This window comes from Stenella coeruleoalba, assembly GCF_951394435.1.
Source record: "Stenella coeruleoalba genome assembly, chromosome: 18".
Lineage (NCBI taxonomy): Eukaryota > Metazoa > Chordata > Mammalia > Artiodactyla > Delphinidae > Stenella > Stenella coeruleoalba.
In genome coordinates this window covers 5,980,623-6,951,830 of record NC_137164.1, presented here as the reverse complement: position 1 = coordinate 6,951,830, position 971,208 = coordinate 5,980,623, and the positions used below count along the sequence as shown (strand labels likewise).

General features: G+C 45.3%; 3 protein-coding genes, 2 long non-coding RNA genes and 2 pseudogenes across 15 annotated transcripts in view; 4 read left to right on the top strand and 3 right to left on the bottom strand.

Annotated features, from left to right (window-relative positions):
* Window positions 1-21,359: 21,359 nt before the first annotated feature.
* Window positions 21,360-108,227, top strand: LOC307176787. Of its 3 annotated transcripts, none has more exons than XR_013824892.1 (6): window positions 21,360-21,505; window positions 89,600-89,668; window positions 92,278-92,518; window positions 93,030-93,230; window positions 95,922-96,120; window positions 107,875-108,227. It is a non-coding gene; the product is annotated as an uncharacterized lncRNA (long non-coding RNA). The 3 variants fall into 3 exon arrangements; XR_013824893.1 differs by having other exon boundaries at window positions 93,030-93,360; XR_013824891.1 differs by lacking the exon at window positions 89,600-89,668 and having other exon boundaries at window positions 93,030-93,360.
* Window positions 108,228-254,176: 145,949 nt separating this feature from the next.
* UBL3 (ubiquitin like 3) lies at window positions 254,177-324,787 on the top strand. 2 transcript variants are annotated; one of them, XM_079902521.1, is made up of 5 exons: window positions 254,177-255,372; window positions 311,570-311,678; window positions 316,729-316,815; window positions 320,878-320,955; window positions 321,872-324,787. In XM_079902521.1, exons 1-5 carry the CDS (start codon window positions 255,346-255,348, stop codon window positions 321,922-321,924), a joined length of 354 nt encoding a protein of 117 aa, XP_079758647.1. In that variant the 5' UTR covers window positions 254,177-255,345; the 3' UTR covers window positions 321,925-324,787. The 2 variants fall into 2 exon arrangements, with proteins under 2 accessions (XP_079758647.1, XP_079758648.1); XM_079902522.1 differs by lacking the exon at window positions 254,177-255,372 and adding an exon at window positions 256,685-257,640.
* On the bottom strand, window positions 295,541-394,468 carry LOC307176435. 2 transcript variants are annotated; one of them, XR_013824758.1, is made up of 4 exons: window positions 394,331-394,468; window positions 394,008-394,221; window positions 347,893-347,972; window positions 295,541-299,839 (listed from the first exon to the last, which is right to left on the bottom strand). It is a non-coding gene; the product is annotated as an uncharacterized lncRNA (long non-coding RNA). The 2 variants fall into 2 exon arrangements; XR_013824759.1 differs by lacking the exon at window positions 295,541-299,839 and having other exon boundaries at window positions 343,625-347,972.
* A 385-nt stretch (window positions 394,469-394,853) lies between these two features.
* SLC7A1 (solute carrier family 7 member 1) lies at window positions 394,854-461,730 on the top strand. The gene is made up of 13 exons (XM_079902520.1): window positions 394,854-394,992; window positions 429,424-429,520; window positions 442,694-443,077; window positions 446,133-446,291; window positions 447,953-448,127; window positions 449,702-449,823; window positions 450,330-450,552; window positions 451,268-451,407; window positions 454,122-454,224; window positions 455,947-456,164; window positions 456,385-456,551; window positions 457,234-457,342; window positions 458,604-461,730. Exons 3-13 carry the CDS (start codon window positions 442,708-442,710, stop codon window positions 458,705-458,707), a joined length of 1,890 nt encoding a protein of 629 aa, XP_079758646.1. The 5' UTR covers window positions 394,854-394,992; window positions 429,424-429,520; window positions 442,694-442,707; the 3' UTR covers window positions 458,708-461,730.
* Window positions 461,731-467,986: 6,256 nt separating this feature from the next.
* On the bottom strand, window positions 467,987-959,788 carry MTUS2 (microtubule associated scaffold protein 2). 5 transcript variants are annotated; one of them, XM_079902571.1, is made up of 18 exons: window positions 959,690-959,788; window positions 959,121-959,357; window positions 943,486-943,573; window positions 942,569-942,641; window positions 790,657-793,110; window positions 785,600-785,840; window positions 759,324-759,521; window positions 626,476-626,637; window positions 600,820-600,918; window positions 580,171-580,382; window positions 517,755-517,821; window positions 490,587-490,801; window positions 482,854-482,959; window positions 479,592-479,665; window positions 474,891-474,989; window positions 473,688-473,807; window positions 471,223-471,320; window positions 467,987-470,119 (listed from the first exon to the last, which is right to left on the bottom strand). In XM_079902571.1, the coding sequence occupies exons 5-18, from the start codon at window positions 792,865-792,867 to the stop codon at window positions 469,906-469,908; spliced, it is 4,116 nt and encodes a 1,371-aa protein (XP_079758697.1). In that variant the 5' UTR covers window positions 792,868-793,110; window positions 942,569-942,641; window positions 943,486-943,573; window positions 959,121-959,357; window positions 959,690-959,788; the 3' UTR covers window positions 467,987-469,905. The 5 variants fall into 5 exon arrangements, 4 of the variants coding, with proteins under 4 accessions (XP_079758697.1, XP_079758696.1, XP_079758698.1 ...); XM_079902570.1 differs by having other exon boundaries at window positions 959,121-959,381; window positions 959,690-959,754; XM_079902572.1 differs by lacking the exon at window positions 959,690-959,788 and having other exon boundaries at window positions 759,324-759,518; window positions 959,121-959,474.
* On the bottom strand, window positions 561,179-568,289 carry LOC307176830 (2-iminobutanoate/2-iminopropanoate deaminase-like; annotated as a pseudogene). Its single transcript has 4 exons — window positions 568,280-568,289; window positions 567,926-568,057; window positions 564,631-564,733; window positions 561,179-561,738 (listed from the first exon to the last, which is right to left on the bottom strand). The product of its transcript is annotated as a 2-iminobutanoate/2-iminopropanoate deaminase-like (transcript).
* Window positions 959,789-969,803: 10,015 nt separating the features above from the next.
* LOC307176840 (bolA-like protein 2) overlaps window positions 969,804-971,208 on the top strand; it is a 3,792-nt pseudogene continuing 2,387 nt past the window's right edge. Inside the window, exon 1 of the transcript in view lies at window positions 969,804-969,927. The product of the transcript in view is annotated as a bolA-like protein 2 (transcript). The remainder of the gene's footprint in view (window positions 969,928-971,208) is intronic.

Here is a 971,208-nt window from a genome sequence, read left to right as displayed (position 1 = left end):
CTCTTGAGGGCTCTAGCCATCTAAAGCTAGCAAGAAGAACCTTGGAAGCCCCCATGCCCACCCAGTAGCCACCATTCCCAGAACTTCATACCCCTCTGGAGCCTAGCACTTATCTCAGTGCGTTACAGTTAGGTTATCTGTGTGTCTGTCTTGGCTTCTTAATCATAAACTCCAGGGTAAGGACCATGTTTTACCACTTCTGAGTTCCCATGGCCAAGTGTCTGACACAGACACAAACTGGAGAGTCTGAGAAGTCCCCACAGGCAGGGATTTTTGTCTGATTCGTTAGTTTTGTTCACCATTGCATCCACGGGACTTAGAACAATGCTTGGCATAAAGTAGGTCTCAATATGTATTCGCTGAAAGAATGAGTGACACGTACAGATGCTCGGTAAATCTTAGCCATTTGTTCTCAATGTGGTTGTGGCTTGTGCCGTTAATAGGTCATTACTTGGCCATTCTAAAGCTTTCAGGAACTTCACATCCTTTTTCTTTTACTTCTCAGTTCTTAGTTCATAGGACTAAAAAGCTTGAGATCCTTTGAAAAGACATACTCCAGATGTGATGAATTCAACGCCCTTTGGCAGGGAGTTAAGCGCACAGGCTGAAGTCAGATGGATCTGGGTTCAAGTTCCAACTTGGACAGCTGTGTAGGAGATTTATGACTTGGGAAAATATCCTATTTTCTTGAAGCCTTGGTTTTCTCCTCTGTAAAAATGTAGATAAAACACTCACTCCAGAGGGTAGATAGAGTATGTGTACCACAGAGCACCATCTTAATAAATGCCGCTATGATTATTGCTAGCAAAGCCTTTGCTCAAATAAGCCATGAGTAGAGAGGGAGAAAACTCTTTAGAAAGAATCAAGGAAAAACAAATTAGAAATTGCTAACGGCTTGCCTTCAAGGTTTACTTCTTTTGTATGTCAGAGCCCCTGTTTCTGTTAGACAAGGAAGCGCCTCCGATGGGGGAAGTAGAGGCCCTGCATAGCCCAGGGAGCTCTGGTCTCCATGGTAACAGCACATTAGATTCCGATGCAGGCACACCTGGTATTCTCAGGTTGTTCCACCATATGGCATCTCATATATTTCACCGAGAAAAAAAAAACCCACCTTGACCTCCCCCTACTGTGCAGGCACACACACGCACACACACACACACACCCCCTCTCTGTGTAATCCACGGCCACTGAAGCCATATAAGCTTCTGTCATAGAGATTGGAAACACAGTTCTGAAAGCCGTTCAGTCAAACAAAGGGCCAGAACAGTTACTCTTGCTTCAAAGAGGTGCCCAGAAGCGAGGTACCTGACAAGCACACTTGCAACTTGCCTTCCTTTGCTGTGGGACTGACTCAGAATATCAGGTGACACCCCCTCGCCCCCAGCTGGCTAATAAACCAGCCCCATTCATAAACCCTCCAAAAGCAGAATCGCATCCTTTACCATGACTCATCTCATAACACCATTTGTAACAGTGGCCTCTCAAACTCTCCCTACGTAGAAATGCCCGTTAAATGCTCTGCTTTGAACTAGTTTAAAAGGAAGAAGAAAGATTTCCTGGTTGGATTAAAAAAAAATACAGCCTGTAGTTGCTGTGTGACACAAGCAAAGAGTTACGGCTGCCTAGAGATTTCCTGCTCTGCTTCAGAAACAGATGTTTAAAAACGTCATGTTAAAAGAGATGTCCGAAATTGAGGACAAAAGTCACTATTTCTTGCAGCATATCAAAGTCCTCCTTTTCCGTGGGCATCTTACTGACTCAGTTTCTTGACACCAAGTTCCCAGTAAAGCCCGTTATCAGTTAACCGCACGTGCTGCTCCGTCGTGCTTGGTTGTAACCATGGTGCCTTGTGTATGTTATGCTTCATCAAATACCTTTGAAGATCAAGGCTGAAAAAGCCACAGTTCAGAAATGTTAGAATTTAGGTTCTAGAAACGTTGACTCACTTATGGTGTCCGTGGTGGTGTTTTAAGTGCCTTGGGTCGCCTACTGAGTAATTAATAACAACCAAATGTATCCGACCAACATGGGCAAGTGAGCTGTGCTCTATAAAGTTTGTAGTTTATGTTTTGAAACTGGCTCAGTGTGCAGGGTTCCTGGATCATGACTTAGTGTTAATTTGTGGGAAAGGCATTATGTTCAAAGCAATGAAAACTTCCTATCGTGTCATGGTAACCTTTTGGCAAGCTCACTGGCTCTTTCTCTCAGCTACTTCTCACCCCACTTGGTCAGGAGGGAACTCTGAGATTGCCTGTAACCCCGAGGGGAACTATAGGTCTCTCAGAATATATCTGATCTCTCCTAAATATGCCAGATATGGTCAGACTTCGGTTCCAGCCAAGATGAAGCAGCTGCATTCCTCCCAGCATCTCCCTCTCACAACTAAAAGACTGTGGACATAACAGAAAAGCATAAGAAGGCTTTGAAAGGCAGGAAGAAGAAAGCAGACTTCCCAGGGTCCTCAGGACTTGAGGACCATCACAGTGGTGGGTCCCCGGGGCTTCTTTATTGCCTCCAGTATATTCCAGACAGGGTTCTGCATAAACGTCCAACCTGGAATTGCCCACAGGCCCACCCAGACCGAAAATATCTTCAAGAAAAGCCCGTTCCCCATAGCCCAAAGACTGAGAAAGGGGTTACCTAACAACAGAAACCCTTTTTGGCAATACTCGCCTTGCTCTAGCCAAACACCAGTGGAAAAACTACACCTCCACCCCCGAGTTTCAGCAGGGCCAAGCAGGGAGCTGGTCTTCTGCCACGACCCTGCTGCCCTGTGGAAGCAGGCGGCAGCACTCTGATTACCCTGCTCAGTACAGCTAAGCAGAGGGCTGATCTTCCATCTCTGACTTGGTAGAAGCAGTGATGCTCTAATCCTCTGGCTGGGTGATGTCTAGGGACCAAGTGGGTACTTGATCTCCTGTGCCCTGCTCAGTGGAAGTAGGCAGAGCTCCAGTTTCCCCGCCAGTAGTGGCGGTGGAGTCCAGTAGCTAGTTGAACCTCACACTCCTGTCTCTGGTATCGGAGACAGAATGAGGTGGGAAGCAGAATGGGGCTAGACGGCAGGCTGATTCACCTCTTCCACTTCCCTGTGTCAGCAGGGCCCAACAAGGAGCTGAGCTTCTGCCCCACCCCTGCAGGAGCAAAACAGCATGAGTCAGCCCTTCACCTCCCCACTGCCAGGTGTCGGTGGGACCCTGGAGGGAAGCTGAGCCCACATTGATCCTGGGAGACGAGGGGCAGTGGGAGTAGGTGCCCTACTTTTGCGGGGAGGGTTACCAGTGGGGTTGAGCCAAGAATCTATTGATTCAAGATGCTGAGTGAAATCCAAGTGGGATGAACCCAAATGGTGTGAAACCCATGGCAAGACGTGTAATAAACTTTTAAAAGCTAAAGACCAAAAAAAGAAAATTCGTGACAGCAGCCAGAGAGAAACAAGGCTTTACTTATATGGAGACAATAATCAAATGACAGCAGATTTCTCATCTGAAGACATGGTGGCCAGAAGGAAGTGGCACAACATCTTTCAAGTATTGAAAGCAAAGAACTGTCAACCACAAATTCTGTATCTATTGAAAATATCTTTCAGGAATGAAGGGGAAATAAAGACGTTCTCAGACAAAGAAAAACGAGGCGATTTTGTTTCTAGTAAACCTATCCTTTTAGAAAGTTCTGTAGACATAAAGGACATAACAGAAGAAGCCTCGAAGCTTTAACAAGAACCTCAGAATGGGTAAGAATAGGGGTAAGTAGACTATCCTACTTCTCATGAGTTTCTTAAAACATATTTGATGGTTGAAGCAATTATAACATCATTTGACTAGTATTCAATATATGTGGAGGAGGAAATACTTAAGAAAACGCACTTTTAAAAATGGGGAAGGTAAGAGGACTAATAAGGTTTCTATACTTCACTCAGAGTGACACCAGTACCACTAATACCAGTAGACTGTGATAAATTATATATGTATATTGTAATGTCTACAGCAACTGCTGAGAAAACTATGCCAAACAAAATACTCAAAGACGTTATAAATATATCAAGACGGAACCCTAAAAAATGCTCAAGTAACCAGAGGAAGGTAAGAAAGGAGAAATGGTGGAATTAGAAGAAACAAACAGAAAACAAATAATAAAGCGGCAGATTTAAGCCCTGAAACGTCAACAATTACCTTAAATGTGAATGGTCTAAGTACACCAATTAAAAGACAGACATTGAATGGATAAAAAAATCCAACATAGGTTGTTTACAAGAAACTCCAAATACAACAACTTGGGTAGGTTGAAAGTAAAAGAATAGAAAAAGATATACCATGCAGATAATAATAAAAATAAAAAGCAGGAGGGGCTTCCCTGGTGGCGCAGTGGTTGAGAGTCCACCTGCTGATGCAGGGGACACGAGTTCGTGCCCTGGTCCGGGAAGATCCCACATGCCGCGGAGCGGCTGGGCCCGTGAGCCATGGCTGCTGAGCCTGCGCATCCTGAGCCTGTGCTCCGCAACGGGAGAGGCCACAACAGTGAGAGGCCCGCGTACCACAAAAAAATATAAATAAATAAATAAAAATAAAAAGCAGGAGTGGCTATATTGACATTTGGTAAAGTAGACTTCACAGCCAAGAAAATTACTGGAGACAAAGAGGGGCATTACATATGACAGAAGGCTCAGGCCACCAGGAAGACATAAAGCAATAAGAGAATCCACTGCTCTGGCTTCCATGGCACAAGTCTCTCTTCCTCACAGGACCGTTAGGAGACTTCAAGGGCAGGAATCACACCTACTGGTCTTGCTCTGTCGCCCCACCTGCCCCAGGAGGTGCTTAAGAAACGGTTTTCATAAAATTTAGTGAAAGTCCATTGCAGTGCAGTGTGGCTCATAAGGACACCCCCTTTTCCAGGAAGGGCCTGGAAGGAACTGGGGAGACTGCAGCCGCTCGTGATGCCATGATGCACGACCCCCACTGAGATGCCCTCTGTAGCAGAGCACGCGTTCACTGGCTCACTTTAGACCTGAGGTGGGGTGGGGACCCCGCTTTCCCAAAGTGCTCCCCTCTGGGGCTTGACTAGAGTCTTCCCTTGGGTAGCTGGTCTCTAAACGCACAGAATCTGCCCTCAGCAGCGCCGCGGTCCTCTTTGTGGGCCTCCCAAGAGATCTAGGGCTTCTTATGCAAATAGTGCCCCAGCTCTCCTGACAGACATATGCAGATCAGGCCTCACAGTGACCTCACAGGCGAAACGATATCCATAAATAACCGCAACCTTAAGACACACCGGGGTCAACCAGCATACCATTCGATTAAGTAATGCGCCGAAATGCAGCGAGAGGTCCCATCTCAGGACTGGAACATAAATCTGAGAGAGGCTGGCCAGGAATGAATAGAAACCCGTCTTGGTTGTATCGTTACGGTACTTGGTGTTTGGAAAAGAGATTATTTCCTTGGGAAACCTCCACAGTGCCGTTATGAGATCACTGGTACATTGCTAATGATTTCCACACTCCTGTTTTATAGCTTAACATTTGCTTAGTGCCCAAAATTTATAGGACGTGACATGGTGGCAGGTTTGCCCTGTCATCAGCACCCTCAGTGAGTGAGGCCACGGCAGGTGAGTCGGTGGCCGCAGAAGGGAGATTCTCCCCGGGGCCTTTTAGGGAGAAGCCCGAAATCGTGGCCTCCCCGCCCAGTGGGATTCAGAGACCAGTCCAAGTGTTCCCTGACCACCTGCTCTCAAGGAGTCCACCCTGGCTCATCTCTCTAGGGTGCAGTTTTCAGCACTGGTGGTCAGACTTCAAACACCTGTGGTCATCTTACCATATGACACCCGTGACCCAGACCTCCTCCTTGTGCCCAGCCCGACCCTGTGGCCTCCAGGCGGCTGACCCTTGGACACACCAGGAGGCTCCAGCTGGGCCGTCACTGCCTCTGCATGTGCGTTCCCACCTCCTGGTTCCTTGTCCGTGTTGGTTTCGGCCCTCGGTGGCTCCCGCTCTTATCCTCCACTTTAGGGTGCATCTTGGCTTTCACTTGTCTTCTGGGTCTCTCTAGTTCTGACCCTTGACAGTCCCGCCGACGCGTCCACACTGGCCCCCTGGCTGCCCTTAGTCATCCCACGCGATCGCATCTTTGACCAGAGCCCCACGGGCGCCCCAGCGTCTCATTCCTTTCCCTCGTCCATCCTCGCCCTGGAAGAGTCTCCCCCAAATCCAATTTAGCCTTTCCGTCACCCCACCGTGATGGGGCGACCATCCTCTGTGTCCTGCACACCTCACCCTGGCTTTCATGCTGCAGGTGGGACGGTGTGGTGGTTAAAAGTGGGCACTCTGGAGGCCGGCCGCTGCCTGGCTCTTCACCCCAGCTGTCTCTCCCTCGAGCTGGGAGACCTGGGGCAAGTCGCTGGCACTTTTCAGCCCCAGGTTCCTTATCTGTTAAACGGAGATCATAATGGTAGCTGCTCGAGAAGGTTGTTGGGAAGATTAAATAAATAATTCACATGAAGACTTTAGAACAGGACCCAGCTCATATTAAGTGCTATGCATGTAGTATTTTTCTAAGTTAATCTTTAAAAGCTAAGCCGGCTATAAAACACTGTTTCTGTAACTCTAGGAGCCCTGCTCTTGCTTCGTGCCTAGGGTGCCTGGCCGCCCAGCCTGGATGGGCAGGCTAAAATCAAAACCAGGTGTAGGGGAGGGGGAGGGAATTCCAGATGCTCTTCTGTCTGTAATTTTCAGAAAGAGTTCTCTCCCCTAAAAAAGTTGAGCTTAGTATTAACTCCTGAAGCAGATAGTTCTTGAAAAACAACCATGGAAGAAATGCCTACAAAAAGTTGGTACCATTTTCTCTAATTCTTATCCTCCTGTGATCATCAGGATCTTAGCTCCGAAGCTCTCCTGATCGGGGGTGGGGGGCGTGTTCTCTACTGCCTCTGGCTGTTGTCACCCGGCGGGGCTCCCATCCCTCAGTGAGGCAGGTTGAGCGTCAACCCCAGGTGGCCTCTACAGCCCGACAAGGAGGTTTGCATTCCTTGCAATGAAGGAATGCAATATATCTGGCATTCCTAATTGATTTGGCAATATATATTTTTTAATTTGGCCACGCCACACAGCTTGCGGGATCTTAGTTCCCCATTGAACCCACGCCCTCAGCAGTGAAAGCAGTGCAGAGGCCTAATCACTGGACGGCCAGGGAATCCCTACTTGGCAATATATTCTTGTGCTCCAAGTTAGTTTCCTTTCTCTAGCAGAGGCAGGAAGGAAGAAGGGCTTCAAAGATGCATGTCGACATTGAGGGCAAACAAATTCCCAGGGGAGGCCTGAAGCCACAGTGGTCCCAGCTCTCTCTGTTTGCACCAAAGCCCAGCCCTGCCCGCCTTTGATGGTCTACGCCCAGCAGGACCACACAGCCCGCCATGGCTGTGGCAGCTGCTCCCGCCTGCCTGCCCTGCTGCCGGGGTAGCTGTCTCAGGCTTTGGCCTGGGACTGTTTCCTGCGATGGTGGGAGAACCTGTTCCTTTGTCCCTAACTGCCCTGGCCTCCCAGCAGGGATCTCTGCAGACTCAGTCACACAGATAACACTATCGAGTGGGAGGGGCTTGGCTAGAAGGGCCTGAAAGAAGGAGGGTCCCTGCTTCCTGGGGCCTGGGCCTGGGGGCTGGGGGATCAGAGAGGCTTTCTCAGCAAGGTGATGCCTGACCTGAGTTTTATTTTTTTTAAGTTATTTTTAAAAATTAACTTTTATTGGAGTATAGTTGATTTACGATGTTGTATTAGTTTCTGCTGTACAGCAAAACGAATCAGTTATACATATACATGTACCCACTCTTTTTTAGATTCTTTTCCCATATAGGTCATTACAGAGTATGGAGTAGAGTTCCCTGTGCTCTACAGTAGGTCCTTATCTATCTATCTATCTATCTTATCTATCTACTTTATACATACTAGTGTATATATGTCAATCCCAACCTCCCAATTTATCCCTCCCTCCGTTCCCTCCCTGGTACCCATAAGTTTGTCTTTTACATCTGTGAGTCTATTTCTGCTTTGTAAGTAAGTTCATTTGACCTCCTGCTTGAAGTAAGTGAGACAGAGAAAGACAGATATCATATGACATCGCTTATATATGGAATCTAAAAAAAATGGTACAAATGAACCTACTGACCTGAGTTTTAAAAGACCAGTGAGTAGGTGTTTACCAGTAGACGGTGGGCTGGGCGGGAGTGGGGTGAGAATTCCAGGTTGAGGAAACACCTCCCCCAGAGACGAAGCAGCCCAGGGAATGTGCATGGGGGAGGGTGCAGTGAGAGACAAGACAGTAAAGGGTGCCCAGGACCCCTGTGCTCACTCTGGATGGAGCCCTGACCCTCAGGAAGTTCAGCTTGATACCGAAAATCATTCATTCTGGCTGGTCAGACAGCCCCGGGTCTTTTGCCTGTTACAGAACGTGAAGTCTCCCTCCACAGAACAGGGTCATCTTTGGGGGTCTAGGAGATTTGAAAACCAAACCTTTAATCTCGGACACATTCCCGGCTTGACACTGGCTGGCACTGCTAGGCCGGCAGCCTCTGCGGTGGAAACCAGGGGACCCTTCAGGGGGGAGCCTCAGTCTAGAGGACAGGCAGGTGCTCAGAGGAGGCCTAATAAGACCTGTAATTAAATGATGCTGAGCTGCCTCTAGGATCAGCCAGACTAGACTAATTTTACTTTCCCTCAAGGCAGGAATTCCAAGGAATCATCCTGGACAGATCCTCTAGTAACGTATAATTATCCATTATGATTAATTAGCTAGCTAGACATTCATATTTAATTAATAAGTCAAGCATTTATTAAATGGTCTCTATGTGACAGGCACCGCACATCCCACGGGGGATGAAGAGGAGAGTGAAACCTGGTCCCTGCCCTCCAGGCGTTCACAGCTGGAGAGATGAATCCACAGACAACCCCCCAGCGCTGTGTGACGTGTGCCTGGAATCATAGCTGCGGCCTCGTGGAAAGGAAGGTGCTAAGGCTCCTGGGGAGGGCCTGGGGCCTAGAAGGATGCGTAGGAGTTTCATTGGTGGATAGTGTGGGAAAGAACCTTCTAGGCGAGTGCAACAGCGTTTTCTAAGGCATGAAGCTATGAAAAACCATGGTATGTGTGAGGACTTCTGGCAGCGGCTCATTAATTCACAGCATGGCAAGCTTTCCCCACCTCGTGAGCCCCTGGCAGACACGCCGATGGACCACGGCCGTCTGTCCCACACTCCTCCTCCCCAGAGGTTCCAGGCAGCGATCGCAGATCTGCAGAATCAGTGCCTGGAAGGAAGCTCTTTGCTTTGCCATCTGGGATGCAGACTTCCATGTTGTTAGATCGTAAGGTGCTTAGAGGAGAATGGCAGGAGGTAGTTTGGGGCCAGGATGTAAAGAGCTTCACGTGTCATTCTGAGTTCCTTCTGCTGATGACAGAAAGCCACTAAACGTGGTTCAGCTGGAGAATAACCCAGTCAGACCCGTGGTTTAGAAATAAACTCTCTACGCAGTGCAGTGCACTGTTCTCCACGTCTGCGCTGTAACTCACCGGTGTGTGGTGAGGGACTGATTAAGGTCTGCAGAGCACACCCTTAACATCTGAGGAAGGCTGCGGCTAATGGTATCCCCGTAACCTCTCTCACTCTCACTGGGCGGGGCGGGGTAGACAAGGGAGCTGGCGTTCCATCTGCTGTGCTGAGAATTCCACTGGGTCTCAGAATGACCTCCTGCCCCACTTTGAGTATATCAGGCACGTGCTTCCTATTCGGTAACTTCTTTTCCTGGTTCACATTACTTTTATGCTCCCTTACCTCTTTGAGCTTATTTATTGTGTTAACTTACCCCTTGGTCCATTTATCCCAACAGTTCTGCTTCAGGGATGCATGCTGTTGGCTTGATGTCTTTCTTCTAGTGGTTGTTCTCCGCAGAGGTGTGGTTTGGCGTAGGAGCTCTGTTGCCCTGACCGTGTCCGCTTCCCTCTCTGCTAACGTGTGTTACCAAGAAGCCACGATGGAGGCCCTCGTGTGTCTCCCGCGGTGAGTTTAAGGGGAGCGGAGGGAAGCTCCCAAGTAAGGCCCCGGGAACCACAGAAACACTGCAGCCACCCCTCACCGATGGCACTGCCCAGAGCTGTACCTGTAAACCCTCAGGGCCCCCAGGTTGCCAGGCTCCAGTCCTCGGGTCATCAGCACCTCAGCTCAGCTGGGTTGGGGGGAGCTGATACTACCAAGAACTGGGCTGTTGCTGCCTATTTCTGTGGGAACAGGTGGGCTTCAATAATCCCAAGACAGTGTGGTGGGGAATGGTGAGAGCTGGGCTTAAACTCTTCCAGAACATTCTCGTGCTCCTTTTTCAGTCTGTTGATGTGATGGGTTATATTAATTGATTTTTGAATGTCGAACCAGCTTTGCATACTTGGAATAAATCCCACTAGGTCATGGTGTATAATTCTTTTTACACTTTTTTGGATTCAATTTGCTAATATTTTGTTGAGGATTTTTGCTTCTATATTCATGAAAGATACTGATCTTTAATTTTTTTCTTTGTAGTGTCTTTGTATGATTTTGGTATCAAGATAATAGTGGCCTCATAGAATGAGCTAGAGGTATTCCCTTTGTTTCTATCCTTTGAAATAGATCGTAGGAAATTGGTATAATTTCTTTCTTAAATGTTTGGTTGAATTCACCAGTGAACCCATCTGGGCATGGTGATTTCTGTGTTGGAAAGTTTTTTTGTTTGTTTGTTTTGTTTTTTTAATTAATTAAGTTATTTATTTTTGGCTGTGTTTGGTCTTCGTTTCTGTGCGAGGGCTTTCTCTAGTTGTGGCAAGTGGGAGCCACTCTTCATCGCGGTGCGCGGGCCTCTCACTGTCGCGGCCTCTCTTGTTGCGGAGCACAAGCTCCAGACGTGCAGGCTCAGCAGTCGTAGCTCACGGGTCTAGTTGCTCCGCGGCATGTGGGATCTTCCCAGACCAGGACTCGAAGCCGTGTCCCCTGCATTGGCAGGCAGATTCTCAACCACTGCGCCACCAGGGAAGCCCTGTTGGAAGGTTTTAATTCTTGATTCAATTTCTTTAATAGATACAGGCCTATTCATATCTTTCTTTTTTTTTTGACAGATTGTGTCTTTGAAGGTATTGGTCTATTTCACCTAGGTTACCAAATACATAAGTATACATAATCAATATGTTTTTGCTAATATTATTGAGAATAAGAAAAATAAAAGTTTTTGGTTTTTTACCTTCACTTATTCTTTTATTTATTTATTTACTTTTGGCTGCGTTGGGTCTTCGTTGCTGCGTGTGGGTTTTGTCTGGTTGCGACAAGCGGGGGCTACTCTTTGTTGCGGTGCACAGGCTCCAGGTGTGCAGGCTTCAGTAGTTGTGGCACACGGGCTTCAGTAGTTGTGGCTTGCAGGCTCTAGAGCACAGGCTCAGCAGTTGTGCTGCACGGGCTTAGTTGCTCCGTGGCATGTGGGATCTTCTCGGACCACGGCTCAAACTCGTGTCGCCTGCATTGGCAGGCGGATTCTTAACCACTGTGCCACCAGGGAAGTCCCCACTTATTCTTTCTTTGATATTCTTTCTTTCTTTACATAGATCTGAGTTTCTGACCTATATTTTTTCATTCTCTTGAAAGAACTTCTTTTGACATATATTGCAGGTCTACTGGCAACAAATTTCCCGAATGTTTGTCTGAAAAAGTCTTTATTTCTCCTTCACTTTTGAAGGATAATTTTGCAGGGTACAGAATTCCAGGTGGGTGGGTTTTTTTCTCAACAGTCACCAGTGAGCAGTAATATTTTGAAAGGAATCTTTTTTTTCTTCTTCTGTGCAGTAGGTCTCAACTGTGGGTTTAAAATGTTCAGTAAATCATGTTGTAAACAGATGTGCTGTCATCCAGGTTTTCAACGTGGACTGAACAACCTTCTAGGACTTTCATAGCTGGAGAGGAAAAGTCAATGCCTGGCTTCAAAGCTTCAAAGGACAGTCTGACACTCTGGTTAAGGACTAATGTAGATGGTGACTTCAAATTGAAGCCAATGCTCATTTTCCTTTAAGAACTTTTCCTTTTTATTCACAACTTGGCTAACTGGCTCAAGAAGCCTAGCTTTCAGCCTATCTAGTCTTTCAATATGCCTTCCTCACTAAGCTTAGTAACTTTTAGCTTTTGATTTCAAGTGAGAGATGTTCAATGCTTTCTTTCACTTGAACACTTAAAGGCCATTGTAGGGTTATTAATTGGCCTAATTTCAATATTGTTGTGTCTCAAGGAATAGGGAGGGAGAGAGACAGGGTAATGGCCCTGTTGAGCAGTCAGAACACACATTTATTGGGAATTCCCTGGCGGTCCAGTGGTTAGGACTCCGTGATTTCACTGCCAAGGGTGCGGGTTCAATCCCTGGTTGGGGAACTAAGATCCCACAAGCCATGTGGCGCAGCCAGAAAAAGGGGGGGGGGGAAACACATATTTATTAAGTTCTTCATCTTCCGTGGGTGTGGTATGAGGCATCCCAAAACAATTACAATAGGAACATCAAAGATCACTGATCACATAGCACTCTAACCAATATAATAATAATGAAAAAGTTTGAAATATTGTGAGAATTACCAAAACGTGACACAGACACATAAAAGTGAGCAAATGCTGTTGGGAAAATAGTGCAGATAGACTTGTTCTATGCAGAGTTGCTTCGACTGGTAAAAAAATGCAGTATCTGTGACTCAAAATAAAGCAAAGTGCAATAAAACAAGGTCTGCCTGTAAGCCCATCAAAGGCATTCTTCATTTCTGTTACAGCGCTTTTGATCTCTAGCCTTTCTTTCTGGTTCCTTCTTAGGATTTCAGTCTCGCTGCTTTCATTGCCCATCTGTCCTTGTGTGCTGTCTTCTTTCTCCATTACAGTCCTTAGCATATTAATCAGAGTTGTTTTAAATTCCTGGTCTGATAATTCCAACGTGCTTTCCATGTCTGGTTCTGATGCTTGCTCTGTCTCTGTGATTTTTGCCTTTTGGTAGACCTTGTAATTTTTCTTAATAGCTAGACATGGTGTGCTGGAGAAAAGGAACTGCTGGAAATAGGCCTTCGGTGATGTGGCGGTGAGGTGTGAAGGGCGGGGAAGTGTTCTAATTCTATGATTAGGTGACAGTGCTTTCGTGAGTCTGTGCCTCTGGCCTGTGAGCTTCACAAGTGTTTCTCAGGGTTTTTTTCTCCTCTTTTAGGTGGGACAGGATGGCTAGGGTGGGCTGGAGGTGACTATGTCCCTTCCCCAGTCAGTCTGGCTCTGAGCACACCCCAGCAGGTCTTGTTACCTAGTTTCCCCTGATGGCAGGCCTTGTTAAGAAGAATAGAGGGCTCCGGTGTATTTCTTTTTATTCTATTTTATTTTTACTGGAGTAGAGTTAACTTATAATGTTGTGTTAGTTTCAGGCGTACAGCCCAGTGAATCAGTTATATATATATATATATATATTCATTCTTTCTTAGATTCTTTTCCCATATAGGCCATTACAGAATATTGAGTAGATTTCCCTGCACTATACAGTAGGTCTTTATTAGTTATCTATTTTATGTATAGCAGTGTGTATGTGTCAGTCCCAAGAGAAATAGTCTGGTGTATTTCAGCACAGTTCCTTTTCCCCTCTGGCTGCTGGGAGCAGGGGGGGCCTTTTCTCTGATATTTACTGTGGGAACCTGGCCGAGCTCCTGGAGGTAAATCTCATAGGATTGTGGGCCCCCTATGACTGGGTCCCCCTGGAGTTTTTAGCTCTCAGACTTGTCTGCTCAGAGCCTCTAGGGGTTTGTCCGTCACAGCCGAGGTTTTCCTCCCGGCACTGGTTCCTGGCACTGGTTCCCACTGAGTCTGCTCTGGGCAGCTGCCCCTCCCTGTACTTGCCTGGATGTTTCTCCAAATCTTGGGGGCCAAGGTTTGTCCTGTGTCCCCTCCCTCTCTTATTAGATCCTAGGGTTGGATTTCAGTCTGTTCAACTTTTACTTGTTAGGACAGAGGGGCAACTTGCAAGCTTCTTACCTGCAGAACCAGAAACAGAAGTCCCATCCTTTCCTGTAAACATGTAATTTCAACACATTTTAAAAGATTTAAAAATAGCTGTTGGACTTCCCTGGAGGTGCAGTGGTTAAGAATCGCCTGCTCATTCAGGGGACACAGGTTCGATCCCTGGTCCGGGAAGATCCCACATGCTGCGGAGCAACTAAGCCCGTGCACCACAACTACTGAGCCTGTACTCAAGAGCCTGTGAGCCACAAGTACTGAGCCCACGCGCCTAGAGCCCGTGCTCCGCAACAAGAGAAGCCACCGCAATGAGAAGCCCGCGCACCGCAACGAAGAGTAGTCCCCGCTCACCGCAACTAGAGAAAGCCTGCGTGCAGCAACGAAGACCCAATGCAGCCAAAAATAAATTAATTAAATAATTTTAAAAATGGCTGTTAAAGCAGTTTTTATCTCTCTCTCTCTCACACACACACAAGGTCACAACCTTAAAGATCTGGTAAGGACACTGTGGGCAACATTTTAAAGAAAAACTACTTTAGCCCTGCAACATTTCTTTTAAAAAGACAATTGACATTCATTTTCCTCAAATCCCTGATCTTCATCCCCTGATTAAAAATAAGAATAAAAGTCATAGCAATTAGTACTGTGTATTGGGCACTGGCTGTGTTCCACTTACTGTGCTGGATGTTTCAGCTGTTACGGCTAATCCTCACCAACAACCCTGCCTAAAAGGAATTATTTAATCAATTTCATAGATTAAGAAACTGAGGCTCAGAAAGGTTGGGTACTTTCTCTAATCACACAGTGAGTAATTTAATAACCCGGTAATAATAAGGTTTTAAATCACTATGGTCGAACCTAATCTGTCAGAGTCCTCCCAGACCACGTGGTTAGTGAGAGTCCTGTTGGCTTTGCGGGCAAGTGACTTTTGCAAACACCCACAGGCTTGTAGGCTGTGTGCATGTGGAGGGGAGGGGGCGTCTGTTCACGTGCACACGTGTGTCTGTGCATAACTTTGGACCACGTGGTTGTTGTCTCATGGCTCACAGTCCTGTTCCAAAATATGCCCTCCTAACCTGTCTCATCAGAACCTCTAAGTCAGCTTCCTCTCCCCTCACCCAGTAAGCCCCTCAGTACTGCACATCTCCAATGGCAGGATGCCTGGTTCTAGGTGGCATTAACGAGGTACCAGCAGAACCACCCGAATCTCTTATTAGGCTAAACGTTGTTTGGGTTTAGTGTTTCAGTAACCCTGTGTTTAACCATCCTAAAATCAAATTGTCTTTTTTCAACCCAAATAAGCTATTTCCTTCTTAGATCCAAGAGCTTTCAAGCTTTGAAGGTAAAAGGACAGGCTGTTTTGCAGCTCGAAACTTTCCATGACAAGTTGATGAGACAGGAAGTGAATCTGCAATCCTTCACGTGTTGGATTGAGCTCATGCTAGAGAGAAGTGTGCGATTCAAAAGCAGTACCCCTTACTCCCCCGAATTGTGAGGGACACCCCACTGCTCTGTAGTTCTCAGAGTTAGAAGTGAGCACGCGATGGAACTGCTCTGGACACCAGCTCTACCTCCTGGGAAAGCCAGATGGAGAAGGCTGTGAAGAAGCCAGACAGCACCCGGCACCTTGAAGGGAAAGGGCAGCATCAGTTGGAAACTGGGCAACTCAACTCATATGTGTCAACGACAAGGCTAAACAATTAAAGGCCTCATGTAGAAGAACTTGCTTAAAATACAAATTTAATATATTAATGTTTTATCTTCTCAATGAAAACGAAAAGTAATCATTCACACATTTGTCATGCTCAACAGAGCCTTACGAGAGGTTAACACGGAACATTAAGCATCATCTATGAAAGAATTCCATTTCACAATAGTGAGTAAAAGGAAAAAACATTAGCCAACAAAGGAAGCTATTCTTCCTGCAAGATGATTTCCATGCTCCATCTACATTAATAGTTACAAGAGGAGAAAACAGGCAAAGTTAAAAACTCTTAAAATGTAGGAGATAACAGAATTGTTTCTTCTTGTGAAATACTGTTTTAAGTCTGTTTATTCCAAAGTCGGGTCAGAATGTCACCTTAAGGTTATGACACGCAGTGGATTCTAATTCTACGCTCCTTCTTAGTTGTGAGGCAGGGATATTGAGAAAGTCTTTTAACCCTGAGCATATTCTAGTTTTTAAAAGTTATTGAACACGAGCAAAAGTTAACCAGTTCAGAGCTGAGCCGTTTAAAAAAAATGGCCACTCGGACCCCACCTACCGGTTTGGTGTTAAACATGTCCAGTAAAAACCGCCTGTAGCCTGTGGATGACAGAACTGAGGGTGACGCCAACGTCATGCTGCCTCCAGATGGAAACCTATTGAAATGATGCTTGAAAACACGTGGACTCTGATAACTTCGCTCCAGTGACTTTCCAAGTGGCCCCAGGACTTTCAGTCAATAAGTACTTACGAATATCCAGTGAGGCTCGAGGACGGTGTCAAACTACCTGGTGCGTGTGAGAAGGATAGAGACCAATTCTGCTCTGGTAGTGCTTATAAGTGTAGCACCCAATACGTGATGAACCTGATTATTGATAAAATTATTATCCCTTGCTGAAAAAGCATTTATTCAGCTAATGGCTACTTCAAACAGTTCGCAGGTGTTTTAAAGGCACATCAGATTCTCAGGGGCCACGCCCCGCCTCCCCTGCCACTTCCTGGCTGTATGACCACAGCAAGTTACCTAACTGCACTGGGACTGGTTTTGAACCATCTGTAAGCTAAGAACAATGCCTTCGCAGGTGGGTGTGAAGGTCACCTGAGCTGGCACATGCAGAGCATTTGCACGGTGCTCAGCAACTTCCCCTCCCACCTGTGTCTCATTATCTCCTCCTTTCTTTTTAAAAAAAATATTTATTTATTTATTTTGGCTGCGCCAGGTCTTAGTGGCGGCATGCGGACTTCTTAGCTGCGGCATGTGGACTTCTTAGTTGCGGCATGCATGCGGGATCGAGTTCCCTGACCAGGGATTGAACCCAGGCCCCCTGCACTGGGAGCACGGAGTCTTACCCACTGGACCACCAGGGAAGTCCCTCTCCTCCTTTCTTGATAGGGCCACCCTGCTTGGTGACCGGACTGCTGGGCTTCCTTCCTCAACCTCTCTAACCGTCCTACAAACCCCTGCCCGGTTAATCTTCAAAAACACCATTCGGCATGACATCACTTTCTCCTTGGCTCAAAAGTGTTCAGTGACTCCCTATTGTCGACAGGAAAAAACACTGAACTCACTGACATGATATGTAAAACCCTCCCAAGTGGACCTTATGTGCCTCATTTTTCTCCAAGACACTGTATTTGTTCTCACTTCCAAGCCTTTCACAGTTTCTCCTACAGGGGGCAGTTCTCACCCCCTTTTCATGATCTCCTTCAGCACTTCCTCTGTTACCTTGAGCACAACCCTGCACCCCAAAGCTGTGACTGCTGGTCTCACTTCCCTGACTATATTTGTAGTAGCATAAATGACAAAGGAATTTAAATGATACGCTAGAAAATACCTTTTTGATGGACTGACCCTTTTATCATTAAAAAATGGCCTCCTTTATATCTAGCAACAAATTTTGTTTTAAGGTCTCTTCTGTCTGATATTAATATAGCTACTCCTGCTTTCCTTTGGTTACTGTTTTTGTGTGGTATATCTTTTTTCTATCCTTTTACTTTCAAGCTATTCATGTCTTTGAATCTAAAGTGAACCTCTTATAGACAGCATATAGTTGGATCATTTTTTTAATCTACCAATCTCTTTCTTTTAATGGGAGTGATTAATCCATTTACACTTAACATAATTACTGATAAGGTAGCATTTATGTCTGTCATCTTGCTGTTTGTTTTCTTTATATATCTCATGGTTTTTTCATTCCTCTATTCCTCCATTACTGTCTCCTTTTATGTTAGATATTTTCTAGTGTATTATTTTAATTCCTTTGCCATTTATTTTACTATGTATATTTAAATTAATTTCTTAGTGGTTGCTCTGGGGGTTACAATTAACTCTTGACTAACAACAATCTAGTTTGGATTAATACCAATTAACTTAAATAGTAAACAAAAACTTTGCTTCTAAATAGTTTCATTCACTTCCCCCTTCTCTGTGTTGTTATTGACATACAAATGATACCTTTATACAACTGTGTGCTCAGCAACATGGATTTCAACTATCGTTGTAGGGGGATGGTGGCCTCGTAGAATGAGTTTGGGAGTGTTCCTCCCTCTGCTATATTTTGGAAGAGTTTGAGAAGGATAGGTGTCAGCTCTTCTCTAAATGTCTGATAGAATTCGCCTGGGAAGCCATCTGGTCCTGGGCTTTTGCTTGTTGAAAGATTTTTAATCACAGTCTCAATTTCAGTGCTTGTGATTGGTCTGTTCATACTTTCTATTTCTTCCTGATTCAGTTTTGGCAGGTTGTAGATTTCTGAGAATTTGTCCATTTCTTCCAGGTTGTCCATTTTATTGGCATAGAGTTGCTTGTAGTAATCTCTCATGATCCTTTGTGTTTCTACAGTGTCAGTTGTTAGTTCTCCTTTTTCATTTCTAATTCTATTGATTTGAGTCTTCTCCCTTTTTTTCTTGATGAGTCTGGCTAATGGTTTATCAATTTGGTTTATCTTCTCAAAGAACCAGCTTTTAGTGTTATTGATCTTTGCTACTGTTTCCTTCATTTCTTTTTCATTTATTTCTGATCTGATCTTTATGATTTCTTTCCTTCTGCTAACTTTGGGTTTTTTTTTGTTGTTGTCCTTCATTCTCTAATTGCTTTAGGTGTAAGGTTAGGTTGTTTATTTGAGATTTTCTTGTTTCTTAAGGTAGGATTGTATTGCTCTAAACTTCTCTCTTAGAACTGCTTTTGCTGCATCCCATAGGTTGTGGGTCATCGTGTTTTCACTGTCATTTGTTTCTAGGTATTTTTAAATTTCCTCTTCAGTGATCTCTTGGTTATTTAGTAGTGTATTGTTTAGCCTCCATGTGTTTGTACTTTTTACAGATTTATTTCCTGTAATTGATATCTAGTCTCATAGCATTGTGGTCGGAAAAGATACTTGATACAATTTCAGTTTTCTTAAATTTGCCAAGGCTTGATTTGTAACCCAAGATATGATCTATCCTGGAGAATGTTCCATGAGCACTTAAGAAGAAAGTGTATTCTGTTGCTTTTGGATGGAATGTGCTGTAAATATCAATTAAGTCCATCTTGTTTAATGTATCATTTAAAGCTTGTGTTTCCTTATTTATTTTCATTTTGGATGATCTGTCCATTGGTGAAAGTGGGGTGTTAAAGTCCCCTCCTATGATTGTGTTACTGTCGATTTCCCCTTTTATGGCTGTTAGCATTTGCCTTATGTATTGAGGTGCTCCTATGTTGGGTGCATAAATATTTACAATTGTTATATCTTCTTCTTGGATTGATCCCTGATTATTATGTAGTGTCCTTCTTTGTCTCTTGTAATAGTCTTTATTTTAAAGTCTATTTTGTCTGATATGAGAATTGCTACTCCTGCTTTCTTTTGATTTCCATGTGCATGGAATATCTTTTTCCATACCTTCACTTTCAGTCTGTATGTGTCCCTAGGTCTGAAGTGGGTGTCTTGTAGACAGCACATGTACAGGTCTTGTTTTTGTATCCATTCAGCCAGTCTATGTCTTTTGGTTGGAGCATTTAATCCATTTATATTCAAGGTAATTATCGATATGTATGTTCCTATTGCCATTTTCTTAATTGTTTTGAGTTTGTTTTTGAAGGTCTTTTCCTACTCTTGTGTTTCCTGCCTAGAGAATCCTTTAGAATTTATTGTAAAGCTGGTTTGGTGGTGCTGAATTCTCTTAACTTTTGCTTATCTGTAAAGGTTTTAATTTCTCAATCAAATCTGAATGAGATCCTTGATGGGTAGAGTAATCTTGGTTGTAGGCTTTTCCCTTTCATCACTTTAAATATGTCCTGCCACTCCCTTCTGGCTTACACAGTTTCTACTGAAAGATCAGCTGTTCACCTTATGGGGATTCCCTTGTGTGTTATTTGTTGCTTTTCCCTTGCTGCTTTCAGTATTTTTTCTTTGTATTTAATTTTTGATAGTTTGATTAATATGTTTCTCTGCATGTTTCTTTTTGGTTTTATCCTGAATGGTATTCTCTGTGCTTCCTAGACTTGATTGACTATTTCCTTTCGCACCTTAGGGAAGTTTTCGACTATAATCTCTTGAAATATTTTCTCAGACCTTTCTTTTTCTCTTCTTCTTCTGGGACCCCTGTAATTCGAATGCTGGTGTGTTTAATGTTGTCCTAGAGTCTCTGAGTCTGTCCTCAGTTCTTCTCATTCTTTTTTCTTTATTCTGCACCCTGGCACTTATTTCCGCCATTTTATCTTCCAGCTCACTTATCCGTTCTTCTGCCTCCGTTATTCTATTGATTCCCTCTAGAGTATTTTTAATTTCAGTATTTGTGTTGTTCATCACTGTTTGTTTGCTCTTTAGTTCTTCTAGTTCCTTGTTAAATGTTTCTTGCATTTTCTCCATTTTGTTTCCGAGATTTGGGGTTATCTTTACTATCACTGCTCTGAATTCTTTTTCAGGTAGGTTGCCTATTTTGTCTTCATTTATTTGGTCTTGTAGGTTTTTACCTTGCTCCTTCATCTTTAACATATTTTTTTGTTGTTTCTTTTTTTTGGTGGGTGGTGCTATATTCCTGTCTTACTGGTTGTTTGGCCTGAGACGTCCAGCACTGGGGTTTGTAGGCAGCTGGATAGAGCTGGGTCTTGGTGCTGAGATGAGGACTTTCGGGAGGCCTCACTCCAATTGATATTCCCTGGGGTCTGAGGTTCTCTGTTAGTCCAGTGATTTGGACTCGGAGCTCCCACACCTCCAGACTGAGAACCAAGATCCCGCAAACTTCGTGGCACCGTAAAAAAAAAAAAAAGAAGAAGAAGAAAAGCAGTACAATATCAAAGAATAAAAAACAAAATAAAATTAGATAAAAATTATATTAGGAAAAATAAAACTGTAATTGAAACAACTGCAACAAGGTAAAATAAAACTGCAAAAGAAGAAAGCGGGGGGGAACAAGCCAAAAGGAGAGAACAATAACAAAGTATAAAGATTAAAATAAAATTAGAAAAATAAAAATATAAAAGAATCAACAACAATTAATCAGCAAGGTAAAACAGAACTCCAATCTAAAAGAGGAAAAAAGAAATAAAAAGGGCTTGGCTATGGGGCCGGAGTTTAGGCGGGGGTGGGGGGTTGGGGTGTGTGTGCGTGGAACTTAGGCAGGGGCGGGGTTTAGGGTGGGGCGGGACCTAGGCGGGTGAGGGGGGTGTGGGGGTGGGGGTGGTGACGTTTGAGCATGGGGCGGGTCCTAGATGGGCGACGTTCAAGCGTGGGGCGGAGCCTCTGCTTAGGACTTGCTCAGAAGGGGAGAGGCAGCACGTGGAAGGAGGGCCTGTGGAGTGTGGAGTTCCGGAGTTTGGAGGTAGGGCCCTCAGTGGGGATGTGTGGGTGGGGTTTAGGCCCAGCGCGTTGGAGGGGGTCTCAGAGGGGGTCTCCGAGTGTAGAGATGGGGCCCTGGCTGGGGGTGCAGGGGCGGGACTTGGGCTCTGCGCGGCAGGAGGGAGGCTCCACGGGATTAGGCCCAGGAGCCCAGCTGGCTCCCCAGTGCCTGAGTGGACAGGGAAAGCACTGTTCCCGTTCCCTTATGTTCTTTCGTGCCACCCCTCCCCGCCCCCCCCACTGTGTACCCCAGGGTCTCCCCCGTCGCCCCTGGACCCCTAACCGTGGGTGGGTCCCGCTGGGTGTAGGAACTCCTCCCCTCCCCCAGCCGCCCCCAGTGGTGCCGGTCCCGGAGGTCCGCCTTTACTTTGCTCTCCCTTCCCTCCCTCCCACTCCCTCAGGACCCGCGGCTGGAGGGGGCCTCGGTGGGCAGAGGATCAGGCCCGGGATCTCAGCAGGCTCCTGGGGGCCCATGTGGGCAGGGGAAACCTGGCCACGCTCCCTTTTGATCCTCTGCCCTCTCGATGGTCCCCCAATTTCCCCCTTCGGGCGTGGGATCCCTTCCCCTCCCCCAGCCGCCCCTCAGGGGCGCCAGCCCCGTCCCGCCTCCACTTCTCCTCCCCCCTCACTCCCCCCACGCCCCACGTCCTACCCGGTAGCTGGGGGTTCCTCCCGTCCCCTTAGGTGTCCGTGGTCCCCCACCGGCGCCTGGTAGGTGCCCTCGTTGTGAGGAGACGCGAATTCCGCGTCCTCCTAGTCCGCCATCTTGACTCCGTCCTGAAAAGTAGAAATTTTAAATAACGTATTGGGTTGGCTAAAAAGTTCGTTCGGGTTTTTCATAAGATCTTATGGAAAAACCCGAGTGAACTTTTTGGGCAAACCGGTAATAGGGTAACTCTGGAAATCAGATTCTGCCCTGTCTCCAGTGTTTGTTGTTTGGGTTTTTTTAATAGCTTTTCTGAACTAATTCTGTAGAGTCTGTAATCTTTTTCATGTTTAGTCATTATACGCTGTGCTCAGTTAGCTCAGTGGTCAGTTAATGAGCGGGCAGATATTTCCTTAAATTTCTATAACCAGTAGATCTCGCAGCCTTTGCCAAGGGCTCTGTGTGCTTGGCGGGGCTCCTCTTCAGCACTGAGCCAGGCCGTCGACAACCATTCCTCAGCGTTCACTCCGTGGTGTGCAGACCGTCAAGGTCAGCTAGAGGTGAGAACGTAGGGCCTTCTGAGGTCTTTTGTGAGCATACGCACAGCCCTAGGCACGCTCATAGCCCTGCACACGCACATGGCCTTCGAGATTCCCATGAATGTGTGGAAGCTTTTCAAAGCCCCTTTGGAGATTCATTCCTCAGCTTTTCCTCTGAAGCTTTTTGGCTAATTGTTTGTCCCAACTGTTGTTCACTGCCTCAGGCAGCCACAAAGCTCCCCGCCGCAAGTTGCCTTTAATGTTTTTTTTTTTTGACAGTCACCCCCGGGGGAAAAAGGCATTTTGATGGAGTGAACGCCAAGTCAGGTGAAACAAGGCTGACTTTGCAAGTGGAGTCTTCCAGGGAGCTACCAGAGAGGTCAAGTACTGACAGTTCCCCAGGAATGTAGCTTTAGAGGAGCTCCGACTGCATTTCCACCTGTCTGATGGCTCTCGGGCTACTGGTTTTACTAGGCCTGGTTTTCAGGGCAACCATGGAGCTGGAGGTGGGTAGATTGGAACAGGGCAAGTTAAAACACCATAAGCCTCACTGTTCTTACCAAGATTTAGCCATTTGGGTTGGATAAAGCTTCCCAGATTACTGCAGGCCTTCGGGTAACTTCGGGACTTCTGCCCAGGGTGGTTTTGACAATTTATTGTCAGCTTTTTTGGAAGAGAGATTTTTTTTTTTTTAACATCTTTATTAGGGTATAATTGCTTTACAATGGTGTGTTAGTTTCTGCTGTATAACAAAGTGAATCAGCTATATGTATACATCTATACCCATATCCCTTCCCTCTTGCGTCTCCCTCCCACCCTCCCTATCCCACCCCTCTAGGTGGTCACAAAGCACCGAGCCGATCTCCCTGTGCTATGCGGCTGCTTCCCACTAGCTATCTACCTTACGTTTGGTAGTGTTTATATGTCCATGCCACTCTCTCGCTTTGTCACAGCTCACCCTTGGAAGAGAGATTCTTTGGATCTCTGTATTACCAATTAGATTTGTGTTCTGGAAGATCACTCTGGTCCTAGTGTGTAGAAGATGCTGGGGTGTGGGGAAACGCTGGAGTCAAGGAGATGAGCTGGGGGTTTTGTGGTCAACAGGGGACACATGACAGCCACCTGCACTGAGGGGTGGCCATGGGAATAATACTCATAACAAGGCATATGTAGTGCATGATGAGTTTGCTAGGTTCTGTGCTCAGTGCTTTACATGCTTTTTTGTACACCACCATGCCTATTTTAAAGAGGATAAAACTACATTTAGAGAAGTTCAACTCCTTGCCTAAGGTCACGCAGCTAAAATGGGGTTAGAGCAGGTTTTTGAATCTTCATTAGTCTGACTTTAAAATCCTTGCTCCTAATCACTACCCTATATGTCTAGGAGCAGGCTCAATGACTACAGTAAAAAAATCTTCACTCAGCAGATATTTATTGATGACCAGCTGTGTGCCAGGTACTGTTTTAGGAGTTAGGGATATAGTAGTGAACAAGATATGAAAAAAAAAAAATCCCTGTTCTCGTGGAGCTCACATTCTAGTTGGTGGAAGCAATAAGCAAGATATACAAGCAAACTCTATGTTGGGAAGTGATGAGGGTTAAAGCAGAATAGGGAGAGGAAGAGGGAGGGCCGTGCTAGAGAGTGACGTTTGAGCAGGGGTCTGAAGCTGGGAGAAGAATCACGTCCACATCTAGGTGAGTAGCGTCGTAGACAGAAGGAAGGGCCAGTGCAGAGGCCCCGAGGCGGGAAGCTGTCTGGCTTATGCGAAGCACAGCAAGGGGGCCAGGGCGCTGGGTGCAGCTGAGTCAGCCAGGAGGAGGAGGATACGGAGACAAGGGCAGCGCGGTCACGAGGATCCAGGTGAGTGGGCCTCGCAGGCCACTAGAAGGAGTGACGTGATTAAAAGGATGGCCTCTGCTCATGAGCTGAGAATAGGAAGGCAAGGCCAGGAATCTGGGGGAGAGGAGGCGGTGCCTCGGGCCAAGGTGGTAGCAGAGGATGAGGTGAGGCGTGATCCGCTTCCGTCCCTGTTCTGAAAGGAGAGGTTACAGGATCTGCTGATTGCCTGGGGGTGGGGAGCGAGGAAGGAGGCTTGTCAAGAATGACTCCACAGATTGCAGCAACAAGACGCTACAGAGGAAGGAGTGCTTGGGTTGAGCCAACCGTATGTGGCAACCAAATGAAAAGATGGTTCCCGAATGGAGGCGCAGCAGCTGGAAGGGTGGAGTTTCCCTTGCTGAGAGGGGCAAGAGTGGGAGACAGAGGCTGGGGAACCAGAACAGCTGCCGTGTCAGGGCGTGTCTGGTTGCGTTACCTAGTCAGTGCCCTCGTGGAGTTTGCACGTAGAGAGTTTTATGAACACATCTGTTGTTCAGGGAAGGTACTGAGCCTGCGTAAGCGAAACAGTGTAGAGAAGGGGACCAAGAAATGACCATGAATAGCCTAATGGTGAAAGGGGGGAGGGGAGAGAAACCACAGAACAAATACTCAAAAAGCGTAGTCCTCTGTATCTCTCCAACTTCTTCTTGCACCTTGTCCACCTCTGCAGAGGCACCCCTCCATCAGCAGTAGTCACACTGATGACCTTGAATTATAAAAAGGAATAAACAGAGCAACAGGCATAGGGCACCGCCTAGTGCGTGTTCTGTGCCACGCTCTCTGTACTTACTCACGTGCCATCTCACTAATGTTCAGTGTATGCTGAGCGATCGGGGGTCTGACATTCATTTTGAAAAGATTTCTGCAAAAATATGTTAAACTTGACATAAACAAACCTTTGCAATTTAAATGGGAAAGGCTCTGTTTTTGGTAAAATGGTGGACAGGCTCTCGCCCAGGGATGATGGGGCAAGTGAGACTTCTCTGCGAAAGTCCAGTTGGGCAGAGTTGGGAAGCAGGGGCAGTACTTGGGGCAGAACTCATTCACATCCTCCTAATCCAGGGTCAGGGCCATCCATTTCTTAGAGGTCTCCCCAGGCAGAAAATGGACATGGTTTGCTAGAGAGAGTTCACGTTCTCTGCTTGCATTAATCTTCCTTTTCCAGGGAGCTTGCCTGTCTGCGGAGGAAAACACGCGGTACGTCAGCATCTCCGCTGTAAATGAGAACTCTCTGTTCATGCTCTTCCCGGGGACTGGCCCGCTGCGCCTCCATACGGGAACCATCTTTTCATTTGGTTGCCACATACGGTTGGCTCAACCCAAGCACTCTTTTCCCTGTAGCGTCTTGTTGCTGCAATCTGTGGTTATAGCTTTTAAAGACTTAATAAACGGATGTGTTTTCTATCCCCGAGGAATGAAATGAAGCTTGTCACTTGGCGTTGTTCTCCGCCATCATGTTTTTGTTGCCATTTGTAGAAATGGGACAGAAAATGACTGCAGCTCCTTTGTTGCCCAACTGCCTATGCCACTTCCAGTCCTTGGGAAGGAAATCAATTGTTTTTGCAAATTTTCTTCCGACATTTGGTTATTTTCTGTTGAAATTGTCCCCATTCTTTCCTCTGACCAGCCCTTGGCTCTGGGATGGAGAAAGAAACCACTTTTCCCCTCTCAATGAAAAATCAGCTACTATTGTATCCTTTCATTAGATTTCTGCATCTCACTTTGTCACAGGATATTAATGAAATAGAAATGTGTATGCCTGTATGTCATGCAACTTTACTTTTTTTTTTTTTCCCAGAAGTTATTTCTTGACTATTCCTGAGCTTAACTAGGTACCAAACACAATGCTTATAGCACCCAGGCGAAGAAACTATTTTAATCCCACTTTATTGATGGGACAATTGAGGCCAAAGAACGTAAATACCTTGCTTAAAGCCAGTGAGTTTTCTTCACGACAGTGTCTACTGCCCCTCGTGAGATCAATATCACCTCCCAGGAAGAATTTCTTTTTACGTTTGTGCATTTTTGCATAGGAATCACAATCTGAATAAAAATATCTCATGCTTCTTTTTTGCCAAATATTCTAACACATTGTGTGTCAGCTACTAGAAAAATACTGCACAGGGTTTCCCTGGTGGCGCAGTGGTTAAGAATCCGCCTGCCAATGCAGGGGACACGGGTTCAAGCCCTGGTCCGGGAAGATCCCACATGCCGCCAAGCAACTAAGCCCATGCGCCACAACTACTGAGCCTGCACGCCACAACTCCTGAAGCCCGTGCACCTAGAGCCTGTGCTCTGCAACAAGAGAAGCCACCGCAATGAGAAGCCCGCACACCACAGCGAAGAGTAGCCCCCGCTCACTGCAACTAGAGAAAGCCCACGCACAGCAACAAAGACCTAACGCAGCCAAAAATAAATTAAAAAACAAAAAACCCCCAAAACTGCACAGATGCACGTGACCAGTTACGCTAAGAATAACAGGTTTAAGTAGGATGGCTAGACTTAGAACTTCTTTTAAATGGTTTATTTTCCAAACCTGTAACCCTGCTTTAGAACAGACATTTTATACCACTTGAAAATTTTTGACTGTGCCACAACCAGTAATTATAAAATTTGGGTTACAGTATCATGACAAATTAACTCCAGCCAAGAGGGCTTAGGTGAAAGAAAGACATTCACACTGGCAACTAATAATTTTAATTAAATCTTAGGGGTTTTTTTTCAGGCTATTAGTGGATACTTATTCTAGGAGAGGGGAAGCTGGTCAAAAATGTTTTGAAGTCACTTGGCACACATTGGGAACACGTTTGCCAAGGTTATCAACTGAATAATTAGGGATGGATTTTGACACCATTCTTAGCCAACAACTTATTTAGTGAAATTGGGCAAGTCACTGACCCAGCAGTGGCCTCAGTCCTGGTGGGGCTGGAATAAGGGTCTCCACGGCCAGGTGTATAAGAGGGGGTGGGCAAGCGGAAGGCTGGGCTGGCGGTAATGTGGGACCAGGCAGGAGAGGTATTTCCTGATATGTCTTTGCTGCTTACAAAGGACTCCACCATGAGGTACACTTAGAATAGTGAGGCCAGGAGATGGAGAACCCACAGGACTCTACACGAAGCGGGAAAGATTCGACTCAGATGGGAGAGATTTCCAGTCTCCTGCCAGCAGGGGTCAGAATGAGGGCCGTTGTCTTAGTCTGCTAGAGCTACCTTCACAAAGTGCCACAGACGGGGGGGCTTAAACAACAGAAGTGCATTTTCTCACAGTGCTGGAGGCTGGAAGTCCAAGACGAAGACGTCAGGAGGGTTGGTTTCCTCTGAGGCCTCTCTCCTTGGCTTGCAGATGGCCGTCCTCTCCCTCAGGTGGTCTGCCCTCTGCCTGTTTGTGTCTAAATTTCCTTTTCTTATAAGGACACTGGTCATATTGGGTTAGGACCCCCCCCCCCCCAGTGACCTCATTTTAACTTAATTACCACTTTAAAGACCCCCTCTCTAAATACAGTCACATTCTGAGGTAGTGAGGGTTAGGATTTCATATGAATATGGGGAGGTGGGGGACAGAATCCAGCCCCAATGATTTTACAGTGGTCACCAGATTACTTTTTTTTGTGTGTGTGTGGTATGCGGGCCTCTCACTGTTGTGGCCTCTCCCATTGCGGAGCACAGGCTCCGGACACGCAGGCTCAGCGACCATGGCTCATGGGCCCAACCGCTCTGCGGCATGTGGGATCTTCCCGGACTGGGGCACGAACCCGTGTCCCCTGCATTGGCAGGTGGACTCTCAACCACTGCGCCACCTGGGAAGCCTGAGAAAGACTCTTAAACAGAACTCACTCCCTCTCCATTCTGATTAAGGAACAGAGTCTGTCCTTATGTGCATTGGTGGTCTTTACATCATAGCCCAAGGTAAGGGCTGCTGAGAATCTAACATCCCATAATTAGTCCCCCACTGTCATCGGGACTAAAACCAGACAAAACCCAACATGCCTCGATAGGACCCACAAGAGACGACTGCTTGCGTGACATGATCTGGGAAAGTCCCACAGGCTGGCCCACTCTCAAATATCTCTTCCAGTCTGTGTCAGGCGCAGTCCCCATGAGACCCATGTCAGAATGGACACAGGTCGCCAGAGAGGGAAGTTGGCCCATGATCAGTAATCACCACCTTCGTACTGCCAGCCCACCTTAATGAGAAGAGAGCTCTACGGGGGAATAGGACACAGACACTCTGATAGAAGTAGGAGAGTCAGGGAAAGATGCTAGTAACAGGGTATCACCTGGGATCATCACCTGGGATCACCAGGTCTCAATGAGATGCTAGGTGAAGCCGCAGTGTCCCCCGAGTGAGACAGCCCTGGGTTCCAATCCAGCGCCTCCACTCACCTACTAGCTCTGTGATATTGAGAAGATTACGTAACTTCTCTAAGTAACAGCATCTAGAAAATGCAGATATTTTCTACTCCGTGGTGTTGGAGGCCTAAAGGAGCTCCCGTGGGGAAGACTAAACAGTGCCTGGCTCACTAACTATGGCTTCCTCTCCTCTGTGGGCAGGACTGTGGCAGCTTCCTCTTCCTCGTGGTCCTTTGGCCTCTTCCTCAGGGTACCCTCTCCCAAATCTCCCCCATCTTGCCTTTGCTTTTCCTCTAGTGACAGTTCAGGCAACACTAAGGGTCAATTCACCTGCAGCAGCTCTGGGCTGAAGTTGCAAGTGGATGCCCCCTTACCTGCAGCCCTGAGCCGCGCACACTGGAAACACTAACAAAGGCCAAATATAATGACTTTTATGTCTTTTTCACTCCCCAAGGACTATCTACAAGGGCAACTCAGACGGCTATTAATTTTTTTATTGTGTTACAATCAGATCTACCTTTAGGCTTAATTGCAAGACTTGCATTTTTCACCTCTGAATCAATAGTGAGTTGTTAATTTTCTATTTCACCACGTGATGCTGTGCACAGTTATAATGTCAACAGTCTAGGAAGCCCGTGCTGTTCCCCAGCAGCATGCCGGGCACTAGGAAAACAGATTTGAGACTAATCCGTACCCTCTTGGCATTCACAGCCTAGGTGAGGAAATGGAAATTATGTATAAGAAGAATGAAAAGTGTATCAAAGAGAAAATGGTTAGGTAGTAAATGGGAAAGGCAGGTGGTGAGCCTGATAGGAGACTGACGTGCCCTTGGGACTTAGAACTGGAGGAAATCCGATTGCTGAGGCAACTATAAATCTACACAGGACAGGAGGTAGGGAAAGTGTCTTTAAAGAGAGGGTGGAAGGGAGCCTTGGCTGTAATCTTATAGAAGGTATTCAAAGCTGAGGAATAAATGTGTCAATCTGGAGAGACAGACATGGTAACCACAAAGGCAATGGTCCCCCCAAAGCAGGGGGCCTCCATCCCAGGGGGTACCAAAATGATCCACTGGGTAATGGGACAAAAACTAGAACTTCTCTGTACATCTTGTTTATCCTTTAAAATCTCTATATGTGGGTATGCTTTTTTTTTTAAAACATCTTTATTGGAGTATAATTGCTTTACATTGTTGTGTTAGTTTCTGCTGTATAACGAAGTGAATCAGCTATACATATACATATATCCCCATATCTCCTCCCTCTTGCGTCTCCCTCCCACCCTCCCTATCCCACCCCTCCAGGTGGTCACAAAGCACCGAGCTGATCTCCCTATGCTATGCGGCTGCTTCCCACTAGCTATCTGTTTTACATTTGGTAGTGTATATATGTCCATGCCACTCTCTCACTTCGTCCCAGCTTACCGTTCCCCCTCCCCGTGTCCTCAAGTCCATTCCCTACATCTGTGTCTTTATTCCTGTTCTGCTCCTAGGTTCATCAGAACCATTTTTTTAGGTTCCATATATATGTGTTAGCATACGGTATTTGTTTTTCTCTTTCTGACTTACCTCACTCTGTATGACAGACTCTAGATCCATCCACCTCACTACAAATAACTCAATTTCATTTCTTTTTATGGCTGAGTAATATTCCATTGTATATTTGTGTCACATCTTTATCCATGCATCTGTTGATGGACACTTAGGTTGCTCTCATGACGTGGCTATTGTAAATAGTGCTGCAATGAACATTGGGGTGCATGTGTCTCTTTTAATTATGGTTTTCTCAGGGTATATGCCTAGTAGTGGGATTGCTGGGTCATATGGTATTTCTATTTTTAGTTTTTTAAGGAACCTTCATACTGTTCTCCATAGTGGCTGTGTCAATTTACATTCCCACCAACCGTGCAAGAGTGTTCCCTTTCCTCCACACCCTCTCCAGCATGTATTGTTTGTAGATTTTTTTTTTTTTTTTGCTTTCCTATATCCTTTATTTATTTATTTTTAACATCTTTATTGGAGTATTAATTTTGATGATGGCCATTCTGACTGGTGTGAGGTGATACCTCACTGTAGTTTTGATTTGTATTTCTCTAATGATTAATGATGTTGAGTATTCTTTCATGTGTTTGTTGGCAGTCTGTATATCTTCTTTGGAGAAATGTCTATTTAGGTCTTCTGCCCATTTTTGGATTGGGTTGTTTGTTTTTTTGATATTGAGCTGCATGAGCTGCTTGTATATTTTGGAGATTAATCCTTTGTCAGCTGCTTCATTTGAAAATATTTTCTCCCATTCTGAGGGTTGTCTTTTTGCCACACCACGTGGCTTGCGAGATCTTAGCTCCCCCAACCAGGGATTGAACCTGGGCCCACGGCAGTGAAAGTGCCAAGTCCTAACCACTGAACCGCCAGAGAATTCCCCGGATATGGTTTTTTTTTTTATATTTATTTATTTATTTGGCTGCACTGGGTGTTAGTTGTGGCGTGTGGGATATTTTTACTTGTGGCATGCGGGATCTTTAGTTGTGGCATGCAGACTCTTAGTTGTGGCATGCATGTGGGATCTTAATTCCCTGACCAGGGATCGAACCCAGGCCCCCTGCATTGGGAGTGTGGAGTCTTAGCCACTGGATCACCAGGGAAGTCCCTTCCTGGGTATGCTTTCTAATGTGCAAAATATACTAGTCCAGAAGAATATGATTTGTAAATAATTAAATAGGTTCTTTGTGATTTCACACTCAAAATGTGTCATTGCTGTGGAGCAGAAAAGTAATGATCAAAGTAATTTGGTGAGGGCTTCCCTGGTGGCTCAGTGGTTGAGGGTCTGCCTGCCGATGCAGGGGACGCGGGTTCGTGCCCCGGTCCGGGAGGATCCCACATGCCGCGGAGCGGCTGGGCCCGTGAGCCATGGCTGCTGAGCCTGTGCGTCCGGAGCCTGTGCTCTGCAACGGGAGAGGCCACAACAGTGAGAGGCCCGCGTACTGCAAAAAAAAAAAAAAAAAAAAGAGTCTTTCTCCTTGTGCTGGTCCTCCCTTCTTGGTTAATTAGAGAGTTAATTATTGGGGTTGGTTGTGCTCTTGAGTACGTTCTTGGTGAACTCTGCTCACTGACCAGACCAAAGACTTCCTTTAGGTTTATTTGCCAACAGACTCAGCTTCTAGGGCCAAGCGACTGATGGGGCTCAATATACCTCATCAAAACTGCACACCTCGTCACAGGAGGGGGCCTTGGGCATTTGGACATCCTGTCTGAAAGCTGCCCTCGGGTCTTTCTAAGTCAAAGGAAAAATAGTCTCTCCACTCTTTCGAGCCCCATTCAGTCTTAACAAACCTGGTCAAATTTTCAAGTTGTTGATCATGCCGGGCGTGCCTTTGTGTGTGCCGGTCCCGCCGTGGGCTCAGTGATGGACAGTGGGAGATGCGACGTCAACACTGAAAAATAGCAGGGCCCTAGGCTCCGAGCACTTGGACCTTAACACCGTTATTTCATGTGCTCTTCACAGCCACGAGAAAGGCCTTGTTATCCCTGTTTCACAGATCGGGAAGCCGAGGATCAGAGACCAAGTTATACCGTTGTTGGCAGAAAAGCCAGGGTCTGAACTCAGGCCTGACTCCAAAGCTCGTGCTCTTTCCTCAGCCTTTGAACTCAAGAGAATGTATGACCTTTGTGTGGTGACGGGGCACAGAGGCCAGCCACGCTGTTGCTTATTAATCCTGGATTGACAGGCCATTTCTTGGCTAAGCAGAGGACTTTATTTTAGCTTTTTATACATATCTCTGTATTGGGAGCCATTGTTTTGTTCTTTCCTCAATGGATGAAGCTTCCATCCACCTGGCCCCAAGTCAGTAAACCCCATCAGGTGTGTTTTAGGGTCTGACAGACACGGACTTCACCTTCCTGTACCAGATGGTACTTGGGTTCATTTTACTCCAATGAGATGGGAATTGCAGGATGCCAAAAGGCAGAGACAAGCTATGGGCTTCATGTTCCATTTTTTCCTGCTAAATGCAATGCCAAGTACCACCCAGGTCATACGTGCCCGGCTCCAGCCCTCTGCCAAGTGTGGGATTCTTCAGTGATCCCAGCAGTCCAGGACCTTAGAGCTGGCACTGATCCTGTAGTGATGAGGGCAAACAGAGGATTTGCTGGCCCATCTCAGCCCAGCCCTTGCAAGGACAGCCAGTGCCTCTTCCAGCAAAAGGCTGTGTGCGAGTTGCTGTGACTTCTCCCCCAGGGCCGAAATCGTAGGTCCGTTGGAACATCTCATCATAACTTTATTTATCTTACTCATTCTAAGGGATGCATTTCTCTCCAATTTATTGACAGAGAGATTGTTAAAAGAGCAAACAGGGATGATTCCCAAAGGGGGGGGGTCGGTCATTGAGCAGGGAATTTGCCGATTGTTTTAGATTGCTAGGGCTGCCGTACAAGCTACCACGGACTGGGGGGCTTGAACAACAGGAATTTATTTGCTCACAGTTCTGGAGGCTGGAAGTCCAAGATCAAGGTGTCGGCAGATTTGGGTTTTCCTGAGGCCTCTCTCCTTGGCTTCTTATAAGGGCACCAGTCATATTGGATTGGGACCCAAACTAGTGATCTTATTACCTTAATTAACCCCTTTAAAGGCCCTTCCTCCAAATACAGTCACTTTCTGAGGTACTAGGGGTTAGGGCTTCAATATAGGAATTTGCGGGGGGACACAGGTTAGCCCAGAACTCTGAGGTTATATATCCTCCTCCCTTGAGGCAGAGGTGTAGCTCCTCTCTTGGAACGGACCAGTCATCTGGGTTTGTTGACATCTTTGGCTTCCCAAGAGGAGGAGGAATCACATGCCCATGTCGGGGTGCATCAGGCCTTCTTGGGGGATTCTCTGAAGGACCCCCCACAACAAAGTGCAAAGATCTTCAGCTTCCTGGTTTTCTAATTTTATGGAGGAGAAAACTGGGACCAGCGAGGCGGCCTGACTTGTCAAGGTCACATGGTGAGTCACGAGAGCTAGGATGGCGCGGTCTCCCGGGGCATCTGCTGCAAAGCACTACTGTGCTTCCCGGGAGCTTTGCTGCCTCTGGTCCCATCAGTGGAAAGACAGCACCCTTGTTCACTCCATGTCCTCCAGGGGGAGCTCGTGAGAGGAGCCCACAAAGCTCTACAAAAAGCAAGGAAGAGTGCTCTTTAAGAGAAACATTTTTCTAAAGCAAAGAACCTTTGGGAAACTGAATCTCCAAGTGACAGAGTGTGGGGTGGTGGAAAGTGCTTGAACTGGGGTCAGAGCAGCTGGGTTTTGTCCTGGCGTTACCAGGAATCGTTTGTACGGCCCTAGGAAAGTCACTTATGTCCGGAGAACTCAGATTATTGATAAGATGAAACTGTTTCAGACTTGTTTGATGGAACAATTTCTCAGATTCCACATGGTGGAAACCTGGATCAGAAATCCCATGCATAAAATGGAGAAAGTGGGAGCTGCCCTGGTTGAAGGTGATGTGAAGACAGAGGCAGGAATGCACTCACTCTGAACACCTTCCCAAACCCCGTCTTCCCAGGACCCTCAGGGTCCCACACAGTTTGAGAATCTCTGTAAGTCTCAACATCACCATATTTCTTACCAGGAGATGGCTCTCTTACCTTGTTTCTAAGCTGTATTATTTGGAGGAAAAGTTAGCATTAATCAAACTAGTGTGTGGACTTGCTGAGGAAAAATGCCTCCAGAATTCAGCTGCTGAGGAAACCTGCAGTCAACATGCCTTCTTTGACTTTGGGTTACGACCAGGTGCCATCTGGGTCCATGACCAGACACCCTCCTCATATCCTACCTTTCTGCCACCTGAGGAATTTGATCCTAGACTGGAATGAAAGAGATGGATTCTCACTTCCCCCAACCATCCTGGTGAGACCTTTAAATTAACAAAGCACGGGAAAACAGAACAATTAAAAAAAAAACAAAAAACCTAAATGAGCATTAACTCAAATAGAGACTTTCACTTCCAATATGGTGGACTACCTAATAACCATATCAACTCCCACCTTGAGAACAACTAGAAAAACCAGATGAACTATTTTTACAAACTCTGTTGAAGCTGTCAGAGAGCTCCCAAGGCAGCCAGGACTTGAGGGGCCAAAATCAGGGAGAAGAGGGAGTTACAGAGAGGGGAGCCTTCCGTTCCCCTACCCCATGAGGCATTTGCTAATTCCTAAGTGCCAGCTGAGGGGCTGAGAAACTGAGTAGAACTTTCAGTCCCATGAGGCTAGAGGAACAAACATTTGAGCTTGGGTCCTGCCAAGGATGAGGGGGCTTAGTAAACACTCCAGGCTTTTGAGTGGAGCAACAGAGGGGTCACCCCCAAGCATAAGGGTGAATCACGAATGGACCAGCCTTCACAGACTGAAACCAGCTTTGAATCAGCTCATGTAGGATGGGTTAAGATAATCTGCCCAAGTGCCTACTCAAAATAAAAGTAAATCTTCTCTGGAGGCAGGCAGATAACATCATTTAAAACCTCAGATTAGGACTTCCCTGGTGGCGCAGTGGTTGAGAATCCGCCTGCCAATGCAGGGGACACGGGTTTGAACCCTGGTCCCGGAAGATCCCACATGCCGCGGAGCAACTAAGCCTGTGCGCCACAACTACTGAGTCTATGCTCTAGAGCCTGCGAGCCACAACTACTGAGCCCATATGCCACAACTACTGAAACCTGTGCGCCTAGAGCCCATGCTCCGCAACAAGAGAAGCCACCGCAATGAGAAGCCCATGCACCGCAACGAAGAGTAGCCCCCGCTCCCTGCAACTAGAGAAAGCCCGCGCGCAGCAACGAAGACCCAACGCAGCCAAAAATAAGTGAATTAATTAGTTTTAAAAAACCCCTCAGATTATCTCTATAATTTTATATGCAGCATATCTAGCATTCAAAACAGGCAGACAGATAACTCTAAGATCCAGGTTAAGTGATGGCTGGGGTGCTGTCTAGGGTTTTCTGAAGTTTTGTGTTCACTTTGTGTGTGATGACTCCTGCCAGCTATTTGGAAACAGGCCCCCATGACGTTAATAATAATGGTATCTGAGCATGCTGTGAGCTGTACACACGCTTTCTCGTTTACTCCAAGCAACAACCCTAGGATGTTGATACTATTTTTCCCATTTTACAGATGAGAAAACGAGCTGGGGGATTTGACCTAAATCTAGCTGCCTGCACAGCCTGGACTGTGAACCCCAAAGTGGTACCGTTCCCTTGAGGTGTTCTTTTTTTTTTTGACATTTAATATTTAATTGTTCTTGATCAGCATTGATTGGTCGCAGCCCTGAGGCGTTCTCATTCGCGGATGTGGATGTTTGTGGGGTGATGGGCTCAGTGGATGTTGTCTGTGATTTAGCATCAGTGCCTGGGTTAGGACTTGCCAAAGCCGACATTCGTCAGGCCCCGTGTATGGGCTGACAGCACCTTTATTGCAGCAGCACAAGCACATGTACCTGCCGAGGCAACGCATCACACCTCTGGTTGGGACTCCCCAGCGTTCGCTCTTAGAAAACCCAACCGTTAATGCCTGGTGACAGCTGCCCCAGCGTGGAAGGAGTTCCGTGGCCTCCCAGCTGCATGGAAAATGACGGTGCTGCCACCACGCCCTTAGGGCCCACGGACATCTCCTGGCAGCTCTGGGGTCCAGCCCTATCTCAGGCCTCTTGCCTCCAGGGAGCGCGGGGGACACTGCAGGGACGTTCCTGGTGAGCACCTGCATCAGGAGGTTTCAAACTGTGCTCCTCGGGGCCCTGGCAGTTCTTCGGAGCCAAGGGGCAAGGGAGTCGGGGGGACAGTGAATAGGTGGGCCTGCCCATCCCTATGACAGCAGCGGTGTTTTACCATTATCCGCTCTTGATATTGAAGTTCCGTAAAGATTTCAGTTTTTAAAATATTTGTTCAATTTTTTTAATTTAAAAAAGTATCCAACTGTTTAAAAAAATGTTGAAAGACCGCCTTTCTAATCTAAGCCTCTTACTTGAAAGATGAAAATTTTCTTGCCCAGAGAGGGTAACTGACGTGTCCAAGATCAGGGAGGTAACGGCAGACCACAAACCTGGTTTCCCGACGGCCCGGCTGGTGTGTCGCCCCTGTACTGTGCCGGGTCCCGTAAAGGTGGGATTATGAACTGGACAGTGTGGTGACATTGAGCCCAGAGGACAGAATGGAGGGTCCTCCCCAGCAGACAGGAGTGGGTGACAATGAGGCCCCTTGGTGGATAAGGGCCATCTAGTTACACGTCCATTTTAACAGGGGGCCCGGATGGAAGTCTAGGCGGTTCCCTTCCTCTGCACGGGTTGGCCCCATGGCACACCGCCTACGAGCTCTGACCCGGAACGTCCCCGGACCTTTGTGGGGAGAAGGTGGTGGGTTCGAGGCAAGGTGCCACCGCTGCAGGCAGGGTGGGCCGCGTTCCTTTCAGCCTCGCCTTTGCCGTGCCCACACCCGAGGCCCTCGCCGGCTGGACAGCTAGCCCTCCAGCACGACCTCTTCTAGGTCTCACTTCAGCCTTGAAGTCCCCTCCCAGACACCTCTGACAGGTACCCCACCCTGAGTAGAGATGGACATCGAGCTCTCTGTGCCAGCGTGGACCACGGTGAAGGGAGTGGAGCCGGGCGCGTCCTCACGGGTCTCACAGACCGTGGGAAATGAACAAACCCCCTCCTTCCAGGACAGTTGTGCTGTCCCTGGACTAGGTGGTCAGGGTGTCCCTTTGAGGAGGGGATGTGTAGGCGGGGAGGCAAAGGGGGAGGATGCAGCCAGGTAGCGAGTGGGATGAAGACACGGGCAGAGGGTCAGCATGCACAAAGGCCCTGAGGTCAGCATGGGCTCAGCCCACGAAGGCCTGGGTGCGTGGAATGTAGGGACGGTGGAGTGTGGTGAAAACTGAGACTGGTGAGGGTCTTGCAGGAGGTGGTGTAGGGTCTGGAACAATCCGGCGTGGGGCTAAGTGTATGGATCTGGGGGCAGACCGCCTGGGTCTAATTCTGGGCTCTGCCTCTCACTAGTCTGTGATTTGGGGCAAGAACCCTAACCTCTCTGGACCTCAGCTTCCTCATCTATAAGATGGAAGTGTATGGTAATAGATGTTGCACGTTGTAGGGCTGCTCTGAGTTGACGTGTGTACAACGTTTAGAGCGGTGTCTGCGGAGAGGTTAGCGTAGCTCCCCTTGGGCTTGAGAACCCGGAGTGTCAGGAGACTGCATTTTGGAGAAGTTTCTGTAACTTCCAAGGTCACACATGGGGGGTGGCAGAGCTAGGATTCCATCCAGGTCGTCCTGACAACCGAAGCCTGTTCTTTCCACGGCACAAGCCAGTTTTCTAGGATCTCAGATCTTCTGGTGAGAGGGACCAGGGAAAGCACCCGGGGAGCCGTCTGCTTTCGGGCAGGAGAAGCTCCATCTTAGGGACACGCCAGGGACCCAGAGGCTAAGGTTTGCCTGCGCAGCCAGAGAGAGGAGACTCGGGCCTTGCTCTCTGTTCCAGGCTGCGGAGAACTCACTGCCCCCAATAGCCCACCAGGCTTTGTACAGAGCTCTTACAGCTCTGCTGTGATAAACAACCTGCTTTCCCCAACGGCTCTGGGTCAGAGGAATCAAAGGGGTGCCACTCCGCTCTTTGCACAAAGGTTACCCAGGCTGAAGGCACGATGAGACCCTGATCCCCAGGGCGGGGCGGGCGGGCGCCGGCGGGCAGGACCAGCCCCGTGCAGGCTCCGGGCATCCTCCAGACCATGTTGGGGGCCTGGGGCCTCTGCGTGGAGAAGCCCCTAACCTAGCTTTCCATTCATGAAACCGAGCGTGACCTTCAACACTCGCTTTGATTTTGCACTGCCAAGCTTCCTGCGGCCGGGCTGCCACCGTCATCAGGCTCTTTCATCCCTACGCCCAGACCCTCTGGCCCTGCTCCACCCGCTGAAGTGCCCGCGCTCAGGTTGTCATGACAATTTTCACTGAGGAGCTGTTTCTGGAAAGGGAGCGGAAAAGAAACAGGGAAAAAAGACTTATTAACGTCAGGCCTGGTGGATCTCAGGATGTCAGTGCTGTTAATACATGTCACGCAGATCTCTCATGAGACCCCGGAATGTCTGTCTTCTCCCAGCGCCAAACTGGGAACTCAGCTGTTATGTTGTAGCAAAGCAGGAAGTCCAGAATCCACCAGACATTGTTAATTACCATTATAATGGTGATAATGATTGAATGTGAGTCTCAAAGTCAGGTTTCTTCTGGCATGATCCCTTGGAGAGACGGTGTAACTGTTCAGGCCATATAGGCCACAGCTCACTTGTAGGGGGTGGTCAGAGTTATCCTGACAACGAGCCCATCACCTGACCCTCTGTCACTGGCCATCTGGCCTCCATCAACCATGTGTCCAGGGTGACCCACTAATCCTTGCAAACAATCTGCAAAATGAAAAGTAAAACTCAACAGCCCATTTCACAGATCACTCACTGAGTCCTCCAGCAAACAGTGGGGACTCAGGGGAAGTGACCCTCAGGCAGACCTCAGCGTGTCCTGCAGAGGAACCACATCCCAGGCCCTACTGGGACCAGGCAGACCTCAGCGTGTCCTGCAGAGGAACCACATCCCAGGCCCTACTGGGACCAGTCGTGGTGAAAATCACAAGCCGAGTAAGGTTTATATTTTTCCCTGGTTTTTTTTTCTCATCATTAAACAAATGCAATTTCATTGTGGTAAATCTGAAAAACTACAGAAAAGGCGAGATCGTCCACAATCCTAATGCCTGGATTGAATCCCAAAACTGAGGAAGGAAGGATCTGATTTATAATTGCTTCATCCTTGCCCACCCAGGCTTGGCAATGGATGTGATCAGGGAGGAGGCGTCCAGAGGTGGCTTGAGGGCCGGCCTGGGCACAGGTGTGTCTTAGTGGCCCTTGCTGGGTGCTGGCAGATCCCTGCAGGGTCACATCCACGCCCGCTCAGCTCCACACCTCTGCCCTGTGTTGAGCCGTGTTGGACCTTTGAGGCTCTGAATGTTCCTGGGCTTTCACTGGTTAGAACTCGGGGACAAAGTGGAAACTGTACGAAAGTGAGATGTGAGGTGACGTTCATTTCTTCCGGCATTTACTGAGGCACTGTGAGCACAGGGATGCAAAGACGCTGCAGGCCCCTTTCTTAAAAAGCTCACAGACTCGCCTGGAAACAGATGCTTAAACCAACCAGGCAGACGGTGCTCAGCAATGTATGTCATTTTGCAGATGAGCAGACGAAGGTGGAAAGGCAATGCAGTCGCCAGGGGCTGGATGGAGCCGCTCCCAGTTTCGAGATTGACTGTCAGGTGTATCTGTGGGAGCCAGCCTCCAAGGTGGCCCCAGTGGCCTCACCACCTGGTCCTCACACCTGCGTAGTCTCTTCCCACACGGGGCCAGGGCTCGTCTGGGAGCCCTCAGCAGACAGAGCACGACAGCGCTGATGATATGCATCTTCCAAGGCTAGACCGAAGGGGCGCTGAACTTCACCTTGTTCTCCTGGACCACTCACTCTGGTGAAAGCCACCAGCATGTCTTGTGGACACTCAGGTAGCCTGGTGGAGAGGCCCACGTGAAGAAGAACTGAAGCCTCTTGCCAGCAAGCCATCACGTGAGGGAGCTGCCTGGGAGCAGGGCCTGTAGTCCCGGTGGAGCCTTCAGATGAGACCACAGCCCTGACTGACATCTGACCGCAGGCTCACGGCATAGCCTGAGCCAGAACCTACAGCCAAGCTGCTCCTGAACGCCTAAAACACAGAAACTGTGAGAGATGTCAAGAAAGGCTCATTGCTGGTCTTAAGCCACAAAGTTTAGGACGATCTGCTCTGTAGAATTAGATAATAAGTACAGTACCTCCTGCTGTTCTCTTCGGAAGGAATCCTGTACTAGCTCCCACTTATACAGAGTGATGCTCGTGAGATGAGTATTGTTTTTATTTCCATCTAACAGATGAAGGCGTGAGGGCCCAGGCAGGGGAAGGGATTTGCCCAAGGTCAGACAGACATGAGGTGGCAATGCCAGGGTTGGAACTCAAAGCCCCCAGCCCCAAAGCCCAAACTCTTACTTACAACGCTACATTATATTTCCTTGTAAATGCTCAATCCGGAAAACATTTATTGAGATCCTGCTTTGTGCCCAGCACACTGCCAGGCCTTAGAGGACAGATCCTGCCCCAGGACGCTGGGAGGTGGGCCCTGGCAGCATCGGTGTAGCACTGGCCTCCCCAGTGCTGGCTTCAGGCCCGCGCGCCCGCCATCCTCATAGCAGGCCGGGGAACTCACCTGTGGCCTCCCCCGGACCCTGGGCTGCCCACGCCTTGGGACTCTCTCTGCTCACCCCTGACCCCACCAGCTGAAGAAAGACAGAGTCTCAGCCGTCCCAAAGATGCACCCCAGGCCCTGCTCCTGGGAAGGGTTTCCTGCTAAGCACTGCCAAGCAACATGCTGGGAAAGTGAAAGCAACTAACAGCGGAGTGATGACAAAGGTCACAGATGCTCATAATGTTTGTAGAGTCCTGATCCTTCACGAAACAATGTTTGTTCAGCATCTCCCATGGGCCTAACGCTGTCCTGGGCACTTGGGACACATCTGTGGAATAAGCAAAGATCCCAGCCCTGAAGTAGCTTTTATGGGGGCGGTGGAGGGAGGGCAGGAGGAGGGACAGACAGTAAACGAGACACTAAATGAAATAGTATGTTAGAAGGTGGTAAGTGCTATGGAGTAAAGAGAGTGGAGAGCAGAATAAGAGAGCCAGAGAACGCAGGGGAGGTTGGTGCGGCGTTGCAGCGAGCCCGGATTTGGGCATGGTGAGGCTGGGGCTCCGCGCACGAAGGGGAGGGGCCTGGAGATGGGCACCCGCCCCAGTCCGCCTGCGCCGGAGAGGATGCGGGAGTTTCAGTACCGAAGTCCTGGCACCGTGGGAAGAGGAGGCGGAGCCTAAGAGCTGGCTGGGCTGACGTGGGGGGAAGCTTGGTCCAGGTAGACGGCTAGACCAGCGGCTCTCAGCCGGGAGTGATTTTGTCCCCAGGGGACACCTGGCAGTATCTGGAGACATTTGTGGTCGCCAAAGCTGGGGGTAGGGGATGCCACTGCATCTAGCGGGCAGAGGCCAAGGACACTGCTAGACATTCCACCGTGCACAGGACACCCCCACACACGACAGAGAATTAAGTTCCTGGCCCCAAATGTCCATCACGGCTGAGATACCCTGGGCTAGGTTCTTGGTCCTGAATCCCTTCTGAAATTTCACTTGCCTTCGGCTTCCATGTCAATTCCTGGGGGAGGAATATCCCTCTAATAGTCTCTAAAGATAAAGGCCTTGTCCTCTCTTCCTTCAGAATGTGCCCCCGCTGTCCCTGCCTCCGCACAAGGATGGGACGTGCCAACCCAGACAGGCCAGCACAGCCTCCTTGCTGGGCCCCTCTCCCTGTGCCTCTGCCTGACCACCGCCAGACCCTCTTCCTGCCTCCCAGGAGGACTGTGTAGGTCACCTCCATGTCAGTCTTCCCGGGAGCCGGTGGCTTTGCTGCGGCCTCAGGCAGGAGCTGGACCCCCCTTTGCGAGAGGCCTGCCTTGTCCAGCGGGAAGTGCTGAGATGGCCCGTGGGCTCTGGCTTCGGCGTCCAGCTCTCTGAGAGAGAGTGTTTTGTGTTTACCCTTTCGCTACGCTGGGAGCTTGAGAAGTCAGGATATCTTCCTAGTTCTCTAGGAAATGCTTGGGGCAAGTCTTCCTGGCATCAGGCCTTAGAAAACAGCCCCCGCCCCTCGCTCTTCCCTGCCACCAGCGTCGTTCCACTACAGCGCTGCCGGCAGAGTAGGGAAGGAGAGGCTTCCGCGTCCTAAGGGGGGCGCAGACCAAGCGCTCTGCCTCATGGCTGATGTGGGTGGGGCAGAGACTGGGTCTCCCAGGAGCCCAGTTTCACTGGAATGTTCTCAGATCAAGAAGGATTAGAAAATATTCAGGTTGCAGATTTCACATTCCCGGGGCCTTAATGTAAAACTCTGAGGGCTGAGACCTTTGTAAAATTCATCAGTGAAACTCAGGCTCCCAGGCCCGCGCCCAGCCCATCACAGAGGCAAAAATGAGGAAATGAGTGTCATTACCAGGCTTAGTGACTGGGCCGACTCCCTCCAGCCTGCCGAGGGCGCTCTAGCCAAGGCTCCTCCTGGAACGCACGGAGGCCACACCCAGGTCCTGCCCTTTCCCCACTGAGCTTCGGGAAGCCCCCTTTCTACATCATTTCTGTGTCACCAGGCCTGAGCACAGCCCTGACACATAGTAGATGCTCGGTAAATATTGGTTGATTGATTGAAGGAATGAATGAATGAGTGATGTAGGTTCCGGACAAGCTCTCCTCTGCTCTGTGCCCATAGCCAAGGGCCACCCAAGATGGGCAGGGACATAGCTCTTCACTCGGGCCGGCGGGGAGGGGCTTTTGGGTTCTACGTGTCCTGTGTGAGTCCTGCGCATACATGAAACATCAGACCGACTGCCCGACTCCCCTCCCCTCGCCTCTTTCCACTGCCAGGCTGGAAACTGCCACTGGTGACAAATGCTGGATGGCACGGCTGAAAGACTGGTCCTGGGTGAGCATGGCACTGGTGCCTCGCTTCCTGTGCATTTGGGGCCGAGCGTTTGGAGAGGATCCACCACTTAGCAGAGCAGAGCTGCAGGCGAGACAGGCACTTCCCTGTGCCAGGAGAGCCTTCCTGCCCAAAACGCATGGTGCGCGTCCACGGGCTCTCAAGGCCCCCAAAGCCGTGCCAATTTGCAATAATTAAGCAGTAAGACCCAAGTGAATGGGTTTGCTGTTGCTGCGTGACAGCCAGATGCCTGGGGTGTGAACCAAGGCCCGACACACAGCTCTCTGCGTTGCACTGAAAACCGTCTTGCTGAAAGTCTGAAACAGTCAGTGATGAATATTTGGAAAAATAATGATGGTGATATGACGCTAAGGCCGCAGCTCACTCCAAGGGCTCCCGCATGTCCCCTCCCTCAGCCTGACAGCATCCCGGGAGGTCAGGCACTGGGCCTGGCCCTCTGCCCTCCATTATCCAGACAGACAGCCTGGCTCCCTGCTCAAGGCCCTGTCCATCTCTTGCCTCTGTGCTTTGGGAGGGCCTCTCTGAGTGCTGGGCCTGGGTACTTCTTAGACATCATCTGTTTCAAGTTTCCTAAACAGCTCTATGCATTAGGGTGTTGGTGTCCTCATTTGCCAGCTGAGAAAAGTCACACAGGTAGTCCTAGGAGGGAGCAGAACCCAGGTCTGCTTGACACAAAAGCCCGTGCTCTCAACCATCACAATCTACCGCCTCTTTTAAACAAACAACAGTGGGCATTATAACTTGTTTTTTTTTAATTATCTGTTTATTTATTTTTGGTTGCTTTGAGTTGCGTTAAGCAGGGGCTCCTCTTCATTGCAGTGTACCATCTTCTCATTGCAGTGGCTTCTCTTGTTGTGGAGCACAGGCTGTAGGCACGTGGGCTTCAATAGCTGTGGCATGTGGGCTCAGTAGTTGTGGCTCGTGGGCTCTAGAGCGCAGGCTCAGTAGTGGTGGCGCACGGGCTTAGTTGCTCTGCGGCATGTGGGATCTTCCCAGACCAGGGCTCGAACCCGTGTCCCCTGCGTCGGCAGGTGGATTCTTTACCACTGCGCTACCAGGGAGCCCCTATAACTTGGTTTGTATTCGTTTCCGGCAGCTGCTGCAACAAAGTACCAAGAGGCAGGTAGCTTAAAACGACAGAAGTTTTTTCTCTCATGGTTCTGGAGACCAGAAGTCCAAGATCGAGGTGTCGGCAGGGCAGTGCTTGCTCAAGGGCTCTAGGGGAAAATCTGTTCTGTGCCTTTTTCTTAGCTTCTGGGGTTGCCAGCAATCCTGGGTGTCCCTTGGCTTGAGGCCACATCACTCCAACCCGCCATCTCCACGTGACGTTTTTCATGTGCGTGTCTGTCTTCACAAGGCTGTCTTCTTATAAGGACACAAGTCATATCAGATTACTCCTGTGACCGTATTGTAACTTAACAAATTACTTTTCTAACGATCCTATTTCCAAATAAGGTCGCATTCAGAAGCACTGGGGATTAGGACTAGAGCATATCTATTTTGGGGGGACATAATTCCCTCCATAACAGGTGCTGTAATTATTTTTAATTGACATTGAACATAAAACAAGGGGGAAGTGACTTTGATTTATAGGTGGGTGGGCGCACATGACTCTAAAGGAAAGACATATAAGCTGCCCACTCATGAGTGGCAACTTGTTGAAAGAGCTGAGGCAGCCCCTTCCCAGAATTTACCCACTCCAGTGCCAGCCCTCCGCCTGGGACCGGGAACCTCTAGAGCTGTCTCAAAGCTCCCAGTTCTGCAAAATCTCCTTGGGTTAAATTTGTTGTATTGGCTATTAGCTCTCCCCGTAACAGCATCCTCTCTCCTCCCCTGCAAAAAAGCCCTTTGGTGACCAGGATGCCTTTCAAAATATAGGGACTTATCAGAATATCAGTTTGAAGAGAAGAAAGGGCTGGCACACAGACTTGTCAGGAGTGGAATCAGGGCAGAGACAGGATGACATATCGTGGGTGACACAAATTCATCTTATTAAGGAGTAATGAACAGTTTTGCTTTGCAGTTAATCACCAAAGCCTTCTCCCTGGAGCTAGAAGAAATGGGAAATGCCAAAATAAAGGCATGTTGGAGAGAGCTGTTGAGGGCAGCTATAGTGCAGGTTCCTGATGGTACAGGTTTCAAATCACCGAGGGCAGGGGTGGGTTGAGAAATACCAGTGCCCAGGGTGCACCCCAGACCAATGAAAGGTGAACCTTTTGGGGTGGGACCCAGGTGTCCGTACTTGTCTAAAGCAATCTAGCTGATTCCAACAGGTTGAGAAACCCAGGGCTATAGACTCCCATCCAGGGCCCCTCGGCTGTCACCCCTGTCCAAAGGCAGGGAAGAGGCAGAGGCAGGTGGGGTAGGAAGAGCCCATCGTGTCACCTCTGCTGAGCTTTCTGGGTGCTTTCTCCTCATCTGGGGTCAGCCAAGATGGTCCTTATTGGTGTGCCCCATTTCTTAACCCTATTTTCTCTGGTGTTGGGGAGAAGCAGGGAATTTTGAGAAAGTCCTTTTGATGAGGCCATTTTGGGTGGCTGTTCTATACCAGAAAGACCCATGGCAAAATGTATAAAGCAGACTCTTATTACCAAGAAGTTGGTGCAGCAGACCTTCCTGACCTTCAGCCCATCTCTGAGCCGTAAGCACCCCATTTCCCAGGAGGTGGGGGGCTTGGCATGGCGGGAGGCATAGGTGAGGCCGAGGCGTGGAGGCAGAATGTCTGTTTCATTTGTTACTTGGTAATAAAAATAGCTGAAAGCTTGATTTCTGTCCATATCGAAATGTTCTTGGGTCAAAGCAAGAGTAAAGCAAGTATGTTGGAATGTCCCTGGTCACAAAATGACTGTGTTGAATTGTCACAAACCCTCCTGGAGGAGTCTGTGCCAGCAACACGGGAAACCACGTGGTCTGTACTGAAGGGGGAGGGTTTGGAGAGCTGGGTCTTTGCCGCAGACCCACAGTCAACTGAGAGCAGCCAGCTGGTTGGCAGGAGCCTTTGTAAATGAGAAGAGGTGGAGATGCTCAGGAAGCACACAGAGGTCATGGTCAGCCTTCATTTGCTCTGAGGCTACGCCCAGGCCAGCATCCGGCAGAGTCTCCCCATCATGCCCAGCAGCCCCTTTGATGACAAATGTTGTGTAACTTTCCTTTATCCTCCTGAAATTATATCCATAGAATTAAGGGAAAAATCCATATATTACTCTAAAGAAAAACTAGAGGGAAAATAACTTATAACAAAATAGTACACTTAAAAACTTGTAAGTGCTCGGTCATGTCTCTTCTACAAGACCTAAGAAGGGACTCACAAGTTTGCACATATATGTAAATCCCTCTGAATTTGACACCAGAAGTAGGCTGAATTGTTCCAATGGCAAGTCAGTTACTATGAATGGAGCTGTGGCAGTTGACATATATTTCTGAAACTGGGAACAGCTCTTCATAGAGTTCTGAAAAAAACCTTGACAGTTGCATGCTTGAAGATTTCAATATATATTTAAGTACAGAAAATATCACATGTAGTTTTTTGTAAATTATGTCAAATGGAGTTCATTTCTAAGCTTAGATAATTATTATAGAAACCTTAATATCCCATGGGACTTGAGAAAACTCTTCACGGTGTGGGAATGTCCTTCACATTTCAGAATGTCTAGCATCACTGGTCTCTAAATGCCAGTAACATCCCCCTCCCCCATCACTGTGACCATAAAAATGCCCACCCACTCCCTGCAAATGATAGCTCTGTCCCCATCGGGGACTAGCTCACCCAGATGTCAAGTCTTTGCTTCCTAAACCTCAACCCTGTGACAGCCCTGGTGTTTAAACTTTCCATTTCTCAGAGGCTCCCAGCAGCTCTGCGCTCCCGTGGGGCTGGCTTGTGCTTACCTGATGTCGGACCCCTCGCCTCTCTCCCATGGCCTCACCATTGAGGCTACCCCCCTGCCTCCACTGCACGGGAGAAGGCTCTTTTACCTCCAATGATTACTGATTTTTATTTGGTGATCAGAAGATAGCAAGCCTGCCCTTGAACATCCGGGACCAAGTCCTCGAGGCAGGGTCAGATGATTTTCCAGTGGCATCACCAGACGTCACAACTTGTAATCTCCTAAACGCCTTCTCCCCCAACTCACTAAGTATTATTGTTAGTTCTGGTATTCTTATGTTTAGCAGTCTCAGACATTTCCTGATTTCTCCAAGATGGACTAAATTGTGGACGTGGAATTTTAGTGTGTGTAAGAATGACCTAAAAAGTGTCTATAAATTGCAGGTTTGTAGGGCTTACCCCAAGATTCAAATCCAATGAGCCTGGAGGACTCAGGAATCTGCAATTTCAACAAGCAGCTCAGGGGTTCTGAGGCAGGTGGATTGCAGACTGCACTTGGAGAAGCTGCCTGGTGTGTGTGTGTGGCGGGTGTGGAAGTGGCAAGGGTCTTCATCAACAAAGGAAGGTGAGGGGCCCAGCGTGATAGTTAAGGATTCCCAAAATGGGTGTCCATTTAGGGTCTGACACTTTCTCTGGGGCATTAATACTCACATGAACAAGGAGTGGCGTCTGTGGCAGAGACTTCTAAATTTTAAAAAATTAATTAAAAAAATAATAATTAATTAATTAATTTTGGCTGTGCTCAATCTTCGTTTCGGCTCACGGGCTTCTCTAGTTGCAGCGCGTGGGCTTAGTTGCAGTATGTGGGATCATAGTTCCCCCAACCAGGGGTTGAACCTAGGCCTCCTGCATTGGGAGCGTGGAGTCTTAACCACTGGACCACCAGGAAAGTCCCCTGTGGCAGAGACTTCTATCCATTGTCCCCTCCTTTTAGAACTTACTCCAAGTTTTTGCTGAGCACAGTCTACTGGGAATAAAGACTACATTTCCCAGCCTTCCTTGCAGGTCAGTATGGCTAAGTGACCACATTCTGGCCAGTGGAATGTCAGCAGAAGTGGTGGCTACAGCTTCCAGGAAGCGCCCTTAAAAAGAGGGGCTGTACCCTTTCTGGCTTTTCTCTTCCCTGTTTGCTGGGACAGGGATGCCGACACCCAAGGAGCCCTTGGGAACTGAAGCACATATAGCAGAGCTGCCAGATGGAAGCAGCCTAGGCCCTCAGGGTCCCTATAACTGCCTGGGACTAACCAACTCCAGGCTTTGTGGGGATGAAAGAGAGACACAAACATCTGTCTTGTTTAAGCTACTATTGTTTGGGTTTTTTCCGTTATTCATGGTGGAGGCTAATGTTTACTAATACGGGGTTTCAGTTTAAGATGAAGCAGCATTCAGCCTGGGATCTAGCCCTGTCAGGAGAATGGCCCTGCCAGGAGGGGCTGAGTTTCCTTCTAGGCAATGAGCTCTTTTAAAGGAAGAAAGAACTGGAGTCCTCACCAACATCTTAGTGGGGAAGAGCATCTGCTCCACAGGGTCCCTTGGCCACACCTCTACTCTCCCCCACCCTTACACACCTTAGGGCTGAGTCAGAGCTCTGGGGGGGCAGGGTGGCTGGGGGGTGGGGGGTGGGGGGGAGGTGGATGCCCAGATAAGAAAACAAGCCAGAAGGAAGGGGTTGGGGGAGAGCTCTTCCAGCCTTGGCTCAGGAAGTGGCGAAGCTTTGACGCGTTAGCAGGGTGCGAGCTTCCTGTGCTAGTGGGGGTCAGTGCCCTTCGAAGATCCAGCGGGGGCCTGTGCCCTTGACGATCGGTGGTAGCCTCAGGACCACAGCCCCTGCGTAACCAGGGCATCAGAAACCATGGGAGCAGAGCGGGGTGGAGAAGGGGCAGGGTGGGCTCCAGGCCGCCCGCAGGCTCATGGTGAGCGTGTCACATGGCCTTGGAGACCCCAGAAGTAACAGAGTGAAGAGGAGCCAGGTTCTGCAAAATATCGGGCGAGACAAACACCCGCACCCCTCGCGGACGGCCTGGGGAGGGCGGGCTACGGTGCACCGCGCCAGGCTCTGTTACCCTCAGCGCGCTGCGCAGCGTGGACACCCCGCGCCTCCCTGCCGACCATACAGTTAAAGCACAGCAAAGAGTTCCCAGGCCTCCCTCCGGCCCGAAGAACATGTGTGTTTATCAAAGGCTCTCCTTGCCCTGGAGGCTCAGAGCAAACATCCTTTTGCTTTCCCCACTGCGAGTGTACAGACCTCGGGGCAGCAGAGGCCCGCGGTCCTCCAGCGGGAGGGTTTAACGACTCATGGAGACGGAGGCCGCAGCGTTTTATGAATGGAGGCCCTGTAGACTCATCACACCTGATGTTCTCTATCTGGGGACTCACAGGAATCCTGAAGCTGAGTTCAAGGGCAAGGTTTCAAAGGAAGCCGCGCAAGAGGTTGTTACGTGGAGCAGGGGGCAGGCGCGGCGAGCTTCGCGAGCAGGCTGGCTTGGTAGCACTTTTGTGGCTGTGTGAGGGGCAGCGCGCTGGATGAAGCCCTCTGGAAGGGGGTTGGGGGTTCTCTGGACGTTCCAGGAAACCACTAGCTACACCTCGTGACTCGGGCTGAGCGATTTCAAGAGGAACCTGCATTTGGGCTGATGGAGAAACTTGTGGATTCCCCTGCAGAAACACTCAGCTGGGGTTTCACACCCCAGAAATCTATTTTCATGGCTAGAAACAAAAGATCTGTTCCTACATAACTGGTCTTCTTCTCTCAGTCCTTCCCTTCCACCCCCCAAAGCCCAAGACCTTCCAGTCCCCAGAGAGGAGTCCCTTGAAAGGTTATACAGTAGCTTTTCCAAGCGTGTGACGGTAACACCTGGTGAGGGTTCCTCTTTCTTCCCTTGGAACTGTCTTTTTTGGGGGTTAAAACGTCCAGGAGCTGTTTTCAGGTTGCCTGGGATACCAAATGGCTTAACAACCCTGATGAGTATAAAATGATAACAAAAGGAACAAGGGCCCTGGAGATGCCCTCTGAGCCAGGCAGAAGATTCATCCCTCACATGAGGCAGCCTCGCGCTGGGAGGGAGGGTGTGACAGAAATCAGGCCAGGCCAGGAGTCAGAGTCCTGAATGCAGTCAGGACGCTAGTGAGGATACGCGGTGTACCTGCATATCTTTTGTAATTCCAAGGATCTCCCAAACTGGGAGATGTTCCCGGGTATGGCATGCGGGCGCCTGGAGTCCCCTCACACCCACACGCACGTTCTCTTATTCATCTACACACCTGATTTCACACGGACTAAAGGGAAACACAAATCTCAGCTCTAGCAACAATAAGCCAGCCACCTACCTGTAATCCTCAACTTCTTCAGGTGAAAATGAGGGTGTTTGACTAGGTGTTCTGTGGCTTCCCTTCCAGTTCTAAATGTTGCATGACTCCAGGATTTTCTCAGATTGATTTCTTGGAACAGTCAGATATTGACAAGGTCAAGCGCAATGATGGGCATTGGGGAGATACGGGGAGTAAGATGTTGTCCCTGCCTCTCGCGAGCCCGGCGGGTCACACATGTAGAAGTGAATTCTTAGAACACAGTGCACAACCGGAGGTGCTGGACCCACATCCGAGTTGCTGCGGGAGCCCTGAAAGGGATCCTGCCGTCAGTGCTGAGTCTGGCAGGATGTCAGGCGTCCTTGAGGTGGTGAGCACTGTAGACGGAGGGAAACCGGGGTAGAGCCTAGAGGTGGCAACCAGCAAGGGGCGTCTGGGTGAAATCCCGACACCAGGTCCAGCGTAGAGGGTTTCCCTGAACCAGACAGTTCTCTGACACCAGCTGGGTATCCCACAATTCAACCCGATTCTGAAACTCTCTACCCAGGGGGAGCATCAGATGCCACGAGTCAAGGGCTCAGCCCTACAAGACCCTCCACTTCAGACGCCACTCACTAGCCCTGTGCTTCTGACCGCCTGACTGTAAACCAGAGATTCTCCCGACCCCCATCTGCGGTTCGGTTAATTTTCTAGAGGGGCTCGCAGAGGTCAGGAAACCAGCTTACTCACTAGACTGCTGGTTTATTACAAAGGATAAGAGTCAACAGCCACATGAAGAGATACATAGGTGAGGTTTCCCTCAGAGGAGCTGTGGTCCCCGTGGAGTCTGGGGCCTAGCACGGCAGCTCGTGGATACGCCCCCCAACTTGGAAGCTCTGCAAACAAACGCCTTCCTTTTGGGTTTTTATGGAGGCTTCATTACGTGGACAGGATTGCCGACGTCACTGGCTGTGGGTGATGGATTCCACCTCCAGCCCCTCTCTCCTCCAGGGAGGTTTGGGGGTGGGCCTGAAATTTCCAACCGTCTAATCCTGTGGTTGGTTCTTCTGCTGAGGAGCCCCCACCCCTCGGTGACTTAGGGGCTTTCCAAAGCTCACCTCATTACCATAACAAAAACCACCTTTATCTCTCTCAACACTTAGGAAATTCCCAGCGTTTAAGAACTCTGCCAGGAAAGTGGGGACAAGGTAACTTGACAGACTGAGACCAAATATATATTTCTTATTATAAATCACAGCATCACGTTGGGGTTCTGAGAATAGTCCACTAAGACCAGAATGAGGGAAATACCAGAACCCGAGGCTAATTATAGTAGGGCTTCATGCTCCACAGCAAAGTGACAGGGTCAGGTTTGTATCTCAGATTGCTGTGTGGGCAGCGTGGGAGCTGTTCTGAGGGAAGCAAGGCTGAAAACCTGGCGACCGATCGAACGTTCTTTCAGTTAATCAATAGGGAAACTGGTGAGATCCGCGCAAAGGCAGTGAGCGTGGAAGGAAGGGGTAGATGCGAGATGTACTCAGAAGGTCGAATCTGCAGGATCTGGGTGGCTGATGGGATTCAGGGGATGGGCGAGGTGAAGTCAGGAGGTTGCCTAGATTTCAGAAGAATGGAGAGAGAGTCACCGTTAACCTGGAAAAGATACAGAGGAGAAGAGTGGGTTTGGGGTATGGGCAACACGCCTCATTGATTTGGGGTCTGTCGGGTTTAAGGTGACTGGAGGCTGTGCACATGGAGGTGTCCAGCAGAGAGTGGAGAGCTCGTGCCTGGATACTGGGCCACCGACTGGGGAGAAAGACACAGATTTAGGGGCAGACAGAACACACAGGGCGGAGTGTGCAGAGTGAGACTAAGACACCCCAGGTCTGATCCTTGGAAAATGTCCGGATTGGAGGAGCAGTTTGAAGAGCAGTGAGCAAAGGAGACCGAGAAGGTGAAGCCTAGAGGAAGAAGGGAAAAGCAGAGACGTACAACGGAAGATCCTGGTTCAGGAGAGAGAGGGTCCAGCAGTGGTAGCTGAGTTGAGTGATGGGCAGAGTGAGAAAGAGAAGAGGAAAGAGAAGGGGAGGGTGTTGACTTCCGCTGGGATGATGTGAATGTCTCCAGCCCCAGTGCCGTCACATCAGAAGGCTGAACGAATGCCAGGTCTTCTGTACCAGCTCCTACACATCTGCCAGGCCTCATCTTTCATCTTCCCCTGGTCCTTTAGCCCAGAGAGCTCTCGTTCTGCTCCCATCTCCCTATGGACAGCTAGGAAAGATTCCCTCCTACTACTACGATGCCTGCCGTGCTTGAGCTCTCCTGTGTTAAAATTCTTGCCTCTCTTAGAGCATCAAGCTTCAAGCAGCCGGAGCTGAGCCTTGTGCTTGGGACAAAGTTGAGGAAGACTCAGGCCAACACAGCCCCAAATCTCACCCCATCCCAATGCTCCCCCCCGCCCCCCCATTTCCATCACATACTCACACACACATTTTATTTTGAAAGATGTTAAAGCTACAGAAAATTTGAAAGACTAGTACAACGAATATATCCTTCACCTTGATTCACCAACTGACATTCTACCACATTTGCCATCTCTCTGTCTCTTCCCAGAGAAGCACCCTGGGAGGCTGTTTCAACGAGCCTAACCCCATTACTGGTAATGCTAACTTTAATAACAAGTAACGACAGCCAGATCGTTCCACAGGAAAGGCACCTTTTACATTCTGTAGTTAATGAGAAGCTTCGGGGTGTTACTGTAAGATCATGGGAATATCCTGTTCCCCAGCAAACTTCATTGATGGTCTTAGCATCCTTGGATCCATTGATGATCCTTGCCTGAGTCACTTCCTACATCGGTGGGTTGCAAAGTTCAATCCCTTCGATTTGTTCTTGGTATCACTATGGATTATAAGTTACTAATTCAGTGTGTTGTAATCAGGTGCCATCATTATTGATTTCGATGACCTCATTGTCCCAAATTTGGTCAGTGGCGGCTCCTCCAGGTTGGCTCCTGTTGTACTTCTTTTTCCTTTGCGGTACGCGGGCCTCTCACTGCTGTGGCCTCTCCCGTTGCGGAGCACAGGCTCCGGACGCGCAGGCTCAGCGGCTGTAGCTCACGGGCCCAGCCGCTCCGCGGCATGTGGGATCTTCCCGGACTGGGCCACGAACCCGCGTCCGCTGCGTCGGCAGGCGGACTCTCAACCACTGCGCCACCAGGGAAGCCCTGTGGTCATTACTTTAAAATATCCTCACTGGTTGAGCTTTGTCCCAGCCCTCTCCGCTGATGCTGAGCACGCTGAGGTCCCCAGAGAAGCCCAGGACGCTGCTGCAGGCGCCCTGCTCTGACCCCCTGCTGCCGGCAGGCGCCCTGCCCTTCAGGAGGCTGTGATCCTGGTTACCTTGCCGCCGGTGGCCGGTGGCTAGTTACCGCCTAGATGAAGCAGGCCTGTGTTGGTCATTAGCTGCGGCTTCTTCAAGGTAAAGAGAAACCACAGTTGAGTCTGCTGCTCTTTACAGAAGCTAGTTTTAGATTTCTGGCTTCCTAATAACCTTGGTACTACTTCCTGTTTTCTCCCACTTTCCCTTTATTTGTTTATGTAAAAGAGGACAAGTCAACCTAAAACATTGAATAAATAACCCACCAGAGATGGAATCGTGTGATGAGGTGGGCCCAGGATCTGAGGCCAAAAAAGTCTGGGTATAATCACATCACTTACAGCCTGGTGATCTGAGGAGTTAGTGGACCTCCTAGGTTACAATAGTCCCCGTTGTCCAGGGATATTTTTTGGACTCAGATGCCCTACTCTGCAAGTGGGAGAGCTCCCCTCGTGGCTAGGCTGTGGCCTGGACTGGTGACAGCCATGCACGAGGTGCCGACGTGTGCCAGGAGTGGATGGCCAAACACCTCCGGGTGGGAAGGAAGCTACAGGACAGGAGGGCAGAGGAGGGAAAGGTACCCAAGAAACCCCACCCACTGCTCTACTAAAAAGGTTCTATTAAAGGTTCTGATGGCAGCGAGGACATGGGGTGAGGGTTGGTCAGGGAGAAGCAGAAATCTAGGGGAAGGGATGGGAGGGGAGGCTTCTCTGGGGACCTGGGAGGAGAGACCACGGGGGTCTTGCCCCCGCACGGCTCACCCAAGGAGGGGTGGGTACGCGTGCCCCCGCCTCCCCAGGGCTGTCTGGCCGGCCTCTGGGCTCCCCTTGCTCGTCCATGGACCTCGGACCCCTTCCCGAAGACTGAACTCCTTCCAAGCAGTGTGGGTCTCGTCCCGCTTCGCTGTCCTCACACCCAGCCCCACCTCCAAACCCTTATTCAGCCAGAGCTGGACGATGAATGAACACGTGTGCGTGTGGGCTGACGACCTTGCCAACAGGTTTGTTTCTTCGCCAGCCCTTTCTTGCCCTTTCAACAGAGGCAAAGGCTGAGAGGAGATGTATTTTCAAGTCGTGGTTGGGAAGATCTCTGCTTATGCAAGCTCCTTTAAACCTGCATCCTTCGGGGAGAATAGCATCTCCAGGTGCCCAGCTTTCTGCCTTAAACAGGGAGAAGCCGCCCTCTGCTGGTCACACTTGGTAATACCACACACGGGCTGAGAGAACTAGGACCGCCCCCTCCCTGCTCCCCCCGCCCCCAACTCCTCCCACCAAAGGGAGAGGCCGACCTGGCAGATTGCAGGCAATTGTTAAAAGTTTTAAAAGCTGCGGTTTTCCGTCACCCTTTTCCTCTTTTACTCATTTTCTTTCCTAGTGCCGTTCCTCCTGCCAGTTCCAGCTGTTGACACTGAATGCCCGTTGAAAGTCGACAATGTGTGTTGGATATAATTTCATCTCAAAAGACAAGAAAAAGGTTAATAGTTATAGGAAAGGAAATAGAAGGTAATCATTAAACTCTCAAAACTCAAACTCAGCACCAGGATTGTGGATTTTTAGAACTGAACATTTATTTCAGTGTAACAGGGAAATAATTATCCCCTGGGAGGCATGGGCATATTGCTTCTTTAACACACAAGTGAAAGTGCTTATTAATCACTGGTATTTGACAGGAAGGCGTGGGCGTCCCTATTTGTGGGTACGTTTGGTTAAAGTTTAGTCTTCTGGTAAGAGTCTGCTCGTGGTTTGGGCCCACTCGGCATAGCCCTTGGCATGGCCTGAGGGCGTCCTTGAGTTATTTTATTCCTCGTGCGCAGTTCCGAGCTCCGATCAAGGTTTCTAATGTCTGGCTTTTATCCTGATTATATTAAGTAACTTACACCACAGAGGGCGCCCAGACATATGCCCAGCTGAGGTGAGGGACTGCAAAGTCGCTTCTGCGAACAGAGCAACCTAAGCCCGGAGGGGGTCCCGGCAATCCTGGGAGAGGATGCCTTCCACGCGGCCAGCGCAGGCGTCATCCGAGCCTTAGCGGGGAAAGAGCGTGGGGATCAGAGCTGGACAGGCCTCGGTGGGGATCTCGGCTTTGCCACTCACTAGCTGGAACTATCTCGAGGTGGTGAGAATCCGGTGTAGCTTTTGAAAAGGCAAGGGTCACCTCGGTAAGTGGTGCGCGATCTTCGAAACGCTGACCGCGATCCGCTCTGTGTGTCAGAGATGGCAGCGCACAGGAGGAGTAGGCTATTGTGGGCCGAAGAATCTAGAATAGTTTCCTAATGGCTATAGGCGGTTGGGCTCCTCAGAGAGACACTTCCACCCTTCTGGAAAGAAACTTGTATCTCCTCTGCTTCAAGGCGGTCTGTGGCCCTTTTAGGGGGATGGGAGCCTTCCTCCAGGCCTTCCAAGCTCCCGTAGGTAAATCAAATCGGACTGGCTGCTCCCTCCCTAAATAAGTGGTCTGCAAGCTCTCTGACTCTGCTCCCCATCATTAAAAACTTCTGAGCATATATCCCCCAGTATACATATGTTTATTTTAAATTATATATACGTGCACACTTAAATATTGTTGCTGTCAGTCTACATATCAAATATTTATATTATCAACTAAGAACTCAAATTCTTATTTTTAAACAAAATGATTATATATAGAACTTTTAGTTTCCTCTTCCCACATCTGAGTAGATTTGCTTCGTCACCTGCTTAAGAGACCACATCTCTTGGAAGGGTGAAATAACCCAGACTCTTAGGCACCATTACTCCTATCATCCTACCATCAACACCGTCACCAGCGTCTTATATCCCAGTGGACGCGATGTTTCCATTAGTTCCTGAGGTGGCCATGTCTTGATGACATGTATGAGGCTGCCATCCGTTCATTTACTCTTACCTGATCATTAATCCTCCTAACATGTATAGGGATGATCTATTGAAGAAACACCATGTTGGGCTCTAGGGTAAAGGGAGGGGAAAGAGTGTGCAGACAGCCCCTCTGACTTTCTTGTCCTGACAGCTTCCTCAGAAGTTATTACAAGGCTCAGCAGCTCTTGAGCATATAAGCTCTTAGGTGGAGCTGGCGGCACGCGGCGAGGGCCCCGTAAGTGTCATCACCACCTCTGCATGCCATGTCTTCATCTCTCTACGGAACTGGATACCAATTTCAATACCTGCCTGCACCAGTGGCTCCAGGGCGTGTCTCCAAGGACCACTGGGTGTGAGGTGCTATGACCACACTAGCCAGTAACATTCAAGCAGCGGTGACCGCATTGGTGCTGATGGAACTTTTGATATCACTATATAGTAACTATTAGCGATTCTTCGGAAGAATTGTATGCATTTCTAGATTTTACTTAATCCAAGGTTTAAAAGTTTTAGGCAATTAAAAATGGCTGACTTGTGTATAACAAGTCTAAGAGATGCAGAAATGGTAATCAAACACTGGAAGAGAGATAAAACAGGACACGAGAGCCGAATGACAACTTCATGAATATGGACCCACAGCCTGGAGGAAAAGGGGAATGGTTAGAAAGGAGAAAAGTGAAAACTGCAGGGCTGATCAAATTGCAGGACCAGGTGGGGAGTCACCAACAAGCCATATGGACTTAAGATTCCAAGACAGGAAATAAGGACCATTCGTATAAGCAAAGTGCGGCGTTGGGGAGAACCTGACACCTATTGAATAGATATGGTGATTCTTTACTGATCATCACGGCAGTGTCCTACCAGATGACATGCCATACCAGGTAGAGCTAGTGCTGTTGTTACTATGACAACGGCTATGAGCAGTTTGGGGTCTGATAGAGAAGACATACACAAATGCGTAATAAGAGTCCAGGACATTCGTTAGCATAACAGATGTTCAAATAATTGACCACGTGATACATAAGAGGAAATATCGCTTGGGGATCAGGGAAGGGTCTGGAGAAGATGGGACCTTTGAGCTGTGTCTTGAAGAATAAGCAGGAGTTCATTCCAGGGAGAGGGAGCGGCGTGCGCTCAGGATCAGATCGAGGAAGACCTTGGCAGTCACGGAGTGTGAGAGTGCGGAAGGGGGAGTGTGTGTCAGATAGCACGTGGCACTAGTAAAGGAGCTTGTAAAGGCCGTGCGTGCTGTGCGTGCTGTGCGACAGCCTTCAGACCCCGGCTGCCCCTGCTGGCAAGGCGGAGCGATGCTGGCGATCCTTAGCAGGGTGAGAACAGGCTCGCCCTGAGCGTCGGCCAGCTTCGGAATGCAGAGTCTTGCCCCCCAGGCAGGTGGGGCCGCCGCAGCTTCCCTGGTTGGACTGGCGTCGCTTTGGGCTCCAGTCTCTGGTTATCCGTGTTCAGGAAGTTTGGTTGGATTTCAGCTGGGGGCAGCCCCACCATAATTGCTAGCGCTTCAGGGGTTTGCTTGGAGGAGGCCTCCAGACGCTTTCGTACTGGAAGCCCTTGAAGTACCTAGAGTCTCCGGATGCGACTGGAGCCTTCCATCAGATCTCTCGTTCCACTGAAGAGAATGGCCTTTCTGACCGCTGAGCGGCCACTTGGTTTCTGGGGAGGGTAAAGCGTTGAGAGAGGAAGTGAGTTAGGTCTGCCATGTGACTTGGCGTTTCGCTCAAAAAACTGAATCCTGCAGCAACATCTGACACTCAGGCTGGGGGTGGGAGACAGCCAGACACTGAAGATCTGGGCGCTTCCAGGCCAAGGTGTCTGGGGGGTGGGGACACCTTCCCTTGGCTTCAGGGAGGGTCTGCACAGGAAGGAGGCAAATAAGGTAGGGGTTCAGAGTCTCAATTTGGAGAATCTAGGTTTGAATCCTCTCTCTGCTGTTTATTAAAGAAGGACCTTTACTAATGATCCCACCTCCCCCGTGCCTCCCTTTAGTCTCTGCAGAATAGAATGACAATCACTTACTTCCTTACTATGTGTAGTGAAGTTAATTGCAATTTAATGAGATAACATACATAGATGTTTAGCATAGAGGCTGACCTCCAGTAATTAACAAATGGTACCTCTTACTGACTTCTCTAAGATGCGGTGTACTTGATGATTTTCCTTCTCCTCATTAATCTGTGCCCCTCCACCTGGCTTTGCTTCTCCACCACCTGACGGCTGGCCAGGACCCCTGTGTAAACTCTGGCTCCTCCACTTTCTGCCCAGAAAAGGCCAGCTAGCCTTCAGCACCTGGTAGGTTCTGATTCAAGACCTTGACAAGGTGTTCTTGACTTGAATGCAGCACAGAAGCCCTGGGCAGGTTTTGTAGCACTTTGCTGGCTGTGATTTATGGGCTGGGTGGATTCTTAGCTGGTGGCCGCACAGGAAGAGACCCCCCAGGGAGCTCTCTTACGGGAGCACCGTCAGTGCCGCAAGCCTGACCATGACACCCGTGAAAGCGGCATTGATGCCCAGGGCAGAGGGGTCTCCTCCAGGGCTGAACCCTCTGCCCAGGTTTAGAAAAATTTCATCCAGAGCAGAAACTAGGGATAAGCTCAAGCCGTGATATTATTTTCGGTGGTCATTATCCACGGGGAAATGTACAGGCATCCGGCAATGTACAGGCAAACTGCATGTGTAGTTTGCGTGTAGTCCAGAGCCAGGAGTGGACTCAGAAACTCTAGATTCTGAATTCTCGAGTTCCAGCAGCAGGTCAGTACAGGTGGGAGTCACGTGAGATCACACCCTGATCAATAACAAGCGTTTTTAACACTCAGAACTCCTTAAAGATGGACAGGCCCCCTTGAGGGCTGCCAGACGAGACAGACTCAAGCACAGAGGATGGTCAGGTTGTAAAAGAGACACACATTTTCTGGCTGGGGAGTTGGACTCATTTGGTCCTTAAAGTCCTAACCTGAGAGGCTCTGATTAAGGACACCTAGAAACTGGGTTCCTTTTAACTCGCCAAGTGCCTTTAACCACGTCGTAACGTCTCCAGGTCCCAGTTCGCTCACTACAACAGGAAAGGATTGAAGTGAATGATTTCTACAGTTCCTCACAGCTCACAAGTCTCATGATTGTGTGTAAGAGCCTAGGGGAAAAAAAAAAAGAATCGCAGAAGAATCCAGTATTTCTCCCTGAGCTTTTTAATTGAAAAAAAAGAAAAACTTCAGGTAATTAATTTTTAGAATAATCAATAAAACATTTCAGCAAAGTTGTTTACATTCCTAGCCTTGATGCTACCAAAATTATTTTTTTTAATGAAAGATTAGAATTTTTACATATGTATCAGGTCCTGGGAACTCCCTGGTGGTCCAGCGGTTAGGACTACACGATTCCGCTGCTGAGTGCTCGGGTTCAATCCCTGGTCGGGGAACTAAGATCCCACAAGCCATGTGCAGCCAAAAAAAAATAATAAATAAATAAATAAATAAATATATATATATATATATATATATATAAAATCAGATTCTTACAGTTCTTGAGCTCTGGGAGCACTGTTCATCACAGCCCACAGGCTCAAGGGCAAGATGCATTTCTGCGTGCTTTCAGAAGTTGTTCTGAGTGTTCTGTCTGTAGCCTCACTTGGCTCCGACTTAATCCTTGCCGCACCTATGACAGTGACTCACGTCCAGCCAACACCCTGCATGTATTCCACAGAGCCTTTCCAAGCTGTGTGTGTACAGGGCGTGCTACAGCCCGATGCTGGAACCCGAGGTGGTAGAGGCCGCTGACCACAGAGCACTGTTAGAAATTCAACACACACCCAATCCAGAGCTTGGAGCAAAACAACCCTCCAAGGCTGTTGGCTACTGGCATTAATTTACAGAAGGCAGAAAAGCGTTTCTTTGCAGGACCAAGTTAATGCACTGCTGAAAAGTGCACGAGAAGTAAGGAATGAATATTTATGGAGGGTGTGTTGCCCACTGCCTAGCATGGCTGGTACCATCACATCGGCGAATGGAGAAGCAGGCGAGTTTCCTGCTCAGGAAGATGAGTGACAGGAGTCCTGCGATTACAGCTGCCCAGCGGCGGGGCCCGGGACAGGTCACTGTAACCACGTGGTGGGGAAGGAGGCCCAGAGCTCAGGGCCTTTGCAGAGCAGCCTCAGGGGCTGGGCGTTTCCCCTGCAGGACTCGGGGTGCCACTGGACAGTGCAGGGACTGGGTGAGGTCACTGGGAGTGATTCTTTTGTGTTTCGCCCCACCGCGCGGCATGCGGAACTTCCCTGCCCAGGGATCGAACCCGCGCCCCTTGCAGTGGAAACGCGGAGTCTTAACCACTGGACCGCCAGGGAAGTCCCATTTATTTTTTTTGAAGGATGACTTATGGCTGCTCACAGAATAGACTGCCCAGGACTTATTAGTAAGCTTTCCCGCGGTAAGATACGACCCCGCCAAATTGCCTACGCTTCCGATGGCAACATTTAGTTGCGGCTCACGTTTCCGGAGGCCGCTGCCCTGCCCCCGCACCTTCTCACCAGGACCAGGCGGTGCGGGCACACAGGGACCGTCGCCTGCAGCCGACACTAGCAGGCAGAGGTGGAGCCCAGCCCTGCTCACATCCCATCACGCGGACAGGCGCACCGGCCGAAGCTGATGGGGCAGGAGGGGTGGCGATGGCGCCACCCACCAGGGAGGACGTGGCGCCAGGAGACCAGTGAGGAGTCGCTGGGATAGTTCAAGGGCTGGTGGAGGCGACAGGTCAGGGTGATGGGTGTGGAGTGGACGGAAAGGGACGGATTTGGGCTACGTTTGGGAGGAAGGGTCTCCGTGTTAGGTGTGGAGGTGGGTATTGGGGAAAGAGGAGAATCAAGAGTAACTTACGGGTTTGCAGAGTAACTGAGTGGAGGGAGTTCCAGTCCCGAGCCGAGGAGGTCGTGGAAGGACAGGTCGGGCACTGAAGGTCTGCTTGGCCGTGTTCTGTCCGGGTGCTGATGAAGCTTCCGTGCGGGGACGTCCAGGAGGCAGCAGGACATGAGCTGGGGCTCCGAGGCCGTCGGCGTTGGCGATGCAGGGTTACCTGCCCTGGGCTTACCTGCTGTGTGTAGGTTCTGTGCCGATCTGTAGGCGTGCGAGCAGAGGTGGTGGATTTCTCATCATCTTATGCACAGAGGTGGGAGGAACTGTGGTTTTAAAATAGGAGGTAAAGTAAAAATACGTTGAACGTTTTTCCAGCTATTTATAGTTTTAAGGTCTCTTAGCTTAGGAGCAGACAACTCAATTAGGGAAATCCTCGAGGGGGAGGGGCAGCGTGCTGGCAAAGTTGGGGGGTCAGAGCCCTAGCGGGGGGAGAAGGGGGTGATGGTGGAGGCAGGAGATGGGCCACTCACAGGGGGATTGGCCAAATAAGTGAATATATTAAGGGCGATGAGGAGGAAGTTTGTCACTGTCACTGAGGGAGAAAAGGAGAATCCCTAGTTAGACTGCAATTAGAGGTATTTGTCTGGACCCATTTTTCAATAGATAGATATAGAGATAAATATAGCTGTGTATGTATGCATCTACATCTGTGTCTATATCTGTAGCTATACCTACCTTCCCCAGCTCTGTCTGCTGGGAGAGTCTGGGAGCAGTTCCTCCTTGGTGCCAAGGCTCTGTAACAAACATTTGGTGTGCTGAATTCTCCCCTCTGAGTTACTTTGCTTTTCTCTCAGATTTACTACTAACAACGTCCAAGCAGAGAAGTTAAGTAGGGCTGCCCAAGATCACAGAGCTAGTAAGTGAAGGATACATGCGCCCCCAGGAGTTCCCAGCAAAGGCAAGTCTCTGAGGTTGATTATAGATTGCGTCTCCCACACTGCTTATAATTAGAAACATCCCAAGGAAGGGCTGTGATTGGCCCAGCTTAGGTCCTACCCTTGTATCAACTTGGGGAAAAGGAGAAACACACAGACTCCTAGGCCCTAATATAGAAGAACCCTCTGGTGATGAGGCCTGAAAATCTCTTTACGAAAGGTCCTGGGGTGAGTCTGTTGGTCGGCAGGTTTGAGCTACCACTTTAGCTATGGATACATATCAAGACAACCTGGGGACATTTTTAACACAAATGTCACCCTTAGAGATTCCTATTCAAGTCTCAATGGTGAATGTCACTGGTTACAAACTTGGTCCTTGAACTTGGTTCTTAGCCTGAGACCCATGGCTCAAGGGCTCACACTGACCCCACTCCCAATTTGAACACATACTTTTGTAAATGCCTGTGTGTATTTTTCTGGGAAGAGGGGCCAACACTTTGATAAGAGTCTCGAAAACTACAAACCTGAAAACTCTTAAGAATCACAGCTCTAGGCAGAATTAAATTATTAACCAAGCGTTATTGGAATTAGGTGCTTAACTGCAAACAACATACCCGTTACTTCTTTTCCTGGCCACCTTTCTTTGCTCCTTTGACAGAGACCATGCCAACGTTTTGCGGAAAAATGCAATGTCACGTCTAAACGACATTCCTTGATCTACTAGTTTGGTCGCTCTCTACATTAAAAAATATTTTGTGTGTGCCATGACTTCAACTTTATAGCCCATCTCAGAAGTCATCTGTTCACTATTCAGGTCTAGAATTGTACTAGTAATTGATATGATGCCTAAGAGTTCTCATTTCGCTCTCAGCAGCGGAGGGTTGGGGTAATGACGGTCCTCAGGTCATACTGCACTTCATCCCTGGTTCCCGCACAGCCCCATCTCACTCCTTCATGCATCCAGGCATGCACGCATGCGTTTATTTTTTCGGTTTTCATTTCCCACTTCCTTTCCCGTTCCCCTCCAGGCATCCACCCTAATGTGATTGTCAAACCTGTGCTGTTTCATATGCACGCGCTATGAAATGCACGCAAATATCTGGCCGCTCTCCTTGTTTCTCACTTCCCGACACACACTGTTTTCAAAGTTCTATTCATTTCCTCCGTTCCTTCCGACCCCGGCAGAGTATTTCAGAGAGCGTCTTCTCCACTTGTTCCCATCCCCCACCCATAGATGGACGCCCCCCTCAGCCACAAACAACTGCAGTAAGCATCTTCGTGCTTGGCCCTTAGGACATAGAGGAGAATGTCCCTAGGGTACACGTGTGGGGTGGTGGTGTTGGGTTACAGATGCGTATATTGACTTTGACTTAAATGCTGCTCTCGGGAATGGCTGCATTGTTCTACAAGCCTCCCGCAGAGCCCGGGAATTTCAGTGTTCCCCCATCCTGGCCACCACCTGGCAATATCCAGCTTCCCAATTTTGGCCAATCAAATGGGTTTAAGTGGTACCCCACTGTAATTTGTATTTTTCTAACTACTAATAAGTTTGAGCATCTCTTCACATGCCGGTTATTCGGAATGGTTTCCTGTTCTGTGACTTGCCTCTTCTGATCCTTTGTTCATTGAGGAGAGGGGACTTCCACACCTTTTGTGGATACACAGGGTTCTTTCATATTCTAGATACTGGTCCCTAGTCGGTTTTGACATTGCAGGTATCTTCTCCCAATCTGTCATCTGTCTGATGACCTTGTCCTTCCTCTGATTAAAATCCTTTAATTTTGATGTATTCAAATCCATTAAGCGCTTGCTGTAGGCTTTGCACTTTGGAGGTTTTGTTTAAGAAGTGCTTTCCCTCTTCGGGGCCACCAAGATCCTCTCTGGAGGCACTGCAACCACATTCAAATTGAACATGACAACAACTGAACGACGGTGTTTTGCATCTTCACAACCTTTGTCACTGTTGGCACTGCAGCTCCAAGCCCAGCCCCACTCCCCTCCTCCCCTTTTCAACGCCCACTTCCTCAAAAACCAAACCCCAAACTCGGATGGCTCTAGCCTTCTCTGATTCGTTCCATTCTACACCACGCACAGCACAGCAACTTCCTTACTGAATCCGATTCCCTAATTATTTCCCCTCGTCTCTCTCTCTCCCGGGGATAAGCGTCCATCCTATATTTATTTTGCCCACAGCTCCCGGGTCAGTGCTCTTAGTAGACACCTAATAAATACTCTTCTCTCTCCAAATTCAAGCTGCTGCCAAAGACTGATTACTTAAGCCTCCAAAACCTTTTAAAAAATGCATTCCTTCCTTTCCACTCCAAAGCCACATCCGTGCCTGGGTTTAATCATTGCATGTTCAGACTTTTACAACCGTTTGTGTCTTCTTCCTGTCTGTCTCCACTCCAGTGAGAGCAGAGCAGGGCTGTAAAATCACTCCTCCACCCCCACCCCCACCCCACACCCCGGGTTCGAGGGGACCTTATCTAGCCTCCAATCCACCTTGCCTCTGGAGCTGGAGCTCCCTTTATGATATTCACCTTCCTAACAAATGCTGCTCTGTCCCTGCTTGAATGCCTTCAGTCATGGGGGAGTCACTACCTTTTGAGGCTGTTGATTCCCTCTTTGCCCAGAGGGCGCCTCCTTATGTTAAGCTGAACTTTGTCACCTTGTAGTTTACAACTGTTGGTCTTAACTTTCCCTCTTGGGACCGTTCAGAACAACTCTTAATGCCACTTTTGGTAGATACGTCTCCCAAGTGCGGTGCTCAGAACCCAACAGTGCTGCCGAGGGAAAGATGGAACGGAACTCTCTTCTCTGTCCCTGCGGCTCCTGTAACAAACTACCACAAACGTGGTGGCTTGAAACTACAGAAATTTATTCTCTCACAGTTCTGGGAGCCAGAATTCCAAAATCAGTGTCCCTGGGCCAAAATCAAGATGTCGGCAGGATGGTGCCCCGTCCAGAGACTCTAAGGGAGACTCTTTTGCCTCTTCTAGCTGCTGGTGGCTGCTGGCGGTCCTTGGTTTGTGGCTGCATTGCTTCAGTCTTCAAGGCCAGCACTTTCACATCCCTCTGTCTGTCTTCACATCACTGTCCCTTTTGTGTTTAGTCAACTCTCCCTTTGCCTCCCTCTTAGAAGAATGTATCTGATTGCATTTAGGGCCCACCTGGAGAATTTGGGCTCATCTCCGCATCTCAAGACCCATAACTCCCTCACACCTGCAAAGCCCCTTCTCCCCGTATAAGGTGGCATTCACAGGTTCCATAGATAAGGATGTGGATATCTTCGGAGGGAATTTTTCCAGTCTACCACACTCCTCTTAAAAGACGAGACTTTCTTGGGAATTCCCTGGTGGTCTAGCAGTTGGGACTCTGCGCACTCACTGCCAGGGCCCGGGTTCAATCCCCGGTTGGGGAACTAAGATCCCACAAGCCGTGTGGTGCAGCCGAAAAAACCCACAAACTTCCTCTGGTGGTCACCTCACACCATTGACTTTACACTGAGTATATCGTCTCTACAGACCGTAATTAATTTGCATCGGTGCTGTTGGTTGCTTGATCCTGACTACACAGTACATTATCCCAGATAAATGACATGCTATTAGCTTTAAGCCATCGTCCCAATTTTGTTGCTGTCTTCTCAGACCTATCAATGAAACACTTGGGATTTCTACGGACTTAATTAAATCTGTAAATTTTAAAGTTGGTAAGCAGCTTTATCAGTCAGTGATCAAGATGTTCGTGGGCCTGGTGGAAGCAGAGCCCTGTGGCACATCACTAGAAACCTCCCTCCAGGTTCCATGAAGCCTGTTCCCCTGCCCTCTCATCTCATCTGTCTCTTCTCATAGGCTCTCTGCCGATATATGTAGTGTCTTGCGCTGAGTAGGAGCTGGGAGTGATGATTTCGTATTTATCAAGCTTCATTTCCCATATTCCAAACCCTATTTTAAACCCATCACTCGTGGATTTACTCTGACTTTTAAATCAAAGTTAAATATTTGATACCACAAGGAAGATACAACGCAAAGCAGAGGTTCTCGAACTTTAGGGTGCCTCAGAATTGCCTGGAAGGCTTGTTAAAATACAGATTGCTGGGGCCACCTTCAGAGTTTCTGATTCAGTAGGTCTAGGGAGAGACCTGAGAATCTGCATTTCTCATATGTTCCAAGGTGATGCTTTTTGGGAATCACAGACGTGAAGTATGCAGAGTTCCATTCCATCTGCAGATAAACAGAGATGTCAGGACTTTCCTCACCAGCATGTTTGGCCACGACAGGTGTCACATATTTGCTACACAGTAATGGAGTGATGCTGGCTCTCTTTGGTGTTAAGTAGTCTCGATTAGACAGGAAAAGTTATTCTTTCACCAGTACACGGACATCAAGTTACCTTCATTCCTTACTTCTTTGTTTTCCAATTATTCCTGTCGTCTCCAATTAAAAAGCATTTGTAAACACATGATGACTTGAGTTGAAGGCTTAAAGCAGAACGTGTACCATTTTTATCCAAATTATGTAAATTTAAGACCACTCCTGTCCCCCACTTCTGAAAGTCTCCTCTCCCTAGATCCATTTCAACCTCCAGTGCCCTGGGCTCTTCTGTTTCTCCGAAACAGTAATGGCAGGCCTCCTCCAGACAGGAAGTACAGTCCTGTCTTGGTCAGGCCGAGTGATGGGTACAAAGGCTAGACCATCACGTTGGCTTTTCTCAGTGGCCGAAGATGGTCTCCATGTGGCCAAGTGCCGGCCAAGAGACGTCTGCGAAGTCAGGCTGGGCCTTGGGCCGCCCAGGAGAACCTTCATCCCTCTCAGCTTCTCTGCCTCTCTGGTTTCCCTAGGGTTGAGGATGCCAGGCCCAGAGGGACACATCCCCACCTTGTCAGTTTGGTCCCAAAGGCATATGGCTGCTAGTGTAGTTTGCAGAGTAAACAAGAATCTCTCTCTCTCCCCTTTCACTCCCCTTCCTCCTTTTTTTTTCTCTTTCCATCGCCAGCAGCTTCGTTCAGAAGTGTCAGCGTGTCACGGCTGCTGGGCCTTATGTGAGGTCCCACTGCATGACTGACCACACAGCTGTCCACGCACAGAACAAATGACAGAAGAGGGTCTACGTCACGGGGGCTGACTGCCCAACTTAGATGGCCGAAACTCCTAGACATTTCCCACATTCATATGTTTTATTAAGGGAATAAAACACAAGGCTGGATTCGGGTTGCCGCAGAGAGTTACAAGCTTGTTCAGATGCTCATGGAAACACATTTATCATTTTTGTTTCCATCAAACCAACAAATGGAACCCCTAAAGTTTATGGTGCTTTAACTCTCTTCTTCATTGGGCCTGCAGGATGCATTCCCCTTTCTGACAGAAGCCTTCCCACTCAGTGTTATACATTCAATATATATATTTTAAAAATGTTGCCTTTGTAAGGAATTCATTCCTTGCCAAGTATACAGTGGTTCCAGGAGAGAAATCCAACACGCCTCTATTTCCCGGGGCAGATAAATGCAGACGGAACACTGAGTGTTCTGCGGCTGTTTGGCACATAGCGTTCAGTTACAGAGCGTTCTCAGCACTCTTCTGGCCTAACCCACTTTTCAATTTTATTGCATTTCTGTGCTTTGACTCCTTAACCTGTGTGAATCTTGACACCGAGATCGCTGATGCACCCAACTTTAGTTGTGTGTGTGTGTGTGTGTGTGTGTGTGTTAGCTGGAAAACCACCCCCCAGATGGCTGAAATTGAACCTCTAAAACGGCTAGAGGGAGCTGGAGTCCGCCAGGGGGAGCCGGGGGTCCCGTCGGGAGGACCCCAGGGCATCCACACCTGCAGGGCGCGGCCGCGCGGGGACGCACGGTGTGCACCGCCCGTTGCGCGGGGACTCGGGCTGCGGGAATAAGGGGGGCTGTCCCTGCCCGGCCCTGCGGCGTGCGCCGCGGACCGGGCGGCGGGGCGGGTGGCGCTTGGGCCAGGTGGCGAGGGCGCGGCGCCGGGCAGTGCGCTGCGCGATCGGGTCCCAGAGTCACTAATGGGCCGCGCGGCCGCAGGCCCGGAGCCGCCGGCGGAGGAAATGGCCCTGCCGGACGGAGATTGATCTCGCTTGGAAACGGCTGAGTCGGCGCTGCGGTTCCCGGAGTCCGCTCCTCGCTCCGGATGCCCTTGCCTCGTGCACCCGCTGCAGCCATCATGCTTCTGTGCCTTAAAAAATCGTGTCTCTAAATTTCTGGCCAAAGGCCCCTATCCTTATAGGAGATCACTTGAAATCAGAGGTCACTGGAAGCAATTTTCTGAAATTGGCTTTTACCCGGGAGTCCACTGGGCACTGCAGTGTGTGTGTGTGTCGGGGGAGGACACGGGTGTTTAATGTCTACACCTGCGCAAACAGCTCATCTCCCCGCTCGGGCGGGGTTCTGCGCCCCTTCACCTTGGGAAGTCTGGGGATTCTGATTTTCACGTCCTGGCTTAGGTGTGGCTGGCGGAAGTGTCCCGAGCAGGCACAGGCCAGATGCCCTGCTAAGCCGCAAACTAAATGGGCACCTTTACTTTTCCTAGCGACCTGATCACCCTCATTTTACAGAGGACGGGGTTGGGAGGGGTGCAGGAACTCCCGAAGCTTACACACCTAGTCGTGGTCAAAGGCAGATCTGTCACCCAGCTGCCGCCCCCCACCCCCAGGGAGGATCCTGATTCCTTTAAACCTCCATCCAGGAACCTAGTTCCGGAATAGGTTTAACCCTTATTAGTTCCCCTGTACATAGAAGGGAGGAGTGGGCAAAGGGGGACTCCCAGAGCTACTGCCCAATATTGCAAGGTTCAGGACTCACTGGGTATGAAATGCAGGGACACAGACTTGCATTGGTCACTCATAACTCAGTGTGACCAATGTTTCCTCTGGTATCCCAACATTTGCCCAGCTTGCGGGGGGAAAAAACGTTTAGGGGCTGTATTCGTTTGCTCGGTCCACCGTAACAAAACAGCACAGACTTGGGGCCTTAAACAAGAGAAATTTATTGTCTTACAGCTCTGGAGGCTAGAGGTCCAAGATCAAGGTGCCGGCGGGGTTGGTTTCTCCTGAGGCCTCTCCCCCTGGCTGGTGGGTGGCTACCTTCTCACTCTGTCCTCACCTGGCTTTCCACCTGTGCCTGCAGGTCTGTGCGTAAATTTCCTCTTCTTATAGGGAAGGACACCGGTCACGTCACCTTAAAGACCTCCTTTTAACTGCCTCATCTCCAGTGTGGTTCCATTCTGAGGTACTGGCGGTAGGACTTATTTGAATTTGGGTGTTGGGACACAATTCAGCCCAAAAGAGGGGCTCAGATAAGTCTTAGCTATATGAGGCCTGACCCTAAAACTGTGCATGTTCCATGTGCAAATCAGTCAGCTTTTTATGTGTCCACACAGACATTGTTCCTAAAAACAAGACAGTCATGAGAAAATTGCCCAAACTCTGTACTCTGCCTATTCATTGTTTTTTAAGAGTCATGAGTCTTTGGTTTGGCTCAAGCAAAATCATGTGTGAAATCCAATAAATGGGAAGTCTTTATTGCTCAACCACTTTTGAAAAATGTCTGTCATAGAGGCCAATTTTTTTTCCCCCTCTCAAGTCTCATGATTTTCTACGAAGCCAGCTCATTAGGAGAAAAGGCATCTTTAAGAAGCGGGATGGAGAGTGTAGTACCTTCCAGAGGACACTAGATGGAGCCCCGGGCAGAGGCAAGGAGGAGACAAAATGACTGCAGCCCCAGCCCAGGCTCTGGATTGGGTTTGAATGAAGAATGCGTTCAGTCATTCTTGAAGGAGGCTTTCTTCAATCAAAAAGAAACCGACGGCTCTGACTCTAATGGAATAAAGTCAGTTGTTTGCTTGTTTGTCTGGGGGCGGTAACAAGACGCCTGTAATCTAGGGATCATAACTGAGCAAAGCGGAAATGGTTATTATTTTCAGGAGCTGTTGCTTCTCTGTCAGAAATGTGAGGCATCTTCAGTGGCTGTTCTAATTGGGATTGTACAGAATCTTCCAGATCTCGTTCCCATGCGGCTCCCCACCCCCCCGGGCACCCTGTCTCGTCCCCCAGCGTAGCTGAGCACAGACTCCTGGTTCTGCTGAAGATCCTGGCTCACCTGAACACAGAGGACTGAATCCACTGGGTTTTACAGCATAATGTCAGAAAAAGAGAGGGCATCCTTACAGAAGGAGATGAGAAGGTGTTTGTGAAACAGGAAGCTTACTTTGTCCCACTCTCCCTCCAGGCCCTGTGCTGCGGAGCTGTAAATGCTGTGCAGCTGCAGAAGTGACTCCCGAGATGCTCACATAGCACCCTCCTCAGCTCTTGTGGGAGGATAGGCGGGGGACTCAACATTGCAGCCCTGTCTCCTCGGGTCCTGGTGGGCAATGGCAAGGGCAGGAAAATAGGTGGCTTATCTGCTGAAAATGCTCTCCTGGACTGCCCGGAGGCTGCTGGTTCTGAAGTCCTGCTGGAGCTGACTTTTCCACATCAAATGCTCTGCGTTCATTCTCCTCTTCACTGGGAAAAGCTGGATGCTGCAGTCATTCTCAGTCCTGGCTGCATGTTTTAGCGTCTGTGCTGGCCGGTCCCCAATTGTCCCCCAAATCCCCATTCGTTCTCCGACCTTCTCCACCCTGCTCAGCGCCCGAGGCGCTGTGTCCCCCCAGCTCTCCTGCCCTCTCTCTTCCAGCTGGGCTTGGCCGTCGGCTGGAGGAGAGAAGAGTCAGGGTGTTTATTCCTCTGCTCCTTCCCTGCTGGCAGTGGGGGACCCCAGCTCTTGTTAGGGGCTAGACTAGACCCAAACTGTCCACCTCATCAGAAAGCAGCCTGGGAGGTTCTGGACCCCAAGCTCAGAGTCAGCACACAAGCCAGACGGAACAGACAGATGATACGACTAGACGGTCGTCACTCCTACTTGCTGCCTGGAAACACCATTCAGCCTGGGAAGAGGAGAGGCAGTTCCCTGAGCAGAGAGGGCTTCTGAGCAACCTCAGCCTCCTGCACTGGCTGCTTGGTGGAGATGGAAGGGTCCTCGGGTCAGAATTTTTTTTTTTTTTTTTGCCACACCGTGTGGCATGTGGGATCTTAGTTCCCCGACCAGGGGTCGAACCCTCGCCCCTTGTATTGGAAGTGCAGAGTTTTAACCACTGGACCACCAGGGAAGTCCCTTAGTCAGATTTTGTCCCCCTGCCAAAATGTAAAGTTGTCCTCTCCATTCTTTAGGCCCCTAAAATTGATTGGAATTTACCGTGGATTTTATCACTACACTCCTGGGAAGCGCTTCCTTCACTGTGACTCCCTTTGCCAGTGAAGATGGAGCCTGACGTGTTGCTGAGCAAGGATGCCCAGGCTTCCCAGCATGCCTGGTGTCAAGTGGGTGCCCCATATATTCTGTAAGTGTCGCCATTGCAGAGAAAGAAGACTTGGTTCCTGGTTTTCCAGCCACCAGCCTGTCTCCGGGTTTCTGGTAGGAAGAGCGGGACCGCTTTGCAGATGAAACTCATCTTATTATTATCGCAGTGCATTATAAACTCACTCTCCTGGGACATGGTCCAAAAAGACCCGTGTTAGATGGAATTCAGCACCACTGTGCCTAGAATTTCTGAGACCACCTAGTGCCGTGAGGGTATAACCCCCCTCACCTGCTTCTGTGTGGAGTGAATACCGTTGAATTCTTTACTCTTTCTTCATTGGTCCAGTTTTCCATCCCTTTAGTTATTTATTTCCTCTTCACCGACCCTCTCTAATTTTCCCATGCCTTTCCAAAACTTCCGTTTTTAGCACTAGAAACATCATTTCTTTCAAATTCTTAAATTCTTTTACTCTTAAATTCTTTTGAGGTAAATACCCATTGATTATCTTGGGACTTTTCTTTGTTTTATTTATTTATTTTTTATTGAAGTAGAGTTGATTTACAATGTTGTGTTAGTTTCTGGTGTACAACAAAGGGATTCAGTTATATAGATATATATATATTCTTTTCCATTGTGGTTTATTATAAGATATTGAATATAGTTCCCTGTGCGATACAGAAGGACCTTGCTGTTTATCTATTTTATATATAGGAGTTTGTATCTGCTAATCCCAAACCCCTAATTTATCCCTCCTCCACCCCCTTTCCCCTTTGGTAACCATGTTTATTTTCTGTGTCTGTGAGTCTGTTTCTTTTGTTTTGTTTTAAACTAGCATTTCATTACAAAAGCATGTTGGACCTGAGAGCTGATCAGACCCTGCAGGTTGTATTGTGTTTAACCCCTTATTCATATTTTGGGTCTCTGGCTCGTTCCAGATTCCCAAATGAGGCCTTGGCTTCATCCTTGTCCCTATGGGATGTCATCTTCTGTTTGACAAGTCATTTCCCTGATCTCAGAAAGGCTTTCTGACATCTCAGCCACTGTGCAGAGAGGTTGATGGCCTGTGGTTCCCTGCAACTTTGACAGGACAGTCCCCAGTTCCATGACCTGCCCAGAATGAGCCCTGTGACCTTGACCTTTCCATTGGACCCCTGAGTCTCCCGCTGGGCCCGTTTTCCTTCCAGGCTGGGAGCCAGTGGTTCGGCAGAGCTCCATCTCCTGTCCCGTGCCAAGGGGAGTCTGCTTCTGCCCGGGGTTCATTACCTGATGACACCTGAGAGAGGAAGGCCAGGTATTTCCCTATGTCACGGGGCCCGGGCCCAGGTGACTTGGGCGCTCAGAGTCTGCAGCAGCCGTGGTGGCAGGTGGAGCTGGCCCCTCCCAGCCAGCCTCATCGCTATGCACCGCCACGCCTGTGATTTCATCACGTGCACCTTTGTAAACAATCCATTTAGCAGCCAAATTACACACCGGGTAATTATAGCTCCCAGCCCAAGTCAGGAGATCCCAGCGCAACCACCTGCTGGCGGCGATGGCGGGGCCTGGAGCAGGCGTCTGGATGAGACACGGAGGAGAGCCGGGAGGAGGAGGGTGGGTGGCCTTGACTTCTGTTAATTGTCTGTGTCAGGTCTTCGGGACTTGTTTTGACAGTCCCGAAATTGTGTTTGGACTTTTGATTAGATCAATGTGGGAAGCCGGGCTACAGCAGTTTGTCTTTGAGGGAAGAACAAGGTGGGGAAGATCAGATCCCTGGTATGAAGGAGGAAGCCTCTTTTTATAGCCCCCTTTACCTTACTATCTCCTTGAAGCTTTCCTCTGGGCACCCAGCTCTTAAAATGGGCCCAGGAAACACTGGCAGAGGGTAAGAACTATTCAGCTTGGGGGAGTAATAGTAAGAGACAAGGCCTGGGTTTAAGACCAGCCCATGCATTTAAAAGGTGGATTCAAGGGTTTCTTCTGAGCCCTCCCTTGGTGGCTCAGTAGACAATGGTTTTCCCAGGGCATGATGGGGAGGGAGGTGGGCACCAGGTAGGAGATGGCAGCAGGGGGCGTGGCTGGTGAAAGGAGCCGTCAGCGGCTGAAGGAAGCTCGGTTAAGACCCCGAGCTAGGGAAGGAGGGGTGTATTCTCCAGATCTATTAAAATGGTATCTGCTGGTGATGCTTGTGTTTCCAACCTTGTTGTTCACTTGATCTGATGATTCTTTACGCCTCTGGTAACAGAAAGATTTCATCACCGGAGCTGCGCCCGGGGAGCCCCCACCAGCATCCTGCTTGTTGCATCTAAGGCAACACAGGTCTCACCAAGCCGTTCATCTGTGGCTGGATTTCCCTCTGCAGGTGATGGTCCCCCTGCTGCAGAGGCTCATGGTCTAACGTATTCAAGAGTAGACAGTGACGATGGGCTGAAATGAGTGAGGCATGAGTACTCCAGGCTTCCCTTCCTGCCCATCAGGAGGACTTTGCACCTGGGGAGGCTCTCCTTCCCCACCCTGTCCACCGGGAAGGGTCTGCCATTGTCAGAGGGCGGCTTTGCCTGCTCAGCCAGTGGCCAGGGAGAGATTTTTCAGGTAGACCTGAGGAAAGAGATGCGAGGGAACTGGATGGAAATGGGAAAGAGATTTAAAGAAGTATTGCCGTGGCCCGAGTGTCTGTTACTCTGTTTAGGAAATGCATAGAAACAATGTCGATTATTTTGAGTTGCTCTGGGGTTGATGCATGGTGTTTCTTGACTCTAATGCTGGTCTGAGACTGACCACGTGGATCATGGCTTCAGTGGGATTATGGAAGTAACTGTGTAAGGAGGCACGTCATAATTCCACACCCTTGGAAGCTTTAGCACGCAAGCCCCTCTTGGATCCTGGGCAGATCCAGGCTCTGAATTCAGAAGTCTCAGAAGGAACTGAGGGCGGGGGACATTCGTTTCTCTCTGAACCTCTCCATACATGTTCACGAAAGCTCTCCCAAGAGCTGTCTCTAGGGCCAAGTTCACCGTGCATTTTGTCCACTGTTCCTAAATCTGTTTCTGGATCTCTTTGTCAGAAAGATGATCCCATTTTATAATTCGCTGGAGTGCTTCCTCAAATGCAATGGATAATTTGCTGAGCTATACTATTAGCATAAATCTGCATATTTGTTTCAAAATTAAAATATGAGTAAGAAGAAAAGGCTAATTACACCAAAAGTGCATGAGTTGCCATGATTGAAACAGTGTACAACAATTCTCCTTACTGGTTTCAAGTACTGCACACTCATTCTCATGCTTTTATTACGTCCTTAGTGCTGTGAAGTCGGAATTTAAAGGCATTTCCCAACCTCTGGAACACTAGAATCTTCCTGGATGGTGGGTTTTATTAATAGGCTTCATCATCATATAATATTATTGGATTTATAATTGTGTAAATATATTGATTCTTTGGGATGTACGGAATATTACTCCATTTTTTATTCAAGAAGGAAATAGGCTTGAGCAACTCTGATGCAGATGGGCGTGACCCAAAGTCAGGAGCAGAGACCCTGGCACAGGCTGGTGCTGTGAGATCAACCTTTCTTCTCCGTGCACTTAAACTTGGGAGAGCTGTTGACCTTTCTTCGTCATGAGGAGCCCCATTTTCCTGAGAATACGGAATTCTAAAGAGTTACCTTTCGGGAATTCCCTGGCGGTGCAGTCGGCGCTTTCACTTCCAGGGCCCAGGTTCAGTCCCTGCTCGGGGGAGGAAGATCCCATGAGCCGCGCGGCACAGCCAATTAATTACTAATCAATTAAAAGGTACCTTTCAGGTGTGTGGAAAGCTGAACGTCAGAATTTGGACGTATTTTTTACGAGGCTTCTGGAAGAACCATCAGTTCAGGTGACTCTGTATACGTAATGAAGCCCGGGTAGCATCCTCCTTCGGGGACCACCTGCCCCTGCAGCGACGCCAACCTTGCGAGAGCTGAGGTTCTCCCCTTGGCAACAGGCTCTGGGATTTAAGCCATCGGTAGTGTCAGCCCAGCAAGCTGTGCTGGGACGCAGGATGGAGAGGGACCAGCCGGCAGCCTTTACCCTCCTCCCTCCAGTGCCTGACCGGCAGGGCCCCTGCACCTCAGGGGTTGCCATGCCAAAGGCTTGAAGGTGACAGAAGAGAGGAGAAGGGGGCCCTGGGCCAGCTCCAGGTCTCCTTCCGCTTCCTCCTCGTTGCCTGGCCGCGGTCCCATCCCTCCTTCCCTCACTGTGCCCCCTCCTTCCTGCTGCCACTGCCCTAGTGTCACTTCTTGTCAGTTCCTGCCCTGGTTAGTGCAACAGCTCCTCTGTCTCTGCATCAGTCTGTGATGCCCAGAGCTGGCAGCCAATTTCGTCCCCGGCCTGGAACACTCCAGGGTCTCCCCTGTTCCCTGCAGGAAAGAGTCCCAAGGCAGCCTGGTATTCGAGAACTTTCCTGATGGGGCTCCACCCTCCCTGGGCGCCGTTATGGAGCTAGAGCCCCCTAGTATGGGCCCTCCTGCCCAGCGGGTCCCGTCCCCTCCCTGATCCCAAGCACAGGCCCGGGCCCAGAGCGTAGCTTCCGCCTGGCAATTGTCTCTGTCTTTGTCTTCCTGACGCTTTTCCCTTTGACATTCTAGATGTTCTAAGAAGACAAAGTGTGAGGCTAGAGTGGGGTTAAGAAGAATCTAGTGATAGATTCCAGGGACTGGAAAATGCAGGGAGGCCCAGCTGTCGCGGGGAGAGCGGGTGAGCTGTGTTCTCCGGCCTGTCCATGCCCCCTCCCCCTGCTTCCCCCCATCCAGGACAGATCAGTCACTGGGTTCCCTCAGTTCTCCCTTGGTGAAGTTTCTCGAATCCGTCCCTACTTTTCCGTTTTCACTGTCCCAACCGTAGCCCAGATACTAAGCCCCTCTTATCTGAATGTTTTCCAATTTCTTCCTGACTTGGAATCCGTCCCACTTACGTCATCAGGCAAGTCTTCCTGAAACGCTGATTTGAGCCATGTCTGCGCCTGAACTGAATGATCAGTGACTCTATTCTGTGGACAGACTTAGACCCACAGCCTGGCATTCCAGACGCTCAACTTGCTCTTCCATTTGCACATCCTCATAGAATCCTTGGTCGTCAAATAGGCTACGCCCCCTGCCCTGTGAATGTTATCCTCGTGTTCTCACCTCTGAGCTCTCACCTCCACCTCCCCGCGGTTCAGACCAGCGCCGCCGAGCAGGTGCTACGGCTCAGGTGTTCTTTTCCCCGGGAAGAGAAAGAAGCGGTGCTCACCCTTGGCCTTTGCAGGCCCAACTCAAATCGTTTCATGTTGATTGATCAACTGACTCATTCATTAATTGACTCAACCATTCATAATATATCTAAACTAGGACCCTGTTCTAGAAGCTATGAGGGCTGTAGAGTTGAGTGAAAACTAGTTCTTTCCCTCCAGAGACCGCCCCCCCGCCCCTGGCTAGAAATCTCTGTTTTTTTCCCACAAAACTTTATATTCTTCACCCTGCCCGTGGAGATCTAGCTTTTTCCCAAATTCCTACAGCCCCACTTGAGTCAGGATCTTTGGGTGGCGAGAAACAGAACCTGACTCAAGTGCTGACTTGTTTACTTGATTGTTGAAGGTTAGATAAGACAAAGGAGGAAAGAAGTCTGCTCCCCGCTGCCCATCCAGAGGAAGGCAGGGCCAGCCCCCCACCAGGCGCTCTGAGACCCTGCTGTGTTGAGTCGGCCCCCAGGCCTTGCGCTGTCACCCCATCACCTCCCCCTTCACTCTGTGTGGCTGGCTCTTCTGTGCCTTCGGCTACCTCACAGGGTCTCCCATTCTCCACAGCGGGGTCTGCGGGTGGGAGCCCCCAGGAAGAGGACCGAGACCAAGCAGGTCTTTGGAGGCAGGTCAGATATGGCTCATTTGAAAGTTCTCAGATCTCGCTTTTTTCACTCGTGCTCTTTTCTGTGTCGACTTCTCTCTCCCAAGCGGTTGTAAACTCCCTAAGGGCAGGGGCTGTATTCTGTTCCTTATTTATGTCCTGTAAGGCAGTAACTCACAAACTTGGCAAATCACCTGGGGGGGGGGGAGGCGTTTAAAAAATAAATTCCTCCAGAAACCATAAAGGCAAAAGATTTTAAATTTTGACCACATTAGAACAGAACAAAACGAAATCTTTATAGCTAAAAAACCAAGCAAACAGACCCATGAATCAGTCAGAAGAAATCATAAACAAGGGAGAAACTATTTGGAACACAGATGAACAAGCATTACTATCGTTAATTTGCAATGGGCTCCTGTACCTAATACAAACTCCCTACTAACTGCTGGGCAGAAGATCCAAACTGGCAAAGCAAGAAGAAACATCAAAGACCAATGAACATAGGAAGAATCAATCATTCGGAAGTAAGGAGATGCAAATCAGAGCGGTGCATGACCATCCTTCATGAATCTGATTGATAAAAATCATAAAATGTCATAATGCCCAGGCTGGTGAGAATACGGGGGAAGGACCAGCTTTTAACAGCTCAGAGGGAGTGACAACGAATGCAACTTCGGTGGCACCTGGGAAGCCTGGCGGGGCAGTGGTCCTCACAGCCGGATGAGCTCCAGAATCACATAATGGGCTTTGAACAGCACAGATTCCCAGAACCCTCCGCTCCAGTATCATCATATTCACCCACGTGTAGTTAAGGGCAACAATTGTGAAGTTCAAATGGTAATAGAGACTTCATTAGTGAACCTCAACGTACATCAACATTTTTTAAAAAATTTATTTCACTGAAGTATGGTTGATTTACAATGTTGTGTTAATTTTTTTTTTTTCTGGCCGTGCTGCGCGGCATGTGGCATCTTAGTTCCCCGACCAGGGAGGGAACCCGTGCCCCCGCATTAGGAGCATGGAGTTTTAACCACTGGATGGCCAGGGAAGTCCCAATATTGTGTCAATTTCTATTGTAAAGCAAATTGATTCAGCTATATACAGTAAGTCCCCTACATACGAACGAGTTCCGTTCCGAGAGTGCATTCGTAAGTCCAATTTGTTCGTAAGTCCAGCAAAGTTAGCCTAGGTACCCACCCAACACAATCGGCTATATAGTACTGTACTGTAATAGTTTTATAATACTTTTCACACAAATAATAAATAAAAATAAAGAAAACATTTTTAATCTTATAGTCCAGTACCTTGAAATGTACAGTAGTCCAGTACAACAGCTGGCATCCAGGGACTGGCATTGCCCAAACAGGCAAGAAGAGTTACTGACTGAAGGGGAGAGAGGAGGTGGGAGATGGTAGAACTGAAGGATCGTCAGCAATAGGGGACGGAGGGCAAGCTGCAATTTCACTCACGCCTTACGTGATTGGACATGCGAACAAGCATTCTGATCTTTGAAAGTTCACAACATGAAGGTTCGTGTGTAGGGGACTCAATATGTATATTAAGAATATATTATATATATTCTTTTCCATTATGGTTTATCATAGAATATTGAATATAGTTTCCTGTGCTATACAGTAGGATCTTGTTAACATTTTTAAAATGTGGATAACTTTTGACCCAGTGATCCCACCGCTAGGAGCTGGCTCTGTGCCATCACCCACAGAGAAGGTCAAGACAGATAAGGAAGGAAGTCTACCGCGGCATTGTTCATGTAATAAACAACCTAAATGTCCATCAATAGAGAACCAGTTAACTAAACTAGGGTTACATTCTTACATCTTTTTAAAAGGTTGAAGAGGAACTCCATTTGCTGAGATAGCACGGACTCTGAGTTACATTGTGTAGTGAAAAAAGTAAGAAGCAGGAGGGTACAAATAGTGGGATCTGTTTTCCATAAAATTTAAAAAATGATACACTATGTATTTTGGTAAATGCACACATTCTTTTTTTTTAATGGAAAATATACAAGAAAGTGATAACGGCAACACCTTTGAGGGAAGGGATGGGAAGAGAAGGTTTAACACTCCATTCTGTACTGTTTGATTTTCTTACTTTGTGCATTGGTTACTTTTACTGGAAAACTTCGTGTCTTCTGGATGGTGGAATGATGGAGCAATTTTGGTTTCTCCTTTATGGTTTTCTGTAAAAAAAAAATTCAAAAATTATAGATTCTCAGGCTGTCCACCAGCTATACTACGTTTGTGCGGGGAGGTGCTGGGGGGTGGTGTCAGGAATCAGCTTGTCATGTGATTCTGCTGATCTGTCAGGTTCTGTAGAAGCTTCTAGAAGAAAGGCGCTCTCTTCTGTAGCTCAGGGGGTGTGAGGACGTGAAGTCTGGACAGCTGCAACCCCTTTGCTTTTATGAAATGAGAACATAGGTGACTTTGTGCAGCCTCAGGACAAAGCCTTGGGTGGAGAGCAGGGCAGAGGCAGAGAGAAACGGTTCTGGTGACATCATTAGGCCCCGGCGTCAAGCGTCTCCCTAAGAAAGACAGACTTGTCTCTAGACTTTTCCATTATGAAGCCAATAAATCCTCTCTGTTGTTCAAGGCGGTTTGAGATGGGTCCTCTGTCACATACAATATTGAGTCTAACTGATAGACTTCCATTTACTGAGACAAACTGAGTATGTCTTTATCCCTCACAGCCTGAAATTGCCTAATTTATAAAGTATTTAATGATGTTTCCAAGACAATTCTTTATCTGGCACCCTGGGCCAAATCTCATTGCCTGCTGCACTTCTATCTCTAGCAATAAACTGTCAGACCAAGAAGTATGTCCTTGGAATACATCCTCCATGTTAGCAAAAGAATTATTATGTGTTTCTGTTACTCTTCATTGTGTAACTGTTGAATAAATTTGCATTCAACAGATGAAGGACACAGCCAGGAAATATTTCTTGTGATTGAACTGATGTCTGGGTTGGTTCATTGAATCATTCATTCGGTAAATCCTATGTTGAGGGCTCACCATGAACCTTGCTAGGCACTGGGTGGGTATACAATGAGAAGCAAAACAGACATGGTCTTTGCCCTCGTAGAAGTTATAAGCTAATGGGAGAGACAGACATTAAACCAATAATCGCACAGATAAACAAGAAATTTATGTATTTAGATAATTGTATGAAAGTTAAGTACTGAGCAGTAGCAGGGGTTTCTAATCCATATGAAGAGGTGAGAAAAGATCCTTTGAAGGAGATGACTTTAAGCTGAGAGCTGAAAAATGAATATCTGTTCGTTAGGCAGAGAGTGGAGAGGACATTCCAGGCGGGAAGAACAGCACGTGCAAAGGTCCTGAGGCATGAAAGAGCTTGACTCATTTGGGAGCTTGAAAGAGGGCAATGTGGTCAGTGAAATGAGTGAGTGTCCAGCAAGAAGAAGGGCTGGAGAGGCGGACAGAAACTGCACGTGGGGAGCCTTGCAGTCCGTGTTAAGGATTCTATATCATAGCCTAAGTGAAATGGGAGCTACTGAAGGTCACTTGAAGCAGGAGTGACATACTCTGAGTTGTGTTTTTAAAAAGATCTCTTTGTGGAGCTTCCCTGGTGGTGCCGTGGTTGAGAGTCCGCCTGTCGACGCAGGGGACGCGGGTTCGTGCCCTGGTCCGGGAGGATCCCACATGCCGCAGAGCGGCTGGGCCCGTGAGCCATGGCCACTGAGCCTGCGCGTCCGGAGCCTGTGCTCCGCAATGGGAGAGGCCACAACAGTGAGAGGCCTGCGTACCGCAAAAAAAAAAAAAAAAAAGATCTCTTTGGCTCCTGTGCATAGAATGGACCAGGGAGGCCAAGGGTAGAAGCCGTGAGACCAGTAGGGGGTGTTGCAGGAATCCAGGCGAGAGTTTCTGGGGCCTTGGACTCGGGGGCTGTGGGGTGGAGAGAGTGGAAGGACTTGAGATGTGGTTTTAGGTAGACTCTATCGGGTTTGGGGGTGGATCGCTTGTGTGTATGTTGGGGGCAGTGAGAGAGAGGGAGCTGTTAAGTCACATCCGTCAAGGGACTTGCAAGGCCCACTGGATGTTAAGAGTTCATTCTGCATTTTATTTGCATGTACGTATTTTGTCAAAACAGGCAGAAATTTTGTCTTCCTGTCTCAACTGGCTGACCATACCAGAACGTTGTCCAAATAAGCTTTTCTAAACGTATCTAGAAGTCATCCAAATGCGGGATAACAAGTCTCACTCCTTCTAGAAAAGCACAGCGAGGAAGGGGAACAGAGCCGTGCAGCGTTCGGGAAGTTGGAGTGGAGAGTCTCGCACAGAAGACGAGCAATCCTCTCCTGTTGGATCCCCCTCGCCACCCCTGTCACTTTCTTACTTCAGACCCTCAGCACATCTCCCTCAGACCTTCGCAACAGCCCCGTACTTGTCTGCCCTGGGGAGGATTGAAGAATGACCAAGGTCCAGGTTCACAGCCTCTCAGCCCTGGGGACATCCCAGACTCAAAGTTCTTTTATTTTTAATTTCTTTAAGATTTCCATTCCCTTGACATATGAGTTCTAGAGGCAGCTAGGACTCTCTTTTTTAATTTATTAACTTACTTTTCAACAAACTATTGTAGCAACTGTATCAAGGAAATTTTTGGAAAACATATTCATGATTCTATTGCCCAAAAATGATTTTTTGATTTTGCATATAACCTGACAGTCTTCAGTTCAGCAAGTTCTTATGGAGCCTACAGAAGTGAACCAAATAGACCAAAGTCAGCAAGCATGCATATTTCAAATAGTTCTAGTATAGCGTAGATGCCATTCTAAGTTAATCTTTGTGAATTTCAAATGGTATTTGCATCTTTCTTAATTACCATTAAATGCCTGCATGTTATGCCAACATGTTAAGAATAAAATTCATGAAAACATTCACCAGTTGGGACCGTAGGCTCTTTGCAAATAGGGACTAGAATGATTCTTTACCACTGCATCCCCAGCCCCTAGCAGAAAGCCCTGCAGATAGAAGGTGCTCAGTAAGTGTTAGCTGAATAAATAATGTCTCTCTGCTTCCAGTTTGGGAACAGCAATTATGCCCAACAGTCATCTTTGTATCTAGCAGCTTCAGCTTCAGTTGGATTATTTCCTGAAGACAGATATTTTCAGACTTTCCCATCAAAGTTCTAGCAGCAGTAGCAAATGAACCTTCGTGACTATAATATATAAGTATATTTAAGTATAATTACAGTGACTTGGGTCTAGGATAATTTTTGTAAGCTATTGCTTTGACTCTTTCTGTTCATCTCTGTATGGCCCTGGAAAAGCTAACACCCAGATTTGACCCGCACAGCAGGTATAAGATACATTCCTGAGCGTGAGATCTGTGGGCCAAAGGGTATTCATCTTGATAGTTACTGATGCACGTTACTTCCCTAACATTTTTTAACAATAATATCAAATGTTTATTAAGCACTTGTTTGCATATCTCTCTGCTAAGCATTTGACAGATACGACCTCATTAGCTCTTTACATTAGCCCTACAAAGCAGCAAGCATGACCATCCCAAGTTCATAGTTGAAAGCTACGGCCCAGAGAGGGGAAGCCACTTGCCTGAGGTCACACAGCGAGAAAAGGGCGAAACTGGCAATCTTATCTACATGGCATGTGGTCCCCAGATCCATCGTTTATATATTTAACATATATCTTGAGGGCCTTCTGTGTTCCAGGCACTGGTTTAATTTAGAGGTTCCTAACATTTTATAGCTACTGTTATTGCTAGAAACATCACAGTATAAGCAGACCAGTTTACCCCAACCTTGCCAGTGCTGGGTATTGTTATGGGTTGAATACAAATAAAATAAAATAAAATAAAATAAAATAAAATAATGCTGAAGTCCTAACTCCCCAGGACCTGTGAATGTGACCTTATTTGGAAATAGGGTTGTTGTAGATGATCAACTTAAGGTGAGGTCATATTGGAGAAGGTGGCCCCTAATCCAATATGACTGGTGTCCTTATAAAAAGGAGAAATTTGGACACAGAGATAGGTACACACACAGGGAGAACGTCATGTGAAGATGCAGGCAGATATCAAAGTAGCACATCCAAGGAGCAGCAAGGGCTTCAGCCAGTCTCCAGAAGCTGGGACAGTGGGCTGGACAGATTCTCCCTCACACTCTGTAGAAGGATCCAACCCTGCTGACACCTCGACCTTGGCCTTCTGGCCTCCAGAGTGTGGAATAATCAGTTTCTATTGTTTAAGCCGTCCAGTTTGTGGTACTTTGTTACAGCAGCTTGAGCAAACTAATATAGACGTTTCATATAAAAACTTTATTTTTTTACAACCTAGTGGGTACAAACTGAGCCCTCAGGCATGCTTTAAATTTTTATAATTTGAGAGAAGGAACACTTTGCCATGAGTTTGTTTGATTGTCATATTTTTACCTGTTTCCTGGGGGGCAGTATCTTTCTCACACACGAGATGGGTCTGGGTCATTATGTACTTAATAGATGAGGAATTAAAGAATCAATAGCCTAACTGAATATCGTTCAGTGGAACATCTGTCCAATTAAGTCTGATCAAAGAAAGTATACGCTTTGATTCCTGTATCTCCTGTCAGCACCTATGACAGCTTTGAGACCATTCCCTGAAGATAATTATTTTGCTCACACCATCTAGACAGATGTGTTCAGGACTGCTCGTTGGCCGTGTCTGTCTTGCCTCAATAGACTGTACAATCCTTTAGGGAAGATGTGGGGAAGGATTTACTCAGCTCCCCAGCCCCAGGCCCACAAGTGCCTGGCCCATGGTAGGACTCCATAAAAGCTCAAGAAATGAGCGTGGGGTAATGAATTACACCAATGACCTACTTCTGAGAACAGGAAGTGGACTGAAAGGGAACGATCTACTCTGAATGAAGGTGAAGTCAGTCGGAAAACTAATCCTACATTAGTCCAAGTTACTGATGCTGACACAGTAGCCACGTCCCTCAGTGTCAGGCTTGAATCTCACTTACAGGGTGTGTCAGGCAGCCCTTCTCCTTCTTGTAGCTACACTATCTGCAGAAGATGAGGGAGATGGAGGCCACTGGGGCTGGAAAAGAGGAACTGGAGGGTCATACCAGTTCTTAACTACCTCAGCCTGGAATGGAAGGAGTGACTTCTGCTCACATTTCATTGGCTAGCACTGGTCACATGACACCAACCTGGATGGGGGGCGGCACTACAAGAGACAGAGGAATGCAAATGAGCATCGTCTCTGCCACAGTTCTGCTGAAAAGCAACCGGCCAGAGGAGCGTATGTGCGCGCGCAAGGCTGCTCCTAATGAAAATCTGTTTAAAAGTAGCCTTGCAGAGTTTCCATAGCTTGGATTCGAAAGCTCCCTTTGAAACAACTCTCTTGTTCCTTTTTTGGAGCACAGATACGGAGATAAGTGAACTGAAACCATTGGCCAACTAAAAACCAGAATTGAACCAGAATGCAAAAAACAAACAAAAATATTCACGCATATGTGGAGGTGCTTGGATAGTACATAGGCCACGTTGAGAGGGCACATGCCCAAATGTGGCTGGGTTGGCGTGTCCATGAGTTTAGTATCAGGAGCTCCTAAGGCTCTGATTTTGGGGCTTCTGACAACTTTTTTTTAATCCCACAGGGGCTTCATTTAGGGTCTGAGGATAGTATGTGAACATTTGTTTGGTTGCAAAGTAGGAGGAAGGAGTGAGAAGATAAAAAAGTTCTATGTCATGTCAGAGGGGCTTGGTTTCCAGAACAGAAAAGCAGAAGGATGGTTTACTGTTGAGACGTTGGAAATCTTCAGAAAGCTGGTCCCAGGGTGGCCGGCTGACCAGAGCCCGGGTGTTCCCAATTCAGCGAGTCAGTGGGCATAGAGGGACTTTACTGGTGGGGACTGCTCCTCAGTGGGGCTGGTTGGTGGGGAGGGAAGAAGGAGCCTTCCCGTTCTGAGGCCGGGCTGCCATTCAGCGCCCACTCAGCCCTCAGGCTGAGGACTCCAGACACATTTCCAATCCCAGACTCCTTTTGGAATTCTCCCTTCCTCTCTGAAATAAGTGGTAGCTATCGATCAGCGAAAGCCTGCTGTCTTCATGGAAGACCCTCGGCCACTTCTAATTATGGCTCTGACCTAGACGTCTTTTTTAAATTCCCGTACTCGGGAGGCAGTTGGTCTGGGCAACACTGCAGGGGCCGGGGCGTGCTGCCCTGGCTCTGTGCCGGCTTCATCCCTGATTTGCTCACCAGCCCCACGGGGCAAGGTCTCCTGTGATCCTTGAGTCTCAAAAGTGACGGTGTTGGCCTGGCTCACAATTCTGTCACGAGGTTAAGACTCCTAAAGCCAGAAGTGACGATGATGAGAATATCTATGTGCCTATCGTGTGTCTCACCGTGTGTTGGGGACTTTACACGTCTTATTTGTAAAGCTTACAAAATCGGGATATCACGCCCTACTGTGTTACAGGGAAGGAAAATTGGAACTTTGGGAGGTCAAACATAGAACTAGCCCAAAGTTATACAATTAGCAAGCGGTGCAGTCAGTTTTCAAGTTCACAGGCTACCAGTGGCTAGCTAGCTCAGGCTCCTATTGTACAGGTAAGGGAGGGGCTTCAGTGATGTTGTGGGAACCTTCCGAAGTGCCCCAGTTTGCAAGTGACAAAATCAGAACCAAAACCTGGGGCTCGTGATTCTGAGACCAGTTCTGTCCTCTGCCCTGTTGCCTAACGCGCATTTGTCCACGATCCCCTTACCTTTCCAAGGTTAGCTCTATGTCCACCACGCAAGGTCAGGTGCTCTGGGGAACAAGTGGACGTTCGTCCAGGAGCCTGTGGAACGCCAGGCCCCCTAGGCCGGGAGGCAGAGTCTCCCCCTGGAAAGTGCCTCAGGGGCTGGAGCCTCGGGGCTTTTGGCTATGCTGTGGGGGCCACGCGGCCCTGGGCTCTGATGGCAACTGTTTTAAGGTGAGTTGGGTTTAAAAACAAGAGCACGAGAGCAGAAGAGTGATCATGTGAGAAGGGACAAACGTTTGTGAGACTGCCTTCTACTCAAGTCAGTAACCTTTGACCCAGGCCAAACGTGGTGACCCTCACCCACCGGGTGCTTGACGCACCTGCACGTGGGTTTTGCCAGTGATGAGACGTTAGGCTGCTCGGTCCCAGGCGCGTGCCGGGAAGCGGCCCCAAGCTCGGTGCTTCCTCCCGGCCGTCGGCAATAAGAGCCCGTGTGCTCTTTCCTCAGATGGACGTGGAGGGTCCGTGGGCAGCCGCAGCGCGCGGCATGGGGACACATGGTGGGAGGTCAAGGCTGACTGGACTGCTTTAGGCGCCAAGTGGTCGGCATGAATTAATCCACTTAATCACCGGACCAACCCAGTGAGGTGCGCACTGTGTTTAACAATTCCTGACTTAGAGTCAGACAATACAGATATTTATTACCCAGCTTCGGAAGAAGCTTGGAAGTACTTGGTTCCAGAGTTGTGTCAGGGGCTCCACAATGTGTTGGTATCTCTGAGATTCTTCTGGTCCCCCCTGGTGACATTGTGACTGCTGCAGGACCAAGCATCCCATCTTCACAGGACAGCATCCTTCTCTCCCCGGGCGGTGGGGAGGGGTGCGTGGGCGGGGAGGGGAAGCTCACCGCCCCTTACAGCTCATTGGGCAGGTTGGGTCACGTGACACCCTGGACCAACAACTGGCACAGGGAAGGGAATTTCCACGAGGGGCTCAGACCAGGTGAGATTCACATACAACCGGGGCTCTGTGAGGGAGGGACGGGCACGGGTGCCCACAGTCAACCCGCAGGGCCTGCCGTGCAGTCATGCTCTGGAAATGGGCACAGTTCAGTGGAGCAACAAGGGGAGAAAGTGTGAGAGGAGGGTCGTGAAAAATTACAGAGCAGCAGGGCAGCCCTGCATGGGGACATGTGGGGTGACTACCTCTGCCCAGCCAGTTGGGGTGGTCTTGAAAGATGAACAGAGGTTTGTCAGGTGGGCCTGGAGGGCGTGTGTGTGTGTGTGTGTGTGTGTGTGTGTGTGTGTGTGTGTGTGTGAAGGGAAAGTAAGGGGAGAAGCAGGCTACGCTGAAGGACCTGCCTGTGCGAAGGCACGGCTGTGAGTTTATCAGGAGTGTGCGTGGAGTGGGGCAGCTCAGAATGAAGCTGCAGGTCGAGGCCCAGGTAGGACAGGGGAGGGCCAGGAACAGCGGAGTGAGAAAAGAGAGACAGGAAGTCATGTTATGTCTGTTGTGGGCTGCTGCAGGCACCTATGTTTGTCACTTAACCCCCCAAATATCAGAGGAAGTAGGAATGAGGAATCCCCATTTTACAGATGAGGAGACTGAGGCTCAGAGAAGCAACTACTTGTCTGAGGCCACCTGGTGGCCATTGGTGGAGCTGGCATTGAGGCCCCAGTGTCTGATTCCAGGGTGGACGCAGATTCCCCAGCACCTGTGGCTTCGGGCTGTGTTCTGGAATTCCCAGGACCTTGGAGGTGCTTCGGGGCTGGAGTGGCTATCTGGAGGCGACTGTGGGGAGGGAGAGGCTGGCGGCGGGTGGGATGGGGCTTGAGGCCTCTCACCGGGTCTGCCAGGACAGCCCTGCCGTCGTGCTCCAGGCAGATGGCTGCACTTCGTAGGTTAAGGTTTGGCATACGATTCCCTTTGATACCTGAAGGGTTCCACTGCTTAGAAAAGTTTGAACACCACTTTAGTTTGCTCTGCTGGCTCGTTAAATTGGTAAGCCATCATATATCTGAGAACTGGAAGGAACCCCAAAGACCATCAAATTCATCTTCCAGACTGCCATCAAAATGTCACTGAGAAAAAAACAAAACAAAATGTCATTGAGAACAGCTGGAGGCCGGCCCAGAGCTGCTAGTCGTCTGTGGGGGCTGGGATAAGGGCCTGCTCTCTGCACCCCCATCGGGGCTTCCCCAAGGCAGACCCTGAGCTCCAGGAGAGGTGGTGGCTTAGTTTCCCAGGGCTGCCTTAAAAAACGAACACAAAACAACAGAAATTAATTTTCTTACGGCTGTGGAGGCCACAAGTCCAAAATCAAAGTGTCGGCAGGGCCATTCCTTCTGGAGGCTCTGAGGGAATCTGCTCTTCACCTCTCTCCTAATTTCCGGAGGCTCCCTTCATTCCTTGGCTTGTGGACGCTTCCCTCCAGGCTCTGCCTCTATCTTCTCATGGCCTCCGGGCCTTCTCCCCTGTGCCTCTGAGTCTCAAATCCCCCTCCCCTTCCTCTTATAAGGCCACCAGATGATCTCATCTCGAGAGCCTTAGCTTCCTGACATTGGCAAAGACACTGTTTCCAAATACAGGCACACTCACAGGTAGTGGGGATTATAGGACCTGGACGTATCTTTGGGGGACATAACCAAGCCCTGCAGTCGGTCACCCAGTTTACAGAATCCGCAGCCAGCAGGGGATGGAGCCCATCAGAAGGGAGCCATTTCTCCCCACCAGGTCTCTGCCTTTAACAGTGATTTGTCTTTGTGACTGAGGAACTCACTTTCGTGAGCCAGGTTCCTTCTGACCTCTGGTCGGACGGGGACCCCTAAGGGGCCGCAGAGGAGAGGAGCGTTCGTAAGCAGTGAGCCGGGCCTGGGGGCTGGGACCTCGAGGGAGGTGCTGGGCTGCAGGGGGCCCAACCCAGCGCAGACCCTTTAACTGCACGTTGGTGCTCTGCTTCCCACACCCACAGACGCCTCCGGATAGGTATCGCACTGGAGCACGTTACCCAGGACAAGGGCCGGAGCTGAGAGAACAGCAGGCATGTAGAGCGAAGAGAAATGAAATGTTCACTTGAGCCTGCATTGCTTTTCCAGACTCACCAGCAGCAGAGTGTGGAATGGGAAGGGCGGTGTTTTAGGCAGCCTGCCCAAGGTGCCCTCAGGTACAAGCAGTGGGCCACTGGGCTGAGCACAGAGTACGGCCCCCGAGGAGACCCAACGGCTTCCCACAGGGAGACCCCGACAGCCTGCACCTCACCGGTGGGGCGGGGTTGGGGGAGGCAGCAAGGCCGCAGCAGAGCCAGGGCCGGGCAGGCCCTGCGACGTCCCATTACCTGTCCTCACCCATCTCCCCAGCCCCACCTCGCCAGTGGCTCTGCCACTTCTTGGGAATCCCTGTTGTTTTCTCTCTCAATTTGGGAAACTATGGGTGTGGGAAGTCCCTCCAGTCCCCGGGAAATGGGGGGAGGAAGCCCACAATTTTGAGGTAACAGTTTCTTCTATCAGCTTATTGAAGTGTAATTTACATAAAATAAAAATCCATTTTAAGCGTACATATGGTGTGTTTCGACGGGTGTAGACAGTTGTACCCAATCACCATATGGAACCCCCAAAGGCTCCCCCAGGGCCCTCTGCAATGAGCAGCCTTCCTGTAACCCTGGCTCCTGCAAATGACTGATTGGATTTTTTCCCCTGTAGTTTTGACATTTCCAGAACTTCTTATCTATGGAACCATCCAGCGTTTAGCCCTGTGTGTTTGGCTTTTTTCTTTCGGCATAATGCCCTTTGAGGGTCATCCAGGCTGTTGTTTTTTATCAATAGCTCTTTCCGTTAAAAAAAAATGTGGTAAAATACACAATTTTACCATTTTAACCATTTTCAAGGGCACAGTTCCGTGGCATTAAGCACATTCACACTGCTGTGCCACCCTCCCCACCATCCATCTCCAGAGCTTTCTTATCTTCCCCAAGTGGAACTCTGTCCCCATGAAACGCTCACCCACTATCCCCGCGGCCCTGCCCCCAGCCCTCTTATCAACAACTTTTGAGCAGGCCGTGACAAGGTGCTTGGTAGGCTTGAGAAGAAAGGTCTTCGAGGCAGCACTGCGACAGCATGATAGGCAGGTAGGGAAGCGGGTACGTTGCTTCCCTACCGCTGCCCCCCAGCTCCTGCCACTGTTAGAACCCGGCTGTGCGTCTGCCCTTTGGGCCGGATTGTAAAACGAAAGGAAGAGCTATGTGACTTGTGTAGCAAATGGGACTTGCCCTTGCCTAAGAGAAGAAAGGTGTTTTAATGAGTGAAGTAACAGGGCAATTTATCATGGTCTCCTGTCACAGGGGGGTCTCAGTGTCTGGAGCAGCCTATGTAGTGGGAGCTTGGAGGAGGGGCCGGTAACTGAAAGGACCACATGCTTGCTTTCTGTTGCAGAGACTGCTAGCTAGTCACTAAACCTGTTTCCTTTTCTCTCCGAGGCACGTGGCCAGAAGATATTCCCAGCCTCCTTTGTGGTTAGACCATGTGGCTGAATTCTAGCCAATGGCTTGGAGCTACTTCCAGGCCTGGCCAATGAGACGTCCCCTGCATGACCCCCACATTTCTTCCACTTTCTCTTCCCACTTTCTGGATATTGATGCCCAGGGCAGCCTTAGAAGACTGATGCTGAAGATGACAGAATCTTTTTCAGGCCAGGTTCCCGTAAGAGGGCGCCACTAAAGGAGCACCTAACCAGCTCTCACCACCTGCTGGTCATTCTGCGACGTTCTCAGCCAGGATCAATTTCTGTTGCTTGTCACTAAGAATCCAGACATATACAATGTCAGTAAAAATTATCTGCCTATAAGGAATTTACTTTATGGGTAAATTGCATCGTTAGGCCAGAGTATGGCGATCACTGTAGCTGGTCATAATTCACACGGCCCTGTGGGAACTGTTACCACAGCATCATGGGCTGTTAGCTGTGACTTGTGGCCTGGAATTAACTCTGACTTTGAAAAGCCTGTCCACAAGGAAAGCAGGTCACATGTCAAACACTTTAGACTGGTTTCCTGGAGAGCAGAAGGTAAGCAGGGACCAGGGAAGAAGGAGGAAATTTAGATAAACAATAATAATAACAATATTAGAAACACATACATAGCACCTACTAGGCACAGCCTCAGCTCTCAGTGTTTTACGAGCAATTACTCATTTTATCCTCACGACGGGCTCTGGTGACAGGTCTCGTTTTGATCCATAGTTAACAGAAAGATTGAGCACACGGCCCAGGCCACGTGGTCACCAAGTGGTGGCGCCAGGATTGGAACCTGCCAGCTCTTCACCGTGGCCGCTGGTGACAGTTAAGAACAGAGGAATCTGACTAACTCAGAATTCCCTGGCGACTTCCCTGGTGGTCCAGCGGTTAAGACTCCACGCCTCCGCTGCAGGGAGTGCGGGTTCGCTCTCTGGTCGGGGAGCTAACCTCCCACGTGCCACACGGTACAGCTCAAAAGTAAAAAAACAAAACAAAACAAAACTCTATTCTTAAAGTATAATCAGGACAACTAAAAACAACTAAGAGAATACAATAAAAGCCAGTAATGCTTGGCAGGGCACTTGAAATAATTTGCCCAAGACACCCAATTTTTCCCTCCGATATCAAGACACTTTTTTTTAGGGCGTTTAAAGAGAAGAACGTGATGATGGGAGATTCCTTGAAATGGCCTGAGGCTCTCCCCGATGCCCCTCCAGGCTGGCTGCACCCAGGTCTTCAGAGCGAGGGTCTCCACAGATCGCCTGCTGACAAGGTTGAGTTAACCGAATATGTGGATGGGAAGCCCGCCCAAAGAGCCTTTGCATGGCCCATCACCTCCCAGTGAAGAAGCTTCAGGGCTGAGACGGAGTTCTGGAGGCCTCAGGTGGGTCGTCGGAAGAACCGAGTTGTTGCTAAGTTGTATTAGACCCTGAAGAGCCCATTCCTGCCGGGGCTGAAAGAGGGGCTGTGACAGAGGGGGCAGAGGGAGAGCGTGCAGGAGTGGGGTCTCTGGGACTCGTTCTGTGAGCACCCACGGATGTTTCCCTGGACCCAGGCCCTGGCGCTGGTCTGTTCCACCACCTCGAATCGGCCACTCCAGGGCCATCTGTCGTGGGCTTGTCAGCCACAGAGCCTAGGGAGTCCCCGCTCCTCCCCTGTGGCCGAGGCACCTGCTGTGCTACACGGGGGCGGCCTCACGAAGGGCAGTGTCCTCCCAGGTTCAAAGGTTTGAGAGCCAATGTGTGGGCTGTGGTCTCTGCTGGGGGCCCAGGAGCCACGCACCAACTGCAGCGGGGAGCGGCAAACTCGGGGACACCCTCGCCCTGTCCCTGGAAGGCCTGCTTGTCCTGCCCCTACCCCCCACCTGTCCCCACCTACTCCTTCTCCTCTTACAGCTTCCACACTCGGCACATGGAGGCTGGACCCTATTCACCTTCTTCAAGACACAGAGCTCTCGATTGGAAGATCCTAGAACCCTTTAGCCAGTACCACGCTGCTACTCACTCCACCTCGCCTTGTCTGCCGTGATACCTGGTACCCAGAACTCGGAGCCAGGGCTCTGGGAGTCAGACTCTGAGGAAGGGCAACACTTCCAGGTGTGTCATCCCTGCTTTCAGCTCCCTGTGCCTCAGTTTCCTTCCAGTACAATGATGGCCGCTGCTTCAGAAGGTGGTTGTGAGCATTACAGAAGTCAGGAGATGGAGCACCCCTGGCGCACAGCATGTGGTAAGTGCTGGGTTTAGTGTTAGGTGTTATTATGATCACAGCAGCCTTTGTGTGTAGCATGAGTGCAACAGTAAGTTGATAATAATAATAACAACAACAACAGTAACGTACGTACTAATAGGTGACACCTACCTAGTGCTCTCCAGGCATCCCGCTTCTCTCTGTGCCTATTAACTCCCCATTCTTCAAGCCCCTGCTCTTGCCTCCCAGGCTGGACGCGGGCTCCTCCTGTGTCCCCATGATGCCCCTTACTTAATGTTAGTGTGACACCTGCCACTCTGCATGATTACTCCTTCCTCCTCATTCTAAGGAAGCTCCCGCGGGGTGGGCACTGGGCCTTTTCTTGTCATGTCCCCGGGTGCTCAGGGTGGCTGAAGGAATACGGGTTCCCCTAGCCCCAGCTGCAGTGAGCACCTCTGTCATTACTTCTGGTTCCCAGAAGGAAACGTGTGAGCATCAGTTCACAACGGCCAGGGGCTGAGGGGCCTCTGAATCCACAGGCTTCCTGCTCAAGGTCACGGCCCTCTGAGCAGGAGAAGGCCTTGAGGACCAGCTCCTAAACCACGCCCATCACTGGATCTGGTCATTTAGAGCACGAAAGACGAGCCGGTCCTCCGCGGAGACGTCATGAGATAAGTGTATTTCAGATGTAACTGTGGTTGGCGTGTGGGCAGCTGGGCCTGATACATAAAAGTACTCATTCAGCATCTTTCAGCTCTCACTGTGAGCCCCACGAACAGAAGACACTCTCCAGCTTGGCACCGAGCGGCTCCTATTTTAAAAATTCATTTAATGCAAACGGTTACTTAATGCAAAAGGCAAGCCATTGACACTATAAATAACTGAAGCTGAGTCCTGCTGAGAGTGGGAAGTCTGACACTGAACTCCTGCACTGTTCCCAGCTCTGAATGAGGCAGTGACGCATCCATTACCATCACCAATTCCAAGACAGGGCCCACTGGAGCCTAGCAGAGCCCCTGGCAAGGTGGCATCCTTCACCCTAGACCCTTCAGAGGAACTTTAAAAAGGAGCTGGGGTGGGCAGAATAATGTTCCCCAAAGATGTTCATTTCCTAATCCCTGGCACCTGCGAATATATCACCTTACATGGCAAAAGGGACTTTGCAGATGTGATCAGGTTAAAGACCTTGGGGTGGAGGTGATCCTGAATTATCTGGGTCGGCCCGAGTCATCACAGGGCCCTTGCAAGGGAAAGAGGGAGACAGCAGAGTCGGAATCAGAGAAGCAGATGTGGTGACAGAAGCAGAAGTTGGAGAGAGGAGAAAGATTTAAACCTGCTCTGGGTCTGGCTTCGAAGATGGAGGAGCGACCACAGGTCAAGGAATGCTGGTGGCCTCTAGACACTGGAAAAGGCAAGGGAATATATTTTCTCCTGGAGCTTGCAGAAGGCATGCGAGCCTTCCTACCCCTTGACTCGGTCCAGTGAAACTAGTTCCTGACTTCTGACCTCCAGAACTGTACGTTAGTAAATCTGTGTTTCAAGCCACTAAGCGTGCGGTCATTTGTTACAGCAGCAACAGGAAGCTAATACTGTAGACAATTGCTCTAAAATGCTTCTAAATGGAACCCCTTCTTCATCGTGCGTTTCTTTCTCGCTTCCTTTGTTTCTGGAAGGGTCAGGAGCAGGGTCGGGTGGGAGGGAAGGTTCAGAGGGGGTAAAGGTAACCCCGGTGGTTACCCACCCCCCTGGGATGGAGTTGTACTGCTTGGGAAAAACTATCAAGATCAATTTTTTTTTTTTGGTGGGGACATTTCTCAAAGCTTTCACATTTAAAAATAGTTCTGCATGACGCCTGTTCCCCATTCTTTCACCCCCGCATCCCCACTTTGGCTCTTGTGTCTGGTGAAACCCTAGGTTTTCACCTCTTACACCTGAGCCCCCAGCCTTTTCCGAAAGTGGAAGATGCTAACGTTTGTAAGTCACGTTGGGGTAGCGTCTGAGTCTGCCTGGGCTGGAGGAGGCTGGCTCAGCAGCTTAGGCATCCAGCAGCTTCCAGAAGCACTTCTCAAACATGCATATTACAAACACATCTGAGGATCTTATTTAAATGCAGATTTATTGAGTGGGTCTGGGGAGGTGCTGAGATTCTTCCTTTCCAACAAGCTTCAGTGGATGCCCGAGCTGCTAGCCCTGCACCACGCTGAGTCTCGAGGACACGGAGGGCGGACGTTCAGTATCTGAGCAGCTGGAACCCATTCACAGCTTTTGCCTGTGGGCGTGCAGCTGTAGTGGAATCTTGTTCCTCAGACTGTGGTCCCCAAAGAAGCAGCACTGACATATCCTGAGCCTGTTAGAAAGGCTTTTTCTCTGAACCCATTCCCCCAGGCCTACAGAATCAGAACCTGCATTTTAACTGGACCCTCAGGGGATTCTGATGCCCATGGCGTTTGGAGAAGCACTGTCTTTGAGCTTGGTTCTCAGCCTTTCGCATGCATCGGAAGCTCCTGGAGAGCTCAAGGAAAGACGGATTGCTGGGTTCCCCTCTGAGTTCATGATTCCCTACATTGTGGACAGGTCCTGAGCGTGTGCATCTCTAACAGGTCCCCAGATGATGTGATGCAGCTGGTCCGGGGACCCCACAGTGAGAACACTGCCCTAGAGCGATCCCAGACCTCAAGACCGGTGGCCAACATACCCAGCCACAAGTTCTAGAATGAACCCTAGGATCATGCTCACTCCAGTGTTTGGATTCTGAGGTCTTACCCATTTTCTTCAGTGAGGAATTTTTGGTGTGATACGGTAAGAAAAAAAAAATATATATATATATATAGATATAGATATAGATGTTTGGTTTTGTATGAGTGTCTTTTGCATGAGATAACAAGGGGCTCCTTCATAGCCTCAGGTCGGGGACTGGTGGCCAGAAAGAGCGAGGCAGGATTAGAGAACTGAGAGCTTCAGACCCACCCCCAGCCTCCAGGGGGTGAAGAGAGCCTGGAAGGTGAGTTCAGTCACCAGTGGTCAATTATTTCCTTCACGAAATCTGCACAAACCTCCCGAAATGATGGGATTCTGAGAGCTTCCAGGTTGGCGAATGCATCCGTGTGTTGGGAGGGTGCACACCCCAAACTCCATGGGAACAGAAGCTCCACGCTCGGCGGGACCTCATCCTATGTACCTCTTCACCTGGCAGTTCATTTTTATCCTTTATAAGCTCCTTTACCATATACCAGTGATAATCAAGAAGTCATTTCCCTGAGTTCTGTGGGCTGTTCTAACACATTATCGAAGCCGAGGGGGCACTCCAGATTTATGGCCAGTGGGTCAGAAGTACAGATGACAAGCTGGGGCTTGTGACTGGGTGCCTGAAGTGGGGACAGTCTTGTGGGACTGAGCCCTTAACCAGTGGGGTCTATACCAACTCCATGGAGCTAGCGTCGGAATCGGATCGCTGGACACCCAGCTGGCGTCAGAGAATTGGAGAATTTGCTGGTGCTGGGCAAAGCGCCACACGTGAGGTGTCAGAAATGCTGGTCGTAAAACACCTCAAGGTGCTTTCTTATAAATAATATACGCATTTTCGTCTTATAGGATTTTTATAAAATGAAACAACAGGCGCTAGCCTCAGCTTTACAGGCAACTACATGACCCTGACCAGGGAATCCAAGTCTCTGGGCCTCCATTTCCTCATCAAGAAAATGAAGGGGTTGAATAATGATCATAAAATTTGCCACTTTAAGGTACACTTTCAATAATTCAGGTGAAGGCAGAAGTTCAGAATGACTGAATCTTGGCTTTTCCGTCATTTATGGGTGATATCCCTGATTTATTTAAGTCAGGAAGGCAACCCTCGGCCGTAAAATGGTGCAATGGGAAGATAAAATCTCTTTCCTTCCCAGTTTTATTTCTTGTAAAAACAATATTAGAAAATAGTAGAGACAATTTAAGAGATTAAAATTTTCATTCCCTCTAACACAACAGCTGTTTTCATTTTGCCAGGTCCCCGTCATGCACGTGGATCCCCTTAGAGAGAGCACCCATGCCCTTGTAATCTGCTTCTTCATTTAGTGCTTCGTCATAAAAGCACCACCAGCAATATACACATGTTAGCTTCACTATGACGTCACTGCCATTGGCGTTTAACTTTGGCTAACGTGATAGGCATCCTTGATACCTCGCTGATGTTTAAAGTTGTAATTTTGAACCACCAGAGATGTTGATCATTTCCCCCATGTTTGTGTATTGTCTGTATTTTCTGCCTTTCCTTATGTGTTTAATTGGGAAAACTGCTGGAAGGTGCCTAGGATAAGGCCCCGCAGGCAAGAGCAAGCTCAGCAAATAGGAGTTTGCGCCCCTTCTGAGCCTCGTTTCCTTCTCTGGGAATTGTGGGGGGCGGGAGCTGGAAGGAAATGCTTTGTGACAAGGGTCTCGCACAGTGGCTGGCGTACAGAAAGGGTGGCTCTTCCTGTGCTCCTAGCCCATCTGCCAGGGCTTGGTGATGTTCTAAATGCAACCGATATCCACTTCAGCAGTGACGTTTCCATGCATACGTTTGGGGAAAAGTGGAGTCTTTCCTGGTTGGCAAAATGGGGGATAAAAACACACCTCCTCACTGAGTTGTGAGGATTAAATGAGACCATCCTCACCAAACACTTAGCCTTGTGCCTGGCGCGTAGGAAACAGTCGACGGATGTTAGCGTCACGACATGCTCTGTCATATTCATAGCCAAAGAGATTATTATTTTTAATTTTAACAGTCTTTGCCAGATTGCTTTCCAAAATTTTACAGTAGATATCGTTTAAATTTAGAAGAATATTCTGAACTTTGAATTGAAAGACTTATTTGCATTTTAAAAGTCTCAAGCAACACATTGTACTAAGCCTGTTCCCAAAGCTCCCGTCTCAGCAACAAGGAGAAAACATTGTTGAAATAAAGGCATTTGTATAGTGCCAAGCAGAAATCAACACAGCCAAGAAAAAAGCATCTTTTAAAAATTCCTATTTGTTGATGGCAAACATTGCTTTTTTTTGTTCTTGCACTGACATCAACAGAATCTCTTAAGGGAATTTCATTCAACATTACAGAATGATTTCCCACGGAACTTGGATTAACCATGAGTGATTTCAAATTGAAGATGGATGGATGATGGATAGATAGATGGAGATCTGTATAGATATATAGATACACATTTTAAAAATATGTACCTGAGAATAGGGGCCCTGTGGAGGAGCTCTCTCATTTCTTATGACATGGCAAAGCAATGAAGTGCTTTTTGATCTGCAAAGCATCTTCTTATACATTTCCTAGTTCGATTTTCACAATGGGCCACAAGACAGGATTGTAAGGATTTCACAGCCCTTATATTAGAGATGAAGACATTGACCCAGGAAGAGGTTCTGACTTGCTTGAAATCCCACAGCTGGTAGCAGAGCTGAACCTGTCTGTAGGTCCTCAACGCGTTGCAACCAGATCCACCAAAACTCACTGGTCTTGGTCAAACACACCCTGAGCGATGGAGACGTGGAACCAGCATATCTGAACCTCTGAGGATAATTCCCATTCCATTTTCAAAAGACCAGCATTGCCCGTAGAGACAAGAATGTGCTCACTGCCACTGAGGAAGATAAGACGGGTGTGGCAGTGCCAGCCGGCCTGGTGCCGCCCAGGGCTCCCACTGTGATTCATTTGGCCACGTCACGGTGCGCACGCATCAATTTTCAGGGACTCGGAGATCTCTTAAACAAGCACAGGTGTGTTTTTAAAGACGCTGATACGGCAAAGGAACAGTACACAGATCCGTGCCCCGAGGAGGCTTCTAGCAGGTTAAGAACTGGCCAGGTTTCCAACTTGGTCCCCTTGTTGTGGAGCCAGCAGCCAGGGCCTCGGACAGCAGCTCCCTGATCCCCCAGTAGGTGATGTTTCTGAATATCCTTTGGGCCACGTGACCTCACGCAACCCTGTGAAACGAGCACGGAAGGTTCCAGATGATGCAATCAGATTGCTAGCAAACGCCGACTGCTTCCAGAAAGGTTAGACAGACTTCTTAGTCATACATGGTAAATGTTGATAATTACGTATTCAGGGGTGTTTTATTTCATAGCAGACTTCATTCTTGCCTGCATAATTGTCCTGACCTGGAAAGACACCACTGATTCCTTTCTGGTGTTGCTACTGCTTTTCTCCCCCTGTATCCATGGGGGTATCTGCTCAGACCGCTGTACTGTGGATCAGAGGCCTGGGTGGGAGACGGGTTCCACCATGAACAGTAGTGTGGTCTTGGGCAAGGCAGTTTGCATCTCTGAGCTCTGTTTCCTTAACAGTAAAATGGCGATAACAGTGTTTGTTCTTTTCACACAGTTAGGAGGTGCAAAGGTGATACAGTGGGTGAAAGAGCACTGACAATTACAAAGGATGATTTTTTTTTCTGGAACTTTTTTGGATTTGATTTTTTTCAACCAAATACCTGTTGGTTGTAACATGTGAAACAGTTTAAAGATAGATGAAGAGGGCTTCCCTGGTGGCGCAGTGGTTGAGAGTCCGCCTGCCGATGCAGGGCACGTGGGTTCGTGCCCCGGTCCGGGAAGATCCCACATGCCGCGGAGCGGCTGGGCCCGTGAGCCATGGCCGCTGAGCCTGCGCGTCCGGAGCCTGTGCTCCACGACGGGAGAGGCCACAACAGTGACAGGCCCGCGTACCGCAAAAAAAAAAAAAAAAAAAAGTTAGATGAAGAAAAGCCCCCCGTTACTAATTCCAATCCTACTCTCCCGGGCTATCCAGAGTCTATGCACTTACAAGCTTTTATGCTGTTCATACAGGCAACTACATACCTATATTGGGGTTTGGGTTTATTTCTTTTTACTGAAGTAGAATCTCACCAAGTGGATGGCTCTGCAACTTGCTTTCTCATTTGATGGTATATCGTAGACACCCCTACCGCTCTGTGGATATGAACTTACTTGGTATTTGTTCCTTAACTTCTTTATGAACACACACCTACAAACATATGTGTGTGTGAGTTGTGTATGGAATCATTTAAAAAAAAATCTTCCCCTCCGCCACTGCCCCTAAAGATATTGCCTCTTCCCTACATATCTTTCATACTTTCCTCCAAGTTGATATCATCACGTAAACTGTTAACACACACATATTTCCGTGAGGTTTTTTTCATTATTTGTATCAAAACTGGATTGTATGCGTACTTCTCCTCTTCCACCCAGTTAAAACCTCATGAAAATACCTACAATGGAACAGTTTTTGTGCCCGATTTTTAACGGCTATATATCACCTTATGCAGTGGAAGCAGTTTTTTGTGCTGGTAAATGTTTAACAACAGCTGTCTCAGGGAAAACCCTGATGGGCAGTGTTTGCTGAAATCGTGCCCTAAATATCCCACCCTGGTTCATTTCCAACCTGAGTGACATGCTGGTGGGCTATAGTGACTCTGGGAAGAGGTGTGTGCATTGTGTGGGGAGCTGATTCCAGCAAAGTACTGGGAGAAGGTTCTACAATGAGTCCAGCCCCTCTCCACTGATGAGCCTTCGGTTGTTTCCAAGTTTCCCTCCCTGGTACGAACAGTGACGCATTAAATAACCTTATAACTACATTCTTCAAGTTGGTTCTTTTATGGGCTTCTATGGGCTAGATTCCCAGCGAGTGAGACTGTTGGCTCAAAAATGAATGTGGATTTTCAAAAATTGTAATAAATGTTGCCAGATTGTTTTTCAAACAGCTTCCTTGAAAGGCAGCTACAATTCACATTTCTACCAGTAATGTAAGAGAGTACTCTTTCTCCCAGCATCTCTGAGACCCATGGGTATTAATGTTTTTTATACTTTTTTTTTCCAGTTTGGTAGATTTCAAGGGGTAACTCATTGTTTACTGTAACTTTAATTTGGACTTCCCTGACGTCAATCAGATTTGAACATTATTTCATGTTTTGGGTCATCTGAATTGGCAATTTAACAGGTATTCTAGATCCAAGACGCTTGGGTTAAAATCATAGCTCTGCCACTCACTAGCTGTGTGACCTCAAGCAAGTTACTTAAACTCTCTGTGCCTCAGTTTTCCCATATATAAAATATAGAAACAAGACCTATCTCACAGGACTGTTATAAAAATTAAATGAATTAATGCATGCAAAGCTTGCAGAGCAGTGCCTAGCCTGCAGAAATGCTAGAAGGAAGTTAGCTGTTGTATTCTATCAACTGCAGTGATACATCCTCTGCCCGCTTTTACATCAGCTTGTTTGCTTTGTCCATTTGTAAATGTCTTTTATATGTTATAGATACTGGTCCTTTGTTACTTGCATTGAAAATGTTTTTACAAATCAATTGTTCCTCTACTGACCTCCTTTATAATTTTTCTTTTTTTTTTTTGTCATTTAAGAAAATTTCTTTTTTTGTATGGAGTCAAATATGTCTATCTTTTTTTTTTTTCTGTCTTTTTTTCTGGGTTTTATGACATGGCTGAGAGGGGCTTCTCTCCTGGATTTTACTAAGTCTCCTAGATTTCCTTTAAAACCATTTTGCTTTCGTTTTCACATTTAAGCCATCGATTCAAGTGGGGTTTATTTTTGGTCTGCAATTGGAGTCCCACTTTTCTTTTGGATGACTAATCAGTTGTGATAGCATCATTTATCAAAATTTCCTGTTGGATTAAATATCACCTTTGCTTATATTAAATTCCTTATCTTTTAGGATCTATTTCTATAGATCCTAAAATCTATATATAAAATCTATATAGATTATAAAATCTATAATTTCAGGAGTATTTCATCTGTTCTACTAAACTCTCATTTTTCTATATGCTGTTACAATATTAATTTGACTACCCTGATCTTCTAGTATGTTCTAATATCTGGTTAAAAACAAAAACCTTCCTTACCATGTTTAAGTACATTTCTGGGCTATTCTCAGGCATTTATTCTTCTGAATAAAGTCAAGATTACTTACTTCAAATAAAACACTAACACAGTTGTTATTCCAAATTTGAGTTTCATTAAATATATGTGATAATTTTTTGGAGACTTTTTGTTTTTGTTGTTTAGCCTTTCTATGTGAATACATAGTACATCTTTTCCTTTATTCAGATCTTGTTTTAAGGCTCTTCAATAAGACATGATACAGATTTTGTTATTATTATGAATGGAGCCCCATATTTCTGTTTTATGTGCTTATTACTGTAAAGAGAAAAGCTATTACATAGATAACTCCCTTACTAATACCAAAACTCTCTTACTAATATTAGTGGCTTGGGGGCCTTCCTTCTACTTTCTTTTTGTGTCTGGCCGCGTTACCAAACTCTCCGACTGATTCAAGTAGTTTTTAAGAATTTGCCTCTTGGGTTTCTCAGCAGTGACCTTGCTCCACTAGCCTCGCTCAGGAAGTAGATGGTGGAAAGAAGTAAGGAGGTGATGTTAGTTGATAGTTAATATGATGGGGGTGTCTGTGACTGAGAGCTGGGACCCGGTGTCCGAAGGCGGGAGGGGCCTGGTATGTCTCCAGCCTTCTTCCGGCTGGCAGCCTCCCAGCTTGATTCACGGCTTCACAGCCCGTGCGAGAATCTCTGAGCTTCCCCATGTCACTCAGTTCATTTAAAAATGTCCAACCCATCATGGACTGGTACTTTCAGAAAATATAATAAACGTGAATTACTGGAAAGATCAATATAAAAATGAAACAGCAAATCCCTCCAAACGTGCAAAATGTAAGTACCAGTTTTTACTGTTAATTCGACAACATAAAAATATTCTGTCAGATGGCTAGAAAAGTTTCTACTGATTGCTCTCAGTCTCTTGTCATGGGGTGGTAACAGCTTGCAGACAGCTACAGACCCGCAGACCACACTTTGCGCAGCGCTGCCTTAATCAGTTCCTTTGGTGCAACCAGTTTCAGGGTGAACAAGTGGTGAACACTCGATACTGATGCTGTAAGTCAAGGGCGGGGTGTTAACAGGAGCTTGTTCAAGGGTACTTCTATTTTTAACAGTAGACGAGTGGGCATGAAGGATAGAAAAATGAGGATGTTGGGACCTAATAGTAAGATTGCAAGATCATAGTCAAGGGGAGCTGCTGTCAGCCGGGGTTTACAGAAGACACCGGCAGCCTGCATCTCTCAGCTCCGCCCCCCAGCACATCAGCAGCTGAGTGCAGGGCAGCTGGTGAGATCCCACTCAGGTCAGGTGGGATCCCATGCTAGGCCAGGTGCTTGAAGACATCAGTGAGCAACCAGACCCCTGCCCTCCACGTGCTTACGTTTTGAGGGGAAGGTCACAGTAAACAATAAGCACAATAAAAAGGCAACCTGATCAGCACGGGAATTTGGACCTGATCCGTGTCCGACCTGAGCCGGTTCAACCCTCCTTAGGCAACCTGGTGGTCCCGTCACGTGTGAACGTACTGAACACTGCTGAATCTCACCCTTACACCTGGTTAAGATGGCAAGTTTCATATTCTACCATCCACCCCCAAAACCTCCAAATAAATAACTTTTTAAAAGTAAATTGTAAAGTATGTTTGAAGGTGATTAGTGCTATGGAAAAGAACGGGCACAGCAGGGTAAGGGGGTAGGACAGCGTCTGTGCAGGTGGGCCCCCTGTGATGCTCTGTACAGGCGCTAGGGAAAGCCATCCTGGTGGAAACCCAGCCACCAGCAAGGTTGTCACAGGGGAATTTGAGAAGCTTCTCTGCTAGTTAGGCCTCAAAGATGTCATGGAGAATTTCTTAGATCCTTGAAAGCAACTCTGAGAAACGGAAAAAAAAAGGTTTATGGTTATTTTGTTACTTCATCTAATATTTAAGTTACAAATTTAAAAAAAAACTCTTTCCTTGGGCTTTGAAAGTATAACTCTTATAATTCTGTTTTAAAAATTAGTAAAATTTAACAATTACTTTCCAAAGCTGTTTACAATTTAGTTAATTAAATTTCCTTAAACATGTATAAATACTTTGGTTTGTTTCCTTAGTACTTCAAGTAGAATAACAGAACCTTCCCTAAAATTCGGTGATTTTTATAAATATAAGTTAAACTTATAAGTATGGTGACTCAAATTCTCTTAGGCATTTCAACCTTGTTTACTAGCTTTATTCTCTTATACTTTTCAGCTTAAAATCTTAAATTTAAATCAATCACTCCATTACCTATCAAGTTGGAATCACAAGGCTAACCTGTTAGTTGCTCTTATATACCAACGTCTCATAAATGTGACTAGCATTATAAATACCAAGTATACATACCGTAGAGGAGGAAAATTTTTTCCTCTGTCCTTCTTGGTTCTTTGTCTGGCTTAATAATCAAATTAACATCAGACGGATTAGCAAGAGAAAAATTTAATTACGTACATACACGAGCCCAGTAAGGATATGAGACCCCAGGGCAAGTCATGAAGCTTGGACTTATATGCCATCCTGACCTAAGGGGTGGGATGGTCCATCATATCTGCTCTGGGCCACCAACCTCCGGACTTCTCCTTATCTGGGAAAAGAAACTTCTTAATTGTTAAATCCAGAGTTGTCCAATTTCTGTTACGTGCAGTAGAATCCAATCCTAAATGATGTGATACTAGTTCATTGTCTGGATAGATCATTATTTATTTAACTAGTCTTCTCTAGATGAAAAATACTGTGATTTAAAAAAGAAAAATTTGTGGTTTTCCATGCATGAGAGTATATCCACAGAGTAAATTCCTAGAACTAGAAACACTGGGTCAAAGGGTACATACATTTTTACCTTTGATAGATATTGCTGATATGTCTCCACGAAGTGGTACCAACTCCTGGAGAATTCTTAATGTGCTGGCGAAAAGTCGTCCATATTAAGCCTTCAGTATATACATGATCAAAAGCTCAGCTCCATTTTAGAATATTTCTTGGTGAAGTAATTGGTTTTTCTCCTTTGGAAGGAAAAAGCCTTCAGTAGATCCTATAACTGGATACAAGGTACTGTAAGATTCATTTATTAATTGAGAGGGGTTCAGCAAAGAAATGCTGACGTTCGTGAGCTGAAAATCCTTTCCCAGAATTGACCGTAGAACTGCATATCAGATACAAATTGCCAACCATTTCAGCAAAGGCACTCATCTCTTCTCTTCTGACGTGATAGGGCCACAGATGCAGTTAAACAAACATAGTCTGAGCATCTGCTGGGTATCAGGCACCAAGCTGGGCGCTAGAAAGAGAAGAATACTATTAGTAGGTTGACTTGTGTCCCCCAAGAGATATGTTCAAATCCTGTACATACAACATATGTACAATTCCTCTGTACAGTACCCGGTGCCTGTGAACGGGACCGGATTTGGAAACAGAGTCTTTGCAGATGTAATCAAGTTCAGAAGTGGTCATACTGGATGAGGCTTAGCCTAAGCCCAATGACTGGCATCTTTATAGGAGAACGAAGATTTGAACACAGAGACACAGGGAAGAAGGACACGTGGAGACAGAGGCCAAGAAGCTGCCACAAACCAGGGAAAACCAAAGATTGCCAGGAGCCACCAGGGTCTAGAAAGAAGCAAGGGAGGGTTCCTCCTTAGAGACTTCAGAGAGACCATGGTGCTGCCCACACCTTGATTTCAGACTTCTAGCTTCCAGAACCGCGAGAGAATAAATGTCTGTTGCTTATAGAACAAATTCTGTTGCTTATGAACAGATTTCTTATTGCCACCAAGTTAGTGGTATTTTGTGATGGCAGCCCTAGGAAACCAATACAGATCCTGGGTTGAACCCCTTCTGGGAACTGGAAGGGCCACTCCTTCCTTCGCACCTTTAGTGAAGTTCCTGGCACATAATTGACCAAGTCACAATGTGGATCATTATCTGTTTTCATGTCTATCTCCTCCTCGAGATGGGATTTCTCTAGTGGGTTAGTGTCTTTATTTAGTGTCTCCAGAGCAAGAGAAAGTGGCTAACACACTTAGGGCAGGTGTTCCCTAAATATGGACAGACTCTATCTATCGAATGATCAGTCAATCATCTGTCTATTCATTACTGCTCTGTCTTCACAGGGAGAGGAGCTTGGTAAATCCTCCAGGTTGAAATTCTCCTCGTCACCCAGGATGCACTGGTCATCTTTACCTCCTTCCTCTCTCTGTCCTTTGCAGCTAGCTGGACATCAGTTTCTGCCCAGTCTTCTCTGACTTGTCTCTATAACTCTTTCTTGCTCCAAACATCCTCCCCTGTCACTCCCCTGCCAACCGCCATGACTCCATTCTCCTCAGTGACTACAATTTCCATTTCTATGCTGATGACTTCCAGATCCTTATCATGGGCTCGGATGACCTGAGTTCCAGACTCAGCTCTTCAACCCCCTACTTAAATCTCTACTCGTTTATCTTGGAAGTGCTGGGCAAACCCTGTCCACACTGATCTTTTTTTTTTTTTTTTTGCAGTGCGCAGGCCTCCCACTATTGCGGCCCCTCCCGTTGCGGAGCACAGGCTCCAGATGCGCAGGCCCAGCAGTTGTGGCTCACGGGCCCAGTCGCTCCGCGGCATGTGGGATCCTCCCAGACCGGGGCTCGAGCCCGTATCCCCTGCATCGGCAGGCAGACTCTCAACCACTGCGCCACCAGGAAAGCCCTGATCTTGTCATTTTCTCTGACAACCTGCTCTCCCCCGAATAATTCCTACTTCAGTGACTACCCGCTTGCACCTCCTATCTGCTTTTCTTGCCTCCCATCTTGCCCCTCTGCCATCCCTTCCCTAGGTTATACCAAGAGTGATTTAGGGGAAAAAAATCAGCCCACCTCAACCTGATCACATAACTACCCTGTTTAAAACTACAGTGACCCTAAGCATCGAGGCGGAGCGCCTTTCTGCGGTTTACAAAGCCACCGGCAACCTGGCACCTGCTTCCAGCTTCTCCCGTGTACTCTGTTCCCACCACATTAAAACTTCCTTTCGTGGGGCTTCCCTGGCGGCGCAGTGGTTGAGAGTCCACCTGCCGACGCAGGGGACACGTGATCGTGCCCCGGTCCGGGAAGATCCCACACGCCGCGGAGCGGTTGGGCCCGTGAGCCATGGCCGTTGAGCCTGCGCGTCCGGAGCCTGTGCTCCGCAACGGGAGAGGCCGCAGCAGTAAAAACAACTTCCTTTCGTTCTTTAAACGTGCTTTACTCTCTCTTCCCTCCTGAGTTTTGTACACACTGTTCCTTCTGCCTGGAATAGTCCTCTCTCGTGTCTTGATCTGACTGACCCCAGCTCGATCTTCCAGTCTCAGTTTGTAAGTCCCACTTCCTTGGCCAGGCTTTTCCTACTCACCCTCACCACTTACTCTTCTCCTGGGGTGCAGCTCCATCACACCTCTCCCCACTCTTCCTCTCGGGCATCACGCCGGTAACTATTACTTTTCACATATATATTCCTTTCTAGACTTCAGACTTTCATAAAGTCCACACAGTCCTCCACACATAAAAGATGCTCAATAATACTTTTGTCTAATAATTGAAGAATGAATGAACGAATCGCCGGGGTACATAGGAGATGCCCGATAAGAACTGGTTGAATGAATGACTATAAATAAATTTCTGTCTGTTTCAACTGCAATCGCCTTACTTCAATTCAGGCCTCCAGCGACTCACAACTGGAATTTTGCCACGCCCTCCTTACTGGTCTCTGCCTCGGCGGACACTGCGTAACTCATCCAGATTCACTGTCTCGAAGCTTCACGTTCATCAGGTAACTCCCAGGAAGAAAATTCATTCACAGCTCCCCAAGAGATTCAGAGCAGAGCCCAAACTCCATGGCTACGCCAAGCCCTACAGAGTGTTTACCATGGGTTCTTCGGATGTTTGTGTGCTAGGGTTAAGTTGTGGGCTAATTGTGCGCTAGCAGGTGTCTAACAGCGCTGTGTGTTTGCAGAAATGCTGCCCTCATCTCAGGCGCTCTATTTACACATGGGAAGCACAGCCTCTTGTTAGGTTGAGGATGCCTTACTTTGAACTACATCGGTTGTTCTTAAAGTGACTAGTGCGATGTTCCCATGCAGTCAGCAAAGATGGGCAGTTGGGCTTCCAATAATCCTTAATTAGAGGTAGTGCTTGCGGGGGCTTACAAGAGTAAGATGCTATGTTTGGCCTATATGTGGAGGACTAAATCTGATGAGGCTGTCAAACCCTAAGTGAGATGATTACTTGTTTGTCTGATACTTTTTTAAAAATTAGAAAGCCCATCATCCCTGGGCACGGGAATACCTCCTGATATGCAAGATGCTATCTCTGCAGCCCTTGTGGTACCAACTTGCTGACTCAGTTTATCTAGGTGGGAGGAGGCCTGGCTAGGGATATTTTGTTGGCCCTGGGTGTAATTGTTGGCCTCGGTGTGGACCCTGGCCTGGCGTACAAGTGTCTGGCTGCCCCCAGCACAAACCATGTCTGGGTACTTTCTCTGCCAGGACGCACCCCGCTGGAAGCACTCAGGAGGTCTGAGCAGTGGGTAAAGCTGGAGACTTTATCCTGGGCATTCGAGCCTTCCTTCTCTGTTCCCTCTCCCTTTAGGCACTCACCATCCAGGCCACCTCCAGCCCTCTCCCTGTCTGACGCAGTCCCACGCATCTGGGAGGCAGGGAGGTGCTGGGTACCAGACGAGAGCTCTGGAGTCGAATCTGGATTGATCTTCATCTCAGCTCTCCCACTTCATCCACTGTGAGCTTTGGGCAATTTATTTAACCTCTTCAGCCTCGGTTTCCTCCTCTATACAGTGCAGAGAATATTCCTTTTCATAGCTATTTTGAGGTTCTGGAAGCTTCACCTCAGAGCAGGAGCTGGAGATTCGGAGTCTGAAACTGCAGGCATCATAACCAGGGTGAGGGCTGTTGGACACATGGCCGGATGAATTACTTAATTCCGCCTTGTGGGAAGTCTCAGGGTTGCTTGTAAAAGATTCCCGCCTACAGCATCTTAAAGGCATCGCCTGGCACCTGGCAAGAGATGTCTGACTGGGCTTCCTCTCATCCCTTAAGGTGGACCAGCGTTGGAAGTCACACTCAAGTTTATTGTTAACAGTAACAGTAGACATTGTTTCCATTTATTGAGCACCAGCTACCCTGGAAGCTGTGATAAGCACATTCATTCGTGTATTATATTCTTTGATCCTCACAACAAACCAGTAAGTTAGCTACTGTTATTATCTTCCTTTTACAGCCGAGGAAATGGAGGGCAAGGGAGCCGACTAGTTTAAGGTTAATTAAGGTCACTGAGCTAATTAGTTAACTAATGTTTGGCTCATGGCGAGCCCAAGCTTGAGATCACTGCACATACTACTTCCTGATAATTCCACTGCCTGCTGGTTGCTGGGATTTTTTTTGTAGTGGAACCTATATTTCTGGACCTGAGATGCCTCTCTAAGATACTCAGTCCCGCTGTTTCTTCAGGCTCCACCCCCTGCGTGACTTGCTTGGGGACAGTCTCTGCTCTGGCCTCTGCCGATCACCCGGGTCAGGTCCTGACTTGCCCTCGTCCCGGTGTTTGTTCTTCCAGCTGGACCTTTCTTCGCTGCCCGAGTCACGCCTCCAAGACTTTTGCACCTGTGCTCCTCTGCTCAACATTTTTCTATTTGCACTCATCCTGGCCTCCTTCTCCACGCTCCCGGTCAGCCCAAACTCCCCTCTTCCCTCTCCATCATCCCCAAGTTCCCTGATCATGACCTCACCACGTCCCACTAGAGCAGTATCTCTTTCCCAGTGCAAAACCTGAAGATGTGCTCTTTTGATGAAATAAGGTCTCTGCGCCCAGCAGACAGGACCATGGAGAGAGAGTGGGGACATGGCACCCAGGTCCAGAGTGTTCATCTCTACCTTTGTCTTTTGTTTAATTATGAGAGGGTATATTACAGTAGAGAATGGGGACCACCATTTTTCATTACAAATTCATAAGAACACTCGAAGCAGGTGGATCCCATATTTGTTAGTACACCCATCACTTTTATAAATTGAATTTCTGCCTAATTACCATGTGCAATAACATATTGCAATAAAAATAGTGAACAAAAAATGTGTCCCTGAGTAAAACAGCACATTAGTCTTGTTAGACTAATTTTCATTTTTATTTATGTACAGCCCTAATCTCTACCGTATATAACCTCCTGCTTCCTGGTTAGATATTGATTAACCATATTTATTCATCCAGAGCCAAACCCAGCCAGGTAATGTTGTTCTGAACCAACCAATCGGTGTTTTGCTGGGGAACTTTCCAGAGAGAGTTCATGACCCCAAGAGTGAGTCAGAGGGAGGAAGATTTCTCCTTCTCTACAACCAGAAGGAATGTGCAGAAGTGAAAGTAGAACAGGAAAGGCAGCCCCCAGACAGAACGCAGAGCGGACGTGTTCTCTGGGTGATTCTGGTCCACGCTTCGACTGTTATGGGAAGAAACCTTTTTGAGTCTATACTGTGACTGATATTGGTCAGGTTTGCATTAGTTCATTTCACTTGTTAGTGTAGATTCTCCCTGAAGAAACAATAAAAGCCACGCAGCTCAGCATTTTATTCTAGGATGAGGAACCAGCCTGCGGACGCAGCCTCTGATTAGCACAGATGGAAGCCTCTTCATCACCAGTCATCCCTGAAGAGCTCTGCAAAAGGCTGGCCGGCCTTGCCCTCTGCTTAGGGGATGCTGAATGGGGTACCATCCCTGGAAGGGGAGCTCTGTAGCCATGTCGTGGGGAATAGGCACCCTGAAAAGTGTGGGGGGTGGGGGAGGCAGAGCGCCCAGGGAGGCCGGGGAGGGTCTCTTCTACTTCATTCGGTCTAATCAGGCCCCCTGCATGTTTTCTGAGGGGTGTGTAGCCCAGATTAACATCTGGTTCACTTAGCCCACACTTCAGGTATTGATAATAAGTAATACACCAATCCTTCAATCCTCCTTTGTCCTTGGTACCGGCCCTTTGACAAACTAAGAGATTACAGAGGGGTGTGAGAGAAATTAGCCCAACTGCGCACTGACCTCAAATATCTCGTTATTATTTTCCAGCTCTGGTCAAATTTCTAAACTGGAAGGGAGGCAGATGGCTTCCTGAAAGTAAAAATAGATTTTATCCCCTGAAGTTTTGCAGCCTGTTTGAGGGGAAGTAGCTGGATCCAGTGTTTGAAGGATCCTCTCTGAAGATGTCCGTGTGGTTTTTTGGTTTTTTTGCCGTACGCAGGCCTCTCACCGTTGTGGCCTCCCGTTGCGGAGCACAGGCTCCGGACGCGCAGGCTCAGCGGCCATGGCTCACGGGCCCAGCCGCTCCGTGGCACGTGGGATCCTCCCGGACCGGGTCACGAACCCGCGTCCCCTGCATCGGCAGGTGGACTCTCAACCACTGCGCCACCAGGGAAGCCCCGTCCATGTGGTTTTATGTTGCATATTGCAGTGAGACAGACAATCAGAAATCTGTGAAAGTGAGTGTTGGGAAAGCACAGATGTTCCAGAGAGCAGACTCCTGGTAGGTCTGTGGTGGACCTCCAGAGGAAGAACCAGACTGTGGGAAAGTACAAGACGGTTGGACCCAAGACAATCTGTGGTTTGATTTCTGGTCTGGCAATAGTAGTGACCTTTGGCGATTTGCCTTATTTCTCTGAGCCTCTGTGTCCAGACCTGTAAAATGAGCTGTAGTGAAGAGTAAATGAAATAATGTGTATTAGTGACCGATTGCTGCTGTGTAACAAATTACCCCAAAACTTACTAACTTAAAGCAACAACGTGTGTTATGTCACAGTTTCTGTGGATCTGCTCAGCTGGGTCCTCTAACTCAGGGTCTCATAAGAGGACAATCCAGGCTGTCAGCCAGGCTGAGGTCATCTGAAGGCTCAGTGGACGGCGTCACCTGCGGGCTCACTCACGGGGCTGTTGGCAGGCTGTGGTTTCTTGTGGGCTGTCAGACTGAGGCCCCAGGTCCTCATGCCCTGCTGGCTGGGGGCCTCTCTCAGTTCTTTGCCGTGTGGGTCTGTCCATAGGGCAGCTCACAACTCAGAAGCTTGCTTCACCAGAGCAAGTCAGGGAGCAGAGTCAGAGGGAGAAAGAAGGAAGTCACGGTTTCTCATAGCCTCATCTTGGAAAGGACATCCCATCACTTCCGCTGTATTCTATTTGTTAAAAGTGAGACACTAGATCTGCATACCCCCCAAAGGGAGAGGTTATGCGGGGTGTGGATACCAGAAGGCGGGATCACTGGGAGACACTTCAGAAGCAGTCTACCCCGTGGCACGTACACAAAGTGCCTATCATTGCTTCCCTCCTTGGTGCTCAGCGAATGCAGCAGCTGATACTGACCAGGGCCCTGAGGGGCTCCTGGGCACAAAGCCTTTCTGTGTCCCCCATTCCTTTGATTACAGGACATAGCCTGCATTCAGCATCCATGACCTTCCCCGAGTTCCAAAGGGCAGATTCAAGCAGTTGCTGATTAGGGAAGGGAGGAGATGCGAGACCAGGGAGACACAGTCAAGAGAAACCATAGAGGAGCCTTGGGGCAAGGTCTTGGTTCCCCGTCGACGGATATACACAGCAATATCTTTGAGCTGTTTTGCAGATCCTGAAACCCCCTCCAGGTGGGGGAAGTTATGATTATCAATGGTGTGCTGCCCACAAGTATGTAGACCCCAGACCGGTTGGAACCTGAAGGTTGACGATGCTGACTCCTACTTACCTCACCACCAACCTATCAGAAGAATGTCCATAAGCCAATCACACCCTCTTTGCTCCATCACTATAAAACTTCTCACTATCCTCTCCAAAGGGGGACACATCGTTTTCCGAGGCAGGAGCCCACTGTGTCCCCCTTTGCCTGGCAAAGTAATAAAGCTCTCCTTTTCTACTCTACCCAAAACTCTGACTCCGAGACTCGAATCAGCACCAGTGCACAGAGAAGCCGAGCTTTCGGCATCACAGCCTTCTCCCTCTAGTTGTCAGGCATCTAGAGCATTTTCAATCTTCCCTGAGGTGGAACCCCCTCCCCACGCGGCAGCCTTCTGTTGGGGGAGAGGAGTGAGCCTAGAACAGGGTGCAGGGCTGCACTGAGGCGAGCAGGTCCTTATGAGGTAACTCCTGCTGCAGCCCAAGGAGACCAGAAACAGATTTCCTCCAAGTACTTACTGGCTCACACGGAGCTCACGCTTTAGTGAGGACAAATAGAAAATAAAAAAAGATAAATAATATAATTCGATGCTTATATTAAATGGGAAAATCACGATGTTACACATCTATCAAAACCTCCAGTCAGTTTCCTAATGCGTAACCCAACTCAGCTAACACCCATAGAGTACATAATTATGAATGCTTACATCATCACTTCTTGGTCCCTAACCAATTAATAAGGTTGCTGACAGTCACCTGTGTGCAGTGACACATGGTTTGCATGCCATGTCACAAGCATTACCTTTAAGGTGAGTCATGGCAAATAAATAAGGCAAATGTCAGTCATGAACCATTTGTAGACAAAAACAGATAATATTTACAGTAAATTTTTATTTTTCCCGTAAAAAGCACAAAGCAATTTCCTAAAATGAACTGTTACTCCCCAAGTGAAGAATTTTGAAGCTGGAGGGATGGAGAAACGTCTAGATGCACAGCCCTTTGCTGTCACCCAGAAAGTCTTTCAAAACACCTACACACGCCTCCAACATTCTACCAACCGTATCTGGACTCTAATTCAAGATTCTACTGTGCATCGTTTTATTAAAGACGTCACGCTGAGCCAGTGGGATGGAAGTAGACATTTTTCTTATATAAGCATCAGCTGAAGAAAATGTTGCTTTGAGATGTGTATATTCTTTGAAGTTAGGGAATTAAAAACCAGAGGGATCCTACCGTTAGAATATGAATTTAGAGGGATGTCCTGAGCAGCAGATGGGGAGATATTCGATGGAGAAAAATAAAGCGAAGGCGGGGTAGTCAACTGCCATTTGAAATAGTGGGTCAGCAAAGAGGAGGGGTATTTGCAAAGCCCTGAGGCGGAGGGTATCGGTGGCAATCAAGGTGCAGAGTCTTCAGTTCCCCAAAGACAGCCCACTGGCGACCTCCCGTGGAACTGCAACCATCACCTCTCACCCTTTTGAGTCATAGCATTGCCCGTGGCGTCCACATGCAAACTTGTACCATGGAACCCCAAGTACCCTGTTCAGTGCTTTGTCCACAGGGTTCATCCTGTCAGCTCAGCAATCCCATGTGGGATTGACCTCCCATGAGGTCTTTATTATTATTATTTTAATTCTTTTGAGATCCATGTTGCATATATCAACAGCGCATTCCTTTTTTTTTCTTTTCTTTCTTTCTTTCTTTGGGCCATGCGGCGCGGCAGGCACAACCTTAGTGCCTCAAATGGGGATCAAACCTGTGCCCCGTGCAGTGGAAGCCCTGAGTCTTAACCACTGCACCACCAGGGAAGTCCCGAGGTCATTATTTTTATCCCCATTTTACAGATGAGAAAATGGAGGCTCAGTGGGTAAGCAGTTTACCCAGGGTCACAAGGCTAATCAGTTTACTGAGAGGGATTCAAACCCTGGACTTTCTGATACCGGAGCCGACATTCTTCACACCCTTCTCTCTAGACTACGTCACCAGCATCCACCATGAATATCATGACCGTTTCATGGGGTTAGACAAGGTCAGCGCTAGGGCTAGGGTTAGTGGTCAGGTGTTTTCTACCTGACAGGCCCATTTGGAATCCCCCAGGGGCAGAGAATGAGCTTGTTTGGCAGGAAGGGTCTTGGGGGTTCAGGGAAAGGGGGTGAGTAGTCGGGGGGGGTGCTGGAGATGGGGGTGGGAATATTTCCTGCCTGTTGGGAGCCCAGGGCCAGACCACCCTCTGACTTCCCCACTGGGTGGTCCACACCCCCTGCGTCAAGTACGCATTGGATTTAGCTTGGCAATGATTTCAATTAATAGTGTAAAGATTCACTAAATGAATCCAGCCACCAGCACTCAGACGTCTCAGTAAAGCTCCATCGCTTGGGAGTTAGCGCTGAAAAAAAGCCATTTTACAAGAAATGGCTCCGCTAATGATGTAAAAGAAAATGGGGCCGTACAGCCTCCCTTCCCCGCCCCACTTTCGCAATGACAGGGTGATTCCAAACCAACGTGGAAGATAAAATCACAGCTAGTTTTTTTTCAAATGCTGAAATACGGGGAAATCTTTAACTTTTACCAGTCCTGGGGGCTGGAGGTATGAAAGTTTGCTGAAGAGGATGTCCCCACCAAGCACATTTTATAAGCTCTACTCACTGACGGTGCTTTCAATTTTTAAAGCAGTTACTTTAAAGAGCCTCTGGGGGGATGCACAGCAAACTCAGTTAATCCCATAATAATAACAACCAGCAGCTAAAATGCTGTTGTAACAATAATGACCAACTTACAGGCTTGAGGATGGATCGTGGGGAGGATTTCCTGACAAGGAATATTAAGGATTCACCTCAGGCTCTCTCCCCTTCCTTCGCAAGCAGAACGAGGCTCATCTTTCTCGGCGGGCTTTGCTGAGCTTGCCTAAAGGCAGAGATAGATGAGGTAACCTCTCAGCATCCTTCCCCATCATGTGAGTCTGGAAACATCCCTGGCGACCTATCCCAGTGGGCGCTGCCTCTTCCATTCTGGACTGAGTGTGTGAAAATTCAACAAAGTTCATTCAACAGACATGCGCTGGGCAGCCGCCATTTGCAAAGCCCGGGGAAGTTTTGGAGCAAGAAAGAGTGAAAACGGGGTATTGACTCTAACCTTAAAGAACTGACCTCTAATTTGAGACAGCGCTATTCATGGGAACCTAAGGCCAAACGAAATAGGTAATAAGTCAGAGGTTGCAGCAAAGGGTGGAGGGGGTTTGGAAGCAGAAATAATTTATGATGGGTCAGCAATGGATAAATGCTCCCAGAAGAGGTGGCAACTGGGATCACTTTTTAAAGATGAATGGGGGATTTGGGTAACTGGAAAAGAGGAAAGAGACCCAAGGCTGAGGAAACAGCATGAGCAGAGACACAGCCATGTGGCCATGTGGGTTTGTTTGGGCTCTTTTTGGAAGCAAAGTAGACCGAGGGTAGATGTGGCAGGGAGATGGCACTGGGAGAGTAAAGAGCTGGAACAGACAGACTTGAAGGCCACACCCAAGAGTTTGGTCTTTATCCCATGGACAGTGGTGAGGTTTTGAAAGGAGGGAATGAGCTAAATTTTAGGAAATAACTCTGATGATGGTGTGAAATTCAAAAGAAAAATTAAAAAGAAAAAACCTTTTAGGTGCATATTACCTTTTGTCCACAAGGTTAAAGGGATCTTGCCTTGTCACCCAGTTCAGGAAGAGGGTTCCAACATGGGAAACTTCTCACCTAGATCCCAAATGCTATATTGTCATTTTGGTCCTTTGATAGTGTGGAAGCAAGGCATTCCCTGGCATTCTCCAAGGAGGTTCCATTCATAAGCGGTCACGTGACCGTACTGAAAACAGAGGTCTGGCTTTCAGACCTATCGCTTGTGAAAGGCTTCTGCGTGATTGGGCTTGGCCTCTGGTTTCCAGCTTATATCTGTTGACTTCACCAAGGTTGCAGGTATCCTGAGAAAGCCAGGGTCCGCTGAAGCTGCCTGCAGCTGGGCAGAAAGAAGACTACATTTCTGGGGCCACGTGGGGAGGGTGGTCTGTGCCGTCCTGGCCAGGAGACAATCGTCCTCCATCATTTCCACGAGCAATGGTTTTTTGTGTCATTGGTTTTTAAATACGGACTGAGTCCTGTTTGCAAGGCCTTTGGAGCCCATTTCATTTCTTTTGATTTCTTTTTTTTTTGTTTTTTTAACCTACCTTGTACTCCACTTCCTCGATCAGTCTGCACAGACAGCATCCTGCGTCGTTATTGAATACATGGCGCCTGCACTCATTCTGGGCAATAGCCTAGGGGTGGTTGGCATTGAAGAGAGGAAATCCCTTCTCCCGTCTCGGGCAGCTGTCTCTTCCCTTCAATGGACGTGGAAACAAAGTAAAAATCATCCTCTCAGCCCACCTCCCACCAATCCACTGCTTCATAGATTTTTTCAACAGATACTTACCAAGCAGCTATTGTGCCAGGTGCAGCATCAGAGACTCCGTGGACTTTGCTGTTGATGTTAGGACTTGCACGACGACTCGGGGCAAGTGCCTTGACCTCTCCAGCTTCCGTTTCCTTTCCATATAATAAGATTAGGGCAATAGACCTGGAAAGACAGATGTGATGGGACAATGACATATATGTAGACTGCTTTGTAAACAATAAATTATTAATAATAACAATCAATAAATTTAGTAACATATTGGAGTTTAGTAACTCCTAGTTCTATAAGACACATCTCTCACTATATACCACCAAAAACATCCCCAAACCCACCAAGCATACAGCCTGACACTCCATAAAGGCTGGTTCAACTGAATTGAAAGAACTGTCGATGTATGTCATTTGCCACAGACTGCAGGGGACAGTGGGGGTGGGGTGTAGGGGAGACAGCCCCTACTGAGCCCCGAGCCATGGCGTTGAGCTTATGAGGGACCACAGGAGGGTGTGGTCTTAGAAGCCATAATAGATCAAGCCAGCAATGTTCTGACTTCATAGTGAATCTGAATTCAAATGAAATAAAGTTTCTAAATAGATTCATTCTAATCCAATTGATTTCACATTGGTACATTTCAAACTCAATTTGTTATATACAACTCACTCCATGGCAAGGAAATTCTTTATAACTCTTATTGCCCATATAGGATTTCTATCTCTGTAGATAATACAAGAGGAAAACCCCAAAGATTGAGCATCAGATTTTCATAAATATTGGAGACAGTTCATCATTAAACTGACCAAAAGAGAACCCTTGTGAGCAATATATAAATAAATCATTAACAATTTGTTTCTGTTTCTCTTCATTTGTTTAAACTGTATGGAAATTATATATACTCAAAAGAAAAGTATTGGAAACTGGTTGAAAGCTTTTTTATTTTTTTTGTGGTACACGGGCCTCTCACTGTTGTGGCCTCTCCCGTTGCGGAGCACAGGCTCCGGACGCGCAGGCTCAGCGGCCATGGCTCACGGGCCCAGCCGCTCCGCGGCATGTGGGATCTTCCCGGACCGGGGCACGAACCCATGTCCCCTGCATCGGCAGGCGGACTCTCAACCACTGCACCACCAGGGAAGCCCTGGTTGAAAGCTTTTACAAAATATTTAGAACAAATTGTAATTTAAAATGCACAGGAGGTATTCAGTGACGGGAATCCAAGGCAAAGACCCTATAAAGTCTAGTCAAAGGTATCCTTCACATTCTTCAGGGGGGATTACTGGGAGAATTGAGCACCCTTCCCGTTGATAGGAATGGATTCCCTGCTGGAATGGACTGCTGCATCTTTTAACCCCATACTTGATCACTTTTTCTAAAGATATTATACTAAACCAAAGTAGTGTAGAAAGACATTGTTTAGGGACAGTGCCCAGGTAGTCTCTATTCCCAGTTAAACCATATTATATAAAAGATGTTTTCAAAAACTCAGGGGAATGTAGTGGATGAGTATTTATTGGCTGTGAAATTAGAATGCCTGAGTATGAAAACCATCACTGACACTTCCTAGCTGTGTGACCTGGGGCAAGTGGCTTAACTTCTCTGAGCCTCAGAGAGTCTCAGTCTAAAAATGTAGGTGATCATAATACCCAAACCATGGTTGTAGAGGATTAAATGAGTTAAACCACACAGAACATTTAGAATAGTGCCTGGCAAATTGATCAATTGATTAATAAGTAGGTTAAGAATGAGATAGATGCTGTAACAAAGAGCTTTCATATGATGTGTGCTATTCAGAGAGATAAGGAAATCATCTTCCTTAAATATACCTATAATAGAATTGGTTCCCATCGTAGATGTCCAGCTCAATAGAGATGAGATTCTTCTAGAGGAGAAAATATCATGACTCACAGAGGCCACAAAAGGGTTCCCTAAAGGGTAAGTGAATGGGTAATAAATACGGCCACGCGCACCACTATCATGAGTCCAAGTTCCCCTGAGACTTTGGTGGAGCTGAGGATGCCCTCTGACCAGGAAAGAGCTTTAAATCATCCAGACAAAACAGATCCTTGCCAGAGCCTAGTCCATTGTGATCAACATTCATTGCCTTTGCTGTTCGTGGGGCTGTCTTAACACGTACCGCACCTCCCCCCAGTGATGGGAACACTGTCTGGTTGGAGCGGAGGGAGGGCGTGGCTTTACGGGCACCTGGAGGGACACTGTGGGGATCCGACCCGATTTATCCCGTGAGTGAGTTCACTTCCTGTAGTAGAGAGTAAGAGCCTGGAACCTCCTTCCGGGATGACTGTCGGATAGAGTCCCTTCCACCACCTGCCCTGAAACCCTCCAATGACAGGACGTGTTTATTCATTACCTCTACGTGTGCAATTCTTTCCTAGGCAGTAATGCAAAAGGAGTTACCCAAAGGGAGCCTTGCTTGAAAAGCATTTCTGCTCTTCCACAGGGAATGTGCAGCATGCTTAGGAAAAGTTTCCCGTCGTGAACGTGGTCCGTTCCTTCTCCAAATCCGCCCTCTCTCCGATGGGCTACGCTCAGCAGCTCTCGTGGAGGCCAGAGAAATGTCCGCGGTCCGTTCCACTTGGACAGCCTCCTCCCCTCCTCCGCCCTCGTGGCTCTGCGGCTGCTGTCCCTCTTCCTCTTTCTAGCCTGCTCTGGCTTCCGAAGGGAAGCGATCCCCTCTCCAGGTGCATTTGAAGGCCACGTCAGCATTCCAGAGAAACATCGTGTGGCCTCTACCTGCCAGGAAGCCCGAGGACGTTTCCAACAATTGCGCAGCCATTCCTGAGGCTGGAACGGGGAGCTCCAGCTACAAACTGCGTTACACCGTCCATGGTTTGGCCGAGAGACATGCCGCGGCCATCACAGTCAAGAATTCCACCGCCCTTCCTGCTGAAGGCCCTTCTCGTCCCCTCTGCATTCTGTTCTTTTGCTTTAAGACACCACTGACTCCCCTGTGGTTACCAGACATTCATACGTGCGATTCATCCGCGCATCACCCATTCCGTGTTCATTTAACAAACATCCATCGGTGACCTACCTGCTAAGCTTGGGGAGCAACAAGGCAGCAGGCAGAGCCCCGCCCCCGGGGTGCTCGCAGTTTGTGGCTTTATTGTTAAGTTGGAGGGTGGGTGAGGACAAAAGAGGGCACATTAAAAGGATTCGTCGGAGGGGAGTTTAAGGAGGAGACTCTTCACTGAGGGTGGGCGGGCTTAAGGGGACCATTGCGGGGGCTCAGGCTCCTAGGGCAGTAGGAGGAGGAGCCGCTACTGCCCCAGCCCGAAGGGGCGAGAGAGGAAGTAGTAGAGCCCACAAGAGAATTCTGCTGACAGGGTCACCCTATAGGAGCTGGACCCGGAGGAGGAGGAATCTCATCTGGCGGGACAGGACGGCAGGGGGAGGGGGAGGGCAAGGGAGTGCGTTTGACAAACGCCTTGACCTCTTCTCCCCTCTCACCTTTGGTCTCCCAGGGCTGAACCCACTTGGTAGCCAGAGGGCCAGAGCACCTATAGGCTGCAGACCTCAGGGATCGCATCCAGGCACGGAGCAGCAGGGAAAGGGGGAGAATGGAGCTGGGGGCAATGAGAGGGGGCAGCACAGTGCCCTCGTGTGTCCCCTGGGGGGTGGGACGGGGTGAAAGGATCGAACATGCTCACACTGAAGTCCCAGCCCCTGTGCCCAGAGCACAGAGTGGGGGGCTTGGTGTGTCCCGCCCGCCGGGCATCGCTGCCAGAGACTGCCCTCCTACTGAGGGCGGGCTGCTGGGGTCTGGACCCTCCGTGACGGTCTGCAGACAGGCCCGTTTATTACTCCAGGAGCCAAAAGGCAGGCAGCCGTGGTGCATCACCTGGCGGTCGGGAGAGTCTGAGCAAAGGTCCAGAGGAGCTGTCTTGCAATCACACACAGAATATGACATGGCCTTTGTTCTCGAGCAATTTATAAACTCACTTGGGAGAGCAAACCTAGACAGAAAAATATGAAACAATGACAACAAAGACAGTGCAAATAGAAAGGAGTCAAGGCAGAGGCCCAGAAGCAAGCAGGTTACCAGCAGCGGACGCAGCTTGTTCTCTGCCTCGTGGGCAGGTGAGGCGGACACCAGTGCACAGCTGCTCAGCCTTCCACGCTGCCCTTGGTGCCTGCCGCCCTTGGTACAGGCATGTGTGCACACACGCGCACACAAGTGCACACACGCACACTCTAGAGGCACATGCGCGTGCACAGGCATGCATGCAGACACACAAGCACACACCCACGTACACACATGCACAACACAAACTCTGTTTCCACTGCTACACGGTCACTCCTGGCAGTTTTCTTGATCAGCTTTGCTGAAATGCACCCATGGAAACAGGAGGAAGAGATGCAGAAGTGATGGGAGAGTGATAGATTGGCATTGTCGCTGGTGGCGGGGCTCCTTTTTCAGCAGCCATGTCCCTTTTGGGTTCTGGGTAATCTTAGAAGAAAACAAAGGTCTGTCTGCCTTGCTGGATTCATGATCATTTTATTGGTATTATGATACCCAACTGAACGCTATAGCAATCAGGGAACTAGAGCATAGATGGTTCCAGCCTAACTCCAAAATGGGCATCCTGAAGGAGGCTTATACACCTCCGTCTAGTGATTTCCTCCCAGTTTCTGCCACCCCAGCACCCTACGGACCACCTTCCCATGACGGGGGGTGCAGAGTCCCATCGACAGTGGAGGGAGCCATTGGTTTGCCACCACTCTCCTTCCTCTGGGAGGCGCTTGCCTCTGGCAATCCCTTCCCATCTCCTCCTGACACTCGGTTCAGCACCTTGGCACCTGGGCTTCTCCCTGACTCTAGTATTCCCGCCATGAGGCAGGTGTTAAAATGACACAGATACTGCATGTCAGGAGTGATGGTTAAATATTCTAAGACAAGGAGATTGCAGGCGTCATTCTGTGGGTCTTTCTGGCTGTTAAGGAAATGCGGGAGCCTTGGAGAATGACGGGGAAGAAACAGTCACTGGAGAAGCTTCAATACCAAGCCCAGAACAAAAGATAGCTGGAGGGTTCTACCTTTGGCAGGGGTGTCACGGGTGGAATGGCTGCCCTGCAGCGGTCAAACTAGGGGAACGATCCTGGTATTTTGAAAAATGGTTTTATTTGTGAAGATGCCTGAGGCTCCGCCACATTTCCCCAAACAGCACCTTTCGTTGGGCCCGTGTAAAACCCAGAAGAGAGGGACTCAGAAGTGCAGCCGAGTTCACAAAACATGGGTTAAACCGCTAGCTCTCTGCCGTGTGATTTCTTGCGTGCATTTGTTTTCCAGCTGCAAAAACGGATCCTCGGCCCCTGGTCTATGAAATATGTGCACAGGCCCCTTATTGGCCGAGACCTCACTTGGAGACTGGAGTGGTTAGCTCCACGCGAGACCCCGTCCCATCCTCTGGCATGTCTCTGCTTTCCATCATCCTGCCCGCCTTGCTTTCTTCCTCATCTTCTTTACACGCATGCCTTTCTCCTAACTTCCTCTGAGCCTCACAAAGTGTGTAACTTTTCAACAACACCTGGGGAGGCCCATCATATGCGCTTGAGAAGGAAGAAGGGCCTGGACACGTGGCAAAGGGATCCAGTGTTAGCGGTCACCGCCGGCCTGGCCGATCCTGTTTTGTCCTCTATTCCAGGGCTTCCTCCAGAATTCCAGGTGGTCGGCACCTACTGCTGAACATTGAGAACCTTCCAGGGATCTGCCTTCTCCCCATCAGTGCCACCTTAGGTCCCTAGGCCCCTTGACTCAGCGCTTTAGCATCTAAACTGGCACAAGGCGTAACCAGAGGCTCCCAGAGGAAGGCCTCTGGGAAGGCCACCCCCCTCTAGTTCACCCACCTTAGCTACTATGTTAATAAAAATGATTCATGTTCCAAAGCCCTTAGGAATTACCTGGGTCACACCTGGCTGTGCTGTCACCAAACCCCGCAGTGCCTTACAGGTCACAGTGAGGAAAATCACTGCCACTGGCCAGCCCCCAAGATCTCACTCGCACACCAAAAAGACGGCAGGCTGGACCGTTTGTTCGTCCTCTCAGCCTGACACTGCGTGGGAGACGACAGCCACCTCTCCTTCTGCAAGACCCAGTTTTCCAAAACTCCACCCACTTGCCCAAGAAAGCAGGAGAGATTCAGGAGGCAGGGGGATGTGATGCCAGCATATCAAATGACAAGAATTGTAAGCACACATTCATGTCAAGAAAGCCTTCTTCCGTTATGGAAATTCCTTTAAAATAAACAAAAACCAGCGGGTCGCGGTCTTTTGTAAGTTCTTGCTGTTCTCTTTTCTCCTTTTCATTTTCACCATAAGAACCCATAACCAGACTAAAGAACAAGTCTTCCTACCTAATATAAAAGCAGTAGAACCACTGGTGATATTAATAATACTTTACATGTATAGAGCATTTTTCACCGTTAAAGCCCTTTATAGACATTAACTAATTAATCCCCTTAGCAACAAAGTACTTACTTTGTTGGCTTCTAGGCATATAATTCAGTAGTGGCCTGAATTATACATCTCTCTGTCGAGTGATTTGCCATCTTTTTCAAATACACAACATTGGTTGAGATGCTTTTTCTGGCCAATTCTGAAGTCAAATTTTAAAAATCACTATAAAAGAAAGGAGGGGAAAAAAGAATTCTAGCTACAGCCAATGTATCCCTTCAGCCTGCCTGTGCTAAAGGCAGAAAAATGTTTTCAGGACTGACTCTCATCTAAGGCTTGCTGGGTATCAACCATGCCCTAGATGCTATCATCTCTGACGGCTCACCTAGAAAATTCCAGAAGCAAGCATCCTCGATTCTATTTATGCGTATTTAAAAATAAAACTGACATCAATACTGATACTGCTCTGGGCTATTATGGCCTCAGGTGTTTTTCCTCTTTCCTTTTTGAGGTTTGAATCAATAGAGCAGCAAAGACAATGGGTAAAACTCTCCCTCCCTTCTCTTCTCCACCCTTCCTCTGCACCTTCCTCTCCCACTCCTGCACCTGCGGGTTCGTTCGTTCTGTGGCAGCCTCACTATTGAGCATGTTTTCTGGCACATAGCAGATGCTCAATAAATGCTGACAAATGAGCCTTGGAGAACGCGACGAGCTCGGTGTTGAACAAAGCACAGATACGCCAGCCCAAGCCACTCCTTCGCAAGGAATCCCCAGTGGCCGCTACAACTGGAGATGTGATAAACCAGGCTTCACGGGGTCTAGGGGCCTGTCCTATTTTAACCCAGAAGCTGGGATTGGCAGCCTGTGAGCAGAAGCTGATTCCATCAGATGCTGCAAGGGAAAAAAAAAAAAAAAAAAGGCCATAACAGTCCTTACCCAAAACAAGGCACAAGGCAATCAATGGGTCCAGCCTTGCGCACTTCCGGAGATGCCCCTAGGCTGTGTGTTGCTCTCCTCTGAGGCCCTCTCCCTGTTTTTCTCGCTCCAAGGCTCTCTTTGATTTTTATCTTAAGCAGACTTTGTTTTAGCGCAGTTGGCTGGGCAGTGACTTACCCTGCGTGTTTTGTCGGGCCCCAAACTCCCCTGAGAAGTCCCTGATTTTAGAACAGACCCAGGAAATTGCCAGGGACTCCAGCCATTCCAGGCTCTGGAGCTGCACAGACTGACCTGAAGCCACCTGGAACTTCTTCCAGCTGCCCACCAGGAACAACTCCAAGATGAACCGACCCCTGGGACTTCTCCCACTGCGATCGTTCTGGGGGGATCCTAAGACATCTGAGAGTTTCAAAGATTCTGTGGAATTCAGGTCTGTCTCAGAACCGACCTAGCTGCCGACTGCCAGGGCCAGGGGGATATAATTCACGTCCCCCTCAGGGCCAAGTCCTCCAGCATGTCAGACGCTGCTCTAGGGAGGTTTCGTTGGTACACGCCAGCAGAACAGAAGCCACGGGGTCCAACTGTTTCAGACACCTCCACTGACATCCTCCAACAGACGTTTCTTACTGGAGCTTTTCACAGACAGGGTACGAGCTGCTAACACTCACTGAGCACCTCATACCAGACTCTGCGCAGTGCCCTCCAAGACCCTCCATCATTCAGGTACCCTGGCTGCTCTGCAATGCTATGCAGCAAAGCCAGCTCCAGCCCAGCACGTCCAGAACAGAACTCGTTCCCCAAAGTCCGCTTCTCCATCGCAGTCCCTTAGGTCGGGAATGGCCCAACTGTTCTCCCAGGGGTGTAAGTCGGAAACCCGGGTGTTCCTCCACACTTCCCATTCCCTGACCCAGTACCTGAGATCCACTGGCTGCAACCCCTACGTATGTCCTGATTCCATCTTCTCGTTGTTCCCAGCCGTTGTCACATCTTTCCCCACTCGAATCTAAGCTTCCTGAGGACGGAAGCCTCATCGTCTTGTTCGTTGCTCCATCCACAGGCCTTGACAGTGCCCGAAGCACAGACGGTCCTAACTGGATGGACGGCGGGACGAAGGCGCGATCGCCACGGCTTCAAGCCAAGCTGCTGTCACCCTTGCTTGGGTCCCTGCCGCAGCCTCCTGACTGGTCCCCCTACATCCACTCTGGACCTTCCAATTAGTTCTGTAGCCTGCGTACAGCCTTCTGTAGTTCTGTAGTTCTCTGTAGCCAGCTTGATTCTTTGCAAACGTGCACGACTCGCTCTCCCACCCAGCGGCCTCCCAGGGCTCATGTTATCGACCATATTCCTCACCGGCCGCAAAGTCAGGTATGCACAGCCCCACCCCCGTCTCAGAGCCTGTGCTCGGGACGTTCTCCTCCCCAACTCACCCTCCGTCCCTTCTCCTGAAATGACCTCCCCGTCTCCTTCCAACCTCGTCCTGAGAGTGGCGTCTGGACGCATCTTTTCCTGATTCCCTCCGTCTGGGGCTACTATGGGACTCTCTTTATTGCTTAGACTTTTTCTTCACATGACCTCTTATCGTTTGCAATTATGTGATGATTTCCACTTTTTTGAACAACTAACTGGCTCCCCAACCAGGCCACGACCACGGTGCCTGTGAGTCCTCACGTCTGCACCTTCAGGCGTGGCACAGAGTGTGGGACACTCCGTGAGTTACAGTTCAAAGTCCTGCTTCGTCTGCGCTGGACCCGAGGCTCCGTCCTCCCCCCTTCCCTCCCCCCTCCCCCATGTCCTGGGGGCTGCTCCCAACGGGCTGCCCCACTCAGGCCCCTCGTGCTCTGGCTCTGACCGGGTTTGGGCCCTGGGAGGTACAGATAGGAGCTGGCAGGGCAGGAAGAGGGACCAGGGCGTCTGCTCCCCTCCCCGCAGGCTGGGGGGGTGGGGGGGTGTCCTCTCCCACCTCTGTCTCTCACCGAGTTCCAACACAGCTGACCTTGGCCTCCCTCGCTTGCCAGGCCCAGAGCTGGGTGCTCCAGCACCCTCCCCCATCCCACTCGCGGAGGGCCATCTGGTTCCCGCCAAGACCCTGATGAAAACGTCCAATGCCCCCTCCCCCCGCCATTGCACTCGAGGAGCCGAGGCTCAGATCTCACTGGTGGTCGTGAGTGAGCTCAGCTCAAGCCATGGCTGTGACTGTCAAAGCCCGCGTGCTCTTCGCTGCCGCACAAGCCCCCTTCCCGTGACCCTCAGCGTGGAAGGCACTGGGAGACGGTTCCAAACATGCGGTGAAGCCCATCGTGGGTCCCACACCTCTCAGGCTCCTGTGAGCTCGCACTGGGCTCCCGGTGCTGAGAAACCCCCGCGGGAGCTCGGCCGCTGACTCTGGCGCTCTGTCCGCCCCCCGGCCCCTTCCCATCCCCCCTGGTGTAAAATCTGTGCGCAGTCACTCCGCCTGAAAACAGGCAAAGCTGAGTCCTGCGGGTAGGATGAAACCATCGCGTTTCTCCTGCTCTGGGTCCTGCCATCTCCGACCTGATTGCTTTGGTCCTGAACCGAAGTGGCCAGGCCCTATGGGGACGTTCTCCCATGTGACCCTGGGGCTGTCCCCAGCAGCCTGTCATGTTCTCCCAGGTTCACAGGGTCTACGGCCGTGTCCACTTTCCCATCTTTAAACCTCCTCTTGGCCACACCTGGGGTTAGAAGTCTCTGTTTATGATCAAAGTCTATTTTTACCAAACGCTTGTCCGTAGGTACTCCCCACTCCACGTCCTGCTATAAGTTACAGTGTCAGCAAGCAACACGCTGAACCCAAGTATCTTCTCACCCCTGAGACTCGCTGGGCTTGAAGCCAGGTGCCTTCGGAAAACCCTGGGCTGTTTAGAGCATTGGCGCCTGCAGGAGAGGGAAGGACAGAAGATGCCGGGTCCTGAAAGCATATTGGCTCAGGACGCAGTGGGATGTCACAGCCATTGGAGTCAGATGGGCCTGGTTCTAATCCCCACTGGGATTAGCAGCTGAAGCTGCTGTCCCACCCACGGGGCTGTCCCGGGCCACAGAGCTGTGAAGTGCACAGCCGGTGCTCAAGCCCTTGGGCCCGTGGCTGGATTCTCCCTAAGCCTTGGGTTCCTCATCTGTGAGATGCGCTAAACTTATCCACCATGCAGGGCTGTTAGGAGGACGAAATGATGACACGGAGGACGCACATAAGGCCTGAACTTGGCCCTTAGCCGGTTCCCTTCCTTCCTTCATCATGACAAATGCTCTCCGGGCATCTATTCCGGGTTCTTTCTCTATAATGTAGGTCAAGATCTCACGTAGAGGTTCAGGTCCACTGGCAGAAGAGATCTAGCAGAGATTCCACGAGAGGCCGTACCACCCCCCGCCCCAGCCCGGCCACCCCTGCCCCAGGTGCGATAAGCCCACATCCACAGGATTCAGACTCACTCTGTTTACCACACAGCGCGTTCTAATGCAGCTGTGTTGCCATGGACAACGGTGACTGTCCCACTATTATTCAGAACACTGCTACAGTCTCTCTCTCCCAAAAGAAAGAACATCTTCGAGTGAGGAGAGGGTACGAAAAGGTTCAACGGTATCAGGACACCCCAAAGACCAAATCTGAATGCTGACGCTGCAAGAGGAAGCACATTTGGAGAAGCTTGGCCAGCGGTCCGCGCTGACCTGGCGCCCACGTCTGCAGCCCCTTGTCAGCGGATCTGGGAACATCCCGGTGCAACACTACTGCAGAAACCGGTGGGGGTGGGGGGAAGGGCTCATCTCCAGGAGATGAGGCAGGAGCCCAATCTCCCAAATGGTCAGATGGCTGGGCCGTTACTGCCCAGTCCCAGGCTGCACGGATGTGTCCTCATGTGTGATGTTCTCCCTGAAGGCCGGGGGTGGCCATGGGTCCAGCCCTGTGACTTCTCACACCACTGGGCAGGCAGGGAGCAAGGAGGCAGCCCACCTGTCGGGCTGAGTCAGGGGAACCCATCCAGCTTCAGAGAAACAGCTGGTACCAGAGACAGAGCTGGCAGGAGACATCACATCCTCTGGGTAGTTCTGACAAATATTTAACCTTGGGAATTCCGGAATGAAGGAGAAGAGTCCCCTCAAAGGGAAGAGCCCAGGGCCAAGGACCCCAAGCCTAATTCAAGACCTGGATGGCAGGCAGGGGCATCCTGGGACAATTTGCAAGGGCGCCCACAGGGAGGCAGTGCTGTGCTCTCAGGAAGGGGATTAGGTTAGCAACAAGGCCGGAGGGCGGAGGGCACGGGCTCGGGGTGGCAGTCAGGCAGAGAGTGTAGCTGCCGGGATCGAGGATCGCGGTGACGATAGGGACAGCCATCCAAACCCCAAAGGCAGGGCTTCCCTGGTGGCGCAGTGGTTGAGAGTCCGCCTGCCGATGCAGGGGACGCGGGTTCGTGCCCTGGTCTGGGAAGATCCCACATGCCGCGGAGCGGCTGGGCCCGTGAGCCATGGCCGCTGAGCCTGCGCGTCCGGAGCCTGTGCTCCGCAACGGGAGAGGCTACAACAGTGAGAGGCCCGCCTACCGCAAACAAACAAACAAACAAAAAAACACCCAAAGGCAGAGCAAAGGCCTAAAGAGGGAGTGGCAACAGAACACGGCTTGTCTGTAACACCACAGGAAACCGCGCCTTGGCTCTACTGGGTGCAGAAGTGGAAGAAACAGGGAACCCCTTCCGGGTCCCGGACTCAGGCGTGCACGGTGTGTGTACAGGTCCTGGAGAAAGCAAAGGACGCAGGGACTTGGGAAGAGACTGAAGCTGCGAAGGGGAGAGGCTCCCTTCCCTGACTCACTCCTGCTGTCTAATCCTGCAGGAAAGAAAGATGCTCGCGGGGCAGAGGAGAGCAGCTATCACTTGACTGCTGGGGAAGAGGGATGCAGAAGGCCCAGGCGGCTAAAGATGCGGCCCACCAGCCTTCCGCTGCGTCCTCGAGGCCCTCCCAGGGGTCCGCGGGGCCCCGAGTTGGCGTGGAGACCGTTTTAGCTGCGCTGCGGTGACGAGGAGTAATTTCATGTCAGGAGCATTCCTAGTAAGATGTGACAAAGCGAGAGAGAGGCATGGCCATATATACACTACCAAACGTAAAACAGATAGCTAGTGGGAAGCAGCCGCATAGCACGGGGAGATCAGCTCGGTGCTTTGTGACCACCTGGAGGGGTGGGAGGGAGGGTGAGAGGGAGACGCAAGAGGGAGGAGATATGGGAACATATGTATATGTATAGCTGATTCACTTTGTTATAAAGCAGAAACTAACGCACCATTGTAAAGCAATTATACTCCACTAAAGATGTTAAAAAAAAAAAAAAAGAGCACTCCTAGGAAAGGAACGGGAGGCCGTGCTGTGGCGACAAGGAAGTTCGGCCGGTGGAGAGATGGGGCGATCGCCCTGCCGCGCCAGGATGCACTCCACCTGCCCGGTCCCCGCTCGCCAGCAAACTGGAAAAAGAGACACTTGTAGAAATCAGAACATGGCTGTGAAACAGTAATTCCCGATCAGAAATCATCACGAAGAAGCTCCCACTTAAAGAGTTAACATCTGGAATAGATTTACAACCGGCAGCCACAGTTAATGAATGTGCTAATGAACCTGAGTTTGACCTCAGGTTGACCTTCTGTCTTCGGCTGTGAACAAATAACAATAAACAAGTCTTCAGATGTACGGGCTCGGGTGTGTTCCTAGGAGACTGCTTTAAATCATGTTATTTTATAGTAATATACCATCTTTCCAGGTGTCTATTATGTGTTTTGGAAAGTTATCTCAACTTAAAAAAAAAAGACCTTATTGCATTTAAAAGAAAAACACTGAAGAGTGGCTTAACCTTTTAAAAAGCAGACCTTTGGGCTTCCCTGGTGGCGCAGTGGGTGAGAGTCCGCCTGCCGATGCAGGGGACACGGGTTCGTGCCCCGGTCCGGGAAGATCCCACATGCCGCGGAGCGGTTGGGCCCGTGAGCCATGGCCGCTGAGCCTGCGCGTCTGGAGCCTGTGCTCCACAATGGGGGAGGCCACAACAGTGAGAGGCCCGCGTACAGCAAAAAAAAAAAAAAAAAAAAAATCAGACCTTTAAAGAGAGGTGATTTTTCTGGTAAAGCGATTCACAAGGTAAGATTTCAGCTCTAAGAGGCAGAGCATCAGTTCAGAACCAGACACTTGGGGCTGGGGCCTGGAAGGAGCGTTTTCTATCTGGTACTTAATCTTTTAACTTCATTTTCTCTTTCCTAAAGTAAACACCCCCCTTTAAAATACCGGCCTTTTAGCGACTCTTCCCTGAACGGTGTTTATCTTCCGGGCTATCTATTAATTGTCAGTTTATTTAGCAATAGCTTTGCCTGGGGTTGACGGATCTGTTTAATATCCTTCTTTAAGACAGACTGGCTTATCTTTACAAAAAATGTTATCAGGTGCCTGCTCTAAGGATCATTACTTTGATTTATTGTTTCCTCTGCAGCAAATATCCAATAATGGGTGTTCCTTAAGTCATATCTGTACTTTTTTTGGTCATGAATTTTCAGTGCCTCTCTTGTTTCTCTGTGCCTTAAGTGCTGTGTGGATTGGGGGCCCAGGAAGTCTCAGGAGCTAAGCCAGGCCCTGTCCACCTGGCCCCTCGGCCTCTGATGGGCGAGACCGTTTCCAGAGCATCAGGGATGATGCCAGGAGGAAAGTGGTAATGAAGAGCATTACCTTCAGCAGGGGAAGACCCCGGGTTCCTGTGACCTTTGGGAGGAACTCCCAGCGTGCCAGGAAGCAGGTACCCAAGGAACACCCACCCCACACAGAGCCAAGATGCCCCATTGGTCGTGTGCAAGGTCCCAGGCAGATACCATCCAAGATCTCCCAGATGAATACGGGCTCCGGGTGGGAGGGCAGCGAGGCTGAGTGGCTCTGGGGGGTGCCCCGTGCAGCTCCCACATGCAGACACCACCAAGTCTTTCACCCGAAGTTCAGAGGCCTGAGAAAAGTCACTCTAGCCTTTGTTTGTTCTTTGTCTCTGGTGTTGGAATGAATCATCTGCTTTCCCTTTGTCTTCCACTTCTAAAACGAGTGTATGAGTAATATTCTTCATATTTTCCACTTTAAGAGAAAGTCAGAAGCTAAGATAGACCGGGGGCTCTTGTGTGGCTTTCACGAGATTTTTTTCTTTAAAAACAATCCTCATATATATATGTAAACATGGCTCTCCCACACACACACATCAGAGGTGAGTCCTTCACTATCAAACGCTGAGCTAGTCGCACGGGAGAACAAGGAGGAGAACCCCGTGTGGAAGTTTCTGAACAAGATCCCTAAGTGCTAGTGATTTTGAAGTAAAGAAAGACAAGAAAAACAGGGAGTGGAAGTGTCAGCCTTTCCTAAACTAGCAAATGACCCACTAATACTTAATTAGCTGAAATTTTAAGGGACGTTGGAAATCTGAAATACGAAAGAGCAGAACATAACTCCTTTGTGGTGGAAAAACCCAGGCTACCAGGCTGTGTGTGTGTGTGTGTGTGTGTGTGTGTGTGTGTGTGAGAGAGAGAGAGAGAGAGAGAGAGAGAGAGACCCCCTTCCATTCTTAGAACCATCATACTATTAATGACCAAAACTACTACAGATGATCACATTAGCTGTGAAGCCCCATCATTCACCTTTTCATACTATTTTTGCTCGTGTATCTCAGGATGGATGACAGTAGCAAGCCCATGGCGTTCCTTTTGGTTTCATTTCTGTGGGAATGAGGAGGGGGTGGGAAGGCGGGGGTACAATCTCCCTCCATATGCAAATCCCAGCCCTGCCTTTTCTCAGGGCTGCCAGTTTGAGGAGCATGTGGGCTGTGATCCTTTTGTTCCTTTGGAAGAAAATAAGTGCTCTGGGTAAAAATAGTATTTTAAAATCTTTTAAAAAATACTGATACACATCAGAGCTGATGACAAGGGAGCTGTTTCCCCTGGGTGGTACCCGGAGAGTGAGTGATGTGGGAAAGGCTGACACTCCCTCTGAAGACCCTGTTCTAGGCATCTCCCCCTGCCCTGGATTCCCTCCGCAGCGGTGCCTGGGGAGTGAGCACAAGATTCCCACCTCCTTCTCCTGTCACCTGCTTTTCCGATTTCAAGACAGTCCGCTGGCTCAGGGCCTTTCCCTGGAGGCAGGCGGAGGATGCTGGGCTGACTGTTCGAGGCTCAGCCTGCCTCCAGCTGCTTCCGATTCTCAGAAGCTCCCTCCCCGCCGCCTCCTGTCGCTTTCTGGATTCTCTGCTCCCTTGCTTCTTCCCTCTTTCTGGTCCTGTTTATCCTCCTCTACATTTTACTTAAGAATTCCAAAACTTTTCGTTCAATTCCCTTCTTGCTAGTTTGCACACTTCTGTATGTTTTATGCTCAGTGGCACCATCTTCCTCATTGGAGTAGGGCATTTTATAAAGAATTTCAGCTCCATCCAAGAAAGCAGACTCTCTGGGGCTTGTCCTGGGAACAACCTCCATGACACTGGGCAGGAGGCACTGGGAGCCCCAAGGGATGCTGGGCTTCTCCCGTCTTTCACCCCATCTAGCACTGTTTTCTTTTTTGTGTCTTGACTCTGAGGCAGGAATTGGCTCTTACATGAGCTAAATAAAATACAATTAATAAAATCAAAAGAAATGCTCCTAGAGGTGGGTAGGGACCTCCAGTTCTGCACCACCCTTAGGTCCTGGTTCGTCCCCTCCTGCAGCCCTTGGCACCTGCATGGCTCAGGTGCTCAACCGGTGGGTCACCCCTCACTCATCTTGGAGAAAGGGCTACGGAGAAGGTTGTAGCAGATCCTACGTGTGGATAAAACCACTAGTGACTAAAAAAAAAAAAACAAAAAAAAAACCACTAGTGACTAACCTCAGAGCTCTCGTAATCCAGCTTTTAAAAATTTTGGAGATGAGGAATATGAGACTCAGCGATGTTAGGTCACATGTCCGATCACTCAGAACTGCTTGGTCTAAGAGATAGTGCTCGAATCCAGCTCTCTGGGTTCTTACTTACAGCTCTTTCCACCAGGCCACAGGGCCTCCCCACAATATGCTAACACAAAAGCCCTTTGGTCACTTAAAACATTTTTTTTTGTACTTTCTCTAAGAGTTTGAAAAGTACTAATTAGCCTACTTTACGAAGAAAAAAAATATGTACGTACTTAGGTACATAGGTGTGCACGTGTTTCCTAAACGACTTTAGAATCAGTGTCACAGCGCGGCAGGGCTGGGTTCGCTTAGGGACTGCGGGCTCCAGTTCCTCTGAGTTACAAAGGAGACGAGTGACTGGTCGGACCCAGAGTGAAGCCACGGCTGCACACCCCTGAAGTTCTCCACTTTGCTGGCTCCTGAAAATAGCCCTTAAAAGTCAAAATAGGTCCCCTTTTCTGTTGTATGAGCAGGACATCTTAGATGAGGTAGATTTGCTTCGACAATAGCCCGCTTTTCATGCATCTGGAGCCTTCAAGTCCACAGCTGCTCACCACGCGCCCACGGTGTGCGGGGCCCGGCCGCTGCTGGAAGTTCACGGCTCAGAGGCTGGTCGGCGGCTTTGTCCGCTCGCGGCCGGGTGCAGGGCCCCCTCTCAAACTGTGGGCGATGCTCAGGCCCGCCCTCAGCCCTGCCCCTTGCTCTGCTCTACGCTTCCGAGCCATGGTCAGCCGGATTCTGTCGACCAGAACCAGGGGAGGGACAATCATTTTAGTTTCTAGGCTTAGATGTCATATCTCTGGCATTCAGGAGTGGGGCTTGGGGGAACTCGCCTTGGGCTAGTACAGAAAACAGGTAAAGCCGCGCCCGGCCTTCAATCCGGGCAGCTGACGCATACTGGGGGGAGGGGCTTTGGCAGCCGCCTGCATGACGGTGGCAGCCCCAGGAATCGTAACTTGGAGGGCGTAGGGCAGCAAAGCGCCTACAGAGGCAGCAAGGAAGGGGTTCTGGGTGTGCACAGCAAGCGCCTGGTTTCTGCTCAGATCTTATATTTCTGGGGCTAGTTCTGGGGCGCACCGGATGGAACTTTCTAGGGGAGGGAGGCCTTACACCATCTAAACCCCCTTTGGGCCGCCCAGTGCAGCCGCGTGGTGGAAGCTGGCATCTTCCTCCACGCTGTCTCTGAGTCACTTGGGGGTAACGTAAGTGAATATTGCTTACATTCTTGAACTCCTCGCACATAAAAGAAATGCCAAAGGCCCGTGGAGCTTCTGAGCTTCATCTGAAAGGCCAGAATCATATAGGGGACAGGCTGGGGGGCCCCTGTGGCAGACAGAGCACCTCCGTGGTAGGAGCGCTAGGGGGTGGGCGGCCAGGACAGAGGAGCGAGAACAAGAGCAGCCACGGAGGAGAGGCCACGAAGGACAGGCCACGAGGAACAGGCCACGAAGCACAGGCCACGAGGAAGAGGCCACGAGGAACTGGGCAAGCAAAACTGAGCATGGGGCTGGGCGCTGAAAGCCAACGTAACTTTCACCTAAGCCCTTTGTTGTCCGCAAAGAGGGGAGCGTGTGCACGAGAGGTGCCTGTGCACACGATGGTGGGAGATACGGTACCCGCACCCACTGTGAGCCATGGCCATTACTGCTCTCTCCCGTCAGCATCGTCTGATTCAGATGCGGCTCCAGTCTCTGGGCGCTCCTGTCCCGGTAGAATGTGGGATGCTCTTCAAAGGCCACATAGCACGATGGCTTGTCCCCCGCCAGGAAAAGCCCAGCGGTAACATGAACCGTCCTGCTCAAAGGCGAATCTGAACAGTGATTCCTTGTGTTTTATGGTGCTCTGGGGGGCACGCCCCTTTTTAACACTCACCGTCTCATTCCTGCCCTACCACCCCTACGAGAGGCAGTGCTGGTGTAGCAGAAACAGCACAGTGCTTTGGAGTCAGACACTCTGGCTTTAAATCCCAGCTCCGTCAGTTACTGTATATATCTCTTTTTTTGTATATATCTTTTTAAAATATTTATTTATTTATTTTTGGCTGCATCGGGTCTTAGTTGCAGCACGTGGGATCTTTCGTTGGGGCGGATGGGCTTCTCTCTAGTTGTGGCACGAGGGCTCCAGAGCGTGCGGGCTCTGTAGTTGCAGCATGCGGGCTCTCTAGTTGTGGTGCAGGGACTTAGTTGCCCCACAGTATGTAGGATCTTAGTTCCCTGACCAGGGATCAAACCTGCGTCCCCTGCATTGGAAGGCGGATTCTTAACCACTGGACCACCAGGGAAGTCCCTGTCAGCTACTGTATTTTACTTTGGGTAAAAACTGAGCCAAAGCTTCTTCCTCTGGAAGACGGGGATTATAACAGGACGAGGAAGGCTTTGGGGGCACATGTGAAACTTTTGGGCAAATTAGAACAAGAAGCCTTTTCCTCAAGACATTTTATTTCCATTTGTCAGAAAATTATTAGAAACTGTGATAACTGTGGTATGTAAACTGTCCCTGAGATGGGCCCCCCCCCTTGCTCCAGGGAGGGACTCTGCAAAGCATCTGGTACATGAAAGCTCTCAGTGGTCACCAGGCAGAGCAGCCTTTGTCCCCAGTCTGTCTCAGGAGGGGACCTGGGCTGATTGGTAGGGCCAGGACTGAACCCCAGGTCTGCCGACTTCTCCAGCTCCCCTTGCTTCACGTTCTAAACCCACCTGTGAAAGAACACCCACTATGCATTTTGCCAGAAACAAACTTGTAGAGACACTTGAACTTTCCACAGGAATTGGCCTGCTTTCTCCAAGCTGAAATGCTACAGTATGGAGAGAAAATATTATGGTTCCGAAAACACAGTTCTCAGGAAGATGGAGAAACAGCCCAAAATGGGGATGCCAAACTCTGTCAGATTCTATCCACCCTATCTGTGGTCTTGATGGAACGACCCAGCCTCTGGTGATTCAGCTCCCTTATATGGAAAATGGAAAAATACTCATCTATCTTGCAGAGATACTATCACATGAAATTTATGAGCTTTTCAGAGAACATCGAGAGAGAGCCAGAGGTATACGGTCCCATGGAAGGACAGCATGTTAGCATTGCTATTGTTATCAAAGCATCCGTCCTTGCTCGCGTGAAAACATTTTGAAGGTCTCTTTTGAAGAACTGCATCTAGTGTGAATAATTAAATTTGCCTAAGGAAGTATAAAGGACTTGTAATGCTTCATTCATCTGGCATTCAATAACCTTTAATTGAGAGTCTACTATGTGCCTAGCAACAGGACTGCAGTGATGCACAACAAACGCACAGGCCTTTTCTCTAGGAGCTTACAGACTAGTGGGCATGAGTCATGGGACCCAGAAAAACCAGGTGGTGAAGTCCCAGCATTACTGTGGGGTAACAGAGAAGCAAGACTCTTTTGCTTGAGTCCCATTTGCCCTTTTATCTTGCTCTTGTTACTGTCCATGGAGTTGAGTACAGTGAGCATCTGCTGTTTTGTCTGCCCCACAAGCAGGGCCTCTGTGGGAAAGCATCTGATTGCTGACCACTCCCCACTCCCGGTCCATGGAGCGAGGATGGGGTTCATCTCCGATGGCCTCGGCCTACAGCGGCTTGAAGCAGGATTTCGGTTCCCGGCCAGAAACTGAGGTCGCGCAGCGGCAGTGAGAGTGCTGAAACCTGGCCACTAGACCACCAGGGACCAGCGGCCAGTGACAAGGCCCTGGCCCATCAGCTGCGTAGAAATGAGTTTCCACGTAGAGGTGGAAAGTAGTGAAACAAAGTGTTTATTAGGAGGAAAAAGAGTATGTGTGGATAGACATACGGGTGGACTCAGAGAGTTGCACCCTCGTGGTAGTTTGAATAACTTTTATGGGGCATTTCTTCTGGGTTTCCTTTGGCCAATCATCTTGCTTTGCCTGGTTCTGAGCCTGTATTTGGTATATCGCAGGGTCCTCCCATGTGCACGTCCCATGTCAGGGTCCTCCCATGTCTCTTATCCAAGATGGATTCTAGCGAAGAGGCCTATCGATAGCTGACATCACTTACTATGGGGTGGCGCCCCCTCCCTTTTTGACCTCCAAGGACCCTTTCTGTGCGTGTGCAGTCAGGGAGGTCTCCTTGATTTCGAGAATGAGGAATTTGTCGTCTTTTATCTCTTATCTGGGCAGGGCCCAGCCTCCTCTCTCGATTGTCCTACTATTGATATGTTGGAGTTTCTGTCCACAGGGAATGAACTAAGCTGCTTACCCTGGGGCCCATCTGTCTCCTGCCCCAGGGTGACCTCACTCCTGCGATCCCTGGTACAGGCACACGACCCAGGGTGGACCAGCTAAGCTCCTCACCTGCCTGGCCATGTGGATTGGTGCCAGATAAAATAGAGGCTGTTATTAAATTTGATTCAAATTTAAATTTGGGTATTTGGAAAATAAATAATTTCTTGTATGTATCCCAAATATTACATGGAATATACTTACACTAAGAAGTTATTCATTATTTACCTGAAATTCAAAGGTAATGGGGCATCTGTAGTTTTACTGGCTAAATCTGGCAACCCTGTTCAGGGGAGCCAATGAGAGCCCTCCCTGGGACATTTCTGGGATTCTTGGCAAAAGGACGCCCTTTCCCCACTAGGATTGTGATAGCCGCTGTCACCAGCCGCTGGGGCAGCCTCCCTGAGAAAGGAGCTAGCGCACGAAGCAGAGCTGAGAGATGGAAAGAAACACCCACATCATGTCTTTAGAGCCCGTGGATCTGGCGGTCCTGGTGGACCCCTGTCCTCTCCAGTTAGGTGAGCTGATACCATCCCTTTGTTTCTTGTAATTGTCCGGAACGTGCATTCCAGCTGCTGTGGCTCCAGTTTCCCCAATGTTAAGGCACTTTGTTTCTATCAAAATCTTTCCTATTCTTCAAAGTCCACTCAATTCCAATCCTCTCCAGAAACTGTTCTCAGACTTTCCCAAACACTGCCTGCCACGTTTTCAGGATCACATAGGTTGTTTTTGTATTCTGGAATGCAACATGTCTGATCCAGAGACTTAGTTTATTAAAGCCCTGGATGTTCCCTTGGCTTCAATTCTCTTGGTGTCACACAAAGCCTCCTAACATAATGGAGGAGTTTTATTTCACAGATTGTGAGCAAGAGCAAGGGGCAGTCACTAGGAGTCTGCATGGTCTCTCCTGAAGTGGCAGGACATTTTGTAAAGTCACTTGTATGTGGGGTCAGGAGCCCAGACTTCAAGTCAAGACATTGTCACTGAGCACTTCCCTGACCTGAATGAAGGAGTACTCATGTGAGTACTGAGTACTCATTATGAGTACTAGTGCAGGTACTTGTGTGAGTGGTCAGCGTGAGTACTTATGCAGGTACTCTCGCCTTCTGTTTCCCCATCAGTGAAGTACTGAGTTGTACGACCTCTAACATATGTTTCCAACCCCATGGTTCAATGATCAAAAATCATTTTGATAGATCCAGGGATTGGCATAGAGAAAGGATAGCTGGATTTCAGGGGGTATTTTGCAAAGTTCTCATGATATCTTTTAGGAGGGACGTGACAAATGGAGAAAGAGAAATTCCATGTAAGTGACAGAAGATTAGTGCAACATGTCTGTAAGAATTCGGAGGCCGGAAATCCTAAAGGTGAGATGTGGCTGGTCATAAGGCTTTACCAACAACTCAGAGTAAGTGAAGACGTTCTTACCAACTTTCAGATGACACAGAACTAGGAGGAATGGCCAACACATTGGAAGACCCAAACTAGATTCAAACCAACTTAATATTCTGAATTGACAGTTTATCACTAAATCTATCTATCTATCATCTATCTATCATCTATCTATCTTTCTATCTATCTATCTATCTATTTTCTATCTAAAAGAATAATATTCAGCAGGTTAAGAAAAAAGTTGACCGCACAAATGCAAGGCAGAGATGTGGTTCATATGAAAAAGCCACGGGAGGTTTGGTTTACGGCAGGCCGTGGGTCATCAGTAGAGGTCCAAAGAGCCACTGCAGTGCTGGTTCGTATTATAAGCTGGGGAATGCCTCGTTCTGGGGACAGAAGAGCTCCCTGTGCTCTGCACTGGCCACCCCCTTTTGTAATACTGGAGTTTATCCTGAGGAGGAGTTCAGAGTGTGATGGAAATGTCCAGGAATCACCCATTCATTTGTTCTTTCCGATGTACCTGCATTTATTCATTTAGCACACACCTTCAGCAGTAGCTGACAGTGCCTTGAATCCTTTTTGAAATGAGGTAGCGGAATAAATGAATGAATGAACGCAACTAAATAAAATATGCCAGACACGTTGCTAGGAGCCTAGTATCCAGAAAGGAAAGACAGACTTCCTTCCCTCAGGGGTCCCTCCTGGAGAAGTGAGAGTCCAACAACGCGGGGAGGGTTGTAGGTCAAAAAGCCTCTCCGCTGAGTCCATGCCCAAGTACGGAGATGGTCCTGCGCAGTGGGGCGGGACTGTTTCTCTGAGCCAGGTGAGCACGGGCTGGCTGGAGCCAGGAATGCTCTAGGGAACTGTGGCCTTGACCGGGGGACTCTAGTCAATGAGCCTGAACTTGCCGTCAGCTGAGTCTGTGAATGGGGCGGAATGGAGAGGGAGGGACTTAACGTGGAGGCTGTTCTCTCCCTTAAACTAGCACATCATCATTCCTGCGCTAATGCCCACCAGCGAAGCCAGTCTTCCCAGCAGCTGTCAACAAATGCTAACGTTTTCTTGCTGCCCCTACCCCTACCCCTTACTGACAAGCACAGCTCATTACCCTTCCGGACGTGGCAGTAGACAAGCCCTTTCTGTGACTTCTTTTTCTTTTGTTTTCAACTCACAGTTTAATTTCGACTTCCAAATGGCTCCCCTAAGTATAGGTCTGAGCCTGGAGAGAGGTGAAGGATGGAATGAAGGTAAGAGGTTGAATATACCCCAGTGCAGTCATAAGATGGGCAAAAGGGGCAGTTTTTGTATTTTATTCACCCTTTCATTCATTCATTCATTCATTCATCCTTTTTGTTGTACACTGGCGAGTGACTTCTCAGTGTCAAGCCCAGCTCAGCATTGGAAATACAAGTGGGAAACAAAGCGCCGTCATCCTGCCCTCATGGCGGTAGAGTCTGGAGGGGCAAACATCTGGTTAATATCAAATCTACAAACACACTCACACTTTTACCTGCCCTTTTCCTCTTGTCTCCCTTTAAAACTAGTAAAATGGGCTTCCCTGGTGGCGCAGTGGGTGAGAGTCCGCCTGCCGATGCAGGGAACACGGGTTCGTGCCCCAGTCCGGGAAGATCCCACATGCCGCGGAGCGGCTGGGCCCGTGACCCATGGCCGCTGAGCCTGCGCGTCCGGAGCCTGTGCTCCGCAACGGGAGAGGCCACAACAGTGAGAGGCCCGCGTACCGCAAAAAAAAAAAAAAAAAAAAAAGCATATCAACGGAATTCAGCGTGTGCGCCTTGTTTGGTTTTGATTTGAACAAGTCATGTGTAAAAAATAAAAAACATATAACAGACAGTCAGGGAAGTTTGAACCCTGGGTACTTGGTGACATTAAGAAATCACTATTTTTTAAGTGTGATAATAGTTTTGTTGTAATTTTTTTAAGTCCTTATTTTTAGGGATACTACTAAGGTCTCTGAAGATGAAAAGTTAAAGTGTCTTGGATTTGTTTCAAAATAACCTGGGAAAGGGGTGATAAATTGAGTGGGATACAGATGACATGTGATTGGCTATGTGTCGAAGCTGGGGTGATGGGTATATGGGGTTTCATGATACTGTTCTCTCTACTTTTATATGTTTGAAATTTTCCATAATAAAGTGTTAAAAATTGATGAGGTGACTCTCCTCCTATAAACGCCCTATCTATTTATCTCTGCTCTGGGTTCCATCCCATCTTATCTCCTCAAGGACTTAGCTCTCCATTTATTGCCTCTCTGAGCACCATCTCTCTCCCTCTCTCCCCCTGAGTCATCCCACAGCTTATCAACACCTTCTACTACCTCCCATTTGAAAAAAGAAAGAAAGAAACTCTGGAAAACCCACTTCAATTCCTCCCTTGGCCCTTCTTATCTCTCTCCATCCACCTGATTTTTCTATCCCCCTGTACAGCCCACACTGCTCTTCCTATGCACATACTTCCTAATTCCTCACCATCCATTCACTTCTCAACAAACTGCACTCTGGGAAACACTGTCAGGGCCACCACCATCCTACATGTCACCAGCTCCCGGGCACACTTTGCTGCTTCCCTCCTTCCTCCTGACTCTTCCCACTCCTGGTTCCTCCTATCCTTCCGTCTTCCATCTGGGCTTCAGGATGACACCATTGATGGGGTCCGTCCACCAGTCTTTGTCGCTGCACCAACTTCATTCCCTTTATAGCCCTTATTGAAAACTGCACTCAGATTTTTACTTGTGTATTTCCCACTGGACTGTAAGCTCCCCAAGAAAAGGAACCAAATCTATTTTGCTCAGCTCTGTAATCCCAGCAAATAGTACAGTTCCTGGCGCACAGAGGCACTTAAAAAATATTTGTTGAATGAAGACATTAAATGATACATCAACCTAATGATTACCCAAATCAGGATAATTACAAATTGTGAAAAGCTCTATGAAAAAAGTGCGTTAGGGTGTTGATCTAGTTTAAAAGGGTCACAGAAGCTTCTACGTGAAAATCGCATTTGAGCTGAGCTCTGAAGAATGGAAGGGAATTACAGAGAAGTCGGGAAACGGTGAGAAAAGAGTCAGCAGACCCTGATGAAAAGATGCAAGGAGGACTTTTGAAACCAAAAATCGCCTGGGGATCAGAGATTTGCTGTTTCCCCTTCTAGGGTGGGTCTGTGTGCGTCCCTTGGGAGTAAGTGACAGAATGCAGGGAAGCCCAGAGGTCGATGTGGTCCAGGCTACCTTTAACCCCTTGTGGACCAGCAGCCAAGGAGCTCCAGCAAGTTTTCACTTTCCTTCTCCTTCAGAGCAGGAAGTGCACCGAATACGTTAGTGAGCAGCCAGGACAGAGCTGGGGCAGCTGAGCTTTGCCCTAATCTCACACCTTCCTGTGAGAAACGAGCCATGTTTGCACAAACAAAACCTCAGACCCCGTCTCTTTCAGTTTTTGCCCAACAGGACTCCTTTGCTCAGATCTGTAGGTTTGGTTTAAAGTCTGATCAGAATTCAAACACATCTTCCCTAAAGGCGGTTTTCAGGGATCAGGAATGTGAGGACCACTCAACCAGCATCATCTAAAAGAGGATGAGATTCCAAGGGCTTCAAACAGTCCCCAGACAAACAAAGGGCAGGGAAAGGGCTTCTGAAACTAGTTCACACACACGCACACACACACACACACACAGAAATAGTGAAACAAATTTTTCAAATATATAACCTGTCCTTTGACCCAGTAACTCTATTTCTAGGAACGTGTCCTAAGGAAATGATCAGAGGCAGGCAAAGATGGGTGTCCTGGGACGATTGCTTTAATGCTATTTACAAAGTAAGAAATCAACAAAACCTAAAAGTCCAAAAACAGAGGGAGAGCTACATAAATTACAGCATGCCTGAACTAGGATGCAGCCATTATAAAGTCATGTTCACAAATAAACGTTAATTGTTTAGAAAATGCTCAGAATGTAATGTTAAGTGAAAAGGAATGAACAAATAATGTTTATACAGTATGAACTCAAATATTTGAGTTTCTGTATATATATTAGATAGCTGCAAAGGGAAAAGACTGGATAGAAGTCATAATTATCGTTAAATCTAGTTGGTGAAAATTGTGTAATTTTAATCTGATTTTTATACTTCTCTGCATTTAATTTTCAACAAATGCCTATTATACAGTCATAAACAAACAATAAGACACTTTTTGATATAGTCATTTATTTTCTTTTGATTGTGGGAAAATAGACACAGCATAAAATGTACCATTTTACCGTTTTTGAGCAGAGAGTTCAGTGGTATTAAGCACATGCACAAGCGTCACCACTCTTCATCTCCAGAGCATTTTCATCTTCTCAAACCGAAACTCTGCATCCGTTAAACGCTAACCACCACCCCCGTCCCCCTCCCCCAGCCCCTGGTAACCGCCATTCTGCGCTCTGTCTCTGTGAATTCAGCTTCTCTAGGTACCTCCTATGAGTGGAATCGTCCAGCATTTGCCTTTTTGCGTCTGGTTTATTTCCCTTATCGTCATGTCTTCAAGGTTCATCCATGGTTGCTTTATTCTCCAGGCACCTTGGTGTCGTTCCTACACTCCGTTAAGCGGCAGCGCTCATCTGCAGGGATCTTCAGCAAGGTCTTCTGCTTGGGACCTGCTGAACACGAATATTTTGCTTGAAATGTGAAGGCTCCTCTCAAAGGGCCCAGGAAGCGGTGTGACGAGGCAACACTGGGTGTGAAACGCTCACTTCCCCCTTTGCCTCCAATGGCTTCAAGTAGCCAAGGGTGCCACATTCTTGTATCAAGTCTTGAGACGATGGCTAGTGGAAGAAGGTAGCACTGGCATTGATTGAAGGAAGGCCTGGAAGGAGCTTTAAAGCATCTGTTAAGACCGTCTCGTTGTGCAGAGACTGAGGGGATGGACATTAATTGCCCCCGTGCCCCAGGGAGGCGACGCAGTATTGTGATCACAAATTCCAGCTCGGCCTCTGAGGTCTGCGTGACCATAGGCGGCCACTTAGAGATCTAGAACTGTCTGCTCGTCTGCAACGTGGGCACCAGGAGTGCGCCCACTTCACTCATTCAATTGGCAGGTTAAATTCAAAGTCCAGATAATGCCTGGTGGTAGCAAGTGCTTGGTATGCAGTAAGCGCTATTATTATTTTAAATTGCTGTTGTTGTTGTTGTTCTTGTTTGGTGTCAGACCTCAGACTCAAGTTCAGCTTTCTTAACTCCTGGGCCAAAGCTGTTCTTACTCTCTTTTCCCTTCTGTGTCCTTCCTTTGAAACGTAACCCTTGACCATTCCCTCCTTTCTCACCCTTCTCTTCAGGGCTCTGGACCTTTCAGAGAAAGGGCAAAAGGAGAGAAAATGCAAAATAAAAGAGGAAGGAAAGAAAATAATGAAGACAGGAGATCCCATCTGCAAAAGTTTGCATCTGCCCGGAAGGAATGGAGACGCAGGCAGCAAAATCACTGTTTTGCAACTTACAGGTAAAACTCCAAGCCCTTCCCCACATACCGATGATTCTGTGTGCCAAGAAACATCTATATTTTCTGTATCTCACTTTGGAGTGTAGGTCAACCCTGATTTCAACAGGTAGCAGATAGAAACACCTTGGTCACGATAAACAATGACTTCTTTCAAGCGATGTCCAATGCAGGGAAAAAAAAAAAAGAAGACCTAGATTTCTAGAACCTTCTATATGTGATCATTTTCAAGATAGCCATAATTCCCTTCAGAATCCTGGTGTGTAACCTCTGGCTCCCTGATGGCTTCCGAAGCTGGCTGTGTGTGATCCCTTCCGCATCCGACTTGAGCAGCAGCTGTCAGTGGGAGCTTGACAGTTCTCTGTCTTGTTTCTCCCGCTTCAGAAAGATCCCTCTCCTGCTTCTCCTGGCCGTCTGCTCTGCCTGGCTGAGGAGCAGACAGCCCAGACTCCCTCCACCCGCATGGTCCTCCTGCTCAAAACGCAGGGAGTGGGATCTCCTTACACGCTCAGTTAAAAAACTGGGCATGCAAGGAGAGACGCACATCAAAGGACAACCCTGTTCGCTAAAAAAAAAAAAAAACAGAGAGAGAGAAAAGAAAAAAATAACACATGTACATTTTTAAAATTTCACATTCTCTTGTGCTAATTAAGGAATATGGACAGTTGTTTTCAATAGGCTTTAGCAACTACTCATGTTGAGTGGAATCTTCTTAATGGAATGGGATGAACAAGAAAGAACGCCTTAAAGAGAAGGCTCCTTATACACGCACAGCCCCAAGCGGGTTCCCTCCGGGCATCTGCTGGCTTCCAAGACGTCGTGGGCGAGGTAAGATGTGCACAGAGGAGGCTCCTTGTTCAGACAGCAGACGCAGGCAGCCTCCGTCAGCAAGTATGCACGTGAAGACTGTCACTTTCATTCTGAAGCCTTCAAGCACCCCATTCATTTCTGGAAACGTGTGCCAGCTTGGCATCCAGCTCAGGGGACACAAAATAAATCAGGAAGGGGAGGAAAATGTCTAGAGCCCACATTCTCTAATTATGTCTGTTTCCTCCCCTTCTCTCCCCCGCAAGGCCAACCCCTCTCTGTCCCCACCTTCCTCTGGCCGCCAGTAACATGACCGATGCGGAAATGTTTTCCACTCTGTACCTCCTTGGTAATCTCTACAGTGTCCGTGTTCTTCCACCACTGCTTGAGAATCCAACAGGCATGAGCTGTGCATCAGGGCTGCTCGTCAGCCTGGCTGGGACCACCTGGCCCGGCCAGCGGCTCTGAAATATGCAATTCCAGAAGAGGAAGCAATCTCTCTGTTGAGGATAACTGCCCTTGGCCTGAATTTGTCAAACAGGATTTATGGCGAAAGGACGAGGGACAGAAGCAGGGAGGAGACGAATATTCAGAGTATATTAAGTAAACACAAGTTAGGCTATGGCTCAGCGGTGCTGGGGAATGACACGGTCAAAACAGGGAACCACACAGCCTGATGGAAACCGCTGCTTCAAGGCACAGTACAAGGCTCATATTCAACAAGTGTGCCAGGCACCATGCTGGGGACTTTCACCGTTATGGCCTCATTTAATCCTCCCAAGGAACCCCTGCAAAGCCATCCGATTATTCACCCCTCCCCACCCCGCCCTGAGACTTCAGACCCGGGGGATCAAGGTCACTGAGGTCATGACTCCCAAGACTCCTCGTGGCTGCGTGACCAGCAGTTGTTTATCCATACTGCACAGGGAGACAGAACATAATCACTTTAAAAATCACCGGACATTATAATTTGCCATGGTAATGCAGATGCTAACATGAGGGGAAACAGAGTGAGAACTCCGTACTCTCTTTGCAGCTTCTCCGGAAATCTACAACGCTTGCCAAATACGAAGCTTATTTTCAAGAAATAGGCCACAGCCTGGAAGTATAAACCCTTCCAAAAGGGATGCAATGCAGATCACTCTCGTCATTCTGCTCTTCCGTCCTTCCCAAAATTGGTGCTGAGCCGCGCAGTCTGTGCAGAACGAGCCCTTGTCACAGCACAAGGGAGGCAGGTATGCAGAAGAGGAGAAATTCGGGGTCTATGAAGTGTTCGACCTCGCGCCCTCATTAGACTGGTGAGTCACAGGAAGCGTCTCAGAGAAATTCAGATGTATACATTTTAGCTTACCCACTTATGGGTCTGCTAGCCAGTTATGCATAGTAAGTTGTTATGTGATGAAACCACTTTCTGTTGGCGTAGGTCTTTCGGCTTTCTCCTGTCTTTGCCGTAAAAAATCGTTCATTAAAAAAAGTAATGAATTGGGAGATTGGGATTGACATATATATATTAATATGTATAAAATAGATAATTAATAAGAACCTGCTGTATAAAAATAAAGTAAAATAAAATTCAAAACAAAATTACAATTAGCAGCCTTCCTCTGTCTCTGAAAGGAGAGGGACTGTCATTTCAGAGGCGAATTTGGGGGAAGGAGAAGGTGTTTTGAAGCCAGAGAGGTCTGGGCTCAAACCTCAGTTAAATGGCTTTCGAGGTGTGCGATCTTGAATGAATAGCTCATAATCTCTGAACTTCAGATTCTTTCTGCGTAAAACGCAGCCATCCTACCTATCCAACAGGACTGCGGCGTTAAGATACACCAATATGGTGTTTACTGATGCATGTGTTCAAGAAATAAACATATGGATGAATGATTAAATATGGGTTAAGACTTCAAATTGAATATTTATGCCTAACTTAACAAAACAATCAAACATTCAAAGAGGGAAGAGTCTAGTGGTTTTACAAAATCACACGAATAATTATGGCCATATCTCTAAGGGCTACTCAGGTGGTGTTTTCAGTGGATCTTGGGCAGGGTTGGGGACACGCAGGCCCCAGGTCTGGGTGTAGAGCGTCAGACAGATCTGGAAGTAGCCCGTGTCCCTCGTACGTTCATTGTGAGCAGGGTTGGATGGACACAGGCAGGTAGAATGGGAGCATCCTGACAAGACGGGGGCTGGTGGGGCTGCCGCAAGTCCCAGGGGAGCAGGCAGAAGTATTTCTACTCATAGGTGGGATTGTGGCTGGGACTTGTCGTGAAGCTTTAAAAACCTTCACCCTCTGTCTTTGAAAGGACACAGGAGAATCATAGGAGGAGGGAAAGCCATGACCAGGGCCCACGCCCAGCTCCACCGGAGGGGTGGGCAGCCCAGGGGGGCCATTGCCGCCCTCTCCTGCGTGTGGGCGTGCGTTCTGGGCAAACACAAAATCTTCCCTTCCAGCTGGGCTGAGCCTCCTTATTTAGCAGCTCACCGTGTACCTGGCCGTTGTCTTTACTGTCTCATAAAATTAGCCTGTCAGCCCGAGAAAGCCAAGGCAGACACACCGCCTGAATTTATTAGCCAGAATCCAGCTCCCCAAACGCTGGGACCCGGAAGGAGGTCTCCCTGTTGCTCGCTCAGGCTTCTTTTTTCCTTCAGGCTCGGTCAGTTCTCATAGCAGAAAAATGCCAATTTGTCAGAGAGAATCCCATGCCCGGGGTTCCTCTTCCATAAAATAGGTACGTGTGAGGGGCAGGAGGTGAGGCTGGGGGTGGACCAGACCAGTGGTTCCCAAATCTGTCTGAACTCAAATCGGCTATTTTTAAAGAAGCTGAATGAGGGACTTCCCTGGTGGTCCAGTGGGTAAGACTCTGCACACCCAATGCAGGCGGCCGGGGTTCGATCCCTGGTTGGGGAACTAGATCCCACACGCCGCAACTAAGACGCGATGCAGCCAAAATAAATAAAACAAATAATAAATAAATATTAAAAGATAAAATAAAATAAAATATGCTGAATGAGTAGCTACTCGGGTGGAGCCCAGGACTATATAAATTTTTAGAAAGTTCCCGGATGATTCTGAAAATCAGCCAGGATTGGGGATCACTGGACCCCATGACCTACCAGGTCCTTTCGGTCTGGAACATTCTAGGTTATGGAAGTCCAGGTTCTCCCCTAAACTGGAGCTGTCAACCCCATCTATGTAGGAAGTCTAGAAGTCATTTCTTAACAACCTGGGGGATATTCTACAATCAAAGGAGCTTTCTTGCTTCCCCATGTCCATTTTGCCTAAGCTGCCTTCAACATTTTCTATTTCTCCACAAGTCACTTGGCATCAGGGAGCAAGAAATACACCTTGGCCACATCTGTTCAAGGTGTGGTCTGTGGACCAGCAGCGCTGGCGTCTCCTGGGAGCTCGTTAGAACCACGAACTTGAGCCGTATTGGTTCAGATCACTGGTCCTCAACTCAGTGGCATTTTGGGATCATCTGAAGAGTTAAAAAAAAAAACAATTCTGATGTTTGAGTCCAGTGCCCAGGGTGCAGAGATTATTTTAAATTCCCCAGATGATTCTAATTCGCAGTAAAGCAACCACTGGATAAATGGTTTAAAATAAAAATCCCAATAAATTTTTTTTTCCAGGGGGCACTGTTGTAGTGAGGGGTTCTGTGTATCATTACTGGTTTGTTTTTTTTCTGTTCGTTAAACTGATGGAATCATCTGGGGGCACGGGTGAGACAGAGAAAGAACTAAAAAAATTCTTCCACAAACAGGGATGGGTCTGAAACCGTCTGATCAAAACAGGAAGAAAGAGGGTCAGAGGACGTTGGGATATTAACTATATTTCAATGTAATTCGAATTTCTTAGGAGCTGGCACAATGGCCCGGCATTTTCTGGGACAGTGCAGGTCTCTCCCCGCCTTGGAGAAGAGCTCACCGAATCACCAAGTGCACACGAGAACCCATCCCCACGACGCAGGGGCCTCTCTCTCCCTCTGACAGAACATCGTTTCTTACGCTTTTATGTTCTAGTTTAAGCAATTCTTTTCCTGTTGAAGCCAAGCATGTATCGTGTGTCTGTTGAGACATAGCCACTGTTCATTTTAGAGAAATAAGAAAAGGCCCTATGGAGGACGTCAATCCTGTGAATTTCAACTAAACTTGGTTCCCGATGGATCAAAACTTTCCCAGAGCCTTTGCTGGGCCCATAGTCAGCGCTGATCACATCCAGGGGGGCGACAGGACGGTGCCAGGTCTGTCCACGTGGGACCATACTGAGCCCTGTTGGGGGGTCGGAAGGCTCGGATTTGACTTTGGTTTGGACATATCCCCTCTGATCCCTCATTTTCTCACCTGCGTTCTATCTGACCTCGCTCTTCTGAACCCACAGAGCCATGGCTTTGGGAGGGGAGAAGGTGAACTAAAGTGTAGGAGACAACACTTCACACACGCTGAGGAGGCTTCTCTCTGAGCCCACAGGATCATGAGGCCTCGGGTCACAGCTGTCCCCGGGTCCCGGACCCACCCCAGCTCCCCTGGCTTTGCCCCCGAGCGCTGAGGCAGCACGGGGCGCACAGCTGCGTTCTCGGGGCTCTGACTAACCCTGAGTAAGATGTCAGGCTCGGAAAAGCTCCAAAACTAAAAATAGCTGCAGGAGGTGGCGGCTTGATTCCTGGCTTTGGGGTGGGTGAGAGCCTCTCTCCACACCACTCACTGTGGGCTCGTAGAAAAGATGTTGGAAGCCCCAGATCAAGGCCCTGATGTGAGGTTCACCCTCCCCGAGCATCTTAATTGAAAACCGATTTCATTCACCTCCTTCCTTTTCCCTGACCACCTCTGCAGCGGAGGAGCCATGCTTTTCTCTGAGGCCGGGAAAGTGTCCACAGAGGACTTGAGTACCTCAGATGGGATGGGAGGTGAGCACGTCGAGGAGAAGGACCCCACAGCTGTGAGGACGGGACTTCCCTTGGGCTGAGCCTGTCCCCTGACCTGAGCTTGGCTTTGATCCTGCGTCACCTCTGTGTGAACTGAGACTGGTTCTCTGCCTCTGGCTCCAGGGGCCTGGCCTCCACGAGATCTAAGAACACCCTCACTCTCATGATGCTGTGGTTTTTGGGGAATTTACAGCCCAGGGGGATAAAAACACCGGTGAGTCTGTTAAGATGCTATTTCAGGACAAGAAATAGTATTTTGGGTGAATCGAAGGGAGTAATTTTGTGAAGTTTCAGACAGAAGCAACAAAGAAATGACTGTATCCAAAGGCAGCGCCCAGAAATGGTTGGCGTGGCCGAAGGGAGAGGAACTTCGCCCTGGAGCACAGGCTGTGGTCATCAGAGCGTCCCCGGGCCCCTGACGCTGCCTCTCCAGGCCATAAGCACAAAGGAAACATCTTTGGCTCTAAACACTAAGGACGGCAGAGGAGAGAAAGAGACAGAGAGAGATGGAAAGAGTCGGAGGCAGAGGGAAAGAGGGATTCTGAAAAGAACTCTACATTGTACTCATTTTTACTGAGTGCCCAGCAGGTCCTAGACACTCTGCTAGATCCCGGGACAGTAGACATGCTCATTGTGACAGCTAAGGATCAACTTTTGACTTTACTAATAATAACCCCTATAACGGACATGTACTAGGGGCCTCACCCATGCTTTACCAGGCAGTCGTCATGCCATTTCATCCCCACAACAAGGCCTTGAACTAAGCTGCACGGGGCAGTGGATCCGTGGACCTGGGAGCGTGGACATTGAAGCCAGGTCCCCAGGGTTCAAATCCTGCCTTGGCCACTCATCTGCAGGGTACCCACATACCCTGCTGGATACATTTGATAACTCACATTGACAGTGAAGAATATGGCTACAGATATTTATAAACATTAAACAAAAAAGATTCTGAAAACAGCAAAGCTCTGGAAAGTACCAGAGATGCTTCACAGTGGAGAATCTTCATCACCGTCTGTGCCACGCCTGGGCACTGTCTCTGCTGCTCCATCCCTTTTATGAAGGTTGAGGTTTGCAGGAGTCTTGGGAGTTCTCAGCACTGTGCTTATAATTTGGATTTGAACACCAGGTGGGCTCTGACACCTGCTTATGGGGAGTACTGTAAGTAGCCGCTGATGGAACAATGGCGTTTCTCTTTTATAGCACGCCCAAACCAGATAATAATGGTTTTTCTGTGAAAAGAACTGCTTTCGATAAATGTATTATTAAACTAAAAAAAAACCATGTAACCTGTCCATGGCTCAGTTTCTTCGTCTATACAATAGGAATGATGATAGTGTCTGTCTTATAAGATTGCGGAGAAGATTAAATTCACTAATATATATTAAGCATCCAGAAAGTGGTCGGCATACAGTAAGTGCCGCATAAATGTTGCCTTAGTATTATCATCATCTACATTTTGTTGTTGAGGAAATAGGCCCAGGGAGGTAAAGCCCGTGGTGGGAGCTGGGCTGTGGGTCAGGGCTCCCTTGCACATCACACTTCGATAGCTCTAGGCAGGTTTATCCCAAAGAATGTGTTGTCCATGGGGTTACCATCAGTATGACCTCTTCTATGATGTGTGCAGAATTTGCTGGTCACCTTAGACCACCAGCAGGTGACTCGTCTGAATGAGGTTCCCCGTTGTGGGCTGTGGACTCATCGCCACTCACGGAGAGTGAGAGGTATGGCCGGAGGTGGAGCTGTGTCCCGGCCCGACTGAGCAGTGCAGAGCCTAACGTTCCTGTGTCTGCAGACCACTCAGGACAGCTACGCCCTCCAGAACCCAATGGTCTGTGCAGCTCTCCAGACAATTCCTTATGCTCTCCTAGGAATGATGTTTCTCTGTCGGCTCCAGGTCTCAAAAATGTTATTTGTGGAAATGATTTTACAAGTACTGACACCTGGGTCCAACCCCCAGCGATTGTGATGTAGCTGGCCTGGGGTGTGGCCTGGGCGTCAACATTTGTCAAAGTTCTCCACATGGTTCGAATATGCAGCAAAGTCTGAGCCATCCTCTAACAGCACGTGGAGGTGTGTCCCTGTGTCCATTCTCCCCTTGCTAACCTCTGGCAGGGCTGGCTCATGGACCCCAGCCAAAGACTGCGTGTCCTCACCTCGCTTGCCGGAAGGGCGGGATTTGTTTCTGTGTGCGCTGACCTGTCACTCTTTCAGGTCCCAGCCACCTCTCTTCCCTTCCCCGCCCCAAAGGCTGGAGAGCGGGCACGTAAGAGGGGCTCCAGCTTCAGCCACGCGGGCAAGAGCCTCTCTCTAGGTGTTGGAGCAGCAACGAAGACAAGCCTGCATCGCAGGGTCGCCTGAGGAGTAACGATGCCCCTGCCCTGGGCTGCCTGCCTGCCTGCCTTTGGACTGTTAAATGAGAGAAAGATGAAATTCCATCTCTTTGAGCCTCTGTGACTTTAGGTCTTCGTTGGAGGGGCTGAGCCTGTCTTCTAGGAAACACCTAGTTGATGGTTTCGCGTAGGGGTGAATGTCACAGTCACCGCAAGAACTTTTAAACATACCTCGGGTCTAGGAAGCCCTGGGAATAGGACAAGGGCAGCTGCAGTTTTTGTTTTGTGTGTGTGTGTGTTTGCTTGCTTTTAAGTTCTTTATTCATTGTTAATGACAGAGTGAAGTTAAGTGACTTTGACCAAATCGATTAGAGACTCAAAGAATCGGTTGGCCATAGCATCGGAAATTAAATACCAACAGGTTCATCACTGAGAGAGATCAAGAGGAAATGCCTGTTTTGTCTCTCACTGCATCCTTCTGTCCTTCCTTTATTTATTTATTGAGCATATACTATGTGGTCCTTTATTTTGTTTCAGACTATTTTTTAGGGTAGTTTTAGGTTCACAGCAAAATTGAGAGGAGAGTACAGAGATGTCCCATATATCCTCTGTCCCCACACGTGCACAGCCTCCCGGACTGTGAGCATCCGCCACCAGAGGGGCACATCTGTTACAACTGATGAACCTGCACTGATACATCATCACCAGTCATAGTTCACAGTTTACACTTGGGTTCCCTCTTGGTGTTATATACTCTGTGGATTTGGAGAAATGTATAATAATGACACGTATCTACCATTACGGTATCGTACAAAGTATTGTCACTGCCCTAAAAACCGTCTGTGCCCCGCCTAGTCATCCCTTTCCACCTCCATCCCCAGCCCCCCAAAAGGCCTGGCAACCACTGATCTTTTTATTGTCTCTCTCGTTTTGCGTCTTCCCGAATATCATACAGTTGGAAGCATACAGTATGTAGCCTTCTCAGACTGGCTTCTTTCACTTAACAACATGCATTTAAGTTTCTTCCATGTCTTTCTATGGTTTGCTCCTCATTTCTTTTTAGTACTGAATAATATCCCATTGTCCGAACGTACCACAGTTCGTTTATCCGTTCCCCTACTGAAGGACGTCTGGGTTGCGTCCAAGTTCTGACAATGATTAATAAAGCGGCTGCAAACGTACATGTGCAGGTATTTGTGTGGACATAAGTTTTTCACTCCTTTGGGTAAATACCAAAGGACTAGCGTGCCGGATCAGCCCGCTGTACGTTTTAAAGCTCCACAGGTGAGCCTCATACACACCCTGGTGAATCTCCAAGGCTCAGACACGCGGAGCTCAGGTCCCCTGAGGGTCTGTGACCAGGTGGTGGGGATGCAATGTGCCAGGGGACCCTGGGCACGGTGTGTCCTCCCTCCTTCTGTGTCCCCAGCTCCTCGCAGGGCACTGGGCCCAGAAAGGAAGCACAGTGTGCATTTGCCACTTGATTTCAGTGAGCCCAGAAGGAAAGGACCTTGAGGAAACAGAGGGGCAGGTGAGAAGGCCCCATGCCCCCACTCTTCTCACAGCGGGACACAGCTGGCAAAGCAAATTGTTCTCAAAAGGCTGATATTTCGAATCAAAAAAGAAGGCTTGCAAAATGCATATTTACAAATGTCCTTCTTTTAGTGTGAAAGGTTGCCATGGAGACCTGTGCCTGGGTACGAATTTACGGCTTAAGAGCACATCTGCCTCCTTGAATTCAGCCAGGTAGACGGCTGGTCCTGCGCCGCCGCAGCTGTGGGCTCTGGGCAGTGCCTGTGCACGCCTGGGGGCGGCTTGGAGAGTTCCCTCATCCTGGAAACTCTTCCAGAACCGAAGATGCTAGATTCTCTTCCAAAATGGCTAATTAGGCAAGGGAAGCAGCATCTGTCTCCCTAAGGTCACATCCTCTCCATTTCAAAGTTTTCACATATGTGAGCCAGTCCAACCCCCATCTGGCTCTGGTGGGCAGGCCTTGGCCTTCAGAGGGCTCCTCCAACTCTGTCCACACTGCAAATTCCAGACCAGCGGGAGGGGCTCCCAGGCCTTCGTCCAGCACCTGTGTCTGCTCGTAACAAAGGCCCAAATAACAAGACCACTGGCGTTGCTGCTCCTCCACAGGGGGCATCACGGTGCTAGTAATTGCCCGTCTAGTTGAGTGAATCTTTTCTAAACCATGAGGACCTACCCCGAGCTCTGCCTGAACTGCGTCTTCTGAAACTCGGGTGCCAAAGACAGAAACAATAGTGAAAACAGTGCAGGATGGTATCGAGGAAGAAAACACGGCCTTGCGATTCATGAGAACGTTTCCTGAACTCTGAAGCCGGAGCATCTGCTCTCAGGGTGGAGGGCGGGGTCCTTGACAAATCCTGAGTGGTGATATGGAAGCGAACCTTATCTAAAGGTGTCATTTCACCAGCTGCAATACAGGTTTCTGGAGGATAAGGAATGGGTCCTTTATTTCGCTCATAAGTACTATTTCATATTGGAAACAGATTGGTCCATACACTCGGTGGCATGTGGGTCAGACTCAGGGTCATGTTCTTCCCTTCCGAGACTGTGATCCTGATGTCCCGGTGTCTCTGAGGACTCGGTGTCTCTGTCCACAGAGCCTCCTTTGCTCTCAGAGAGTGTGGACCGCTTTCAGGACACAGCGTGAAAGTGCTAGGCGGCCACCGCAGGGACTGTGCCCTCAGGGTCTATTAATGCCTACTTTTTGAAGCATTGTACAAAAATTCCTCCTGCCCTCCTTCCAAAACAGAAATTAAAGTAGATTAAGAGGTGTTTGGGTTGAGAACCATTGTGAACACTGAACTTATTCAAGGAGAATTGATGGAAGACAAGTGCCTGGAAAGACTACTTAACTCAAGCCAGCTCCCCGCTACCCTTCCCTAAAAGACGTCCTAATCTGGTCTGAGTGCTTTCTCGGACAAAGCCCCAAACTGTGGTTCAGGAGGGCTCAAAAGCTCCCCGAAGCTCCTTCAGAGATGCCTCCCCCTTGTGGGTGAGAAATGCAGACTGTCTGGGCCATGAAGACCAGCGAGGAGAGGATGTCCTGGGCAGGCAGAGACCACTGGCATTGCTGCTGCTTCACAGGGGACGTCACTACTCACTAGTTTCTCCAATCCCTCTATAGTCCCTGGCAACCATTAACCTACTTTCTGTCTCTATAGATTGGCCTGTTCTGAACATTTCACGTACATGGAGTCATATAATTTGCGACTGGCTTCGTTCATTTGGCAAAATCTTTTCAAGGTTCATCCACATTTGTAGCACGTATCGGGGGCTTCACTTTATTGCCAAAAAATATTCCATAGTTTATTTATCTATTCACTAGTTTATGGGCCTTTGGGTTCTTTGTTCATAGTTTTTTGATCCTACTAACAGTGTTATGAACACTATACCACAGTATTTCCTGGGCACATGTGCAAGAGTTTCTCGGGGGTATATTCTTGGGGTGGATGGCTTGAAATATAGGGAAGGCAAATGTTCAACACTACAAGAGAAGGCCAAATTGCTTCCCAAATGCTATGATCACGTACCAGCAAAATAAAAGATCCTACTGACCAACATCCTTGCTACTATTTGCCGTGGGCAGAATTTCTGGATTTTGAAAAGGTTGTCATTGATCATTTATCTTATTTTATTTTACTTTTAATTTATTTTATTTTATTCTTTTTTAGCAGTCAAACCACAGCTCTGCATTTGACTCATTGCCTGATAATAAGATTCTAATGGAGATTCAGACAGAAATAGCCACCTGCCGATGTCTCTTTCCATAAGTGTCCGTTCTCCTCTGTAGTAGTTCTAGCCTTTGCTTTGCTGACCCAGAAGGATGTTACTGTTGTTACCACTGTTCTTCCTTCCCTTATGGGCTCTATGCTCTGTCTACTGGCTGGCCCCAGATGGAGAGCAGAGAGAGGTTGTCCTGTGTCCTCGTCCTGGTAAAAAACACGCCCCCCACCACACACACACACATACACACAGACACGTTCATCCCCTGGCCCTCTGGCTGCATCCACACGGAGGATGACAGCGCAGGAAGCCCCTTCGTTGACTTCCAACCCAGAGAGGAAAACCCTGCTCTTGGTTTGCAGAGGCTCATCCTGTGGACGCTGGGAGAGGAGGGAACTCTTCCCGCTCTTCTGCCCAGCCCATCAAATTAAGCAACAATGAATGTACTCATCATTCCCGGGCACTGAATTCTCTCCAGAATCTCATTTTATTTACTTACTGTCTCTCCCATTAATTAAATTTCGATAGCATTTCTTTCCTCCGGAGAGTTCTGCAAATAACTGTACAGTAAACATTTCATAAAGAAACTGACTCTGAAAGTCAGTGGAGACAATAGAAGTAGAACAGCAAGCACAAGGGATGAGAGGGGCCGGGGAGCGGAGGCTTTGAGGATGGTGGTGGACAAGGAAGGACACGCCGTCCAGATGCTCCTGGAAGAAGGACGTGCTGTCCAGCTGAGTGCGGTCAGCACACCCCGTCCCGTTCCCAGCTCCTGCGGGGTGGCCTCGGCTGCCGAGGACCACCCAGCCTGCCGTCTTACTTGCACCCAGTGACTGAGTACGTGGTGGTTCTGAGAGCCTGGCCATTTCAGCCTGAGCCCCCTTGGGTCGGCCCAGCCTTCGCCTGGCTGTTTTCTTGACCAATCCTGCTTCCTCCCGTCCTGTCTCACAGACAGTGACCCAAGTCAACATCTTGCACCCCCAACTGTTTCTATGTCTGTTTCTGGAGCACCTTTTTTTTCAATTTTATTTTTTTTATACAGCAGGTTCTTATTAGTTATCTATTTTATACACATGAGTGTATATATGTCAATCCCAATCTCCCAGTTCATCCCCCCTGCACCACCCCTGCACCCCCCTTGGTGTTCATTCGTTTGTTCGCTACATCTGTGTCTCTATTTCCGTCTTGCAATCTGTACCATGTTTCTGGATTCCACATATATGTGTTAATATACAATATTTGTTTTTCTCTTTCTGACTTACTTCACTCTGTGTGACAGTCTCTAGGTCCATCCACGTTTCTACAAATGACCCAGTTTTGTTCCTTTTTATGGCTGAGTAATATTCCACTGTATATATGTACCACATCTTCTTTATCCATTCGTCTGTCTATGGGTATTTAGGTTGCTTCCATGACCTGGCTATTGTAAATAGTGGAGCACCTATTTTTGTGTGACTATATTATTACTTAGTCAATCTCAAATTGTTTGGTATATAGATTATTTGCAAATATTTTGCAAATATAAACAGGACTGTAATTTATATCCTTGAAACTATGTCTTTCTCACATCCTAAGACAAGAGGTAACCTCGGAGCTAATCCCTAAAATTGGCTGGCACATTTTAAAATGTTAGGCACAGTTTACGGCTTTTAATATATGTTGGTAAATTGCCCTCAGCAGTGTTGAGCCTACCACCACTCCCACCAAAAATGCATGAGGCTGTGATATTGTGACATAATAAGACATGCATATTCTGCCGGCAATAACACCTAAAACCCTTGTCATTTCCTATCAAAGAGCTATAGGGGCATCTTTCGTATAATATTTAATTTTGCTTCCAGTTCCTGAAATAGCTCCAGAGGAATAAAGGTGAAGTGGGTCCCTTTTGTTATTCATAAGAAATTGCAAGCACACCTGAGTTTATGTTAAAGAGGCGGCTATTGGAAAGGCCAGAGAATGGGCCGGTTGCCAGCAGAGCCAACCTTGGGACTTCATGAAATATTCATCCTCACCCCTCAACACTGGGAGACAGGAGAGGGGCTGGAGGTTCAACTGGCCAGTGGCCAATGATTTAATCAATCTTGCCTGAGTCATGGAGCCTCCTTAATAATCCTTGAACCGGAGCTTCCCTGGTGGCGCAGTGGTTGACAGTCCGCCTGCTGATGCAGGGGACACGGGTTCGTGCCCCGGCCCGGGAAGATCCCACATGCCGCAGGGGCGGCTGGGCCTGTGAGCCATGGCCGCTGAGCCTGCGCGTCCGGAGCCTGTGCTCCACAACGGGAGAGGCCACAGCAGTGAGAGGCCCGCGTACCACACACACACAAAAAAATACTTGAACCGGACTGTAGGGTTTGGAGAACTTCCAGGGTGCTGAATGCATAGAGGTGCTGGGAGGTTGGTCCATCCGGACAGGGTGTGGAAGCTCCATGCCTCTTCCCGCATACCTTGCCCTGTGCATCTCTTCCATCTGACTGTTCCTGTGATATATCCTTTTATAATAAACCAGAAATCTAGTAAGTAAACTGTTTCATGAGATCTGTGAGCCGTTCTAACAAATGAATCAACCTGAGGATGGGGTCATGAGAATGTCTGATTTATAGCCAATTGGTCAGAATCCCAGGGGACAACCTGGATTTGCGATTGATGTTTGAATTGGGGAAGGGAAGCCAGTCTTGTGGGACCGAGCCCTTCATCTGTGGCATCTACAGGTAGATAGCACCAGAACTGGGTTAAACTGCAGGACACTCAGCTGATGTCACAGGATTGCTTGGCATGGGAAAACTGCCGCATTATGTGACCAGAAGTGACGTATTCAGTAAGCAGTGAATAAATGAAGTCGTTTTCCTTTACAAGGGCATAGGAGAGAGTCTATTTCTCTGAGTCCATGTTTTATGTTTATAAAGTTTTTCCATACACTGGAGATGGTTATGTTAGCTTTAATTTTCATTTCTTTGATTATTTAGCAAATTGAACATTTTTTTAAAGAGGGAAAACAGCAAAAGATAATGTTGGAACAAGAAAAGATTTTTTTAACAGCTCTGTTGACCTTAATAAACTGCACAAATTTAAAGTGTGCAATGGGGTAAGTTTATATATAGGATATACCTATGAGACCACCACCATAAACAAGATGATAAACATACTCATGACCCCCTAAAGTTTCCCCCCGACCCTCTTGTAATCCCACCTTCTCATTCCCCACTCCCATCTTGCCCACGACTCCCCAGGCAACCACTGATCTGCTTCCTGTCACTATTGATTAGTTTCGATTTTCAAGTATTTTATATAAAAGAAATAATTCAGTATGAACTCTACTTTTGTCTAGTTTCTTTCACTCCACATAAATATGTTAAAATTCATCCATGTTGCTGCATGGGTCAATAGTTCATTCCTTTTTATTGCTGAGTAGTATTCCACTGTATGGAAGCACCATCATTTGTTTTTCCGTTCATCTCTTGATGGACATTTGGGTGGCTTCCATCCTTTGGCTTTTGCTAATAAAGCTAATATAAGTATCCATGCTCCAGAATGTGTGTGGACATATGATTTCATTTCTCTTGGGTAAACAGAGTGACATGCCTGTGTCGTATGGTTTTCATTATTTCAGGTCGTAAAATAAATCTGGTCTCCATTATTCCATCTTGGCCAGAAGCCTATTTGAGTGTTTTTCAGAGTGCCTGGTTTTTTTTTTTTGTTTTTTTGTGTTTTGCAGTTAAGCAGGCCTCTCACTGTTGCGGCCTCTCCCGTTGCAGAGCACAGGCTCCGGACGCGCAGGCTCAGCGGCCATGGCTCACGGGCCCAGCCGCTCCGCGGCATGTGGGATCTACCCGGACCAGGGCACGAACCCGCGTCCCCTGCATCGTCAGGCGGACTCTCAACCACTGCGCCACCAGGGAAGCCCCAGAGTGCATGTTTTGAAGTCAGGTAAATCAAAGGTAGGTTACCTTGGCTCTTATGCTGAACATTTAAAAACCCTTTACATTTGTATTTCATCTTTTTCTTTGCCTCCATTTGAATTGAATCCCTCTTCTTCCCACGCAAGAATATTCAGTTATTGTCCTTGCAGAGGAAGGCTTGCAAGGACCCTTGGAGTAGCAGCCTTCAGCCTCAGGGATTTTACCGTCTAGGGCTGGGAGTTGAGGTATGCCAGGCTGGAAGCTCCAGGCAGGGTCCCCCAGGACCTCCAGGCTGGACCTCACTAGACCATTGCTGGATGCAGAGCTATAGTCTTCATGAAGCCAGCTCTGAGCCTGGGCTGGGGTAGCCTCACTTCTGCCCTCATAAAACTTTTATTTTGTGAGACTGCTCTGGACACCCAAGCCCATAATTACAGCTAGCGAAAATATCAATATCTGGGGTTTACTAGTGGGCCTGGCAACTGACTGGGGCGATTCCAAGATGCCTAGATTCCAGGAAGTTCTGTCAATTCTGGGGCTCACTCTGGGCCCCCCACCTCCCCTTCAGTGAATTCCTAATCAGTCTAAGAAGCATATGAGTGGCTTCAGTACCAACCAGGGACTTTGTCTGGTGGGCCTGATGTTCAAGGTCCGTCACCCTGCCCGCTCAGCGACAGTTCCCTTTATTGCATGGCACTCACTAACCACCAGCTCCCCCTCCACTCTGTGCCAGACACCGTGCGAAGCCGGACCTCATTTCCGCCCCACCGTATCCTGTAACACATAGCTGTTACTCCCGTTACAGAGTTAAGGAAACTAGGGCTCAGAAAGGTTAAATAGCTCACTTAGGATCACTTCTCTAGTAATGGCAGAGGCAGGATTTAAAACCCAGTCTGAAATAATAATGGCTGAGAATTTTCCAAAGTGAAGATAGGCACCGAACCAAAGATTCAGGAATCTCAGAGTGCACCAGGCAGGGTAAATACCTAAAAACCACACCTAGGTATATCATAGTCAAACCACAGAAAATCAAAGTCAGAAAGAACTTCTTGAAAAAAGCCAGAGGGAGAAAAAAATCTTACCTACACTAGTTCTCCCTTATCTGGGGTTTCACTTTCCACGGTTTCAGTTACCCAGGGCCAACTGCAGTCCAAAAATATTAAATGGAAAATTCCAGAAATAAACAATTCACATGTTTTAAATTGCATGCCTTTCTGAGTAGTGTGATGAAATCTCAAACTGTCCTGCGCCATCCCACCCAGGAGTCCTTTTGTCCAGCACATCTGGTCCAGCATTTAGCAGCCATGGTGGTTATCAGATCAACTGCCACAATGTCACAGTACTTGTGTTCAGGTAACACTTATTTTGCTTAATGGCCCCAAAGCTCAAGAGGAGGGATGCTGGCAATTCGGATACGCCAAAGAGAAGCGCGAAGTGAAAAGGGGAAGTTCTGGACTTAATAAAGAAAGAAAAAAATCATACGCTGAGTTTGCCAAACTCTATGGTAAGAAGGAGTCTAAACATAGACCTTGTAACTTTCATGAAGTTTAACTCAAAATGGATCATAGATATGAATTTAAAATGCAAAACTATGAAACTTCTAGAAGACCTAGGAGGAAATCTAGATAACCTTAGGTTTGGTGATGAATTAAAAGCACAGTGAGTTTTAGTTTTTAGCAATATGAAAAGCACAATACATGAAAGAAAAAATTGGTAAGTTGGACTTTATTAAAATTTCAAACTTCTGCTCTACAAAAGACGCAGCTCAGAGAATGAAAAGACAAGTCACAGTCTGGGAGAAAACATTTGCAAATCACATATCTGATAAAGGACTTTTATCTAAAATATACAATGAACTCTTAAAACAAATGAAAAATGGACACCTCACCAAAGAAGATATACAGATGACAAATAAGCCTATGCAAGATGCTCAACATCACATGTCATTAGGGAATCGCACATTAAATAATGAGCTACCGCCACACACGTTAAAATGGCTAAAATCTAAAAACATGACAATACCAAGTGCTGATGAGGGTGTGGAGCAACAGGAACTCTCATACTTTGCTGGTGGGAATACAAAATGGTCCAGCCACTTTCTTACAAAGTGAAACAGTCTTAGCACACAATCCAGCAATCACTCTCCTTGGTATTTACCCACTATAGTTGAAAGCGTGTCCATACAAAAATTTGCACAAGAATGTTTATAGCGGCTTTATTCATAATTACCCAAAACTGGAAACAACCAAGATGTCCTCAAATAAGTGAATGGATAATCAACTGCTACATACATACAATGGGATGTTATTCAGCAATAAAAAGGAAAGGGCTATCAACACAACAAGACAAGGAGGAAACTTACATGCACACTGCTCACTGAAAGAAGCCAATGTGAAAGGCTGTATGCTGTAGGATTCCAACTACATGGCATTCTGGAAAAGGCAAACTGTAGAGACAGTAAAAAGATCAGTGGTTGCCAGAGGCTTTGGGGGAGGGAATGGGAGCAAACAGGTGGAGCACAGGGCATTTTTAGGGCAGTGAAACAATTCCGTAGGATACTATAATTGCGAACACCTGATATGCATTTGTCAAAACCTACAGAATGTACAACACCAAGAGTGAACCTTAACATAAACTATAGAGTTTAGTTAATAATAATGTATTAATATTGGTTCATTAATTGTAACTATTAGTTATAATTAGCATACCACACTAATGCAAGATGTTAAAAAAATAAGGGGAAACCGAGTATGGAGAAGGAGAGTATTTGGGAACTCTATACTATTTGCTCCATTGTTCTGTAAATCTAATACTGCTCTAAAAAATTAAGTCTATTAATTTTTAAAGTAAAAAAGGATCAAGGAGAAAATTAATAAAAGCATTCAATAAAATCAACTACAGATACAACTAAACAAAACAAAACAAAAACAAAAACAAAAAAACGGTCTGCCTGCTTCCAAAATTTTAACCATGCTTTCTACAAACAACCTCAAATCCCACTTAGCTTGGCTGGGGTCTGGCTTTCCAACTTTGCTCATGCCAGAATGCTGGAGAAGGTGGGGTCCTGCTTCCACTCTACAGCTCTGAGCTTTTCCAAGTGCAATCTTCATAAAGCTTGTTTAAAAGCACAGCCTTGGGGCTTCCCTGGTGGCTCAGTGGTTGAGAGTCCACCTGCCGATGCAGGGGACACGGGTTCGTGCCCCGGTCTGGGAGGATCCCACATGCCGCAGAGCAGCTGGGCCCGTGAGTCATGGCCGCTGAGCCTGCGCGTCCGGAGCCTGTGCTCTGCAACGGGAGAGGCCACAGCCTTGGACCACGGGCCCAAACACTGATTCAAGGGGTCTTGGGCAGGACTCTAAAATCTGCATTTCAATGAAGATCCCTGAGGCCCCCTTTGAGGATCCTACAGCTGTCTGTGGTGGGACACTCCTTCACTGCAGTGATGTTGCTCTTCTTGATTTCAAGAAGAGAGCTTTTTGAAAGCCCCCTGCAGTGCTCCTGCCAAAAGACTGGCCCACCATGCCTGCCTGAGAAATCAGCATGCTCCTGGCCTTTTTGGGAACAGAACGCTGGGCTCCCCAGCTGCTGACCTTGCTGTGGTCCCAGCATGCTTTGTGTCCAGGCCCGTGCAAGTGATGCTATTTACTTGGTGATGGGATCCATCTTGCTAAGGACAGCCAGGCAGGACCTGGATACTGGACATTCATTCATTCATTCCACAAATACGTCCCAGGTACCAGTTATGGACTTGGGACTAGGTGCTAATAGGTACTGGGCATATAGCAATGAACAGGACACGGCTCTTACCCTCATGGAATTTAATCTAGCGCATAGAGCAGACAACGAAACGCTAACATGTGAGGCACGTTCTGGCGATGAAAGTGCAGAGTGCTGTGGGAGCAGATGTTCTGGAGGGGGCCTCGGTGGCAGGCGGCAGGCAGAGAGCATGTCCAGGGAAGCTGCGACAGGTGGTGTGGGGAGTTCCAGAGAGGAAGGTGGCACACAGAGAGCCTGCAGGGGAGAGAACCAGGAAATGAGGCTGAGGGAACCAAGGTAAAGCTCTGGTCACCAGGCGACATGGCAGGAGGACATGGTAAGGCCAAGCCAGAGCCCCACGTCAAAGGACAAGGGCAGAGCAAAGACCAGAAGTAAGAGCCTTGTGCAGACTATTCTACTTGGAGCTACAGGACTTGCGGAACGGGAGGGCTTCCAAGAATACTGAAAGAAGGACTTCCCTGGCGGTCCAGTGGTTAAGACTCTGCGCTCCCACTGCAGGGGGCATCGGTTCGATCCCTGGTCGGGAAACTAAGATCCCATAGACCGCGCCGTGTGGCCAAAAAATGAAATAAATAAAAATAATGAATGCATGAATGAGTGACCAATTCAGGGAAGATGGACCAGAAAGAAGGCAATTTGCCCTAAAGGACCTTTTCACTCTGCTACAGTGGTGTGTGGTTTTATTTCAGGTCCAACCTCTTCTGAGGATCTGATCAGGTGTACGGGTTCCCTCCCCAGAAAAATGCACATTTTCGAATACAATCAACTGCAGAGGATTCAGAGCCTCCCTCCCCCCTCCTCCAGGGAACAGTCTATGAAACCCTCCTGATGACGTCCTGATATCTAAAGGAATGTTATGAGGAAGAGAGAATTTTCTACATGGGAAATATGTGTCCTAGGCAAATACTGGGAAACGGAGATGGAGTTTGGCTTTATATGCATGTTCCAGGTGTCAAGTGCCTTGTGACACTTACGGAAAGCAGGGTATCCTCCGACTAACATGGCTGGAAGCTCAGTATCAGTCTTCTCTGGCCTCCTTCCCTTCCCAAGGCCATATAAGATTCCTGGGGTTTTAAGGGTGTTTCGTTCTGCCACGTCTCTTGGAGGGCACCTAGGCTGCCCGTGGAGCTGGTCCTGCATTGCCGGCCTGGCACAGTAGCTGCAGTTGCTGGCCCCCAGCCGGGTCAGAGTGGTCCTTCAAGGGCTGGCGGTCTGCTGGCAGCTCCACCCACCCTGGACCAGGCTCAGCCCTAGGGGAGCCTCACCTGGACCTTTTACAACCCACCCACCTAAGGACGTGCCACCGTAGAGGGGACACCTTGAGGGGTCAGGTCCCTGGAGAACCTGCAGCCCACCATCCTTTTTCCCCGTCTCTGAGTACCCAACTACCTCCTTCCAGTTTGGAAATTAACTCTTCAACTTTCTCTGTCCCATTCCTTTCCCTTCTGGAAAAATCCAGCTCACTCTTTGTATTAGTCTGGGTTTTCCAGAGAAACAGATGTATCTGATTTATTATAAGGAATTGGCTCATGTGGTGGCAGAGGCTGAGTCCCAAGGTCTGCAGTCTGCAAGCTGGAGGCCCAGGAGAGCCCATGTGTAGCTCCAGTCCAAGTTGAAGTCTGAAGGCAGGAGGAGACGGGTGTCCCAGCTGGAGGACGGTCAGGCAGAGAGACTGAGTCTCCGGTTCTACTCAGGCCAGAAATGGGTGGATGACCCTGCTTTACTCAGCCTGCCGATTCAAATGTTAACCTCATCCAGAAACTCCCTCAAGAACACACCCTGAATAATGTTTAACCAAGTATCTGGGCACTCCAGGGCCCAGTCAAGTTGACACAGAAAATCAGGCACCACACTCGCCTTCAAAGGCTGTGAGCCTGAATTACCAGAAAGGACAGAGATCATCTTAGTTTTAAAAGTCCCGAAGCAGTCTGAACAAAGCCCAGGGTAATTCCTTGAGAGGCCATCGTGCCATATTAGATTGTTAGTAAATCACCAGCTGGTTATGAAACAAGCCGGGTCACAAGAGAAGTCCCTCAGGGGGAAATGGAGCAAGGGGGGAGATGGAAGAAAAAAGGGGAGGCGGGGGGCTTCCCTGGTGGTGCAGTGGTTGAGAGTCTGCCTGCCGATGCAGGGGACGCGGGTTCGTGACCCGGTCCGGGAGGATCCCACGTGCCGCGGAGCGGCTGGGCCCATGAGCCATGGCCGCTGAGCCTGCACGTCTGGAGCCTGTGCTCCGCAATGGGAGAGGCCACAACAGTGAGAGGCCCGCGTACCGCAAAAAAAAAAACAAACAAAAAGGGGGAGTCGGAGCTTTCCAGAGCAACCCCCAGACCCAGGTGTCCACTGGGTCCCAATAGTGCAGTGGCCAGTTTGCTCTGTTAATAAATCTGAGTGAAAAAATAAGGGCATGAGAATAGAAAAAGAAAAAGAAAAAGATTATTTAACCAGTTAACTAATGAGGAACATTTACTTTGTAGTCTTCCACTGTTAATTAAATAAATAACCTTCAAAGAATAAATAAATCCGGGTGACTGGGAGATCTGGACCATCAACCTCTTCTCTGCTTCCTTTACGAGGAACCAAGATCCTGGGGTGAGTGGTAGTGGCCCCAGGGGTTCTCACCTGGCTACACACGGAACTCACCTGACAGTAAAACACAGACTGATTCCAAAAGTATTGTGTCAATGTTCTATTTATTGCTGTTGAACCTGTACTGTGGTTGTGTGGAAGAATGGCCCTAGTTGTAGGAAGGATGCGCTGAGGTGTTTAGGGACAAAGGGACGTGATGTAGCTCACTTTCAAATGGTTCAGGAAAATTTTTTTTAACAGTGTGTGTGTGTGTGTAAAGAGAGACAGGGAAATGACAGAGCAAAAAGGCTAAAATGTTCACAAGCATAAAGGACATGCGGGTATTCTTTGTAGTATGTCTTAGTCTTGCAACTTTTCAGTGTTTGCAATTATTTCCAAGTAAAAGTTTTAAAAATGTTTTTAATCCTAATTCCCCAGTTCCACCCCCCAGAGGTTCTGGTTTAACTGGTCTGGGGTTTTCAAAGGCCCCGGGTGACTCCGCAGGACCCCAGGCTCTGGCCCTTGCTCTCCAGGCTCCTGGGCTCAGTGCTGCTTTGAACTTGTCTTTCGTGGAGCCGATCAGCATCTTAGCTCAAGGCAGCTGGGTGCCGAGTGGGAGAAGGACCCGTTTATATACGAGCAAGCATCCACTATTAGAGATCGGGGCTGCATTGAGAGTGTGCAGTGTGGCTGCCGAGTATTTATCGACCTGCCGTTTCCTACAGGGCCCACACATTGTTGGTGACTGCTGTCACTTCTAACTGCTCAGCTGTTTGGGCTGCTTTCATCCGAAGTGGCCTGTTTGCTAGAAAGCCCTACCAGAGGTCCCTGGGCAGGGCCTCAGTGATTGCTTACCACTCGCGATGGCTGCTGGGTGGGGCCTGCAGACTGGGGGAGGGGAAGGGGGCGGGCATCGAAGGGAGGAGCTTTTATCCTCCCGGACCGCAGTTAGGGCAAGAGCTGGGGGCAGAGCTCAGGGGGCGACTTGAGAAGAAGCCCCAGGGGAACCCGTGATCCAACTGAGTGCTTTAGCTGAGAGCCGTCGGGTCCCTCTTGCCACTTTCAATTATCAGAGATGCTGCCTCGTCCAGTCTGTCCATCACTTCCCATCACCCGTCCCTTGCCACCAGGGACATGCATTTGTGAGGTGAGAAGGGCAGAGTCTGGGGATGCATAACAGAATCTTCCTCCGGGCCACAGCAGCCCTTAGAGGCAGCTCACCTGGAGCTCATTAACTCCTCTTAAAATCGTGGTGCAGGCTGAGCTGACTCCCCTGCTGCGTGTGGTCCACTAAGAGCTGCCAGATCTTTGTCGGCACTGTGTCCTTCTCACCTTCTCAGTGCCGTGTTTTCGTGACTCGATTTTTGTGCCTATGTGGGCTTGGAGGCCTTGTTTTTATAGGACTGAATGGCCCTGCTCTGTAACCTGGAGCAGGTTCCAGGACCTGGCAGGTGGCGGGTCAGGTTCCTAGAGGTCGGGGAGTACTCAGCAGAGCACCAATAAAAGGGTCTGAGTAGTGAGCGGGAGGCAGGGTATTGCATCCCTTCCTGACTAACTGCCCGGTGGTTCTTGGCGCTTGTTTTACCCAGTCTGTGTGAGTGTTTGATGGTCAGTTCGTCTCAGTCTTCCTCACAGGCCCCCATCGTGCAGCCTTGCTGGAGGTGGGTGCTGAGTGCTATTGCAGTTCCTTGACAGGTGAGGACCTGGACAGCTGGTAGAACAGGCACGAAGATGTAAGGGCTTTTGCCTCTTTAGGTAAAAATGACTTTTTTTTTACGTAAAATAAATGGTAGCGTTTTAACCGATTTGGGGCTTTCGCTGCTACCAAGTGAGTTTCTTTGACTCTCCTTCGGGCTCCACTGAAATGCAGGCTGTATACACACTCCCTACCTCAAGTCCAGGTGTTAAGAGCAGAGGTGAGACCATCCCTTCGACTGGGTGGGCACTGGGCCCAGTGGGATTCATGGGACTGTGATAAGGGTTGGGGGAGGGCACCAAGGGAGGCCTGTCAGTCTCAGGGCCATCTTTCAAGATTGGAGAAACAGTGCATGCCTTTCAGCACTGGGTTACTATTACTTTGTGATATAGTGTCTAATACCTTCATGCGTGTCGGCGAGTCTGTAAGTTCCAGTACAGTACGGGGGCAGAGTATTTTTCTTTTCTAACCCCACAGTGCTCAGGAAAGCATTGGGCTTATAACAGCCACTCATTTTATTTTATTTTTATTTTTTTTTATTTTTATTTTTATTTTTTTTTGCGGCACGCGGGCCTCTCACTGTCGTGGCCTCTCCCATTGCAGAGCACAGGCTCCGGACTCGCAGGCTCAGCGGCCATGGCTCACAGGCCCAGCCGCTCCGCGGCATGTGGGATCCTCCCGGACCGGGGCACGAACCCGCGTCCCCTGCATCGGCAGGCGGACTCTCAACCACTGCGCCACCAGGGAAGCCCGCCACTCATTTTAAATAAGTAAAAATAAGGACTTGCTGAATTGCGTCGCCTTGAATACGGTGCATCTCTGTTCCCATTTAGAGCTTTGCAGTGAAGTGTTAGAGCACAAGGGAGGGGCTCACAGCTGTCCGAGGCGTATTAAGAGTGAGACAGAGGAGAAAGACCAGAAAACCTTTTTTTTTCCTTGCATAGCACCGAGTAGTTGCAGTCATTGGTTTGTGGTTGATTTAAGTACAATACATAGAAAACAATGCCCATCTTGCATCATGTCTCCAAGTCACTTGTGACTGCTCTTCCTTTCTTCTGGTGGGTCCCTGTTCCACTGTGGATAATAGTCTAGTTTCTTCTCAATCTCGGAAGCAGCCCAGTCAGTCTTGGACCTGTCTGGAGGGTGTGAGTTGGAGGGGTTACCCTTTGACGCACTTCGCCAAGAAATTCCGTCTCTTGTTACACATCTAATATGTAACTAAATGGCTATTCAGTGCAGGATCAATCTGCCCTACAATGTCCTCCACTCCCCAGAATGGACTGGAATGTTTAAAGCAGAGATGCCTCAAAGGAACGGGTAGGGTTGGAGGAGCAGTCTTAATAAAGTTTCCTTCTCCCAGTTATTTCCCCATGGTGTTGAAACCCGAGCATGGTTTGATCTCGTTTTTCCTGCTATTGATTTTTTTGCTCAGTGGTGTCTTGCTTAGAGAGAATCCCGACTCAGTGGAGACCAGGTCCGTTGTCGGTCTGATTTCCCGCTCAACGGGCTGAACCGTCCCATTTGGGCAAATCTCACTGGGGCAACAGAACCGCTGTTATCGAACTTTCTCTCCTCCATCATTCTCCTCTGATGTATTAGAGTTGTTGGTGATGAAGAAACTGATTTTTCCAATATAGGAACCTAAGCTGCTGGTCCCTAACACAGAAGGAGCGGGAAGGAGCAGAGTGAAATTACAACCCACAGGCAGTTTGCATCTGAGCTCACCAGCAGTAAGCACATGCCGTGTTATGCATAATAAAATCACAGCCTCGTAACTCTCTCGCTCTCAGGAGCGCAGAACCGTTTGCCAACATGATCATATCAGTCTTTTCAATATTTATGTAAGGCAGGCGGGAGGCTCTGATGCCTCTCCTCTCTGTGGACTCCTCCAGCCCCTATATAGAGGGAGGGGGTATGGGTTTCTGAAGAGCCCTCCTGCCTCAGCAGCACTTGGGCTAAACCTTGCCCAGTTCATTCTTCATGCTGCCTTTATATAAAAATACACTGTGTGTGTGTGTGGGGGGGGAATAATTAGGTCACATTATAATGCCTTGCTTTACCCATCCAGAAAGAGGAAACAAAATGTTTCCCAGGGATGCATCTCAGAGGGACTGAATACGTTAAAGACACTGAGTGCATCTCGGCCATCTGCTTCTGTATTTAGGTCTCCTTTGCACTCAGGCTACCCCAGCGTCGATGCCTGCTGTGTGCTGGGCAGCATCCTACTGGTGACATTCAATCCATCACTGGCCTCCAAAATCAGGGGCCACCGCAGCCCGACAGCAGGGACCCCCGCAGATCAACAGCAAAGAAATGCCTGTTTTCCATCAAGTTCGAGCCAGAGTCTAGTGATTCTGAAAAATTTTAACTCCTCTTTTTCTTTATTTCTCACTTCCTCCGCTCCTTTCTTATCCAAGGTGCCCTTTCTTCCAGGCTTTTCTTATTTTAATTGACCTTCAAGTTCTGCTGGATTTTCTCTTCTTCATGCTTTCTCTTCTCAACTCTTCCTTTTCTGTTCCTCTAATCATCTTTTTGCCATTCTTGTCCGAGGATATGAGCAAAGAATCGAACCCTTTAAGAAGACGACCCAGGACTTCCCTGGTGGCGCAGTGGTTAAGAATCCGCCTGCCAATGCAGGGGACACGGGTTCGAGCCCTGGTCCGGGAAGATTCCACATGCCGCGGAGCAACTAAGCCCGTGCGCCACAACTACTGAGCCCTTGTGCCACAACTACTGAAGCTCGCGTGCCTAGAGCCTGTGTTCTGCAACAAAGAAAAGGCACCACAATGAGAAGCCCATGCAGTGCAACAAAGAGTAGCCCCCGCTCGCCGCAACTAGAGAAAGCCACCACGCAGCAACGAAAACCCAACACAGCCAAAAATAAATAAATAAATAAATTTATTTTTTTTAAAAAAAAAGATGACCCAATTTACATTCAGATTTGTGACAGTGTGGCTGCAGTGATCCTTTCAAATCTCTCCTTATTTGCTGATCTGTTTGAAACCACTGATGAGCCTCCAGGTGGCAGGTCCAGAGAGAATGCTTCTGCTTCTGAATGTCTGAGAGTTCGAACAATTTCTCTTCATAGCAGTGTATTTGGTCAAGTCCATCGTGAATCATATTTGATTGTAATCATTTTTACTTTTTGACATAAAACATGGTTAAAGCTTGGATTGAATCCTGTCAGGATTACTCAGCCTTCCTGGGCAGGGTGTTTTTTATGTTTATACAGCTGACCCTTGAACAACACAGTTTGCACTGCAAGGATCCACTTATATGTGGGTTGTTTTCAATAGTAAATACTACAGCATTACATGGTCCATGGTTGGTTGAATCTTCGGATGCAGGAGGAGCTGTGGATACGGAGGGCCAACCGTAAATTATACATGGGTTACCACCCCCCAACATTGTTCAAGGGTCAGCTGTACTTGTTAACATATTTTTGGATCAAAGGGAAAACAAATCACAGAGATTCTTGGACAAAGTTCTTTTAAAAGTTGTTTCCCAGTCAGAAAGGGCATCATCAAAATATCTACAAACAATAAATGCTGGAGAGGGTGTGGAGAAAAGGGTACCCTCTTGCACTGTTGGTGGGAATGTAAATTGATACAGCCACTATGGAGAACAGTATGGAGGTTCCTCAAAAAACTAAAACTAGAACTACCATACGACCCAGCAATCCCACTACTGGGCATATACCCTGAGAAAACCATAATTCAAAAAGAGCCGTGTACCACAATGTTCATTGCAGCTCTATTTACAGTAGCTAGGATGTGGAAGCAACCTAAGTGTCCATCGACAGATGAATGGATAAAGAAGATGTGGTACATATATACAATGGAATATTACTCAGCCATAAAAAAAAGAACAAAATAATGCCATCTGCAGCAACATGGATGGACCTAGAGATTGTCAGACTGAGTGATGTAAGTCAGACAGAGAAAGACAAATATCATATGGTATCGCTTATATGTGGAATCTAAAAAAAGGGTAAAAATGAACTTATTTACAAAACAGAAGTAGAGTCATGGATGTAGAAAACAAACTTATGGTTACCCGGGGGGTAAGCAGGGGGAAGGATAAATTGGGAGACTGGGATTGACATATACACACTACTATATATAAAATAGATAACTAATAAGGACCTACTGTATAGCACAGGGAACTCTATTCAATACTCTGTAATGGCCTACATGGGAAAAGAGTCTAAAAAAAAGAGTGGATATATGTATATGTATAACCGATTCACTTTGCCCTACACCTGAAACTAACATTGTAAATCAACTCTTCTCCAATAAAATTTTTTTTTAAATGTTGTTTCCATTTACTACATCGATGTATCTCAACTGGTCATTTGAAAAAGAAACTTTTCTTCTGTTGAACTGACACTAGGAACTCACTCCCAGTGCCATGACTCTCCCAGCCGCAGACACGGGAGGGGAGTTTCTGGAAGCAGGGGTCTTCGTGGGCTTGTTTATCTGTACCTCAGCCCCAGCACGGTGCCTCACACAAAGTAGGGGTTCAATAAACATTTGATGAGTGCATTAGTGAACAAGTAAACTGAGGTTGCCATGGAAGGTGCTGGAACCAAGTGCTTCGGAGCCTAATTTTCCACCGAGAGCAGAGGAAGGTTTTGCTAGAGCAACAGAAGACCAGGGAAAGCAGAAATCATTGTGGTCTTGTTCAGATACTTCAACCTATCGACCACCCAAAAAACACATTTCTGTATCGTACACTAAACATTTATAGCAACTTTTACTCTGTGCCACACACAGTGCTAAACTCCAGGGGTACCAAGATACATAGACGATTGTCCCAATCCTCAAAGAGCTCTTGGTATAGCAAGCAAATGAATCATTTTGTTGAAAATGTTAAATTTTGTACTGAAATGAATCGTTTTATTATTAAAAAATCTGATAAACCAGTTTGAATTACCATTCTGTGTGTGTCTCTGTTTCCTAAATCTTTGCTCTGGACTAGCACAAGAACGACAGCCTGTTCTCATAGACGGCACCTGGAGGAAACACTCTATTTGGATGGAGTCCATATTTCCTTTTTCTCTTTGATTGTTCGCTCTTTGTCTTTTGCATATCTCGGCATCATTTCTCCCCAACTGCACCTAGAATCGTAGATGGGAGCTGTCACCGGTAACCTAGCAACACTTCTCATTCATATTTGTCTCAGAAGGAGCAGGCATCTTGTGAAGACCTTGCCAGTCTTACTCGTGACCTCGTTGTTACTTTAGGGAAAGGTCGCTGCTCTAGAACTAGCCCTGAGAAAAAGGCTGGGGCTTTCACTAAAGAGTCCAGAGTAGTCCGTCTGCTTAAAAGTACTTTGATCGATATACGTATGGACTTGGGCTCCACGTGGTTAGGCTTCCGGTGGCTCTTAGCAGGACCACTTCAGGTCTGGCCCATCATGGAAACCTGGCATCTTGGAGATGAATAAGACCTTAGACAGCAAACATCTTGCCAGACCCTGGAACTCTCTCCTCAAAGTACTGACAAATGTCCATTTGCTTATGCTCTCGTGGGCAGCAAAGAGCTCTCTATCTCTGGAGAGTGTCATTTCCCACACCCAGCACTTTAGTTTGGGAGAAAGCTTTTTATAGAAAGTTGATTTCCTATACTGAGTTAAAGTCTCCTCCAGGCCACTTCCTTCCTTATTTACTTCCTCAGCCCTTCCCTTGACACTTATTCACTCTTTGCTCTAATTCTGTCTTTCACGAAAATAAAACCCATCCATTCCTTCTCCCTTACCACAACTCCTCCAATATTTGGAGACAGTTATTATTTCTTGGTTTTCTCCCTTCCAAGCTAAACACTCAGAGCCTCCCCCCCAAGTTTATGCCTGGCATTTCCAGAGCCCAGCATCTATACCTTTCTTCTCTAGTTACATTATTGCACCTTATGATTCATCTTAAATTGCAGCACCTTGAATGGAACGTGCTTTTCAATTGTTATCTGACCAACATACATTGTTGCTATTACTTATGATCTGGACACTGTATTTCTATTGAATAGAGCCTACAATTATATTAGCTTTTCAAAGGTACCACATCACTCTACTGTATCCCATTAAGCTCTTGGCCAAAGGAAGACTCGAGGTATTTTTTTTAAAGGAACTGCAGGTAAACCAGGTCTCCCCTGTTATGCTAATGTGCCTCTATTTCTGGACCTAAATGTGTGGTCACAATACCAGCTATATCGACATAAGGGAACTGTTTTCTTCAAATGCATCCCAAGCTCGTTTCTGGCCTCTTCCTCTAACCCCAGCCCCTCTCCTCTCCCCCTACCTGCCACCTGGAATGTGAGGTCTCCAGCCTCAGTGGTCGCACCTGGGCTGAGACATCTCTACTTTTTAATTCTACCAAGTACCAAGCACAGACTGTGGGAGAAGTCAACTCCCAGTTCATGTCTGTTGGACGGCAGAACGAATGCGTTATATGAGTTTCTTCCCAGGACAAGTCAAGGTTGTCGCTTGATACATAAACCCTTCACACGTCTTGTGTCCTGTTTCTTTAGATGACCATGAATTCATTCCAATCATGGAAAACCCCTGCATTTCCCAGAGGACTTTGAGGAATTTTCCCTCTAAAGAAAGGGATTGGGTGACCATGCTTGTTATTGTAATCTAGCTGGTAGAACTACTCTCCAAGCACAAGAGTGGGAATATTATCATTCCAATATGTTGGCACAAAAGAACAGATGTAGAGAGAAGCCCATTGAACTTAACGGTAACCTGGGGCACCAGCAATGGGAACGGGTTATGGGGAGAGCCATTTCCAGGGGTGTTTCTGTCCTGTTTATCACAAACCAGGCCTTGGGAAAATGCTTGCAATTATCTAAACTAGCAAATATTTGCTCCAAAAGAGAAGAGGGAGGCAGATTTTATTGTCCACCCTGTATCCATGATTGTCAAAGCACTTCTTTTTCGAAGGTCATGTGACTTCTAACAGCCCTCCGCCCCTCTCCCCAGGCCCACACCATGGAGGGAGCTGGAATTACTGATATTTAGGGAGTCCTGGAGTCTGCTCCAGCCGTTAGTGACTCTGAACCCAAAAAGTATTCAAGGAAAGGTTGGTAATTACCGGGTGGAGTAACGGTTGTGCTAATTTGGTCCCTCAGCCAGGTTCGTACTGGGCTGCCCAAGTCATTTCCCTTAGATGCCTACAGCTAGCACAGTGGTCTGCACACTGAGACCGCTTGTCTGTAGAAATCTGCAAGGGCTGTGCCTCACCTCGTACTGAAAAGGCAACAGGGTAGTCCCTTAAATAAACAGAGGAGAGGAAACCTTCAGAAAGCAAGAAAATGGATATGTTTAGGTCTCAGAAGAAATCAAAAAGGAAATGAGTTTTCATTTTACTTTAGCTGTCCAGGCGATTCCAAATCCTGGAATGGGGATTCTTGACATCTTGTGCGTTTGGGATGGACAAACCTTTTCCCCTTTGGTAAACAAAAGTTTGTTTTCTATGTCTGTGAGTCAGTTTCTGTTTTGTAGATAAGTTCATTTGTGTCATATTTTAGATTCCACGTATAAGTGATGAGATAAAATATACTTTTGATGAGAAGCTATTCCCAAAAGAGCGGAATGTATTTAGTGAGCTACTGCTATGTCCTCGACCCTGCACCGAGCATCAGTGCAAGACATAAAGGGAAGAAGCGTTTTTTTATCAACAGATTTCCTCTGGACTTTCTTTATTCACGACACTCCATTCATTAGGAAATTGAAGATATGAACAGATGCTCTTTTTCTGGACTACCGTGAAACACTCTTACACAAGTTAATGAAATCTAGAAAGGAGCCCACAATATCATATTTCTGTTATGACTTTCAAAATCCTCCAGCACTGAGGCATTTTTGTAAGAGCTGGGGCAGGAAGGCCTTGGCTTTACACGCTCCCTTTCTCCTTGATCTTGTCCACTTTCTGGAGAGATACTAAGCCCAAGGAGATGACACACTGCGGGGCGGCACTGAGTAAAAAGGAAAGGAAAGACCTAAATATTCCACACGTCGCCGACTGTTCACCTCTGCAGGGGGGTGGGGGGTGGATGGAGAATGTGAGGCTCTAAGGACAAGCAGGGCAGCCGCAGGCAGATTCCTGAAGGCTCTCGTGTCTGCTTGGGAGCTAAAGAAGTCTGAAAACTTGCAGCAAATTGTAGGAGTTTATTTTCAGTAGCTGAGTACATTTTTAAGAGCAACTGAAAAAAATATTATGCATGAGACTGGATTGTGTGGGGAGAGGAGTGGAGGGGTGTAAGAGAGAGAGAAAGAGAGAAACAGAGACAGAGACAGGCAGAGAGAGAGAGAGAGACCCCTCCCAGGAACCCACATCTGGTCCCTTTAGGACATCAGGCCAAAGTGGTTAAAGGAAAGGGGGAAAGAGCCACGGTGTGGGTGGGGGGAACCCAGCATCTCCCTTTCTTTAATAGTTAAAGCCTTTTTCTCTAGACCTAGGGTCCACTGAAATAGGTTCATCTTGCCAAATACCCCTGTTTCCTGTGGTCATAAACCACCCATCGTGAGGCTTGCAGAGCCAGGTGGGATGGACACACGCCACTGGCCAGTCCCGGGTACGTCAGCACGTGGAGAAATCCACAGGAATACTTGGGGTGTCCCAAGTCAAGGGCCCTCAGAGAGCACCAGACCCCCTTGCCTGCACCTGTTCAGTCGGGCAGAGACAGATCATCGAGAGACCAAGGCTATAACTTCAGAGCTCAAGGTAACGACCAACCAGAGAACATTAACCATTTAACCCAGAGGCTGAAAATAACACCCATCATTTACTCCCAGCTTCCAGACTGCCCTTAGCTCTCAAACAGTCCCTCGAGCCTTTCGGAATTTCGGTACACCACCGTCTCGGTGTTTCCGCTTCCTGCCTGTGCATCGCCCCTCTGAGCTCCCCTCCTGACAGGGAAAGGACTGGTAAGAACGAGGAAAGTCGCTTTCCCTCAACAGCTGCCTGGGACTGACTAGGCCTTGAAGCAAGAGTAGGGTTTTACCAGTCAGAAAAGAGAGGAGATAGAAACATCAAATTCTGAAGCCAAGAGCGCCCAGCAGGGTCGTCAGGCGGGAAAGGGGAGGCCTTTCTCTTACTTCTCAGTAGTCCTGCTGGTACATGTCTTCAACCTGGGAGCTTAGACCAGAGGGGACCTGGGAACACACTTAGCTCAGCCATCCTTTTACAGACAGGCAAGCTGGGGCCGGGGAAGGGCAATGGATTTCCTGAGGACGGCTGACTGGCTGCTGATGGAGAGAAGCATGGAGTCATGCAGAGCCCTGGTATGAACAGGAAGAACACGCACTAACACGAGCCTTGATTAACGCCTGCAGCGTTTTGCCCACGTATAGCACCTCACTGGGTATTGTGTTTGTCTGAAACTAAGAGAACCTGTCAGGGTGAAATGATTTAAGGAGAACTTTCAGGGCTTTGGAGGTGGTCTTTTTCAGGGTAATTCACATTGAACCAACAATATAGAAAGTAGGAAGAAAACGCTCCTGGGTAAGGAAATCTGTCTCCTGAATTTATATGTTGAGCACTTTTGTTTAGAGGAGTAATTTTTTTTTTTTTTGTGGTACGCGGGCCTCTCACCGCTGTGGCCTCTCCCGTTGCGGAGCACAGGCTCCGGACGTGCAGGCCGAGCGGCCATGGCTCACGGGCCCAGCTGCTCCGCGGCTTGTGGGATCTTCCCGGACCGGGGCACGAACCCGTGTCCCCTGCATCGGCAGGCGGACTCCCAACCACTGCGCCACCAGGGAAGCCCTAGAGGAGTAATTTTATGTCAGAAAAAAATTGGGGAAGCATCTGTGTCTATAACTGATTAAAAAGATGTGTGATCAACAAACGCCCTCTTTTCCTACAACCAGGGAACAGCCCATTCCCTTAGTTGAAAGGCGTCTGGAAACCTTGCCCCTGGGAAGGAAACTGAGCATTGATCATTGACACCCACAGTAACCACACGGCACATTATCTACATTTTGGGGTGATTTTACTTTACTGGCTTTAGATCCAGCTTCCAGAGTAGAAAGCAGGGTTCTAGTCTCAATCCAGTTAACGGGACTTCAGAGGTTTTCCAACATTTCTGCCACCTTTTCATTACATTAGTGCAACTAAACAGCACCAGCCTTAACGTACTTTGCCTCAGAACAAATGAGACCAGGGACTCGGGAACCGGAAGCCGGGGCATCGGCAGAGCATGCCTTGAAGATGGCTTCCTTTGGTCCAGGTTGACATTATTTCCTAATGGGCGGCGGTGTTTGTTGATGGCGTTTGAAACTCACTGGCTGGAGCCTTTGACCTCTGTGGTGTATGTGGGGTCCATCCACTGACAGTAATGACGTATGACTTCCGGGTGGAGGGAGGGCGAGAAAAGGAGCTAAAGCAGCCCTTCACGTCTCTGAGCAGACATGAAAGGGCTTCAGAGGTGTCTGAGAAAAAGACATGGGTGATCAGGAAAGAACAATGTGTAGCTTTTAACAGAAGTTCAGAGCTTCCCGCTGGCGGAATCACGTGTTGGAAGGATTGCACGAGGGTGGATGGAACAGGACCCGAGGCGGCTCCCAAACAGAGGGTCACAGTTCCAGGCACTTTGCATGGTCACTCCCTTATTTCTTTCTTAAGTTTTGCAAAGCGAGGTCCCAGCCCTGCTCTGGCCCCTCTCCAAAGCACCTAATCATTCAGCATAGATATATGTATGTATAACTGAATCACGTTGCTGTACGCTTGAAACTAACATCACATTGGAAATTAACGATACTTCAATTAAAAAATTAAAAAAATGTTTAAAAGAAGCAAATAAACAAAAACCCTCACACAGTTTCCCTGGCCCATTGGGCTCCCCTCCCTCCTCCTGCCCCCAGCTCACAATCCTCTTTCCTGGAAAGGATCTCACATTAGCATTTTGGGGTCTCTTTACCTTCTGGGAGAGATATTAGCATACAGATTAGCATATTACAATCCAATTACTTCTTAATCCCAGGCAACCCCAGCCAGATTGGGGTTATTCTTAATTTGCATAATTTTGGCAAATGGGTAAGAGACACCATGGGAAACCACGGCGTTCTAATGTATCTTTAAGTAAACACAGCGAAGCCTGGCTTTAGAGAGGAATGTGGTTTGGAAACAAATAAAAAGGTAAGATGTAAAAGGAGCACGTGGGGATTTTATAGAGAGAGAACAGCCCAGCTCTTTACCAAGGCTGAGCTCCGTTCTTCCCAGACAAAGAAGCATGAACTAGGTAAAATTACCTGTGATCCCTTCCAGCCTCACAGAATGCAGTGTGGTTTCAGGAAAATAGAGTTTACTGAAAGAGTTCGATGGTGTCAGAGGGGCTACCTTAGCACTGTCTACTCTGTAGGTCTTTGTGAATGAAGTCCAAGTGGAGATGCTGAATAGCTGTTGGAGACTCTCCATCCTCACCCTCCCAGGAAGCTATGTGGCTCCCAGGACACTATGTTCTAAATAAAAAGTCCAGACAGGTGTGTAGGCCAACACATGGATGGTCAGTGTAACAGAATACAGTTATCCCTTGGTATCCTCAGGAGATTGGTTCCAGGACCCTGGGGATACCAAAGTCCACAGATGCTCAAGACCCTTATATAAAAAGGTGTAGGGCTTCCCTGGTGGCGCAGTGGTTGAGAGTCTGCCTGCCGATGCAGGGGACGCGGGTTCGAGCCCCGGTCCGGGGGAATCCCACATGCCGCGGAGCGGCTGGGCCCGTGAGCCATGGCCGCTGAGCCTGCGCGTCCGGAGCCTGTGCTCCGCAACGGGAGAGGCCACAGCAGTGAGAGGCCCATGTACCACAAAACAACAACAACAAAAAAGTTGTAGTATTAGCATCCTCCCTATGCGCTTCCTCCCACAGACTTTAAATCGTCCCTGGATTACTTACAATACCTAATGCAATGTAAATGCTTTGTAAGTAGGGGCCAGTGCACAGCAAATTCAAGTTTTGCTTTTTGGAACTTTCTGGAATTAAAAAAAATATATTTTCCATCTGCAGTTGGTTGAATCTATGGATGTGGAACCCGAAGATACAGAGGGGCCCCCTGTAATTGAGTTGCTACTACCCCAGAATAGGCACGTTGTTTAATTACCATAAGATCTCAAGAATTTATTGTAAACCTACTACAGGAAAAGAGCTATACTAAGTAGAACCTAATTTTCTGCTGAATCCTTTTTTGGATCAGCGAGAACAGGAGATCAAGAAAGTTCCTGTGGAGGGATTAGAATCTACATACAAACAGCAGGATTTTCTCAGAGAAGGCATGATGGGTTTTCCAGTGTTACCCGGATGCTGAATATCTACGCGTTTTCACTCCCTATCAACCTTGAAGCAGGACTGAAATACGTCCCCAAAGAGAAACATCCACTTCACAAGGTATTAGTGAGCACTGTAGATTTTACTGAAGACTCTGTTCAGGAGATGAAGAGGAATTTCTGGAACACAACAGCCAGCCTTTCACTTTAAAATTCCTTATTAGACATCTCTCTCCTTGTCTTTGTTCGTGGCCTTAAGGATTACTTCCTTAAATTCTTCACTGATTTAACAACACTTTGTGGGATTCGAACTCTGATCCAGCGCTGTGCTGAGAGCTCCCGGTATTGTGGCGGAGCCAGATACAGGAGTGGGTACCCCCCAGAGGAGATTCACGGTTGCTGGCTACTAGTGAAAACGCATGGAAGACATGCGAAGCAGGGGCGGAGGCTGTGCTCGGCGTGGGTTTGCAGTGAGGGGCAGCAGTGACACGAGATGGGACCCTAGGTGCACTGAGATCCCGGAGCTTTGCCTTGGTCTGCGGAAAACAGAAAGCCATCAGAGGATCTATTTACTCTTCTGATTTTCATCTGCATTTTTTTTGTCCTGGCCTCCACACACTCAGGAAACATATGATCAGCCTCCTCCTGCCAAAAAACTGTCCTATGTTTGAAAACAATGGTATTTCACCACTGCCTCTTTCCTCTTTAGGTTAAATAGTCCTGATTCTTTAACCTTCGCTTCTGGGACCTCTTTTCCATCACACATTCTGTGTTTTCCCTTGTGTCACTCTTTCCAGATCGTGTCAAGTTTTTCTGTATCTTTTGAAAAGTACAGTAATCAAGATGGCATGTGGTTGCCTGAGGTCTAGCGGGGAAGCATAACAAGATGACTGTTTCTCCTTCCCTCGAATACAATTTTCTTTTTACTGAATTCTAGAATCACGGTGGGGTATTTCCCCCACAGTAACACAATGCAGTTGGCCTATTTCCCAGCTTGGGGTCAGGGATGAGTTCTAGGCCTCTTTCCCCCAGATTTTTACCTGCTAGCCTCCAGCCAGCCTGCACATGAATCGGCACATTTCGGTCCAAGTGTACCCCTCAGCGTTACGAGACAGGATCCATTTTGTTTTAATCACCTTAGTTTATATTTTACATTAAATCTCTTGTAAGTCCTGGATCCCTTCCCTTCTGTCCCCGAAAAATCTGGTTTTAAAAATAGAAAAAATAGAAAATACCGGGTATCTTCTTTTGATCCTGATTTGCACAACACATTAACTAAAAGTCTGAAGCAGCTGAGAGACAAGCTCTGGGGATGCCTTATTAACATGTGAATCACCAGCGCCAAACTTAATCATTTCTGATAATGATGTAATTCCCTCTTTTCACGCTCCCATCCTTTTCCCTTCCTTAAGGAATATCTTGCCCGTTGGGTCTTTTCTGAACTGTTGCTGTTGGGATTTCTGCAGTTATTTTGAAGCCCACCCAGGATACGTGACCTCCCGACCTCTGGTTTCAGGATCTTCCGTGATCTCCACTAAGACAACTGTTAATTTGCCGGGTTTGCAAGGTCTTCTCTTTTTTTTCATTTGGGTGAAATTAATTTCCTTCCTTCCTGGTGTAAATGTGGTTGATCTCATTTATCCTTGTTGGGAAACTGTAATGGTGTTAATTAAATTAAGGGTTTCACACTGATTTGGAGGAGCTCCTTGTGGGGAGGAGTTGCCCAGAGATTTGCTCAGAGACTGATGAGCAAGTACAGAGGACGTGGAGAGTGAACAGTGACATGAAGACAGAAAAACGAAGCCTTTTTGAATGTGTGAACAGCCATTAGGTTCAGAAAATCGGTTTGCATGTGAATTTTAACTGTGAATTGAGAATCACCTACTGTGTAAAGTTCAGTTGCTGAGAAATTCAGAGAACAATGCTGCTTTTTTTTTTTTTTTTTGCAGTACACGGGCCTCTCACTGTTGTGGCTTCTCCCATTGCGGAGCACAGGCTCCGGACGCGCAGGCTCAGCGGCCATGGCTCACGGGCCCAGCCGCTCCGCGGCATGTGGGATCCTCCCGGACCGGGGCACGAACCCGCGTCCCCTGCATCGGCAGGTGGACTCTCAACCACTGCGCCACCAGAGAAGCCCCCAATGCTGCTTTTTAAAAAAAAAAATCATAACTAGAAAAATGTGGAAGGGGAGATAGTACACAGTTGTTTTTTTTGTTTCCCCTCCCATTAAAAAAAAAAAAAGCCTTAAAAAGAAGGGAGTTATAAGAAAAGCTAAAAGAATTATCCCTAGGAAATTTTCATTTGCTAGAGAGCATTTCTAAAGAGAACGTTCAAGTTTTCAAAGAGCTTCTCCATCTGTCTGGCTCATGGGAACCCTGGCAGGTGGCCAGGTGCAGCCACCCCTGTTCTGTGGTTGAGGGGACTGGGGCAGAGAGGGCTGAGGGAGCTTGTCCCAGAGCCCAGAGGGAAGTAGTAGGAGAACCAGAAATGTGCCCATCTTCTTGCCAGTACCGCCATGGCTCAGCGCCATGATCCAACCCATCCCACTTCCCCCACCCCTACCAAAGGTTTTCTTAGACGGAACCAAGATGGAGACCAGAAGCCCCATGGGAGGCAGCTGAGACATTGTGTAATGCTTATGAGTAAGGGTTACCACTCTTTTGAAGCTATTTCTCCCCTAGAGCTGAGGCAGCTGGTGACACCGTGCAGGAAGTCCGCGCTGAGAGATCCGAGCAACGCAATGAAGGAAGATGGAGACGTTGGCAAGACAATTGGGGGAATTCGATGGGAGAGGAATAAGCGGCTCGTCAAGCTTCATACGCCTGAGTGACTTAGCCGGAGAACTCAGTGGCCACCTTCATTCATTTATTCATTGATTTTTCCCAACAAATGTATAGTGAGCACCAGCTATGCGCCAGGTACTGTACCTAGAGGGTAGGGTACCAAGGGGCATGGACACAGTCCCTGCCCTCAGTTTATGCCCAGAACATCTTGGAAGGACAGCGGAGGCAGTGACCACGTGGGTTTGGGCGAGGTCTCGCCGGTGACATCCTAGTTCTACCATCCTGAGTCCTCCCTCAAAGCCCCACCTTCATCCGTGTGTTCATCCCTCACTGATTTAACTGATGCTCCCTGAAAACTCCCAAAGCACAACGCCCGGTGCCAGATACTCCTTGGCAGTTCCGTCTTTAATGAATTTCTCCTGCTTAGGACATCCTCTGAGCTATTGTAAAGGCAGGAAGGATGCCCTTTTCCACTCGCAATGCCTCATCCATTGTGGGGAGTTTGCAGATATTTTCATTTTTTTGGTTCCCGGCCAACTCATAGTCACAGATCTTTCTCCCTCTTAATTACCTTCTCTTACGATTTTAGTTGATCCTCAGATCCCTAAAGATGGATCCTCTCTTTTTGGAGATTTTGCACATCGTATTTCCATAACAGTTACACAGTGGGTGATTCCAGGAGTTCTGGTCTTCCTTTACAGGACTTAAGCAAGATCTTCAACCAGACCTAAGGGTGCCTGCCTACCTGAGGTTAGTAGGTCACAGCAAAGCAACCTAACCAAAACTGTCACCTCCATTTCCACGTTATCTACAGATCCACCATCATATTTACTCTCGACATGGTCACTGCGTGAACAAGCCTATAATAAAAAAAATAGAAACAGAAAAAGAAAAAGGGGAAAGGAGAACCTCAGAATGCCACCACCTGAGCCAGAACCTTATTCAATTATTTCCATGTCATATGTAATTCTACACAGTTTCAGGTTTACTTTGAAAGAACTTTGGGTTGTTGAGTCAGACTTGAATCTCAGATTTGAATCTCCACCCTGATAACTATTAGCTGTGTGACTTTGGGCAAATGACTGAACTGCTCTGTGCCTCAGTTTCCTCATCTGTAAAATGGGGACAACAGTAGTCCTACCTCTTAGGGTTATTGTGAGTTAATACAGATAAAGTACCTGACAGGTAGTGAGCACTCAAAAAAATGTCGGCTGTTATGACGAGGAAAGACAGGGTACCTGGGCAGGGTTGACAAATGAACGTAGGTTTGTGTCGTTGTAGTGACTGCTGTGTCCGAGCAGCCCTGTGACTGAACGTTGCCCTGAGGATCTGGGGCACTAAACACGCAGTGCAAGTGAGGAAGCCCAGGGGAGGGAAAGGCGTGGGAAGGGGCTGAGGTCTGGGCCCGGCTGAGGTATCTCCCCAAGCCTCCAAGCAGCAGGAAGGAGGGGAAACTAAAGGAGGTGGAGCCATTAAAGAGAGGACCTAGGGGAGGGCAGGGCCAGCTCCGCCCCCTTGGTACCCTTGTGTCCGCTGGCCCTGACAACTGGCTCCCATTCCTGGAATTATTCACATTTAGGGGGATTGGGGAGGGTGGGGAAGGTCTGGGCACAGACAGGATGAGACTGGAGAACATTCCCTAGCTGAGCTGGGCTGGGTTATTAAAGGGAAAACGGACGCTGGACCCCAACTGGCTCATGTGCTTTTTGTGCTGATCGAAATTCACGGAACACCAGCCACCATCTGGGTTGAGAGGTGATGGTTTGGATGATTCGGTTCTGACTTAAGAAAGCGAAGAACCCAACTCCCTGGGCCCCACCTGTCTGCCCCTGGCTCTGGTTAGCTATAGGGAAGGGCACACGTGGAACCCCCAAATAATGCCACACACACACCTGCTGGGCACTGGCAAGGAGGGGATCAATCTTCTTCTCTGACTAAGAAAAAAAGGTCAACAAAAGCATCTCAGGACTGAGCTTGTACACAGTGTGAGAAATAAGAAAGATATATAATATATATATAGTATGTATATATGTTTATACTGTATGCATGTATATATGTGTATATATATATATGTAACAAGTTTTACATTTCTGACCCAAGGAGTAATTGTCCATTCCGTGTGTAGGCAGACCTTCCAGATGCTGCCAGGGAGTTCTTTATCCCCATCTGTCCGTCCATCTGCCTCTGTCCCTCCAGCCATGAAGGAGACAGAGAACGTTCCTGACAGAACCTAGTAGGTCTGTCTTAGTACATGAGCATCTCACAGAGAAGAGCCAGTCTGGACCTGGGCTATTTCATTATTGCTGTCAATATTCAGAATGTCTCCTGGGCTGGCGACATGTGGTTAGATAATAAAGCGTGCTGGTGAAATGCTTCAGGATATGATTAGAGAAAAAGAAAGGAAGAAAAGGCAACGTGCTATGGGATGGGGGTGGGAATTGGGCAACTCTAATATTCCGCTTAAGAAGGAAAATGGGAAAGGAGAAAAAATATAGACCCTATAGCTCATCTAAAGTGAGCCAAACTGGATTCTAAACCACAGCACTTCCTGCAGTAAACACGGTGTAATTCAAACAGCTCTCAACACAGAAGTAGGACTGAGTGACATGGGATGCAGACATAACGGAGCAAGTATGGGCCCCGTCCTGATGGGGCTGAAACGTTAATAGTGGCATGAAGGTAAGGGAGGCTCTCTAATTGCACTCAGAAAGTTAGAGGATTAAATATTCCCCCAAACGGAAAAGGGCAGAGGGGAGGTGAAACGAGGTTGGCAAAATGTTGATGAATGTTGAGTATATGATGGAGGGTGGGGTCACTGCCCTAGTCTTTCTAGTTTCTTGTATGTTTGGAAATTTCCCTGATAAGAGTTTTTAAGTGGTAGGGAAGGCAGAGGAAAGAGAAGAAAAGCTACACTTCCATATTTTATTGGAGCAAAGTTTGATCTTGTTAGTGGGTTTGCATTGAGCATGATAGGGAAGGGCTAACTGTAGTGGCTGGAGACCAGTAGTTAATTAGAAGTGGAACAGAAGGGTAGCAAAAACGCTAAGAAGAGGAGAGAATCTCAGTGAGCAGGAGAGATTCTGGAGTAGACACCTGGGGGGCCCTGAGGGCCCGTGAGAGTGAAAGAAACTACGAGAAGAATACCAGACTCATTCATTCTTTCACTTCTGTGCTTCAGTTTCATTCCAGGCCCTGAATCCAGCATCTTTGCCCTCACGGCACTGACATTCCAGGGAGGGGGCAGGTGAGGAGAGAGGGGCAGGACTTCAGGGATGTTCCGCGGAGTCTCTCGGCTGGGTTTGGGGGATCCCACCTCCTCCATTCAGCCCCTGATACAGCTTCTGGTCACTCCTTGATCCTTTTACCCAGGATGCCAGACCAGGCAGTTAGGGGTGAGGAGTTGGGTACCAGCCACCAATGTCATCTTATTCCACTGAGAAACTGAGCTGTTCCCCTCCCTTCCTTTTTAGAGGTTCACGAAAGCCAGACCACTCAACCCGGCTGAAAAAGAACTGGCCAAACCCCGAAGAGTTCGCTTCATGGCCCAGAACCACCTCTGATGTCACCGGGACAGTGCTGGAGAAAGCCACGCCGGCACGCGAGGCACCTTGAGCTTAGCACCCATCAGAGCTTCCCCCTTTCCAGTGGGAACATTTCACAGGGGTCAGAAGCTGCTGAAGGAAGGTCCCAATCCTCCCTCCACACCTGGACCTTAACTCAGCTTGCGCTCTCCCCTGGCACCTGCCAGCCTCTCTCCACGCCCGCCGCCCACCCCAAAGCACAGCTCTCGGCCGGGAGGTCCTCCCCGCTCTGCTGTGCGTCGGTCACCCCCCGCTGGGGCTTCCCTAGGTAGGGAGGCTGGAAAGGTTTCCAGAGTGGAAACGTGATCAGCTCCCCAAACAGGCGGTCCCAGGAGGCATCTGCTCCACCCCACCCAGGTCCAGCCGAAACGCTCAAATGAGAGCTCCTTAGCCGGATAGGTGGAAAACTGCTGCGGGGCTCGTTTGTCAGCACAATAATGAGAAGCCCCAGTGTGCAAAGCCCGGTTTTATTTTTAACACTTCAGAGCCGACACCTCCAAACACCTATACAGTCAGCTGCGGGGTTGAGGGGGGGGATGAGGGAGGGGCCGGAGCAGCGGGGTGGGGCTACACCAGTCCCCACTCAGTACAAGTGGTTTGGGGACCACAGGGTCTGGGATGGGGATGCTCTGCTCTCACTGCTCTGTCTCCTACACGGTGAAGAACAGCCAGGGCACGGTGGGCATGGCAGAGTACCACGACCTGCCCTGGGGCTTTGTGAAAAAAACCCGAAGGAGACTCCGGCCCTCTGGTCTTGAGTGACACCTCCTAACTGGGACGCCCTCAGTGCCCTGCTCTGCCACCCTGCGCTTTGCTGCTGAGCTCCTCGGGTGCCCTGTAATCTGCAGTATTTGATCCCTGCCCCATCCCTGGCCAGGCTGGTGGCAATTGTGCGCACGTGTCCTTCATGGCAAGACTCCCTGGTTGGCTCAAGGCTCGCATGTCACCCTGTCACCCGGGGGTGCCCCACCAGGAGCCCCAGCTGAGGGCCCCCCGCTCCCTCTGTCTCCTCACCTATTCTCAGGCCGCTCAGCTGCACACCAGCTCCTGGCTGCTGAGTCCACTGGGCCACTTGTTTGTCCCAGGCAAACGCTGAAGAGACATCCTGCCCTCCTGCCGATCGGCACATCCTATTTTTAGCCGCATTGTGTAATACGTGACAATAATACTTTGTACTCAGGGTACTCCTTTTATCAGAGGAACCCCGTGCATTCTGAAAACACACCCTAGCACAGCTCCCTGGGGGTGGAAGAAACAGGCCAAGTATTACTAGTGAGTCAGGAGGCCGAAAAGGACCAGGGCTGCTCCCCTGAGGTTCTCATCAGATGCACCCCTTCCTGAGCTGTCAGAGCCTGCAGCTCCCAGAGCTGTCCTCTCTCCCCACTACAGGAACAGTCCTCTGCTCACACACACGTCCCCGTGTCCGGAAACATTGGAAACTTGGCTTTAAAACTCACACATCCAGGGACTTCCCTGGTGGCACAGTGGTTAAGAATCCGCCTGCCAATGCAGGGGACATAGGTTCGATCTCTGGTCTGGGAAGATCCCACATCCCACGGAGCAGCTAAGCCTCTGCGCCACAACTACTGAGCCCGCGAGCCACAGCTACTGAAGCCCACGCGCCTAGAGCCCGTGCTCCGCAACAAGAGAAGCCACCGCATTGAGAAGCCCACGCACCGCAACAAAGAGCAGCCAACCCCCGCTTGCCGCAGCTAGAGAAAGCCCGTGCGCAGCAACGAGACCCAATGCAGCCAAAAATAAACAGATAAATCGATAAAAAATAAATAAATAAATAAAGCAAATCACTTCATAAGCAAAACCTTAAATATGTAGGCAAATGTAGCCATCAGAAAACCAAAAAAGTTATTTAAAAAAAAACTCACACATCCAGACTTTCCTGGAGGCCCACTGGTTAAGACTCCAAGCTTCCAATACATGGGGTGCGGGTTCAATCCCTGGTCCGGGAACTAAGATCCCACATGCCACACAGTGCAGCTAAAAAATAAAAATAAATAAACGAATAAATAAATAAATAAAATTTAAAAACTCACACATCCAGCTCAAAAGAAACCCAGACATTCAATCTGCACTGTGGCCACCTTTGTGTCACCATGGTCCCTCACAGTCGGAAGAGATGTTTCCACCCAAACCCACGCCTTGGCTGACTCGGGGGGCAGGGTGGGATCCCAGAGGAAGTGGGGCAGAACTCTGCATAAAGCGGTGAGTCCAGATTCCGCCTATTTTATATCACGGAGTAGCCAATCAGATGCTCCAATTCAGGGAAGTGGCTGGCGCCGCAGTCCTGAAGTAAGAGAGACAAGGCTTTGGGGTGAGGGGGATTCTTGAGCGCAAGCAGGATCTATCTTCTCAGGAAGAACAAACCACATCATACATTAGAAGCTCAAAATCAATGGCTTTCTTTGCATTCTATTATCACTGATAATTGATGCTCCTTTGCAAAAGATGCCGAGGATGTGGTAAGAGTTCTTGCAGCTTAGGGACAGCAGAAACGGCCGAAAGCAACACCAACCAGAATAGGTTTTGGGTACGGAGTGTCCCACGTGGGCGTAGGATGGTTCCATGGCTAAAGACGCAAGCTCTGTTTTTCCCGAAGATGGCCGCACCAGGATACACCCTCCTCCACAACTGATAATTGACCCTTGACACTTCTCTCCTCGGGATGACACTTCCCTGTGGAGTGGAAGCACACATGCTTTTGCATCAGGCTCTGCTTTCTAGGGAAATCAGGCTAAGACAAAGCTAGTGTGCCGACGGAGAGCTCCCTTGCATCTGGGCTTTGCCCTCCTCTTCCCCACTTCCTCTCGGCCAGCTGGACTGAGTGCATCTGTCTTAGGAATGTGAACACTATTATTAGAGAACAAAAATCAGTCTTCTGGCGGGTGCAAAGTGGTGCTTTATCTAACGTTTCCCAATCTTGTCATCCCAGGCAAACTCAGCATCCCCAGTTTAACAAGCTTTCTGGTTATATCAGGTTAAAAAAAATAGCTTCGAAAATTTAAAAAATGGTTATCTCTAATCAGCTTCTTTATGAAAAAAATTCATTTGCAGAACTCCTTTTTAATAGACTGAATTGAATACATGAAGAAATATAGGGAGAAAATCTAGACAGTTTTCCCAAACACCTCATTCCCATTTCCCTGCCCTGCCCTGCCCCATGCATTCAGGGTCCACCCTTTGCTGGGCTCCTTATTTGGGTTCTCCTGGTCAGGTCTGGGCTTCCGCACCTGTGACCCAGGGCTTATGGGAATATTCACCATTTTTCACTATGAGCTAATTCTCAACACAACTCCAATTCAACTCCAATATTCTTAATTCTTGAAGGAGAAAAATCCATAAAAATTTAGAAATATTAGGCACTGATTCCTTCCCCATATTCTCCTGCATCAACCTACTTGTGATTTGAAAGCATTTGGGGGGCATCTGGCCAAAAGAAAATGAGTTTAATAATGAAATGGTGGTTATTTTACAGGGATTACGCTAGATTCGACCTTTTCTAAAGAGTAGCCCAATTCAAAGGGACTTGAGGGAACAAATATCTCTAATCTCTGTGACCACCCTCCTCCCCCATGGAGGAGGCCCCACTGTTTGGAGCCAGCGGAAGTGATAAAGCAAATCCAGACCTGTTCTGAGTTGGAAGTTCACAAATCCAATTCAACAACGATGATTGGGCCTGATGTTGTAATCACCCCTTCTCTCTTTTCTACAAAGGCGCCATGGCATCTTACCAAAAAAAAAACAAACAAACAAAAAAAAAACTTAAAAGATCTAATGTTCTTTCAAGAATTTAAAAAATAAGTTCTTTAAACCCACTGACAAAATTGAAACAACGCTGGTATTTGTAAAATATGGACTGGGGATCCTAGGACTCTGTTTCTAAAAAGTATCATCTTTCCCTAAATCTTTCAATACCTATCTGATTCATACAACTCTAATTTCACAATAAACCCATATTATTTTTCTCTCCAAATGTGTTTTCTTAAGTCAGAATAATCAAATCTAATTCCATCTGTGGTTCTGCAGCTTGTGAATTCATTCTGTTTAAATTGGCCAATATCGAATTAATTTATTTCCTATGGCAATGTCCTTGGTTACACTTTGGGAATTTAAGCTGCATTAAAATCTAAGGAAATTGTGAAACCTTTGAAGAAAACCTTGACTTTGCTTCTTCCTTCTTCCAGATCTAAGGATCCCTGGTTACCCCTGAATTATTCCCGCATCCGTAGCTGCCGTCTGCTGATTACATATCATCTGAAGCAAGCACACTTATTCCAAGAAGTTATGAACCAGCCCTGAGTTATGGCTTTTCTAAACGTTCCTGATATCACAGTGACTGTCAGGTTGGAGATTTTTGCTCTCAACCCAGTCCTGCTTGGTCAGTCCTGGGGTATTCAGAACATGTGTTGAAAACAAAGAGTTACGTCACAGCTGCCAGCTGAGGGTGTGCCTCCAGGGCTGGAGTTGGGTTCACCTCGGTCATTGGGCGTTGAGAGCCAGCAGGGTAAGTCAACATCACCAAGGTTAACAGGTGAACTTGAGCTCTGACTTTAAATGTTATTACTAGAAAAAAAAAAATCTGTTCTCCTCTCCTCCCTTGGCTCTCCCTGGCTGGTGTTTTCCTGAACCTGAAAAATGTATTTGCTCTTTCCAGCGCCCACCTTCAAAACATGGTCTTGCAACTCAGCCGAATTTTCTGCTGAGCCAGCCAGTGGGAACAAACACCAGGCCCATGGCAACCGCAGGCGTGCGTGCATGCATGTATGTGTGCGTGTATGCGTGCGTGTCTGTGTATGCGTGTCTGTGTGTGTGCATATGTACACTTTTCCTCTAGTCTCCTCCTCCAGCCCATCCGCCAATGCCACGCACACTTTCTAAAACAGAACCCACATCCCGTCTCCCCACCCCACCCTGTACAGGGAACTAGAGCGTAAATAAACCCTTGTGCCAAGGTCCCTCTCCACAGTCAGACCCAAGGACAGGAGTTAGTTCTAGATTTCAGCCTGCCCTTCCGGGTTCTTTAATTCTCTGACAGTGAGAGAATTTCACCTTTACCGAATATCAACGTGTGACTCATCTATAAGGCTCAGTTCTCCTACTTTATGGAAGGAAAATGCTCTCTATGTTTAATTAATGTCAGAGACTCAGGAATCCCAGAGAGGTGGATCGTAATTCGTCAAGCAGGGTTTCCATTACACAGAACGCTGGAAAGGAAACCTTTTGGCTATTCCTGAGTCAGAACCCAGAAGCCTGAGACAGAGCAGAATATGGACGTGCAGTTTTGTTGGTGGCCCCTGAGAGAACCAGAGAAGGAGTTGTGAAACCTGGACTAAATCCCCGAGCAAAACCGACTGTGGTCTCAGCCCTGCCAACCTCTCACTTACAGGAGCAGCCCTAACTTCCTTGTCTGTAAAAGCAGGGCGTTGGACTTGACCGCTAGATCTCCACTGGCTCACAGATTAGGGGACGCCTTAAAGTTCATCACTATTTGGTCAGTACTAAGGAGTGCCCATTGGAAAGCTGGGCTCACAGACAACTTGGCGGTGGGATTGAGAAAGCCGCATGGCATAGCTAAGGAAGACAACAGACAATCCAGAGAGGAGAGGGGAAAATCTACCCCTGTCAGTGTGGTGAATAGATTTTTTTAATGCAAGAAGGCTAAGCCCTGGGCAAAATTATGAAAGAGCCAGAGTTTATGTCCAGCTCTTACATAATCCTTTTTTCTTATCAATCTGAGTAAAGGATTTAAAATCAGCAACTTCCAATTTAGATGGGTTTGAGTGTCTTTTTTTTTTTTTTTTTTTTTTGCGGTATGCGGGCCTCTGACTGCTGTGGCCTCTCCCGTTGTGGAGCACAGGCTCCGTTCGCACAGGCTCAGCGGCCGTGGCTCACGGGCCGAGCCGCTCCGCGGCATGTGGGATCTTCCCGGACCGGGGCACGAACCCGAGTGCCCTGCGTCGGCAGGCGGACTCTCAACCGCTGCGCCACCAGGGAAGCCCAGTGTCACTGTTTTTTCATCAAAGGAGTATGGGAATTGAAGTCTTATTTTCAGTTGTGAAGTGAAAGGCTTTTTCCCTCTCCTGTAGCAGGAATTGCAGGCATGGAGGAGTGGCCTGGGGAAGTAAAGCAGCTTCAAGCCTCTTCCTCCCTGAGAGAGGCATCAGGGAGCCCTGCTGGGTGGAGGGCAGCCTCCACCTCACCACCCCCGCCCAACCCCCCACTGGAATAGCCAAGAGCCTCAGGAGCAGGCCAGGCTCTCTCCACTCTGTTTGTTTGCATTCCATCTGAGGAGACAGCTGGCAAACCTGTCCAAGTCTCAGCTGCATGGTGAGCACACTGACTAAAGGCTCTAATGTGCTCAGAGGCGACGGCATGGACATGGAGCTCACGGCAGCATCGCCAGCCGCCAGCCACGAATTCATGCATCCCCATGGCACCCGGGATGTGAGGGAAGGATTTCATAATCCACGCCCCAACGACTCCCAAATGAAATTCTTTTTCCCTTTGAGAGGAAGGCAGAGGGAAGCAGAAAAGACATGGCATCCCCAGGCACTGGGCATTTAAGCAGAGAGAGGTGGCTTGTAAAATGGGGAACAGAAAGTCTTTGACTCACTGCGGGGTAAGGCAGCCCAGGCTCCTAAACCCAGCAGAAGAGGAACAAGACAGGTCACCAGCAGGGGGCGCTGGACCACTCTTGGCTCCAGGGGCAAAGGGAGTTAAGTAAACGGGAGGGTTGGGCTCAGAGCCCGTGAAGGGCTTTAGACTGGTTCTGACTCAGGTGCTGTTGTTGTTGAACGGTGTTGATTAGAGGCGTGCCTAAGACCGGGGACACCCTGAATCACGCTGGGGCGCTTAGCTGGTGCCAGGATCACGTACTTAGCGGGTTTGTGCCTGTGCTCTGAGCCACTTCCCGATAGAACACAAATATTTGAGTTTGAAGAGCTGAGCAGAGCTGCAGAATGTTTTGTAGATTCTACACGTCTTCTCTGCTGCCACTCGAAGCCTCGGAGAGCCTTGTTGGCTGCCGCCAACACAAGAACCTTGTTTCCATAGGTGGTTTGCACTTGGAGCCGGTGACCTCATGCATTAACAATGTCCTCCCTGGCTGGTATCCTCTGTCTCTATTTGCTCTTCTGTTTTGTTTGTGCAGTTAGTGCCCAGACAGAATTTCCAAAAGTGTCCCCCCAAAATGGAAGGGCCGGGGGGTTATAGCCCAGGAAGAGTCTTCATCTCCAGCACCTTGTGCCATTCTGCTGCTAAGCCAGTGTTCTCCAGCTCAGAGCTAGAGCGGGCAGACACAGAGCTGTTGGAAGATTCAGGGGCTGGTTGCGTCTCTACCACAAGCACGACATGTGATCTGGGTGACTTGCTTCCCCCCCTGCAGGCATGAGTTTCCTGACCAGTAAAACTTACGTCCAAGGTCCCATCCAACTGCACCTTTAAGCTTGAACACATCTGGACTGAGGCCCAGGGCATTTCGGGGTTGTGGCATCGGCTCCAAGTCTGATCTGGGGTGTGGGTCCTGTTGGGAGTGGGTGTGCTGTGTCCTCTATGTCAGCTGGAACTCAGGCTCTGGGGCGAATGGGGCCTGTCCTCAGAATCACCTGAACAATTTCATGGGCCTTTCATGTAGGTTTTAAGTCACATTCTGGGTCTATTGGAAAAACAACAGCGATCACTAGGCCATCCAGGACCAGGGGTCAGGGAAACAGTATAAATTCCTCAGAGCGATTGCTTCACAGAAGTCATCTGACCCTCAGAATTCATTTTCCCAATATCCGTATCTCCTGTCTCCAACATACACACATTTCTCTTTCTCTCTCCTCAGAGATCACATTTCCTCTGCCTTTTGGCATTATCCTCCACGTCTCGAATTTAATCAGCCTTTTTTTTTTTTTCTTTTTCTCCATCTTGGCAATAGAACCACGGGGCTGGACTCTTATACTAAAGTTACATAAGTCCTGCAGTTCAGAGAGAGAATTGAGTCAGCAGGACGGGACTGACGGAGCATTCCCAGGTTGGCCACAGTGGGGACACTTCTCCAGTCCTGATTTTGGCCTAATTCCCGTTGAAATTCAATGCCCAGTAAGAACGACAAGGTTTATACATATAATTATGCACAAAGGCTTTTAAAAGGCTGGAGAGCAAGAAACAGAAGTTTGCATCTCTCTATCGGCAGTTGCCCTCTCCTTATTGCTATAATGGCCCAATTGTCCGTGTAGCCTCTACACACTGGCACAGGCTGGCAGACCGTGGCCTCCCGTGCCCTCTCCGAGGCCCTGCCCACTCGTGGCTGCTGGGACGGAGCCCATCTCTCATAACAAGCCAGAGAGGAAAAATGAGAGCTGGAGGGTTGGAAGGATTTTGTGTATCCCTCCTCCTCTCCTATGTGTCACTCCCCTGTGTTTTTATCACCTAGCACTTTATGCACTAAGTTATCTTGAACCAGCACTTGACTGTTTGGGGATTGGAGAGGGACACCAAAGAAATATTAAAACGCTGAGTCATCACGGGATCTTAGAGAGAATGAACAGTGGAAGATTTCTAGAACAAGGAGAAATGTATGTCTCTGGGTGTTAATAGTGGCGTAGTCAGGAGATTGGCTCCCTTAAGATTCCAGCTCTTTGCTCTAGAAATAGGACTGAAGGGATCTGTTACAGAAGTGGTAAACTCTCTAATGATTTTTCAGGGTTTCTCGATCCCGGCCCTATGTGAGAAACACTCAGGGAATAAAAATCACTGGTGGCTGGGCTCCACCCACTGAAGCAGAATTTCTGGAAGGTAGAATCCAGGCTTCGGTATTTTTTAAAGGCTCCCCAGATGGTGTTGGTACATAGGCAGGGCTGAGAACACCGAAATCTCGTAGGCACTATTTTCTTCATGAAATGAGGAAGTTGGGAGAGACCCCAAGCACTGAAAAGAGATCATTTCAGTATGAAATGAATAAGGTACAACTGATATACTATTGATAGTAGTAGCAAGGAGCACGTGCTATGTGCCAATGAGCTCACTTCATTCTGACACTCATCCCTGTGAAGGACACATTGTTATTAGCCCCATTTCACAGATAAGGGCACCAAGGCTCAGGGAGATGCAGCCACTTGTCCAAGGCCAACACACTGAGCTCTAATATGTGGAAGCCACGGGTACCTAAGTAGCATGGAAAATGCAAAGATGGGTAAGACATAGTCAATGACCCTCCAGTTGCTACCTTCCAGTAGAGGAGCAAAGACATACACAAATGATGACAGCTGTCTCAGAGCTGCAAAGCATGATGGAACGATGGGAAAGAGAGGACTCGTAAAGGCTTCATAGAGGAGATAAACTGAGCTTTGAAGAATGAGCCCTGGATGCCGAGGGCCAGTGATGCCTGGGGTTTGTAGCAGCAAGAGGAGAACTCAGGGAGAAAGCACAGAGCCCAGAAATCTGAGAAAGCAGCTGAGAGCTGGTACAGAGCCCAGTCTGATTAAGGTTAAAAAAGAAGAAGCAGTAGAAGGCTAAGAAGATAAGTTGCCCTAAACTGTGGTATCTTAAGTAAGATCTAGGAGGAAACAGGGCACCTCCACAGGTATCCGCAGAGGGTATGTGGTGGCGCAGTGTCATGGGAGCCTTGGACATGTCATCTACAGGGAAAGAAACAGATCTAAGACACTGGGCAATCCGTGGATCCAAGAAGAAGGAAAAATGCCTAAGACACCTGGGAAGATATTTAGCAAACAGCCCTAATGTTTTATCTCACCAGCACTGAGCTACTCTGTTCTCTTCCACAAAACCTACCTTACTGTCAGGAGCTGCACCCCTAGCTGGGTGGGACCACACCAGTGTCCCAATGTGTCAATTATTCTGTGTGAGCTGTGATTGTTGTTATAGGTGTTTCATGTGAAAGAGAGTCTGGTATATTTCCTGCATATTTGGGCTTGTTGCTCATGTATTTATTTAAATATTGTATGTTTTCTCAATGGCTATGACGACATAGGGTATCAAACTTTCCCACCAAGGCAGGACTGAAGAGAATGAGGACACAGGAAGCTGGGCTAGGTGTGACTTCCTTATGTTTCCAGAGGACAGAACTTTCCAGACTTTCTAAAGGAGAACCTCTACTGGGACTCAGGATTCTGGGGTGTGGCCCACGTGGCCAATGAAATGCCTGCAGTTCTTTGCAGTTTTGTGTTTTATCTTAAAATTTCATGTACCTTCTGCATTCCCATAATCTATCCACCCCTTCCTGTTACGATGTCCCAGGTTTATCCTGTGACTTTGCGGACCTCTGGCTCACCGTCATGTACCCCCTTTAACAAGATGCCATCGTGATTTCTCTGTCTAGGACTGGATTATTGATCTGGACCTGGGTCACTTGAAAGACACCTTTAAGCTCTCTATTTCACTATGCTCAAAGAAAACAGCTTGTACATCTTGTTTTTTCCTGTGTTTTTGAACTGCATAGGTTAGAGTTGGCAGGTTTTAACATATGACCCATGGGAAAATGCTCTTCAGATAAAGATCCTTCTGTTGACAACAAGGTCCATAGAGATAGATGGATATTAAAGTCTAATTGCCTTAAAAAAAAAAAAGTCTAATTGCCAACTTCTCCATAGTGTGAAACCTACACGGGGGCAAACTGAGGAGGGAAGAGGAGTTTTGGAGAGAAGAGGGGGTCTTGGTCACGTGGCTGATCCAGGTCGACAGCAGGAAGCTATCCTTGACTCGTGAAAAACCTCACACACGATAACACTCTCGCTTCACGGGACATCCCACATACACTCCAAGCTGCTTCTCTGCTTCCCAAACTCCTGGCTTCCTCTCCAATCTTTGACTTCTGATCTCTAACATGCTCTTTTTGGGTGAGCATTTCTATTATTTTCCTCCTCTTGGGGGTTCTACCGCTCATTCACCTTTACCCCATCTTGATGGAGTTAAGAGATTCCGTCTTCCCATCTTCTCCCATCTATCACTTCCTGGTTTTCTCCCGAGATGTTGCCTCTTTAGTGGAATATTCATGTCAGGTTTCCCCCTAAGTCCTGACCCTTTTGTACACCTGGACTGAATGAGGGCTTTGGTCCTCGCCAGTCCTCGGCACCTGGCTCGCCTCTCCGTGGCAAGGTTGTGCTTGCGGGGCTCACCTTACCTGGGGGATCCTAAGACTCCTCACCTGCAGGCTCTTCCTGCCTCACAACCTGCTCTAGAGCACCTGCTCTGATCCCCATACAGCTCTCCAGTGACCCAATAGCGTGGGACCACCGTGGTTGGGAATAGTTTAGGATTTGGAATGATTTAGGTGATGGTTCCTTCTAAATACCCTTGTTCCAAATGTCAGCCCATCCACTTTCTTTCCTGGCCAACCTATGTTCCAGCAGATAAAATGCATTAATCACTCATTAAATATGGCTTGATTCTGATAGGCTCCTATCAGAGAACCGTAGTCATAGACACATGCAAACACGAGCCAAGGAAAATAAATCGCGTGGCAAGTGCCCAGCGCTAATATCCTACCGTCCACTTCCTGTTTACTGCTGATGACCTGAACCCCGGGCACATGGGAGTCACCAAAACCCCTGCTGGATGACTGCAGTGATGTGGCCAGGAAAGAATTTGTGCTCTCAGAACCTGAGGACAAATTTAGGACCCTCACCTGCCAGAGTCACCGCCTGCACCGAGCAGTTGAGAAGCGGCTGGAAGGAAAGCCAGGAGAAGGCACACCCGGGCCGCAAACATGAGCACGAGCAGTCTCTCAACCCTGAAGCTGACAGCCAAGGAAGTATTGCTCAAGGGAGTTGTCATCGGCTGGAAGACAAGGTCCTCAAAGGGACACTTTCAGAGGGCCACTTTGGGGACAGCTGAAGCCATAGTTGGACCTATTACCTGACATCAGGGCTGGGTATAGAATGGTTCAGAAGAGGGGCTGGAAGCAGGAGGGAAAACTCTGATCTCCAGTGAGTTTGGGGAGAAGAAGAGGAGAAATAAAATCTCCAGGTCAACTCAAAGTTCCCAGTCTTGGGTGGGTCGAGGTCTGACGCTGTACCCTCACCATGCCCTTCAGCTTCCTGCAGCAGGGGCAGAAGCCACCCTAGCAGGAGCGTCTCAGCGCCGGCCCAGGCTGTGAGCTTCAAGGACAGCAGGGAGTGTGCAGAGCGCAGCAGGGAAGGCGGGTGGCCTCACTGTGGACAGAGCAGTAGCAGACCAGGTCCTGGCCAGCAGGGCTTTCTCTGGACCCCCTTCCCCACTGATTCCCAGTTTCTGCTAATGACAGTTGAGAATAATTACCGACGATATGGGGAGGAGGCTGCGTTCTTTATACTGTAACTGGCCACCATCAGCTTTTCTAGAAAGCAACTACAGAGCTTTCTACCCAACAGTGAAAAATTGTGAATGGTCATTTCTTTCCAAAAATAAACATAATTTCATGAGGCATGTATCCAAACTGACAAAAGCTTTGTTTCTGAGTTCCATGCCTTTGCTGGATGGACCAGTGAAATGAGTCACATAGGCAGAGCCATTTAGAACAGGCCCTGTTGATAAACGCTCTTCATGAAAAGGGGCCTGGAGTGACATTGTACAAAGATTGTCTTGGGAAGCCAGGCCTTCACTGACGCTTGTCTGAATGACTCACCAGTGTCTCCACGTGAATGGGATTTCTTGTTGTCTTGGTTACAGCTCACAGGAATTCATTTCACCATAATGACATACATATACATCAATGGAGACATCAGATCTGACCCCTTTATGTCTGAAAAGAAGCACTGATGCCTCACTTTGGAGGTCCCATTAGGGCATTAGGAAGCCCTAGGCTGCTTTGGGCTTTCAGACAATCACTTAATTCATAGTTATTGAAATCTACTATGTGACATCTACTGTCCTGGCACTAGAGATGCTAGGACGAATAACTCAGGCCCTGTCCTTAGGGAGTTTAGAATCTGATGGGAAAAATGAAACCAACTAGGTAAGGGCATCCATGAATTGGAAGACACTAAAAGGTCAACCCCGAAAAGATACACTGTTTAAATAAGCAGGTCGAGTCCCAGCAAACAGAATGCATTCCTTTCCTATTGCTGTTATAACACATCACCACAACGATCAGTGGCTTAAAACAAAACGAAGTTACACCTGCCGCTCTGTAGGCTAGAATTCCAACGTGAGTCTCAACGGGCAAAAAAATCAGGCTGTTGGCCCTGCCATGTTCCTGTTTTGGAGAGTCTAGGAAACACTCCGTTTCCTTGCCCTTTTCAGTTTCCAGAGGCTGCCCACATTCCATGGCTCGGGGCCTCACTCCTCCATCTTCAAGGCAAGCAACACTGCATCTCTCTGACTATTCCTCCATGGTCGTTCTCCCTCTGGCCATAGCTGGGAAAGGGTCTCTCTTTTTAAAACCCCATGTGATTAGATTAAGCCCACCTGAGCAATGCAGGCTACGCTCACCATCTCAAGGCTGTAAACTTGATCCCATCTGCAATACGAAGTTATAGAGTCACAGGTTCTAGGGGTTAGGACACGGGCATCCTTGGGGACGCCATCCTTTTGCCTACCACACTGAGGAAAGACTTGTCACTGTAGACACGCCGCAGATGTATTTTGTTTGGGATTGCTTCTGTATTTCTGTTTTTCCAATCACCATCCCTTGGAGATGCTGTTTGACATCAAAAGACCATTTTCTGTGGTGGTGGATGCAGCGATACACTGAGTGGAGCTAAGGGGAGGGTTGTTTCAGAATCTCCTGGCGGAACGTGGAGTTTGGAAAAGATAACAATTTTATGTTTATATTTGAAAGAAATTGTAAAAAGTCATGTTCCCATAATGCAGACGGTAGAGTTTAACCACATTTTCTTGGCCGGTGGAGCTATGCAGACGTGCTGACACTGCTACTTATGACTGGGAACAGGCCAGGGGTGGGAGGAGTGGACACCTCCCGGGGAGGGTGCGGGGAGGGTGTCAGTTGGACTCTTTCAAAAGAAGATTGAAAGGCACTGAGTCAGGCCAGGATAAAAGACTTCTAACTAGTCTCCCTCCACCACACGCTCCCCAATTTAACCCATTTTCCAGTTGTCTCCACCCAGCCGTGCAGCCTATGAAGAGCCAGGTGCCAAGGCATCTTCTCACAGCTGCAGCCTTCAGGTTGCTATTGGCGACGCCTGGCATGGGGCAGGGCCTCAGTCAGTGTTTGTTGAATGGAGCGAAGGACTGCGGGTCATGTCGTGTCTGCACAGAAACCTGCCTAGGGTCCCCATTAACCACTGAATAAAGTCCAGTTGTCCCCCCACATGTCCCCCCCATTCCTTTCCATCCGTTCCATGTCCAAATCCTCTTTTTCCAGTTTATATTCATCTGCTCCAGCTGCCATAATAAAGTACCAGAGAATGAGTGTCTTTAACAGCAGAAATGTATTTTCTCACGGTTCTAGAGCCTGGAAGTCAAATGTCAGGGTGTCAGCCGGGCTGGTTTCTGCTGAGGCCCCTCCTTGGCTTGTAGACGGCTGTCTTCTCTCTGTGTCTGTCTGTGTCCAGATTTGCTCATCTTATAAGGTCACCAGTCATTTTAAGTTAGGACACACACACACACCCCGCAGCCTCACTTTAACTTAATTCCCCCTTTAAAGACCCCTTCTCCAAATACAGCCTGATCCTAAGGCACTGCAGATTAGGACTTGAACATGTGAATTTGGGGAACACAATTCAGCCTATATCAAAGGCTTGTCTCATTACTTTCTTCCTAAAATCTTGTCTGATTTCCCTCCTTTCCTCCCCCCACCTTCTCTCCACCAACTTCTCCCCACCTTGAACAACACACACACACACACACACATACACACACACACACACATCCAAGAGGTTATTTCTCTCCTCCAAACAGCCATAGCAATGCTACAGGTTTTTCCTTGTGGAATCGAGCACTTTTTACCTTGCACCATATTACCCTGTGCTATATTTTATCTTGTAGTATACTACCTTTTATTATAAGTATTATATGTGTGTTATTTCCTCATAGTAAGGCCCTCCCGGGCAGACCCTATTTCTAACAAGTCTCTCTCACATGACTTGATACAGTGCCTTGAACATAAAGGCAAAATCATAGTGGATGAGTGAATGAAAGTGGTGGGAGATAACGATGAGGCGGTCACTTGAGTACGAGACGAGTTAGATTATCGATGAATTGTGTCTTGCTTGAAAAACAGTGCTTAGTGGGCAAGGAACCAGAATCACATGTCAGTTTGTGATTAATAAATACTTTCTGACAAGGCTAATTATGCATGCCAGCAAGGCTGGTGGGTCCCCTGACAGCGTAACTCAGGATGGCTTGGAGACAGGAGATGTGAGTCCCATTGTTGAGAACGCCAGCCCTGGAGCTAGACTGCCTGGGTTAGATCTTGACCCTGTGACCCTGAAAAACTTGTGTAACCTCTCTGGGCCTCAGCTTCCTCACCTATGAATTGAGGATAATATATCTGTCTCTACCTCCGAGGCTCCTGTGGTACCTGGAAGAGTGTACTTGGTAAGTGGTAGCTGTTATTATCACCAGTGATTTCAGACATTTTTAAAGTGCTGCCCCTTCTGCCACTCATATCTAGCCCTTAAATGGTGATCATTAAATTTCGGGGCCAAAAATATGAAAAGTTCTTCAAAAACATGACACTCTGCCCAAAGATCTGCAATGTGCACTGCATCTAATTCTCCTCTGTGTGTCTCCGGACATCGGACATCGTGCGGGGACAGCAGGTGGAACTTGCCTGCGTCGTGATTGGGCCTTTGTGAAATGTGACAGCCAAGCCCTTAATTATTCTTAGAAATGTCAGAACTCACTGGAAGCAATTGGGTTTGACAGTTCAAGGGCTAATTAACTCCAAACCCTTCTCCTTGGGTTGCCTCATTTGCAATTCTTGGTCACTTATTTTCTTAAGCCTTTAAAAAAAATTCCTTTTGCGGTTTGGTAGAGGGTGAGAAGGCTGAGTGCCACAGATCAGTGCGGAGGGGGCCCTCGACAGACACCAGGGCCCCATGGAGGTGCAGGGGAGCTGTAGGTGTGCAGGGGTGTCACTGACCGCGTCTGACCTTGAACTGACAAGCGGAGCTAAAGTATGTGCAGGACCGCACAGAGAGGAATGCCAGCCCTGTCCTGAGTCCCTCCTTTTCAGAGGTGGTGGAGACTTCCACCACCTGAGTGTCTTCCAAAGACTTCATGAACAACAAAACAAAAATATGCTAAGTGAAATAAGCCAGACACAAAAGGACAAATGTTATATGATTCCACTCATGTTAAGTATCTAGAGTAGGCAAATTCCTAGAGACAGAAAGTAGATTAGAGGTTCCCAGGGCCTGGGGGCAGGAAGGAGTGTGGAATTACTGTTTAATGGGAACAGGGAGTCTGCTTGGGATAATGTGATGAAAGGGTTTTGAAAATAGATGGTGGTGATAGCGGCGCACCATTGTGAAGGTAATTAGTGTCAGTGAACTGCACACTTAATGATGATGAAAATGGCAAATTCCATGTTAGATATGTTTTAGCACAATTTTTTAAATGTTGAAAGGCGAAAGTCCTCGTCCCGTATCCTCAGCATCACATTTAGAATGGCGTACTTGGACTCCCGCCCATGCGTCGGGGGCACCAAAGGACCAGCGGCTCACAGGACACAGGGGGCTTGCTGTCCAGCCTCTGTACCTTCACATATGCTGTTCCCCTACCTGGAATGCCCTCTTCCTCCCATCTCTCTGGAAACTCATGTCATCTTCAGAAACCGCAAGTCAATTGCCCCCTTTCTCTGTCCAGGCTTCTCTGACCACCTCCCCTACCTCCCAGGAAGAGCTGCTGTCTTCTTCCTTTGCACCTTTCACACATAGCCCTATTTATCGCAGCACTTACCGTGTTCTACTGTGATTTCTTTTATTTTTAAAAATATTGTTACAGTACATGCAGAAAGATTCACGCTTTTTAGTGTACATTTCTGCAAGTTTTAACAAGTACAGTTAGTATTTAACTGTAACCAACACCAACGTAGTCACATGATACTCCCAACCCCCCAACTCCTACCCCTCCGCCAGCCCCTGACAATCACTATTCTGTTTCTGGTCTCTCTAGTTTGACCTTTTCCAGAATGTCATATAAATGAAATCAACAAGCATGTAACAGTCTACTGTGATTTTTAAAAATTTGTATGTCTGTCCCTTCTTGTAAATTTGAGCCCTTAATATCGGGGACCTGTCTTAGCCATCTTTCCCAGAGCTAAGCATGGTGTGTGGTCCACAGTGGTGCCCTGTGCCTGTTGGTGGAATGATCAAATGAAGGCATGACGTCATACCCTGTTTCTATTAGAAACAATGCCAGTGTGGTGTTCTTGGCTTGGGAATACATGGGTGGTTCCAGGTGGGAGCAGCTGGTAGCAAGACAGTCGTGACCAGAAACCTCGGGAGGTAAAGTTCGCCCAGCCGTTCCTTCCAGACGACGGACGGGGCAGAATGGGGTGAGGCTCGGTCAGCACTTGTCACCCCTGAGCCAGCCTGGGGGGGCCACGCCCGTCCACAGAGCCTCCAGACTGGGCGGTCTGGTCCCTCCCTGGGACACTTCCCGGTGCAGGCACCTCCGGGACTCCAGGTCGGCCAGCCTAGGAGCAGCCCAGAGGGTTCCAAACCGCACTCATCCAGGAAGTAGTGAGTGGGGACCAGGATGTTGGGAGGGAACAAAAGCCAGCTGACGTTGCCCACTCCTACGTGTTCCCCGCTTCCGATTCGTCCCCTCCCCCTCAGCTACACACGGTCAGCATATCCTATGCTTGCTCCGACACCAGGCAAGGGCCATCACAAGTAGCCATTTGAGTTACTCTTTTTCACTATGGTTTTCTGTTTACCTTTCCTAGAAGAGCCTGGAGACGTCCTCATCCCACATCCCAAGCTCGTAGCTGTGGCCTCAGAAGGAGCAGAAGGCCCACATTCTTACTACCTCTCCTTCCTTCCATGCTTTATTCCTTCTTTCATGAGCCCCTCCCTGGGAGCTCCTCGAGGGCCAAGTGCATCACCAGGTCCTCGGGTCATTTTGCAGCACAGCCGTGATGAAAGAGAAATCGTAACAGAGCAAGGGCCACGTGGTAGACGCCAAATAAATATCTGTTCAATACATGGGTTCCATAATTCATGATCAACAGTCTAGATTATCGAAGCTAGCCACCTCCTTCTCAGCCCTCAGGTTAGAATGGTCACTGCCTCTAGATCATATTCTTGGGCAGAGACAGAAAGAAATAATCCACTGCTTATGCTACTAGCAACTCTGGTTAAATTATTAATGGGCAAGAAGGTCGAAACTTTCGGTGGAAGTGACGTTTGGAGAACGTGGCATGGATGCTAAATCTATTTCTTGCTCTTGCAGCAACTGAGCATTCGTTTTAAAACTAACTTTGCTAATTAGTTTTTCGGTGAAAGTAAAAAAAAAAAAAAAAGTGTTTTAAAATCCCTATCATGGATCAGAAGAGTAAGAATAATTTTCAGGCTTTTCACATTTGAAGTGACATTTCTTTAAAAACTTGGATCTCTTGCATCATCAACCAGACAGATGTGTTTTCACTTTCCCTTTTAACTCTCAGTGTTGATTAGTCCACAGAAATAAGGAAGAACATTGCCCCCCAAAGTCGCGCAGGTGCTCTGGCCCCGGCTGTGCAGGTCAGAGGCCCCGTGCGCCGAGGTGACAGGATGGAACCCAGCCTTCTTCCGGTGATGAGGCCACGGACACAGTCTTCCCAGAACCACGCTGTTTGGTAGGTGCGTTTCACGGCAGTGCATTAAAACCCATTAGACTGAATTTATTGATCCCAGAAACACGTGCCAGCCTCACAAATCCCGCAACTGTGATATCTGAAGGCTCCCTGGGTGGAGAGAAGGCGGCTACCAGCAATAAATGGAGCCGAAGGAAACAGGGGAAGGCGCAGGGCTGGGGACTTTGCTACCTCTGCAGAGGCCCGGAACCATTGCACCATATCAGCAGACCCCCCCCCCCCCCCACCGAGGTGTGACACGGGGGACTGTCAGCCATGACCCCACCAGCGCCAGTGGGGAAAGAACACAGGCTTCTTCTGAGCCAGCTGAGCTGGAATCCTGGTTCCCCTCCGGACTGGCTGGGAGATTTTCAGCAAATTTCTTGATCTCTCTGAGCTTTTTCCGGAATATGGGGCTAACATCCCCTGCCTTCCAGGATGGTCAAAAGTACTCAGTGAGATATTATATATAAAGATTTCACAAAGCATATAGAAGGCATAGTTTTTGGTCGCCCTGCCCACCTCCAGAGAATGAAGAGGCCTGAAGAAGCACACCCATGTTATAGGGCGGTGGCGATGAGGAACAGCACCGTCACATGGTAGAGGCAGCGCGTTTTAATAGGGACAGGAAATCAGGGGAAGTCCGGAATGTGGAACACGGCAGGGGTTTATGCTGCTGTTTGGAGAGAACCAGGGGGTAGCCCAAGGGTGATAGTTGTACTCACCGGGGCTCACGAAGACAGGGGAGGAGAGCCAAAGAGAAACAAGGGCATTAGGCATAAACGTGCTCTCACACCTTGGCCTACGGCGAGCCCCACATCTACCATCGGCTCCTGAAGCTGGAACGATGTGATGGCCCCGTTGATAAGAGAGCTCAGGTCTCCCTGGTCAGTCCTGCACTGGCCTGACACAGAGCTTGACTTCTCCCCTGATTCCTCGTGAGGCTGTTAACCCTGAAATGCCCCTGGCCAGGGTGTTCCAAGGGTTCACCGAGAGCAGATGTGTGAAACGCAGAAAGAAGCAGCTATGAGAACAGGTGAATGGAAATGTATGGCAGTGACCATGCAAAAGCCGTCTGCCTCTGCCTTCCAACAGGATGCCAGGCTGGAGCCGAGAATCACCCGCCCGGGCGCCTCTCCTCCACACTGGATGCAAGAAGCCAGCCATAAGGTGACAGGTGGCAGGTGGCCTGGGTGGAGGTGGGGGACCCGCTCCCCTGAGTGACACCGTGGGGAGGCGCAGGGCTTCCTGTCCAAAATCTCTGCATCTCTCCCCATCGGGATGCATTTCTCAACGGCCGGCCAAGCGAACACTTTCACTCAGCTTCCTGCTGGTAAGTCTTCGCTTTGTGCTTTCAGCCGCTTAACTTTTGAACACCAGGCCAACCGTTTAAATGTCTGTATGTTCCCAGCATGGCTCTGTGGGAGCATTTGTGACTCTGAATGTAAAACGGGAGACTCCGTCTCACACTGGGACTCAGAAAACCCCCAACGACTGGGTCACTCAATCACCTCCATCACGAAACCCTGGGGGTCATGATGTCACTTTGATTTACCCCAAACTCAGACTTGATCATGAAAGGCCGAATAAATACATGATTGATAGTCTCTCTGCATAATTCAATTGCACGCATCCTGGTAGCAGGAAAGCATTTGGACAAGGTGGCAGGTTTTTTCACATTTAACGATTCTGACTTGTTCAGAGGTAGTACCAATAAGATATTATTTCCCTAGGGAAATTTCCTCCTGATGGTGTGTACTGAGCTCGCAGCTTTTAGACATATGCAGATTTTGAGAATTTATCTTTCTCACCTGAAGCTATTTTTGTTTGGTTTGGTTTGGCTAACTCTGACAGTTCAGAGTGTTTATTACATTAGCTCAAGGAAATTTCGCCCCGCTTTCTTTTTTTTTTTTTGCGGTACGCGGGCCTCTCACTGCAGTGGCCTCTCCCGTTGCGGAGCACAGGCTCCGGACGCGCAGGCTCAGCGGCCATGGCTCACGGGCCCAGCCGCTCCGCGGCACGTGGGATCTTCCCGGACCGGGGCACGAACCCGTGTCCCCTGCATCGGCAGGCAGACTCCCAACCACTGCGCCACCAGGGAAGCCCGCCCCACTTTTTACACATATGTCCTTACTCATTTTGTTATAATAGTGGATGTGATCTTCCCATGGCCTCTGACCACAACTCTGGGAACAAGAGAGGGAAGTTTCTAGGGCTGCCCTTGCCCACAGTCAGATGCGAGGGTGTAAGAAGCTACCTTCGAGGATTAGTTAGCAATGCAGGTGATTCAGTCTCAGCCTACAGAAAGCCTTCTTTTCTCAGAGGGTCATTTTGAAAGGATAACGACTTCTATTCTCCAAATAAATCTCAGAAGCTAGTAACGAAGCATCCACCATCACCTCCAAGGCACACTCACGTCAGACAGATAACATGTATCTCGTTAGAGAGATGAGTCGGACAGAGATATACTCTTCATTCTACATACCAAGAATACATCGGGGAAGTATCACAAAATATTCAAAAAATTAAGAAATCAGAGATAAAGTAGATTCAGTGAATACGAGCCTCTCAAGTCCTTCGGTCTAAAGCAAAGTCAAACTGTAGGATGAATGCAAATCCGTCCCCCTTGGACCGCTGTAGGAATTGCCCCTCATATTCAACACAGGATTTGATGTGGGTGGTACCACTGCCAAGGGAAGTTGGAATGGGAGTGAAATGTGTTTGGAAATAGAAACCAGACGGTCAGACTTCCGGCCTCCAAGACTGGGAGAGAATAGATTTCTGTTATTTAAGCTGCCCCGTCTGTGGTACCGTGTTATGGAGCCCTAGCAAACTACCACAGTGGTCAGCTCACGCTAGGCCAGCATAACTGGAACAAACTTTATTAGACCCTTTACGTGCCAAAGGAATCTTTTTTTGGTCTCAGTGATGGCAACTTTATTTTGATAGGACTATTATCTTCATAATTGTCTTGGGGATGCATGTTCTTTCCATGTTCTGAAAAGATTAAGCATACATGTTATGTGTATGTGTATATTCATCCAGTAAGTTGTCTTTCATTTTTAAAAATCTTTGGGTTTGTTTTTTTTTAATTTTCGGAAGTGAGTTAAATAATTCATATTTTTCCACAAAAAGGGGACCCTTGTTTACATTTTTATCATCATATTTAACAGCTCTGGTGCAGTGTTACTGTCTCCTTTAAGAGCGCCAGCCAACCCCTAGCTGGTACCCTGTGCTATCAGAAATGTCTGCTTACCAGCCCTTGATGGGAAACGAAATTGCCCTCTAGCAGTGCCATGCTACCTGAAGGCAATCTGAGGAAGAGGAATCATCCCCTGCATGTGAAAATTAAGACTTGAACTCAGATCTACTGGAAATCACACGTCTCCACCTGAACGAGAGAACACATCCTGCCATCTTGGTTTCTGCTACCCAAAAGGAAGTAGGCATCTAGGCATCTGCATAAATGAAGACTCACTAAACTTGATAACTTGAGCCTCAAAGTTGATTTTATTTTAGACTTAATGATCAGGCTTCGGGATTCATTTTTAACCAATTAGTCTGTTTTTCACAGTCATGGTGCCGTTTTTCCTTGGCTCATTGGAACAGCCTTGGTGGTGTACACTGAATAGAATTTAGTGCTGCCTTTCACACTTCCTGTCCTACCATTGTCTTGGTTTTGGGTTTTAGTTTAGTTTTGTTTTCTGGCTACAACTGATCTAAGTAAGGAGGGTCAAAAGGAGACTTTTAAAGTAATTCTATAGGAGTTTATATTATCACTGGGAAATATATATCACATTCCCTTTAAACGGAAAAAGAATACAAAATCAGCTTAAGATTCTAAGTAATCACGTTTTCAAAATCAGCTTTTTAAAGTGGGAAAATTGCAAATCTACTTTATAAAATCATTTTTTAAGCTAGAAAGAGAGAACTTCTGGCACCTTTACGGTTGAGAACTTTATGTGCCCCGAATTAACAAGAGAGACTAAACTACCCACTGCAGGTCAGTTGGTGAGGCAGAATAAAAAGGAAAGTCTTTAAAGACAAAAAGGCTTCCTTTTCTGCAGAAAGTGTGTTTGGCAGAAGATACAGATACAGACTCATCACATATGTATTAAAAACAAATAATCCTGAGCATAGAAACTGAACTGAAAAGAAATACACAAAATGTCAATGTCAACAGGATTATTTTTACAGTGGTAGGAAGTGATTTATCCCTTTTTTCTACTCTTCTCTAGAAATATGTCAGTCGATTACAATGGCAAAATGTAATATAATTAATTGTTAAAATGATCAAAGAGCAAATCTGGTACCATGGAACATGTCTACAGACAGCTGGGAAACAACCACGGTTGACGGAACCTGCTCTTACCCTGTTACCAAGGATGAGGAGTGGCCCAATTTGGGTGAAAAATGCTCACACCAAGGCCAAAAGTCAGGCCAGCAGCAGCAGGCTCTCCAGGTGAAGCCCCAGCTGGTTAATGGCCCAGGACCAGCCCTCGCCGTGCTCACGTGTCATGGCGCCCAAGCGGGCACCATTTTTGTAGTGTCAAGCTCATTTTGTCTTTCATCCCAGCTCGCTCTGATGTGTTCAAATGAAACGCTGAGAATTTTTAGAGCAGAGAAAGCAATGAAGAGTCTGGCTCCCCAATCTGTCCATCTGTACAGACACACTTTGAATCCAGAGAACTTTTGGCACCTTCACAGTTGAGAACTCCGTGTGCCCTGGAATTAGCAAGAGAGACTAAACTACTTATCACGGGATATTTGGCCTGGTAGGATGAAAAAGACAGTCTTCAAATAGAAAAAAAAAAATAGCCTTCCTTTACTGTAGGAAGTACACTTTGCAGAGGAGATCCCTATAGGACAAAAATATGAATCCTGAGGACATTAAAGAGGTAGCTAAGGAGGACTTTCATCCATCCATCCATTCATTCATTCATTCATCACTCACTCACTCATTCATTCACACAACCAACCATTAACCCCAGCTCTGTGCACGAGCCCTTAAAGCAGTGGTTCTTAGAATGTGGGCCAGGAACCAGAAAATCAGCATCCCCTGAGCACTTGTTAGAAATGCAAATTCTCAGATCAACCCCAAAAGTACTGAATTACAGTCTCCAGAGGCGGGGCCCAGCAATTTGTGTTTGAACAAGCCCTCTGCGCGGCTCCCGGGGCTGTTGTAGTTTGAGAACCACTGAGCTCGTGTATGCGTGTGTTACAGGAGAGTGGGGAGGATTACTGACAAGCGTTTCAAGTAAAAGAGGTAAGAACAGTGTGTGGAAGGAGCTCATCGTTCTAGGGAAGCACAGAGTGTGAGGCAGCCCCTTACCATGTGGACAGGGCTTTCCAGAAGCTATTTCCTTGCACCAAACACTTGATTCTGTGGTAGCTGCAGTGTTTACCTCCGTGAGATTCAGTCATATTACTCTCTTAGGATGTCAGACAATATGTGTTCTCAGTCCAATATGGTGGTGATTTGAAGAATTGTTTCCCTTGGCTTCTAGGATGAACTCAACTGAAAGGACCCAAGTAAAAATCTCTCTCCTCTTTCTTGCTGATGTTCTCTGATCAGAATGGCTTGTGCTCTCGTGACATGGCTATACTCCGGTCCTCATGGCCCAGCGTAAGCTTGCCAACAGGTATTCTGGATGGCTGTGGGAGATGCCATCCGACAGGTAGCTAGAGCCACACGGCTCACTTAGAACCAACACTTCCTACTTAACAAGGACATCAACTCGTTTCTTTTATTGAGTTCCCTTCTCTTTTCCTCACAGCATTATACTTAGCGGAGAAAATAGTAATTCTATGAGCCAGCCCTCCTATCAAATTTAACAGGCCTGGGCACAGCTGTGTGGGAAGAGGTCTGCCCGTGATATGAGCCACCTCCAGGATTTCCCAGGTCATATTCTTGTTCTGCTGCAGAATCTGCGGCGTCTCACATGTTTTCTGCTTCTCTGGAGAGGCTGATCCAAGGGGCGTGGCTGAGAGGTTAATGCAGCTCTGCAGCAACAGCTGTCTGCTTACTTTACTGTCTCCTAAGGGTTTAATTTTGGATCCCATCCGAATGCCATGTTTTGGAGAGAAAGTGCAAAAACAATCCAGTTGAGGTTGCTTTCGTTGCCTTTACTGTGGCACCCTCCTTGTAGGTCCCAACTGGAGGACTGAGGTTATGTTTCCTATGACTAACGCATGTCTTTATTTAAATTCCAACACAGGAGAACCTAAGACCTACAACTAGTCACAGCAGTCGAAAATAATATAATTATTACCATGTATTGAGCGCTTGCAATATGCTAAGCTTTATACTAATACTTCCTGATAGAACCTCGCAACAACTCTCTGTGGTAGGTTTTATCATCCCATTTTGCAGCTGTGGAAACTGAAGCTCAGAGAGGTTAAGTCATTTGTTCAGGGTGATGCAGCAAGTGAGCTGCAGGACCGGGATTTGAATTCAGGTCCCTCTGACTCTCTCGTGCTCTGGTGCCTCTCTGATCCACCAACAGCGAAGGGATAAAACTGTGACAATCCATTCGACTAAAGAACACATGATTCTATCTTCTATAAATGTGCTCTGGCCAGGGCTCAGACAAAGCAGTCTAAACCAATGAGATTTCTTTTCGGCCTAAGATTCATTGAAGGAGAATTCACCCGTAAATGATAGATTCCAGAGCAGGCAAGCAGGTTTCATCTCATGAATTCTGAATGTTGATTAGTGGAGGCCTGAACTGCTGTGTTGAGAACGATTCTGAAGCCACGTGGGAGCCCAGGAGCGAGGAGGGCTGTGACGCGTGGGGGATATCTGGGCTGGCCTCGAGAGAGAGGCAGCAAAGGATCTGCTGCAACATACTCCCTACCGCTGATGTATCCTGGATGCCAGGAGTCTTAAGCTGTAGGCTCAGGCCTTGAATTTAGATCATATGCTGAGTCAACAGTTGCCATAGAAAATTAAGTATTCGGATGATGGGCTCAATAAAATGCAGTGGGATCCACCAGTTCTATGTGATGTGGGGACAATGGGACACGTGATTGATCAGATTGGAATTAATGATACAGGCGTGCCTCATTTTAAGGAAACGACTTTGAAAACCCAAACTCATAAAATAATTAATGATAAGATGTTTTTAAATGTGGCATCTCACCAGCAGCCCATACACACCCAGTACTTGCAAGGGGTTGTTTACCATCCCCTGTGTGGCAGAAGGCGCAGGCAGGCTGAGAAGCATACCTGCTGGAGTCGCTCTTCACTGAAGAGCAGTCAGGTGTGAGCATTTATAAAACTGATGCTGGAGTAGAAGACCAGGGGAACTAGGATTCAGTGTATCCAAATTTAACGTACATGACTTTTCAAGAACACGTCTATCAAAATAAGGCTTAGTGGGCTTCCCTGGTGGCACAGTGGTTGAGAGTTCGCCTGCCGATGCAGGGGACGCGGGTTCGTGCCCCGGTCCGGGAAGATCCCACATGCCGCAGAGCGGCTGGGCCCGTGAGCCATGGCCACTGAGCCTGCGCGTCCGGAGCCTGTGCTCCGCAACGGGAGAGGCCACAACAGTGAGAGGCCCGTGTACCGCAAAAAAAAAAAAAAAAAAAAAAAAAAGGCTTAGCTATTGATATCCTTGAAGAGAAGGAAGATGCCAGTGGACGCGGAAAGATCTTTATACCCAATTTTCACAGTCCATTCAGTGAGGCTGATTTCGCAACATATGCTCAGATGGCGTGATGCTGTGTTCTCAGTGTAACCTGGCATCTCCAGGCAGCTTTGACACACGTGGAGCAACCTGCCTCTGGAATCAAATCATCACTCCAGGGACATTAGGACCAAGGGTGACCCAGGGTCGAAGGCTTTCTGAAGACCACGGGTACCTCCTAGACCCACGTGGGGTCATCGCCTGAGATGGGCTCTTGGGGACCAGACTAGAATTTGATGCTACCTATACAAGGGTACTGGAACTGACAAGAGTTTTCTGTGACTTTGCTCAGAAGTCTGAAATAATTGCTTGATTTTCTGTTTCTGGTGATTGAACACTTTCCACTGTTAAAACTATGCAGGAGTCACTGTTCCCTGATTAAAGAAATAATGTCATATTGAGAACATCTTGTACAATCACCATAATTTGGGGCACTGCTTCTATTTAATGAGCTTTCAAAGGACATCTGCAATGTACTTTACCACCAGAAGACGAGGTGACCAAATGGCACACATCAGAGTTTGAAGGCCTGCAAAGCTAATCTGACATTTCATTCTCATTGGCATTGACTTGACAGAAGCAGCTCTCTTCTGGGCAGCAGCGGTGGTTCATAACATCCTGCATGTACCCAGTGGGTCACTGAAGTAACCCTGTGAGCCAGCGCCACGCAGGGCCAGTCAAGTCTCATGGAGCGAGTAGATGCCTCAGGCTGGGAAGTATGGAAAGCTGAGACCATCCATCGCTAAACAACGCCTGTCTCTCCTAGTCATTCGGAAGAATAAACTTACAGGAAGTACATATACTTCCAGAAATTAATCCGTACCCTACGCAGTCTTGTACGACATAACCAAGAAGCATGAGGCTGACAAAAATCCCACCTGGTCCACAAAAGTCCTTATGTATCCCCCTCCCTCACAACCTCTCCTTTCCTCTTCATCTTCCCTCCACGTTTCTAGCCAAAGGTCACAAAAACCTGCCTCTCGACAGAGCCTTTACTATGACCCATGGTGAGAAATACACTTCACACCACAACCGAGTACACACATCCACAAAAATATTGCTGAAACAAAAGACTCATGAAACAATAGTAACCCTTACTTGATAGAATGCACTCTCATGTGTTCTACCTGACTTCGTGTTTTGAGAAATGCTGGAAGTCAGTTTGGAACATCAGAGAAAGTTCTCTGAGCGTGGAAATGGGCTCTGTCTACACTGTCCAAACAGTGACCACGAGCCACCAGGGGCTATTGAGCACTTGAACTGTGCTGGTGTAACTGTAGGACTCAACTTAAAGTTTTGTTTGAAGTTAAATTTAAATAGCCATAAGGAGAGCTTACATCCAACGGCTATCACACTGGATAGTTCAGCTTTAGAAAACTGTTGGGTAGTATTTTCTAAAAATAAACATGCCTCAACCCTCAGACCCAGCGATTCCAGTCCTAGGAATCTACCCACGGAAAAATGAGTGAACATGTCCACCAAAGGACTTGTAAAGTCACAGCACAGAACTGGAAATAAACCAAATGTGCAACTGTAGAATTAATTCCTTAAAGTGCAGCGTATTCATACAATAAACTACCACACGGCTATAAAAAATGAACCACTGCCATAAGAGCATAACATTCGGGTGAGAGAAGACAGATAAAAGAGTATAATTGTATGATTCTACTTATATGAGGACTAAGAATAGCCAAGACTAAGCTGTGGTCATGGAAGTCAAAACAGTGGTTGTCTCTAGGGAAGTGGGTGAGTATTTACTTGGATAAATACTCCAAGTAAATACACAGGAGGGAACCTCCCGGGTTGCAGGAGATGTTCTATATCTTGATTTGGGTATTGGTTTTATGCATATATACATATATTTTTAAATTTCTGAGCTATACATTTAAGATTTATGTATGTGGTTGTATACATTAGACTTCAACCAAAAAGTTTTAAAGAATGCTGGTTCTCAGCCTAAGTTGATCTCTTGATCCTCTGTTGGGTCAGGACCTACAGTTTGAAGAACAGTGCTGACACAGATGTACCTGGCAGCCCTCTCTAGCACAGGATCCCCCCACGGAAAGGAAGGGCAGGAGTATTAAAGGATGTTTTCTTATTCCAGCCTGGATTTCTTTCAGTTTTCTCCCAGGCTCTGGTTGTTCCCACATTTTGACATCTTTCTGGGTTTGGGTAGAAGAGCTGATATAAATGTATATGAAATCATATCAATTCACCCATTACCCACACGCCTTTCCCTCTTTATTGTATCTGGTCCCTCTGTTCTGCTTCCCCCCGCCTTTATCTGTTTGCATGGTCCCTGGATGCCATGGTGAGAATCAAGGAGGTAAATGCAGCAATAAGAAAGGTGTTCTGTAGTCATGAGCCAGCCTTTTATTTCCCCTTCTCCTCTCCCTGTTGCCAGGAGAAGGCCACTCACGTGCAGACAGTGAGTGCCCTCACCCACACACCCGCAGACACACCCGGCTAGTGGCAGGAAACGCTGTCCTCTCCACCGAGCCAGAGGGGCAGGGGTTCTGCACCACCCTGGCCTAATAGCTGGTGTTCTGCCTGGCACCGCCCACTTGCTTACTGAGGACCAAGGAGACTGGATACCCCAGTGCTACGAGAGGCACACGGCCACCTGGAGAAGCCAGAGCAGAAATGCCACAAAGGGGTTGCCCGAGAAGACATGGGGATGGGATGTGCCAGAGAGGACATAGCAACCAGCAGGGGAGCATCTCAAGGACCAAAGGGAAAAGAAGCTGGGATGTGGAAACTAGGTGGGATATGGGAGACTTGTAGGAATGGAGCCCCAGGAAAACGGGACTGAGCCGTGAATGGGAGAGGGGTTCGGGCACATGCACACGGTCTGAGACCACATGAAAAAATGAGGGAGATAGTTGGGGGTCAGTGAGGAGAACTGAGATTTATTGAAGGCCTACTGTGTGTGGATTCTTTAACACTTGTGATCTCATTTAATCCTCACAGCCACCCTGTGGGTAGGTGGCATTCTACCCCCTATACAGATGAGGAAGTTGAGGCTTATTTATGCTGGAGAACTTGGCCAAGTTGCACAGCTAAGACAACTGATGCTGTGCAGTTGCGAAGTCCATGCTCCTTCCACTCTATTAAGTGAGCCACCCTCCGGCCAAAGCAGTGACCGTCTCCTCCCCGGACCCTCTCCTTCCAGCCCTGCCTCCTCAGGTCACAAGGAAGCCTTTGCACTAGGGAAGTGGCGATTCTTTAAAGAGTAAGACAAGCTCCATTATGTTTGGGTGACAAGACATGATCTTGTGTTGCTCAGGGTGATCAAAAGATTGTTACTCCAGCAACTTCAGACCAAAGACGATTTCTCGGTCCCCGGAAGCTCATTCTAGCCCCCAAACATCCCAAAGGATTCTAGAGCACTACAAATAGGCCTGAGAGTCCTGTTCGATGTGGAAGGGTCTCTGGGAGAGTGGTCTGAGAAGTTCCCCGTCCATCCTGAAGGGTACCCAGGAAGGCGGAGCAAGTTCTTCTTCCAAGGTTTCCCGGAGACTTCCAAACCGAATCGTGTCTCCTTAAACCTTGATGCCTCGAACCTCCCATCGTTCACTGGAATTTCCAAGGTAAACGAGGAACCAAGAGAGTCCCTACTTCTTCCAGGGTGGAGGCGCACTAATTTGGTCCAGTGCTGGCAACACTGACATTGTCCAGTGTTTGGTGATTTTTGAGTCCAGATTCGGGTTCAACTAAGGCTTATTAAGACCCCCCAGGTGCCAGATGTACTCACATGTATTATCTCGTTTCATTCGTCCAAGAGCCTGGAAAGGACATGTGATTATCCTCCTTTTGCAGATGATAAAGAGGAGAGACTGAGAGACCTGTCCAACGTCAAACCACTCATAAGTGGCAGGATTGGCATTCAAGTCCAGGATCTCCAGCCGTAAGTTCCCAGCCCATTCCACCATGTTGCTCAGCTTCACGTGGGGTGTCCATTTGAGGGGCCTCCACTATGTCATCATGGTCCTTAATTACCAGACACTACAAAGCTCATGACAGCCTCATAAAGGAAGGAGAAAATGCATTCACCTCACTAAGAGTTCAAGTGTGAAGACAGCTTACAATTACTCCCAGAGTGTAATCAGTGTGGGCCCGTCCTGAGCATGGCTCTCAGCCCAAACAGTAAAGCTCTGATGTATTTCATCTTCTTGATAAGGATACAAATGGTTAGATACATAAAGTTCACCCCAGGTTATTCCTCAGTCTTTTGAGATCAACCCCACAGAATCTGTAATATTAAAGGGTTATGTTTAGGATCGCTTCACTCCTGCTGAGTGTCTTGGGCTTCCAAGAGATGGCAACTTGAGTAGTATTCTAGTCCCTTAAATTGAAAGACAGTGGATTGTAATAAACTTTTGAAAAGGGAGTCAGAATATAGATAGATAGATAGATAGATATCAAGCATATATATAGGCTTGATCCCTATCTGAAAAGCTTTGTAAAATAATAAAACTGAAATTATTAAAGTACTGACGGAACTTCAGTGTTTTCATCTCAATTTTCTCTAAAGCATCTGGCAACCAGATGACAAGATTTTCCAGTTTTGTTCAACGTATGGGGTAGATAATTTACCAGGAGACAAATTAAATCTGCCCCAGCAACACGGTTGTCCAGGTTGTATGGTCAAGCCTGACCTTCCTGAAATGTGTTGAAAGGCGGTGAACACGTCTTTTGTAAAATCTCACAGACTCCAACAGGCCCTAAATCATCACATCCAGCAAACTGGCGATCATGAGACAGATGATTAACAAAGCTGGGAGTGAATGCAAACATTACTCCCTCTTAGCCAATAAGTAACTGTTCCACAATAATTGGCGTTAAATATTTCATTCACCACACTAGAGGGGAAGCTTTAAATATATATCTTTAAATATTTATATATTTAAATATATTTAATTCTTAATTAACATCTTAATTCAGTATAATTTAATTTATATTTTTATAAATATTTAAATATATAAACGCTCTTACATATATACTATATTATTATTATATAATGATATAAAATGTCAGCACAGGGATTTATCATGGGAATTTCCAATAGTTTCATGAAGTCAAAACCAATGACCTATTTATGGTAACGGCAGTTAAACTATGCAGAACAAAGAAAACTTGAATTCATTTAGGTAAAACAAACCCCCTCAATGCTTTTCATTCCCTCTTTAAAATTCAATCAGTAAAGACTTATCATGCAAAATGTTGACAGTAGAATTTCGTGGTGTTTGCCATTCTTAAAACTAGGCTGATATCGTTAAAATCTTTTAAGAATGTAATCCAAAAGGCTGTCATCTGATCGTGTAAATGTTCTGGGTTCTCATCATTCTTACCTTGCAACACTTTGGTTTTCAGTGGCGTGGTTGACACTGCCAGTTCACAGTGACGTTTGTAGCATGCATGGGGAGTGAGAATGGGAGAAGAAGAAGGACAATGAGTCTAAATGAACTTGGCTTCAATGATAACTGTAGATCTTAGAAAAATGTTTTCTTTGCCAAGGAAAGGGAAGCTATTAAACTGTGACTAGATCCCATATAGAGCGTCGACCATCAACACTGAAGCAGGGCAGTGCAGCTCCAATCAGTTGGGAAACCAAGGTGGTCACTACTAATGAGAACAATACAGCTCAGAGTCAATGTCAGCAACATGGCATCAGATCCAAGGCCACAGTCACAGGCAGCATTAGGCCCTACCAGCAGTCAGTGAACAATGATGTCTATGGAGGCTTCACGTGAACCATGTCCAGCAGAGGGTCCAGGACTGATTTTGACAATTACTTCCATATTCATAGGGCTTAATAAAGTCAGGACCTTCCTGTTCTGATCCAAATATCCTTTTCTTCAATTCATCATCTCCAACATTATCAAAGCAAGACTGGGAAGAGGCAGGTTAGCAATGAATATTGCATCCCTTTCTATGGGCATCCTCAAAGGTCTGGTGAAGCCTTTGTCTTTCTAAAGTGGAAAAGAGCTTCTCAAAAATTAAAGATTTTAAAAAATTCATGTGAAGGTGAAGGATGGACTGAGATGAGGAAGTAGCTGTCTTGGTAAATGACACAGACTAAATCTCTACAAGACCATCCACAGGATGGAAAAGAAGAAATTAAATCTTCCAGATGTTTTATCTGCGTAACATGAAAAACTTCTTTGATTGAATTTTTCACTTTCATTTGATGTTGTATAGACCAAGTCAAAGATAGGAAAATATGAGAAAAAAATGAAAGGTGTGTAGAAAGACATCGTCAAAAATGCTTTCTTGATGCTAATAAAGTTCTCCTTTAATGTTGTAGAGTTTTCTCCCAAGCAAGACTTGATGGGTTTTATATTTATACAGGACATATATTAGCATAATTTGGGGTCTTTGGGAGCTGTTGATCTCAGTGTCTAAAAATCAAAGAGGAGACAGCCACACACTAAATTTTGGAATGTCCTCACCATAAAAAGCTTGTTGCTGGTGGTTATTTTATTTCGGTTGTTAAACCAAAGTAGAAGCTAATGCAGGGAAACTATGATTACAGGGGGAAAATCATAAAATCTGAGGAAATGCACTTAACAAAGGCAGCACAAGTAGGAAAATAGAAACACAAGTCTGATGGCCTTGAAAGTCCTGTTGCTCTGAGACATTGCAGAGAAATGTGGATGCCAGGCTGGGGAGCAGCTATTTATTTGATTAGGCACTGAGGAGCCATCAATATTTATTTTTAATTTTTTGCTTATTAGTTGCCAACAACAGAATCCACTCTGCCTAGTCCGAGCTGAAAGAGAATTTCCACACAAGATTAGGTAGCTTATAGAAACTTCAGGTGAGCTAAACATTTTGGCTCTGAAGCCAGGAAACAGGAGGTACTGTCATGAAAACACATCCCACCTTCACTCCTGAAGATCCAACCCCCCACATGCATTTACAGGACAATGGATTCCTGAAATCATAAACCTGAGCCTTAGTTGCAAGGGAGTCTGGGATGTGCGGTTTCTATGTTAGGAAGACGTTAGCCCAAAATATGGGAGGATGTTCAGTGACATTGGGCAGCTTCTACTGACAAATGTCCACTACAGCAAGGAGATAACTATAGCTGTGCTTTAGGAAAATTAATTCTGCATGATTTGTGGACAAGGATTGGCATGGGAACAGGCTGGACAAGGGAGAAGCCTGTTGCAATTGTCAAAGGAAGCAGTGATAAGGTCTTTCACTATCATGTTTGTTAGTGGTGGGAACCGGGGGGTGGGGGTGGGGGTTCTGAATCACTAAAGAGAGAGAATTGACAACATTCACAACGATAATGTTACTGAACCAAACTTGGGTCCTCTTGACATTACACAGTAAAGCCCATCTACTGACACCCGGTGTGGTAAAGGAAAGTGAAGCGTTTATCGCAGGTGCCAAGCAAGGAGTCCAGGCAGGACTTAAAAGACCTGAACTCCCTGAAGGCTTTCAGGGAAAGGTTTTTAAAGACAGGGTGAGGGAGGAGGGTTGTGGGGTGTGTGATCAGCTCGTGGACATTCTTCTGGTTGGTTGGTGGGGAGGTAATCGGGAGTCAACGTCATCAACCTTCTGGTTCCAACCAGTCTGGGGTCTACATGCTTGTGGGCAGCACACAGTTAACTTCTTCCACATGGTGGAGATTCTAGTATCTGCAAAAGAGCTCAAAGGACATGGCTCAGAATATTATCTACAGTCCTTGAGGTGGAACTAAAGGTCTTTGACTTTGTTTAATGGCTAATGTATTATTATTTTGTCTTGTTTGACTGTTTTCCTTTCTTTTTGCACTTTCTCACTTCTCTGATTAAATTTACTCTTTGGAATTTGGGAAAAGCCTGGGAGGCTAGAGTTTTCCTACAAACAAGAGGCAGGCAGAGGACCTGAGGGGCTCTCTTTCCCATAGGGTCCTGCTTGGTTACAAGAGTTGATGCCATCAGCAGAAACAAGGGAATCAAGAGGAGGTGGTATTCCAAAGGGGAGGGTGGAGTCCAGAGTGGGACACATTCAAGTTGGGGGACAGTAAGATACCCACTGGTGGACAAATCCAGCAGGCATTGGAAAGGTAGATCTGGAGTCCAGAGAGAAGCATCCAGACACAGGTGTTAGAGTCACCCACAGACAGATGAGAGTTGAAAAAATAGGACTGGGAGGGTGTAGTTCAATCTTAAGTGTTTTCATTCCTTTTGAAAATTGGTTTCTTTTTTGTGCCATTGTAACTGGTTTTCTGCCGAAGTGATTTAAGGAGACCTTAAACCAGAGACTCTTTTTCCTCCAAAAAAAAAGGACGAGTTGAAGTTTTGCTCGTACCCAAAGAACACATTCCTTTCTGTTTCGAGGAACTTATCGCCTGTCCTCAAATGATTCCCCTATTCTTTAGAGAACCATGTCTAGGGGGTTTGAAGACTTAATTGCATGTGTCCAAGTGACGGGATGTATCATAAACCAGGAAAACCCAGACTTGTTTTTATTACAGTCATTTTTTCACCTGGTTTGAGAAGAAACTAATGCCACGGTTGATGGATCAAAAGAGTCTACCTCACAAAAGAGAAAGTTTCCGAATCTCCAACCTGAATAAGCCTCTCTCTGAAAGGGGAGGGAGGGGCTGGTTTCCAAGTATTTAAGCGCCCTGAGAGCTCACAGCACGGCCCTCACTGGCCCACATTTCCATCCTCCAGTCTCCTAACAATGCGCCTTCTCTGAGGCCCCAGAGAAAGAGACCCTCTGGAAAGTGAATGGGAGGCTTGTTACCCACCAAGAGTAAACGAAGAAGTTAGGACCAGCGTTTTCTTTTACATCAAGGGACCCTTTTGTTTTGAAGGACAAAACTGTCTCAGAGCAGCCTGATGCTCCCCGGGGAAGGGGCCTCACCACCTGCTCCATTCCGAGCAGGACCGCAGGACCTCCCCTCCACACTGGCCAGGGTCAGGGACCCCAACACCCCGGAAGGACCCAGAAGCTGCACCGCCCTAGGAAGTGGGGTCCAGTCAGCCGCTCTGGACCAGTGAATGGGCATGATGTCCCAGGTGCCCTCCTTCCTTCTGAGAACTCACCTCCTGACATGGGACCCTCTCAGAGGGTAATGGGGAGACAACCTTCACACACACACACACACACACACACACACACACACACACGCGCGCGCACGTGCGTGCGCGGATGCCCTGCTACACAACCAACCCTCACACCGGGCCATCTGTCTTCTGTCAAGTAAGAGGGTCTGCAGTTGCCCTGTGCTGAGACCAGCAGGTGCCTGCTTCCCTCTGGCAAACCATCCAGTCCTTTCCACGTTAAGTCGTAAATAGTTGAGTCAGTCTTCAGAACTCTGTCTTCCCAGAGAGCCTTGGGAGAATCAGGCCTTTCTTATTTAATATCTTGGACCATCACAATTGTGCTTTCTTCTGAACAGTGACTAACATTGTTCCTGAGACAGAAAGAGTCCTTTCCCCAACTAGAAAGACACAATAGGATAGCTCAGGCCGGGCAGGGCCGGGCTGGGGGTTTCCTTCAGGAGATCGGATGACTGAGAGGGTCAGAACCAGCATTTCTGCTCTGGTTAAACTCAAGTTTTATGCTGTCTCTGTGAGGGGGGGCATTCTGCTGTCAAAGCCTTGACAGATGGTTCTAGATGGGGCAACGGATGATGAAAGGGAAAAGCAAAGACTTGCTCGGCACAGCTTACATTCCTCAGGTGTTCACTTGGGCTTTAGATTTTGCAACTGTAATTGTAGAGGCTGTCTTGGAGGACAAGGAGGACACAGAAAGAGGTGTTGTGGATGCGGTCCTCCAAGCAGAAGGCAAGTGCTGAGGCGGGGGATCGCACGAGGAAGAAGCAGTCAGCAGCCGATGACTCGCCGTGCATTCTGCTCCTTCCCAACTGGTACATATTCTCACACAGACCTTTTTGGAGGCCTCTAGGGGCCCCTGTAGTGGCTGCATTAACTCTTGGCCCTGACAGTGTCCCGAGGCACTTGGGACAGAGCCTCACTCACAGTGCTTCCATCCAGCTGAGCCATGATGGAAAAAAAATGTGATGTTGCTGCCGAAACCTCCCAAGTCTCCCAGCAGCAGCAATAAATCCAGGGTCAGCTTTTCTGCCCCTTAGGCCCTAAGCCAGCTACAGGAAGTGAGCGTAAAAGATTTTATGTCTCTCGGTTCTGCAAATAATGGAATGTATCCCAGATCTGCTGGGCTGCACCCTCAGAAGAAAGTCAAGATTAAAAAGAGGACCCAGGGCTTCCCTGGTGGCGCAGTGGTTAAGAATCCGCCCGCCAATGCAGGAGACACGGGTTTGAGCCCCGGTCCGGGACGATCCCGCATGCCGTGGAGCAATGAAGCCCGTGTGTCACAACTACTGAGCCTGTGCTCTAGAGCCCGCGAGCCACAACTACTGAGCCCATGTGTGACAACTACTGAAGCCCGTGCGCCTAGAGCCCATGCTCTGCAAGAAGAGAAGCCACCGCAATGAGAAGCCCGCCCACCGCAATGAAGAGTAGCCCCCGCTCGCCGCAACTAGAGAAAGCCCGTGCGCCACAACGAAGACCCAACACAGCCATAAATAAATAAATAATAAATGTATATAAAAAAAAAAGAAAATAAAAATAAATAATAAGAAATAAAAAAATAAAAATAATAAATGTATAAAAAAAATAAAAAGTGTCAAAGTCTGAGTTGTCAGCTTGCCCAAGGATTGTCTAGACAAGGATTGTCTAGGACAAGAAAGAAAGAGGGAAGTCCGGAGGACTCTAGGACAGAACTGGGGGTGGTCACCCCCGCTGTTCCTTGCCACACTCCAGCCAGGGTTGCACAAAGATGTCATTTACCCTCCAGCCACTGCACAAACATCTCTTCATGGGTGGTCCGATCCGGTCCATGGGTGGAGGGGGAGAGAATAAGACAGAGGACAGGATGACTTGAGCCCAATGACCTTTTACCTTATCACATATTTGAGGGTGGTCTGGTTCTCAATGGGCTTCAGAAAAACCTCGGTGGTCCCCTTCCCCTCGGGAGGTCTTGCCTTCTTGCTGGGATGGGCTGAAAGCTTCGCCTTCGTACCTGCCCTTCTCCCTCTGACAGGCGGTCGACGACAGCATCCTCACATCTGGAGATGTGTTTACAGACCACAGAACACGTATGTCTCTGATAGCCCTCACTGCAGCCCAGTGACTACTTATTATTGCCCTCATGTTCTCAACGTGGAAACTGAGGTCCAGAGAGGTGAAGAGACTGGTCCAACATCATTCCGTCTAAGGAAAGATGACTAGGATCTAGCATTTACTGAGCACCTACTACCTTCTAGATAAGTGCTTTACTTGGATTTATGATTTCTTCCTTGTAACAGCCCAGAGTTGCGGGGATATTACTGCACCCAGTTTACAGATGGGGAAGCTGAGGCACACAGAGTCCTCGTGCACCTTGCCCATGGGCTCAGCCTACATGGGATGTCAGGATCATGTGAATTAGGCAGTCTGGCTCCCAAGCCTTGCCTCTTCATCCCAGGGTATTTTGCTGCTCCCAACACCAGAATCCTAGACCACCTTTCCCACGACACCGGGGACCTCGTTGAAATGCAGATTCTGATCCCACAGGTCTAGGATATGGTCCAAGGTTCTGCATTTTTTAACAAGTTCTCAGATGACATTGATGCTGCTGACCCGCAGACCCCGCCGTGAGTAATGACGCTCTGCACTACAGCCACCGCTTATTATCCACCTGCCAAAATCCATTTATTTATCTCTGATACCATAATCCATGACCTCCTCCCATGTACACTACTGCCATGCCTACTCCTAAATGTACCTTTTTCTTCAGATCTGACCTATTCTATGGGTGCATCGATTAGAACAATGGTCCTTTATCAAGCATGAAGAAAACAATCATTTGGGAATCTCTTTCAACACAATGCTCTCACCTCAGTTGCAGACCTTCTAATTCAGTGTGTCAGGAGTGGGGCAAGGGTTAGCACGGAGTTGTTCTCTGCCCCTTCCTGTATAAATCAGTCCATCCTTTCTTTTACCAACACCGAAGGAATCTACATAACGAGACCCAGGAAAATGGGCTAGCAAAGTCAGAGTTCTCCTGGATGGTGAATACTTACCCTGAAAATTTGTTCTTCCCCAACACACCTGGATAGGTTGACTTCTCTGCCAATCACACAGTGTCCATGCACGGGATTGGCTCTCCTGCCTCCACCCCAACCCCAGTGACGCAACTTCCTGACCACAGCATTCATTCTCCTGCTACTTGTCTGCTTGGCTAGCAAGCAGGAATCTGAGCCTGATCACTTCTGTTCTCACAAGTATAAGACTGAAGGAGCGTCGATGTTTTTCTCTCTCCCCAAACGTCCTGAGCCCAGTAGTCTAACCCTTCTGAGCCTTGGTTGAGAAAGAAGAACTCTTTAAGAAGAGTCCTTTCGCTTTAAGGATTTTCAAAGACCAGTTCCCTGTGGGGTTACGTTTCCTCCTGACTTTTTTCTACAATTCCAAAGAAAGCCTCACATTGAGAAAAACTAGAAAGGCATGATTCAGTGTTGTCAATGCTCTCAGGATCCCTCCTTCCAAAGTCTTTGTTAATTGTACCCAGTATCTATAGTGATAAATTTAAAGACACACGAAACAGCGGATCTGAAAGACACTGGACTATTGTATTGTCCCATTAAGTTGAAACAATGCAACAGAGTCTTGAGCCTGTTTCCAGAGCAACTGAAAATGCCAGTCACAGTCAGGTGGGCTTTCTGATGAATTTTTCAAAGAGAGTTTCACATACTTTCTTAATTAAAGATGGGAAAGTTAACTTATAAGTATTTAGATAAAATTACAAACACCTTGAACAGAAAAATATCGATATACCTTTGCTTTCATCCCAAATTTTCTTTTTTGGTATTTGGTTGATTTGCGACAAAAGAAGGTTTCTCATATCAGGAGAAAAAAAAAAACCCATGGAGAACCCCAAAGCAACATATTAGCAAAAGAAAATGTTTTACCTAAAAAAAATCTAGCTTAGTATTTAAACATGGCAACACAGTATAATCTGCGGGCTTCTGACATGTGATCTTCAAATTTCTCTCTATGGCCAAACTTTGCTTGGACGTCAGGCCTGAACCTTCTAAGAAGGCTGAGGCAATCAAATGCAAGTTAAGTGTTCTTAGGTGGAACCTAAAGAAAAAAGGGTTCAAATGAACTTATTTACAAAACAGAAGTAGAGTCAGGGATGTAGAAAACAAACTTATGGTTACCAGGGGATGGGGCGGAGGGATAAATTGGGAGATTAGGATTGACATATACACGCTACTATATATAAAAGAGACAACTAATAAGAGCCTGCTGTAGAGCACAGGGAACTCTACTCAATACTCTGTAATGGCCTATATGGGAAAAGAATCTAAACAAAAAAGAGTGGAGGGCTTCCCTGGTGGCGCAGTGGTTGGGAGTCCGCCTGCCGATGCAGGGGACACGGGTTCGTGCCCCGGTCCGGGAAGATCCCACATGCCGCGGAGCGGCTGGGCCCGTGAGCCATGGCCGCTGAGCCTGCGCGTCCGGAGCCTGTGCTCCGCAATGGGAGAGGCCACAACAGGGAGAGGCCCGCGTACCGCAAAAAAAAAAAAAAAAAGAGTGGATACATGTATATGTATAACTGATTCACTTTTCTGTACACCTGAAACTAACACAACATCGTAAATCAACTCCAATGAAAATTTTAAAAGTAAATAAATGAAGAAAAACTACAGCTGTAGGCAAAGCGTCCCAAGCTGTGGGCTGAGGGGGAGCTGCCTGTGTGTCCCACACCCTCATTGTCTCCGCCTGGCCTTGTCCGTCTCTGGCCCCAGTTGGTCTCCTGCACTCAGATCTGATGCCTTGCAATCGCCTCTCGAGCCTGACCACCCGTCCTGGCAGCATTTTTCTTGGCCGACCTTAGCATTCTCCTTTGGATAAGATTTTAAATCCTTGCTCTCTAGACACATTTATAACAACTAGGAATACAAGATTCTAGAACTATGCACTCCAATGTGGTAGCCACTAGCCACATGTGGCTATTTAAATCATTTAAAACTAAATAAAATATAAACACCCAATTCCTCAGTCACAATAGCCACATTCCTTTTACTGCATAAAATTCTCCCGAACAGGGTTGATTTAGAGACATTCCTACTCATATCCCAACCCTAAGGGGTGACCAACCTGACTTTGGCATCTTCCCCAAATTCCCCCAATCCAAGTAATGTGAAACTGAAATCACTGAATCTGGAATGATCCTGTTAGTATTCTCTGGAGATAATTCCAGGATTGGTTCACAGTTCTTTCAGATGACTCCAGAGTACCTATAGTGCAACTTTGACTATCTGGATCTCCAAAAAGTCACAAACACTGGGAACTGGGTCATCAGCGAAGATTTAGGTTGAGGAACTCAGAGCAGCATGGAAAAGAGGAGTCTAGAAACAGTAGAATTCCACCTTCATTACAACACATTTGGACAGAGCGAGACTATATTAGTTTCTTTATTTGGCAAGATGCCTGACATTCCACCATTAGAGCTTCATTCCTTTGGCCTTTACAGGTATCTTCTTTAGTCTCCATACTGGGACAAGGTGCATGGGCTACACCGGTGGGCAGGAGAGAAAAAGACAGATCTGTAGGGTAATTAGAGTATTTGTTGATGCTCTCCCTTGACTTACCACTGCCTCGAAATAACCCTATAGGTGAGAGAGAGCAAGGATGAGGCTCCGGAGTATGCGGCGAGCCGTTTCCGACCAGCAGAATAACGAGCCGCCACACGCAAGATTCTTCTCGTATCACACTTTATTGGAGCACAGCTTGGTTGAAGAAAGATGGAAGGAAGACCCCGCAATCCTATAGCAGTCTGCTTATATAGGGATTAAGAACATGTGTCGCTCTGTGATTGGCTTTCGCCGATGGTGCGATTTGTGAGCCAGCATCGGATAGGTCGCTACTTTAAAACCTCATTAGTATACTTAGCGCAAGCGCAGTGGCCACAGGAAGGATGACTCAGCTTATTTCAGCTTCCTGCCGCGTAGCAGTTAGCTGACCGCGCCCTACATCTCCCCCTTTTTTATTTATTAGAACACCAAGCAGAATGTAGCCCGTACAAGTGTTCACCTCATGATGTGCTCACTGTTCGAGGGCAGTTTTCTGTTGGCATGTCTGAGACACCTTCCTGCGTGCAATGCCAACAAGGGCTGCAGGGTGCAAAGGCTGACTCAGAATAATGGCTGATTCCCTATAGAGGTGCAATGGCAACAAGGCCTCTCTGTGCAAGGGCAATCAGGACAATGAATGACTCCCTATAGAGGTGCAATGGCAACAAGGCCTCTCTGTGCAAGGGCAATCAGGACAATGGATGACTCCCTATAGAGGTGCAATGGCAACAAGGCCTCTCTGTGCAAGGGCAATCATTTCGAATTATTCAGGGCGGAGAGCCAGGCTGCGGGAGAATCTCCTTCCTTAATAGCCAGAAGTGCCTGAGTGAGCAGGACCCTATCTCGATGTGCCCTGATGCGCACACGACAGACCAACCAGAGACACAGCATAATCCCAAATACACAGCAGACTCCAAAGATTCCTACCCCCACCCACTCCCCAAAGGAGGAAAAGGCAGAAGAGAGCCAAGAGGCAAAATCTCCAAAGGCAACGGGCTCCAGCCCGGCAGCACTCAGTTGCACAATTTGAATAATCCTTTGTGGAATTCCAACTAATACAAAGACTTCGATTAAGAATCATCAGGAACATCCAACTCAGCATCTTCTCCGAAGTTTTCTTCAACAATTCTCGTCAGTCTTGATGGCACCCAGATCGGATCTTGATCCTGTGGGGAGACACAAAGAGATCCCCTGGATCGAGTAATAACACGATCCGGGCCCTTCCATTGATTGGACAACACATCTTTCCACATCACTTTGCCATAATTTTTATGGTTTGTTGCCACATGGCGTTCAGCAGAGGCTGCCTCATTGACAAACCCTGTCTTAAACTGCACCACAGAACCATCCTGCCCCGCCACCTTCAAATTAATATGATCGTTGTTCTCAGTCTTGACTCCTTCCTTGGGCTTTTCGTCGGCCATGGCCTTGTGGATTATAGGGCAAGCCTGTAATATGAATAAACTCTTGAGCCTGTGTCGTAGAGTCTAGTGCTGTTAGAGCGCGTGTGGATCCAAACAGGTTGAGAATCATCACAGCGTTCTAATTGCGCATTTGTAATAGCTTGTTCTACCTTTTGAAGTGCCTGATGGGCTTCTGGGGTCAATTGGCGTGGGGAATTAAGATCAGGAGTTCCCTCTAATACACTAAACAAAGGTTTTAGATCCAAGCGGGTTAAACTTAAATATGGCCGAATCCAATTCACATCTCCAAGCAACCTCCAAAAATCATTCAATGCTTCTAAGCAATTAGTCCCAATCTCAATTTCTTGAGGTACTATCTTATTCCCATGTACAGTAGCTCCTAAAAAATTTACAACATCTCCCTTCTGTATTCCCTCGGGAGCAAGAAACAATCCCCCATTCCCTAAATATTTAATCAAAACGCCTAAGGCCTGTTCAAGCAACTCCATACAAGGGGCTCGACTATTCAACGGAATAGAAAAGAAACAATCTTTACACCATTTCCCTAATTTTTTCTTAATTATTCCAGGGTGACTGGGAGGGTTCTAAATGCCCTAATTGTAACTGCTCATCCACTAGTTTGGATGCCGCCTCCAGCTTTTCCTTTGACAAAGGCCACTGAGGTACCCACACAGGTGTTGTGGTCCTCCATGTAATCATAAACTCAGTGACCCTTGAGAAAAACCCAAGCCTCAGCGGTTTAAATTTCCGCGGGCTTCTATAGGGGCGGTCATGCCTTATAACTTACGTCCTATCCCTCTATTAGATATCAGGTTGAAACAAATATAATCCCTTAAACTCATCTAGGATTGGATATAATCCTGGCACCGTTTCTTGCTTTTCCTTTTGTTTTCTTTTTTCTCTTTTCATAATTTCAGGCCTATCTACCGTAGTCCCCGTTTGTTCATTTTCTGATGCGCTATCTTGAAAACATACCTGACTGGACTACTCACCGACGGTTCACTCCGTGTGTCGAGTTCTGAATCGGTCCTCCATGCAGGGCGCGAAGTTCCCGGGTTTCGGCACCAAATGCGGCGAGCCGTTTCCGACCAGCAGAATAACGAGCCGCCACACGCAAGATTCTTCTCGTATCACACTTTATTGGAGCACAGCTTGGTTGAAGAAAGATGGAAGGAAGACCCCGCAATCCTATAGCAGTCTGCTTATATAGGGATTAAGAACATGTGTCGCTCTGTGATTGGCTTTCGCCGATGGTGCGATTTGTGAGCCAGCATCGGATAGGTCGCTACTTTAAAACCTCATTAGTATACTTAGCGCAAGCGCAGTGGCCACAGGAAGGATGACTCAGCTTATTTCAGCTTCCTGCCGCGTAGCAGTTAGCTGACCGCGCCCTACAGGAGTACCTCCTCATATATCATATATCACAAATGAGAAATCATTTTAAAATACAAACTACAGTATTATATACCCAGCACAGTGCTGGACCCATAGATATTCAACACATACCTGATGGGCTAATTATAGATAATCAATTTTAAGAATAGTTTTAAGACTACCTTAGCATTTGAATCACTCTGAAGCACATTCATCCATCATGAATTTAAAATTAATTTTTTAAGTGCACAAAGCAAGTTTTCTCATGTATTTTTGGCCTAATGAGCAAAAACCGTCCCTTCCACGTTCCCCACCCCCAACAAGACTTCCTTTTCTTCACTCATTGGGTTATTGATTTATTATTCAACAGCTATTTCGTGTACCTGCTCAAGCATTGTCCGGTCGCTGCAAAGGATAGAAAAGTTGACGAATCTTCCTTGGTCTAGAAGCTTGACAGGTGACTGTGAGTCCCAACTAGGACCTACAACTTGTAGAATACAAGATTCTTGCCTTTGCTATCTCTCATCTGTATCCTCCATCCCATGTTTCAGAATCCCAGTCCATCCACTAGAATTCATCTTAGGTGCCTAATTGAGGAAATCCTAAATAGTAGTGTTTACACCAGATTGAACTTTCTCTTTTAGGTAAAAAACCAGAATTTGCCTCCAGGATTAATATGAGGGCTCTTCTGGAATCCAGGCTCCTTCTGTCCTCTTGTTTCATCAACCTTACTCCATCATTTCATGATCTAAAAATCTACATTCCAAGTGACAGAAAGAAGGGAAATCAAAGGAGAGCATCCTTCATCCTTTTAGGAGGTTCCCTCTTAACCTCATTGGGCAGAATTTAGTCCCATGGCTGCACCTCCATACAAAAGAGGATGAGAAATTTCATCTTCCCATCAGGTTTCTATCCAAAAAAGCAAGTCTAGAAGGAATGGTACGGTAGACATCTAGCAATGTCCGTCACCTGCCACGCTCTGTGCCCAAGCAGTGAGCTATTCTAAGTACACAACCTTCAGATGCAAATATAATGATCCATGCCCTCTGGTAAGGGAAGGAAAGGCCATTAAGCTTGAATGTTGTTATTCACATCACCAGTGTTCTTTCAATTGTGTATATTGCAAGGTTCTAATCTCATCTTTTGCATGCTTACTTGTTTCTGTAAGATAGGAGTAAAATAGATGTCAGCGGATGCAGCTATTAAAAACTTTCATATATATTAAGACAGAACCTTTGCAGAGGCAATAAAAAAGCCATAAAACACTGAAAACTACAAAATTAGAACATCTAAGTTCTTATAAAAAAACAAAACAAAACATTAAACCGGTCCTATTGACCGTGGTATTTTAAACTTCCAATTATCCTGATCATTGCAAAATCTTAGAACAGGACATGGAAAATGGGGAAATAAATTAATATTACCATGAAAACCCTAATTTTTAGACCATAACTTTGAAATAACTGTCTTTAGTTTTTAATGCATAAGAGGAAGAAACAGAGCAGAATGTAATAGTCACAATCACAAAGCCCATGGAGGCTTTGATGTTAGTATCTGACAGAGTTAATAAAAGGACCAGATCAGACCTTACCTGATGCTGATATTCAGTTGGGGTTAATTAAACCACCATCAGGTTTCCCAAGCAGGAAAAGAGACATGTGAAGAAACAAGTTTCTCGAAGTTCTGCCCAAATCATAACCTAAACTCACAGAAAGAACTTTGCTTTCAGTTGTGAGTTATCGAAGGTTTTAACTGTAGCCGGTGCTTCACTTCCTTTTGCGCTGATAGTTAATGTCGGATCCTGGTCCAAAGCAAGGTCCGCCTCCCTGTCTCCCAGTGTTTCTGAGAGTTCCTGATGTGCTCCATGTGCTTGTGAAAAAGCCGAGCTGAATTTCACAGGGGCAGCTGTGGCGTTGTTTCTTTTTTCTGTTTTTTCCTCAGGCTCCCTCTTGCTGGTGACCCGGCTCTTTCCTCCCCGACAGAGTGCCACATCCACAGGCCCAGTGACTGGTGGCCATGTCCCTGAGTGATGGCTCCCTCAGCACCCTGCCATCTCTGCTGCTCACTGACAGCCTCTCCAGTCTCCTACTTCACTGACACACAGCAGACTTCTAGCCAGCACTGCCTACAAAATTGGTAGAAATGCTGAGGTGTGACTGAAACCCAGCAGTGGAACCAGCATAGATGGGAGCTGTAAACCTGTGGCAGGGACTCAGGATTCTCTCCTCTTTCCCCACAGTAATAGAATACATCGCTCACGATACAAAATAGAGACCACATATGTCTAAGTTCCGGCCCAAGAGGTATAAGTGAAAATGGAAGAGAGGGGTCATACCCCTCTTTTCTCCTTCGATCTTTCTGTTGATGAGAATGTAGAGGCAATGGCTGGAGCTCTAGCAGCAATCTTGAGCCATGAGGTGACGGACGTGGAAAATGGAAACTATACATGCAAAAACAAGCAAGCAACCAACCAAACAAAGAGTTTGGGTTCTCCTGAAACTATGAAGTACAATCTAGCTCGGAAATAATGGTCTCTGGACTTACAGAACATAAGAGAAAAACAATCTTTCTTGCTTAAGTCACTGTAACATATTACTTACAACCAAATTTAATCCTAACTATATGCCACAAATACAGAACTAGCCATAGTTAAAATAGTGACTAGGTGAATTGATTTTTCATCTTCTGGGCCCTCTTTTATGAATCTTCTTCCAGAACCCACTGTCCTCTGATGCCCTCTGTCTGCCTCTGCACTGATGTCCTCCAATGAAGCACCCATGCTTTGCAATTTTTCTAGTCACTCTTCATTTATCCAGATTTACCAATCCTACATCCCATTCCCTTGGGATCAGGCAGGTGACCGACTAGGTAATGCAATAATTAAATTTATACTAAATTATTCATGGGACGTAATGAGTGTTTTTATTCTACTATAACATTCTAGTAAGGTCTTGGGTGACTAGACTCAAGGAATGACTAACAGGCGTACCCTAGCAGGTAATTATGGTAGGTATTTTCAGGCAGGCAGGCTTCTTGACATCTGGTACAAGAAATATAGTTCTGCAAACTGTCAGGCGGCTCCAAGTTTACACGCAGAGCACATCAGATTCAATTAGGATTCCCAGATACTTATCTCAACTTTCCCCTCCTATTGATCACTTGTGTAAAACTATGCCAGTGGTGTTCAAAATAAGATACATGGAGCCTGGGTGAGAGGGAATGTGGAAGTTTGCAGTTTGAAAACTTTTAAAATTTCAGACATGGTATTCTTTTGATTTTCCTACCACGGACATTGGAAACAATGTTTGAAAAAGACCCCCGCGTCCAACATAACAATATGTGTTGGAAAGTCTTAGACTCTCCCTAAAATCTCCATCAGCTATTCCTCTGCTACCCCAAATAAGTAGACAATCTAAGTAAAAACAGTGCGTGCCACATGGAAACACTGCTTCTAGATAAGTCCCTTAGCTCTGGTCCTTCCAACAAAACTGTGACCCCTCAACATCCTTCCATTTGGAAATTATGGGGCTACCACGGATTGACACAACGTTATGTTTTTTACTTCTTGAAACCATCCAAGCCAACTTTAATAATTATTTGTGAAACGGTAATAAGTTGTTGTTATTTCGGTGGCTTATATATAGGTTCTCTCTACCTTCTTATAACTCAGAGCTGGCTAACAGCCAGGGAAATAGGCAGTGAGGAAGTACAGGAGCCCACCTGGGTCCCCGAATACCGCCTGAATAAACATCACTTTTCTGAGCCTCCGTTGGCATCGCTTCCAGAACAAATACAGTAATCTGAGCCTGTGTCCTGGACCCCGAAGCAACAGCTATGACAGACGTGTAATTGAAAACCAATTTCCTTGAAGACAGCAGTGCCTTGAAATGCAAGGCGGGCCTTGGAAAGCAGGGAGCAAGTAACCTCACGGTGACCTTTTATCTTTCCTTTCAGCGCCCTTATCTTGCCATCCTCTTCCTTCTCCCTCTCTCTTTCATCCCACTGCTGCAACAATGGACCCCCGGCAGGAAACGAGTTAAAAAAAAAAATACTACCAAAAAACCCCACAACTATCAAAACACCTTCTTTTCACGTGAAGAAATGTCCCCCACCCAGCAAAACTATCAATTCCAACTCAAGTGTAAAATAAAGCCATTACTTCATACAAGCAATGTGCCCAGATTTTGGAGGATGGACTCAGGCAAAACTAGGGACTAAAATTAGAAGGGATTTGGGAGAAGCGGATCCAGTGTCGATGGGGTGGAAGGGAAGCCTGACTAATAACTATAAAGCAGGTTGACGAGGCTGGAAATCAGGTTGGAGCAGGGCAGAGAGTTCTGAGAGGGAGGCAACCAGGAAAAAGCAGAAATTCAAAAATGTGAACGACCAGATGCAGCATTGGGGATTATAACCAGGGAAGAGATGAGGCTGTTTGAAACTTCAACAGTATAACGCTGTGCTCTAAAGAAACTGCAGTTATGGTGTATAAGTCTTGGCTCTGCAGTATATGATATTCGTAGAATTATGACATATTGGTAGAATTATGACCTTTCAAGTATATTGAGAAGATGAAAGGGGAGAAAGAAATGTAATTTTTGCCTATCAAGGAAGAAACCATCAGGAAAGGTCTAATACTGAATAAGTAAATATGTGAGTATTAAAAAATAGTCCCTTACTATACAATTGTTATTGTTTCAGGCCCTTACCACCTAAGCTCACCAAGTCAGAGATCCAAGCCCCTGACACAGAGCCGAGAGCCGGAGCACATGTGCTGCACTCGTGATTTCCTGGGCGCCGTAGGGGAGTGTGAGTCACCTGGTGACATGACTGTCTTGTCGGGGGAGACAAGACTGAATGAGCGCAACAATTAGAGAACAACATCAACTGAAGGTAACTAACAATGATGTCATGCTATAAATCAGTCCTTGAAATAACAACGTAGATGCCTAAAAATAGAGCCGAGGTGAGTAAGGAACTAGGTGGGTAGAGAGGTATGAGGACCGGAAAGGTCCAGTGAGGGCAGTGTGAGCCATGCCAACTTCAGAGAGAGTTTTCAGAACTACCAAAGGCAATTGTTTGGCCAGAACTTACTCCCGTTAACGTCTTTTGTGAAATTTCAGTTTTGAGGCATTCGGCACTGGTTAGGAGGAAAAGGACTCGAATGGGTGCCCTTTCTTCTCTACAGTGGGAAAGCCAGTCCCATCACTGGGCAGGAATGACCCGTAGCTCTCTTCTGTTGCTGCCTACCAGAGAGCCTGGGGTTTCCTTCTTCAGCAAAATCTTTTGGGATGCAAGGAGACGAAGGAAAGAGAAACCCTTCCACTAAAAAGCTATTTGAGGAAATAAATGAAAAAGAAACTAGGTTTTAATCTTACTTCTAAGCCATATCACGCATATATAATGCCTAATTCTAATCTTTTTGTAAAATGAGCAATAATTTAGATGCACTAAAGTCAATATTTAATTACCCATGAGTTCAACATAATTTGGCCCTCTGCAAATGTAAAATTCTTGCCATTAGGAGGAAAAGCCCAGTCTAAAGTGAGTAAGATTTTGCTTCTAATTCCAGATTTAAAGAAACGTTGCCTTTAAACATGGTTTAAATTGCTGGGTTCATCAATTTATGACTTTGTGTTCAATGAAATAGAAAATGCCCAGCACACTGGCTGGCCATGGTGTGTGGTGCTCGGTAACTGTTAATCTATTATTTTGAACAAAGCTGTACAATTAAGCTATGATCCCAGCATTCCACATTTTTCATTAACTCACCTCGTGGTTTTCCATTTAGATGAGTTTAAGATGCACAATGGGAACTCTTTGAAAATATTCACAGTTTTTAAATTATTCTGGACCCTCCCTTAAACTCTTGTCTCAAGTTTCTGTATTAGAGCTAATTCTCCTTTGTGTACTTTAGTAACCTGATTATCTCAGCCAAGATCTAAGGTCAGCAACTTACAATTACCTCACCAAGTCAAACAGGTCTCCATTGACAGACAAGACCATTCTGCTTCTCCAGAGTGGGGACTTCTCCAAAGTTCAGTGCAATGTATGGATGTCTGCCTGTCATTCATTCTTAAAAAGCTCCCACCAACCCAGTCAGCAGTTTTAACAGGTAATACCTGTCAGACTTTCTCTAGTAAGTGGTTGGCATCCTTGGCCATTTGCAGGATATCGCTGCCTTTACCCAAGAGAAGAGCCCTTGGTGTAAATTAAAGGTAAGTAAACCAAATGATTTTCAGCGCAACAGAGCTTTCAAGCAAATCCTCTAGTGGCTCCTTTGCAAAGTCAAAAATTCTTTTACAAAGCAAATAATCACTCCCAAATGCATGGGGTTTGCAGATCTGGAATGTAATCCTTCAGACTCTCTTAAAACAGGTAGACCTTGCTTTATTTGCTACTCTGAGCATTGGTCTTTTGGCTTAATTTTAATTTAAAGAATAAAAGAGTCAATTGCTCCAATCACGCTCTGGTTTTGGCAGTGTTGATGATTAGTGTGTAAAGGGTAATCTGCTGTAAATGGAAGGGAACGCAAGGTACCGATGTGGCCTGGGAGCCACTGTGCCACAGAAAGGGGTGGTCGAGATCCTTGCCTGGCTGAAGTTTGAATATCTTTGATTTTCTTTTAAAATTTACCAGGCTATTTGGGAGATTACATCCTACAAAAACACACAAGCAAACAAAGAAACCCCTGATATTCCACAGAGTTGAAAAAGTAGGAATAAATTTACAACTGATTCTGTTCACAGAGTGGCAGTCACAAGAGTGGGAGAATCCAGCACAAAGAGATGAGGGCAGAGCAAGGAAATCTGTAAATTGATGTAAAACAAAACCACGGAGATGGAAAAGGACACACTTAGTTGGCGAAGCATGTTTTTCTAACCAGGAGAATAGGAAGCTAGCCCTATCAAGAAGGGCCGGACTGTGTCCTTTATATTTCTCCTTGGCGCCCCTCACTCACATTCTTGTCTTTTATTGTGCCATCCAATCCTCCAGGGAGAAAAAGAATCTTGCTTTGTCCCCACCGGACCTTCAAAGCAAACGTAGCCCTTTATTTCAGAGCTCTTTCACCTTCACAAAATGCTGATACAGTTTCTACAAATCGGAGGAAATCTGATGGTGGAAGTGGGAGTAGGTTTTGCAGAGAAAGAATTTTCCTTCCTGCCACCAAGACAGAAGAAATTTAAAGTCATGTTCCCTGCCATAAAGACGGCTGGGCTGGTGGCCTAGACCCTTCATGCCTTTAAGGGTTCCTTTCTGGAACTTTATCCCAAGCAACATGGGAATTAGGGGGAAAAAAGAAATCTATCCCACCTAAAGGCTCTGCCTCTCCATCTACCTAATTTTTTCTCAAGATTTTTAATTGAATGTTGTTCAAGGTAATGCATTTTAAAAAGAAAACCTCTAATTCTGACTGTTCAGCTCAGTCAACCTCTATGAACTTCCCTTTTGGGTTCTCCAAATCCTCAATGTGTGTTTTACTACTTGAAACTGAACGAGAGGACATTTCAGGGGATCAATCAAAGATAATAGGTGGGTTCTGAGCTTTTATAGTTTAAAAGAATGCTGTCTTCAGAAATGGTGAACAAGAGCACTGTTATGAACATTTAATTATTTCTATGAATACATTACAAACTCCTCCATCACTAGAATGTAATAACTAAAAACTGCTTTATAATGACTTTTAAATGAATTTCATTCCATGAAAATGAGACTTTAAAATCAGCCAGGCAAACAATGGCATTTTTTTTTTCCTTTTCTTCTTCTTCTTTTTTTTTTTTTTCTCGGTCCTTTGGTGTGCGGACACTCTGCCTCCTGCGCCCACGATGCTTTAGTTCGCTCCTCGCTTGCCCCGGACTCCCCCCACCCTTCAGAACCCCGCCACACCCCCCAGATGCTCTGTGGGCACCAGAGATAATCGTGTTTTTCCTTTTCGTTCCTCAAAACTATTGCTTCATCAAAACACCAGAAGAATGTTGTTCCTGTCACGTAAGATGTGATATTAACATAACTTTCATCCTGACTCCAAGACCCTAGTTACGTAATATTCCAGGGCAACTCAAGGATATTGTGAAATCTCTTTAAAAAAAAGAAAAACTAAATAAAGTTTAATACAGTTCAACTGAAAAAAGATATAGCTGGCATTAAAGCCTTTTGGAGGTGGAAACATCGATCACCAATTATATGACTATATTTATTCTACTGTGTACATAGTCGAAATATAAATCTCTACCAATCGCCAAGAGCCCAAAGACCTGGGTCTAAAGGATGCTAGATGGAGCTATAAATATCAAAAAGAAAGAAAATCAATGCACATTTGAAATACATTCAACTTTGACTAAGAGTTAATGATACAATTTAAGGACTTTTAATTTTTGTTCTTAATTATAACTGGACCTTGGACAATTGTTCCTTAGGATCTTCCCAAGATGCTGGGTTTAGCAAGAGAGAGGATATAACAGTCATATTCAAGGACCTGTTCCAGCTCAGGTAAAAATAATAAATGTAAATATATATATATATAAATATATATATATATGTGGTTACATGACCTTATGATGGAATGATATGTAGTCACTCACTATGATATTTACAAAGAGTTGTGACGCTTGCAAAGTGTTTATGGTAGTAAAAAAAGAAGAGCAAGATTCGAAATTTTTATATATAGGTTGAGTCCAAATATTTACAAGAAATGTAGAAAACAAGACAAATGGTGTGGGGTAGGAGAAGATTTAGGGTTAGGATTGTGGATGGAGTTTATTTTTCCGTCTTTATGTCCTTTCACATTTTTCTAATGAAGATGTATTCCATTTGTATTTGTGATTTTTGACAAGTTTTAAAAGACAAATTCATTTATATGCCTTTTCTGAACTCAGTCATTCTTAATTAATCCTTTTGTTATTTTTGCAAAGATTAGAGTAAAAGAAGCCTTTTAAGTATTGATGCTGATTAGGCATTGATTTTATGTATTGATACAAATGGATATTCCAAAGTACCGTTGTAGTGATGATCTAGTTTCATGTGAGAATGGGTCAGAAAGCTAATTCAGGCAGGGTTCATCTTGAACAGTACATGGTACAGTGTATGTATCTGTTGAATGCCTCTCATGATTATTAAGTGTTATCTTTTTTTTTTTTTTTTTTTTTTTGGCGGTACGCGGGCCTCTCACGGTTGCGGCCTCTCCCGTTGCGGAGCACAGGCTCCGGACGCGCAGGCTCAGCGGCCACAGCTCACGGGCCCAGCCGCTCCGCGGCATGTGGGATCCTCCCGGACCGGGGCACGAACCCGTGTCCCCTGCATCGGCAGGCGGACTCTCAACCACTGCGCCACCAGGGAAGCCCCAGTCAGTGGTTTTGCATAATTCTGTTACCTTTCCCCGATGCACCCCATTTTTCTGAAAGATTTTCATCTCCTAAACTGCATTTATTAAGTTTTTATTAATAGATTTTTCCATGGGATGATCAATGCCATCGTGTTCCAGCCAAAAGTCCAAGAAATGTGACATTTGAGTCTCCTGAGCAGCCTTGTCAGTTACAAATATACAACTTCTCTTAACCTTTTTAAAGAGTTGAAATTATTTCAAGGATTCTTCCCTCCTCTCTCCCCCATCACCATCTTTTCAGATTCCCTGATATGAAGGAACTCAAGCTGGAGACCTAGTGGATTAACCCTTCCAGGATGTGCCTAAGTTTTCCTCTGATTCTAGAATCAGACTAGAATACACGGGCTGATCAAAACCTAGAAATGTCAACCCTCCACCCAGGACCATGTATTCATGTACTCGTCGGTGCGGATAAAGTGAATTCCAGACCCACAGCCAGTTAGGTTAGTTGTGCTGAAAACAAAGGCTGAAAAAGACCATCCACTTTAGCTAAAGAATCCATAATGAATCATCCCATAAAACATGATCGGTTCCAAAAATGGTAGGTCCCTGTCCTTGATCTGAAAGCTTTGTGTATCTTGCCATCAGCAGAAAGTTTTTACAAGAATGGAAATAAACACACCCATAGTGCTATAAATAAAGGGTGAATAAGGTTGCCGGCTCGAAGGCATCCCAACCTAGTAAAGCGCGGGGAGCACCAGGCAGCTGTTCTGAGAACCACAGTGCCCCCCCCGACAATGGAGGTACTGATGGTTTTTAATCAAGACTTTTAATTTTATACTTAGCCTCATAAGAATTATTGTTAATATGATTTATTCATAAACTTGAGACTTCGCACATTTGATTTACCACAGAAACTAGAACAAAACAGCACATGCCCATGAAAAGAATGCACGTATGCTGAAATATAATTGGAGTTTAACTTTTGGGGGAAAAAAAAGCAGCCTCCAATGCCAACAAAACCCTCCCCAAAATATTTTTATAACTGTTATTTAGCATATTCCAAAGGAATAGCCTTATTCACAGGAAACTGGTTTTTTAATTTAACGACCGTACACGATAAGCCCCAAAGAACCACTAGGTGTAGGGGAAGCACTCTCAAGTTTCAAGAGAACCATCTTTCATTTGTTCCATGTGCAGCCTGCAAGGAAATCTGAATTTGAAATTTGACAAGTGCTTCTTAAAACACTTTAAAAAATGAGCTTTGGGCCACTTGCTCATGTCCTAAAGGGATGGAGCCTGCAAGAAAAAGAATAGCAAAAAGGCACAAGATCTGTTCAGGCCTCCAAGCATGTTATAGTGTCAGGAGATGCATTTAAGCTTGCCACCGTTTTATACTAATAAATGTGAGTCGTGTGATTTGATTTTAAATAAATGGCAAAGTTTTATTTGATTTCTTTGACTATGTCATGATGCACAGCTACCTGGAATCGTATTTGTACAGAAAGTAGGAACACCCTTCCAGGAATAAGAGAACCCCAGGAGTGGATTTAATGGATAAATTATATCCATAGAAGAAACTAAACTCAAAAGCCAGCATTTTATGACTCCAATAACTTATTTCTGGGTCCCTAAAGCTATTTATCTGTTTTTGTTCTTTATGGAAGAAAAGTGTATATGCATGAGCTAAAGAGAGTGAATGTCCTTCTAAGGTTTTTTTTTGTGTGTGTGTGGTACGCGGGCCTCTCGCTGTTTTGGCCTCTCTGGTTGCGGAGCACAGGCTCCGGACGCGCACACTCAGCGACCATGGCTCACGGGCCCAGCCACTCCGCGGCACGCGGGATCCTCCCGGACCGGGGCACGAACCCGTGTCCCCTGCACTGGCAGGCGGACTCTCAACCACTGCGCCACCAGGGAAGCCCCCTTCTAAGGTTTTAACTCAACTCTGCCACATGGTACTTTTTCTAATTGTTCTCTGCCCTTCTCCTTAATCCTTCTCGGAATTAAACAGATCTGAGTCTGAATCCCAGGGACCTTGAGAAAGTTATCTATCTCCTGAGTCTCTTCTCCATCTGTAAAATTGGGCAAAACGATGTGACCTCACGGGGTTGTTATAAAGCTTACATGAAATAAAGGATGTAAAGTCCCAAATGGTGCCTGACACGTGGAGGTTGCCTAGGAGAGCTGGTACCATTCAGTTCGCCTTCTGCTGCCCCCTCCTTTTCTTTATATTCTTCTCTTGTCTTTTCCTTCTCTCTCTCTCTTTTAAACTATTTTTTAAATTGAAGTGTAGTTAATTTACAATGTTGTGTTAGCTTCAGGTATACAGCGAAGTGATTCAGTTATACAAACATATACAGATTCTTTTTCAGATTCTTTTTCATTATAGCTTATTACAAGACATTGAATATAGTTCCCTGTGCTATACAGTATGTCCTTGTTGTTTATCTGTTTTATACATAACAGTGTGTATACGTTAATCCCAAACCCCTAATTTATCTACCCACCCCACTATCCCCTCTGGTAACCATAAGTTTGTTTTCTATATCTGTTACTCTATTCTGTTTTGTAAATAAGTTCATTTATATCATTTTTTTTAGATTCCACATATAAGTGATATCATATGATATTTGTCTTTCTCTGTCTGACCTACTTCACTTAGTATGATAATCTCTGGGTCCATCCATGTTGCTGCAAATGGCATTATTTCATTCTTTTTTATGGCTGAGTAATATTCCATTGTATATATGTACCACTTCTTCTTTCTCCATTCATCTGTCGATGGACATTTAGGTTGCTTCATGTCTTGGCTATTGTGAATAGTGCTGCTTTGAACATAGGGGTGCATGTATCTTTTTGAATTAGAGTTTTCTCCAGATATATGCCCAGGAGTGGGATTGCAGGATCATATGGTAGCTCTATTTTTTGTTTTTTAAGGAACCTCCCTACTGTTCTCCATAGTAGCTGTATCAATTCACATTCCCACCAACAGTGTAGGAGGGTTCCCTTTTCTCCACATCCTCTCCAGCGTTTGTTACTTGTAGACTTTTTAATGATGCCATTCTGATTGGTGTGAGGTCTCTTGTCCTCACTTTCTGTATCCTGAAAACAAGCAGACACAGGATAGAGTCTGGAAGGTTTGTGGAGGAACATTCCATGTTCTTTGCCCATTCTGTTACCTGGTTAAAACCCCGTGCAGTATGAAAAATTGCAAGGGAAAATCATTCCCATCCATGACTTTGTAATTGGTGTAATTCCCCTTGGGCAAGTTAACTAAACAGCCTAGGCATAATCCACAAATGCAAGTGTTGAAAGCTAGGAGGAGACGGAGGGGGTCAAGGACCTTGCCCTGGGCCCCTCAGGGAAGAAGCAGAGCTGGCAAAGGGAGTAGTTACTCTCCTCCGCCTCTTGCCTGGGGGCACGCGTGGCATCTGTGCTTGTTGCCTAGTTTTCTGCTAACTCTTTTGCAAATGTTATGCCTGGGTGTACTGCTTCTGTCTCTTCCCCTTCTCTTCTGTTTATGTTCTCCATGTATCCTCTGTAGCACATAGAAATATTTGGGGGTGACGTGTGTTTGGAGCTTCTAGGATTTAGGGAAAAGATGACTTTGCTAAAATGTAATGAAATATGGAGATTTTTCAGTGATAATGGAAATGGCTGGGCTTCACCTCTCAAAGCCTCAGGCTACCATCGTGTGCATCGTAAGCATCACCAAGCACACTTTTGTGCAAATTGCTGCAGGGTTTTGAACAACTTACAAAATAACGTGTTTTAGGGATATCTCTCATGTTAGATTTTCTATAAGTAGGAAATAACCTTTTTTTTTTCCTCAGTTTTGAAGCTGGTTTAGAACTCACGTGTGTTTTCATTTTCAAGCTAAATCCAAATGCTTGTGATTTCAGTGCTGCTTAAAGATGGCAAGACACAAATTCACTAAGTAGAACTGGGAAATGTGCTTCCGGGGCTTTAACAAAATTACCATGTTACTCTCTCTTCCTGGGATCCTGATCTCACCGAAGACTTATGTTCCTACTTCAATGTCACGTGGGTATAAGATCAGGGATGGAAAAGTGATGAAGGTGAAAATAATTGTAGGAAACATACAGAGGAATATTTCATGAAAAAGCTAACCACGAGGTCAAACCAGAAAATGCCTCTCTAAATCCCCATAGAACGTTGAAACTTTCAGCACTGGCCATACCCAGGAGCCAGTGGCAGCTTTGTTAACAAATCAGAAACACAGTCATTCCCTGCTGACTCTGTTTTCCTTGCTTCCCCATGACAATCTGACCAATCTTGTAAAGCAATGTCTTCTTAACAGGGGGATAGTAGGAGAGTCCTAAGAGATGCAGAGCCCGGCCGCTGAACTTTCCTAGTATCTGCAGCTTAACTATCCAACTCACAGCATTTACTGAGCAACTACCATGTGCTCTGATGGACAGGGAAGGTTAGGATTTTAGACGTGTATGCATGATACGTCCCTTAAGTGAGAAATATCTAGAACCATCTGCCCCGTAGCCCTTCACTTGATTGGCTTTCCTGGCAGCAGCCCTGAGTGAGGGTTAAATGGAGTGTATGGGGGCTTCCCTGGTGGCGCAGTGGTTGAGAGTCCGCCTGCCGATGCAGGGGATATGGGTTCGTGCCCCGGTCCGGGAAGATCCCACATGCCGCGGAGCGGCTAGGCCCGTGAGCCATGGCCGCTGAGCCTGTGCGTCCGGAGCCTGTGCTCCACAACAGGAGAGGCCACAACAGTGAGGGGCCCACGTACCGCAAAAAAGAAAAAAAAAAAGGAGTGTATGGGACATGCTCAATACTTTAAAGAAGTTGATATTAAAGGAGGAACAAGATATAGGAGGAATTAGAAAGAATTCTGAGAAATGGGAGAGCCTGGTTTTTTTCTTTTTAAAGATAAGAGAGATTTGAGCATATTTCCATGGTAAGGAGAATTTTGCCTGGGGTAGTCCCAGCTTCCCTGTGCAAGTATCAACAATGCCCCCTTTTCTTTAACTTTTCCGATTTGGGACAACATGTTATATGGTCACCCTGGGCAGAAGAACCTTGGGAGAGGGAGAGACGGAAGATGGAAGACAAGAGAAGGGTTGTTTGTTGGAACAGTGTTCTGGGGACAGAAGGAGTGGCTCCTGGGTGGGTAGAGGGCTGATTCTTAGAAGGAGAGGCTTAGGGCTTCCCCCAAAGCTGATGAGGGAAGAGTATGGATACTACAGGTTAAGGGCTGGATACAAATTTGTGAAATTTCTTACTTGACTCCTTTTGTCTGTGAAGGAAGAGGCCATGAGGTCACAGTTTAGGGTTCAAATTCCAGGTTCAACTTGCTTTATTCTGCTAGTCATGAGGCCGACCTTTTCATAAATGTGGTTCCATTGGTCTCTATAACAAGAGGCCGACAGTGTTGCTGGATCCGAGCTGAGCATGAACAAATAGCTGAGAACACTCGCCCTAAGAGAAGTTGGTTTAGTCGAGTTACTATCACATGTGAAAACCCTAGCATAGCAGAAAAAGTAGACTGAGACCAACCTGTAGCACTAACACTTGAAGCCTCTATCACTGTATCCCATTTCATTATGATAATTATAATCGTAGATTAGTACTGAGAGCTTATTATGTGCTAGAAAGAGTTCTCTTTTAAATTTATATATGTGTATGCACTTTTTTACTTTCATAATTTTTTTTAGATGAGAAAATCAAGGAACTCACCCACGTTTACACATCTGGTAAAAGGCAGAGCCAGGATTTAAACCCAGGGCCCACACTCACAACCAATATGTTATTTTCCCCTGTCTCTTTCACGATAATCTGTTGATTTAAGTTCATTTTAGGTTTTCTCTTTTATCTGTGGTATTAAGTCAAGGGTTGTGTGATAAATTAGTGACATATGAATCACCCCCAAAGGTGAGATGATGATGTGGCATGAAGGTTCCCGGCCTGCTGGATGAGATGTGCAGTTAAACGTGGCGGTTCTTTCTCCGCTGCTGCCCCTTGTGAGACGGTTAGGTCCCGGCCCCTCTGTGAAGTCCCCGATCGGCATGGAGGATGAGACTGATGGTTATTCAGTGTAGGAAACACGGTCGTGAAATTCAACCACAAGGGCAGTTGTCCAACAAGGCCTGACTCAAGGACTGGATCAGTCATGACAGAGGCCATTCTTTGGCCCAGCCATTCCGACTGGCAACCTCCCTGTCAGTGTGATACACTGGAAGCCTTCAAGGGCCTACACAAGGCTTTGGAGAAATCTTTCTTTGATTCTTCATTCTGCTCTCTTAGATAGTAAGATAATGTGCAATGCATTAATGATGGACAGGGTCACTATCTGCCTTGGTGAAAAGAGAAAAACACAATTTGAACAGCGTGGAATAATTATGGATCAATCAATCAAAAAACTCGTGTCAAAAACAATGACTATCTGAAACTAATACAGCACTGTAAAGCAACTTCCATAAAAAAATAAAAATGAACAAACAAAAGCCCAGTGACTAGGGTGGAGGTTACTGGGGTACAAAAGCAACAGAATTTCCAGTTCATGCCACATGCCACAAGATTAGTGTTAAGGACAGTTGTTTTGCCTACACTGATGGGAGTGTAATGCTAATGCAGGATTTAAAATTTTTTTTTAATTGAATAGAGTTTTATTACTTTTGGCGTTAAAAATTTTTTTTTCTTCATTGAATAATCCTGTGATGGTGGGCTGATTTCTGTGACAGTGGAAACCAAGAATAATGATTGTATTTTAGGATACCAATTTGATGATACATTTTATATTCATTTGGTATATTTGTCATGACTTAACACAGAGTTATATAATAATTCAACAATTACATAATGCCACTAGGAACTATTCTGCCTTTTTGTTTCTTGGAACATCTTAGAGGAAACTCATTCTCATGTACATTTGAAAAGTACAGAGAAAATGTGTGTGCTTCTCAAAAAGTTTCTATTTCCTCACTTGTTAAAAGAGTTGAAGATGATGCCATCACTAAGGTTCCTTCCAACTTTAGCTTTAGATATTCAATAGTGTGGGCAAACATGGGGTCAGGTCAGGAAGAAAGGCATTGTGGGACATCAGCGAGAGGTCAAACACGGGTATTACTTTTCTAGTGGCCTATGAACTCAGACTGCCCAACTCCCGTGGCTGTAATGTTTGCAAAAGCTTGCTAGAACTATGTGACCATTAAAAAACATAACTCTCGTTTTTTCAAAAGCGAATTCCAGCCTTCACACAAAAATTGTCTTTCTGTTGGCATATTCTCTTAGTCGTGGGAAAGCAATTGAGCTGAGCCTGAATATCATTTCTGCGTTAATGAGGCATACTTCTAGGTCTGAATAGAACATCAAAAGGTAATCCCCGACTTTACAAAATCATGGAACTGGGAAGAGAACATAAAGGTTCATCTCTTCCGTGCACTTACTGGCAAGGGTGTTGGGTGTTATTCATTCACTATGTTAAGCGTTGAGGCTACAAAGATGAATAAAACCCAGTTCAGGCCCTTAAGGAGGCTACAGATAGTTGAAGACCCACGATCCAAACAGGTAGAAAGGCGGCTGCAGCCCAAGGGAGAAATAAAGCTGCCAACCTGTAGCAAAACTGGGTGTTACCTCCTTCACTCATGATGTGGTGGCCCAGGAGCTGTCTTATGTCGATAAATTATTTGTAAATAAGAAACTAATTTCTTTATGTTATCTGATTGATATCTATACTAAAATGACCCTTAAAACTCCACGGTCATGTCACCCATGCCCAGCTGGAGGGAAGATGCATCCTCCCCACGTGAGGGATCGCCCCAGCTATGCACCAGGTAAGCCTCCTGGGCTTTATCCACACTGGCCCCAGACTGTACTGTGCTTGCTGTCCTGTTTCTGCTTGCTCTCTGTGTGTAAGAAATGAACGTTCAAAAATGTTTATTTCTTACACACAGAAAAAGGCTCAACCAGATAGAAATCATCTCAATGCAAAATGAAAAGCCACAAAGAACAGGATTTGTTTTTTTAACCTAATAAATAGCATATACAGTCAGGGACATATCCAAAATTTCTAAATATGAGGGGTCTCCTATCTGGTTGGGGTTGTGTGTGTGTGTGTGTGTGTGTGTGTGTGTGTGTATGTGTGTGTATGGATATGGGTGTGGGTGTGTTGTTGAAGCTGTGCTTACATAGAAAATACCTGTTTTTCCTTGGATTGTGTCTTTAATTGGAGGAGAGGAGGGCTGATGGGGTAGCGGGATGGAGCTCTGACTGCCCAGTCACCACTTTGCACTGCTGTTGTGCGCAAGGTATACGTGCGTATTATAAACAGGTAGTACAGCTATAGATACACATAAGGGCTGGGGTGGTGATGATGGTAAAGTTGGTATTCATATTCACAGACAGCATTCTAAGCAGGCAAACCCTTTGGAGAATAACTTGAAGGCACAGTTCAAGAGCCATGGGGAGGCTTATAGACTTGACTCCATGATAACAGTTTCTGGACTCTCCCCTAGACAAGTAATTCAAAATGCAGAAAGACTTATTTGCACAAAGAGCATACAATTGCAAGCAACCTTTATGTCCCCCAAACAGAAAATGATTGTATAAATTATAGTACATGGACACAGTGGAATAGTATGCAACCGTTACAAATGAGTAGGAAGATTAGGTAGCCATTTGTAGCATTAAAACATTTTAATGTTTAAAAAATGAATTTTCAGGGCTTCCCTGGTGGCGCAGTGGTTGAGAGTCCACCTGCCGATGCAGGGGACACGGGTTCGTGCCCCGGTCCGGGAGGATCCCACATGCCGCGGAGCGGCTGGGCCCGTGAGCCATGGCCGCTGAGCCTGTGCGTCCGGAGCCTGTGCTCTGCAGTGGGAGAGGCCACAACAGAGAGAGGCCCATGTACCGCCAAAAAAAAAAATGAATTTTCATTTAATATTGAAAAGAAAATGTTATGCATACCACAAATATGTGAAATTATGTACATAAAACAACCTGGAAGGAAATATACAAAAAACAAAAATAGTTTTTCTAATTTCCAAAGTTTCTATAATATTGGCATTGCTCTTTATTTTAAAAATAAAAGAGAAAAGTACATACTGGGTTGACTATGTATTATGTAGTAGAATGACTCCTTGTTTTTGTGGAACTTTGTTAGCAGAAGAGAGAGCAACAAGCACTGTATTAGGAGTCAGTCCTGGTCTCCTATAAAACTGGTCTTTCTGATCTGAAAAAAAAAAAGAAAAAAAGAGTTGGGCTTTGATCATCTTCAGGACCGCCTAAGAGTTTTTAGATTACGTGGGTCCATGACAACTAACCCAAAACATACAGATAAAAGGTACTGTTGGAGTTCAGAGGCCCTTTTCCATCCTCCTATAAAAACAAATCTCATCATGGCATTCCCCCATCTACAACCTTTCAATGGCTTCCATTTGCTATCAGAGTAAATCCAAACTGCTTAGCCTCAGTGGCAAAGTGCTTGGTGACTGGCTTCCACTTTCTCTCTCCTGCCCTTTTCTTGCCTCACCCCTCCCCCATTCCCAAGCAGCAATCTGGGCTTCAGCCACCTCCCCTCCTTGACTCCTTGACTTCCAGTCTGCGTCTCAACCCGTGTGTGTGTGTGTGTGTGTGTGTGTGTGTGTGTGTGTGTGTGTATGCTCTTCCTGAACAGCCCGGCTGTTCACCTGGCCTTCACCTGGTTCAACTCCAGATACCTCCAGGCTGAATTTGCCTCATTTCGTCTGTGCTTTCAAACTGCCCAGTGCTGGTTCCCATGGACTCTAAGCAGAGGGAAATGTCTTGAGATAAAGAGACTTGGGCTGTGTCAGAGGAGAGGTCAAGGTCTGGGTGAGTAAATGAACGCAGTGGGGCGGGGGAGGGGAGAGCAGTGGGCTTATGATTATTCCTTACATCTCTGTGACCGTGGCCACCTTTACCAATCACAGTACCTACAGGTTATCACTCTTATTACTAAGACAAGACTGAGGCAAAGGAAGGAAGCTGAACTTGAAGGAATTTGACATACACAGTGTTTCTCAGTTGTGGCTGGACAATCAAAACACTTAGGGGAGGTTTGAAAAATACCGGTGTCAGGTCCGGTCCAGGAGAGTGTGATTTAGTTGTTCTGGGGAAGGGCTGGGGCATCTGTCTCTTTAAGTGGTTCCTAGTGATTTTTATGGGAACTGGGTTGAGAATGTCTGGTTAGGGGAGTGTAGGGTTAAAAGGCTGGACATATTTGCAACGTGTGTAGGGGTGCTCCTCAGGAGTGAAAATAGGTCAGCCAACGTGTCCGGCCTGTTCCCTTGCCTTACACAATATAATTCTTTTCTTCATATCCCAAACGCCTTCAGAGCACGATTCTCAAATCTACAAACACACATAGTCCGTTTTTTCTGCTGCAGCAAGAGTAAAGACTGAAGGGGGAAAGTCCATTACTAAACCAGTAACTAGCAAATTACATCTAGTTCCAGAGAAAAGACCTCGACCTCTTTTGTGGTAGGAAATGAACATTTCTTGAGAACCCTTCTATGATGGGAGTCTTCACATTGGTTTTAGGGGGCTTCATATAGATTTTCTCATGAGAAAGAAATGTAGTATAATTTTACAAAGCAAAACCTTGATGTGTCTCTTACACTGGGACCAAAGGGGACCAGGCCAGTCTTGGGTAAAACCGGACACAGAGGGCAAAGGAGGTTCTCAAAGTTCTTATTTCCACTTTGCCCACAGAGTAGGGTATATCCACAACCCTTGTCTCCACCCCCCAGGCATTGTTGCAAACATTTCTCTGCCCCTTGTGGCATTTCCCTACCCCCAGATCTTTAATAAATGACAATGGATGGCATAATGAGATAATCAAGCAAAGTAATACCTGATTAAAGGTTACTGGTCTTACAGAAAATAATGCTTCTCTCTAGTTTAAATTCCAGAGTTTTTTGTGAAGACCCTTAAGGAATGATCCTAAGATGGAAATCATTTCAGACCCCTTACATGGCAGATAGGGGAGATTATATTTTTAACAGCTTCACTGACATACAATTTACATATCATAAAAATCATCCACCTCAAAATAACCAAAATGTAGAAGCAATCCCAGTGTCCATCGATGGATGAATGGATAGGCAAAATGTACTATGTACATACATACAGTGGAGTATTTATTTCCTCTTAAAGAGGGAGGAAATTCTGGCACATGCTACAACATGGATGAGCCTTGAAGACATTAAGTGAAATAAACCAATTACGAAAGGACAAGTACTGTATGATTCTAATTATATTAGTTACCTAGAGTTGTCAAATTAATAGAGACAGAAAGTATTCTGGTGGTTGCCGGGGGCTGGGGGGAGGGGGAGGGGGAATGGGAAGTTGTGTATTGGGTTTGGAGTTTCAGTTTCACAAGATGAAAGATTTCTGCAGATGGATGGTGGTGACGGTAGTACAATGGAGTAAATGTACTTAATGCCACTGAATTGTGCACCCCAAAAAGTAAAGATGGTAAATTTTAAATTATGTGTATTTATAATTTAAAAAAATATAAATTCTCCCATTTCACATGTACAATTCAATAGTTTTTAGTATATTTACAGAGTTATGCTGCCATCACCGTAATCTAATTTTAGAACATTTCCATCACACTCTGCCCTCCACCCCCCAAAAACCCCTCATACCCATGAGCAGTCACTTGGGGGAGATATTTTTAACAGGTCATGGGTGTCATGTGTTATTCTTCCAGGACTTGACTTCACAGACTCTTAGAAGGGGCCTTAGAGATTTTAGTCCCACCTCCTCAGATGAACAAATTGAGACTCAGAGAAGCAAAGTGTCTTGTCAAAGGTCACACAGCAAATTCATCCCCAAAGCCAGGTCTTTTGATTTCCCATAGAGTTACTTTTTGTAATACAAAAATGCCGTGTCACTTGCTTCCTTCAAATTGATGCTGAGAGTAGATTGAAGGTATTAAGAAGATGTTATCCTTTCCTGCCGGGAACAGATGGGCTCTTTTTCCAGTCTCTCTTCTCACCCACCTGAGTCGGGAAGTACAGAGGAAAGAGAGGAGAGTGGAAAAGTCTGCAACTGTGTCCAGTCATGCTCCCTTGTGCCTTAACTCTATTAGGCAAGAGCTATAATGAGTCTTATGGAGAATAATGTCGCAGCCTCTCTTAGAAGAGAGACTGGAAATACAGCCAGGTGCAGGGACTTTACTTTTGAAAGATGCTGCCTTTTGTGGAGGTGGCTGGGGTAACCAGTGTCAAACAGCAACACCATGTATCAGAGATGCCAAGGTCTTGGGCTGGCAGTGGTGGTCATTATGTCTCCTGTCGTCGCACGATTGCTGGGAAACAGCAGAGGAAGTGAGTTGAGGCTTCTATACATCCTGCCACCTTCTGCTTCTTGCAGAGCCTTGGCCAGGGCAGTAGTTGGATGAAAGTTGGGGTTTGGAGTAGGGTGGAGGACTAACTTTGTGAGCAACAGCCTTCAATATTCCTTCTGAACTCACTGAAACATCTTCAGCTGCCCTTATTTCCTGGAGGGCTGCTAGAGAGGCCTCTGTGGTTGCTAAACATGGAGAATGAGGCCAAGGAAAATCGTGTAGCTATGGACTCAGAAATATCTATACCAAGTCCTGAAGCCTAATCAGGGCAAGATTCAGGCCTCTTTTTTCTTCTGTCCTTTGGTCTCTCTGGGAATTCAATCTACCCTCCTCCTCCCTGGTTACTACGCTAACTCACCCCAGGATGATATAGGCCTCCAGGAGGGCTTGGAATTTCTCCAGCAGGGCTAATCAAGAGGCAGGTACTCTAAACGTCCTGTGAGTTTCCATCATGATGAGACACACCTGACTGGAGAGATTGCTGTGGGGAATGACACAGGCTCCTAGACAATGGGGGACACTGCCTGGATTATTCATTTTTGAACTCCTGGTGCCTAGCAGAGTGCCTGGTGTGTTTGTTTGCTGAATGAATAAGTAGTAACGTTTCACATCAAATGATGCATTGTTATTCACAAAGTGATTTATTTTCCCTGCATGAATTTATCCTCACAAGTGCCCCTACTTTACCCCTGGAAGGAAGACAAGACTGTTTCACAGATGCGGTCACATAACTGTAGGTTGGAGAGGTGGCTGTCAGACTCTTACCTTGTTGGCATTTTTATACAGGTGTCTCATTGAGACGACCCTTCCTAAAATACCCTAAGAGAGGTATGTATAGGGAGTCAGATAGACATTTGTGGTCTCTGCATTTTGTTCCTAAATCTGGGCTAGATGTATTCTTCATCTAAGTCTCTCATTAATGGTATTATTTTCTGCTGTTTGCTAATCACTGCAGGTGTATAAATTTTCAATTACATCTTGAGTTAAATAGAATTTCAGGGCTAGCCTGGTAAACTGGCGAATCCTCATGTAGTTTGTAGTAGCTATTTCCTGATAGAGATTTAGCCTCATACACTATCGTATCTAATACACTTTTTGGTTCATACACTATTGCATCTAATGCAGTTTTTGGTAATTTCAATTAACTAGATTGTAGCTTTATGGGCCTGGGTCTTCAAGAAACATATGTTCCAACATTCTCCCTGCTTAACTATATCCTTACTCTTGTTGAACTTCTATGACCTTATTGGAAATCAATGCTTCTGATCTTCCAAATGTATTGTTGAGGAGAGAACTAGACGAAATCACTATACAAAATGCTTTGAGATTGCAGGATGTGGAGAGCGTGCTATCCTTAAAAATGAATGGTTCTGCTTGGAGGTAAACCATGTTTTAACTCTGCGTGTATATTGTGCACGAGGGAATTTCCCTGTGCAGAATAATTTTCGCCCAATAATTCGCACGATCACAGCACTTCTGGTAGCAGGTATCTCCTAACTTCCCTGCAGCAGCTTGGCTAAAGCGAGCTTTCCTCTCCTAGCAACTGTTGCTAGGAGGGGCGTGGCTTCGGAGTCGGGCGAGGACGCGTTAGGCGGCCCGCTCCCTCCGCACCGCCCCCCCCGGCGTAGACTACACTTCCCGTGATGCTCGAGGGTGGTCTCCGTAGTGACGCCTTTGGTGTTCGCGGAGGGGGAGGGGGAGAAGGAAGGCGGGGGTGGCGGCTGCGAGTGGGGGGCCGTGCTCTTCCCATGTCCCCGACTCGCGCTCCGGCAGCTGCCGCCGCCGCCGCCGCCGCCATGTTGGCTTGAGGGGCGATGACAGGAGGCGGCTGCGGCGTCGGGTACTGAAAAGTGGAGGAGGAGGAGGAGGAGGAGGAGGAGAGACAGAGCTCTGAGAGGAAGCGGTTCCCGGGCTGAGGAGAGGAAGGACCCGGGCTCTTCCGGGGCCCAGCCGAAGTCGGCGTCGCGGGGAGCTCGCGAGGCCGGGGAGGGGAGGGGAAGGCGGAGCCGGGGGAGGCGGAGGCGAGAGAGGAGCGCCGGGAAGCCGGAGACTATGTGTCCTGAGCCCCGCGGCTGCCCGGAGGCGCCCGCGGCCTGAGCCCCGACGGGCCGTGGGGTCTCCTGCCGGGCCGAGCGCCCCGCTTTCCCCGCTCGCCGCCCCGGCTCTCCGGCCCGGGCTTGCGCTTCGGCTGCCAACGAGTTAAATGCCCTTGAGCGCGGGTTTCCGCGGCCCGGCTGGCAACGCCGGCCGCGCGAGTTGAGCCGTTTCCCCGCGCCGTCCGCCGGGGGACGCGTCCATGTGTAGCCACATAGTTATCTGTGTACCGCGGCGCCGGGGCATTCTCCTCCTGCTTAATGAAGACTCGACTTGGGAGCAAGTGTGAATCACTGCCGGGCTGGGAAAGGAGGAAGACGATTTAACCTCCTCCCACCCCGCTCCATGTCCGTGTGTCACTCGGCTCGGTCCACCTGGCGCGGCCGGTCCTGGGGCTGCTGCTGCTGACGACGACGACGGGGCTGCTACCCCAGGAGTTCCCTCCTGGTCTGGCCACACCGCTCCCGGCGATTGTTCCTCTTCGCTCGGAACCTCGGCCCGGCCGGCACTTTGGCTCCGAAAGAACTTATTTTAGGGGGAAGCACATCTCGAACCAGTCAAGATCGTGAAGGTTGATTTCTGTAGCTCGAAGATTTCTCTTTTTTGTTTGTTGTTGTCTCTTTTTGATTTTTTTTTTCGGCGTAAACATCTGGGTATATATATCAAACGGCAAGATGTCCAGTAATGTCCCGGCGGATATGGTAAGTGAAGGATAAGAGTTACGACACCCTTTGATTTAATTGTGGTTTCCAGTCTTATTAAATCAGGATACAGGCGTGGGGTGAAGGTTTGCGGGGGACTCTTGAAAAGCCACGGTGCTGGGGGATCTGGAGAAGTTGGAGGGTCTGGTGTCCCTCTTGAGAAAGTACTGCTTTTAATGCAGATTTTTCTCATTTGTGTTTTCTAAATGATTAAAGACAATGGAGAAGTTGGGAACATGTAGCAAGGTAGCCTGAAGTGGAGAAAATCTCTTCTTCTTTGCTAGAAGCCTCTGAACACTTGTGTCTTTAAAGCTTCTGAAAACGTCAGTGGCAGTGGGCAGAGCGTCCCTGCTAGATACAGAGGTGGACAGGAAAACGGGGATCGTGCTCGGTGGCACTGATCATTAACGCAGTAGGTACAAGCTTGATATTTCCAAAAACAGGGACGTGTTATCTCTTGGAGAGAAACTTGACCAGAATTTGCTGTGAGCTTTTTGAAACGTATGGGTGAGCAAGTATGGCAACAGAAATATTAAGACGTTTTGGAATTTTGACAAATCTAGGCTGGCTGTATTTTGGTACTTTGAATGAATATTCCAGGACTTTTAGTACCAAATATTTAGTAGTATTACATCACTGGACTTTTAAAAGCTCATAAAACATATTATTGATTGAGCCTTCATACTGGAATGTTAAGAACCTGAAACAAAAAGTACTCTGCATAAAGGTTAAGGATATGAGACTGTTGACTAACAGGAACTGTGTAGGTTTACAGTGCTGGGAGGTGGGTTTGTATGAGTGTGAAATTACACTTTGCTGTCCTAGGGACAAACGTAATGCAATTAACAGGAAGGTGAATAATCTTGTTTGTGAAAGAATTGAAGTTAACATAGTTATGCTCACTTACATGAAGTTAATTAACATTTGAGTGTTTGTATATTTCAGCGAAAAAACAAAATTGAACTTTCCTGGTGATTAAATTTTAAAATGACAGATGTTTCAATAAGAGTGAACCTCATTTACAGGCTGTAAAATAAAAATTAAATGGCTCTAACTGGCATAATTTGACCTTGGTTTAAAGACTTTTTGCTAGCGTTTGATTTCCCTTTTAGTGCACTATTTAAATGCAAAGGAACCACAGTGTTCTGTCTCTAGGGTGGCCGCATAGCAACCTTACACTCTCCTTCCTGATTCTTAAAACTCGAGCATTGTCCTTTTAGTTTTCCCTTCCCTCCTGGTGTGCACACCGGAGAATAGTCTCCGGCCTGCTTAAGGATAGCTGGACTTGATTTCCTCCACCCTACTCGCGAAGTTGCCTGGAGAGGTCTCTGGACGGGGCTGGAGAATGCTCTTTCCTCTGTTGGATAATTGCTCTGTGGGCTCATCACCTCCAGCAAAGATTGGCTCTCTCTCTAAAGCCTCCATCTTATATCATCATGTGCACTGTGAGATGTGATCACCCTTCGTACTATTTATCTGTCACAGAAGTTGTCGTGAAATAGATTTGTGTCATTAAAACAATGCCACAACTTTATTTAGGCCCAGTGATGAAGAAAAGCTGGAATGCGGGTAGCATCAGTCACAAATTGAGATGATTTGGGGAATACTGTTTCCAAGTCAGAGAGAAGGTTTGGAAGCTAGTGTTCGTATCAGGGGACCGGGAAGTAGTGCAAGGTTTTATTAATAGCTGCAGTTATAAAATACAACTATTTCTGTTTCAGACTGTATTTTAAGGCCTTGATGATTCTTTGGTGCTTTGAGATCCCGTGATTAAAGGTGATATGCAAGGGCAAAGCAGTATTATGTAATAAACATATAATGCCCTGGTGATGCTATTTCAGAGTGTATCTAAGGTACAGCTCAGATTAGATGGTTCTGAATATTTTTTATGTGTCATTTTCTAGCTGTCCAACTTGTTGGAGGTCTTGAGGGCTTTTTCCAGCGTTAAAACCTTTTAAACCTTCATTTGCTAGTACTTACATTGCATTTTTGCTTAAGAAGTGCCTTTATTTGATATGTACCTAGAATCCTCAACTTCTTGAAATATGACATGATAAATACTGGTTGAAAGTTGTCGATTAAATGCTTCATATTTGTTCAACTTTTTATTATCAGTAATTGACAATCTGCATTTACATCTGTGACTTAAAGTGAGAAGACTTTTACCACTCTTGGAGAGCGTCAGCCGGTCCACTCCCACCTCTTTCCACACTCTGACATTTCCCTTGAAGTACAACTCTAAAGTGATCAGGATACACACTCTTGCAAGTACGAATACATACATTTTTGCTAGATGCAGTAAAAATGTCAAGTTTCTCAGTGGCGACAGTTCGTATGTGCTATTTAGAAACAAATGTTACGCTGTTTCACGTGTTAACGGTGCCTGTCAGTTGTATAGGAAAATCCTGTTTAGGAGACGAGGTGGGGCAGTGAAGTTATAACCCCTGTCATGTTTTCATTGGAGATAGTTCATAAATGAGCTATAATAATTGCTAAATCATTTGATGTTTTTGGTAAAGTCTTCTTACGGCAATTATTTTGACTCTAAAATCGATTTTTTAGCGTCACTTTTTTATTTTGTAAATATAACTAACATTTAAAATTTATTTTTAAACATTCAGTAAATTTTTTTGTTGACCATAAGTAGTCTCTTTTTCTTACAATCCAAATTTAGCAAGTCAGTCTTTTGAGGATGGGTGGGAGTGGTATCCCCCGTGAATGGATTTGCTAGATTCTTTACAAAATTAATTTGCAGTTGATACTTTTCCAATGAACATTCTGTAAAGATGGCCTATAAATTATATAAATGTGTTTACTTAAAATGTTGGCTTTTCCTTTGCTAAGAGTGATTGAGTTTGAACTAGGAGATTTACTAACATTCCAGTGTAATAACTTATTTGTGAGAAAAATATGAAAATATCTGAACAGAATATCATTATAATACATTGTGTTTAAATGAGTCATTTTTTTCGCCTCAGCGCAAATCATAGTTTATGATGGGCAATATTCACTGCTTATAATTGTAGCATGAATTATGTTAATGACTTAGGTTTTTCTGAAAGAAAATGTTTACTCTTTCTGTTAGTAATAAAGCCTAAGGCTGGGTGGATAAGCTGGTAATTTTCTGGATTTGGAAAGTTATCAAGAAATAAATTATTGTATTTATAAAACTATTATATAAGACATTTGAACTACAATTTAGAGCTTTGGACTGAAAGTATACTTTATGATATCTGTAAAATTGAAAACCCTACCTAAGAGAGACATTGACAATTAGTGTGAGAATAATGGCAAAGCAATTTTGGTTATTCAAAATGTTTTAGATGATAAAATACAGGAAAACCGTGTATCTTTTAAAACTATTAATGTAAAATTGTAGCAGATGTAACCATTTATAGTCTGGGGTTAAGTGAGCTAATGATAATTTGAGTTTTTTCAGTGCTTAATGAATATTTTTATTGTAATGTCATATCTGTAACATTTGTGGAAGAAATGTTGGAGCCCTCTAGTGGACAGGAAATTATTAAAATGAATTTCTTTTCAAACAAGTTTTATCACTTTTCCAAGTTAAAATGACAGATATAGATTATGCCAGGGGAAAATGTCATGCTCGTTAAAGGTCTAGAGAATAGAAAAATTTTAACTTTGAAGAAAGGGTGTATTAAGATCTAATGCCCAAGCAAGGCAAAAACAACAAATAACATACAAGGGACTCCCCATAAGGTTAACAGCTGATCTTTCAGCAGAAACTGTGCAAGCCAGAAGGGAGTGGCAGGACCTATTTAAAGTGATGAAAGGGAAAAACCTACAACCAAGATTACCCAGCAAGGATCTCATTCAGATTCGATGGAGAAATTAAAACCTTTACAGACTAGCAAAAGCTAGGAGAATTCAATACCACCAAACCAGCTTTACAACAAATGCTAAAGGAACTTCTCTAGGCAGGAAACACAAGAGAAGGGAAAGACCTACAATAACGAACCCAAAACAGTTAAGAAAATGGTAATAGGAACATACATATTGATAACTGCCTTAAATTTAAATGGATTAAATGCTCCAACCAAAAGACATAGACTGGCCGAATGGATACAGAAGCAAGACCCGTATATATGCTGTCCATAAGAGACCCACTTCAGACCTAGGGACACCTACAGACTGAAAATGAGGGGATGGAAAAAGATACTCCATGCAAATGGAAATCAAAAGAAAGCTGGAGTAGCAATTCTCATATCAGACAAAATAGACTTCAGAATAAAACCTATTACAAGAGACAAAGAAGGACACTACATAATGATGAAGGGATCAATCCAAGAAGAAGATATGACAATTCTAAATATGCACCCAACATAGGAGCACCTCAATACATAAGGCAAATGCTAACAGCCATAAAAGGGGAAATCGACAGTAACACAGTCATAGTAGGGGACTTTAACACCCCACTTTCACCAATGGACAGATCATCCAAGATGAAAATAAATAAGGAAACACAAGCTTTAAGTGATACATTAAACAAGATGGACTTAATTGATATTTATAGGACATTCCATCCAAAAACAACAGGATACACTTTCTTCTCAAGTGCTCATGGAACATTCTCCAGGATCATATCTTGGGCCACAAATCAAGCCTTGGTAAATTTAAGAAAATAGAAATCGTATCAAGTATCTTTTCCGACCACAATGCTATGAGACTAGATATCAATTACAGGAAAACATCTGTAAAAAATACAAACACATGGAGGCTAAACAATACACTACTAAATAATCAAGAGATCACTGAAGAACTCAAAGAGGAAATCAAAAAATACCTAGAAACAAATGATAATGAAAACGTGATGACCCAAAAACCTATAGGATGCAGCAAAAGCAGTTCTAAGAGGGAAGTTTATGGCAATACAGTCCTACCTCAAGAAACAAGAAACATCTCAAATAAACAACCTAACCTTACACCTAAAGCAATTCGAGAAAGAAGAACAAAAAACCCCCAAAGTTAGCAGAAGGAAAGAAATTATAAAGATCAGATCAGCAATAAATGAAAAAGAAATGAAGGAAACGATAGCAAAGATCAATAAAACTAAAAGCTGGTTCTTTGAGAAGATAAACAAAATTGATAAACCATTAGCCAGACTCATCAAGAAGAAAAGGGAGAAGACTCAACAGAATTAGAAATGAAAAAGGAGAAGTAACAGCTGACATTGCAAAATACAAAGGATCATGGGCGATTACTACAAGCAACTATATGCTAATAGAATAGACAACCTGGAAGAAATGGACAAATTCTTAGAAAAGTACAACCTTCTGAGACTGAACCAGGAAGAAATAGAAAATATAAACAGACCAATCACCAGCACTGAAATTGAGACTGTGATTAAAAATCTTCCAGCAAACAAAAGCCCAGGACCAGATGACTTCACAGGCGAATTCTATCAAACATTTAGAGAAGAGCTAACACCTATCCTTCTCAAACTCTTCCAAACTATAGCAGAGGGAGGAACACTCCCAAACTCATTCTACGAGGCCACCATCAGCGATACCAAAACCAGACAAAGATGTCACAAAGAAAGAAAACTACAGGCCAATATCCCTAATGAACATAGATGCAGAAAATCCTCAACAAAATACTAGCAAACAGAATCCAACAGCACATTAAAAGGATCATACACCATGATCAAGTGGGGTTTATCCCTGGAATGCAAGAATTCTTCAGTATATGCAAATCAATCAATGTGATAAACCATATTAACAAGTTGAAGGAGAAAAACCATATGATCATCTCAATAGATGCAGAAAAAGCTCATGACAAAATTCAACACCCATGTATGATAAAAACCCTCCAGAAAGTAGGCGTAGAGGGAACTTACCTCAACAGAATAAAGGCCATATATGACAAACCCACAGCCAACATCATTCTCAGTGGTGAAAAGCTGAAACCATTTCCTATAAGATCGGGAATAAGACAAGGTTGTCCACTCTCACCACTGTTATTCAACACAGTTTTGGAAGTTTTAGCCACAGCAGTCAGAGAAGAAAAAGAAATAAAAGGAATACAAATCGGAAAAGAAGAAGTAAAGCTGTCACTGTTTGCAGATGACATGATACTATACATAGAGAATCCTAAAGATGCTACCAGAAAACTCCTAGAGCTAATCAATGAATTTGGTAAAGTAGCAGGATACAAAATTAATGCACAGAAATCTCTTGCATTCCTATACACTAATGATGAAAAATCTGAAAGAGAAATTAAGGAAACACTCCCATTTACCATTGCAACAAAAAGAATAAAATACCTAGGAATAAACCTACCTAAGGAGACAAAAGACCTGTATGCAGAAAACTGTAAGACACTGATGAAAGAAATTAAAGATGATACAAATAGATGGAGAGATATACCATGTTCTTGGATTGGAAGAATGAACACTGTGGAAATGACTATACTACCCAAAGCAATCTACAGATTCAATGCAATCCCTATCAAACTACCAATGGCATTTTTCAGAGAACTAGAAGAAAAATTGCACAATTTGTATGGAAACACAAAAGACTCCGAATAGTCAAAGCAATCTTGAGAACGGAGCTGGAGGAATCAGGCTCCCAGACTTCAGACTATACTACAAAGCTACAGTAATCAAGACACTTTGGTACTGGCACAAAAACAGAAATCTAGATCAATGGAACAGGATAGAAAGCCCAGAGATAAACCCACGCACATATGGCCACCTTATTTTTGATAAAGGAGGCAAGAATATACAATGGAGAAAAGACAGCCTCTTTGATAAGTGGTGCTGGGAAAACTGCACAGCTACATTTAAAAGAATGAAATTAGAACACTCCCTAACACCATACACAAAAATAAACTCCAGATGGATTAAGGACCTAAATGTAAGGCCAGACACTATAAAACTCTTAGAGGAAAACATAGGCTGAACACTCTATGACATAAATCACAGCAAGATCCTTTTTGACCCACCCCCTAGATAAATGGAAATAAAAACAAAAATAAACAAATGGGACCTAATGAAACTTCAAAGCTTTTGCACAGCAAAGGAAACCATAGACAAGACGAAAATACAACCCTCAGAATGGGAGAAAATATTTGCAAATGAAGCAGCTGACAAAGGATTAATCTCCAAAATTTACACGTAGCTCATGCAGCTCAATATCAAAAAACCAAAAAAACCCAATCCTAAAATGGGCAGAAGACCTAAATAGACATTTCTCCAAAGAAGATATACAGACTGCCAACAAACACATGAAAGGATGCTCAACATCACTAATCACTGAGAAATGCAAATCAAAACTACAATGGGGTATCACCTCATACCAGTCAGAATGGGCATCATCAAAAAATCTATGAAGAATAAATGCTGGAGAGGGTGTGGAGAAAAGGGAACCCTCTTTCACTGTTGGTGGGAATGTAAATTGATACAGCCACTATGGAGAACAGTGTGGAGGTTCCTTAAAAAGCTAAAAATAGAACTACCATATGACCCAGCCATCCCACTACTGGGCATATACCCTGAGAAAACCATAATTCAAAAAGAGTCATGTACCACAATGTTCATTGCAGCTCTATTTACAATAGCCAGGACGAAAACCATAATTCAAAAAGAGTCATGTACCACAATGTTCATTGCAGCTCTATTTACAATATCCATTCATCTACGTGTCCATCGACAGATGAATGGATAAAGAAGATGTGGCACATATACACAATGGAATATTACTCAGCCATAAAAAGAAACGAAATTGAGTTATTTGTAGTCAGGTGGATGGACCTAGAAACTCATACAGAGTGAAGTAAGTCAGAAAGAGAAAAACAAATACCGTATACTAACACATATATATGGAATCTTAAAAATAATAATAAAAAAAGCTTCTGAAGAACCTAGGAGCAGGACAGGAATAAAGGCGCAGATGTAAAGAATGGACTTGAGGACACAGGGAGGGGGAAGGGTAAGCTGGGATGAACTGAGAAAATGGCATGGACATATATACGCTACCAAATGTAAAATAGATAGCTAGTGGGAAGCAGCCACATAGCACAGGGAGATCAGCTCGGTGCTTTGTGACCACCTAGAGGGGTGGGATAGGGAAGGTGGGAGGGAGACACAAGAGGGAGGAGATACGGGGTTGTGTGTATGTGTATAGCTGATTCACTTTGTTGTAAAGCAGAAACTGACACACCATTGTGAAGCAATTATACTCCAATAAAGATGTTAAAAAAAAAAATCCCCCCCCAAAAGATGTAATGCACAGATTTTCTCTTTACTTACAGCTCTTCTTAATTTTTCATTCTCTTGGTGGAACTTCTTATTCCCAGTATAAGTTGGGGGGTTCTATGAAGCTAAAGGGTAGATAGTACCATTTATGTATATATACTTATACACACACACACACACACACACACGTAGGTGACTTGATGAACGGCTTATTAATTAACATATCTCTTATGGAGTGTTTCTCTAAATTGTTTTACTTGAATGTGTCTTAAATTCGGTGTTCTGAATTAGGCATTTTTATTGAGAAAACAAATGACACATTATTTCCCTCTGCTTTGAATGCCTTTTCCTTTCTAGCTCTGAATCCTACTCCAGCTCATGTCCCTCTCCTGTGAAAACGGTTTTTAGTTCATTCTACTCCACAGTGATCTTTCCTTCCTGTGAACCATTTTCTGTCAGTGTATTTCAGATTCTTACGTGATGTCAAATTTACATGAATATGTGTCTTACCTTTATTAGATCTCCTGTAATTTCTGAAACAGAATAGACATTTAAAAACTGTTGAGGGGCTTCCCTGGTGGCGCAGTGGATGGGAGTGCGCCTGCCGATGCGGGGGATAACTACGGGTTCGTGCCTCGGTCCGGGAAGATCCCACGTGCCGGGGAGCTGCTGGGCCCGTGAGCCATGGCTGCTGGGCCTGCATGTCAGGAGCCTGTGCTCCACAGCGAGAGGGGCCGCGGCAGTGGGAGGCCTGCGTACTGCAAAAAAAACAAACAACAAAAAAAAAAACTGTTGAGAGTTTTCTTGACTCCTAAAGCATTACTCTCTCTGTTACTTATGGGAAAGGTAAATATTGTCCCATACTACTACTATTTCTAATAATGGTGTTAAATATGAAGTCTGTGATGTCTGCTTCTATTACTATTTGGAATATGAAAAATATATTTTTAGTGTAAGGCTTGAAGTTATTTTAAATGATCGATAAAGTACTGATGGCTCTACTGGTTTTCATAACATGGAACAGTAAATATGATTTAGGAGACTGAAGTATATACTCCTTAAATATGCTCTAAGAATTCCTCTCATTCTGAGGGGGGAAAAACTGAAAGTGACTAGAATTCATGGTAACTAAAAACCGTGGGTAATAAATTTTTTTGAATCAGTAAATTTTTTGAATACCTAAAGGTTGTTCTGGGGAATATCCCAATTTATTTTGGATTACTGTCCTATTTGCTTACGTGTAATATGCTACGCATAATTTACTTTCCGTGACTTAGAGCCATCATTTGAATAATATTGATTCACTTCAGTGAAGTTCATTGACTCCTTCACTGTGTAATCATTATTCTATAAACTGTAGCGGTCATACCCTCAGCATCTAATATAGATTGTGAAGCCTTATGCCCCTTCACTACTAGTAATTTACAAAGTGAGATGAGGCAAGTCAGTTGCGATGTGAGAATAAAAATATTAGAACTTCTAGTTGTTATTTTGTGCTCCAAAAAGAGGGAAGAATTGAGGTTTTGAATTAAAATATGGATTGGATCTGAAAAAGCCTCGAGGCTTTTCTAGGTCCACGTTCTCATGAGCATGGTTTGCTGGGGGAAGGTGTGGGAATTTTGTAATGTGGAGAACAAAAGCAGCACCATGAGTTTCTCAATGTTTCTACAGCTTTTCTGTCATAGTGTATTATATAGTTACTTTTAAAAATAGGGGAGCAGAGGTTCACTGTCAAAGTACTTAAAGAATTGTAGAACTCAAAGCTGAATTACACATTTTTATTTTACGAAAGATGAACATTTTAGATACTGATCTTTTCCATGATGGCAAGAAGGTATCAATAGTATGCTACCTGGCAGATAATTTTTTTTTTTTTTTGCGGTACGCGGGCCTGTCACTGTTGTGGACTCTCAGGTTGCGTAGCACAGGCTCCGGACGCGCAGGCTCCGGACGCGCAGGCTCAGCGGCCACGGCTCACGGGCCCAGCCGCTCTGCGGCATGTGGGATCTTCCCGGACTGGGGCACGAACCTGTGTCCCTTGCATTGGCAGGCGGACTCTCAACCTCTGCGCCACCAGGGAAGCCCAGCAAATAATTTTTAGAAAACAATTAGTTGTCTCTTTAAGGCAAAATTGACATTTTTAACCAGTAAGTGAAAAAAATACCTGCTTTTCAGAAGTGTTGTGGAGAGAACATTTGAAAACATGTTTAGATTTTTCCAGTCTGTTGAAAAATCTTCCTCATAGAGAATTTCAGTGGGCTTTAGACCCGTTTATTAGAAACGTAAAAAGCAACACATTTTCCTTAGTTTGCAAAAATATCTGACTGACATCAGGTAAAATAAAATTGTGATAACATTGACATCAAGAAACTGACTTTTAACAAAGACTTGTGCATATTTAGTGATACAATAGAAAAGTGATATGATTTTGTGAACCAGTAAGTGACATAGCGTTCTGTATGGATCTATGCATTTGTGAGCTAGGTTTTTCAGTTACGACTTGACTTCTCTTAAAACCAAGTTTCAGAGTACATTGAACTTTACAAAAGGGGAAAGCAAGATTTTAAAAAATAGGCGTATTCAGTAACAGTGCTCTTACTTAGTATGTTAACAGTAATAGTATTTTTAGTGATTGCAGTATTAAAACAGATAATGTTTAAAATAGTTAATAATTAAAACAATATTTTAATATTTTAATTCTGTTTTAGTATATGTTTTATAATAGACATAAAATATATGGTTTATAAATGAATATATATATTGGGAGTATATGCTGAAGTATTTTATAGTTGGGATGTTCAGTCAAAAAATTTTAGAAGTTGTGTGTAAGATGACTTAAGATTTCTAAGTATTTTAAGTTCTGTTTGATATTTATAGTTTTCCCATCTCCTGCCTTAAGCAATTACATTTTTCTGTGGTAAGTACCTATTCCTCTCTAACTTTTTACACTTGCTGATTCTAATTTGCTGTGGGTGTGGAAACCAGATTTTCAAAGTTTATTAGAATAAAGTGTGTTAAAAATGAGCAAATGGTGTCCAAGTGAGATTTTTAGGAGTTCTTACGGTAAAGTGCATACTCTTTATTTCATGGACTCGATTATGTCTGTTTTGGTTGCTTAGAGTTCTGTTTACTTCAGGGCTTATCTTTTTTGGTTGTTAGCTGTGTTTTGCAGAGATGTAGATTCTTGCAGGGATGAACTAGGTAGATGATTAAAAAAATAAAATTACATGCGTAGCTTTATTTTGAGCTCATAGGGGAGAGATGCTAACATTTGTTGTGTACTAGCAGTTTCCCAGGCAGATGCTTGGCATTTTACAGGATAACATTTAGTTTAATCCTCTCAGTGACCCTGGATAAATAGGTTGGTATATAGAAAAAGAAGCAGCTATTACCCACCAGGAGAAGACCACCAGGAATACATCTGTAGTGGAACGAGTCAGGTTTATTGACTTGCTGCGGCGAGGAGGAGCCTGTGCCTGAGCGGCCACGCAATCTCCTGAAAGGGTATCCGGAGAGGTTCTTGCTGGAGTTTGCACTGTGCCCAATGATTCTGATGAGAGAGCAGGGAAGTGGAGACTAGCTCTGGACTGAATGCTGCGTGCACAAAGTGGAAGTGGGTTGGTAATCAGATCTTTCAGCTGTCTTTGTTTAGGAGTCAGGAGAAAGGAAGGGGGCTGGGGGAGAGTGTTGGTCATTTTGGAGCTGTAGAGTGGCCCTGGGAGAGTTTATTACCTGGTGGTCTTCTGTTGGCTTTGTCTGTCTCTGTCTTTTAGAGGCATCACAGTGTGATTGTCAGCAGAGCTGTTTTTACTTTCTCACAGCCTAGGTTCAGAGAGGGTAAGGAACTTCTTTGGAATCGGGAGTAGCTAGGAAAATGCAGAGCTAGGGTAGGAATTTGGGTCTCATGGCAACAGTGATAAACACACTAAGCCCTTTCCCCCTACCATACCTGAGCAGACAGTGCTAAATCCCTTAGGCACTCCTTCCTAAGCAAAATACCTCAGGTTCCCTCCCCAAACCTTGTTCCAGGTATACTTGCAAAATACTATGTAACCTCTGGGTTGGAATGATTTTAATGCAGGTGGATTTTCTTATTAGTTGCTAAAATTAAAGGGAGTTTTCTTTAAACTTGTTGGAACTTTGAGTCCTCTTATATTTATATTATACAATAGAACTTTTTCCTATAAACTTACCACTTTGAATGCAGACTATTATTGTTTTATATATATATATACATACATATATACACACACACACACACACACACACATATATATATATACACACACACACACAACACATAGATTGGTTTAGTGCTTTTAGGGTATTTTGTTTTTGTCTTCATACTAGTATAACTGCTTATGTATGATGCAGATCTCTGTTGATAGATTCAAATCTAGTAGCATTTTTTTATGGTCTAAATAAAATATATACTTGGGCAATTTTCTTTGACTAGATTTTGAGAAGAAAGTGTTCTTTCTGCTGAAGAAAATTGTCTTAAGTTACGCATTATATCTTTTGTTAATGAACATAAATTAAGATGGCAACTCATTATGCCTAGACAAAATGTTCTCTCATGATATGTTTAACTTTCTTCACTTTCATATAAAATTAGTCTTTTTGCCTTAGAAATACTCGTGCTTTTGTATCCTGCTTTTTTCATTTAGTCATATATCATTAACAGTTACCCATACAAACAAGTTATAGAACCATATTATATTATAATTTTGAACTGATTCTGATAAGTGTACATAAATTGTTTAGCTATTCCATATTCATATAGCATTTAAAAGCTATTATAAACAGTGTCATAATACATATCTTAGAGTATATCTCTGTGCCTTGTCTGATTATTGTCTTAGGATAAAATGCTTGAATGTAGTTGCTGTGTGTTTAGATATGTGTTTAAAATTGGGGGGATGGGGGAGGGATACACATTTACTAATTTTAAAGCATCCTTGAATTTCTGGATAAACCTAACTTTTTCACTATACATTATCTTCTTAATATGCTAGAATATATTTCGTTTACATTGCATTTTTGTTCATGAAAAGGATTGACGAGTAATTTTTAATTTCTTGTAAAGTCTTTGACACTTTTAGGTATCAAGGTTATGCTGACTTCATAAAGTGACCTGGGAAATGTTTTCTGTTCTCTGAGTTTGTGAAAATTGATTTTATTGCATCCATAAATGTTTGGAAGAATTCACTGGTGAAGCCATTTGGAGTTTTCTTGTGGGAATTATTGATTCTGTTTCTTTAGTTCATGTAGGACTATTCACGTTTTCTATTACTTCTTTGTCAATTTTGACAAGATTTGCTTTTAAGGCATTTGTCTGTTTTATCTAAATTTTCCAATGTGGCTTACATTTTTTTACAGTATCCTTTCATTATCTTTTTAATGTTTGTAGTATCTGTAATGATATGTGCTTTTAAAATCTGATTGTTGGTAATTTGTGCTGCTTCTTGATCACCATTGATTTTCAAAGAGCCAATTTTCAGATTTAAAAAGTTCTTTATTTTCTATTAGGTTCTGCTTTTACTTTTATTTCTTTCCTTCTGTTTCTTAAAAAAATTAATTTGCTGTTCTTTTTAAAGTTTGTTGAGATGGATACTCAAATCAGTAGTGATCAGTCTTCTCTTTTTAATGTATGCATTTAAGTCTATGAAATTTCCCTATAAGTGCAACTTTAGCTGGATCTCACGAGTCTGATATATCATATTTTTATTACTCAATTAGAATTGTTTTAAATTTTCCATTGTGGTTTCTTTGATGCATTGGTTATTTAGAAGTATATTGCATAATGTCTAAGCATTTGGGGATTTTCTAGCTATATTCTTATTGTTGATATCTAGTTTAATACTACTGTGGTCTAGGATCATTCTTTCTCTGATTTCAGTTGTTGGTAATTTGTTGACACTTGCTTTCTGGTCAGTGTTAGAAAATTAAGTGTGGTGTGATTAATATCATGTAAGTCAAGTTTATTAATCATGTTCAAATCGACTGTATCACTACCAACTTCTTTGTCTTTTTTATCACTTCATTGAGAGAAATGTGTTAAAATCTCCAACTGTGTGAGGATTCATCTATATGTCTTTTTAGTTCTCTCAAATTTTTGCCTTATATATTTTGAGGCCAAGTTCTTGGTTGCAAATAAATTTACAAATAAATTTGTTGTATCTTCCTGTTGGATTGATCCTTTTATCATTATCTCTGGTAATAATTTTTGCCTTAAAGTCTGGTTTTTTTGGATATTATATAGTACCTTTTTTTTTTAACTTCTCTTTCCAGCTATTTCTTTAAAACCTTTCTTTGTCCTTATAGCTTAAGATGAATCTCTTTATGCATCATAGTTTTTTTTTTTTATTGGAGTATAAATGCTTTGCAATGTTGTATTAGTTTATGCTGTGCAATGAAGTGAATCAGCTACATGTATACCTATAATCCCCTCCCTCTTGGACGTCCCTCCCACCCCCCACCCATCCCATCCATCTAGGTCATCACAGAGCACTGAGCTGAGTTTCCTGTGCTTTATAGTGTGTTCCCACTAGCTACTTATTTTACGCATGGTAGTGTATATATGTCACTCCTAACCTCCCAATTCGTCCCACCTTCCCCTTTCCCCACTGTGTCCACATGTCCGTTCTCTACGTCTTTTTGTCTGTTCCTACCCTGCAAATAGGTTCATATGTACCATTTTTCTAGATTCCACATATACGATATTTGTTTTTCTCTTTCTGTCTCACTTCACTCTGTATGACAGACTCTAGGTCCATTCACATCTCTACAGATGACCCAGTTTCGTTCCTTTTTATGGCTGAGTAATATTCCATTGTAAATACGTACCACATCTTCTTTATCCATTCGTCTGTCATTGGACATTTAGGTTGTTCCATATCCTGGCTATTGTAAATAGTGCAGCAATGAACAGTACATGTGTGTCCTTTTGAATTACAGTACATGTGTGTCCTTTTGAATTACAGTTTTCTCAGGGTATATGCCCAGTAGTGGGATTGCTGGGTCATATGGTAGTTCTATTTTTAGTTTTTTGAGGAACCTCCATACTGTTTTCCACAGTTGCTGCATCAGCTTCCATTCCCACCAACAATGTAGGAGGGTTCCCTTTTCTACACACCCTCTTCATAAGCTGGGATTCTTTTTTTTTTTTTTAAATAAGTTTATTTATTTATTTTTGGCTGCTTTGGGTCTTTGTTGCTATGCATGGGCTTTCTCTAGTTGCGGCGAGTGGGGGCTACTCTTCGTTGCGGTATGCGGGCTTCTCATTGCGGTAGCTTCTCTTGTTGCGGAGCACGGGCTCTAGGCACATGGGCTTCAGTAGTTGTGACACATGGGCTCAGTAGTTGCGGTGCATAGGCTCTAGAGTGCAGGCTCAGTAGTTGTGGCACACGGGCTTAGTTGCTCTGAGCCATGTGGGATCTTCCCGGAGCAGGGATCGAACCCGTGTCCCCTGCATTGGCAGGTGGATTCCCAACCACTGTGCCACCAGGGAAGCCCTAATCTTTCCTTTCTTTCTTGGACTATGAATTCACGTATGTTAGGTCATTTCACAGTTTTCATACTATTTTTACCCCCTCTGTGTACCTGGATATTTTTGCTGAACTATCTTCAAGTTTACCTATCATATCTCCTCTGTCCAACATCCAGTTATACCCAATTATTGAGTTCTTAATTTCAGTTTTTGTATTTTCAGTCCAAAACCTTATACAGATTCAAGTTCTCACAGTGTTTTACCTATTTTCTTGAGCATATAAACATTGTTGTAATGTTTCTGTCTGATAACTCTAATACCTGCATCACCCATGAGCTTATTTCTGTTGTCTGCCTTTTGATCATTTGATCCTTTTTTCCAGTATGCCTGGTAATGTTTTATTAACGTTGTGATGAAAAATTATGAGGATCAGAATGATGTTATCTTTCTTCAGATAGAAAAATATTATTTCTTAAAAAATTTTTAAATTTATTTTTTTGGCTGCACCGTGTGGCATGCAGGATCTTAGTTCCCCTTCCAGGGATCGAACTTGTGCCCGCTGCAGTGGAAGTGTGGAGTCTTAACCACTGGACCGCCAGGGAAGTCCCAGAAAAATGTTATTAATATTCTCTGGCAGGCAGTTAGGACAACATTGATCACTTTGATTCATCAGTGATTGATAAGACATAAGCCTGAATTCCGGGTAATCAGGAAATTCAAACAGCCTCTTAGCACGTAGCTCTTTTGAGGTCTCATTTAAAAGTCTGAAGTATTTACCAAGATGCCTCTTCCTTGGCAAGCCCTGAATTTTAAGTATTGTGAGGCTGATGAAAGTTCTGCTCAGCTTTTAGCCTCTTTGCAACATCTTTTTGAGGAGTTTTCCTGCACTTCATTCCATGTTCAGCACATTCCTGGAGGGCAAAAATTGAGCAGAATGATGGGCTCATGCTTTGTGGTTCCTTTTTATCTGGGATCCTCAATTCCTAGCTGCCTTGGTGTGGTACAGAATTCCGATTCTTGTCTTCCCAGCCCCGTGGGACTGACGCAAGCTCCGAGATGCTGCTTTCTGCTTGGCCTGTATACCCCGTAGTGGTAATCGGCAAATACCTCAAGGGGGAAGTGGGGACCTTCTATGTGTCTCCCTCCTCAAGGCTCCTGACGTCCTGGCTCTCTCGGTTGTTCTCTCTGTTCCTTTAGATAGCTCAGTTTGTTTGGTATTTTATGTCACTTTTATAGTTGTTTTCAGTGGGAAGTTTGGTCTAATATTGCTCTTCCCTCACAGCTTGACCTAATTGTCCTTTCTGTCTGTGCTTTAGTGTCCCCTCCCTCCCTCCCTCTATTTTGGCTGTAGGATCACCAGGTTTTTTTCCTCTCGCTTCTATCCTAATAGTAGCTATGAATAGCTAAAATTAATTAAATTCTTAACTGTGTTACTTACCATGGCACCATCAGCCAAACATTTGCTTAAGTCAGACATCTAGGAGTCACCTTTGATTTCTTCCGTTCCCTCATCCCCCAAATTCAATCCATTTCAAACTGTATCTGGAATCCATCAAGTCCTCTTCATCTCCTTGCTACCACCATATTGCAAGTACCATCGCTGTCTCCTGGACTATGGCATTAGTCTTGGAACTAATTATTCTACCTCTTTTCACATTCCCCTGTATTACACTTTCCAAAAATAGCTCTAGTGATTTTTATGAGGTGTAAATTGGATCATCTGTCCCTCTGAAGAAAACCAGAGAACTTCAGCAGCTTTCCACTGAAGAATAAAGTCCCATAGAATCAAGTCACAGATCCTTACAGTGGCCCTTCAGAGTCCTGCATCATCTGGCTTTTGCCTGTCTCTATGATCTTACCTCCTTTGGCTTCCTGTGCTTCAGTTACACTGCGTCCTCTCAGCTCCTCAGAGGCCACAAGCTCTTCCCACACTTGGGCTGAGTCTTTGTACGTATCAGTCCCTTTGCCGGGAATCCTTATCCGTGTACTTTTGTGCCCTACATGTATGGGTAATGACTTCTTAGCTTGCCTGTCCTCAGAGATACTTTTTCTGCCCACATCTAAGGTTGAATTCTCTCACTCCCTTGGTTTCTGACTCAGGACCCCATAGGCTTCCTCTGTGACACTTGTCACACTTGGTAATTCGTTTGTTTGTCTTTAGATTTATTTTAGTTGTCCTAGATTCTACGAGGATAGGTATATCTCTTTCACTGGCCACTGTAGCCAGTAAGTATGATGCCTTCTGTATTCTTCATAAATATTTGTGGGTTAAAGGAGTAAATTACATTTACTCTGTGTAAATTACATTTACACTGTGCCAAGTTAATTACTTGAAACAGATTTAATCCAACAAAAACTCTCAGAACAAGCTTATCAGGTAGGTAGGTGCTAGTATTAGCTGCATTTTATTGATGAGGAAAGTGAGACTTAATGATATTTGGTCTTTTTCCTGAAGCCAGCCAGCTAGGTGGGCCTTTTTGTATTCTTGGATATTTTTGCATTTCTAACTTTTGACCATTCTTTACCTTTTTAATGTCATATCCTTTTCATTATATCTTAAAGCTAATGACTGTGCTTATACTGACATTCTGGTATTTCAACTTCAGCTTCTTGCATTTGCTTAATGTTTTAAAATAGCCAAAATTTCAGAAAGGAAATTAGAAATTTGTAATGGAAGTTGAAAAGGTATTAATAGGATTTAAATACTTGAACTGGTGGATTTGCAGTGTGGCTGTCGAGTATTGTGAGTGATTTTTCAAGCTATAAAGTCTCTCTCATTACTTTGTGAGTAAACAGAAAGCCTATGTTAAAATTAATTACATATATTTGAATATAGTATATATGAAACACATATTTGAAGAAAATATGTTTGAGCCTTTTGTACTTAAAGGACTGTTATATAGATTTTTACTTTTAGCACTCAATATAATCAATATAATTTCCAAGTTAGATATCAGTTTACTTCCATACTTATCAGTATATGCGTAGTAATCCTGCTATTTTTATTTCTTCGCATCATTCAGTCAATCAGCAAGTGTTTGTTGAGCAGGTGCTATATGCCAGGCACTGTTTTAGGCTCTGGTGTACAGTGGTGAATGAAGCAGACAAATTTCCTCCCCTAATGGAGCTTACATTTAAGTAGTAGGGAGACAGACATTAAACACAATAAATAAGTAAAATATATAGTATAATAGATGTTGGTATTTTTCTCCAGAGAAAAATAAAGCAGGAGAGGGGGTTGGAGAGCGCTGAGAGAGAACTCCTGTGCAGTTCAGTTTTAAATCATGCCATCAGGGGAGAACTCACTAAGATGTCGACATCTGCACAAGGGTCTGAAGGAGCTACAGCCATCCAGGTATCTTGGGGAATCACATTCCAGGCAGAAGGATTATGGCCTCGTTTGATTTCTTTGTTCCTTTTCAGTTTCTCTCACTGCCAGTCCTTCCCTTAAATTTTTGTGTTTCTCATGGTTTTCGTTTTCTGTCCTTCTCTGTCATCTAAGAGATCAGTATCTTTCTCACTAACTTGTGCAACAAACATCGGATGCCAGTGTACCAGATCCATCCTGTCAGTAGTCAGAGCTAACCAGTTTTCTCTAATGTCTCTCGGATGAATTTCCTGTTCTTTATCTCCACTACCTTCAGCCAGGTCTTCATCCAGGTATCGTTCCTCTTTATCTACTGCTATTTATCTGCCTTTCACCCTTTTCCCAGGTTTGTCTTTTGAAAACACAGATCTCATCATGTAACTGTTCTACTTAATAACGCTTGGTTATCACTCACAGGCCAGGCTCCTTGGGTGGTGGCATTAAGGCTCTTAGCAGTTGGGTTTCAATCCAGCCTCATCTCCTGCTGTTGCCTGCTGTGTGTGCCCTGTGTTTGGGTTGTAATGAATCAGTCCTCTGCTTGCCCACAGATCTTTCAGTTAACATTTATGCTTCTCTCTTTCATCCTTGCTTAGCCTGCCCTTTCTGCTTAGGAGCACCTCTCCCCTCCCTTCTTGCTTCATTTCCACTGAATACTTGTTCTCGACTGCAGTGTTAATTCCTTGGCAATGCCTTAATTACTTGGTCAAGGACTTCATCATTATAAGTATAGCACGTGCTAGGAGCTCCAAACCAAAGGGACAGTTGAGGCAAAGCTGTTTCCTGGGAGGGACCAAGGGAAAAAAGCAGAGTAGCAGGACGGTTTTCTCCTTCAAGCGTTGCCAGCAGTGTGAAGCACCAAGTCCAGGGGGACAAAGCTAACGCAAATCCTGGTTAGGTTTCAGCATCTTGGTTCCGATGAGCCTAGGATTGCTAGGTAGTGATGAGTCTCAGCATTATTTGCTGTACCCTCATAACACCAGGTGAGTAAGGCCCGGTCCACAGAGAACCTAGATAAAAGGATTGGAATTCCAGCTAATTGGTCTGGAGTTCAGAGCTGAGCCTCTTAATCAATTACTCTCTCATAAATGTTATTACCTCTATTCTAGCACTTGTAAATATTTTTTGTTTCATCCACTAGACAGACTGTGTGCTCCTTGAGGGCAGAGAGAGGCCTTATCTTACTCATCTTTCTATACTTCTGTCCCTAGCATGTGCCTGTTGTATAGGGAATACTCAGTGAATGTTGAATGAGCACTGCAGCTTTGTCCAATAGAACTTTCTGCAGTGATCGAAGTATTCTTCATCTGTGCTGTCCAGTAAGGTAGCCATTAGCTACATGTGGCGATTGAGCACTTGCGAAGTGGTGTGTGACTGAGGAATGGAATTTTAAATTTTATTTAATTAATTTAAATGTAGTTACATGTGGCTAATGGTTACTGTATTGGACAGTGCAGTTATATAGGTTACATAATTATTTCTCTCACTGGACTAAAGACATCTCTGACAGTTTTTTCTTTGGCTTGTATTTCAAATGGTCCCAAATTGCTAAGCTTTTGCTTTTACTTTTTGTGATTTTTGTTCTCTCAGTGTCAGCATTCATTTTTTCCTACTGTCATTGTGTATACTGTCATCAGCCTTTCTTTTAACTTTCTGGGTTTTAGTCTACATGACATAGAAAGACATACAATCAAGCTAATGGAATTCTTTTAGAAAGAGCAAATAGTATAGGTACCTGGGAGTCATCTTTGACCTCTCCTTAAGTAAGAGGAATAGCCCTCTTACTTAAGAATGTGAGCCTTCTTTCGTGAGGGCTGTTCCACATTCTTACTGGAATAGCCCTCACGAAAGAAGAGAGGGCTAAAAATAGAAATTAGTGTGCATTAAATTGAAGAAAAATACCGATATGAGGTTACGTGAATTCATTGAGATGGGGAACAACCCAAACGTACAATGCCTCTATTTAGAGATAGGAGAGTTTTTAAAATGGGAAAAGGAACAGAGTTATTGGAAAAATAAACTTTTTAAAAAGTTTGACGCTCATGAAAGCCATGCAAGGAGAAAACCCAAGGAGGAGTAGGGGTGGACAACAGCAGAGGTTGCAGGAGGATTGGATGAGGACCAACTAAAGTCCATTTTGTGTAATTTGGTGAAGGTTGTGTGGATCTTACTTCATTGTCAAATATTTTAATGTGGACAAAACAGTGCTTTTGTTATAATTCACAGAGTTTTCTTCCATATTGAAGTGCTAGACATAGAAGAATTCAACATGTCCACTTTTTTTTGAAGTCATTACTATTTTTCAGTTTTGTGTCCATATCTACCTTTTCTCAAACCTTTCTGTTTTTCACAGTATTTTGCTTTGCTATTATATATAATCTGGACAAACATTAATAATACTTGCTTTTTGCTCTGAAATTGATCCTTTTTAATCCTGCACAGGGATATTCTTTATTACCTAGTAGTAGGGTTGTTGGTTCAATAGCAGCCATTCAGCTCATGCTTTGATGTTTCTTGTTTAATTCTTCACACCCAGAGAAAGACAGGTTTACCAAAAAATTGAGACATCTCGCCTCGCAGAGGTGCTGTCAGACTCCTAGCTGGCATAGGAAGCAAGCAAACAGCTCTTTCATTTCCCAGAGTGCTGTCTGCCTTACTCCTTTGGGACTTAGGACAGGCAGCCAAGAAAAATAAGAAACTGGGAAAACTTTTTCCATAAATATCATTATTCTGAAGTAGAGATGGGTTCACTCTTAGGTTGTTTATAGTGCAGAGTGCAGATGTAAGCTTATTATTGTATTTTTATTTTCAAATTTTGCCAACACACGAGTCATATCTGAAATCTCCTTTCTCAAGTAGAACCACTAGCTATATAGCTGAAGTCTTCCCGGACTAGTTCAAGTGGCCATCTCAGTTGGACAAAAGGGAGGGCAGTCTACCCTGAAACTGTAAAACCCTTTCCTGTTTCCCAGATGACTTGAATAACTTAGTAAGTTATAGTTACCTGAGACATAACACCAAAGATAATTAAAAGTACAGAAGGGAGATGTTCCAGAATAGGTACATCAGGTAGTACAAAGGCAGGAACAGTAGTACCCACTTCTACTCTTATCTGTTTGAAAACATAGTCGTTACCTATGTGGTCCTATAGTATTAATTTTAGCTAAGGCGTAACTTTTTTTTAAGTTAAACTACTTAGAAAGGTAATCATAATTGTGCATTATCAAGTAGGTTAGTGTGATTGCCACTTAGCAATCAATGAAATATAACTTATCTTCCACAGTAAGATGAATGACATTTATCCTTTCTGTGATGTCTCCATGTACTTGACCAGTGTTTTCTAAAAGCAGGTGTTTATCTAGCTTGTCTTATTTGCCCTTTCTTGGCCGTAGTCTATTTATTTTATGTATTTAGTTTTAAAAATGTAAACTTCATTGTTTTGTTTGTTATTGTTTTATTCTAATTCCGTAACTGATTAGAAAGCAATAGGATTATTGAAAAACTTGTAAAACATTTTAAAGAAAACAATATCGTTTATAAAATTCTTTTACTTAGTATAAATACTGTTAATGTTTTTGCTCTCTACCCTCTAGACTTTTTCTCTGTGTGGCATATGTAAGTGTGTGTATGTATACAGCTGATGATTCACTTTGAAATGTTCTGATTTGGGGAGGTCTTAAAGATCAAATTTAGCTATGTGTAGTCTTACACATTCACTCATAAGGTTATGTTTACTCTTAAGAAACCTTTAAGTCTTCGGTTTTTCCAAAGAATAAAATAGCTTTATATTTTAATGGGTACCACTTTTGCTTTATATTTATATTTTAAAAAATTATTTTATTTAAGTATAGTTGATTTACAATGCTGTGTTGGTTTCTGGTGTACAGCACAGTGATTCAGTTGTACAAATATATGTATTCTTTTTCATATTCTTTTCCATGACAGTTTATCACAGGGTATTGAATATAGTTCCCTGTGCTATACAGCAGGACCTTGTTGTTTATCCATTCTCTATGTAATAGTTTGCATCTGCTGATCCCAACCTCCCACTCCATCCCTCCCCCAACCCCCTCCTCACCCACCACCGGCAACCACAGGTCTGTTCTCTATGTCTGTGAGTCTGTTTCTGTTTCATAGATAAGTTCATTTGCGTCATATTTTAGATTCCACATATTAAGTGATACCATATGGTATTTGTCTTTCTCTTTCTGGCCTACTTCACGTAGTATGATAATCCGTAGGTTCATCCATGTTGCTGCAGATGGTATCATTTCATTCTTTTCTATGGCTGTGTTGTGTGTGTGTGTGTGTGTGTGTACACATACATACACACATACATTACACCACATCTTTATCCATTCATCTGTCGATGGACATTTAGGTAGTTTCCATGTCTTGGCTATTGTAAATAGTGCTGCTATGAACTTAGGGGTGTATATCTATGCTTTTTATTTTTTTATAAATTTATTTATTTTTGGCTGCGTTGGGTCTTCGTTGCTGCACACTGGGCTTTCTCTAGTTGCAGCGAGCGGGGTCTACTCTTTGTTGCGGTGTGTGGGCTTCTCACTGCGGTGGCCTCTCGTTGTGGAGCATGGGCTCTAGGTACGCAGGCTTCAGTAGTTGTGCCGCGGGGGCTCTAGAGCGCAGGCTCAGTAGTTGTGGCGCATGGGCTTAGTTGCTCCGCGGCATGTGGGATCTTCCCCGACCAGGGCTCTAACCCGTGTCCCCTGCATTGGCAGGTGGATTCTTAACCACTGTGCCACCAGGGAAGTCCCCATTTTTGCTTTTTAAAATGCAGTCGTCTTTCTGGGGATTCTGTGGAGTCTAATATGGAGTGCCAGTGACTAGAAATATTTTGCTGATTTTATTTGGTAGCTCCCCTAAAGTCAAAGCAAAACAAAAACTCACCTAAATCAGAGCACTTTATCTCAGTAGAATCAAAGAAGGAGGAGTTTGAGTTTATTTATATTTGAGTTTTGCAAGAATGCTTAAAGGCTTTCTGATCTTACAAAAGGGCTCAACCTTTTTTTTTTTTTTAAGTTTTTCCCTTCTCCAATTAGTACTTTGCTTTATCCTGTTCTAGGTTTGGAAGTACATATATGATATAAAGATAAAGATAACGTCTATATACATGTTTATGGTATGCAAGATTTTTTAAAAGAATAGTATACTTTAAATTCTATTTATAGTTTACTCTCCAGTCTACCTGTCAAAAGTAAATAAAATAAAAACAAGTCTTTGAGTGTATGATTTACAAAATTTATACGTTCTGTTTACTCTTTAGAAATCACATTTGTGTAAAGGTCATTGACTTATTGAGTTCCGTCTCTGCCAGTTCATAAGCTACTTTGTCTGCCAGATATATTCAACCAACACAGCATATTACAGTGATGTTATTGTTAATTATATCACAATTAAGAACATCAACACTATTTCTCAACAGTCCTGAATGAGATTAGATTTCTAGATCTTCTAATTTAAGTAATTTAACAAAGGACTTTAGAAGACCAGTTGCAATCACCTGGCAACTATTTATAAAACACTCTTAATTTCATCTGAATTCCTTGAGAGCCACTGTTGATGATTCTATTTTGGGGATTTTTATGTGCAATCAGAAAATTCAGAATATGTATTTCTTTACAAAGTCAGTACACAATACTATAAACTGAAAGTAGGTTTAAAGAAAGTCAAAGTTTATATTATGGCCTTGTATTAGAGAAATATTAATTTTTCTGAAAGATTTTTATTGGAATACTAAACTTTGCTATCTGTGGAATACATATTCAATGAATAAAGGATATACAATAGAAAATGGTAGAGAATTCAACCAAAGAAATTAGCGTGTTCTTTTGGAAAGGACTGAGTCTTCAAGCCGCAGGTGAAATTTAATATCTGCAAAGCAATAGTAGCACCATCTCTTACTTCATTTTAAAGGTTTTAAAGTTGGACCTACCAAGAAACTGTCAGAATAGCTTCCTGAGCAATTTGATTAGTTACCAAGAACCATGACTACTATGAGATGACTTTGGACAGTTATAAATAATAAACACAGTTTCAGTCCTGATATGTGTTACAGCTTTGTTATGTCACAAGGGAGGCATTTCACTTTTCTCTGATGAATTTAGTGTAATAAATCAGGTACTACAAACAATAGGTTTAAAAAAAAAACCCACAAGTAGTATCAGATATACTGAAACATTGCTCAGATTTCAGTCTTTTATAACAAGGTCCTTTTGGAGCCTAAGTCAATAAGCCTTCTTGTCTAGGTTCTGTTGTTTTCAATATGTAAATACAGTTTAGCTTAGTTAGTATTGAGTGCCCAGGTGGGCAGTATTCCAAGTGTTTCGTACACATTAATTCAATAAAACTTCCCCACAATGCTATGAGCTAGGAATTATTATTATCCCCATTTTAAAAATATGGAAACTGAAACATGGAGAAATTAAGCAATTTGTTGGTGACTGATGGAACCAGGATTCAAATCCAGGTATTCTGTCTCCAGAGCCTGTTATGTGAGTATAACATCTCTGGAATTCTGGGAAGGTGTACTGTATTATTCAGTACTACTATGTACATTAGAAATGAGCCAGTTTCTTTTACGTATACATGTAGTAAGATTGCAGAGCAAAAAGGGAGCATTTATTTAACAAATAATAGCAAATCAGGTAAAGGGTCTCCTTTAATATCTTTATTATGCAGTTGAGTTTATTGTTTATATCATGGTTGTAGCCTAGCATGTTGATTTGAACAGTGTCCATATCTGATTCTTTAGATTGAAAGAACAAAGGAGTGGAAGATAACTCAAGGGAAAAAAAAACAACCTTGAATTTAATATTTTTAAATGTCTAATACTATTTCAAATATAGGAACCATGAATGTAAAATAAACTCTAAGACTGCAAGGAATCTGGGAGTAGTCTAAATCCAGAATTCATTCTATGTTACTATAAAAAGTCTAAGGACCTCTCAGTGAGATCCTGCTTATCTCTGGTACATCTTTTTTGCAGGGTCACTAACATACCGCTATCTTCATTAGAGAAGCTTCTTTCCAGAAAACAAAGAAAATACCATGTAAGGGGAATACTGTAAGTTTAGGAGACGTTGTTAGGCTTATCCAAATACTGTAAATCATTCTATTAAGCTTATTTGTAGAATCTTTCACATTTCTGAAGTGGTTGACATTTTATCCTTGCAGTTGTCTATAGAAAAACTTGGGGGGTAGGGAGTGGGGAAAAGGGATTATTACCCTTGAGTTATTCCTTGTGATGGAGGTCTCTGGCCTTTTAATCAGCCTTTAACATTAATGAATGTTGCTCATTAATTCTTTGGTGGGGGTGGGGGGGTTCTTGAATTCTTTCTAAATTGTTTCTCTCTAAATTACTTAATATAATTCTCTTCTAACTTTCCTTTTTTTTAAATGATGTTCTTTCTGGTTGAAAGAAGAGTACATTTTATTTTATTTTGGAAAACTGCTCATAAAAAATAAATCTGTATAATTTGCAGTGCCCTAGTAGTTTAATTCATTATTGTAAATAAACAGTAATTATCCAGGATGGATTACAGAAAATATATAACTGTTTTATTATATTAAGTCTTCTAATTCTGTGGATAGGTAGGTTAATTTCTTCCGGATTTGTAAAAGTACCATTATAACACCCACCTTAGTTCATGGACTTGGTGGAATCTTTTATTCACTGGTGGCTGTATTTCTTTTAAACTCTATAATCACGTTTCTTTATTCCCGGACTTCTGGGATGGATGCATACTGCAACAAAACACCTTACTTGGCCTTTCTCTTCTGTATTACACTATGAATATTTCTCATTTTCTGTCCCAAAGCTAAATGACCAGCTTTACAGTTTGACTCAACTCCTTTAGATGACAACATTAAGAGTCCCTTAGGTGGGATTTTGTAAACACTTATTTTAAGTTTTATGAAAAATTTCAGATATTTACAGAAATGGAGAGAGGAGTACAATGAAACCCCCACGTATCCATATTCCAGCTTCAACAATTATCAGCTCATAGTCAGTCATGTTTACTTGCTTTTCTTGAAAGGTTTTGAAACAAATCCCAATTATCATGTTACATGTGATATTTGGTATATATGAAATATATGATAATGACTTTTAAAACAACCACAGTAATCATCACAGCTTCACAATTAGCAATAATTACCTAATATTATCAATCATACAGATATAAAAGCATATAAAGACAAGTTTTTATGCTATCTTTTAGTAATTTTGAACTGAAGGCACTGAAAAATTTAACATTTCAAAATCTGTTTAGCATTAAAGTGATTTTTGTCTTACGAACATTGAGAAATGTTGAAGGCATAGTATAGCAAAGTTCTTTTCTAATCCTACTTTAGGCAATATTCTTAGAGTTCTCAGTTTTTCTCTCTTACCTCTAAAAGAAGTAAAATGTATTCTGACTTTGCTGTCAGCATATAAAAACTTAAACATTGGCCACTAACGTTGAGCACAAGCGCACTTGTGACATACATATTATGTGAAGTAAGAATTTTTTCAGTAAGTAAGAAACTATTTTTGAAAGCTAAAAAAATTGCCTAAAGATTTAAAAATAGTTCCTGGACAGAGCAATAGCTTTCAGGTGATTGATTGGCTTTAATCTGGGAAATCATTAGGTTGCTATCTTCCTTTTTTATTGGAAGGAAAAGGAAGAAAATAGTGTTTATATGTCTGGTCAGTGACCTAAACAGTTTGTTCTCTTTTTCCTTTGCTCTGCAATAGGTTAGTAGTCATTTAAATAATTGATGTTAAGTGTCTCTGAATTCCTGTGGTTTGAAGGCTTTGCAGATACTATTAACTTTCTCTTCCTGACTGAAGAGGATGTGTGTGATAGTATCTTTTTTCCTTAGTCCAAATTTAGACTTCTTGATCATGAATTAGAAAGCTTGTGAGTATATCTGAACTAGAGGTAAAGTATGGCTATTTTCTTATTTTTTAGCTTTATTTTGCTTCTTTTCTTCACTCCTTTATGCAGTTAAGGGTGAATGGAGAGCTAAAAATAAACATTTGCAAACAGTTCAAGCTAGAGGTTATTTTTCTATAAGCCTTGAACTGAATAAAAGCAAAAGTTTAAAAAAATTCTCTGAATCAAGTTTCATTTGGAATCCTTGGCTTACAGAGAAGGCATTTCTTTATGTCTGGTTGCCACTCACCCAGCTCTCTGCTCTCCCATCTCTCAAAACCCTGACCCAGTTCTGGATCCGAGTAGGGATTGGCCACATGTGCAAGTGTATCCGTACATGTACATGTGTACCTGTGAATTTGCACTTGAATATCCCTTTTAACAACCTTGATGACCTTCCGTTGGCTGGCAATTTTTTTTTCTCCTGTGATTACTTTCTGCTTTTAGAGTTGGATTACATACAGGTTGACATTCAAAACATCACAAGCCTCTAGAAACCCTGTTTTTTTCTAATACATTTAAGCTCTTTTGTTTATGGCCCTTTCCTTGTGCCTCCCCTGACCCATTCTGCCATTACAATTACTGCAACTATCCTCCTCATCGCACATCCCCAACCCCCAAGAGTGGGGAGGGGACTGTGGCAGTGATTAAATCACAAGAGCAAGCCCAGACAACTGAAATCATATTTTTAAAAATTCAAGGTTTCTGCTGCTTCTGCAGATCTGTCAAACAGGAGGCAAAGTAAACAGAGGAACTGAAATTTATTTATTGAGATTTTTATTTTAAACATTATAGCATACTGAGCTATGTAGTAGTAGCCTTTCCCCGTGTTGACATCCAAAGTCTAAACTAGAAAATGCTTCCGTTCCTTTATTCCAGAACGAATGAAATAAAGCAGACAAGAAATTAAATTCATGTATTCACCTTCTCCGTATGATTTTAAAAGTCGAAGTGGTTTAGCATGTAGCACTGTAGCTTGGAATTGAACAGTCCTCAGCACGAAATGTCCAGGGATAAAGAGGACACAGCATAGCGGCATTGCCACAGGTTTGTCTTGCTCTTGAGGATCGTTACATGCAGCCAAGGTAATTCATGTTCCATGTCTTGAATCAAGATACAATACAACATAGGATAGATAACCCCTAATTTACGTAGTGGCTATATAGCAATCTCTGCTGTGCAGAGTTTAGCCAAGACCAAGAAAATAACAATGAAGGCCTCTAAACAGCAATTTTTATAATCAATTCTTATACCCAAATTGATTTTGATTACAAGATTTCCAGAGGTCAACATTGATGGCATAGTTGCTCTTATTTTAGACACAGTTTAAAGCTGATTATCTTAGCCCAGAGCAAGAGAGAAGCTCTCTGGGTAGCCACAACAGGCAGCTTCTATTATAAAAAACTCTTTACTATTAGTTGGTTCTAAAAGTAAATTCCCTAAATTCTGTGATTATATTTCATAATCTAGTAAGTTCAATACCTTCAGTGCTTTAACTGAGGAGAAGAAGGGGCTCTATGCAAAGTAACATAATAGGATCCCGCATGCCGCAGAGCGGCTGGACCCGTGGGCCATGGCCGCTGGGCCTGCGCGTCCGGAGCCTGTGCTCCCCAGCGGGAGGGGCCACAGCGGTGAGAGGCCCGCGTACCACACACAAAAAAGAAAAAAAGTAACATAATAATAGTAACATTAACATAATTAAATAATACTGAAAAGAGAATTCCTAGCAAGCATTCTGAAAGTTTAGGGGAAAATATCCCTGAGCACCTACCTAATAGGTCCTAAAGGCTAGGTGTGTGATAAATGAAATTTATAATGGCTCCATGCAGGGACTGGTTATTTGATAAATATTGAAAGCTTATCTCCATTAGAAATGTATAGGTTAGTTGGCCCCAGAAGATAAAGTTAAGAAAGGACTGTATGGGTTTTCCTTTATTGCATTAAGAGAGTTTTCCAGACATCTTCCGCTGCGTGCTTTTCTGTTTGGACTGGAATCCATGTAACCAACCTGTGAATGATAAAGCCAATTGTTTGCCCAGGTGTGGAACTCATCTAGTAACTTAGAGTTAGATCTCTATGCAGTACAGGAAGCACAGCTTCCTGTAAATTTCCACAAAATGCCAGTAATGTTGCCTTAATTTTTGTTTTGTGGTTCTGAATTGAGAAGAGAGTACGTATTTGGGGATTAAATAGTATTCAGAAGACTGAGAATAAAACAAGGATGTTTTTAGCTTTGCAGTGGGTTAAATATATGCCTTGACTTCTGGCCCTCCCAAATTTATTCAGCAAACTTCTAACTTGGTAAAGTAATTTTAATCTCTTTGATTCCTTTTTCCGTGGCAGATTGGTAATTCATGGTAACTTCTCAAAGTATGTGTATTTACAATTCTATAGCCTCCAGACTAGAGGATCTCAGAGGTTTTAAGCCGATGTATTTTAAGATGTATTTCCCCCATCTACTTTCCACTTGACTAACTCCTATTTGAGATCTCGGTGTAGGAGCCCCTTTTCTCTGGGATGCTGTTCTAGGCCTTTTAAGTCTGTGTTGGTGCTTGTTGGCTCTGTGCCTGTGAGTGACACAGGATTTCTTTTGTAGTGCTGAGTTACACTGGATTGACATTTCACTTGCTACTTTGTTTTGCCTGGGGTTGGGTCAGTTCATGTGGGTTAGGAACTAATAATAATATTTTTTAAATGTTTGCTCAACATGTATTTAATGGAATAAGGATAAACTAATTTTATTTTCATAACATTTCCACATAGAAACAAATACCTTACGGCTTCATTTCTGCTTGCTAAAGCAAGGTCAATTTTCTAAAAAAGAAATAGACAAAACATTTCCCAAGTTTTGGTAGTTTTAATTCATGAATTTTCTAAAGCAGAGAGCTTCTTAAAGGGCATTTAAAATTTAGATGATAACATTTATTATTCCTGATAAAAATCTCTATACTGTTCAGTTTTAGAGCTTGAGCTGACTTTAGCCATACATGGACAGTATAGTCCTGCGGTGCTTTAGTGTCCCTTATAGACCTGAATTCCTAGACAGCAGCCCCCCTCGGCCCTGCTTAATCACACTCTGGTTTCCCCACTGAGAGCATGAGACTTGTGCATCTTATTCAGCCTTGTATCTTGGGCCTGTATGGTGCTTGAAAAAGAGTAGGTGTTCAGTGACTCTTTGATGGATTGTTGGAAAAGTATTAGTTTTTCTCCCCTGTAAACCATGTGGAAAATTTGGCTTGGAAAGTCAGAATTAAAATCTTTATTATTGTTTCTTATTACATAGTTGGTGTATACCTATATGAAATGACCTATTCATGTGAAGAATAGAAGCTTTTAGCAGGCTTTCAGATTGTTACCATGAGTTTCATTTCTAGATTAAGTTTTCTGTTTGGTAGAATATAAATTTGTTCTTCTTGATAACATCTATAAGCCAGTTGGTATGCTCAGTTTAGTTAAGGACTTAGTAAAATAGGTAATCTGCCGAAAGATATTGTTGCGCTTATGATATTTGAGGTAATTAAACAATCTATACTTATCATACTGGCTGTAAATGAATGAGAGAATTTCACAAAATCTTTAGTCAAATAACACATAATTTTTTTTTTAAAACCTTCTAAGTTAGACCTGAAACTGCTGTTTCCTCTTTGGTTAGGCTTAATAGGAGTGAATTCCCATGAGTGAATTCAAGGAGCCTGATTTGGGTTCCTTCTTTTGTGACTCTGAACATTATTTCATTAGATAAAGCAGAACGGTGTCACTAATATTCACTAATGACACCTTTGTCCTCTAACGATTTTCATCTTATTTCACAAGTGACTCTGTTTCTCCTTCTCCAAAGTATATGAGAGTGCCTTGAACAACATGGGTTTGGACTGCACGGGTCCACTTGCACATGGATTTTTAAAAAATAGTAAAAACCACAGTACTACACGATCTGCAGTTGGTTGAATCTATGGGTACAGAACCATGGATACGGAGGTACTGTATCTATGGAGGGCTGACTGTAAGTTACACTCGGATTTTCAACTGCTCAGAGGGTCCAGGCCCCTATCCCCCCATGTTGTTCTAGGATCAGCTGTATTTTGGTGTGTTGTTTAAAGGTTGCTTTATTTTCATTGAAAAGAATGAATTATGCAGAGTAAATTAGAAAATGAGAAATAACAGTTTAAGGAATTGAATACAATTTTCTGTATTTAATTTAACTAAGTTTTGTTTTTAGTGTTTATCTAAGTTTTGATGCTTATTGAAGGTTATTTCCTACCTCACTGCCAAAAAAAAAAAAAATTTGTGACTTTCAAAAAGAAAAATAAAATCTGGGCACTAGGTAGAGAAGTGTTTCTGAAGAGTCTATACAATTAATAAAGTTTGCCTCTTATTTGGCTCTGAGCTTCCTGTGGGCAGAGCAAGAAGAGGTGCCTCAGTTGTAATAAGATTAGCATTGTTCCTAAAATAAAACTATACCAGTTGCTTAGGAAAAGGAATTTTCTTTCTGACACTGAAGTCTGAGAGAAATTTCAGACTTACACATGCCTTTCTAAAGGAGACATTGGGTAGCACAGTGAGTAGCTCTCTCCAAGTAAATGTAATAGAGAGTTTTAAATAGCATAACTCTTAGTCACAATTGGGTAAAACTGATTCTTTAAAGAACAGTACTGTCCAACAGAAATAGAATGCAGCAATACAGATAGTTTAAAATTTTCTAGTGGTCATATTAAAAAAGTAAAAGAAATGGGGGAAATCAATTATTTAAATATATTTTCACTTAGTATATCCAAAATATTATCATCTTAACATGTAACTAGTATAAAATTATTAATAGTATTTTACATTTTTTCGTACCAAGTCTTTGTAATCTACTTATAAAACATTTCAATTCAGATGTTAAATTTTCATTGGAAATACCGTGTGTATTTAGATTTCATAAAATCTACATTTCAAAAGTAAATTCACACACCCACATTCCAGACATAAAGTTTTCCTATAACTGAATCTCACATCAGATTTTAAATTTAAATTAATTTCAAGTCTTCAATAGCCACATATGGCCAGCAGCTACCTTACTGAACAGTGCAGCTGTAGAATACCTACAGCAGAAAAATCTTCCCCAGGGGTACACGTCAGCGTCACCCGGGACCTTCAACATGTGCCCTCGGAAATGAGTCAGTAGGTTTGGGGTGGTTCTTGGTGTATGTATTTTGGAAAAGTTTCCCAGATACATTCAGATTTATACTTAAGAATTACTGACCCAGAAGAGAAAATAAGTTGCATGTACTTAAAGTAATGTAACCATGAGTTTACAACTAGGCTTTCAGTTAAGAGTAGCAAAAGGGCCACAGTGAAGGTATTCTGCATTCCCAGCCTGAAAATTCTGAGATTGAATTTTGAATTGGCTAATTGCTGCGCTGATTTGAACGGGAGGGTTTATGTGGGGAATAAAGTAAAGGGGGTGGAGAATGGTGAGTGACTGTCAGTAAATGACTGGAGAGAATTGTGGGCATCAGGACATGGTCCCTGTGGCTCCTTTGGAACAGTTCTTGAGGAACACAGGAATTCAGTTAGGCCCTTTAAGAATTGATAAGATTTAGAAGGGAGAGCATTCCAAGGACAGGCACTTTAGTACAATTTCAACCTATACTGGAGAAGAAACTTGGAAAGGAGATGCAAAGCCAGAGTAAAGGAGGAAATGCTACACTTGGCTATTTGAAAGGAGGTAGGAATGCTTTTTGCTGGGGGGAAAAAAGAAAAAAAACTTAAAAAAATAGTAAATAATAAATGACTTTATCAATGAAGACGCTTAACTATCTTAAATCTGGAGAAGGGCAGTCTGGTTTAGCAGTTGGTGGTACCATCGAGCAGCCAGGGTTTCCCATTATTGGAGATGGGCTTTTCATCCTGTGCTTGTTGTCCTGTGGCTTCAGGATCGCATGTGGCTCCAGATATCACAAGCAGTTCAAAAGGCAGGAAGGGCAGAGGGCAAGCGGCAGTGTGGAGGGCATGGCAGGGACAGCCCAGCTACCATTTTCCTTCAGCACTTTCTTCTTATCAGCAAAGGGTTTCATTTCCTAGGAGCCCCCATCAGTCTTCCTTGTACCTCATTGTTCACAACTAGATCACATGCCACTCCTAGTTGCAGTGGAATTTGCTATAGTTCTGATGTCTTCTTGTATTAAACATTGCTTCTTTTAAAAATACTCTTACTGAGGAAGGAATGAAATGAACATATCATGTACCTGCTAGCATCGTGTTTAGCTATTATGGCTTAAAACAAGTGAGGGGTTTACATGCCTCCTCCAGCAAGAAATCTGGAAGGTGGCTTTTTAGGGCTAATACAGTGGCCTGAGACTGCCCTCAAGGAACCAGGCTCCTCCTGTCACTCCACTCTACTCTCCTTAGCCTGTGGATTTCCTTCCCGTGGTCTAAAGATTACTGTAATTCCGAACATCACATTATGTTCCAGGTGGTGAAAAGGTGGAAGGACAAAAGGCTTTTCCTGAGCAGCACTTTATTTGAGAAAGAGCCCTTCCTCCCCAGGTACTTTAACCTGTACCCCATTAACCTGAAGTTGTCAAGGGCCCATGCGTACATGGGTGCTGGAAATTTGAGTATCTCTTTCAGGCCTTTATTGTAGAGGCTGGAAATTCATAACTGTTAACGGTGAGCAAAAACACACACCACCAGCATAGTAGCCAGCCTTTCAAACAGAGTAGCTTTGCGTCCCCGTGTGTCCTGTGTGCAGCTGGTTTTTCCTACAGAGTGCTAGTTCTTCATCATAGTTTGTATTATAAACAATATTGGTTCAAATAAGGTAAATCATGTTCTTTAATTGAATTTAAAATATCTAATTCCTATGGAGAAAACTCACTTTTGTAGGAAAAATGGCTGTGTTTTCACTCAGTGGGATATAAGAAGTCATTAAATATTTACAAAGGTTGTGCACAGAATAGACTGCACGCCACTGAAACTGTTCTAGGTCATTAGTGATCTCTAGGTTACAAATCCAGAAGACGCTTCTCTGTCTTCATCTTACTCGACCTCTCAGCAGAACTTAAAGTAGTATAGCATCTGGTCTTCCTTTAAACACTTTCTTTTGGTTCCCATGACCCCACACAGAGCTGTCTTGCTCTCTCATCAGCCCCTCCCTCTCAGTTTCCTTTGCCAGCTCTGATCTGCCTTCTGAATGTTAGCCTTCTTCAGGGCTCGGGCTGGGCTCTCTTCTTATCTTATTAGCTACTTTATCCTACAACAGCCAAGGTGATCTGCAGTGGAATTTGGATCATGTGCCTCCCTGTTTAAAACTTTTAAATGGTTTCACAGTACATTCTGAGCACTACTCAGACTCCTCCCGGCCTGTGTGGGATCTGGCCCGTGTGCCCTTCAGCCTCATCTGTACCAGCCTTCCTCGGCTGCTAGGCTGCCCTTAGCGTTCGTGTTCTCTTTCCTGAAATGCACAGGTTTTTCCTTTTCTTCCTTGAAGTCTTCATAAACGCTGTTCCCACTGCCTGGAGTGTCCTACTGCCTATTCTTTGTGTTTCTGGCTGCTAGTTTAGGTCTCAGTGTAAGTATCATCTCCTCAGAGAGCCCTTCAATGAAACCTTCCTAAAGCTCCCTGTTCTAGAGCCTTGTTTCCTTTATAGCACTTTCTTACAGGTTATCTTTTGTTTGTTTGCTTGTTTACATACCCAGTGTGTCCACAGTAGGTGCTATTTTTTTTTTTTTTGGCTGAATGCATGATTAATACCATGGAGAGATTCTTAACATTATCTTGAGGAAAAGAAAAAATTTATATTCATACTGTGTAAAAAAAATGTTAATAGTCTTTAGATGGTGGGAATCTGTTTTTTTTTAATAGCAAAAGAAAAAAACTCTTCTAACTTGCAGTTTTACATCTAGATATAACTTTCGAGATCATTGAATACAATCAGTACCTCCCTAATCAGAGAACATGGACAATAATATGCTAGTTTACATTTTTACAAACAGATGTAGAGTTTACAAAATACATTCACATACTGTCTCATTTGAGCTTCAGAATAGGTTGTGAGTAGTTAGGGTATTCTCTGTATGTAAGCCCTGATCTAGCCACCAGGCATGTGACCTTGGGTAAGTCATCTGCAGAACGAGAAAATGAGGGTGGTGTGAATATCCAGTAACTTAATATATATCAAAACATTTTTCAGACTCTGCAGTATGAAACAGTTGTTGATAGTAGTGATGTTACAACTAAGAAACTTAGCTCCCAGAACAGTCAAGTAATATGTCTGGGATGTCACAGCTATTAAGTGCTAGGTCTGATAACCAAACCCAGGCTGTACAGTGAACTGGAAAAACCTTCCACTTAACTTTGGCAAGATATTTAACCTCAGTTAAGCCTCAGTCTGCTCATCTGGAAAATAAAGATAATATCTGCTTTATATAATTATAGTTAGCACACTTTCTGACACATGGTAAGTAGTAAATCCTATTGTTATCACCACCAACAATAATATCAAGCATGTCAAAAATTACTAGAATGGTAGTTTGATAAGTCTTACAGGTTTTCTAATTCTTTGCTGAATTCCCTCATTTGAGAAGCAATTCACATATATGTTGTATAATAGCTGTGCTGCAGCATAGTAAGACCACTTAGAAGTGGTTTGTTTTCCACGTTATTTTCTAATTGTACATGCTTCAGGCTACCTTATTCAGATTTAAATTATGAAAATAATAATGGTTTAAAGACTGAAACATTTGTAGAGTGATTGCAGACATTCAGAGGACCTTGAGTCTTTGGAATAAGGATTGTTAGCAAGCATGTGGAATGCAGCTGCTGCTTTTTAGGGTTACCTCTTCAGTGGTTGCTATGGCTTGTTAGAGACAGCATCGTGATCCTGGTAATCATGGTATTTTCCTCTTCCTCTCTAATGGCCCCCTACTGATTTTATTGACGCACTTTAGGGAGAATGATTAGCTGGTTCCGTACTTGTACCATGCCTTCATTAAGGATATTTAATAATGCTGCCACAAATACCCACTCTGTAAAAAACTGGCCAATGGTGAGAGGAAGTAGAAGGAAGTACAGACACAGAAGGAATTGAAGTTCTTGTGTTTCCTGTCCTTAAGGAGTTTATAGTCTAAATAGGAGTTACATGTTTAATTGATGCTCAAAGGATTAATAGGCCTAAATGTATGGCAAACCTCATATACAAGGCAGGAAATAATTGAGCAAGGTTAGGAAAAGGACAAATTAAGGATAGTCATTTTATTCGATTGAAGCGAATTATTCCTTATATATAAATATGAGACTAACAGCACTTTAAGGTCTTAGAATTTAGAGTAAATGTTCATACTTATTTTATCTGATCTTTGCAGTAGCCATTACAGGTAAAGTAACAGTCATTAAAGTGCCTCCCAGATGCATGTAGGTAATGTATGTAATGTGAATTAAATAACAGATTTGAAAACATATTGGGGAATGTCAGGAGGGAATTAGGAGAGTAGTAGTCTCCAGCACTATCCTGGCCTAACGTAAATGTGTTAGGAGACCTTAAAGAAGATGAGGGGTATTCACCAGAGAACCATATGTTGATGAAAACATCCTGTGGAGACATTACCCTCCTTTAATTCTAAGATTCTGTCTGTACTCCTCAAACATATTTTACTCACCAACTAAGCTTGTGTTGACTGTATTACATCTCATTCACAAAATAACAAAGCATCTAGCATATACTTTTCCTCTTTCCTTTCCTTTTTTGTGACCTGAAGAAATGTACAGTTTTGTTGGGGAGACAAAAACAAAGACAAACCAACAGAACACGGGTGCACAGAACACACAGGTGCACAGAACACAGAATATGGGGAATAAGAAAAATACATTAAGATTTTTTTTTTCTTTAGAGCCTATTTGATTAGGTGGTGTTTTCGTAAGGTATTTCTACTAATAAATATGTAAATGATTAATGTGTAAGTACATGAACTGCTTTTTCCATGGCACTGTAATTGAAATGTCAGTTGTTAAAGAAAAGAGACACTTACATGTTCTCTTTACGTGGCAGGGACTTCCTGCCCTCAAGTTTTTTCCTAAAATTTTCCTGTCATTTCCTTAAATCTAGAATAGGAAACCCTTGGGGAACAGCAGCTGAATTTAGAACAGTACCTAATTAAAAAGCTGAAGGAATCTGCAAATAATACCTTTTAGTAGAATGGCCTTACCAGTTGTGATCAGAATTCAGACCAAGTCATGAAAAAGAGCCAAGATTATATCCTTGTTAGTTTATCACCTAAAAGAACTGTGGCTCCAAAAGGTAGAAAATATATGGAATACATACAAACCAAGTTCAGGGTTCTTATATATTTACATGGGAAGACATTCACATATCTTAAAATTCAGATAAATGCCACATCTAATCAGTATTGTAGCCACCCGAGTAGAGTTATAGATTTCTTAGAGTAAACAGAAAAATTAAGCATATATACATTAATAGTAAACCTGAATCTAAGGGTCAGAGTCGTCCCACCCAAGGTAGCGGCACCATTCATATTGAACGGATCGTTGATTATTTTGAGTTTTTTTCATTTTTTATTATAATTGTTGACTGCAGAGGCAGATGATTTGTATGTATATGTTTGACAACTTTCTGGCAGGTAACGGTCAGTGTCTCGTTTGGAGGTCAGGAAGACATCCTTTAGGTTGGAGGCAGGCTGCTGAGGGACCTGTCTCCTTCTCTAAGTTCTGGCGTCACTGATGCAGCAGCTATCCTGCAGGTTCAGCGGGCAGTTGTGGTTGCAGGCAAGGGTCTGTCCCTGGGCCTCTCTGATCTTGAAGAAATCTTAACAGCTGAGATGGTAGCCCTAAAAGTTTCATGGGAAAGTTATCCCAAAATTGTTTGTGACGGTATAATTTTTTTATTAGACAAATGTCTTTTACTTTCTGGAAGATTTTGAATTAAGTTTAAAAAGAATACACAAATAAGCAATCTCTCCATATTTGGCAGTTTGTGTAGTTTTCATAGTTAAGAGAATTAGACGTCTTTGAATAATAAGACTGCCTTATAATTATAATTTTAAAACCTTTTCATCATAGAAAGTTTCAAACATTCATAGAAGTGGAAAATATAGTCTAAAGGACTCCTATGTACCTATTACCATGCTTCAACAATTAAAAACATGTATACCATTCTTATTATACCTATTCACCACCATCCTCCCCCAACAAGTTGTTTTTAATAGAGTATTTTAAAACAAATCCCAGGTTTTTGGTCATTTTTCCTTAAATTCTTAAGTATGAATCTCTAACAGATAAGAATCTATATAATCATGACTTCATTAGCACAGTAATTCCTTAATAACATTTACTCTGCAGTCCATATTGAGATCTCCCTTATTTTACTTAAGAGTTGGTTTGTTCAAATTAAGATCTAAAAGGGTTTGCACGTTGCATATGATTATGTCATTTGAGTATCTTTTATTCTCTTAGTTCCCTCCCTCTTTAACACCCTTTCTCTCTCTCTTCCTATGCCATTGACTTGTTGGAAGAGCTGGACATATGTCTTGTACAATGTACTGCATTTTGGGTTTGGTTTAAGTTTTGCTTTTTCATAGTGTTATTTTATTTCTTCCTCTATTCCTCAGTTTTCCTGTAAACTGGTATTGAAGTCTAGAGACTCAATTAGATTCAGGTTCAATGTAATTCCAATTCTTAAAAATTGAGAAATAATTCACATACCATAATATTCACCCTTTTAAAAAGTGTACAGTTCAGTGGATTTTTTGGAATGTTCACAGAGTTGTGTAAACATCTTTTTAAGGTATCTTTAAACAGAAACACATATAAAATCAGGTTATGTATTCATTGGTTGATGAAATTGTTACCAGAGGCTCACAACCTAACCCTAATAGTAGTGGCTCAGTATCCTCTTCCTCAGTGTTCATGAAACTGTGTAGAACAGAACTACTACGTATAATGAGAATCAACTATACCTAGGACTGGAATTGCTGGATCATAGGACAGCTCTGTGTTTAACGTTTTGAGGACCTGCCAAACTGTTTTCCAGAGCGGCTGTACCATTTTACATTCCCCTCAGCAATATTTGAGGATTCCAGTTTCACCACACCTTTGCTAACACTCATTGTCTATTGCTTTGGTTATAACCATCCTAGTGGGTTTGAAATGATATCTTATTGTGGTTTTGATTTTGATTTCTCTGATGGCTGACTAAATGATGCTGAAGTCAATGTACTTACAATGTAAAAGATGTAATTGATATGATGTTTTTTTGCTTGTGATTTCTAAGATAAACACTTATAAGTATTTACATTACTGTGACATTGACAGGAATTTAAGGTTCATGTTTTTATAAGTTTAGTTTATTAGTTTTATAGAAATTATTAAGTAATTGGGAAGATTTGCTATCAGGTAGTTGAAATATGTAAAAAGGAAAAAAATCTATTGAATTTATAATTGCAGTTTAAAATTTAAGAAGTTAATCAAAAGTCAAGTGATACATTTTGACAGATTTGTAAATTGAATAAAAATTAAAGGTAATTTTAGAAGCTAGAACTTGGAGACCCTGTCTCTTCATTTCTTTCTCTCTAGTTTGAGTCATCGCTGAGCTCTCTCTTCATCCTCCAGCCCTTCGCCCCTGCCCCTGCCTTCTTGTCTTCACAGAACAGCTAGTCCAGAACTAGTCCTGTATGCGCACCAGTGAATCTTTTGGATTTGAACCTCTGTTAGTAGTTCCTTTGAATCTTTGTTTCCTGGGGTGAGGAGATGGTGCTCCAAGATTGGTGTTGCCAAGAGCAGTGGAGGGGGAAATTGACAGAAAATGAACAGATGATGCTATCAAGCCCCCAGTAAATACAACATAGAAGACAACATTAAGAACAGGAATCAAAGTTATTCAATTTAGGGTATTTCTGGAGTGGTTAGTAGAAGTCATCGTAATTGTTCCTCCGTTTAACTTCCTGATAGAGATTATTTATTGATTTGTTTTTACTTTTATTTTTAAAAAGCAGGACAACTCAGATTTGTTTATTTAGGAAGCATACATTTTGGAGACAAATGGAGTAGTCCAGGGGCTTCAGCCAGGGACCAGGGGCTCTGACCACGAACACTTATCCTGAAGTAAATTCTACGTGCACATATGTGAATAATTCATTAAATAATAGTGACTGAGTGAAGTAATGAAACCAGCCTCAGAAGAATCTTTTACAGTGTCAGATGAGTCATTTGAAGTAAAAAACCATGATGTACTTTTAAAACTTTGGATGCTCTGCAGGCTGAACTAACTAAAACTTGTCAATAATTATAGGAAATTTAGCCTAGTGGCTGAAAGTGCAGGCCCTGGAACCAGGGTTGGATTGAAACCCAGCTCTGGTACTTCTTAACCAGGTTTGGGTAGGTTATTTAGTCTCTGCTTAGTTTCCTCCTCTGTAGACACGGGCGTAGTAATAGTAACTTTCCCATAGGGTTGGTGTGAGGATCAAATGAGTCAACATAGGAAAAACACCTAAAAGATGACCTGGCACACAGTAAGAGTTATGGGTGTTTGCGATTACTAATAATGTTACTGCTTTTCACTGCATATTAGGTGTATTTTAGTCATATTATTACAATAGATTAAATAGACTTAGGAATTCGCTGGGAAACTAACTGCCGTAAATAGCCTTTTTTCTATAGAAATGTAATCCAGATTTCAAACAGTGGATTTACACGTGAAGCCTTGGGACATCAAAGCTTATAAATGAGAGGTGGTTAGGATCCAGATGACCTAGTATTTGCTAGATTAAAGTCACTACCAGGAGAGTTGTTCCTCGAAGGCATGAGGTCCTATGCACATAAAAATTTATGTATATGTGATCAAAACCACTAATTCCATTCATGAGTGAGTAGCCTGAATACTTGAATGTGAAATGAGTGTTTGCAGTCTTATCATTTAGGAGTGCCAAGAAAGACTGTTTGGGCTCCAGGAGGTAATAATCATAACACTACCTTTGGGTAGAATTCTGCCTTTGTTAGTTGTAGTCCTGATGCATTTAGTTCTTCCCCACAACTGCTGCAAGAAAGCATAATCAAATGCATAGCATTGTGGAATTACTTTTGAAGAAAATGGAAAAAATAATTTTTTTATATTCCCTAAGAAAGCAATTTTTATGCCCTATTAGTACTTTCTAAAACGGAAGATAGAGTAAGGACAGTATGTTAGGGATTGGTAATTGTTCAAACATTAACGTCATGAATCTTCTGAAAATAAGCTCTAATATAAGAAATCAAAGTGATAGGAACACTGTTATTAAGTTCTTACAATGAGAGATCGAGAGACTCATTAAATATCTTTCCCAGACTTTTGTATCTATTTTATGGTGTTCGTTACTCTGAGCTATTGTTGATATATGTTAGAAACTTCTGAAATTCCTCACTTATTCTTGTGGATTTTGTTTAATAGACATGAGCGTAGGCTATTTTATTGATTTAAAAAATAGAGCATTGCTCAGCGTATAGCATATAGTCCAAGTCAGAAGATAGTCATACTTAACTGACCTGCGCCAATTTATTTGGATTTCTAACTATCTTCTGTTTTTTTATACCTTAGACAATTTTTCTTTAACTCTGAACCTAAGTTTCTAAATTTGCAGAAAGCATAAGTGATATTTTCTAGCTCAGTGCCAGGAGTTCTTTAGTTCTTGAATTGTTTCTCTGGCAAAGATGCATTCTACTCTTTTCATGTCCATGTTTCTAGACAATTGTCTAATCTGCTCATAACAGTCTTTCCTCTTTATAAATATTCCTTCTTTTGCTCTCTGTTAGTCATTTACTTTTTCCCAGGAGTTCATCTGCCCTTTTCCTTAACTATTTCTTTGTAAAATTTTTCCTTTAGTTTTAATTTGTACTTTACTACTGTGTAGTTTTCTTCTTTATTTCCCCTCTTTGAAACCATCTGCTGCCACTGCATTTGCTCTCTGTATTGTAATGCTAAATGTTTTGATGCTGCTGGATTTATATTTATATTCAGTAACAACTTTTATGAACATACAGTTCTTGTGTTTTTTTAAATGACTAGCACGATGCCTTCACCCCCAATGATGAACACTTAGTGATTGCGTTAATTAATAACGTTCTTAGCGTAGATGGTACACCCTGCATAGATGCAGAATTTTGTGCTATATTTTCCTCATAATTGTACTTAATATTATATGCTGATGTTGATGCATTTACATGTCTGCCTTTTTCATTTCCTGCTTGTTTTGTAGAGTTCTGCTGCTAAATAATTTTGTCACACTAAACCTACGTAAAATCATTTATTATGGTTTTAAAATTTAATAAATAATAATGAATAAAACAGTTATATTCAAGGAAGAATTCATGAGTATTCCAGAGACATTAATTTATAAATGAGAACCTCAATGTTAAGAGCACATGAGGTTGTGGCTATCTGGGGCACCACTGAGTGACAGTATCACTAGGCACAGGTTGATGCAAATTGTCTGTGTGAGCTGAATAGGCCTGTGAAGCACAGGCAGCCTGGAACAATCGTCGTCTTCATAGCCAGACAGAATGTATTCTTCTTAAACAGGAGAGTTTGCTATCACTTTTGAATAATGAGTTGACTACAAACATACTGTAAAGAATAGGATGATTTTTTAAAATGTCTTTTTCTTTTTTCCCTCTTCAGGGTAACTGTTTTTTATTATCACTACGGGCTGTTTCAGGGCACGTAGTCCATGATAGTTGTGTGTGGAAAACAGTGAGTCTATCATCACCTAACTGTGTATAATAGTAAAAACATTAGAATACATATTTTTCTTGGTAGTTGTTGGTAGATCCACTTCCTGGTTATACTTGAAGTATCCTGTTACATTACATTATTGAAATATTTTAGGAATGTTGGCTGTAGTCTGGCATATTCTGGTACATTATTCATTCATCTTCCAGTATATTAAATACGTAGTATTTTTCAGGCACGGTGACTGAGGTTAACTATATGAATTAATTTAAAATGCAATTTTCGTCTTTAGAGCTAAAAGTAGGATTTAATTGGGAAACAAAACCCAGCCAAAGGCTCATCTCCAAAATTGTTTTGTCGCACACACATAAGCAACTGTGCTTGTGTATGTTAAGTTAGCAACTTATGAAAGAAGAGAACTATGAAGTTTTAAGATTGATTTTGCCACCCTCAAGGACCATGATTTAATTGGAGAGTTAAGACACATGACATAAACTGTATCTTCCTACAATAAATGATATGATATATGTAGGATGACCTTATTATTTATTGTCTAGATTGAGATATTTCTGCGAGTAAAAGGGGGCACTGTGCATCATAATAGCGAGACAACAATTATACAACAATGATCACAATTCTTCCAGGCAAATGTGGACACATAGGGCCACCCCAGTACACACCCATGATTGGGTAGAAACTCTGAGGTAGGAATGAGCAGTGTAGGCTGAAGTTGTCACATAGGCTTCAAAGGAGACGTTAGAACTGAAAGAGAGGAATCAGGAAGTCATTCTTGTGATTCTCGCCAGGATAGGATTCATAATGAATATATCAATTTGGCTGGAGTAGAAATTTGCCGAGGGAAATAGTATTACAGTCAGCCCTCCATATCTGTGGGTTCCGCATCCGTGGGTACAGAGACCCTAAGCCTACTTACTGTACTATGCCATTTTGTGTAAGGGATATGGGTATCCGCCACGGCCCTGGAACCCCAATCCGGTGGATACCGAGGGACAGCTGTGGTTGGATTGGACTGAGAAGTTTCGACCGTGACTATGTGATCTTGAGAAGTTACTTCACCTCCGTGTCCCCATTTACCATCTATAAGATGGAGACAGTAGTACCTGTCTCACAGGGTTGTACGTCCACGAGCTGCATACTTTCATGCAAAGTACTGTGTAGCACGTTCCAGTGATAAGTAAATGTTAGCTACCTGTAGCACACTGACAATTTTAATTGTCAAAAATGTTTGGGAATGTGCAGGGTGGATTGGGGGTGAGAGAGGCAGCAGAGAGAACCTGAAAGGATTTAGTAACAGAGAGGGGAGAGGAGAAAACAGGGCAGAGTAAATGATGACTCTGAGCTTTCAAGCCTGAGTGACTGGGAGACCGGGAGAGCTGAGCAGAAATAAATAAGTTGGGAGGGAAACCTGTTGTTTAGGAAGGGATAAGTTCAAATTTAAACATATGATTTTGAGGGGACAGCAGGCTCTCTAATTAGAAATGGTGGCCGACAGTTGGAGAAGTGAAAGTGGTCCTCCATGGAGAATGGGGATGTCCCAAGCAGGGGCAGCTGAGGCCTTGGGTGTGGATGAGGATGTCTCCTGGATAGGGTGTTGGAAAGAAAAGATTGATGAGGGAACATTGGAAAGCCCGTATTTGGAGTAAGTGCACGAGGAAAGAGAACAACTAAAAAGAGGTTCAAAGGAACAGGAAAAGTATTCTCCAAAGTATGTTTTACTGAACACTAGATCTGTGGGATGGTAACAGGTAATATGGGAAAGAAAATCGGTTCTGTGGTTAAAAACTACAACTGTGTGAAAGTTAAATGAATTTGTTCATTGCACGAATTCTCTGGGTTTTTAATATGTTAGCATACCTGGCAAATCTCCAAGAGGGGAATATATGAAGTAATGTTTTACAGATTTATCCGATCACTTGAACCCTTTTCTCCCCCAGAATACTTAATGGATGCTAGTGTTCCAGAAAACACATTCCGGGAATTATAGAAGCCTAACAAGGAAAGATTTTCAAGAAGGAAGGAGTTAAACTGTGCCAAATGTTGCAGAAAGACTAAGGAACATGAGAAATGAGAGGAAGCTATCTATACTTGATGTTTTTTATTAGATGGCCCTCGGTGACCTTCACGAGTACAGTTCACTAGTGTGACTTCAATAGGCACTGGTTTATAGGGAATTAAAGATAAGAGTTAGTGATGTGACGAAATCAAGGCAGTGGGTTTACATCATTACATCTCTGTTAATTCAAATATGAAGTGTGACGGATAGGAATAACTTGGTCATTAGTGAATGTTTATATATCCTATGCATTTTTATTATGCATAATAAAATGGTTATATTTCTAAATAACATGCCCTTTTTGTTTAATGTTAATCATATATTAGAGCTGGAAGGGACTTTAACAGTCATCTGGGACAATCCCTCAGAGAACTATTAAGTTTTTCTTTCTTAGGGCAAAGGCACCCATTAAAATTATTTTCTTTTCTAGCCACAGCCAGACCATCAAGTCTAAACCATTTTCCTCATGTTTTTTAAAAAGTGGGAGGGACTTCCCTCGTGGCACAGTGGTTAAGAATCTGCCTGCCGATGCAGGGGACACGGGTTCGAGCCCTGGTCCGGGAAGATCCCACATACCATGGAGCAACTAAGCCTGTGCGCCACAACTGCTGAGCCTGCGCTCTAGAGCCCGCGAGCCACAACTGTTGAGCCCACGAGCCACAATTACTGAACCCCGTGCACCTAGAGCCCATGCTCTGCGACAAGAGAAGCCACCGCAGTGAGAAGCCCACGCACCACAACGAAGAGTAGCCCCTGCTCGCTGCAACTAGAGAAAGTCCACATGCAGCAACGAAGACCCAATACAGCCAAAAATTAATTAATTAATTATTTTAAAAAGTATATGGGAAAGATAAGACTTATCAATTGTGTGTTTTTAATGGGTCCATCTTATGTGAATTTTACTCTAATATTAAAGACCATTTTGGATATGTACTGTCCTTTCATTTGACAGTGATGAAAATATTTAATTCACAGTTACGCTGTAAAGAGGAAAGTCATTTTGACATCCTCTAACAGCAGGTGTAGATAATTTTAATTAAAACTGTTTCAGCATTTTTTTGTGATAAAATATGCCATAGAACTGATGTCTGATTTTCTGTTCCATGCAAATCAGGCTCTGCATCAACACAGCGCGCCCGACAAATTTGAAAATCCGTACTGAGCGAGGTAGGCTGGAGTGGTCACACAAACTACTCCTGTGTGCCATTCAAGGAAACAAACTTGAATTTCAGTGACCTTCCTGCCTTAGCCTCACTGTCTGTGGAGGTGGGTGAATGCTTGAGAGCAAACTCAAGAGTACTGGAGAGCTACTGGTCATCTTTGTATCTTCTACAGCATCTAGCCTAGTTGCTTGTTTAACAGACATTTGTGTGTTCAGTCTCTGGGAATATCAGCTGAAAGTAGAAGTCTTGAATACTCTGATATAGACCCCTGTTGCCCTTGGAAATTCACAAATTCATTTTGGCACATGAAAGATTCTGAGAAGTTTTGCAGTGAGGAAACTTTGAATTTTGTTTTATAAATTTTGTGTGTGTGTTTAGATTGTAGTAAAATACATATAATATTTACCATCTTAACCATTTTTAAATGTGCAGTTCAGTGGTATTAAAGGCATTCATAGTGTTCTGCAACCATCACCACCATCCACCTCCAGAACTCTTTTCGTCTTGAAAAACTGAAACTCTTTACTCATTAAACAGTAACTCCACATTCCTCCTTCCCCAAGCTCCTGGCAGATACCTTGTTTGAATTTTTTAACCTGGCACTTCCAGACTTATTTTACGGTAAATGAAAACTCTTTTCCTCTTGACATTTACTTATATTCTCTAGAAGTTCCATCATTCAGAGAAATGCAGGATTAGTTTTCAGCTAGTATGTAGCAGATAAGGAGTATTTTTGCCTCAAAAGTTGCCTGACTCCGAAGAGAAAAGCAAGCCCTTCTGGAGTGCCTATCTGAGTAAGACATAAGTCCAATATTTTGAAAGCTCTAGAGGAGACTGGGAGGGTGGTTTAGGGAGGCATTGAAGTTATGCTGGAGCAAACCCTGACCTAGGGGAGAGGCTTGTGTTCCTGTTCTGCTTTGCCACTAACTAGCTAGTCTTCCAGGGCCTTTTGCCTTGTCTGTTTCCTGTCTAAGAGCTGGATGAATCCTGAGACTCCCTGCAATCTTAAAAGTTGAATGATTGAGGAATACTGTAAAAGGCATGGGATTTATAGTACCGAGGATTTGATAATAGCTTAGAAGAAGTAGGAGGAAGAGCATCTGGGAATTGACACCCACAGGAACCTCAAATGTAACCTGGCACACACCTCAAATAATGGCAAAGCCAAGACAAGTGTAAGAAGTATAGAGGTCTGAAAGATTCATGCTGTGTCATACCTGGATTTATCGGAGTAGCTAGGTGATTAGAGAGAAGAGACAGTGCTATATAGTAGGTGCCAAAATACAATGTATGTAAGGAAAAGTTCTAGTACTTAGTTGGTATTCAATAAATATGAGTTTCTTCTCTCATGATTTTAGGCTGTTAGCCAAAAAACTTAACACCATTGTATTTCCACTAAGGAGCGATGGGCAGAGAAAAAAACTGTCACCTTCCTGAAATACATGAAAATATATATTATGAATATAGAAAAAGTTCTCTCCCTTCCCCAGTGTCCTTTATTGCTTTGCTTTTGCCATTTCCCTTTCTCCTGTCTGTAATTTAATATATTAAGTGCTTGGTTGACAGAAACAATTGTACTGAACTGTTGTTCTTATTAAAGTGAGTTATAAGACCTAAAAATCCTCAAAACAAGGGTTTCCCTGTATACAAACCCAGTGTCCCAAAGAGAGTGCTTTACTTTCATTCAGAGTTGCTGTTTAGTTGATAGTATGTATAGGAAATCAGACTGCTACTATTTCATATTGAAATCTTGTTAAAGCAGCTAGTTTGTATCCTATTTAGGGGCAAGTTTTAAAGGGATATCCTATAGTCAGGTTTTAAAGTGATGCAAAATCATAATTTAATTCCATTACTAACATGTTTTCTAAGTTTATAGGATTTAGAACTTGAAGGAAAAATTATTAAGAATAATTTTCAAGGATTCTCAAGAAAATATGTTATCCAGTTTTCTCATGGAATTTTAATTTTATCCAAAATAAAATAAGTTTTATCCAAACTTTATTTTATCCAAACTTTATTTTATCCAAACTTTATTTTATCCAAAATAAAATAAGTTTATCCAAACTTATTTTAAAGTAAATGTACATTATAAAGTATCTAAAGAAAGAGCGCTATGTGGTTAGTGTTACATGACTTACTAAACTGATGATGGTTGTGATGACGATGGTAATAGGTGACTTGTGATAAGATGTGCCAGGCACTAAATGCTGCACAAATTTTAAGCTACATTGTTTGATTTTAAATTGTACTTATAAGGACTCAACATTTTCTTTGTTTCTTCACTGATGAAAAAAAAAGTCAATCTATATAGAAAGCAAGTAGGCTAATTCACTATTATTATCAATTCATTTTTATTGTCCAGCAGCTTCTTATTCATGTTCAGTGGTCAAAAAATAATGAATATAAACAGTTGATGGGTTCATGTAATTCAAAAAGCGTTAAGTGTTGCTTTGGGATGTAGTTCTCCTACGTTTTTAAATGAGTCAAATGTTCTGGAAATTAACATTCCATGTAACATGAGATGTTGTAAAAGTTTTACTTGGGACTTAAGCTAGAGAACTCTCTGACCTCCCCTTTACCTATTTTTCAGGGTAGGTAAGTGTTTCTACAATTAAAAATAAGGAATCCCACTGAGTTTTTACCTCTAAAGATTTCATATTTCATGTATATTAGACTCTACATCATTTTAAGTGTTAAAAGGAAGACAGAAACAGATCCCATAGTTTTAATCCATTTAGCAAGTCTCAGTGTACCTGAGTTTATGACTACATAATACAAGTAAATTCCGAGACAAGAATTCAGGTGTATTTTCTTAGAAGTTAAAATCTGTTTTCATGAATGCCTTATATTAACTTCTTCACAAACAGGACTGCTCCTTCATTCCAGTAGAAAGTAGGAATGCTGTCTTGGCTTCTTCAGTTCTATTTTGAAATTCTTCTCCTGTTCTTCTTTCAAAAATTTAGTTTTATCGTTTCATCCAGGATGGTTAGGCTCGGGAGAATTTTTTATGCCATCCCCTCTCAAACATATAAGCCCAGAGTGTGTGTGGACTGGGGTAGGGAGCATGGGGCACCGAGCGCTCTGACCAGAAGGAACAACCCGGGTAAAGGCCTTGAGGCAGGGGAGAACTTGGTGATTTTGAGGAACTGAAAGAAGGTACCTGTCATTGGGGCATAGTGGGGGCAAGTGTGATCTAGATGACAGAGAATAATCATGGAGACCATGGTGAGGAATTCGCCAGGACCACCTGGTTTGCTTGAGCAGAATGGCAGACAGCAGGTTCTGGGTTGTTAGTGCACTGGGTTCAGCTCTCAGCTTCCCACTTACTAAGGTCTCTACACTGCTTCCCACAGCTCTGAAATGTGGGTAGGAACACCTGCATCAGAGCCTGGCTAGACTAGTGCTAACTAGGTGCCTGTGTAGTAAGCCACACAAAAGATGGCAAGCTGGTAGCATTTTTACTTCTTTACCCTACCCTGGAATCTCCAGCTCACAGGTTCTCCTTTCTGTTCTCTTTTATGTTCATTCAGCAAATATTTGTTGAGCATTTTGTAGCCACGCCTGTCCTCCATAATTATGTTTGTATGTCTCATAGCTTCAAGGGTATGAAATCCTCCAGGGATTTCATATTAAATGTTTTGTAATCCAGGCACCAAACATAGTGTCTGTTTCAGAAAACGTTTGAATAAAACAACTAAAAGAAAGTTTGTGAAATATATAATTATCATATTTAAGCACTGCAGTTACTTGAATAATTTGTTTTAAATCAGTCCTGTGTAGAAACATGAACACATTCCTCCTTCATTCCATTTTTCTTTAACATACAGTTAACAAAAATTCAAAATATGCCATTTATAAAAATCCGTAACTCTAGAAAAGAAATGCTTATCTGTTTTCAACTTCATACCTTGTCTTAAGTCAATGGTCGGTTTATATTTTTTCCTCTAGATCAAGTAGCTATTTTAATACAAGATTATGTTTTAAAAAGCGCTTTTCATCTTCAAATGAAAATAAGAAAAATAAGTAGAGACAAACATAATACCATATCAGTTTTTAGCAAGGTGAGCGCTTGTTTTTACATCTTTTTATTTCAAGGTAATTATGGATTCACATGCAACTGTAAGAAATAGTACAGAAAAATCCCATACACCCTTCACCTACTTTTCCCTAATGGTAGTATCTTATAACTAGTACAGTAGCTCAACAGGAAATTGACGCTAATAAAATCCACAGACTTTACTGGGATTTCTCCAGTTTTGCATGCACTCATTCATGTCTGTGTCTTAGTTCTGTGCAGTTGTATCACACGTGCAGATTCATGTGCCACTTACACAGCAGCACACATTGCAGTTCCACGCCCGGGATCCCTGTGCTTCCTTTACAAACGCAGCCACTGCCTTCCCTTCTTCCTAAAACCTGGCCACCACTCGTCTCTTCTCCATCTCTACCGTAGTCATTTCAAGAACATTGTATCAGTGGAATCATACGGTATGTAGCCTTTTGGATTGACTTTTTTTTTTTTTTTTAACTGGGTATAATCCCCTTGAGATAAATTGAGAACTTTTAAAAAGTGATTTTCAAAGAAAGTCTAACATCTTTCCCACTGGCCACTTATTCATCCTTTAGCAAAAAAGGCAGGAATGAGCACTGCAGAGGCAAAGGTGCTTCCCTAGGAAGTGGAGTAGCGTGCCCCAGGACTCGGTTTACTCCTCAGAGACTCTCAGGGAAGTCAGGAGTTCCTTTTTTGATCAACATGTTGATCTTTTTGTAGAAAACAGTCATATTTTCATATTTCTTTTACAGGGCATGGTCCATCTCCTATTGCCCGTTTATATTCCAGTTAGTCCCATCTTCCATGCCCCCTCTTTCCTTCCTCTAAATTTTTCCATCCTGACCAGTTGAAAACAAATTGTTGAGTGAATTAAGCTCTAGATGAGACTTCTCCAAATTGATATAATGTAACAAATAGGAATGGCAATCAATTTGACCGAAAACTTTTTTTTTAACTTGAAATTACATGCATGGAAGAGCTTCTGTTGTTTCCATTGGCCTTACGGGAAATTATCATGGTAGTTCTGCCACACTAATAGTCTTGTTTTGATTTGTTTTGCCTCAAAAGTAATTATAAAATATATAATTCATTTGGATGACCTAGTTGCCATCCCTTGGGGATTTCATTACATAATAGGAGCTCCGTCTCATACCAAGTCATTGAGTCCTAATTAAGTTTTGTTTTTAGATAAGTATGTATATCAGTATATCACATTTTACGCTGTAAATAAGAGTGTTGTAATCCGTCGATGTGTTGAGAATCCCACTACCTCATGAGCAGAGGTTCTTTTAAGGTATTTTATAGATTGATTTGGCTTCAAAGAAGTAAAAAGGTCTTTCATTAATGAGTATTTAAATAATTAATACATAATCTTCTAAAAGAAAATTCCTACAAAGAAATTTGTAGGAATTGCTATACATTTACTGAGGGGAGCTATAATTGACATCACTTATCTGAATAAGCCTGAGAGATTCTAACTATAATATAAGAACAATTAACTGCTGACCAGCCTGTGTAGCTAGATGTTTGTCTGGGTGATTGCTTTCAGGATTTCTTCTAAAGGAAATGATGGGAATTCAGTGTTTTCCTCCCTTGGTGTTACAGTCCTAAGATACACTTGACTGCATACTGAGGCAGATGGATTCATGCTTCTAGTCTAGGGACAAGGCTGTCATATAGATGTAAGCATAGGAACAAGTCCAGACTCATCTGTTAATCTAACGTATCAATAAACCCAGTCTTTATCTTCATTTGAAAACTAGGCACAATATACATGTTAATATGGTAGCTCAAGATTAACTTCACTTTTCAGAGTGCCTTACTAAATAATAGCATTTATATAAATTGTGGCATATTGCTGACACTAAGATCCAGACCCTGACAAATTAAACACTGAGGGCTCTACACAGTGAAATACCCACATGTCTGTGTCACTACCACAAAATTACTATCCATTCTCATTCTACTTACTACACTTGTCATTTAATAAAATGCCCAGAATGTGGAAGCCTGGATTTTGATCTTGGTGCTGACCTATCTAGTCTACATCTCTACTTGAGTCTTCAAACTGAAGAAACTGAAACACTAGTGAGTCAACAAATACTGGTTGAACACCTACTATGTGCCAGGCACTGTTCCAGGCAGCGGAAGTGTTTCAGGCAATGTGTTAACTTTACTCAGCCACTTAATTTTGTGGGTTTATTGCTGTTAGTTTTAATTTTGGACTTAAGCTTCTTTCCAAATGCAGTCTTTAACTGCTACTGTCAGTTATAGATAGTTTAACGGTAAGATTTGATAAATTCTTAGGTTGATGTACTTTTAGACTTATTCTTGCAGTTGTCATGTTCTCCCCTTTCCCCACCCAAAGGGGTGATTAGTTTCCCTCTAAGTAGGTTTTAAAGTCTTACTCTGCTTTCTGTTCTCATTTTGTAGCCCAAAGCCACTTTCAAACTTTACCACGAATTATAAACTTAAATGTTTTCTGGGGCCAGCCAGGTATAAGTGTATGAAGCAGACCAGTGTGCGTATATTGAGATTAGTAGGGTATGTGTCAAACTGAAAAGTTCATGCCCACCTGTAAACATTTTAAAAAATATTTTTTAACCTGTGTCAAACACATCTACAGGCCAAAAGTTTTCAACATTCTGAACATCTAGATAAACATAAATTTGTTAGACCGTTGACTTTTAAATATGAAAGTGAAATATCAGTTTATTAGTGACAGTGATTATATCAGTTTTAAAATAGGAAATGCCAAGAACTTTGCAGCATGAATGCACTTAGTGTTATGTATTTATGGGGTGGAGGTATGTGGATTATTTTGTTTTTAATATATTGTGGATGTCTTGCCATGTCAAATCATACAGATCTATCTCTTATGTCGTTTAATGACTGTGGGAAATTTCCATAGGAAGGATGTGCTATCATTTACTTTTCCATTTCCATATTGATGGATATTAGGGAAAATCTAAAGTATGCATTCGTGTAACCTTTACAGAAGATAAGGATTAGGTCCTCCTTCCCTCTTTTCTTTGCTATTTTTAAATATAATTTGAAGAAAAGCTCAATAGAAATGAACGTTAAACTTAAAAGCTGATTCCAGGAAATAGTAGGTTCATATCACTTACATAACTCTTAGGAAGCCTGAATTTAATTATATTTCTTTCTGGTTAAGCAGACACATGTGGCTGAACCATTATGAAGGGCATAATTTCTTGGGCATTAATAACTGAAGGGATGTTACATAGTAGTTTGAAGCTATTAAAAGATTCCATATAAGTTCAGAGCAAATATATATTTACCAATATTCACACGTAAAGAGACAGCCTTGAATAGTGATATATGTGTGAGAACTAAAATTCACATTGTATTGTGTAGATGTTAGGTTTCTTGCTTTGGGAATCACTCATTACTTGTTATAGGAGATGAATAAGGTGGTGCTTTCTTACAATAAAATCATGTTTGCAAACTATTACTTGAATTTTTTTCTAATGGAACTTAGAGTTTCTGAATCAAATTACTTCTTTATAGCAGTGTGATTTCATCAGATCTCTTCCTGTATTAAGTTCTTTGGTCTAAGTTCATTTTAATTAGAAAAGGCAGCAAAAATTCATATTGGACATATCGAAAGGGCTTTTCACCTGAAATGTAGATTTCTTTTTATCTTTTAAAATACTTTAAAAATTGAGATATAGTGTACATACAGTTAGAATACAGTTTCTAATATAGAACCCAGTTCTATTTCATCTACTATGGAATCCAGTTGCATTCCATTGAATGCAGAATTGTTTGTGTATAGCATTTTTTTTTTTTTTTTTTTGCGGTACGCGGGCCTCTCACCGTTGTGGCCTCTCCCGTTGCGGAGCACAGGATCCGGATGCGCAGGCTCAGCGGCCATGGCTCATGGGCCCAGCCGCTCTGCGGCATGTGGGATCTTCCCAGACTGGGGCACGAACCCGTGTCCTCTGCATCAGCAGGCGGACTCTCAACCACCGCGCCACCAGGGAAGCCCATGTATAGCATTTTTCTAGAGGAGATATTTTATAACTTTCAGTACATTTTCAAAGTGGTGAGGCACTGGGAGTGGCAATGGCCACTGTTGTGGCAGATAGTAAATCAGTGACCTGGTATCCTGGTGTTGCTGCAGTAGGCACCAGTGTTTTCACTGTAGGCTTTGTCATCTTAAAGATTTTCTGGGTTTTTTTTTTCTAAGAAAAAAAAATGTTAGTAACTGAGGAGGAGAGCTTGGGTAACCTAGGACCTGGCGCAATTCAAACTGGTACAATGACATTCTCTGTTCTCTCTATATAAAGAAGCTAGGCTAGTCCCAGCACTGAGCTCAGGACTGGAAGTTTTAGGAAGGTGTTATTTGGTCTCTTAACAGACGCCTGGAGGTATAGAAAACCGCACTTGTATTCCTGGAACTTATAGGGGAAATTAATGAATATCGTGGTTTTAAATAATATCATTAATTATGGATAAAGACAAAAGTGAAAAAGTGAACTTTTTGCAAAATACATTGACTTGGAATTGTAAGTCCAGTGGATCTCAAAATTTGTAGCTCTCTCGTCCAGATTAGGTTTTCCGGTGAGGGTGAATCTGTGTTCTTTGTCACACATGGCGCCTCCTCCCCTTCCCACAGAAATGAGCGATCATGTAATTGGGATTAAAGTAATTACAATTATTGACTCCTCTATTAACTCTAATAAAGTTCTTTAAAATTATAGTTGCTGGTTCATTTGTTTAGGTTTGAAAATTTTTTATAGGATAAACAGTTGTATATAATTCTTGTCTCTTTCTTTTTCCTAAGAAGCAGATTAGCAAGTAACTATTTTTCCTGTTTAGTGATGTGATCTGCAGGGTAACCACTTCTATTAGCTTTTCAATGGAAAATGTGTATTTTATAGTTATAGTGATAACCTGTAAAAGTCCAATTCTGAGCATTGCTGGAGTAGTTAAGAATAATGAATTTTGGTTTTCCTTTGTTCGTTTATTATGGTAAATTACCCCCCCCACATATATATATTAAATAATGGAAATAAAATCATGTCTCAAATTCCCATTCTTTAAAAAGAATCTTTTTATAATTTAATAAAAACCAGAAAATGGCATTAGTAATAACTGAGAATGTTATTGAAATGAAAAGATTATTTTATTTTAAAAATTGCAAGATTTATATTAAAAGAATCATTGTCTTCTTTCAGATAAACTTGCGCCTCATCTTGGTAAGCGGGAAAACAAAAGAGTTCCTGTTTTCTCCTAATGATTCTGCTTCTGACATTGCAAAGCATGTGTATGACAATTGGCCAATGGGTGAGTGGTATTTTTCTCTTGGGAATGAATAATGTTAATTCTTCATGCCCTACCTTGTTTCACAAACATTTTGAAAAAGTTGTAAGTAAATAAAAGAGAACAAACAAATGATTGAGGGTAAGGCTTAAAGTTAAGGGGGTTGCTGCATCCTTCCTGGGTTTTGCTTTTCAGCTCCCTCACTGCAGAATGATAACGGAGCCAGTGCATCAAGTCCCTGGTTGGCTTTAGAGCTGTTTTAATGTATTGATAAAAGAAAATTATTTTTTTTAAAGAATACAGAAGGTAGCTAACACACACACACACACACACACACACACACACATACACACTTTCATATCAGTAACCCTATTAATAACAAAACACATAAAAGGAAAGAAAAACTGTCTTTAACAAATTATAATACCTTCTCTTTGGTCTATTCTATACATAGCCTATTTAAAATTGAGCTTGACACAAAGTTAATTTCTAATTCATGTCACTTCCTGTGTTCTCTGAACTACTACAAGGTCAAGGAGGTATAAAATCCATTTACACGTTGCATTTTCAAGCCAGTATCCATGACAAACAGAATTTGGGCGCGGGGGTGGGGTGTGTGTATGTCTTATTCCTTCCTCTGGTTCTTTTCTATGTAATAAGACTGGCTTGCCATCCTCAAGTGAGTCTTTAGCTTATGTTCTTCCTTTAAACTTAACCCAAGTCATCTTGACCCTTTTAATGGCATGTACCATAGTGATATGACTGTTTCAGCTGATTTCACTTAATTTTACTACCAAAGCAGCTTGGACTTTTAAATCACAAGACTTGTTTTAACAAAGAACACAGTGTATACAAAATGAATCAATTAGGTCAGTGTTTCTCAACCTAAAAAATATATATGGAACTCCTTACAGGAAGAAAATTCTTGTAGATTGCCTAGTGCTGACTTATTTTTGTTATAATGTTTATTTTTAAGGATAGAGACATATAACTCAATTAACTCTTTATCCTTATTAACTTGTATACAACCATAAAACTAAAACTGATCTACAAAGAAAATGCAAATATAACTCTAAAACCGGTAATGTTCAAATTAACAACTTCAGTGTGCCACATGATATATTTTGCTAAAACTAACTCACTGCTTGCACCATGAATATGGTACTGTTGAGTGTGGCATGCCTCTGCTACTACTTGCTGTATGAGAACCCAGTTATCTGCAGATTCACCACAAAACCTTCATTCACACAGTGTACCAAATTGTCATTCAGCCTTCACTTAACAAGAATGCATCGTTTATGTATTAAGTCAACCTCTGTTCTTTTCTTGTTAACCTCTTGACAAAGAAGTACTGCTTGGCACCAGTACAATCATAAACTTAAATGCATACATGGGCACTAAAATCCCAAGGCTGTACTTGGTTGTAAGGTAATTATTTGAATTATCTAGATAATCTCTTGCAGATTATCATTAAAATGAAAACAGAATCTAGAACTTATTGAAGAGGACTTTGAGACCCTAAGAACCTGTCTTTGTGGATTCATAGACCTGAGTTTAAGAAATACTCTGCTTTAGACAAACACTTTCAAATGACTGGATCTTTCTTCTCACTGATAACCAAGGAACACGTCAACACTAGCTCCTAAATCAGGAAGAGACTGAAGCTAGAGGTCATAGATAAGAAGGAATTTCAGAAGAGCTGAAGTAAACTAAACTTTCGTTCTTAGAATACTGGATTTTCTTCATAGCCGGACAGGGTAGATAAGTAAGAGTATGGAAAGCGTTTTTAAATACCTGTGTGGTGGTGATGTTGTACTAAGTGTAAAGATGCCTTTTGTGACTTTTGTGGGGTGGAGGGTGAAGACAGGCTTTTGACATCTGTGGGCGTGTTGCAGAAAAGGGCACTACAACCCTGGCTGCGAGGGTTACGCCGTAACTTGAGGTAAAGGAAATAGTTTCACCTTCGTGATTGTTTGACTTAGACATTAAAAGTAGTTTCAATTCCTTAAAGTATCCTGATTAATGGTAAACAAAGGTGAGACTCACGTGCAGGTCTGTAACATAGTTTCCCAAACCATCTACCAGTGTTGGAAATTGTATCAATTCTACGTTACTTATTTTCATAGAAAAGGTTTTTGAACCCAATCTTTTCCTCAGTTTGCCAGTTCTACTCAGCAGTTTTAGACACTGCAGGGAATAAAAATAAATAATTTTTATTTTATATAAAACATTAAAAAATCTAGGTCTGCTTTGTATCACATAATGCACTAAAGGTCAGCAGATGTAAATATTTATTGGTGCTAATAATAAAAGTGTAGTGAATATTAAATCAGTAGGAGGAAATACTTTGTGCAATATATTTTTGGAAGGAGTTGGTTTCCTTTGGTATATTCTTGTGCAGCTTAGTGGAATATTGTTAATAGATGGAATAGTCAGGCACATAGTGTTATTGGGTCAGAGTTCCAAAAAATAACCCACTGATATATGTTGCTAGTAGCTGAAATTCCTCCTGTAAGCATTATTCTTCTACAGGTCTTTTTAAATTTCAGATCCTCTGAGAAGGAAAGGAAGATAGCATATTAAACCACAGAAGCACATGAGAATCATGACACTCTGTGTAGGACAAAGAAATATGTGGCGTCAAGTTTCTGCATCTCAAAAAAATAAACACTTTTAGAATTTTTTTTCCGTGTAAATTAGACAACTACTGTCATTTGTCTTTATATCTTGACCAGAAATATTCATATATCTGATAAGGGTCTAATATCTAAAATATACAAGGAACTCATACAACTCAACAGCAAAAAAACAAACAATCCAGTTTTAAAATGGGTAGGAGAGCTGAACAGACATTTTTCCAAAGAAGACACACAGATGGGCAACAGGCACAAGAAGAGATGCTCAACATCATTAATCATCCGGGAAATGCAAATCTAAACCATAACAACATGTTACCTCACGCCTGTTACAATGACTGTTATCAAAAAGACAAGGAATAACAAGTGTTGGTGACAATGTGGAGAAAAGGAGGCCAATTTACATTCCCAGCCACAGTGGTGGGAATGTAAATTGGTGCGGCCACTTTGGAAAACAGTATGGCGATTCCTCAAAAAATGAAAAATAGAACTACTATATGGTCTAGCAATTCTGCGTCTGGGTATTTATCTGAAGAAAACGAAAACACTTAATTCGAAATGATATATGCATCCTTATGCCCACTGCAGCTTTATTTACAATAGCCAAGATATGGAAACAACCTGAGTTTCCATCAGTGGATGAATGCATAGTGAGATTGTGAGAGACACACACATACACAATGGAATATTACTCAGCCATTAGAAAAAGAGTGAAATCTTGCCATTTGCAACAACATGGATGGACCTGGAGGGCAATTATGCAAAGTGAGATAAGTCAGAGAGAGAAAGATGAATACCGGATGATATCTCTTATATGTAGAATCTTAAAAAAAAACAAACAAAAAAAGCCAAGCTCATAGATAACAGAGAGCAGATTGGTGGTTGCACAAGGTGTGGGGAGGGGAGAGATGGGTAAACGTTTTTTTTTAGTTTGAATAAACTGAATGAAAATTATTTTAAAAAGAAAAATTATAGGAGAATATTTTAACCCTGGCATTTTGACATTGAGGACATTTAACACAAAATACAATTTGACACGTGTAAAATTAGATTAGGTAGAAATTATCGTGACAGAATAAAATGAACAATGCTAAAGGAAAGGAAAAAGAAATATTCTATTAAACAATAATTTTGGGTGTGATGAATTCAAAGTAATCCACACGAAAGTGTTAACAACTGACAACTTATTCTTTCTTCCGGAGAAGAGGGACCTGGGAGCCCTGGAGTCAGAAGGCAATAGAGACACTCCAGGGGGAGGGACGAGACGGGGGCCTGGGGGAGAATGAATGAGTTTCACTTCTCCTTACCCATTCCTGTTGTGCTGAGTCACTGACAGGCACTGGTTTTATCAAATTCATATTCATCATTTTGAACACTCAAAAAAAGGCAAGAAGAAAAGTGCTCTACTACCTCCTTTCTCTTCTGTCCCTTGCTCTTCAGGCTACTTTAAACTAGTTTGTGTGTTGACAGTTATCATCTCCTGAAAACAGGAGCTTCTATAGGAAACAAACACATGATACTAGAATTCTTGAGGAAGATGATGATGAAATTCTCAAACCTTTCAAAATCAGAGCTCCAAATTCTGTATCTACAAGCTAGTGAAAATTACTAACCCCATACCTTGTCATGATACTACTGTTCTCAAACCATTATTTTAACAGAATCATATTCCATATTTTACTATAATGTAAGTTATACACTAAAATGAAATATTCTGTTATTCATTCTACCTACCAGTTTCTCTTTTGATTTTCTTTGTACATTATCCTAGCTTTCATACTTATATAGCACCTTCTAATATGTTATTTTTCAAGTTTATACTGAGAATTTTAGGTAAAGTCAACTAAAGTTTTGTCTTCTGTAATGTTTATCAATTGGCTTCAAAAAAACGATAAAGTTATCAACATTACCCAAAAGTAAACACCTAATTTTTTTGTTGTTCTGGTTTTTTAAATGTTTGTTTTCCAGTTATTGAGGTATAATTTTTTGTTATGCTCTATATCAATATATTAATTCTTTTAAAAATCTTTGTTAAACCTATTGTTTCCAGCCTCAAATGTATATTTTAAAAGGTACAAATATTGGTAATATTATAATATTTTCTGTTAATTACTGGTTATTAACATTTTCAGCTGACATTTTTTAAACTAGGATTAGATTTTCCCCAACTCATTTGTTTTCATTTTTAAACTTCAGGACCATATTTTGGCACAGTTTAGTGTTCTTTAGGAAGCAAAAACTAGCCTTAAGCAGCTCTTGCTATTTAACGAGAACAGCAAGAACAGTGATTAAGTGGGTCGTGACTGTTCCAATTATAAGGAAGCGCCAAGCGTCTTCTCTGATGTATTCTATCTGATTTGGAGCCGAATTTTAGAACAATGCACTAATACCTTAATTTTATGTTGAAATGCACCTAACAATTCCCTGGTTCTTTTCAGACTGGGAAGAAGAGCAGGTCAGCAGTCCAAACATTCTACGCCTTATTTATCAAGGACGATTTCTACATGGAAATGTCACATTAGGAGGTAATAGTTACCTTTGTAATGGGATTTAATGCCTGTCTCATGGCAGCATTATTCATTTGTTTGTTTAAATGCTAATGTCTTATCTTACTAAAAATATATAATTTCAAACTGTGAATTTTGCCTAATTTTTGATATGTCTACTTCTTTACATTTTTCATTCCGTTTAATTTTAGCACTATGATTAAGTGTTTACTGCCTTGTAGAATAAACTCTAAGCCATTACAGATGGGAGTCCATACCTATATTTTATAAATGTAATTTAAGTGTACTTCTGGATAATATAATTTAGATGTAATATTTTTAAGTTAAAGCGAGACACACAAACTAGGAAAAGTTTATGGTAATGGATTTTCAGATAGAATACTGAAGGTATGTTTTCAGTTTGACTCTAACTGATGTAATTGCTAATCATGCAGGAATAAAGGTAAGTGAGTAACATTAGAGAAACTGTAGTGTAGTGACTGAAAGAGCAGATTTTAGAGCAAGATTGTCTACATTGTATCTTAGCTCCACTACTTACTGGCTCTGTAACCTTGAACAAGTTACTTCACTGCTTTCTGTCTTAGTTTCCTCATCAGTAAATTAGGATAACCATAGTGCCTACCTCATAGGTTGGGACGGTTGAATTAGTTTATAAATTCAGAGCACATAGAACAGTGCTTGGCACATAGTAAACACTTTAATTGTTCGCTATTACTGCTCTTTATATGTGAATGGGGAAATGTAGCTCAATAGTGCCCCCTTCTGGGTGGAACACTGTCTACCATCAGCAGGATTTGTTTTTATTTAAGTACAAGTATTTCAAATATATTATGAGAATTAGAAATATGTAGGCAAAGGAAGTGATCTACTGTAATATATCTTTGTTTACATATAGTCATGACTTTTTCCCTCTAAACCTAATAATCGAAATGTTTAATCTGTTCTTCCTTAAAGTTAGAATATTTTCGTTCATTCATTCATTTATTCAGCATGTATTTATTTCTTATGTGCCAACACTGCTAAACAATTAAAGATACAGGGTTGAAAAAGAATCTCTTCCTTCAAGGTGCTCTGGTATTACATAGTAGAAACACATACAATTCACTGTTAAAATACTATGTGACTTGGAGTAGATGAATACAAATGATTATTATGACAATATCAAGTCGATGGAGTGTTTCAGTATGTAATTTTACACACAGCCAAGTTTTGGAGGCATTGATAACACTGGTCTAAAAAGTGCTGCTATCTACTGAGAGGTATCTGCCGTTTAAAATATAGCTTGTTTTGGTTTGTAGTTGTTGTTATTATTACTTCTCTAGAGCTCTTTGTGTAGTTACATGGACCAGTTCTTAACGTGTTGCCTATGGCTATATTTTACATTCATTAAGGATGGGACCATATTTTAGTCTTTTTTTGATTGTCTGTGCCTCACATAAGCTCTTGTAGTGTTGATGGGTCAATGTTGATTGAATTAATCTATTGACTCCACGAATGACTCTTGAGACTCCATTTCCCTTTGAGTATTGATCTACATGAGCAATTTCTTATCAACTTAATTCTTAACTACCTCTCTGTTGTGGCCCCAAAGTTCCAACTTCATATTAAAGATAATAGAATTTGTGTTAAAATCAAACTATTGACTTTTTTTTGGAATTTGTTTTTGACCGATTAACAGATTGACTTACGTTATTACTCTCATTCTATGTTGCTGTCAGTCTTTTCAAGAACAAACCGTCTCTGGTCTTAGTGATTTAGACAAAGAGCATAGGAATATAACCTAGACCTTTTAAGTTGATCAGTAAATCTGGGTAATAACACTGAACTATTTGTGGCTTTTTGGTCGCTGTTTTTCTTTGTCTCCCTGTTTTTTGTTTTTGTTTTTTTTTTTGAGGTACGCAGGCCTCTCACTGCTGTGGCCTCTCTCGTTGCGGAGCACAGGCTCCGGACGCGCAGGCTCAGCGGCCATGGCTCACGGGCCCAGCCGCTCCGCGGCATGTGGGATCTGGGCCGGGGCACGAACCCGTGTCCCCTGCATCGGCAGGCAGACTCTCAACCATTGCGCCACCAGGGAAGGCTCTGTCTCCCTGTATTGTTGAATGTGGATAAGGAGGAGACGGCACACAGGGTCATACAGTTGAATGGCTAGTGTGGAGAAGGCCTAGGCTTGCTTTGCACGGCTTGAGACTTGCTCTGTGGGCATCGGATACTTATTTTTAAATGCAGATTTCTGCATGCCCACTCTCCCCCGCCCTGTCTCCCAATCTACTACCGATTTGCCGTCCCTGGTCATTTTTCTGTGAAGGGTGAGAACCTCTCTTCTGGGTACTGTGCAGTGTCCCAGTAGAAAGCAGAAGCAGCACAGTGAAGGAGAGAAAGCATCTTGGATCTGGTATCCCTCTTCCTTTACCGTCTCTTAGTATCAATGTCTACAATTTCTAGTTAAAATTCAGATGGAGAAGAAAACTAAGTCCCCGTCAATCGAATTTGTGGCTTCAAACAGGAAGCCCCTCAGCAGCTTTCTAGGCCTGTCCCACATTTCTCCACATTTACATCTCAGTTCACTTACCTGTTCTCTGAGGTCTGTTTTCCTGGCTGCTCAAAAAGATGATGATCATGGTAATATTTATGGAATGCTTTTTTGTGCCAAGCCCCGAGGTAAGCACTTTCCTTGGATTGTTTCTTTTAATCAATACAGTGGTAGGGGGCAGGTGATAGAATTACTATCTCCAATTTAGGTGGAGGAAGCTGAGGCGTAGGGAGGGGTCAACAGAACTCTCAGAACTCATCTTACAGTCAGTAAGTAGCAGGGTGCAATTGTAACCCAGGTCTGGCTTACTGGAGTCAAGAAGGCGGTGTGAGAGTGGAACACAGCTTGGTATGTGGACATTTTAAATTCAGTCAGGCTCTCCCAATACATTTAGTGAAATGTTTCATCATATAAAGTCCTGTTTGCATTTCAGTGTTAAGTCAGGCCCAGGAGATTATCCAATAAAGGCCCTCCTTTGTCTTCAGCCTAGTGTGTATTTTGGGGCCACGATGCTTCATTTTAACTTCAGAAATTAAGAGAACAGACCAAGTAGTGGCTGGCTAGCTTTAAGTAAGATGGAAACTCACCTTGATTACATGAAATATTAGGAATATTGAAGATAATTAGGGCTCTTTTTAACCATCATCCTATAGAGCAGGTTTCAAGAGCAAGTGGTAGGAGGGTAGTGCTTGCTACGTAATGATCTAAGCCTGCCTTAAGCTTGTAGTGAAGAGACTAGCTTGAAACGTCAGAACTAAAACATCACGGCTATGGAAACAACTCCAGATGTTAGAGCTACCGGCTGCTTCTAATTTTATACACAGAATGACAAAGGGATTTGCCATGAAACTTTTGCGTCAGTGGTTCATGGGTGCGTTATATTGGTCTGTGTCTGAAATATTTCATAATAAAAATTATTACTTATAAATGAGAAAAACCTTTTAAAGACTTGATTAGAAAACAGTGATTACTAATAATGCCAAGACAGTGATTCTTTTAAAGTAACCTTTTTAAGAAAATTATTTTCTAATTGAAGCATATAAGGTTAAAAATAATAAAATTATTATATTATTATTATGTTTAAAATTATGTTTGTCATTTCTTCTGTTTCTACATTATAGTGGCCTGTCTGGTGCAGGAATTTTATTATGTGACTAAACATAATTAGGTTTAGAAACAAATGTCTCTTAATCTAAACTTCCCCCTAATTTAGAAAAAGTATTCTTTAAAACCTTTTTGAAATTCCTTCTCTCCTTTAAAGATTATCCAATATTAACCAGTTATGCATTTTCTCTTGTCCCCTTCCTTAAACAATGTGTATATATGTGTCAAGCTGATAGCCATAGCTAAATAATTTCTGAATTATAAAAATTGTTTCTGATAATATGAGCCTAATTTCATTTTGTAAGAGATGCTCTCTCTGGTAAGAAATGCCATCTGTTGAGGAAGTCATACAAAAAGCAATCAATTTTTAAAATGGTTTCAATTTTGGTTAGTGATTTCAACAGGTTGGTGTATATGTAACAAGTTGTCTTCTGCTTTTCACATAGCATTAAAACTTCCTTTTGGCAAAACAACAGTGATGCACTTGGTGGCCAGAGAGACACTGCCAGAGCCCAACTCTCAAGGTGAGCCATGCGCTCGAGAAGTTTCTCACTCGAGCCACAGCCATTCAGAAGTGGCTCCGCGTTTCTCGGAAATTCTGAGGGGAAGAAGTTCTCATAGTTTATGGTGACTGGTCCTTAGCAGTCAAACCAAATCAGCGTGTCCCTTGATTCTCCTCTGTGTTTATGTGTGTATCTTGGTTTGGGGGAGAGGAGAGGGAGGGGCAGGACTGTGGAATCTCTAGGGTGTCTGGGTAGGTAAGTGGGCCCTTATGTTAAAAACCTCTGCGGGCCTCTTTTGGGGGTGAAGACAGGTATCAGCGCCCTGCCCGCCGCCCAGCCGTCTGCTTGCCTTGTGGAAGCCTTCTGCTTCCGGGAAGGCTTGTGGAGGATAGTGCAGCATGAGGTGCTACCATCCATCCTGGAGCTGGGTCTCAGTGGAGAGGGAAGGTGACTTTGTGGACGATTGCTAAGACCTAACGAGTCACCAGAAACTATTCAGTTTATGGATGGAACTTGTTAGTAAGCAAATAACCAGACATTTTGGAAACAGGCTAAAATTAAAAGGGTATTTACTATAGCTTTTTAATTTAAAATAATGCAAACATTAAACAGAAAAATCCTGTTTCTTACTATGCTTGCTGTTTCTTATTATGCCCCTTTCCCCATGCTTTTTTTTTTTTTTTGCGGTATGCAGGCCTCTCACTGCTGCGGCCTCTCCCGTTATGTGGAGCACAGGCTCCGGGACGCGCAGGCTCAGCGGCCATGGCTCACGGGCCCAGCCGCTCCGCGGCATGTGGGATCTTCCCAGACCGGGGCACGAACCCGTGTCCCCTGCATCGGCAGGCGGACTCTCAACCACTGCACCACCAGGGAAGCCCCCCCCCGGGGAGTCCCCCCATGCATTTTTATAAACAAGGCTTCTCTTCATCTTCCCTAGGTCAGAGGAATCGCGAAAAGACTGGAGAGAGTAATTGCTGTGTGATCCTGTAAACAGTGTCTGCCAGGTGTGGTGTGATGTAGTCTTTGTCTTTCATGCTGCTGGGCCAGAGGAGACCCAACGTCGCTTCAGAACCTTTAGGAAGAGTCTGCCTATAAATACGTGGACCTGAACTATCACATGAACACTGTCATCTTTTCTCATGAAAGTAAAAAGAACCAAGAACATTTTTCACTATGATTTTTTATTTCCAGTATTTTTGTTTATGTTGAGCAGTTTTAAAATGTATTGATTTTTGAATGCAAGTCAATCTCCAGGGGAAAAGTTAACAAGTTATCTTTCATAGCAGAAACGATTTTGCTGCCACAAAAATTTTCATTACCAGAACTAACAAAATCAAGTGTTCCAAATACAGTGTGCACTAAAAAAGATTGACGGTTATTTTCTTCATCAGCAGAATTTATAACATGGTTTATGGTACCTAGAAATATACTCATATATACAATCCACACTGGAAGACACAGCAGTTAATGAAGTTAATTACTGGGCTAACATGAGAGTAAAAAATGGAAAAGAAACTGAAATGTTGGGTGAATGCTACCAAAGTCAGCCGTGGCGGCTGCGCGGGCACAGAATCCTACACTGAGTGCGACTGTTCTCACTGCAGCAAGTGAAGAAACAAAACGTGCCTCTTGTTGAAATTACTCAGCAGAGGGCTGATGAGACTAGTTGTTTTTCCTTTAACATGTGCACTCTAGTCAGACAGTGACGGAGGGCTGGTTCACATAGCACAAGATGGGTGAGAGCTCGCGTCCTAGCCTTAACGCAGGGGTAAATTCCAGTCACTCGTAGACCTCCGTGATTGCACAGAAATATTAGAAAACCTCATTTATTCATCACTTTTGTGTATTTGAATATCAGCAAATTGAATTTTTCCATAATTATTGCTCATCTCTGTGTCCAGTGTCACAGTTACTCATTAGAGACCTCAGATGAATTCTTAAAATTAAAAAATTCTCCATAGGACTAATTTTGTTTCTTTATGTAGTTTGCATTGGGTATTAGTGCTTGCAATTGTATTAAAGTCAACAGCTGATTTTCAAGGCACACTTGATTAGGGATGCCATTGTTTTGTTTTGTACCAATAATTTAAAAATTGATATGCTAGAAACAATTTGCACAGCACTAAAGCATGAGCTAGTTTCATCTAAACCTGTAAAAAATAGAAAAGATTTTATATTTTTTCACTGGGAAGAAATTCTTCCTGGATGAAATTACAAATACGTGTAGAATATATTTAATAAAAAACTTATAAAATACCTAACTATAGAACTTAAATATAGATTGGCGTGTAGTATATAGAACAATGTTCCATATAAATAACTTTAGCCTTTATAAAAATGAACTTGCAGGCTGACGTTATGTTCTGTACTGAAATGAGTGTCCACGGCCCTTACAAATAGTAAGTGTAAATCGTTTCAAACGGTCAGCTTTGTTTAAAGGTAATCAGGTTATTTTATTCATTGTTAATGCTTTGACGAAAAGGCTTTATATGCAGTAGATCTACGAAAATATTGTTCATACTGATCAGAATTAAATTTGTATAGAGCAGAGTTTTAAAATGAATGTAAATAGCACTGAACATTTTCCTCCTGCAACCTGGACTTATAGATCCTTTCTGTAAACTAAATAAAAAAAATATTGTAGTGCATTTTGGTGGTAATTTTAAAGGTCTTGATTAGGTTGATAATTGTTTAAGCACTGTCTCCTCCATGTTAAAATTGTTCAGTTTTTATTTCCGAATCTTTAAAAAATTTGTTTAATATTCTACTGTTAGGTTTGGGACGAATCCCAATGTATCTCTGGTATTTAACCTGGTTAATCTGTGCACAGTCACGACAATGGGTAGAATTATGTAGTCCGTGTTATCACTAAGATGTTCTATTCCAGAGATGTCGAGCATTTATATGCTTTGCTGACTAACTCACATGTGAATTGTTAGCGTGGACTAAAGAAGACTCTGGTAGTTACTTAATTGGGCAATTAAGCCATTTATGGCTGTATTCTTTCCTAATACAAACTACTGGTAATTATTTTTAATACCTATTTTAATTCTAATTATTCTTCTGTTTCTCCATAGTTAAAGACTACATTTAATTGTGATTGAAATTTTATGGTTAACCATATTCTCTATTGGTTTTCAATATATCTTTCTGTGTGTTCCCACATTATAAATTTCCCTTCACAAGACCTCAATCTGGAGTTTGCAAAATGGATGGACTGGTTCATCAGTAGAGAATTATGTCTCTCAATACCTGATATCATTGTTGTGCAAAATGCAAAGAAGAATTTGAAAACTGCAGTAAAATTACATACAGGAAACACCAAAAATGTAGATGCCTTAATAGTGTATACATGAAGATACTCAACCATCCCTTTGAAAATAGTTCCTTGGACTGCCTGCCGGTTAAAACGGATCGATCATATCCCATTGACGGTCCCTCTGCCACAAACAGCTTGCTTGCTGAAAGGCGAGAGCCGCAGAGGTCCAGTCCTGTAAATAAAACCTGAGCTACGGGCCTGTGACCCTGCCCAGCACTTGGTATTTAACTCATGTCTTTCACCTAAATTGTCCTAGACTTGAAGTATTCTGGAAAAGGCAAAGCTTTCCTTCTTTATTAAAACCTCAGCATGTCTCCTTGATCTGACTTATTTGGTTCCTCTTCAAGATAAGTTGTATCTTGTCATGAAAAATGTAGTATTTAACATCATCACGCACATTACATGAGGTTTTCTCATGACAAACATCTATCCTTTGTTTTATGTCATCTTGACCAATGTTACAATAATTTCTGTTAGCTGACTGTGGTGAACAATGTTTAATGTGAAAAGAAATTAAAACTTTCTTCATCTGTTGTAGAATATTTCCCTTCTTTTAAATGACTTCATAATTTTGGTGTAGAAATATTCTTTGTCTCTACTATTTTTCTCTTTTTTCCTTCCATTTATTTTGTTACATTCCTCAGTAAAATCAGCATTATGTCAGCCTTTTTTTCTTCTCTGTTACCGAAACCAAAGAGAAGTGATCAACCAAAATTCTGTGTACCTTCACACCATCCTTACTGGTAACTGCTGCAGGCATCTCTTTAATTTTTTTCCCATTATTATTTTGCAATATAGCCACTGGTTAGCCAAACAGAGTGACTAGGGGTGGGAGGAGGGCTTGAAGAAGGACGTGTAACCTATACTTGTGGTTGAAACAAAACTGCAGGCTGCTGGCTGTGTCCTAGGCACGGTTTCCCTGACCTAGCAGAGTGGGCTTCTTGGACGTGGGCAGCGGGTGGTTGGCTGCGGCTCCTCTCTGCGGCTCCGAGCGCTTGGTGCGCTTTCTTCGGAAGAATACAGCGTGTGTGAAGCCCTTTCACAGACCGGGGGATGGGGTGGGGACTGGCTTCCGAAAGAGTTCGTGGACAAAAGTAAATAAACGTCCAAGTCTCGGTGAAGTTTAAGCCAGTACTACAATATGAAAACATACTTCATTTATTATTTTGTGGCCCTTGACAATGACATCAAATGTCCTTCAATTTTTTTTATTCTGCCTCTTTTTCAAAATGCCAACTTTCAAGAAGTATACAGTAGGCATGGTAAATCAATACTTGGGGAAAGGGGATGTCAATCTCTCCTTTGATTCAACCAATAAAAAAAGGAACTGGGGGACTTCCCTGGTGATCGATCCAGTGGTTAAGACTGCACTTCCACTGCATGCCGCGTGGCACGGTGGGGGGGGGGGGAGAAAAGGAATTGGGTAAACAAACATATATTTCTTAACGTGGCTCTGGAAGTGATTTGTTTTAAAACCAAAAGAGTCTGAGGCAGAGACTCAACTGATTCTAGAGTGTAGTTATTACACATTCAGACATTGTTCAGTATCTGATTTTTATTTTCTACAGACATTTCTCAAGCCTTATTTTGGTGTAAGGGGAGTCTACGTTGTAGTAGAAGACACTTTGCTCCTTTTAAATAACAAGGAGGGAACAGGATCTAGAGGGGAATAGTGCCTGACCACACACGGAACTGGAACCTCAAGGTTTTAATCGGTGCTGCTTTTTAGACTGTCCACATGTTCCATGTGATAATAAAAGAGGGGGATTTATTCCGTTCTCAATTGTCTGCTGGATAAGATGGCTTTTCCGGCGTTCTGGAGCCTGGCCCTTCTCATGGTCCCCTTCTGCATCACGAGGTTTTCTCTCTGGGGCTTTGCTTAACTGAGTTCCACTAATTAGCGTGCGACCTTCCACCAGTGTTTCTCAAGCGTTTTTAAAAATTTGATGAACACATCTCCATTTTGACTGATAACTGCCATTCAGCCCTCAGACTGCGGGATGCCATGCCCGAGACCAGCAGGGCTTTGGAATCAGGCCTGGCTTCGAGGTCCAGTTACTTAATCTTTGGGCTTCCGTTTTTTCATATATAGAGTAAGGATAATACCTATTTTGTAGGGTTGTAGGGATTATTTTAAAATAAACATTTTTAGCACTGACTGGCCCAAGAACTCATCTGACCGCCCATCAGAGCTGTCAGAGGGCCTTATGTCGGAAATGGAGGGCCCAGCACGCATGTGTGTTCTAGACATCATGAAGAAGTAGCTTACGAAAAGGAGAAAAAATAGGAAGATTCTGCGTGCAGATCTCTCACAAGTAAATCACTATGTAGTCACAAATTATCCCGATGAGGAAGGAAAAAAGACACTGAAGAGATCACTGTGGCCACAAGTCAGCTCTCCCATTGTAATTTAAACAGCATGAGCAGAACCGGGTGTTTGGCTATGTAAATCAAGGAGAAATCTAGTAAGTGTCAGACACCTCTGAGAATGGTGTTAGAAAGGTCTGGAATGAACGGGGGTTGAACGGAAATAGAAAGTACACGATTGCTGTGCTCAAAACAAAAAGAACATGGCAGGGATACACTGCTGGGTGCCGACCCTGGCTGCATGCCGGAACCACCGGGGGAGTTTTCATTATTTTAATTTTTTACTTTTTCCTATTGACGCCTGGGTTGCTCACATCAGCTGAACTAAATCAGAACACTCGTGGCTCGGAATGGTCTCCTTAATTCTTGCCAATGACCAAAACCAGAACCACTTAAATACCGAGAACACAATACGGTGGAAAGACTGCAGTAAGTGGAGTTAAAGTAGAAATGGAAACCGGGCGAGAGGATGGAGACGGGGAATAAGGGTCCCAGCCGCTTTGGATTCTAGGAGACCTTGCGCACGCCGAGTAGTACTGCTCCTGCGCCCCTCCTGCCGCATCGCCCTAGACCCCCTCCTCCCTGCGTGCCTTTGCGCATGCTCACCACCACCACCCGCTCCCAGACCACGAGGCCAGACCCCCAGCATCCCGGCCGCGATACCCACGGGGAGAAATAATGTCGAAGTGGAATCCATAAAAATGAGAAGGATTTGTACATCAGTGTTCACAGCAACATTATTCACAGTACCCAAAAGGTGGCAACTACCCAAACAGATGAATAGAAAAGCAAAATGTGGTATCGTCAGACAATGGACTATTATTCAACTTTAAAAAGGATGGAAATTCTGACACATGCTACAACACGGATGAGCCTTGAAGACACTATTCTAAGTGAAATAAGAGCCCACAAGAGGACAAATAGTGTATGATTCCACTTATACGAAGTACCTTGAATAGGCATCATAGCGATGGAAAGTAGAACAGAAGTGACCAGAGGCTGGGGGAAGGCAAGGATGGGGACGCGGAGACACAGTTTCAGTCTGGGAAGATGAAAAGAGCTCTGGAGGTGGACAGTGGGGATGGCCGCACATCGTGAATGCACTTAGCGCCCCGGCTTGTACGCTTAAGAATGCTTAAAATGGTAAATTCTATGCTATATATATTTTACCACAGTAAAAGAAAAATAAAACTTTTTTTCAAACACGTGAGTAGGCCTTACCCAGGAAAAGGAGCCCGGCAGAGCTTCAGAGAAAATGGGCAGAGGGCGATGCAAGCAGAGCAAACAGAAATGCAAAGGCCCAGAAATGAAAGCGGGCACGCTGGCGAGGCAATTGTGAGTAGCTCGGTGTGGCTGGAGCACGGAGGACTTGACTTTGACAGGGAGGCAATGAGAAAGTGGAGGCTTGCAAAGCGAGCCGGGGCCACGACGCGAGGAAGCTCAGAAACCCCACCCGTAACTCCGAAATCTGGACGTTTCCTGCAGGTGGGGCTGCACCACTGACAGTCACGCACATTCACACACCCCCAGAAGGGACTTGGCGATTTCCCTCCAGCCTTTCTACGGTAATAAATTATATAATAAAATAAAATACACTGTTTCTGTATTTTTAAAAATGCTTATTATAAAGAATTCAGAGTCTTAAACATGAAGAGGTGAAAAGTGTTTTCACTTTAGTTTCACCCCAAGCCCATCACGCACAAATAAGAACATGATCTGAGTATTCTCTGTTTATGTTGACAGCAGAGACGGTTCGTAAGCAAAACTGCTTTATAAACTTGGGGTCATACAACAGAAGCTGTTTTGAATTTTAGTTGCATTCAACAAAAGACATGGAAATGAAACTCAAAGAATCACTGTCACATAAAAGTTTCTTCACCACCAGAGGGTTGTTTCCTAAATATCCCTCTAGGATTAAAGAAAGAGTGATTTTGAAGAAAAAGAAGGGGTGACTATTTATCTTTAGTACTTTATGTTTCAGTTTCAGACAATACTAATTGATTCCTTTCTCTGAAAGATGAAAGAGGTATTACTTCTTCCGTCTGACCCCCTCTGAATTTTGTTAAGTTATACGATTATTTTAATACTTCCCATATTTCTAACACATACACTGCTCTCTAATTACGTGGTATCATAATTATTCAGTTTTAACTCTACATTTAAATGGATTCCATATTCACTTACCAATCTTTCATCAAAGCTTCCCGAGTCCTGATGGTTTTAAATCATGAGTCATCTATCAGTGGGTTAAGTTGTTATTGTAAAATATCTTTTAAAGAAGGTTCACAGCACTGCCTAAAGATGTCTGTCTGTTACCTTTACGTTTGAATGACACCTTGATGGGGTGGAATGATCTCAGGCTGCACGTTCTTTCAGAACTTGGTAGACATTGCTCCAATGTTCTCAGGCTCTGACTGTTGTGAACAATTCTGAGGCCAGTCTACTTTGTCTCTCTTGTAGTTGATTTGTGTTTTTCTAGATGCCTGGAGATTCCTTTGTTTAAGCCTCAAGTTCAACAGCTTCTCCAGGCTATGCCTTGGCAAAGAGCTTTCGGTGTCAAAATCTCCGAGAATGTGGAGTGTGCTTTTAACCTGCAGATTCAGTTCTGCCTGGGAAATTTTTCATACGTATCTCTCAGGACATCTTCTGGTCCTCTTGTCAATCCTCTGCTTCAGGGACACCAACTGTGCGTCTATTGGATTCTCACCATTCACGGGCCGGATGTGTTATCTTCTCTGCTTTAACATTGGTGTCTTTTCCGTGTGCAGTCACTGAGATGACCTCCGTCTTTCTTCTGATGTCAGCACTTTGATTCTCAGCTGGGTCCAGTCCTTTGCTTTTTAAGAAATGTATACTTTAGTTCTCTAAGTATGATGTTGTGGAGTTTGTGGAAATGGGTGGGGGGGAGGGGGATGGAAGGAAAAGAAAGAAAACTCAGCTGCGGGGTGTGCAGGCTCTGTTGGAGAAGCTTCCCCTGCTCTCTCTGCTGACGTGTCACTGAGGGTCTGGAGCTGGTGTCCCCCCGCCCGGCTGAGGGTGTTGTTCATTCCCACCTGGGGTGACCCTCAGGGTCGGATTATTCTCCCAACTCAGGCACCGTCTTAGTCCCTCACTTCTGCCGGAGAATCAGCTCTATTTTTCACTTTCTCCCATATTCCTACCCCCCTCCGTCTCTCCCCCCACACACTCTGTGTGAAGTGCTTTTCTAGTTGCCGGTCACAGAGGGAAAAATAGGTGCTTCCCTGGTGGCGCAGTGGTTGGGAGTCCGCCTGCCGATACAGGGGACACGGGTTCGTGCCCCGGTCCGGGAAGATCCCACATGCCGCGGAGCGGCTGGGCCCGTGAGCCATGGCCGCTGAACCTGCGCGTCCGGAGCCTGTGCTCCGCAACGGGAGAGGCCACAGCAGTGAGAGGCCCGTGTACCGCAAAAAAAAAAAAAAAAAAAAAAAAAAGAGGGAGAAATAGCAAAATCTGTTGTCTCACTGTTTTAAAGTTATTTAATCACCTGCCTTTTGATGATCATTTACCATCTTGACTTGTCTTTCTCGCTCACCTGAGGTCCATTCATTGGGCATCTACTGTAAGCCATGCACTGGGGGAGGCACTAAGAGTTCAAGGACAAGTGAGACAGTCTCTGCTCACAGAGTTTGTGGTTCATTTTGTTACCTGTCTCATCAGTCACTGAATAGTCTCAATTTACTGTTAGTTACTATTTTCTTCCTCTCTGCTCCTGCTGTCCCTGCTCCAGGCCTTCTTTATCTCTGAGATTATTAGCAGATCACAGCAACCGTCTCCTATATCTTCTTTTTTACCTAAGACTTCCTGGTGACAAATCTGGTTGGAATAATGTTTTTAGATAAATCTTTTCAAAATCACTTTTTTCATGACGCTTCTGGGGCCCAGAACTTCTCAGTGACTCCTCACTTCTGACCACAAAAATCCCAGCTCCCTGGCACAGGTCTCCTTCCTGCGGCTCTGGGCTCTCCACCTGCAGCGAATCCCGGGGACTGGCTTGTTCAACACTCATTCCAAACCCTTTTGCATTAGCTGCACAAGTGAAAGCTAAGATCCATTCTCCTGACTCTCTTGCAGCTAGAGGTCCAGTTTTAAGTTCCTCCTCTCGGAGGCATCCCGGGGAGATTGATTCACAGCTGGGGTGTGTCGGAAGAGGAGCCGGGCACAGAGCATCCGCTTTGCTGGTACAAATGGCACAGGCCGTGTGCTCTGGCTTGGAGGCAGTGACTTCTAGTTTGCAGGCAGCGTCTTAGTGTGGCAGCTTTCTGATCATGACGGAGGCCTCAGCCCTCCCGGCAGCCCAGTTCTTCCGCGTGGGGAAGGGACTCACTCTTGGAGGCTCAGCTTAGAGCCTCTTTGTCTATCTGTTCCATTCTCTAGGTGATATATATACCATTAAGTCCTTTCTGCTTTAACTAGCTGGGAGGGACCCTGGTTTCTGCAATCCTTCGCTCTGACCAGTACACTACCCAGCTTTACTTCTCACTTTCCCCCCAAACCTATCAGCCTGGTGCCCTCACTGGCCCCGGGAAGATACCCTTCATGTCTGTCCTTCATGCACTTACCCCTTCACCCGCCCTCTCGCTTTCCCCTGCGATGTAACTGTCTCCCTGGGTCCTCTAGTTCCAGATCCAGAGCACATCTGTCTCCCCTGGGGCTTCTCTGACCCCGTGTCCCCACTGGTCCTCTTCACGGGACAGAGAAGCCCAGCCCCGAGGGTCAGGGTAGGCTTAGGGCCTCAGCTCTCCCATCCAATGGCGATCCCGGATGGACTTGTCCTCAGTCTCCTTTGCCATAAAATGCGGAGGTTGGACCACGTGAGCACCACCTTGACCTCCAATTCAAAAGTTAAGACTCTAAAACTCAAAGAAAAGCTACTTCCCAAGCCAAGAGAGCCGAGCTGCTCTCAAAACATTTGACTTCAAATCCTGTGGCTTCTTTGCTTCCTGACACCTTTCCTCCAAGGTTGGCCACGCACGTGTGGACTGTTTATTTTAACCGCTGGAGAGAAATCCCTGCAGCTGGTGCCGACAGGCAACGTTCACCCGCTGCACGGGAGCCATGCCCCTGGCTGTGGCTGACCTCTCCACGGCGGGCTCGCAGCTCCTGTCAAATCTGGACGAAGATTACCACAGAGGAGGGTCTACCTGGCTGAAGCCGTGCCGTGGGAAGAGAGCAGCTGTGTGGCAGGTGTTTTTGCTCAGTGCGAGTGTCAGCAGTTTCCTGGTAGCCTGTGTAATATTGGTGGTGATTCTCCTGACTCTGGAACTTCTAATAGATATAAAGCTCCAAAAAAAAAAAAGAAGAAGAAGAAGAAGAAGAAATCCCTGCAGCTGGCAAGGCCAGGCCCCGAGGGATGGGGAGAAGAATTCTTTTCCAAGAAGGCGAGTCCCCCTTAGAGTGTGGGCCCTGTTTCATGGACAAAGTACACAGCTTGCCTATATTCCGTTATCCAACCTGTCTGCCGACGCCTCAGGCTGCAGCGCAGGCCTGATGGGTGAGGCTCCATGACAGGGTCTCAGTACACATTCCCACGGAGGCTGACGACCAGGCCTCGAGAACAGAGCAGTCCCCATGCTGGGTCACATCGCAGGCTCTGGAGTCAGCGCCAGGGAGCGTCTGCTCATTGAGCCTGGGGAGACGGACCAGACAGAACCCTTAGGGCAGGGTGACATCATCTGTGTGACGTCACACATGGCCCTTCTTCAGACTAACAGGCCGCTCTGGCTCCCAGGTCCTGTCCCAGGCAGGTCTGCAGCCATCCCAGGGCATGGGAAGGCTGGAGACCCTCAGCTGCTTCACGCCCATTTGTCCAAGCTGTTCTCAGCGTCCCCTGCGTCCAGGGGCTACATGCCATTACTTGAACCACCCGCAGGGAGCCTTCCTGGAGCTCAACTGTGCTCTCACTTCTAATCAAGGGTGGATGTCAAAAACGGCCAGTTGGAAACGACTTCTGCCTGTTCTCTGTACGTGCCTTACATGTGCGCCCCAGAGGCCATAGGTGCTACTTTAAAAAAGAAACAAAGCACAGAAGCAGATTGCCTTTGGGTCGGGAATGACCCGGACGTACTCTATTTCCACCTTCTTGACCTGTTCAAGCACTGGTTCCATCTTTCATACACACACACACCCCCTTGGGCCCAGCCTCACGGGGCTTGGAGACCCAGCACTGACCTGTTCCTTCTGACTCTGGCCTGGCATCTCCTTGGTGTCCAGGCCCTGCTTCTAGTAAATGCCACTCACCTCCCAACATTGCCCACACCCCTAGACACATCCCCAGCTGAACCCACACCAGCGTGGCCCCGCTTCCCAAGGGGGCGATTAGACAGTTCCTGAATGGTGGAAGGCCTTATACATCATTACATTGACCGCATAATGAAAAAAGATCTTTTTGTTTTTTTAACATCTTTCTTGGAGTAGAATTGCTTTACAATGGTGTGTCAGTTTCTGCTGTATAACAAAGTGAATCAGCTATACATATACATATATCCCCATGTCCCCTCCCTCTTGCGTCTCCCTCCCACCCTCCCTCTCCCACCCCTCTAGGTGGTCACAAAGCACCGAGCTGATCTCCCTGTGCTATGCGGCTGCTTCCCACTAGCTATCTTTTTACATTTGGTAGTGTATATATGTCCATGCCACTCTCTCACTTCGTCCCAGCTTACCCTTCCCACTCCCTGTGTCCTCAAGTCCATTCTCTACGTCTGCGTCTTTATTCCTGTCCTGCCCCTAGGTTCTTCATGACCTTTTTTTTTTTTTTGACAAAAGATCTTTGTAGCAAATTTCTCAAAACGTTTTTCGTCTTGATGAATTGCTTTGACCTATTTATAGGACGAGAGCTCAGCAACCTGTTCCTTGGTTGTCCTAAAACTCTTAGCTCTGTTTTACACCTACTCACAGCCGTTAATAACCCTTAGCCTCCTTTTCTGTTTACTGTCTACCCAGCTACCCAGCCTTGACATAACCTCTGGCGGTAATGTGGAAAAACACAAGCCCAAGAGTCAGACAGATGTGCTTTTAATCCCAGCGCCCCCATAAACCAGTCTAATGGGTGTGGGGACATCGTTCAACTCCTCTAACATCCATCGCTCCATGTGAAATAGAGGTACCATCCCCAGTGCCCCAGTGGTTCGATCAGTGTTGAGATTTAATGAGCTAATATCTGCCCAGAACTCACACACGTAAGGGCTCAAAAGATGTGACCCTCCTTTCCTCTTTCCTTTTCCTTTTTTTTTTTCACGGACCCATCCCAGCTGCTTTCTTCCTTCTGGATGCATCGGGAGGCAAGGCATCCCTACTGAACAAAGAAATAAACGTGAAGGTGGCAGCTTTGTGGATCCTGGCCCCTAGCTGCTTGGACACCTGAATTTTAAGCAACAGGACACTCAGAACCTAGCACTTGACAGGAGGGGGTATGTGCATGAGTGCAAATGCAAATTGGTTCTCTGTCTCAGTTCCCCAAAACTGCTGTGGGGATCCCCACAACGGGCTCCCAAGTAAGAAATGTAGCTGTAGCTGTAAACAGTGGAGAATGGTCTCCAAGATCGTACACAAATGTGAAAGCCAGAAACACAGCATCACTGTACAGCTTGTGCCCGGCCCAGGGACAGCTGCTGGGCTGGTTAAAAATATGTGTCTGCAAATAAGTTTGTGCTGGTGAGCTTGGGTCATAAAGCTCTTCTCATCTGAGCCTTTATTTTGGGTGTGCATTACTCTAGGCAAATGTGCCTCAGCGGCGCTCAAAGAATATTTGATTCGTCGGAGAGAGATTGAGGCACCCTGTGCAGTGCAAGAAACAGGCTTCCTGCCTGTCACTTAAGAGCCCATGCATATATGTCCATGCCTCTAGATAGCTAGTGGGAAGCAGCCGCATAGCACAGGGAGATCAGCTCTTGTGACCGCCTGCAGGGGTGGGATAGGGAGGGTGGGAGGGAGGGAGACGCAAGAGGGAAGAGATATGGGAACATATGTATATGTATAACTGATTCACTTTGTTATAAAGCAGAAACTAACACACCATTGTAAAGCAATTATACCCCAATAAAGATGTTAAAAAAAAAAAAAAAAAGAGCCCATGCAGCCCTGTCAGGAGGAGAGAGAGCACAAAAGGGACAAAGAAACCAAAGAGAATCAAGTCAACAAGTATTTCTAGGAAGGGGACTCACATGGCCCAGTGATGCCTATTGTCTGGGTACACTTTTTTTCTTTTCTTCTTTTTAAAAAAATTTTATTGAAGTATAGTTGATTTACAATGCTGTGTTAATTTATGCTGTACTGGGTACACTTTTTTTTTTTTTTTTTTGGCGTGGCACGCAGGATCCTAGTTCCCGGACCGGGGATTGAACCCATGCCCTAGGCAGTGAAAGCTCTGAGTCCTAACCACTGGACTGCCAGGGAATTCCCCCAGTACACTTTTAATAAGGCTCCTTTTCACTGTGTTTATTGATACTCACTTTTTCAACTTTCTAGAGCTGCCATAACATAGTACCACAAACTGGGTGCCTTAAACACAGAGATTACCTCACGGTTCTGGAGGCTAGAAGTCCAAGTTCAAGCATTCAGCGGGGTTGGCTGCAGGGAGAATCTGTTCCATGCCTCCGGCCCAGATGTCCCGTGGCTTGTAACAGAGTCCCAATGTCTGTCCTTATCTTCGCAAGGTGTATGTCCGTGTCTAAACTTCTCTTTTTATAAGGGCACCAGTCATATTGTGTCAGGGACCCACCCAACCTACTCCAGTAGGACCTCATCTGAACCAGTTACATCTGTAATGACCCTGTTCCCAAAAAAGGTCACATTTTGAGGGACCAGCAGTTAGGGCTTCAACACACAAATCTGTGGGGGACACAATTCAAACCATAACACCTGCTAGGGGGCACCTTCGCTAGATGCCGAGGGATGGAAAGACGTGTGGATACACAGTCTTTGTTTGATTAACCCACAATCCAGACTGGAACACATACAGTATTCTGCAAGCTGGGCACAGCTGAGGAGGGCGGTGGAAACACGAGACAAGCTCCATGGGAGCAGGAAGGAAGGAGCCTCAGAGGAAACCTTCGAGTACTGGGTACAACCTTTAAACTGCGTCCTAGTGAAGATGCAGGCGATATTACCAGATTGTCAAAGCCATCTTCAGTGTGTCTGTAGCCTTTCTATAGTGTAAAACCAGGTAGTTGTTAAAACTAACACACTGTGGTACGCAAGCCGTCCGCTCTAGAATTTAAAATGAAAACACTGAAGGTTTCGAACGGTCAGTCATGGTAAGACTATACTTTTAGTTTAAATTGTTTAGAAAATGTATCCAATTAAGTCTGTAATCGGTGTTCAAATGGTCATGAAAAATTATTGTCCAAGTGGGGTTCATTAAAATTGTGTTGTGCTTAAGGCAGGCAGCATCAATTCCCATAAAATAAAATAAGATCATAAAAATACCGTGTTTTGGCTGAATTGTGTCCATCCCCAAATTCCTATGTTGAAGTCCTAACCCCCAGGACCACAGCGCGACTGTACACACAGAGGGTCTTCAAAGAGGTGATTAAAGCTAAGCTGAAGTCTCTAGGCTGGGGCCCTAATCCAAGATGACTGCTGTCCTTATACGAAGAGGGATTAGGACACACAGGGAGAGATGTCTGCGATTCGCGCGTGCACACAGAGAAGAGGCCACATGAAGACAAAGGGAGAAGGTCTGCAAACGGGGCGGGGGGGGGGCAGGAAACCAGCCCTACGGACACCTTGACCTTGCACTTCCTGCCTCCAGAACTGTGGGAAAATAAATGTTTTGTATGTTAAGACTGAGGTGCCCGGGGCACCCCTAAGCGGGAATGTTACTGATGGACCTGCTTAACGGGAGAACACAGAGACTAGAAGAGGGCCCAGGGCCAAGCCTTGAGCAACTCCCACAACTAGGGGGCCAGAGGAGGAGGAGAAGCTGGCAGAAGAGCACGAAGGAGAGGCCAGCGCAGGACGGGGCAAGGACAGGGCAAGGACGGGGCGTATCAGAGATGCCCAGGGAATAGTGTCCGGCAGAGCAACAGGAGGACCAGAAAGTCCACTGGAGTTGGCAGTATGGAGGCTGTGGGGAATCTAGCCATGCACAGTTCCAGGGCAGAGACGGGTGGCTGGAAGCTCCATTGGGGAGGAAGTGGATACAGCTCTTGTAGACAGCTCTGCTGAAAGCTTTCCCTTTTTGCCACGCAGGGGAGTCCAGAACGGGGCCCCGCACCGTGGGGCAAGAAAACGAGCATTCTGCCCATTAAGCACACTCAAGCCTTCAGCCCAGGCACCTTCTCCGAACAGGAGAACCTCTTCTTGCAGCTGCGTCCCCACCATCCTCATGATTGTCCAGCTGCGTGTGGGATGGGAAGGGACCGCTCGCTTTGGGCCTCTACGGGGGACATCTGCTCCTTTTGTTGCCTAGGCGCCCTCCCGTCCCTCTGCTAACAAGCCCCACACCCTCCGTCCATGCCTTTTCCACTTGGGCTCACTCACGGAAAGTTTCTATCCCTTACAACCAAGCCACCCTGACTGATACACCCCTTCTTCTGAAATGGTTCAAGGCCAGCTTTTTTTGACCTTCTCCCTTAGCCAACAATGAGGTAAGACGTGAAACAGTCTAAGAAACACTGGAGGGTAGGAAATTAAGGAGAATTTGAAGAATGCAATTGTTCTCACAACAGTTTGGCTTTTTCAAATTTTGTTAAACTAACCACATTATGGGAAATTGCCAATGGAGGAATACTGACTTTTCCAAAGCAGAGTGGTGCTTTAGGAAGAGATTACATGGCTTTTTATTGAAATCGCAGAATCGCTGTATTTTGTACGTGCCCTCTGTAATGGCCTGGGGGGAAGAATGTGTAAGAAAAGTAAGAAAAGGAATAGAAGGAATTTCATTAAGGGCAGGATGCTGGAACACGAAGAGTCCAGCTCTTACGTAACTGCAGAAGGGTAGAAATTGAATACCGGGAACAAAAGGAAATAAGTAAAGTGAAATAAGATGCCGCAGAGCTGATTCTCGCATCACCAGCCAGTTAAACTCTCCTTTGCAGATCAGACATCTTTTCTCTATTTGCAGCAAAGCTTCAAAGCTACAGGCTGGCATCAGGCCATTAGCGTAATTCAAACCACACTGGTGACACTTCCTGGAGTCCAGCTTCTAACCACATCCCTCTCTCCCCTCATCTGCCCAGGTCCTGGCATCAAAGATTTAAAAAGATGGGAAAAGAAAATATTCTTTCCTTTCCCTTTCGATGCTCTCGTGCCTCTCAACAATGTCATCCAGTTCCCAACTTTCCCCAGATCCCCCCTTTCCCACGGCTCCCAGGCAGTTACAAGCCCAGGGTAGTCTGGGTGGACCCAGAAGAACGCATGTCTTTTTCTCTAAAAGCCCTGTGGGAAGTTCCCTCTATCCTATGGGGGTAGAAACGCAGTCTGTTTGGTTCTTTCTCTATTTCCAGTTTCCCCGGGGCCAGGCACGTGATCGACAATAGTATTTCTTTAATGAGTAAACGGATGAATGAGTGAGTTTTCCAAGAGGATATATTCAAATGCTAAACATCTCATACCCATGTGCTTCCAATTACCTCTAAAGAAGTTTCCCTGGTTTGTTTTTGTATCCTTGTGCCTTGGGGGAAAAACTCAAAACAGCGAAATGACTTTTTGCTGGATGGTGAAGCATAAAAGGGTGGGATCTTGGCAAATGTGTGAAGCTGATGACGCCTTCCCGGGCTTGACTCCGTCTCAGGGCCTCACTCACGGTGTGTCTCCCTCCCCACCTCCCCATGTCTCTTCTTTCCCCATCCTCTTTCTCCCTGATCTCCAGGGCTCAGCCGTGAATTCTGCTGCCTAAAATACAGCTCGTGAGGACTGAACTCTCCTAGAATTATTGGAATTTTAGTACAAGTTTCTTGAGGACCAGCACAAAGGGATAACCCTGACTGGTAAAATTTCCAGGAGGTGGGACCAGGTGATTTGGGAGGACTTAATTTTTCTAGTTCAAATAGGCAGCTATATATACTCCGACCATTCATCAGGCTGTGTCTGCTCCTTGATACTCTGACAGACCAATCTGATTAGGACCCAGAGTTGCACGATTGTCTTTAACCAGTAACTACCATCCCTGCATCCATCCATTTATCCATCTATCCCATTCACTCATTCACTGAAGAATGAAAATAATGAATTCCCCGGCGGTCCAGTGCTAAGGACTCCGAGCTTCCATTGCAGGGGGGGCCCGGTTCAATCTCTGGTCGGGGAACTAAGACCCCACAAGCCGTATGGCGCAGCCAGAAAAGAATGAAAATAGTGACGAAAAAGACAACTACGTGCCAGTTCTCTCACAGCTCAGAGAATCAGGGAGAGAGAGAGGGCAACCAAATAATCCAGCAAACGAAAGAAGTTCCTGAAATTAAAGGAGTGAGGCTACGGGAGTTTGTCACAGGGACTGCGGGCGTCTAGAGGGGCTTCCCAGAGGAAGGAGGCCTCAACGGGGGAGGGAACGTGGCTCTCCCAAGGTACAGACAGCAGGCTGGATGGGCTGGAGTGGACGGTTAGCTGGAGAGGAAGGCCAAAGCCAGACCACTTAGGCTCTTTGGGCCATGTTTAAGATTTTATTCTTTGTGTTAAGATCAGCAGGAAGCTATTGAGTAGTTTTAAGTGGAGACAGACAGTGACGTTATCATGCATTGAAATATGTTTCAAATAGGTTCATGTCTTCCTGTGCTTTTCTTTTCTGCACTCCTAAATCAGCACGGCTCTTCCTGGGGAGGAGTAAAACTGTGCTTTCCTGGATGGCAAAGCCAAACACGGGGTCAAGGTTTGGCCACTGGCTTCCAGTCCAGAGATAATAGCTGCGAGAGCCAGAGCTCTGATTTGTAAGAGCAGAGCGTCCAGTGAACCAAAAGGCAAAGTCCCGAAGAGATCGGGGGATGAAGTTCATCCAAAGTGAGTAGATCATAACCTGGACGGTATGGGGGCGGGGGTGGGTGGGGACCGTGCGCACGAGGCCAGAAGGACTGGCCAGCCTGTAGGAACCACGCAGAGAGAAGGGCATGGATGGACAGCCCAACCTCTGCCCCAGAAGCGCCAGAGGGCCGGGTGGGACTCTAGCCCACGTGGCAGCCTGTCTACACCCGGGAAAGCACGCTGCCAGGAGGCGGCCTGGGCTGAGGGGTCATCTTCCTCACAGCCCGCTCTCCCCTCATCATGAGCCCAGCAAGGGTGACATCATCCTTTGTTCAGCCCACTCAGACTGTCGCCCTCGGTTCAAAGGCTCGTGACACATGTAAGTTCTCCCCGCCAAGAGAATGTAAATTGGTGCAGCCACTATGGAAAACAGTATGGAGGTTCCTCAAAAAACTAAAAATAGAGTTGCCAGATGAGCCTGCAATCCCACTCCTGGGCATACATCTGGAGAAAACTCTAATTCAAAAAGATACATGCACCCCAATGTTCATAGCAGCACCATTTACAATAGCCAGGACATGGAAGCAACCTAAATGTCCACTGACAGATGAATGGCCAAAGAAGACGTGGTACATACATACCATGGAATATCACTCAGCCATAACGCAGAACGAAATCATGCCATCTGTAGCAACATGGATGGACCTAGAGATTATCATGCGAAGTGAAGTCAGTCAGACATATACCATATGGTATCACTTATATGTGGAATCTAAAATATGACACAAATGAACCTACCTATGAATCAGAAACAGGCTCACAGACGTAGAGAACAGACCTGTGGTTGCCATGGGGGAGGGGGGTGGGGGAGGGAAGGATTGGGAGTTTGGGATTAGCAGATGCAAACTATTATATAGAGAATGGAAACACAACGAGGTCCTACTGCGGAGCACCAGGAACTATATTCAACACCCTGTTATAAACCATAATAGAAAAGAATGTGAAAAAGAATATATACACACACACACACACATATATGTATAACTGAGTCACCCTGCTGTATAGAAGAAATTAACACAACATTGTAAATCAACTATACTTCAATAAAATAAACTTTAAAAAAGTTCTTCCCCCAAGAGATAATGGTGAAATAGTAACCTGGGTATGGGGAACAGTGGCCCCGTGGATAGGGAAACCCCCTGTTATCTGTAAATGAATGAGAATAAAAGAATCGCCTGGGACAAGAAAGCGGAGAGCCCCATCCCTCTGTAAAATGAGACTGGCGGGAATTCCCTGCCGGTGCAGCGGTTACGACAAGGCGCTTTCACTGCCGTGGGCCCAGGTTTGATCCCTGGTCAGGGAGTTAAGGTCCTGCAAGCCGCAAGGCGTGACCTAAACCAAGCAAACAAGCAAATAAAGAAATAACTAAGATTGACCTTTTCCAAAGGGTGTCTGGCTGTAGGGTGGAGAGCTGTACGCCAAGGGGCCAGAGCAGAGGTGTGGGACCAGGCGGGAGGCTTTGCAGTGGCCCAGGCAAAGTGGCCATAGCTTGGGCTAAGGTAATGGTGGTCCTGGAGCTGGAGAGATGTGATGAGATTCTAGAGATATTACCGAGATAAACTGACAGGACTAAATGGAGGAGCAGATATGGAAGTACAAGGTAACTCTACTAATTAGGTTTCCACTGCAGTAGAATAACACGCAGTTACAGTGGTTTTCCACTGTAATGTTGGATAACGAGCAACCCCAAATTCTCAGTGGTTACAATACTCATTTTTCTTGTTATAGGTCTGCAGGCTGGTTGGGGGCATTTCTGCTTCGGGTTGCAGGCAATCCATGTATTTCTCATTCTAGAATCTGCAGTTACCTGGGGCCAAGCTCTTCCACGGTGGATGTCAGAAGGGCAAGAGGCCAGGCCAAAACACAGAAGCACATTTCAAGCCTCTGGCTGGACAAGGCCTAGTAAGTGTCTGCTCATATACCCCCAGCCCCAGGATGCCGAACGGCAAAGCCCAAAGGCAGTGGGCCAGCGGATCGGACTCTGCCCAGGGAAGCCACGGCAAGGATGAACCGTGAACGATTAACGCTACCCATCCTAGGAGCCAGCGACGGCGCCTAGGTGTCTGGCTTGCACGGCTGGAGAGACTGGGGTGCCCTTCACCGAGAAAGGAAATACCAGAAGTGGAACACATTTGAGAGAGATCATGAGTTCAGTCTGGGATATTTGGTCCTGAGATTTGAGTACCAAAGTGGCAGGGGCTATAGAAAAGTCTGGCTTGGAGGTATGTATCTGGGAGATGTAGCAAAGACTAGCTGGAACCTGCTGTCCATCCACTTACTCCTTCTTCTTTAGTTTTAGAACATCTAATTTTTAGCTGGCCATACATTTCCAAACCTCCCTTGAGCCAGGGTGGTCACCTGACTGAACTTTAACCAATGAAGTATAAGCAGTGCCAGGTATGACTTCTGTCAAGTATCCTTAAAGGAAAGGGTGTGTCCTTCCTCCTGACTTATTCCTGCCTGCTGACAGAAATGTGGTTGTGATGGCTGGAACCCAAGAAGTCATCTTGGACCATGAGGTAAAAGTCCTAGGTTGAGGATGGCAGAGCGACAAGAAGACTAGATCCCTGAAAAGAAATACTTTTATAGCATTTAGGCTACTGATACTTGGAGTTTTCTCTCATCTACAGTCAAACCCAATCCTAACTGTTACAAGAGTCATGAGAGCAAAGAAGTACTGGAAGTCGTTTGAGTTCAGAGTCAAGTTTCCAAGACAAGGGTAAGGAGAGCCCAGGGCTGAGCTTGAGGGGCTCTGACATGGAATAGCCAAGTAGAGGATGCCACATCCGCAGAGAGACAGAGAAGAAGCAGGCAGGGGGCAGAAGAAGAAGGAGAATGGGGTGTCTTGGACACGGCATGCAAGGAAGAGAGTATCTCGGGGAGGAAAGAGTCATCAAAAGTTGGAATCAAGCTGACAGGTGAGATGACAGCAGAGGGCGTGAGTTAAGTTCAGCCCGTGACAAGGACACGGGGGTAGCGTGGTCTTTGAGCCCCACGAAGTGCCCTCTGGAAGCACTCTCCACCCTGAGCACGCTCCTAGAGGCTTGAAGAGGAGAACTTGGGTGCAGCCCCCAGCAGAAGCTGCCAGGACTGATGGAGAGAAGCAGACGAGCCTGGACATCACTTTTACCCTTAAACTTCATCTCTCCCTCCACCCCACCGCCTCTGCCCACCCCCAGGCCTTCTAACAACCTGCGCCTCTCCGGCCTCTCCCTCCCTCCACTCCCACTCGGCTTCTCATTATTTTCTTAGGAAAGGGCTAATAACCTCACTTCCTTGCTCAGAATTCTTCCAGGAATCCCTACTGACTATGTTTTAAAGTTAAAATTCCTTAACCAGGCACACTGATCTTTCACGGTCTAACCCTGACCTTCTTCTCTGGTCTCACATCCTCGACGTTAGCCCCCAGCAACATCTGCCTGTGATCACAGGAAAGACCCCCATGAGCACCGCTCACCTGGGACCAGTCAACCCACAGCACCGTGAGAGATAAGAAAATATTGCTGTTTTACGGCACCAGGTTTTCGGGCAGTGTGCTACACAGCGACAGATAACCAGAATGGAAATTGGTACCAGGAACGGCGTGTTGACATTTAAAAACGTAAACCGTACGGCACTGGCTTAAAAGAGTTTTAGGAAGATCGTTGTCGGGCCTGTAAAGGCAGAGAGGAAATTGTTATCGGAAGCTGGAGGAAAAAAAATCCGTGTGATGTAGTGGTGGAAAGTTTAGCAAAGCTGTCACCTGCTCAACTGTGACAAGTGTGGAAATGTGGAAAATAAAACCAGCCATAGCTAATGGATAGCGATTTGGCCAAGAAAGTTTTGGGCAGAAGGTTGAAAGTGTCAACTGATTTCTTTCAGCAGATAAGGGACAGATAAAGAGAAATGAACTAGAAGAAGAATTTTTCAGTTTTCAAATATAATTTAGAGAATATATAAAGAAGCCAGGATTTTCTGGGTTCAAAATTAAACTGCTTCACACTCCCAGCCTTTCCAGAAGGCAAGTTGTTCTCAAAGTAAGACGGCCTTAGGGTAAAAGTTCCTCTCGGGCTTCCCTGGTGGCCCAGTGGTTAGGAATCCACCTGCCAATGCAGGGGACACGGGTTCGAGCCCTGGTCTGGGAAGATCCCACATGCCGCGGAGCAACTAAGCCCGTGCGCCACAACTAGTGAGCCTGCGCTCTAGAACCCGTGAGCCACGACTACTGAGCCCGTGAGCCACAACTACTGAAGCCCACGTGCCTAGAGCCCACGCTCTGCAACAAAAGCCACCACAATGAGAAGCCCGCGCACCGCAACGACGAGTAGCCCCCGCTCGCTGCAACTAGAGAAAGGCTGCACGCAGCAACGAAGACCCAACGCAGCCATAAATAAATAAATTTAAAAAAAAAAGGGTCCTCTCAAGGATGTGGTTCTCTTTTACGATTTCAGGAATATTTAATGGCATGTCTCCGAGACCTCTCAGCTGGTCAAAGAACTTCTAAGGCTCTTAAGGGTGTTACCCTACAGCATCCTAAATCTAATCCCAAGCCAGACAGGGACCCATCTCAAAATGTTTGTGAGTGTGACTTTTATAAACTCCTCCTGATTCCGGGGAAACCCATACCATGTTTATAAGGTTTGAATTGATGGCGGCGTCATCAGTTTGAACTTAAAGGGGCGGAGGTGGTTCAAAAACGAAAAGAAGCCTCTGGGCTTCCAAGCTGATGTGGGCAGGAAGCAGGCTGACGAAGCCATTCAGCAGCGAACAAGAGCCCTTTCTTGCAGCAGAGGAAGGATGCTTCGGAGGCCGGCCAATAACTGTGGAGAATAAGCCCCCGAGGGCAGGGCTGTGACCTGAAGTAGCTGGGTCCTGCCCAGCTGAGAAATCCAGGGCTCTTGCTTTCTCTTTAGTGTTGCCCGGATAGGAACGGGGTGGGAGGCCGTGGGCAACAAACTTGATGAGGGGTGCTATGCCTTAGCTCTTAACTCTTCCCACATCCCTTCAAATGTCCCGCCTGCCCTGCAGCACCGTTCTGCTGGGCTGTCCCATGTCCTCAGCGCTCACCCTGTGGGCCCTGGAATGGCACCCGTCACACTGGGTACGCCGCGTGTGTCTGTTGGTCTGTCTCCCCAACACGATGACTAGCTTTGTGAAGACAGGCTTGCTCGCAGCGTCATTTCTGCAACTGGTGGTGGGAATTCCACTGCTGTGTGCTGTCCTGGAGATGCGGTGTGGGTCTGAGAAGCCCTGGGGCTCGTTTCCTGTGTGGACCCAGTGCTTTTCTCAGGGTCCCTTTTTCTCCAGGGTCTGAGGTCCGGGTCTCTTGACAAATGCGAATGTCTCTCCTCCTCTTGCGGAAGCCACCCGAGGAAAGTTGTATTTCTCTGGGTCTCTGCGTACAAGGCTCTGCTTCTTCTGGGGACTCGAACAGTCACAGAAATTAGAATATCTGGTCCCAGCCTGCATCTGTCCGCAGCCAATGACCTTCAGGGAACTGTCACACTCCATGGGAAATTTCAGTAGAACCTTCTATACAGCAGCACACACATACCACTGCCTTCAACTGCATGATACTGTCACCAGTTCCCATGCCCACAACGTGCAGGGACCTGGTGAGGCTGCCCCCAAACACATATTCAAACACATCTTCTCTTTTCCCACCTTGAGCATCACAGTCATTACCTTTCTGGGTTGTTATTTTGTTTTCTGAATTTCTGACTGCCCTCTAACATACGCTCTGGAAGGACAGTGTCCTGTCATTTTTGTGTTCCTGGAGCTCAGGCACTCTGGAAACGTTTGTTGAATGAATGAGTTTATAAAGGAAGCAGAGTGATATGGTGAAAAGAAAAAAGCACAGGGTATTTATTCGGGTGATCTGAGGGACAGCTCTGTCATGCACAACCTATGTGACACTGGGCAAATCCGTTTTCTCACTATAAAGTGAGGCTAACATGGCCTGGTCTGTCTCCCAGGGCTATTGTATTGGACAGGTGAGATCTACGAAAGAGTTCTTTCTCAGCAGTGAAGTCTGAATAAATACGCATTATTGTCATGGTGAAAATCTGGAAACCTTCTGTGGGCAGATGGTCAAACAACGTGTGGTCCATCCACAGCGAAGGGCACTACTCGGCAAGGAAAGTGAACCCAGTGTCTACAAACGGCAACTTGGATGGAACTCAAGGGAATTGTGCTGAGTGAAGAAAGTCAATCCCAACCACCCTATGGTCGCATTGACTTAACATGATTGAAATGATAAAACAGAGAGCAGATTCAGAATTTCCAGGGGCTAAGGAGTGAGTGGGGGGCTAGGAAAGGGCAACGTGAAGGATCCTTGTCATGGCAGAAATGCTCTGTATCTTGTGCGCATCAATGCCAATTTTCTGGTGGTGATTTGGACAATCGTTTTTCAAGATGGTATCACTGGGGAAAACTGAGTAATCTCTCTGTATGATTTCCTGCAATGGCATGTGAATTTACAGTCATCTCAAAATTAAAATTCTAAGAAGATGCATTAAAGTTATATGGTTGGATGAGAAGTTTATAAAATAACAACTTATGTCCATTGATTGCTCACGTCATGCCAGTTTATCTTATTCTCATACTGTACCATTGTTGTCCTATTTTACAGATGATAAAACTGGGCACAGGAAATATTAAGGCCACAAAAACAGTATGTCGTATTGCTGGGGTTCAGAGCCCAGAGCCACGACACCACAGTCACCTCAGCTAAGGACAACATGGTGCTCTCAGCATTTGAACCGAACACGGCTTAATCCTCAAACCACCTCTAGGTATATTTAATTGAGTGCAAAGACCAGCAGCAATACGGCTCATTCAAAAGTCATTGTTCAGGATTTCCCTGGGGGATGATGAACGTGTTCTGGGGGTGGGTGGTGGTTATATTTGTACATACCTGAGGATATAGTAAAAACCACACACAGAACTGTATACTTTAAGCAAGTGAATTTCAATGGGATGTGAATTATATATCAATCCAAAAAAATCCCCCTCCCTCCAAAAAAAAGTTCTTGTGGTCTGGAAGTAAGGACTTGGCCTCTAACGGTAATGGCGGTGGTAAGGAAATTCTAAGAACGAATGATCTTATTAAATAAAAGTGGTCCACGGCAAAGACATTAAAGATGCCTGAGGTTCTGAGCCGGGTGACATGAAAAAGGAGGCACAGGAGATCACAGAGATGCGTTGAATTCGAGATGACAGCATCCCATCTTAGGGACAGCTAGTATCTGAGTCAGGGGACCGGTGTTTGGAAGAGAAGTCATAGAGCTTTCGGATCCAGAAGTAGATGAGATATCTCAGGGAGACAGAATCAAGATGGAAGATCATTTATTAGGAGGAGATAGGGAGGAAGGAATTACTTTCTAGCAGAAAAATAGAGCTCAGCGTGTGAAATCGTCCGTCTCTGACAACACACTGAATTCACATTTTTCTTCTCTCCCTCAAAGGGCAAAACCAGATCCAGTGGGAAAAGAATAAGACTCAGAACAGGTAAGAAAAATCATGTTTCCCTGGGGAAACACATCACCCGGTTTCTCCTATGCACCTTTGCCGTTGCATGTTTTTTGTGGTCCTGAAAGGAGACTGAGTACCAGAACAGGCGACTTTGGTGTTAAAAATGAATACAGTGTTCAATTTTTTTTTAAAGTAACGCATTGTAAAACCCAGGTTTTCTCAAGCTTTTCAGTCGAACTTAACAAATCTTATGATTTCACTTAGAAATCTATTCAAATTCAAGTAATTGTTTACAAAAGGACTTTAGAACTTTTGGCTAATTAAATTCCCTTGGACATTTCATAGTGCTTTTATAATGAAAATATGTTTAATTTTCTTTTTAAGTACTTTGGTTGTCTAATGAACAAAACGCTCCCAAATACTTAAACAATGCTTGCAAAATTACTGCGTCGGCCCTTACACATACGGTGAGAATTAAATTCTCTTGAGCGGGGCCGCTGGTTGCCTCTGACCACCACACAGAACCTAGCGGCCCAGAAGTGGCCTGTGATGACACACTGTTGGGAGAGGCTGGGCGCAAGAAGGCAGCTGTTTCCCTGTAAAAAGCAGAACAGGCCTGGCTGACAGGATGTGGTACCAACCTGCCCGCGGGAAAATCCCAAGTTGTCCACACAGCTGGCCCTGCCTTAGGTAACACCTCCCGTGGGGAAGGTTGCCCTCTACTGGCTTATGTGAGCCCACAGGTGGGAAGGTAGACAGATCAAGGGGGTTCGGTGTTCCAGAAAAGCCTGGCAGATTGCACATATGAGCGGTATTTTACGGCATTTGTTTTTCTCTTTCTGACTTACCTCACTCTGCATGACAGTCTCTAGGTCCAGCCACGTCTCTGCAAATGGCCCAACTTCGTTCCTTTTTATGGCTGAGTAGTCTAGAAGAATGATACAGATGAACTTATTTGCAAAGCAGAAACAGAGACACAGATGTAGAGAACAAATGTATAGATACCAAGGGGGGATGAGGGAATGAGATGAATTGGGAGATCGGGACTGACATATATACACAACTATGTATACAATAGATAACTAATGAGAACCTACGTATAGCACAGGGAACTCCCCCTCCCCTCAATGCTCTGTGTGGTGACCTAAATGGGAAGGAAATCCAGAAAAGAGGGGATATATGTATACGTATAGCTGATTCACTTTGCTGTACAACAGAAACTAACACAACATTGTAAAGTAAAAAAAAAAAAAAAAAAAAAAAACCCTGGCAGGAAAGAATCCATAGTGTTTGAGTTTCCACTGTCTCCTGATGAGGCTGTGACGGAGCTGAGCCTCTGCCTTGCATCAGGGCCCCCTGTAAACACAGCACAGCTCCGCCATGAACACTAACACCTTTGGGTCAAATCGCCTTCACGTGATACCCACGTCGTGTGCCGGAAACCGAGCCTTGGGGATTGACTCCAAAATGGATTTTCCCTATTCCATGTTCTACTCAGTGGTAAAGAGGAAGGGTCCAGATCCTACAGGCATTTACCACATGCCTAACACGCACGAGGCAACTGCCTTGATGTCTCCTCCTCTGTTCCTCTGAAAAGCCTTGCGAGAGAGTTAACACTGTCACCACTTTGAGGCTGAGGACTCAGCAAAGAAGTTTCCTTCGCAGCAGTTTCTGCATCTGACGCTGACGGGCTCGTTGACGAGCTTCCTGCCTCGCCGCCACTTCTCAGCAACGACTTCTAACCTTGATTCTAATACTGATTATAGCAACCGCAGGAGACCCATACCAAGCAAGTCTGTATCAGGACTAGATGACATCCTTAGAACTTACGGACGTGGCCCGGGCCACAGGGAAGTGTTTGAAATCCGGTCCCTAGGGTCCTTGACTCTTTGGTAGAACAGGTGGGAGGTGAGGACGATGCCACCGCTGTAGACTGATGGTTAAGGCACAGTAGCTCCAGCCCTGAGGCCGGCACGGAAGCCTTCTCCCCGCCAGCCTGAGACGAGCACTCCGTCCAACGGGTCACACTTAATCTGTCACTCAAGGGAGCTGGTAAAGCTCGAGCCTGCTTTATTCTGGATGGAGCGTCAGACCAGCGGAGGCCTGTCACAGCCCGGCCGATGGCCCCATCCTAGGCACACCCCCATCGGCCTCCAACATGCCTGTGTTCAGAGCAGGGCACAGAGCCGGGTCCCTGCAGGTTCCCGTTGCCACTGGCTTCCCCGCCGCAGAGGAGGCCCCGTCCAAGTCCACAGCGTCAGGAAACGCAGGCCTTGTGGTTCTATGGCTGGGGGCTCGGGGGCGGCTGTTTAATAAGGGGATAGACTTGGCCGTTTATAAAACACCCTGGGCGGTGCTGGGGACGGTGCCGTTTGCTGCAGTCGTCATCCGTTCCCCCTGGAGCTCAGCCATGCCGTGTCCCCTCTGGCTTTGGAAATCACTCACTGGGAATTCATTTATTAATAGGAATCTGGGCTTGTGCCTTTAAAAAAAAAAAAAAGTATGGGCTGAGGCACGTTTATTTGCAGACAGAAACAAGAAAAAGCATCACTGATGGGGAGATGGGAGCCTCCACGGGTCCTCGGAGGAGCGGAACGGTGCGTCTCTATTGATAACTTGCTTTCAAATCACCTGCGGGTCTGGTTAGAAGGCAGACTCTGACTCAGAGGGGCTGGGGGCCTGAGAGCCTGCATTTTGAACACGCTCCCCCAGGTGATGCTGACGCTGCCAGCCTTGGACCATACTTCGAGGAGAGAGCGATGGTGGGGTTGGCGGGGGGAGCACCGTCCTCTTCAGGGTCTTCACACGCCATCGCCTCCCACAGGAAGGACCCCCCACCTTGTGGCCCAGAGTAAATGCTCAGTAAATGACACCACGCGGCTCATACATACAGTATAGAACGCAGTTAGAGGCAATCTATAAATGAGAGCTGGTTTTGTTTGAGAAGCCTTGACCTTCGGGGTTAACCTATGGTGCTGGGACAATCGTGGGTGACATTTGATCCCTCTCTTTTCCTCCGACGCTTGGACCCATGGCTCCTGTGGGGTGACTTGGGACAGCGTTTCTCTGCCTGTACGTTTGATGAGGGGCCCTTCACGGTGCCCATGGGCTGCACGCAGGGTGCTCCACCTGGCCCCCAGGTATGATGTGTCCCCCCTCTGCTCTAACCCTTGAGGCTCCCAACTGGACCTCCGGGCAGCATGACAGCACCTGTGTTTGGAGCTCAGCATCCTGGGGGATCCAGGGAGGCCGTGGTACAGCGTGGCCAGATTCTGCAGCTGGCAACTCCTGCATCCAGTTCACCTGCAGATTCCGGGGCCTCACCTACGACACCTAACTGAGGTTCCTGGGAGTAGGCTGGAGTCTTTCGCACACTGGATTCTGACACTGGCTTTTCTCCCCGGGAAGCCGAGGGAGGCCTCTGTGTGAGTATGAATGGCCAGGAGGTATCTGCCTGTGGGCAGCTCTCCCGTCAGCAAGGAAACCCGCAGCATCGTATGATTTTTTTCCCAGAGGCACAAACACCTGCTCTGCAAGCTCTCCGCTGGGCTCCAGCTAAGGAATTGTTTTCCTCCCCTGGGCATGATGACGTGAGCTTTTTCTCCTTGGAACACCCTACCCATTTCATCAGCAAACCCTTTCCTAAAGCTTTAAGATAAGGTGAGAAATGATGGTCCTAGCTTAAACACGCGACACACATAGAGAATATGACGTATCTGTATAAACGGCACCCGAATAAGCAACAAAGTGGAGAGCATAGTGCTGACAAGAAAACCCCAGCTTCCCCGGCTGGAGGGGATGGATACACAAATGCTGGGAGAAGCGGCTTGCCCTGCCCAGGAGCGGTGCGTGACCTCACTGGAGAGGAACATCGCATCGGGAAAGAAAGGTACCAGGTGGTCCAGGCCAGATCTTCTGACTGTGAGAGACTGGGTGCTCTGACCAACACTTAAATGCTTTCCATGCTCCCATGAAATCAATGCCTTTTTTTCCCCCTGCTGAATGAATGTGGGGATGGCACCGGAATCAGAAAGATTTCTGCGGATTTCTCCTAGAATTTCCAGGGTCTGTAAATCCTGTGGCTGGCTGGGAGCCTACTTCGATTATTTTTAATGCAGAAAAGGATGTATTTGAGCATCTGGCCTAGAAATGGACTAAATCTGTCCACAGCCTAATTGGTTTGGAAAGAGCTGGAAGACAAATTGAGATTGTGGGTGTAAACAGAAGAAAAGGTGGCAGAAGGGGAGCCAGATGGATGAGCTCAGACACAAAACACACACAAACAAAAGCTGCTTGGGACACCAGAGGAGCACGTGGGCATCTGGGGCCCAGAACCGGACTGGTATGAGGGTCCTCCTTGGCTTGGAAGCGTCTAGACGCAACGTCTGGCTCCAAGGACGTTCCCTGCATCTGAAGAGCAGGAATCAAAACCAGCTTCCACAGGGGGTGATCCCTGGCCACACTGTGACAGGTGGCCCTCAATCGACCTGGGTAGTGAATTCAGAACACAAATCACAGAACCATCACTCGGTTCCTTAGAGAATTCAGGCTCGAGGCTGAGGCAGGGGCATGATGGGAGCCAGAGATTTGGAGAAGATGGCTTCTTGGTTACTATATATAATTGTGTGTGTGTGTGTAGTGTTCCAGGGCAGCCCAAGTATATTGTTTGCAGCCCCGTCAGCATGGTGCAGAGCATCCTGCTTGTGGGGGGACCATCAATGCTCGTTTGATGACAGTGATGCAGGTGTCTGGTGGTAGAGATCTCCTTATTTCATAACGCCTTACTGCAGCAAGGCGGGGTGAGGGGCAGGCATCGATAGTTAAACACATCTACTTCTGAACCGTACCGCGTGCTCATGAGTCAGCAGCGACCGTGAGAAGCTGTTGTCCTAAAGGCATCACTTCTATCTCCACCCAGCAGATACTTATAATGTAAAAATAATAAATTTTTCATTGGTTTACGAACACTGAAAACATCTTCTGAGAGTACATAAAAGAACCTGGGAGGGACAGGCGCGGCGAGAGACGACACCAAGCCAGGTGCCTCTAACAGCCCAACAGTGAATAGTTATGCTGCCCTTTTCAGAGCTGCCGATTAGGCCTCCGAGAGGCTCACTCTGAAGGCCCACAGTCCGTGTCATCCCTTTCATGTTTGTCATGACAAAGCTGTGTTTTCTGTGCCCGCTTTCCTTTGCAGTTTGCACCCTGTGCAGTCAAATTCCATGCTTCCAAAATGAAAAATACAACTGCCAGTTTTCATCTCTGGGGGAAATGAGTCTTATTTCTCCCATAAATCACGAGCACGCTTCAGCTGTGAACAGAGCATTAGCAACTCTACAAGTAAATTAACTTCAGTTCCCGGTGAGACCCGAGGTTGCTGAGGGTGATTGGGGAATTTTGATTTAGGGAAGGGGAGGCAGGTGGCTTCACAGTGGTTGTGAGGTGCAACCATTTCCAGTTGAAGGCAGGACGTTCACGCCTCTGCCGCTTTGACTAGGGGTGGCCCATGTGCGTGCCTGATGTCACAGGGTAATTATCAAGGGCACCGCTCTCACTCTACAAGTGTCCCGTTTAGGTTGATGGACTATATCATCAGTCTAATTAAACTGCAGATGAAATAAGGAGAAAAAGCTTGTTTTGTGATAGAAGCCAGGCAGACACAAAAGGCCACGTATTATGTGATTCCAATCACACGAGTTATCCCTAACAGGCAAATCACAGAGAGAGAAAGGAGGTGTGCGGTTGCCAGGGGCTCGGCATGCTGGGGGGAAGTGGGGGGTGACAGCTAATGGGGGCGACAGGCTTCTTTTTGGGGGGAGGAAAAGGTTCTAAAGTTGATTGTGGTGATGGTTACAAGACTCTGAATATACTAAAACCACTGAATCATACACTTTAAATGGGTGAATTATATCACATATGAATTCATATATTAGATATTGTATAATGTATGAATGTATGAATTGTATGATGTATGTATAATTCATATATCATACAATTCATGTAATATATAAACATATGAATTGTATATATTCATACACAGGAATATATTGCATAATGTATGTATAATTATATGTATAATATATTGTATAATATATGGATTCAAGCTGCTATATTGAAACAAAAGCTTAAAAAGAGTTAAACCGGGGTGGAGGGAGGAATAAATTAGGAGATTGGGGTGAACACATACACACTACTATATATAAAATAGATAACATATACACACTACTATATATAAAATAGATAATCAACAAGGACCTACTGTATAGCACGGGGAACTCTACTCAGTATTCTGTAATAACCTACATGGGAAAAGAATCTAAAAAAGAGTGGATATGTGTATATGTATAACTGATCCACTTTGCTGTACGCCTGAAACTAACACAACATTGTAAATCAGCCATAATAAAATATTTTTTAAAAAGAGTTAAACCGCAGAAATACCGGAAGAGAAAGACAGAAAAAATCTTGGGCCCTGTGTTTCTGCCGGCGAGAAACACTCTGTACTTGAAAGGCTGGTCCCTCTGAGGAGAGGCTGTCTTCGCTTTGAGGGCATGTGGTAACCCCTGCTGGCCTCTAGGGGGCCCCACGCCACAACGCCTGCGTTTTTCTGAGACTTGCTGGTGCAAGAACGGGAGTGTGAGCGTCCCCACGGCCACCGCGGAGAGTCGAGGTGTGTGCATTTGCCTTTTGAAGATGGAGGGGTTGGTGGCGGACCAGCATCCTGAAGGTGGGGACGGCAGGTGCACAGAGCCCAGCGGCAGCGGGTGGCTGCAGGGAAGGTGGCAGGAGATCCTGATCGGGACCTGCCCGGCTTTGCTCACGCCCATGGCCAGTGGGCTCCCATTAGGGAGGGGAAGGGAGGAGTTCCAGGGCGGCGGGGGTGGGGGAGGTAGTTTTGGGGGATAGGAGTTTGTCCCCCCGGGGGAATTAAGCCCATTATTCTACATGTAGCACAGAGTCAGAGTGGGGACAGATCTGCCCAGTTAGGTTGGGAAACTGTAGGACGCACAGGACAACCACGAAGGGTCCACTTGACGAGAGGACCCTCAGGCCACATCCTCTGAAAGAGATAATGGGACCTGGAATGCACCCCAGGCCCCATCCAGCCACCAGCACTGGGATCCTCATTCAGGGGAACGGAGCTGAACTTGAAACTTGGGAGAAGACTGAAAATTTACCTTGTGATGAAGACAGAAAATTTATCTTTACATTTTTATATCCTCACCCCCTCGGACAGGGTCTGGCACTCAGCAGTGGCTGTTTGGACGGATGGATAGATGGCTGGATGGGTGAACAGCACACACCGGGCTCAGATGAGCAGAAAAGGCTACCAGGGCTGCACGGTGCCCCAGCTGAAGGCCAGGGTATTACATGTGGGTCACCAACAGAGGGTGCTGTACGCCTGAAAGAGCAAGGCCAGGCCCGGGGCCAGAAGCCTGCTGGGCGCAGGGGCGGTGGAGCTCTGGCTCCCTGCAGACCAAAGGTGGAGATGGGGCGCTCAAACGTGGGAGCTGGGGCAGGCACTGAACCCCAGTATCCACACACTTGGGGTGGGGAGGAGACAGACGCGTTCTCCTGCCTGGGCACTTCCTCAGCATTAGGAAAGGAAGCCAACCGCCTGGGCCCAGAGCAGGATCCACGGCGAGTCTGTTCACCTGTGCGCCCCCCAGCATCCTGAACGAGGGCCGGCACACGGAAGGCACACAGTCACTGTTTCTCAAGTGGAATGAATTAATGAAGGCGCCTAGGAGGACGAGATCGCAGCTGGACCGTACTGTTCTTAGACTGTATCTAAGTGTAGTGGGCTGGCCAAAAAGTTCCTTCGGGTGTTTCCGTAAAACCTTGTGTGCCTTGTGTACCAGAGTTACACATCAACCCCCATAAACCACTGGGTGGGGTCTGTACCTGGGCTGGTCTTTCCACTGGATGGAGCTTGACAAGACCAAGGGGGGCCCAGCGTCATAAGAAGGACCGTTTCTGGGCGATCAATCCCTACTCACCCGCCCTCCCTGCTCCCCGAACCACATCCACAGACACAGGGCAGACAAAGCAGAGGAGGAACGGCAGGGAAAGTAGCGCAAAGCCCTCCCGTGAGGGCTGGCACGTGAGGCCACAACATCTTCACGTGAGCGATCCCAATTCCTCCGACATCCTGAGAGTCTGGGATGGTGGGACCACTGGGGATCCAGGAGTGAATGAAACGGAGCTGCGCAGATGTGCTGCGGAGCCCTCATCACTGCGTTCCCTGTTCTTGCACGCCCCTGGGTCTATTTCTTTCTGCAACGCAAGTCCTTGGCTTTACTGTCCTTCTTTACCGTGGTCAAGGAAAGGGGGCACTGAGCCGCGAGGGGGCCGCCTGGGAACTCGCCTCCCGGGCCGAGGGCGAAGCTCGCACCGGCCTCAGGCCCGCGCTGCAGGCGGCAGCCTCACCCGCTGGAGGGCGGCTCAAGGACAGATGTGAAACCAAACCACAAGAGTGGTGCCTCCCAGGGAGCAGGAGATTGTGCCGAAGGCGCTGGCTGCTGCAGACGCCAGTGGAAGAGGAAGAGGACCTGAAAGCGTTCTTTTTTCTCTTGTGGGTTTGGAGCGCTCTGTAAGCTGGAGCTGCTGAAAGCGCTCGCGGGCTCGCTGTTTCTGGTTTTAAATTCTCCTGGGACGAGCTCCACAGAATCTCAGGGCTTTAGCACCGACAGGAAAAAGAGTAAGAACTTCAAAGTCTCCCTTCATTTAGTGAGAAGAAACTGTGGTGGCGAGTGACTGGCTCCTACCTCCACACACACACACACACACACAGTCCCTCACACACACACGTTCAGTCTCACACACGTGTACACACGCGCACATTCAGTCTCACACACATGCACTTTGTCTCACACACACACGTTCAGTCTCACACACATGCACACACACATGCACACACATTCAGTCTCACACACACACGCACGTTCAGTCTCACACACACGCACACACACGCACTTGCAGTCTCACATACACATGCACACACATGCACACACACATTCAGTCTCACACACACGCACGCACACAGACACAGGAGAAAGAGAGCAGTAAGGATGACCCTGCCCATCCCTCTGGCATCTCGCTGTGGCTACTCAGCTCAGAGGACCAGCTTGTCCCCTGGCGGGTGTCCCCACGGAGCCCCAACCATGCGGTGCCTTCCACCCCTCGAGAACCTGGAAACGGTGCTTCGAGCGAAACTAGAAAAACCCACATGGAAAAGATGGGATTAGCCCTCTGTGGGACTTGCTGGTAAACATGTGACCAAAGAAACTGGAATCACTCGACACTCAAGGTGGGTCGACGAGGAAAACGGGCCTGTGCGACGTGGACGCAGCGGCTCCATCAGGGCCCGTTCGGAGAAGGGCCGGGAGAACCCCCAGGTGACTCCGGAGCCTAGAGCTCCAGAAGAGAGGGAAGAAGAGGAGAGAGGGAATCAGCGAAGACACACCGACCTGCGCCCCACCTCTCTGCACCCCCCAGCAGGGTCGAGGGGCCTGGCCGGACCCCCAGAAGCTGCCCAGAGTGCGGCGGGGAGGAGGGGTCCACCCCAGTGCCGAGCGGGGGCCTTTCTGAAGCTGGACCACGGCCAGCGTCCGTCTCCTGCCCAGGGCTCTGCTACAAGGGACAGCACACTGGACAGAGGGGGCCTCCCCTTCTCGGTTGCATTTCTCCCTGGAAATAGGGAAGCCCTTGCCCTGGCGATGGAGCGGGTGCAGTGTAGCCAGTGAGTCAGGCCTCATGATGAGGGGCAGTAGAACCTTCTGTCAGTTTCTAGGGATGCTTTACTAATGACCACAAACTGGCAGCTTAGAACGACACAGATTCCCCTGTCTCCACCATGATTCTGGAGGCCGAAAGTCCAAACTCAAGGTGTTGGCCAGACCCTGCAGCCGCTGGAGGCCCCAGAGGAGGACCCCTGCCTTCCTCTCCCAGCTGCCTGGGCTTGGGCTGACCACTCCAGCCTCTGCTTCATCTTCTCGCGCCTTTTCTCCCCCGTGTGTCCGTGTCCCAGACCTCCCTCTGCTCTTATAAGGACACCTGTCATGGGACTTCGGACCCACTCTAAATCCAAAGTGATTTCATCGCTAGATCTTAAGCTTAAATACATCTGCAAAGGCATTTTTCCCAGGTTAAGTCTACAGTCACAGGTTCTGGGAGTTGGGACTTGGGCGTACGTTTTGGGGGCCTCAGTTCCACCCACCACACAGAGGCACATCAGGGTCCCGGGCCTGCCATGGGATGCCAGCATCTGGAGGGGGCACACCTGGAGGAGCGCCAACCCATGGGACTGCCTGGGGGCAAACTGCCTTCGCCAAGGGTGCCCCTCCCTGTCACATCTGGCTCTTATTTTAAACCGATTTTGCTGGCCAGTTCAGTTCCACCTTTGGATCTAGAAAAGCACGTGTCTAGGGCCTCTGCTCGGACTACACGCTCAGCCTTGAGGGTCACACCACCTAAGAGATGGAACCTACTTTAACAAACAGTGTGAGGAATTTCTCCTCCACGGCTCACATCTCAGCCACCCCCTAGGAAGGAGCTCCTGGAGAGGGCTGGGTGCGCTCAGATGTGCAGTCAACGAGAGGCCAGGGTGAACGCTTTCATAAAAACCACAATTTCCTCACCTTTTCCCCTAAGGGGAGCATAAATAGGGATCGTCCTGACTCTGCCAATCCTGGGTCTCCCTTCTGCTTCGGCCTTCAGCCCTGACGGTGGCGGCCAGCTCCCCAAGGGGTGGCGGCTTCTGCCTGAACACGACCGGCCTCGGGGCAGCTGCCGGGCCCAGGGAGCAGCTCTGCCAGCGCCCAGCAGGCCAGAAGCAGATGCTGAAAGTCCACAGCCACCCAGAGGCAGGGGTTAAGACCCCAGAGTCGAGAATCAGGGGTTGGGTCCTAGCTGTTCTGCTGCCCAGGTACACGATCATGGGCACATTCCTCAACCTCCCGACCTTCACCTGAAAAATGAAGATTGTAAATCTTCCAGGTGAGCTACTTAACGTTATGTGTGCCTGGCTCCCAGGGTGTGTTCAAAACATGCTTGTTGTTCTGGTTACGATTATAAAGAGAGAGGAAATTCACCGATCACACCCCTTTATCTGGCCTCTCAAAGCTCAGTGCTAATGGACTGGAAACTGAATTGTGAACCACTCACTTCCAACCCAGGAATTCTTCCACTTTCTCACCTATTTGCCATTAGAGATTTTTTTCTTTCTTTTCAATCACCCAGAGACACTGAGAGTTTCTCCTGACGGTCTGATTTAGGTAAAATGCAAGGTTGGTTTTCTAGTTCTAAGAAGCCAAGAGGAAGGAAGCTATTAGAAAATCCTCTGCCTTGTCTCCTAACCGCCGTCCTGGCTATCGGGAAGGATTTCTGTCTACCGCCTTCTCAATCCGCAGCTCCCTCTCTGCGTCCTCTGAATGGGAACTAATTTCTTTCCAACAGGGTGGCCTGTGGAACTTCCGGCAGAAGGCCTGGCAGATAAAGCTCCACTCCTGAGGCCGTGGAAGAAAAGACCAAATGCCTCTCACAAGTAGGGTCCCGGCGACCTCAAGAGACGGCCCAGCACACCACCTTCACTCCTGTCCTTGTTCCACAGTTAGGTTGCAACCTGCCTCTCCTCACCTTCCCCAGCCCCGCCTGAACGGACCTGGTCCACCTACCCGCAACTGACCCCCACTCACCCTCCCCCCACCCCGGTCACGCTGCTTTTCTTTCTTTCCCTCAAATGCCCCAAGGATGCCCCAGGGCCTTTGAACTTGCTGTGCCTGCCGGCAGATGCATTCTCCCCGGGATCTGTGCAAGGCTGGCTCCCTTTCATCCCTCAGGTCTGTCCTCAGAAGTCACCTCCTCAGAGGTTATGCCACCACGCTTCATTTGCAAGTCAAGCAGCCTGTTTTATTGTCTTCACAACGCCTCTCTGTACTTTGAATTGTCTTATTTATGTGTTTACAAGTTTCTTGTCTGTCTTCTCCGAGGAGGACAAAGCTGTTGAGTGGTACACACTGTAAAGTTCCCGAGCGCAGAGGATGACGCGCTGGGAGGAGAGAGGATGCGGGGGGGGACCTCATGGACATGGTGGCTACCAACGGCGCTGCTGTTTGGGTCGCTGAAGGATGGGAACGGCATTGCGGGTGAGGCACCAGCACACGCGACGGCTCCGGGGGCGGCACGAAGGTGAAGCTTTGGGGCCCGGAAGTCCACACCGGGGTTTCGCAGAGAGACGTTACTACTGTTACTCTATAGCAACGTCAAGGGCAGCCGTGGGCAAGGTGGAGGGGAGCGCAGGAGACGGCAGGCGTGGAGACCCTGGGCTCCCAGCCTGTGCTGGAGCAGGAAATGAGTCACCAGAGGCTCCTCGAAGGAGAGCCCACAGTCAAGCTACAAGCCCTGACTTCCACATAGAGGGGGGCATGATTAAGTGCTGAGGGGGCGGGCGGGTGAGTCAATCAGAAAGGGTGGGAAAGGCGAGCTCTGGCAGAGCTGGTCCCGCCTTGGCGACAGCGCGCATCTGTGTGTCTGCCTGGAGTCAAGGTTGCTGCCGCTCAGGAGCAGATCTTCCGCAGTTTCCTCTCTTTATGGGATTAAGCTGAACTGTTCACTCCCTCACCTGTGCTTTAAGGAAACCGCGAGGGTTATCCGGCTAATCTTTCCAAAGGTCTGTGTAGACCCTCTGTACAGAATGCACCAAAGGTGACTGGAATTGTGATACTGTATCTTGAATTTATGTGGTTATTTTGAAAGCTGGAGAGCCTTATTGATGAGGGAGTGGATTTTCTCATAGTATAATTCAACTTTCATTTCTTTGCCTCCAGAGACTATATATAAAGTGAACTCTGAACTCAATATCTTAATCGGGATCATTTATTCAATTACTGGGTTGTAAATCTTTTTATTATTCAGTTGCACAAGTTCTTGATATGTTCTAAATACAAATCCTTTGTCAGGTATCTACCTGTGTATCTACCTACAGATGTCTCTATCTATCATCTATCTATCTACCTATCTATTATCTATCTATCTACCTACCTATCTATTACCTATCTATCATATCTATGATCTATTTGTAGATATCCCTATCTACCTATCTATCACAATTTTTTCCCCAATCTATGGCCTACCTATTAATTTTCTCACAGTGGCTTTTGATGGGCAGGACATTTGAATTTTATGAAGTCAATGCTTCATAAAAGAAAACATTGGTTAGTGTTCTCTGTGTCTCATCTGAGTAAATTTTGCCTATCCTAAGCTTGCAAAGATACTCTCCTATGCATACTTCTGAAACCTTTATAGTTTTGGCTCTTACATTCAGGTTTCATAATTAGTTTGGGGTATGGTGTGAAGTAAGGTCAAGATTTATTTTTTTCTATATGGACATCCAGCTGTTCTAGCACCATGTACGGAAGAGACTTTACCCCATGGAATTGCTTTGGCAGCTATACTGAATACAAGCTAACCATGTACCATTGAGGGTCTATTAATCCCACTGATGTCTAGGTATATCCTTACGCCAACACCATACTTTCTTGATGAATGCACCTTTATAGTAACACTTGACATTTTGTTCAGAATTGTTACTACTTGACGGTTTATAGTTAATTTATAGTAACTTTTGAATCTCATTCAAAATTGTTCGGCTATTCTAAGTTCCCTGTTCTCTATAAATTTTATTTTTTTTAAGTTTTTTGTTTTGATGTGGACCATTTTAAAGTCTTTATAGAATTTGTTACAGTATTGTCTCTGTTCTATGCCTCGGTTTTTTGGCCATGAAGCATGTGGGATCTTAGCTCCCGGACCAGGGATCAAACCCACACCCCCTGCACTGGAAGGCAAAGTCCCAACCAATGGACCTCCCCAGGGATGTCCCCTTTATTTATAAATTTTAGAATCAGCTTGTAAATTTCTACAATAAAAGCCTTCTTGGATTTGAATGGGATTTTGCATTGAATCTATAGAACAATATGGGGAGAAATGACATCATAACAATATCGCCTTCCAACCTGTGGACAACCTACTTATTTGGATCTTCTTTAATTTCTCTCAGAAGAGAGGTTGGAAGGTGGTCGGAGGCTGGAAGAAGGGGCATCCCTGGGTCTGTTCCGTCCAAATACCCCTGAAGCAAGAGCAGATCTGTGGGTCCGCCGGGTGCACTGCCTGTCGTTAACTAGTTTTGGTATCAGTGTCTATCATTCAAGGTTGAATCAGAGAAACAGAATTAGGAGGAAATACATTAAGAGATTTATTGCAAGGAATATGTGATTGTGGGAGCGGGTGAGGCAAGTCTGAAAGCCAGATATTAATATAGACACTCAAGCTTTCTTATGATTGGTGTATATATGTTATATATTTTCCCATAATTTTAACCTATTTATACCTTTATATTTAAAATACGTCTCTTATAAATAGAATAAAATTTGATCTTGCTTTCTTTATCCAGCCTGACAGTCCCCTTCAATTGAAGTATTTAGTCCACTTAAACTTAGTGTAACTTTTGAGATCTTTGTGTTTAAGTCTAATACCTTCCTATTTTTTTCTGTTGGTCCCATCTGATACCTCTCTCTCTCTTTGTTGCCCTTCCTGATTTCTTTTGATTACCTGAGTATTTCTTAGCATTCAGTTTTTCTTTTTTTAATTGGCTTTTTAACTGAAACTATTTATTTATTTATTTATTTATTTATAATGTATTAATTAAATACCCGATGTCTTCATTGGAAATAAGTTCCTCAAATCTCACATCGGCCATGAGATTCTCTGAGAAGGTGGCATGAGCTAAACACTGAGTACAGGAAGAGTCAGGGACCTCTAGGGGACTAACTGTAAGACGCTCTGCCACAATGCGTGAGAAGAAAGGAGGACTGATCAGAGGGCTGGAGGGAGAACCGGAGGAAAGCAGGGTGTTGGAAGTACAGGCAGACAAGAGTCTCAAGACAGAGGTGGTTGGTGGTCAAGAGGTGACTTGAATAGACATCCCTCCAAGGACATACAAATGGCCCATATGCACATGAAAAGAGGCTCAACACCACTAATGATTAGACACATGCAAATCAAAATCACAATGAAGATACCACTTCACAGAAATTACAATGGCTATTATCCACCCCATGTCCCCCTCCAAAAAAACCCAGAGAATAAATATTGGCAAGGATGTGGAGAAATTCGAACTCTCACACGTTGCTGGTGGAAATGTAAAATGGTCCAACCACTGTGGAAGACTGTAGAGCAGTTTCCCCCCAAATTAAACACGAAATTGTGACATGATCCAACAACTCCACTTCTAGTTATAAACCCCAAAGAACTGAAAGCAGGGACTGGAACAGATATTTGTACACCAATGTTTACAGCAACATTATCCACAACAGCCAAAAGGTGGAAACAAGTCAAAAGGGCACTGTCGGATGACTGAACAAACAAAATGTGGTACACATACAAAGTAATGTTATTTAGCCTTAAAAAGGAATTCGATTCTGATACATGCTACAACATAGATGAACTCTGAAGACACTATGCTAAGTGAAATAAACCAGACACAAAAGGACAAGTATTATACCTAGAATACGCGAATCCATAGAGACAAAATGTAGAATAGTGGTTACCACAGCCTGGATGGAAGGCAGAATGGGGAACTGTTTAATGGATACAGAATTTCCGTTGGGGATGATGAAAAAGTTCTGGAGATGGATGGTAATGAGAATTACTCAAAAGTGTTAATGTACTTAATGCCACTGAACTATACGCTTTAAAATGGTTAAAATGGTAACTTTTATGTTACGTATATTTTACTACAATAATAAATAATAAGCACCGCATTCCTTCTTTTATAGAAAGAAACAGCACAGATACCAAGGAACTTGCTCAAAGTTGTACTCGGTGGGGGGGGGGGGCAGAGCCAGAATTTGCACACAGAGCGAGTTCAAAGTCTACTGTCTGTTGACCTGAAACAAAAAGACTGCCAGATATATTTCTCCAGCAAAGGTGGGTTTATTTGAGATCAGCAGAGGATGGCAATTTGGGGTCTGCAACCATGGTGAGCTACGGGGGCAAGTCCCTGCACAGCAAGGGAATGAAAATGCTTTTATAAAGAGGAAGAGGGAGCTGGGAGGGCTGAAGTAAACAGAGTCCATGGCTTTTCATTGGCTGAGCCCTGGCCTGGGAAGAAGCGGAGTCTTCCTTCTTCCTATTGGGTTCTGCTGTTCTCACAGGATGTGAGAGTGCCCCCTCTGGGCTCCTGACTCTTTTTCATTGAGGTTTCTGTTTATTAATTTTTGACAAGTCTTAATTATTCACTACATTGTCTCGTTCCAAGATATTTACTGTGGTAATGTTTATAACAGCAGAAAGGTACCTTTTGATATCTTTTCCTTGAAACTTTTTCTGTAAGAAATAGCTTGCCCTCTTGAGAATTCATCACACACATCACCCCGTTAGCATTAAAGGCATTGAGGAATCTAAAAAAATCCCTCTCAGGCACTTTGCCAGTCGGTATTCTTCCTCAAAACCCAGATCCTTAGTCTAATCATGAGGAAACATCAGACAAACCCAAATTAAGGAACATTCTACAAAATATCTGGACAGCACTCTTCAGAACTGTCAAGGTCGTGATAAACAAGGAGAGACTGAGAAACTGTCAAAGACTGGAGAGACTATGGGGACGTGAAGACTAAGTGCCAGGTGGGATCCTGGGCTGGATCCTGGAACTGAAGAAGGACATTAATGGACAAACTGATGAAACCCAAATATGGCTGGAGTCTAATCGGCGGTACTGACCAATGTTAATTCCTTAGCTTTGACAAAGCTACCACGATCATGAAAGATGCTAATATTAGTGGAAACCACATGGAGGAAATATAGGAATTCTGTATTGCAACTTGTCTTTAAAACTAGAATTATTACAAAATATAAAAGTTTATTTAAAAAGGAAATGTGTTTTTAAAATAAAGATAAATATTTGACTGACTGGATTTCTTTTAGAAATACAGGGGAATCATTTTCTTGATAATAATAAAATTAAAAGTGAAAAAGTGAGGCTTTTGGAAAAGTGGAATAACTTCTTCAGGTTTGAGGCTACAAAGCTAAAGCCACAGAGAATCACAAACATCACAGAGTCAGAACTGGTCCTTCTAATAAAGATTAAAATAAACATCAAGGGCTTCCCTGGCGGCGCAGTGGTTGAAAGTCCGCCTGCCGATGCAGGGGACGCGGGTTCGTGTCCCGGTCCGGGAAGATCCCACATGCCGCGGAGCGGCTGGGCCCGTGAGCCATGGCCGCTGAGCCTGTGCGTCCGGAGCCTGTGCTCCGTAACGGGAGGGGCCATAACAGTGAGAGGCCCGCGTACCGCAAAAAAAAAAAAAAAAAAAAAAGGTACCTTTCTTGTGTATTCTTTGTTTTCCTATATGTTTTCGTCCCAATCCTATTTGCTGACTGGATGTCTGAGTCTGTCCTCAACGTTTTGAAGCTGGCTCAGCAATGAAGGGTCTTGGCCTTTTCCTGCTCCTTCGGTACAAGCACCCCCTGTGGTGCTAGCTGCAGGGGGAGGGGCCGGAGTCTCCAAGGAGATGAATATAGGCCCCTGCTCTCGAGCTCACCTTTAGTTGGAGAGACAAGGTACTGCAGACTGAACCAACTTGGTTTCATGTTGGTCGGGTCCTTTCTGGTGGATGACGGTGGCTTCAGTGACCCAGGATGCATGGAAGGACGCAGGTGCCTCCTGCCAACCCCCGCCCCACCCCCACCAGGTGGTGGGCTGCAGTAAGAGCCATATTCCCAAACGTGAGGCAACTTCTGTCCGCAAGCAGGTAGAACCCCAACCAGTCTCTCCAGCGTCATTTTGGTGAAGTCCCTGCACTCTGTTCTTTCAGGCTCTCTAACAGACACCTGGCATGAAAGCTTCACTAGAGGCAAATGCAACTGTATCCCGGCAATAAATCAGCTCCATCAAATCAGATGGCAGAAGCCTCCAGCCAAGTGGGATTGAGACCTCAGCTCCCTCTCTTCTGCCCATGACAGGACAGCAGTGCCTGTACACGTCTTTGGATACTGACCATTCTAGAAGTGAAAAATTGCTTCCACATCCCTTAGCCAAAGAGCAAGGCCTCTGGCGTAGACGGCAATAAGGATGTTGGAAGTTGCTGCAGCCCCTCTGGGTGGTGAACTTTTCATGTTTGATCACCACCCTAGATGAGTGAGTTCCTGACCAAGATACTTCAGATACTAACTAAAAGCTCTAGGCTGTGGATTAAAATTTATTTACACACAGATGTTATCCTGTTAGAGAAAATATAACATGGAAAAGGAAATAACCATAATATAGTATGGCAGGAGAACCCAAATACGTAGGTGGATGACGACTGGGGGAGGCTCACGATGGGGGCTTAGAGAAGTTTCCAGAGAAGGCACTCTTCAGCAGAGCTCCAGAGGATAAGAGGCCACTGATCAGGGGCCGAGGGGAGACAGGGATTCCAGGTCGAGGGGGCAGCCGTGGAAGGACACAGAGGGAGGAACGGGGTCAGGGAGAGGCCGGGCATCAGGGAGCACAGAGGGCAGGGCTGGTGGAAACAGGGACCGGAAAGGCGAGGGAGTGCAAGTCTTGAAGGCGTTGGACACTAACCAATCTCAAGGCCTTGAACAACAAAGAGCTTTATTTGGGGGTCTTAAGAATTGCAATTCGGGAGACACAGATTCGGGTAAACCGAAGAGTCAGGGGCTTATAAAGGCAAAAGCCACGAGGCTGTTCTCCGACACAAGAAATGAATATTTGTCATAAGGGACCGGGTAGGGGCCTGATAAGCAGATAGGCTATCATGAGCAGGGTAAGGGTCTGATACGTATCTTGAGTTTCTGGCGGATGTTCTGGATGTCTTCGTTAGGACAAGCGGTCAAAAGTTCAGATTCCACCCCGGCTGAGACGCGCGTAAGCCTCACTGCCTCAGCGGCCGCACTGTAGAGAGCTCTCTTAGCAACACCAACTCCATTCCGATTTTCGTTTCACAAAGGTCACCCCAGAGAGACGAACGTGGATTTGGAAGCCATGAGATGTGCAGTAGAATTTAAAATGCATGCTCAGAGTTCTAGAAGATGTTATGGATAAACCCGAACGAACATTTTGGCCATCCCAATATTGTAGAGTGATATCTCCGGCCGTCACATGGAAGGAAGGTGGGAAAAGGAACCGGAGTCAGGGTTAGACCAGTTAGAACTTGCGGCAATGGTTCAGGTAAGTAATGCTGCCAACAGTGACGCGAAAGAGTCACGATAAAGTCGCCGCAGTGAGCACGTACGCTGAGCCAGGCTCCGTTCTGAGCACTTTCTGTATATTAAATCATTTCATCTTCACCATCTTATAAGGATCATAAGGTTACCATCCGCATGTTAGAAATGAAGAAAGCGAGGCCCAGAGGAGGTTGCCAGATGAAATACGGATGCCCCATTACATGTGAATTTCAGATAAACAAGGAATGCTTTTTTAGTCTACGTACCTCCCATGCAATATTTTATTTGTTAAATCTGGCACCCCTGGGCCCTGAAAGGTGAAGGAAGTTGCTCAAGGTGGCATGGCCACCAAGTGGCACCGCCAGCCCTGGAATCGGGTGGGCAGGTGCCAGCTGGCTAGGCTCCACCCGCCTCCGCTCAGCGGCCTGCTTCTGCCGCGCGGGCGCACCCAGGCGGGCTCCCTGCCCACGGACAGGATGGGCAGCGCAGAGGGCGAGCCGTGGTCAGGCCGTTAATCAGCGGGCAGCCCTTGGTTTGCCCCTCCACTCATCCTGTTCTCAGAGAGCCTGTTTTCTTAGGACAGGTCTGCAAAGCTCCCCTAAGCCATCTAAATGATTAGAGCAAAATCCATGCCCTGTGACCAAGTAACTAAATCCCCCGCATCTCCAAAGCTTTCTCTGCCCTAAGGGATCTGAACATCTTTAAGGGTTTCCAGCTCCCAGCTCCCCTCTCCGACGAGCACTGTCATCAGGAACTTCTCCAGACCTGATCTGCACACAGTATGCATTTACTGCCCTACATACCTGTTGCTACTGGCCTGAGACATAAGACACAACTTAAACAGATACGCTTGAAAAGATTTAATAAGGCTTCACCTGAGGTGCAAAAGACAATTATACTTTCAACATGGGAATGCTTCAAATATTCAGCCAATGAATGCTAGGTGCTGGCAGTACAGTGAAGTCCAGGGCAGGATAAATACTCTTAGGAGATTACTACCCTTAAGGGTTTCACGAAAAAGATGGATATCTATTTTTAAAAAAGAAAGCAGACGCAGAACAATGCAAGGAATACTGTCAGAAGGGAATGTAGGGGAAGCTATGGGAATCTAGAGTGGGGAGCTCCTAATGTTGCTGGAAGAGGATGGGGTCATGAGGGCCCGGTACTCAGTGCGATCCTCGTGGACCAGAAGAATCAGACCCTGCACTCTAACAAGATCTAAGGATGACTCCTCTGCACATCAGGGTTTGAGACGCATACCTTGGAGAACACCAGAGACGAAACATGAAATGAATCTGGAAGGATGAATGGCCTTCCAGGTGGGGTCCAGAGGGAGGGGACAGCATAAGTGAAGGCACGGAGCTGTGAAAAGAAATACGCTCGGGAAACAACACAAACTTTGGTCTACCGAGAGCTCAGTAGGACAATACATGGGAGTGATGGATGGGGAGATTGAAAAGGTTGGCAAAGACAGCCACAGAGGGGGCAGTATTGTAGGTGGCTTTTTTGCCATGGTGAAGGGTTTGATTTTTTAAATAAAACTTTTCAAGCACACAAAAAGTATAAAGTATAAAATAATGAGTGTAAAGTATGAATCAGACATTACAGCTACAGCCTCCTGTGTGTTCCCACCCTCCCTGACTCCGTTCTCCTCCCTCCTTCCTGGACCTACTATTCTAAGTTCGGTGCTTACCATTCTCGTGTCTGTTTCTGTGATTTTTACACTGATGTTTCTGTGCATAAACGATACTTACTGTGTGTATTTTACTACAACCTGATCTTCTGGCTCAGTGTTATGTGTTTTGAGATTTCTCTATGGTAACACAACAAGGCTCTAGTTAATTCATTTTCAGCTATGATATATTACTTCTTTGGGGCAATATATCACTATTTATCTGTCTAGTCTTGTAACGATGGGTATTTCGTTTCCAGGTTAAACAATGCTTAAATGAGAGGAGTTTGTGGGTCTCCTTGTGCACATGCTTGGGTTTCTCAAGGGAACATCTCTAGGAATCTTCATCTTCACCAGACACCATCAGATTGTTCTCTGAAATGCTTGGACCCATTTACACTCCTCCCAGGAAAGTATGAAAGTTCCTGTTTCTCCACATCCTCTCCAACACTTGACATTGTCACATTTAAAAATTTTGGCTAATTTGATGACAGTGGGAAGGCCTCTCATTTTCGTTTTCATTTCTTCAACGGCCAGTGAAGTAGGACGTGTCATTGTATATTTATGGGCTACTCAGGTTTCCTCCTCTGCCTGCTTACCTACTGGGTTGGCTGACTCTCATTGATGTGTAGAGTTATTAAGATATTCTAGGCTCTGCTGCTTTATTAGATATCTGTATTTACAAGTCCCCTCCAGCTCTGGTTGGCTTTATCACGTTGTTACGGAGACTTCTGTTGTATTCAAGTTTTTAAATTTTAATATAATCGAATGAATCTGTTTCCCCTTTTGTTTTGGGTGTATAGCTTGGACTTTATGCTGTTCCTTGATGTTATAAAGCTATCCTACTATACTTCTAAAAGTTTTACCGTCTTGCTTTCCACATTTGAGTCCAACTTTGTTTTCTCATGTTGACAGCTGTCCATGACCATTTATTGACTAGTCCATCCTCTCCCTCTGAGGTGTAGAGCCACTTGGTCACAGGTTAACCTCCTAGGGCAGCCGGGACTAAATGAAGAAACCATCTGGGTGGCCCCATCCGTCTTCTTCCAGATCCGCTCACAGGTTTACGGCACACTATTTATCTGCCCTGAATTCATATGGTCATGTCGCTAAAACAAAGAGTTTTAAACCAGACTTCTATCCTCCTCTAAGTCTTTGATATTCATTTTAACTTTCCCAGGATTATAACACATGAGACGAAGGAAAACTGTGATTCGTCTCAGGGCAGTGGCCCTCCACCCTGAGAGAGAAGCTGGATGCCACATCGCTCATCCCTCCCCACACCCACACTGCCTTCACTCCGACCCCCTTCACCTCCCTCCTCGTACTAGTTTCTTGCCGTTGCTGTCAGGAATCACCACAAACCTGACAGCTTAAAGCAACACACATTCATCACCTCACAGCTCCGGAGGTCAGAAGTGCGGTGGGTCTCACTGGCTAAAATCAAGGTGTTAACAGGACAGCGTTCCTCATGGAGCCTCCAGGGGAGAGTGTGTTTCCTCACCTTTTCCACATTCTGGCGGCAGGCATTCCTTGGCTCGTGGCCCCCTTCTTCCGTCCTCCAAGCCAGCGACGGCCAGCTTCCCCACTAGGACACTGTCTCCTTCCTCACATCTCTTTTTGCTCCCTTTTCCCGTTATAAACACCCCTGTGATAACGCGGGGCCCCCATCCCCGGGGCGTGCAGGATAACCTCCCATCTCAGGGTCCTCAATCAAAATCAAAGGACGTGGGCATCTTTGGGGGCATTATTCTGCCTACTGCACTCTGAGACTAATGTTGTTGAAACTGAAAGTTGTGACTCATTAGTGACTCATAAAATCAACAAAATGGTTCGGAATGAGCATTCCCCCCCAGTTGTTTTGTTTTTGTTTTTTTTTTTGCGGTACGCGGGCCTCTCACTGCTGTGGCCTCTCCCGTTGTGGAGCACAAGCTCCGGACACGCAGGCTCAGCGGCCATGGCTCACGGGCCCAGCCGCTCCGTGGCATGTGGGATCCCCCCGGACCGGGGCACGAACCCGTGTCCCCTGCATCGGCAGGCGGACTCTCAACCACTGCGCCACCAGGGAAGCCCTCCTCCCCAGTTTTATTCAAGAATAACTGACACACATCACTGTATAAGTTTAAGGTGTGCATCGTGAGGGTTTGATGCACACGTATTGTGAAATGATTACAATATGGAACCAGTATTTCTAAGTGAAAGCAGAGTGCTTTGCTTCTAGTAAGGTTAAGTATTGTTTCATGGGCTTCAGATTTTGTGTGTGTGTGTGTGTGTGTGTGTGTGTGTTACCTGATGAACAATATAAAAATAACAATATAAATATATACTTCTTACTGTGAGTTTTGATTTTTTTAAAAAAGGAAAGCAACTACAGAACTATCATAATAGCCTCCTAATTGATCTTTCTAACCCTTTTGACAGTCCTTCATTAAACTCACTTCACCCCTTTGAGGAGTGCCTGCTTCCTCTCCGGACCCTCACTGATAAACAGACTACAGGATAATATACGAAGTCTTGGCATTACTTCACAGGTTAGCCCTCCTGGTCTCTGTAGCTGGCCCACCACGCTACCTTGCTCATACTACGACCCGCTCGCTCCACCAGTCCCCTTGTTTCCACAAATACGCTATGCCTTTTCAGGTCGTTAGCGTTCTGCAATTGCTAAAGGTTCCGTAGCGTGTTTTCCTCTTCTTCCACAGTGGTAGAATTTTTCAGCTGGGCACCAAGTTATCCACATTATGACAACACACCCCAGCTTCCTCTGTAGGCAGCGTGGCCCTGACACTAACTTCTGACTAACGCTACATAAGAAGTGCTTGCCTGCTTGGCAATTCCAGAAACCTTCTCTCAGAGACCCTGCCGGCTCTTCTTTGTCCCTTCTCCCATCCTGTGGCCCGAGACGTGGGCCGTCTGGCACTATGAGGACAAGGAGCGTGCCCTGGACGTGCAGCATGACGATGTGGGAGGAACCTGTGTCCCTGAGACTGTACGGATGCAAAGGCTCACCAGCTCTGGCCTGAATGCCTAAAGGCCTAAGGACTTTTAAATAAGGGAGAGAGAAACTCCTTTTAGGCCACTGGTATTTGGGTTTTCTATTCCTTACGGATGAACCTAACTGATCCTACACCTATCATCAGTCACTAAAAAAATACTTCTTGAGAACTCCCGTGTGCCGGCATGTGAGAGGCTCTGGGGATGCAGTTTGGAATGAGCAGGTAGTGACGGCGCCACGTACGGGTGGAGGTGACGCAATCTGAAGTGGTCATGGCTGGAGGGAGTGCACTTGGGGGACAGGTGAGGGGGCCTGGCGAGAGCACAGACAAGACCTCAAGGCAGAGCTTGACGACGACACAGGAGCCAAAGTCCCAGGAACACAAGAGGTTACAAGCGGCAAACAATAAAAGCCAACCAGATACTGACCGAAAGGCCCGTTACCAGACCTACCGACTGGGAAATGTGACAGAAATGAACAAAATATGTTTTGCAAATACAAGCAAAAACAGACCAGAAGCTGAATTATTAATACCGAATGAAGACTTCTAAGAGGAATTCTTTTTTTTTTTTTAAATACATTTATTTATTTATGGCTGCATTGGGTCTTCGTTGCTGCGCACGGGCTTTCTCTAGTTGCGGCGAGCGGGGGCTACTCTTCATGGCGGTGCACGGGCTTCTCACTGCGGTGGCTTCTCTTGTTGCAGAGCACAGGCTCTAGAGCCCGCGAGGCACGACTACTGAAGCCCACGCCCCTAGAGCCTGTGTTCCGCAACGAGAGCCCACGCATAGCAACAAAGACCCAACGCAGCCAAAAATAAAATAAATTTATATTAAAAAAAAGACATCAGGTAGTCCAAGAACGTTCCCCTTTGCTCACCATTCATCTCACTGAGTAATAAGCAGCATTCACGTACCCCTAAGGGGGGGGGAGCGACGGGGGAGAGGTTTCCATGGTCCAGGGGTGCAGAACAGACGCGGCAGCCCAGTCCCACACTAAGTACAGGTGGCTTCACCTGCTTACTTTGAAGGATGTAAAGCACTAGAGGCAACTACAGTAACAGCAAAGCAACACTTTTAAAGTCCTGAATGAACTGTCCGCCCAGAGCAGCTGGGAGCGCCGCTCTAGGCTTTGCAGAGGAAAAGCTTAGCTGAGACTAAGCTGGTCACACGTGCCGTGTCTTCCCTCCTCCTGGACCCGCAGCTACCAGACACGTTCCTCTCCCAGCAACAGCAGAAGCGCCAGAGAGCTGGCCCCGTCGCACGAGCACTTTCTACGGTTCTCCTTGCATCGACTCTGTCAACATCCAGTTGGCCAACGTAAGTCACATGGCTGAGCCCAGGCCCAGGAAAGCCCACCTTGCCTCAGGGTGGAGGACACTGGAAAACTATGTAGTTTGACTTTGGTTAATCAGACGTTGAGGAAGAGAGAGGGGACTGAATTCAGAGATGCCAGGATCTCCTTGGGCTCGGACATTTTAGAACTGAACCATACAGTGCCTTTCCCAAGCGTGGGACAAACAAGAAGTGAGAAGGGTAGAAAGTGAGGATCTCTGGGCTGCCTCAGCCCACTGCGGAGGTCAGGACGGTCCTGTCAATATCGCATCAGAAGTGCCCCTCAATGGAGGCCTTAATCTCCGCCCGAGGTAGCAAAGGAAAAATTCATTATGAATACATACCTATTCCCAGGCTTCTCCATTCAATCACAGTTCAGAGTAATCAGAGTGGCGCATTTTAAATCAGGCAGAGGAACATACATGATAAATGCACACATTTTTAGAAGGCTGCTTCAGTTTCACGGAAGAAAAACCAACATAGAGCCAAGGAACTTAATTGGGAAAGAGCTAAAATTCATAGTCCAGGTCAGAAGACTTAATTCACTGGAGTATGAATAAGAGAACAATGCAGTCGCTGAAGGTTTCTTGAGTGACTCACAGACTGACTCATTTCAGTGTGTTGCCAGTTACATCAGGGAGGATCTGAGGCGGCCAGGTGCTGCCTTGTAACATCAGCATGAATGCAATTCACATCACAGATTCTATTAGGAGGCTGCCAGCCTCTGTGGAGCCTTGTGTGCAACCATGAAGGAGACATTTGAGCAGCAGGGAAGGGCGAGGCAGCTTGCTTGGAACGAGGCCTCACACATCTGAAACTGAATATTATGGACTCTAAACATAGGCGCTAAATAACCACTCTGTCAGAAAATGATATATCACAAAGTTAAGCTTTCGCTTATGAAATCTGAAAAGACTTTTCTTCTTCTCTGCTGTGATCTATCTTAAGAGGAAGAAGAAGAAAAAAAAAGCCCTTCAGAATTTGGAAATGTGAGGACTGAGAATTTAGACGTGGGGGATTCTGCGCCTTCTCCATCTAGGTCACTTTAAAAAAAAAAAATGAAACCGAACTAGTGAGAGTAACCAGACCCTTTAGCTAAGAGTAGAGTCTCTGTTATATTCTTGGACCAGGGTTCTGGGGACTGGATTCCCATGAAGCCAATGCCTTCGGCAGAATACCTGCACCCCGTCCTCACCTCATCTTCAACCAGTGCTTTCATCAGATAAGTATTGTAAAATGATTCTTTTGAGTTACAGATGATTCAAACATAAACTACTGCTGACGGTGATGGGAAAGGAAAAAGGCAAGAGCACAGGTAAAAAGATAGGGTGAAGGGAAGTGTTCGGGACTGAATTGTGTCTCCCCCAAAACGCGCGTGTTGAAGCTCTAACCCCCAGTGTGGCTGTATTTGGAGATAAGGGCTTTACAGAGCTGATTAAGGTTAAATGATGGCCTAAGGGTGGGGCCCTAATCCAAGAGGACTACAGGACTGATGACCTTATAAGAAGAGGAAGAGATGCGGGCACCCTCACATAGAGAAGAGGCCACGAGAGGTCACGGCGAGAAGATGGCTGTCCGCAAGCCAAGGAGAGAGGCCTCAGGAGAACCAACCCTGCTGATACCTTGACCTTGGACTTCCAGCCTCCAGAACTGTAAGAAAATAAATGACGGTTGTTTAGGTCACCCGGTCTGTGGTATTTTGCTATGGCAGTCCTAGTAAACTCATGCAGGAAGAAACATTTATTAATCATCCACTAGGTGGCAAACATGGAGATAAACAGGCCGTTAACTTAATCCTCACAAAAGCCCAGGAAGTTCGTAATAGTTGAGAGAACTAAGGTTCAGAGAGAGCGGCAGCTTGCTCAAGGTCACGGAATGGTGGCCTCTGAGTCTCAACTGTCTACTTGATTTCAAACTCCAACTGTTTCCACTATGTTAGGCTTCTCAGAGCTGGTGTGCTTCCAAACGCTCGAGGGCGCCAGATCTACCGACCGAGCTGCGGCCTGGGACCTGGGCCTCTGTATTTTGGTTTTTGTTATTGTTTTTGCTGTTGTTGTTTTTGTTTTTTGGGCCTCTGTATTTTTAACAAGTTCCCAGGGGATGTGGGTTCACACTAATGCCCTGGTTCACGAGGCTGGTGGTTTTTCACCGTTCCATGGTAGACAAGCAGTGTCTTAAGACTAGGAAAGCTAATTTAGGATCTTTCTTAACCTCTCAACTTTATTAGAACTCCAGGAGCTATCATTTTCATTAGCTTTTATGGGGGAAATTTCCAACAACATCAATTTAAGATACATTTTGGCACATGATCCTGGGTAATCGTATAACCCTGGGTAATCGTATAACCCTGATTGAGAGCCTTTAGTTTCTGAGGGTCTGTCTTGCTCTACATTCTGAGGTATTGACATGTGAATCTCAGAATTTTTAGCACAGAAAGCTCTGTAGCCTCTGACCCATTTATTGTTAGCTTCATCCCTTACAACAGAATTTCAGCAGGATAAAAACGCCAATTGGTTTTGGAAGGCTAATGACTACTCTTTACTTCTTAATGTTTTGTAAACTTAGAGTTCTGTTTATTGTATTCTCAGAAAATATGTACACCCATAGTTATTCCTGACCATTGGATTACCATTTTGTGCAGAGAACCAGGCAAATACCAGATATTCCTTCCTTGACTAGGTTTCCTGAACTTTCTAATTAGTCTCAAGGAGGAAGATACGCGCGCATGCCAGCCTATTATTTTCCTAACATCAGGGAACACCCTTCCCAGTGTATGTCCTATCCCCAAAGGCATGGACTGCCGGGCTGCTTCACCATCAAACGGGAACATCACTTGCTTCTGCGTGATCCTTCTGAGGCCCGATGCTTGATTTCTTTTCCACTGTTTTCGGAATGCAATAAATTCTGAAACTCAGTTTGCCTGCAAGGGTTGTTGGCTATTTCCTAACTGTTCCCCTAGGGAAAAAGAGGAAGTCAAAGGAACCGAGACAATGGGAAAAATCGATAGAGCGTGCGTGGGTTAGCTCTCTCCCTGCCTCAGACGTCGCGAGCCTGTGCTCTCAGCACATGGGGAGCCGGTGGGCAGAGCCCCAGCCAACGCGGGACCACAGGCCGCAGGCAGCCACGGTGAAAGGCAGGCCTGCCTCCCTCTCTGCCAGGGGAAACGCACAGGAAGAAGCCGCTCCCCCAAACAGGCTCGACAGAGACTAGCCCGCAGAGGAAGAACTGAAGGAGCCAGTCTACCCCAGGGCCACCAGACCGTCCACTTGAAAAGGGTGAGTTTTTCGGTGTGCGGATTACTACACCCAGTTTAAAGAAGTTGTGCGAGAAGAAAATCCCCACGGAGGGATTCTGGTTTAGATACATTAAGAAGGAAGAGAAAGCAAACGCACTCCCAAAGAGGGCCCTGGAAGCACCCAGAGATAGCAGGCCGCCACGGTCTGAGGACAGGGCACCTGGCTCTGATATCCCTGTTTGCGTGGAGTCTCAGTTCACAGATCTGCTGTCCCAGGTCATGGGTCTCGCTTTAAGAGATTCCCCTTTCCGAGGGGTCCGAGGAGGAAGAGGTTTTGTCCCCAAAGCAGCCACAGAAAGGCAGGCTCCCCAAGATTTGACACTTACACCTCCCACTACTGCCCCTGGGGTAAAGGGGGACCTGTCTCTAGGCTGTGCCTAGGACCACAGCCTTGCCTTGTCCTTCCTGTGTCATCCATGCTGACCCTTAGCAGTGAGTCACCCAACCCACGGCCCGGGCAGAAACTACTTCATCTCAGGTGTGACCTATCTGTACATGCAGCCTCTTGGGAGTCAGCGCTGGTTCTAAAACCAGCTTCTTTGCTGGGCTTTGTCCTTTTCATGCCCGGGTCATTCAGGTCCACCTCTCAGCCACCAGCCCTTATAGCAAGGGACATGCTGGTGTTCCAGGTCCGCAGCTGGGGACTGTTGCCCCTCAGCTCCCTCGCTCTGAAGATCTTGGACAAGTCTCTGGGCACACAGTCTAGGGCAAGATTAACAAGCCATGGTTCCCTTCTCTAAGATCACAGCTGTCCCCCTAATCAATTCAAGTTTTCTTCTCCGACATTCCTATCCCTAATTGTATAAAATAATTCTCAGTGGAGCCAAAAAGGTACACAGACCTAAGTAACTTAAGATGACTGAATTAGTTCCCAAAGCCCTCAGAATTGGGTCTTCTTTTCTTAAAAATAATATACTATCGCGATATTTAAGATATGCCAAGAAAAGGAATAAAGAATAATTAAGATGCCCATGTCCTCATCCCCTAGCTTAAGGCATCAAACACTGTCAGTAGAGCAAAAGTGCCCCCCATGCCCCTCCCTCCTCACTTCTACTCTGTATTTCCACCAGGAGGCGGCCCTGTGACCCTGCAGCTGAATGACACCGTTGCTCCCTAAAAGTTGTAAATCAAAAGGAAGAGAGATTGCTAGTGAATGACATCTTCTGTGTTCTTTTTTATCAGCACGTGAAATTGGGCTTCCTCTAATACATTTTTGTGCTCTGCAAACACAAACGTGATGCGTATATCTTGGAAATTAATGACGTAATTTAAGAACCTGTCCTCTCCAGAGTGCTTGCTGGTGGTTACAGGTAGATGTCATCTTTTTTTTCTCAGCAGAGTTGATGAAGCCCAAGTTGATTTTATGTAAATAAACGAAAGGATGCTCACAAAGGTTGGATATAAATAAGAATCACAAGTTGAACTTTTTCCCAATGGTGACGATTCCATTTCCGATCATTCCAACCCCTCCCCCTTTTTTAATCAATTATTGTTTCGAGTTTTTGCTGTTGCTGTTTGTTTGCCTGAAAGAAATGTAATTTAAATAATGCTCAGTATGTCCACTTACCTGTATGTTAGTACCAGGTGATAAGGTTTGCAGTTCCCCTCAATTTAAAAATTGTACCGAGAATATGACACGTACAGTATCTAAAAAATACCCAGTGCCCTGCCAATCGGCAGCATCAGCTCCACACGTCAACGTGAAAAGGGTTAGGTGTGAAGGGATGGCATCCTCAGGCCACAATAGTCCCTCTATGGCTCCACGATTAAAGAGAGGTGCTCACTGGGTCCACCCCATCCATCCACCATAGAGCAGGATAAAGACCAGAAATGGTTCACTGCTCCAAATATCAGAATTAGCCCCATCTGGTTCATATCTCTCTCTTTAACACCATCCAGAGAGTTCCTCTAACTCAGAAAATTTAAAAAGACCAAAAAATCCATTAAGAACTAAAACGTTATCTATCTATCCATCCAAAATCGTAATATATGATATATAATTACATAGATCATAATATGTTACGTAATTTACTAAAAGTTAAATTTAACCAAATGTACCGTGAATTTCAAATAAAAGCTATGTTTTCAAAATGCCTTGGCTGCCAGCCTCTCTCCCTGACCTCCCCAGCAAACCCGGCACACGGGGAAGCCCTTGGCTGGGGTGGGAATGGGTTTTCTGTCCTGGTTCCAGCCTCCTCTTTCACCATCTTGATTAAGTGTGTCTAATCCATTTCAGTATCAACCTCATGCAGATTTCATGCCGATGTGGTCATGAAATTTGTCCTAACAGATCAGATAATACAGATGAGCCAGAATTATTTTATAAACAGAAAAAAATGAGGTCAGAGAAGCTAGGACTTGCCTAGATCCTGTTAGTCACTGGTGGAGTCAGACCTAGAATCCCACATTCTTAGCCGGCGGTGTACCATGCTTTATCCACAATGCTTTCTGGCTCATAAAGAAGATTGAAAGATGCTAATTAAGAAAATGCTGATTAACCAGCGCACTCCGGGGGAACTCTCAACATTACACGTAGCAAGTTCAAGAGAAAATGTGCACTTCACAGGCCTCATCTTGACATTGTGTGTCTTCTTAGAGACAGTGAAACCATACTCTTAGGTCCTTTTTACTCAGAGTTGAGGATTGATGCTTACTTGAAACAACTGTTCCAAAGAATCCCAGAAACCCTGGAGTTCTGTGGATCTCAGCCCCTGCCCTGAAATGTGACATGCACGGATGGCGCTGGCCTTCTCCCTGGCTTTGCAGCGGTGCATACATGTCTTCAGAAGAGGCCTTGATTTACAGATTCCTGTTCCCACTAGGAGTCCACAGTCCTCGTGCAGACAAGGAGTGTTAAATAAACGTCTTGCATGAGGCAGACAGACCATGTTGTCCTGTGATATCAAAAATAAATCCAGTCGATGGAAAACAGTGTTGGAGGTTTCTCAAAAAAACTAAAAACAGAGTTGCCATATGAGCCAGGAATCCCACCCTTGGGCATTATTGGGGGAAAACTCTAATTCAGAAAGATATATGCACCCCAATGTTCATAGCAACACTATTCACAATAGCCAAGATATGGAAGCAACCTAATGTCCTTTGACAGATAAATGGAAAAAGAACATGTGATATATATAGATATATATTATATATATCTACACACACACAAATATGTATATATATATACGCACAAATATGTATATTATATATATATACACATATATACACGATGGAGTACTACTCAGCCATAAAAAATGAAATAATGCCATTTGCAGCAACATGGATAAACCCAGAGGTTACCATAGTAAGTGAAGTAAGCCAGACAAATATCATATGATATCACTTACATGCGGAATGTAAAATATGACACAAATGAACATATCTACAAAACAGAAACGGACTCACAGACATAGAGAATAGACTTGTGGTTGCCAAGGGGGAGGAGGTTGGGGGAGGGATGTACTGGGAGTTTGGGATCAGCAGATGCAAACTATTATATATAGGATGGATAAACAACAAGGTCTTACTGTATAGCACAGGGAACTATATTCAATATCCTGTGATAAACCATAATAGAAAAGAAAATAAAAAAGAAGATATATATATATTCAGTTATATATATATACACATAACTGAATCACGTTGCTGTACACCAGAAACTAACACAACACTGTAAATTAACTATACGTCAATAATAAATAAATAAATAAATCCAGTCATTTTCAACCCCCAAGATGTACTTCTCACTCGTGCTTGACTTGCATCCAAGTGTGGCTGAAGCTCTGCTGCACACGACCTCCCGTTGGGACCCCGACTGCTTTTACAACCTGGGCTGGGATGGTGATGGTGGTCACAGCAGGAAGAGGACACAGAAAGCCTCGCTTTGGCTCTCCGCGCTTCTGCTCACGTTTCATTGGCCAACGCAAGTCAGATGGCCGCAGGGTTATCTGTAGGGTGGGGAGGCATAAGCCTCCCCAGGCGAGGCTAGCAGATACTTGAGAACAATGAAACTATCAGGCATGCTAAGTCAACGCTAGACCCATAGTTTTCAACACTCCCAGCTCACAGGCGTTTTGCTAAGACAGAGACCACCACATTTGCCCGTTCTTACTTTCACCAAAACCACCATTTACTTACGCACGGTGTCCTTTGAACCACACTTATCTAGACTAATTTTTTCCTTTACCCTTAATTACATGAAGAACACATAAGTATATTCTTGTTGTGAAATACTTAATAAAAACAAGAACAGTATGACAGTTGCTCAAAAAGTTAAAAACAGAACTACCATTGTGATTCAGCAATCCCACTTCTGGGTATATACCCACAAGAAAGGAAAGCAGGGTCTTGAAGAGATATTTGTACACCCATGTTCACAGCAGCACTATTTACAATAGCCAAATGGTGGAAGCAAGCCAAGTGTCCATCTACAGATGAATGAATAAATAAAATGTGGTCTATACAGAGAATGGAATATTATTCAGCCTTAAAGAGGAAAGAAAATCTGACACTTGCTACAATATAAATGAACGCTGAAGACATGCTAAGTGAAATAAGGCAGTCGCAAAAAGACAAATACTGTATGACTCCTCATATATGAAGTACGCAAAGTACTCACATTCATAGAGATAGAAGGCAGAATGGTGGGTACCAGGACGCAGTGCAGAGGGAAATGGGCAATTGTTTAATGGGTACAGAGTTTCAGTTTTGCAAGATAAAAAATTTCTGGTGATCTGTTACCCAACAATGTGGATATACTTAACACTAATGAACTGTATACTTGAAAATGATTAAGATGCTGAACTTTATGTTATGTGGGTTTTTTTTTTTTACCACAAACGAAATTTTTAAAAATTAAAAAACAAAGCAAGATTCTCTTTGATGACCACTTTTGATCCCATTCACCTCTTTAGAGGTAGCATCTGCTTATTAATCTGGCATGTGTGCTTACAGACATTTTTCCATGTGTTTACATGCATACCTATGTAGATAAAGATAGAAATGAACAGTTTGTGCATATTTTTAATTTAACATATATTACATAGCACTGCATGTATTTTCGGCAACATGCTTTTTTCACTTGACGATATATGTCTGAGATATTTTAATGCTGGTATATATTGATATGTTTCCTTAAAAATTGCTACAATTATCCACAGCATCAAAGTACGATAGATTATTTAACCATTCTGCTTCTAACAAACACTTAAGTTGGTTTCCAATTTTTCACTGTTACCATCAATATCTCTTTGAGCATATGTGAGAGTACGTCTCTATATCAGATACCTAGGAAGGCATTTTTGGCTCACCAAGTATCTATATTGAACATTTTAATTCACGCTGCCATGTTGCTCTCCAAAAGAGCTGAACCACCTTTAATGCAGGAAAATACCATTTCTCCACTTCTTCATCAACACTTGCTATTATCAGTCTCTTCAATTTTGCCAAACTACGGCTGGAGACGATGTCTCAATCCTGTTTAATTTGCATTTCTCTGATTGCTATTGAAATTGAGGATCTCTTCATTTAGTTGCTGGTCATTGGCATGATTTCCTCTGAAATGTCTTTTCACGTCCTTTGCCCACTTTTCTTTTGCACTTTGCGTTACTGCTTTGTAAGAATTACTTGTATATTCTGTCTATTCATCCCTTGTCTTTTATTGTATGTTGCAAAGACCTTTTTGCATCATTTATTTTCCAACATCATTTAGTAAATTTTTTACTGACTGGTCCAAAGTATAACTTTTGTTATTTACTAAATTCCTATATATACATAGGTCTGTTTGTGGACTCTATATATTATGTTCTATTGATCTGTTTATTCATTCCCTTTAAGTTACGTTTTGAAATCACTATAACTTATAACGTACTTTGATACCCTCATTGGCCTCCTATTTCAAAGTAGGCTTTGCTGGCCTGGTGCATACTCTCAAAAATTTCAGAAGAAGTTTTGAAAACATTTGACATGGGCTGTAAGATTTGGGTTGGGGAAAGGAGTTTTGACTGGCATTGCAACAAATTTACAGTTTAATTTGGGAACAAGAGACATTGAAAAAATGTTGACTTATCTGAACTAGGAATATGGTTAATTCTCCATTTTTTCAGGTTCTTTTTTGTCCTTTAATAAGTCTTATTTTTTTTGTCCTCATAAGTGTTACATTTCTCTTGTTGGGTTTGCTCCTAGGAGATTTTGTTGGTGTTATGAATGGAATTCGTTTTTTCAATTATATTTCCTAATTGCTTTTGGTTGGCATATAGGGAAGCTATTACTTTTCATATGTGATTTTATACCTGTCCCCCCTGAGGCACTCTTATTGGTTAACTAGGTCTTAATTTATTCTCTTGGATTTTATGGACGGATAATCGCATCATCCTAAATCAAAGACATTTTTGTCTTTCCTTCCCAGCATTCGTATCTTTTTTCTTTTTCTTATCACTCTGACTAAAGATCTCCAGCACAATGAATGGGACGGGAGCATTTTCTTGCTCCTTTAATAATAATGCTTCTAATTTTTCATCATTCAGTATGATATTTGCAGTAGATTTCTGGCATATGCTCCTATAAAATCAGATTCCCAGTAAGAAACTGATGACATTTTGGAAGAGCATGATCTGAGAAGCATTTGTTTACAATGGAACTAGAATCACTGTTCATGATTCCGTACTTGCAAATTTGCTTACTTGCTAACATTTACTTGTAACCCTAAAATCAGTGCTTGTGGGGCTTCTGCAGTTACAGTCACGAGCAGAGTGGCAAAATATTTGTCACTGACATGCACCTTCACAGCTGAGGATGGCCGAGGTGACACTCGATGGAGCACCAGCTCTCATATCGTAAACACTGTCCTCTTACTGTCTACTCAGTGACACAGTTCTCATATTTTTGTGATTTTGTTGATGATTTTGCTGTTTAAAATCGCCCCCAAGCACAGCATGAAGTGCTGTCTAGTATCCTAAGCACAGGATGACTGCGTGTGCCCTACACTGAAAACATATGTATCAGAGAAGCTCTGTTCAGGCATGAGTTACAGTGCTGTTGGCCGTGAGCTCCATGTTGACGAATCCTACCCCTTTCCTGTCCTTCCCGGCCTCCAAGCCTGGCGGGGTCAGAAACCTGGGCCAGGTTGCAGGCGTGGAGCCACGTAGGGAAGCAGCTGAGAAGCCGCCACCAGGCCAGGCCCAGGGAAAAGATTGACGTAAAATCCACAGTTCTGACTTTCACACGGGGCTGGACACTTTCAATGTTGTGAACAGAAGTGACCAGAGGCTTTTTTTTTAAAATCTAAAAGCAACAGAAAAGGTTATGTAAGCTGCTGGAGACTTTAGCTGGGAACAAGGAGGAAACCATAAAGGAGGGGAGAGAAAATTGCTTTCTGCCTCTGCCCCCGTTGGAGCCTTGCTTCTTCACTGCTGGGGAGAGATGAGCTAATCGAGGCATGAGCATTGCCAGACTGCTTGCCAAAACGAGCCGTAGCAACTCACACACCTACCAGCGAACACAGGAACGCTTCTTCACCTGAATCTTTGCCAGTTCTGCTTGTTTTAACTCCCGCAACTCTGCTGAATAAAATTATGTTGTGTTAATTTGCCACCCTCGGTTCACGAACAAGATCAAGTTCGTCCCGGAAGTTCAGTGTTTGGAAGCTGGACTGGACGTCAGCAATTCCCGCAGCCTCGAGAGACAGAGGACGTGTCAAAACCCCAGAGTGAACTGTGATGACCCTTCGGTAGGACAGTTCTCAGCTCCATGCCATCCGTTAGAGGCAAAATTCTTCACGAAAGTTCACCTTTTAAGAGGCAAGATGATCTGCTATGACGCTGAAATTTCCGGCAATACGATCTCATTCTTATCCAGACCATTATACTGGGTGGTTATGGGCCTGCCTCTCAGAGGCTTGGCGCTTGGTGGCCACTAGCATCCAGCTCTATTTAATGGCATCTCACAGACTTCTCCTCATGGGTTTTATTTTTTAGCTTTCCCTATTTGAAAACCTCAAATCGTCCACTTGTCTTTGAGAATCAAGTTAGCCCTGTTTGCGGTTGGACACGTGACACGCTTTGAGAACAGAATGACCCCCCGAGGTGCATGGCTTTGGAAAAAAGCCAGCTACCTGAGAAGCTACCATCACACACACACTTTCCAGAAACTGTTGATATATGTAGCTTGGTGAGGTTTACAGCCTCGCGTTGCACGCTTTCAATAGCCCTTCCCCTGTGCAGTGGGAGGGGAAGGGGTGGCCCCACTGCCTTCCTCTTTCCGTGGATCAGAATATGCTGGCCAATCGCACCAGAGAAACAGCAAGCAGAGAAGATTTTTTCTTTTTTCTTTTTTTTTTTGCGGTACGCGGGCCTCTCACCATTGTGGCCTCTCCCATTGCAGAGCACAGGCTCCGGACGCGCAGGCTCAGCGGCCATGGCTCACGGGCCTAGCCGCTCCGCGGCATGTGGGATCTTCCCGGACCAGGGCATGAACCCGCGTCCCCTGCTTCGGCAGGCAGACTCTCAACCACTGTGCCACCAGGGAAGCCCAGAGAAGATTTTTGAAGAGCAAAAAATACAGTAATTTTATTCTTGCTCAAAGGGAATAAGCAGCAGAACACAACAAGAGATACCATAGGTGTCTCCTTCAGCAAGAGCTTCGGTGGTTCTTAAGTCCCTTGTATATTATGTTTCTCTCCCGCAACACAAATTCATCCCAGTTTAGCTGGTTTTAACTCAGCCTGTACCCTGAAGATTTCTTTATGCATCACAGCCACAAAGACTAGAGATTTGGCCCGGGTTTTAGGGACACTTTACACAAACAGCACGCTTCCTGTGCATTTTCTCAGGCCAGTCTTCCTTCACTTAAAATCGTATTCTTATCACACGTGCATTTGTCACATATACATTGTTCTCTTCTCTAATACTATTCGCTCCCTTCTATGGTGAAAGCTAATTCCCAAGTCCTGCTGCAGAAATACAAGATGATAGAGATAAGACAGCCAATTGCTTTGAAGCGTCCTTCATTATGAATCACCTTAGCTAAGGCACAGGCGGCCTATGGCCATGGTTTAAAGGACATGTTTCTAACTGAAGAAAACGGTTTTGGTTTTCACAGAAATACAATTGCTGGTAAAGCTGAGGAGCACACGTCTAAAAATGAGAACACGGCCGTTCCCGCTGGTATTTATTCAGGATGCGCTCTGGTCCCTGCTCTTCTGGCTGGACCCCTCCTTTTGTCTCCCTTCACACAGACGGCCAAGCTCAAAATCTCTGTTTCTTCTCCCTCCCGGTCCCCTGCGTCTCTCCCCCACTGCAGGGAGGTGTACACCATGCATGTGGCGCATCCCCTCCCCGCACCCCCCGGGACGTCACAGCATGGCTGACCCACGTCCTCTCTCGTCTCTGAGTCACTCCTGTCTCCTTGCGCTTCCCCAGTCTTGAAAACACCACCTCTTCCTTCCTTCCTTCTTTCCTTCTGCTGGAAAGCAACTGGCTTTCTTTCCCCTTCCCTTTATTGACATGTTTTATTTATTTGTTCATTTTTTAAAAATTTCAAGAGCTGAAAACAAACTTGTAAAAACATCAAACAGAACGGAAGCGTATTGAACGTGAAAGCCCCCCATCCGCCCTCTCCCTGCCTCCCCTTCACTCAGCTGTTAACAGTTGGGTGTGCACCTGTATCAGACGTCTATGACATATAAACAAACACACAGCTATTTCTATGCAGTTCCTCAACCCTAACTGGAGCATAGTACACAGCTCTGTAGTTTGCTTTTTTCTTTTTCTTTTCTGTTATTTTAAAAAATCACTTGAAAAATGTAAACAATACAGAAGCATATGTTATGGAACATTAAAGTCCCTCTTGTGGTATATTTACCCACAAAGCCAAGCTGTCCTGTCACCACTCTGGGTCACCAAAAACAGTTAAAGAAAGAAGTTCCCCATCCAAAATAATTGTGAAGTAATCTGAATCTTTACTGTAGACTTTTTCTCTCTGTAACCCCCTTCCCTCTTTTGACACACACACACACACACCGCCGACACACACATACACACACACCCCCACACACATACACACACCCCCACACACACATACACACACCCCACACACATATACACATACCCACACCCATACACTCACACCCCACACACATATACACACACACCCACCCCCACACACACACAGAGGAGTGAAGGGCATTCAGGTTCCTGGTCCTGCCACAAACAGTAGGGCAGTGAACAGCCTCACGCAAACACCCCTTTGGGAGCGTGTGAATATTCTGCAGTACGGATTCCTAGAGGTGAGAATATTGTATTTGAGTGACGCACATTTAAAATTTTGTTAGAACCTGTCAAATTGCCTCTCTCAAAACAGCTCTACCACTTTGTACTCTTACTAACAGTGAGGGTGAGTATGACTGTATCTTCACCTCCACATTAACATGGTATACGATCAACCTCCTAAAAGCTTCTTCTCTTTGGCCAATTTAATTCGTTAAAAACAGGATCCCATTATTTAGTTTTTTCTTTTTCTGTTACATATTTGATAAGAACTGTCAATCAGCCTGTTGTTTGCCTTTACTTTTATTTGTGGGGACTTGCACTATGAGGACGTATTTAACTCGTCGATAGTCAAATTTGTCAAGATTTGCCTTTGTTTTCTCGTTTTCCTTTGTCCTAAAAAAAATCCTTCCTCACATTAAGATTATTATCACATTTATCTATCTGTCTATCTATATCTTTAAACCATTTGGAATTTATTGTAAGGAATGACATAAAGATCTATTATTCTCCTAAATGAACTGCCAATCATTCCAACCTATTTATGGAATAATTCATCCTTTCCCTACTAATGTAAAGTGCAGCCTATGTCATACGCAAAGTGTATGCGTGTGTGTTGTGTCTATTTATGGACTTCTTTTCCCATCATGCTATATATTTCTGAATAATGCCACCCTATTATCATTACTGTCATTTTGATGACATAGAAGATTCCACTTTATTGTTCTTCTTGGCCGATTTTAGGAAACAATCTGTCAAAGTCCACTTTTAAATTCCCAGAAATTTTTAGCGAATTCTCTCTGAGTAAATAGATTATTTGGAAAAAAGTTCACAAGGGACATTTGAAATCTCCTGTACGTTCCTGGGAATGTAAAAGGCCACATGCATGTGCAGGGCTGTGTTCATGCTAAGGGTTGTGCACATGCCCAGGAAAACCTGAGAAGGCTGTAAGTTTTCCCCTCTGGCTGACCTTCAGGCTATGTACAAATAAGAAGTGAGAGCTAAGGCAGAGTTGTCAACTTCTCACGGGAGCTTTGAAGGCAGGAGGGGCACACACAGAGTGAAAGGACAGAAACATATTGGTTCAAGGCACATTAGCTTTAAAGGCATAAAGCATGACATGCCTTTCCAGAAATCCAACCCAATGACTTTCACTTAAATCTCAACGATCTGAACTAGGGGCTACGGCCATATAATTGTAAAGACATCTGGGAGAGTCAGTGTCTTAGCTGGACACATTCACACTCTACAGGAAACCAGTGTTCTGTGTGTAAGAAAGGCAGGCTGAACATCACGAAGGCCGCTAGCAGTGTCTGCCACAACCTGTCAGGTTTTTACTTCTTGGAATTATCGTGTAGCTCAATAAGTAGATTTTTGAAAAGTCTATGTAGTTTAAGTTAGTGTGGTACAAAGTTTATGAGTCAATGAAAACGAACTTGCTAATAGTATTTTTATTTTCTCAATCACTGCTGTCAAAAGAAGTTTGATAAAGTCTCTCACCATGATTCTGTATTTCACCTGGCAACACAAGGACCTGAGAATGCTTTATTGATAATCATAGCTCACATTTATGAAGCACTTGCCATGTATCAAGCACTGTTCTAAGTGGTTCACATATATTAACTAATTTAAGCATCCCAGTAACCCTATGAGTGATACTATTACTATCCTCATATTAAGAGAAGTAAATAGACGTACAGAGGTGTTAATTAACTTGCCTAAAGCAAGGTAATAGGTACCACCAGATAATTAGTACCAAAGTCAGAATTCAAACCAAAGAAATCTGGATTTAGCATCTCTTAATCACGAAGCACCATTCAAATCTGACCACACATCCAGTTGTTCACTATTTTAGTTCTACTCTATTATCCCTACCCCTAAGTTAGACGCTACTTTATTTACTTTATACCATCTGTATCTATATTTAGCAATATCTTTGCTCACCATTTCTTCTTGTCCCTCAGACATTCCACCTGAGGTATTTTTTCCACATATTTTTAGTATTTCCTTTAATGAGTGTCTTTTAGAGAAAAACATTCTTAGTTATTAAGTCAGAAAATGTTTTTATTTAACCTTTGTTCTTAAAGATGGTGTCAGCGGGTAGAGAACTGTGGGTAACTCTTCAGTGTCTCTGAGCACAGTGAAAATAATTCACTGGCTCTGATATCATGGTCACTGAAAAATAAAATTTTACTCTCATTGCCATTTCTTCATAGGTAATCTGGTTTTTCTTGGATGCTCTTAAGGTCTTTTGTCTTTCATGTCCTATAGTTTCTCTATGTTGTTTCTAGTTGTGGACTTTCTCCCCTACTTGAAGTTCATTTGGATTCTGATATTTTAGAATTTAAATCTTAGCAATATTTCTGAAAATATCCTAGTTACATGTCTTTGAAAATTGTCTCTTTGTATATGTTAGGACTTATTACTCTTACTTCCTTATTTTCGGTAGAGTTTTATATTTTGCATCTCTGTCTTTTTAGATGGTGTTCCAAATAATTCCTTCTGTTCACAATTTTTAAAAAAAATTCAGCTGTGTCTAACCTGCTCTTACAGATTTGTGACAATTCTTTGTCAGTCATATGTATTACAAATACCATCTTCCACTCTTTGGCTTCCATTTTCACTTTCCTAGTGGTGTCTTTGATAGACAGAAGTCCTAATTTTAGTCTAGTAACATTCATCAATCAAGAGACACTGCCAAGCTTTGCAGAGATGATGCTTTCCCTCTCAGTAACCTTGAAGATCAAAGAGAATATGCCTGAGAGCTAGCAGCCTAGCAGCCGCTAGAGGGGGCAGAATGAGTGCAGAGCTCCCAAAAGGGCCATTCCCAAAGAACTGTCAATATTTGACCTGTCTGACAGCCTGCTGAAAAGTTCCATTTTCAGGGCATCTCTTTCTTTGATGTAACTTAGAACTCCCTCTGTGACAACAGCCCTACTGACAGGGTATTTGTCAAAACAATCAGCATTAATTGTTTAACACTGCAGTTGCTTAAGGAAGCGTTACAAGTTGAGGCTAACAAAAGGCTATGAAAAAAAAACTTAAAAGGAAACACCGGAAACGTGATATCCATAGGGTGCTTTCAAAAGTTTCTATATATTCCTGGGAATCTAGAAGACCACAAGCACACACACAGGGCTGTGTGCATACCTTGAGCTGTGTCTATGCCTAAGAAACAACTGAGAAGACCCTAAGCTCTCAATTCCGGCTGACCCTGAGGATCTGCACAAGCAAGAAGTGTAGGCTAACGCAGAGCTGTAAGCTACCTGTGGGAACTTAGCAAGCATGCCCCAACACACACACAGAAGCCCCAGAGAAAGGACGAGAGACTTATTGGTTCAAGACATATAAGGAAATCTTAGTGCAATCATTCGCTGAACACTAAGCTAAGTAGCAGAGACTTCAGTGGCTATATATGACAAAGAATACAGACTTTATAAAATTTGTCTAGGAAAGTCACTGAACAAATAAACAAAAAACAGCAAGAACAACAGCAAAAAACCTTGGGAAGGAGAGAATCTTATTTCTAGGGTGGGCACATTATTTATCTAGAATGTACAGCTTTCAGCAAAAAATCACAAGACATGAAAAAAAAAAACCCAGGAAGAATATCTTTTCACAAGAGAAAAAGCACACAAAAGAAACTGTGCACGAGAAAGGGCACATGTTAGATTTACTAGACGAAGACTTAAAGTCATCAATTATGTAGGAAACCATGTTGAAAGAACTAAAGTATGAGAATGACATCTCACAAAATAGAATATGTCAATAAAGAGATATAAATTATTTTTAAATGAAAATTCTGGAGTCGAAAAGTATAAAAACTGTAATGAAAACTTCACTAGAGGGGCTCAACAGAAGATTTGAACAGGCAGACAAAACAACCAATAGACTAATTGAGATTATCCAGTCTGAAGAACAAAAACAAAAAAGAATAAAGAAGAATAAACAGAGCCTCAGAAACCTGTGGGACACCATCCAGCCTACACATAAGGGGAGTCCAAGAAAGAAAGAAAAGAAAGGAGAAAAAAGAATATTTGAAGAAACAATGGCCAAAAACTTCCTAAGTGATGAAAAACGATCTGCTCACCAAGGAAGCTCAATGAACTCCAAGTAGATCATTTTAAAGAGATCTATACCAAATACATCATAATCAAATTGCTAAAAAGCCAAAGAAAAGGAGAGACTGATGAGAGCAGCAAGAGGAAAGCAAACCCGTCCTGCACGAGGGATCTCAATGAGGTTAACAACTAACTTCTCATTCAAAACCATGGTTGCCAGCAGGCAGTGGGATGACATAGTCAAAGTACTAAAAGAAAAACACTGTCAACTAACATCCTACATCTAGGAAATCTAGTCCTTCAAAAATGAAGGAGACGAAACAATGAGAGGCTTTGTCACTATCAGACCTGACCTACAAGAAATACTAAACAGAGTCCTCCAGGCTGAAATGATGGGACAGTAACTAAAATCCAAATGAACAATGAAGAACACCAGAGAAGGTCAATACATGGGTTTTACAAAGATAGTACAAATGTGTCTTCATTTGTAGTTTTTTTCTTCTTTTGGATTTAAGGACAACTGTACAAAGCAACAATTATAAAACTATCTTGTTGGGCTTACGGTGTGTAAAGATGTAATTTGTATGACAATAAAAGCATAAAGAAAAGGGAGGGAATGGAATATAAAGAAGCAAAAGTTTAGCAGACTATTTAAATTGCTATTAATCCAAACTAGATTGTTCTAAGTTACAATTTCATTTTAATTGCCAGGGCACCCAATAAAAAAATCTCAAAAATATATAGTAAAGAAACAATAGATAATTTAAATGGTATGCTAGGAAATTTTATCTAACACAAAAGAAGGCAGTAATGAAGAAATAAAGGGAAAAAGACATGACATAAAGAAAATTTTAAATGACATACAAAAGCCCTAACCTACTAGTAATTATGTTAAATGTAAATGGATTAAACATTCCAATTAAGAAGTAGAAATTGGGAGAATGAATTTTAAAAAGTCCAATTATATGCTGTCTACAAGAGAAGAGCAAGCAATGACACAGAATGGCTATTATCAAAGAAAAGAAACTTGTGCACTGTTGGTGGGAATGTAAATTGGTATAGCCACTAAGGAAAACGGTATGGAGATTCATCAAGAAATCAAAAATAGAGCTACCATAGGATCCAGTAAGTTCACTTCTGGGTATTTATCCAAAGGAAACGAAATCACTGTTTCAAGGGCATATGTGCCTCAGAGACAGGGCAGATGTGCCTGGAGTGGTCGCTGGAGCTGGATGGTGGTAACACACGAAAAACACGTGGTCCAGATGCCTCTAGGATGGGCTGGGGGACATCTGAACGAGCAGGGGAGTGGAAATAGAGTGGACACCAGTTTCTTTCTTGTCTCCTCACATTCCTTCCTGTGGGGACTACCTCTTCCTCTATTTCTGTGATACTAGTGGAACTGCCAATCAACCATTTTAGGGAAATGGTTAATAAGAACACAAAGATTTATCTTTGGGAGTATTCAATAAGGTGATGGTTTGATGAGATGATGATAATTAACTAAAATGATGTGCCCAAGAGTACTTCCTTGGAAGTATTCATATCTCTCCTCTCCTGAATAGAGCCCTATATTATGGGATTGGGGACCTGGATCTCCAAAAGACTGCAATGATCTCATAGCATCTGTCTCTGAGAAATGAGGAGGATAGGAGACAATGAAACGGGGAGCTGTCTTTGAGGGTAATAAGATTTCCAATCTGTAGCCAGTTGGGGAGGAGCTGAGAAAAGATAGTGGGGCTTTATCCTTCCCATCACTGCTTCATGTAGAATCTCTGCTTCTCATCTGGAATCCCCTCTGGTTATTCATCATTTAACTAATGTGTCAATGCCTCTTCTGTGCAGGCACTCTGCTTAGCACACAGCAGTGCACAGGTAGAAAAGGGCTTTGCCTTTATGGAGTTTCAGCCTAGCTGGGGGAAGACAGACAATTAAACAATTAATTAGGGCTTCCCTGGTGGCGCAGTGGTTGGGAGTCCGCCTGCCGATGCAGGGCACGCAGGTTCGTGCCACGGTCCGGGAAGATCCCACATGCCGCGGAGCGGCTGGGCCCGTGAGCCATGGCCGCTGAGCCTGCGCATCCGGAGCCTGTGCTCTGCAACCGGAGAGGCCACAACAGCGAGAGGACCGCGTACCGCAAAAAAAAAAAAGAAAAGAAAAGAAATACACCACTTCTGATGATGTATCCTTAGGCTCTGGACTGATGCACGCATACCATGTTTCTCTAGAGGATGGTTTCGGACCTGGGGTCCCAGAGTGCTTGCAGTGGGGATGGCCACCTGTTATTAAAATGAAAGCCATCCAGAAGTGTTGCCACTGGCATCTGATCTGTGTCCAGAGGAGTCCTCCAGTACGGGATGAGGGGGAGGGAAACAAACATGTGGGATCTTCCCGGACCGGGGCACGAACCCGCATCCCCTGCATCGGCAGGCAGACTCTCAACCACTGCGCCATCAGGGAAGCCCTCCCCTATTATTAACATCTTGAATTGTTGTGGTGCATTTGCTATGACTGATGAGCCAATGTGGACACATTATTATTAGCTAAATTCTGTAGTTAATATAAAGGTTTACTGTCTGTGTTGGACATTCTGTGGTTTTTGACAACCGTATAATGACGTGTAGCCCCCTTACAGTATCGTTAAGAGTAGTTTCATTGCCCTAAACATCCCCGTGCGCTACTTATTCATCTCTCCCACTTCTTCCCCCGACAAGCCTCTGGCAACCACTGATCTTTTTAATGTCTTCATAATTTAGCTTTTTCCAGAAGTTGGCATCATAAAGTATGTTGTTAAAAGAGGACAAACACAATTCCCCTAGGCCAGCAGCTAGCAGGAGGTAAGAGTTTAGTCCAAAACCACATCTGTCTGACTGATTCTCTACGTTTTCTGGACCCCATCCTGCCTAACGGTGCTGGCCCGGGACTTGGTCTGTCCACCTTCACCCTGGATGGTGCTCCTAGGGCTTAAATTCTAGCATTTCCTTTCCTTAACAGTCTTTGGAATCTTGGATCCGCTGTTCTTTGAGTATGATCAGGGTGGCCTGTCACTCATGATCCCTCTGGACCTGCGTGTGATCCTAACCTGCCTGATTTCGCTTTATTTATAAATTCAGCCAGTTTTTCCGACATTTTCCCCTAACTTTTTGCTGAGGCTTTGAGCATCATTATTCTTCCCCTGGTTCGCACTGAATCTTTTCTGCCAGCAACTTGCTTGCTTACGGGCCTTGTCATGGAGGGTCTCCTACAGTTTTACTGAAGACGAAGTCTGCTGGGCGAGGCTGCTAAACGGGGCACAGTGCTGACAACTGTCTTGGTTGAGTTCCACCCATACACCCATCAGGGCCTGGAACACTTGCTCTCAGAATTTACAGATACTATCTCTATGATCCGTCTGCTTGTTGCCCGAGCAGAGCATCTCTACAATCTATTAAATTCTATTTTCCTGCCAAGAGTAAAAAAAAAAAACAAAATCCCACAATCATATTTCAAGTACTAAGGGATATTCTGCTAAGAATAAAAGGTTTATAAGCTCCAAACAGAAGTGAAATAGCTTGTGGAAAACCATAAAGGAATGAAAGAGTAGAATTCAGATTCAAATCCAGATCGAGTGCAAAGGCAAAGCGGGTGGTCCTTGAATCACACCAGGCTTCCCTCTGTGGAATCCTATGATGGCAGCGTCAGCGGGTTAAGGAGGCTGTGTGGGATTCAGGAAGAGCCCCAGCACAGGAGACCTCCTTAACGCAACTTGAGAGCATCCTTTCACCAATGAACAGTTGAAACTGAAATTTTCTGTTTTAAAACAACGTGTATGTAGTCACTGATTATGATACCAAACACTCCAAAGTGCCTTGCAAATACTAGCCCATTGCTACGTGTTCACGAAAACGCTTCTGAAGCTAATAGCACCCTGCAGTTATATGCTTTATAAATTGCTAGTGTAATTCCAAGAGTATCGCACCCTGTGGCTGATAATGAGGCCCCATCACTGACCAAGGACATTGCGGGGGGAGGGGGGTTGGGTAGGAAGCGGGGAAAGGACTCAAAGGCCGTGGACACCGTGCTATCGTTTTTCCTGTTTTCCTGCAAAGTTAGAGAGGAGGCTGGCGGGGTTAATCTATGACCTACTTACCTCTCTCGTGTCACAGGTTACTGGATCTCTATAGACTGTGGCTTCTGCTTGGTTTTGGGCGCCAAGAGGGAGCCTGTGAGGTGAGCGCGGTGGGACCCGGGTCTAGTTTCTGCCATCTCGGGGAGAGTAGCTCCGGAAGTAGCCGCGGAGACAGGCCCGCCGGCCAGGTGCTCGTCCTACCGCCAGGGGCACAGGCAGATTCAGGCTTCCGGCCCTTCCGGACAAGGGGCGAGGATACATTATTTGTTGAAAGTAAGGGAACAGCAATACAATATTCCAATGACAAAGAAATGAAGATTTATCATAATTTAAAAAAAACCAACCTTGAAGTGCCTCCCCAATCTTCTCATTTTGGGGGAGGCAAACTGGCCGCGAGCGCGGGGTCCGCTCGCCGGGGCCCGCGGTCGGGTGGACGGTCTGGCGGCCGCGCCAGTCGGGCCCGCGCGGGGGGCTGCGGGGACCCGAAGACGCAGGCGGGCTCCCACTGCCCGAGGGATGGCCGCACGCAGGCGGGGCGACCACCAGCGCGTCCGCAGGCGCCGCCCACCCGCGGGGGAATCCCAGGTTAGGGCGCGGGGCGCGCGAAGACGCCGCGCCCCGCCCCGCCCCCCGCCCCGCCCCCGCCGCCGCCCGCTCCCGGAGCCGCCGCCGCGCCGCGCTGCCATTGGTGCCAGGCGGTGACGCTAGCGAGCGGGCCGGACGGCGGGGCGCTGGGGGCGGGCGCAGGGAGCGGGGCGCGGCTGATGAAACCGGCTCCCGATCCCTCCCGCCCTCAACGCTCCATTCACTCAGCGCCGGCAGGTGTGAGCGGCAGGTCAGCTGCCGGCGGGGCGCGCGGCCACCCGACGTCCGTTACCCGAGTCTCCCCCTCCGGCTCCCCGCGCGCCGCGCCTCCGCCCGAGCGTCCGTCAGTCCCGCCGAGCCTTGGTCGATCGTCCGTCAGTCCAGCCGCGGTCTTGCCTGCATCCCGCCACCCGCCGGCCCGGTGAGTCCCCGTCCTCCGCCGGCGCTGGGGCAGCTGCCCGGGTCCGGGTCACCTTGGGGGGCTGACCCCGGCGGCGCGGGGAGGGGCGCGGAGCCCGCGCGGGGAGCCCTGGCATCCTCCGGGTGGGCGCGGGCAGGGCGGACGGGGGTGTACGCGGCCGGTGCCCATGAGGCTGTCTCCGCCACGGAGTCCATTTTGGTTCGCTGAAGGCGCGGCGTGGTGCATGATGCAACACCCCGTGAGGAAGCGTGGGCGACCTGGCGCCTCCGGGGTGCTGGCCCAGCGCTCCCTGCGGGGCACCGGGCGCCGGGACGCGCGGGTGGTCGCGGGGGCGTGGGGACGGGGAGCGGGCACTGGGCCCGGCAGGCGTCCCGAGACCTTCCCTTACATGGCGCGGAGCGGAGCACGCCGCCCCGCCGCGAGGTCCACGACGTGTTATCGGCCGCGGGTGGGGAGCCCGCCGGGCGGCGGAGGGTGGTCCCGCGGCAGGTGGCCGGCCGAGGACGGCGTCGCGCACCCGCAAGCTGGCCGCGGCGCCCACGTCTCTTCCTCTCTGGAACCCTGCACACTCCCTGGCCCGCCTCCACCTCTCTTCCGGGTCCCCGGAGTTGTTTCGGGGAAGTCCCCCCCGCCGGGGGCTTCCTTGTGACCCAATCTGGCCCGTAGAGGCCGGTGCTCAACGCTTCCAGATGGTTTCGAGCAGGAGGCAGTTCTTCCGCCTTCACCGAGACAACCTATTCTCAGTGTGTTCCTTTCTACGTAGTAGGAAACTTCCCGGGCCAGGCGGGTCCCGCAGTCATTCTAAGACCAGTGTGTACACGGCAGCAGGGCGCTGTAGTACTACTACCTTCCCCTTTTCAGTGGCTGTGAGAACCCGAGACGAGCGGTGCTTGACTTGTATGATTAGGACAGCCAGACAAGTGCCTTCCGGAAGAAACGGAACACTGCCCAGTACCCGCCCTCAGGCTCTCACGTGTAGAAGTAACCTGGAGTAGGTTTTACTCCAGATTTGTAAACGGAGGAGGGGGTGAGGGTTTCAATCCCAGGTGTATTTCCCTAAATGAGCTCTTAAAACTGTGACCAGGACTGTGTTTTGGCCTCTGGCTGAATTTCCTAATTGTGTTTCATTTGAATTATAATTTACTCGGGATTCATCTTAACGTTTTTTGCCACTTAGGTTTGGTTCCGATAATAGGAAACCGTGATACCTACAAAAATATCCCCTGATATTTTTAGTTGATCTCAGTGGAAATTATTATTTTTATATGCACACACCCTTCTGTGATTAAAACAAAAAAGTCTTGTTTAAGTCACAGTCAGAATAGAAACTTAGGGGACAAAATCAACAATGGATTAAAATAGTTTTTAAAGGTTTAGCATATTAAGATCATGTTTAATTATTACAGGTAAAATTTAAAGAGTGCCAAAGGGGTTTTGACTAAAGAAACAGGACGAGAATTAATAGAGATCAGAAATGTACTCAGTTGTTTAAATCTGGATTGAACCACATGGGTGCTCTTATGCATATAATTATTTGCTTTAAAGGAAGAAAGGCTTGAAAGACGAGATTGCTGACCTCGAGGAGCTTGCATTTTAGGACACACGTTAATTGTATTGGGTTGGGGCTTCCATTCTTTGATGGGCTTAAACACATGTTTACTGAGTGTTCTAGTCTGTCGTTTCTTGTCTACTCAGGCCAGTAAAAATATGCAATTACGTTGGAGGGCCCAGCATTATGTCTTATTAAATTAATCCCTTACATTATTAATTATGTATTTGAAGGTATTGGTTTATTAATCCCAGAGAGGAATTTGAAACAGGAATGGGTGTGTCCTTGTTATGGGGAGAAACATTTTCCTCTGACCCTGGAGGTGTCTGGGCCACAGGCATCTTCTGAGATGGCCATCCTTCCACCTGGGGCCGGGTCCTCACTCCAGGTGGGACCTGCGGATGGGCGGGCCCTGGTGCTCTTCTCCAGCCTGGGGCCCTCACCCCTGTCTGCTCCTGTTGCTGGCAGGCTGTTTCTCTCAGAGAAGCGGGGAGTGCTGGGTGGCTGTCAGGGAGTGGAAGGGCCACTTCAACTCCTGGGTGGAGAAGAGATGGGGGACGGGCAGGCGCAGAAGGGGGGAGGCCAGAGCAAGACTGGTAACTTAGGTCTGGAAAAAAACCCAAGCCCAGCTTATTTCTGCACGAGAGAGTGTGTCCATATGTCGTTTCTGTGAGAGAGAGAGATGGTGGCAGCTTGGACACGGTAGGAATGTGAGCTGGTTGACTTCTGCTCAGTCTGCAGGCTGGTGTCCTTGCTCTGTCTGTGGATTTTAAAGGAAGATTCCATGTGAGGTGTGAAAGGCCGGATGAGGTTCCACGTAGAGCGGAGCCACTGTGCTAGTGAGGTGGGGAAGGCTGAGGAGAGCGTGTCGGGAAGGACTCGGTAAAAGTCACAACCAGCTTTTTCCAGACGCTTCCATCCTCACGGGCCGGGGCTGAGCCGGAGCTGCCTTGTTGCGCCCACGTCCCGCCGCAGCGTGGGTCCTCCTTCCCCTCCGCCCGGCAAGCCTGCGGCCTCCCTGATCTCCCCTGCGCCCTCCAGTGGGCATCTTGGCCGTGGGTTTGTCCCGTGGCCCGCTTGGGGTCTGCAGCCCTGGGGCGCGCCTACTTTTTCATTCCTGGCCTTCAGGAGGCCTGCCTGCCGGGGGTTTCTTGGGCCGGAGGCCCCTGGCATTGGACCCCAGGCCAAGGTTGTATCTGCCCAAGGTTTTACGTCTGTTCCAGTCAAGAGAAGAGTAGCAGCTTTGGTGGCAGGTTGTGGGCCCTGTGGTAACTTCAGTGGCTTCTCTTTCTCTGTAATCATGTCCCCACCCCCAACTGCAAAGCCGCTTTGACAGCAGCTACCCTTGCACTTGTTCAGAGCAAGCCCCAGTTTATCATGGGAGGGGTTAGTGCATTTGCCACCTATGAATCTGCCAGAAGGACGGGCAGCACGTTGGTAAGAGGATTTGGTCCGCTGTCTTCATTGGGCTCCGAAGACGTTCCTTCAGACCTTTGTCCTCGGCAGAGCAGCGGCTGAAGCTGTTTGCTTCACCCATCGGTCAGGATTCGCTCACCCGGGGACACAGGCTGCAGGAGAGACATCTCTGCACGTCGGGATAGAGTCTGGCATGGGGCTCCCTCGTCATGCCGCACCCGAGTCTTCCATTTGGCTTTTCCTCTGGTTGTTGTCATTAGCACTGGGGACCGCCAGGTGGTGGATTTGGTGGACAGTCCACGTCAGCTGAGGGTAGAGCTGTGTAGAGTTAGAGACCAGCTTCAGTGCAGCCTGAGGTCATCGCCCTGAAACGCAGACGCTGCTTCTAGGAGCCGGGGCGGGTGGTCCAGTGCCGGGAAGGGCGCCATCCGAGGCGTCTCCGGTGCAGGTTTGCGGCCGTCTCTGTGCAGCCTCCAGTATGTCCTTTGGGCTGTGGGAACCCTGCAGACGTGTTCTTGCCCTGCCTGTAGTTTGGGGAAGCCCGCCCTCGCAGCCTCATAATGATGAAGCCAGTAAACATGCAGTGCAGAATATTCTTTGAAAGAATAAAGGTCAGTCCATTTAGATCCTTTCAGAAAATAGGTTCTTTCCATTGCCAGCCTTCTCTTCTGATAAAGGCAACCAGAAATCAAGCTCCGTTCAGCCTTCAGGGGCTACCAAGAGGCGGATTTATGCTGAGGAGGGAGAAAGAATGTCCTTCGTCCGGTAGGACAGCGTGTGTTTCCACACCGTCTCCCTTCTTCCTGAGTCACCTTTCCCCTCTGGAGGCAGTTGTTTCTGAAACATTCTGTCTTCCTGCCGTAGTGCTTTCTTCAGAAGACCCATGCAGGTAAGGTTCTTGCCTGTGAGAACAGCCAAGTACTTCGCCACGTGCGTAGGAGTGGGTCCTGATTCTCCGCACGTGCTGGGCGCACAGGGAGCCCCGCATCGCGGAGACCCGCTCGCCGTGCCGACTCTGGGCGGGCCCCTGCTCTCCCTGACGGGCCACGCACTGCGGGGATGAAGGAGGTGCCGTGGGCCTCCCCCCGCCCTGGAGTGGGCTCCGCTTACAGGATCAGTGCCTTTTCTAAGATATTTCTCGGAGCCACGTTTGAATCCTTCTCCATATTGCCTGCATAATAATTGGCTTCTAGTGCCTACCTTACAGGATTGAGAGGATTTAAATGAGGCAATTATCCAGGTTCCGCACTTAACACAGCTTCTGGCGCATACCAGGTGCTTCGTATAAACGTTAGCTGTTTTACTGGAGACAAAGCACAGTTCTTTGATTTTGGCGTGGAGGAGAAGAAAATCTGTAACAACTTTATTTGCCCTCCCATTTTGCCAAGGTGTCAAAAGGTCGTCCCTTCTTGGAGTTGTGTCTGCCTTGCAGTGGGTGGCGTGGCACCAGGGTGTTGGGGAGGCCAGTCCCCGCAGGTCTCAGATCCACAGCCTTGGGTTTGTCCCCTCCTCACGCCTCTGGGAAGCAGAGCTCACGGTCTCATCCTCAGGGGTGGCCTGCCTGTGTCTGTGTGCACGTGTGTGTGAGTGTGTGCGTCTGTGTGTTTTGGGGGTGTCTGCCCTCGTCCATCCTGACCCCAGACATTTGGTCCAAATTACCCTGAGCGCTTTGGGTTTAAAAACTGGGGCCAAGTCTGTTTCCCACCTTTTTTCATCCCTTCCTTTGAGGGCTGAGGTAGATGCCCCAGTGCATTGGCGTGGGATGGGGGCCCCATCACGGGGCAGCGGCGAGGGGAAGGGAGCAAACGTCTTACCGGCGTCTCATCACACTGTTGTCACCGTCGTCTTCCTGCCGATGAAGATGCTGGGGGTGACCTTTTAAGGTCGGCTTGGAAATGCTCTCTTCCTCTGTATCTTCTTATCTACCTACCAAGTACCATTAACCAAAGTCTCTTACACCAAATAGGAAGGAAGGGAGAGGCCCTGGGGCTGAGTAAGATCCAGACTCCAAGCCCTTGTTAGTGCTCACTGTGGGGCTCGCTCCGCACTTTCTTTGTTGTCATTTAATCCTCACAGCCGCCCCCTGAGGTTGGTCCTGCTGTTTGGCTGATGGGGCGATGGAGGCCCTGAGAAGTGACACAAGTTGCCGATGGGCACAGGGGTGGGTCTTAAGTGGCAGAGCTAGGATTTGCACCTGGGGCCTGGCTCCAGGGCCCTAACACCGAGCGTGCTTTGGGCTGTGGGCATCAGCCTGTGCCTGGGGCTCCGGCCGCTCGCTCTGGCAACCGTGGTCTGGCACGCGTGTGCGCGGGGCCACGCCGGGCCCTGAGGTTAGCACACGGACCTGGAGATGCCGGGCTGCCCTGCGCCTCTTGGTTCCAAGTAAGTCCTGGAGGTGCGGGAGCCGGCTGTGCACCACTGGGCGGCAGCCTGCTGTTTCTCTCTAGCTGCCCCGGTTCCTCTGAGCGCAGATCTTTCCTCTCTGAGCCCTGGGGTCCTTGACACAGCTGTGCCGAGGTGTGACAGAGGCTGGGCTGCGTTCCTCCTGGGTCAGTAGTCTGACATTGGCATCGCTGGAGCTGGCTGGACGAGGGGCTTCCTGCCCGGGCCATGGGAGCCCAGCCTCACTGATCTCCATCGGTCGTCTCTGCTCCCCCTCCTCCGCCGCTGGGGGGAGGGCCCTTTGCAGGGGGTCGCCCGGTTTGTAGGGCTAAGTGGCTCCCTTCTCGGTTCTCCCTCCTTCTCAAGGCCAGTGGCGGTAGCCGTTCTCCCAGGATCTTCACTTTGCTGACTTCTGTAGTGTCGGGAGGTGGGAAGGGGTCTTCTTTCTTGGAAGGTGCTTCCCTGACGCCCTCAGGAAGCCGGGGCTGGGGGCTGTCCGAGCCAGGGTAGCAGCAGGCACTGTCTACGCTGGAGAGACTGTGTGCTGGCAGGGCCCCCGTGGCCGTGGCCCCATGGGGAGGCCGTGGGTGCTGGCAGGTGGAGTGGGGAAACTCGTGCCCGTCCCTTCCTGCCTCTCTCCTTTCTTCCTTTGCTCTTTCAACTTTTTGTGGATAGCATTTCAAACTTAAAGAGGAGTTGCAGGGGTTACAAGGAGCGCCTCAATTTTCTCAGATTCACTGGTTGTTTACATTTCATTCCTTCTTTCTGTTTATCTGTCAATCAGTTAATCTGTCTACACACACGGATGCATTTTTTCCTGAACCATCTGAGAGTAAGTGGAAGACATCATGTCCTTTTATTTACCCCGGCATGCTTCAGTGTGTTTCCTAAGAATAAGGACATTCATTCTCTTACGTGACCACCGTAGGACATCAAAATCAGGAAATGGAACATTTGTGACATCATCAAGTCCACAGTCCATATTCAACTTCCAGTTGTCCAAATAGTGTCCTTTACATATGCATGTAGGTAGTTGGTTTTTTGTTTTTCGTTTTCTTGGGTTTTTTTTGTTTGTTTTCAGGAGAGGCTCTTTCAATGGAACTGTGGTCTAATTTTCTACCTTATAAGCCTCTTTAAGAAAAAAAAAAGTCCCTAAAAGTTAGAATGTGTATTGTGAAGAATTTGGAAACTACAGAAAAGTAAAATAAAGGAAAATAAACAGCACCCATAGTTCGGCAGAGCGGCTGAGCGCCCGGCCAGGGTAGAGGGCTCGCAGGAAGGCGCTTGGTCGGAAGACTTCAGCTCAGGGTGACGTGGTCGCGCAGACCCGCAGCCTGAACACACAGGGCGGGGGCCGGAGCAAGGCCTCGGGCTGCCGGAGCGGCAGGCGCCCTGTCTGGAGCGGATGCCTTTCAAGCCCCTGCCCACCACCTGGCCGTCGGCCCACCTGAGCAGGCAAACATAACCCCCTCGGGGTGGGGAAGGGTGGAGATGATTATTAAATCCCCAGAACTTGTTCAAGCCTTGAAAAGAAACGTGCAGGCCCTCGCTTGTCCGCTGTGTAGCCCTGGCTGCCCAGACGAAGCAGAGGGTAGGGATGGGCAGGGGCCCTGATGGAGAGGAATGCTCCTGGCCTCCTGGCCTGTAGCTTGCGGTTATTTCATAGGGTTGTTGAGCCTCCCGGCCGCCGCGAGCGGGCCAGGGGAGCGATAAGAGGAGAGATTCTAAATGGTGAGTTGTGTTCTGTGCTAGCCCAGAAGTTCCTGGGGGAAGGTTCCAGACTGTTGGGGGAGGTGTGGCTCTTGCTTCTTTCTGTGTTTCGTTTATCAAAGCCGTGCCCTTTGTCATCACCAGCAGTACCCCCGAGACTCCGCTCTTTCCCCGGCTCTGGAAGGGGCCCTCGCTGGGTGGGGCTGGTTTCTGGAAGGGTTTCATTCTTAGAACCCGGCTCCCCATGGTTCGTACCTCAGTTTCCCTGAGCTGTGAAACCTACGCTGTGTGTGAACAGGGCCTCTGAAAGCCATGATCAAAAGCCCCAAGTATTTTTCCATGTTTGTTTTCTCTTCTCCCGCACTAGACCCTCTCCTTGAAGGAGGTGGCCTGGAGAGGGACTGCGGTGGGCAGCCGCCCAGACTCTGCACACCCCGCTGGGGCCACGGAACTCCTAACCTGGACGGGCCAGCACCGGAGGCTGCTCTTCAAAGAAGCCCTTTGAAGTGCAAACATTTCCTTTCCTGAGAAGAAGGGAAATTGAAATGAAAACGTATTGTTCTGTGCAGACAATGTTCTCTTGGATCAAAGAGGGAGTGGGGCTTATAAAAAAGGGAGATTCACAAGTTAGGCCTTAACGTGGCACACGGGGAAGCCGTGACCGTGTACATGTCCACTGCCCGGGGTCCGTGATCGGTAAGGTTGTATCTTCCCTCTTTTACCCCCTTAAGGTCCTAAATCTGGATCTAACATGCTGTGTTTGACTGTGTCTCTCTCTCTCATTTGTGTTTTTATCCTGTGGTCAGCATTTAGAAATGTCCTTTGGTAAATTATGACACCATCCACGGTGGAATACCACGTAGCCAATAAAAGTGATGTTTTCAAGGAACATTTGATCTTAAGGGAAAAACTTTACTATTAAAAGTGAAAAAAATCTGGACACAATTTTCCATAATCAGTGTTCTCTTAATGAGATACATGTATTCGTACAGAAAGAAAACACTGAAAATCAGGCTCTGTTTTGTTCACTGCTAGGTGTGTAGCACCTGAATTAGTGCTCAGCAAATATTCGTTGTATGGATTATTTTTATAATTAGTGAAACAGCAGGATAGTTTAAAGGCGGGGTGTCTTTGAGCTAAGTAGTAACATTTTGGCAAGTGGAAAGAACAATAAATTATTTTGATTTTCTATTGTAATTCTGTCCTGGCATCTCGATTTGGGGTTTATTTTGGAGGGTTTTGGCTACAAACATGTACCACATTTTGTACTTTGATACACATCACCCTATGAATGAGTGACTGTGATGTTTCTGCTTTTGGAGTAATCGGGTCTTGTTGAAATTAGGGTATTGGGATAAGTTTCTCCTGGGTTGGCTGCTAGGCTCCTTCACAGGTGGGGTAAGGAGACAACTTCTCAGGTGCTGGTGGCTGGTGTACCATTCCACCGCCTTGACCTGTCCTGTTGTTGAGAATTTTGCCTGATTTGCCCGGGGAGAGTTTCTCATTTTCTAGTGTCAGTACCACCAAGATATCCTAGTAGACCGTACATCGCCCTGTTTCTGATTCAGAAGGTTCTTTAGTAACACAGCATCTCAGGTTGGCTTTGAGGATGGCCCTGGTCTCAGCGATTGCGTGTCACAGCCGCCCGTGCTTCCCCCTGGCGAGATCGTTTCGTTCCTCCTTCAGAAGGACACAGGCACTTAGGTTTCAGAGCCCGATCTGCACAGGGTTCTGGAAGCCCCTTGGGGAGGCTTCCTTCGGCCTGGGGTAGGGCTGCTGGGGCCCGCACCCGGTTCCCCCGAGGGTGGCGGCTGTCAGCTTCTCTGGCTGCGGTCTACAAGAGGAAATAAACTGAAACGCTGCTCAGGTGCACACACAGGGAAGTACGTATTTACATGCAGATTAAAATGAAACCTCCCACCAAACAGTACTCATTCTCGTACTTGCGCTGCACTCTGATGATTTTTACTCTTTTCTATCGCATCGCAAAAAATCCTGGTGGCGACTTGCAGTTTGCAGACACTGCTGGGCGTGGGCGTGCTGGCCTCCATGCCCACCCTCCCCTCCTCTGTGGTGTCCTGAGTTTTACACTCACTGGACTAGGGCCTGGGAGGAATTCTCTGTCCACACCGATTTAGACAAAGACAGTCAGAGGGTAGAGGTTTTTTCTTTTTGCGGTGATTTAAGGGCTTCTGACCGAAGTGGACATTATTATCTATGATGATTCCCTAGAAGGCAAATAGGGACACAAGGCAAGACCTGTGTGAATTCCCAGTGTGGTTTGCTGCTGATGCAAACCCGGGTAGCTCTGTCCTAAGCTGACCTCACACTCTGGTGTTTTGAAGGTGGCCTGGTCAGGCTGTGTGTTTTTTTTCAGGGATGGCCCAAACATTTGTTAATTTCAGCACTTTGACCTTTTTTTTTGTGTGTTTACTTTTTTCAGTGTGATTTGAGGAAGAGTCCACCTGAAAGGTGAGCCTTCTCTTTCAGAGTTGAGGATTTGTAGGAAGAAGAGGGAGAAAAGTCACTCTTACAGAAATATTAATTTTTAGACTCTGAGGTCTGATGGATTAAAAATGAACAGGGCATTGAGATTATAATATTAGCAATAGCAATTGTACCATTAAATAGTTCTTCTGGAAAAGGTTGAATGCATTTTGTTCTCTTTTTTGAGAAGCGTTTGAATTTTTTTTTTTTGCTTAGAAAATTAATATTCTTTAATAAGTCTTTGTATATAATTCCTAGAACAATTGTAAATCAAGGGAATTGATTCTGTGGAACAAAAGCACAGTGACAACAGAACTAGAACAAGATAAATCACCTAGTTTATTGAAACTGTACAAATATCTGGCCTTGTTTCTTGTAACTTCTTTTATTTGCTGTGCTTCTCAGTAAGTTTATTGTAAGAGTTCAGAGTGCTTAACTTGTAGTCTTTTAAAAATTCATTTATAAATTACAAATATTACCACTGTTGTTAGTATTTGAGAAGAATCCTCATGAACTTGATTTTATGCTGTTATATATGTTAATATTATGTGAAATAGGGGATTATCTGCAATTGTAATGGTATAACATGTCCCCCAGAAGTCTATAACCTCAAATTTTTAGCAGCAAGTTTGGTTTTAAAAGGAAATCTTTTGTTGGAAGACCTTTCTTTCTCCCTAGAGGGCAACCTTGGGAGACATTAGGCAACAATATTCACTAATTCTTTGAGTAATGCACATTGAACTGGGAAGAATGTCTTGCTAGCCTCAGAATTGGATGCAGTCAGAATTTGGAGAATACCAGCTGTAACTTGTGCTAGGACTCAGGCCTAGTTACTGAAAGGCTCTCAGGTCTGTGGTCTGATGAGTCACGGCAAGGGCTCTGCCACCTTGAATTCCTCAGGCTTCCCTGCAGCTCCTGGCTGCCTGTGAACTGTCCTGCCTTGAGCATCCGCAAGGCAGCTCTTGCTGAGTCGCCCTGGAGAGCCCCCCGGTTACTGGGAGATTCGCAGCCTCTTCGGGGGCTGCTGGCTCTGACCCGAGCCCTCACAGGGTGTCTCTTTCCAGCAAGGTGTGTGGCCCTGGCAGCAGGGATAGAGGCAGAAGAGCCCTCCCTCCAGTCTGACGCTGCGTGGGAGCGAGCAGCGCTGTCCCCAGCTCACGAGGGCCGGCTCAGTTCTCCCAGCCCCTCCCCCCGCGCTACACTACCCCCAGCCAGCAGGACTTCCGTGCCGACTTTACCGTGTGTGTGGCCTGAGGGCCACAGCCCTGCTCGTCTAGACCTCGCCTTAGTACCTGGACCTACAGATGCAAAGTGTGCGCTAATAAATATAAAACTGTAAACCGAGGGGCAAGACTAACCATGGCTGGGGAGGTAGCGCACAAAACAGGAGGCGCTTCCATGGCACCGTGCAGACTGCCTCTTCGTTACGACAGCTACCCCTCCGTCCACATCTAAAACGCGCATAGGTAGGATTGGACAGATGTGGCAGCAGGCGCAGGATGGAGAAGAGGAATACATTTTGCATAAGTATGTAAGTTCAATTTGCATGATGTCCTAGTGCCTTTCACATCCTAAAGTCAGACCTCAGGTGTCTAACCCATCTCACAGGCTGACAGGTGCCTGCGCACAGATCCCCTCTGGGCATTTCGCCGACCTGCAGATCTGTTTCCGAAGGTCTGGGGCAGAGTTTCTAACCAGCTCCTGCGTTCTCTGGGAGTAGCTGGCACCTGTCAAACTACTGGCAACTGGACCTCGTCAAGGAGACCTCAGCTGCTGTCGGACCGCAAGCCCCTTGAGGCCAGGCTCCTGGACCCACCAGTGCCTGCTGTTGAGTAGATGCTCAAAAGATGTCTCTTCAGGAACCCAAGCGCTTGCTTTCCCCGGGCCCTCGGGGTGGGAGGGGCGTGGGGCGCATTCATCTCTGACCAGCCGGGTTTTCTGTTTGCCACCAACTGCAGATAGGGAGTGGAAACTCAGGCTGCAGGGGCAGAGCTCCCGGCAGGGGCAGAGGCGATAGGAATCGCGTACGTAGAAGGAGGCACCAGAACTTGGCAGCTCCCGTCTTAGGAGTCCGTGTGTGGGAACACCTGCAGCTCCCAGTTTCCCCATTTAGAAAATGGGGAGAGCTGCAGTCCCTACGCTGTAGGCTGTGCTGATGACTAGATATGTAAAATGAGTTTAGAACGTTGCCTGGTGTTCAGAAACCATGAGCTCTAGTTAGGGTTGGTGTGGAAAGGGTTAAGCTTCAGCCTCTGGAGGTTTCTGCCCAGTGAAGAGCCCACCTGAGGTGGTGACTGCTGTAATGCAGGAGGCTTCAGAGACTGCGGGGTGGTGGAAGGGGCTAAGGAGAGGTTGCTACTTGTTCTCTCTTGGTCAGGAAGCTCTTAATGGAAGAGGGGGTGTCAGGACCTTTAATTAAAGGGGAGCCGTGTGGAGGGATGGGGCCTGGGGGTGCCGGGGTTCCCTGCTTCCAAGACCCTAGACCAGGATGCTGCTTGGCGAGGGAGGGTGTGGGTTTGGGCGGACTTGCAGGTGTTAAGCCCCTTGCAGTTTCCTTCCGTTTGCCTCTGAGGAAGTTTCGGGAACGGTCGGGTGCTCAGGTGTGGGTCCATCCTCCTCCCACAGCCCAGAGGCCCCAGAGGTGTGGCCTCGGCCCCTGACCTTTGAATTGATCTAAATGTTCCTTGTCACAGGGGAAATAATGAGGGAAGAAGTGATGGGAGCGGAGTATTACTACACTCAGTCGTACTTGATTTTTCTTTTTGCCGTGTTATCTGGCTCGTTCATTCATATGCTCACGGGAAGGCTCTCTGTTAAGTAGTATATGGAAACATCATTTACGTTTTTCTTTAAAATCTGGGATTTGTGATCACTTCTGTAAAAACCGTGAGCCAAGACCGCTCGTACTTGGAGGGCTGTGCACGGCGGTGGTGATGGTGGGGTCTGAGGGGTCGGGGTGGGGCTGACCCTGTCCTTGACTCTGTGGCCTTTGGTGGTGTCTGCATTTTGCCTCCTGCATGTATTGCTTTATGAAATCCCACCACGGCATTTTCTTGGGGATAATCAGATTTAATTCATGGCGTCTCGTGCAGAGTGTCTTATAATCACCTTTCGTACACTTTTCAGTCCCTAGAGACTTGCCCGTTATCTGTCTCACCGGGTGGCAGGATGAGCGGTGTGTTACATGGGTGAGACCTTGTGGTCGGGCCGTGAGGAATCCCTCAGCTTTTCCGCGCTCGTCCCCTTGGCAGAGGGGAAGGCCGTCAGCCGAAGGGCATTAGTCTTGATAGCTCAGCAAAGCAGCCAGTGGGGAAGTTGAGACGTGTGTGTGTGTGTGAAGGTGTGGGGAATGTCTGTAAAGGGGAAGGTAGTGCCGTCCAGCCCAGGAGACGTGCTCCCCGCCTGCTTGTGGGTCGTCTCGAGGTGACAAGGGGTGACTTTCGGAAGAGGGATGCGGTCCCTCCCAGCTCTTGAATGAGCCGGGAGTCAGGCATGGTGGCGTCAGGGGAGCCGGGATGGATGGACGGGGGCTAGAGCTGGAGTCCTTCATCCCCTGCTGCCCAGCCCTGATGTCCCCCCGTGGATTCACCACCCCCTCCCCAGCAAGTGCCCCAGGCAGGCCTCTCCGCTCCCCCCCCCCACCGGTTAGACTGGCCTGGAAGTCCAGAGACCTCCTTGCTGCCAGCCCAGCCTCGGACCGAGTGACCCTGGGCGGGGCCGAGCCCTCAGGGCCACGCTTTCTGCTTCTGGAGTCCGAAGAGGTGGCACTAGGATACTCGCTTTGGGGTTTCCAGCCCTAAGCGGGAAGTGGTGACATTCTGTGACTATGGAGCCTCTGAAGAGCTCCGTGCAGCAGTTTGGTGTCCAGACTGTAAGAATTGTTGTTGAGTAGGAACAGTAGAGATCCAAGGTAGTAGAAACCAGAAGCTCCGGTGTTAGGACGCTGACAGAGATTTTGACTGAGAAGTGTCACTTGGCCTGTATGAGCCCAGAAATGTCGAGTGGCGTGACCTGTTGCAACCAGAAGGAGAAGAGTGGCTGTTATAAAAAAAAAAAGCACCTGGTCGCGGGCCTCCCCGTGGTGCATCAGATTCGCACCCCCTCCTAGGAGCCCCCCAGAAGAGCCCAGGCTGGTCAGAGCAGTGTGTTTCCTCAGCGCATCTCTGGCAAGAGCGAGCAGCAGCCTTGGACCAAGGATTTCACGGTCTGATGCAACACTGCCGGCCGCTTACCCGTAGTCCTGGGCAAGGACTTCCTAGCAGGGGCAGCCGGGTGCTGATGTGTGTGGGGGCGTCTCCTGCGGGTTTTGGAATGTCGGGATAGGCCATGAGAAGTTTCATTTCCAAGCTATCTCACCAGAGAGGAAGCTTGAGAGAGGTTATCTTTCAAAAGGATTAGGCGGCCACACACACCAAAATATACACAGGCGCCGTCAAAGGAGAAAGAAAGCGAGCTTTGCCCTTGTTAACCCGCCCAGCTCGAGTACGGATGGAGCCACGTCAGCCGCAGAGCCCAGCTGAAGCTCTGGGCCTGTGATTCTGGAAAGAGCTGTCTTTCACTGGAAACACTTCTTTTGGAAAATCCTTCTCAGGGTCCTTGTTTCTGCTTCTTCCCCGCCTCCTCCAAGAGACATACTTCTTGGCAGTGGAATAAAGACGAAGGTGGTCTCGAAGATGTGAGAGAGAACAGAGGCTCCCTGCCTGCCACCAGGCCCCGCAGGCAGAGAAAAGGGCAAACGTGGCTCTTTAAGGTTCGCTGCTTTCGACAGGCTGAGACGGGGAGCCGATGCGGGCGATACTGAAGGGTCACTGCTTTTCTAGCATTGGTGGGTCCTCATGGTGCCCTGTCTTCCAGGAAGAAATAGCAGACCAGAGCGGATGTCCCAGACTTGGGTTTGTCTCTGCATCCAGGCATCCTTCGCTGCACCTGGGGTGGACCAGCCTGGAGACAGACCCTGAGACACCAGGTGCCTTTCCTGGGCCTCTATTTCAAGGAGCCCCTTAAGGAAGGGCGTTCTGCCCAAGGTCCTTTGGGTTTGCCTTAGTGGACAGGATCGGAGATGACGGAGCTTTCCTATTTAGATATGCAGATGTGTGTATATAAAAATAACCTGCCCTTGTATTGGGCAGTGCACACTCAGCTGTGCCACCGAGTTCATGTAAGGGTCAGCGACAGACAAAGGATGGCAAACGGTCAGATCTGCAAAAAAGACTTCGACTGTACAGCCACGATTCAGATGTCTTAAATATCTGCTCTCTGGACAGAAATCCGATAAGGGTTGTATTACAGGAGAGGGGAAGTTTCTAGTCTGCAAATCCCAGCGAAGCCTTGGCTTTTGTTTGGGGATGGAGGAGAGCTCAGCTCGTACAAGGGCCACGTGGAAGGTTTGGGACCCCCCCGCCCCCAGTCTGGCAGCACCGGCAGAAAGAGATGCGACCCGAGTTTGAAACTCCCGTAGACCATGGCGTGGCGAGCCGCGTATTTCCCCACCAGCCCTGGCGGTCAGCTCGGCCCTGGTCAGGACTTTCAACTCCCTCAGCATAAAGAAAAACCACATAGTGCTTTCCGCAGCTGCTCAATGACAGAACCAGAGGAGCAGAGGCGGAAAAGGGAAGTGGATGCAAGAAGGATGGCATTATCCCCGGCTGGCTGGCACGTGGAGCTGGGGTTTATCACGAATCTTTGGAGATGCTATCGTGGGATATGCCTACGTACAAAGTTTGCTTTGTGAGCTTCTCCACAGACAGGACTCTCGGCCAGAGTAGACCAGGTTTGACCGAGATATAATTTCTTCTGTTCTTGGCTCTCTGAGTCTGGCCTGCGTGGCCTTTCAGAGGAGCAGGGCGAGCTTGGTGCCTAAGACGCCGTCTGCATTGTCTTGTTTACGCTCTGTGGTCCTTGTGAAGTGAGACACAGCCCAGGATGGGCACAGCCTTCGCGTCTGAATTAGGAGCCCCCTCTTGGAACCGAATTCTGCAGTATTGCTCTGCCCTCTGCAGGGCGCTCTCCCTCCCGTCCACTCCCCTCCAGCCAGTGCCCCGTCCTCACTTCCCTGGCCATCCCGTGTCCCCCTCAGCCTCTCCCAGCCGGTGGGGCGCATTTGGCTCGCGGGGGCCGGTTGAGCGTGGTGCCCTGCTTCTGCAGACCCTGACCCACTTGGGTGGGAGCACGGTGTCAGGGCCAACAGGACGCCGCCAGGAGCAAAGTCAGCCACAGAGAAGGTGGCACGGAGGAGAGGCGCCCGGCGAGGGCGCCTTCAGCCCCATCTGACTGTCAAGGTCACCGTACCTTAGCCACATCAGACCCCAGTGACGGCAGACCACATTATGTAGGGAATTGTAGTTGAATTCTATAATTGGCCTTGTGTTTCTCTGTTGAGAGTTTGTAAAGTTTCATATTGGCATTTAAATGTAGGTAATCGATAATGAAAATCAGCAGTGGAGACGACCAGCCACGGCGAGGGCTCCTCTCACCTGGGCCGCCGGAATGGGAAGTGGGAGCACCAGGTGCCAGACAGACCTGGGTTCCAGCCCAGGGCCTGCGTCCTTCGGATGGGCGCTGCCCACTGGGCCGTCTGGGAACCGAGGGGGCGTGGCCGACCGGGGCCCTCAGCCCGGGGCTGCGCTCAGTGCTTGGCCAGTGGGTGTTCCTTCCCCTTGTCTGTACTTTTCGTTCTTCTGTTGACTTTTAACGTTGGTAGACACGGCACATTTGTCATCTGGAAAGACCACAGTGCCCTCATCTGACAGGGGTCCTCAGCGGATGGCCTCAGGTAAGGCCATCGGCACAGGAGGGCAGGTGACCCGGAACACCTTCCTTCCAAGTCTGACATTCCCCAGGCCCACGAAGTACTGTAGGTCTCATTTGAGATTGGTATTGTTGGTGTCAGCCTTTAGGGCGAATTGGGGTCCCAAGAAACCAAAGATATGGTGCAGTGACCAACCCCCAGTGTTAGGACTGTGTCAGTGGAGTAACCGTCTCCCTGCTGTTAGAACATTGGTGGGTCTCAGCTGAGACAGTCGTGTGGTTCCTTCCACCTGCAGAAGGCATGGTCTTCCTTGACTCTGCCGGTCCTGTGAGTGTTTGCTCTTGTTCACAGGAGCGCTAGGCAACCCTGAGCATTAATGACGTTTGCTGAAAATTAATAATAAAACGTGTATCTCCAGCACTGAACGGTGAGCTGTGGGTGGATAGGTCCTTCCTTAGAAGTTGCAAGGCAGCGGCAGATAACCGGAGCTGGCACCAGCGCCCCCCCGCATGAGGACAGAGATACATTCCCTTGGGCCAGGTTTGAAAAAAACAAGTACTAAGAACACAGACTCCATTTGAATTTAAACGTTTCAGGCATTGGTATGAAAAGCCTTTGGTTTAATTTGAGCATTAAACCCGCTCTTAGCTTAGGTTTTTTACTCCATCGTAAAATACCTAAACGTTTAGCAGCAGAGCCGTGGAGCACGTTTGCTCGATGCCAGGGGATACTGTGTCCCAAAGCTCAGCACAGTTCACTTTGTCCAGGCTCGATCTGTTTGTAAATTCTAAATTAGGGGCTTTTAGCAGAATGGAAACTTCATAGTAGCAAAGCAAATAAAAGTTCCTTTATAAAAACTCAAAGTATGCTGGGGATTTATCCTAAGTTAGAAGCAATATGCAGTACTCTCTTTTTAAAAATATATGTCGTCCTCTTTTTTTTTGAAGTTTTTTGCTGTGATAAGGCGTCCTTGGGATTTCTTCCAGCACAGAGCAAGGGAAATTGGCGTGGGGTTGAATAATACTTTTATGTATAAATAAGAAAATTGCGGTGTTCTTGGATGTTTGTTTGATTAAGCGCTCCCGTAACTAAATACCGGCCACGGCAGTTACACAAAGGGGCGTAGAAAGTAACGGGTTCGGAACTAGATTGACTTTTGTTTGGGAAGTGGTGGCCTTGCTTCTCGGCTTTGTGCCTGTGAATCTTAACGTGTGCGTCATCACGTGGAATGGCAGGTGTTTTTGGTTCATTTGTTTGGTTCGGGCCCAGCACAGATGCTCGTGACCCGCCCTACAAATAATCCTCAGCATGACTAGTGGAAGAGCAGAGAACGTCAGCTCCCGCGGTGCGTGCCAGGGAATGGAAGATTGGCCCTGGACTTATATTATATTTCAATAATTATGTACGATTTCAAATTTCAGAACAAGTTCTTCGAGAAAGTGTGGATTCATTCATTCACGCAGCAGCATCGATTGGCTGCCCACAGGCACTTGCCTGAGTTACCCAAGTGCTGGCTGGTCCTTCCAGGGCACATTCTGTGGCATTCTCTGCGGGCACCGTGAAGATGCAAGCCGTTGGTGAGAAGCCGTGTCTTTATGCTTCAGCTGACTGGAAGCTAAGCTGCTACTGGAACTGCTCGCTTTTAGACAGCCTTTTCTCATTAGACCCTCTAGTGGTCTGTCATCAGCCCGCACCCCCGTTGTCTCTGAAATGTTTCACACGCCTGGCCATTCCCTTCTTCCCGCAGACTCTCTCCTTTTCTGCGTCTGTGGTGGCAGCTTCCTCCATGCACAGTATGGGTGTGTGGGGGGAGGCTCGGTAGATACGGATGCTGGGGGGGGGGGTCTTTACTTGCTGCTTGGTCTGCGGAAAGGCCTTTGCAGAGAGGCCGTCGGAACTCAGGGCTGGTGATCAGGGGCACGGAGGGTGTGGGTGGAGGTGAGGTGCTCAGGCCTGGGCCGTGGACACCAGGCGAGGGTTCCCAGGTTGAGCAACTAAAAATGCTGGACGGATGACTAGTTAAATTTGGACATGCAGTTAAATTTGAATTGTAGGTAAGCAATGGATACTTTTTTAGTACAACTTTTTTTATACTGAAAAGATATCTATTGGCAATATTTGGGACGTAATTATGATACACTAAGCCGTTATTCGTTGTTCATGTGAAATTCTGATTCAGGTGGGCGTCCTGTATTTCATCTGGCCTTGTTTTGGCTCCTGGCTCACGTTGAGAGGTGAGGGTGTGGGCCTCAGGGAGAAACATGGAGTCACGCCCCTTTCTCCACTTCAGGAAAGTCCAGCTGCTTTGGACTTTTTGGTTGCACACACGGCTTGTGGGATCTTAGTTCCCTGACCAGGGATCGAGCCCGTGCCTCCTGCATTGGAAGCGCGGAGTCTCAACTGCTGGACCACCAGGCAGGTCCTGCTTTGGACTCTTTCTAAGGTTGCTCTTGCCCCTTCCCTTGAGCGATGCTTCCTCCTTGGGCTCAAAGCGTGGGCCTGCTCCCCACAGGGCTCTTAGCAGCCAGCTCCCCCCCGAGCCCCCTGTCAGCACTGGCCCCTGCACAAGCCCCGCCTGGAGCCTTTGCTTCGGCGGCCCGCGTGCCCCGCTGTGTGCCGGGTGTCTGTGCTGCTGAGCACAGGGCATTTTGACACACGGTTCTGTTCTGAGGATGTTTTGACTCTGCTTGTGAATATAAATACTTTGTCAGAAATATCATCACAGATGAATTTTGGATGAAAACGTTTCCCTGAGTGAACTTCAGTTTAAGTCATTAAGTTTTTAGAGCACAGACAAACCATTCAAATTTTGCTTTTTTCTGAAATTATTCTCGTCAGGGTAAATTACATCGCATTTAAATTGCCAGCATTTGTCAGCCGTGTGTCCACAGCAGATTCTGGTGAATTTAGCTTCAGCCACTGTTTCTTTTGTGCCGTTTGTTCCTTCCGAGTGCAGTTTTTCTAGATCAGGTTTTGCAGATTTGAATTGTTAACATACTCAGTTGGCCTTTGCCAGTTGTGCGTATGTGTTGCTTGTCTCTAGTTGGTATGTTGGTTAGTTGAGTTCTCTAGCGTGAGCCGGCGCTGGTCTTCCGTGCTGCTGACGCGCTGCTTTTGTGAGCCTGGGATCACTTGTATTTTGTAAACCAGAGCTGAGAGAGTGAGTGGTGGAGTCAGAATGGCAGGTCACAGCATCTCCCTTGGTCTCACCCTCACCCCGAACTCAGTGCTTCCAAACCTGGACTTGGATTTTGCTCCGGAACGTGTGTTCTTGACGTTGCCTCTTTACGAGTCCTCAGTCTTCCAGTCTCCCAGGCTTGAGAGCTTAGAGTTACCTTTGACTCGTTCCCTTCTCTTGCCTCTACTGTTGTCACTTATTGCATCCTGTCGGTCCTTCCTTCCCCATCTGTCACAGCCATCTTTTGTCCTGTGCAGTAACCTTAGAGGTTTCTTTCAGCTTCCCAACCCTCCCCCTTTTGGGAACCCTCTTACATATTCACTCTGTGTTTTTTTTAATGTCCTTTCTCCTGTTACATGACCAGCCTCCAGGGCAGGGAGCGCGGAGCTTTCTCTGTCACCTACAGTTCCAACAGAGCGTGTGCGTGCAGTGGACGCACCGTAAGCAGCTCTTGGATGGGGGGTCCTGGGGGTCCGGGCTGGTGAACTGGGCTTCTCCGCTGTGGGCGTGGCCCGCAGTAGGTCAGGGGGTCCAGCCGCGGGCTGTCCCTCCTGCCTTTGGTCCCCGGGTCACACACCCCACAGGTAAGCTCAGCTCTGGGAGCGGGTGCCCCTGGCTGCTGGCCATCTGGCATCGTTCCCGGTGACATTTCACTCTGACCTTTCCTTTGAAGAAGGGTTTTGAAGCAACATTGTACACGTAAAGGTCAACAAAGAAGAGTGGATGATAGGCCGACAGAAACGTAAGTTAAAAGGCAGGAAGTGGGGCTCTTAATATAAGCAGGTTGGAGGCGATGAGCGGAAAAAAGATGCCCTTGAATTTCTTCTTTAATCATTTGTCTCTTGAGACGTAGAGTGGGACACAGAAAACAAACATTTCCATTCAGTGTATATACAGTTTGGCAAAACAAATAACTGGGCTTTGTGCGCGTCCAGACCTCCTGGCGGGAGGAAGGTGGCCTCTCGACTGGGCATCGCTTTCCGCCAGGGGGTTCGCAGTGGAAGCAGCCGTCCCCGCGGCAGGGCAGGTGAAACAGAGCATTTCATTTCCTAACGTGGCCGGATTTGGCCCGAGAGCCAAACAGGTGAAGAGGCCCCTGGGTGGAGTGGCGGCAGCCCGCAGCCCGCACCATCTGAGCTGCTCGCCTGCGAAGGAGGCTCCCAGAGCAGCCCCCCGACCCCGGCTCCTAAATGACAGCGGACACCAGGACGGCCACGGTCACCGCCAGCCCCCGACCCACGCACCGCGGACGACGGCGGCCGTCAGCGCTACAGAAACCGGGATGTTTACAGATTCAGAAATAAAAATCAGTGGTCAAAAACTCAATATTAGTTGTAATGTGTATGTCTGTTTCTTTGTACATTCATATACTTAATATTTTTAACAGTTTTAAGTCAATTTAAGTATTTTGAGGCAGTAGCCCTCAAACCTTCAACCATCTGAACTGGTACGGATGGAAATAAGTCAAACAGTAAGCTTATTTTTATTGGTTTGGCCAAAAAGTTCGTCCGGGTTTTCGCATAAGATGACAGACTTTTTGGCCAACCCAGTACTTTTTAAACTGTATGCTTGCGTAGTGCACGGTCAATTACAGGATACCTTCATATAATTAAAAACAGTTGTCATTTAAAGTACCTGCTTAATCTTCAAATCACCTTACATGCTGGTTCTTAGTAAGATCTCTTACAGATTAAGAAACTAGTACTAATCAGTGCTTCCTGTGTGCCAGCTGCTCCTCGGGGCCCTGCACGTGTTAATCGCTTGGCCCTGCCCCAGACCGGGAGGTAACTATGCGGAGGGAGAGGGAGCCCGGGGAAGGTAAGTCACTTGCCCGCCATATTCTGAATCCGGTTGTGTCTGAGACGTTGACCTCGCTCTTCCCTCTCTGCTCTTTGACCTCCACAGCCGGGAGCAGGCAGGGGTCGGGTGGGGAGGCGTAGGGGAGGCAAGACTCACTACCCGGTTTTCAGGTGGTGAGGCCGAAACGGAGCAGTCTTTCCATCAGAAAACCGGGTAGTGACGCGTGCCCGAGCGCACCCAGCTCGGGGGCACTGGGACTTCTGATAAAATGGGATGTAGGAAACGTGTGTCCATCTCGCATGTGCTTGGTTCAACAGATAGTAACTTGAGCCGAGCTTCCAGCCCCCCCCACCCCCGGGTGCCCGGATCCCTGTGGTCTCTTCATGCTGAGGTCAGGGCAGAGGACCTTCAGAAGAGGCACCGCCGGGCACGGTGGCCACTTCATTCTGTGCCATAAGGACATTGTGACCACACCTGCCCAGGGGTTCACGCGCAGGCAGGAGCTACCAGGTGTTTTCACTCCGTGGGCCAGGCCAGGCAGGGCGAGAATGAGGCTGTGAGAGAGCTTCCGCGTTATGTCAGGAAACCTGCCCCCCGGCCTGACCTCTTCTTTCTATTAACCTACTTTGCGTAATGTGACTGGGACATGTCTGTGACATACCAGCTGCTCAGATTTCATTAAATTGAAGATTTTTAAAAAAATGCCTTCTTATAATGCAGTGTGTTGTTATAACGAATCACTAGACTCTGGGCAGTTTTGAGAGTGGGGGGGGGTCTAGGCTGGCCCCGGAGCTGCGCCCTTTAGGGGGAGGAGGGGCCACCAGAGGCTTCAAGGCCCGTCCAGCTGTGCGGCTCTATACTAGAGGCCTTGTCGGTGGGGTGGCCTGGCTGCCCGCGTTCTTGACGGGACATCAGCAGCTGCAGACATCCAGAGCTCACTGCCTGCAAGGCCGCAGCCGTCAGGGCCCCTGCGGGCAGCAGGGCGCTCTCAGACCGGGTCGTGTGAAGTGAGTTTGGTACCTGCTTACAGAGGCGGGGACAGGGCAGGGGTGGTCCGGCGTGTTAGCGCCCTGTCTCGGGTAACCAGGGGGCTGCAGCTGGCGGTGCGGAGGGGTCTTCCATCCCGGGGGGTCTCCTCCCTCACCTGCTGGTGCCGGAGTGATCAGGATGCACACAGGTGAGCCTCAGTGCCTGGTGGAAGGGGTGGAGTGGTGGGGGCTGAGGAGGCGGGCGGGAACAGGTGGAGGAATTGTGTCCTGGCCCTGCTCCCGCCCCCATCTGGTTTGCTGTAGACGAGACTCACTCCTTATAATGACGCTGAAGTGGTTGGACGGAGGCCCATCTTGAAAGCGTTTAACTGATGGCCTCTTGGGTGGAATTCCTTTATCAAAAGCCTGAAGACCTGTGTGCGGTGGATCTGAGTCATTCAGTGGAATTGGTCTTGGGTCGCCTCATTGGCAAAGTAGAGGTGTAATGAGAACGAGCTGAAGAGGGCTGCGTAGCAAATATTTTTGGCTTTTTGGGCTGCACGTGGTCTCTGTCGAATGATCTTCGTCTTCCTCTTCCTCTTTTTTATTTTTTTGTTTTCAACCAACTTAACAGAAACCACTCGAACTCAGGGTCAACACAAAAATGGGCCCAAGTGCCACAGTTCGCCAGCTCGTAGGCCAGAGCGTGCTGGGTGTGCTCTGCGTGCGAGATGATTTCAGGGAGAACGCGAACATTTTTATCGTAATAGCGTGTTAAATTCTAACATCTGTTAGATGCTGACACGCCCGGCGCTCACTACCTGTCAGGCCCTACCCTTCGGGGTCCCCGCAGGAAGCAGACGGCGCTCCCGTGGGATGACGGAGCTGAGTTTCGTATCTGATTTCAGATCTTTTGGTGGTGCTCCATTTATGAGAAGAATACAGGTTTTCTGAAAACATTTTAATTATGAAAAGGTGGATTCCTTTAAGGAACAGTATGACAACAGTATGAGGCACGCACATCCAGCAGAGATGCTTGAGGGTGGTGTGCTGGGAACCTGGTTTGGAATGTTGTAGATCATCTCGTAATTCCTTCCCAGCGCCGGCCTTCCTGTTTCCTACTTCATGTGCAGCGCGTTGGGACCACTTCACACAGATGAAAATGTTCTCAAGAAGCTCCTCGAGAAGAAATTTTGTGTAAGTTTGGTGGAGAAAGCGAGAACAGAGCCATTTTTGACTTCAGTCCCGGCTGATCAATGGCAGGTGTGCGGTGCCCCTCCCGGGGAGCAGGGCCCCCTGAGCGGGAGCCTCTGGGAGGCACCATCCACTCTTTGTCGTTAACGTTTCTCTGCCTGCCTTCGTGTGTAGAATTGCAGCGACACAGCCAGTGGTTAGCCCCAGGAGGACAAACTGAGTCTATCGGAGTACAGAAATTCAGAGGCCCAGGCCTGCAAGTGCTTGCCTGATCCCCTTTGGTAATGGCAGGGCTGCACAGGCAGGCTTCTCGTTCCCGGACCCGGGCTGCTCTCCTGGCCACAGCCAAGGCTCATTTGTCTTCTCAGGCTTCTCCAGAGCCACGGCGCTGTCAACGGCCACATCGTGGGAGGAGAGGGGCAGGCAGACACCTGCCCGCAGGGAGATGTACCCGGGGCCTGTGAACGCCCAGGAGGGTGGCGTGAACTCACCTGCCAGGTGTGCCTTGGCAGACAGAGGTCTGCGGCTGAGCCTTGGGAGCGTTCTGAACGTTCGGGACGGGAAGCGCCCCCCAGAAATCGCCTCCTGTGCACTTTTCCTTGCAGCTTCCCCAGCTGGGCCTGTCTTTCCCTGCCTCACCGGTGATTTATTCGCCCTGTTAGTGCGCCGTGACGGTCTTAGAAAATACTGTGCTGGTGCTAAGAGACTTTGTTAATTTTGTTAATTTTTTCGCTGCCTGATGATCTTTTCTTCTGATTCCCTTTCCTCTGAGGTCCTGGACCGTAGGCACACACAGAGCAAGAGGGATACGCCTCCCCCGGGCCCTGTGTGAGCTGGAAGCTTAAACTAAGTATCATTTAAGCCAACACCTGCTGCAGCCTTCCTCAGTTTTACTATTCTGTGCCCTGTCACCGTGGAAATTTAAGCTGTGTATTGAAACTGGAGCCTGCGTTCAGTGTAACGGGACAAAAGCGGAGGCAGTGCGTGTAGTTAGGGCTTATTAAACAGGAGCTGATTTCACGTTCGTGAAACTCTCAAAGCAGAAAGACTGTTACGCATATTAAATGGCTTGTGCAGATAGAGTGGAGATCGTCTTATCAGCTGCAGCCAGAGCTATAATTATTGATTGGGTGGGGTGGGGAATGGCAGAGTTTTGACTTGAAGCAGAATTAAAATATGGGGGACAAAGTGCTGCTTTCGCAGCTGAACTTGGATAGAAGTTGTAGAGTCTGCCTGGGCACCTTTAACAGAAAAGCCGTTACTGGGCAGTTCCTTGTGGGTTGGGTGCCTCTCGGCTTTTTTTTTTTTTTTTAAAAAAACAGCTTTACTGAATATAATTTAATACCATAAAGTTCATCCATTTGAAGTATAAATTCAGTGGTTTTTATTAGATCCACAGTTAGGCAACCCATTCCCACAATTTTGGAACATTTTCATCACCCACCCACCCGCCCAGGCAACCACTCATCTACTTTCTGTCTCTATTCTGGACATTTCATATACCTGAACTAACACAGTACATGGCCTTTCGTGACATTAGCGTAATGATTTCAAGGTTCAACCACGCTGTAGCATGAATGAGTACTTCATTCCTTTTTATGGCGGAATAATATTCCCTTGTATGGGTAGACTGCATTTTGTTGATGGGCATTTGGGTTGTTTAACCACTTTGGGGCTATTATGAATAATGCTGCAGTGAACATCTGTATGCAAGTGTTTGTATACAAGTTTTTTTACATCTACCTTGGTTATATATCTAGGAGTGGTTGGGTCCTATAGCAGTAACTTCAGATTTTTGAGGAATCCTTTTAGTTTTTTTTTTTTTTTTTTGCAGTACGCGGGCCTCTCACTGTTGTGGCCTCTCCCGTTGCGGAGCACAGGCTCCGGACGCGCAGGCTCAGCGACCATGGCTCACGGGCCCAGCCGCTCCGCGGCATGTGGGATCTTCCCGGACCGGGGCACGAACTTGTGTCCCCTGCATCGACAGGCGGACTCTCAACCACTGCGCCACCGGGGAAGCCCTCTTTTTAGTTTTTGAATGTTACTTTTTTATATATATACACAAATTTATTTTATCTATTTATTTTGGCTGCTTTTGTTCTTTGTTGTGGTGCACGGGCTTCTCACTGCGGTGGCTTCTCTTGTTACAGAGCACGGGCTGTAGGCGCGTGGGCTTCAGTAGTTGTGGCTCGCGGGGTTGGTTGCCCGCGGCATGTGGGATCTTCCCGGACCAGGGCTCGAACCCGTATCCCCTGCATTGGCAGGCATATTCTTAACTACTGCGCCACCAGGGAAGCCCTGTTACTTATTTTTTATTGTACATTTTGAAGTATACACTTCGGTGACATTAAGTCCATTCACCTTGTTGTGTAATCATCACGTTCCTCCTCATAGACTTTGATGACACAATAGACACCATCGCTTGGGCCCCAGGAAGGGAAAGTGGCTTAGACTTGGACTTGGCAAAGTGGTGGGTTAGTAATGAGCCCACTCACTGCCCTCTGAGAGTGAGAACGGGTGAGGGGTCCTTGGCCCCAGACCATAGGGTCTGTCTCTGCATTGATGCTATGGCTTTAAAAATAGAAAGTGTTGGTTAAGAGGGGCAGGAGGGGGTAACTTGATGAGACTGCCCAAGTCTCATCTTAGAGCGGGGCTGCTGTCTGCCTCCTGGGGGGCGCCCACTGGGCGTGGCAGAGGGACATCATCCTCTCCCGGCACACAGGCTTACTTGCCTGGTGATCGACAGATCTGCCTGGGCCCTGGCAGGTGGCTTGAGGGGATCCTGAGCACAACGGGCCGTGGATTATATTTTCTGAGTCTCAGGAGAATGCATCGGTGTGAGGCCAGAATGTGTGTTTCCAGGGAAACCATCGTGGAGCCAGAAGAGATCTTGCAGAAGCTCAGCCTGGACCGTGGGCAGCAGCACCCTGACCTCGGCTCCCTCTGCCGGCCTCCTGGCAGGCTGGGCCCCGCTCTCCTGGGACCGCTGTGCTCCTCCCTGCCCCCCCCGCCCCGTCCTGTCCGATGGGCGCCCGCCTTCCTGCCTTAGCCCGGCCACGCCTCCACCTTGACCACTGCCCCCCTGATGACTCCATCCTGAAATTCCCCTCGGCTTCCTCTCTCTGCTGCTGTTTTGGAGAAAACCCTGCAGTTTTTGTGTTGTATTCATATATTTCCTGAGTAGCTCTTTCACCTTCCCAGCAATAGTAACGTCACTTCCTCACTGGCAAAGACTCTCCTTTATTAAACTCTTTGGGTTAAGTCACTGGCAGACAGAAGCCTCAGATGTCCACATCCAGGGCAGGCGGCATCGTGGACCCCAACCGCTGGTTCGTGAGACAGTTCTTTTAAAATATTGACGCACCACGTAATTAAGGGCTGACAGTCACGGGTCAAACAATTCTTCGCTTAAGTGGGAGGATTTCTTCACATAGCAGCTCCCCTTGGCTGCATGTTATGTTGGTGTCGCCCATTAGCTCTTTGGCAGAGAGATTGCAAAATGCCAGCCAGGGGACTTCCTGGCGGTCCAGTGGTTAAGACTCCATGCTCCCAACGCAGGGGGCGCCGGTTCAATCCCTGGTCGGGGAGCTAAGATTCCGCATGTCACACGGTGAGGCCAAAAAAAAACCCCAAACAAACAAAATGCCAGTCAGGTGCCAGTGCAGTTGGGAAACAGTATGAAATGAAGAGAAAGTATTTCTGAAGTTACGTCACTTACTCACAGAAAGCCTTCAACAATGAATTGATTTTAAGAAGTGCTTGACGTATTTATAGGCATAATCTCAATTTCCAATGATTTTTAAGCAGTTCTGTGAGTTTGACAGTCGTTTCCTCATTGCAGAAGTGGGGAAATTGGGGTTCAGAGTAATCTGCAGAAGCTCATTCAGGTAGTCAGGGGTTGAAAACCAGCTCGTCTTCGGAAAACGATTTCTCCTCATTCCACTGCCTCTGACTGTGCTTGCGAAGTGGGAGGGTCATCTTTGTGTCTAACTAAAGTTTTACTGTAATCACGTGGCCCGTTGTCCTCGGGGACCTACTAGAAGCCTCATGCAGAGTTTCAGTAGCGTGAAAGGTAATTCAGGAGCCTCAGAGTGGTTTTAGGCGCGCTGAGGTTTGAGCCGGGGCTCTGCTTTCGGAAGCTGCTTTTCCGGAAGAGCAGTGGGTTGTGCTCGCTGTGTAAACGTCAGAGCTCGGTCTGGGCGGGACCGAGTAGGCGCCTAGAGCAAACGCCAGCCGCTGCGATCGCTGCTGCCGTCCTTGCGGAGACACCTGACGGCAGATGCCTGCCGGGCCCTCCGTGGCTCCCCCTCCTCTCTCTCCCCATCGCTTTCCTGCCCTGCTCAGTTTTCCCTTTTACAGTCTGCGGCGATCTCTGAGTTAGGTGGCCAGGTGGTCCTGCCCAACTCTTAGAAGGTAAGATTTCGCCTCTCAAATGGTCAGGTGTTAAAAATAGAGGTTGGCTGCTCACTGGCAGGCGGAGCGTTTCTGGGACGGACCGCGCCCCCTCTTTGTGCTCCTCCAGAACCGCAGAGCCTGGGCGTCCTCCCCACTCAGACACTGACACGGTGGAGCCTGACAGCCGCTCGAGGTACTTAACCTGTTGTGAGCCCCGCACCGCACCTGTGAAGCGTTGACGGGACCGCGTGGCGGGTGCCCGGTTCCTTTCTCTCTTGGGGGGCCCCCGCCAGCGGTCCCGTCCCCACGGACTTTTGAGCATGTCCACGTGACGCAGGGTGAACGAGCTCGCGCAGAACTTCAGGGTCCGGTTCACTCTAAAAACCTGGATTAAGAAGCGCAGCTCGTCTTAGTCCTCGGCACGTTTTTTTCATCTTGTACTTTTTCCTTTGTCTGCTTGCCTCTTAGTAATTCTCAGCCCTGGTTTGGGGACATCGAGGGTTTTCCAGCGACGTGGTGACAACGTTTTGCTTTCTTGTGAATACATGTTTAATCGCAGGCATTATTTGTAGGTTTTTTAAGAGTAAAACATTACTTTAAAATATTTCAAAAACCACTTCGCTTATTAAAAACTGCATCTGTGGAGCACTTCACTCACAGCCCTACACAGCGCGGCAGGTTCCCCCCACCTCGGCGCTCTGCACCCTTCTGTTGGTGGGGACTGTGCTGGCGCTGGAGGATGTCCAGCAGCGTCCCTCGCCTCTGCCTGCTACATGCCAGCACCACCCTCCGTCAGCTGCGACGACAAAGCTGTCTTCAGACATGGCCAAGTGGTCCTTGGGGGGCAAAATCACCCCCAGTTGAGAACCGCTGCCCTACAGCCCCCGACTCGGTGCCCCCAGCCCCCTAGGCTCTCTGGATGCCCCCTCCCTCCTTGAGCCTCCCCGGGAGATTTACGCCCGTGGGCAGCATGGCCTCGCCTGGCCTGCTGCAGCACACAGCCGAGGAGGATTCAGTGTCCTTGTCGTGGAGTATCTTGCGTCTCAAAGGAAGGATGATCTATCAAATTGTGGTCTTTTCCTTGGTGCAGAACTGGCGGGAGTAATGTTAATTATTGAAGGGTTGGGAGTGGGATTAATATCTTGCTGTTACTTCTTTGACCACATTTCCTTTACAGTTTGTAACATTTTCCCCCCTAATAAGCATTGTGGAACCACAGGTGGCTATATATATTGTGAGGTCTTTCAAACAGCTTTTATGTTTAAATGTTATTGCTGCCTTAGCGGGTGGACAGAAACTGGTGTTGGTCCCCAGTAAAGGTGGAAACAGGGTGGACAATGGAAATTGCGGGAAGAGGTGATATAGTCACATTCTCAGTGGACGCTGGAATCCATTCTGGGGAACGGATTTAGTAATAGCTGTAAGACCCCCCGTCATCACGAGCCCCCTGTCCTCAGGTGGAAGCCAGCCCTTTCTCACTGACCACCTGTGAACAAGAGCATGGCCTGCCGTCATAGAGCCCTGGGCGGCAGGAGGTGTGGGTCACGGGGAAGGCTGGGGACACAATGTGTAAAAGTACTGTGGTTTCTGGTACCGGCCAGGTCGGCCCCTCGTGAGTGTATTATTTCAGTCTACGACAGTCGGCTCCTTTCTGGATAAATGCCAAATGCAGAGCTTCAGGACTGGAAGGCTCAGGACAGAGGGGATCGCTCCCAGGTTCTGGTGGTCTGGAAGGCCATGTCGGAGTCACCAGCTCTCGGCGCATGGCAGGAGCAGCTGCGTGATGTCAGTTCTTGAAGCAGCCCCGTGGCGCCCGTCCTGCAGGGTCATAACGGAAAGGCGAACAAAGTGTGAGCGTCTCTGAGGACAGTTTTGGATCCTTGGGTGATGCCTGGAGGCCTCTCTCCCCCACTCAGGTTTTGAGTCCATCAGCCCTCTCTTTCCTTGAACAGGAAGGATATTAACTTCTTCGTGGTACTCGTCAGCCTCTGAGTCCATGCTCCCTTTTAACAAACAAAAATCTCGTGCTGAAATTTCAAAACTATTCATACCAAAGAAAAAATTTAATTAAAATATTTGTTTTTTCAAACTACAGATGCCCTCCTTCCAGGCTTCCGACCCCCCATGCATCCCCTTGGGAGGTCCTTGTCTGTTCCAGGGGCTCGAGGCCAGCCAGGGAGCTCTGTTCTTGCCACAGTGCTTGGTTGCAGTCCGAAGACTTAACAGAATTCCCCTAACTGCGTTGAACTCTTCTTGTAGCTTCATTCCTTACAATGACCTTCATATCTGACCTTCTCATGGGCTGGAGCACTCGCTCGTATAATGGGGGGGCTCATCTTATTTCTAATAATTTCATGGAATTGCTTTAGGAGCTCAGAAGCGTGCTACCTCCTGTTGATAGTTCATGCATCCTTATTTTTCGAAGACGTGTTCCTAGTCGCAGAATGTAAATTCTGCCGAGGCAGGATTTTGGTCTAGTTAGTTCACCGCTGCATCTCTGGTTTCTAGAAGTGTATCTGGCACTCAGAGACATTTGTGGCATGAAGAACAATATACAAACTCATTCAAAGGGAAAGCAGCTATTTAAGCCGCCCCAAAGTTGGGCACTGTGTTTAATAAAGCCAAAAACCTGTTTAGTAGTTGCTATCAATGTACTTGATGGGAAGCCCTGATTCCTTTGGGTTTATAAATTATTCAGTGGAAGTACATTGGCTGATGTTTTCGGATTATTTTATGTATGTATTTCCCATCAGTGTGTGGGTGTCGCCTGTTACACAGAGCCACGGGGTGTCATGGTCACACCTGTGCAGTGTCTGTGCCCTTGGAAGCCCGGCAAGGGTGGTGTTGGAATGCTGCTTGCTGTACTTAGGAAAGGAGGGAAATCACATTCTTTAGGTATGAGGTGGTTGTAGCATTCTCACTACCCTGTTTTTAACAAGTGAAATTTCAAATCCAAAGTAGAACAAATCGGTTGAAACATTCTTGGATTAAAGAAAGGCAGTGCTAATGAGTTTTATGACTATGCATTCCAATCCCATTAATCCTGGTGGGGTCAGCCTGGTGTAATGTACGGCAGGCCTTTCTTTAGCACTGAAGTTTGGCATTAACTGCTTTGATACCATGACAGGGAAATGAGCAGAGTGAGGCCCCCTCTCAGGCTGCCTCGTCCTGCCTGAGGAAGCAGGAGGGCAGCTCTGCTGACGGGGCCTGTGTCAGCTTGGCTGGGTCCACGCCGTACAGCATCCCTAAAGCAGTGGTCCTCAAGCTGTTTGATCTCAGGACCCTTTTCACTCTCAAAGATTATTGAGGGGCTTCCCTGGTGGCGCAGTGGTTGAGAGTCCGCCTGCCAGTGCAGGGGACGAGGGTTCGAGCCCTGGTCCGGCAAGATCCCACATGCCGCGGGACAACGAAGCCTGCGCTCTAGAGCCCGCGAGCCACAACTGCTGAGCCCACGTGCGACAAGTACTGAAGCCCGGGCACCTAGAGCCCCTGCTCCGCAGCAAGAGAAGCCACCGCAATGAGAAGCCTGCGCACCACAGCGAAGAGTAGCCCCCGCTCGCCGCAGCTAGAGAAAGCCCGCGCGCAGCAACGGAGACCCAACGCAGCCAAAAATAAAATAAATAAATAAGTGTAAATAAGTAAGTAAATAAATAAATAAATAAAATTTTTAAAAACATCGTTGAGAACTTTCGCTTATGTGGGTTGTAGGTATCATGTTACAAATTAAAATTCAGAACAACTTAAAATATTTATGTATTAGTCCTGCAAAAAGTAACAATAACAATAAACGATTTTACATTAACAAGTAACATTTGTTATGGAAAACATTTTTATGGAAAACTAGTTTCCAAAACAAAAAAAGTTTAATAAGAGTGGTGTTGTTTTCCATGTTTACAAATCTCTTTAATGTTCGGCTTGACAGAAGGCCACTTGGTTCTTACGTCTGATTATACCTCATTCAGTTTTGATGTGTTGTTTTAGTTGAAATACAGAAAGAAAATGTGGCCGCAGATCTGTACTTGGAAGCGGAAGCGGACTTTAGTAGCCTTTTCAGGTGATTGTGGAGAGTTTTTGGTACCGCACAGAAGCTCGACAGGTGGTAGCTGGTACCCCGTGGAGTCTGAAACCATGTCCGTGAGCTTTTTGTACTCTGAAATGGGTCTGTTTTGTACTTGATCAATCTTTTACCCATCTGTGATTCTGTTTCGGTGGATGTGCCTGTTTCACTGAATGATCCAGATGTAAGCGTTGACAGACTTCATCGTATATGTTTACTAGAAACACATCTGTTAACATCACCACCGAAGTCTTCAGAAAACTCTAAGTTTGGGGAAGCTGTCGACTGAGATCTTGGTGACAGGTACCGGTTTTCCACAGTTCTAGGATTCTTGCTTGAAAGCTCAAATTCTCTCCTTGGCAACAAGCATCGCCAGTTGTTTTCCTTCCGGATTCTGTTCCGTTCATTCCGGGGCTTTCTTCCTAAAATACAGATCCTATCATGGTTCTCGGCAGCTGGACTCGATGACTTGGCCCCAGCCCCTGGCACTTTGACAGTTTCCAGCCTTGTTTCAAGCCTCTATGTTAAAAAAAAAAAAGGCTTTAAAACAACGCACATTTACTGGGTTGGTCAAAAAGTTCGTTCGGGATGTTCCGTAACACCTTACTTTTTGGCCAACCTAATATTAGTCTTCAGTTCTGCAGGTCAGAAGTCCAGAATAGGTCTCACTGGGCTCACGTCCAGGTGTTGGGAGGGTGTGTTCCTTTCTTAGGGCTCTCGAGAGAATCCAGTTCCTTGCCTTTGTGGGCTTCTGGAGGCTGCCCGCCCCCTCCCCGATCCTTCAGGGACCCTGGGGATTACATATCAGACCCACCCCGGGAACGTCTCGTCCAAGGTCAGCTGATGAGCACCTTCGTTCCTTCTGCAACCTCCCTGTCACGTAACCTGACGTAGTCACAAGTTCCCAGAGGTAGGATTTGGACATTTTGGGGTTGGGCGGCATTGTTCTGGCTGTCATATTCTAGCCTCTCCGTTTTTGTGTTCCGTTCCCACTCTCTGCGTGTAGGTTGGGTAACCTCGTCCTCTGCAAAGCCCCAGATTGCAGAGACCTGTCCTGAGGTCTTCAGGTGGAGCGACCACTTTCTCTTCTGCCAAGACAGAGACTCGCGTGTGAGACAGCTCCCCCTTTGTGCCCAGCTCCCAGGAAGGATCTGTGTGTCCGTCTCCCCCTGGGCTGTGAACCTGGGCCTTAACTCATCTTCGTTTCTCTCACTGCCCTTGTGGTACTTGGCCCATGACAAACAAATGCCAGTATGTTGTTGGTTTTGGACGTTTGATCGTGGGCTGTGTTTTAGAGGCTACTGAATATTCGGTTTCTAACAAGTGACGTTACAGTTATGTGGGTGAGTTTCATCCTTGGGAGTTACCAAAGTACTTAGAGGTCAAGTGTCATGTTAGCTATTACAGCTCAGTATCAAATGGTTCGTGAGAAAAGTGTATATTTACATAACGATAGAGCAGATGTGGCAAAATGTTAAATATTGGCAAATGTAGATGAAAAGTGTGTAAATATGTGCGTTAACTTTCATGTAGGTTTGGACATTATCAAAGTGGGAAGTGGCAAAGACTGAAACATTAGCACAGAATGAATATACAGAAGGTGTTGGTGGGGTGGAACGGTTGGCTGCAGCCGCTGGAAACCTGCTTTGCTGCGTTGAAGTGATGCAGCTTGAGCTGTTGATGAGCATCTTCACGTGAGCTTTCGGCTCAGCAATAATCCGCACCTGGGTTCACATCGGTGCAGAGTCATATGCAGGAAGCTTGGCTAAAGCACGCCAGCTCCTGGGTGGGTGAGCGCGTGAGCCTGTGTAGAGTAGGAACCCCGCAGTTGGGAAAACAGAGGACTTTATATGCCACTCGTCCAGGAGGTTCTTCCTGGATGCCCCTGTAAGGAGTGACCGTCACCGCATTCATTCCTTCTGGGACTGCAGGCCGCTCCCCCGGCACGTGGTGACAGAGCACGCCCTGCGTCAGAGCAGCGTGTGGCCCACCTGAAGTCACGGGCAGGTGGCTGCCCAGGGCCCGCGAGGGTGGTGCACTAGTGCCGTGTGCTCTGCGCTGGTGCCCTGACACTGCAAGCGCCGGCAAGGACAGGAGAGCGGCCGGTCACACCGACTGCGTTCCCTGGAGGACGCAGCTGAGGCTTTCTGCCCCTGCTGACCTCAGTTCTCAGTGCCAGCGTCAGGAGAGCGCTCGCTCCCCGGGCTGGCCCCTCGCAGGGCCGCAGAGCGCGCACAGCTCCACCTCTGTGTCCTGGGTGTGTGGGCGTAGCCTGTCTGGAAGATGCTTTGCTGTCGTCCTTACTTAGATATGACCCCACGTTTGTAGCGGTGGCGGGGTAGAACCTCTGGTTTGGAGGCCGTCTGGTCTGGTTTCCCATCTTCTCCCCAGCGGTGCTCCCCGCGTGCTGCTCTGTCCACGTGGTGGGACCTCGTCTGCCTTCCGGATGCTGAGCTAAACAGAATCTTTCCTCCCTGCGATGGCCGCAGGCTTGGAGGTTCTGGGGTCAAAACAGATGGAGTCTAACGTCTCTTCCTTGCCTCCCAGGAGCCTGCAGCCCCGTCGCGTCGCTCCTGAGACGTCTTCGCTCCAGGACCCAGGGATCCTCGGGTGACAAGGTGACAGTCCTCACGCCATAGTCCAGGTACGGTCTGCCTGTCAGCACCCCGGCAGGGGAGTCTGCTCTTTTTTGCTGGACTGTTACTCATTTAGGGCTTTCGCTGGCCGCTGGCTTTTTAAGTTAACTGATAACTAAGCCCTAAGTTGTCTTTTTTTTTTTTAAATTAATTTATTTATTCATTTTTGACTGTGTTGGGTCTTCGTTTCTGTGCGAGGGCTTTCTCTAGTTGTGGCAAGCGGGGGCCACTCTTCATTGCGGTGCGCGGGCCTCTCACTATCTCGGCCTCTCTTGTTGTGGAGCACAGGCTCCAGACGCGCAGGCTCAGTAGTTGCGGCTCACGGGCCCAGTTGCTCCGCGGCATGTGGGATCTTCCCGGACCAGGGCTCGAACCCGTGTCCCCTGCATTGGCAGGCAGACTCTCAACCACTGCGCCACCAGGGAAGCCCCCCTAAGTTGTCTTTTTAATGTCTCACTGCCGCGCCCATCCAGCTCTTCCGTCCCATTGACTCACCAGGAAAGGTTTGTCTTTTCACTCTAATGGGTTCTTGAATTCTTACCTGCACTTCTGCTTCGTACAGACCTCTTAACATCCTGCGACAGCAAGGCGTTCGGTGCAGGGCTCCGTGGGGAGAGGGTGTCCCCTCACTCCGGGCACCGCCTGGTCTGCAGCCCTTGGAGGGACTGTGCCCCGTGGGCGGCCACAGAGCCTCGGCCGTGATGCATCTGCTCTGTGTCTGCCTTTGACTCTGGGAGACTTTGTGGTTTCTCAAGGTCAAGGGCCAGCTCCACTTTCCATTCTGCTCCCAAGCTTCTTGTCTTGCTCCTGTGCCTCTCACTCCTCTGCTTGTCACTCTTGTCCTTAAGAATTCTCCCGTAGCTCATTCTTGGGTTTAGGGGCTATAACGACCCGCTGTAGGTCGGTGTATTTCGGGCTGGTCCTTGCAGCCCTGGAGTCCTGGGCAGGGGCGGGGCACAGGAGCAGGCATGGAGGGCGGGGAAGGTCAAGGCCAGCAGGGGGGCTGCTCACCCCTTGTCCCTTTACATAAGAGCGGGTCCCCCTTCCCCTGATGCTTGTATTTGGGTTTAGCGTAGGGTGTAGTTTGGGGAAAGGATTCTACTAGAAAATGCTGGAAAGCTGTTGCTCTGCTTAGGTTTTGGTTAAGAAAACAGGTTCGCTGAGTGTGGAGACGGTCATTTTCGTCACTGTTTCATTTATCACAAGGGGTTTTCAGCTCTGCACCTGACTCCCCCGCCGCCCTGCGATCTTCCAGTCGTTTGGGGCCGTTCATGTTGTTCCTTCCGAGTGTGGAGCCGTGCTAAGAGCGCACACGCGATCAGGATCTGCAGCCCTCTGAGTCCTTCATCAGGCGGCTTGGCGGACGTGTTGCCGGGACCTTTGCCTCACGGAGGCGCCTCGCAGGGACGGGCGGGGCTCCCCAGCTCCTCCTTCCCGAGAGGTCCACGCTCTGAGTGAGCACCTTGTTTACGAGGCTGTTGCAGCTTGTAAATGTCAGAAGCAAAGGTTCCCGGGCGCGCTTCCCCGAAGAGTCAGGTTAGATCCGTGCAGCAGGGAAGGGGGAGCGCGGCCCATCGTGAGCCTTGAGTAGCCTGGTCTCCTCCTCCTTTTCAGCACCTGTTTAGTAGAAGTGCTTAAGTGAGAGTTGTTGACGCTGCATCTCCTCCTCTCTGCTGCTCAGCCTCTCCTAGAGCCCCTTCCTCTGTTACCTGGTACCCAGGCTGCGGGGAGTGTTCACGTTTGAGTGAAGAGCCTCAGGTTGCTGGCTTCTCGGGTCGGCAGGGCCGTGATGAGGTGTCTGGGGAAGCCCTGGATGGTTCCTAGTGCTTGGGCAGATCCTGAACCGTGTCTAAATCAGGGGACTTCACAGCCCACCGGCCACACCGTGACGGCGCCCTTCCTGAGTGAAGAGGCCAGGTGCCAGCTGGTGGCGGAGGTGACGTGTCTCCGGAGGGCTCGGGTCTCTGCCGCCTGTTTGTGCTCTTTGGTTTGTTGTATTGTCTTCTCCTGCCGGGAGAGCAGGGAACTTTGTTCTTTCCCTATAGCACAGGGAAGGGAGAGGCATATAGTAGGTGTCCGTCAGATAAATACTTGTTGGATGGATGGATGGCTAATTTGGCCTTTTTTCCAGGCTGCAAGCACCCTGAGAGCAGGGACAGCATAGTGCTTATCTTTGTAGCTCCTGCAAGTCCTAAAAGAGGGGCACAGGGTAGAAACACCATTTTTTAAAAGTGAAAATAATAGCTATTTAATGTACACCATTCTTGCAGAAAGAGGAAATTCCTTTCAAATCATTCCGCCTTAACCAAGAAACAATAGTTTCAGGTGAATTAAAGGTTAACTCCATCACTGAAGCAGAGAAAGTTAAAGAAACGTTGGGCTCTGGTCTTTGGGTCCTTGAAGGTTTAAAGAGAAAGTGAATGCAGACTCACGTGTTACCTCATGGCCATCTGGACCATGGATTAGTCAGCTGTCACCGCACACACCGCAGACTTAGGGGCCTAAGACATCTGTCTTCTCGTGGTTCATCTGGTCGGGAGTCAGAGCGTGGCTTAGCTAGCGAGGTGCCTGGAGCACCGCGAAGCTGCAGTCGGGCTGTGGACCAGGACCTGGTTCTCAGCTGAAGGCTCAGCTGGGGATGGGATCTGTGTCCGGGCTTCCTTGGGTTGTTGGCCAAATCCACGTCCTCGTGGTTTTGGGACTTAGGGCCCCAGTCTCTCGCTGGCTGACTTGGAGGCCTCATTGACTGCCGCTTGGGTTTTCCCAATGTGGCCACTCACTTCCTCAAGCTGGTAAGACAGAGCCTTAAATAGTGTCACATAATTGGGGGGTGACATCCCTCCCCTTTGCCAGGTTCTGCTGGGAGAGGCAAGCCCCAGCTCCCACCCCACTCCCACTCCCACCAGGGGGAGCGGGTCACGGGCCACCTTAGACACCGTCCACCGCAGATCACCTTTCCTTGCCCCGAGAGGAGGGAGTAAATGTGCTCCCACCCGATATTCATTTTGGTGAAAAATTGTTTTGCTCCTTTCTTTTTTCCACAATGACCCATGACTTTACATCTATTAAAGGATCACAACTTCTGCAGGATCCATTTATCCTCCCAACCCACGTCGGTGTCCTCGTGCCCTCACTGGCCCCGCTGGGCAGTGGGCAGCTCCAGAGAGCTCGGATGCACTTCAGGAACGTTTCGGGTTAAGCTGCCTTTTGTGAGCTGCTTTGAGCCCAGTGGTGGCTTTGTCCCATTTTTGTGTAGGAAAATGTGACCCTGAGTCTCAGGTGACTGATGCGGCTGTGAACTTCTAGGAAGAAGGCAGGCGCCCTCTTCGTGGGGCTTTCTGTGCAGTGGGGCATGTAGAGAGCACTACTTGGGGCATAAGTTGCAACTTCTATTTTCAGCCTTTAAGACTTCCTTAAAGACGATAGGAGAAGTCTGTGCTGTGTTTCCTCGTTCTCTGATGATGTGGGTTCTAAGTGTCACTAAGTGGGACCAGAGAAGGGAGAATTTCAGGTCACTGCAGTCCGGATATTGAACATTGGCTTATGGCGAGGCCCTGGGGTCACATTCGGGTGACATTCTGGGGGGACAGCCTGTCCTTAAGGTTATTGCACTGGAGCGTCCATTACAGCAGAGCTGGGGGCTCTGCCTGTGACGTATGGTGTACACACGGTCCATCCGACGTGCAGGAAAACAGCCGCTTCACACTCAGCACCACCGGCCAGCTCTGGTCTCGTGTCCAGCGCTCTGGGCTGCTCTCTCCGTCTCGGGCTCAGCCTTATCCTCTGGTCCACTCTCTCCTGGCCCTTGATAACTCGGTCCTGCATTCCCGTATTCACAGGCCCTCGTGCAACTGGCCCTTTGCTTCCGATGCCTCACAGTGACTTGGGCTAAACGGCATCACGTTCTCTGTAACGGAGGCGTTCTGTTACCACCCACTGGACGTGTCCTCTAGGTGTGTGACGTGAGAGAAAACCTTGTGGCAGGAAAACAGGTGAGGTGGCGAGCCACGAGGGAGGCCGTGGTGTTTCTTTCAAATCGTAAATGCTTTTCTCTTGGGGGTGAGTGTCTGAAGTTTTGGCCACCAGTGAAAGTAGGTTGCCAGTACGCCAGCAAGACCCATCATAAAACATGCATTTCCTACTAGGGTTATTCCTGCAGGGCGCACCCCACCCCGCTCAGATAATCCCCATGGTAACCAGGGCGTGGGTGCTGGGAATAGTTCAGGGCTCTTCGGGGAGAAAGCAGGGACGGGGAACAAATGCTGGTACATATGAGAGAATATAGCGTTTGCTTGCGCAAGGGGCTTCGTTAGTTGGATTAAAATACCTGCTCAAAGGTAACATATCGATTTGCTACCCAGGTACAGAAGGCCGCTACCCTCTAGTCTGTCCTGCACAAGACCGGATTAATCCTCCCGGTGTATGTTGTTGATGCCCTTCCTCTGCATCTCGAGTGTGAATCCCTCAGCTGCCCACCCATGACTTTCCTAGGTGCACGGCCCTGGCCGGTCCAGCTCCCCACACCCTGGCCCAGCCTCACCTGTGCAGTCTGGCCAGGGTCACCTGCGGCGCAGTGGGCCTGAGCTTCGTCTCCCAGGCAGGTCAGGGTGTGACCTGCTGAAAGGTGGGAGGTGAACCTTAAAATTCACGTATGTCCCGCACAGTGCACAGCACAGAAACACGGATCTACAAGTTTCTCTCTCCCAGCTTTGGAATAACCTATGAACCACTTCGTTTTTCCTAAACCTGTGCTGGTTTCTGGTGAGGACGAAATGACCTCGTGTGTGTCTGGCGAAGAGCTGGTGTGTGTAGAGCAGTGCTGGTTTCCAGTGGACCCCAGCTCCCCAAGAGTCTCTTCTCCAGCTCAGTTTTGGGAAACTGTCCCTGATTTTTCACACCTTCTTTACTTTTGAACCAGTGCATTTTCTGGAAATGCCGAGTTTTTTCAGAGTTGCTTGTGACGGTGGGAAGACTGGGGGAAGGGAGGACATTACAGGCATTTGGGGATTAAGGTAGGCGCAGGCTTACGGGTAAATCGGTGCACTGCCTGGGTGTGTTAGGGTTTGTTGAGTGAGTAACTGAGTACATGGAAGAATAACGGTCTGACTGTGCAGCGGAATTAGATCAGCCTGGCAGGAACCCCCTGCCTGCTCTGGTTCCAGATGCCACGTGTCCTGGGGCATTTTGAAAGAGGACGTTTCTAGAAGGAGCCACTGAAAACTAATTGACCTTTCAGGATGCCTCAGAGGCCTAGAGAATTGAAGAGGCAATGTTCTGAGAGTTAGTCTGAGTCCTGTCTTAGGGGAAATGTATTTCAGACATTTCTTTTCCATTTGAGATTGGAGAGCCAGTTCGGTAACGGTCGTCAAGGCCCAGGTGAAGTGCTCACAGTTCACAGGCGCACGACCTGATGAAGCTCAGGGCCGGGCCCCTGTGGACCCTGCGCTGGAGGGCCGAGGCGCCGAGTCTCCCCCTGGACCCTCCCCCCAGAGTTTGTACGTCGCTCGGTTTCACGTCGCTGTGAACCAGTGAGAGAACTTTGTTTTCTTTACATCCTGGAGAATAAGTCTGGCTAAGGCATGTGTCAGAGGAGCTCGGAGCTCCTGACGGAACACGCATTTCTGTTGTAACGTGTTTCTGCACACAACACCGGGCATGTGTCCTGATAAAGCGTGGCCTCCCTAGTGATGGAAATGCCGTCCAGAGACATAAAGACTCTCTAATCACACACATCCTGCTGGCTTGAGGAGGAAACGTTTCCAGATTGTGTCTGGTTTTCATGAAGAAGGACTTGCTGGATCTTCCGCCGGCGGCTCGGCTCTTGTCATTCTTGGATTCGGGTAAACAGTGTTGGAAAGGTTGTGTGGTTAGGTAGGCAGCGTTCACAGCGTCTGGCGAGGTGTCAGTTCATGACTGCCTTGTGGCGGGAACGCAGAGCTGCCGGGGAGTGTGTGCCCCCTGCTTCTGTGAGGCAGAGGCGACGGGCAGGTGCTGAGACTGAAAAGGGAAGGAGCAGTGCTGGCTCGGCACTGGAGGGATTTTCCTCTCAGCATGCTTATCGTTACCTCATTTAGTCCTCGTGAGCTCCTGCACGGGCAGGGCCGCAGGGCCACCCCATCTTTCAGATGTGGAAACTGAGGCCCCAGCCACGCGGACTAGTTTAACACAAGGAACCTGAGCCTCACGAAAGCCCTGGGCAGAGGGGACAGAGACTCCAGCTGTCCCCCCAGTGGAGCGGGGTGGGCTGGGGGTGGGACACCCCCCATGATGGGAGGGGCCGTCCGGAACTATTTCAAGGCTTCATAGACCAGACTACGTCGCTTGGGTTAGATTTTAACCCAGCTAGCATCTTCTTGCCTGTGTGTTCATTTAGAGAAACAGAACCGAGCTCCTTGGTGAATCACACCCTTAAATATCCAGCTAATAAGATCTCCTTCGATGGACAGACCCTCGTTAGTCGTTGATGGTCACGCCGAGTGTATGACCTAAGATGAAGGACGGAAAGACAGCCCGTGTCCTGTTAGTTTCCTGAATTTAAGTCAGCGATAGGACTGCGTGTGTGCTGTGGGCACTCGACGTGTTAACGGTCCCGTAAGCACTGCTGAGGGGGATGGAGGGTGACTAGATGGGGCCCTGCAGTGCGACGTGTGGATGCCCAGCCCCACGATGGGGGACCGCTCCCCCTGGCCATTAGCTGTGCCATCTGTCCCCCCTTCTTTCTTTCTTTCTTTTTTTTTTTTTTCGGTACGCGGGCCCCTCACTGTTGTGGCCTCTCCCGTTGCGGAGCACAGGCTCCGGACGCGCAGGCTCAGCGGCCACGGCTCACGGGCCCAGCCGCTCCGTGGCATGTGGGATCTTCCCGGACCGGGGCACGAACCCGTATCCCCTGCATCGGCAGACGGCCTCTCAACCACTGCGCCACCAGGGAAGCCCCCCCCCTTCTTTCTTACACAGCCTCTCTCCCCCCAAGCACACCCCCAGGACCCAGGAGATCGTAATTCAGAGGACAGCTCAAAGCTCTGGAGGCAGTAAGATGTGGGTCTGAGCCCCGACTCCATCTTTGATTGGCTTGCTTGCCCTCCACCAGGTGACCTGGGAGAACTTCACAGAAGTCACTTGATCTGTGCTGGGCCGGCATCGTTAGTTTAAAAACTGTCCCCACGGGACTCTGATGGGCGGCCAGGGTTGGGAATGACTGAGTTCTAGTCTGCCTGGGTCCCCCTATTTCCAGAATGCAAAGTATTGCCTGCTGGATATGGTGATGTGAGAATTAAATAAGGTCATTTATGTAAAGGAGCTTCCCTTTGGCTGGTGCCCCCACGTGTTAGCTGTTGCTGTTGTTTTTCGCTTTAGGAAGTAACGCATCTCACTGCCATAGATGACATGGCAAGTATAGAAAAGATCCGGAAGGTAGTCTCAGTTAATATCTTGGTATTTACACCCCACCTCCACTTATCCTCATCGGGATCATACCATGTAGTTTTTAATTTGACGTTTTCCCACGGTACGAGAACTACTGAAGACACTCACTGTCTGCACCCCGTCTGGTAGCGGATTCGCACCTGGACGATCTCGCTCTAGGCCCCGAGCTGGTGCCGCATCCTTGCTCCCAGCCTGGGATTGTCTGCTTGGGCCTCTGCAAGGCGTGATCGCGGGAGATGGGACTGCTTCGGCCCCCGGGCCACACGGGGTTCCCTGCCCCTCAGTGGCTTGGTGCCTGGCCCACAGGGGGCGCTGTGCCCATGGTCAGCGGTTCCAGTTCCCTGTGGCATCCCTGCATTGGAATCTGCCCCTGGAAGCTGCTCTGCGGGGTGGGTGCGTGCCTGAGCTGGACCCCAGGGCCGCCCTCCTGGGCCTGGTGGCTGGGAGTTAGGACTGAGGTGCAGAACATACCTGCCGTAGTTTACGGGACCCCAGAGGCCTCTGGCGCGTCCTGCAGTTCGTTCTGTTGAATCGGTAGGAAGGGTCAGCCCGGGGACAGGGGTCCTGGGGGTTGGCTTTCTGAAGGCCGAGGATGGCGGGCCTTGTGCTCCCCATGCCGGTGGAGACCATATTACCTATTGGTTGTGGATTTCAGCCAAGCACAAAGTGTCTTCACTGGAAGCAGAGACAGGCCCAGGCGCCTTGCGGGCTTTAGGCCTCCGTCCTCGCTGGGTGGAGTGGACCTGTTCTTCCCCGTGGAGGTGGTGGTCTTTGAGACGGACCGTTAAGCCTGGTCCCACACCCCTCTTCAGGAGCCCCATCACCGCTCGGCCCGGCCCTGACGCTCTGCTTCCTGGGCTGGGACCGGGTTTGTGCTTGTCCCTAAACCTGGCCGTGTCAGCACAGGGCATCTTAACAGCTGTGAGATCTGCGAATTTTGGAGGAATTCAGTTTTATCCTCAGCATGGCCGTGCTGCCTGGGGTCAGACAAGTGTAGATCTTGAGGGACTTTAAGAGAGACTCCGGGTCCTGGAGGCAGACAGGCTCCTGCTGCCCATTGAGGACGTGGGGTGTGAGCCGGCCGGCCCCTGTCACCCACCGCAGCAGACCTTCCCCGCTGTGTTGTCCCCTCCCCCCATCCCCCCTGTGCTTTTCGTTCCCTTCTGTTGTTTCCTTCCCTCCTTCCACGTGCCCACACGTTGGGTCTCCATCAGCATTGGCTGGTCCCCTCCACGCCACAGGTTTTTTTTTAACTTTAAGCTCTTGCACCTGGTCCTCCTGACATCTGGGGGCTGTGAATCTGGCTTGGAGAAGAACTTCCTTCAACTCAGATTTTGTTCCTTGCTGTGAGTCTCCGTCCCCACGATGGCCCACGTCCCGAAACGCTCTTTTTTTGGACCCCCGGACCACATCTGGTTGAGAGGGCCCTGTCGTGGGCCCTCTGCTCCTTTCCTTGTGAAACCTGCATGCGCTCTAGAGCCTTGGGGGCTCCTGGGGGGAGTCCCCCACGTGGCCGTAGGAGCGCTGAAGTGAGTTTGCTGACTCGTCGGCCCCCCGGTCTGTGTGTCCCACAGGTGAGCGCCCTAGCGAGGACCTACTTTCTCTAGCCCGGGACACGTGTGGACCACGGGGCATCATTCTCCCACGGGAAGGGCAGATGTCACTCTATGTGGCTCCCATGTCTGGGACCGTTGTAAAGATCGCTTAAAGGAAAAGCACAAGTATGGGCAATAAAATTTCAATATTAAGACTTTCCCCAAAGGATTTATGAACTTAAGTGTCTACCGCAGCCTACGTCTGACCTCTTCCCCTCCCTCCCACGAGCCGTTAAGCGGACTTTTTCAGTGATGGGACTGTCATGACGTTTGAGAGTAAAAAAAAAAAAAAAATCATCCAGTTCCCACTTGCCCACCTTTGTCAGACGCCTTGAAAACAGCATCTTTATCTCTGCAGTCGGGACCATTGGTCACTTTGCTCCTATTGTTATATAGTGATCACCAGAATAAAACTTGAGGTTAGAAATTCTGTGGGAAAGGGGCAGATTTTCTTTGCTTTTCTGAGAGGCTAACACATAAGGCAAGTGCTCTTTACTAATAAATGAATCGGGAGTAAGACAGAGCTGAGGCTCTTGCTGTTACAGGATTTCTGTCAAAAACTGAAAGTGTAGGTGTCGACTGTGGCACAAATTCCTCCCCACGTGAGAGGGTAACGTAATTTCCAGATAATCCTTTCCAAGTATTTGGTGACTGTCGGCGTAAATCCCAGCAGCAGGAAGTCCGCATGACCCTGACGTTGCCGGTGTTGACGTGGTTAGATGGGTTTTACACGGAGAGGTTTCATTTGGTCTCACTGCTGGCTGGGTGCCCACCTTAGGAGTCCAGGCGTGAATGAGTCGCGCCGTAATGTGTACAAAATGCCGCCAGGCGATGCCACCCGGAGAACAGCTTTGCACGACTCCCAAGGAGACAGAAAGGACGTTTCTTTAAAATAAACCTGAACAAGGTTAGCGAGCATCTCATTTTCTCCCACCCTGGAAAGTAGAAGCAGACAGCGCACTTGCATTTTCCTCGTTCTCAGCGCAGGGCCTCAGCAGCTGCGTTTCTGTCCCAGTGGCTTCCAAAGAAGTTGGGTTTGCCCTTTCCCCAGACAGCAGGGAGCACCGAGGAAGTAACCAAGGTGAAACTAACGGGCCCTCCTGTGCTCCCGTCCACTGGCACCCGGAGCACTTCCCTCCGGCTCCTGTGAGGGAGGAACAGCCCAGGACCCTTCGTGAGGAACGGGGGCGCTGTGTCCCTGCTTAGAAGTCCACTGCCTCCCTGGAGTCTCGGTTTGTGGGCTCCACCAAGAAGTCCCGTTCACATACGGTTGAAAACCTGCGTCTAAAATCGGTATCTAAATTGACAGAATTTGATGCCCCGCCCCCTTTATTTTGAAGATGGTGCGGGGGCCCCCCAGGGTTAGTGAGTGGGTTCTGTGCCGGTGATACCACCCAGGGGCATGGGGCACACGCACTGCAGCTGCGCGTCCAGGGGGGTCATTCCGGCCTAAAGTGAGGTCACCGGGCTCTCGGTAAAGTATCCCCAGGCTCCAGTGTGCCCCTCGCCAGGCGTCCCCGTCGGGTCACTCCGGCAGCTCTTGCTTCTGCTCCAGACGGCAGCACATCTGGAAAGGCGTGTGCACTGTGGACGCAGCCGTTGCAAAGAGCCCAGGGCACAGCGTGTCTGGTCGTTCAGAGGGAGGCAGGTGCCTCCTGGGCCCTGGGGTTACTTTCCTCTGTGAAGCTGAGGAAAGAAAACGCTATTTAACTGCACTGTCTTTGCTCTGCACTTGGTTTAGGGGAGAGAATCCGTTTGTTATGAACCAACGACTACATCTAGGAGAGGACGCGAGCAGGGCAGCGCTCTCTCTAAACGTCAGTCCCATTTACCAGCCAAGTTGGAAACAATGCCAGTAATGGGGAGCGTTCACACTCCGCTCCCCTTGAAGGTTCCTGGCTTCTTAAATACTCCCCTCCCCCCCAAGATGATGCTGAGCGGTTGTGTGCCGCATCTTCACGCATCCCTCTCCTGCTGAGGGTTGTGTTGAAATGGTGCGTCTGCCCTTCTGACTCGTCATCCAAGCAGTGGTTTAGTAAAGGCTTTGCTGTTGTTCACAGCCTGACCTGAATGAATCCAGGTAAATCCTGGGAGGAAGAAAGGGAAAGGCAGGCCCGGGAGGACTCGCGCCCTGGGCTCCCCGGACAGCACCGGAGCCCCGGCAGGTCCTCACTGCCCGACCGAGCATCGGCAGCTGGCCCGTGAGTGGCCGGAAACCCCCCGGGCGCCGTTGCTCCTTTGCGTGTCTCCTGGTCTGTCCCTGCCCTCTCAGCTCTTATCAGCCCCTGTGTCTGTGATTTTCCTGCTCCACTGCTGTTCCACTAACAAGGTCTTCTTCCCTCATTTCCTCCCACTTCCTCCCCACCTCACTGACGGTGATATCATTTCCCGCCCCCCACCCCCGCCAACGCCAGACCCAGATGTGGAGCCACCCCCGCACCTTCCGAGCTCGTGACCCTGTCTGACACTGGGTGTCTGAGTTGTTTTCCCTCGTCTTTACGAGAAGGAGGTCGGATCGGATGAGTTTATTGCCCACTCTGGCTAAAAACTGAGTCTTGAGAAACTCTCTCTCCTCTTGGCCTGGCAGGGAGGACCATCCACTGGTCCCTCTGTGACCGGGAGCTGGCCAGTGACATGACCCACGGGGGCCTGGCCTGAGGCTGGGAGGGGGCGGGGCCACAAGGGTGTGGGCGGGCGGTCCAGGGCGCCAGGTGGTTGGGTGTGGACTTGGCTGGACCTGCCGTCTCCATTTAGACCGTTTTGCTTTCCAGTGACTTGCTTACAGCAAAGGTAGGTCAGTAAATACCAATGGATCATAAAGATGAATTTTTAGGAGCTAAAAGTCATGGTGATAGCTTATCTCTGCAGATGCTGTTGTCTGAAAACTATCTTAGCTCACGTTTACAGATCTATAGGAAAGCCATGAAGCTGGTACAGAGAGGGTCCACGCGCCCCGCACCCACTTTTCTCTCTGGTTAACATCTTACACTAGTGTGGTATTTTAGTTACGATTAACGAGCCGATATTGATACAGCGGAAGTCCACACTTTATTCAGACCGCCTTCGTTTTCCCTGCCATCCTCCTCCTGTTCCGGGATCCCATCCCCTCCCACGTGACGTGTGGCGTCCTGTCTCCTTGGGCTCCCCCTGCTCGAGACGGTTCTCCGACCTTCCTTGTTTTCGATGACGCCTGACGATTGGTCAGGTGTTTCGAAGCGAGTTCGTCTCGCCTGTGATTTGTCTGATCTTTTTCTCAGGATTAGCCTGGGCTTATGGGTTTGGGGAGGAGGCTGTCAGAGGTAAAGGCCCTTCTTATCACATCATATGGTCAACTATAACTTGTCACTGTTGATGTCGACCTTGGCCACCTGGCCGGGGCCGTGTCTGTCCGCGTTTAAATCACTGTCCTGGGATGCTGTTCACGGTGTGGGTGGCATCCTGGGACCCCCACTGGGTGTGTCCCGTGTGAGAGTCGGAGGCCGGGAGCCGTGTGTGCACGGGGGCCCCCTCTTGGCGTGTGATCAGGAGTGCATCACACAGCACTTGGGGCCAACATTTTGGTCCAGGGAAGTGCTTCCCCGGGTAGTGACGGTTACAAGGAGCCCTGACTTGTTAGCAATTCAACGCTTTTCTGCTCTGGACCTAACTCTGTGTTACAGTGGAGACGGCTTGACCCCTGCCGTCTCAGAGGATCCCAGGAAGGTCTCTAAACGGCATTGTCATTGCTATTCAGGGCCTCTGGGTCCTAATAATTAAATTAAAATGTGGTTTGGTTTTCTTTCCCCAGCAGCCCACTTGGAATGGCGTCTTGCTTTTCCTGGCAAATTGCACGATTATTGAGGGCAGGGACGACGTCCTCAATGTGTGCCTCTCGTGCTCTTTGTGCCCGTAGGAGGCTCTTGGTTAAGAACTGAAATCAGTGCGGAGGCTCAGCGACCAGAGTCCAGTCGGCCGGCGCGTGGGCCTCCGGGCGTTTCTCCCGCTGGTTAAGCCTGAGACCGGGAAGCCGTGGGTGGGTGTTGTGACCGCGGGCCGTGGAATCGTGACGTGCGAGGCCTTAGCTGTGGATGACGACGCGGGCGCACCTCGCCGTCCGGCTGCGATGAAGGGTTGGTGGTGAGGGCGGGGCGACGCTGACACACACCTTGTTCTTTCTCTCGGCAGGTCTGAGCCGCAGGATGGGGTGCAAGGCGCTGGCGGGCGTCGGGCAGCAGATGCTGCGGCGGAAGGTGGTGGACGGCAGCCGGGAGGAGAGCCGGCTGGCCCGCTGCCTCAACACGTTCGACCTGGTGGCGCTGGGGGTGGGCAGCACGCTGGGGGCCGGCGTCTACGTGCTGGCCGGGGCCGTGGCCCGGGAGAACGCGGGGCCCGCCATCGTCATCTCCTTCCTGGTGGCCGCGCTGGCCTCCGTGCTGGCCGGCCTCTGCTACGGCGAGTTTGGCGCTCGGGTCCCCAAGACAGGCTCGGCCTACCTCTACAGCTACGTCACCGTGGGTGAGCTCTGGGCTTTCATCACCGGCTGGAACCTCATCCTCTCCTACATCATCGGTAGGTCCGGGAGGCCCGGAGCCTGCCCCCTGCCGCCTCGGCTGTTCCCACCCCAGCCGTGGGCCGCGCCCCGCTCGGCTCCCTAGACACACAGTCTGGCGCCTCCCCGGCACCTGCGCCTCGCTGAACTGCTGCACACTTTCCCTTTTCCTCTAACGCAAGGCGGAGGCCACCCTCGGGCATCACTGCCCTTGCTTTTTAATGATCAAGTACATGGGATGACCTTAGTGGGGACAAGCCAGGCCAGCAAGGAGGCCAGTCCTGTTAGCACGACAGACACAGAATCAGTAGGGTGTTTGTATCTAGTTAAAAAGGACGTAGTCTCTTTCAGTATTTTTTTTCTGATTACTTGAGTAAATACATCACTGATACAGAAAAATTTAGGAAATGTAGAAGAGCGCAAAGAAGAAAGTGGAAATGACCCACTCTGACAGCCTGGAGAAATTAATTCTCTTATTCATTCATCCTTTCAGCGAACGTTTATCAGGTACCTCCTCTGTGCCTGGCATCCCGCTCAATGTTAGACCCTGTGGAGGAGCAGGGTGACCTCCGTTCACAGAGTTTAGGGATGTAACACGGTTAATATTTTTGTGAACCTGAATGTATATTTTTCTGTCTAGCGTGTCTCTGTACTTGTAAAACAATATATAGTGTACATTTTTCATAGCGTTAGTTATTTTTCCATAGTAATATTCTTTTTTTTCTTTCTGTACGTTTATTTATTTTATTTTTGGCTGCGTTGGGTCTTCATTGCTGTGCGCAGGCTTCAGTAGTTGTGTCACACGGGCTCAGTAGCTGTGGCTCGCGGGCTCTAGAGCACAGGCTCGGTAGTTGTGGCGCACAGGCTTAGTTGCTCCGCGGCATGTGGGATCGTCCCGGACCAGGGCTCGAACCCGTGTCCCCTGCCTTGACAGGTGGATTCTTAACCACTGTGCCACCAGGGAAGCCCCACAGTAATATTCTTGATGATGTACCATTATATAGATTTATATACAGATAATTGATTGGGTGCCTTTGTGGGGTATTTAGATTGTTTCCAGCTGTGTTGTTGTTATAAATAGTAACTTAATGACTTTGGCATAAAAAAGAAAAAGCTGTGCTTTTTCCTTTAAAATGGTCTAAGAAGCAGAATGTCTGGGTCAGCGGGCCTGCGTATCTTCAAGGCCTGTGTTGCCTGCGATCCTCCTGATGGCCAAGGGCCCCTTTTCCTCACGTCCTTGCTGACTCTGGACTTGGCGTCAGCGTTAGAAACAACCAACCAACAAACGAAAACACCAAAAACATAGTCTTTTCTGTTCGATAGGTTTCAGTGTTATTCTCTTTATGTTATTTGTATTTTGATTACAGCCGAAGCTGAATACATCCACTTAAAAGAAACAAACGGCTGAATGTCAGAATAACTGAAGGATACGAGTGGCCGGTTCGCAAACAGAAATAATACAAATGGCCACTAACTGTTCCAGTTCTGCTTTAGCTCTTTGAAGTAATATCAGAAAACCGGGGCGTGGGATGCGTTGAACCCCGTGGGCCCCGCTGGCTCCCATGCCTGCCCTCTGGGAAGCCGTGTGTGGTGCTGGGCCTCCGCCTGGGCTCCGCCAGGCTCCCTGGGCGACACCCTCCCTTTCTTTCCAGCACCTGCCGAGAGCTTACTCTTCTGGGTTGGAAAATAAAATTCCTAATCACGTTTTTCTCAGTGCAGCACCAAAACTTGCAACCATACACGTCCTTACAAGCTGCAGCCTCTCGGTGGGAACGCAGCTATTTTAAAGGGGCCGTTATGTTTCCAGAGGATTTACCTGCGAATAAAACAGAATGGTGAACGTGAAGCACCTGCAGCTTCTGGACCAGCAGGTGGCGACGGGGTCTTGGCCAGAGTGGTGGTGTCGTGTGAGATGCACCCCCGTGCTACTGCAGGCAGCTCTCGGCCTCACCTCCTGAGCAAGGGCAGCTTTTCTATCAAATGTGTTTCTTTTAAAAGCCACGATTCAAGGGTGGGGAGGGGGTAGGCTGGCAGGAAAAGCTGGGCAGCCCTGTTGGCGGCGAGCTGGCCTCTGGGGCAGGAGAGATAGTGACCTGTTGCTTCACTGGGTTGTGGCCTCGAAGGACAGAACTCGTCATAGGCTGGCTACTCGGGATGAAGAAATGTGGTTTCCTTTTTGAGTTGTTGGAAGAACACTTAGCGTGAGACCAGACGGTGAAATGGAGTCCTGCAGGTCACTCTGGCCAAGTTCTGTGGAAGATCCAGACCACGGTCACCAGCAGGGCCCCCTTTGAAGATAAAGAAACTTTTTGTGGATATTGGAACTTTAGCGACATTTCCCGGGAAGCATTGCTGGAAGAGCAGTGCCGTTATTCAGATTAAGAGACAGAGACAGAGAGCAGTCAGCTGCTCTTGGCCTTTGGGGTGCTGGACGCCGCACCCAGCACGTCGGGCAGACCCTCGGGGCCACGGCCCGCGTCAGTGGTGCCCGCCCGGGCCCGGAGCAGCAGAGGCAGGGGTGAGCGGGGACTTCGCTGCTGGCGTGGAGCCAGCCCCGAGCCGCCGCCCTTAGTCCCCCGCAGCGGGAGGCAGGCCTGTCGGCTCTGCTGCTGGGGTCTTAGGGGAGGCGCTTCCTGAGGAGCGTGGCCCCTGCTCACTGCAGCCCAGGAGTGGGTCGTGAAGTCACCTGAACGGTTCGCCCTCAGGAGTTCTTGTCGGATGAGATCAAATAAGTAGAAGTCAGTACTGTCAGAGTGCCTCTCTGTGCTCAGGGTAACATTAGTTGGTTAGACTTTTATTGTAATTGAGTTACATGTACGTCCGAAACGCATGCTATACACGTCGTATTGATTGTGATGGAAAACGGGTTTCTTGCCAGGCTCCACTTCTCACGTCTCTGCAAACACTAACTGACCCTCACTTTCGAGTCAGCACATCCCGGGGTCCGGCGGCTGCCGCTGGACCCCCGTGCGCCGGCTGCGATCCCTACGTGAGTGCCGCCGGTGCCGAGCTTGGTGACAGGTGCTCCGTTAACTGTTTCCCTTCAGTTTCGTCTGACGGTGTGTTTCGTGGCAGGTACTTCGAGCGTAGCCAGAGCCTGGAGCGCAACGTTTGACGAGCTGATTGGCAATCCCATCGGGGAGTTCTCGCGGACGCACATGGCCCTGAACGCGCCCGGGGTGCTGGCCGAAAACCCGGACATATTTGCCGTGATCATAATTCTCATCTTAACAGGTAAAGCCACACACCGGAAGGCACTGGGTTGGAGCGAGGGGTCCAAGGTGGAGGACAGGCTCCCATTAAGTTGCTTTCTTCCTTTTCTCTTTCTCCCATCCCCCCATTTTCTTCTCCTTTTTGTAATTGCTACAGACATCTTTTTTGTCAAAATGGCTTCTTAGAGATTCATGTAGGATAGACCTCTTGAATCGGTCGAGTTACGTGTCATTTAATTAAAAGAGAATTTCAGGTGTTTGCGTAACTGTGGAATAAGATTTTGTTAATGCTGCAGGCTTTTTGATACAGAAATACAAATTCTTTGCAGTCAGCGGATGACGACTTGGAAAAGGAAAGTTGGCGTTGGTCAGCCAGGGCGATGTGGAGGAATGAGGGCCTCAGTGTTGGCGAAGGCTCGGGTGGTTTACACCCAATGGCCGGCAAAACACCCTTTAAATAAATAAGCTTCACCACGAAGTTGCCGGTACGGAATTTTAAAATCGCAGACATGGCTTGAACACAGCTGACGGCAGCTTCTTAGTGACACTTATCCGAGTGTCAGCCACTAGGATGGGAGTTTTGTTTACATAAACATTAAGCTGAAATGCAGATAAATTCTCCTTTGAGGTTAGAAAATCTTGGATGGGTTTTAAAAACAACGTGCCGTATTTCACACACCACATAATTGAAATCATTCCGCACAGGCCAGTCTCAGCAGTATTTCTGGTCCAGCTGGCAGGAACATGTATCAGAAATTAAGTCTGCACGAGTGAGATTCTCATAAACACGAGAGGGAGGGACGCTGAAGAACAAACACGGCGGAGACGTGTTCCCTGTGACGAATTGCTCAATTCTGTCCTAATGCCTGTTTTTCAGAATTCAGTCTATTACGTAGAGCGTCTTTTGTTTTAAAACGTATGAGAGACCTACACGGCAGGGCAGTAGTTTCCAATCAGGTCAGTGGTCACGTGTCACCAGGCACCTTCCCTGCCTCTCTTCTTGCCTAGCCGAGAGTTCACTACAGAAGCGTGCCCTGCGGCAGTGGTGTCATGTGGCTCCCGTGGGCTTTCATCATTCGGTGTCTTCTTTATCCGGAGTTTACAAGCTGGCACTAGTCTAGCTTATACGTTGTTCTCCTTGCACTGAGTCCCAGGAGGACCCGTACGCGGCAGGGGTCCCACAACCCAGGTGGCTGTCACTGCTAGCGCCCCCTAGCAGTGAGCGCACGACTCCTCTTCTGGGAAACTCTCACCCTCCCGAGAATGCAAGCAAAGTGTCTCTTGGAGGAAATGAAATCCTGCCCCGGAGGGTGGCTCTGGGGGATGGAGGTTCAGGAAGAGGGAGGGCTCTCTTCCTCCTCGGGGAGGGAGGGCCTTGCTCTCGGGGGCCGTTGGCTGACACGTCGCGGCCTCTGCTGGTGCCCCTGGCCCGGCGTCTCGAGTCCAGAGGGGATCTGGAAGGCCAGCCTTGATGGCCTTGTTCAGCACCCCCGCAGACCTTGGTTATTTTGATCCCTGCCTCTAGAATGAGAATGAATTCAGCCCCATTTCCTCCTCGGAGGTCTGACGCTGCTTGGATTCTTCCTAAGTCACCCTCTCGTCCCCGTCCCCGTCCCCATCCCAGAAGGACGTGCCTGGTGCGAGGTTCACACTGAGAGAGTTTCTGTTGACGCGCTTTTGCAGGACTGCTGACCCTGGGCGTGAAGGAGTCGGCCATGGTCAACAAGGTCTTCACGTGTGTCAACGTTCTGGTGCTGGGCTTCATCATGGTGTCGGGATTCGTGAAAGGATCCATTAAAAACTGGCAGCTCACGGAGGAGGATTTCCAGAACACATCTGGCCACCTCTGCCTGAACAAGTGAGTGTTGCTCTGTGTCTGGGTGCGTGACAGTCACGAGGTTGGTGATGCCGTCGGCTGTGACAATACGAGTCTTTTTTTATTTTTAGTGTAATTTGAACTAGAACGTTTTGTTATTATTTAATTGTTTTTTTGGCAGTCAGTTAGCTGAGGGTGTTTGATTTGTTTGAAGTTTGGGTTAAGTTTTCTTTCCTTGTGCGTGACTAAGGAAGGTGTCGGGGAAACAGCATCCTCGTTCTAATTCCAGGACTGTGCGTGGTTGGGGCCCATGGTCAGACTCACTCAGGAATCCCTTTCCCCTCATATTTCCCTCATGATCAAGCTCTGAATTTTGCTTTCAGAAAAGATTTTCTCTGCAGCACCGTGGCGGGAGCCACTTTATCTGGAAATGCCTTCCTATTTGACGCCCCAGAACAAAGAAGTAATATGTGGAACTTTCCTCACAGGCTTTTTTCAGAGGTTTTCAGAACTACTGAAGTATCAGAATGTGATTATGATAATCTCTTTCACTCTCACTCAGCTTGTGTTGCGTCAGCCCTGAGAGACCGTGGCCCCATCTCCCTTTCGTATCTGGGGCTCAGGACACCCAGGGCTGGAGGCAGGTGCCTGGCCAGCTCCCCAGGCCTCTGGGTGCACCCTTACCGACAGGCTCATCTTATCCAGGAAACAAAAGCCAGACGTGGAAACGGGCCTTTCTGATCTTTTGTCAGATTTTTGGGTAAATTTTAGGGTCCTAGGATGGAGAGTGGGGAGTTTTCATTTTGTTTTAATTGTGGCTGAAGGTTAAACGGCTCTGATGAAGAGACCTTCCTAACAGTGCAGTGGCTTTAAAATGATGTGTCAGGTCCTGGAATGAACAGTCGGGGGGCGGGGCTGGCCAGCGAGACCACACGCTGGCTTTCAGGGACCACCAGATCATCCGCCCGGCTGTCCCGTCAGCCTTGAGGACGCCGTCTTCGTGCGCCTGGTTGCATCTGGGCTGTGGGCACAGGCATGGCCCAGCTCTCCCACGAGGGGACAGAGCGTGAGGACAGTGCGCTCAGATCCGGAAAACCCACCCCACCCGCACAGGCACCCGCGCCCTTCACCTGGTGCACGGGAGGCAGGGGCGGTTTTTCTCCACTGAGACAGTTCACCCTTTCTAACCGCGGCATCTCTGGAAATGCTTGTTTTCAGACATGAGCTGCTGGTAAACGTGCAGGACTTTGCATTTTGGTCCTGGGCGGGCGGGGACCGCCGCGCCTGGCGGGCAGCTGAGCCATGCTCTGGGGGTCCCGGGGGAGAGGCTGCGGTCGCCGGTTCCTCCCCTTCCTGACGGGCACCCTGCCTTGCGGTCCCTGCCCCACACAAATCAGTGTTTAGCCGGGGCGTCTGGAAAGGGCTTGGTGGCCCCTTGCAGCCCTGGCTGTGAAAAGCAGGGAGGCCCGTCGCCCAGGAGTGTGGCGGCTGTGACCGCTGTCCCAGGACCGTTCACCGTGGGGGGGGGGGCCCGGCCGCAGGGGGGCAGCTGGGATGGTTCCTGTTGGGGACCACGGAGCGGGTGCTGGCCTCTTGACCGTGGCTCTCTCTTCCAGTGACACGGAGGAGGGGAAACCTGGCGTCGGGGGGTTCATGCCCTTCGGGTTCTCCGGTGTCCTGTCGGGGGCAGCCACCTGCTTCTACGCGTTCGTGGGCTTCGACTGCATCGCCACCACAGGTACGCCCGCCCCCCTCGGCCCACCCGGGCCCACCTGGCCAGGTCGCTGCTTCCCTTCCCGGGCGCGCGTGTGTGCCCGTTGCCGCTCTCTCCCTCCTGGGTACCGTGTGCGTGCGCACCTTCCTGCTAATCTTCCGCTTCATCACTCCCCGAGTGGCAGGCCTGACGGGAAGCGGCACCCTGAACGAGACCACCAGTCCCCTGCGGGCCGGGAGGATGGCATTAGCTGCGGCTGATTGCAGACCTGTGCACCCTCCGGGAGACATAGGGCTGCTAAAAACACCGTCGTCCTGGTGACTGAACAGGCCGGGCTCCCGGGCCTCCCGCGTGTTCTCTGCTAAAGGCGGCGAGTCTTCCTTGCCGACCATCAGTGTGAAGGCCGAGAACACTGTCCCTGGGCTTGTGGGTGTCGTGGTCTGTGGTGCCGGGGGAAGGCCCTGGTCCCCACAGGGCCGCGTGCCATGGGGTGGTCCCGAGCCCCCCAGCTGACCCCTTGCTCCTTGCAGGGGAGGAGGTCAAGAACCCCCAGAAGGCCATCCCCGTGGGCATCGTCGCGTCCCTTCTCATCTGCTTCGTCGCCTACTTCGGGGTGTCGGCCGCCCTCACGCTCATGATGCCCTACTTCTGCCTGGACAAGGACAGCCCCCTGCCAGACGCCTTCAAGCACGTGGGCTGGGAGGGCGCCAAGTACGCAGTGGCCATCGGCTCCCTCTGTGCCCTTTCCACCAGGTGAGGAAGCGGAAACTCCCGGGAAGGCGGGTCTGCTGTGAATATTCCTCTTGTCCCTTGAAATAGAGCCAAACCCCAGCCCTGATCGTGTGGCTTCTCCCCTCGTGCTGCTGTCGGTCACCCCAAGGGCTGTTTGTGTTACTGACATTTCATCTCGAAGAACCTGAAGCCCACACTTTAGCACTGTCTACTCAGCAAGGTCCTGGTTCTCTGTCCCCATCTGTGGCCACTGGACCGGGCCGCCTCTGTGAACGCTGTCTTTTGGCCCTTAGTTTGGCCATAAAGCAGAGGCTACCTTGAAAAGGGGAGCACGTGCCTTTTAATGAGAAACACTTTGATGTTTCCTGCTGGCCTGGACACACAGGAAGTATTTGCTAACAACGGACTGACCACAGAGAAATCCTCATGGACGCAGCGATGCTTTTATTTTCTGCTTGATTCAGCTAGAAATAATCACGGGAATAAATACAAAATTTCTCTTCCATAAAACTGTGTCTAGCTGCCACGCTAGTTTACGTCACACATCTCCCGTTCCTGTTAGCCTTTGCGGTGAGTGCTTTTCCGGGGGTTGGTGTGTTGAGTCCGTCTTTTAGGTGCGGGCTTCACAGGTTGGAGACAGCTGCCTCTCCTCGGTGGTAAACACGCATGGCGCGTTACGGTGCCTTTATTCCCATGAGATATCTTACGGATGCATTTTGCTTTTCTTCCCATCTAGCCTTTTAGGGTCCATGTTTCCCATGCCTCGAGTCATCTATGCCATGGCTGAAGATGGGCTGCTGTTTAAATTTTTGGCCCAGATCAACGATAGGACCAAAACACCAATAATCGCCACGTTAACCTCAGGTGCCATTGCCGGTAAGAACTGGAATTTCACGTGCCGGTGTTTTAACAGTGGAGTCATTATTCCCTAGGGAAATACCTTGACTTGTGCTGGTCCGAGAGACGCTGTAACTGGTCTTTTTTAACTTTGGGTTTTTACTCTTGTACCTGGTTTATTTCAAGGTAACTAAGTGCCTTTTTGACAAAAGGCAGAAGCCAGTTTTACAGAGCATGTGATGGAATTCTCAAACAATTTGAATTTTTAAATTGTTATCGTTTCATTGGACAGAGCTTAGAATACACGCTGTCCCTTCAAAGCCCGGCGTCTTTCCCCTTTTCTGAATGTCCCCGAGCAGACCTTGGTGGGATGACATTTTACACGGTACAAACCGGGTGACTTTTTGTTGGTACTGGAAATTCACCATCCGTGCGTCTTAGCTTGTGAATTCTCTGGGAAGTGAGAATCCCTTATGATCGATGCTTTCTAAAGCGTGTCACCTATTCCCCAGGGGACATTGAGGGTGTGGCTGGTGAAGCCATTCGCCCTGAGTTTGTAAACAATGGCAGGTCCAGAGGAGGCTGATCTGACTGCATATCGGGTCCCTCGCCAAGAGGACAGTTCCGAGAGGGGAGAGCCGGGGGCTAGAGAGCCCTTGGGGCTCTGCGTGCCATGAGAGCCATGGCAGCCCCGCGAGGAGACTGTGCTTTTGTTTATGTTTCCTCATCGAATTGCGTTTCACAGCCCAGGAGGCAGGTGCACACAGATGAGAAGCGGAGGCTCAGAGAGGTAAAGTGAGGATGCTCTTGCCCGCTGAGTGCAGAGCTTGCCTCTTGGTTCCTGGTTTGTTTTGGGGCCAAAATGGCTGGTTCCTTCCAGCCCATGAGTAGAGCAGTGGGTCTTCTTGGTAAATGATGACACAGGATACCAGTGACAGTTGCATCACAGGAACTTGTCAAATAGCCTTGAGTGAGGCGCATGACCATCTTACAGAGTGAATTGTTGTCAGTAGCGTTTACGCCCTTAGCAACGTGTGCGTATAGTTTTTTGGATTAACATTACATAATGAAGGAAAGCCAGTTTTTCTTATTTTACACGTTCGTTATGTGAGTCTGCATTCTTGAGGGTGATTGCCGTGGGCATTTTAAGGGGCACCATGTGTCAAAATGTGACCAGTATGTTTAAGGGATTAAGGAATTGGAAATAGTGTTTTTTCAGTATTTACTTGTAATTTGATTGTATTGAAGACTGGCCTTAATTTCCTTCCTGTGCTGATTAAGGGACATCAAACTATAATGTTTAAAGTGACTCACATCGCCAAACCAAGGGTTTGCTTTTTCTTTTCGTTTGGCGGGGGTGGTAAGTAAGTATTTAGTTTTCTAAAATCACCTCACATGGAAAAAGTTTGGCTTGAGTTCCTCTGAGTGGGAGCGTAGGCATTTGTAGCTCACACAGGGGGCTCCTCTTCTAATTATCCAGAGGGGCCTCACTGCTCTTTAATTCTGTTTTTTAGCCTCAATTTGAATTTGTTTTACTTGCAGTGGTCTGTGTGGGCTTGAGAAATATTTGTGGAAAAGTTACGGCTTAGTGTTTATGTTTCAACTTGTGTTGATTGCATGTGATTTGAAAATATCCCAAAGTAGATCCAGCCAAGTTATTTTTTAAATGGGAAACTCGACACATATACCCACATAAATAGACATGCATATTCTCCTAAAGATCTACAGAAGATTTTCAAAGAAGCATGCATGTTTTGTTTTGCTGGAAGTGGGGTCATGGTGAAGGGACTGTATTGTCTGGGAATAACACTGCTTTCCACACCCATCTTCTGGGTTAGAATCCTCTGTTGAGGGCAGTGGACTTGCCCCCAGCCGCCTCCTCACCACTGTTGCCTGCTGATGCGAGTCTCCGGTGAATGCTTGGGGAGGCCAGCGGCTGTCTGGTCTGCCTTGTTCAGTGGCACATACCTAGCACCCAGGGACTGGCATGCTCACGAGTGCCATTGGATGAGGGATGAGGGATGGATGGGTGGATGACGGATGGAAGGATGGGTGGATGACGGATGGATGGGTGGTGGATGGGTGGTGGATGGGTGGGTGGATGGTGGATGGGTGGGTGGATGGAGGATGCGTGGATGGATGGGTGGGTGGATGATGGGTGGATGGGTGGATGGATCATGGGTGGATGGTGTATGGCTGGATGATGGGTGGGTAGTTGATGGATGGATGATGGGTGGGTAGATGATGGGTAGGTGATGGATGGATGGATGGTGGATGGGTGGTGGATGGGGTGATGGATAGATATACATGTCTGTCTATACGTCTGCATGGTGTAGGGGAAGACACATTGGACTCAGAGCCATAAGAAGCTAGCTTAGAGCCTGACTCTTCCACTTAATAGCTGTGTGACCTTAGGTAAGTCTGCTAACATGTCTGAACTTCACTGTCTCCATTTTTAGTGTAGGGATGGCTGGCAAAATTGCCATGAGGGTCAGAAAGGATCATGTTGATAAAAGTACTCTCCACATAAATGTTAATTACTATTACTGTCTGTTGAGAGCTGCGTATATGGTTAATCCTGAGCTTTTCTCCCCTTTAAGCAAAGTCACAGTGTTTTTCCATGGAAAGGGCCGGGGAGAGCAAGGGGGAAAGTAGAAGCGGCACGCCTCACACAGCCTGGGTCGCAGGTGGGGTTGTGGTTCTGGCCGGCTGTGGAGGGTCGTGCTCGGTCCTGACGTTCGTCTCCTCCCCAGGGGTGATGGCCTTCCTCTTCGACCTGAAGGACCTGGTGGACCTCATGTCCATTGGCACCCTCCTGGCCTACTCTCTGGTGGCTGCCTGTGTGTTGGTCTTACGGTAGGTACGGCTTTCTGGGTTCCAGGACAGGCACACTGCCAGCCTTCTTTTTAGTAGTTTGTGTCAGTGGTTTATACAGTGTAAACTTTAGGCTGCGGACAGCTCCTTTGGGACCCGCCTGGGAGAGGGTGGCATCTGGTGGTTGAAAGCCTGGTTATCCCTGAATAACCCTGAAGAGAATATCCCTGAAGAGTCCGGGGTGGCCCCACCTGTCTCTCTCATGGGCCCTGATTTTCCTGGCTAGATGTTGGGAGGGTAGAGACAGGTTATCAACCCGACTGTTGGGCCTGGATTCTTGGATCAGAGTTTTTGAAGGCTTAGGGTGACGATTTCAATTTGGTCCAGGTTCTGGGACAGAGAGGACTGGGGTCAGGCCCTGGTGGGAATTGGGAGAATCCAAGACCTGTGAAACGTGGGTCAGTGTGGTGCTCCCGTGGCAGCAGTGCACCGGCCCCAGAGGAGTGAGTGCCGTTACAGGTCCCGGAGTAGCTGACAGTGTTCAGGAAGACTCTCCCGGTTCTGGCTTGGAGTCCTGTCTGGACCGGGCCAGCCCCGTGGAGGGCCCTAATAAAGCAGTTCTGGGCCGAGGCTTGGTGTCCTGGGGTCCTCTGCTGCCTCGGTGCCCCTCCTTTCAAGCACACCCCTGCTCCAGTTTCCCTTTGCTCTGGGAGACAGGGCTCTGCTTTCTCACTCCCAGGAACGACCCCAGGTAAGGGTACATGATGGGAACAGATACCTGTGCAGGTGCTCAGTGTGGTCACCTGGGGAGAGCCCCCCACTTTCTCGGCTTTACACTTGCCAGGACACTGATTCCATCCCTAACGTGCTCTACAGCTAATTACCTGGCTCTGGAGAGTCAGCTAGAGCTAGTTTGCTAGTTTCCCACCCCTTCTTCCTTCCCAAGAGCTCAGCGCTAAAATCTCTCTGAGGTCCACCCCACTGTCTTAACAGACCGAATGGTATTGTATGAGTGAGTCAGTGAAAAAAGCTGTTAAGTATCTTTATATTCGCTCTTAGATTATATGCAGAATAATTCGTAAAGCGCTCCGTTTTGCAAAGCGGGTGGGAAGGATCCGACCTTTGGTCATCTTGGCTGGGAAGATACGGAGCCTCATTTAAAATGAGTGTCTCACTTGCAGGTGGCTCGTGTCTTGAAAGTCATGGTCCTTCACCCAGCTCTAGAGAGTTATTTATTCCAAGGCACTGGGAGTTTTAAAATAAAGTGATCCAGTTAAGTCTTGCAAACAGAGTTTCTCGAATTCATCAGGCTGTAGATATAGTTCTCTGGCTCTCTGCACCAGACAGGGTCCTAACGTAATTGCTTTCTATTTCTGTCTGTGCTGTTAGCCCCCTTACAGCCATAGTTTGGTTGGAAGTGGCCTAATATCTTAAGCGTCCAAGGGCCAGTGCTACTTCTCAGAGCAAGAGACACTCTTGGGACCTTCCTCTGGGCTGGGTCATGGTGGAGGTCAAGTTGCCTCATAACAGAGACACCAAGGAGGGTGTTGCCCAGAGAGGTAGGAGCAGAAGGTGAGGCCTGGGTCTCCTCCTCTCTTTCTGTTTGCGGGAAAATGTACCATTCTGATCACCCTCTTCCCGTTTTATGCCCTGTGTCCTGGGCAGCTTACCTCTGAAGGCTTACTAAGAGCTTGAGTTAGTGTGTGTCCTTTCGCTTGTTAATTAAAGCACATTACGACGGTCAAGCAAACTGCTGCTTCACAGGTACCAGCCGGAGCAGCCTAACATGGTATACCAGATGGCCAGGACTAGTGACGAGCTCGACCCAGTCTACCAGAACGAGTTGGTGAGCACCAGCGATTCCCAGATGGGCTTTTTACCAGAAGCAGAAAAATTTTCTCTGAAAACCGTACTCTCACCGCAAAATACAGAGCCTTCCAAATTCTCTGGGCTAATTGTGAACATCTCAACCAGCCTCATAGGTAAGAGCCTACCCTTCCCTGTGCGGTGTTTGGGGTCTTGCTTATCCTCGCGGGTGGGGAAGAGCCGCACTTGCCCTGGACCGTGACGTCATTCTGTCCTAACTGGGGTGGGTGCCTGCAGAAGTGGAGCCTCGCTCTCCACGGGTTCTGGGGAGAGCTGAGGATGTCTGTGTGTGGGAACTTGGGAAATGACTGAAGTGCGTCTCTCTCTCCCTCTTAGCCTTGCTGGTCATCACCTTCTGCATGGTGGCTGTGCTTGGCAACGGGGCCCTGGCAAATGGGGAGCTGTGGGCAGTCTTCGTGCTCGTGGGCTCCGCCTTCCTCTGCTGCGTGGTCACAGCCATCATCTGGCGGCAGCCCGAGAGCAAGACCAAGCTGTCGTTCAAGGTGAGCAGCTCGGCCTGACCGGGCTGGAGGGAACCCCCCCGGGAAGCTGTGAGCCTGGCGCTCCTGCCGGGAGGCCGCCCTGCCTGCCTGGGCTCTGCGAGGCCTGGGTGGGCGGAGGGAGGTGCTCGCTGGCCGGCCTCGAGGGATGTGAGCCTGGGGCTCCCGGGCACAGACGGCGCCTGCTGAGAGAGGCTGGGCCCTGGCTCTCAGGTGGGGTAGCGCCCTGCGTTCTCTGGGCTTCTCATAAATAAACGTTGGCCCTGGTGGATCGCATGTCATCACCAAGCCTTGGGGATGACCAGGGCTTCTGCATTTTTAGATTCTACGCATAATAAGGTAGTTCAGCCTTAGAAATAAAGCAGAAGCCCCTCTTCCGGCCCCTTCAGGGGAGGAGTAAGCGGGGAAGTTAGACGACAGCTCACTTTGGCGATTAGTAGCGTAGGACAAACTCCCATCTACTAGGATTTGCCTGCGGGGGTGTACTTGGGGGGTGCTGGGGGTACGGGGTGTGGGTACGGGACTGGGGACTGGCACTCAGCCCCTCGCCACGTAGACCTGGCCGTCCGTATCAGCCTCGGGTGCGCTCCTTTCTTGGGTAGTTTCGCTAAATGAGTGGAGCAGAGCCGTCTGTCCCGCCGTCTCCATCGCGTCACACCTGACGCCCCGCCTCCTGTCTCCGCAGGTGCCCTTCTTGCCGGTGCTGCCGGTCCTGAGCATCTTCGTGAACGTCTATCTCATGATGCAGCTGGACCGAGGCACGTGGGTCCGGTTTGCAGTGTGGATGCTGATAGGTACGTGACTTGTGGGTTTCGAGGTGACCAGCACGTGATGTCCCAGCGACTCTTGGAGGCCCCCAGCCCCGCCAGCCTATGCTGAGCTGCTCATTTGTCCTCCCTGCTACTGGCTGGATGGCTTGTGCCCTCCAGCCGCCCCCGTTTCAGATTTCAAAACACAGCGAAAACACGCGTAGTCAGCGGTTTCCTCTCTGACAGTGAGGAGCTCCTGGTAGGCTGTGGGTCCTCCCTTCCCTTTTAGATAACTTTAAAGCCTTTGTCTGAACTAGTTATCTCGGGCCAGAGCTTAACATTCTCAGAACGAGCCCGTGAGTCTGCTGTCCATCCCAAACACTGGGCCGTGGGGACTGGCTGGGCCTGTGGGAAGCAGGGGGGGTCACCCTTTGGGTGCTGGCCCCATTTAGCACCAACCGTGGCCCCTCTCTGGGCCTCTGACAGCAGGCGCTGCAGAGATGGACCCGGGTTCCTTGTGTAGTGTCGGAGGCCGGGGGCCGAGGCCCGGGAGACTGGCCTTGACCGGTCGGGGCCACTGACGAGAGCAGTGACCTCCAGGCCGTGTTGCGGCCAAACCTCCCAGCCCCAGTGACTGCGGGAGTGGAGGCGGCAGAGGCGGAGGACGCCCGCTTCCAAGCATCCCCGACACGCTCCTGGGTCCCAGGGCTTTTGTGGCTGGGTCCTTCCTTCAAGGCCTGCTCTCCTGTGTCACTGGCACAAAGGTGGCCCCGGGGTGGGGGGACAGTTAGGAGCACGGACCTCTGTGGCCCCTGACACTCACTGGAATGACTAAATTCACGGGTTGCACGCAGTCCCAGGCTACCTGAATGTCTAAGTCACTCAGGTAGGGAGAACGAGAGCTGTACAGACGGCGCGAAGAGCCTGGGGAGCCCTAGTGCCCTGGGAAGTCCGCCGTGGCGGGGACAGCGTGACTCCTGCAGGGTCTGTCCTGGCCCCCCACCAGCGGCCGCGGGGTACCCCGCCAGGTGGGCAGCAGATGAGGCTGTGGAACCAGCGCCCACCCCGCCCCCGGGGCCCCGAGCCCAGCCGCTCCCCCGACCTGAGGCTGCCCAGAAGGATGCGCCTTTGCTGAGCGTAGAGGCGACCCTGCATGATGAGTCGCGCCCTCCTCCACGGGGGCCCTGCCTGGGGCCGCCACCTGCCGAGGCCTCCCGGCGGGGCCGCCTGCAGAGGCTGCTGCGGGGACTGCTTCCCGGGACCCGACGGTGCCCACTCACACCCGGTCTCTGCCCTCGGCCCGCAGGCTTCTTCATCTACTTTGGCTATGGTCTCTGGCACAGCGAGGAGGCGTCCCTGGCCGCCGACCCAGCAAGGACTCCTGACGGTCACTTGGACCATTGCAAGTGACGCACAGCCCTGCCCCCAAGGCCCCGGCAGCACCTCGCTCCCCCTGCGCGTGCACGGGACCCGCCCGCACCCAGAGAGCACAGTGCCGCGATGGGGCGGCCCGCGGCCTGCGTGTCCTGCTCAGGCCGGCTCGCTGGGCCCATCACCTGGCAGCTCCCAGCTGGGGCCACGGGGCCGAGGCTGCCCACCTGCCTCTGAGCCTCTCTCTGAGCAAGACAGCAGCCCTTCTCCTCGCCGGCCGGGCGCCCCTGCTGCTGCGGCCTTGGGCAGAATGGAGGTCACCTCCTCTCATCACCTGAGCGGTCCGGCCTCCCTTCCAGGGACTGTGCTGGACACTCCAGTCCCCGCCTCCCCGCCCAGCCCCGAACAGCCGCCCCAGATGCCAGCTGAGCACCGCGACACGGTCTGTGCCCAGCTGTGCCGCCCCCAGCCTGAGGACAGCGTGTACTTAGGAAGGAAAACTAGACGGTCTCCTTCTCCTGCTTCTGCTGAGCTGTCTCCGGAGGGCCCGTGAGGACTGTGACCACCCCCCCTCCTTCCAGGCGGGGCTCCGGCCCCCCTCGCACACTGCACACTCGGGCCACGGGACCGGGCTCTGCGCGGGGCCAGGGCGGTGGCCACTCCACCTGGACCTCCTGCGGCCACCAGCCCAGGCCCCGGGCCGGTTCCTGCTGCTCTGGCGCCTCTCAGCGCCGGCCGAGTCCTGAGTAACTGGAATGTGACACTATTTCTGTAGGACCTGCCTCGAGTGAGCCAAGCGGAGAACAGCGCTTTCTGTGGTCCTGGCTCCGCCCTGAGTCCTCCTCTGCCGCTCGGAGGTCGGTTTCTTGGGTCTCAAGGTCTCCGAGGCCAGCGTCCGCTCATCCTGAGTGACGGCGTGGCCCTGCAGCTGCTTCTGGCCCCTCTCGTGTCTTATCCTCACGTGGAGTCCTCCTGTCTGCCGCTGTGAATCGGTCACTCCACTGAACTCAGCAGGCGCTTAACAGTGGCGCGGCACACGGCCGAGCGATCACCCCGAACTGTCCAGGGTGCGGGGTCTGCACGTGACACGGTTTGGGGTCACGTTACTGTGCCTCTCGTGTGGGTGTGTGTCGTCCAGACGCTGCGGGTTTGTGTGCGGGTCGGTGACCCTGCCCCGCACCCCTGCCTCGGTGTCCGTGTGTCCCTGTGCACACGGCGCTCCCTCCCGAGGCCCTGGGGACTCCTCTGGTAGCCGGGCCAAGTCTGCCTTCCCGAGAGAGTGTAGTTCAGTAGACGGAAGGGCCCGTGTTGGCAGGTGAGGGGCAGGCGTGTTGGACTCCACGGGAAGCGTAAACGCTGCTTTGGAAGCTTCGCTCCCCATATCCTCTCCCTCTGGCCTTTGTCACAAACCTGGTAGAAAGAAGCCTGATGAACTGATGGCACTCGGCTTTTCTCCCTCTGCGCCAAAAAGTTCTTGGAGGAAAATGCAAGAATGAGTGAAGCAGCCAGTTGGCAGGGTCGGCCTTCGTTCTAGGCTCTGGTGGCCGCTCTGGTCGCTCATGGAAGCTTTATTCTCAGTGTCACTTGTGAATCTTCCAGCGGGAGGACTGTAAGAGCCCAAAGCTTGGATTTCCAAAGAAAGGTATTTAATTTATGTAGCTTGGTGCTTTGCTTGGTACAACATTGTGATAAATAGTAACGTATTTTGTGGGGTTTGGTGTCTGCCGTCCTCTGGGGCCTCTTGGCCGTTGGTTTGCGTGATGTGTCTGCTGTTTTTCCACACAGGCAGAGAGCGCGAGGGAGAGAGGGTGTCCCAGAAGGGTGGCAGGTTGAGGTGTTCTTTCCCTTTTTCGTTCTGGCTGTTTCCCCGTGTGACGCCCCCCAGCAGACTGCACGACTGATGTTTCCGCCAGCAGCGCTCGTGGCTCTCCAGCCAAGAAGGTGTGTCTCAGCATCTCACGGGGCGAGCGCGTCCTGACACGTGGTCCCCTTCCTCACCCAGAGCCGCGAGGCGCCGCGCAGAAGGGCAGTGGCTGCCTTGAGAAGGCCCCCGCGCTCCCCCCCGGAAAGAGCACCTGGGGTCCCGGGACGGGGCCTGTTGAGAGCGGGTCTTCATGCCGTTGCCGAGGGTTTTCTCTTCTGTGCGTGGGGCGGCGCCTCCGAAGTCAGTGGGCCTTCTGATCACACCCCTCCTTCCTGGCCCTGAGCTGGACACGCGCACAAACACGTACACACAGAGACCTGCCGCCTGCCAGACAGACACACGGACACAGACACACGGCCAAAAGTAACTGCCGGAAGTTCCCGGCGGTTTCACATCCCAGCCCCTCCCGCACTCGGTTCCACGGCTTGGCTACGTTTTCCTGCAGAGTCAGAAGTTCCACATTTCCAGTGACGCGCCCTTCGGGGATACCGCGTCTCCTTTTATCTGTGCACCAGCCCCAAACGGTCACATTGGAAAGACCCGCTTGTGATGGGGAAGCGCCCCTTCCTGCCGCCCGCGGCCCCCTCCCTGCGTGTCCACGGCCTTGTGAAAACCCACGCGGGGTCCCCGGGACCTGTGCCAAAGAGTGAGGGGTGCGGGGTCTCCGGAGAGGCAGTGGGCCCCGAGCCACCCCCCGCCCCGGGGTGGGGGATGGGGGCCTCGGGCAGGAGCTCGAGCCTCCGCACGGCCCCCGGCTCACCTGCTCGCATCTCCTCTGCCCGACTTTGCTTTTACAAACCCAGAGGGCCGCGGGACGGAGCACCTTTCCAGGCCGACTTGCAGAAGCTGCAGAGTTTACACTGTCGTCAGGGTCACTTGTGTCTCCCCCACGCTAGGTTTTGTTCCGTTGAGTCCGTGTCCATCAGGTGGTCGGCTTCCTGGTTCTGTGTAGTTTGGACACCACGGGCCTTGCCCTGCCGTGTCCACTGGCGACTGCAGCAGCACTGCGGAGGCTTCTGTGCCCACCCAGAGCCCCTGGGCCCGCGGCACTCCCTTCTCCACCTCTGACACATCTGTTCACACCTGAGAGGGGCGCGGGCCCAGCAGGAGCCTCACGACGTGTTTGCTGTGCTTTGTGCATGGCGTCAGGGGGGCGGACAGCGGGAGGCGGGGGGCGGGGGCGGGGAACGGGGCTGTACCTGGCCTCCTCTCCTCCATCTCGTCCTCCTCTCCTCCACCTCGTCCTCCAGGCAGGCAGGGTGAGTTGACAGGTCTTGCCGTCCCGCCTAGGATGGCGTCTAGCCTGACGTTGTAGGCAGAGCTGTCAGCATCGGGTGTGTGGACACGTCTCCTAGCGGCCCCACCCAGACTGTCGGCGAGCCCACGGGCGTTTGACGGGGCCTCGCTGCTGGAGGAAAGCTGCCTGGCTTCATGCTGGGACCTGTCTCTCCTGACCTGGACGCCCCGCCTTGACACATTCAGAGCCGCTTGTTCTGTTGGCACCCGAGAACCAGCCCCCTGGAGACAGGCGGGAGGGGACTTGGTGCCGGGCCCGGTGGCCCGAGTGTTGTAGGATGGATGGAGAGGCATGGCCGGCATGGCCGCACTCTGGGCGCAGGTGTGTGACGCTTGTGAGAGTTAACTTCAGACGGAACTGAATATATGTTGTGCATAATTGTTAGGTGTAATTTAAAATGCATGTTTGCCTTGGTAATGAGAGAATTGTATGTGAGGCTCCTTAGGGAGAGCAAGATGTACATTTTATCAGACTCTTGTGGACTTTTTTGGGTAATGAAATGCTTTATTGGTCCAGTGGTGCAAGAAGCTACATGCATTCTGTATCTCGTCATCGTAGTTACAATACCTAATGGGAGGTTGTCAGGAAAAAAAAGGCAACTGACCTTCCCGTTCATCACTATGGCCCAGTCTTTCTGTGCCCGCTGCTTCGCTGGGTGGCAGTGCTCTTCCAAGAGGGGCGTGGACTGGCCAAGGGTCTGGGGGCGCAGTTCTCCGGAGCCCCCCGGCCAACCTTGTAAATGTGTTGAACTGCTGAAAACCCCCGTGAGATGGAAGACCTTGGCTTGAAGTCCAAATGGGATTTCTCCGGAGTCGCGGAGGAGGGCTGGGGAGATGCATTCAGGCTTTGTTAAATTATTAACAAGGTGTATGATTTTGTGTTTCTTGATGACAAACTTTTTAAGTTTGGGACTTATTTTCCCATTGGAGAAGTTATATATTTAAGATAAGTTTCCTGCTTACGTTGTGCCTTTCAGCATTGATGGGTCTAAGGAGCACAAAGGGTGATGGTCTTCTTGAGGGTTGGTTTATAATCAAACCTGAAGAGCTGTGGTTTCTTCAGTACTCTTTCTTCTACTGAACGTGGAGCCATTATTAAGAGAATTGTGTGTTTTTTATTATGTAAATTGTATAATATTTTTGCTTGTTTGATGTTCTATTTTTCTAATAGTTTTCTTATAGTTTCTTATAATTGTGATACTAGATTTAGATTCTGACGCTAACTGCAAATCAGATTGGCCTCTGCTGGTTCCCCCCCCCCCCCCGTTTTTATTTTAAGGACAAGAGTAGATGTTGTCCATCGCCTTTAAAAAATGTGAACCTCTGCTCTGTATCCCAGTTTTGCTGACAACACTGTGCATTGATGCCGTACTTCATGTTGTAAAGTCAGGCTATTTTGTGGTACATCCTCTCATGCTTCCGCAAATCCTAATAAATTCCGTCTATGGCCTGGGCGTGCTCAGTGTGAGCTCAGGAATTCCGGCAGCTCTGGGGGGCGGAGGGGGTGGGTGCCCCGGGGTGGGTGCCCCGCAGGGAGTTCAGATCCTGCTCTTTGCTTCTTGAGAATCTGCCTGCTTCCCCACAACCGGAAGGATGTCGCGTTGCCTCGTTCTCCTTCAGCCGTTTGGTGGAAATCCTCATTCCGGCTTTAGCGCCTCGGCCAGGGAACCCCTCGACCCTCATTTAGGATCCTCTGATGCTGTCTCCCCACCTTGCACTCTTTTCCGGACTTGGCTTGGGTTTGGGCCCAGAGGTCTTCCTGCCAGTGGGTCTGCGGGGCATGACGCTGCTCGTTTGCAGGACTTGGGTGTCAGTGCAGCAAACCCCTCTGCCTTGGGCACTGGCCTTGTGTTGCCCGCCACACGCCCGCCACCCATCTGGAGGGTGGGGTGCGCGCAGGAGCGGGAGGGTATGGGGAGGGCTGTAGCTGTAGCTCTTCTCATAATCCTTGATCTCTCACCACCCCCCGCCCCGCTTGAGAAAGAAAGCGCTTGCTTACACAGGAGGCACACGCAGTCAAGGGGGCCTGAATTCCCAGGCCCTGAGGCTTGGCGTGATCACGCTGGGAGGTCTGCTGCCGGCCCCGCACGCTCAGCATCAGGGACGTGGGGGGCATCTGTCGGCCGCGCGGTGAACCACCCACCAGGCCTGGACCGCGTGGACGCTTTCCCTCCTTTTCCCCAGGGCTCTGCGGGGACGAACGCAGGCAGGGTGCCCCTTCCTGCCCTCAGCCGCCCCGCCCTCCCCCGCCCCCAAGGCGATCTGTGACAACTGGCAGGCGCCCGTGAGCCCAGACCCCGACTTGTAGACGGGCCGGCTTCCCCGGGCGCCCCCGAGCAAGTCTTCCCGGGAGCCCGCCTCGGCGCGGTGCGGCCAGTCCCGTGGCGCCACACTGCCGCCTAGCGGCCGGTGCGGGCGGGCGCCTGAAGCGCCCCCGCCAGGCTTCCGGGCAGTTTCCTAGGAAACCCTGATGGGGCGGGGGGGGGGGGGGGGGGGGGGGGTCGGAGGCCTGGGGGTGGGGAGTTACCTGGAGCACAAGTTGGTGATGAAACACGTCTGGTGAGTCAGACGGACAGCCCAGCCTTCGCAAAGGGGAGGTATCTCACGGACTCCTCGGGGTGGGGGGGTGGGGGTGCTGTTCAGCCACCAGACGGCCGGGAGGGCGGGGACACCTCCCCGGGGTAGCCCTGTCCGCCCCTCTTCCAAGGGGCATCGTTTCGCTTTACTGTATAAGCCTGTCCACCAAGCCATAAATACGGCCAGAAAAAATGCGATGTGAGAGAGGCTTCGGGAATAAAGCAGGTGGTACGTCCGCTGATGACGTGAGCTCTGGCCTCCTCATCATCGATCCGCGGGCACTCAGGACTGAGGTGCGGAGCCGGGAGAAGCTGCGCGGTCGGACTTTCCCACGGACGCTTTACATCTTTACTGCTTGAAGCCGTGCGGTTACTTGTTGAGCGTCTCCTAACGCAGCCCCTGCTACGTGGATTTGGGTGCAGGTGAAAGACAGCAGCAGCTGAGCCTGTCCGGGTTGTCTGTGGGGAGGGACCCGGGCATCCCGCAGGGACGGGAGGGCCCAGCTTAGGCTGCACCGCACTTTATCCCGCGTGGTGCTGTCTCTGGAAAACTCGCCCAGACTTGGTGAGGGAGGCAAGTTCGCCTGCATGTCCCCCATGCTGAGGGGGAAGGAACAGAGCTGGGCGTTCAAGAAACCTGAGGTGTCCTGCTTTTGTTTTTAAAGAAGTTTGAGAAAAGAAGACAGGTTCAAAAAAAAAAAAAAAATTTAGCAAACTTAAGCGAATGAGCTCTAGCCTGTGATGGTGGTGGTGACTGTTTAGAGCATTTGACCCAAACTCCCCAGCGGGCAGGACCCTGCCTCTTGCCTACAAGGGATGCAGGGACGCGATGCGAGGGTGCCCGTTCGAGGATGCAGCCACGGAGTGAGAACAGCCTCCAGCAGCGGGTGGGACGCCCTGCCCCCCGGTTTCTACCTGAGCTTCGCTCTCCTCAACTCCTTCCAGCCTCACAGGCAGGGAGAGCCGGCCGTGGCCTCCCTTGGCACAGCGGGGACCGAGCGCTGACTTCAAAGGGCTCTCTGCCACGGCAAGACAGCTGTGCGGGACACAGCTCTCCACGGATGCGAGGCCCCTCCACCCTGGTTTCCTCCGTGGGCCGGGCGCCAGCGCCCCTCTGTTAAGCGGCTGTGCTGACGGGGAGGACAACGCAGGGTGGGTATGATAAAGGTGGTGGCACAAGACCCCAGAAAAAACGAACAGGTGGGGACGGGTCGACAAGCAGATCATGAATAGCAGCCGTCGCCGATAACCTGGACACGTGGGTGACCCAGGGGGTCCGGCAGTGGTGCTGGCGGGTCCGGAGTAACTCAAGGGGCTCTATCACCTGCCAAGGGGCTCCTGTCCGGCAGTGGTTCGGGAGGGCAGAGTGGCTGGAGTCTCCGGAGGTCCCTGCAAACCCCACAGGGAACCAGCCTGCGACCCCAGGCAGGGCAGGCCCCGAGGCTGAAGGCCCTGGTGGGGGAAGTGAGCGTGTTTAGGTTCAGGGAGTGGCCTGGCCCCCGAGAACCCCGAGGGCATGAGAAAGCGCATGACAACGCAGTGCTGTGCCCACGGGGCCCCCAAGCCGGGTGGGCCTTTTCCCAGTGCTCTGAGAGGAGAGCTCTGTGACCAGCCGGGTGCAAAGGGACGGGCTTGAGGACAGACCGAGCTCACTCTGGGGTAGAAGCAATAGGTCCACGTCTGAATTCGACGTTGATGGTGAGGGGACTGGCCTCAATCTCGTGTCCTTTTTCCAACCTCCTCCAACCCACCCGGGCCTCCCCAGGACGGGGGAGACGGAGCAGAGCCGCTGAGCCCCCAAAGCCTGGGCAAGGCTGCTGAAGGATCCGGGCTGGAAGATGGGTGCAGGGATCCTGAGTCCGCCGAGTCGGGGGAGACTCAGTGACGGCAGCCGGCGCACACACAACGCGGGGGAGACTCAGTGACGGCCAGTCGGCGCACACACAACGCGGGGGGAGACTCAGTGACGGCCAGCCGGCGCACACACAAGGGTTGGGGGGGGGGAGACTCAGTGATGGCAGCCGGCGCACACACAACGCGGGGGGAGACTCAGTGACGGCCAGCCGGCGCACACACAAGGGTTGGGGGGGGAGACTCAGTGACGGCAGCCGGCGCACACACAAGGCGGGGGGAGACTCAGTGATGGCCAGTCGGCGCACACACAACGCGGGGGGAGACTCAGTGACGGCAGCCGGCGCACACACAAGGCGGGGGGAGACTCAGTGACGGCCAGCCGGCGCACACACAAGGGTTGGGGGGGGGAGACTCAGTGACGGCCAGCCGGCGCACACACAAAGGCGGGGGGAGACTCAGTGATGGCCAGTCGGCGCACACACAACGCGGGGGGAGACGCAGTGATGACCAGCCGGCGCACACACAAGGGTTGGTGGGGGGAGACTCAGTGACGGCAGCCGGCGCACACACAAAGGCGGGGGGAGACTCAGTGATGGCAGCCGGCGCACACACAAGGCGGGGGGGGGGGGGAGACAGTGACGGCAGCCGGCGCACACACAAGGCGGGGGGAGACTCAGTGATGACAGCCGGCGCACACACAAGGGGGGGGGAGACTCAGTGACGGCCAGCCGGCGCACACACAAGGGTGGTGGGGGGAGACTCAGTGACGGCCAGCCGGCGCACACACAAGGCGGGGGGATACTCAGTGATGGCCAGTCGGCGCACACACAAGGTGGGGGGAGACTCAGTGACGGCCAGCCGGCGCACCCACAAGGGGAGCCCGGCCTTCTGACCTCCCTGCCTGACCCCACCGGACCTCCTGCAGCCTGGGAGGGCCAGGCCAACGGTCACATCAAGTGCATGTCACAGAGGTCCCTCAGGTTCATTTTAATATGCTTCAAACACAAATCGGCAACACAGAACCCGCAGGGGCCGTAAGAGGAACGAGCGACCCCATTCAGAGGGCCACCAGGTGTCCCACCCCGCCAGAACCTTGCCGGGTGTGTGCTGGGCGGCGGGAGGGCAGGGCGCCGACGGGGTCCCACGCGCCAGGAAGAGGTTGGTGCGGTTTCGCGGGTCTGTGAGTGGCAGGCGGGGAGACTGCGGCATCTCCGCGTGGCAGCAGCTCTGGCCTGGGAGGTGGACGCCAGGGAGACAGAGGTCCAAGTCCTAACAGTGTGGGGGCTGGAGAGGCACAGAAGGGGCCCGGTGGCCGCCACCCCTCGTGTTCTGGGATAGGAGCCGTATACAATGGGCGTCCATGACAGGGAAATGAAGCCAGGGCAAGGGGGGAATTAGCTCAAGCACCCAAGGTCAGGGCTGGTTAGAGCCACGCTCTAGTCGCCTGGTGAGGGACTGCTTCGTTCTAACACCACTACAACTTTGACTGCAACAGGCTAACACACTGGACCCCATTCTAACGTAACACTGGTGTCTGTATTGCTGCGTAACTGCATTTAGCAAGTGCCGTTAGGGAAGCAGCTCCTAGTTCAGAGGGCTGAGCGATCGTGTCTGCAGGTGTGCCTGCTAGAAGAATAAACACGTGTGTGTCTCGTCAACGTGGCATGATCTACTCTAATGGGAGGCCCAACTCAACATCACAGCATCATGCAGAGCCACTAAAGGAAAAAAATGTTTCTTCAGTGGATACTCCTGCGTATGTCCCCAGGATGGGCAAACACCTGGAGGTTTGCTAGAAATGAGATGTACACGAGGCCGGGAAGCCCAACCTTGACTCACGCAAGGAACACAGACCAGGTCTGTCTTTACGCCGGCCCCGTATTCACAGAGCAGGCAGGGCTCTGGGCCAGCCAAGCCCTTGCGTGGGCCGTTTCTTCCCTGCTCTGTGGCTCTGGCCCACGAAGCAACCCTACATGAGGCCGCCCGCCTCGGGTAAGCTCAGAGCCAGTCCTGTGCTCAGGACCATTTTGAGGGGCCTTAGGGAGAAAAGCGCAGGGTCTTCGTCACAAACAGTGAACAAAGGCATCATTGTCATCACCATATCAACTGTTGAAACCGCTTCTTTCTTTTGTGCGTCTTGCTTCTAATCGTCCACAGCACTACAGGAATACCTCTCAGGTTCTAATTCTACCGTTTCAGAGCCAAACGCCAGTCCAGAAGCCAGCCACCGCTGGCTGGCTGTTTCCCGGGCTCCTTCCTCTGTGTGGAAGAACCTCCTGGGCCAGGGATGGGACCTCTGTCAGCTGTGGCACTGCTCGATCACCCGGCAGAAAATGCACCTGGGTTTCTGGGAGGCCATGGGATGGTCTAGCACAGCTTGGAACTGATCCCCCAGGATTTCTGGAAGCCCCTGCTGGAACCCCTGAGCTTCTCAAGGTACAGGAATGAGGTTGGGTTACGGAACCAGACCGAAGGGGGCGCCAGTGAAGTGGGGCTGAGGGTCATACTTTGGTGGGTTGACCATTTTCAGCATCACATCAGAGTAAAGCAACTAGGATGGCAGAGTACGCTTTCCTACCCTACGCCTAGTCAGAACACAGACCCTATCAGCGGTCTTCCTTCTTGAGGACGGAGCGTGAACGGTCTTGGCCAACTCCAAGGTCACTCTCACCCTCAACCTATAAGGTCATGTGCTTCCATATTTTCCCAAAGATGAAAGAGCTTAATGATGGATTCCAAGATGCCATTTAGGGAAAAAAAGCAGAACTTGTGTTTACAAGACTATAGATGATCCACTGTCATGAGTGACACCTGCCAAACTCCTCACCCCCTCCGGGTTTCCCACTGCTGCCCCTTATCCGCTCATGACAGAAGTATTAATGACTGAAACTCGCGGATGGAGTAATGGTGACCTCACATCATGTGGACTAAGAAGCTGATTGTTCCGAAGGCAGGTACCGTTCGTGAACGGCCGGTGCTGGTGTTGAACAGAGTACCACGTGGTGGTAGGTCGGAAGGCGCTGCTTCTCTGTATCTTTTTTTTTTTTTCCTTTTTCTATTTTGGGTAGAAATATTCCTGGGAAGGTAGATAGAAATGCATTTTCATTTCCCAATAATTCTTAGGCACGAGTTAGAAAACTGCTGACCGTCACCAAAATATGTCAGCACTTCATGTTATAAAAAATGCAATTCAGAACCGCTGCATGTGTATACACGTGTATCTAAATATACACACATATCGGTGCAGTACACAATGATTACTCAATGGATATTCAAAACTGAGCTATTTGTAACTAGCCTGATATTCTGCAGTGAAAGTTCATTGCTCAAGAACAGTTGGCGTTTCTTTCTTTTGGCTCTAACTACGGTCAAACGTTTGCACATCAGATGCTACCATTTACACTTTCCGAAGTGCCAGTACCAGGACAGTCTTACACGAGGATCAGAAAAGGACTCTGCCTAGGATGCAGCTATACAGCTACTGGGCATGCGCACAGGGTCAGTCGGGCCGGTCCACGGTCACCACTCCCTCGAGGCGGAAACCCTCGTGGACCAGGCGCCGCAGCTCGACCCGCAGCGTGGTGGCGTCATCTGGGCGTCATGCTGACTCTGGCGGGAGAGGAGGGCCCGGAGGAGGAGCCTCGGTAAACGGGGGACGTGGGGGACAGTTTAATCGGGCTGGTTGGGTCCCCCGTTTGCAGCTTCCAAAGCAGCTCTTCGTTGGTTCGGCTCAACCTTTTCTTCTCCTGTGTTTCTTTCTCCACGTATTCCTGGAGGTTAGCATTCTCCTCTGACAGCTGTCTGCACGGGGAGAACAAGCAACTGTCGAGCAGCAGTCACGCCGGGAGGCACTTAACCTGAGGTCTGCAAGGCCGAGGGTTGCAGGGAAAGGGGGTAGGTGGTGGGTGCCCGCGGGGAGAACAGGGTCCTGCCAGACCCCAGGGACCAAGAAGCGGGGTTGCAACGCGATTGCTGCTCATCCCAGCCACACATCCGTTCCCAGAGACCCTCCGCCAACAGCCGACCTGCCCACAGCCCCTCTGCCCGGGTCAGGGGAGGCGCTGGGGGCCAGGGGAGAGAGCAGAAGCCGCCGGGAGAGAGAGCGGGAAGTGCCGCTTGGTGTGGGACGCCCTGCCCCTGGCTCAGGCCTCCCTGGCAGCCATCACCTCTGGTCTGTGCATCTGGCCGCCTGCTGGACCGGGAGCCCCGGAGAACAGGCCCCAGAGCGGTCCTCCTCGAGTGCCCAGCACCCAGTCTGAGGCCTGGTGTGTAACGGACGCTTAGTTGATGTTTGCAGCTAATGGATGCTAAATGAAAAAGGAACCGAGGCGTTCTGTGCCTCTGTCGTGACAGCAGTGGGTCTGCCCCCCCATCTCCCTTCCTGGGGCCCTCCGAGCAAGGAAGGCAGCACCAAGATGGAAGCAGTGTCCCTGGGGAGCAGCTGCATTGGTGCATCCCCTCCCTGCTGCCCTTTGGCCAGGCCAGCTCTCCTCTGCCATGACCGCCTGGCCCAGCGCTGGCGCAGCAGCCGCAGGCCCCAGCGATGGAGCTCGGCGTTGGCTCACAAGGTGGTTCTCTTTAGCCTAGGAACCCCCAGCTGGCAGCCTCTCCAAAACCTCCTCCAGAAACATCCCCGTCACCTCCCAGCTGTGCCCCAGGCTTTGGCCGGTGTCACTCATTTCCACCAAGGTGGGACCCACCGCTCTGCGGAGCCCGGGCATCGGCTGGGTGCTCAGAGCGGTGTGTTCTATGCTGCCCGTGGCGCAGGGAGTGCCAAGAGCCTGTGTGGGGAAGCCTCAGGGCTCGGAGGAGTGAGGATAAAAGCAGAGCGCTCCAAGGTCAAGAGCAAAGCCATCCTGTCGGCGACACATGCTTTGGAAGCTCCGACGCCCAGGCCCACCTACCTCGTGACGACGGTGTTCTGGTCGATCCTGGCTTTGAGGTCTTCATTCTGCTGTTGGAGAACTTGGATCTTTTCCTCCAGGATAATGTTCTTCTCTGCCTATAAAAGATGCAGTGTCAAGAGCTGCTCAGCAAGGCCCTGCGGACAGATGGCAGACCAATGCCCTCGGCTTCTGGGCTTTGGAACTTTATCAAGAACAGTGTTTTCCAAACCGCGGTTTGCAATGCATCAGTCGGTTGTAAAATCAGGTTAGAGGGACGTGACCAGCATTTCTTTTTTAAACAAAACAGAATAGAAAATACCAGAGTGCACCGTGTGTAGTAGAAGTATTGTTGTATGTATTTTAGATACAGTATATATTTCCCTCTTAGGTGTATTATGTGTGTATATATTACTGTATATAGTGGATCGTATGTACTGTATATCTACAACTTACGTGTGTGCCTGTACTGGATTCCTATGTAGAATATATCTCTCACAGTGAGTGTCCCCAGACCCCTGCCATTGTCGGAAAGGAGCCGCGAGCACCACCTGGACCCCGTTTGGCTGATGGGTCCCCCGGTTCTTCCCATCAGGCCGTCTGCCCTGCACTGGCATCTCTGGCCAGGCCTGTGTGCATTCTACGACATTCTGAATTAATGGAGGGCTGGAAATGCAAACAGCGTGGACACGCTCTTTTCCTTCTGAGGCTCTGGGCAGCCGGGAACGTGCAGCTCGAGCCCAGCGTGGCACACGATCAGAAGAGAACATCCTCTGTGGTTGCCACTCCTCTGCAACTCACGCCCCGCTCTCTCCGTCGGTGTGTCCCCAGGGCCTGAGACCTAGCCGAAGCAGAGCTCCATTCTAAGATGCACTGAGAAATAAATGCTAGAGGAATCTTTAAAGGAAACCGCCGCTTCTCCATGACTCAGGCTTAGGCACCAGGGCTCTGGGCTCTGCCCCTGCCCTTCAGCAAGGCCCTCCCAGGAAATGGGAAGTGATTAAATCAGTTCTTCCCCCCACCCCTACCCACCCCTCTGCCTGGAAAGATTTCTGGAATGAGAACTCTTGCGTACCTGCAGAAGGCCTGGAGCATGGCTAAATACAGCCAAAGAAGCCCGGAGGCTTGTGGCTGACCAGATAACGATGCAGGTGGCCCTGCCTGGAGGAGGAGGGCTGCAGGGTTGAGACGGGAGGACTGTTCGCGAGCCCCCCGCTGGCCTTAGCTCTGGCCTTGCTGGGAAGCTCTGGGCTGCTGGAGGGCGCCAGGACGCCAGCATTGCCTCTGATGCTGGCAATAGGCACTCACACCCCCGTCTGCCCTTATCCTGACTGACAGGCATCCGTGCAGCGAGAGATGTCCCCAGAGAGGGACGGTGCTAGATCAGGAGGGGGACGTGCCGACTGAACGCGACAGGTGGTCTGGGACCGGCTCCTGGTTTGGATATAGCGGCTTCAAGGACATTTCCGAGACATACGGAGAACTTGAAAAGTTAGAGGAGGTGATCAGTTACTGAGATGGTAAGCTGAGGGTTTGCTAACTGAAAGAAAGCAGGATACAAAACACTCGTATGTATGTGTGGGTCGTATATTAGGGTGTGTACACTTGTACAGAAGAAAGGCTCTGGAAATATTAACAGAGTAGAAATATGTCATTTAAATTTTCTTATCTATATCTTATAATTTCCTTTTAGAGGAAATTATATTTCCTTTTAGAGTATCAAAAATTTATTTTAAATATAACAATAAAAAGGAAAAAATTAATCTACCTGCGACCCTTGGGCCAACCTTCCCCTCAGAATGGCATCTCCCTGGAGGCAGGCTTCTCTGCTGCTGACTCCGGATGACTGTCTCGGCTTCAGCCCTCGCACCCACAGGGGCGGGGAGTGAGCTCTGGCTGCTCTACTCCCCCAAAGGGGTGCCCTTTGCTAGTTCTGCGGGAGCCAGGCTGAAAGGCGAGGCGGAGCGTGTGCTGAAAGCCGGGGCCTGGAGCTCTGGCCCAGGGCTCACGCCTGGGCTGGACCACTGTTTGGCCCTGGGTGAGACAGGACCTCGTCCTAAGCCTCCGTCTCTGCATCTGTGAAAGGAGGCTCCTGACAGCACCTACTCAGTGGATTGCTGTCAGAGCTAAAGAACACACGCGCACAGCGTGTCTGCGCCGTGCCTGGTGCACAAAAGCGACGCTCCACAGATGCAGGCTCACCGCACACCTTCCCCGGCGGGGGGAGGAACTGGCACGTCACAGAGGTGGCTGCGGAGCCAGGCGGGGCATCAGACGGCCTCCGGGTTTCTACAAATGAGGCCACCTCTGAGACTTCTGAACTCCTGGCTTCCTAAGAAAGGCGTTTTCTGCTCACTTGTGAGCACCGGACAGGTAAGGGCCCCCACCTGGATGGGGCCGTGGGTGCTGTTAATATTGACATCTACCGTGGCAGCAGGGATATCATGCAGGTTACGGGGGCCTCCCAAGGTAAGAGGCCGACTCACCAGCTTTTCCAGCTCAATGATCTTCTTTTCCTGCTGGTGTATTTGCTGATTCTTCATCTCTAATACCTGCTTCAGACTCTTCATGTCTTCTTCCAGGTGCTGATAAGGAGCCAATGCGATCTACAGGGGCGGAGAGCAAGGAGCTATTTACCAGGCAGCCCGGCGAAGCCCAGTGTCCACCAGCACCATGAATTCAGCGCAATCTAGTCGTCCTAACAGGCACTGGAGAGTGAGCGCGAGAGGGCGAGAGGGAGACAGTGCTCACAGCCTTCCTGGTAACGATGCCCGCGAGTTTCCACTGGGGGAGCTACTGAAAATCCAGCTCCTTGGGGAGCAGGAGAGATGAAGCCGTCATTCCCTGAAACGTCGGATCCTGGGGTGGCCGGATACCACCAGCCTACCGCCCCAGGGGAATTTAGCGGGCAAAAACAGTACATTCAACATGGGCTTTTAACATTCACGCAGACTACTTGATTCAACAGACAGGTGGGGATTGAAAGGTCCCAACTGTGCCCATGGAGGGCCCCGCCCCCTGCCATGCATAGGAAATGAGCAAAGTGGTTTAAGAAGCAGAAAAGGCTGTTGTAGAAAAGTAAATGTGAGAATAAGGTTGCCAGATGTGACAAATTAAAAGACAGGACGTTCAATTATGTTGGAATTTCACCTAAGTATTGCATGAGACATACTTGTTACTAAGAAACTCACTGATCTGTAATTCACATGTAACTGGCTGTTGTGTATTTTGCCTCGTGTGTTTTATCCGGCACCTTACATCAGAGGGAAGGAATTGTGCCAGCCTGAGGAAAAACCCCTCACCCTACCAACTGGGGCTTCAGGGATGCCTCCCTTGCAGGCGGCACTGGGAGGGAACGGGACGTGGGGCTGGAATGGGGCCTGGCCAGGGTGGGGTGTTTCCAGGCCCAGCTCGTCACAGCAGCCCAGGGACAGGGGCTGGGGAGCCGTGTACAATGAGGCAAGAATAACACTTAGATGGAGAACCCAGGGCCATCCCGACTCAGCACAGGTGCTGACAGGCACATGCTTAAAATCCCGGGAGGCCCTGACCGCTGTCGCTCTGGCGTCAGATCAGCACAGGGGCCCTGCCTTCGGGTGACTGCTGGGGGAGCCCCGGGTTTCCTGGAGTCCAACAGAACTGCCTTGCAAGGGCCCTGCGGGTGCTGGGAGACCGGAAGCGCATGATACCTCCAGCTGCTCCTCAGTGTTTTTCCTCAAAGCTTCCTCGAAGCGTCTGGCTCGGTCCCGCAGAGACTGGCTCTGGAAGGTCAGCGTGTCCACCTGGTCCTGCAGGTAACACACGAAACGTCCAGCCCGGTCCCCTGCAGACGTGGCACCTGGGAGGCGGTGATGACGGCCACCACCCTGTCCTGGGGGCTCTTCCCAGGGCGTCCAGATCAGAGGTCCTCCCCACCGGGCTCCACCAAAAGGCCTTCGCATGCAGCAGGGAGAGGCCCCAGTCTCCCTGCCTCCGTGCCTTGCCCAGAATGGACCACAGAACACTGACAGATGCATGTTTCTGTTGCACGGAAAGTGCACGCACGCTGGCGGGGCACTCGAAGCAGGTGGCCCGACTCAGCGTCTCCTGAGATCAGAGAGCTGCCCTCGCCCCCCACCCCCAGGAAAGCAAGAAGCTTGCGGAGCGGAGGCGTTTAATAATTTATCATCTGACTTCACAAAAGCAGCCCATCAGCAGAGAGGCATCTTAGTCTGGGGGGGGCTCTAGCCCCCCGCTTCAGGAAGGACGGTTAATCCACCTCAGAGAAGAACTGTGCTCATCTGTTAGGTTCAAGCCAGAAGCTGTCGAACCAACCTTGACTTCTGGCTCTGCCCGAGCCCCTCCCCCCACACTAAACACAATGGCAGGGCCCGGAGGATGCGGCCTCCTGCGTCACGTCCCCGGATCCACAAACACTCCTGATCCTACTCCCTCCACCGGGTGGAGCCACTCGCTGACTTTGTCCCGGACCCGGCAACTCGTTTGCCCTCAAGGGGGGAGTCAGGGTCGGGGCGCGGGGGAGCTTTCTAAAGCGCAAGCCTGAGCCCCCCCCCCACGTAAAACCCCGCGCCCTCGGGACCAAGTGCCGCTGACGCAGCGTCTGCAGCCTCCGCATCCGCCTTTCTCGTCTCGCTGCCCCCAACCCACCTTACATCCACTCTTCCCCCACAGCCAGCTCCCGCTCACCCCCGGCCCTCTTCTGGCCTCCGCTCGGCGCCCCTGGGTGGCAGGCCCCTGGCCTGAGCTGCCACGTGAGTGAAATCTGTCCCGTTCAGACGCTCCCCCCCGACCCGGAGGGCCCTCCTGACCCCCATCCCAGCACGTGCCCGCCACGGGGCTGCTCTGTGTGTGAAGGTGGAGAGAATGGAGGCGTGTGTGGGGAGGCCCGGGGCCCCAGCCCTGCTGCCAGCGCAGGTGCCACCACGCTGAGCCCTCTCCCCGCAGCCCCGGCCCTGACCGATGGCGGCGGGCAGCAGAGGGAGCCGGGCAGAGCCTTGACGCCCAAGCAGAGGGAAGAGACGGTGCCTTGCTGGTGCCACGTGTTCCAAAATTCTCCACCCCCATCACCACTTCTGTAACATTAAAACCCAGGAACTGAGGTCTTCCCGTGAACACTTCTGGCAAGAGAGATGGCCCCGCTCACCACATGTGAGCAGCTGGATGCGGTCAACGATAGAACTGCACACGAGAGCACTGCCACATAGCACGTGCTGGCTCGACCGCTTTCTTGTCATCACAGAGAACCCAGCCTTGGCGGGTTCCTTTTCCTTCTCTCCTTTTTTGTTTCCAGTTACTTCCATTTCATTTTTAAGAAATAAAAGCCCACCACAGTGCCATTAAGTGCACTTGCTGCTGCATGAGGGCAAGACAGTGTCAGTGGAGCTGGAAGGCACATGAGCCAGCAAGTGTAAATCAGGGCTCAGGACAGCCGGCTGGGCCGCAGCACGCATGCGTAGAACGTGACTATAAAATGACTGGAGCGCTCCGTAGTTTAACCACTGTGTCCAGGTTTCCCCATCTGTAAAATGGGTACGGTAATAATAATACCTAACCCAGAGGATGGTGGTGAGTTAATACTTAGAACAGTACCTGGCATACAGTAAGTGCTCTATAAATATTAGCTATTATTTTATTGCAAAAATTAAAATGACTGGAGTGCTACCCACCTCCTATACAAGCCTCGTCAGAGCAAGCATTCCTCTCGAGCCTCTTGTCCTCCATTAAAATGTGAAACAGTGCAACACTCAGGCAAGTACCATCTAGGCGGCATCTAAACTATCACACTGTGTTTTTTCTGCTTTCTTCGCCATTATTCAAAACAGATCCTCAGGCACACAATGGTGCCCCAGCAATCAGACAGGACGTGCTGTTCTTCAACTTGGATTGGCTACTTTATGCCAAGGTAAGAGCACCAAGACCCAGCTGGTGACCTGGCCCGGCAGGGACCACTTGGAGTTAACCAACGGCCCCATAATAATGATGATGATGGCAAATGTAACAACGCCTGAAACTATTATAATAGCACTAGCTGCTGCCTAGTGCTCTATGCCCTTTACACACGATGAAATCAATTTATTTTTAAGGCAGGATCAGAAAATTTTTAAACAGAAAATTCTCTCTCTGCCGATCTGGGCCACTACCCCTCTTTAGTGTGCACGGTGCATCTGCATTATACATTAACTAGATCCCCTTAGAAGACACAGGAATGCCTGCTCACCGGAAAAAAAAAAAAGCAATTTTCTCCTGAAGCCAGCAAGGTAACTCCTTAGGAGATAACATTCCTTTCTCAATCCTGTAAGGGGTCACGATGACCCACTACTTGCCCTGTTGGACTACGTACACTGTCAATATGTTACTTTGATGTAAGACCCTTTGCCTCAAAAATTTATATAACTGTGCATTGACCTCTAAGGAACAGTCCTTAGCGCTTTGTCTTTTAATCTTTAAAAAAAAGTTAATACAATTTTTAAAGGTTACTATTTACAGTTATTACAAAATATTGCAATTACGAAATATTCCCCGTGTTGTACAACACATCCTCGAGCCTATTTACACCCAGCAATTTGCACCTCCCCTCCCCCATCCCTACGTGCCCTCCCCCCACTGGTAACCACTAGTTTGTTCTCTGTATCTGTGAGTCTGCTTCTTTTATGTTACATTCACTAGTTTGTTGTGTTTTTTATATTCCACATATAAGTGGCATCATACAGTGTTTGTCTTTCTCTGACGTATTTCACTTAGCAGCATGCCCTCCAAGTCTATCCATGTTGCTTCAAATGGCAAAATTTCGTTCTTTTCTATGGCTGAGTAGTATTCCATTGTATACCACATAAAGACTGTCTCCTGGGTTCTAATCCTCAGGTTGGCTCAAATAAAATTCTCCATTTCTTTCTTGGATTGACTATTGATTAATGTTTTCATTGACACACATATTATTTCCCTTAAGCTGCTCACACTTTGAGGAAGGAATTGGCATTATCCCCATTTTACAGATGGGTAAACTAAGGTTTACAGCTTATGTAGCTGTCCAAGATTTCAAAGCTATTAAGAGAAGGTACAGTGGGGATTTAAACCTCAAACTCAAATCTTTTACCCCAAACCTGTTTCTCTAGCTGCCAGCAGCCCAAGGAGACTGGCCTAAGCAACTGTACCCACCTCACACCAGAAAATCTGCAGCTCAAATGCATCTGCCCATGAGTTACCACTAAATGTGCACAGTTCATGACTGTGTGATGTGAGTGGCAAAGTGAAGACTCATGGATGGAGCAGAACTCTCCCTTCTTTTGGTTTTGGACCGTTTGGGGTTTTCTGATACATCACAGTATGGCTGTTACCTTCCTGGGTTGTGTTCCTTAAGGGTAATGTATCTGGGTGGTGTGGGATGTGGGGTACACAAAGAAGTTTGGGGTTAATTTGCCAAGGACAAGCCACACAGGGAGCACGTGGGCATGTGAGGCCCCCCGATGGGTCCATGGATCGACGGACCGGGGGTGGGTTTGCAGCAGGTGGTTTCCCATTTAAAAACTTTTGAATAGTACACTCAATAGTGTGACACTCCATGATCCTAGATTCTTTTCTCGGCAGGGCAGGCTCTGTGCGAGAAACACTGCCTGGGGAAAGTGAGCCATTGAAGAAACAAAACTCCTGCCTTTGTATTAGAATTATGGTAATCACCTCCCAAATTTCCAGATGTGAATGTTCCTAATATTTAAAAGGTAATCTTTCTATGACTGGGACGTCCACAGCTGGCAATGGAAGCAGGGCTACCAGCCTCCCCTTGGCTTCCCAGGCAGCCCCTCTCTAGGGCTGGGGGCAGTCAACATCTTTTCACAGAAGCAGCTGATTGGGGTCTCTGGAAGGCAGAGACCTCCATTCTCCCCTCCGAGATCAGAAGGAAGCCAGGCAGCGCCCCTGGCATCTGAGACCCACACTCTGTGTAGGTTTCAAGCAGGACGCCAAGAAGCTTTGTTACATCTCCAGGGGGTTGAAGTTGCTTTTACAATTCCCAGAACATGTCCTGCGATTTATGCCCTACATGAGTCTCCTTATCCCGTTACCCCCGCCTAGAATGCTCTGCTCCCTAATCCTCCCCTTTCCCCAAACATGACTCTGACCGCAAGCACATGGGCCGTCTCTCGGAACCCCTGTGGCGCTAACGGTATTATTCATTCTGTGCAAGTATGCGTTACCTTCCATGCTGGTCTGTCACTATTTGTATCACAGCTCTGAGTAGACAGTCAACTCCTTAAGGGCAGGGAGTAAGTCTTATTTACCCCCATATTCCAATGCTTAGTACAGGATCCAGTACACGGTAGGTGCTGGATAAATGTCTGCGGACAGGAATAACAATGCTGCCATTATCATGATGTTGGAGTTAAGGAAACACTAACCTGTAATGACAGCCGCAGCTTTTCAAAATTTTCTTCCAATTCTTTCTTTTCAAGCTCGTGGGTAGATATCAGTTCTGGAGAGAAGACATCAAATTGTTAGGCTGATCTTTCTTTTGAAAAGGGATCAAACAAGATTCTTTTGCCAGGCTAAGACTAGTGACGTAGGTGAGTAAGGGACACCAGTATATAGTGGACTTAAGCCTAAAGAGACCTCTCCATTAGTCTGAAATTGTATGCAATGTTATTTAGGAGAGAGGGAGAAAGGATGAGGAAGGAAATAGGAGAAAGGGCGAGGGTTAAGAGGAAAGAAAGGAGGGAGGGAAGCAAACAGAGTACACGCACACGCACGCACGCACGCACACACACACACACTCACTTTTATACCCAGCTCTACCAACACCCTGGCCAAGTCAGATTCTCCATTCACAGCACTCACTGAATTCTCCAACTATTCCTAATGGTAAATCCACTAGGTAATTAATGTTAAATCTCCCTTTTCTTCCCTCCCAGGATCACTCTTCTTTTCTACCACGAAGCCGCAGTCTCAGGCTGAAGCAGGGACCTTTCCAAGGAGAGCGGGGCATGGACTGGAGAATGGACAGGTGAACGGGACCAGTGCTGTGCCTGCAGAGTCACCTTGGTGGCCTCTGGGCCACACTCTGGAAACCACAGATGCTAGGATTCGCTTAAGCAAAGAGTTGATGTTAAGCCACTCAGACAGAAGGAAGGACTCATTGGACTGGTTCCTCTTGGGGAGTCTGGAGCAATTCTATTCCGTGAAAAGTGTCATTCCAGTGATAATTTGCAAGATAGGCAGCAAGAGATGTCATGTAAGAGTTATTAAGCAAATGGATTCTATTTTCCTCCAGATGGGAATAGTCTTATTAGCTGGGTGAAGCCCGTCTCATTCTAGCTACACAAGCAATTTGTTTTCATGTTATAACTGGAGAGAGGAAAGGTCTCATTAATCAACCTGGATCATATGCTTAGCACAGGAGAGTATTGGAGACCAATAATTATCATTCCGGCTGGCATAAGCTGCAATTAAGAAAAACTTTGTGGTTTCCATTGACCCAAATCTTTTAACTAGTGATGGTTAAAGGTCTCTTAGAAATCCAGTTGTTATAGCTGAAATTTACATTTGGGAAAAAAGAAAAAAGTTTGTGCTTATTTTATTGACATAAAACCATGTGGGTTTCTGGTCTACCTGCCTTTGTCTAAATGATTACTTTTAATAGGCATTGAGAGCACCATCCATAATAATGAAGTTTTTAGCTACCATTACACACGCCCACATTGTCTTCACATTATATGTAATTCAAAGGCCCTGGACGTGGCGTCTAAGCGAGACTTCATTAGTCAGAAAAATCTACCAAGTCTATTTATACGAAAATCCGGAAACAAAAGTCAACACTCATTGTAACATTTCCGTTCCTGTTCCCTTTCCTGAGACCATTTTCCTACAGTGTAGTGATGGGCTTTAGGGCATTTTCAGATACCCTATACCTCACAAGCAAAGAAAAGTCCGTATCTATTAGGTGGCATAAACCATGGCGACTATCTATGTACTCATAATGTAGTTCATTATTTTAAGGTCCTGACACTCTGTCCCATGCTTAAGACTGTGCTCTAAGAGAGTGCTTCTCCAATTCTGCTACATATTAGAATCACCTGGGGAGCTTTAAAAAATCCCGATGCCTGGGCTGCACCCCAGGGCAATTAGATCGGAACCTCTGTAAGGGGAGCTACACATCAGTATTTTTTAAAAAACTCTCCAGGTGGTTCCAATGTGCATCCAGGGGTGGGAGCTGGTCCTCTAAGCATGAGACGCGCTCTCAGGAACAGGTAACGCATTTAACTAGTTCTCAGGAAATTCCTCTCCCTTGCGTCCAGCTTGGACTTTTCCACGTATGGGTAGTTCCCAGAGGCGGGGGGTTGGTGCTCGAGGGGGCAATCACATGAGCATTGATTACTGCACAGTGGGCCTTGCTGTTTACAAAGAACATTTTAAAATAATTTTAAAACCCTGATATTAATTCTCAAATTTTTGGAATTTATTAATCTATTGTTAAATTAATTGTTTTTCATATACTTTAACAATCAGCTGACTGGGGAGGAAGAAATGAGGAAAGGGGAAATTGAAAAACAAATTCTCTATATGACGTAAATGCACGTTAACGTGTAAAAAGCTTCTTTCACAGTCAAAATCTTAGTAGTACTTAGTTAAACGCTGTTGCTATTGTTACAACCCACATAAAATCCTACATATCCAAAGACAAGTCAAAGTTATAAAAAATGTAAAAAGAAAGATCCTGAGAGTCCACTTACATCCATGGTGAATGTGGTCTGAGTGCAAGGTGTGGAGAGCCAGGCCCAATCAGATGCTGGCGTGGCCGTGACAACACCACACCTGTGGGATGGTTATAAGGCCACAACACAAGACAAAGCCCAGGATTTCTACACTTACTGTAGAACAGTGGGTCTCAAGCTTGGCTACCTGTTACATTCACCTATGAGCTTTAACAAGCCCAGGCTGTAACCCAGACCAGCTACCAAACCCTGCTCTGGGACCAAGGCTCCAGTATTCAGGCAGGGTTGAGAGGATCGGCTTCAGAGGAAAGTACAGTAAGTCCCCTACAAAAGAACCTTCAAGCTGCGAACTTTCAAAGATGCGAATGTGCATTCCATCAACGTCAGGCGTGAGTGACATTGCAGCTGGCCCTCCGTCCCCTATTGCTGACGATCCTTCAGCTCTACCATCTCCCACCTCCTCTCTCCCCTCCAGTCAGTAACTCTTCTTGCCTGTTCGGGCAATGCGAGCCCCTGGATGCCAGCTGTTGTACTGGACTACTGTACTTTTCAAGGTACTGGACTGTAAGATTAAACATGTTTTCTTTACTTTTGTGTTGTTTGTTTTTTATGTATTATTTGTGTGAAAAGTATTATGAACCTATTACAGGACAGTACTATATAGCTGATTGTGTTAGTTGGGTACCTACGCTAACTTTGTTGGACTTACGAACGCGCTCTCGGAACGGAACTCATTCATATGTAGGGGACTTACTGTAGTTACCCGGGTCCTGGATTTCTGTCTTTTCTGAACCCAAGAAGCAACACAAAGGACACACCAGGAAGGAAAGGAAGGAAGAAGGGAAAGGGAAGCAAGAGGGAAAGGGAGGGCTCCCCATGTCTGCAGCCGGAGAGGGTCAGTGCGCACAGCCCACCCTGCCCGCCCACCGCGCGCACCAAGCCTCGTAGCTACCTTGCACCTTGTGGTCGTGGTCATCCTGCAGGAGCGAGATGGCGACCGTGTGGCTGTTTTCCATCTCTAGGAGAGCCGCCTCATGGCTGGCGGTGATGTCTTCCACCTGCAGGAGATCACAGCTCTGGTTACACAGAGAGCCGGGGACCGGGGGCTCCAATGGCCTCGCTGCTTGGAGGACTGAGGTGGACTGCAACGAGGGGAAATGTCAGTGGCCCAAACGTCAAGGGCAGGACACTCTACTGTGATGGCGGCTACCTCCAGCCTTGTGCCGAGGCAGCAGAGCCAGGATTTGTTGGTGACGCGGGAGTCCCGGAGTCAGGGGCGGCGGGGCAGGGGATGTCACAGGGAAGTCACTGCCACAGCCCTGCCGCTCATGCAACGGGAAGCAGCTCCCGGGGTGGGGTGGGTAGCTGCCGAAGCCACCTCTTTACTGCCCTGCGCCCCCTCTGGACCATTTCCTTCCACCCCATTCCTTCCCCTTCCACCAAGCATTCCGTGAGGTAATAAGGGACAGAAGACGGTCCTCCCCTACCAGAAGGTCCGTTCTGCTTCCTGGCAGCAGGTGGGAGCTACCGCACGCGAGGCATCTGGAGGGAGCTAACATTTATTAAGCTACACTCTCGGCTTCTCCACTCAAGCCTCACAGCAATATGATAAAGTAAATGTTTTCATGTTCATTTCCCAGACGAGGAAACTGAGGCTCAGAGAGGCTTGAAGTGTTTTGCCCAAAGGCTAGTGAATGGCAGAGCCAGCAGTCAGCACAGGGCTGTCTGACATCCATGGTGAAGCTCTGAAACGCACTGCCCTTGCCTCCCCCCGCAAGACCAGCAACCAGAGCCCAGGGACCCTCTCACCAGCCCCAAGGCAAGTGGGCAGGTGTGTGTGTGTGTGCTCGCCACCCCTGTTCCAGCCGTGAACCTGCCCCCCGGATCACGGTGCAGACCTCCCCCTGCCCAGGCTGTGGGACCTGCTCCCAAGAAGCTGCTGTTTCTCTGGCTGATGGTACATTTCCAGGAGTTTAATCACAGGTAGTGCAGCCAGCCCAGGATTTTTTTTTTGTTTTTGACTGTTTTTCATTATATATATATTTTTTTAACATCTTTATTGGAGTATAATTGCTTTACAGTGGCGTGTTAGTTTCTGCTTTATAACAAAGTGAATCAGTTATACATATACATATATCCCCATATCTCTTCCCTCTTGCATCTCCCTCCCTCCCACCCTCCCTATCCACCGCCTCCCCCAGGTGGTCACAAAGTACCGAGCTGATCTCCCTGTGCTACGCCAGCCCAGGATTTTTTATTTTCCCCCTTCCTGATCTCTGGCCCCACCACACACCTTCCATCTTTACTGCTTTTGTTACTTTTGTTGTTGCAGCTGTTATTTTAACTTCAAATGTATGACTTACAGGACTCATTGCATAAGACGACCTCTCCCTGTGATAGCAAACCAGAACAATGTTTTTCCAAATTCTCTGTCGGTGACCCACTGTAAAAACACCATTGTACATTGTTACACACACACACACACACACACACACACACACGCATACACGGGGCGTGTGTGTGAAACCAAAGTTTCACAAAATGACACTTTCCCCTCTTACCTGCAGTAATCTCGTTTTTAAATTTTTATTCTATGTTCCTTTGTTGTTTTTCAAAATGCAGTTACAAACCACTAAATTCATTTCACAACGTACTAAGGTGTCAAAACCTAGCATTTGAACAACACTGAACCAGTGCACCTGCCCATGCCCTGAAGCTCTGTGGCAGACCGGCTCAGAACACTGTCCAGCCACCTCTCAGAGGGTCTCATTTCTCTGGGGATAATTCACAGGCTGATCTTTGATCTGTAAAAGGAGGAAGAACTCTTCACAAGAAAGGAAGCCCGCTTGTGAAGGGGATGCATGGGAGTGTTTGTATTTTAAAATGGGATAGATTCCCATTCTGGATACCATCATTGCTTGGGAAAGTTGGCCCGACTTCTGTCTCCTATGGTAAAAGGAAGTGTCATCCACTAAAACAGAAATATCACTGCCAAGACCAACAACGAACTTGACAGCGTTCGGAAAGCTGCATTACGCCATGAAAATGGACATGGTATGCGATGGTTCACTTTTACCTACTGGCCATTCTTGATTAAACAATACTTCACTCGAGGCTCAGAGCTATGAATCCACTCAGCAGAAAGGCCGATTACTGCAGTTTTTAATTGCCCAAATCCTGTTTATATGAAGGTTTTTTATGGAATCTTTGTCCAAAGACTTTCAGTCTCTTGGAAAAACAAATCATCGGTTAAAAAAAATGGAACTGGTTTTCCTTATGCTCCGCTGGTGACTTCCATTAGAAACAAGTACCCACACATTGTTTGGAGGTATGTTAGTTCAGTAGAAAGAAGAATCTTTCATCCGTCCTTAGTATGATTCTAATTTATTGGGTTCTTACCCAAATTGCCACGGGTGGTTTCAGAAAAGAGAGATGGATGCCGGGAGTACGTTCCAGAAGAGTCCCTTTCGTCCTGGCGGTGGGTCTGCTCTGCTCAGCAAGGGTGGTGCTTCATCGCATGCCCCCCTGCCTTGGTGGAGTCAGGTCTTTGATTTAGTGGTGATGGAATACCACACCCAATATACCAAGGATGATGTAAGGGTGTGATCTGTCTGTTACAGCCTCTCAGAGGGGCTTCTGGGGATGAAATACTGATCCCCGAATTCCTCCACATGCAATGAGAGGAAAGCCCAGGATGTTCTGAAGGAAACCAGTGAGAGTCAGTGAGCCAAAATCTGGGCATCATGGTCCTTACTCTCGAGTGATTGAGGTTTCCAGACATGCGTATGGTTTTTAAAGACTGTTCCCTCTACAAGGAAGGGGCCGTGCACTGTTGGCCGTCCCCTTTCTTATCCCAGTTTCAATCCCCATGGCTTCTCCTCTATGGCTCTAGGCTTCTTTCCAGAGCACGGGGCAGCAGCCCGTCCGAGCTCTCAGCCTGAGAAGACCTCCAGGTCGGCAGGCATTTGAGGGGATTCAGACAAGTTGACCCAAGGGACACACAAGATATGTTTTGCGTTGTAGATCACCGAAAACGAGACGGAGGCGCTAAGCCATTATCCGGCCACAGCAAACTTATGCTGGGTGAAGTTTCATTTTCTTCCTTTTAGAACCCTGGGTGCCCCCGTCCCCCCAAAATCTCTGCTGGGCCAGCCTCCTCCCTCTTCCAGGAGGACAAAGTTCTGAGCTGGCTGCGGAGGTCTGTCCATGTGCCCATCAAGTAGTCCCAGGGGTACAGAGCAGCAGCTGGTCCCTGCACCAGGCTCTGTTCCTGCAGCTGTTTGCTGTTTAGCTGAGTTCCAGCAAAGCAAAGGGCTGGGAAGCCGCCCTCTCCGATGGGTAAGAATAGAGCTGTGGGCTTACTTCATTCAGCCATTTGCAAAATGCAATTATGGGAGCCTTCGGCAATTCACTGAGAGAAGACTTCCATTTACAACGAAGACGCATGGGCTTTACATTGTCTCGGCTTTCCTCATTAAAGAAAACCAGATTAAACTCCCATTTGCCCCCATCTGCGACGTGTCTTCCTATCTGATGAGACAGAGGGAGCTGCCCCTGTCTTTTCTCTCCAGGGCTCTCTGAACGACTCTCCTTCCGGATAACGAGACGACCCACCATCCCTTCTGTCCCTGCATCCCTGCTACATCATCCTGGGTACCGACTCCGAGCAGGCAGCCAGCCCCGCCAGAGCTCCTGGGCTGACCTCATGCCCCTCCGGGCTGTGCCTTTGCCCCTTTGCCGCCCACCACGTGGGCAGGTGTTCACAGAGGCTTCTATCTCCCGGCTCTGCCTCTTTCCAGTGTCCGGAGGCTCTGGGCTGTGATGGGCGGGGCTCTGGCGCTGGAAAACAGAGGGGCCCTCGGGACCTCATTCTATTTGATCAGAGAGTGTGGTTTCGCTGATGGCAGCTGTGCACCTGCCGTGTGGGACGGATATGGGACAGAATGCGAGATGATCGCCGAAGTGGCCTCTGCACGGTCTGATTAAGTGTGGGCACGCTGGGCCTCCCAGTTAAGTCTAAAAGGATGATTTCTTTAGGAAAGGTTACAAAGTGTGTCCCGGATATGAGACAAAGCCAACGTAAATGCCAAAGGCTGAACACTACTGCTCCTCTGGAAAGGAGTCTCTGCTCAAAATGCAGAATCCAGAATGCCTTTAGGAACCAGGGGGCCCTGCACGAGGGGCTTCTGGGCCGGGTCAGGGAGAGAGACAAACTGCCACAGGGTCTTGGAGGGAGAAGGTCAAAGGTCACAAGTCTGATCACTGAACACCAGGCTCCGTGGGCGAGTACATTTGGAGCAGAAAAGGAAAAGCATTTGTGTTTACGTTGAAAAATCTGTTTCGTGTGCCCTGAGATAGGGAAGCTTGGGAAACCTGGCTTCTGTTAATGTACGGCCAGCTCTAGAATGAGCACTGATCTGATGAAACACCTTTATAATCCGACTTTTAAGATAAGAGTCCTAGCATATCTTTAAAGGCACGGAAGAAAGCCAGGAGGCCAGGCCACGCCCCTGCTCATACCCCTGCAGGGCTAAAGAAGGAGGCCCTGCACATCCCCCGACACCAGACAGCTGCAGCTCTGGGCCCTGGGAAGCCCCAGTCCGAGACTCTGATTCCATCAGCGCGCGGTGCAGACAGGAGGAGTGCTTTGCCAGAAGCTCCCCAGTGACTCCCATATGGAGACAGAGAGACGGTCTTTGCCGCTCGAGGCAAGTGGACGGCTGGATCTTCCTAGGGGCATCCTGCGGTAAGGTCAGAGGTCAGCCGGCCTTCTTGAGGGAGTTCCTGATCAGAGAAAAGCCTCAGAACTTCCTGCGTCAGAATGGAAGCAGCCTCTGCGCTGCCGGCCGGGGCACCGGGGCGCCAGGAGAGGCCCCATTGGTGAACTTGAGTTTTAAGGCTCGAGATGGCAGGATCTATGGGTCAGCCTTGCCGAACGTGACTGTCCCCCCCAGAGAGGCCCTGAGCATGGAGGGTCGGCACAGATCGCTGGAACCACGGACGTTCCAGACCCCACTGCGGCCAGGCACCGAGCCCCTCCTGGACCGAATACACGAGCATTTACTCTGCCTGGAAATTAGAATACGGCTTGACGCGCATTTCACCTTCTTCCTGGTTGCCTGCGCGCTCCCTGCTGGAGAAGCTGAAGGTCAAGACAACAGCCAACATCCAGCAGCAGGAGCAGAATCAGGGGCCTGAGTAATACGTAGATTTCAACCATCCATCCCTCCCCCTGCCCCCAAACCAGTGGGTTTCTATAGGAATGACTTACTCGAATGTAAAGCGTGCAGATGCTCTTTCCACCATAAAGCTTTCCCTCATCCTCCCATCTGGAAGGAAACTCTCAGTTCCTAAACACAGAATCTGTATTTCCCACCCAGTATTACAGTTTCTGGAGAAAGTGCCTCAGAACTTCCCTGGATCTATAACCTGAGGCTATGGAACAAGCAAGTCCACGTTTTATAAATGTTGGCATCCCTTGCAGTGTGACGTCATGAGGCCGCGCGTGCGGCGGACCTTCACTGACTGTTGTTTGCTTAGATGGATGAATAAGCAAATGAATCACTTCAGCTGTAAAGGATCAGGGAGAACAGGATCAGAGCTCTCAGGAGACAGAGCACTTTTAAAATATACATAAGTAGCTCATGTAACTCACTCTCAAGTGGGAAAGTCAGGGCCTCCAATCTCTCCCGGTATGAAATCTTTAAAAGGCCGCTGTCCCAGCTCAAAGGCAGATGAGGCCACACCCCCCAGCACAGGCTCCTGCACCGACAAAACTTAGCGAGGTTCTGCCCCGGCTCCCTCCACTGGCGGACGGGCTCCCTCCACTGGCGGACGGGCTCCGCTCGGCAGTGGCCCTGGCTTCCCGGTTTCCCACACACGACACCCCAGCATGAGCGTTTGTTCAGAGGCTCATCCTTCTGCCAGGGGACCACCTCCTGCCCTTCCTTCCATCTCTTGGCATCTTCTCAACCAACCCAGAACTTTGGACCAAAAGTCAGTGAATATGGGTATAAATACATTCTTTGTGTAAAATTGGGAATGAACAGCCCCAGGATACAGGGCACAGACAAGCCAGTATCTGTACCAGGTCTGAGCTGTATCAAGGGACCACGAAGCAGGTAAGACTAAAGACGGCAGCCGTGCAAATGTCCACTTAAAGCCAGCTGAGAAGCCAAGATGCTGAATCTAATCTTCTAATCTTAGCCCAGCAGGTAACCTTAGCTGAAACCTATCTGTCTCCCAGCCTCTAAGTCTGTACCACCTCAAGCAGGCAGATGCATCTGGTTTCCACAGGCCTCTAGAAAAAGGAGGACGACTAACCCAAGATGCTGAATAGAAGAAAGTGTTGTCAAACAGGAGACCGTTTATCCCAACAATAGCACCTATTATTACTCTGAGATTTCTCCCATGCCCGCCATGATTCGCAAGCCTCTGGGGACCTGCGCCATCCAGATTACCTACCGGGGAGGCAGCCCAAACGTTCATGATAGTGAAGGGCCACTCGGCACCAGCCTGAGATGTAAAGTGAGCTCTTCACAAATGCCAGTTTACCTTAGGGATACCATGAGCAGACCAGGGGTAACAGTACACAATTAGAAGGTGGGCATTAAGGCGTCAGAGCCTTGGGGACTTAGGAGGAAGAGAAGAGGGAGGGGCAAACGAGCTCTCTCGGAAGCAGAGGGGTCTCGTCTTAACCTGCCTGTCACACCGGCGCCAACACGGTAACGGACACGGCAGCTGGCCATGGGGATGGGCACGCCAGGCTCCTACCTGCTTTCAGGCTGACAGGCTCCCTGGGAATTCTTCCCCAGCTATGCCAGGATGAATGACCCTCTCTAGGAAGACTGCTGGGCTAAGGTTAATGAGCGGAATCCTTCTTTCATTCAGCAAATACACACTGAAGGCTCGCTCTGTGCAGGCAGGCAGTCCTGTGCCAGAGATTTAGCAGTAAACCCGGCAGAAAACTCTAGTTCAGTGCTCGAGAGCGCGGACCCTGGGATCAGACTGGGTCCAACCCTGGCTCTTTCATAAGCGTGAATGCTGGCAAGTTATTTAACCTCTGGGTCTCAGTTTTCTCACCTGTAAAATGGGGACAATAATGGTACTCCCTCTAAGAGTTATCGTGGGGGTTAAATGAGTTAGTACATGTAAAGAGGGAAGAGCAGGGCCTGGCACACAGCACGTGCTAGATACACATATGTCTGTCATCATCACTGTCCTTATGGAATACGCAGAAGATCAATAGGGTACAAAGTAGAAGTTCTCATACATTAGGTAGTAGTAAGTGCCGAGGAAAAACTAAACAGGAAGAGTGTGCACGACGTGGGGAAGGAGCTGTGATTTTGGATCAGGAAAGGCCTCACTGAGAAAAGTCTGCAAGGGAGGGAGAGAGGGAGAGAGGGAGCCATGGGGTTTCTAGAGGGAGAGGATTCCAGGCAGAGGGCACAGCGAGCAAAATCTCGGAGGTGGGAGTGTGCCTGGGAGCACAAGGCGGGGAGACAAGAGTGGCTGCGGGGGACGACGGGAGGGGACAGAGGAGAGAAACGAGGTGGGGAGAGCGGGCTTGACCGGAAGCTCACCTGCTTGCTGCACGGACTCCTGGCCAAAGCGGCTCCCCTCCACCTCCCACCCACGTCTCCCGACGACGGCAAGGACAACGCCCGGGCCGGGGCGCAGACTGACCTGCCGTTGGTGCTGACACCCGATCCGCAGCAGCTGTGCGCGGTGCTCCTCCTGGAGCTGGGCCACCTCGGTCTCGAACTGCAGCTGCAGCCGCCGCTCCAGGTCGCGCAGCTCGGCCTGCTGCCGCCAGCCCAGCCTGCGCACCTCATCCTCACAGCGCCGCTCCAGCTCCGCCTTCTCTCTCTGCAGCTTCTCGCACTTCGCCGCATGGAAGGCTGGGGACAGGGAGAGCGACACTTAAAAAATTGGCCAGGACGCACCGAAAGCGCTGCAGCCCCCACGAGTACCACGTCAAGGTGGACGTAAGGACCAAGGCCAGGTCCCCATCCTTCTGCAGAGCTTCACCGTTTGTCAAGTGCTTTCCTCCCTACCACATTTGATCCCCAACACAGACCCTGGATGCTGGGGTGAACCTGGGCCCTGGGGAGCTCCGGCAACCGGCCCAAGGTCCCACTCAGCGTGTGAAGCATGAGCTGCGAAGGCAAATCTGGGTTTTCTGACCACAAGCCGCATGTTTCTGCCGCTAGATCAGGGCTCGCTGAGGGTCCACAGACCATGGGCATCACAGATACTGGGTGCTTGTTACAAATGCACGCTCCTAGGCACACCCTGGTGGATCAGAAACCCCAGACAGGAGCCCAGCACGTCAACTCTTCACAAGGGCCACGGTGACTCTTACACCCATCAAGGCGTGAGACCCGGGCACGCCTGGAGGCTGGAGACAAGACGGGATGCACGGGATTCTCTGCAGGCTGACATGCCGCATGGGACAATCGCAGAGGAAGTGTGCGTGCGGGTCCTTTCAGTGACCGAGACCTCACCAGCAGCATCCTTCCCCACTGGAGGAAGGACGGGTAACCACTCAACGCCCCTTTGCACGGGTGGGTCGCCCTGCCGCAGTTCTGGTTTGCTTCGCGGGGAGGGGCTGCGACAGCACTTAGAGCTCGTGCCTCCCCTGGGCCAGAGCGGACTGCTCTCATTTCAAAGTCTCTTCCTCAACTGCAAACTGCTTCCAAGAAGGAGAAAGCCTTCCCTGACAAGCTAGTCTGTTTAGGTCCCGTGGAGGTGACGATGCCGACGCACGCAGACGTCAAAGTGGACGGACACCTCACTCGCTCCACAAAGACGGGGGCCTCTACGCTCCCTGCTCTGTGCTGCAGTCTGGGGAGGCTTGTCGCTTACTGAAGTTGAGTGAGCAGCATCGGTACTGGTTCAGGATAATCTGCACACTAGGGGTGGCTGTTATGATCAGGACCATTCATCCAAGGTAGTTACATGGCGTTTGAAACACCCTAATCAGCAGTCCCGCCCTAAAGGCGCAGCTAATTCAACGGTTTCTTTGCCACACTCGGCTCTCAAAGGCTTTGTTAATTAGCACAGGGGATGTTTAAAGACATTTGTTCCCTGGCGAAATGAGCTGTGGACGGGCTGGATCTTGCCCTGTGCGCACAGCGTGTAAGAGTCTGGCCAGCCCAGCAGCCTAACGCTGTCCCCAAAGGCCTTCTTGGTCCAGGGCTTCACCTGGCCCTGTGTCCTGCGTCCCATCATTGTTTGGAGGATTCTGACACACAACCGTGAAGAGTTGTGAGGATGTGCCAGTGTAATCAGGGTGTACTGAGGGTGGGTGGGGGGCACCCCCATAGAGGACGCACCGTCTGCAGGGAATTTTAAAGCAATAACCACACTGACTTGAAAAGCCCTCTGCTTTTTGCTGTCACCTGTGCCAGCAACTCTAAAGCACGTTGGTGAAAAAATACTCCTCCGAAGTTTTTGGTTGGTCTACATTCTAAGCAATTGCTACAATTACCGTCGAGGTTTTTCAAAGCAATTTTTGTATTTAAAAAAAAATCACAAACAGAGAAAAGTCGGAAGTACGGTACAAGGACATTATTGTCCAAATGACGTTTTCCCCCTGAACCATTTGAGAATCAGAGGCTGACTGCTGTCTCATCAACCCCGAATTCCTTAGCATATATTCCCTACAAACAAGGACATTCTCCTACGTAACCACAATGCAGTCATCAAAGTCAGGAATCAACACTGATCCAACAGTGCCCTCCAATGCTCAGACCCATTAAAATTTCACCAGTTGTCCTAATAATGTCCTTTCTAGAAAAAGGATCTCGTTCTGAATCACGAGCTGCATTTAACTATCCCCAGTCTCCTTTTGTCTGGGATACTTCCTCAGTCTTCCCTGGATTTTCAGGACCTGGACACTTTTGAAGATGACAGGCCAGTCTTTCCATTTGGCCTCTCTGAGCTTTCCTCATTGTTACATTCAGGTCAGGTAGGCCTGGCAGGAATATCACAGACTTGGCACTATGTGCTTCTCATTTGAATATCAATCGAATCATCTTTAAATTGAAATTTCTTTTTTCTAATTGTTTATAGAGTGAGTCAGGAAAGTTAGGCTTCTGACTGATTATCACAGCGTTATCCTGAAAATGATTTTGTGGTATAGAGGAGGGAGTGTTACAAATGCTGGGTGTCAAATATGCTAGGGATTCCCTTGAACATATATCTTATTGTCACACCTGCTGTGAGTACGTCTTTCCGGTCAGGTATAGGTACCTCAGGACGAATGGCTGGGCGTGCACCGGGCTTCCCACCACAAGTAGTGAAAGGGCGTTTTGCTCGATCGCTAACAAATACAGCAGGAACAGCAGACTCGGGCTGAGGCTTTCTGGTCCCTGGTAGTGAGGTCACGGGAGGCTACAGTCCCCACAGAAAGAAGCTACCAGGAGCTAAAGGTCACAGTGGCTCAGGCCTGGAGGTGGTGGTGAGGAATCACCTGTTCCCAGGAGTCTGAGCCCCGGCTGAAACAGAGCTCCAGCTTTCCCCAAAGACCCTCCAACTTGGGGAAGTTATTAGAATTTCACCAGGGACCCTAGCTAGTGAAAAAGCTATCAGGATCCACAGACTAGGGAAGAGGTGTATATATAAAGACAGGTTTATCCTAGGGTGACTGGGTTTTAACAGAACAAAGACCATGGAACGTCCATTAAAAAACAGTGTTTCATGGATTGAGACAAAGCCAGATTGAGGCCAACGGAGAAGCACTTAGTTACACACACACTCTTTTTCCTATTCGTTTCCATCATGGTTTATCACAGGAGACTGGATATAGTTCCCTGTGCTCTGCTCATCCTATATGTAATGGTTCACATCTACTAACCCCAAACTCCCAGTCCACCCCTCCCCCACCCCGCCAAGGAGCAATTATTTTACCTACATTGGGGGAGGGTGGAGTGTCATCCAAAACACAAGAATGGCGGGGGGCGGGCACAGGGTAATGACGGGTAAGTCCCGGGCAGCGAGCCCCGGGGCGGGTTTCTGGGTGCATGGGGGGCCTCTTTGGAGGGTGCTCTTGTTTCCGTAGAACTAACTTCCTAGCCGTCTTTGCCCCATGCATCCTGCCCCGGTGGATGGGATCAAAATGAAGCAGTGACAACAACATGTTTGTTTGTATTTAAAATACGTCCACAAAGCGGTGCAGAGATGAAGCATAAACAGCCCAGAAACATGAGAACAGATGGTCGGCACCATCCATGATTCAATACGTGCAGATCGAAGCAGGAGATGTTGTCCACCTATGAGGCTGATCAAATGAAATATTCTGATAATACAGGGAGGGTATGAGGAAACCGGCCTTCGAGGGACCGATGGGGGGGTATAACTGAGAGCTGCTTCGGGGGGCACAAGTATCTTTCAAAATTTAAAAGCTAGGGATGGGAGCTTGAGAAGGGTGACAGTGAAAGGATTTCTTTTTGGGGTGATGAAAATGTTCTAAAACAGATTATAGTTACAGCTGCATAACTGTGACTATACTAAAAACCACTGAATTGTTTTCAATTCACATTTTAAATGAGTGAATTTTATGGTACGTGAATTATATCTCAATAAAGTTCTTACCAAATATGGAAAGAAAATCTGCAAAATAACATGACAGGAAAAATATCTCAGGGGATAAATTTAGATGTTTTTGTAGAGGAAAAGTTCACGTTTGAATTTTGAGATTCTGTGTAACAATGATGACGATGTTTGTTGACAAAATAAAAATTCCACCACGACACTGTTTTATACGCGCGCACACACGCACACACGGATATCTGTGGAGCCTAAGGGAACCTGAGAACCACTCTTACTGTTTCTTAACTAGAAATAGCACATAAGACTCAAATGAAGATCATAAAAAATGCTCATCATGTATTTTTCTTTAACAAGTACTATTTTGTATGGGAAAAATGTATTTGTCATATACTAATATCAGTATCTTTAGGAAATCAGAACAGTAAGTTGACTATATAGATCGCATAGATGGAATAAAACAAAAAGGTAAAGAAACGAATAATAACAAATCAGTTACATTGGAGGAAAAATTAAATGACACCTATCTTTTAACCTAACAATTTCCCAAGGGCACAAAAAATTTGGTCAAGGATGACTACTACAGCACGATTTGCGTTCAGGAAATAGTGGGGGGGCTAGTTAAATAAATGATGATAAATCCACTATTCACACAGGACAAATCCTACGTGCCATGGGATACGGGTAACCAGTAAAAAAAAATAAGGTGAATCTTTTCATGTTATCGTGGAATGATCTGTAATACACCGTTAAACAAAAAAGGCCAGATGCAGAAAGAGTATGACCGTGTACTTCTACTTGGAATGGAAATGCATCTGTATTTCTGACCCTCCCTTAGAGGCTGTGCGTTTCAGTTACAGGGATCACTGCCCAACAAAACACCTGCAACAGTATGTATTTGAGAAAATCCTATTATGTGTTTTCATATCTTATGAGTTAAAACATTTTAAAAAATTACTACCATGACTAAGGAGAAGACTAGGTTTTAAAAGGTTATGTAGCCTGTGGTCAGAAAGGACAGGACTTTTCCATCTAACGTGCGATTTTATTTGTGTTCGTGGCAGGATGATTCATGGGCCTGGCACTCTTTGGAGGGGTCAGAAATGACTGATTTTCATCCGACAGCTGTCCCTGAACTGTACTGTTGCCTTCAATAAATCATGAGCATGGCAGGCCTCAGTTTTGCTGTCTATGAAGTGGCAACGTAATCACTTTCCCACATACAGCACCAACCCCCAAATTCCCAATCGCTATTATATATGAGAGGTGACACTTCTATTCTTGAAATGACCCCATGTCATAAGCCCCAGGCCTGCAGAAGATATTGGATAAGAAGCGCAGCTGAGGCACCAGGGAAAGAGCTCCAGTAACAGAGTCCCTAAAGAAATAAACATCCTCTTGCCTCTGGTAAATCTTGAAAAATGTATCTATTGGGGCAGATAGGGATTAACGCAGGCTAATTTAACGGGTAACATCTGGAGTCTTGCTTTCATTATTTCTATTCATGAGAAAACATTTGGTACTTTATAGTGTGAGAGGCAAACACCACAGTAATAAATCCCTAGAAACTAAGAAGCTGAGAAAATAGTTTCTAAAAGAACAGGATTATGACAGGCCAGGAGTGTTATGACATTTCTAATTCTTAAGCATGAGTTTGAAAAGCAAAAACAAGATTATCAGAGTCTGTTGTACAGTTTTAAATCATGGAACATATAGATGTATGTGTGCATGAATATATAGTGTGTGTACCCAGTACATACATATATACCACAGTTCATACATCAAATGAGAGAGAAAAAAACCCAGTAAGATCATTTTTCTTTAAACAATTGCCCCAAATGTCCCTTGAATAATTACAACTTGTTATTGGTTTACCAAAGAGGCAGCAAACATTAGTAATTACAGCACTAGACTTAAACTGGAGAAAATTATCTGGCTCTAACTCACGATAAAGCATCAGGGATGATACTATACTGCCTTTTCTGTCACAGGAAGTGCTTTAGATATAACGATCATAAAATAAGCCATCTAAATATGAAGAAATGATACTGTATATAAATACGTGGTACTATTGTAACAGTCACTGTTATGGGCTCAACTGTGTGCCCCCAGAATTTATATGTTGAAGTCCTAACCGCCAGTACCTCGGAATGTGACCATGTTTGGAGACAGGATTTTTACAGAGGTCATTAAGTTAAAATGAGGTCACTAGGGTCAGCCCTAATCCAATATGACTGGAGTCTACAGGACAAAGACACCTGTAGAGGGAAGGCAAGGTAGCCATCTATAAGCCAAGAGGAGAAGCCTCAGAAGAAACTAACCCTGCTGGCATCTTGATCTCAATTTCCAGCCTCCAGAACTATGAGAAAATTAATTTCTGTTGTTTAAGTCCCCCAGCCTGCGGTACTTTGTACGGTAGCCCTAGTAAAATAATAGTATCGTTACATAGTGACAGGACATCTCACAGTAGATAAAAGATTAAGTTGTTTCTTTGAGAGATGGGGAGTAACTGAAAAGACAAAATAACTTTCAAGGAAAAAATGTAATTTAAAAATTACCCGCAACTCACTACACAAAGAAAATGAAATTTTCCCTTTGTGTTGTCCCTTCATAGCTGTTGCAGTGGTATGACTTCTGAATATTCTGTTAGGAAGTTTCCATGTCTTCCTAGTTAATATTTTTCGGCTACCTTGTACTTTCATGTGGACGCACCGTAATTTACACGTCCTTATTGTCGGACATTTGTCTTGTGTCACTCATACACTGTTCTGCTTTGTTCATCAGGGCACATTTCTAGGAGTAGAGTTACGTGGGGTTAAAGACTGTGAGCGTCTTTGTGAAGCTTTTTTGGGGTTTTTTTTTTTTTTTTTTTTGATGGCAGTGATCCTGTAACAAATCAGTGCCCACCAGGGGGAGCTATAATGCCTGGGAAAGCCCTCTGGTGGCGAAGGTCTCTGGCCACACTTGTCAAATCACAATGACCCACAGGAGGCCGCAGGCTCAGTCCATGAAACGCGCTGCCTGAGATCCTGGCCACACTGCCCTCTACTGCCCCGCTCTCTCTTTCTCTTTCTTTAGGACCTTCTTTTTGATGAAAATGTCAACAAGAGAGAAAAGGAGGGGCTGAGATGGAGGAAAGGTTCAGAGACTAGGGGTAGAAATGGGAGTGAAAGAGCCAGGCGGAGAGTCCTGGGTCTCCTGGCATCTTTGCAGGTCCGTGCGGTATCCCCAGGGCCCGGTCAGAGAGGCAGGTGGAACATCAGTAGACAGTAATTGAATTTACTGAGCACCTGCTACGGGCCACGCCCAGTTCCATGGTGAATCAGACACGCTGTCAGGTGGGCAAAGACAGACGCGGGCAAAAATTTTAAACGGCAAAAAGTTAGATCGTGAAAACCTGAGACAACTGTAGTGAAGGACGTTAAATGAGAGCAACGCTAGGGAAGGGCTAGGGCCGGGGTCATATTCCGGCGGCCGGCGGATGAAGGAGGTGCCGTAGAAAACACCACCCAGGTGGATGTGAACGACGGGGAAGGGGCGGCGTCCAGAGAGCTAGAGGTAGGGGTTTCGAGGCGCAGGAACCGCCACAGCAAAGGTCCGGAGGTGGGAACACTCGGCTCACTTAAGGAACAGGAAGACAACACGGGGCTCGAGGACCCGTGATGGAGCCAGTGGGGGGAGGTGAAGATGGAGAGAGGCGGGATCAGATCACGCGGGGGCCCGTGGTCCCCGGAGAGGAGTGGGGATTGTAGTCCTCTAACTGGAAGACCGCCCTCCCCCGCCCCCGCCAGTCTTAAACTGGGGAAAACAAGAGCTCATGAAGCTTTTACAAGAGCCCCCTGGTGGTTGCATGGAGAATTGCCCGACAGAGGCAAGGAAAGCCGCGCGGAGGACATATCTGGGGTCCAGGCGGATATAACGGTGCCCGGGACTGGGGATGCAGACTGGTGAGGGCTGGATGGGTGTGCGAGGCATTTGGGAGGCAAAGCCACCTTCATCTGCTCCTGGATTGGACGAGGGAGGTGAGGGAAAGCCAGGAATCGGCATCGAGGATGACTCAGGCTATTGGTCTGAGCGACTGGGGACGGTGGTGCCGTTTAAGGAGAGGCAAACATCAGAGGAGGAGTCGAACCGGGGAGAAAGGCACACATTAGGCACCAAATAAATCTCTACTGAACTAATAGCCGGATTCATGTACATATAAGGGCCCATGGTTCACAAACGTTATGGTGGAATTCACCTCTGGTTCGCGGTACTCAAGAAGGGCCCTTCTGGATGCTGTCAATTAGTATGAAAAATGTGAAATTCAGGACTGCTGAATTTTGACAAGCCTTGCGACACTTCAATCATTAACGATAATATTTCATTTCGCGTGGGCATATGCTGTGGCCTATTTTATGTGTTGAAGTCTTAAAAGCATGAGACCTCAGGATAAACTCTCATTATTAAATCTCCCCCAGTGAGGCGGGCACAGGTTGACAGATGTGCTTCCCTACCTGAGGGTGTGTAAATGGTTCGGGGGAGAACACGAGAGGCATGGGATGCAGTAAGATGAAGGGCACTTTCTAGCTGCTAGGCGTTTCCAATGCTATGGAACAAATACGGAAAGGTTTCTCATCAAGGTGGCTTTTTAGAGTGCATTAACATTTACCTGGGGGTCAAATTTTGGGAACACGGCCTCCAAACTGGATGACTATATATATATAGGAGCCTCAAGATCCCCAAATATGTGTCCTGAAGTGCCCACTTACACCCCACCCCTTTACAACTTAAACTTCCACACAGTAAGAAACCCTTCCTGCACACTGAATCCGGACTGTCAGAGTTTCCAACAGATTTAGAAGGGGTGGGGAGGGGTTGGGGAGTGAGAGCCCAGGACAGAAGTGGTCAGATGACACCCGGAAGGGACAGGAGACAAAGGCAAGACTCAGTAAGGCCGGGGAGGCAGAAGGAGCCCTGGTCTCCAGGCCAGCCTCTGTCCCAGGCTCTGCGGACACGAGCTGTGGGAATTTTGGCAACTCACTCAACCTCTCTGGGTCTCCACATCCTTATCCGTAAAATGAGGAGGTCAGGCACTGTTACAGGCTGAAGTGTATTCGCCTTAAAGTCACATGTTGAAGCCCCCATCCCCAGGACCTCAGAGTACAACCCTATTTGGAGATGGGGTCTTTGAAGGGGTGATTAAGTTAGAATGAGGCCATTACAGTGGGGCCCTAGTCCAACATGACTGGTGTCCGTACAAGAAGAAAAGCCACCAGGGATGTCTCAGAGGCCAGGTGAGGACACAGGCAGAAGAGGTCCTCCCAAAGGCCAAGGACAGAGGCCGCAGCAGAAACCAGCCAGCCCCTGATCTGGACTTCAGCCTCCAGAACTGTGGGAAAACAAATGTCTGCTGTTTAAGCCACCCAACGTATGGTATTTTGTTATAGCAGCCCGAGCGGATGAAGATAGGCACCTTTAGTGTTAAGCCCCCTTCTGCCCTGGCATGCTAGAATTCTATGGATATTGGAATGGTGACCAAGGGTCATCAAGAAGAGTTTATATTTGCCCACTGTCCTCTCTTGAAGAAGACAGGGAAGGGTATACCATTTTCATGATGATCTCCCTCCAAAATGGAGCCCTAAAGAGAGAAGCTTCATCTGCAGAGAAAATGTGCTTTGCAGAATGACTCAGTGCCCAGCGACAGGAGACATTAGTAGCAATATCGACGACTGACGTTTCTGTGTCTTCATTTATGAAGCTCTTTAACACACAATATTAACTTGTTTAAATCTTTGCAACACATTTCAAAGCTGGAGGAAGCCAGCATTTTTGCTCTGATTTTATAGAAGAGAAAATGGAGGCTCAGAGGGGTTAAATCACTTGTCCAAGCTGACACAGCGAGAACTCGGGAGGTGGAAGTCCCTCCAGGTGCTCTGAATCTCAGCAGTGCTCTTTCGAATAGTAATAGTAATACTGCTCTTATGTTTTGGGAGAATGGAAACAAAGAAATATAAGGAAATCCCAATTAGTTTAAGGTGCTTTTCGAGTCATAAATTACTTTGTGCCATTTTTATGTGTTCCTTAAGATAAAGGATGAGCCTTTCAACAAATGGATAATGACCGATCCTGTGTGTGAATGTAACTGCAATGCTTAGAAGTAACCTTCTTGGTCTGAGAGGAGAAAAATGCAAGTATGGGGGCAAAGGAGGAAAGAGGAAATGGATGTAAGAGGATGGTTATAATGATGAGTTTTGAAAAGAGAAACCAATGCCATCTACATAAGAACTAATAACACCACTGCCCATAAACAGGAAGCGGCTTTCTGGGGAGATGATTCTGCACAGAGTCTGCTCTTTCCTCTCCTCCAGGTTAATTTGGGCTGCAAAGCCGGTGCCGGCTCATCTAACACACCATGGGAGCCGCTCTGACGGCTGGCTTTGAACAGGCCAGAGAGTGGGTCCAGTGAGCATTTACTGCTTTTAATATTTTTAATATTTTTTTGTCCTGTCCAAAATGGTATTGAAAAATGACCCTTTAATTTTACCTCAAATTAATATTTGTTACATAAATTGAACAGTGAACATTATCTCTAGGTTGGACATCCTTTTTAGAAGGCGCTTTCAATAAGTTCCTGAAAAATGTTTAAACAGAGGCTTCAGTTGAGATTTTGGACCCCTTCTCACTGGCTAGAACCCACCCTACAGGGTTCTAACCAGTGAACTCCTGTGACCCTGTCCCTTCCTTAGCTTCCTAGCTGGCGGGGATTCCACGGCGTGTTGCTGACCTCCACCCTCTATCCCAGTTTGGGGGCCCCATTCCCCTTATTTGCTTTTGGAGGGGATGGAGACCAAGGGGCTGCTAGATAATACATTTCAGTCCATTTGATGGTGGTGAGTTTAAATACTGTCATTCCCTCCTTTAGGATGTCAAATGCATGGCCTGGATATTCCGCGTTCTCCATGGGATTTGGGACATTTTCTCGGAGGTTTTCCCAGACTTATGACTCTTTACTTGTCGTTCGAGGGTTTATCGATGAAGCGTTGATGTTTGAAATCTACAGAATCTAGTTTTTAAAGAGGTGTGCATTTCCCCATGAACTCTTCCCATCCTTTTGCTATACTACTTCCAAATACATCAAGTCGACTCCAAGGAACAAAATGGACCACCTCGAATTATTTCTACCCACCAGTTTTAAGCATAGACACAGAACAAGTTAAATTTCTAGGCAATTAATGATAGCTCAAGAGTATGTTTATGATGAGCATTAATACTTGTCTATTACTCTAGCTAGACCCCGTGCAGCCTTCCTCTATGGACGCCCATCTCAGCACAATGCCAGGCCCGGGCAGATTTCCATAAATACATGCTGGCTTGAAGAGTACCAGGGGATCACTTCCCTCAGAGGAGACAGCGGCCTGGGCAAGCCACACCCCTTTTGAGTTACCCAGGGCCTTCTCCAGTTGCAGTGAGCAGGGGCTACTGTTCGTTGCGGTGTGCAGGCTTCTCATTGCGGTGGCTTCTCTTGCTGCAGAGCACGGGCTCTAGAGCACGGGCTCAGTAGCTGTGGCACATGGGCCTAGTTGCTCCGCAGCATGTGGGATCTGCCTGGACCAGGGCTCGAACCCGTGTCCCTTGCACTGGCAGGCAGATTCTTAACCACTGCGCCACCAGGGAAGCCCATGGCTGTTTCTTTATGCTAGGTTCCACCCTAGCATTCATGAAGGGTGGGAAATATTCTTACTGTAATATTTCAGTGATTCTATGTACCCCCCCCAAAAATAAACAGCTAATAATAGAGGCCAGGCACGATGCTGAGCCTGGCACTTACTCTGAATTATCCCATTTCAACCTCACACTAGAAGCTGGGAGGTAAGTCCTAGTGCAACCCCCATTTCACAGATGAGGAAACTGAGGCTAAGAGGGCTTAATCTCCTGCACAGGAGCATTGACTAAGACCAAGTCTGCTGGACCCTGCAGCCCATGCTCCTGCCACAGCACTTGGAGGAAGGAGGGCTTTAACTCAGCACTGTGTAAAGACAATAACAGGACTGACCAAGAATGACTGAACCTCTTCTGAAATAACCGAGGATTTTACTTAACTGAAATACGTTATAACCTTTCTTAAAAGCTATAACATGGACCTCTGATATGGTCGGCAGATGTCCCCTACTGGGGATACCCACAGTCTTACTCAGGCCAGTCTAGACTGCCACCCCCCACCAGCACAGCCGGGATCCTGCTGGTCCAGAGCCTAGCCCAACCTCTCCATATTCATGCCTGTGTGTGCGGTGACTCTCCCTCTCTTACAGGGTCTCACCTCCATCTAACAGCTGCCTCCCACCCCAGCCTGTCATGTACAGTAAGCACTGCCCGACTGGTTCCTTATTTATTGCTGGAGATTGTAAGCTCTTTGTGTCTCCATCACCCAGGAGCCTTTTGTACACCTGAAACTAACAACACTGTAAATCAACTATGCTTCAATGCTTTAAAAAGCCAAAAAAAAAAAAAGAAGAATAGAGAGGCAGACATGAAAACAGCACCAAACAAAAACGCTGTCTCAGAGTAGGTCTGGGAGGCATGTTAGACGCTCTAGCTAGAGGCGAGTGCTGTTTTTGTCACAAGCATTTCTGGTTACTGATGGTTTTTAATCGGGGAAGTGACAGGGGATGGACGCTAGGGGCAGGAAGGAAAGGAAGGGAATGAGTGAGAAGGCGTTTGCAAAAGGAGAGATGAGGTCACTACAGGAATGAAAAGGAGAGGACAGAAGTAGGACGGACCTCCGAGCTAGAATCAACAGAACCTGGGACTTCCTGGACATCAAGCATGAAGCAGACGCAGAGGCAGAGTCGGCGATGCCCCCCATTTCCTGTACCAGTTTCCTCTGCAAACTGTGGTGTCAGTAACTGAGCTTCAAACTGTGGTTGAGCCTACCTGTCCCCCATCTCCCTTTCTTTCTTTTATTCAAAATACTCTCTAAGTGTTAGCAGAAACGGATGCCCTGCTGGACACGCCATCTTCCAGCCTCCCTTGCAGCTCCATGGGGCCACACGACTGTCCTTGGGTCAAGGGATGTGAAGAAGTGATGTGGCAACTTCTAGACCAGATTCTTACGAGGGAGCTGCTTGCCCTCGACTTTCCCTCCTTCTCCTTCCCTCAGGCTGAAACCTGGGGCTTCTTGTCTGCGGACAATTACACGAGAGAAAAATACCCCTCTTTCTTATTTATTCCATTGAATCTGGGTGCCTTTTTGTTACAGCAGCTTAGCTTGTACCTGAAATAAATCAGGACTGTAACAGGAGAAGTGGCGATTTGGTTCTGCTTTCAAGTGGGGAGCGTGGGGTAGGTGGAGACGAAATTAATTGCTCCTGAAGAGCTGTACTGCCTGTGGTTCACCAAGAGGTGACCTCAGGAGAGACCAGGACTGGAGCCATGGTCTCGGGAGGGCACTGCTTAGGGGGTAGTTGAAGCCACGGGGGTAGATGAGATCACCAGGGAGACCACGGAGAGCGAGGAAAGGGGGCTTAGGACAGCATCAGGGGCAAAAAGGGATATTTAAGGAGAGAGCCACTAACTTTATTTCATGCTATAATCATTCACTGCCATGTCTGCTTTTCCAACTAGTTACAAACTCTTTGAGTTCTTGGATTATAGCTTACTGATCTCGGGACAAAACACTGAGAACACGTTTATGCAAAACAGGCATTCAAATTGATCTTAAGAACGACACTTAAAATGCTTCATATTTCAGGAATAGGTTTGCTTTCTATTCTTGATATTCGAGGCTGTAGACTGAGGCCATCCTGAGTCAGTCTTTAAGTGCTGGGAATCAGAAGACAGATCATGAGCACGAAGAGGGTGGGCCAGGTGGGAGTGCGGCAGCCTTGAGAGCACCTGTGTGCCCAGGTGAAGGGGGCGTCTGCCGTTCAGCAAAAAGACAAACCGCGCAGGAAAAAGTGGGCGACAGACGGCTCATGGAAGATATCCAATAGCTAATTAGCACATAAAAGTGCTCAACTTCCTTAGTGGTCAGGGAAATGCAAATTAAAACCACGATGAGATACTGTTCACACCTGCTCTAAGGGCGAAAACAACAACATAACTGACAACACCGAATGTTGGCAAGCATGTGGAGAGACTGGAACCCTCAAACACTCTGGGGGACGGCGCAAGAATGGAACAGCCATTTCCAGAACTGGAAGCTTCTCCTAACGTGAAACTCACATCTGTCCTATGAGCCAGTCATTTCTCGTGTAGGAATTTAACTGAGAGAAATGAAAAGCATCTCTGTCCACAAGAAGACCTGTGCGAGGATATTCATAACAGCCTTATTTATAACAGCAAAATGTGGACACAACCCAAATGTCCATTAGCGGAAGAGTGGATAATTCATGTTGGCATATGCATGCCAATGGAACGCGACTCAATGAAAAGGAACAAACTACTGATATGCTCAGCGACGTGGATGAATCTCTCATGCAGGGCAAAAGCACCCAGACACCCAGACGCAAAGGACCATACACTGTCTGATCCCATTTGTAGGAAATCCAAGACCAGGCAAAACTAATCTATGGTGACAGAAATACGGAAGTGGTGGCTTCAGAGGTAGGGAGGGGGTGGAATTGACTGGAGAAAGGGGCCTGGGGGAACTTTCGGGAGTGATGTAAACATCTTAGGTCTTGTCTTGGGTGGTGATTATATGGATGTATTCACAGACAAAGATCATCAAGCTGAACACTTAAAACAAAATGAATAATCAGGGCTTCCCTGGTGGCGCAGTGGTTGAGAGTCCGCCTGCCGGTGCAGGGGATGCAGGTTCGGGCCCCGGTCCGGGAAGATCCCACATGCTGTGGAGCGGCTGGGCCCGTGAGCCATGGCCGCTGGGCCTGCGCATCCGGAGCCTGTGCTCCGCAAGGGGAGAGGCCACAACAGTGAGAGGCCCGCATACCGCAAAAAAAAAAAAAAAAGAATAATCACCTTAAAACAAAATGAGTAATCTTTTATATTTATCCACACATTTACCATTTTGACAATCTTATTTCTTTCCTATAATTCCAAGTTTCTATCATTTTTAAAAGATGTTTTCTCTGGATACTGACTTCTGCTTTTGTTTTTTTTATTATTCTTCAAGCAGTTCAAACACGTCATTCCACTGCCTCGGTCTGTTTCTGGCGAGGTTAACTGTCACTCACAGCCCTGTCCTCTGTAGGTGATGTGTGTCTTCAGCTAGGCTGTCTTTGGTGTGATGTGTGTATTTGCATTTATCCTGTTTGGGGTTCACTGCTTCTTGGGTCTGCAGGTTGTTCTTTTAAAAAACCAAATTTGGGATGTCTTTGCACATCATTTTTTCCAAAAAGATTTCCCCCAATCACTCGCTCTTCTCCTTCTGACAAGCCAATTACGCATCTCTTACACTGCCACAGGTCCCTGACACTTTGTTCATTTTCTTTTAATCTTTTTTTTCTCTCTGTTCTTTAGATTGGATAGTATCAGTTGATTGTCTCCAATTCACCGACCCCTTTTCCTGCGGTCTCCAACCTGCTGTAAAGCCCAGCCAGTGAGTCTTTCATTTCAGAGATTCGACTCTTGGGCGCTAACATTTCCGTTTGGTTCTCTTGTAGTTTCTGTTCCTCTGTTGTGCTTCCCCACCTGGTTACTCACTACATTCCTCTTTTTCTGGAAGTGCTGGAACATGTTTAGGACAGTTTTTAAAAATTTCACATCTGCTAGTTCCGCCATCTGGGTTATTTCAACACGCATGTCTACTGACTACTTTTCCCCTTGATTATGGGCCCTGCTTTCTGTAGGTCTAAGTTTTAAAAACAAGTGTTCAACATCATGGACGGTATACTGCAGGAAGCGTGTACTACTTTGTCTGTGTATTACTTTGCAGGCAGGTAAATTACTGGATGCCTTTGACTCCACCACACTTGGTTTTAGTCTTTGTTAGGGTGGGTCCACTTGAGTTTCCTAGAGAGACCCTTACTCTCGGTCATGGTCCTTACTCCTAAAGCCTGGCCTTTCTCAGGTCTTGTCTCGAGGTGCTCAGTGAGGTCTCTCCACCCTGGCTGGGCTGGAATCCAACGTCTCCCAGCACGATGCAGCCTCTGTTGCCCTCACCCATGTCAGTCCTGCAGCAGCTGCCCTCTGCCAGGTCTCCCCGGACATGTGATGCCCATGCTTCATCTAAGACCACCCGGGAACCCCCCGTGCAAACTCCTGGGGCCTCCTCTGCATAGGTTACTGCTCTCCACTGCTCGGCCCCATGATTTCTTTTTTTAAAAAATTTTTTGGCCACATGGCATGTGGTATCTTAGTTCCCCGACCAGGGACTGAACCGGCGCTCCCTGCACTGGAAGCACGGAATCTTAACCACTGGACCGCCAGGGAAGTCCCAATGGCCTCACGATTTTTAGCTGCTTTAATCACCTGGATCTCTGGTAACTGCTTCTTCAGCTCAGCAACATGGCGGTCACTGCTGGAGCACCTCTCTGTGCTGTGGCCTGGTAAGTGACTCCAGGCAGAAAGCTGGGGCCAACGGGGGACTCAGTGTGATCCCTTTTCTTCAAGGATCACGGGCCTGTGGTGTCTATTGCTTGGAAACAGCTGCCTTATATATTGTGTGTCTTATAGCTGTGTACAGTGGGATGTTAAGTCCAGTACTAGTTACTCTATAATAGCTGGAAGCAGGGCAGGCATGGGTACTTGGTAGAAGCTCCCAGGTGATCTTAATAGGCTTCCATCTCCTCCCATGGGGATCCCTGGCTAAGAAGTGAGGTCCCAGGAACAAAAGAGGTATGCAGATGGCTGCCCAAGGCTATCTCAGTGAGATGCCATTATTATAATAGCACATGATTGATTCTGGTCCACTAAGCTGTCCTCTGATTACAATTTTAGCTTTCTAGGTAGATGTGCCTATAAGGAGACATATCATTACTTATTGTAAATTAATAAATTGGGATTTTCGTTTTCTATATCAGGCTCTAGTAAACTTACTTAAAAGGCGTTTCCTTGAAAGTCAGAGCCATTCCTGGTGCACTAACGATGCCCACACTTAGGTGCCAGTCTGGTCTGTCCATCTGGAACCATCACTCTGATTAGCTAAATTCTGACCAAATTCTTCAGCACTAGCTTTTCCTTTTTTTTTTAAGAAAATAGCTGTGTTAAGGGGCCCTGAGATCAGAATCAGATTCATCATCACCAAAACCTAGTAAGCCTTTACACGGTTCCTTGCAATGCAGAGTTGGTCTAGTTCTCATCTTCACCAGAATTAACCTCCTGAAGACCTGACATTTGGCTGAAAAACTGCAATTTTAATCAAAAAGAGTGATCTGAACATAACATAAGCATATACTGCAATATATATATTACTTGATTCAAATTAACTGCCAAATTAAGGAAACAGATTGCCAGTACTCTTGAAGCTGGACCTGGTATCTGTGGTTACCTGAATGAGTGAGAGTAATTTCATAATGGCATTAGACAAGAAAAACCAAAGGTCTAAAAAATCTATGAAGAGAGATTCATTGGAGTCTAACATCCCAAACACTGCCCTGCTTTGTATGCAAGTAGTTTAAAGAGTTTCACAGATAAATTCATTTGCCCTATTCCTCTGGTTTAGGGGTCACCCCATGAAAAACCAGTCTTTACTATTTTTCCCATCTCCCAAAGGAGAAATTGAGTCAATGACATCATTAACGCTGTTGATATAATTGCTCAAGTGTAGAAGAACCACTTCTTCAATGACTCCTCCATTGCCTTTAAGCTCAGCTGTTTTACCCCTAAAAGCCCTTCCTGGACCCCTGACTGGGTTACAAACCATCCTCTGAACTCCCAGATCTCCAGCACCTTACTCAGTACCCTGGGTTTTAAGTACCTGCTTCTGCATCTGCCTCCCCAGTGCCCAGGTGTCCCCTGAAGTCAGCGACCATGTCGCATCCATCTTCCACTCCTGGTACACTAACAGGTGCATCTCCTGGGTTCAGTCAAGTTTATACAATGAAGCAATGAATGGTTCCCATTTAATGCGCTAAGCCCTGGGATGGGGCTCAAGATACAAAGAAAAATAAGAGGGATCCAAGTGCACGGGAAACTCACAAGTGGGCGGTGTTTACATTTGCATAATTTGTATGTGATTGTCATTTAAAGCACTGTGTTTTGCAAGATGCTCTTCAGCAATTTTCAGGTTGAATCTATATAGCAGGTCACGTCTTTTTCTGCTTTTTCTTATCTTCCCCAAGACACCAACTGAAATCTTACAACACAAAGGCAGCATGCTATGGTCACGCTGGAACAAGATAAGGACCCAGCTCCATTATCCTTAGTAGCTACGTGATTTGGGGTTTGCTTTCATTCTCTATAGCCACAATTTAGTCACCTTTACAACGGTGGTGGTATTATCTACCTTACCTGTCTGTCTCCTAGGGTTGTTGTCAGGATTAAATGAAATAATATGTGAAAGAGCTTTGTAAACCATACACCACTGTAGATATTGGATTTATTATGAAGTCACAATTGTATGGAAGCTGCTGACTCCAAGTTTCAAGACACTGCTTGTCCGCAGGGTAGTTTACGGGCAGCCCTTGGTATCCTTATTTTTTTCGGTCAATTCAGGTTAAGGATTAAACCCCTAGATTTAAAAATATTAACATTATTCATAAAGGAGTAAATATTTCAGAGCATCACAAAACAGACATCTCCATATAAAATAACTAAAAGGTGCTATACCTATAGACTTCAAAGAATTTTATAAATATCAAAAAATGTGTTGCTGCCAGTTAGAATAAATCATTGTCTCAAAGAAAGTAGCAGCTCTGTGGAACTGTAGCTGATGATGTACTTTCCATGGCAACCAAACCCAGTCTCTGGTACATCTAAGGGAGTTTGTGGTTTTGATATTACTGTGCATGGGTAAGCACCTGTTTGAGATAGAAACTAAAATGACGTTTAAAAATTACATTTACTGGGATAAAATCTAATCATGGCAGTTGACATCACTGGCTTGAATTTTTTCCCAGCTCAGAACATCACTTTCCTATAGGAGGGACAGGTAACTCCCAGACCTCGTCACGCTGAGTGGTCCATCTTGCAAAGAAAGCAGTATATTTGAATCTCTACTGTCACACTCAAATTTCTGACAGCAGACCAAACCTTCTAGATCAAATCTTCTAAATAACACTATTTGCACCCCACCATAGAACCTAGGACAGTGATAGTTAAATAGTAAATATGTATTTGGGTCCCCCCTGCCAAAGCTGTTGAGAAGATTGAGAAGATTCAACTCTGCTGATCAGAGAGAATTTCGTATTCCAGAGATGTTGTGTTTATTTTTTCATTCAATTCAACATAAATGTCTAATTTACTTTCTGGTTTTCTCTTTGACCCATGTGTTAGTTGTGTGCTGTTTAATTTCCAAGTGTTTGGAGTTTTCCAGGTATTTCTGTGCTACTGCTGTATAGTCAGATTCTGTTAGAGTCCAAAGCAGTCTGTATGGTTCAATTCTTTTATATTTGTTGAGGTTCGTTTTATGGCTCAGCATACGGTCCATGTAGGTCAATGTTCCACGTGTATTTGAAAAGGATGTACATTCTGCTTGTTGGATGCAAACTTCTATGAATGTCAGTTAGGTCCTATTGGTTGATACTGTTGTTTGGGTCTTTTAAATCCAACTGATTTTCTGCCTGTTCGTTCTCTCAGTACTGAAAGAGGAGGGCTGAAGTCTCCAACTGTAATAGTGGAATTGTCTATTTCTCCTTTCAGTTCCACAAGTTTTCGCTTCATGTGACTTGAAGCTCTATTTTTAGGCGCACAGATATTTAGTACTGTTATGTCTTTTTGGTGAACTGACTCCTTGATCATTATGTAATGGCCATCTTCATCCTTAGTAACACTCCTGGTCTGAAGTTTACTCTGTGATATTAACACAGACACTTCAATTTTCTTTGGATTGGTGGTAGCATAGTATATCTTTTTTCTATCCTTTTACTTTTAAATATCTATATCTTTATATATGAAGTGGATTTCTCTTCGGCAGCCCATAGCCGCATCTTGCTTTTTTATCCAATCTGGCAAACTGTCTTTTAATTGGTGTGCTTCGAAGAGATATTTTTATAAATCAGAAAATGTACATTATTTTTGTGATCCCAAGATTAGTTATTTTTTCTGAGGTGTCCTCTTGGGTTTTGCATTTTAACTCATCTTTTTTAAAGCTGTGAGGGGAAGGAATACAACGGAATCTAATCTGAAACTTAAGGGAATTAGCATATACTGTGCCCTCAACTTTCTGCCAAACATCCTGCTAGATCCTTTGCTCTCATTCAGCTCGTGCGACAGGACTATTCCCTCCATCTTACTGACGGAGGCAAGTGAGGCTCCACAGCACAGCTCTCCCCTTCCTCCACAGTAACAAAATATCTGGGCAAGGTCACCAAGAAAAAAGAGCACATTTCCCAGTCCCCTTGTGACTAGGTTTGCCCTGTGACTTAGGTCTGGCCAAGGAGATATAAGTTCCGGGAAACTTTTCCCCAAGAGGAGCTGACTCACTGTTTCTGCTTCTTCGTTCGTTCCCTCCTCCATCCTACTACTGGACTAGAGATATGATGACCACGTGGCACCCAGTGCTGACCACTGCCACCCGGGACCACAAGGAGAAGCACCACTGTCTTGGGGATGGGTGAACGCTGAGCTGTTGGAAGCCTGGGCCCCCTGTGGACTCTGTGGAACAGAACCACACCTGCTTCTGGGTGCTCACCTCCTGACTTTTATATAAGGGAGGAATAAACATCTAGCTTGATTAAGCTACCGTTGTTTAGGGAGTTTGTTATTTGTTCCTGAATCCGATCCTAATGGCTATAGCTTAGGGATGAATTAACTGTTACATAATTTAATCTACGTTTGGACAGATTCATACTAGCATCTATCATGGTTTTGGGTGGGAGTCATAGAGAACTGGGATACAAAACTATTTTGTTTACCTGATTTTTCAATCTATTAAATTAAAAGTTACCAAAAAAAGGTGGTGGGGGAGCTGGGGATGCCGTGGTAAAGTTACACATGATGTGTAAAGTCACGCACCGTGTGTAAAGTCACGCACCATGTGTAAAGTTACTCACGATGGGTAAAGTTACATACGATGTGTAGAAGAATTCTAGACTTGGGTTAAGACCTGACTCTGTCCCATCCCAGCTGTGTGCTCTTATGGAAGTCACTTAACCTTTCTGAGCCTCAATTGCCTATAAAAGACACCAGCACCTACTTCACAGAGCTGTCTGAATGAAGAAATAAAACATACCATATGACAGAGCTTGGTAAGTGCTAAGTGCTTTGTAAATACAAGGGATTATGATCATAAATTGGAAGACACATTTTATGCATAAACCCTGGAAGGTGAAATCATCTCACAGATACACTTACGGTGGTGTGTGTAAGCATATTTAGGTTGCTAGTTATAAATGAGAATAAGTTGAAAAGTTCATTCTATTTAGTAACTTAAGAACGTAATAACAAGTCAGTGTTTACTGTCATAAACTGAGATTTCTATCATACCTTTATATCAGGCTCTCAGAGGTCTTTAGTATGACTTTATTTCATATTATAGAAAACATTCAGATATGATGTTTTGTTTCAATAAGCTAACTTTAATCTAAATGGGGATTTAACCATTTAGCTTCCTGTACAATACCTGAGAAACTTTAACAGAAGGATTGCTTTGTTAATTACTGCTTTCTGTTTTAAAACTGTATTTCATGTTAAGTGTTTTTAAAGTTTTCAGTAGAGACGAAAAAGCAAAGTCCATCTTAAGTCTGAGGCTGGCAGAAAGCTAAAAGCCCATGGCCGTGGCTTGGGAACAGCCAGAGCAGAGCTAACAAGTTCAGGAGAGGAAGGGGTGACAGAGCCACACGTGGGTGCAGAGAGAAGCTTTGTCCATCAGCAGTGGGACTGGGGCAGTGGCAGGTAAAGAAGGCTAGGAGGAGGGCGGCTGGGTGACTGAGAGCTTCAAAGATGAGAGGCAATTTCACAGCACATTCAGACAGTCACAGTTCTGAGCGGCCTCGAGGAAGGAATCTGGTGGGAGATGTGCAGTGCTGTTAGCGTTGGTCCAACTTGTGTCTGCACGTACATCTCAGCAGGGCTCTGGTCTGCCTGTGAGAGCACTGGGGCTAAGTAAGGAGTGTGAGCCAGAGGCCCCTTTTGAACCTAGCTATTTATTGCGTGTTTTTCTGTGGAGTTCATCTAATTCATATCTTTTTAATTCGCATTTCTTATAGCTCAGGTTTTCTAATAAGGCAGCTTTGCTGGAGAGAAGACCATAAATATCTACCTGATGGTGGTCAACAACCTGAAGCGTAACGTCTCAAAAGGAAGTAATCTGCTTCCGGGAAGAACATCTCACAAATCTATCTCAGCAACTACAAATGTAAAGGATGAACCTTCAAGGATCCAGTATTTGACTTCCAAATCTGGAGAACGCCACTTTACCCAAAAATCAGGGCTCATATTTTAATAACTGTACTTTCGGGGAAATCTTAAGATGTGATTAAAAAATCATATATTAAATATGTTTCTAGCATCTTTACTCCTCCTTCCCTGGATGTGATGCTGGATTCTGGTTTCCTGGAGATCCGAAATGCCCTTTCATCCCACAACCAATACAGCTAGAGGAAGGCTTTTCCAAGGATAGACCTAATTCAGGCCAACTCCAAAGACAAGGCAAGAGCCATCGACCCTGGAGGGTGACCTGAGATGAGAAGCTTTCAGGAGGATGACTAGAGATCCCTGTCTTCATAGGAGATACAAATACCACAGATGACGGAAATTTCAGCCACTCCACAGGGACTCTACCCTTGGACCACAAAAAGCTCCATCCCAAACTACATCTTGGCATATGACTGGCAATTACGTGTCCCTTCTCAGGTGTGTGTGAGAGAGAGAGAGAGGGAGGGGGAGGGAAGGGGAGGGGGAGGGGAGGGGGGAGGGGAGGGAGGGGAGGGAGGGGAGGGGGAGGGGAGGGGAGGGGAGGGGGAGGGGAGGGGGAGGGGAGGGGGAGGGAGAAATTGATTTAATTCCCTTCTTATAAGGCAACCCTAGCTACACTGAGATTAAATCCACCATAATCCTGTGCAGTGATTTACAGAATAAATATCCAGGACACTGCACATATAGATGAGTTTAAATCAAATGTGAAATCCTACCCAAATTATTGGTCCACACTTTTGAGATTATATTCCAACAAAATAACACAAGAGGAGAAAAGTAATTTGCAAACAGTACACTCACTGTAGCGTAATAGCAAAAACTGGTAAAACCCCAAACACTCAAAGGCGAAGAGTAGCTGATTCTAGTTTACGACAGAGTGTTTTATAACTCTTAAGTGACAAGTGCGATAAGTGTTTTTAATCCGTGGAAGGAGGAATGGGTTTTCCTTTCCAAAGGTACGCAGGATGGGTAATGCCCCCAAATGGTCATGGCGCCTATAGGTCCAGGGCACATTCACTGGGGGCAGCAGGCACAGCTGGTGCTCAATAATCGTGCTCCCTCCCTTCCCACGTGCATCTACCCGAGCCTCAGTCACTGTACAGGCCCATCTCAGATGGCCCCTCCCGCACGGAGTCTTGGGTCATAAGCTCCTCGAGGACATGAGCTGTGTCTTATCCACCACTGACTTGTCCGTATACGGCACCAGGTCATAGCTAGTCCACATGGTGCCTTTGTGCAAATCAGAAAAAAAGACCCCTTCCTGTGGGTGGCAGCAACCGCAGGCTGGGGTCCAGGGCTTGGTGAGCGGCTGCAGTGTGGGTGCCTTTCAGCCCCCACTCAGAGGGGCGCCCCCTGCAAGGTATGACTGCTTCACCATCCATGGTGACCCTGCCTAGCCTGTGCCTGGCACATACTAGGCACCTAATAAATATCTGTTGAATGAACGAATGGACTGAGATTAAGGAGAACTAAGGTTTTCTTCTTGGTACTTCTTACAGACGTCCCAACTTTAGCCAAGATCTTTGACCATGTCTCAGTTTACCGATCTCACAAATGTGGTGAATAGACTATAGTCATTAAGACCTGGATCACCTCTGAAATGCTATGAAGCTGCCTGCTGCATAAAGGTGCTCAGAAGCTTGTTAAATGAAGGAACTGGGCAGAGCCTTGGCGAGGTACCTTGGCTAGGTGTGGTAGAACAATACATTGCTTTTTGTCCCTGGAGCTCCTAAAACCCTTTGGATTTCCTGAGTGACAGGAGTGCCTTTGTATTTATGATGAGCTCCTTCTCTGAGTTTATGCTAACGAGGTAACTTACTGGGGGGCCCCTAGAGAGCCTCAGGATGGGGCTGGTCACAGGACAGACCAGGTGATTAGAGGGATGGAATTTTCAGCCCCACTCACCAACCTCTAGGGAAAGGAGACGCTGGAGAAGAGGTTATAAAATCTCTTCATTCAGAGAGCTCCCAGGTCAGGGAACACAGCTAGCTCCTGGGGGAGGGACCTGTCCTGGGAGGGTGTGGAAGCTCCGTACCTCCCCCTCCCCCCAAACACCTTGTCCTGTGCGTCTCTTCCATTGGGCTGTTCCTGAGTTGTATCCTTTATGATGAACTGGTAAACGTAAGTAAAGTGTTTTCCTGAGTTGTACAAGTCATTCTAGGATGGGAATGGGAACCCCTGAATTTATAGCCAGTTGGTCAGAAGTATAAGAGGCTCCTGGGACTTAGGACTGGCACCTGCAGTCTAGTGGGACTGGCCCTTCACCTGTGGGGTCTGCACTCACTCGGAGAGTTAGTGTCAAAACTGAACTGAACTGTTGAACACCCAGCAAGTGTTCTCCATGTGGAAAAATCTCCTACACACCTGATGCCCGAAGTGGGATCAGAAAACACCACTTGGGCTTCCCTGGTGGCACCGTGGTTAAGAATCCGCCTACCAATGCAAGGGACACGAGTTTGAGCCCTGGTCTGGGAAGATCACACACGCCGCAGAGCAACTCAGCCTGTGCGCTACAACTACTGAGCCTGCGCTTTAGAGCCCGTGAGCCACAACTACTGAGCCCATGAGCCACAACTACTGAGGCCCACATGCCTAGAGCCCGTGCTCCGCAACAAGAGAAGCCACCACAATGAGAAGGCTGCGCACCACAATGAAGAGTAGCCCTTGCTTGCCACAACTAGAGAAAGTCCACGCGCAGCAACAGAGACCCGACGCAGCCAAAAATAAATAAAAATAAATTAATTAAAAAAAAAAAAGAAAACACCACTTATTTGGAGATGTCCTCAAAGTTTACTTGTAAGTCAACTGCCAGAAATTTCCTACTTAAAAACTACTATGGTCAGAGATTCCATCAGTGTGGGATGACACATCTCAAAATCTCTGAGAGGGATTCTAACTACACGCCTTCTAGAAGATTCTGTGGTAGCTCCCCCAGAGAAGTCACAGATGGAAATGTATTGTAAATGTGAAGTGTGTCAGCGAACACACCAGGGGGTTCCTTTTTGTGTTTAGTTCCCGGAAGCTCATCTAATCCAGATGGGAGCGGACTCAGAGGATGGACACCCAGCCTGACCGGCAAAGGCGAGGGAAGGAGGATGAGAAGGGAGGGGGACCTCCCTCCCCTTTCCCGGGAGCCAGGCCAACCCTAAGGGTGAGATCAAAGCAGGTGGAATCTGTCTTCTTTCGGCACCGTCCCTCACCCGCCTGGCTCCTCTGCCTGGGCCCCTCCTGCTGCCCGGAGCCCTGGCCTGCGGGAACCTCCCACTCCCCGGCCTCGTTCCTGCTCCAAATCAAAACCCCTGTTCCTTCAACGCAATTCAGTGATTCTCAAACTGCACCTAAGAAACACCTGGGGAATGAAGCAATGCCTCAGCCTCAGCCTCACCCTCAAAGATTTTGATTCTGTTGCCCTCGGGAAGGTCCCGGGAATCGATGTTCTAAAAAGCATTCCAGGTGATTCGAACACGCACCAGGGCTGGGAACCACCAGCAAAGCTGATTCTGGCTGGAGGCTGAAGACCTTTGATTGAATTTCTTCACATCAAGGGTGCAGAAAGCTGACGGGTACTTACGAGCAGGTATCGGTAGAATTTAGGGCAGCATTTTAATGGTTGTGAAGAATTTTAAGCAGCGATTTTTGAATGTGGGGGACAGGCCAGCCCTGTTCTGGGATCTGTAGAAGTGCCCCTAAAGGATTCTGACTTTTCGCAGCTTCTTTTTTTTCTTCTATGTCAAATTTACAATCTTTAGAAATTCCATCTCCCCCTCAGAACCGCACACCTGGCCCCTCCCCTCCAGTGACCCCGCCCCCCAGACTCAGCTGATAAGAGGTCCAAATAAGGCTGGGGGGTAAGAAGACAGGACTCATCATCTCTCTACAGGATCACTGGGAAGTCTGGTTTGTAAGCTCAATACCCCTTTCCCTTCAAGGGAATACCCTGCAGGTCAAGACACGAGAATTTATGACTTTACGGTTAACAGGCGATCCTGATATCCCCGTCTTTCCCTCTCACAAATGCAGCCTCTCCAGTGGTTCAGGAACTCGCTGCTAAAGTGTCCTCTGGGGCCGAATGCTGGGCTGACGGGCCCAGGCCGTGGTGCTGCCTTCCCCTCCCCCCATGGCTTTTTCATTTGGCAGGTGAATTCTTGTTCTATTCTTAGCACTAATGCAGAAATCAAGTAAGGCTTAAACACAAAATCCCAGCGTGATCCCCGTGTGGTTCCTGCTGCACTCAGAAGCTTCGGGACAGCACAGAGGGAGGGGCGCTGGTTACCACATCCCAGGCTCTGGGGATCTTCCCGTCATTGGCAAGCTGTCCTGCGGTTCAGCCAGAACTACACCATCGTATCAAAGAGAAGGAGTTTCAACATGAACCCTAGCATTTTCTAAGCCATCCAGATTCGTGTTCTAGATCACAGAGTATTTCACGGCAGGGTGTACAGTGGCAGGAAGCAAGTTACAGGGAGCACCTCAGTTACCCACCAAAGCTGAGCTGCTTCTGCTGGAGCTGTGCCTGTCCAGGGGTGGGGCGTGACATGGAGGGGTGCTTGTCACCCCACACAAGGCAGACAGAGAGATGTGCTGCCGTCTGGGAGGAGCAGACTCAAGCCTGATTAGTTCCACCGTGAACTGTCAGGAAGCTGCCCGTATAACAACGGAGACATGACATAGAAATCACAGCTCCCCGCAAGGCTACAAGAACCCACCACTGTGCTGGGGAAGATACTTCCTTTTGTCCAGGCAGGTGTGCTCTGGTCATTACCTGAGACATAACTGCTTTTGTTAATACATTCACAGATAGCAGAAAAAGACACTTTTTACGTTCCTCATTGTCAATGCCCTACTTACCAACTTCATCCCTGATGTTTGCAAGTTCGATTGACAGCTCTTTTTCTTTCACAAGGGCACTTTCATTCTGAAAAAACAAAATGGATACCGAGAGTCCCCTCGTTTTAGGCTAAGTAAGCACTTTCACATGTTCAATTGATGAATCATATTAAGCAAATATTTATAAGTTGAGCCCTTAAGGAGATAATTTTCTCATTATATAAGCATATAAAAAACGTACAAAGCCATGTCTGACTCACTCATTTGTATCACATTCAAATCGCAAAGCTTGCCGTATAATATTAATAATACCCATGTATTATTTCTGCACTCTGTATACCTGTACTGCACTCTGTACACCTCAACCTACAGTAATTCTTTGCATGTCTATGTCCTACACATTAATCTGCTGTTATATATTATTATATATTTTTAATTATTGTCACTATTACGAGATTTTTGACCATGAAAATACCATATTTCTCTGAGGGACAGATGCTTATTTTCCCAGCTGTCCCCTTAAACTTACCCTTTTGTCCATACATGCACTGTTACCTACCTAATGAATAATGGGCAGAAAACCTAACATGAAACATTTCTCTTTGTAATAAGACCAACACCAAAACTTAAGTTTCCAAGGTTTTTTGTTCCATTCTCTGCATCGGTAGAAGGAAGACGAAGAAAACTCACACTCAAAGTGTTACTTACTGTGAATAACGCCATTTGTCACTAAGTGATTGCTCAGTTGTTTTCAAATCAAATACAAACTATGACATAAAATAGATGAGTTGAAGGCATGAGTCAGCACCAATATTTACATTTGTTGTGATATTTATTACTACTAAAAATAACTAGGAAAGATGTGGTACATAAATTCTCTTCAAGTGACAGAAGCCAAAAGTACAGGCCCTCAAGGAAAGGCTCCTTCATCATGTAGAATGTACTCCCAAAGCAAACGTTTCCAAAGAGGGATTTCTGGCCAAAATGGGTACCAAATATCTAGCACAGACATCCTCAGGGCCTCGTGAATGCTCTTTCTTTCTTAAACTTGCTGTGACTTCGATGTCAGCACCTCTGGACAACCTGTGCCGAATGGGAACAGACAGCTGTCACGATCTTGTCTCTGTGTCTGCTGCGTTTAGACCCCGGTGACACGTGTGCTACGTTGGCTTGATGGCAGGGTCGCAGGTTATCCAAAGGGCATTTGCTAAGCAATATTAGAATGTCATGCCTAGGTAACACTCTACTTGCATAATAAGCTGCGAGCTATTTTAGTCACAGGCATTAACAATGATTAAGTCATGCTTCTCTTAAGACTAATGTAGCAACCATACACTACTTGAGGGACAGTGGACCCCCATCCCACTCACGGAGCTCCCTCCTCACCCCAGCCCATAGCATCCTCGCCTTCCCTGAATTTGAAGGCTGGAAATCACCCTGAAAGTGTGCATTCTCCTAATCACTACGTGACACTGCCTCGATGCCACGCCCACGGCACAGGGCTGTCCTGAGGGTTAAATAAATTAACGTACGTGAAGCAGTTAGAACGGTGCCTGGCACTTGCAAGCTCTATACAAGCGTTAGCTGTTACTACAACTCTGTTGTTTCCTTTGATTCCGTTTGCCACTGGATGACATCCTATAGATGACAGGTGCTTTTCCACGTTGAGTGCCTGAATGTGTTTAGAGTTGGCATATGTCTTGTTCTCTGCTTTTTTTTTTTCTTAAAGCACCTTCCTGACTCTGTCTTGATTCTACTCTAAGTTCAAAGACTAGAGAACTCAGAACAGGCAAAGTGTCTAGTCAGACTGATCACAGGCACAGGTGCTTGGTCTAACAGCAGCATAATAGAGCCGGCTAACTTGTTACTACAAATTAAGAAAACTTGGTATTCCTGAGAGGGTAAATTTCAGTATTTACCCTGAAATAATCTCAAACTAGTGAAAAAAACTAACTTGTTTCTACTCTCAAGAATAATTCTGGGGCTTCCCTGGTGGCACAGTGGTTGAGAATCTGCCTGCCAATGCAGGGGACACGGGTTCGAGCCCTGGTCTGGGAAGATCCCACATGCCACGGAGCAACTAGGCCCATGAGCCACAATTACTGAGCCTGCGCGTCTGGAGCCTGTGCTCCGCAACGAGAGGCCGCGATAGTGAGAGGCCCATGCACCGCGATGAAGAGTGGCCCCCGCTCGCCACAACTAGAGAAAGCCCTCGCACAGAAACGAAGACCCAACACAGCAAAAATAAATAAATAAATAAAATTAAAAATAAATAAATAAAAGAATAATTCTGAACGCTCCTATCCTCAATTTCCAAAGCACAGCCAGAGAATTGAAATATTGTCCTCATTGGTCCAGAAATAGCATCACCAAGGATTCACTCTTGGGCCGCTGAGAGTTGCAAAGACTTAGACAAGGTTAGGCAGGGATCGACTAGAATGTAACAAAAAACAACAAACTGACTCTAATCTTTCACCCAAAGCCAACGTTTCCCTCAGCGCCTGCAGAAGCCCTGGGACGAAGCCCTGGGTGGATGTTACCCGTGCGGAGGGATCCTGCGTCACAACCCATCACACCCCGCTTTCCAGCCACGGAAGAATCAGGCATTTGGGGACGGAGTGGCTTGAAGGTCCAGCGAGGAGGACAGGTCTCAGCTGGAGACGGTAATGATGCTCATGAAGATCTTCAGACTCGAGTCACTTCGATGAAAAGCCACCGCTGGTATCTGTGGCCAGGCCTGCCCGCCCATCTTTGCTTTAGGAGAAACGTAAGTGAGAGAATGAAAGAGAAGACGCAAGAGAGGAAAGGGAAGAGGATGGGAAGGGAGAAGAGATGCAGGGGAAATAGGAGGGAAACCAGGGAGGTGAGAGACCCTGCACCTTCTCCCTTTTGAGAGGCAGAGAGGAAGACGATCCGTGAAGACCCAGGCCCCCCTCACCCCCAACCTTCTGCAGGCACAGATGACAAAACCAACTGATCTCAGGGTCATCAAATAGACAAGGACAAGCAACAAACCTGGTGGCTAAAATGTCACGGAAAACGAGCTTGGGTAAGGTCTGCTGATCACTACGTCAGTATTAACACCAACCTTGACCAAACACTTCCTAGATGCCAAGGCACAGTGCTGGGTAAGCCCTTTTGCTCACTTACTCCCCCAAATACTGTCAAGCAGGTCCTGGGGTTTTATTTCCCATTCTGGAGGACGGGACTGGGGTTCTGTGGTTAGGTAACTGGCCAAGTAACCTGCACAACCAGCCAGGAAGTGGCCAAGCAGGAGTTTTCACCCAGGCTCCACACTCTTTATCAAACACTAACACAAGGAGAAGCTCCCCTCTGTCCCGTGCTTACCTAGACCCAACACCGAGATCCCAGTTGCACCCATCCTCAGCTTGGATCCGAGCTCTCATTACCACGAAGCTTTCCCCGTCTAACTGGAGGAGAGGCAGCGCCACCCCCGATGACTGCTCCATGGAACTGTTGCCTGGCTGCGTTCACACCCCACCCGCCCCAGGCCCTCGCTGTGTTTGTCCTTGGTGTGGATTTGTCAGTTGCACTTCATTTCCATTCTAGCCTCTGTGTGGCGGTAACATCGGATAGGGCAGCTACTTCGCTTTTCCTCAGTCAGCTTTCTCAAGCCCTTCCCGATGGCCCCCCAACGTGCTCCTCCTGCAGGCGCTGGCACGGCTCTGCTCACGGAGGCCAGCCGGAGCAGTCTGGCTGCAGCCCTCCTTCCTTAAGTGCTTGATTTTGAAATGATATCAACTCTTCTAATCTGTGAATTCTCTGCATCAATTACGTTACGTTTTGTTTCCTGCAAACCAAAGCAGAATGATGCGATGCTGCCCTGCAACGGAATGAGTCAACAACTGAGACTTCGGGGACACTGCTCCTTAGGCAAGAAAGGGACCTAAAGGGAATTGCCACTCTCCACTCCCTGCCTCCGAGAGTCACCTTTGCAGCCACTGTGGCTCAACGGAGCCCAGCAGCCTTCCTGCCGGGCCCTGAGGTTCTGCTGAATGTCTGGAGTGAGGCTGCCCCAAAGGCTCCCTTCCGAGGGCTCTCATGCACCATCCCCCCTCCCCCACCCCAAGCCAGGTCCGGAGTCCTGATGCAGTGGGAGGGCTGAAATACAAGCAGGGCCTCCTCGAGGCCTCAGTGTCAGATCAGTGCTTCCCTACATGGGGAATGAGTGGAAAATTCCTCGCTGGTGCCAAGCACATGAGCCCCTGCGTTCAGCCCGATGGGCTAAAAATAGAACTCAGCATTAGGCATCCCAACTCCCCTAGTGATACAGTCCAGAAACTGTCAAGTCGAAGACGCCCGTTTCTCTAAAATTACTGTTTACTCTAGGACGGGCTTAACTAGAAACGGACACTTGGAGAACATTCATCTCGGCCCCTCACCAGCAGCTGTGTTTCTTAGCCGCCTCTTTTATGTTGTCACGCACCTCTCCTTTGCAGTCCGAGTCCTCTAGTGTCTCTGGTGTGGTCCGCTGCGCTCACAGACGGAATCCCAGATGTGCTCTCCCCACGGAACATCCGAGTCTCCCCTCCACCTCTTGTCCTACCAGGTCTGCTACAGTGAAGCCCACATTTCTTCTTAGACATGGCGCTGCAAACTCTGGAGAAACGCTGCCTTTGATCTTTCCTGGCTACAGAAGCCTGGCAAAGGGTACAACCCGCTCATCAGCCCATTAACTTCGAGCAACTGGATGTGTGGCCAAGCCCCAAGCAAGCCTGCCGCACTGTCATCCTAACACGCTTGGTCAACGGGGGGCTGTCTGTTCTGGGGCTGCTGCTGCCTGTGTGACTGGTGGTGGCGGGAAGTGAAAACGCCCATCTGTGTTATCATCATCCACGTGACCCTACTTAGGCATCAGCCACCTAAGCCCCTCCCCCAATTAGAAATCGACAGGACAGCCTGGTTTTGATTAAAATTGAACAGATCTGTTTTGAATGATAATCAACACATAAAACCCTGCGTGAATCTGAGGTGCTTTCACCCCAAATGACCCAGAAACAGGACTGTATCCAACACTACACATACTTACTTAGTGTCTACTATGTGGCAGGCAGACAGGCCAGGCAGGATACTTCTGCCTTCAAGAAGCTTAAGAGTCTCCCAGAGAGTCAGTAAATAAATAAGCAATTACAAAACAATGTGATACAACTCAACCAGGCAGGGCTGGCTTGGAGAGTTCCTGAGACCGGAGGATGCGTAAGCAGGGGGCCCAGGAAGGGAGCAGCCCAGGCAAAGGCCAGAAGGGCCATCGACACAAGACAGCACCTGGGGCTATTTCTGGGAACCTCTGTCACCCCCATCAGAGGGGCCCTTTGCCTTTTCTTGCCAAGTGTCTGCTTCTGGTCTCTGACTGTCCCTGAAAGAATGCTCGATCAGCTACAAGCATACTGATGACAACTTCATAAAATTCACTTAGTTCTGAGTGTTTTTATCAGCTCCCTCTTCCCCATCTGATTTTTTTTTGCGGTACACGGGGCCTTTCACTGTTGTGGCCTCTCCCGTCGCGGAGCAAAGGCTCAGGACGCCCAGGTTCACCGGCCATGGCTCACGGGCCCAGCCGCTCCGCAGAATGTGGGATCTTCCCAGACCGGGGCACGAACCCATATCCCCTGCATCGGCAGGCGGACTCCCAACCACTGCGCCACCAGGGAAACCCTGATGTATTTTTTTTAAAGAGGAACATATGTATGTACATTAAAAAAAAAAAAAAAAATATATATATATATGTAAGCTTAAAGACTCCCAACTAATCTTTCCTATCTTTTTAGCCTGCCCTGAAATCGGTGCAGATCAGGAAAATTCAATCATGTGAGCTGGGCCACTTTTTCCCAGGCTAAACAAAAGAACCCTAACGAGGAGTGAAAAATTAAAATATCCACAGAATTCTGGTATTTGAGGAAACATCCAGATCCTTTTTATTATGAATTTTTGAAATCCTAAGTCATATAGCTACACATGAAATGACAAAGAGGTTAAGGGATTTTTTTCATTCTTCCCAGAAACAATATTGCTTCTCACTCATGAGTTCACAGCTGAGGGTTTCATTCTACACGGCAGAACTTGTCTTAATAGGGAAACATTTTCTTTTGTATTTCAAAATGAACCAGCCACCAGGTGACATCAACAGAACACCTAAGTCTTCAGTGTTGCTCTCTTTTCACCCTTTGTGAATACTGCATTCATTTTCAATATTAGTATTATTGTGAAGATTGGCCAGATTCGTAATATAGCTCTGTGGAAAATTCCTTTGGGAGGTGAACTGACCTTTTATTCATTTCAGTTATTATGGCTTTAGGCAGCATTGATGCCATGCTTTGACTTAATCAATAAGTATTATTTCTTTCACATATAATTAACACAGCCCACTGTATTTTATGTCTGCTTTTCTACTCGGAAATGAAATCTAATATAGACTGGTCAAAGGGAAAGCATCATTCACATTTAATATTCTTAAATACGTGTCAGTGTCTAGTCGCGTGGAAAATGAGCAAAGCCATAACTGGTTTCAAAAGAAACCAGACTAAATTTTAAGATGCATCATTCCAGCCTTTGCCTTTGTGCATGCTTGGGTGTTGACGACCGCAAAACATCTAGCTTACCTAAGAGGCGGTAGTTAATAGGGGGGCATCAGAACAAACCTGGATAACCTAGGAACATTTAGGAAGGACAGAGACTTGTGGGGCCCAAGGAAAAGAAATGTGAATCGAAAGAAGTAAGGCTGGAAAATTCTGGATCCCAGAGCAAGCAAAAGAAAGGAAAATTAGCCAGAACCATGATTTTTAATCCACTTATGTCTCACTGAAGAAGTCTCTTGACCTTTCTGGATCCTATCGTCTTTGAGTGACCTTCCCAAATTTATTACTGTCCCATCACCCGTGCATACCTGGGAGAAGCAGTGAGGTGCCTTCCCCCAACTCACACCCCTACAAAGAATTTAGAGAAAAGGTAAGTAAGATTAGCCTCTGAGATGATAAGCAACACAGAAAAGGTTAGGGTAGAGATATGCAAAGTAACCCCTAAAGGGAAAGGACCGGACCTAAAGCAGTAAGACAAGAGCGGGTCATAGAAACGGAAGCAAAGCAAAGGGAGATTGGAAGAGGCAGTCACCAGGGCGAGTAACAATCGCACAGCCTCCCACGTGATTTCAGGCTGGAGTGGGGATGGGACATGAGGTCACTGGATGCCTAAATAACATTCCATCCTCATCAAAGCTTCTTATGAGGCTAGACTTTGACTCTAAAAAGAAACCCCATGTTTATCGGGCTTGTAATCATTCGCTTGCTTGTCAGGTGTATTACTCATTGTTAAAAAACAAGTTGGTGTTCTAATTGTACATCTACTTGATTTCTCTTAGTACCTCAATGTTCCTAAGAGTGACCAACTCTGGGAAGTGTCTGCATGTGCAGAGCTGCTGGCTTGAGCCTGGACCACACTGAGTCCGCTGGTGAATGGACTCTTGGGGATCCATCTGGGTGTCCCAGGGGCCTTCCTGGGTCATACTTGTCCCTTCCAAATAACTGTAGAGAACGAGTCTTTCTACAGACCGCCTCTCAAATCCCAAGATGGATTCCTACTTCTTAGCTCAAGTTAAAAAAACTGGGTCTGGTTTTCAGCCTAGAAAACATTTCCCCACACTCCTTATGTGCTTCTGTGTCCCCATGTTGACTCTCATCTTTCACCAAAGTGGGCTAAAACATCTTCACCCCTGCACTCTTTGCTTAGAGGTACAGTCCTTCTCAAAACTCTACCCCGTTCCTCAACGTGCAAGTCAGGATCCACTCCTTCCAAGAAACCTCGCCTTTGATTCCAGCACTGACTTCTCCTTTCACTGGATGCCAGAAACAGGTAGGATCAGTATCACATGACTTTCACTTAATGATACTCCAGTCTTGTACTAATGCTTGAATTGCCCTGTATGTGTTTACTGTTGCCTACCTCCCTTGCAATTTCTCTGGAAAAGGTGGAAATACAACCAAACAAATAACTGGTAAACTCCATAGGACAGGCTGTGCCTTTTAAGAATTCTTTGCTAGTCCCCATAATAACTGGGCACAGAGCAAACGAGTAAGAAATACCGTCGATGTTTTTACAGGTGTTTTTAACGTTAAAATGCCTAGGCACGATCAGCTTTTAAAAACTATTTGTTCACTTAACAACTTTTTATGCATTTTATACTCTAGGTAAGATTCCTTACTTTCCGCCCCCCCCCCCCAATAAATTCATGTTAAAGAAGCATCTTAAGACTAACATTTCTTGGGGCTTCCCTGGTGGTGCAGTGGTTAAGAGTCCGCCTGCCGATGCAGAGGACGTGGGTTCGTGCCCTGGTCCGGGAAGACCCCACGTGCCGCGGAGCTGCTGGGCCCATGAGCCATGGCCGCAGGGCCTGCGCGTCTGGAGCCTGTGCTCTGCGACCGGAGAGGCCGCGGCAGTGAGAGCCCCGCGTACCGCAAAAAAAAAAAAAAGACTAACATTTCTTGGCGCATCTCTGAACTGATGACTTATCTACAATTGTCTCCCCACTCTTTTCAAAACATCTTTAGCTGCACTACGATCAAACTGTTAAAGACATTTTTACTTCAAAAATAAAGTTTTCTATTTTGTATCTATACAGAGTTCGGAGGGAATGTTTCTTTTCTTTTTTTATGGTTTATTAAAATGGGCTAAAGTAATCAGAAGCAACTTCATCGACCATTTTATCAGGTCTCTTTCAAACCAGGTTGATGCTGGGATTGTCACAGCTGATCAGCAAACTGAAGGATTTTATTGTGGGACTTAAAGAGTAAACTGATTTCCAGAGTTTGGAATGGAATCCCATAATAGTCCTAGTAGACCATGCTCGGCCCAATAGGTAACTACTGAATAAACAAATGATTTTGGCATACTGCCTGCGAAGTTATGCTGAAAGGTGGGTAACTAAATAAAACAACAAATTTTTTAATGAAAAAAGGAAAGCCCTTAATCCCTAAAATTAGCACCTATGAACATACATCTATAAAACCACCAATGGGAATACCATTCTAAAACATAGCAAAGAAACATCAAGAAATGTGGGTGTAAACTTAATGAGAAAGTTTATAAGTGCTGCGTAAGCTTTTAAGTTTTCATCAGGAAAGAATAATTTGCCTTAAGTTTGAAGTTTCAAAGCTAAAACATTTGCAAGTCACTTAAACATCACACTGCGATGAAATAACATTTAATTATCTTCCTAAAATCTCCAATTTAAAGATTGACACAGGGATAATAGTTTTCAACAACTTGATTTGAAACGAAAGAGGAGGATGGATTCACTTCAAAATATATTTTCTCTAAAAAGACCTTTAATCAGCTACTATTTCGAAAACTTTTGTACCAGAGCTTAGAAATAGGAACATTATAATATTGTTGTACTTGTAGCAAATCCTTCCCTTTTATAATAATTACTGTTACAAGGCTTCCTTCAACACCTTCTGGTGACCATTTCTCTTGAAAAAAGGGCTTAATCACTTCCATGTGGGATCTGCAGATAACTGAGTGCAAATGTTGCATATTTCTACTTGTCAAAAGCACATAAATGTGTACATAAATACCTCAGTCCTTAGTCATGGTAGCAAAAGCCAATCCCACTGAGATAGTTATTTCTACTGGAAGAGAAGGACCAGGGGACTTGTAAGGCATCAGTTTAACTTTCCTAGGTGGTACGTAACCCTCCTTTAGGTCAAGGTTCATAAACACAGCTGATAACTAAGATGTTCCCAAGTGACCTCCTCGTAATGTGTTTTATATTAAGCCATTCACTTCCCTTCACCTGGTCACATACTATACCTCAAGCCACACAGCTGACGCCCATGAGTAGAAAGGAGGCAACTTCAACCTCTCGTTAAACTCCATTTCATGCATTTGGAGGAATCCAAATGTGTGTGATAATAAAATATACCACAGAGACGAGAGTGATATATTTTATTTTATATCACTACTAGGAATGCCAGCACATTTCTAATAGTGAAATTCAAAGCATGTCTTAATCCCTCTGCAAGCTCACAGGCAAATGTCAAAAGCAAAGAGGCTTTGTGTCGGAATTGTCATACAATGCTTGCTCACACTCTGTTCTCCATTCCCTGGCTGTGAATTTTCCTTCCAGTGAAAACTGGAACACACCCTCAGGCTCTCCAGCTTCTTAAGTTTTCACCTCTATGTTCTTCACCCCTACGTGAGGCAAACACGTACAGAGAGAATAACTGGGCCGGTGCTTGCTTCTCTGACCTTAAGAACAGAAATCACAAGGATGGGTGCTGTTTGTCAAAAAGAGTGGCAAACTTTCAAAGTTACCAGCTGGCCAAGGGAAACACGTCTAGCTAATCTAAATTCCCCACTGGACCGTCTTAGATTTCGCAGGTACATTAAAATGCAGTAAGAATATTCCAAGGATTTCTTGGCAGTTTGAATTTCAAGATGTTGGAGCAGAGCCCTCCTGTTTCAGGAGAATGCAACAGTTACATCTGAGACTGCAGGAAGGCAATTATGTAAGGCACTGCAGAGTATGGGAGACCCTGGTGTTTCTGCCAACACCGCTCCCATTCGGCACCGGGAGCCAGTCAGGGCGGCCTCATGCTCACCCACAAGACAAGTGCACACGCATGCCGGGGACAGGGACAGAGGCGCTGGCTCTGGCCTTCTCTCTGCCCTTTGGAAGGAGGAGGGGAGGGAGAGAGAGACAGGGAAGGCAAAGTACCGTCTTGTCCAGGCACTGAAGGCAGTTATAAGGCTTGCAGCAGCAGTGGCCCATCTCAGCAGGCTGGCTGGCAAGGGGACCTCCTTCATTCAGTGTGTCGGCGGGTAATCGCTAAGGCGAGGTGATGGCTCCAGCGAGAGGGGCGCGCCGCTGGGAGCTGTCACAACTTCCATGTGGTCCCCTCGGCTACCTTATTTCTCCTAATAACTTCTGGAATCCGGGAACCAGAGGAAGGAGAGGAGGAGGAGGAACGCGGGGCGGCCGCGTTGGGTTCCCGCTGCGGGGAGAGGCAGGGCAGGAGCCAGGAAGGGAGGGGACAGTTGGAGGGAGGGTCACTTTGCCACTGGAATCCTCAGAGTGAGGCAAATCAATCGTCGCGTAACAATCGAGCATTTACCAATGCCACCTCCCGGAGGGGACAGCCGGCGCGCCGCTCCCGGCCCTCCCCCTCGCGCGGTCGCGCCCCAGCGCGACGCAGCCACGCCTGGAGAGGACGCAGGAAACACAAAAGGGCTGGTCTTCCAGGGATGCTTGGGCTGAGGACCACGGAGAGGACTGCGAGAGACGTGGCTCTGCTCAAATACTGGCTTTCTATTTTCCCGAGAAGTAAAGACGCTTATAAACGTGATGCATAATACACGGCCTTTCCTCCATGTAACCCGCCTCTCAGGGCATCGTTGCCTGGGCGGAGGGGGGCGGCGCGGAGGGGACCACCCATTGCTCCTTTTCAAATTTGTGTGCCACGAACAGTTTTGCCCCATTGGAGGAAATCTTTATATTTGAAATACAATCGTGAAATCGCTTGTCTTATTTGACAGACCAAACCATTCAAGTGGCTTAAGTAATTAAAATTGGGGTGTGGGCAGCTATATCTCGTGGGCATATCAACATAAAAGTCTTAGCGGACTGGATCTTTCTGGACGATTTGTAATTTTTCAAAAAGTTCAAAATCAAAAAGGGACAGGGGTGGGAGCGAAGGGTTTTTTTTTTTTAATTTCAAAAGAAACGTGGTATTTAAAAATATGTTTGTGTAATCCTGAGAGAGATGCAAATATTTATGAAATTAACTTTATACTTCCTGATATCTCAGGGGAGAAATCCTGAAATTTACTGTCTGCAGAAGTATACAATTACATTTTTGCCCATTAAATTTACCTAAGACTGGAAGCAGACAATAGCAAAAATTAGATAATCTTACTAACTTGAGATTTTTCCAAGACGATTTTAATTAAGTAGCACGGGTGACTTAGATTTCTTGTAGAGAGGTCAAGGATATTTGGTGATTAAATAACAACAGACCAGAATGTTTGTCCCAAACTTGAAAGAATAAACTCAAATCTTTCTTTAGCACTAACAGGTAAACTGGTATAATTCTTTAGGCTGTTTCTATCAAAATTTTAAATGTACATACACTTTGACCCAACAGATCGACTTCTATCCTACAGTAACACATATATACGAGAGTGTATGCGTAAGCACATTCAGTTTAGCATCATTTGTAACAGCATAAAAATGGGAACACCCTCGATATCTAGCACCTTTCCAGTGTATGGAAACTTTTATGAAAAATGAAGCAGAACTATACACACATATGCGTTTGTATATGTCTACAATAAATCTGTTGGAAAAAATCCCACCGTTCATCCAACAGCAGCTGATCCTTGGGGAAGGGAAAATAGGGGTGAGGGAGTGAATTTCCACTGTTTACCATCTTGCCAGAATGTATTACTTTTATTGTTTTCAGACAAAGTGTATCAGGGGAAGGCAGTGACCACCGCCTGGGCTCTTTGATGTCAGGAGGTACACAGGTGCCTCTCTCTCACACAGGCTTGCCCTCTCTGGCAGTGAGCTCAGGCAGACCTCTCGGAGAGGGAAGAGCTGACAGGACCTTGAGCTTCAACCTGGGCTGAGAGCTGTTGCTGGAGGCTTTTGACACCATGGGAGAAAAACTTGATATTGCAAGAAGCGATGCCTTGGTACACCCATGTTCATAGCAGCACTGATCACAAACCAGGACACTTGGGAAGCAACCCAAGTGTCCATCGATGGATGAAGGGATAAACAAAATGTACCCATCCATACAACGCAATATTATTCTGCCTTAAAAAGGAAGGAAATCCTGTCACATGCTACAACGGATGAACCTGGAAGACCTTACGCTACGTGAGATAAGCCAGTCACAAAAAGACAAATACGGTATGATCCTACTTACATGAGGTCCCTAGAGTCGTCGAATTCCTAGACACAGATAGTAGAACAGTGGTTGCCAGGGGCTGTGGGAAAGGCGGGAATGGGGAGATACTTACTGGGGACAGAGCTTCAGTTTTGCAAGATGGAAAGAGCTCTAGAGGCTGGAGCCTCATAATGTGACTGCACTGAATGGTACTGAACTGTACACTTAAGTGGCTGAAGTGGTAAATGTTATGTCATGTGCATTTTACGATAGATAAAAATAAAGAAGTGGTGGCGTGCATTCCCCTGGGCGTAGGCGGTCCTTGCACAGTAAGTTTCTGATCAAATGAAAACAGAGCAAAGCCTCTCTTGTGGGTGGAGCAGCAGGGCAGGGGGGCTCTAAGAAGCTGGCCAGCGCCGTGTGCAGAAGGCTTTCTTCGGGCAGAATTGCTTTTCTGCACCTGAGGACACCCTTTCCTTCTAAATTAGGATTTAGACTGCAGCGTCCTAGAAAATGACTGCTTGTTCTTGTGCGAGGTCTGAGCATGCCTGCTCCCGCTGCTGCCCACAGGAGAGAGGGTGAGAGGCGAGGCTGCCCAAAGAAAGATGGATTCAGCTTCTCTTCCTGTGCACAGAGGGCGCCAAGGGGCCCGGGACTGGCTGTGCTCAAATCGCACACATGGTGAGATCTCAGAGCAAACAACCCAGATTTTGAGAAATGTACCAGTGTCCTAGAGTTACACCGTCTTTATTTTGTCAGTGAAAAAACTTCAAATGTACTCAAAAACAGAGGGATAAATATGAAGGACCTTCATATACCCAGTTTCAACAGTTACCAAGATTTTGGCACATATGTTACATCTATCCCTTTTTTATTTAAACTTTTTTTTTTCATATGTCCATCACCCAGATTCAGCAGTTATCAAGATTTGAAACTTTATTTTCACTTGTCCCTTTTCTTTTTTTTTTGTTAAAGTATTTTAAAGTCAAGCCCTACATATTTTAGTATGCATTGCTGAAAATTCTGAGCATTTTCACATAATCGCAATGCCGTTAACACCCCGAACAAAACTGACAATATATCCTTGGCATCTAACGCTTAGTCTGTAGTAACATTTCCCTGGCTTCTCTGAAACGAAATTATTTTACAGTTGGTTTTCTTGACCCAAACTACGTTCACATATTACATTAGGTGTTAAGTCTCCCAGGCCTCTTCTATCAACCAGTAGGGCCCACCCTCCCCTTCCTATCTCCCTGCCGCCATTGATTTGTTCAGAAACTGGGTTGTTTGGCTTACAGAATGTCCCACATTCTGGACTTGCCTCTTTGCTTCCTTGTAGTGTCATTTCCCTTGTTCCTACAGCCCTGTAAATAAAATTCAGTTCTTGCGGCTGGATGAGATTCGAGGTTGAATGTACCTGGGCAACAATACCTCGGATGTGATACTGTGGACATGACCCTGCAACCCATCGGGAAGCACACAATGACTGGGGGTTCCATCGTCAGTGATACTATGGTGAATCAGATGTGATGGCTTCATCTCTTCCATTAGAAAGTTCCCCATCATCAGCTCATCTAATGCTTTCATTAATGCTTATTACCTGAATCGATTATTTCATCAGGAGTTACAACATGATGTTCTGACTCTATCATCCTTTTGCATTTCTTGGCTAGAATTTTTATATAAGAAAAGAAGTTTTCTTCCTCAACTAGGGCGATTTCAATTCCCAGCAATACAGGCTGTACAGGAAAGATGGGATAAATGCTCACTCCTTTCCCTTTAAGTGCCGATTTTCTGAATAAAGACTTGGGGTTGTAATGGTACCCAATGAGGTTATTTGCTTTCTCTCACTTCTTCCAAACATCATTATAAATTCATGTTTTTATGTTAATATACACAATGTGTTTTAGTCGATTGCATTTATTACCCTTTTTAGATGCTCAGTTTATCTCATCTCTGACCAATGGGAGCACCTTCTTAATAGCCCCCGTGTCCTGTTGACACAACTCATTTGTCTCCCTTTCTTGCTTTCTGACACAACACGGTATCTTAGGCTCACCTGGGATGTTTCCTGCTACAGATCTGGGACCAGCCATCCCTCCCCTCCAGGTGCCCTGGTTCCTTCTAGTTGGGGGTGGGAGTTACACATCACAAATCCCGTGGTGTTCGTTGTCTTTTGAGGGCCACCTGTTTGGACTGAGATTTCCCTTGAAGGAAGTAGTCCTTCCCTCAGGCAAAACGTCCTTGGAAGATGTCATGAAGAAATCAGGATGGGGCCTTAGGATGGAATGAGACAGTAACAGCTCCTTCTCCTGGGGCCTTTACATGAGAAAAAGTGCTCAATGAAACTCAATTTGGGGGAGATCAACTGGCCTATACAACATGCCCAAGCCAAGGGCCGGCATAGGAATTTTCTAAAGAGTTCCCCAAATGCATGGATATCTGAAGAAAAGGCTGAACTTCTTGAAGGCATATAGAATGGGGGATTAGACTATTGTAATTTAGCACAAAGGAAGCTGTGACCTCACAGACTGATGAAATCTGGGACATTTTAGTTCCTAATATTTAAAAAAAGCTTGAGATGCGTTTTATCCCTGGTATATATTTTTTTGCATGGGAGTAGGAACAAACATTCAGAAAAGTTATAAGAAGGTCTACTGGGATACCTCTTCAGAGAAAACCTCATAAACACGTGATGTTTTAGAGCAATAAATAATGATGAACATTAACTGATCATTAGTAGATGCCAGGCACTGTGCTTACGGCTTGCATGCAAACAGCTCATGTAACCCTCAAAGAGCAACGCGAAATCAGCCCTATTATCATCTTCATTTTGCAGATGAGGAAAATGAGGCTCAGAGATCGGACATCCTGCCATGCAAACATCAAGCGAGGAAAAGATGGAGTGGGGTCCTGAACTCAGATCTGACTCCGAAGCTGTGTCTTTACCACTGTGCTTTTATCTGTAAGGCCTACATAATTGTAAGTCTGTGTTATAATCTGGATGAGGGATGTGAGTATATAAAAATATAAAAGAAATTCAAACATACTTATGAAATTGCCCCACATTTTCAGAATTTGGAGCAAGAGCCTCTACTGTAGTGTTTTTTTTTTTTTTTTTTTAAGGTACATTTACAAACCAATGTACGAATAACTTTAAACTGACATAGTAGAAACCTTGGGCATAAGTCAACGTTAAAATAGTCAGTTTTATGATTCTTGTTTCTCTGTCTTCCTTGAACTTGGAGTTCCTGACCTATCCCCCAGCCCCAATCACCCATCAGACGCAAGGCTCCCTCGGCTCAAACCCGACTGCGCTGTCCCCTCAGTGCCGCTTCACCTCTTCTGCCTGATCCTTCCACTGCAGTGAATTTTCTCCTTCTCTCTGATTTCACATCACTGTGTGTACTTGCTCTTGCTCATGACATTCTGCTCCATGTAATCATAATTGTTTACATCTGCCTTCCCCAAAATATCCCGCCCCCTTGCTGTGCCTCCCTCAGTTCACACCCACGGCACCAGCAGTCTGCCTCGGGACTTGGTCTCCGTGACCACTGCCTCAAGGGACGCGGGAAGGACCTCGCAGGAGTGGAACCCAGTGATCGTGGCTTCCTGGCAGAAGCGTTTTGTTGTTTCGTGCGTTTGTCAGCCATGGGCCATGTGCAGGAGGTCAACGAGATCAGAACTGTATGTCTGTCTCACTACTTATTTCAAAAGAAAAACCATGAAAAACGATCATGAGAGAGCCTCTTACAGACTGTCAAGGCAACCATCTGTTTATTGTGGTTCCGCCGTCCATGCCCCTCCTGTCTCCATGCATCTAAAATATGGGCTGCAGCTCTTGCACTGGATTTCAGCAAAGGGGACGCCAGGACAATAGGCACAGCATTTACCAGACACAAGCCATCTAGAGATTTTAATGAGGTGGGAACGGGCTGGAAAGCGAAAATATGAAACAGAAATTTTGAAACTGGAAGTAATTGATGGTTACAATCATTTGCATACAGACAATAGATGCTCTGAAACACCTTTCATGTAATAACCAGGATCTAGAATATTAAGAGTATTAAAAAAAAAGAAACAAATGACATATATACTATTCTGTTCTTAGATACTTGTCAAAAGAGCTGTCACTTTTCTGTAATACCCAAGTAGGAAGGCTGCTATTTAGGTATGACAATCTTTTTTGTTTTGAATCTGTTAGTCTTTGACAGTACCTTTATTTTTTTTCCTTTTAAGTCAGTGACTAGGATGACTGCAGGAGAGGTATCCTCCTTAAGTTTCTGCATTATATTCAGAAGAGCTGTCTACTCTTGTAAGAGCCGTGAAATTCAAAATGACCTTTACTAGCTGGATAAAGAGGCTGGACAAGACTGGATAACTGATAGAATCAGATACAGAGATGGGCAACAGTTGGCAAAGCTGCAAAGTGCATCTGTCTATTTGACATACATTAGATAAGAAGGGTGGTCACTGTGGACCACAAGCTGAATATCCATCAGCAGTGCGACTGACTGGCCATTATAAAGAAAGGGTGAAAGGACTTGGACACTGGAATGGTGTCTATGACCAACCTAGGTGTCTATCCCAGTGCCCTAGCCCTTCTTACTATACCATGATGAAGCAGCAGCCTCTCCAAGGACAGACGGGATCACTGCAGGAATGGGAATGATGTGTAACTCACTGAACTCGGCATATGGCTTCTTCCTTTTGTTAAGACTAGTCCCCAGCACCTCAGTTAGGTGAAGGTTTTCCCACAAACCTCTACTCTTCCTTTGTAGCACCTCTCACCATGGCAATCAAACAGTTCTCTGACCTGTCTGCCTTCCTGTATAAGGTCACCAGCTCCGAGAGAGCCTCTAAGGACCTGACAGCATCCTTATCACTCAGCACGGCACCAGGCACACAGTAAGCACCGGTACACGTTGAATAAATACATTAAACGTTGAGCAGACTCATCCTAGTTAAAGTTGAAGAACTTCAAGACATAGACACCTGCTAATAGGGAACAACATAGCTGTTGCTCTAATGTTTGGTGGGGGGTGTTTACGACCCCTGCAGAACATTAATCCTCAGGCCCAACTGCATAGATATCATCAAGCAAACACAGAGAAACCTCTCTGACATCCGCCTGGACCTTTCTTTCGATTTGCAGCTCTGAAGAAATACAAGACATTAAGGGTGCCGCTGCGCGTTGTTATCTTTACTGCCTAAGCGTGGGAGAAAGCTGACTCTCCCAACCCCCCTACTATTTTCCTCTTTCTCTTTTTCCACTGATGAGAAGACCCTGGCCATTTACCTGTGTGGGTCTGTCGCTAAACGTTATCAGCAATGCTCACTGTAGATTGCCACATGGCCTCCAACCAACGGCTCCACAGCTTCTATTCTACATCATATGCCCAGATTCTCAAATATGCGACCACTTCAGGGAAGGAAATGGTAGGTGCCTCACAACTAGTGAGTATACCCAATGTTTGCAAAAAGTCTGCACTTGCAGTGAAGGTGACCACAATTCTTTGAAAATAATATAATGAACTCTAATCCTACATACAGTCCAGCAGCAAATCCTGTCAGCTCTCCCTGAAAAATAGCCCAAGAATCTGACCACCTCTTACACCTCTGCTATTGATTGAATTTTGAAATGGAAGAAAAAGACAGTGATCTCAAAGATGAAGATTAAATTACAAAGTACTCAAAGCAAGATAAATTAAAATGAAAATTTAATAAAAGGCACTTTAAAAGGCAGAAAAGCAAACAAGAAAATAAAAATGAGAAAAAGAAAGAATTAAAAAAGGGCCATGGAGAAAATACGGGAAATGAAAAACAGATAAAGAGGGATTAATACTCATATTATTAGACTCCTGAAGAGAAAAAACAAAATAATGGAACAGGTATGATACTTAAAAAACATACTGTAGGACAGGAATAAAGATGCAGATGTAGAGAATGGACTTGAGGACACAGGGAGGGGGAAGGGTAAGCTGAGACAAAATGAGAGAGTGGCATGGACATATATACACTACCAAATGTAAAATAGATAGCTAGTGGGAAGCAGCCTCATAGCACAGGGAGATCAGCTTGGTGCTTTGTGACCACCTAGAGGAGTGGGATAGGGAGGGTGGGAGGGAGACACAAGAGGGAGGAGATATATGTATACGTACAGCTGATTCCCTTTGTTATAAAGCAGAAACAAACACACCACTGTAAAGCAATTATACTCCAATAAAGATGTTAAAAAAAACACTGTAAGAAAGCTTTTCAGAGAATTGAATCTTCATTTTGAAAAAACACACTGGGTACCTGGGAAAAGTAGCCCAGATTTAAACAACGCTAAGATGTTTAACTTCTACTAAGTCTGTTAGAATTTAGAGATTAGAAAAAAAATCAAGATCTCTAGGCAAAAAGATCACCTAATTACAAGGGCAGAAATGTTAGATATTCAAAGTAAGACAACAATGGAGCAGTATTTAAAGACGAACAAAGAACAACTTAATGAAAGAACATATAAAACAAGGACTTTCTAAAAAGTCAAGCTCCCCAAGTATCAAGGCTATGGAGAAAGTTTAAAACACAAGGACACAGGGAATTTTGTACCTATGAGTCTTTCTGAAGGAATAGCCTAGAGTTTGTGTGTCATTCAACTGAGAGATGACTGGGAAATTTATCAAAAGGACTGACGTAAGGATTTATGCACAGAATTGTAGATCTAAGACAAAACCAAATGTGAGTACGAGGATGGAAGACTAATGTACAAATTCTATATGTCGTGACAACTAAAAAGAAATAATGCAACTAAAAAACTAGTAAGAAAGAAAACTAGGAAGAGGAAAACTAGAAAATAGGAAGAGGATAAAGAAAGTAAGTTAAGCTCCTTGGCTGCTGTGAAGGCAATGGGTAGGAGTTAAAGGATGCAATTAAAAACTGGCAAACCAGATGGTCAAAGGTTAGATAAGAAAACAGGACTGGGAACACTGAAAAAGGTGTAAGTGTAAAGGTAACCACTAAAATAAAAATAAAATGTTCCTAAATTCCATTCTTTAACATTAAAGGGCAAAGAATATACAGCTTTAGAAAAAGAAACACATCAACAGAACATAATAGATGTAATTATAAAACATTATGATAGAATTGAGACCAAACATATCAGCCATATCAATGCGTGTAATGGGCTAATTTCACCAATTATAAGAAAAAGATTCTCAATTCAGCTCACAACGTAAGACCCAACTATATGCTGTATTCATGTGATATATAAAACAAAATGATTCAGCACGGCAAAATATAAATGCGTGGATAAAGATATTCCAGGAAAATGAAAACAATAAGAAAGCAGAAGCAGCAATCTTGATATCTACCAAATAGGAATTCAAGCCTAAAAGTGTTAAACACAGCAAAGAAGGGCACCTTTTAATGCTAAAAGCCAAATTTACGATGAAAATAAAATATTTATGAATATCTATGCTCCAAATAACAAAGTAACCAACTTTATGAAGCAGATTTACCACTCTCAGTTCAAGACAGATCAAGTGGATAAACAAACAAAGCAGAATCAATTAGGTAGGCCTTTTGGATATATACTGAACTTTATATTTTGATAATTTAAGCAAATATATCTTGTCAAGAGCCTTTGAACCATGCATAAAAACTGATCATAAAGAAACATCAGTAAGTTCCATGAATGAGAAATATTACAATCAATACTCTGATCACAGCACAATAAAAGTAGAGATTATTAACCAATGAAATGAAAAGAGAAATCGTTAATCAAAACTAAAAACAGGGCTTCCCTGGTGGCGCAGTGGTTGAGAGTCTGCCTGCCAATGCAGGGGACATGGGTTTGTGCCCCAGTCCAGGAAATCCGACATGCCACAGAGCGGCTGGGCCCGTGAGCCATGGCCACTGAGCCTGCGCGTCCGGAGCCTGTGCTCCACAATGGAAGAGGCCACAACAGTGAGAGGCCCACGTACCGCAAAAAAAAAAACCCAAAACTAAAAACAATCCCATTAAACAACTCTTGGGTGAAAGAGAAAATACAAATTGAAATTTTTTAAAGTTTTAAAAACAAACCACCAAACCCCTAACACATGGGATATATTTAAAGCAGTTATGAGAGGACAACTCATAGCTGGAAATGCTTTCATAAGTGAAAAATGAAAGGATGCAAATAAATGACTCATATACCTAGCTGAAAAAACTGAAAACAACAACAAAGTAATCCAAAAGAAAGCCCTGGGAATGAAAGAGTAAAGGCAAAAGCAGAAATTAATGAAGTAGAGAATAGGAAACCAGTAGATTTAATTGAAAGAAGTTAACAAAATTGCAAGCCACTAGCTAACCTGAGCAAGGAAAAAGAGAGAATGTACAAACAAAATAAGAAATGACAAGAAGAAAACAGAAACAAGAATTAAAAGTTGTAACAGGCCGCTATACAAATAAATTTGAAATCCTTTATTAAATGGATAATTTTCTAAAGAAATACAGATAACCAAAACTGAGCCCATCAGAAAAAGTTTAAACAGAGCAAATTTCCACAGATTAAAGAACTACCACACACACACAAAAACAACAGGCCCAGATATTTTCACCGTGGTCTTCTATCAAACCTTCAAAGATCTGACTGTTCCGGTGTTCTATAAATTGATCTAGAGCACTGAAGACTGTGGCAGGCAGAATAATGCCTCCCTTCGCCAGAAGGATGTCTATGTCAGAATCCCCAGAACTTATGACTATGTTATGCTCCATGGCAAGGAGGAATTAAAGTTGCAGGCAGAATTAAGGTTGCTGATCAGCTGACCTTAAAATAGGGAGATTATCCTGCATTATCCAGAAGACCCAAAGTAATCACAGGCACTTCTAAAGGTGGGAGAGGGAGGTAGGAGAGTCAATGTCAGAGAAACGCGATAAGAGAAAAACCACTGCTGGCTCTGAAGGTGGAAGACCGTGAACTGAGGATTAGAAGCAGCCTCTAGAAGCCGGTACAGGCAAGAAAGTGGATTTTCCTTTAGAACCCCCAGAAATGAATGCAGCGTGCATTCAATCTTAGCTCAGGGGGACCCACTCTGGACTTCCGACTTTTACAACAGTTAGATAACAAATCTGTTTTATTTTAAAGCACTAAGCTTGTGGTGATCTGTTACAGCAGCAAATAGAAAACTGGCTCAAAATACTGATGCAAAAATAAAGGAAAATTTCCTAATTCTTTTAATAAATTGAGTATTTTGATACCTAAACCTGATGAAGACTCCAAAGAAAGTAGAAAAAAACTTGCCGATCATCGTCACTCGTGAATATTGATACAAAAGGACTGAAAAAAAAATATTAGCAAACAGAATCCAATAGCATATAAAGAAAATAATACACCATGACCAGTTGAGATTTATTCCAATAATTTAAGGTCATTTCAATATTAGGAAATCAATATTGATAGATCAAAGGGAAAAAATATAATTATCTCCATAGATGCTGAAAGAAGACTTTGACAAAAATTCAATATCCATTCCTGTTAACAGCACTCAAGAAAATAGGAATTGAAGGACCCTTTCTTGACATGATAAAACACCTTAACACGGGCTTCCCTGGTGGCGCAGTGGTTGAGAGTCCGCCTGCCGATGCAGGGGACGCAGGTTCGTGCCCCGGTCTGGGAAGATCCCACATGCCACGGAGCGGCTGGGCCCGTGAGCCACAGCCGCTGAGCCTGCGCGTCTGGAGCCTGTGCTCCGCAACGGGAGAGGCCCGCATACCGCAAAAAAAAAACCCAAAAAACAAAACTTAGATAACGAGCACATACCTGTCATTAAATAATTCCTTATACTTTTCTGTATGTTTGGAGTACTCCACATGCGTAAGAACCTCACTTGTAGCAAGACATTCTCCAGTGTCATGGCAAACCTGCAGAGGTGACGATTCTGCTCTCTCACTACTAAATATGCCAAGTCTTTTCTGAAAGGTTTTATAAGTCACTTATACTCTGCAGGATTAAAATACAGAACCTCAGAAGCTAACTTTTTTGGGTGGGCTGTGCTATGTAATTTGGGTTTCTGTTCCAATAAATAAGAAACAGTATTAAACTGGACACTTTCATTTAAAAATTTTTGCTGCTTATAAAATTTCTAAAAACCCTTACCCTCAGGACTTCCCTGGTGGCACAGTGGATAAGACTCCGTGCTCCCAATGCAGGGGACCCGGGTTCGATCCCTGGTCAGGGAACTAGATCCCACATACATGCTGCAACTAAGAGTTCACACGCCACAACTAAGGAGCCTGCGGGCTGCAACTAAGGAGCCAGTGAGCCACAACTAAGGGCCCTGGAGCCGCAACTAAGGAGCCTGCTTGCTGCAACTAAGACCTGGCCCAACCAAATAAATAAATAAATAAATATTAAAAGCCCTCACCCTCATATTTGGATAATAAAGTCAAGAACAGGTTGTCAATATGATTTAAAGCTGAAAAAAATCTGTCGGGATTCTGATAAGATTATTTAAGAAGCAAATCAAAATGCTTAAGCCAAAGCTATCTAACATGATTATAAGTGCTGATTACTCAAATGAAATTAATCACAAATTCCCCCAAGAACATTAAACTACTCCTCAGTGGCAAAAAAACCAGGCACTTTTCCTCCGTCATTGACTATAAGCTGGATTATTTTATTTTCCTGAAAATATGAAAAACAATTGAAGATTTACTGGTCAGTATTTTAAAAAGATAAAAAATTTAGTTCCACAATCAATATAGCAATGGTGAACAACAAGAAAAGCTTCTTGAAGCTTAGTAACTCAATGTAACATTTAAAAAACAAAACTTGCTATTACTGAATCTCCAGTGACCTCTTATTTGGAGTTAAGTAAGGATTCCAGGAGACTGGGCAGAAAGATTTCAGGAAGGCAGAAGGAAACCCGGATTTCGCATTTATCAGAAGTTTAGCCACAAGCACAACTTTGAGCACATCTCCCTTTTGGTGACGGGGCAGCTATTTGCTTCACACATTCTGATTTGTCATGAGGACAAGTCCCAAGGGAAAAAGAATGGAGCACATCTTTTTTCTACCCAACCTCTTCCCCTTCCTCATTCTGTCCATGATGTAGGTTTAAAGTCTAGAGGTGGTTCAGGGAGTCTGATAGGACACGGGGCTGACTCAGGCATTAGCACAGAATTCAATCTATCCGTTCGGTGGTCTCCGTCTGGGGTAAGTAAGCCAGGGAAGCCTCCGGTGGCTCCAAGGACAATGCTAAAATGGGATTTCTGTGGAAAGAAATAAAGCCAGGGAGGCAGGCAGGGGACAGGTAATGGCCTAGACACGCAAATCAAGGAGCTTGGCTCTATTTTGTTGACCCTGTGACCCTGGAGGGCTGCTGGAAGGTTCTTAACAGGGAAGGGACATGGTGACTGGTATTTCAGGTAGCTCCTTCTCAAGCAATCAAGACTTGAGACAGGTGAAGTACTAGATGGACTGACTGTGGATGGAGTATCCTGGAGAGACAAGATAAACAGATGTAAGAAAGGTATATAGATGTAAGTATACATATTCATGAGAAAAAACTGGAGAGAGTAAGGCAAGGAGGGTGTATCAGTCCAGGTTCTCCAGAGAAAAAGAACCAATAGAGATATACATATCTCCAATTACATATCCTATATATATGCATCTGCACAGTTACACAGAAAATGTATGCTATGTATAATGTATATACATGTGTATATGCATATGTATACATACGTATGTTTTAAATATAAGAAGAGATTTATTTTGAGGAATTGGTTGATGCAGTCATGGAGGCTGAGAAGGCTCACAGTCAGCTGCCTGCAAGCTGGATCCCAGGAGAGCAGATGGTGTAGCTCCCAATCTGAGTTCAAAGGCCTGAGCCAGTGGTGCAGGTCCAGTTGGAAAGCGGGCTTACTGAAGACCAAGGAATAGCCCATGTTTCAGATCGAGTCTGAAGGCACGAAAAAGCCAATGTGCCAGCTTGAAGGCAGTTAGGCAAAAGAATGCTCTCTTACTCAGCCTTTCTGAGTAAAAGTCTGTTCTGGATCAACTGATTGGACGTGGCCCACCCTTAGTGGACAGGGCAATCTGCTGTATTCAGTCTACCATTTCAAATGTTAATCTCATCCATAAACATCCTCACACATACACCAAGATAACGTTTGAACAAATGCCTGGACACCCCATGGCCTAGTCAAGGTGACACGTGGAATTAACCAACAGAGAAGACTACCAGTTTCCTAGTTTAGGTGATGGTGGTGCCAAAATGAAATAGAGTGAACAAGGGTAGGAGAAGGTATTACAGGAAGCCCGGGAACACTGTTTGAGATCTGCTGAATTGATGTTCTTGGCAGCTGGGCGGAAACAAGCAGGAAGCTGGATGTACACATTGGGATGCTCAGGGCTAGAGTCTGGGCAGCCCTTAGTAGTAACCTAGTCACCAGGACAGGATTATCCAGGGATGGGATAAAAAAGAGGAGCTCAGTTTAAAAAGAAAGAGAGAAAAGAAATGGTAAGAAGTGGTAGAAAACAAGGAAAATCAGAAGAGTGTGATATCAGAGGCTAAGGAAGTGAAGTTTCTAGAATTAAGGCACAACCAAAATGATCAGCAAAGAGAGTCTAGATAGGGATTGAAAAATACCCTTTACCACCGGCAACTCGGACATCGTTGGGGATGCTCTCCATGAATGCAGCACCCACAGGAAGCTGATTAAGATGGGTGAAGGAGCAGAAAGATCAGACCACAGATAGAGAGGGGGCGTGACAGGAGCTGTACCTGTTATAGGGTGAGAGGGGTCAGGAAGGAAGGAGGAACTAAAGAAATAAGTAGGGAGGGTGGTTGACGAGCAAAGCCCCCAGAGTAGAGGCCAGGGATTATAATCAAGAGCACAAGCCTGTGTGCATGGGGTCAAGAGGTGGGGGGAGAAGACACTGAACTTGAATCAGACGAAGGGGCTACTCATCCTGAGACTGGTGAGAAACAAGGGAGGAGTAATAGAGAAATATGTTTGCAGGAGAGCAGGGGTGGGAGAAAGTGAGGGAGATCGTGCTTATTAGTCTTATTCTTCATGACGAAGAAGGTTTTCTGCTAAGAAGGAGAAATAGGTTTTTCATTTAAGATGGTAGCTTGAGGATATGCATCTAACTCCCTGCCCTCCCTCCCAAAGCTGAGCTTTAAGTTTATGGGCATTTATTGGAAAGAAATACAGAGAAGTGAAAAACAATATCACAGACCAACTTCATAGAAGACTGGAATACACAGGAGACAAAACAGCTCTGGGTGGCTCGATAATACGACTCTTCAAGAGGCTGCCCCAGTGATCGTCTCATCCTTCAGTAACAGGTGTTCCCTGCTTCCCACACTCGCAACTCTGCCATACGCATGATTCAGCTTTTCCTATATTTTGTACTTGCTTTACTGCAGCTGATGCCCACTATCACCTCTAAATGCTTTTCTTTATCACGTGCTTTATGCTTACTCATACTGCCTCTTGGCTTTTGCTCACTGCTTTCTCTTTTTCAGCTTCTTGACTCCACTACCCCTGCGGATTCTATTGCTATATCTCAAAACAAAATCCCTAAGAGAGAGGCTCTGACTGGTTCAAGCAGACACTCTCTAGGACAAAACATGCCACTGGGCAGAGTTCTTGTCTGTTGATGGTCAAATTTGTCGGGGCCAAGGTGCTGGGGTTTGGGTACCCAGCACAGTGACATAATCAAAAGGCACTCGCATATCATTGGTGATTCTTATATAGGTGGTTGTGGGCGGAAAGTTGAAAGGAGGAACAAACCCATGCACACATTTCATATTCAGAAATGTACAGTACCAATACGAAAACGTATGGATATCGACACAGACACATGTGCGTGTGTGCACACGCATGCACACACACACGCACACAACTTAATTCCTGAATAAATGAGGTAATACTATTTTTTGCTCTTGATTAAATGATCCTATATTGTAAAGATGTCAATTCTTTTCAAATTAATCTCCAAATCCGGGGCAATTAAAATTTAAATCCCAATGAGCATTTTTTATTAAAATTGACAAGTTGTTTTAATAATTCAACTGAAAGAGAAAAATGCCTGAGAATAGCCATGAAATTTATTTTTAAATAATGATGAGGAAATGCTTGATATCTCTATCTCTATCAACTAAACTACAGTAATTAAAACAGTTTGGTCTGGCCCAGGTAAGTTGATCAATGGAACAAAAGGAGGCAGAAACAGAACAATGTACCTTTTGGAACTCATAATATAATAAAGGTGGCATTTCAAATCCATGGGAAGTAACGGAGTATCCATCAGTGGTGTTAAGACAATAGACTACTTACGTGGAAAAACAAAAAGGTGAACCCACTACCTCAAACCACATACCAAAGCAAATTTCATATGGATTTCAGATCTAAACATTGAAATTAAAACTATCACGGTATTGGTGGCAAATATATATGAGTATCTTTATCATCTTGGGGACGGAAGGTCTTCCTAAGTATGAAATCAAACCCATAAGACATAAAGGGAATAGTCATAGACTTGACTACAGAGCAAAGCAATCTTATATATGTTAAAAGACAGCATAACCAAGTAAAAAGAAATCTACAGATCAAAGAAAATTTTTGCAACGCTTATGATAGATAAAATGCTAACATCTCTAATATATAATTTATCATAAATCAACATGCAAAAGACAAACAACCAAAGGGAAAAAAGATAAGTAGGAGATTTTAAAAATGATACCCAGGCCCACTCTGCTAAAGCGCCAGGTGCACCTCTGAACTGCTATGCATACTATATCCTAGGGAGAGGGTTTGTTTAACTCGTAGGAATGAATAACTAATAATGACGTTTCAGCATTAACTCTGGCCATTGTTGACAAAGGGCCATCCTACGACCCTCTGTTCAGTCCATGGAAGAAAAAAGGCCAGATTTCAGAGATTCCAGGAGAGATTACTATCTTCTCTGATTAGATATTAGGTCTTTTCAGTTTATTAAACATATGCCGCAGTAATAACATCACACAATCTCCTCTTTTCCAGAACCTTGGGTCTTTATCATTTCATCATTTCTGTGCCACTCGGAGATGTTCTTAAGGTCTCAATCAATTCATAAGCTCTTCCAAGGCAGTCTGTATCCTTATTTCTTCTTTATTGCCGCCCACTGTTTTACTGGGGTTCTTCCTTCATTCCTCATTAAGTGCTGACTGCTTATAACACATCCATTTCCAGACATAACATCTCTTCTTCCAAATCAGACCTTCTTTCTGAGATTATTTTTTCTCATTTTTGTTATTTGTAAGTTCCTTTAATGAGAGTCTGTAGGCGGGTAAATCTTTTTTTTTTTTTTTAACATTTTTACTGGAGTATAATTCCTTTACAATGTGTGTTAGTCTCTGCTGTACAACAAAGTGAATCAGCTATATGCATACGTATATCCCCATATCCCCTCCCTCTTGTATCTCCCTTCCAACCTGCCTATCCCACACCTCCGGGGGGTCACAAAGCACCGAGCTGATCTCCCTGTGCTATGCTGCTGCTTCCCACTAGCTAGCTATTATACGTTTGGTAGTGTATGTATGTCAATGCCACTCTCTCACTTCTTCCCAGCTTACCCTTCCCTCTCCCCATGTCCTCAAGTCCATTCTCCACATCTGCGTCTTTATTCCTGTCCTGCCCCTAGGTTCATCAGAACCAGTTTTTTTTTAGATTCCATATATATGTGTTAGCATACGGTATTTGTTTTTCTCTTTCTGACTTACTTCACTCTGTATGACAGACTCTAGGTCCATCCACCTCACTACAAACAACTCAATTTCGTTTCTTTTTATGGCTGAGTAATATTCCATTGTATATATGTACCACTTCTTCTTTATCCATTCATCTGTCGATGGACACTTAGGTTGCTTCCACGTCCTGGCTATTGTAAATAGTGCTGCAATGAACATTGTGGTACATGTCTCTTTTTGAATTATGGTTTTCTCAGGGTATATGCCCAGCAGTGGGATTGCTGGGTCATATGGTAGTTCTACTTTTAGTTTTTTAAGGGACCTCCATACCGTTCTCCACAGTGGCTGTATCAATTTACATTCCCGCCAATAGCGCAAGAGAGTTCCCTTTTCTCCACACCCTCTCCAGCATTTGTTTTTTTTTAAACATCTTTATTAGAGTATAGTTGCTTTACATTGTTGTGTTAGTTTCTGCTGCATAACAAACTGAATCAGCTATATATATACATATATCCCCATATCCCCTCCTTCTTGCGTTTCCTGCCCACCCTCCCTATCCCATCCCTCTAGGTGGTCACAAAACACTGAGCTGATCTCCCAGTGCTATGCGGCTGCTTCCCACTAGCTATCTATTTTACATTTGGTAGTGTATGTATGTCAATGCCACTCTCTCACTTCTTCCCAGCTTATCCTTCCCTCTCCCCATGTCCTCAAGTCTATTCTCTACATCTGCGTCTTTATTCCTTTCCTGCCCCTAGGTTTTTCAGAACTATTTTTTAGATTCCATATATATGTGTTAGCATACAGTATTTGTTTTTCGCTTTCTTACTTCACTCTGTATGACAGACTCTAGGTCCATCCACCTCACTACAAATAACTCAATTTCATTTCTTTTTATGGCTGAGTAGTATTCCATTGTATATATGTGCCACATCTTCTTTATCCGTTCATCTGTCAATGGACACTCAGGTTGCTTCCATGTCCTGGCTATTGTAAACAGAGCTGCAATGAACACTGTGGTACATGACTCTTTTTGAATTATGGTTTTCTCAGGGTATATGCCCAGCAGTGGGATTGCTGGGTCGTACGGTAGTTCTATTTTTAGTTTTTTAAGGAACCTCCATCCTGTTCTCCATAGTGGCTGTATCAATTTACATTCCCACCAACAGTGCAAGAGGGTGCCCTTTCTCCACACCCTCTCCAGCATTTACTCTTTGTAGATTTTTTAATGATGGCCATTCTGACTGGTGTGAGATGGTATCTCATTGTAGTTTTGATTTGCATTTCTCTAATGATTAGTGATGTTCAGCATCCTTTCATGTGTTTGTTGGCAATCTGTATATCTTCTCTGGAGAAATGTCTATTTAGGTCTTCTGCCCATTTTTGGATTGGGTTGTTTGTTTTTTTGATATTGCGCTGCATGAGCTGCTTGTATGTTTTGGAGATTAAACCTATGTCAGTTGCTTGGTTTGCAAATATTTTCTCCCATTCTGAGGGCTGTCTAATTTCATTCTTTTACATGTAGCTGTCTAGTTTTCCCAGCACCACTTATTGAAGAGGCTGTCTTTTCTCTATTGTATATCCTTGCCTCCTTTGTCATAGATTAGGTGACCATAGATTAGGCGTGGGTTTATCTCTGGGCTTTCTATCCTGTTCCATTGATCTATATTTCTGTTTTTGTGCCAGTACCATACTGTCTTGATTACTGTAGATTTGTAGCATAGTCTGAAGTCAGGGAGCCTGATTCCTCCAGCTCCATTTTTCTTTCTCAAGATTGCTTTGGCTATTCGGGGTCTTTTGTGTTTCCATACAAATTGTGAAATTCTTTGCTCTTGTTCTGTGAAAAATGCCATTGGTTCTTTGATAGGGATTGCACTGAATCTGTAGATTGCTTTGGGTAGTAGAGTCATTTTCACAATGTTGATTCTTCCAATCCAAGAACATGGTATATCTCTCCATCTGTTTGTATTTCTTCAGTGTCTTATAGTTTTCTGCATACAGGTCTTTTTTCTCCTTAGGTAGGTTTATTCCTAGGTATTTTATTCTTTTTGTTGCAATGGTGAATGGGAGTGTTTCCTTAATTTCTCTTTCAGATTTTTCGTCATTAGTGTATAGGAATGCAAGAGATTTCTGTGCATTAATTTTGTATCCTACTACTCTACCAAATTCATTGATTAGCTCTAGTAGTCTTCTGGTAGCATCTTTAGGATTCTCTATGTATAGTATCATGTCATCTGCAAACAGTGACAGTTTTACTTTTTCTTTTCCAATTTGTATTCCTTTTATTTATTTTTCTTCTCTGATTGCTGTGACGAAAACTTCCAAAACTATGTTGAATAATAGTAGTGAGAGTGGGCAACCTTGTCTTGTTCCTGATCTTAGAGGAAATGGTTTCAGTTTTTCACCACTGAGAATGATGTTGGCTGTGGGCTTATCATATACGACCTTTATTATGTTGAGGTAGGTTCTCTCTATGCCTACTTTCTGGAGAGATTTTATCATAAATGGGTGTTGAATTTTGTCAAAAGCTTTTTCTGCATCTACTGAGATTATCATATGGTTTTCCTCCTTCAGTTTGTTAATATGGTGTATCACATTGATTGATTTGCATATATTGAAGAATCCTTGCATTCCTGGGATAAAGCCCACTTGATCGTGGTGTATGATCCTTTTAATGGGCTGTTGGATTCTGTTTGCTTGTATTTTGTTGATGATTTTTGCATCTAGGTTCATCAGAGATATTGGCCTGTAGTTTTCTTTTCTTGTGACATCTTTGTCTGGTTTTGGTATCAGGGTGATGGTGGCTTCGTAGAATGAGCTTGGGAGTGTTCCTCCCTCTGCTATATTTTGGAAGAGTTTGAGAAGGATAGGTGTTAGCTCTTCTCTAAATGTTTGATAGAATTCACCTGTGAAGCCATCTGGTGCTGGGCTTTTGTTTGTTGTAAGATTTTTCATCACAGTTTCAATTTCAGGGCTTGTGATTGGACTGTTTATATTTTCTATTTCTTCCTGGTTCAGTCTCAGAAGGTGGTGCTTTTCTAAGAATTTGTCCATTTCTTCCAGGTTGTCTATTTTATTGACATAGAGTTGCTTGCAGTAATCTCTCATGATCCTTTGTATTTCTGCAGTGTCAGTTGTTACTTCTCCTTTTTCATTTCTATTTCTGGTGATCTGAGTCCTCTCCCTTTTTTTCTTGATGAGTCTGGCTAATGCTTTATCAATTTTGTTTATCTTCTCAAAGAACCAGCTTTTAGATTTATTAATCTTTATAAATTGTTTCCTTCTTTTATTTTTCATTTATTTCTGATCTGATCTTTATGATTTCTTTCCTTCTGCTAACTTTGGGTTTTGTTTGTTCTTCTTTATCTAATTGCTTTAGGTGTAAGGTTAGGTTGTTTATTTGAGATTTTTCTTGTTTCTTGAGGTAGGATTGTATTGCTATAAACTTCCCTCTTAGAACTGCTTTTGCTGCATCCCATAGGTTTGGGTTGTCCTATTCTCACTGTCATTTGTTTCTGGGTATTTTTTGATTTCCTCTTTGATTTCTTCAGCGATCTCTTGGTTATTCAGTAGTGTATTGCTTAGCCTCCATATGTTTGTATTTTTTACAGTTTTTTTTACTGTAATTGATATCTAGTCTCATAGTGTTGTGGTTGGAGAAGATTGTTGATATGATTTCAATTTTCTTAAATTTACCAAGGCTTGATTTGTGACCCAAGATATGGTCTACCCTGGAGAATGTTCCATGTGCACTTGAGAAGAAGGTGTATTCTGTTGTTTTTGGATGGAATGTCCTATAAATATCAATGAAGCCCATCTTGTTTAATGTGTCATTTAAAGCTTCTGTTTCCTTATTTATTTTCATTTTGGTTGATCTGTCCATTGGTGAAAGTGGGGTGTTAAAGTCCCCTCCTATGATAGTGTTACTGTCGATTTCCCCTTTTATGGCTGTTAGCATTTGCCTTATATCTTGAGGTGCTCCTATGTTGGGTGCAAAAATATTTACATTTGTTATATCTTCTTCTTGGATCGATCCCTTGATCATTATGTAGTGTCCTTCTTTGTCTCCTGTAATAGTCTTTATTTTAAAGTCTATTTTGTCTGATATGAGAATTGCTACTCCAGCTTTCTTTGGTTTCCATTTGCATGGAATATCTTTTTCCATCCCCTCACTTTCAGTGTGTATGTGTCCCTAGGTCTGAAGTGGGTCTCTTGTAGACAGCATATTTATGGGCCTTGTTTTTGTATCCATTCAGCCAGTCTATGTCTTTTGTTTGGAGCATTTAATCCATTTACATTTAAGGTAATTATCAATATGTATGTTCCTATTATCATTTTCTTAATTGTTTTGGGTTTGTTTTTGTAGGTCTTTTGCTTCTCTTGTGTTTCCTGCCTAGAGAAGTTAAGGTTTTAATTTCTTCGTTGAACCTGATTGAGATCCTTGCTGGGTAATCTTGCTTGTAGGTTTTTCCCTTTCATCAGTTTAAATATGTCCTTCCACTCCCTTCTGGCTTGCAGAGTTTCTGCTGAAACATCAGCTGTTAACCTTATGGGGATTCTCTTGTATGTTATTTGTTGCTTTTACCTTGCTACTTTTGATATTTTTTTTGTATTTAATTTTTTATAGTTTGATTAATATATGTCTCAGTGTTTCTGTTTGGGTTTATCCTGTATGGGACTCTCTGCACTTCCTGGACTTGATTGACTATTTCCTTTCCCACCTTAGGGAAGTTTTTGTCTATAATCACTTCAAATATTTTCTCAGACCCTTTCTTTTTCTCTTCTTCTGGGACCCCTGTAATTCGAATGCTGGTGTGTTTAATGTTGTCCTAGAGTCTCTGAGTCTGTCCTCAGTTCTTTTCATTCTTTTTTCTTTATTCTGCTCCCTGGCACTTATTTCCACCATTTTATCTTCCAGCTCACTTACTGTTCTTCTGCCTCAGTTATTCTGCTATTGGTTCCTTCTAGAATATTTTTAATTTCAGTTATTGTGTTGTTCATTACTGTTTGTTTGCTCTTTTAGTTCTTCTAGATCCTTGTTAAATGTTTCTTGTATTTTCTCCATTCTTTTTCTGAGATTTTGGATCTTCTTTACTATCATTACTCTGAATTCTTTTTCAGGTAGGTTGCCTATTTCGTCTTCATTTATTTAGTCTTCTAGGTTTTACCTTGCTCCCTCGTCTGTCACATATTTTTTTGTTTGTTTGTTTGTTTATGATGGGTGGGGCTGTATTCCTGTCTTACTGGTTGTTTGGCCTGAGGCATCCAGCACTGGCATTTGCAGGCAGTTGGATAGAGCCAGGTCTTGGTCCTGAGATGAGGACCTCTGGGAGGCCTCACTCCGATTAATCTTCCCTGAGGTCTGAGGTTCTCTGTTAGTCCAGTGGTTTGGACTCGGAGCTCCCACCACAGGAGCTCAGGCCCAACGTCCAGCCTGGGAACCAAGATCCCGCAAACTGGTCACTGGGGGTTCCTCCTGTCACCTTAGGTGTCCGTGGTGCCCCACTAGTGCCTGGTAGGGGCCCTAGCTGTGCAGAGACATGAATTCCATGTCCTCCTAGTCTGCCATCTTGACTCCGACCCCCCAGTCAATCTTGTTTGTTTAAAAATGTCCTTATTTTCTCCACATTTTGGGAGTAAGTTTTATTAACATGGAATGCCAATTATTTCTTCCCAGAACTTTATTCCACTGTTTTCTCTCCATTCTTGTTGCTATGGAGTTACTCCCCAGTTTGTGTTGCTCCTTTTGTAGATACTCTTTTTTTTTTTTTTTTGGTCCTTATGATTCCTATAAAAATCTTCTGTTTGTTGTGTTCTGCAATTATACCACACAGTATGTGCGTGTGAATTTCTTTTTATTTATTTTGATTCGTTGTTCTTTTTAAGTCTGAGGGTTCCTGTCATTTATTAATTCTGAAAAAAGTCTTGGTCATGATAGTTTTTAATGATGATTCTCCTAATTCTCTCTCTTCTTTCTTTCTGGAAGTCTCATTACATATGTCGGCCTATTTCATTCTTACCCCCACCACCCCATGTCTCTTAACCTTTGCTATTTTCCATTTCTTTGTCTTCGTCTTCCTGGGCTACGTGCTGTAATTTCTTCAAATCTTCAATTTCATGAATTATCTCTTCTGTAGCTGAACCATAAAGTTTTAAATTTCAATTAATTATTTTTCAAGTTCGAGAATTTCTACTTGATTCTTTGGTGAATTTTTACAGTCTTTGAGTCATACTTTGGATTGACTCTCTTCTAAAACCACATATTGCTTGTAGACCTTTTGAGGATGGCCGTTCTGACTGGTGTGAGGTGATACTGCATTGTAGTTTTGATTTGCATTTTTCTAAAAATTAGCGAAGTTGAGCATCCTTTCATGTGCCTCTTGCCCATCTGTATGTCTTCTTTGGAAAAATATCTATTTAGGTCTTCTGCCCATTTTTTGATTGGGTTGTTTGTTTTTTTGATATTGTGCCACATGAGCTATTTGTAAATTTTGGAGATTAATCCCTTGTTGGTCTCATTGTTTGCAAATGCTTTCTCCCATTCTGTGGGTTATCTTTTCATTTTGTTTATGGTTTCCTTTGCTGTGCAAAAGCCTTTGAGTTTGATTAGGTCCCATTTGTTTATTTTTGTTTTTATTTCCATTATTCTAGGAGGTGGATCCAAAAAGATACTGCTGTGATTTATGTCAAAGAGTGTTCTGCCTGTATTTTCCTCTAAGAGGTTCATAGTGTCTGGCCTTACATTTAGGTCTTTGATCTACTTTCAGTTGAGTTTTGTGTATGGTGTTAAAGAATGTTCTAATTTCACTGTGTTACATGTAGCTGTCCAGTTTTCCCAGCACCAGAATGGCCATCATCAAAAAGTCTACAAACAATAAATGCTGGAGAGGGTATGGAGAAAAGGGAACCCTCCTACACTGTTGGTGGGAATGTAAGTTGGTACAGCCACTATGGAGAACAGTATGGACGTTCCTTAAGAAACTAAAAACAGAGTTAACGTATGATCCAGCAATCCCACTCCTGGGCATATAACTGGAGAAAAACATGGTTTGAAAGGATACATGCACCCCAATGTTCATTGCAGCGCTGTTTACAATAGCCAAGACCTGGAGGCAACCTAAATGTCCATCAACAGATGAATGGATAAAGAAGATGTGGTACATATATACAATGGAATATTACTCAACCATTAAAAAGAATGAAATAATGCCATTTGAAGCAGCAGGGATAGACCTGGAGATTATCATACTAAGTGAAGTAAGTCAGACAGAGAAAGACAAATATCATATGATATCGCTTATATGTGAAATCTAAAAAAAAAATGATACAAATGAACTTATTTACAAAACAGAAACAGACTCACAGACTTAGAGAATGAACTTACGGTTACCAGTGGGGAAGGGTGGGAGGGGATAGATTGGGAGTTTGGGATTGACATGTACACACTGCTATATTTAAAACAGATAACCAACAAGGACCTACTGTATAGTACAGGGAACTCTGCTCTATACTCTGTAATAACCTAAATGGGAAAAGAATTTGAAAAAGAACAGATACGTGTATATCTATAACTAAATCACTCTGTTGTGCACCTGAAACTAACACAACATTGTTAATCAACTATATTCCAACACAAAATAAAAATTTAAAAATTCCACATATTACGCACACTTTTTTTTTTTTTTTTTTTTTTGCTGTACGCGGGCCTCTCACTGTTGTGTCCTCTCCCGTTGCGGAGCACAGGCTCTGGACACGCAGGCTCAGCAGCCATGGCTCACAGGCCCAGCCACCCCGCGGCACATGGGGTCTTCCCGGACCGAGGCACGAATCCGAGTGCCCTGCATCGGCAGGTGGACTCTCAACCACTGCGCCACCAGGGAAGCCCCTACGCACACATTTTTTTTAAGCAGAATTTTTTTTTTTTTAATTGGAGTAAAGTTGCTTTACAATGTTGTGTTAGTTTCTCCTGTACAATGAAGTGAATCAGCTATATGTATACCTATATCCCCTCCTTCTTGGACTTCCCTCTATGCATGCTTTGTTTTTGAACGCTGTTTATGATAATTTTAATAATGAAGTCTTCTGTATGTGGTTCTCTTGTTTGTTGTTTTCTGCTGGCTCTAACATGGGACTTTTTGTGATTTTTTAAAAAAATTGTGTGCTCCTCTTTTTGGAACTCTGCCTGCAAGAATTCTTTGAGGCCTGGGTTGAGAATGCATTCCTCTCAGGAGATTTTTCTTTTATTCAGACCCAAGGTCATTTCAAATTTAAATTCTTGGTTTGCAGTTTTTCAGATTAGGCAAAGGGTATAATGAGAGACACGTGGGCTGGCCAGTGTACATATTATCAAGGGAAACTTTTAAATTTCTCTTTGCACCAGCATGATCTTTAAATTTCCTTTGAAAATATAAAACATCAAACTCACAAAGAAGTACAGTAATAGAACAGATATCTGCAACGGTAACACAATCAAACAGGTGGGTTTTGTTCCATTTGTTCCCTTTTTTTTTCTTTCTAATTCCTAATTGTTCCACAGTTCTCTTTCTTTCTTGGAAAAAATTTGTATTAACAAAATATAACAATTACATTCAAAGAGATTAAAAACATGAGCAAATATTTTACTCTAATACATATTAAGCAAAACTAGTTTAATTTATAAAGAGGAGTCGGGGTTTGAATCAGGGCTTGAAGGAAATGGTAAGCATTTGGAAAAGCTGTTGAGAGAAACTGCAGATGACAAAAACAAATAGAAGGGTTGATAAACAACAGCCTGACAGCTCCACCATGACTGGAGGCACAGATCAGCCATGGCTCGTAACTAGGAGTATCCACACTGCAGTGTCCTCGTAGGACCAGAGTTCTGCTGGGCAGATCTGGCAGAAGGACAACAGTTAGGGAACCTGCAGGTAAAGCAGCTTACAGAAGTGCTGCTTGGATTTACTATGCATATAGATCACCTGGGTATCTTGTTAAAATGCAGATTCTGATTCAGGGGGTCTGGGACGGGGCCGGAGACTAAACATTTCCAACGTTCCCAGGCGTTGTTAATGCTGCTGGTCTAGGGACTCACCTTTCAGCCAAGGGGTCCTGGGTCATAGAGGGAATGGAGATAAGAAGGGTCCTGACACAGTGGAAGAAACAAGATGGCCCTAGCAATTGGAGGGAGGTCTTTGTGTGTTGAAGAAGAGGATTAGCAGGAGTCAGAGATGAGAGCTGGGCAGAGAAAGCAGACTGGTCAGAACGAGATCTGACCATTTAGGGTATAAAGTGGATCTGGCTGAAGGCAGAATCCAGGACCTATTCACGGAGCAGATAGCTGAAGTGGAATTGTAAAGGTATCGGGAGTTAAGAAGGCCCAAGAATTGGAGGTTTAGTTGTCAGCTGTTGGTAAAACCTACAGTAATTGTGGGACAAGTCGGTGTAGCAAAGACGGGGAGCCTGCCTGACAGTCTTTGATGAATGGGGCTTGATGGGGTGGTCATGAGAGCATCTGAGAAGCTGGTAGCTGAGCCTGGCAAGGAGGGGTAGCAGGCAGACACAGCCTCAGACTAGGATGAAGTCTGAGGTTTGGGTGGGAAACACAAGAAATAGTTGGTACGTGCACAGTTAAGAGCCTTAGTTAAGGCAAGGAAATGGAGAGAACATTTTAGAAGAAGGTCAATGTGGTTGTCCTAAAGCTCGTTACCTCTGGACAGGAGAACGCTGGGGGCAATTTATGTCCTTGAGGCTCTTTGTGGATCAGGCATGACTAGACCTCACCCAGGCCACACCCTTGCTCAGCTGCTTCCCTTTTCTTGCGCTGCTTCCCTAATGGCTTTTTCCTGAAGATTACACCCTCAATAAATGCCAAGCACCTGAGTCTCTATCTCAGCTCTGCTTCTGGGGAGGCTGATGTAAAGCAGGTGGTCCCAGAAGTAGTGCTGGGAAGCAGACCCTCAGGATGGATTCTGGAGGTGAATCATCCACCAGCCCCTGGCGATGATGGGGCCGGAGGAGTAGCGATGGTCCCTGGAATTCTACAGCACGTGTGCTGAACTGGGAAAGGACGCGTGGGGGGAAGGACACACTGGCTCGTGAGTTGTCTCTGGCTTTGTGAGATCTGAAGGGATACAGGGATTTGGGGGACCACGAAACTGGGTGGCTACTGCTGATGCTTTGATGCTTTGAAGAGAAAAGGACAGACTGGGGCAACGAAGCGTCAATCGAAGCTAAGTATGAGCCAGAGGTCTCCGTGGCAGCACGTAAGGAACCTTCATCCCCGTCCACTAGGCTCAGGATCTAATCTAAGAGTAGAGGCACGTCCTTTCAGAGAAGGAAGACTCTCAGCTCTGGTAAGTCTCCTACATCACAGGCAAAGCCCTGAGGGGGAAGGGGTGGGATCTCGACACTCAGTATGAAGGTATCTGGGTAGATGCGCTCATATTTCTCTAAACGCTGCGGGCTGCAGAAGTGATTATCCCCGCTTTGTTGGTGAACAGAACCACCCCCCCACCTCTCCCAAATGAAGCGGGTGCCTTAGAGGACCACACTTGTCCTCCTCAGGTCTGCCCCACCTCCGCTGGTAGTGACCACACTAATAACTAGGGTCAGATCTCAGCAGGAGCCAACCAGAAAGTCCTAGGCCTGCAGAGGGAGGACAGAGATTAAAAACCAAAGGACCGGCAGGAACTGGTTAAGGTTTCACGGCAGGAACAGTAGAATACGCCTGGGAGTGGATCCCAAGGGTGCGGGTCGAGGGGAAGAGCAGAGTGTGAAGCTGGATGACGGGGAGACTGTTGATATGGCACTCTCCAGGACAAAGATTTCATTCCCTGCAAGGGTTTGGGATCCGGCCCAGAGAAGCCTGGAAAAAGCGAGAGCCCACAAGCAATGAAGAAGGGACCTCAGAATTGCCACAGCAGCCCACGGAGGAAGGGACACAAAGCTGGAGAAGTGGGCAAGCTGGGAGACTGGAAGACCCACCAGCTGACTATGGTCCTCAGGAGGACCTTTAACTAAGGTGACAGGGGTTACACCGCTGTCACCAAGAAGCTCAGCAGAGGCTCTCCTCTGTAAGCCCCAGCTGATAGCAGGAGATGCTGTCACAAAACAGGACTTTCCAGTATCCATGGGAACAAGAGGATCCCAGGATGCCCAAGGCCATGTGGCAGCGCTCAGCCATCAGCCAGACTCTGAGGACAGTATGCTGGGTGAGCTGCAAGACCTACAGAAGAGAACACAGTGTTCCTGGAGACAAGACATACGGGCACCCAACAGGGCACTGCTTGACATACAACCAAAAGAAACCAGGAGTGGGCAAGCCAAAGACTGAGGTGAGTCACCCCAGTGGAAAGCCAGGATGCCTTGTCCAGCTTCCAGACTGAGATCAGTCCTCAGACACAAAACCCATTTACTGAAGAAGAAACTGGGTCCCCAAGACTCTGAAACACCATGACACACATATGTATAGTGATTCCTCTAGTCCTTCAGCAAAGAAACTTACGGTCTTGACTTGGCTAACTGTGTATTGTAGAAAGGGGAATACCCAGACCTCCTGAGGGATGTTGGATCCAGGGCCGTGGCAGACACTGGCACCCAGTGGCCTGGTACTAAGCACTATCAGGCACCCCTGCTATAATAGGCGCACATGGGACCCAGGTAACTGATGGGAGTCCTAGACCACGTTCAAGTCATGGTGTAGCCATCAAGTCCATGGACCTCAGTGATTATTTCCTTAATTCCTAAATACACGATCAGAATAGACAGTCTTAGCAGAACCCTCACGTTGGTTCCTTGACTTATGGAGTAAGAACTATTGTAATAGGAATGTCAAAGCAGCAGTCCATGAAACCGTCCCCTCCCATCCCAGGTAAGACAGGACATTATGAGCACGACTGTATCCGAGAAGGCACGGCAGAGGTTAGTGCCGCTTCCAAAGGCTTAACAGATGCAGGGCTGGTGGTCCTCATCATACCCCACTCAATTCACTAGCCTGGCCCCTAGAAAAACCCAGATGGATCATGGTGAGAGATACAGCTCCACCACAAACCTCACCCACCAGCTTCAATGTGCCTGATGTGGTAATACTTTCTAGAGCAGGTGGACACGGACCCTGGTGTGTGGTTTGTGGCTACTGAGTTGGCGGATGCATCCTCCACCCCGATCAAAACAGAGGATCTGAAGCAGCTAACGCCACAGGGAATGACCATTACTCATGGAAGCCTCGTCCCAGGGCTGGGTTAATTCTTCTGCTCTCTGTCACAGTAAAGTCTGAAAGGACTTAGGCCATCTGAACATTTGCAGAAGATCACACTGGTCCAGGACATTGATGAAACTGTGTTAATCCACTTGGGTGAGCAAAGAATGACAAGTACTTTGAAGGTCTTGGTCAGAATCATGTGCTCCCGAAGGTAAGGGAAGAACTCTTCAAAGATACAGGGGCCAGCACGTCAATCAAGTTTTTAGGAGTCCGGTAGTCTGTGGCAAGGGAGAACATTTCCTCCAAAGTAAAGGACCAACTACTGTACTTTGAACTTCCTGACACCAGGAGAGAAACATGGCCTTGGAGGCTGCTGTGCGTTGAGGGGGCAGCATATCCCTCTCTCGGAAACACTGCTGTGGCCCATTCATCAGGTTTCAGCATGGTCCTAGCAGCCCTGCCATGTCCCTGCCCTGACTCCCTCACGGGTGTTCTTAGAGCACAATTCCCTGTAACTCAGGGGCACCGAGATCCCTGTCTCCAACTCTGCTTCTAGGAAACTGAACCGAAGACAAGTTCCTAAAAGGGATGAGGTAGTCATGGACGAGGGAGCAGGGCTGGCTTTTCTGTGATGGCTAAGGAGTACAAGGATGAAAACAAACCATAATTAAGTGTGATCGGTATCCTAACTGGATGTAGGTCTCAGACAGAGGCTGCCCCCTGGGCAGTGGGTGAGCAAGAACGAAAACCTGGCTCCACTCCCTCGTCACTGGCCTACATCTCCCCAGAAGCGTTTGATTTGGGGGAATTGCAGACATGTGGTTCCCATGTCCCAATTCTCCAGACATATTTGGAGAAAATATTTTGACGAGAGGCGCTACAAGCAAGCCCCCCAAACCCACTAAGAACGTGGCTGACTTGGATTCCTTCTTTGGATTCCATGCAGGCAAGATGGTAGCTACACAGGAAATCCTTCCTGAATTTAATTTTACTAAAACAGCAAATCTGTACCAAGCACTGTGATAGTCACAACCTCCAATCCTAACATTACATTTTCAAAGGTTACAAATTGTACGGCACTTTGTAGTAATCCTTTTCATGTCATTATTTCATTCAGCAAATATGACTGATGGATCTGAAGATGATCACACTAAGAGAAGTAAGCCAGACAGAGAAAGGTAAGTGTCCTATGGTATCACTTATATGTGGAATGTAAAAAAAAAAAAAAGATACGAATGAACTTATTTCCAAAACAAAAAGAGATTCACAGACATAGAAAACAAACTTATGGTTACCAAAGGGGAGAGGGGGCTGGAGGGAGGGATAAATTAGTAGGTTGGGATTAACATATATACACTACTATATATAAAATAGATAACCAGCAAGGACCTACTGTATAATAGCATAGGGAACTATACTCTATATTTTGTAATAAACTATAAGGGAAAAGAATCTGAAAAAGAATATATATATATATAATATATATATATATTATATATATATAAAACTGAATTGTTATGTTGTACACTGAAACTAACATGATATTGTAAATCAACTATACTTCAATTAAAACAAATTTAATTTTTTTTAATTTTAAGAAATTTTAAAAAACCCACAAATATGATTGAATGCTTACTATATACCAGGCATTATTCCAGGCTAAGCTAATAGTGACTCTGGGATTTTTTCAACACATCATTTACCTATATAGATTCAAATGCCAGAGAACTGAAACACATAGACCAGGACTTTTTACATACTCATTACAGGTTCCCTTTGTTTGTGTTTCCTGGTGTTTTGAGATGTGGTCCTCTTTCATTCTTTGGATTATAAGCCTCTAAGTGACGCAAACTATGTGACTGTTCTTTTAAAGAGTCTTTCATCAATGTCTGGCAGTGTTCTCCCACAGGAGGTGACTGAGTGACATCCTTCCCACAGCTGAGCACAAGACCACAAAAATACAAGTTCGTTAGTCCACAAACAACTGTAATTAGTTTCATGAAGCTTGGAAAGCAAGACCCCCAAACTGTGTCAGTGTAGGAGTCCTGGATGGGTGTTATGTACTTCACTTCAATTCTGACAGCATGAGAGACAGACCAGGACTTCTTCTCCTTTTCTCAGTGTACTGCTGATGAATTTTGCAGGACAGCAATTTTAAAACAATCCAAAAGACATTATGTTTTGGAAACATGACATGACAGTGTTCCCCCAACATAATGAATGTATTAATGAATTCTGACACAAAGAGTTATATTCTGGTCTTTTTTTTTTTTTAAATCTGCATGCTATTTTATTTCCATTAGAAAAATATTACCTATATAAAATTTGGTCAGCTGCTTCTCCTTTACCTCTACCATTCAAACTTAAGTGCTTTAATTTTACTCAAGTAAAAGCAGAATCGTGTTATCTGACACGAGAACTAAGTATTTCACACCATTAAATTAACAGGGTTTAACTGAATTAGGTGTGCTCCTTAGTATTTCTCAGGAACAGCAACTCATCTTTCCTACATGGCACTTCCCTTTACTTTTATTTTTCTGAGTAACTATGTAATGCGTGTCTCTTCTCCCACATCCAGTAATATGAGTGTTATAGAGGTGTAATTTATAACATCAGTAACTAGATTCATCATTAATCTTCAATTCACATTCAATTCCCCTTATTATATGGTGTTTCCAAAATAACTTCAGATATTTCAGTCAACCTTACACTTCCCAACAAAGATTGTAAAAATTAAGATGTTAATTTAAAAACATTATTAAGATTCCAGACTAAATAACACTGGGCCCACTCAGAGCGATGCTGTCATGAGGGGTCCTTGCACAGCTACTGCTTCAGTCTCAACACTTTGCCCTCCTCTGGGCAAAGCAGCAACCTGAGCAGCTCTCGCGGGAAGACTACTCTGGAAATACTGCTTGTAGATGTCATTGACAGTATTGAAGTCGTTTATGTCAGCCGGCAAAACAGCTGTTCTTGCCACATTCGTGAAGTCACAGCCCGCTGCTTTCAGGATTTCACCCATGTTTGTAAGAGCTTGTTTAGTCTCTTCTGCCACCCCTCCTGGCACAAGCTATCCACTTGCAGGATCCACGGCTAGCTGTCCTGAAATGTAAATGGTCCCATCGACTAGCACAGCCTGACTGTAGGGACCAATGGCCGCTGGGGCTTTCGCGGTGCCGATCACCTTTCTGATCAAAGACGACACGGCTAATGCTTTTTCCCTTGGAGACAACTACCCCGTATACTGCTCCTACACGTGTCTCACGGGTCTGTTCTGGTCTTCTTAAAATTGCCATTTAAGCAAAACGAGTAGCATCCCCAGAAGGGTTTGTTAAGTGGAAGTACAGCATAGCCTAGTGAACCGATGATAAACATGGATTTTAGGCATTCTAATTAAAAATCTTGGCCCTGCTGTGCATAAACGCTATGGATTTTCCTTTTTTTTTTTCTTTTTTTTTTTGCGGTACGCGGGCCTCTCACTGTTGTGGCCTCTCCCGTTGCAGAGCACAGGCTCCGGACGCGCAGGCTCAGCGGCCATGGCTCACGGGCCCAGCCGCTCCGCGGCATGTGGGATCTTCCCGGACCGGGGCACGAACCCGCGTCCCCTGCCTCGGCAGGCGGACTCTCAACCACTGTGCCACCAGGGACGCCCTATGTATTTTATTAATAGGGCAAAACTCAGCCTGACTCTCTACGTGCCCTTGGAGCAAGGAGACCCCACCTTTTCAACGGCAACATTTGCAGTGACTCTGCTCCCAGCCAACGCCTCTTTCAGTTCAAAACATCTTTTCAGATTCAATGTAAATGCATCTTACAAACCCACTGTTTGTCCAACGCATCAATTGATTTGACTCATAAGCCACTCTTGACCCTCTTGTACATCCCTCTCCTACAAATAATTTGGGCCTCATGCTTCCTTACTCTTCCTTCCTTCTAGTAGTTTCTCTTTAATAAAAAAAAAAAAGATTATTGTCAAAACAACCTTTGGTTTCCCCTTTCTGTCAGTAAAAGGAAACAATGATTGAAACAGCTGTGCCCAGGAGCACACAGCCATCCAGAATGTAACAGCGTCTAGGAGATGTTGACAAGCGTAATTTACAGATCGTCACCATTATGAGAAAAAGAAGGGATGGATAAACAAATGCAATGGCACTTTGTGATGGCAGTTCCACTAGGACAGACGGCTGGGGGCAAGACAACAGCCTTGGGCAAGATATATACAGTGAGACACAAAGTATGAACCTGTCTTTTCAGTTCAGATGGAGACAAAAGGCGAAAACGTGCCCATCAAAAATCATATACTAACAGAGTCAAACTCAAATTCTACTCAGAGGTGATAATCCGATATAAGTCATTCACAGACCCTGTGCCATAGCGCATTTCCCTCGTTTTTAGCCCAATCTGCAATGCCTGCAAAGGTGGCTTAATTACTTCTCAGTTTGAAGATAAAATGATGTGTAGTAGGAAAGTCAAAATTGACTTGATTATTATAAGCTATGAACGTGGCTTTTAGCTGTCTTGATAGCTAGGAAGCCAAAATAAAGAATTAAATCCAAGCTCTGCGTGTGCAGACAGAAGCCGGACTTTGGATCCTAGAGAACCGAGTTTAGTCTGAGCATTCTTTCCGTTTGGGGAGATGGCAGAGGACTCTTCTGTTTAGAAAGCTCGGAGTGCTGCATTTCATCAAATGTCACCTCATTTACCCACAAAATGAATCAGGGAAAGCGTAAAAGATGAAGAGAAGAGGACAAAGCCAGCCTTCTGGGTCGCACCTTGATTCTTCCACTGTTGAGATCCGCAGCTCCCCAGGGCCTGGCGCCGGCGGACTGAACGCCAACCCTGGGCATATACGCTGGGGTTGAGAGCAGACTGAAGGCCAATCCCGGGGACACGCTGGGGTTGTGAGCAAGCCCGGGATGAGCCGTAGCCCCCTCATCCTGGTTGCTGCCCAACCACGGGGTGATTTCTTGTAGGCTGGTAGAGGGGGGACAACCCACTTTGGCTCTGGGGCAGGGGCTGTGCTGGGTCCTCAGAGCCACACAGCAGTGATTTCACAGGGCAGCACAACAAAGTTCTGAGCTCCAGCAAACGGCGCACAGGCTGAAGCGCTGCCACCACCATATATGCACTGTGTTTCCTTCTTTCTTTCTTTCTTTTTTTTTGATTATTTTACTTGAAGTATAGTTGATTTACAATGTTGTGTTAATTTCTGCTGTACAGCAAAGTGTATCAGTTATACATATACATATATCCACTCTTTTTTAGATTCTTTTCCATTGTGGTTTATCATAGGATATGGAATATAGTTCCCTGTGCTATACAGGAGGACTTTGTTGTTTATCTATTCTATATCTCATAGTTTGCACCTGCTAATCCCAAACTCCCAGCCCATCCTTCCCCCTCCCCCTTGGCAACCACAAGTCTGTTCTCTATATCCATGAGTCTGTTTCTGTTTTGTAAATATGTTCATTTGTGTCATATCTTAGATTCCACATATAAGTGATACCATGTGGTATTTGTCTTTCTCTTTCTGACTTACTTCACTTAGTATGATCATCTCTAGTTGCATCCATGTTGCTGCAAATGGCATTATTTCATTCTTTTTTTATGGCTGAGTAGTATTCCACCGTATATAGGTACCACATCTTTTTCCATACATCTGTCGATGGACATTTAGGTTGTCTCCAAGCGTTGGCTATTATGAATAGTGCTGCTACAAACACAGGGGTTATGTGCTCTATTTCTAGGTGGGACAGGCTAACGGAGCTTCTAGTTTTTATCATGATAGCTGTAAATATCACTAAGAGGATTTTAAAATGCTAACTGCCACTGATAGGACCTCAGTTCCTTAGATTGTGGAAGGTACCACATCAGTCTCAGCAAAATGGCATCACCGTCCACCCAGCTAAGCAACTGGAAACCAAGCTCTCCCTAAACACCTTTCCTAAGCACCCCACACCTCACAGCCAACCCTTCACCCACTCCTGCTGGTTTACCTTTCCCAGTATGGGAAGATGCAAGGAAAGGTTGGATCAGAAAGCTAAAATAATCATGTCTTTCTCCCAGTGGGTGAGAATCTTTCTCCTCTTCTGGCAAACAAGAAAATGTCTCACTTCAGTTCACGTCCGGATGAGATGGTGGTGTAGGTGCTGGCGATTCTGTCACTGATTGACTTGACACATGGCCGCTCCATCCTGCCGTTCATCTGCCCCGAAGCTGGGGTGACAGGACAGATGGCCACCAGTGGAGGGAGGGCTCCAGTGATGCCAGGCAGTAGGACACCTGCACTAAAGACTTCAGCGCTGGGGAACACCGGGGCCCCTGCCCAGTGTGGGTGTGATGGGGCAGGGGGCTAAAGGAATTCTCTAGCCCCCTTTTCTGATGGGAAGCGCAAGACCAGTAAAGAAAAGGCTCTGGAAGGAAGCAATTGGGACCTTCTTGGCTGTCTCTGCCATCTCTAAACTTCCTACCCCCTCTCTGCCTGGGCATTTGGGCAACAAGGGCGGGCAACTCAGTGATCTGTGGGTGTGGGGTGCCCAGCACCCAGGGGTGCTCCAAGCATCGCTCCTCAGAGAACAGGGACAGGCTGAAAGAGTTACTCTCGGCGCCACTGGGACAATGAAACCGGAAATGATCTGGTCAGACCATAAAAGAACATGTGCTGGGAGAGTATTTTGGTAGAATCATCCTGTATTTCTTACAAATGATGACACATCTTCAGCCTGCCTTACGACGCTCCTGATACCTTACCTCACGCTCACCCACTGTAGCCCAGAAGTCAGGGTGCCTCTTGTTCCCTGAGGGACCCTGGGGGCCCAGCAGCATGGCTGGCACACCAGAGACCCAGAAGAAAAATGAAATGAATGGATGAATCGAACTGGGATTGGAATTAAAATCTGGTCCCAACACTAGTGTTATAAACTGATATGGTGGTTCCCCCTAATCGTATTTTGAAAACCGTAGTTAGATGTTTTCAGGTCACCAGTACTATTTGAGCAGCAGCTGTGGTCCGTTTTCAGCTGGGAATAACTGTCTCAGGTGAAGGGGCTTACACTAAGGCAGTCTGGACACAGGAGTGGGGTGGGGACACTGCTGGCTGGCGCTGCCGCATTTGAATGATTCCCAGGCTGTACTCGTGGCGGCACTGGCTGTCTGCAGTGTGTGGCCTGGAGTGAGGTCGGCAGCTGTGGCCGCACAGCTCTCATGTGTCCGAGCTGTTGTCGGGACCGAAGATAAGAGAAACAAACCACACAGAATACGAGCCTCAGCGATCCCAAGTAGCAGAGGCCCTTGTTTCAGTCCTGTTGCTCTCCAGGGGCCCAGACTGTTCAAGGATGTGGGAATTCTATAGTTTGGGCCGAGCCCTTCTCCTGGACTGTTTGGATTCCCACCCTACGTGCTGAAAGAGCACCCAGAGCATGAACACACGTGCTTCTGCATCTGAAACTACTTTCTCCTGGACAGAATATAACAGATCAGACCCTGGACTGCAGAAAGCTGGTATTGTTATTGAGTGGGAGCATAAATCCTGACTATATCAGAAGTTTCGGATAATATCAAGAGTCCAATGAACACAGGATCTCCACTGGACTTGGACAAGTAAATGGAATGAACCCATCAGGACTTTGTTTCATTATAAAAAAGTCTCTTCCAACGGAAGAGAAGATAATCCTTTTGGCTGTGATATTTCCCCTTGCTGTCTTCCTCTCACAAAATATATTCATCCAAAGAGGATGTTTTATAAATACACACAGATATTTTTTCTCCCTTTCTTTGGGGATTCTGCTGTGGTGCACTGAAAAAGGATAAATCAGCTTAAGAGAATTTTTCAAAACGCAATCCCACTCCAGGTTTAATTATAGACAATATAGGTCAAGTTATTTTAAATAGGCCCCAAAGTGGTTGTCCCTGAACTACTTTGTATGTTTCGCATGAGTCCGTTTCCCTATTACTGAAAAAAGTGGACAGTCAGAAGTTAGACAAACGCCTCCTCTCTGTAAGTAGCCTGTGGACAGGCTCCCTGGACAGTAATAAGCAGATGGAACTAGAAGATGCTGATGTTATGGTCACTGGGTCTCCTTTCCTAGCACATCAGGAGGGCGAGCCCACACCCGCGGCTGCCCTCTCCTATGCTCCCGTGTGAACACTTTCTGATGGGCTCTGAAATCACAGGGGCTGGCTCCCACTCCCAAAGGAGGCAAGGGGAGACGGCAGGCCTGGCGTGGCAGCAACTCAAAGCCCAAAGCCTGGGAAGAGACATCCTCCCTGTGCCGACACATGTTTTTATTCAAATCAGAAGACATTTTTCCAGGTGAACCAAAATCCGAGAATAGTCATTTACTCCATTTCTGGCTTGGCTCTCCAGAGCTGTCCATTCCCTCTCAGTGCAGGGCCCCCAGGTTTGATTACAGGTCACCCCAGCTGCCCCCAATAGTTGAGATTAGGAGTGGAAATAGACATCATTTCCTTGAGGCCCTCACATCTATTTTAAAATATCATTTTCACTAAGCTGGCTATTAGATACTGCCTAAAGCTCTGCATGACGGTGGGAAAGAAACACACATACATAAACGCGCACGCGCGTACACACTCAATTTTCATGTCATTTGAACTTGGGTTTGCCGTTTGCCAGGACTGATCTGTCTTTTAACAAGACCAGGAGCCACTGAAATAGAAAGTCACAATTCCAAGAATACAAGTCTCATCTTCAAATACATCTCTGTGTTAAGCGGCTGGATGCTGTGACCCAATGTCTTATGTATACGCTGCGATCTTCAGTCGGCCTCCCACCTCGCTCCCGCTGCCCCTGTCACAGCACAGAGCTGTGTTAATTCTCTCTTCTCCTGCTCACGTAGGTGTATCACTATCTTCCCTCCCACCTGTCCCTCAGCCTGCCAGGTGTGTCCCGTGTGAGTATCAGTTTTCCCAGGAAGCCTCTGCACTCACTTCCAGCACAGCCCGAGCTCTGCTCATCAGTCACACACTGACTTATAATTTCTCACTGTGTCACGTGGTCATCTGATCTCACAAACGAGGCCAACTCCGGAAGGAAAAGCACTGTGTTTTATACCAAAGAAGAATCTCTTTGGACCCAGACCATGAAGGCCCCCAGGAGATGCTCTGCCACTTCCTCTTAAAAGTCAGACAACACGTACCAGCTACCGGTGTCAAGAGTACCGGTTCTATTTAGCCTACTGGAGATCTTCAGTGATGTCTCAAAGGACCTCAAGCTCTTCATGTCTGAGGACTCAGTCCAGGAACCTCCGCGGAGCCCACCCATCACATCTTCCATCTCAGTGAGTGGTACCCCATTCATGTGGTTCCCCAGCCAGAGACCTTGACCTCAGCCTGGCAGCTACCTTTTCCTCACCCCTTATTCCAACACATCACCACTCTTACCCGACTTACCTCCTAACATCTCTCCCACCACCATGGACATCTCTCCATCTCCACATCCATCACGCTGGTCCAAGCCACCACCATCCACGCCCGTGTGGACCACAGCCTTAGCTTCCCATTTGGTCTCCCTGCCCGTCTGTTCTGGAAACGTGAGTCTGCTCAGATCACCGTCCACACAGGGTCTTCCTTTTGCTCCTCCGTAAGGAGCGGGCTCCCCCTCACTGTTTAGGAGGCCCTGCAAGGTCGGGCCTGTCAACCAGCTACCCAGCCTAGGGCTCTATCGGCGCCCCCTCAACTCCATGGACTCGCACGTCCCCTCCCCTCCGCAGTGATTTTCCACACAGGCCCCTCTCCCCGCCACACCTGCTGCCATCGTGTCCCCTCTTTCTTTCATCTCAGAGCCTGCACCCCGGAGCTCCCAGACGAGGTTGCACCCTCCAATACCGTTTCTTGTATTTAAAAGACGTGCTCAATCCCTCCACCAAGCTCCACGAGGGCACAGAGCACGTCTGCTTTGCCCTCTGTTGTATTCCCAGTCCCGAGCACAGCTGCTGGTCCAGAGCAGGCACTTGACTTGAGGATTATTTTCTGATTCCACAGTCATCATCACCAAGTGGCAGCATCTCCCAACCACTTTCGTGGACACTAGCTCGGTTCACCCTCAGAACGGTCTCCTTTCACAGATGAGGAAAGTGAAACAGACAGAGGGTCTGTGGACTTTCCAGACCGCAGTGCTGACAAGGATCGGGCTGGATCCGTTTTCTGATGCCCAGTTCTGTGCTTTCTCTACACTGCGCTTTCTCACTTTACTGTACCAAGTATGAATGTAGCAATGAAGTCTGAAGGACCCTGCCCCTGGGTCAGACTCCAGCCTGGCTCTGCGTCACTGTGTGACTTCAGGCAAAGTGACGCTTCTCTCTAGGTCCCAACAGTGCCCATCCACAGGGCTGCGGAGAGAATTAAACGGGACAAGGGGTGGTGGGCCCCTGCCAAGGGCTTGGTCCACAGTAAGATACATAAATGTTAGCTAGTAACAAGGAGGGATAAGCAGTCTTACTTCCAGTACCTCTACGTAATTCCCCTACGCTAGCAGGTTACTTTCTACACTGTAACTATGCTAAATGCCATAAGCGCTACAGCTTCTGATTATATAGCATCAAACCCTTTTGCTTCGTCGTGTTAGGGATTTTAGCCCTTCTTTGCTTGCTACAGATGCAAACTTTCTCCTCACTCTGGCTAGCCTACTTTATATGCCCCAGAGCTTCCCCTCTCTTCCTCAACTCCGGGACCACCTGTATCTGGGCAGAAGCCCAGAAATCTGCCCCTTTGGTCCCCCGGCTATAGACTCCCAGGGGCAGGAAGGATTCTAGCCAGCCACAGATTCTCATTTGGGTTGTTCTACTTCTTTCTTCCCTGGCTAGGCCCAATCCTCCTAAAAATCAGTGTAGATTTTCCTAGAAGGGAATGCAGGAGCAGGCGGCCACGGCTGTGCCCGGGCAGGCACTTGCTCTGGGGCAGCCTAAGCTGACCTGCTTCTGCTTTGCTGAGAAGCGTACTCTGTCCATCCATCTCGGGTGCATTCCTTCTTCTAGCAGAACAGCTTACCTATTGCAAATAGAGGTTAATGACTGAGACTACCAGCACGGGACAGCTCACTGGCTACGTCAAATCCACCCCACGGAGAAATGAGTTCCCCGTCTCCTGGGAACTCCCCACTTTAAACCCTGTTATCTTTAAAGCAAGCGCTAACACGTGTTACTTGAAATAACAATACAAACTCACGGAGTACGGGTGAGTTCACGGTCTGAGACTGTTCTCCGGGGTCAGCTGAGATTCACAGCTGCCCAATGTCAGGATTGATGATGGCCACTCTGATGCCAGCACGACTGTGTCCCCTAAGCCTCTCTATGTCCCCGGCTATGGGACAGGGGTACCCTGGGATCTGAACGACTGGTTACCCTTGTGTTTCTTCCTGTTGTGAGAGGCTTGTGAAACACCAGGGAAACAGGACAGGTTGAGAGTCAGATGCCTTCAAATCCTGGCTGTGCTTTGCAGCCTTTGCGACTTAGCCTCTCTGAGCTCCAGCGTTCCATCTGAAAAAAGAGACTGTCTCATGTATAGTCTCTGGGTGGTTGTTATAGCCCTGGGGGGCCTCATCTGGCGGCTAGAACATATTACCAGGTCAAAACACACGACTTCCACCATTCCTCCCTATTTTCAGTTATAACAATTCTTTAAAGGTATGTTATATATATGAACTTCAAAAATTCAACTACTCTCAAGTATAGTTTTCTTTTTCTCTGACTGCCCGTAATCTCTACCTCAAGCCTCTGATTTTCCTCAGTTTGGGGAAAGGTAGTCTAGTTGCTTTTAGGCGAAAGTTAAATCGCATAATTTCTCAATTTAGATCGACAGAAATCAGCCACTTTCCAGTTCGAAACCCCCCTCTCCTGGGTTTTCTTCTCTCCTATGCCACCCCGGCTTGATTCCAAGTGGGTCCTGGCGTGGGCAGGGGCGGGTGGCCTCTGTTTCTCCTTCCATCATGCTCCTGGGCTGGCAGCCTTTGAGCTGTGACTCATCTGGAAGGATTCTGAGTGTCGTCTTTCACATCACACCCACTGCTGTGTATAACCATGCCTTAAGGGCTGTGATCCCTGGCTCTGTCCTCACAACGTCCTCACTGTGGCCTCTCGTTGTCATGTCCACGCCCATCCCCTGTTCCACCTCATGTTGGTGGTGTTCTCCATCCTTTGAAGCTCTCGGGAGTCTTATTCTGCCCTCCCCGCTCTCTACCCGCCTCTGCTCTGTCACCCTCAATCCACTGCAGCTCGAGGGAGGTCAGGGAGGTCTGTCACCACCAGGAGTCCAAGTGAGACGAACAAGGCAAAGCTCCCCATCACCCTGGGATCCCCCAAATTATGGGGGTTCCACTGGGTTTTAGTCTCTCCTCTTGGACTTATCCTGAGGCAGGTGCATACAGACTAAGATTGCATCTTGAGATTCTTCTGGAACACTCTTCCCCCTTCCCAGCTTGGATAATTTCCCTCTAATTGAGGAAGAGTAGGAGGCTGGAGATTAACACCTGCCCAGATTAACGGCCCTCTTCAAATCTTCTGGCTCTCAGGCTTTTCAGGGTGAAGCTGAGAATCTGAGTCCTTGTTGAACTACGAGGCTGTACTGTTTCGAGTGGTTACCCTGTCAGAGGCCAACCAAGTTAGAGGCTGGGCCAGAGCACATCGACGGATGCTTTGAAGATGACTCACCACAAACTGACACTTTACACACTGTCCTGCTATAGATGTAACTTGTTGCCGTGAAGAAGTGAGAATCTGTCTCACCAAACACTAAATCTATTTGCCTTTCCTATAAGCTTCAAAAGAATAAGACCCAAAGGATAATAAGAAAATGACCATATGGACTGTGACTTGTTCTTTTCAAAAAAATTTACTTAAAAAATTAAAAAATAGTATCATTGACTGTGTTGTGTGTGTGGGAGACTTTTATGTGTACGGTTCTATGAATTTAAAAACATGTATAGATTTATGTAACTACCACCACAACCAGAATATAGAACAGCTACACTACTCCAAAAATCTGCCTTTGCACACCCCACATCCCTGAACCCTGGCAACTACCAATCTGTTCTCCATCACTATGGTTTTGCCTTTTGGAAAATATCATATACATAGAATCAGAGAGTATATGCAAATTCTCGAGTGTAGCTTCTTCAACGCAGCATAATGCCTTTTAGAATCACGCGAGGTCTCACGCGTATCAATAGTTCATTCCTTTTTAACACCTGTGGGGTCTGTGGCGATTTCCCCTCTTTCATTCCTGATGCTGGTAAGTTTGTCTTTTTGTTTGTCAGAATTACAATAGGTTTATCGATTTTACTGACTGTCTCAAAGAACCAGCTTTCAGTTTCATTGATTCTATTATTCTTCTGTTTTCAATTTCATTGATTTTTCCTCCTATCTTTATTATTTCCTTTCTTTTGCTTGCTCTGGGGTTATTTTTGTGCTATACTGTACCCTATGATACATGCTACAAGCCTAATTCTTTTTCTAGTGTCTTGAGGTAGAAGCTTAGATCACTGATTCAGACTTTTTGTCTTTCCTGAGTTTCTAATACTATAAATATCATCCTAGGCACTATGTTAGCCATGTTCCACAAAGTTCTAAATGTTGTAATTTTATTTTCCTTCAGTTTAAAGTATTTTCTAATTTCCCTTGAAACTTCTTTCTGATACATGGGTTATTTGGTAGTATGTTATTTAATTTCCAAATGTTTGAAGATTTTCCTGTTATCTTTCTCCTACTGATTTTTGTCTAATTTCATCAAGGTCAGACAACATATTTTGTATGATTCTAATTATTTATTTATTTATTTATTTTATTATTATGATTATTTTTTGCGGTACGCGGGACTCTCACTGTTGTGGCCTCTCCCATTGCGGAGCACAGGCTCCGGACGCGCAGGCTCAGCAGCCATGGCTCATGGGCCTAGATGCTCCGCGGCATGTGGGATCTTCCCAGACCACGGCATGAACCTGTGTTCCCTGCATCGGCAGGCGGACTCTCAACCACTGCGCCACCAGGGAAGCCCCATGCTTTTATGTCTTTTGGAGAACTGACCCCTTTATACATAATGCAGTGTCCTCTTTATCTCTGATGATCCACTTTGTTCCAAAGTCTGCTTTGTCTGAAATTAATATTGCTATTCCAACTTTCTTTGGATTAGAGTTAGCATGGTATATCTTTCTCCATCCCTTTACTTTTGTGAGTATCTTTATTTTTATTTATTTTTCTTTTAATTGGAGTATAGTTGATTTACAGTATTGGGCTAGTTTCAGGTACACAGGAGAGTCTTTATATTTAAATCGGGTTCCTTGTGGACAATATATAGTTGGGTTAAAAAAAATCCTTTCTACCTCTGTCTTTTAATTGGTATGTTTAGACCACTCACATTTAATGTGATGATTATTCCAGTTGGATTAATATCTTTGTAACTTTTCTAATCATTGCATTTATTCTTCGTTTCTTTTTCCCCCTCTTCTTCGGCCTCCTTTCTGCCTGTAAAATAGATATAACATTATGGCCCTGCATTTCTTTCAAACTGCAAAAATAATGGGGAAATACTGTTGCAGAAAAGTTTGAGAAATGATATCACTTCCTATTTATTTTGTCAGCACAGTTCGCATGTTGTCTCTGTTTTCAAGAGAGTACTGTCATGTCATAGAGGCTCAGTACATTTGAATTTTAAATGTTTCTTCCTCTGTTCCTGGTAAAGCAGATGTCACGGGCCTTCACGCTCTCCAGGGACTGAATTACAGATATAGATTGTTTGACTCTCAGGTTTGTGCAATATATAATTGCTTTTATGAATTATCTCTTAGGGAAGCTGCTTGCAGTGTGTGACATCTATCTTATTCTTGCTTAGTACTTTGATTGTCAGGAATAAAATGAAAAATGAAAGCAGTTGTGTGATTTTAGTATCAAACCTAATTTCAATTACGTCTGTGGAACAGGCAGGTCTGCAGTTCGCACTTTAGTGAACAAGGGGCGGAGAGTGGCACCTGCTTTTTGTAAAACGCCCTGGAATTTAAGGGAATATTTGGCAAGCACTCTTCTGGGGGCACAGATTTCATTTCCAGCCAATGCCCTGTAGATGTCACCATTGCCACTTCTCACAGGGAAACGTTCACCGCGGGCTGACAGAGGCCAAACTTGCTGAACCATTTGGTTGTCAAGGAGCCAGGAGAATCTGGTCGTCCTGACCTGTTCACAGATACTCCTGTGAGCGTGCCAAACTCTGGGATATATCCTCATTCTGTGTCATTTTCATCCACTGTCTGGTACCTGGTATTACAAATCACTCCAACCTACAGAAACTCCTCCCTCGTTTGGCTTCTTTGAGGTGGGACTTCCCCTGTTTTCAACAGCCTTTCTCACCATCTCCTGCGTTTCCTTTCTTTCCTGCTCCTCCTTGGGCTGAGGGGCTGTCCTGTGTCTGCCTTCCTCTTCTGTACACATGCTCTTGTCAATTTCCTCCCTCTATAATGTCACTTCTATACAAATGTCTCCCAAGTCTACAGCTTCCTTTCTACAGCTTCCTTTTTCCTCCCCTGACATCTAAACCCATGTTTAACTCCCTAATGGAGCTCGCAGCATCACAAAGCACAAAGAATCTTGGAAACCAACAAAGGGGAGCCACTCCAGGCAGGCAGGGATGCTGCCTGTGGGATGGCCAGAACCCATCAGCTGAGCTAATTTAAGAGAAGCAGAAATTCACAGCCACAAGTAACTATAAAAAAATAAGCTCATCCCACCTGAAATTCCTGAGAGGACGGGAGATAGGGAGGATGCTCCTGGAATGTGGGATGGCTTCCATAACTGACACCCCAGGCCAGGGATTCTTACTACTTCAAAGAGCTGCTTGGCATAGCTGGGGCGGGGAGGGGGTGTTCTATCCCTTGATATTGGGAATATTTTGATATCTGGGGGTTACGCTAAGCATTTCCTTAAGCTCAAGTCCTAAGGGTAAAAGCTAACACTCATGGTTCTCCCAGCAAAGGAATGTGGTCACAATGACCTTTGGGACACAAAAGTTCTTTTAGAACAACAATCGCTGGAATAGCCAATTTACTATTTCATCAACATTCCCATCAGGTCATATACTGAACTGTCAGAAATGCCAACCTAGGTGCTCACTTTTTCTCTAAGGCTTTAGTTATTCAAGGTAAAATTAAGGAAGAAAAGATAATCACAGGGCACTGTTTATAAGGGGGAGAAGCACAAAATACTATATTTAAATGGACATTTTTAGGATTTAGGGAGCAACAGAGAGCATACGGTTTTCAGGGTTTTTTTTTCTTTTTTCTTTTTTTGGTTGCATTGGGTCTTCGTTACCGTGTGCAGGCTTTCTCTAGTTGCGGTGAGCGGGGGCTACTCTTCGTTGTGCGCAGGTGTCTCATTGCTGTGGCCTCTCTTGTTGCGGAGCACAGGCTCTAGGCGCGCGGGCTTCAACGGTTGTGGCTCGCAGGCTCTAGAGCGCAGGATCAGTAGTTGTGGTGCACGGGCTTAGTTGCTCCGCGGCACGTGGGATCTTCTCGGACCAGGGCTCGAACCTTTGTCCCCTGCATTGGCAGGTGGATTCTTAACCACTGCGCCACCAGGGAAGCCCCTCGGTTTTCAGTTTTGATCAGATGTAATCATTGCCCTGAAGCTCCCGTCGGTGGGAAAGTGTCCTGACACATAAACTCCCTTGGCAGCCGGATACAACAGCTTCTCTGCTGTTTTGGGGCCCTAGGGCAGACTTTCATCCGATGATCCATGCGAATGTATCAAATGGCAAAAGCAAGCAAGCATGCATTTATTTTCCAAAAGGATTCTACACAGCCTGCTCGGATGGAAGCAGCCAGCTATGGAGCCCGGAAGGTGAATCTGGGCCACCTTGACCAAGAGGAGCCGCCGTCTGTTACAGAGGAACCTTCGCACTTCCAAAAACAGTTCCGAGTCCCTGGATTTCCATCCGCAAATCATTAACTAATCTACCCTGGGCTTCAAGATAGGGAGGGGCCACCACTCTGCAGACAACCAGGTTGGACTGTCCTCTGCCCGTACACACGCTCCCCCTCCTCTTTACTCACAGTAATCCCTCCCAGCTCTCTGTCCCGGCCCCTGCCAGTCTCCTTCCCAGGGCGTCCCTTCCCACTCACAGTGCTGGGCTTCTACCAGAACATACACCATTTTTGTTTGTGGCTTCAGGTTGATTATTACCTTAGATCATTTTCTCTAAGCATCCTCTACATGTGTTTTAACTTTTAGATTATTGTTTCACATTTTGTTCTTCCCCCTTAACTACATCAAAACCTTGAAGGCTGGGTGGAGAGAGAGAGAAACGACCACAATATTGTGGGAAAAATATGGGGTGGATACGGGCTGACCTGCATTTGTATCGTGGCTCCATTGCTTTCCAATTCTGTTGTCTCTGGAAGGCTACATAACCTCCCTGAGCCTCGGTCTCCTCGACTGTCACATGAGAATAGTGTCCACACCAGGGTGGGTTAAAATACTATATGTAAAGTGTCTAGGACATAGGAGATGGTCAATAAACAGGAGCGATATTGTTATTAAGGTGCTTTGCCTTCTACTTTTTTGAACCCTCCACAGAACCTTTCATATGGTCGGGGCAGGGTTGATAAAAATCTACTAACATAAGTGAATTAAAGATGAAAAGTTAAGTATATGAACTATATTTAAAAATATGTATCCCTAACTAACAACAAAAACATAGATAAAATGGGACTAAAGCTGCAACTAAAGAGCTGGCAAGACACAACTAAGGAGCCTGCCTGCCACAACTAAGACCCAGCACGACCAAATAAAGAAATAAGTAAATATTTTAAAAAACATAGATAAAGTGAATACGGAAACACGTCATTAAGTATTAAACCTAAATGATGAGTATTTGGGTGTTATTCTTTCCACACTTCTCCACAATTATTCAATATATTTTTTGTGATAAAACGTCAAAGAGTAAAAGAAAAAAATATACATTCATATATATACACTTTAGGGAGAAGGAGGCTGATGCATCATTAATTTTGATTAAGCTTAGAAAGTACACAAATGCTTGACATAAATTTTCATGCCTTGTAGGCCTAAACTATTTAATAATAAATAAGAAATAGTTAAAAACCATCGTCTATCACATTCATAAAGTTAATGATAAAAATGACACAAACCAATATGAAAAAATATAGAATAAATATAATAAATCTGATTAAAACTAAAACGAAAATAAATACACCCTCAGATGTAACCTGTGTAAAACCTGATGCTACAGGGCGAGGCAGGACCACCTCCTGGATTAGCCGCCAGGGGCTGCCAAAGAGTAGCGTTCCCGGGAACCAGGCAGCAAAAGGTAAAAGTCTTTTAACTTGACCCTGAGAAGTGAGAGTCCCTGAGAATCACACTTATTAGTACAGTCCCCCCAGAGGTCTGGGACCACGGATTTCAGCACAGCTGTCTGGCCTGTGGTGAGGACCGTGCCTTGTTAGGGGGAACCGAGCTGCCTGGAACGAGCACAAGCGTGAGGTAGGTGTTGGCAACTAAATGTGGCACCTTAGCACCCCTGGACGCTGGGCTCAGGCTGTACCACAGCTGACAGCTTTCACAGCCGCCCTGCCAGGGGCTGTGAAACACGGGGCAGAAATGAAAGATCCCTATCCAGGCTCCGAATGCCTTTTTCCAGTGACCTCCATACTTAATAGCATCAGCACATTCTGGAAAAAATATACAGCAGCAGCAGCTGAACAGCTGGACTAGAAGATTAATTCTATTCTTAAAGTTCACCCCAAGCCAAATCCTTTATATACATAAAATGAAATAAGAGGGGTGTGGTCTGTGTTTCAGCTTTACATTCCTCACATGTCTTATTCAACCCGCTGGAGAGTAAAACATTTGTCACATTTTCCTTGTCCTCAAAAAGAATGTTTTACTGAATATTTGTTCAAAGCACCTTTGCCCATTAATTCACTCCATTCTCACAATAACCTTGTAAAGAGTTATTATCAAACCTATTTGAAATTGAGGAAACTGAGAGTCAAAGATGACTCTCATCAGAGGTGATTCTGCAGCGGGAAGCCGAGGGGAGCAAGGACGTATTCCCGTTGGTGATGCTGTCACGGCTCAAAGAGGGGCCACAACTCGCTCAAGGTCTCGTGCAAGATGGAGGTGGAGGTGGGACCGGCTCCTTGCTGGCACGGCCCCCTCTCTCCACTACGCCTGCTTTGTAGACGAATATGCTACAGCGTAGAAAAGATACAGGGGTAGAGTTCCAGAAGGGTCTTCTAAGCAGAAGAGCAAAGAGATACTGCTTTTTCAGGCTGGCTATGGAGGCCACGCCCTGCACAGCTGCCATGCTGGGCTGTGACCATTGCCCCATATATAACAATAATAATAATAATGCATTGGCTTCCCCCAAGAGGGACACGGGTCATGAGAGCATCTCAGGATCCTGAGCCCTTGTAGTAGGGGCCCCATCATCAGAATTCCCAGGTTGCCTGGCCTCCACTTCCCCGCGTGCTCCACTCTGGTCACACCCCCTGGTCTAGTCTGGTATTCCTGGAAAACTCTCAAATCAATCATCTTAAACCATGTAGAACACATGCCAGCCTGAGTGGAAGCCGCTTATGTTCAACTGCAGACTTTAAAAATGTCCATTTTTTCTTCTGAGGTATCTCTGGAGAAAGAGTTGAGATCAGAAGGACGGAAAAAAGAGCACACCGTGTGGGAAGTGAAATGCCATGGCCATTGGGGAGGCCTGTCTGGAGCTGCTGGCTGTGACTTACTGCAAAGAAAATGAAATTCGTGCCCACCATCCATCTTGCTGAAATGTCGTGCCGAGTGCGGCTCCAGCCAGTAGGGGGGTCTCACGGAGATGGCTACAAATCACCTGCCCTTGGGTCTCTGCTTGAAGAGCCATGTGTATGCTGCAGTGAAATAAAACTCGTGGTCCATGGGCCAAAAGGAATTTTCCTGGGGTCTAGAAATGCATCACTACAGGGAACCGACCCTTATTCAACACAGGAACTCTCTTCTCTGCCATGACGCCATAAATGGGGTCCAAAAGTTCTAACTTGAAAACACAGCGCATGTTACCAATGTGTTAATTCGACGTCTGCTGGCATATCTATCCACACGAAACCTTTATCAAGGATTTGTCATGAAGCTGGATGATGTATGGAAGGTGCAATCCCAGAGCGGGCAGAGTTACAAAGTAAATGTTATCACTGAACTGCAACGAACAACGCTGTTTTCCTCTCTTTATTAAAGACTTCACAGTCACTGGAAAATACACATCCAGCTGAAGAACGGAAACACGTCACTCTTTGTCTAATAAGAAAAATGCTCAATATTTACCATGGCAAGTCTGGCCCCTTTGGCACCTCAAAAATGTGTTTGTAACTTTAATTCTTACAGGGGTGAGAACGCAGCAACTGCAGCTCTTTAAGGTTGACCCCAGTGGTACTAGACCAGAAGGGAAGACATAAAATTCAAATTGGCCATTTACTGCTGGTGTTAACACTTTGACCAGGGAAGAGGCAGAAACTATTGGTAAAACTGAAACCTGTTTGTCTTGTCTTCCATCACAACAATAACTTGGTAATTAGCTCTTTGGGCCAAAAGCTTTAAGCAAGAAAGGAAACAACAGAACAGGTCAGCTCAGGCTTCCACACTGTAGGGCAAGAGAGGCTGCAGGCTATCGTCAAAGGTCAGAGAGCCCTCCACACTTCACGGTACAGATAATAAAGAAAACCAGCGGACATGGTGCTGGTTAATATTCTTCTGATTTTCTTCTTTAAATTAGTTAGAAATTTAGTTAGTTCATTTTCTTAGTTGGGGGGCATTTATAAAGCATTTTTACTTTCATTTACAGATACCGGAAGGTCCATACATGAAACTAATGCCTTACGGGTTATTGATGTGCTAACTGATAATGTTTAAACCTCAAAGGTAAATGTTCAAGTTCTCCCCCAAACAGGGCTTGGCCACCTCAGGGTGGAGCACGAACGCACAAAGACAGACAGACCTGCGCTCCCACCGCCGCCCTTTCACATTCAGAGGCAGGAAAGCCAAACTACACCATGGCTGGTAACAGACTCGGAGTCCGGATGGCCCAGGAGCCTCTGGACACTCAGGCTGAGGAAACCAAGCCTCTCTGCACTGTCAGAAGAACCGAGGGGGCAGGGAGGACGCCCCTACCCCATGCTGTCCCGCGTGCACTGTGAGCGTGGCCCCGAGGAGAGGCCCCAGCCCGGCACCTTCCGGGTCCCCTCAACAGCCAAAGTGGCACCGCCCTGTGGCCCTGGCTCCCTCTGTACTGAAGGTGTAGACAGTTCAGACCCTGGCCGTCTCAGGTCTAAAATGCAAACATTCACGTGCTCCATTCTCTTCCAAGACCTCACCTTCAAAGCGTTCATTTATGCCCTTTCCCTTCTTTTTTACACCATTTTCCCTTCTGCAGTCCAGGTTATGGATCCTTCCTCCCAGACTAACGTCTTCCACGCTCAAGTCTAAACTGGGCACCCAAAACATTACGCGGTGCTGGCGGAGATGCTGTATGACCTGAAAATCAAACTGGTCTCTAACCCCAAACTCGAACTGAAACACACACACACAACAACCGTCACCACCGCCATCCTCCCCGCAAACCGAAAGCCCTTCAACATTCACCAGATGTGGACTCACCTTCCTGAAGAAAAGCTGAGTGGACACGGCGAGTGCCTCAAAGCCCCGGACGGCCTTCCTCAGCTCCCCCTGCACGAGGCCCAGCTGCCGCGCCTGCTGTTCGTACCGCTCCTTCAGCCGCTGCACCAGCTGCCGCTCGGCCTCTCGGGCCTGCGGGTCCGGCTTGGGGGAGGCCCCGTTGCGGGGGGCCGTGGGCCTCTGCTTGGGGTATCCTAGAAAGAAAAACAGTCACCTGTGAGTCACATTCAGCCCGAATGTGACAACCGCTCCTTATGACCGAAGGATTCCATCAAGTAGCTGACAAGGAATTGCCCATCATTTGTCATTTTAGGTGTTACAAATGAAAAACAGGGACTTTAAATATGGCTCTGTTGATGTGGTCTGAAGTGCAAGGTTTCAGGCCTGGAAAAAAGAGTACCAGACAAAACGGCCCAATTCCTTCTAGCTGCCTGCATTCTTCTGGGTCTGCTTAGAGAGACTGGAGCAGTTGTGTTTTTGTTTTTGTTTTTGTTTTCTTCAAGGGGATTCCTCTTTGAAAATGTCTAATGGGAAATCAATCAGTCAATCCAGGTCGAAGTCAGAGTTAACACCTAGCAACTCTTTCACTGGGCATCGGGGAGTAACGCCTACACGCCCTCCCCTCCCTTCAACCCTTTCTTTAATGTCAGGTTCAAGTCACGTGTCTGATGACCTCTGCTGCAGGGATTTCTGGCTTTAAATTCCTACAGCACCCATGCCCTGCATGTGAGCATTCACACCACCTCCACGGCTGAAGGTCCAGTCCCAGCCACCATAACCCCTCACCTTCTAACGGGAGCCCTGCTTTTTCTCATCTTTCACTGCACAGAAGCCAGAATGATCTCTATAAACAGAAAAGAGCCCACGGCCCGCGTGGACCCCTCCCTCCACTCCTTACGCTCCGCTGCAGTAAGAAGAAAGTGCTCGTTCCTTACACGGCCCACAAAGCCTCTGAGATCTGGCTCCTGCCGGGCAAATGTTAGGGGTGTGTGTTGAGGAGGGTGCACAGAGGGAAGAACCAGAAACTCTGCCTGGGGTTGGGGAGGCTTTAAGAAGATTATTAGGCTGAAGCATTAAGGCGTAAAGGCCCAGGAAAGAGCTCAGAGACAAGCACTGCATCACGGTCCCAGACCCTCGGGTAAGCAAGAGTCTTCCTCGGATCGGCTGTACTTCTAGCATGAGGCTCAGGCAGACCTGACACCCCCAGAGAGCCCTGCGGTGGCCAGTGGACTTACGTTCCCAAGAATATTCTTTCCTTGGCTCCAACAGGTCACGTCCTAGAGGACATGACAGGGACACGGACCACACAATCATGAATAAACTTTAATGTTTCCACCGTTCTTTCGTCTCCCCGCTCTGCCTCCAAAACATCAGGGCGTAACATATAGAACAAATCGGAAAGCAGTGGCCTCTTCGGTACCTGATACCGTGAGCTGCAGCAGAGTCATGGGCCTGAGAACACACAATGGCCTCACCTTTTAAGGGGAAAAGATTGTTAACTGATCTAAATACTTCTGATTGTTAATTTAATGGTAACCATGCTAATTTTAATCAAATCTTCCTCCTTTTAAGAAATCATCAGAGGGCTTCCCTGGTGGCGCAGTGGTTAGGAGTCCGCCTGCCAATGCAGGGGACGTGGGTTTGAGTCCTAGTCCGGGAAGATCCCACATGCTGCGTAGCAACTAAGTCTGTGCGCCACAACTACTGGGTCTGTGCTCTAGAGCCCATGAGCCACAACTACTGAAGCCTGCGTGCCACAACTACTGAAACCCGCACTCCTAGAGCCCGTGCTCCGCAACAAGAGAAGCCACCGCAATGAGAAGCCCGCGCACCGCAACGAAGGGTAGCCCTGCTCACCGCAACTAGAGAAAGCTCGCATGCAGCAACGAGGACCCAACGCAGCCAAAAATTAATTAATTATAAAAAAGAGGAAATCATCAGAGACTGGAATATGACATATCTTCAACTAGTACGGCTTAATGGAATAGTAGAATGTGAAATTATTGCTTCTTTAAAACTGTCTTTGCGGCATAAGAGTATACAGCATTCCAGAAGGCAAATCAATCTTAATATATACTTAATTCCAACATTCTCAATACTGAAAACAAAAGAAAAATAACTACTGACAAAGTGTGAGAAATTTCACTGCCTGCATTAAATTCTAAGGCACAGCCTAAGGCCCAAGGCACACTTTCCTCAGGGTTACCGTTTGCCATTTTATCACTGCGGCTGGTGATTTTATAAACACTCCAGTGTTTGTAATGTGTTGAGGTACCGGGTGCCTGACACCATTACAACAGAAGGCACTTCTTTTAGAAATCTAAAGAAATAATAAAACATCCTTCCAGCTCAGCCAATTAAAGCTAATTGCAATCTATAGCATACAGAGTTACCTCTGAACTTGTGGATATTAGTAAATGTTCATGTTTCCCTGTGTTTCTGGCTGTCAGATTTATCCTCTGTTATTATTACCATCATCATCATTATTTTTAGGTTAGCAATTATATTGTGAACAGCCGATATGAAAGGATTTGGTGAAATCCTATTCTTGGTGTTTACTTTGATACTGGTGTTGTTATTAAACCGGTTTTATTCACACACTCAATATTCGAGGGTTCTACTTAACACCGGTATACTCAGTCCACGTTTCTACTCCTGGGGCCACCAAACCGATGTTCTGAGCCAGGACATTGGCTCCCCTGTTAACATCAGCTTTTGACATGAACATATCAAGCCAATGTTTAGCCGTACTGTGACACCACACTGCCTGATGAAACCAGTCCTTGCGTGGGACTCCAGGCTGGCGGCACTTCACAGCACAGACCAACGCTCAGGCCTCAGTGCTAAGACTACTGGAAGGAAACGTGGAGAAACAAGGTTGCATGTGAAGTTCTCTATCGCTTTTAGTTGAAAAGGGATATGGGGAGGGGGAAGGGTAAGCTGTGACAAAGCAAGAGAGTGGCATGGACATATATACACTACCAAACGTAAGGTAGATAGCTAGTGGGAAGCAGCCGCATAGCACAGGGAGATCAGCTCGGTGCTTTGTGACTGCCTGGAGGGGTGGGATAGGGAGGGTGGGAGGGAGACGCAAGAGGGAGGAGATATGGGAACATATGTATATGTATAACTGATTCACTTTGTTATAAAGCAGAAACTAACACACCATTGTAAAGCAATTATACTCCAATAAAGATGTAAAAAAAAAAAAGAAAAGGGAACTGCCATCTTTTTAAAAATTGGGTTGGCCAAAAAGTTCATTTGGATTTTTCTGCAAGATGTTATAGAAAAACCCAAATGAAATTTTTGGCCAACCCAATATATCAAATATAACTTTGCCTGTGACTAATAATCATTTGACTGTCGTCAGCATAGCTCTGATCCTCGCTAAAAACAGCATTCTTTTCCTGTGCTGTGGATTTTGTCAAATATGTCTACAGTTATTCCCTGAAGTATCGTTCTGTCACTCACTTTCCTGTCCGCCCATATGTCCGACCATCCCCAGGACGGTACGGAAGGACGGCCTCACAGCCTCACCCACCGTCCTGGGGACAGAGAGCTTATGTTGAAAGAAGATGAATGACACTCAGCCAGCTTCACCTGGTTCATTAAAAATTAAAAAGGATTTTGCTTCCTTCTGCTGTCTTTTCTTAAAAGCCAGCACATGATGAAGTTTAAATACAAACCTGCTTAGGAAGTAAACGGTAAATGGGAACACGGGACAGAAAAGTTGTGAGCCAGTGATCACAGGCAGCTCATGGAGCACACGGTCGGCACTGGAATGACTGTGATGACGGTGACCCACTTCTGACCTCTTACACCCAAACTTCTCTGGAAAAGCCACCATACACGCTTCAAATGAGGGCCGTGCCACATCCCCTGAGGACATTTCCATGCGCTGGAAGATTTTATTACCTCCTTCCCTGTTCTTTGTGGTACTTATATTGTTTCTGGGGAGGTCAAAGGTTCAAGGCAGGCAGACATGCCACTGACTTCTGTCTGCAGCCAGGTAGAGTCAAGTTACGTGTGTTTAGTCTCTTTCCAAAAAAAAATCAAAACTCTGGTCGCCTAGAATATTCTGATTTCCATCCAGTTAAACTAGGAAACTGAGATAGCTTCATCCACCAGAGGGCAGACAGCAGAAGCAAGAAGAACTACAGTACTGCAGCCTGTGGAACGAAAACCACATTCACAGAAAGATAGACAAAATGAAAAGGCAGAGGACTGTGTACCAGATGAAGGAACAAGATAAAACCTCAGAAAAACAACTAAATGAAGTGGAGATAAGCAACCTTCCAGAAAAAGAATTCAGAATAATGATAGTGAAGATGATCCAGGAGCTCGGAAAAAGAATGGAGGCAAAGATTGAGAAGATGCAAGAAATGTTTAACAGAGACCTAGAAGAATTAAAGAACAAACACCTGGAAGAATTAAAGAAAAAACAGAGATGAACAATACAATAACTGAAATGAAAAACACACTAGAAGGAATCAATAGCAGGATAACTAAGGGAGAAGAACGGATAAGTGACTTGGAAGACAGAAGGATGGAATTCACTGCCACGGAATAGAATAAAGGAAAAAAAATGAAAAGAAATGAAGACAGCCTAAGAGACCTCTGGGACAACATTAAACACACCAACATTCGCATTATAGGGGTCCCAGAAAGAGAAGAGAGAGAGAAAGGACCGGAGAAAATATTTAAAGAGATTATAGTCAAAAACTTCCCTAACATAGGAAAGGAAATAGCCACCCAAGTCCAGGAAGCACAGTGAGTCCCAGGCAGGATAAACCCAAGGAGAAACACACCGAGACACACAGTAATGAAATTGACAAAAATTAAAGACAAAGAAAAATTATTGAAAGCAACAAGGGAAAAATGACAAATAACATACAAGGGAACTCCCATATGGTAAACAGCTGATTTCTCAGCAGAAACTCTATAAGCCAGAAGGGAGGGGCATGATATATTTAAAGTGCTGAAAGGGAAGAACCTACAACCAAGATTACTCTACCCGCCAAGGATCTCATTCAGGTTCAATGGAGAAATCAAAAGCTTTACAGACAAGCAAAAGCTAAGAGAATTCAGCACCACCAAACCAGCTCTACAACAAATGCTAAAGGAACTTCTCTAAGTGGGAAACACAAGAGAAGAAAAGGACCTACAAAAACAAACCCATAACAATTAAGAAAAAGATAATAGGAATATACATATCGATAATCACCTTAAATGTGAATGGATTAAACGCTCCAACCAGAAAACACAGGCTCGCTGAATGGACACAAAAACAAGACCCGTATATATGCTGTCTACAAGAGACTGACTTCAAACCTAGGGACACATACAGATTGAAAGTGAGGGGATGGAAAAAGATATTCCATGCAAATGGAAATCAAAAGAAACCTGTAGTAGCAATACTCATATCAGATAAGATCAACTTTAAAATAAAGAATGTTACAAGAGACAAGGAAGGACACTACATAATGATCAAGGGATCAATCCAAGAAGAAGATATAACAATTATAAATATATATGCACCCAACATAGGAGCACCTCAATAAATAAGGCAAATGCTAACAGCGATAAAAGAAGAAATCGACAGAAAGACAATAATAGTGGGGGACTTTAACACCCCACTTACACCAATGGACAGACCATCCAGACAGGAAATTAATAAGGAAACATTAGCCAATAGACCAGATAGATTTAGTTGATATTTATAGGACATTCCATCCAAAAACAGCTGATTACACTTTCTTCTCAAGTGCACACAGAACATTCTCCAGGATAGATCACATCTTCGGTCACAAATCAAGCCTTGGTAAATTTAAGAAAACTGAAATCATATCAAGCATCTTTTCTGACCACAACGCTATGAGATTAGAAATGAATTACAGGGAAAAAAACTGTGAAAAAAAACACAAACACGTGGAGGCTAAAGAATACATTACTAAATAACCAAGAGATCACTGAAGAATTCAAAGAGGAAAGCAAAAATTACCTAGAGACAAATGACAAAGAAAACACAATGATCCAAAACTTATGGGATGCAGCAAAGGCAGTTCTAAGAGGGAAGTTTATAGCAATACAATCCTACCTCAAGAAACAAGAAAAATCTCAAATAAACAATCAACCTTACACCTAAAGGAAGTAGAGAAAGAAGAGCAAACAAAACCCGAAGTTAGTAGAAGGAAAGAAACCATAAAGGTCAGAGCAGAAATAAATGAAAAAGAAACAAAGAAAACAATAGCAAACATCAATAAAACTAAAAGCTGGTTCTTTGAGAAGATTGATAAACCTTTTGCCAAACTCATCAAGAAAAAGAGGGAGAGAACTCAAGTCAATAAAATTAGAAATGAAAAAGGAGAAGTTACAATGGATACCACAGAAATACAAAGCATCATAAGAGACTACTACAAGCAACTCTATGTCAATAAAATGGACAACCTGGAAGAAATGGACAAATTCTTAGAAAGGTATAACCTTCCAAGACTGAACCAGGAAGAAATAGAAAATATGAACAAAGCAATCACAAGTAATCTGTGATTTAAAATCTTCCAAAAAACAAAAGTCCAGGGGCCAGATGGCTTCACAAGTGAATTCTATCAAACATCGAGAGAATAGCTAACACCCATCCTTCTCAAACTCTTCCAAAAAATTGCAGAGGAAGGAAAACTCCCAAACTCATTCTACGAAGTCGCCATCACCCTGATTTCAAAACCAGAAACAGATACTACAAAAAAAAAATAAAGCTACACACAAATATCACTGATGAATATAGATGCAAAAATCCTCAACAAAATACTAGCAAACAGAATCCAACAACACACTAAAAGGATCATACACCATGATCAAGTGGGATTTATCCCAGGGATGCAAGGATTCTTCAGTATATGCAAATCAATGAATGTGATACACCATATTAACAAATTGAAGGATAAAAACCATATGCTCATCTCAATAGATGCAGAAAAAGCTCTTGACAAAATTCAACACCCATTTATGATAAAAACTCTCCAGAAAGTGGACATAGAGGGAAACTACCTCAACATAATAAAGGCCATATATGACAAACCCACAGCAAACATCATTCTCAATGGTGAAAAAATTAAAGCACTCTAAGATAGGAACAAGACAAGAATGTCCACTCTCGCCACTATTATTCGACATAGTTTTGGAAGTTCTAGTTTGGGAAGTTCTTCTCTAGAACTAGAGAAATAAAAGGAATACAAATTGGAAAAGAAAAAGTAAAACTGTCACTGTTTGCAGATGACATGATACTATACATAGATAATCCTAAAGATGCCAGCAGAAAACTACTAGAGCTAATCAATGAATTTGGTAAAGCTGCAGGATACAAAATTAATGCACAGAAATCTCACGCATTCCTATACACTAACAACGAAAGATCAGAAAGAGAAATTAAGGAAACAATCCCATTCACCATTGCAACAAAAAGAATATACCTAGGAATAAACCTCCCTAAGGAGATAAAAGACCTGTACTCAGAAAACTATAAGACACTAATGAAAGGAATCAAAGATGACACAAACAGATGAAAAGATATACCATGTTCTTGGATTGGAAGAATCAATATTGTGAAAATGACTATACTACCCAAAGCAATCTACAGATTCAATGCAATCCCTATCAAATTACCAATGGCATTTTTTATAAAACTAGAACAAAAAATCTTAAAATTTGTATGGAGACACAAAAGACCCTGAATAGCCAAAGCAGTCTTGAGGGAAAGAAACGGAGCTGGAGGAATCAGACTCCCTGACTTCAGACTATACTACAAGGCGACAGTATGGTACTAGCACAAAAACAGAAATACAGATCAATGAAACAGGATAGAAAGCCCAGAGATAAACCCACGCCTAATCTATGGTCACCTAATCTATGACAAAGGAGGCAAGGATATACAGTAGAGAAAAGACAGCCTCTTCAATAAGTGGTGCTGGGAAAACTAGACAGCTACATGTAAAAGAATGAAATCAGAACACTCCCTAACACCAAACACAAAAATAAACTCAAAATGGATTAAAGACCTAAATGTAACACCAGACACTATAAAACTCTTAGAGGAAAACGTAGGAAGAACATTGTTTGACATAGTCACCGCAAGATCTTTTTTGACCCACCTCCTAGAGTAATGGAAAAAAAACCAAAAATAAACAAATGGGATCTAATGAAACTTAAAAGCTTTTGCACAGCAAAGGAAACTATAAACAAGATGAAAAGACAACCCTCAGAATGGGAGAAAATATTTGCAAATGAATCAACGGACAAAGGATCAATCTCCAAAATATATAAACAGCTCATGCAGCTCAATATTAAAAAAACAAAAACAAAACAAACAAAAAAAAACCCAATCCAAAAATGGGCAGAAGACCTAAATAGACATTTTGCCAAAGAAGACATACAGATGGCCAAGAGGCACATGAAAAGCTGCTCAACATCACTAATTATTAGAGAAATGCAAGTCAAAACTACAATGAGGTATCACCTCACACCAGTTAGAATGGGCATCATCAGAAAATCTACAAACAACAAATGCTGGAGAAGATGTGGAGAAAAGGGAACCCTCTTGCACTGTTGGTGGGAATGTAAATTGATACAGCCACTATGGAGAACAGTATGGAGGTTCCTTAAAAAACTAAAAATAGAATTACCATATGACCCAGCAATCCCACCACTGGGCATATACCCAGAGAAAACCATAATTCAAAAACACACATGCACTTCAATGTTCACTGCAGCACTATTTACAGTAGCCAGGCCATGGAAGCAACCTAAATGCCCATAGACAGACTAATGGATAAAGAAGATGTGGTACATATATACAATGGAATATTACTCAGTCATAAAAAGGAACGAAATTGGGTCATTTGTAGAGACGTGGATGGACCTAGAGACTGTCATACAAAGTGAAGTAAGTCAGAAAGAGAAAAACAAATATCGAATATTAACACATATATTTGGAATCTAGAAAACTGGCACAGATGAACCAGTCTGCAAGGCAGAAATAGAGACACAGATGTAGAGAACAAACGTATGGATACCAAGGGAGGAAGTGGTGGGGGGGCTGGGGGGATGAATTGGAAGATTGGGATTGACATATACACACTAATATGTATAAAATAGATAACTAATAAGAACCTATTTTATAAAAAAATAAATAAAATTCAAAAAACAAACAAAACAACAAAACAAACACAGACCTTCAAAATGGGGCTTAGTGATGGTTTGGGAGTCGTTAAATGAAAGAGTAAAAGTACTAGTTTTTTACTCTCTGACCCTTGTAAACTTCCCAACTGTTAATGAGGCTTATCCCCAATGCAAGTGTTCAATGTGAAATATATGAACAGAAATACCTAGACCAGTGTCTTGCGGTGACCTTCAGACAGACGATTTCACGTGTGCACTTCATGTCATGTGTTTTGTGGGGACCAAAATATCTGACGACTTTTACCAAGCACCTGCTCTGTGAATGACACAAGCACAGCCCAGTGGATATGCAAAGGAATGAGGTCCTGCCCTTGCCGGTAAGCAAGCGTCAGGAGGGGCCCGGACGCGGCTGGGTTTCTAGTATTGACTCCTCACCGGGGCTCTCACCGCTCAAGCACACTGCTGATCCACTCTGCAACATCTCTGACAGATCTCACGGGTTTGGGGGCATACCCTAAATCCAGAACATTCTCCCATTATCTCGGTCTTGCCCCAATCACATCCTACTGGTTGCATTACTCTGATTAGGGGCAGAGAGAATCTACGATGGTCCCAGTGACAGCTGACAACCCAGAGGAAAGAGCTAGTAACCTTATATTGTTACAAAGGTGAATGCAAACAGTTTGCGTGCAAAGGCTGAGCGCCAGCAAGAACACGACCCTTCAAAATGGAAAGAGAACATGAAAAATTCATCTGCAGTCATCTGGTCACTATCCAGAGGATTCTAATGGAGGGAAAAGCCTGGTTTAATTTTAAAGCTGGAAGCTTAACTGACATTATAACAAGCAAACTGTGCAGCATTGGGACCTGCATATTTATAATCTCAGAGAAGGCCCATGATCTTAATACTTGTAAACGAGAAAGAAAAGAATGAAAGGACACAACTCTGACAGCCCTCCAGCTTAAGGAAAAGCACTTCATGAGTTTGGTCCACATCCTAACAGAGAGGGGGTCTGTTTCTTGCAGGCTAGCACCAGCATGACACCCCGGGGAGCACCCCAGGCCAAATTCTTTGTGGTCCTGGACAGGCTTTTTCTTAAACGGATCTAAATTTATTTCAGAAAAATTTGCCCAGCGGCACACTCCCTTCTACTTAGCACTGGCACTCGTTTGCCTGCACGTGGTTAGTGGCGGGGAGAGGTGAAGGGCAGACGGCATCACGGTAGGAAATTTCCTTCCGGCCAGTTCCGAGCACGGGTGAGGGCAGGAATTACTAAATTGGGCAGCGCCCGGCCGTATAGTAAGTACCCTAGAAAGAAGAGGTTTACCTTTCCCACTCCAATGAAAGAGCAGACTTTTCTATTTCGATGTATAGAAAAAGAGAGAGAAAAAAAAAGGATGTTACAAGCAGAGTTTCCAAAGACAACTATGAAAAATCTGTTACTATAATCCACGCTCTAGACAAAAACTGATGTAAAATAGTCTCATCTTCAGGAAATTTCTTATTATTTACCAGAAGTACAAGTGCTATTTATGAAGGTAAATCTGACTGCCTCCTTTCTTTGAGGGTGAAAAATCATGGTTTAATAGTATTATAGCAATTGCTTAATTTTTATATTAAAAATTATAGCTACTTCTGGCCAAGATGAAGGATGGGATTTCCCTTCTCATCTGAAACTACCCAAAACACTTGACCAAAATATATAAGTCAGTGGATTTCAAGACATTAAATATTAGGAAATGAAGCACAGTGAGCCCCAGAGTCAGAAAACAAATGAAGTGCTCCCCACAATCCCTACAATCACCTGACCGTATGGCCTGGGTGGCCTTCCAGGCCATGGCACAGAGAGGAAACCCACGGGGAGCCTGGTGGCTTCCCCAAGTCGGGAAGGTGGAGCTGCGGGCTCGGGAAGTTCAGAGGTCAGAGGTTACAGGTCAGAGTAGTCAAGAGGACAGAGACAGACAGAGACACACAGAGGGACCCCTCGAGTATCTGGACAAGTCTGATCAGTGCAGCCTGTGAGGACAGTGCCCAAGGCCAGGGAAAGCATTCCAAGCAGGATTAGAGGGAACACTCCCAAGAGCTCACAGGAGGCCAGGATTAGTTCTTGTCCCACTGGTAGAGTGGAAAACCTCACGATTCCCAGGGCATCTGAACACCCGGGAGGGTCACGCCCTGGTGCTGTGCTAAAATCAGCCTTAGACTGATCGCTAGTCGGGACCACGTAACAAGGCTGATGAGAAAGACCCAAGATGCTCAAACTCTTTCCAAGTCACATAGTTTCACCCAAGAACAAAGCTTAAGAATATTTACAGGATTAAAAAACATCCAGTACCCAAAAAGGAAAAATTCACAACGTCTGTCAGCTAAAAAAATATTCAGGCATGCAAATGTGCAACCCGTAATTGGGAGGAAATGCAATCACTTGAAGCCCGCCAAGAAATGACACCTGTGATTAACAGTTATTATAACTATATGCCATATATCAAGAAGCTGGAGGAACAATTGAACATGTCAAGTAGAAACAAAGAAGACAAAAAAAAAAAAGACCTAAATAAAAATTCTAGAGATTAAAACCTCAAATGTCTGAGATGAAAAATACACTGGATGGGATTAAGAGTAGATTAGACACTGCATAAGAAAAGATTAATGACATGGATTTCCATAGCAGCATTACCCACAGTAGCCAAACGTTGGAAACAACTCAAATGCCCATCAACTGATGAGTGGATAAACAAAATATGATATATCCATGTAATGGAATATTATTTAGACAAAATCAGGAATGAAATATTGATCCATGTTTTGACATGCATGAACCTCGAAAACATGCTAAATGAAAGAAACTGAAAGAAAAGGGCACATACTGTATGATTCCACTTATATGAAATGTCCAGAATAGGCACATCCCTGAAGCACAGAGTAGACTAGTGGTTGTCAGGGGCTGCGGAAAGCAGGGGATGGGAGTGACTGCTGAGGGGTGTGGGTTTCTCTTGGGAGTAAATGAAAATGCTCTGGAAGTAGTGGTGACAGCTGCACAATTCTGTGAATATACTAAAAACCACTGAATTGTACACTTTAAAAAGGTGAAACGTACAGTATGTGAACTACAGTTCAGCTAACAAAGAAACTCAGTCAGAATGTTCTGACAGACCCGTCTGGACAGGGGGACTCAGGGCGCTTTGCTGCCGTTTTATCAAAATGCCAGGGTCAAAACAGCTGCCTCAGAATGTCCTGTGTCCCTTTAAAATATGCTTTCTGCTATCAAGAAGCTTAGAGTCATGGAAGGATAACAGGTCTGATATGTTGGTGCAGCACATGACCATGACCTGCAGCACAGACATAATTCCTATTTTACCAAAGAAGCAGTTGAGACTCAGAGAAGTTATGTTATTTGTCCAAAGTCATATATCACGTGAGCTACTGAGCCAGGATTTGAACCTGGTTCAGTCTGTTCTTTTGGGCCAAGCAACCTGGCAACCTTTAGAATTTGCAGAAGAGTTTCGAGTGAAGGCAACTCAGTGTAAGCATTTTCAGATGCAGGAAGAGAGCCAGTAGGAATTGGTGTCACAGATTGAAGGAAGGAAAGTTTCAGGAAGGGAGTGATCAATAATGCCAAATGCCACAGAGATGTGATAAGGAACAGGACATGTCCACTTAGACCGAATACCCAGGAGGTCCCTTGTGGCCTTTGCAGGGCAGTGGAATGGGCGGGGTGGGGTGTGGCGCTAGCCGGCAGCGACGGGAGGAGTCCCTTGTAAGCAAAGGGACAAAGACGGGGATCATGGAAGACTCTTTCCCAAGCCTGGCTACAAAGGTGGGGAGAGAAGTGGGTCAGAAATACGCAGGTCAGGGGAATTTTCTTGTTATGGCTTGTTTTGTTTTGGGGATGGGACTGATGACATAAAACACAGTGACCATCCTCAGCTTATCTACAGATCAGCAGGGGAGGGGAGCACACCTCAACTTCACCAGCCACTCCTCACCCAGATGACAGTAGAAGGTTCAAGGCCTGATATAGGCATCACTGGTCCAGTTCGCTTTCTTCTTTGGTATCCAGTAATCTGAAGAAAGGAGAGTCACCCTCAGAGAGGGATGAAGGAAGCAAGGAGGGGAGGCTGGAACCAAAATACTATGCCCCCAGGTCTGTCCATTATCCACTACATAGGTTTCTGTTCACCAAAGCTGGCTTGAAATTCCCCTGTGGTAATCTGGACGCGTGTTTCTGCTCCCTTGCATGCATATCCTGCTGTTTTGAACTGAATGTTTGGGTTCTCCCAAAATTCATATGTTAAATCTCTAATCCCCAATGTGATGGTATTCTGAGGTGGTGCTTTTGGGAAGTAATTAGGTCATGAGGGTGAAGCCTTCATGAATGGAATTAGTGGTCTTGAGAGAAGAGACACGAGAGAGATTACCTCTTTCCCCCACATGATGACACAGCAAGAAGGCATCCACCTGAAAACCAGGAAGAGGGTCCTCACCAGTAGCCAAATCAGCCAGTACTTGGATCTTGGCCCTCCCAGGCTCCAGAACTGTGAGAAATACATTTCTGTTGTTTAAGCCACCGGTATGGTATTTGTTATAGCACCCTGAGCTGACTAAGACACCTGCAGAACGCCCTTGAGTGTGAGTGGAATCTGTGAATAGGACGATTATGTAACATTATATACAAAGGGGGAGATTATCCTTGGTGAGCCTGACCTAATCAGGTGAGCCTGTTAAAAGCAGACTTTTCTCCAACTGGTTGCAGAGTGGGAAGTCAGAGATTTGAGGCCTGAGAAGCATTCAACACACCATTACTGCTTTGAAGATGGAGGGAGCTGCATGGCAAGGAATGAGGGGGCCCTAAGAGCTAAAAGTGCCCCTACAGACAGCCAGCAAGTAAACAGAGACCTCAGTCCCACAACTACAAAGAAGTGGTTCTACCAACAACTTGAATGCGCTTCAAAGTGGATTTTTCTCCAGAGCATCTATTCAAGAACTCAGCCTAGCCGATACCATGATTTCAACCTTGTGATACGCTGAACAGAGAACCCAGTGAAGCTACACCTGGATGTCTGACCTGTGGAACTGTGACCTACAGAACTAATAATTGGGTGTTACTTTTAAATTTTATTTATTTATTTTTATATTTATTTTTAGCTGTGTTGGGTCTTCGTTTCTGTGCGAGGGCTTTCTCTAGTTGCAGCGAGCAGGGGCCACTCTTCATCGCAGTGCACGGGCCTCTCACTGTTGCGGCCTCTCTTGTTGTGGAGCACAGGCTCCAGACGTGCAGGCTCAGTAGTTGTGGCTCACGGGCCTAGTTGCTCCGCGGCATGTGGGATCTTCCCAGACCAGGGCTTGAACCCATGTCCCCTGCATTGGCAGGCAGATTCCCAACCACTGCACCACGAGGGAAGCCCGGGTGTTATTTTTTAAAAAGAAAAGGGAAAGGAAAAGATTAGCAAACATATAGCAGGAGAAACTAGCCAAAATTAAACACACAGAAAGAAGACTGAAAGAAATGAACAGAGTATCAGTTTGGACAGGTGTGGGGCAACTACCAGGGGCCTAACATATGCATAATTGGAGTCCCTGGAGATGAGGCTGTTAGGGTGGAAAATTTCTGAAGAAATAATGGGCAAAAATTTTCAAATTTGATGAAACGTACATACCCACAGATCAAACAATCTCAAGAAAATTCAAGCACACACAAAAAATCCCACAAAGAAAATGACACCAAAGTATAGTGTAATCAATTTGCTCCAAACCAGTGATAAAGAGAACATCTTTAAAGCAGTCAGAGAAGAAAAAGACACACAGGCACAGAGAAATAAAGATAAGGATGACAGTCCATTTTAAATTGGGAACCATTCAAACCAAAAGACAGTGGAACAACATCTTTAAATACCTCAAGAAAAAAATAATGCCAACTTGAATTCTGAACAAAATAAAAGTTATCTCTCAAAGATGAAGGTAAACAAAAACAGGAAGATTTTATCACCAGGAAACCTCCACTATAAGAAATTTTAAAGGAAATCCTTCGGGTAGAAGAAAGATGATACCAGATAGAAATCTGGATCCACATAAAGGAATGAAGAACACCAGCAGTGAGAACTAATTGAGTAAATCTATAAGACTTTTGCTTAAGAAGAAAACTGAGTGCTGATAATCAAAAATAACACTGTAGTGTGGGTTTATACACAGAACATACGTAGAAGGAAAATGTTTGCTAACAGTAGCACAAATGCCAGGAGGAGAGAGATGGCAGCATACTGTTGTAACTCTTATACTATATGTGAAGTGATATAATAATACACTTGAAGCTAGAATGTGTAAAGATGTAGACTCTGAACCTTAAAACCACCACTAAAATAACACGACAAGATATAGGTAGCTAATACATCAACCAAGGGGAGGAATGGAATCATAAAAAATAAGTAATGTAAAAGAAGGTAGTAAAATAGGGGGAAAAAAGAACATGTGGGATAAATAGAAAATAATAGCAAGATGGTAGATTTGCTCCCAATCAAACCAATAACATTAAATGTACATCAAAGGTAGAGATTTGAGACTGGATAAAAATGGAAGAGCCAAGGATAAACTGCCTATAAAAAACCAACTTAAATATAAAGAGACAAATAGATGAAAAGGAGAAGTATGGAAAGAGGTATTCCATGCTGAAATGAATAGAAGGCTGAGTGGCACTATTAATATTGAATAAAGTAGACTTCAGGGAAAAGAATATTACCAGGGATAGAGGTTCATTTCATAACGATAGTGGAAAATTCATCAAAATGATAAACAATCCTAAACATTTATATACCTAATAACAGAGCTTCAAAATACACAAAGCAAAATGATGACAGAGCTGAAAGGAGAAAGACAAGTCCCCAATTATACTCTGAGATTTCAATAACCTTCTCTCAATTACCGATAGAACAGTAGACAGAAAATCAGTAAGGCTATAGCATACCTGAACAATGCTATCAACAAACTTGAACTATGACACTGTAGAATATTCCACACAGAAACGGCAGAAAAGGCATTCTTTTTAAGCACATATGAGAGATTCACCAAGACAGCCCTTGGTGTGGGTCATAAGACGAAGTCTCAATAAATTTGAAAGGATTCAAGTCATCCAAAGTATGTTCTCCAACCACAATGGAATTAAATTAGAAATAAAATCAGAAAGATCTCTGGAAAGTCCCAAATACTTGCAAACTAAAAAAACACATTTCTAAATAATCAAGGGGACACAAGAAATCAAAAAGGGAAACCTGAAAATATTGTGAACTCAATGAAGATGAAAACCCAATATATCAAAATTTGTAAATTATATATCTAAAAGCAGTACATAGAGGAAAATTTACTGTACTAAGTGCACACTAGAAAAGCAGAAAGACTTCAAATTAATGACATTAACTAATTAAATCCAGTGTAAGCAGAAGAGAAATAATAATGGTCAGAGTAGAAATCAACTGTATATCCTTCTGCGAAAAGAGAGTCAAGCCATACCTCACACTATATACAAAAATTAAATTAAATGGATCATAGACTTAAATATAAAACCTACAACTATAAATCTTTTTAGAATAAAATGTAAGAGAGAATCTTTGTGACCTTGGGTTATGCAAAGATTTTTTAGATAACACTCACAATACGGTCCATAAAAGAAAAAAATATGAATTGGACTTCTTGAAAATTAAGAACATCTAATATTCAAAAGACATTGTTAAGAGAAGCAAAACAAGCCACAAATTGTGAAGAAAAAATTGCAAATCACATAGCTGAAAAAACTGTATCCAGAATATATAAAAACTCTCAAAATTCAATAAAAAGAAGACCAAAAAAACCCAAATGATGAAAGATTGGAATATATATTTTATCAAAGAATATACACAGATGTCAAATAAACAAAAAGATGCTCAACATTATAACATCATTAGTTATTAGGGAAATGCAAATTAAAACCACGAGATACCACTGTGTACCTACTATAATGCATACTATTAAAAAAACTGACCATACCAAGGGTTGGCAAGGATGTGGAGAAACTGGATCTCTAAGACACCACCGACGGGAATATAAAATGGTAAAACCACTTTGGAAAACAGTTTGGAAAACTTTTAAACAGTTTTAAAAAGTTAAACACATAGCTACCATATGACTCAGGCATTCCACTCCTAGCTATGTGCCGAGAGGACTAAAAGCAGAAGGCCATACCAAGACTTGTACAAATGTGCACAGTAGTTTCATTTATAACAGCCAAATCCTTGGGGAAAAACCCCCGAAGTCTCTCAATAGGTAAATGGATAAACTGTGGTATTTACACAGTGGAATTCTATTCACCAATAAAAAGGAATGGACTATTGCCATGTTGGATAGATCTCAAAAAAGCCATGCTGAGTAAAAGAAGCCAGATAAAAGTAGAGTATATATGATTCCATCTGTATCAACCTTTAGCAAATACAAACTGATCTTTAGGGACAGAGTGGGGACTGGGGTGTGGGTGCAGAGGGCTAGGTGGAGGGGATGACAAAGGGGCACCAGGAAACTCCAGGGGATGGTGGACACGTCTGCCGTCTGGACTGTGGTGATGGTTTCACATGTGCATACACATGTCGAAACTCACCAAACTGTACACTTTCAATATGTGTAGTTTAATCTTTATTAATTACACCAAATAAAGATGTTTCAATACAGAATACCATACACTTTTTTTTGTTTCATATTTTCTTGGCATAAATATTTCAGTCCTTTTATTTTCAACCTTTTAGGATTTTTTTTTTTTTTTTTTGCCACGTGTCATGAGGGATCTTAGTTCCCCGACCAGGGATTGAACCCGTTGAGGAACTAAGATCCCTGCAATGGAAGTGTGAAGCCCTAACCACTGGACCACCAGGGAATTCCCTAGTATTCTTCTATTTTAGGTGTGTACTTTGTAAAACAGTCTAAAGCTAGATTTTACATCATACAATGTGCACTTAATAAATACTGTGTGACTGTTTAATAAATGAATCCAGTCTGCTAATCTAAATCTGTGATTCAGTCTAAGAGTTTAGTTCATGTACATTCATTATGACATATTTAAATTCATTTCTTTTTTTAAAAAAATTTATTTATTTATTTTTGGCTGTGTTGCTGCGCGCGGGCTTTCTCTAGTTGCGGCGAGCGGCAGCTCGGCTACTCTTCGTTGTGGTGTGTGGGCTTCTCATTGCAGTGGCTTCTCTTGCTGCAGAGCATGGGCTCTAGGCACACAGGCTTCAGTAGTTGTGGACGCGGGCTCAGTAGTTGTGGCGCACAGGCTTAGATGCTCTGCGGCATGTGGGATCTTCCCTGACCAGGGCTGGAACCTGTGTCCCCTGCACTGGCAGGCAGATTCTTAACCACTGCGCCACCAGGGAAGTCCCTGAATTCATTTCTAATACCTTATTTTATTCTTTCAATTTCTTCCATATCCCTACCTCCTCCCTTCCTTCTTTCCTCTCTCTTCCTCTTCCTGTTTTCTTTTTCCTTTCTCCCTCTTTTGCTTTCATTTATATAAATTTTTCTTAACCCCTCTTTTCAACTTTTCCCCTTACTGGTTCAGAACTCTATTTTATTGGTAATTCTAAAAATGTTAACATGTATAGTTTAACTTAACCAAGTCTGAAATTACACAATGTAAAACATCTTTACTCTCTTATTGGTGAATAGAATTCCACTGTATAAATACCACAATTTATCCATCTACTTACAATATAAGGACCTCACTCACAGTGGCTTATTTCCTTGTGTGTGTAGCAGTTTCACATTTTATTCACCAAGTGGACACAAGTACTGTAGCATTTTAAGTTGAATTTTCAGACTGTAGCGGTAGCAGGCATTCCAGCTCCCTGATTGAGGCAGGGCGGATTGAGGTGAGGATTTCCTAAGGGAGGACTGGTTCCCTTCCCACCTTCTCTCAGAGCCAAAGCACAATAGGCCAGACTCCTGCAGGGTGAGCTTTTTTCCCTTCCTAATTTGTCTAGTGAGGGTGTTGCCCTTCAGAAATTCCAGATTTATGAAGGGTTCTCTGATCTCATCTCCCACCCTCTTTAGGCACTGGGCTTGTAATAGGGAAGAACAAATCTGACTCCATATTAGATCTGTTTCTTTTGCTTTGCTGCCTGTGCTTAGTCATGCTGGCTCTGCACCTTTTGTAAAAGAATGTTGCCTATAGCCTGAACTATACAGGATAGCCTATTCTCAAGGCGCTGACCTTTAAGAAGGTCATTCTTATACAGAAAAAATGTTGCAGAACAGAGAAAAGCATTTGTCTTGTTGGAGGTTTACAGGAACAGCCTAACCTGACCTACACCCACAGCTGCAAGAACAAAGGATTTCGACACCAAGAAGTTTGCAACAACTAACCGCGCCCCTCCCTTACCTTGCCTTTAAAAATGCTTTGCTGAAACCCTTTGAGCAGCTGGGGGTCTTGTGGGCACAAGCCACCCATCTCCTTGCGTGGCCCTGCACTAAACCTTTCTCTACTCCAAACTCCGAAATCTCCGTTTGTTTGGCCTCGCTGGGCATCATGCACACGAACTTTCGATTGGTAACAGGTTTTGTCTCCTGACCCTCTCGTGTGTGGATTTGGATTACTTCCTATGCATTTTTAATTTACCAGAAATATTAAAAAGTTCACTATTCTCCAAGCTTTCTGGTTAACAGTGTGGCAACTAAGAGTGCAGTTTTGGGATTCAGAGTGTCTGCATTCAAACCAATACTCTACTACTTACTTCCTGTGGCTCTGGGCAAATTAACAGAAATCTCTGTACCTCAATTTCCTCACGTGTAGAGGGAGAGGCAATAATAGTACCTGTCTCCCAGTTACTGTGGGCCTTAAATACATGGATCTATCTAAAGAGCTTAGGACTGTGCGTGGTAGACAGTAAGAACTCAAACATTAGCTGCTATTACTGCTACTACTTGTGTGCTTAAAGAAAATGTTCTGAGGTTATATCGCACTCTATTCTACAAAGGGGTTGATACCTTACAGCATGAGTTTTCTTAATAAACCATTTTCAGCTTTCATGTGACATTACATAGCTTATTCCTATCAGGATGTAACTAAACAAAATAACAAGTATTTGATATCTACCATTTATTTCTCTGTTTTTCTTCTTTTTGGGAAATATTCTCTCTTGAAGTTAGATCTCCAAAGTCTATTTTTCAATTATAAATTATTTTATATTCTGTTGGAATAGGAGATACTCCTACACAGAGAAGAATCTACCACTTCAACGTAGCATAACATTTTGTGTTTTAAGACAAAATGATGCCAACAGCTGGTTCATTTCAGCTAGACTCAGAACACATCCATACGTGTATGTCAAGCCCTGGAACCATCACTCATACCACATGGGCTGGCACTGCTCCACTAATGACATTTGAACACAATAAACTCCAAGTTCAAGTCTCCGCAGATAACACAGTTCACGTTTCTTAAATACCTGGCGAATGAAGCTTGGCGGCTGAAGCCGACATTCTCTTAGGAGATGAAACTGCAGGTTTATTAGCATCTTGATCTTTCTGTACTTCTTTCTTTGTTCCTATACACAGTTTAAAAAGAGAAAAAGAAACAAAGAGAGTTCATTACAACTGAAACAAACACAGACTGTGTGTGCAAAGGGAGGCTTAACAAAAGGCACAGAGAACAAATAATATTTGGGTGATTTGTTGCTATGGCCACCACCCCCTGTGCTTCAGGAATGACACACTTGTTTAGAGCAGAGGGAATTTCGTTTTGAGTGGTCAGAGGAATAAGTACACTGCTGTCTCTGATTTGATGAAAACCACCCCTATCTCTGGAGGTCACCGCACCCCAACGACCCTGACAAACTATCTGGGAATTAAAACTGTGCTGTCCTCAGTCTGCCTGCCTCCTTCTGCCAAAACAAATTTTCGTGACATGGAGAAGGAAGCTGTAGCCGAATCTAACTGCTGACGACTCCACCATCATGACAGTCGAGCCGCGGGGGACACAGTCTGCCTCTAATTAATTTCCACGCAGCTGGTCCACCGAGGTGACCTGGACAGCCTCTGAGCTCGCTCTCTGCTGCAGCTGAGCCTTTGTAGAACCTGCTGGCAGAGCCGGCTGCAGCAGCACGGGACAGCCTGGGCTCGGGCCACGTCTAAGACCAGGCACTCAGGACACAGCACCGTTTCTCCCTTGTGTGCTGGGCACAGACCCTCCCCGTCACATCCCCTTCATCAGAAAGTCCAAGAATGATGGATGGAAGATCAGGAATAACGCCGACCTGGGTGTACCTAGACCCGTCTCCGCCTCAGCACAGTTTATTATGTCGTTTCAGAAATAAACCCTCGAGATGGTGATGGCTCCTTAGAAGCGGAACACAAACTTCCCACTTTGCCCCACGCCCTGCACCCTTACTCCTCTTCCAGAGGTAACCAGCTAGCAATTTGGCGTTTACGCTTCCAAACCTTCTTCTAGGTATTTCTAAGTATATCTACCCAAATACAAATACAGCTATTAATTAGCTAAATGCATCCCATACTGCAATTTCTTTTTACGTACCCACACTTCTGAAGATCTTTTTCATACCATGTATTCATAGGTCTTTAAAAAAATGCCACATCATATTAATGGGCAAAGATGTACCATAATTTACCCATCCTCCTGTTGACGAACGTTTAGAGTGTTTGCACGTGTTAGCTGTTAAAATAGCTAAATGTGCGATAATAAACATACTTCTACTTGTTTCTTTGTACGCATGTACCAGTATCTTTACAGGATAAACGCACAGATACACTTTTGCTGGATTAAGATCCTGCTCATTTGCAACATTACCAGACACAGCCCAACTGTCCTCCATAAAAGGCAACTAAATTTACACTCCCAACCAAGTGTAGGAGGCCAGTTCTTCCTACACGCCCCATGCCCTACCGACACTGAAGTCTCATCATTTCAATTTTTGCCAGACACTTAGAATCTTTTCACATTGGTCATGTGCATTTCTTTATTTGAAAATTGCCTAATTAAACCCTCTGCCCATTTTTCTTACTGGTGTGTAGGAACTCTTCATTTATGCTGGATATTAATCCCTTGCCTGCTATACAAATTGTATTTTCCAGCCTTTCACTTTTTACAACTTATTTAGAGTACCTTTCCTTCTACAGTAGTTTTAAAATATTTAAATGTTCAAATATGTCAACTTTTCCCTTACAGCTTTAAAAGCACTATTACAGATCATTTATACGTATGTGTGCGTGCAAGTGTGTGTGCGTGTGTGTGTGTGTGGATGACTGGGGAGAGATCATTTCCAGGCTTTGGAGAGGGAGGCACGTATCTGGAGCCAACCTCTCTGTCCCTGTCTCCTCTTCTGGCCGCCTGACTGGGCTACTGCTTCTCCCGACACCATCGGACCTGCCTCACCGCTCTCTATCCTTGTCCACCTGTCTCCTGCGGCTCTTCCCACACACCTGTGAGCACCTCCTCTGTTTGGACAAACTGTTGGAGTCTCGTTGGTTTACCTCTTCTTTGCATGTCTAGCCACTACTTTTTTCTTCCTACTCTCAAAAAAGGTGCTTCACGCATTTAGCGAACATACCCCAAGCCCTTCCCGTCTCAGCAAACGGCTCCACCCTTCACTCACTGTGCTCAGGCCGAACACACAAGGAGTCACCTTGTTTGGCTCCCAGCCCCCATTCAGTCCATCAGCAAAGCTTGTTGGATCTCCTCGGTGAACATCTCCCAGGTCTGATCACTTCTTCCCCCTCCCCACTGCCCCTGCAGAGCCCAGGTCACCATCGCCCCTTCCTCCTTCTTCAAGGCCTCCCACCGGCTCTGCTACCACCACCGCCGCCCCTCTACTGCATATGCCCCCAGGGCAGCAGGTGAATGAACTTCAACCCAACTTAGAGCAAGTCATTCCCAATCTCAAAACCCTCCTCTCACCTCCCAAGCTACTCAGAGTGAAATGCAGACTCCTCGCCACACTAACAAGGCCCTACAGACCAGCGCTACCCAACAGAAATACAATGTGAGCCACTTATGTAATTTCAAATTTTCTACCAACAACATGTAAAATGTACGAAGTCCAGTGCGATTACCTGTAATAATACGTTTTATTTAAACCAACGTGCTGAACATCACTTCAGTGTCCAGCACTGGTCATACTTCAAGGGCTCACTGACTGATTGTGGGCCAGTGAACAGCACAGCCCAGAAGTGCTGGTCCCTAGGCTACATCAGACACCTGTGGGAGTTCATTTTATGTGTCAACCTGATGGGGCTACGGTTGCCCAGACATTTGGTCATACCTTATTCTAGATGAGAGTAACATTTGAACTGGTAGACTGAGTAAAGCAGACTGTCCTCCCCAGTGTGAGGGGGCCTCATACAATCTGTTGAAGGCCTGAGTAGAACAGAAGGTTGGGTAAGATGGAACTTCAGCTGCCTGACTGGTTGATCTGGGACATCAGTCTTCTGCCCTTGGACTGGAACCTACACCATGGGCTCACTGACTGCAGGTCTTGAGACTTCTCAGCCTCCATAATCATGTGAGCCAATTCCTCACAATAAATCTCTTTTTATATATATGTATTCTATATTCTATAATATATATAATATATACTATACTATACTATATATGTACTCTATACTATATTCTATAATTATATATATACTATATATGAGTATATATAAAGTATAGACATAATTACATATTTAAAATATATAATATATTTTTATATATTATATATATTTATAAATATATTAAAATATATTAAAATCTATATATTTAAAAATATATTTATATATTTATTATAATTATATATTAAAATATATTATATAAAGTATATATGTAATAGTATATATGTTATTCATAATAAATATAATAGGATATTCTGTATTATAAATGTATTAATACATAAATATATATTATTTTCCTATATAAAATATGCTATGTATGTACGTATATATCTCCTACTGGTTCTGTGTCTCTGGAGAACCCTAGCTAATACACACACACACACACACACACACACACACACACACACACCTCTGCACCTGCTCACACACTCCAGCCACACTGCCAGCCTTGCTGGTGCTCAGACTCGTTGTACTTCCTCCCATTCTGGTCACGTTAGCTTGAGCTCCTTCTGCGTGGAATATGCTTCCCCGAGACCTTAGGCTTGGTTCACTCATCTGCTCATTCAGGTCTCTGCGCAGATGGCAATCTTCAGGGAGGCTGTGCCTGACACTCCAGGTAAAACAGCCCTCCTGCCACCTGCCACTCTGCCCCTCACCTGCTTCATTCTTCTTCACAGCACTTGTCACCGCCCAAAACATCCACACATCTGTTTGTTTACTGTCCACCTTCCCCACTAGGACATAAACTTCAAGCAGAGGACACACCCTGCCCTGGACAGCGTGGCCATTCAGTCTAGGCCCCACTGTCCGCCCATCTCCTACCGGGCTCTTTTCAAGGCAGGCCATGTCCAGGCATTTGGGGGTTACAGAAGGCTGGACCGGCGGGGTCCTGAAAGCCCAGCCCTGACTCCACTCCACTGAAGCCACGCCCACTCTGCAGAGTATCCCACTTATGGATCATCTCACTCTTCTATTGCCTCCCTCTGCTCAGATTTTAGGTTTCAACGAACACAGAAAGTCAGCCAGACTCCTAGGAACTCAGAAGGGAAGAGTTAAAGGCCAAAGTGTGTGCTAAACACCACACTTTAAGGGGTAACTAAACGTAAGTATTTATTCAGAGTCTCAAGAGTTTCCATCCAGCCTTCATGGAGTGCTATCTGGCAGCTTCCATCAAAAATTTAAACAGTGACAGACTTGACCCAGCAATTCTGCTTCTACAGATCTCTCTTTGGAATACTTCTGCAAGTGTGAAAAGATGCACATTTAAAGACATTTCATACATTATTCACAACAACAGAGATGTATAAATAACCAAAAATGCACACAGGGGAATGACTAAATAAACTACTGTATAACCACATGATGTAGCACTACGCCACCATTAAAAAGAATGAGGCTGTTCTGTATTATACTGGCATGGAAAGATGTCCACGAGAAATAAATTAAAAAGCTAGCCGTTGAACAGTATGCACGGTATTATCCCATATTTATGACGCAAAAATGTTACCTGTATTATAGTTGTAAATATATAAAAATAACTGAAAGGCCATTTACTAGTTTTTTTTTTCCATTTACTAGCTTTTAAATGTTTTTAATAATGGTTACTTCTGAGAAGCAGGATCAAGGGAATTTTACTTTTTATTTTAATATGCTTCTGCATTATCTCCACTTTTAATGATGAGCACACACATTACTTTTATAATAAAAAATAAAAGGCCTGAAACCAAAACCAAAATGAAAATAATCTATCAGCTCTCTGAAAGGATAAGGAAGGAAACCAGCCTAGTGCAACCAATTCTACGAGAATCACTTTGATCGGAAGTTCCACGACCCTTCCCCCAGGAACACAGTGCTGCCTGGAGAATTCCTGTGTGGTTCTGGGAGCTCTTGACGGCACAGAAAATTAAGGCGATTAGTCAAGACTTACAGCTGTTCTTGCAGTTTTCTTGCAATCTGGACTCAGCTTAAATGTTTTTTGAGTATACCGTCAGCTTTCGTTTTACTCTGTAAGATCCCAGAGTACCCAGCAATGCCAGTTTTGGTCTCACGGTTTTCCTGCTGCCCCTCTGGCCACTCTCCCTTAGTCCTTTCCCTACGCCTAGTAAAGCTGCCCCAGGATTCTGTCTCGACCTTCTCCAGGCCACTCTTCTGGATGAGCCTGTCCATTCGGCGTGCTTATACCACTGAATTATACCCACTGATGACTATAGAAATCTGTTATTTCCAATCCAGATGGGCCCAGACACCTCTCCTGAGATCCAGACCCGTTTCAAGGTGTCAACTAGACATGACCACTTACCTACTGGATGACCAGATCATCACACCCTACACGGAGCTAATTATCTTCCTCTCCAATCCACTCCTCTTCCAATATCTGCTTTCCTGGCCACCCGTCCCCCTAGTCACTGAGACCAGAAGCTAGTGAGTCCTCGGCCTTATCCTCCCAAATCTAATCGGTTACTAAGTCTCTCTGATTCTGCCCCTTTATCCACCCTCACGGTTTCCCTTAGCTAAGTCCTCCTCATTTCTTGCTGGGACAACTAGGAAAGTCTCCTAAGTGATTTCTCAGTCTGTGTCTCACATTCATCCTTAGTCAATTCACCCTGCTTACAGCTGCCAGGACGACCTTTCAAATTACGTGATTTTACTTTTAAACGCTTTCCAGGGGCTTCCCTGGTGGCGCAGTGGTTGAGAGTCTGCCTGCTAATGCAGGGGACACGGGTTCGAGCCCTGGTCTGGGAGGATCCCACATGCCGCGGAGCAACTGGGCCCGTGAGCCACAACTGCTGGGCCTGCGCATCTGGAGCCTGTGCTCCGCAACGGGAGGGGCCGTGATAGTGGGAGGCCCGCGCACCGCGATGAAGTGGGTGGCCCCCACTCGCCGCGGCTGGAGAAGGCCCTCGCACAGAAGCAAAGACCCAACACAGCAAAAATAAATAAATAAAATAAAATAAAAGCTTTCCAAAGCTTTCCCTGGTCTTCAGTAGGAAGCCCCAGTTCTGTGTTGTGGAACAGGCAAGCTCCAGGATTGCACTTCCTCTGCTGCGTGTCCCCTGCTGTGACACCGTGGTCCCCTACGATGCTCTGTGCTCCCACTGTGCTGTCTCGTAGTCTGGAGGGCTCAGTCTCTCCCTCAGCTGCTTGGCCCACCTCATCATCCTCAAATTCAGCTCATCCCCTCTCTTAAGCCCTTCTGTATGAGTTTCTGGTTTGCCCCTGGTACAAATTACCATGACCTTGGTGGTTAAAAACAACACACATTTATTCTCCTACAGCTCTGGGGTGGGGGGTTGTCAGAAGTAGGAAATCAGTCTCACTGGGCTACTGTCAATGTGTCAGCAGGGCTGGTTCCTTCTGGAGGTTCTGGTGGAGAATCCGCTTCCAGCCTTCCTTGGCTGTGGTCCTTCCTCCACCTTCAAGGCACTTCACTCTGGGCTCTGCTTCCATCATTACATCTCCTTATCCTCCAACTCCTCCCTCCTTCCTCTTATAAGGACCTTGTGATTACACTGGGTCTATCTGGATCACTCAGCACACTGTCCCCATCTCAAGAGCCTTAACTTCATCGCATCAGCAAAGTCCCTGTGGCCATGCAACGTAACATTCATAGGTTCCAGTGACTAGTACATGGACATATTTGGGGGCCATTATTCAGCCTATCACACCTTCTCTGTCTACCTGAATGAAAAAATGAAGAAACTCTTTTTGCTCACCAAAAAGGTACTCAGTACTTGGCCTATATGAGCACCCTGAATCCCTGTCACTTATTTATGAAGCTTTTCCTAATTTCATCAACTCCTCTTGAATAGCAGTCTTTCCTTAGAGCCCATTCAGCTTTCCCTGTTTTCTTTCACCCAGCGTAGACTGTATGCCTCTCGTGGATGGATGTCTTTTATCTGGCCTGACCAGCTTCTATTTACTGAACCCATTGCTGACCTTTGGGGAACCAACTCTTCCCTGCTCTTGGTCCATGTGGTTGGGTGGGGCTGACCTGCCTGGATCTGGAGGTGGGCATGTGACCTAGGCCTGGCCAATCAGAGCTCTGCATCACACCCGTGTGACAGAGCATCCTGGCTTAGCAATAAAAAGATCCAACCTGGGATAATGAGAACCCTACCTTGAGAATTTTGCTGGAATTACTAAAGAAGAATTCTTTTTCTGATAGATACTTAGACTGGTGGGATGTAAATCCGAACTGCCTTTGACCAATAGAAAAGAATTCTTTTTCTGATAGCTACCTAGGCTGGTGGGACGTAAATCTGAACTGCCTATGACCATCTTTGACCAAAGGGGAGAGCCTTTGTGAACAAGAAGCTAACCAAGGGGAAAGAAGGGCCAAGAGTTGGAAAACATCGATGATGACCTTGTTTAAGTACCGTGTACAGCCTCACCTTACATTAGCATCATCTCCTGAACTTATCAGTTATATGAGCCAAAATCTCTCTGATCTTTTGCTTTCTTTTTTGCTAAGGCAGTTTGAATTGGGTTTCTGTAACTTGCAACCAAACAAGACCTGAATTACAGGATGCCAGCCAGTGGAAATAGCTCCTTAATGAATACATATACACACTCATCTCTCATGGGGCTGTATATTGGCCAAAACTACTCCTTGTGTACCTTACACAGGCTGAGATTCAGAGCTATATAAACGAATGTGTATATACAAGATCCAGAGCCCTATCATTGGGGTGGAAGGAAGAAGGCGGCAGGTGGGGAAAGAAATGCCAGCCTCACTCTGGTCTCAGACAAGAAGTCATAGAGTTTCATTTGAAACATGGTCACAGATGGTAGTCACCCATTTCCAGACGATCCCTACACAGTCAAATGGCCCTAAAGCGTTTCACCATAAATAGAGCAGCAGAACGCCACCCTAAGGCCTAAGCTGGAAGGTGCTCCCTGGCAAAGTGTACAGAGCTCCTTGGAAGAGGGAAGAATAGCGAGCGAGCTCAGCTTCTCATGCGGACAAGGTCTTCCACGGTGATCTGAGTGACCCTGACAAGTGTTTGTGTTTTATTCCAAGACCCACCTTGTGGTTTATTACAACCTGTTCATCACGATGCTTAAGGCCAAGCCCACCTGTGTGGGACCTGTGAGAATGTGACTAAAGCTGCCCAATCAAGAGCGATGGATGAGCACGAGGCTGTCCTCTTAAAACAATATGATGGGCTTCCCTGGTGGCGCAGTGGTTGGGAGTCCGCCTGCCGATGCAGGGGACGCGGGTTCGTGCCCCGGTCCGGGAGGATCCCACATGCCGCGGAGCAGCTGGGCCCACGAGCCGTGGCTGCTGAGCCTGCGCGTCCGGAGCCTGTGCTCCGCAACGGGAGAGGCCACAGCAGTGAGAGGCCCGCGTACCACAAAAAAAAAAAAAAAAAAAAAATGACGACAAATGTCAATGGCTAAGTCAGGATCCTCACTGAGCACATCAAAATGGAAAGAAAAATTCAATTTAAGATAACGGTTAGAAGAATGCTATATACTTTTTTTTACAATACGCACATCAAAAAAAAATCAAAGGGAATTTGCAGAGGCTCTTAACCTCACCCACAATAGGCCACAAATCCCTGCAAATCAATCTTGGTAGAAGTAAGAAAAGATAAGAAAAAAAGGATAAAGAAATATGCACAATAACTGACTTTATCCCCCAACCGTCTAACCTTCTCACTCCATCCACCTGTGAAAGCACAGGTAACGGGGCTAATTCTTCCCCCAGCCCTACAGACCCCACCCAAACAACATGAAAAGCCATGTTGGGAAGATGAAGGGGAGCAAGAAGAAAAAAGAAAGGTCAGCGTGGCAACAACGAGTGCTATGAGCATCAGGAAGGGAATTGGAGGAGGTGATTAGGAAAAAATGAACTATGTCATCAGGAAGTAGGGATTCTGATGTCACTTACGAGACAAACAGAATGAGGGAACATTTCAAGGGAAGATTTATAGGGGTTGAATAGGATGAAGAAAGGAAATGTTATCTAGATACGAATACATCAAATAAAAGAGGAACCTGGATGAGGTATAAATGAGAGACAGAGTGCGTAAGAGAGGATTCAGGAGGGCTTGCAGGGATAAAAGAAGGAAACAGGTTTTAGCTGCTTTAAAAAAAAATCAGCAGGAATATCTGATGTTGGTGAGAATGGAGTTAATGAGGGAGCAATCTGAATACACTCGAGAAAATGCTGGATTTAACCTGTTTAAGGTTCATTCCATGTCAACTCCATTTATTGCACGCACGAGGGCAGACCTTGTAGCTGGAAATTTAAAGTAAAATAAGGAGGTCTCTGTCCTCAAATAGAGACCTACAAAAAAATCAGACTCACAACAGAGACCTAATTACTTCCTGGGATAAAAGCAGGGATGATTTAATTCTGAAGATTGTTATGAAAAGGTAAGGATAAAAGAATGAAGAAGTGGGTTTGGGGGGAAAATATTATATCTGTTTAAAATCTTTGTAATCCCCCAAATATATTCTTATTCATTCATTATTAAGCACCAAGTAGGCACCAAGCACTGTCCCAGTGCAAGAGATACCTCTTTTTGGATCTCTCCTGGTGCACATGACACTCAGTACTCCCAACAATGAACTCTGTCACCTAACGAAACTTCCTCTCAGTCCTATTTTCTCTGTCCCGGTAGATGTGTCTTTTGCCTGAGCCAGTAATGTTGATCGCATCCTTATCCCCTCCCTCATTCTTACTTCTTATATGCAATAAGATGCCAAATCCTATGAAACATACATCTTGTATCTCTCTTAAATTTAGTCCACCTCTTTTTTTCGTAGTCACTGCAACTCCTTAATTCAGATCACTGTCACTTCTCTTGCAGAACTGCACACCACCTCCTACCTTCTCTTCTCTCCAGTGAACTCTGCTCCAACTCATCCTCCAGACCTCAACCTAGAGGTCTCTGGATACTGCTAATATGCTCTGTGGCTACAAGCTCATTGCACTATAGGTTGAAAGCCCTTCACCTGTCCGTGTTCCCCATTAGACAATGCATCACATGAGAATCGCCCACTCAGTAAATACTTGTAAATAAATAGAGCTGGTTATCATTACTAACTAATCACGTTCTTCCTTTGTGGAAAATGAAGTCAACCTTGAGATTAGGTAAATTCCTGATATTCTGAAACCTCTTGTTATTTTCTTCCTCTTTTTCATTTCTTCTGCAGTACCTCTCTCTCCCCACCTAAGAAACAGGCACATCCTAAGTGAGTAATGAGAAATCCCCTTACACACTCTTAGAAGAAAAATAAGTAAAGCTCTGCATATGATGGATCTGTGGGTGGAAAATAATCCAGTTCTGGGGAATCAAGACACTGCGTGATCTATTAGGCACTGAGAAAATGTGAATAAGTAAGTCGTGGTGCAAAAAGTACTTTGTATTTTTGAAACTACCCAAATAGATACTGGGGCTTTATTCATTGTGGCAGTTTTAGTTAGGTAAGCCCAAATGAAAGAAATGGTCTGGGATTATTTGTCTCATTCCATCCAATAATTTACTTTCACATTAATTCAAGAACACAATAAAATTGTGCTTTTCACAGCTAACGTTTTCCCCATATAAATATGGTCTACTTAGTATTAAATGAGTGCCCACACGTTAGTTCCCTGTAGTTTTATTCCAAAGGCTGCATCATCCCTTTCTTATTTTCTGAACTATTCATTCCTTGAAAAATCCAAAGCATTCCCTTATTCATTTGTTCATCATGTATTTATTGGGCGGGTCTACCGTACTTGATGGGGTGTTAGCTGTTGGAGAGTCCAAGGTGAAAGACAAAATCCTTACGTCCAGAAATTCACTAACTAGTGGGACATGTAAGTAGTGACAAGATGATGCATCAGGTGCCAGCCCAGTGGTCTGGCTAAAGATTTCTCAGGGAGCTCAGAGGAAGAGTCAGGTAGGGCCTCACCGAAGAATGTTATGTTTGAGCTGAGGTGTGAACTATGAAGGACAATCACCACGAAGGACAGGACACAACAGGCGTGGGACCATGTGCAAAGGTACAGCACGTTCAGGGGCAGCAGGGTGGGGTATGAGACGTGAGGGTTTGCTCGAGTCCCACCTTCCTGGTCTCTAGCCCTCTACGACCTCCAGCTGCACCAGGCAAATATTAAAAATGCTTAGCATAATGCCAGGCACCTACAAACATGGTACTTATTAACAATATTAACTTAATTGTTATATATGTTTGTTTAGAACCTATGGATTATAAGTGCAGTGCCAGCGTATTAAATCATTTCTGAATCAGGGTGACAAGAATTACACATTCTTCTTTTTCCAATAAGGAATCGAAGATTAGAGAAGTCAGGTAACTGAATTAAAGTCACCCAGGTGTTGCTGGGTCTAACTTCAAAGCTCACTCCCTGTTTCCTCTGCCATCCGAAGTCTGTGTGGTAGAAACTCTCAATTAACAGTGGCTTACTAGTAAAGTTATTCCACTCATTGGAACAAAAATCATGTGGAGACAGAAATATGTCCAAGGTATCTTTGTTTTTTTAAACCTAAAAAGATGTAGCCAATGAATAAGAAAAGGGTCCCGTAACCTTGCTGTTATATTTTCCCAGGTCATGGGCACAGAAGCACTGCAGGCTGGCAGCCCAAGCAGGTGGGTTCTCTGCTGGGTGATGTTGGTCACAGCAGCTGTGTGAAGAGGCCCGTCACTGTCAGGGCTACAGAAAGGGCACCGGCACCGGGTGCAAGTACGGGCTCTGCAGCTGGATGCCGGGGCTTACACCCAACCCGTAAATCTCCTCGTTTTGTTATCCTGGGAAAACTACTTGATCTCTCTAATCCACAGTTTCCTAATCTATAAAATAGTCTTAAGAATAGTACCTACACATCATAAGGTTTTTAAGTGAGGATGAAATGAAAAGGTGGGTACGACTAAGCATACAGTAAGTACTCAATAAATGCTGGCCATTATTGTTATTACAGTTGCTCATCAATGAACCATCACATCTGTTTGTCCTGTTTAATATTTATCCCAGTGTCCCAGCTCGGATACACAGCATGGTACTGTCACATCACTTAAAGCTGCATATACTTAATGAGTGAGGCATTCGGCTTTCATTCATTCCCCATCTACCTGCCATGTGGACTGTTCAACAATCAGAGCTACTGCTAGGCTGGGGGACTCTGTATTTCAGGGTCCTGCATCTGGTGGTCGTGTGCAGGCTTCTCATTTTCAGCATGGGCTTTAGACTCCTAGCAGTGAGGCTGCTTTGGGGCCCAAAGCGGTTCTCCACACAAATATGCTGATTGATGGATTGAAGACGGACAATATGAAGACTCTGCAATGTCCAAGAAACGTGTTATTCTTTGCCACTTATCTTAGAAAACGGATGGCTGGCATTTGTCTCTTTCTTATTATATTTGCATTTATTCTAGCTCCCCCCATCCCTGCTCGAAGACAGTAATTAGTATTTGGTATTTCATCAGTGTAAGGTAGCTAGTAAAACATATAAATCTGGAATGAATTGGAAAGTTTTAAACACTGACATGTAATTAAAAGTTCCATGATCCTCAGGCTAAGAGATGGGGCTACACCATGGTAGCACTTTGCATAACAATGCATTTATAGTACAGGAGGCAGAGTTCTGAAGCATATAAATGTCAGAAATCACAATGGAAAACCGGCTCTCCAGGACCATTTGCATTAATTACTTCTGGGCCAGCTCCCATAGCTCTTCGAGGCTGACAAGCAGAGTGGGCAAAAATACCAGGCGTGTAACCTCTGAGATGCAATGCGTGCGTACACTCTTTAAGTGAGAGCTAGGGTTTTGCGCCTTACCTTGGAGGGACCACCACACAATAAAAGGTTTCACATCAGCCTGCAGGGGGCCTAACAGCAAGGAGGGTCACGGCATTTTATAAATTCTCTCTGGTACAGTGAGCGCGTCCCCCAGTGCTTTCCAAAATATTATCCATGCCGCTGTTTCCATGGAAGAATTTGAAAGGCAAAGCAGAGAAAGGGAAATGTATCCTGTCCCTTACTTGGATCCTCCTGTGGCATTTCATGATAATTGTTAAACAGCCCTCTAGGCCACTAAACTGGCAATAGAGGATGAGGGTATCAGAGCTTTAAACTCAAGTGTCCACACACACACACACAAAATCAAACTGTCCCAACGAACTGCTTAAAGGGCAATGTTTGTGTAATGATTAAGGCCAGGGTGGACTCCCCAGGAAAATCAGACACTGATGAAGAAGCTGTAAATTTTCTGTACATTTTTTTCACGCTGTCTGTCTTTTTACCACTTCACAGCTTGCAAGTTTCTCCATAAAAGGGACGGAAGGGGAAAGGAGGGTGTTTATTTTAAAATTAATAAGGAGTCTAGTTTTTAGCAGTCCTAGCCCAAGATTTTAAGGGGAGGGAAGCTTGGGAACCTCTAAGATTTACGAAGAGGGAATCCATGTGTTCACCTGCACGAAATGCCGTTCCCCACCATTGGTGCCTGGCAACTTCGACTGACCCGTTAGGTCTCTGCCTGCGCAGTTTTTGTGCACTACAGTAGGTCTGTATGATACGCCTCCACTGTGCACTCAAGCATAACTGTAATTAAATAATTACGTGTGTAAGTACAAGTTTTATGTTCATCTCTCCTGTTACACCATGGGCTCTGTAGCAACAGAGACTGTTTCTGTCTCATTCATCATGATTTCCCAAAGCATCCAGCACGGAGCTCAACTCAAAGAAGGTGCCCTGTAACGTCCGTGGAATGAACGGATGGCCGTCACTCCCTGGGGTGACTGAGCTGGACCCTGGGGTCACAGCGTGTGACTCACAGCGCCTCCTGGCCGCTGCGAGGAACCTCCCCACTGCTGGCCAGAAAGAACAGCAAACAGACCTTCCAGGACACCCACGAATGCCACCCTCTGAACGATGAAACGGACAGTCACTCCATCCATCATCCCGCCATATTTTCCTGTCTCTATGACCTCATGCAAAGGAATGGGTCTCAAATGTATGGATTTTTCTCCCACAAAAGTTCTTTCTAACACTTCTACTCTCCTCTATCCCCAACCCATTGCAGGTTCCCCTTTGGCTTCACAATGACAAATGAGCTAAAGTTGGGCTAGCCACGGGGACCCAGCCTCAGGGAGAACACAGCCAACACCAAGTGATAACACCATCTGCACGGAAAAGCCCAGCACAGCCTAACTGCTTTGAACTTGCCTCCTTCAGGTCCCACTCCCGGGTCAACGCGGGCTTCCACATTGTGAGGTGCCGTGATCCCCTCACTGTCAGAGAAATGATAGGTTCTTAGAGCTGTTTATGTTAGAAGAGCATGTGCTACGGCAAGGAGAACCTCTCAAACCATCCAGACCCAGGATTCCAGTGGCACAGTGATCCCTTTACCTGTCCTGTCCTTTCCTAGAGCAGAACATTTTATTTCAGCAAGCTCTTACTCAATCTCTTCATTGAAGATGTGCCCGGAGAGGGGAGATGATGCTTGGCCAAACTGAAGAGAGGCAGGGGAGAACGTGCGAGAGCAGCTGTTTCCGGAAGCCTGCACCTTAAAGTGCTCGGGAAACACATTCTGATGGTGTTGACAAGCTACTTGTCTTTTTAAATTATAGTATGCCCAGAAATACCTAAACATGTGGAATTTAATGCAGAAATAATAATCCCCTGTTCAAGAAGTAAAATTAAGTTTTATGATACAAGTGGAGTTTCTGTAGCCCATAAAATAACAGCCTCATTATTTCCAGAGAATATTTTCCTTAGGGCGAGAGGAACCCAAACAATAAGACATCAGCTGTTCATCTTCTGTATAACCATGGGAAATCCTTCTACAGCTTAGTCTGAATAAAGGAATTTTATTTTCTGCTATACATCATGTCAACATGACAGTACCAGAAGGCATACTGACCTAGAAGTAGTCTATCACCAGATCAATACTTCAACTGAAAATATTTTCCCTTTTGCTACAACAACTGAAAACCAGTTGGAAAAGTCAATCGGTAAAGCCTGATTATTTGTGTCAAATTATACGGATCAAAACCCTGGTGAAATTTTGTATTTGACATACGAACAACAGAACAATTTTTCATGACAATTCAGAGAAAAAGAGTCACCAAAAGACCAAGGTTACGTTTCTAGAATTCTTCCCTTTACACAGCCACAGAGAGGATGTTCAGTACTTTTTTTTTAACCATTAGCACTAAATCCACAGCAGTTTCCTTTGTCGTCACACTGATGTCAAGAAGGCAATGGGGCTTCCCTGGTGGCGCAGTGGTTGAGAGTCCGCCTGCCGATGCGGGGGACGCGGGTTCATGCCCTGGTCCGGGAAGATCCCACATGCCGCGGAGCGGCTGGGCCCGTGAGCCACGGCCACTGAGAGTGGCCGTCCGGAGCCTGTGCTCCGCAACGGGAGAGGCCACAACAGTGAGAGGCCCGCGTACCACAAAAAAAAAAAAGAAGGCAATGAAAAGAAAAATAATAACAAATAAATAAATAAAGGGAATTCCCTGGCAGTCCAGTAGTTAGGACTCCGCGCTTCCACTGCAGGGGGCATGGGTTCAATCCCTGGTCGGTCGGGGAACTAAAATCCCACAAGCCGAGGGGTGTGGCCAAATAAATAAATAAATAAGAAGGCAATGATCATTATTAACTTACAGGAAGATGATATTATAGGAGTGGATCATGCTTAGCACAGTGCATTAGTTCTCAATCTGTGTCTGGAAACCTGGGGAAAGAGGGGCATGGACAGAATACAGAATTATTATAGGGGTTCTGGGCGCTATATGTGCAGTAACTAGCATTGTCCCAGAAAGAGGATTCAACCTCTAAGCTGTATTTTTCAATGATAGTTATTTCAATAAAATGTAATTAACTGGCCTCCATCTGTGTAGGAATCTGTAAGTGGCACAGCACAAAGGTTAGGTATATACCTTTTAAAGTCAGACAGATCTAGGTTGATTTCACGTTCTGCTGCATAGAAGCTGTATGACCGTGGGTGGGAGGGGGGTTTACTTTATTTCTCTAAACCCCAGTTTCCCCTAGAGCTAAATCAGGTAGAATATAGAAATCCCCAAGCATACTGCATGGTACACAGAGAATGCTCAGTAAACATACTTTTGAAAAGAAGAAAAGAAAAAAGGAAAAGACCTGAACAAAATAGTTTTGTTATTTATATTCCTGATATCTAAAACATTTAAGCATCCTTCCAATTACCCAACATAGAATATTACACTTAAGACAAATGAATATTGACTTATTTGCCATCATAAACTGAACTAAGACAACTCTTACTTTAGAGGGACAGCTGAAAACACATGCCAATCATTTCCTTCTAAGGGTCCTCTAAACTCTCGATTATAGAGTTAAATTTCATAAAGGATGTACTCCTAGATTATACTTTAGCTCCAGTAAAATATCTCTCCAAACAACTCATTTAATATTGTCTCCTTGATTTAGTTGATTTATGGCTATAAGAAATTGCTACAGTCAAAATATGTCTGCGTTATTTGTCAAGCCGTATTTCAGTGTGACTCCATATTTCTGCCTTTAGGAATCCATCATAAAAACACCTTGCATTGCTCAAGCCCTGCCCATTCCCAGGAAGGGCTTGTTTTCCTGACTGGCCTTTGGCCAGCTCCTGGGAGCTGAGCTTCTGGCATGTTCTGACTGAGGAAAGCGTTCTGCCTACCTGAGGTCTTGGGTCACATGGTACCAGTTTGCCTAGACAGTCCAGCAGGTGCTATATGCCAATGTAACTGACCCATAATAAAAACCCTGGACAACCAGACTCAGGTGATGTGCTGTTGCATATCGTTGCTCAAGGAATTAAGCACACCTGTATGACTCCACTGGGAGGGGACCCTTGGGACCTGGTGTCTGGTTTTCTCTGAACTTCGCCCCGTGAGCTTTCTTCCTTTGACTTTTTACTCTGGATTCTTCCACTTTCACAAACTGTAATGATGAATTTAACAACTTCTGAGTCCTGTGAGCACTTCTAGGGAAATCATCAAGCCTGAAGGTAGTCTGGACAACCCCAGCAAAATATGTTTTTGCAAAATAAGCTTATTGCAATTCCTTGCTTTGTGGTAATGAAACACTGAAAACAACCTAAATGCTGAACAAGGGATAAAGAGTCCTACAAATTGGGGTAAATCAATATGAAGTTCTTACGACAGGACTAAAAGTTAAATTTTCACATGTTTATCGTGACATTGGAAAATGCTTAGGATATAATGTTAAGTGAAAAAGCAAGATACAGAAGTATCTATAAAGCATCAGCTCAATTATGGGGAAAAAATCCATACCTGTTTAGAAAAAAGAGTGAAAGGAAATATGCCAATATATATTATTGGTAGCTGTTCATGGACTGAGATTATGAGATATTTTATTGTTTCATTTTTTTCTATATTCTTCATGCATTTTTCTGGGAGCAAATTATTATCCCATTTTTTACTGAGTTGTTTTTATGTATTTCATTGTAAAAACTGAAACATTTGGAAAAATTCTAACTATAGAAGGAATACAAAACTTAAAAATGCAAGTTCTTTTTCCTAATCACAATTTTTCTCCAATTGGACACCACACTGATAATAGCTATTAACTATTTAAATGATACTTTCCACCTTTTTTCTATAAATATACAAAAAGGTATACGTTAAAAAAAGATTTATTTTCATTTCGGGTTTTGAAAAAATGAGATCATGTTCTGTAGCTTTTCTTGCTTTAACAATATATTATGGACAGTTTCTGAATAATTCATATCGATCTAGCTCAATCTTTTCAATAACTAAATAAGCGTCTATTGAATGGATACATATTGTAACCTATTTAAATATGTCCATATTGATGGATATTTAGATTGTTTCTAATTGTTTAGTATTATAATCAGTGTTGCAGAGAATGTTCCTATACATATATCATTGCTGCTTGAGCAAGTGTTTTTGTAAAAGAGAGTCCCAGATGTAGAAATACTGGATTACACGGTAAAGATAGTTACATTTTCATAGATATTAACAAACTGACCCCCAAAAGACTGTCCCAATTTACATTCCCACTAATGCTATAAGAGTGTTTTTTTGCCATGTTCTTACCAACACCGGCATGTAATAAACCTTTTTATTTTTTCTAATCCAATATGAAAAAGATGGTATCTTATTAAAAAAAACTGAACGTATTTAGTCATTAGTGAATTCGAACATCTCTTCATGTTTATGGCCACTGACCTCTTTGTACTTCTATTGTATAAGTCACCCATTCATATATTTTACCTACTTTTCAAATGAAATTGTACTTTTTCTATTGATTTTCATAATAACACTTTGTTGAAGCATTTTCATTCAGTTTACCATCCTTCTTACCTCTAGGATGTCCTTTATTGCAGACAATTTAAAATTTGTATGTAGGTAAATCTATCATTTTTTAAAGGTTTCCAGGTTTCACATCATGTTTAGAAAGGCCTTCCCTATTCCAAAATTTTAAAATATTATCCAATTATTTTCCTATCAGAAAAGATATGTTTAAACTATACAATTAAAATTGTCCATTATGTTGTTCAATATGATTTTTTTTAAATTCACAGAGTTAAAATTTTACACATTTGTGCTTAAAAAATAAGTTTCTCTCTTCTGATAAAGTGGCACACTCTTTTTTTTTTTCCCCTGATTGTGTTTCTTCTTTTGCCCTTGCAGTCAGGAAGCTCTGAGCCCAGTTTTATCAGGCTCTTCTCTTTTTTATTATTTGGATTTTTATCCTTGTATCTCTGTTATTCTGTGCCCTTTACTACATGCTGCCTTGTATCTTTTCTGAAATCAGAAAGTGAAAACATAACGCATAAATCAGAAAATGATTAAACATAATAAACAGAAAGTGATTCAATAATTTTAAAAGCCTATTATATTTAATTTAAACGTCTTCAGGTCATTTGTTTCTTAATCCATCTTACTATGAATTCCTGGTCTGCTAGAATTAACTGGCAGCCAGCTGATCGGATTATAGCTCTCTTGCTCTCACTCTAATTATCAGTGTACAAATCTGTTTACCTTATTTTGAGCCCCTCAAGGTTAAGGACTGTTCTAATTATTCTTGAATCCAAGTCACCTGGAATCACCAAGGGAAAGAAGCAAAGCATCACAGTTTAGAAATGTTTCCAACAGCATGCCCTTAAAACAAGGGTTGGTGTTACCTAAGTAATTAAAATAACCCAAACACCTCACAGTCCCAGGAAATACAATTATTTGGAATTTAACTGTAATCTGCACGCCTGCCTTCTGCTTTTTAATTAGCTTGATGACAGAACAAGGTGATGTGAAAGCTGATTTGGTAGTAGGAACTAGATTTTATTTAAATGAAAAATTCATAGCAGTGGAACAAATGCAAACCTAAAATTCGGTAATAAAATATATCTTTTAATCACAATTTTATACTTGTTGTTAAATTAGGTGTTAGAGTGGGATGCAAGTTAGAAGAGAACATCCTGAAATCTCTCAAGGGAGCCTTCTGCTTCATTTTCCCAATCCGTGCCTTCCCCTGATGACTGCATGTCACAGGGGTCACAGCCATAGTCTACACGGCGGCTGGCCTGGGGTCCTCCGTCTAGTAAAGGGTGGTGCTTAATCCTCGTTCTAAAACACCCTTGGGGCATCCTTGGCAGTCCAATGCCTTCCAATGCAGGGGGTGCAGGTTCAATCCCCGGTCGGAGGGCTAAGATCCCACATGTCTCACGGCCAAAAAACCAAAACATAGAAAACAGAAGCAATATTGTAACAAATTCAATAAAGGCTTTAAAAATGGTCCACATCCAAAAAATAAATCTTAAAAAAAACAAACACCCTAGCACCTCCTCCTTATGTCAATAATGGGAAAATATCTAAGAAGCTTTATGTCTTTGGAAAAATCGAACACAGAGCCTTAGGGCGTCATTGAAATAGGCTTCCGAGCAGACCTTGACTAAGGCTCGGGAGCTCAGTCCACTGCCTGTCTCACCCAGTCCTCCAGAGTCTGGGGCTACCCCCTCTGCCCCCCACTCCCACCCCTGCGGACCCTGGAGAAGGAGGCTGCAAGTAACAGAGCAAGGCTGGCAGAGCTCACAGTTACAGAGAGGAAAAACTGGGGGAGAGAGAGAAGGGAAAGAGAGACGTGACTGGGGGCAGCTGCCAGCTGCTTCTACCGGACGAGGCCTGTGGAATTTGCCATCAGAGCCTAAGAAGCTGACCTCGGGGCAGCTGCATAAGGGATGTGAAACAGGTGGGAGTCTCCGAGCATCTGCTGGAGCCTGTTCTAGGACACGGGGAAAGGCAGGACTCTCACTTGTCCTCAGGAACTGGTCTATTGCTTCATTATGTAACAACCTGCCCAAGTCACAAGTACTTTCTGAGCACTCGGTGTGGAAACTGGTAACATCATGGTGACCCTTTCTCTGCTGGGAACATCCCTTACCCCCCATGAACGCACAATCCCTCCTCACACAGTATCATTCCTTCCCCTCTCTTCCTTCTGGTTAAACACCTACTTTTCATGGCATCACCAACCGAATTCTAACCAAGATGTCTCAAGGAGAGCCTGGCCTGAGGCAAGGAATCCTGTGTACCATTTCTGTTTACCACCATCCCCAGTTCACACATGTGAAATCTAATGGTAATGGGGGACCACAGATGGAATTCTTATACTCCACAGCGGGATACTTATATTATTGTGGAAAAAGCACAGGACACATACACAACCTATGTGATTTCCTGACGCCACCACATGACTTGGGGCAAGTCCTTTCACCTCTGAATCTTGATTTCCCATCTGCAAACTAATACTTTCCTTGTCCACCACTCTAGGTTTTTGTGAGGACCAAATCACATTTAGCACATTAAAGTGTTTTATAAAGTAATACAAAGTGGAAGAGAATTCTTGTTATCAAGATCACATGGCTTTCCAAAATCCGCTACAGAGCAGAAGTATTTGAAAAAATAATGAAATTTTTATGGTCTTAAACACTGTTGCTGCCTTGCCCTCTATTCTTCGCACCTGAAATACCTTATTTCCATTTAGCTCTACCTCCACTAAAACAGCTAAAACAGCCACTCTCTCTGCACAGTTTTCAATGGAACACTTTAAACATGTACTGAAGCAGAGAGACTAGTCTAGTTAACTATGTACTCTATCACCCAACTTCAACAACAAGCAATACCCATGTTTCATCTTCTGTAACATGTTGACTCCACGTGCCACCATCCTGGGTTATTCTGAAGCAAATCCCAGAAAGCGTATCACTTCATATTTGTGCGTTTCTAAAAGACGGCTTTTTAAGAAAACATACCCACAGGGAGGGATAAATGAGGAGTTCGGGATTAGCATACACACACTACTATATATAAAACAGACAACCAACAAGGACGTACTGTATAGCACAGGGAACTCTACTCAGTATTTTGTAATAACCTCTAAAGGAAAAGAATCTGAAAAAGAATAGAATATATGTATATGTACAAATGAATCACTTTGCTGTACACCTGAAATTAACACAACATTGTAAAGCAACTATACTTCGATTAAACAGAAACAAAAACATAACCACAAATACTACCATCATACTCAGAATAGCAATAATAGTTTCTTAATGTCATCTAAGAGCCAATGTTGGTTCACATTTCCTCAGTTATCTTTAAAAAAAATTTTTTTTGGTGTGTTTGTTTGAATTAGGATACAAAACAAGATCCGTACTTTGCAACTGGATGATAAGTCTAAGTTTTTTATAATCTACAGGTTCCCCCTCTATATCCTTTGTCCCCCTCCCAGAATGTTTGTTTATCTGCCTTTTTTTTTTGCAATTTTTGTTGTTATTTCTACTGTTGAGTAAGTTGGATGGTTTGTTTTATAGAGTTTTTCAGTCTGGTTGGTTGATTTTATTCCCATGGTGTTATTTAATATGCTTCTTTGTCCTTTCTACTTCTAGTAAATTAGTAAATCTAAAGGCTAGGGCGGATTCATTTTTCCCCCGAGACTAACTCACATGTAATGTTGTAGATCAGTATTAGTTCGTAACGTCTGGTTTTCCCTTTCCATTGATGATCATTGCCTTTACCTACTGATTCACTAAAGCTTTGAAAAGATGATATTCTATCATACCTTATTTATTAACTAGAATGCTTTTAAACACTAAAAGAGAACTTTCCCCTCACCAACTATTTGGTTATCATGAGATACAGACTGAATAGGAGAAGTGGCTTAAATATTTTATTCTTTTCTTTCTTTACCAAATTTCAAAAAACGTTTCTTAGCATCAACCAAAGTGACTAGTTTTTATCTTATTTTGTATCATTATGACCTCATGGATACACATATATTTTGATTTGATGAATATTATTCTACTGCAATTATGAATCTTATTGATATTCAATCTCTTCCTTCCTTCCTTCCTTCCTTCCTCTCCCTCCCTCCCTCCCTCTCCCCTCCCTCCCTCCCTCCCTCTCCCTCTCCCCTCCCTCCCTCCCTCCCTCCCTCTCTCTCTTTCTTTCTTCCAGTAGGAGCTTATTCAGTCTGACTCTTGAGTTGATAGAATCCTAGTAGTCTTTGAATTCCTCTTGGCTGTCTGTTCTGGGGTCTACAGTTCCTGCCCTAGACCTGGAACCAGCCATTTCTTCAAAGACCCTTATCTCCTGTTAATGCAAAATGTATTGAGAGATCAGTCTGGGCACTGGGGGTACGCTATGCTATTGGTCTAGTCACTGTTTATAACTTTTCAGTGGACAGAGCTGGCAATACTTTTTTTTTTTTTGCGGTACACGGGCCTCTCACTGTTGTGGCCTCTCCCGTTGCGGAGTACAGGCTCCGGATGCGCAGGCCCAGTGGCCATGGCTCAGGGGCCCAGCCGCTCCGCGGCATGTGGGATCTTCCCGGACCGGGGCCCGAACCCGTGTCCCCTGCATCGGCAGGCAGACTCCCAACCACTGCGCCACCAGGGAAGCCCGGCAATACTGTTTAATGATAAATTTCAGATAAGTTCATACTTTATCCCATAATGCCCATATCCTATTTTTCCCATAATACACACATTCAGAATAACAGCAGATTTGGAATCGCCATAGCCACGCTACCACCAATAATGTAATTACTAAAAACAGTTTAAGATTTTTTTTTGCAATTCTTTTTGAACATAGAGTACATGCTATTAGGGTGGAACAACCAAATTACTCTTTTAAAGTCACTTGGAATAAGTCTTCTTATTCCATGGATGTATGACAATCCATTCAGCTGGTCCCCTGTGGAGGGACAGCTGAGTCGTTTCAGTATTTTGCCATTTCAAATAGCACTGCAATGAATCACTTAGTGCATTCTGCTTTTGCCAGTCTACCTTTGGGAAAGATTTCTGGAGGTGGGACTGCTAAGTCAAAGAAAAAATGCACATGTGATTTTATTATTAGATATTGCCCATTTCCTTTCATAGGGGTTGAGCTATTTTATATTCCAGCCAGTACACGTACGAGAATGCCTCTTTTCCTGCAGATTCACGACAGTGTATGTTTTCAAACATCTGGATGTTTGCCCATCTCACAGGTAAGATACTATAGTCTATTGTAGCTTTACTTTATGTTTTTCTTATTATGAGCGATGCTGATTCTCTTTTCATATGGCTAGGAGCTATGTGCAGTTCTTTTTCTAAGAACTGTCTGTTCAAATTCCTAGTCCATTTTTCTGTACCAGTGGTTTCACAAGTGTGATCTCTAGACCAGCAGGATATGCAGCGCCACCTGGGAATCATTAGAAACGCAAATTCTCAGGCCCCACCTCAGACCTACTAATGAGATGCTAGGATGAGGCCCAGTAATCAGTGTTTTAACAACCACTTCAGGTGATTCTGATGCACTAAAATTTGACAAACACTGGTCTATAGGATTGATTCAACAACTGTATTTTAACTCAGTGCAGGCTTGACTAGTTATTTTCTATTTAAACCAAGGCCAAACCGTTAAACTGGAACCAAGAGTCAAAGGCCGTGTGACATTCATTCATTGATTCGTTGATGTATCCAACCATTAACAAATAGATGCTAAGTAGCCACTGCGTGTCAGTCACTGGGGACACTGCAGCAGCGGGGATACTGTGCTCAATAAAATGGACAAGTCACTGTCCCCAGGAGCTTCTCCTCCACTGAGGAAGAGCAAAACCAAACAAGTCAATTTAAGTCTTACCAAAGGGGATTACAAGGTGGTACTCCATTGAAGGGCAAGTGGTCAGGGAAATGCAAATTTAAAATAACACTTCCACCAAATGGACGAAAAATTTTTAAAATGCTATCTATTCTTAGCAGGGATATGGGTGGAAAGGTGAAGCACGGCAGCCTCTTTGAAAAGGAATCTAATCATATCTATTAATGCATCAAACACAGCCATCCCACTGCTGGGGACCAATCCTGTAGAAAGAATGCCACCAAGGACACGTACTGCAGCAGTGTTTACAGCAGCAAACACCAGTTACAAAGTGAATGTCCACCAGCGGGGGAATGGTTCAATAGATCATGGTATATCCACGCCAGGCAGCCATTGAAAAATGAGCCATACACTGACTTGAGGGCAGCTCTATGACATACTTTGAGTAAGGAAAGTAACATGTAGAAAACTGGGTACAATCCAATCTTACTTTTAGGAACTCACGCAAGCCCATCTGCGTGTGTACGTATATGCACTGGTACATGAGTACAAGAGCACAGAAGAATAACCTGGAGCAATGAATAGCCACAGGGGTGAGCCATCTACCGTGGATTCAGGCTCAACATCCAAGCTTCCTTCCTCTTAGTGTGTCTTCCTACGGCGCAGAAGATGGAAAGCTAAGCCACATGCCGCGTGCTTGGACATCCCGCGGGCAAACGTGTACGCTTGCGATCTGGGAGGAGAAGGCGGGGCGGGGGCCGCACCGGGCTGCTGACCAGCACCTTCGTTTGTCACACCTTTGCGTCAGCTGAATTCCCTGTGTCCCTCACTAGCTTCCTGGTTGTGGAGGCGCAGGGCTCCGGGCACTGGCTTTGCGGGTGTGGATAGAGCAGGCACGGTGTGAGCTCGGGAGCAAGGCTTTGTGCGGTAGCCGCTGATCCTTGCATCCCAGCATGGGTGGTGCGGGCCTGGGACCAGCAGGGGGATGGAGCCCCTGAATCCCTGTAGAGGCAGCAGCTGCCCCCAGGGATCAGGGACCCACTCCCGGGGGCAGAGTCTGCAGCTCACTCCTACTGGCCTTCCAGTGATTTCATCAGCGCCTGCTTCCTTGAACCAAATTTGCCTAAAACAGCTTGATCCTTTTTTCTTTGCAATGAAAACTGTGTGGTCTGATGGGCTACCAGTCACAGAGAGGAGTGAGAGGGAGTTGTGAGAATTTAAACATAGGAATATATGAAAGTGCCTTGAAAATTGTGGTAGTGTTATTATTATTAATTTTAAATGCCATCTGAAACTCATCTGTCATCCCATCTAGACAACTGATTTACCCAAGGACTTTCAAAAGACTTTAATGCAGAAGAGGCTCTCCACTGCGGAGCTTCTCCACAGCGCAAGTCTTACCCGCCGGTGTGGTCGTGGATTTTGGCGCTGGAAGCAAACTCCTGCGAGGTGTTGTCACACTGGAGGATGCTGGAGGGGCCACCCGGGCAGCCCCTTTGGGTGTGTCTTTGGAAGGCAGAGCTGCCTTCAGAGCCGGCTGGTCTTCAGTCCCAAAGGCTGAACCTGTGGAAGCATACAAGTTCATGAAAAATGGATGGACCCCCTTGCCGTGTGCCACTGTCGACCATCCTACCGCTGCCACCTGCTTTAGAACCTGACCCGACTCCTAGTGAGTGGCCCTGAAAAGCATTTCTCTGGGACCAGATGTGGAAAAGAGCTCCCTTTAGCCACCGCAGGGGAGTCTGTCATCCAAATCCCCATGCCAGGGGCTCCACCAAAGCCACGAGCAGCCTCACTTCTCTGAAGATTTTACACGTGTGCTCACGCACACACAATCTGCTTGTGTGGATGTGGAGCTGCAGACACACACGGTAAGCATTTATTTTGTGACTCACAGGGGATGAGCAACAGTGAGAAACAGTGTGAGTGACCCAGGGGAGACGAGAGTAAGAACGCACATGTGCACCACTGGTCCAGGAAGTGTATTCGGCGCTCCCTGAAACCCAGCTGATTCTACCTTGAGAAGAAGAGGCTTGGGATGAAGGTAGACGGGTGAGAATATGGAGACAGAGAATCCCTTTGAAACTCATGAAGCTTTTTGTCTGAAAAGCTGAGGCCTCATCAAACTAAGAGGACCTTGCATTAGAGTCCAGTTTACTGCGAAGGCAGATATTTATTCATCATTTCGGTTTCCTATTCAACACAGAACAGGCTCTGCGTCTATAGGACAGCTTGTTTACGATGGACTGCTCTGAAGATAGGGCATCCTGGGATTTGTGTCAGATTTAAATGCCCGGAATGGCCGTGGTCTAATATTTTCCTCTATATCTTTTCAAACCTATTATGGTTTATACATTTGTAATCTCTTAAAGACAATGACACCACCATCTATTCCTATTAAAGGATAAATCTTCTAAATGTACCTCTGGGTACAGCTGCAAGGACTAATCTACTAAATTAAACAGAGTCTGACTATACTGAGATTACCGCTTGTTGGGGATAAAACTATCCAGTTAGGAACGTGACCATCTACTGTGGAAAACAGGCAATGACAGGTGGAAGAAGTATACAGAATTTTAGTGAAAGATTAAATTGTTTTGTTTTCATCATTTTAAAAGGGTAGTCATAACATTCTATTTAGACAGGGCCTGCATCAAAATGATAACATTATTAAGTGGCTTTAGTGTTAAAATACTCAGGAGTTTTATTCAACCCCTTAGAGTAAGAGATGGCTGCTCTCCTCCCTCTGAAAGTCTGTTTAAAATGGGTAAGATCTGTTTGGTTTCTAAAGAATAGTGTATTTAGGAAGGAAAACTAAAGAACGTGTGATTTCCTAACAGAGAACCTATGCCCTATAGTTCTTTGAAGGTCCCGTGCAAGGTTTTAAATAGTTTTAAATAGGGCTAGGAGAATGCATTTGCTCCACACAAACAGAATAAAAATGATGAAACTCCGCTGAAAGGATGTGCACTGTATCCTGAATTTCAGATTAAAAAGCAAGCACAGGACAGGCATATGCAGAAAAATGAAACGACCGCTATCTCACACAGTGCACAGAAATCAACTCAAAGCGGATTAGAGACTTGAATGTAAGACCTGAAACCATAAAACTCCTAGAAGAAAACATAGGCAGTACACTCTTTGACATTGGTCTTAGCAATATCTTTCTAGATGTGTCTCCTCAGGCAAAGGAAGCAAAAGCAAACATAAACAAAAACTATATATAGAAAACTATATATAGTTTTTTATATATAGAAAAAAAACTATATATAGTTTTCTATATATAGAAAACTAAGAAGCTTCTGTATAGCAAAGGAAACCATCAACAAAATCAGGGGACAACCTGGCAAATGGGAGGAGATATTTGCAAATAATGTATCTGATAATGGGTTAACATCCAAAATATATAAAGAACTCACACAACTTAACAACAACCCAAACCATATTAAAGAAAGGGCAGAGGAGCTGAATTTTTCCAAATAAGACATACAGATGGCCAACAGGCACATGAAAAGATGTCCAACATCACTAATTAGGGAAATGCAAATTAAAACCACGAGACATCACCTCACAACTGTCAGAATGGCTGTTATCAATAAGACAAGAGGTAACAAGTGTTGGGGAGAAAGTGGAGAAAAGGGGGCCGTCAGGCACCGTTGGTGGGAGTGGAAATCGAGGCAGCTACTATGGAAGATAGTATGGAGGTTCCTCAAAAAATTAATGATAGAACTACCATTTGATCCAGCAACTCCACTTCTGGGTATTTGTCCGAAGAAAACAAAAACACTAATCCAAAAAGATAACCTGCACCCCATGTTCACTGCAGCACTATTCACAGTAACCAAGATATGGAAACAACCTAAAAGCCCATCAGTGGATGAATGGACAAAGAAGATGTGCTACACAAACACATACCTACACACACACCACGTAATACTACCCGGCCATAAAAAGATAAACTCTTGCCATTTGAGACAACATGGATATACCTCAAGGGGATTACGCTAAGTGAAATAAGTCAGACGAAGAAAAATACTGTATGATTTCACTCTTATGTGAAATTATAAAAAGCAAATACCCCCCAAGCCAAAATAAATGAAAAAACTAAACCAACCAAACAAACACATAGATACAGAGAACGGCGGTTCCCATAGGAGAGGGCTCCGGGTTGGGGGCTGGCGGCAGGAGGGCGAAATGGGTAAAAAGGATCAGCTGTATGGTGATGGATGGAAACGAAAATTTTGGTGGTGAGCACGTTGTAGGGCATACAGAGGCAGAAATATAATGGTGCACACAGGAAACCTATGTGTTATACATCAATGTTACCTCAACAGAAAAATAAAGTAAGCACGTGTCTGATCGAAACCTCATCAAGAAAAGGGACACCGGGCACCTGCAGAACAGTGAGTCTTAGCTTCTGAATCACAGCACAGGCTCACCAGTCCCATCCTAGGACTCAGAGAATCTCTGGGGGTTGTAGGACATTTTGAGGGGGGATGGCAATGGCTCGGCCACTAGAAATATTTCTCATGGAATTATCTAATGTTCAGCCTCTGCTGACACACTGCCAGAATCATCTATTCACTGCAATGTGTAGTGGAAGTTGAACGGAACATAAAATCTTCCACACAGAGCCTTCTATTTAACTATTAAAGTTTCTTAAGAAGGGGAATATTTTGTAGCATTTGTGGAGTTCAAATGCCCTTTCATCAAATGCTCTTGTGCCTGGCATTATTCTCTTACGTGAAATTTATAATTCAGTGAACATGTCAATTTGGAGATCCGGCTGCTCTCCAGGCTGGGAAGTAATTCATCTGTTTGAAGAAGGAAGCATCAAGGAAGCTCTGTACTCCCCTCTGAGAGAGGTCTTGAATACCGAAAAGTAAAACAAAACAAAATAATACAATACAATAAAATAAAACTGAACCCTGCTCTTGTCCCTTATTGTGGGAGACAGCTCAGCAGTGAACAGTACCCCTCACTGAAAACCAGCTTAAGTCAGCCAGTACTTAAAGACACATGATTCAGTAAATGACAAGTACTCTGAATTTGGAAACGGCTGCTGAATTCTGTAACTGCTCGGAGACTTCACAACAATGCAGACGACATCAAACCACGGCATGGTAAGAGGAGAAAACAACCGGAAATACACCGTGCCTGTGTGAGCCGGAAAGATGCTCTGGAGGATACAGCTAGTGAGAGTGGTCCACGCATCTGATCAGTCATCCCATTCCCAACCAGCCAGAACCTACTGTGTCCCGAGCCATCCACATGATAAATGGTGCAGACTTGGGGGAAAGACAACCAGGCCTCCTCTCCCTCCCACCTCCTTGCTCCTCGTTTCTTCATCTGTAAGTGACGATAACGATAATTGACTCCACAGAGCTGCTGTGAGAATTAAAAGAGCTAATGCAAGTGGATTTTTAAAAAGGTGACGCAAGAGTTAGTCAAAAAAAAAAAAAAAACCAAACGTTTAGAGCGGTGTCCGGTGCATGGTATGCTCTTATGTGTTAGCTATGAACACTTACAGGCTAGCAACACAGCAAATGAGCTTTTCATAGGAACCTGGAAAGTATTCAAGGATTAATATCAGATGTCACATCATCATCACCAAAGTATGAAGGGATTCCTCTGCTCATAATAACCAAAGGACTACAGCGTCCTGCTTCACTGCCGGATAGGGGCCACCTTTTGTAGATATCCAAATCATCATATCATTGACTTGCTATTTGGAAAGTAAGATCTCCTTCATTAGAGCGTGAGAATTTGCAAGGCCTATATTCTGCACGGTTATAGAATTCAGCTGGGTCCATTTCTATACATAAACCTGATCTCTCTACCTTTTTCTCTTCAAACTGTCAGGACAACGATGCTTGTTCAGCACCAAATCCTAGGAGAAAACCAGCTTCTTATTCTTCCTCCAGGGACAGCTCCTACAGTTCATTCCCCACATGCCTGAACACCCTGAGCTGATCAATTGAGTCTTTCAAATTTTCACTGGCGGTCCAGTGGTTAGGACTGGTATGCAAGTGGTTGGCGCTTTCACTGCCATGGCCCCGGGTTCAATCCCTGGTCGGGGAACTAAGATCCTGAAAGCCGTGTGGTGCAGAAGAAGAAAAAAACTTCATGAAGTCATGAATTTCAGACCATATTCAAAAACTAATTAAAGGGCTTCCCTGGTGGTGCAGTGATTGAGAGTCCGCCTGCCGATGCAGGGGACACGGTTCGTGCCCCGATCTGGGAAGATCCCACATGCCGCGGAGTGGCTGAGCCCGTGAGCCATGGCCGCTGAGCCTGCGCGTCCGGAGCCTGTGCTCCGCAACGGGAGAGGCCACAGCAGTGAGAGGCCCGCGTACCGCCAAAAAAAAAAAAAAAAAAAAAAAAAAACTAATTAAAAATGAATCAAAGACATAAATGGAAGGGCTAAAATTATAAAACTCTTAGAAGAAAACTGAGATTATGCTTTCTCAGATATGACACCTAAAGCACAAGTAACTAAAGAGAAAAACAGATAAATCAGACTTCATCAAAATAAAAACATTTGTCCTTCAGAGGGCACTATTAATAAAGTGCAAAGACAACTGACAGAATAGAAGAAAATATTTACAAATCATATATCTGATAAGGGTCTAGTATCCAGAATACATAAAGAATTTTATAGCTCAACAATAAAAAGACAAGTAACCCAATTAAAAATGAACACAGGATTTGAATAGACCTTTCTCCAAAGAGAGATATTGATACAAATGGCCAATAAGCACATGAAAAGATGCCAACGTCACTAGTCACTAGGGAAATGCAAATCAAAGCCATTAAATACCACTTTCAACCCAGTAGAATGGGTATAATTAAAACACAGACAATAAGAAGTGTTGGTAGAGATGTGGAAAAATTGGAATCTTCATACATTGCTGGCGGGATTGTAATACAGAGTAGTCTCTTTGGAAAACAGTTTGACAGTTCCTCAAAATGTTAAACACAGAGCTACCATATGACCTAGCGGTACTACTCTTGGGTATATGCCCAAGAGACTTGAAATCATATGTCCACACAAAGTCTTGTACACAAATATTCATAGCAGCATTATGCATAATAATTTAAAAGGGAGAACCGCCCAAATGTCCATCAAGAGATGAATGGTACATAAATGTGGTTTACTCATACAACAGAATATTACTCAGCCATAACAAGGAATGAATTACTGATAGAAGCCACAACATAGATGAACCTTGAAAATGTTATGCTAAATAAAAGAAGCCAGGCATGAAAGGCGACGTATTATACAATTCCATTTATACGGAATGTGCAGAATAGACAAAGCACAGAAGCAAGAGGAGATTAGAGACTGTCAGAGGCGAGGGGGCCAGGGGAGAGAGGACTGACTGCTAATGGGTAAAGGGTTTCTTTCCGGGGGTAATGAAAATGTTCTGGCATTAGGAGTGATGGTGTATAACCTCGTGAATATACTAACAACTACCAGATTTATGCATACAAGGGTGAATCTTATGGTATTTGAATTATCTACAAAATCAATCAATTAAAAAATTCTCATACATCAGTTTTCTTTCCTGGATCCCCTGGTTGGAACAGGTTCCTCGAATTGGGATTCCGCTCTCACCTCTCCCCTGAGAACTCCTGTTCTCACGCAGGAGTGATTATTCCTCCTTCCCATCCAGCGTCCCTGCACTGTGGCTACAGCAGATCCCAACCCGTCCGTCCCAGGGTGCTTCCGTCTCCTGGTGGCACACTCTTCAATAACACAGAAAAGAACACCCTGGAACCCACTACTGCATCCCACCCACTGCAGCAGAAGGCCCAAGCTCCCAAGTGAGAAGGATGGCATCGCCAACTCCTTCACTTTTCTCATCTACTCCCACCAAATCAGGTGTGGGTCTCAGCGGCTCTGGTCCTACGCCACAGACAGAGGAGGCCACGTGCAAATTCAGGCCAGACAAGGCTGCACTAAAGGAATGGAAGTCCCTCACAGGACCTGAGGCACTGGGCGGAGGAAGTGTAGATTTATAGGAGCCCTGATAGCCCCCTACAAAGCGATGAGTGGGATCTACCCAACCTGCTCGAAAGGATCATTCTGACCAAGACTGCACTCAGGACGAGACGTTAGGGTTTGTGACGCACATCCCAGTGCTCTTGTTACCACTTCATTTACTGGGAAGGCCAATAACTAAGACTGAACTTTATTATTTTTTTGTAAGTATACACAGAAATTTTATTTATTCTTTTTTTTTAACATCTTTATTGGAGTATAATTGCTTTACAATGGTGTGTTAGTTTCTGCTTTATACCAAAGTGAATCAGCTATACATATACATACATCCCCACGTCCCCTCCCTCTTGCGTCTCCCTCCCTCCCACCCTCCCTATCCCACCCCTCTAGGTGGTCACAAAGCACCGAGCTGATCTCCCTGTGCTATGCGGCTGCTTCCCACTAGCTATCTATTTTACGTTTGGTAGTGTATATATGTCCATGCCACTCTCTCACTTCGTCCCAGCTTACCCTTCCTCCTCCCCGTGTCCTCAAGTCCATTCTCTATGTGAGACTGAACTTTAAAAGAAGAAAGAATGGCAAGGAGGAATGAACACTAACCAGACCAGGATGAGGCTCTTAAGGGGAAGGTTGCAGAAGAAAAGCAAATCAGTTATTAATACTGTGAAGGCATTACAGCCAAAGTGGAAGAAACATGTTTTCCTGATTCTGAGTATTCATCCATATTACAATGATTAAACTAGTCTCTTGACTGATTTTTTAAAGCAATCCCAGGCAATCAAGTTGTATAATGTTCTGCCTGCGCGACTGCCTCATTGACGCATATTTCATTGATTTAGCAGCATTTATCACCTGGCAGCAAAGTTTAGTTTAATTATTAAGGTACCAACTGGATGTTTTATTTACCACCTCCTGCATATTTTAATCCAGGTGGATGCTTTATTTCTCACTAAAGAGCTAAAGTAAACCTGCTAGCTCACCATTTCGGCAAAGAAATATCTTTGTCAAAATGAAGGAGACTAAGCCTTCTCTGTGCCACGCTCTGCCCCAGGCAGGAGGCACAGGACAGACGTGGTCCTGTCTTCACAGCACTTACATTCCAGTGGGGGCACACCTGGAGCACAGACAGGGACGGACAAAATCATCTCAAACTGCGACCAATTACAAAAGAAACACAGGAGCAGGACCAACTCAAGGGTGAAAGGGGTACTTTAAGTGGAGAGGTTGGGGAAAACGTAATGTCTAAAGCAAACATTTCTCTCAGCTGCACACTGGCCCCCGCCCTCCTTTATTCTTGATTATTAACGACCATCATTGTTCTGGAAACTCAGAATTAAAGCGTCAGAATCCTCCTGACTCTCTCCCTTCTATCGACCAGTGCAAGTCAGTGGGCTTCCATTTCCGTTACAGACTCCAAACTGAAATCCCTGTCTGCTCCTGCGGGCACCCAGGTCAGCCCCTTAGCACCTGTCGGGGACACCATGGCATGGACCTCACTCTTCCCCCGTCCTCCCCTATTCCCTCATTCAGTGAATCCGCCTCCCTATACCTCTGTGTGGTCTTCCACATAAACTCCAAACTCTTCTTTGTGGCCCTCGAATTCTTGCATTATCTGGTCCCAACGTATTTTTCCCACCTCAATTCCCACCATCACATCAAGTACCGTACAAACTCCAGGCAGGCAGGATTCTACCCTGTGAATTCCTGCCCCGCCATAAACAAGGCTACGCTTCAGAAGTATATGCTGTATGAACAAAGTACTGAGTGCAAACCTGTCCCGTGGGGTCAGTGCTTCCTTTAATAGTCAACTCTTCTTCTCAATTTCTGAGCCCAGAGACACTAAAAGCTTCACACTTCCCTCAACAGCTCCCACGAATGCAGTCACTGAGCACGGCCAAGGTGGGGCATCGGTTGCCTAAAAGGTGGGGACTGTCTATGGTAGTGCGGTGGTTTTCAAACATTTTTAAAAACAGCACACAGAAAGATAAACAGAATTTAATGGTTTCGGGGTCTTTTTGCCCAAGCACCCCTACCCCTCTCCCCAAGAGAGGGTACCATTTACCTACTACTTTTCCTCTATATCATTTCAGTACTTGCTTTAGTCTCATCTCACACATTCATCTCTGGGTTTCGTAAAGTTTGAGAGGATAACAGTTAAGTGGTTAAGACTGCCTGGGTTCAAGTCCTGGACAAGTTGTTCATTCTCTCTGGGCCTCATTTCTTCAACTGTAAAATGAGGATAACAGTGGTATCTACTCATTAGAGTTGTTGTATTAAAAGGGTTATTACACGTTTAGAATAAAGTGCTTACGACAGTATGAGGCACCTATAAGCCCTTAGTAAAGGCAACATTGACCTTACGCCACTAACCCAACACTGAGCCTCATTCAAAGCCCATCAGCCTTGTCAGCCTACTGTCTCTTGTCTTTTCTTCCAACCACCAACATCTCATGGCTTCACATCTTTCCAAGGCAGTAACTGGAGGCTGGCTCTGAAGAGGCAGCTCTAAAGGATCATGGTTCTTCCTCTATCCACCTTTCCCCAGTAGCCTAAGTCCTAGTGAAAGAAGGAGAAACACATGGCATGCGTTTCACTACTCCCACTTCACCTAGAGTGAATGTTAACTTCTCACTAATCCAGGGCTGGCCTTAGCATCTTCCTCAACACAGTACTCCAGGAATCTGGTAAATGATTCCAGCCCTGGACCAGAGGACATCATGGCATCCTAACCATCATGGCATCCTGATCAGGATGCTGGATTACACAGCATCCTAATCAGGCAGCAGGACACACTTCTCTAGGTCAGGTACTGGGTAGAAGAGGGCTCCTCTAGGTCCACGGAAACTCTCTGGATTCCTGCTGCAGGGCCTCCCCTCCTGAGCTCTGCTGGCTGGACTTTGACAGCAAGGTCTTAAGAATAATAACAGTAATAGTGCTATATAGCAGAGTCACAGACACCACAGGCTCTGCCTAAATTCAATACCTGATGTGAAACCTACTAGTAATATTCTCTTTAAAGAGTTAATTAATTAAGCCTCTTTTATGAAATGGCTTATTTATTTACCCTCTGTCATTAGGTTAACCTGAGAATTATGTTCCTTTTTCAATTGTTTTTTGTTTTGTTTTGTTCTGGCTGTGCCACGTGGCATGCGGGATTTTCGTTCCCCCACTAGGGATCGAACCTGTACCCCTTGCAGTGGAAGCGCAGAGCCCTAACCATTGGACCACCAGGGAATTCCCAACCTGAGAATTAAATGAGAAAATACATATAGATCACTTTGCAAAGTGCCTGGTACTCAATAACTGTTAGCTGTCATCACAAGTATCATCAGCTGTCATTCTGTCAAGTGCCCCATCTGTCCCACGTGACTCCTAATGGCACCTTGTTTTATGAAATCCTGTCCCATGCAAGCCCTACGGAAATACCCTCAAGACATCCCTAACTCCACCAGATCAATAAGGGAAGCAGATTAGCAGACGCCAACACTGACAGCCATCTCTACCTTCACACGTTCCCACTGCTTCAATAGGTAGTTTTCACAGGGCCCCAGGGCTAGGCATACTTTCCCAAAATTTCCTTCTTTTAACAATGATCACAATTAAATCATCACAGAGGATTAGAAAAAAAACCCCACCTTTGTCCCCCTACTCTCTATCCACCCCTCCCCATTCAGACTCTCCAGAAAAGCTTCCTCATCTCTTCCTGGAGTTCATTCTAATACACAGCAAAGAGGGTCCTCTTTTTTTTTTTTATGTCTGCTCAGGAAACAGGGGGAATATGGGTGCAGTTGAACTGGTAAGGTGAGATTCACAGTCCAGGAACACAAAGGTTAAAGGGAGAGTGGGCCTGTATGAGTGGTGCCCTTCCCTCCCATCTGTGACATCCTGCAACGTGGGCAGGCCTTCCCGTCTTCCGTAGCCTCATTAAATGCCACCTTCTCTATAACATCTTCTCTTAGTTCCCCTCTAGGGAACAGAGCTACTGTAAGAAAAACCAAGCTGGTTAACAAAGAGAGCAAAGGCCAGGGGTGATCATACCATCTCTCTTAAAATCATAGATGTAATCATGGAAGATAAAAGCCAGCATCACCCAGCCCAGGACACTTGTGACTTAAAGCTTCTTTTTGACTTGAGAAATTCTCTTTAATATTTACCAAGTCACATTCCCAAAGGAGAGAACATGGTCAAATATTGATGCAGGTTAGTGACTTAAAAGACCAAGGGCTAACACGGTATTTCAAGAGACTTTTGAGTAATTAAAAGCAACTTCTTACCATTCCTCTTTTATATCAATTAGACCAGTTGTAATAAATCCCTTTTCCTTATCTGAAGTACTTAAAAGCTTGAGGCCTCATCCATGAATACTCTGGTTCATCACTGTGTGAATCTTTTAGTAGTTAATACCTTGGGGAAAACAGTTAAACTGGAGCATTTTAATTATATGCTTAATATGGGAGTTGTTAAAAGATAAGAGCAACTGATCTGAACTCAATTTAAATTCTGCTGAAGTTATTAATAAGCTATAAGAAATTACAGAAATGATCAAGGGCTTATCTACTGGCTTTTATTAATAGAGCAATAAGAAAGGTTAGGTGTTCCACTTCCATAGCTTGGATTTGGGGCTCTAATATAGTTTGCTATTTGTGTCACAGATCTGTTTAATTAATTGTTTTGAAGCATCCGAGGAATGCATGAGTTACTCCACATCAAACACTGCTTCTGTAAGCCACAGTCTGGCAGCAAACCAAGTCCAAATCCTGAGAAACCAAGTCAAATGTTGAAAAGTGGGTCATTGCAACTGAGCCCTAACCTTCTTTCCTATATATTTATAAACCCTTCAAGGGCTGCTAGAAGAAGTCAGAATTGTACCTCTAGCCGGGATTTCTTGCCCTCTGAAAAAGAACCCTTTCTACTTAGTAGTTTCTGGAGAATATGAAACCTTTAAGGGAGAAGAAACTGAACAGCCTGTTAAAAAATGAACAGCCGGGCTTCCCTGGTGGAGCAGTGGTTGAGAGTCTGCCTGCCGATGCAGGGGACGCGGGTTCGTGCCCCAGGTCCGGAGCCTATGCTCCACAACGGGAGAGGCCACAGCAGTGAGAGGCCCGCGTACCGCAAAAAAAAAAAAAAAGAAAGAAAAGAACAGCCTATTGGCTTTAGGAGGTTTGCCAACTTGTAAATCCAAATAATATTCATCCCTTGAACTCTAAGAATTTTCTCTCCCCTCCAGAGAGCTAGAAAACTCTCCCTTTTCCTTTAGGGTCCAAGAGGGTAGTTATCTTCCTTTTTTTTTTTTCCTCTCTTTCAACATAGTATTGGTTTTGCTCCTCAGTGACAACTTCATTATTTTTTCCCTTTGGCCCAGAGCTTTCCAAAGGGCACTATCTACATCTTGGACTGGATACGTCTTTGCTGTGGAGGCTGCCCTGAGCGTCGTAGGATGTTTAGCAGCGTCCCTGGCGGCCTCTACCCAGTGGATGCCGGTAGCACCCTCTCTCCCTGCCCATCCCCAATCTGATTTGTTGTGACAATCAAAAAATGTCTCCAGATATTGTCACATGCCCTCTACGGGCAAAAACCATCTCCAGTGAGAACCACTGCTCTAGTTGAATGAAAGACTGAAAGATTTAGTGAAAAGACAGTACTTACTCGTCTTAGTGGAAAACGAGACTGGTAACATCTAAAATTCTGCTGGGTTAGCTTTGTAGCTAATTCTTTAATAATTCTTGATAGCTAACTTTTGGTTACTTCTTTAGCTAAACTAGGGCTCTACAAAAAATACCTTCAGTATTCAACAACGCTTTAATGCCTGTCAAGTAATGGACCTTTCCTGCTTTCCACATGTAACACCCTCATCTGTCTCAATCAGAAACTGGGAAAAGGTACTGAAATCCTCCTGATTCTGACAGCCTTGGTCCAAAACCATGAACCCCCAGGAGCTGTACTAATGTCCAAATAACATAAATAGCAACTGTTTTCAACTGAAATTGTATGGGGAAACCTCAGTAGAAAACAGATGGTAAGCTCTTCAAGTAGTTTAAATCATCATGGTTTAATGGCAAATACGTCATTCCTTGGAAGAATCCTAGGGTTATAGAGAGAAATAAACAGTTTTTAAAGCATTATAGTTACTGGACTTATGAATCAAAACAAAACAAAGAGAATCCTTTGCTTTGCTTTGGCTGTGCCCTTCTGGCTCCAGTGAAAGAGTACTGTGGTGGCTGAGGCCCGTGGTAAGCGCTGCACACTGAGAACACGGCAACCCTGCGACAGTCACTAACTTTTCTTCCCCTGCATCTTCATTTGTAACACTAGAAGAGCAAGCACCGCTGGGACCACAAAATCATGTCTAGAGTATCTCATATGCAGTAAGCACTAAATAAATGGTAGGCTCCCCTCTCCTGGCCTCTGAAAACCATTTGCTCTTCCTTAGTTTATGGACACAATCCTTTTCCTCAAAGTCCTTCCCAATATAAATTTCAAAATTGAAATCCCTATTTCCATTCATTGTTAGGGGTAAAGGTATGACTGGTACCTGCTGTTCAACCATCATCTATGCAAAATAAAATCACAAATATTGAAAAACCTATCATAAAATCACTCAGGCAAACATTATTCAAACTGGTTTTTGCAAATTATCGTCAACAGACTCGTAAATGAACCTTACAACCCCTTTAAATGCTTCAGATTTCATGATACGTGAGCAAAGGCTTCAGTTGACCGCTTCCCTTAGGGAAATTTCTCAAGGATGCTGCTAGCAGCCTCCACACTAAGCCTGAAGCAGTGAAGCCAGGCCTGTCTCTCCACTTCTGGATTTTAGGAATCTCTGATCCCAAGCTCATGCTTGTGAGTTTCAACTCTTCTGCATCTCCTCTCTCCAAGGGCTTTCCTCTCCATTCCTCCAACAATGGCGATGTCTTATGCTGGGTAACCGTGAGGTGCAAACCAGGCACGGGTGAACACCTGGGGTCACCCTGCAACCCCAGAGGGCAGGGAGTCCCATGTCTGCACTGGGCCATGTTCAGCATCCGTTCCTGCCTGCTCTCCCACAAACTGAGGAACTGACGGCTCATGAACTCTCTTTCACTTCTTGTTTTTGTCGTTGTTAGAAATTCATAAAGTTGAAAAATGTTTGTAAATAAAAAATAAGTATAAATATTACTCATAGAGCTGAAAATTCATAAATTAAGGTGCATAACCAGAAGCATTTCAATCAGTAGCAGAATCTGAATTCTGCATTAGTCAGAACATGTGTCTGAAGGGCACAGAATTCCAAGAAAGCCTCGCCTTAACTAAGTGGCAGGACCTTTGGGCCAGGTAGGTACAGGGAATGGGGACTGGAACCTAAGGCTGTGTGCACAGAAAGCAAAGAATGGGCCAGCCTGCTGCCTAGGGGCTTAAGCAGAAGTGGAATAAACTGTTTCCTAAAATATCAATGAAATGGAACATCTGCTAAGGTCTCCTTCCCTAAGGGGACTTCTGGCAAAGTGTTAGGCAGCAGATAGGAACGAAATCCTGGGCTATTCCAAGGAGGAAAATTTTTATTTTAAATAAACGCAAATTCTAAACATAAGTGTAATCAAGATATGTGTGTGAGCTGGATGCTAAAATGTCTTCCAAGAGCCCTGTTCCCCAGTGTACATGCCCTGCATAATCCGCAGGAAGGTGAATCTGAGGGATTTGACTCCAGTGAGTAAGCTGCACTATACAGCACACTGGATATTAGGAAAGGGAGTTATCTGGGTGTGCCTGACCTAATCACACTAGCCTTTTTTTTTTTTTTTTTGCGGTACGTGGGCCTCTCCGGTTGCGGAGCACAGGCTCCGGACGCGCAGGCTCAGCGGCCATGGCTCACGGGCCCAGCCGCTCCGTGGCACGTGGGATCTTCCCGGGCCGGGGCACGAACCCATGTCCCCTGCAACGGCAGGCGGATTCCCAACCACTGCGCCACCAGGGGAGCCCCACACTAGCCTTTTAGAAGCACAGCATTTTCTCTGGCTGGAGGCAGAAGAGCAAGTCAGAGATTCAAAGCACTCGAGGGATTCAACGCCCCATCCCCAGCTTGCAGGTTGAGGGGACCAGCAGCCGGGAGTGTGGGCAGCCTCTGGTTGCTGAGGGTAGTTCCCCCCTGACAGCTGGAAAGAAAAGGGGACCTCAGTCCTACAACCACAAGGAAGTAAATTCTGCCAACAGCTGAATGAGCTAGGAAGTGGATTCTTCCCCAGAGCCTGGAGGGGAGAATTTCAGCCCAACCAACACCTTGACTTCAGCCTTTGAGACCTTGAGCAGAGAACTCAGCTCCGCCATATGTGAGCAAATAAACAGGTATTGTTTTAAGTGGATAAGTTGGTGGTAGTTTGTCAGGTGACACTAGCAAACTCCCACGGACTACTAGCTAGCGCATCAGCCGAGTAGGCGTGACGAGCTGGTCCAGCACAGTGCTGCACGGAGATGGGCCCCAGGGCAAGGGAGGCTGCAGCAGAGGCGAGGACAGGCCAGGACACCCCAGCTGTCGCCCTGATCCCCTGAGCGGGCTACCCTAGTGAAAAGCACGTGGATCCACCACATATAAGCTGGAGTGATTCAGAAAAAAGGCTGAGTCCTTCTGAATCTACATTTCCTCATCCATAAAATGGGTTCTAGGGCAAATCAGAAGAAATAACCTAGACGAAGCATCTAGCAGGGTTCCTGACACACAGTAGATATTCGCTGAATGTTACCTTCTTTCTCCAGTCTCTTTCACATCCTCCTCTTTCTCAAAAACAAAACGAATTATTTTCAACGATCCCTTACTTCATCTTCTTTTAATTTAATTTATTTTTTTATACAGTAGGCTCTTATTAGTCATCCATTTTATACACATCAGTGTATACATGTCAATCCCAGTCTCCCAATTCATCCCACCACCACCACTACCACCCCCGCCGCTTTCCCTCACTTCTTATAAAGTAAATCCAAGCTCCTTACTAGACCAAGGAAGGCCACTCCCTCCCTGGATCTTAAAGTCTGATATTAGACTGTTCATCATGCTATGAATATACCATGATGTTTCTCGCTTTGTTGCCTTTAAGCATGTGGTTCTCTCTATCTGGAATGCCTTTCCCATGCCCCTCCTGCCAGGTGAACTCTGTTTCATTCTTTAAAACTCAGGGTAAGCGTTACAACCATAGTAAACTCTCCTGGGAAGGTTGCAGATAATGGTAATAACATTTGGCTCTCAGGTTCCCAAGTCCTCTGCATGTACATCTACTTGCCCCATGGTAGCATGAAGGAGTTTGGACTTGATCCTGGAGGCAACAAAAGGCCACCGAGGGGTTTCAATAAGGAATGACATGGTCATGTATACATTTTAGAAAGATGGCCATGGCTATGGAATGGGGAAAACGGATTAGAATGGGGCAAGGCTGGAAACAAAGATGCAATCCAAAGCTGTTTTAGTAGATCAATAAGACAAAGTAAGGGTCCTAAGTAATATGTACTGTAAACAGTACTGGGTACACCAACTGTTCTGCAACAGTGAAGGTCTGACCAGAAGAAGGCAACTTCAGAGGAAGCATTTAGAAGCAGGGGAGGGGCCAACATTACTGTTGGTGAGCCATCACTGGGTTGAGAATACCTGCTTGGACAAGTCTTTAATGAGCTAAGATGTGCTAATGAGCCCTGATTTGGACCAACTCCAAGCCTGGCAGGGTCCTGAATGAGGTGTGAGGAAAGTTCATTCCAAAGCAGATAAAGCTGGTTTATGATCAATTAAGAGTGAGAAAAGTCACGTGACTACAAACCACTTAAGAGTCCCACAGTAGTAGAGATGCTGCTTGTTTCTTGCAAAATGTCAAAACATTTTTAAACACCAGAATTAAGTCTTCTGTTTCTTTCCTTTCCCGTTTTTAGGAAGTGAAATACCCGTCTATTCTGTTGACAATTGTTCTCAAAGCCACATGCATTTGCAGACCTTAAAGAAAACAGGACATGAAAATATAGTGATGACAATAAAATGTAATGATGCCCTCTTCCCTCTGTTGGTGCTTTGCCTTCCTCGCCCCTCTGTCCAGGCTCGGCCCATGCCCCTCACTGTGGCCCTTCCTGCCCTGAACAGTCAGCATGGGGGCTCAGGCTCACCAACCTCCCTTATAGGAGGTGGCAATGGGGCCCATTTCAATGCCAGGACAAGCTGTCCAGTGTTGGCCACCAGATTCCTGCTCCCCAAGTTGCTATCTGGCAGACACAGTGATACACCCGTGCTGGTCACGGGGCTCCCCCCTGGCTCACTGTCATCTTACAAACCACAGCCTCACAGCTGGAATCCCCAACAAGGACCTCTGCCTCTGATTTACTGCTTCCTATGATGCTAATGCTAGAGTAGACCCCTGTCACTGCCCAGGCCTGCAGGAAACAGAAACTAACACTGGCGGAGGGCTAACACCAGACACATGACTTTTACTGAACACCTACACAGATGCCCTCATTTCATCTGTGCAATCTGCCGCTCATTTTGCAAAAGCAGAAACTAAGGCTGAGTAATTTGAGCCGGGACAGATTACAAAGGCAATAAATGCACAGTCAGCATTCAAATTCGAGTCTGATTCCAAAATCCAAGTCCTTTCAACAATTCAACACAGCCTGCCCAGAAACTGAAGGCTGTTCCGGAACCTCAGCTGTCTGGCGGCCTGGAGGGGTGAGTGATGCCTGGGGATCGATCCATCGTCTAGAAATCAGTGGCCCTGCACCTGGAGCGCCCATTACCTTCTACCCCGCCGCCCCCAGGCTCTGGCCGACAGCTCTGCTTCACACAGCAGTTACGAGTCCACGAACCACGGAACTGCGCTCTCCTGGCTTCCTCGAATCCCAAAGGGCAGAGCCTGGATTTTCAAGGTGTGGTCCTAAGAGGAGTCTTTAACCTGGTGTATTGCTGACACTGTTAATTAGCCTTTGATGGCATTTTCTAGACAAATGTAAGACCATCACAGAACAAGGTCCCCAAATGAGCCAAAAGAAATTCAGAACCAATACTGAATATGGGCGAGATCCTTTACCTTTGTGTATAAATAGTCAGCATTTTAATTCTGGGGTAATGACAGTTTGACAGATGGACCAGAGGGGACTGCAAGCAATCCTAACAGAAAAATCACGTAACAGAGGAAGAGATCCTCACTTAATCTCCTCTGAAATGGAACAGCACCAGGATTGGTCTCAAAAACAAAGCCCAAGGCTGATCCGCCGCCCTTGCCCCACCCTCATCTGGGTGCTTCCATCCCTACTCCCTTAGCCAGTTCTGCTCACACGTGCCTCCAGCTACATGGGGTGCAATTACAGTGACTGCAGTCGTAAAATATTCACCTGGGAATGACTTCGTGCTGATGCAAGTGTGCACCGTGGGCAAAAATCATTTTGCTTGTGAGCTAGGGGATACTCAGAACTTGGCATCTTTCAGAAAAAAATCACAGGGCACATTTAGTTCAAGTCAGCAATTTTGTGAAAAAAAAAATTTAAGTGGTGGCACGGGTATTGTAACTTTAAAACTACCGAACAGCGGAGAGAGAGGGAGAGAGAGAGGAGAGCAAGGCAGCAAGTGGTCCATGATTATATAGTCCGACTACTAGCTCAGCTGGCAGTTATGTGTTTCCAGATCAAGAGTACAAAGAGTTGAGAACGTGCAGAACGAGGGAGGTGGAGGATCTGAGCTGACAGTGTTTTCATATTTCTATCAAGTGCTACTCGATTTTCCTGTCACAGGGAAGGAATCACTGGGGCACAAGGAGAAAGCTAAATGGATTGGAAGCTTAGCAAAGGCAAGAGACACTTACTTTTAAACCGAGGTGGGGTTCTTCCTTGAGTGACCTGAAGTTGTGTTTCTTGGAATGGAGACCCCACTGCTATGCAACTGAAGCACTGAGAAGGCTAAGCTCGCTGGACATGTCCAGCTGCTCTAAAGCAGCAGCTCATGGTCACATGGCACCCATCTTCCCAGTAAGCAACCTGCATGCCAGTAAGACGCACTGCTGCCCTGCACTAGGGCACGTCCAGTCAACCGGGTGGCCAAACACCACTGCCTGCTCTTGCGTGAAGTATTTCTTAAATCTACTCTTCCATTCCTATGCCAGTGCCTGGGTCCAGGTCCAGGCCATTCTTTTCTCTGTCTTCACATTTCTTTGTTCATTCACTCATTCACTTATTCATTCATTCATCTCATTCAAAAGACCCTCCTCTGTGCCTGGAGAAGACTACACCATGTAAGCCCCGGTGGAATGAAACATTTAGCAAGGAAGACATTAAGCATATAATCACACTTGGGACTTCTCTGGTGGTCCAGTGGTTACGAATCCGCCTTCCAATGCAGGAGACTTGGGTTCAATCCCTGGTCGGGGAACTAAGATCCCACATGCCGCGGGGTAACTAAGCCCGTGCGCTGCAACTACTGAGCCCACGCACTTTGGAGCCCGCGCACCACAGCTAGAGAACCCTGCGCACCGCAACGAAAGATCCCGCATGCCGCAACTAAGACCCGACGCAGGCATAAACAAACAAGCAAATAAATAAATAAATATTTTAAAAGAAATAATAAAGTCACTTGAAATCTTTAAAAAAAGAAAAGCATATATAACACTTAAAATTATCCACAGTTAGACATAATGGCAACCAAACCCCCTACCATCATTGTTGCCCAACTTTCCAACTTGCTCTCTTTTTTTTCCAGAGCCCAGGTCACCTTCTAACAAACTATCCCATTTCTGGGCTTATTATGTTTGTTTATTTATTTAGTCTCACCTGTTAGAATGTAAGTCTACAGGGATTTTGTCTCTTTTGTTCGCTGATACATCCCAACACCTACGAGCGCCTGGCTCGGAGAAGCTATCTGATAGATAGCTCTTTAGTAGATGGATGAATATCCTCAAGCCGACCGAAGAAAAGTACAAGAAAAGAATAAGTTCTAACTTAATCCGGGGGTGGGGAAGGTCTGGAAAGACTCATCCACAAAGTCGTATGTAAACTAAAACCTGAAGGATGAGGTTAGTTAGGTGAATGGGGTGGGGAGTGTTTGGGGAAATGGAGCGGCACGTGCAAAGGCCCTGAGATGGGAAGGAAGGATGAACTTGTCGGTGGTCTGAAGGATGGTGAAGTGAACAAACAGGGGCACAAAGGGTGGCGGTGATGCTTGGTGAATCTGAATCCGGTAAGAAGGCGGAGCCTGGATCACATATCCGGCTTTTAACCAAAGAGCTACTGGAAGTCACTAAAAGGCCCTCACAGGGGAGCTCATGATCTGATGTACTTTTTTCAAAGATCCCTCTGGCTGCAGTGAGGAGACAGCAAGAGTGGTTATCGAGTGAGGGGTATGCTTTTGTGGTAGTCCAGGCATGAGATGACAGAGATGGTGGTAAAGACAGACAGGAGGACAGATTCAGGAAATACACAGTGGGTAAAATGGACAGGAGTTGCTGGTTGATTGGAAGCGGTGGCAGAGGAAGTTCTTACAGATGACTCCCAGGAGGAGGATGGTAGCATCACTTACTTTGATAGAATATCCTAGAATATTCTAGAGTGGGGACAGATTGCAGGGAAAGGAGGCAGGTCATGAATTCAGCTTTGGGCAAACTGAGTTTCAGAGCTTGGTGTCATCCAGATAGAGATGTTGAACAGACATTAGATGTCTGCTCAGATGTCAGCTCTCAGGGACAGCTGGACCATCCTACTGAAGCATCCTCCCTGCACTGTCATCCCCACTTCCACATCAACATCCAAGAACAAGGACTACATCTGCATCCAGACCAGCATCTAGAATACTGCCTGGCCCATAGTGAGGACTCCATAAAATCTGCTGAATAAATACAGAAGCCCAGAACAGACACTAGGCTGGAGGTGGAAAACGGGGAGTGGACAGCGTAAACTGTGAAGCCACTGGATGGATGTGATTGTTGGAGGGAGAAGAGAAAAGGACTTAGGGTGAAGCCCTCAGAAGAAAGGGAAAAAACTCAAAATGTAAAATGAGGTGTTAAAGACAGTAAAGTCCCAAAGAAGCACATCTAGTATAAATATCCAATTCTCTCTCTAGGTTGCCCTTTTGGCAGAATGTTCTTCCTGCTTTATCTCATCAAGAAATGTCCTTGTGACACCTAAAATTTTCTCCCATTTTAAACCAATCTGTCCCCTCCAGCCACTTACCTTTTCTCAACACACAGTCCCCACACATCCCTTGCTCAGTGTGGCCAGGACACTCTTATCCTGGCTCCTAGAAAGGGCTAGTTAACAGGACGAGTCCCAAAGGTATACATTATTATTATCGTTTGGTTACCTTATGTTTTAGCTAGACCTAGTTTAAGAACTCAGTCAGAAAAGACAATGTGTCCATGGGAACAAGTTATTTCATGCTCTAACTAGAGCCCTCGCTTGGAAGTACTTCTCCACTGATTTGGAGAAAGGGGATTACTTCACCTGTAAAATTAGTTTGGACAAGAGGTGGGATCCTAGAGCCTGAAGGACAAATCAGTTTTATTTCCATTCCAAGCTTGAACTGTCAGGTTCAGAAGATTCCAAATGCTTGGTTCTAACTTCTTATTAAAACTTCAAAACGGTATGGTGGTTCCTCAAAAAATTAAACATAAAATTACCGTATGATCCAGTAATCCACCTGGGTGTATATACCCAATTGAATTAAAAGTAGGGAGCTAAACAGATATTGGTACACCCATGTTCATAGCAGTGTTGTTCATAATAGCCAAATGTGTGAACGCCCCAAACACCCATGGACAGATGAACGGATAAACAAAATATGGTCTATACTTTACAACGCAACATTATCCTGCCACAAAAAGTAATGGAAATTTGATATGTGCCACAGCATGGAGGAACCTTGAAGTCATTTTGCTAAGTGAAATAAGTCAGACACGAAAGAAAACAGAGAGCATAACTGTACTTATGTGGAGTGTCTGGAATAGTCAAATTCACCGAGACCGGGGCTTCCCTGGTGGCGCGGTGGTTGAGAGTCTGCCTGCCGATGCAGGGGACACGGGTTCGTGCCCTGGTCCGGGAAGATCCCACATACCGCGGAGCGGCTGGGCCCGTGAGCCATGGCCACTGAGCCTGTGCGTCCGGAGCTTGTGCTCCGCAATGGGAGAGGCCACAATAGTGAGAGGCCCGTGTACCGCAAAAAAAAAAAAAAAAAAAATCACTGAGACTGAAAGGAGAAACCCTGGTGATTGCCTGGGGCTGGAGGGAGGAACAAATGAGGAGTTACTGTTTACTGGGTGCAGAGTTTCAGTTTGGGAAGATAAAAATGTTCTGGAGATGGATGGTGGTGATGGTTGTAGAACAAGGTGAATGTACTTAATTCTACTGAACTGTACTCTCAAAAAAGGCTAAATTGGTAAGTTCTATGTTAATGCACGTTTTACCACAATTAAAGACAAACAAGGAAGCAAACAAACCAAAAGCCCTCCTAACACCCCAGATGTCAGGCATTCTATCCCAACCTCACAGGCAAGGAAGGCGAGGCTGAGTGATACCACCTGAGTGAGTACAGAACTTGGCTCTTAATTTATGCTAAATAGTGTTGCTCCTACGAACTTGGGTGGAACATCTTACGTTCCTTCTCCAATTTCCACCACAGCCTCACTCACAACTTTAAATCTGAAATCAGCATCTAGTCACCTCCTTCTTCTTCTTCACTTTGAATTGTCACTGAAAAGAGGGACGCTTTCATGAAGTTCAAGAGAGTCGGTGACTGGATGAAGAAAACACAGCCTGAGTGACAAGATGACCAGGCATCCCTGCTGCCCTGGGTTTAAAGCTCGGTCGGCACAGATCTGTAGGAATCTCACATCTTCTGAGCACTGAAGATCATTTTTGTTTTCCCCACACAGGTGTTCAAACTGGAATTTACGGGCAATAAAACACTGGAAATTCTTGGTACTTAGCTAAGAAATTTTCCAACATGTATTAAACTTGTAGTTTATCGGAAGAGCTGATCAATATCTTTTCAAATTGAGAAGACCTATTTGAACTAAATTTAAACTGAAATTTCTGAAAGCCTAAAATCCAAATCCTTCCCTCCTCTCTGTGAAAGCATGAGGGAAAGTGAGACCCTTCATGTCACAGGGACAATAAATGTCTTCATTCTCTCCCTCCACGTGCTTCCCTGGGGAGTGGGGCTCAGAGATGATCTAGCATGGAGAACTCAGCCGTGCAGGAGAGAATGCATTATTTCCAAAGATGGATCAGGACAACAGAGCAACTCTTCATTTTTCAAGTGAACAAGAAGCGTACTGTCCTGAGCAGCTGTAATCAATAGCGCTGTTCTGAGGCCATTAAGAAAAGATGCTGACATTGAAGCTCATTAATTTTCCTGTCCAAAATCCCACAACCAAATTCTTTGGGACTCTGGTGACAGAATGAAATGTTCCCTGCTCATAGCAGAACTGTAAGAGCCAATGTCTCCACCACATAATCCAAACACTTCAACGTAAATATTTTATTTTCCTCCTTGTTCACTGGAGTACTAGCTCGCCAGCCGTTTCCCCCTATCCACTTCTGTAAAAACCTCTTAATGTTGCCTTTGCCTGATTTCATTGCCTAAGAGCCCAAGCGCCCTTCAGCAACACTTGATTAGAACCTTGGTCCTAGTGGAGTAAGAGCTGGGGTGGAGGGAGGGGGGATGAGGAAGCCCAAGCAGGGGCTCTTTGGGTTCAGCTGGTTACATCTGAGGCTCTCTACAGTTTCAATAGGGACCTTCACAGTGAACACGAGGGACGCTTGCTGCTGGGGAGCACAGACGGGAAAAGGATGTCCTGGACTGGCCATCCCTCTGCCTTGTTTCTGGTCTCATGTCTGGCGGCAGTGTGAGATCTGAACTGGAGGAGCTCTGGGGGTCTCTCTGGTTCTGGAGACTCTTTGGGGGACTCTGGAGGATCGGAATGATCTTGAACTCTGCCAGGTCAGTCTCAGGGTGCCCCCACGTCAGGTCCTTTTCTCTTCCCACAGTTTTCATTCTCAGCTTCTTGCCTCTGCCACTACTGCTCTCCCTTCCCAATTCTCCCCCTGCATCTTGTCCTTCACAAACTGTCCACTGGGTCAATACCTCCAAAGCCTCAGTCATTCCTGTACCACCTTGGCTATTCCTGCCACATCTGCTCACCACTCTGCTAGTATTTACTGCATATTTAGAAAATGAACTCTTTTTAAAAAAAACTTTAAAACGTTTTTAATAATGGATTTTATATCAAACATAAACACACCAGTAACATTTTCCGTAAATACAAGGTAACTATTCAATGGAATGCCCGCAAGACCATGTTAAAATCTAGCTCTACACCTGAGGCCACTCTCTCTCTGGGGAAAAGAAAGATGAGCAAGTGTTAGAGGGTCTTTAAAGATTTTCTCCTTGGTGAGTGATAGGATGGAAGGGGAACTGAATCAAGTTCTCACGTGGCGAGTCCCCAGGACCTGACACAGGTGCCCCTAACTCAATGTCAGGCTTTGAGAAACTCTTCCTTTCCACTCCAGCCTCTGCTTGGAACACACTCTGGACTTCCTTGCCTCCCCCAAACTGATCTCTTCCAAGGCTTCCTTTTCCCCTGCACCCTTCTCCAGACCAAATTCTTATTCTTCCATGGGCCAAATACTATGGAGTTGAGTTGGAAGGAAGTTTTGCCATCTCTGCTCGCCTCATTCCCACCGAAACCATTAATCAGCCACCACATTCCTGTGAAACTTGCCCGTTATTTGAGGCTCATGCCTGAGGCTCGACCTCCCCTTGTCCCCATAATCCTGTTCCAGTACCATGGTTATTCCCTCTTATTCATCAAAATCCTTGGCGTCTGGCTCATGTTTTTACAATCCCATTGAAGCCCTTACCAGGATGTTGTCAACATCCAAATGAATGATACATCCAACACTCTTGCCTAATAATTCCTTTACACCTTCAATTCAACTGCCTTTTACTTTCCATCCACCTCATTCAACCTTAACCGTAGCCAAGCACCGCACTTTGGAGCCGATCCACATTCGACACCATAAACTCCCATATCATCGCCAAGCATGAGTCCCCATCTTGTCAGTTTTCTCACACCCCTGACCTCACTGGCACTTCCCTTGGACCTCAGGCGGCCATTCAGCCTCCATATCCTTCCTTTGCTCCTAATCAGCTTCCTCCTGCTTTCACTTGCTTCTTACTCATCCTGAAATTTTCCATCAGTAGGGTCTGCCGTGTGCACTACCCCTTCCTTACTGAGCCCCTTCTTGGCAAAATCCCAGCCCCGCGTCAGGAATCCAATTCTCGCTCTCTGCTCTCAGGCTGGCAGGGGAAATGGCCCTTCCGTGTTTGTATTTGCATCAGAACCGTGTTAGCGCTGTGTGTCTCTAACTACTGATAGGCCAGCAGCACCCAGCGGACCACTGTCATCTGCCGCTCCCGGTCCCTTCAGCAGGTATCCCAAAGTTTTACCTTCTTCTCAAGCCGTCTAGCCTCAGCTCCTCTCATCTTACTATTAGCCTCACACTTTGAGAAAGTTGAGGTCAACAGGCAGAGACTACTTTATCTTCCTACTTCCACATCTGTAAACCCATCTACGAATATACCTGTCCTTGACTCTTCCTCTTGGTCAAGGCCAACTCTTCCATGTCGTATTAATCCCATCTCCTACCATCTCCTCTGGAATACCATTCCATCGATTATTCCAGTGCTTTTTCAACCCTGGCTATAAATCAGGATCATCTAGGGAGCTAAAAAGTATATTATGAGTGTCTGAGCCCCACTACCAGGTCAACCGAATGAGCGTTTCTGTTCTTCTTAAGTAGCATCTCTCCCCACTGCCCTCAACCCGGATGGTTCTATTGATAACGTGCAGCGAGGGTTGAGGATCACAGAATTGTTCCCTTATTCTTACGTCTTCAGAACTTCCCTTCTTGGTTCCCTGCCTCACACTTATAAAGAGTCTCAAGGCTGTGACATTGAAAAGACAATCTTCCCTTGATGCTCCGAGCCTTCAAGGCTTTAGTTCTTGAATGTCTTCAAAGAGCAGCCACCAGCGTGACCCCACTAATCATGGTCCTTTGATATCGAAAGCCACTGCTAACTGGCTTCCAAGCTCTCCCATGCCCCGAAAGCAGATGTAATCAACAGCCTCCACATTCCCGTATCAGGAGACACTTCTGGTCTCATCTTCCTGGGTCTTCCAGCTGCACCTGCTGCCTTGACATTCCGCCCATGGGCTTCTGTGGCTCCACCCTTTTTTAGTCCCTCCTCCCGCGTCCATCAGGGTTTCCCCCTAGTGCAGAGCTGCCTGCCTCTTGCTGCCCCCCTGCACAGAGGTGCTCCCCAAGATTCAGCTAAGGCTCTTCTCAAACTACACATTCTCCCAGGGTGACCTCATCCCTCTCATGATTTCACCTCCTCTTACACGCTGATGATACCCGATTTCCATCTCTAGCCTTGACTTCCTGCTGCGGCGTTGCACGAGTACATACAAATACTTGGTGGACAACTCTCCTTGAGTGCCTCAAATTCAAACTACCTCAAACTTTTCTGGTTTTGCCCCCACTAAGTGTTCCTCTTTCTGCATTTCCAATCTCAGTTACAGGCACTACCATCTAGCCAATCTCCTAAGCCAGAGCAAGTTACTTAACCTCTCTGGGCCCAGTTTCACATACAAAAGGAGGATGATAAGGATACTCTCCTCCTCAGATATTACAGCAAGGATTTAATAAGACAATACACGTAATGTACTCAGAACCATCTCCACCAATAGTAGGTGCTCAATTAACGTTAGCTGTTATTGTTAGACTGTAAGGTCTTCAAAGGCAGGGATGATGTCTTACTTGTTTCTGCATCTTCAGGGTCTAGCGCAAGGGTGCTCAGCACATGTTGATATGAACAGAAGTTGAACCAGTATGGCTTCCAAGGGTTCTCTACCCCGGAAACCACACATAGACAGGTTGGCCTATAGCCAGGGTAATGATATCATCCTAACACACAATTCAGAGGGGAAAGGGGGCACTAAAATAATTAAATTATACAATTTTTGAAAGACATATTATCAAAATATTGGTTTTAAATGATAATACAGTTCTATTAAGCAGACAGATAAAATGAGTTGCATCCATAAATTTGAATACTATTCAGCAAAAAAAAGGAATGAACTACCAATACAAGATATGACATGGGTGAACCTCCATCCTTATTGAAAGAAGACAGACGCAAGAGACCATATGCTGCCTGGTTTCGTTTATGTGAAATTTCCAGAAAAGGAAAACTTATAGACAGAAAGTAGATTACTGGCTGGGAGTAAAAGTGGGCATGAGGGATCTTACTGGGGTGATGAAAATGTCCTAAAGCTGGACATGTTGATGGATGAACCACTCAGTAAATGTACTAAAGATCACTGACTTTACACTTGAAATGGGTGATTCTATGCTATGTACAAAGCTATTAAAATTATACAGAGCTATTAAAATTCATAGCTATTAATTTTAGTAGCTAACAAAGCTATTAAAATTATACAAATTTATATTTATAAAAAATAAATTATAATAGAGTTTTATTTAAAACTACATTCAAAATGAAAATTATTTCTTAAACATCAAAATAACATACATCTGAGATGACTACTAAACTGAACGGGACGCTGGGGTAAGCAGACCTGAAATGGGGCTGGTACAAGCGAGGCAGGATGGACAGTAATCCCAGCCACAGCACACCTCTCAGACCAACATATCCCCTGCTAACCCAGAAATGGGCTCATTTCTGGGGCTAAAAGGACAGAGTGCCAGAGAATAAGTCAATTTGCCTACTGTGCTAGGCCAACACCCACATGTTAACGTTTTTCATCCACCTAAAAATTAAGCATCTACTATATACTGGGCACCATCCTAGATGCCAGGGATGAGAAGATGAGTGAGAAAGGATCCTTGTCTTACAGAGGTTAAATGACTTGCAGGAAGAAAGAGACTTAAAACAAATGCAGTTAAATGTATGACGTGCTTTTATTTTTCAGAAATAAGTACTGGGTAGGTGGGCGTTTGAAGAGAGACTAAGTGTTAATTCCACCTATCAGGGAGAAGGCAGAGCAGTAAAGACTTCCAAGGGGATGTGACTCTAGAAGGAGAGGGTCGGCTAGCATATGCCAGGCACTGTGCTAGGTACTGGGCATGTAAATCCCTGTCCGCATGAAGGTAAAAGGTAACACACAAGAAAACAACAAATTAATACATCTTAACAAATAAGACAATTGCTAAGACAGGAAAAGATTAAAGTGTTGGGGGGCTGTCCTATACTGAGCTATTAGGCATTTGATTTTCATTTAAAGTCACTCTAGGGGGCTTCCCTGGTGGTGCAATGGTTAAGAATCCACCTGCCAATGCAGGGGACACAGGTTTGAGCCTTGGTTTGGGAAGATCCCACATGCCGCGGAGCAACGAAGCCCGTGAGCCACAACTACTGAGCCTGAGCTCTAGAGCCCGCGAGCCACAACTACTGAGCCTGCGTGCCTAGAGCCCGTGCTCCACAACAAGAGAAGCCACCGCAATGAGAAGCCCACGCACCGCAACGAAGAATAGCCCCTGCTCGCCGCAACTAGAGAAAGCCCGCGCGCAGCAATGAAGACCCAACGCAGCCAAAAATAAATAAATAAGTTTATTTTAAAAAATAATAAAAGTTAAACAAAAATAAAGTTACTCTAGAAATATGTCAATTTTATAGACAAGAAAAGAGAAACTGACAGAGGGAAGTGGTCTGCTCAAGGTCACACAGAAAGTGGCAAGGTCAGAGCTGGGAACAGCCCCTCGATATTCTAACCCAGGTCTGGGGCTCTTCAAACTATGTTCAAAGTTCTTCTCCTCTTTGTAATTTCAGATTAGAGCAACCTGCATTTGATTCATGCCAAATTTAAAATATATTTGAGCTTTTTCTTCTCTCCTTTATCAATAATTACAATATAAAAACAAATACATAACATCTTTAAAGAAGCTGGTAGGCAGAATGAAAGAATGAGGCATCTTTGGTCATCTAGAAGAATTATAATTTTTCTTTTCTGTAAGGTTGGATTTTATGTCTAAAGTTTTCATGAAACTGTCATACCTACAAACTCAAAAAAAAAAAGAAAGCAAATCAAAGGATAGATTCGAGATAAAAACAAATGCAGTTCATGGAAAACACTCTTCATAACATAAAATTCTAAGAAAGGTAAAAATTGCATTTGTTTGCTGAGAACATTCATCCCACAATCAGAACTTCCCCACACCTGGGGATTTTAATCATATGCGGTCACTCAGAACCAAATCATCTACAGATGATAATGCAGGGAAATGTTCACTGTGCATCGAGAATCCCACTGAAGAAAAGTTAATATTTTATTTATTTTTACCTTGCACTGGCAAAAGCTCATGTTTCTAGCATTACATTGTGATTCATGCAGTGCAAAGGCAACTGAAAGATAGCAAAAGCGGGAGGAAGTGTCCTCGACTTGGCAAACAAAGATCAGATATTCGATCTCACGCTAAGAGTGTTTCCAACATCATTACAACAGCAGTAAATCTGCCGATGGCCACTACCACAGCACATCAGGTAGTTGGGATTTTATATGCTAGGATTCTTACACTTAGAAGATGGCTAATTAGGCCAGAGCTGTCAGCACACTCTCCCGTGCGGGCACTGAGTTTTTAAACATCTCCATAGTTTGTTAGGGATGATGCTGGTGATCGTATTAGACAGCACTAGGAATAATAACGTACATCCTGATGAAACACTGGCCACATTATCTGCAGTTCTCATGGCATCTGTGGTCTCTGTTTACTGACTGCGGGGCTGAAACAAAATTACTTCTCTTTCCCGAAGGACTTGTGATGGAAACCCGAGCAGCTTTGTCTTACGTTGACTTCAGCAGTTTCTAACCCTATGAGGTCTTACAGAGGGGCTACTGGAACCCAGAAACCATGTGCAAAATGAATATTTTTCTGAGAACAAGGTCCATAGGTATTTTTTTTCAGATTTTCAAAGGAGTCTGAGCTCCTCCCAAATGTAAGAACCTCTTGGACTGTTCCCACATCTGTCTACTCTGGTGAGATCTACCCCCAGAATCCAACAAGTGGCCTGACCCCTGAGGTACCCCAAGCACCACAGAAGAAAATGCAAGTTCCAACCATTCCATGCTCTGTCCGTCCCTCCCACTGGACCATGAATCACTAGTGATTAAGACTACTTCTGTCTTGTACAGCACCCAACACAGTAACTACCCTGTAACAGCTTCTCAGTGAGTATTCGCTGAGTTTAATTGAAGTGAATTAATTGAAGAAGGAGATGTGTATAGGCCATATAACTGTATAAATTGAGGCCCCCAACTGCACCACTAAGCATGGTCAGTGTAATCATCACTCCAGATTCCCAGGCAATGGTGTGCACATGATTGGCACACAGGGATCCTTTTCTACCTTTGCCCCTTTGTTTCTCATGGGAAAATTCTGAATAAAACAGAGCCAGATAATTTTTAATTGCATAGTTGAGCTGAAACCAAGAAAGGGAAATAAATCACCAGCTATAAAAAGTCAAGAAGGAATCAAAGTCACAGAAGTAGGAGTCGCAGCCAAATGACTCCCTGGACGTTCCCTGAACATCCAGGGTTCTGACAGCCCTGTGGGCACCAAGTCCAGACCACGAACCACAGGGAGCTGGAGACTGAGCTACTTGCCCCAAATCATGACATTCAGGGACCAGAGTATTCCGCCTTTGGCCTGGAGAAGTAGCAAAGAAGCTCCCCACTTGCCTGGGGACTGGTACAGGGTCACCCAAAGAAATGGGAGCCTCCTTGGCCTGAGATGGGATGGATATTAGGGCACAGGAAACCCAGGCTGAGAAATGACCATAAAATGGACACAGGGGCTTCCCTGGTGGCGCAGTGGTTAAGAATCCGCCTGCCAATGCAGGGGACATGGGTTGGAGCCCTGGTCCAGGAAGATCCCACATGCCGCGGAGCAACCAAGCCCATGAGCCACAGCTACTGAGCCTGCACTCTAGAGCCCACGAGCCACAACTACTGAGCCCACATGCCACAACTACTGAGCCCGCACTCTAGAGCCCACGAGCCACAACTACTGAGCCCACATGCCACAACTACTGAGCCCGCGGCACCTAGAGCCAGTGCTCCGCAACAAGAGAAGCCACCGCAATGAGAAGGCCGCGCACTGCAATGAAGAGTAGCCCCCGCTCGCCACAACTAGAGAATGGCCACGTGCAGCAATGAAGACCCAACGCAGACAAAGAGAAATAGATAAATAAATAAATAAATAAATTTATTTTAAAAAAAGGACCCAGAACTGGTGCAAGCCCCTGGGCCCTGTTAGAGACACAGAATCATCTAAAGGATGCTTCTACGACCCAGAGCACACAGGACTGCCCTGGAAAGCCACAGCACAGAACGTGAGCTCACAGTCAATCAATTCCAAAATGTTAAAAACCTTTAAAATCACTTCCGGTGCTCACGGTTCTATATAACTCAACGTAAATACCTAAAACAGAAGCAAACCAGATCCACTGGAAATTTTTTAAAATGGTTTTTTTTAAACACGTCTTGGATCAAATAAGGTATCAAAGTCACAATGGCAGAAAGTCACAAAAATTCAAAGGATACAAATGAAAACAGTTGGCCTTTAGGGTTAAGCTTATTTCCTGTGTGTGTGTTCATCTTTCTACCTTCCTCCTGGTCTTCACAACAAAGAATAAGAATTGGCAACTGGTCACATTCCAGGACCTGATGGGGACAAATCTGCTAGCGACCAATAGTAAAAACAGAGCCTAGGTGTGACTGCTCTGCACCTCCCTTTCTGAAAGCTGGGGTGATGACACAGCACCTGCTCCTGCACGAGAGGAGGAAGGAACATCTGGTTCTCTCTCTCCTCTTCCTCCACTGTACAGGCGCTGCCATGGCCCAGACCAGTCCAACACCAGACATTCTGAGCTAATGTGCCTCTTCTGGCTCAACAATATCTTCCTCTATTTCCCTTTCTCATTATGCTGATGGGCATGGACTATGCTTTTCTAATACTATATTGAGTTTGGGCTTGCATACTGAAAGCGATGGAATAGAACAAGTCTCTAGAAACTAGTGCTATTTATCAGAAGCTATTTAAGTCTATTCTGGCTAGGAAAAATTAAGTGTTTTACACTGTTCATCCCAGCTTTCTAGGTTCTGTATACTGAGGCTTAAGTCTTAGGGACCTTATGGGAAAAGGTGAATGAATGAGGTCAGGATTCTGTATCCTTGTAGTTCCAGCCAATAATATAATCAAATAGGACCAATCTCACCCTAGTTATTTAATAAAACCTTCAGAATACAGTCAGGTGTATATTCAGAGTAAATACACCTTCGGTGCTAATACAAAATAAAATAAATGAAGTAAGCAATCAATGGAAGAGGTTATAAAAAATACAAATAAATATGCCCATGGAAAGGCAAAAGATTGTCCTAAAGATTTTTAAAAGTAATAAATTAGGAAAAAGAAGTCATGGTAGATAAATTAGAAATTGTATTTTGGGACAACAACTTCAATATACCACACAAACCTCTACCTAGTCAAAAATTAGGTAAATATATAATAGTGGATATAAGAGTGGAAGACAGAGATACAAGTAAAACTTAAAGAACTGTATGCTAATGTTTTAGGAAATTGGGGAGAGTGGATAGTTTTGCAGGAAAACATGTTACAGAAATTAACTGGAACACCTAAATAGGCCAAAAAACAAAGAAATCACTGAGAAAGTTGCCAATTACTGATTTATAATAAGCTCCAGGCCAAAATGGTTTCATGAATGAATTAGTATGCCAATTAATTAGTACAGAGAAAATAACTCAGTATCAGAAAAATCTATTTAAATAATTGAGTGTATCAAAAACTCAAGGAGAAAAATCACAGGAGTCTGTCGATTATTGATTTAAACAATGACAAAACTGACCATCTATTCCTGATTGAAAAAAAAAGACTGAATAAAAATAGAATAGAGATAATTCCTTAAAATGATAAAAGCATGTATTTCACACCATCAGCTGAACCACTAAGATTAACAAACACTAGAAACACTCCCAACAAAGCCCAAAATGAGATAAAAGTATTCATTAACACATTATTTAATATTATTTTAAAACTGCATCTAAACAAGAGAGTAAAAGCAAAGTTTTAACATTATAAATGAAAAATAATCATCATTTGAATTCTTTGTTAGCGTATCATTACTGACATACCTGGTAAAAATATATCAACTGAAAATACAATCAGTAAGCGTTCAATCAAAGGACCAGTTAAAAGTATAAACAGCAAGAGTTTCACTGGTTTAAGGAAGCACACAAAAGATCCCATTCAAATTATTGACAAATCAATTAAAAACTTATATACAAACTTACCTGAAAATGTGTGAGGCTAATAATAAAAAGAAGTACTAACTCCTATTTCGTGGGGAGGTGATCTTGAAAAAATGACTTTGAAAGGCCACCCTGAAGAATGAATTTGTGAGACTAGCTGGAGGTGTAAGAAACAGAAAAGGAAGAAGTAAAGAGGTTGTAACACTCACCAGAGATAAACGCTATATAAATACCAGCGCTAATGCTATAGAATTACACGGCATGAAACAGACGAATCCATAAATGGAGAGTCCAGAAGGAAATCCCAGCCAGTGATAAAGGTGGTATTTATATCAGTCAAAAAAAAAAAAAAAGGAGCTATTTTCTAAGTGTTTGTACAACTGGCTAGATGGTGTCTGGCTACAAATCAAGCTTGACCCCATTCTCAGGCTTTCCATGAAAACCCATTCCAGGTGAACCAAAGATACATATTTTAAAGACTAGAGGAAAATATGGCTGAGCAAAATCCAAGACCAAAATCAAAATAAACAACCGAATATGTCAGGAATGGGGAAAATCTTCGTTAGAAACATTAAAAACAAGAACAACAGAATTAACGGTAAAGGTATACACACTTTATTAAAAAAGTAAAAAACAAAAAAAATCCTATGATAAAGTTAAAAATATAAACAACATACATGTGGAAAAAACATTTACAAAATATAAGATAGACAAAAGTTTACTAACTTAAACTTTTTATTAATTAATAGGAAAAAGATGAACATCCACACAGAGAAACTGATGAAACACACACAGGTAATTAACAAAAGAAGCAATGCAAGAGACCAGTATATGTGAGAAGACAGACTTACGGTGAAAAAAAATGCAGGTAAAACTAGAAGACCTCTCTTTCTGCTTATCTAACTGGCAAGGATACAAAAGTCTGGCAATAGTCAATGTTGGTGAGAGTCTGTGGAAGCAGGCAAAGTCATCCATGCTGCTGGGAGTATAGTGATTTCACCATAAGGAAATTTGGCCCAATACACATCAATTAGTATTTTGTATAACCTTCAATCCACTTTGAAGAGTCAGTCTACAGAAGGCAACTTGTCATATATGCAAGGTTGCAGTATTGCTAATAATTGTGCAAAACAAAAGCAAAAACACAAACACTCAGCCCACATACACACAAAATCAAAAAAAAGCTAAATTAAACACAGACTTACAGACTTCAGTTTCTAGTCCGGAATGTAAGAAACTTAGAAGTCATCACTCACACCCACACAGTAACAAAAAAGCTCAAAAACTTAAAATCAGTAAATCTTCTTAGATCCATCAGAAAACTGAGGACACAGGGCAAACTGCTGCCCCCAAAGTTGGAGAGAAAGACAGACAGGCAGATACAGAGAATCACAACTTCCTGGAGAAACCCACAGGCAGAAATCTCTGCAGGAACCAGTACTGGGGGCATGAAAACTTAATTGTAATTGAGGAGCTGCTAGGGGCTGAGTAGGGGCATTTCTGAAAGTTAAAAACTCCAGGGGGGCTCAGTCTTAGTGGGTGACTCACACTTCTGTTGAGTATTACCTCCAGATGCCCGACCAGCTTCCACAGTGAAGATCAGAGAAAAATCCATGCTTCCGGCAGAGGGAGGGGAAAAGTGGGCATTCTGAAGTAAGTCCAGTGCCCATTCTGTTCTCAAAGAGGCCTGCCCTTAAGAGAAACTATCTCACCAGAGACTCACCAACTGTTGCTAGAAATATGAACGTTAAAGGCGCTTCTGGTAGGTCTCAGATGGAAACGAGGAACATGTTATTAGAAAGTGGAGGAAAAATGATGCTAAAAAGTGACAGAGAACTTGGCTGAATTGCATTCTGCTGTGCTGTGGAAAGTAGACCTTGTAAGTAATGAACCCGGATATTTAGTTGAGGTGATTTCTAAGCAAAGTGTTGAACGTGAGGCCTGGTTTCTCTCTGCTGCTTATAGTAAAATGCAAGAGGACAGAGATAAAGTAAATTAGATATAGGAGTGATGTGTCTACAAAACAAAGAAAGTGCCAAAGACTGTCAGCAAACCAACCAAAGCTAGGGGAATGGCATGGGATAGATTCTTGCTCTCAGAGCCCTCAGAAGGAGCCAACCCTGCTGACCCCTGGATCTCAGACATCTAGCCTTCAAAACTATGAACAGTAAATTTACGTTAAGTCACTCATTGTGGTACTTTAAGGTAGTACCCCTAGAAATCTAATTTAACAATCAAGTGGGATTTATTCAAGTTATACAAGGCTGGTCCAACATTAGAAAAATCAATCAATTAATGGAGCCTACTGCTAAACATACTAACAAAGAAAAATCATATGAGCGTATCCATAAAGTCAGAAAAGTGTTTGACAAAATCCAACACCCATTCGTGATAAAAACTCTCAGCAAACTAAAAATAAAGAGAAGCTTCCTCAATTCGATAAAAAACATCTACAAAAAACTACAGCTAACATCATACTTAATGCAGAGAAAACAGGTGCTTTCCTAATAAGATCAGGAACACAGTAAGATGTCCACTTTCACCACTCTTGTCCAACACCATACTGGAAGTCCTAGCCAATGCAATAAGTCAGGAAAAGGAATAAAAGATATAGAGATTGGAAAGAAAAAAGTGAAGCTGTCTTTGTTCACAGATGACATAGAAAATCCCAAAGAATCAACAAAAAACTCCTGGAAATCCTGGAATAAGTGTTTATATCAAAGTTGCAGGATACAATGTTAATATACAAAAGTCAATTGCTTTATTATATACCACCAATGAACAACTAGAATTTGAAGTGAAAAACATAATACCATTTATATTGGCACCCCAAAAGTGAAATATTTTGATATAAATCTAACAAAAAAAATGTACAAGATCTATAATGAGGAAAATGTAAAACACTGATGAAAGAAATCAAAGAAGATCTAAAAAAAACACAGAGAGGCATGCTATAAATATGGATAGGAAGGCTCAATGTTGTCAAAATGCCAGTTCTTGTCAACTTGATCTATATATTCAATGCAATACCAATCAAAACCCCAGCAAGTTATTTCGTGGATATTGACAAACTGATCTTGAAGCTTACATGAAACAGCTAAAGATCCAGAAGTCATCCCAATATTACAGGAGAAAAAGAGATGACTGACATTACTCCACTTTAAGACGTACTCTCATACTACAGTAATCAAGACAGTGTGGTACTGGAGAAAGAACAGACAATATAACACAGAGCCCAGTAACAGACCTACATAAATATAGTCATCTGATCTTTGACAAAAGAGCAAGGCTGACTCATCAGAGAAAGGATAGTCTTTTCAGCAAATGGTGCTGGAACAACTGGACATTCACATGCAAAAAACTGAATCTAGACACAGGCCTTCCATCTTTAAAAAAAATTAATCCAAAATGTATCATAAACCTAAATGTAAAGTGTGAAACTCTAAAATTCCTGTACGGTGACATAGGATAAAGGTTAACAATCAGGTGATCTTGGGTTTGGCAATGACATTTTTGATATAACACCTAAATCAAAATATATGAATGAAAAAATTAATAAGTTTGTTTTCATCAAAATTTAAAATATATGCTCAGGGACTTCCCTGGTGGTTCAGTGGTAAAGAATCTGCCTTCCAGTGCAGGGGACGTGGGTTCGATCCCTGGCCAGGGAACTAAGATCCCACATGCCGCAGGGCAATTATGCCCACACACCACCACTACTGAGCTCACTCGCCTAAACAAGAGAGCCCGCATGCTGTAAACTACAGAACCCACGTGCTCTGGAGCCTGTGTGCCACAACTAGAGAGAGAAAACCCACACGCCACAACTAGAGAGAAGCCCGCACACCATGACTAGAGAGAAGACCGCACGCCACAATGAAAGATCCCACATGCCTCAATGAAGATCCCGCAGGAAACAAGACCCAATGCAACCAAAATTAAATAAAACAAACAAAATGCATGCTCTATGAAAGACAATGTTCACAGAATAAAAGAACAAGCCATAGCCTGGGAGAAAATATTTGAAAATATATATTTCATAAAGTACTGGTATCCAAAATATACAAAGAACTCTTAAAACTCAACAGTAAGAGAACAAACAACCCAATTTAAAAATGGGCATGAGATCTAAACAGACACCTTACCAAAGAAGATACACAGATGACAAATAAGCATATGAAAAGATGTTCAACATCATATGTCATTAGGGAATTGCAAGTTAAAACAACAATGAGATACCACTACAAATCTATTGAAACGGGAAAAATTCAAAACACTGACAACACCAAATGCTAGAGAGGATGTGCAGCAACAGGAACTCTCACTCATCACTGGTGAGAATGCAAAATGGTACAGCCATTTTGGAAGAGAGAGTCTGACAGTTTCTTTCAAAATTAAACATACTCTTAAAATACACACACACACACACACACACACGATCCAGCAATCGTGCTCCTTGTCATTTATCCAAATGAGTTGAAAACTTACATCTACACAAAAAGCTGCACATGGATGTTTAAAGCAAATTATTCACAACTGCTAAAACTTGTAAGCAATCGAGATGTCTTTCAATAAGTGAAGGGATAAACAAACTGTGGTACATCCGTACAATGGAATATTGTTGTGCAATAAAAAGACATGAGATTTTTAAGGAAAAATAAAAGGGGGGGGACCTTAAATGCATATTCCTAATTTAAAGAAGCCAATCTGAAAAGGTTACATAATGTATGTTTCCAACTGTTTGGCACACTGGGAAGAGCAAAATTATGAAGACAGCAATAAGTTCAGTGGTTGCCAGTTGTGCAGGTGTCAGGGAGGAGAGAGGGATGAACAGTTGGAGCACAGGGGATTTTTAGGGCAGTGAAACTACCCCGTATGACACTGTAACAGTGGACACTTGTCATTATACATTTTGCAAAATCCATAGAGGATACAGCACAAAGAGTGAACCCTAATGCAAACTACTGAATTTAATTAATAATAATCTGTCAATATTGGCTTATCAACGGTAACCAGCATATCACACTAATACCAGATGTTTTATCCTATTATTAATAGAGTAAACTGGGACAAGGGTAAAGGGGTATATGGGAACTGTCTGTACTTTCTGCTCATTTTTCTGTAAACCCAGATCTGTTAAAAAATAAAACCTATTAATTTAAAAAAATAGCAAAAAAATTAAATTAAATAAAAATTAAATAACTCTAGAAACAATCTAAATGTTTTTCAGTAGGAGATGTTTTACTTAAATAATGGTGGAAACACAGAACTGAACACTATGCAGTCTTTAAAGAGTGTGATACAGTTACGCAGTCCTCAGTAATGAATCGCCGTTTACAATAGATCACATTATGCAGCAGAACTACTCACATCATATGAGATGATCTCTTACAAAATTATCCATCAACAATATGCATGTATATCAAGCAATGTCTGGAAGAACCATTTCCAGTGAAACACTCAGGCAATGGTGAGAAGGGGCAAGAACTGTGCCTGTCTGAATACTGATGAATCCCCAGCACCCAACCTGCACACAGTAGGTACTCAACAGACACTTCTGAAGTGAAAAATTGAAATCAATTCTTTTGTGTGGTTTTCTCTATTGCCTGAATTTTTTCTTCACATGAAACCATACTATCATCATACTGGGACAGAGACTGGAAGCTATTTTCACTCTAGAAAAGTCCATCTACATACTTTACGGCAAAAATCATGCTGGGTTCTTGACACTGTTTGAAATTCATTGAATAACTGCTCAATTCCCCATTTTATCTTATGAAGGTCGGCCCAGTCCTACATAGCTTTTCTTATGAGAAGAGCCTACAAAAATAATTGCCTATTACTTCTCTTCAATATGTGAGGCACAGCAGTGGCAATATTCCATTTCAACCTCTCAAATGTCTTTCTCAGATGAGAATAACCTTCTGAAATGGGAATGCCTAAAATGGCTCGGTTTTTTTCCTCTTCCCAAAAAGCATTTTAAAAAGTTGTTTTCCTTCTTTTCCTATCAACCTCCAGGCGATACGGCAGATTTACCTCTCCCTTTCCAAATCATGGCAGAAATGTTTCCCTGGAAATAGCAACTTCTTAGAACTAAAAAGCTGAGATTGGATCACTGCAAATACAAAATGTCTGTGGGTGGGTGGAAGAACAAAGTTATGTCTCTCCCAGCACACTCTGAATTACGGCTTCTCATGGCATACCAGCTGATGGCTGTTAACCATTGGTGGTAATAAAACTGTTTAGTTTTGTGCTTCAGATGATCAAACTTACATAAAAAGAAGTCTAAAATGATATCCACATTGACTGCAATTTGACCTATTACACTTCTGGATACATTTACGCCAGCACGCTCACCGACTCGGTCCCAAGAAGCCAGTGGGCTCAGTGTCACTGTCCCCCTAGGGGCATCATGTCTGTCCTCCTCTGTCCTGCCTGAGCAGAGTTCACATCTTGGTTACCTACCCCCCACCATGCCAGGCTCAGGGTGTTTCCACATCGCCGAAAACTTTTTTAAACATACTTATAGTTACGAAGGGGGAAAGGGGAGGGGGGAGATAAATTGGGACACTGGGATTGACATATACACACTACTATATATAAAATAGATAACTAATAAGGACCTACTGTAGAGCACAGGGAACTCTACTCAATACTCTATAATGACCTATGTGGAAACAGAAACTAAAAAAGAGTGGATAAATGTATCTGTATAACTGATTCACTTTACTGTACAGTGGAAACTAACACAACACTGTAAAGCAACTATACTCCAATGAAAAAAAACACTGTACTTCCAATAAAAATTAACTTTAAAAAAAGAAGGAAATTCTGCCATTTACTACAACATGGATGAACCTGGAGGATATTATGCAAGTGAAATAAACCAGACACACATGAACCCACACAAAACGCAAAAGCCAAAACCCTCAACAAATGGCCCCAGACAATGGTGGAACCACATCACAATTGGAAGGAATAGAGTGGAAAGAAAGAAAGGCAACAGCGAGGCCAGCATGTGACTGAGCCCACATTTCATACGGTGTTTATTCAAAGTAATTGTGATGTTCTTTTTCTTCATACCCAGGCCCAATGCTTTCACGTCCCCCCTGGACAGGAGACTCTGAACTTTTAGAGACATTCACTGTCAAATATATACACTACCAAACGTAAAATAGATAGCTAGTGGGAAGCAGCCGCATAGCACAGGGAGATCAGCTTGGTGCTTTGTGACTACCTAGAGGGGTGGGATAGGGAGGGTGGGAGGGAGACGCAAGAGGGAGGGGACATGGGGATGTATGTATATATATAGCTGATTCACTTTGTTATAAAGCAGAAACTAACACACCATTGTAAAGCAATTATACTCCAATAAAGATGTTAAAAAAAGAATCCTTTCTAGTTTGGTTTAAAAAAAAAAAAAGCAACCCTAAATTCAAACACTGTAACTCTTGTGAGGAATGCTTTCACTCCCACAGCATTTAATACGGACATTTCTTGTGGAATAGTGAATACCCAATGTTGTGAAAGAAGAATTTTCTACCTACTTGAAAGAAAATAGAAGCATATTAATTAATTCTGAGTCACAGATAATGTGGAGAAACCCAGACAATACTAATTCCCTCCTGCCCCCCACCATCATATCTATTGAGGTAAAAATGAGAAAAACATGGATGGAATTGCTCAGTTAATTCAGGTCAAAACGAGGAAATTTACAACCCACCAACCACCCACCACTCCCTGAACTCTTTCTGCTTTGACTATCTGGTTATAGCAGGGTTTCACAGTAACAGTGCAGATCAAAAACTCAACAGATTAGAAACCTGCAGTGCCCTGAAATGGGAGTCAGGAGTCTGGGTTCTGAATTCTTCCCCCTCAACAGCAGTTTATTTTTGATACGCTGTAAAGTTTCTTCCAGCTCTAACATTCTTGGAGTCTATGAGGATACAAAGCAGAGATTCCAAACGGACACCTGCAAGCCAAGACAGCTCAACAGACACAATGTTTGGCCCACACATTGTTTTTGGAAATCATGGAATTCATCATATTCAAAATGGAGGGATTTCACCAAAAATATGAATTTCTGCTTTAATTAAAAAAAAAAATCAGAAGATATGGAAATATACTAAATGACACCTGGCTGGAGTTGGGTAGTGGCTTCCACCTTCAGACAGGGCACTGACTCTTCAGTTTGCCACAGTCTCTACTGTTCTCTAATGTCTACCCAACTCCAACATCCACCCAACTCTAACATGCAATGTCAGCCGCCATCAGTCATCAAGCTGTGACACTGTGTCTTACACTTGAATGGAAGGAAGTGAAATATTTCTTTATCCATATTAAAAGCAGGAAAACACAAGACAGATCCAAAAAGCTGAATGTGCCATAAAAAAATGAGAAAGTAATATTCTTCACTTCCACACAGAAATATGCTAGGTGTTTAATACACAAACATGCGTGTCTGCACTGAAAGAGTACGGCATAAGATGCCATTTTTAAATAAGCCACAATAAATGCTGGCATCAGGAAAGATTTGTAAGAAAAACTTAATAAAATGAGGGAAAAATTCTACTTTGTTTCTATTAAAAACTATCAGATTTGTTTCTAATAGAAACAAAGTGAATGAAATAGCTGCAACTGTGAAATAATGAATTAAGTGAAACAACTGCTGAGCGGTCAACCTTTTAGGGATGGTGAGTTTATAAAAATGCTAATTGAACACAGCTGTAACTATGTATCCTGACCAGACAGAAATAGCCTTGTGGAAATCTAAGTGTGATTGGAAACACTGTTGTTCAGGGTGTTGAGGAATTAGTGGAAAACTTGCAGGAGAAGTTGCATGAAAAGGATAAATTGTGACATTTTCTCTTGCAGCTGATGAGAGCACTGTAAACTACATTTACTTGTGGGTTGAAGAGAACATTGGTGGGATTGAAGAAGTGTTGGACATGGTGCCCATGAGATAGACAGCAGCAGGAAATTATTTATATTGATGGGTTGGGGAAAGCATTTAAGTGGGTTTTGGGTTTTTTTTTGTAATTTAATGTAGTAATAAGCATGTCTAAAGATAGTCCACCCATGTGTGGTAAAATCACACGATATAAAATATAACACGTTCGTGTTATGTTACGTAACATTCAACAACAACATGTATAAGAATAATCTGAGTCAGTTCACTGAATCATTCACCAAGAAAGGCTTTGCACTGAAAAGTTAAAAACAGAACATAATAAAATTATGAACTAGATACACTCCTACAGCTTGAACCACAGCAATTCAAAGCTTGGCTGGATGGACCAGATGTATAATATGGTATTTAGCAATACTATATAAAGTCAGGGGGTGGTGCTGAAGATATTTTTTTGTGTTGAGAAGTCAATTCGTCCTCATCATGCAAGCAGAATCCTGAGGGTAAAAAAGTGGATCAAAGACTTGGCATCCTTGGATGATGCTGCAACCCATCTAGATAATTTGGATCCTCTTTTGTTGAGATACTCACAAGTGGTACACAAATACAGGAACTATTAGTGAAGTCATATGCATGAATAATTCAACTCATTTTCCTATACTTAAATTAGTCTCTAGAAATGAAAATGAAGGCCCAAATTCCAGTCCCCAGATTGTGAAGCTGAAACCTCAATTCCTCCAAAATGTTATCTGATTTTAAAGTTTATGAAACTAAATTACCCATGTTTAACTGACACTTTTCATTATCATGTATGTTCAGTCTGCTTCTGACTATGAAGGAATAGCTTGTAGTACATCAACCTTCCTACAGAAAATAGTGACAACCACCCACACACAAAAATACAGAATTTAGCCACTTGAAGACATCAGAGAGCAACCAAAGCAGCCAACATACCAGCACGAAGCAAAACATAGTAAGATGTGAGCCAGACCTTCCCTCTGCTTTCTCCCTGAAGCTTTCAGTGACTTGCAGTGCAGGCCACTATGCAGAGTAGGAAGCAGCAATCTAACCTTCCAGCATCTCACAAGGTGATGTTATCAGGGTTTTTTCCTCTTGGTTTTCAGTTATTTGGTCCTCTCTTCTGGGATGCCTGGCAGTTTTTGCCATAATGCTACTCATTGTGTATGGAACATTTTAGAGGCTCTTGATGATGTTATCATCAGCAAGAAAGGATCCGATTTTCACCTGGCTGCCAGTAAGAGTACAGAAAGATCCCTGGTCAGACTCAAATTTAATATAACTAAGGAAGAAATGCCCACAGATGAAAATGAGTTACCTCTGGAGACAGTGAGTGTCTTATAGTGACAGGAAAATGTTTAGAAATTTGGCCAAGCTCTCTGTGGAGATGTTTTAGAAAGTATTATTGTACTTGAAGTATGGTTAGATGACCTTTAAGATTCCCTTCCAAAAAGATCCCATGCATCTGTTTTCAAGGCAAAGAAACTAGTAAGCTAAAATGAGCCAGAGTCCAACCCAAACATCCAAACTCACTTACAGGATTCATGCTTTTAAAGCAACATGAACAGATCCACCTGACTCTCTGCTGTTATCAATACCACAGTTGTTCCAGAATGTTCCATGAAAAGTCAATGAAAGGAAATTAACACTTAATATAGTATATCTTAAAACTATCCTTGGGCTTCCCTGGTGGCGCAGTGGTTGGGAGTCCGCCTGCCGATGCAGGGGACACGGGTTCGTGCCCTGGTCTGGGAGGATCCCACATGCCGCAGAGCGGCTGGGCCCGTGAGCCATGGCTGCTGGGCCTGCACGTCTGGAGCCTGTGCTCCGTGACCGGAGAGGCCGCAGCAGTGAGAGGCCCGTGTACCGGAAAAAAAAAAAAAAAAAAAGAAGAGAATGAAGGAAAAAGAGAATAAAGTACTTTATAGTAAAGGGATGGTTCAAATGTAGACATTACGTGAAAGTTAGAGGTCAAAACAAGAGCAAAGCCTATAACCAAAGGTGGAACCAGAGAAACAACCAGGAATCACTGCAGAAAGCTAGAGGTCAAATCAGATGATGGCTTAAAGGCTTAAAGAGCCAGCAGAAATCAAGCCTCAGAATCAAGGTACCAATGTCTAGGGAACCTTAAAAATGCCCACAGCCTGCCTCAGTCAGGAAGCCCCTTCACGTTCACGTCATGGCAGGACCAACAGAACCTCCCCAGAGGGCGGCACTCCAGCAGATGGAGGCAGCATGGTGGCTTGTACCTCTCAGACCTTCGTTCGCACTATGGATGTTGTCAGGTCATGTATCTCAAGTGAGAACACCACTGCTCCCAGGGCTATGCTGTGATGAGGCAGGGAGAGGGCAAAGCCACTTAGCACGAGCCTGTCGGCTTCCGAATTTACGAGAGGGGCAATTTGTTTGTTTAAAATTTGTATTGCACAGATCACACATACATATCTAACTTCACATGATTATATAAATGCAGTATTTTCTTTTCCCCTCCCTCCTCCTTCTTTCATCCCTCCTACCACAGGTAACCTGGTGAGCTACCTGTTTCCTCATGCTAATATTATTTACAAAACATACAGAAACATATACAGTTATTCTGGCATCGTTTTGTAAACATGGGCTCTTAGGTGCATTCCTTGCATTTTGCTTTACTCGCAGAAATCCCTTCAAGTCGCGCAGCAGGATTCCCATTTATCCTCTTTAATGGCAGCACAATTCCACACGGTGGTGGCTCCACAGTTTATATTCAACGGCTTCCCTGTTCAGTGCCATTCATTCTATTCCAATTTTTGCCATGACAAGTGGTCATATGTATCGTTATACATGTATCTTGAGGTACTGATGCTTTTATTTCTATGAGACCAATTCCCAGAAGACTGCTGAGTGAAAGGGTACATGTATTTTTAATATTAACAGATAATGCCAAATTGCATTTCAAAAAGGCTGTCATAATTCACAAAAGGGACACTACAATTCTATGAATGTAAAACTGGATATATTTTGGAATAAGATGCAAAGTTCGCACGATTTTTTTGGAAAACACATAAGGCTTCAATGAAACATGAGACCTTCAGCTATCTACACTCTAATATTCTCTAGGCTGTGGGTTTTCTCTTCTCTGCCAAGTTTGAGATGTCCTAGATCACATGAGAGAAGCAGTACGTAACCTATAGGAATAGTGCGTAACTCTTATCTGGTGGAGTTACAACAGCAAAGCCTGACACCAGTTCATTCCAAGGATAAAGTAACTTCCCTCCCAGAGGCTATTAGAGTATCAGCCTGACTGTAATTTTATCCTCCTCTGTTTTTCACAGAAGGAAAGCATCCCAGCCCAAGTGGCAATAGAGTGTTCTCAGAGTCTCCTCAGCATGCCGGAGAGGACGCTGTCTAGGGACAGCCTGAAGAAGTTGACATGATGGGCTTCTTCGTTCCTCCCCAGCTAGAAGAGAAGCCACCAAGCTCGGTCTCTTGCTACAGCTCCAGGAAATGGGCCTTGGGTCACATGCCCCCAGGTTACAGAGCCATCCATCACGGCAAGGAGACCTTCAATGATGGCCGACACCCCCAGCCAGAGGCGGGGCTCTCTCAACTTTTCATGACCTAACAGGGGTTTTTCTGTGTGGGATGGGGCCACCTCTCTCACCTCCAGATTAGGGTTCCAGGCACAGTGCAGAAAAGAAAGAAGACCCAGGAAGCCTGCTGTCATTCTAAAGCCTGTAATCTTCTTGAAGCAACTCTAAAACCAAACGTCATCTTCACAACGGTTTAACTGCGGCACTTAAGCGAAGCTTGACAAGTCACAAAGCTTATCTGTGTGGTTATCTCTAGTTACACGAATTTCTTTCTTTGGCTAAAAAGGCATAAAGAGATCCCCTTTCCTCAGCAAAGATTTTAATATTAAAAAGGCTCCAGGGGCTTCCCCGGTGATACAGTGGTTAAGAATCCACCTGCCAATGCAGGGGACACGGGTTCAAGCCCTGGTCCGGGAAGATCCCACATGCCACGGAGCAACGAAGGCCGTGCGCCACAACTACTGAGCCTGCGCTCTACAGCCTGTGAGCCACAACTACTGAGCCCGTCCGTGTGCTGGAACTACTGAAGCCCGCGTTAGAGCCCGTGCTCTACAGCAAGAGAAGCCACCGCAACGAGAAGCCCGCGTGCAACGAAGAGTAACCCGCGCACTGCAACGAAGAGTAGCCCCCGCTCGCCACAACTAGAGAAAGCCCGCGTGCAGCAAGAAAGACCCAATGCAGCCTAAAATAAATAAATTTATTTAAAAACCAATTAAAAAGGTTCCAAGTGTAAATAAAAGCAATTCAAGTTTTTAAGAATTTATTTCCACATTCTATGGATTTTGATGATCCCTACTGAATTCCACAGTCTTAAAGATTTGTAGGGGAAAAAATGTTTATGTCGTGTTTAACATTTAAAGAATGAATCTCGGTCTTGTTTTGGGAATTCAAATGGAGTTTCCACGAAGTATCAAGTGATGTGGCCTCTGATGGAGCGAGGGTGTCCAGCTCTCTGAATTCTTCACATGAAAAGCTTTGCTATTACAAACATTTAAAATCTAATGCCGGGACTTCCCCAGAGGTCCAGTGGTTAGGACTCCACGCTTCCCCTGCAAGGGGCGCATGTTCCATCCCTGGTCAGGGAACTAAGATCCCGCATGCTGCATGGTGCGGCCAAATAAATAAATAAACAAATGACCGATACTGACAGGGTTTTTAAAAAAAATCTAATGCCAATCAATCAATACATAAAAACAAACCAAAAAGCGTTAATGAATGAAAGTTTACATATAATATAAACACATTAATCGTTTGTTAAATGAATAATTCTTTTTTACAATATGTCCAAAATTGTCATGTCTCGATTATAGCAAAAAAACTACTTCATTAAAAAAAAATCTAATGCCAACATCTTCTCTCCATAGTGTAAATGAGAACATAAAAAGCCACTTAGACGCTGAGCGTTAAATTTGGCCATAACGTCAAATATTATTCGGCAGAACCAAAAATGAACTATCCCGCGAGTACTTTATACCATTTTCATTTTAATTTGAGATAAAAATGAGGGCAAATCTGAAAGGTCCACTTAGAATCTGTAATGTTATCTTTTTAATCTGAAGGAGGTTGCTTCATCAGCACGTTCTAAGATTGATGGCTGAAGAAGATGAGATACAGGCTAATATTAACTCCGTGCAACACTGGAAAAATACGGCCGGCACTAACTTAAATTTAATATGGCATCTTGGGAGACACAGCCCTAATTCTACAGGACATTGTATGCTAGAAGCATGAAGTAATGAACAGAGAGAGTTTATTAAAGAGGAGGCACAATTTCTTATTTACTTAGACTGCTGACAAATTGTTGAAAAAATTACACAGAGTATGGTACATCCCAGAACAATATTAATGTTGTATTATCATTCTTGTTCCAAAAGGGAAACTGGGTATTTTAGTGACAGAAAGTATTCTTTCAGTCAGCACACGAACTGTGATAATTTATGACCAGCAAAGCAGTTAGACTTTCTGACACTGCCTTACCTAAACTGGTAAAAACATTTTGATGCTAATTGGGTAAGACAAGAAAACTAAAGAGAATTCATTGTAGTTATTTAAATCCTGTCACTGATGTCCACGCCTTATGTCTCAGATAAACTATTCAGATGTCTCTTTCTAATCATGTTTTCTGAATTAATCTTTCAGCTGGTGGATCATGATATGATTCACTGAAAGAATGTCACCCTCAATTCTATGATCATAAAGACTGATGGGAGCAGGGATTGAAAGGATGCAGAATTGCACTGTTGTGATAGGCAAATGTGAAGGTAACACCACACCACTCTGCAAATTATCTTTTCTAAAATCAGGTTTGGGGACTAGTCAAGATGGCAACATATGATCACATCTTGATGTATATCCTCCACTCCAAACATACGCCCATGACAGATTTAAAATATAAATAGAAGTAGCCATGGTCGTCTTCCAAACGGAGATAGATTTGTGAATCAGGACTGGAACAGAACATGAAGCCGTGGGAAGGGTCCACGAGGCTCCCAGTCTGGAGACAGATTCCCATGGGGGCAGGGATACACTGCACTGCACTGCCCAGAGTGGCCATCAGAGACGGCGGCCAGCCTTGTGAAGGACGCTGAACAAGTCTGCTGTTCACTGCAGACCTGGCGAGGTTAAAGGAAGCAGACACAGCCTGGTGACGGGAACCGTGGCAGCCTCCGCCCGCCTCTCCCCGCCCCCCCACCCCCGCCGTCCCACCTCTCACTACATCCCACTGCACTGGACCGGATCAGAGTCATCATGGCACAGGAGCTCAAGTCACCTATGAGGACCTCGTTTTGACTGGACAACTCAGGGCCTGGCAGACACAACCATTAAGCAGGGAAGGCAAACGTGGAGGGGGAAAAAGAGAAACAGTAATAACAAAATAAGTCAAAGCCTCAAAATATTAATACAGCTAATGCTAAGAAACACAGCCAGCAGAATCTACATGAATTTACCGTGAACGAATTCATTTCATGGACTAGTCTGACAAAGATTTTAAACTAAGTATGTTTAGCATACTCAGAGAAATAAAATACACCCATCAAAAAAAACAAACCACCAAGACTTTACGGAATGAAAACAGGAAGAAATGTAACAACATATAGATCCAGAAGAGAAATAACTAGAATGTCTGGAAATGGAAGATACAGTCATTTAAATAAATAAAAACAGTCCAGGTGGGATGAACTCTAGACTGGATGGTGGAAGCAAGATTTAGTGAATTAGAAGAGGGCTCTGCAGAATTCACCCACGAAGCAGCAACGTAAGATGAACAGTTAAGCGACCCAGGAGACAGATGAAGAGCAGGAGAAACATTTGAAGAGATAACAGCTAGGAAATTACAAGGCACCCAGGACTAAATCATACAGAAGATGCGACGGGTCTTTTTGAAGTATCAATAAATTACAAAGTGCTACTGAGAGACACAAAAGAACACTTGAATATATGCAAAGATAGAGCATATTCATGAAAAGAAAACAATACTATAAATATTAGTTCTCCCCAAATTATTCTATTAACTCAAAGAATAATTATAATAAAAAATCCTAAGAATTTTACTTTTTAGCTAAACAAACTGACTTTAGACTTCATATGTAAGAACAAAGGTCCAAGAATAGGCAAGATAATGATAAAGAGAGAAATTTCCCTGCCACATCTCAAAACGTAGGGTAAAGCTATTGTAATTAAGACAGTGCAGTGCTGACACAGAGACAAACAGAATGCAGCAGAGCAGAGAGCTCAGAAACAATCCTAGACACATTTAAAAGCAAGGAGATGGGGGTGAACCCTGGCCATGTGCAAAGACTGTTTAATAAGCAGTTCCTGGGCCCCTGGTTATCTCTCAAGAACAAAATGAAATGAGACCTCTACCTCATGCTAGACATAAAAATCAACTGATCAGGGGCTTCCCTGGTGGCGCAGTAGTTGAGAGTCCACCTGCCAATGCAGGGGACGTGGGTTCGTGCCCCGGTCCGGGAAGATCCCACATGCCGCGGAGCGGCTGGGCCCGTGAGCCATGGCCGCTGAGCCTGCGCGTCCAGAGCCTGTGCTCCGCAACAGGAGAGGCCACGACAGTGAGAGGCCCGCATACACCCAAAAAAACAAAAAAAAATCAACTGATCAGTTGCAGGAGGAATAAAAACTATAGTATGAAAAGTGAATTTTTAAATCTTTAGAGAAATATACTGGGGGAAAAGCATGGGTAGGAAAGAATTTCTCATGAAACACAAAGAGCACAAACCATAAAGGAAAAGATTGATAAATCTGTTTAAAATTAAATTAAAGTGAAAAACCTGTGTCCAAAACAGATGCCACAAGTAAATTTAAAATGTATCTGATATTCGTATAATGAACCAAGGATTGGTAACCAGAATGTATAAGAATAAAATAAGGAAAAGGCAATACCTGAATAGAAAAATGGAAAGCATATAAATCAGCAACTAGTAGAAGAAATCCAGTCACAAAAATTATATTCAAAACAGGTGCTCACACAGACTAATAATTAGGAAAATGAAAATTAAAACGCTACAATACTATTAACGCCCCTCAGTTGGCAAAGACAGAAAAATCTGACAGCAACAACTATTGGCAAAGATGGGGAACAGTCTTTTTATACAGCGAATTGGAGCATCACTTTGAAGGGCCTTTGCCCACACCCGGTTGAAAGAAGAACTATGCACATACCTTATGACATACCCAGCAATTCTACTCAGAGATTTTCTCAACAAGTGGTTCTCATCTGAACCGTAATGACTGGAGGATTATCTTCTCAAAACTCCCAAGGAGCAGTCCAGTGGTTAAGACTCCACACTTCCATTGCTGGGGGCACAGGTTACAAAACTAGCACAGTTCTGGATGCGTAGGCAAGAAATTAATTCATACAAATAATGGGTGATTTGGGGCATTAGGGCTTAATTCTCCAGGGGACTCTCAGTGAGGTAGGCTGTGACAGCTGCTCAGAGCCCGCTGCTAGAAACAGTCTAAAGTGAAATAAACTATGTGTTCATCCACAGTACAAATATACACACTGCAGTACACACCACAACACTGTATAATAGTTGTCAGGAAAAGCTCAAGCTAAATGATGTATCAACATGGATATACTTAAAAAATAATGGCAGTGAAGTAAGTCAGACAGAGAAAGACAAATATCATGTGATATCAGTTATATGTGGAATCTAGAAAACTGATACTAATGAACTTATTTATTAAACAGAAACAGACTCACAGACATAGAAGACAAACTGATGGTTCCCAACGTGGAAAGGGGGAAGGGATGAAATAGGAGTTTGGGATTAACACATACACACTACTACATATAAAACAGATAACCAACAAGGGTCTATGTATAAAGCACAGGGAACTATATTCAATATCTTGTAATAACCTATAAAGGAAAAGAATCTGAAAAAGAACAGATTTATATATATATATATGTGTGTGTGTGTGTGTGTGTAACTGAATCACTTTGCTGTACACCTGAAACTAACACAACACTGTAAATCAACTAAACTTTAATTAAAAATAAGTAAATAAAGGGGGAAAAATCATCATGCTGTACACCTTAAACTAAAAAAAAGGAGAATGGAAAAAGTAAGTTATGGAATATTACATACAGTTTGATAACACTGACGTAAAAATGTAAGATATGTAAAAACATACTATATTTTAAGTGTAGGTACAAATATGTGTAGCAAAATATAAAACACACGCAAGGGAATAATAAGCACCAAATTCATATGCGGAGGAGACTGAGACTGAGGAGAGGTTCACAGGAAAATCTAACTAAACTGTAATGTTTTAACTCCTTAACAATCAAATTACGTTAAATATTAATACCTGTTAAACCTTTGTGGTTGGGAGATGGGTGTTTGTATTACCTCCTATGCTTTTCTCCGTGTTTACAACAGCTCTTACTTTAAAAAATAAATAAATAAATAGACTAGGGACTTCCCTGATGGTCCAGTGGTTAAGAGTCCACCTTCCAGTGCAGGGGACATGGGTTCGATCCCTGGTCGGGAACTAAGATCCTGCATGCTGCAGGGCAACTAAGCCCGCGAGCCACAACTACTGAGCCCATGCGCCTCAACTAGAGAGCCCGTGCACGGCAACTACAGAGCCCACGTGCTCTGAAGCCCGCGTGTGCCATAACTAGAGAGAGAGGAGCCCAAACAAGACCCCACACAGCCAAAATAAAGAAAGAAAGAAATACTTTTAAAAATAGCCTAAAGAAATCCACAAAATGTAGGTGGGCACATCTTTCTGTAACACCTGCAGGACGTGAAGCCTGCGTCATCTCAGCTGGGTTATCTGGACAGCCTCTGTGATTCTCAAATTCATCTTCCTCCCTTCCCTGCTGCCAGAGCCATCTCTGTAAAACACCCATCTGTTCACGTCAGTCACCTTCAAAGGCGCCACCTTCAGACTCCGGAGCAAGTGCACAGGCCTTCCTTGATGCAGCCCAGGAAGCCATTGCCAGGCTTACCTCTCAGTGCCCCGCCCCCTTTGATGCTTCCAAAATACGCATGTCTTTTAGTTCCTTGAACACGTTACACTGCTTTTTGCTTCTGTTTTTTTTGCTTAGGTTGCTTCCCCTCATGAAGCACTCCCGCGACAACTGCTCAGGCCCCACCTTCACCGGGATGACCCTCCTGACCGGGCCAGGCTGAGCTGAGAGCCCTTCCATAGGGCTTTCCCCCCCCATAGGGCTTTCAAATCTTCTCTCTTTTGGAAGATGACACTCTGTGTATCTTTCAACACCAATCCAAGAGCTGTGACCTATTAACTATTGTACCTCTTAAGACTTAACACAATGCCTGGCCCAGAAGTGCTTAATGGAACTGCATGGTGAGCTCTACTACTCTCCCCCTTTCTAGTTTTCCCTGACTCAGTACTCCACATCACTGCCTGAGAAAACAAGAATTACACCCAAGGAGTATCAGTCTCCTATCAGCTCCTGCATTGTTTAGCAACCGCAGAGGGATCTCTGCTGACCTGAAACAAACTGACTGCCAGATATCTCTAGAGCAAAGATGCGTTTATTCAGGATCAGAAGAGAACTGCAATTCAGGGTCTGCAACCATGGCGAGTCATGTGCAAGTCCCCACATGGCAAGGGAAGGAGAAGAATTTTATAGAGGGGAAAGGAAATTGGGAGGGCTAAAGTCAAACAGTCCATGGCTTTTCGTTGGCTGAAAAGGGAAAAGGAAAGCACAGGAGTTTCACCGGTCCTGAGAGCTCCCTCTTCTGGGCCCCCAACTCCATTTAATTGAGGTTTCTGTTTATTAATTTTTTACACCTTCAAGTTATATTAACATGACTTCTGCAGTCAGAAGACTGGAAATAATGCATTTTCAATGTTCTGCTCATTGGTCTAATATGTAAACTTATGCTATTGATTCAGTCTCCCCAATGAATTAATCCCGGATGAAAATACGAAATGCATCTTTTGGTTATATCTTCTCTTCCAGTACTTCCATGATATCTTCTCCCCCACCTCTTCCTCTCACACCGAAGGCATCCTACTGTCTGTCTTACATCTTAATTTACCATCTCTGCTTTTCAACCACTCTGGGATTAATAAATTTAAAACACAGAGTGCCGTTCCTAAGTATTCTGTAGGCAGCTTGACTATGGCCTCAGAGATAATGCACCAGTTTGGGTTTAAAAACAAACGACTGAAATTTCCAGTGGAGTGTGGGAAATGAGACATGGCTGGCTTTTTTAACAAGCAGGTGTCATGCCTTGAACACAATTACACACCTATTGTTCTGTATACTTACTAACCTCGACCTTTTCCCAAGCATGACCTCACTAAATCCCAGTCTCAGAAAACTTGAACAAAACATTTAAGACCTAGATGAAGTTTATGAGCATATACACACAAACTGTAATCACTTAATTTGACTGATTTACTACTCATTAAATTCTGCCCAAGTACCATCAATGCTTCAATAAAATATTTTGACACAAAGCAAATTTTGAGATTTATGACATCCTTATGGACTTGCAGGCTGTTAACAGCTCTTCCCAGCTTTATTTACTACTTGGGAAATAACTCACTGCATTATACTCACCACATCACTGACATATTTCTTTGCAGATGCCGTACAAAGTCCTACTCTGCAAGGTCCTGGAGACTTCGCTATGGTAAAGGGGCCGGTATAAGAAACAGATGATTATGTAATTTCACAGTCATTACTGTACAACCACACCCATTCAAAAAAGTCAGAGAGACACTCAGGGAAAATGTACCCTGAGCTATTGCTCTTTCTTTTCAGGTCTGAATATGAAGGCTCTCATGATCAGGGAGCAGTAGGTTGACACTTAGCCCCACCCCCAAGATTTCCCAGGATCATCGTCCGCTGAGTGGTCTGATGTTCAGCGCTGGCTCAGTCCAGCTGTGGTCTCTTGGGCACAGCAGCCCAGATACCCCACCGTCCTCAGCCCACCATTTGCACATTAGTTAGCCTTCTTCACAAACACTGCAAAAGAGCTTCCAGAAGCATAGAGAACACAGGCTCATTCCCTAGCTGCCAGGATGTCAAAATCTCAGTTATGCTGGTACCCAGGGAGACAAGAGTTAATTATCACCTTTCTCCTTAACAAGTGCTTCTCATCACTCTTCTCTCTTTTTATGGTTTCTTGTGGGTTTTTTTGCGGTACGTGGGCCTCTCACTGTTGTGGCCTCTCCCGTTTCGGAGCACAGGCTCCGGACGCACAGGCTCAGCGGCCATGGCTCACGGGCCCAGCATGTGGGATCTTCCCGGACCGGGGCATGAACCTGTGTCTCCTGCATCGGCAGGCAGACTCTCAACCACTGCGCCACCAGGGAAGCCCTCATCACTGTTCTTATACCTGTACTTCTCCTCATAAATCAGATTCCCTCTGCGCCAATTATGCAAACGAGGCAAAAACAAAAACACACTGATATCTTGGAAATCCTAGTGCCAGCCACAGAATGTTGAAGCCAGCAAGAGATTGAGATTCCCTGTGACGTTTTCCCATTTCCTACTGCTCATCACTGTCTAAAGAGTCACCCTCCAACTCAGACTGGATTTCTGAACCTCCAACAACAGTACGACTAACAATGATTACGACTTGGACAAGCTGAGGCACCCTGAGACTCCGGAGCGATGGGTCTGAGGATGCCCAGGACCGAAACCTCTAGGCCCCGACATCCGGCCACGTGGCAGCTGTAGATGCTGCTCCCGCTCCTCTGCACAGGGTTCCAGAGAGCCCTTCTGTAATGACGTGGCTATGCCGATATAGTCTCAGAGCAAATCGCTCACCCCTGGCTGTTTGAATTAAAAGGGGAAAACACGTAGTCACCAGAGTCCACTATGGTGATGATGTAAATGCCCCCAGGCTAACTGTGGGCGAGGTTTCACGGTGCAGAAATGCCTGGGAAGCAGCCCTTGGCTGATAGAGTGCCACGACACTGTTACTCTGATAACCTCCAAAGTGCTGGAATGACAAGGCACTAAGTTACACACACGAAGTGCTCTAGCTTGAGAACGAGAGCACAGTTAACTAGGAAAAAATGCCAAGCAAATTCATCCTCTATCCAGCAGCACTGAACTGCTGTGTCCAATCAATGCAGCTTCTCATGCTCGCCTGTGCCTACTACCCACAGGCCCCTGAGCTCTCCTGGGAGTCTGTCAAGGCCACAGTGAGGTCAAACCAATTCCACGACACATGAATGTTCCGACCACCTCCACAGCCTGGGGCTTAGCAGAGGTGGCCGAGCATGTGGACCATGGATTCTGGAGCCAGATGACCTGGGTTTGAATCCCAACTCTACCACTTGCTAGCTTTATAGGCATTTTTCTTTGCCTTGGTTTTCCCACCTGAATAATGGGGTTAAAATAGTATTTAACTCAATAGATAAACAAGAGTTTACTGTACAGCACAGGGAAATATATTCAATACCTTGTAGTAACCTATAATGGAAAAGCATAGAAGAAAAAGAATATAGATATATAGATATACACACACACACATATATATATATGTATCACCAAATCACTTTGCTGTACACCTGAAACTAACACAATATTGTAAATCAACTATCCTTCAATTTTAAAAGAAGTACTTAACTCATGGGTGGCATAAACATTGAGTTAATATGTGAAAAGCACATACTAACGTAGTGCCATACTGTGTCAGCCGTGACAATGTTACTTTTCTTATTACTAGAGCACATGGGAGAAGAAAAAATAGGTGGACCCTCGAGGATTAATCACTGAAGACACTGTCCCCTCCTCCCATAAGAGCGCCTGCTTGGGGTCCACTTCAGCTGTGAGATGGTGCTTCCCAGCTTAATCCAATGGGCAATAAATTATATTTTAAGTGTAATAAAGGAAAACAAACAAAAAGACATGTGGTTGGGCTACATAAAAGAGCAAAAGATTAATCAAGTAAATTGGCAAGTTAAGTAATTACAGGAGAAAAAGAATCTCTTTTTTTTTTTCCCCCTCCAGTGAATTTCTTTAAGGGTCCCCTTGCCTGGGCTAGAGAAAATGATTTTTATCCTAAGTGGGTATTGCCAGTTTTAATGACTTAACTAAAACAAAGATAGCTTTATAGCCTTAATATTATGAAGATAACATGAAGAACTGTTATGAGAATTTAACACATGGAGGCTGTCTCTCCACGGAGTGAGATAAATACTAAAAATTGTAATCGTCTCTTCCTTAGGAACAAGAAAGATCTCCGTAACAAAACAAATTACTTTTGGCTTTCTATCCTCTGAAGAAGTTTCTAAGAAGTTCCCAATGATGAACTTCTTGAACCTAACGCTTGTGAAAGTCCTGAACATTCTTTCCCGTGATCCCGAGTGCCACACCTTCTAGAGATGAGGTGAACCTGTAATTGACAAGTCAGCCGAGCACCCCAGGCTGGTGTGAGGGCCGCTAGGGACTCCAGGACCTCCACACTACCCGCATCCCGAGCAGGATCCTGAGTTCCGGGCTGCCGGACTCAGGTGCTTCCCAGGCTCAGAGCTGACCTGCATCTGATCTGGCCAGCGGTGCTTCTCTTTCTCATGTTTTCTGACTTCCAGAATCTACATGTTGTCTGTTTACCCCCATGGTGCCTGTGTAGGGGATTTGAGGAATTTCAGGGCTGAGCAAGGAAAGATACGACCACAGGGGGCAGTAGCACACATACGCGTTACTGCATGATGCTCTGGCGGCTTGCGTGCAGGGGAAGTCCCTCACAGCCTAGGCTGGTCCAGAGGCTACCACACTGGCTTGCTACTCAGAAGGAAAGGCAGGCCAGGGGACTCCTGGGGGAGAGAGGAGCAGAAGAGGACACTTGGTGACGTTGCTCAGCAGTGTGGCAGGAGTCTCTGGGTCTGAGTGCTCCAAAGGGCAGCAGCAGCTTGGGGTCCTTATAGCCCATGGCTTATCTTACCTGTGGCTTGCAGATGCTGGGTCCAGTTTTACCGTGTATGGAAAGCAGGCAGGCTATAAATGGCTAAAAGTCTGCTTATCTGGGCTATGTTTAAAACAGTTGGAGGTATAAAAACTTGAGTATGGCGTTCGTGGGCTTCTGAGCTCGTAAGTCTCAGCCTAGGGGTCCGGCCTCAGGAGGAGGAGCCCTCAGAGCACTTGGCTTTGAAGGCCAGTGGTGCTTGATCACAGGAACTGCACAGGACTAGGGGAAACAGAGACTCCACTCTCGGAGGGCGCACACGAGGTCTCACAGGCACCAGGACCCGGGGCAAAAGCAGTGACTCCACGGGAGCCTGGGCCAGACCTACCTGCTGGTCTTGGAGGGTCTCCTGGGGAGGTGGGGGGTAGCTGTGGCTCTCTCTGGGGTCATAAAGCTGGTGCTGGACATACTGGGGAGTGTCCATCTAGCGGTGAGTGAACTCAGGCTGGAGGCAGACAGCTTGGGTCCTTGGCGCTGAGACCTGGCCCCACCGAACAGCCTGCACGCTCCAGCACGGGGACACCTCAGGCCAAGCAACCCACAGGGCGGGAACACAGCCCCACGCATCAACAGACAGACTGCCTAGAGATTTCCCGAGCCCACAGTCACCTCCAGACATGCCCCGTGGCACGGCCCTGCCCACCAGAGGGCCAAGACCCAGCTCCACCCACCAGTGGGCAGGCATCAGCCCCTCCCACCAGGAAGCCTGCACAAGCCTCTAGACCAGCCTCTCCCACAACGGGGCAGACACCAGAAGCAAGAAAACGACGATGCTGCAGCCTATGGAACTGAGTCTCCAAACACAGGTCAGAACCTACCCTGGTCCAAAAATTAAACTAAATTACATTAATTTTGGTAACAGGTAAAGTAATCTGCAATGGAAAGTGAGGTATCTTTACGGAAATTTTTCTGAATTTATGACACAAGGATGGATAGGAATGAATAAGTCTATGTGTTTAACAGTAGCTAACATCTATTTAGCAATAACTATCGGCCAATACCTATAATAATAGCTCTACAAACATCCCATTTAATGCTCAAAGCAGTTTTATTTCTAGGAATGTGTCCCTTTCATCCACATCATCTAATTTCTTGGTATACAAATGGTCATAGTATCCCCTTACAATCCTTTTGATTTCTCTAAAGTTGGTAGTAATGTCCCTCCCCTTTCATTACTGACTTTAGTAATTTGAGTCCTCTCTTTTTTCTTATTTTTCAATTTTGTTGATTCTTTTTTAAGAACTTGTGGTTTCATTGATTTTCTCTATTATTTTTCTGTTCTCTATTTATTGACTTCCTCTCTAATCTTGTTTCCTTCCTTATGCTTGCACTGGGTTTTGTCTCATATTCTTTTTCTAATTTCTAAGCATGGAAGATTCTTATTTGAGGTCTCTCATGTAATTTAACATATGCATCCACAGCTATAAATGCCCGTCTAGGCACCACTTTCGTTGTAGCCCATAAGTTCTGGCATGTTATGTTTTCATTTTCATTCATCTCAAAGTATTTTTCAATTTTTCTCTTGGGATTCTTCTTTGACTCATGGGTTATTTTGGAGTGTGTTTTTTATTTCCCAAATTTCTCTCACTTGTTTATTCCTAATTTTATTCCACTGCCATTGAATAACATAGTTTGTATAATTTCAATCCTTTTAAGTTCACTGAGGCTTGTTTTATGGCCTAATATATGGTCTGTCCTGGAGAATGTTTCATGTGCACTTGGGAAGAATGTATGTTCTGCTACTAGTTAGTTAAGTGTCCCACAGAAGTCTATTAGGTCTGGGCTTCCCTGGTGGCACAGTGGTTGAGAGTCCGCCTGCTGATGCAGGGGACACGGGTTCGTGCCCCGGTCCAGGAAGATCCCACATGCCGTGGAGCGGCTGGGCCCGTGAGCCATGGCCTCTGAGCCTGCACATCCAGAGCCTGTGCTCCGCAACGGGAGAGGCCACAACAGTGAGAGACCCATGCACCGCAAAAAAAAAAAAAAAAAAAAAAAAAAAGAAGTCTATTAGGTCTAGGTGATTTATAATATTGTTAAAATTTTCCATTTTCTTACTGATCTTCTCCCTAGGTGCTCTATATATTATTCAGAGTGGAGTGCTGAAGTTTTTAACTATTATTGTTGAATTCTCTATTTCTCTCTTCAATTCTTTCAATTTTTGCTTCATGTATTTTGGGTCTCAGTTGTTTGGTGCATGTATGTTTATAATTGCTATGTAATCTCAATAGATTAATCTTTTATCATGTTATTCTTCTTTGTTTCTAGTAACAATTTTTATCTTCAAATCTATTTTGTCTGATATTAACATACAGATTCTAGTTCCCTTTTGTATATTGTTTGTACAGTATATCTTTTTCCATTCTTTTATTTTCACCTATTTGTGTCTAAATTAAATCTAAAGTGTGTCTCTTGTACATAGTGTACAACTGGATACAGTTTTTTTTTTAAATCGTGTTCAACTCTCTGCGCTTTAATTGGAATGTTTAATTCATTTGATTTAATATGATTATTGATAAGGCAGAATTTGTGTTTGCCATTTTGCTATTTGCTTTCTATATTACTTATATCCTTTTTATTCCTTTCTTCCTCCATTACTGACTGCTTTCTTTTGTGTTAAATATACAGCTATTGCCTAGTTTACTATATTAATCCCCCTGTCATTTATTTTACTGAAGGACTCTTTTTAGTATTTCTTATAGGGAGGATCTGATAGTGATGATTTTGTTAAGGTGGGGATGTTTAATTTCTCCCTCATTATTGGAGGACAGTTTTGCTGGACACAGAATTTTTTTTTCTTTGAGCACTTTGACTATGTCATCCACTGCTTTCTACAGTTTTTAATGAGAAATAAGCTGTTAATATTTCTGAGGATCGCTTGAATTTCTGACAACTTTCTTCTCTATTCAAGATTCTCTCTTTATCTTTGGATTTTGACCGTTTAATTCTGATGTGTCTAAGATAATTCTCTTTGAGTTTACCCTACTGGGAGTTTGTTGGGTTTCTCTGATGTGTAGATTCAAACTTTTAATCAAATTTGGGAAGTTTTCAGCCATTATTTCATCAGTGTTCTTTCTTCCCCTTCTTCTCCTCTCCTTTTGGAACTTCCATTATGCATATGTCATTATGCTTGATGATGTCTCACAGGCTTCTGAGACTCTTCGTTTATTTTCATTCTTTTTTCTCTGTGTTCCTCCAACTGGATGATCTTAATGATCTACCTTTGGGTTATGTGATTCTTCTGCTTGCTCAAATCTGCTGTTGAGCCCCTCTAGTGAATTTTTCATTTCAGTTATTGTACTTTTTCAATTCCAGAATTTCTATTTAATTCTTTTTCGTAACTGCTATCTCTTTTTTGGTATTTTATATTTGGTCAAGGCATTTTTCTCATACTTTACTTATTTAGACATGGTTTCCCTTCATTCTCTGAATATGTTTAAAACATCTGCTTTACAGTTTTTGCTAATATATCCAAGGTACGGGCTTTCCCTGGGACAGTTTCTATTGACTGCCTCCTCCTCTGTGCAGCCCCCTCCATCCTGTGTTTGGCCATACTTTCTTAATTCTTTGTGTATCTCATTAATTTTTGTTGAAAACTGCGCATCTCAAATGATATAATTTGGCAATTTTGGAAATCAGACTTTCCTCTTTCCCCAAGGTTTATTTTTGTTGTTGTTTGTTTAGTGACTTTTCCGAACGAATTCTGTAAAGTCTATATTCATTTGTCAGGTATAGCCACTGAAGTCTCCGGTCTATTATCTTAGCAGACAGCTAATGATTGAACAGAGGTTGCCTTAAATGCCTGGAACTAAGAAGTCTCCTGTCTTTGCTGAGTGGCTCTGTGCTGTTGGCACATGCCTTCAATCCTCAGCCAGGCAGTTTACACTCCACCTCAGCCTTTGCTTCCTGCTTGCCTAACGCCTCAAGTTCAGCCAGAGGTGAGAGCTTACGGCCTCCTCAGGTCTTCCATGAGCATGCACACAGCCCTGGGAATATACACAGACCTAAGTATGAGCATGGCCTTCTAGATTACCAGGAACATATCAGAGCTTTTCCGAGCCCCCCATGGATACCTCATTCCCCAACTTTTTTAAACTTTCTGGTTAGCCCATTGTTTGCACAACTGTTATCCTCTGCCTCAAATCACTTTTCCATTTTGGAATCAAAGTGCCTGGAAGATTTTAGGACCTTCCAGATCCGGCCTATACAAGAGGGAAGAGAGTTCAATCCTAGGAAAGGTAACAATTTTTTCGAGGAGATACTAAAATGGGTAGGCTTAAAATCAAGTGGATATAAGTAAAGTCTCTTTTCAATCAGGCTCACAAGTCCTGTTATGAATATCTGTATATTTAGGAGAACATCATTTATGGAACATTATACTTTAATCAGAAGAGCAGGACATGAGTGTACCAATAAGGTCAGAAGACCTACCCTGAGACATCTCACAGGGCACTGTCCCACCAACAGTAGCCAAATCTAATATTATGTGAACAACCCAGTATCCCTGTTCATAATGGACTGAACCAGAGAAGGCCACTGGACTCAAGGGAAGCCAGTACACAGGCTGGTCAGTGACCCCTGACCTGGAGCAAAATGATGAGTGGGTATAATCAAAAGCTTAAAGAAAACAGAAAATAGATCATGAACTACTGTGTGAAATGCTGCAGAGTTATCTGAAGATACAGACGTATGGCCATGGATACCCATGCAAGTCCAACCTCTCAGGAAACATTTCAGGCATTTCAATTCCAAAATGAGTGAACTTAAACACCTGCAGACTTACCATAGAAGGGCTGCAACTTAATCTGCTTTTAGTGAAATACAACTTCTGCCTTTGCCCTACATCCCACTTCTCTTTCTTTATCTTAGGGATGTTTGGTTTTTTCCAATACCCTAAAATTAACGTTGTGTCTGTGTCTGTGTCACTGTGAGCCTCTTCTTATGTGCTCAGTACTGGAGTTCAGTGACCACGGGGTTGTGTGCTTCGTGCGGGTGTAGCCTTGTGAGTAGAGAGATCAATCAGCCATGGCAAAGTGGTTATGAAAAGCTAGCCTTCGAGGAATAACTTCCCTCTCCAATATTAAAGACTCATAAATTATTCAACCCCCTTGGAAGAGGGTTTTACAGAGAAGTGTTCAAAGTCATTAAACACCACTTTTCTTTTTAAAAGAACATCTTCATTTGGAAACCAACCAAAGACAAAATAGTGAATCAACCAAATTTAGGACTGAGAAAGCGTTCTCTTCATTTAACATATTTTATGTTCCTATTTTTGGATAAAGTATTTTCACCTCACAGACCTACACAGTATGGATGCCTAAGAACACAGCAACTGCTGACTAATTTTTAGAGAGTTTATTTATGGTCCACCCATAAAATTTCTCCTCAGTCTGAGGAAAAAAGTCCTACAGGTATTTTCAAAGGAAAGGACCTAGCTGTTTTTATATAAAAGTGAGATAAACCAGAAAATCTGGAAACCTAGATGAAATCAGAAATCATAGGTACAATGCGAAGCAACAACGTACCTACTGGAATCACAGCGCAAATCAAATGTACTTTCAGATTTTCCAAATAAAAATTTAAAAAATAATCAAATTTTCAACGTTTGTGTTTAATTGTTTGAGAAACATATTTACTTTCTGTGCTTTTTTCCCCCTGGGTTGAGGACGCCTAGCATCACTGTATAATATTTAGTTTGCTGAGAGTAGGTATAAGAATTCTAGGAGACTCAACTGAAAACCCCTTCCTCAGCCATCCATATGGGTGTTTCTGTCTCTCTCCTCTAAGGAAGAACCTCTCCATGGTTATCATCACAGTTCCTGCTAAGTATTTCCAGTGGCATTGCCTCAAACAATACCTTTTGACAAAATTCAGGCCAGTAATTGATCTATTAAAATCGTAACCCCCTTTACATTTAAGTTTACAGGTTTCTTTCCACTTCCATACCATTTCTTTGTAACTTACTACATGAGCCCATGTTAAACAATCCCTTGCATTAACATCCCACCCAGCCTTAGAGCCTGTAATGATTTCCTTTAAATTATGATCATTATTTACAGTAGCTTTTCAGGTTTCTTTCCTTCCTTTAAATGAATCCACCTTCTCTCCTCACTTTTCTATCTACATTTACTCTCTTTGTGGTCTTATCCAGGCTCATAGCTGTCAGTCTGACCTAAAGGCTAATGGCTTCCAAATTCTTATCTAGAGTCCAGACCTCTCCCCTGAACTCCAGACGCGCATATTCAACTGCCAACTCTGCCTGCATGTCTATTAGCATCCCAAATGTAAGATGTTTAAAAGTGAACTTCTGGTTTTCCCCTCAAACCTGCTCCCTGCCCCAACATGGTGGCCATAAGGAGAGTGAGGAAGACATCTGGGCAAATCTTAAGGTTAGAGGACCCATCATGGCTCCCTGCCCAGGTATTTGGGCATGGAAGAGATCTGAAAGTCTTCCCACAATTTAAGGTAAGGTAAGGTAAACAGAAGACAGCTGAGAGTCAAGAGCCACATGCCTACTGGGGACAGCCACGATGCAGGGCATGGGGACCCGTTAGCAGAAGCTCGCAGAGAAAATAGATAAGGAGGATCTCAGGAAAGCAGTAGTGCCAATGAAAGCCGAGATACGGAGATGGCCCAGCCAACTCGAGAGCTCGCCCAGCCCTGGAAACAGTACTATGTACCACTTGCACCAAGAGAACAGACAATGAATGACACAGTTCAGCTATGGAAAAATGAAGAAAAATATGACTCTCTTCATGACCAGGTTGGGATTGTAAATTGAAACCCACTAAATATATAAAGAGAACATACAAATACATGAGGCTGTTGGGTGACTCTGTCTCTGGTACAGTTGTACCTGAATGTTTACATAAATTTATATTTAAAATATGTATGATATTTAAGTAAATGCTCATCAGCCACACCAGGATTCAAGCAAATCTCTGTTGTAAGTTTCAAGAAAAAAAACCAAAAAAGCATATTTTTGAGACCCTGCATAATTGAGCTTTGTACTTCCAGACAGCAATTGGTGGCCATGGGCACGTAAAGCCAAAGGTCTATTTCTGTTAGCTACACTCAACTGTCTTGCTCAAAGGCAATCATTAGTGAATTCAATATATCCAGCAATCTAACCAAGCACTCAAAATACTGTAGCCCTCCAAGCCAACATGCTCCCCAAGGTCATCGACAGTCTGTACACATGACAGATACCTACACAGGCTGCTTTCTTTGTTATCATCCTAAAGCGATTTTTTTTCTAGCACATATATCAAGTGGAGAACACACCTTGTCTAATGGCTATTGCAATGGGGTATTGTCATTTTCTCCTCTGTTACTGCCTATGGAAGTTTCAAGTGGAAATAACTATAATTATGGAGGGAGGGACAGCATATCCACCTCCCCTGGGGGTCAGTGGAATCAAACCCCTTTCCTTTACAATCAACCATAAATAATTATGCTTTACTGTCCATTAGTCTTTGCATCCTGAAAATAAGAGGCATAGTCTTATAATCGGCGTTCATCATTCAAAGAAAGGATTTAGACTTTATCTTTACGATGTATAAATAATACTGGACTTCAGTGTCAATTTTTCTGTTTCAAATTCTTTTCAGCTTGTAATAAAAGAATGTAAATTTTCTAAAAAGAGCACTAAACAACGATATGTTAAGAACCTCAAAAATACGATTCTCAGGTCATGGATATACATAAGACTTAAACATTCTACTCAGATTCAAACTATCCATTTGATTTATGAACATATTATTGGCTGAAAATATAATTGAGGTATGAAGAGGCTGAATGACTGTCAGCAGAGGAAGAGTGAGCTGCTTCAATTTAGGGGCTAGAAAGAGGCTGGCCAGACACAGTTCAGCATTTCACATTTACTCTGCAAATAGTTAATCTTTATAAAACATAAACAGCAGGGAATTTAATTTTCATGAAATACTGACCATAAATAATCACCATCTGCCCCCCTGGGACAAAGGAATCAGCCCTTCAATTTATTCCACCCAAGGTCCGCAATACTATGCAGAAGGGAAATTCCTGTGCACGTGACCATGGGGGTGTTAGGAGAAAACTGTAATTTGCTGCAAACCAAGTTGGACAACAAAGTCCCTAGTCAGTGGAGGGCAATATATTTATTAGGCAAATCGAGAGTAATTTTAGAATGCAAAACAGAATGAAGTTTGGCTAACCTTTTATTCGTGTACCACTCCTTTTTACAGTTCAAACCTAACCTTGTTTCCATGGAATAAAATGCTTTCAAATTCCATAATTGAATATGGACAACCATGAAACACTAATGAATAGAGCGTGCCAGCTACTGTTCTGCCTCTGATGGCTCACTGGTTATTTTAAATGTTGAGGCTTAAGCAGTGTGAAGGATTTCTCAAGGGTAAAACAGTAAATAGAAATGTGCAAACTACCATTGGACCCTCCCTCGTTTGTTGTCAGGAAATTGGTTTCTTGATAAGCTCAGAGGTAAACAGAATACATTAAGAGTGCACCCAAACAGGCAAGATGCCACATTATGCAAAATAAATGGTGCAGGCATATCACTGTATGTCCAGGTAGCATGGAAACATCTGGGATCGATGAAGCACATTTTCCAATAAAGTAAAGAAAGCCTCATTTAAGGCGAAAATGACAGTGAAACAGCTGTTAACTTGTAAGTGTGATGTTTCCAATTAATATAAAATCAAATAAAATCAGGCTGCCTTTGCAAGGACAACGTCACAGTTTACAGTCTGCCTTAAAGGGAAGGGAGTGCAGAAGGCGGTACTCCTTGAAGAGAGCAGGAAAGTGTCATCCTAAGGGGGGAGGGGTGAAAACAGCTCAATTCAAATCTAAGTCTAAGTCTCAGAGGCTAGCAGACAGTAATATATGCAAAAGATATGCTTTCTGCAACTTCCGTTTCAGGAAACAGACAAAGGGGAGTTTGAGAAGTTTATGTGTGTGTGCACTTGAGCCACAAAATAAGAGTGGAAAAAGCCACGTCATTTCTTTGAATGCAGTACCGATGCAACCATAACCTTCTCAGAAGGTTCGAATAATTCATCATCTTGACCTTCTTCGGGAGAGAATCAGTATGCTATTTCCATCCTAATCATTCACGCTGAACTACAATTTTTTCCTAAGGAAATGGAAGACATTTAACACAGTACTGAAGGCCCTAGTATCTCCAATTACTAAGCCCTTCCACTCACAGGTGAAAATTATAGATAGGCAATAGACCAAAAACTGGAGCTTTATAAGCAAATAAATTAAAATGTGAGGGTAAAACCAATATGTAAAACGTTTAGCATCACATAGGTGCTTAAATTTTAATTTATTTCCTTAAGATCCTTAACATTTAGGCCTAAGGAGAAAACAAAATAAACTCGAAAACTGAAGCAAGTAGCTCAGCTACTTACATATCCTGAGGTTCAAACTTACCAAGGAACAGCATCCTTTCTCGATGTTTATTTGCAAACAGACAAATCCTTACAGTAGAATGGCTGACTCTAAGAAGTACAGATCGAGGATAGAGAGATACTGATTTTAACACATTCTACCAAATATCAGTAAAGAAAAGAAAGATAAGTCATGGGAAAAAATCTATAATAAAAAATCAACAGGTGCAATTATTTTGCAACCAACACAGACAAAATCCCGGATCAAAGAATGAACTGCCCGGAAGGGTGTCTGGCATGCAGTAGGCACAAATCCCACGTATGTTAGAGGAAAGAATGAGGATGAGAACCTATGAAAAATGTGATTCGACGATTTCTATGATCTTACTTAGGGCTGGGACAGCACTTGCAATCCCAAAGCAAAATTTTAAACCAGGCCCCTTGTTTCAAAATTATTAAAAATTTCAAGATGGTGACAACAGAACATGAAAGCAAGTGTGAGGCCCTGCTGAGAGCCGGGCTCTGTGTGGCTGCATGGCTCGTTCACCCCCAGAGCTGGCCCTGCTCCTGTCCACGGCATCCTATCCCAGGCTCGCCAATGCTTGCAGGTCACCGTGGTTCTGAGTTCAAACACGCTCTTCCCTCTTCCTTGCCCTCAGGTTCTGAGCACACACAAGGGCTTCATTTCCTAATGTGCTCCTTCACGTTTGACCCTTAAATCTCTCACCTTCCCTTCTCGCCCCAGAACATCTCCACCCCACACCCTGTTCATAGCTCACCTACTCCAAAGTGGTGTCTAGCCCCACCTCGCACCTACAGTACCCTTCAGTTCCTAAACCCAATGGACACTTTCTATTCCTTACTTATATTTGTACACATTCATCTGTTCACTATGCATTAATTCTTTTAGTCAACACATACTTATGAAGGGCTGCAATGACCCCAATTTTATGCTAGTCACTTTACAGTGTTTACAGTGGTCAACAAAACCATTGTTCGCGTGTGTGTGCATGCATGCACACGCACACACACACACACACACACACAAGGGCTGCTCCTCATAGAGCGACTTCTAAGAAGCACTGATCTCCTGAGTTTCCTCCTACCTGTCAGCTCCTCCCAACTCTCTCCGCTAATTCTTCTCTACCCTAAACGTTGTCATCCTGAGTCCCTAGCCCAGGCCCTCTTCCTAGGTGAGCTCGTGTCCACCACTCACACAGTGATGATTTCGCAACCTACATATTTACTGTGAACTTGACCCCAAAGTTCTCTGCCTGCATATCGACTCCCCTGCTGCACATTTTCACGTAGGTGGCCCACACGCATCCCACACCCAGCCCGCCCCAATCCGAACTCACAACTCTGCTCCCTCCTCCGTTTCCCTCTTCCACTTTGTACACAGCTTAACCTGATCTCGTGTGCTTGTGTGGGACCCTGCACTAGGCTGGAAATGTCCCTAATGCAGTGCCTGGCGGTAGGTAGACACTCAAATTTTTGTTGAGATAAACAATCCCCCAGCCTAGGGTTCTTTTTGTAATTTTACCTCCTTGAACGATTTCAAGCTTGAGTGTGCAATTGAATCTTATTATAATAAATTAGAATGTTAAATTCCATCAGAGCCAAGAATCTTGCACCAAAGAAGATGCTGAACGGGACACTGCCAACATTTAATTCCCCGTGAAACATCAGGTCTGACTAATCTTTTAATTCATTACGCCACTTTATTCAGTTTATTAAATGCTTTGATTTGCTGGATGACTTTTCTCTTCACAGGCCAAAGAGCATTCACATGGACAAGAGTAAATCCTTGATGTATTAAACCCTAAATACCTAGAATCGTAAATCACTTTGGTCTTGTTTTGACCAAACACTTTCAGGAGGAGAGGAGACAGAGCATGTTTGAGGGGCAGTGACCTTACAGAGCATCAGGTTCTGCACCTATACTTTAAAAATGACAGCGCTGAAGCTCAGTAAAGTCAAGTGGCCCAGCCGTGTCACACAGGGAGGCACTAGCAAAGCAGTCATGAGATTCCAGACACAGATTCCTACTAACGGGTGTTGTTTCCACGATACCACAATCATCCATTGTCTCCAAACCTCATGGCAAAGACCGCTGGCTGTCTCCCCATGTGCATTTCTCCTTCCATCTTGGTACTAGAACCCCATAATTTTAGTGGAGTATGTGGTCACCTGGAAGAAGAAAGACGCTTCCCAGCCTCCCTTGTAGCTAGGTAGGACCAAGTAGCTAAATTCTGATGCCTGAAATGTAAGCAGAACTAAAGTGTGCATCTTTCAGAAACTGCTTTGAAAAGCAAGGGACTAGCCTGTGTTTGGCTCCTCTTCCTTCCTACGGACTGGAATGCTGACAGAATGGCTGGATTTCAAGCAGCCTTCTTGGACCATGAGGCAAAAGCATTGAACTGAAGTTGGCAGAGAAATATAGTAGAAGGAGCTTGAGTCCCTAACACCAAGTCATACAGGCCCTCCAGATTTCTCCAGATTCCTTTCACATGAGAGAAAGATTAATTCTGCCTTGCTTAAGTCACAATTATTTTAGATTTTCTGTCATATGCAGGCAAACGTAATCCTGACTGATATAACCCATCTGCCCTATCTTTCCTCCATTTGACTCTCGCCACTTGTAGATCTCACCTCCACTACTGTGAATATCAGGTCTACTCTGTCTTCCCCATCCCACCCTACAAGTCTCATCACTGCTCACTTAGAAGAGGAAGTTCTCAAACAGATCACACTTCTGCCCAATTACCTGTGCTTTTTATGTCAATACAATTCTTATTCACTCAACCAGGATTTAATTGTATCCAATGTTCTATATTTATAAGGCAAAGGAGTACAATGAAACATTGGAGAAAGGTTTTTGCCTAGAACCTGAACAAAAAGAGCTCTACGTTAACCCAAAACTTTAATTCACTAGAACCCTCCATCCCCACTGACCAAGTCTTGCAGCTAAATGAAGAGGCTGTGTTTACAAATTTCCTTGTAAGAATATGCACCACAATCCACAGTTTAAACACGGAGAAGAGGAAACTGGAGAAGGTACAGCAAATTTCTAAAAGTCAAACACCAGTCAGTGAACATCTTATTTCCTGATGCAAAGACGAGTGAGATAGAAAGCCTTGCTCCCTCAAATGCAAGCCTGGGATGGCTGCCACGTTTTAGAAAGATTTTTCTTTTTTTTCTTTTTAATCAATGGTCTCTAAACATAGAAAGCTGTTTCAAAGAACCACGAACAACAACCACAAGAGACACACACTTAATGGGAAAGAGAACCGCCATCACCGTCCGGGGCTGGAGGACCAACTGGGTTTCACAGCCGTTTCTCCAAGCTGCCTGTCAGCCCTGATACAAGGTGTGAGCCTCACCCAGGACCTGAGAGCAGATACCTGCCCCATTTGAGGGACCTCAGGGTGGAGGGGCAGTAAGGAAACCAGATAGGTGGGCTCCGTCGGAAACGCGCTTATGTTAGTAGCATTTGTGTCCAGTTTTACGGTGCACGAGCATCTTTATACACAATCTGTCATTTGATTTAAATAATTCAGCCCCAGAGTCTCCTTGGCTCTCTAGGTCTCCTGGAAGTAGAAGCTGATAAGGAGTGGCATGAGTATTAGGGGCGGGGTTGACGAACCTCGAGTGGGAATTCAGCTCCAATTCATTAGTGCTCAATTTTGTTTCCGGTGTCAGTGCTCACGGGAGCAGAGTTAACAGCAATGCAGTAATAATAGTAATAATAATAGCAATAGGGTAATAATGCAAGCTTCCTTGCTTTTTAGAAGCTCTCATTAAGAAAGGCTCTTTCTGCACTTATGCTAAGATTTCGTCTTCTCAGATTCACTGCATCCTTGTACATTTTCCTCCACCTGGTCTAAGTCAGTTGGTCCCTCATACCTGAGCATCTTCCTCCCCTAGGCTCTCTGTCCCTGCTTCCTAGTTTTCACTTCCACAGACAATTCATATCAGGCCTTTACTTCCTTCTCCACGCCCTTAGTAGCCCCTGCTGTACCTCTTCTTTGAACCTTTTCTAATATATCAACATGCTCTTCACAGTGAAGGATCCAGGGGTCTCTTGACAGGGAAACACTCTGAATTGACAGGTCTGGAGGATTTGGCTAGAGGTGAGACAATATGAAAGGCACATGCAAATCATCAAATCTTTGTTCCAGGCACATCTGCAACTTCCTTGTCATCACCTTTACTTTCTGCAGATTTGGCTAGACAGTCCTTGTGATGGAAGAGAACAACCCTTATGTTTATCACATGAGAACTGGCTGGAAATGTCCTCAGCTGCTGGCCTAAATTCAGGAGAACAACAGAAAATTAAATACTTGTAGAGCAAATAGGTAGATAAAATGAGGATATCTTTAAATTGAGAATGAAATATATAATTATATTTATGTGTATAAAATACATACACATAATTATCTATCTATAGATATCTATCTATCTATCTACCTATCTGAAATTTTGCCCTGTCCCAGCATAATCTCCTGTGTACAATGCAGATACCTAATGCTTCTGACACACATATAAATTAAAAGTCTGCCTTATTCTGATATAAGCTCACTGCTGCAAGCACCTCCTCTTATTTTCCAATGCAAAAGGATGAATCACACACTCGAAACCATTTTATTTTCCAAACAACTATTTTTATTTTACTTTTAAATGCTTAGAAACTGTGTTACCTAGACACACGCATGCTATCCGTTTCACTCTTTTTTTTTTCTGTGAAATGAAAGGCCATTTCACCAAAGGACCTAAAAAGCACCCCATCCTTGGGCTAATATTCCACTTTCCTTTTAAATCCCGCTTTTATAAACGCGAACCACTGAGTTTCACTCTGCAGTTTCATGAGAATTAGTGAGATCTGTTTTAGATTTCACTTGCTGTCTTGCCCCAACAAGCCTGGGGCACAGAAGTGAGAACTGAGGCAGCTGTCCCACTAAAAGCCGGGGCAGGTCACAAACCTAAAAGGAAAGTTACCTCACTGGTGACTACTCCACAGCTAATTCCACTGTTAATATATGGGCAGGACTGACGTGTGCATGACCTAGAAATGCTACACGGTACAACGTATTCTTTTCACATATACACACATGGATTCATAAAGTGAAAGGAGTCGTGTGTGATGTTGTATGCAAAACATTAGCATTATCCCCGCGCCCCGAGGCGAGGCTTAAATAGCAGAATCAGCATTTCCCAGCTTGACTCTCCTCCTGCTTTGAACTTTACTATAGTGATCCTGGAATAATGGTAATAAAGACTCAGGGAGGAATGACGAAGGGGCAATTTGCTCACGAGGCTGCAAATAAAATACTCTGGCTGACAGTAGTGTCATATTTGAAGGCCTCGCCCATCTTCCTGCTTGAAAATTTGTGCTTCCTTGTTTGGGTAAAATTAAGTAAAGCAAAGGCACAGACAGAAATTTCTGACCTGTGCATTCTGACCCCCGCTCTGGCACTGCCTAGGCATTGGTAGGTTATTTAATCTGTTCAACTATAAGACGAGGCGAAGGGCAACTACCCTCCTTGCAAGAGTGCTGAGAGAATTCACAAAAGAACACTGACTGCTACACTGTCAAATCCAACACGTTTTATAAGAACAGGGCTATCATCTCATCTAATTTATTGAGTGAGGTGCTTTTCTAAGCGCCCGAACGTGTGGAGCTCAGCTAAAATGTGAAACATCATCAACGTACATAACAAGCACAAGTCACGCTCAGGGCTAACGTGAGTCTGGAAAGTCCAATTGTTTCTTGTTTCATGACCAACAGTCAAGGGCAGTCATTTGGGTAACGTAAAAAACATTCAGAATAAACCCTCCTCTAAATTTTCTGGGATTTAGTGAGTTGTTCTGGCTTTTTTCCAAGTTTGCTCATCAATGTAAACTTTAAATAAATTTGTCATACTAGATACACTAAATGTCAGCTGATATCATTTAAAATGAGATTAAGCTCAACAAGATTATACATCTCACCTGTCCCTCTGTACTTTGGTTAAAAGGACACAAAAGCGTTGGTTTGCTTCCCTCTTTGTTTCTCTGTTCATGTACCCTTTCTATTTCTTTCGGTATTATACACACGTGACTTTGAAAGGGCAAGTATAATATTAATTAGGTTCTTTATTGTGGCTCATTCCTGAAATATATTCTGATTTTAACTTTTCTGGTTAAATAAGACAATTAAAAAAATCTAATTATTTTCTAATGGTCAAATTTAGGAGCCATGCAGATGGTTCTGAGTTATCAATATGGGAAGACTGTATTACAGTTCAACTTACATAAAGCACTAAGCTACTTTTATTTAGAAAGGAGTTGCTTTTAAAAAATGATTGTATTATTAGAAGTACTTTATTTTTAAAAACCCTAATAATTGGTTCTAGAGAATACTTGAGAATTAAATCTGAAGAACACAAGAACCTATATGTGACATTAAACGTAAAACATCCGGCTTGATAGATGCCCCTGTTCTTCCAAATTACATTGTTGGAAAAACTGAATTAATTACACAGACGTGTACTGAAAGGCAGTTGAAATTCAGTTACTTTCTTTAAATCATCAATTGAGCTGTATTACTTTAAAAGTAAATTAAATATTATTGTTAATAATGGTAGGCTACTGACCTGGTAAGCATTTAAATGCCAAATCCTTAAAAAACATTTTCAGAAGCGAAAGTCTAAAAAGATGTCTGTATAAAATCTATTTGTTTTGAACATCTATATGTAAATACATATAAAAACCACCACTTCAAAGAGCTACTAGTCTGCGTTCCCAAATAAAAACCTATGTATTTAAGTATGTTACAAACATAGAAAAAATAAACCATATCCACTTAAATCCTGGACATTTATTGCTGAGAATTCCTGGAGGATGAAGAAACTTTCAGAAAGGTAGAGGTAGATAACGGGCCTGGAGCAGACACCCATCAACAGTAGCAAGAAGACTCATGGGTTGTTCTGTGTCTAGAAATGGGGGTACAAGGAAGCCCACTTTATATTTAGGAAGAAATGACATCTCAAGAAGGTCTGCTGAAGGGTTCATTTGTTGGAAGAATCCTACAAGAAATTCTACTACAACCTTTTCTGGTTTTCTACGTCAGTCTATTTTTCTCTTCAATTCTATGGATCCATAAAATTGTGTCTCAAAGCTCCTGCAACGTAAGTTTCCAATCCAAAAGTACTGATATTTACAGATAAAAATCCTAGTCCTAGAGAAACAGATATTGTACGAAATTTAAAATCCTGTGTCCTCACTCCAATTAGGATGAGTGGGAGGCCATTCTTTTGACAGTAAGAGCAGAGTTCACCTTTCCCCGGTAGCTGTACCCTGACACGAGTGTTTTGGTAAGAAACATGCTTTCTCACTGCATCAGTTTTGTGGAAATTCAACTTCTCATGGCATTTAACTATCCCCCACTGTCCTTAGTAGAAAAGAAAAAATGCTTCAGAACAGCAGGAACTGCATCTCAAACAGTTTGCTTCCAGCCAGAGCACAGTGGACAGGTTGACGTTGTATTGCTAGCAGAAATGTAATGACGGCCAAATAAATATGGAAGAGAAGAATTTGAAATTAAAAGATGAATAAGTTCTGGAGATCTAATGCACAGCATAGTGATTATAGTCAACAATACTGGTTTATATACTTCAGATTGCTTAGAGACTACATCTGAAATGTTCCCACCACAAAAAGAAATGATAGTTCTGTGACCTGATGGAGGTGTTAGCTGTATCAAATCAACACGTTGTACAGTTTAAACATACACAACGTTATACGTCGACTATATCTCAAAAGAGATTCTCTGCAACATTGTCTACTCATGAAAACACAAAACTTCTATCGGAAATACAGCAAGCGTTTTAAAAGAAATTTTTTTTAATGTTAAATAAAAGAGCCATTAAAAAGGACCAATCTCACATTGACTGTCTTCTCTTCCTTCCAAAATGTTTATTAAGGCATCAGGGTAGACAGAAGGGATATCACACCAAGCAAAACCAGGCTTAGGTCTCAGCTCTTAAGCAACTCACGGGCTATACAGAGGTTGAGGGAGATGATTAAACAACCTTAAATGTAACTATGGAAGTGCAGCTCTGATAAGAGCTATGAAGGAGAGGAATCTGAAGTGGGTATTGTGTGTCTGGTTGTGGAGGGTGAGGATTAATGTGGTCAAGAAGGAAAGGACAGGCTCCCCTGAAGATGAGATGCTTTAGCTGAGATCTCTTACTTAGTGCGAAAAAGAAAGGGGAGGACAGGCCCAGGGTGGGAGCAGAATATGAAAAGGTCCTGGGGCAGGAGGAAGTATGCAAGCACCTGAAGGATGGTCAGGGCTGTGTCAGTGGAAAGAGTGAGGGCAGCTTGTATGTGATGACACCAGAGGGAGGAGAGGGTCATCTCACAGCTCCCGCCGAGCAGTGCAGATTTTATCCTAAGAGCCATGGTAAACCCTAGACTCAAGCTTTCCAACATTTTCCTGATTACAGAGAAATTCATCCCTGTTCCTAAAGTTAAACCTTTAAGAATATTTTTCAATATTTCATAATGATACATTTCTGCCTTAAATGAAATGCCTTTTCCATAATTTCAATGCCTAAGTAGAAAAAAACCACATAATTATTTTAATTTGTTTCATTTATGACTAGTAGTAGAGCACCTGATTTTAAATTATTTGTACTAAGGTGGAAAAAATTATTTCCTCTTTGAAATTATTTCATAAGACCAATACATAATTACATGTGGTGTCAGGATTTTCTCAGAAAATTTTTTCATGAAAGCACTCTTTATACTAAATATTCCATAAAAGGATCTTATCTGCAGTCATTTCTCTTTGTGGGTTCCCACTCAAGTGCAAAAATGCTACGAATTAAGTTCACATATCTGTTATCCCTAAACAAAGGATGGTAATACCTCAAACCATGTTACCTAATAGAAAGGCTTTTCTCCAAGAACCCTGTCAATAGCCAATTATAAAGAGATCATCTCTGAGCACTCAGGCGGTTTATAATCACTGACATCATTAAGATTTATGTAAGGCACCTGTCTTCCCACCACAGTGCACCTTAGCCAAAACTGCTGTCAAAAATATAGGCTCAATGCCCAGGGCTGCTAAACTTAGGACAGAAATAATGGTGCAAATAAAATGAGCAGACAGAAGAAATGTCACCAGATAAAACAATGCTGCATGGAGCCTGGAAGGCAAAGGAAGAAGGGCCTGTGTATTTCAGTCCAGCGCAGGCACAGGGTCACTTCCGAGCTGGACCCACAGGGCAGGCGTCTGGGATTGTTCAAGCTGCTCCCCATTTTGTCTGCCACTAATCTTGCCTCACCACCTACAAGCAGAGCTGGGTAGATTTTACAGCGTCGGGAAGGGGAGATGCTGCCTAACGATTCTTTTTTCGGGATCTTCTGTTCTCTCCGCGACAGTGGGGACCGGCCCGACAGCCTTGCTCTGGCTTTTCTGAGCTCCTTTCAGGGCAGGTAAGAAAGGATGGGAACTGGAATTTTCAGCAGAGTTCAATCACAGGACACATGAGATCAAGAAAAAGGTGTCGGAAACAACCGAAGTGCCCATCATCAGATGAATGGATAAAGAAGATGTGGCACATATATACAATGGAATATTACTCAGCCATAAAAAGAAATGAAATTGAGCTATTTGTAATGAGGTGGATACACCTAGAGTCTGTCATACAGAGTGAAGTGAGTCAGAAAGAGAAAGACAAATACCGTATGCTAACACATATATATGGAATTTAAGAAAAAAATGTCATGAAGAACCTAGGGGTAAGACAGGAATAAAGACACAGACCTACTAGAGAACGGACTTGAGGATATGGGGAGGGGGAAGGGTGAGCTGTGACAAAGCGAGAGAGAGGCATGGACATATACACACTAACAAATGTAAGGTAGAAAGCTAGTGGGAAGCAGCCGCATAGCACAGGGAGAACAGCTCGGTGCTTTGTGACCACCTGCAGGGGTGGGATAGGGAGGGTGGGAGGGAGGGAGATGCAAGAGGGAAGAGATATGGGAACATATGTATATGTATAACTGATACACTTTGTTATAAAGCAGAAACTAACACACCATTGTAAAACAATTATACCCCAATAAACATGTTAAAAAAAAAAAAAGGTGTCTTCATCCATTTAGGGATTCAGGACTCATGATGCCTGGAGTGGAGGAAAGATCACGGAGGCTATTCTGAAATGCTTTCCCTGATGTGTGCCGACATTCATCGTGAACTTCAGAAGTGCCCCACGGGTGGACTACAATGTTGGTTCTGGTAGGCAGGACAGACTGGGCTGCACCGTCCTCTGTGGGCTCAGGAACAACCTGGCCCACCCTGGGGTCAGCCTGGCTGGGCCTACCCTTCTAGTGGTGCTGAAATGAAGTCAAACTCTGGGGGCTGTCTTAACTGAATTTGACCAAGCACCACATAACCATCTGTAGCTGTTCTAGAGCCAAACCCCAGAACAGGAATTGAACATACAAACACATCCATGCACAAACATGCCTGGCATGTGACTCATATTGGAGTGTGAGGAAACACTTATTAAAAACTCCTCTACAATAAAAAATGACTGTGTGTGGTACCCACTTTGCTCCATCTGTGCCCACACAATGGTCAGCCCTTGTGAACCCATCCAACGGGGACGGAAGGACTGGCCACATGGACCCAGAACAGCTCTCTGGCCTCATGCATGATAATCTAGGGTCATAAAACAAAGTAGCAACAGCCTGTTTTATCTTTAAATTCAGTATTTTGTTTGCTGTGGATTTTTAACATTATTTTTTAAGAATATTGCATAAAAATATTATTTACTTTATCGATGAGTTCTTTGGCATCCAAGGTGAAGGCTTCACTCACATCACCCTAATTCTGGTCCTGTGACACACACACCACACACACCCCCCACACACACAAAGGCTGGACTGGACAAGATCTGACTTGTAGGGAGTGGGAGAGACAAGACACAAAGTATTTTCTTCAAGGCCTTCAGAATCCACTCAGCTCTCTACACTCATCCGTGACCCCCAGCAGACAAGGATCAAACCCCTGGGCAGCATCAAGGAACAACAGCCAGCCTCAGACACACCGAGTTTTAGATCCTCAGGGGTCTGATCCGACTCTAGTAACTCCAAGTCCATCAGAAAGCAAGAAAGGAAGCATCTTGCCCTTAAAACACTTTGTTTACAAGTACGTATACACTCTGGATCTTATCACCAAGAATCTTATCAAGCAAGAGTGAAATTTTCACTTAAAAAGGGCCAGCCTTCCGGGAAGATGGCGGAAGAGTAAGACGCGGAGAGCACCTTCCTCCCCACAGATACACCAGAAATACATCTACGCGTGGAACAACTCCTACGGAGCACCTACTGAACGCTGGCAGAAGACCTCAGACCTCCCAAAAGGCAAGGAACCCCCCACGTACCTAGGTAGGGCAAAAGAAAAATGAATAAACAGAGACAAAAGGATAGGGACGGGACCTGCATCAGTGGGAGGGAGCCGTGAAGGAGGAAAGGTTCCCGCACACTAGAAGCCCCTTCGCGGGCGGAGACTGCGGGAGGCGGAGGGGGGAAGCTTCGGAGCCGCGGAGGAGAGCACAGCCACAGGGGTGCGGGGGGCAAAGCAGAGAGATTCCCGCACAGAGGATCGTGCCGACCGGCACTCACCAGCCCGAGAGGCTTGTCTGCTCCCCCGCCAGGGCGGGCGGGGCTGGGAGCTGAGGCTCGGGCTTCGGTCGGAGCGCAGGGAGAGGACTGGGGTTCGCGGCGTGAACACAGCCTGAAGGGGGCTAGTGCGCCACGGCTAGCCAGGAGGGAGTCCGGGGAAAAGTCTGGACCTGCCGAAGAGGCAAGAGACTTTTTCTTACCTCTTTGTTTCCTGCTGCGCGAGGAGAGGGGATTACGAGCGCTGCTTAAAGGAACTCCAGAGACGGGCGCGAGCCGCGGCTAAAAGCGCGGAACCCAGAGACGGGCGGGAGACGCTAAGGCTGCTGCTGCCGCCGCCAGAAGCCTGTGTGCGAGCGCAGGTCACTGTCCACACCCCTCTTCCGGGAGCCTGTGCAGCCCGCCACTGCCAGGGTCCCGGGACCCAGGGACAACTTCCCCGGAAGGACGCACGGCGAGCCTCAGGCTGGTGCAACGTCACGACGGCGCAGCGTCACGCTGGCCTCTGCCGCCGCAGGCTCGCCCCGCCCTCCATGCCCCTCCCTCCCCGCGGCCTGAGTGAGCCAGAGCCCCCAATCAGCTGCTCCTTTAACCCCATCCTGTCTGAGCGAAGAACAGACGCCCTCCAGCGACCTACACGCAGAGGCGGGGCCAAATCCAAAGCTGAGCCCCTGAGAGCTGTGAGAACAAAGAAGAGAAAGGGAAATATCTCCCAGCTGCCTCAGGAGCAGCGGATTAAATCTCCACAATCAACTTGATGTACCTGCACCTGTGGAATACCTGCATCCACAACTAATCATCCCAAATTGAGGAGGTGGACTTCGAGAGCAAAATTTATGATTTTTTCCCCTTTTCCATTTTTTGTGAGTGTGTATGTGTATGCTTCTGTGTGAGCTTTTGTCTGTATAGCTTTGTTTCCACCATTTGTCCGAGGGTTCTATACGTCCGTTTTTTGTTTTTTTTAATCTTAATAATTATTTTATTTTAATAACTATTTTATTTTATCTTCATTCTTTCTTTCCTTCCTCCCCTCCTTTAGACAACGAATCATCCCAAATTGAGAAGGTGGACTTTGAAAGCAAGATTTATGATTTTTTCCCCTTTTCCTCTTTTTGTGAGTGTGTATGTGGATGCTTCTATGTGATATTTTGTCTGTATAGCTTTGCTTCCACCATTTGTCCTAGGGCTCTATCCGTCCGTTTTTTTTGTTTTGTTTTGTTTTTTCTCTTAATAATTTTTTATTTTAATAACTTTATTATATTTTATCTTACTTTATTTTATTTTACTTTATCTTCTTTCTCTCTTTTTTCCTTCCTTCCCTCCTTCCTTCCTTCCTCCCTCCCTCCCTCCCTTGTTTCTTTCTTTCTTTCTTTCTACTTCTACTAATTCTTTCTTTCTACTTTTTCTCCCTTTTATTCTGAGCCCTGTGGATGAAAGGCTCTTGGTGCTGCAGCCAGGAGTCACTGCTGTGCCTCTGAGGTGGGAGAGCCAACTTCAGGACACTAGTCCACAAAAGACCTCCCAGCTCCACATAATATCAAATGGCGAAAATCTCCCAGAGATCTCCATCTCAACACCAGCACCCACCTTCACCCAACGACCAGCAAGCTACAGTGCTGGACATCCTATGCCAAACAACTAGCAAGACAGGAACACAACCCAACCCATTAGCAGAGAGGCTGCCTAAAATGATAATAAGTCCATAGACACCCCAAAACACACCACCAGACATGGACCTGCCCACCAGAAAGACAAGATCCAGCCTCATCCACCAGAACACAGGCACTAGTCCCCTCCATCAGGAAGCCTACATAACCCACTAAACCAACCTTAGCCACTGGGGACAGACACCAAAAACAATGGGAACTACGAACCTGCAGCCTGCATAAAGGAGACCCCAAACACAGTAAGATAAGCAAAATGAGAAGAGAGAAAAACACACAGCAGATGAAGGAGCAAGATAAAAACCCACCAGACCTAACAAATGAAAAGGAAATAGGCAGTCTACCTGAAAAACAATTCAGAATAATGATAGTAAAGATGATCCAAAATCTTGGAAACAGAATAGACAAAATGCAAGAAACATTTAACAAGGACCTAGAAGAACTAAAGATGAAACAAACAATGATGAACAGCACAATAAATGAAATGAAAAATACTGTAGATGGGATCAATAGCAGAATAACTGAGGCAGAAGAACGGATAAGTGACCTGGAAGATAAAATAGTGGAAATAACTACTGCAGGGCAGAATAAAGAAAAAAGAATAAAAAGAACTGAAGACAGTCTCAGAGACCTCTGGGACAACATTAAATGCACCCACATTCGAATTATAGGGGTTCCAGAAGACGAAGAGAAAAAGAAAGGGACTGAGAAAATATTTGAAGAGATTATAGTTGAAAACTTCCCTAATATGGGAAAGGAAATAGTTAATCAAGTCTAGGAAGCACAGAGAGTCCCATACAGGATAAATCCAAGGAGAAATACGCCAAGACACATATTAATCAAACTGTCAAAAATTAAATACAAAGAAAGCATATTAAAAGCAGCAAGGGAAAAACAACAAATAACACACAAGGGAATCCCCATAAGGTTAACAGCTGATCTTTCAGGAGAAACTCTGCAAGGCAGAAGGGACTGGCAGGACATATTGAAAGTGATGAAGGAGAAAAACGTGCAACCAAGATTACTCTACCCAGCAAGGATCTCATTAAGATTTGATGGAGAAATTAAAACCTTTACAGACAAGCAAAAGCTGAGAGAGTTCAGCACCACCAAACCAGCTCTACAACAACTGCTAAAGGAACTTCTCTAGGCAAGAAACACAAGAGAAGGAAAAGACCTACAATAACGAACCCAAAACAATTAAGAAAATGGGAATAGGAACATACATATCGATAATTACCTTAAATGTAAATGGACTAAATGCTCCCACCAAAAGACACAGATTGGCTGAATGGATACAAAAACAAGACCCACATATTTGCTGTCTACAAGAGACCCACTTCAGACCTAGAGACACATACAGACTGAAAGTAAGGGGATGGAAAAAGATATTTCATGCAAATGGAAACCAAAAGAAAGCTGGAGTAGCAATTCTCATATCAGACAAAATAGAATTTAAAATAAAGACTATTAGAAGAGTCAAAGAAGGACACTACATAATGATCAAGGGATCGATCCAAGAAGAAGATATAACAATTGTAAATATTTATGCACCCAACACAGGAGCACCTCAATACATAAGGCAAATACTAACAGCCACAAAAGGGGAAATCGACAGTAACACATTCATAGTAGGGGACTTTAACACCCCACTTTCACCAATGGACAGATCATCCAAAATGAAAATAAATAAGGAAACACAAGCTTTAAATGACATATTAAACAAGATGGACTTAATTGATATTTATAGGACATTCCATCCAAAAACAACAGCATACATATTTTTCTCAACTGCTCATGGAACATTCTCCAGGATAGATCATATCTTGGGTCACAAATCAAGCCTTGGTAAATTTAAGAAAATTGAAATTGTATCAAGTATATTTTCTGACCACAACGCTATGAGACTAGATATCAATTACAGGAAAAGATCTGTAAAAAACACAAACACGTGGAGGCTAAACAATACACTACTTAATAACGAAATGATCACTGAAGAAATCAAAGAGGAAATTAAAAAATACCTAGAAACAAATGACAATGGAGACACGATGACCCAAAATCTATGGGATGCAGCAAAAGCAGTTCTAAGAGGGAAGTTTATAGCAATACAATCCTACCTTAAGAAACAGGAAACATCTCGAATAAACAACCTAACCTTGCACCTAAAGCAATTAGAGAAAGAAGAACAAAAAAACCCCAAAGTTGGCAGAAGGAAAGAAATCATAAAACTCAGATCAGAAATAAATGAAAAAGAAATGAAGGAAACGTTAGCCAAGATCAATAAAACTAAAAAATGGTTCTTTGAGAAGATAAACAAAATTGATAAACCATTAGCCAGACTCATCAAGAAAAAAGGGAGGAGACTCAAATCAATAGAATTAGAAATGAAAAAGGAGAAGTAACAACTGACACTGCAGAAATAAAAAAGATCATGAGAGATTACTACAAGCAACTCTATGCCAATAAAATGGACAACCTGGAAGAAATGGACAAATTCTTGGAAATGCACAACCTGCCAAGACTGAATCAGGAAGAAATAGAAAATATGAACAGACCAATCACAAGCACTGAAATTGAAACTGTGATTACAAATCTTCCAACAAACAAAAGCCCAGGACCAGATGGCTTCACAGGCGAATTCCATCAAACATCTACAGAAGAGCTAACACCTATCCTTCTCAAACTCTTCCAAAATATAGCAGAGGAAGGAACACTCCCAAGCTCATTCTACGAGGCCACCATCACCCTGATACCAAAACCAGACAAAGATGTCACAAAGAAAGAAAACTAAAGGCCAATATCACTGATGAACATAGATGCAAAAATCCTCAACAAAATACTAGCAAACAGAATCCAACAGCACATTAAACGGATCATACACCATGATCAACTGGGGTTTATTCCAGGAATGCAAGGATTCTTCAATATACGCAAATCAATCAACGTGATACACCATAGTAACAAATTGAAGGAGAAAAACCATATGATCATCTCAATAGATGCAGAGAAAGCTTTCAACAAAATTCAACACCCATTTATGATAAAAACCCTGCAGAAAGTAAGCATAGAGGGAACTTTCCTCAACATAATAAAGGCCATATATGACAAACCCACAGCCAACATCGTCCTCAATGGTGAAAAACTGAAAGCATTTCCACTAAGATCAGGAACAAGACAAGGTTGCCCACTCTCACCACTCTTATTCAACATAGTTATGGAAGTTTTAGCCTCAGCAATCAGAGAAGAAAAGGAAATAAAAGGAATCCAAATTGGAAAAGAAGTAAAAGCTGTCACTGTTTGCAGAGGACATGATACTATACATAGAAAATCCTAAAGATGCTACCAGAAAACTGCTAGAGCTAATCAATGAATTTGGTAAAGTAGCAGGATACAAAATTAATGCACAGAAAACTCTGGCATTCCTATACACTAATGATGAAAAATCTGAAAGTGAAATCAAGAAAACACTCCCATTTACGATTGCAACAAAAAGAATGAAATATCTAGGAATAAACCTACCTAAGGAGACAAAAGACCTGTATGCAGAAAATTATAAGACACTGATGAAAGAAATTAAAGATGATACAAACAGATGGAGAGATATACCATGTTCTTGGATTGGAAGAATCAACATTGTGAAAATGACTCTACTACCCAAAGTAATCTACAGATTCAATGCAATCCCTATCAAACTACCACTGGTATTTTTCACAGAACTAGAACAAAAAATTTCACAATTTGTATGGAAACACAAAAGACCCCGAATAGCCAAAGCAATCTTGAGAACGAAAAACGGATCTAGGGGAATCAGGCTCCCTGACTTCAGACTATACTACAAAGCTACAGTAATCAAGACAGTATGGTACTGGCACAAAAACAGAAAGATAGATCAATAGAACAGGATAGAAATCCCAGAGATAAACCCACGCACATATGGTCACCTTATCTTTGATAAAGGAGGCAGGAATGTACAGTGGAGAAAGGACAGCCTCTTCAATAAATGGTGCTGGGAAAACTGGACAGGTACATGTAAAAGTATGAGATTAGATCACTCCCTAACACCATACACAAAAATAAGCTCAAAATGGATTAAAGACCTAAATGTAAGGCCAGAAACTATCAAACTCTTAGAGGAAAACATAGGCAGGACACTCTATTACATAAATCACAGCAAGATCCTTTTTGACCCACCTCCTAGAGAAATGGAAATAAAAACAAAAATAAACAAATGGGAACTAATGAAACTTCAAAGGTTTTGCACAGCAAAGGAAACCATAAACGAGACCAAAAGACAACCCTCAGAATGGGAGAAAATATTTGCAAATGAAGCAACGGACAAAGGATTAATCTCCAAAATTTATAAGCAGCTCATGCAGCTTAATAACAAAAAAACAAACAACCCAATCCAAAAATGGGCAGAAGACCTAAATAGACATTTCTCCAAAGAAGATATACAGACTGGCAACAAACACATGAAAGAATGCTCAACATCATTAATCATTAGAGAAATGCAAATCAAAACTACAATGAGATATCATCTCACACCAGTCAGAATGGCCATCATCAAAAAATCTAGAAACAATAAATGCTGGAGAGGGTGTGGAGAAAAGGGAACACTCTTGCACTGTTGGTGGGAATGTAAATTGAATCAGCCACTGTGGAGAACAGTATGGAGGTTCCTTCAAAAACTAAAAATAGAATTACCATATGACCCAGCAATCCCACTACTGGGCATATACCCTGAGAAAACCATAATTCAAAAAGAGTCATGTACCAAAATGTTTATTGCAGCTCTATTTACAATAGCCCGGAGATGGAAACAACCTAAGTGTCCATCATCGGATGAATGGATAAAGAAGATGTGGCACATATATACGATGGAATATTACTCAGCCATAAAAAGAAACGAAATTGAGCTATTTGTAATGAGGTGGATGGCCCTAGAGTCTGTCATACAGAGTGAAGTAAGTCAGAAAGAGAGACACAAATACCGTATGCTAACACATATATATGGAATTTAAGAAAAAAAAATGTCATGAAGAACCTAGGGGTAAGACAGGAAAAAAGACACAGACCTACTAAAGAATGGACTTGAGGATATGGGGAGGGGGGAAGGGTAAGCTGTGACAAAGCAAGAGAGAGTCATGGACATATACACACTACCAAACGTAAGGTAGGTAGCTACCAAACGTAAGGTAGAAGCAGCCGCGTAGCACAGGGAGATCAGCTTGGTGCTTTGTTGCCGCCTGGAGGGGTGGGATAGGGAAGGTGGGAGGGAGTGAGACGCAAGAGGGAAGAGATATGGGAACATATGTATATATATAACTGATTCATTTTGTTGTAAAGCAGAAACTAACACACCATTGTAAAGCATTTATACTCCAATAAAGATGTTAAAAAAAAAAAAAACCACAATGAGCTATCACCTCACCAAAAAAAATAAATAATAAATAAATTTTTAAAAATAAAATAAAATGGATATCCAACATGGACCTACTTATAGCACAGGGAACAATTCTGCTCAATACTTTGTAACAACCTAAATGGGAAAAGAATTTGAAAAACAATAGATACATGTATATGTATAACTGAATCACTTTGCTGTACACCTGAAACTAACACAACATTGTTCATCAATTCTACTCCAATATAAAATAAAAAGTTAAAATTTTTAAAAATAAATAAATAAATAATTAAAAAAATAAAAAGAGCCAGAATTATATGATTTAGAAAACATAACATTTTAAAGGGCCAACTAAGGTCTCTGTTTTAACTCAATCACTTGGTAGTCTATTTGTTGAATAAACATTTGTCTAGGGGGTTGAATGACATTGCTCACGTGTAGAATACCACAGAAGTGTGTCAGTAAACCCCTGAAGTTCATTCCGTGATATGTAAGGGTACCGTTTAATTTACTGAGATTCTACTCTTTGCTATGAAACATTCTAGGAACTTGGGATACATTCAGGACGAAACAGACAAGTCTCTGCCTCTAAGAAAGTTACATTCTACAACAGGCAGCCACCCAATAACAAAATATATCAACTGTATAATCATATGGTATGGGTACTGTTTGAATAGTGTCCTCCCAAAATGTATGTCCACCAGGAACCTGGGAAGGTGACCTTATTTGGGTCGTGGCAGATGTAATCCAGTTAAGCTGAGGTCACACTGGATTCGTGTGGGCGCTGAATCCAATATCAATAGTGTCCTAAGAAGAAGAGGGAATTTGTACACAGAGAGACACACAGAGGAAAGACGGCCACATGGAGACAGAGGCGGAGATTGGAGGTATACTGCCAGAGGCAAAGAATCCAAGGATTTCTGGCAAGCACCGGATGCTAGAAGTGTAGGAAAGTCAAGGAAGGATTCTTCCCAAGAGCCTGCAGAGTGTGCACGGCCCTGCTGACACCTTGATTTTAGACTTCCGGTCACCAAAACTGTGAGAGAGTAGATTTCTGTTGTTCAGTTTGTGGGACCTTGTTACAGCAGTCCTAGGAAACTAATGCAGGAGGTTAAGAGGCGGTTAAGTGTCTTGGAAAGTAAGGGACTGGGCATGCTAAATGGGGGGAGGGTTTTCACCGTTAAATAGGAGATTCAATGTAGGCTTCACTGGGAAGGTGAGAGTAGAGTGAAGATTTGGAGTTGGGAGAACTGGTGATGTGGATCCCGGGTGAGGAGCCCTCCAGGCAGAAGTGGGAGTGAGCCTGGCAGACCCGAGGAAGAGCAAGGAGGCTCGTGTGGCTGGAACGAGTGAGGGTGGGGAGAGTCCAAGAAGTTTATGGAGTTGACCGGGGACACGGGACCATCACGGTAGATCGGCTGACTGCGTCTCGCGGTGGGTACTCCTACAGTTTTGAGCAGAGGATTGACATCATCTAATCTGGTTCTAAAAGGATCACTGCAGAAGCTCGGGTGACTTTAGGGATAGGTCTACTGGAGAAACCCATTCAGAGACAATGGAGGCTTGGAGAGCAGAGGCAGTGATCTAAGTGGAAAGATGTAGTTTAATCCTGAGTGTACTTCAAAGGTAGAGTCGCCAGGATTTGCCGACCGACTACATGTTGGCGTGTGAGAGAAACAGGAGCCAGAGACCGCCTCAGATGTCAGGGGTTTGGGCCTGAGCAGCTGGAAGAACGAAAATGCAACAGCTGAGAGGGGGAAGCTGTGGGTGCAGAAGGCTCTGTTGTGGCGGGGGTGGGGGGCAGTGCTGGAAGTCAGAGGCTTGGTTTGCCGCCTGCTAAATTTTAAGATGCCTGGTAGGTATCCAAGTGGAGATGTCAGGCGTGCGGCTGGGTGTATGAATCCACGGTTCAAGAGAAAGGAGTGAGCTGGAGTATAAAACTGAGTCATAGGCACGTAAATGGAATTTAAAACCATAAACCAGGTGAGATCACCAAGAGCATGCAGGCAGAGAGGAGGCCTAGCCACTGATCCCAGGCCACGTCGCTCTAAGGAACCGGGAAGCTACATGCAGCAAGTTGTCAAGGAGGACTTCATCCAGCAGGACAAATGAGGCTGCTGGGTTAAGAGAGGTGGGGACAGGGAAGGAGTCTGCAGTTAACCCTGTGTGTTCAGTACCTTTGGATAAAATGCATAGGTGAAACCTTAATGAAAACGGGTTTGAAAGAGAATGGGAGAACTGGGTACGATGAGTACCGATAACCCTTTCATAGCGTTTTGCTGAAAAGAGGAGCAAATTATTAATTTTACTTTGCAACGATATACGTATTCCAATTGGTCAAGTTCTTCAGTGATGTATTAGTAATTAATCTATTTCTTATAAATACCAAACTATAATATATATACTACAATGTTATACACAAATAATACATGTTATGTAATTATGTAAATGTAAGTCAAAGAGAAAAACAAATATGGTATATTAACACATACACGTGGAATCTAGAAAGATGAACCTATTGGTAGGGCAGGAATAGAAAGGCAGATGCAGAGAATGGACGTGTGGACATGGGGTGGGGAGGGGAGGGTGGGATGAATTGGGAGATAAGGTTTGACATAAATACACTACCATGTGTGAAATAGATAGCTAGTGGGAACCTGCTGTACAGCACTGTGCTACACAGCTCAGGGAGCTCAGCTTGGTGCTCTGTGATGGCCTAGTTGGGTGGGATGGGGGGCGGTGAGGGAGGTCCAAGACGGAGGCGATGTGTATATGTGTACGGCTGATTCACTTTGCTGTGTGGCAGAAACTAACACAACATTGTAAAGCAATTATACTCCAATAAAAAAAAAAAAGACAAAATTACTCAGTTGAAACAAAAATTATATAATGTTTTCAATCAAACTTTTTATTTTGAGATCATTGTAGGCTCACATGCACTCATAAGAAATAACACAGAGAGATCCTGCATACCCTACACCCAGTTTCCCCCAAGAATAATGTCTTGGGAAATTCTAATACAATATAACAACCAGGATACGGACACTGAGACAATCTTGTTCAGATTTCCCTAGTTTTACCTATATTCATTCGTGTGTGTGTGTGTGTGTGTGTGTGTGTGAGAGAGAGAGAGACCACAGCATCCCTCGTGTTGGCCTCTCATAACCACACCCATCTTCCTCCCACCTCCTCATCTTCCAGCCACAACCCCTTGGACTGTTTACAAATCTGTTCTCCATTTCTATAATTTTGTCTTCTCAAGAAGGTTATACAAATGGAATCATACAATATATAACCTTTTGGGCTTGGCTTTTCTCACTCAACAACACCTCGGAAGATTCACAGGTTGATAAGTATTGTGTATCAACAATGTGTTCTTTTCAGCTGCTGAGCAGTATTCCACAGTATGGACAGACCAAAGTTATTTAATTGTTTACTGAAGGACTTGTGGGTTGTTTCCAGTTCGTGGCTTTTACACAGAAAGCTGCCATGAACGTTCATGTACAGTTTTTTTGTGTGAACATAAAACTTCATTGCTGTGGGATAAATGCCCAGGAGTACAACTGCTGGGTTGTATGGTAATCGAATGGCTAGTTGTACATGGAATTACCAACCTTTTCCAGAGTGGCTGTACCATTTTATCTTCCCTCCAGCAAGGTATGAGTTGCCTAGTTTTTCCTGCATTCATCAGCATTTGGTGTTGTCACTATTTTTCATTTTAGTCATTCTGATAGGTGTGTAAAGTGACCACACTGTTGTTTTAACTTGCATGTTACCTACTTTTTCCTTGATGGACCATGCTTTTGATGTCTAATCTAAAAATTCTTTGCTAAGTCCTAGGTCTTAAAGATTTTTTCCTAAAAGTTTTATAGTTCTAGGTTTTACATTTAAGTTTGGAGTATGTATGTGTGTACCCATACATGCTCCTTAGGTATATACAGACTATTAAAATAAATCTAAAACTTACTATAAAACTACTCACTAATTTTTGCTATATGTCCATCCAGTCTTGTTTTTGTGTAAAAAAGTTTACATTTATAGACGTGTATTTTAAAGTTTACACACACACATATATAACACATGTATACATAAACTTTTAAAACACAAAATTAGGATTGTATCACCTGAACTTTTCAGTAACAATCACGAACCTTCTCCACGGTAATGCTCTGTAACATCATTTTTAAAGCTATGCAGTATTCCATCACACAATGTTTTTTTTTTTTTTTTTTAATTTTTGAATTTTATTTATTTTTTATACAGCAGGTTCTTATTAGTTATCAATTTTATACCCATCACTGTATACATGTCAATCCCAATCTCCCAAGTCACCCCACCCCAAAGCCCACCCCCCAACCACTTTCCCCCCTTGATGTCCATATGTTTGTTCTCTACGTGTGTGTCTCAACTTCTGCCCTGCAAACCGGTTAATCTGTACCATTTTTCTAGATTCCACATATATACATTAATATACGATATTTGTTTTTCTCTTTCTGACTTACTTCACTCTGTATGACAGTCTCTAGATCCATCCACACCTCCACAAATGACCCAATTTTGTTCCTTTTTATGGCTGAGTAATATTCCATTGTATATATGTACCACATCTTCTTTATCCATTTATCTGTCGATGGGCATTTAGGTTGCTTCCATGACCTGACTATCGTAAATAATGCTGCAATGAACATTGGGGTGCATGTGTCTTTTGAATTATGGTTTTCTCTGGGTATATGCCCAGTAGTGGCATTGCTGGGTCGTATGGTAATTCTATTTTTAGTTTTTTAAGGAACCTCCATACTGTTTGCCATAGTGGCTGTATCAATTTACATTCCCACCAACAGGGTAAGAGGGTTCCCCTCACACCCTCTCCAGCATTTGTTGTTTGTAGGTTTTCTGATGATGGCCATTCTAACCGGTGTGAGATGATACCTCACTGTAGTTTCGATTTGCATTTCTCTAATAATTAGTGATGTTGAGCAGCTTTTCATGTGCCTCTTGGCCATCTGTATGTCTTCTTTGGAGAAATGTCTATTTAGGTTTCTGCCCATTTTTGGATTGGGTTGTTTGTTTTTTTAATATTGAGCCGCATGAGCTGCTTGTAAATTTTGGAGACTAATCCTTTGTCCGTTGATTCGTTTGCAAATATTTTCTCCCATTTTGAGGGTTGTCTTTTTGTCTTGTTTGTAGTTTCCTTTGCTGTGCAAAAGCTTTTAAGTTTCGTTAAGTCCCATTTGTTTATTTTTATTTCCATTACTCTAGGAGGTGGGTCAATAAAGATCTTGCTGTGACTTATGTCAAACTGTTCTTCCTATGTTTTCCTCTAACACTTTTATAGTGTCCAGTCTTACATTTAGGTCTTTAATCCATTTGGAGTTTATCCCTCAAGACTGTTTTGGCTATTCGGGGTCTTTGGTGTCTCCATACAAATTTTAAGATTTTTTGTTCTAGTTTTATAAAAAATGCCAGTGGTAGTTTGATAGGGATTGCATTGAATCTGTAGATTGCTTTGGGTAGTAGAGTCATTTTCACAATGTTGATTCTTCCAATCCAAGAACATGGTATATCTCTCCATCTGTTTGTATCATCTTTAACTTCTTTCATCAGTGTCTTATAGTTTTCTGAGTACAGGTCTTTTACCTCCTTAGGTAGGTTTATTCCTAGGTATTTTATTCTTTTTGTTGCAGTGGTGAATGGGATTGTTTCCTTAATTTCTCTTTTTGATGTTGAGTGTATAGGAATGCAAGAGATTTCTGTGCATTAATTTTGTTTAATACATCTCGTATCATCGGTCATTTTGGTTATTTGCAAACTGCTGCTCTATCAAATGGAGCTTTCCACATTATCTGGGGTCTGCTGGTTCCTCTTGTGTCCTCTGGCTAGTGTGTCTCCTCTGGAGGTGGCAGCATGGAGGATGGGCCGGATGCACTGAAGAACAGACCTGGACCCATCGTTCCTTCTCATTACTGCCACCCTCGGACAGTGAGTTTCCTGAGCGTCTTGAAATTTAAAGAATTCAAAAATCATCTGGCAAAGACCCAGGGCAAAACATGAGGAAGTTTGGGGGTGAGGAGGCCAGGGCAGATATGGGAGCCAGCCAGCTGGAATGACTTATTTTTCTCTTTGCCCTGCGTCATCCTTTCTCGAGAGGTGGGCACAGTGTGTGTGTGAACCAGTGGACAGACAGAAGAAGAAGACGCAGAAGCTCCCCTCACTTCTTTGAGACTCCCTGAGTGTGACAGAAGTCAAAGAGGTATTTTTTCTTCTGTGGTTTCCTTGCTTGACAAAAAACAGCTCTCCTGAACTGCTACAGACTTTTCTTTCCTGATCTAGTTGCCTCTGTGGTCCTGATGCTGCCAGGGTATGGAAAGACAGCAGTGATTTCAAGCTTCCCAGACCGACCTAGGCTCAGCCCTGGCTCTGCCATTTCCTGCTTTCTAACTGGCAAAAAGGAAGTAATAACTTACCTTGTGGAATCATCCTGAGGATTAAATAAGAAAATACGTGAAAAGCACCAGTGCCTGCTGTTCAGCAGGTCCTCTAGAATTGGTAGCCTTTCGATCCATTTGTAGGGGGTCCCTCCCAGGGATCAGTGTCCCGCTTCCCGGGAGCAGAGACACGTGAGGGAGTGAAGGGTTTTGCTTGTGCCTGGGTGCTGGCATGTGCTGTCCTCAGCAAGGCAGAGGGGTTAGAATCCACCATGCGGAGGCACTCACGCCAGGAGTCAGAGTTCAGTTTCTAAAAGTCAGAGACACTTAACCTGGCTTTTCAGGTTTCCTTGGAACTTCTTTCTCTGTTTTTATCTTGTCTCTTAGACCCTTTAACAAACTTTCTGAATTAATGGTGATGGACCTATGTCCACCACTGATCTTTCCTACCTCATTTGAAGAGCAAACCTAGGTGTGAAGATTCACCCTGGGGGTCCGTCGGAAATGCAGATTTCTGCCTCTAACTCTGGTGATTTTGACTAGCGGCCACACACAGTATTCATGTATTCCTCCTGATCTGGGAAAGTCAGTCCCTCCAGGACCGAAAGAGATGTCTGAAGCCTGCGGCACTCATGGCCACACACAGTATTTCATGTACTCCTGATCTTGGAAAGTCAGTCCCTCCAGGACCGGAAGAGATGTCTGAAGCCTGCAGCACTCATCGCCGGGAGAGGCAGTGCAGCTGGGCCTCCATCAGCCTCAGAACCCAAGGTCGTGGCCACTTGCTATATTTTCACGGCAGGTATTTAGTTTGGTTACCATAGTTCAATATTGAGACCAAAATATTATCATTTTCTAAATCAAATAAAACCCCAATATTTATTTGTGGACCCGTTTTTCACTTCAAGATACTATTAAAATTAAAAAGGGAAAAACACCAAGTATGAGTGAGTATGTGGGGAAACTGGAACTTCTTTTTTTTTTTTTGGCCACACTGTGCAGCGTGTGGGATCTTAGTTCCCCGACCAGGGATCGAACCCGGGTCCCCTGCATTAGAAGACTGGAGTCCTAACCACTGGACCACCAGGGAAGTTCTGACACTGGAACTCTTATACACTGATGAAGGGAGGATGCAAATTGTTAGAACAAGGTATCTGAGGGTATTTTGCTCTAATTTAGTAAGGGTGGAGATACGGAGGTGTGTGTGTGACCGAACAATTCCACCTCCTGAGCTAGAGAGACATTCACACGCGTGCACCAGGACACGTGTGCAGGCACGCTCAGGACAGTATGGGCTATCATAGCTTTGCACTAGGAATAAGCCCAAACGCCCAAGAGCAGTGGGACAGAGCACACACAGTGGAGTTCAAGGCGGAGTTCCACTGCAGTCATGAAAATGAGTGATGCAGGGCTGTGCGTGTGAACATGAGTGAATCTCAAGGATGATGAGTAAGTCACAGAATGCAGAGCATTTTGATATCATTACCTAGTATTTAAAGACACAATGCTTGATGTTCCTCACAGGCACACGTTAGCTCAGGGATGAAAGTCTTAGCAGTGTATTTGCCAGTATCAGACTCCAGGGTGCCTCGGTGGGGAGGGGAGAGGGGTGTGGATTGGGACTGATTTATTTCTTTCAAAAGCGATCTGAAATTTGGCAGAACTTCAGATTTTCTCATTCTGCGTGCCGAGTAGATGGATGTTTGTTTCTGTTCTTCTATAGTTTTCTAGGTTCACAGAACTTCAGAATCATTTTTAGAAGATATCAGTACAGATGTTCTGCATCAACTAAATAATAATCCTTCTCATTCCAAACTTGGGAGTTTATGAGACTCTCTGCTTGTGTCATCAGAGTAACCCCAAAGTAGGCAGGGGAAGTGCTGCGTCCATTTGAAGAGAGGGAAGCTCAGAGCAGCTAGTGACCAGCTCAACGTCACACAGCCAGTAAGAGGTAAAGCCAGGATTCAGACCCAGGTTCCAAATCCATGCTCTTCCCCTGCCCCAACCCCCCATCATCTGACACCTTTCTAGAGCTCTTTATTTGTAATGAGCACTTCAGTGCCCTGTATTGTATAACTCTGAGCCTTTTTTCAATAACAGGAATCACTTTCATTTGGTAGACTGAAACGTCCACATAGACAGCTATTTCAAGATATATTAATATATTAAAGTGACATATTCAGGAGCATAGGGTAAAGCAGTGTTGGAACCTATACTGCCACCCATGAACTCCTAATTCATGTAGGATTTATTCTTTTCAGCCACAAACTAATCAAGTTTATAACCGTTTATAATCCAATTCTTATAAATACTTTAACATAATTTGTTCATTGCATGATTATAAAATTAAAACATGGTAGGCCCCTAAATTATTAACAGTAGGGCAAGGGCTAGGTAACTGTGGTTAATTCAGTCATTAACGTTTGCATCGTGAAGACTCTTCAGCAACGGATAAGAACGGTACTTAGCCAGTGTGCACGGGTCCGGGTGAGTGGCTGTTTATGGCTGGTGTCCACTCTGATTAGCTACTGCCCATGACTCCTGTGTCAACGCCTGTGCTGTACCAGTTGTTAAGTATCTTTAATAATGCCCTTCTTACAATGCACCATTAAGTGGGTAATAGCAGAAATCAAGTTATATTACACTATGATTACAATCATAGAGATATGTGTACACAAAAACCCCATATATGCACACGCACACATAACCGACTTACGCAGCTAGAATTACTGGTGGGTTTTCCTCTATCACACACGTTTTCCACAATTTGATACTGATTTTATAATTTGAAGATCAAATATTGGAATCTGTTCTTAGAGTACATCTGTCCTGAGTCAGCCACTTTATGACCCTATCCTAGACTTTTCACTCAATCCTGCTCTTCCCGCGAGGGCACAGTTTATGTGCCGAGGCAGTGAAGCGTAATTCCTGGCTGAAAAAGGAGACACAATGGCTCTGCTTTGTTTTCAGATAAGATCAAATGCACTGGACTTATTTTATGTGTCTCTATTTTGCCAAGGGTACTACAAATTATATAGACATATGGAAAGACCAAATGCTATCAGCTCCTCTTAATGAAAGTCTTATCCTCTTCAACCCCACAGTTCTCTCAAGTCTTCTTTTTCCTATTGGGATGTTACAGACACCCTCACATCACTTCAAGGCTGAAAACGCATGCTTCGTACTATCAGATAAAGTACAGTTTCATCAAATATAGGTAAACCTTTCAAATCTTATAAACCCTTGTGATGGTATTATATTTTATGTTTCTCAACCTTCCTAACCACGAGAATTCATCCTTACAATTCAGAGGGATGAAACCGGATTTTAAAAAACACGTCCAGGTCTTTTGTTACACATCGTATGTGTTCAGAATGCTCACTCTTGGGATTTCATTCCATCACCAGGAGTTGACATCAGTTAAACTTATCTTCTTTTCCACTTACCCTGATGAAAGGGGCTATTTGAAAGTGACTTACATCTTTATACCAAGAGCTACTTTCTCTCTTTTTGAAATGATCAGTTTCTGAAGAAATTATAGATTCAAAATATAAGGGGTAGCCATGAGGTTATGAATTAAGAAGCAGAAACACCAAAACAGCGGAATATTTCACTACATGTAATAGTCAACACATAAAATCCAATCCAGCTCAGCCATATTAAGTGATTTCAAGTTGGACGTCAATTAAATATATTATGTAAGCAACAGCTGTAGCATACGGCAGGATGGTAGGTAATTTGAATTCTTTTCATGCACTGCTTTTCCTGCAGGAGTATCTAGCAACATCCCAACACTTGGCTTTTTATCTGGCATTAGCTGTGCAGAAATCCCATTTTGCACTATCATTGCAGAAGTGTATCACTTATGAAATTGATTCCTGACACATGGTGTTGTAAGAAGGTTAATGGTTAATTAATTTAGCCAGTGGTAGGATTTCCTATGTTTAATAATGCATGAGATGATGGCCTTTTGATTCGTTTATATTTCCAGTAAGACTATAAACTTCTGCAATATTATGAGAAAGATATGTAAAATGATTGTACGGATTAGTTCATGTTTTCAAACACTGGAAGCATTTGCAAATTCAAGAGTAACCAAACAAATGAGCTCAGATATTTAACAACGATGTACTTCATGATGGAAATCCATGCTGAAAACTTAGTTCTCCATAAACCTTAAATGCTCACAACTAAGAGTTTATTTTCTATTAAGAGGGTCTATAAAACTCAGTGATATTGTTTCTCCCTAATTTTTCTAGCCAGATCCAGTGAACAATGGGAGAGCAAAGCCAGGGTTGGAAGAAACAATAATAATAATCTGACCTCCAACATCTGAATGTGCCTCTATTTGCCACCCTTCAATGCCTTTTGAATGGGGAAGATTCGATTCTTTTAGGTGCCCATGGCTGGGTCTTCTTCCAGCCACCCTGATACTCTTTTTGCTCTTAAAACTCCTTGACTGAGCAACCGAGAGTACAGATTGGCATTACAACCTTCTATTTTCCTTCCTACCAAATAAAACCCAGAGTCTCCAAAATGTTAAAAGACACAGTGTCGTCACCTGATCCTTTTCCAACTCAGGTGAAAGGCTGTTAAAGAAAACCAAAAAGGAAGAAGGGGAGGAGGAAGGAGAGGAAGTAAGCGGGAGGGAGAAGTGGCGCGATGGGTGGGCAGGGGGAGACCATGCTCACTCAGCAAGAGCCAGGGGAAAACTAGAGAATGGGCAAGATGGGACCAAGGCCCTGGCATCAGGGCAGCAGTAGAGCTGGAGACAGTGCTGGGACGGAGGGAGCCTAGTGCCCGCCACCTTCCCCTCCAGGAGATGGAAGCCCGCAGCGGGAAAGCGCTGTGCACCGGGAGTCCCCGGACTCCCTTTCAGAGCATTTGCAGTTGTAACGTTGGGCGAGAAGGGGCTCAGGTAGGGAGGCTGAGAGACGGTGTGCCCGGCAGCCAGGATGGAACCAGGACGGGGTAGGAGTTGAACCGGCTCGTTTGTTTCCGAGGAAAATAAATGACTGTGCGTTTGAGGGCAGTTAGTTAAATTTAGCAGTTAGAGTCTGTCATGCAGAACTGGAAATGTGAGCTTTTATTTTATTTTATTTTATTTTTTAACATCTTTATTGGTGTATAATTGCTTTACAATGGTGCGTTAGTTTCTGCTGTATAACAAAGTGAATCAGCTATACATATACATACATTCCTATATCTCCTCCCTCTTGTGTCTCCCTCCCACCCTCCCTATCCCACCCCTCCAGGTGGTCACAAAGCGCCGAGCTGATCTCCCTGTGCTATGCGGCTGCTTCCCACTAGCTATCTATTTTACGTTTGGTAGTGTATATATGTCCATGCCACTCTCTCACTTCGTCCCAGCTTACCCTTCCCCCTCCCCGTGTCCTCAAGTCCTTTCTCTATGTCTCTATGTCTGTGTCTTTATTCCTGTCCTGCCTCTAGGTTCTTCAGAAACTTTTTTTTTTTTTTTAGATTCCATATATATGTGTTAGCATACGGTATTTGTTTTTCTCTTTCTGACTTACTTCACTCTGTATGACACACCCTAGGTCCATCCACCTCACTACAAATAACTCAGAAATGTGAGTTTTTAAACTCTGTCTTTAGGCTGTTAATAGGTGAATGGTAATGACAAGGCAATGAGCCTGCCCTGTCTAACCAGACAACTGAGCTTCCGTTTGGCCTGCACTACTGCAGTACACTGAAGTGGCAAGACCCACCGGAACTGCCGACTGGTCCAAATCAGCCAACTTAGAAAGAACTTTGGACTATTTAAGTGCAAGGCACTATGGAGCTCATCTGGTACAACTCACATTCTGTGTTGTGTAGACTTGAAATGCAGAGGGTTAGGGGACTCTTCCAAGGTCACACAAATGATCAGCCTCCGAAGTATATAAGGTACTTTCCCTTCACACATGAAGGCTCCCAGATAAGAAAAATGAAAGCATCCCGGTCATACTTTTCGGAAACTCCTATCCTAACAGCTCAGAAGTTATGTATTCTTCTTTAAGGAAGATTCATTGGTGACAACTGAGACATGGTGAATATCAGAATTATGCATACAAAATTCTCCTTTTACAACTAGATGACCAGGAAGACAGGAAGTGTCTGATTTCAGATTGTGGCTCTGACAGATAACTGTGACTGCAGAAATCACACACCATCAGCTAGCTGGTAGCCTCTATTTTATCAGCTATAGGAGTTCTCCAAGGAGAGGAGTTGATGTCTATTGTAAGGTGACAACTATGACTTTAACATAAATGATATCACAGGCTTCTTAGATGAACATTACTTCTTTCTTTCTTTCTTTCTTTTTTTTTTTGCGGTACGCGGGCCTCTCACCGCTGCGGCCTCTCCCGCCGCGGAGCGCAGGCTCAGCAGCCATGGCCCACGGGCCCAGCCGCTCCACGGCATGTGGGATCCCCCTGGATTGGGGCACGAACCCGTGTCCCCTGCACCGGCAGGCGGACCCCCAACCACCGCGCCGCCAGGGAAGCCCACATTACTTCTTTCTTGAATGTACTTCATTGATGGTTAATGAATGTGGCTTAGAATCAGCTCAGCAATAGATTCAGCTTTGACCTCATGATATATAGGCTTTATTTGGATTTTTTTAACATATAACGGGTCTTAGAGCCACCTTGCTAAAGTTAACCAGAGTATTCGCAACAACTGTTGTTACCTGCTAGTCCTTGGTTTGCTATCTCGTTGGTTTTTCCACCCTGAGTGAAAACTGCCCCACAATAATAATTCATCAAGTTATTTGTTCATCCATCCATTCATTCACCAAACATGCATTACATACTTGAAATATCCTGTACAGTGCTAGGCACTCTGCATAAATGACCTTTCACCCTTAAAACAATCCTGCGACACAGAGATTTTTGTGTTTCCCATAGTACAGACAGGAGACCAATGAACTCAGGCCTGTGTACAATCAGGGCACTCCAGTCTGCTACCCCAAGAAATGCGAACACGACAAGCCAAATACTATTCATCTCCATATGGACGTTTAGCCATATCTGCATAGGAGGTAACTAGCCTTTCTTGTTGGATAATTTATTTATCTCAAGTTTCCAAGTAAACATTTTTCTCCTGGCATGTCTACCAAACCTTAATGGTTCTTGGTTCAGAAATGGCAAACACTGTGCAATTCTAAAATAAAGACAGCTGCTAAGGTTGGCTACATGATGGTCTATAATACGAATTGTCTGGTCATTTTTGTTTTAAAATATCTGTGTAAAGAGCTGAAATCTTTGGATCAAGAAATGGGAGTGTAAATCTGTTTTAAATTATAGTAACCACTTCTCAAAGGTTTAATTCTCCACTTTTTTCTTAAATTGAACATGCACGCCATGGATGTAACTCAAGTGCCAAGAAAAGCGGGTTAATAGGTGTCTGATGACTCTTCGAATGTATTTGTCTCAGATGTGCTCTCTGCTAGGAAGCCTGTAGTGTGTTACTTGGCAGACAGGTCCACAGGGCGACCTCACCCCCATAATTTCCACCTCCTATTGCTTATGCCCTGTGTAACCCCTTCACCTTTGAGTGCAGGTGGCGCCTGGGACTGGCTTATAAGCCACAGAAGATGGCAAAGGTGATGACATATCACTTTCAAGGTTAGGTTATGTTATGTAAATCTCTATCCTTGACTGGAAGAAGAGATTCTCCTTGCTAATCTGAGGAGGTAAGTGGTCATGCTGGACAAGCCCATGGGTCAAGGAAGTGCAGGTGGCATCTAGAAGCTGAAGGTGACCTCCAGGCAACAGCGAGCCAAAAGCTGGGACCCTCAGCAAATAGCCCCAGGAAATAAATCCTGCCAACAACCTAAGTGAGCGTGGAAACGGATTCTCCCCCCACCCCCAGCTGAGCCCCCAGATGAGGATGCAGCTAGCCAAGACCTGACTCTGAGTCTTGTGCCCAGACTCCCAAGCCATGGAAACGGAGAGAGAGGTGTGTTGTTCTAAGTCATTTCTGGGATTAGTTACACAGCAATTAAAAAACACTAACCTAAGTACTCATGTGGTGGTTTCGCAGCCTCCTGTGTTTACCTTTCCATCCCCCTCATTGGGCTGTGAGCTAGCTTACAGAATGGGACTGGACTGTGTCTTGGTTTACTTTTGTTCCCCACTCCCCCTGGTGTTTAGCACACTTACGTGACACACAGACAGTCAGGAAGTGTGCGCTGAGTGAATAATCCAGTGAATGGACAAATGAATGAATATGGTACCTTAGCATTCCGGTGTCTGTATCAACCACACGCCGCTGTTTCCTCTAATATCTCTTGGTTAATCAACGTGCTGAGGAAACTGAAACTATTTCCTTTTCTAGGCAAGTCGTTTGTCTTCGTTAAAATGGAGCTGCTGTCCTATTTTCCGGTCATACTGTTTGATTAGACCCTTCTGGAATATCTTGTAGAATTCTCCGTGGTTTTCACTAGCCTACATAATTCTGTGCCATCAGCTACTTCGATGAGCTATAGCTAGTTTTCTCCAACTAATTACTTCAGACGCTAGGCGCCAATTCCTGAGGCTCCCCATTAACTCCTTTCTATGAAGGGAATCTGCACAAATTTCCTTTCTCTGAACTAATTTAAATCCACACGACGAGAACTTGATCTCTTATTCTGTCGTTAGCAATAATAATTATATTCAGACTTTTAGACGATGAAAGCACTTTATACCAATTATTTTATCTGTGTTATGCCCAGAGGTAGGCTTGCTACGTAATCCCCATTTTTTGGATAAGAAAAGAGAGGCTGAAAATGTTTTTGGAAGTAACCTGTAGGTTATTTATTTTCTCAATCAACAATTTATTAAGCACTGAGAATATGTGGAGAATGGTATTTAGAAAAAATGAAAGGAAGGAAGAAAGGGAGGGAGGAACAAGGAAAGAGGGAAGGAAGGAAGGAAGGAAGGGAGGGAGGGAGGGAGAGAGGGAGGAAGGAAGGAAAGAGGGAAGGAAGGAAGGAAGGAAGGGAGGGAGGGAGGGAGGGAGGAAGGAAATAGGGAAGGAAGGAAGGAAGGAAGGGAGGGAGGGAGGGAGGGAGGGAGGGACGGAGGAAGATGTGTCTTGCCTGCCTTATTAAATTATAAGTTCTCCATAGTTTCATCTGTGTTTTTTCAATTTTACTTCTACTAGTAATTCCACAAGAAAAGCTGGGCATAAGGCTTCATCACCTTACAGCTAGAAAAATACAGCAGACTTCTGCTTGTCTTAGTGCTTCTGGGTTTTCCCGGCCTCTGTTTATCCAATGCAGGATTTGGAGAATATTTTGTTAAGCTCGATCTTATTGCTTCTGAGGTTCCTACAGTGATTTCCTGTGACTAATATTTAAGATACAATCATTCTTGCTTGGTTAAAGACCCTTTTAGACATTTCATTCACCCTTCCTTCCCAATCTAATATCCTCTGTTAATGTCTTCCTTATTTCGTAACCAGGAATTCTCTACATCAACTGTGATGACTAGCTTATCGCCCCTTTAAGCAAAACTTCTCCTCCACTTGTTTTCTATACACCATCTCTTCAAGCCAACATGCCCTCCTGGATCACGCAGGACAACCTGACTTCTCTCTCCTCCTATAAAAGCGGGTACAACATTAACCTCTGATTCACCTTTTCCTCCTCAATTAGGCCTTAACTCTTCGCCTCTCATACGCCTGAACTTTTTCATTTTGCTGCATTTATACCAGTGGTCCCTCAACCAGCAGGATTAGCATCACCTAGAAACACACATGCTTGGACCCCACCTCGAATATACTGCATCACAAGTACTGAGGGTAGATCCCAGAAAACCATTTTAAAAAACCCTCCATGTGACTCTGATGCCCTTTAAAGTCTGAGAGCAAATGACTGATATGTGTAAATATAAGTAAAAACACATACAAACATACACACACACACACACAAACACAAATTTCCAAAAGGGTATGTCACTGAAAAAAATCAGATCCCCATTTAGATCGTAAGCTATTTCAGATGGCAGGAAGCATATGATAAGATTTCACTAGTATTACGAGTGTTTTTCTAACACCCGTAGCACCTAGAGCAGGGTTTTGCACATATTTTGTACTTAACTACATGTTCAGCTAAATGCCACTTGTTCCTTCATCCCACCCTGGCTTATTAACAACGCGTATTCGACCAAAAGGGTACAAAGGGAAGAAAATAAATGAAGCACATTATTCTTATTAAGTATGTATTTGCAGCTCTCATTAAGTCTAGGAAAACCAAAATTAGTTCTGCACACAGAGCTCTTGCCCTGGGGCTCCTGTGTACCTTCTATAGCTATACCTTCTTCAAAAGGTTCCAGTCAAACTGAGCTATTTGTGTCTCCCCAGCAGTATCTCTAAGCTGTACCTTCTACCTGGGATGCCCTCTGTTCCTTACCTGCCTGCATAACTCCTCTGTATCCTTCAAGGTTCACCTTCAAGAAGCTTCTCTGCCCCCCATTCCATCATAGTGAGACACCCCTCCCTCGTGCTCCCGGGGTACCCTCTATTTATCCCTACCCTGGCACTCACTACACTATATTACAAAATCACCTCCACCTGTCTGTCTGTCTGTCTGCTCCACAACACTGCACAGTAAGCACCTGAAGACAGACAGGTCTCACGGAGGTATTCTATTCTGCTTGTCATGTAAGTTGTTGACCAGGAAAAAAAAATGGCTAAGATTTGATATTAGATGTAATTCAGTTTTCTATGCTTTAATTTCCTCGACAAGCAAACATGAATGTATTTCATGCCAGCAACCTATGTAGTTCAGAATTAGAATGCAGCTCATCTCTGCTGGTCCCTGAAGGGATCGGGGATCCCCGAGGCAGTTTCGGTTCCCCTCCTGATGTCCAGCGGACACTGCCACCGCCTTTCTCCAGCAGCTACACCAGTGATCCAGAAGCATAAATGCCAGACTTGGGAGAAGCTCCGGCACAGGCTGTGTTGCATTTTCAAGCACGACCTGCAGCTCCCGTGGGCAAGTTTGCACAGGGCTGCTTCCCATGAGGACAGTCTCCTTGACTGTGCACTGCATGGGCTCCACTCAAATCTATGCAGGTGATGGGTCACTGCGCTCCGGGGAGGAAAAGCTCATTTTCTTGTGATTGGTGCTTCCTAATCACCTAACAGGGCACTGGGGCACGCAGAGGAGAAAAGACAAACAAATACCTTTGGGTGATCATCTTCCAGGCCGGTGAACCCCACTCCACTGCTCAGGACAGAGAACAATTTGTTCAGGACACCACCAAGCACTAGCGACTTGGTTGCCTACAAAAGGAAACCATCCCATAATTGCTGCAGCATTTAGAGCTAATTCCTGTTCTCCTTCACGGTCTCTGGCATCCTGTCCTACAGGACACAAGGCTGCAGAGAGGGCAGCCTCATGGCAAAGCCATGTAGGCACGGGACCCCAAGAGCTGTGTGCAGTGCCAGGAAATATAGTGGCGCCGGGAACAGCCCAGAGATTCCTTAGGAACTGTCATCCCTCTGAGAAGATGACCTTCCCATCCTGTGGGCATCCGTCTCCTCATAGCCTGTTCCTAAGCGTCTGAAGATTCCAAATTTAACATTTTTCCTCACGTATTCTTAAATGAAGATATTCTCCTCATTTAAGAAACTGCTTATCTTGATGAAATCAGGAGAGATTTTCTGCATATATTCATAAACATATTCTGTCTCTCAGTTGTGAGGGGAGGAAAGCTAAAATGAGGGTGTAAAATGGCATCTGGTTAGCAGCCCCCAGTGCAGTTCCTCATCCGTGAAAACTCAGAGGAAGAAGAAAACCCTCCCAGCTGACAACCATGACTACAGGCACCCTAACATTTCAATGGGATGTTTGGGGAAACAGTTGCTAATCACTGGACAGGTGATGCTTGGTGGAGAGAATCCAACCTAGGAAATGCTGGCTGATGGAAGATGGCAGAGGAAGGGGAGGATAGCTACTCCTCTGGCCCCAGACACCTCTGTCTCAGGGACCCAAGACCTGCACAAGTCAGAAATTTAACAGCACAAGAGTGAGGAAGTCATGACCCAAAAGGACTAGAGCTAAGTATCAAAACCAATGAGAATAGATATGAATCTAAAGAATGGTTGTACCATTATTTGCAAAATGGGGCAGCTTTCCTTACATGGTAAGGAAAACAAGACCCGTATATATGCTGTCTACAAGAGACCCACTTCAGACCTAGGGACACATACAGACTGAAAGTAAGGGGATGGAAAAAGATATTCCATACAAATGGAAATCAAAAGAAAGCTGGAGTAGCAATTCTCATATCAGACAGAATAGACTTTAAAATAAAGACTATTAGAAGAGACAAAGAAGGACACTACATAACGATCAAGGGATCGATCCAAGAAGAAGATATAACAAATCTAAATATTTATGCACCCAACATAGGAGCACCTCAATACATAAGGCAAATGCTAACAGCCATAAAAGGGGAAATCGACGGTAACACATTCATAGTAGGGGATTTTAACACCCCACTTTCACCAATGGACAGATCATCCAAAATGAAATAAATAAGGAAACACAAGCTTTAAATGATACATTAAACAAGATGGGCTTCATTGATATTTATAGGACATTCCATCCAAAAACAACAGAATACACTTTCTTCTCAAGCGCTCATGGAACATTCTTCAGGATAGCCCATATCTTGGATCACAAGTCAAGCCTTGGTAAATTTAAGAAAATTGAAATCGAATAAAGCATCTTTTCCGACCACAACGCTGTGAGACAAGATATCAATTACAGGAAAAAAAATCTCTAAAAAATACAAACACATGGAGGCTAACCAATACACTACTTAATAACCAAGAGATTCCTGAGGAAACCAAAAAATACCTAGAAACAAATGACAATGAAAACACGAGGACCCTAAACCTATGGGACGCAGCAAAAGCAGTTCAGAAGGAAGTATATAGCAATACAATCCTACCTCAAGAAAAAAGAATCGTCTCAAATAAACAACATAACCTTACACCTAAAGCAATAAGAGAAAGAAGAACAAAAAAAACCCCCAAAGTTAGCAGAAGGAAAGAAATCATAAGGATCAGATCAGAAATAAATGGAAAAGAAATGAAGGAAACAATAGAAAAGATCAATAAAAGTAAAAGCTGGTTCTTTGAGAAGATAAACAAAATTGATAAACCATTAGCCAGACTCATCAAGAAAAAGAGGAAGGGGACTCAAATCAATAAAATTAGAAATGAAAAAGGAGAAGTTACGACAGACACCACAGAAATACAAAGCATCATAAGAGACAACTACAAGCAACTCTATGCCAATAAAATGGACAATCTGGAAGAAATGGAAAAATTCTTAGAAAGGTATAACCTTCCAAGACTGAACCAGGAAGAAACAGAAAATACGAACAGACCAATCACAAGTAATGAAATTGAAACTGTGATTAAAAATCTTCCAACAAAAAAAAGCCCAGGACCAGATTGCTTCACAGGTGAATTCTATCAAACATTTAGAGAAGAGCTAACACCCATCCTTCTCAAACTCCTCCAAAACATTACAGAGGAAGGAACACTCCCAAACTCATTCTATGAGGCCACCATCACCCTGATACCAAAACGACACAAAGATACTACAAAAATGAAAATTATAGACCAATATCACTGATGAAAACAGATGCAAAAATCCTCAACAAAATACTAGCAAACAGAATCCAACAACACATTAAAAAGATCATACACCATGATCAAGTGGGATTCATCCCAGGGATGCAAGGATTCTTCAATATATGCAAATCAATCAATGTGATAAACCATATTAACAAATTGAAGAATAAACACCATATGATCATCTCAATAGATGCAGAAAAAGCTTTTGACAAAATTCAACACCCATTTATCATAAAAACTCTCCAGAAAGTGGGCATAGAGGGAACATATTTCAACATAATAAAGGCCATATATGACACACCCACAGCAAACATCGTTCTCAATGGTGAGAAACTGAAAGCATTTCCTCTAAGATCAGGAACAAGACAAGGATGTCCACTCTCACCATTATTCAACATAGTTTTGGAAGACCTAGCCATGGCAATCAGGGAAGAAAAAGAAAGAAAAGGAATACAAATTGGAAAAGGAGAAGTAAAACTGTCACTGTTTGCAGATGACATGGTACAATACATAGACAATCCTAAAGATGCCACCAGAAAACTACTAGAGCTAATCCATGAATTTGGTAAAGCAGAAGGATACAAAATTAATGCACAGAAATCTCTTGCATTCCTATACACTAATGATGAAAAATCTGAAAGAGAAATTAAGGAAACACTCTCATTTACCACTGCAACAAAAAGAATAAAATACCTAGGAATAAAACTACCTAGGGAGATAAAAGACCTGCATGCAGAAAACTATAAGACATTGATGAAAGAAATTAAAGATGATACAAACAGATGGAGAGATTACCATGTTTTTGGATTGGAAGAATCAATACTGTGAAAATGACTATACTACCCAAAGCAATCTACAGATTCAATCCAATCCCTATCAAATTACCAGTGGCATCTTTTACAGAACTAGAACAAAAAAATCTTAAAGTCTGTATGGAAACACAATGGACCCCGAATAGCCAAAGCAGTCTTGAGGGAAAAAAACGGAGCTGGAGGAATCAGACTCCCTGACTTCAGACTACTCTACAAAGCTACAGTAATCAAGACAATATGGTACTGGCACAAAAACAGAAACATAGATCAATGGAACAGGATAGAAAGCCCAGAGGTAAACACACACACCTATGGTCAACTAATCTATGACAAAGAAGGCAAGGATGTACAATGGAGAAAAGACAGCCTCTTCAATACGTGGTGCTGGGAAAACTGGACAGCTACATGTAAAAGAATGAAATTAGAACACTCCCTAACACTGTACACAAAAATAAACTCAAAATGGATTAAAGACCTAAATTTAAGGCCAGACACTGTAAAACTCTTAGAGAAAAACACAGGCAGAACACTCCATGACATAAATCACAGCAAGATCCTTTTTGACCCACCTCCTAAAATAATGGATATAAAAACAAAAAAAGCAAGTGGGACCTAATGAAACTTAAAAGCTTTTGCACAGCAAAGAAAAACATAAACAAGACGAAAAGACAACCCTCAGAATAGGAGAAAATATTTGCAAATGAAGCAACTGACAAAGGATTAATCTCCAAAATTTACAAGCAGCTCATGCAGCTCAATATGCAAAAAATAAACAACCCAATCCAAAAATGGGCAGAAGACCTAAATTGACATTTCTCCAAAGAAGATATACAGACAGCCAACAAACACATGAAAGAATGCTCAACATCACTAATCATTAGAGAAATGCAAATCAGAACTACAATGAGGTATCACCTCACACCAGTCAGAATGGCCATCATCAAAAACTCTATAAACAATAAATACTGGACAGGGTGTGAGAATCCTCTTGCACTGTTGGTATGGAGGTTCCTTCAAAAACTAAAAATAGAACTATCATACGACCCAGCAATTCCACTACTGGGCATATACCCTGAGAAAACCATAATTCAAAAAGAGTCATGTACCACAGTATTCATTGCAGCTCTATTTACAACAGCCAGGACACAGAAGCAACCTAAGTGTCCATCGACAGATGAATGGATAAAGAAGATGTGGCACATATATGCAATGGAATATTACTCAGCCATAAAAAGAAACGAAATTGAGTCATTTGTAGTGAAGTGGATGGACCTAGAGTCTGTCATACAGAGTGAAGTAGTCAGAAAGAGAAAGACAAATACCATATGCTAACACATATATATGGAATCTAAAAAAAAAAAAAAAGGTTATGAAGAACCTAGGGGCAGGACAGGAATAAAGACGCAGACATAGAGAATGGATTTGAGGACATGGGGAGGAGGAAGGGTAAGCTGGGACGAAGTGAGAGAGTGGCATGGACATATATACACTACCAAACGTAAAACAGATAGCTAGTGGGAAGCAGCCACAAAGCACAGGGAGATCAGCTCGGTGCTTTGTGACCACCTAGAGGGGTGGGATAGGGAGGGTGGGAGGGAGACACAAGAGGGAGGGGATATGCGGATGTATGTATATGTATAGGTGATTCCCTTTGTTATAAAGCAGAAACTAACACACCATTGTAAAGCAATTATACTCCAATAAAGATGTTAAAAAAGGAGAAAGAAAAGTTCCCCACTAGGAACCGAAATTTTCAGTGTTATAACTCCAATTGTGAAAAGAACATCAATATACTATTCCGCAAGTTCTGGGCCCTGGCACAAGGACAGAAAAACAGAACTACAGATCTCCCAAATAACAGAGCTAAACGACAGCCAGTCCTTTCTGAATCTTAATGTCATTCCAGATGAAAAAACAGACTGCCAGGAAAATAAAGTTCCACAGCGATGCCTGGATTCATGAGTAATCATGGTACTAAATATTTATAAAGCAGGGGAAGTGTGCAGAGTGTCCATCATTCTGTAAAACTGTGCCTGCCTCAACATTGAGAAAAGCTAAAGAAACGCTCTACTCGGCCCCATGATTAGGGCCACGGTTGGAATACAGTCAGTTTTATCATTTACAATTTCCGTCCAACTGGGGTCATCGTTTGATTTAGAAAATAAAAGCATCAAAGATGAAAGGTTTCCTCTTTTTCTTATTTCCCATTTAATCACTGAATATATTCAGTCCTTGTTCATTTTTATATGTGAGCAAAACGTCAAGGCTCAGAAAGACTCAAAGCTGTTAAGATAGTCCTTTTTGATAAACACAGATGAAGGCAACCTGGCATTCCCTTATACATGTACTAACTGCACAAGTACTACATGGCTGTCATCAAAATTTTAAATAGTGGCAAGGAAAAGAAAAAACAAAACAAAATAAAACCGAAACTGCCTCAAATGCCACCATTCAGAGATATTCACTGCTGATTTGGGAAGTGATATGTTTCTTCATCCTTGCTCTTGTAGGCATCGACAGTTCTTTTTTTTTTTTTCTTTTTATTGACATATAGTTCACATATAAGATAGTTCTTTTTTTAATTTTTTTTAATTTTTTTTGTGGCCGCACTGCACGGCATGTGGGATCTTAGTTCTCCTACCAGGGATCGATCCCGTGCCCCCTGCATTGAAAGTGCAGAGTCTTAACCACTGGACCACCAGGGAAGTCCCAGTTCTTTTTTTTAAAGTTAAGAGTAGTGAGATTTAATTTCCATGCATTGATATTTGGTTTTGTCCCTACGTTTTATGGCACTCTGCAATTTAGAAAGGGAGGTCATCCCGAAGACCTCTCACACCCAGCCCTTCCTCTCCACCCTGCCTCTGTCCAGGTACAGGCCCCGATAATCTCTCTCCGGACCACTCCTCCCTGGTCTCCTTGAGTTCCCCCTCTCCGCACTCACACCCACTCTCCGCACTGCCTCTCGGGCACTCCTGTTTAACTCACAAATCTGAGTCATTCCCAGCCATGCATTTCCTTAGGCCCAAATGCTTGCCTGGCAGTGGGCCCCGGAGGACCTATTCCTGCTGGCTTCCTGCACATCAGGCCTCTGAATTCACAGTGCTATTCCCTCTCTGTCTGTCCCCCCTCATGAACTCTGCTGTGCCTTCCGGTCTGTCTTCTCTTCCTCCACCACCTTTCTGATGTCCCAAGCAAACTATACATTTGCCCCAGAGGCTCACTTTCTCTGTACACGCCTCCGTCATAGCATCTTACAAACATCTGCTTCAGTGTTGCTCTCCCCACCCGACTGCAGCTCTTGGAAAGAAGGGATGTGGGGTCTTTACAGGTTGGTATGTATAGCACTTTACAAGGTATGCGGCGTGCAGCAAATAGTCAATTAAAGCATTACGTGAATACATTAATTTTTCCCCGACTTAATTGACAAATATAATTGTCTATATTTAAAGCGTACAATGTGACGATCTGATATATGTATACACTGTGGAATAACTACCAAGATCAAGATAATCACACATGCATCATCTCACACAATTAACTTTCTTTCTTCCTTTTTTTATTTTGAGATGAGAATGCTTAAGATCTACTTTCAGCAACTTTCAAGTATATGATACCATATTAATAACTATAGTCACCATTAGATCCTCAGAACTTATTCTTACAACTGAACATTTGTACCCTTTGACCTACATCCTCCCATTTCCCCCTCCCCCTGGCCCCCTCCCTCTGGCCCCTTCTATTCTGTTGCCATGAATTTGGCTTTTTTCCCCCCTTAGATTCCACAAATAAGTGACACCATGCAGTATCTGTCTTTCTCTGTCTAGATAATCTCACTTAGTGTAATGCCATCCAGGTTCATCCACGCTGTCACAAAAGGCAGGACTTCCTTCTTTTTTAATGGATGAATTTATATATACATATATATATGTGTATATATATATATATATATCTCAGTTATATATATTTTTTTCTCACATTTTCTTCAACTCTTCATCTGTTGATGGACACATAGGTTATTTCCGTATCTCACCTATTGTAAATAATGCTGCAATGAACGTGAGAGTGCAATATTTCTGTGATATTCTGTTTTCATTTCCTTTGGATGTACACCCAGAAGTAGAATTGCTGGACGGTACACAAGGGTTCCCTTTACCCACACGCTTTTGTTATTTCTTGTCTTCTCGATAAAAGATAACCTAACAGGTGTGAGGTGATACCTCATGATCTTGATTTGCATTTCCCTGATTAGTGATGTTGAGTACATTTTCATGTGCCTGTTGGTCATTTGTACGTCTTTAGAAAAAAATGTCGATTCAGATCCTTTGCTCATTTTTAATTGGGTTATTTGGGTTTTTGTTATTGAGTTGTATGAGTTCATGTATATTTTGGATATTAATCTCCCATCAGATATGTGGTTTGCAAATATTTTCTCCCATTCCATAAGCTGCTTTTTCATTTTCTTGATGGTTTCCTTTGCTGTGCAGAAGCTTTTTGGTTTGATGTGTGCAGTCTCACTTATTTTTCTTTTGTTGCCTGTGCTGTTGGTGTCAAATCCAAAAAAATCATTGCTGAGACCAGTGCCAAAGACAGGACCCCCCTGTGTTTTCTTCTCGAACTTTTATAGCTCCAGTTCTTGAATTTAAGTCTTTAATACAGTTTGAGTTCATTTGGGGGTACGGTGTAAGATACTGTCCAGTTCCATTCTTCTGCATGTGGCTGTCCAATTTTCCCAGCACCATTTCCTGAAGTGACTCTTCTTTCCCCACTTTGTATTCTTGGTTTCTTTGTCATAAATTAATTGACCACATATGCATGAGTGTCTGTTCTTATGCCATTAGCATACTGTTTTGATTACTATATCTTTGTAATATAGCTTGAAATCAAGAAGCATAATGCCTCCAGTTCTGTTCCTCTTTCTCCATAGTGTTTTAGCTAATCAGAATCTTCTGTGGTTCCACACAAATTTTAGGTTAGTTTTATTCTTATTTTTCAATTTTATTTATCTTTTTATACAGCAGGTTCTTATTAGTTATCTATTTTATACACATTAGTGTATATATGTCAACCCCAGTCTCCCAATTCATCCCACCACCACCACCCCTGCCCCCCAGTGTTTTTCTATTTCTGACAAAAATGCCATTGAATTTTGATAGGGATTGCACTGAATCTGTAGATTGCTTTGGGTACTAAGGACATTTTCACAATATTAATTCTTCCAACCCATGAGAATGGAATAGTTTTCCATTTATTTGCATCTTCTTCTTCAATTTCTTTCACCACTGTCTTATAGTTTTTAGCATACAGGTTTTATACACTGAAAGAGTAGTGTATAGTGTACACCTCCTTGGTTTAATTTATTGGTTAAATAAATTGATTAAATTTAATAAAAAGCTTTTTTATTATTTTTTGTAAATGGGACTGCTTTCTTAATATCTCTTTCAGATAGTTCATTGTTAGTGTACAGAAACACAACTTATTTTTGTACGTTGATTTTGCATCCTGCAATTTTACTGAATTCATTCATTAGTTCTAATCATTTTTTGGTGGAGCCTTTAGGGTTTTCTATATTTAATATCATATCATCTGCAAACAGAGACAATTTTACTTCTTCCATTCTGATTTGGATGCTTTTTATTTCTTTTTCTTTTACTATAGTTAGGACTTCCAGTACTCTCTTGAGTAGAAATGGCAATTTTGAGCATCCCTGTCTTGTTCCTGATCGGAGAGGAAAGGCTTTTAACTTTTTGTCATTGTGATGTTAGCTGTGGGTTTTTTGAATATGGCCTTTATTATGTTTAGGTACATTACTTCTATACCTAATGTGATGAGATTTTTTTTATCACAAATGGATGTTGAATTTTGTGAAGTGCTTTTTCTGCATCTATTGAAATCAGCGTATGATTTTTACCCTTCATTCAGTCAATGTGATGTATCACACTTATTGATATGGGCTTGTTGAACCATCCTTGCATCCCAGTGATGGATAATAATGGTGTATGATCATTTTAGCATGCTCTTGAATTCCACTTGCTGGTATGTTGTTGAGAATTTTTGCATCTAGGTTCATCAGCAATATTGGCCTGCAATTTTCTTTCCTTGCAATGGCCATCTTTAAAGCCACACTGTGCAGCAGGAAGGATGGAATTATTAATCCCATTTTACCGCGTGGGGAAACTAAAGCACAGGTGATTTCACAACTTGAGTGACATGGTTGGGGTTCACACCCACACTGTCCAGCTCTAAGTTCACATTCCTTCTGTAAGACTAAAGCCAGCCTGAGCTGCTGCCAGGATGGGGAAACTCAGCTTAATAGCCCGACTCTCTTACAGAATTTGTGTGGCAACCATGTATCTATCCCTTGTCAACCTGCATGGAGCAATTAGCGCACAAAGCTCATCTTCTAGTGAGGACAACCTTGCTGAACGTCCCAGTCAATGACCTAAGTTCAAATTGCAGACCACCTTCCCATCCTGAGCCTCTCTTTGCCCTCATCCCTGTAGCTACAACCCCACCTCCTGCTCTCTCAGTCTGGATCGAGGCTATCTCTCCGAAGCTCTGACAAATCCCTGTGGTTCAGTCCCCACCCCCCTTTTTGGTGCTGAGCTCTTCTTTCTTAGGGGCTGGGGAGGCACAAAGACTGAACAGGATCCTCAGAGGGCACAGGACACTGACCTCCACTGTCTGATTACACTGTGGCTCCCCTGGGACTGGAACCAGAGACACTGTTTCCCAAGAATCAGGAGACAGAGTGAATAGAAGTCCTTCCAAAAGGGGAAATGCCCAATACACTTCTCTCCCTGTAAAGCTATTTTTAGTTCCTTCAAGTGTCTCTGAATCCAAGCAAACCAGGGAACTGCCTGAGTTCGTAGTTTCAGCGTGTTCCAACTTTGACAGAATACATTATGTCATGTGGAAAGAGAGCCAGGCAGCCTAACTGCATCACAGACCCACGGCGCCCGCTCAGAAACAGGGTCCTCATCAACGCTGGCGGCATCCAGACATGATTTCTGAGGACTGGTGACCCTCTCAGCAGGATACGGAAGAAAAGCAGGGATTGGGTTTGTGCTGGGCAGATCAACCTCACGAAGAAAGAGTGGAAACAGTGATCAGTGCAGGACAGCTTCCAAACTGAAAATAAAAATGTTGCACAATAACGTTAGGGAGAAACCTGGACTTTGGAGTAAATAACGCATCATGTATCTATACCAGCATCTTCACACGCAGCCTCAGCCTGCGTTTCAGAACAAACCTCTTGCCAGAACTTTCAAAGAATCCGATTATAGAAAGAGAAAAATACTAATGAAGGGTGAAGTGGGGAAAAAAAGTTACCCAGCCCCGAACAGCTGTTTATGAACTATTTTCATCTAAATGCTGCATGTGTAGGAAAATGAAAGAGCTAAATCCCAAAGTGGGTCACAGAAGTGGAAAGAATAAATCAATCATGACCCAAATAAATGACTGATTCTATCGCTGAGGCCAGTGGGTGACGTAGGAGGTGAGGACAACAGCCAAGTCCCTTAATGGCTGAGCCAGGGGTTAAGGGAGACAGCGCTCTTTGTGGACTCCGTCTACAGGGGTGACGGGAAATCACCTGCCAATTAGGAGAGTTATTCTTCTCTACATAATTGTTTTTATTACGCTCAAGGATAGGCATGATACGTTCTGACGGACTTCCCCAGTATTCATTCATTCAGGACAAACTGAGTTGTGGGATTGGCACACGGAGAAACGTGGGTCCTGCCTGCACGTAGCTGTCAGAGCAGAGGAGATTCAGAAAGCAAACGGGGTGTGATGCAGTGTGCGTGCAGGGAATGCTGAGCCAGGCGGCTTCTCCAGGGAAACAGAGCCAGCAGAATATGAACACGCGTATGTATGTGTGAGTGTGGGAATAAATATATTTTCATACACACACACACAGAGTTATTTCAAGACACTGCCTTACACAATGATGGGGGCTGGTGAGTCCAAAATCCATACCGCAAGCCTGTGGGGAAGAATCTCCCAGGCAGGAGCCAATGTTGCAGTCTTGCTGCAGAATTTTGTCTTCTTCAGGGAAGCCTCAGTTTTGCACTTAAGGCTTTTGCAATGATTGGATGAGGCCCACCCAGATTATAGGGGATAATCAATCTCCTTTACTAAGAGTGGACTGATTACAGATGTTAACCACGTCTACCAAACGCCCCTATAGCAATGCCAGGATTGGTGTCTGACGGAACTTGGGAGACTACAGCCCAGCCACGCTGACACATAAAACTGACTGTCACGGAGCGGAGGTCCGGGGAGACCCTCACTCACACTTGGGCCTGGAGTGGGGCGGGGAGACGGGGAATCAAGTAAGTCTCCTGGAGGAATTGTTAATAAAGACTGAAAGCCTGGAAAGAAGGGCTGTGGGAGAAGCCGGACCACCGGGGGGAGCAGGCAGGCAGGAAGCTGGTGGGCACAGGAATGGGCTCCCGGGAGCCCAGGTGGAGGCCCCAGAGCCAGCATCCGTGGCAGAGAAGTGAAGATGCTGAAGCCAGGCATCACAGTGCTTCCCATGCATCACCTCCTAATCCTCATAGGTACCCTGTGACCCAGGGCCCGCTAACCACAGTCTGCTGATGAGAAGCTGGTGCAGAGCAAGGCCAGCTAGCTTCCCAAGGCCCCACTGCTCCTAGGCACACAGGCAGGATCCCAACCCAGGCCTTCTCACCAGAGATGGGGTCTGCAGGTTGTGGGATGAGCTGGGGTCAAGGGCACACATGGAGAAGTTACTTTAGCTTTGGACAGAAATAGGAAAGAAAGAGCTCAAGGTGAGCACGGAGAGGCAGGTGGATAAGCAGGAACTCCAGAGAACCGGGGAGGTTTGGAGCAGCCATGGTAGGAAACACGGCAGGAGGGGAAAGGGTGGGAAGGATGGAGCAGATGGGCTGTCGGCGTGGAACTGAGGTTCACTGGAGTCACAGAGGCAAGGAGCTGAGATGACCGGGTACCAGATGCCTCAGCCACGCGAGCTCCCGGGAAAGAGTAGAGTTTAGGCAAACAACAAGTCCAGGTGCCAGGACTCCCCACCAACCTGATTGGGGGCATTTGGAGAAAGCAACGGAGTGTCAGAATAATTCACGTGCTTAACCATATTCCTCCTTGGTCTGCCCCAGATACAGTCAGTCAAATGCGGTGAAGGCTGCAGTCCAAGTAGAACAACAAAGCTCTGGCTTTAGAAGGAAAAAGAATCCCCTTTCTTCCATATGTAACCTTTGGCCAACCCAGCTGAATCACTTCAGTTTTGAACATTTCCTACTGACTCCATGTCTGTGGATCTCAGGCATTAAAACGAGAATGCTTCAAACAGAAAGCTTTCTCGTTTAGGTCTGTTGTGATGCTCCGTGCAGGAAGTACAATGAGTAATTTAACTTCTATCTTTTTCTTTTTCTTTTTTTTCCTAAGCTTAACCAAAGGAAGTCCTCTGGATTGGGGGAAAAAAATCATCATTAAAGAAAACGTTTGCCACTGTGAGGCGTTACTTTGTTGAGTGACTTCAGAACATCTCGGATGTACAAAGCTCAGCCCTCACAGTGTGAATCCGGCACCAGATACCCACTGGTGTCCCCTGGTCTCCTGGAAGACACTTCGACAGAAAAGGCAAGACGCGGGAGCTGACGCATGAAACGCTGTCCTTGTGGAAACGGCATGGCGTGTGACAATCCAGGTGTTTATATTTTTCGTTGGAGTAGGTGGAAATGAAAACATTTAGATTGAACATTTCTTCTATCATTTTAAGCGATTATAAAATTAATGTTAGATGTGCTCCTGTTGACGGCAGTCACATGTTGCTTGGCAACCCCAAGTGCCTCTCGGGTTGAACTGCAAACTACTGGAGAAGCTACTCATTTTTAAACCGACGAAGCTGCTCAAGAAACTGAATGTGGTGCCTACCACACCCAGACCTCACGATGATACAGGATATTTACACGTAAGACGCCCCCACAACTGGATGGAACACCAGATGCCCCACTGGACCTACAAGCTTTTCTGAAGTCATCAAAATGACATCCTGGCCCACTTGATCCAGTTTTCTAGTTCCTTCGTGGCTACTGTATCACTGGCTCTCACCAGATTCTTTTAAATGTATTTTTAAATTGTGGTCAAATATATATAACATAAAACTTACCATCTTAATATTCTTCGGGTCTACAGTCCTGCAGCATCAGTACATTCAGCTGGTGCAACCATCACCGCCATTCATCTCCAGAACTTTTCTCGTCTTGCAAAAATGAAACTCTACACCCATTCAACACTAACTCTCCACTCCCCCTCCCCCAGTCCCTGGCAAACCACATTCTATTCTGACTCTGATTTTTGAGTATTCTAGGTAGTCATATATATGGAATCATACAATATTTGTCCTGTCTTGTCTGGCGTATTTCATTTAGTATAATGTCCTCAAGGTTTTCCCATGTTGTAGCATATGCCAGAATTCCTTTTTAAGGCTGATTAATATTCCATTATATGTATATACCACACTTTGCTTATCCATTCATCCGTCAATGGACATTTGGGTTGCTTCCACCTTTTGATTATTGTGAATGATGAATGGTGCTATGAACATGAGTATACAAATATCTCTTCAAGACCATGCTTTCAATTCTGTGGGGTATATACCCAGAAATGGACTGCTGAATCATATGGTAATTCTGATTTTAATTTTTTTTTGCGGAACAGCCATACCGTTTTTCATAATGACTGCACCATTTTACATTCCTAATAGCAACGCACAGGGATTCCAGTTTCTACACATCCCCACCAACACTTATTTTATATTACTTTTAATAGTAACCATCAGTAAATGTTGTTAATAAGAAACATAATCATTAAATCTAAGTATGGTGAAAGGAAGCTAAAGAGATACTTATTAGAGAAGTTAAATCAATGAATAGTGATTGTAAGCTTGAATAAAATGTTCCAAGAACTGATAAGAGAATATAAAATGATAGGCTTTAAAAAAATGACCCATCCAAAGATCAAGGATAAAGAAAAGGAAATATGTATGTTAGAAATTATAGTCAATTTTATCTTTACCAGTTTTAAAGTTATTTCCAATTTTTAAACCTTTACTTAGCACCTAAAATAGAGCAGGCACAGAACTAGGCACTGGGAACACTGCAGACCCAGCAATGGAAAAGCTGATGGTCTAGCTGGAGGACAATCAGGTACTGGTCACAAAAGCTACACTTTTTTATTCCTTTGCTATATGGTATGTCCCTCTGACAGAGCTTAAAGGGACTGAAGGAAAGAAACAGTGATATGAGTGGAGACAGGAATTTGTTTAAAGTCACACTGTTTAGTTTCTTTTCTGTTTCTCATCATTGGGCAGATGTAAAGTTCAACTCCTGTAAGAACCTCTACAAGTAATTAAATAGCTCTTGTTTTCAGCCTGATTCTTTACCAATCTACCCATGTCCCTTCCTCAGCTAGACAGAGATTAACATGAGTGCAAGCACGAGAAGCCACTCTAGACAACATTGCAAAACACGTCTTTTTGTCTCTGTTAACAGATGCCACTGAGGAGGGAAAGAAAAGTAACCTAGATCCTCCCAAAGGAGCTGTGAATACGGGTGGGGAAAAGCTATGCCTTGCACGAAATAGCAGGAAAACATATTCTCCTTTTTAGTCATCAGCAAAAAGTGAGTGTGGCTGGTAGAGAAGGAAATGTAGCCCAGGCAGTGACAGGACCCACAGGGGTGAGGGCTGATCTAACAGTCCCCTTACTCATCACTCCTTCTGGGGAAATGTGCCCCCGCTCACTTCCACCAACACAAAGCCTTCTGTCCTTCAAGACCTACTGCATCTCAGCCCCTCCCTCTCCCTCCAATGAGCCTCATCTGCTCACCTAGGATGACTGTCCCAAACTCAGGGGCAGGGGCCCAACCCAGGGGCAACAGTAGAGCACAAATTTCTGCTCCGCACTGGGTTACATAATAAGTAGTCCTATTCATACTACATTTTATAGCCTTCAGCCTATTGCGAGCCTCAATTACATGCTCTCATTCTCACAATACAGTGGGTAACGAGGTTTGGAGAAGTGAAAGGGTGAGTGGGGCCTTGAACTGTGACCTTCTCCATGAATTTCTGGGCTCTTTCCACACCCCTGCCTTAGCCTAAATACACCTTGTACAGAACTTCACTTTATTACCGTAGTTCTTTAAAAAATTCCCCATATTTATCTATATGATATTGCCTGTCCAAAATCAATATATATATAACTCCTTATATAAAATTAGTTTTCTAGAGAGAAGTCTTTTTTTAAAAAAAGAATAACAGAAGTATAAGCTCCTTAATGCCCAGATCCTCATCTTTAGCACGTATTTCTCCCTTGCTCCTCCAGCGCCCAGCACAGGACAAAAGCAATGGGCTATTAATGAATATCTCTGGAGTTTTTTCACTACTATATTTAATATAGATCACCAACAAGGACCTACTGTATAGCACAGGGCACGTAACTCAGTATCCTGTAATAACCCATAATGGAAGAGAATGTAAAAAAAAGAATACCTATCTATCTATCTATCTATCTATCTATATGTATAACTGAATCACTTTGCTGTACACCTGAAACTAACACAACATTGTAAATCAACAATATTTCAATATAAATTTTTAAGGTATTTCTGGAGTTTTTTGAATATGAGCATGTCGGAGATACACGCCTGACAACATCTGTCCAACTTATACTGACACCGTTTTCTTAGGGATGAGTGAGAGTTATTCCTTATAGCTGTCTCATAGAACATCTAGATGGTTACCTCTTGAGAAGTAATAAGGAATTACAGGGAATTTTATCATCACTGAAAGAACACTCCCTCGAGAAAGAGCGAAAGATGGGAAATTGCAAACGTTCTCACACGGTTAGGGAAGTGATCCGGCGTTTTGTTCCACGTATTGTCTGTCCCATAACCTGACATAACTTATAAAAGAGGCTGTTATCAAAGTCTTTCCCAAAGACAAGCAAGTTCTGCTTTTTCTTGCTATATTAATTATTTTATACAGCCTCCTTTCATCTTTTAATTTTCGTCAGAATGTTGTAGAGATTACTGCTGCCCCACATTGATCTCGTTGCCAGAAGTAACTGAATTCAGTCGTGGAGGGGACTGTAATGCACACCAGACCCCAGGGGCACCAGGCCATCCTTAGGTGGCGGACTCCCCAGTCACTTCCTACTGAAATTTAAACTCCTTCTCTGGTCTCTGATAACAATGGGACCATTAGCCATTTGTCCCCTTTCTTTTTATTCTTCTCTTCTCTTAAAAATGTGATATATTTCCATCTTCTTTTTTCCTCTCTCTTTTTCTTTTCTTCTCCCTTCGCTCCCCATGCTTAGAAAATATAAGTGAGCAAACATATTTAAAAGTCTCCAATAATTCTAATTATTAACGTTAATGTAGAAAGAAATCTAGGCATTGATCTTTGTTTTTTCATTGAGATATAGCTGGCATATAACATTGTACAAGTTTTAGGTGTACAGCGTAATAACTTGATATATGTATACCCTGTGAAATGACCATCACAATAAATGTAGTTAGATCCATCAAAAGTCTCATAGAGTTTTGTTTTGTTTTTTTACTTTAATTTTTTTATTGAAGTTTAGTTGGTTTACAATGTTGTGTTAGTTTCCGGTATACAGCAAAGTGATTCAGTTACTATATATATATATATATCTATATATACATATATATATATAGTAACTGAATATATATATATATATGCAAGCGTGCACACACACACACACACACACACACACACACACACACACACCTTCTTTTTCAGATTCTTTTCCATTATAGGTTATCACAAGATATTGAGTATACTCTCTGTGCTATTCAGTAGGTCCCTGTTGTTTATCTATTTTATGTATAGAATAGTGTGTATATATAGAATAGTGTGTGTAATAGTGTGTTAATCCCAAACTCCTAGAGATTTTTTTTCTTCTGATGAGAACCTGTAAGATCAACTCTCTTAGCAATATATAGAGACAGCATAATTTGTATGTCCTTCAATCATAACAAAGGAAAAATATATGGGAAACGGAAGGGGTCTTTCCTTACAGTTTCCGAATGAAAATGTAAGAAGGAACAAACTTGTGCCCTCGGGGCCCTGGACCCCCTGCAAACCTTCTGCTCACGAGTCTTGGGACCAAAGACACAGGATCCACAGAAGGCGTGTCAGAAACCATGGTCCCACCCCTCACTTAAAAGGGAGGACACCGGAGGCCCACAGATATGTGTGACTTGTCCAAGATGACAGCCCAGGGCAGCATCTAGATCCGCGTCCTCTGAACTCCCAGCTACCCTTCACTGCCCCCACCACCTCTCTTGGAGTCTGGGAATGAGCACAGGGTCCTGCCAGTCTCTGTGCTCAGCACACAACACTCGCACCTCCACCCTCCCTGTCTCTGGGGATCGCTCACACAGAACCGCAACCAGTACCGACCCACGGCTAACAGGCTCCCGTGTACTGCAGGCAGCTGGACTAGGCTTCCCGCAGATCCTCAGCAGAGGGAACGTCACGGGAAACTGCTAGATTCCAGTTGCTGCCAATTTGCATTGTAGGAGCTCATTGATGGAATCGAGCTACACGTGGAACAAGCATCCATTTCTCCAATAAACCCTCCTGGAGCGACACTCAGTGCCTCTCACCCTGGCGGGCATCATGGGATGAGGCGTCGGACTGATGCTCCAGCCCTGGTTTCATCACTAACTCAACCTGGGGTGGTGATGTCACCTCGACTTTCCTTACATCCTCTCCTTTTTTGTAGAACGGTCACGATCACTTGGATGACACCTGAGGTGCCGGTGTGGACACTGTAGGCTTCCGTGATGGTAAAGCAAGGCTTCTGGCAGCAACAGACAGCTAAGGATACAGGAAGAAGGAAGACGGTGCAAGCACGAAGATGCCCAAGGCATAGAAAGGACCAGCCGGAGGGAACTGACATTTCCTGGACAGGTAATCAGTCACCAGCCAGTGAGCACATATATTCCTCAACTGAAATAAAAACTAGGAAGAACTGGACTGTTTCTTGTGTTCTTTCAGAGCCACTGTTGGACACAAACTAATAACACCTGCTTGAAACAACACCTGCTCCTTGACCTCTGGCTTAATTGGCATATCTGTTCAGTGAAACCACTGTGACAGGTCCATCCAGGCTCATTTGCTTTCATTAGCAAACCTCACTGGTGGGGCTTCCCTGGTGGCACAGTGGTTGAGAGTCCGCCTGCCGAGGCAGAGGACACGGGCTCGTGCCCCGGGCCGGGAGGATCCCACGTGCCGCGGAGCGGCTGGGCCCGTGAGCCATGGCCGCTGAGCCTGCGCGTCCGGAGCCTGTGCTCTGCAGCAGGGATGCTGCAACAGTGAGAGGCCCGCGTACAGCAAAAACAAAAACAAAACAAACAAACAAAAAAAAACCTCACTGGTGGCAACAGAAGTCTCCTGTGTAGGCACTGACTTTAGAGGCAAACCTCGGGGCTAACGGCACCCGAGATGTGTTGGCATTTTTCATTTTCTATTCAAAGAGGTGAGAGTAAATGGGTGTTGGCAGTTAACAGCTGAGGCTGTCTGCTTGTCATCTCCCTGCCACACACAGTTTCTAATAAAGAGGTCTAGGGAAAAGATTCGAGCCTTGGATTTCTGTGACAGGGGCCATGGTAGGAGATTCTGGGGTGGCCGTTTCCCATCACATTTATTTGTGGCAAGGGCAAGAGGTCGAGGTGGGGACACTTCATTGTGACTTTTGGCAAAGTTGTAGTAAGGTCGTATGCATACACACATACGTCCAAAACACACACACACACACACACACACACACACGTCACACGTACAGGAATGGAGTGAGGATCCCTGCGTTGCTGCTGTCACAAGTTACGAGCCAACCCTAAAGGCTGACGAGAGGGTGTGGCAGAGGGACCAGCAGAGGTAGAAGAGAGCAGGGCAACCCTCCTGCGGCTCTGAGAGCTGCAGGTGGCCCTCCGCTGCCACACCAGTGGCAACAATGACGGCCCTTGCCTGCTCAGGCCAGGGCTGCGTGTGCTCAACCCAAGTCCCTCCCAGGGCAGCAGGCAGGGAGATGCAAAATCTGTGTGTACAGCATCCGCGTTTCTGCTGGAGAAATCCACGACCCAGGTTAAGACGTTACCTAAGAAAAAGCGTTGTGAAGTATCTCATTCTTTGCCCTCAGCAACCCCAATACACAGAAAAAGGACCAAGCACTCCACACAGATGTAGAAAACTAACATGGTTACCAGGGCGGAAGCGGGGAGGGACAAACTGGGAGACTGGGATTGACGTATACACACTACTATATATAAAAAAGATAACTAATAAGAACCTACTACATAGCACAGGGAACTCTACTCAATACTCTGTAATGACCTATATGGGAAGAGAATCTATACATATGTATATGCATAGCTGATTCACTCTGCTGTGCACCTGAAACTAATACAACGTTGTAAATCAACTATACTCTGATAAGAATTAAAAAAAGAACAAAGCACTCAAATTAGGGAAAACATCACGGGCACAGTGAGGAAGTGCTCTCATGTGGAAAAGAAAGTGGACTGAGGGAATTTTCCGGAACTTATGGGAAGAAGTAACCCTCCTTACCAAGACTGACAAAACTCTTCCTTTGGGGTCAACTTGAAATTAGCACATAAATGGAACCAGAGACTAAGGCCTGTTCTACGAAAGTGACATCGCAGCATCTTAGCTGTACTGGGAGAAGGTTCTCACCAGTTCCTTAGGGAGGAAGAACTAGACCTTTAGATCAGAACCTACCACTTACAATCTAAACTGACTGCATATATTTAGAGTAAAAGTAATACACAGTAAGTGTATCTAGTTCTACCACATGGGTTTAATTATTCTCACGTACCCCTATCGTCTTCACGAAGTCCTGACCTGCTTGACAAGCAGATCTCTGAACTGAACCCCATGCAGCCCCCCACGTAGCGACACTGGGGTCAGCCAGCCAGGTGTGGGGGTGGGCTTGAGGGAGGTGGGCTCACGTTTACCTACGCCTGAGTGTGCTTCCCCAGTTCTGTGAGTGGCCCCCTCACCCTTCCTGTCACCCCACCCTCTCAGGCGCTCTTGCCCTCTCGGTTCTGACACTTTTCCATCTGGTCCTTTCTTTCCGTGCCCACTGCTGACACCTACTTCAGGCTCCCACCAACCCTCGCCTCCCAGTCGCTGCCTGTTATGGGAGCCAAAGAACCCTCTGACATCACCATTAATTGATTTTCTTTCTCATCAAAAGCAAAAGGAATTACTGATCTGTGCTGCCCCATCTGCTGCCTTAAGGAAGACCCTGCAAGGATCTCTAGGAACCTTCCCAGATGATAGACTGTGCGTATTACAGCAATGTAAGAAAGCACGTACTGTTGGTCAAGTTCCCAGGAGAAGTCAGTATGAGTCTGGAAGTCATGCACCTCCCTGTCTCTGTTCTGATGCTGGACTAATAATCCAAGATGCTCAGCGTTAGGCAAAGGGCCGGAGCAAGGTGACTTCTAAGGTGTGACTTTCTATATTTTATAGGAAAAAATCAGGGCAGTAAAACTTTTGAGCTGTTCTCTGTCTGTTAGTGTCCTGAAAGGTCCATCTCATATGACAGGAGAAGAATAACAAAATAAGGTCAGGCCAAGACGGGAAGAATCCCTAATTTTGGCAGAACTGAGACCTCTCACTGTCTCTCTTCTCCAAACGAATTAACTTACGTTTTACCATATTAATGTTTCTCAAATACGATTCTGATCATTCACCACTGAAGAACCATAAATGATTCCACACATTGATAGAATTCAGCCACAAGGTCCCAGCTCTGAGAGCCAAAAGTGGTCAATTCATTTAATTCGATACCTTCCAACTTTTATAATAAAAATCTGAGTCCACTGAGGTTAACTGACTTTCCCAAAGATTATTCTATTACCATAAATGCTGATTTTATTACATATTATGCATGCAAGTGTGGCATATTTCTTATCTCAGTTCATAGTTCAAAGCATCCTTTCTTCATAAAATACCTTGAATATGCTAAAACATGCAAGAATACGGCACTATTAACCTTTTGAAGGGCTATATGACTTCTAACAGTTTTGCTCACATATCTGATTCAAAATGGATAAACTAGGTGTTACTTAAGCAATAAAGAAAATATTTTCACTTACAGGCAACACCGAATAACACCCAGAAGAACTCATTCTGATGTGAGTGTATGAAGGAAGCAAAGAAAGGGAAAAAAGAAGGAATTGAATGTGTGGGAATCACTGGGAAAATTAACAGCGAGATTCGGTGAAAATGATTCTGTTTTTTTCCTTACAAAGAATACTTTACCTAATTACAGATACCAGGGAAATAGGTATTTAAATCCACCAGTGGCATGTGTTTGACTTCCTCATTTCCAGAGAAAATCAGGAGCTTATTTTGGGTTTTGTTCTCACTATTCTCTTTTCCCCACACACCCAAATCGGGTTGAGATAGCCAACAGAGTAAAACCCTAGTACAATGGAAATTAGACTCTAGCAAAATGAGAAGCTGTGTGAAGCCCTTTTCACGCTGCAAAATCAAATGTTCCCATTTGTTTCCTGCAGACATTACAGGCACAGAAATAAAAATCAGATCCAACTCTCAGTTTCTATTCTGAGCAGAGGTTTTAAAAGCCATCAGCTTAGATTCATGTGCTATGTATTAGTCACCTTGCATAAATACATTTCATTTAAAGGGAGCCCAACCGAATGTACTCTCTTAAATGATAACATGCTAAGGGCACGGCAGAGCCCTTTTAGATAAAGAGATAAAAACATGACTTTCCCTGCCTATGTTTCATAAATAGCCAAACAACCAGAAGCTTGTAGCCCAAAAGTAAGAGACGCCCATGAAAATCAAGAGATGAACTTCTAGAACTGCCACCTTACGGTTTCATGAATGACGCATGTTTTAGTTTAACGCTCAGAAAGGCATTCACCGTACATGAGAGAGTTGAGGATAACAACTGTGAAATGGAGTGAACGTCGACTCCCTGACCTAGATGTTATCAATACCAGTTTCTTCAACCCACACCAGACACGGTTAATCCACCACGGAGTTTTTCCATCTGAGCTTTTAAATCTCTCCCAACAGACAACTTTCTGCATGTGGGAAATGGATGGAAACAGCCACTGGAACATTATTATTATTATTGTGCAAGGCCCTGTTTGCATACATTAATTCCATTTAATGTTCTCATCAATCCTACAGTGGCTTTTGACATTATTTATTAGTAGTAATATTATTATTATTTTACAATGAGAAATTAGAGGCACAGAGAGAGTAACTTGCCCAAAGTCACAGAACTAGCTAGTGGCAGAGGCAGGATGCAAACCCAGCAGTGCACTTGCAGAGACCACAGTCTTCACCACTATGCTATACCGACTCTTTTTATTTTTAAGGATGTCACTTTATTTTATTTATTTATATTTTGTAACATCTTTATTGGCGTGTAATTGCTTTACAAGGGCGTGTTCGTTTCTGCTTTACAACAAAGTCAATCAGCTATACATATACATATATCCCCATATCTCCTCCCTCTTGCATCTCTCTCCCACCCTCCCTATTCCACCCCTCTAGGTTCGGTGCTGATCTCCCTGTGCTATGCTTGGAATGTAAAAAAAAAAAAAAAATGGTTCTGGAGAACCTAGGGGCAGGACAAGAATATACTGACTCTTAAGAAAGAAAAACCAATACAGAGAAAAGATGAGATTTTTAACCTTCTTCCACAGAAGGTTAAATAAAAATGGAAATTTTCAAACATACCAAAAAAAAAAAAAAAAAAAAAAACCCAAAACCGGGAAGTAAATAGTGCAATGAACCCTCAGAGTTCCATCATCCAGCTTCAAGGATTATCAAACTTTTGTCTAACTTTCCTTATCTATACTGCCCCCCTCCAGGTTTGTTTTGTTCTTTTCTTTGCTGGATTATTTTACAGCAAATCCAGAACATCTGTCATTACCTAGAAGCAGAGTGGAATAATTAGATCTGAAGATATAACGCAGTAGGGCTGAGACAGCCCAAGGGGACTTGAGGGGCGTGGGGTCAGGACGGGCAGGTGCTCCGTCCTTCGGGTTCCTCCTCCCCTAACCCCTCCCCAACGCTGTGCCGTCTCCAGCCACAGCCCCCTCACAGCTCCCTGCAGGATGCACTTGGATACCCCACCTCCCCACCAGACACTAACTACACAGGGTGTCCTGGCCCCAGCACTGAGTTCCATGCTCACCCCATAACAGATGCTGCAAGACTTCAGGACTGGGGAAGGGCAAGTAGACAACCCGATCTTCACAAAACAACACAAGCCCCCCAAATGAGGCAGTTCAATTAGACATTACGTTTACTACATACAAAACTATTATCATCCCAATTTCAGTTTATCTTACTTTCAACCGTTTAATGGTCAGTTTTCTTTGAAACAAAACAAAACACATTTACGCTCTAATCTCATCTCTGGGTAGACGTGATCGGTGTCCGAGTGTTTTGAAAAGGAATGTACAAGGACATCAATAAGGCTCAATCTCAAATAGGCAATAGCTTCTCTGAAATTTAACCTCACAGGTCCCATTCAGCTCCTTTTTCCATGAATAAAAAATGACTCCCTCTTCGCCAATGGAACATGAGACAGGTTGATGGCTGTTTCGGTAGGAGTTATTAATAATGCTTCTTGTCGACTCTCATTTATTTATTTTTATTTATTTATTTTTGGCTGCATTGGGTCTTCATTGCTGCACGCGGGGGCTACTCTTCGCTGCGGTGCGCGGGCTTCTCTTTGGTGTGGCTTCTCTTGTTGCGGAGCACAGGCTCTAGGCACACAGGCTTCAGTAGTTGTGGCGCACGGGCTTAGTTGCTCCCCGGCATGTGGGATCCTCCTGGACCAGGGCCGGAACCCGTGTCTCCTGCATTGGCAGGTGGATTCCTAACCACTGCACCACCCGGGAAGCCCTCTTATCTTATTTAGAATGCATGTCAGTTACAGAAAATCAAACATGTCATGTATGTAGAAGAATTCTACAGTGTTCATAAGCATAAACGCTGAAATGAACATGCAAAAAGCTTTCGTATTAACCTTTACTTTCACTGACTAACTTCCAAAATGGTTAGTGATTTCCACTTCAGATCATTATCTCCAGAACCCAAATTTTATTCAATAATTAAAAGACCACCTACCTATTTATTTTAAGTATGAAAATAAGAACTATAGCTCTAGAATTTAATGAGAATATCCAGTCTCTCTAAATTGAGATGTCTAATTGGAAACTTTGCAATTCTCTCATGAAAAGCCTCAACAGTTGGGTTTTAGCCTAATTCTTTTAAAATGGCTAATTACATGCAAGGAGATATATAAGATCTTAGACATCTGTGAGACTAGTAGGTCAGTCCACATAACGATTTAGCTCTGAATATAATTATACTACAAATAACCTATTATCTTTTCCATGCTTTGAGTTGTATAAATTATCTATGGGTACACCACAGTCAATGGAAGCGACATTTTAGAGATAATTGAGGTAATTTAGAAAAGTGTGAGAACCACAGTGATGGAACTTCAACTATCAAGACATATGAAAGTCCTAATAGACTGAAAATGTGTTCCTGGTACAAAATACTTCTGAAAGTTGCCCAAGTTCCTCTCTCAAAGGTCTCTCTTGGGCTTCCCTGGTGGCGCAGTGGTTGAGAGTCCACCTGCCGATGCAGGGGACACGGGTTCGTGCCCCGGTCCGGGAGGATCCCACATGCCGCGGAGCGGCTAGGCCCGTGAGCCATGGCCGCTGGGCCTGCGCGTCCGGAGCCTGTGCTCCGCAACGGGAGAGGCCACAACAGTGAGAGGCCCGCGTACCGCAAAAAAAAAAAAAAAAGAAAAGTCTCTCTTGTTCTATACCCTCACATATGAGAAAATCTTTCCACTGGGAGAGAATTTCTCTTGAAATTCTACTAGTGGAAAGCCCATGCTAGGTAGTGTGAGGTATACTAAAATTATTAAGAGACATACCCTGTATCCTCAAAGAGCTGACAGTCCACAGGGGAGACAGGACATAAAAACAAATAACTATACCAAGATGGTATGTGATAAGCCACAAAAGTGATACAAGTAAGAGGCAGTGGGAGTTCCTAGGAGGAAGGACCACTTCAGGTTCACAGATGAAGGAAGGCTTCTTAGAGGAAATGGTATTTGAATCACACTGAAAATGACTGAATCCACAGAGAGATCTGTGGGAAGGGAGAGCATTCTAGAAATGAATAGTTTAAACCAAGACCCAAAGGCAGAAAAGCACAAAGCCCTCAGAGAAAAATGGGAACAGCTCTCGTTGTCTGGTTGAGGGTGTATGTCAGGGGACTGGGTGAGGGAAAGGTGAGAAGGGGGCTAAGCAAGTCATGGAGGGCCTGTAACTTCTGGAAAGCAGTGGAAGTGAGTACAGGGACACATGGAGCATTCCCAACAGGCTCAAAAGAAAATTGTCTATAGGACCATGTGCCTGTGGATTAGAGAGTGAGGATGTACTGGGAATAGTTCAGGTGACATAGATTTAAACAAAGATGAGGAGGAGAAAAGAAAGAGGATAGAGTAAATGTAAGAAAGAACTGATCAGATTTGATCACTGAATACAAAGGAAGGCAAAAAAGAAAAAAAAAATGGTGAGTGGTAACGGCTGATTTTAAAATTTCCAGCCTCCGTAGACAGGAGATCATAGATGTCATTACATCATAGAGCAACTTTGAGAGGCGGCGTCACTTTGGAAAAGATAACGGAAGATTCATTTTGAGGGAAACGTTTAGTTTGAGATGACTTGAGTCACCCAGCTGGAGATATCTGACAGGTCATTTGAAATGTAGATGAGAAGTTCTGGAGAGAAGTTGGGTCTGGAGAGATGGATTTGGTACCGCGTCTGAAGTGCTAAGAGCTGAAACTGTGGAAAAGAGGACCAAGGGGAAGATGGCAGCATTGGGATAGATGCAGTCTGAGGACAGACCCTGGGGACCTCAAACACTGGACTGCAGCACCAAGGAGACAGACCCCACCATGATGAACCAGCAGGCTGCATCAGAAATGGCAACCCCTTGGCTTCCGGAGGTTTTCTGGATGTACCAACAGCTCCTCTCAAAGGATCTCCTAGGTAGAGCCCACCTCTACCTCCCCAAATACCGCCCAGCTCACAACCCCCTCTGAGAAACTCCCTGATCACCCTAAACAGAAATGAAGCCTCCACCTCAACTCATTTAGAAGGCTGTCGGCACATATATCCACGCAACATGATTATTTATACCGATGTCAGTCTCTCTGTCCACATCCAGCTCTATCCCTACATCTCTAAACATTCTACTACTTTCCTGCACCAGAACAAGAAACAACAGAAAATCCTTCAGATTTCTTTTTTATTTCTCCTTTCAAATTCTTTGTCTCATGATTTCTGGTCTCAGTTCACCGCACAAAGAAAACATGAGAATATTGCAGAGAGAAAAAGAGGAGGAGAAACTGGAAAGGACAGCTGCAAAGGCCACCTTCTTCATGTTCTTTTCTGATAGATATTTTCTGTTTCTTGAGCACCAATAGGTTAGGTGTTATTCAGAGTCCACAATGAGAGATGATCCTCCACATAAATTATTCTATCCTTGTGTGATATGATCTATTTTCACTAATGATTAATTCATGAAACCCTAAGTCTTCCTATTTCCCTTCCCACACACACACTCTCCCAAAGGTTTTAACTTTAAATTATACCTCCTTACCCACCAGAAAAATCAAGTCTATAAGCCTAACTGCTGGTTAATTTGACAACTAGGTATACTTTGGGCTATAGTTTGTTACCAACACTAAATTACACTGTAATTGTTTTTCTCCAAATTTCTATTGCCTGAAGCATATTGGAGAATTTTTAAAATGATGAGCTACATATTAGGTCAGACCTGCTCAAATACTGTGATTTTAAGCTTAAATTTAAGTTTTAAGGTAGAGAATTACTTTTTTCCTGTTCACTTTCAATCTTAAAAAAGCTGTGGGTCACGACGTAATGTCATGTGAAATTTTATTTGAGGTTCGAAATGGGCCAACCTCATAACCTCTACGTGATGAACCTGTACAGGAGTGAAGGGAGGGTGACGTCCTGCAGCACAATGAGGATAAAGCTTGCGTGTTAATCCAGAGAAACTGAGCTGCTAGCAAGAAATTACAGGGAGGCAGCCTGAACCCACAAGGAGCACGGCCTCACCATGCGAGCTGCTCACCAAACAGCTGGCTTCTTCACATGATGGAAGGTTCCCCATCACCTGAAGCGAGTACACACCTGGGAAGGGGTGGGGCAGGGACAGGTGGGTTGGGCCTGAAGGGCCTCTCAAGGCAACTCAACTCTAAGATTTGCTTCACTAATAGAAAGAAATGACTTCACCGTACATGTCTTTACCGTACATGGCAGCTTTGAGAACTAAACAGAGGAAGAGGAATACTCCCTCCTGCTCCCAGGATGGGAGCAGGTCATTCTGATCTCAGTTCGCTCAGCTATAAAATGCAGGGGTGGACAGGATGCTAAAATACCCTCAGGTTCTAAGGACCTACAGACGATTCCTTTCCCTGTGTCGGCCCCATTTGCCAAAGCCTCGTGGAAAAGGTCAGAAAACACAGCAGGGCACTCGCCTTGGGAAGCGCTTGCCCAGCGGGGTTGAATGAACGGTGCAGAGCCTGAGCCCGGGGTGGAGGGTAGACTCCAAATGGAACAGCTGAGACCCGCACTCAGGGGGCTCCCAGGCCCCCCTCTACAGCGTCACTTGCCCATCTGGACCCAGGAAAACAGCACAGAAAAGTCACAGCTAAGCCAAGGTGGCCCACAAAACACTAGTAGGTTCACAATGAATCACTTAAAAGTGTCCCCCACACAGCATTCAGTCACGTGGACGCTGTCAAACTGTTTATAGGCACGTGAGTGTCTAAAATCATGAGTCGCACATTTGCAAATAGTTCCTCATTGTAATCATGTTTCAGATTTTGAGGCATCTACTTACTGTGGTGCAATCCCTTTTTATAGTAATATTCCTAAAATGAACCCTAAGTAGTGTCTAAAGAAAGACAAGACAAGGAACAAAAAAGGAACCAACTCTGACATCATGTTAGCTGTTTCCATGAGCTAAACTGGCAACATTTGCTCCTAGGATTTGTCTAAGAACTTTCAGCTCTTGCAAGAGCTTCGTCTTTTACTTAATCCTTGTCATCAAAGCATCATTTATTTGCTAAAGAACAGGAACAGGAGTTTTCTTGACCTTAAGTCTGGTAACAAGCATAAGCATAATGGTTAATGGCACTAAGACATCGATTCAAACATGGGCGAAGTTTTTCTGTGATTTACTGGTGAAGGACAAATTTTATATATAGTTAGGTGGCAAATAATTACAGATCAATTCTAGAAACAGAAAACAGTTCTGAATAGAGTAAATATTTCTTTTCCTATGAAATCTTTAAACCAGGAGTTACTTTCTCTGGCACATAACAGCTCTCATCTCGGCTGCTCAGGGAGTCCCTAGCTAGTATGCTTTGAAGCACAGGTGAGAAGAAATGCCCTAAGCACACCTGGAATTATTCCGTCCACACCTGTCAGCTCTCCTTTTGAAAAAGTGGCTGCCATGGGGACATGCCTCAGGTCACCTTGAGGTTCATTTTTTTTAAGAAATCAGAATCTTAACTCCTTCCTTGGAAAGATACATACCATGAGATTTTTTTATCATTCATGCTCCATCTAAAACAGAAACATGCCGCTGGGAATTTCACTCCTAAAAATGACAACAAATCGTCATTCCTCTATTTCAAAACCTTCAGACTGTTAACACGCACACACATATCGAAAAATTAAGAGTTACGCGTTTGCAAATTTGAGACTGGCACTGTGCCATGATGCAATCTCTAATTCCAGTGGGGTTTCTAAAATGATCCCCATATGGAAGTAGGTCTGAGACACAGCACCTTCAGGAAATCAAGTGAACCAAGAACCTCTCAGAAATGCTTACAAACACGTCGAGATGCATTACTTTTAGGAATAACCAGGTAGACTAAAATTTAGAACTACAGAGGTACAAATGTTCCACCCATGAGCTCTATAAAGCCGAGAAAGGATAGGGAAAAAACAAGCTTGGAGAGAGGAAATTGAAAAAACTAATACAAAATCAATCTTATTCTCAATCTCTCTTCCTCTTCCCCTTCCCCCTTCCCGTCTTTCACTCTGTCTCTATCTCTTATTCCAACTTTATTCAACTACTATAAACCCTTCAAAACTGCTTTCCACATGAAAACTGCTTAGATTTCCCTGGCAAATTCTTACTACCCAACATCTGAGGTGTCATGGCTTCAGATCCAGTAACAATGACTTTGAAGTCGATGAGGCTGAGATGGGGTTTGGTCCTCAAAGGCTCAGCCCAAATGGGGCAGCCTTGGGTCTTTAGGGACAGCAGCTGATATGACCTGCTCGGACGCTATTAATTCATACTTTAAAATGCAGCTTACAACACCAGTGTCAGGAACCAGGCCTGGAGTGACACCATCTCAGCTAACAGGGACCTTCCCGGGCACAGACTAGAAGAAGCTCCGCTGGGCTTCCCTATTTTTAACATCGTTTAATTAACTTTTAGAAATCAAGAGCTCCACCAATATGAAGGCATGACAGGTAATCACAGGTGACTAAAATGATTTTCCCACTAATATTTCATGTCTTTTTCTGGCACATTAACTCCCCATAACTTAGGAAATAGTAGTGCCAAACAGGCTTTTATTTTTCTTCAGCAGATTATCTTTAAAGTCCCAACAATGGTAGATTAAGGTAGTCAACCCAAATTCTTAGTTAAACGCAAAGAAAATGCAACCCTGTTGTACCCACACGCTGATTCGCCCTCTGCTGGTCCTGCCTGTCTGGGATGCAAGCCCGCCCACCTGTCCACCCCACTTACGGTTGGCCAGCCGGCTGGGCTCGGGCTGGGCGCTGTCCGCTGACTGGGTGCTGGACACCGAGGACACGCTGGAGCTCCGGACGAAGCCAAAGGCCGCCAGCTTGGCTGCCGGGAGGCGCGAGTAGCCAGGAGGACGAAGTCCAGATTTGGGTAGGTTGGATTTTGCAGCATTTGAACCGGAAGGTTTCTTTAAATCTGCTAAAATGAACCCAAGCCAGAAAAAAAATCTCAGTTGATAGCAAGATAGAGAAGACACAGATTGTGAATATTAACCCAGATCCAGCATAAACAGACCACAATTACTCTTGCACCGTCTGATTCAACACATTCACAAAGGCGTCTTTATGAGAAAGGGCCCTCACTGCGGGCCAGGTGCTAAGAGGAGGAGAGACAGCAGGCAGACGAGACCAGAACAGACAACTCACCCTACAATATGGCCATAAAGAAAGGTATAAAGTGCTTAGGGGGCTGAATGGAATGAGGACACATACTGTTGCAGGTCACCCTAGAATTGTGAAGCTGAGATACACCTCGCTTCTGACATATGATGAGTGAAGAACCCTTGTGGCCAAACATCAGCAATTATAAACTGTATGTAATAAGTCACGGAGACACATACAAAGAATCATTTAGTGGTGGCAGGAACGAGGTGAAAGAGCACAAACTGTGTAGCTGGCTGAAATCTAGTCTCTACCAATTACTACTGTGTAATCTCACGCACTTGACCTAACACTAAGAACCACAGTTTCCTCCCGTGGAAGGAACAGGGTTGATAAAACTGGCCTGGAAGTGTTAGTGTAAGTACTACTGCTTGTAACACAGAACTTGATAGGTGCTTAAACTGAGGCTAGGTTTCATTCTCTCCTTTTTCCATTATCTGTTTTTATGTTAGTCTAAACTTCAAAATTAGTTCCCAGATACGTGCAAAGCCAGCTAATTTGAAATAATAAAACATTATTATAAGTGCATGATCTCAGCACTCCCGTGTCTGAGCTGGGCTCCATGCATAGCTACTGTGACGATCGTCCCAACCCTATGAGAATTCTCTCAATATCAGACAGAACCAGAACATTATCAACACGCAAATGCTCGTTTTTTATAAAATCATTTATTTTATTTATTTGTTTTTGGCTGCGTTGGGTCTTCGTTGCTGCACGCGGGCCTTCTCTAGTTGCGGCGAGCTGGGGCTACTTTTCGTTGCAGTGTGCGGGCTTCTCATTGCGGTGGCTTCTCTTGTTGCGGAGCACGGGCTCTAGGCACGTGGGTTTCACTAGCTGTGGTGCACGGGCTCAGTAGTTGTGGCTCACGGGCTGTAGAGCGCGGGCTCAGTAGTTGTGACACACGGGCTTAGTTGCTCTGCGGCATGTGGGATCTTCGTGGACCAGGGCTCGAACCCATGTCCCCTGCATTGGCAGGTGGATTCTTAACCACTGCGCCACCAGGGAAGCCCACAAATGCTCTTTAATATGACATTTAAAAGGAAAAAGGGCCAAGCGTCCTGCTATTCTGTATAATTGTCCTAGTCGAGCCATTTAACAACTTTCACTGCAGCCACATCTACTGTGAGTGCTTGTTCTTACACTACAGTCAGGCAACTCTTCATTATCTACTGAAAGCTCCACCAGGTTGCAGATTAAAATTAAAATGGGCTATCTGTAAAAAAAATTCAAGGTCTAAAAAATCAGTGAAGAGTCTACATATTAGAAAGCATCTATGTGTGGAAATACATCAAGAACCAACAGATGCCAGGCTGGGCCTGCAGTGCCCTTTCCTCTAGCAGCAGCTCCCCCGAGAGTGAGGCCATGGTCACTCGTATGTCCAGGTGACGGCAGAATCTGTACAACTGTGGTTTCCTGACGTCTAGGTCAGGACTAGGAAGGGGAGGAATCAGGTGAGTGCAAAGGGAAGAGGGGACAGGAGCTGGTGCTGCGAATATTCCCAACTCAGGTCTGTTCTAACGCTTGGAAAAAATGTTCAACTAGGACAAAGAAGAAATAATCACTGTTTAACGAGTAATATTGGCCCCTTTGTATCGGAAAGTAAATGTCATGTCAATGCCTTAGAATTACTGTTCTCTGCTTCTCTAAAAGACACAAAGTTATATGAAGTAATAACTAAAAATATGTATTACTGGGTTTGTAACAGACATGGATGTAAAAAGGAGAAAGATGGAATAGAACTAAATAGGAGTAACATTTCTGTATCCCACTGACATTAGTATAAATATTACGTAGATTCTGATAATTTAAGATGATATGGTAAGCCCTAGAGCAATCAGTAAGAAGATAACTCAAAAAAATATAGTGAAAAAAATCACTAAAGGAATTAAAATGCTACCTTGGAAAATACTTACTCAGTGCAAGAGAAAGCAGTAATGAGTAGAGAAACAAAAAAGACATGAGGCAGACAGAAAACAAATAGCAAAATAGCGCATGTAAATCCAACTATATCAACAGTAACATTAAACGTGAATGTACCAACCAATCCAGTCATAAGGCAGAGACTGACAGACTGGATGAAAAACAAGACTGAAACATATGCTGTCTGCTGGACAGACATTTTAGATTCAAACATACAATTAGTTTAAAAGCAGAAGGATGGGAAAAGACATATCATGCAAAGAACAACCAGCAGAAAGCTGGAGTGGCTATACTGATGGCAGAAAAAACACATTTCACAACAAGAAAGAGATAAAGAGGGATATCATGATTCAAAGTCAGTAAATCAGGCAGATACAGCAGCTGTAAATATATATACATCTAAAACAGGGTCCCAAAATACACAAAGCAAAAGCTTACAGAATTGACAGGAGAAATAAACAATTCAAAATAATATTTGGAGACTTTAATACCCCACTTTCAATGATGGAACAACTAAGCAGAAGATCAACAAGGCAACAGAAGACAAACACTATAAACCAACGAGACCTACAGACATGTATAAAACACTCCACCCAACAGCAGCAGAATATACATGCTTCTCAAGTGTACACAGAACCTTCTCCAGGATAAACTAAATATTAGGCTATAAAATAAGCATCATTAAATTTAAAAAGATTGAAATGATACAAGTGCATTCCTTTCCTGTTTCTTTTCTGTTTTTTGCTTGTTTCTGTTTTTTCATCTAACGTTCCAACGAACGTTCAGCCCTGCAATACACACCGATTCAGTACTTTCATTGCTGAGACAGTTTATGGTCATTGCCAATCTACCATTGTCCAACTTACCCTCCCTGACCTTTAACAGCAGAATTAGGGCCCAGCAATACCTTGGCAGAGACAGGTGCTGGTGACATAATCAAGTAGCATCAAGGTCTGAATATATAGGAGATGAGCCTCTGTAACAAAGTAATGACACCATTTTTCTTGTACCTGGTTTTGGAACACATTGCTATTGACTGTACTGTATATTTGAAATCAAAATTGTCCATCACAACTCTGCTCCTCTGAGCTAGTCCTACCCATTCACATTCATTATGCACAGCAACTGGAAAGAAAAGCCATAAGAAATTCACCTCCATTTGACAACATATTAAGATCCTTGTGGGTTGCACTACCATCAACTACATTCGGCAAATTCCTGCTCCCTGGATTTCTGCCCATTTTTGAATCCTGCCCCTGTCTCCTTAAACATGTCACCTGTGATTCCCTGATACTCCCTATCCCTTCTCAAAGGACTATGGTTGACTCAGCTCTGTAGACCCCCTTCTCTGTAGATGCCTGATATCAAGCCTGTTCAGCCTAGTCAAGTTGACTTTAGCCTTACAAGGGTTATCTATGATTTATTTCCATGCTTGGGTTACACAGGACTGAATTAGTTTCTAAGTACAAGCTCTAATTCTCTCCAGAAGTGAAATGTTAATGGATTTAAGTGGTGTTAACACAACTCTAAACACACGATAAAATTTCATAGAACTAAATATACATGTACAAACACACACACACACACACACACACACAGAGGAGTGCCTGTAAAAATGAGTGAAATCAGACTAAGTTCTGTAGTCTAGTTAATAGTACTGTTCCAATATTAATCTCCTGGGGTTTTTATTCCTTTTTTTTAAATTTTCGTTGCTTATGGGAAGCAACTAAAGCAGTACTTAGAAGGAAAGTTATATCTATAAATGCCTACATTAAAAAAGGAGAAAGATGTCAAATCAATAAAGCAACCTTCCACCTAAAGACACTGAAGAAAGAAAAGAGCAAACTAAACCTAAACCAACCAGAAAGCAGGATATAATAAATAAGACAATGGAAATAAATGAAACTGAATGGAAAAACAATAGAGAGAATCAATGAAGTCAAAAGTTGGTTCTTACAAAGATCAACAAAGTTGACAAACCTCTAGCTAGACTAAACAAGAGAAAGGGAAGACAAATCTTTAAATTAGGAATGGAAGAGGGGACATCACAGCTCATTCTTCAGAAACAAAAATAATTATAAGGGAATATTAATGAACAACTATATCTCAACAAATTAGATAATCTAGTGAGACTGAAAAGTTCCAGAAAGACACAAACTATGAAAACTTACTCAAGAAGAAATAGAAAATACACCTATAACAAAAAGATGGAATTCATAATTCAAAAACTTCCCAGAAAGAAAAGTCCAGGCCCAAATGTCTTCCCTAGTGAATCATGTCAGACATTTAAAGAAAAATTTATACCAATTCTTCACAAGTTATCCAAAAATGGGGGGAGGGGTGAAGAGAACACTTCCAAACTCATTCTGTGAGGACAATATTACCTTGATACCAAAACCAGACAAAAGTATCAAGAGAAAAGAAAACTACAGACTGATATCTACTGTAGATGCAAAATCCTCATCAAAATATACAGCAGGGCTTCCCTGGTGGCGCAGTGGTTGGGAGTCCGCCTGCCGATGCAGGGGACACGGGTTCGTGCCCCGGTCCAGGAAGATCCCACATGCCGCAGAGCGGCTGGGCCTGTGAGTCATGGCCGCTGAGCCTGCGCGTCCGGAGCCTGTGCTCCGCAACGGGAGAGGCCACAACAGTGAGAGGCCCGCATACGGCAAAAAAAAAAAAAAAAATATATATATATATATATATATATATACAGCAAACTGAAACCAGCCACCTATAAAAAGGATTATATGCCATGACCAAGTGAGATTTATCCCCAAAATGAAAGACTGGTTTAACATGGAAATCAGTCAATGTACTTACATTAATAGAATAAAAAAAAACCCCACACAATTATCTCAATAGATGCAGAAAAATCACTTGACAAATTCCAACAGCACTTCATGATAAAACACCTAACAAACTAGGAAAAAATGAAAATAATCTCAACCTAATAAGGGTATCTAGGAAAAACCCACAGCTAACATCATACTCAAGGAAAACAGACTGAATGCTTCCCCCCCAAATCAGGAACAAGACAAGGATGTCTGCTCTCACCACTTCTATTCAACATTTTATGGAAGTTTCTAGCCAAGGCAATTGGGCAAGAAAATAAAATAAAAGGCACACAGATGGGAAACAAAAGGAAAACTTTCTCTAGCTATAGACGACACGAACTTGTATATTAAAAAAAAATCCTATAAAATCTACTTAAAAACTATTAGAACTAATACATGATTCAATACATGAAAATCAATTGTATTTCTATACACTTGCAATGCATAATCCAAAAATGAAGTTAAGAAAATTTCACTTACTATAGTAACAAAAAGAATAAAATACTCAGGAACTGTAATAAAGGGTCAGACTCTCTTTTTTCAATGTTTGATTGATCACAGCTGTCAACTTTCAAACGCTGCACCCCCTTCTGTGCTCCCCATGCCCCTCTGTCCCACGTCTGAGAAAGCTGGAAAGAACTTAAGCCCAGTGCTCCCTCCTTTGCCGCTGGGAGGAGACTCAAACTACACAGGCCCCTACCACTTCCACTGAACCCTGCCCCATCCCACCTCTAACCTCTAACAACAGTAAAAAAGAGCTGAGCCAGTGTCCTTTCCTGGCTCTCTCAAGCCATGCCAGGCATGTTTGAGAGGCCTGCCGATCTCTCCCCAGAGACCTCAATTATGTGAGTAATGAACTTCCTCATACCCTCTTGCTTTGTGTGTGGCATCATCAGTCTTGACATCCAAAACAAATTGGGGGTGGGGGTCCCTCCTACTGAGACAGGCTGGGACCTGGGGCCCTTTGCTGCAGGGCTTGCACCTGGACACACATTCCTCAGGTAACAATACAAAGAAACGATAAGGGACTAAAAATAACTGTGTGCCTGTGCACTTGGGGCAAATCATAGACAAGAAGATACAGAAAGACCCAAAAAACCCAACTGCCACTTCTGAAGAGCTGGGAGCAAAAACAGGGTGTCGGGAGCAAAAGCACGGGACTGCGCATGCCCTCCTGCACTCGACACCACCAAAGGGACGGGCAAAACCCCTAAGTCACCCCTCCAGCCTGACACACCCCTGCTCTCACCCCATATAAGGAACCAGCCAGCCCCTCTTCAGGGAGCGAGCAAGGGAACCTGTGGTTTGTTCTCGCTCCCCTCTGCTGCAGCAGGGGCCCCAATAAAGCCTTGTCTGAATTTCTTGCCTGGGCTCTAGTCAATTTCTACTGATTGTGGAAGGCCAAGGACCCTGGTCGGTATCACTGCCTCTCCAGGGTGGCCACGACAATAGGTGCTGTGATCAGGATACTGAGACAGTGACCACCACCACAGGGAGTCTTTCTTCTCGCCTTGCTTACTAACTAGCTCTGCTGACTAATAGCGAGCACGCGCTTCATGCTGCTGCTGGCTGGTTAGCTGGTGCTTTGAGCCGTGGGGCTCTGTGCTGCATTAACGAGTCCTACAGAACCTCCGTTACACAGACTTCCCCGACCTAAGGTGGAAGTGTCAGTCATCAATTGGCTTTTAGGAGCAGGATTATGGGATTGGAGTGGGCCTTGGGTCACGTAGCTTCGCCTGGACCTATGTGTACATCTTGGAATGGAGTTGTGACTGATCCTTGGTTCAGGGGAAAGACTACCCTGTCCTATATGCAGGCCCACTGGGTGGTCACTCATGAAAAAGCAGTCACTAGGGGGAAAACAAGACCAAAAAAAAAAAAGCCATCATGTGAGCGCTGAGGTCTACATTCCCAAGAGCAGATGTCTCAGCAGGACCCTGAAATGTCTCTGCTGCCGCCTGTACCTCTCTCAGAAATCCTGATCTCAGGGTTATACAGAAAAACACCCACGGCATCTCTGGGGACAGCAAAGGAGTTAATTCAAACCCTACTGAAGCCCAGGGTCCTGAAATCTTATAAAGCAACCACTGCCACGGGGAGGCCCCACCCCAGACGATGCTGAGCTGAAGCTCTCTGGAAGAACGTCATCAATACAAGCAGATTAGAGAGACACCCCGCCCCCAGTAAAAACAATAAAGGAAAAAAAGACTGGGGGTGGGCGGAGGGGGAAAGAGAGAGAGAAAGAGACTGGCATTATTCATAAGAGACACAAGGTAGAAACGACACAAATGTGCATCAACTGATGAATGGATAAACATGATGTGGAAGGTCAATACACGGCAATACTTTTCAGCTACAAAAAGAAAGGAACTACCGATACACGTTATAACATGGATGAACCCTGAAAACATTAAGGCAAGTGAAAGAAGCCAGACACAAAAGGCTGCACATGGTATGATTCAATTATATGAAACGTCCAGAATAGGCAAATCTATAGAGACAGAAAGTAGGTTAGTGCTTGCCAGGGGCTGGAGTTTGAGGAAACGGGGAGGGCCTGATAACAGGCATAGGGTTTCTATGAAAATGTTCTCAAACTGATAGTGGTGACGGTCGCACAATTGTGTGAATAGACTAAAAACCACTGAACTGTATCCTTTAAAAGGGTGAATTCTATCTACTATATGAATTGTGTCAATACAGCTGTTATATTAAAACAAAACTTTTTTTAAAAAGAATAAATCTTGTCTTCAGTTCAGTAACAGGCTTACACTGAGCTGGAGCAATGATGACGTTCCCAATCTCTATCAGTATCTTCAACTTCCAAAGGGCCTGTGACAGACAGAGGACTCGGTCTGTCGTCGTGAGTCCTCCACAAAAACCCCTTCTAACCGGCAGATGGAAGAAATGTTCAGCAGATCAAAGACCCTTCCAAATGAATATGACCATAATGGGGAAATTAAATAACTTTGAAAATTAATGAATATTTTAACAAAAAACCTCTAGGATCAAATATTCAAATCCCATGCAAAGGAGCTTACGTGGGCTCACTTCTTTTATTTTTATCAAGGCTCTGTATTCTGTCAAGATTTTGCCCAAAAAAAGATACAAATTCCTGTGTGAACAACAAAAGGGATTTTGCTGCTATTAAGTGCTAAAAAGATGTGTTGCTCTTTCAAAGTAATACCGTTTTTCTTTTGACAGACGAATCCTCTGAAGAATGCAAATCTTCACATTTAGAGGAAACATGAGAAGCTGTATTTATTCTCACCGTTTTTCCTTTTGTATTGATTCTCCTTTAAAAATGACTTTGTAATGCTAGAATACCTCAATCAACTACAATCAGATTACAGTGCCTTATGGTTCAATAGTGTATTGATAAAGGTCCATCCATCATTGTCCAACATTCTTGACATCTGAGGCAGTAAGATAAAAACTTTAAGAACGTAAATGGGGAGTCAAGATGGTGTACTAGGAGGACACAGAATTCACGTCTCCTCACAATGAGGGCACCTACCAGGCACCGGGGGGGGACCACGGACACCTAAGGCGATGGGAGGAAACCCCAGCGACCAGTGATCTCTCCTTTTGGCTTGTTCCCCACCCTCTCTTTTTCTTTTTTCTTTTTTCTGTTGTGGTTTTATTTTACCTTGTTGCAGTTGTTTCAAATAGTTTTATTTTTCCTGATCTTTCTAATTTTATTTTGATTTTTATTCTTTCATATCATACTGCTACTTTTTTTCTTTCTTCCTTCTTTTTTTTTTTTTTTTTTTTGCGGTACACGGGCCTCTCACTGTTGTGGCCTCTCCCGTTGCAGAGCACAGGCTCTGGACGTGCAGGCTCAGCAGCCATGGCTCACGGGCCCAGCCACTCTGTGGCATGTGGGATCTTCCCACACCGGGGCACGAACCCATGTCCCCTGCCTCGGCAGGCAGACTCTCAGCCACTGCGCCACCAGGGAAGCTCTCTTCCTTCCTTTTTTTTTTAATGCGCCACAAAGCTTGTGGGATCTTGGTTCCCAGGCCAGAGGTTGGACCTGAGCTCCTGTGGTGGGAGCTCTGAGTTCAAACCACTGGACTAACAGAGAACCTCAGACCCCAGGGAATATCAATCAGACAGAGGCCTCCTGGAGGTCCTCATCTCAGCAACAAGACCCAGCTCTATCCAACTACCTGCAAACTCCACTGCTGGACGTCTCAGACCAAACAACCGGTAAGACAGGAATACAGCACCACCCATTAAAAAAAAAAAGAAAGAAACAAAAAAACACTTTGTTACAGATGAAGGAGCAAGGTAAAAACCTACAAGACCAAATAAATGAAGATGAAATAGGCAACCTATCTGAAAAAGGATTCAGAGTAATGATAGTAAAGATGATCCAAATTCTTGGAAACAGAATGGGGAAAACACAAGAAACATTTAACAAGGATCTAGAGGAACTAAAGAGCAAACAGTGATGAACAGCACAATTACTAAAATTAAAAATACTCTAAAAGGAGTCAATATCAGAATAACGGAGGCAGAAGAACGGATAAGTGAGCTGGAAGATAAAATAGTGGAAATAACTGCTGGGGAGCAGAATAAAGAACAAAGAATGAAAAGAACTGAGGACAGACTCAGAGACCTCTGGAACAACATTAAACACACCAGCATGCGAATTATAGGGGTCCCAGAAGAAGAAGAGAAAACGAGAGGGTCTGAGAAAATATTTGAAGAGATTATAGTCGAAAACTTCCCTAAGGTGCGAAAGGAAATAGTCAATCCAGTCCAGGAAGCACAGAGAGTACCATTCAGGATAAAACCAAAAAGAAGCATGCCAAGACACATAGTACTCAAACTATCAAAAATTAAATACAAAGAAAAAATACTGAAAGCACCAATGGAAAAGCAACAAATAACATACAAGGGAATCCCCATAAGGTTAACAGCTGATCTTTCAGCAGAAACTCTGCAAGCCAGAAGGGAGTGACAGGACATATTTAAACTGATGAAAGGGAAAAACCTACAACCAAGATTACTCTAGCCAGCAAGGATCTCATTCAGATTCAACAGAGAAATTAAAACCATTACAGACAAGCAAAAGTTAACATAATTCAGCACCACCAAACCAGCTTTACAACAAACGGTAAAGGAACTTCTCTAGGCAAGAAACACAAGAGAAGGAAAAGACCTACAATAACAAACCCAAAACAATTAAGAAAATGGTAATAGGAACATACATATCGATAATTACCTTAAATGTAAGTGGATTAAATGCTCCAACCAAAAGAAACAGACTGGCTGAATGCATACAAAAACAAGACCCGTACGTATGCAGTCAAGAGACCCACTTCAGACCTAGGGACACATACAGACTGAAAGTGAGGGGATGGAAAAAGATATTCCGTGCAAATGGAAATCAAAAGAAAGCTGGAGTAGCAATTCTCATATCAGACAAAATAGACTTTAAAATAAAGACTATTATAAGAGACAAAGAAGGACACTACATAATGATCAAGGGATCAATCCAAGATGCATATATAACAAATGTAAATATTGTTTACCTAACAGAGGAGCACCTCAATACATAAGGCAAATGCTAACAGCCACAAAAGGGGAAATCGACAATAACACAATAATAGTAGGGGACTTTTAACACCCCACTTTCACCAATGGACAGATCGTCAAAAATGAAAATAAATAAGGAAACACAAGCTTTAAATGACACATTAAACAAGATGGACTTAATTGATGTTTATAGGACATTCCATCCAAAAACAACAGAATACACTTTCTTCTCAAGTGCTCATGGAACATTCTCCAGGATAGCCCATATCTTGGATCACAAATCAAGCCTCGGTAAATTTAAGAAAACTGAAATCGTATCAAGCATATTTTCTGACCACAACGCTATGAGATTGGAAATCAATTACAGGAAAAAACTGTAAAAAAACACAAATACATGGAGGCTAAACAGCGCACTACTAAACAGCCAAGAGATCACTGAAGAAATCAAACAAGAAATGACAAAATACATAGAAACAAATGACAACGAAAACACAATCTAAAACCTATGGGATGCAGCAAAAGCAGTTCTAAGAGGAAAGTTTATAGTAATTCAATCTCACCTCAAGAAACAAGAAAAGTCTCAAATAAACAATCTAACCCTATACTTAAAACAACTACAGAAAGAAGAACGAAGAAAACCAAACGTCAGTAGAAGGAAGGAAATCATAAAGATCAGAGCAGAAATAAATTTAACAGAAATGAAGAAAACAATAACTAAAAGCTGGTTCTTTGAGAAGATAAACAAAATTGCTAAACCCTTAGCCAGACTCATCAAGAAAAAAAGGGAGAGGGCACAAATCAATAAAATTAGAAATGAACAAGAAGAAATCACAACTGACACCACAGAAGTACAAAGGATTATGAGAGACTACTACAAACAACTATATGCCAATAAAATGGACAACCACGAAGAATGGACAAATTCTTGCAAGGGTACACTTTTCCAAGACTGAACCAAAAGAATTAGAAAATATAAACAGACCTATCACAAGTAATGAAACTGAAACCATTAATTAAAAATCTTCCAACAAACAAAAGTCCAGGACCAGATGGCTTCACAGGCGAAGTCCATCAAACATTTTGAGAAGAGCTGACACCCATCCTTCTCAAACACTTGCAAAAAATTGCAGAGGGAGAAACACTCCCAAATTCATTCTACGAAGCCACCATCACCCTGATACCAAAACCAGAAAAAGATATCACAAAAAAAGAAAATTATAAACCAATATCACTGATGAACATAGATGCAAAACTCCTGAACAAAATACTAGAAAAACAGAATCCAACAACATATTAAAAGGATCATATTAAACACCATGATCAAGTGGGATTTATCCCAGGTATGCAAGGATTCTTCAATATATGCAAATCAATCAATGTGATACACCACATTAACAAATTAAGGAATAAAAACCATATGATCATCTCAGTAGATGCAGAAAAAGATTTTCACAAAATTCAACACCCATCTATGATAAAAACTCTCCAGAAAGTGGGCATAGATGGAACCTACCTCAACATAATAAAGGCCATATATGACAAACCCACAGCAAGCATCATACTCAATGGTGAAAAACTGAAAGCATTTCCACTAAGATCAGGAACAAGACAAGGATGTCCACTCTCACCACTCTTATTCTACATAGATTTGGTAGTCCTACCCACAGCAATCAGAGAAGAAAAAGAAATAAAAGGAATACAAATTGGAAAAGAAGAAGTAAAACTGTCACTGTTTGTCGATGACATGATACTATACAAAGAAAATCCTAAAGATGCCTCCAGAAAACTACTGGAACTAAACAATGAATTTGGTAAGGTTGCAGAATAGAAAATTAATGCACAGATCTCTGGCACTGCTATACATCAACAACGAATAATCAGAAAGAGAAATTAAGGAAACAATCCTATTTACCAATGCAACAAAAAGAATAAAATACCTAGGGATAAACCTGCCTAAGGAGGCAAAAGACTTGTACTCAGAAAACTATAAAACATGGATGAAAGAAATCAAAGATGACGCAAACAGATGGAGAAATATACCATGTTCCTGGATTGGAAGAATCAATATTGTGAAAATGACTATACTACCCAAAGCAATCTACAGATTCAATGCAAGCCCTATCAAACTACCAGTGGCATTCTTTACAGAATTAGAGCAAAAAATTTTACAATTTGTATGGAAACACAAAATACCCCAAATACCCAAAGCAATCTTGAGAAAGAAAAACGGAGTTGGAGGAATCAGGCTCCCTGACTTAAAACTATACCATAAAACTACAGTAATCAAGACAGTATGGCACTGGCACAAAAACAGAAATATAGATCAATGGTACAGGATAGAATGCCCAGAGATAAACCCACACACATACAGTCACCTAATTTATGACAAAGGAGGCAAGAACATACAATGGAGAAAAGACAGCCTCTTCATTAAGTGGTGCTGGGAAAACTGGACAGCTACATGTAAAAGAATGAAATTAGAACACTCCCTAACACCATACACAAAAATAAACTCCAAATGGATTAAAGACCTAAATGTAAGACCAGACACTATAGAACTCTTAGAGGAAAACATAGGTAGAACACTCTTTGACATAAATCACAGCAAAATCATCTTTTTTGACCCACTTTCTACAGTAATGAAAACAAAAACAAAAATAAACAAGTGGGACTTAATGAAACTTAAAAGCTTTTGCACAGCAAAGGAAACCATAAACAAGAGAAAAAGACAACCCTAAGAATGGGAGAAAATATTTGCAAATGAAACAACAGTCAAAGAATTAATCTCCAAAATATACAAACAGCTCATGGAGCTCAATAGCAAAAAAACCCAAACAATCCAATTAAAAAATGGGTGGAAGACGTAAATAGACATTTTACCAAGGAAGACATACAGATGGCCAAGAGGCACATGAAAAGATGCTCAACATCACTAATGATTAGAGAAATGCAAATCAAAACTACAATGAGGTATTACCTCATGCCAGTCAGAATGGCTATTATCAAAAAATCTAGAAACGATAAATGCTGGAGAGGGTGTGGAGAAAAGGGAACCCTCTTGCACTGTTGGTGGGAATGTAAATTGATACAGCCATTAAGGAGAACAGTATGGAGGTTCCTTAAAATTCTAAAAATAGAACTACCATATGACCCAGCAATCCCACTATTGGGCATATACCCTAAGAAAACCATAATTCAAAAAGAGTCATGTACCACAGTGTTCACTGCAGCACTACTTACAATAGCCAGGATATGGAAGCCACCTAAGTGTGCATTGACAGATGAATGGATAAAGAAGATGTGGCACATATATACAATGGAATATTACTCAGCCATAAAAAGAAACGAAATTGAGTTATTTGTAGTGAGGTGGATGGACCTAGAGTCTGTCATACAGAGTGAAGTAAGTCAGAAAGAGAAAAACAAATACCATATGCTAACACATATATATGGAATCTGTGAAGAAAAAAAAAAAAGGTCATGAAGAACCTAAGGGTAAGACGGGAATAAAGACACAGACCTACTAGAGCATGGACTTGAGGATATGGGGAGGGGGAAGGGTCAGCTGTGACAAAGTAAAGAGTGACATGGACATATACACACTACCAAATGTAAAGTAGATAGCTAGTGGGAAGCAGCCGCATAGCACAGGGAGATCAGCTCCGTGCTCTGTGACCACCTAGAGGGGTGGGATAGGGAGGGTGAGAGGGAGGGAGACACAAGAGGGAAGAGATATGGGAACATATGTGTATGTATAACTGATTCACTTTGTTATAATGCAGAAACTAACACACCATTGTAAAGCAATTATACTCCAGTAAAGATGTTAAAAAAAAAAAAAAAGACTGTTAAAGGAAGGAGGACAGGGACTGATCTGCTGAGCAGAGGATGAGTTGGGATATGTCAGGACTAGAGGTATGGAAGTCAGCTGGGGGGCAGCAGATCAGGAGAGAAGTCCGGACATTCTGGGAGCAGGGATGGAGTAGATGTATTCAAGTTACAAAATCAGCAGGTCTGGCTGACTGATTAGCTGGGGGAGTGGTAGGAAGGTGGGAGGGTGAGTAAAGAGAAATCTTCTTTGTTGTAGGAATAAGAAAAGGCCGACATCCCTGAGAAACCTCCAAGGGAACCACTGTGGTTAAGCCATGCCCCACTGGGGTCATGCACACCTGAAGACACAGCAATGTGTAGGGACTCTAGGAAGATCCTTCTCACTGCAGAAACAACAGAAGCACGCTGTGGTCAGAAGAGCCCCGCGGAAGGCTCTCCTGCAGAGCGGCTGCACCGCCTGTGGGCCACTCCCTGTGAGCAGCAAAGCAAACCCCAGCAAGGCCCAGGGTGGATGCGCGGCACCTCAACGGGTGAGGCTGCAGAGGGATGCAGGGGGCTTAGACCCCGTGCTTTTGCTCCCTTCATTACAGGTGTGTCTGTCCACAATCCGGGAATGATGATCAGGGGAAAAACTTAACTGAGATTGCTGGCTCACTGGCATTATTTAATATCCAGGCTGGAAAGGGAACTAGTGAAAGTTTTTTGTTTTGGTTTGGTTTTGTTAATGTTTCTGGAGTTGCAAAGAGATGGGTCTAAAGGTAAAAACAGAACTCTGTGCTAAATGAGCAATAAATCATCTGCAAAACCAAATAAACCTATGTATGCAGTGTGTCTTTAATGGAGGCCCAAATCTTGAGTTTTACTTCCTTATAATTATCTAAAAAATTGAGACTAAGCATTTTTGCGTTATCGGAGTATAACCGGGATCTGAGCATCTGCATTTGCATTTCTGTTTAGATCTTGTTATCTCACCTAAAGCGACTGGATTTAATCCAGAGATTCACAAATATCCAGTGACATATTTTCCACTGTATTAGAGTAAAAACCCCGCCTTGGGAGAGTTGGCCTCTCTATACATAATTGGTCGGTGTATAAATTAGTCAAAGCCTTTGTGTTAAGAGAAGGGAACTGGAAAGGGTCGGTGGGGGAGCAGGCATGAGAGAGTGCTACAAACAGAAGGACATTCGCAGCAGGGACAAGTAATGTAAATACTGCCCATGTCATACTTCTGCTGGACAGATCTGCTTATAAATAGAAGCTGTTTAAAAAGAGACGTCAAATCCAGGTGACCTTGTATTAGCGCATCTTACAGAATTAGAAGCGTTAGTCAATTACTTTTAACTGACTCTAAACCCACCAATGCTTCTAAACTGCTGTGGGTATACGTGAGGATGGAGAAAGTTCCTGGATCCTATACGTATTTGTAGTTCTCGGGGAAATCATCAGAGGCTCAGGGCTCATCGGAAGGAACAATATCTTTATGAGCAAATGCACTTGAATCATCTGTTTTCTGATCATTGGTTTTAGCACTGCAAAACAGAGGAAAAGCAAAGCACTTGCTCTCTTTGCTAAGGAAAAGACTCAGAAGATTCTGATGACCTAGCATGTCTTTTCCATGGAGCGCATGTAAAGCACAGTTCTCACACTGCTTTTGCAATACTGACGGAACAATCATTTTACACTACTGAGCAGAGCCCCAAGAGGTGCTGGTGACTAGAGTTAAGTAGAAAAGGAGACCGCCAGCTCGTGGTGGTGGACAGAACGCAGGCATTTTGTCCCTTTCTTACCAAAGGTGCCTTAAAGTGAGAGTAATTCAATTCTAAGAGGTACAATTCATAATAACAGCTAATATTTACCGACTTCCTTCTATTAAGCACTTTACCTATTTAAACCTAAAACAAGAGACAGGTACTTACCGAGCCAGATATTTCGGAAGTTTCTGGAACAGAGACGGAGGCCCCCGACTGGCAGGCAGAGGAAAGCGCAGCCTGCAGCAGACGGGAGAGCCGTGCTGCCCTGGAAAAGCAAGTGCTGACCTCCAGCCGGACAGCCAGGGCCGCAGAGCCTCTGATCCCAGGAAGGAGGAGCGAGAGGCTGAAATGATGAGGGAGACACTATAGCCTCCACCCCACTGTCTCCCTCATCAGGTCCTGCAGTGTCCAGCAGCCAGGAATTTACCCCTACCTGGCCACCCCGTGCCAAGCCCCAGGGTTAGGGGAAACAGACTCCTAAAGAGTCCGAACAAATGGACTTGATGCCCATCCAACTCAATAGTAAGCATGAATGATCACAAAGACTTCGAGAAAAGCTGCCGGCATAACACAAACAACAAAAAAATTGAGAAAAACAAAGAGAAAATCTGCCCCTGAGCATATAGAGAGAATTCAGGAAACAAAAGCTATCTTTAGGATGGGAGGGAGAGGCTATGGGGATATATGTATACGTATAGCTGATTCACTTTGTTATACAGCAGAAACTACACACTATTGAAAAGCAATTATACTGCAATAAAGATGTCAAAAAAAAAAGCTATCTTTAAAAAAATCTAATTATCCCTAGAGAAATTTGGGAAGATATGGCAACAATAAAAGAAAGTGCAGGGCTTCCCTGGTGGCGCAGTGGTTGAGAGTCCGCCTGCCGATGCAGGGGACACGGGTTCGTGCCCCGGTCCGGGAAGATCCCACATGCCGCGGAGCGGCTGGGCCCATGAGCCATGGCTGCTGAGCCTGCGCATCCGGAGCCTGTGCTCCGCAACGGGAGAGGCCACAACAGTGAGAGGCCTGCGTATCGCAAAAAAAAAAAAAAAAAAAAAAAAAAGAAAGTGCAATCTGCTATGAAAAGACGCAATCAGAAACCAAGACGGCATCCTTGGAAATTAAAAATACCCAAACAACAATTCAAGAGAAGTGTTAGAAAATAAAGTCCAGTCAGATGGTCTACAATGAAAAATGTAAAGAATGAAGTAACAGAAAACATGTGAGAAAAACGAGACACAAGTAATCACTTTGGGAGATCCAAAAATCAAATAATAGAAATTCCAGGAAACAGAGAATTAAAACACCAAGGGTACAGATGATTCTAAAGCTTCCAGAGAGAAACAAAAGCAGGTCTCCTACCAAAAAAAAAAAAAAATAATATATATATATATATATATTTCTCAGACTGGCACCAGGTTTCTTTAGAGCACCAGTGGAAGTCTGCATGTTTTGAAAGAAAATCATTTTCAACCTAGAAAATGATATTTGATCTGGTGAATGCAGACTAAAGGCTGTCTCAGAAAGGCAAAAACTCTGTGAGTTTGCTTTCCCTGAACCCTCTCTGAGAAAATTACCGAGGATGTACTCCAGCAAAATGAACCAGGAAACACGTGGATCCATCCCAGGAGAAAGAACGAAGGGAAGTTCCAGAAGAACAACATCTAAGCTGAGGAGGCAAACAGAAGCTGTAGGACTGCAAGTCCCAGAGGCAGGCACCAGGAGAAAGCAAAAGGCATCTTGAAACAAAAAGCCCGGGACACAGTGGGTGTCCAGTAAATACATACTGCATGATTCCATTCCTCACTTCGGTTTGAGACTTTACCTGCCCAAACCACTCAATACTCTCCAACTTCTGAACCTATGCTTTGAAATCATGTTTTTATATGGTTTTGGATTAAGGAAGGACAAGAATGTTTAAAGATAAGGATACAGCCCCTTTCCATGGTATAGAAAAATCCGGGAAGACAAGCTTTGTGATGAGCGCTCATATACAAGGATAAATCAGACAGAAGTCTTGAGATTCCATATCAAACAAGGTCAAAATGGCAAAACAAAAAAATGTAGATGATTCATCCTCATCCTTTACTGTCACTTTAAAAAGCAAATAAACAGAGCAGCTAATTGCAAGGTCCGTCCCCTTCAGCTGTGTCCCGTTACAATTAGTAGTGGATTTTTGCCTGTAGAGTTGAGTTAGAGCCGCCATTACTCTTCCTTGCTTTTTATCCTTGAAGGATTTTCCCACAATCTATTCTGATGTGAACTTGACTCACAGGGTCGGGGGGTTAGTCAAATCCACCCCCTAGAACCTATCTACTTCTCTCTATACCCTACCACCACCTTGGCTATCATTTAGGGTATCCTGCATCAGTCTCTTAAAAGGTCCCTGTCTCCATCCCTGTTACCCCACCCCACTCCTGTCCCTCAGGACCTCAATACACCTCAATCCATTCTCCAAACTTCAGTCTAACAGATATTTTTTAAGTGAAATGTGATCCTATCAGTCCCTTGCTTAATATCCTTTAACGGCACCATCTTGTTCTTAGGAGAAAAGGCCAATTCCTTAACACCACTTACCACATCATTACAATCTTCTGTCTTTTTTCTCATCCTTCTTTGACATCCTATGTTCCAGGCATACCAATCTTCACATGTAGCATTCCCTCTGCCTGGAATACCCATCCACTCCCATCACCTCCTCATCCCTGACCCCCATACCTCAAATCCTTGCTCCTTCGTACCATACTTCACCTAAGAAACTTTCCTGGACCCTGACTTGGGGTTAGATACCCTCCTATGCTCTTCTGAGCCCAGAAGACTTTGCCATCCCAGCACTAAGTCACACTGCATCATAACTGCCTGTGGGATCTCTTCTATCTTGTTCATGGTTATATCCTCATGGTTGTATCCTCAGTGCTGAAACAACTTGACACACAGTAGGTGCTCAGTATTCATTACATATACTAATAGTGTTTGTCCAAATAAATAGAAGAATAGCTATTACGCCTGTGATGCACCCCAGGGCCACTGAAGCTGACTCTCTGGGTCTGGGCCAAGGAAACTTACATTTTTAATAAGTTTCTGCAGGGCATTTTAGGCATGCTCAGTTGCAATGAAAGTAAGTCAAAGATGGGATGGCTTTGTTGGCCGAATGCACAATAAAAAAAATAGTCACTGTCAATGTCCATTCCAACAGTATGTAGAAATGGGTGACATTGAGAGATATACTAAGACAAACACCAGTACAAACTTAATGGTTCCTCCGAAGCCTCCAAGATTCGTCCCAAGGTCATCCAGTGTTATTAAGACACCAGAGGAACCATAGTTATGCCATGTTCTCTTGGACCATCTCAGGAATTCATCAGTTTGTCTTACAGGGATGTTTTCCCACCTGATTTAAATTTTTCTTGGTAGATGCTATAGTTGTCATGAAAGTAAGTAAAACTGTGATAAAAATAGTAACGTGGCACTTAAGCAATGCCAAAAAACTTGTTATTCTTTTTTTGAAATCGAAGTATAGTTGATTTACAATGTTGTGTTAGTTTCTGGTGTACAGCAACGTGATCCAGTTATACTTATATACACACACACATTTTTTTCATATTCTTTTTCATTATGGTTTATTACAGGATATTGAATATAGTTCCCTTCGCTATAATAGTAGGACCTTGTTTTTTATATATATAGTAGTTTGTATCTGTTAATCCTAAACTCCTAATTTATCCCTCCCCCTGCCCCCTTTCCCCTTTGGTAACCATAAATTTGATTTCTATGTCTTTGAGTCTGTTTCTGTTTCGTAGATAAGTTCATTCGTGTCATATTTTAGATTCCACATGTAAGTGATATCGTGGCGTTTGTCTTTCTCTGTCTGACTTACTGCTCTTAGTATGATCATCTCTAGGTCCATCCATGTTGCTGCAAATGGCACATTTCATTCTCTACTCTCATTCTTAACACAGGAACCAACACCTCACCCACTCTGTGTTTCTTCTCTTTCTCCCTTCCTTTGCCTTACAAGAATCAATGCTCTGCTTCTGTTCCAAGGTCCACCCTCCACATGGGATTGCGATCTCATTGTCTGCCACCCACCTGGGCACCTTGTTCCAACAGTTAATACCACCACACCCTTCAGCCTCTCTCCCCAGGCCGCTCCCTCTCGCTCACAATTCCAACTAAGTCCGACCTCTCACACAGGCTCTGAAAAACAAAACAACACACAGCCCTGCTTCCCCTGCAGCGAGCACCCAGGGCTCTCCTCCACCGGTGCATTTTTAGAAACAGCGGTCTATTCTCATTGCTTCCACTTCCTCACTTTTCATTCACTTCTCAGCCTTACTAAGACGTGACTTCCACCCCACGTTTTACTAAAATTGCTCATTCAGAACTAGGTCACCAACTGCTTCCTAATTTCCGATCCCAGCCTCTTTGCATTTTTCCTTGTCCTGTCTTCTGTGAGACAGACTTGACCATTTTCTACCTTGGAAGCTCCCCCTTCCTTAGACTCCAATGCTACATTTTCCCAATGGCCTCCACCCACCCACCCTGCAGTCTCCTGCCTCTTGCAGGCGTCTTTCTTCAGTTACTCCTTAAATGTGGACACAAAGTCCTCTTCTTGACCCCTTCCTTACTCTGTCCTCCCTCTCCCGCCCTGACCCTGCTCATCCATTTGCACGGCTTCGACTCACATCTAGGTGGCAATGACTCCTATACTGACCTTCGGCTCCAACTTCTCTCCAGTCCCCATTTCTGCCCTTTGGAAATTTCTACCTGAATGTTCCCAAGGAACCTCAAACTCCGCATGTGTCCAATGACTAACTGTCCATCACTAGCCCCACCCTACCAAGCATCCTCCAGTCCTCCCTACTGAGTAATCGGTCCCTGTGAGGGATCTGAATCGCCCAAACTGATGACCCCTTTCTCTGACAGATACACATTCTACCATTATCCCTTCTGGTAAACTCCTGTTTATCCTGCAAAATTCAATTCAACTCACCTCACGTGGAAAATCTTTCCAGAGCCCCAACCTGCCCGAGCTGAGTTGGATAGCCCCCTCACGTGCATTCTGCATGTCTCTATCAAGTATGTCTCTCTTCCTGTTGTAATCACTGGGTTAACTCTCTGTGTCCCCACAAAGTGGGGATAATGCTCTCACCTCAGAATTCTTCCTTTAGAGGTACTGAATATATGCTTACAATTTGCTAAATTTCTGACATCATCATGACCACTCAGAGTTCTCCACAATCACTACTGTGCTTGTGTTTTTAAATTGTTCCAATCAAGTTTACTTGTTCTTCAATATATATTACATTAACTTAATAGCCTACATTTTAAAATTTGGCAGGATTCAACCTGCCTTTTGAAAAAAATTACCAAAGAGGTATGTTGAACTCTAAAATAAAATTTATTTTAATAAGCAGAATTCGTAACAAAACTGAATATAAGTTGAGAAAAACTGTCTCAACTTACCTGATTGAACTTCTCTGGTTATTTACAGAATAAAGTATTTCTCATCTAGTCTTTAAAAAACTTCTATTCTGACACTTTATCCCTATCAAAAATTATTATAGTTCTTTCAGGGTGCACTGGCTGACACAAAAACGTCACGCTTTCAGCAACACTGGGTACAGTTATTTTCATGAAAACAAATTACATCCTGATATGCTGTATACCAGTTAGCATTTTTTACATAATGTATTACATAATGCTGTGAGAGAGGTTTTTCAGAAAAAGGAACATAAAACATATATAAATCTACTAAAAAGGCAGTACAGAAAAGAACGATCTTTTTAACTCTTTAGATGTGAAGGCTCTAATAATGAACTGTTTTTATATACAATCTTAGGTTTCACTAGTACAGATTTTACGTCCACCTAAAGGGAGGTAACCGTCCTACTGTTGTACTTGGAGTACTTAAATAGCATCCTGAGTTTCATACCCAGGCCTGATGACAGTAAAACTTCATAGGTTTACGCATGACTGTGGAGTCAGAAAACACTGTATACAAAAACACAGAAATTATCTAAGAAGTAAGCAAGTGCTCAGGTTTATTTATTTTTCAGCAGACAGAATCACATTGAGATCTGTAAGACTTTGGAACTTCCCTGCCAGTCCAGTGGTTAGGACTCCGTGCTTCCACTGCAGGGGGCACGGGTTCGATCCCTGGTCGGGGAACTAAGATCCCGCATGCTGCGTGGCACGGCCAAAAACACCAAAAGGATCTGTAAGACTTTAAGGGTCTTAGGAAAGAGTATTCATTTCTAGCAAAGAAACTGTGTAAGAATATGCTTTGTGGGGTAGCATGTACTTACTGCACCTCTGGTTCTTCTAAGCCACTTTAAAGCCATGATACACATAATGGTACTCACAGAGCCAACACAGGAGTGGAAACAACAGAATTCTTCCCAAAGTTTAAGTCACAGGTTTACTTGTCTATAGGAGACCTAAGTGTTTTCCTACCTAAGACCTGAAAAAAATACAGTGTATGCAGTTCACATATCAAACCAGATCTTTAGGAGTCAGAATGAGGGACATCACCTGAGTTTGGAAATGTGAACGCTAAATTACGGGCTGCAGCATTGAGGGCTGTTCCTACCTCCTGTTCTCATTGCCAGTGTGATGCTGCTCAGAGCCTCGAGTGACCACGTAAAATAAAGATCTAAGAATAACCAAGGTAAGAGTGACAGAGAATCCCAACGTGCTGAATATGTGATGCCTGGCACAAAATTAAACACAAATTGCAAACAAAATACAACCATATACAGAAACATTTTAAAAGTATTCTTAAAGTAATAACCAAAAAACCCCAAACAACCATTATAGTCTGAAACTAAAAGAGCAAACACAAAAGAGAAAGTTTTCTCATTAGCTACAACAAACATCATCTGACGTCAACAATCTCTAATGAATATGTAAAAGCAACTTCACCCATAAAGATTTAATTGATATGGAAACTGCCATAAACAATTACAAAATGAAACAAAATACATAAAACTAATGTTTTCAGAAACTGTACAACAACCGCCCAGGAGGGAGGAACTCAAAGACAGTCTGTCCGTCACAGTGAGTTGAAGACACAGAGATCAAACCTTGGAGAGTCAGAGGCAGTGAGAATGTGTGGGGCAAAGGGAAGGGAGATATGCAGACAAACTGTCCCCTTAGAGCGTGCTCTCAACCCGCCACAAAACTCAGATCACACTGCCCTACTTCCAAAGCCTCCAATGGTCTTCTCACTCAGACTAACAGTCACATCCTTATGACCTTCTTAGGCCTTCTGCAAGTTCCCTCAATGCCAGCCACCCCTCTACTCTCCTCCCCAACCACTCTCCCCGCTACTTACTCTGCTCCAGCCTCCCTGGCCTTCCTGCCACCCCAGGGCCTTTGCACTGGCTCTTCCCTCCCTCCCATCTTTGGGGACTGGCTTAAAGGTCATTGCCCAGGGAGGCCTTTTCCAGCCATCCTATTGAAAATTGGAATCTCCCTCCTTCTTGGCCCAGATCCCAAATTCCCCCTTCTCTGATGTCTCATTTTCTTCAATACTAGTGATTTCTCTCAATAGACCATGTGCTTTATTTATTCACTAAAAAAAAAAAAAAAAAGTTTGCCTACCCCCATCCTAAAATTCTAAAACAGGGGCAAGGATTTTTGCCTGTTGTCACTGCTTTCTGCCCACACCTAGAACAATGCTGACATGTAACAGTCCCACAGTACTCATTGTTGAATGAGTGACTGAACACATAACTGACCTGTAGCAGCTGTGTAACAGCAGGTAGATCCATCATAATAAACATATACCATGGGAACCATTAAAAAATAATTTGATTTTTTATAGAAGGGCTTAGCAAGAAAACAACTAGCCATTAAGACCACCAGTTATTACCTGAGTAAATGACAAGTCACAAAATGGCAAACAGGTACAAAAAGTTCCCTTCCACTAATAGTAAAAGAAATGCAATAATAATAATAGGAGGAGGAGTAATAATAATGGTAATACTCAATCCCGGCAAGGGTGTGGCAAAGAGAAGCACCTTCCAGAAACTCTAGTGTGAAAATAATGACTACATATTTTCTGGAAAATAAGTCAGTCTTAAAAAATGTTTGGATATGTATTTAGCCAATAATTAAACTACAAATAATCTATTCTGAGAAAACAATCTGAAAGAAGACAAATAAGTACAGAGATTCAAATTGCAACATTATTGAAGATAGTGTAGAATAAGCAGAACCCAACTTCCATGAATGACTTCTGGTGTTATTCCCCGTGCATTCTTCCCACTTCCTCAGAGAGGCTGCCCCGAAGCACCTCTGTCCCACCCATAGAGCACTCTCCTGGTTGCAATTTCTCAAAACACTGTGCTTCTTGCTTTGCTGACACTTATCACAATTTCCAATTATGCATGTATCTTTTTATTGTCTATTTCATCCATTAGACTATGTTGCACAAAGGCAGGAGTTCTCTGTTCACTGCTGCAGTCCTCGAGTTACACCTTCTGGCACCTGGTAAGTATCCAGAATTTGTTAAATCAATGAATAAATGAACAAAACAGAATCTTACGTGGCCATTAAAATATTTCTGAAACACTGATGGCATAGGAAATGCCTACAATATGATATTACTAGGAAAAAACAAAATTCACGTCCAGTATTAACTCAACTATTTAAAAATGCATATGAAGAAACACACGGGAAGAAAAATTTCCATAATATTAACTCTGGGCTGGATGCTAAAAATATAAGTACAATTACTTTCTTCTTCATATTTTTCTATATTCAAAGTTTTTGACAAGGGGTATATATTATTTCTATAATAAAATAAGACATAAAACCTAGAGGAAACCACATGAGCAGAAGAAGGGATGGAGAGAGGAAAACAGAGAAGTGCAGAGAGCATCAGGAGAGGACACGGGCCAGCCACTGCAGAGCAGGAGAATGGGGCTGGGATGGGGCGCTCAAGACGTGTGAACAGCTGAAAAAAGAGATACGGTCACCGCTGTACTGCAGAAAGGTCTCCCTGACACACTACAGCCTGGATGCCAAACCCAGCCCACTACAGGTATACCTCATTTTACCGCACTTCGCAGGTACTGCGTTTTTTACAAATTGAAGGTTTGAGGCAACCCTGCCTCCAGCGAGTCTGTCGGCACCATTTTTCCAACAGCATTTGCTCACGTTGTGTTGCTGGTGTCACATTTTGGTAATTCTCATGATATTTCAAACTTTTAAATTATTATTATGCTTGTCATACCGATCTGTGATCAGTCACATCTCTAATGTTACTCCCACGACTTGCTGAAGGCTCAGATGATGGTTAGGATATTTTATAAATAAAGTATTTTTTAATTAAGGTGGATACATTGTTTTTGTAGACATAATGCTACGGCACACTTAATAGACTCCAGTATAGCGTGAACATAACTTTCACATGCGCTGGGAAACCAAAAACTCGTATGACTCTCTTTATTGCAATATTTGCTCCACTGCAGTGGTCTGGAACCGGAACTGCAGGCACACCCAAGGTGTGCCTGTATCTGTTTTTGTAAAATAAGTTGTGTTGAAACACAGCTGCACCCACGCATTCACGGACTGTCTATGGCTACTTTCATGCTAAGTAATTACAATACAGACCATTATGGCCCCGAGGCGTAAAATATTTACTATCTGGCCCTTTCTGAGCCCTAGTCTATAGGATGTATCAGAGAAACCACATGTATAGGAGAAACTACAAGAAATGAGGTGGTGGTCACAAGGGCCATCGTTTTGAGGGTGACATGGAGAATGACAGTTGCAGATAGATGAGTCTTGACAAATGTCTGTATCTACAATCGGATGGAAGAACAGAAAAAAGGCTCTTTTAAAGAAGGAGAGGCATTCATACTTTAGGCAGTTACCATCACTTTATGCGATTACTATTTACAAGTACAGCAGGAAAAAGCAGCCCCTGTGGCACTGGTTACCTGCAGGGTCGGAACTGTAGAGGCTGGCAGCTGCCGCTATGGTTCCTGGTGGGTGAATGGCACTCGCTGAAGACCTCTGGCTCGCGATCAGGATCCTGCTCTTGGCAGATGGTAAACGTGACATTGCACCCAATCCCAACTGGGGCTTAAGGAGCATGGCCGATCGATAGAACGTTGGAGGAACTTCGTAGTGAGTATAGGGAGGAGAACAAAATTCTTCTTTTCCAGGGCGTTCTGTAACCTATGGTAAATGACAAGAAGCTCATTCAGAGAACCGCACATCACGGGACGAGTGCGGAACCTGGTCCGGAGACCAGGGCTCCAACAGTGACCACTCTGGAACCACTGAGCTGCTTCATCACCCACCTCTTACCTTCTCTGGGCCCAAGGTCTTCATCTCTAAGTTGACAACAACTGGATGATCCCTTAGGTCTATGCTGGTTTTAATACTCTATGAATCTACATTTCGCTGGGAGGAGAATTCCCTCCATCAGATTTTTAAATTTGATCACTACAAAATCATTGGAATTTGTGCAAGGAGTTAATCTATAAACGAAAAATGTCAATGACACAAGGAAAGAATTGAGCAAATGTTCACGGAACTATGACAGGCTCATTATTCCTAAGGAGAAAAGGCACAGTTTTCCTGGTGACCTAGTCTTACAATAAGTTGATGAACCTTATCAATTTATGTTAGGTATTAGCCTACTTAGGAAATAAAATATGCATTGTTAATGAGGGGGAAAAGGTTATTTGGAAGAATAGAGAAGTTAATGGAAAGATGTGTTTTCAGGCTTCTACATTCTTTTTACATAATTAAAAATGAGAGACTGTGAATTACCTCTGATTGTCTTCCCTAGTAAGGTGTGGCCTCCAGGAATGTCTGAGCAAGTTTCACTAGAAGGGAAGGTTTGGGGCAGAGTCTTGCTGACTGCTGAATTCAGAGCACCTAGAACAATGCCTAGCACAGAGCTGAAATCAACAAACATCTATTAAATGAAGGAATCATGTTTCATTCTTTCCTGAATCTAACAACATAACATCATGTTACTGTTGCCTGTGATTAACAGTTTGGATTAAAATACAATTGATGGCTACCTTTTATATATGCAATTCTGCACTCACAAAGCCTGTTCATAGTATCAGTGTTTCTTCATGTTAAAAGTGAAAAAAAAAAAAAAAAGACAACGAAATAATCTTATTTCCTTTAAGTTAAAAAAAAAGTGCCAGAGGCTATATGAAAAGACATAGATGTCAACTAACTCTGCTCTAAATCATAATACATGTTACATGTCAAACCTCTATGCAGGAATCACAGGCATTTAACAATATTCTTTATAGCAGCTATAAAGCTTTGATCCAGGCTGTTGAAGAGATAAACCCTTCATTTAATACTCTTTTACTGATGAAATAGATATGAAGTTCTCCTTAAATTGACGTTATTGAAACAGAAGATGAGGCCTTTAAAGTTTTATCATAATCACATTGTAAAATATGCATGATTGCTGTAGTAGTAGATGGAATTCAGGCCCCGGCAAATTATATTCCTGTGAAAGAACATTCTACATCTGCTCGCTGAGAAAATTTTTACCAGTTTCTACTTTCTTACTGTCAATCTTTGGTTTTTCTATTATACTCATATTTGCTCAATTTTTTTTTTATTTTAGCGTCTAAGTGTTTGGTGTCACTGCTCACAGCTTTTAGCAGGTGCTCCCATGAAGAAATTATTATCATTTCTAACCTACATCTGTCAGGGTTTTAGGGTTGCCATGTCTTATCTCAGTAATTATTCTGTTCTTTCAAACTGTATAGGTTTCAGGGCTCAAAATCCATCATTCCATCATCTGAAAACGACCTTAACAACTTCAGGAACCTCAATGCCTGCCATTTTGTTGGGGAATTTGTCTCTGGTAAGATAAAAAATTCTTTGAAAAGGTGAAAAGTACTCCTTAGATGCCTAATCTACGTATTTTTAATAAAAGAAGAGAATCTACAAAAAGCTTCACACTCTTTTCTTTCATCTTTATTGACAGAACCCAGCAGGTATCACCGTACAGTCATAAACACAGTGAGATTAACCCCAAATGGGTTTTTTCCCTCTTTCTCTAATGCAGTAGTTTTAGAGAAATAATTCTGAAACTAAAGAATCCTTGTGATTTCAAACAAACTCCTAAAACCCATCAAGGCACACACCACAAGCAACTAAGTTCTTACTGGACTGTCCCTCTTCCTATCTGCCCTGTCCTGTTCTCAGGGGACGGCAGGCTGGGGAGACAATGGGGCAGATGCAGAGGCTTCACTGAGAAGCTACGGCAAGGAGAGGGCTTGTGACGGCTCACTTTGTCAACGTGATAGGCCACGTCACCCAGATACGTGGTTAAAGATTATCCTAGATGTTTCTCTAGTGCTGTTTTTCAGATGAGATCAACATTTAATTCAGTAGACCTTGAATAAAGCAGATTACTCTTCATCATGTGGGTGGGCCTCGTCCAATCAGTTGAAGGCCTTAATAGAAAAAGACCTCCCTTAAAGAGGAGGGAAATCTCCCAGCAGATGGCTTTTGAATTTAAACTGCAGCATCAACTCTTCCCTAGGTCTCCAGCCTGCCAGCCCACCCTGCATATTTTGGACTTGCCAGTCTCCACGACGGCATGCACCAATTCCTTAAAGTCTCAACAGACAGAAAGGTACACACATATACATACCTGTATGTACAATCTGTTTCTCTGGAGAGCTCTGACAGGCACAGTGTCCTACAGTGATGAGGTGGTACCAGGGAGGAGCAGCAGGGTTCAGCCCTAATCACACACCTGTATGCTGTAAGCACACAAGCTCACCCGGTCCTCTCACTCTTGCTCCCTTCCCCCCCCTTACACCAGTAATTAAAAGGATTCCCGGGCTTCCCTGGTGGCGCAGTGGTTGAGAATCCACCTGCCGATGCAGGAGACACGGGTTCGAGCCCTGGTCTGGGAGGATCCCACATGCCGCGGAGCAACTAGGCCCGTGAGCCACAACTACTGAGCCTGCGCGTCTGGAGCCCATGCTCCGCAACAAGAGAGGCCGTGATAGTGAGAGGCCCGCGCACCGCGATGAAGAGTGGCCCCCGCTCGCCGCAACTAGAGAAAGCTCTCGCACAGAAACTAAGACCCAACACAGCCAAAAATTAATTAATTAATTTTAAAAAAATAAAAAGGTTCCCCCAAGAAGTCAATAGGAGGGAGTGTCCCGGAGGCCTCAGGATAGCTGAGAGCAGAAAGCAGTCTAAACAAGTCAGCGTATTTTATCCTCCTGGCATGACTAGACCCACGATGACCTTCAGAGCCACTTCTGGGGGCTGAACACAGGAGGGGGACTCTCTGAGTTACACCACGTCACAGCTACAGGAGCAAAGGGCGAAGGCCAGCCCATTCTCCACTTGTGATTAGAGACTACCGCAGAAATGAGCCCAGCACAACCCCTGGGGCTTCTCTGCTCTATCCTGTAGCCTGAGGAAAGGACCTGGGCCTCGAATGCTCTGATTACAGCAGGAAATGGTCCTCAGAGAGGCTGGTGCACAGTGGCACTGCTGTCCCCACACCAACGGGGTCTCCCCAGATCCCTCAGCACTACTAAGGCCGCACCAACACTCATACTATCCCACTTCCTGGAGACTTGGGGTGGCTTCTACAGGATTAAGAATAGAGAATATCTGGGGCGATGTGCATCTAATATAGACATTATTGTGTATTTTATGGAGAGAATGGAAGCAACAAAGAAAGGAAACATACATTAAAAAAATTAAGAAGGGTCAAAGAGATAGAACAGTAACAGGATTTTTGCCTACATCTCCAAATAAAGTTTCTTTCACAATTGTGTTTTGCAGAGAAAAATCTAGGGTGTCTTTTTGTTTGGGGGCGGGGGGAGGGTACAAAATTACTTTATTTAACGAACTGTTACAAATGAAAGTCTCCAGTGAAGTGATCATTGAACAGAGACCTAAAGAACGTGAAGGAGAAAGGCATTCAGATATCTGGGAGAAGAATATTCTGAGCAGAGGGAAGTGCAAAGGCCCTGAGGCAGCAGAGGGAGAGAGAGAGTGAAGGAAGGAGAGGTGGTCGGGAAGTAAAGGAGCCAGATCGAGTGCATCCTAACAGCTGAGCATCCTATAGGCTCCAGCCCGTGTTCTGAGTGGCCTGAGCAGACGTGGAGGGTGTCGGGGAGAGAAACGATCTGACGCTGCTTTCCTCTTAATCGATCACTGGCTGCCGTGAGACTGCATCCAGAGAAAACCTTCCTTCTGAGCTCTGGGAGCACAACTCGCCATAGCGCCCCAGTACTGAGAGGGGCCACAGAGTGAGGAGACTGGGTGGGTGTGGGCAAGCATCTCAGTGCCGTCCTTGTTTTGCTGCCTTGGATGAGTGACTCAGAGCTCTCCAAGGCTGCTTCCTCATCTGAACAATGATAAGAACCACAATCCCACCCTCCAGAGAATCACTGCAAGGATTAGTGAAGACCGGCAAAGATTAAATGTGATGTTCTGTGGGCCCAATGCATAGTAGACACTCAACTAAATGCTAGTTGTAACTACTGTTTTGACTTAAAACAGAGCCCATGCCTAACACATTATTTTCTACTCACTGTGCTCTTGACATGGACGAATACAAGATTCTCCCATAAGGGAAATACTCCCCCTCACAGGATGAAGTCTGACTAATTTGAACAATATATTTATTTTGGATTTTTTTCCATTGACCTAGAAGAATTATGCTCCCTTATTTAAACAAGGAAGCCGGTTTGAATGCACACCTATCTAACTTTTGTGCATTATGTCAGGTAGAATTTAAATGACTCTCTTCAGACGTTAGCTCCATCTCATCTGATCATCAAACTCTTCTCATCGAAAGTGTCCATTTGCCTACGACCTCCTCTAGCTAAAACCGTCCATTTCTGTACAAGCGCATGCATCAGAGTCTGCAATTTGCTAAGAGAGGAAATTCTGTTTTCACCATTCATAGAAAATACACAACAAACTCTAGGACGTTCAACTTAGAGACTGTATCACAGTGGCATTCTCTTACCTCCTGTAAAAACTTCTCACTCATTTGACTGAAGGGGTGTCCCGGCGGCTTGATCCCAGACACCACCAGTCCGGAGCTGAACACCCGGGGCCGCTGCAGGTCTGGCTTGAACTTGTCATAGAGGCTGGCGGCCGGCTTCAGGTCTCCACCTGCCGCCTTCTCCTCTTTGGGGAGAGGCATGTTACACGAGGGCGGGGCGTAAGGTAGCCCCACGGGAACCAGAGAAGCGTCCACCTGGCCGAGGGCCTGAGGGCTCCTCCGGATGTAGGTGATGATCTTGGGCCTCACGTGCTTGGGCTTGGGCATAACGAGGGGCCGGGGATCCGCCCTTTCTTCCGTCTTTTCAACCTGGGGGCCCTCCGTTCCCTCCTGTGAGGCGGGTGTGTCCTCGGGACGGGTGAGGCCAGGCTTGGGGATCCCACCAGGGCAGGGGTTCTTGTCAGGCACTTTCAGGGAAGCGTGTGACAACCTGGAGCTGTTGGCAGAAGGCGGGGCGGCCGGGGGGACCCCCGCGTCCACATTCAAGGCACCCGAGTCCGGAAAACGGCTGCTGGGTTGCACGGGCTGCCGGGCCACATTCACGGTTGTCTCTGGGTGGAGGGGCGCTGGGACTCCGGGAAGAGAATCTGCCCTTACTTGGGGGGTGCTTTCAGTCTTCACTGCAGTCTCTAGACGGTTCCTAGTCTCAGCAACGGACGTAGCGATCTCTGTGCTTTCCCCGGCTTCTGAGCTGCTGCTTGGAGGGTCGGGGGGCTCAGGGACCCCAGTTCCGCTCTCTCCAACAGAACGATCTGAGTTAAAAACCGTAGCGCCGTCCCCGTTCCCACCGCCCAGAACCCCTCTCTCCTCTCTGGCACCTGAGGGCCTGCTGTCCGTCAGATCACCAGGAACAAAAGCGACGTGACCATCCCTGGGTGAAACGCTGCTGGATGGGGCTTCACCCGGTTTCCTAGCTGCACTTGGTGAACTTCTGCCCGCGGGCTGATGCCCAGCAGCTCCCGAGGAGGCGGGGCTCGGCTTGGGGGTGGGCTGGAGAGACCCCTCCTCACCGCTCTTTTCCTGCTCGCCCCTGCCTCTTCCCATGGCCGGCGGGTGGGGCCCGCTGTGCGCCGCGGCCGAGGCTTCCTGCTGTGCTCCCTCCGTACGCGGCTCCTTTCTCCCTGGGGATGACACGCCATCCTCCTGAGGACATCCCAGCCCGTCCGCCTGGGTGGACGGGAGCTCCTGCGCGGCCCTGAGCTGCACACGTTTCAGCTCCATCTCGGGCTCGGGCTTTCCCTGACCTGGCTGTGCTTCTGGCTTCCTCAGGACGTCTCTCGAGGCTGGAGAGGAACTGGGAGCGCACTCTGGGTGGGCGGAAGGCTCTGTGCTCTGGGTGCTAACTTTGGGTACCTGTCCCCCATCCGGCTGGGTCTCTAAGGGGGTGGTCTCCTTGATTACTGAGGTAGATGGTTTAGGATGACGTGAGCTCTTTCCCTCTGAGGTACCATCAGCTGGAAGACAAGCCAGCCCTGGAGAAGGGGCTGCCCCCATCTTCCGCGGCCCCTCCCCACCACTGGGTACCGGTCGGGGGACTTCTGGGGACCCCAGCACTGCAGGCTGTGGAAGCGGCCAGGCCAGACCCCCAGCCCACTCCTTGGTAAGCATGTCCACTGCTACGGCAGAGCTGCCGGCTCTCTCCAGAGAATGCCTCCTCAGTTCCGCATTGTCAAGGGTCTTGGCCAACTTATCCTTGGGAACATGCCGGGGAACGTCAACCTCCCTCTGAGCCGAAACCTCTGGGCTGGCCTCACCTGTGACAGTCCTCCAACTTGACTGACATTGTCCCTGAAGACCCCGAGGGGCCTGCAGGGGATCTGTGCCTCTCTCCAGCATGGGCTCTTCATTCCGTTCTCTCTGAGCCATCGGAGAAAATTTAAAATCCTTCAGGCTGGCAGGGCCAACCTGAGATGCCTTCGAAAAGCCCTGAAGGGGGTGAAACTCCTTCTGGACACGGGTACTACTTTCTGGCCCCCTTGAATTTGCATTTCCAATTTCATCTGTCAGGGCACACGTCACAGGCTCATCAGGAGAGGAGCTGACCTCCAACATGACAGGGTTGGCATTGGTGTCTCCCAGACTTAGGACGCTCTCGTTGTTGTTTTTCACTCCATTTCTGTCGTCCCGTAACTCAGTGTAACATGATTTCTTAGGAGCCACTGGGACACTCATTTTCCAGCCTTCAGTGGGGGCTGCCTGCCATGCAGTCCTCCTTAATGGAAAGGGGCTTCCTTCAAGCTGCTACCTGGTGAACAGGGAATTCTCAAGCTGCTTGTTGCCCCCTGACAGCATCACTGGGCGATCCTGTCTTCATCATTTTCAGAGCAGTTTTAAAACTGGGCATTGTCTTGATACACAGCAGGATGACTTCTCTGTTAGGTTCCAGCTGAACGAGAGCCAATCAGCCCATGAGACCTAGAGAGAAATAAAAAGAAAAGCGCGCTAGATTGACAGATATAGAGTCCCGGGAGAAAAGAGAAGCATGGTAAACACAGATTTATTCATCACTTTCCTACTATTACTTCATTCACTCAATCCAGGTACTACTTCTCAAAAGCCTTTTAGACAGGGGCTCCTGCTGGCCAAATATGGGAAACTGTAACATCAAAACGATTCATGTTAGAAGTGGATTATAAATACATAGTAAATCTTAAATTTGTATTTTAAAAATTCACAGGTTCATACTGATACGGATTAAAAAGAGTGGAGGAGAAAGGAAGGCTCTTCTCCACAGAATACCAGCTAATATACAAAAAATTAGACAATTAGAAAAATCACCACTTTGCATTCACCAGAGTAACAATTATCTTGGATGAGGGATGCCAATAGTTGCTAAAATCACTGAGTGCAAGATTGTTGGGGAACAGGATATTTACAGAATCTTAAAGCACCACCCTCCAGATTATTTTATTTCTTACAAAGGAAAATTTCATGTGTACAATGGAGAAAGCTGGTAGACACCATCAAATGTAACATCATCATTATGGAAAGTGCTATCATGTGCTCCGGATGTTAGGGAGTTCTCAGGCCTCACATCCCCTATGAGAGTATCCCTGCTGTAAATGTTCAACCTGAGTTTAATCATGAGGAAATAATCAGGCAAATTTAAATTGGTGGGCATTCTACAAAATAGCTGGGCTACACTTGCCCCCCAAACACCAATGGACATCTGCACACAATGCATGATCCTTGCTGGATCCTGGAGTTTCAAAAACGTTAGCAGAGAACATTGGGACAATTCAAGATTTAAATGTGGACAATCTATTGGGTAAAGGTATTTAATCAATGTTAACTTTCTTGGGTGTGTAACAGTATCACAATTATACCAGAGATAATCTGTGTTCCCGGAAGATACATGATATTAAACATGACATGCTTGTTAACATGACATGTTGTCTGTAACTTACTCTCAAACGGTCAGCAAAGAGAAAAAGGTGTGTGTGTGTGTGTGTGTGTGTGTGAAAGAGAGAGAGAGGGCACACAAACATGGAAAAATGTTAGCAATTTGAAGATCCAGGAGATCCACTCGACTACACCTGCAACCTTTGTACAGGTTTGACACTTTTCAAAATAAAAAGTTGGAGGAAATTCTAGTAGCCTGCGAGTCCTGGATGATCCAGCCCCTACATACCTTTCTAGCCTCATTTCCTCTCATCCTTTCCTTTACTAGGCTGCAGCCACACTCCTCATTCCTCACGTTACCATGTTCCTTTCTCCCTGCTTCAGGGTCTTTGCACATACCCTTCCATCTGCATGGAATATGGAATCCTCCCCTGACCTCACCCAACAAACTCCCGTTTAGTCTTCACTTTGTAGCTTAAATGCCACTTCCTACAGGAAGCCTTCCTGATCCACTAGATCAGGCCCTTCTATGATGAACTTTCAAAAACCCTATATTTTTACTTTAAAAAGAAAACTCCAAATGTGCTAGGCATCAAAGAAAATATTGTTAAATACCTGGCACATACATCTATCTATCTATATGGAACTTAATATGTACCCTTAGCACGAGTGAATGAATCCATGACAAGATGAATGATGAAGATCAATGTTATTTCTGCCCTGATGGAGACTAAACTCTAATAAAGTATTTAAATTTCTACCAAAGTAGCCTCACAGATCATCAGTAAACCACTCAAGGCTAACACTGTTTTATCCACTACGATGAATGCATTCATTAGGCCCTGGGGATGGGAGACTTTAAAAGTACCAAGGTTCTGCCTCGTACCCAATTCCCCCAGTGGGGAATCAAAGTGAACAGCCGCCTTCCACGCCTTCCTCTGCTTCATGCAAACATGCACGAGTGCGCACGCACATTACACGGGAGACTGTTACGTTTCTACCAAAATAGGTTACGTGGCAACCCAGTTGTCTTCCCCTCATCATTGTTTCATATGCTACTTCACACATTCAAAAGAGTGTGTGTGTGTGTATATCCACACATGCATGTATATTTGTACATATACTAAACATGTACATGTGTGTATATACCATATATGTATATCTACATATATGTACATTTGTATGTGTCTATTATAAAACAAAATAACATAATAAACAAGAAAACCAAAGGACCGAAAAATCACCAATAACTTGCAGCCACCCTCACACTCCTCTCCATCCCAGCCCCCATCTTCCCAACTTAACTTTTCACTTGACAGCCTCCCATGGGCACCCCTAAGAACTCAGCTGACGGAGCTCTCTTTTCCTTTCGTTTGCATCTGTACATAAGCATGTACGTTTTCCATAAATGACATCATTTCCTATAAGCTGGTTTTGGTCAGTTATTTTTTTATTTCCCCCTTCTTCCTCCTCCCCCGCCCCCCACACAAGGCACAGTGACATCCTGATCTAGGTCTTTCCATTCCTTTCCCCATGTTCGTAGAATCCTGTCCAAATACACACACCTGTGCACAGGTTTGCACTTGCATCTCCCTGCTATGCCGCACTTCCGTTCTGTCCCTGTTGCACTCAGGTCCTCATCCTCCCACCCCCTTCGGCCCTGGACCCTGCTTTCTTTTTCTCCTTCTCTGCCTTCTTCCAGGCCTGTCTTCAGTAGGCCAGTGGTACCCCCAGGTCCAGCCTCAAGCCTAACCAAGGTGCTGACACTCTGATCCCAGCCTCCATTCCCTGATACAGAGGGGAGTCTCAAAGCATCCATATTTCTTTCATTATTCAGTTTTCAAGGTGCTTTCCTTGTGCCTCTGGGCAGAAATACAAAAAGCATGTAGGCAAATCATTAAGACAGCAGTTTAAAAGAACACCGTGCTCTCTGGGTCGGGAAATGGGCGTCCTGGAAAGTCATGGAGAGCAAGACATTCCATAAATGTGAGCCAACCAGGCAAAGGAAGCATCTCTAATTCTCTGTGGGCAGAATTATAAGCATGAAGCCAAGAGCCCTCTTGGGTTTGAACTATCGAGGCTGGAAGAAGGAAATAAATGCATTCTTCTCAGCAGTGACAAACCAAACCGGAGCATTCAGACACCGCAATCCACAATGTGAGTGCTAGAGTGACAAGCAGGTGTAAAATCTTGCTAGAAAGAGTTGTACCTTAATATTTAAGAATTACATAACAGATGTTCTCTGTCAGTAAACAATAAACGTTGTTCATTGGAAAGAGGATGGAAAGCTAGAACCTTCTAGGGGCCGAGTATTATTCTCAGCACTAATACATGTTTGTAAATTTTAAGTTTTAAATTGTAATTCCTTTAATTTTTAATTTTAATTTAAGTTAAACGATTTAATATTTGTAATGGCCTCCAGAAACAGATCTTCACATCTCCTTGCTTTTTTTCTCTCTCTCTCCAGGTAAGGAAATGACAACACAGAGAGGGTAACATTCCCAAAGTCACACAGCTAAGACGTGACAGAGCAGGGATAGAGGCAGGAAAGGAAAATCCATGCAGAAAGTGGAAGCCGTAAAAGAAAAGCTGCCTATTGGTGAAATTATACAGATCACAGGGGAGAATAAAAGGAAAAGTCATTATCGTAAGAACAAGGAGAGAAAAGCAAAACCAGAAACCAAAAAAGGATAGGAAGCTCACACAAGACAGGAAAAGCAAATTTTAAAACCTTCTTCAATTATAAAAGGCAAAATTATATACCGGAGGTAATGTTTCCTGTTTCCTTCCCTTCTTGCACAGATTCACTCCTCCCCCCTAGAGCACCACTGTTTCACCAGAAGACAGTCACAGAATCTACACGGGCAAGAGGTTTTCTCTGGATCTGGATTTCACTCCAGGGTACTCTACTGAGATAAACATCCCTCCCACCCCAGCACAAACATGATCATAAAAATCCAGACTTATAGGGCTTCCCTGGCGGCGCAGTGGTTGAGAGTCCGCCTGCCGATGCAGGGGACACGGGTTTGTGCCCCGGTTCGGGAAGATCCCACATGCCGCGGAGCGGCTGGGCCCGTGAGCCATGGCCGCTGAGCTTGCGTATCCGGAGCCTGTGCTCTGCAAAGGGAGAGGCCACAGCAGTGAGAGGCCCGTGTACCGCAAAAAAAAAAAAAAAAAGAGGCATGGGTTTTAAAAGATTGAAAAATTATTGCATACAGCCTTCCTGAGCTGCCAGGTCTGCTGTGGAATGCTTTATCAGTTGTGAATTTCCACATAAATATTCAAGCCCTGTGCCTTTGAATGTAAAGGCAATTCCATCTGACTTAATAAAATTTAGTTGCCAAAGAAGCTCCAGCTACAATTCCTACCATGCAATAAATAATCCTTCAGAAGAACTCTGGGATACAGAGAAATGTATAGGCTATGAACCCAAAATGTAATGGTAAATATAATAATGATGCAAAAAAGTTAAAATCCCAACTTTCAAAGTTTAGTTGGCATTTTTAATGAGCGTATATTGAGGTCTATGATGTTCCACCACATTTGAAAGGATAGTTTTATGTGAAGTGACTTGCAAACATTTACATACAAGTCAATCGATTCACCTGCTTTAGAAAGTTTTGTGGTTATCACTCTTCTACGCTTTCGGCCATGGTAACCATTTAGGAATAGCCGGGCTCTTGGTCCTATTTCATATTATTTATTCATATTATTTAGGAATAGCTGGGTTCTGGGTCCTATTTCATAATGTTTATACGTTTCATAATGTTATATATGTTTATTCTCAACAGGTATAGGTATAGTTTAAAACTTGATGCACCACAGACTGAATGAACTTTACAAGTTCAGTTTCACTGCAATATGATTAAAAGTTGAATCACTGGTTGGGGGATGATAACGAAATGTTCTGGGACTCTGTAGCTATCCGTGGTGCTGAATCCTGTGAAAACGTGCCAAATTATGTTAAAAATATAACCGCTCCATGGAGCCTGCTTCACTCTCCTTATCTATGTACATAGCATGAGTAGTACATCACATTTTCTTTTAATGTATAATCAGAACTGTGCTCAGAAAAACATCTTTTTTTTTTCTTTTTTAGCTAGTAGAGGCTATTTTATTTTACCTTGAGTAAAAAGAGTGAAATGCTCTCTTTCCCCCTTTATAAAGGGCCAGGAAAAGAGGTAACCTGACTTTTCAAAGGTTAGACTAATCTGACATTTAAGCAAAATATTAAACTAACTGATATTTTAAGTTTCTCCAAGAAAAATGTCGCATGTTTCTCCAAAAACAGCCTCATTCGCATTTGCCAACAAAAAAGCATTTGTTTTCTCCTTTAAAAAACAAATCCTTCCTTCTAGAACAGAATTTCACTCAGAAAATATAGGGTATTCATTCCTTGCCTATTATGTTTAATAGTTATTTTGTTTTGTGTTTGTCTTAAATGATTTTTTTCCCCAAATGAAAATACTTAGGTTGCCAATTATTTGGAAAAAAAACGGATCTTCAGTGTGTAAAAAAAAAGTAAAAAATATACCAAAGTCCCCTACTCCCACCCCAAGAAACAGAGATTAATGTGTAGTATCCCAGATTTTTTTAATACTTAGGAAATGAGTATTTTACCTTCAGTTTTATACTCTGTGTATCACAGACACCTCCCCACATAAATACATGTAATAAATACTTTATCATTTTTAATGACCACTTTTACCATAATTTACCCACCAATCCCCCATTGTCAGACTTTAGGTTGTTTTCAGCTTTTGCCTTTTAAAATAATTCTTCACAGAACACTGCTGAATGCATATCTTTACGGCCCCTCCCCGACCTCCTTACGATATATTCCTGAAGGTAGACTCACTATATAAACAGGAATGCACATTTGCATTTTAATACACAACTCTAAGCCCCATGAGGGGTTTTTGTTTTCTTTACAGGCACAATCTGTGCCCAGACTATATGCCAGGACCTGGCACATAATGGGTGCCTCATAATTATTTGTTGAATGAATACATATTGCCCTCAAGAAAAAAGGTGTCAATCTTCCTTCTATCCCTCTATTTCCCTGCTTCCTGCTCCATCACTGCTCTCCCAAAACTCTTCATAACTCCAATGACCAGATCGTCTGCCATTCAAATAGCGAAACTGTTTCCTTTCTTGCTTAGGAATTTTTTCCATGTTTTATTAAAGTATAATTTACATATGTAAATTTCACCCTCTTTGCTGTACAGTTCTGCAAGTTTTGGCAAAAGTAGTCAGTCTTGTGACCACCATGACCACAATCAAGATACAGAACAGTTCCAAGAGTTCCAAAATCCCCCCTTTTGTAAGTCAACCCTTCCCTGACCCCCAGTCCCTGGCAACCAAGATCTGATTTCTGTTCCTACAATTATGCCTTTTCCAGAACGTCACTGAAATGTCACTATACCGTGTGCAGGCTCTGTGCCTGGTTTCTCACACAGCACAGGGTATCGGAGATTCACCATGACCTGGGGTCTATCGGTAGCTTGCTCATTTCTATGGCTGAATATGATTCTGTGCTACGTACAGTGCAGCACAGCACAGTGCATTGGAGTTTCACCATGACCTGGGGTCTATCGGTAGCTCGCTCATTTCTACGGCTAAATATGATTCTGTGCTACGTACCACAGTTTGTTCATGCCTTCCCCAGTTGAGGGACATTTGGGTTATTTCCAGGTTTGGGCAATTATAAATAAAGCTGCTAAATACATTCATGTACAAGTTTTTGTATAAAACTGGAACACTTTTGAGAGTTCAAAAATGCTAAGCCAGACAGAATGCCAAGACACCAAGTACAAACTGGACATATGGGCGCCCTCTTTAGAATACACTTCTCACCACCCCAGATGATCTGGTTCTGGCGCTTAGCTGCCTGTTTATTATCTGCCTCCACTCCTCCTGTATAAACTCCAGGAGAGCAGGCGACCCCCTCCCCACCCTCTGTTCACCACTCTATTCTTTTTTTTTTTTTTTTTTGGCTGTACCACACGGCATGTGGGATCTTAATTCCCTGACCAGGGATCGAACCCGCGCCCCCTGCATTGGAAGCATGGCGTCTTAACCACTGGACCGCCAGGGAAATCCCTGTTCACCACTCTATTCTCAAGTCCAGAACAGTAGCTGGCACATGGCAGGGATTCAAAAACATTTTTTAATGGAATGAAGTTTGCTCAACACTAGGAACTTACTTTCCACACCTGAATAGCATTTACCGTTACCAGGTGCTGTTTTCAGTGCTTTACTGCACTGAATCCATATAACAACCCTATGGCTAGAATTTACTATCTTGTTTTTAGAGATGAAGAAACTAAAGCAGAGAGATGTTAAAGAACTTCTGAAAGTAAGTGGAAGACCCAGAATTTAAATCCACAGTCCATGCTCTTAAGCCACCAGGCTAAGCTTCCCTGAAATCCTCAATTTTTAAAGTTAACAGGTTAACAAAATCTTGTTATTTTATTTTGTTATTACTTTACGTCTACAGAAGTTATATGCCATTTCATATGATGTTTGGCTATCTGTATCCCTTCTTTCATGCTGTGTGTGTATCTCCAAAGGGAAATTCTTTTTAACCATTATATTTAATGGCAAACGTGAGAGACAAGCTATTTCCAGAATATAGATTTTATCAAGAGAAAATGAGGTATTAGAATTTTAAGGACTGTTCGAAGGAATTAGGGCCAGATGAGAGACCTCCCAGGTCTCCCTGGCCCCCCCAGGTCTCTCCTACTTGGATTACTGGTACCATCACCCACCTCGTGACCAAAGCTGGAAACCTGGAGCTTCCTTGGCCCTTTCCTGTAGCTCCATCCATCAGCAAGAGTGTATCAGATGGACTTCCACGGCTCATCCCAGCCATTCACTTTTCTCCATCCTCACTGCCACCATCATCTCCCATATAAGGTACTTACAAATCACCCACCAGATCTCCCGACCTCCATTCTTGCTTCTCTGAAGAGCCGTTCTCCCTTCACAAGGTGTCCAGAGTAATATCTTGACACATCAGTCAGATGGGGTCCCCTCCCCACCACAAACACACTCCATGGCTTTCTTGCTCTGACCTGCGTGGTCCCCTCTCCCCTCCCGCACACTCTCCTTCCTCACCGTCCCCTTCAGCCTGCCCACGGGCTTTGCACTGCCACTGTCGCTCCCTGGCACCCAATGCCAGGCTCTCTGCATGGCTGCGCCCCCCTCAGGCTCTCCTGAGGTTCATCCTCTGTCCCCTGTCACAGCCCCCACGGCTTCCTTCCCAGTCTGTCCCAGCTATTCCATGTGTTTATTCGTTCACTGTCCTCCACTCCCAGTAAACCATACTCTCCACAAGGATGAAGATCATATAAGCCCCCCTCACCACTGGTCCCCCGTGACCAGAAGGCTCTGCTACACACTGTAGGTCCTCAATAAACCCCAACAAATCTTTGTTGAATGCATGAATAGGGTAGCGTAACTGAACCCTTCCTAATGTGTTTGGCTCTCTGGGTAATTGCCTCACCGAGCACATATTCATCACAGAATCACTGAGTGGGAAGGAACTGAGACATTAATGAGTTTAACCCTCTCATTTTCTGAGGAAACTGCAGCCTAGAGAAGCTTCAGGACTGACTCAAAGTCGCCCAGCCACGACCTGTCACAGCAGGGGGAGGAGGGCAGGCCCCTCATATCCCTTCAAGGACCTGACAGCCTCAGGCATCGGGAAGGCCAGGGAAACAAGGGCTCGTGGACACAGGACCCGAAAGGGCTCTGAGATGGAGCCAACTTATAACCATCAGCCAATAAAAAACACAGTGCGAGGAACAGTGGGAAATAAATCCATAAATGAAAGGTCCTGATCCTCAGAGAAACGGTAATCTGCTGAGGGAAAAGGGATATGATGCAGATGCAACTAATAACAACGGTAATAAAGGCCAGGCGGGTGTACTCGAATAGGCTGTTAAAGAGACATACTCAGGACCACATGATGACAAGGAGGGGGGCAGGAACTGCAGCTGAGAGGCTGGAGAAAATGAGGTCTTCGCCCCTTCTTGCAATTTATGAAAGGGTGTGTGTGTGTGTCTGTGCGTGTGTGTAGTTTTACAAGGATTCCAGCTGGCCACCTTACACGCATGTACACCAGAAGTACTGCGTCGTTCAAGGTCTGGGTACTGGGTGTGTGATGCTGCAGTCACAGGTCCCCCTTTCTTCCCCATGATCCCTTTACCTCTTACTCCCCCAGTGGGGAAGGGCTAAGGGAAAGAAGCCACTTGGAAGATTCAATCTGTCAAACACCGCTTGCTCTCAAAAGCATTTCTGACAAAAGGGGGCAAAATAATTGCTAAAATGAGGCATGGGATTATCTGTGGATCTCATTTCTCCTTGCAATCCCTATATTCTTAGCAGAAGAAAACTCAAAGAGTTATCCGTTCTGGTGAAGGAAGAAAATGTCATCATCCAGTTTAAAAGACTGGCAGTTTCAAAAGGTAGCAAGAACAGCTGAATTTGACCACCAAGACTTGGTGATAAATTCCCTGCCATTACTTCATGAGACAAGTCAGAAAAGCTAATCTATTGAAGACTAATACTCCATCTACAAACTACTAGAGGAGACCCAAACTCTTCCAATACCATTAGCATGGGCTTGTGTTTATTAACAGGAGACTGAAAAGAGAGACAGGCTTCAAACCCAGATAAAAGCAGATCCTTCTTGACTTACAGGAAAGGAAGTGTATTCACACACAAGTGGTTCAACTGGCATCCCAAGTGCTGAGTCAGGCGAGGTTTTGGTTATAGAGTTACGGAGGAGTGAGGAGCACTTTTTAAAAGACTGAGCTCCAATGTTCGTTTGAAAGGCATGTCCTGCCTCCTTCTCCAGTGGCTATCTGGCCTGTGAACTCACACCTGGTTGCTTCACAGCCTATGTCACCTGCCTGGCACCTGAAGGCAATTGAGGACACACTCTAAAGAGCGTCTTAAAAGAGCATCTCCTCCCATGCATTTACCTGCCCAAGTGTTAATATAACACTGTAATATTCATGAGTTTATTCCCTTCTTCTTCGTTTCTAACCACAAATGGCTTATGTGAATATTCCCAACAAATCCACCCTCCCCCTTTCTTCCCCACTAGACCTATAGCCCAATCTGCTCTGCAGTGCGGACGCTGGGTCAGGCAGTTACGGGAGAATCCTGAAGTCTGCTCGAGCAGGTGGGGAGGGAGGCTGCTTCCTGGGGGCTGGGGCTGGGCCTGGGGGGTGGCTTTGTACAAGCTGAGAGGCAGGACCAACACCTTCTCAGACTCCTCTGCCAGGCCCCGCTCGAGCTCGCTTCTCCAAGTGCGTTTATTTCAAAGCAGTAGGCGTGCTCGAGCTGCACACCTTGACTCTCTTGCGTGTGCCTCAGACCCTGGCAATGGACTTCAGCATTCATGGTGGGTGTGACACATGACCCTCGTTGATCTGCGGGACTGCAGGCTGTAAATCTCAGGGATTGTCTGCTATCTGAAAGGAAGACAAGTCTCTCTCACACCATCAGGGATAAGGAGAGAATCACCTTCAGCTCAAAAGCCTGAGCTGGGTCACTACAAACAGGGCTCTTTCAAACCACTTTTTTCCGGAAGGTGCATTTCCTTTATCTTTCATCAGAAGCATATAACCTTTCTTCTGTCAAATGAGCCAGATACCTAGAAGGATAAAGCTAAATATTTAACACCATGATGCAGTCCAGGCAAAAAAGTTTGTAACAACCAGACAGCAAATAAATAAACTTCACGGTGACTGCAAAAAAACTACAATTAAATGGAAAAGGATATACGTTCATGGCCCAGGGCCTTTTGTGAAGAGTCTCTGTATTTTCATTAGTTATACTATGTAATGAATAAGGCATTTTTGATCACCATGTTTGGAATGTCTTTATCTCTATGGGAGAGATAAAGAAATGAAGATAAATAGAAAAAGAAAAAATATATTCCTTAGTTAGGAACCAACTTGGCCTAGAAACACACAAGAAAAATAAATGATCTATGCTGGGGAGAATGACTGGTTCTTCTATACAATCAAGCTGAATGAGTAATATTGCTTTAGTGAACTTGTATGATTCCTCCAACATTTCACCAAAACTTGAAGAAAAATAGAAAAAAAAAAAAACCGTAAGATTCCCAACAAAATTCAAGAATGCTTCCTTAAAGAGCAACATGGCGATGAGTATCTGAATAGCACTCAGTCTACAATCCCAGGGTAGAAAGCTGGCTTGCTAGCATTTTCGGGATAGGTCAGGGGCTTCACGCATTGCATCTTAATGATCAAACCTGACAACTTCCATAAGCAACAAAAATCAAACACTCCCAGAAAGCACAAACCTGAGTAAGGATGAATTTTAATGGTCATGCTTTAAATATTTAAAAGCACAGTTTAGAAATGCACTCTTAAATAACATGAGGTGCTCAAACATCCATTTTAATCAAAAGAAATACCATGAAGTCTCATGCTTCTCATCTTTTCAATAAAACAGCCGAAAAGCTAATTAGTCACTTTCATTTAGTGATTCACAATCACATCCTCGTACATGCATGACATGTGTGCGTAAGTTTCAGGCATGGGAAAGGGAGCCATGATGCTAACTGGCCCCCCAACGCGCGGTCCTGACAGCGTCCAGGAAGGCTCCTGACCCGTGTCTGGGGACTGCTCCTCTAACTGGGCAGCTCTCCGAGGCTGCAGGAGCACATTTACACACTGACTGTCCCCCTCCCGACCAGAGAAATAGGATCCAGGTTTACCCTTCGGGTCTCTTCCGAACCAAGTATGAGCACAGCTCAGAAGGGGTGGAGACAAAGGAATCTCCAGGGAGCAGGCTGGTGTCAATAGAGTCGTGATGCAGTGAATAAATCAGGAGAACACCTCTCTCCAGGCAGACAGGCCTGGCCAGGGGTCCTGGGAGCGTCTGGGGTGAGGGAAATGGTCTGCTCAACCCCACGGGAAGGCAGGTAGAGTCGCACCAGCCTGGAAAGACCAAGGCCTGCAGCCTGAGAGCCTGGCAAGGGAGCGGGGAGACCTGTGCCAGGCCCTCTGATTAACGTGAAAGAAATAAAGTGATACTGGAAAAGTAACTGCAAACTCTCCGCTCCCCACCAGAAGCTAGGAGGCCAGAGGAGAAGCGAGAAAAGGAGAGGAAACCCAAGGATGCATTGAAGTAGAAAAAGACAACTGATTCAGAAAAGAGGAAAAGAATTTACTACTTCTTTGTACTGGAATTACTACTACTCCTTTGCCTGGAATTCCACCTGCGCGAGTGTGTGTGTGTACGTGTGTGTGTGAGAGCACGTTGCATAGCTCTTCAGCCTACACACTCTCAACACCTCCACAACAGCAAAGGCGTACAGAGCACAACACGTGGCTCTGGATTCCAATCCCACTCACAGGTAGGAACGGACAGCTAAGAACTACAAGATTCGTAAGGAAGGCCTCAGATGAAAAAGAGACAAGGCATTAAAGAAAATACAGAAAACAGAAGAAACCTTTTTAAAATGTATGTTCTAACTTGCATACAATACAATCCACTCTTTTTACTGCACAGTTCTGAGTTTTGACAAATGCACTGAGTAACCACCAATCAAGATGCAGAACAGCTGCGTCACCCCCCAGATTTCTCTCCCGTCATCTCTCATAATCAGCTCCTCCCCCACCACCACCCACTAGCAAATACTGATCTATTCTCCATCCCTATAGTTTGCCTTTTCCAAAATGTTTTACCAATATAATTATACAGCACGTAGCCTTTTTTAAAATCGAAGTATAGCTGACTTACAATCAACCTTACATTAGTTTCAGGTGTATAACATAGTAATTCAATATTTTATAGATTACACTGCATACAAGTTTATTATGAAATATTGACTGCATTCCCTGTGCCGTACATTATTACATCCTTGTACATGTAGCCATTTAAATCTGGCTTCTTTCACTTTTAATATAGATGAATCTAGATAATAACACCATATCATTATTATTTTATTAATATAGTTAGTTATATTAACATTGTTAATATTAATCTAGAATGCATATTGCATTCTGGATTCACTCATATTAGCACTTGTATCAACAGTTCATTCCTTTTTATTGCTGACGGGTATTCCACTGCATGGCTGGACCACAGTCTGTTTACCCATCACCAGCTGAAGGACAGAAGAAAACATTTTAAAATTCTAATCAATTCCCTCAGAGAGAGAAGAGTGTCCATAAAACAAGAATAAGATGCTATAGAAAGGGGCAGTCTGGAAATATGTAAGAGCTCATAGGAATTAAAAATATGACAAAATGCAACCATCAATAGAAGGTTTTAAAGATAAAATCTAGAAATTCGATTAGTCTCAGAAATTAGAATCCCCCAAAAGGAGAAACTAAGAAAGATAGAATAATTAGTGTATCAATGCAGGCGCTCTAAATTCTAATAGAAATGCAGGGGAAAAAAGAGAGAACAGAAAAAACAAGAGAAAATTACCAAACAAATAAAACAAGAAAATTCTCAACACTGAAGAACATAAGTGTCCAGATTATAAGGGCCCATTGAGGGCCCAGAAAATAAAATGGCGCCTACTGCAAAGCACAGCATCATGTACCCCGAACGCACCAGGAATAAAGAGAAGTTCCAGGGAAATAAACGGAATCACTGGCAACAGATCCCTGAACAGTAAGAACACTTCAAGAAATAATGATTTTCACCTAGAATTCCATACCCTGCTAAACTATCAAATCAAGCGTGAGAATAAATTCATTTTCAAACACACAGTAATTCAAACACATCTGTTTCCCAAACCTCTGAAGAATATGCTTCTGCAAAATGAATACATAAATGAAGAAGACAGGGGATCCAGGACAGGGGACCGAAAGAAAATCCCAAGAAAACAAGGGTGGGGCCCAGGCCCAGAGATGCACCGGTTCAGACAGGAGCAGAACAGTAGGCGTGGAAGGCAGACCCAGTAAAAAGAGGCAGCTGGGGGTCCTGCTGAGCTGGGACAGTTGCGCTGAGTGAGAGTGTCCTGCAGGCCCTTGGCACTCTCTTCGCCAGGTGATAGGGAAGGCTGTTTCTTCCTTGCTTGTCTCTCTAAGAACAAAGAAACCTTCCCAGAAGCACCCCTGAGGCCACCCCTCGCAGGGCAGGGGAACGGGGCCCTGGTGACTAGCTTGGCATCATCAGGAGTTACTGAGTCAAGTGGCCAAGGGGTGGACATCAGAACAAAATCAGGCTGCACCAGCAAAGAGGAAGAGGAAGGGACTTCTGGACAGTACCCAGCGATGTCCCATGCGGTGTTCACTAACCTTAGGGAAAAACCCAAAGGAGAGAAAGCTGCATAGTACACTAGTGGGCTCATCAGTAAATGTCATGGAATGTAATAACGTAAAACGTTTCTGCTGATGTACCCATATTTGGGAAGGCTGGGAAGGGAGTGTGCAGTCAGAGCTGACCTCTCCACTGTGTGATGAAAAACCAAGTGCTGATGTCCAAAAGGGAAACAGAAGCCGAGTTAGCGGGAGAAAACAGCAAAATGATTTGAAATCGGTTGCTCCGAGGGGTAGGATTTGGAATGGGGACGGGTGGGCAGAGGACTGCAGCTTCTTCTTCTAAGCCTTTTACCACTACAGTAAAGTAAAAGTTAAACATTTTAAAACCACTGTTTCTTATGGAATATTTAAAGAAAACTGAAGCAAAGTGTGAATTTTTTTACCATTTTAATGAAGATCTAAAGCTACAAACTCATCGAAAAAAATCTATGGAGTGATTCCTTGGCTTAAATTTAAAATTTACAAGAGCTGGGATTAACAGTTCAACACTAGTATATATAAAACAGATAAACGACAAAGACCTACTGTAAAGCACAGGAAACTACAGTCAATACCTTGTAATAATCTATAATGGAAAAGACTGAAAAATCAGTCATATATATATAACTGATTCACTTTGCTGTACACCTGAAACTAACACAATACTGTAAGTCAACTATACTTCAATAAAAAAAGTATAATTAACAAAATATAGACAGAAATAATAAATGAATGAATCAATACCTAAATAAATAAATAAATAAATTTTATGAGATCTGAGGAGATCGTGGTATCAGATGCACTGAAACTCAACAGACTGGCTGTTCGCATTGAGATGACAGGACACCTGAAGCGGTGGCTGAATCAGCAGGAGGAAAAGCACCGTATTTCTGGTTTGCTCAGAGGAGAACAGACCCTAGATTCACCAGTGGCCTGAGCAGGTAAAGCAGACAGCATTCTGAACTCAACAGGAGGGTTCTAAAGGAATGGAGAGCTTGTTAGGAAAATGAAGTGACAATTTCAGAAGAGAGTGGTGGATGCATATGAATGAAATTTTAAGATTCTCCAGCTGCCTTTGGAGTAGCAACTCAGGACGTTTCCGAATTATCCAGCACATTCTACTAGAAGACACGGCCCCCCTGCATCACCACTGAAAGAGCTAATAAAGGTCTGCCTATCTCTGGGCCTCTCAGAATGCCACACGACCACCCTAAACATAAAGCAGGTCCCCTGGAATAAGGGACAGAAATGTGGCATCCTTTGCTTTGAATCCCATCCTGCCGTCCTCTGCTGTGCTGTCACTCACCAATTTCACCCTGTTTCCTCATCTGCATTTTAATGCAGCTAAAAATAGTAGCAGCTTGTAGGGTTGCTGTGAGGGCTTGAAGGTCTGCAGCACACCTATCACGTGGTGGGGCTTAAATAAATGGTAGTAGTATTGCATCACTGCAGTACAAACATGTGCACAGACTCATCGCTACATGCTTGAGGGGGCCACAGAGGGGGTCATGCCTGCAGACGTAAGAACGAGTTCTGCTGTACCTGACTCAGCTCTGAGCATCCTCCACTTTTCCCTGCTCTCTACTCTGTCCATTCTGAGCCCCAGCCACGCCTCCCCTCTGGTTAGTCGTCACCCTTCTCTCCATTCTAGAATTTGCACAGCTCATCAACACTGAATAAATATTTAGCCTGTGTTCCGGAGACTGACTCCCTATCTAGGAAGGGACTGGTGAAAGCATCCCCTGGGCAGAATCTCATCTTTAAAAGAATTGGCTATAATCAGATAAAAAAAGAAATCGTTACTATAGGCCATGTGCCAGGACACAGAAATAGTTTCATTTTGGAAGAACAGATGACACAGCACGATTCCTTTCCAACACCATCTCCGTGCTGCAAGTTCCTGGAGAGAAGATTCTGTGCTCAGCAGAGTCTCAAGAGTCCAGAGAGGTACTTGGATGGATGAATACGATGTACTAGCTTAACAGGACCAGGTTAATCAGGGATAGGAAGAAGCAGGGTTACAAGACACTGGTATCACTACTAGAGAGCCGTAACACGCAGACCATAACATGCGCAGTTCACACCTGCCAAAGCCAAGTTTCCCACCTAATTGCAGCCAGAGGGCGCTGGCCAACACTTTCTCCAAAGGAGCCTCACTTCCGCCCTTTCTGTCCTGACTGTTCAGTCATTTCTATAGATGTCTGTCTCCCACCCAGCTTTACCCTGCTTCATTCACAAAGCCTGGCTGCTCTTTAAGGCATGGCCCTTGCCTTTTAGCATCTGTAGATCCCTTTTCCAGACCTTCTGCATAACAAGTGCTCAAGAAAACTTTGCTGGATCACAGATAACACTTGTGATTTCTGATGGGGGAATGGGCAAGCACTGCCGTCAAAGCCATGTTTGGGAATCCTCGCCCCTCTCTGGCTGCTTCCCCCTCCATGAGCTCCCACAGGCATCTGGACCCCACGGAGGGCTGTGCAAGGTCCCTCTGCCATTATGCTCGTGGCTGAGCCCTCACCACTGTCCACAGGAACTCTGTTGCCAACACCAGGTTAATTCATTCACTGCATACCTACCGAGCATCTACTTTGTGCCAACGTGGCCCAGTGCTAGGAACAGAGAGGGACTAAGACGGGCATCCTGACTGCACAAAAGCCCTTCTGGTCCACAGCCTGTGTCGATCCCCACGGCCCCGTGGGCTGCACCGGGGCGGACACCAGGTCACAGGGGAATCCGGCTCACAGCCTCTGACATCCTCCTTCGTTCCACAGAACCTGCTCCTCAGGAACTGGGCATCCACATTTCTCTGCATTTCCTTTGTTCCTTTCTCAGGATCCTTATCGCTCTCCACCTGGCACAACTATTTTCTACATCCTTGTCTTCTCTTCTCGACTAGCATTTGAGCCCAGGAGCCCGGCCCAGGCACCTCTGTACCATTCCTAACACCCAGCAAAGGGCCTCACCCAGGGCAGGTTCTCAGTTCATATTTGCTGGATGAAACATGTCTGGTTAAATGACACCAAAAATTGAAATCCCATTGCTTTCTAGCAATATCACTGATTTACATTTTCCTGGAAAGCTATATAAACATGCTGAACTATTATACTGGGCACTTCTTGATTATATGATTGGATATTCTGTTTGGAAACTACAAAGTGCTGCTTTTTTTTTTTTTTTTTTTTTTTTGCGGTACGCGGGCCTCTCACTGTTGTGGCCTCTCCCGTTGTGGAGCACAGGCTCCGGACGCGCAGGCTCAGTGGCCATGGCTCACGGGCCCAGCCGCTCCACGGCATGTGGGATCTTCCTGGACCGGGGCACAAACCCGTGTCCCCTGCATCGGCAGGCGGACTCTCAACCACTGCGCCACCAGGGAAGCCCAGATTGCTGCTTTTATTACACAACAAATTCGTGTTTTGTCCTCCCCCTTCTCCTTTCTCTTGTTCTTTTTTTGCCCCCTTCATTGTCAAAGTAATAAGTGCCTTTCTCCAAGGATCTACTTTGCAAACATTTGTTTAAAGACTGAACTGTGAAAAGGTGTGTCTAGTGTATAAATAAGCTTTTCATGCATAAAACTATCACTGCGAGTATTTTGAATATACCACACGGAGAACGCTGTAGGGCAAGATTTTCAAACTGGCATCAGTTTAGTGCCACATGACCTGCACTTTTAAAAATGAGAATATAATAGAGAAGATCAGTTTAATCACATTTTCATGGGTAAGTACTGTTTCCTGAAACTGTTTTCAGTTAAGCATGTGTGTGCGTGAGTGTGTGTGCAGGTGTGTGTGTGTGTATGTGCACACGTATCCTTTCTAGGTTGCACACAAAAAATGTTTAAGTGACATTGCTGTAGGTGTTTGTTTTTGGCCGCCAGGAACGAAACCAACTTCCTATTTGGGGGCAATTCTCAATGCTGTCGGCCTTGGTGGAGGCAGGGAATCTCCACCCATTGAAGAAAAAAAAGACAGGAGCCCCTTATCCCCTCGTCCCTCTAGGGAAGTGAACCTGACTTGGTCAGGTGGATGCTCTCACTTGGGACTTTGAACCTTGAGCACACGACACAAAGACCGAGAGGATGGAAAGATTAGACGTGAGCCGCCCACGTGAGCAGGAGCTGTAGCAGCCGTACCCGCGCAGCAGGGACTGTGTGTTGGGCAACAGCAGGGCAGCCTGCCTCCCTTGTCCCGGCACCAACGCGCACCCCCCGGCTGTTGCCCATCACCTAGGCATCAGCCACAGCCTTCCTCTTCTGCTTCCTTTTCAGAGTGGGTTTCTCTTGCTCACAACCAAGATCTTGAATGATGCAAATGTCAGGCTAAGGAGTTTGGCCTCTACTCTAGGACACGGGAAACCCATGCATAATTGTAAACAAGAAGGGTGACAACAGGTCAGGCAGTCCTAGGTAACTTGGACTGGAGACCAGAAACCACGGCAGCAGAATAAACAGTTGGCCCAGACCAGACAAAAGATGAGGACTGAACCAGGACAAGAAGTGTTAAAGAGAAATCTCATTAATATCTTCTGTGCAGGCTACACTGCAGAGGACCAGGCGCCTGTGAAAGGCCATCCCAGAGCACAGCTGATGGCGAGGATGTGTAGAAAGGGAGCCCTCGTGCACTGTCGGTGAGAATGTAAATTGGGGCAACCACTGGGGAAAACAGTACGGAGGTCCCTCAAAAATTAAAAATAGAACTGCCATATGACTCAGCAATTCCACTCCTGGGTATTCATCAGAAGAAAATGAAAACGCTAATTGGAAAAGATACACGCACCCCAATGTTCACGGCAGCACTATTTACCATAACCAACACGTGGAAGCAACCGAAGTGTCCATCAACAGATGAATGGACAAAGAAGAAGTGGTCTATATATACAATGGAATATTACTCAGCCATAAAAAAAGAGTGAAATCTTGTCATTTGGGACAACATGGATGGGCCTGGAGGGTAAGAAAGTGCAGTTTGCCAGGAACTGAAAGCCACTCGGTATGTCCTGAGCAAAGATGGGATACAATGCAGCAGGCGGGAAGGGGAAGAAGCATGGGGAGGACGATGGAAGGGGCAGCAGAGACAACGGGGAGTGGGCAGGTTCATGGCCACTTAGGAGGTCAAATGGCAATAGTTGGTGGTGGCTAAGATTTGAGGTCAAGGACAACTCCCAGCACTGACTTAGCGAACGGGTCTCTAAGACAGAAAAAGTCAGCAGGAAGAATGTCAGGCTGTGACACGCCGACCTTACATGTGGGAGATTTTCAAGTCAGAATGTTGGAAGGCGATTGGCCATATGGAATCGGATGATAAGTTAAGAGATGCTGGCTGGAAATGTGTATTTGGAAGTCTTCAGTTTGCCAATGGTCATTTACGCCACAGAAACAGATAAGAAAGAAAAAACACCCAGGGTGAGCAGATAGAAGGAAAAGCAAAGAGGGCTCAGGACTGAACCCTTTTAGGGGAAGAGAAGTCTACCAAGGAGACGGAGAAAGAACAGCTAGAGGGTTCGGGAACAAGCAGTAGAATCTGGTGTTGTGGACAGAATGCAAAAGAACCCAGCGTTTGTAAGAGGCGCGGTCACTAGAGTCAGATGCTGCCGACCGGCTAAGCGAAAAGGCGAAAAATGTTCCGTCGGTTTCATGTCAAACAAGTGGTGAGAGACCCCAACAGGGGCTGCTGCAGGAGAGTTCACGCCAGGTGCCTATGGAGTGAGAAGGGAAGGATGCGTAAGAGGAGAAGCGTCCACAGGGCGTGGCCGGAGTGACAGGGGGCAAGGAGAGTTTTGCTCCTCCCAACTTCTTTTTTCCTTTCCTTCTTCTTTACTTGCTTCTCAGTGTCTATCACATAGTTAAACTCTGATGGGAAGAAGCTCTCAAGGAGAGAAACAGGAGGTTATCGACATGTGAGGTCTCAGAAGAAAAGACGGGACCCAGAACACAGGTGAGCAAGGTCACCTTCGCGTCTCTACCACAGTGCCCCCTTGTCAGAAAGCCATTCCCCGACGCTGCAGAACAGCTCTCCTGCCTCCGTGCAAGGTGCTGGGGGTCAAATGGACAATAGGATGGTCCCTACCCTCAACGAGCTCCCAGCCAGTAAGGGGAGAGGAGGCCACTAGCCAAGCCACACTGGCATTTCAGACACTGCGGTGTCTGCCCGGTAGCACAGGTGCCAACAGAAGCAGCCAGGACTGCAGTCTCCTAAAGGCCCAGAGGGGCAGCGAGGGCAGCCAGACGGAGTCCCGGAAACGCCCAGCACAAGCCAAGCTACGGGGCGGCTGTGAACTGCCAAAAATACAAATTACAAAAGAAACACTCTTAGCACCTTGCTGGAACTGTGTCAGGAGTGGAATCTGCCTACAAGTCTCAATGCTGCTGACATCCGTGCACAGGGGAGGCCGAGGCGGGGCCCCACCTTCCTCCCTTGCCTCCCGTGAGGTCCTCCATCGAGAGCACGCAGCCACAGCGCTGATCACCCTCAGGAAGACAGCCGGGCAGCTAACCCCAGGAGGGCGAACACTCTCTTCCTTTCCCAGTTGAGAGCTGTGAACACCATCCCTCAGAGCTGGGCATCCCCTCCCAGAGCCCCAGGCCCAGGGCCAGGGAAAGTCTTCTCACAGGGGCCAGGAAGCCCAGGACCCAAGACCAAATCTTCTCCTGGGTTCTGGTCACCTGCAGCTGGCACAGACCAACTCCTGCCCCTCTGCCTCTCCTCTGCCCCTCCCCTGTCCCCCCTGCCCCTCCCCTTCCCCGTGCCACTCCCCTGCCCATCCCCTGTCCCCCTGCCCCTCCCATCCCCCTGCCCCTCCCCATCCCCTCTGCCCCTCCACTGCTCCTCCCCTGCCCCTCCCGTCTCCCCTGCCCCTCCCCTGTCCCCTCTGACCCTCCCCTGTCCTCCCTGCCACTCCCCTGTCCCCCCTGCCCCTCCCCTGTCCTCCCTCCCCCGCCCATCCCCCACCCATCCCCGACCCCTCTGCCCCTCCCCGTCCCCTGCCCACCCCCCACTCTCCCTCTCACCATCTGGTAAAGGCTGCTCTCAGTCCCACAGGGGGACTGAGATCAGGGGGGTCCTGATCCCCCCTCCTCCTCCCCTCCTCCCCCACAGCCCTCATATCTGCTCCCTTTTGGCCCTAAAACCAAACAGTTACATCAACGTGCCACTGTGGGAAAGCATTTGTTGAAATATTAATTTCTTCCCTCTGCTCTCCCTTTCTCCGCCCAAGCAGGGAGAAAAAAAAAAATTAAATTCGTTCTAGAAAATGAAGAGTCACACCTGAGTTTCATAACTACTCCACCACCTCAACAGAAATAAACCAGAGAAAACGTGCTCATAAGGCAGGCAAAGCATTTGTCCAGCACAAGCTGGGCAGCACTGGCGAGTCTCTAACGCACACGTGTGGCCCCACGGTGCTCGTGTACATGCTTCCCGATGACCAACAGCAGCACAGACCCAACCGCCCGCATTAACATGGCTGCAGCCTTCAATGAACCAAAGTCTCTTTTTTTTTTTTTTTTTTTGCGGTACGCGGGCCTCTCACTGTTGTGGCCTCTCCCATTGCGGAGCACAGGCTCCGGACGCGCAGGCTCAGCCGCCACGTCTCACGGGCCCAGCCGCTCCGCGGCATGTGGGATCCTCCCGGACCAGGGCACGAACCCGCGTCCCCTGCATCAGCAGGCGGACTCCCAACCACTGCGCCACCAGGGAAGCCCTCAAAGTCTCATTTTTAAAAGTCTCACCCTCAAATTAAACGTGCCCCGGCCCACAGATGCCCTTCGCCAGGCCCTCCCGCAGCAGCAGCTGGCATCTTGTAAACATGCGAACGTGGCCAAGCTACTTCTCCGCTAAGAGCTCCTTTTTGCCGCCAGGGCACAACCCGATTTCTCCAGCAACCATGAAGCCCTTCATTCTCTTAACTACGATTGAACTTATTATTATCACACCCTTTTGCCCACATGGACTTCTCTAATCACACAGAAAGACATCCTCCCAGGAACATCGCAGCTCCTCTCAAAGTCCCAGGCCGCTAACGTCTTCCCACCTGGAATGCCCCAGGCCCCCAACCCACCTTGTGCTGGTTCGGATAGCATCGAATGAATGAATGACTCAGTGAAGCCTCGCAGGCAGGAGAAGGTTCTGGTGCCCCCGCACACACACAAGCCCCGGTGAAGACAGAAGGGCAGGGGGCAGAGGCCGCAGACGCATGGGCCCATTCTGTCCCACAGAGGCATTTTATGCAACTCACAGTGAAATGATTTACCCTCAGTACCATCACACATAAATCAGGGAATCCTCCAGAAATCATCCGGATTCCTGACTTCAGGTGGAAAAGCAGGCAACCTGGCAGTGAGGGTCCAGCATCCCCACGCGGCAGCCCTTTACCGCAGCGGCACCGGCTCCTGTTCACCTCAACCCCGCCCCTCACAGGCACCCCGACACGAGGTCCAAGGTGGCTACCGCCCATCCTCGCCCTCCCAGCCACACACCAGACTCCCGCACTTGGACCCCCTGTCCGGCCACTATGGGCACCCAAAGAGACGCCTCTGGATTAGAAGACCCAACCCCATCACATGGCGACCGGGGTTCAGCGACTCCTCTATTCCCATCACCCACAAGCCGAATCCAAGCCTCTTCCACGTCTGTTTCCCCCTCCCACTTCCTGGAGTTTGCTGGGGGATATCTTCCTGGGTGAGGGAAGCTAGTGATGGACTCCGTTAATGAGGCCAATGTTTTTTAAATGTTTTAGCCGAATATCTGAACTAATGTGCTTCCCTAACGTGTCCTTATACGTTTATCCCTTTTCTGAAAAGGTGTCACTATCCTGGCCTCATTTCCATAAGCCTCTTCCACTGTTTAGCTTTGAGGCACGAAGAGAATGCATCCCCAAAGGCCCCCGATTACCAAGCAACGATTTTTCCGTGGCAGCCTCGATTCTCTGGCTCCTTCTCAAACCAACAGCTGACCCAGCATGCTGAATCGCAGCCCCCAGTGCTCTCCCAGCCTCGAGAACTGTGTAACACATGCCCAGCAGAGCATCTTAAATGACAGGGAATCAATACAAATCTCCCTCAGCAAACACATCGAAGCCGAGGAAACTGTTGACAAGAAAGCATTTGCATCTCTTGATGAGAATCTGGTCCAAAACCAATTGAAACCAAGTACCGCAAAGCTATTTTACAAACAATTGCTTTTGATTACAAGGGAAGCTGCATGAGCAACATCTCTGTGCTGGAAAGGGGCTTGTTCTCATATTAAACTAATATTTTAGGCACGGAGCTTCCATCACTTGAAACTACATTCAGTTCAGGGGGGAAATGCAATTGCATTTCCCCCCTGAATTATTCAAAACCTTCTCTAATTTTCAGTACGCATAAATATACTCCCCTTTAATAAAAATGCTCCTCCGAGGAACACCTCTGGTCTTTGTCTCCCTCTTTGAATAGCTGATCATTAATGGACTTTTAACATTTTTGTACCAAAAGTGATATATATTTTTGGAAATAACCGTCCATATTCAGTAAATATTTTGGACTTGTTCAGCTCACTGAAAGCTTCGTTAGTGGCTCTGTAGAGTCAGACTTTCATCTTTTTCCTGATTGATCTCTTTGCTCACAAATCCATTTCTATAATTTGCTGTTTTCTCCAAAATGATAATCTGTTACTTCTTCGGTGGTGGAGTGGGGATAGGTATCGAAAGGTAAAGCGATTCCTAAAAGGTGGTCACTCCCACCTACGACACGTTTGCTTTACAACACATTTGTCCCAAACCAGTTCCTAAGGAGCAGACAGATTTGCACACACACGAGGAACATGAAGACACATGGTGATGCAGCCGGGCAGGCACACAGCTCCTTCCACTTCACAACTGGAGGAGCTGAGTCTCTGTTCTCCCGGTGGCAATAGCCTCATGCCCTTTATTTTAAACAGAATCTGGCACGTATACAATCGAATATCATTCAGTCATAAAAAGAAGGAAATCCTGCCATTTGTGACAACATGCATGGATCTTGAGGGCATATGTGCCACATTTTTAAAAATCCATGAACTTGTTTCCATGTCTTGGCTATTGTAAATAATGCTGCATTGAACACTGGGGTGCAGATATATTTTCAAGATAGTGATTTTGTTTTCTTTGGATAAATACCAAGAAGTGGAACTGCTGGGTTATATGGCAGCTCTAGTTTTAATTTTTTGAGGAACCTCCATAGTGTTTTCCATGGTAGCTGCACTGGTTTGCATTCCCTCCAGCATTCCCTCCCTTTTCTCCACATCCTTGCCAACACTTGTTATTTCTTGTCTTTTTGGTAATGGCCATTCTTACAGGTGTGAGGTGATATTTTATTGTGGTTTTGATTTGCATTTCCCTGATGACTGGTGATGTTGAGCACCTTTTCCTGTGCCTGTTGGCCACTTAAATGTCTTTTTTGGAAAAGTGCCTATTCAGAGCCTCTCCCCACTTTTTAATTAGGTTGTTTGTTTGCTTCTCTATTAAGTTGTATAAGGGTTTCTTTTTTTAATATATTGTGGATTGTAAGTCAACTATAGTCCAATATAAAATAAAAATAAAAAAATAAAATAAACAGAATCTGCACATATCCTTACTTGGTCCCTCCAGTCCCAGAAGCAGAGGGGTTCCCTACATCTGGGGTCTTAATGTGATTCCCTCCTATCTCTTCAGGGTCTTTATCCTCCAATGATCTCATCTTCTACACCAGAGGCTCTCAGCGTCGCTTGCACATGGGAATCACCCATTCATCTGCAACAACGCTGATGCCTGGGTCCTTCCCAGCGCCCCACATTCCAACTTAGCTGTTCCAGGGGTGCCTGGGCTGTAGGACTCTACTGCACGGCCAACTGTAAGGGTCTATCCCCCAGCCCAGGAGCACAGATTTACAGCCTGGGTGCCCAAATGGCCTAGAGACATATGTGCGCGTGCGTGTGCTTCTGTGTAGCTCAAATCCACAGAACATAAAATTTACCGTTTCGACCATTTTTAAGTGTATAGTTCTGTGGCGTCAAATCCATTCACAGTTCTCTGAGTGGATATAGACTTCTTACGGAAGGAGTAACCATGCTATTTTTTAAATGTTTATAAATCAGGGACATTTCACCAAAAAATGCACGTGTCTGGAACCTGGCAACAGAAAGTTAACACGACCTCCCAGCCACAGCCCCCTGGGACAGCATGACAGCTGCCCCTGCAGGCAGAGCGCGTGTCTCAGGGCTGCCGGCATCTCGCCACTCCCCCACCACTGCCCCAAAGTTACTCCCAGCCTGGTTCCCACAGACAGGCGTTATCTTAGTTCAGCAACAGGCTCAAGCCCCCTCAACCCTGAAAACGTCCTCTGTCTTCTGATTCCACTTCTCTTTCTAGCATCCCTCTCTGTCTCTTTCCCTTCTCTCCTTCACCTCCCATTCACTCCCCAAAGCCCTGAAATCCAGCTTTCTCCCTTCCTCTACACTGAGCCCACCCTAGCAAAGATCACTGCCCTCACGTCACCCCAGGGACATGGTGTCATCCCCCCTAGCTCCCTGTGCTGCACTGGATGGTCTCGGATGCTGCGTCCTTCTGGAAATCCTGTGTTCCCCTCCCCACCCTCTCCCCTCTTCCCTCCTTCTCACCCAGGCTTCTATCCTTGGCCCACAGTGGGGGAAGACTCACCATGACCCGCCGGCTGGCAAATCCAAACAGCGGGTTCCTCGGGACTCCACGAGAGTCTGAGAGACAGGTTTTGAGTTCCTGTCTCTGTCACTTAGGAGCTGTGATTTGGGTCAAGTATTCAGCCTAAGCTCCAATATCTTCACCTAAAAACTGGGGATCATAATTCCCACTCCAAAACACTGTAGGAGTACGTAAGAGGACGTGTACAAAGCCGGAGACTAGAGCATCACTTTCTGTGGTGATGGAAATGGTCCACACCCGCGCTGCCCAATACGGAGGCCACGAGCTCCATGTGGCTCCCGAGTACTTGAAAGGTACCTAGTGTGACTGAAGAATTAGACTTTTAATTTTATTTAATGTTAATTAATTGTAAATTTAATAGTTACATGGGGCCAGTGGCTCCCTACTGGATGGACAAACGCTAAACCAGCATCAGTAAACACAGCTATTATTACTGTCACTAGGAACAAAGGGAACAATAACAATAAACTCCTCCAGCTCAAACTTCCCACCTGAGGCTCAGGCTCTGCAGGAATAGACCTCAGTCAAGTCGAGAGCTGGTCCCGTTAGAAAATCCTACGTTCGGGACAGTGACCAAAATTCATCCGGGGACACGGTAAACATTCAGGAATTGTTCTGTCCAGCTATTTGCATCTGGTGAGGAGGCAGGCTGGGGCCACTGTCTCCGGGACACTCAGGACGGCATCGTCACTTCAGTCGGGTGGAGGCCCCAGCTGCAGGGCACCCGTCTGGGGCCTGAGCCTGAGAAGTGGGTTCCTCCCTCCTGGAGTAGCACCCCAGAGACCCAGCAGGTAGGTTCTCATATCCTGCACCTATTGACATCCCTCTGTGACTCACCCTCATCCCGTGACACCCACAGTCCAAGTGCCCGTGGACACCTCCACGTGGTTTCCCCTCGGGCCATCACCGGCTCTGAACTGAGCCCCGTGTCTCCAGCCCCTTCGCAAAAGCCCAGTCCCCTTCCTACCCCATCCTCCCAAAGGATGGCCTGAGTCGTCTTAGACAACTCCCCAAGCCCGAACTGAGCTGCTTGCAACCCAAATAACTTCTCACACTGCTAAAAAGAAACCTTGGAAATCATCTTCTTCCATCCTCTTATTTTATAAATTAAGAAACTAAATGAGGTCAAGAGAAGGTGTATTTTTCAGAGTCTCTAGAGAAACAGAACCAACAGGATGTGTGTGTGCATGCGTGTGTGTGTGTGTGTGTGTGAGTGTGGAGAGAGAGGGAGAGGGAGATTTATTTCAATGAATTGGCTCATACAATCCTGGAGGCTGGCAAGTCCAAACTCTGCAGGGTAGACCAGAAGGCTGGGGAAGAGCTGATGCAGCCATAAATCCCAAGGCCATCTGCAGGCTGAATTCTTTCTTGCTGCGGTGGAAGGGTGTGGTGGGGAAAGGGGAGGGGGCCCTCTTTTCTTCTGTCCAGGCCTTCAACTGATTGGATGAGGCCCACTCACGTTAGGGAAGGCAAGCTGCTTCACCCGAAGTCCACTAATTTAAATATCAGTCTGATTCAAAAACACCCTCACAGAAACATCCAGAATGATGATTGACCAAGTATTTGCACACCATGGCCCGGCCAACTGCACACACAAAATTAACCATCATGGAGGGTAACTGACTTGACCAAGGTCACTGAGTTAAAATCCAGGGAAAATCTAAGATAAGCTTTTTAAAATACAAGAATATCATTTCCTCCATTGTTATAAGTATTTTAAAACACAAGAAGCAAATTTAGATGAAAACCATTTTATCTGGCACAACAGGCAGTGCTACTTATTATTAACATGTACAATCATAATAACAACGTAACACGCAGCTAACATTTACTGAGTTACCAGTGCTGCCTGCTTTATATACAATGTCACATTCAATCATCAAACAAACCTATGACACTGTGGTGTAAGTTTGCATCAACTCTGGGTTTTATTTTCACACAAATAAAATTGTGTGAAATGTGTGTAGCATGCGTATAGCCAGATTCAAGGATGCAGTTGAATTGGGATAATTTATTTTCTGTCTAAAAATCAAAACCACTACGTTAGGCACCAATATCTGGGAAAGCCCCTCTATCCTTCTGAACAGCAAAGTCCAGTACTCTTAGGTTGCTGGTGTCAATAGCAACTATGAGAGGTTGACGATGTATCAGCTCTTTGGAATCTCCTTCCAACCCGGGGCATTCCTCAGCCATTCCAAAGCAAACCAACGCTGCACAGTTGCTAATCTGGGTTTTTTTCCATTATTTCAGACAACACAGTCAATACCAAAGTCCACAACCCCTTATCCACAATCCTGAACACCAAAAGGTGTCAAAACTAAAGGTTGTTTTCATAATTCACTTGATGGTAACATGTTACCTAAACTGATAGGAAGCTATATATAGTATTTTTTCAATATCCCACTTAGTGAGAATGTTTTATTTCAGAAACATTAATGTATTTGATTGCAGGATGTTGCCTCAGACCCTAGTAGGAATGCCATGCTCTACATGGTAGAGGCATGAACCAGAATTCTGAAAAAGATGCAAATCCCTGCATGTATTTGGCCCCAAGGGTTTTAAAGAAAGTATTAAGGACCTACATTATCCTCATTTTACAAATGAGGCCACCAAGGTTCAAAAAGAACCCAAATATAGCTTCCTTAGATGTCAAAGCCGGTATGGGGATTCTTAACCACTGTCCCATATCTGTAAGGCACTCCCACCCTCAATGACAGAATGTGAGCTGCAAAGCTTTAAGTGACATTGGAAACCATTAACTGTTTTGCGGAACGGGAGTTAGACGCAATACATTTGGTCTCATCAAAACCAGATGCAGAGGGACCTCCCTGGTGGCGCAGTGGTTAAGAGTCCGCCGGCCAATGCAGGGGACACGGGTTCGAGCCCTGGTCTGGGAAGATCCCACATGCCGCAGAGCAACTAAGCCCGTGCGCCACAACTACTGAGCCTGCGCTCTAGAGCTCACAAGCCACAACTACTGAAGCCCGCACGCCTAGAGCCCGTGCTCCACAACAAGAGAAGCCACCGCAGTGAGAAGCCCTTGCACTGCAACGAAGAGTAGTCCCTACTCACCGCAACGAGAGCCCGCGCGCAGCAACAAAGACCCAACACAGCCAATAAATAAATAAATAAATTTTTTAAAAAACAAAAACAGATGCAGAGCTCTCCTAAAGATCCCTTTGGTTTATACTAGAAAGAAACCAAAATTTCCCCCAAAAGAAATTACGGGAGGGACATACTTGGATTCTGACTTTTCCCTAAGAGATTTTCAACTATATGAGATTTCAAAAACCCCTGCTACTTCAGCACCTTTCCCCTGACTTACTCTTCTGAACGTCTTTCCCTCCCTTCTAAGCAGAACGAAGACAGCATTCAGAACCCAGCACAGTGCACGTGACTACACTCAGCCATCAGCATCAAGTTAAGGGCACCGCGTAGCAGAAACAGCCCCGGATGAGCGCAAGCCTCCGTCCCACGGAATGATGAAAAGGGAAAAAGCCAACCTCTGTTGTCAGGTCCACTGGACTGGGGGCTGGAAATGGGAAAAGAAACAAAGTGGGTCAGAGGCCAGGCAGGCAAGAGAGTGCAGAGAGATGGAGAGAGCCCGGGGCAAAGCAAGAGTCCAAACCACGGCCGCCTCGTGAGGGTGCCACCCAGGGCCCTGCAGCCCATCTTGCACGCGCTGAGATCCAAGGGCCAGCAGCGTCTCAGCTATGGCCACGGGTTCACGAATACCCCCGCCTCATTCACTGATACCAGTTGGCTCTCCCCTTCTTATTCATTGCCTTTCGCTGTACATGCTTTCCATAAAATCACTAGCGACTTGGAAACTGATTGAGAGAGAGTCGCTCAAACTTGACCTGCGTCAGAATCACCTGGAGGCCTGGGGTGGAGCCCCCACAGCTCGCTGGGCCCCACCCCAGAGTCTCTGCTTCCCTGGGCCTGGGGTGGAGCCCAAGAACCTGCATTTCTAACCAGCTTCCAGGTGATGCTGCCGCTCTAGTAAAGTGCTGACTGAGAGAATGAAGTCACAGCTGCACATGTAACTTCAGATCTCCTAGTAGCCACATTTTAAAAAGTAAATCCAACACGCAAAATGAACTTTAATAATGTATTTTATTTTACCCAATATAACCTGTTATCATTTCAACATATGGATATAAAATAATCGATGAGGTCTTTCTACGTGTTTTTTTTTCATGCTCAGTCTTCAAAATCTGGTGTGCATTTTACATTCACAGCAAATCTCCATTTGGACTGGCCACCTTGAAAGCCCTCCATCGCACACGTGGCTTCCGGCTGCTGTCTTGGACAGCACAGCTGAGGCTGACGACCACTGCATGTGAATAGGAGTGTGTGTAGCAGGCGATTAGACTGAGCCCAAGTGCCAGTTATGGGGTATCTGAGAGAAGCTGGGCATCTGTGGAGGGCTGAAGAGGTGGGATCTCCACGTGAGAGATCTCAGGGCCCCCTGGGAAAATACACCCTAAAGGATGTGAGAGTGGAGGCCCTCATACTCCAGTCAGTGAGGCAGGAGGGGGGACCTGGGCCCTCATGCAGCCCACAGCTCAGAGTGTCCTCTGTCCAGCCCATGGCCTCTGCCCACGTTCTAGGTAGAAAGATTATTAAGCTACAGGATGACTAAACCCTAAAAGAACGGCCTTCTTATACAGCCTCAGGAGCTCAACAAAGCCCCCCTACGTAATACCTGTAGCCAAAAGACACCAAACCCACTTCCTGCTGCCTTGCCGCCACCCAGGCACCAAGGCCAAGAAAGTCCAGGGGGTGTCCTGCCCCGGACGTCTGTGGGGTGGGAACAGAGTTTCCCACCCACCATTCTAGCCTCCGTCCAGACTCAGGGCCTGGGCAGCAGGACCCATGGCTGCAGCCAGCTGGGAGCAGGGCTGAGCAGGAAGGCCCCCTGCCACTCACGAGACGCTCCCTGGGAGGACTGAGCAGGACCAGGTGACAACCATGGCTCTCTGGAGGAAGGGACAAGGCCAGGTGTGCCAGCAGACCCTGACCACTGGGTCCCTGCTCATCTCAGGTCAGGCACCTGTATCATCCCGACTCCCAGGAGGGCACGCAGGAGACAAAGGAGCGACAGTGCATTGCCTGCGATGACCACGACCCTCCGCGAGCGGGCAGAGCACACACTCTGCACCCACGTCCCCGCCTCACCCACCTGGGGAGACTGCAGGATCCCCCCCGCACCCGGCTTTTCAGGTGAGGCTCACTTGATTCGGCTCACTCCCCTCTGATTTGTGTTTTGTTTTGGTTTGGTTTTTTTTGCGGTGCGCGGGCCTCTCGCTGCCGTGGCCTCTCCCGTTGCGGAGCACAGGCTCCGGACGCACAGGCTCAGCGGCCATGGCTCACGGGCCCAGCCGCTCCGCGGCATGTGGGATCTTCTCGGACTGGGCACGAACCCGCGTCCCCTGCATCGGCAGGCAGACGCTCAACCACTGCACTACCAGGGAAGCCCTGATTTGTTTTTTAAGATGACTTTTCTTACGGTAAAATATATGTAACATAAAACGTACCATTTTAACCATTTTCCAGGGCACGGTTCTGTGGCATTGAGTAAACTCACATACCACCATCCACCTCCAGAACTTTTTCACCTTCTCCAGCTGAAACTGTACCCATTAAACACCAACTCACCACCTCCCCTCCCCCCACCCCTTAACCCCACAGTCTACTTTCTGTGTCTGTGAGTTTGACTCTTTCCCATGCCTCATATAAGTGGATCACACAGTCTTTTTTGTGACTGGCTTATTCCACTTACTGGAATGTCCTCAAGGTTCACCCATGCTGTAGCGTGTCCGGATCTGCTTCCTTTTCAAGGCTGAACGATATTCCACTGTATGGATGGACCACATTTTGTTTGTCTATTCATCCGTCAATAAACATTGGGTTGCTTCCACCTTGTGGCTTTTGTGAATAGTGCTGCTATGAACATGGGTGTACAAATATCTGTTTGAGTCCTTGTTTTCAATTCTTTGGGGAATATATTCAGAAGAGGAATTGCTGGATCATATGGTAGTTTTGTTTAATGTTTTGAGGAACTGCCATACTGTTTTCCATAGCAGCTGGACCATTTTACCAACTGTGCACAAGGGTTCCAATTTCTCCACCTTCTCACCAGCACTTGTTTTTGTTTCTGTTTCTATGATAACTATCCCAATGGATGTGAAGTGGTACCTCACCGTGATTGGATTGGCATTTCTCTCGTCATTAGTGATGTTGAGCGTTCCTCTGATTGTGACTCTTGACTGCTTCCGAGGGCCCCCAGAACCCTTTCCACTTCCCTGTCTTCATGACCCTGGACTCTACTTAACCTGTGGGACCTTCTGTTCTTGCCCATCTAAAGGTTCTAATTACTTGGTCCAGATGCAGCAGATATTCACCTTGGCCATCAAAACCGGCACCTTCTGTCACCGCCAAGACTGATCATCAGAATCAGGATTCATCAGAATCCTTTCCCGACTCCAGGAAGAGATGACATCGAACCCTCAGGGCAGGCAAAGAAAGTCCGGGCACTGGGAACCGGTCCCCTGGCTTGCTCCTTCCTTCCAGGTAGACAGAGAACCAGACCTATTTGTACCCAGTTGACCTTGTGATGATGCCCTCGGGGGGCAGACGAGCCTGGGACCCTGACATTGGCATCTGCAAGGTCCCTGAGGCGGGCCAGACAGATGCTCACAGACCCAGATGTCTTGAAGCAGCAGGGCCACCGACAACAGCTAGAAAAATGCAAGTGACACAAGTGGTCACCAGGCAGGAGGCCCACGGGCAAGTGCCACTCAGGGCACCTGCACTTGTGCAGGAAAGAACACCATCAGTCAGGGCAACTTCCCGGAGGCCCAGGGAAACAATCCTGGGTGGCTTTACTTGTTTATTCCATTTCTTTTTAATTTTTTTTATTAAGGTATAACCTGCATACAGTAACATGCACCCCTTTGCGTGTGTAGTTCAGCAAGTTTTGACAAACACATACAGCATGCGTGTGATTATTACCGCAACCAATACATAGAACCATTCCAGCACTCCCAAGATCTCCCCCTGCTCTTTACACTCAGCTCTCCCCCATACCCCAGCTCCTGGAAACCACTCATCTATCTTCTGTTTCTATAGCTGCACCTTTTCCAGAGTATCTTATGAACAGAATCATACAAGATGTAGCCTTTTGAGACTTTCTTTCATTTTGCATAATTTGAGACTGATCCATACAGTTTCATGTATCCATAGTTTATTCCTTTTCTTAATTTTTATTTTTTAATTGTGGCAAAATACACGTAACATAAAATTTACCATTTTAACCACGTTTAAGTGCCCAGCTCAATGGCATTAAGTATATGCACACTGTCGTGCAACCATCTTTGGTAATTTTACTTTTAAAGGCTGGCCTCATTAAATGCTTACGTTTGAACTTTAATTCCACTCAAGGTCCCTTGAGAACAATGTGAAAGTTTGACGGCACATTCTGTTGGCGAGACCACGAGTAAGTCAAGATATGTCCAGGCTGCCAGCAAAGCCCTGGCCCCTGCCTGCTGCCCCACTATTTTTAGAGCCACTTTCACTCTTAAGAGTGTCCCGGTTTGGACGATAAGCTTTGGTCACACTTTGCCACAGGGAAAGAGTTTCTCTCTGACATTCCTGGTGAAAGACCAATTTTTTTCCTAAATGTTTAAATAAAAACCTTATGGTCTATCAAGTTACAGCTGTCACAATTACAGATACGTTTACCTTTGACCCAACAAACTCATTTCTGAGATTTTATCTTAAAGATGGAGACACCTGCACATGCGCGTAAAAGATCACAGCAGTGTCCGCAGAAGAAAAACATCAGAAACCATCCAAGTGGCCGTCCATAGAAGCAGGTCACATAAATGAGGTGCACCAACCTCCCCCTCCCCCAAAGAATTAACGTGCAGCTCTAAAGGAAACGGAGAAGCTCTCTGTGTTCTGATATGGACGGAGCTCTAGGACACACCCTTAAGTGAAGAAAGCAAGGAAGAACAGTATTATGAAGGGCTACCTTTTGTGTAAGAAGGTGAGGGGGCAGACAATATATCTGTACATTTGCTTGCATATGCATAAAGGAACACTCCCACAGATCCTAACTAACCTGTCTATCTGTGGGGTGAGGGGTGGGATGAGAATGGAGGTGGCAGTAAGGTCTCTAAACGTCTTTTAAAATGTTTTCAACAGCGTAAGCGTATTACTGGTTAAAATAATAATTAAATAAATTGAAAAAGCCAGAGTGTAAAATGTTCCCTGGGAAAAGAACTGCTCCATTTGATGGCATGGACTCTATTATAATCAATTTCTTTCCAATATCCACAAAATCGATAAAACAATCAATGTACCCTTCAAACACTGAACGTACCCCAAAGCCCTCAAATTATCTAGAAAGTGATGTCCTTTTCAAAATTCATCATGTAGTTTGGCGAAGCAAGAGAAAGTTCCTTCTGATGATGTCCATTTTTGCGGTACGCGGGCCTCTCACTGTTGTGGCCTCTCGCGTCGCGGAGCACAGGCTCCGGACGCGCAGGCTCAGCAGCCATGGCTCACAGGCTCAGCCGCTCCGCAGCATGTGGGATCTTTCCGGACCAGGGCACGAACCCGCGTCCCCTGCGTCAGCAGGCGGACTCTCAACCACTGCGCCACCAGGGAAGCCCTGATGATGTGCTTTTCAATTTAAACCCGTCATCACAAAAGCAAAGGCCTCCTTGGTTCTCTTCTGGATGCCATGTTCAATTCTTTTGAGGGAGAAATGTTTGATAATTGGAATCGTTTTAAAGCCAAAAAATAGTCACTAGTGCCCCTGACAATGACCTGGGCAGATGGTGCAGGGTCCGAGTGGCCAGTCGTGAGAGAGGGAAGGCTGGAGGGCCAGGCACGGAGCCCACTGGGTCACGGCGCCAAGGACGTGCTGCTGTCTTACAACCAAAGGACATGATCACAAGTAATTACACGCCACAGGACACACATTCCTGTAATTCTTCTGAGTCTCTATTTTAAAACAGACTATACTCACAATCTTCATATCACAGTAATTTCCAACAGACACGAGCAATCACTCTCTCAGTCGAGTTCCAATACGAGAACGACATGATTCTAAGTGGACAAGAATGCTGTAAGAATTCACACAAGTCCAGGTATACGATTTCTACATTCTAATGAGAAAACAAAGACATAAACGATGCTCCCTTTCCCACTCTTCTTCTTGCAAATGATGTTATTTAAACTCTTCTGTGTTGCCTAATCCGACAAAGTTTGCATTTCTGAGTCGGCTTCCTTGGATATTGTATGCTATTCACTAAGCAAGACTGGATCTACAAAGTGAGGGGTCAGGGCTCCATCTAGTTCATCCTTGTCTGAACTGTTTTATGAAACTAGGAAAATCCCTCTGCTGCAAGTTCTTTAAACTATGGGGAAAGTTTTCACCAGCAGACATTCGCCTATTTCACTAAACCTTCTATGTTCTTAGCATACTCTGATAAATGTCAAGTGCAAGAAGAATGCTCAAAGAAAAGAAAGAGCACGTGACAAGAGAAATGTAGTCGAGAAAATACAGTTTTCTGAACTTGGCAGAGAAATGCTATTTCATGGAGCAGTGTCACCACACTTTGTGCAACTGTGATTAAGAAGTCATTTTCCTATCTTCTTGACCATTGCTGGGCTATGAATCTCTTGCAGAGGGCCGTGCTGGTCTGAGAAAGAGATAGAAAATGGATTATAACCCACATCAAAGTGTGTTGCTGACAGGGGTCAGTTTTGTAAATTAGTATTTTTTCTTTTTTTTAATTTTTTTTGGCCATGCAACGTGGCATGCGTGATCTTAGATCCCCGACCAGGGATTGAACCTGTGCCCCCTGCAGTGGAAGCGCAGAGCTAAAAGAACAGCTCTAACCACTGGACCACCAGGGAATTCCCTGTAAATTTTTAAACTGAAAACAGTACTTTTTAAACTGAAAACAGTAAACAGGCAAAAATGGTAACTTTCTGCATGCATAATGCTTGAATTTCCCATTAAGAAAATAAGTAAACCCTGAACTCCGCCAGCTCAGAAACTGAGTTAGCACAGTGCTGCTTTGTTTAATTCTCTTTTTCCCTGCCTGCTTCCCAGTGAAGAGAAACACTTCTGTATCATTTTGATTATAATAAAGGCTTTCATCTCTTACCTGATAATACCGCAAAGTAACATTATGATGGCGGGTGAACATGTGAGGCTGTTAACGGGCCATAAATGCCTATAACTCAAACAGTTCTGTTCTGTCGAGTAACCGATGAAGAGAGAGCAAGTAAACATAGCTCGCCTCTTACCAAATCGGTTATATTCTAAAAGTTTAGGGATAAGTAAATTGTCAGAAAACATTATCCCATAAAAAATACAATAGTGCTTCCTCTAAACTGTAAACTAAGTGTTTACCTTACAGTAGTGTTTAATTTAAATTTTTAATCAAAAAATATTATAGTGTTTAAATGTCCAGGTGAATTCCCCAGAGTCGATTTAACTCATGAATGACTGATTATAATAAGTGCTAAAGTTCTGGTCATTAAGACTTTCCTTTCCTTCTCCTAAGAAGAGTGTCAGCCTTGGACAAGACTTTTAGAAACACATAAAGGTTCTCTGCTTTCCTCTGGGATCACTTTGTAAGTCCAACTCTCCACTTCTAGAACTGTCCTACACCTCCCACCATGGCCTCCCACCAGGCCTGTCCATTTTCCCCAAACTGGTCCGCGTTCCAAATGGCCCATCTGTCAAACTTCTTAATCCCAATGCCAGGAACCCGATTCACAGAACCTTGGAGCTGGAGGGACACAGAGGTCCTCTGATCCACTCCCGCCTGCCGCCCCGTCGCCACCGAGCGCTCCTGGAGGTAACCCAGACCAATGTAAGAATGCCTAACTGCACCATAACCTATCCAAAGGCATCTGCATGCAGTAAAAGTTGGCCAGTAACCCAAAGGGTTGCATAAGGTATAGAATTCCGGGAAGCATACGCAGTAAACATGAAGACATCTAAGCCATCTACCTGAGGATATTCTGAACCCAGGACACCCACAAGAGCAGGCTGACACCATCTCAGGTCTGCCCCCAGGGTCAACCCTTCTAAGCTGGCGCTGCTTTTCACAGCTTCTAGCCTCCTCCACTTGTGGACGCCCTCTAAGAGCTTCCACAGGACCTCTGCAAGGATGGGGCCAGGGCAGAGAGGTAGGGGGCGGGGCAGCCATGTGCACTTAGTTCTGCAGTTTATGGTGGCGGCCGCGCAGGGGGCCGCGAGGGAGTGCTGCTTCTGTCACTGGAGCTAAAGGAACAGCTCCAGCAGCTGAAAGGGATCTCCCTAAGCTAAAATCCCTCCTCTCTTAAAATTGGTCTAGGACTTCCCTGGTGGCGCAGTGGTTGAGAGTCCACCTGCCGATGCAGGGGACACGGGTTCGTGCCCTGGTCTGGGAAGATCCCACATGCCGCGGAGCGGCTGGGCCCGTGAGCCATGGCCGCTGAGCCTGCGCGTCTGGAGCCTGTGCTCCGCAACGGGAGAGGCCACAACAGTGAGAGGCCCGCGTACCACACACACACAAAAAAACCGGTCTAAACGAAGGCCAGTTGGGTTGAAATATCTTAAAACAGCACTTTGGGCAATTTTAAACGGAAAAGCGATATGGTAATGAGATTGATCGATCATCAATTTCTTAATCCCACTGTGAGAAAAATATATGCAGCTGTACGTACAACTCATCATCTCGTCACCATTCCTCCAGCCTGGACCCCACCTGACTCTTCACCTACATTCCCAAACCTGGGGTCACGGACGGCTCTCTCCTCTCCCTCACTCCTCAGACCCAATTCACAAGAGGACTGTAAAGCTCAGGTCATCTGTACCCACGGCACCAAGTTCAAAAGATGGAAGGACCCACCTGGTGCTGGTGAAATCCACATCCCTTACTCCATCCCTTCCCCCAACTACCTATCTGTCCTGGAAGAGCCAATTACCTCCTTCCAGAGTTAGTGTACGCACATTCTTTTTTTTACAGTCCGGGTTAGCACAGTATGCAAACAGTTTTTGCTCCTCTCTCCTCCCACCCACCTCCACTCTCTTGGAAGCTGGTCCTTCCAGTCCACACAAAGCTGCCCTTTTTCTTTGTAACAGCTGATCGTTTTCCATTGTATCTATGAACCTAATTTAATCATCCTTCACCAGCAGTCATTCAGATTACTTCCAATCTTCTGCCATTATTAAAATGCTCTGCTGATTTTAACTTCTAATGTTTCTCATATGCACTCTCTCTAGTATCCTCCTACTATAGATACTTTCACTGACTCTAGTCTGTACCTCACTATCCCTCCCCTGGACTGCCACCACAGCCGGGTAACTGATCCCCCTTGATCTGAACCCTCCCCCCACTACCCTTCCTCTAAAATTCACCGCAATCTACTGAACTACAATTCTGTCCACGTCTATCCCAAGCTTAAAATTCTTCAACAGCTGCCACAACGTTACTTAGTGAAGGCCAAGTTCATTAGCACCTCACACAAGGCCTCCTCCAATGTTCACCTAGTGCAGTCCCATCAACGTAGTAATGCCACACTGTCTGTATCCTCAGACATCAGGCTGCTCTGTACCCTCTGCCTTTGGCCGTGCTGTGCCTTCATCCTGGAACATGCTCCCATCTTATCTCAACAGGCTTCCAGACGGCTGTAGTGCCCCTTCCCCAGAAGACGTCCCTGACCCTCAGGATAGACACTGAGCTTCCACAGCTGCCTGTACCTACTTCAACTTTCCCTTGTGCAACTCACAGTGAAGCCACACCCTAGAACGCTCTCCCGCTCTGCTGCAAACTCAGGACGGAGAGAGTCCTGCACCTCTCCAACTGAAATACAGCAAGCACTTAAATGTTCATGGCAAGGAACCGGTACGGAAAAAAGAGAGAAGCTGAGTTTCAAAATGGCAAAGGTACAGCAGAAATTAACACAACGTTTTAAATCAACTGTACTCCAGTAAAAAATAAATTTTAAAAAATGGCGCAGGTGGTCCAGATGTTACTGTGCGTCAGTTTTCCCACCACAAAAATGAGAGATTACAGTATATTCCCCATGTAGCTGTGGTCAAGACTAAACGAGGTAATATGCATCGAATACTTAAAACAGTGCCAACGTATGGAAAGCACTCAGCAGATGTTATTACAGTGCGAGGAAGGAGGAGAAGGACTGCGGAAAAGACCTTCCAGTTGGCTGACCAGCCGTGGCCATGGTCGTCTGAAGAGCCTTCCTACAGTGCAAAGGTAAGGCTGGAAGGCATGGCCGTGATGCTGGCCTGGGGACCGGAAACTCCCGCTGAGAAACCAGCCTGAAGACCCACTGTGGAGTGCTGGAGGGGAGCCCGGAGACTGAAAGGACCACGAGAGTCCCACGGACCACACGTGCACCTCTGTGGCCCAGGCCCGGGGGCGGGGGGGAAGCGAGCCAACAGGGGGAGCAGCCAGAAACCGCCCAGGAGGAGGGTCAGGTCTTCAGGTGGGGCCTGAGGATCAGGGAGGAAGAAGAGCTAAGAATGGCTCCGAGTCAGCTTTTAGAATCGAGACACTTAAATAACTATCATGCCTTGATGACTGGCCACCAGGGTTGGAAAGGGCTGTGGCTAAAATTCCAACCCACTCAACACGGACAATTTCAATGTCGTCCTGCTGCCAATCCAGTCGGGCTGCCTACGGAGTTAAGGGCGGAAGAGTGTTAATTGTTCCCGAATTCCGTCAGCACTGCAGTTTTCTGGGCTCCATCACATGCCCAACATGGAACTTCATTTTCTTCTTTAATGACTGAAGGATTATCACTCCCTCCTCTCATTTCCCCCAGGGAAGCAAAGGCTCCAGATGGGCCAACCCCCGTTACGTGATTCTCCAAGAGCAATGCATATTTGCTTTGTATACATAGCTCTGCCATCTATTATTCATTCTACCGACTATCTAATCTATTAATGTGCTGAGCTTTCTTTATGAATCATGAATTAGCTATGTGGCATTTTGGTGAACAGCAAAACTGTCGGGGAGTGACACGGGGAGGGTCTTTTTTTTTTTTTAACATCTTTATTGGAGTATAATTGCTTTACAATGGTGTGTTAGTTTCTGCTGTATCACACAGTGAATCAGCTATACATACACATACGTCCCCATATCTCCTCCCTCTTGCGTCTCCCTCCCACCCTCCCTATCCCACCCCTCTAGGTGGTCACAAAGCACCGAGCTGATCTCCCTGTGCTACGCGGCTGCTTATGGGGAGAGTCTTGTTAGAAATCTCCGTTTGCTACAAGTCTAAGGAAATAATACAAATCTGACAAAGAGTAACCACAATTTTTAAGACCGTCAGTTCTAAAGGAGCCCCGGAACTGTACGTTTTCATCGTTCATGTGTTCACTCATTTAACAAATGTTTATTAGGAACCTACTAAACAAGCTCTGTAGGAGGTACTAAGGAAAAGGAAAAAGGGATGTAATTCTGTATCTCACAGCTCCTTCAACACCCACTCATGCACCTAAGAGGAGACAAGCAAAATGACAAAGTAGGTCATAAGGAATCAACCTTAGTGTTCACGATTTTTTAAAACTGAAGCCATTTCACAATTCAATTCTCCTAACAGAAAATCAGTGCAAATCAGTGGCCTGAAGACTAAATTCAGATAGGGTTGTTTGGCCAAAACTGTTTTGGTTTTTTTCAAAGGTGGGTCAGTATTTTAAAAACAAAATCAACAGGTTCACAGAATTAATTTTTTAAAAAAATATTTCTAATTTCTCTTGGAAAACACATGAAAATATCTAGCAACACTGGAGGCACAGTCCCTCAAAACAAAAATCCTCCAAAGCGGAGACGCAGCTGTCCCGTGAGATGGGCCCCGCCCCCTCCAGAACATACCCCTGTCCATCACCTCTCAGTCCGGACACGCCCTGTCAGGTACCACTCACCAGCCCCAAGAGTGCTCTGCACCCACACAGGGATCAAAGGTGGAGAATAAAAGACAGACTAAGAGGGAGGCCTGACTCAAGAAAACTAGGGGGGAGAAGAACTCTTTGAATCAGTGAAGAACAGTCCTACGTGTTAAACATGCAAATACACCACACCCAGCACACTTTATGTAAAGCATTTTATAAAACTGCAGCTATGGAAGGCATCTATTTTCACTCTCTGCCCAAGCGTAACCACTGTTTACACTTAGCAATACCATTCCCCTCACATACTAGACAGCAGAGAGCAACATAATTCCAGTCCCTTTCTAAGGCTAAAGTCCTAAAAATCAGATACCAAAATATTAGATATTTCTCACCTTCCTTCTTCCCTATCAACCTAGTAAGGACCCCAGCCTCTACTTTTCACTTTCCTTCGTCATTTTCTCATGACTGTCCAGGACTGTGCTAAAATAAAAAATACAAATTTTCCCCCCATTCATTTTCAACACTTCGAAATGACTTATTATCAGCCTCACTAATAATCAGGAAAAGCAAACTAAATTTACAATTAGAAACCCCGGTCACGGACTTCCCTGGTGGCACAGTGGTTAAGAATCCACCTGCCAAGGCAGGGGACACGGGTTCGAGCCCTGGTCCGGGAAGATCCCACATGCCGCGGAACAACTAAGCCCGTGCGCCCCAACTACTGAGCCCACATGCCACAACTACTGAAGCCCATACGCCTAGAGCCCGTGCTCTGCAACTAGAGAAACTACTGCATTGAGAAGCCCGCACACCACAATGAAGAGTAGCCCCTGCTCGATGCAACTAGAGAAAGCCCGCGCGCAACGAAGACCCAACGCAGCCAAAATTAAATATAATTAATTAATTAAAAAGAAAGTGAAACCCTGGTCACAAAATCCCAGGGCCAAAATAGCGAAAGTAGTGAAACAGGAAGGAACACTGCAGTTAAGATACAGCCACTTTGAAGAGCAATTTGGCAACAATCAACAGAGCTGAAGATGCTCATGGCCCAGGACCCAGCAGTAGGGCCCAGCGTATGCTCTGAGTGGTGAATCCTTACCTTCCTTTACTAGGACCCTCAGTAAGAAATACACTTGACTTCACAACCCAGTGAACCCACACACATACACATCTAACTAAAAGAAAAGCCTAACAAAACCCACCCACGTAATGTGCAGTGCATTTTGATATTATTTATATAACGTATAACGTAATGAACCTTTATTAGTTTTTAATGGGTTAAATGGGTTTAATGGGTTGCAATCCATTAAACTGATTTCATGACACATAAATCTGTGACAGCTTTGAAAAATGCTCAAAGAGGATACCTTTGAGTGTTAGAGGATACCTCTCCCCTGTGTCTATGGACTTATCCATCAGAAATCCTGTTGCATTGCTTTTGCTAAGACTGAAAATGTTTACATAATCTCAATGTCCATCAAAGCAGATGGGAAAAATAAAATTTCATGTTCGTATCACAGAACCGTGGAAACTGAGTAAACTAAATCCAGGTCTTCATTTTGCTAAAGCTTAAAATTAATGTTACATTTTCTTCTAAAAAAAAGCAAGTTATCAATACATACGCAGAGTGTATGTAGACTTAAAACACCAACAAATGAGCTATATATTTCTTTGGATACACACACACATAGTAAAGGGATGACACCACACAAGGAAAGGAGTCACACTTACTTCTGCACAGAAGTTTTCCTGGGGAGGGACGCATAGGGAAGGGATTAAGGTAGGGGCGTGAAGCTGTAGCTGCATCTGAAACAACATTTCTTTAAAAAAAACCTTCAGCAAATGCAAAAACGCAGCATCTCTTAAACGTGGATGTTCATACAAGATGAATTATTTTCTGTGTTTTTGTATGTCTGAAAAAATTCACAAAATTTAAAACTAGTTTATAGAGTTACCTTTTCAAGGTACACACTTCTCCCATAAGACAGGAAATGAACATGCCTGCAGCTCTTAGAAGGTGGGGTGTCAGTGGGAGGTGTGCACCACACTGTGCACCAGAAGGTGAGACTAACCTACGTGGCTGTGCTTCTGGAGTTTTTGACAACTGGACACATTAAAACACCAAGATCGTTTGGGATTTTTAAACATCGAAATGTTCTGTTCCCAAACACATACTGCTTTTTCTGAAGCTCTGGTGGTTGAAATGCTGCCCGGTGCTGAACAGGCATGATTTTAGCTGACTCCTCGCAAGGCCACCTGCTAAAATAACGCGGAAGGACTCTGTGGGGACCAATTACTCCATGGATTAATAATGCTGACTAGCTCTGTGGTGGAGGGCCCTGGAAGAACAGAGCAGCGCTGCATCAGAGAAGCCAGCCATTACCGCGCCTGTGACGCTGTGATGCTCGGAGGGCTGGTGTCCCCCATGCCCCCACCATAGCCGCACCTGCAGACACATTCTCACACCCTCCAGAGGCAGCTTTCCTTATGCACATCTAAGATGCTGAGATTTTTTTCAAAAGCTGTTTGAGGGCTTCCCTGGTGGCGCAGTGGTTGAGAGTCCGCCTGCCGACGCAGGGGACACGGGTTCGTGCCCCGGTCCGGGAAGATCCCACATGCCGTGGAGCGGCTGGGCCCGTGAGCCGTGGCTGCTGAGCCTGCGCGTCTGGAGCCTGTGCTCCGCAACGGGAGAGGCCACAGCTGTGAGAGGCCCGTGTACCGCAAAAAAAAAAAGCAGTTTCAGCTAAGCAAATATTTCTTTCTCTGCAGTAGTCGCTCCGAACGTACAGTTTTAACACCCTCTGACTCAATCCTGTCTATACCTTGCGAAATTGGAAGTTCTCTTTAAAGTCACAATTCATAGGTGGGACTTCACCCTTGGCTATTAACACCTGGCAGCAGTGCTACCATGACTGGTCCAGTGTGGCTGTTTGAGTGCAGCCCACGGACTTTATCCATTACTTTACTGACAAGAGAAGCTTTGCCATCACAGAAAGAACATGGCATACGGGATAAGAACACCTAAATCTGTGTCCCATTTTGGTGTCACGGAAGCTTTCAGACCTCGGGCAGGTCCCTTCGCTGTTTGGGACCTCAGTTTCTGTCTCTATTTTCTCACATGTTTAAATGAGAACTAAATGAGGTGAAGCACCTGGGAAGTTCCATATAAAAGAGGCATCACGAAAACATGAGGTGGAGCTGTTATTAGAGGCAAAAGCAATACATGTAATGTCTGAACCCCATTATATAATGCAAATAAACACCCGGGAATGCTATTTCGGTACACTGCAGCCCATTCAATTTTTCTATAGCCCCTTTTGCTAAAATCCTAATGGGTTGCATGTTTCTCTCAACTATTCATTTGAATTTTTCATTACAATTTCTTTCTCAGCTTGAGAGAACAGACACCCAGTTTCTTTTTCTTTTCTTTCTTTAGGCCACACCTTGCGGCATGTGGGATCTTAGTTCCCCAACCAGGGATCGAACCCATGCCCCCTGCAATGGAAGCTCTGAGTCCTAATCACTGGGCCGCCAGGGAAGTCCCCCCTGGCGGGAAAGAAGCAGCTTATTTCTTCACATCTAACACACTTGTATTCCTATCACATGTTCAACATGCTCCTGTTTATAATGGGGGGGAGGAAGGCATTTGCTGAAATTGTCTATTCATCTGACACCTGTTAGGATGGGTATTGTCAAAAAAATAAATAAATAAAACCAACAGACAAGTATTGCTAAGGATGTGGAGAAATCAGAACCCTGTTGGTAGGAATGTAAAATGCAGCAGCCTCTATGGCAAACAGTATGGAGGTTCCTCATCAGATTGAAAATAGAACTCGCATATGATCCAGCAAGCCCACTTCCACATATTTATGCAAAAGAACTGAAAGCAGGATCTTGAAGAGAGATTAGCACCCCCACGTTCACTGCAGCGCTATTCACAAGAGCCAAGACGCAGAAGCAACCTAAGGGTCTGTCTATCAATGGATGAATGGACAAAGAAAATGTGGTGTGTATATATACAATGGAATGTCATTCAGCCTTTAGAGAGAGGAAATTCTGCACCATAAGACAACATGGGTGAACCTTAAGGACATTATGATCATTGAAACAAGACAGTCACAGAAGAATAAATACCACGATTCCATTGACATCAGGTACCCAAACCCCAAAAAATCAAACTCACAGAAGCAGAGAACAGAAGTGTGCTTAGAAGTCCCAGGAGCTGGAGGGGAACAGGAAATGTGGGTTTGCTAATCGATGGGTATAAAGCTTCAGTTAGGGACTTCCAGTTTCTGGCTCCACCTATAAGAAGCTTGCAAGTTACCACTTTGTCCTAACAGGTAAAATCAAATAGTCTGAAAAAGCACAAACTCTTCTTGGATCCTGAAGAGATGGGGAAGCAACACAGGGCACAACTCGGCCCCCGAGATTGGAGAGACAGCCAGGCACATACGGCTTCCCCAGCAGAAGCCACGGCAGGAGCCGGTGCCGGGGCAGGAAAACCTGAACTGTGCCTGACGCTGCTGGAGGATCGGCGCAGACAACACTGAGAATCAGAGGCCGTGGGGGATCCGGTCCTGGGGGGCCCACAGCATTGTGAGATTTACCGCCAGGAGCTCAACCAGGTTCCCACAGTAAATATCAGAGAAAAGGCCCCCCCTGCTCCCAGCAGCTGGAGATGAAAGGCACCGTACTGAAATATACCAGAGCCCTCTGTTCTAACAAGGCCTGCCCTCAGGGGAAACAAGGTAACCAGAGCCTGGCCTGCTGGGATGTGCTCAGAGCCAGACTGACTGGGGAAGGGACACAGCCACCTCCAGCCCGCCCTAGCCATCCTGTCCCACCTAAAAGAGGAGGAAAAAAAACTGAGAAACACTTGTGAAGCTCACAAGCCAGAGGCACAGCTCCTGGAAACACAGTGACCCAATCATAGGACCACAGGACATTCCCCAGCCTCTCACGCCTCACCACCACATAATTCAAGGCCTAGTTACAGCAGTTCCTTTTACCTGGTACCTCATGTCCAGCCATCAAAAAAAAAATCCCAAAGCATACAAAAAGGCAAAAACCATAATTGGAAGAGACAGCGCAAGCATCAGAACCAGACGTGCAAGGGGCTGGGAATCTAAAATAACTCTGACTAATGTGCTAAGGACTCTAATGGATAAAGCAGACGGCACACAGGACAGATGGACAATGCCAGCAGAGAGATGGAACTCCTAAGAGAGAACCAAAAAGAAATGCTGGAGATCAAAAACACTGTAACGGGGGCTTCCCTGGTGGCTCAGTGGTTGAGAGTCCGCCTGCCGATGCAGGGGACGCGGGTTCCTGCCCCGGTCCGGGAGGATCCCACGTGCCGCGTTGTGGCTGGGCCCGTGAGCCATGGCCGCTGAGCCTGTGCGTCCAGAGCCTGTGCTCCGCAACGGGAGAGGCCACAGCAGTGAGAGGCCCGCATACCAAAAAAAAAAAAACCAAAAGCAAAACAAAACAAAAACACTGTAATGGAAATAAAAGAATGCTTTGATGGGCTTGTTAGTAGACTGGTCACGGCTGAGGAAAGAACCTCTGAGCTTAACATGTAGATCAATAGCTTCAAATAACTGAAAAGCAAAACAAACTGTTTCAGTTATGCAAGAGGAATAAGGTCTCGAGATCTGCTGGACAACACCGTGCCTAGAGTTAATAGTACTGATGTGTACACTTAGAAATGTAAGAGGGTAGATCTCATGTTAAATGTCCTTACCGCAATGAAAGAAAGAAGAAGAAACATGAAGAGGCACTGTTGTCTGTGTTAAGGGCTTGAGATTCTATTCATAGTCGTATGGGGAATGATACAATCCAATTCACGTTTTCAAAAGCCCTCTTAATCGCAGAATAAAGACCAGTTTACAGGAACAGGTATAAGGGAGAGTAAGTAGTTGGACTAGAGTAATATCAGTGAAGAAAGAAAGTAGGGGACATATTTCTTTGAAAATAGAGGCAATAGGACTAAATAAGGCTGTTGGCTTAGGGAACAGAGTGGAGGGTATTGGCATTTGCTAGAACGGGGATGACTGCGGAGGAACAGATTTGGTAAAAAAGATTTAGGATTACTACTTTGGAAATGTTAATTTCGAGATATCCATCAGATATCCAAGTGTGGGTATCAAGTAAACAATTAGCCAAGCAAGTATGGAGTTCTGTGGAATGGCTGGGGCTAGAGACGAAAATTTCAGAGAGATCATGGCTTTTACAGTCAAGAACTTGGGTGAGACCACGTGGGAGAAGTGGAAATGAAGGCCAGCAAGCCCACAGCTGAGCCCTGGCTCACTCCATCATTCAGAAGTCGAGCTGAGGAAGAGAATGAGACACGTGGCCACGAAGACGCAGCAAAACCGCAGGTGACAAAGAAGGCAAGAAAGAGTGTTCCAAGGGGGAGGGAGTCGGCGTTTGTGCAAAGGTTCCTGAATGAATAAGTAAGATGACGACAACGGACCGCTGGGGACGCCAGATGAAAGTGGCTGGCGAGGCTGGCAAGAGCAGTACCCATGGAGTGATGGGGCGGGGCCTGACTGGAGTGAGATCAGAAGAGCAGGGGGCGATGAGAAGGTAAGGACAAGGTCCGCAGATGACTCTCAAAAAGCCCTCCTGCAAAAAGGGATGTGAAATGGACAGAAGAAAGAGCAGGGAGGAGAAAGGGTTTTTCTTGTTTGTTAGGAAGGATGCATTACAGCACGTCTATGTGCTCTTTGGTAGTGATACAGTAAAAAGGGAGAATTGATGGTGCAGGAGAGAGAACCCCACGGGATGCTTAGGACATTCCATCTGCAAGCTGGACCCCACACTCCCTGGGGCAACACTGACCAGGATGGTTGGGATGCAGGACACACAGACCCTGTGTCCATGACGCTCTACCAGTTCCCACGTAGCCCCCCATGCAGCACATCTGAGGCGGTCAGGGTGAGGCTTGGGTAGAGAGGACTCTGAATTCTTTCCTCAAACACTCCTCCCCCAATCTGGCTGATAAGACCAGTAACTGTGGATCTATTCTATGAAATAATAATAAATATAAGACTGAGGCAAAAGGAGACCAAGAGATGTCATCAAAGAAATCTCCAGAGATTCGAAAGCTATAGTGATCAACGGCAGAAACTGGCTGGAAACAGAAAACTATGTTTTTCTTGTTGTTTCCTTTCAAAAAAGTAGCATTTCCCCTAATTCCTCAGAATGTCCTGCCATCCGTAACATTATATTAAAGATATACTGGAAGATATATAGAAATGGTGGCAAAAGGAAGATGTTAACTCAAAAAATAATAGAGAGCCAGAAAAGCAGATAATTAAGTCTAAGTAATTTTATTATTTGAGAAAACATTAGGGACATTCTAAAACTACTATCCCAGAAAATCATAACGTGGGAAATATCACAAAGTTGGGGCCAGGAACAGTGTGGGATATGAGGAGAGAAGAGAGAAGAAGGCATGTCAAGATTCTTGACTGTGGAAGGCTGCATTTGATAGTTTTTTAGGAATACACGTGCGCGCGCACACACACACACACACACACACATATATTACCATCACATAAACTAGTATTATTTTTCTTGGACAGCAAATTGACAAAATATATCAAGAGATTTTAAGTTTATTCTCATTAATCTAAGAATTCTACTTCTCAGACCTTAACCTAAGAAAACATTCAGTACTGCAGTCAGAGATCTATATTCAATGATGTGCATGGGAGTGTTATTTAAAATAACAAAAATTCGCAGACCACCAAAAGGACCAAACGTAAGTCATTTTACCCTCATAGTATGGAAGGTAATACAGCCGTTAAAAACCACATTCATGAACACTATTTAACCAAGTGGTCAGACGCTCATGATACAAAGATAAGTAAAAAGGTATACCACAAAACTGTGTGTCTTAGATGATCTCAGTTTTGTAAAGTGCACAGTAGAAAGACTGGAAGCAAACATAACAAAAATTAACAATGATTTTCCACGTGGTGGGATTATGGGACATTTGCATTTTCTCTCTGTTAATTTGTATTTCCCAATTTATCAACAATGAATACTTTTATAATTGGAGGTTTTATAATTTGAACTTTTAAGTTTTAACAGAACTGTGGGAGAGGAGAGTCAGTGAAAGTAATTACAGTGGAATTAAACAGAATGTCCAGATTTCACTTCCATAGTTTCTGATGAGAAATTCAACGTCATTCTAACTGCTTTTCCTCTATAGATAAGATGTCATTTCTCTAATGTTACTTTCAAGATTTTCTGTCTGATTTTCAAAAGTTTGACTAGGATATATTCTGGTGTGGATTTATTTGCATTATTCTATGCAGCATTCCTTAGGCTTCTTAGATTTGTAGGTTTATGTCTGACAAATTTAGGAAGTTTTCAGCCATTACTTCTTTAAGTACTTTTTCAGCCTACCCTCTCTTTTTTTTTCCTTTCTTTCCAGGACTCTGATGACACAATTGTTAGATCTTTTGTTAATGTCCCACAGGTCCCTGAGGTTCTGCTAATTTTTTTTAATCTCTTTTCTCTCTGTTGTTTAGATTGGATAATTTCTATCATTCCATCTTCCATTTCCCTGATTTTTCATTCTTCTGTTGAGCGCATCCACTCTACTGTTGAGTCCATCCACTGTTTTTTTATTTCAGTTACATGTTTCAGTTCTAAAAATCTCCATTTTGTTCTTTTTTATATCTCCTATGTCTTTGTTGAGACTTCCTATTTCTTTCATTCATTTTAAGTGCGTTTGTAATTGCTCTTTGAAACACTGTGCTTATGGAGATGTAATTCACATACCATAAAATTCATCACCACTAAATAATTCCAGAACTTTGTATCACTCCAAAATGAAACACCGTGCCCCTTAGCAATCACTCCCCATGCTCCTTTCTCCCTAATCCCCAGAAACCATTAATCCACTTTCTGTCTCTGTAGAGTAGTCTGATCTGTACATTTCACATAAATGGAATCAAACAATATGTGGCTTTCTGCGACTGGTTTCTTTCACTTAACATAATGTTTTCAAAGTTTATCCATGTTGTAGCATGAATCACTACTTCATTCTTTTTCACGGCTTAATAATATTCCATTAAATGGACATAGGACATTTCGTTTATCCGTTCATACTGCTTCCACTTTTTAGTTATTATGAATAATGCTGCTGTGAACATCCATGTACAGACTTTTTTGTGGACATATGTTTTCAATTCTCTTGGGTATATACCTCGAGCAGAATTACTGGTCACGTGGTAACACTGTATTTAACTTTCTGAGGGACTGCCAGACTGCTTTCCAAACTGGCTGCACCATTTTACATCCCTACCACCATGTATGAGGGTTGCAGTTTCTCCACATCCTCGCCAACGGTTCTTATTGTCTGTCTTTTTGATTACAGCCATCCTGGTGGGTGTGAAGTGGTATCTCACTGTGGTTTGGGTTTGCATTTCCCTAATGACATTAACAACCTTCATGTGTTGTTGAAGCATATTTGACGATGGCTGCTTTAAAATGTTTGTCAGATAATTCTAACATCTGTGTCATCTCAGTGTGGCATCTGTTGTCTTTTTTCTTTTGGTTTGAGATCTTCTTGGTTCTTGGTATGACAAAAGCTTTTTTATTGAAATCTGGACATTTCGGGTATTATGATATGAGAACCTCTTATTTTAACCTTCTGGCATTGCTCTGGCAGAAAAGGATGAGGGTAGGGACACTGCCTCATTACTGACCGGTGGAGCTGGAAGTCCAGGTTCCCCACATGGCCCCCAATGAACCATGGAAGGGTGTGTGGCCTTATTACCATTAAGGGTGGGAAAAGTCATGACACCCCACTAGACCTCCTCTGACACCACCACACAGGGGAGGGGGAGGGGGTCTTGTTACTACCAAGTGGGGGCAGAATCCCAGGCTCCTTACCCAGAGCCACCACCCTGGCAGGGATGTCAGGGCACCTCATTACTGGCTCACAAGGGAAAGTCTAGATTCCCCACCAAGTCTTTGCTGGCATGGGTGGGAATGGGACCACAACTTTTTCTATGGTGCTTGACTAGAGCAGAGTGGTTACTGTCTAAAAGTTTCCTGTCTTGCAAACCTGCTTCTTCCATGGCCCTTTGGTGAGAGAAACCAGGCATTGCGGGGGGTGAGGGAGAGCTTTTAATCTCTGCCCATGACTGTTCTGGGTTGCTGGCTTCTTCTGCTCCAAGTCCGGGATAGATTAGGCAAGAAGAAAGCCCAGAAAACTCACCACAGTGTCATTCCTCAAGGTCCCTAGCTGGCCTGCCTCCTTCTCTCCACCTTTGAGACCCACTTCATGTTTGTTTTATGTATAAAGTACAAAGTTTGTAGCTGCGTTTGAGAAGAACAGGGGAAAGTATGCCTACAACATCTTCCCAGAGACAGAAGTCCAGCTTGTCTTTTTAAACAAAAAAATTTTTTTTAATTTTTAAATTACATCTTAAACACAGAAATAGTTTCAAAGTGAAAAATGTATGTCCTTATCCTTCTGAAACGTAAGCCACTAAAATTAATTTAACCTTTTTGACAAGGTTCAACAATACAACCTCCACAGTTGTACATTTATTTATTCCACAAGACTCGTTTCGCGTTTACTACGTGATGAGCACTCCTCCGTCACATTAAGCGGGTCCTGCTGACCCGGCTTTGGAAGTTCCTGTGATAGCCCGCTCCTTTTTCTACTTCTCACTCTTGTCAGCGTGGCTGCCTCCAGAGAGTGCCCACACCTTTTAATCCGCTACTTCTAACAGTGTGCAGGCTGAGCAATCAGACAGTTCTTTCAGAGATATTTTTAAACCATAGTAAACAGACCAAGAATAATAGACTCTCCACTTTAACAGCAAATTTGCCGACAGCTACTTGGGCTACTCCGACGTCCCTTTGGCTCAGTTTCCTCATCATATCCCAGTTAGCTGAAATTGGGCGACAAACGGTCTCCAATAACACGAAGTGCTGCTGTATATGTAACATTCATTTCACCTTCCTCAAGGTCAGATCAAGCAAGCAGAAGCCTGCGGGAAAACAGGCGACGCAGGCCAAGTACAGACCACCGGGGAAATGTTCTTCTGGTGCCTCTGACAAACCCACTACCCAGGAAGGACGCCTGAGTTCACAGGCAAGCTGGAAACTGAGGATGCCGCACTACTGGGATAATTAAGCACAAGGAACAAGTTAAATGCAGATACCTAATAAGCACTTTGAAATTTTTCTTACTTCATTACTGTTTGAGTATAACCAAAACTGACACTTCTAACACAGCGGTCCTAGCACCTGTTGGTTTCAGGAAGTGTGCTGTGCTCAGGGAACACGTCCCAGAGGCATGTTTTTCCAAGACGCCGAGGCTAATAATTGGTTAAAGGCTGACATCAGGGCTCAGTCTCACACCTTCTCCCACACGCATATCACAAAATACAGAACACGACGTTCCTGAACTCCATGGCATTCATAATCAGTGCCTGACATCAGACTGTAGACCTCATGCCCAGCTACGCTCCTGAGAGAGAATACTTGGTCCCAAGAGAGACTGTACATTCTAAACTCACCTCTGTGGCCTTGGAAAGTTATCTGAAGGAAAGTATAAGGTATAAGGAAAGTGTAAAGTATAAGGAAAATATCCTCTGCATTACTGAGTTTTGATGAACTCTAGAGAGGAAAAACCACAGTGCAAAAGAGACATAAATATTTAATGAATGCAGGGACTTCCCCGGTGGCTCAACGGCTAAGAATCCGCCTGCCAATGTAGGGGACACGGGTTTGATCCCTGGTCTGGGAAGACCCCACGTGCTGCAGAGCAGCTAAGCCAGTGTGCCACAAATACTGAGCCCGTGTGCTGCAACTACTAAGCCTGTGCTCTAGGCCCATGAGCCATAACTACTGAGCCTGTGTGCTCTAGGGCCCAAGTGCTGCAACTACTGAAGCCCGCGCACCTAGAGCCTGTGCTCTACAAGAGAAGCCACCGCAATGAGAAGCCCATGCACCGCAATGAAGAGTAGCCCCCGCTCGCCGCAACTAGAGAAAGCCCGTGCGCAGCAACAAAGACCCAAGGCAGCCCCCCCAAAAATAAATATATTCAATGAATTCCAAATACCATGACTGTTACTGATTTTTATTATTACAAGGAAAGGACGGCCTCTCTATGAAGGGACAGGATACCAGATACCACCCTCAAGTTACCGCCATCTGTAAACCAAAGTACTGAGTTGATTTTCGGTCTAGACAACTCGGTGTCTCTGAATCCAGAGTTCTTTGTGTGATGTGGTACAGTTTTTAGCACATGTGGAAAGGTAGTTGCAGAGTCCAGGTCTTGAAAGTTACCTGCATCTTCTCTGGGGTGGTGAGCAGAGAAGGTCACTTCCCCTCTGTCCCCACCAGCTCTAACCAGTCTCCCCATGACTGCCGCCCACACTCCGTCACCCACTGCCTCGCTCTCCCTTTAATATTCTAGGTTATGGTGTCTGGTTTGTTGGTGTTGGTTTTCTTCTTTTTCTAGCCATACACAATCCCCTAGACTCTGGGTCTTTATTCTATATGTTTGCTACCCACCAGTCCCTCTCCTTTCGGTGCAATCCTCCTGACCTTTCAAATCTCCAGTTCTACTGGAGTCCACTGTCTTTGAAAAGGGAGACTTTGGTAGTTAAACTACAGGTCTTGGTGGGGAGACTCCAGGTCTTGTTGGAATGCTCCACACAAAGGTGGGAGCCCAGCCTTGACGCAGGGGTGGGGCAGAAAGAAAACCAGAGGACCACTGGTGCTGCAGCCACACTGCACTGACATGGAAGACATCCAGCCTGGGGAGAGAGAGAACCCCAAGGGGGGCCGGGAGTGGAGGTGGCAAAGGCTGGTGAGGACTGTGGCAGAGATGGTCTGGTTCTGGAATCAAGAAAACTCCTCAATGCCCAGAGCACAGCAAGGCGTCCAGGCTCCCATGGCTTCCGCAGGCAGCAAGGGAGCATGCCACCCAAGCCTGCGCGGGTCCTCTTAAGGCATCGGACTGGGCTGCAGCAGGCACTTGTCTGTCCGTGTCAGGCCAAGTGAGTGGTGGAAATGTGGTTGGGATGAGAGAGTGACAGAGTGCCCGCTACAACCTGACCACAGATGCAGGCACACAGGAATGATGGGGACAATGGCATCTGGAGGGAGGGAGGTAAGAAATGACTGGCTTGGGAATTAAGCCCACGTTTCAGCAGTGAAAACCATCTCGTACAGGAGCATCAATGTTCCCGGACACGGACACCTAGAAAACCATCATATATGTGGGTCACACTGAGCCCCTCAGTCATATCAGAGTCCTTTTACGGCAGCATCATTAGGCTATTTATAGTGAGCAATTAAAGATAGCCTAAGTGGGCCACCACACTCCTATCTGGCTGGCTCTGGCTGGTGTGGGGTGATGCAAACAAGATAAAGGCTTTCTTTAAATGCCATGCTACACAAAAGCCTTCTCTACATACTTAGAAGTCTGCCTTTCGTTCGTATTCGTATGTTATTTTTAAAGGCAATTTAATTATTCGTGGGATGCAGTCTCCATAATGGGAGCTACACTGTGGGAAACGTCACAAAAACTGTTCAATGCCCGGCAGGAGGCGGGCACGTGGACGTAACATGGGGGTAGGAGACGGTGTGGGGGGGCATGGGGGGCACAGTCTTTGGACCCAAGCAGACCAGAGTCAGAATCGCACGGCTGCACAGAAACCATTACACAGGGAAAGTCAGCCTCTCAAACCTCAGCTTTCTTACCTGCAAAACCAGGATCTATCAACTGACTTTAGAGCCCTTTTGTATAGAAAGTGCCTAATGAATTCGGGTACCTGGCGATGCTCAGGAAATGGGAGCTGTTTTAGGGACAGGCAACAGGGCACATGAGAAATGAAGTCAGGGCTACGAAGAGACTTCTGGATATACTCCACCACCGTCGAGGGACACTTCCAGAGACAACTCAGCCCCCTGTGTGGGTCCCTCGTGCTAGGACCCTACTCGGCTCACTCCTGCCTAAACCTGACCACTCCCTCCCTCTCCTCACACATCCGCTCCTCCAAACCATCACGCATACACGTCTGCGTCCGTGGCTCGAGGTCCTGGAAGGCCGCTCCCCAGCCCAGGCCCCAAATATCTACCTGCTCAAAATCATACCTGTGCTTCCTGGCCCTACTCAAACGAGATCTGCTGTCTTCAAGGAGATGCCCAGCCCGATACCTCCCCACCCAGAATCTCTCGGCACTGGCCACCTGCCAGGGTGGCCACAGTGAGAACATCAATGCACGCGTGAGCACCTCCCCCTCCTGATCCAGTCCAGGTACGTTCATTTAGAACACGCTGCCAAAGGCTTCGGGTGCACGGGATAACGGGAGAGAAACTAACGGAAGGCAGCAACGTGATTTTGGCTTTCAGGACAGAAAGCTTGGGCAGTCTGTACCATCTGCAATGCTTTGAAATTAAGAAGCGCAGTGGTTAAGAATCCGCCTGCCAATGCAGGGGACAACACTTGATCCCTGGTCTGGGAAGATTTCACATGGCATGGAGCAACTAAGCCCATGCGCTGCAGCTACTGAGCCCGTGTGCTGCAACTACTGAAGCCCGTGTGCCTAGAGCCCGTGCTCCGCAACAAGAGAAGCCACCACAATGAGAAGCCCGCGCACCGCAACGAAGAGTGGCCCCGCTCACCATAACTAGAGAAAGCCCGCACGCAGCAATGAAGACCCAACGTAGCAAAAAAAAAAAAAAAAAAAAGAAATGACTCACTGGGATCTTAACTCAGACGTGTCAGCACACACAGTGAAGCCAGGAAACGAGCTTTCACTGTCACATTCACGGAACTACACTGAAGACAAGCCACTGGGAATTTGAGTCAAGATTACACATTTTTCTGCAGAACTTACTGGCAAGTGGCACAAAAATTCTTCCACATTGTTAGCAAAAATGCATGTGCTCTGAAAGTTCTTTCTTCCCCTGAAATTTTAAGGAAATGGGTAAAACAAATAGACTGCTCTCTACCAATGAACCTTAAATGTCACTTTGTCGTATATTAAAATTTTACTTGCACCTGGATATTTCTGGAGTCTCCATTCTGTCTCACTCTAGTAGCCGTTATGGTATGTTTTCTTCTCTGATGAGGGAAGTCTCAACTCTCCCTTCAATATTTTTTTGAGTTTAAAAACAGTGCTGGCAATTTCAGCTGTCTATTTGGAACAAAATAATTTTCTTACACCACATGTAAAAATAAATTACAGATAAAGTAAAGGCTAGATGCCAACAATAAACTCAGAAACTCTTAAGAGAAAATCTAGGGGACGATGTGTACAACCTAAAGACACGTGGACACCTTATCTCCCTCTGAAAACAAAGAAATATAAAAGATGTATTTTGCTATATGAACTTTTAAAACTTTTATAGAGCAAAAGGTATCATAAGCAAGGTGTACATAAAAACAATATATTTGCGATAAAATGTTTAAAATAAAGTGCTAATATCAATAACATGTAGAAAGCCCTCTTAGAAACAGATACAAAAAAGAAAAATAATTCAATAGAAACATGTGCCAAAACATATGAATAGGAAATTTGCAGAAAAGCCATGCTCCAAAAGACCAAACATAGGAAAAACGACTCAAATGCACTCTTTCCATTCAGACTAGCAAAAGTTATAAAGATGATTAACACCTATTGCTAACAGAAATGTCAAAAAAAGACACTCATAAATTGCTGGTGGCAGTGTAATTGTTACAGAAATTTTGGAAGCAATCCAGCAATGTCTATTGCTAAAAATACACTGATGAGATTTCAACTACTATAACATTTTCTTAAAAAAAAAAAAGTGCAAAAGAAGAGATGTACAAATACGTTTACTGCACTGCTATTCCTAACGGCAAAAAAGGAAACAAAATGAATGTTTATTAATAGGGTAACAGTTGAATAAATAAAGATGAGTCCATACCCATACCATGGACTACAGCCATAAACTGAATGAATGGGAACTATACTAATGGAGTCGGAGGTACTTCTATGAGGCGTTGCTGAACGGGAAAATTAACACAGAAAAGTGTGTTTAATATGACACCAGTTAATAAAGCAAACAATTACCCCCAAATCCTTATATATTCGTATGTTTATATGTTCATATTTGGTTATCTGGGCAAAGAGGAAAGCACAGGAGGATACACACAGGGTAATTCACGTGGGTTATTTAGGGTGACAGAGGAAAAATAAGTGAAAACAGAAAGAGAAAAAATCCCAAAGAACACCCAATGTGTATATGATCTCATATCTATATATTTATTTAAAAAGAAAATTTTTAAAAAGAGATCGGATTAGATCTGTATCTAGTAATTTGCAGGGATATACACGAACTGCTGTTAAATTAAAAGAACAAACTGCATAATAATGTGTAAAAATATTCTGTTTGGATAAAGACAAAATATCACTATATTTATAAATAAGCTGACACATTTGTTGGAGCAAGGAGAAAGATTTGGAAGGCTATACACCAGGCTATTAACAGTGATTATCTCAGGAAGGTTGTGTTGGTTCAGAAAGAACATTAGATCAGTAACTTTGCCCATATATGATCTTTGTACAGAATTGCTTCAGATACTAAAGCAAATATGTTTCACGTCTATAACTAAAAATAAATACAGAAATTTTGTTTTCTACAAAAGGAAAAACAAGTGTAACAGTGACAGGGAATAAGAAGTACTTCATGGAATTCTTTTTCGAATTCCATCCTAGCATCTACCACTGGTGCATACCCACATGAAAGTTGCATTACCTGCTTGTGCTGCTCATACACACTCCATCACTACGCCCTGCCCTTCAATAAACACCACTCCACCCTAGCCAGTAGCAGAGGCTCTATCAACTGTTATCATTTGTTTGTCGATATTATCTCCAGGTCAGATCCTTCATCTTGGTTTCCTAATCATGGTGCCTGGCTTTAATTTTTTTTTAATTAAGAGAATGTACTCAACAGACTAGGAATGGAGGGAAACTACCTTAACATAATAAAGGCCATATATGAAAAGCCCACAGCGAACATCACACTCAGCGGTGAAAGAATGAAAGCTTTCCTTCAAAATTAAGGATAATATAAGGATGCCTGTTTTCACCAATTCTATTCAACATAGTACTGGAAGTCCTAGATGGAACGATTAGGCAAGGGAGAGAAACAAAGCTTCCAAATCAGAAAGGAAAAAGTAAAATTATCTCTGTTTTCAGACAACACGCTCTTATATGTAGAAAAACCCAAAGATTCCACACACAAAACAAGCAAACAGACAAACAAAAAAGACCTGTTAGAATGAACAAGTTCAGCAAAGGTGCAGAATTCAAAGTCACACAAAAACCAGTTGCATTTCTGCACATTAACAATGTCAGAAAAGAAAAGAAAATCAGAAAAGAAAGTTAAGAAAACAATTCCATTTACAATCGCATCAAAAAATAAAATGCTTAAATATTAACTTGACCAAGGAGGCAAAAGACTTGTTCATAAAAAACTGCAAAATGATGCTGAACAAAATTAAAGAAGACACAAATGAATGGAAACACATCCCATGTTCATGGACTGGAAGACAATACTGTTAAGATGCCAGTACGACCGGAAGCAATCTCAATCCCTATCAAAATCCCAGGGACATTTTTTGCAGAAAATAGAAAACTCCATCCTAAAATTAATATGGAATCCCAAAGATGAATCCCAAAGATGACAAGAGCCAAAATGATCTTCAAAATGAAGAACAAAGTTGGAGGTCTCACGCTTCCCAATTTCAACACTTATTACAAGGTACAGTAATCAAAACAGTGTGTTACTGGCATAAAGACCATATGGATCACTGTAACAGAATGTAGAGTCCAGAAATAAACCCTTGCATATATGGTCAAATGACTTCTGACAAGAGTACCAGAACACTCGATGGGGGAAAGGCCATCTCTTCAACAAATGGTGCTGGGAAAACTGGATATCCACAGGCTAAATAATGAAGTTGGACCCTTACCTTAAACCGTATACAAAAATTGATTTGAAATAGATCAAAGAAATAAACTTAAGACCTAAAACTATAAAACAGAACACAACATGGGAGATAGCTTCATGATATTGGTCTTAGCAAGAATTTCTTGAATATGACACCAAAAGCAAGGCAACAGGGTAGATAATTTGTAACACATTAAAATTTAAAACTTCTGTGCATCAAAGAACACAACCAATAAAGTGAAAAGGTAACCTACAGAATGGGAGAAAATACTTGCAAATCATATAGCTGATAAGGGGTTGATATCCAGAATATCTAAAGAATTCCTATAATTCAACAACAAAAAAACAAATAATCCAATTAAAAAATGGGCAAATGGGCTTCCCTGGTGGCGCAGTGGTTGAGAGTCTGCCTCCCGATGCAGGGGACACAGGTTCGTGCCCCGGTCTGGGAAGATGCCACATGCCACAGAGCGGCTGGGCCCATGAGCCATGGCCGCTGAGCCTGCGCTCCACAACGGGAGAGGCTACAACAGTGAGAGGCCCGCGTACTGCAAAAAAAAAAAAAAAAGGGCAAAGGATTTGAATAGACATTTCTCCAAAGAAGATGAACAAATGGCCAACAAGCGTACAAAAAGATGCTCAACATCACTAGTCATTAGGGAAATGAAAATCAAACCCATGAGATATCATCTCACACTCATCAGGATGGCTACTGTCAAAACAGAAAACAACTGTTGACAAGGATGTGGAGAAATTGGAACCCTGTGCACTGCTGATGGGAAAGTAAAATGGAACACCTGCTATGGAAAAGAGTGTAGCAGTTCCTCAAGAAATTAAAAATAGAGTTAACATATGACACAGCAATTCCACTTCTGGGTATGTGTCTAAAAGAATTGAAAGCAGGGTCTCAAAGAGATATTTGCATACCCATGTTTACTACAGCATTATTCACAATAGTCAAAAGGTGGAAGCAACCCAAGCGTCCATCAACGGATGAACAGATTAAAAAAACGTGTACACATACAATGGAATATCATTCAGTCTCAAAAAGGAAGGAAAGAGGAGCTTCAAGATGGCTGAAGAGTAAGACATGGAGATCACGTTCCTCCCCACAAATACATCAAATACATCTACATGTGGAACAACTCCTACAGAACACCCACTGAACGCTGGCAGAAGACCTCAGACCCCCCAAAAGGCAAGAAACTCCCCACGTACCTGGGTAGGGCAAAAGAAAAAAGAATAAACAGAGACAAAAGGATAGGGACGGGACCTGCACCAGTGGGAGACAGCTGTGAAGGAGGAAAGGTTTCCACACACTAGGAAGCCCCTTCGCGGGCAGAGACTGCGGGTGGCGGAGGGGGGAAGCTTCGGAGCCACGGAGGAGAGCGCAGCCACAGGGGTGCGGAGGGCAAAGCGGGGAGATTCCCGCACAGAGGATCAGTGCCGACCGGCATTCACCAGCCCAAGAGGCTTGTCTGCTCACCCGCCGGGGCGGGCGGGGCTGGGAGCTGAGGCTCAGCCTTCGGTCGGAGCGCAGGGAGAGGACGGGGGTTGGCAGCGTGAACACAGCCTGAAGGGGGCTAGTGCGCCACGGCTAGCCAGGAGGGAGTCCGGGAAAATGTCTGGAGCTGCCAAAGAGGCAAGAGGCCTCTGTTTCTGGGTCCGCAAGGAGAAGGGGATTAAGAGTGCTGCTTAAAAGAGCTCCAGAGACGGGCACGAGCTGTGGCTATCAGCCCAGACCCGAGAGACGGGCATGAGATGCTAAGGCTACTGCTGGTGCCACCAAGGAGCCTGTGTGCGAGCACTCTTAATTGATATTTAACTGATATTTATAGTACATTCCATCCAAAAACAACAGAATACACTTTCTTCTCAAGTGCTCATAGAAAATTCTCCAGGATAGATCATACCTTGGGTCACAAATCAAGCCTTGGTAAATTTAAGAAAATTGAAATCATATTAAGTATCTTTTCGGACCACAATGCTATGAGACTAGATATCAGTCACAGGAACAAATCTGTAACAAATACAAACACATAGAGGCTAAACAATACACTACTTAATAACCAAGAGATCACTGAAGAAATCAAAGAAGAAATCAAAAACTACCTAGAAACAAATGACAATGAAAACAAGACGACCCAAAATCTATGGGATGCAGCAAAAGCAGTTCTAAGAGGGAAGTTTTTAGCAATACAAACCTACCTTAAGAAACAAGAAACATCTCAAATAAACAACCTAACCGTACACCTAAAGCAATTAGAGAAAGAAGAACAAAAAAACCTCAAAGTTAGCAGAAGGAAAGAAATCATAAAGATCAAATCAGAAATAAATGAAAAAGAAATGAAGGAAATGATAGCAAAGATCAATAAAACTAAAAGCAGTTCTTTGAGAAGATAAACAAAATTGATAAACCATTAGCCAGACTCAAGAAGAAAAAAAGGGAGAAGACTCAAATCAATAGAATTAGAAATGAAACAGGAGAAGTAACAACTGACACTGCAGAAATATAAAGGATCATGAGAGATTACTACAAGCAACTACATTCCAATAAAATGGACAACCTGGAAGAAATGGACAAATTCTTAGAAATGCACAATGTTCCGCGACAGAACCAGGAAGAAATAGAAAATATAAACAGACCAATCACAAGTAATAAAATTGAAACTGTGATTAAAAATCTTCCAACAAACAAAAGCCCAGCACCAGATGGCTTCACAGGTGAATTCTATCAAACATTTCGAGAAGAGCTAACACCTATCCTTCTCAAACTCTTCCAAAATATAGCAGAGGGAGGAACACGCCCAAACTCATTCTATGAGGCTACCATCACCCTGATACCAAAACCAGACAAAGATGTCACAAAGAAAGAAAACTATAGGCCAATATCACTGATGAACATAGATGCAAAAAATTCTCAACAAAATACTAGCAAACAGAATCCAACAGCACATTAAAAGGATCATACACCACGATCAAGTGGGGTTTATCCCAGGGATGCAAGGATTCTTCAGTATACGCAAATCAATCAATGTGATACACCATATTAACAAACTGATGGAGAAAAACCATATGATCATCTCAATAGATGCAGAGAAAGCTTTTGACAAAATTCAACACCCATTTATGATAAAAACCCTGCAGAAACTAGGCATAAAGGGAACTTACCTCAACATAATAAAGGCCATACCTGACAAACCCACAGCCAACATCATCCTCAATGGTGAAAAACTGAAACCATTTCCACTAAGATCAGGAACAAGACAAGGATGTCCACTCTCACCACTATTATCCAACATAGTTTTGGAAGTTTTAGCCACAGCAATCAGAGAAGAAAAGGAAATAAAAGTAATCCAAATTGGAAAAGAAGAAGTAAAGCTGTCACTGTTTGCAGATGACATGGTACTATACATAGAGAATCCGAAAGATGCTACCAGAAAACTACTAGAGCTAAACCATGAATTTGGTAAAGTTGCAGGATACAAAATTAATGCACAGAAATTTCTGGCATTCCTATACACTAATAATGAAAAATCTGAAAGACAAATTAGGAAACACTCCCATTTACCACTGCAACAAAAAGAATAAAATACCTAGGAATAAAACTATGTACAGAGATAAAAGACCTGTATGCAGAAAACTATAAGACACTGATGAAAGAAATTAAAGATAATACAAACAGATGGAGAGATATACCATGTTCTTGGATTGGAAGAATCAACATTGTGAAAATGACTCTACTACCCAAAGCAATCTACAGATTCAATGCAATCCCTATCAAACTACCACTGGCATTTTTCACAGAACTAGAACAAAAAATTTCACAATTTGTATGGAAACACAAAAGACCCCGAATAGCCAAAGCAATCTTGAGAAAGAAAAACGGAGCTGGAGGAATCAGGCTCCCTGACTTCAGACTGTACTACAAAGCTACAGTAATCAAGACAGTATGGTACTGGCACAAAAACAGAAATATAGATCAATGGAACAGGATAGAAAGCACAGAGATAAACCCGTGCATATATGGTCACCTTATCTTTGATAAAGGAGGAAAGAATATACAGTGGAGAAAAGACAGCCTCTTCAATAAGTGGTGCTGGGAAAACTGGACAGCTACATGTAAAAAAATGAAATTGGAACACTCCCTAACACCATACACAAAAATAAACTCAAAATGGATTAAAGATCTAAATGTAAGGTCAGACACTATTAAACTCTTAGAGGAAAACATAGGCAGAACACTCCATGACATAAATCACAGCAAGATCCTTTTTGACCCACCTCCTAGAGAAATGGAAATAAAAACAAAAATAAACAAATGGGAACTAATGAAACTTCAAAGCTTTTGCACAGTAAAGGAAACCATAAACAAGACCAAAAGACAACCTTCAGAATGGGAGAAAATATTTGCAAATGAAGCAACGGACAAAGGATTAATCTCCAAAATTTATAAGCAGCTCATGCAGCTCAATATCAAAAAAACAAACAACCCAATCCAAAAATGCACAGAAAACCTAAATAGACATTTCTCCAAAGAAGATATACAGATTGCCAAGAAACACATGAAAGAATGCTCAACATCATTAATCATTAGAGAAACGCAAATCAAAACTACAAGGAGATATCATCTCATACCACTCAGAATGGCCATCATCAAAAAACCTAAAAACAATAAATGCTGGAGAGGGTGTGGAGAAAAGGGAACCCTCTTGCACTGTTGGTGGGAATATGAATTGATACAGCCACTATGGAGAGCAGTATGGAGGTTCCTTAAAAAACTAAAAACAGAACTATCATAGGATCCAGCAATCCCACTACTGGGCATATACCCTGAGAAAACCATAATTCAAAAAGAGTCATGTACCACAATGTTCATTGCAGCTCTATTTACAATAGCCAGGACATGGAAGCAACCTAAGTGTCCATCGACAGATGAACGGATAAAGAAGATGTGGCACATATATACAATGGAATATCACTCAGCTATAAAAAGAAACGAAATTGAGTTATTTGTATTCAGGTGGGTAGACCTAGAGACTGTCATACAGGGTGAAGTAAGTCAGAAAGAAAAACAAATACCGTATGCTAACACATATATATGGAATCTTAAAAAAAAAATGGTCATGAAGAACCTAGGGGCAAGACGGGAATAAAGATGCAGGCCTACTAGAGAATGGACTTGAGGACACAGGCAGTGGGAAGGGTAAGCTGGGACAAAGTGAGAGAGTGGCATGGACATATATACACTATCAAACGTAAAATAGATAGCTAGTGGGAAGCAGCCGCATAGCACAGGGAGATCAGCTGGGTGCTTTGTGACCACCTAGAGGGGTGGGATAGGGAGGGTGGGAGGGAGGGAGACGCAAAAGGGAAGAAATATGGGGACATAGGTATATGTATAACTGATTCACTTTGTTATAAAGCAGAAACTAACACACGATTGTAAAGCAGTTATACTCCAATAAAGATGTTAAAAAATAAAATAAAGCATTTAGTGATTGGGAGTGAAAAAAAAAGGAAGGAAATTTTGACATAGTCTGCAACATGGATGAACCTTGAGTACATTATACTAAGTTAAATAAGCCAGGTGTTGAAAGGCAAATACTGTGTGATTTCACTTGTATGAGATGTGTAGATTAGTCACATTCATAGAGACAGAAAATAGAATGGTGGTTGCCAGAGGCTGGAGGGAGGGGGAAATGAGGCACTGTTGTTTAATGGGGATAGAGTTTCGGTTTTGCAAGATGAAAAGAGTTCTAGAGTTTGGTTGCATGACAACGTGAATGTACTTAACACTACTGAACAGTACACTTAAAAATGGTCAAGATGGTAAATTTTATGTTATGTGTATTTTACCACAATTAAAAAATTTTAAAACATTAAGAGAATGGGATATTGTAATTAAAAGATAACAAGGTGAGTGAGGTATTGGTAAGAAGTGGGGCTAGAAACTGAGAGAGGCTGGGAAAACCCAAAAGTATACTAAAATCCAGGGCCCCCAGGCAGGAGAGTAGGTCCCATTTGGAATAACCGAGGTGCACATTAAACTCATACCCAAATCATATGCAACAGAAAAACATTCCTGCTACTCAACGTGAAAGCCTGGTCATACTCAGTGGATGGGAGAAGGGATGTCAATATTCCATCCTGGGGAAGGCCAGTCTTCCCATAAAATGGAGAGAAGAGCCCCGTCCTACGCAGCCAAGATTGAAAAACAAGTTGTTTGCCTCATTTTAAAAAAAAGTTTGAACATACATATCCTACTACCTTGTTGGAAAAATTAATAAAGCAGTCTTGTTCAGGCTTCAGAGGCAGACGCAGGCCTCTGCCCGACCTGTGACCCTGCCTGGACTGCGCGGCCTGCTTGCACACCTAACAATTGCTGCTAGCAAGTCAAGCGGCACTTACCATAAGAAAGGGAGTGGGTCTTGGAATTTCTTGAGCCCTGGGGACCTGGCTAGTCCCCCAGGGTCTGGAAAATCTTGTGACTCACCTGGTGAAATTAACAGCATTGTTACAATTGAACCAGAGCTGCATTGTTGCGTGCAAACTGATAATATCAGTTTGCAGCCTGGAATTATAAACGGAAGCCCCCAGGACTCCATTCTGAAATCTCACCTGTGGGGTGGACGCACGGCCCAGGGCCCTTCCCAACTGGGGCTCCAGAGAGCTGTTACTCGGGACTTCCCAGCTGCCGTTTGGATTTGGAAGTAGGGGTCGGCCCAATGCGGTGATGTATACCTTGTTATGTTTCTCTAATAATCTTACTCCTTTCCTTCTAATGATTGCATATTAAAATTCAGTTAAATCACCTTTCATTAAAGGGTTGATTAAAGCTGTTTATTTGTGTGAGATGAGCGCTTATTTTGCCAGCGAATCCAACAAGCCCTAAAACTGAAAGCAAGCTTTCAGCAAAACATACCTACACATGTTCTCTTTTATACCCTTTAAAATATACATATAACCTATAAGGTGAAAGAAAAACGAAGCTCAGAGATGTTAAGTGACTTCCAAGATTTACAAGTTGGTCGCCCAAAGGGGTAGTGGGGAGGAGATCCACCCCCCGACCAACCTGTACTCGGGACCTGCACTGAGTTTGTGATGTGAAAGCTCCAGCTGGGGCAGCGGACAGTGGCATCTGTTATAACACAGAGTCAAGCGCAGGCCCAGGAAAAGTTGGTCCCTGTCCTCCCCGCCACACCTGTGAAACGAGCGATGGCTGACATTATCACAGTGAAAGCTACGTGTCTACCATGGTGCTCTGAAATACGTTGCCAACAAAGTCATAAAGCCTCCTCCTCTGACATTTAAACACATGGGAAGCAGCAATTTTATGATTACAGAAATAAGCCATCTTGAGATGAGGAAAAAACCTTAGGAACCAATAAGACTAATTTCTCACCTAACAGAGGAATCCCACCCACAGATTCTCCGGCAGGTAGGAACACTTCTAATTGTAGGGAATGTCACTACCTAACGAGACAAGCCCATGCTATTTTGAACAGCCCTACAGAATTATGAAATGCCTTCCTATACAGAACCAAAAACTGCCTCCCTGTAACTTCTCCCTCTAGACCTGAGCCTTATCTTCTTAAAATAGAGAGATGATTTCAAATGATTCAGGAAACTGACGATCATTTGGAAACACTCCTACCCACCATGCAGTAACACATTACTTGCTTAGAGGTAAACGTAAGCCACACAAGCCAGTAAATAAACAGTTGTTCCGCGAGTTGGGCACAAATTTCCAGCTCTGAAAAAAAGCTTAAATCCTGGACAACAGGGCAACAGTACAATTATTTTGTTAAAGAAAATTAGTTAACATTATGCTCAATAATTTTGATTGCATAAATATGCTAACTGTGAAAATGATCTGTCATCTTTGAACAAGAAAAAGATGGCCTGTAAATTCTGTTTGAATTTCTAAAGAAAATTTCCCTCTAGGCATAAACAGTACACTTAAAACTAACTGTACTCTCAACCAACCCACTGAAATTTAGAGTTGCCAAGAATCATAAATTGTCCCTATCTCCCATTACCCTCCACAAATTAATATTCGAAAGTTGTCTTTAAATTCTGTATAAAAATTTAACCATGTGGCCAATACATGCCATTTGCTTAAAAAAAAAAAAGTAATAGGTTCTAGTACTTTCTTGAAAAAACAGTGGCATACGTACAATTATTTATTATTTTCCTTTCTCTGATGAAAGATACAAAAAGTAAAATGAAACAAAAAACTGACTTCTCATCTTTTCCTTAAATAGAACATTTAAATTGTCAATTAACTAACAGTGGCAAGACCCAGGAGGTGTTGGTGATACTAGTGCTGAGGCACCAGATTCTTTACATGTGAAGAATATACTTTGAAAATGTTTTTAAGTAGGAGGCTGCTTCAGGTCCACAAGAAGAGCTCACTCATAACTTGTTTCCATCAACAGGCACAAACAGTTTTTTGCAAAGCCCAAAAGATCTCTTGTAACTCTGGTAGATACTTGGAAGACTCCTTTTCTAAGTGAATAAATCACTCACAAACACATTGGATATTAACTTTTTTGGTACTTCATCAAAATAAAATTATAAAATTACACGGACAAAATTTTTTCGTCCACAGTACCTTCTATAAAATCAACACTGGCCCATGCATCCCAAAGCAACAGTCTGGCCCCTGATCCTGAATTCTGTTCAGGATATATAACCATCAATAAGCAGCTACCAAGCAGAGCGCCAGGACTTTGAAAGCATCCCTGGCTTTTGAGAAGCAGACATTCCTTTCAGCCATATTCCTTAATGCCCAAAACATAAAATTCCAGTGAAATTTTAATTAACACATTCAAGGCTCAATTAGGAGGCTCACATAAAGTAATATAAAACCTCATGTAAGCCACAGGTATGAGAGTGAACTCAATCACAATAAAGAAACATTTAGTTAAATAAAAATATTTTTATTATTGCCTATTCAGAGATGTATATAAGTGGCAAACGCAATTAAATATCCCCATAAAATGAAAACTAACTGTAAACAGCCCCAGCATACTTCTTTGCTTAACATCCTATAGCTCCAATTAATTTTATTTCCCCAAACAGTCGCTCACAACCTACTCACATAAATTTTTCTCCATCTCAAAAGAAGTCGGCTCCTTTGGCTGTATCAGCATCCCAGGCAAAAAGGACCATGCGAGTCATACTTGCCCAAGGGCTTCAGTTTTGGACATTGGATACGTGGCTTCATCCAGGGGCCTGTTAGAAATGCAGACTCTTAGACTCTACCCCAGACCTGATGAATCAGACCCTACATTTTAACTAGCTCCCCAAGTGATTTCCAAGCATACTATAGTTTGAGCAGCACTGCTACAGACCGGTGGTTCTCAAAAGGTGGCCCCAGGACTGGCGGCAGCAGCATCAAATGGGAAATGCAAATTCTCAATCCTCACATACAACTCAATATAAAAACAAAAAAAACACCCAATCAGAAAAATGGACAGAAGACCTGAACAGACATTTTTCCAAAGAACACATACAGATGGCCAACAGGCACATGAAAAGACTCTCAACATCCTTAATTATCAGAGAAATGCAGATCCAAACAACAAGATATCACCTCACACTTGTCAGAACGGCTATCATCAAAACATCGACAAATAATAAATTCTGGAGAGGATATGGAGAAAATAGAACCCTTGTACACGGCTGGTGGGAATGTTGGTGCAGCCACTGTGGAAAATAGTATGAGGTTCCCCTAAAAACTAAAAATAGAACTACTACATGACCCAGTGATTCCACTCTGGGTATATAACCAAAGAAAATGAAAATACTAAGTCAAAAAGATACATGCACCCCTGTGTTTATAGCGGTATTATTTACAACACCCAAAACATAGAAGTAATCCAGGTGCCCATCAACAGACAAATTGAAAAGGAAGATGTGGTATATATATATATACATATACATACACACAATGGAATACTACTCAGCCTTACAAAAGAATGAAATAATACCATTTGCAGCAACATGGACAGACCTAAAGAATATTATGCTTAGTGAAATAAAGCAAACAAATACTGTATGAAATCACTTATATGTGGAGTCTAAAAATAATACAAATAAATGGATATGCAAAACAGAACAGACTCACAGATACAGAAAACTCAGTAGTGGTTACCAAAGTGGGAGAGGGAAGGGCAGAGGGACAAGTTGCGGGTATGGGATTAACAGACACAAACTACTATATATAAAATAGATAAGCAACAAGGATATATTGTACAGCACAGGGAATTGTAGCCATTATCTTATAATTACGTAACAATGGAGTATAAGCTGCAAAAATACTGAATCACTAATGCTGTACGCCTGAAACTAATATAACATTGTGAATCAACTATACTTCAATTAAAAAAAGAAAACCCTGGGGTCCAGCAATTCATGTTTTTTACAAGCCCTCCAGGTGAAGGACCAGATAGTAAATTTAGTCTCTGCGGCCATATGGTCTCTGTCGCAAGCACTAAATCACGCAGCCGTAGCACTAAAGCAGTCGTGGACAAAACATAAACAAATGAGCTTGGCCGTGTTCCAAGAGATCTTTACTTACGGACTCTGGAGTTTGAATCGTATATAATTTTCACGTGTCATGAAACATTCTTCTCTTGGTTTTTAAAAATCATTTAAAAATGTAAAGCCATTCTGGGCTCACGATGCATACAAAGCCAAGCGGTGACCGAAACTGACCCGTGGGCTCTATTTCAGCAGCCCCTGCTTTAGAGGTGAGATGATTCTCCCCAGTTCCCACTGCCCTCCTTTCCCGGCCCACAGGAGTCCTTAAGGTCACGGCCCCAGGATCAACGCAAATCAGAGCACTAAAGCAACCTAGCCTCTCAGCAAAACAGCAACATTTCAAACACATCCTGTAATTTTGTAGAAACAGCCTAGCTGAGGAGGGGATACCAATTCCCCATACTAATAATGCTCAGGAAATAAAGTGAGATTCTGTTGAGAAAGTATAATAATACTTGTGAGCTTTGAAAAACTTAATTATAAATGTTCAAGGGAGGGAGAAAAGCAAATGAAGCAATCCAAAGGTGTCCCCGATCGGGGGTCCAGCCCATCTTTCTAATCTTACTGATCTTATCTACTACCTCTTCCTAAAACCCCCTGTACCCCAAATGAATGTAACCGCTCTCTGTTCCCAAACCGCAGATCTCCCCCACTCTCTCCCCATTAGGAAGGCCCTGCTCCCCAAGCCCCATGTGTCCAAAACCTGCTCATTCCTTGCTGTCCGGCACAAACACAAGTCCTCGAAGGAGCACTCCCAATCCTCCAGCTACAATGAATCCCTCTGCAGTCTGTCCTTGTGTTTCTGTTCTCCTGATTATCACATTCTATTCCTTATTTGTAGATTTTTTTATACCCTGCACTAAATGCTAAGCTTCTTGAGCATAGGAATATCTCACTCATATTTCTTCAACACGTTTAGTCCCCTAGCAGAGGGACATAGTAATGGTGACTTGCATATTTTCTGAAATGATTTTTATTTCATGAAAACAATATAAAATTACTATAGAAACAGCAGCAGCAGCTACCATTATTGACACTTTAGTTATTGTCAACGTTATAACAAAACTTCCTTTCGGGTAGGAATCCTTGGGGCTCACGGGACCCACATCCCGCTTGGGTGATTCTTGGCACTCAGGAAAGGACGCTGAACTTTGGTAAGATCTTGCCACAGCCTTCAAGGGAAAATGCAGAGGGATCATTCTTTGATACAGCGTGGGTTAGAGACCATCTTCTTCCACAAATCCTTGCGTTAATCCCAACTCAACCCAACCATTGCGCAGTGGATGGAGAGGGAAAGACGTCGTATGTGGGAAATCCAGCTACTTTCATCAGGTCCAAATAAGCATGGTCTTTATGAAGACTTTTCATAATCTCAGAATGCAGTGATGGAATGAAGTGACAATAATGTACAGAAAGCACAAAGTAAAAAACAAAATCAGAATTATTTATTCCGACTGGCGGCTAATTGAAGAGCCATGATTTATTAGGGCATTAGTATTTCCTAGGTCCTAGTTGAAAAAGAAGGAAGGGAGCAAGGGAGGGAGAAGGGAGGGAAGGAGAAGGGAGGGAAGGAGGGAGGGAGGAAGGGAGGGAGGGAAGGAGAAGGGAGGGAAGGAGGAAGGGAGGGAGGGAGGAAGGGAGGGAGGGAGGAAGGGAGGGAGGGAGGAAGGGAGGGAGAGACGGAGGGAGGGAGGGAGGAAGAGTGAGTGAGGGAGGTTGGTTAACTAAGGCTAAGGGTAAAATGACAGGCTTGAATATCAAGAAGATATCTTAATTTACCTTGAGACCCACTTTGCAAAGTTCGTAAGTAAATTCCACAATGACTCAATACAAGAGCATCAAAGTGGATACTCAGGCAGGAGGAGAAGCAATCGGTCATGCGAGGCCCATGGCAAATGCAGCCCCAATGGGAAGGAGAAATTCAGTAAGGGCAGTAATATAAGTGAGAGTAGCCCGAAACTTTCTAAACAAGAGGGAAATAAGCAGCCTGATCTATGAAAACATGTGTTTTCTTTAGCGGAGCTGATTCAAATAGGCATGGAGTTCCTTTTCCGTTGCCTCCTATAATAAACCACATAACCCATGAGCAGACAGCAATAGGAAAAATATATGGCAAAACTCATAGGCTGGCCTCAGGACAGAACTTAAGGGGAAATGATTATCTGTATGAATAAAATGGCTTGTGCAGTTTTCATTATAGTTGTATATTTGTAATGCACTTATAACTAATAAATAATTAAAATAAATAAATATGTTCCTCAATGGGGCAATTTTAAACACAGTTATACTGCAGTCTTTATAAACATGAATCATCATGGACAGATGGATGGCCATTATTATTAGAGTGATTCTGTTTGTTTTCATTTTATAGAAAACCCTGAGGAATGGGTTGGGAGACCTCTGACAATCTGCGACACATGGCAGATTGAAAAGGGGCTTACTCTCTATGAGGGGTGTTTCTTACGCCCTATAAACCTGGGTTTCCTCATGTAAAATGTAGTTAATATTAATACCTACCTCACAGGAATGTCGTAAGCATCAAATAAGATGAGACATGACAAAGGTGCCCTGGAATAGTAAAGCTCTCTACAAAGAGAGTCGTTTCCACATGGGAATAGTTCACATGGAATGAATGAAGGGCAACAATTTAAAACTGCTGACTAATTTCTGTAAATGCTATTCCATTTAAACTAAGTGATAATATCTGAATTTCGAAATGTTTGAGAAAATTGCTAATTATTCTTTACAGCAACCTCCCCAAAACGGAACCATTTTCTGGTTACATAAATGATCCACCGAAAGGCAAAATGCCAGAACATGAGACACAGCAGGTGATGCTACTGGATATATTCAAGGAACACTTCAAACGCCAGGCAAGTCATCTCCTCAAAACCCAGCCACCACCACCTTATGGTCCACTGTAGGGTTACGTTTGTGAATTACCACCGCGTACAAAAGTCCTATCCCCTTGTACCCTCAACCCCACTCCTCAGCGTGTGCCTGTGCACACATGTGTGTATACACACACACACACACACACACACACACACACACACACACACACACACACACACAGAAATGTCAGGAGAAGGAAAAGCAATTCTAGCTAGGCCAGTTAATTGAAAGCATCTTCCACCTGCAAGTTATTTCTAGCTTTGAGTCTTCCAATCAATAAAATGTCCATAACAGAACTTTTTCTTAGAGCTGATACTTGTAGACGAACATGGCAATATTAAAGGACACAAACATGAACCTCAAAGGATGATAACACTGCTACAGAAGATCCTTCCCACTCTCGGTGGCTGTGTACTGAACGCACCCCTGAATCAGTCATCATCCATGACGTATACAGCAGGCTTTCAAAGCACTACAAGGCCAGCACATACATTTCCTAAAGATACACATCTCCTAAGTGAGCGGTGTTTTCAGTAAATACCATGCCAGCCCGGACCCTAGTGACAAGCTGTGTGATTCAGCCGATTCAGACCACTGGGGAGACCTATGGAATCATGAGTTTCCACTTCGAAACAAACATAGAATTCATTTTTCAAACAAATATAGAAAGAGAACTAAGTAATCATGAGTTTTGATTTACAAACACAGAAAGATACTTAAAATGTTTGCGGCATAAATAAACAATGTTATATCGGACATAAGAAAAGAAAGAGCAACAGAACAGAACTGATGACTCAGAAATAAACCTCATTATATATAAAAATGTAATACGTGACAAAGAATCCATCAGCAGGAAGGAAAACATTAATAAATGGTTTGGCAAGTACTCGCTGGTACATACACACGCACACACACATATGGATGCATATGTATGTTTTACACACAAATATATCTGTAACAAATATTTGTTACGTGGATGTGTAAAATTCAGGCACCCCATTCTAGATATACAAAATTAATTTCTGACACCATTTTATACTAAAAAATATAAAAATAAATCAAAATTGAAAATATCTCAGGCTCTCGAGGTGACACTTTCTATGCTTAGAAACTACAAAGGAAAAGAGGCACAGGCACCTACATAAAAATGTAACACCTCGGCTTCCCTGGTGGCGCAGTGGTTGAGGGTCCGCCTGCCGATGCAGGGGACACGGGTTCATGCCCTGGTCTGGGAAGATCCCACATGCCGTGGGGCGGCTGGGCCCGTGAGCCATGGCCACTGAGCCTGCGCATCCGGAGCCTGTGCTCTGCAACGGGAGAGGCCACGACAGTGAGAGGCCCGCATACAGCAAAAAAAAAAAAAAAAAAAAAAAAAAGTAACACCACTGCATGTTTGAAAAAAAAAGACTACGAAAAATATTTTTGCTAAATATGAGTTTTTGTAGGTAAATTGGTAAAAGAAGCATTAACTCAAGAAATAAGCAAGTCATAGATAAAAAGCCCTCTTGAGTGTCCTGTAGAAAAAGCTCCTTAATTGGCCATCCTCCGCCCTTAGGACCCAGGCTATGCTTTCCCTTCCAGTCTCATCTCTTGCAGTCGGGATTCCTGCCACACCGAACTACTTAAAGCTCCTGACTATCTCCAGGTGAGTCAAAGCTTCCAAAAGCCCTATGTCTTTGTGCTTTCACTGTACTGGAGTGGCCAAGCTCCCCATTCTCCCACCGGAAAATTCATCTTTCAAAACAGTGCAAGCCTCACCGGTACCAGGACACCTGCCAATGCCTACCTGTATCCCCGTATGCTGACCTGCCCTGTCCAGCACTGTCCAGAAGGGCTTTCTATGGTGACGAAGATGTCCCGTATCTGTGCTGTCCAGCATGGCAGCCACTAGCCACATGTGGCTATGGAGCACTTCTCAGTAGCCAGTGAAACTGAGAAAGTTTATTTTAATTTTATTTTTAATTTTACTTCCATTTCAATGTCTGTATTGGGTGGTGGCTCCCCATATTAGACAGCACAGCCATCTAGACTGAGGCCTTCAGGAGTTCCCTAACTTTGTCTTATTTATCTCTGTGTCACCATCACCAGCCCAATGGCAGGTACATGAGCGGAAACTTGGTAAATGTTTTTGAAATGAATAATTTTAGGTTATCAATTATGAACCAAACACTCTGAGTACATTCAATGTATCATCTACCCGACCCTTAAGATGACAGTATGAAATACCACTTTATAACCTCTGCTTTACCAATGAGGAAATGAAGGAACTAAGAGGGCTGAGCAAGGTGTGGGCTAAATGTGTCCCCTCTCCTGCCACATTCATATCTTGAAGCCCTAACCCCAATGTAATGGTGTTTGGAGATGAGGCTGTTGGAGGTGATTAGGCTTAGATGAGGACATGAGGGTGGGGCTCCCATGATGGTATTAGTGCCCTTCTAAGAAAAGGAAGAGACTGAGCTCTCCCTCCCTCCATCATGTGATGACACAGCAAGAAGGTGGCCGTCTGCAAGCCAAGAAGAGAGCCCCCTCCAGGGAAATGAAACTGCTGGTGCCTTGATCCTGGACTTCCCAGCCTCTCGACTGTGAGAAGTCAATGTTTGTTGTGTAAGCACCCCCCAGTCTATGGTATTTTGTTGTAGCAACCTAGCTGACCAAGACAACTAACTTGCCCCAATCACAGAGCTAGTAAATTTGGGAAGGGATTCTAAGCAATAAGCCGAAAGAATAATTGTGGATATTACGTTGATTTCACTATGCTTCCAAGCTTTTTGTGATACAGATGTGGGAACTTTCTAATTTACATTTCTTTCTTAAGTATCTTTATATTAACTTTTTTATATTAAAGTATAACATACATACAGAAAAGTGAATTAGATAGTTAAATGAGACAACACAAAGTGAACCCCAAAGAACTACCACCCAAATCAGAACCAGCACTCTGGAAGCCTCCTCCAGTGCCCTCCCACACACCCCCAACCATCTTCCCTACAGACAAGCTCTCCTCTGACATTTTACACAAGAGATTTGTCTTGCCTATTTTTGACCTTGATAACAAGTGAACTCATACACTGTGTACTCTTGTCTGTCTGGCTTCATTCACTCAACACTGTGAGGTGTGTCCCTGTCATTGTATTCAGCAGCAGCTCTACTGATTACCGTACAGGATTCCACTGTAAGAATACACCACGGGCTGCTCATCTGTTCTCTTACTGAAGGACACCTGGGGCTATTAAGAATAATGGTGCCATCCACTTAATCTTTCTAGACTCTAGTTTTCATGTCTTTAAAATGGAGATATGATTTACACCAAAGTGTCGCTTAAAGTATTGATCAGGATAACACACAGGGTGGGCAAGGGGGGTGAAGGGAGTCAAAAGGTACACACTTCCAGTTACAAAATAAACAAGTCATGGGAATGTAATGTATAGCATGGTGACTATGACTATAGTTAACAATACTATATCGTGTACTTGAAAGTCACCAAGAGGGTAGATCTAAAGAGTTCACATCACAAGGAAAAACATTCTGTAATTGTGTATGGTGACTTATTGTGGTAATCATTTTTCAGTGTATACAAATGTCAAATCATTATGTTGTACACCTGAAACTAATATGTTATATGTTAATTATACCTCAATTTTTTTAAAAAGATAACACAAAATACTGAGCATGTAAGAGGGAATAAATACATGGTAGCTCTTATTCAATTAAAAAAATAATAATGGTGCCACGAACATCCTGGTATGTCTTTTGATGCATGTATGTGCCACACTTCTGCTGGTTATATTCCTAAGAAAGGAATTATTGGACTATAGGACCTGCAAATATTTAAATTTTGACTAACAGTTTTACAAATTGGTGTACCCATTTACACTCCCACCAGAGTATGAGAGTTCTAATAACCTCCAATGTTGTCAATACTGATATTTTTGTCTTTTTAATTCTAGTATTTGTGGGGTATGTTTATTGGTACTTCATTGTGGTCTTGTTGCATTTTCCTGAGGACAAATGGGATTGAATATCTTTTCTTTATTTATTGGCCATTTGGATACTCTTTTTTTGTGAAGGATATGTCAAGCCTTTTGCCTACATTTCTACTGAGTTGTTGTTACTGCTTTTTAAATGTTTAGTTATTTAAATATCTGGATATAAAGATCTTTATCACCTGCATTTTACAAATATCTTCTCTCACTCTGTGGCTTGCCATTTCAAACTCAATCATCTTTTCCTAATAAGCATAATTTCCTCATTTTCATGTAGCCCAGTATTTTCTAAAGAGACTGATAGTGACTTTTTAATATCATATAATGAAATTTCTACTTTTAGTTATGTCACTTTTTTCTTTATAGCTGTCTTTTTTAGTTACCTATATATTTAGAATGGCTACCATTCTCTCTTTACCTCTAGCAATGATCCTTATCTCTAGGTCTACTTAGATAATAGTGACATAGTCACACTAGCTTTCTTTTGGTTAATGTTTTCATGGTATACATTTTCAGCCATTATTGTTCAAATATTGCACCTTTCTCCCTACTACCTTCCCTCATTTTCTGGGACTCTAAATACACGTACACTAGATTGTCTTACAATGTCTCTTATGCTCCTTTCTGTTTGGCGTTTTTTTCTAATTGCTTTTAATTTCCATGCCTCAGCCTGGACATTATTTTAATCTATTTTCTAATTCACTATTTCTCTCTTTAGCTGTATCTAATCTGCACTTATGCCTACTCTTGAGTTCTTAATTGCAGTTAATTTTTTAGATCTAGTTTTTTTTATACTTTCTTATAGTTTCCAGTTCTACTCCTTTATAGTTCTAGCTCCAGTCCAATTCTCCAACTTATGCCTGAATACAGTAATCACAGTTATTTTAAAGTCTGCGTTTGATAACTCCAATAACAGGGTAACCCCACTACATGTTCCATTTCTTTTGTCTGTTTTGTCTCTTGGTGTTCAGTCAATTCTTGTGTTTTTTTATACTTAATTTTTTTTTAATTGAAGGCGAGAAACTATGCATGAAAACTGTTAAAGATAACTTGAGACTCTGAAGAATGCTATCTTTCTCCAGAAGGGATTTTACTTTTGCTTCTAGCAGGCAGTTAGAGTACGGAAGATTGCTTAATTTAATATGAGATGGTGCTAGGCTTCTGTCCTTGCAAGGGCTGGCCTATTTCCAGCTCAATCATATTCCTAGATTATAAGCTTAAGGTATTCCAGATAAAATCATGATGTGTTTATTAGCGCCCCTCTTTTTTTGGTGGGCTCTGAACTGCGTTTTTATTCTCTGCCACCCATGAGTCTTCTAGAAGCTTGGCTCAGCTGGAACAAGCATATGCTTCAAGGGGAAATGTGGTGCCAACAGTCAGGCTCACTCCTCTGGGATCTGGGATCCACAGCCCTTATTGCATTGGTAGCTCTCCAGTGCACTTTGAAAACAGTCGTTTTTTAAATTATTATTGAGGTGAAATTCACATAAAATGAAATGAACTGTTTTAAAGTAAACAATTCAGTGGCATTCAGTACCTTCACCATGTCGTGCAACCACCACCTCTATCTACTTCAGAAACATTTCCATGTGTGCAAGAGGAAATCTCACACCCATTAACCAGTAACCTCACTGCCCCCTCCCCCAGCCCCTGGAAATCACTAATCTTCTATTTCTATGGATTTACCAATTTTGGATATTTCATAGAAACGGAATCATAAAATATGCGACTTTTTGTATCTGGCTTCTTTTGCTTAGCATAATGTTTTTGAAATTCATACACACTGCAGCAGGTATCGGTACTTCATTCCTTTTTATGGTTGAATAATATTCCATATTACATATATATCAGAACTTGGTTATCTATTCATCTGCTGATGGACACTTGAACTGTTTTCACCTTTTGGCTGTTGTTAATAGCACCACTCCGAACATGCACGTATAAACACAGGTTTTTGTTTTGCTTTGGCTTTTTTTTTTTTTAGTTTTTCTATTTTCAGCAGGTGAATTCTTTTACAACAAATCAGTCCACCACTGCCAGAAGAGCTCATTTAAATTTATACTTGAAAAAATACAATATAGAAAAAACTGATCCTGAACTAGTTACTAACTAGAAGCCTTATTCTTTAGAGTATAAAACAAATACTCAACTTCAAATAATTCGACAAACATTTGGAAACTGCTTTGTTGGTGCTTTTTTAAGACTATAAGCTTTCCTTAGGGCTAAATACGGAAACAATGAGTAGTGTAAAAACCAACTCAGCCCTAGATACATATGCTATACAAATTAAAATATGAAAATTCCCTTTTACACAAAAACTAAAAAGATAATCTTAAGTAGTTCCCCCTTTATTTCTCAAGCTAAAAATGCCTAGTTTTCAGCTATATGTTACTCCGACATTTAAAAAGTACTACAGTGGCTATAAGGACACTGACATTTAAAAATTAACATTTGACAGAAAAGAAATAACATCTTAACACAAGGAATATTAATTGGGCACAAGTAACCTAGATTCCCGGCCCAACTGAGAAGCTTATGCATAAGAATGATGAAAGCTAAATGTAAACTTTATAAAAGACTATAAAGTTTAAGCGGAATATGAAATAGAACTATGAAAACAGACTTGCCCAACAAAGAAGAGAAAGATGGTTATAAGACTGTGCCAGATGATTCTGGTTAATTCCTGAAAAGTCTAGAAATGTGAAAGTAGAACAAAGAAATTACAAGTGTAGAAATCTGATTTCACAGCTTATCTTATTACTCTACACCCACACTATTGAAACAAGTGCCAGGTTCATTTGAAAAACACAATATTAAACTATGATCACTTATATGGATTCCCATTTTAAAGTAAATAAAACTATCTCAGATGCTTTTCAACATCTTAAACTGAAAGTTTTAGTAGCCCAAGAAACCCACTGCTTAGTTAGTCTCTAGTGAGAAAGGTAAGAGGGATTAAGCAAAACCCTTGGCCTTTTTGTGGCTCTCTGTGCCTCGATTTCTCCAATAATAAATTCCTTTTAATTTCTGGAACTGAAGACCCCATACAGGATGTTTGGGAGAAACTCGCAGTTGTGTACTACATATGCTAGTAAGAAAGAGAAATGAGCAAAATTACTTTTAATATAAAATGTCAGTGTTTTTGTTTCCTCCAGACTATATCCCCTAAAAACTCTAACCTTCTTTGTGATATACCAACTACTGGTTTTAAAAAGGGTAAGGGGCTTCCCTGGTGGCGCAGTGGTTAGGAATCCGCCTGCCAATGCAGGGAACATGGGTTCGAGCCCTGGTTCAGGAAGATCCCACATGCTGCAGAGCAGCTAGGCCCGTGCGCCACAACTACTGAGAGTGCGCTCTAGAGCCCGCGCACCCAGAGCCGGTGCCCCAAGACGAGAGAGGCCACCACAATGAGAGGCCCGTGCGTGGCAATGAAGAGTAGCCCCTGCTCACCGCAACTAAAAAGAAAGCCCTCGCACAGCAACGAAGACCCAACGCAGCCAAAAATAAATTAATTAATTAATTTAAGAAGAAAAAAGGGAAAGAAAACATTCTTATTGTTCTGACTAATATCATAAAAACCAGAGGATAGAGATATCCTTCTTTTACCAAATCCTTTAGGAAAACATAAATACATTTTTAATGAAGTCAGGCATGTTTAACAGTAAATCAAGCTTTAATTTTCATATTCTCAGAAGCCTGTGTGCACACGGGGTTGGATTAGGGAAACATCCTTACTCCTGGGAATACGGGACCATTGGATAAACAGGGAGGTGAGGGTCAGTGGTTAGGCATCCACCAAAGTTGCTTTTCTTTTCAGGGAATAAGGTGGCTAAGGCCCCAGGCCATCCCAACTCGATGTCTTCTCCCCAGAACACAGTCCAAGCCCTTGCCTTCTGTCCTAGGGATTAGCCGACCCAAGTACTGGCCCCATAGGCCACAGGAGCCTCCGCTGCCCCTCAATCGGAAGCCAAACCCTGCAGCCACGGAGAAGGCAGCTGCCTCCTGCACCCAGGCTCACTCTAGGCTGCTCTCCCAGGGCACGCGGCATCCGCCTTCACTGCTCCGAACGGCCAGAACATGCAGCTTGGCGCCATGGTGATGTGAGCCTGGGAGTCCATCCAGTGGCTTGACCGCCTTCCTCCTCCTGGGCACCCACCCTGTTCCTCTGGTCTAAAACCACAAGAATCTGATCCCCTCAATTCTCCCTCAACTCAAACTCTGCTCCTATCCCCCCCACACTCCTTTAACAGTCCCCCTTACGGGGAAATATATACATCTATATACCATATAGATATAGAAAGTCATGTCATATTCTTATAGCACAAAGGAGCGAACTAGAACTACCAAGCAGGTGAAGTCACATGCCACCTTGAAATATTAACAGATGGGCCCCCTCTTCCTTCTCCACTCTTCCCTCCGGCACAGGGTCCCCACTCAGGCAGCTGGGCGTTCAGCACCATCTCAGGATCGGTGTCCCAGAAGAAAGCAGAGACAACCGGGTCAATCCTTGGCCTTCGGGTTTCCAAAGCCTCCGGGGCCACAGGTGGACATCTGATGAGGGAAAGATTAGCCTAGCACTCGGCACACCCCCTCCACCAACGCTGCGGGGCAGGACAGAGTCTCAGCACGGAGGGAGGCGAAGGGAAAGCCAGGCGTGGGTCGGTACCCTGGTCCCCAGGACATTGCTCTCTCCCTCCGCGCGGGCCACACTGGGCACCCAAGGCCTCCAGCAGCAGCTCATCAAAAGGCACGGGCACCCAGGAAAGGGAGAAAGCCACACCACCACTTTCTCAGCTGTGAGTCAGACATCCCTAAAGACTCCTAGAGATAACAGGCGCATTTGGAGGCAAAAACTAGGTCAGGACAGAAGTCAGAGAAATCATTTTTATCTCCAAGTAAGACGCGTAGCCAAGGGGAACCCATATTACAATTGTAAAAGGGGAAAAAAATCACCTAAAAAAAATCAAGTTGACTTTCAGGCTCGCAAGCGGGGCCGGAGCTGATAGGGGTGCCGTGTGCTCCACCTGTTTTCCTGCCAACAGCGCAGAATTAGGGAACAGCACAACACCTAACAAAGTCTCCCTCGGGGGCTTAAGGAACACAGGGAGAAGCAATGCCGAGTCGGAGCAGCTCTCTTTATTTCCCTAATACAAAATCCGGCCTCAGCAATCATGTCTGGTCTTGAGGCACCGCCCAGAAGAAAAGCAGATGCAATTATAAGCACGTCACCTCGGCCTCAGCATCCAAACATCTGGAACGTTACAAGAGGTCATCGGAGAATAATCTGTGGAAATTTACACAAAGGGCTTGCCAGGAACAGCACAAAATTCAATAAGCTAATCAAACAGAGACAGCACGTGATCATTACTGCTGTCAGCAGAGTTGCTTACACAACTCCATAGAGTTGTGTAAGAGAACTTGAAGAGTGTTTTAAAACCAAAACTTGAAGTGTTTTAAAACCAAATACAGAGCAAGTGTTGGTGAGGATGCAGAGCAACTGGATCGATCGCGCACCGTCAGCGGGAGGATGAGTTGGTGTCACCACTTTCAAAACCTGTTTGGCAGTCTCTCCTAAAACTAAACCCTACAACTCAGCAATTTCACTCCTGAGTATATATGGAGAGAAATGAGTACAAAAAATTACGTACAGAAATGTTCGTAACAGTATTATCCATAATAGCCAAAAACACTGTAAATGGTCCAAATGTCCCTCAACAGCAGAATGGATAAAGTGCAGATTATCCATCCAATAGAATATCTCACAGCAACGAAGAAAAAACCCCTAATGTCGTATGCTACAGACATCACGCGCAGCTAAAGAAGTCACACAGGAGAGCAAACCCTGTGATTCCATTTACACAAAGTTCAAGCACAGGCGAAAAGCTTCTATGGTGATAGAACAGTGTTACCTTGGAGTATGGGAGGGCTGGGCAGAAGCACACCCACTGGAGTCCTGGAAATATTCTATACCTTGAGGTGGACTGTGGTTACACAGACATACGTATGTGCAAATTCACTGCGCTATACATTTAAGATCTGTGTATGTAAGTTATAACTCAATATAAAAGTAAACTTTAAGCAAATCACATAACACATTCACCACAAGGATTGGCCTGTTATTGTCAGCATTAAACAGCCCCTCCCCGTATCCTTAGGGTACAATGGTGAGTGAAACAGAAAGGACCCTTCTCTTTAGAAGCATAAACTGGAAAACAGACACAAGAACACTAACACAGACAACCAATTAATGAGTACGCAGAGGGAGGAAACACACAAAAACAGGATGCGATAGCAGAGCGACATGGAACAAACACCAACAGTCAACACCTCCATCAGGGACAACGTCAGGCTGACTTTTGTGCGCAATTAATCTATCGTTTACAGGCACGTGTGACAGATTTGTTTCATTTTCCAGCACGCATCTTAACTCAATCATGGTATTTGGTAGAACTTGGGGTCTAATTCTGTTAATTCCACTCCTGGGAAGTGTCATCGGATAATATAAAATGTGCACTGCTAAAAGCCTTCAGTGTTTGCTGCGGTTCAAGTTTACATCGATAAATTCCCATTTCATGAGTCCAACTGACTAACAGCCATCCAGGCCTGAAGTCAAGGAATCATGAGTTACTTTCTGCAGAGAAGCCCCGTATACATAAGCTGCATCTCCCAGAACCGTGGCCATCATCATCTGGGAAACATCTCCCGCGAGGGGCAGCATAGGGAACGGACATAGTAAGATCCTTAAATGGCTTATCACCTGAACCTTGGCTTCCTCATTTGCTATACGGTGGAAAATAGGGCACACCTTTACAGAATTACTGCAACAGTAAAAACAAGGTAACAGTCATTGGATGGTAGATGCCACGTGGGTGGCCACCAGGTCTATTCTGTTTCATCTCTGTGTGCCCAGCCCAATCACACAGCAGAAATACCATAAACACATGTCTGTGGTGGTTAATCTTGTGTGTCACCTTGGCTGGGCTATGGTGCCCAGATGTTTGGCCAAATACAAGTCAGTCTAGATGTTGCTGTAAAGGCCTTTCTTAGATGTGATTAACATTCATAATCAGTGATTTTAAGTAAAGCAGTCATGTGGGTGGGCCTCACCCAATCAGTTGAAGGACTTCAGGGCAAAGAATGAGGTTTCCCAACAAGGAAGGAATTCTGTCTCAAGACTGCAACACAGAAACCCTGCTGGAGTTTCCAGCCGGACAGCCTGCCCTACAGATTTCAGACCTGCCAGTCCCCTCTATCCTGAGCCAATCCCACGAAATAAGTCAATCAGTCAAAAGAGAGAGAGGGAGGGAGGGAGGGAGGGAGAAGACATACTCACACACTCACACACACACACACACACACCCTGCTAGCCCATTTCTCTGCAGAACGCTAATACATACATTGAGTAATGAGTGAAAATTAGTAAACATAAAGCACCCGGAACCATAAGGAGTTTACAGTAAACGCACAAACAATGTTACAGCCTTACCTCCTTCCTCTTTACTTGGTTAATTTCCCACTGTGCTGAAGATATGCACTGATTTGTGTGTATCTCATACTTTAAGTATTAAAACCAGCTACAATATGTGTATTGCCTGCTTACTAGGAGTCCAGCACTGTACTGACCAGATTACAGGAGAGGACGTAGCACAGAGTGTTGGTTCCCTATTGCCACACCGACACGACAGAACGAAACCCCAGATCCCAGTGGCTCATGACCCCATTCATCGTCCAGGGCACACGTCTGCACGTTCACTGAGGCACCGAGTCCAGGTGGGTTCGGGTCTGTTCCGGGTCTCACTCTGGGGCCACGGCCATGGGGGTGGCAACTCCAGGACACTTCTTCTCAGTGAGGCCCCCCTGAGCTTGAGCCCAGCACACAGCCCGTTCAAGCCTCCACCTGCGTGCCCTCCACCTGCGTCCCCTTCGCTGATGTTCAGACTCACCAGCCAAGGCGAGTCACGTGGCGAGTCACACGGCCACGCCCAGCATCAAGGCCAGGAGGAGTGTGCTCCCCAACCAGGCGCCACGGCCACAGTGTGAAGTATGATGCCACAACAGGGGGCGAAAAAGGGGACTCGAGTATTCAATCTACCGTGAATACCTTGTCCAAAGTCACAGAACAGCCAGTTAAAACCAGGAGCAGGTCCACTGGACTCCAGGTCTGCCTACCTGACTGTTCTAATTCTTCTAAAACAAACAGCTATAAAAAGGCAGTGAGTCTCAGCTGCACTAGGAGTTACTGCAATTACCTTTATACTTTTTTCAGTCAACTATAGCCCCCGAGGTGCACCTCACCCCAATCCCGTAAGTACCTTATGGTTCCCAACAAGAGTGCCCCCCGCCAGGGGCACTGGAGTTAACACTGGCCACCGTTAACTGTGTCCAACCAGTTTAAGATGTTCTAGATCCCACTCCACTACAGTCAGTGTTCCAGGTGGAATTCTACCAGGGGAACAAAGCAGGTACTCAAAAACCAACGGTTGAACTAAAGTAAAAATCGCTGGTCTTATTAAAACCTATGAATGCCTGAGGGACTAAAATAATCTTAGATATGTGAGATGTTCTTCTTAGTGAAGTTGCCAACCATTTCTCTGTACACTGAGTTCTTCTATGCACTTCCACTCTACCTTTGGTTCATATGAAAACAGAGAGACCCAACACTGAATCTCACCGGGAAGGAAACCAGAAGTGCCATGGAGAACTGTGCCTGGCTCCCATTCCTGGCCCCAAAGGGAGAGAGCAAGGCAGGCGAGGCTCCACCCACCACCCAATATTCTCCATGCGCTAAGTCAACGCACCCAGCCCTCAGTCTGCCTTCAGGCTAAATGATGAGAAAACTGCTGGTCAATTAGCCCTGGACAACCACATTTTAGTGGATAAAACACCACATCAGTTTTCTCAAAGACAATCTTCTATTTCATACATAATTTCAGTTATAAACCCACCTATTTTTACTACATCAGGCTAAACAAGTTATTCTAAAGAAGAAAAATTAAAGATCACAGCCCATAATCATTTTTTTCTTGGAAAGGTTCGCATAGAAAAAAGAGGCGGCTCATGGCTGAGCCGGACCTTCGCAATCTCAGTGCATCCTGGGTGGTGCTGTGTCCCCTCCACGCCCTGCCCTGCTACATCCTCGCTGCCTCTGCTTCCCCCTCCTCCATCCCACCTTCCCCTCCACAGCTCACCAGACATTTCTTCATAAGCTCTCGTCAGAGCACAGAACGCTCCTCCTCAAAGCACACGACGGCTCCCAAAAACGTACACGCTCCGCGGCAGTGCCCTCACCTCCCCAGTGGCCAGATCCTGCGCTTCTCCTCCAGACTCAGCTCCCACCGTGGCCACCTTCGTAGCCCAAGCAGCTGGCACACACCTGGCACCCAGAAGATACGCAAGTGTTTGTCGTCGAGTGAATAAATGTGAGTGTCCAGACTCATTTCCTACTAAATAAAGCTCTCTCCCATCACCTATATTTACCAAGTTCTCCCACTGCTCCTCGAATGCAGTATGGACTCTCTCTCTCCACACCTCTGCTCATGTCGGGCTGAATCTCAGCCTGGAAGGACCATTCCATCTATTTTCTACTCATCAAACTCCTTATTTCAGGCCAAGCTCAAATGTCAAGTTTCAGGACTTCTCAGATTTTTCTCTTGAAATCATTTTATCTCTGTTTGGAACTGATTTCCTATTCCAAGTGCTGTATTACTGTTTATCTGTCTGTCTCTCCATTACAGAGAACTTAAAAGTAGAGTCTTAAAAAAATACATCTTTGTATCTTCCTTGTGCTGATTTAGCACCATATTTTTCAGACAGTAATACATAAAAAATATTTACTACATAAAATCTCAGGCTGCTGCAAAATTCATAAATTATTCTTCTATTTGCATCAACTAAAAAATAATTTTATGCTATACATGCTGCACATTTAAGTAGAAGAAAATCTCATGACTATAAACACTGTAACACCTAGTTATATCCCACAAGTATAACAAAACCTCGATTATCTGGTACCTTCCCCCAATATCTTAGTAAAACAAGAAACTAATAAACCAACAAAGATCAAAATCCCATTTACATCCACATTGCAAAAGCAAACGAACAAATATACAACAAACAGCACACACAAAACTAAAAAGGCCTTAATGGTCTTCGGAAATCATATTCTAGATCTACTGTTATTTTATCAACTAAACAACTTCACTGATATAGGTCTCTCACATCAGATTCTGTTTTTCATTGCAAATTGTACTATGATTTTTCAGTATATTTTTGTAAACATGATTTGTAGGGGGTTACTAGACGAAATTTCAAATTCTGAAAAGATGGCTGACAAACTATTTTCATGAACGAGGTTAATTCAGAATGCATGAATCAAGTACAAAAGTCAAGTCTAGAACTAATTTTGTTTTTAAGTAACTTAGAAAAAGAAACCAGAGTGAGACAATAAGATGGCTGCCACTGGCTTCCACACCATCTGTGACTGAGTTGACGTGATTAAAACATGAAGGGGAATTTACCTAATTAAAATTAAGTACAAGTTGTCTTACGTGATTAGCTCTCTCCTTCACACTCCTGGGCCCCGTAACTAAATGCCCTGGTGACAACGGCTCTTCTACACAGCTGTCATTTTAATGGAAATAGATTTCAGTAAATTCAACAAATTTCTGTCCACCACCAATTCTGAACCCGTGTCAATCCCATTTAACAACCGGAAGAGCCATGATAAATTTGTCAGCACCTTAATTTCCCTAAATGCATTTAACTGATTTTTCATTACCCATTAGGTATTATCATCTTCTCTTAATAACAAAGTACAACAAAATTCACCATCATAAAATCTCACTATTTTTAAAGCCGTGCCTTTTAGAAACAGATTAGATGGGGATTTGTGTGTTCAATAGCTAATTTGACTGTTATTATGAAGAGCATAATAACGAGAGGCTGAAGAGAATTCCCACCTTGGGGAGGGAAGGGGAAAGGGGTAGCATCAGATGTGGCAGAAAACAGCAAACAGAGCAAGACTGTTTACCCCCCCAGAGCAACGCAGCATCAAACTAAACATCAACGCGCGCCATTTTATTAGGCATCCGGAGCATCAAGATCCTGGTGACGGATAACAATTCCAAGGTGGTCAGACCTTGTTTTTTGCGGGGGGGCGGGGGGGTACGCGGGCCTCTCACTGCTGTGGCCTCTCCCGTTGCGGAGCACAGGCTCCGGACGCGCAGGCTCAGCGGCCATGGCTCACGGGCCCAGCCGCTCCGCGGCATGTGGGATCCTCCCGGACCGGGGCACGAACCCGTGTCCCCTGCTTCGGCAGGCGGACTCTCAACCACTGCGCCACCAGGGAAGCCCGGTCATACCTTTAAGTCTTTATTTGAATTCCCGCAGTCATACCTACTTTCTTTTGGTTTCACCATAACAATAACCACCCACCACAGGAAAAGCTAACACCTCCTACGTGTTTGCTAGCAGCAAGATACCGTTCTCAGTGCTTTGCATCCACTGTTCCATTTCATACTCACAGGACCTCGCCACAGCAGTGCTCTATTCCCCCAGTGTGTAAATGAGACAACCGAGGTGCAGAGGTGAGGTCACTTACCCAAGGCCCCAAGTTTGTCAACAGTGGAACCGGATTCAAAACCGACCCGTGGACTCAGACCCAGGTCCTGTGGAAACGGTAGTTTCCCCCAAAGTGTGAGGGGCCCTCAGTGTGGGACAAACAAGACCCACCCCAGAGAGAAATGGGAGTCCCAGGGGATCACTCAGACGGCAGTTAAGATTTTGAAAACATAGTGCTAGATATTTAGAAAATGTTTAAGCAGCTTAAAAGTAGCTGATGTTTAGTATGTCTTCATGAAGGACAACCAAATGTTAGTTTGTAAAACATTTAAATTGACTGTATGTTCACCCACTGTGTGTTAGTATCAAACACATTTTCATTTGTCCAATGAAAATATGAGTCATCTAAACAGAAAACAGGGCTTCCCTGGTGGCGCAGCGGTTGAGAGTCCGCCTGCCGATGCAGGGGACGCGGGTTCGTGCTCCGGTCCGGGAGGATCCCACATGCCGCGGAGCGGCTGGGCCCGTGAGCCATGGCCGCTCAGCCTGCGCGTCCGGAGCCTGTGCTCCGCAACGGGAGAGGCCACAACGGTAAGAGGCCCACGTACCGCAAAAAAAAAAAAAAAAACAGAAAATACAGGAACTTAACCAGGAATTCATTAATTGTTTAGTCATTAAATGTGTAGAACCAGAATCAATATATTTCAAATTCTTTCCTTAAGGAATCTTCAGTTCCATTGACTTCTGCAAAGTTAGGGATGGTCAACAGCTTCTTAGGTCAGAATAATTAAGCACAACATTCCAATTCTGGGTACAATGCAAAAATGATCCAAAAGTGCCTTACCTGACCCAAACCATTCCAGGACCCAGAGGCAATCCAGGCCTCTCTCATCTCCCTGTCCTCTCATCATTAGAGAAAGAATCGGGGGCTTCCCTGGTGGCGCAGTGGTTGAGAATCCGCCTGCCAATGCAGGGTACATGGGTTCAAGCCCTGGTCCAGGAAGATCTCATGTGCTGCAGAGCAACTAAGCCCATGTGCTGCAACTACTGAGCCTGTGTTCTAGAGCCACGAGCCGCAAGTACTGAGCCCGCGTGCCACAACTACTGAAGCCCGCACGCCTAGAGCCCGTGCTCCACAACAAGAGAAGCCACCACGAGGAGAAGCCCACACACCACAACGAAGAGTGGCCCCCATTCGCCGCAACTAGAGAAAGCCCACCACAGCAACGAAGACCCAATGCAGCCAAAAATAAATAAATAAAATAAATTTATTTTTTTTAAAAAAGAATCTGAGATAAGGACGATGAATGAAATTATTTCCTTTATAGCACAGTATATAATGGAACCGGTCTTACTAATGGAACACATCTTGCCTGAGAAGACAAATTTGGTGCTGGTTTATCTTTCTGAGCAGAAAGCGATACAAGTACCCTTTTTTGAAAAAAAAGAAAAAAAAAAAAAAAGGCCATCAGGTAGAGATCTCATCTACTTCTCCACTAATTCCCACTAATCTTAAAGTGATTTCCACACTTTTTCCATTCTTTTTCAGTGCCCAAAGAATTACTTTGAGATAATCCAAAGATAGTTCCCTGGCTGAGGGCTACTGGGCACTGCTGCAAGTGATTGAAACTGGGAGACCAGATGGCCACAACCCTCCCCTTCAGGCAGGACAAGCACTGACCACAGGCATGGTGCCACAGAGCAAAGGGCACACTAGCTTAGCCCCACGTCCCCACAGAGGGGCCGCAGCATCTCCCTCCCCTTTATTCTCTATGCATGTGAGCTTAGACTTTTGTCTCCATATTTTTAGAATTAAATGAATCCACACCAGCAAAATAAATTCTACTGGAGTTTTTACCTTGGTCAGATACATCTGTACCCAAGAGCTAAAGGATACTGCTTGCTTGCAGGGTAACTCTCAAAGCTTTTCAAGCAAAAGGGGGGAAAAGCCAGTACAGAAAGCGAATGAAAGCTAAACAAAAAATATATGAGTCTGGTCAACATGGCATGGACTCTTTTCTCTGTGCCCCTTCCACTGAAGTACAACTATAAACCCTGGAAACAAAGCAAAAGTCAACCAAGGCAGAATTCTGAAAGGTGGAAGGCAGAGGAAGGTTCATGGTTAGGGACCCTAGGACTGAAGGAACCACAGAGCAGCACGGTGCCTTAGGATCTCCTCCCAAAAGCAGAAGGCGGCCCAGGCCTGGCATTTCCTGATTCTCACCTAGCAACAGAAGGCAGCGCAGGTAGGCGCATTCCTCCCCTGAATCGAAAGGGAGTACTGCTGACAACACCACGTGAGCCAAGCAAGGGGGACTGATGGGAACCCTTGCTGACAGTAAGCGGCCGGTGGAAGCCTTCTCCTCCCAGTCAAATGAGAATACCAACCTCCACAGAGAAACATAGGGGGAAGGGGGAGATGGCTCCAACAAGGGCAATTCCACCACAAAAGTACCTGGAACACCCCCAAGATTCCCCTCTCCACCTAGAGGGACCACGGAGCCAGGCAGCACAGGTTAGAGGGACCTTCCCCACAACAACATCGAGCCTCTGTTTCCATGGACTGGAGACTCCCTTCCCCGTCAAGAGACATTGGGCATCTGGGCAATACCAGTAACGTGAATCTCAACACAACAAACAGCCAGACACAGGAAGAGTCACTGTCCCTACGAGCCAGAGATACTCCTCCCCCATCTAGAGGTGCAAGGGGTCCTGGCCTGAGGCCCGGAAGCTACTTCCGCCCCCTCAGGCAGCACCAGCAGGGACCAATGTGAGCCCCAGTGGCACCAGATCATTAAGCAGGCTTCAAAATTAAATGACCAATGGAACCACAGCCCACAAAAGTAGGCCAGGATCTGTGTTCTAAACCTAAACAGTATGACTGCCTTCCAGAATAAAAGATTTAAACAGAATTTAGAAACTCTTAACATAATAGCCAAAATATCCAGAATACAATGGAAAAAATCACTCGTCAGACCAAGAGCCAAGAAAATCACAACCTGGGTGAGAAAAAACTATCAACTGGCACCAACCCACAGTGAGATAAATAAGACGCTGGGATTATCTGACAAGGATTTTAAAGCAGCCGTGATAAAAATGCTTCAACAAGCAACTAAAATTTTTCTTAAATGAACTGAAAAATATAATAACAGAAATAAAAATCGCAGTGGATGGGCTCAGTAATAAAGTGGGGATGACAGAGGAAAGAATCAGCGAACACAAGGACAGAACAATAAAATTTACCCAGTCTGAACAAGAGAGAGAAAAATAAACTGAAAAAAAAAATTAACAGAGCCTCAAGCACCTGTGGGACAATAAGAAAAGGTCCAACCATTGTATTTTTTGGAGTCCTAGAAGAACAGGAGAAAGAGAGTGGACTGAAAGAGTATTTTAAGAAATAATGGCTGAAAACATCCCAAATTTGGTGAAAGACATAAATTTACAGAATCGAAAAATCAATGATTTCCCAAGAAGATAAACTCAAAGAAATCCACACCAAAACACATCATAAACTTCTCAAAACTGAATACCAAGAAAAATCTTGAAAGTAGCTAGAGAGAAACAATAGATTACCTATAAGGAAACACCAATTTGGATACTCATCTGAAACCATGGAGGCCAGAAAAAAGTGTTGAAAGAAAAGAACTGTCAACTGCAAATTTTTTATCCAGCAAAAGTATCCTTCAGGAATGATAGATAAATAAAGACATTCTCACATGAAGAAAAACTAAAACAATGTGTTGCTAGAAGACCTACACTTAAAAAATGGCTAAAGGAAGTTCTTCAAATACAGAGAACTCATGATGTCATAAAAAAAAAAAAGGAATCTTAGATGAAATGGACCAGTTCTTCAAAAACCACAAACTACCACAACTCAACCAATACAAAAGAGAGAATCTGAATAGCTCTATAACTATTGAAGAATTTAATTCATAAGGTAAAAACCTCCCCAAAAAGGAATCACCCGGCCCAGATGGTTTCACTGGAGAATTCTACCAAATGTTTAAAGAATTAACACTGATTTTATACAATCTCTTCCAAAAAAATAGAAATTGAGGGAACAACTCTCAGCTCATTTTAAGAGGCCGGTATTATCCTGTTACCAAAACCAGACAATGATAGTACAAAAAAGAAAAAATAATAAAGACCAATATCTCCTGTGAATTTAGTCACAAAAATCATCAAGAAAATATTAGCAAACTGAATCCAACAGTGTATAGAAAGAATTATACACCATGACCAAGTAGGATTTATTCCAGGTGTACAAAGCTAGTCTGACATTTGAAAAATCAATCAATGTAACCCACTATAAAAACAGACAAAAGAAGAAAAATCATATAAATTGATGCAAAAAACAGCATTTGACAAAATCCAACACCCACTCACGACAAAAACTCTCAGCATGTTAGAAGCAAAGAGAAACTTCCTCAAACTGATAACGAGTACCTACAAAAAATCTACAGCAAACATCATACTTAATGGTGAAAATCTAGATGCTTTCCCTCTGAGACCAGGAAGAAGTCAAGGAGGTCTGCCCTCAGCACTTTTACTCAACATAGTAGTTGAAGTTCTAGCCAGCTCAATATGGCAAGAAAAGGAAATAAATCTGGATTGGAAAGGAAAAAATAAAACTCTCCCAATTTACATATGACATGATTTACTATGTAAAAATTCCCAAGGAAACTACACACACACACACACAAAAAAAAAAAACACCTCTTGGCAATAAATTCAACAAAGCTAGAAGCAAGATCAACACACAAATATCAATTGCATTTCTATATGGTAACAAAGAGCTTGTAGTAACCAAAATTAAAAACACAATACCATTTATAATCTCTCCAGAGCAAATGATATATTTAGGTATGTACCTAACAAAACATGTATGGGATTTTTATGCTGAAAATTACAAAATGCTGGTGAAAGAAATCAAAGAAGATCTAAGTAAATAAAGAGACATATCATTTTCATGGGCCGGAAGACTCAACATAGTAAAGATGTCAATTCTCTCCAAATTGATCTAATGCAACTACCATCAAAACCCTAACAAGTTTTTTTTTGTAGACATAAATAAGCTTATTCTAAAATTTTCATTAAAAAGCATAGGATCTACCATAGCTAAGACAATCTTAGAAAAAAAAAGAATAATGTAATAGGAGGAATCACTCTACTGGTTATCAAGACTTACTATACTGCTACAGTAATCAAGACAGTATGATAGCGGCAGAGGAACACACACATTCATCAAAGGAACAGAGTAGAAACGCAAAAATACATCCAGAAATAGACACAAAAATATGTCCAGCAGGGACCGGACAACAGTGCACAGGCAGACCTCAGAGATAGTGCAGATTCAGTTCCAGACCACTGCAATAAAGCGAACATCACAATAAAGCGAGTCACACATATTTTTTGGTTTCCCAGTGCATATAAAAGTTATGTTCACACTATACTGTAGTCTACAGTGTGCAATAGCATTAGTTCTAAAAACACAGTGTATATACCTTAATTTCAAAATACTTTATTGCTAAAAAATCATCTGACAAGGCAGGACTGATATAAAGCTTCAATCTGTAAAAAACCCAGTATCTGTGAAGCACAATAAAGCAAAGTGCAATAAGACAAGGGATGCCTGTAAAAGTAATTTGACGGAGGAAGGGGAGCCTTTTCAACAAATGATGCTGGAATAATTGGACATCCATAGGCAGAAAAATCAACTTTATCCTAAACCTCACATCTTATACCAAAATTAAGTTAAGATGGACCATAGGTTTAAATGTGAAACATAGAACTATAAGAGTTTCCTTTTTTTTAAAATAGAATAAAATCTTTGGGGTCTAGGGCTGGGCAGAGTTCCTAGGCTTAAACTAAAAGCATAGTCACATAGGAGAAAAAAACTGATAAATTGGACTTTATCAAAATTAAAACATTTGTTCTGTGAAAGACTCTGTTAAGAGCATAACAGGATAAGCTACATGTCTGTGATTTGCAAACCACATATTTGAAAATGAATTAGTATCTAGAATATGTAAAGAACTTCCCAAAGTCCATTGTAAGAAAACAAACAAGCCACAATTTTAAAATGGGCAAGAGACATGAACAGACTTTTCTCCAAAGAGGAAATAAAAGATGGCAAACAAGCACATGCAAAGATGTTCAACATCATTCACAATAAGGGAAATGCACATTAAAACCACAATGAGATATCACAACACATTTATCAGAATGGCTAAAATGGAAAATAGTGACAATACCAAATGCTGCTGAGAATGCAGAGAAACTGAATCGTTCATACCTTGCTGGTGGGAATATAAACCAGCCACGCTGTGGCACAGCTGGGTAGTTAAAAAAATAAATAAATAAATATGCAATTACCATACAACCCAGAAACTGTACTCTTGGGCATTTATCTCAGTGAAATGAAAACTGACATTCACAGAAAAACCTGTACATGAATGTTATGGGCTGACTTGAGTTCTACCTATTTCTAAATTCATATGTTGAAGTTCTAAGCCCCAACATCTCAATATATGACTATATTTGGAGATGGTGTCCTTAAAGAGGTGATTAAGGTTACATTAAGTTATTGGGGTGGGCCTTAATCCAATGTGACTGCTGCTCTAATAAGAAGAGAAATTTGGACACAGATACACACAGAGGGAAGACCATGTGATGACACAGGGAGAAGATGGAAATTTACAAGCCAAAGAGACAGAAAGAAGAAACCAACCCCACCAACACCTTGATCTCAGACTTCTAACTTCCAGAATTACAATAAAATAAATTTCTGTTATTTAAGCCACCCAGTCTGTGGTACTTTGTTATGGTAGCCTAGCAAGGAACATTCAGCTTTATTTGTAATAGCCCCAAAATGAAAACAACCTAGGTACCTTTTAAACAAACTGTGGTACATCACCACCATGGAACACTACTCAGCAGTATAAAGGAACAACCTACTGATACAACAATCTGGATTAATAAGCAGGGAATTTAGCTGAGTGAAAAAAAAGCCAATCCTAAAAGGTTACATACTGTATGATTACATTATGTGTCTTGAAATAACAAAATTATGGAAATGGAGAACAGATTAATGGTTGCCAAGCGTTAAGGATGATGGGGGCGGGGGGGGGGCCAGTGAGTGGTTATAAAAGGTCAACATGAGGGATCCTTGTGGTGACGGGACTTCAGAATCTTGACTGTGGTCGTGATACATGAATCTACACATTTGATAAAATTTCACAGAACTGGACATACAGACACAAATAAATACAGGTGAAAGTGGAGAGATCTGAACCAGATCAGGGGGCTGCACCAATGCCAACGTCTTGGTTGGGATGTTGTACTATAGCTTTGCAAGATGTTATCATTGAGGAAAACTGGATAAAGGGTACATAAGATCTCTATTATTTCTTACAACTGCCTGTGAGTCTACAATCATCTCAAACTAAAAAGCTAAATCATGCCAAGAGGAAATGTGTTTATTGCCCAGAGAAGTAAAACTGAGACATTACCCCAGGGTGGGTGCGGTAAGGATTAAAGAAGTGTGAATAAAGGGAATCTGAACTCTTCGCCAAAGAAAAGGTGTACATCTTCATCAAGTCTGTATTATTTTATTACTATTCTCTGTCACCACCCACATAGTAGGCAAAGACAGGCATATACCTCATTTTATTGCACTTTGCTCTATTGTGCTTCAGAGATACTACATTTTTTACAAAGTGAAGGTGTGTGTCAACCCTGCATCAAGCAAGTCTATCGGCGCTATTTTCCCGACAGCATTATTTTTTATTTAAGGTATGTGCATTGCCTTTACCTCCACAGTGATTTCTATTTTGCTTTTTTATTTGGAGTGATAAATCCCTTCGAGGCATTTCAGCCAAAGAGGGCAGTTCTGGTACAACCGTGGACTAACATGCTAATGAGCGCCACGTCCCCAGCTGGCACGGCATCAGCTGGTACTTTCTAAACTGCATCATTTGTTTTCCTTGGAGAGCTAATGCCTGCCATCAGTAGAGATGAAGGAGTTGGCCGTGCACAACGCTTTGCATTGTGTCCAGAAGAATAACACACTGTCTTCGGTGTCACTCTCAGGATGGAGGACAAGTCACCGGGTGATGAGAAGGGCTCTGGCCCCAAACAACAACCCGGGATGCCTTGGGATGGCAAAAGTGAGACAGAGAAAAGTGTTGAAGTTTTGATAATGCTTCTGGTCATACCTCTTACTACTCATCTGTAGAACTCAGTAGAACCTAGTCAGTTTGGCTTATTCACCATCCCCGAGACCAGGGAAGGCAACCTACACCGGGGCCCCATGCTCTGCTGTCATGGTCTGGAAATTGTCAATAGTTTTTTAATGAGAGACCCCACCTTTTTATTTTGCCCTCGGTCCTGCTAACTATATAGCTGTTCCTGCTTCAAACACATCTTATACTACCCCCTCACCTCCCTTCCCCACAAAACTGTCAGGGCATTCTTACAGAATACCTCCCACTTCATCACTGCCTCTCAGAATCCTACCACTTACCTGAATATCAAATAAAAATCACACCTCTTCCCTAACCATCTCAGCCTAACGTCTTGTATCACTTATTACCTACAAAATTATTCCAGTCATCAATCATACGCTGCACTGCGACACTGCTGATAACACATTGATTACGTTTTCTTTTGTCATCTCCTTTCACGCATGTTTTTGTCCTGGATCCAAAACAGAGTAAAAGTCAGTGGGGGCAGAGAACACGGTCTCACATGGCCCTGTCTGATGGAAATGACTACGGTGGTTAGAAATGTTCTGTATCCCTGCTGCCTCACAGGGTAACCACAGCTATCGTAGCCGTGATCACCTGAAATGTGTCTGGTGCAGCTAAGGAACTGAATGTTTCATTGTGTTTCACTTTAATTCATTTAAATTTGAATTTACACGTGCGCTAGTGGCTAGTGCCTTAGACAGTACAGGTCCAATGCTGCTCTGTAGCTTTCCGGTACACAGACAGTGTTGTTTTGATTTGATTTTTCAAGAACTTAACACTCACCTTCATGGACCTACAGAAGGTCAATCAACTTTTTTAAGGAAAGAAGTTTTCAGTGAGTTATATACTAAATCTCCCTGCTGCTTAAACTATTCCTCGTAGGTAAACACAGTCTATTAATATTATTTAATCTAAAGGAATGAATGTAACGCTCTAACTGCTTGAATTAATACTGGGGAGTTATGTGGTTTCAAATTTAAGATATCTGTGTATAATTTTTTTTGGATTACAGACCTCTTCAAAATATCTTCTGTATCCTAAAACTTTAACAGAAGCACAGCTCATTATTGCACAAATGAGAAAAGAAACAAGCCAAATAAACCCATGAAATATTGCCTAGGACTCTTAGCTCAGCACAGTAAAATGCTCTTCTGATGGGGCTGCAGCCTCAGAGACCCATGAACCACATACTCGGGGGATCCCACTGTATTTCAGACCTGAGAGGTACGAGAACCTCACTGGGACCACCTCCACATACAGATATGGGCTTCTTTCTCCTTCCTCCTTTGTTTTTCTAAACACACCTTGGCCCACGCGAGGCTGGCCTTCAGCCGCTGCGCATGGGTGATTTCTAGGAGAGCCAAAACTGACAGATGGATTTCGAGCTCTTTGAAATGCTTCCATACTGTTCTTGACCTTTTCTCTGTTTTAAACTGTTCTGTCTTAGGAACTTCCTTTATTGCTACAGGACTCTGGCCTCCAAAACTGATATTAATCATAAACTAACCAATTCGCTCATCTCTCCAGGTATCCAAGAATTTTTGTATTTAAATGTTAAGCTAGTTAAAAACCCAAATGGCTCCAAGTTTCCATACATAGGACGTACAATGTCCCAGGCTCCAAGAGTTTTTATTATTCTTAAGCAAAGTGTGTCCTCCCCTTTACTAGAATCTGTCGTACAAGCAGACCCCAGTTTCACCTCAGCCTGTCTCTATCAGACACTTACACGCCAAAAATGCATGTCAGAACCAACCTCAGAAGGGACTGGCACAGCATTCCTATGTAGTAATCACATGTTCTTGAACCCTCAGGTGTACTTTTACAAGTCTTTGTCCTAGTGGGGCTGTATCAGTCAGCTGAAGTCACCACAACAAAATATCACAGACTGGGGAGCTTCAACACCAGAAAGGTATTTTCTCACAGTTCTGGAGGCTGGGAAGTTCCAGATCAATGCACCAGAAAATTTGGTTTCTGTTAAGAGCTCTCCTCCTGACTTGCAGATGGGCCTCCTTCTCACTATGTCCTCACAAGCCAGATAGAGAGAATAAGCTCTCTGGTGCCTCTTTTTATAAGGGCACTAATTCCATCATGAGGACCCCATCCTCATGATCTCATCTAAACCTCACTACCTCCCAAAGGTCCCATTTTAAAATACCATCACACTGGGGGGTTTGAGCTTTCAACAGATTAATTGGGGGGGAGGGGGGAATGACACAATTCAGTCCACAGAAGGGACAGTAATAAAGAGGGAAGTTAAATAGTGAAGAGTGGCCCCAAGGAAGCAAATGATACAACCTTAAAAGCTCTCGACAACCTCTCACTCTACGTGCCTTCTCCCCATCACTGAAAAACAAAGTGTGACTTACTTGCTATAAGTGCAAAATCCCAAGTCTGGAGGCAAAATGATGTCTCTCTGGATCCTCGCTTGACAGTAAATTTCTTTGAGTCATAAAAATTTGCAAATCTGCACATGGCAGAAACTATGCCTCACAACTCGAGGATAAAAATAATTATAATCATGTTCTATTCACATGGAAAGTCTGTTTAACCTATCTTCTCATTTAGCCAGCTGTAGCTTTAAAAGCCATTTGGAGGGTATCTCCATAAGCACACAGTCTCTCTCCGATGTTCCTGAAATCGAAGCTCCTCTAGGGAACCAGCAAAACACAGCGTCTCGGGAAGCCCTGTGCTTCATGGGGCACTTCTATTCCTATATTTCAGAAAGAGGTTCAGAATTCCTCATTATCAAAACCAAAACCGTAGAAAAATTACCAGGCACCCCAACGCTAATAGAAATGGATATAATGAACTTGTAACTCAGCTCACACCAGGCAGCAACATGACTCTTCCAACCACAGATCAAATTAGTTGACGAGTGGCTTTACCTTTGACTCTCAGGAAGAGATGACCATTCTGATTGTTTCCTTTGGTCACTTCCAATCTGTATCTGCCCTATGCCATTCCCTGTATTAAACTGTGCCCAGAAGGGATCCTGGAAGATCTCAAAGTACCACGTGACCAAGAATCATTTTCTTCCTGCTTCTGTAGGTTCTTAGACTTAGCAAGTAGCTTTTCCAACTGGTTTTTATCTGGTTTTTAGGATACTTGACTCTGACTCCACTCTGATACATCAATTGCAGGCTAAACATCTTCAGTGAGCCCCCTCCTTCACTGCCTAAAGAAGAAAGTCCCAACTTCCCCCCTGGCATTTAGGGACCTCCACAACCACCTGCTAATCAACCTCCTTACTGTCCTCTCCAGCCACGTGGATCGCCGTCATTTCCTGAGTCCACTCCAGGCTGTGTGGCCTGCAGACTTTTGCTTCTGCTGTGTTCTCCCCCTGGGAATGCCCACCATGTTCAACCCCCTCCTTCACATCCACCAGCCCAAGTACCCGCCCACCTAAATCCCACATGCTGAATACACGTGGTCCCCGCCAAGAAGCCTCCTCTGCTCTTCTCTAGATGGAAGTTCTCCTTCCTGCGCATTCCTACAGAACCCAGCGAGCATTCTCCGGCAGCTCATCCCTTTCTGCCTTGTAACACAGTACTGTTCATCTCAAGGCCATAAACTCCTCACTCAGGTCCCCCAACTGTCTGGACAACACCTTTTACATTGTAGATTCTTACAGAAATGAGGAGAAAAGGAAAAGAAGGCGAGAAGGGAGGGAAAGAGGTGGGTCAGGAAGGAGAATACCCAATCCTGTGGACACCCCCCATCCATCCACATCAGATGATTCAAAATACAATCTCAAATAAATTAACTAACGAATGAACTCAGAATCATCTTCATTCTGAAATAAAGATTAAAAAGCACAAAGCTTTCAACTAACTTGGGTAAACATTAGATATGCTTTGCTATAAAATATTAGATGTGTCTTGGATTAAAATATTTCTTTACAGTGCGCCGTTGTTCTAAAAGGATGTTCAGCGGTGCCTCTGTGCCCTTGAACTTGCTGGTCCTTCTGCCTGGAGGGCTGTCCCTTTCCTCTCAGCCTGGCAAGTGTTTCGTGAGACCTCAGGGCGGCTCAAGCACCAGCTGCCCCACGAAGCCTTCACAGCCTCCACACCACTCTGTAAACGCACAGCCCATGCATTCTCTAGGCGGGCATCATCACAGATGCTGGGAATATAAATATTAACGAGACAGCCCCTCCTCAAGGAGTCTGGGGTGTGGAGTTTGAGGGGTAAATAGATACTAGGCTATGGTAAGCAGAATCATATGTGTCTAGAAGTTTGCACAGGATGCTCCGGAAACGGGATGGGAGATCCTGGTTCCAGCCCAGTAGAGAGGGTTCAGGAGTTAAGGAAGGCTTCCTGGGGTGGGGGGAGAATAACACCCAAGCTGGATCTTAAAAGAGAAGCAGGAACCAGCCGGACCAAACGGAACCTGCAGACAGGGGAGGAAGGCTAGAGACGAGGTTTGTTGTTATTTTTATTTATTTTGTCTTCTCCTTTGAGCACTGCACTTTTTGTTCCCTTAGTCAGGAACTTACTATTGATGAACTCCCTATTATTTTTTTAAAATACCTTCCAATTCCAGGAGTCTATAATTCTGCTTTTCTCGTATGTGCATGTGAGGTTTTTTTAAACAGGTACGAAGCTTGAGGAAAGCTTCACAGTACAAAGCTTGAAAGATAAGAGTACACAGTGAAAAGCAAGTTCACCTGCCACCTGGTTCCCTTCCAGGGAGGCAACAATGTGTCTTCCAAGACTTCTCGAGATGAATGTTCCTGGCTCTTAATAGAAATACTGGCGTATCTGCTTCCCATCTGCAACTTTTGCATCTGAAAAGACATTGGCTGTTTCCAGGCTCAGGTGCTCCCAGGGTTTACAACGCTCATTAGTACCAGCAAAACATATCCCAGGTGTCCTAGGACAAGTCTCTTCTCCCACAGCTTCCTTCCATGGAAAAGATGACATTAGACAAGCAAGGCAGCGGGGAGGGGGCTGCTTCAGAAGAAAAGCTGACACTTTCAGAGCTGAAAGAAAGAGAAGATTCCGGGAGACACAACAGCTTTCCTCAATGATGTAAAGGACTGTGATGGAGAAGACAGATTAGACTTTGCTCCCGTGATGTCAAAGGGCAAACGAGGACTGATGGGAGGAAGCTTTGGACCCCATTAAGGCAGGCTCTTAAGAGTGTCAGGGGCTAAGATGCACGGAAATCCCCGGGGCCTTAGTCCCGGTGATGTAGGAAAGATGTAGGTGATGTAGGAAAGAATCAAGCAGAAAAAGAAGGATGAGACCAGATGACAAGATTAATGCTACTCAAAGCAAGATCCCTATCCTGCTGGTAGAATGTAATCTAATTTTAGCTGGCATAAAAGGGATTTTTTTAACGGTTAAATATTTTCAGGTTTATTAGAAAAACATATAACTATGAATAAAGCGTTTTGTGAGCACTTACTATGTGTAAGATACTATTGCAAGTCTTCTCCTTTTTTTTTTTCATTTAATCCCCACAAAACCCCGATGAGACATATACTATTATTATCCCCATTTTGTACTTGGGAAACATAGATGCGGAGAGATGGCATGCCCTGCTCCAGTCACCGAACCCGTGAAAGGTGGAGCTGGGACTGAACCCAGACAGTCCGGCTCCAGCATCCAGACTGCAACTTCACGAAACCCAGATATTATGCTTAAGCTGAAGCTAAGCCAGACAGAGGATATAACCTAGAGAAAACCTATTAAGTAATAGTACAGGTAGTCCTCAAATATGGCAAAAATCATGAATCCAGCGCTCAAATCACGGACATTGGAAATACACTTGCCTAGATGTTTCAACACGGTCCCTTCCAACCCATCTCCTAGAATTATAACCACCAAGAGCTCCTATAACTTAGGCCATACTATGCTTACAGAGAACAAATTAGAAGTGAAGCTGCATGGCAAAAATAAAGGATGTTCCAGGGACAACGCCATGCTTTATAGTCTAATAAAAAGCTGCTACGTTGCATAGACACTTTGTTGCTTTGCTAAGTCCTCCGAAACAAACACTGGAATGCAGGTGTGGACAAGTGTAGCCAAGACCCTAGTTAAGTACCATCAGACCATCTCTAGCATCCTGCATCCCCTCACCCAACCTCCTCCAACATCTCCCACCCACCGCAGTCGAATATATATGCCTTCTCACACTCAAACTCCACTTAAGGGCAGAAAACACATGTACACGCTAAAGGAGGGCTTCAGTGAGGTCCTGCCAGGTTTCCATCTGCTTCTCTCTGGGGCGCTTTTCCTCCGTCCTACTGGTTGTTTATCATGCAAATGCTGAAAATCACAAATCAGAGCATCTTAGAGTGTAATGTTTTCCCCATGTCTCCCCAGGCACCAGGCATCCCTCTCTCCAAGAGGAAACCTCCCGCATCCTTTCCTTGAAAATGCAAAGCCCAGCACGAAGCACAGGGCACCGTTCTGTGTTTCACAGGCGTTTGCAGCACAGACCTAAACTGAAGGAAACAGGGAAGCCTTGCAGACAAGACACGCCCGCGTTCAGGGCGCACGACAGCTTTATGACAAAATCGGCTGCCCTACCACAGAGAGAGAGCAATTACTGATAACCAGGCGGCTCACCCAAACCTGTGATGACTTGGCTACCGTTCGGAAGTCAGAAATAATGAGCATCTACCTGCAAGGCTGACGCTGGCACGGAAGAGAAAATGTTAAGGTACAAATGAGCTTAAGTACTCTGGGGTAGGCCAGGTCTTAATTCAATCATCTCTGCAAGCCAAGGGACCCCCTAAATGCCCCTGACTTTTCCCCCTTGACTGGAAAGCCACCGACGTGCGATCCTTTCTTTTCTTGCTGAAGCCTGTCACACAGAACGGGGAGCATGTGAAGAGCTACCCCCGTGGGGAAGAGCCGAAAACAAGTGAACAATGAGCCTGTCACCTCCATCATCACAAAGAATTTAAAAGAAATTAAAACAAATGGATTCTAGGAAGCACCGTTGGTAAACACTAACTACTTCCAAGTAGATTCTTGGTTATCAGACTTCACTATCAATTACATTTTTTCTTGGGGGAGGGGATGTCCATTTATCACTCAATTTTATTTCTTTTTCTTTAATCAATCTTTCTAAATCTTTTCTTTAATCAAGGGATGTGGTGATCCCTTACCCTTTGCCCTAGACATTGACAATGCAATTGTAAAAGTGAAGGATGAGAGCCAAAGGTTGAACCAATTCTCTCTCAAAGTATCTCTTGCTGAGGGAAGAGATATGGGGACATATATATAGGTATAACTGATTCACTTTGTTATACAGCAGAAACTAACACACCATTGTAAAGCAGTTATACTCCAATAAAGACGTTTAAAAGTATATATATCTCTTGCTCTTCAGATTTCACAAGGCCTGTGCAGGGCCTTCAACCAGAATAATAACCCACAGTACCCCCTTACTAAGATGCCAAGGGCAAAGTCAGAGGGATGGGTTTTCTTCACTTGATACATTCTCATTCTGTACGGGACATGACTCTCTCTACTTTCATTGGCCTATTTAAAGCACTTCCATCCGTGTTTCAATATCTATTTTTATTCTGCTCATGAAACAGTTATTTAGTAAAACTCTAAGTTCCAGATAACATACAAGGCACCAAGGAAATAAGGTCTAGAAGGACTCAACCCATTAAGAGCACAGAGAAATATGCAATGGTCAGTAGTATGAAGCAATCATGTTAATAAAGAAACGGACAGCATTTCATAGGGTCACAGGATTCATTCATTCTGCTGCAGTAGACAGGGGTAGGGATAAATCGGTAGGAAAGGTTTTGCAGAAGAGTAATATTTGAGCTGTGTTTTGATAGGAAAGAGAGGGTAGAAAAGCAACAAGGAGAAATGCATGAAGAAAAGTAGAGCCCCAAGAACACAGACTGTACAAAAGAAATAGCGAAGCGAGAAGATCCTTCCTAGGGTTTAGAACACGTTAAGTGTATCACGCGTTTAGGACACGCAGGTGGAGATGCCTGGCAGGGAAGTCTGAATGTCCTGAGGGAGGTAAGAGGCGGAAATAATCACCCAGGTGACGACTGAGGCCAAAGGAAGAGACGAGATTCCCTGAGAGGGGGCGGTGTGAGAGAAGAGGTCCAAGGACAGACCTCAGAGGACACCCCGTCATGACCCTGCAGTCACACCAGCCTTTGCTCTCTTTCCAGAGCGCAGGAAGCTCAGCCCACCCAGGGCCTCGGCACAGGCCGCCGTGGTCTGAAATGCTCCCCACTTCCTTCTGCCCCACAGTATTCAGGTCTCAGGCCTCACCGTAAAAGCCTCTTTCTCAGGGGGCCCACCCTAAACCCCTTCCCCAGTGCTCCCTCCTTCAGAGGGCATCACGAGGTTGGAATGATGCAGTGGTACCTACAATCATTCATTCAATATCTGTTCCCCTCTAGACTCGCCTGCTTTGTCCTCTACGTCCCGCACGAGGTCTGGCACAGAGCAGGCTCTCAATAAATGTTTCCTGAGTAAATGAGGAAGGCCCTGTGGTCAGAGACTGGAAGTGACTCAAGAATTAGGAGGGTCCAGGGGGCCAAAGGGGCAAGTGCGTCAGGAGGAACGTAGTTGACAAGGAGGAAGCTACCAGAGAACAAGCACAATTAAAACACCAAAGAGGCCGAGTTCTAGGCAACCTAATGGGAGAGATGAAACGTCCTAAGGCCGTAATTCAATCAGCTCAACTACATGAATCAAAGCCCTTCAATCATGGCTTATTACCTACAAAATGAAGGCAAACTCCCCAGCCAGCAGACCAGGGCCTTCCTCAACCTCAGCCCCCACTGATCTCCAATTCAACCCGCCCTGTTGGCCAACGTGCCCTGTTACTGGATGCTCTGACTCTGTGCCCTGGACCACTCCAGACAGGCTGGCTTCCCAGCTTGCTAACCTAACAAAGCCCAACAAATACTGGAAAGCCCAGGGAAAATGCCAGCTCCTCACAAGAGTCAACCTGATAATCCTGGACTGTTCTAGCCCATGGTGACCCTTCAGCTGAAGTCCTAAAGTCACTCACAAACTTCACATACTTTTTACAGTTGTGTGCACTTTATCTCCCCTGATTTATCAGCAAGTTCCTTGAGAGCCAGAACCACATCTTACACTTACTTGTGCCTACTCAGAAGAGCTGCAGCGACGATCTGCACACAGGCGACACTCATTTCATCTTCAGCACCCAAAGATGAAGCTCATTCTTAACCCCAAACTGAGCTCCTGACCTGCCCCTCCAGGCTCTACCCTGTCTCAGCCAATGGCACTCACAACTCCATCTCTTTCGCACTCGGGCCGAAGGACTGGGAGTCTTTTTGATGCCTCTTTTTCTCTCATACCTCACACCTAATCCATCGGTAAATCCTGTGGGCCCAATGTGAAAAACATAAGCAGAATCCGACCACCTAGCATCTCCACCACGACCACCCCGCTCCAAGCCTCTGTAATGTCCCACCTGTGTTATAGCAACCACCTTCCACCCACCTGCTTCCAGAACTGTCTCCCTTCTGCCTCTTCTCCACAAAGCCCCCAAGTGATGCTTTCAAAATTAAGTCAATTAAGATAACACTCCTCTGCTCAAAACCCTCCAGCCTCATACTACTCAGCCATAAAAAAGAATAAAATGCGATTCGCAGCAACATGGATGGACCTAGAGATTATAACACTAAGTGAAGTAACACAGAGAAAGACAAATGCTGTATCATATGATATCACTTACGTGTGAAATCTAAAAAAATGATACAAATGAACTTATTTATTTACAAAACAGAAACAGACTCACAGACATAGAGAATAAACTTATGATTACCAAAGGGGAAATGGGGGGGGATAAATTTGGGATTCGAGATTAGCAGATACACACCACTATATATAAAATAAACAAGGACCTACTTATAGCACAGGGAACTATATTCAATATCTTGTATTAAACTATAATGGAACACAATCTGAAAAAAACAGATATATATGTATGTATAACTGAATCACTTTGCTGTACACCTGAAACATTGTCAATCAACTATAGTTCAATAAAAAAAATTAAAATTAGAAAAAAAAAGACCCTCCAGCCTCCTCCAATCTCACACAATAAAGCAAAATTCCTAATGATGGCCTACAAGGCCCTGCCCAGTGTGGTCCCTACATTCCTCGACCTCACACCGGACCATCCCAGCCCCCTCGCAGCCACCGTGCTCCAGACGCACCGGCCACTTTGCTGCTCCAAGTGCACAGAGAGGTTCGCATCTCAGGGCTGTAAGACTTGCCATTCCCTCTGTCTGGAGTGTCCTTCCCCCAGAGGTCTGCAGCCTCACTCCTCCTCACCTTCAGGGGACCCTGTGAGGCTCTCCCTAATGACCTTATTCAAAACATCAGCTATCCCAGCACAGCCATCACCCTTCCTTCCGAACGCGTTTTCACAACCCTCACGACCACGTAGCATCCATATATTTCTTACTTATTTTCCTTGATTTTGGTTTGGTTTGTCCACTGCTATATGCCCAGTGCCTGAAATAGTGCCTGGAACCAGTGAAGGACTCAATAAATATCTACTGAATATATAACAAATCAACAGATAATGTATCTACTTTTTTGAAATATAATATTTAATATTCATCTTTAGGACTGATCCATGCAAATGTGTGCTGTGAACACCTCCTGCCTGTAAGGCAGGGCCATCCAGGGCGAAAGGTGAGTGAGGATGGTTACGAGGGACACACTCCTAAACCTGACCCAAAGCCTGCGCACGCTCCGCACATCACTGCCTCTCCCAAGCGAGTCTGGACCCCAGTTCAGGCACTCATCAGCTGCGCAACTTGGGAACAGCACGTTTCTTTCTGGGCTTCAGTATCCTCTTTTGGAGAACACTTAACCCCCCTAAGTAGGGCACGTAGAAAAGCATCTGCACAGTAGTGGGAGCACAGGCTTCCATAAATGTTGACCATCAATGTCAGCTCCTTTTCCTCCTTTCTATCCACAGAGGTAAATAAACACTGCTGACACTCTCCTCCTTGTTGGCCTTCTGGCATCGCTCAGGGGCCAAGAACAGTCTTCAACCTAGTTGAACACAAAAGTCTGTATTTTCACCAAATTCTCTCTAATGTTTACCAGATGATGTATCAAAAAAAAAAAAAATCACTGCAAAGCAAGATAAAAAGCAAAATATGAATGATGCTTTTCTTAAAACACCCAAACCAAATCTATTAAGAGAAAGTCAACTATACAGAAATTTATTTATTTATTCATTCATTCATTCATTCATCCATTCATTCATTCGTTCTTTTTTTCGTTCTTTCGTCTGGAAAATGTAATAACCTGAAGTCAAAATCAATCACTGAGGGCTTCCCTGGTGGCGCAGTGGTTGAGAGTCCGCCTGCTGATGCAGGGGATGCGGGTTCGTGCCCCGGTCCAGGGAGGATCCCACATGCCGCGGAGCGGCTGGGCCCGTGAGCCATGGCTGCTGAGCCTGCACGTCCGGAGCCTGTGCTCCGCAACGGGAGAGGCCACAACAGTGAGAGGCCCACATACCAAAAAAAAAAAAAAAAAAAACAATCACTGATAAATTTCAGTACAGTCATTCCAAGTGGTCTCTTACATTAAAAAAAAGGTGCAAATGGAAAATTCTATTAGACCTTAGAATTTTATTTCTTAAATTACATATGGGTGAAGAACCTAACAAAATGGCAAACTCTTCCAATAATTACAGCCAGTTTTGTCCAATTCCTGTACACCAGGGAAATCTGGGGCTTGTATTTAAAAAATAAAAGAACTTTTTATTTTGAGATAATTATAAATTCATAGGAAGTAGCCAAACAAATACAGAGGTCCCATGTATTCGTCACCCAGTTTCCCTCACTGGAACATCTTGCTAAACTACAGGAAAATATCAAACCAGAAAATTGGTACAACCCGCAAACTTAACGCAGATTTAACCAGTTAAATTTAACCAGTTAAATGCACACATTTCTCTGTGCGTGTGAGCGGTGCAGTTCCACGCATCTTTCTTTATTACGGTAAAATACGTGTAACGGAAAATGTACCACCTCAACCATGTCCAGGCGGCATTAAGTACACACATGCTGTGTGCACCCGTCACCACCAACCAAAACTCTTTTATCTTCCCAGACTGAAACTCTGTGCCCATCAGGTAATAACCCCTCAATCCTCCCTCCTCCTAGCCCCTGGCCACCTCCATTCTACTTTTTGTCTCTATGAATTTGACTACTGAAGGTACCTCCTATACGTGGAATCATACCTTTGTCCTCTTATTTCCAGCTTATTTCACTTAGCGTAATGTCTTCAAGGTTCATCCATACTGTAGCATCTCAGAATGTCCGGCCTTTTTAAGGATGAATAACAGTCCACTGGATGGATACACCACATCCACTTATCCATCCATTTGTCAATGGACATTTGGATTGCTTCCACCTTTTGCTTACTGTGAATAATGTGGCTGTGAACATGGGTGTACAAATATGTGTTTGAGTCTCTGCTTTCAATTCTTTGGGATATATACCCAGAAGTGGGACTGCTGGATCATAGGGTAGTTCTATTTTTAATTTGTTGAGGAACTTCATACTCTTTTCCATAATGGCTGCAGCAATTTACATTCTCATCAGCAATGCACAAGGGTTCCCATTCGTCCATATGCTGGCCAACACTTATTATTTCCTGTTATTTTAATAATAGTCATCCTGATGGGTATAAAGTTCTCATGGGTGGTTTTGATTTACTCTCCCTAATGATTAGTAATGGTGAGCATCTCTTCAATGCAATTTATAACACGTTTAGATTTGTGGAACCACAGTCTAAATCTCACCACTACAATACAGAACCGTTTGAGCACCATGGGGCTCCTCTGTGCTACCCCCCAACAGCTACACTGTCCCCCATTTCAAACCCCTGGCAACCACTAATCTGTTCCCCATCTGCATACTTCTGTTCCTTTAAGAACGTTGTATTAATAGATTATTTAACCTTTTGATATTGGCTTTTTTTCATGCAACGTAACTCCCTGGAGATGCATCTAAGTTGTCACGTGTATTGATCCTTTTAACCACGACAGCGTATTCCATGGTGTGGCTATACCACAGATGCTTAAACATTCACCCATTAAAGCACATCTGGACAGTTTTCACTTCTTCTATATTCTGAATAAAGCTGCTATGAACATTTGTGTACAAGTTTACGTGTGAACGTACCTTTTCATTTCTCTGGGATATACACCCAATAGTGCAATTGCTGGTAAAGACATGTTTAGATTTATAGGAAACTACCAAACTGGATTCCAGAGTGGCTGTAGCATTTTACATTCTGACCAGAAAATATATCAGTGATCCAGGTTTTCTGCATCTTCAGCAGCATTTGCCAGTGTCACTATTTTTTTAAATTAAGCTCACCATTTTTACCTTCAAAGTCACTATATTTTATTTTAGCCATTCTCATAGATGTGTGGCAATATTTTATTGTGGTTTTAATGTGCATTCCCCTGATGGCTAATGATCTGAACATCTTTTCATGTGCTTATTTGCCATCTGCGTATCCTTCTTCAGTGAAATACCCATAAAGTCTGTTCATGCTTATGTCCTCTGCCCATTTTCCAACTGGATATTTTGTTCTTTACTATTGAAGTTTTGTTTTGTTTTGTTTTTTGAAGACGTTGGGGGTAGGAGTTTCTATTAATTAATTTATTTATTTTGGCTGTGTTGGGTCTTCGTTTCTGTGTGTGGGCTTTCCCTAGTTGTGGCAAGCGGGAGCCACTCTTCATCGCGGTGTGCGGGTCTCTCACTATCACAGCCTCTCTTGCTGTGCAGCACAGGCTCAGTAGTTGTGGCTCACGGGCCCAGTCGCTCCGCGGCATGTGGGATCCTCCCAGACCAGGGCTCGAACCCGTGTCCCCCGCACCAGCAGGCAGACTCTCAACCACTGCACCACCAGAAAAGCCCACTATTGAAGTTTTGAGAGCTCTTTATATATTCTAGATAGTGTCCATTTTTTTGATACGTAGTTTAGAAATATTTTCTCCAGTCTGGAGCTTGTCTTTTCATCTTCTTAAGAAGACCTTTTGCAGAACGAAAGTTTTAAATTGTGGCTTGTCTTTCCATTTTCTCATGTTGTTTTTTGAAAAGCAGAAGTTTTTAATTTTAGTGAAGTCTGATTTACTAAGGTTTTCATGGGTCACACTTTTGATGTCATACCTAAGAAATCTTTTCCGTGCAAAGTCACACACAAAAATCAAACTGCTAGGAGTTTTACAGTTTTAATTCTTAAATTTAGGTCCACGATTCACTTTGAGATAATTTTTGCATTTGATGTGCGATAAGAGTCTAAATTCACTGTTTTGCCTGTAGATGTTCAATTTTTCCAGCAACATGCGTTGAAAAGACTATCCTTCCCCGTCTGAAATACTTTGGCGCCTCTGTCAAAAATCAATTGACCTTAAATGTGCGGGTTTATTTCTGGGCTCTTTATTCTGTTCCATTGACCTTTGTCTGTCCTTAGGCCGATACCAAATTCAGTAACATTAAGTCCTCCAACTATAATCTTTGACAAAATTCTCTTGGCTATTCTAGGTCTTTCATCTTTCGTTTTTACAGGCATAGTTCTATAAAAATATATTAAATCAAAAAGCCAAATAGATAACTATAGTCTTTTCTAGAACTCCATATTTTATTTTATTTATTTCTTTCTTTTTTTTTTTTTTGCGGTACGCGGGCCTCTCACTGCTGTGGCCTCTCCCATTGCGGAGCACAGGCTCCAGACGCGCAGGCTCAGCGGCCATGGCTCACGGGCCCAGCAGCTCCGCGGCATGTGGGATCTTCCTGGACCGGGGCACGAACCCATGTCCCGTGCATTGGCAGGCAGACTCTCAACCACTGCGCCACCAGGGAAGCCCTAGAACTCCAAATTTTATAAAATTTCTCTCAACAATAGACCATACTGTACTCTTAACCATGGGTGAAACAGTCATCTTTCTCTCCAACTGTCCACCTTATCTTTTCATGTAACATAAATGCTTGAAACTTACTAAAAATAACCCCAACCACAATAATAATTTTAAAAAAAAAAAGCTATACACAGGAAAACAAAATCTGGAATAAAATACTCAAAACATTATCTGGGATTATTGCTGACTAGTATGACTAACATTCAGTTTTTCTTTTCCTTTTTATATATATTCCCAAGTTTTCCAAATTATGCATGTTACATCAAAATTTATTTTTCCTATTACAAAATCCATAGATTTTTTTCAATATTTAATTTTCCTTTTCTTCTAACCTTTGCTTTTTGGTGGAGAAATACAGTGCTATGATCTAAATTATTAGCATGCTAATAAAATATTAGCAGGATATGTCAGAATATTTACCAGGATTCCTGGACTCTGCTTTTCCATTTCACAAAATCCAAGAGAGAACAACAAACTTTATTTATTAATGCCTTCCTTTATTCATTTACTGCTATGTTTCATAAATATTCAGGGATCCACCTTGCTATATTTATTCTGTTCTTGATAAAATACATTTAATTTTTTCTCATTAGCCTGAGTGATCTGTAGTGAGAAACAACAAGGAACAGACAGGAAGGAAATGAGATTTCAATTTCACCAAGAGCAAATGCTTTTTTCATAATTTTTCAGAATGGGTGTGAGCTAAGCACAATGAACAGATTTCTTCCTTAAATCACAGTATTAACCAGAATGTGTTGAACAGAAATGTAAGACAAAGTGTTGGTGAAATAAAGTTTCAGCAAAGGTTGCCTAAATGTTTAATGAAATGGTGAATAGAGTCTTCTAGTAGCTGAACCTCAGTCTTCTTTCACTATGTCGGATCCTTCCTAGCACCATTTCTTTGCCTTAACCCCATGAGCTATCACTTCAGAAATTATTAGTACAAACAACTTCAACTTCTTGCCCCCCTTGGCTCACTGACCCGAGTCAATCCATCCATCTTGACCATCTCTGTTCTCCTCACAGGTTGTAGAGCGCTGACCCTGAAAACCACTTATCATGCTCATGGTGCCTGGATACATCCCAAGTATCAATGTCAACTGGCCACTCAACACTAAAGGGAAATTCTCTCCTCACTTTAGAATTTCTCACTCACATCAATTTTCAACCTCTGCTGGATCATCAAGGGACTCTACTGTTCAATGAAAATCATTTAAAACTCTCTCTTAAAACACACATAGCAATATACCTGCCCAAGAGATATGCATCTCTCAAATTTGCAGCAAGGATGTTTCAAGAGGGAACTCAAACAAGGGGAGCCCCCCATCAAGGTTTCATACGACTAGTACATAAAACAATGGGCCTGGAGAAGTCTCACGGCAACCAATGAAACAAACATTCCAGGAAGTAAATCCTACCCTCAACGCCATGACCCTGCATTCAGGTCTAAAATGTGAACTTCCTACTTGGAATTAACCTCACAGAGGAATATGAAAATGGCGGGGGGAAGAAAAGGAAGTCTTAAATAGTAATTAAACTTTGTTTTTCACTGGTTCCAGAGATGTCCTGGGGAAAAGCCCATTCTCACCTGAGTTTTCCTATCCACCACCAGGCACCTGACGAAAATACATCATTCTGTAAGCCACAAAGCTCAATGTTTCAAAGTATTCTGAACCATTAGACTAAAGGCCATCAAAAAGTAGGTTTGATCCTCATATACATCAATGAAAGTCTTTCAGAGCCACAAAGCATGCACCCTAATACACCAGCCATGACTCAAATGATTAAGTACAAACCTTGCACCGTAACTAGAGAAAACACATAGACCACGCTCTATACTCAGCAGGTCAGTAGCTTCATTTCCAAGTGCAAAGGATCACATGTTGGGATGTGGTGAAACACAGGAGCCAGTACCTCTAAGGCCTGTGCTGCCTGTGAGGCAACAAGCACCAGGGCAGAGAATCAGCCAGGGCATCCGTTATCTGGAGGCTAAACATACTTAATTAAATATCAGAATTGAATTACAGTTTATTACATCAACAGGTAACATACACATGTACCCATATTACTACAGATCAGTGGGGAAGCTTCTGAGCATCTTAACAGATTCTTTTACTAAAGCAACATCATCACCGCCTTAGTTACAGGATTTATAGTAATCTCACACTAAATTCACTTCGTTTAACTGAACAAGTATCGACAAGTAATGTGAGATTTTACGGTTCCTACCATATGCCATCATTATAAGACGACATTCCCTGTTATACTTCCACTGGCTTACAGGTTATAAGTAATAGATCAAATTTGCTTTTTTAGTTTCATTCAAGATGAGCCCTTAGACTGGGATACGCTAGCAAAGTTGTCTAAACACATACCTCTCAAGTTGTTTTAGTTGTAAGTTATTTTTGATAATTCTATTAATTGTGAAATAGCAACAGGCTATTTACATAAGTGTTTTTAAAATAGCTTTTAAAAGTAAGATAATAATAAGCAAGGTATAAATGTTTATGTCCCAGGAAAGAAAAGAAAACAAAGAGTCTGAGAAATGATGCCAGAAGATGAAAGGACAAATTAATTTAATAAACATTTACAGACAACCTATTATGTGCCAGGCATTGTTCTAGGTACCAGGGACACAACAGGGAGTGTAGGGGATACTGTGTCGGTCATCCGCCCTCCTTCCTGATAAACTTGACTTTGTTCAGGTATTCACTTTTCCTCCAAGGCATCCCCCCAGGAGAAGCTGGCCACATCCCTGGCTCCACGGTTCACCCTGACTGTTCCAAGGACAATTCCATTCCCATCACCAAAGACGGGATCAGGAATGGGTCTGTGACTCCACCGAAGTCAAAGATCCACAAAGACCGCTTCCCTGGAACCTTTTGGAAAAGCCTTTCCCATACTTTGTGGGACCTCCAGGAAGTCGTTTTCTCTTCCTCTAGACTGTGTGTTGAGTTGAGAGGCTTGGAGATGCTGCAGCCTTCTCTACGATGGCTTGAGGATATGGAGAAGGGGAGAGCCAAGACATTCACGTGGGAATGGAACTGGCACCTCTAGATGATGTCACATTGAATCCTACCCCACCTTCTGGTTTCCATATTTACGTGTGCTAATAAGTGTCATTATTTAACTAATCTCAACTAGGTGTTCTGCACAAGCATATGAAGGCAACTCTTCAAGGACAGAGTCTCTCTGCTTCAGAATTTATTATCTGTGGGGGAACAAAACACTGATCCAATGTCCAAGATCAGGCTCCTTAATTCTGAAGGAAGGCAGAGGAGAGATGAGAAAGGCTAAAACCCCCTCAGAGGAAGTCAGGTTTCAGCTGTTAGCGAAACCATTTAAATAACAGCATCTCACACAGACTACTATATAGAGAATGGATAAACAACAAGGTCCTACTGTGTACAGCACAGGGAACTGTATTCAGTATCCTGTGATAAACCATAATAGAAAAGAATATGAAAAAGAATAGATATATACGTATATACGCATTACTGAGTCACTCTGCTGTATAGCAGAAATTAACACAACACTGTAAATCAACTATACTTCAATAAAATAAATTTTTAAAAAATAATTTTAAAAATAAATAAATAACAGCATCTCAGGATAATAGTGTGTAGGCAGCTAAGAATCTGGTCCTTCCCGGCATTCTGCCACCTATGCAAGTCTCATCAATTTTTGAATTTAAAAACACTTTAGTTTTTTAGTTTGGGTTTTAGTAGGCAAAACAAGTGATGAATAAAACAAATTCTAGAACATTACAAATAGGAAACCTACAAAATAATCACTTTAAAATTGCTATAAATCTTTTTAATAAGAATAATTCTTACTTACTGATACATTCTTAATATCTATGAACAGAAACCAATTTTTTTCATTTAAAGATACAATTTTGGGCTTCCCTGGTGGCGCAGTGGTTGAGAGTCCGCCTGCCGATGCAGGGGACACGGGTTCGTGCCCCGGTCCGGGAAGATCCCACATGCCGCGGAGCGGCTGGGCCCGTGAGCCATGGCTGCTGAGCCTGCGCGTCCGGAGCCTGTGCTCTGCAACGGGAGAGGCCACGACAGTGAGAGGCCCGCGTACCGCAAAAAAAAAAATAATAAAAAAAATAAAGATACAATTTTATCTTTCTTACTCCAAGTTGTTGAAATGATCATCAACATTTTTGAGGGACACCAAGTGCTCAATTATAGAATTCAGCTGAACAATTTTCTCCCTGGGAAGAAGTTAAATTCTTATCAATCCAACAGCATATACTTACCTATGGGATATTTTTTCCTTCCACAATAGCATAGACTTAAGTTAATCCTTTAAAATAGAACAATTACATGAATACAGAGCCCTCAAAACACAGGCTTAATAAAGCAGCAATGTAAGGGCATACCCAGAATAATAAAAACAAAACCAAAAAATGAATCTATTTAACCTAAGTTTTGAGTTTCCCTAACAAAGAACAAATAACTTCTACTGAATTCATTTATTTAATATATTTTTACTGAGCACCTATTATGTGCCATGTACTGTGCTACTCGGTGGGAATACACTGGCTCCTTCCTTCAAAAAATATTGTCTTGAGGTGGAGACAACAAAGTAAACCTCACAAATACATGTAAATTACAATTATGATAAGAACATCTATAAAAGAATGATTTGAGAGGTCCTACTTATCTTAAGATAATTGATACCAAATCAAGACCCCTCAGAGTGAACCCACTTAAAACAAAACTTTTTTTTTTTTTTTTTTTTTGCGGTACACAGGCCTGTCACTGTTGTGGCCCCTGCCTTTGCAGAGCACAGGCTCCGGACGCGCAGGCTCAGCGGCCATGGCTCACGGGCCCAGCCGCTCCACGGCATGTGCGATCTTCCCACTCGGGGCACGAACCCATGTCCCCTGCATCGGCAGGCGGACTCTCAACCACTGCACCACCAGGGAAGCCCAAAACATTTTTTATAGTATGTAAAAAAAAAATAATTGACATGGCAGCCAGCCCCCAAAATTGCCTACAATGAACCATGACTCCTGGTATTCTTGCCCCTGTGCAGTTCCATCCCACAGTGAACCAGGGTTGCTCCTCTGTGACTAATCTGGTGGAAGTAACAGTATGTGACCCCTGATCATAAGGTCATAAAAAGCACTGCAGCTTCAACCTTGGCCTCTTGGACCACTAATTATTCCTTCTTATATCTCCATGCTTCCATTGTGGTCTGCTGGCAATACTTTTTTTTTTTAAGTTTTATTTTGCCTGAAAATGTTTTTATTTTGCCTTTGTCTTAGAAAGACATTCTCACTAGATATAAAATTTTAGGTTGGCAGGTATTTTCCTTTAGCTTTTTAAACACGTAATTGCATTGTCTTCTGACTTTCATTGATTCTATCAAAAAAGTCAGCTGTCAGTTTTATTGTTACTCTGTGGAAGGGACTGTGTATTTGGAGTTCGTGAGATTTCTTGTGTCTACGATGTCTTTCATCAGATTTGGAAAAGTCTCAGCCATTAACTCTTCACATATTGGTTATGCCCCTCAGACCTTCCTTTGGATGCCTAATATGAATCTCAAAGTTACCATATCCAAACCTTTTGCTTTTCTCTGCCAAACCCACTATTCTCCAAGACTACCCCAACTAAGTAAAGAGCATCACATCTCCCAATACCTAAGAGTGTTCCTCAAGTCCTCTCTTTCCTCCACTCCCCCATCACATCCATCACCACAACTTTTTTTTGTGTGTGTGGCTGTGCTGCATGTCTCGCAGGATCTTAGTTCCCCAACCAGGGATAGAACCCAGGCCCTCTGCACTGGAAGCACGCAGTCCTAACCACCGGACTGCCAGGGAATTCCCCATCAACACAACTTTTGAAACATATTCTAAACTTACCCATTCTTCCTCAGCTGCCCACCATCACCAGAGTCCACACCATTTGTCTCTTATGCAGACGCTTCCCGACTTGGCTCTCTGCAGGCTACTCTCCATGAATAGCCACAGTCATCTTCTTAAACCATGAATCAGGTCACATGCTTCCTTCCCTTCCTGAAAACCTCCAATGTCTTGTCACCCTACTCTCTCTCATGAGCTGCTCCTACAAACCCCTATGTCTTTCTAGCCACTATCCTTGACCAATCGCAAATCTAACCAAACTTGAGAAATCCCAACAAATCCACAAGCTTAATCGCTATGAGGGGCATGGACGTCAACAGCCATGGCAACCACTGCGAGGAGATGGGAAACGGTCCGGCAGAGATCTTCACTGAAAAAGAGATGGGAGAGGCTGGGACGGGGCCATCCAGTCCAGTGGTCCTTCCCCGCTCCTCCCCTATCCCGTCATCTGCCTGCTTCTCCAGCTGAGGCCACTTGTCATCATTTGGAGAATGGAAATATTATCAAGATTGTTTTTGTTTTACAACTCAAACAAGAAGAGGTATTTCATTTGGACTCCTCCTAAGACCTAAGTTTTTTTTTTTAAGTATAACTTTCAATCTAATCATAGTCCATATACTTTTTTCCAATGTGTATGAAGAAATCAGAGTCTGTGTTGGCCCAAGGGTGAACATTTTAAAGTAATTCAAAAACCTGATGATAACCAAAACAGATTCTGTATTGCACAGAAAACAGACACAAAACATACAGGGATCTGCTCCCTTAATTTTTTTGACACTAGCTCTTTTCAACAAAACCCTTTAACAAAAAGGAAAAAGAGCCCTTCTTCACAATGATAAGCAATTTACAGATGGACCAATGAAACTCCAGCCATTGTAAAATTACTTTTAAATTACAGCCATTGTAAAATTACTTTTAAATCACTTTCCCGTTAAAATGAACTGGAATTTAATAGCTTTGAAAGGGCTCTATGATCAACACCAATGTGAAGTCATCTGAACAATGAGCTACCCAGTTAAACTCACTGGAAGCTTTAATTACTTAGCTTTGAGGACATAGAAAGCCAGAGCAACTTAAGAGAGTTAGGTCCAACTAGGGTAGCAGTTGAAGCCAAGGTCAAGATTCTACAGAGCTCTTCAAGGGCTCTAAATATTTCTTCCCTTTGAAAAGGATCTGCAGACGAGCAAATCAACACTGTGTAAACATTACAGCTGGGTGGTTTTGAAAGAGAAGTTGCTGGCAATTGTCCTGTACTGCACTCATGTTTACCAACCTCCTCCTTTCTGCCTGCACCCAAGAGCTAAAGAGAAACCAAGAGCACCCTACACCCACTCAAGTTACAGAAGGGGGATGCTGAGAGGAGTCCTAGAGATCACCCAGCCCAGTGCTTCCCAGACTCTGGTCTGAAATAAAGTTCTAACCAGTCAGCCTACAGTGAAATTTAAAAAAAAAAAAAAAAAAAAAAAGGATGACATATAGTGAACTCTTTATAAAGCTGAATTTACTCTGTCTCTAAAGGATCGATAGTCTGAGACTATAGCTTTCCTACCTTTCTGGAGTTAAAATATCCTTTCCTTCATGAACTCTCTATAGGCAACAAAAGCAAGAAAAGAATGACAGTGATGGTGGTAGGTGACTGAAAATTCTTTTAACTACTTCGTTGGCAAAATAAAAATTTGGAAGATTTTTCCCATAGCTCTCTAGTCCCTGAAATCCAAAAAGCTAAGAACGCACTAATTTAAACCCAATTTTTCCCTTTTTAAGGCCTGAGTCCTGCTAATGGATGAAACTCCAGCACGAGGAGAAATATAAGCAGTAGCAAACCGCATGGGAGGGATACCCTGGGCAGATGGAACCCAGGACCCACAGTCTAACACCAGAAGGGCCACCCTGTTCCTCCCCCTACAGCCCAACCCAGAAGGATGATAGAGAGCTTCCTAGAACTCCGGCATAAACGAACAGAAAACCACCAGTATTGTCACTGCTTACTGATGACTCTGGGAGAGAGTTAAACCACCACAGAAATACAGGTTCCAAGGCAAGAAGCAGATGAATTTGTCATAGAGGACAACACTACCGTAAGGTAGCAAATCACACATTACTATACTGCAGTGTGGATTTTCACCTGAGTGGGCTAAAATGCACATCCAAAACTGACTAGGTTCTTAATTTGAGAGAAAATGCCATCCTTCCGACTTCCATTTCCTCCTCCTATTTTCCTTAAAGCAGCCCTGTGCCCCCCTCACGTCTGCTACAGGCAGACAAAAATGAATGATTTGAACAGAAAGTGCTTTGAATTCCTTAGAAGTAGGCATGAAGATTATGTGGTCGTCGAAATATTTGCGTGGGTCTTTTCGGGATTCCCTTCAAAGGACTGTTAGCTGTCCCAGGACCCTGGAGTCGGAGCCAACTGCACACATCTTGGTTATGACAGCGGTGCAGAAGAGGCTCAGCGCTGGCAATCGCTCCCCTGGGTCCCTGCACCAGGATTTCAGGAGAAAGATGAGAAGCTGCCACCGTCAGTCACGGGGGCAAAACAGCAACGACGGGGTCTAGGTGAGACATCCTCAGCACAGCTGCTGGACTCACGCTCTCCACCTGATGCAGGAACTGCCAATATGCTTCACCTTAGTATTGAAGGAAACCCCAATGCCCTGTTGAAGCGTTACCAGAGAATTTAAATACTGATACAACGTGAGTCTTCTCGTATTAACCTTTCCTCCCACTGGATATATTTTAAGCAATCCAAAGTGATGTTTGGCAGAAAAGTAGCGAAACTTTGACTTTGCACAGGAGATTTTCACCAAGTTCTGGATAACATTTCTCCTCCTCCGAAAGTCCCTGGCACAGGCAGGAGGTCTAGAACTGTCACTCTGCGTTATTGGTCAATACAGTGCCCCGCCTCCATTTTTTTCTTATAATTTTGTTCCTTAAGTTTTTAATCAATATTAAATCAAATATGAGGGGAAAAGTGGGAAGACGAGAAAGAGCTATGGTTACATACCCCAATGGGTGACAGCCACAAGCAAGTTTACTGAGTAGTAACAGAGAGAAGAGGGTTTGCTTAATACAAAGAGGCAAAGGTCTTTTAGAAGCTAAACATTTTCCCATTCTTGGCATCTGTCTTACACAAGACTAGACCAGCACATTCTTTCACCACCATTCTGCCCTCCCCCACCTACCACTGCAGGACAGTAGATACGATTTAAGACTTTTGCTTACATTTTCACAGACTTGCAGAGATTAGGGATTATTTCTGTAACTTCAATGTTTGCTTCAGATAGCAGGTGTAAAATGCTGCATTTCGATGCATTCAAGATCTGTTACTGTCCTCAAAAACTTAGCGTTTTAAAATTCATTTTAAAATTTCAATCAACCCTCCATCATTAAATACATTTTTAAAAGCAGGATGTAGCAACTTTAAAATGCAGGCCTGGAAGTCATACACAGGAGGATATCCAATCCTCCTCCTATCAAATCCTATCAAATTATACAAGACAGAGAAACCTACCTGCCTAGTTCTCAACCAAAAATAAAAGCTAAATCAAAATTCTACAAGTTAAAATGAAAATTCAATAGTTTGTCCTAAAACCATTATTTGCAAACCGCCGCTTAAATCTTATGTAAACTATTTTTAATATAAGAATTCTGTGCAGAGAGTTTATAATAAATCTCAGTATTTACTTCAAACCATCTGAAAACAAATGTGAAAACCTAGCTGAAAAGCAAGAATCAGTCATGTTAGTATTTTCACACGGCACATTCCTAACCCACAGTTCTAGGCAGCGCAGAAGCACAGATGCCACGGAGATGAATAACAGGACCGTCAAAGGCCATGTGCCGGGAAGCAGGAGGTGGCCCCAGCGCTTCTTTGTTCCTGCCACACCCTTACCTGCACACTTCTACCATTATCTGTGCTTACCAACTACTTCAAGTTCAGGAAAATGATACTCCAGTCGCCTGAATTTCACCAGAAGAAAAAATAAAAATTCACACAGCTTCAGGTGAGCTATGGATAAATTAACACTTAAGCTCAAACAGGATCAAAACAATGAGACGGTGCAGTAAACAGTGCCAGTAACGGTGGCCACCGTCTCGTATGCAGGTGCAAAATGCAGCGCACACGTGTGCTCCCGTGCAGACGCTCATTAGCATCAGAACCACCTAGCTCGGGAAGCACTCAAATGCACTCCTCGTGAAAACTTAAACATACCATCCGCGGACGCTGCTCCTCCAGTGTTTACTCCTGTAAGAAACCCCCAGAAACAATGTATTAGCTTTTGAAATGAAGGAAAGTAGGGGTTCGAAGCGCAGTGCTCCCACAGCCTCAGATGGTTTTGTTTCCAGTTTTGTGTTCAAGAAAACAGTTTGGCTCATTCACCAAGGAAATCACAAGAGAAAAGCAATTACAAAGAGCATAGCAGCTGAGCATCCCAGAGACCGTCACTCTAGGGCACCCCGTCTTCCCTAAGATGTCCCCACGGGGAAAACCGGAGGCTCTGTTCCCGATGACACTGCTCTTTCCGAGCCAGCCCAATCAACGGGCTAATTTGGGGTGGAACACGCTAGAAATACCACAATCCATCACACGGTACAGGAGATTCCCCCAACAGCCGAAATCCTGACTATCACACACCACAGGGTATATTTTCTCCCAGTTTAAGACGTGCAGCCAGTGGTGGAGACTCGGTGCTGAAACAATTTGCATAACCACGCCCAGCCTCTCATTACCAGCACTTACAGGGGAATCCAGAGTCACGCCGGGAAGCACAAACGGCTGAGAACAGCTGGGCACTTTGCCAACTGAATATGAACATTTCATATTTTCTGGGTATTTCATCACTTTAATTTGACTCTTGACACATGAGTGAGGGTCTGACCCAGAGGACTGGGGAAAGAGCTAGAACCAGAGTGAAAATGGAAGGGGCTCCATCAGCTCCAAGTTCACGCCTCTAAAGCAGTGCTTCTCTAAATCACGGGCCTTTGTGACAGCCGAAGCCCAGGCTTTATCAATATTTATCAGAAATGGGGCTTCCCTGGTGGCGCAGTGGTTGGGAGTCCGCCTGCTGATGCAGGGGACGCGGCTTCGTGCCCAGGTCCGGGAGGATCCCACATGCGGCGGAGCGGCTGTGCTCCGCAGCGGGGGAGGCCACAGCAGTGAGAGGCCCGCGCACGGCAAAAAAAAAAAAATATATATATATATATATATATATATCAGAAATGCAGATTCCTGAATGCCAACCCAGAGCTACTCGGCCAGAATCTCAGAGGCTGGATCCTGGAAGCTTTACCTGTGATTCTTAAGCCTGTTACAGTTTGCTTCCTAAGCTACCAACTGCTTCACAGACAGGCTGAGCGGCTAAACAGACACACTCACACGCACACACATACATATACATACATGCACACTCATGCTCCTTTGCTGTATTCACTTGAAAGTTCTTTATATTTTATTTCAAATTTTAAGTGAAGACTGCAACTATGATTTCATATTCTCCAAGAGCAGCTGTGTCTATGATAACCAGAAAATTCAGTTACTAGTAGTCGTCAACTACATACAGGGGGGCAAAAACAAACAAATTTTTAAAATAAAAGGACAATACAATGAAAATAAACTGTTGACCACAGACTTATAACCACGGTTCTTATTTGTCCATCAACTTCTCTCTCTCTTGGGAATCACCCAATTTTTCCCCAGAAGAGGCTGAAAATGCCCAATGGTCCTAAAGGAACTGGCATCTTAGGTGTGAAGAATCTGAGTGGGGTGTTTCTGTTTAGTGAGTTTAAAACCCCACAACTTCTTGACCAAGCAAAATTTCAGGCCCACACCTTTTAAATCTTTTGATTTGGTCTGGTCACCATCAAGCTACCACTGTAGGGTTTTAAAAGTCACGGGCTTTAGCCACTAATTCAATGAACATTAACTGCTGTTCTACCAATCATGACTTGTTTAACATTTATTAAATGGTGAAAAAAAACACCAGAATAGCCTTTTTAAAGATTTTTGTTTTGCTCACCTGCTTGTTATTATGCTTTTCACATAAGACTGAGAGCCAAAGTCCCCTAATTCTTTGCAGGTAACCAAAAAAACTGGATTATAAGTTATAAAATAGTTTAGGCTTTATTCTAAGAAACTGGATTCAGGAATCCATGCTGCTGGTCCTGGCACATCAGTTGAGCCTCCCCCAGAAAGCTTTCTCACCTCCCTCCTACCACCCCATACCCCAAACTCCTCCTAGGAGTGCACAGGACACCATGCACTCATTTGGACACATTTACAACCTGGCATTGTCACCTTCACTATTTATCAATTTTTTATCTCGCTCCAAAAGAGGGACGGAGGTAGCTTACATAAGGTCATTATAAACACGACCACCTCAAGTAGACAATAAGCTCATATAAAGTCCAGAGCTCTCAGGTTTATTCTGGCTCAAAATATTTTACTGAACCCCTAGAATACTCCGTTGACTCTAATTCCTGTCCTCCTACACAGAGCATTGCAGGAAACTCAGTTCTATTTTTAAAAGCTATTTTAAGAAGAAATGAACACCTTTCCCCATATCCTTCTCTGTACTGAAGACCCCTGCTGTGGTGATGGCTGGCAGTCTCCAGTCGTTTTGTTTAGCTCTGAGGACACTACAGAGGATTGCTTACTCCCTTCAATGTTTTCATGCAACACTCTCCATCAGACACTTTGGCTTTTAATCACTCAGAGGATAAACTCTTAGAGAAATGAACCCAACAGAACATAAAGCCCTTATTCCATTCTATTATTGTGAAATGGAATACTAAACCAAGTTGCTGCCCTTCCTTGACCAAAAAAACAAACAAACAAAGCTACAGGAACTTGAAGTGTGCTTTCCAGAGATGGTGATGAACTGACCAAGCCACCCACCATCTGACTTGAATCTCTTGGTGACCAACAGTATTCACTGGCAAGACAGCCCGCTGGAGTCAAGGGTACTGCCAGGAAACATAACACAGTGTCTTACGTGCAACGTTTGTGAACATAGTGGAACTATGCTCAATCCACTAATCCTCAATCCACCCCCTTCTCTAACAATTTGGTTGGCCTGCTTATAGCTAGGTTCAAGAGAGTGGGAAAGAAACACAAGATTAGTGATGACATGGACATATATACACTACTAAATGTAAAACCGATAGCTAGTGGGAAGCAGCCACATAGCACAGGGAGATCAGCTCGGTGCTTTGTGACCACCTAGAGGGGTGGGATAGGGCGGGTGGGAGGGAGGGAGACGCAAGAGGGAAGAGATATGGGGATATATGTATATGTATAGCTGATTCACTCTGTTATAAAGCCGAAACTAACACACCATTGTAAAGCAATTATATTTCAATAAAGCTGTCAAAAAAAACTTCTAGAAACAAAAAAAGATTAGTGATGACAAATAATAAGGACTCAAGAAGTATATACTGAATAAATGAATGAAGTCAGTGCCTCAGAAACCAGAGCACCTCCTATACCCACATCCACCCCTTCAGCCTTTCAGTTCCACTAAGCCACCCAGACGCCGAGTTGGGCCCTGTGAGCAGTGACAACGGCAGCAGCAGAAACGTAGTAAATTACAGCAGACACTCCTCACCTGACCCATTAGTACAACCCCTGATGAGCCAGGAAGCCTGGGAATTTCAGTAGCTACAGGTGCCAAGCACTTGCCTTGATAAATTCTTAAAGCCCAGAGCTCTCCCGTCTGGACACGAGCACAGCTCAAATTTTGATCTATGTGGTTTGGCCCAATAACTGGAAGTCAGGTTAACCTTGTCTTCTCCATAAAATAGTGTAGGAAACGATGACCCTTATAATAAAATACCTGCTATGGTTACTATGTAGTTAACATTTGTTACACTGGGAACTCACAACAGGGAGATGTTTGTAAGAAAACTTCCTGCATCTGTGAATATATAGGGGGAGAGGCGAGGATGGTTAGGTCGCCTAAATTCATCTCCACAGATTCTCAGAAGTGGGCAAAGTGGCAGGAGAAGAAAGCCAGAGTCTCAGGGATATAATTAGTGAATCCTAACCCATGACTTCTGAACTCCAAAGAAGAACTGTATGGGGGCTGGAGCCTGAAAATCAACTTTATATTAAAGCATATCTGTTTTCAGCAGAACCTAAAACCCTTGTGGCACCTGCGAAACATTCTCCTTCTGCTAAAATGAGTTCTCTTTTCCTCACTGGAAAGCCTGCTCCAGGCGAACACAGAGACAGGTGCACAAAGCTCACTTTGCAGCCACCGCGGAGGAGCAGAAGTGCTGAGGCGGTTAGTATTAACCTCTCCTGTCCAAGGTCAAAGTCCCTCAGCCCTGGGCTATGTTAGAAGGCTTGCAAACCCTGGGGCACACACACCTCTAATGGCACTGCGGGTTCCTGCATAATAACCCAGGGCGGAACCACTGGGCTAGATGGTGATTGTGTCCATCTCAGCAGTTTTCCAGGGGGCGAGGTGTGTTCTCAAAAAAAAAAAAAATGGTAACTGAGTGGGAGGGCTGTATGGGACTTGAACTTGTTAATCAGAAAAGGGAGTGAATTTTAATACGGAATCAACTATTTGTCTGGGGAACAAAACAGCCTCTAGGCTAGTTCCTGAGAGTCAAGGAAACCGATTGCTTATGAGAAGGGAGGGAAGCTGGAGGAAGGGGGAAAAGCAGAAGAGGATTTGAATTTGATGAGCCTGGGGCTCTGCTTTAACTATCTGTGGATAAAGATGGGGCTTATTATCAAAACTCTCGCCTACCAAGAACTGGAATGTGCAGAAACAGGAGGCCAAGTACCATGCAAATGACTTTTATATGTTCGTACAAATTCTTTAATTTCTTCTTATTGCTCACCCTCTAACGATAATTACTTAAATACATACGGTTTGAAACTATAAAACAAAACGTTAGCACCATCACTCCAATGGGAAATATCTATTAGTACATATTTCTTCTCTCTTCATACATGTTGAGCTGAAGTCATTTTGTACGTCAAATGGTATTCCTATTTTTCAGTCAACATCATAAATTTTTTCCATATTATGATCAGCTTCAAAATCACTTTTAATGACTTTAGAATTCATCCACGAGACGTGTCCCACTCCCTTGGCTTTTAAGATGTTTCCAACTTTCTGCTATTACCAATGAAACTCCAGCAAACATCCTGTGTATAGATGGTTCTCTTTCTTGTACTATCTCCTTAGGATAAGTTCCCAGAACACTAAATCACTAGACATTTATGCCTTTATTGATTGGGGGATTGCCTGTCAAACTGCTTTCTAAAAATTTTACACTGACTTCCAACACAACCAAAAATGTACGAGAGCATACCCTTGCCAGCCCAAGTATTGTTTTCATTGAGTTTTTCAAGTGTAGTAGATAAGAGTGGTAGCTTCTTCCATTGGCATTTATTTGATTCCACTGAAACTGACCTATTTCCACGTTTATCAGCTCCACTTCTTCCAAATTGTTTGCTTTTTTCCCACTTATCTACTATTTATCAACCTAGAAAAGCTCTTTGTATATATAACAAACATTAATACTTGATCATATTTGCAGCCAATACACTTTCCACTCTGGCTACGCTTTGTTTTCACATCAGATGATTTCGCTTTTATGTAGTGAAATCCCTGGATCACTTCTCATCCTTGAAAGTCATCTACCCTCCAGGGACCTCATGAATATCACATTCTATTTTCTTCTAGTTTTTCTGATGTTTGATTGTATTGTTGGTGGTCATCTTACTATTTAATCACCTGGAGTGGGCATATATCTTACCAGGTGTCACCCCAAATGAATGATTTCCAAATTTCAAACCAGCTATGCCACCAATATTGTTGAATAATCCCATTCAGATTGATTAGTGTTACTTTTCTTGTCACACATGTACATTGAAGTCAAGTGTGGGGTGGGGAAGGGTGTGTGTGTGTGTGTGTGTGTGTGTGTGTGTGTGTGTGTGTGTGTGTGTGTGTGTGTGTCAGAGTCTATTTCTGATTAAGTCCTTTTGTAAATGTTAGACTCTCCCTCCTATGTTAAGGATAAAAATAAAAAAGGGTTTCTTTCCCACATACTTTTGGGAGCTGGGTGTGTAGGGGGAGGAGGGCTGCCCCAAAAATCTAAGGGGGGAACCCATGGGGAGTCCTCTGGGAATCTCTGGGAACAGGGTCAGGGAAACCAGGCCCAGGCTGCCTTTCCCAACGCAAGTCTCCCAAGTGGTCACATCTCCCTTTCACACACGCACTCCTCAGTCGCTGAACACACAGAAATCTGCCTCCTATCCAGATTCTTCCACATTCCGGTAAGTACAGTTGTCCCTTGGTATCTGCAGGGGACTGGTTCCAGGACTCCCCTGGACACTCAAATCCGTGGATGCTCAAGTCCCTTCTATGGAGTGAGGTGGTATCTGCATACAACCTAGGCACAGGTTCTCTATACTTTAAATCATCTCGATTACTTACCATACCTCTACAATGTAATGTACGTACCTAGTTGTAAGTACAATGTAAATGCTATGTATGGAGTTGCAGGCGTGGCAAATTCAAGTTCCACTTTTTGAAATTTTCTGGAATTTTTTCCCCAAATATTTTCTTTTCTTTTTTTCTTTTTTTGCGGTACGCGGGCCTCTCACTGCTGTGGCCTCTCCCGCTGCGGAGCACAGGCTCTGGATGCGCAGGCTCAGCGGCCGTGGCTCACGGGCCCAGCCGCTCCGCGGCATGTGGGATCTTCCCGGACTGGGGCACGAACCCGCATCCCCTGCATCGGCAGGCGGACTCTCAACCACTGCACCACCAGGGAAGCCCCCCAAATATTTTCAACCCACAGTTGGTTGAATCCCCAGTTAGTTGAATCTGAGGATGCAGAACCTGTGGGTACCGAGGGCCCGCTGGACTGAGTACCCATGACGTGCCAGGCACTGTTCTGGGCTCAGCAAAAACAACACGGGCAGAGCTCCAGGACTCCTGACTTCTGAAGACTATTCCCAAAGATCATATTTCGGCCTCGATACAATAGCAGCTGCTGCCTGCCAGCTACCTATGAAGTGCCGGGGAGTTTTCAATTTACGAACACAAACACACCCATTTAATTTACTCTTCAAAGCAGCCCCTGGGCTGGCTGTTCTCATTTTAGAATAAGAGAAACTGAGGCTCAGAAAAGCTAGTAAGGGGCAGAACCGTACGCACACAGGCCTGTCTGGCCTCCTAGTCCCCCAACTACACGCAGAACAATAATCTGGTAGGGCTTTATGTGCGTGTGCAGGCTGCCCGCAGTTAATCCTCCCGCACAGTGCGGACCATCATTTACCCAACAGGCAACTAATCTACACGATCTCACACCCACTTTAGCGTCCAAATGCGCTCCACTCCACCGCCTGCTACTTCTCATTTTACACGCCATCCTCACGCCGGCGGACACTTTCTCTGTTCACGCCAGGGCACTGGGGAAACCAACCTCCCCCCACCCGTCAGGGCCAGCGGAGTCACTCCATCAGGGAGCACCACCCCTGGTCAGCCCCGTCCACGAGTGGCAGAGGCTCAACCACCTCTGTCCGCTGGCTCTCTGGGCCTGATAAGATTCCCTAACAGACTGATTCTTAGATAAGTCAGCCTAGCTGACAGAACGAGCGAGGCACCTGGCACTGGCCAGGAGGGTTCCTGTTGTGAGGCTACACTAGAGCAGTCCAGCAGGGAGCTACACAGGCGGACACAAAACGTGAGCGAGTGCCGGTCACACTTCACCCCGTGCATAACGACAACGTCTGCAAAGACAGTGCGCGTGGGGGGGGGCGGATTTCACATATAGACTTAGTGCATTTCTCTAAAAGCAGCACCAAAAGAACTTGTCCCAATTTCTCCAGTGTCCAGCACACAGAGAGAAGCAGTGAGAAGAGAGGACAGAGGAGGGAGCAGACAGACAGCAAACCTTCACTTCCAGCTGAAGGGCTAAGCCCAGTACGCATCTATCGCAAGCTAAAATGGGGAGCCAGGTAGTGCAGCGTCAGGATGTGCTCTGCTGCCTGCTTCCTCCTTAGGACTGAAGGCAAGCCAGCCCAGCCCCGATCTAATTTCCCTGCTCTTCTAAATACACTGGGTCTCTCTACTGCCTTCACACGCAGCGTCTGAAAATGTCAAGACCTAGCTCCTAGTCCAAATCTCTCCTTCCAACCTCTCAGCTCAAGTGATGGTACCCACTGAGTCCTCAGATGTTCTCTGCTCACGCCTTTTCAGACACTATCCTTTTAGGAGGAAGAAAATCAAATTCCTGGATTCCCACAAAAAGCCAACAAAGGGCTGCCTGCTAGGAATGCTGACTCACTTCTCCTCTAACAAACCAGTCGTTTGCTTGTTTTACAGAAAACGAAGACAGTTACCTGGAAAGAAGAAACAACAGTATTTGTTTAAGGGAGGAGAACGCTCAGTAAAATCTAGAAATATTTTTTTGATTATATCTCCAAATGGGAGCTTTCCTTACAGATGGCAGACATTGTAGCAAAGAGCAGTTAAGCAAATTCTAAATCCATCTTGTCCAAGATATCTGCCGCTTTGTCTAACTGATCACAACTACATACAATTTAAATCCCTCCCCCTAATTCCACCTCCCCCCAGGCTCAAGGTTTTGCAACAAAAGTAAGCAGAATAAAGTTTATTGATCAGCAAGGTTCATTCTGAAATAAAACCCCCCAGTCTGTCTCCCGTCAAGTTCCAGGGGAAGCAAGTGATCAGGAAGGCTTGCGTTCCTCCCCCAGCTGACCAGCAGGCTGTTTTCCTACAGAAACATTTTTCTTGGGCAACACACGCATTCCCCATACTAGATCTCTCCTCTCTGTATGATGTTCCTCTGCGAAGCTCCGTAAATAAAGTCTTTCTTAAATCAGTTACAGGATGATTTACCCCGTGCCTTTAAAAAGTCAAGATGTTTTATGAAAATACAGCTTTACCTCAGTAGTTAAGTTTAATAGTAGCTACTTGGCCTCCGTATTACAGCGAGCGCTGCTAACTCATAAACGCCTTAATTACTATAGTTTGGAAGCTGGCAGATGGCCACAGGCCTGAGGAAGCCAGCATATGGCTCACGGACTCCGAGTCCTAGAAAGCAAAGCATCGCACAGACAGGCCCAGCTCACAAATGGGTCTAAAAACATGTTTTTCCACAGAAAGGACCATACTGCAGGGATGAGGTCCTCAAGCAGTCCCCCAAGTCCTTTTGTTCATTGTGTCTCTGAAGAATCCAGCCATGCCAGACAAGCTTGGGGACTGTCTGCAGATGTCCAGCCCAGGACAGTGCCGCCGGCAGCTCACAGGCCTCACCCAAGCCTTGCAGGCCTGACGACGGCAGCAGGGCAGGGCAGGGTGAGGTCCACCCCGGTTCCAACCCCACTGGCCCTCAGATGCTTGTAAGGTACGATGGAGACAGCGACACCTAATTCAGGGGGTCGGTGTAAAGGGCACATGTGACAACTGAACAGGGCTTAGCCCTGCACTTCAGCCTGATAAAGGCGCCCAAAATGACACCTTAAAAAATCCCCTACGATTATCGACTTCCCCCTCCCCCAAAGGTAGCCCGTTCCCTTGTATTTGCTGCCCGTCGAGGCCCGTTCAAAGCCCTCTTGCCCTACCCCTCCCGACATGCGGTGTCTTAACCTTCTCCTACCTTCTCCCCTCCCTCCCCCATCCAAATGCGGCTTAGTTCAGGGAGTGAGCCCTGGAGATGCAAAGGGAGGACCTGGCTTCAACAGCAGCTTTTTTTTTTTTTTTTCCCCAGAAGCAAAGGGAAGTTTTATCCTTTAATCAAAGAATGCAGAGGATTGAACTCACGCTCTAGAGCACACGCTCTCCAACTGCAGCCTTCCTACCTCCTCCTCCAGCAAAGCCCACCCTCTGTCTCAACCTGCCCTCACCCAGGGTCCTTTTCCAACTGAATCTTACTCACTCTTTAAAACTCTGCAGAAACCTCCACCGCCGCACACCCACGAGGCAGGGGTTCCCGCCCCACACTCCCAGAACCCTCTGTCTGCCGCACAGAAACTCACACATTGTATCTGAAAGTATCTGTCCCCCTCTCTAGCTGCTGAGGTTGAGAGGGGGAGAGGGTGGGCACACGTGATAATTTTGTTTTTAATCTCCAATGCAGCAAGTCTTCAACATGCACTTGATGTTGCTGGGATGATAATAAGGTCCTTCCTGTCCTACCGACCCGGATGAAGAGAGAGAGGAAGGAGGGCTGGGATAAAGCAGAGATACAAGTTGAAGTAAGCACATGACAGCACTTGGCCAGCTACTAATTGCTATGCACATGTTAGTCTTAATTTTATTTTATACAGCAGGTCAGTGAAAAAGGCGGGTCTGCAATTCAGCGCTGCTGCCATTGCCATGGGTTGCATCCCTGAGCTACAACCCTAGTATAACTGACCTGGTATAAATGTAAAAAAGAACACAAGGTAGAAAGGGCCCTGGATCCCTGGATCACGTCACTTGAGAATCCTTCCTGTAAAAGAATTTCCATCTTGGGGAAGATGTGCGTGCCCTGCCTCCCAGGGAAGTGGCTCAACCTCACGAGATGGCCTCCTTCTTCTCGTTCTTTTATTAGGTGGGATCCTCTGACATCCAGAGCACGGAGCTGCCCTGCACAGGGCTGAGCACAGCGGCTGTCATCACCTATACTGGGGCTTCTTAATGGCATCAACACAGCAGGGGCCACGTGTGGCTTTGTTCTCCACAGTGCACTTAGCACCCAGCCCAGGGCCTGGCATGTGGCAGAAGCTCGAAGGTATCTATGTAAATGATGGATGGATGGATGGATGGACGGACGGACGGATGGACTGACTGATGACTACTACACTGGAAATACCGAAGTGAAATGATAAGGTTAGACTGTGCAAACTTGAACTTAAGGAGGCATCCCCTCTGCCCCATGTGTGTATGTTCTCTTTCCCTGAACACCTTACGTACTGGTCATCCAAGCTCCACCAACAAGCCCTTAGCTGTTACTTCCACATCACCGCGTCAAGTGTGTTTTCACTCCTTCTTTATTTACGTAAAAACTTGAAAAGGGCCGTTCTGTAGTTTGACTTCCAAAACTATTATCTGCTTCCCACTTTCCCAAAAGGCAGCCTGCTCCCTGGTCTTGCTGCCTCCTGGTACTGGTCCAAAGCCCTCTCGCTTCCTGGCTTCCGCCACCACCCAGCCACCCCCAACGTTATTTAATGCTTTACCTTCTCTTTCAAGAGCCAACGTTGTTCTTTTCTGGATCTCTCTCCCATTCCCCAGGTAACAGCTTCCAAAACACTGATCTCTGATCTTTAATCCCTCCAGAAAGCCCACAGACCGTATGACTTTAATCTTTTGGATTTTTAAAAAGAAGCATCATTAATTGGAAGGTCAAATTTCTAAGTTTAAGAAGGCCTGCCTTTGTCTCTCAGAACTATTATCTTCCCAGATTTTCTCAGATGGTGCAGCATTCCCTAGGAGAAGGTGTGGATTCGGTGCCCAGGATGGCTCTCTGAAACAGCATTCATTGCTCAAATGTAAGTTGAACCTTGTCTCAATACCCTCAACAACCAAGGTCCTCCCTTCCCAGGGGAGCCAGGCAGAGGGCAAGCAGCCTCCTCGGGAAATGTCCACAGCTCCTTACAGAGTGGGCGGCTCATGGGCTCAGAGGTTGATTCAGTGCCTGAGAAGTTGCGTTCTGGAGCCAGGATGCCTGGTTCAACTTCAGCTACACCTCCGGTTACCTGTGTGGCTCTAGGCAAGCGACTCTCAGCTCCCCCATCAATGAAACGGACTCAGTGACAACATCCACCCAATAAGTTCATGGTGAGAACTAGGAATTTTGGAGAACACGCGCCCCGGGGACAGCACCCAGCCCAGCCCAGCCAGCACTCCACACAGGACACAGTCTCTCTCTGCGTAAGTGCCTCTTTCGGTTTTGAGGTTTGTTTTGAGTTCTTTCATTGTTTTTGTTGTTGTTGTTGTTTGGTATTTTTCAGTCTACCCCTCTCGTTCCATTTTAATATGGACTGAAGTTCAGAATATATTTGCAACTTCACAAAAAAACACAGCAAAAAGCCCACAGAGGTGCTAAACAGTACTCTTCTGGGGGGAAGGACTCTGTCCCATGGCCAGTGAAGGCGGTTGTTTTATAAATCCTCCTTAGGCTATTTCCAGATTAGGTGGCTAGCCCATAAATGCCCTTGACATTCTGTAACCAAATTTGTCAAAGAGATGTCCCCAGGTAAGTGGCAGAGCTCCGAAGCCAGGCGGCAGGTGCACACAAGTGCAGACCTCAGCACGCTTGGCGGCGCAGTGAGAGGAGCAGCCCGCTCCCAGCTCCCAGCTGACGGCGTGACTGCTGGCGCTTCCGATGGGCTTCCTACCTGCCCCCAGCCCTGGCTCCCGGCAGCTCTCCCTGCTCGGCCAGGGCCGGTCCTTGGAGAAGCCCGGTCCTGGCAACCATCAGGTGCAGCCTCAGGATGCAGCAGACTCGGCACCCGTTTCACCGAGCTGGCCTGCGTTTGGGCCCCACGAGTGCTAGAGAAGGCTCCCTGGATATCTGGGACTTTGGGACACACGCGGTCCCGCATTTACTCAAAGCAGCATCCCATGTGCCTTTGCGAGGCAGCCAACTTCACACCAGAGCACACAAAGGCTTTTCAGGGGTGCTCGTTTTAAAGGGAATCAGTTTATAGAGCCTTACCTCTTGTATGTACTTTTCCCCCAAATCCTGCTGCTGGGAGTATCCTTCCTCCTCGCATCTGCCTGTCTTGCAGTTTTCAAGGAAAACACACCCTTCACACCCCCTGAATCTTTCTCTAGGGCGTTGATTCAGGCTTTAAACTCTTCAGGTGACAATGGGACAATTCCAAATACTGGTATAGAGATAAAGACTGGGGTGTCAGTCAGACTCTTACCAGGGAAAACAGAATCCACTTTAAGCATCTGTCACAGAGGGCATTCATGCAGGGAACTGGTCACGCAAATGCACGAAGAGCTGAGAAACCCGCTGGGAACCAGGGAGCCAGGCGGAGGAGCAAGTGCCGGGGGTCAACGGCAGCCCCCCAGTGTGACCAGAGCCCCGGGGGCAGCAACCCCAGGAAGAAGCCAGGACCCCCGTGAGCCTGGCCCGGGCCGCCGGTAGGAGCTGGCGCCGCCAGGGGACTCAGCCGCTTCTGGAGACACCACCAAAGTTCAAGGTCAGGGGCCGGTGAACTCTGGCTCCTCCCCACTCCACAACCCCCCACTGAGAGTCTAGCAACTCTCCTGGCTTTTTAGTCCCTTGGCTAGATTGGAAAGAGTGACACCACCAGTTTTATTTTAAATTACCCATATTCCCAATAACCTAGGGATTATTTTGCAACTCTTTAAACTTGTGGTGAAATTTTTCGATGTTAACTTTAAAAAGTGTACGCGATGTTTCCAAACTCTTTTAGGAGGTACCTGAGCAAAAAGCTTAAAGACCTCTGTGCTCTGAAATTGTAAGATAAGCCATCCCCCCTTCTGTGGGTTCACAGGCTAAGGAGGCCGAGGCGAGGAAGGAGGGACTGAACCCATGCTCACCGACCCCCTCCTCTTCCAGCTTCCCGTACAGGCGGTTCCTACACACACCCAGGAGGCAGGTACCGCTCTCTCTACTTTACAGACGTGGAAACAGGGTCTCGGATGTTCACTGAACTGCCTGAGGTCAAGTTTGTAAGTGACACAAGGAAGACTCAAAACCAAACTTGTGTAATTCTACGATTTCTTGTGTGGGGAAATCACTCCCTGACGTCAAAAGCCCAGAAGCGATATGTTATAAAATGCGTCCTAGAGCAGCATTTCCCAAACTGTGATGTGCCCACAAACCACCTGGGAGCCTGGTGAGATGCAGATGCTGACTCTGGGGGTCTGAGGTGGGAGCCCGAGAGTCTTCATTTCGAAAAGGGTCCCACGTCTGGGGACCACACTTTTGAACAGCAGGACCTTTGAGCAGTGGGCACTGAGCTTTCCTGAGTGGACGCCCCCGAACGGTAAGACACTTCAAGCATACATCCCCCAACATGTGTGAACTTGTTCATTTATAAATTGTATATACCTGTGTTCTGACCAGTAACTAATATAACAAGACTTACTACCCAGTTAGGAGAAGATACAGTGTTACAATCACAGCTCTAAATCCGCATTTCAGATAATCTTGGTGATGTTGAGTTTCCGGCCAACTTCTTGTCCAATAGGCTTAGGTTATCATTTTAATTTTTACTTGGCTACGGAAATTCTCCTACAAGGAGCAGCAGAAACCACGTCCATTCTGCCTGTTTCTGGATGTTCATTTGCACTTTCACTGGCTACTATGATAGTCAATTTCTAGGTTAATTTAGTTAAAACCAGATAATGTGATTTGTAAAGCTACTTCACCCTGCAAAGGCGACAGAGGTGTGAGGTTGTCGCTTTTTCCTTCCAGGCGTGACCTCCCATCACGCCCTCCGGACACCTCAGTTCGGAACATTACAGGTGACCCAGCGAAGCTGCCTGTGTCCGTCCTTAGAGCAAAACACAATAAGGCTTAGTTTCTGCCTCATCCTCCACCCACAAAGGAGTGTCAGGAGCCTTCCCACGGCACCCACTCAGGACACAGCCCACTTTGGAAACTGCCATCCTAGCGAAGAGGCTTGTGTGTCCTGCAGGATCATAAAGAACAGAGACCACCTTCCCGGTCAGCGTGCCACTGTTTTCACGATCAAACCCGTCTTCAGATAGTTTAACAAATGCATAATTAGAAGGAAACATTTTATATGGGATTTTTGCAGCTCTTTACACTTGCATCCCCACCACACACACACTAACTTTTCCCTCCCTCTCCCACTTCTTTACCTTAAGTTTCCTCCAACCACATCCAAAGGAAGCATTAGAAACAGCAAAACTAGAGGTGTTCATGACAACACAGTATCAGACCTATTTCAGGTAATCAGATGCTGTCCTTCCAGAGGACATCTGGCAGGGAAATTTTTTTCCAAAGAATTTAGAAATTCTGTAAATTTTATGTTGCTCAGAAACAAACACGATTTCAGCCTTTGAAAATATTTCGAGCCCTGGAAGACCATTAACTTCTCTTCTGGCAAGCCGCTGAGAACAAAGCCCCCAAGCACCGTCCCTGTTACCCTCATTCACCTGGTCATCTAACAGATAGTTAACCGGGGTCTCCTGTGTGCCAGACCCCACTCCAGGTGCTGAGAGAGCAGCGGAGAACCAGACCTCCTCCCAGAGCCTACATTCCAGCGGGGGAGACAGACGAACAAGTGAGTATGCGGCACCGTGACGGTGCTCTGAGGAAGAGAACTCGGAAGGAAGAGGGCAGAGGATGCAGGGCGTGGCCAGGAAGGCCCTTCCCAGGGCCACGCTGGGGCAGCCGGCACGCAGCAGAGGAGCAGACCACAGGCCACGCACGGGGCAGGAACCATGCGAGCGGAGGGGTGGCCCAGGCGAACCGGGCTCAGGAAGAAGATGAACGGCAAGGCGGGCAGGTGGCGCATTAGGAGCCAGGGGGCGAAGGAGGAAGGGCATGGGGTTTGTTCTGCACGGAGGGAGAGCAAGTGGAGACCCGGGAGCAGGGAGCGATGTCATCTGCAGCGGGTGTCAAAGGCTCCCTCTGGCTGCTGGCGGGAGAACAGGCGCGGGGGGCAAGCGTGGAGACCAGACACACCCCAGTACCACCTCCTCTGGGAAGCGGCTCCCAAGGCCCAGGTGTGGGAGCTGACACTGCCTAAATAAACATTCGTTTCTCTACCTGATGCTCCTTTTGTAGTTTCGTACGATTTTTAAGAAGGGCCTACAGAATTGCACACACTCAAGCCGCGGGTGAGAGCCCCCTCCACCTGTACCTGAACTGCTTACTCACCTGTCTCTGTCTCCTCCTACACTCCAGGTTTCTGGAAGGCAAGGACCATGTCACATTTACCTTTGCATCCACGACGTCTGCATAGTACCCAACACATAATAAATACCTCCTGAACTATTTAACATAATATACGTGTCTATATGCGTGTGTGTGTGTATATATACACTTGTGTGTGTGTATGTGTGTGTGTGTGTGTGTGTGTGTGTGTGTGTGTGTGTACACACACACACACATACTGGGTTGGCCAAAACGTTTGTTCAGGTTTTCCCAAAGATGTTACGGAAAAATCCAAACGAACTTTTTGGCCAACCCAAAATACAGACACACACACATACACAGGACAACGTTTTTGAAACGAGTACTCTAATGTCCTTTTTTCTGTAGATCAGATTCCCTAAAGCTTCAGGTACACGTGGTCACTCAAGATGAATTCCATCAGTGTCAATGTACAAATGCATGTGCTTCCACGATGGCATTAAAAATACGATGTAGACTCAGAATCACTAGCCCTGCATTTAAACTATGCACACGTCATGGGTTTTTTATTCCTCGTAGGTCCAGTCCAGACACATTTCCTCACCTTTCTCTACCAACATATGTAGAAGTTTTCTCTGGAACTGGAATATACCTCACGGCTAAGACACAGGAAAAACACAGCATAGAAACAGCCCTCAGAGACACCTCACAGCTCTCACGGAACAAACAAGCTTCAGGCAAGAAGAAGTCTTCATCCTTTTCAGAACATACTTTAACTTGCAAATAAATGATCGTCCGCATTTAACAGCGATATTCCTCTCCGGCAACTTAAATACTCGGCTGCACACAAAAAAGGGAAATTTTCATCTAGAAATAAATGAAACCATGGTAAATAGGTAACTGAATATTCGGAATACAAAAATCAAGGTAAATCTTCTCTTCCCAGTGGTCTCATGTCAAGAGAAAACAAATATTTGTAATGAGGACAGGTATGATCATGAAATTTTAACACCCAGCAGGAGGCTTAAATTTTAACGGATCTGTCTGAGTTTTTGCTGTAAAATGAATCAACTGTCTAAAGACCAACCTCGGGGATGGTTTAGAGACATCCTCAAAAAATGCAGCACAAAGAATGAAAGTTCTCTGCAGCAAAATTAAACTTCATTTTCACAAGTCTCTTCTCCCTTCTACTTCTTGACACTTTAATGTTAAGCATACCTTCTGGGCAATTTATGTTTTTAACACTGTTCTTCTAAATAGAGCTGATCACAAGCTACTGCTGTTGGGAATTCTGCACAATATTGCAAAGTTCCAGGCTGAATGTGGACAGAGTCCCTGGTGAGACCGACAGGAGTGCCTGGCCCGATGGGGTGGCCTCCAGCCAATGAGCAAGCATGTCCTCTCTCCCGAGCTTGCAGCCAAGGCCAGGGCACAGCAAGAGACCCACGCATCTTCCATGCTGAACCTGGACCCCGAGAAAACAAGCACTGGCTGTACTCTACCTGGGTCCAAAAACTGGGATGGGGTCCTGTACAGCGGGGACTTTACCCTGTCTTAATGTTAGGATGGCAGGTACATTTTTGTCTGCCTCTGGGTCTGGGGTTTGCGGACAAGTTATAAGGCCTCCTTCACATCCCTTCTTTGTCCCCCTTTGTCTGAAGGGACTGTCAGAACCTTCACTCAAATCTTAAGCCAACAGGCAGAGGGCTGTGTGCGGGCTCTGGCTAAAACCTCTCGCCTGGTGGGCGTCCGTCCAATCAGCTCCTGCTGGACAGAAGGGGGACGCTGTTCTGTTCCTATCACCGGCTTCAACGACCATAAAAAGATGAATTCCTCCCCAGATGGGTTTTCTAAACACCTGAGGTTTCTATAGAGTGAGTCCTCCTGGTTTTCTCCTTATCTCTACCCCTGCCCCCCGCCCGACTCTGGGCCTCACATTCCAGATGCAACGTACTGACGGCTGCCCCCTAGAAGCCCTGGTGATAAACCAGGCCTGCAAGCTGTCTCCTGAATTTGGAGGAGTGGAGGGAGGGAGGACTCAGATGGTTAAAGATTTCTGATGCAGAAAAACTCAGGGAGGGTTTCACAAAGGGCCGAGAACTTGAGTTGGATCTTGTAAAAGAAAACTCAAAGGCAGAGAGGAGAGAGAGCAAACGGCATCCGGACAGAGGAACACGGTGAGCACACAGGGAGAGGCAACAAGAGCCGTGTTTACAGAATCCGCAGGGAAACGTGGCTGGAGCAAAAGGTTCATAGAGGGAAACAGTGAGAGGGAAACCGGGAAGAGCTTTTCCCAACAGAACCCGCACTGTTGGGCCCATGAGGCAAGTCCTGTGTCGCTCTCATTCCTTCCATCTGCGCCAGGGGCCGATGGCAGTGCGACCGCTAAGCTGAGTTTCTCTTTCCCCTAAGGATTCTGTATCATGCCTGCTCGCCTTCCTGTTCCAGGTCTGTGCTGAGTTTACTTTCTGGTACAGCTGTTTGCTGGTAGCGTACTCCTCTGTGGCTCTGGAACAAGTGGGCTTTTCTGAACTTCTGCCTGTTCAGCTTTCCAAACCAGCTGCTATTAGAGTCCAAAGCGTCTCCCTTTTGGAGAGCCAGGTGTCCTCTCTTTACTGTCCTAACACTCTCTTTGGATCTTTGGAATGACTTTCATCAGCTCTGGAAGCACATTTTCCATTTAGCTAGACGTGAACGTATAAGAGGGGTTTAGAGAAAACAAATAAAATGCTCCTCTCTCCAGGAACACATTTCCCGTGCAGTCATCCGATGAATGCGTGTTAATGGTGGACTTTGTTACAGGGTCTGTGCTACACACCAGACACACTAGCAGTGTTCTCCAAAACATGCTAAGCAATAATCAAACAATTTATCTTATGGATTAATTAATAAAAACAAACTTGTTACCAAAAAAAAAAAGATATGCAGCAAAAGCAATAAAGAGGCCAATAGTGAAACATCGCTGCCACCTCCCCACCTCCCACGTAGTCTCCAACCCCCTCTTGTTCAAAATCATCATTTTTTTTACATCCTTATGGGCACTTACTTGAGTGGGGATCTTATAAATTTTTCTAGTGAAGACAGGAAATATAGGCTATTCATCCAGCCCAGAGAATCTCAACTTCGGCACAACTGACCTTTGGGGTCAGAAAATTCTCTTGGAGGGACTGTGCCGTGCATTACAGAACGCTGAGCAGCGTCCCTGGCCCGTTAGATCCCAATAGCAGGTGTGACAACAGAAATGTGCCCAGAGAGTGCCAAACGTCCTCCGGGAGAGACGGCAACATCACCTCCATTGAGATCTAGCCCATTAAGGCCAAAAGAATTCTTTCATCAATAGCGGGGAGATCGGTGGAGACGGAAGGGCTAGGAGATTGTAAAATGGTAATTCACAGGCATGCTCACTGGAAGACTCTTCTGACTAATATAATTTTCTTTTAAACTTGTTATTTGCACTGCGTCTCCTTGTCTTGTCATGGCTCTGGAAATGATGGGGAATTGGTGAGGAACTGGTAGGTGGTTTTCAATAAACGCGTTACTGAAAATATTTCCTAAATATTCCTCTCTTTTCCTGCCACACTAGGTGCCGTTAACTGAGTACAGTTCAATTCTTTTGACTCTTAGAGTTCTTACAGTACCTAAAATTATTTTTCAGTACAACTGTCGTCAAATGGTACTGCAAATATAAAACTCCAATATCAAACCAATACTGATGGACCCCCAAACATAATAACTGCAAGTGGCTTAGAAAGGATGGAGAAAGCAGTGTCTGGGAATCCCACCTCCGTGCTCCCCCGCCCCCCCACCCCGTGACCTTCCTTTAAACCAATCTTTTGATATTGTTTACATACTGGGCTATCTCGTTAGATCGTAAATTCTTGGAAGGTAAAAACCTAATTTTATTCCTTTTTATGTCCTCATCATCTGGCACAGGAAATATTACAAGTCAGACATTCGATAAACACTTATGCACCTCAACTAAAAAAGAAGTATGTACTAGGAAATACTAATAAAACACGGAACGATGGCGTGTGTGAAGAGCCCCGTATTTCTGCTAAGGAATCCAAGTGTTAGCCTGTAGGTAAATATGTGGAGTGGTCAGATAACACGAGGGCTTAGCCTGGCAGAGGCAGGGGGCCCCAGTAAATGCCTGCCCACCAGCAGGGCAGGCCTAGCTCTGCTTTTCCCTCCGTCTCTCCACCCGAGGTCAAGCTTTGCCAACTATGAACGCCCAGCTGCTTGGAGCCGCACAAGGCCCAGCTGGCCTGAGAGAGCATAACTCCAGGGTGGTAGCCTTCTTCAGGGCTGCAGCCTGGGTTCCGCGGACGGTGCCCCGGGGGAGATGGGCCTGGCAGGTACTGAAACAGCCAAGGATAAAAGGAAGTCTGCAGAGATGCTAACAAGAGTTACGGAGGGAGGACTCAGGCCATGTCGGGGAGGAAAGGAGGCCTGCCCTGCACAACCACCTACCAGGTCCTCATCAATTCCCTATCATGTGCCAGAGCAATGACAAGACAGGAGACGCAGCGCAAATAACAGAGGAGGAGCCACGAGATAGAAAGACGTCTTGCGAGTCCCAAAAGTCACTTACTGGCCTCTGGAACCTCATCTACGCCTGATACCCCACAGAGCGCCTCTCCTGACTCCCCCATGGCAGGGCATCCTTTTCTTCCAGACCACTCACTGTCCATTGTCCCTCCTCCCTCCCAGAGCTCCTATGCCCCCGTCCCTTCCCCCTGAGATGGGCAATTCCACCCTCTCCTCTGCACTAAATCCGACAAGGAGAACCAAAGCGCCACCAGCCAACGCAAGAGATGCTGACCTTATCAGCAGACGCTCCAAACCGCTCATGCTTATTTCAACATATTCCCACTCTACAAAGAAAGCCACCTTAGGTGACCGTCTGGCAGGCTTCTCTCACATCCTAGATACAGGGCAGTGCCACGGCTCAACCAGGACCTAAGAGGGGCACGAACTCGTCCACACCATTCCCACCTCAGACAACGGGAACCACAAACAACACATTGGGCCTTCTGTGCTTTGCTGGGACAAGATTTCCATTCACCAAATATTTCCTGAGCCCCCTTACGTGTAAGGCCTTTTGTCTAGTAACGCTGGGAGTGAATGAGACATGGTTCACGCCACTGAAGCAGCACCGTGTCCAGTAAGGAAAGAGCACATGCTCGTGAATACCTGTAAAGGAAGGGAAGGGGCGGCATCACACACAGGGCACTGATGCTATAGAGCGAGGGGCCTCACAGACTATCATTTTCCCGATGTCTGTCTTTCAGGAAGACGATGAGTCCTAATACCCTTCTCCTATTAAAACTCATCGGTTTTGTGAAGTGTGCATTTTCCTAATAACTGAAAGACGGCTTTGTTTTCTGAATGCAGAACAAGAACTGCTTCTACATGAAGCAGAAGAAAACATGAGTTCTTCTGAGAACTGGTCTATTAAAACTCCCTCATCAGTGGCATATTATTTGCACATGTATAATAATAGTCTTTGGAGATTAACCCGCCTGGATAATTTAATTTCTTCTGAAGAGAAAAACGGAAAACAGACCTAAGATCTCTAAAGGACACGCACAGCTTCTGCCTTGATGGACTCAGAGCACATCTGTATGTTCTGGGTGATGTTAAGATGCTTGAGTGAGCCAAAAGGCATCTTAGAATCTACAACTAGCCAGGTGTTTCCAATCGAATTCTTTCATGCATTTTGGTTATCACACAGCATTACTATTCCTTTAAATTAGACTCGGGGGAGAAAGCTGCCCTGGATTGGCAGACCTCGAAAACTCAATTGAGATTTCCCCGTGGTCTTCCTTCAAGCGGCTCCCACACAGGCTTAAGAATGTCGGTTCATTAACAAACCAGTTCAGATCCGTGCGGTTATGTAAACGCCTAACCTGCCAAAGCATAACCTGAGCAGCCCACTCCCGTGCAGGACTCCCTTTAAGACAGGCAGGCCCCATTTTATCGCATTTCGCTCTATTGTGCCTTGCAAACAACTGTGTTTTCTACAAACTGAAGGTTTGCAGCAACCCCGCATGGAGCCAACCTACCAGCACCATTTTTCCAACAGCATTGGTCACTTCATGTCTCTGGGTCACATTTTGGTCAATCTCGCAACATCTCAAAGGTTTACTGTATCATCACATTCGTTACGGTGATCTGTGATCAGTGACTTTTGATGTTACTACTGCAAAAAGATTGCCACGCCACGAAGACCCACGATGGTTAGCATTATTTTAGTAATAAAGTATTTTTTAACTAAGGTATGTACATTGTAATTTTGTTTTTAGACATAATGCTAGTGCACACTTCACAGACTACTGTAGAGTGCAAACATAACTTTGATATGCACCGGGAAACTAAAAACGTCCTGCGGCTCGCTTTGCTGTGATATTCCGTGGACTGCAATGGTCTGGAACCAAACCCCCAGTATCTCCGAGGTGTGCCTGTATGCCTTATTCTGAGAGAGGAGTTTAAAAAACAAACTGCATATATGTTTTTTTTTTTTAAGTAATTTAGCCAGTCTAGAAACGTCAACTTCTTCAAGGAGACTTTTAAACAAGGCCTGCTCTGGAAGGGAAAAGCACCGGCCCTGGAACATTACTGGGTGCTCTCTCCCTCGTAACCTCACCGGGTCCTAACAGAACCACAGGACAGGCGCCACCCCATCGCAAGGTAAGGACACTGTGACCCAAGTCAGGTCACACACTCCAAAATGCCAGAGCCTGGACACGAGCCAGAGCGTCACCAAATTCCACATCATCCTGCGTGCTCACTTGCAGATGACCTGTCCGGTCCTGAGTGACCAAGGTAAGTTGTCTGTATAAAGAAGATGTGGTGTATTTATACAACGGAATACTACTCAGCCATAAAAACAGAATAAAATAATGCCATTAGCAGCAGCATGGACGGACCTAGAGATTAACATACTAAGTGAAGTAAGTCAGACAGAGAAAGACACATTTACCTATATGTGGAATCTAAAAAGATGACACAAATGAACTTATTTACAAAACAGAAACAGGCTCACAAACATAGAAATCAAACTTACGGTTGCCAAAGGGGAAAGATGGGGGAGGAGGGATAAATTAGGAATTTGGGAGTAACAGATACACACTACTATATGTAAAATAAATAAACAAAGACCTACTGTATAGCACAGGGAACTCTACTCAATATTTTGTAATAACCTATAAGGAAAAGGAATCTGAAAAACATATATATATATGTATGAATAACTGAATCACTTTGCTATACACGAGAAACTAACACAACACTGTAAATCAACTATACTTCAATTTAAAAAAAAAAAAAGCATAAAGAGGAACCTAACTTAGGAGGGACTCCAGTGCAAAGCCAGTGCTTCCACTGAGTAAGTTATATGCCATGCATAAAGGACTTTTTTCTCTTTCCCGTTTCTTAAAAGAAGTATAAGTCTTACCACGGTCTCTCGATATGTCTCTGCGGTGGAAAGAAGGACTGTGTGAGTCTTCCTGTCCTCCAATGGAGAGGAAAGAAAAAGGACCTCCCCCCCCACAAAGCCACATGCTTCCAAGTTGCCTCATTCATTCCACAAACATTCACTGAGCGCCCGGCATGTGTCAGGTGTTCAGTGGTCCAGCTGCCAGGAAAAAAGCAGTGAATAAACAGGATGCCAGCCCTCATGGAGCACACATTCTGGTGACGAACTGGACCTACAGGAGCAAGGTTAGAAAATGCACAGACCCCCACTTCCCTCCCCCATGCGCCAAGGCCGCTCCCCAATCCACACGGGGTAACAACAACTTTTGAAAAGGCCGTTCAGCCTATCCTGGCATCTAGAGGAATGTCCCCATCTTAGCACCTGGACATTAAACACACATAGCATTTTTAACGATCAGGATGCTAAATAAAATAAATAACCATAAAACCATGAGGACAAATTAAATACAAAACCCTTTGCAGGCCAAAGCAGATCTTAAAAAGCCATTTAGTTCATTCTCCTATTGTTACAAACTAAACCTTCAAAAGGAGAACTAGAAATGGTTCTCCAAGTGACCTCTCTACACAAAGTCCCAAGCTTCTGCCCCAGGAAATGACTGCCAACTGGCTGATGTCAGTGCAGGTCCTCAGTGTTTCTAAAAGGGGGAAAGATGGGGGTGGAAGTATACATTGTATGAAAAATGTGCAAGTTAAAGCCATGTCCTAAAACATTTGAATAACCCATTCATTTTTAATTCTTCTGTAATTTCTGTGATCAATTTAAATACGATGAACTCATCTGACATAATGTGAGTATCACAGGAACTTTTCCAAGACTCCCGTTGTAATTCATCACTAACTGGACGCCTGTTCAAATTTACACAGTTCCCTGCTATCTGCCCCTAATAGCCAGACTGAAGCCATTTCATTTGCCTACTGGCGGGCTTACCCATTAATTACCAAAGATGACACAGTGCCAGTGGGATCCAAGCCCGTGTGTGTGCCCCGATGACCCAGTTGAATGAAATCTGGCCTCGCATCCAACAGAACACAGGTTTAATTCCTAGCTCGAGGGGCTGGATGACAGTATGTCTAACAGTTTGAGAGAGTGGTGCAGGGAAAACTGAGCTGTCTTATGCACCGTTTAGAAACAAACAACAAAAAAGTCTAAGTGATTTCTCATCATCCCAATGCGATCGTCCGTGGACTTTTATTCACTCTTCCTCCCTCACCCCCAACAACGAATTTCCTAAAATTCGGGGCTCTGGGTCTATGGATTTAAATACTGAAATGTGGCCAGTCTCTACTTCTACGTCTTCTGCCTAAGGGAAAGATGGATTAGGAAAAAGATTAACCTCACTATCCCTGAAATAATGGATTCTGAGACCCTGGTGCTTCTAATCTACTCCTGAGGACCATTTTAAAGCAGAAAATAAAGCCCACGCACTGCTGAGTTTCTTCACCTACTCAGAATATGAGTATGTTTCAGTCCTATTTGACATTTAGCTATTTCAGAATCCCAGGACCTTCTCTGGTGGGAAAAAAATATATAGTCTTTAAAAACCCCTAAGGTCTCTAGGAAACAAACTGTAACCAACAATTCCCTCACATCTCATTACAGGGTGCAAATTTCTATCTAGGATTCCTCTGACCTTGTTCAGCTGGTGCTAATAATAGAATTATCTGCTCCATTTTAAAGCAGTTCTGTCTACAATGTTATCATGCTTCATACGATGGGGGATGAGGAAGGCTAGTCTGGAACACACAGAATTTGAGAGACGAGAAAGACTTTGAGGAGTGGATCCAGGTGGGTGTCCAGCGAGGCAGTAGAGCCCAATGGTTAAGGCTGCAGCTGGCTGCAAGGTCCAGCTCCAACCCTCACCACTTCCGGGCTGGAAAATGAGGGTAATGTCAGCACCTACCTCAGAGCGTTCAAGGAGCAAACGAGACAATGAGTGTTACGGGCTCACGCAGCACTGAAGCGAGACAGCACTCACTAGATGGTAGACAGAGCTGGCATTTAAACACTGCAAAGCCGTGCCATTCAGCAATGGGTGATGTACATGGCACTATGCACCTAACCTAACACCCTCCGCCATACGAGAACCCACTAACCGCCGCCTTTTAAAAAGCTACTCTTCATGTCTACATCACTCCTGCTGCAGCGCACCTACATCTTTACATACTCAGCAGAAAGGATCTCTTATTAAAAGTAATGAAAACAATTACTGGGATCACAGAGTGATAAAATACGTCAACCCCAAATTTATGAAGATTAATGACAATGAGAGTGCTGGATTGTTCTTAAACACCGTTGTTTCATTTTAACATTTATGAAGCTAGCGTTTTCACAAATCTTTTCTAGTAGCAAATATCATTCTCCCAATGAAAGGTAAGGAAAAATGGAACACGAAATTACCAGCTCAATACCACAGATACCAAATATTAGACCCAAAACATCTCCATATTCTCAGTCTTTCCTTGGTACTCCAAAGGCAAAGAAAAAAAATCAGACATAAAGATACAAACAAAGTGAAACAGACAGCTAAGCAATTATCCATGCGGGAATTAATCCATGTAAACCTCCCTAATCCTCTTTCCCCTTTTCCTTCTGCCCCTAAACTCATCTTTTTCAAACCCACATCATTTCTCTCTTCAAAACACAAATCATGTATGTGTGGCGGGGGTGGGTGAGAGAGGTTTCAGAGGTAAATAACACCAAGGCCTCTTCCCATAAATCACATAAATGGTTCTCTTAACTGGTCATGTAGGGACTTCCCTGGAGGTCCAGTGGTTAAGACTCCACGCTTCCACTGCAGGGGGCACGGGTTCGATCCCTGGTCGGGAAATTAAGATTCCACATGTCGCGTGGCACGGCCAAACCATAAATAATTAAATAACTGATCGTGTATTCCTCTACTTCTGTATTCAGAGGACCAACCCCCCACCCTACTACACACACACACACACACACACACACACACACACACACACACACACACACACACACACACCCAGGAGAGAAATGCAGGCCGTGGCAGGGGTAAGCGAAATAAACACCAACGTTCACTGGAGTTACAACTATTCTCTGAGATCTCTTTGTAGTTATTCTTAAGGGAAAGGGGTATCCTCCAGGGGAGGAAGAGATGGATAAATGATACAGAAACAAAGCGTGTTTATCATTCCCCGAAGAGAAGCCCCTTGGATTTCCCTCCAATGAATTCTGTCACCAGCACCCAAGAAGCAAGACCTTTTTCCCAGGCCGTAGATTTGGTTTCTATGGCCTGGCATCTTTTCCATCTCCCATCCCCTTCCCTCTCGTGAGTCACTGAGGTCCCAGTGGCTACTGCCGCCCACCCCCACACGGTACCCCCGGTGCCGCCACCATCCTGACCACCCCTACAGTCACCACGACCTCCACCCATGACCCCAGCTACCGAGACCACCACCACCATCACCTACCCGCACTACACTGTTTTCTCCCATATCTGTTATTTTTTTAAATCTCAATAATACATCAGTCATCAGTCACATTCTCCACCTGCAGCCCTATCTCTGGACCCAACATACTGGTGCATCTCTCGTACCCTGTATTTATCAATCACTATCCACCCGCTAACAACAACATAACAGCTTTTTGTCTCATCAGAAGATTAATTACAAAAATTCATCAGTAGAGAAGAGCCAGCCATTACAGACACACTCAACATTTTGAAAGCAACTCCTTTTTACAGGGGAAAAACTCAAGTTTAAAGAGTCCTTAAGGGACTTCCCTGGTGGCGCAGTGGTTAAGAATCTGCCTGCCAAGGCAGGGGACACGGGTTCGAGCCCCGGTCTGGGAAGATTCCACAGGCCGCGGAGCAAATAAGCCCATGCGCCACAACTACTAAGCCTGTGCTCTAGAGTCCACGAGCCACAACTACTGAGCCCACATGCCACAACTACTGAAGCACCTGGAGCCTGTGCTCCGCAACAAGAGAAGCCACTGCAATGATAAGCCCGCGCACGGCAACGAAGAGTAGCCCCCGGTCGCCGCAACTAGAGAAAGCCCATGTGCAGTAACAAAGACCCAACGCAGCCATAAATAAATAAATAAACAACAACAAAAAAAACACCTGCCTTTAAATAAATAGTCCTTAAGAACAAGAACGTTACAGAGGTGGTGATCTACAGAATAAAACCACTTTAGAAGTGCTGGGAATCTGAAAGTACACACTATCACTCAATTGCAGGAACTGAGTCATTAATTTGGTTTAAAACATGGTTTAGGTTTTCCCTCCCTAGTTTTACCCCTAGAAAATGCAGGCCAGCCCTCTGGCCTCCAAACCTATAGAAGCTACTGTCCCTCTGATAAGTGTCTTTCAATCAATCCAAGTGTCCAATCAAAGCCATATCCCAAACTATTATATCTCTCTTGTCCTCAAGGACCAGAACTTAATTGAAAAAAAAGCAAAGCCAGCCTGGCAGTTGTTCAGGTTGCAAACTGTGCAAGGCCACCACATTCAAGGGGGCGCCATCCACATCATCTTAAAAAATGTATTTTTATTACAACTTTGATGACTTAAAGATGGGTAATTTATTTATCTTGCAAGTTTCCAGCATATGACAATAAAGTGTCTTGTTCTAAAAATCAGTACAGTCCAACCGTTCTCCATCAGATGGACGTAAAAGGTGTGTGGAAGGGATGGCTTTGCCTAATTTGCACAGAATGCCACATAGACTAGCACCAGCCCCCAGAAAAGCTTCTCTCAAACGTCTCAAACGTTTTAAACTTTCCATGGTCTTGGCTGTTCACTAAAGCTTCTGTGCATCATTTAATAAACTCTGTTTGCACTGCATTAACTTTTTCCCTCCCAATCTGGTCTTTTTATCTCAAGAAGCACATCCTCTAATCAAGACAAGCCCCTAAATACGACTGCATCCTCTTGTTCTACTTCCGTCAACTGATATCATTAAACACATGTTCACCATCACACCATAACCTTTTGTTGCAGGAGAAGATTAATCACCACCAGGAAAGAGATGCCCTCATATACACACTCCTCAAATTTAAAATCATTAACAAAACACGTTGCTTGAACTTGAGTTCCAGTCAACGTCTGAATATAATCCTCACATCTTAAAAATAGCAAAACTGAATTAAGCTTTCGTATGAGAATTCATTTTTATTTGCTTGCATCATTAATAATATTTACCCCAAATTACCACCAGCTATTTACTTTGACTACCAAGAAGTATCATACAACATTTAAGAGGCAACTATGAGCCCCAGTCAAATGGAATCATAAATTGAACAGAAATCCACATAAACTCACCTTGACCCCCAGAAAACAAGTTTTACTGCCATTGGTGACAATTTGCCCTAGTTGACAATCCAGGTGCAGAAACCTTAAAAAGAGAAGGCACAGGAGAATTCAGAAGACAGGAGCAAGCTTCAGGGAAACATAAACAGGCACTTCATTACACTACTACTTCTCGATGAAAAATAAAGTTAGCGCAGGAGTTCTTGAATCTAGGCAGTAGTTGTGCCACAGATAAGCTCTTCATAATGGGAGTTGTTTCAACAAACTCACTGCTTTTCCATTGGCTGTGTCTAGGATTTTAGAGCTACTTAATCTTATATTCAGATTAATCCTCAATGGATTACATGACTTCAATTTTCTTTCTATTTTAATCCCTCAAGTAGTTAATGATCTGAAAACTGATTCTTAAATACACCATATAAATGAAGTATCTTAAGAACTTAAGACTTGGCTTTTATCAGGGGAAGAATACCACTGATACATGAATAAACATGTCCATTTTGTAGATCTTAATTGTCTTAAACTGCACCAAATTTATACTTGTTATGCTTCTGACTCTCCTATAATTCAGAAGAAATAAAAAGCCAGAGCAACTGTAAATCCTACAATATTAACAATATTAATATTAATTAAATCCTTAATAAAACTGTATTTCAAAATAAATCAGCAAAAATTACTTTCTCCTCTCAATTGTCCAGCAAGGAGATTAGTTGCTCAGTGGTAGAAAAGAGACAAATTTTCCTCCCAAATGCTACTGCAATAGATACCACAGAAAGCCTGCTAGTATTAGGTTGAGTCATATAAAATTACTGATAGGCAGCCTGCATTTTTTACCTGCAAAAAAAACTGTTTTATCATTTTTCCAAGCGAGGAAATAGACAGAATTGGAAAACCCAGTGATTATGAAACAATTAAATCTCCAAAACTACCTATCGCTGTGCGCACGTCATTTTCTGAGCAGCATCAGGGGTTTGGGTGTTAATGTTTCCATTCCAAGCCAACACATCTTCAGGGCACCTGAAAGACAATGAATGAATTGCCTCCAGCATTTGGAAGGGCTTGAGAATACCTTTTCTACTCTTTCTACCCACCTGGTCCCTATTTACTGCCAACTCCCTCTAGGCTTCCTCCTTGAAACAATAGAGAGTCTTTTCCAAGAGCATAAATGTGGCAGAGAGAAAAGCTGAGGGCTGGAAGGCAAAGAGCTGAGAGGAAGAACGCAGATCTCTAAGAAGGGCAGGCGCAAGGGACAGCATGTCAAAGTGAGTGAGGACCGTGGCTGTGTCTATATAACCTCAACACAGTCAATCAGATGAAGAAAATTAGACCCTAAATTGTGATGATCCCAACTCTTGACTTGTCCCCTCTGGCTGCGTGCGAGTCAATCTCCCAAGGAACAAATTTCTAGGAGGCACTCGACTGCAGAAGAGTCGGGGACAGCATTCTCTCAAAGATCTTATATATTATTTTGATGCCATATTCAGCAGCGAGCTGTTACATCCAATTTGAGGAAATCCCCATACTTTTCAACTTGTAAACTTTTTTTTTTTTTTTTTTTTTTTGCGGTACGTGGTCCTCTCACTGCTGCGGCCTCTCCCGTTGCGGAGCACAGGCTCCGGATGCGCAGGCTCAGCGGCCATGGCTCACAGGCCCAGCCACTCTGCGGCATGTGGGATCTTCCCAGACCGGGCCACGAACCCGCGTCCGCTGCGTCGGCAGGCGGACTCTCAACCACTGCGCCACCAGGGAAGCCCTCAGCTTGTAAACTTGTTAAGCCCTTCCTGCATTCGTTACATGTGTGTGAGATGACTGGTGTTATCAGGGTTTTTGTAAATATTTACTATGTTTTTCTATTTAGCTTAATTCCAACAATTCTGTACTTTAATAAAATGTTGTAAACGATGCAAAAAAACAACAACACCGAAGTGAGTGAGGAGCAAGGTGCAGAGGGCAGATGGATGAAGGGTTAGATGCAGGGGAAGAAAGCAGAAGGGCTGCCAGTCCTTATATGGTGGGCTGGGGGGCAGAGATCACACCACACTAAGAAAATCAAACACCTCCAAGTCCAGATGGGATGAAGGAGAGGTTTACTTCCGTCTAATGTACTTAGGAACCCATCTATCTGAGGACCTTCCCTAACCACCACTCCTACCCATCCCCTCACCGCTACAAGCACCACCAGCAGCACAGCAAACACCGCCACAACCAGACCCACGGCTATCGATGCAACATGGGGCGCGCCCAACGCCACTGGGACTAAAACCAACAGCCTAGAGGCCATGTGAGTGCCCTGGATACAAAAGTCTACATGTTCACGAAGTGTGTTTTCTTCTGAGATGAACAGGAAGGGCTTAAATAACTGTCCCTCCTACCAGGAGACCAGTTAAATGAGCCGCCTACCATAAATCCTTCTGCTTTGTTTTTTGTGTGAGCATGCAGCCAGTTGCAAAATAAACTTTTTGATCTCTTTTTATACCATTCATCTCTCATTCCCTATTTTTAAAATTAATTATCTGAAGAGAATATTTTGAATATATTAGGTTAAATAAAATATATTAAAATTAATTCCATCTGTTTCTTTTTTCCTTGTTTATGTGGTTACTAGAAAAGTTAAAATTACATCGTGGCTCACATTGTATTTCTATTAGACAGCACTGCTCTATAAAGTATAGCCTGGCTCTTCCTTATTAAGAAATCTGTGAAGATGCTCTTAACTCTTCCCAACGCTAAGAGAGCCACGGACACCAAAGACTGCGCCGCGGTGATATACAGCATGGCCCTGCTGGACGTACAGACTCTGGTCACATGTTAAAAGCTCACAGAATGTTGCATTCAAAGTTCGAGCAACTCACTAGAGTCTCCCTCCCTAATATCAGTTGTTGCTTCACACGTAACCACCAACTTTCCTGAGGTTTCTGATCTTCCAGTCTAGATATTTTACTGAATTCTGAGGCAGCAGCCCTGTAGGGAAGGACAGGGTCAGGACTACGATGAGACAAAGCATCTGCCTCAGGCACGAAATTTAAGTGGAACCAAAACACTCTGTAAGCAAGATGAATAAATTTTTAAATAACAGCTTTACTGATATGTAACTCACATACCATAAAATGCACCATTTTCAAGGGTGCAATTCAGTGGTTTTAATATACTCACAAAATTGTACAACCATTGTCACTATCCAATTTGAAAACATTTTCATTACCCCACAAAGAAACTCCATCCCAATTAGCAGATATCCCATCACTCTCCCTACGCCCAGCCTCTGACAACCACTAATCTATTTTGTCTCTATAGATCTGCCTATTCTGGGTATTTGATATAAATGGAACCACACAATGTGTGGCCTTTTATGTCTGGCTTCTTCCACTTAAAATGTTTCCAAAGTTCACACATGTCAGTACTTCATTCCTTTTTATGAATGAATAATATTCTATTGTACGAATATGCCACATTTTATCCATTCATCAGTTGACGGACAGCTGAATTGTTTCCAGTTTTTGGCTATTATGTACAGATTGGTGTACAGTTTTTATATGGATATATTTTCCACTCTCTTAGGTATATGCTTAGGAATGGAATTGCTGGGTTATATTATAACTCTATGTTTATAATCTGAGTAACTAGCAACAATTTTCCAAAGTGTACCATTTCACAGTCCCACCATCAATATATCAGGGTTCCAATCTTCACCAACACTTGGTATTATATTTTTTATGTTAGCCATCTTAGTGGGTATGTAGTGATATCTCATTGTACTTTTGATTTGTATCGCCCTAATAACTAATGCTGACCATCTTTTAATAGGTTTGTCATTAGTATATCTTCTTTGGAGAAATATCAAGTTGAAGCCTTCAATTTTTAATTGGGTTATTTATATAATTGAGTTGCAACCATTCTTAGTACATTTTGGATACAAGTTCTTATTAGATACATAATTTGTAAAAATTTGCTCCCCTTATATGGGCTATCTTTTTCTTGATGATACTCTCTAAAACACAAAAGTTTTTAATTTTTGTGAAGCCCAACTTACATATGCTTTCTTTTGTTACTTATGCTTTTGGTATCATATTCAAGAAACCACTGCCTACTCCAAGAGCATGAAAATTTACTTCTATGTTTTCTTCTAAAGGTCTTTTTATTTAGCTTTGACATTCAAATCAGTGATCCATTTTGAGTTAATTTTTGTATATAGTGCAAAGGTGCAACTTCATTCTTCTGCATGTGGACGTACAGTTACTCCAGCACCATTTGTTAAAAAGACTATTCTTTCTCTTTGAATTGTCTTATCACCCTTGTTGAAAAATCGTAAATGTAAGCGTTTATTTCTGGACTCTCAATTTTATACCACTGATCTATAAAAGGCTATACTTATGCCAGTACCACACCATCTAATCACCGTAGTTTTGTAATAAGTTTTAAAATCAGGAAGTGTGAGTCCTTCATCTTTGTTCTCCTTTTTCAGGATTGCTTTGGCTATTCTGTGTCCCTTGCATTTCCATATGAATTTTAGGATCAGTCTGCTAAAAGAGCAGTTGGGATTACATTGAGTCTGTAGGTCAATTTGGGAAGCATTGCCATCTTAACAATATTGTCTTTCAGTCCATGAATAGGGGATGTCTTTCCATTTATTTAGCTTATCTTTACTTTCTTTCAATGATGTTTTCAGTGTAGAAGTCTTGCATGTACTTTATTCTATTAATATGGTGTATTACACTGATTTTCATATATTAAGCCACCCCTGCATTCCTTAGAGAAATCCCGCTTGGTCATGATGTATAAACCTTTCTATATGTTGCTGGATTTGGTTTGCTAGTGTCTTGTTGCAAATTTTTGTATCTATATTCATAAGGAATACTGGTCTGTGCTTTCTTATGTTTTTTTCTTCTGGTTTTAGTATCAAAATATTAATGGCCTCAAAAATGAGTCGGGGGCTTCCCTGGTGGCGCAGTGGTTGAGATCTGCCTGCCAATGCAGGGAACACGGGTTCGAGCCCTGGTCTGGGAAGATCCCACATGCCGCGGAGCAACTAGGCCCGTGAGCCACAACTACTGAGCCTGCACATCTGGAGCCTGTGCTCCGCAACAAGAGAGGTCACGATAGTGAGAGGCCCGCACACCGCGATGAAGAGTGGCCCCCGCTTGCTGCAACTAGAGAAAGCCCTCGCACAGAAACGAAGACCCAACACAGCCAAAAATAAGTAAATAAATAAATATTTTTTTAAAAAAATGAGTTGGGAAATATTCCCTCCTTTTCCATTTTCTGGAAGAGATTGTGCTAAATTGTTATTAATTCTTCACTGTTTGATATAATTTATCAGTGAAGTCATCTTGGTCTGGGATTTTCTTTGCAGGAAATTTTAACTAATTCAATTTCTTTACTTGTAACAGGTCACTTCAGATTTTCTATTTCTTCTTGGGTCAGTTGGGTAGTCTGTGTCTTCCTAGGAGTTTATCCATTTCATCTAGGTTATCTAATCCGTTGACATAAAGTTATTCATCATATTCCCTTATGGTCTTTTTTCTTTCTCTACCATGGGCAGTATATAAAGCTCCCTCTTTCATTCCTGGTTTGGTAATTGAGCCTTCCTTCTTTTTCTGTTGGTTAGTCAGCTAAGGGTTTGTCAAGTTTGTTGATCTTTTAAAAGGATTAATTTTAGGTCTTACTGATTTTCTCTATTGCTTTTCTATTCTCTAGTTCACTTACTTCTACTCTGGTCTTTATTATTTCCTTCTTTCTGCTTGCTTAGGGTTCAGTTTGCTCTTCTTTTTCTACCTTCTTAAGGTGAAAGATTAGGTTATTGATTTGTGATCCTTCTTCTTGTGTTAATAGAGGCATTCTTAACTATAAATATCCCTCTAAGCACTGATTTGCTGGCATAAGTTTTAGTACGCTTTGTTTTCACTCACCTCAAAGCATTTTCTAATTTCCCTTGTGATCTCTTCTTTGACCCACTGGTTATTAAAGAGTATATTGTTTAATTTCCACATTCTATGAATTTCTGAAATCTCCTTCTGCTACTGATTTCTAATATCACTCCAGTATGATAAAAAAAAAACATACCTTGTGTGATTTCAATGCTTTTAAAGTTACTGAAACATGATCTATGGCATAATATATGTTCTGTGGCCTAATACAGTCTATTCTGAAGAATTTTCTACATGCACCTGAAAACAATGTGTATTCTACTATGGTTGGGTGGGTTGTTCTTTGGATGTCTCTTAGTTCTAGCTGGTTTATAATGTTGTTCAGGTCTTCTATTTCCTTGTTGATCTTCTGCCTAGCTGCCTAGCTAAACTTCTGCCTAGTTTTGACTTGTTATTGAAAGCAGGATATTGAAATCTCCAACTATTATTGTTGTATTTTCTATTTCTCCCATCAATTGTCAGTTTTTGCTTCATGTATTTTGGCAAACTGTTGTTAGATGCACATATGTTTGTAATTGTTATGTCTTCCTGATGGATTGACCCTTTTATCAATATATAATGACCTTCTTTGTCTCTTGTGATAATTTTTTACTTAAAATCTATTTTGTCTAATATTAGTATAGCCACTCCCAGCACTCTTTTGGTTACTATTTGCATGGTATACCTTATTCTATTCTTTTACTTTCAAACTATTTGTGTTTGAATATAAAATGGGTCTGCTGTAGTGAGAATATAGTCAGATCATATTTATTTAATTCATTCTGCCCATCTCTGACTTTTTACTGGCATGTTTAGTTCATTTACATTTAATGTAATTACTGATAGTATTTACATTTGCCATTTTCCTCTGTTTTCTGAACGTCTTATGTCTTTTTGTCCCTCTATTCCTCCATTACTGCCTTCTTTTGTGTTAAATAGATATTTTTCTATAGCATTTTAATTCCCTTGTTGTTTCTTTTATGTCTTAGTTATTTTCTTAGGAGTTTATACTGCCTTGATATTTACATAATCAGTTACTTTTACTGATACTCCTTATTTCTTCCATGGATTTGAGTTGCTGTCTAGTGTTCTTTTATTACAACCTGAGGGCTCCCCTTTAATATTTCTTATAGGGCAAGTCTGGTAGTGACAATTTCTCTGTTTTTCTTTTTCTGAGATGTCTTATTTTTTTCTTCTTTGTTGAAGGATAGTTTTGCTGGATATAGCAAAACGATATGGGTGGTTGTTCTTTCAGCACTTTGAAGCAACTAGCTTCAGGCTTCCATGATTTCTGATGAGAAGTCAGATGTTAATCTTACTGAGGATTCCTCATACATAATACTTCATTCCCTCTTGCTGCTTTCTTTGTTTTGGCTTTTAACAGCTTGACTGTTGTGTGTCTGGCTGTGGAGCTCTGCATTTATCCTGAAATGTACTGAACTTCTTGGATGTGCAGATTAATCTTTTAAATGAAATTTGGCAAGTTTTGGGCCATTGTTTCTTCAAGTCTTCTTTCTCTCTCTTTTCTCCTTCTGGGACTTCTATGATGCCTATGTTGGTACTCACAATGAATCATCTGAAGTTCTGCTCATTTTTCTTCATTCATTTGGCTTTCTGTTCCTCAAACTGTATAATTTCAATTGACCTACTTTCAAGTTCACTGATTCTTTCTTCTGCCAATTCAAAACTATTTTTCAGCCCCCATTACTGTACTTTTCAACTCCAAAATTTCTATTCGGCTCTTTTAAAGTTATTTCTATCCCTTTATTTATATTCTCTATTTGGTGAGACATCATTCTCATCCTTTAATTCTTTAGACATGACTTCCTTTCATTCTTTGAACACATTTATGATTGCTGACTTAAAACATTTGTCTAGTAAGTCCAACATCTGAACTTTTTCAGGGACATTATTAATTGTCTTGTCCCTGTGACGTGGTCATACGTTCCTGTTTCTTTGTGTTTTGCAATTGTGTGCTGACATTTGATTTTAAATAATATAATATGGCAACTCCAGAAATCAGATTCCGCCACTCCAACCAGAGGTTTATTGTTGTTGCTGTTTGCTTTTGTTGTTCCTAATTCTATCTGTCCATTTCCTGTACTAATTCTATAAAGTCTATTTTCTTTACCATGTGCAGCCACTTAAGTCTCTGCCCAATTTGCTTCATTAGTCAGCTAATGATGGGACAGAGATTTCCTTAAATGCTTTGAACCAATATGTCTCACAGCCTTTGCTGTGGGCTCTGTTTGTATGTTGACATGGGCTTTCTATGCCCTGATGACAGTTTACAACTCTAGTGTACAGCCTCAATGTCAGTCAGAGGTGACAGACTAAGGCCTTCTCAAGTCTTACTTAGGCATATGTACAGACTTGAATATGCATATGGGCCTTCTAGATTCTAAGGAATATGTCAAAGTTTTTCACAGCCCTCTACAGATACCTCTTCTCCCAATTATTCCTTTTCAGTTTTTTGGTCAACCTCTTGTTAACCCCTACAGGTGTAGCCACCTTAGGAAGCTGTGTTGTTAAGCAATTGCCACTGATCCTTTCTAATAAATCCCCTAAGGATGTTTACAAAGAATGAGTTCTGAGTCAGGAGAAGTAAAAACAAGTTCTGAGCTTTTCAGGGAGCTGCCAGACAGGTCATACAGTGACAGTTTTCTAAGAATGGGGCATTTGAAGAGCTCTGAACCTATTCTGTCCCCTCCAGCAGCTTTTAGCTTTCAAGGCTACCCTGGTGCTGGGAAGAGGTAATGGGAATAAATTTAAATGCCACAAAGGTCACTATTCTTACCACAATTCAGTCTTTTTTCTTGAATAAACACCCCCTGGATTGTTGCAAGTCTTTGATCAATTTCCAGAGTTCTAAAATAGTTTATTTTGACAATTTTTGCCTCACTCAGTGAAATTTTGTTCTCACTGCTGTTTTGGAAAAGAGAATTTACACAATGTCCTTATTCCAACATTCCAGAGGTGGTTCCAAGATAAATGATATTTTTAAAACATAAAAATTAATGCAAAAAGAAATCCATGGTGAACAAAATATCAAAATTTTAAATTAAAACACAATCAGTAACATGATCAGTCAGGCTATGACATACTGAGCCTTACACAAAAGGAAAAATCAGACACTGATCTTGTCTTTCTTAAATTTTTGATATCTTGTTTACGAATTTTTGCACTAATTTTAATTTTTTAACCATATGAAAATATTATTTATTTTATTGCGTAGTTTTTAGTACCCCCTTAAATTCTGTGCTTGAGGCAACTGCCTGACAAGTATCCTTCTAGTCCCAACCTTGGAGAAGGGGGATTTTCAGATCACATATCTCCTTTCTTTTCTTCATGCTCCAAACTGAGATATTAGTTCTAACTCACATTTATATTCCATTACAATATCTTGGGTTGTTGTCAAAATGATAACTCTAAAATCTAGCAGAAAAAATTCAGTATGAAGTTTGGGGGTAGAGCACAAAGTAGTTACTTATATTAGACTAACCTCTTAAAACTGCTAGTAGAGGCAAATTAGCTCTCTCAGTATTAAACTCATTACTAGCTACCAATTAAACTAATATAAATTTTTTATTACTTTCTAGAGTCTTTAGGAAACTAACTGTAATTTTTGGCATGCCTGCCATACATACTTCCTAAAATATTATGCAACACTAATAGAAAATGCATCAAGCTTAGAAATAGTCATTTCAATCAAAATTATTCTCTTGCATGATTTCAGTTCTCAAATTGGCTTCTCCTGAAAATAAACTGATAGAAATATAAGAATTCGGTATAAAAATATGTTTGGCTTAATATGTGGCAACATTTCCAACCTGAGAAGACAATTATTTGTGCGTAAAGAAAGACTGCCTGTCTTCAGAAGCTATTTTGAGTAATTTCAAACAGCCTAGTAAAAAGATAATTAATTCTGGATGATTTGAGATTACTTCTCTTATACTGTCATTTAACAGAGATACTGCTCATATTAAGTTTTTAGATTAGTCCTTTGCAGTAAGTCTGGTCAAGTGTGAAAATTTAACTTCCCTATTAAGTGTTCATTATTTGCTTCTGCTGTTTTATTGACATTTCTTGTAATCCACGGCTCTATATTCCACAATACTTTTGAAAAGCGTTTAAAATCACTATATCAATATTAGCCTGTGTCTGGACAAATTTATTTGCCTAATTACAGTCTTTATAGAAGCTAATATACTATGTTGGCTTTCCATTTCTGTGGGTGAGTCAAAGTTCCCAAAGTCAACATCAACCTGTCATTAATACTGGCTTAGCCCCCATCGTATACACTGCTGGCTCACCTTTAATGACTATGCATACACACTGCTTTGTTTTTCTACGGGAACTGAACCTACTGGTGCAATGGGTCTGTAGCTGCACAGAGTGGCAAGACTAATAAGGAGAAGTCTTAAAGGGTCATACAACCTACCCCCTATAGCAGCTGTCCCCAACCTTTTTGGCACCAGGGACCAGTTTTGTGGAGGACAGTTTTTCCATGGATGGGGAGGGGCGGGTAGGGGATGGTTCAGGCAGTGATGCGAGCGATGGTTCAGGCGGTAATGCAAGCAATGGGGAGTGGCAGATGAAGCCTCACTCGCTCGCCCGCCACTCACCTCCTGCTGTGCAGCTGGTTCCTAACAGGCCAGGGACGGCTACCGGTCCGAGGCCCAGGGGCTGGGGACCCCTGCCCTATAGGACAGGGAAAGTACATCTACCTGAAGGACAATACTCAATCTTATGTTAAAAAAAAAATCACTCAACAGATTGAGTTAACGATATCTTCTCCTATCTAAACTCTGGTAATAAAACATGAAATAGAAATAAGAAAAGAAAAAAAATAATCATCACCTACAGATGATATGACTGTCTACCTAGAATATTCAAGAAAAATAACCAAAAAGAGGTTAGAATTGATAAGAGCTTGAAAAGTGCCGTTACACGATTATATCTTAAAATCAACAGCTTTCTAAATATAAATTACTGGTTATATATATGCTACAATCTGAATGTTTGAGTCCCCCCAAACTTCATATGTTGAAAACCTAATGCCCAAGGTGATGGTATTAGGAGGTGGGGCCTTTGGGAGGTGACTGGGTCATGAGGGCAGAACCCTCATGAGTGAGATTAGTACCTTAATAAACGGAGCCCCAGAGAGCTTCTTGCTTGCCCCTTCCACCAAGTGAGGACAGAGCAGAAAGGTGCCGTTTGTGAACCAAAAAGCAGGCCCTTACCAAGTCTGCTGGCAACACGATCCTGGACTTCCCAGCCTCCAGAACGGTGAGAATAAATATCTGCTGTTTATAAGCCACCAGTCTGATGTATATTGTTTTGTTTTGTTTTGTTTTTGATGTATGTTGTTACAGCAGCCCAAAAGGACTAAGACAATGTAATATGACCACTATGCATAATGTATATAACCAACTGATTATATAACAACAGCCAATTAGAAGAGGGCTCATTCACAAAAGTTAAAGAAGAGTATAACATACCCAGGAATAACCTAAATCCTCCATTTTCCAAACATGGTAGGGCACGTGAAGGAAGCCTGCAAAGTGAGAGACCACACAAAGCAATGACAGGCACAGAGAAGAGGCAAGGACACCAATCTCCTGCGTACGCCACCTTCCTATGCCACCTGCCAATCTCCTACGTATGCCACCTTCCTATGCCACGTGCCAATCTCCTGTGTATGCCACCTTCCTAATGCCACCTGCCAATCTCCTGTGTATGCCATCTTCCTAATGCCACCTGCCAATCTCCTGTGTATGCCACCTTCCTAATGCCACCTGCCAATCTCCTATGTATGCCACCTTCCTAATGCCACCTGCCAATCTCCTATACACGCCACCTTCCTAATGCCACCTGCCAACCTCCTACGTGTGCCACCTTCCTAATGCCACCTGCCAATCTCCTGTACACACCACATTCCTAATGCCGCCTGCAATCCCCTATACATGCCACCCTCCTAACGCCACCTGCTTTTGTGCTCATTCAGCCTGCTGTTATGCTCCAACCTGCTAGCAAACAACCCAGAGAACCGTAATCTATATGGAAGATTTCTTTGTCTGTGTCAGGGATAGAAATGGTTATAAGCTCACAGCTTGACAAAGTAAACAGCTGTGTATCCTGTCCCCCAACCCATCCCCATGCGCCCGGAAGGCCATGCCTTTCTCCAGCAGACGTGCTGCTGCTCCCCACTGGCTTCTCACCTTTTCCACTGAGGGATCCGTGACCACCTGCTACCAGGTCCACACACGTGCTTTCTGGCTAGTACACGTAGGGCAGCCATCCAGGCACAGAGGAGCCTCGTCAACCAATGAGCAAACTCCCCTCCTCAAACCCTAACCAACCCAAACACCTTTAGGCCGCGGGGTTCTCGCTGGCTCAGTCTCACGCCGGGAGTTGCTGTAGGCTCTTGACATCTTGATATTCCCCGAGAAAGAGCAGTGTGGTTCCCACTGTTGGCATCCTTTATTCACCACAGTTCTATCTGTTCCTAGGGGACGGCAGGGAATCCGGGCTGAAATAAGGCTTTCCTGTTGGCCCCTTTCCTACAGCAAGCCAGTGGGAACCATCAACGAAGACACCCAACTCTTCCCCCTACTCCTGGTTTATGTAATGGTCTGGACTGGATTCCAGTAGCCCTGAGAGGCCCTCAGCTGTACCTGATCCCAAACCAATACACCACCTAAAGCCCAAGAGTAACACCATCACTCGCTGACACAACCTCACGGCGCTGGAGAGGAGGGTCCCAGGGTAGGCCCAAGAAACCACAAGAGAATTAGAGGGGTGGGTTGCTGTTGCAGGGAAGCACTGGCCGCGAGCCTGCCTGGGGCACCAGCCCCCCGCTGCTCCCCATAAGCGCCAGCCCAGCTCCGTCCTCCCAGGGCTCTGCACTGGCTATTCCCCAACAAGGGAAACGCTCTCCCCGGACATCCACGGGGCTCCCTCTTCATCTCCTTCAGGGTTCTACTCGGCATCCACTCTCAGGGAGGCGTTCCCTGACCTACATGTCCCAGCAACACTCCCTCCCCACCCTACACTCCTCCTTCTCTGATTTACTTTTCTCCACAGCACTATCCCGACCTGATACGATACACATTTTACATAAATCTATCCATGGCCCTGTAAGCTCCTCTGGGGCACAGTTTTTGTCTGTTGTGTTCACTGCTCTAAGATACCTAATATCTAGAACAGCGCTTGGCACAAACAGACACTCAAAAGTATCCGTTGGATGTTATTAAAGAAAAACAAAGCTAGACGCTAGTTAAAGGCAGTAAAGACAGAATTCATTCAGTATATACTGCAAGAGGAAAGAAAGACTTCAGTATAAAACTTAGCTCAACTTCAATCCACAAGGAGGCGGCCAGGCGTTTTAAAGGAGGAACGAGAGAGCAGACAGGGCTAAAGCAGTCACGGAAGCGGGCAATTACAAAAAGCAGGCAGGGTGGTTGGTCATCGTCAACGATGTTACGTGTCAGTTTGTCCCCGTCTCCTAGAGACGGGAGACAGAGGCCCTATCCTTCCTGATTACACATCAAAGGAACGGCTTTCAGGTCCTTGAGAAGGATACTCCTGGGTTGTAGGAGACACGTATACATCTCAAAAAGACAGAGAATGCATTGTAATTGTACTGTTTTTATACTAAATGCTGAATAAAAGGGAAATCGGGCCCATCCTCAGGTGTTGGCTGGAACAAAGGGTAAATCCTTGTGGCAGACTTGAGCTTTTCCAAACAGAAACTCAAGGGGGGATGGGTCATCCCAGGGGCATGACCTCAGGGGGCTGGAAGCCAAGTTAGAGTTTTCTCAAGTCTTCTGGGGGGGCGGGGGACAACACTACACCGACAAGATTGTGTTGAAAGTTGCAGTTCCTATAGGCCAAGGTTGAGGCCTAGTCAAGAAGAGGGCTCAGAGGAGTCTGTCTGACTGAAGTTTGGTCAAGCGGAGTGTCTTGGTGAATGGGTGGGTGGATGGGTGGATGTCTGAAGGGGTGGGTGGGCGGAGGGGGTATAAGGACCGGTGGGAAAGGGGTCAAGATGGTAAGATCTGAAGCATCCAAATTCAGATATGAAGCAGAAATTGCTTCCGAGAAAAAGGGAAAATCCTCCACTGTTTTCTATAACCCCCCTCTCCAACATTCCTGCGGCAGACATAATAAGGCTCCCATTTACCCATAAAACTGCTAAACGGGAACAGTCAATAGTTTATCCTAGCCCTTCCCAGCCTGCACTTGTTTCCTGCAAGATATTTTCCAGGCCTGAGTTTGCTCCCTGTTTAGAATTCATATTGAAGACAGATCCTAGGAGTTTACAGGAAAGTCTCCTATGGAGCTGATGCTATCTGTTCCTATTAACTTTTTACTAATGAAGCATCTTTGGGTAGTTCACTTCGTTCTCCCTTTCCCCTCGGCAGCCGTCTCTGAGATGTGGAAGGGCTTTAACCCACTTTCCTCCCTTCCCCGCCCCCGTCTCAGCTTCTCTCTGCCTCCGGCTCGGCTCGGCTCCAAAAAAGTCCCAGTTTGTGTGAGATCACAAGGCACAGCTGATTCACCGGGTAACCACCTGAGCCCTGGGTGATAGCAGTTTGCATTTTCTCAGCAGCTCAACTACAATATTGGCCAGATTTCTTTTTTTGTCTTTTCATGAGACTACAGATGTTAAAATAAGAAAAAGCATTTTTCAAAGTTAACATTTGAACATAATCAGGAGACAGCAGATTCAGGGTTTATGGAGCCTTACATTCTTATGATGGGACGCGGGAGGGGGGAGAGAGTGTCCTCCTTATTTTAAAAAAATCCACAATTACAAATACAAACTTCTGTGACCATGTGAGCACACTGCTAGTGGCCCTCCCAGGGGCTTGGACGAAGCCGGAGTGAGGGGCCCTGAAGCTTAAGATCATTAGCTTCCCAGTCAATGCGCCTCTGCTGGGAGATACGAAAGACTAGAGAGGTTTATACCGCAGCATTAAAATCTCTAGAAAACCGCTAAGCATAACAGTCTTCTCTTACATCAATCCTCTAGACGCTATTCTCATCTCTCTTTCACAAACCTCCGTCCCTGCTGTTCCCTCTAATTTGGCCGCAGCAATTCATTATAAAAGCGCATGTGCTGAGCTGGGGCTGTGCATCCTTCCCCTGTTTTGGCTTTAACAATCCAGTACTGTGTCAATTATGTAATAGCCAAAACAGAGAGTTTAATGCAATAGTCGTAGCACTTACATAAGCCTTCACAAACCAACCCTAAAATCTGCCCCCAGATTTGGGTATTTGGAATTACATGAAGTAGACAGAAAACATTGATTCAGCCGCCACGTTAATTTCCGACCTTAAAGACAATAAAAGCTTTTTTGCACTTAATTTGCTAGTCTATATTAACATAATGAGTTTTGAATTTCATGGAGCAAACAATCTTTAATAAGACGTGATTGTGTTTTCATGTAAACAAAAAGGAATATCCTGACACCGCTACTCAACTTCACTGTTACCTGTGCACAAAGAAATGTCCCACTCAGGACTCCCTGACATAGTCCACATGGAATCATGGGTCCCCAATAAACATCAACTATTCCCTGCACGTTTAAAAAAAATCGAGAAAGATATACAAAATACAAAAGTGTACGTGCTATAATTCCTCAACACATCTTCTTTTCAATACCATTCTCTCTCCATATTTCTAACCACTTATTTTTTACTTTCCTTAAACCACACCTTAGGAGCCACACCTTAGGCTACAAAGTGACAAATTGAAAAAAAACAATGCTATCCTATGGGTCTCACCCCTGGCTACACATTAGAATCACAAGGGACTTTTTAACATTACAAATGTCACAGCATCACCAAAAACCACTTGGAACAGATTCCTGAGATGTGGGTCACAAGACGAGGTGCCCAGACCTCAGTATACCTGATAATTTCTACTTCTGTCTTCTTCTTCTCTGAAAAAAAACCCATAAATACAAGTAGAGATATTAAAGGTTATTTAAATCTTTAATAACTGGCAGTTCATAATTACAAAGTTTCCATCAGCTATAAGAAATAAAATCATTCACTAGTTTAAAAGCCATAAAGGATATCTGTGGGATCTTTTTGATTACTATCAATAAGTAGTCAAAGAATTTTCACCAAGTTTCTTAACAGCCCTTACAAAACCTACTGTTTTTTTTATGTTTTACAATTGTACCTAATGAGGTCAAAGAAACGGCCCTATATCATCTTAAAGGGTATCTCCAGCTAAGACCATGCTTATCTTCCAGTAAAGTTTTGGTTTAAAGAAGAAATTATGGCTCTGACTTATCTTCACCCTCTCTTCTTAGATGCTCTGGTAATCCCTTTTATAACTTTAACAATGAGCAAATATTTTTTAAAAGCACTTATATAACAGAGTACAGGCGCCTCTGGTATCCTGCCAAGAGTACTTCTTTCCGTGTTTGTATTTAAAATAGAATGGTAGTAACATCACTTATGTGCCTGAAATTCCTTCTGTGCACAGGCTCAGAATGAAAAAATGGATGTAGCAAACCGCTTCACTGCTTTACCATTATAAAGCTCAAAGGAAATAACACATTCGTACTAAATTAAGACGAAGACACAGAACAAATTATCCAAAGCCGGGGGTGTGGGGCGGGGAGGGATTCGGTTGAACTCACCTACCAGCCCTTCTAAAACAGAGGATGTTTAACCTGGCAGCACGCGAAGGTGCCGGATGAGCTGCAATACCTCAGTCCGAGGAGGTGATGGATGCAGGCAGGAGAGAACGAGGGCTGTGATGACCGAGAAGCCAAAATAAACACTGCGCTGCCCGGAGCCCCGGCGGCAATCACTCCCCGACTCGGCGCGGGTTCCCAGAACGCCGGCAGCGGAGCCCAGCCCGGCCCTGTGCGGAACTGAGCAGAAGAGGATTCGCTCACCTGGGTGGGAAAGAGCCAAGGAAGATGTCCAAGAAGCCAGCGCTGCCCTTCAAGAGACTCTCATCCCGGACCGCCTTCCCACACGCCTCCTCCGCCTCCTCCGCCTCCAGCTCGAGTTTTCTATTTGGCCACAGGTCTGGACTCGGCTGATCCTCCGAGGAGGTCCGCAAAGCGGGGGCGACAAACTTGCCGGGAGAAGCCGGCAGAGGTGGCGCAGGCGGAGGGGGCAGGGACGCCCCCGCGCGCGGAGCCGGCTCCCCAGCCTGGTCCCCGCCGCCCGCCCACGCCCGCTCGCGCCCCGCGCTCACCTCGAGCCGGCACCGCCCAGGCCGCCGCCCCCGCTCCGAGCGCGCGGCGGCCGCGGTGGCGACGGCCGGACCCGCCGACCGGACGCCGAGGCGCCCCCCGGCCGCAGCGGCCGCCCCTCCGGCCGCCTCGCCCGGACAAAGAGAAGCGGCGGCGCGGGCGGCGGCGAAGACCGGGCCTCGGAGAGCGCCGCGCACCCCGCGCAGCCCGCGCGCCTCGCCGGCGAGGTGCGGGCGGCGTTGACAGCGGCCGGGCGGCGAGCGGGCCCGCGCGGGAGGGCGGCGCGGGGCGGAGAGGCGCGCACCACCTCCCGGCCTCCCCGAGACGCACACGCCGGGACCCGAGCCCCGCGCCCCGCAGCCCTGCCGGGGAGCCGCAGCGCCCTCTGCCGGCCGTGGGGCCGCCGTGCGCGCGCCGTCCCGCTCCGGCTCCGGCGGTGGGATTCCTGGTGCACGAGAAGCCCGAAGATGACCTGTGGAAAGGTTTGCGGAAAAGGCACACGTTTCTTTCTAGAACCAGGTTTATTTCTGTGTTTAATAAGCACCAAATGTGCCTAACACCGGTCGAGGGGTTCTAGAGAACCTCTTAGGAATAAGTATATTAATTTATGTCTCAAAGAAGTGCTCCCGGCTTCCCTAAGCAGTGCACGTGGAAGGTAAGCGAGATCAGAGAACTTCCGCTGCGTCCGGTTCAAATGTCAATGGAATAAGCTTTTGCCGTTATAAAAATGAAATGTGGGTGCTGGTCCTCGCACTATTTAGGTGGGGTTTTTTTAAGGGCGGTGGAGAGGTCTTTTTCCAAAGTACCGTGTGAAGCAATATTTTACAGCAGTTAATTTTTGAATCATTACTGGACTACTTAGTGAAGGGAAATCACACCACTGTCTTTTAAAAATATTCTAACAGCTCTCCCTTCTCCTCTGGACGAATCTAGGGCAGATTTCAAGCTTTTCCTGTCACTTTCAGCTGTTAATAAACAGTCTGATCCTCTGGTATTAAAAAGTCCAGTCCAGTCCAAGTCAAAACTTCCGTCTCATTCCACCTAAGCCTACCCCACTCCCCTCTCGCCACCCACCAGCTCCCGGCAGGACCCAAGCTCAGAAGCCTGCATGGGGAAGGGAAAGGCCTTTTCCTGCCTTGTTCTACATCCCGGGCTAACTCTGTGCAGACTGGCTCATCCAGAATGGCACGGTGGGGAGCTTGCCCAGCACCAGGCTTCCGAGTCAGCTTCTCCACTGGTGGTGCATCTCCGCAGGGGTCACGTGCCCTGGCAGGCAGACCCAGCCGCCTTCCACCCTGTCCATCCAGGTCACGGCCACAGCAGCACGCCCTCCCCGTTCCCCGGTCACAGGTAGCTCTGACCAGCCTTGCTCTTCAAAGCTTGTCTCGTAGGAGTTAGGAGGCTCTGGGTTCATGTATGTCCCCAAACTCTGGGTGATCCATGCCAAGCTCTCCAGGTAGTTCTCCAGAAGCCTTTCTTTGGATGAAGGGGCTGGTCCTGCCCCCTCTCCCTCACAGCACCGTGTAATTCTTGCTACCAGCCTCCTCCCTGATCACTCTCTCCTCTGCCTAAACCCTTACTCATCAAATCCTACAAAGATGGCCCAATGCCTCTATTTAAAATGTGAAGACACCTCTCTCTGTGGTGGCCATGTCGTGTTCTTCTCAATTCTCGAGAGGATAACTAACTGATGGCCTCCAGCCGTCACATCTTTGGATCCACCACGGTGCTCACACCCAGGTCACACATCCCCCCAGCTGTTCCCTGCCCATGGCTGAGCACGGGGGCAGTACTGGGGCTGAGCCATTTCGCAGGACCCATTTACTGGGCAGCCTTTGTTCTGAAAGTTCCCATTGTCCTGACAAGACCTTCTCAGAACTGGCCCCAGTCTGTAAATATGCAATATCTGGTCATTTTTATTCAATCTGACAACATCCACCTTTTCATCTGTAAATATACCTCATTTAATTACTTAGTAATTATTATGTAACTGTATCCATTACTTGTGTAATTGAACCTACTTCTGCCATATATCTGTGAGCTTTCTACTGGTCCTGCTTTTTTTGGGATCTTTTCTGCCTCCCTTAGATGACTGAGGGAAAATTTCCGTTGTTTTATATTTCCTGTTACAGAAATTATACATTCTGTATTTTCTTCCAGTAATTATTCTTAAAGTTCTAACATGTGTAGGTAACTGGAAAGTCTAAGTTTTTACATCTCTGTGCTTCTCCTGAACGATGAAGGACTTTTGAGCACTTGAACTTCAATTGTCCCCTGCCCATCTTACGTGATATCATGCAAAACTTTACTTGATTTTTTTCCTCTGCAAATTAGACAGTGTTATTATTATTTTATAGTCAATGTTTGCTTACTATTCCTTCTTGAATCTCAGATCTTCCTTCTGGAATCAATATCCTTCTTTCTGGAATACATCATCAAAAATTCCTTTGTGAATGCTTTTTGGTAATAAACACTCTCCAGTTTGGTTTCCTAAAGATGTCCTTATGTCACTTCCATCTTTGCACGATAGTTACCCAGGTCTACAGTTCTAGGTTAACAATTACTTTCTCTTTGGGCTTCTGTTGCTGCTGCTGTGACGTCAGCTGCCAGTTTTAGTTGTTATCCCTTCAGGAGCGACCCATCTTCTCTGTCTGCTTTTACCATCTTCTCATCGTCTTTGTTGTTTTGCAGTTTGCTTCTCTATGTCTAGGTGTGGATTTCATTTTATTTCTCTTTTTTGTGGTTTATTGTGCTTCCTGCATCTAAGAATTCTTGTCTTTTACCAATTTTAGAAAATTCTCCAACACTATCTTCTAATACTGTTTTCTCCCATTCTGTCCTTCTGAATTCCAATCAAATGCATATTATACTTTCTTATTCTATCCTGTGTCTCAGTCTGTTTTGTTTATTTTCCATTTCCTGTTTTCTCTCTCTCTCTCTCTCCCCCCCCCCCCCCCATCTCTCTCTCTCTGTCTCTCTCTCTCCTGCCAGGTCTTTTTGAAGGACCTTTTGTGGAACGCATCTCAGACATGTCCTTTGGAGATGAAAGGGAATATCTCTTTATCCACTAACTTCCACTTCCTATTGGTCGGCGGCGGCGCCATAAGCCGTGACTCACCGACCCGTCCAGAGCGCGCAGGCGTGAGCAATGAGGCGTTCCCACAGGTGTTCCATGTTATGACATCAGATGTTTCTTCAGGGAAGAGAACAAGAGATCCAGGACGGAATCAAAGTGAGGTTCTGTCTGGTTCTACCGAAGAGAAGCTGGCCTAAGCCTCTTGAAATTGGTTGCTGCAGCAGCGGCTGGAGCAAATGGTGGGACCAGGGGGATTTACAGAGGTCCACAAGCAGTGGCCAGCACAGATACTGACTGCATATTTTACTGCAGTTTTAAGTGTTTGAGTCAGAAGTTACTGTTTTCTTAGAATGACCAGTCCTCCCATAAGGGAGAATAATCACACTGGTCTCTGTGCATGTGCCTGTGGAGTGGACTGGAGAAATCTCACGATATGAAGAGAAAAGCACCAAGTGTGTCAGAAATCAGAAGGTGTGACGTTGGCCGTGTAATCTAAGCAGGTCACTGAGCTTCTGTGAGCCCTGGTTTCTCCATCTATAAGGGGGGATAATAACAAATGCATTACTTACCTTATAGGACAGGAATCAAAGTGGTAACAAATATAAAAGCATTTTATAAGCTGCAAAATGCCCTAACAATATAATTTATGGTAATTGTAAACATTAAGGCTTATTTTGGTGTCCTGGCTACTCTCTGCACCCCGGGCCCCAAGCCAGAACTATACCAAGTTCTGGGCTTTTGGTAAGCAAAAAATCGATGTGAGATAAATGCTTGAGAGAAGGAAAGAAAACAATAAAGCAGCTATGATGGCAGTTTGAAAATGAAGCAGATATGTTGCAGTGGTATATGCTCTGTCACCTAAAATGTAACTAGGGGCAGGGATGTGGAAAAACTGGACGCTTGTGCACTATTGGTGGGGATGTAAAATGGGGCAGCTGCTATAGAAAACATATGGCAGCTTCTCAAAAAAAAAAATAGAATTACAATATGATTTAGCAACTGAACTTCTAGATATATACCCAAAGAATTCAAAGCAGAGACTCAAAGAGATATCTGTACGCCCCTGTTCATAGGAACAGTATTCACAATAGCAAAAAGGTGGCAACAGCCCAAGTATCCACTGACAGATAAATGGATAAACAAAATGTGGTACATATAACGGTATGTTATCCAGCTTTAAAAAGAGGAAGTTCTGATAAATGTAACAACATGGATACACACTACTATATATACGACAGATGATCAACAAGGACCTACTGTAGAGCACAGGGAACGCTACCCAATAGTCTGTAATAACCTATATGGGAAAAGAATCTGAAAAAGAATATATATATATAACTGAATCACTTTGCTGAACACCTGAGACTAACACAACATTGTTAATCAACTATACTCCAAAATAAAATAAAAATTAAATTTAAAAAAAATGCAACAACATGGATGAACCCTGAGGACAATATGCTAAGTGAAATAAGCCAGACACAAAAGGACAAATATTATAAGAGTCCACTTATATGAGGTACCTAGAGCAGTCAGATTCATCAAGACAGAAAGTAGAGTGCCGGGTGGCATTTCCCTGGTGGCGCAGTGGTTAAGAATCCGCCTGCCAGGGCAGGGGACACGGGTTCGAGCCCTGGTCCGGGAAGATCCCACATGCTGCAAGCAACTAAGGCCGTGCACCACAACTACTGAGTCTGAGCTCTAGAGCCCACGAGCCACAACTGCTGAGCCCATGTGCCACAGCTACTGAAGCCCACGCGCCTAGAGCCCATGCTCCGCAACAAGAGAAGCCACCGCAGTGAGAAGCCCACACGCACCGCAACAAAGAGTAGCCTCCGCTCGCCGCAACTAGAGAAAGCCCACGTGCAGCAACGAAGACCCAATGCAGCCTAAATAAATTAATTAATTAATTAATTTTCTAAAAAAAAGAAAGAAAGTAGAATGGTGACTGCCGGGGCTGGAGGAGGGGAGGATGAGAAGTTATTGTTTAACGGGGTCAGAGTTTCAGTTTTGCAAGATGGAAAGAGCTCTGGAGAGGGATGGTGGTGACGGCTGCACAACAATGGGAATATATGCCTCGGAACTGTACACTTAAAATGGTTAAGGTGGCAGATTTTATGTTATGTATACTTTACCACAATTTGTAACAAATGTAATCAACAATCAAAATAATACAGGAAGCAAAGGATGGTTTTCGTAACAACTACAGCCTCTGCCTCAAGGATCAGTGGGATCCTCCCTGCCTCCTTCCCAGGCCAGGTGACCCAAGACTGCCAGGCTCTGGGGCCTGTCCTGTGTAAGGCTCGGGTGTCGCGTGTGGGCGTTCCCCAGCCAGTGACAGGGAGCCACACCTCCCCAGTCTGAACACTGCCCGGCTTCCAGGCGAGTGGACCACACAAAGCCCGAAAGCATGTTTCACCTAAGCCCTGGGCCCCGCACAAGAGGCTCCGGAATCCCAGCTACTCCTCATCCCTCTACTGCGGCTCTGGGCCCGCCAACCTGGCTTCGGGGAGAACGGAAAGCCTTTCACCCAGAGCAGGGAAAGCAGAGCTGGAAGACGAGGACCAAAGGCAGACTTCTCCGGCTTCTGACAGTGTCGCTGGGAGCTGGACTTAGCTGTCCGTCTTTCTTTCCTCAACATGTTCATTGAACACTGGCTTCAGTTATTAAATACTGTCAGCACCACCTCCGATGTAGAGTACACGTTTGGTTCCCGTTCTTGAAACCTGGCTCTAATGTCCAAGAGTTTAAAGATCTTTTTTTCTCCTGAAGTTTGATTACGGTTTAGAGTACTGTAGTTAATAGCCTGAAAGACCCTGTCACAAACTGGGTCGACTGGGTTTTGCCTCACATATGCACACTGTCTTTCCCTGTTTGCCCTGAAGGTCAGTCTCTCCTCCGATTTGAGGCTGCTCAAATGATACAAGTGGTACAAAAATCATACTTTCTGTCCCTAGACCTCAGATAAATTCCCCCAGGCAATTATTGACGTGGCTGAAACATCAGGAGAATAAAAATGGCTGCAATCCTCCTGATGCTACTTGAATTTTAATGCGTTTTGACTCTCTTGACAATGTGACGTTAATTTAGGGCTATAACAAATACTGCATATTGAAAGACATGTTCTTTGCTTATTTTGTGTACTTACAGCGAAATAAGCTTCAGTTATTATGGCAAAGCCTATTGAAAAATGTATACATCGATTTTAACACAATCTATAGCATACAAAGAATCTTCTTCAGGAGATCTGATATAGTCAAACCAGTTTTCCTAACATCCCAGATTCCCTAATTGTTATTTTATGCTATAGTGTCTAAAAACCAAATCACAGAAGACGTTGCAAGAGGCTTTTTTTAGGAGAATGGAAATCCCCTAGCATTTTACCTAGGATCCCAGAAAGTCATTTCTCTGGAGAGCAGTGAATACTGACCAAAAAAATCAGACATGGTTACAAAATGTGCACAGTACTGGTACACAAGGTACTTATATTCCTCCAGGCCTCCCATATCTTGACCGGTTTGCTCCAAGAAAGGTCTTTTCCTCTTTCGCGAGGTGTTCATTCCTCCACAGGTGCTTACTGGGCACCTACTTCACCCCAGCGCAGTGTGAGGTCCCTCCTCTCAGGGAATTTACATTCTGGGTAATGACAGCTGGTGCGAGGACTGCGGAAGAAATAAATGGGACAACATGATGGAAACTTGGAGGGGGTGGGTCTCGACTTTGGACATGAGCGTGTCCTCCACTGGTACTGTGTATGCCTGGCGGTGCCTCTGAGGGAAGGAAAGTGACAAAGTGCCCAGGTAGAAAAGAACTTCTAACTACATCTTTGTGTTCATAACTTTTTTTCTAATTTTAACAACTAATTTTGAGGTGTTTTTTTTTTTTAATTGCAGGGGTTTTTTTAGCTTTTATTTTCCCAAAATTGAATTATTGGGTTAGAGAATATTAACTAATGACTACATATATATATAACAAATTATATATGTGTGTATATATTGTATACAGGTGTTTGTATATACTTATATCAAATACTTGTGTGGCATATATATATATCATATATGCCACACAACATATATATATACACATAAATAGAGAGAGATCCAAATAAAAACGCCTGCACCAGTTTATACTCCTATCATGAATGTACAAGAAAAGCTATTTCACATTTCTTTTAATCTCCTTTAAAATGCTTGCGAATTTGATAAATATAAATAGTATCCAAGTTCTTTCGTTTTTCTTTATCATGTTTTTAAATATAATATTGGAAAATACAGAAGAATATGTGACATGTACATATGTTACAGAACAAAATAACACAGGTGAACCCATAACTCAGCCAGTAACTTGCATCCATCCTGAATAACTCCTCTATCCTCTTGCCTCTTCCTCACTCCATCCCCAGGAGAACCTGTATCCTGTATTTTATGCCCATTATTCTCTTATCTTTCTTTTAAAATAACTTTATCATATATGTATATATAACTGAATAATGTATTAGTGAATTTGGTTTTTTAGCCTTATAAAAATGATATCATACCTAATAGAGTTCTGCAACTTGCTAGTTCACTCAACATTATGTTTCTAAGATTCACCTATGTTATGGCACATAATTTAAGTTCATTTGTTTTTTCACTGCTATATAATATCCATCATTTTCCTGTTGGGTTGTTTTCAGGGTTTTTTTAAATTATAAATCCATATGAACATCTCATAAAAATCATCTTGTGTATCAAAAAGCATTCAAGGGCTTCCCTGGTGGCGCAGTGGTTGAGAGTCCGCCTGCCGATGCAGGGGACGCGGGTTCGTGCCCCGGTCCGGGAAGATCCCACATGCCGCAGAGCGGCTGGGCCCGTGAGCTATGGCCGCTGAGCCTGCGCGTCCGGAGCCTGTGCTCCGCAACGGGAGAGGCCACAACAGTGAGAGACCCGCGTACCACAAAAAAAAAAAGCATTCAATATAATGCTAAATATTTTTGCAATGTACCAATGGAAACATCAGCTGTACCAATGTACATTTCCACCAGCAATATATACCATTTATCCTCATTCTCTCCAACACTTGACATGGTCAGACTTCTTCACTGTTGGCAAGCAATTGTTGTGGGTATAAAATAACATCTTGCTGTGGTCTGACTTGATATTGCCCTGATTACTAATGAAATAGAACATGTCTTCTCATGGTTACGTGCCATACATATTTTCTCTTCTGTGAAATACCAGTCCACCTCTTTTGCACATTTTCTCATTTCTATTTTGTGATTTATCTTATAGATTTATAGAAGTTCATAGCATATTCTGGATTCTAATTCTTTGTTGATTGTATGTATTACAAATATGTTCTCCCAGTGAATTACTTAATTTACGTTGACATTATGGTATTTTTTGAAGAAGTCTTCATTTTAAAATAGTCAAGGGACTTCCCTGGCGGCACAGGGCTACAAAGTTATAAGTCTTTATATCAGCTAGAGCAAGTTCTTCTACCTTATGCTTCTTGACTCTTTAGAACGAACCTGTCAATTTTTTTTAATTAATTAATTTATTTATATTTGGCTGTGTTGGGTCTTCGTTTCTGTGCGAGGGCTTTCTCTAGTTGCGGCGAGTGGGGGCCGCTCTTCATCGCGGTGCGCGGGCCTCTCACTGTCGCAGCCTCTCTTGTTGAGGAGCACAGGCTCCAGACGCACAGGCTCAGTAGTTGTGGCGCACGGGCCTAGTTGCTCCGCAGCACGTGGGATCTTCCCGGACCAGGGCTCGAACCCGTGTCCCCTGCATTGGCAGGCAGATTCTCAACCACTGCGCCACCAGGGCAGCCCGAACCTGTCAATTTTAATGAAGATTCCTTTCAGATTTTCTTTGGAATTTGGAGAGAATGAACAACTTCATGATACTGAGTATTCCTTTCCAAAAACATGAATATTATTCCATTTTCTTGGGCGTTCTTCAGTGTCCTCCAATAAGACCTTATGATATTCTGCTATAGATCTTGCACGTCTTTTGTTAAAAGTATTCCTAGTGTAGCAGGTTGCCAGTTGTCTCCAAAAATCCATCCATCTCTTCCTGGGCACACAGCCACCCAAAGAGATTCTACTCACCCCAGGAGTGATGGTGCAGCCTCCAGGTAGCGCCTACTGAAAGAATCACTGCTTTCCCTGGACTCAGCTTTTCCTCACCTGTGCTGACCACGACACTGATGTGGAAGTGGCCCAGTTCTGATGATTCAGATGAGTACAGGACTCTCGGGAATGACCTAGCAACAAAGTAAAAGGAACCCAGGTCTCTGGATGACCTGTTGAAGCAGAGCTGTCTGCCAGCCTAGACCAACCACACTAGAAACTTCTCTTTTATTTAAGCCATGCTATTCAGGGGTTCGTTATGTTATGCTATGTTTTTTACACAGTTAGATTCTGTTTAGTAATGTTTTACCTGGAATTTTTATATCTACGCTTAAGAGTGAGATTGAACCGCAATTTTCCTTATTCTTGTGTTCTTTCCTTGTTTTGATGCCCTAAAGTGCATTAGGAATATTTCCACCCTTTCAGTCCTCTGGAGGAATTTACATAAGATGAAATAATTTGTTTCTAGAAAATTTAATTGAACTCATCCGTAAAACCATCTGGATTTCATGTAGTTCTTCTTGGGAAGAATTTTTACCGTGAGTGATTTCATTTTAACACTTTCTTTATAAATAAGTAATGAGTGCTACCTCAATGCAATTTTAATTTCCATTTTATATTACTAATAGAGTTGCTCATCTTTCCATATGTCTATTAATTGTGGGTTTCCTATTTTGTGGGTTGCCAGTTTATTTCTTTTTCCCATTGTGATCATTTAGATTAATTCAGCTTCCCCTCCCAGTGTGGATGGAGTACCATTCTCCACCCCAATGATGTTGGGCTTGGCCATATGACTTGCTTTGGCCAACAGAACAATAGCAGACGTGACACAAGCAAAAGGCTTTAATTATGCTTGCTCAGATTGGTGCATCTCTTGCACTAGTGCTGTCACCATGACAACCAGCCCTGGGTAATCACTGGCCTTAGAGTGATGAGCACACTTGGAACAGACCTGTACCCAAACTGCATCCTGGAGCCAAGCCCAGCAAACTTGGAGCCTGAAGAAGCAGAGTCACCCGGCTCGGTGCAATCCAAGTCAGCCAAACAGCAGACTTGTGTGGGAATAGATGCTGTTGTTAAAAGCCAGTGAGTTTTAAGGGGACTTGTTATGCAGTAATATTGTAATAATAGCTGACTAACACATCTATTATCTATCAGCGTGTTAGAGAATTTCTTACCATTTTTTGTAATCATTAGCTTATATAATTTTAATAGATAAATTAATATTCACATAATTTATATAATTATTAGTTTATTGCTGTAACTATCCCCCCGCCCCCACTAGAGTTTGTCTTGTATTTTGATGGTGTTTCTTAATTTTACACATAGGGAAATTTTACTCATTTTTAGTTAAGTTTGTACATTTTTTCCCCCTGTTGCTCTTCTATTCCTTTTGAACCTAAACAGTCTTTCCCAATTCTGAGATTTAATAAATAATCAATTCCATTTTCTGTTTTATAAAACTTTAAAAGTGTGTAATTCTCTAATCTATCTGGAATAAGAGAGGTGTATTAATCATTCCTAGACCCTCTTATTTTTTTTCCTGAGTTCAGTGTGATATATCTGGGACCCCTAAAAATTAATCCCAATTCTAATTGGAAAAATGTTTAAATTGAAAACTCATTAAGATTATATAATAGTCACCCTTTTAGCTAACAGCTTTGTTTTTGCTTTAAATTTTTAATTAAATTGGCATACCAATTTAACGATCCCAATTACTTTGTGTTTAACCAAGCTGAAATTACACTTTCATTTGCTGTCCAATTCCTCTAGAGAATTCAAATTCACCACAATCTTTTAGTAACCCACAGCTCTGTTCCTTATTAACCAAAATAATTCAATCACTCACAAAACTTTTTCCTATTTTTTCCTAGATTATCTTACAATCCTCCTAGCTATACAAGTTGAAATTGAAGGAGGCATACTGCACTGTTAGAAGGACTAGAAAAACGCTGTGTGAATAGCATCACTGTATTGAAGGTATCCTGCTGTGAGTGAAGGTGTGTCCCTCAGTGGAGCCTTCCCGGATTCTGTAAGGGGAATTTGCTGCTGTTCTCCCTGTGGTCCTGTAGCACAGTATGTATGGGACTTGCGTTGCAACGTACTTTTGTTTACATGTTTGTTCACCCCATTTGACTGTGAGTCCCCCACTGGCGGTTACTCATTTCTAGTTGTCTAGCACCCATCTTGGTACTTGGCTCATAGAAGATGCTCAGTACCTATTGCTGATTGATCAACTGATTGGAAGGTTGCACTGGGTGATAGTAAAGTGATGGTGGGCAGCCTATTTGGGTAGCTTCTTTCTCTTTCCTTTCTGTGAGACCACGACCAATATA

Excerpts from the sequence above, each read along its gene's own strand:
- SLC7A1 (XM_079902520.1), top strand. The coding sequence starts at position 442,708 with ATGGGGTGCAAGGCGCTGGCGGGCGTCGGGCAGCAGATGCTGCGGCGG. Across the intron at positions 456,165-456,384 it reads CATCTCAACCAGCCTCATAG|CCTTGCTGGTCATCACCTTC; the intron begins GTAAGAGCCTAC and ends TCTCCCTCTTAG. Across the intron at positions 456,552-457,233 it reads AGACCAAGCTGTCGTTCAAG|GTGCCCTTCTTGCCGGTGCT; the intron begins GTGAGCAGCTCG and ends CTGTCTCCGCAG.
- MTUS2 (XM_079902571.1), bottom strand. The coding sequence starts at position 792,867 with ATGAGTGTCCCAGTGGCTCCTAAGAAATCATGTTACACTGAGTTACGG. Across the intron at positions 479,666-482,853 it reads CCACGACCACAAGGTGCAAG|AACTGATATCTACCCACGAG; the intron begins GTAGCTACGAGG and ends TCTTCTCTCCAG. Across the intron at positions 474,990-479,591 it reads AGCTGCGGCTGTCATTACAG|GACCAGGTGGACACGCTGAC; the intron begins GTTAGTGTTTCC and ends TGTTACCTGCAG.
- UBL3 (XM_079902521.1), top strand. The coding sequence starts at position 255,346 with ATGTCCAGTAATGTCCCGGCGGATATG. Across the intron at positions 255,373-311,569 it reads GTAATGTCCCGGCGGATATG|ATAAACTTGCGCCTCATCTT; the intron begins GTAAGTGAAGGA and ends GTCTTCTTTCAG. Across the intron at positions 311,679-316,728 it reads GTATGACAATTGGCCAATGG|ACTGGGAAGAAGAGCAGGTC; the intron begins GTGAGTGGTATT and ends GGTTCTTTTCAG.